Source organism: Mesoplodon densirostris, chromosome X (assembly GCF_025265405.1).
Source record: "Mesoplodon densirostris isolate mMesDen1 chromosome X, mMesDen1 primary haplotype, whole genome shotgun sequence".
Lineage (NCBI taxonomy): Eukaryota > Metazoa > Chordata > Mammalia > Artiodactyla > Ziphiidae > Mesoplodon > Mesoplodon densirostris.
Window position 1 is genome coordinate 111,165,601 of NC_082681.1, and position 1,153,433 is coordinate 112,319,033.

A 1,153,433-nucleotide genomic window follows, 5' to 3' on the forward strand; every position below is an offset into this window, starting at 1 on the left:
CCCATTTACCACTGCAACAAAAAGAATAAAATACCTAGGAATAAACCTACCTAGGGAGACAAAAGACCTGTATGCAGAAGACTGTAAGACACTGATGAAAGAAATTAAAGAGGATACCAACAGATGGAGAGATATACCATGTTCTTGGATTGGAAGAATCAATATTGTGAAAATGACTATACTACCCAAAGCAATCTACAGATTCGATGCAACCCCTATCAAGTAACCAATGGCATTTTTTACAGAACTAGAACAAAAAATCTTAAATGGAGGCACAAAAGACCCCAAATAGCCAAAGCAGTCTTGAGGGAAAAAAAACGGAGCTGGAGGAATCAGACTCCCTGACTTTAGACTATACTACAAAGCTACAGTAATCAACACAATATGCTACTGGCACAAAAACAGAAACACAGATCAATGGAACAAGATAGAAAGCCCAGAGATAAACCCATGCACCTATGGTCAACTAATCTATGACAAAGCATGTGAGGATATACAATGGAGAAAAGACAGTCTCTTCAATAAGTGGTGCTGGGAAAACTGGACAGCTACATGTAAAAGAATGAAATTAGAACACTCCCTAACACCATACACAAAAATAAACTCAAAATGGATCAGAGACCTAAATGTAAGACCGGACACTATAAAACTCTTAGAGGAAAACTTAGGAAGAACACTGTTTGACATAAATCACAGCAAAATCTTTTTTGATCCACCTCGTAGAGTAATGGAAATAAAAAGAAAAATAAACAAATGGGACCTAATGAAACTTCAAAGCTTTTGCAAAGCAAAGGAAACCATAAAGAAGACGAAAAGACAACCCTCAGAATGGGAGAAAATATTTGCTAACTAATCAACGGACAAAGGATTAATCTCCAAAATATATAAACAGCTCATGCAGCTCAATATTAAAAAAACAAGCAACCCAAACCAAAAATGGGCAGAATACCTAAATAGATATTTCTCCGAAGAAGAAATACAGATGGCCAAGAAGCACATGAAAAGCTGCTCAACATCACTAATTATTAGAGAAATGCAAATCAAAACTACAATGAGTTATCATCTCACACTAGTTAGAACGGGCATCGTCAGAAAATCTACAAACAACAAACGCTGGAGAGGGTGTGGAGAGAAGGGAACACTCTTGCACTGTTGGTGGGAATGTAAATTGGTACAGCCACTATGGAGAACAGTATGGAGGTTCATTAAAAAACTAAAAATAGAATTACCATAGGACCCATCAATCCTACTACTGGGCATATACCCAGAGAAAACCACAATTCAAAAAGACACATGCACCCCAATGTTCATTGCATCACTATTTACAATAGCCAGGTCATGGAAGCAACCTAAATGCCCAATGACAGACGAATGGATAAAGAAGATGTGATACATATATACAATGGAATATTACTCAGCCATAAAAAGGAATGAAATTGGGTCATTTGTTGAGACGTGGATGGATCTAGAGACTGCCATACAGAGTGAAGTCAGAAAGAGAAAAACAAATACCGTATGTTAACGCATATATGTGGAACCTAGAAAAATGGTACAGATGAACTGGTTTGCAGGGCAGAAATTGAGACACAGATGTAGAGAACAAACATATGGACACCAAGGGGGAAAGCAGCGGGGTGTGTGTGTGATGAATTGGGCGATTGAGATTGACATGTATACATTGATGTGTATAAAATGGATGACTAATAAGAACCTGCTGTATATAAAAAAAAAAGTTAACATGACATGTTCCTCATCAAAAAAAAAAAACTGGTGTGTATGTGTGTGTGTGTGTCTGTGTTGCTCATTCTGAGTAGTGATTAGAAGGGAGCTAAACTTTATTTTGCATTTATTATGCACTAGGCCCTTCCTAAGTGATTATATATCTCCATGCCAACTTACAATGTTTCAACTTACAATTTCACTTTACAGTGGTGCAAAAGCAATACACATTCAGTAGAAACTGTACTTAGAATTTTGAATTTCGACCTTTTCAAACAGGGCTAGCGATTAATGCAGTCTAATACTCTCTTGTGATGCTGGCAGCAGCAGCTCCCAGTCAGCCACACAGTCACAAGAGTAAACAATGGGTACACTTACAGCAATTCTGCACCCATAAATCCATTGTTTTTCACTTCAGTACGGTATTCAATAAATTATATGAGATATTCAACGCTTCATTATAAAATAGGGTTTGCGTTAGATGATTTTGCCCAAATGTAGGCTAACGTAAGTGTTCTGAGGACGTTTAAGGTAGACTAGCTATGATGTTTGGTAGATTAGGTGTATTCTATGTATTTTCAACTAACAATGTCTTCAACTTACAGTGGGTTTATCGGGATGTAACCCCATCCTAAGTCAAGGAGGACTGATCTATCTATCTGTCTGTCTATCTAACTATCTATCTAATCCTCAATGGCCCTAAGAAGTAGCTATAATCCCCATTCTGCAGATGAGGAGACAAAGCCATAGGAAGTTAAGGGTTAAACAATTTGTCCAAAGTCTCACAATTCATAAACGATGATGACTGGATACAAACTCAAGATGTGAGTCCAGACTCCATGCTTTAAACCCATTCCTATCAGGCGCCATTATAATTTCACTTCTGTATAAACAATATTAAAAATAGTAAGAGCTACCACTTATGACATGCTCTCTCAGTGCTAATCACTATATGCACTGACATTTCATTTCATCCTCACAGCAAGGCTCGGAGGAATTGTTTTTATTGTATTCTTTAGGAAACCAAGCTCAGAAACGTGAACTGGTTTTCCCATGGCTGCATAGCTAGTAAGTGGCAAAGCTAAACCTCTGCCTACATCTCTGACTCTAAATCCCAAGGTCTTAACCACTGCTTTATTCTAAGAGTAAAGAGTATCTTATTAGATAGAAACATCTTTGGTGTATTACTTGCATTGGCCAAAGAGTTCATTTGGGATGTTACAGAAAAACCTGAACGAACTTTTTGGCCAACCCAATAAAATATTATCAGTAAATATCCTGGTTTCACTTATTAGCATAGAAAGAATTAACAAGAATGGCAGACAGAAATGGTCCCAGAAGGGGAAAAAATGGCTTCAGGGGAGGAGGTGAGCTGAGTTTTGCATAGAGATGTTCCTGACACTGACCTCCATGCAGAAGGTCCTCTGAAGATACCGCTGAACACTGACCATCCAATTCAGAAAAGCCACTGCCTTAAAGCTGGACTCTGAAGTCAGCTCCCATTCTCACACTGCGGTTTCTGACATCTCAGTCCACCCTGGGAGACCCAGCCATCTCAGGAAGGCAAACATGCCCTGTGGTTCAACCCTGCCTGGGACATGGAGAGCCTGGATTGCATAAGCAAAACCCTTTAAGTGATGCTTCAGCCACAGAAAAGAAGGAGCCAGATTCTTGGAGTCTGCCATTTATCATGGGAAGAAAATGGTTTCCAGGCACACTTAAAGGGCTTTCACTGTCCTCCTCAAAGCAAATGACAATTTAAAAAAAATTAGGATATTTTAAAGATGCCTTATACAGTATATACAGTATAAGATATTATGAGACTCCACTGATTCATGTTTCGGAGCTAAATCATTGACAATAAAGGCAAAACAAGAGCTGTGGGAAGAACTGAAGAAATGTGTTTTCTAAACAGAGCACTTTAAAGAAGTTATGATTAAGGTAAGTGGAATTGAAAGAGGTAAGAGAATACAGACTGCCATAAAGTTAGTAACTATCACAAAGTGTGTTGTTAGTGGAGACTGTTTCGATAAGAACCGAAAGATGTCAGAGCAGAAACAGAGCTCTGGGACCACCTAGAGGTCGTTCTTCAACAGTCTTATGGCTTTCAGTTGCGTATTCTTTTCATTCTGTTTTTCACATAGCTTTTAAAGCAATATGTAATTAGTTGGATGAAGCTAATTAAACCAAAATTTCATAGATATTCAGGTTTTCCTATAGGTTAAATTTCCTTCGCTACTAGGCAGTAGAGGTTGGAGTGTTAGAAAGGTTTTCACAAAATAGCTGTTGGCTGCTTCTGGTTTTGTGGTCTTAGATTAGGCCATCTCTGGGAGATCAAAAGCCTCCATGGGTAAACAGGTTTGTGTGATTTTGACCAAAACTGAACAATTTGGAATTTCCTGACAAGGAACAGAACTCTGGAAACTACCTTCCCTACCTTGTCAAGAAATGAAACATTGTGTGAATTGGTGTTAAGCCAAATGTTTCCACCATGGATGCCATATTGAACAAGAAGTTTGGGCCTAAATGATTTCACAGACCATTTGATACTACATAAGCAAATTTTATGAGAATTACTGGAAAGACTGGCATTGCTTTAGATGAAAATCCAGTGATTTAATGTCTATTTTCAAAAATGTGATACTTAATCCTTCCAAAGTGAAATGTATGACCCAATCCAAAAATGGGCAGAAGACCTAAACAGACATTTCTCCAAAGAAGACATACAGATTGCCAACAAACACATGAAAGGATGCTGAACATCATTAATCATTAGAGAAATGAAAATCAAAACTACAATGAGGTATCACCTCACACCGGTCAGAATGGCCATCATCAAAATATCTACAAACAATAAATGCTGGAGAGGGTGTGGAGAAAAGGGAACCCTCTTGCACTGTTGGTGGGAATGTAAATTGATACAGCCACTATGGAGAACAGCATGGAGGTTCCTTAAAAAACTAAAAATAGAACTACCATATGACCCAGCAATCCCACTACTGGGCATATATCCTGAGAAAACCATAATTCAAAAAGAGACATGTACCACAATGTTCATTGCAGCACTGTTTACAGTAGCCAGGACATGGAAGCAACCTAAGTGTCCATCGACAGAGGAATGGATAAAGAAGATGTGGCACATATATACAGTGGAATATTACTCAGCCATAAAAAGAAACGAGATTGAGTTATTTGTAGTGAGGTGGATGGACCTAGAGTCTGTCATACAGAGTGAAGTAAGTCAGAAAGAGAAAAACAAATACTGTATGCTAACACATACATGGAATCTAAGGAAAAAAATGGTCAGAAGAACGTAGGGGCAAGACGGGAATAAAGATGCAGACCTACTAGAGAATGGACTTGAGGATATGGGGAGGGGGAAGGGTAAGCTGTGACAAAGTGAGAGAGTGGCATGGACATATATACACTACCAAACGTAAAATGGATAGGTAGTGGGAAGCAGCCGCATAGCACAGGGAGATCAGCTCGGTGCTTTGTGTCCACCTAGAGGGGTGGGATAGGGAGGGTGGGCGGGAGGGAGACGCAAGAGGGAGGAGATATGGGGATATATGTATACCTATAGCTGATTCAGTTTGTTATAAAGCAGGAACTAACACAACACTGTAGAGCAATTATATTCCCATAAAGATGTTAAAAAAATACAATAAAAAAAATTTTTTTAAAACCAAAGTAAAATGTCTGCTCTTAATTTTGTAACTGATACTATCTATTATAGATGGGAGAGCAATCTAATGAAAAGAACATTGGGGGGCTTCCCTGGTGGCGCAGTGGTTGAGAGTCCGCCTGCCGATGCAGGGGACACTGACCGGTTCGTGCCCCGGTCCGGGAAGATCCCACATGCCGCGGAGCGCCTGGGCCCATGAGCCATGGCCGCTGAGCCTGCGCCTCCGGAGCCTGTGCTCCGCAATGGGAGAGGCCACAACAGTGAGAGGCCCGCATACCACAAAAAAAAAAAAAAAAAAAAAGAACATTGGGTTCCAGGGCCAGTACTACAATTGCATATTTCTGAAGTTGTTACTTGATGTGGTGGCTTTCAACTGTGCCGACTTATCTGAGCTGGAAATGCATTTCCAGGCATTTCTTTCTCCTGGTTACAGTTGGCCACAAGAGAAATTTGCATGAGATGTAGAAGGTGAAAATGAACAGCAGGCGCTATGCTCGGAAGGTCAGAGCAGGGCCCCAAGCACTGCTGTGGCTCACACACACTACTGCCTATCTGCCGGCTCACCTTGTTGACACCAGTAGCCACTAGCTCTCAACTCCTTCAGCTCCTGCCACATCTTGCCCTTCAGTTTTTCCAAGTCTTAGGCCAAGCATACGTGCAGCTCAACAATGAAGGGCACTATCTCCATCATCAAGGTTGGAAGGAGAGAGATGAACACGGGTTCCGGTTTGTCCCAGTGGGTTCCAGTTTGTTTCTGAAGGTTCCAGTTTGTCCTGATGCTCCTTTACCTCAGGTCAAGCTTTGCTCCCTGACTGCTGGTTCTGCTGAGCTACTGTGACTTCGGACTCACCACGAGACATGAAAGCAACAGCTGTACGTAGACTCCTCTACCAGCTCTCACAATTGCCCATGACCTAATCCATATAAAGAGCCCTCATTCCATGTCACTCAAAAGGGTTCTGCTTCTCTGATCAAACCCTGATAATGTTGACCTTACAGAGCCTCAATTACTTCATCTGTAAAATGTAACAGGGATACTAGAAGATATCTTAGTTTTTCTCTATTGGATACCAAAAATTTTAGCTTTTGTTAAGAGTCCCTTTGATAAGTGTGACAAAGGTGGAAGTCCTTCAAAACTCTATTAAAAGGTTACTAAATTCATAATCATTATTATTATACATTGTGAATGATTATTCATTAAATAAGTGGTTGCTATTCTTCTCATCATAGTAATAGCTAACTTTTACTGATTACTTAACATAGGCAGACACTGTAATTTATTGACATAAATTAATCTGACTTAATCCTAACAATAACCCTACAAGGTAGGTAATGTTCCATTTCATAGATGAGAAAAGTGAGGCTTAGAAGGGACAAGTCAGTCAGTAAGTGACAGAGCTTAGATTTTAATTCAATAGGCAAGATACAGAGCCCAGGTTCTCATGCTGTGTATAGAGAATAACATGCCTGAAACCATAGTCCCTGTCCTCAAGAAGCTTACCATGTAACGGGAAATGCAGTCAAGTAAATTATTGTAATTCAGTAATGTAATTCTATGATATTTTAGCATATAATGGGACATACAAATCAGACAGAGGTCTAAATGAGTTAAAATTGGAGCTGAACTATGAAAGACAAAGTTGGATTTACTTAGAAGAAAAAGGAAGAAAGGATATTCTAGGCAAATAAAATTGCATGAACAAACGCTTGGAGACAGGAAGCAGCTTGTCACGTTGAGGGACATTCTGAAATACCCTGAGTATTTCAGGATGGTCAGTAAAAAAGATATGAGGGTGAAGAGAGAGAAGGGGAGAGGCAAGGTCAGAAAAGGAAGAAGTTGTCATCATGCTATGGGAATTTAAGGATTTTTTTTGGAGGACAGTAACACGGTCAGATTTGCATTTCATAAACCTCAAGATCTCTGGCAGCAGCTTGGAGGATGGTTTGGAGTTGGAGGAGAATGGATACAGGGAAGACAGCAAACTGGGTGCAAGGAATGAGGGAATGAGGATGTAGACTGCTCTAGATCGAGAGGCAGGGTGAGCCTGGAGACAGTGAATTGTAGCAGTCTTGTCCCCTCATGACTGTGGCCCAGTTGAGGCCTTTAGCTGCTGGCTGAGCATTCCTTATTGTCCTGGGACCCATTACTGGAAGGTGGTAGGCATCCCTTGAGATTCCTCAAAAAACATTGCCAGCGTCAAAACTGTACGAGACACAATAATCTTGAACTTGGAGAACCTCATGGTGCACTGGCAGGTAAACCATGAACATTTTCATTTTGAGCTCTTCCACAGGACTTTAAGGATCTTAACTACTGAGAATCAGTTCTTAAAATGAGAAGGCCAAGTACTGCAGTGGACAAGTGTTGTGGACAAATAGGTGTGACTAGCTGAGTCTCAACTTTCTAATAAGTCACACCTGCAGCATTACTGAAAGGATGAAATCAGCTACCACATATAAAATATTGAGCTTATTGCCTTGCACATAAGAAGCCATCAATAAATATTAGTCTCCTTTCACCTTTCCTTCTTTTTCTTCCTATTTCTATGGCCCCCTTCATATGTGGTAAATGACAGTTATGTGTCAATATCATGCAAACATATGCTAGAAGGAATCTAACCTTATTGAGTGCCAAATGTGTAATGATGGTGTTAAGTAATGTGCACTTATTGTTTCAATTTTTAGAAGGATTTGTGGTTGTTCTGATTGTCATGGGAAATAAGAATATAAATTCTCTACCACCTGAATAAAACCCTCCATGCTTAGTCACATTAAGACTGAAATAAAAGCCAGAGAAGAATCAGGACTTTTGGTCTAAACTAGGAATGATTTTGAAATCAAAGGTTAAAATCTTGGGATAATATACTGAAATACACAGTCTATGTTTTAATTATAGGACTCATATTTAGTCTTCTTTTGCTTTAAATATCCCTGTAAAGTTAAAAGTAGGAACTGGTTTTATAAAGTTATATTAAAAACAAATCCAAAACCTTCTGGCCATGTTGGTGGTCTCTAAGCTCCTCGGGACTAAAACTGACAGCTGAACTCTGCTCAAGGGAGCAATGGGGAGATAAATGTTACTTTGCATTTTTCCCAATCACAGCATTTCTATTAGACTCATAATAATTGACCCTTGTGTGTGGATGCTCCACTTGGGCATCACTGAAGAGTTAGTAGCTCATAAAATGGCACCTGCTCAATCGTCCCTTAACAAGTGCAATAAAAATTGCCCAAATTCATAAATGTGATAGAAAATGCTGCCATAATGATTACAATGGATCTCCTTACGTCTGTGGTATTTTATCTGTTTCGCTACAAGGTTTTTTTCATTCTCCTTTCATTTCCTTAACTGAAAATATTTCAAAAGTTTGATGTAAAGCCATAAAATAAAGCCATCTGGTATTAAGTCAACCCTCCCTCTTAACCCGCTCTACGGTGACTAGGCATTTTAATCAGTGCAAATCTCTTTTGTCCATGAGTAATTTTAATGAGTGTTTTGGCTGTGCTGTTCTATACGGCTTTAAGCTTGCATATTTTTATCCTAAACTTTGCTTTCATCCCTAACTGAAATCTGGTTGATTTTCGAATGAGAACAGGAGTATCTTGGGGCCATTTTGCTGAGTTACTCAGTGAGTTTGGGTTCCTGAGGGAAAGCACTGTGGCAGAGGGAGTTGTTTGTGTTCAAAGTACAATTAGTCACATAGCAAGTCCCAAATAACAGTAGCATCATGGGCTTTTCTTTTTTAGGTGACTACTTCCACTTTACTTCATAATTTTTCTTCTACTTATAACAAGAGGGCGACAGGTCAAAAGACATGTGCACCAAAAGACATGGACAAGAATGTACATAGCAGCACTATTTGTAATAGCCCTGGAATGGGAACTGCCCAATTGCCCATCTAGAGTAAAAGGATAAATATATCACTGCATATTCATACAGTGGAATACTCCAGAGCAGTGAGGATGAATAAATTATAACTACTTGCAAGCGCCAGGATAAATATCACTGACAAAGTGCTGAGTAAATGAAGCCTGATATGGAAGAGGACACAGTGAACTTTTTTACTTCTACAAAGTTTAAATTCAGAGAAACTAATTTACGGTGTTGGAGAAGTCAGAAGAGTGGTGGTATCAGGAAGGGGGATTGTGCCCACGTGGGTCAGTTGAGGCTTCTAGGTAATATTCTGAATCTTGACATGAGGGCTGGTTACATAGGTATGTTCACTTCATGGAAATTCACTGAGATATACATTTATGATTTGTGTACTTCTCTACATATAAATACATTTTTTCAATAATAATTAAAACTGACAGTGCAGGAGTTGCTTTTCCATTGGTTAAGTTGTTTCTTGTTCGTGTTGCATATGAGAAAGCATAAGAAACTTCCAGCTGATAATAATGACCAATAAATATGGAAGCAAATGGGCTTACATTTAGGCACCAGAAAACTCATCAGCAAGAGTATAAAAGTGAGTTTAGTCATAAAAGTGAAAATACCCCTGGCTCAATAAGCCAACAATTATACATGAATTGCCAAATTTATACTGCCCAGATTAGGTACCTCCCATCGCTCTATGGCAGCAAATAAGCGTGTCAGGAAGGAATAAACTGTTGTCAGTTGGGCAGGGACCTTTGCAAATATTCCTTCAAAGAGGGGTCTGCCATCTGGATAGAAGGTTTACAGCCTTGTCTCCGCATGAATGTCTATTAAAAGGACACATGAACATGAGACAATGAGGAAGAATAAATATGAGCGTTCACCAGAGTGTGAACCTCTCCGCCAAGTCTGGATGCTGCAACCCTCCTCAGCCTATCAGGTAAAACTCCTAATAAAGATGAGTCCTAGGGAGACCTTCAAGATGGTGGAGGAGTGAGACGTGGAGATCACCTTTCTCCCCACAGACACATCAGAAATACATCTACACGTGGAACAGCCCCTACAGAACACCTACTGAACGCTGGCAGAAGACCTCAGACCCCCCAAAAGGCAAGAAACTCCCCATGTACCTGGGTAGAGTAAATGAAAAAACAGAGACAAAGAATAGGGACGGGCCCTGCACCAGTGGGAGGGAGCTGTGAAGGAGGAAAGGTTTCCACACACTAGAAGCCCCTTCGCGGGCGGAGACTGCGGGTGGCGGAGGGGGAAGCTTCGGAGCCGCGGAGGGCAAAGTGGAGAGATTCCCGCACAGAGGAGCGGTGCCGACCGGCACTCACCAGCCCCAGAGGCTTGTCTGCTCACCCGCCGGGGTGGGCGGGGCTGGGAGCTGAGGCTCAGGCTTCGGTCGGATCCCAGGGAGAGGACTGGGGTTGGCAGCGTGAACACAGCCTGAAGGGGTTAGTGCGCCATGGCTAGCCGGGAGGGAGTCCGGGAAAAGTCTGAAACTAACACACCAGTAAAGCAATGAGTCCTCAGCATACAGCACACAGCAAGGAGAGGAGTAATGTTTGCTGCTCAAAGGATGTTCAGTTTCATATAAACTAGGATAATAATCAGTCTGTTCTTAGATACTGTTAGAAGATTTTTCTCTATGTGGATTTAAAATAAAACACTTTAAAAAGTACATTTCAGTTTAAGAATTAAACTTGAATTCTGTGATTGCCTTGAAAGGTAGAATTGTACCTGTAGCACTGAGGAGGAAAAACACAACAAACCAATTCTAAGATCTTGATCTTACAAAAATAAAAGCGCCCTCTAATTATTTACATGCATTTCCTCCCCACAGAATTCAGTGGTGAAGTGAGGCTCTGCATAAAACACAGTGCTAAGGCACTTAATCAGCATCCGCACCTTTTACCTGCAGTGAGCTGGCTTTCCTATTACTCTTCCTGGTGCGGGAAGGATTTTTGTAACATATGACACTGCCCCAGCTTATCACAGCCCCTTGTTGACGCTGCTGCCACAGATTCCCAAGTGGTCATTCCCTGAGTGATATTTTTCAATAAATTTCTTCTGTTGCTTCTAGAATTCTCAGAGCCTCAAGGAGAATGTGTATGCTCTCATTCCAGGTGTGCTATCATACTTTTTTCTTTTGTTTTGTTTTAATAGATCTTTACTGGAGTATAATCGTTTCACAATACTGTGTGAGTTTCTGTTGCACAACAAAGAGAATCAGCCATATGCATACACATGTCCCCATATCCTCACCCTCTTGAGCCTCCCCATCATCCCCCCTCTCCCACCCCTCTAGGGGATTGCAAAGCACCTAGCTCATCTCTCTGTGCTATGCTGCTGCCTGCCACCAGCCAACTATTTTACATTTGGTAGTGTACATAGTATATATGTGCCACATCTTCTTTATCCATTCATATGTTGATGGGCATTTAGGTTGCTTCCATGTCCTGGCTATTGTAAATAGTGCTGCAATGAACATTGGGGTGCATGTGTCTTTTTGAATTACGGTTTTCTCAGGTTTGCCCAGTAGTGGGATTGCTGCATCATATAGTAGTTCTATTTTTAGTTTTTCAAGTAACCTCCGTACTGTTTTCCAGAGTGGTTATATCAATATACATTCCCACCAACAGTGCAGGAGGGTTCCCTTTTCACCACACCCTTTTCAGCATTTATTGTTTCTAAATTTTTTGATAATGACCATTCTGACTGGAGTGAGGTGATACCTCATTGTAGTTTTGATTTGCATTTCTCTAATAATTAGTGATATTGAGTAGTTTTTCATGTGCCTCTTTGCCATCTCTATGTCTTCCTTGGTGAAATGTCTATTTAGGTCTTCTGCCCATTTTTTAACTGGATCGTTGGTTTTTTGATACTGAGCTCCATGAGCTGTTTGTATATTTTGGAGATTAATCCTTTGTTGTTTCATTTGCAAATATTTTCTCCCATTCTGAGGGCTGTCTTTTTGTCTTATGGTTTCTGTTGCTGTGCAAAAGCTTTTAAGTCCCATTTGTTTATTTTTGTTTTTATTTCCATTGCTCTAGGAGGTGGGTCAAAAAAGATCTTGCTGTGGTTTAGGTCAAAGAGTGTTTTTCCTATGTTTTCCTCTAAGAGTTTTATAGTGTCTTGTCTTACATTTAAGTCTTTAATCCATTTGGAGTTTATTTTTGTGTATGGTGTTAGGGAGTGTTCTAATTTCATTCTTTTACATGTAGTTGTCCAGTTTTCCCAGCACCACTTTTTTTTTTTTTTTTTTGCTGTACGCGGGCCTCTCACTGCTGTGGCCTCTCCCGTTGCGGAGCACAGGCTCCGGACACACAGGCTCCGCGGCCATGGCTCGCGGGCCCAGCCGCTCCGCGGCATGTGGGATCTTCCGGGATCGGGGCACGAACCCGTGTCCCCTGCATCGGCAGGCGGACTCTCAACCACTGCGCCACCAGGGAAGCCCCCCAGCACCACTTATTGAAGAGACTGTCTTTTCTCCATTGTACGTTCTTGCCTCCTCTGTCGTAAATTAGGTGCTCATATGTACGTGGGTTTATCTCTGGGCTTTCTATCCTGTACCATTGATCTATATTTCTCTTTTTGTGTCAGTACCATACTGTCTCGATTACTGTAGCTTTGTAGTATAATTTGAATTCAGGGAGCCTGATTCCTCCAACTCTGTTTTTCTTTCTCAAGATTCCTTTGGCTATTCGGGGTCTTTTGTGTTTCCATACGAATTGTAAAATTTTTTGTTTTAATTCTGTTTAGAATGCCATTGGTAGTTTGATAGGGATTGCATTGAATCTGTAGATTGCTTTGAGTAGTATAGTCATTTTCACAATATTGATTCTTCCAATCCAAGAACATGGTATATTTCTCCATCTGTTTATGTCATCTTTGATTTCTTTCATCAGTGTTTTATAGATTTCTGCATACAGGTCTTTTGCCTCCTTAGGTAGGTTTATTCCTAGGTATTTTATTATTTTTGTTGCAATGGTAAGTGGGAGTGTTTCCTTTATTTCTTTCTGATTTTTCGTTGTTGGTGTATAGTAATGTAGGAGATTTCTGTGCATTAATTTTGTATCCTGCACCTTACCAAATTCACTGATTAGTTCTAGTAGTTTTCTGGTGGTATCTTTAGGATTTTCTATGTATAGTATCCTGTCATCAGCAAACAGTGACAGTTTTCCTTCTTCTTTTCCAATTTGTATTCCTTTTATTTCTTTCTCATCTCTGATTGCTGTGGCTAGGACTTCCAAAACTACATTGAATAAGAGTGGCGAGAGTGGACATTCCTTGTCTTGTTCCTGATCTTAGTGGAAATGCTTTCAGTTTTTCACCATTGAGTATAATGCTTGCTGTGAGTTTGTGTTGAGGTAGGTTGCCTCTATGCCCATTTTCTGGAGAGTTTTTATCATAAATGGGTGTTGAATTTTGTCAAAAGCTTTTTCTGCATCTATTGAGAGCGACCATATGGTTTTTATTCCTTAATTTGTTAATGTGGTGTATCACATTGATTGACTTGCGTATATTGAAGAATCCTTGCATCCCTGGGATACATCCCACTTGATCATGGTGTATGATCCTTTTAATGTGCTGTTGGATTCTGTTTGCTACTATTTTGTTCAGGATTTTAGCATCTATGTTCATCAGTGATATTGGTCTCTAATTTTCTTTTTTTATGATATCTTTTTCTAGTTTTGGTATCAGAGTGAAAATAGCTTCGTAGAATGAATTTGGGAGTGTTTCACCCTCTGCAATTTTTTGGAAGAGTTTGAGAAGGATGGATGCTAGCTCTTCTCTAAATGTTTGATAGAATTCACCTGTGAAGCCATCTGGTCCTGGGCTTTTGTTTGTTGGAAGATTTTAAATTACGGTTTCAATTTCATTACTTGTGATAGGTCTGTGTATATTTTCTAATTCTTCCTGGTTCAGTCTTGGAAAACTCTACCTTTCCAAGAATTTGTCCATTTCCTCGTGGTTTTCCATTTTATTGGCATATAGCTGTTTGCAGTAGTCTCATGATCATTTGTATTTCTGCAGTGTCAGTTGTGATTTCTCCTTTTGCATTTCTAATTGTATTGATTTCAGTCTTCTCCCTTTTTATCTTGATGAGTCTGTCTAATGGTTTATCAATTTTGTTTATCTTCTCAAAGAACCAGCTTTTAGTTTTATTGATCTTTGCTACTGTTTTCTTTGTTTCTGTTTCATTTATTTCTGCTCTGATCTTTATGATTTCTTTCCTTCTACTGACTTTCGGTTTTCTTTGTTCTTCTTTCTCTAGTTGTTTTAAGTGTAAGGTTAGATTGCTCATTTGAGATTTTTCTTGTTTCTTGAGGTGAGATTGTATCGCTATAAACTCCCCTCTTAGAACTGCCTTTGCTGTGTGCCATAGGTTTTGGGTCGTTGTGTTTTCGTTGTCATTTGTTTCTATGTATTTTTTAATTTCTTCTTTGATTTCTTCAGTGATCTCTTGGTTATTTAGTAGCACATTGTTTAGCCTCCATGTATTTGTGTTTTTTACAGTTTTTTTTTCCTGTAATTGCTTTCCAATCTCATAGTGTTGTGGTCAGAAAAGATGCTTGATACAATTTCAATTTTCTTAAATTTACTGAGGCTTGATTTGTGACCCAAGATGTGATCTATCCTGAAGAATGCTCCATGTGCACTTGAGAAGAAAGTGTATTCTGCCACTTTTGGGTAGAATGTTCTATAAATATCAATTAGACCTATCTGGTCTATTGTGTCATTTAAAGCTTCTACTTCCTTATTTATTTTCTGTTTGGATGATCTGTCCATTGTTGAAAGTGGGGTGTTAAAGTCCCCTACTATTACTGTTTTACTGCCAATTTCTCCTTTCATGGTTGTTAGCTTCTGCCTTATTTATTGAGGTGCTACTATGTTGGGTGCATGAACATTTATAATTGTTATATCTTCTTCTTGGATTGATCATTTGATAATTATGTAGTGGCCCTCCTTATCTCTTGTAACAGTCTTTATTTTAAAGCCTATTTTATCTGATATGAGTATTGCTACTCCAGCTTTGTTTGATTTCCATTTCAATGGAATATCTTTTTCCATCCCCTCACTTTCAGTCTGTATGTGTCCCTAGGTCTGAAGTGGGTCTCTTGTAGAGAGCATATATATGGGTCTTGTTTTTGTATCCATTTAGCCAGTCTGTGTCTTTTGGTTGGGGCACTTAACCCATTTACATTCAAGGTTATTATCGATATGTATGCTCCTATTACCATTTTCTTAATTGTTTTGGGTTTGTTTATGTGGGTCTTTTTCTTCTCTTGTGTTTCCAGCTTCGAGAAGTTTCTTTAGCATTTGTTGTAAAGCTGGTTTGGTGGTGGTGAATTCTCTTAGCTTTTGCTTGTCTGAAAAGCTTTTGATTTCTCCATCAAATCTGAATGAGAGGGCTTCCCTGGTGGCGCAGCGGTTGAGAGTCCGCCTGCCAATGCAGGGGACACGGGTTCGTGCCCCGGTCTGGGAAGATCCCACATGCCGCGGAGCGGCTGGGCCCGTGAGCCATGGCCGTTGAGCCTGCGCGTCCAGAGCCTGTGCTCCGCAACGGGAGAGGCCACAGCAGTGAGAGGCCCGCGTAACGCAAAAAAAAAAAAAAAAAAAAAAAAAATCTGAATGAGATCCTTGCCAGGTGGAGTAATATTGATTGTAGGTCTTTCTCTTTCATCACTTTAAGTATATCCTGCCACTCCCTTCTGGCCTGCAATGTCCTCTGAAAAATCAGCTGATAACCTTATGGGGATTCCTCTGTATGTTATTTTTTGTTTATCCCTTGCAGCTTTTAATATTTTCTCTTTGAATTTAATTTTTGTTACTTGTGTCTTAGTGTGTTTTTCCTAGAGTTTATCCTGTATGGGACTCTCTGTGCTTCCTGGACTTGGGTGACTATTTTCTTTCCCATGTTAGGCAAGTTTTCAACTATAAACTCTTCAAATATTTTCTCAGACCCTTTCTTTTGCTCTTCTTCTTCTGGGACCCCTATAATTCGAATGTTGGTGCATTTAGTGTTGTCCCAGAGTTCTCTGAGATTGTCTTCAATTCCTTTCATTCTTTTTTCTTTATTCTGCTCCTCTCCAGTTATTTCCACCATTCTTTCTTCCAGCTCACTTATTTGTTCTTCTGCCTCAGTTATTCTGTTTTTGATTCCTTCTAGTGTACTTTTCATTTCAGTTATTGTGTTGTTCATCGCTGTTCGCTTGTTCTTTAGTTCTCCTAGATCTTTGTTAAACATTTCTTGTATTTTCTCAGTCTGTACCTCCATTCTATTTCCAAGATTCTGGATCATGTTTACTATCATTACTCTGAATTCTTTTTCAGGTAGACTGCCTATTTCCTCTTCATTTGTTTGGTCTTGTAGGTTTTTACCTTGCTCCTTCATCTATGACATATTTTTTTGCTGTCTTTTTTTTTTTTTATGAGTGGGATTGTGTTCCTGTCTTACTGGTTGTTTCACCTGAGGCTTCCAACACTGCAGTTCATAGACTACTGGGTAGAGCTGGGTCTTGGTGCTGAGATGAGGAACTCCATGAGGCCTCAACCCAATGAATATTCCCTGGGGTCTGAGGTTCTCTGTTAGTCCAGTGTTTTGGACTCAGAGCTCCCACTGCAGGAGCTTTGGTCTGACTCCGGGCTCGTGAACCAAGATCCCACAAGCTGCCTGGGGTGGCCAAAAACAAACAAACAAAAAAGGACAATAACAAAGTAAAAAATAAAATTAGACTAGGAAACTAACAGATATATTAGGAAGAATATAAAAATATAGATGAATCAACAACTGGAAGGTACATCAGTACCACAATAGTAAAAAAAAAAAAAAAGAGGAGGGAAAAGAAGAAAAAAAAGGTGGGGGGAAGGCCTTGGCTGTGGGGAGCGGGGCCTAAGCAAGGGCAAGGTTTGGGTGGTGGGTGGGGCCAATGCTTAGGACCCACAGTGCTGGAAAAGGCCCTGGGGGCTGTGGGAGCTGGGGCTTAGACTGAACTGAAGGGGCCCAGGTGTGCCCCCCACCCCTGGTCTCAGAGGGTGGGGGACCTCACCTGGGAGCCCAGCAGGCTTCCTAGGCTCAAGTGGGCGGGGCAAACGCCCTCTTCTCCTCTCCTCCTCCTCCAGTCTGGGAGGGACCCTCCCACCTGCCTCTCCTGATCTCCCCGGCCTCCCTCCGATGCCCCCAAGGACCCACGTGGCCTGGAGGGGGGTGTGGAGGGCAGGGGATCGTATTAGGCGCTCAGCAGGCTCCCCATGCCCAAGTGGGCGGGGCAATCGCCCTCCACTCTTCTTCCGCTCTTCCGAGAAGGCCCCTCCTGCCTGCCTCTCCTGATCTCCCCAGCCTCAGGGGCACCGATCCTGTCTGGCCTCCACTTCTCCTCCCCCCCTCAGTCCCCCTACATCCTACCGGTTCACTTTGGGGTTCCTCCCGTCTCCTTGGGTGTCAGTCCCCCACCAGTGGCCGGCACGCACCCTAGTTGTGGGGAGATGCTAACTCTGCGTCTTCCCACACCACCATGTTGACTCTGCCCTATCATACTTTAAATTTCTCTTAATCATGTGGTCTACAGAGAGTGAAGGATATTATGCAAAACATCATAGCAAGTTATACTTGTATCCTTTAAATATTTAACTTATGCGACTATTTAAAGAGAAATGTAAAATGAAATATTCCACTGCCATCTCTTTAAATGAAACTATTCATGCCACTAGTAATCACTGCCAAATAAGGTACAAGCAATCTATAATGCACCTACCCAGCAAAGCATGTGGAAGGTAGTTGAAGCCACTTGGCTTGATTAAAAGTTCCAAGCTCTTTATTTTCTTATAGCTTTCAAATGTTTAGGGCTTCTCAATTGTTAGCACTTTTTTCTAACCCCAAAGACAACTTTTTTTAAAGCTACTTAAATGCACAGTGCTTGACATATGATGGAATCTCATTAAGTATTTAGCTGAATGAATGAATGGTTGAATGAATAAACAAAGGATACAAAGATGGATGGATGGATAGATGGATGGATGGATAGATGGATGTATGGAGGAACTACCTATGCATTAATAATTAAGTTCTTTCTGCATGATTAAGTTCATTTTATACTATCTTCACCAGCATGCTTTTGCAATTTATAGTAATAGAAGAATTGTCTGGAAGTTTATACCCTTTGACTAACATCACCCCATTTCCCCCTCCCCCAAGTTCCTAGCAACTACCATTCTATTTTCGGCTTCTATGAATTTGACTACTTTAGATTCCACCTATAATTGAGATCATGCAGTATTTGTCTTTCTGCATGTGACTTATTTCACTTAGCATAATGTCCTCCAGGTTCATACATGTGGTTGCAAATGACAGGCTCTCCTTTTTAAAGGCTGAATAATATTTCATTGTATATGTACTTTTTCTTTATCCTTTCACCCACTGGTGTACATCTAGATTGTTTCCCTATCTTGGCTATTGTGAATAGTGCTGCAGTGAGCATGAGGGTGCAGGTATCCCTTTTTTTTTTTTTTTTTTTTTTGCGGTATGCGGGCCTCTCACTGTTGTGGCCTCCCCCGTTGCGGAGCACAGGCTCCGGACGCGCAGGCTCCGGACGCGCAGGCTCAGCGGCCATGGCTCACGGGCCCAGCCGCTCCGCGGCATATGGGATCCTCCCAGACCGGGGCACGAACCCGTATCCCCTGCATCGGCAGGCGGACTCTCAACCACTTGCGCCACCAGGGAGGCCCTGGTATCCCTCTGAGATATTGATTTCAATTCCTTTGGATATATACCCAGAACTGGGATTGCTGGATCATATGATAGTTCTATTTTGAATTTTTTTGAGGAACCTCCATATTGTTTTCCATAGCAGCTACAACATTTTACATTCCCACCAACAATGTACAAGTGCTCTGATTTCTCCATATCTTTGCCAGCACTTTTTGTCTCTTAGGTTTTTTGTTTGTTTGTTTGTTTTGTTTTTTTTTTTTTTTTTTTTGGCGGTACGCAGGCCTCTCACTGTTGTGGCCTCTCCCGTTGCGGAGCACAGGCTCCGGACCCGCAGGCTCAGCGGCCATGGCTCACGGGCCCAGCCGCTCCGCGGCATGTGGGATCTTCCCGGACGGGGGCACGAACCCGTGTCCCCTGCATCGGCAGGCAGACTCTCAACCACTGCGCCACCAGGGAAGCCCTGTTTTGTTTTTTTGATGATAGCCATCCTAACAAGTATGAGGATCTCATTATAGTCTTGATTTGCATTTCCCTGGTGATGAGTGATGTTGAGCATATTTTCATATAACCTGTTGGCCATTTGTATGTCTTCGTGGAGGAATAATTATTTCTGAGGTTCAAAATTTCTTGAACTTACATGACTTCAGTTATGTTATCTGTAGCCCTTCCCCTTTTAGAAAAAGGGGATCTTGCTATATCTACATGGTATCCATTAAAACAACCTTGAATAAGTAGACCAATTAACATCATCACTAATCTCAAAAACATTAGTTTTTAGAAATGGCACATGCCTGCTATTGTGTACTTTCTCTGACTGCTAACATTGTTTACTTAATAAAACCATCCATGGTTGATGGGTACATCACGTAAGTATAGGTTAGCAAAGCTAGTGTGTGAGGATCATGAAAAGCTCTACCAATACAGTAGAGTCCCACTTAGTCCATCAAAATCAGCATTTCTTTCTCTTTTCTGTGTTTAACTCAGTAAGATTGTTTTTTATTCTTACAATCGTGGGGGTTATATCATTGGTTTGGGGGAAGTATTGTCATAAAGTTAGTTAAGAAGGATTTTGCAGTTGGTGTTTGTCTCCAGATAAACAAGTCCATCTTCTGAAATGTCATATCTAATTGGTTTAGATTTTTTCCCTTTGTTTCTCTTGCTGCTTCACAAACACTTTTGCAGTTCTAAGAAAAATCAATTACAATAGGACTCTTGGGTTTTCTGTTTTTGCTTCCACTAGGGAAAAGTTGATTTAAGATTTCAGAAGGCAGGTTCAACATTGATCTTCAAACCTTAATATAGTTATTTGCATCGATAAAAAAAAGTAAGTGCAAAGCAATCCCAGCAACCATAAAATACTTTTGCTGCAGGAACTTTTTTTATAAAGACATGGAAGCCCAACTGTACAATACATATACATGATAATAATTACTAGGGATGCTTAGTTCCAGTGTATAATGCTTTCATTGTAACACCTAATCCCTCAATGACCATCCTTTAACTTCAATGTGATAATTAGATTGGGTAATGGATGAGATGTAATAAGATAAGAAAGACGTTGGCTATCATTAGTGAGCAAACCAGACTAAACAACTAACTATAATTAGACAAAACCTGGCAAATAAAAGTAATCATGTTTGATTCTGTTCTTTAAAAATTATCCAGTCTTTAATTTAAGACAATCTGCAGGAAATGCACAGAGAACCAAGGGATTATCAGTTCTCAATACACTGTTTTTGGTCCAAGAGTTAGAAAGAAGCCCTCAGCACAATGTTTATATCCATTGGGCCCTGATCAGTAAACTGATGATGTAGGAAGTCATTTCATATTACTTTCTTTGAGATGGACTGTCAAATCAAAATTTCAAGCAATATTTTTCCTGCCAGTTGAAAACAAAGAAGGGTGATTTACTCTGCTTGTAGTTTGTTTTTGTTCTGTTATGAGCTCCATTCTGCTGCTGTTCACTCATTATTAGTTTATGAAGGATACTATCATACAGTTGCTACACGTGCACATATTTTCAGCAAGGAGTGACTCACAGATAGCAACCTGACAAAGCAGATCTATTAGGGCAGCGGTCCCCAACCTTTTTGGCACCAGGGACTGGTTTTGTGGACGACAATTTTTCCATGGAAGGGGGATGGGGGGGAGATGGTTCAGGCAGTAAATGCGAGCGATGGGGAGCGGCAGATGAAGCATCGCTCGCTCGCTCACTCGCCCGCCACTCACCTCCTGCTGTGAGGCCCGGTTCCTAAGAGGCCGCGGACCGGTACCGGTCTGTGGCCCAGGGGTTGGGGACCCCTGTATTAGGGCATCATTTGTTGTTTGTGAACGTCTACAGGATAGGAGAAGAAGCTAGAGCAGGTATGTTCTAAAAGATACTAGTGCACTGCCTTATCATGTCATGTATTAAAATAGATATGACACAAATTATGTGAGGACCCTATTTGTAAGATAGTTAGGGTATAGGTATTAACACATTAGGTAGTAATGTTTATTGATTGTTAATTGAATGCAGTGTCTGCTGAGCACTTTCATAAATGCCATTTGACTCAGTCCTCATGACAACCCTAGGAGGTAAATATTAAACTAATTTTAAAATGTTTTATAAACATAAAAATACAGGTAAACAAATATATTTTAATTATACATCTCCATGATCTTCCACAAACTGAACACAACTGTGAAAGTAGCAGCCACATTAAGAGACAGAATATGATCAGCACTACAGAGGCTAGCATCCTACTTCCTTTTCATCACAAATCCTTCCCCTTCAAGGAAACCAATATCCTTACTTCTAATAGTACATATTTGTTTTGCCAGTTTTAGTATTTTACAATAAAAGAATCAGAGTATGTACTCTTCTGTCTTCTTTCACTCAATACCAGGTCTGCGAGATTCATTAATAAGATTGAAAGTAGTTGTAGATAGTTCATTTTCATTGCAACCCAGTTTTTCCATTGTATCAATATGGCATGATGTAGAGACAAGGTTTTAATATAAGTCTAATTATGAAATCCATTACTCTACATATTTTAGTCTCTAACAATAAAAGAAATGTTACAGTCATTAAGCATTTGCTGGTTATTATAGGTTGCTCCCTACACGGCATTTTCCAAAGCCTGGTCCAGTTTTTTCCTTTTGTTTTCAATGTAGCAAGCAATGAATCAATATGACAATTAATCAATAAAAGAGACACAGAAAAATGGTTGGGTAGTGTTTAATTTTTAGGATGAATACTTTATATAATCATATTTACACTAAAAATGAGGAATTGCTATACAAAGATATAGCTCTTGTAATAGACTTCAAACTGTGGCTATGGCAATGTGTGCATGTGTATATATATATATATATATATATACACATACATACACCCACACATATTTTTCAGGTAATATATCCCAATTACCACAATCCACTCCCAAGTCATACCTACTTAGGGTAACTAAATTAACTGTTTCCTCATTACTTGCAAATGTAAAGCTCTCTATTAGCTAACTGATTAATTTGAAAATAAAGCGATGAATAGTGACCAATAAGACAATTCATTTAATAGTTAGATGGATTTTCATCAAACTATTTATTGTTTACCTACTGTATGCCAGGCACTTTACTAGATGCAAACATGCCATAGCCCAGTCATTTTATTCCATCAATCAAAAACTTCAGTTAAGTGGGTAATTTGTGGAGGACACTATACTAATGCAATAGAAGACATGATAGGAAAAAGAACCGTGTTCCTGCCCTAAACAAATCAAGAAAGAAAATGGAAATTAGTATTTTATATGTATGTATGTAATAAATTATTATTATATATGTATATAAATTATATATGTATGTATATATAACTTAAAGGACAATATAAGCTCAGTGTACTGAAAATTCAGTGTTGTGAAACAGGGAGCAAAAGAGACTCAAATGAGATTGGGCTAATCAAAAGGAGATCAAAAAGAAAGGAGTATTTTGTGATGAATTATAAGAGCAAGCATTCTGAGTAGTCTGGCATGTGCCCAATTTACAGCTGGAAAGAGGGTCACGAGCCGGGACTAGTGCCCTGGCAAAACCCTTCCCTTCTCTGATTTCCCTAGTCGGCAGCAATTTTCCTTACTCTTATTTCCTGTAGCACTTGAATTCTGTACCACATAATTTAGTGCAGTTCTGCTTTGCTTGCTAATTGTGTTGAGAATCTTGATTCCTTAAATATATCATTATCTCCTTGAGGGAAGAAAATTTTCCACAGCATTCTTTGGTATTTGTGACTCAGCCATTTGAGTAGCCGGAACTTGTGATTTGGTCATTAAGATGCAACTTCTTTCCCTTAGAAATGGACCTGTTTGTGTTTCACTCTCCTGAGGCCACCACATTAGGGAAGCTGTGATATGAATGTGAGGATACATAAAAGATCTTAATCTCAACCATCATAAGACAATGTTAGTGACTGAAGTTACGGTGGCTTTGGGGGGCCATTTTACAAATAAAAGTGAGTCTCAGACACACTATGTTATCCTGTGTGCTTGAAAAATAATAGACTGGTTTTCCCACTAATGAGAAGATGAGCTATAGTATGTAAGTAGAGGAAAGGTTTTCTGATAGGGTTACAAATTGAACGTGCAGCCCACCTAAAGGGGAATAATGAAGGATAAGGGGGGGAAGCCAGAAACTATCGATTGCTAAAAATCTGCAGCATGAGACTAAAGTGGAAGTTTGATTTACATATGTTGGGTGTATTGGGGTGTATTGGTACAACCAAGGGCCATGTGAATATTTATAATGGACTTTTCCCCAAGTAATGCAAATTTAAGTTAGTATTATGATGGTTATACAACTTTCTAGGATATAAAACCAGCATTCTCTCCTTTTATAAGCCTCAGCACATCAATTTAGTTCATCTCACTCTAATTCAGTGAACATCACATGAATGCCTCTGTGAGCTAAGAGGTGTGTTAAGCACTGGGGATCTACACAGGAGGTCCCTGCTGGAAGAATATACCTGCTGCTTTTATTATGTAGGATAATTATGAAAAACCACACAAACTAATATTTTTGAAACATTTTTCTAAATCTTAAACTCATACAAAAATGTTAAGTTTGTTTAGAGTTTATTTTTGTTCTTATTTCTGCCTTTAGATTTTTTCAGCTAGACATGCATCTGTTAAAACACTATTCTAATTTTTGGAGAATACATTTTATTTATGGTTTATGGGGAAACAGCTTCTCATAGTGAGAAAGATGTATTAACACAAATAAGTATAGAATTCATTCTGAAGAGTCAAGCCTTTAACAGTAACTAGTCATTCTGTATCCATAATGTGGTTTTAAACTGTTATGCTGAGAAAAGTTGCCTCTTTCTTCATTGCTTTTATTTCAATTGTACACATCATTTCACACTCTGGAAGTGTTCACTAAGACAAAATCTGTCTTCACCATTTTACTGAAGTAGAAAAAGTTAAGTGACCTTGATTTTTTAGTTTATGCCAAATGTCTCTCAAAGGTGAACTCGCTAAACACCAGCACTTCTGACTCTATGTAATGTATTATTCTTAATTGACATTGATATTCTATAGAAGAGTTTTATGCTTTCATGATTTCCTGAAAATGAAAGTAAGTTTTTCACCTTTCTGTAAGCAAAAAGTTCTTCTAGCTCCTTGGATTTTTAAAAGCTACCACCTAAAGAAAGCATAAAAGTTATCTTTTTAACCTAATAATTTTTAAGTTTGTCATCTTCATATCTAAAATGAATTTAAAATACGGTCATTTCTCATATAAGTAGAAAAAGTTCAAGTATGAGGAACTTAAAATCACTGACTTGAAAAACACTGTTGGGGGAAAAAGCATACTTTTTGAGAAAGCAATTTGTCATCATTTTCAGTATCTCTAATTGCCAGATTGGGGCCACTAATACATTACTGTATAAGTAATTTAATTTCTGTCTTTTTGCCTCTGAAAGATGTAGACAAATCTCTATCACCATAATTACTATTATTTCTTGACAAAGATTATATACAAAGCCCTCTGCTAGGTACAACTGCCTTTGACCAGCACTGAGAAAGTTATGTAGTTAGCATTCAGACACAGTCCATCCTTCAGACACAAAAAGAGAAAACACACAAATAAGCATCAGTGCATTAGAAGCAGCAGCTTACTTTATTTGGGATAAGCAAAGGGTTCTGTCTACCAATGAAACTTTTTAAACAGAACAAAACTTCTTAAACAGAAAATATCAGTTCTTTCAGAATCTACTTTGACTCACATAATAAAACTACTCATCAGACAGCAGATCCAACCCATCCTGGCTTTGATATTTTCCTTGAATAATCCCTCACCCTTCCAAACATTTCAATGCTAGTTTGGTCTGTTTTTGTTAGTATCACTCAAGCTGAGAGAGGGTTTTGAATGCAGTCAATTTTTCTCAGTAATTAAGAACTACCTCCTGCTACAAAAGCAGAAAATCATCATGTAGGAGAGAAGACTGAGGTCAAAGTTATGGAAAACAAGTGAAAATATGTATTCCATTAATACTGGTGAAGGAAAGATTACTGACTTTTACTTCATGAACATATTTAGGTACATGTAAGTCATGATTTGGAGACAAACAGAAGGTCTTTGTCATCATTTCCCATTATTCAGGCACCATTGCCATCTAGCAAGATTTGCACAGCTTCTGCCTCTCCACTGTTACCTCGCCCAACAAAGATTTTTTTCCAAGTCTCTAATCTCTTCCCCAGCATCAAACGCACACACATACACCCCAACCAATCACAGGGTATGCTTCTCTCTTTCTCTCTCTCCCCACTCCCTTCCCACCTTTCTCTCTCTTCTAAAGTGTTTCCACAGAGGAAATCCAGTTAAAATGGCATCAAGGGAAGGTATGAAAGAGGCAAAAATGTTACTATAGCCAGAATTACAGCTGGGAAGAAGAGGAAAAGTTCTGAAAATCTTCCCTTGGGTTGAGGGACTAATTATGGGGAAATGAGATTTGAATTTTTAAAAGCATTCCTTGGGAATGCCCCTTTTTCTTTGTCCATCATTGTCTGTTGATAGGTCTCATTCATTCTAGGCAAATAGTGGCTCTGACAAAACAGTGATCTTTATTTTAAATAATCATGTACTAAGAATTAATAGAAGTACTGTGATTTCAAGGGATTTCTTTTGGCGGGGCGGTGGCAGGGGTGTGGAGGGATTACACTTCATTCTCCACGTGGGTATACTTGGAAATAAAATAGAGCGCCAGTTTTTTTTCTTGCCTTCTACAATTGGGACTTATGTAGACCTTTGACTGGTGGGATGGTAGGGGTTTAATTCACAACAAGTTTCCTCAGTCTGTAGCAGAAGACCACTATATACATCCATACATCATGGACCACTGTCACTGCATCAGGAGCACTTGTGGGAGGGGGGAGATTCTCTTTCTGGAAATGGAGAAGTAGCTCCTGTTGGACCAACCTTTCCACAGAAAACAACTTGAAACTCTGGACAGAATATAAAAGTCGATCTAAAGTCAGTGGAGAATAACTAAAATCAGATAAATATTAAAGGAGAGTAAACATTTGGAAGTAGAAAATGGAATGGGGTAAGTTTCCCCTTTTACAGCTTTTTGCTGAGGGCAGGCTATAGTCAGTCCCAAGTAAGGTGACTAAATCTTTTCTCTCTGAAAAGAGAGAAATATCAAAAAGGAGAGATTCAATAAAGGGAACTCCAAATTCTGCATATAAACTCTACCCTGAACTATAGTTCAGCTGACCCCTGAACTATGCATGTGTAAGGCAAAAGTCCAAGCAACCCAGATAAGGCAAAAATAACCCTACAAAGATTTCAGCTGCTGCTCACTAAAGGGGAGACCAAGTTTGGATATCAAGTCCAGCCAAGGCAACTGCCACTAAATTTTTTTAAAAATCAATATTCTTTGAAGTAACATAACAGAATCCGGAGTCTGAACACCCTATTTTTCATAATGTCCAGGATACTAGACATGAACAAACAGAAAATATGACCCAAACTGAAGAGAAAAGGCAATCAACGCAGATGGACCGTAAGACCAGATATTATTTAGCAGAGATTTTAACTGATTCTCTTTATTATTTAAAATCTGATTTATTCATGTATTTGGGTTTTCCAGCATTTTTGTTATTCTCTCACTTCCCAGACTCTTTCAGTCCATTTTGCTGCTTCTTGGGAAAGCAGTTTTAGGTTTTCCTGAAGATGCATGATTTTGCCCAAACCATATAGTATTTCCCTCTGAACTTAGTTTACATTCTTCTGAGATGCTCTTAAGATGTTTTTCGTCTCCACAACCTGGAATTGGAGGGATTTTGATGACTCTTTGAGTAACTGTGTCTGTACTTGAAGGTAAGCCATCATCACTCTATGAAATAAAAGTTTAGGGAGCTTACTGTTTTGTTCTTTTTTCAGAAAGTCCCCAGGTGAAGAGGTGAACCTGTTCATATCTTTATGAAGTGCTACCAAACACAGACTTTGTAACTTTAGGGGACTGGCTTCCTCTGCAGGTGACTTGAAGGCTTTATGGGCTTGTGTAAACAGTCTAATCTTCTGAGTGAATTCATGATATTCTTCAGCCTGGGCAGAAAATCTTTTGGCTGCCTCTTTTTTCTTCTTTAGAGTATGTCGTCTCTTTATCATAAAAAGAATCAAGGTGACATATATAAAATCTCCCAGGAAAACATAAAGATACTTGGAGCTTGAATCAAATATCTGGAAAACGCCACCAAAGCACCATAGAGTTGCTCCAGGACCAGCTGGAAAGACATTTTTGTGGTAACCAGCACACCATCCATGGCTCCAAAGGCCACTGCAGCTCCGCCTCTGATTTCCAGTATCCTGTGGGCCACAACTGACCAGAATCTTGTAGAATGTTCTGATTCTAACGCAAACAAGTGCCTGGAAACAAGGACAGAGGCAACTGGTGGGGCTGAGAGGAGACGGCAAGGTTCTGTAAAGGAGGACCCTCATTTTGCTACGCTCCCCGCACAAATAGAGTCACGTTACTTGTACATTTAACATTTGGAAATGTGGAAAGGACTGACTGCAGCCAGAGGAGGCCAATGAGTTCTGACCACACTACGCCCCACCCGGTCTTACAACAAACCTGGGTCCAGCCAGTCCCATGCCAAAACACCTTTGAGCATGTCAGGGCATAATAGTGATGCATGCTGTAGGAGAGGACTCATGTGCCCACATCTTTGGGTGAGGTTCATTCTCCTGATTTAAAGTTTCCTTGTGCAACATGGAAGCCTGATCTTGCTTAGTCTCACCCAAGCTGATAACTAAGAGACCTGTTTTTCAATTTTAAGGACTTGGGAAAAATCAGTTAGAACTGGCAATGTCTTAAAATTTCCAGGATTTTCTGTGGAGCCAGTTTTCTCCTGTTCAATCCAAGTGTCCTGGAAGAGGATGACTCCCCTCTGGTGCTGACTCAGTGATCCCGGTTCCTCCCCTCATGTGGCCCTGCTATCTGCAGCACGCACCTCCCAAGGGTGACCTGGGGACAGTCTCTAGTCCACTGAGTCATCTTCAGAAGTGTGGTCATTCTTCCAAAAAGGGAGCTAGTCCTACTTCCAGCTGAGTTTGTCATCTTTTATTTTTTTTAAACTACAATTCACTCTCCTAGTATTTCTCTGGCGAACTCCGCTCCTCGACCAACGTTAGGGACTATCACATGTGACTGATCCCCAATACTTTTACCTGTGTTATTATTTTTCATCCCCAATAGTTTTACCATGAGGAAACAGTACTTGTCAGTCAGATTCCACCTGGGGGGTCTTAGAGGGTGCCTGGGTTTGGGCTGCAGGTCCCCGCCATGGATGTGGAGAATAGATGCTCTGATCAAGGGAGGAGGTGGCCAAATGCCTAATGAAGTGATTTTTTAAAAACTGAGATAACATTGGTTTATAACATTGTATCAGTTCCATGTGTACATTATACTTCTACTTCTGTATACACCACAGTGTGCCCACCACCAAAAATTTAGTTTCCATCTGTCATTATACAGTTGACCTTCTTTACCCATATCACCTGCCCCCCACTTCCCCTCTGGTAACCACTACTCTGTTCTCTGTATCCACATGTTTGTTTTTGTTTGGTCTGTTCATTTTTTTTGTTTTTGTTTGTTTTTTATATTCAACATATGAGAGAGGTCATATGTCGTTTGTCTCCGTCTGATTTATTTCACTTAGCGTAATACACTCAGGGTCCACCCACGTTGTCACAAATGGCAAGATTTCATCTTTTTTTTATGGCTAAGATAGCTTTTCCTTTGAATATTTAATTTTAAAAGGCAACTGTCATTTTAGAGTTTATAACCCGTTTTGGAAAAGAACAAATTCAGTCATTGTTGGGATTTAAAAAGAGAGAGAGAGCGAGGATTTTAGACAGAACTCTTTCAGTTGCAAGTTACAGATATAAAACTGGAAGTAGCTTCAGTCAAAATAGGGGTCTGGGATACAAATATTGGACGCTCACAGAATGGGAGAACTGTAGGAATCAGGGAATCCCCTGGAGTCTCAAGTCAGAAGCCACTCCTAGGAATCACTCTGTCTGTCTCTTATTCCTGATTCGGGAAAAAAAAAAAGCCTCTGAGTGTCTGTGGGTTGGCTGTACCTTCTCAGGTGTCTGTGTGTGGCCGGAACATGGCTGCCAGTAGACAAGGAATTTTAATCAGCTATTACAGCTATGATGAAGGTCACAGGAAGCAGTTGTGCAGATTTTCCTAACAAGGCCCTCATGTGATTATGGATAGACAGTGGTACATATAAAGAGGCCGAAGTAGAACAAATGTGGTACACTGATAAGACAGTGGAATAAGCAGCCTGAATAGGCAGAGATGACTAATATGTCAATGTAAACAACTGTGGCCAGCCCATGGGTTTGCTCTTAGAGATAAAAACAACCACAAAGACTTAGAGCAGCTCACTGACCTGGGCATATCCTCCAAACCACTGATTTAGGCATGTATCAGGCACCTGACCAGATCTGTGTTCAGCAGAAATCTGTTATATTTTCAGTGAAGATTTAAAGAGTATCTTTGCTAATCCAGTGTTTAAGACAGTGCCTAGCAAATGGTAGGCACCAAATATCGCTGAAATGACTAAACAAATACTCTAGGGAATAAAAAGCTCTGTCAAAGAAAAAAGATAATAATGATGACAATAATGGTATTAGCATGTATCAAGTGCTTTACTCTATGTCAAGCACCGAGCTAAACAATTACATAAATTATCTCATTTAATTTTCCTAACACACCTATGAGCTAGGTTCTATTACTGTCCCCATTTAACATGTGAGAAAAGTGAGGCACAGGAAGTTTCAAGAGATGTATAATATGCATAATAGTTTATGCATACTTTTGGCTACTTGGTCAACCAAAGCTGAATGATAAAGAGCATAAATTCTAATCACTGCTCCAAGAGTAATGCAGGTGCACACACTTCCCAGATAACCATTCTACCAGATAAGATTGGAATCCCCTAAAATTGTGCTCAGTAACTGAGCATGGAATATTCATGAAGAAACTGCATGAAAACACAAACACACACACTCAAATGATAAACCAGAGGACAAGTTCTTATTATATAGCAGAGCTGAGAGCTGCTGAGGGAGGGTGGGATGCTAGTGGGATGCAGGATATTTTTTTAAATGCCAGTAGAAGATCCCATAAAGAATGCTTTTGAAGCGGAAATGAAAGGACACTTCCCCGCAAAGGCACTTGAAAGAACATAAACCAAATGGCTGAGTCACACACCGCAAATTCCAGCTCTGAATCAAAAGGCAGCTTTCTGGTACACAAAGCAAAGAAATGCTGGGAAAATATAGGTCTTTTCTGTCACATCCAATGGCAACTTCAATCAGCAGTAATGTCACAGTTAGCCACAGAATCGAGTAGAGAAGGCTGAGTTGTCCCTGAGTGAGCACTCCAAGGTCCTTACTGGCACATTTTATAAACAGAATGCTAAAGCGTTGAAAACTAGCTTGGTGGTAGGGAAGAGAGAATGGAGACCTAGATTTACTTGACTTGAATAGTCTGTACTTTCAGAGATGACAGAAATTTATACACTTGCATTGGAATCGACACATGAAACTTCCTGCAGTAATAAGTATGACTTCGGTGTATATTTTTGCCTTTCATACAAGAAAGGCTTTGAAAGCCAACGCAGTACAAGTGAGCAGTATTTTGACTTAAGCTTCGTTCAGTGGGGTTATAGGATTATATAATTATTTGGCACTTGCTCTCACACTAAACTGACACAATTCTGGTCCCTCTAATTTAGCAAAACTTCATAGTTTCACACATGACTCTAAATCAAGGACCAACAATTTTTTTTTCTGTCAAGGGCCAGATAGTAAATAGTTAAGGCTTTTTGGGACATATATCTGTCTGTATTGCATATTCTTCATTGTCTCTATTTTTAAAAACCCTTTAAAAATGTACAAAACATTCTTAGCTCAAGGGCCATACAAAAATAGGCCACTGGTTGGATTTGGTCCGCAGGACATAGTTTGCCATCCCTCTACTAAATCATTGAAAAAATGGATGTATGGGTGATAAATGTGCAATGAAGTATGTACATATTTGAATACACACATATGCTTTCACGTACACGTGAAGTACATTAACTTGTTTTCTTCTCTTTCCCTTTAGAAAATAAATTCCTCCTGTGCAGAGACTTCATGACTACTTTTTAGTTCTCCGAAACAGCAAGAAATGAATTCTACATGCAGTGGATCTCAATAAATACAGACTGACAGACTACTGTAAAGAAAATAGCCTATGTTAAAGACCATGGCCAGAGAAAATCTGTTTTCCTTTTTCAGTAGAAGAAAATGTGATGTTTAACGTTTCAGTCTATGTGTACCTGGGAACACTATTATCATCATCAACATCAATGTTACTATGTTAACGTCTTATACCGTATATTATGGTTTTCAAAACACTTTCTATACAGTATCCCATATTAGTCTTGACATCAGCAATACTGTACACTTTCACATAATATTTTCACATTAAGAGAAAATATTAAACAGATTTCAGAAGCTCCAAATTTCCCAATGCCAAAATTTAACTAGACTAACAGCTCAAAATCTACCATTTATACACGAAATCTAATATCTAGCATGATAAAGAATTAACAAAGCAAAGAAATAGGAAATTTTTTAATATAATTATCTAAGTGTCTAATTTGATTAAGGAAAAGGACTGAAGAGCTCAGAAGAAGAAATATATATAGGAAATAGAGTCTCACTAACTTTTCATTTTATGAATCATTTTTTTGGTCATATCTTGACTGCAGAATCTGGTTGGGCTTTTCTGCCTCTAGGCTTTATTTATTTATTATCACTGCATTGAAAGGCCATGCATTCTCATCATGCATTTTTAAAAACTACTGCTTAGACATTTTTACATTCAGTACTATAATAAACATCTTATTATTGAACTCCAGTATGTTCTCCTTCCCTCTAAAGATACCTGAAGTTATATATCACTAAGAATAAAAATATAGTCTTCTTGGTAAGTTTTTACTGACTAGAGTTCAAATGCCAGCATTATGAAATAAGCTATCATACAAGATGTTGACAAGAAAAGCCAATATGCACTATCCAGTTTGAACTCCACAATTTTTTGTGCTATTATTCACAGATGGGGCATGCAGTTATCACAAACTTCCCTTCAAATCACCACCTCATTCCACTTATGGCTTCAAAGGCAATTTTCAACGTTGAGAAGTGACAGGGATGGGACACAGTGATATAGCAACTCTGTCCCACCATCATTGTCCCTTTGTGCTAGTTCTTGGTCTTGTTCTGGTGCCAACTTCACCACTGCATCTTTTTACCCAGTTCTACACTCCAGAAACTCATCTGTCTCTTTCCTTCCTTCTGTCCCAAAGGTATATAAGAATTATGTCTGTAATATATACTTATGACTCCTTTAACAGACTAGAAGTTCTCAGTTGCTTCCAAAACTACATCTAAACATCTGTTCCTTGATTTCAAGATTTTTCATGATTTTTGTTTAAAAAATTGAGATATAATTGACATATAACATTATATGAGTTTCAGATATATAACATGATGATTAGATATTTGTACATGTTGAGAAATACCACAATAAGTCTAGTTAATAACATCTATCACTACACTGTTACACAGTTTTTTCCTGTGGTAAGAAATTTTAAGATCTACTCTCTTAGCAACTTCCAAATATACAGTACAGTATTATTAACATGTCTGTATACTACATCCACATGACTTATTTACTTTATATCTTTTAACTACCTTCACCCATTTCACCTAAGCCCCACCCCCTGCCTCTGGCAACATCTTTCATAATTTGATGCTTTTTACTAGCTAAGTTAATACATTTCTATAAATAAACTTGGTAAATCTTTTAGAGCTTGTAGGTAAAGTTCATTTCCAGAGAGGATTCTCACTATCATCTGCTGATAATGGACATATGCTGAGTTCAGAATCTATTAGGGGAATGAAAACAAATAAACCAACAATAGTCTTTTCCCATGGAGTCACCCATTTAGTACATACCAGGCATATCTAGGATAAACACCTATGAGATCATTCTCTCTTCTGTTTCTTCTTTTCCTTTCTAAAGGTGACCTCGATCAGAGCTCTGGGTCCATTCCAAGAGTTGTGACTTCAGATTCTTCTGAGTGAAACATCCACAAGTCATATCATATTTTTCTTGCCATGATGACAACTATATAACTTCATTTTAATGTGCTATTATGCTAACAAAGTCTCTCTTTGTTCTGTCTAACCAGTAAAAGGTGAAGAACATCTTGCCACATTTATCCAAAAATAATTTTTCCACTTTGTTGGTATGATCACCTCACCAACACCTGAAGGCTTCAGGTTTGTTCTTTATTTACCAACTTAGCTCATGTGTTCTACTTTCCCATAACCCCTCTTCTCCTGCACTTATTGCAGTCTTTCGGAGCCTGGCTCCACATCGGCCCTCATTAAACCTTCTGTTACAATATGTATCATTGCATAATGATTCACCCCAAACTTAGTGGCATCAGATGACAACATTTATTATGCTTGAGATTTTATGGGTCAGGAATTTGGGCAGGGACCACCAGGGATAGATAGTTTTCATTCCACATTGACTACGGTCTTAGTTGGGTGGTATGAATACCTAGAGATGCCTGCGATGGCACAGTTCGGGTCCTATGTCTGAGGTCTTGGTTCTGGCTGCTGGCTGTCTTCTGTATTCTTCACATCACATTTGCTGCAGTGGGAATGTCTAAGATGGCTTCTGCATTTTCATGTCTGGTGTCTGCATGACTGGAATGCTGAGGCTAACTAAATATCTCTTCATGTAGCCTTTCCATGTGGTTAGTTTGGACTCCCTCACAACATGGAAGTCTCAGGCTACTCAGACTTCTTTCCTGGTTCTCCCAGAGCATTAAGAGTGTAAAAAGGCAATCAAAATAATGGTAGAAAATATTTCCAATACATATAACTGACAAAAGCTCTTATCTTGAATATGTTTTAAAAACCACTATAAATCCTTAAGAAAAAGAGACAACCCAATAGAAAAATGAGTAAGATAATTGAATGGGTACTTCACAAAATAGGATTACATAATGGCTAATAAACAGATAAAAGAATCTAAGCCTCATTAATCATCAGGGGAATGCAATGTGGACACAATATGATAACATTAGTCACCCACCAGAATGGGTAAAGTGAAGAAGACTGAAAATACCAAGAGAAGATGAGGATTTGCAGAAGCTGGAATTCTCGTATACTGTTGGGGGTAAATTGACCACAAGCACTGTGGGAAACAGCCTGGCATTCCTTATGACCCAGCAATTCAACTCCTTGAAAATAAACCACCCCAACATGGATGACTCTCACGGACATATTGCTGAGCATGAAACAATATATGCTGTATAATTCCATTTAAATATAACTGAAAAGTCTTCAAAACTATCTACAGTGTTTAAGAATTCATGAATAAGCTGAAAAACTATAATGAAATACAAAGAAGTAGTTACCATATGAGTCAGGATAATGGTTACTTTGGGGGGAAAGAAAGATAGTCATAGGGAGGAAAAATGAGGGTGACTTCTAGGGTCTAAGCAAGATTCCATTTCTTGGACTAGCTGGTGGTTACATGGATGTTTGTTTGATGAGAAACTATTTAGCAGTACATTCATGCTTTGTGCACTCTCTAGTAAGTATACTCTATTTTATAACTAAAAAGATTAAAAATAAAATTTTAAAAGCATTTTTGTTTTTCTTGTGTTCTCTCTGGATTTGTGCCGCGTTTTATATTATTTTATTATTTTATTATCTTCTGAGTATGGTCTTCCTGGCCAGCTAATTGCAAGGGGTTCCTGCAGGCAGGGATGGAACAGATAGCATCCTGGTGTAGCTGGTTTTCACTGTGCAGTCACCTTTATCACTTGCTGTAAAACCAGGTTGCATCCTAAAAATACATCTTGTTTCCATGATTCTCCATGTAGCCTCAACTGCCTGGTTTCTCTGAACTCACTGAATCTGGCAAGCAGCAGGGCCTGGGAGGGGGCGTGGAGGAGAATCCTGCTACCACCTGGATCTCCCTTATTCTGCATTCTGTCTTATAGAGAAAAGGAGTTTTTGCCCTTCAGCATGCTTCCTCACTGTTGCTAAGTGTATTTTCTTTTTTTTTTTTCTTTTCTTTTTTTTTTTGCGGTATGCGGGCCTCTCACTGTTGTGGCCTCCCCCGTTGCGGAGCACAGGCTCCGGACGCGCAGGCTCCGGACGCGCAGGCTCAGCGGCCATGGCTCACGGGCCCAGCCGCTCCGCGGCATATGGGATCCTCCCAGACCGGGGCACGAACCCGTATCCCCTGCATCGGCAGGCGGACTCTCAACCACTTGCGCCACCAGGGAGGCCCGCTAAGTGTATTTTCTGTAAGTGATTTCTGAGAACTGCAGTGTATGCAGCCACACTCGTATCAGAACATATATCTTATACACAGAAAGTAGACCTGATAGTAGATTTTCTTCTTGGCTATTCCTAGCTGAAGCATGTGAAGTCCTTTTAACAAGACCTTTCCCAACCACTGCAAATGCATTTTACTTTTGTATTTAGTTAATTCTTCTGTCACAGAGATAAATTTTTAATTTACTTTGATAAATTTATATTTAAGAAACAATGCAATATATCTAACATCAACTAATTGTGAATATATAACCACCAACCAAGCACATATCTTTTCTCCCTCTTACTTTATATTTTCTTGCAGGTTTCTTGTTGAAAAAAAGCTAAACTGAGACAGCAAAAACTACATTTAGAACATTTGTTTTCCTTTTCAAAGAAAAACATGTTCTTTAAATCTTGGTGATAGTAAAATATCAGGTTCCAAAAAGGAGGAAAGCTAAATGTTAAGACCTTGCTCTGCTTGGAGATTCTCTTGTTGCACATTATTACCTATTTAGTCTAATCTGTTCCTAGGTGTACCCTAAAATAGAAAAACTTTCAATGTAAATGTTGGACTGCTGGGCCATGCCATCCATCCCTTTGATTAAAAGGCTCCAGGGTGTAATGAGAAGCTAACAGAGATGGCTCTTTCTACATCAGAATATTTGTCAGAACCAATGTTTATGGGAGGACAAACATCTACATGCTGCTATGAGTCATGGTTTCTTCAACAGTGAAGCTATGATGCTTCCACAAATGGCTTTAACAAATAGTTCCTTTTGAACTTGCCTGTTTGCAGTGATTTTAACTAATTCTATCCATACTAGGTAATTAAGATGTGGTTCTTGTCCCTATTGTTATATGAACTTGGCCCATATATGAGACTAAAGACTTAAGAGCATGGACTCTGGGACTTCCCTGGTGGAGCAGTGGTTAAGAATCTGCCTGCCAGTGCAGGGGACACAGGTTCGAGCCCTGGTCTGGGAAGATCCCACATGCCGCGGAGCAACTAAGCCCGTGAGCTGCAACTACTGAGCCCACGTGCTGCAACTACTGAAGCCCGTGCACCTAGAGCCTGTGCTCAATGAGAAGCCACTGCAATGAGAAGCCCGCGCACCGTAACGAAGAGCTTGCCACAACTAGAGAAAGCCCACGCGCAGTAACGAAGACCCAACGCAGCCAAAAATCAATCAATAAATTAACTAAAAAAAAAAGAGTGTGGGCTCTGAAGTAAGACCAACTGGGTTTAAATCCCAAGTCAGTCAGTAGCTAGCTGTGTAACTGTGGTAACTATGTAACTATAACTATGTAACTATGGTAACTATAGATAGTAGCTATGGTAACTTTGTCTCTGAACCTCAGTTTCCTCATCTATGAACCGAAGAAAAAGACAACCTATTTTATGGATCATTGAGAGTATTTAAAGTAACAATACATGTATGTGTATCTTTTACCATGGTGTCTCACACATATTATGTGCTCAATAAATGTTAATTCTTATTATGTTTTTCTAATATGGTTATTACAATAAATTGATTTACTGTGATCGGCAAGCCCATATAACATAGTAAGACTAAAAAAATGACAGCACCTTAACCCAGCATGGCTTGCTGGGCCAGAAAAGCGCCAAGCACTATGAAGGATCTGAGATTTTACCCTACTCACAAGCTAACTGGGTGGCTTGCTGCAGTTTTGTGAATGTTCGCAGAAGGCACGAGACTCCTGAATCAGACACGTTACTTTATTACTCACAGCACAGCAGGAAGCATGAGCATACCTGTGCCAGCTTCCTTTGCTTTCCCCAACCCCCTGCCACCCCAGTCCCCAAAGGGCAAGGTGGAGCATGTTAGGTGGATGCCTGTTTGCAGTGAGTTTGCAAAACAGGAAGAACCCTGCTCTTAGGTACTCCCAATCTTTTAGCAGGGGTTGATAGCAAACCTGCCCAAACTTTGCCCCAAGTGAGATGTTATTTTTATTATTCTTAACTGCTAACAAATCTTCCCTCTTCCCCAGAGGGAGATATCATCTCTATTTGTCCAAGACCGTTGGCTTACAAACATCCTTGAAAAGAGAGTCCAGAACAAAAGCCGCCAATGCCTCTACTCAGAAGATGTGCAGATACATGACAGAAACATGAAAAACTGTCCCCCCAAAAGACAAACACAGAGTGGGTTTGACGAGGAAACAGGTGAAGAGGCGAGGATAAATAGAATAATGTATAACGAAGTTTTTCTTCGATATTCTTTTTTTTACTTTTTATTGATATATAATATACATGTAGGAAAATGCATGTATCATAATTATACAATTCAACTTTCAAAACTGATCACAACCATGTAAACAGCACCCAGATTAACAAAGAGCTGATTTCCAGCTTCCAGAAGACTCCCTTGTGCTCTCTTCCAGTCACTAACCACTCCCCAAGGGTAAACACTATTGAAAGGTAACCACTAACCATAGATTAGTTTTGCCTGTTTTTGACTTTAATTTAAATGAAACCATAGAATATATACTTTTTTGTGACTGGTTCCCTTTGGGACTAGTGTTTTGGTTTTTTATTGTTGTTGTTGTTTCACTCGACATAATGGTGGTGAGATTTATCCATACTATTACATGTGTTTTCCATGATTTATTTTAATTACTGTATAATATTCTGTTACATGGCAATACTGCATTTATCCATTCTACTGTTGATGAACATTTGGATAAGTCCTGGCTTTGGATTATTATAAATATTGCTGCTATGAACACTGTACTATGAGTCTTCTGGTGAATATACGTTTGCATTTCTGTTGGGTGTATACCTACGAGGAAAAATTCTGGGTCTTAAAAACAGTTTTGAAAGGGTTAAAATATGCTAATGCCAAGCCCTGCTTTACAATAATAATTCCTCCTGGTTCTTTATTATTTGCCTCCAAAGAGTACATCTGCAGCAGCTTGAAACAACATGCCACTCTACGTCCATGATTAAAGTAAGAGTTTTTAGAAGCCAGTTTAAATTAGACATTTTCATCAGCCTACATGTGAAGTTTTAATTAAAATACATTCACATTAAGAGTCCATCACTTTAGCACTGTTATTCACTTTTGCTGCAAAACAAGCCAAGGAGGCAAAGATAGACTTGAGGTATTTGCAGCATGCATACCCAAAAGTAGAACAGAAAAAACAGAAGTGGAAGCTAATATGGAAAGAAAATGTCTGTGACACAAAGTCCCAGTCATGCTAGAAGAGAAGCTTAAGAAGAAATTGGTATGAATATATTCCAAAAATTTGGAATACTCAATTGGCTATGTAAGCAAATAAAATGGTATGAAAAGAGTGAGTCTACTGGTTAGATTTACTGAGCCAAGGGAAAAGAGCAGGTAAAAACTTTAATCCACAGAAGCAATTCCGTAAACAGCAAGATTCTATCTGTCGGAATACAGAAAAATCGCAAAGTTTAAGAGCTGTAGCCAAATCCAGCACTGCACAGAGACATGAAAGGCAAATGAGAAAGCCATAAAGGGGAGAAATCAGGCCAGGTCTCTAAGGACACCTTTTCAAAAAATAAATAAACAAATAAAACCACAAACCACACATATTACTTTATAGGACAAATACAGGAAACTAGAATCTGAGGCAGAACTGTAATGCCACTTGCAAAAGATACTGAAAAGTATACTGATAAGAGTTCATTAAATAACCAGAGCAAACAGATCATACTGAGGGAATTCACTGGTGAATCCAAGGAATCTATCTATTCAGCTATTTTTTTGAATTTTAATTATTCTTTTACACAGTAGGTTCTTATTAGTTATCTATTTTATACATATTAGTGTATATATGTCAATCCCAATCTCCCAATTCATCACCCCCCCCCACAGCCCACCTTCCCGGCTTGGTGTCCATACGTTTGTTCTCTACATCTGTGTCTCTATTTCTGCCTTGCAAACCAGTTCATCTGTACCATTTTTCTAGTTTCCACATATATGTGTTAGTATACAATATTTGTTTTTCTCTTCCTGACTTACTTCACTCTGTATGACAGTCTCTAGGTCCATCCACGTCTCTACAAATGACCCAATTTCGTTCCTTTTTATGGCTGAGTAATATTCCATTGTATATATGTACCACATCTTCTTTATCCATTCGTCTGTCGATGGGCATTTAGGTTGCTTCCATGACCTGGCTATTGTAAATAGTGCTGCAATGAACATTGGGGTGCATGTGTCTTTCTGAACTGTGGTTTTCTCTGGGTATATGCCCAGTAGTGGGATTGCTGGATCATATGGTAATTCTATTTCTAGTTTTCTAAGGAACCTGCATACTGTTGTCCATAATGGCTGTATCAATTTACATTCCCACCAACAGTGCAAGTGGGTTCCCTTTTCTCCACATCCTCTCCAACATTTGTTGTTTGTAGATTTTCTGATGATGCCCATGCTAACTGGTGTGAGGTGATACCTCATTGTAGTTTTGATTTGCATTTCTCTAATAATAAGTGATGTAGAGCAGCTTTTCATGTGCCTCTTGGCCATCTGTATGTCTTCTTTGGAGAAATGTCTACTTAGGTCTTCTGCCCATTTTTTGATTGGGTTGTTTGTTTTTTTAATATTGAGCTGCATGAGCTGTTTATATATTTTGGAGATTAATCCTTTGTCCGTTGATTCATTTGCAAATATTTTTTCCCATCTGAGGGTTGTCTTTTCGTCTTGTTTGTAGTTTCCTTTGCTTTGCAAAAGGTTTTAAGTTTCATTAGGTCCCATTTGCTTATTTTTGTTTTAATTTCCATTACTCTAGGAGGTGGATCAAAAAAGATCTTGCTGTGATTTATGTCAAAGAGTGTTCTTCCTACGTTTTCCTCTAAGAGTTTTATAGTGTCCGGTCTTATATTTAGGTCTCTATTCCATTTTGAGTTTATTTTTGTGTATGGTGTTAGGGAGTGTTCTAATTTCATTCTTTTACATGTAGCTGTCCAGTTTTCCCAGCACCACTTATTGAAGAGACTGTCTTTTCTCCATTGTATATCCTCGCCTCCTTTGTCATAGATTAGTTGACCATAGGTGCGTGGGTTTATCTCTGGGCTTTCTATCCTGTTCCATTGATCTATATTTCTGTTTTTGTGCCAGTACCATATTGTCTTGATGACTGTAGCTTTGTAGTATAGTCTGAAGTCAGGGAGTCTGATTCCTCCAGGTCTGTTTTTTTCCCTCAAGATTACTTTGGCTATGCGGGGTCTTTTGTGTCTCCACACAAATTTTAAGATTTTTTTGTTCTAGTTCTCTAAAAAATGCCATTGGTAATTTGATAGGGGTTGCATTGAATCTGTAGATTGCTTTGGGTAGTATAGTCATTTTCACAATATTGATTTTTCCAATCCAAGAACATGGTATATCTCTCCATCTGTTTGTGTCATCTTTGATTTCTTTCATCAGTGTCTTATAGTTTTCTGAGTACAGGCCTTATACCTCCTTAGGTAGGTTTATTCCTAGGTATTTTATTTTGTTGCACTGGTGAATGGGATGGTTTCCTTAATTTCTCTTTCTATAAATTTATTTATTTTATTTTTGGCTGTGTTGGGTCTTCGTTTCTGTGCGAGGGCTTTCTCTAGTTGCGGGGAGCGGGGGCCACTCTTCATCGCGGTGCGCAGGCCTCTCACTGTCGCGGCCTCTCTTGTTGCGGAGCACAGGCTCCAGATGCGCAGGCTCAGTAGCTGTGGCTCACGGGCTTAGTTGCTCCGCGGCATGTGGGATCTTCCTAGACCAGGGCTCGAACCTGTGTCCCCTGCATTAGCAGGCAGATTCTCAACCACTGTGCCACCAGGGAAGCCCTTAATTTCTCTTTCTGATTTTTCGTTGTTAGTGTATAGGCATGCAAGAGATTTCTGTGTATTAATTTTGTATCCTGCATCTTTTCCAAATTCATTGATTAGCTCTAGTAGTTTTCTGGTAGCATCTTTAGGATTCTCTATGTATAGTATCATGTCATCTGCAAACAGTGACAGTTTTACTTCTTCTTTTCCAATTTGTATTCCTTTTATTTCTTTTTCTTCTCTGATTGCTGTGGTCAGCTATTTCTTTTTTAAGTTTTACTGTTTCCTCACTGCCTCACTGCATTTTGGTTTCTCTTTTGAGAAGATGTGGGGAGGAAATTTTCAAAGAAAAATGGAAAAGGAATAATTTAAGCAGAATGAATTTCAATCACCAAAGCCAGTGATGGGAAGGCTGTTCCCAGATAGAGGCAGCTCATTTCAGCTTACAAATGGGCTGGTGTGAAGGAGGACAGAGGCACCTCACATGAGTATTCTCTCTGCAGCATCTGAACACTTACTGCATTAGAAAATGGGACATTCTTGTGTAGATTCAGTGGGAACTCTTAAAAAATCATTAACTTTAATTTTTAGTTTGTATATAATTTATATTTACTGAAAGTAATATGAACTTGCTGTAAAGCAGTGGTTTTCCAAGTGTGGTCCCAGGACCAGCAAAGTGGGTATCACCTGGAAATTTGTTAGAAATGCAAACTACCAGTTGGCGCCCAGACATCAGAGTTTTACCAAGATCTCCAAGGGATTCTGATCCATGCTAAAAATTGAGAATTGCGGCTCTAAGGCATTCAAAAAATTCAGAATGAGTAAAACTGAAAGTCTCCATTCACCAGTACCCACTTTGCTGGAGGTAACCTTGTTACCTGATTTGGAGTAAGACCTAATAAAGCTTTTTCTAGGCTTTACAAATATCCACATTCAAAAGAGGTGGAAATATAAATACATTATAAACAGATATGTTAGCAGCTCTTTTTTGTTCTTGGTATCTCTGGTTGGTATTCTGCAAGATATATTGTCTTATAAAAGGTGAAACTCTTTAAGAAAAGGCTCAGTCTTGTTCACTGAATTTCAAAAGCCTACTTCTAGCATAACCTAAAGATGATGACTCAGGGCAAATTTTCTTTGATTCAAGTGTAGATGAGACTTTCTAGGCTGAGGGCACAGAAGAGCCAAGAGGGGAAGTGATGAGAGCTTACAGACTGGTGAGTCCTGAGAAGGGGTCCTATGTCCTCAACTCCTACCCCAGCCTTCAACCAAGCTCCTGGCTCAGGGGGATTAGGGTGTAGAATCCCCTGGGGTGTTTTTTTGTGTGGGGGTGGGGAGTGGGGGGAGCTGAGAGCAAGGCGGCTTTGAGGTGCAAAAGAGCTCTCTATTTTTTGTTCATTCATTGGGCTTGCTACAGTCTCCAAGGATTCCCCATGCTGTTCTGTAGTGTAGATGTGACAGAAGGGCCCATGTTCTTGAGTGGGGTACAGAAGCTTATTACCCCAGACCCTAGAGTGGTATAGGATCTCAGAATATTCCCCATGTGTATGAGAGTGACACAGACATGGCACAGAGAGTGGGCAGATGCAAAGAGATATTACTGGCAGGAATGAGGCAGGATGCACAGACCTAAGTCGCCTGGACCATATAAATACGCCCAGGGAAAGTCTGTGGTGATTTATTGCAGTAAGAACACTTAACATGAGAGCTATCCTCTTTTTTTAAATTTATTTATTTTATTTATTTATTTTTGGCTGCATTGGTTCTTCATTGCTGTGCACAGGCTTTCTCTAGTTGTGGCGAGCAGGGGCTACTCTTTGTTGTGGTGTGCAGGCTTCTCATTGCAGTGGCTTCTCTTGTTGCAGAGCACGGGTTCTAGGTGTGCAGGCTTCAGTAGTTGTGGCTCGCAGGCTTCAGTAGTTGTGGCTTGCAGGCTCTAGAGCACAGGCTCAGTAATTGCAGCGCATGGGCTTAGCTGCTCTGCGGCATGTGGGATCTTCCCGGACCATGGCTTGAACCATGTCCCCTGCATTGGCAGGCAGATTCTTAACCACTGGGCCACCAGGGAAGCCTGAGATCTGTCCTCTTAACAGTATGGTCCAGTAATCCTACTTCTGGGTTTTTATCCAAAAGAATTGAAATCAGGATCTCAAACAGATATTAGCACCGTCATGTTCACTGTAGCACTATTAACAATAGCCAAGATGTAGAAACAACATAAATGCCCATCAACAGATGAATGGATAAAGAAACTGTAATAAGTATAATGAATATAGACAATAATATTGTACTATATGTAACGTGATAAATATCACTACAACATCAATCCTCTTACAGTATATAAATGTATCAAACTAACACATTGTACATCTTAAATTTACACAGTGTTATATGTCAAATTATATTCAATAAAAAAGGGAAGTCAATTCATTTAAAAATTAACAGAAATATTTTTGTGAGAAACCAAAATAACAAATCACTACATTATGATCATCATTGTGATTATTAATGAGTAGATAACTTTGGGACATTAAATTAAAGACCTGAGGGTGGGGGGGATGTGAAATATACATGCAATAGAATATTACTCCGCCTTAAAAAAAATAAGGGAATTCTGCAATGTTTGACAACATGGATGATCCTTGAGGACATTATGCTAAGTGAAATAAGCTAGTCACAAAAGGATAAATATGATAAATATGACTTGTATGAGGTATCTAAAAGAGTCAAATTCATAGACTCATAGAGCGGAATGGTGGTTGCCAGGGGTTGAGAGAGGGGGAAATTTGAAATAGAAGAACATTTTAAATCTGGTAAGATAAATTCTCCCCTCATTTCTTTCTTTTCCAAATATCTTTTGGCTATTATGTTTTTAACGTTCAAAAGAACATATAATTCAGTTTGTCATATGTTATTAAATATCTTATTAAGAATTTTGTTTGCTACTGAATCCATGAATTAATTTGATATAATTTTGAGGTATGTTTGAAAACTCATTTTTTAAACTGAGGTATAATTTACATATAACATTATATTAGTTTCACGTGTACAACATAATGATTTGATACGTGTAACATCTATCATCACACAGTTAAAATTTTCTTGTGATGAGAAATCTTAAGATCAACTCTCTTAGCAACTTTAAAATATATAATACAGTATTATTAACTATAGTCACCATGCTGTACATTACATCCTCAGAACCTTTTTAGTTTATAACTGGAAGTTTGTACCTTTTGACCACCTTCACCCATTTCTCCCACCCTTCACCCCCACCTCCGGCAACCACCAATCGATTTTCCGTACGATTGGATATATTTTTAATATTCACTCTTAGATCCACTGTCATAGTATGACTCTTACTTGGGTTTTCTTTTATGGCCTTCAGTATTTTCTCCTAAAATAGATCTTGCACACTTCTTTTTAGTCTTATTCACAGGAGATTTTTGAAAATAGTTTTTATTGCTATTGTGAGTGGGGTATTTTTTCCATAGCAATTTTTTTGTTGTTCACTCAAGAAATATTTATTGATAGGTGGTATGAGTCCACTGCATTTGAAAGTGGTTATTTCTGATGCATAGCAAAGCTGTAAGGACTTTGGTATTCTTATTGTACACCTGGCCACTTGTACAGGTTTCCTAATTAGCTTTATAGTTCTGTGGTTGGTACTCTTGGATTCATAGTGTCTGTAAATTCTCATAATTTTTTCTTTTCCTTGTTAATATTTTTAGCTCCTCTTACATTTTAATGTCCTATTACATTGGCTAGGCTTTCCAGAACAATGTTGTGGAGATAATGAGCATTCTTATCTTGCTCCTACTGATAATGAGAATGCTGTTCAAGTTTCCCTGTTAACTATGATGTTTATTATAAGTTTCTGGTAGGTACTTGTTCTCAAGTTAAGAAACTCATATTCTTAGAATTATTGAGTTTTTATTAGGAAGTTTTTGAATTTTGTCAAAATAATTTAGCATCTAATAGAAGTAATATGACTTTCTCTCTATTCTGTTAATGTGATTAATTATATTTTTGGTTCTTAATACAAATTATCCTTGCATTCCTGGAATGAATCCTTGGATCTAATATTCTTTCACTCTAGTATTTGTGTTATTTTTTTTGCTGAAGTTTTATTTAAGACATCTACATTTACTTTTGTAAGTGAAATTGGCTTATAAGGTCTCGTAAGATTTGAGTATCAGGGTTATGCTAGCCTAGAATGTATTGGCAAGCTTTTCATCATTTTCTATGCTCTAAAATTTTTAAGTAGAAAAAATATTTCCTGTTCTTGACAAGATTGGTAGACCTGACTCATGAAACTAATTGGGCCTGTTACCTTTAGAAGGGTGGGTATTTTTATTAGTTTCTTAATATTTTATAGCTATTTACCCTTTCAGTCTATCTTTGTCTTCTTCAGTCAGGTTTGGTAATTTACATTTTTCTAGGGAATCATCCATTCTATCTGAAATGAGCAGGAAGCTTGCTGAGGATCCTCATGATTTTCAGTGTAATAAAGAACTGTCTTGGGCCTGAAAAAGTTTAGTGTTACTCCTTTCATTTGTTTTTTCTTTCTCCCCCTCACATTGTTCCTTGGTTTGCTTCTGAAGTCCAGAAGTTGCCAGGTTCTGCTGGTGCTTCTTTTTCCAGCCACAACTCACTCTGCAGCAATCCTCTCTTCAACTCTTTGGGATTGCAATTTACTCTTCTTGTTCCTCTATCAGTCATCATCATCTGGTCTCCTTATTCCAGAAATTCCTTCATATTTTGCACTACTTTTGTCATTCCTTTATTTTTTCTTTTCCAGTGCTTGATTGCAGTGCTTCTCAAACGTTAAGGTATATACAATCACCTGAGGATCTTGTTAAAATGCAGATTCTGGTTCAGAGGTTCTGGGGTGGACCTGAGATTCTGCATTTCTATCAACCCCCAGGTGCTGCTGCTGGTCCTTGGACCACACTTTGAGTAGCTAGGCTGTGGACCATGCTGAGAGAATTGAAAGGAGCCTTGAAGATCAGTTGGTGCAACTTTCTCAAGAGTTAAACAAACAGATTCATAAGGGTTAAGAGCCATGTGTCTTTAGTAGTGGCTAATCCAGGTCCTACTTAGTGTATCACATTGCTTTCTCCCAGGTTGCCTTTAGGTCTTTGCAGATAAAGTCAGTGAAATGAGAGTATACCCCATTCAGATGTAATGCCTTTTTAGTTCAACCATACACTATGTATCTCAACAAAAGGAGCTCTGTTACAGCCAAGATCTCCAAAGATCACAGTAGATTTGGTCTTTATGCTCCTACCCTGGCCACTTGCAGAAGAAAGCAATGTAGCTGGTGCTAAAAAGACCAGACTATCATCGCCATCATCCCATCTCCATTACCATTCTCATGCTAAATCATGCTCCCCCTACTCCCAAGCAATCTCGCAATTTGTTTCTACACTACATTATAGTAACTTCACTGTCATACACCTATACATGCTGCAGTGCCTAGCAAATAGTAGGAAATAAGTAAATATTTGTTGAAAATATAAAGGTAAATTTAAAAATTGAATTTTCCCTGTTGTCAAAGGGAAAGGGACCTCTTCTGCCTCCCACTTGGAGCATTCCCCTGAGAAATCTAATGTTTGTGAATCCTTTCTCTAATTCTCTGATCTGTATGCAAACCTTTGCAAGGGCTAGGTAAACCTTATGTCAGCTTTACAACTAAGGAATGTTTCAGTTAAGGGTCTAAGAACCATCTCTTTGAAATGTAAACCTTAAGGAAGGTTTCTCTGTTACGCTGTTTTTGTGTTACCTTGGGAATCTAGCTTAGGTGCCTCTCTCTGAGCTGTAAACAATTTGCTTCTCATAGACATATGAGAAATTTTAATATTCCTTTGGATAAAAGAAATTAGCAAAAAAAAAAAAAGGCTGCCTCCATTACCAGGTGAACTCTGGATGAACTATGAAAGAACGCATAGCCAAGGGTGCTGTCAAGTCCTCTTATAATAAGACAAATTACCATTAGTGTAGTGAATATGTATCTAATGGATTTTAACTGCTCGGACATATAAAAAGAATGGGATTTCTTTCTTTCTATTCTTATCTGATTTCCTATGAAGAAGCACATTGTAATTTGACTTAATGCTTTTTCAAAAAATAAATCTGTTTTCTTCCTTTTCTACATATTGTGGAGAGGATTTTGGGTGTTGACAGGGTTTAAAATTTTCCCCAATAAGGGAGAAAAAGGGAGAAAAGCAAAAATAAACCAGAATAGGAAGTCAGCAAAGGAAAGGAGGAAAGAAGGAAGGGAGGGAGGAAGAAGGGGACATTCACATGCAAAAAAATAAATGTAGACACAGACCTTATACGTTTTACAAAATTAACTCAAAATGGATCAAAGACCTAAACGTAAAATGCAAAACTATAAAACTCCTAGAAGATAACATAGGAGAAAATCTAGGTGACCTTAGGCATGGTGATGATTTTTTTTTAGATACAACACCAAAGGCATGATCCGTGAAAAGAAGAATTGATGAGATAGACTTCATTAAAATTAAAAACCTCTGCTCTGTGAAAAACAATGTCAAGAGAATGAGAAGACACAGAATGTGAAAACAAAATTTCTAAAAGACACATCTGAAAGAGGACTGTTATCCCAAATATACAAAAGTCTTAAAACTCAACAATAAAAAAAGTGAACAACTCAAATATAAAAATGGGCAAAAGACCTGAATAGGTACCTCACCAAAGATACACAGATGGCAAGTAAGTATATCAGAAGATGTTCAACATGATATGTCATTAGGGAATTGCAAATTAGAATGAGACATTATTGTACAACTTCTAGAATGGCTAAAGTCCGAAACAGTGAGAACACCAAATGCTGTTGAGGATGTGAACCAACAGGAACTCTCATACATTGACGGGGGAATGCATAATGGTAGAGCCACTTTGGAAGCAGTTTGGCAGATTCTTACAAACGTAAAAAAACTTTTACCATATGACCCAGCAATTGTGCTCCTTAGTATTTACCCAAATGAATTGAAAACATGGCCACACAAAAACCTGCACCTGACTGTTTATGGCAGCTTTATTCGCAACTGCTAAAACTTGGAAGCAACCAATATGTCCTTCAGTACCTGAATGAATAAATAAATTGTGGTACATCCAAACAATGGAATATTATTCAGTGCTAAGTAGAAATGAGCTCTCAAGCCATGTAAAGACATGGAAGAAGCTTAAATGTTTACTACCAAGTGAAAGGAGGCATTCTGACAAGGCTACACACTGTATGATTCCAACTATATGACATTCTAGAAAAAACTATAGAGATAACCAAAAGATTAGGGGTTATCGGGGATTAGCAGGGAAAGAGGGATGAATAAGCAGAACAAAGAGGATTTTTAGGACAGTGAAACCAGTCTGTATGATACTATAATGGTGGATACATGTCATTATACATTTGTCAAAACCCAGAGAATGTACAACACCAAGAGTGAACCCTAATGTAAACTATGGACTTTGGGGGATAACAATGTGCCAGTGCAGGTTCATACATTGTAACTACCTTAATGTACTGCAAAATAATAATAATAAAATTTTGTGCTTTTCCTTTTCTCTTTTCCTGATACCAAAGAGAAATATAACAGCCTGATGATCTATATATAATGTTTACCTTGATTTCTTTATTAAGGTATAGATAGACCATGTATGCTTTGCCCGATTTTCAGTAAAATGCTTTAAAAAGAAATGAATTATGAGCTGAAACAACCCTTTATGTCAGGGAATATTTTGATGTTTGGAAGACAAGTTTCCCAGAGAAGTCTGTGATTTGAGGAATTTGAGAGATAATTAGAAAGAATACCCATAATCTCATATATTTTTTCTAGTAGTCAATTATCTAGTAGTAAGTAGAAATATTTTTATTTTAAAATAAAGTGTTAAATTGCTAATCCTGTCTTTAATGTTTTCTACGAATGTATCTTTTGTGGGTAGAAAGGAAACTCCTTTCTCTTGTCCATAGAAGACAAATAACCATTTATACTTAGGCCTTCTTTAGGAAGTACTAGGAAGAAAACACCCACTGTTCTCTCTGCCTCACACCTGGTCCTCTCCAGTGCATCAGAAATCTGATTAGAGACATCTGAGATAAAGACCACAGCTCATGCTTGGCCTTTCCTCTTGTTCTCCCTAGGACGAGCCTGCTCACAGCAAAACACTTTTTCCTCAAAGCCAAGGCACATCCATTTCTGTCACTTTCTCTCCCATCCTTCAAGCCAAGTGAGGCTTCAGAAATTTAACTAAATAGATATTTATTTATTGCCTTTCTCTGCCCATCAGGAATGCAGACTCCCGGAAGGCAAAGACTATGTCATTTTATTGACTGTGTTTACCACAGACACTAGCAGAAATTTTTATTTATACTACATGTACATAGCACAAAATCTATTGGATGCTGAATATAATTCTCTTATCCTATGTTTAGTTAACTTAGACTTTTGGCTATCCCTTAAATATTCTCTAGGTTTTCCTACTGCCATGCCTTTTTTATTCTGTTTCTTCATGTAATGCTCTTGCCCTTTAATTCCCACCCTTGGTCTCATTTTTTCTGTTCTGAAATCTTATTGATCCCTCAAGATCTATCTTGTTCTCAGACATCCTCAGTGATTTCTCTCCTGATAAACTCAACCAAATATGATCTACTCCTATAAACACTCGTAAGACTTTTATTTCTCTGAAAGAATTTATCATGTTTAAACTGACATTTTATCCAATCACATGCATGCTTTCTCCCTTCCTTTTTTTTTTTTTTTTTTTTTTGCGGTATGCGGGCCTCTCACTGTTGTGGCCTCCCCCGTTGCGGAGCACAGGCTCCGGACGCGCAGGCTCCGGACGCGCAGGCTCAGCGGCCATGGCTCACGGGCCCAGCCGCTCCGCGGCATATGGGATCCTCCCAGACCGGGGCACGAACCTGTATCCCCTGCATCGGCAGGCGGACTCTCAACCACTTGCGCCACCAGGGAGGCCCTCTCCCTTCCTTTTGATTACAATTTTTTGAAGGATAAGAACTGTGTTTTAGTCATCTTTCTATCTCCAACAGCACCTGGAAGTTAGTGGATGATTTAAAAAAAAATTTTTTTGTAGCGGTATTACCAGTATAACCCTATTATTTAAATTTTTGAATCCATGGATTCAACAGCAAATATATTAGCTGATTTCCTAAGTCACAGTTTGATTTACTTACATTACTAAACAATAGGTATTGATTTTTACAAACCAATAACGACATATATTTAATAATTCATAAAATATGATTTCTAGTATGCTAATAAATGTAGGTTTAGTTTTCCAAGTGAGAAAGTTGTGTAACAATTTTGATATGACTGTAGAGTGGTTGCACCATTACCCTAACCATAAGAATCTTCAGATATGCAGATTTTCTTTCCCAGATTACTGAGAGTTATAGTTAATATGCTCTCTCTCTATATATATATATTTTTAACATCTTTATTGGAGTATAATTGCTTTACAATGGTGTGTTAGTTTCTGCTTTATAACCAAGTGAATCAGTTATACATATACATATGTTCCCATATCTCTTTCCTTTTGCATCTCCCTCCTTCCCACCCTCCCTATCCCACCCCTCTAGGTGGTCACAAAGCACCAGCTGATCTCCCTGTGCTAAGCAGCTGCTTCCCACTAGCTATCGATTTTACATTTGGTAGTGTATATATGTCCACGCCACTCTCTCACTTTGTCCCAGCTTTTTTAATTTTAAAAACTTAAAAAGAGATGTATTATCTAAGATAAAAATGTGAGATAATTATGAAGGAAAAAAGTTTTATTTTCTCATTTATAAGAACTTGGACTCCTTAAGGCATCTGGTAAATATAAAAATGATACTTTCAAAAGCTGTAAGTAGATGAAGACTCCTAACTGCTGAAAGTTTTATTTTATTAGACCATGTAGCACCAGATAATGTAAGGAGAATCTTTATTTTGCTTAAAGCCCGGGACATTTGATTTACTGCTCCCTGTCAGGGTAGAAGTTGGCATCCTCTGCTCACACAGGTATATTTCACCAACATTGTAAAACTGTTCAGAGAATGGGCTATGCTTGTTAAATCCTTCTTCAGTCTTATTATTTGGTGATTTTTGACAATTATATCCAATCTTTTAATGCTAAGTCAATTTAAAATGCCAAAAATACAATGAATACTTGTACACATGCTTTTCTACTCAGATACAGGAGTACTTATTTCCACTAAGAACTATTCATCCAGAAAATGATGGAAATGATTTAAGTAGGTATATTGTAAAATTTCAATTGCACTTAGGATCTGTACAATGTTTGAGGCTGCTCTTTCTGAGAACTAATATCCTAAAAACTAGTAAAGCAACACTGGTCTAAGCTGCCTGCATGTTCTTTTGCTCACTTTTTTAAACTTATAAATAGGGACCCATTTTCTCTTTTAAGGCTGGCACACATTATATGCTTCATCTTTTGACCTTCATTAAAGGGAGTTTCGTTTTCCATATCGCATGACATTTGTATACCCCAGCTTCTACTGTGCTATTTGAGGATACTTTATTCAACAAACCTTTGCTGCTGTCAGTTTTACCTTGTCTTGTCAGGAAACATGTGGCATACTAAAATTAAAATAATTCGTAGAGGGTTGATAAAGTTACTAAGTACAAAGTATTAGTTTGGGTGTAGGCAGAACCACAGGATATAGGGCAAGAACCCGAGACAACTAACAGTGGAGTTGCTACCACCTCTAGGTCCTAAGAAACAAGGGAGAAGTTACTGGAACCCAGAACATGAGAAAATTATGTAGAGTAGGCTACCTCAAGAAGATAACTTGAGTGACAGAGCCAGTCCAAGGCAACATTGCAGGAAAGGATCTTGGAGAATAAATACCCTGTTCTCTCTCTCCTTCTTCCCTTCAGTCTCCCAGAGCTCCCTGTAGGTTAAACCGAACCAGAAGACAGAAGGTACAGGAGCCCTGAGGATGTGGTCTATAGGGATACCACGCAAGGAGCGGGGAGAGAAGGCATGAGAGCATACCTAGAGAGGAAGACGGCAGATGTCCAATACAGCTCCTGTGCTATATGGTATACAGCGAACACCACGGCCCCCGACCTTTAACCTTCCTTATAGGCACAGCCTCAGTGGGATATACCAGTATAATAATGGGTGGGTGAATACCACCTTTTTCAACACCTGACAAACAACTTGTCTCAATGAATTGGCATAATTTTGGAGTGTTTACTAATTCTCACCTGTGCTCACTTGTTGCTGGGTGCTGCTTAATTACCGGAGAGCTTCTGGTGAGGATTTTTCGCCCTCTTTGAGTCCAGACGTGTTGGAGAATTTTGGTTTTCACATTAGTTTTGGATTATGATTTTTTTTTAAGTGAGGCACAACTAAATCTTGAATTCCTAGTCAAAGTTTACAACAGAGCCTGGGAACTAAAATTTTTAGCAGCCAACAGTTCAACTCTTGTCACCTATGATATTTCCTCTAGGCAAATTAACACCCACAAAACTGAATATAAGATTAGCACTGAACTCTTGCAGAGCTGGGGAAAAATTATGATATCCAGCAATCTGTGAAATATTCTTGCATTTTTAACGCCACTTTTGGCTGTGCATGGAGCCTTTCATGACTTGCTTTCCTTCACTCCCTGGCAGCAATCTCCTTATAACCTTTTCCCTTTGGTCAGAAGAGGGAGGAAAGTGCCAACGCGATTAGTATGCTGGTGTCAGCCAATACTCTGCTGCCAAACAGCTTCTTCATTTGAATTGATGAAAACATGGTCAGCTGTGTCAACAGTGGGGACCTCAGCACTGAGAGGCCAAAGCCCATGGCAGGAAGAAAACTGCCCAATTCCACTTTCAAGGATGTGTCACTGAAGAACAACCTTCCTTAAGATACGGACAGGGTGGGCTTCCCTGGTGGCGCAGTGGTTGAGAGTCTGCCTGCCAATGCAGGGGACACGGGTTCGAGCCCTGGTCTGGGAGGATCCCACATGCCGCGGAGCAACTAGGCCCGTGAGCCACAACTACTGAGCCTGCGCGTCTGGAGCCTGTGCTCCACAACAAGAGAGGCCGCGACAGTGAGAGGCCCGCGCACCGCGATGAAGAGTGGCCCCCGCTTGCCGCAACTAGAGAAAGCCCTCGCACAGAAACGAAGACCCAACACAGCCAAAAATAAATCAATTAATTAATTTAAAAAAAAAAGACACAGACAGGGTTTGCTTTCTCACGCCCTTCATGTTCCTTGGGCAAGTGAGGTGTGCAGTCTTTTCTGATCACCCTATTATAAAATTACCCTCTCCAGACAGGTGAGATGCCCTTGAGCTATTTCACCCAAGTCAACGCAGCTCACACTAACAGAACATCTACTATGTGCCAGGCTCTGTGCTAGGTGCTAGTGATAACAAGATGAACGTCACACTGCTGACAAGGAGACCAATGCATAAATTCTGTTTGTTTGTTACAAACAAAAATTCTGTTTGTCTGTCTGTCTGTTTGTTTGGCTGGTCCTTGTGGAGCTCAAAAGAGGGAAAATAGAATCTTCACTGGAGAGATAAAAGCTGTTTGGGGCTGGATATTGAAGCATGAATGAATATGGCATTCACAGATGGAGAAGGAAGAAGAGGAACTTTTAGGCAGAAGTGATAATCAGTGCAAATACTGTGTGATTATTTACAGAGTGAAGACAGTACAAAACTCCTAAAGCCAGTAACTTCAGTAGGTAATGAATTACCATAAATATGTGTTGGTATATTGGGAACAGAAACTATTTCTCATTTACTATAAATTCTCAGTGTATAGCACAGGGCATGACACAGAGTAGGGATTTAATAAATGAAATGAATGAATGGTCATTAGGTGTCTTTAAAAAATGTTTAAAAAATGTTTTAAGATGTAAGCACACCACAGATTTTGAAGTGACCTGTAGAACTTACAATCTTTACCAAGATGAGCTGGATTACATAAGAAATGATAATTTAGTTGATAGTAAGGGAATATTGAGGAAACATAGTAAGTTAGGATTTTTGATGTGGTAGGCTCACGTCTTAAGTCTAAACATTTGGGATTAGGAGGCATCAAAAAATCTTCAGATCCCTACCCATCTTATATTCAACCATCCCTTTCATATTAATCAATGAGTTCTCTACAGGGCCTGGTAGAGCTTACTCTGGGACTATACTGAGTTCTCCCCACTTTGCCTGAGGCCAGCAAAAGGAGAGATTATGAGAGTTCCTTAGGAACTGTGCCTGAGCTGCACTGTCCTTGTCAGAGTCTGCTGTATATTTGAAGAATATACCAGATATCCCTTGAGATATGCAAGCTTCCACCACAGAAACACTCGTATGTTCACATACTGTGTTATGTTAGGTGACTTTGCTGCTTCTTTCTGAGAAAGACAATCAATGCTTCACTTTAAGAGAAAGAGGCTAATGCTTCTCCACCTGACACAAACCTACGTGTCCTGATTGACAGTGGCATCAGTAAAACTTGAGACTCTCCTACAAAGGGAAAGAGGAGTGGCATAAACAAGAAGAATAAGCTATCAACAATGCACTCGCTAAGAAAAGCAACAAGCTTGGTATGTTTTAGAGATTGGGTAATGAGAAGGCCTGAGGAGCAAAATGAAAAGAGAACCGTTGGAAGAATGTTCAATAATGCATTTGCTCAGATCCACAGATTGGAAGCTCTCAAACACTATGGTGCGAATTAAAGATATGCCAAGCAAAGGAAATCAATTATTAACAAAGTCAAGGCAGCACAGGAATCATAAGATTAGTGACTTCAATTTTAAAGTGAAGAAATTACAAATAAAGTGTATCCATAATGTAAAGAGAGGAAGCAGTTGTAATTTCATAGCTCCTACAATGCCACCCCACTGAGTGCCAAAATTCCTCCAAATTGTCCTCCCACTTTCCTCCAAAACTCATAAAGACTTTGTTGTTGTTGTTGTTAGATCATAAGTTTTTAATAGTTATTTTTGTATTTGGAAGTTCAAGGAAAACTCTTTTTTTTTTTTTTTTTTTTTTTTTTTGCCGTACGCGGGCCTCTCACTGTTGTGGCTTCTCCCGTTGCGGAGCACAGGCTCCGGATGCGCAGGCCCAGCGGCCATGGCTCACGGGCCCAGCCGCTCCGCGGCATATGGGATCCTCCCAGACCGGGGCACGAACCCGTATCCCCTGCATCGGCAGGCGGACTCCCAACCACTGCGCCACCAGGGAGGCCCCAAGGAAAACTCTTTATTTGAACATGTAGTGAAGTTCCTTAAAATTTGATGGCATATAAAAAGAACACATAAGAACTCAGTTTATCACAGAAACAATTCAGCAACATGATGTGAATGGGACAAGAAGAAATGGGGGAACTAGTGTACAGGTTCTTTAGGGACCAGGGCTTTTTTGTCCCACTTCCAATGGGAACTGGAACAAAAAAGGAGGTACATCAACTGCCAAAGACTTTGAAGCAGAAAGAGTAGAAGTAACTATCTGGGCTTCCTCCCTCATATTATCCTTCAATTTCTTTTTTTTTTTTTTTTTTTTTTTTTTTTGCGGTACGCGGGCCTCTCACTGCTGTGGCCTCTCCCGTTGCGGAGCACAGGCTCCGGACGCGCAGGCCCAGCAGCCATGGCTTACGGGCCCAGCTGCTCCACGGCATGTGGGATCTTCCCGGACCAGGGCACGAACCCGTGTTCCCTGCATCGGCAGGCGGACTCTCAACCACTGCGCCACCAGGGAAGCCCCTATCCTTCAATTTCTTCTCAGTGCCTTCCACTAGCTGCCCCGAACCTGAAGCCATAAAGCAAGAGGTTCTGGGGAATGTAGTGTGCAGAAATAAGTGCCCTGAAACACAGATAAGAAGAGGAAAACAGCAAGGATTGTATCTGAGCAAACAAGCAAACGACTAGAGAAGGGAAACTGCAGTGGTTTTAAAACACGTTCATAAATTCTTTGACATTTCTGCTACCAAAAGTGGAGTCTAATTCCCCTCCACTTGAATATCACTGGCCTTAGCAACTTGCTTCTAAGGAACAGAATGTAGCAAAAAGTGAATGCGTGAATTCGTAAAAGATACAGCTTCTACCTTGTTGGAACCCAGGTTCTTTGAGGTGCAATCCAACAGAGGGAATTTAATATAGGGAAATCGTTGCAAACAGTTTGTAAAGAACTTGAAAAATTAAAAAGAGGGCAGAGGGGCCTCCCTGGTGGCGCAAGTGGTTGAGAGTCCGCCTGCCGATGCAGGGGATACGGGTTCGTGCCCCGGTCTGGGAGGATCCCATATGCCGCGGAGCGGCTGGGCCCGTGAGCCATGGCCGCTGAGCCTGCGCGTCCGGAGCCTGCGCGTCCGGAGCCTGTGCTCCGCAACGGGGGAGGCCACAACAGTGAGAGGCCCGCATACCGCAAAAAAAAAAAAAAAAAAAAAAAAAAAAAGAGGGCAGAGAGGCAGTCTAGGGATTAGGAACAGCCAAGCAAAGATGAATAAAGGACCCATGTAGGTGGTCTGGTCACAGCCCCAGCTGAAGTTCCAGCTGACAGATGGCACTGAGGGCCAGACAAGTGAGGGAGTGAATCTTTAGGTGATTCTAACCCCAGTATTCAAGACACCCCTGCTGATGCCACATGGAACAGAGACAAGCTGTCCCCACTGAGTCCTGCCCAAATTGCAGATCCATGAGCAAAAAATAAATACTGCCGTTGTTAAAGCCGCTAAGTGGTGTGGTGGGCTGTTAAACACCAACGGTTAACCCCAACAGGATCTGAGAGCAAACAAACCAATGACTCACACAACATCATTCTCATTTTCTCATTTCTGCTTCAGCTAACATCTGAAGGTCTCAGTCAGACCCAAGCATACTTCAATTTTATGGCCATTTTAGATATTTATTGGCCAGTGTTACTGGCAGTAAAGACAATTTTTCAACTCATTAATTCTGATTATACATCCAAAGGATGAACGATTGTTCACTGAAGCTATGGTTTATTCCTCCATTTAGATATATTTCCATATGAAGGTGTTAACAGAGCTTGGTCTCTTCATATGAAATATAAGACTTTGAAACTTCAGTTACCTATGTGAAATTCAATTTAATTTACTATAATTTACTATTAATTTGAAATAAAGGCCAACTCATTGACTAAAGAAATATCATCTGTTTGAAGAGTATTATTGCATAAGAGATTAATTTGATAATTGTGACATTTATTTTGTATGTTACCCTTTTGCAGCATGGGAAAAGGTACAGAAAAAAGAAATGGATGAGGGGAGCAAAGTGGAAGAATAAGGGAGGAAACAGTGGAATGTGAGTGCAAAGGAGAGAGAAGCACACTACTGAAGAAGAATGCTGATACTGATCTACTTTTACAAGCATGCTGATTCAATGGCCCTTTCACAGAATGGAAATGTTTTCTCAGTGGAAGAGGAGAAAATAAACATAACTGGTACATTTCCCAGTATGTTTTTGGAGACAACAGATTCAGGAGGGCTGCAAAACATACCAGATGGACGCAGGAGACCAGACTGTGCCACTAACAAGCCATATGACAGTCAGGTCACTAACTGTCTTTGTAGCTTAATTTCTTCATGAAAAGAAAACCACATGGGTTATACCAGATGATTTCTAAGGTTTGTAAGTTCCAGCAATAAAATTCTATTATTTACAGGGACTTTCCTCTTGCCTGAAAGACTCTAGATTTGGATGCTGTGCTTAATCCTAGGGCAAAAGAAATGTTACACTGATAAAACTGATACATAACGACTTGTCCCAGCCTGACAATCTACTGCACACCTCACTGTAAATTCTAGAGTAGCAACTCTGACACCAAATCCCAGCTATTGCATTTGTTTTATTTATTTATTTATTTATTTATTAACAAGCCGAAGTTGTATTTGTTTTTTTAAACAGGAAAATTATGCTAATATAAAACAGGTAAAAACGGACAAAAATCAAAACACACAACACGCAAAAGCACAACACACAACGCCAGACCAGTGCAAACCCTTCCCCCGCCACTCCCCCCAGGTTTCGAAACCTTTATTACAGATCCCCAAAGATCAGACTGTATTGGAGAGGTCACAGTATTGAATCAGAAAAAGAGACATTCACACCGACATCAAATACACAATGCAGACGGCTTTCAGTGATGAGCACAGATTTCTAGAACACTACCACGTATGCTAGTCCCTGACCCACTTTTTAAAGTTGCTTTTAAAAAGGATTAAAAGTGCACAGACACTTTCATAAGGCACAGAAAGATTGTTGTACAGGTCATCTCACTAGGGACTTGAGAAAGACGGTGAGAAAATTAAATACCAAGAGATGCCAGGAGGCCACGTGTTCCTGAGCCGGAGTCCCTCTGCCAGAACCGAGGCAGAGACAGGATTGAGCAGTGGAAGGTGACTGCCTCTCATTCGCCAAGACTTTGCACAACTCAATTCTGGAACTGACTCGGGGTTCTCTGTCGACTTGGGGATTGATTGCCAGCCACCAGTCCCAAGGCCTGAAAGTAGCAGGTAGCTATGTCCCCGTGTCTCCCTGGCAAGACCTGAAGGCAATTATCGGTTGGTGGGGCTCTTGAGGGTTCTGTCCAAGGCCATTTCGGCAGCAGCTCAGTGACTACAAGATGCCCGGCATTTCTAATGCAGAGAAGGCTTTCTGAAGCATGCAGGGGGCTCTGGGTCTGGAAAGCAGTTGTGTACTCACTCAGATAGACCCCCGGAGGCAACAGAATGGCCAGGAAAGCCCATGGACTCTGCCCCAAATGTCTCATAATGTCACTCCCTCTGACATCAGAGCTGGGGCCCTGTCCTCTCAGCTCTGTCCTCCTGGCAACCCACACCTAGTGGCCACTCAGCAAATGTTTGTTGAATGACTTTGTGTGCATGTATACATGGTGTTTTACCGAACCCTGAAGACTCACAACCTGATTTCTGATTTACTCAGTAAACCTTTAATGAGTACCTACGCTAGCACAGGACCAGCACTGGATGGGTCAAATACAAGTTTACAAATCTGCCCACCGCCTTGTCTTTAGACCCGGTTCCCATCCCTGTGTCCAGAACACAGGCCACGCTGACCAGTGGTTGTCGGATGACTGAAAAAGCGTTGCTATACTTAGGAGAGCAGCTGCCCTGGGTAGCTAAATCCCAGAAGACTCCCAGTTCTGAGAATGGGCTAGAAAAAGGAGTTTGTCTTGACTTGGAAACAGCTCAATTTCTCTGGTGGTTCACAATGAACAGGCACCAGACCACAACAAAGGGGGCATCCTCTGATCTTCCTGTCCTCGTCCTGGACACCCTACTTAAGGGGGTGGTGGTCACAGCCTCTCCCCGAAGTTGCCCCTGATGGGCGCCCCCATGTAACAGGAGGAGGCCCTTGGGTTGGACCCAAGCTCACACGTGGCTCAGCTCCACCGGGAGAAGGTGGGCAGTAGGCAGATGACCCTGAAAGGAAGGACACTTGTGCTCCCAGGGTCTAGGCGGCAGAGGGGTCACAGTCTGGGGCTGGAACCCTCACACAGGGGCGGTTGCCCAGCTCTCTCCAGGGGCTGCCCAGGTGAGCTTCAAGGAAGAAAACTCAAGCAGTCTCGAGCTTTCTGGGCTCGGGGCCAGGCAGCAGAGAGCGTGGGTTTTGGCATCAGGCACTCCTGGGTTTGAAGCCCAGTCCTGCCACCCCCTGCTTCACTTCCAGCACCTTAGTTCTCTTACCTGCCAACTGGGGATAATATCATATTTCACTGATTCTAGGAGCACAGCTTTTCCACTTAACATGTCGGAATAAAATGAATTGTATAGCCATGGCATCTTTCAGTTGAAATTGGCAGTGTTTTTCCCTTAGTGGTACACAGAATGGTGTGTTTTGTAATCAGTGGTGTCTTTGATACAACTCAATATGGTACTAAGGCCTACCTCACAGGATTGACACGGGGATGCCGGGCACACAGTGATGCCAAATAAAGGAGGTGGTTCCCTTCCCTTTTCCTCCTGCCCCCTCTCCAGACAGAACCTAGAGGGCGGTGTGCGCAGCTCCTCTGCAGCGCTGAATAAATTAGTTTAGAGCAAAGGGAAATGTCTGGGTTTTAGAAGATAAACACCCCCTTAACTCCTCTTGGAAACAGGGAGGCCACCAGCTCCTTCCTTCCCAGGTAATAGGTCACCAGGCACAGGGCCTGGTCCACCCTGGGTCCAGGCCCTCGATCCCTGGATTCCTGGTGGTGGTTGCACTGACCCTGGCTGGAACCCGAGGGGACGAGAGAGGAGCTGGCTCCCCAGGCCGCCGAGACCACCGGGGCTTGTGACTGTGGCTCAATCCAGTCAGGGAGCTGCTGCCTGGAGAACCACGAGTCTGGGGGCAACTAGCCCTCTCACACGGGCCTGTTCGTGGCCTTGCCCACACCCAGCACGGGGGGGAGATGGAAGGCTCCAGCGGACCAAATTCAGCCGGGCGCCAAGCACTGCCTAGGTTTGCAAACTCTTATCTTGGCAAATGCTGGGGGTGCCAGTCGCTCCCCTAAAGATTCTGCTGCAAAATTAAAACCTGGGAGTGTTTCCCAAGTTCACAAGGGAAAAAGAACCAATCGGATTCTTGCAGGGGCAAGAGTAAGGTTTTGGAAGTTGAGATCAGGTCGGAATACCAGGCAGAGAAGAAGCAGATGGTCTGAGACCTGGAGCATCACAGGGGCACGGCCTGACCGGCCTTACGGGCCTTGATCTGACGAGGGGGACCCCAGACATGCAGCAAACATTTGTTACATTGAGGCAAAAACTCTGAATGTCCTCCCTTCCCTGCCTCCCTCAACAGAAGAACAGATTAGGAACTGGACTAAAAAAGATACCTGCTCTTTGCAAGGTGTCTCGACCTTTTAAAACGTGCCTGTCTTGCCAGGAGCTCTGGAGTGAGCAGGTACCAGGCTTCCTCTTGGACAGATCGGGAACTGAGAAACAGAGAGACCCAGGGACCTTCCTAAAGGTACAGCACAAGACAGGGCAGAGGTGGGGCCCAGAAGGGAAGTGCAGGCCTGCCAGCCCATCAGCCCAGGTGTGGTCCTGCAGTCTGTGGAGGTGGGCCCAGGCAGGGGGGAGGGGGGAGGGGGCAGGACCAGGGTCCCAGGAAATGCCCGGCAAATAACCCTGGGGAGGGGGAGAGTCCCAGTGTCAGCATTTTCAGCGAGTGTCTCAGTTCCTAGTCAACATCCTAATGATCAGTTAACATCTTAGTAATCAGCAGGGGGAGATAAGCTGAGAATCAGAACAAAGACCGGTTGCAAAGCCCTTCTTCCTTCCCCTACTTGGCCAGCAAGTCGTCCTGGTGATGCCCACAGCCGCTGGCAAATGCCAGGCCCAGTATTTCACCAGGAAATGTGGAGAGCTGCGGAGTGACCCTTTCCAACCCCAGGCGGCTCACCGGCATCTAGGATTCTTTCCTTCCCCCAGGAAAAGGGAACCTGTTGCCTGTCTTCTCTTTGGAGATGGTGAGGGTGGTAGACTAAAAGCATCTAGGGACGGAGTCAAGGGGTGGTGTGCTTATAATTAGGCTCTCTGGGGCTGAAGGGGTGACAAGGCGTCTGGAGAAGACACTGCCCAGAACTCTGGCCCCAGCACCCAGTCAAAACTCCTCTACAAGACTGAGTTAGAAACTGAAAAAGCAAATTGTTCTCTTATGTTCTCTGCCCAACTACTCCCCAAGGAGTTGCCGCTTTGGAGCTGTAAACAATGAAAATCTGAGTGTCCCTTTTCTATACCATCTGAGGGAGTTCCGTTTAGGTGCAGGCTTTGTACATTCAAAACCAGCTGACGTCACAGCCCCAGACAGTGAATTTCTAGTCAAGCTCCCGTCTGGGCTCTGGATTACACAGTCCTTAGTGTTAAATAACCTCCTAGAGCCAGGATCCCTGGGTAAATACCTACACGTTCTCTCTAGGTCGTTCTCACACACTCCCCGTCTCTGGACTGTCTCCCTCCCTCCCCTCCGCCCCCCGCCCCACCACACACACTCAACCCAACCCCAGCAAAAGGCATTGCACAGAGGACGCCATATCTCAGCTGAGAGGTCACCGGGGGACAGGGCAGTCTGCCAGGCAGTTCCTGAGCTTGCTCTTGGGACGGCCTTTTGGGGGCAAAGCACTTTCGAGCCAGAAGCAACACTGGCTTGGACTGAGACCCCCGGGGGCCTCGTGTCCACGACTGTCACGCCTTGCCCACCACTGGAGAGTGGCAGGCAAGATGGCTGCTGCCCTTGGACTCCCTGGTGGCCATGGTGGTTGCCCGGCGCGGGGTGGGGATGGGCTTCAGAAAGGTGACCTTGCTCTGGTCAAGGGCCGTCGGTGGGCCAGGCTACGGCCTGTAGATCTTAATGACGTCCTTGACGGGCCGCCGGCAGATAGGGCAGCAGGCCGCAGCCGTGGCCCAGGCACACGTGTCCACACGTGTAGATGACTGTGTCCACTTGGCCATCGAAGCACACCGCGCACTCGCTGTTCTTGCTGCCCGCCAGCTCCGGTGGGGAGAACACAGGGGACACTGGTGGGCTCAGTGGGGCTCTGGGGGCCGTTACCTGGGACGACTCAGACGCCGAGGAGGACTGGTTGACACTGAAGGCCATATCAGAATCGCTACCGTCCTGGGAGCCGCTGAGGGACCCTGATGGGGACGTGGTCGCAGGGCTGGACTGCAGCGTGCCTGGCAGGGTCCTGTGCACAGTGTTGCCCGTAGCTGCGTCGGGGCGCGGCAGTGGCGGTGATGCGCTCGGGACGCACGGAGGCTAAATACGCGGTGGGCCGGTGGGCCGGTGGGCCGGGGAGCCGGGCCGGGGTTGGGCTCGGGCTGCAGGACATGGCAGCTGCACTGGCGAGCCGGCGGGCTGCCTGTATTTGTTTTACTTTGATTTGTATTCACATAAGAAGTGAGGAAAAACTGCCTCCCATATTTTTGTCCTGAATATTTTAAAAATAAGAGAAATGGAGAACCTAATGAACCACACCCCACTTCCATCCTATAATATTCTCACATATTTACCTATGAATAAAAATTAGTGAAATTATCTCATACAATCTGGATTTCTCTGAATGAAATTCCTTCTCTTGACACAGAGCTGCTGCAAAGATGGAAGGAAACACCAAGGAGTCTTACAATCCATGCTCATTCTTCTCCACGTTAAGAATCAGAGAAAGGTAACTGGAATCAAATTTCTTCGTGGTATTTTTTCATAGGATGAGTTGATTGTAAATTTATTTATATAGTATAATTATTTTTGCATTTGGCTTATTTCTTAAGGGCCAACATATTATAGACTTATGTAATACATATTGCCTAACGAAGAGATATAGAATTACCTACAATTACCTTGTCAGTTTGCTCCAATACCCAGTATGTCTGAAGTTTTCAACATATATATAGATTTTCAGCTATCACAGAATCAAAAAATGAGTAGAGAGAATCCTTAGCTCATTAGGCTGTTTCTTTGCCACTTTTCTTGTGTTTATGTCATCTTCCCACTTAATTATAAGCTCCTTGAAGACAGGAATTGAATCATGCTTCCTGGTAACCTTCCATGTTCACAATGCAAAACATCTAGTACAGGTTAAATCCCTATATTTTGGCTGTCACAGATATTAGATATTCCCCCACTTGGTTGAGGGAACTGACTTTGGTTACTTAGTTTGGGGAGGCCTAGTCAGGGCCCTTGCAGAGATACATGTACCTTGGCTTGCATCTGCACCAGGTATACAGGGGTGATTTCAACAATGCAGCTTTGGAGATGAATAGACCATAACTGTAATGGAATACTGTAGTCAAAATGGGCATCAGGAAAGTTTTGCCTTAAAGCATTCAGCTATTTCCACCGCACGATACTTACCATGGGTAAAAACGTAATACTACTATTAATAATGGGTGCTTTGATATGGCATTTTGTGCTTCAAATGTCCTGTGATAGTTAAAAGAAAAGAGTAGCCCCTTTGAGAAAATACATCTTCAAAGACAGACTGGAATTTAAAACCAAACTCCACTGGCACCAAAGTGTCTCAGAAACTTGTTTGTCCTGACTCAAAGGTGAGAGAGAAGCAAGGATTTGAGACTAAAAGAAAACACTGTAGAAGATTTCAGCATTATCCTGCAGTGAAGCTATACTATGAATAGTCAGATTGATGGGTAAGCTGGCACTTGGTGGGTAAGCATCCATATTCCTTTTTTTTTCAGTTTTTACCGAGACATAATTGATGTACAGCCCTGTGTAAACTTTAAGGTGTACAGTATAATTGACTTACAAACATCATGAAATGATTACTACAATAAGTTTAGCAAACACCCATCATCTCATGTAGATACAACATTGAGGAAATAGGAAAAAATTGTCTTCCTTGTGATGAGAACTCTTAGGATTTACTCTCAAGTTTCATATATAATATACAGCAATGTTAATTATATTAATCATGTTTTACATTACATCCCTAGTACTTATTTACCTTATAACTGCAAGTCTGCACCTTTTGACTACCTTCATCCAATATCTCCTCCCCCAACCCCTGCCTCTGGTAACTATAAATCTGATCTTTTTGTCTTTGAAGTATAATTGACCTATAACACTATGCTGGTTCCTAGTACACAACAGTGATTCCATATTTCCATACATTTCAAAATGATCACCATGATAAGTCTAGTTGTCATCTGTCACCATACAAAGATGTTAATCATTGGCTATATTCCCCACACTGTACATTTCATACCTGTGACTCATTTATTTTGTAACTGAAAGTTTGTACCTCAATCTCCCTCACCTATTTTTCCCCTCTCCCACCGCCATCCCCTCTGACAACCATCCCTTTGTTTTCTGAATCTATGACTGTTTCTGTTTAGTTGTGTTTGTTCATTTGGGTTTTTTTAGATTCCACATATAAGTTAAATCATACAGTATTTGTCTGGCTTATTTCACTTGGCATAATACCCTCTGGGTCTATCCATGTTGTCACAAATGGCAAGATTTCATTCTTTTTATGTCTAAGTAATATGAGTAATATATATGATATCTTCTTTATCCATTCATCTATTAAAGGGGCACTTTGGCTGCCTCCATGTTTGGGTATTCTAAATAATGCTGCAGTGAACATACGAGTGCCTATATCTTTTCTAATTACTGTTTATGTTTTCTTTGGATAACTACCCAGGAATGGAATTGCTAGATTGTATGGTAGTTCTATTTTCAAGTTTTTGAGGAATCTCCATTCTGTATTCCATACTGGCTGCACCATTTTATATTCCCACCAATAGTGCACAAGGGTTCCCTTTTCTCCACAATCTCACCAACACTTCTTATTTGTCGTCCTTTTGATAATAGCCATTGTGACAGGTGTGAAGTGGTATCTCATGGAGGTTTTAACATGTATTTTGTTTCATTTAAACTCAGCGTTTTTTGGGGGGTGGGGGGCGGATTCCCCGGTGGTCCAGTGGTTAGGACTCCGTGCTCTCACTGCCAAGGGCCTGGGTTCAATCCCTGGTCGGGAAACTAAGATCCCGCAAGCCGCGTGGTGTGGCCGAAAAATAAAATTAAAAAATAATAATAAACTCAGGGCTTCTTTTTTTGAAATTTAATTTATAAACATTAAAACACAGATCTTAAGTGTACATGACGTATTTTGACAAATGTATGCAACTATGAAATAAACATTTAAATAATTATAAAAAAACATTCTCATTATCCCACAATGTTCTCCCTTTATCTTTTGTCAATCTCCTTGTGGAGGAAACTACTCTTCCAATTTTTTTTCACGGTATATTACTTTTGCTTGTTCTTGAAAACACTTGTTAACTTATTTATAAATTAAATTTCTTTAAGAGATAGTCACATACTCAAATCTCCTACTTCTTGAGACAGTAGAAATGGTGAGTTGTATTTTTCATGGCATTTGTCAATTTCATTTAGCTTATTGAATTTATTGGCATAAAGGGGTTCATAACGTTCTCTTATTACTCTTTTGATATGTGTAAGATCTGTAGTAATGTTCCCTCTTGAACTCTTATACTTTGTCATCTTTCCTCAACCTTGGTTTGAGAATTTTGCTGAACGTTTTAAGGAATCAAATTTGGCTTTGTTTCATCTTTGTTTGCTATTTTATTGACTTCCACCCTTATCTTCCTTATTGTCTACCTTCTACATACTTTGGGTTTGTCTTTTTCTGACTAACACAAAGTAGAAACTTCATTGATTTGAAAACATTCTTCTTTTTCCAATATAGGCATTTAAAGCTATAAATTCCCAACTAAGCAACACTTTAGCAACAGTCTGTACATTTTTACATGTTTTGTCTTATCAGTATGTTTTAAATATTTTCCAAATTTATTCATGGTTTCTCCTCTGACACAAGTGTAAACAGATTTTCTGGTTATCTTTTTGTTGATGATTCTTTGTTTAACTCTATTGTGGTCAGATAATATAATGACTTCAATTTGGGGGGATTTATTGAGAGTTATTTCATGTGCACATGTATGTATATATACACAGAATGTATATTCTGTGATTGCTGTGGGAGTAGTATTCAGTACACGTCAATTAGATCGAGTTGGTTAAAAGTGTTGTTGAAATCTTCTATATTATTAATAATGTGTCTCCTATCAACTCCTCTGAGAGAAAAGTGTTAAAATCTACAAATATTATTGTGATTTCCTTTTTTTTCTATCAACTTTGGATTAAGGTATTTTGGAGCTATGTTATTAGGCACATATAATACATTTAGGATTGTTATGTCTTCTTCATGAATCATTATGAAATGATCCTCTTTACCTCGTTAATAGTTACTGCCGAGAATTTTATTTTCTGTTATATTTATTTTGCCTTACCAGCCTTCTTATACTTCGTGTTTGCTGGTGTACCATTTTCCCTCTTTTTAATTTCAACTAATATATATCTTTATATTAAATATATGCTTCTTAATAATTAAGATATAATTTAATGTTGTTTGTACTAACCATTCTGATAATCTCAACCTTTTAGAATGTTTAATGCATTTATATTTAAATTAATAATAGACATGGTTGAGTTTAAATCTACCATTTTATATTTGTCACATTTCTTTGTTCATTTTTTCTTCCCTTTTAAAAATTATTTTGGTTGAGAATTTTTTGTTTTCCATTTAATCTCCTCTATTGGCTCCTTAATTATATCTTTGCATTATTTTAGTTATTTTTCTGAGTATTGCAATGTGCCTATATAACTTATAACCTAACCTTGAGTGAATATACCACGTCAAGAATAGCATAAGAACTTTCCAATAGTTTAATTCCATTTTACTTTTGCATTCATTTTGCTATTGTTGTCATATATCTTACTTCTATATCTGTGAAACTCCACAATAAATTGTTACTATTTTTTCTTTAAATAATAAGTTGTCATTTATAAAAATTGAGACAAAATATATTTTATATTTACCCATAAAATTACCCTTTAGAACTCTTTCTTTCTTCCTGTGGAGCTGAGTTTCCATATGGTACAATCTCCTGTTAGAATGAAGATCTTCCTTTAACATTTCTTATAGTACAGAACTGGTTATTAATCCTTTCAGTTTCAATTTATTTAAAATACCTTTATTTAACCTTTTAAAATATTTTCACTATAGAATTCTAAATTGACTCTTCTTTTCCTTTAGCACTAAAAAAATTCCATTGCCTTCTAGTTTCTGCTGTTTCTGATAAGAAGTAATTTACCATAATTATTTCCCTATATGTAGTGTGTCTTTTTTCCTTTGGCTGATTTTAAGGTTTTTCTTTTTATCTTTTGTTTCTGGCAGTTTGACTACGATGTGTCTGTGGTTTTATTCTTATTCATCCTGCTTGGAATTTACTGTACTTCCGGAATTTGTGTATTGACGTTTATTCTTCAAATTTGGAGCCATTTTTTATTTTGCCTGAGCTGTTCTCTTCTCTTCTGAAAATCTGACTACATACATATTAGTACGTTTGATATGGTTCCTACACATTGATGTTCTATTTTCTCTAGATGGTTCATTTTGAATAATTTCTATTAATATGTCTTAAATTTACTGTTCCCTTCTTCTGTGTCCAATCATTTTTTCATTTCATATATTTTCATTCTAGTTCAAAAATTTTTCATTTTGTCACTAAAAGTTCAGATGTGTTTGATAAACACTGGCTATTCTACCCTAATATACCAAAGGAAAAATAGCAATCTCTTAGAAAGATATCAAGATAGAGAAGGACTAGACATCAGATATTGTACTCTGAAGGAAGGATACTGCATAGGCCTCTTGCAAGTTACATATATTTTAGATTCCACATATAAGTGATATCATATGATATCTGTCCTTCTCTTTCTGACTTACTACACTTAGTATGATAATCTGTAGATCCATCCATGTTGCTGCAAGTGGCATTATTTCATTTTTTTATGGCTGAGAAATATTTCACTGTGTATATATACCAAATCTTCTTTATCCATTCCTCTGTCGATGGACATTTAAGTTGCTTCCATGTCTTGGCTATTGTAAATAATGCTACTATGAACATCTTTTCAAATTATAGTTTTGTCCAGATATATGCCCAGGAATGGGATTGCTGGATCATATGGTAACTCTATTTTTAGCTTTTTGAGGAACCACCATAGTGACTTCAGTAGTGGCTGTACCAATTTATATTCCCACCAACAGTGTAGAAGGGTTCCCTTTTCTCCACACCCTCTCCAGCAATTTGTAGACTTTTCAATGACTGCCATTCTGACCAGTGTGAGGTGACACCTCATTTTAATTTTGATTTGTATTTCTCTAATAATTAGAAACACTGAGCATCTTTCCATGTGCCTATTAGCCATCTGCATGCCTTCTTGGGAGAAGTGTCTATTTAGGTCTTCTACCCATTTTTTGATTGGGCTTTTTCTTTTAATTGAGCTGTATGACCTGTTTCTATATTTTGGAAATTAAGCCTTTGTTGCTTGCATCATTTGCAAATATTTTCTCGCATTCTGTAGGCTGTATTTCATTTTTTATGGTTTCCTTTGCTGGGCAAAAGCTTGTGAGTTTGATTAGGTCCCATTTGTTTATTTTTGCTTTTATTTCTATTGCCTTGGGAGACTGACCTAAGAAAACATTGATATGATTTATGTAAGAGAATGTTTTGCCTATGTTGTCTTCTAGAATGTTTTGCCTATGTTCTCTTCTAGGACTCTTCTAGGTGTCATGTCTTCTACTTAAGTCTTTAAGCCATTGTGAGTTTATTTTTGTGTATGGTGTAAGGGAGTGTTCTAACTTTATTGATTTACATGTGGCTGTCCAGCTTTCCCAACACTGCTTGCTGAAGAGACTGTCTTTTCTCCATAGTATACTCTTGCCTCCTTTGTCAAAGATTAATTGACCATAGGTGTAGGGGTTTATTTCTGGGTTCTCTATTCTGTTCCATTGATCCATGTCTGTTTTTATGCCAATATCATGCTGTTTTGATTACTGGAGCTTTGCAGCATTGTCTGAAGTCTCGGAGGGTTATGCCTCCAGCTTCGTTCTTTTTCCTCAGGATTATTTTGGCAATTCTGGGTCTTTTATGGTTCCATATAAATTTTAGGATTATTTGTTCTAGTTCTGTGAAAAATGTCATGGGTAATTTGATAGGGATCATATTAAATCTGTACATTGCTTTGGGTAGTAAGGCCATTTTAACAATATTAATTCTTCCAATCAAAGAGCATGGGATATCTTTCCATTTCTTTGAATCATCTTCAATTTCCTTTATCAATGTTTTAAAGTTGTCAGCATATAAGTCTTTCACCTCCTTGCTCAGGTTTATTCCCAAGTATTTTATTTTTTGATGCAATTTTTAAAGGGATTTGTTTTTTTACTTTCCCTTTCTGATATTTCATTGTTAGTGTAAAGAAATGCAACCAATTTCTGTATGTTAATCTTGTATCCTGCTACCTTGCGAATTTGTTTATCAGTTATAATAGGTTTTGTGTGGAGTCTTTAGGGTTTTCTATATAGAGCATCATGTCATCTACGTATAATGACAATTTTACCTCTTCCCTTCCAATCTGGATACCTTTTATTTCTTTTTCTTGTCTGATTTTTGTGGCTAGGACTTCCAATACTAGGTTGAACAGAAATCGTGAGAGTAGGAATCCTTGTCTTCTTCCAGAGTTTAGTGGGAAGGCTTTCAGCTTTTCGCCACTGAGTATTGTGTTGGCTGTGGGTTTATTATAAATAGCTTTTAGTATGTTGAGGTATGTTCCCTCTATACCCACTCTGGCAAGAGTTTTTATCATGAATCGATGTTGAGTTTTATCAAATGCTTTTTCTGCATCTATTGAGATGATTGTGTGACTTTTGTCTTTTGTTGGTGTAGTGTATCACACTGATTTATTTGCATATGTTGAATCATCCTTGTGACCCTAGGATGAATTCAACTTGTTCATGGTGTATGATCTTTTTAAACTGTTGTTGGGTTCAGTTTGCTAATATTTTGTTGAGAATTTTTACATCTATAGTCATCAAAGATATTGGCCTGTAATTTTCTTTTTTGGTGGTGTCTTTGTTTTGTTTTGTTTTTAAACAAGCTCTGGACAGATTTATTAAAGAAAAATTGTGCATGATTTACTATTCACCAGTCTTTTCTGGCATGCTTCTGATATCAGAATCACCTGGATCAATGATAGCCAGTGTGCATATTCTGTAGTATTTTCCACATTCTGTGCCCAATGTTATTGCCACTGTAATGATGGACACCAGTTTTGGCCAACATGGCATAATACTCTATTTCAGATTCCTCAAGGCTGGGAAGTTGTTGGCGAGGATGACCAGTTTTGCTTTGCCTTGTCTGATCATTTTCAGAGTATGCTTCTACCCCAGCAGGTACTTTCCACTTTTCATAATGAGTTAGAGCCTAGAGCTGATTGACTCCAGTGACTTTTTCATCTTCTTTGTGGCCACCATCTTCCTGCCTTAGGAGCGGAACTCCCCCAACCAAGTGGAGCCGCCAAGATGGCTGGGGAGCAAGAAAGGTGTCTGGTTTTGATATCAGGGTGATGGTGGCTTCATAGACTACTTTGGGAGTGTTCCTGCCTCTTCAATCTTTTGGGAGAGTTTGAGAAGAATTGGTATAAGTTCTTCTTTGTATGTTTGGTAGAATTGCCCAGTGAAGCCTTATGGTTCTGGACTCTTGTTTGCAGGGAGGTGTTTTTTTGTTTGTTTTTGTTTTTTTAAAATTATTACAGATTCTATTTCACTTCTAGTGATCAGTCTGTTCCAATTATCTGTTTCTTCTTGGTTCAGTTTTGGTGGGCTGTATGTTTCTAGAAACTTGTCCATTTCTTCTAGGTTGTCCAATTTGTTGGCATATAATTGTTCATAGTATTAGCTTATGTTTTTCTGTATTTCTAGGGTGACAGTAGTTATTTCTCACCTTTCATTTCTTATTTTATTTGGGTCATCTCTTCTTGGTGAGCCTGGACAGAGATTTGTTGATTTACCCTTTGGTTTACGCTTTCAAAGAACCAGCTCTTGATTTTATTGATTTTCTATTGTTTTTCAGTCTCTATTTCCTGATCTGTATTGTTTCCTTCCTTCTACTGACTTTAGGTTTCGTTTGTTCTTCTTTTACTAATTCTTTGAGGTGGTAGATTAGGTTGTCTGAGATTTTTCTTGTTTTTTGAGAAAGGCATGTATTGCTATGAACTTCCCTCTAAGGACTGCTCTTGTGCCTCCCACAGATTTTGTATGGTTGTGTTTTCATTGTCATTTGTCTCAAGGTATTTTTTAATTTCCTCTTTGATTTCATCATTGACCCATTTGGGTTTTTTTTTTTTTTGTGGTATGCGGGCCTCTCACTGCCGTGGCCTCTCCCGTTGCAGAGCACAGGCTCCGGACGTGCAGGTTCAGCAGCCACGGCTCACGGGCCCAGCCGCTCTGCGGCACGTGGGATCTTCCTGGACCGGGGCACGAACCTGTGTCCCCTGCATCAGCAGGCGGACTCTCAACCACTGCGCCACCAGGGAAGCCCAACCCATTTGTTTTTTAGTAGCATGTTGTTTAGTCTCCACATAATCTTTTTTTTCTCATTTCTCTTTCTGTGCTTGATTTCTAGTTTCATGCCTTTGTGCTCAGAAAAGATGCTTGAAATAATTTCTATCCTCTTAGATTTGTTGAGGCTTGTTTTGTGCCCTAGAACATGGTCTATCCTAGAGAATGTTCCAATTGCACTTGAAAAGAATGTGTATTCTGGTTTTTGCTTTTTTTCCCTGGATGTAACATCCTGAAAATATCAATTAAGTCTAACTGTTCTATTGTGTCATTTAGATTGTTGCCTTATTGACTTTCCGTCTATAAGATCTGTCCATTGATGTGAGTGGGGTGTTAAAGTTCCCTACTGTTATTGTATTCCCATCAATTTCTCCTTTTATGTCTGTTAGTATTTGTTTTATGTATTCAGGTGCTCCTATATTGGGTGCATATATGTTAACAAGTATAATATCCTCCTCTTGTATTGACCCTTTTATCATTATATAGTGTCCTTCTTTATCTTTCTTCATGGCCTTTATCTTAATGTTGATGACTTTTTATGATCAGGCAATTATATCATTGTGAATTCTACAGAGGCTTTGGCTGCCCATCCTTTCTTGTCCTTATGAAAATGCAGTTATAACTCTGTGAAATCTTGAGAAACTTTAAGTTGCCCATTCTCATCTACCCTTAATGATGAGTGCGAGCAATCCATCAAGGAGGAGATTTTCATTGTGTTGAATTGGTGGTGGTCAACTTGGCCTCACTGCTTCCAGTCCCTCCTAAGTCTGGGAACTATGTTTCTCAGAATCACCTTCATGGTACAGACCCAGGCTATGGTTTACCAGTGAGAGGAACTCTTGTGAACATTGGAAAGTAGAAATGATAAAGAAGCTTTTATTGTTCAATACATCATGACAATCAGAGGGGCAGGCATCTAGTTCCAGACCACTCTGTAAACTCCAACTGTGTGGTATTTGAAGTCTCTTGGACTTCCCAGAATTGGCAGCTTCTTCACTCATTCCAAGCTTTCAGACTGATGTCACAGTGGCTGTTTCTCTGATCCTTCAGCTATATACTTCCAGGCCTTCACTCTCCTAATTCCCATTTTAACCCCTAATTGCTATATTAAACCTCTTATTTCCTTAATTCTTAGAGTGACTTTTAAAATTCCCAAACCAGCCTGACACAGATATTCTCAAAATTTCCAAGCAATGGCAATTTTGTTATCTCAAAAATGTATGTCAAATGAAATTATGTTGGCAAAAGTTATTAAAAAATGCATTTTGAACAGTGTGTCATTAATTATTAAGATACCACAAATGTTACCAGATTCTAGCCATAATTATTGCAATAGGTTGAAATACAAGCAAGGCACATTGAAGAGGCATCCTGACATCTCTCTCCCAAATGGGACCTTCTTTCAGATCATATCATCTGACAACAGATGTCATAGTACAGAGTTGAACCCTATGATATTACTGATACTTGATAATTCTGACCTACAGAAACAGAAATGTCTTATGATTTAACCTAAGGCTATGATAATCTCTTCATTCTAATGGATTTTTAGTGGAACCTATATCATATTTTCCCATATAGGAATGGTGACTTCTCTTCACAGAATCTATATTGTGTAAGAAGAGAATATTTGCTGAGGGTATGCATGAAGTTATAACTCCCTGAATTCAGATGACAAGTCTGTGTCTTTGAACTCAAAGCAGCAGTGCCCTCAACCATAGATGATTTCATTTTTTAAATGTGAGGAAAATTTCTTCCTCAAAAATCCTAATATCTCATCAGATGTCTGTCCTAGGTCAGGACAGACATCTGGCACCATTGACATTTTGACCCAGATAATTGTTGTGAATGAGGGGTGGGAGGAGGGAGGGGGTGAGAGGGATCCTATGCATTGTAGAATGTTTAGCAGTATCCAGGCATCTACCCACCAGATGCCAGTAGCACCTCCCGGTTGTGACAACTAAAAGAGTAGCCAGACATTGCCAAATGTTCCCCTGGGAGGAGGGTGATAAATCATTCATGGTTGACAAGCACTCTCCTAGATAAAACAGAAATATGATGTTGGCAAGAGCTTAAGGTCTCTCTACCATCAGCTTGTATTTCAATCTTCTATCTTACATTTGGTTTTTAATTCAAGATGGACTAAAATCCTTTCAACATTTCAGTAAGGATACTGAATGTTATCAAACTGTGGGATGTGCCAAAAAAAATTTTTTTTAAGTGCATTGGCTATAAAGAATCGAAGGAGAGACCATGTTTAATTGTTTATGAGTAGCTGAGTAGCAATTTAGAGTGAGTTCACACTATATGCTGCTGCTGTTTATTTTTCTTTTAAATTAGATATAATTTTCATCACCAGGAGATATTACATTGGGTGTCAATAAAATATACTATACAATGGATGAGCATGAAATCAATAAAACATCCCTTTATTTTCAAATTCAGCTGTAAACTACTTCCACCTTGACTCACTGAAGCATAATACACAGGAATTCAAACAAAATGCCTAATATTGAATCACTGTGCTCCTAAAACAACACAAGCTTCAACTTGTTTGTTCTCTCTCCTCTTCTCCTGAACTTTCTCTTATTTTCTGATGAACTTCAGGCTCACCAAGCAAAACATGTAGCACAGACTAACAGGGAAAACAATCACTGACCTAGCAAGTGAATAGCAACACACTACTAAATGGAGCCTCTTACACAGGGTAGTCCTCTAGCCTGGAGAAAGCAGGCATGTGAAAGCCCAGCTGGTCCTCTCATTTCAGCTGTATCAACAACTAGTACTATTACTACAGCAGAACAGGCTGTTGATGATTCATCTGGAATGTACTTCAGTTTTTAAATTTCACAAGGACCGGGCCTCCCTGGTGGCGCAAGTGGTTGAGAGTCCGCCTGCCGATGCAGGGGATACGGGTTCGTGCCCCGGTCTGGGAGGATCCCATATGCCGCGGGGCGGCTGGGCCCGTGGGCCATGGCCGCTGAGCCTGCACGTCCGGAGCCTGCGCGTCCGGAGCCTGTGCTCCGCAGCGGGGGAGGCCACAACAGTGAGAGGCCCGCATACCGCAAAAAAAAATAAATAAATAAAAAATAAAATAAAATAAAATAAATTTCACAAGGACCATATATATTCTCCTCAAATAGATAAAATCTACATTCTAACATTTTATTTACTGGACACTTGTCTTTCTAAAATACTATGAACATAAACACACAAAAATCTAGCAAATCCAAGAGTTCAGACTACTTTACCTAGAGGATATAATCCCTCTCATCATTTCATTGCTCTTATCACCCCAAGATCTCATCATCGTCATGCAATGCCTTTATCACCATGAATCTGGCTCACCAAGTTGGGCAATGAGGTTGAATGTCATTAGACTGATTAAGAAAAACAGTTTCCTTCACATTCAAGTAAATCTATGGAAGGAGACTTACATAGATTTGGCAATTTTGTCTGCTCAGGAATTCACCCACAGCCATTTTCCTTGACCTTCTTACCAAACCTCAGTGCCATCATGCTGACTTCCCTCCACACTCACCAAAGAAAACCTTTACTATGGGAATGTCTAGGTTGACTGGAGCTTTATGAAGATTATACTGAACTTGAGAGTCTTTTCCATATTATAGATTATCCTAGTCTAAGGAAAACTCAGAATCAACAATGAGAGAATATTTCTATCTTATAAATGGAAAGATTAAGAACTATTTAAGGCAAAATATTTAGCAATAACAATGAATATGTAAAAGCCTTGTCAGATGGGGTGGAAAATTATTACTTCCATTTTAAAAATGAGAAAAATGAGGTTGTGAATGTGGTGAATATGAACACAATTACACTGCTAATGGGTAGGCAGAACTGGGGATACACACCTAGAAATTCTGGAAATGAGTCTAGCGCTATTCCTCCATGTCATGCTTTAATAAAAATAAATGGATAGGGGTCTTCCTTGGTGGCACAGTGGTTAAGAATCCGCCTGCCAACGCAGGGGACACAGGTTCGAATCCTGGCCTGGGAAGATCCCACATGCCACGGAGCAACTAAGCCTGTGCACCACAATTACTGAGCCTGCACTCTAGAGCCCACGAGCCACAACTACTGAGCCCACGTGCCACAACTACTGAAGCCCGCACACCTAGAGCCTGTGCTCTGCAACAAGAAGCCACTGCAATGAGAAGCCTATGAACCACAATGAAGAGTAGTCCCCCGCTCACCACAACTAAAGAAAGCCCACACGCAGCAACAAAGACCCAACTAAGCCAAAAATAAACAAACAAACTTTAAAAAATAAAGAAATAAATGGAGAGGTATGGTGCCGTTGTAAATAAATATTGTATACATAGCAATAAGATTTCATACAACTCAATCACCACAAAAGGGAAAGAAACATATCCTGTTTGGATTTCCAAGGGGCATTATCTGAAAGAAAACATCAATTTACACCTCCTTTTGTAGAGAAGAAATAATTGCATTCATGTAAGCTTAATTCCTGAGATTCTGACAGGGTATGAAGGTCATGAACAGACCAATAAGTCAAAAACCCTAGAGAAATGCAAATCAAAACTACAATGAGATATCATCTCACACCAGTCAGAATGGCCATCATCAAAAAATCTAGAAACAATAAATGCTGAAGAGGGTGTGGAGAAAAGGGAACACTCTTGAACTGTTCGTGGGAATGTAAATTGATACAGCCGCTATGGAGAACAGTATGGAGGTTCCTTAAAAAACTAAAAAGAGAACTACCGTATGACCCAGTAATACCACTACTGGGCATATACCCTGAGAAAACCATAATTCAAAAAGAGTCATGTACAGAAGTGTTCATTGCAGCTCTATTTACAATAGCCAAGACATGGAAGCAACCTAAGTATCCATCAACAGATGAATGGATAAAGAAGATGTGGCAGATATATACAATGGAATATTACTCAGCCATAAAAAGAAACGAAATTGAGTTATTTGTAGTGAGGTGGATGGACCTAGAGTCTGTCATACAGAGTGAAATAAGTCAGAAAAATAAAAACAAATATCATATGCTAACATATATATATGGAATCTAAAAAAAATGGTCATGAAGAACCTAGGGGCAAGACGGGAATAAAGATACAGACCCACTAGAGCATGGACTTGAGGATATGAGGAGGGGGAAGGGTAAGCTGGGACAAAGTGAGAGAGTGGCATGGACTTATATACACTATCAAACGTAAACTGGATAGGTAGTGGGAAGCAGCCGCATAGCACAGGGAGATCAGCTCGGTGCTTTGTGTCCACCTAGAGGGGTGGGATAGGGAGGGTGGGTGGGAGGGAGACGCAAGAGGGAACAGATATGGGAACATATGTATATGTATAACTGATTCACTTTGTTATAAAGCAGAAACTAACACACCATTGTAAAGCAATTATACTCCAATAAAGATGTTAAAAAAAAACAACACTGGAGGGTGATAATTGAATCAGTGGTACACATACACACACACACACACACACACACACACATATACTGGTATCATTTTTCTATTCTATCTGAGAAAGAAAAAAATCAGAGAATATTTTACTTTGGAAAGAATATACTGAGAACAAAAACAATTTCTAAAAAACTTGTGGCTCACTCACTTCTGGAATATTCTAAAAATCTAAACTACAATAAACCTTTTAATCCATAGTAATGCCCTCCTCCATCAAAAGAAGATGAAGCCTACAGGAAATATTGACATGGATAAGCATACAATCCTACAGCTCTCTGTGAAAATATGAAGTACCTGTTATCTGAGTGGGATCTCTCTTTCCAGAATACTGAGATTCTTTCAAGACCCAGACAAAACTGTTGTTTGTTGCTTTGCTTGAGGCTTGAATCACTCACTAATCTTCAAAAAAAAAAGCACCACAAATATATTAACATAAGGCTTTATGCTATTAATTCAGTGGCATATTCAGTGATCTGTGATCCTTGGCGATCCTTGTCCCATTCAGGAAACTAGAAAACAGAGCAACTATATCTCAAAAAATGGTTGTTGCAAAAGGAGCTGAGAAGAACTTTTAATAAGTGGATTCATGGCAGAAAGATTATATAATGGTTCAGAGCAAAGCTTTCCACCCCAAGACTAGAAAAGATACTCTAGATTAATGGGATTGCGGGAAACCTCTATGAAAAAACATTGACTAAATATAGTCAGTGTTGGATCCCTCAGAAAGGTTAGACTTGAGCCTTACATTTCTACCAAGTTCAGCCTCATCTTGAAGGTGAGGTGTGAGGGGAAATCCTGACAAATCTGAGATCCAAGAGCACAGGGAAGCTGCACTTCCTTTTCCAGAACACTGTAGCAAGGCGGCAAGCATAAAGAGATTTAGAAATATCTGCACTGGGTGTCTAGGCCAATGGGACTGAGAGATAACAGAGTAACTGTGCCCAAAGGTGGAAAAGAACAAGAAGATAATTTCCATGCATCCACAGTGGTGTAGAAAGAACCAAACTGAAGATGGCCTGTAGCTGGGAGTGGGACTTAGTTATGACTCATGGGGACCAATGAACAGATGGGAATAAAGAAAACTTAGAAGACACCAACTTGCATAGACTGTATATAATCTCCCTGTAATTAGACTGAACTCTGAAAAAACAAGGATAGAGGGAAGAAAGTGAATGAATTAAGATAAATTTCCACTAGCCAGTAGAAATAAGTAAAATAAAGTTCTTTTTACCTTTCCAGGACACATGAACACATGGACTCAGTTTTTTACCTGCCACACCAGCTCCATCACAAAACAGATTAGTTTTGTACAAACTGCAAAATTGCAAAATGATAATCAGCAGCTGCACAAACATCCATATCCTCATTTCTAGCCCAGAAAATAAGGTCTTTTAGACTGATACCAAATTCAGGAAACTTTCTTTTTTTTGAATTTTTTTTAATATATAGCAGGTTCTTATTAGTTATCCATTTTATACATATTAGTGTATATATGTCAATCCCAATCTCCCAATTCATCCCACCACCACCACCCCTGACGCTTTCCCCCCTTGGTGTTCATACGTTTCTTCTCTACATCTGTGTCTCAACTTCTGCCCTGCAAACCGGTTCATCTGTACCATTTTTCTAGGTTCAACATATATGCATTAATATACGATATTTGTTTTTCTCTTTCTGACTTACTTCACTCTGTATGACAGTCTCTAGATTCATCCATGTCTCTAAAAATGACCCAATGTCGTTCCTTTTTATGGCTGAGTAATAGTCCATTGTATATATGTACCACATCTTCTTTATCCATTCATCTGTCGATGGGCATTTAGGTTGCTTCCATGACCTGGCTATTGTAAATAGTGCTGTAATGAACACTGGGGTGCATGTGTCTTTTTTTTTTTTTTTTTTTTTTTTTTTTGCGGTACGCGGGCCTCTCACTGCTGTGGCCTCTCCCGTCGCGGAGCACAGGCTCCGGACGCGCAGGCCCAGCGGCCATGGCCCACGGGCCCAGCCGCTCCACGGCATGCGGGATCCTCCCGGACCGGGGCACGAACCCGTGTCCCCCGCATCGGCAGGCGGACTCTCAACCACTGCGCCACCAGGGAAGCCCACATGTGTCTTTTTGAATTATGGTTTTCTCTGGGTATGTGCCCAGTAGTGGGATTGCTGCGTCATATGGTAATTCTATTTTTAGTTTTTTAAGAAACCTCCATAGTGTTCTCCATAGTGGCTGTATCAATTTACATTCCCACCAACAGTGCAAGAGGGTTCCCTTTTCTCCACACCCTCTCCAGTATGTGTTGTTTGTAGATTTTCTGATGATGCCCATGCTAACTGGTGTGAGGTGATAACTCATTGTAGTTTTGATTTGCATTTCTCTAATAATTAGTGATGGTGTGCAGCTTTTCATGTGCTTCTTGGCCATCTGTATGTCTTCTTTGGAGAAATGTCTGTTTAGGTCTTCTGCCCATTTTTGGATTGGGTTGTTTCTTTAATATTGAGCTGCATGAGCTGTGTATATATTTTGGAGATTAATCCTTTGTCCGTTGATTTGTTTGCAAATATTTTCTCCCATTCTGAGGGTTGTCTTTTTGTCTTGTTTGTAGTTTCCTTTGCTGTGCAAAAGCTTTGAAGTTTCATTAGGTCCCATTTGTTTATTTTTGTTTTTATTTCCATTACTCTACGAGGTGGATCAAAAAAGACCTTGCTGTGATTTATGTCAAAGAGTGTTCTTCCTATGTTTTCCTCTAAGAGTTTTATAGTGTCTGGCCTTACATTTAGGTCTTTAATCCATTTTGAGTTTATTTTTGTGTATGGTGTTAGGGAGTGTTCTAATTTCATTCTTTTACATGTAGCTGTCCAGTTTTCCCAGCACCACTTATTGAAGAGACTGTCTTTTCTCCATTGTATATCCTTGCCTCCTTTGTCATAGATTAGTTGACCATAGGTGCGCGGGTTTATCTCTGGGCTTTCTATCCTGCTCCATTGATCTATATTTCTGTTCCCGTACCAGCACCACACTGTCCTGATCACTGCAGCCCTGTAGTACAGTCTGAAGGCAGGGAGTCTGATTCCCCCAGCTCCACCCCCCTCCCTCAAGACTGCGTCAGCCATTCAGGGTTCCCCATGTCTCCATACAAATTTTAAGATTTTTTTGTTCTAGCTCTGTAAAAAATGCCATTGGTATCAAATTAGGGAAACTTTATGGGAAAAAATCTTTAACAATAACTTTGAAAGTTAAAAATCTTATGGATATTTGCATTAACAGTGCCAAAGTATGCATAATTAATTTACAAAGTATCCATCTCTAAAATTATGTTGTAGCATATCTTAAAGAGATGTACCATACTCGCTGGGTTTCCCATTCTAAGATCCAAATTGCTGCAAAGAATGAGAGTTTTGCTCTTAAGTGTTAAAAGAGCTTTGCAGATACCAGAGATGGAGTATGACAAAAGTTTTGGCAGAAATGATTATACAAAAGAATGATTTAGGTAGGCGGTCATTCCAGTTTAGAGTAGGATTTAACATAGCCGTATTCCAAACCCTGTATTATTTTGTTCACGCCCGTTCTTCATCTGCTTCCTTCCAAATGCATGTCCATAGACCTGTGCTTATCATTGGAGTAACTATTCATTGAAGGTCTGCACGCCATACTAGGCTGCAGTTCTACTGAAGCAGGGGCCTTCTCTGATTTAGCTCATCCTAGTAACTCCAAGCCTACAATACTTAATATTGCTAAATGATTAATGAAAGAAAATATATTTGCTAAATGAGCTGATGCGTTCATTAACTGTTCATCTTACCATTTTGCTTTTCAAATACAGTACTTGGTATAAGAAATTATTCTCCGTCTGCTTCCTTCCCCATTCTCTGCTCTTCTGTTCCCTTGGGGAATAGATAGAATGATACCAAACTAATTCCACAAACCTTTTGTTTTTCTGACTCGTTTTCTTTCCTCTGGGCTAAGAAGCCAGAATAATCAGAATAAGATGAAGGTCTTGTGTCCCTGTCAGTGCTAGTTATAAGTCTCTGAAAGCATTCTCATCTCTGCTCTCTCAGGCGTCTTATTAATATGGCCATTTGGTGATGGTACCCATGAAGGAGTTCTGAACTTTAATGGTCATCTCAAGGTTGTGCAGCAGGGTACACATTCTACAGCTTGTCTTAGAAAAGGACAAGAGTTCCCCCAGGGTCCAGATCTGATATTCAAAATTACTTCTGTCTGGCTGGCTAATGAGGTAAGAACAGATCCATCCATACTGATATACCGTAACCTCTTTATGGTAGTGTGTCTACAGAAATGACTCCTACCGTGAACTCTTTATAATAATGCAGTGGAAGAGGCTGTGACAGTACCTACACAATGCTAAAAACAGCTGTTTGAAAAGTGAGAAGCACATAGAAATATCCCTAAGAACCAAAGACATATTTATCTGATTTCCTAAATGTAGTAGTAACATGGAACTACCAGAGGACCTGGATTGAGCTGGTTCATCAGTTCAGGTATAAAACAAAACAAAAAAACTAAGTTGGGGCTTCCCTGGTGGCACAGTGGTTGAGAGTCCGCCTGCCAATGCAGGGGACACGGGTTCGGGCCCTGGTCTGGGAAGATCCCACATGCCGCGGAGCGGCTGGGCCCGTGGGCCACAACTACTGAGCCTGCGCGTCTGGAGCCTGTGCTCCGCAGCGGGAGAGGCTGCGATAGTGAGAGGTCTGCGCACGGCGATGAAGAAAAAAAAAAAGAAAGAAAAAAAAACTAAGTTGGCCGTTTTGTTTTTCCTACTAAATTGCTGAAATGCACCAGATGTACAGGTGTTATATGATAATGTATATTCTGAAAGTTTTACAATTGTATTTTTTAAATAAATTTATTTTTTGGCTGCATTGGGTCTTCGTTGCTACGTGTGGGCTTTCCCTAGTTGCGGTGAGAGGGGGCTGCTCTTTGTTGTGGTGTGCAGGCTTCTCATTGCGGTGGCTTCTCTTTGTTTCAGAGCACGGGCTCTAGGCAAGCAGGCTTCAGTAGTTGTGGCACGCGGGCTCAGTAGTTGTGGTGCACGGGCTTAGTTGCTCCGTGGCATGTGGGATCTTCCCGGACCAGGGCTTGAACCTGTGTCCCCTGCACTGGCAGGCAGATTCTTAACCACTGCACCACCAGGGAAGCCCGTACAACTGTACTCTAAGCCCCATACCTCCAATGTTTTTCTTTTTTCTGATGGAGTTGCTCAGCTGTTTGCTGAAATGACCAAAATGACTAACTAGGTGTTGTATAAGTGAATATATATGTACATACTTGTATATATTGTTTAGCTTGCCTATTTATTTATATATGTCTCTATATGTGTATCTACATATAATCTCCCCAGAAAAGATTTGTGATTTAATTACTAGCCCCATGCCTTCCTTCCAATTACCTCCATGCTGCTAAAGATTCCATCAGGAATTTTTATGATCCCTGTGTGGACCATTTAGGGAACACAACTGTGGCCTTTTAAACAGCTCATCTCCCTGCTCCCTAGCAACTTTAGTCTGTGCAAGGCGAAGCTTTGAAAGGCAGCTGGACAACACCATCTTCATTCCAAGTGTTAATTTGATATCTGCATAATTTAATCTCCTCATTCTAAATACCAAACCCTGTTTCCAGAAGTTAATTGGTTTTCTTTCCTTTTTGTTTTTTTTAATTTAGATATAGTAACAGATTTTGTTTGCATTTTAATTTTCTCAGTTTTGGCAAGGGCCACATTTCAATTATAATTATTTGGGCTCACCATGGGATTTATATATTTTAAAGATTACATTAATTAGCTCTCAAGCAAAAAATAAATTCTATTCCTCATCAAGAGTATTATCAGCAAGCATAACCAAATGACTTTCAGGCAGTTTCAGAGCATTAGTAATTCAGAGAACAACCACGACCACTGTGTTTTTTATTAAAGACCCAGTGCACTGGTGTTAATTTGCTCAGTTTGTATGACCGAAGATGATTTAGACCTAAATATACAGATATACAGCCTATCTGCCTTCTCCCCCCACCTCAAGTATACACACATACACGTACACTTACACACACATTTACCCTTGAAGATAATATTGGCTTTAGCTCTATAATAGTTGCAAGCCATTGTTCTGAAGCTCCACAGTCATCAGGAGAAAAACGGGTAACTCTAAGCTGCTACCATAAAAAGCACTTGACCTTTAGCTCTGTCCTTCTCCTAACCCAATCATTTGGGGCCTTCTGGAGTACATCTCTGCAGTATTCATAGGCATCAATGTGACCTTCTCCATCGCAACACAGAAATATGTTTTCCCTGCAGTAATGTCTACTGCTGAGACCTCCCAGAATGCCCTTCCCACCCTCAGCTGCAGCTGCTCTGTGACTGTTGCCACCACCCTCCTGCTGCCATGCCTTATTGCCTGTGCTGTGTTGCCTGGGTGCCACACATGATTATATGCCCCCAGCCCTGGAGAAATACTAGTGACTGTGGATACAAGGCAGTGCTGAAGTGTAACCCCACTGCTGGTGCAGTAGGGATCCTTCCCGACCTCTACCTTTGTGTCATGCTTTCTTACCAAGTAGTGCTCCTTGTGCTCCTGATGTCTCTGAGAGTTTTGTGAGAAATTTTCCCTTTGAGATTTTATCAACGGAAGCCTCTCTCCACTAGAGAGTTCAGGTATCCATTCACAGGAAGGGTTCAGATGTCCATTCACAGGAAGCAATACACGTTGTGCTCTGACCAATACCAATACCATCTTTCTCTCTAATAGTAGGAACACCTATAGTGGAACAAGCTTATTTTTCCAACTCTCTCTTTCCTTAGGAATTGCTGTTTCCCATGAGGCACCTCAATGCCTCACAGAGATAGACCTCTAAGGACCTGGGTCCTGAATATCACAAATGACAATAATGCAGAATCACAGAGCCAGCAGACCTAGGGTAAGGGTGTAACCTGCTTTACAATAGAGAAATTGTGCAATATGCAAACTATGTATGTATATATGTGTATTTATGCAACATATCAGCATGAGAGCATTAGCTATAGTGTAATAGTCCAAAGCGTGGATTCTGGTGTCAGACTACACGGACTCAAATCTCAGCTGTCACCTGCTAGCTGTGTGGGCCTAAACAAGTCACTTAGCCTGTCTATGCCTCATTATTCTCATCTCTTAAACTGTGAATAATAATAGTACCCTCTACCCAGGGTTGTAATGTGATTAGACTAGCTAATCCATGTAAAGCCCTTAGAAGAGTAGCTGGCACACAGTAAGTGCTCCGTGTTATCTATGATGATACTAATGGTTCTCTATGAGCGGTGTAATTATTCATTCTGGTCCTCTAGGTGATGGGGATACAGCTGTGACTGACATATACAATGACCATGACCTCACAGGGAGGGAATGACAATAAACAAATATATATAATCTCAGGAAGTGATTAATGCAGCAAAAAAACTGAAAAAAGGAGAAAAAAGCATACTAAGGGTTAAAGGGATAATTTTTAAGCCACTGTCATTGAGAGTGTTATATTTTGTTTGTTTTAAAAGAAATAATTTTTTTTGTCTCATGTTACCATTTTTTTAATTTAAATGAGTTTCAAAATACAGATAAAACCCAGCTAAAAAGTAATTTTAGTTTCATTAGTTCATCCTGGAAAATTACTGGTTCAGCAAACAGATTGTTGTTTTGGTATAGTTCGTGTAGCACAGAAAATCAGCTCCATAGAAATGTTCACGATGTTCTTTGGAAAGTCTAGGGTTTTCATGTGACATTCCATATTTATTTGCTATTTACCTATATTTACTTGAAAATGTTTCTTCTTCTATTGAAGATTCAAAGCACACTGCTGAGACCAGAAACCATCTACTCATACACTTAGACACTGAAAGCTGAAACTTCCTATCCCCATACAGCTTACTGGCTCCATTAGGGATCAGCAAACGACAGCCCACCGGGGCAAATCTTGCTCCTTGCTTGTTTTTGTAAATAAAGTTTGGAACACAGTCATGCCCATTTATTTCCGTATTATCTGTGACTCTTTTGCACAGTAACAGAGTTGAGTAGTTGCAACAGAGATCGTATGATCCAAAGCGTAAAATTTTTTACCATCTGGCCCTTTATAGACCTCTTGTCCACACCAGGATTTCTCAACCTGGCCATTATTAACATATTGGGCTGGATAATTCTTTGTCACGGAGGTTGTTCTCTGCATCGTAGGATGTTTAGCAGCTTCCCTGGCTGACAGCTATTGACCAGATGCCAGTAGCACCGAGACCCCCAACTCCCTTTGTAACAACTGTAAAGTCTCCAGACTTTGCCAAAATTCCCATGGGAGGCAAAACAGCCACAGTTGAGAACCACTCACATGGTTCACGGAGAATCACTGACATGGCATTCAGTTGTCTACGTTAGTACAGTTTTATTATTCTAGAAGACTCTTGCCCAGGCAAATAATTATATTGCTCATTACGTTACAGGACTTTCCAAAAGGTCCATCGACTCTTTAATGGAAATTAACAATTTGTGCCCTCACCTTGCTGTGCCCCCAATCCTAAACTAATATGCCATGATCCTCACTTAATCCTAAGTAAGCCTCCACATTGAAAAACCATCTTAAACCAAACTTCAAATGCTTAATAAGAATCTAACCTAGTCCTTCTCTGAGACAAGATCAAATTCTGTCAAGGTGGTGATCTCCCTTACCATGGTAAGTAATACATTTAGATTTGTCTTATCAACAGGATGCATTGGTGATATCTGGGGTGCCAGCATTTGACAGTACATAACAAGCTTTAAAATTTCAATGTCACACACACATAAAGAGGAGTTTTCTTAAAATACATGATTTCTATCCGTGCAATTATACTTGAAGCACCCTTCTCACTTACTAAACTCTGTGTTGAGTCTAAACTATTTCACATTTTAGATTTGTAATTACCCCTGTCCTCGCTGCTTTTAGAAGATTTAGAAAAAATCCAGAAAAAATACAGATATCATATTTCCAAATGGAATATTTTAATGTTATTGGTATTTCCCCAACTAAGTATAATTAAACATATTTCAGAGTTAAGTTATCTGAATATTGAATTGGCATCCACCCTAACAAAGAGGGAATTGATGAGTTCTACTTGGGAAAAGTGTCTTCCCCTTGAGTAAATAAAAAGGCAAGAAATCCTTTCAGTGATTGGGAAAACTAACAATTTGCCTGAATCAACAAAATAATGACTCAAACTGGCCAAATTGGGTAAAATTAGCTGGGTTCTTCATCTACCTGAAGCCAAGTAATCAGCATGTTTGTGTTTATCAGTTTTCTACCAGTTGTTGTAGATGTAGCTTTATGAAATTCATTCTGTGTTTTATTCACTGCTCAATCCTCAGAGTCAAGAAAGAGATGGTCTGCCACTGGGGAAGGGCTAAAACACAGGTAGATCTGCCTTTGAGGCAGAGTTACACAGGGCATGCTTAAGACTTAAGGCAGAGGCTAGAGCAGGAGAAAGAAAAATTCCCCTTATATCCACAAGTCTCGCACTAAGTAATAGCCTACCACTGTGGAGAGGGGCAACAGTACACAGAAAAACATTCTTCTGTGACATAAGCATGCAGAGCTAGCTGAAAGCTAAGGGTGGAGGAGAAGCAATAAGGGAAACTCTATAGCACTCCACGTATCACACTAAACACAAAACAGGAACAGCGGCCCACTGAAGGAATTAGTGAGTTGCTTCCAAAGAATGTACAAAGGGGAGAAAGCTGGCAGACCCCACCTCAACCAAGTGATCAAGGTCAACATCACCAGTGGTAAGTCATGTGGATAACATGTACCTCCTGATATGATGTGATGAGAAGAGCACATCATCTTTGTGGTATTCTTCCCCCAAACCCATAACCCACTCTAATCAGGAGAAAATTTCAGACAAACCCAAACTGAGGGATATTCTACAAAATTCTCAACCAATATTCTTCAAAAATGTACAGATAATGAAAAACAAGGAAAAGACCAAGAAACTATTATAGACTTGAGGAGACTAAAAAGACATGATGACTAATGTAATATGGTATCCTAGATTAGATCCTGGAACATGAAAAGGACATTAGTAGAAAAAATGGTGGTGATTAGCTAATAGTACCAATGTTAATATTTTAGTTTTGACAAATGTACCATTGGTTAACATTAGGGGAAGCTGGGTGAAGTATATATGGGAACTCTCTGCACTATATTTATAATTTTTCTATAAAGGTGTTCCCAAATAAAAAGTTTAATTTTAAAAATTGAAAGAAATAAAGTAACTAATTGAAGCAGAAAGAGAAAAAATGGAAGTAAACAAGTATAGTACATCCAAAAGCTGTAGGAAACCATCAGTCTAATATACATGTAATTGGAGTTCCCCACCAAAAAAGAGGGAGAATAGAGCATTAGAAACATTTGAACATATAATGACTGATTATTTTCAAAAATTGAATAAAAGACAACAAACCACAAGGACTTCCCTGGAGGTCCAGTGGTTAGGACTCCACATTTCCACTTCAGAGGATGCAGGTTCAATCCCTGGTTGGGGAACTAAGATCCCACATGCCATGTGGCATGGCCAAAAAAAAAAAAAAAAAAAAAGACAACAAACTACAGATCCAAGAAGCTCAGAAAATCCCAAGCTTAATAAATGCAAAGAAAACAACCTAAGCATGTCACAGTCAAACTAAAAAGAGAAAACAAAAAGTCTTGAAGTCATTCAGAGAAAAGAAAAGCAGTATGCTCAGCGGGTCATAGGTAAGAATGTCAGCAGATTCCTCATCAGAAAATATGCAAATAAGACATAATGATATCTTTAAAGTACTTAATGGAAAAATAAACAACAAAAAAACCCCATGGCAACCTAAAATTCTATGCACAGTTGAAACATCTTTCAAAAATGAAAGTGAAATCAAGATTTTTTTTGAGGCAAAAGAAAAAGCTAAGAGATCATATTGCCAGAGACATATGCTTCAGACATTAAACAATAATGGGAATATTTGAACAACTCTACTTCAATAAATTTGACAACTTAGATGAACTGGACAAAATTCCTCCAATGGCACAAACTTCCACCTCTCACTCAAGAAGAAATAGACAACCTGAAAAACCCTATATGTATTAAAATTGACTTTTTAGTTAAAAACCTTTCTGCAAGAAAACTCTAGTTTCACATGGCTTCACTAATGAACTCTACAAAACAATGAAAGCGAAGCATGAGGAGGAGAGGCAGGGGGCATCTCACTACTTGACACTAGAATTGCCATGATATTAACACCTGACAAAGATGTTACAAGAAAAGGGAACTGTAGGCCAATACTGTTCCTAAACATAAATGCAATATCCCTAATATAAATTGGCAAATCAATTTGTACAACATATAAAGTAGGTACTGTATCATGACCAAGTAGGCTTTCTCCCAAGAATGCAGTTGTTTCAACATTCAAAAACCAATGTATTTTTACCATAGTAACAGACTAAAATGTATACCATATGAAAAATCATTTCACAAAATTCAACACTTACTCATGACAAAATTTTCATTAATTTAAAAATACAATGTAAATTCCCCAACCTAATGAAGGGGCTCTACAAACATAGCTAACATTACACTTAATAGTGAATACTGAATTCTTTCCCTCTACAATCAGAAACGAGTCAAGAGTATCTGTTCTCACCTTTTCAATTCAACATTAACTGGAAATTCTAGCTAGCACAATAAGGCAAAGGGAAAAAAAGACATACAGATTGGAAAGGAAGAAGTATAACTGCTTTTATTATTAGATTTCACAATTATCTACAAAGACTACCCCTAGGAATCTACCAAAAAATTGATTAGGTGAGTTTAGCAAAGCCACAAGGACAAAAGGTCAACATACAAAAATCAAATGTAGGCCTTCCCTGGTGGCGCAGTGGTTGAGAGTCCACCTGCCGATGCAGGGGACATGGGTTCGTGCCCCGGTCCGGGAAGGTCCCACATGCTGCGGAGCAGCTAGGCCCGTGAGCCATGGCCACTGAGCCTGCGCGTCCGGAGCCTGTGCTCCGCAACGGGAGAGGCCACAACAGTGAGAGGCCCGCGTACCGCAAAAAACAAACAAACAAAAAAAGTTAAAAAAACATGATAGTACCCACTGTAGAGTACAACCAACCACTTTAGTCCTAGTACTTGATTTTGTGTGTGCAAGCAGTGAAATTATGAATTCCAGGACAGAGAGTTACTTGAAGAAATTTTTTCCCTGCCAAGGTACAAAGAACTCTTAGATAATACCACAAAATTCTAACAGTTTTTACTGGAAATGAACTTAGAGATTATCCAGGATGAATACCTCATTTTACAGGTAAGGAAATGAAGACCTAAAGAAGCTGGATGGCTCATCCAAGAAACCCCAAATCTCAAAGCTCGGGTAGAATGGCCCTCAAAACAATCCTACTAGATTTACCCCAAACTGTAAACAAGTGGTCTAAATAAATCTAAGCAATCCTAGGAGCTGATGTTACAAGTTAAATCTCACCAAGAAACAAAAGCACCACACCAGGCCTTCAAAACAATGCACTAAAATGTAACTATGATCCTGCAGCTTGGGGAGAGGAACAGTTGTATTTCAAGGATAAGTGCCCTTAAAAGGTCGGAGAAATAAAGAACTCCAACTTTCTCATTTCTCATTGATATGTGTTCAAATGGCTAACTCAATTTGTCAATGCATTTTGCCTAAGCAGTATTATTACAATATTCATATTATAACAAAACCGGGAAGGGGGAGGGCAATGACTGTTGCATTGTCTCCCTTGATGGTCAGGAGATTACAAACTTTTAGATTCAGGCACTTTGAAGTCTAAAAGGTGAACATCAGCAGATGTGAACAGAGGCTATGATCAAGCAGATACAAGATTAGTAATTGATATCCTCCCCTTCCTCCATCTCTATTCCTGCTCATTTCCACTCCTACCACCTAGAACTGCTCATATTTACAGATACAACCTCTTTCCCTTGCCATTAATAATCAAGACATTCTGTACTTGTGTTTGCAATAGAAACCCAATCAACCAGTGGTTCAAACAATTTTAAAAGTGTGATAGTTAATTTTATACATTAACTGGGCTAGGCTATGGTATCCAGGTGTTTGGTCAAACAGCAGTCTAGATGTTGTTGTGAAGGTACTTTTATATGTGACTAGCACTTACAATGGGCAGACTTTAAAGTAGATTGCCCTCCATAATGTAGGTGTGACCTCATCCAATCAGTTGAAGGCCTTAAAAGCAAAGACATGTTTTTTGAAGAAAGAATTCTGCCTGAAGACTGCAACATAGAAACCCTGCCTGAGTTTCCACCTGTTGGCCTGCCCTGCAAATTTCAAACTTCCAGCTCCCACGATCACATGAGAGCCAGTTCCTTAAATCTCACTTTCTGTTTCTGTCTCTTTCTCTTTATATGCATGTGTGTGTTTGTATATATACGTGTGTGTATATACATATACATATGTGTATGTTGGGTATGTTTTGTTTCTCTGAAGACCCCTAATCCAGAGAGTTCTTAATTTTCATTAAAAAAAATTAAGAGGTTATTAGCTCAGGACCAGTTCAATGGCTTCATGATGCCATCAGGCACTTGAGCTTCTTCTAGCCTTCTACTCCTCTATCCTTAGGTGACAGCTTTTGTCCTTATGATCATGGTTGCAAGGCAGTTATTCCACCATCAACAGGCTGTGTTTCAGAAAAGAGAAAAAGTTAAAGACATGATGTACGTGAGTTGAGTCTACCCTTTCAAAGAAATTTCCCCAAAATCCCATCCAGCAACTTTCACTTATATCTTATTGGCCTTAACTATGTCCCATGGCCATCATTAGCTGCAAGAGAAGCTGGAAATTTTAGTTCTTTTGGCTGGGCACACTGCCCAAACAGAGTTAGGGTTCTATTCTAATAGAAAAGAAGAGATATTGGATAAGCTACAAGCAGTGTCTGCCATACCCCTTCAGATCTGTGGACTGGTCCTTAAACTTACTCTGGTTCTTAGGTCCACTGATCTTCATTTTAATACTGGAATGCTACTTGGTCTTAGATATTGTTTTGGTCTTCCACTGTTCAAGGATTATTCATCTTTTCCAAAGATTATCATCATCTCATCTTCCTCGCCTTTCCCTATATCCCCTCTACTCCACACATACTCACACCATGGGATTGACACTTTATTCAAAGCAACTGGAAATATGGAAAGTAACTAGTATTTCATGGTTAATGGGTCTACTAGAAAACATATACTCTTAATATTGAAGATTCAGGGCCTCCCTGGTGGCGCAGTGGTTGAGAGTCCGCCTGCCGATGCAGGGGACACGGGTTCGTGCCCCGGTCTGGGAGGATCCCATATGCTGCGGAGCGGCTGGGCCCGTGAGCCATGGCCGCTGAGCCTGCGCATCCGGAGCCTGTGCTCCGCAACGGGAGAGGCCACAACAGTGAGAGGCCCGCATACCGCAAAAAAAAAAAAAAAAAATATTGAAGATTCACGGTTGCAGCAAATAATTAACTTGGTTGGAAAACATTTCACAAAGAAGATGCCTAAGTTTAGAGGACATGTGAGTAGCTAGGAAATTCATTTCCCAAAAGATTATTATGATGAGTTAGCTCAACTCTATTAACTGCTTGAGATCACAAGAAATTAATACATAAGGCACAGTTGCTTATCTCTAGGAGATGGTACCACTGGGACTGATTTCTGTCTGTCAGAAATAATCAGTAATTATGAAGACAATACAAAATCAAAGAAACTTTAAAAAATTGCCCTAAAGGGGCATATGTAAGAGAGGTATTTAACTTCTTTTAAAACTATAAATGAAAGCCCGGGCTTCCCTGGTGGCGCAGTGGTTGAGAGTCCGCCTGCCGATGCAGGGGACATGGGTTCGTGCCCCGGCCCGGGAGGATCCCACATGCCGTGGAGCGGCTGGGCCCGTGAGCCATGGCCGCTGAGCCTGCACGTCCGGAGCCTGTGTCCCACAACGGGAGAGGCCACAACAGTGAGAGGCCCTCGTACCACAAAAAAAAAAAAAAAAAAAAAAAAAGAAAGCCCATGTGGCAGAAGACTGCTATTAAATCTATCATGTAAATTCCCTACCCTCAACATTTCAGGATTCATCTTCTTTTTCTTGCAATTTCACTGCCATTTCTTTAGCTCAGACCTTTCACATAGAGCGTATCTGTACTCCTTACTTTGATCTTATTCCATCCCCATACCACTACTATTTTGATCTTCTTAAGTATGAATCTGATCATGTCACTCTACTGCCTAATTTCTTCTCTATAGGTCTCTGTAGCTTTCAAAATAAAGTCAAATGCCTCAGCTTAGTACACAATGATGCTTATGATGTGTCTCCTACCTGTTTTTCTAGGCTCAGCTCCCACTGACCCTGCCTTTCTCACTCTGTAAACATATAAAGATAATCCGTTCATTTATTCATTCACTGAATATATATATTTATAAATATATACATATACTCATTGAACATACTGAACACATCCTGTGTGCCGGGCACTGTACTAGGTACAGAAGTTTAAAAACAATAGCAATCATTTAAGACTACTGTCTCATGGTTTTGAGTTTGGAATGACTCAGCTCAGTGGCTTTTATTCAGAATTTCTCATGCAGTTTCAGTGATTTCAATGTCTAAGTTTTTGTGTCATCTCAAAGGCCTCCTAACTGATATGTTTGGACTGGGAAGTCTTGAGCAGCTGGGAGCCAGAACAGTTGATGTCCCTCAGGCATTTCCCCCATCTCTGTGTGTTTGCTTCAGCATAGCAGCTGTGAGGAGGCTAGACTTCTTACATGGTGGCTCAGGACTTCAAAGGCACATTTTCAAGAAAGAAGTGGAGGAAGTTGCATCACCTTTTATGACCTAGCCTTGGCAGTCGCACGGTGTCACAGCTACTATACTTTATTAATGAGGCAGTCCCCAAGGCCTTTCCAGGTTCAAGGGGAAGGGATATAGACTCAACCTCTTGATGGAGGAGAGGTAAGGTTCTGGAAACATGTGGGTCTGGAAACATTGTTGCAGATATTCTGAAAAACACAATCTGCCACAGAAATCTTTCCAGAAGAAGTATCTTGTTTCTTCACACTCCTATGCTTTCATAAATGCTGTTCACACTTCCTCAAGTGTCTTTGCCTCTTCTTGACTTAACTTAGTAATACTCATTTGGTAAAACTTATCTCCAGTTTCTCTTCCTTTGAGAAGAAAACTTCTTTGACCACTACCCCTCACATCATATCCACTGTCACCCCCATGCTCCTCCCCATATCCTGCTTCCTTTACTTGCCATGGATAATCCTAGCCCTCTTTTCACAGTATATTGTGGCAGATAATTTCTCAACTCTATAGCTGAACCCAAAATTCTTAAAGGCATAAATCTCTGTTCAATTTTCCATTCTCAGGAGATTATTTAGTAATTGTAATAAAGTACTTAAATGAATTAATGTGAAGGCAAATCAAATTGTCAAGAATAATCTATAGCTATGTATAGAAATGTCTGTTACAAACTTTTTGTAACAAAAACTTTAGGTATTCTAGATAGGAAGGTAGAATAACAAATACAAAGGAAAGAGGCAGGGAGGCAGAAATCTAGTTTCTATATCATAATTACATGTACTAATCCTAAGTTATGAGAGGAGAGGATCACTTTACATCAAATCTATGGCTAGGGCAAATGGGCACATCAAGTATTACATACTGTCTAGCCAAAAGGAGAAGAAAACAAACTTCAGTGGATTTTTACCTCTCTCAGGCAGTTTATGCACATTCATATCAAAGATATGAGTAAGTGTTACCTCTATTTTGCAGATGAGGAAACTAACACTCAGAGCATACAAGTAATTGTTCTAAGGCAAAGCACTCAATTATTATGGCTATTGTATTTGTAAATGATGGAACCAGGATACAAACTCATATCTGTCTGACTGCAAAATTCATTCTTTCTGGGCTTCCCTGGTGGCACAGTGGTTGAGAGTCTGCCTGCCGATGCAGAGGACACGGGTTCATGCCCCGGTCCGGAAAGATCCCACGTGCCGCGGAGCGGCTGGGCCCGTGAGCCATGGCCGCTGAGCCTGCGCGTCCGGAGCCTGTGCTCCACAACGGGAGAGGCCACAACAGTGAAAGGCCCGCGTACCGAAAAAAAAAAAATCATTCTTTCTCTCATATTATTCTCTGAGTAAGTTTCCATAGCTGTTAATTTCTAGTCTCACATGAAGCTAGATCTCCGTGATGGCAAATTTCCACCTATTTGTGGATGTCCTTACGAAACTTTTAAAATTTTCAAGAAAGTAGGTGCCGTGGAGGTATGGACCATAAGGGTCTATCTCTTCTGTTTTTGTTCATTTGTTCATTTGTCTATTACTTCTTCTCTTAGATTTTTAGGTGCCAGAGTAGAAGAAAAAATGCCTGGGTGGAGATACTGAGAAAGATTCTATGACCTTAATTATAGATGAAGGACTCTGACAGTATAAGTAGATATGCAATTCCACTATTCATCTGAAGTGTTACCAGAGGCATTCTGGTTTAGTCTCATTATCTTCCAACCATTTCTAATATCTCATACTTTTCAAATGGAATTGTAGTAATAACATATAGAGATCAGAAACTATCATCTTAGTTTTGACTGATTCCTTTAAGGCAACACTACTAGGATAATTAAAGAACATTTTTACACAGAAAATGTTTCAGAATTCATCTATAGGATGCAGCTACCTTCCTGTATGTGACACTCAGTCAGTTATCTTCTCCAGCTTTTACTCTTCCTAAATTCTGCAAGATTACACTACAAAACAATTTAAGAGTGGAATGATTCAAGATATTTTATAATGGTTATAATCAAAACACTACATAACCAATCCAAGCTGATGTCTTTAAAACATTAACATTGCTTATTAATAATTTCTTCATTTAGAAAAAATGTAGAAAAGGAAATATCCTTTATTGGCTAACACATAATTTTTAAATATTTATGCAAGTCAAATCTAACTAGCCACATATAGTTGATGCAAAAGTTCATATTATTCCTAAAAATATATTTTTATTACTAATGATTTAGGGTAATCCTTGTATCTTCTTCTATGCACTAACAAAGCTTTTTGAGATTGAGTCATTAAACCTCTTTCATCTTGCTATACTACCATCTTTTCTGGTGAAGAGATTATACTTGGCACATTCCCATAGGAATAAATTATTTCAAGACCAAGAGATCTCCTAACTCCTCAGCATACCCAGTGTACTAATTTGGGGAAGGGAAGGACAGCAAATCTATTCTACAATTGTTGACAGAATATGAGATTTGACTTTTAGATATTAGAATCATACTTAATAGTTAGAAGAATTTGGTTATTATCCCATTGATAACAAAGGATCTTTTAAAATATGAATAACCACTTCCTATTTTTTGTTTTTGAGTACAGATTGTACTGTTCTGAATTTTCCTGAATCGGGAACTAGCCATTCTTTTTCAAAGAGCACCAGTGTCTTTTGTTTTTAAACAGTATGAAGAATTCAACTTGTCTCATAAATAAAACAGTTCCCTAAATTTCTTTCCTATTGTGAGTTTTTATTTCTTTATTTTTTTCTTGAAGACAACCGTGAAATCAATGCACTAATTACCTTGCCAATACCCTTGCCTCTCAATTTTGTTCCACAAATGTAGCTACATGGAAGAACCAGTCAATGAACTGATTACTGTTGAATGCCACACTTCTTAGCTACTTAATCATAATTCAATGTCTATTAAAATAAAAAGAAATGCTTTTGTGGTTGAAAACATGATTTTTCACTCCATAATTTGAATTCTGTTGCCATATTTATATATTAAGCTCCCTTCAGGTGACTTTTCAATTATTTAAAAATACATAAAATTGAGAAACACCAATTAAGCTGAGTGTCTAGTAAAGACTTATTTGGATGTAGTCCCAGATAATGTCTTTGGCTAATGGGAAGAAGGAAAATGAAGCAACATGATTTCCAGTAAATATGATTTGGTCTTGTAACGTGCCCTCAGCCAAAAATACTCTGGAAATATGGCAACCCAAAGCTAATGCCAGTGTTCAAAATGCATATAGAAGTGTACATGTATGTGTGCCAGGAAATGCATAGAAAACTAAATTTCAGGTAAGATACAGAAACTCTTTTTGACCATAAATATTTATCTATAGAAAATAATGACTCAAAATAAGAAAAATAGTACAGTTATCACACCTAAACAGAATTATCTACTTTGTTAATATCAACAATCCATTTGGTGTTCAAGTCAGAAACTCAACAGTAGTTGTCTTTGGGAAAGGGGATATTCTTTTCATTTAAATAATTTTTTTACTATTTGAATTTTTATATAATACTTATGTATTACTTTTTTAACAAATTTTAAACCTAATTTGAACGTAATATCTTTTTTTTTTTTTTTTTTTTTTTTGCGGTATGCGGGCCTCTCACTGTTGTGGCCTCTCCCGTTGTGGAGCACAGGCTCCAGACGCGCAGGCTCAGCGGCCATGGCTCACGGGCCCAGCCGCTCTGCGGCGTGTGGGATCTTCCCGGACCAGGGCACGAACCCATGTCCTCTGCATCGGCAGGCGGACTCTCAACCACTGCACCACCAGGGAAGCCCCTGAACGTAATATCTTTTAAAACTCAAAAAAATTTTAAAACATAATTTTAAGATTAATTTTTTTGTTATAATAACTATTCTTTTAAAAATGAAGCATTGGAGAGTCCTGAGAAAAAGTGATTAGATCTAAGGCCATCTCTACAGAATGTCAAATTGAAACGGGTCTGCCAGGTTGCTTCAGCTCAAGGACCAGTGTATTCACTAAGAGGAAATTATGTACATACAAACTTCAGTTTTTTGGGTTTTCTGTAGCCCACAGAGTCAGACTGAGATGATCTGGAATTTGTGAACAATCAGCAAGAAAGCGTTCTCAAAATATCTCTTTGAATGCCTGTATAATTAATTTTAGAATGCTTTCCAGACTTTGGGTCTTCTAATACGGCGCAAACATGAAGGAGAAGTTTTCAGTTCAGATGGAATAGGGCGTAGGACAGATGCCTTAGGGAGCACCAATGAGAACAGAGAGTAGCTGTAAGGGAAAGAGCAAGATGACTGAGACGTCTGACCAAGACTGAATAAGAGAAGTCTGCTGTGAACTGCCTTATTCCTCTTTACAAAAACATCTTCTATTGTACCCATGATTTTATGCCTCCTTTTAGTTTCAGAGGAAGACTGATCCCCTTCTGGCTCTTAAGAATCCTTGGTCCTATGCATTCGTCTCGTGTTTTTCATCAACAACTTGCCTTCTGCATTGAATATGCTCCATTATAAGATCTACCCCATGCATGTTTTTAACCTGTCAGTAGCCACAATGATTACCCTTCTTGTTGTCCACGCCTTGCGTTGTGCCTACCCACAATGACTCTTGACCATTGTTCCACTGCTCTCTTCAATGGGACAATACCAATATTATGCAAACAGAAACTTGAAAAGGGCTTCAATATTAGAGTCTGCCCTCTACTGCTGCCCTTAGGAAGCTCTGCAACCATACTTTATTTCAAAGACAGCTATCAAGAAACAGGGAGATCAGGGCTTCCCTGGTGGCACAGTGGTTGAGAGTCCACCTGCCGATGCAGGGGACACGGGTTCGTGCCCCGGTCCGGGAAGATCCCACATGCCGCGGAGCAGCTGGGCCCGTGAGCCATGGCCGCTGGGCCTGCGTGCCCGGAGGCTGTGCTCCGCAACGGGAGAGGCCACAACAGTGAGAGGCCTGCGTACCGAAAAAAAAAAAAAAAAAAAAAAAGAAACAGGGAGATCAGCTCGGTACTTTGTGACCACCTAAAGGGGTGGGATAGGGAGGGTGGGAGGGAGGGAGATGCAAGAGGGAAGAGATATGGGAACATATGTATATGTGTGGCTGATTCGCTTTGTTGTGGGGCAACTGTGCTCCAATAAAGATGTTAAAAAAAAAAGAAACATGGGGATTGGAGTATTTTAACTAGAAATATCAATTAATGTAATTCACTATATTAACGTAATAAAAGAGAAAAAAAATCTTCTCAAAAAAAAAAAGAAAGAAAAAAAGAAACCTAGGATTTTAGCCCTAATCCTGTCAGTAACTCCTGCATCACTGAGAAGGCAAGTCACCTTTAAAAGCCTCAGTAGTTATCCTTTAGCATGATCCAAAATTGTCTTTAACCTGACTCCAGTCCCTTGTCAACTCCGTTTTTGTTTAATGCCTTGTCCATCAGTATCTGTCCTCTTCTATGTGGAAAGTGAACCCTTGAAGGTCAATGTCTTTGCCAAATCAAATAGTGTATCAAACTCATTCATTTTAAATTCTCTGGCTTATTTGACACAATTAGCCATTCCTTTATTTTCAGTTATCTCTCCCACTCCCCCCATCTTTTTAAAAAAAATTACTACCCTCACTCTTGTACTTCTCTAATTCTTCAGTTTTTAAATGGAGCTCTGTGGAAGTCAAATAGGTTATATATTATTGGTTATACCACTGGGAAGCAAAGGTATAAATATGTGATTTAGGGGTGTAAGCTAAAACAGGTTCACTCCTTCATGCATTTACATGAGAACATTCAATATGCCAGGCCCTGTTCTAGGCAATGGGGAGAGAACAATGATTAAAACAGATACAGTCTTTGACCTCATGGAGCTTAATTCTATCTGGAGAAGCAGAAAATAAAAACTAACAATTTATAGGCCATATTTTCTGATAAAGTGCTATGGAGAAAAAAGTAAAGCAAATTAAGGAGATACAGAATGGAAAAAATTAGTATTTTACATAGGGTGGTCAGGCAGTCTTCCGCGGGGAACTGACATTTGAACAGAAGCCTGAATAAGGTGAGAAAGTAATCCACGTGGACGTCGTGGGAATGAGCATTTCTGCGAGGGATGCTGAGGTTCATTGCTTGAGGAAGAAATATGCTTTGTCCCTACAAGCAATACTCATGAGTCGTTATGGCTGACCAGAGTGAATGAGAGTATTGGGAAGTGAATTAGAGAAGTAACCAGAGAACAGGTTAGACCCTCAAGAGCATCCATTTCCCTTCCTTCTCTGAAATTCAGTACTGTACAGGAATCCTGTCAGCCTGTCTTAGTTGAATGAGATTGGGCTTTGGATTATCACACATCTGGGTAACTATTTTAAGATCTTCAGTAAGTTATTCGTTCCAGTTGTAGAACCTTGAGCCAATTGCTTTACCTTTCTGAGTTCCATTTTTCTGATCTTTACCAATGGCATTCAATTACCCAGCTGACAGGATTGTTACAACGTTTTCAGTTCAGATAGCTTACGATTGCACCCACCTTAGTGCTAGCATAAAGTAGATGCTCAGTAATTGCTAATTTTCATACCTCTTTACATACCTTCTCTAAGAAAATGTATACATTTTCATGAATTCAACTCCTACCTCTACGAAATGAGTCTCAGATCTGTGTCTCAGGTTCTATCATTCAGTTTTCAAAAGTGTGTTTTCGGGCTTCCCTGGTGGCGCAGTGGTTGAGAGTCCACCTGCCGATGCAGGAGACACAGGTTCGTGCCCCGGTCCGGGAAGATCCCACATGCCATGGAGCGGCTGGGCCCGTGAGCCATGGCCGCTGAGCCTGCGTGTCCGGAGCCTGTGCTCCGCAACGGGAGAGGCCACAACAGTGAGAAGCCCGTGTACCGCAAAAAAAAAAAAAAAAAAAAAAAAAAAAGTGTGTTTTCTTTCATCATTTTCATGTGTCTAGCCTAGATGTTCCAATACTACACTTCAAGCTAAAAATCATCTTTCCCCTAAAACTGCGATCAAAATCTCAAATTGCTCCAGAGAAACACAAATGGATAAAGAGACATCATCTGCTGGAAACTGCTCAGTGTCAGCTCCCTGATCATTCTGTGCCCAGCACTGTAGATCTTCATCCTACACACGTGCACAGTACACAGCCATGGGCTCAAGGGAACCCCTAGGAAGTTCTGTAGAGCTCTTTCTCTGTGTAACTCCTTTCTGATGCTCTGCTCTGAAATTCTAGCTACCTCAGCCTCCCGAAACCCCTCCTCAACTCAAAGAAACCACCGTGCTCTGCCCGGGTTTTCCTTCCCAGCATCATACCCCAGAAAGTGCCTCCTGGCAGAAAGGTGAGGCAATCCCAGGGCTCACTTCCTTTGTTTCCTTTCTCCTGGGGAATCTCTGCAACCCACTGTCTGTTATGCAACGTCTGAAAGCTGCTGTTTCATGTATTTTGTGCCATATTCGAGTTGTTTACAGCAGGAGGGCGAGTTTGCTCCCAGTAACTTCACAAAGACAGAAGCCCGTTGCTACTCACTTAGTAGAAACGCACTGCAGTATAGAAACTGCAGGCGTCTGCACATTCCAAGAGGGAAGCGCGTAGCACACTGTGAGGGTGGAGTTTTCTGAAGGTCACCAAGGGGACACTTGCGCATGCCCAGTTGGAGGATCGGTGGTCCCCTCCAGTCTTAAGCAGCTCAGCTCAAAGGAGACACAGCTGACTCCAAGTTCCTGGAAAACAACTCGGGCAAACATCCTACTGTTTACGCTACCTGCCACTTGGAGGATATGCAAGTCCTTTGTAGCAACAGTTAAAACGACCTTGATTAGTGAAGGCAGCTGAAATCAATTTGACTAATTACCACGGTCTTAGGGGTACTCAGAAGATGCATAGAAGGCATTCAAAAAAATAAGACTCTACCTCTTTGTTCTGGCTTCTCTTTATTTTCTTCCTTTGGGCCTATGATTAAGCTCTGCCATTACATAACTTTTTTCCGCTTTTGAAAGACCACATCGTTTATGTTATTTCACTGTATTTCTCACGGCATAACTATTAAAAGATAGCTATTGTGGGCTTCCCTGGTGGCGCAGTGGTTGAGAGTCCACCTGCCGATGCAGGGGACGCGGGTTCGTGCCCCGGTCTGGGAAGATCCCACATGCAGCGGAGCGGCTGGGCCCGTGAGCCATGGCCACTGAGCCTGCGCGTCCGGAGCCTGTGCTCCGCAACGGGAGAGGCCACAGCAGTGAGAGGCCCATGTACCGCAAAAAAAAAAAAAAAAAAAAAAAAAGATAGCTACTGTTTTCTATTAAGGTGGCTAAAGCTTATTCAAGCCTTACCTCTAATTTTGAAAGGTAAGTTTGGTTTTTAAAAATTCCTATAAAACTTTAGTTACCCAACTCTCTTTACCTGTATGACCAAGAATGCAACTCCAGCAAAGGGACATTTTTCAGTCGTGGAAAAGAAAACATGAGTGTTAGAGCCATGTTTTGTATTCACAATGTCAACTTGCTTGCATCTTTAGAATTGGTTTATTCCCTTCACATTGTTGTATATAGTCTAGTGCTTGACAAACATGTTTCAAAAGCTTATTTCTCTTAGTATTTTTCAGGTCTTAAATCAGGGTCTTATGAAAAGGGGAAAATTGCGCCTGCAATAGACTTAGGTGGTGATTTCCACTTTGTTCACAGAATACTGATATTTAGAGTCCTTTAAATTCCAAATTGAGACAGTCATCACAAACAAGAGCTCAGAAGAAACCTCCTTACTGCTAATGCAATTGTTAAGTGTATTGTTTTGAAAATGAAAACATGATTTTCACGAAGTTCTCCAATCTGCACTCATGCCACTTTTGAATTGCACAAAATAACAGAAAAATGATAGCATGAATCTTTCACATGTGAAGTCATTATTTTCCTTTCTAGAATGCAACATGTGTATCTTTTTATTCACACTGAAGTGCCTCATTCAAAACACAGAGGCAATTGTACAACAATTCTCGCCCAGGATAAGGTTTCGTACAATTGAATAATATCTCTACTTCTCAGAGTGAAGTTAATTTATGTAATTTGTTACACTTTAAGATAAAATAATATATGCATATATCTACCATATCCACACTCTTTTTAAACAACAAAATGTTAATCCTTCTTAAAACAATGTCCAATCACTTTAATTTCACAGGGATACATATGCTTTCACTGCAGTCCCATTAGCGCAGACAGTGGCTTCCTGTACAGCAGTACAGAAAAGAGAGAGCAGTTGTGTCCTTTTTATCCTCAAAAATTTCAGAGACTAAAATTTTTTCAGACTTTTTTACAGACATATAAGTGAGAGAAAAGAAAGAAACTCAAAGGCAAATAAGATACTTAATGCTTTCACTTTTTAATCTCTTTCTATAATTTGTAGATGCCTGGGATCAAGGGAAATGATTTCTTTTTGGTTTAGCTGGAATAATTCTACATTGTCTCAGAAACTGGGCTATCCCATATTGTGTTTTCTCTTGAAATGTGATATTTCACTAGATTAAATAATAGAACATACTTTGTTTTTAAAGTTAGTCATAAAATCCTAATAAACAACCACCAATGCATACCTCATCCAGACAAGCATGATTTTCCATTTCTTGCAAGACTTTGAAGATTATAGACCCATTTGAAAACTTCTTACTTACAAACATTTATACAACCAGTCTTTATTTTTTTTTATTTTATTTTTTTTGCGGTATGTGGGCCTCTCACTGTTGTGGCCTCTCCCGTTGCGGAGCACAGGCTCCGGACGCGCAGGCTCAGCGGCCATGGCTCACGGGCCCAGCCGCTCCACGGCATGTGGGATCTTCCCAGACCAGGGCACGAACCCGTGTCCCCTGCATCGGCAGGCGGACTCTCAACCACTGCGCCACCAGGGAAGCCCCAGTCTTTATTTTTTCATAAATGTATTTAGCGTTTAAAATATAACAATTTAATATTTTTAAAAAGGAAAAATCTCATCTATCAGTTCTCTCACATATATGCACATCTTTACTACTTTGCTTTCTGTTCTGTTTTCTGTAATCTTCTGGAAAGGTTAAAAACTAAGACATGAAACTAATCCAGCTTTAAAGACTCAAGAAAGTCAAAGAACATGAACTTAATATTAATCATTCCAAAATGACTGCTTTTGAAAATAAACTATCTTTACTATAAGAGTGATTTTTTTGAAAACTGAATTTATTAGTGGAGTTTTGTCTCATGCCATTTATTCATATTTTTATTCAGACTGTAAAAACTGTTGAACGTGTTTTCCTCACAGATTTCTTACTATGTCCTCCAGATAACTCTATTATAATGCTTATCATATGTATTACAGGTAACTGATTGACTACTGCTTTTCTTCTAAATGACGAACTTCCGGAAGTTAGGGGAAACGTCTTACTAGTCATTGTAAACAGGTCCTGAAACAAAACCTTTCGCGAAGTAAATCCCAAGTATTTGTTAAATAAATGAATATTGCCTAACAAAATCCATACACAATTATTGCTGCCTTTTTGACGCATTCCATCATCTGCCTTAACACTTGAAAGCAGCTCCATTCCTTCCTACTAGTCTTAGAAATTCTGTAAGTGCTTCTTTTGAAGTTTCCTTTGAAAAAAGTTCTTGCTAGTATTTTTCCTATAAAGAGAGAATTAGATGAGAAAAGATGTCACCTTACTGGAGCACTGAAAATAGTGAAGGAAGGATTTAACGATAGTTTCCTATTTCTTTAGTCTCATATTGTAGCCTCCTATAAGCTGAGGAGATAAGAAGGTATACAAGGGAGAAACGATGCAACAGACCTGATTTTTAAAAATGCTTTTCTAAAAATAAAATAAAATGCTTTTCTGAGGAAGATGTATCGTTACCCATACCACAAGAATATTAATCATATAACTTTGAAGAGTCATGAAGTCTATGTAATTATCTTGAAAGCCACTGCCTGCCATGGGAAAATATATTATCCAGGGAGTTATATTCATTTGGAAGCTAGGAGGCTAAGGCGGTAATAGTCACCCACCTCCATCCTCCCACATACCTCCCATTCTCTTATTTTTCCACCTTTTGACTCCACAGTGGGAATCAGAAATAGTCCAAGTGGAAAGTAGGCTTTTAATAACAATTCACAAGAATTCACATGCTCTCAATCCTGTCTACCAGAAATAAGACTCAGGGTTTCCCATGAATTTTTAGCCATGTGTATTAGGCAAGGCTCTCCAGAGAAACAGAACCAATAAAATGTAGATAGGTAGGTAGGTAGGTAGGTAGGTAGATAGGTAGATAGACAGACAGATAGATAGATACATAGACAGGGATTTTTTTTTTAAGGCATTGGCTCACTCGACTACGGAGGCTGGCAAGTACAAAATCTGCAGGGTGAGCCATCGGGCTGGAGACCCAGGGAAGAGCCCATGTTGCAGTTCAAGTCAGAAGGCCATCTGCTGGCAGAATTACTTCTTGCTCAGGCTAGATGAGCCTTTTGTTCTATTCAGGCCTTCAACTGATTGGATGAGACCCATCCATACTACGGAGAGCAATATGGACTTTTTCTCAAAGTCCACCAATTTAAATGTTAATCTCATCTAAAAAACACCTTCATGGAAACATCCAGAAAAATGTTTGGCCAAATATTTGGGCACCATGGCCCAACCACGTTGACACATAAAATTAACCATCACACCATGTAATATTTAACTGGGCCTTTGCCCTCTAACTCTTTGCCATTTCAAGTATGCGTGAACCTGGGGATGCTGAAATCACAGGCCAACATGCAACTGGTCTAAGCAGGCCCAGAAGATATTTGATTGACAGGACTACGCTAAGCTGGCCTGGTGTCTCCAGCTCTGTAGTTTATAATTCTGTTCGCTTTTTGTACTTACAAACTAAAATGCCATGTTGCTTCAGTCTCATGCTTCCTCCCATCTCCAGTCAAAAAATAGAATAATAAACAGTACAAAGCATAGTGAAGGACGAATACATTGGATTAAATAATCTCTAAGATTCCTCAAAGCTCTAAAATTCTATGAGAAAGGGGGAAACTACAGAGCCAGACCTATCTTTCTTCAAAGCCTGTGTTTGGAGAGATTAGTTCTTGTGATGGTGCCTGGAGAGTAAGTGTGTTTGTAGAGTGGGGAAGGAGGAAGAGCTGGGGAGAGGGTAAAGAGGGAGTAAAAAGATCTGTGGTTGCCAAAAGGTTCAGGAGGAAGGAGGATGAATAGGTCAAACACAGGATTTACGGGCAGTGACACTGTTCTGTATGATACCGTCATGGTGGATACGTGACATTACGCATTTGTCAAAATGCATAAGATGGTACAATGCAAACAGTGAACCCTAATGTAAACAATGGGCTTCAGTTAATAATAAGGTATCAATATTGGTTCATGGATCGTAATAAGTATACCACACTAATATAAGATACTAATAATAGGGGAAATTGTGTGTATGGGGGGAGGAGGAGGGAGTATATGTGAACTTTGATCTTTTGCTCAATTTTTCTGTCAACCTAAAACTGCTCTAAAAAAATAAAGTCTATTAATTTTTGAACTATAAGGCTGAATGCTATACAATAAAAAATTACATTTATGGGAAAAAAAATCATTCCCAGCCTAAACCTGAAGGAACACATTCAGGAAGGAGAGGGGGACAACACCCAGAACTAACTTTTTTTGTAAGAGAGGTCACTCAGGAGAGAAAAGGAGTCTAAGCAAAGAGCTAATAAATTTCTTCTTACAACACTCTAACGAGAGGTTGCCTTGTGCTAGATTAGTGGCAATGGATTAGAAAGAAGTGAACAGATTCCAAATACTGTAAAAGTAGAATGGACCAGACATGGTGGTGGATTGGGTGTAGGTGTGCTGGGAGAGAAGCGTGTCAAGGGTAACTCTGAAGTTCTTCCTTATCTCATTTTTGAAAAGAGAGGTTGGAAATCAAGAGTTCTGTTTTTAACAGCTTAATTGTAAGCTGCTTGGGAGGCACTGATGTAGGGATTTCAAATATATTTACAAAATCTCAACAAAGTAGCCTAGACTAAACATATAAATTCCACAGTCCTATGTATGTAGATGGCATTGGAAAAAAACGACAAGAATGGAGAGGGGGGAATGATGACAATAGATACAATAAAGCCATTGTTTTGTTAAGGGAGGAGGAGCTAGAAAAGGAAACTAGGAACGGGTGGCAGAAAAGTAAGGGGAAGACCTTGAAATTGTGGTGTCATAGAAGCTAAGAGTATTTCAAAGAGAGAGAGGTCAGCCGTGCCAAATGTTGCATGGAGGTCTGGTAAGAGAGATTGTATAGTGAACTATTTATGAGTCCTGGCTCTAGAATTTTCTTTTTAATTCTTTTAATTTTAACATTACATTGGAGTATAGTTGATTAACAATGTGTTAGTTTCAGGTGTACAGCAAAGTGATTCAGTTATACATATACATGTATCTATTCCTTTTAAAATTATTTTCCCATTTAGGTTATTACAGAATATTGAGCAGCGTTACCTGTCTATACAGTAGGTCCTTGTTGGTTATTTGTTTTAATTTAATTTTATTTATTTTTAATTTTAATTATTTATTTATTTATTTGCTTGCTTGCTTGCTTGCTTGCTGCACTGGGTCTTCGTTGCTGCGCCCAGGCTTTCTCTAGTTGTGGTGAGCGGGGGCTACTCTTCGTTGCCGTGCACGGGCTTCTCATTGCGGTGGCTCCTCTTGTTGCAGAGCACGGGCTCTAGGCACACAGGCTTCAGTAGTTGTGGCACATGGGCTCAGTAGTTGTGGCTTGCGGGCTCTAGAGCGCAGTGTCAGCAGTTGTGGCACAAGGGCTTAGTTGTCCCGCGGCATGTGGGATCTTCCCAGACCAGGGCCCAAACCCGTGTCCCCTGCACTGGCAGGCGGATTCTTAACCACTGCGCCACCAGGGAAGTCCACTGGCTCTAGAATTTGACTTCTCAGAATCATAGACCAGTTGCATGCCTTGCTAGTCACGTGACCTTGAGAAAATAATTTATCCTCACTCTGCCTCAGATTCTACATCTGTGAAATTAGATAAGAATATTACCTACCTCATAGGGTTTTTGCAAGAATTAAATGCAACACCTAAGTTACATGGAACAGTACCTGGTAAACAGCAAGCATTCAATGAACATTAGCTATTAACAGCACTAAAAAGTATTTTTTTCATTTGGCAATATGGAGGGTGTTAGTGACATAGTAAAGGCAGAGTTAGCAGAACAGTGGGTCAGAGTGGGTTAAAGTGGGTAAATATTCTATTGATAAAATCGTTCTCATAGACAAGTGACAAAAGGATACTCATTACCACCAGAAGCTACTATTCCACTGGTTATGTCTATACATGTGACAGCAATCTAGTCCCCACATTTATCACCCCATTGATCATGGTTTTTGATCATGGTTTTTCATTAATCTCCTCAACTCCAATTTTGAGAGGGTTCCTCTTTGTGTTGAACCAGAATCTGCCCTCTAAGACCTTCAATTCAGTGACCTTCTGTCATTTGGGGCCAAAGTATTATGTAACCCTAAAGTGTAAAAATCATGTTTCTTAAACATCTTTCAATCCTTTATTTACATTAAGCTGTAAACCTCCTTCATGTCATCTGTTTTCAAGGTTCTCAAAAATGCCCATCAGAATCACCTGGGATTTAAAAAAAAAATAGATTCTGAATCTTGGGCCTATCAGTCCATGGTCTCCAAGAGGTAGGGTCCAGGAATCTGTAAGTCAAATGTTCCTTTGGCAAATTTGACATACACATATTGTCTGTGTGACAAAAACACCTTCAATGATCCATTTTTTCTTCTTTTTTCAACTCAGAGATTCCAACATTGCCAAATGTCACTTTTACTGGCACCATTACTTTAAAATTTGGCATTTCCAAATTGCAAACACATTACATTTTGCAGAGATACCAATTACTCCCAACCTATGATCCTTGAACAGCTAATTGCAACGTACAAGGCTTTGGCACCCAGATGTCATGTGGCTGGGTGTGCCTACTTGGCTACAAATCCTTTTAGTTACTGCATTTCTCTGCCAGATAGATGCTGTGTCTGGTTGGCATAGGGTAGTGCACAGGTAGTCCCCACTGTGCTTTGGCAATGTATGCAGTGTTCATAGTGAAATTAATTTTACTTCCCTACCATCACCATCTCATAATTCTTGCACTGTTCTTTGAATCAGAAGTCCCCAGTTCTTCTCACCAGTGGCAAGGAGTGGTGGAAGCTGGGCACTTAGCTGAAAACAAAGTCCAATTTGGTTTCACACTTGGAAATTGGAATCAAGCTTTTCTTTTGATATGGAGGGAATTACTGCAGGCTACACAGTCCTGTTGTTGCTGCTCTGGATATTTCCTCCATGGGTATTCTGACATTTTGGGCATGACCCCCAGCATCAAAAAATAAGACTGGAGACATAAGGGAACCAACCCATTTCTCCTCATATTGTGATCGGTTTTTATTTATGATTTATCACTGAACTATACCACGACTGTCACTTGCATCCTCACTTCTCCTTGCCAAGACCAGCTTTAAAGGGCTAAATTTTTCTGTCTTTGCACACTCTTCCATTTCCCAGAAATGTTCTTCTTTTTAGCTACTGTTAGCTCCAAAATTTGCTTGTAAGTAATACCTTCATGTTCTTTGCAACGGGGCTCAGCACCTGGAAATCAGTCAGTGTCTCCTCACTGGAACAATATTCACACCTGCAATATCATACACGGCCCTAGAAAACATCTCAAGATGACCCAGGACCTGTCAAGTGCCATCTACAAGAAGCTATCTTATCCACTGGAACAATTAAAACTAGCATACCACACCAGCCCTCAGGTAAAGCACTTCTTAATACTGCCAAAATTAGTGGTCCTCTTAATAAATCTCAGCCTCTGGGAAAAGTGAATCCTGAAACCACTACTGTCGAAATGATTTGTTTTCCATCTTTGTTTTGAGACACTTTTAATTTTCTGAGTGCCTATCTTCATTCAAACACTAATTCCAGCTGCCTCAGTTTTAATTTGTGCTTTCTCTGGGATTTGTAGAAACTTCTGATGCCCCCTTTAAGTTGCTCCAGATTGGGTTTGATTTTAAAATGTCTTTTTGCTCGGAAATCTTCATTCTCAGGCTCAAGTTTTGGTACTCTCCTAGCAAACTCTTTCACAGCTGGAACTATTCCGGTCCCTAAAGCAATTAGCACCGTCTTTTACACAAGGTAGGTGCTCAGTAAATGGTCACTTGTGTATTCATTCATTCACTCGTCCACTTAACAAATACTTATTGAGTTCCAACTATGGCTAGGCACTGTTTTAGGTTTTGGGGTTTCAGCAGTGAATAAAATTGTGGTGGGAGAGACAGCCAATAAACAAAGCTGTAAATATATGTATCAAATTCTTATAAGAGTTACTGAGAAAAATAAAGCAGGATGAGAGGGACAGTGAATTCTAGGGCCCAAGATCAGCTGTTGTAAACAGGCTGGTCTAGGGAATCCCTCACTCATGAGGTGGCAGTTGAGTAGAAACCTGAAGAAAGACAGAATGAGGTGTGTAAATTTCTGGGGAATTGTTCCAGATAGAGGGAAAAGTAAATGTCAAGGTTCTAAGGGAGCATGTTTAGAGAATGAATGAATGGATGGATGGATGAGTAGATGACTGAATACTGAGTACTGAATATATTAAGTAAGAGAAACTGCTGGGGATAGATCCTCAAGTGATCCCAGTGTTGGTATCCTGAATAATCTCCTCCCCTTGAGTGTAGGCAGAGCCTTTAAGTTGCTTCTAACAAACAGAATATGGCAAAGGTGGGGACTTCCCTGGCAGTCCAGCAGTTAAGACTCCACGCTTCCACTGCAGGGGGCATGGGTTCGATCCCTGGTCGGGGAAGTAAGATCCCGCAAGCTGCGTGGCTTGGCCAAAAGAAAGAAAAAAACTATGGCAAAGGTAAGGGGATGTCACTTCCATGGTTATGTTATTTTTATATATAAATATCTTGTATCTATCTATCTATCTATCTATCTATGTTGCTAGCATGCACTAGAGAGACTCTCCCACTGGCCTTGAAGAAGCAAGTTCCTGGGATGTGAACTGCCTGTGGAGAGAGCCATGTGACAGGGAACTGCAGGTGGCCTCTAGGAGCTGAGAGCCACAGCCCTACAGTCACAGAGAGCTGAATCCTGCCAACGACCAGGTGAGCCAGGAAGAGGACCCCAAGCCCCAGGGGAGAACACAGTCTGGCCAAGACCATGCCTGTAGCCTTTGCAAGACTTGAATAAAGGATCCAGCTAAGTTGTGTCCAGATTCCTGACCCATGGAAACTGTGAGATAATAAATATGTGTTCTAAGTTACTAAGTTCGTAGTAATTTTTTATGTGCATAGAAAACTAACAGGACGACTAATAGAGCTGAGCTAAGTAACAGGTAAAAAATTCCACGTTAATCATCTTACGTATCCTCTACCCCAAACTTAAGAGTAACTAATGTGTTGTGTAGTTACTTTTCTGTTTCCTCTCTTTTCCACCCCCCAACACCTAGACCTACCCACCCCACATGTCCAGGCTCAGTCTCAGCTCAATAGCTAGGACCACATTTTACCTTGCGTTGTAGTCTCATCTTTTACTATATAACAAAGTATTCCAAACCTTAGTGGCTAGAAAGAATAATATCTTGTTAGTTCTCATGATTCTGGGCTCATCTGGGCAGTTCTCATGTGGTTCAGTCATACAAACGGTGGCTGAGGCTGGAGTCATCTAAAGGCTCAATTAGGCTGGATGCCCAAGACAGTCCACCCTAAATGCTGGCAGTTGATTCTGGATGTCAGCAAGGAGCTAGCTGGAGCTGTCACCTGGGCTACATGTGAATCTTCCCATGTGCCTTAGGCTTTCTGCAGCACGGTGGTTGTGCTCCGAGTTGGAGCATTCTCAGGAGTACACATTCCAAGAGGCTATAAGGGTAAATTGCCAGGCCAGTTAAGAACTGAATCCTTAACTGGGACAGCATCGCTTCTGCTGTATTCTATGCCCCTTTCAAGGGAGTGGAGAAATAGACTCCTTTTAATGAGGGAGGGGTAGGGAATTCCCTGGCGATCCAGTGGTTGGGACACCGTGCGCTTCCACTGCAGGGGGCATGGGTTAAAGCCCTGGTCTGGTCGGGGAACTAAAATCCCGCAAGCAGTGGTGCGACAAAAAAAAAAAAAAAAAAAAAAAAAGAGGGAGGGGTAAAGTGACATTGCAGAAAACCATGTGGAATAGAAGACAATGTTGCAGCCATCTTTAGAAAATATTCTTGGTCACCTCAATGACTGAGGGAAATCAAGCTCAATTCTATCTTATCATTGAATCATAATTGAAATTTGAGAGCCCTGAGTACAATTTATGGCTCTGTTCCTTACTAGCTGTATGATTTTGATAATTTAACTCCCTGGGACGCAATCTCTTCATCTGTTAAATCAGATAATAATACCTACGTCACTAGTAGTTGTAATGATTAAAGGAAAATAATATGAAGAAGACACAGCAGAGTTCTTGGAACCTGGTAATATGTCTATAAATAGTAGTTATATTATTAATGTTATTATTAATTTTGTTATTTCAATCCCGGCTTTATTCCTGATTCTCACAACTAGAACTTTTTTTAATTTTTAGGACATCTTGCATTCTTCTAGTAGTGAATAAATTATGTCTTGAGTCTTTGAACCAGTAATCTGCCCTATACCATAATCATCTAGGCATGGCTTTCTGACTTGGTTATGCCTGCCCTATCTTCCTGGAGATTATGATATCAGTCTGAATCCCAGTCAAGGGGTTGGAGTCCTATTTTCTACTAGTGGATTTTCTGGATGGGCATCACCTACCTACTTTTGTACATTTCTGCATGTGGCCCGTTCTGTGATTTTCCACTATGGTGTTTATCCAGCAGGATACCCCCACGGGTTTGCATTAGACGCTCTGAGTTCTACTTCCTAGCTTTGAGTCTGGGCTCGGTGTCAGAGTCTGTACCTGCCCCACTCCTACAAATCAATCTAGCTTTAGATCCTAAATTCTTCTCCTTTGTCTCATCCTGTTGGAGGTAGTATAATAGTTTTGGTCAGGTATGAATATGTACCTTTCAGGGTTCTAATTCTTCATACATGGATGCTCTTCAGCCTCTTAGTTCCCCTAAGTGTATTGTCTTTCATGTCCATCAACTCCCTCCTGCTTGGTCACTTGCTCCCTTGCTCTCTCCCTCCCTCTCTTTCTGTTTGGTTCCTACTATACGACCCAATACCACACCTCTTCTGCAGGAGCTCTAAGATTTCCTCTGTTCTTTCCCGTCCTTCAGACCTAGAGTGACCAGCTAGTACGGTGGCCCAGAATGTCTAACTGCCCCCCATCACTGCATCTAAGAGCATCACTGTATCTCCTCACAAAGTCATATAATGGGGATCGCTGAGCTCTGATTTCCTCTGGAAGAGATGAGCATAGAGCAAGAATCGATCCTCATTTAACAGCAGTTAAGTTCTGAGGAGATAGACACAGCCCCAGATCCACAGTAATTTCCTGAGAGGAGTGCTTTTCACTTCAGCATCGACAGACAAAGACAATCCTCTAGCAAGTGTGGCAGGTTGATTTATTGCAAATGTGATGTAATAGGCTGACCTGAAGAGAAAAAGCACCGTGTTCTCACTGCTGGAGATTCACTGGGAAAGAATGAAAAGTGATTTTTACCCCTCTAGGAAGCCATTCAAGTGTTTATCTCCCTGAGGTTTGGGGTTCCCTTTCCTCTACTGGAAGCTAATCAGCTTTTGGGTTTCAGGGCTCTGAAGGAGATGTTTTCCTGTGGGTGGCAACAGAAGTCTACCTCATAACAGAGTTTTCTGTTGAGAGGGCTTAGAGGCCCCATGGATGCAATTAAGCATTACTGCCGAAAAAGCAGTCAGAACAAATCTTTGTGCTTAAAAATTTGTCCAAACTATATGAGATGTAACTCCACGACTGGGACAGAGGGAAAACAATGGAGTGTTTTGGGTAGTGGAGGGTAGGGATGGAGTGCAGCTGGCCTGGCAGGCAATGGTCAGGAGCATAACTCCACAGCCCAGGGAGCCTGCAAGGTGGGCCGATGCCAGGCTTAGCCAGGAGAGAACTCACAGATATCCTCATTGGGATGATCCTGCTCACTTGCAAAGGGAATTGGACCAGGATCTCCAAGCCTGAAGAAAAACGGGCCTGTAAATGGGATCGGTTTTCTACAGCTACAAGTCATAACGAAACGTAATAGCAGTGACAATGGTCATGGACTAAGAAACCACAGCCTATCGTGATGAGATTAGAAATATGGGAGACTGTCTTCTTGGGGCTATTTGTGCCTTTCAGAGTGGCGATATTGTGGCAGCTGTTGTCCCTCCTGAATCTGTATCCTTTCTACCCTCCTATGTTGCCCCGGAAACAGAAATCCTAGAAATACATTTTCGGGATCCCCTTGAGAGCAGGTCTCTAGCTTAGAAGATGCCATGGAAAGGGACTCGTGTGAAATTTGGAAAATGTAATCAAAGAAAAAGCCATTACTTCTCCTCTAGAAGTTGCAGGCAAGGTCCAGGCTGAGACAGGCAGGGCTTTGGCAACAACTTCTCGGCCTCTTCCAGGAATCTCCAGGAGCCACGTGGCTCCTATAGAGTCCTGAGGTGATGAGTGGCGGACCTCTCTGATCCCTGCATTTTCTGCTTCCCTGATGTCAGCAGCACTGCAAAACCCGTGCAAGCCTCTGTTTCCCTGTATTAAAAATCCCTTCTGACTAGAAATATCTATAATGATTTCCACTTTCCTGACTTTAACTATGACTTTATAAAGGAGGTGAAGGGATGTCCCCCAAAATGAGTGATACTGGACTTACAGGTGGGCTGTGGAACTGATTTTAGTCAACTTGGGGAAAATAATTAACTGTAACATTATTCATACCTCATATGCTGTGGAGCGATTCATACTTTCTGCAAAATCAAAGTGAGATTTGTAGGAAATTTAAGGCAACTGTTTGAAAGATATGTGATAATCTACCATGGCACTTTCTAATATAAAAATCTTTTAAAATGTCTTCCTTTACACAATAAACACCTCAGTTTTGTGCCCTAAGTGGAAATTCAGAACTGTCTGAGGCCAATGAATTGAGTATGCAACCATCCAACCATCTTAGTTGCAAACATTTCCTGATTTAAAGAGAGAATTTAAAGGTAGGGAATAGAGATGTAATTAGTCTCTGTAGTGACCAATCTTAAGGTTATTCATCTTTTGACATGTATCATTTTTTTCAACCCTTTCAACTGAAATAGAATCCAGCCTAGCTCTTAGAATGCGAAGTGGATGCTGACCTTCGGAAACAATTGTTCCATTGTGTTCAAAATGAGCATCCCCTGCGAAGGGGATTAAGACTACAGACTTCCAGTTATAAAATAAATAAGTCACACATGCAAAATACAGCATAAGGAATGCAGTCAAGAATACAGTAATAACTTTGTGTGGTGACAGATGGTTACTAGACTTACTGTTGTGATCATTTTGTAATTTATTTAAATGTCGAATCACTATGTTGTACACTGAAACTAACACAATTTTGTACATCAACTATACGTCAATAAAAAAATGAGTGTACCCTGTGATAGCCCACTTTAACCCTGCTTATTAGATTCTGCCATGAGAAGGGCAAATGGGGATTTGTGGAGAAGTGGGCACAAGGAGGCTTTTTTCAACCATAAGAAACATGGAAAAATCTCAAGAGTGTCTCGACTTGTTAAAAGAAGTGAATATTCTAGTAAAGCTATTTAATGACCTTGCACTAAAATTATGAATAAAGTGAAGAATCTGTAATGCTTTAACACATAGCAGCCCATACCCCGGTAACCTTACTTTTGTAGTAAAGAAATGTACCATTAAAACATGTATAAGTGAAAAAAAAATGGCACAGCCAACTAAAATCCTTCCAATTTTCCTACTAAGAAAGACAAATGTTTTCTGGTATGCTTCAGGCACCTGTGAGCTTTCAATCTGTCGAATATAATCTAGCTGAAGTCAGCAACCTGCGCTGTGGCTGCAGCTGCCCAGAGAAATTTTCCCAAGGGAAACATGTCATCCTCACTGGAGGAAGGATGTGTCATGGTAGACTAGCCATTATGAATGCTCTTTGTGAACTAGAAAATCAAGGAAAAATTGATCTTTCAAGTTAGTCTTTTAGCCAATAAAACACAATAACTTGACCTAAAATGTTACTCAAGTATCTACTGTCTTTTATCCAAGTCCTGAGTCTATAATACTGTACTGAATTAAACTCGATAAATATTTCCAAAATTAAATGAATACATGAATGAATAGAACATCATCACATTGATGGATATGTTGAGCTATTTTGCACATATATAGGAGCATTTTAAATTTTTGAAATTGAAGGAATTAAACATGTTATTCAGTATCACTAGGGAGACCACAATGCATGGTCTCCAAAACAATTTATATAGTAGCAAATGTTAGGTCAGAAGGGACATCTGGACAAAAGGTGTCAAGTGGCACTGTTCCAGGCAAACCGAGATGTATGATCTCCTAAGCATCCCACTCACCCTTCCCAAGTCTGTTGCTAAAGTGCCAGACATAAAGGTAAGAGAAAACAGAATCATTTCTAACATGATCTTATTTATTAAAACATTAATAGACCTTATAGCACGTGTTGTTTGGGTCAATCAAGAAGCAGACTCTGAAACGGAGTTAATGGGTGTGAGGGGTTTCCTCGAGGAAGAAAGAGGATAATGCCAGTGAATGATGGAGGAAGCGAGAATGGGCAAGGAAAGCTTTCAAACTGCATTTTAGATCTGACACCTGTGAAAAGATGAGAGGAACCGCATTGGTCAGGGAGTGACCACGATCCAGCTCCAAGTCTTAGCCAGTCCAGCTGGGAGCTCTGGAGCAAAGGCTGACCCTTAAAGAAGAAATATCAGGATCTAGTGGCCCTGCCATGCTCAGTCCCTGGCTTGGGCTGCTCAGGAATTGCTGGCCCACGGCAGATCAAACCCTATCTTCTTTGACAAAGGAAGGCACTGAAGTTCACAGAGACCTTTAAAGCACGTGACAGGTACTAGAACCTCAGTTTCTTGACTTTAGGGCTACTGAAACACCACATTGATATGTCCTCTTTAAAGAAACTTTGGGATAATAGGACTTTCTGAGGTTCCCCAAAATAATAAAACTATATTTGATCACATAGCAGCAAGAGGTAGAGCTGAGAGGTAGACCTCGGTCTAACTTGCTCCAAACACTAAGCAGGCAAGGTGGGGGGAAACTGATGTGTGAGAACAAAGGTCTCTTAAAGACAACATCCAGGCCTTAAATCCACCAAGATGCTGCTCACGTCTTCTTACTCTTTCAGTTCAGACTAGGTTAGCGAAGGAGGGGTATAAACACTTTTTGGATTGGTGGGAAGTAGAATTGTAAACTGTTTAGATATATAAATGTCATTTCTCATATTAAAAAAATAGTTTGTACCCTAAAAGAGGGATGAATGTGCCTTCAGTCAGCCTCTGAATATTGTAAACTAAGGAAGGTCTCTTCAGGGTCTGGTTTTTGGGGACTCCTCAAACACCCACACATCTACCAGTATTTGTCTGTTCAGAGTTGCTGGAGAACATCAGTATATAGCCAGGGAACATCAGTATTAAATAGAGGACAAGTAATGTGTGTGTAAAGAAGATATGTGTGAGTGTGTCTGTGTGTGTGTGTCTGTGTGTGTAAACAGCAAGTCTCTTAGGGATTGCAAATAGGTTTCATCTTCAGTGCAAACTCAAATTTATACTGATAAATAGTGAAATTCTGGAGTTCTATACTGACAAGAATTCTGATGCCAATTTCAGGTTTAGTAGGAAACAGTGCTATACTTGATTAGTCACGTCTGCACAGGAACAGGAAGCAGAGTGGCAACATACATGCCACGTATTAGCACCTGTTGGTGCTACAGAAGGAAAAAAGAACTCGATCTTCAAAACTGGAACAGTTTATCTAAGGAAAATTTACTTTCTTTCACAATGTTTCCATTAGTTTCAGCTTAGTCCAAGCTGAGTGGGTGGGGCTCTGCATATGTTACTCTATTTAACCAGAAAAATCTGCGTCCATCTATTCTAAGTCATGGGCCTTACCAAAAATTTCACTGGGAAATTAGACACGTTAATTTTTTAAATAAATTTTTAAATTTTATTTATTTATTTTTGGCTGTGTTGGGTCTTTGTTGCTGCGCGCGGGCTTTCTCTAGTTGCGGCGAGTGGGGGCTACTCTTCGTTGCCCTGCACAGGCTTCTCATTGCGGTGGCTTCTCTTGTTGTGGAAGACAGGCCCTAGGTGTGCGGGCTTCAGTAGTTGTGGCACGTGGGCTCAGTAGTTGTGGCTCGCAGGCTCTAGAGCACAGGCTCAGTAGTTGTGGCACATGGCTTAGTTGCTCCGCGGCATGTGGGATCTTCCCAGACCAGGGCTCGAACCTGTGTCCCCTGCACTGGCAGGTGGACTCTTAACCACTGCGCTACCAGGGAAGTCCCTCACTGGGAAATTTGAAGAGGGAATTCCATTGCTTTCTAATTAAAATAAGGATTTTGAAGATGGCTGAACTAAAAGATCCTATGTCACTTCCAGCTCTAAAATGTCAATGCATATGGCATTCTATTTGTGAGCCTGGGGAGAAATGCCCCTGCTTTTTCCACCTGACCCACTCAATATGAGAAACTAATTTTGGAATATGAGGTAGTTGCAGGCGTAGTACAGCAGGTAAAGAGCTGCTGACTCTCTTTATGAGTAGGATCAGGTCTGGGAGGAGAGAGAAAAGAATCGAAGGCACATTTGGTGTATAAGACCATGAAGAATGTGGCAGCTGCTGCAGGAGCTGTGTGAGATAATTGAGCAAAACTGCTGAACTACACTGTAGGCTGCTTTTCCCTTTAGTTTTCACGTGCTGATATCTGAATATTGAATTTGAGGAGTTTAAATAGAAGAAATTTTATACTAATATGATGTAACACAAAGGTTTGATATATGATTATTTTAAAAGCTGAGGTGACTTTTCTATTCATTTGTAAACAACGAGCTTCTCAGCATCATGACTAGCATACAATAGGCAATAAATATTTTTGAGTGAATGAGAGTATATCTGAGTAGAAATCACATTCATTCTTTAAGGCCCAGCTATTTCCCTTGAAATTGCTCTTCAGTTTGGGAGTGATACACACATTAGAAAGGTAAAAAGAGACTAGATGATTAGAATAGAATAGAAGCGGAGAACATATGTTCATGTTCCAAGTGGTAAATATTAGTGGGCCCACATCTTTACCCCTGCCTTCCTTCCGATTCTGATTTCTGAGTCTGAACATGTGGTATGCTTTGCACAGTGAGATGTTATCGGAGGCTTGGGAAAGCGCTTGTGTGTCTCTGCTTATGGTCTTGTTCTTCTGCCGTTGCCCAGAGAACATGCCCAGCATATGAGCCGGCAGATAAAGGACACTGGTGTAGTTAAGGCCATCCTAGATCAGCTACCAATCAGCCAAACCCTAGACATGGAAGTGAGCCCAGCCAAGATCAACAGAGGTGCCTAACCCATCACCCCAGATGCATGAGCAATAGATGCTCTGTTTTGCACCGGTGTGGCAAAAGAATACTAATACATTCCAGCTTCAAGATTACCACTTGTGATAGCTTAGGCAAGCCCTTTACTTTCGTGAGCCTCAGTTTATCTAGATAAAAAATAGAAATATCTTCCCTTTTTGCCTCTTCGAGGTGTTGTTTAGATCAAATTAGAGAACATTATAACACATGGAAGTTCTTTGCAAAAAGGCAAAATGTGCTCCCAACTAAGTTTATTATCACTTATTTTATTATATAGCAGCCACCATGTAGTCCTATCTCCCTTTGTATCCAGTCATGATCAGAAGCTTCTCTTAATACCTTGTGCACATCCAGGACATTTCCCTCTCTCTTATCTGACAGGTGGCAAATTGTGTGTATGAGTCTCAGCAGAAGCAAAACACAGCTGTGGAGTTTTCCCATCTTCTGAGACTCAATGGTGTTCTACCTTAGGTTGGAATTGTTGCCAATGTCAGGCTGTGAATAATGACCTGGTCACCAGGCATCAGTATTGTTGCAGTAATTCCATCTGGATCCGTTCTGAGCAGTAGTTTCCAAAATTTTCATAAAGGGCCTCTTTTATTATTTTTGGATGTCCAAGAGTCTAAAGACTCACCAATGCCAGTCGGAGCTTCTCATCCACATGAGAATATTCCATCCCTGAATTAATAAGATTTCAGCAAACAAACAAAACATATTAGTGTTTCCATTAGTCTTTCAAACACCCTTGTGGATACAGGTACTATTTTAATTCGATTTTAAAATAGTGAAATACATTAGAATATTTTTTAAAAACCTCAGGATCTCCATTACTATCGCCACATAACTCCTTGGGGATTCAGAGTTTGGGATCCAGAGCTGTACATGCAGTTTTTCACTGTCCCCTTTCAGGATTATACAGGACTATTTTTACATATGAGAGTAGTAAAAGAGAATCATTGAATTTTAGACCTGCAAGGAATTTTAGAGATAGCTCATTACACACGTAAAGAGACTAGGGTCCTAAGTTGTTCAATGTTGCTGGAAAGTTTACATAATTAGTGAGAGAACCAGTCAGAATTATAACTCAGGCCCTTGATTTCTTTCCACTCTTTAATGCCACTTTCAGAGGCACTACAGGTGGGTGTTGAGACTCTTTCTGAAGTCTCTATTAGCTTTTATTTGATGGTCTGCCAATTTAGAAGTTCATTTCCTAAATTTGAATCTCTAATTACTGAAAAATTAAAACAAACAAAAGCAAAATCAGCAAGTGTCCATGAGTGATAGTCTGTGAACTTTAGACTCTTAGCTATCACTTCCCCTCAGAATGAATGAAAAATCTGACCTCTGGCTAACACATATATATGGAATTTAAGAAAAAAAAAATGTCACGAAGAACCTAGGGGTAAAACAGGAATAAAGACACAGACCTACTAGAGAATGGACTTGAGGATATGGGGAGGGGGAAGGGTAAGCTGTGACAAAGCGAGAGAGAGGCATGGACATATCTACACTACCAAACGTAAGGTAGATAGCTAGCGGGAAGCAGCCGCATAGCACAGGGAGATCAGCTCGGTGCTTTGTGACCACCTAGAGGGGTGGGATAGGGAGGGTGGGAGGGAGACGCAAGAGGGAAGGGATATGGGAACATATGTATATGCATAGCTGATTCACTTTGTTATAAAACAGAAACTAATACACCATTGTGAAGCAATTATACTCCAATAAAGTTGTAAAAAAAAAAAGAAAAAAGAAAAATCTGACCTCTGAAATCCTAAACAATCCTAATTTTCCTGATTTTGTATTTTTAATCTTTGCATAGGCTTGTTTTTCTTCCTGAATTCCATTAAGCTACCTTCTACTCCCATCCCCTCCCCCCTCCTTCCCCTCACCATATACACCAGCTTCTGTCTTTAGTTGGATTTTCTGGCTAGGCTTTTTTTTTTTTTTTCCCGGTACGCGGGCCTCTCACTGTTGTGGCCTCTCCCGCCGTGGAGCACAGGTTCCGGACGCGCAGCCTCAGCGGCCACGGCTCACGCACCCAGCCGCTCCGCGGCATGTGGGATCCTCCCAGACCGGGGCACGAACCCGTGTCCCCTGCATCGGCAGGCGGACTCTCAACCACTGCGCCACCAGGGAAGCCCTCTGGCTAGGCATTTTATTGGACACTCCATCCATTCCCATGCCCCCTCACTCTCCCCTCCACGAGGAAAGTTCCTACAAATTTTCACCTGTGGGCAAGGACTATCTCCCCAAATCCATTCAAGCCTTCCCAACACTCTGCTTGATTTCCTACAGCTGGAATTCCATGGTTACCTCCAGCTCAGCTGATTTATAACCAACATAGTCACTATGCTCCTTTTCTGACAAGGAAATCTTCACTCCCCAGTGTCTCTGGCTTGAATTCTCTGCGTAAGCTTTCAATAGTTGCTCTCTCCTGCCCCATACATCTCATCTGTTGGGAAATTTTTCTCTGACCACACTCTGAACCACATGATTAGCTCCTCAAAATGAACTAGTGAAAAATTCTTACCTAGTTTTTCTAACTCTCGTCTCTGCCTCTTGTACCTCATCTAAAACACTGCTTTCATATTAACCTTATGAAAACACTGCAGTGTCATTTAGCAAACCCACACCAAGGCTCAAATTGATTCCTTCCTTGTCTGTGTCTGAGTAGGGTTTTTAAGACCATGCATTTCCTAGCCCCAACCTCTTTGCTGTCTTATTTGCCACTGACGTAAAATGGCAAGTCATTGCCTCGCTTAGTCTATTAGGGTTGGCAAACGACACGCAGAGCAAATCCAACCCACCAGCTGCTTTTGTGTGGTCCACAGAGTGGCTTTTACATTACTAAATGATTGAAAAAAATATCCAAAAAGCAGAATATTTTGTGACATGTAAAAGTTATAGGAAATTCAGCGTTCATATAATAAGTTTTATGGTAACAGTCATACTCATTTGTTTACTTATTATCTATGGCTGCTTTTAGGCTTCAATGGCAGACATGAGTAGCTACAGCAGAGATCATATGGCCGTCCCAAAGCCCCAAATATTTACTATCTGCCCATCTACAGAAAAAGTCTGCCAACCCCTCGTGTATGTGCCCTTCTCTAAAAATATACCTCTGTGGCCATGTACATGCTATTTACCCTTGTTAAGGAAAAGTATTCAAAATTTAGAAATAAGACAAAAGAATGACTGCATGTCATTTTGATGTCATAAGAAGCATTGCCTGACAGGCCTACCCAACGATTATTTAATTTCCTACAGGATTTACCTTTGTTTGATTTACTGTTTACTACTGATCAGGGCCCAGACTCTGAAGTTACATATTAACTTATAAATATCTATTTAGGAGGAAAGACTACTCCAAAAGATAGTTTTATTACTCTGTAGGATATTAATTTTTCATCTACCAGGAAATTCATTTCATTATGCCTTTGACTTACTGAGTGTCTATATAAATCTGTTTTTTAAACTCTCCTTTGAACCATTTATACCATCCTGCTGGTTCTCTCATTAATGATTTAAATTTTTGATACATACTCATTCCATATTTGTATGTGTCACGTTTTTGACATTTTGAAAATTATACTTTGACCCACTGTTTGTGATTCCCTGTGCATATCTCAAATCTTGGCCTCCAAGTCCCATGACAAATGGCACTTAATGTTGCTTTTTGTTGATAACACTAGTTTAAATTGATCACTTTCACAGTATTTGTCTTGTTAATGGATGTATAATGTCTCTCATAGATCCTAAGATTTTTAAAGTCAGTGAGTACATTTTTTTAAGACAATTCTCAAAATGCCTTGGTTATATAAAAACTGATTAAATCTTTGTGGAATGAATGAGCTTAAAAAGCATTTAAAAGAAAGATTGTTGGACAAAAAACAAAAACTAAAAACTAAAACAAACCCAAACTGTCATTCTTTGTATTAGAAGGGAAAGAAGAGAGAAAATAGTGCAGGGCAACAATACAGAGCATTCTAAGTGTTTGGCATAAGTAGAAAATTTGATAAAGAAGAGTCCCTAGGTTGCTGTGAATCAAGACAATGATAAATTGCCTGCATTTAGAGTATTCCGATTTCTTCTCTTAAATGTCAGCAAGAATCTTGTACACGATAAGGCAGGTCTCATCCATGTAAATATAATTATCAGCTTCTTGTGTACTGAACACTGATGCAACAGATTCCCAATCTGCATACAACACTGAGATATGAATTTGCTCTGTCCTTATTTCTCCTTTATTTAGAAGTTAATCACTGTATAATGATTATCTTGCAGTGATTAACTTCTAAGTAAGGGAGAATTAAGGCCTCATCAAATCCATAGCTCAAAAATCCTTTCTACTTAGTAGTTCAGGTATAGATTTAAGATATCCTCATATTAACTCAAGCATCTAATATACCCTAAATGGTGTTTTTGCATGTTTAAAAAAATTTACCTGTACACACGATCTTAGAAAAATATTAACGCATTGGCAAACACGCAGAGAAGAAAAATTACGTATAATTCTACTTCTAAAACTATTCTCAGTTAATCTCCAGCGACAAGCCTTTGAAATAGGCATTAACATCCTTATTTTGTTGATTATGAACCTGAGAATCCAAGAAGCTCTGGATTTCATTCAGCCTGTGTTCTAATGAATTCCAGATTATGGTGGAGAATATCTGAAAAATCATTTGAGCTGAATCCCAGAAAAGACATGTGATTTTAGCAAAGTTTGCTATCAGAACCTCCATTCTCCTTATGCTACAGTCAACCATCCTGTGGCATGCATCTTTCCAAGATGACCCTCAATGATCCCCATTCCGCAATATTTACACCCTTGTGCAATCCCCTCCTCTTGGGTGTGGCCAGGACACAGTGACCTGTTTCTAATGATTAGAATACAGCAAAGGTAGTGGAATGTTCCATCCATGATTAGGTTATGGAGGATTGTGACTTTCTACTTTCTCTTTCTCTTGCCATGGCAGCTACCTTGCTTTGATAAAGCCTGCTGCCATGTGGGAATGGCCCCTATGGCAAGGGACTGAGGTAAACCTCTGTTCAACAGCCAGTGAGGAAATGAGTCACTCAAAACAATCCAGCAAGAAACTGAATCCTGCCAGTAACCATGTAACTGAGCTTGGAAGCCCACTCTTCCTCAATTGAGCCTTCAAATGAGACCAGAGAACCAGAAAACACCTGCACTGTAGGTCTGTGATGGACCCTGAAACATTAAACCCAGATAAGCTCTTCCCAAATTCTACAGAAACTGGGAGATAATAAATCAATATTGTTTGAAGCCTCTGAGTCTCAGGGTAATTTCACTACAGCAATAGATAGCTAACACATCCTTCCCATGCACAAACTTGGTATTCCTATTTCTCTAATCAATATAGTTGGCATTAAGGTTCATCTTTCTTCTAGTAAGCTATTTTGTAAAACAATCTGAAAGATTTATTTAAATCAAGGTATTCATAAATGATAAAAGCTACCCTTACTTCACACAAGGTGTTTGTATCTTAATTGAACATGGGCTTTTAGATTAAGCAATTGGACCTCCAGGGCTAGAATTTTACGCATTACTAAGCCAAAGGGACAGTGGATTTTTATATTTTCCCAGCTGAGAGTCAGATTGTACTGCAGTGGTTAGGGCCTCAGGGTGGTTAATTTCTCCTTAGAAACAAAAGCTGGTTGCTCTAATGCCATAGGGAATATCATAGGATTCCCTCTCACTCTCTAAGTTCAGGTTTACTTGGATTGGTTCCCCTCGAAACAGTGAAGACTACGACCCAAATTTAGGCCGAAGGTGGGATTTATGTATCAAAATTGGAAGAAACATTCATTCATTGGAAGTCCCTAGTGATGTCAAAACACAAATCTCAACGAAAAATCATCTCTGTTCGGCCAACCCAATTTGGAGCTTTCTAGGCACCTTTGATTTCATGCTATACATGTAGCCATGGACTTGAATTCAAGAAATATATTTTTTCAGGAACTACTGCAATATTATATGATTGATTTCAAAGAACACTGCCACTTAAAAGAAGATTAAAAATGTCACACCCATCTCCAGAGGCAGCCTGTATCCAACGAGTGGTCTATACTGGAGTACAAATGACTGGCACCCTTGTCATAACATGGGACAACTCTAAAGAACCATCTCAACTTCACAGTTCCCCATGGGTGTCAGCTGAGGTCTTTTGTGGAACTGCACCAGAGCCCAATTTCTTCCCCTGATCTATGGATTAAAATATAAGTTGTATGCCCTGTCCTTATCTCCAGGATACAGTGGAGCAAGGATAGAAAACCACAATTTAAAAAAATACATTTGGAAAGAGAATAAGAAACAGAGATGTTACCGGTTTATGGAAATTCTGAAATCCTGGCAGGCAACACTATAAAGATTCCAGCACTCTACCACCACAAATGGGGACTTCTGTAACACTGAGCTATCGCTGAGGACAGTCCAGCCACAGTCTACACTCTTCTGGCCCACTCACTTCAGGCATCAACAAATGCCCAGTTTTGACTTCATGGACTATGAGTGGAAGTGATGTAACTTTTAGCAGTGAGGTTGGAACGGGCTCCTGCATACTCATAGCTTGTCTGAGACCTAGGGGATGGCAGAGCTACAAAATGGAAAAATTCCAACAGTTAGGATTAGGTCTTAGCTGACCAGGAACTCCTACAGCAATAAAATTTGAGTGAGTTAGGCCCCGGGATATGTTTAAGTTGTCCTAGCACCTAGCATTACATAACCCACCTAGATACCTTCTATGTGTCATATCAATACATATAATTTAATCTTCACAAAACACTCTGTGGTATTATCTGTTTTACAGATGAGAAAAACGGAGGCTCAAATAGATTAAAACTAACTTGACAAAGGTCCATAAAAAAGTTGAGGAGCTAGGACTGAAGATTATGTTTCCCCAAATATAAAACTCATGCCATTTTCTTTATATTATGCTAGTTTTCATTAAAAATCTGGGAGGAAAAGGAGAAGAAAGAAGAGGGGGAGAAATATAATTAGGAGGAGCGGAGTGGACTTAGAAGAGGGTGGCTCTGTGCGTGAGGACGCCAACTGAAAACGTGCTCCTCCGGTAACGTGGTGTCCTGGAAATCCCGGAGAAGGCTCTCAGTGGAATGTCCAGTACGCTACAGATTATTAAACAGACTTTAAAATGAAGAGAAAGAAAGGTTCCAAGTAGACGAGAACTGATGCTATCTTTTTACTCTAAAGGAATCATTGTGCCAATTTACCCTTTAACCCATAGTAAATAAGCATACCCATTTCCTCATCTTCTGATGACCTCATCAACACTGGGTGCAGCACTTAATTAGTATCTGCAGATTTATTTGCATTTGTTCATATTTTTGAAAAAAAATATTTCAAAACTTTAGTAAATGTTGCTCTTTATTAATTGGGCAGTTTCCTCATAGCATGAGTGGATTACTCCGACAGGCCTCTGCCTTCATTCTTTTATATTCCTAATCCACAGTTACTTTCAAAATCATCCACAGAGTGATACGACTGAGCCCAGTTTCAAGCAAAGATTTGGGCTACTTTCCTTAACGGTGACTCAGTTTAACTGCAATTGTATTCTATTTGGAATCTCTCTGGGGCACACGTGGCGTTTTGCTAAGACTTCTGGCAGCACAGCTGCATATAGTTCAGTGGATAATACATACTTCTTGATGGAGGAGTTCAGAGAGACTATTTAATTGTACTTTCCATTGCTTGCTGCTGTGTACAAAAGAACAAAGTAGGGAAGGTTCATCTTTTCCTCTCTAAGGTGCTGGTTTGCATATTTAAATATTCTGTGGAGGCTCTCCCAGTTGCAGCTCAGTGGCTAATGTTTAAGCACATATTTGCATTTGAAAAAAAAGTTGCGAAAAGGAGGAAAATATACATTTGATCAAAGAAATGCTAACGAGAATTTAACACAGCTTTGACTTTTCCATTCTTGTTCAAGGTGTTAGCATGACCTCTTGGGTAGAGAACTATCTATGGTTTGTTCCCAGTTCTGGGGACTTCATGTAGGAAATAACTGATCTCTATGTGTTTTAGAATCTTTATCTACGGAGTGATCCCTGGGGTCTCTGCTGATGGGGGTTTGGCATTAGCTTATTATTAGTAAAAGGAAACCTTAATATAAAGTCTCCCCTAGTGTTCGGCTGCATCCCACAGGCCTACAAGGCCTGTGCTTGCCCAACTTCAAGACCAAAGAAAGAGCCCGGAGTATCAATGGTTTAACGGACGGGGGAGCTGACCTGTCTGAAGCAAGGTCCTGGAGCGACACCCCAGCGGCAGGACATGGCGGCAGTCTTCGCTCCCTGGGCAGGGCGGCGGCAGAATTACCAGTTATCAGGGAACTAACAGCAGGTGGGCTCATTAGTTACCAGGGAAACCATCAGAGGGGCACGCCCCTCACCGCCCCTTTGATGAAAACAATCACCAGCTGCGGCCCGGGGCGAGTAGTAGGAAAGTCAGTCATGTGCATGGGGTAGAGGTGAAGCAGGCACTTGCCAGGCAGGGGAGGTACAGAGAGCAAGAGAACAGCCATCTTGAGTGGCCTGACCATACCCTCCACCCCTACAGACCCTGCACGACCCTTACCATCTTGGTCCACCCCTCTTCCACGATATCCCTGGGGTCAGATATGCGGAGGGGCACTGCAGCCAGATACCACGAATACAGTACAGACAGCAGCAGCTGAAGAGTATCAAGAGTAAGGGGCCTAGGGACTTCCCTGGTGGTCCAGGGGTTAAGACTATGTGCTCCCAACGCAGGGGGCCCAGGTTCGATCCCTGGTCAGGGAACTAGATCTTGCCTGCTGCAACTAAAAGATTCCACACAGGGCACCGAAGATCCCACGTGCCGCAACTAAGACCCGAAGCAGCCAAGTAAATAAATAAATACTAAAAAAAAAAAAAAAAAAAAAAAGAGTAAGAGACCTAGTATGCTCAGAAGAGTCATTTGGCACAATGTGGAGAAATTCTGGAGCCAAGCGCTTACCAGGTCAGTGGAGAGGGAGTCAATGGCAGCAGTCCAGTTATAAGGAAGGTAAGGCCACCCCTGGTTTTCACAAACCCAGAGCCACCCCCATGGGGAGGGGTGGGCCCTGGCTCTAAAAGAAACATTCTGGTGGCCTAGCCAGGAGTCAGCGGTCACAGTACAGGTCTGCCACCCCATGCTATGTTGAGTGCCATTAGGGGTGGACCCATCAGGTTTTTCCAAACAAAACAGTTAATCCCACTAGTTGGACCTGGGTGTCCAAAAGCCCACCTACACCATTCCACATAGCATAGCCCAGGGGGGCTCATGGCAGTCAGTTGTAAAGTAACGTTTACCAGTGGGGGTCTTTCTGACATATTGGCATATGGGACCGGAAGATGGTGAGTCTTTCCCCCCCATTGTCAGTAGCGCCGACATAGTCACATTAGCCCGTTCGATTTTTCATGGAAGTCCAGAGGAGGACGACAACACCATGTCACTGTACATCCAGCAATTAGACTCATTTCGCAGTGAGGCCAGTGTTGCTGCTCAGTCCTCAAATAGATTTCCTCCCTCAGGCTACGGACAATATGTAAGACATCTAACAGGCACGACACAGGGGAGATCATGACAATTTAGCAAAATAGAAGCAGTAACCACACTCAGAGATAATACGGCACCTGCCTGTGGTGTTTGTCCTAGTCTGCAATATAGTTCAGAAAACTCAACTTTTCAATAATATAAGAACGTGTCTAAAATCAGGTATACAATGGCCACCTAGTTTTACCTTGGATGTCTGAACCACAGCTACTCCATTTTGACTTTCAAACATATTCCCTTCCTCAATGGCCAAAGCAGACATACAGTGCATGTCTGAAAGGCCACAAATCAGGCTGCTCTGGTCAGTAAAATTTAAGTTAAACCATATATAAACCATAATGACTTCCCCATACCTCAATACGTGCAGACTTTTCCAGTATTTCGCCTTTCGATTGCAAATCTTCCAACAGAAAGCACTGTTGATAAAATATTTGTCCTGAAATGCGGGCGTGCTGGCTCCTACCCTAGGTTCAGATCATGTCCCTTGGTGCTAGGCCTCCTTTATATTTGCCTAGTCATTCATGTTGGGGGAAAGCTAGTCAGATCTCATGAACAGGCTCTGAGGTATGTTAATGGGGAGACACTTTATAGGCTATACATTTTATCACTTATGCCCGCTGTCACACAAGCATTGTACATGGGCTTTTAGCAGCAGACTAAAGCAAGTAGTGTCACACTTCATGAGTAGCTATACTCTGTGACAATTTCACTAATTTTCTTTCCATCCAGAACACCAGGGCAAAAGTACGGTTAGCACAATAACTTTCATAAATACAGACCTCATTTAAACAGAACTAGAATTTAACATCCACTGAAACATAATCTCATTCTCTCTAAAATTACCCTCATCTCCAAACACAGCCAATCAAAACGAATTTGTTTGCAAAATAAGTCTGGTCAATAGATCACATAGGCTCCTCCAAACTGCCTGAGGGGGAAGTCCTCAGGAGTCTCAGACTGAATTCCCAAAAGGTCTCTCAAGGCCAGCAAAGCCATGCCAAAGGCCTGCTATCAGGCTCTGCCTTGGTGCATTTTTCTCTTCTAGAAGTCCCCAAAATATCAAGATTCCTGCACATACCAGGAGACAGTCTTTTCCATTCCCCTGATAAGGCTGCTCAGAACACAAGAGTCCCCAGTTTCTGGAGGGACCAGGCAGAGAAAAAAAGGAAAATGCTTCAATTCTACCCACAGGTGTAGTTTACCAAATTGCTGTAATTCATAACCAACTTGAGGGGAAGGGCTTCCCTATATATGGAAAACACAGATCAAAACCAGTAACATTCGGAACAAAACACATAAAAATTAAAACTATTTTCACCAGTTCACTCAGTAACCAATCCTTCTGTTAACTTTTATGAAGCCATCAGGTCTTCCATTAGGATTCTTTAAGTTCGTACCCAGTTCAGCAGTATAATCTGACACTTATCAGAGACCTGTTATTGTCAAAAGATCCTTCCTATGAAGCTTCTTGAAGATGAAGCACTTTTGCAGAAGCATCAGGGTACAAAAATAACTATCTATAAATGACGAATGACTTAAAAAGGCACGGTTAAACTCCTGATCACAATGTAATTGATAAAGAAACTTGGTTGCAAGAATTATGACTGATTATAACCTTAAGCCTTGAAAACCTTAATGTCTGGCAAAAACCAAGAAGCAAGTAATTGTGCATTTCCTGATTGGAAAACTTAACGCTTTAGTCTACCTCTCTTAAGCAGGCAAAGGCAGGTAAACTGAGACCCGCTCAGCAATTAATGTTCTAATATTTTATCCTATTTGAAATGACCCAGAGAGTCAATGAATTCTCTTCATTTAACTTAGTGTAGTTTCAAGTTACCAAAATCTGGAGAGACTATTTTAGACAGACATTCCCAAAACATAATTATTTCTATAGAGTTTATCTAAAAGCTCTTTTTTTCTCCTTTACTCTTAGAGATCACAGAAGATTCAAGTTCCTGAGAGCCCAGGTGGACCATTTACGTCTCAAAGGCACAAGAGAAATACCAATTCCTCCTAGAAAGCTGGCTTAACCAATTACAGAAGGCTCACTTTGATACAATAGCAGAGCCACTGGAGGGCACCGTTCTCTCGGCAGCCGCCACTCAGCAAGGACGGCCACCACAGGACGCCACATACTAGTGGACAGCCACCCTGGGATCTCCCCGTAACTTTCGGGGTCACCCTTGGAACTCCTGGGCCCCACATGTTAGTGGGCAGCCACTCCAGCATTACCTGCAACTTTCCATTCCCCGTCCTGTATTTCCCCGACATCTCGGCGCTCACGGGAGTTTCCTCAGTCTCTCGGCTGCTCTGCCCTGTTGGGCTGCATCCCACAGGCCTACCAAGGCCTGCGCTTGCCCAGCTTTGAGACCGAAGAAAGAGCCCGGAGTCAGCAACAGAGACATCAATGGCTTAACAGATGGGGGAGCTTACCTGTCTGAAGCACGGTCCTGGAGCGACACCCCAGCGTGTGTAGCGGACGGCAGGCAAGACATGACGGCAGCCTTCTCTCCACGGTGGAAGAGATTACCAGTTAGAGGGGAATTGACATCAGGTGGGCTCATTAGTTACCAGGGAAACCAGTAGAGGGGCACGCCCCTCACCGCCCCTTTGATGAAAACAAGCAACAGCTGCGGCCCAGGGCAAGTAGTAGGGAAGTCAGTCATGTGCATAGGGTAGAGGTGAAGCAGGCACCGGTCGGGCAGGGGAGGTACACAGAGCAAGAGAACAGCCATTTTGAGTGGCCTGACCATAGAATCTTTATTTATCTACGGAGTGATCCCTGGGGACTTTGCTGACGGAGGTTTGGCATTAGTTCATTACTAGAAAAAGGAAACCTTAATATAAAGCCTTCCCTAGTTAGCTCCCTGTTCTCCTGTAAGCAGAGTGAGTTTTTTTGTTTGTTTTTTTTTTTTTTGGCGGTACGCGGGCCTCTCACTGTTGTGGCCTCTCCCGTTGTGGAGCACAGGCTCTGGATGCGCAGGCTCAGCGGCCATGGCTCACGGGCCCAGCCGCTCCACGGCACGTGGGATCCTCCCGGACCGGGCCACGAACCCGTGTCCCCTGCATCGGCAGGCGGACTCTCAACCACTGCACCGCCAGGGAGGCCCCAGCAGAGTGAGTTTTGACTAAGATAAGAAAGAACCCTTATAGGCTGGGGTGGGGGGAGAAGGAAGACAAAATTTTCTTCTTGTATGTTTTGTTACATTTAAACTTAATGGTATTAGTGACCATCTGGGCTTAGACAGTTTTGTTTAGATACTGAAGGCAGTTGTGGACTTCATGTCTTTCAAAGGCCAACCATGTAGTACTTGCATGAGGTGGGACCATGTCCTGGACACCAAGGGTTCAGTCCCATGCATCCTGTCTTTCTCATTGATTCTGTGGTAGTCAGTCTGCAAAGATGGCTTCCAAGAGCCATGCCTTCTGAAATTCATGCCTTTGTGTGGTCCCCTCCCACAATCAATCACAATGAATCTGACTTGACTCAGTTTAACCAACAGAATGTGGTGAAAGTCATGCTGACCCTGAAGAAGGTCTAGTTGCCTTCACTTTTGCACTTTTGGGAAACTGGAGCTGCCATGTAAGAAGTCTAGTACCCAGCTGGAGAGACCACATGGAGAGACCTTGGGGGAGGGACCAAGTGGAGAGTAGAGGCGGAGAACTACAGGAGGAAGGAGAGAAAGAGAGCCATTGTAGCATTTCAGTTTACCCTCCATATGTCTCCCTTTCCACTGGTAATATGACAGCTGCATGAGAGTTCCTAAACGAACCCAGCAGTAGAACAGCACAGCTGATCCTAGTCAATTCACATGAGAGATAATAAAAAGTTTATTGCTTCAAATCACTGGCTTTTGGGGTGGTTTGTTACATAGCAATAGGGAACTAAATCAATACACTTCTCTCAGGCCTCTTTCCCCATGTCTTTCCCATGTCTTTCCTTGCACATCACGGTGAGGTGAGAGGCGAGAGACTATTGCATTGGTTCTTGCCCCAGTATGTGGGCATTACACATTTGGCCTTCTGCTGCCCACACCCACACCCCCAAAAACCACATAGACTCTAATTAGCCAGTTAGATATAGCACATCAAGTCCATACGCTGAGAGTATGTTTTTGGTTTGTTTTTTCTTATAGCTGATTTGGTGACATACTTAAGAGATTTGAGAATAAATGCTCTTTTTTTTTTTTTTTTTTTTTTGCGGTATGTGGGCCTCTCACTGTTGTGGCCTGTCCCGTTGCGGAGCACAGGCTCCGGACGCGCAGGCCCAGCGGCCATGGCTCACGGGCCCAGCCGCTCCGCGGCATGTGGGATCTTCCCAGACCGGGGCACGAACCCGTGTCCCCTGCATCGGCAGGCGGACTCTCAACCACTGCGCCACCAGGGAAGCCCAGAATAAATGCTCTTAAATACAACCTGTTGAAGTCCTTCAATCAGTGATAAACTACAACTCAAAGATGTTTTGGACAATAAAAAAGATGGAATGAAAAGTTACTACAATATATTTTCATTTTACATTAAGACAACCCAAATTTTAAAATGTAATCTCCAACCTGATTTCAGTAATACTAGCTACCCTTTATCTATCACCTACTAGGTACTATGCCTTCTGTATATTACTTGTAACTGGCATTCACAAGGACTCAGCCACATGGCCTTCCTTTTCTTCCTCAAACACACCAAGCTCATTCCTGCCTCAGTGTCTTTGCATTAGTCTGCCCTTCGGATTAATGCCAAGTCTTTTCCTGGTTGTCCCCTTCTTGACTCTAGGTTCAGCCATAATTTTATCTCTTCCAAATAGCCTTTCATAGCCACTCTGTAAATTAACCTCTTCAGGTAGTCACTTCCTGTCACACACCCCTAGTTTATATTGTCATTGCATGTATCACTGTCTGAAATTTTCTCATTGATTCGGGCACTTACCTTGTGTGTCACCTTCAAACGGAGAGTAAGCCCTGTGAGTCAACAATACTGTCTGTCTCTGATTATTTATTATGTCCCCAGCAACCAGAACAATGCTTGACACTAATAAGTAAATGAAGTAAGGAAGGAAGGAACTTTTACAACTTACCTCCAGAGAAGGTATTATTGTCCACTTGTATTTCTCACGTGGAATTCAGGGGTAAAAGAGGTCACATACCATGCTCAAGGTCTCTCAACTTAAAGTAAATGACTTGTCTGCTCTTCAGCCTATCCTGCTGTCCCCTCCAGGGCTTCCATGCGGTTAGGTTAGCAGATAAACAACTCTGTCAAGCACGATCTTAAAGGCGGTCTAGAAAAGACCAAAACAGATGACCTGAGCAGAGCAAACAGCCACTCTCCTCTGCCAGAATCTCAGAACAAGCCCTAGGAACACTTCTCTGGTGTTTTTTCCCATACAGTTTAAGAGGTAAATGAGGGCTTTAAAGTTTAATTAAATTATTAAACATCATCAGCTCAAATCAATAGGTCTTAATGGTGTAATGAGCTTACTTAACCAAAAATAACATGTGACCAAAAGTTGAAAAATAAGGTTGTCTTCTGAGACTGATTGCAGACAAAGTGCTTAAGGCAATCAGATCCCCAAAGCAGATATTGACAAATGGATGGCTGAGGAGTTTTGTTAACACTCATATTCCAGGCAGCGAGAACAAAGCATGGCTATATCATCATACTTAGAGCCGTACGATTTAACAGGAGGGTGAGAGGCATCTGGGAGTCCAGAAGAAGGAAACGTCAGTAGTCAGAATTTGTCTCTGTCCTTCTAGTTCTGTGTAAGGAAGAAAATGCCCAGAACAGAGACTTTGCATAACAGCTGTATCTCAGTGGTGGAGATAGATTTATCATGACAACTGACATTAAGTTCTTTCTACTAAGTTTCCTCTTTATGATTCCACATATTACAAACAAATTTTAGTTATGATGTGACTTTCCTACAAGATGGCAAGAACATTCTGTCCACTATTAGTAATTGTCATTTGCATTGAAGACAGTGTCTTAAAGGCCTGAATAGCATGAGTCTGAACAAGAGAGAATGATCATTCGTAGGTCTGTTAACAGATCTTGGCTTAGACAACTCAAGATCATACTCTCAGACCCTTAACCATGAAGGCTTACTTAAGTGCTATCCCAGTGGTCCTACCCCGAGCTGTCTCACTGAATATGTTGACACTATCACAGAAAAATTGAATTCTATAACGACAATACAGAACTGGGGTTTATCTACATGACAACCCACCAGCACAGGAGCAGAGATGCTTGGAACATTAGAGGAAGAAAAAAAAAAAAAGACACTTATGCCCTCTCTGTGTGTGGGGGGGCTGGGCAATTAAAGGAAATTTTTGTCTTCCTTTTTTTTTTTTTAAAGACACAGATTATAGAGATGGAATAAAGAGGAGGACTCTATGTTATTAATTTCGCCAAATTCTTAGATGAATCATAAGAAAAAAAGGAGGATGTGTTAATACATTTCAGTCAGTAGGACAATTTTTGGGGGGAAGAGTAAGACATTGAGTCAACTTCTATAGGTTAATGTTTCATCGTTAGTTTTATTAATTTAAATACTCTTTTTCTTTTCCAAATAAATGCCTGTAATACTTTTTTGAGCAATTGCATCCACCCACTCTTGATTTTGGCATTTCCCCTGGGTGTGACCTAATACAGTAATAACTGCACAGTTTTACACAGATGCTCAAAATATAGAATAACTGTGCATCACTAAGAAGTAGCAATACTTGCCATGGGTGTAGGAATGTCTGTGATGAACCAGAAATTAGGTTTTCATTTTAATGCCCTTGGCCTCTTGAAAAAAAAAAAATTTTACCAAAAAAAAAAAAATTCTGTATTAGTCCAGCACTTTTTCCACACCCCATAGTGCTGTAGGTACGATACCTCATGCCTAAAAAATGTGATTCTTTTTCTGGTTTTCTTGTCACAAGTCTTTTCCCCAGCAAAAAAGGCTTATTTTCAGTTTCCACATTTTTTTCTTGATTGAAAGTTTATAGAACCTTCTTAAAACCACTTACTGGATAATACTTATAAGAGCATGTATGAAAATCCATACATCTTATCTAGGACTATTGTCTTCTTAAATGATCAAGCCTCTCATTTTAATCTTCAAGAGACATTTTTAGCCTTGTAGATACTCCTTGGTCTCCAAATCAGCTCACAATCACATTTATAGATTTCGAAGCAGGGCATTTAACTAAATACAGGTACATTATAAGGATATATAAATATTTTTTTCAGAGACTGAAAGTTTATATATATATACCAGCACACCATTTTTGTAAATATGTTCTAATAAACCTTGTAACATTTTTAGACCAGGACATACATTCCCTAATAGCCAGGTACACATAGAACCTTTTATTAATTCAAGAACTTTCTTTATATATTAGCTTTGATGTCATAAATATGTAATAAGAAGTATGAGGTGCTATTAAATTGTCTTATTGTTCTTAATTTTAGAAAATAAATATAACTTTAAACTGAAGCATGAAGAATAAAAATTTTCCTAAAATCAAAACACTTTTTATATTTTTGTTAAAATGGATATATGTTCATGCATCGAATGGCAAACCACATTTATATAATTATTTTTAGCATTATACTCACAAAAACGGACCTTGCTATTGTTTTCGAAATCTACTGGCATTGAGTAAAAGAAGTTTGCATACGCAACTTATTCACATTGCTTTATTTTTGTTGTTCTTGTTGTTCGTATTGTTCAGTTCACAAAAAAAGGTACTTCAAGTCATCATATCCTCGCATTTAACCAGTGAAAGAGTAATCTTGAAAGAAAACATTTTACAAACTAGACACATACCCTGTTTATTTTCTCTGTAAAATGCACTCCATAAAGCAAGTCCATTTTTTAAACCTTTGCTGATATTATACAAAAATATTATTACGCAAGTAATAAATTTATCTTTAAACATCCAACTTTTTCGAAATTTAAAGCACACACCAAAAGTTATTATTGTTAATTTTTAGTCTAAACATAGAACACCTTGTGCTTATACAAACTGCTGTTATCATGTGCTCATATACTCTTTACATGGATCTGGCAAATATACTCTGCCATTATGCATTAAATTATGTAAAAAAAGTATAATCAGTGCAGAACTTGCCTATTTTTAAACAATGTTCTTTAACCATCCTCATCTATATTTGTTATTTATATAATTTCTTTTTGGAAAAAATTTTAAGGCAAGTGAAATCAAAATTACAAAATCACTATCTCTATTGCTAACTTATGCAGCATTCATAGTTAGTGAGTGATCTCCTTCCCTCTTAAAAATGAAAGTACAAAATGCTAAGTATGTTATGCTTGCTACAGTCAATTATGTAGTCTTACCTATTAAGCCATAGTGAAAATCTTTAGAGATATCAACACAAAAGTATACTTCTTTAAAGATCTTTAAAGATATCAACACAAATGCTACACCAGCAGGAATCTGCTATCCCCTTCCTGTAATTTCTCGTTGCATGTCCAGTTTTCTCATGAAAATACACAGCAAGTTATTCAGATGCCCATTTTGAAGATGACTATGACTACAAGGTCACCTGGTGGCACAGAATACTTAAGGTGGAGTACTCATAAGATCGTCGGTTGTAAATTCACTTAATTCTATGTGTTTCTATTTCACTTCAGTGATGGCATGGATTCTGTAAAGTAAGAGAAAACTAAAAAATAAAAAATCTTATCAGTAACTGTATCTCTAAAGTTAAGCTTTGCTGAGGACATGTTATTTGCTATGGACATAATTTAAGTGAAATCTGAAAAAATAAGATATTTCACAGCCCTGGAAAAATAAAATCAACTAAAATAGGAAACTCATGGTAATAACTTTGGTGCTGTCATCGGCTTTTCTTATGATAGTTGCTGAGTGCAATGCCTCCCCCTTTTTATATAAATAAATAACTCAGGGCTACCACGTAATGGAAAAAGTAGGAAACGGAAACAATCACAGAATTTTTATGGGGAAACAAGAATAAGCTGGCTCTCTCCTTTAAGATAAAATGCATGTTCTTAAAGTGAGTTGAACAGAAACTTGGGTATTTATTTTTAGCCTGGGCCAAAATGATTCACTGGTAATTTCCTGATGGAGTTCATTATCTTGGGAATTCATATAACTGTTTATTTAATGTGGTACATATACTGATTAAGGTTATTTAAATGTAATGCTAGTGTGTGTTTTCGATTAGAGTACACACGCCTTACACATGCACGCACACATGTAGACTAATTTAGCACACTAAATACTTCATGTTGTCAAAGTTGACTGTTTCGAACTGCTGTTGTCCAGAATGCGTTCTGAAAATAAATCCAGCTCAACTGGTATATTGTCTCAGTTTAGTATAGAAATAAAAAAGGCTTTATTGCACTCAGTAAAATTCTACTGTTGAATATTATTTTTTGGACGTTCTAGTGTTATAAAACTCTAGATGGTAAGCGGGCCTACAGTGGCTGTGGAAGCATTAGCATATGTGTGGGAAAACTTAAACCAATTCTCTAGAAGAAACTCTTTGATGTGGCTAATCCACAAAGCATGTATAAGAATATTTTCTCTTAACTAACAGAAGCCTTGTCCTTGAAATTTGCATTTACAATGAGTGATGTGATTAGTTTGTGAGAATCAGACATCAAATAGGACATTTCTTCTTAAGAAACAGAAGCTAGCAACCTCATCACTGGTACTCATTCCTGGCATAACAAGGAACATAAAGATCAACATTAGCCTAATAAGACAAATCTATGTGGCTGGAAATATATTGTCAGAATAAGTGATTGAGGTATGAAATAAAGAACCAACTGGTTTGTCACTGTTGTGTAGGTTGTCACTTTTCTGAAATAATGAGAGATGATGCATTTAATGTATCATCCCACATAGAATTAACTAAATTTTTTGGCGCTGGATGAATATAGTCTTGGACTTTACGTCATTCACTAGATATGGTTCCCCAAATTACATGATCATAAACATTTCCTGGAATTCCATTGCTTTGGAGTGTGAGCCAGTAATCTATGCTTTTAACAAATGCTACAAGCGATTCTTATGCTAAAGGACATTTGGAAAAGTCTTCATTAGAGTTCATCTTTGAATGAATTCATTGTCAATGTGAGGAAAAATAATTGTTAATTAAGTCCAAAAAATTTAGTACATTTTATACTGATGTATTTATTTTCACAACCAATATCTTTGGTATCCCTGTGTAATTCTGTCATTTTTCTTCCTTAACAGAAATGGAAGTAACAGTAGATCTGTAGTCTCTTAGAAGGAAGGTGTGTTTTTAATTAACACTTAACTATTAGCTTTATTTGCTTCTTCTACGATGGTACAATTACTTTTTTGAAGTCATATATTTCATGACAAAGTTGGTTTTCTTGACTAGTTCTTTTTTTTTCCTTCTTTTCGAGAAATTCTCAAATAAAATGTTGTTGTCTATATAGTTCAGCTCTTTTCAGGACTTCTTCATTGTGAGTTCTGGTGGACAAACTGGGAGGAATTATTAAAAAAGGAAGACCCAGTTTATGGTGATATTCATCTGCTGCAAACTTTAATTTTGTATTCCAAAGAGTAACAGCAGTAGTAATGACAGAAACAATAAATCCTACACGTGTGTTGCTCAAAGAGTCCAGGGATGGGGGTACGGGGGTCCTTGGGCCACCACATTAGAGTCACCTGTGGAGCTTATTAAATACATAGATTCTGGACCCCACTCCAGTATTATTGGCGTTCAATCTGAATTTCCATCTTTAACAAACTTTCCAGGCAATTGTTCTGGAGTCTAAAATTTGAGACCCATCTGTTTCGCTCCTATAGTTTTCAACTCTGGTTGTCTTATAGAATAACCTGGAGGGTTTATTAAACAAACCAACCAACTGACTAACTAACAATAGGGACAAACTTCAGACTAGTATCATCTGAAATCTGTGGGACTTCAGGAGTGTTTAAACCTTTCCAGGTGATTCTAAGTGCACCTAGGTCTTGGAATTATTACTAGTAGGCCCATTAGAAGGATGCTATGAAAGAACTATCTCACTCCTCACCAAACCTTTACGGCACAGTATCAAACAAGCCAAAATCATAACTTCTATTCATACATTATAACATTTAGCAATGAATTTCCCATTTTATTGAGGAAAAGCATGCTGAGACCACTGTGAAAAAGGATTTTCATTCAGAGCCCAGTTTTCCTTTCAGGTTCATATTGTGTAAAGTTTTTTATTGCCAAGGACAATAGAAGAACTGAGATATTTCATTGCTTAATTTAAACCAGCTTTTCATTTTCATAATTTTATAGTTCTGTTTGTCATATACATAGGCTTTTGGCATGTTCTGCTCTCTGATTTTTGGGATATTCTCCTTTTATTGGTTTTGTTTCCCAGAAGGTAGAAATTGGACTGCCTTAGCAGTTTTTCCATAATCCAGTCATTTGTGAACCATCTTGATGACTTTTGCCATATATCACCTTTCCTAGACTCTTATTTACCTATGTTTTTGTTTAAATCATTTAGTATATATTATTCTACCAGAAATAGTATCCACAAGGTCAAGTTTGATCTACTACTTAAGTTTTTTTTTAATTCTAACACATTTTAAATCAAATAAATAAATATTCAAATAAACACTTCCCTCTGTGTACCACCTCAAACCAACATAACACTGGAATAAAAATCCCTAATTTGGGCAAACAATTGGCTAAATTATTCATCAACTTCAGATATTCTCGATCCTTCAGAACTTCACCCACCCTCCCGCCCCCACATCAATATCACTGGGCATTAAACAATGATTGAAAATGTAAGCTTAATCAAGCAATTTGTTTGCATTACTCTTACAGGCCATACATACATGTTAAAAATCACACAGCAGTGATTAGTTTACTATTTTAATTCTCTGAATATTTGCCTCCTTCTCTGTTTCTATTTTTCCAGTAAATGTAGATCTGATATCAATTAGGAATCTTCTAGAAATAAGTAAGATGTTCCTTGACTATCAGTCTTTTAACCAGCTGTTAATAATATGAGTGTAATTGAAAGTTCCTGAGAATTTATGTGTGTGTGTGAGGCGCACACATAGTCCCAAATATTCTTCAACTATAGAGTTCTTTCTTGATATTTTTAATAATATGGCAGGTCCTATGAGTCACAGCTTAAAATACAATATAGAAATTATACACTGAGTCATAATCCATATAACATTTTACTTTTTCAGTAGAAGTTATTTTTTCACACTGAAAAATCCTACTGAGGTAGAAATGACTTTGTGAAATTTTAAATATATTAATTACTTTGAAATCCAACCTGAAATAACCTTACAGTTTTAAAAAAAATATTACTTTCCATTTTTCATAATGATTTATCTCTGCTTTATCTTTAATAAGTGTTTCTTAAAAGGCTGTCCTAAGACATGAATTTTGCCTAAACAGCCCATTTGTTCTAAAAGGTTTATGGTTGTTTACTTGTTACACTTGTGATGGAAAGATTTACCACTATTCCCCTCCCCCAAAATAAATAAATATTAATAATTTTATTTATCTTTAACATAAAATGAAAAGTAAGGCCAAAAACATTTCCCTTTAGGAATAACCGTGCACTACAACTCGGTGGAAACAGAGTTAAAAATCATAAAGTGATTAAAGATTTTGGTCGCTTTAAAATATTACCTGAGGGGACTTTATTTTAAGGTCCTTATGTGAGTAGTACCTTAAAAAGAAAGGAATAAAATACCTGGGGAGCAAGAAGTAAGGAAAAGAAACAGCAAAGAGGATTCACGTGTTATCATTCCTTTCATTTCTGTTCCTGAAATAATTTTATGATATAGATGAAGGGAAAATGCAGAATTTAACCTTGAAAAGATCATTAATGTGATAATTACTTTTAAGTGACTGAGTTTGTGATTCAAACTTCTCACAAATCCAGTAGTGAAAAAGAGGGATTGTAAGTGGACTTGACTTTTTAACAGTGTTTTTCTTTTTGTTCAGCCAATTGGCCATTTCTTAAGTCCCCTTCTCCATAATCATAATAGAAATTAAGTCTAAGAATTATAAGCTTATACAGACATAAACAAGAGAGGGAAAGAAAAGTATAACAAGAGTTGTCAAATTAACGAAGGTACTTACAGAGGTTCCAACAACACATTATTTAATTTATTTTCATCTATGATCAGGTAGAAACCAGAAGAAACATTTGTAGCTTAATAAATAATTTAATTTCTTGAATTTCTATGTAACATATAAATTTATTTTTACAGGATATATAGAGAGCATACTCATAGAGAGCAACAGACTTATGAAACGACTGTAAAACACAAATTATAATTCAAGTTTAAAATTTCTCAATTTTACACTTGTATTTGTCTATTTTCCTATTGCTAGTGAAAGCAAACCCAAATATATAATTGTAAGTATTCCAAGAAAAAAAGGAGTGCCTCCATCACCTACACGAGTTACATACATTCTAGATTGTACAAAATCAAAGAGGGTAGGCAAAACTAAAGGGAAACACTAGGGAAAATGCACTTTTTACTGACTGTTGAACATATCTGAGAGTGTCTGAGTTTAAAATTTGACTTGAACACCAGCAGAGGAAAATGACTAAATTCATTTTCCTATTTGGGTTCTCTCAAACTCTGAAAATGTGAAAGTTTTTACAATTCAATAGCAGATTATATGAACATATCTCCACTACTTTGGTCGAAAGAACACACTAAGGATTCTAGCTACCAGGAGCATATGTTGCAAGGAATATGGACAACTGTCCACATATCCTAACAGAAAGATGTCTTCATCCCAGTTGAGAATTAACCTAAAACACTCACATCTGATCTCCCCAAATTTAGTCTCTCATTGACTAGTAAGGATAGATCCGAATTACTTTGCCACATGTTCATGCACTATGTAATATGTAGTTTTACATTAAATTTTTTTTAATGACCAGCATGCCCTTTGAAATTTAAGGTTATCTGGACTATGAAGACTGAAATTTACACAACATTAATATTACATGTCAGAGTCTCAAGTTCATGTGCAGTTCTTCGGTTTCTATTCATTTAGTAGTGGAGGGAATACAGTGTAATGACTTGCCTTTGTTAGAAAGAGAATTCCTTTCGGGCTGTAGACCCTGGGGGATGCATCAATGAGGGTAGTGAATGGTAGAAAAAACAATAGTGCCTTACTTAACTTTAATGAACGATTCAGAAACATGAGTTTGCCAGTGGACTCAGAGACTAATTAGAGGAACATTTACTAAAGGGAAAAAGGAAAGTTTTCTTTTTATGTATCTTATGTGTATATAATGGAGATGTTTTGTGTTCTGAGCCTGGAAGGAAGAAATGATACTTGATGTAAAATTAGAGCTGAGTTCCTTCTTTTTAGTCTGGGCATTTTCTATACATGTGACTGAAGTTTGACGATGACAAAACACATAAGATTAGGATTAGGATTAAGTCATCATCATCATCATCATCCTTCTCTTTACTCAAATTTAGTCAGGTCTTACAGCTCCCTGTGACAGTATCTTAATTAACATAGCACAAACTTTCATCTTGCTGCCCATAATGAGTAAAAAGTAAAACTTTAAATAACCACCACCTAACTTCAGTTCATTCTCAAAATTCTTCAAATTACCCTAAAGTTATATCATAAATCCTGAAACTGGCATAAGCACAGTTGCTGAAAACCAAGTATATAACCAATTCTAAATCTTGGCATAAGAAAACTGGGTCCCTTTGGAAAAACAGTCAAATGGCTGTTTCTTCTACTCCTGCACTAAATTAATTCTTCTTAGTTTTGTTGTAGGAGGATGATTAAATCAACCCATAAAAAAGTTTAAAAAAACAAGGCCTCATGCCACATTGCATGATTTCACATCCCCCCACCCCGAAGTATCTTTCGAGTAAATTAAGAAATGAATAAACTATCAACTCTTACTTATTTGGGCATGAATTACTTGTCATCAATCAGTTTTTCCTCACTGTAAACCAATCCTCCCACAAAGCTGGGTCATGTTGGAAGAGGAATTGCCTCTGTTTGTTAAAAGAACAACAGTCATCCCCTGAATTTTCATGAATAAAGGTAAGGAATAGTACCCACAACAGTGCCTACAAGACATGTGGTTTATCTGAATGTCAGTTTCTGAGAATATGCTCTAAATTGAAACATCGATAGTTTTTTAGGTGATGGATGTCTTTGAGACTAACATCCCAGAAATCAGTTTTGTACACATTCACAATTCTGTCTGAAATTTCAAGTGCTCTGTTGTTTCCTTTAATCCTTTTTACAGACTCAAGGTGTCCTTAAACCCAAGTTTAAGGTCTGTTGTTAAGGATAATGCAAATTTAACTGGTTACTTTCTTTGTTCAGAACAATAAAGTGGGAAGGGTTAGTGATAAGGCAAGGAATAGCTCTGCTTCCATTGACAAGCTGCTCCTTTTAGGAAACTCAGTTGCATCATCATCTCTTTGTAATGACTGTGTATGTTGTTAAAAAAATTCTTCAGCAATAGGGAATATGTAGGTAGGATTTCTGATCCATTTAATATTTCACCTCTTTTAATCAACTATAACAATAGTGGGAATAATGACCAAGCAAGTTCAGATCAGGAACAAGGGATTTTCCACTTCTGAGTCTATGTATTCTCTTAGTTCTATTCAGTCATTTTACTTGCACAGTATCAATGGTCTCCTCTGAATTTGAATAAGCTTTCTTCTGGGACTAATGATATAAACTTAAACTAAATTAAAATAAGAAATTAAGCACAAGATAAAAAAATACTTCTTAGAAAAAGGAGAACTAGGGTATCATTCCAGAATCTGAAGGTAATTCACAAATGAATTAATGTTTTCCTAGAAATGGTGATCTAAATTTACATAGATGGTATCTGTCAAAAGTTAATGACTATTCTAGGATAAATAAAACTTACTTGGAGTTTAGGGTCGGCTCTCAGTTATTATTTGTTCTTGTCATAAAATGCTAAATAATACTGAAATAAGGAAAAAAGCAGTATTTAGGTATTTAAGTCAATAGGGTTCAAATACATATACTATGAAGAAAGTAATAAATGCAAAATGGTTGACTGAACAATCAGGGGTTCATCTATAGAACTATAGTAGGTTCAGGTGTCTGAACTCATTGTGTGTTAGATTTCATAAAATTGATCTTAACTTAAATCAGCTGGCTGCATGAGATACAAATTTCTTTTCTGCCCATAGAAGACCTACAGAATGGATTACAAATTAAATAATCAAAGATTTGAGCACCAGTATAAAGGGTAGGACTCTCACAGGCAGCAAGTAGAGGTTACACTAAAGAACCAGGTGGACTTACGAATCTGTAACATGTCACATTGGAGTCTGAGCAGCGAATGATGAAAAACAGGCAATACCAAACAACACACATATCCAAGTCCAGACGCTGATTATCTCCCTCTGCTTGGCTAACATATTCACACCTTCAACTGTGTTTTTACAGCTAGAATATTCTTATCCCCCATAGTCCCCACCGAAAAAAGAGAAGGATGAAACCTAAGCACTAGGGAAAATACATTTTTTTCTCTCTTTATTGTGAATTCTAACATAATTTTTGTTAAACATAGAGCACGTGAACACATGACAGTTTCCTTCATTTGTTTTCACATGGAGCTGATAGAGGAATACTTGGGAGGAATGTTTCTAAAGCCATAGATAGCTTCTTCTTCCATTTATTTTCTAAAAATATGACAAAGCATTAGAGGAAAAAAAACGTTTTTTAAGTTGTGAGAATATCAAATATTACCCATCAATCCCTGAATCATGCTATTCAAAGTTCTTAAATCTACACTAAAAATAGAACAAAAAATGTACTCCCAATGCAGCTAAATTAACACCTATGGATGCCTAAAATATGACTGTGGTCTGAATACGTCCTCTACATTTATTCCACACTTTCATCGTGCACTTAAAAAAAAATTAAAAAAAAACAAAGAAATAAACCAGGCCATTGCCATGTTTACAGTTTTCTGAGCACTGGGGGAATCTGAAATCCAGTCCAATGAGGTTCACTGCCACCAGTCCCTGACAGGTGTCCATAGTACAAAGTAAACAATGGCCTTCTTGGATTTTGAAAATAACCCAATGTGCAAAGCTGACCTTAAAGTTTATGTGTCCTTGCAGCTTCAGTTCTGGTTTGTGAAAATGTGACACAGGTCCAAGGGGAGCACGGGAATAAAGAACAGATTGTAGAGAAGGACTGAGGCGAGTTGTCAGGGAAATAAGCATTTTTTTAGCTAATAAAAATCAATGCACATACTAAAGATCCTTTACCTTGTCACACAAATATGAGACATTTGCATTGTTACAAAATTCTTATACTCATCTCTCATACATTTGCAATTCAGTTTTACCCTCCCCAGTGAACTCTACTGAAGTTTACATTTTTGTGTGTGGCCAACTCATACCTTAGTATTGTGACCAAAAGTGTAGAATTGTTTTCTCATATGCTGGTAGGAATAAACCAAACATACAATACTCACTACACAAGCCCACAGACGATGGCTGGAATGGAAGTTCCTATAATGAATCACTAAAGTAATGCATGAGTTCTATTATCAGTGTTTTCATCACATTGATTTTTTTTAAAAACTAAAAGTTACTTAGGTAATATTTCCCTTTAGCAATTCTGCCCTCTGCAAGTTCCTTTATGATTGATGTTTCATCATTTTCAACATGACTGTGTATTAGCTGCTATGTCATTCAAACATAAAACTAAATGGTAAGAGATGAATTTCCTGGGAGCATCAGCTTTCTGTTTCTGACAGATAGAATTATACAGTTAAAGTAAAACTAATTCTTTATACAGTAAAAATTAATTATTTTAAATACCTTCTCACCTAATTTGAAAACTATTTTGTGTAAATAATATTTTGAAAATAGTGATTTCTGTTGATATTCATATGTTTGACCTCCTGAGTGCTTATATAAACACTTTGATATTAATAAGTGTTGCTTATGTTCACAAATTGAAACCAAACACTTGATTCTGAATATAGCATTGAAAATTAAATACAGTGAATTAACATTTAAATACAAGGGGACCCCATAATAAGTTTCACAGATTTGCACTGACTCTTTAGAAAATAACATTTTCTATAATACAAGGTGACAAAACATATTTGATGACACATCCTGCCCTTCCCTTTGGTTTGGAAGCCTTCAATGTAAATTTCATTTTGACTTGTGTTGATTCACCCTTTTGAGTTAACTTGCCTGGCATTTGCACATAATCTCATTTGCAGAAAATTATAGAGGGAAAAGAGGAAGTAGAATAGTAAACAAAAACAGCCACAAACACATTCATGCCTTTCCAGGAAGTGATCAAATATAGGGCTTGATTTTTTTGTTTTTTTTTGTCTTTTTGCTTTTTTTTGTTTTTGTTTCTTTTGTTGTGTGTTTTTATATATATATATATATATATATATATATTTATATAAGGGTACATCAACTCATTTAAAAAATGGAAACAGCACACTCTCCCCCATTTTCCTGCCCTTGATCTTCCCTTCTTAGCACTCTGTAGTGGTCACTGTCAAGTGACTAGCACACTTTTGGGTCTGGAGTGTATTCTGACGAGCAGTGAATTAAATGTTAAGACAGTTAGACCCCCCAACCCCTTCTCAGAATTTACACATCATGCCGCCATTAGAAGGGTAAAGGTGGGGAATGAGGTGGGACAAGGAAGATATTCAGGGCTCTGATTGGCGCGGCCCTCCTATGAACAAGTGTTCTTCTCATCTTTTTTTTTTTCCCCCAAATGGCAATGCTGGCATTCGTTGCACTGCTTTCTGAAGGCCCACATGGCCCTGCTGATCCTAGGCAGAACCCAAGAGAGGATCCGGCGCTCCTTGTCCCATCGGATAGATTTGTCCAAGCACCCCAAGGAAATGTTAAAAGCAAAACAAAAATCAAGGAAAGGAAATAAAAACCCATTCTAAAACTGAACTAATGAAGCAAAAAAGGGTTTTCTATCTATACATAAGTCTCTTCTTTAAAAAAAGGTAAATTTACAAATTCCAAGGACATATAAAACAAAGTCAAAAAATGTAATGGTAAGAGACATGGTAAAACAGGAAGACACTGATGCTACAAAGAAATTGCAAAAAACATATGTACAAGACCCTGTTTTTCCTCGTGTTCTAGAGATTGTAATGCATGTTTTTAACAGCAGCAGTCGAGGATTTAGTTCCAGGCACTGGACTGCAGACTCCACTCAGACTCCCAGGGACGGGGTGTCCCTTGCTTTTCTGTCACCATATCACACTGGATATACTGGTCTCCCTTGGCAACAGCGGCAGGATGGCACTGTTTGTGTGGGCCTCGTCTGGATTCTGCTCCCTGCTTGATTTTGTCTGTGGCCGCTGACCGTTGATGAGTGTCATAGGGATGTTACAATAGGTATGCTGATTTCCCATGGAGGTAAGAGGCAGGGTGCCGGTAGGAGGTACGTCGTACTCATAGCTTCGGTAGTAGTGTTTCTGACGCATTTGTGAATGGTAAGTGTTGTGAAAGGTGGATCGGAGATCTGGATGGGCAGTGGCTAGAGCTGTGGAGGTGGCCGCAGCCATGGAAATGGCTGAGACAGTCTGCAGCTCCCCGAAAGGCCCCTGCTCACTAACATCTAAAGCCTGCTCGTGCGTAATGGGTTCTATCCTCTTAAAAGGCATTTCATATTGTAAACGTTTCCAGAACTTAGAGTTCAGCTTGTTGCATTTTGGTCCATGCCATTTAATAACGGTCAGGAGCTTGATGGTGTGCTTGAGGGCCTCCACCTCCTGGTAGTTCATAACTCCTCGTAGCTCACTGCATTCAATTAGTATCACTTTAATTTCTCCAGTCACAAGCATGTTTCGAAGTCTGGTCTCCAGCTCAAAGATGCTCCAGCCCCTTCTGACTACATAATTTGGGGTCATGACAATAATCAGCCGCTTGCTTTGATCTACACACCTTGCCACATCTTCAATATATGCTACAACAGAGAAGAGGGTTTATCAGAATAAGTGCATTGAACATTCGGTCCAGAAAGCCCCAGTAAATTCTCTTTCACACATTAAGTGAGAATTGCTGGTTCTTTTTGCTAGGTAAACCCTTGAGAAGATGAAAATAGCCAATGATCACTTTGAACAGAGTATGGGACTTTGCTTCTCTCAAAGACAGAAATGTTTTCCCAGGTGCAAATCTCTCATTTGGTTTCTTTAAATGTCAAGGCTTATAACATGAAACGCTTTATAGAATAACAGAAGTAGCTTCCTCAGGGGTATCGACACTTATTTTTCATTTGAACACATATGCCATTTCTTTCTTGAGAAACTGAAAGATGTAGAAGAACTAAAAGTTTAAATTCTGTCTGAAAATGATGATTACACAGACGGACACAAGAATATGCACACTCTTAAATGAAAACATTAACTTACTTCCAGTTGGGATTAAATCTCTATCTGGTATAAACAACTTATATCCATAATGCTTTTCAAGCATATCAGGTAGGATTTCAAGAGCAAAGCGTTCTTCTTCCCCAGTCTCTTGATTCCACTGGTCAGGATCCACTTTGGTGTATGATAAGTATGCATCATAATCTTTATTATCTGTCAAGAACATTACAGAGTAAAGCTGAAGTCACTACTCTACAAAGAAAACAGTAGGACATGAGAATATTCACCTCATTTCATAAATATCTCCAAGTGTTCCACTTCTGGGATGCCAAAGAAAGAAGTCTTTATTAATTTTCATTAAGAATACAATAATGCCAAGTATCATGGAATGAATTTGGGGGTATAAAGGAGTCACTATTTTTGTTGTTATTAAGACAGTAGGAGAAAATTAATGAAAAGAGCAATGAAATGGTAACGCTCAACATTTTTGATGCACAGATCATAGAGAATTTTGACAGCTTATAAAAGCCACATATTTGGATAGTATGTTCTTATTCTACATAAATGTACATTCACCTAATCAAAGAAAGAACAATGAAACTGGCTTGACTGGCTTGAGGAATGGTTTTTAGGTTGTGTGTGTTGTGCTGATTTTCTTTTGGGGAAAAAATAAAATGAAATTTGGAATAATTAATTTTTCTTTGGGAGCTGGTTCTTGGATTTTAGAACTGAGTTTAGTATGCTGAATTATTATAGAAATACATATTGTTTTCCTGATCTTCATTTACCTTACATGTAAATTATTGCCAAATTATTTTTCATCATGTTAATCAGTTTGACTATAAGAATCAAAAATTATAATACAAATGAATGAAACTTAGTTCTTAAATTTGATTTCTTTCCTCATTCTTCCCCATATTTCATGAGAACTCTTCAAATATTTGATGACTACTATTGTGCATTATTTTTATCTTAACGTAAACATCCCCGAATTCTCATTTGTTGTTTCTTAGAATAAGAAGTCATTTATCTTCTGCATAGTCTCATTCTCCAATTTCCTTTTCAGAGTGTGATATCAGGATTCATAATTCACCTCAATTCTAAATACTATCAGTATGCTGAGCCTATCAATATCAATATGCTTAGGTCTCTTTTGTGCTTCTTTCCTAATGATTGTCATTGTATTATTTGATTATTAGATCAAGTTGAATTGAAACACTCTTAAATTTCAGAACAAAATGAACTGGGCATTTGGTATAGAAAATTTCAAATCTTTGGGGTATAAAACATCAAAGTTACAGGGGCATCCATGACTTGCTCTGGATGGCTTTGGGACACTCCTTTTGACTTCAAAGACACTAAACCTCACTTCTGTAACTTGTCATGGAAAACTCAGAAAACTGTTTACTTCACCTAAAGTTAACACAGGCATATAAGAAGCTAGCAATTCTACTATAGGATCCCTGGGGAAAAGAACCTTTAGCTACGGAAGATTTTTTTAAAGCACATTTCAGGTAAAAAAAAAAAAAAGTAATCATCCCTATCATATTTTGGTATTTGGTATTTTCTTTATTTTTCAACCAGGATATAGTTGTACATAGTATAAATAAAATTCAATTTTCACAAAAAATAATAATTATGTTTGTTATACCATGTCTACGCACACATGCCAGCAGTCTATAGTGGTACCATTTTGTTGATGTAAATACTTTAGTTGAGTAAGAAATCATAGAAAATAGCACATAATAAAGCTATAATATAATACCAGTTAGTATTTAATTAAAATGTCCATTTATTAGATAATCACATGCCATATCTATGAGATAAAATCTTCCCCTTTGCAATATGGGTCAGTAGCTTCCAGTTTAGTAGTAGATGTAGACAAGTCAACAATCTATTTCCAGAGGATAAATGTGTTGCAAAGAGTAGTACAGGGGTCATGGGCCAAAGGGAGGACTCTTTAAGCCAGACTGCATATTGTAGAATGGTTTCATGCATATACTACTTTCTTTCTGGGAGGTTTTCCTCTTCCAGATTTTTACAAAGTACTGTAAAATGCTCAAGTTTGCTCAGACCTGAGATGTATAATGACTAGATTCTCATTCTTTGCTTTTTGCCTTCTGTAGGCTTAAAAAATATTTGACAAACAGATCAATATGAACAACAAAAAGAACAGAGCACTTATGACTCAGAAGAGATGTAAACAATGGTCCACCAATACTCGTAAGATCCAGCTGGATATCACTTCTGCTTATATGACACTGTTTCTGGCTCCCCTGCCTCTTCAATGGACATCTCTCTTCCAATCCATAAATACTGTCATTTCTCAAGATGTTTTCTGTGGCCTGTTTCATTTGTCTTTCAGTCTATTTTCCCTTAAAAATCTCCTTTCCTCCTATGACATCAACAACCACTTCTGTGTAGACGTCTCTCTAATGTAGATGTCCAATCTCGTCTTCTTTCTCATGAACCTGTAACCTGGACCCCTTAATTTGGATGTTCAGCACGTACCTCACATTTGACATGCTCACAACAAAACAAGCTTCCCATCTCAAGCTTTGTTTTCACATTTTATTTCACTTAAATTTTATTAACATAACAATCTCACATCTTTAGTCTCCAAACTTCAGAGGCATGTTCCACTTATCTCTTTTCATTACCAATAATCTCACAGCCACTCACTGGTAAAAATCCTTTGGATTCTGTTTCCATCCTAGGTGAGGCCCTACTCTCTTCTCAACTGTTATAATTATATTTTAGTGGGTCTTCCCTCTCCATTTCCTTATTCTTCTGGCCCATTCCACATAGAATCACAAAATTTATTTTTCCAAACCTCACCACTGATTATGTTTATGGTAGCTTAAAAAATATTTATGGCTATCTGTTGTCAAAAAACCAGCAGCTAACTCTTCAGTTGTCTCCTTTGAATCTGAGTCTGATATCATTGAGTTGAAGGTGATCTCTTTTCCCATGTATTATATTACTGTGTTCACATCTTATCTTCTTTCTTTGACCACAAGATCCTTGACTCAGATATGTGACTAGTGCTTAGTAGATGCTCAAACATATCTGTTGATGAAATGAATCAATGGCCTCTCATTTGGGTATCACATGACATACCTTATGGCTAGTGTGGAGATTTTCTCAAGATTTGGGCCATTTCCTAGGAGAGATGGCTTTGGTGATACACACTCCAAGCTGCCTGGACTCCTCAAGTAATTACTAGGAGCTACAGGGTCAAAGTTTAGCAAAGTTCCTTTGGAATAATCTTGAACTGTATTTTCTCACTGTGACTCAGTTGAAGACCTCAGAGTCCTTGTAAACTTTTCTGAAAAAGTGGTTTTCATGCTAAAGCATGAATGGCAACAATTTGGAGGACTTGATAAAATACAGACTGTTAGGCCCCACCTCCAGAGTTTTCAATTCAGAGCATCTGGAATATGTCCTTAGAATTTGAATTTATAGCAAACTAACAGGTGATACTGCTGCCAGTCCAGGGACAATACTTTGAGAAACTCTGCTGTAGGACAGGGTATAGGTACCCAAAGGTCTCAAAGGCATCAAAGAACTGCAGTCAGCTGCCAGGTAATTGATCAAAGTACCACAAAACCTACACACTGCAGTCTCAGCTCCATGATGAGTGGTCTTGATACTTACAGGGCATGTGCTCTAAATAAAATAGCTGAAAATCCACTTTCATCAAAAAGGGGATAAATTCTTACCTAGACTAATATATTCAGTAACTGTATTAAGCTTAAATGAACCTCGGGAAGAGGTGCTGTGGTCTCAGTCAGTTTTCTATCTCTTTATGTCATCTGAGTGAATTTACAACATTTAAGCTAATATCTCCCAGATAAAAAGGAGTTGCTCACATGTTGGTTATTCTGGTAATAAGGCCCCTTGCAAGCATCTGCAGCAGCTTCCTCCCTCAAATCAATGGGACACTGGATTGATATCTAATTCTTCTCTTTCCCCAGAGGCTAGGTCAGTGCAGTATTGGGCTAGGCATTTATTTACCCACAGAAGCAAACTCCTGACTTGAAAATTATCAGACTGCAAACACCAGGCCAGATATCATGCTAAATTCAGCAATGTTTTCTGATTCAAAATCATATGGATTCCAAGGTTTCTTCTTTTTTCCCAGTTACCAGCTGAATCTGAATCTTGGGAAATATCTCTTAGATTTTTTTTATATCTGCAAGAACATATATTTACTAATCTTAATGTGTATAAGAAACTGAAAATTTGAGATTTTTTATAATCATAGAAAAAATTATGCTAAGATTTTTAAAGGTAGGACTGTGTTCTTTTAAATTCAACTTAAGTTTATAAACAGCTGAAAACTAGTTAGTCATAACAAGATAGTACAACAATATATTTCTTATTCTGAACTTTATTCTCTAAATTTTATTTTCTGTAACTTAAACCTTCAACTATAATTCTATTGACTACAGAGATGGAAAGCAGTTGATGTACACACCCTCTGTAATCATATTCATAAACTCTAATATAGTCATTGGTTTACTCTTTCCATGATTTTCAAGAGATTCTGACTGTAATTTCCCACAAAAAAAAGAAAAATAGGAATGAAGTCAGCAAGATGGTCAAATAAGACATCCCTTGCATGTATCCTCTCAGCTGCAGTACAGAGCCAGTCCTGCCCACCCAAGGACCCATCCAGTGACCAGATAGAAGCCTTCCCAGAAACCTGGTGGGAGACATACCCATCCACACACCTGGCAATAGGTCCACCGAGTGAAGACCCGATTGTGGATCCTGAAGTGAACACTTGTCCAAGTGCTATACTACTGAACAAGATACTAGAGGCATTCCTCTCCACCCAGAGACCATACAGGATCTATGTGAACCTGAGCTCCTGCTCACAAGCCTGCCAACCATGAATGTCACTGCAGACCCAGAAACAGACTCAAAACTAGTTCCAGCCCAGAATGGTTATGATTCTGGAGGTAATCCCATTGGCCTGGGGAACAGACAGGAGAAGAACTTTACCTGCTAAAGTCAGTGTGTAAAGATTAGAAGAGATGTTTGCTCCTTCAAATGCAGAGACACTAATGCAGGGATACATGGATCACAAAGAATCGGGCAAATATGACATCACCAAAGGAAACTAATAAAGCGCCAGTAACCAAGCCCTAAGAAATGGAGATCTACAACTTGTCCAACAAAGAATTAAAAATGATCATCTTAAAGGAAATCAGTGAAATAAGAAATAACACAGATAGACAATTTAACAAAATGAGAAAACAATGCATGAACAAAATGAGAATTTTATTAAAGAAACAGAAACCATAAAAAAGAATCAGACAGAAATCCTCAAGCCAGCAACTACTTTGACTGGTGAATTCTACCAAATATTTAAAGAAGAATTAATGCAATCCTCAAACTTTTCCAAGAAAAAATTGAAGAGGAGGGAACACTCTCAAACTCATTTTATGAGGCCAGCATTATCCTGATACCAAAGCCAGATAAGGACACTACAAAAAAACTATAAGCCAGCATCCCTAATGAATATAGATACAAAAAAATCTCAACAAAATACTAGCAAACCAAATTCAACTGTACATTAAACAGATAATATAACATGATCAGTGGGATTTATGGGACTTCCCTGGCAGTCCAGTGGTTAAGACTCCATGCTTACACTGTAGGGGGCATGGGTTCAATCCCTAGCCAGGGAACTGTGATTCCACATGCTGTGTGGCATGGGCAAAAAAAGAAAGCGGGGTTTATTCCTGGGATGCAAGGATGGATCAACATATGCAAATCAATTCCATTTAGAATATCATCAAAAATTATAAAATACTGAAGAATAAATTTAGCCAAAGAGGTGAAAGATCTGTACATTGAAAGCTATAAGACACTGGTGAAGAAACTGAAGAAGAAACAAATGGAAAGCTATCCCATGTTCATTAATCAGAACAGTTAATATTGTTAAAATGTCCATAATACCCAAAGCTATGTATAGATTCAATATAATCCCTATCAAAATTCCAATGGCAATTTTAACAGAAATATAAAAAAATTCTAAAATTCATATGGAATCAAAAAAGACCCTGAATAGCCAAAGCAATATTGAGAGAGAAGAGCCCAGCTGGAGGCATCACACTTCCTGATTGCAGACTATACTTACAAAGCTATAGTAATCAAAACAGTATGGTGCTGACATAAAAACAGACACATAGACCAATGGAACAAAACCAAGAGCCCAGAAATAGACCCACAAATATGTGGTCAGTTGATATTTGACAAGGGGGCCAAGAATACGCAATGTGGAAAGGATAATCTTTTTAAAAAATGGTGTTGGGAAAACTGTCTGTCCACATGCAAAAGAAAAAAGCTGGGGCCCTATTTTACATCACTCACAAATTTTAATCTGAAATGGATTAAAGACTTAAACGTAATACTTGAAACCATAAAACTCCTAGGAAAAAACATAAGGAAAAACTCCTTAACATTAGTTTTGGCAACAATTCTTTGGCTATGACACAAAAAGCACAAGCAACAAAAGCAAAACTAAACAAGTGTGACTATATCAAACTAAAAAGCTTCTGCACAGCAAAAGAAACAATCAATAAATAAAATGGCAAGTTACAGAATGGGAGAAAATATTTGCACACCATATATTACATAAAGGGAGGGTTAATATCTAAAATATATAAGGAACTCATACAACTCAACAGCAAAAAGACATGTAGGACATACAATGGCCAAAAGGTGTATAAAAAGATCATCACTAATCATCAAGAAATGCAAATCAAAACCACAATGATACCTCACCTCATACTTCTTAGGATGGTTATTATCAAAAAGACAAGGTAACAACTGTTGGCAAGGATGTAGAGAAAAGGGAACCCTTCTGCCCTGTTAGTGGGGATGTAAGTTGGTGCAGCCACTATGTAAAACAGTATGGAGATTCCTCATAAAATTAAAAATAGAAGTACCATATGATCCAGCAATCCCACTTCTGGGTATATATCTGAAGGAAATGAAACCACTCTCTCAAAGAGATATCTGTACCTCAGTGTTCACTGCAGAATTATTCACAATAGCCAAGACATGGAAACCACCTAAGTGTCCATCAACAGATGAATGGATAAAGAAAATGTGTATATATGTGTGTGTGTATACATATAAATAATACATATATATAAAAATACATACACACATATATACACACACAGCAGAATATTATTTAGTAGAATATTATTCAGCCATAAAAATGAAGAAAACCTTCCATTTTATTTAGATGGATCATTATGCTTAAGTGAAACAAGTCAGACACAGAAAGACAAATACTGAATGATCTCACTTACAATGTGGAACTGAAAAAGTTGAATTCATAGAAACAGAGAGTAGAATGGTGGTTGTCAAGGGCTGGGGGCAGGGGAAAGGGGGAGATGTTGGTCAAAGTAAATAAACTTCCTGCTATAAGAAAAATAATTTCTAGGGATACATACACAGCTTGGTGAATATGGTTAACAATACTGTATTATATACTTGAGAGTTGCAGAGAATAGATTTTAAATTTTCTCACTACAAAAAGAAATAGTTATGTGAGGTGATGGATATGTTAAGTAACATTATTGTGGCAATCATTTCACAATATATATGTGTATCAAATCGTCACACTGTATACCTTAAACTTATACAATGTTATATGTCAATTATATCTGAATAAAGCTGGGGGGAGAAAGAAAAACAAACAAACCAAAAACACCAAACCTAACCAATTAATTAGTTGCTTTGTTACTTTAAGTCAAACAATTAGTCCAGTAGAATTTTCTCCTTCAATTTACCGAATGAACTACTATGTTTTATAAAAAGATATATTTGAGGGGGAAAACGTTTGGACTCTGGAGAGTTAAGAAATAAAAATATGAATTAAAAATATTATTAAGAAATCTTGAAGAGAGAAGGAAAATATAGAACTGTGTATCAGGAATAAAAAAAAGTGGTTGGAAAAATGATAAATAAATATTTTCCTCTTTGACATATGAGAGGATATTAGTCAATTCTCTTTAAAAGGATTGAGAAATCAAAGGATCCATGGATTTTTTAGAACAATAGAGCTTTTAAGAAAATGTAGACTGAAGACTCCCTTATCAAGATGAAGGTGGTGGCTATACTGGATGTGGGCTAGGAAAGAGATTTACTGACAGTATAAATGGCTTGGGATTGACATTCACGTCTTTGGGAGTTTTTAACTTTTAAACGCCTGTTGAATAGTTGTCAGATGTTATTGGCAGGTGGCCACTTCTTTTTTTAAATTTACTTTCAAATATTTATAAGTCACATATGTGAAATTGACTAGTGACAGAGGCCATTATTCAGCAAATGGATTACCAAAAGGAGACCCGGGTAGGGCCCAATGATGAACTGTGTATTTCATTTTAAAAGGCGATTTTCTATGTTTGCATGTAGTATATTAGCACAGAACTATGTGATCATTAAAAACTAGCATTGGGCTTCCCTGGTGGCGCAGTGGTTGAGAGTCCGCCTGCCGATGCAGGGGACACGGGTTCGTGCCCCGATCCCGGAAGATCCCACATGCCGCGGAGCGGCTGGGCCCGCGAGCCATGGCCGCGGAGCCTGTGTGTCCGGAGCCTGTGCTCCGCAACGGGAGAGGCCACAGCAGTGAGAGGCCCGCGTACAGCAAAAAAAAAAAAAAAAAAACTAGCATTGACATAATTTGAATAAATAAGAGTTTTTAAAAAATTAAGTCATTTTTTTCTTGTATTTCAGATTTGCCTTCATATACTTTTTTATATTTCCAACTAATAATTTTTCAATTAAAAACTCTGCAGAAATAGATGATAGATCTTTGAATAACAAACATTAAGCATATATTAATATTTTGATTTTGTGATTATTGAATGTCATTGTATTAATAAATTCCACTTTTCATGTCAATTCAGCCATGGCAGCATCTGACAATTATACTCGAAAATAAAGCTGATTGAGTTTTACACTTTGGAAATTTAACAATATTGTTCTAGTTTACATGTTTTACTACTTGGCACTTTTCTGAATCCATTTGAATCCATAGGACCTCAAAAAAGAGGTCCTTCTGCTCCCATAAATAAATAAATAAATGTGATAAGGAATCTTGAATTCATAATGCTCTACAAGTTGTAAGTATTCACTAGTAAGTGCTCATTACTCAAAGTGAAAAGGGCTGCAAAAATGATGTGCCTGAAGTACCATTTTAGTAAAGATGAAGGAGAAAATAACTAGACCTTGGGATTATGAGGGGAATCTTTGTAAGTCAGGGGGAAATATGAATTGTATATGAGAGAGAGAAAGAGAAGGGAGGGAGAAGAGACAGGAAAGAAGGAAGGAAGGAAGGAAGACAGAAAGGAAGGAAGGAAGAAAGGACTACCTTTATACAAGCATTTAAACAAAAGTGGAAGGGAAACCCCAGTCAGAGGCATGGAGGGACAAAGGATTCTGGTTGTTGTGATAACTGTATTTTTTTTTGTAATTATTCCAGCAAAGATGATGGGATATTATGTTAGTGTATGTTCAGCTCTAGAGACAGTAGGTTGCCTTTATGAGGATGGTCAGCTAGCATTTAATTAGAATAAGGCAACACTCTAGAGCCACTACAAACACTTCAACTATCTTTATTTCTGATCAAAAGTAGATGCTTCATTAATTAGCACAATGGATGTTAGAAATAAAGTTTCATTGCTAAAATTAGTGGCTTTTTACTAAGTATAGTAGATCTTGGAAATGGACCCTCCATGTTGAAATCAGTGGTACTCAACACATATGCAAAGGAAATCATAAATAAAACGAAAAGATAACCTACAGAATGGGAGAAACTATTTGCAAATGATGTAGCCGACAAGGGATTAATTTCCAAAATATACAAACAGCTCATAGAGCTCATTATCAAAAAAACAACCCAATCAAAAAATGGGCAGAAGATGTAAATAGACATTTCTTCAAAGAAGACATGCAGATGGCCAAAAGGCACATGAAAAAGTGCTCAACATCACTAATTATTAGAGAAATGCAAACCAAAACTACGAGGTACCACCTCCCATCTGTCAGAATGGCCATCATTAAAAATTGTACAAATAATAAATGCTAGAGAGGGTGTGGAGAAAAAGGAACCCTCCTACACTGTTGGTGGGAATGTAGTACAGCTATATAGAGAACACTATGGAGGTTCTTTAAAAAACTAAAAATAGAGTTGCCATATAATAAAGCAATCCCACTCCTGGGCATATATCCAGAGAAAACTCTAATTCAAAAAGATACATGCACCCCAATGTTCACTGCAGCACTATTTTACAATAGCCAAGACATGGAAGCAACCTAAATGTCCATTGACAGATAAATGGATACGGAAGATGTGGCACGCGCGCACGCACACACACACACACACAAACACAGTGGACTATTAGTCATAAAAAGAACGAAATAATGCCATTTGCAGCAACATGGAAGGACCTAGAGATTAGCATACTAAATGAAGTAAGACAGAAAAAGACAAACATCATATGATACCGCTTATATGTGGAATCTAAAAAAAATGATACAGATGAACTTAATTACAAAACAGAAATAGAGCCACAGACATAGAAAACAAACTTATGGTTACCAAAGAGTAAAGGGGGGGAGGAATAAATTAGGAGTTTGGGATTTACATATACACACTACTATGTATAAAATAAATAAACAACACGGGTTTACTATGTAGCACAGGGAACTATACTCAATATTTTGTAATAACCTATACAGGAAAAGAATCTGAAAAGGAATTTTATTTATTTATTTATTTAAAACTGAATCACTTTGCTGTATACCTGAAACTAACACAACATTGTAAATCAACTATTCTTCAATTAAAAAAAGACATATGGATAACATAACATCATTTAGAGACACATCCCACCCCTCAAGTATCTAGCGGGGTCAGTGTCCTGCCTCCTTAGGGAAACTGTTCCAGGCTGATTCCAAATGGTCCTGTGTCCTGATGAAGAATATTTTTTTCATAAATTCAAATTTATTTCAGAAAGAATGTAAAAAGTTACATGTAATAGAAAAGATGGTAAATATTAGAGAAATTTTTGAAAAAATATAAGTATAAACATCTCAAATCATAACACACTACAATGCTGTTCTCATGTTTAAATATTATCTTTCAGTTCTTACCTACATGGAGACATAGGTATGTGCAAAGCTGATGATCATAGTATACAAATCTTTTTCTTTTCTGCTTTTCATTTAATAGCATGACATTTTTCTGTATCACTACCCAGTTAATGAAGAATATCCTTAGGTGTCTTTAGATGGTTAGCCTAATCTTGCCACTGGCATTGTCACATTTGCCTCAGGGGTAAGGTTTTTTGCAAGGTTTTTGGGGAACTCACACACAGACACACACACTCACATGACACAGAGTTGGGACTTCTTCAAGTTTATAGGATAGGTTAAATGATTGTTTATTAATAAATGTATATGCAGCAGAATTTGTCCAAATTTTCTTTCACTATTTTGTGGAACCAAGGTGGTAGAGGAGTAATTTACCTTCTCCTACCCCTAATCATTATGGTTACCTCATTTACTCAAAGGGACCTGAGAATTATGTGTAACTGCATTGTCTTGGTCCATTCTCAATAGTTGTGTTTGTCCAAAGACCAGCACCTCGTTTTAACAGGAATTATGCATGCTCAGATTCCATGGGGGTGGCCAGGCTATAAATGTAAGTTGGGTCACCCTGTTACAGCAGTTGCTTTCTTAGCTAAGAAAACTTTCTGCTCTGGCAGGCAACATAGAGGCATGCTCTTTATTTTATTCAGAGAATCACAGTAAATTTGTACTTAGAAAGAGAAGTCTGGCCGAGTGTGCAGGATCAAGTGGAGGGGAACAGAAAAAGGCTAAGAAGGTGGTGCAGGAGGAACGCACAAGGCATTTGCAATGAAGACTGAGGGAAGAGTCTATTTTCAAGAGGTACAATTAACTGACCATGATTACAAATTGGAAATGGCAGATGAGGAGGAAGTGAAGCAAATGAGGTAGAGGATGATACAAAGAACTGAGACGTAAAATGGAGGATGATAAGAAATGAGTGTGTGGGGTGTGTGACTCAAAAGCTGGGGTTGGGACCTATCATAGTGGAGAAAACCAACAGGTTAGCAGAGAAAAAAATGATAACAAGAGACCTGGGAGAAGGACATTTAGATTTAGGAGTCATTTGTACACAAATGCAAGTGTAGACAGCGTTGTACATGTGATCCAAAAAGGTGGTGCTGCAGAATTAGAAGAGAAGTGCTAAGGCCTGAGTCTAGGGGAAACAATAAAATGTAAGGCTGTGTAGAGGGGAACAAGGAGTGATGTGAACAAACTAAGAGAGCAAAGTATCAATATGTTCCATCTTGGAAAAATAGAATGCTTTTGATATACAACTGATACAGTCAGGTAATGCCTATTGCAATGACTTGAAAGGAAATGACTAAATGTGTCTAGATGCCAAATAGTCCATCTCCTAGTCTGACACAGTGATGGAAATTTGGGGGATTTGGAGTCATTTAGACCTGGGTTTGAACTCTGTCTTCCTGGTTGTATAGCTCTCTATCAATAAAATAGTCAACACAGCCCTTGTCATTTAATACATATTCAATAAATAGTCAGTGAATCTGTTATTATCAATCACCATAGTTCTGATATTACTTCAAAATATGAGGTAAACTTTCTTTCCCTCTTTTTCTTCACACTCTTTGCCTTTCCTTCCAAGAGCACTTTATGTATTCCCTTTTCAGGGGAGATAACATGGTACCCAAGAATAAAGAAGACCGATCAACTTTGACTTTCAAATTACAGTGTTTGAAGCCAAGTCAAGAATATGAAAAGTTTGGGGTCTCTTAACAATTATCTCTTCTTTAGAAAAAGAAAGGACTTGTGGGAGAGCTAGGAAGAATGGGGATTTGATGATGTCACAGAAAGTTTTCAACAATGGAAGAGTAGATATTTATTCAACCATAATAGCATGTGTAGAAGGATCTAAGGGGATGAGACTAAGGTTTAGAGGCAACTAAACTCTTCAGAATCTTCTACCATTCAGAACATGACAAAAAATTATACTGGAAATTGATAGTTTTGGTGAAATCATTCATATCATTCAGAACACAAAATATGTTCAAAATAGATAAAGTGAGACTTGTTTAGGTAATCTGCTTTTTCTAATACCTTCTACTATGCTAACTGTGCAAGCAACAGCAGATCTTTAGGTTATATTGAACACACCAAAGTTTTAAAAAGCTAAAAACAATAGGGGCTCAGTGTTCAATAAAATAAAGGCTTTGTAAATAGACCTATATTCAAATCCCATCTTGGCCACTTACAATAATACTAGTGCTATCTTCTTTAGTAAGTTATTTAACCACTGGGAGCCTCAGTTGCTTTATCAGTAAAATGGAGATTATAACATTGACCTTAGATTTTTTTTTGAGGCTTAGCAAAAATGATTTTAAGAATGCCTAGCACTTTGCTTGATTCTCACTCAACAACGACTCTGACATTGGCAATTTTCTCATATCTCTTTGAAGCAGTACTGAACAATTTAATAATTTGTATGAACAGGCAAGGAAGTTAGAAACAAAGAATAAATAGGCTAATCAGTACTTTAAAATGAAAAAAAACCCCCAACAAACAAACAGCTTTGCTGCAGCACAGACTTCACCCTGATGGGAAGGGGAGAAGGTTAAAAAGAGAGGAGTGTGAGGGATGTTGAATAAATTGCTCTTCTTCACAAGTCTGACAAACTACAGTTCTACCTGTGATTTATTCCAGAGGCCCCGGAAATGTGGTAGCATGGGCAATTGTGTTATTTTCCTTTGTACCAATTAGTGAAAAATGGATAGTCAATAAAAAGAGATTACAAAAATGATCAAGAAACCTTGACCGTCTGTACAATTTATTGTCACTTCACATATGCTTCCTATATTGCAAGTCTATCTTATATATGAATCACTTTCAAACGACCAAAAAAGGAAAAAAAAACTTTAGTCCTCTCATGTGCGGTTTATGGAGCTCAATTTTAAGGACTCCAAATTCTTCTTAGGTTGTACACATATTCATGACTGACCAGAGGCAAATAATAATTATGATTTCTACAAAAACAATATTTACTTATCCAAGTTGAGTAAAAGTATTAGATTTATTATTATGAAAACAACTTGCTTGTACACTTTCCTATCTGTTGGTCCCCACTTGGAAAAAAATTAGCCTGTCTAAATATAGCTAAATAAACAGGATTGAAAAGACTGCTGGATGATTTCTAAAATATTTGGTACTGTTTCTTATAACTGACCAGTCTAAACAAGGAACAAATTGAGATTCACTTCAAACTATTGGGCCAGGGAACACAATTAAAAGAGACACTCCTTACCTCTATAGAAGTAAAGCTGGACTTTCAGTACTGATTACAAGGTGAGAGAAGATGAACACACTGATAACACTCTAATCAGCGTTTGTAATTCGCAAGTGCTGTTTGGAATACCATTCTAAAAAGAGTAGGTGTTGCTTTACAATTTTCAGAGGAAAATACCTACTGGCTGCAAAGCATCACACATATAGTTCCATATAAAAGATGAATTTACAGGGCTTCCCTCGTGGCGCAGTGGTTGAGAGTCCGCTTGCCGATGCAGGGGACACGGGGTTCGTGCCCCGGTCCGGGAAGATCCCACATGCTGCGGAGCGGCTGGGCCCGTGAGCCATGGCCACTGAGCCTGCGCGTCCGGAGCCTGTGCTCCGCAACGGGAGAGGCCACAACAGTGAGAGGCCCGCATACCGCAAAAAAAAAAAAAAAAAAAAAGATGAATTTACAAACTGAACACTGAAAGACTGTAAGAGCTGCTGCAAATGGTTATTCAGGTAACTTTTCTTCCCCTCAAAAAAACAAAAGCAGGAAACAGAATATTCAGAAAGAACATTAAAAGAGGGAACTCATCTTACCTCCATCCAGCTCCTCAGCCCCAAAATGATTCCTATAGAAGAGCATGATTTCTATCTTGTAACACTTGTAGATGGTCACCAAACAAACAAGCAGCAGAAGGATAGCACCAAGCCCTCCAGCAAGTTCAACTGTATACATCAGCTCTAGAAAAAAAATTACAAGAGGGAATTATACCATATTCTCATACAAAATCATAAATTCAACTTGATTTCACAGTTTTGTGGATGAGATCAGATGTAGGTAATGGATTAACACAACCCCTTCCTTTTCTCCCTGAGAATTTGATCTTTTGATAACTTTCTAGCTGTTTCCTTGGTAACCAGATAAGGTAGTATGTGGTAACTGTGTTTCTAAGCAACATTGCTTCTGGTAAAAATGAACCTATATTGGTAGACTGCATTTGGACTGAGAGAATTATAAATACCTGATTGGAAACTATAATTTTGAGCTTGCTGGAGTGCAAGTAACTCTTACATATAAACCCATCCCTTGTGGGAATCCTGCAAGCTATGCTCATGGAGTTGATAAAAGAAAAATCGGTTCCTGTGGATATGAAGCTTTTAAGCCAGGATGGTTTCTGAACTCACCCAATATGAATCTTGATCCTTCCCACCTGAGCTGTCACCTGGGGGTTGGGGCTGAGAAGAGACGAGGGGTCAAACAGCACAGTTCCTGAAGGGCAGTGTGGACTGTCGCATAGAGTGTTGGGTGGACCACCTAATGAATACTGTCTGCTGGCTCCTGTCAGAAGCAATAACACTTGTCCTGTAGCTTTCTGAATAGAGTGGTGCCAATGTGGCTGACCACGGTCTTGGAGGCTGAGTGCTAACTTGGGCTTAAGAAATAGGCTCTCTAGTGGATGTCACACCAGACTATGTTGGTAGTATTTTCCTTTCACTAAGCTACTTAAAATGTTTTTTCTTATCCTTTCTTTCCACTTTTACTTGGTATGTTACTACCTTCTATCCAAAAGAGGAATTTTCCTGCCATTCACTGTATACAAGTTCTCTTATTCCTATTGAATGTCTATATTGCATAAAAAATGATCAGAAATTTAAGGGATAAAATATTCACTTCTTTTTTTCTCCTTTAGAGCTCATGAACATTGTAACAAATTCAATGATACTGGTATTTAAACATTAAGCCAGAATGCACAGATTTTGAAACTCACTTTAACTGCCTATTTATGCGTGTTGACCTTGATCATCATAGTCCAAATGTTATTGATGGGTATTCATTGTTCCCTGTAGCTGACAACCACCTTGAAAAATACTAGTTTCCTTAATTAACATTAAAGATAAATATTCCTGAAATTATGGCTCTAAAATAATGGTATTTTGATCCTGTAATTTACAATCCACTAATGGGTTATCTAATTTTGTAACATAGTCAGTGTAGTTTTAGACTGAGAACTTTAAAATAATCTATGGTTTTGCAGTGACAAGTACTCTTGGGTTACAAGATCACTCCTGAGATCTTACAAATAGGGTGAAATCATCATGGGTGCAATGTAGTATCAGTGATAAATAATCTGAAAAGTATGGCCGTAATTTTCTCACAAGGACATGTTTGTGTGTGTGTGTGCTTGCATGTGATGTCACTTTTCCTGTGATGATTACAGAAAAAAAAACCTCAGCCATATTTCTCATTATCTACTCCTTCATTCCTAAGTCAACAGTTTAATTAAAAAATACATATAAACTACTGTTTCATCAAGTGTATTTTTCTGCTCTTATTAAAATTAAATAGGACACAGAAGAAAAACTTATAAAAAGTGATTGGACTTTATAAATTTAAGAAAGAAAAAATAAAGTGAGTTATTAAATCTTTTAGAGTCTAAGTGAATTAATATGAAGTGTGAAATACTAAAAAGTACCTCAAGGAAATTTATATATTTTTTATTTGTAAATATCAGACAGCTTTATTTGCTGAATCTTGTGAGGGACTACACAAGATAGTACTACAAAAGTACCAGGAATAAAATACAAAACCCAATTTAGTATAATGTTTTCCCACTACTATGTGAACAGAAAAGATTAGTGGGTAGATAAGTCTGTGGGGTACACTGAGTTTTGTTCTCTCAGGATATCAGTTAAACTCCACCACACATAGAAGCCTGTATAAAACTCTAACTTATGCCCATAGGCTAATTTATATACCAGAAAAAATCTGATTTAAATTACACTGGGTATAATGGGAAAGAGAAGCATTTGGACTATGGCTACTTTTTTTTTTAACATTTTTATTGGAGTATAATTGCTTTACAATGGTATGTTAGTTTCTGCTTTATAACAAAGTGAATCAGCTATACGTATACATATATCCCCGTATCTCCTCCCTCTTGTGTTTCTCTCCCACCCTCCCTATCCCACCCCTCTAGGTGGTTACAAAGCACCGAGCTGATCTCTCTGTGCCATGCGGCTGCTTCCCACTAGCTATCTATTTTACATTTGGTAGTGTATATATTGGACTGTGGCTCCTTTTAATATTCATTCTGTTTTCTAATATAATGTATTACACACTTGGAATTCATCACTCTGAAATTTGTTGTGTGAGAAAAGAAATAAAAAAATAATGGAGAATGCTTAACTTCTACTCTCAAACACTGCTAGCAGAAGTGCCCAATGGTACTACTATATATTAGAAAATTTTGAGTAGCTGCTAATGAAGTTAAATATGAATCTACCCTATGAACAGCAGTTACACTCCTAAGTATTTACCCAAAGGAATTATAAGCAGATATCTACAAGAAGACTTGTACAAGAATGTTCAGAGTAGTCTTATTCATAGTAACCACAGCTGGAAACTACCTAAGTGTTCATTAACAGGATATGATGAACAAACTGTTGTGTGTCCGTGTGATATAATATACTCAGCAGTAAAAAGAATGAACTAGGGCCTCCCTGGTGGCGCAGTGGTTGAGAGTCCGCCTGCCGATGCAGGGGATACGGGTTCGTGCCCCGGTCTGGGAGGATCCCATATGCCGCGGAGTGGCTGGGCCCGTGAGCCATGGCCGCTGGGCCTGCGCATCCGGAGCCTGTGCTCCGCAACGGGAGAGGCCACAACAGTGAGAGGCCCGCATACCGCAAAAAGAAAAAAAAAAAAAAAAAAAAAAAAAGAATGAACTACTGCAACATACATGAATCTCACAAAATTATGTTAGGTGAAGGCCAGACACAAAATAATACCTTCCAAATAATTCTATTTAAATGAAGTACAAGAGCAGGCCAAAATAAACCTCAGGGATAGAAATCACAAGATGGATGCTTTGTGGGTGGGTGATGGGAAATTTTATTGGGAAGGGGCAAGAGGGAACATAATGGGGTAAAAAAAAAAAAACCCTCTGTGTCTTTTTTCAGGTGTAGATACAAGTATTGATATATAATTTTGTCAAAACTCATTGAACTAAACACTTATGATCTATGTGTTTTATCTTATGTTAATTGTACTTCAATTCTTTAAAAATTTGATTTTTTTTTTAAAAAAAAGAGTCATTATAAGTTCTAACCCAAGGGCTATGTGGGAAGAAGCTGTAAGGAGAGCTGGGAGTCAGGACAGCTGCTTTGCTCTAGATAAGTGCCCAGGCAGAGAATGGTTCTTTTATGGTGCCCCTAAGCACATCCTTTGATTCTGGAACCATGGCACTGGGCCTGGGCATCTAGCATGCCTTACACACCCATATCTTGTTGAATAGCTTTTAGAACAATCAAAAACTATGCCTGAAATATAATTCTATTAATCCAGTAAGCAGCATTCTCATTTTCTTCAAATGCTATTTGTAACACTGGTCTCAACACACATTTTTTTTAACTTCTAAAAACTGAATATGTGTAAGAGAAAAATTTTATGACAATAAGTCTTTTTTGTTTTCAGAGAAGTAGTTGCCCAAATGTGAATTATTCCCATTGCTAGATGTCATGAGCCACTCAAAAAACTGTATATACTACCTTGAATACACTATTTATTAGGCTAACCAATAATACCGTCTAAATGTAATGAGAAAAAGAGAGCAGGGTTGATGAGGCTTAGCAATTACAGAAATGGTCTTGTGTCACATGAATACCTCCTTTAAGGTACAAACATATGAAAACTTACATATACCTAGAGTGTGAGCAATAAAGCTAGAAAAATTCTTCTGAGCCATATGATAGTCATTTTCTTAATACTAGGGATACCCAAAACTAGACCAAGAAACAGCATTTACAAAGAGCTAACTTATTCTGAGATCTTGACAGTATCTCAGATTTCCCCCAGAAACCTCTGTAGTATTACATGGAGAAGCACGGTGTGCTTATAACAAACTTGTAAGTTGGAAAAGAAATGTGTCTTTCCCCACAGTCCACACAATAGTGCTTGCTCCTCAGTTAGTACGTTATTTTTATAGCGTAAAGACTAATACACCTGCCTTCATATTATAAATGTGAGCAGGTTAAAAATTTTTCCATTGAAATTTTTTCCATTGGTTTATATAGCATGTATAAATTCTCCCAAAGAAAATGGTGTATTAGATTCAGTTTCCACATTCTTTTGCTCCAAGCTGGACACATTCATTAATACGAGTGCCAGCCATTATTGCTTATACATTACGTCAGGACAAAATTACTAGGGGTTAAATTCTGTTACTGTTAAAAGAAATGATTGGGGCTCACTGCTGTATTTTATCTTTACATTACAGTGTGAATGGTGTTGCACCAGCAAATGTCATTTCCTTTTGAAATGGGATCTGCCTTTCAGCTCAAGTTCAAGCTGCCTGGAGTGGCAGCATTTAAAAAATAAAAAGATTCCATTTCAGCACAATTCAACATCAGAGGATGGAAAGAGAAAGTGCAAACCTTTAAAAATCTGTTTAGCCTTTGTGTTATTTTGTTAAAATGATAGACTCTGCCCCCTTTAAGGGACTGAAACTGAATATTGAAAATTGTAAAGGAAAATCGCTAGGCAAAACCTAAGGGAAACCGGCATTTGGTTAAACACAACAAATGAACAAGTGCCAAAGAGTTACATTTAAGGGCACAGGCAGTCATTTAGTTACAGGCAATTAACAATAGTCCGTGGAAAGCTCCAGTATGGGCTAAGGGAAAACACATTGATTATTGCTGCAGTAGTAGACTGCTTTCGGAATAAATTGCTTCAATTTAAAACTAGATTTGCTACAAGCATTTTGAGCAATGACTACAATTTTTTCTTATCAAGACAGTTGGACCAAGCAACCCTTTAAAAGAAACAGCTAATTAAAATAAAGTGCATGCCATCCCCTAGTATATTGGATTACACTGCAAATAATAAATGCATTTGGTTTACACTAATCTTGCTGCAATTACCTAGTATAGTTTGGAATCCTATTTTTTTTTAATTGGCTTGTACTTAGTGTTATTGTTTGCAAACTTTTTCTGCTAGGTATCTTTGAAGAGGTAAAGATGTTAACAGAGTTAAATCAAAGTTTATATGTAATTGTGTTTTTAAAATTTTTTTAAAATTATTTATTTATTAATTTGGCTGCACCAGGTCTTAGTTGCGGCAGGTGGAATCTTTTAGTTGTGGCACGTGGGATCTAGTTCCCTGACCAGGGATCAAACCTGGTCCCCCTGCATTGGGAGCATGGAGACTTAACCGCTGGACCACCAGGGAAATCCCTATATGTAATTTTGAACTCTTCACTTGGAGTATTCATTTTGTATCTCTGTCTATATTTATATATATAATCTTGTTTAAAGTATAACTGAAGACTTTAGGTGGCTTATTCTTATATAGTTCATCCTAAAATTGCCTCATTCATTACATAAAGTCCTCTGAAATGCTCTGCCCTGATTTATATGCAGTAAAATGCAAGTTTGTGGGGGAAATGCATGATAGATAATATAATGATCCCAGTTTATTCATTAGCGTCACCAAGTACATTTCTTCTTCTTTCACTGTGTTATAAAGAGCTAAATTTTATAAGGATTTATCCAACCACATAAATTCATATGCATATTTATTTCTCTGGAGCAGTATAACTTATTTGTTTCTGGCAGGAGGATAATTATGCTCAGCCTACAAAGATATTCAACTCAATTCTACAATACATCAATGCAATTTAGAAGCAGTTACAATGGTTTTTTTTGGTAACACATTAAGAAGCTGAATTGCTATTCACATAATAGCAAGAAAATGTTTTCAGAAGGTATAAACTGGTATGTAAAGATAGTAGTTTTGCTCTTGCAAAAGTGCTTTTTGGAACAAGGAAAGGTATACATAATAATAATAATAATAATAATAATAATAATAATAATAATAAATGAAAGTGGTCTCTGAATTTAACAACGTGATCTGTGCAACCAAACATTTGGGCAAAAGGTTACCTTCCAAGTAGTACATTTTGCAGTTTTGGAAAGAGGTTTTCAGCCAAAGTATCAAATTAACTTTAACTTACTGTCAATTAAGAATGCAAATATGGTGGATGAATCTAGAGACTGTCATACAGAGTGAAGTAAGTCAGAAAGAGAAAAACAAATACCATATATTAATGCATATATGTGGAACCTAGAAAAATGGTACAGATGACCCGGTTTGCAGGGCAGAAATTGAGACACAGATGTAGAGAACAAATGTATGGACACCAAGGGGTGAAAGCGGCGGGGGTGGTGGTGGTGGTGGTGTGATGAATTGGGAGATTGGGATTGATATATATACACTAATATGTATAAAACGTATAACTAATAAGAACCTGCTGTATAAATAAAATAAAATTCAAAAAAAAATAAAAGAATGCAAATATGGTATTGGCTGGGACCCATGATTAGGGCCTAGTTAGACTAAGCTCCCATAAGCCGATGGATCTGAAATGTTACACATTAATAAACTATTAAAACAAAAAATTAAATGAAAGACTAGATGGAAAAAATGCATCATTCTTTATACAGTTAGCTAGAGCCTACCCTTGGAATGTCTTTTTTCTCTCCCCAACCAGATAGGAAGGGTGCTAAGTTTTGTTTTATATTTTTTTCTATGAAGTGGGGAATATTCATAAATGGTATTTTTTTTTTAATTTGGCTGCACTGGGTCTTAGTTGGGGCAGGCGAGCTCCTTAGTTGCGGCTCGCTGGCTCCTTAGTTGTGGCACGGGGGCTCCCTAGTTGCGGCATGCGGGCTCCTAGTTGTGGCACATGGGATACTTAGTTGTGACATGCGAACTCTTAGTTGTGGCGTGCATGTGGGATCTAGTTCCCTGACCAGGGATCGAAACTGGGCCCCCTGCATTGGGAGTGTGGAGTCTTAACCACTGTGCCACCAGGGAAGTCCCAAGTGGCATGTATTAAAAGACAATTTAAAATAAGTAATGACAGTAATCAAATAAAACATGAATCCATGAGTTTATATTAATTATAAACAAATAAATAAAAAGGAAAGCTCTCCTTTAGGGCAGAATGCCAATTGGCAAATACAGAAAGAATAATAGAGTTAGAAATCACCATTTTTCCACCATCCTAATAATAATTGACTCAGGCAAGAATTATCAACAGAGGTTAAAGTTAATGGGTGAAAGATTGATGAGGTAGGATATTCTTACTGTCTTAAAGTACCTCCCTACTGATTATTTATTAATGATTAAGGGAGAAATGGACACCATCTTATGGAAGTGACCAAAATTAGCATTACCAGTAATGGGACAAATTGACATCCTGTACCTCCTGATGTAATGCATTAAGAAGGCATAATATCATTTATGCAGTATTCCAGCCACATATAGGTAAATATCCTAAAAAGGAGTAAAAAATAAAATCTGGTTTCTATTCTTTGAAAATGTCAATGCCATGAAAGACAAAGAAAGGTTGAGGAACAATCCCAGATTAAAAGAGACTAAAAAGACTTGACAACTAAGTGGATTGCATAATTCTGGATGGAAAATGTGGTAAAAGGATATTATGGGAATACCCTTTGAAATGTGAATATAGACTATATATTAGTGAATAGCATTCTATCATTTTCGATTTTCCTAAATTTGATAAATATACTCTGGTCTTGTCAGAAAATATCCTTGTTTTTAGAAGATTAATGTTGAAGAATTTAGTCATGATGTCTGCAATTTACTCTCATGTGGTTCAGCAATAATATGTGTTCGTATACATAGTGTAGCTCTTTTTATTTACCTAACTAGATGAAGAGAGATAAGGCAAATGTGGCAAAATGTTAATAACTGGTGAATCTAGTTGGAGAGGCTATATGGAAATTATGGTAAGATCACAATAGTGCAAGTGTTATTGTAATTAGAGAATATTTTGGGTTGATTATTTTGGATTAAAGTTATTCACAGCTATTCTATTATAATCTTTGCAAAGCCTTCAGTTTAATCTTCCAAAAACATGACCTCATCTTGGAATTTTCTTCAGTAATTGTTAGCTGATTTACATTGCTCATGGGAAAAAGTCCAAACCCTTTGTGTTGGCATTCAAGGTCCTTCACTCCTTTAATTTAAGCAGCTGATTAACCTCCAGCAGGAATTATCCCTCCAATGTGAATTGAATTTGACATATGTTTTCCCAATTCTGTACCAACCTAGAACTTCTTTCCATTTATCAAAACCCTACCAATCCTGCAAGGCAAGGCTAAGATGTGTACTTTCAGTGAAGCTTTTCCAACTAAAAGCAATTTGTCTCCTTAGAACCTGTATCTTCTGTAGCTTTTTTGATGACTTACCATACTGTATTATACCACTTAGTGTTGTTCATGGTTTTACATGATAAACAATTGCTTTACCTTAGGGCCTCCCACTTTGCTTCTTCAAGTCTTTGTTCATAGAACACTTTTGCAACTCGGTCCACTGACCACTCATTCCAAGTCACAAACCTGTGGCTGTATCCACTTTCCTTTCTCTATTTTTCACTATAGCATTTATCATTATAGAACATAGTATTTAATTTTCTTATTAATATATTTATTATCTATTGTCTATCTCCTCCCACTGGAACTTCAATTCCATCAGGGCAAGTTTTTTTTGTCTATTTTGTTCATATTTTTTAACTGATTCTATCTCAAGTGCCTTGAAAACTATCTGACACATAGTAGGAGCTCAATGAATATTTGAATAAATGGATGACTGGATGATTAAGAACAAATGCACTTTTCTAATGAAAAGTTAGATTTTTGTGCATTCCCACTCTAAAATGACGAGAATATCTCTGTGAGCCATTTTTCCAGACAATGTGTCATGAGGTTGAAGCAACTGATGGGGTATAATTATTAATACACAGTCTATTAGTTTGATGATAAAACTTCATTCTATAGAAAAAGTCAACTTCACAGTACAGATTTAAAAGGATTCTTTCATCCATAAATCCAATGACAACATACATAATCTTTATAGACTTAAAGAATGAGGAAAGTATTGTTTTACATCTTTGATATTATTATTCATTTTTGTCTTTTTACTCACTCATTCACTTTCTTTTTTTTTTTTTTTTTTTTTTTTTTTTTTTTTTTTGCGGTATGCGGGCCTCTCACTGTTGTGGCCTCCCCCGTTGCGGAGCACAGGCTCCGGACGCGCAGGCTCCGGACGCGCAGGCTCAGCGGCCATGGCCCACGGGCCCAGCCGCTCCGCGGCATATGGGATCCTCCCAGACCGGGGCACGAACCCGCATCCCCTGCATCGGCAGGCGGACTCTCAACCACTTGCGCCACCAGGGAGGCCCTATTCACTTTCTTTTTGTTTTTTAAGTGCATTAAATGTACCAGGTGTAATGCTTTGGGTTCTAGTGATAAAATGATGGATGGAAATGCTCCTTGCTTTAAAGGAGCTGATGTGTAGTTGTAGAGTCAGGCATGCAAGGAAATATTTAAAAACAAAATAACAAGAGCTAATATTTATTGTGCACCTAAGTGTCACTCTGCTAGGCCTTTTATATGGGTGTAAGAAATGCTCTACTATAAGAATAATACCCAAGGACCGGGTGAGCAACTCACTCAGGGTGTTTGTGTGTCTGAGTATTTGTGTTTCTGTTGGGGGATCTTAGAGACAGGGATCAGACACTGTGTGGCACAGTACAGGACAGTGGCTGCAAAGGAGTTTGGCAAGTAGTTTGGTGTGGAGTACGGGGAAAGCAAGTGTATGGTGTGATGGGTGATGGTAGGCAAATTCACGCTCTGATTTCTCAGCTAGAATATATTTATCTTTTTTTTTCCTTTTCCAAGCAGCTAGCATGCACCTTGAAAATAAATATTTGTTTGAAGGATTCATGGTATCAGTTAAGTCAGGTTTCTTAAAATTAGGTCAGAAAAATAGGACAATGATTCTCCCTAGTGGAAAATTGACATATATTTTCAAAATGTACCATGTGGTATTACTAACACAGACAGAGCTTTATCTCTGAAAACATTTCCCCTTTGGATTCTGAAAGCAATGTTTGAAATAGTCTATCCAAAGACCATAATGTGGGCTGTACACAGACTATTATGTATTTGCACACACAGACACATACAAAGTATTCAGATGGGGCCTCCTTCATCTTAGATCTCATACAACTTAGCATGATGGGGAGAAGCCAGACAAAGGAAGATACTGCTATAATAAACAACTAAATGGGCCTCGGGTGACCAGTGTAGAAGACAGGGCCATTGCATATCAAGGTGTCAAACCTCACTGATGCCTAAAAGAAAACCTCTTAGAAGAAAAATTATTTGTTTTACCTCTACTAGGGATTTCCTTTTCAACATGTCATACAAATAGACAGTCACAGATGGAATGTTACAAAACGTCTCTGGAGAGAAAATTGTCAGAGTGAAGGTGGCATTGCCATTTTACTCCTTTTTGTTAAGGGCTGCAGTGTTTACCCTAAAAGCAATCCTCCACCAGAGGATATATAGTCACAGTTAAAAGAATTTGGTCTTCCACTGGGAATGCTTTGGACTGGCCAAAGAACCCAGAACATCTGGACTGCTTAGATAACCAATAGAAGGAACCATGCTCTCGACAGAAACACTGAACACTTCTAAAAAAATCGTATGATGACTTGTAGTATAGTCAGTATATTCAGTTGTTAAAAATCGATTTATAAAATATTTTACACATGTAAAAACGGAGTTATTGCAATATACAGAATGGGATGCTTTGATAAATGTTAGAGTTTTATTATTATTATAATTTTCTTCCTTTAAGATTTTAACTTATTTCATAATTACTGAAAGCATTAGAATAAAACGTGTTAAGCAAAAGCTGTTTCTCTCATGACACAAGTTTCATTCAAAATCTTGGTGATTCCACAGAGCTAGAGACTATTAAGGCAAAAACAATAACAAAACCGCATGCTGGTTCATTTCCCTCAAAGGACGTAACAGAAAAATCCATTTCTTATCCCTGTTGAATCTTTTTTGATCACTCTCTGTTTTCTGAAAACGTAAAAATGTTGAGGAAAATAGTGGTAAGTTTGCCTTCCTTTCTCATTTTGTAAAGAGATACTCGTCAATAATTTATCAACATTTTAAGTTTTTTCTTTTTCTCCCATCAACCCTCTAAGAAGGAATAGGCATGCTTTGGGAACTACCAATAGCAGAACCTACCATTCCTTGATTCCTCTTAAGGGAAAAGTAAAAAGTTCCTTAAGCCACGACAAAGTTGAGAATAAAGTGGGTGGCTCATATGTTTTAGTGGCCTGTGTCGTCAGGATATATGAAAAGCCTGTCCTCAATAATGAATTCTCTTTTACCAAAACAGCGATAACACTGCCCGGCTTCACAAAGAGTAAGGCATTATCTTATTGTCTCACTCTATGTATTGATTTTTGGTGTGTGAAAATTAGCAGTGGTTTGAGAAAATGCAAAAGTCAAGGTGTCCCCTAACATGCAATGTTTTCTAATACAGACAGATATAAAGCGGAAGCAAGAATACATTCAAGGAAACAGATTTTTTTTTTTTTGGCGGTACGCGGGCCTCTCACTGTTGTGGCCTCTCCCGTTGTGGAGCACAGGCTCCGGATGCACAGGCTCAGCGGCCATGGCTCACGGGCCCAGCCGCTCCGCAACACGTGGGATCTTCCCGAACCGGGGCACGAACCCGTGTCCCCTGCATCAGCAGGCGGACTCTCAACCACTGCGCCACCAGGGAAGCCCCAAGGAAACAGATTTTAACATACTTTTAAAATGTGGAAATAACTTGATTTTATAGCAAACAGATTAATGGTAGGTTTCCTGTAAGAATTTTAAAATTCTTCAGAGACTGAATCAAAATACATTTATTTTTTCTCACCTTTTTCCCTGACTCTATAAAATGTTTACTGTAAAAATTTTGAAAATCATGTAACAATAGAAAAAGAAATTAAAGGTCACATGGAATCAGACCCCCCTGAGATAACCACTATTACTACTTCAGTTAAAATTTTTTTTACTGCATCTCTTTCTAGTGTATTAGGTTTCAAGTGAATTTACCAGGGGCAAGGGACCTATAGTTTTAAATGCTAACACTTCAAAATAGCTTATATTTTGCCTTTTACTCTGGACAGTTTGGAAAAGAGTTATCCAAGGTGGTTTATAATCTGTGTTTTGCTAAGAGCTCTTATGGTAAACTCTTTAGCCTAATTAATTTTTCATTCACCTGTCTGTTTACCCATTTCTATCTATCATTTATAGATGCCTAGTTCAGCCAGGCAAGTCTAGCAGGAATTATTTAACACCAATAGGGAGTTTTTCTCTATATAAATAATAACCATGTTTTTTTTGCAACAGTTTACAAATATTCCCTGAAAAAGCAGGTTAAGACATAGTCCCAGGGTCTTCCCCGGTGGCGCAGTGGTTGGGAATCTGCCTGCCAATGCAGGGGACACGGGTTCGAGCCCTGATCTGGGAAGATCCCACATGCCGCGGAGCAACTAGGCCCGTGAGCCACAACTACTGAGCGTCTGGAGCCTGTGCTCCGCAACAAGAGAGGCCGCGATAGTGAGAAGCCCGCGCACCGCGATGAAGAGTGGCCTCCGCTTGCCGCAACTAGAGAAAGCCCTCACACAGAAACGAAGACCCAACAAAGCCCAAAATAAATAAACAAATAAATAAATAAATATTTTTAAAAAACCCACAATCTCATTTTAGAGAAAATATGGATTTCAAATTTCAAATTTCATTTAGTCTAATTGCATTGTTTTACAGACAAGGAAGCTAAACTGGTCTGAGAATAGTTAAAAGTTCACAGACTTTCCTGGCAGACCAGTGGTTAAGACTCCGTGGTTTTACTGCAGGGGGCGTGGGTTTGATGCCTGGTCAGGGATCTAAGATCCCACATGCCACGTGGCAAGTTGAAAATATATTTTTTAATATTATCAACTTTTATGGGACTACTGAGTTGCCACTGACATTAATCTGCACAAGATGATGGCCAATACGGAATTCTGTTGTGACATCTTTAATGTATTCCTTTTAGCTACTTTTGATAGTGATATAGTTAAATAATATAGATGTATTTGTTCACTTGGGGAGAATCAGAAATGCACCTAAGCAGTTGTGAGTCATTACCCTGAAATGGTGAAGTAGTATAAATGAGTTTTTAAGTCATATTCACTTTATATTTCATACTAGAATTAGAATTCCAAACTGATTTAAGTCAGGCAATTTAAGTATCATTCTTTAGCTTTTGATAATGGCCTCTTCCATTTTAGTTTCCATGAATTTGGTAACCACTACCAGTCAGTACTTTGATCTGCCATAGCATATCTTAAGGAATTATAATTCCTATTCTGCAGTTACAGGAACTTATCTAAAGATCTGAGTCAACTTTACAAACACTTAAAACTATAAGAAAATTCCTGGGAAGAGCAACTGTTTCATTTCACTTTCAAGATTTGCAAAATGAGGTACAATGACTCAAAACTCTGAGAACCTATAAAATCTGATGAATGGGTTAATATATACTATTAGTCACCTGGAGTTTAATATGTTCTTACAAGATTACTGCACTGTGGCTTAAGGACAATTAGTTAACAAATGATAAAAATGAAGAACAATGACATAAAGAGACTTGCTTTAGGTCACACACAAGTGAAAAGTCAAAAACAAACACTCTCGGCTTCCCTGGTGGCACAGTGGTTGAGAGTCCACCTGCCAATGCAGGGGACACGGGTTCGTGCCCCGGTCCGGGAAGATCCCACATGCCACGGAGCAGCTGGGCCCGTGAGCCATGGCCGCTGAGCCTGCACGTCCGGAGCCTGTGCTCCACAACGGGAGAGGCCACAACAGTGAGAGGCCCGCATACCGCAAAAAAAACCCCCAAAAAACCAAACCACTCTCAAGTAACTGTCCATTTCTTCATCCCTGTTCACAATTTTTCAGTCAATCCTCATTCATATCAAATTCTAATTCATGGTAATGATTCTTGGGTGATCTTTAAAATGACCTTTTTGTGCTTTCTTAAATATACCGCTGATGGTATACAGATGGCAAATGTAATTCTCAGCACTAAAATCTAATACAAGTTACCATGGAAATTTATTGGAAATCAACACGTTTTTTTCCTACTATATGACCTGAGAGAGTAGTTAGCATTTTTTTATGTGTCACGTCTAACTTCTCACTTTACTGACCTGGTTGTCAAAGTTCGATATACAGGGAACTGCTTATTAAAAGTTATACCTTGCATTTTTGACCCAGTTGTGCCATTTCTTAACCAAGTGCAGGAATTCACAGCCATAAAAATGCACAGCCATCTTCCTCTCCCCAACAATGTTGCTTTCATGCCCCAGGATGGTGACAGACATCCCTCTGGCAGCAGTGACTCAACTACTGAGGACAACTAACCCAGTGCCTTGCCCAGAGCTGGGACTTAATTCATATTTAGTGAATGGGAATGATTTATTGCTTTCTCATACAACAGCATTATATGAATCATCTTTAACCAGCAGTGAAGTGAGACTTTGAGCAGGATATGAAGAACTGTCAGTCAATAGGTTGTCCTGCCCCAGAAATAATGAGAGTATTAAGGTAGTTCTGAGAAGTAAAAGTGAATGGTGTGTTGGTGGGTAGTGGCCATGGATATGCTATTCTGTTTGTGATCTCTGATCACATATATGGAATTGTGCTATGTGCATGCTCAATGATATCTGTGGGCTTCTTGCAAATATCTTAAACTGAATTATTATTTTTTAAAGTGCCTGTGTGTTACTTTCCAAGACAAAGATCTGAGTTCCAGTGAATTCCCTCTGCTCTCACTGTAGGTTTACTTGTGTGTTTTTTTTTTTTTTTTTTTGCAGTACGCGGGCCTCTCACTGTTGTGGCCTCTCCCGTTGCGGAGCACAGGCTCCGGATGCGCAGGCCCAGCGGCCATGGCTCACGGGCCCAGCTGCTCCACGGCATGTGGGATCTTCCCGGACCGGGGCACGAACCCGTGTCCCCTGCATCGGCAGGCGTTCTCTCAACCACTGCGCCACCAGGGAAGCCCTACTTGTGTTTTTATAACCTCTTTAGATGCTAGAAAGACGCCTGTAAAAAATGATTTGAACTTTTGAACACATAGGAACTGTTTATCCAGGTTCTGTTACTGTGTTATTTTTTTCTTTGCCTGTTTTGCGATCATATCATTGACCAATAATATGTGGAGGTTCAATCTTCATACTGTCTACCCTTCCTTACTACACATAATTGAGATTTAGCTGAATACAAGTGTTTAAAACAGGAAATTAGCAGTATTTACTGCCCATCATATATCTTGTTCCTCCTTGGGAACTGCTATTTGCACAGGCTGAACACTGTATACAGCCTATTTGCATAGACTGAAATATATGTATATATCCATATATAGGTTGTTGAGACATCCCTAAGTGGATTTCCTTTTTAAAGAGGGATATGGAGGAACTGTGTCCAACAATGAATGCCCTCTTCACTTAAGAGGTTAATTATTTAATACTTGAAGACAGTGCTCTTTCAGACATCTCTCTGAGTAGCAAATGTGTTCTATAAAGCACAATTTCATTGAATACATGAGGCAAGTAACCTCATTAAGACTAGATGTGAGGGCAACGTACAAACGTTCAAACAGATTCAAAGGTCTTGACCACGTAAAAAGAATGAGGCAATTAGTTAGAATTAGTCCCAGTGACTGGCTATACCCCTTTCATTCCTCTGTGACGGCAACAGTGAACTCAAGAGAGCTAGTTGCTTTTCACCTGTTAGATTCTACCTAGTTTATTAGAGTACCTATTGCCTAGGCAAAGACCTTGGTATGCCAACTGTGGTCCACAGACCAGCAGCATCAAGAAACTTGTTTGAAATTCAAATCTTGAGTTCATCTCAGACTAATGATTTTTTTGCTGCACCATGCGACATGTGGGATCTTAGTTCCCCAACCAGGGATCGAACCCGTGTCCCCTGCAGTGGAAGTGCAGAATCTTAACCGCTGGACCACCAGGGAAGTCCCAGACAAGTGATTTTGAATCGCTTTTTAACAAGCTTCCTAGGTGATTTCTGTGTACTGTAAAGATTGTGATAACAACCACAACAGAAGATGGTAAAGCATTGCTCTAGCGACTTCGGGTTGACTTTCCAAGAGTGGTGTAGGGGAGCAAATTATGCCACCCCAAAATGTGTCTCTTTGGTATGAGGATCAACTTAGTCTGGTTATTTTTAAGAAATAGAAACTCAGGAAGTTTTTCTTTTTACCTCTGTCTTAGTTGCCTAAAATAATTTAAATAAAGGACCTGTTCCCAGAATAGAGCTATCACCAGAGATACCTGCAAAGATCGTGGGCAAGGGTGTGGTGAGGTAGACCTGGCTTGCCTTTAGGACCACTGGGAATATTCTCTCTGGTGTGTACATTACAGATAGGGTTATTTTTATATCTCTAGATGGTCATGCCATAATTAATTTGTAAAAGAGCTCTATTTACTAAGCTTAAAGTAAGTGCTTACATAAATTATTTCTAAATGTCATAGGAATTAACGCAAATGTTTTTAAGTTCATGTGATCTATGATTAATCTTTAGTCAATAAAAGCAAATTTAAAGTTATTGGTTTAATTAAAACAGGTGTATCTTTAGAGTTAGCAGCATTCAGTACAACACTTTTAATCTACCTAGGTTTACTAAAAGTCAAATAGTTATGTTAAAAGTCATGTTATCTCTGTTACAAAATTTGTCAACAAGAAAAATAAGATGGCTAACTGCTTTAATGTCTCATAAAATCTTCAGGGGTAATCTAAGTGTGATTATTAAAAACAAATGTATTAAATAGATGTAAATGAGATAAGAGTTTTCAGGTGAACTTTTTAAAACAATGGTTGTTTACTTAAATAGTTCCCCAAATCATTTTGGTAACTTAACACCCTTAGGGTTTTGCAAGATCAAATTAAATGGAAATTCATTAAATATCTAGATCATTTCCAAATAAGATAAAATAATAAAACATTAATTATTAAACATAGTCTTATCTACTTTTGACTTCCTATTGCGGAGAAACTAAAGATGAATTTCAGTCTTTTAGTAACCATGTCTTGTGCCACATTGAAAGATTGCACTATTTAAGAGGGCACATATTTCTAGAAATTATAAAAGGTATTTATAGGCACAATATTGTAAATCAACTACACTTCAATAAAAAATAAAAAAATTAAAAGAGCTGAAATTAAAAAAAAGTGTATTTATAAATTCTCCACACCACAAAATGCTAATGTAGTTCACAATTATTTCTTTGTTTTCGCTAGAAATTAAGGTTTCTAATTATTACATGTGATTAAGGATACTAGAGATAATAAGGGAAACAATTCTGTATGCAAGGGAAGTAAAATGTATTTTTGGGTAAGAAAAGGCATGAGATAATGGAGATGCATTTTTGTTGAGAGAAATAAAAGTGATTTTTGTCCTAGAGCTGATTATTTCAAACTGGGAAAGAGAAAAAGGGGCAAACTAAAGTGGACATAGAAAGTTGTGGAAGTTTTGTGAAAAAGGGATCTTGGGAAAGAAATTTTATGTGTGATCAAGCTGGCTAAGATTGGGATAAATTTAATTATGTGAATAAATTTCAGTATCAAAGGTACACTTGTATAAAATTAGAATTTGGTTTTGCTTTCTGTTAAAAGCACAAAGGTTTTTTTTAGATTATTGTTCTGCTCTTAATAAGCAATTGTAAACAAAGATTTTCTTTATCATTAATGGCATCTGTCTAGAAAAACAAAAATTCTGTTTTATCTTTATCAGGTCTTTGACTATTTAGGAAAAAAACCCGAGTCTCTTCAAATATTATAAGAGCTAAGTTTTTTTACAACTATTTAACTTTCTGTATTTGCCTGTGAAGTCTTAGTCATTTTGATTAAGTGGATAACTAAGTATTGTTTCGTAGTGACCTATGATCCTATTTGACAAGTGTTTTAAAATTTTTTGATATTTTTGACAAACTTCCCCCAAGTCAAATTCTGATGAAGTCTTATTGACCTGGAAATAATTTGGGGGTTTTCCAAAAGGCCCCTGGAATACCTCAAAATATTTGCTTTCTCTCCTTATAAAAGAGAGATATTAAACTAATTAGGTTTATTGGGTATGCTAAATGATATGGGAAGCATTGTCAAATAAGTGATGATAAATGTTCTTAGGTTATATTATTTGGGTAAATGTTATTAATATAAATGTTCTAGAGATTATATAAAATTCCTAAAATTCAGGTATTTCCTGGTACAATGTTATTAGCCATAATTCTAGTTATTATCTTAAAACTTCATGTGTCACAGAAATAATAAAATTTCCTTTTCAATTGCACTACAGTGAATCAGATCTTTAACCATGCCATTTTAAGACTTTTGTCATTTATAGACAATTATTGTTTTACTCTGATGCTTTTGCAAACAAAACAAAAACTTCAACTTCAAGAAGATCCACAGAAAGGACTTTTTGACAACGTATCTTTCTGATAACTTTCAGATGATACCACTGAATTGGGTAAGAAATTACAGAACTCTAATCGAAAAACGGATGGCTTCACAAAACTGCTAACAAAAGATAAGAGCAACAAGAATTAATCACATGGGACTGAATAAACTGATGAATATGATTATAATTGTATGACTTTTTGTCTGAACTATAACTACCTTTTTAATCTTTGTTTTTCAGATATTAGAAAACCTTTAATCTTACACTATGACTTAACAGCAATTCAGTAAGTTATATCTTTATAAGCAGAAGTGAAACATTTATATTTTTCTCCCTACCTGATCCCTCCAGAATTCAGAAACTCAAGGTGAATACTCTTATTTTCAGGGCATTATAGTTATATTTACATAAGTCCAATAAGAATCTGTTCTCCTTGGAACAGGACACAATTGGAAACTTGTTATATTACCAAGGTTTTCACTGGAATGTCTTATTTGAGAGAGACATGCATAGACTCAGATATGACCAGACAGCTTTAAGGAACTAAGGTTGACTTTATGGAGCCAAGAAGGCCCTTTGGAAAAACAGCCTGGCACCTTGCTTACAGGGTTCCCGGCAGCCTTAGCAGGGGAGTAAGGAAGGGCACTTCCTGGCAGGTGCAGGAACCTCAGGATATTTTGGGGACCTCAGAAAGAGAGGAATTCACCCAAAGCTACAGGTATTACAGACAAGCATGATGGCAAGTGTTTGGCTTGGCTTCCTCGCCTCGAGGGGCATTTAAAAGTTCAATCTGGAGATTCCTTCTTGAACTTTAACCATCCCATACATCACATTTATGTGATGATGTACAAGTTAAAGATATAAGAGAGAAGTACAAATTAAAGATCTTTATTAAGAATTTAACATTTAGTTAGGAAAACAAACAAAATAAAGGACTTCTAATGACTATGCCCATATATAAATGAAATACTAAGAGCTCTGGCCCACATGATTAACAGGAATGATAAAAACTGAAGGGCTTATCATTCTTGGCTCTCAATATGGGTGTTGTCCCGGATCATTCCCTTGTTATTTATTAATTGAGAAATAAGCTAATCATCAGCTAAGAGTGGTCCTTTTCTTTCCTAACAAAGATGCTGCTTGGATATTCCAATTCACACTTAGGAAAACAATAACCAAAAGGACTGAAAGGCAAAACTATGCTACATAAGAAATATCCCTGCTGTAGCTGATCAAGAAAAACTGGGATCAACAGACCTTTGAAAAGATATTCCACTGTTGAGGCAAAAATAACTTGGAGTTAACCTCACTTAAATCATATATTCTGTATCTGAGGAAATAGCTCAAAAGTTTAGTTTTCATGCCTGTAATTTTGGTGGCAGTCAAATAATCTTGTTGCAATGTCCATATCAAGAAACTCAAAGGTACAAAATCACTAGTACCAGACAATTTGTGCTCTTGGCATTCATAATAGCCTCCAATGTGGTTTTTATTTATTTGTTTTGATGTTAGTTGCCAAGAAAAAAAAAGAATTGAGGTCAGATTAAATGTCTTACATAACTGAGGAGCAGAGAAGCAAGAAAAATGTTACAGGATAGAATAAAACTTTGACTTCAAAATGTCAGATCTTATCCAAAGAGAGAATTTGTTAAACCTGATGGCTCTGATTTGGAGATGCTGCAGCAACATAACGAAAGTTCTTTAATATTTTGGCATTGCATAAGCAAAGAAGAGGGACAGAATATACCCTCCGAAAATATGCCTCTTTGATATAAACATTATTTAAGGCTGATTATTTTTAAGAGACAGCAGACACAGGAGAAGCTCTAAAAACCAAGTAGAAGTTATTCTTTGTAAGAGATATTTACATTTATAAAAGAAATCCTCATTTGTAAGGGTGTTTCCCTTGCTGTACCAGGAAGAGGATGACTCTGAATCTCCAGAAACTCATCAACGGAGAAGGCAGAGAATTAAATCTGCAGAAAACCATGCCCATGGTTACTGTGCTTTTCCTGGCCACCTCCCTGCTCCCCAACACCTTCTTTTGTCTTTAGCTGGAGATGGTACTTAAGGTGCTGGCTTGGGCCACTTCAGGGAGTTACCCAGTTTTCCTGGGTTTCTCCCATGTATACAGGAGGAATATATGTTATTAAATTTATGTTTGTTTTTCTCCTGTTAATCTATCTTTTATTACATGGTGTGTCTCAGCCAAGAACCTAGAAAGATAGAGGGAAAATGATTTTTCCTCCCCCACAGTAACGACTCAGTAGAAGTGACTCTTCTGTGGATGCCTACTCAGTTTTTAATGGGTCATGGTCTTTTTAGGGAGATGCAGCCATCAAGAGATGTAGGAGGTTTTGATGTCTGGGCAAAGTTTGGCTTTTCCATATTCTGAAATCAATGGTCGAAGATGTCAAAGGATGAGCCCCGAGAGAGCTTTAAACAGTTCTATAGTCTTACTGTATCTCTCAGCAAATAAATGCACTAGGTAAATACTAACAAGGATAGGGGCACATAGTACAAAAATGATTCATTGTAAGAAGGGATAAGCAGTCCACTGGGTCTAAAGTCATCTGGCTTTAAAACAATGCATCCTAAATGATGTGCATGTTAATTACATTACTAAAGATATTCCGAGGACTAGGGAGTTTATAGAGCAAGTCTAATTCCCATTGATTACACTCTTTGGAGGGACAGAGGGAGGGAGGGAGAGAGAGAGGCTGCACATGCAACAATTAAAATGGGTTTGAGGGGGAATAGAGAAAAACTAGATATTTATCATTATTAACTAGTGCTAGTCTCTGAGGTAGATACCTTGCCAGTCCCCAAACTACTTCATGATGAATGAAGTGCCATAATATTGTAATCGATATATCTAAACACAACCATTTACAACAGGACTGTTAATGAACATTCCCTTAATGTGACAGTTTCAAAGCCAAACGTTCCCTAGAAGCACAATTCTATCAATACATTAGAAGTGCTTAATATCAATGTAATTTAAAAAGCAGATGATGGCATTTCAAATTATATTGGTTCTTATTTCCTGTTCATTTAATTTTATGAGTGCCACACACATAGTAGGTTCTTAACAATTATCATTAAATGCATGAATAAATAAATGAAGATCTCCTTTAGGACAGCACATTCAAACTAAAGTAAATCTGTTATAAAGAAAAATATAGAATCAATGGAACAAAATTGCTGGAGCTACAGCTGACCATTTTAATGAACGATGAATTAGATTTCAGGGAGCTTTTAATGGAACACGTTATTGCTGCATCCTAAATTACCCAGAACATCATGTAGTTGGAGTAGAAAAATCATGTAATAGCTGCTAACGTTTACTAGGTGATAAATATGTGTCAGACATTGTGATACATATTGATATATATTCATTTATTAAATCCTCATAGCTACTCTATATGGAAGGTACTATTATTATTCCCCTCTTACACAAGAGGAATTTGAGGCTCACAGAGAATAAGGGATTTGTCCAAGAGAGCATAGCTAGTAAGCAGAGAGTAGGTTTCATACAGACAGCCTTGCTCCAGAGTCCAAACCCTTAAACATTAAACATGTCCACACTGTGAGGTCATCAAGAATTAGAGTATGGACGAAAAACTCAGAGAATGAGTAAGAAATTTAGGACTGCCTGATCGGTGCAAGAGGGGCTAGCCCAGAGGCCAGAGCACAATGCTGCTGAGTATCCATCGGGAGAATTGTTTGTGTTAGAGAAATGGAAAACATAAAAATGAAAGGAAAATAAAAGGTCGGGGTTTTGGAGGGAAACTGAAGGCCAGTGTTGGATGTGTGGTCGAATCGGGTAGCAGCAATTAGGAATCTAAGCAAAGACATCTGAGTAAAAGATTCAGAGACATATATGGAATTCAATTCAATAGGCAATGGTGGAGACAAGAAATTGCACAGTAGTGAGTGTCGGTCTACTCTTTGCTTTGGTTCTTTTTGGAACAAGGATCTAACCCTAAAGCTTGTCAGGCCAGGGACTAGAGTGAGGAATAAGGGGCAGGGTAGTCATACACTAATATGGCCCCATGGCCCTTTATCTCTGTTTCACTGTATAACCTAGTTCTCTGTATAGCATGTGACATGATCCTAACCGTCCAAGTACCTTCCCTGGCTGCAGGAATCAACAACTCTGAATATTCTCAAGCAAGGATTTTCCTTTTCTTCTTTTTTAAAAAATTTATTTATTTTATTTTTGGCTGCGTTGAGTCTTCGCTGCTGCATGCGGGCTTCCTCTAGCTGCAGTGAGTGGGGGCTACTCTTCGTTGTGGTGTGCGGGCTTCTCATTGCGGTGGCTTCTCTTGTTGCAGAGCACAGGCTCTAGGCGTGCGGGCTTCAGTAGTTGTGGCACGGGGGCTCAGTAGTTGTGGCATGGGGGCTCAGTAGTTGTGGCTTGCGGGCTCCAGAGCGCAGGCTCAGTAGCTCAGTAGTTGTGGCACATGGGCTTAGTTGTTCTGTGGCATGTGGGATCTTCCCAGACCAGGGCTCAAACCCGTGTCCCCTGCATCAGCAGGTGGATTCTTAACCGCTGCACCACCAGGGAAGCCCCTCAAGCAAGGGTTTTCTATGGTGAAATTTCCTAGTAAATTTTTAGCCGGTTTTTGTGGAATTAAGATTTTTTTTTAAGAGAAAAGGCTGGCCCAGAATCCACCCTAGCTCAATCCTAGCTAAACTATTTATTGTAGTATCCTCTTGGCATTAAGGAAGATTCATTTGATACATGAGAGTGATATCTCAAAGAATCCAAACCACCCATTGGCTGGCTCTGACATCATTTTTATTATGTCAACAATACTGAACTAAAGGTAACAGTGGAGGGAAAAATGCTTAAGTTACTTTGTCAAAGGTATGTCCTGGCAAGTGTACTTGTCAGAAGAATGGATAATTATTGACTTACAAGATCTGTATTCATCAAATGCTTTAACATATCTCTCTCTACGGAGATTTTATAAAGAAAGTCTTTGAAGGCCTGTAAGATAGTTAAGGGATTTATGAGTCAATGGCAGAAAAATATGACTCATAGTGACAGCTTCCGGTTCTTCTCCGAGCTTTAGGCTTCTGAGCAATACAGTAACTCATCTGGTCATTACATAATTGCTAGCATGACAGCAATTTAACTCTTTCAGGGACCCTATGATCAAAGACCCAAACTATCAGCTCACATGTGCTGTGTCTTGACCTTCTGAACCTTTCAGGGCTGGGAAACTTGCAGTTACGCCATCTGTTAATGAGAGTCCTTTGTTTTTCCCCGTAGATGGTTGGGATAGATCATTCCACACTGCTGCCATTGTGAATTGATGACTTATTTGCTGCAGCTCCCTTAAAAGGAAGGTGAACACTAACTTTAAGAGGGACTTTTGGAGAACATGACCTTGAAGAACTCTTTTTGGCTTCTTAATGCTTTTATTTTATTAAGAATAAAATGCTGTTGGCATAAATACATATTTGAAAACACTGTGGAAGATCTAAGTATTCAAGAGTGCTCTAACATTGTCCACTACTTTCTTCTTCATGTTTGGGGAATTAGACAGTATTGGAAAAGTTTTTTCAAACAATTTCCTTGATTCCTCAGTCATTTATTTTTGTAGTACTGGAAGCTTCTGTAGATACGGGCAACTTAACCTTAGGCCACACATGCTAAAAATAGCATGCGGCTGTGTGCCCCTTCCTGGCTGTGTGCCTGGCTGCTAGAAGAGAGCTTTAATAGTTGTATCCTCCTTGGAAACAACCCAGCTTCTGTACTTTAACTGTCACTCCTACTTTGTCCTAAAAAGAAATATATGTTGCTCAAGAGAGTAACCAGAATGGTGCAAGTATTTTATCCACATAAAAGAAGAATGAATAAAAGGAACTAAAGAAGTTGAATCTAGGGAAATGAAGGCCCAGAAGGATTATGGTGACTGTCCTCAAACTTTTGAAGGGCTATTTTGGGGAAGAGAGATTAAAAGTGGGGTCAAGGGGTAGACAGACAGAGAAATAGGAATGCTTTCTAATAGTTAGGTTTTTCCAAAGATAGAATTGGCTTCCTTGAGCAGGAATGTGATCCAGTATAAGCTGACCGATCACTGAGGAAGATGTTATGGAGTAGTTCAATTACACATTTAAATTGCTTCCAACTGTGAGAAGCTATTTCTGTCCTTTTATATGTATAATATTTCTACTCTAAATCCCTTCATTGACTTAATATATGTGTTAAGCTAGAGAAACAATCATATTGCTTACTAACTGCTGCTTACCTCTTCCCTCTGTTAACATCCCCCCAAAAGTAAAGTATTTTAATATTATAGTCACCTTGACAACAGAAGTGTCTGTTTTAATAGCTTTCAGTAACATTATTCAAAGGGAATCTATTGTCCACTAAAGTGAGGGGAACAGTCTTCGGCATCCTCTTTCTTTTCCAACCTCAAAGAGTTTAGGATTAAACATGTGCTTTGAAATTAAAATCACTGTGAATTTGCTGAGTAAGAGAACATCCAGAAAGTTTTCACTTAGCATAATGTAGAAAAAATATATTTTTCTCTGCGATGTACATGAAAAGTTTCACCAACTTAAAGGCATGGCTCAAATTTTACAGTCGTCTATAATTTCAAACAATTCAATATCTATTTATATATATTTTATCCCTGTGGGTAAGGTGTTGGGGTTGCCGTGGAATCAGATTTAGTGAATTGCTATTCATGAATAATAACTGACAAATAATTCACTAGTGAATTATTATTAATCATGGGAGGATATTACACATGTGAAACTTATCCAAGGCAGAAAAAAACGTCAAAAAGAACTACAACGGGGAATCCATTGGACATAATTCTTACACTCAAGGAACAACCTTCCAATAAGGAGCACAATCTTTGACTTAAAACTGTCCTGGTTATTTTTCATTGGTTTGCCTATTTCTAATAATAAAGAGTAGCATCTAACTAAATACTTCCTGTGTACAGGCTCCATCCCAAGCTCTTCACATTTATTGTCTTCTTTCATCCTTAAAACACACTGAAGAGTTGATATTATTATTTTCCCCATTCCATATTATCGGGAAACTGAAGCTTAAGGAAGTCAGGTATCATTCCTAAGGTTATATAGGTGGTATTAAAACAGAGCAAGGGGGACTTCCCTGGTGGCCCAGTGGTTAAGACTCCCCGCTTCCACTGCAGGGGGAATGGGTTCAATCCCTGGTGGGTTCGATCCCTGGTCCCAGAACTAAGATCCCGCATACCATGAGGCACGGCCAAAACAAACAAGCAAACCAACAAAAAAACAGAGCAAGGAATCTAAGTTTGACTCTAGTGTATGAGCTAGTCACCTATCTGCTGTGTTACATGTTTTGATGGCCCTAATGCTAATGTAATTATTTTATTTGGGATAAATTTACGTAAAAAAAAATTAAAAAACTTTTTGCTTCCCAATTATTTCCCTTCCATTAAAGGTTAAGTCAACCACTCAAGCTTAGAAGGTTACACTCACCTCGTTTGTGAAGGAGAACACTGGCATGCCGACGTCCATTTCCATTTTCAACATAACAGGAGTAATTTCCCAAGTCACCTTCTTCTACAGAGTCCACAATTAATGAGATGGAAACTTCCTGTTCCCCAAGATGCTCCTTGAGGATTCTAAAATATAAAGCAAAACGAAACAAAAAACCCCACACAAACATACACATACATGAAAAAGAAAAACATTTAGATGAATCTGAATCTGATGTGAAAAAACCTACATCATCTGTGCTTCAAATTTGGTCATGGATTAATGCTATCTTAATTAAATTATATCATGCCCTTTTCTTCTTCACTTCTAATAAGGAAGCTTGTCTTTGTAGATGCTAATGAAGTTGCAGTTAATTATCTCTCTTAGCAGGACAATCACACTGTCATAATAAAGAGGTGAGAGAGACCTTGAAGAAAAGTTTACAAATTGCTTTCCCTTTAAGAAGAAATATGATGTAAGGGTGAGATAAGAAATTCTAATGTCTTCAGCTGGAGGACTAATTATCTATCAGGTTAATTTAAAAAAATAAAAGGAAAAATAGAAAATTTCTGAGCTATTTTGACATTTCAATTGAAACCTCTAACCTGGCTTTTTTTTTTTAATGGTGTAAATCAATTCCTATTTTAAAAGAAACATGAAATTACAAAACTGTAGACTAAATGTTCTGATGAAGCGTTTAATTCTGACATTTAAAATTAATGGTAAACGCTCACTAATCTCAGTGTCAAGGATTTTAGCAATCTTTTTAGAACAAATGGAAAACTTCAAAGTAAGCCTCCCTTTCCTTGCTCACAAAGTTTCCACCTCTACCCTCCCACCTGCTTGGGAACTCATCTCTGCACAATACTTCCTAATGCAGAATTAAAGAAAAATACCTTTCTAGAACATTCCCTGAGCACTCACAACTGGAGAGAGGGGAAAAGTTAGGAGGTTTATTATCCTTCTTTAACCTTAGCATTTCAGAGTGTATGGGTATGAGATAATATTGAAGTTTGGAACATGAGAAATGGCAGAGGAACATTTTAGTACATATTGGAGAATTGCTCATCTGGGCATTTCAGAACCCAACTGCAGTGCAATATTCTTGTGTATTTGTTGCCAGGAAGAAAATTCCAGTAGAAATAATCTTATATGACAGTTCTATAGGTTTTTATTTTCTATCGAAAACCTTTTTCTCTTATACCTTTGATCAAGTTTTAAAAGTCCTCACATTTAAGAAGAAGAATTTGGTTAAAATGCTCATATATACCCAGAAGAAGCAATCTTTGGATGGGAGAATGTTTACAAATGATCAGTATTTTGATTCACTTATAGCTTATTTATTAATATATTTGCCAATTTACATTATGATTAAAAATAAGTATCTGTGTATAAGCATGCTTTGGGTCATAATTGAATACCTCAATATTTAAAAGTAAATGAACAAATACATTAATTATTTTTTTAAAAAAGAAGCAAGAGGCTTAAGCATGATGCCCTCAAAATCGATTGTATTTTAATGATTATTCACTATTATTCCCACTATATTAATGTTTAGACCTTAAAGTCAGACTAAAAAAGGTGATAAAGACATTTTTTGTATCCTTTATCATTCCTATCAAGTACTTTATAGTCAACATGATGCCTAAAATATGTAAAAACATATAAAAGGAAGTTAGAAAGATTGCGTTTGGTTGAATCCTAGAAACCTGTTAATATCTTCTCTCAACAATTAAGAAAAAGAGCTCTTATAAACCGAAGGCGTAATATCACATTTTCCATGTTTTTTTAACATCTTTATTGGAGTATAATTGCTTTACAGTGGTGTGTTAGTTTCTGCTGTACAACAAAGTGATTCAGCTATACGTATACATATATCCCCATATCCCCTCCCTCTTGCGTCTCCCTCCCACCCTCCCTATACCACCCCTCTAGGTGGTCACAAAGCACCAAGCTGATCTCCCTGTGCTATGCGGCTGCTTCCCACTAGCTATTGGCTTTACATTTGGTAGTGTATATATGTCCATGCCACTCTCTCACTTCATCCCAGCCTACCCTCCCCACTCCCCGTGTCCTCAAGTCCATTCTCTACGTCTGCGTCTTTATTCCTGTCCTGCCCCTAGGTTCTTCAGAACCTTTTTTTTTTTTTTTTTTTTTTTAGATTCCATGTATATGTGTTAGCATACAGTATTTGTTTTTCTCTTTCTGACTTACTTCACTCTGTAGGACAGACTCTAGGTCCATCTACCTCACTACAAATAACTCAGTTTCGTTTCTTTTTATGGCTAATATTCCATTGTATATATGTGCCACATCTTCTTTATCCATTCATCTGTTGATGGACACTTAGGTTGCTTCCATGTCCTGGCTATTGTAAATAGTGCTGCAATGAGCATTTTGGTATATGTCTCTTTTTGAATTATGGTTTTCTCAGGGTATATGCCCAGTAGTGGGATCGCTGGGTCATATGGTAGTTCTATTTTTAGTTTTTTAAGGAAGCTCCATACTGTTCTCCATAGTGGCTGTATCATCTGATGTCAGACATTTTCCATGTTTGATGCTATTTTGCTCTGTCTCACACTCAGTTTATTCCTTAGTGAAAAACTCCTTTTTAATTCTCTTAAATTCTTTGCAAATGGCACTCCTGTTTGACAATTTCATAGTCACTCTCTCAAGAGTATTTTGCCTCTTTGCCACTAAGTGTTGCAATATTTTTATTATAATAGTAAAACACTCCCCCAAACCTCTTCTTTTCTTTTAGTTCACTTTCTATTCACTAAGAGAACAAATGTTAATCTTGAGTGTACAAGTTAAAAGACAAAAATTACTTTACCTAATGTCACTTTCCCAAACTCGATTTTCATCCAGATCTTCAATAAACTTCTCTCCTTTCATCCAGTATATTAAAGGACTGACATCTCCACTGTACCCAAAGAAAGCTCTGCAGGTTAGATTAGCTGAATCGCCTGTTGAGGAAAGTGATGAAAATGTGTTATAAAACTGTTTGTACGCTCTTATTTTAGGCAAAGTGGCAGGTAACATTTTAATCACTTCATTGTTTTAATGAAATGTCTTTCTAAAATCACATTTTTCAGATGTTTTCTATCTTCGTCAAATTCATGTGGGCTTTTGAGAGCTTATTTAGTGGAAAGTGAATTACTTATAAGATTTTGAAGAACACTGGTCGGTTATTTCATAGAAGGTTCTTCCATTTAAGTTTGCCTGATTTTTCCACATGATTAAATTGAGGTTATGAATTATTGGGAATTTTACCATGGAGGTGATGTGCCCTTCTCAAAGCATGATATCAGACAGTACATAATGTTGATAATATAAGATTTTATAAAGCAGGTAGAAGATGTTTCTCAGTCCTGAATGTGGGAAACAGAAAGAGAACAAAATCTTTTCATGGGAGAGAAATGAAACTGTAAAATGCAGGATCCCCTAAAAATGTTATTAAAATATTTGTACTATATGAGGAATAGTATTTTAATTAAGGAAACCAACACATGCTCAGGTAAAAAAGTGCATTAAAATACAAATGAACAACTCCTGAGAATAAATATTTGGGATGTTTATAAGATGTAAAATCAGTAACACTACTGTGGAGATGAGTTTCTTCCAATATGCTACTCAAGAGAGACCACTATAATGGTAAATATAGATTGGTTGATTACTTAATAAGGTAAGTGGAGGTCCCTGACTGAAAAGTGGAAGCAAATTTAATGCCTGCAAATAATAAGGCGTATTTCTGGACAGGTAATGTGATTTTGCAAACACCTGGTTTCCCCAAGCCTCAGGTGGCATTAGAGAACTGAAATATACCAGTCCCATTATAGATTTAAGATCTTGCTGTCTCCAAGTAGAGCTAGAAAATGCGGGGTGGGATAGAGACCTGTAGGGACCTACTCCAGCTTGGACTAGAGCAGAGGAACTCACAAGGATGAGGACTCCATGAAGGGCTGAAAACTAGGCTCCAGGGATACCTTTATAGGCATCTGAAGTAAGGAAACTTTCTTCATTTCATAAATTCCTGAGAATATTCTAGAGGACTCTGACAACTCTGACTTTCAGGTAAAGAGAACGAGGTTCCTAAAGACTGGAAGCCTCACAGCTAAGCTATGAGTTAATAGTGCACATCTTGTGAAACTGGGCTTACAAGTGATTCTACAGTATGAACCTAGAGCAAAGCACAATGCAGTTTTACAGATGCATTCTTTCTAGGTCCTCGTATGGGTCAACCTATATGTAAACTTTATTCTCCAAGTTCCACAACAAGAAAATTTTTATTGGATAAAATTCATAGTATTATTTTACTTATGTCCACTGTGCAAGAAAAGTTCATAACTAAGTTCTTGCTGTTCTAATATTTCTAAGATGCATGATATAGCCTTTCCTTTTATGTTATACTTGTTTATGTCTGAATGTTCTCCAAGTAAGTGATTCCTTATGGACTTTGATTCTATATACAATAACTGTTATTAGTGACCAGATAAGTCAAGTCCAGAAAATGTCTACAAACTTTTAAGAGGCAAAATGCAGCTTTAAATAGGTTCCTTTACTATTAATCTTTTTTGTTTCTTTAAAATTTATCCTTCTTTCATCTTTTTTTTAATACAGCAGGTTCTTATTAGTCATCAATTTTATACACATCAGTGTATACATGTCAATCCCAATCGCCCAATTCAGCACACCACCATCCCCACGCCCCCGCGTCTTTCCCCCCTTAGTGTCCATATGTTTGGTCTCTACATCTGTGTCTCAACTTCTGCCCTGCAAACCGGTTCATTTGTACCATTTTTCTAGGTTCCACATACATGCGTTAATGTACGATATTTGTTTTTTTCTTTCTGACTTACTTCACTCTGTAGGACAGTCTCTAGATCCATCCACGTCTCAACAAATGACTCAATTTCGTTCCTTTTTATGGCTGAGTAATATTCCATTGTATATATGTACCACTTCTTCTTTATCCATTTGTCTGTCGATGGGCATTTAGGTTGCTCCCATGACCTGGCTATTGTAAGTAGTGCTGCAGTGAACATTGGGGTGCATGTGTCTTTTTGAATTATGGTTTTCTCTGGATATATGCCCAGTAGTGGGATTACTGGATCATATGGTAATTCCATTTTTAGTTTTTTAAGGAACCTCCATACTGTTCTCTATAGTGGCTGTATCAGTTTACATTCCCACCAACAGTGCAAGAGGGCTCCCTTTTCTCCACACCCTCTTCAGCATTTGTTGTTTGTAGATTTTCTGATGATGCCCATTCTAACTGGTGTGAGGTGATACCTCATTGTAGTTTTGATTTGCATTTCTCTAATAATTAGTGATGTTGAGCAGCTTTTCATGTGCTTCTTGGCCATCTCTATGTCTTCTTTGGAGAAATGTCTATTTAGGTCTTCTGCCCATTTTTGGATTGGGTTGTTTGTTTTTTTTCTGTCTCCCCTGGTGTCACTGCTCCTTCCCCTGGGTCCTGATGTGCACACTACTTTGTGTGTGCCCTCCAAGAGTGGAGCCTCTGTTTCCCCCAGTCCTGTCAAAGTCCTGCAATCAAATCCCACTAGGCTTCAAAGTCTGATTCTCTAGGAATTCCTCCTCCCGTTGCCGGACCCCCAGGTTGGGAAGCCTGACGTGGGGCTCAGAACCTTCACTCCAGTGGGTGGACTTCTGTGGTATAAGTGTTCTCCAGTTTGTGAGTCACTCACCCACCAGTTATGGGATTTGATTTTACTGTGATTGTGCCCCTCCTACCATCTCATTGTGGCTTCTCCTTTGTCTTTGGATGTGGGGTATCTTTTTTGGTGAGTTCCAGTGTCTTCCTGTTGATGATTGTCCAGCAGCTAGTTGTGATTCTGGTGTTCTCACAAGAGGGAGTGAGAGCACGTCCTTCTACTCCGCCATCTTGGTTCCTCTCCCACTATTAATTTTATACGTATTTTCTAAATATTTTAATATGGAATCCTCCTCCCTTGGAGAATATTTACCTTACACAATGCATAATTGAATGTCAATCTTACTGATTGGAAACCACAAATTTCTATGGGAAGTGTCAATCCAATGTTACAAAACAATTTTAAATCCAATATTCTTTGCTTTTACATTTTTATAAGAGCACTAGCTTTTACATAACTCAACTGTTATAGTGTCAAGGTAGTCATAAGTTCAACAGTAAATCTCAAAATACTACATAGTGTGATGATTAATATCACATGCCAACAGAATCAACATATATTACAGAGTTTAAAAATTTACGTATCAATAATTCACACAATCTGTGTTTAAGGGATCACGGTTTCGCTTTTAGGTAGGAGTTAATGACTAGAACTCATAAATAGAAGTCTCCAGAAATTATCTAATTTTCCATTACAGTTTTACTAAATTTGGGAGATTATAAATAATGATCATGTCATTAGCAACTCAGCCTGATGTTCCTTAGCAGAGAAGTCAACTGAATCCCTCATTGGGACCTGAATTTTTCTCTCTTGTCACCATTCTACCTTCCCAGATCAAGTGATTTTCCGTTACCTAATTCCTCATTTCTCTCACCTATTAGCCTTGTGCTGCCACACCTGGCTTTTGACTACCTACCTTGCCTTGACCTCCAGTACTAGGGGTATCTGCAGTGCTATGGGGGCACCTAGGGGAAATCTGTGTGGACTTGGGTTGGGCTGGCTGTGGGTCAGAGAGTGGAATTCATGGAAGGAATAAAAGAAGGTGGAGGGAAACACAGAAAATCACTCCAGGTAGAGATGATACAGCATGAGTGAGAGAATGCCAGAGAACTTTGGAGGAAGTAAGTAACTTCACAGTGGCTGAAGCTAAACTGTATGTGGGAGGTAGAGGAGGGAGGAAGATTTGGGGGAGAACAGAGCACTGATGATACCAGAGCAGTGGCAACCTTAATCTTCCATGTAGGCCATGTTGAAGATTTGGAACTTCCGTTTAAGGGCAATGCTAAGGTGGGGAAAGGTTTCAAGTAGGAGCCTGACATAAGCACACCTGCAGTCTAAAGAAATCACTCTTACTGTATTTGCAAAACTGGGATTGGATCAGAGAGAATCAAGAAGGACTGCAAATTCTACAAAACTTTGGGGCCATATAAGGAGCAGTCACTGCAAAAATAGGATTATTTCCACATAATTTCTTAAAAGGACAAAACACAGCTAACAGCAGTGACTACAGATCACTGTGATAATAGGAAGCCTCTCAAAGCAGAGATTACAAGGAAGTCTGATAAGGTACAAATATATATTTTTTTATTTTTATAATTTACCTGCATCACTGTGTGTGTGTAGGGGAGAGAGACAGACAGATTGAGTTGCCAGCTGCTTCTCAAAATAATCAGGATAGAAAGTCAACTTGAGTAGAGATCTATTCTGTGAAGAGATTTCTGAATTGTTTCTCTTGATGATACCTATTCATGTGGCTGAACAAAAGGTACCACTCCTGTTCTTATGCATAGCTCTGTTCCTAGGAGCCCAGCGGAATCATTCCTGAGAGAAGGCCAGGTGATGGATGTCAGGCTCACCCGAGACTCTCCGACTGCCTAAGTGTTGGGGAGGAAAGCTGAGTCCATCTAGTACTTTTCATTTGGGAAATGGTGGCTAATCACATGAGTATTCTGTTAGGAGCTGTGACCTCGGACCCCAAGTGTGTATTACCTGTGTTTGAAAGCAGAAATAAACAACTATCATCCCTTTCCCTCAGGCTGAATAAAAACCAGGCTTCCCTGGTGGCGCAGTGGTTGAGAGTCTGCCTGCCGATGCAGGGGACACGGGTTCGTGCCCCGGTCCAGGAGGATCCCATGTGCCGTGGAGCGGCTGGGCCCGTGAGCCATGGCCGCTGAGCCTGCGCGTCCGGAGCCTGTGCTCCACAACGGGAGAGGCCACGACGGTGAGAGGCTCGCGTACCGCAAAAAAAAAAAAAAAAACACAGGAGTGGATAGAAAATCATGGGGCAGGGTGGGGCCTAGGGAGAGATGATGCACTTCCACTCAAGAAGGATAGATGGAGATTCATAAGCACAACTAGGAAAATTAGGAAAATATAATTAGCAAATTTTGGTTAGAAAGTTAATTAGGCAATTAGGAAACAGGAATTAGGAAAATAAAAATAATATGACTGTGTTTGTAACTCAGGCTGATGAAGCAGGACATGCCAGTTACATAACAGGATTTTAGCATCTGAGTTTTATGAGTAGTCCATCCATGATCTATTTCACATTCTCATGCTTTTTAATGTTATATTCTTCGCTTTAAATTCTCCTCATTTCCACCTAGTAAACTACTCCTCATCCATTAAGTCCCAACTCAAATAGCACCTCTTCAAAAGACTGACTTGGCTTTTCTAGGAATAGTCAGTCACTCCGTCTTTTCTCCCCTCTAGCTCTTGGGACATATCTGTACTTTATCATAATATATTCCTCACAATAGTTGGTTTGTTTGCATGTCTAGTCCAGCAACTAGGATATTCACTCCCCAAAGGCAGAAACTACATCTGTAACTACCTTTGTATATTACTAGGACCCATTACAGTGTGTTGAATATATTAGCAACTCAATAAATAATTTCAAATTAATTAATAACCTGCTTAATATCTCTTGTACTTGCATTTTTCCTTGATTCCTTTTTTCAAAGCTTCATTAATTAAAGGTTACATGTCTCCAGCCTATCTCAACAGGCCAAGTCTATCTTGTAAACTAGTCTTCAACGTTCAGGTGTTAATTATCTTGTGGGTCCGAGCTGGCTCACACCAGCCTGTTAAGAATCAGCTATTACATTTTTCAGAAATTCTTTAAGAAGGTTGTTAAACACAGTCATTATTAAAAATTAAATTATAGAAACGTATAATTAAATATACTATGTTAAAAACTAAGGTAAAAGATACCCCAAACTCTAACCCTCCTAGTTATTTTTCCATATTCTTCTTCTATGGTATTGGTATGTCAGAAATACCTTATAATAGTGTATTATTGCACATCTTTTCCCAAATGCACATTAAGTGAGATTATGTTGGTAGCCAGCAATCAGCCATGGCGAGAGTATTTACCCCACGAATTGCCAAATGCTACAAATCAGGCTATGATTTACTGTTTTGCTGATTGTCTGTACTTAAGACAATATGGAGAAAATGTTAATAATGCAGATTAAACTTCGAAGTGTCATGTCTATAGCTGTTACATTGGTAATACTGCAAACATAAACAAATTCCTCTGGCATCCAAAAATTACCATCTAATTCAGCAAAGGATTTGCTTACATCACTAATGAACAAATGAAGTTCTGACATACATCTCCCATGTTTCACTCTTATTTTCCAATATAAATGAAAATATCAACCACCTATATGGTGGTGTAATTCTCAGAATGACACTGGGAGAACCAACTGTTAAACATTTACCAGCACACCACTTTCTATAAAGTTGTTTTTCAAAGATATTGCATGCATATTTTTAATACCTCTTTTGAGGTATATTTCACATATCCTCAATTCACCCACTTAAAATGTACAATTCAATGGTTTTCAGTATATTCGCAGAACTGTGCAACCAGCAGCACAGTCATCTATATGAGACTTTCATCACCCCAGAAAGAAATCCTGAACCAATTAGCAGTCACTAGTCAGCTCCTCCCAAACCCCTGGGCCTTGGCAACCACTCACCTACTTCTACTTTCTGTCTCTATGGACTTGCCTATTCTGGATATCTCACATAAATGAAATCATACAGTATGTGGCTTTTTGTTTCTGCCTTCTTTTGATTAGCTTAATGTTTTCAAGGTTCATCCATGTCAGAGTGTGTATCAATACTTCATTCCTCTTTATGGCTAAATAATATTTCATTGTATGGATATACCACATTTTGTGTATCCATTCATCAACTGATGGACATTTGGGTTGTTTCCACTCTTTGACTATCATGAATAAAGCTGCTTTGAACACTCTTGTACAAATTTTTGTGTGGACATATGCTTTCATTTCTCTTGGTTATATATCTAGGAATGGAACTGCTGCGTTATAATTCTATGTTTAAATGTTTGAGGAATTGCCAAACTGTACTCCAAAGTGGCTGTACCATTTTACATTCTCACCAGGAATGTATGAGAGTTTTAATTTCTCCACATGCTTGCCAGCATTTGTTACCTGTCTTTTTGATTATAGCCATTCTAGTGAATGTGAAGTAGTATTTTTGTGGTTCTTACTATTAATATTAAACCAAAAATTTATTATTACATATAATTATTTTATTAATAACCAGTGTTGTTCAAAATTATAAAAACACTATCAAGATAAAAGGGTTTTTATTAGACCACAGAGTGTAATTATCAATATCATACCTAAAATGCTTATTTCCCCACTGTTGTGTTATAGGCCCTGTGATGTATTTATAATTTTAGTTGAGAATTTATAGGAAATGAATAAACTATTGAAGGCTTATGCTTTTAAAGAAAAATGACATAAATGCTCAGAAATTGTACCAGACTTAACTCCAGGCAATGTGTTATCAGAACTGAATTATGACCTGGAAACAAAAATTAATTTCACATAATACAAGAAAAAAAATTGGGATTTATTAAAGAGTTAAATATTATTATAAAATGTATATACTATCTAGGAGAAAATATATTATTTTATAAATCTGCAGAGGAAAAAAAATCTTTTCTTAGAATTAGAGTCTAGAAATAACAAGAAAGTTCATGACTGACAGATTTAAATATACAATTAGAAAAGCTTCAGTAGAACAGAAAATAATACAAAGAAAATTAAGACAATAGTGAATGATCACGAATTTTTCTTTATTGTGTTTGTTGTCTAATGTGTATCTGAGTATGCTTTCAATTACAAAGGAAAAACAATAAAAGGATACAGCATAGTGCCTAGAAAAATCATTAATAGATTATTCCAGATATTCGACTTTAAAATAATCATAGCCAGATTTTTGTTTTTGGCTGCACCATGCGGCATACAGGATCTTAGTTCCCTGACCAGGGATGGAACCCGTGTCCCCTGCAGTGGAAGCACGGAGTCCTAACCACTGGACTGCCAGGGAAGTCCCCATAGCCAGATTTTGATAGCAACTAGAGGAAAGGTTATTAGTATTGCAACTCCTCATGCTACCACTAACCTTGTTTCTTCTAGCAAATTTCCACTAACTTTCAGGCCAGAGTTTATTTTATACACTCATATGTTCTACAATATCATTTAGTTTAGATGAATATGGCTTCAGATGTTATATTTTTTTCTTTACTGAAGCCAGTAAGTCTCGAACTTACTGTCAAAAAAACTTACTCCCACTCTCCCAAAACCAGATGTTGACTCAGCAAGTGTATAGGGTTCCAGGGATTTTCATTTTTAACAAGCACTCCCAGGTGATTTTCATGCAAGTGGTTACAGTTAACTGTCTGGAACAATTTCTTTTTACCTTGAACTCTGTTTAAATTGGAGTTGGGGCTGAGAAAAGCAACAAGATTGAAAAAACATTCCGTCAGGGCTTTTAAGTAGGAAGCAAGGACAGGGAGTCTAGGAAAAAGGGTTCCTAATAATGACAGTGGTGGTTAGAGAGGTAGCTGGCATAGACAAGAAGTAGACTGTACAACTGGGTCACTGATGAGCCAATCTAAGTTATAGAAATATACTAGGTTTCCAAAGGAATGTAGGAAAAACATTTGTGTTTCTGTGGAAAACTACTCATTTTTCTATTGCACACCATTCTGAGTTATCAGATTTTAGCCCTTTCCCTGTCTTTGAGCTATTTTTCAACGCTTTGTAACTATTCCCTGTCTTTGAGCTATTTTTCAACGCTTTGTAACTCTTTGTAGGTAACTGATATGTAAATTCTCTCATGTCTGGTAGCCATTTGACTTAATTCCCTATCTGCTCCCCTAGCCTTGCTTGCTCCTCACCCCAGGGAAAAATCAATTTTGTCTCTACTTGGAATTTATCTCAGCATTCCTTTCTTCTGTTTAATATACTATTTTGACTTTACCTTTGAATTGGTCATAACATCTGCCTGTTCCCTTCATATCATATGAGCAAAAATTCTTTTAACATGTGTTCATTTTAATATCTGTATGAAAGTCGTGATGATACATTTTTCTGAACATTATCTGTTAACAGAAATACAGTGCTAGCCTTACTGCTTATTATTACCATTCAAATAAGCCACACATGATATTCATACATACACGTTATGTCTCTGACATGTGTTCGACTACTGAAGGATTTAAGAACACTCTCCTTATGCCTCTTTCTTTTTTTCCAATAGAAGAATCAGCAATATAATTTTATCTTTACTCTATTTAAGTCCAAACTATTTAACTTGTTATCAAGAGAAACTATCCATCTTTTCTATCTTTTGCTCTCTAATTTGCTGTAACATGCAATTTCTGATAAGGCAAGCCTAGCATGTGATTTAGAGAGTCAAGCACCAAAGCTCTCCCTTATCCTCTTCCATTTATATATTGAAAAAAAACTCCTCTAGTGTGACCTCTGATACCCAAGTGATAACCTTAATACTATTTACTATACATAACCAGAAATACAGGAAATTAGCATTAGTATTCCACAGGTTATAGAAAAGAGTCACATTAATTTCCCCCTCAATTTTGTTTCTTTGTTCTCCTTCAAATAATAACAGAAAAATTTAAGCTATGGCCTGGGGAGCCACACACATCAAATATATCAGTCAGCCAGGGCTGGAGTCCTGAAGATAATGGTATTCTTGCTGTCTCAAGTTGATATCTGTAAAAGCTTCAGTAAATTGCACTAAATGCTTCTGCTGCCTTTTTGGCCGAAAGGTGCACTGTCAGCTCAATCTTACCAAGTTCCGAAGGAAGCACTCTAAAATTGATCATAAAAAATCATTTGTTATCTAAAATGAGAACAAAGCTTGTCATACGGCAGGCTTTCAAGTAGGCCACAATGTGAGAGGGACTTAGAGGAAAAATAATGCATTTTCTCTTCAACCAGCAGATTCCAATCGGCAGTAGGGACACTTGCTATTTAGTGTAACCTTCTTCTAATTAGGTATCACTTGGCCATTTCTAAATCTGCTGAGAGCAGAGATTCTCCACTAGAGGACACTCTCTAACTTATTGAAAAAAAAAGTTTTGTTTTTCAATTAAAAGGAAATTTCTTCCCTAATTAAAAAGCATCAGCATCCAGAGATCTTACTAGTTGGAATTAGGAAATAGTGAGCATTTCGTTCTTAAACAAGATGTTGAATAGTAGGGGGTTTTAATTTCATTTGCACCATTAATCATGGGTATTAAAATTACCCTACGGTCATGGTAAAGATAAATGTTTTGCCAAAGACTCTCCATTTAAGATAAAAGTAAAGTGGTTTACAAAACATATTTCTCTTTTGTCATTAGTTATACTGAATGGCTCCTCTTCCAGAAGACTTTATTCTGAAATGAAGAATCTCTCTCTGTGTCTCTCAGTCTCTCTCTGTGTGTCTCTCTGTGTCTCAGTCTGTCTCTCTGTCTGTCTGTCTCTCTCTCTCTCTCTCTCTCACACACACACACACACACACACACACACACACACACACACACACAAAGTTCCCTTGCAACTTGCTCAAGACATTTTACCCAAATAAGTATTAGGACCTATGGCACGTAATAGTTGCCAGTAACTAACCACACAGAGTTCTTTCAAAATCAGAGATTTATCTAAGGATCCCAAAAGAAAGGAAAGAAATGGAAGAGATAGGTTATATTAAGCTCATAGTTGAGGTTGTTATTCCTGCAGGATGTAACAACGTCTGCTCAAATTTCAAGGGAACAAAATCACAGAAAAACAAGACATGCACTTTAAAATTTGCTAACCATAATTCAGCTGTAGTGTCAGATTTCCTTATGAAAATGTATTTTGTACTATCTTACAGCATATTTCTGTAGATTTTAAGAACAAAACAACTTATTTGCCTGGCCAGCAGATTGCAAGGGGATTTAAGTAACCACAAATAACCTGGAGTTAAATGAGTTAATGTACATCCACAGTACCCATGGTGAGTGAGTGCTCTCAAATTGTTACCAATTATTACTATTACTAGTGTTACTATTATGATGGGACTTAAACTTTTCTATAAGTGATGACTTGTAGTTCATGTATCAAGTTAGGCCGAATTATGCCCTTCAGGAACCTGAGGGCTGCATACTGGAATCTGAATGAATTATTGGGTATATTTCCTACTCTTATTAGAGGAAGGAAGGCAGTGGCACAGCCCCTCCAGAATGGAGAGGAAATCTCATGCATTTGAAAGGAAAGCGTGTACAAAATAGGAATATCATTACTGCATTGTTTTTAGATAGTTCAAAGATTCTTGTAAGGACTCAAATGGTAGCTCTGGTAGCTCTTGATGGTTGCCTTCTAGATGCATGATCCAAAAGTTTCTGGCAGTATAGGGGAGCAAAACTTGCCATCCCAAAATGTCTTTTTGGCATGTGAATTATTCCGAGCTGAAAACAATCAAGGCCCAAAAGGCTCAACAAGAAACTCTGACTATCCCCCTAACTGCCTAAAAGAATTTAGATAGAGGTCCTGTTCCTGGAATAGAGCTATCACCAGAGCTATCTGCAAAGAATATGGGCTATGTGTGGTGGGGGAGATTTTAGGCAGAACCTAAAGATCAGAGTCCACTCTGTGTCCCATTGTCTCTGCCTGGCCCAGAAACCATTTGTTTACAAAACCTTTGCTTTTCCAACTCCATATGAATTGCCTTCCTCCCCTTTCAAGTCCCAAACCACTATCCCCAACATCCTCTTTTGTCTTTAGCTGAAGATGGTATTTAAGGTGAGGGTTTTGTCCATTTTGGCAAGTTACTCAGTTTTCTTGGGTCTCTCTCGTGTATACATGTCATTATACTTTTGTTTGATTTTCTCCTGTTAATCCGTCTCATGTCAATTTAATTCTTAGACCAGCCAGAAGAACCTAGAAGGGTAGAAGATAATTTCTTCCTCCCTGAAAGCATCTAGAACAATTAATGGACACCAGGCTGAAGAGGGGGACTCATCAGGAATCACTAAACATCTGGTGCCACCTGATGACCTCACCCCTGGGAGGTGTGATGTTGCACCTGAGTGTTGAGAAAATGGGTATTAGCTAAAAGAAGTAGGAAACTGATAACTGCTCAGTGGAAAACGTTTAACTGCCAGGGAATGGATTTGCTTAGAAATGTTATTCAGAAACTTTTGGTGATGATGGAGAGGAAGTAGGACGATTTGGGGGGATATTTTTTATTGAGTTAAAATACACATAAAATTCACCATCCTAGCCATTTTTAAATGTACAGGGAAGTAGGGCCACTTTTGCCCATCAGCTGAAAATGAGGATGGAAAAAGAGACTTGTGGTTTGCTTTCTGCCAAAGACATCAGAACTGCTTATAATTTTATTCATTTCTAAAACTGTTTTGAGTCATCCACAAGTAGACTTTTTTTTGGTAATGCACACATTTTTAGGTTTTTGTTGCAGAGGACTTACTAATCTCAAATTTCTGTGATTGCATCTTTTTAAAAAAATAAATTTATTTATTTTTGGCTGCGTTGGGTCTTCATTGCTACACGCGGGCTTTCTCTAGTTGTGGCGAGTGGGGGCTACTCTTCGTTGCGATGCGCGGGCTTGTTGTGGTGGCTTCCTTTGTTGCAGAGCACGGGCTCTAGGTGTATGGGCTTCAGTAGGTGTGGCACGCGGGGTCAATAGTTGTGGCTTGCAGGCTCTAGAGCGCAAGCTCAGTAGTTGTGGTGCACGGGCTTAGCTGCTCCACGGCATGTGGGATCTTCCCGGACCAGGGCTCAAACCCGTGTCCCCTGCATTGGCAGGCGGATTCTTAACCACTGCACCACCAGGGAAGCCCTCTGTGATTGCATCTTGATAAGACATCTCCTTTATTTTTGCTCCATTAATTACACAGCCACTGTACTAAATCCCTCATTGATTCTTTTAACTCTCATGGTGCTTTCTCATCCTTCTGGAGTCTCACATCTTTAAAGCAAATTATTCCATTTTCAGCCTCCAAGTATATTTAAATCAGCCATTAACATACATAGAGAAAGCATTTATCTGTGGCCAGTGATCAGCAAATTCTTTAGAACTCAGTATCAAAAGCAATTGAAGCAAGAAAGTAACAGAGGGAGATGAAAAATAGGAATATGAAAAGGAGGAATGAGAGGGAAAGAAAAATGAAAGGAGGAGGAAAGGAAGGGATATTAGTGGAGGTGGTAAAGGGTACTGAAATGTTCACAACAGCTTATCAAGTGTAAGTGTTACATTTAGGTTGCCATGCTCCTGAGTTGACTGTCCTGATAACGGCTTCATCTTTTTTGTGCTTAATGTGTCATCTCCAAACCCTGGCTGATACCTATTGAGGGAAAGACCAATAAATGCCTCCCAGTGTCTATTATCCTTTTTTTAGTTGGGCACATGGCTACCTAGCTACAGACTATGTTTCCTAGCTTCCTAGCTTCCTTTGCAGGTAGATACGGCCAAATGACAGACAGCAGGCCAATGGGATGCGTGAAGAAGCAATGTCTACAATTTCCCATTCATCTCCTTTATGATGACGCCTCATCCCTGGACTTTCTTTTTCCCTTTCCTGTAGGCTGGAAAGCAGATGTGTCAGTGAACTTGTTTCTGTCATACATATGAAGACAAAATAGTAGAGCAATAAGATGTAAGGGACCTGGGTCCCTGAATGACATAATGAAACAGAATCGTCCACCAGTCTGGACTTCTCTGTACTTGTCTATTTGATGACAGAAATACACATCTAATTTACTGAAGACATTGTATTTTGGGGTACCTTTGTTATCCAACCAGTACCTCTAGAAAGTATTTTTTTCATCGTCTCCCAGGTTGCAGTGCGGCAGGATAAAATTCATGACACTATACCAACTAATTTGATCTACTTAGTGATGTAGACAAGAACCACATTTACCTCTTGCTAATCCTCTAATAATTTCCCACAATACCTATATACAAAATGCGGAAACAGAAAACTACAAATGCTCTCTTTGAGAAGGAAAATATGACATTAAGAATGAGTCTCCTTTTAAGAAAGGATTTAGCTTTAGCTGGAGGAAAACTATAAGGAATTTACTTAGGGGTAATACAGTCAATAGCACCTGTTCTATTTTTGTTTGTTTCTCTGTTTGTTCTGGCTGTGCTGCACGGCAGTAGAAGCATGGAGTCTTAACCACTGGACCACCAGGGAAGTCCCAATAGCACCTGTTCTAAAGCACACATAGTACCTTGTGACTTAAAAAGGGTGTTTTGTTTTGTTGCTTTTTAAATGAACTGGCTGCACTAAAATAAAAGGTCCAATTCCAATTACACTTTGCTATATCTGCATTTTAATGAAACACCCTCCCCCTAAGTTTCCTAACACTCAGGGTCTTAAGAGATAATCTGGATATTCATAAAGCTTGCTTTTCTTATCTTTTAAAAAATATAAACCATAATCCTTAGGTTTATGTGGCTTTCAAAGTTAATGAAATATTCTTCAGGAGGTTTTATAAGCTTATAAAACATGGCTAATGTAGGACATAATGATAGCTCATGAATGATGTTTATTATTTAAAATGTAAATGAACATTCAGTGAACTCACTCTTTTGCGTTTTCTTCATTCCTGCCTACAAGGGCTTTTGTTGGTGAGCCACCAGGGAAGCCCTATGGCTGTCTTTTAGAACTTAGACTTGATCCAGCCCATCCAGAAAAACTTTCTCACGTATTTCTACCATTTTCCCACATCATCTTCCCAAGTGGCCATACAAGCCCTTGCTATATCCTCCGGATATGGTCTAAATTCAATACATTTCTTCAACTTCATTACATCTTTTTTATACCCTTGTCTCTTTACCAGATTGTAAACTTATATGCAAGCAAGGGTTGCATCTAAATAAAATTTTACGAACTGTACACCCTCTTATTTTAGCTCCAAGGACTCCTAGGATATCATTAGTGATAGTGTAAAAGTTTCAGAGGTTAAATCCATAAGGAAACACAAGATACTTTTCCTTGTCCTATGAGGATTCACTTTATGTTCACTCACAAACAAATAAGCAAACAAGATAACAAATAAACAAAAAACCTTCAAGTCCAGAGAACTATAAAATGCTGTCCTATTTTCAGGAACTACTTACAGTAACATATTCTTCTCAATACTGAAAAAGTAATTGTATACTTAAGTGAGAGTCTAAGGCAGGTAAATTAGAAGCCAAATCTACGCAACCATGTTAAACCACATTTGAGTGAGAAAAGAAAATGTGATATGTAATCAAAGCCACAATATTATATTTAACACATTCAGAACTTATGAGCAACTATAGTTAGATGAGTGCAAAAACTCATAACTCTGCCTGATGGACTCTCTCCCTACATTATGTTTCAAATCTCTAAGTGTATGAGGTATGTGTAAAATTACTTAATAAAGGCATTCTTGGGTTTCCCTGGTGGCACAGTGGTTAAGAATCCACCTGCCAGGGCAGGCGACATGGGTTCGAGCCCTGGTCCGGGAAGATCCCACATGCCGTGGAGCAACTAAGTCCGTGCCCCTCAACTACTGAGCCTGCGCTCTAGAGCCCTTGAGCCACAACTACTGAGCCCCTGTGCCACAACTACTGAAGCCCGCGTACCTAGAGCCCGTGCTCCGCAACAAGAGAAGCCACTGCAATGAGAAGCCCGGGCACCACAACGAAGAGTAGCTCCCGCTCACCACAACTAGAGAAAGCCCGTGTGCAGCAACGGAGACCCAATGCAGCCAAGAATAAAAATATATAATAAATACATAAATTTATTTAAAAAAACAAAAACAAAGGCTTTCTATGTCTAGCAAACTCCTTGAAATGGTATTAACAGTCACCCACAATTAATGAAAAACTTTCCAAATCTTCACTGGCTATGGGGTAAAATCTCTTAAGATACATTATACTGGTATTGGACTCACCAGATTTTTCTCTACTTAAAAAAAATCATATTCTCCTATGTAAACTGTAAGATAACTGAGGAAGATTTTCATAGGTGTTGCAACTCACATTATAAATCAAACCATCAAACTCAGAGCTCTTAAGTGAATATTTTTATTTTAACCTGGGCCTCCTATTCATTCCTAACAGTGTGTATAATAATCTTTTGGGTAGGTCTTAGGGAACAGAAGCCCCCTTCTTCAAATCTACATGAATGTAACAATGTCCATCAATGACATCACCAACACATCCAGCTAAATGAGACTTCTTAGAGGAGATTCATAGAATGCTGAACCTCAGAGCTTGTGAGGACTAAAGTTTAGTTTGGAGTAAAAAGCCTTTCAGTGGATACTAATGGTGACAACCCCTCAGTCCCTGCTCATGGCTATTTGGGAAAGTAGGACTCTTATCCTGAATCATGAAAGAGTCTGGAAACTTAGACCTTCCTCAGTGAGCAGAGGAACAGAGGGAAATCTGGCCTAAAGCAAATGCTTGACTGTTATTCTACTGGTGTTGGCATCTTTTATAATATTTTTAATGAGTTGATTTGAATAGTTCATAAAAAAGAAACTGGGAGTTAAAGAAACAGAAGGCAGCTTATGCATAAAAAGGGTGGTTACACATGATGGAATGTAGGAATCTCTTTGTCAAGAGGAGGAGGCTAGCACTAAGGCAGCCCTGGTATTGCTCCAGTACACAGGACTCAGGAACAATGAACGGAGAGAAGGGATTTCAAACCTGGCTGTGTATCACTGTAGCCCAGAAATCAATGAACTATTTATTTAATAAGCTTTCCTGATGACTCAGGTGCACAGCACATTTTGGAACCTCTGGGTTTTATCTGCTGTGACAGAAATAAACAAATCTGGGATACTAGAGGCAATGGATGGAGCCTTCTGAGTGAGTGCAATGCCGAGCCCCAGCTGGAACCTGAGCTATCTCGAGTGGATCAGAGTAATCATGAAGGTTTGAACACCCGTAGGCCTAGAAATTGTGTCCCAGGAGACCCTCCAAGACTAGCAGGTAGGTCTGGCTCTAAAGGGTGGGCAGAATTTATGAGAAAAATATGGACTGGAGTCGTGGGATGGCTAAAACCAGGTGAAGTTGGGATAAATAAGCCTTGATTTCTCAGTGGTAGGAGTTGCTAAATAGTAAAATATAATTTAATGATCTGTATTTTGGAAAACAGGCATTTTCTCTGGAGGCTATTGAAATGTTGTTAGCATAATTAGGATCAAATCATCATCTTTTTCCTGGGGCAGAATGAATTTGATGGAAGTAGGACATCAGGTTTTCGGTTAGCATCGTCTTATTCCAGAGTAAGCATTGCCTTATTCAAAAAGTTCTTCACTCTTTTTAAAAAAAAATTATTTTTTTTTAAATTTTAATTTATTTTTGGCTGTGTTGGGTCTTTGTTGCTGTGCGTGGGCTTTCTCTAGTTGCAGCGAGCGGGGTCTACTCTTCATTGCGGTGCATGGGCTTCTTATTGCGGTGGCTTCTCTGGTTGCAGAGCATGGGCTCTAGGCACGTGGGCTTCAGCAGTTGTGGCACACGGGCTCAGTAGTTGTGGCTTGCGGGCTCTAGAAAGCAGGCTCAGTAGTTGGGGTGCATGGGCTTAGCTGCTCCATGGCATGTGGGATCTTCCCGGACCAGGGCTTGAACCTGTGTCCCCTGCACTGGCAGGCAGATTCTTAACCACTGCACCACCAGGGAAGTCCCAAAAAGTTCTTCACTCTTTGCACCCCAATCACTGCAGCCCCACTGCATGAGGGGGAGTGGGCTGGGGCTCTTTTGCAACCATTGCTATTTCTGGTATTTAGTTTCAATGGATGCCAGCTGATTTAAAGTTATGGCTTTGCTCCCCAGTTACAAGTTTCCCATTGATTAGAGAAGCTGCTTCCCTTAATTCTCAGGTGGGAATAAATTTAGTTGATAAATGGAATAGACAGTGGTAGAATAGGAAAAAAAAGCAGAATTTAAACACTACAAAGTAATTTGGACTTCGAAGTTTTCCTCCATCTTTAATATTCTTATTCCTTAGTTATATTAAAACTTCTCTAGTGATAGGTGCTACAAGGTTGTGTGTGTACATATATATATATATATATATATATATATATATATATAAATGATATATACATGTATATGCATGTATTCCATATGTATGTATATATGTATACACACACATACATGGAATAAATGACATGCCAAAGCAGATGGCCATGGTAAAAAATTCAAATAGTTAAGAAAGGTATAAGATTACCATCTAATTTCCAGAGGGATGTACCATTTTACACCATTAGCGCACGAGGGATCCAGTTTCTCTCCATTCTCACCAGCATTTTGCATTGACAGTATTTTACATTTTAGCTTTTTACATAGGTACTAAATTTAATAGGTAGTGGTACATCATCACGTTCTTAATTTGCATTTCCTTAATGACTAGTGTTGTTGAACATTATTCATTGTGCTTATTTTTCTAGTGTGGAGTTTTGAGAGTCCTTTATATGTTGTAGATACATGTTCTTTGTGATATTTGGGGTGTCCAATATTTTCTCTGTCAGGAGCTTCTCTTTTCAATTCTCTTAACAGTATTATTGCAGAACAAAACTTTTAAAATTTGATAAATCCCAACTGGCTGATGTTTTTCTTTTATGGATCATGCATTTGATGTCATGCCCAAGAACTTTTTACAGGGCCAAAATTTCCAAAAATTTCATTCTGTTTTTTTCTCTAAAATGTTTATACTTTACATTTGGACTTATGATCTATTTTGAGTGAATTTTTGTATAAAATGTGAAAATTTGTGTTGTTTACTTTTTCTTGTTTGAAAAGACTATTCATCTTTAAAGAGATTACTTTGCACGTTTGTAAAAAAAAGAAAAAAAGAAAGGCATAAGATAATAAAGAGTAAAGAGCTCCTACCCACATTTCATCCTTTGGCTTCACTCTTCCAGAGGTCACCACTGAAACAGTTTCTTCTGTATGTTTCTTAACTAATATTATGCATATACAAACATATGCATATGTACATGTAAATTTATATAAATATGAACATGCATGTGTAGTATACACACATGTATGTATATGAACACATACACATATATCCTTTACAAAGTACAAGTTACATTATACCATTACAAGTAGCCCTATTTTGTCATTCCAACAGCTACAGGGTATTCTAATATGTGGATCATAGCTTATTTCACCAATCCATATTCATGAACATTTTTATGTTAGTTTTGGTACTTATTATTATAAAAAGGGCTGCACTCAACCTCTTTGAATAGATATCTTTACAGTAAAGTGTAACATATTTGAAATGGGTCATGGATAAAAATACAAAGTTTGAAGTGTAAATTTGAAACTGGTAAACATACACACGATAAATGAGAAAGAACAACCTGAAATGATGAAAGGTTGTGACAGACATGAAATTTCATACCAAAACTATTCCAATCAGTAATAAACAGCAGTGAATCTAAACTGTATATGCTGTACTTAGTTTCTTATTTCAAATATGATTTTTAATTTGGTGATGTAAATGAGCCTACATTTTAGCATCTGGCACATAAAAAAAACATGAAGCTATGTTCCACGAAACCATCACTCTTCATTGGCATTTTAAAATTAATCATGCATATTTTTAAAAAAATGAGCTTTTTTTTTTTTTTTTTTACAATTTGAAAAGAGAATTTTTGCTATTTAAAAAAACAAGTAAAAATTCATCTTGGGAATTCCCTGGTGGTCCAGTGGTTAGTACTCCATGCTCTCACTGCCGAGGGCCCAGGTTCAATCCCTGGTCAGGGAACTGAAATTCCACAAGCCACACGGTACGGCCAAAAAAAAAAAAAAAAAAAAAAACCATCTTGGAACTATCATTTTGGAAGGTGAATTCCTTGTAAGAGAAAATTTAGTTGAAAACTTGGATCGTAAAGATGCTAGAGTCTGTTTTGAGCCAAAAGGAGGTAGCCAAGCTGAAAAAAAATGTGCCTTTATTTACCAATACTAACAAGGGACATCTTTTAAAGTACTCAAAAACATTGTAGAACAATTGGTTACTAGATTCAGATTGCTTCTATTATTTATCTTACAGATTTATTACAGCCTACAAAAAGGGCTGTACTAAATCTCTAGATGATTTAGTGTTTAATAAAGTCTTTGATTTTCAATATTTAGAATGATGATTCCTATGAAGACCTGTGAAGAACTTTTTGATGGAAAATAGTTGCTGAGAAATTTTTCAACAAGGTACACATTTTTTAGTGAGCATGAAATTGACTGGAAAAGTAACCAGAAAGATATGTACACTGAAAGGGTCACATCATAAAAGATAGAGGTGAAGTATGGTAGCCTTCATTGGAGCTGTTTTTTACCCCAAATTCCTCAGCTGTTGTGTCTTTCACAACAGAAACCATCTCAAATAATTCACCCTTTGATTTTTTCAAGGAGCTCAACACAGTGATAAAACTCATAAATTTCGTAAACTGTGGCTGAAGTTTCCACCCTTTAGACATATTACTATCAAAATGAGAAGTGACCTTAAAAGCCCATTTATTGCACATATGTGTGATATATGGTGCAGGGAAGAATCTTCAAACTTTATGCAGAATTGTTAATTATCTTTATGGAGACAAACAAACAACAAACAAACAAATAAAACATGACTGTGGCAGAGACTGGTTAGCCATTCACCAACTTTGTATACCTTTCCTTCTAGGCAGACAGCCAAATAACATTACCAGCTTCCCTTGTAGTTAAGTGGAGCCATATGACTGAGTTCTGGCCAATGGAAAATGGGCAGAAGTGCTCAATGAAACGTTTAGGCCTGACCTATTCATTCTATTCCTCCTCCCTAAAAAACTCACTTGTTTCTCTAATATCCATCCAGGATTTCAACACCCAAGGTGAATTTGGAAGCCATGTGTTCAATGTGACAGAGACTCTATGTTCCTGGGTCCCTAAATGACTGCCTGGAACAGAGCACTCTACCAACAATCCCTGCCCCTAATGGGCTTCGTTTCATGTGATCCAAAAATAAACTTCTATTATATTAAGCTCCAGGGAATTGTTTTTTTCCCCTGCATTAGAACAGTTATCATTATCTTAAGTAATACAGTAAGAAAGTGTAGAAACTCAGATAAGATTTTCCCTCCAAGCTGAGCCCCCTTATCAACAACTGTAAAGCAAAGCTTTGAATACTTTTATTACTCATGATAAGTTCACTACAGTGAAAATGAATATTGAGTGTTGGGTGAAGAGTTCATGAGGATTATGAGTTGTTTGGGATTCTTAGTTGATTGACAAATTCAAAATTATACCATAAGTTCTAAATATAGAACTCTATCAGTCATTTTTTTCTTAATGATAAAGGCTTTTTATTTTTCCCTGAGGCAATAAGGAAGACTAACCAGTGTATCATAGACCCTTTACATCCATCACTGGACCCTGGGTGACTTGACCTATTAAAAGAAGATAAACTTATTAAAATATCCACCAGTAGCCTAAAAAAGTTGCTCTTTTCCACCTCTTGGCATCATTTTGGGTATCTATGTTTAGAAATCTTTCTTACCAAGATCAAGAGAATTGAAAAACAAAAACAATCTCTTGCTATTTTTATCCTCATAATTTTATATGTCTGTTGAATCAAAATATTTTGACACCTCATCAGAGAAGTCCTGAAATGTGTGTCAACCCATTTTTTTTTAATCGAGTCAGTGTAATTGGACCTCACTCATTATCCAGTGCAACAATAAGCTTCCAATGGCAGATTATCTTTAAAAGTTTTAACGTTGAAATAAGCATAAAAAGCTCAAATTGGCTCCACTGTCAGGTCTGCTGGTGTGGAAAGTTGAAGAAACACCGCTATAGCGTATCTTCAACATGGTAAGTTGTTACGCAAATTGTTCAGATTACAATTTTTTTCATAACGTTAAGTGATTTATGAAAAACAGTTGAATGATACTAAAAACATATTTGGCTGAAAGTTTACAATTTTCGTGTTCTTATAATTTGACGACGTAATCTGTAGTGATTTTACTCTGATAATTTTTCTGTTTTTATGAGTGGGAGTTGTGAGACTTGATTAGGCTATTTTAATAACTAAAGAATTAATCATTCCTTCCCTATTTGTGCTGAAGCATTTTTAATATTCAAGTACAATATAGGTTATGGGATAGCAGCAATACTCAATGCAGAAAGGAAATTCCTATTCATTGGTTAGGGTAAGTTATATGCAGGGGATTCCAAGTACTCTAATGAGAAACATGTTTTCATAATTTTGCTTAGTGCACACTCAACTAAAGATGTAAAATTAGATGTGTAAATCATCAAAGTAGTGAGTATAAAAATGAGGTTTCAGTAAGGACTCCATACAAATTTTATTTCATGGTTTATCTTTTTCATGAAAGGCTTCTGCAAAACAATTACATTAGGAACTATAATTTTCAACTTAACTCCAGTTTCTAGGTCTTATTAGGTCTACTCCATATTGCATCTAACTCTTGCTTTTATTTCTACCTAGATTGTATTCTGAGAATGGTGATTATCAAAAAACTATTATAGTTATTTGAGTCAGCAGTTGCAATTTAGGTCTATCTCATTATTTTTTAGCACTTAACATATTCTATTGTCATTACGTTATTAGCAGTGACTCCACAATCATCATTCTTAAAGATTTTCAATGCTTTAATATGGAATTCTGAATAAGTATCAATAAAAGCTTTAACTAACTTGGTTAGAATTTAATGCCTCAGGGAACCTCGTACTATCCTCCCAAAGTTATTACTGGTTTTCACCCTCTAATCCTCTTCATTAAGAGAAATTTGATAAGATCAAGACCTCTGGAGTGGAGAAAACAGAACATGGGGCAGAACATACCCATAGAGCAGGAAGTAAACTATAAACTAAAGATGATTGCTTGCTTCCAGTAAGCATACATAGCTAAATAAATTATGGTACTTTAGGAAGAAATAACAACATCCAAGAATTTGGAGAAAAATCTAAAGTTCTTACTTTTGCTGCCAATGTAAAAAATGGCTTTTGTTGTGAGGCACTTAGTTAGATCTACAACTAAGCTTATCTCTTTTGGACATTTTATTAACTAAATTGTGAAGATGCAATTGCTTTTCATGCTTAATTTTCCATGTGAAAATTTTCTTTAGAACTCTATGACAATTAACTATTATTTCTTTGAAAATTGCTTAATATAGAATGTCATCATCCATCTTTTTTTTTTTTTTTTCTGGCTGTGCTGCGTGGCATGTGGGATCTTAGTTCCCATGTGGGATCTTAATTCCCTGATCAGGGATCAAACCCGTGCCCCTTGCAGTGGAAGCATGGAGTCTTAACCACTGGACCACCAGGGAAATCATCCATCTTTAATTATATAAAAATCAATCTTTAAAAATGTTAATAAGGATAATTTAAAACAAATATTATTTGTAAAAAAATCACTCCCCTAAATTAAAAATGTTTAACAAATCATTTGGCATTGTTACTATCTGTTGTGAATGCTTGAATTTTTATTGTTAAATATTATGATTTTTTTCAATGATTATGTATGCATTTAGCAGTTTAGATATTTATTGAGTTATTTCTATGTGCTGGGCACTACTCCTGGTACTTGGGATATGTAAAAGAACAAAGAAACACTTTTACCTCCCGTGGGACTTGTGTCCTAGTGCAGGATGATAGGGAATGGACAAAAATTATACAGTATGTTCAAAGGTGATTAGATATACAGGAAAGGAGAAAAAGTAGAACCCAGGAATGCTGGCAGTAGGGTGAGTCTACAATTTTAAATAAGTGATCAAAATAGGACGTATTAAAATGTTGACATTTGAGAAAAGACTTGAAGGAGGTGAAGGAGTTAGCCAGCTGGATATGTTACGGAGGGGCATTGCAGGCAGAGGAGCAGTGAGTACAAAGCCCTAAGAAGGACGAGTGCCTAGGTTGTTAGAAAAACAGGAAGGAGGCCAAGGGGCTGGTGTGGAATAAGGAAGACAGAGACAGGTAGAGATGTGGTCATACAGGGGGTGGAGAGTTCACCTGGGTAGGGCCTTGTAAGCCATTGTAAGGGCTGTGGCTCACAATGCGAATGGGGAGCTTTTGAGTCGATGAGTAACGAGAAGTGCCTCAGACCAGGATAGTAACAGCTGAGGAAGTGAGAGGTCATTAGATTATGGATAATTTTAAAGTTAGAGTCATCAGAATTCCCTGACAGGTTGGATGTGAAGAGTGAGAGAAAGAAAGGTCAAGGATGATTCCAAAGATTTCAGGCCTGAGCGATTGAGGACTGGGGTTTCTGTCCTTGAGACAGAGGAGGCTATGTGTGATGCAGGTCTGTAGGGAAAGACCAGGAGCTCATTTTTGTAGATGTGGTGTTTGGGGTATCTACTCCAGTGGAGATGGGTAGATGGTTAGACATTCAACTTTAAAGAAATGTCAGGGCTGAGTATATACACTTAGGAGTCACTGGCATACAGATGGAACGAGATCATGCATAGAATGAGAGTGGAGGAGAAGACCTGGTCTTTGCAATATTAGGAAGCCAGGGGAACAGGAGTAACATCAAAGGAAAGTAAGAGAGAGAGTGACCAGAAAGGCAGGAGAGAAATCCAGAGGTTGTGGTGTCCTGGAAGCCAGAGGAAAAGGTGTTTCATGGAGGAGGGGGATGAGTGCTATTCTCAGACCACGTGACATGAGGATGGTACATTGGCCATTAAACCGAACAACATGGGGGTCACTGGAAATCACATATTATGTATTACATGATACATACTATATATCACATATTCCATATAGAAAATAAGTTAAAAGGGAAGAAAAAATAGGCTTTATCGCCAATGAATAGAATAACTTTGAATTAGGTATTAAATGGGTAGAATACTACTCCTCTCAATCACGAGATTAGGTATCATTTTTAATATCCTTAAGCATTTCTGAGAAATGCGTTTCTACCAAATTCCTGCAATTAGATGAGTGGCTAAAAATGTTTCTGAAAAACAGGGGTGACAGCTGAGGAAGGGAAGGAATGGTTACTGTCCAAGCTCTCAATCCTATATCCCATCTTGTTTATTTAAATAAGGAGAGTGTAATCTCATCAAAGTTGCAGAATACAATGTGATTGAGTTCACCATGCAGTATTTAATTAGAAAATGTTAATTAAGCTTCCTTAATTCAATCTTGCATCAAAGAAATGTCTCTGCACACACAAGCCAGTTCTAAAGCTCAAGCATAAAACATGAAGTTTGATGCAGGTCATACTCTGTTGTTACATTATGGCAGAAGAATGATTCAAAATTTGAATTCACAGAAGGCTATAGTAAGAGGCTGAAATTTCCTTTTCCCACTGACAAATGGTACTCAAAAAGCTGCTTTGGTTCAATCTTAAATAGGACAATAGCCTTAAGGGCACTTGTTGTAAAGTTGTGTAACACTGGAAGTCCATAGGGTTCCTCCATGGATATATGGAAAACAGAGGAAGCAGTAAAAATGCAATCTTAAATTACGCCAGGACAGCAAAGGATCCAGAGCAAGTCCCCTACAATGAATTTTATGCTTTTTATAACAGCCAAATGTACTTTCCTCTTCCTGTTAAAAATGTAATAACATTTTTCTCTTGGGTCTGGACTTTATATGTCAAGTTTCTGCCTGCAGCTAATTTTTATGACTGAATTGCAAAGCCCTGAAAGCAGCATTTAGGCTGAAAATGCTGATAGGTCCATAGCTGGAGCAGGGCTAATGATAAGAACATGAATATAAGGCTGTGCTTGGAAGCCAACGAATTTCTCTATCCTAATAGGGTGAACATTATAAAACAAGGAATATAATAAGCTTCATTATATTAGGAAGACAAGGAACAGGACTGTAATGGTACAAGTTCAGCACATTAGGCTTCCACTAGGTGCATATGTTTAGCAACATTTAGGAAGGAAACGACAGTCAAAGGACTGAAGAATGAATAAATATGTGGTCCTATCTTACTGAAATTTCATTTAATGGACTTTTGTTTCAATATTCTAGCATCCCCTGCCTATTTAGTTGATTTGAAAGCACTGAAAAATGTTCAATGATTATTATTTCCCTTTCATGAGATCAGAAGATTCTACTGCAGAATCCTCCACAAATGTAAATCTTCAAACCATGGTATTTTCCTTCAGGATCTAGTGATTTTAGTTTCTAATGTAAAATAGTCTGTGATTAATATAGTATTCATAGCCCCATATAATTGTGACATATTCTTGAATAATGGTAAAAGTTTACATTTATGTCACAGAATTAATATAATCTAATTTACATTAATTAAAATTAATGTTTAGAACTGTGCCAAGCATTAATGCAGGTCAGTGGTTAGCAATCTAGGGTCAGTGGGTTAAATACAGTTTGCCGCCTGTTTTTTGTAAATAGAGTTTTATTGGAGCCATGCCCACTCATTTACATACTGTCTAGGTCTACTTTTGCACCACAAAGACAGAGTTGAGTAGTTGTGAAAGACACTATATATGATATGGTCTGTAAAGCCTAAAATATTTACTATCTAGTCTGTTAAAGAAAACATTTGTTGACCCTCGATGTAAATACTAGTATTATCCGAGTTTATGGAAGAAAACTAATTGAACCCTCGATGTAAATACTAGTATTTGTTGACCCTTGATGTAAATACTAGTATTATCCGAGTTTATGGAAGAAGAGTAATTGAACCTCAGCGGAGTTAAATGAATTGCCCAACATTACAAGCTAGAAAGTAGTAGATCCCAAATTTGAATCTAGGACTAGCTCTCAAACTTATGATCTTAATTACCACATGCAACACCTCCCCAAAATGTCTGAAGGTCACCATGTATGCAGAAGTAATATAAGTGTCACAGTGCAGAGAAACTTGTGTTGAGAACAACAGGATGACCCTAGATATACTTAGCAACATTTTATTATTCAGCTTCAAAGAAATGTAGTGAATACAGACAGATTGTTTGGTAAGCAACCTCAACTGCTTAGAGAAAAAATTAAGTCCAACTGTAATCAATGCTATATAATTGAAACAATCTATCACCAGTTCTACTACCTATAGATATTATGTATTAGTAGAGCACATATAACTTTTGCAAGGGTTCCCCTCTATGGAATCACTTATCTCTCACAGTATAGTATGTAGATATTTCAGGGCTGGGATATCTGAGATTTGGATTACTTGACCGAGTCACCAAGGAGCTGGTGCCAGGGTAGATATTTGAACCTAGACCTCTTCCTAGCCAATCATTGCTTTGCATATATAAAAAAGAATAAATTATTCAAATGTTATATTCTGATCAATAAATATTACTAAGTCTCTAATAATACAGACCAGAGATTTCTGAAGGTCAAGAATGAGAATGGGGGGCTTCCCTGGTGGCTCAGTGGTTGAGAATCTGCCTGCCAATGCAGGGGACACAGGTTCAAGCCCTGGTCTGGGAAGATCCCACATGCCGCAGAGCAACTAGGCCCGTGAGCCACAACTATTGAGCCAGCGCGTCTGGAGCCTGTGCTCCGCAACAAGAGGGGCCGCGATAGTGACAGGCCCGTGCACCGCGATGAAGAGTGGTCCCTGCTTGCCGCAACTAGAGAAAGCCCTCGCACAGAAACGAAGACCCAACACAGCCAAAAAATAAAAATAAAAAAGAATGAGAATGGAATAGAATCAAAGAAAAGGAAGAATAGCAAGAATTTTAGCCAAAAGCAACTGCTAAAAGTCTTGTTATGGTAAATTCAGTGTTCTTATTTTCTTCTAAAAGCCCAACCTGTGTCTTGACAGAGTAGAATTCCCAGAATATTCTTTCCTTAGCCCTCAGCTGATGACTCCAAAATAAGGCAGCCTCCTCCCTCTGGCTACACACATCCTCTAGACTTTGGAAATTCAATCAACTCAGTCGCCTGGCCCTTGACAGCTTCTCTGGGTGGTCTCAGCCCTGTTTATGATCAATTAACCCTCACTTTTGTTTTGCCTTAGGCTGTGAGCTGTCATAAAAACTCAACGAAGGAATTGAATTTTGGAAGTGCCTCAAGAAACCCTCCAGATTCACAGGCCATTGACTGTGGAGGGTATCACAGTCTGTGAGAAGAGGCAAGCTCAGATGTATGGAGGAGCAAGGGTAGGTGCAAGGGAATGCCTTGAGAAGAGAAATGAAGGCGATCTTGCATGTGAAAATAGGGGAAATTAAACCAAAACTCATGAAAATATCTTTTTTTTTTTTTGGCCGCACAGCATGTGGGATCTTAGTTCCTCCACCAGGAATTGGACCCATGCCCCCTGCATTGGGAGCATGGAGTCTTAACCACTGGACCACCAGGGAAGTCCCATAAATATCTATTTTTGAATGGTTGTTGACAAGCATCCCTCAGCTCTGCCATATACAATGACCCTGTTTGTTACCTTGATTCATAGTGAGACATTAGTCACACAATTTTAATAGTAGATTCCAGTATAAAATTACCCTTTTTATAAAGGTAACTTCCAAACAAGAACGTAAAGTGTTATTGTGGTGTCTCCTTAAAAACTCTTTCAACCAAAAGAGACATTTGGTGCTCTTTTATTATTCTTTTCAATGATGTTTAAAGAAAAAAGAATCAGGCACAGAATTTCCCATAAAAAGGGAAATTTGACAGAAAAACATGTTGATTGAAAGCTTCAGTTCATGCATAAAACTGCTAAATCAACTGAGTTTACCAAGAAAGGAAATTTTTTATTCCAATTAAAGCTTAACTTTTGACATATAATGGAAAGATGAAAAATTTAGATGTTGTCATAAAATGAACATAACAATTCATTCACCTCTCAGTATCCACTTGAATACCTCATTTAATTATTCTTCTTTAGTATGAGTTGCATATTGCACATAGTTTTTCTAGAGACCATGCTTCATGATCATTTTAAAGATTTCTTTTAATTTATCTCAATGAAAAAAAACCCAGCAACCTTGTATCACATTATATGCAAAACACAGGAAGAAACCTAATCTGGGATAAAGAGAATTATTAATTATATAGGATATTTAATTTTATTTTGCTGAGATTCTAACATAAGGAAAGGTAACTATATTTTGAAATTAAAGCATAGAGCAAAAAGATATGGCTACAAAGGTATGTAACTGTTCATCTTTCTTTTATATGTGCACACATGTGTTCATATGTGGTATCATCTCATGCTCTCATTTTTAAGGCATTAGAGGATGAATTCAGGGACGAAAGAGATATATTAATAGTACCTGTCTTTCTATTCACTCTGTTATGAAAAGTATGGCTAAAATACTTTTGAGTGGATGGCATTTTGAAAATTTCACTGTAGTAATAACTTAATTTTCTAAATTTATTACAGGCATAGCAATCATTCCAGCTTTACAACTGAATAATAAAGTGAGCTCTTTGAAGAGGCAAATTACACTACAAAATGAAACTAAGAATGGTGTACTAATCTCATGTGCAAAGAGAGGTTCTTAGGCATGAAACTATTAATTTTATATATTTCTAACACTTATGGCACTCTTCATCTTTGTTTCCAAGCTTGGCAGGAAGTAATATAACACTCACCATATACAAATAGTATTAATGTTACCAGAAAAATACTGTATAAAAATAATTATTAGTGATTTGGGTCTTTGTATTAACCAGAAGCTATAAGAGAATGACTTAAACAAAAAAGCACCTTGACAATTTCTAAATAAAAATAAACCTACTTTACAATATTTTAAAAAGAGAAATAGCTATTTTCAAATAACAAACGAAATACATTCTTATTCTGAAGTCCCTTCATACAGATGATATCACTTTGGTGAATACCGTTCTAGGCATCTCTCTGTGAGTATAGATTCATAAGGAACATTATGATGTTTTTAATTTTTAAACTTTTACTTTTAAAATTCTCATATAGTGAAATTGACTTGTTTTCTTTTGGTGTACAGTTCTATATGTGTTAGCATAGATTCAGATACATGTAACCACCACCACAATTAGGTTACAGAACAGTTCCATCACCCCCAAAATCTCCCTTGTACTATGCTTTTAGAATGCCACTCTTCCTCTACTCCTAATGCCAGGCAACCACTTTGTTCTGTTCTGTTCTAGAATGTCATATAAATGGAAACATACAGTATGTGATCTTTTGATTTCTTTTTTTTTTTTTGGCTGCACCTCGCAGCATGAGGAACTTCCCCAACCAGGGATTGAACCTGTGCCCCCTGCAGTGGAAGATTCTTAACCACTGTGCCACCAGGGAAGTCCCAGTTTGTTCTTTTTTACAGTTGTATAGTATTCTATTATATGGATATACTACTGTTATTTATCCAATCACCCAAAGCAGGCAATTTAGGCTCTTTCCAGTTTGGGGTTATTATGAATAACACTTCTATAAATGTTTGTGCACAGCTTTTTGTGTGAATGTAAGTTTTCATTTTTCTATGATAAGTATTCTGGAGTGAGAATGCTGGGTCAAATGGTAAGTGTATGTTTAACTGTATATGAGATACAATATGATACTTTAAACATTAAATCAAAGCACTGATATAATACCAAAAAGACAAACAAAAGTCCTCCTCTGTAATGGATACATTTTAATGCCATTTCTGAGATGTGAAATTCTAGAAAGTTTCAGAAAAACAACACAGTTGCCTTTCATTCTGAAAGAAAAGAAAAATATTTTCCCTCATTATTAAGCTAATAAAAAGGATTATGACTGGAGATAACACAAAACCATGGATGGTTATTTCAAAGTTCTTTTCATGGTCACAAAGTCATCTGAAATTTCCTACATCCTCATTAAGAACCTGAAAAGCTTAAGAATGGACTGGGAAAGAAAGGGTGGATTCAGACAATTTGCCCCATTTTTGTTCATCTCAATGCTTCCAATTCTGTTCTTGTATCAGTTGCAAAAATGAAGTTACAAGAACAACAAACATAATCCTCTTAAATGCAAATAAACATAGTAGAGGGAAAAAAACATAGCAGAGGAGAATTGAAGGGTAAATAGTTCCTAATAAAGAAAGCAAAGGGCAGGAAAAATGGGAAGGAGAGCTCCCTGAGTTGTGTCTAGAAGGCAACAGAGTGTGAAAGCTGCTAGAAACAGCAGCAAATGACAGAGAAATGGCTGTCCTAATTTTCTAGTTAGTTTGGGCTTAGGGTTGTATAGAGCCAATTATGAGATAGGGCAGCCATGAGACACCTTGATCCACGCCTTCCTTGAGGTAGCTTTCAGTACCGTATCTTCCTATGATTATTACTTCCCCAGAAAAATTTCCATGCCTATTACCTGGTTTTGACTGATGACTGTAATTCTGACAGAGAAAGTGTAATGAAACATCTAAGTTTTGTCCATTTGTTTATTTCATGAAAATTCACTAATAGCTCACAATGTGCCAGGTACTCTTCTAGGCACTGCGGATATTCTGGTGGTCAAAAATAGACAAAAATGCCTGTCCTCTTGGATCTGACATTCCAATTTAAGTCAAAATGATTTAGCACTAGACATTTGTGTTTTTCCATGATGGTTCTGGTCTAAGCCTTAAACCAAACTCTAAGGTGTAGAAATTTATTTATAAATTGTTAAAAGTTTTGACTTCTGTTTAAAAATTTTTGAAAATCAGAGCTAACTTGGCCTCACGTTAGACATTTATCACTGCAAGAACTTGCCAATTAGCTTATATCTTACTCATTTTATAGGTTAATGAATCTGATTTCTGAGATAAGAATATGAGAATATGTGTGTGTGAATATGTAAACACCTGTTTATCAGTGTCTAATGTCTTAGTGATTACATACTGATTACATCCTGTTTCTAGGTTACCATAATAATTTGTTAATTACTCTTTTCAGGAGAATATTATTGAAACAGCAGTGATTAAAAGGATTCACTTCTGTGGTTTTTGTATTTGTATTTTGACCCTTCTACAGAATAGTTCATATTGATGCCAATTTGTCCATAATTTGTCATCTTTCCTAGGGATAAACAAGATGGGATGCTGATCCTTCAGGAGTGCTGCTCACCAAGTGGTTCCATGATGTTAGCAGTATAGCCAGGGCTAATTGCAGATCCTCAGTTTAAAAAAAGCACGTGTAAGAATCAATCTCCACTCATTTTGCCCAAATTAAGGATGAAAGGCAGATGCAGACAACACCTCCAGCCACTGTGTAGTCCCAATCAAGCACGTAGAAATTCGAAGAGGAGAATATATGCATACTTGTGCCTGTTGCATTGATTTGCAGGCCTGTTTCATTTGTGGACTATGATAACACCAACCAAACAACCAACAAACAAAACGAAACCCTGACTATGTAAAGCCAAAAAAGTATAGCACTATAGATAGCACAGATGTTAGAAACCTTCCAGAATTATGTGAGAACAAAGCTGGTGCTCTGGTTGTTGAAATGATTAAAAGTCTCCCTCTGTGATGATTTGGAAAGGCATCTGAGGTGCAGGGAGCAGGTTGCTCTGTGATTTGCAAAAGAGGTGGGTGTGCATTTATTTACTGTGATCATCTGTGGACTGGGATCTCTTTGAGCAATTAAACTACATTTATTTTTAATAAGTATGGGGCTTTTCTTCTTAGCTTAAGTACATTGATACAAGCTTAATTTTTTCTGATTAGCTACCTATTTCCTGTGCCAAATTTGTTGAGGTTTCCTGCTATTTGGAAAAATACTAGAAGGCAAAGATGGGCCTTGTTTATTTCTGGGTCACTCTGTCTAGTACATTGTACTGTGCAGAGGGTGCTAAGGCATATTTGGGCTGATCTATTTAGTAGTTTGCTAGTGGAGGATTCTGATTTAGGAATCAGGAATCAAAATATGAAGACCATTTATCATGAGTTGTCAGCCTATTTAGGTTCTCTGCACTCTATTCATTTTATTAGTCTGTTGTATCCTATTTACTCTCCCTTGCTGCCACTTTCCAGGGCTGTTCACTCTTCTCTCCTACTATTTTCTCTTTCCTGAAAGTAAAAGTAAGGACTATAGGATCCTACAACCCTATTTCTCCTCCTCGGAGACTCTCCTCTGTGCAGCTTACTCTGTAGGTATAGCCCTTTTCATTTATGAGACCGGATCCTTGGGAAGGTTTAAGAGGAGCCCCACCAGAGGTCACCAAATACTAGAGTATTGTTGCTGCTAATGGATAAAGCATAGTGGTGTTCATTTCCTGAATTGTACAGAAGACTACGTTTTTTGGCAAACAAACTATATCTCTATGTGGCTTAAAGACACGGCCTAAAGGAACTTTAGATTCTGCCATCAGATCTCCCTCAAAGCTTTAAAGTCTCCCTTTTGAGTAGAAGTGACGGCAAACAAGAAGAAAGGTAACTAATATGTGGGGACCTACTTACATGTCTACTATTCTCATTTAACGTTCACAGCAATACGATGATATATATTATCATTCACATTTTGACCATCCAAGTCATTTAACTTGTCTAAGTCACACAGTCACACAGCCAAAGAGGGCAGAACCAGCTCTAAACTGGAGGTGCACAGGACCTGCTTTCTCTACCATTCCCCTCTCCCTTGAGCTAATGTCAGATCATACTCATGCTATCTGGTCGCCACACATTTGCTTCAATGCTTTTTCCACTATCCCTTCTTGCCCCTTTTCTAGGGATAAGAGATTTAGGGGGAACTAAACAACTGAAATTTACAGATTGTGGTTCAGGATTGTAAATATGGGGTTATTTTAGACAGCATGTTGTGTATGCCTCTTATACAATTCTAGGCTGTCCCAAGCTGAATTTCTAATGTCTCTGAGGGACAATGGTTCTCCAACTTCAGTGTGCATGAAAATCATCAGAGCAGATTCCCTTTCCTGGCCTCCTTCTCAAAGATGTTTTTTCAGTACGTCTGTAGCAGGCTTGGAAGTGAACTTTGGTAACAAGAACCTCAGGGGAAGCTGATGAAGGAGGTTCCTCAGATCATTTGTTGACTAAGGTTGTAGTGCCTTAAAATCTGTACAGTTCCCTTCAACGTATGCTTTTCCAAGGCAATTTGCCTACAATTCTGAAATCATCGGTTTTCTGAATATTTAACCATTATGAAATAATGATTCTATCATAGATGGATTTCTAAAATTCACTTTGAGGGGACAATAAAAGAAGTGATTCACGCCACCGGGAGGCAGTATATACAAAGCAGTAATACCATGTAAACAAGCATTTGACCAGGGAATATTTTTAAGAACTGGGAATTTAAAATCTGTGTGTGTGTGTGTATGTTAGGGAAATAGGTAAGTGTTGTAGCCATTACGCCAATTTTACAAAAACAAACAAACAAACAAAAAGTCCTTAAAATGGTATTCTCTTTAAGAGAAAGAAAAAACTGAAAGGAATCTATTTTGTCAAAAGAGCCAGTCATATTTAAAATTGACCACCCGAAGTCAAAGATAAATGCTAGGGCTTCCCTGGTGGCGCGGTGGTTGAGAGTCCGCCTGCCGATGCAGGGGACGCGGGTTCGTGCCCCGGTCTGGGAGGATCCCGCATGCCGCGGAGCGGCTGGGCCCGTGAGCCATGGCCGCTGGGCCTGCGCGTCCGGAGCCTGTGCTCCACAACGGGAGAGGCCACAGCGGTGAGAGGCCCACATACCGCAAAAAAAAAAAAAAAAAAAAAAAAAGATAAATGCTAAAGTGAGATTTTTGGAGGGTAGATATTTGTATCCATAAGATACTCCTAGCAGCTATTTCAGGATCTCTTTCACTGTTCATGTTGCTGGAAGAGTCGTTGCAAAATGGTTTTCCCAAAGTGTACCAATAGCCTATTGTGAATGAAACAATGGAACCCACTGTTTAGTGAAAGTGAGAGGTAAAATTTTCGATCTGAATCCATAAATGCTTGGCAAGTGATCATTCCTCTTATGTAAGTACCTTTATTTTATAATTTCTGTTGGCACTGTAATTTCTCAAAGACATCACTTCAAGGATCCCAGGAATTGTAATATAATTTGATATCATCCTGATAGTGGAATAATAAAGCATGAACTTGTGGAAGAAAATTTAGAAGTTCCATATTATCATGTCGGGTAGCTGAAGAGAAGAGGGTGGGAAGGTCAATGTCTTGGAAATGAAATGACACACTTCTTATTTTGAAGAAGAGATTTAAACCATCTTAGAACATATCTTTTTCCACAAAACAATAAGCATTAATGAAACACCTAATTGTCTTATTGAAAATGGCAGGGAGAGGGTGGATATATGGCTGGCCTGGGTAGGAGTGGAATTCCACTTGGGTAGGGGTTTAGAATAGGAAATTGTCACCTAGGTAATAAGACACTCAGACAGAGACAACCAAGGGTTTACCAGCTAAAGGGTAATTCCAAAGAATCTATTCAACTGAGGAAATCCAAAGGGGAATATGAGTGCCAGGAACCTGGGATATGGAGACGATTTAAAACACATTCAACTGGAAGCAAATTAATGGGTGAAGGAAAACTGTGGTTCAGAGCAATACCTTTTAGGGCTAGAATTTGTACATTGCTTTTATGAGATATTTGGTTCATAGTATATAGGAAGATGACCCTAACATAAAAGACTACCATAACATAAAGGGCAGACTAGAAAGGCACTGATTAGTACCTCTCAACATCTACCTCTACCTTGATCCATACTGATTTGTGAAAAAGAGACATTGTATCATAGGAGAGACAGGGAATGGATCCATTTTTGGCGCTGCTACCCTGTTTAATATTAAACTGACAGGAAAACAACCCAGGCTCTAGAAACATCACCACTGGAGCCCACCAATGGCAGACATTAGGGCATACCGCCTGAGGACCAAGTTGAACCACACCAATGAAAATGCAGTACATATTTGCTGGTGACCACAGATGCTGAAGCAGAATCACCTGGTATTTATTTATTTTTATTTATTTTTATTTTTTTATTTTTTTTTGCTGTACGCGGGCCTCTCACTGCTGTGGCCTCTCCCGTTGCGGAGCACAGGCTCCGGACACACAGGCTCCGCGGCCATGGCTCACGGGCCCAGCCGCTCCGCGGCATGTGGGATCCTCCGGGATCGGGGCACGAACCCGTGTCCCCTGCATCGGCAGGCGGACTCTCAACCACTGCGCCACCAGGGAGGCCCTCACCTGGTATTTATTTACATACTGTATAAATAGAGACAGCCTATCTAAAGGGTACTCTTTGGTATAAGATGTCAGTTACTGGGTTGCTGCTAAGGTTCATTCACATGGTTTGAGATCCTTTTGCCTTCCTAAGTCCTCCAGCTCATCACTGCTCACATCCCCACCAGTGACATTGCATCGTCAAGGACAACTTCCTGCAAAGATGGGTGTTATGACCAAAGGGCTCTGTTATCTGTCTTAATTAGTGAGAAAAGAGAAAGGAAGCAGAAATAAGTGCACATGCTGCTTATGTTCCATATTGTTACTCTTCCATTCTTTCTTCCACCTTTTATTTTAAATTAGAAACTGTTCTCTTGGCCAATATGGGGTAGAGCTAGAAGTGTTCTTTTGATGGTGATATCCAGCTGAGATGAGTGTTTTGTGATGAAGGCCCTGAATCCATTCTGACCTAGTTTGAATGTCTGAAATAATGCTGGGCTATTCTCTGTGTAGGCACATGGGAGTCAATCATGGAAAAGCAGTTCACTGAGGCAAAAGAGAGAGCTTGTTAGCTGAATGACAGTTAGTTAGAAAAAGAAATGGTGAAGGATAATTTGCAGACAAGACATGCTAGGTGCTTGCTGATGATGGATAACCCAGCATTTGGTACAAATTTCCTTCTTATATAAGGCAGGGTATTTATAGGCTTTATATTTATGGGTAGCTGAAAAGCTACCTGACATAACATTCCTTATGTTCTGCTCTGATGATATTTAGGATATGCCAAATTAATATCATGAATGACCAGGTCAAACAGATAACCCGTGAATCTGAGAACGTGTTAGAAGACACTACCAACACTCATTCTCTTATAGATCCAACTAGTAGAAGATTCAATGCATGGCATGCGTTCTTCTTCTAGCCTATGGTTGCCCAAATGGGGAAAAATTGGCAAGGAAGAAAAAATGTCAACTTCAGTAACTTAGAAAAAGGTCTAGATTTCAAATTATCACAAAATCAGATGCCTTTGGAAAGAACAACAGAAAATGACAGAAATCCCTTTGATTCATTTAATTAAGCAAGGTCTGCTTCTATTGGCTAGATGAGCTGAACTGGAGTGTGTAGCATTATCTAGCAAGGTGTGTGACTCACTGTCACTTTGAGGGAAGACACCATTGCCCCCATAGGGGTAAAATCTATAGTTCCGTAGAATTTAAGATGGAGTATCACTGTCTACACTGCCTCAGAGGACTTGTCATTTGGGTGGCTGTGCTGTGTATCAAAATGGCTCTTGTGGATACTGCATATGAGACTCTCATATGCTCTCACTGGATCAGAAAACATCTTTGTGGAAAGCAGATGGTGGCCTCCCAAATATGTACACATCTTAACCCATAGAACCTGTGACTATGTTACCTCACATGGGAAAAGGGTCTTTGCAGATGTGATGAAGGTTATGGACTTTAAGTTGGGAGATTATCCTGGTGGGCTCATTCTAATCACATCAGTCCTTAAAAGCAAAGACTCATTCTCACTGTGGTCAGCAATTGATACCATGAAGGGAGAAGGGAGATGAGATGTTGCTGGCTTTGAAGACAGAGAAGGGGGGCCATAAGCCAAGGAATGTGGGCAGCCTCTAAAGCTGGAAAAGGCAAGGGAACTGAGTTTCCCCTAGAGTTTCCAGAAAGGAACTCAGTCCTGTGGACACTGTGATTTTATCCCAATGAGACCCATGTCACATTTCTGATATTCTGAACTGTAAGATGACAAATTTGTGTTGCTTTAAGCCACTAAGCTTGTGGTCATTTGTTACAGCAGCAATAGGAATCTAATACAATCTGCATACAGACAAATCTCCAATCCATGTTTCTAGTATTCTAGTTGTACCTACTCTTTTCGCACTTTCTTCTTAATTAAAGAATATCAAGCTTTAGATATCTCTTAGTAACTTTTAACTTAAGCTGGATGATATAACCATACTGAGCCTGAGATATGAGGTCTCATGGTTCAGCCTGGCAAACAGGACAGGTAGCAACAGGCAGGAAGCTATCTCCTAACACCTCTCCCCATCCATATTTTGCTGTAGCACACTGGAAAAAGGCAAGTCTCAAATTCAAACAGACACCACTCTAAGTCCTGGTTCTGTTATTTATTTCCTGCCTTATATGAGTTATTTTATTTAATATTTGGGAGACTCAGTTTTGTCATCTACAAAAGTAAGTAATAATATCTACTTTTCAGGATACCCATGAAAATTAATTGAGATAACATAGGCAGAGTACATATCAGGGAGTCCTATACATATTGTTATACATAGTAGGTTGTTAACTATTACAAACAACAGAAGCTCTCTAGGATGAGGCAGAAGCTGGAGAAAATGACCTGGTGATGGAGTAGAGAATTAGAGACATATAGCCAGAAGGCAAGATGCAGTTTCTAAAAAGAACACTCTTTTCAAGTCACAATTGTTCCTATGCTTGGCAATGATCAATGGGCAGAATCGAAAGTGAGGGTCGTCATTAGGTGAGCAATCCATAAAGTAGCACTAACATCAGAACACAAGGAGAAGGAGGGGTGCTTTCTTTAGGTAATTATGATGAAGGCAAGCCAGGAAAACTAGAAAGGAGGTGGAAGAGGTTTCCTGTGATGTGGAATGCACAGAGTCTATTAGAGCTGTGATTTGGGAGGCCTGGGGAGGGAGAGTAGATTTAGCAGTTCAGCATCTGCATCTCATATCCCATACCCATAACTAATGTTAAGCCTTCCACTGAATGGGGGGTGGGGTGGGCAGAGCAGCCTCAATACCCTCTGCCTCAGTCAGGATCCTCTACGTAGGACCATCTCTTCCCCAAGACTCCAAAGCAGAAGAAATAACAAAGAAACTGAAAATAATCATTTAAAATGTCTTCTTTTCCTCCTTCTCATACTTTCCCTCTTATTTGTCTCTCTCTCTCTGTAACTGACAAGAGTCAGATTCCTTGACTCTGAATGATGCTTTACACCATTCTATCTTTTGCTCTCATTATCCAATCTACCACCAAGCCATGTCCATTCAGCATGCTGAATAACTTCCATCAGTCCTTTTCCAGAATTGATCCTGACTGGCCACCTTCTAAGGCAGCTTCCCTGAGCAGCTGTCATCTTGTCAGTAGTAACTCCTTTAGGTCACTACTGTCTTTCATTCCCACAGTAGTTTTCTATCACACTTCCATAATGAAGCCAAAGAAGGCACACTAATCTACTGTGCCCATATTTATAAAAATGCTCCAGTTCTTTTGTGAGCGCTCTATTGTACTTAGGGAAGCCCTCACTCCATCCCAATTTTCCATTTCTGCTCTATGCAGCCTCCTCCAGATTATCCCAAGGAAGGCCTTTTGTTCTAATTTTTTTTCAAGTTCAAGTAACTCAACAATTCTCAAATAGTTCATAGTAATTGACAGATAATGTACAGTGCTCACCCTGGTTACCCATAGAACAGCAGTAGCTGTTGTATCCCTCCTTGAAATCAAACAAATTTTACAACAGGGAGGGGACTAAAACAAGAAGCTCATGTTACTACCCTAATTCTTGCTCAAAACAGTCTGATTCTATGTGAGAGTTCTACAATGAGACTCTTAGCTTCTGCTGAAGCCCACGGCTCACAAGCCTTGGCCCAGCACTCCGTGTTCCACCACAGCTTATGAAGTTGCCTCTGGTGACCTCCATTTTGCTGCTCATCGAAAGCACTAACCATCACCAGTCCTTCTACTGAGAAGCTTAGGGACAGTGGCTCCCCTTCTTGAAGTCTCCCATGGGGATGTGGGCCTTCTGATGTCTTAACCTGAAAAAAGTATTTGACACTCCACAACACTCAAATGCCAAGGATATTTTTGGCTGCACATTAATCTCACAGTGATCAAATAATGGGCATGGATGTATTCTAAGTGTGCTTTAAAACTCTGAAATGCATATGAATATTGTTTTGTCCCACTATAATTACTACTTTGAAATTCTAGGACAGATACAACTCCTGGCTACTGGTGCACAGACTAAGAAATCATTACATCAAAAGAAGGCTCTCAGTAGCTTCCCTTTTCCTGTCCATCCTCTACCTAAGGTGGTGCTCATTTTATGCTCTCCAATGAACTCTGTATCTGCAGATGAAAGTATAAAGAGGAAATAGAAGGGTATAGTTTGAGAAATCTGAAATTCCCATTGGTTGAGTGGAAATCTAACCCATATTTTACACTCTAGGATGTTGAAAAGGAGGTAAAAAAAACGTATGCAGTCACCTCTCCACACTGCGTCACTCTTGATTTTGATAATGAGAACGTGAACTTTCTAGTTAAGCATTCTTTTAATTTGATGTTTACAGAAAGTTAGAGTAAGATATGTTTCCAGAACATGTAAATCATTAATCATTTGCTACTATATCTCTATACAATACTTTTTCCAACTGGTCCTCTGGCCCTGAATTGAACTCCAAACAAATGAAAATCAAAGGCGAACTCTGTTGTCTGTGTATTGGATGGTTGCTCGCTTCATTAATTCATTGAGTTAGTAGTTCAAACAACTAACACCACATGACTGCCAACTATGCGTCAGGCATTGTGTTAAGCATTAGAGCAGGGGATCCAGCCAAAGAGGATGATGTTTGGGATTTATTATTGCAAGTTTCTCCCCCATGCATAGGGTTGTCCATTGGGTGCACTCAAGTCTGAGAGGCACTGACTGATAGGAAGAAAGAGGTTCCAAAATATCTGGGGGAATAAAGTTAGAGGTGGAAAATTTGACCAATTTCTTTTTTTTAATTTTGCGAGGTCTCTTGGGAATCATTCTGGGTGGAGTAGTTACAAGATGTGTAAAGTTTAGAACTGGAGATCATATTGCCTTTTTATGATACAGATTGCTCAAGGTCAAATTAAACAAAAAGAAAATTAAACTTCTATGTGATGTCATAGTTCAGCTCGGGAGACACTGACTAGTTCACTGACTAGAGTCAAAAGTGATAGGATTATGCTTTGAAGAACTTCACTAGGAAAGAAAAACAGTAGGTCATGAGGGATTTACTTTGTAATAAATTCGCCACCTGTCTGTCTATTCAAGCTACCCTGAATAATAATTCAAAACCAATTTATATTATTAATGCCACCAGAGGTCATTCCACTAAATAAAGTTCAAAAATCTAATAAGCTGTCTTAGTTAGGTATTCGGTTTCTTAAGTAACACGTAAATTATAAAATCTCCGCATCTTAAATAGGTCTTAGTGATGATTGAGAATTGTATGAATGATTCTATTCAAGAGTTTGTGACCTACAACACTGGAGAGAGATAATGGATAAATATGGATTTGAGGGGAGGCTGCACTATTTAAAAAATCCAAAGTACATTGTTTATTCTCTCAGTGCTTTAGAATTCCAAGAACTGTCATCTCTAGGAAGTTCTGGGTGAACAAGTATGTTCTCCAGAAGTTAATTTTTATTTTCGTTATACAGTATCAAAAATATGTTTTTCATTTAACAACAAGCAAAAAACATGCATAAGTCTGGGTTCCAAAGTCATGAGCAAAAGCTTATTTATTCCATAACATTAACTGGAATATATACGATTTCAATATATACAATTTTATAATTTTCTTTTTTTTTTGCCAATATATTCTACATTGTGAATGTGGTGAATAAGGGCATGGACATTGTTTTCACACCACTCCAGGCTCCAATCTCACGTCTGATCCTAAGTGTCAGAGCAATCCAGGGCAAGTTATATCCCAACAATATCTACCTTACAGGATTGCTGGGAGAATTCAAAGCAATAGTGAACATAAAGCATTTAGCACATTGCATGATGCATAAAAAGTAATCCATAATTGATGGTGGTAGCTGATATTATTTTAATATCTACTATCACACACATTTTCCCTAGCAATAATCCAGGGAGCACAAACTATTTTGATGATCATAAGAAGGATCTCAACTCAAGCAGTGGTCAGAGCTCAGACTCCTGTTGCAGTGATGTCAAGAAGTCTGGTGCCTTCCTTAAGTGACAGTTCATTCATGAGGGCCTTTTGTTAGTTAGGGATTCTTCCCTCAGGTTTTTCTACTGAACAGTGGCATGACTTTATGAAAATATATCAACATCAGTGATAATGTTGGTAATGAAAATAATAATAAAAATAAAATATACCATTTGCTGCATACCTATCCTGTGTCAGATATTTTACAATGTACTTTACACACGTTCTGCCTCATTTTATCCTTGCAGCACAGAAGACTTCACTTCCTTCAAGTCTGTTCAAATGTCCATTTATCATAAAGGCTGTGTTTGATTCCTAATAAAATAGCAGCCTTATAATTCTCTCTTGCCCCCTTATCCTGACTTATTTTTTTCATGGTGCTCATCATCTCCAGATACTATACAACATATTTGCTGGTGGTCTTTACTGTCTTCCTCAACTAGATGGGGGCCCCATGACAGTAGTTAATGTGCTTGTTCAGTGCTGTACTCCCAGTCCTGGAACAGTGCCCGTCACATGTAGACAGTCAATAAATGTTGAATGAATGAATGAGTCATCCTATGAGGTAAGGTTTTATTAGTCATATTTGGGGAGTGTCAAACTGAAACTCAAATAAATCAGGAAAATTCTAGGGTGTCCCTCCACCCGACTGAGCTGGTAGGTGACATGGCCAACAATTAAACTCAAGTCTAACTCCAAAGCAGAGTGCACTCCATTAATTCTGGCCTAAAATGGCACTCATTCAAAGTCCTACTGTAGATCAGGATCACTGTACTATAAAAATACCCGTCTTTTAAAATATATTCTAAGCTCACTTCATAAGTTGAAAGTGAAATGACAACAGTGCATGAACAGAAATGACTCCCAAAGCAAATACAGATATTTCCTGAGTTTCTATTATGTAACATCATATGAGAAATGAGATTTCTTAATTTCACTCAATATTGAGATTATGTACATGTGAGCATCTTGCTTTCAACGAAGTAAAATAAGAACAGACCAAAAGGGTACCTTTGAATTTTCCAGTATCATTTATGTGCACGATTTTTTTCAGCCCAAACACTCCTGCTCTAGAGCACTATTTTTCTAGACAAAATGCAATTTATACCACCCAAGTAAGGCAAACTGATTATTTCTCCCAAGTAATTATCTCCCTAGGAAACTGCTACCAAGAAGGTAAACATGAAATCATTGCCTCTTCTCTAGTTGTTTGCTTCTATGTGATTCTTGTGCTTCTATTTGGCTCTGCATGGAATTTTCACGTAGAACACAACAGAGATGCTACAGAACAGTTTCCTAATGCTGTTTTGTTTCCTGTGACCTAGGCCTCCTTTGTTTATAGAGGTTGAAAATAATAACACAGCATTTCCCCAAGTACTTCTGAAGGGCACTGGTTGTATGAAATGCTTCACAAAGACTCAAACAAGAATAGGAGTGGGGAGCAAGGACAGTGCTTTGATCTGACCTAAGGCAATCTCATCTTGCGCAACTAGGATGTTCTTTTCTTGTAGATATCCATAACTGCTACTGGCTGGAGGTGGAGAGGGGTTAGCCTCCTCCTCTAGGAGTTTTACTCCTAAACTGTAATGTGAGCAAATCTCAAAGCAAATTCTCCTTTAGACATTTATTAACAAGCAATCACAAAACATCCAGTCAACTCTATGAAGTCAAAAATCTCTTTTAAAGTGATCCAACATCATTTTGCATAAAAATTTCACCCAAGGCAAATATCATAATATTAGAGAAAGAATTCAGCTAATTAGGCTAGTAGGAGCCAGGCAATCAAGAAGCTTCCAGAATTAGGAATCGAATTTAGAACACTATTTCTCACATTAAAGGACAAGATTTACTAGATTTGTATACCCTGTTCATACAAGGGTAGGGAGTATCTCTACAATATTTTAACCAGTACACACATGGGAAAATCACTAATTACACCAATGAAAACTGTAACATTCTGCTGTTAATGCTAATTAACAAATCCTTCTAACAGCCCATTCTAACAACAGTATGTGAAATAGCAAATCCTCTAGTATAGCTCTGAGGAAAGAGAGCCAAAGTGCTTGTAGGGACCTCCTTTGGAAATTATTACCATAAGGGCAACTCACCACCTCTAGAGTTTAGCGTAAACTAGGTAATACTGAAGGCCTGTCATGTTGTCAAAGCTGACGGATTATGTTTTAAAGTAAATTACAGACATTCTAACAGGTGGGGAGGTCAAATACATTTGAGGAGCAATGCATACTTCACCATTCTTCTTGAAGATTCCTAAAGCATAGTAATCTATAAAAGACTCTGCAATATCACACAGTAAAGAGACTTGCTTAACTATGTTCAACTCTAAGAACTCTCAAACTTATGTGATAAGAAAACAATAGTTCAGCTTAACACTTAATATTTTAAGGAATAGCTCCTGTAGTATGGTCCTTAGACCAGCAGCATCAGCATTACCTGAAAACTTGTTAGTAATGTAAACTCTTCAGTCCCACTCCAGATTCACTGAATTAGAAGCTCTATGGGTGGAGCCCAGAAATCTGTGTTTTAACAAGTCCTTCAGGTGATTCTCATGTATGCATACTAAAGTATGAGAACCAGCATCCCGAAGAACACAATTTAGGGATCTTACTATATAGGCTTGACCTAGAAGAGTATCTTCTTCATTTACCCCGATCAATTTTTCTCTAATGGGAGATCTATTCCATAGCCTATCTGACTTGTAACTCCTAATTTATTCCTTGTAATCATATTTATGTTTAACAGTCTCATTTTTGGGGGGTTGGGTATAGACATGTCAGTAGTGGAATTTGTAATTTACTTCTGGCCTTCAGTCCAAGACAATAAGACAGGAAAAGAGGTCACAATCTAATTAACTTTCTAATTAAGGGAATATGGCCACTTTCTAATCACAGTTACAAAGAATAACATGTAGCCCATAATTAGAAAGTTACTCTGCTCTATTTAAAATTTGCATTGTGTCAGCTATTCCATCATCATATTGCTGTTTAACATTTATTCTGAAATGCAGAATCTATTTTCAAAGTGCCTTGGAAGAGGTTTTATTTATCTCTCACATTGAAATTGCAAAATAGATCAGCATGTCACAGGGTGATACGATGAGATGCAGAAAGTTTATGGCATTCATACTATATATATCTTTAACAGAATTGGGATTTGAGTTCATGGTCCTTGGTAACTACATTTTTTTTTTACCCTCATTTCAGTGGGTAACATTACTTCTCTTACTATTTTTTCCCCCTCTGGCTTTTTCCTTCTTGTTTTGGAGAATGCCAAAACTGTTTTCAGTATCCATATGTAACCATGGCAATCACCTGGATACACATCTGCCTTAAACAGCACTAAGCTATTAGAATCAGTTCTCCAGAGAGTCTAGCTGAATACAATGGATCCATCACAGCACTCTGAGTTTCTCATTTTGATCTCACCAACCATGTGCAAACGTGCAGCCAATAATAAATGTCTACCAGTAGATAGTGTTTCTAACATGCTCTACTGTTTCTGCGTCTTAAGAAACCATTTGTGCTTCCAATAAGATGCAAAGATGCTTTATGAAAGAAAAAATAATAAAATGAAAATTAGACTGCCTTTTTGTTTTACAACACAGAGTTGAAATTAAATGTGTCATTTTTCACCAAAATATTGTTTCCCATTACTGAAGAGAAGCGATGGGCCTGAGGGGCTCATGCATTACAAATCTCATGTGCTTTAGATAGCTAGTAAATCACTTGCGTTTTGCCTATAGTACTTTCTGCCAAGCTCAGCGTTTATTGCTTACAGCTGAATACAGCCACCTAAATCATCCATCACATTTTTATAACCAACTGTAGCTTTCCTTCTTATACACCAAGGAGCTGGCACATTTTAAGAATGAGAATGAGTGAGAGGTGTCTTTACATGCTCAGAAGGACTTATGGAAGCAATAAACAGTACATGAATTTTATAAGGGAGGAAAAATATAATACATTTACTGATATCAGGAGCTAACAGCTTTTGAAACCAACCATCCGAGTACCAACCTCACAGATGACTTTTCATATTACCATCTTCCCAAATGCTTAGATCATTTAATGTGTGTTACAGTGAGTGTATGTTTATTAGTGAACCAAGACTGACCATTTTAGATGCAGGCTAGAAGAAGAAATATCACATCAGGGATTTAACAGCTAGGAAAACTTTTTCCTCCTCACTATAATTCTTCAGTTTTAGTTCAAAATGCTATTGCAAATGGTAATTTTTGAGATCACTGAATCCAAACCTCTCATTTTTACTGGTAAATATATGAGGGCCTCTTTGCTTATTCTGGCTGCTATATTCCTACCAATCTTAGCAGGCTTGGCTGGTTAGGTAACATTAGCTGAAGGTGATATATCTACTTCCTCTCAACTTCTTTGTTAAAGTATTCCCTGCCATCTCTCTTCCAGATCTCTTGGGGCATGGGTATCCACTGTGACTTTATGTTAGAATTGCTTTGGGAATTTATTAAAATACAGATGCCTGGGTTCTATCCCCAGAGATTTGGATCTAATTTCTCCAAATCTGGGCTCGAGCTCAAGAACAGGGATTTTTAAAAAGCTCTCATGGATGATTCAAATACTGAGAACCTCTTGCTAAAATGAGGAAAAAGCAGAGGAACAAAGGGAACAAAATCCCTTCATTCTACAGTATTTCTTGTCCTTGTTTGCTCCTCAAATCCTCAATATCTGGGCATAACAGTCCTTTTTATTCACTTGGAGGAATATTTTTTTTCCACTCTTAAAGAAAAATGTACTTTCCAGAGGTCATTTCCATCCATTGACACTTAAGAAGTAGCATTAGATCCACATTAACCCTTAAGCTCTCTAGAAACTTTTAATCAAGTGCTCCTCTGGAAAAGCTTTAACCTTTCTTCTTAAAGACTTTATTTTTTTAGAGAAATTTTAGAGTCAAAGCAAAATTGAGAGGAACGTACAGAGTTTTCCCATATACCCTTAACCCCCATACAAAAGCTTTCATCTTCAACCACAGTTCATTACTTTCTCCTCTTCCTACTCTTCTTCTTTATTATCTTTTCTTCTACAATATTTTTTTTGTACAGGAATTTAAAAAAGGTTTTCAAAAAGAGATTACCAAAGGCAAGTTAAAGAAAGAGGGGCTAAAATGAGACTTGGTGATTTTGTGCATGCCATGTCACTTAACTCTCTGTGACCAATCTGTACAACCTACATCATATGAAGCTAGAGTATTACAGTTAGTTATATGTTTTATTTACACTATTAAATTATAAACTCTTTTGGAGTAATAACAACGCATTGTGACTTGTGTTGCTTTACACATCACTCTTCTGAGTAGGTTCTTTTTTTTTTTTTTTTTTTTTCTTTTTGCAGTATGCGGGCCTCTCACTGTTGTGGCCTCTTCCGTTGCGGAGCACAGGCTCCGGATGCGCAGGCCCAGCGGCCATGGCTCACGGGCCCAGCCGCTCCGCGGCATATGGGATCCTCCCAGACCGGGGCACGAACCCGTATCCCCTGCATCGGCAGGCGGACTCTCAACCACTGCGCCACCAGGGAGGCCCCTGAGTAGGTTCTTAAGTGATACCTACTGTAAGGTTGATTTGATATAGAATGATATGTTTACTAGCTTTTGTGAGGTATCTTCAGTCATAATTGATAAATAGTTCTCAATATATTATAATAATTATATATTTCATACAATCAAAGTTTTCCAGTTTCTTTGTTAGAACTCTAGTTCAGAAAATAGCATCAGTATTGAGATTTCCATCTCTCATGCCATTTTTCAGTCCTCCCCCCTCACATTCTGATACTCTCATTTATGCTCATTTTTAGAAAAGGTATTTTATTAAACTACCAAAGCTATTTAAAAAGTAAATCAAATGATAAAAAGAATTATACAACATGACGAAGTGGGATTTATAAAAGGTATGCAAAGCTGGTTCAACATTCAAGAATCAATTAATGTAATCCATCAGGTACATGTAAAAGTATGAGATTAGATCACTCCCTAACACCATACACAAAAATAAGCTCAAAATGGATTAAAGACCTAAATGTAAGGCCAGAAACTATCAAACTCTTAGAGGAAAACATAGGCAGAACACTCTATGACATAAATCACAGCAAGATCCTTTTTGACCCACCTCCTAGAGAAATGGAAATAAAAACAAAAATAAACACATGGGACCTAATGAAACTTCAAAGCTTTTGCACAGCAAAGGAAGCCATAAACAAGACCAAAAGACAACCCTCAGAATGGGAGAAAATATTTGCAAATGAAGCAGCTGACAAAGGATTAATCTCCAAAATTTACAAGCAGCTCATGCAGCTCAGTAACAAAAAAACAAACAATCCAATCCAAAAATGGGCAGAAGACCTAAACAGACATTTCTCCAAAGAAGATATACAGATTGCCAACAAACACATGAAAGAACGCTCAACATCATTAATCATTAGAGAGATGCAAATCAAAACTACAATGAGATATCATCTCATACCAGTCAGAATGGCCATCGTCAAAAAATCTAGAAACAATAAATGCTGGAGAGGCTGTGCAGAAAAGGGAACACTCTTGCACTCTTGGTGGGAATGTAAATTGATACAGCCACTATGGAGAACAGTATGGAGGTTCCTTAAAAAACTACAAATAGAACTACCATACAACCCAGCAATCCCACTAAAGGGCATATACCCTGAGCAAACCATAATTCAAAAAATTCATGTACCAAAATGTTTATTGCAGCTCTATTTACAATAGCCAGGAGATGGAAGCAACCTAAGTGTCCATCATCGAATGAATGGATAAAGAAGATGTGGCACATATATACAATGGAATATTACTCAGCCATAAAAAGAAACGAAATTGAGTTATTTGTAGTGAGGTGGATGGACCTAGAGTCTGTCATACAGAGTGAAGTAAGTCAGAAAGAGAAAGACAAATACCGTATGCTAACACATATATATATATGGAATTTAAGAAAAAAAATGTCATGAAGAACCTAGGGGCAAGACAGGAATAAAGATACAGACCTACTCGAGAATGGACTTGAGGATATGGGGAGGGTGAAGGGTAAGCTGGGACAAAGTGAGAGAGTGGCATGGACATATATACATTACCAAACGTAAAATAGATAGCTAGTGGGAAGCAGCCGCATAGCACAGGGAGATCAGCTCGGTGCTTTGTGACCACCTAGAGGGGTCGGATAGGGAGGGTGGGAGGGAGGGAGACGCAAGAGGGAAGAGATATGGGAACATATGTATATGTATAACTGATTCATTATGTTATAAAGCAGAAACTAACACACCATTGTAAAGCAATTATACTCCAATAAAGATGTAAAAAATTAATGTAATCCATCATATTAACAGGCTAAAAAAGAAAAATCATGTGATCATGTAATAGATGCAGAAAAAGCATTTGACAAAATTCAATAACCGTTTAGGTTAAAAACACACAGTAAACTAGGAATTAAGGGGAACTTCCTCAATTTGATAGCGAATATCCACAAAAATCTACAGATATCATCACACTTGATGGTGTGAAACTCAAAGTTTTCCCACTAAGATCAGAAACAAGACAAGGATATCTCCTCTCGCCACTGCTTTTCAACATGGTAGTGGAAGTCCTAGCTATTGCAATGGCTAGGAAAGAAATCAAAGGTATATGTATTTGGAAGAAAGAAACAAAACAGTCTTTGTTCACAGATGACATGATTGTCTGTGTAGAAAATCTGAAAGAACTGACAAAAAACTCCTGGAACTAATAAGAGATTATAGCAAGGCTACAAGATACAAGGCTAATGCAAAAAAAGCCCACTGATTTTGTATATGCTAGTAGTGAACAAGTGGAATTTGAAATAAAAAACACATTAACATTTACACCAGCACCCCCCAAAATCAAATACTTAGGTATAAATGTAACCAAAATAGGTATGAGACCCACATGAGGAAAACTACAAAACTCTAATGAAAGAAATCAAATAATTAAATAAATGGAGAGGTATTCCATGTTTATGGATACGAAGACTCAGTACTGTCAAGATGTCAGTTCTTCACAACTTCATCTATAGATTCAGTGCAATCCCCATCAGAATTTAAGCAAGTTATTTTGTGGATATCAACAAAGTGATTCTAATGTTTGTATATGTAGAGGCAAAAGACGCAGATTAGCCAACACAATATTGAAGGAGAAGAACAAAGTTGGAGGACTGATATTACCCAAGATCAAGATGTACTATAAAGCTAGAGTAATCAAGACAGTGTGATACTGGGGAAAGAACAGGCAAATAGATCAATGGAACATAATAGAGAGCCTGGAAATAGAGCCACATAAATATAGTCAACTGAGCTTTAACAAAGGAGCAAAGGCAATATAATGGAGCAAAGATAGTCTTTTCAACAAATGGTGCTGTAACAATTGGACATCTACATGCAAAAAAATGAAATCTAGACACAGACTTTACACCCTTCTCAAAAATTAACTCAAAGTGGATCGTAGACCTAAATGTAAGACACAAAACTATAAAACTCCTAGAAGATAACGTGTAAAAACGTAGATGATTTGGGTTTGGCAATTGACCTTTTAGATATAACATCAGGGGTACAATCCATGAAAGAAGAAATTAATGAGATGGACTTCATTAAAATCAATAATTTCTGTTCTGACACTGTCAATATAATCAAAGGACAAGCCACAGACTGGGAGAAAATATACATTTTATAAAGCGCTGTTTTCCAAAATATTTAAAGAACTCTTAAACCTCAATGATAAGAAAACAAAGAATTCTGTTAAAAAATAGGTCAAAGACCTTAACAGACACCTCACCAAAGAAAATATCAATATATAGATGGCATATAAGCATATGAAAAGATGTTCCACAACATATGTCATAAGGGAAATGCAAATTAAACAACACTTTGATGCTACCACACACTAATGGCCAAATTCCAGAACACTGACAACATCGAGTGCTGGTGAGGATGTAGAGGTAACAAGAACACTCATTCATTGCTGGTGGGAATGCAAAACGGTAACAACTTTGAAAGACACTTTGGAAGTTTCCTACAAAACTAAATATACTCTTACATGTGATTGAGAGTCACTCTCTTTAGTATTTATCCAAAGGAGTTATAACTTTATGCCCAAACAAAATCCTATACATGAATGTTTATAGCAGCCTTATTCATAATTCCCCAAACTTGGAAGCAACCAAGATGCTCTTCAGTAGGTAAATACATAAATGGTGGTACACCCAGACAATGGAATATTATTCAGCACTAAAAAGAAATGAGCTATCAAAACATGAAAAAATTTGGAGGGAACTTAAATGCATATTACTAAGTGAAAGAAGCTAATCTGAAAAGGCTATATACTGTATGATTCCAACTATATGACATTCTGGAGAAGAAAAAACTGTGGAGATAAGAAGAAGATCAGTGGTTGCCAGGGGTTAGGTGGAAGGAGGGATGAATTGGTGGAGCAGAGAAGACCTTTAGCACAGTGAAATTACTCTGTATGATACTATTATGGTGATACATGTCATTATACTTTTGTTGAAACCCACTGAATGTACAACACCAAGAGTGAAACTAATGTAACCTATGTACTTTGGGTTATTATTATGTGTTAGTATAGGTTCATTGATTGTAACAAGTATATCACTTTGTTAGGGGATGCTGATAATGGGGGAGGCTACCATGTGAGGGGGCAGGGGCTATATGGGAACTCTGTACTTTCTGTCCACTTTTGCTGTGAACCTAAAACTTCTCTAAAAAATTAAAGTTTTTTGTTTTTGTTTTTTTTTTTTTTGCGGTACGCGGGCCTCTCACTGTTGTGGCCTCTCCTGTTGCGGAGCACAGGCTCCGGACGTGCAGGCTCAGCGGCCATGGCTCACAAGACCAGCCGCTCCGCGGCATGTGGGATCTTCCCGGACCAGGGCACGAACCCGTGACCCCTGCATCAGCAGGCGGACTCTTAACCACTGGGCCACCAGGGAAGCCCCAAAGTATTTTTTAAAGTGCATCAAATGTATTCTATTTTTAAATATAAATTTTAGAAGATATTAAATGGCACTTTGATTTCTTTTTGAAGATCTTTCCTATGTAAACATTTATTTAATCCAGCAATTAGCATTTTACCAATAGAGTTTTACAGTAAAAACCAATGGCAATTGGACTCACTGTGTATGGTGTATCTTTACCTCTTTTAGAAAAACTGTTCAAAATTGTTTTAAAAGGACAAGTGTTTTATCTCAATTTTTAACATGTGTAATAAAAATCAATATAGGAAATCATTTCTTATGTGGAAATTATTTTTATACAAGCCTGTATGAAAATCATTCATGTTATCACGGCATCAGTGTCTAAATGTTTCTCATGCTGTTCTCAGGTGAAAGGGGAAAGATCACATTCAGAGGTCTTACAGGAGAAGGACTTTGGGTAAACTATGGTGAACTCCATTGCAAGTGCAGAAAAGATGGGTAGGAAGAAACAGTTTTAAGAAATCCTTAGCTAAAAGAGAAAGAAAAGACTTGGCGGTGAACTGGCCATGGGGAAGCAAGAGAAAGGGAGGGATCAGAGATGAATTCCAAAGTTCTAACTTAGGTGACTGTATGGTGTCACCACCTGAGAAAGAAAGCACTGGAAGAGGAGGGACAGTTGAGTCTGTGACCCTTGTGGCACCTTCAGGTTGAGACGGCAGTGGAGAGTAGACATGTGGGCTAGAGGTGGAGTTTAGAGAGCCATCGGTACATAGTTGATAGTCAAAACCATTCTGGGATGATATTGTCCAGAGAGAATTTAAAAAGGGGAGAGGACAGGAGACCAAGCCTTGGGTAGCTCCAAGAGGTGAGCGGCAATTGTTTGGTTAGAGTAACACAGATGTACAAGGAACAAAGGCAGCTACTTCATGATAACTTATAAAAGAAAAGAACTTTGGGAAGGATAGAGTGACTCATAGTGTCAAATGCAGCAGAGGAGGTAATGTGATTAGGGTGAAAAATATCTCCCTAGGAGTGAGACCTTTTCAATTGAATTTTGATGGTTGAATTCAGACAGCTCTGGATTGATGATCAAGTGTGATGTCATGCAGGTCTGGGACTAGGATGAGTCAAACAAGGCACCTAGGGAACAAGATTTAAGAAAGCACTCTCAGGGTCCTGCAAGTCTGGAGAGAAGAGTAGGCAGATAAAAGCCCACTGGCCAGATGCCCAGGCAATGGTCAAACTCCAGGTTAAGTAGTTAGCATTGGGGAGATCTGGAGGCACATAGATTTTAGGGACTAATTCATGGTGGGGAGTGGCTGTTGCTCTAGGACAAAATGTCCAAGATCAAGGTTACAAGTGGAACAAAAGACTAACTATCTTAGGGCAACAGATTCCAGATCGCCATCTTACGCTATAGTGAACCATATGAAATTGCCAGCATTTCAGACTTACAGTGGCAATTTCATATGTTTCACTGTAATAAATCTTTTTTCTCAGCCAAGGTACATATGGTCCCTGGATCTGAATAGAGTCCAAATTGAAAAATAAGGGGTCTGAGGTACTAGCTGTGAATGTGAATGCTTGATAATCAAGCAACTATTACCATGTGCAAAACACTTTGTGGCATATTGTCTGCCCTCTTCATCCACATGACCCTAGCAGCATCTTTTCTAACCAGATTGAAGTTCTTCTAGTAGAAGGGTGTTTCTGGTACTCCTCCTAGATTCAAAGCTTTACAAAGCCACATTTGGAGCACCAGTAGGTATACAATCCTTTTTTTTTTTTTTAAAACCCACATTTGTTTATTTATTTATTTTTGGCTGTGTTGGGTCTTCGTTTCTGTGCGAGGGCTTTCTCTAGTTGTGGCAAGCGGAGGCCACTCTTCATCGCGGTGTGCGGGCCTCTCACTATCGCGGCCTCTCTTGTTGCAGAGCACAGGCTCCAGACGTGCAGGCTCAGTAGTCGTGGCTCACGGGCTTAGTTGCTCCCCGGCATGTAGGATCTTCCCAGCCCAGGGCTTGAACCCATGTCCCCTGCATTAGCAGGCAGATTCTCAACCACTGCGCCACCAGGGAAGCCCCAATCAATTCTTGATAGAAGGAAGATGAAGGAGGCATAAGAAGGTATTCTCCATACCTAGAAGTTAGATATTCCTTGAAAGGGAGCAACCGTCTTTAGTTTTACATTGATGACACTTTATTTTAGCAGTGGCTTGAATATAATATGATAGCTAGCTAGCTAGCTAAAGATAGGTGGATGGATAAATATAAATAAGGATATAGACATAAAGATTTGGCTCACTTTGTTACTTTTTGCATTGCTTTTCGTGTTTTCAGTAGGTTTTAAACCTCTGAGGAAGTTTTTCCCTTGCACCATTTGAAATCTGAAAGGTAGTTTAAATTTAGACATACTTATTAAAACTCATTGCTTTTCTTATCATTGAACACATGTTATGCAATTTTTCAGGCAAAACTATTTCAAGTGAAGCTGAGAGGGGCTCCAGATTTAAGTACTCAATTCATTTCCTCTTTGCATAAAAATATCTTATTGCAGAGATAGTTTTCTAATTTCCAGCTGTGGTTTTCAAGTCTTTTCTCAACGATTTATATGTTTGCATTGGGCTAGGCAAGCAATTTATATTAGTTCAAGTGGGGCTACTGGGATGCATTGGTAAATGCTGTTAAAAGAAGAATTATATAGAATAATAAATATAATGCAACATATATGAGTTTTTAGATGCTTATGTCTGTGATTACATAATTCACACATTCACAAATTATGCATCTTGATAAACTACAAGACACCTAGGGCTGTTCTAGTAGCAACGTACAATCTTTTTGGTACAGTGTAGAAGTAGAGAGGAATGTGAGTCTTCTACTGATTCCCTGGATACCGGACTTCAGCTAAGGTCTGCAATTCCTTACTTGTAATTCAGAATTCCTAGAAGTCTAAAAACTGAAAGCTGCTTTTTAGTAATATAACTCATTTGGTGGCAGAAATTTCCTTGAAACTCCTTAAGGCTATTTATGATCTTTATTTATCACACTTAGTGTGAATATTCGTATGTTTTGCTTCAGAAATAGTACTGATTATGGGGTACTGCCCCTGAACTCTCTTGGGATGGAATGTCATACCTGATCCAGATACACCACATTATCTTACTACATTCTAAATAATTTTGACTTCTGAACCACATCTTGTCCCAGACCCTCCCGAGAAGCTGATGGTCTTCAACACTGGCTCCTTCCCTCAGTGAAGTACTTTTAGGATGTCTGAAGAGTTACCAGAACATCAGGGACTCTGAGCTCTATCTCAAGACTCAAGAGAAAGGATTCAAGGGAGTACTTGAGTGTGCTGACTAGTATTTTCTAAAATCAAATCTAGGGCACTTGAATATATATATTTCTGTTGTTTCTGTTTTTCCAGCTTTATTGATATATTACTGACATATAACATTGTGTAAGTTTATTTATTTATTTATTTATTTATTTTTTGCGGTATGCGGGCCTCTCACTGCTGTGGCCTCTCCCGTTGCGGAGCACAGGCTCCAGACGCACAGGCTCAGTGGCCATGGCTCATGGGCCCAGCCACTCCGCAGCATGTGGGATCTTCCCAGACAGGGGCACGAACCTGTGTTCCCTGCATCGGCAGGCAGACTCTCAACCACTGTGCCACCAGGGAAGCCCTATATTTTTTAAAATAAATTTACTTGTTTATTTATTTGGTTGTGTTGGGTCTTTGTTGCTGTGCGTGGGCTTTCTCTAGTTGCGGCGCGTGGGCTTTCTCTATTTGCGGCGAGCGGGCTTCTCACTGTGGTGGCTTCTCTTGTTGCGGAGCACAGGCTCTAGGCGCGTGGGCTTCAGCGGTTGTGACTTGGGGGCTCTGGAGCGCAGGCTCAGTAGTTGCGCATGGGCTTAGTTGCTCCGCAGCATGTGGGATCTTCCTGGACCAGAGCTTGAACCCGTGCCTCCTGCTTTGGCAAGCAGATTGTTAACCAATGCGCCACCAGGGAAGTCCCAACATTGTGCAAGTTTAAGTGTACAACACGATGATTTGACATATGAATATATTGTAAAATGACCACCAATATAATGTTAGTTAACACATCTACCCCATCACATAATTACCATTTTTTGTGGTGATAACTTTTAAGATAACTAAATAAAAGATAACTCTCTCAAGAACATTCAAGTGTATTTAAAGACATATTTAAAGATATAAGAAATCCAAAAATGGGCAGAAGACCTAAATAGACATTTCTCCAAAGAAGATAATACAGATTGCCAACAAACACATGAAAGAATGCTCAACATCATTAATCGTTAAAGATGTGCAAATCAAAACTACAATGCAATATCATCTCACACCAGTCAGAATGGCAATCATCAAAAAATCTAGAACCAATAAATGCTGGAGAGGGTGTAGAGAAAAGGAAACCCTCTTGCACTGTTGGTGGGAATGTAAATTGATACAACCACTATGGAGAACAGTATGGAGGTTCCTTAAAAAATTAAAAATAGAACTACCACACGACCCAGCAATGCCACTCCTGGGCATATACCCTGAGAAAACCATAATTCAAAAAGAGTCATGTACCAAAATGTTCATTACAGCTCTATTTACAATAGCCAGGACATGGAAGCAACCTAAGTGTCCATCAACAGATGAATGGATAAAGAAGATGTGGCACATATATACAACGGAATATTACTCAGTCGTAAAACGAAATGAAATTGAGTTATTTTTAGTGAGGCAGATGGACCTAGAGTCTGTCATACAGAGTGAAGTAAGTCAGAAAGAGAAAAAGAAATACCGTATGTTAACACATATATATATAGAATCTAAAAAACAAAAAAATGGTCATGAAAAACCTAGGGGTAAGACAGGAATAAAGACACAGACCTACTAGAAAATGGACTTGAGGATATGGGGAGGGGGAAGGGTAAGCTGTGACAAAGTGAGAGAGTGGCATGGACATATATACACTACCAAACATAAAACAGATAGCTAGTGGGAGGCAGCCGCATAGCACAGGGATATCAGCTTGGTGCTTTGTGACCACCTAGAGGGGTGGGATAGGGAGGGTGGGAGGGAGGGAGACGCAAGAGGGAGGAGATATGGGGATATATGTATACCTATAGCTGATTCACTTTGTTATAAAGCAGAAACTAACACACCACTGTAAAGCAATTATACTCCAAAAAAAGATATAAGAATTAATCAACCAATCTCTCTCCCATCCCACGTATATATGAGCATACATGTTAGGTGCTGTAGTTGTGTGTGTACACATACACGAACATACTATCTATACTTCGGTAGGTGAATTCCAGTAGATGCTTACTGTTTGTCTCATTAAAAAATTAATGGGTAATGAATCTCCTCCTATACTGACATGAAAGGACACCTTTCTCACAGAGAGAAATTCGCTAGGTGGCAATCCCTGTACTGATACTGTCTTCCTGATTCAATGGTTTGAATACCAGTCCCCAAATTCCTCTTTCTATTTCTCCACTGTGCATGGTGAAGAGTCTATTTAAATTGTGTTTCAGAAATAGCCAATGGTGTCCTATAGTCTACGAAGACGTATTTTTTAAAAAAGAGGTATACAAACACCCACACAAAATAAATAGGTGCTATAAAGAAATAATACCTCTTATTTTTAATACAAGTTACCACCATTTATTGCTTGATTACTCTGTGCCAGGCATTGTGCTAATGTTTTATACATACCATTACTTTAATCATTACTATAATACCAAGAAAGTATATTTCCATCAGATAAGTCAGAAAATTAATCTAATGGTATAGAAGTAAGTCACTGGCTCAAAGTCACAGTGAGTAAGAATGGAAAGTTAGGATTCAAGTGAGCCACCTTATTTCAGAACCTGATCAGCCCACAGTCCTGTCCTTGGGTGGCTTGCCAATTCTAATGACCAGGTGGAATAATATTCTTCCAATACTTCTGCACTTTGAGCTGGACCAAGAATGAAGTAAAATAAACATATATATCATATGAAATATTTATTCTTTTTTATGCTTTAAATATATACTATTTTGTCAATTATACCTCAATAAAAAAAGTTTACAAGAAAAGAAAATAACACCATATACCAATAAAAAAAGAAGTCTTTAAAGTGAAACATTTATTCTTAAAGTGGCTCTTACCTCGTCAACACCTTCCCTACTTCATCTTAGAAAGCCCCTGTCTCCAAGAGGTAAATTCACTCTGGTCTGTTCACTCCACCTCCATGCCCCTCAGTATGTGTTACTCGAAGACAGCATACAGTAAAAGCCAGAAGGAAGTCTTTGATCATGTCACATTCTTTTCCCTGTTGTAAGCTGCTCAAGCCAGTGAAAGGGCCTGAACAGTATGTGAATAGAGTCTTTTTCCTGGAAGTAAGTGTAAGACGGCTGTCACTAACTACAGAAACGTTTCAGGGGCAATTTATGTGAAGGCAGAGAGTCATTTTTTTATACCTCAAAAATTTGGAAGGAGGATGAGAGAAGACTCAGATAAAAAGTCACTCTTGTTCTGTGAAAAATGCCATTGGTAGTTTGATAGGGATTGCATTGAATCTGTAGATTGCTTTAGGTAGTATAGTCATTTTCACAGCGTTGATTCTTCCAATCCAAGAACATGGTATATCTTTCCATCTGTTTGTATCCTCTTTGATTTCTTTCATCAGTGTCTTATAGTTTTCTGCATACAGGTCTTCTGCCTCCTTAGGTAGGTTTATTCCTAGGTACTTTACTCTTTTTGTTGCAATGGTAAACGGGAGTGTTTTCTTAATTTCTCTGTCAGATTTTTCATCGTTAGTGTATAGGAATGCAAGAGATTTCTATGTATTAATTTTGTATCCTGCTACTTTACCAAATTCATTGATTAGCTCTAGTAGTTTCCTGGTGGCATCTTTAGGATTTTCTATGACTCGAGGACACGGGGGTGGGGCAGTAGGGGAAGCTGGGATGAAGTGAGAGAGTAGCGTTGACATATATACACTACCAAATGTGAAATGGATGGCTAGTGGGAAGCTGCTGCATAGCACAGGGAGATCAGCTTGATGCTTTGTGACCATCTAGAGGGGTGAGATAGGGAGTGTGGGAGGGAGGTTCAAGAGGGAGGGGATATGGGGATATATGTATACATACAGCTGATTCACTTTGTTGTACAGCAGAAACTAACACAACATTGTAAAGCAACTATACTGCAATAAAGATATAAAAAAGTCATATGTTAGATATAGTGAGATTCCTTTCTATCATTTACATGACACAGATAAAAAGAAAATAAGGTATTCATTTGTAATTAGTTAAAAATAATGAATTAAAAACAATCTTGTCATTTAATAGTTCAAACTATCTTCTGATTAACTACTGATTTCTCAGCAATTAAAATACCATAAAAAGATAGCACTTCTGAGTGAAATGACATAATAGAAAATGGCATATAACCAGGCACTCCAGAGCTGCACAGAGTTCAGCTGCCAAACGTTCAGAAATTAAAGGCTTTATATTAATTTTGCATGTTTCATTTTACTAAGAATAGACTTTGAGGAACGAATGGTTAAATATGGATCAGCAGTTGATGACTGGTTATAGTCAAGTCACTCCTAACATGATTAATCATTAAATGTTATGCTATTGCCTTAATCATTATCTTTTAATTGTCCTGGCTTTTCAAATTCAGGTGTCACCCAGAAAAGTAAAGAAAAATACACCAGGTAACTTAATCACTTGTGGTTACAATTCGGAATAGTGTTTCTGTTTGTTTGTTTAGATTTTTAAAAGCCATAAGAGAATTGGCAGGTCAGGTCTTTCACATGTACTCCTTGCAGTCTTTAAATAGGGTCCACACCGTCATTTTTCTCTGAATGTGCCTGGGGCTGCTCTCACTCTAGAATGTAGCTCTTCAGCTGTGCAGAGCAGCCTCTTCCTCATTCCTCTTGGCAAAACCCCATGTGCCCTAGAAGGTCCAGCTCAAAAGCCACCCCGTTCTCACATTCAGATGTATGATGGCTTCATTTTCTGGAAAGGTCTGTCTTATATGATTTCTTAATTCTGTACCATAATAATTTCTGCCTTTTGTTGTTGTTGTTGTTATTGCTTGAACCTTTCTCTAAGCTTCTGTAGAGGACTGTCCTGCTCATTTGTTTCCTCCTGAGAGTTTTCTTGCTCTTGAGGAGCTTAGTAAGTCGTTGCTAAATTGAATGGGAAAAACTGTCACCTTTTGAAAATTAAAGCTAATAAGCATTAAGCTGAAACAGACATGGTTATTCACTATAAAAATGGTTTATGTAAAAGGTGGCTGATGAATAGGCACTTGAAAAGATGTTCAACATCGCTAATTATTAGAGAAATGCAAATTAAAACTACAATGAGGTATCACTTCACTCCAGTCAGAACGGCCATCATCATAAAGTCTACAAACAATAAATGCTGGAGAGGGTGTGGAGAAAAGGGAACCCTCTTGCACTGTTGGTGGGAATGTAAATTGATACAGCCACTATGGACAACAGTATGCAGGTTCCTTAGAAAACTAGAAATAGAATTACCATATGATCCAGCAATCCCACTACTGGGCATAGACCCAGAGAAAACCACAATTCAAAAAGACACATGCACCCCAATGTTCATTGCAGCACTATTTACAATAGCCAAGACATGGAAGCAACATAAAAATCCATTGACAGATGAATGGATAAAGAAGATGTGGTATACACACACACACACACACACACACTGGAATACTACTCAGCCATAAAAAAGAGTGAAATAAAGCCATTTGCAGCAACATGGATGGACCCGGAGATTATCATACTAAGTGAAGTAAGTCAGACAGAGAAAGACTAATACCATATAATATCACTTTTATGTGGAATCTAAAATATGACACAGATGAACCTATCTATGAAGCATAAACAGAATCACAGACCTAGAGAACAGACTTCTGGTTGCCAAAGGTGGGGAGCATGGGGGAAGGATGGAGTGGGAGTTTGGGATTAGCAGATGCAAACTATTATATATATGTATAACTGAATCACTTTGCTGTATACCAGAAACTGACACAACATTGTAAATCAACTTTACTTCAATAAAATAAAAAAAAGGTGGCTGTTGAGTTTAAGGTGTTCCCCAAATATCTTTACTGAATTCTCTAGTTTATCTCCTAAAAGCAGAGGAGACTAAATATCATGAATGCAAAGTAAGCTCTGACCTAAATATTTCTAACAGTGTTGGGACTTTGTTGTCCCAAGACAAGGGTGGTGGTCTGAATGGAGAAGGGACAAAAGCCAGCTGAAGGTAAGAACCGGCAGTGTCAGCTGCCAGACTCGCAGACTATAAGCCCCTCAGAGTGGGGAGGAACAAAGTGTCTGAGCGACCTGAGTTCAAAGTAAGGCCCCTTATCATTCCTTTCTCCTCTAATTCCCTGTCTCAAGAAGCCTCCTGATCTGCAATTTAGTCTCTTCAGTGGACTTATGCATTAAGAGGGAGTGTGTCTTGTTCAAACGATTGATGCCAGTTATCTTATCAGATTCATCTCCCATTTCATTTGATGAATCAGCATTCTGGTTTATAAATCAGTTTCTGGCAGCTTGGTTTGGCATTCATCACTTCTCCACAGCTTGGTCACCCCTAAGTGAGCAGCTTCATTTATGTTTTCATTGCTGTAAATCTGAGGAGTGGCCCCTGGGCCTGTGGGAAATTTTTCAAGAGAAGCCTCTGTGTGAGTTGGAACTGAAGCAGATAGCCCATGCTAAAATATTTTAAGAGCTTAACCATGTTTTAAGAATAACTTGTAATTCTGATTATTGCAGTCCACAATATTCAATAGGCAGTCTATACATATTTGTTAAATTAAATGGAATCTTTTGCTAGCAATAAGCAATAAGCAAAAGCCAAGAAAGGCTTCTTATTTTTATTATTATTTTAAGTTTTTCTTTACCAGAATTGTGGAGGTGAGGGTGGGAAGATGGAAAAGGAAACAGCTCACAAGAAAAGCAATCAGAACAGAAAAGGGGGGCTTCCCTGGTGGCTCAGTGGTTAAGAATCTGCCTGCCAATGCAGGGGACAGGGGTTCAAGCCCTGTGCAAGATCCCACATGCCGCGGAGCAACTAAGCCCGTGCACCACAACTGCTGAGCCTGTGCTCTAGAGCCCCCGCGCCACAACTACTGAGCCCGTGAGCCACAACTACTGAGCCTGCACTCTAGAGCCCGTGCTCTGCAACAAGAGAAGCCACCTCAACGAGAAGCCTGCACACCGCAACGAAGAGTAGCCCCCGCTCGCCACAACTACAGAAAGCCCACACGCAGCAAGGAAGACCCAATGCAGCCAAAAATAAACAAAAATAAAATAAATTTATATATATAAAGAAAACAGAAAAGGACCCACAGCTCCCATGGGTAGATGCATGTCAGAGGTTGACCTGTGTGCAGATCAAGGCTTGACTGAGCAGAACTGTACAGAGACAATGGAGGTAAGCTTGGAGGGGTACAGATGACAGAGAAGGTGAGAAATTTGAGGGACTGCTCTGAATAAGGAACTTCAGGGGGAGTCACTAATATCTAAAGAAGGATTCTTAGGATAATTTCAGTATGATGCATTGATTAAAACCCTCCTTAGTTGTGTGTTCATGAAATTTAATACATAGCAGAATACTACAGAAGTTAAAAAAAAACCCTCCATAGAATCTCTTTTTAGGAATCTACATGATTTCTGTGGTTTTCTGGAATTGAAATTATGGCTTCCTGTTTCTGTGGGTGCTTCCATAGGACTTTTAGGGGCAGTACTATATAATCAGGTGATATTTAGGGCTACTTGTTCAGGATTGACCAAAGGTACCCAGCCACAACTTAGATAAAAAGCTAAGCTAATTGTGCATTTTCATGATGACTGACTTATGTCATAGATTTAGGATCTAAAGGGGCACGATATATCAGGCAGGAGCCCTGATGGTTTTGAAAACACGACCAGAGATATATAGAAACATGGGTCAAGAGGATTTTAACTTTAGAATTACTGAGAAATGCCTATGTGAGAGATGATTCAGAATTGTCCTTTAGGCAATCTCCCCAGTCCCCCACAAGAAACTAATAAAAATACAACTTTGGTGGCACATTTTCTTACTAACTTAAAGCAGGGTAGCACAGTGATGTGGACAGACATTAGGACTCAGATGTCAAATTCCTTCAGAGAGAAGAAAAAGGAGGGGAAAGTTCTGTTCTACATGTAAAGAATTGGAAGAATGCTCATGAAGGGCTATGCAGGATGGCACAGGACACCAAGTATGGAAGGCCAGATTAAGTTATTACGGGAACAACAAATAGTCAAGTATTATTGAATAATCTTAGACTTCATTGAATGGAAGAACATGGGCTGTATTCTCACTGTCTGTAAAGCTGTTTAAGTCTGAAAAAGAGAAAGTGCTGCAGAGGCAACTGAGAACTCTGTAGGGATGCAGCTGGGCCCCAACTGCTTGAAGCCAGAGGATCCCAAATCAGCATGGCCCCCATGAGCAGTGATAATGTGAATTCCCTCTGGAAGGTAACTGTATTATTACCCTGCCCTCCAGACTGCCTTGTGAACTCCAGCAAGGGAGAGGATGAGTACCAGCTCACTTGTGGCGGTCTTGTACCTTGAGTCCTTTCATCCAGTAATCACATCTTCTTGTTTCTTGGAGAGGCCTTGGAGGAGTCCTGATTAAACCCGAAGGAGATGTGGTACAGACAGTTCTTTATGTGCTAGTTCCTAGAACTGATGGACCACATTTTGAAATACATGGCCAGGACGAACCTGGAAGCACCTCCAAAGGCCCTTGAGAAAAATCCAAAGGAGGAGGGCCACGAGGCTAGGAATAGGAAGTACTCCTGGATGTACAAATACTGTGCCCTTTGGCAGACTACCACAAAGGCTTAAGTAGGTAGACAGTATGTGGAATGGAAGAATTTTACTCTGCAGATTTTTTCTTATTTTGAAGAGTGTGAGGATTCTCAATGGAAGAAGATGACTAGAGAAGAGAAACTATATTCCCAAGGGACTATACTCAGCCAGGGGGGCTGAGAGCAGGTGCGCCATGCCAAAGAAGAAGGTGTTTAAGGGGAAGGCAATGGAACAGTTTCACTCTTGTTGGGAGAGAGAGAAATCTGTAGAGGAATTGGGGTGAAGTTTTCTGGGTAATATGCTGAGTAAACACTCGCCACCCCAATTCTGTCATGTTGAGGAAATTTGTTTTAACAATATGCAGATTTTCCCAATGGCTTCCCTTTGTACTAAGAATAAAATGCAAACTCCTTGTCCCGGCTTGCAAGGCCTTGTCTGATCTAGCCCCTGGCTGCCTCTTCAAGCTGATCTGAGGCTCTCTCCCCGCTTCACTTCTGTCCAGTCCAGTACGCCTCAAGTTCCTCCATCTTGCCAAGCTCCTTGAGGCCTCAGGAATCTTAGATCCTTTTGTTCCTCTGCCTGGAATGTTTGTCTCTAAGACATTTGGATGGCTCGGCTGTTCTCAACTTTCAGGTCTCAAGCCATACGTCACCATCTCAAAAAGGTCTTCTCTTACCACTCTATACAAAAGTATCCCCTTCCCCTGACACTTCCTATTCAATATCCGGTATTCTTCTCTTCAGAGTACTTATCAACAACCAAGAAAACGTTTGTTTGATTGTAGAGTCTGTCTACTCCACGGAACACATAGTTCTAGGGGGACTGATTTGTCTTGGTCATCAGACATTCCAGCACCTAGAAGACTTCCTGTCTCATACTACATCTCAGAAAATACAGATTGTATAATTGGGACTATCCTTCAAGTTTCTGGTATCAGAGACAGGCCTCAAGGCAGACTAGCGATTTTCATTTACAGTTTTAAAAGTTAAATATAAATTGAAATATGAGTGAGAATTTCATAATACAGCAAAAAAGATCAAATTGTACTTCTTAAAAATAAAAGATTTGCTAGCAGCTTACTTTAGTTTTTTCTTGTGGCTATCCTCAGGAGGATGATAAAAGCAAGTTTTGCTGTTCTTATTTTAGACAGGTAAACTAGAGGTATGTGATAAGTTAACGGTGTAGTCCAGACCAGAGCACAGCTCTCTTGACATTGGTCCAGTCTACATTCCGTCCAAAATTCTATCAAACTTTATTGCTTACTTTTGAAAAAAATATGCCTAAAGTAACAAAACCAAAATAATATTAAGTACAACCAAAAACATAACAACCTAGTTGCTTTGGCCTTTTATATAAAGTCTGTATCACCTACATGCTATGTGCCACTACTTGAAATCCCTGAGATGAGCAGGTCTACACATATATCAAAAGGGCTATTCTTTTTGGAATGAAATAATAAAATACATTCTTGCTCTATGAGAGAAAGGGGAAAAAAAGCTTGAACGCATATATGTGGTGACTTCTGATTTTAGTTTTCCACATAGCATATGGCAAGCTTTAGCCACAGAAGATTAGGAAGGAATCAGTAGTATATACTAGTTCCAATGAAAAGTTATGACCAAAAAATAATTAAACTGGAGATAACCCAAAGTGGATAAAAATAGTTTACACATCTTATAAATTATGAGGCTGAATCAACTATTTTCATTTACATGTGTGATAATAGGTGTTCCTTCTCCCACAACCTACCTGGCACATTCCTGCAAGAATCTCGGTTGCTGTTAGTTGTCATCATCTGAAAATCTGTGACTTTTTAAGTTTCACATTTTTTCAGGGAAACATACTTCTGATCATTCATGAAGGGCTGAATTCTTCTACTGAAGAATTGTGTCTATTGAGCAGGAACATGCACCTGCTTTTCTTTTCATTTTATCAGATTATTTTTAGTAAAAATATCTAGTGTTGGAAAAGAAATGAGCAGAACGGATTGTATTTACAGAATAAAACTTCAAATATAAAAATTTGGCAATAACTTTTCTAAAACATTTTATTTGTATATTAAACTGTAAACAGAATGAAAAAGCATGGGAGAAGTAACTAAAAAATGTCTTTAGGTCATAAGGTTTTTACTTCTGTGCACAGGATAAAAATCTTAACTATGTCAAACTAAAGATAAAGCAGATTTAGATATAAAATTATAATTGGAAAGACTGATTTATATTTTCCTTCAAGGTATTTAACTTCCCTCAGCGACAGAATTTACAGCTCTGGCTAACCCTTTCACACTCAAAATGGCACGTAAGTAGTATATGTAGTCTAGATATGCTATGTATATGAATATGTTGTACTTAGATCACTTGTTGGTATCTAGATATATGGTTTTGATAACATCGGTGATGTTTTAAAATGAAACATTTTTCATATTTTATACAGCCTAAAATGACAATGTGTATTTTTCTTATTTTCACACAGCTCAGTTTAAATTTAAGGAACCTGAATTACAGCGAGGTTGAATAACCTGCATGAGGTCAGTCATCCCACTAATACTAAAGGCAGAACTAGAATCCTGGCTTTGTAGTGCTAACCGTGGCACTCTGTACCACTGCATCACTCTATGGTGATCATCTTTCTGAGGATAATTTAGTGGGCTATATGGACAGATTCCTTCTGGATTGCAATAGCCCTTTTTAAAGCAATGTTTATTGTAAGCATATTTCAAACTTGTTGATTCCATGGAACTTTTATAATTTTTCTGCTCAAGTTCACATTTCTAGATTATTCTTATCTACCCAAAGTATTATAGAGATTTCCACATTGGAATCAAATGAACTTAGCAGGTGCTCCCTTAAAAAGGGCGTGAAAGGTTCTAAGTAACAGTTAAGATTCTAAAATCAAGATTCAGTTCCTTTTTGATCTTTAATTTCCCACAAATGAAATTTTCTTTTGTCATAAAAAACATTTTAATATGAGATAAAAAATAAAATGAAGGAGCATGGGAAAGTGAGCAGAGATACAGTCTTATATGCATCTTTTGTTCTCTTTCCTGCCCACAGGATTCGCTGTATATGTGTATACAAAGTATATACACACATATAGGAACAGAAGTTGGAGGATGGTTAATTTTACTTTCATTGATGGACATACAATGCAAATATCTAAACTGTACATAGCAGAGTGAGGGGCAAATGTTAAAGAAGTAAAGCATCTCCTACCAAGCTCGCATTGATTATGTTTCTGTGCACTACTCATTTCCTTGAGATGATCCTACCAATTACACAGTTTTAAAGCCATTAAAACATTATCTTTCATTTTCTAAGACTTGACCTTTATTTCTTAACATAGAGACATCTGGGTAGAAATACAACTCCCTACTCCATTATAATTTTCTGATTTCTACCACAGTTCTAGCAACTATTATCACACATGTTGCAATTTTTAATAAGCCATTCATTATTTTTTGAGTCTATTTCTTCTGCCACCTCTTGATAACGTTTTGTGGCTTTCTAGAGTCAGAGTTAGCAGGGGCCAGCAGGGGGGGTGAAAACAGATTCATTCATTTTACTAGTAGTTTGCAGCTTTGATGAGCAAGTAAAGCTTTTAGATTTTGTGTGGGATTCTCATTCTACAATGTGTCCTCTGTTCTCACTGATGGGCAGGATTATCTTGTGTGAGTATCAGAGTGTATCAGTGGTACTACTAATATACAGAACAGTGCTGCTTAAGGAGCCGAACACAACAGATTTTTCTATACGCAGACACAAAAGGAAATAAATTCTTGGGTGGTAGAGGTGGAGGGATTGATAAATTTTAGTTCAGGCCAAAGCCAATATTACTTAGAAATTTGATAGTTAAGTTACTGGAATATGCTGGAGCCTACCAGAATACAATCTGGTTTTGTGATTATCGTGAATTGTGTCACAATTACTTCCTCTGGCAGTTAATAACTGTCATGCACAAGAAAAAAGATAAAGTATTTAATATAGAATACTACCTATTACTAGGTCACAATTATACTAAGGTATAGACAGAGTAAAATCCAAAATCCTTACTATAGCTCACAAGGTACTGCCTGTGAGATCTGGTCTCTAGAACAGTCCCGAAAACATCTTCAAACACTCTTTCCCCCCTTGCTTTCTGGGTTCTAGTCACACTGTCCCCCCTTGTTGTTACTTGGATGATACAAAGTATCTCCCACTTCTGTGTACTCTGTCTATATTGCTTTTCCTTCAAACATCTATATGACTTGTTTTCTCATTCCAAACAGGTCTCTGCTCAAACATTGCCAGTATTAAGTTTCCTAAGGCTACTGTAAGAAATGATCACAAACTGGGTGGCTTAAAACAACAGAAATGTGTTCTCTCACAGATCTGGAGGGCATAAGTCCAGAATCAAGGTGTCAGCAGGGTAAGTTTCTTCTAGAGGCTGAGTGGAAGAATCCCTTCCATGCCTCTCTCTTAGCTTCTGATGGCTGCCAGTAATCTTTGGTGATGCTTGGCTTGCAGACAGGTCACTCCAGTCTCTGCCTTTGTCTTCATATGGCCCTCCTCATTGTGTCTTCTCCTGTTCTGTCTCTTGTAAGGACACTCATCACTGGACTTCAAGCCCATTCTAAAACCAGGATGACCTCAAGATCCTTAGTTATATCTGCTGAGATGTTATTTCCATATAAGGTCACATTCACAGATACCAGGGGTTTGGACTTGGACATATCTTTTGGGAGCCACTATTCAACCTGTTATATTGCATCTTGAGAGAGTTCATCACTGACCACATTCGGTGATAAAATAGCAGTACTTATAATACGTATAGTATCACACTCTCCCATCTAATTCTGAATTACTTTTCTTCATAGTACCAAATATTCAGAACATTTCAAATATTAATTTATCCATTTCTCCTTCTAGAATGTAATCTCCATGAGAATGTATTTTGTTTGGTTAACTGCTGTTCCTCAGCATCTAGCACATTACAAGGCATATAGTAGGTGATCAATAAATATTTACCGAAGGGCCCAAATTTGGTTGACCAGCATTAATTGGCTTTGAATAATTTATAGTATTTACAATTACACAAAATAAAGATATGGGGGTTGTTACGGACAGAATAATGGCCTCCCAAAGATTTCCACATCTTAATCTCCAGAACCTGTGATTATGACACCATACATGGCAAAATGGAATTTGCAGATGTGATTAAGTTAGAGATCTTGAGATAGGGAGATAATCCTGGTTTATCTAGGTGGGCCCAAAGTTGATCATAAGGATCTTTCTTAGAGGGTTAGAGTCAGAAAAGAAGATGTGACAATGGAAACAGAGGTGAGAGAGAGAGAGAAAGAAATTTGAAGGTGCAATGCTGCTGCCTTTGAAGATGGAGAAAGAGGTCACGAGCCAAGGAATGCAGGTAGCCTCTAGAAGATGAAAAAGGCAGAGAAACAGATTTTCCCCTAGAGCCTCCAGAAAGGAACAAAGCCATGCCCAAACCTTGGTTTTAGTCATGTAAAGCCCATTTTGGACTTCTGACCTCCACATCTGTAAGATAATATATTTGTGTTGCTTTAAGCTACTAAGTTTTTGGTAATTTGTTACACCAGCAATAGGACACAAATACATTTCTTTCAGAGTCCTAAGAAGATAATAAAAGAAAAGAATCCTTTGTTCTTATCCTTTTTTTTTAGTTTTGGAATTCATTTATAATTTCCTAAGAGTTTAACAAAATAAAAGATAAGCAATATATATATTTTCTAATATATTTCCAAACTATACAGAGATATCATCTGTGCAATGTTTTATAAGATGTATATTTCTACACCACCAAGGCCCATGCATGTTATAGTGGTAGCATACCCAAGCAGCTAAATCTCTAAAATTGAGACTTAGTTCTTTGAGTACATTACACCAATTGCATTAATAAGGCTAACATATTCCATCTTGTCTGTCAGGGAATGCATGGAACTCATAAATCAGTACAAGCCATAATATTTATTGAAATAGAGGTTGTCCTCAAGTCCTCAGTACAGAATTATCAGCATTTCACAGCAGCTGAATTCAACAGTGAGCAGCTAATACATAGCGATCTGTGGTGAAATATTTATGAGCTTAACAGTTTTCATTTCTCTCTTAGTGAAATAGAGGGATGGTTCTGCTTTAGATTGTACAAGTATAGGATCTGATAGACATTGAAACACGTCTTAATCTGGCTGGGGTAAAGAAAGAGCACAATTCCACAGTTTATAGTTAATGCAGTAAGTACTAGTGATAAAAATGACATTTTGCGTCTATCACTTTTATAAATGTACTCTATTCTGAAATGTCATCACTGATGGTACATACTCCACACCCAGGACAACATTACACTCTCCATTGTACTGTGACAGAGATCTTGAACTATACACTTCAAACGTGTGAAGGTTAGAAACTGTACACACTGTGGAAAAAACCCCACTGAACCAAGACAAATATCCAGATATTCAAAACTAGAAATACATCATTATACGAATGAAGTAGACAATGGAGGCAAAGTGTTTTGAATTAACACAATCACTGCTTTAATGCCCTTTACAAGATGATGCCTGTTTAGGGATGCTGGAATCCACTCAGGGCCTGAGGAATGTGGATTTTACATTCTGAGTCATTCCAGTAGCATTTAGGCCTTAATACCTCACTGAATGAAATGCTTTGAATCATTTTTCATACCTCTGAGCCCTTTCTTGATGTTTTCTCAGCCTGAATTCATTTCTCCACCAACTCTATCTGGACAGATCCTGTTTACCTGTGCGGAAGAGAGTTAACCTACCAGGACTGAGACTGCTATCCCTAGAAAGGCCGGATTACAAGGTTAACTCTCGACCGGCCTCCGGAACTTGGATTTTGGGAGAGCTCCCATCATTCCCTTATAAGTATGGCTCACTGTGCCCAAATGGTTTCTGCAAACAATATGCTTTATGCTGAGCATCTGCTTTCCTTCTGAGAGTCTGGCATTTTGATGTGCTAGGCAGAGGGTGCTTATGTGACCAGCCCCCAGTAAAATCCCTGGGTGCTGAATCTAATGAACTTCCCTGACAGACAACATTTCACATGTGTTGTCACAATTCCTTGCTGGAAGAAGTAAGTGCAACCTGTGTGACTAGCCTGGGAGAAGAGTCTTGGAACCTTGTGCCTGGTTTCCTCTGGGATTCACCCCATGCCCCTTTTTTCTTTGCTGTTTTTGTTTTGTATCCTCTTGCCGTAATAAATCACAGCCATGAAAACAACTATACGCTGAGTCCTGTGAGTTTGCCTAGTGCATCACCGAAACTGGGGGTGGCCTTGGGGACCCTTGACACACCTCCCTGTATTCTCAGCTCCAATGTCACCTTCTCCCATTCCTCCCACCCCAGAAGAATCACTCCCTTGACTGTTTTGAGTAACCCAATTCATACCACTTGTATAGGTCTTACATGATATATTACAGTTGCTGTGTATACGTCTATCTCCTCTGAGGACAGGAATCATGCTTTATTCATCTCTGTATCACTGTGTTCTAGCACAGTGAATATAAACTAAATAATTGCTCAATAAATACTAGTTCAGTTGAACTGTCATCAGAGATGCAACTTGTAAAAATAGAATCAAATACAATTACTTGCATACAATCAAAAGCATGAATTTTGGCATCCTTATGTTCTTAGCTTTTCTAATAGCTAAAGATATTTTTGCTTAAGCAAACTATTTAGCACATAAACAGACTTTAGATTATAAAGCAAAACAAGACAATATAATAAAGATCATATTCTGTCCACACAGATTTAAATTTTGAATTTTACTTTCAGAATGGCCTTTGTAATGATCTGTAATTAGCAAATAAAAGTAATTGCCATTTTATTTCCTATATGCTTGATCTTCTATGATTAGATGTGAACACTTTTTAAAGCATTGTCATTCTACATTTTCCCTTAAATTGATTGCTTTTAAATAACTATATCTGGAGAAAGACTGTTCTGCCATAGAGATGGTTACTGAAGTAATCAATAATACAATTAATATAGAACACACCTCAGAAAATCTTGTGCTGTTCATGTAGTATTTTAAGATATGATCTCAACAAATTCATGAGTAGTTTTTATGTTTTAAAACTCCACTTCTTAATAAATGCTCACAAATCATTAATTACCCTGCTAATGTTTCTGTTAGGCCCCTTGAAAAGATTTTACAACTGGTGTTCATTTTTCACAGAAGATTTATCATCTATTTGAGTTAATCGGGTTATAATAAGTAAAAGTAGTTACTGCCTGGAATCCTGTATCTGGTTCAAAGTGATTACTTCAACTACAAAAATAAAATTATAATCTTTTCATCTCAGAAAGCCAATCACTTTGGTTTCCAGCAGCCTGACTCACTGAAACAGATTAATCAAAAATTAAAAACTATATGTTAAATTATTATTGGACTAATAGAAAGTGGTTTTTTTTTTTTTTTTTTTTTGCGGTACACAGGCCTCTCACTGTTGTGGCCTCTCCCGTTGTGGAGCACAGGCTCCGGACGCACAGGCTCAGTGGCCACGGCTCACGGGCCCGGCCGCTCCGTGGCATGCGGGATCCTCGCAGACCGGAGCACAAACCCGCGTCCCCTACATCGGCAGGCGGACACTCAACCACCGCGCCACCAGGGAAGCCCGAAAGTGGTATTTTGACGCATGCAATATTACATTTTAAAAAGTAGTTTTTGCCTAGTCCCCTATAAACATATGATCCCAATGAAGTCTTCAAATTCTTTCACTCTCCTACCCTCAAAACAGTCAATATCAAAGGACTGCCAAGTATTAACATAGCTCTTTGCCTCAGCCCATGCTGACCAAATGCTCGTTTCCTTTTTGTTTAAGTCAGCAAAGATCAGAGAGGTTCCATCAGTCCTGAAAGGCCCAAGAGATACATACAAGATGTCTTTGCAAACTGAAATAAACCTGATATGCTCTGCACTATTTTAATGACCTATAAAATAACAGGTGTATGAGAAATATATTTTGGTGAAATAAACTGTGTATTTCACAGAGTAAAATATGACAACTACAGTGATCTCTTTTGATTTTTTTAATGGCTTTTCAGTTATATGATCTTCATTTCAGGTCAAGGTACTTCAGTGATACATTCACTGACCAGTTTTGAATTATGCAGACTGTATTTGAATGCTGCAGAGATGCCAATAGAATGATCTATTACCCACAGATCAATGGGAAAAAGCATGGGTGCACTCGAAAATCACAGAAGTTCATCTACTCTATTGTGTTGGTGGCCTAGTTCCAAATTAAAGATGTGAACATCCATGCATTAATATCGGAGCCAGATTTTAAAGACAATCAGGCCAAAGTTGAGCTCACTTGAAGGGCTCTTGATTATCTGCTTACATTGTCAAGCTAACTTTAAAACACCTTAGTTGCTTCAATGGCCATGGTCAATAGTTGGAAAACTTTGAACCTTTATGGCCTCTTCTGGCCTATGACCCCAATGCAATGCATGGACCGTGTTGGCCTAGTTTTGCCTCTGATTGGTAGGTTGCAAAGAAATAAAAGAGGAGCTTAAATAAATGGCTCAATAAATGTTTAGTTTTTATGGGAAATACATTTTACATACATGCATGCATTCACATACTATTTTAGGAATATACTTCTTTGCAGAATTTTATCCTCCAAGTTAATGCACAGCTTCAGTAAAGATTGACATGAAATTGTTAAGGAAGAAGGAGATAAATACTAGCCTCTCCAGCTAAATACTAAACAATTCTAGAGGTCAGTGGTATGACATGTCACTAACAGTTTGCTCTCATATTTAAAATACCTGCTTTGTGTAACTAATAAATGGGACTATATATATATATCTTAAAGAGAAAAGCACCCTTCTTTTATTAAGTATGCCAGGCAGTCTACCCATTAAATTTACTTATATTAGTTAATTTTAATCCCCCAAACAACCCTATGAGATGATGCTGAAACTGGGAATGAAGGACTAAGAAACTAGTCCATAGTTTCTTCTATGTGTATGTAGTCAATTCTTGTAGTAATAGCCCCCAATTTGTTCATACCTCTCGGTATACTTAAGGTTTTTGGTAGTAACCTTCACCCTGTCTCTGGGCTTGGCCATTAGGCCAATGGGACAATAGGAGGCTTGAAAAGTGTATGTGTTTTTGGACTTGCCCTCCTTTACTGATCTAGGGATCCCTGCCACACCACTGTTTGAGAAAGCTCAGGTTAGCCTGCTAGAAAGTGGAAGACCACATGAAGCAGAGATAAGCTATGTCAGCTGAAGGCCTCCCTAGACCACCCTACCCCACCCAATCTGGCACTTCCTTGCAAACGCAGTATGTGAGCCCCAGCTCAGATTAGGTGAGCCTGGCCTAGAACAGAAGAACCACCTAGTAGAACCCAGCCCAAATTGCCTTCCTGAATAATCATAAGCTAAATAAATAGTTATTGCTTTAAGTGACTAAGTTTTAGGGTTCTTTGTTACATGGTAAAATCTTACTGATTTAGTGAGCTGGGCTCTGTATCCATGCCTCTCTGTGTCCAAAGGTCATGTTCACATCAGAAGTAAAAGAAAAGAGAAATGAGCACTAGAGTTCTTGATTAAATTATGTGAAATTATATAGAAGAAAGTCTACTTCAGGTCAGGTCTCAGAGCAAGCAGCACAAATCAGAAAAGTCACAGCAATTTGATCCACGTGATCTGAATAGCCAAAAAGATGTAAACAAATCCCAAATGCCACTTTCTTTGTGAATGAATAGTGGCAAACCAGACTGCCTGAATTTTATGATTCTAATCCCATAGGTTTATGAGATATGGACCCACATTTATATGCATAAATATTTTCGTTTCAGCTCCCAAGCATCTCTAAGAAAACACTCTTGATACTTGAGGAGATTCCAAGTTGGAAGAAATGAATAGCAGCCCCACTTTATGTGTTTCCACCATGGTAAAGTCTTTCTATGCTGATCATCTCATTGTGCAATGTGAATTATTCAGAATATAAATCTGCTTTCTTTTTTCACCTAGGGGACAATAAATTTGAGAATGGAGATGGATTTGAAGTATAAATAATGCTGGAGACTTCATGAATATTCAAATTAAATCAGGTCTGGTTCTGAACCCTACCCTCCTGCTCACAGCGTAAATCACTGTGTATGTTACTCAAGAGGTCACCCCAAACAGGTTTTAGGAATGCTTTCTCCCTTGGAAAATGCAATTAATTACAATTGTTTGCCCCTAAGGATTTCACTTTCAAATTATTTATTTTCTGGTGTCACTGATGAGCTGACTGGGAAAATGAAACACTTCAGTTTAATTACCAGCTGCAATTACAGCTCATGTAAAGGTACTTCATCTTATACTCTTTTTGTAATTGTCTATTCTTATGATATAATATGTAGTTATATTTCTGCCTTTCAAAACACTAACAATGCCACTCAATTTCCAAGAAAAATTTAACACAAGATGACTCTAAAATGACTTCAATGTGGCTTGGAGATGTTTAAACACAGTGGTATGTTCTGTTTCATCCAAAGCCCTTCAGTTTCTTGGACTTTCAAGATAGAAAGATCATGGAGATGAGAAAAGAGGTAAGAAAATTTAGTCAACCACTTTATTAAGGTTAGATTTTGTTTTAGAATATGAAAGCTGAAAGAACTGTCTGGTTCAGATGCAAACAAATGGGAGTCTACATCCAGCTTTTCTCCCTTACCAGCTGTGTAACGAAGGTCGTCTTCACTCTTCTAATTTTATTGCCTATTTGGTTTATCTTTCAAGTTGTACTTAACAAAAGGGAGTAATGCTGGTTCCTAATAAATAGGGCTGTTGTGAGGATTAAGGAAGATTGTTGATGTTGATTGTCTGTCATAATTCCTGATATAAAATAGAGACTCAACAAACTTTAGTACCTTACTCAACCCTTCATTATAATTTACATACCAGACGGCACGATATGTTGATAACTCTGTGGGCTCTGGAGCCATACTTTCCAGGTTCAAATCCTGACCACACTATTACTATTTTGGAGTCTTGAGTGTGTCACTTAACCCCTCTGAGCCTTTTTTTTTTTTTTCATCTGTGACACGGAACAATAGTATAATCTACCTAATAGGGTCATTCTTAAGACTGAAACAACCTAATTCTTGTAACAATGCGGGAAAAGGTGCTTGGCATAGTAAGCTGAAAAGAAATCAAGATGATTGATGGCAAAACAATGATATGTTTGTTTTAAATGTAAGAGGAACCTCTAAGGAAACCTCTTATTTCACCTTTAGTCACATTTTGAATTTGGGGAGTGAAGTACTTTAATCCTAAAAACACAGGATACAGAATAAAATGCAAAGTGTAGAAAAGGAGTATGCATTCTTGTATCTCATAATTTTGATCTGAAGTAATAGATACAGTCTCTGGATTTTGCTTCTGGACTGTTATTTACTGGGTACTACAATGTTTTTGAATGTTTGGGGCAAGGGGCTGTGAAACAAGCATGAAATCCATCTTAGTGTCAAAACAGATCTGTGTTTTGTTATTGTTTGCCACTTTGATATACAGCTCTGAGACATGGACTTTGTACATCTGTCATAACAGCAAACATGAATGGTTTTATATACATTGTTGATGCAAGATAACCCAGCATATAAAATGGAAAGATAATCCTAAATATACCAGTATATCAAAAATAAAATATGTATGGAAGTCCATCATAACGTCAACATGGTTGTGTTTAACCAGTAATGCAGCATGAATGGAGGATATTCACAACTGAATCATTTTGCATTGATAGATTTGTAATTCAAAGTATATTATTTGATGTTCTATTGATTGATGTAGGGCTATTCTGGAAGTCCATTATATGAGGGCACGTGGAATCTGGACTTGAGTAGAACTAAAAGTGACAACATTCCACCTTGTCTTACTAGCTCTTAAAAGAATATCATCCCAATAGAAATACAAACAAAAAATTCATGCTTGTTTCACAGCCTCTTGGCAGGGAGTAGGGGTGAGGGGCTGTGCTGTGCTGTTTCCGGAACTGGATTTCCATTTAACATATGTAAGCAGTTTTTGTGTCAATTGTGCTTTTACACTCAATACTAGAATCATCAATATACCCTTAGCTATGTCCATACAGACATATAAGGATACAAAATCTTCAAGGTAGAAACAGAATATGTAGCTGATCAGCAATACCCTTTAAAAGCAGAGTGGGAAATAAAAATGCAATTTTAAGCAAATTTTTGATGGTTATGGCAAGCTATCTCAGTAGTCAAATGACAAGATGATGGTTTGCTTTTGGCACACTGAATTGCATATAGATATGAACTCAGAGGAACTTTTAAGAGGTGTTCAAGCTTCACTTGTGACCCTGAAAAGAAGCTTTTCCTAGAGAAGTTCTGCAAGCACAGAATAGCTCTGTGCTTTATGAGTGAGGGGATGGCTAGAAGGACAGTCGTAGAAAAAGCTACACTATGCTGGGAGGCTAGAGAGGATGCTGTACCATGTGTTGTGAGGCAGCTAGATTTCAGATGTAGGTAAAAATATTCCTTAAAAAGAACATGACTGCTATATCCACATATTTGAGGGAATTTCATAGGGAAGAAAAATTAGACTCAATCTAAACCTGGCCAGTCCTATACCCTGCCCATGGCAGGCATCACTAATAGATCACTACAGTCCTTCCTGATGAGATTGAAAACACCTTAGAATTGTTCCTAACATTCCAGCCAGCCACTACTAATTGGAATTTTCTCAAGAAATGAAACCTATTTGTCATCTCAGAAATATGTACTATTTCTGAGGTGAGCTCCAAGTAGAATAAACCCAACTGCCCTAGAGGCAGATTTTAAACCCATATAAATAAATAAATTTCTAAGTTTTAAATGTGCTGAGAGTAGAATGCTGTTCCTAAAAGTCTCTGGGAACTGTTCGGGGACACCCTGGGAAAGTGCTCCATCGGGGATTCATGTAAGAAGGTGTGATACTGTAAGGCCACTTAGACAACTTTCAGCTCCACGGCTGATAACATAAGTGTGGGTCACAATAACCAGGACCTAAAAATAAAAATAGATCAAACCCATACTAAATATGATGAAAATCTGACAACCACTTAAATACAATTAGTTTTTCATTTTCTGCCTCTTTAATGCAGCAAGGAAGAAAGAAGACTACTTATCTACTTACCTATCTCTCATCCATTTATATCTATCTATTACATATATGTGCATGTGTGTGTATATATATGCATCTATATAATCTGAATATTTCTATCTTATTATATAAGATAATTCTGGAAGAATTCGTGGGGTTGAAATTTTTTAGTATATACCAATATAATGGTTACTTTATACCTGAAGAGAATTTTAATAGACCAAATACCTTAAATATACATATTATTTTTTTCTTGATATTTGTACTTTAAACACGCAAGAGGGCAATAGTGGGTATTTTTCTTCTTGTATCCTATTCCATCAGCAACCATGACAACTATTAATCTTTGAGCTTCTCCCCCACCTTTTATTAATGAGTAACATCTTGTTCAATGTCACAGGTTTGAGCAGCATGCATCAAACATCTGTAAAATTTCTTTATCCCTGACAGTGAACATCAAAGCCAACAGACACGCATTACAGGAGAAGTCAGGGAGGACTTTAAACAATGAACAGATCTAGAAGGAAATTCGCTGTATAACAATGTGCTTGTGTAAGTATGCACGTGCGTGTGTGCGCACTTGCATGCCAATAAAATGACAGTGGGTATTTACTGAAGAAATAAGGGTGGGGCGGGGGAGCTTGTGAGGCACTGAGAAGTGAATCTTGACCTACTTGAGCACATTTTCTTTTTACCAGTCAGTCAGAGGCAGGTGCTATTTGCTACTCCTTTGATATGATCGTATGCTGCCTAACAAGAGATACTTAGTTTTATGCATGAAATGTTCAATTTCCTTTTTAGTAGAAAGACAGGGATGTTCATAAAGCTTTCTCTATCCATCTCTTCTTTTTTTGCCCCTAATTCCCTACTCACGCCCTCAAATTTAGCTGGTGACTATTCCTTCTTTCTTCAAACCGAAAACAGAGCTTGTATTTGATGGTTTAGATATGGTGGGTAGGAAAGAAATAATTATTTGGTAACTGTTTTTCTTTATAGAAGGATGCTAGATATTTTGGAGTGGGCATTTTATCCGTAAGGCAGAGAGAGTATGGCTTTAATTTCATCCTCTATAATCCTATCCTTCTCAACGGCGCACATAAAATCATTCCCACCAAGTATACCTAGAATATGACGTTTTCTCAGTCCTTGAAAAGAAACTACGAGAAATAAAATGGCATTTCTTTTTGTCTCATGACCATGTCTCATATCTCCTGCTACTTTAAGTTCACATACCCTCTTAGTTGTGATGTTGGTTCCTGATAGAGAATGTCATCAGTGGTCCAACAGGTTGACAACATGATGAAAAACTATAAGAACAATAACTAAAACTGTGAACTACCATAAATTTAATCCACTTTGTATGTTAATCATAACCAGAAATACACATGAGGTTATTAATACTCATAAAATAAAACTAGAGCATACTCATATTGGAAGCTAATATCCCTTCAGGCTGATATAAAAGATTTTTAAGTAGATAATGTTGGAAAGGGAGGGGAGAGGTGACTGTTACCACTGCTTCTGACAATATATATATTTTCTCTCCTCCTTAAAACTAAAGGCTCCCCACTTTCATGACTTAAGTATGTTCTTTTAGGTCAGTTTAATACTTTTACTAACAAGCCAAATTTTCCTATAAAATGATTAAAATATTTGGGTCATACCTTTATGTCAACATGCTGGAACTAAGTATTTGAGGTTTAAGTTAGTCTTAACAAACTTCAAATCCCTTAGCACGATGTTGAAGATACCTCATAATCTGACTCATGTCTATTTTCCCAGTATCATTTGTCATCACATTCATATTAAACTGTAAGACATCTTCCAAACAACCTGTCCTTTTGTACAGCCCAAAGACTTTGCACGTATTTTTGCTTCTTCTTGGGATTCCAGTCCTTTTTTGTCTGCTGGTCGGTTTCTATTGTCCTTTGAGACCCTTCTCTCCCAGGAAATGTACTGCTTCCTCTAAGCTGACTTCCATGGGAGACTTAATTGCCTAGTGTTGGAAGGCAAGAACCCCACCTTGTTCACCTTTTTGTTTTCAGCACATTGTTCTTTCTTTCTTTAGTCCAGTCATTGTGTCTGGTTTGCTCACATGGCACCTTAGCAGGAGTAGGTACAAACACAATTGAACAACAGCATTTTGCTAGCTAATAAATATTTATGTTCCACGTACTATGCATGGAGAACACAGTAGTGAAAAAGACAAATGGGGTCCTCGGTCTCCAGGGACATTGTCTCTAATTTTCCTTGTGAATTCTAATTTAGAACATTATATCTTATTCCATTCTTCCTTGGCTCTCAGGCCCATTACCAAAGCCCATCTCCTAAATCCTGCTTCATATTGTCCTTGCTTTGAGAATCCGATTGGATAAAGGCAGTTTTTCTAGCCTTGTGGCCTGAAGTCCTTTTGAACATGATTTTGTCTCTCTGCCACTTTAGAACTAGAGATATGGACATAAGGAGCTCCCAACTTCTGCCCTTTGGAACCTGTATTGATTGGGTCAACTCCATTCAGCCATCTCTTCAAAGAGTCTGAGAGTTCGTTAATGGTGAACCAATACGAGTTGAATGATGGGAAAATAAGGAAATATATTCAAAGAATAAATACTGTTTGAAATGTTAGTATAATTAGGATAAAGTGTTGAATTATATGGAAATTTTCATATGATCACCCAATGGAGCTATGATGGGCTTCATAATGACTCAGTGAAACTTTTATCAGTGTCATTTATTTTCATCATTTATTGTTTAACTGTGCCAACTATTCTATTTTAGTTTAAGGCAGGGAAGATGATCATTTCTTTTTCTAATTCTGGCTAATGTGTAAGAGGTTATGAAAGATATGCAAAGGTACAGGGATATTTTAACTTCCAAATTTATTCATTGATTTAACAAACCTTAAGTTCAGAATAATTGAATTAAAATGTCAAATTCAAAATCAAATGTCACAGGACTTTTTCAGTAAGAGTTCAGTAAGATTATTTTCCACATGTGAATCTCAAAAGAGAGCTAATTTAGCCTAAAAAGATTCTCACATGGTAATGGGAGTTGAAGTTAAATGACTGAACCTTTGTAAATTATATTAAGGGAAATGAAGTTTTTGAAAGTCCATTTCACTACCTCTATGCAAAGTGTTTGGAAACTATAGCGAAGTACATTATTCTCAGAATAAGGATTAGACACTGTCAATAAGAACTCTTCCAGATTAGGTAGAACTAAATATAATTTTTGGTACTTTCTAGATCATGCTTTTCTATATATTATTTTACTCAGTTCTGACTACAATGCTATGAAATAGGACAAATACTACTAATTCCATTTTACAAATCATGCTCAGATATATTAGTGACTTGCCAAATTAATGAAGCCAAAAATGGATAGACTTGGAATTTGAAGTCATGTGCCTTTAACACACCATCCATTCTTAAGTTGTTATTGATAGTCACTGCCTTATGGATATAAGGTCTCTTTTAGAAAAAAATAAAATGCCCCAAAGAGCTCATCCTCAATATACATTATTTTAACTTTTATTCATGTAACATCTTTAGCATCTACTGTGGTCAAGTACAGAGGCAGGCAGTAGATTATGAAGATGAGTAAACATGGCGCTTCTCCTCAGGGCCTTAGGGTCTAACAGAATAAAATAGTTTTAATAATATGGATAGTATTATCTAGTTAGATAAGATATTTTATTTATTTTATTTTATTTTTAAAGTAAATTTATTAATCTATTTTCTTTTTTTTGGCTCTGTTGGGTCTTCGTTGCTGTGTACGGGCTTTCTTTAGTTGCAGCAAGCGGGGGCTACTCTTCGTTGCAGTGCGCGAGCTTCTCATTGCGGTGGCTTCTCTTGTTGTGGGGCACAGGCTCTAGGTGCGCGGGCTTCAGTAGTTGTGGCTCACGGGCTCTAGAGTGCAGGCTCAGTAGTTGTGGCTCACAGGCTTAGTTGCTCCGTGGCATGCGGGATCTTCCCAGACCAGGGCTTGAACCTGTGTCCCCTGCATTGGCAGGCGGATTCTTAACCACTGCGCCACCAGGGAAGTCCCAGATAGTATATTTTAAATTGAAACCTTCCATATCATGTGACATAAAAGGGAAAGACTCATGATAGTTCCACAGAGGATAAATTGGTAAAGGCCAAGAGATATGAGAAAATATAAGCATTTCTTTAAATCATTCTTTTTACCTTTTACAAGTTTGACATATTTAGTATTTTTAATTAAAGAAAAAGGAAAAGAAACTCAATGGGTATTTCTCTGAGTAGAGAACAGCTAATGCTTGGAACTCCGGGATCAATGATGATACCATTTCATAAATATTTTCTTAAATAAAAATAAACTTAGCTCTTTCAGACGTAGTAAATCCTCAAGTATTGCAGCATTCTTAAAAATCCCATACCCATGGCAAACCTTAAAGCCCATGTAAGGTAGAAGAACTAAATTCAAATGAAACAGAATATCTTGAAGCTCCTAAGACAGTGGACTTAAAATGCTGTGTTAGATGGAAAAGTAATAAAGAATGTTTTAGATGCTCCTAAAAAGTCAAGGGATAACGATAAATGTTGTATAGGCTTTATCAGGAGAAAGCTACTTCCATCCTATTTTGAAAATTAATTTGCCATAAAAGTCATCTGTGTTATAACTCCAAAGAGCCTATATGGTACATTTTGTACAGAATTTTATAATAGGCATATGACTATAAAATAATTTAACTGTAGCAATTCAGAAAAATGTCCATTGAGGCTATATATCCTGGAATGAATAATCCAGAATCTTGCATATAAAATGGCAATCTCAAAACTAGTAAGTCCAGGGCTTCCCTGGTGGCACAGTGGTTGAGAGTCCGTCTGCCGATGCAGGGGACGCGGGTTCGTGCCCCGGTCTGGGAAGATCACACATGCCGTGGAGCGGCTGGGCCCGTGAGCCATGGCCGCTGAGCCTACACGTCCGGAGCCTGTGCTCCGCAACGGGAGAGGCCACAACAGTGAGAGGCCCGCGTATCGCAAAAAACAAACAAACAAACAAAACCTAGTATGTCCAAAACCAAACTCCTGATTTCCACTTCACACGCGTGTCCAATCCTGATCCTCATTAGTCAGTTACTCAGACCCAAACTTTCCAATCATCTATAACAGCTCTCTCACTCACACACACAATCTGTCAGCAAATCCTGTTTGTTCCATCAACAAAATATATTCAGAAACTATCAACAGCTACCACTTTCACCTTAGTCTTGGGCACCATTATCTCCTCCCTAGCTTGTTGCCTCTTCATGGCACTTCCAGCTTCTAATCCTAAACCACCCTCCCCCCCTCCACCCAATTGTCTATTCTCTAAAAGTTTAGTCAGAGTAGCCCATTAAAGTGTGAATCAGTTCATGTCTCTCCTGGAGTGTTTCCCCATATCACTCAGAATAACAAAATACTTTGCCAAGGCCTGCTCCAAGCCTATGATCTCCTCCCCTGGTCACCTCTGACTCACCTCTGCCACTCACTCTTTTTGTCTCTCACTGACTTTCCTCTGGTCACAATGTTTTCTCCCAGCCTCTGGGCCTTTACACATCTTGTTGCCTTTGTCTGGAATCATTTATCCCAGAGATAAAGAAATGGTAGCTAAGATCAGGGGCAGGTCCAGGTTATGTAAGGCTTGGGGCTCATACAATTTGGGGGATCTTTTTAAGAGAAAGAATATGACATATTGTATACAAAATTCAATAGAGGGCCTCAGAAGAGGTACATATGAGGACTGGACTTTTAGCTTCATTATTCTCACAGTAAATCCACCTCTCTTACAATACTATACACTAGGCACTACTCTAAATGCTTTAATATACTACCTAATTTAATTTTCATAATGATACTATGGGGAGAGATATTATTCCCATTTTACAGATGGGGATGTGAAGTACAGAGTGGTTAAGTAATTTGTCCCAGGTCAAATTGCTAGAAGAGGGCCAGTGGTAAGTTTTGAACTCTGCCTGGCTTGACTCCATGCTGTTTACCACAGTGTGCATTGAATTTGCATTTCCTGCTCTCTCACTGCTTCCAAATCCTTGATCAAACATCACCTCTTCAGAGAGACCTTCTCTGGCCAGTTTACTCTTCCCTACTGTCCCCTCTCTAGCCTCACACCCTCTCTCATTTTTGTTAACAGCATATATCACCACCTGGTATGTTACATGCTTACTTATTATTGTCTATCTTCTCTCACCTGAACATAAGCTCCACTTCTGTCTCTGTTATTAAGAGATGTATTTTGTCTAGAACAGCACCTGGCATGTAGCAGGTTCTCAGTAAAATCTTGTGGAATAAATTCTTCCTCCATATTCAATATCTGAAGTGCAGCTCAATGACTATGCATATAAAGGAACATTAATTACGCACAGCATACTATATTTACTAGGAGTAAGCAGTATATGTTAGATCTGTGGTTCACAAAGTGTGACCCATGGACAGGCAGCATCAGCATCTCCTGGGAGCTTGTTAGAAGGACAAAGGTGGCCATGGTCTCCACACTGAAGGGAAAAGCGTCTCAAGTTATCTGTCTTACTAATGTTAATATTCCTCAGAGATACTTCTTTATCAGATTGAGTAACTTGGATATATTTTCTGACAACAAAATGACAGCTGAAATTTCAGCTGTGAAAGTTCATTCCAAAGCGAACTGTGTAAAGGGAGACCTAAAGGTGGAATGTGATTATCTTTAGTGGATGGGAAAGCACTCCATTATTTTTTCCATTATGTGTTTTTATTTATCCCTTTATTGTGTAGATCTTTAAATGCTTCCTGCTAGCTTTAAAAAAACTTAATTTGTGATTGTGTTTGGCTAATTTTTTGTACCCTTTTATTCTCCCTCCAGTATCCAACTTCCTCCTCTTAAGAGGAACATAGCTGGTAATGTGGTCCCACCTCAAAGGAAAGATGAATTTTAAAACAGGATGGAAAATCACAGGTGACTCAAATATCCTTTCCAGGTCATGCACTTAACCCTCTCATTTAATTTCCCTTCACTGAGACACTTCCTTTTTCAAAATTGTAAACATAACCTGCACCTGCAATTACTTGAACAGAAATTAGTCTTGTGCTTTCCTCCTTAGGAACAAAGAAGCATTCAAATCTTTAGCTGACTAAATGCCAACCTTTGTAGACATGGTTTTGAACTGGACTGGAACCCAAATGTAATTAAATGCATAAAAGGTACTACCCTTGGAAATGCTTTGTCTTTGGAAATATCTCAGCACCTAGTATAAATTAGATCATTTAACTTACTATAAAACATCTCAGGACCGACAGTGTAAAACTGCAGTTCTCAATGTGGGGTGATGCTACTCATGACCAGACTCTATACGGGCACACCATTTTTCTGACTCAGTAGAGAAGATTTCCTGTCTGTTTACACTGCTTCACTTTACTCATTAATTGAATTAAATAATTGATAGCACCTATTTAAAGTCAAGACCAAGCCACCCCACAAAAGTAAAGAGAGGGCTAAAGTTATAGCCACTTACAGTAAGCTTAAGTTACCCCGGCCTCAGAATCACCTAGCCAGGCTTATCAAAATGTAGAATCCCAGGCTTTCCACACTTTGGAATCTGAATCTCCAGGGAGTGTAGGACCAGGAATACATATTTTTTTTTTTTTTTTTTTTTTGCTGTACGCGGGCCTCACACTGCTGTGGCCTCTCCCGTTGCGGAGCACAGGCTCCGGACGCACAGGCTCCACGGCCATGGCTCGTGGGCCCAGCCGCTCCGCGGCATGTGGGATCCTCCGGGATCGGGGCACGAACCCGTGTCCCCTGCATCGGCAGGCGGACTCTCAACCACTGCGCCACCAGGGAAGCCCAGGAATACATATTTTTAAGAATTGTTTCAGGTGATACTTAAGTACTTTAAAGTTTGAGAACCGATGGAAGGCATAAGAACATTGGTTATCTGAGAAAGTGAGAAAAAGAAAGGAAGGCTGAGTACACACACACACACACCCTTCCACAATATATTTTGCTGATATCAAAATTTTGAGTAGAACTAGCTATCACAATGGGAGAAATATTGACTGTACTTTAGAGCAGCTGTTCTTCAGAGAAAAATTCAAACAAATATAGGGAGCTTAAATGATAGTGAATGAAATCAAGTTCCTTAATTTTAAAATTTCTAATTATATGTTAAGGCATTTGCATGGAGAGACAATGCTTCCATAAATATGGAGTCACAGCACTTCAACATTCATCATTACTTGATATTAAGTTCTACATTGGAAATATGTTTTCCAGGAGGCTGGAATGTACTTTGAAGACTTGCACCTTTAAAACAGTGATGATTTTATAGAAAGTCTTATTCGCCTCTCCAACTTCAATTTTCACTCTTCAAGACATTGGTGCTGGTTATGAAGCAAAAACAAGATGTATGGCCTCAGTTTCCTCAAAGTGAATATTCTATCCTTCTCAAAAAGAACTTGTGAAAAACAGTTTAAGCTTTTTGTGATAACTACTATCATTTTGAATATTATTTACCAAAGTACACTAATAGCATCAGAATTTATTCAGGTGTTACTCTGCCTACACAGAATGGTCTATGCTTTTTGATAGCTTACTGTCACCTTCTGACTAGGTTTTTCTAATCTCATATATTATAGAAATCAATGTTGTATGGTTCTTTAAATTGTATTTAAAAGTTTAAATAGACCCTCAGTGAAGGTCTAATATGGTCTCTAATGGAGACTAGCAAAAAGTTCAGATTTACAACTGTGTTACAGTGTTTTGCACATTTTAGGATGCCTGATATCCTAAAGAAGTGAGTAAATGAGGTAGCTTCACACAATGTTTCTATTTTAGAGTAACAGTGACTGCTTCGAACTTGAGACTCCTTGAAATCTCTTCTAAACAGTTTGAAGCATTTTGGAGAAACAAAGTCAGTCTCAAATATAGGAACACTATCTGGTCACTCAGGCTATTTTTTCCTTCCACGTGAACAATTACATTAGTCTCACAGTGGATTTCCCCATTTTCATCTCCCATTGCGACAACCCATCCTGTACAATGCAGCTAGATTAACCTTCATGAAGGACGCTTCGATCTTACTATGTTTATGCTTAAAGCCTCCAGTGACTCCCAAATAAAGCTCAACCTTCTCAGCCTGCATTTGAGAACAATCAACAACCTTTCCAAGTTTGTTTCCTTTTACATGGGACTATGTCCAGCCAAAGTGGTCTGGACTTCTTTCTTCAGAAATGCATACTTAATTCTTTTCTGAAGCTGTGCCTTTGGCCACACTATCTCCTATTACCATATCCACATATCAAATTCCTCCCCAACTTTTAAATGTCATTCATAATATCTCCCCTCCGTGGAAACTTCCCGTTCCTTCCACCAGAAGTTCTGAGCTCTATAAATATCAGAACTATCCTTCTACTGTAGTACAACATTGTCATTATCTGCATGTGTAATTCCCCAAAGTCGAGGACCTTGTCTTCATTCTTTCAACAAATATTTACAGAACACCAATAGCTTTTTTTTTTTTTTTTTTTTTTTTTTTTGCGGTATGCGGGCCTCTCACTGTTGTGGCCTCTCCCGTTGCGGAGCACAGGCCCTGGACACGCAGGCTCAGCGGCCATGGCTCACGGGCCCAGCCGCTCTGCGGCATGTGGGATCTTCCCGGACCGGGGCACGAACCCGCATCCCCTGCATCGGCAGGCGGACTCCCAACCACTGCGCCACCAGGGAAGCCCACCAATAGCTTTTAAAGCAATGTTTTAGACATTACGGAGGCCGCCAAGTTGAATAAAATCTAATCCTTGCCTTCCCACTGTCTGGTACAATGTCAGGCACGTTGTTGGTGCTGAAAAAATATATGTGGAATAAATAAATGAGTAGTCCATCTCACTTTCAACAGCATAAGTTCTGGTTTATAACACAATAAATTAAATTAATAGGAAATTCTATTGCGGAAGAAGACTTTACCAGATTAACTTTTAGAATATCTAAATGTTACATATGCAGACATAAAAAGAAAAAATATACACATTTTAAAACACAAAGACAAAAGAAGTTTGAAAAATGTTAAGTCTGTTTTATATAAATTATAGATATATACATTGTTCTACTGTTAATTTCTTGATCTCCTATGATTCACAGATGATAAAACTCCATTGTTAATTAGTTCTATTAGTTCTTTAACATTACGATACATTACATGCTTGCTACATGCAATACTTTTCTGCAAATACTGACCACATGTTTTAATCTGAATTTCTTTAGAAATTCTTTAGAGGCAATAATAATTAAATATATTTTCTTGACAATCATGTTCACATGATTTCAAATAAATTGAGAAGTAAAACACTAGATTAAGTATCCAGATTGTTATTCTAAATGATGCTAAATATAAGAAAATTGAAATCTTAGACTTTATTTTCTGGCTTCTATATGAATGGTTATAAGCCAGGAGTTAGAAGATAACTAAGGTAACTTTGCCTCACTCTGATACTTATATGTTGCACACACACATTGCTGGAAGATTGGATGGCATATTCAACAAGCATACAAAATAATTCAGATCAATGTCAACTTGCTCTCACCAGAAAATGAAGTCCTGTCGAGAGCCATCCTACCTTTCATTATAATTCAATAGAAATCTAGAGCACTAAGAATAAAATGTTTAAGGTATAGGATTATGTCTGTTCTAGTTTGAAAAAATGAGTGTCTTTAGATAAAACTTTCTCTTTTGAAATGGAAAGTCATTATTGCTGCAGAATATGGTTTCACATATTAAAAAGTTAAATTAATTTTCTATATAGCTCTAGCCCTGGCCACCTGAATAGAAATAGCTTGAATCTAGACTCTTGAATGCCATGCTAATGACATGGGTCATGTCATGATAGGAATTTGTCATAAACAAATGGTGTCTTGTAAGTGACCTGGAGAAAATAAACTAATGTTCTAAGTAAGGGTGTACCTTCAAAATTCATTCTCTATGGTACCCAAGTCAGAGAGAAATAACTGATTACTAATGGGGCAATATCAGGTTGGTCACATTATTGTTTGCCTGCATGAATAAGAGGTAAGGATTTTTTCAATTTCTGGAAGGTCACCCATTCATCATTTTAGCTGCTAAATGCTTACATCTGCAGGTATTACTAGATTTCTTTAGTCCCCTCCCCAAACTTCTATACGTTATATCATCCTCCCACAAAAGACAAAAGCTTTGTGGTTTTCTCATCAATGTTGTCACAATTAAGTGACAATATGGAGCGCTACAGTTTCAACCTTATATGCTAAAGGAAGGGACTGTCCATCAACCATACCTCAATAAAAAAAATTAAAAAAAATAAAGGAAGGGATTGTCCAATGCAGCCTAAGAATTCAAGAATTTCAGCAGAGAAAACCAAATAAGCTGGCTGAGGATGCTACTGGGGTATCAATGGGAGACTACACAAAAATTGATGAAAAGCATGAGTTTTAGAGTCACACTTAGGTTCAAGACCTGATTCTCATATTTACTTGCATTTAAGTCCTTGGAAAATAACTCAAACTCTCTAATTCCCACTCTCTTCGTAGGTAAAATGGGAAGAAAAATTGTACTTAGATTTTAAATAATGTCTATAGAATGCTTACTACAGAAACTGGAATATGGCAAATTTTACATAAATAATAGCTTTTGTTATTGATATTAGGCATTTCCAGATAAAAAGGTTTAGATAGGAAAGGCATTTCCAAGAATGCTAGTTGTTTTTTTTTTTTTTCCTGTTTACTACGCTACTTTCCAATCTTTCTTTACCTGCCCCAGAAGACAACTTTGGCTTTAGTTTGGGTATGGCCAATGGGAAGTACTAGCAGAAGAGTGGGAAAGAATGGGGTTAAGACATTTATTCTCTCAGCTCTCTGCTGAGCACCCTCTGTTTGGCTGTGTCCCTTTAGAAAGGTCACAGGTCAAGTTGGGCAGACCCCCCCTTGCAGCTACATCATGTTCTCTCTCCCCACGACCCCACTGAGTCTACCACCTGATTCCAGCTGAATACACCCCAAATACATGAGAATCTAAGTGTATACTGTTGGTACAAAAAGCCTAGTATATCCTAGTGAAGCCCAGGTGTTAACCAGGAAAAATGAAGATGTGTATACAATCTGAAGTAAAGGCATAAAAAGGGAACTCCAGGTGGCTTGAAATGTACGAAATGGGTTTCAGGCAGTTTGTAGCAAAACAGCAATTTGTGGCTGTGTCACATCTTGGGTGGTTCCTTATGGATGCCATAGAGGCTAGTTTCTCTGCTTAAAGGAACTTAACACAATAGAACAAAATAGCACAGTCACTCCATTTCTGAAGTCCACTCTGTTTTTATAGGTGTCAACAGCAATGTTTTAGAGCAGTATTAATATAAGCTCTGTGGACTTCTCAGGATTGGCCCAAAGCTAACTGGAGGGTTTTAAACTTCAGATCAGGAAATACACATGCATGTGCACATGCACACACTGACTACGAGAATATCCAATGCTATATGATACACGAGAAGAAGGAAACCGAGGGAAAAAAAGAAGGGAAAAGACTTCTATTGTCTAGTAATCTGATAGCAGTATCAACTTTATACAGCTATGAAAGCAGCAAAGTGTGAGTTGGAAGTTCCAATTAGGAAATTCCAAGGACCCCTAAGACATCCCCTTTGTACAACTAATCAGATGTCCTAAGAGGACTAGAGAGACAATATGAAGTGTAGTTTGGAACTCAGGACTCTTCCCATGTCTCAGGAGAGGGGTCCTTCTCAGTTCTTGACCACCTAAATCATCCCCGCGGGGAAACTAAAATAGCTACAATTATTACAATAGAGGAGAAAACATTAGTGCCTCAAGTTTCTTTGGATCCTTATGATGGCTTCTAGTACTTCTGCAGAGGTGCCTCAGGAGCCTCTCAGCGGGGTGGGAGAGATAAGAAGACCAGATTTTAAATGCCAGCTCTGCTTCACCATGAGATCTGTTTTTTTGTTTTTGTTTTTTTAACATCTTTATTGGAGTATAATTGCTTTACAATGGGGTGTTAGTTTCTGCTTTATAACAAAGTGAATCAGTTATACATATACATCTGTTCCCATATCCCCTCCCTCTTGCGTCTCCCTCCCACCCTCCCTATCCCACCCCTCTAGGTGGTCACAAAGCACCGAGCTGATCTCCCTGTGCTATGCGGCTGCTTCCCACTAGCTCTCTGTTTTACGTTTGGTGGTGTATATATGTTCATGCCTCTCTGGTGCTTTGTCACAGCTTACCCTTCCCCTGCCATATCCTCAAGTCCATGCTCTAGTAGGTCTGTGTCTTTATTCCCGTCTTACCGCTAGACTCTTCATGACCTTATCTGTATTCTGCATTGGCTTCTTTGTAAGGTCTGGTTTAAAGAAACGGTTACACTGCTAAAAACAGTAATATAAAAAATTTCAAAGTCACTGTCTTTGAATTTTACATACATCTATTGGTGACAAATGCCCCAGTATATTATTGAATCCTAAGCATTTCGTCTCTGTCTTATGATATATGACGTTAATGGTTGGTGTTACCGAGGAGAATAAACTATCCTATACCATGCAGCAGCTTAGATGAACACTTTTAACTGTATGACAGGGCACGAATGAAAGTCCTTTCATATTTATCTAGATTAGTCCTTCTATTCCTGCTTTACTGAAATTAGGTAATTATGAGGTATTTTGATGGAAACCAGATCCCAAATACAGTAGAACCTTATCTTTAACATAAATATTTTGGTAAAACATCTCACAGGGACCTGTTTGTCCCACCTTTACTTAAGATCATATTTATACTGAAGAACTTTTCTTAAGTCTTACTTTTAATAGTTTTTAGGGTTTTTTTTCCATTGTGGGAATCCAAGTTTACCCCAGTGAGGAGGTAGTTTGTGTGTGCATTGCATTCAGTAACATAATGAATGCTTAATATCAGCAATAATTATATACTGACAACATGAATGTCTTTTGAAAAATGGTTGCTGGTTTTGTTTTTCAAAGGTAATGGAAACCCTTATATATGTCAATAGACTGCAGCAGAAGCCCCAGCAGGAAGAGTTGAGAGGCAAATGGAATGAAACTGTGGTATTAAAGCAGTTGACGAGTTTGTAATTCTAAACTAAACATAGTTTTTCCACACCACAATGGTGTACTTTAAAGGTACTTTTTACTTATTGGTAGAGAACAAATTTCCCTCCAGCTAACATCTTTTGTCATCTGGTTGCATGTAGTCAAAAGTTCTATTTTCTAGACAATCTGTTTTTTAATCAAGTAGAAGAAGAAAGGACTGTCTGCTTACTATTTGACTGTTACGGAGTTCAAATATTGTTAAACAAAGTATCCTTAATATACATTTTCACTTCCTTGCCGTTATACAACCCCATTCATTCACGTTAATGTTTTCAGACATATTTCAGGATCAGTTTATATGATAAAATATAATTCACTGTTCTTTGTTCACTTAAGTTGCATTCAACGCTTTCATAAGACTGACATGTGGGCTCAAACTGGACTGCTGATTTGTGAAACTTGTGGTGGTTCAGGTGGCAGTGGCACATGCAAAGTTATATTCATATAAATGGCCATCATCTCTGCTTAGGCACCAAGAGCATGATTAGTTGGTTTCCTGGGTTCATACTAGTTAAGATATTTGTGATACATGCTATTTAAGGAGTTTCTCTAATTTGGCCTTAGGGAAACAATGAAAGGCTAAGGTAAGTGAGATAAAATATGAATAAGTTTATAGAATTGATTTGGATACTCTATATTTTCTACTATCACTTTCAGTTACTACTGTGGCTGATATCTCCTCACATAACCAAGAGTTTGGGGGTGCACAGTTCAGGGCTCGAAAAGCAGCTCAATGATGCCATTAAGACCCTAGCCTCCTTCTTATTCCACCCTCTTTAATAGGTGACTTTTATTTTCCTGGTTTCAAGGCAGACACTGCACTTCTGAATGTCATACCCAAATTTGACATTTATTTCCTGGAAGGTAGCCTGCTCCAGTGACTTCTTCCTAAATCTCATTAGCCACAACTCTGCTCATGGCCAACCCAAGCTGTTAGAGAGTCTGTGAAATCAAGGACATTACTTTCTAATCTCTATAGAACAAGAAAAGGGGGATGGAAAGGATGTTGAGTGAGCCAAACTATAGTATCTGCTCACTAAAGAATTATATTAATTATTTTAGCCTCAGGCCAAAAGATGGGCAATCTCATTGTCCTCTTCTTTTGTCTTCAACCTATGCTTTAGAAACACATGCTGGTCATAGCAAGTTGGCCACAGGGGCTCTCATTTCCCTCTGTATTTTTTTCAGGTTTCAATTATGATGATACAACCAGGTAGTAGATACTATTTGTTGCTTACTTAGTATTCATTTCTCCACTTTTTTGTATATTAGAACCCCAATTTCAATCAGATATGTCCTTAATTCCATGTAGCTGTAAGTCTCAAGAGAAAATGAACTCACCCCGATTTTAGGAAGGGATTCTTTCAAGAGTAATCTTGCCTATGATTGGTTCTGGAACCAGCATATGACCCCATTTTGACCTGAAGTGTAATGAGAATTCTTCCAGGGAGTAAGGGAGAATTCCTTGCTACTGTGAGATAGCCATAGGAATGTCCCCTGGATATTAATGTAGGTAGATATGATGCCTAGGACTGCTGCAGTCATCTTGCTACTACACTGAGGATAAAGCCACACTTAGAATTACAGAGCAGAGAAATAGAAAGCACCTGGGCCCTTGATGACATGGCTGAATCACCCGGCCCTGAAGCCCACTCCACCGTTGAACTTCCAGTCAAGTGAGATCTTTTGTTCTTTATTGTTTTAGTCAGTCGGAGTCTGAATTTCTGTTACTTGTAGCCAAAAGCATCTTAATTCTTATGAACTGTCTGAGATCTTTGTCCTTAAAAGTTCTGAGAAGTTTGTGTTTATGCTATTACTGTCACCTTTGCTGCTTGTAACTCAAATTAAATGGGATTTCCCAGAGAGACATATCATTGTAGAGATACACTATACGCATCGGCACATTTAGAGCTAACTTGCTACCAAGAATGTGCTAAGAAAATGCAATATACCTCACACCCCTTCCAGTTCAGGGTTTTGGCAAAACAGGGAAATGAGCCACAGGTACAATGCAGATCAACTGGAAAACATTTCTACAAAATTGGTAAAAAAGTGGAATTTCACCAGCCACATTATACTGGGACAACCAAGATATAACTAATGTGAAATGCATTAGAATCTACAAGGCCAAAAGGCTGTCAAACATACCACCAAAGCAGCCAAAGGGACCCCTGAAACTAAACTGAATGTTAGGCTAATTGTGCAGCAAATAGAAGAAGACTCCGTCCAAGTCAAAAGGTACTGTGCAAAAAGCAAAGAGGAAGAAACAGACAATGCGTTATATGCTCCCACAGTTCCCAAACTATACTTGAGGTGGCATGTAGGAATTGAAATGCCTGATTAGGGCTTTAATGTTCTCAAATGTGCCACACAGACACAGAGAGAGAGAGAGAGAGAGAGAGAGAGAGAGAGAGAGACAGAGACAGAGACAGAGACAGAGACAGAGAGACAGAGAGAATGAATATAATAAAATACCTCACATTATCTTGGTAACAAGACAGAAGGATAAATGGTATTAACACACAGGCTACAGTAGAACCTCTTTTACAAGATATTGGATTATTTCCTAAGACACCTGCTTAGTGTTAGATACAACAGAAATCATGGGGTAGTAGCAAATGTCAAAAAAAAAGAGGAAAAAGGAGACACATTAAAAGCCCTTTTTAAAAAGTAGTCAGTGTAAGAGAATGCAACACATAATTTGAATATAAATGAACTGGTGAAATGCTAGAAAATAATGGCTCACATAAATAAAGCCCCAAACAAATGAATTTTTAAAAGATTCTCTTCTTCTGATTTTATAAGTTATTTACTGTTTTATGTCAGAATCATGGATTTGGTTAGTAGATGGCATGGTATAATTTAAAAGGTGTTAGAAGGTATTCATTTAAAATATAAGATATGGTGCCCACTGTGATTAATTTTAGGGACCTTTCCTAAGAGACTTAGAGTAAGGGACACTGTTCTAAGCCTGTCTGAATGTTCACACTATTTTGATTACCTACAAAGAGAAAGGAGTGAAACATATATACAACTAAATAACCAGGAAATGCTAACGTGAATTTTCTTTATTATTGAAACTTTCTCAGATTATGCAATTCTTTAGTAAAACAGTATTGAGTCACTAACAATAGGAAACATATGTTCTTCACACATCTAGTAGAAAACAAATGTTAAGAAGGACTAATCCTAACACTGACATGCAGAGTGAGGAGTCTGGACAAATTTACACACATGAAAAGGCTCATCTCTTTCTTATCCAAACGCCTGTCAGGTTTCAAGGTTAAAGCCATATTTATGTTTTCATTTTTTCTCCACATAATTGGTAAGGTTATATCTACGAATATTATACCACCTAATTTCAAAAATTTCAAATAGGTTAAAAGGCAATTCATCATCAGCTTTAAAATGGGATGTTAACAGCTTTATAGTTAAATTAGGCTATGAAAAATGGGTAAAGGTTGTCTACAGGAAAAAAAAAAAACTTTTTATGACAAAGATAATTGAACTCACAGAGAAGAAGGTATAACCCGAAATGATTTAGAAAATTCATCATGGAAGTGTGTCATTATATTAATTTAGAGAGAAAATCACTTTTTTATTTACCCATCTCTAATGAATTCATCTCTCCATGCAGACAGGCCAGGGACCAGCGAAACATTAATGATGAACATGTCAAAAGTTGGAATATAACCTTGTCACATTCACCATAAGACTCTCAGCAGTTTGGAACAATTTTCTTGACGTGCTTGAAATCCTCTATGAGAGGATTCTTTAAAATGCCATCTTATTGAAAGATAAAAGAGAAATTCTTTGGGAAAGTTCCTTTTAGTCATTTTCTAAAATATTTTTTATGAGAGGAGTGATGCATATTCATGGTAGAGAATCTGGAATATGAAGAAAAGCATAAAACAGAAAATAAAAATTACCCACAGTTTTACTTTTCCAAGGTAACTAACAATTGTGAATATTTTGGTCTATCTTCTCTCACTGTCTTTGAATCTTTATAAAATCATTATCATAGTGTAAACGATTTGGTTATGTGTTATTTTGCTTACTCAACATTACATCATGAAGCCCTCCCCAGGCACCATGTTGAGAACCAGCAGAAAATACAGATGGCAGCTTCTAACAAATTGCTGGGATATTTGAATCATTAAAGGTTGAATATAAAGTATGTTTAATATATTATGAAGAAAAAAAGAAGGGGGTGAATATATGAATAAGAAGCAAGAGACTATGGAAAATGACAAAGCAGATTTAGAAATGAAAATACTATAACTTTTAGAAATAAAAAATATAACAATAGCATGTGGAGATGGTTAAAATGGTTGAATAACTGAATGTTTAGGTTAATGGCTGATTACAAACACCTAAAGAAATAATTAGTGATTTGAAAGTTAGATCTGAAGATACAATCTACAATGCAGAAGGAAACCAAAGAGATGGAAACTATAAAATAGGGTTTGAGATATGGAGAATAGAGTGAGGAGGTATATCTTATTCTACGTGGAGTTCCATAAGAAGAGGAGAAAAAGAATGAAAGAATGGGACTGACATATATTTGTACAAAGAGAAAACTTTTAAAATAGAGAAGAGACTGTGCTGAAAAGAATACACTGATATGTATAAAATAGATAACTAATAAGAACCTGCCACAGAGCACAGGGAAGTCTACTCCACTTTGCTGTACAGTAGAACTAACACAACACTGTAAAACAACTATACCCTCCCCAAAAAAAGAATTTAGAACTAAACGTACCATTCATGAATGAAAAATACAAACATTTCAGACAGCAAACAGACTGTATTTGGTAGCAGCCTGCCCGCACTGAAGGAAACCATACAGATTTACTCTTCAGGCATTAAAAAAATGATCACAGAGGGATGCAGGAAGGTATGATGTGAAAAAAAGTGTTAAATACCTGGGTATATTCAATCATCTGATTCAATAATTATTTATTTATGAGCAATGACTATGTGGTAGGCCCTCTTTTAAGTGCTGCTTGAGGTATAGCAAGGAATAACCACCACAACAAAAATTTCTGCCTTCATGGAGCTTGCAGGCTAGTGACTATCTAAACAAATACTGACTGTATAAAGCAATAACAGTGCAGCTTTTGTGAATTAAACAAAAAGAAGTCGAAGATACTGAGCAGCAATAAGAAAAGTTGAGAGAAGCAGCAGAAATAAAGGTATTTACTTTGCCTGAAAAAGAATAAAAATATAGCTAAAAGTAAACTTTGATAAGTATATATATGAATTTTCTAGGATATAATGAAAAGAACAGAGATAAAGTATAAAACTTCCACACTCAATCAATGTGAAAGAAGGGGAAAAAATTAGTGAAAATGGCACATAAAAATGTCAGGTAAATAGAAAGCACAGAGCGGGGGACCTTCAAGATGGCGGAAGAGTAAGACGCAGAGATCACCTTCCTCCCCACAAATACATCAGAAATACATCTACATGTGGAACAACTGCTACAGAACACCTACTGAACGCTGGCAGAAGACCTAAGACCCCCCGAAAGGCAAGAAACTCCCCACGTACCTGGGTAGGGCAAAAGAAAAAAGAAAGAACAGAGACAAAAGGATAGGGACGGGACCTGCACCAGTGGGAGGGAGCCGTGAAGGAGGAAAGGTTTCCAAACACTAGAAGCCCCTTCGCGGGCAGAGACTGTGGGTGGCGGAGGGGGAAAGCTTCGGAGCCACGGAGGAGAGCGCAGCAACAGGGGTGCGGAGGGCAAAGCGGAGAGATTCCCGCACAGAGGAGTGGTGCCAACCAGCACTCACCAGCCCGAGAAGCTTGTCTGCTCACCCGCCGGGGCGGGCGGGGCTGGGAGCTGAGGCTCGGGCTTCTTTCGGATCGCAGGGAGAGGACGGGGGTTGGCGGCGTGAACACAGCCTGAAGGGGTTAGTGCACCACAGCTAGCTGGGAGGGAGACCGGGAAAAAGTCTGGAGCTGCCGAAGAGACAAAAGACTTTTTCTTGCCTCTTTGCTTCCTGGTGCGCGAGGAGAGGGGATTAAGAGCGCCGCTTAAAGGAGCTCCAGAGACGGTGCGAGTGGCGGCTATCAACGCGGACACCAGAGACAGGCATGAGACGCTAAGGCTGCTGCTGCCGCCACCAAGAAGCCTGTGTGCGAGCACAGGTCACTCTCCACACCTCCCTTCCGGGGAGCCTGTGCAGCCCGCCACTGCCAGGGTCCCGTATTACAGAGACAACTTACCCGGGAGAACACACGGTGCGCCTCAGGCTGGTGCAACGTCACGCCGGCCTCTGCCGCCACAGGCTCGCCCCGCCTCCGTACCCCTCCCTCCCCCTGGCCTGAGTGAGCCAGAGCCCGCGAATCAGCGGCTCCTTTAACCCCGTCCGGTCTGAGCGAAGAACAGACGCCCTCAGGCGACCTACACGCAGAGGCGGGGCCAAATCCAAAGCAGAACCTCAGCAGCTGTGCAAACAAAGAAGAGAAAGGGAAATCTCTCCCAGCAGCCTCAGGAGCAGCGGATTAAAGCTCCACAATCAACTTGATGTACCCTGCATCTGTGGAATACCTGAAGAGACAACGAATCATCCCAAATTGAGGAGGTGGACTTTGGGAGCAACGATGTATATATATTTTTCCCTTTTTCTCTTTTTGTGAGTGTATATGTGTATGCTTCTCTGTGTGAATTTGTCTGTATAGCTTTGCTTTAACCATTTGTCCTAGGGTTCTGTCTGTCCTTTTTTTTTTTTTTTTTTTTTTTTTTAGTATAGTTTTCAGCGCTTGTTATCATTGGTGAATTTGTTTTTTGGTTTGGTTGTTCCTTCTTTCTTTTCTTTTTAATTACTTAAAAACATTTTTATTATAATTATTTTTTGTTTTTTATTTTAATAACTTTTTGTAAATTTAATTTAATCTTTTTCTTTCTTCCTTTCTTTCTTTTTTTTCTCCCTTTTATTCTGAGCCGTGTGGAGGACAGGCTCTTGGTGCTCCAGCCAGGGGTCGGGCTGTGCCTCAGAGGTAGGAGAAATGAGTTCAGGACATTGGTCCATCAGAGACCTCCCTGCTCCGCATAACATCAAACGGCGAAAATCTCCCAGAGATCTCCATCTCAACGCCAAGACCCAGCTCCACTCAACAACCAGCAAGCTACAGTGCTGGACACCCTATGCCAAACAACTAGCAAGACAGGAACACAACCCCACCCATTAGCAGAGAGGCTGCCTAAAATCATAATAAGGTCACAGACACCCCAAAACACACAACCAGACGTGGACCTGCCCACCAGAAAGACAAGATCCAGCCTCATCCTCCAGAACACAGGCACTAGTCCCCTCCAACAGGAAGCCTACACAACCCACTGAACCAACCTTAGCCACTGGGGGAAGACACCAAAAACAAGGGGAACTACGAACCTGCAGCCTGCGAAAAGGAGACCCCCAAATGCAGTAAGTTAAGCAAAATGAGAAGACAGAGAAACACACAGCAGATGAAGGAGCAAGGTAAAAACCCACCAGACCTAACAAATGAAGAGGAAATAGGCAGTCTACCTGAAAAAGAATTCAGAATAATGATAGTAAAGATGATCCAAAATCTTGGAAATAGAATAGACAAAATTCAAGAAACATTTAACAAGGACCTAGAAAAACTAAAGATGAAACAAGCAACGATGAACAATACAATAAAGGAAATTAAAAATACTCTAGAAGGGATCAACAGCAGAATAACTGAGGCAGAAGAACGGATAAGTGACCTGGAAGATAGAATAGTGGAAATAACTACTGCAGAGCAAAAGAAAGAAAAAAGAATGAAAAGAACTGAGGACACTCTCAGAGACCTCTGGAACAACATTAAACGCACCAACATTCGAATTATAGGGGTCCCAGAAGAAGAAGACAGAGAGAAAGGGACTGAGAAAATATTTGAAGAGATTATAGTTGAAAACTACCCTATTATGGGAAAAGAAATAGTTAATCAAGTCCAGGAAGCACAGAGAGTCCCATACAGGATAAATCCAAGGAGAAACATGCCAAGACACATATTAATCAAACTATCAAAAATTAAATACAAAGAAAACATATTAAAAGCAGCAAGGGAAAAGCAACAAATAACACGCAAGGGAATCCCCATAAGGTTAACAGCTGATCTTTCAGCAGAAACTCTGCAAGCCAAAAGGGACTGGCAGGACATATTTAAAGTGATGAAGGAGAAAAACCTGCAACCAAGATTACTCTTTCCATCAAGGATCTCATTCAGATTTGATGGAGAAATTAAAACCTTTACAGACAAGCAAAAGCTAAGAGAATTCAGCACAACCAAACCAGCTTTACAACAAGTGCTAAAGGAACTTCTCTAGGCAGGAAACACAAGAGAAGGAAAAGACCTACAATAACAAACCCAAAACAATTAAGAAAATGGGAATAGGAACATACATATTGATAATTACCTTAAATGTAAATGGATCAAATGCTCCAACCAAAGACATAGACTGGCTGAATGGATACAAAAATAAGACCCATATATATGCTGTCTACAAGAGACCGACTTCAGACCTAGAGACAGAAAGTGAGGGGATGGAAAAAGATATTCCATGCAAATGAAAATCAAAAGAAAGCTGGAGTAGCAATTATATCTGACAAAATAGACTTTAAAACAAAGACTATTAGAAGAGACAAAGAAGGACACTACATAATGATCAAGGGGATCAATCCAAGAAGAAGATATAACAATTGTAAATATTTATGCATCCAACACAGGAGCACCTCAATACATAAGGCAAATACTAACAGCCATAAAAGGGGAAATCAACAGTAACACAGTCATAGTAGGGGACTTTAACACCCTACTTTCACCAATGGACAGAGCATCCAAAATGAAAATAAGTAAGGAAACACAAGCCTTAAATGATACATTAAACAAGATGGACTTAATTGATATTTATAGGACGTTCCATCCAAAAACAACAAAATACACTTTCTTCTCAAGTGCTCATGGAACATTCTCCAGGATAGATCATATCTTGGATCACAAATCCAGCCTTGGTAAATTTAAGAAAATTGAAATCTTATGAAGTATCTTTTCCGACCACAATGTTATGAGATTAGATATCAATTACAGAAAAAATCTGTAAAATATACAAACACATGGAGGCTAAACAATACACTATTTAATAACCAAGTGATCACTGAAGAAATCAAAGTGGAAATGAAAAAATACTAGAAACAAATGATAATGAAAACATGACGAAGGTGGGGAAGGGATAAATTGGGTATTTAGGAATGACACATACGCACTACTATGTATAAAATAGGTATCTAATAAGAACCTACTGTATAGCACAGGGAACTCTACTCAATACTCTGTAATGACCTATATGGGGAAAGAATCTAAAAAAAGAGTTGATGTATGTAAATGTATAACTGACTCATTTTGCCTTACACCTCAGTAGAACACAACATTGTAGATCAACTATACTCCAGTAAAATATTTTTTTAAAACTTACCTAAAAATATTCATAATTGAAATCTATGTTGGCATAAAATATATTTTAGTTTTATATATTTTGACTTTGAAGTGATTTTTTAAATTTTCTTGAGTAAGCATATGTGTATCAAAAGAATAAAGATGATCATTTTCTTATTTGTCACACTTCAGTTCTCCAAAAAAAAAAAAATAGAAAAAAAAAGAAAGCACAAAATATGGTAGCCATGATTCCGAACACCAGTTATTACAATTAAAAATGAACTAAAAGTCCTAGTTAACAAAGATTTTCTGACTGGAACAAAAAAAACCAAATCCAACTAAATATGTTCATAAGTGGTACATCTAAATTAAAAGTACACAAAATGGGGCTTCCCTGGTGGCGCAGAGGTTGAGAGTCCGCCTGCCGATGCAGGGGACATGGGTTCGTGCCCCGGTCCGGGAAGATCCCACATGCCGTGGAGCGGCTAGGCCCGTGAGCCATGGCCACTGAGCCTGCACGTCCGGAGCCTGTGCTCAGCAATGGGAGAGGCCACAACAGTGAGAGGCCTGCGTACCGCAAAAAAAAAAAACAAAACACAAAATGGTATATAAAATATTCATATACAGCAAATACAAACAAAATAAAGCTGGCTTGCCAATATCAATAATACATGAAATAGACTTTAAAGAAAAGGTATTATTAGATATAGAGAGGGCCACTGTATAAGAGTAAGAATTTCACCTTATCTGAGAGACATATTAGAATACATACTGAGACTATATAATTATGTACCTAAAAATGCAGTGTCAAAATATATAAGTAAAATTTGTCAGATTGTGAAGAGAAATACACAAATAAACCACCCGAGTAAAATGTTTTCAAAATTCATCCTACCAACTGATAGGTTGGTAGAAAAAACAAACAGCACAATATATAAAATTTTAAAATTTGAGATATACAACCAACTCACTAGAACTAATGCATCCAACAACTTCAGAACACAAAAGCTTTTCAAACACACAGGGGCATTAATGACAGTGATACACTGAGCCTTATTGCAACTCTATAAATTTAAAAGGATTAGTATCATTAAATAAATTTATCCTAATACAATGTTGCTTTTATCTGTTATATTAAGATTATACGTGAGATCTTATTAAAAAAATTCTAATCCAAAAAAAGGGAGTGTTAAAGTAAATTACCATGATGCATACTATTAAGGCATCTTAATTTTTCATTGAATACTCATGGCATAATTACTCTATTGTTTCTGATTTGGGTAATTTAAAATTTTTGCTACTATACATACCACTGTGACAAAGCTCCTATTATGTAAAAGTCTTTGTAAGAGCCTAATTACTTTCTTAAGGGTATATTCCCAGTATTTGAATTGTTAGATCAAGTCTATGAATTATTAGACCTAAAATTCCCTGTAGGTGTTGCACAAAAGTTTTCCTAATGTTATTCTGAGCAGCAGGATATGAGGGTGTCTATTTTACAATACTTTTGACAAAACTGTCAGGAAAAATTGTAATCTTATCATTTTGATTAGCATATCTTTGATTACCAAGTTATTCATGATGTTGAATACAGTCTGTAAATTCCTTGGCCATTTTATTTATTATTTGTTTAATCATTCATTATGTGCTTTGCTGCTTTTAAAAAATAGATTTAAAGAACAATTCAATCCCTTCATGCCTGTTGAATATATTTAACCTAGTTAGTCATTAACTTCTTTATCTTTTGATATTTGTTGTTAAAAATGTTCTTTTTGGGGCTTCCCTGGTGGTGCACTGGTTGAGAGTCCGCCTGCCGATGCAGGGGACGCGGGTTCGTGCCCCGGTCTGGGAGGATCCCACATGCCGCGGAGCGGCTGGGCCCGTGAGCCATGGCCGCTGAGCCTGTGCGTCTGGAGCCCGTGCTCCGCAATGGGAGAGGCCACAACAGTGAGAGGCCCGCATACCACAAAAAAAAAAAAAAAAAAAAAAGTTCTTTTTAATGCAGTCAAAATCTTTTCTCTTGTGAGGACCATCTCTTTTTTTTTTTTTTTCTTTTTGCGGTATGTGGGCCTCTCACTGTTGTGGCCTCTCCCGTTGCGGAGCACAGGCTCCGGATGCGCAGGCCCAGCGGCCATGGCTCACGGGCCCAGCCGCTCCGCGGCATATGGGATCCTCCCAGACCGGGGCACGAACCCGTATCCCCTGCATCGGCAGGCGGACTCTTAACCACTGCGCCACCAGGGAGGCCCCATCTCTTTTTTAATAAAAAAATTCTTGGAAAACTGTTCTCTATCTAGAGATTAACCAGGAACTTTTCCACGTCTTATGGTTTCATTTTTAATATAAACTCTCTAAATCATTATATAAAAATACACATATATGTGTATGTCTATATATATATGTGTCTGTGTATATACATATATTTTTAATTTACTTAATTCAGGGCCATTTGTCCCATCTATTGACTTGTCTGCTCATCTTAAGTTAGACCCATATTGTTTTTTATCCCCAGCTTTATTGTGATATAATTGACAAACAAAACTTGTATATATTTCATGTGTACAACATGATGTTTTGATATACATATACACTGTGAAATGATTATCACAATCCAGCTGATAAACATATACATCACCTTGCATACTTTGTTTTTTTGTGGTAACACTTAAGATACACTATCTTAGCAAATTTCAAGTATACAGTAGAGTATTATTAACTAGTCACCATGATGTATACTACTTCTCCAGAATTTATTCATCCCGCATAACTGAAACTTTGTAGTGTTTGACCAGTACCTCCTCATTTCCCCCACCCCCCAGCCCTGGCAACCACCGTTCTACAATTTGGTTCTATGAATTAGACTTTTTTAGATTCCATACAGATCATGCAGTAAGGTCATGCAGTGTTTGTCTTTCTTTGGAATATTTCACCTAGCATAATGTCCTCCAGGTTCATCCATTTGTTGCAAATAGCAGGATTTCTTTCTTTATTACACCTGAATAATAATCCAGTGTGTGTGTGTGTGTGTGTGTGTGTGTGTGTAATTTTCTTTATCCATTCATCCCATTGATGGACACTTAAGTTGTTGCCATATCTTGGTTATTATGAATAATGCTGCAATGAATATCAGAGTACAGATATCTCTTTGGGCTATGATTGATTATCTCAAGATATTTTCTAATTTCACTTTTCTTTTTTGACCCATTGGTTGTTCAGGAGTGTGTTGTTTAATTTCCACATAACTGTAAATTTTCCATTTTTTTCCCTGTTATTGATTTCTAGTTTTATACCATTGTGGTCAAAAAAGATACTTTTTTGTTAGTTATAGTTCAAGTTTTCCTACCCAGCACTGGTTTCTGCAGTAGTTACTGTTCATGAGTTGCTGCTCTGGTGAGCCATGACTCCTTTGTATTTGACTGTCCGTGTTTTCACTCTTTCTTCATCTCTCTTATGGATCCTTGAAGAGTTGTTGGTTTTTCAGTCTGTTCAGCTTTTTAGTTGTCGTTAGGATGGAGTGGCAGCCTCCAAGCTCCTTACATGTGGAACTGGAAACTGGAAGTCTGTCTTTGATTTTTGACAATATAATGTGCCTCAGTGTCCCACTGAAGTTTAGCCTACTAGAGGTTCTTTGGGCATCATGGATATGAATGTTCATTTCCTTCTCCAGATTTGGGAAACTTTTCCTCATTATTTCTTTAAATAAGGTTTCTGACCCTTTCTCATTCTCTATTCCTTCTGGTACTCCCTTAATGCATCTATTGGTTCTCCTGATGGTGCGTCGTAAGTCACCCAGGCTCTTTTTCATTCCTTTCCACTCTTTTTTTTCCCTCTAACTGGATAATTTCAAATGACTTGTCTTCAAGGTCACTGATTTTTCTTCTGCATGTTCAAGTCTGCTTCAGGGACCACAGTCGCGTCCAATGTCTTAGGGCCTATTACCAGGGGTGACCATAGGCCTGGCTTCTGCCTAGTCCCTTGGATGGGTCTCTGGATGGGCAAGAATGCCTCAGATTACAGTAGAGCAGCACTGAAGTTAGGTTATAAGACTGCTTCAAGGATTGCAGTCAGATCCCAGGACTGCATTACTCCCACTATCTCATCTTTGTAATTGTTTATTGCAAATATATTGACCACTTTTCCATTTTATGGTTTATTCATCTAAATTAGATGTACTTATGAGGTTAGATATCTATTTTCTGCCCCCTATAACTCACTCATTCTTCTATATATATATATTTTTATTTTACTTTGCCTCTGGAGACATTTCTTCAGTTACTCATACAATTTGTTCAGCTTTCCTTTAAATAAAGCTTTTAGAGTCCTAGTTGCATTTGCTTTTCTTCTCATTCCTTTCTCATTTTAACAAGTTCTTTTGCATCTCTGCCCTTCATCATTAAATTTTCTCCCCAGGGCTCCCAGCTTTTTCTGATGTATCTGTGGGGAGGAAGGTGATCTCTGCGTCTTACTCTTCCACCATCTTCCCCAACCACCACCCAGCTTTTTAATTAATAGTGATCATGTATTCTTACTTCTTTTTGAGGACACCAAGATATCCTCTAAACTTTTCACTTCTTTTATTGGAAACGTACTGTCAGAAATATGTTGCTACTTTGAACCTTCAGGAAAATCTTTCCTTTCTCTTATAATGCAGAATACTTTTAATAGATACCATTTAGATAAGTTAGGTATAGACCCTTTTTCCAATGAGAAATGACTTATTCAGGCCTGGCATATGCCCAAAGTCAGTGGAGTGTTTTAGCACTCATGCTGGACAGTTCCCCAAATGGAAACATACTCACACAAGCACATCACACTGCACACCAGGGCATGTTTGTGTGTAACTATTTTAATGGGAAGTTTGGGGAAGTTATATCAGTCCCAACCCATCTGCTACAATGTGACCCTGGGAATTCTCTATTGATAAAACGTTTACTCTTGTTCCCTTTGTGCTGTTCCCTTTGTGAAGGTGGAATGGTGACTGACATATTACACGAACGCAAGTGCATGTTTCACCATGTACTATTGCAATGAACGCTAAGTAACTTTAATATGTTCCCAACTCCTTCACTAATATTTTGTCATTGCGAGAATGATATTTTACTACAATCATTAAGGAAAATAATTAATTGCCAGGGTCTCTCTTACTAAGTTGGTGGGGCCTACACAAGTTTTTATTTTATTTTTTGCATCACAATTAATGTTTAGATGTTCAGCATTAGAAAATCATTCAAACAACAATAATCTGTGAACAAGGAGGGGGTTAGGGGCATTGACCCTTCACAGAGTCAATAATTTGCATACAACTTTACAGTGGATTCTGCGTATCCATGGTTCTGCATCCACGGATTCAACCAACCACAGATTGTGTAGTATTGTCATACATATTTATTGAAAAAAATCTGCGTATAAGTGGATCTGCGTAGTTTAAATCTGTGTCATTCAAAGCTCAACTGTACATTTATTTTTTTAAGAAAGGAGGGAAACACAATTCATACTGAAGTTTGGTCAGGCTCCTTGGTGAGGCTACCAACTGATGAAGCTAGTTCATGTTGAGCTTGAGCTTCTTCTTCTCTAAATTCCTCGTATATTTAATTATGAAATACACAAGTTGGCCTATTGATGCATAAGGTCTTATTCTGCATTTTACATGTTTGCAACTCTTCTTTCCCTACACACCCCCTAAAAAAGAATGAATGTTTAAAACCCTGAGAGCATGGATCATGCCTCTAATACATTTAATGTGCTTCCTTTGACCTCTCCCTGCAGGGTCCTAAAAAACAGTGAGTCCAAGGTGGATTTCACAAATATTCTATTCTTGGTTTCTAATTCTGCATTAAAATTTGCAATTATACAAATAAAAGTAGTATAGGGGAAAATGTTATATAAGTTGTGATTGAAAAACAGTGGCAATAAAGGGTCTGGTTTTATTACTTTCTCATATGGTGTGAAGTGATAAAATCTGCTTCAAAATGAAAGATTCACATAAATCAGTTCATTTATAGTATACATTTGTCTTAAAACTAAAGTAAAGCACATTAAAGTAGGAATTAAAAGCCTTGGATTCAAGGCCCAGCTTTCCCATTTAATAGAGGTGACTCTTCAAAATATCAGATTCTTTAGCTTCCTCTTGTCTTCATTCATCAGACCCTGACATTTAGAATAATATTACTTGTTGCTGACTTGATTGAAAACACAAACACAGATGTGGACACTTATATCATGCATCAGTACTTTCTGGTCAGCCAGATACTACAGAACACGTTTATACTATTTTTAAAATTATCATCAAAATAAAATGTTATATCTAATATACATATAATATTTTTCTGTAGGTATCTCATAACTCCCTGAGAATACACCCATGTACCCAGTTTAATACATAGTGATGTAAAGCAATTCTTTTTAAAACTTGGCCCACAGACCAGAGCCAGTCTACAAATTGTTTTTATTGTTCTTTCATAAAAGAAGTATATAAAGTGAGGGTAAGCATTTAGTAACTTTTATAGCAACTGGATAATGTCATCTGAATGAAACAATAAAAAATACTTGGCTACTTTTTATGCCTGTTTTTTTAAAAATTATTCTTTCTAGTTATTGATTTTTATGATATTTTACTGAAGTATTGGTCCTTAAGGAACTGAAAATTAAAGCAAAACAAAACAAAAAACCTGGTACTTAACCTCAGGTACTTTCAGAATCATTGGTGTGTTTTATTGCTGCTAAAGTTATTATAATTTTAAAAGCTAAATTAATTTTTTTCTTTCTCATCTAAGAACCAAGCTTAGACATCACCAAGCTTGCTTTCTTAAGTCTCAGTTTCTCTATCACAGTTTTTCTCTGATGAGTCTATTAGAAGCTATTTACTAGACATTTCCATGCCTATTTTCTTTCAATGATGCTTATACTGAGCAAGCTGTTCAAATGAATGGGACAGTAACCTGTTCATGGCCTCCATTAAATCAAACACAGACAAACATATCTGTACACACAAGAACATGTGCATTCTTGGGATTTTCATTCATAAAATTCCCAATTACTATTCATGATCACATAACTGTTTACCATTAAGATGTATTGGAAGTTATTAAATTCCTTTTTTGATAGCAGAATTATATTCCCTTAACTATGAATACTTTTTAAAGACACTTCCTTGATTCACTGTAATTCCAAACAACAATTTTAAAATGTTATGACATAAAAACTTTTAAAAGACATAAAATTGAGCATATATCTTAAAACCACAACACGGAATCCTTCTATCTCTCTCCCAAACCATCACCATCATTCCCCTTATAAAATAGTTACTCACCGAACTATCTTTGATCAATCTAGCTAAAGACTCTACCCTTTCTGTTCAACATCACAGTCTCAACAGTTAAAACATTTCATAAACTGAATACTGACACTTAGTAACATTTTGCAAAGCTGATAAAACTTAGAAGGATTGTTTGAAAGAACCTCACACTGACACACTGTCATTTCTAAATGTCAGGGACTTTGAGCTCAGCTCATAAAAATGAAGCTCATGCTCAGAGACAACACTTCCTTTTGAGATAAATCTCTTTTTAAGTCTTACGGTTGTTGGAGGTGTAGTCTCAACCCTAGTAAATGACCTCCAAAAGCAGCAACCATTTTAAGGTCATGTGTACATTCCTGTAAGTAGACAGCACAGAAGGGCTTAACAGGTGTCCAGACATAGCTTTACACTTGTGCTGGTTCTGCCCTAAAAAACATGTCCTCCAAACATCTGTCTCAAAAACACATGTGATGTATTAAGGAAAGATTTTCAGACCAAAGTTGTATCAATATTTCCTATTCTACCTTCTTTTTCAATAGCTGCTGTACCTTTGAGATACATACAGTCTAGTTGGAAAAGAGATACACTATTCTGGGTTAACTAATCATGAAAAGATTAGAGGGCTTCCCTGGTGGCGCAGCGGTTGAGAGTCCGCCTGCCGATGCAGGGGACACGGGTTCGTGCCCCGATCCCGGAAGATCCCACATGCCGCGGAGCGGCTGGGCCCGCGAGCCATGGCCGTGGGGCCTGTGTGTCCGGAGCCTGTGCTCCGCAACGGGAGAGGCCACAGCAGTGAGAGGCCCGCGTACAGCAAAAAAAAAAAAAAAAAGAAAAAAGAAAAGATTAGAAAATACTTAGAAATATTTGCCTTTCTTGAATCTAGGAATGAAGCTGTTTGTGCGTGCTTCTCAAAGTTTTAAACTAATATTCCAAAATACTTTTTTCTGAATAAAGTAATCTTTTTTTAAACTAAATTTTAAACTACCTTGTGAAATTTATGCATTGCAAATATTTTGAAACAAAACTATATTGCTGATTTAGAGAGGGATTTCAACTGCTTTTATGTATAAATGTGAGTGTGTGTGTGTGTGTGTGTGTGTGTGTATTTGGAGTATCAATCTCCCATAATGGGGAAAGAAATAGAGAGAATTAAAGATGGGTAAACTTTGTTGGAGGAAGTCATATGGTAATTCAAGGTGAATAATTAGATCATGAGAAACCAGGAGAGCCAGTGTCTGTTCACGTTGGCTGGTCTTAGACCAGGTATAAGGAGGGTATGACAGGGAATAGGAGCTCTGCGTTAGTTTAGGTAACTTCTAGTTCAGGGACTGGTTGAGAGAATACTTGCTTTTGTGACTCTACCATGAAGCATCTGATCCAGAGGGAGGTCATGGCTTAGTAATGTTCAGAATGACTGTACAGTGGAGTGCTAGATTGGATCAGGGGTCACAAACTACTGTTCAAGTTCGAAGTCAATATTTATGGAGTCTCTCCTTGCTTCAAGTTGCTTTGGTGCTTTTAGTAAAAATTCATTGAGTGCCCTCTATGCACAACACTCTTTCTTGGTGCTGTGAAGACACTGGCTAGAAGATATGGCCTTCAAAACCCTTATGACCTGGCTATAGAGCTGAGAGGTACAACAGCTCTAGGCAACCACCTCTGATAGGAAATGGTGTGTGTAGTGCACCCAGAGCTCTTCTTCTAGAGGGTTAATTGTTTTAAGAAATATTCCATGTGTCATAATATTTCCTTATATATTTAATACTTCATTTGATTCTATTTAAGAATTCTTAAAATTATCCTATAATATTCCATAAAGCAATGCTTTTTAAAAAATATTTTAAAAAATATTCCTCAAAAACAAGCCTATACAACACTTTTCAGTAGAACTTTCTGATGGACGTGTTCCGTATTTTGTCCAATATACTAGTAGCCACTAGCCACACATGGCTATTGAGCACTGGAAATGTACCTAGGGTGACTGAGGAACTAAATTTGTAATACTATTTCATTTAAATTATTTTAAATTTAAATTTAACTACTCTCACTTTGTAAATGTATTATGCTCCAAAACTAACTTTGAAATTAGAAAAGTGAACCACTTGCAACACAATGCTTTTTGCATGTAGCATATTTCTAATATTCTGTTTAGTAAACGGTCTAATTGGTTTTACACCATAATATGGCATTCTAATGAATTAAGGAGACCTAACAAAAGTTCTTAACCCACAATAGTAGTAGCCAATTTTTATACGTAAGGAAAATACTACTAAGAAGTAAATTTTATAGGGGAAGTTTTAAAAGAGCTATTGATCAAATATAATTTCAGCAAAGCCCTTAAGGAGATTCAGTTCAGGAAAATTATAATGAAACAGCTGGTTTTATAGTTCATAAAATATCCATAAAATGAGAGAAACAAGCAGCTCCACTTCAATAGTATTGACTTTTAATTTTTCAACTAAATAAGTCAATTTGAAATTAAGCAGCTAAAATATAGTTATCTACATCAAAAGGGATAGTTTCAATATTACACAAAGTAAGGGGTTTTTTTATTATGACAATAAACACCTTTTCTCCTATCATTCAAACTTTATCTTACTTCTAACAACAACTAAAAAAGGAAATATATAAACAGAACTTGAAGAATCTCTTTTAAAATATTTCTGAAACAAATATAAGGAATCAATACTAAAATGAAAATGAGAGTCTAGAGGCTTCTAACAATTTTATCAAACAAGCAGTTCTGTGGCCTTCTAAAGTGAAATCTCTTTTTAATCATTCTGTGTTTAATTAAGAAGTAAATAACCATATTCTAAATAAGCCTGGCTCTCCCAGCCAACTTAGCTTCTTCAAAAGAAATGCCACAGAGCATCCTAGGAATTCTCCATTTGATCAATCAGGTTGTCAGACTTCCTTTGTGCGGAGCATTGTCATTCTTAGTGTAGTTAAATTAGGTTTTATGGTCTAAAATTGCCTTATTAACTTGGTGCTTCCTGCGTTTTGATTAACTCAAAACATATCTGATATCATGATAAGCTCCCCAAAATGAAACTTCACTTCTGGAATAAGTCATTCTATTATAGTGGATGCTTACCACACAACTTGGTTTTGAACATTACATTGCTTTAATATGCTTCCCTATGAATTGATGCTTTGGATGAGGCTATACAACACCAGCAATTATAACCATATGCTGTGTTTTAGGCCAAGTCATTTCCCCTCTCCCCTACTGTAAAACTGTGAAGCAAACAATTTTTGAATTCCAAATTGCATTCTTTTCCAGGAGGAACTTCTGCCAAGTATCTAGATGTACCTGAAATTATCCTGCTCCCATACTAGAGCAGTGGTTCTGAACTTAAGAGATCTATCATCATCACCTAGGAGAACTTAAATAAAAGAGAGCCCTCGCCCATGACAGACCAACTAAATCAGAATTTCTGGCAACTTAAATAAAAGAGAGCCCTCACCCATGACAGGCCAACTAAATCAGAATTTCTGGCAAAGAGGCTCAGGCATGAGAAATTTTAAAAGCTTGGTAGGTGATTAGAAAGTGCAACTGAGGTTGGGCAGTACAATAGATCTAGCACAATAGATCTCATAGTTTAGCAGAGGGTTTGCTCAAACAGATTTAAAGTTTCAGATTCTGCAAGTCCTGAGAATATGTATCTCTAACAAGTTCCCAGGTGGTGCTGATGTACTGGTCCAGGGACCATACTTTGAGAACCACTGCCCTAGGACTCTGAGATTGAGTCACTCGCTTTGAATTCTCTTTGGAAATGATGCAAATTATCACAAGTCATCCTTGTCACTGCATTTGATACCACTCCTCTTCCTCTTGTAGTGATTTATCAAACAGAAGGACAAGGGAGCCTGAGGGAATAAGAAATACTCAGATTGATCCTATTGGCCCCCTGGCGGCTCCTTGGCAGTTAATATATTCAGAGTTGGATTTCACTAGCGTGGACCATGTTCTGGGTCTCTTAGACAGAACAGCTCTCCCAAGTCAGCATATTACCAAGGACCTCAACCACATTAGAAAAGGTCACTTTGATTCTCCCTTTTTTAAAAGAAGAACTTTGACAGGTGGCAGTCCTCAATCCTTTATTCAACAAATTGGACTCCTACTATGTGCCAAGGCAAATAAAGTAGAGCAGAAGAGAGGCAAGATCCTTGATTTTACAGAATTTATATTATAGTCACAGTAGAAGGACAAAAACCAACCAATAAAATATATAAGAAACTTCTAGTTGGTGAAAAACACTCTGGAGAATAGAAGGCAGGTATGGATGTAGAGAGTGCCTGACATGAGGTCTGGATGTCAAAGAACCATACATGAATATCAGGGGCCAGAGCTTTCCAGGCAGAGGAAGGGTGAGTGCAAAGGTCCTGAGGATGGGTTATGTTGGTTTTCTGTTTGGAACAGGAGAAAACCCTACTTGGCCAGAGTCAGCAGGAAACTGGTGAAGATTTGAGAGGTCAGTGATTTTCTGGGAGATTTGTAGGCCACTGTTAGGGGTTTTGATTCATTCCATGAGTAAAAAGACAAGGCATAAGAGGGTTTTAACCCAAGAAGTGATATGATCTTTTTTTTTTCCTTTTCATTGTCATTCAGTTACTGTGTTGACCAGAGAAGCAGAGCTAGAGTAGAAGAAAGGAGAGGTAGTAGGTAGAAAATGCAGCATTCTGGGTGAGAGTGGATGGAGGCTTGGACTGGAAGAATAGCAGCAGAGATGGTGAGTTAGAGCTCGTAGAAAGTGTTGATAGATTGGCTGTGGGGTATAAAGGATAAAGAGAATGGATAATGACTCTTAGGTATTTGGCTTGAATAATGGTGGGTGTGTTGCAAACATTAATTGTAATGGGGGAAAACTGTTGGGAAGCCATTTGGGGGACTGAGAAACTGGTATTTTTGCTGTGAATGTTATGGTTGAGTTGCCCACCAGAGTTTCAAAAGCAGTTTTCTAGTAGTCATTTGGATATATGAGTCTTTGTTCAGCAGAATACGTAGGTAGTATGAGACTCAGTGATTCCACATGGGAGCGCTCAATCTCAGGTGGATTTATTCTCAACATTCTACCTGTAAAGAGATATAATGGAAAGTTCTATTGATTTCTAAAGCCTGCATATATAACTGATCCTAGGGAAACAACAGATCCAAGTATGTGAGTAGAGATGATCTTCCCAAGGGTAAAAGAATCAATATACTGACTAAAAGTAAACCACTTGATTCATTCACAGAGGGTTAACTGAAAGGTGGAAAGCAGACTAATATCATAAGGTATCCCAACAATTGTATAGAGAAGGTTCCCTGAAATTTTACTTCTTAGTCTACTTCTTGACCTAGCTTTCAGGCAAGCACCAGAGCTCTTTTTCCCTAGGGCCCTGTTTTATGTTTTTAAACTTTTCTTTGGGAAAGAAATTTTAGAGCTCTCCTTCATCCAGGGAGTTCCTCTCTGGGCAGAGGCAGACACTTAATATGTTCCTGTTTTCCTTCCAAACCTTTTTAAGAATTCGGTTGAGTTCCAGACTTGGTCTCCTTCACTAGCCAATCCTTTTCTTAAATATGAGAAACTTATGTGTAGCCAAAAAGAGTTAAAATCTGGAAGCGATTCCTTAGACACCTGTAGAATTTGCATTATTTGAGTATTTAATAATTTATATGGTTAAAATTTAGGACCATTTAAGTGACACAAAAAAGGGACATTAGCTCAAATGACCTTGTTTTCTGTGATTCCTACTTCTACGATAATCAATAGATCACAGATATATCATCCACGATGACAGATACATCTGATCATCACCCTATCATTGTAGGATTAGAAATATATATTAAAACACATGTGTAGAATATCTATGAAATGTTACATATTTCAATCAATATCTTCTTGGTAGAGATGTAACATTATAGCACAAATCTAATGAAAAAGTTATTATGTTATAATACTTAATAAATCGATATATAAAGCTATTATGTTACAGGAATGGTGGTAGACTTCAAAATTCACTTCCCTGTGAATTATGTATCTGTAAATTAACTTTGATTCATACCTAAGGTGGAGAGCATTTTTCGTTCCCTAATCAAAAATTCACACTTATAAAAGGGTTATGTAAGAATTTCAAGTATCGTTATGAAAATCTACACTAGCGGTTTCATTAATTCAAAAAAAGGGATGCTCAGAATAATTATTCATTGATGAAATGAGTGGTGTTCAAGATGTTCAGATGGCTAGATAGATTTTATGGACCTTAACATGAATAAGGCACAAGCCCTCAGCAAGGCCAGGAGCCTAATAACTTCAGATAAGTGCATTCAGTCTAGTTCTAAACTCCCTGCGGTCTGCCCTCTACTCTATTTCATGGAAGATTCTGTCCTCCGATCTGAACAGAAGGTTGGCTGATCTTCCTCATAATGAACCTTTCTTGCAAGGTGACTAGTAGAAGTTCCTGCAGCTTGAGAGTGAGAACTTAAAGGCCTAAGCTCAATTACAGTTTTTGTGTCTATTTGCTACAAATGTTGGTATATTTGACAGAATTTGGTCAATCTGGTACAAGGCTTGTGTTAATTTTAGCATACCACCTGGTAGGTTGCCATGGATTTCCCACCTGTCTCTAAATGAAGGACTCTAACAAAGTTTACTCGAAGAGCCTGAAAATTGCTGAGTGGACAAATTGGTCTAGGTTAGTTTTTCTAACTGAAGTTTAAAACATTTAAAGCATCTACTTGGAGAAATAACAGATTGAGGTAAGTATGTTTTTAAACTATTTTTTGAACAGTATTAAAGTTTTGATAATTTATTTATACTTATTCTTTCAAAAATAATGCCTTCTTTCATTTTCAAGTACAGTTTTGAATTTCATTGATAAATTGGATGAGTTTGCTCCAATTCCACAAAAATAGAAAATGAATGCAAAAGAAGCATGACCTGAACATACCATTCATAATGCACAGATGAAGTACACTAAAAATAAAGTTGTCTCTTTGTCAAATGTATATTTATACTTGTAAAAGCAGAATGTTCATCACTATTACTTCTGTTCTTCAGTCATTTAAATACACAGGCACAGAGAAGCATCAGCCCTATCCTCCCCTACTGCTAGTTAATCCACGGACTGGCAAGGGTAATTTCAACAGGACACAGCAGGTCCTCTAGGAGCAACAGCTCCATATTATATGTATTTTAATGAGGACAGGATCTCATGCTATGGAAAAAGATATAACTGTTCCAGTGCACAGCCTCCAATGCCGTATTCCGCCCCCCACCATGCTTTTTAATGAAGTGTTTTGTTGAAATGTTTAGAGAGTGTATTAATTCCAACATTGCATTTATTCATTCACTCACCAACTCTGTATTGAGTGCCTCCTGAGAGAATCAGTGGATCACTTTTGATCATGACAACTATTGTACATATAATAAGTAATGAGTGTATTAAGTGTAATAATGTAATAAGTATAATTGTGACCCTGATTGAGAATGAAAATATTCACAAAATATTAAGTCTTTTGTTACTGCCACAGTAATTGCTCATTGTTATCACATTGCCAGGATCCCTACAATTGACCCTATACTAACAGATTAATCAGGGGAGTAGGTGAAAGGAAGGAAAGTAATTTAAAAAGAAAATCACCAAGAATGAGTTGTCTAAAAGAAAGTTGAGTTGAAGGAAGAAACAGATGATCTCTTGCTAACCTTCTCAACCTGTTATGGTTTTGTGCATTCTGGCTCAAAGTAATACTGATAAATAAAATGCAATGTAATGAGGAATATCAGAAAATGAAGCAGCTTATTGGACATTGCATAAGAGAGAAGTATCTTCTGTTTCACTTCTCAGAGTCAGTGTCTCTGGATGGATAATGGTGTAATTTCTCAGTGAAGGAGGCAATGTGCATTGTGAACATGCATATGCACACACATTCATGTCTGAATACATGCATAATGAAACAGGATGAATATATGTGGAATGAAATACGTATGTTAAAAATTAAATTCAAGGTCTGTTCCTGTTTTTTCCTGTGTTATTGCATTTATAGAAACCATATTGGCTTTGAATTACATCGACTCTCTTATATTTTCCATTATCCACGAGAAGTGGAGACTGTTCATCACGGGTAAAATGAATGAGTATAGAATCACCAACCTGGAATTATTTAGAGAACACCCAGCTGAATCTCTTAAGTTTTCCCATAAAGATGGAATAACATGTCCAAATTTACACAGTTAGCGGCAGAGCCAGGAAAAGGACCAGAATGCCATGGATATCCCCCCACCTGCCCTACAAGCAGATAATTTCTGAGTGGCTCCCAAAGGGAAGCACTCCCTTTGGGTGCTTCCTTCCACCTATATCTCAGCTTCCTGGTGTTCTAATGTTTGCCCTTTTCCCTTCTCAAAACATCCTTTTAGATCCTCAGACCTTATACTCAAGTGGCTGGACGAGTTTAAAGTGTTAATCCTTCTAGAAGTATTTTTATCTTAACATGGATCAAAATGTAAACTAAAACTCTAAACATGGACTTTCAGGTATAAGTGAGGATGGGCAGGTGGAGTTAGAAGGAATTGATCAGATGCTTTCCAAAACCCTAGAAATCACAGCACATGGTCAGTCATTTCCCTGGTCTCCTTATTTGAAAGACAACTCAAGCATGATTTATATAACTCAAGACCTGTGAAACACTTCACCAAAATTAAATTCCACTGGTAGGAAATGTGTTTCTAATGAACAGAAAAGCCTGATAACACTGAGTCAGCTTTATGGGAGGGAGTTCCTGTAGAGTGAGACAACGTGACAGTTTCATGAGATAAAAATGTTTGAGAATCAATGCTTCAAAAACATTGTTCAATACATGCCCTGAATTTTGACACATTAATATACGATCCATTCAGCAAATCTATATAGAGCATAAACTATGTTCCAGATTCTGACCTAGGATCTCAAGTATTGCACTAAGATAAGGATGCTACTCTCCTGGAAATTATAAGGGGGTTTGGGGGAGAGGAAGGAATAATAACAAGGAAACAAACAAATAAGTAAACAAGTAATTTCAGATGGAGCTAACTGAAATGAAATAAGTAGCACTGGGAGATATGATAGGGCTTGACTTGGGGCTACTTTGGGCTGGGTGGTCAGAGCTTTCTTTGGAGAGATGATATCTGAGCTGATACCTGAGGGATGAGAAGGCAGAAATCATGAAGCAGAGAAAGAGGTTTGCGGCAACTGAAGGAACAACAAGAGCCAAGGCTCTGATGTGGGAATGAGCTTGGTATGTGACCAGAAAGGGACGTGACAGGAGATGAGATCAGAGAAGGAAGGCAGAGCCAGTTGATATAGGGACTAGCTAATTTGGACTTGACTCCAGAAAGTAATTGAGCAGTTTTAAGTAAGAAAGTGGTTCACTCCAATTTACCTTTGAGAAGTGGCTTTCACTGCTGTGTGGAGAATGGATTGTAGGGAACAGTGAGGAAGCTTGGAATAAGATGGTGACAGAAGACTTATGAACAGGTACAGGGCCAAATTTGAGACATAACCAATAGGACTCGACGGATTAGATGTCAGAGGTAAGAAAAAAGGAAAAACCAAGGATGGCACCAAGGTTCTTGGCTTTAAAAATATTCAGCGTCTAAGTTCTGTTTTGCTTTTACTAGATACAGATAATGGGCAAATATCACTTTAAAAGCTAAATAAAATAATTTTATAAAACAAGTGATGTAGCCACTGCTAAAAAGCCACAGCACTATATAATGTTTTTAGTCATTTTGTTTTACCAGAGGTCTGACAATTTACATATATTGTTAAATTTAGTTACAAGCAAGATGTGTGATTAAACTGTAAGGATTCAAGACAATTTTTAGAAAGGATAATGGCATTATGCACATATTTTATAGGCTGTAATAAGAGCCATGAATGTTTGAGACTTAGGCTTTGAATAAGAGGAATTCAAGAGACAGCAAAAGGAAATAAACCTTCACAAAAACAGGGAAAGGGATGAAATGTTTTCTGAATAGCACCAAGTATATTGTTGTGATTCATGGTGAATCCTAGTGGTAACTTTTCCAAAGAAATCATATAAATTCACCAAATCATTAAAGAGCAACTTTATTTCCCTTAAAGAAACAAAAAGTCACCAAATATATGGCAGTGATAAAATGTTTATGCTGACTGGATACTGCTTTAGCCTCATGAGCTATATACCTAAGAAAAATATGAGACAGAAGGAAATTCATCAGGAGTATTAGACTTATAAATGTTAATTCAATGGCTAACAGATACAATCATTCTGCCCAAAGTCACTATCTATCTGTCTTTTTATGATCAGAAAACCTTGCATAATATTGTTGTGCTGTTAAATACTGAGTTTGATTTGAGAAGCTCAAATACTTAACGGTGTGTTTCTTGTTAGATTCTTATTATGACCTGATAGCCAACCCCCAATCTCCAAGAACACCTTGAGATATATATATATATATGTAAAAATATATAAAAATGAAAGGATTGTTTTCAATAGTTTGCTGAAAGCCTAGACAAATTAGAAGAATCACTTATCTGATGTCAAATGCAAACTATTACTCTGGAGGAAATAAGTTGTTTCAATCTGTTGAAAAAAAAAGTTGTTTCATTTCAAACTATTGCCGGAAAGATACCAAAGAAATTTAATTTTTCCAAAGTTACCAATCACCCAGAACAAGATTATCCTTCTCTTCTATTTCCCAGTGTACCTTAGAATAAAAAGTGGGAATTGAAACCTAGACTAAAGCTGGTTAAAAGGAAGTCAAGTTTAAAAGATACCAGTATCATATATAGATTTCTTAGTTGAATGAGTTCAGGGTTCATAACTGGGCAGTTTGCCCACTGCCTATGATTGCCCTCAGTTCGCTCTTCTAACAGTTGTTATTTTGGGGAATGTTGCTTAGTGACGTGGCATCATGAAATTTTACTTCAGCAATTTTGCACAAGCTTTAATAAAAAGAAAACTTTAAGGTGGACTAAACCTCATGTGAATATAATTTCTTCAAAAGCAACAGCCAGACATACACAAAAGATAATTGCTCCTTTGTATTCAACACTAGAAAGCAACATCAATGTGGATTAAAATTCATGTGAATAGAATTCTTCAAAAAACAAAGCATAACATTTGATGTTCCAGATTCACTGCTTTAAGCATATGCATAAATAATGAGACAAATGATGCACCAATAAAAGGCTACAATAAATACATCCTGAATTGATTGATTATAAACTGAAGTTACCTAAATTATTTTGGTTTTTCTTCCTTCATCATAAACGTAGTTAATTATGGCAAGTTTATTAATGAAAATTGAAAGACTGGTCTTTTGTTTTAAATTTATTTAGTGATTCAAAGCGTCAACATACCAAGCATGAATGTATCATGGATTTCTGATAAAGATTTTGGGTTGATCATTTAAGAACTGATGTCTAAAAAAACTGCAAAAGACTCAATTTCAAATTCAAGGAGATGAAGCAAAGGCAGTCTGACTAGCACAACCTAGAAATATCCTCATATTGAACTATTTTCATTCTTTTAATTTAAAATTATAATCAAGATTAGAACATCTTATTCTCCCTAAGATACATGTAATCTGAAATTGGCACAGCAAGAGTTTGCCATAAATGCGAGAGTAGATAGAGACGGCTCATTTGCTTTTAAAATGGATGAATATAGCACATGTAGGGAAAAATTAACTAACTGGAACAAAATGTTTTTTGCAACCATTCCTCTCAGCTGGAAACCCTACTATCACTTTTTTTTAAAAGATAATAAGTCCATAAACTGAAAATGCCTCTATTTTTAATCACTTAAATCTTATTTTAATTCTGAATTTGACAAAGCAGAACAGCTACTCATGATCCTTCATATTCACATATATTCTTCAAAAGTACAATCTTATTTTTTGTTAATCCTACAATGGAAAGACCTCTGATTCAATATGTTTTTAACAACAACAAAAAAAAACACTATTGCATTTTGAATATAAGATATATGTCTGTGTGTGACTACCCAATGCAAGTGGGAATGTATCATACTTCACTCAGTATATTGCATTAGAGAGTTACACAATGGGAAGTGTAGTGGGGGACAGTTCCCTTCCTAGATACAATGATTTTGGTTTTGGTATGATTTCTTCACTCTTTCTCAGGCTACACACCTCAAACTCATCTCATCCTCTCAGCACCCACATCCAATCAGGAAAATTTCTTCAAGGATAGCTTTCAGTTATTTCTCTTCTGATTCCTCCTTCTTGCTAATTACTTCCTTTCTTGCTCACAGCTTCTCTCCCGGCCAATTCCCAAAGCTTCCTAACGAACCTCTTGACTTTATTTGTTCCCAGTGCTCATCAGAACTCTGCATTGCCGCTACAGTTGCCTTTCCAATCACTCATATCCGCCCCTAAAGCATTTACTACTCCTTACTGACTATCAGAAAAAGCTCCAGCTCTTTGAGAAGGAATAAAAAGCCTTTTCAAATCTCACTATCCACCTATTCTATCTTCCACTTCTTCCTTGACTATCCCTCATTTCCAACATATGCTTCAGTCAGAAATTTTAATAGATATAAAATCAACTTTCACATGTCTAGGTCTTTGCTTAGTCCATTTCCTCATCTTAGAATGTCTTTCCCTATTTCCTTTGTCAGATAAAACTCTACTTATTTTCCAAGAATAAGCTCAATGAACATTTCTGTGGGACCTTCACAGACTATCTCAGGCAGAATCAGTTCTGTCCAGTTTTTCCATATAGTGTGTACCTGCCTGTACTACAGCCCTAATCACACTGTATTTTAATTACTGCTATATTTTTATTTTGTATCCACCAGACTCTGCAGTTGGTACAGGACTAGGGAGCATGTCCTATTCGTATCTCTAGCATGAATTAGAGGAGAAGTATGTATTTCTGGCACAGAGCAGAATCTTGGTGAATGACTCCTCACTTAAACATGTGATATTTACACATGTAGGACCAGTAGGATATACAAACGCTGTGTCTATTTCTTCTTTCCTTTCTATTTTCACACCTATAAGACATGTATCTTTACATGGAAAAACATGTTCAAAATTATCTTTTGTTTCAATGTAGGCTTTAAAATTGTACAGTGGTAAACTGGCCCATTTAAAAGTGTAACTTCCACCATAGTTTACATATTCAATGTACATAATAGAGCAATAATAAAACTGAAAATGGTTCACTCAACTCTTCATAAAATAATCAATCAATCAATCAATCCATCACCACATTGGTCAAATTTTAGGAATGCCATTTCTACACTGAAAGCCAAGAGGTGCCAAAACAATTGTGTCTACAGAGAAGCAGGTTTGCCAGGACCTGGAAAACTGGATAGGGAAGGTCCCTTCCAAAGGAGACAAGGATACTCAGCTTCAGCAGAACATGAGTCCAGTATTGCTAGATCTTCAGTTGTTCAAGAGGAAAAAATGGATGTGTACAGGAGACCCCTCAGTTTTAAATGTGGGAAGCCACTTGACACAGAATGAGAAACAGTATATGGCCTAAACAAAATAATCTTCAAGTCACATAGGCCAGCAGCAGTCAATTTTCAACTTCTTTTAAGGATGCTGAAGAAGTTCGAAATTAGTGACCTTTCAAGAGTTATGGGTCACTCTGCAAGACAGACTCGGATTCACTGTCACATTATATTACAACAACTATTTTGGTTTAAAGTTCACTTTATAAGGGGTATAAGAATAATTTTAGAAGTTCAGAATTCCACACACATACAAGTTTCTACCGTTCAACTGTAATAATATACTTTATCTAGGTTTTACGGGTTTTATTCAGGCATGAGGGAAGGAGAGGCCCCACACACATCTGGTTTGGGCACTGCCCTTCTATTTCTTGGCAGATCCTGATATTCTCCTTGTAGCATCCGAGGACTCACTACTTTTTTGCAGCTCCATCCTCTTTCCCTATGAACAAGATGCCTATTCTCTGTGGACTAACTTTGGCTTATACTTTGGACCAAAGCAAACAAATTAAACCAACTCACAACAAAATGAGAACTGTAGATAAAATGGCCTTAATGTATTATCATTTTCATGCTTGTTGGAATATTTAAAAGAGGGCTATTAGCTAACAGACATAAATATATGATAGTCAGAAGTTATTGGTGTGATTGCCAGATAAAGGACTAGAAATGAGGCCTGTGTAGCCCTTTTAAAAACTTATACATAGCAGAAAATTCTAGGCATCACCCAAGCATCATTATGCTTTTTAAAAATTCCTAGTAACCATTACAATTCTCTGAGCATGCCATGGATTATTTAATTTACTCTTTGTAAAAATGCCAGCATTTGTTGTCAACTCTCAAAACGAAACACTGATTGAGAATCATAGAGGTTAGTTACTCATAGTCACTATGGAAACAGGATGGCTTCGCTGAGAATCAAGGATTCATGCACTATTAAAATAATATTCTTTAATATTATTATGATTTATTGTGCTAGCATTTCATAATCTATCACATGAAAACAACATATGAGGAAGTGGTTTGTAATCTGCGAGACAATATTCAGGTGATATTAACAACAACAACAAATGTTATAAGATCTTTAATGGTCTGAGCCTAATTAGCACAGCAGTTATGTTGCCTGATTTTCCGTTTATGCTCTCCACATCATAGCAATGTGCTCTTACAACCTGTGTCAGGAGAAGCTTCCATTTGTTGCTTTCATAATGTTAACATGGATCAAGGAAGTAGAAGGTTGACGGTAGAATAGAGGAGAAGGGTTGGTGATGGATTCTTCTACTCTACACAAAAATATCTTCTTTGTCCCATGAAAACCCAAGAAGCTCCATTAAGTCCCCATGGATATATGTAACCTCTGATTAAATCTTGACTCCAACTAATTGTTTCAAGTTTGACAAGACTGCAAATGAAATGTTAAGTGTCTAATTTATGCACACTAGATCACTTCACTTTTTATGCTATTTTGTACCATACTGGGGTAAAAATAATTTTTTTACCTACTTTTAAAAAGTTGTAACACTTGCACTTATACACACATACACATATACAGTAAAAGGGAGTTTTTTTTTTTTTTTTCTTTTTGCGGTATGCGGGCCTCTCACTGTTGCGGCCTCTCCCGTTGCGGAGCACAGGCTCTGGACGCGCAGGCCCAGCGGCCATGGCTCACGGGCCCAGCCGCTCCGCGGCATATGGGATCCTCCCAGACCGGGGCACGAACCCGTATCCCCTGCATCGGCAGGCGGACTCCCAACCACTGCGCCACCAGGGAGGCCCGGGAGATGGTTTTGATTAGATGTGAAAGACTATAGGATAAAATAGAAACTGTTTTGACATTGGACTTTAGAGGAATCTGCAGATTTTCAAAAATTAAAATAAAAAACCATTCAATTTAGTTAAAAACATATATTTTATTAGTAAAAGCAGTAAAATTATTTTTTTGGTATTTTGTTGCTTTTTCTAAATTTTTATATTTTTTAGTCATAAAATTAAGCTTTTTCTTAGGGTAAAAACAAACTAGTCCACTGAAGTCATTCGTCATCTTATATTCAGTAATACTTGATAAAAGGCATCCTAAATTTTTCAGTATTATTTTCAATACTTGATGAAGATAAATAATTGTAGGGCTTCCCTGGTGGCACAGTGGTTCAGAATCTGCCTGCCAATGCAGGGGACATGGGTTTGAGCCCTAGTCCGGGAAGACCCCACATGCCACGGAGCAACTAAGCCTGTGTGCCACAACTACTGAGCCAGTGTGCCACAACTACTGAAGCCCGTGTGCCTAAAGCCTGTGCTCCACAACAAGAGAAGCCACCGCAACAAGAAGCCTGCGCACCGCAACGAAGAGTAGCCCCCGGTCGCTGCAACTAGAGAAAGCCCGCATGCAGCAATGAAGACCCAATGCAGCCAAAAATAAATAAATAAATTTATTTTAAAAAATTGTAAATTTAATAAATGTTACACACAAGAAATGAAAATCACTATGAAACAAATGCACTATTTCCTTTCATTTTGACTGACTTTAGTGAAGCACTCAATAGTAAGTGAAATTAAGTATATTTTAAAGTTTAATAAACTTTTAGTGCTTTATTTAAGGAATGCTACTATAATTCCAATAGCTAAGAGGGAGCATGATCTAAAAAAGTGGGTGGACCTGGAAATAAGCAAACCTGGGTTCTAACTGGGTGCAGCATCAAAGTGGTTGTGTGCTCTATGTAAGTCACTAAATACCTTTGAGCTTCACAGTCCTATTGTGTAAAATGAGGCAACAGATTATATCTCAGGTGCTTTGCAGTCTACTCCTATATAGTTCTTACTTCAAGTATGTGTCCCATTTGGATATTTTCAGCAGTCTAAGTTTTTTCAGTTTGATAAATGCCCATCAATTTTATCACATACAGCTTCAAACCATAACTATTCTCAAATGAATAATTTAAGCAGTTGCTTACTATCTTCTTACTCAATGTGTGGCTCATGGACCAGCAGTATCAGCATCACCTAAGAGCTTATTAGAAAGGCAGGTTCTCAGGATCCACTCCTGATCTACCCAATAAGAATTTGTATTTTAACAAGATCTCCACGTGATTCACAGGAACAATCAAGTTTGGGAAGCAAGGCTTAGTACTAGACTCCTTCCCCCAAATTATTTCTCATATGCTATTTGAAATTTTTAATATCATCCTATAGTCTACATTTTATTATAAGATATAGATTTGGCTTAATACACTCACTTTTAAATTTTAAATATTTCTGGTTGAACCACATCTCAGTGTGTGGATTTTTGGCTCCTTTGCTGTTAGTATTACAGGTATAAAAGTGAAGAGACTAAAAAAGGTGTTAAAGACAAGTACATAGAGTACTCCCATTGGAGGATTTTCTGGCATCAAATAATAGAATAGTAACCCTGGGTAAAAGAGGATTATTGTAGGAGACACAAGTATTGGATGAAGGTGAAAGAAAGAAAGTGTGTTCATTCATTTGTTCATTCAACAAAATGTTTTTTGACCACTGTGGTAGATTAGAGGATACAGCAGTGCTTAATCTCTGCCCTCATGGAGTCTGTATTCTAGTGAAGGAGACTCCAAATTTGAAATGTTACCTCATAAGTCATCTCATCCAGGTAGAAATGCTTTACATTTTCAATCATGGCCTCAGAGAGCACAGTCATCTTAAAAGGACAATACATTTTTTCCCCCTGGCATTTCCTATTTTAGGTATTTTGAGACTGTTCCCTACATCCTGGTTTGGATGTGCAATGTTTGCTTCTCATACTTTATAAAGGAAAACAAAAATCTGGATTTTAATGTTGGCAAAATATTGGCAACAATGCGCATGCTTTCAAATTATAATGCAGATTAAACAAAAAACGTATGTGAGCAGCATGTGCTTGCTAGACATAGCTTATTAGTCTCTGTAAAAAATCTGCTGTAGGGACTTCCCCAGTGGCACAGTGGTTAAAAATCGCCTGCCAATGCAAGGGACATGGGTTCTTCAAGCCCTGGTCCGGGAAGATCCCACAGGCTGTGGAGCAACTAAGCCCGTGCACCACAACTACTGAGCCTGCGTGCCACAACTACTGAAGCCCGTGTGCCCTAGGGCCTGTGCACCACAACTACTGAGCCCGCACACCACAACTACTGAGCCCACGCGCTGCAACTACTGAAACCTGTGTGCCTAGAGCCCATGCTCCGCAATAAGAGAAGCCACTGCAATGAGAAGCCCATGCACTGCAACAAAGAGTAGCCCCCGCTTGCTGCAACTAGAGAAAGCCCATATGCAGCAAAGAAGACCCAATGCAGCCAAAAATACATAAATAAAATAAAAAAAATTTTTTAATCTGCTGTATTAGTGATATTAACGTCTTTTTCAAAGAATGTATATCTCATATATTTCATTTATATAAAGCATAATGGTACAAGTGAAAACCTTTTACAAGATTAACTTAAGCAATTCCTCTATTAAACATTGAAAATATACCAAGAATTAGAATAATGTAGAAGACTTTCATAGAAGTCATTTTTAATAAGTAAAAAAAAATCAACAATATAATTTAACAGTATCAATTTTATTGACTATCTGGAAGAATATTTTTTAGTAAGGCCCTAACTCCCATTAGTATATACTTCATTGAAAACTTTTTACAATTATTCTAGTTGTTATTTCTATCATGATTTATATGTTTCAAATTTTCAGGGGAAGAAAATGAGAAAAAGTTCAGGCTCTGTTAGTGATTTCCATTGTCACTGATTTCTTACAGATTTGCTAAGCCAATACATCTGGATTTCAAGCCACTCAAAATAAAGAGGAAAAAAATCAGAACCATCCAGTTCGACATGTCCATGTGATTCATGAATAATAAAATAAAAGGGCAATTTTTTCAACCATTCTTGCTTATAATTAAATATGAGTAACTATATTCAGTCAGTAATAGTTACCCAATCTGATACCAGCATAGATGAACAAAGTAGAACACAAAAGCTTCTCCTGTTTAGAAGAATGTAAACAATTTTGCCCTTGCTTTCAAGGCACATACCTTACACAGTAATTAGGTTTAAATATAGTTCTGTTGTTTTTAAACAACAGATGGCTGCTATCTTGTACACTTCCATTTTTATAGAAATATTTTATTGTTGGCTGAAAAGGATTTTCATTTGTTATTCTGTCTGCATGTCTTTTGGTTTGTACAAGAGACTAGTTAAGGAAACAATAAGATCTCAAACATGAAGGGTGAAAATTTGGTAGCTCTCCATTTCAGGATTTTCGTGTGATTAGTGTCAGGGTTAGGGAAGGAGCCAACAGTAGAGGTCAGGTAATTTTTAGACCAGGTGTGAGTCTTAAGATTCAATTAGCAATAAAGTAAAGCAAGCATGACCAAAGCCAAGAAAGAGTTTGGGGTTTTATTGTACCTGATCCTCAGTGAGTAATCAATCAGTATTTGTTGAATGAATAAATTATAATCAATAACATCTTGTCTAAGATCATAAATCTTCAGTTTTCCTAATGTAAGTCTTTGAAAGCAAGCATTTAAAGCTGTCTGCTCTAGCACCAGACATCCAGCTATTAAGGAGCTTAAACGTGGTTGCTAAAAATGTTCATTTTAAAAAATCTGAGTGTCTGGCCTCATAGAGACAAAGCCTGAGTCTCTTTTATTTGATGACTTTGGTCATTATCAACAACCAATATTCTGAGGGTACCCCCAGCTGATCAAGTCTGGAATATAAACTTTTATTTCTAACTGTGGAAAATTATAAAAACAAGGCATAAAGGGAATGCAAAGGTGAATAAGACAAATTACTTGATTCATGGAATTTAAAATCTAGTTTGGAGAGATGATAAATGACACATTATAATGTAAGGCAGAGTGAAGTAAATGCTGAAGAGTGGGAGAGACAGGTAAAAGTGATTTCCAGGAAATCAATAGGCTGGATAGAAGAAGAATTGTGACTGGTAATTAAGGGAGGAAGGGCATGCTGGCAGCTTTAAAGGCCCTGAGTGCCTGCTATTGTCAGGAAATAGCAAGGAGGTGCATGGGGCCAGAATGTGAAGAAAGGGGCAGGAGATGAGGAGAGATCTAGATCATATCAAGAGACCATATAGAGAGATTGGTTCAAGATGGAGGAGTAGAAGGATGTGCGCTCACTCCCTCTTGTGAGAACGCCAGAATCACAAATAGCTGCTGGACAATCATTGACAGGAAGACACTGGAACTCACCAAAAAAGATACCCCACATCCAAAGACAAAGGAGAAGCCACAATGAGATGGTAGGAGGGGTGCAATCACAGTAAAATCAAATCCCATAACTGCTGGGTGGGTGACTCACAGACTGGAGAACACTTATACCACAGAAATCCACCCACTGGAGTGAAGGTTCTGAGCCCCACGTCAGGCTTCCCAACGTGGGGGTCTTTCAACAGGAGGAGGAATTCCCAGAGAATCAGACTTTGAAGGCTAGCGGGATTTGATTGCAGGACTTTGACAGGACTGGGGGAAACATAGAGAATCCACCCTTGGAGGGCACAGACAAAGTAGTGTGCACATCAGGAGCCAGGGAGAAGGACCCCATAGGAGACTGAACCAGACCTACCTGCTAGTGTTGGAGGGTCTCCTGTAGAGGTGGGGGGTGGCTGTGGCTCACTGCGGAGACACGGACACTGGCAGCAGAAGTTCTGGGAAGTACTCCTTGGCATGAGGCCTCCTGGAGTCCACCATTAGTCCCATCAAAGAGCCTGCAGTCTCCAGTGATGGGTCGCCTCAGGCCAAACAATCAACAGGGAGGGAACTCAGCCCCACCCATCAGCAGACAAGTGGATTAAAGTTTTACTGAGCTCTGCCCACCAGAGCAATACCCAGCTCTATCCACCACCAATTCCCCCAACAGGAAGCTTGCACAAGCCTCTTAGATAGCCTCATCCACCAGAGGGCAGACAGCAGAAGCAAGAAGAACTACAATCCTGCAGCCTGTGGAACAAAAACCACATTCACAGAAAGACAGACAAGATGAAAAGGCAGAGGACTATGTACCAGATGAAGGAACAAGATAAAATTCCAGAAAATCAACTAAATGAAGTGGAGATAGGCAACCTTCCAGAAAAAGAATTCAGAATAATGATAGTGAAGATGATTCAGGAGCTCGTAAAAAGAATGGAGGCAAATATGGAGAAGATGCAAGAAATGTTTAACAAAGACCTAGAAGAATTAAAGAACAAACAAACAGAAATGAACAATACAATAACTGAAATGAAAGATACACTAGAAGGAATCAGTAGCAGAAAAACTGAAGCAGAAGAACGTATAAGTGACCTGGAAGAAAGAATGGTGAAATTCATTGCCATGGAACAGGATAAAGAAAAAAGAATGAAAAGAAATGAAGACAGCCTAAGAGACATCTGGGACAAGGTTAAATGCACCAACATTTGCATTACAGGGGTCCGAGAAGGAGAAGAGAAAAAGAAAGGACCCGAGAAAATATTTGAAGAGATTACAGTGGAAAAATTAGCTAACATGGGAAAGGAAATAGCCACCCAAGTCCAGGAAGCACAGAGAGTCCCAGGTAGGATGAATTGAACCCAAAGAGAAGCACACCTAGACAAACAGTAATCAAATTGAAAAAATTAAAGACAAAGAAAAATTATTAAAAGCAACACGGGAAAAAAGACAAATAATATACAAGGGAACTCCCATAAGGTTAACAGCTGATTTCTCAGTAGAAACTCTACAAGCCAGAAGGGAGTGGCACGATATATTTAAAGTAATGAAAGGGAAGAACCTACAATCAACATTACTCTACTCAGCAAGGATCTCAATCAGATTTGACAGAGAAATCAAAAGCTTTACAGACAAGCAAAAGCTAAGAGAATTCAGCACCACCAAACCAGCTCTACAGCAAATGCAAAAGGAACTTCTCTAAGTGGGAAACACAAGAGAAGAAAAGAACCTACAAAAACAAATGGTAATAGGAACATAAATATCGGTATGTAAGAAAAGAAAGAATATGGTAATAGGAACATAAATATCGATAATTACCTTAAATGTGAATGGGTTAAATGCTCCAAAAAAAGACACAGGCTTGCTGAATGGATACAAAAACAAGACCCATATATACGCTGTCTACAAGAGACACACTTCAGACCTAGGGACACATACAGACTGAAAGTGAGGGGATGGAAAAAGATATTCCATGCAAATGGAAATCGAAAGAAAGCTGGAGTAGCAATACTCATATCAGATAAAATAGACGTTAAAATAAAGAATGTTACAAGAGCCAAGGAAGGACACTACATAATGATCAACGGATCAATCCAAGAAGAAGAAATAACAATTATAAATATACATGCACCCAACATAGGAGCACCTCAATACATAAGGCAAATGCTAACAGCTACAAAAGAGGAAATAGACAGCAACAATAATAGTGGGGGACTTTAACACCTCACTTACAGCAATGGACAGATCATGCAGACAGAAAATTAATTAGGAAGCACAAGCTTTAAATGACAAAATAGACCAGATAGATTTAATTGATATTTATATGACATTCCATTCAAAAACAGATTACACTTTGTTCTCAAGTGCACATGGAAAATTCTCCAGGACAGATGACATCTTGGGTTACAAATCAAGCCTTGGTAAATTTAAGATAATTGAAATCATATCAAGCATCTTTTCTGACCACAGCGCTATGAGATCAGAAATCAATTACAGGGGGAAAAACATAAAAAACACAAATACATGGAGGCTAAACAATACGTTACTAAATAACCAAGAGATTACTGAAGAAATCAAAGAGGAAATCAAAAAATAGCTAGAGACAAATGACAACAAAAACATGATGATCCAAAACCTATGGGATGCAGCAAAAGCAGTTCTAAGATGGAGTTTACAGCAATACAATCCTACCTCAAGAAACATGAAGAATCTCAAATAAACAATCTAACCTTACAACTAAAGGAACTAGAGAAAGAAGAACGAACAAAACCCAAAGTTAGTAGAAGGAAAGAAATCATAAACATCAGAGCAGAAATAAATGAAATAGAAACAAAACAATAGCAAAGATCAATAAAACTAAAAGCTGATTCTTTGAGAAGATAAACAAAATTGATAAACCTCTAGCCAGACTCATCAAGAAAAAGAGGAAGAGGACTCAGACCAATAAAATTAGAGATGAAAAAGGAGAAGTGACAATGGACATCACAGAAATACAAAGCATCCTAAGAGACAGGGTGTGCAGCACTGTAGCGTGCTGGTCGTTGAGTGGAGCTGGGTCTTGGCGTTGAGATGGAGATCTCTGAGAGATCTTTTGCCGTTTGATATTACGTGGAGCTGGGAGGTCTCTGGTGGACCAGTGTCCTGAACTCGGCTCTTCTACCTCAGAGGCTCAGGCTTGACACCTGTCCAGAGCACCAAGAGCCTGTCAGCCACACAGCCATTTAAAATATAAATTAGTCCACATGCCCCAAGTCTTGGATGTGGGTAAAATAATGAGTGATACACCTCTAGTAGCGATCTAAATGCTTCATCCAGAATAAATATCACGAGAGGAATATCCAGAGGTTATTTTAATCTCCTTTCTCTAATTTAGATGATTGCTGCATTCTAGTCTTGCTGCGGTCACCAGGCGGAGTTTGAGCAGGGAGCATTGCTGGAGTTGGCTGGGCGAGAGTCCAGCCCTGGCTGCGGTTTCCCTTTGGCGGGAGCTGAGCCGCCGCCGCCGCCACCACCCCCACCCCCGAGCGCAGGGCCAAGGGGCTGCCGCTGTGCCAAGGGCGCTGAGTACCAGGGCACTTGGCCAGAGAAGCTGGGCAGCCTCCGCCTCGGTCTCAGTGAGTGGCGCAAGCAACAATTTAGTTTGAACTTTCCAGCTCCAGTCCCAGCAAATACACACTCATGCCCACACACGTGTGTGCCAGTACAACCTCTCAGAGGTGCGTGAACAGGCACCGGGGGCTCTCTGGCCAGGTCTTTCTCTCTCCCTCGCTCTTATTCCAAATGTACCCTCTAACATCACCTACTTTATCATTTTAGGTCAGGCCTTGTAGGTATATTTTTAATTAGGTTATTTGTCCAGGCACTAGCATAGCAAGATATACATGTGAGCACATGTGCATGTGTGCATGCAAACACACACACACACATACACCCAAGGCATTTACTAACCCAGATGAACTATAAAGATGTTTATGTCATCATTAGCCTATACCCCTTCTGAAGATTAGCTCAGACAAAAGTCAGGTCTGCATTGTTATTTTGCTACAGCCTGCAACTCTGAAAAAGCACTGATGTCCAAGGTAATGATAAAGATGAGTTCAATGAGAGACAATTTAATAAGAACACATATGAGTTGAGCTGTGCTGTATCAAAATACGAAATTTAAATTAAACTCTTTCTTAAGTAGTTGGATTCATAATTAAGTTATAAGCTTTAATCTCTAAATCTAAATGCAATTATGCTAAAGGTAGTACACAGTGACAGATAAAAGATCCTCACTACATAAATTCAAAGGTAAATTTCTCAGCTACAGAAACACGTGGGTGCAGACACAGAAGCAATGGTAGTTCAGCACACCCAGTTCTTGAATAAGCAATGAAAACTCATGCCACTGCTGGAAACTAGCAGAAAAAAGTAGTGGGAGCATGGTTAAAGAGTCTTTATCCTCAGTGCCATCTCTAGGTGCATGCAGACAACCAACTCAGAAAGGAAACTATTACTTAGGGACAAACATTAGCAATGAAACTCTTTGCCTTACTAGCCTTGGAATATTTCCTCACAATTTCAGTGAAGTTGTATGGTAAGAGTTAACTGTGTATTTACTTGTATTTGCCTCCACGAGCATTACTTCAAATTCTCACATTTTGAGCAGGAAAAGAAAGTTTTCCCCTTGTAATATTATCAACTCTCTCTTCCATGTGATTAAAAAAAAAACACCAAAAAACCCCAAAAAACAAAACTAGAGACAGTACTGAATAGGTAGCAAGGGGTAAAGCTACTCTAAGACTATAGCATCACTGCAGGATCCTTTAAAGGAGTTCATGAGGAAATGATAATAACAGTGACCCACAGGGATTTCCCACAAATGGAAAAGAGTACTGCTTTCTCTCTATAACAGTGTTGGGAATAAAAGTGGAAGGTGCCTAGTTATCAAGGGCTAAAGCAAAAGGAGGAGAAACGAATCAGCATTTGGTTTCACTGTTAACCCCCTTTTCCCCTCCTCCCCTCCAAAGGACAATAGTAATTAACTTCTACCCATTATATTGAACAAAAAACACTTAAAATCTAAACTTGAAATAAACAAAGCAGTACTGTTTGAATTTAGTATAAAGCACAGTAATTAAGTTAAGGGCTTTCCTTGACATTGACTCTGATCACAGACCTCAGAACTTCAAATAAAAAGATCAGAAGAAGGACACTTAGAGAACTTCAGCATCCTTCACAAAACTTGGCACATACACAAACACATACACATACGTCCAGAGGTACACACAAAGAACACTCATAAATGGTTCGTAAGGGTGATGCAATCATTAATATATGATATTAATATGTATCTCCTTTATGGATGAACAGATACTGTCTGAGAAGATTCTGTCACATCATAGTTATCTCATCATAATAATTATACAATAAAATTGAAAAAGAATTAATTTTATATTTTAAAAGGCAAGGGTGAAATTACTTTTCAAGGATGGAAAAAAACAGTACTTCAATGTGGTCTAAGTCAGAAATACTGTGTTGCATTTTTCTCTTAAAAATGGAGTGGAATTGATGGTAGAAGCAAAGAGATAAATAGCACAGGTTAAAGTGGTTTGCTCCATACTATTTATTCAAGCCATTATGGTTTCTTATGATTTTCCAAACAGTGACCCCAAACGAAGAGCATGTGAGAAAAGAGACATTTGTTTTATTTTTTCTTACATTTTCCTTCCTGTAATGGGAATTCAAACAACAGAGAAGCCCTACCAAATATTTTATCTACTACAAAGCCTTGACTGATTTCGTGTGAAGATATATTGTCAATACAGGGTTTAAATCTACAAAACATGGAAGAATTACCTTTTCCTCCCTTTTATTTAGAGAAAACTCATTCAGTACAACCTTCTTTATTTGAAATGATATAGCAACATTTTCTTTTGAAAAACATGGGACATTGTTGGAAGGAAATGTAGTGAACCAAAATCTGTGACCTATGATACACAGTCATGCTCACCCATGTCCATCAAAGGTGGACATATATTTTTTGGACACAATTTTATCTCTGAAAACTCACAGACTCTTCTGCTTCAAATATTTTAAACTTGGAGGTGATACTCATGGTAGCATAAAACCTTAGAACCCGTAAGGTCATAATTCTTTTTCAGGGAAAAGATATGGCAGGCACATACAGTAACAGTCTGAAGAATATTCTCAGGAAACAGTAATTTGCTTGAGCTATGAATGTTTAAGTGGAATTACCACGCCATAGAGCCCTCCATCCTGATTCCATTCTGTGGAAATCCTCACTTAGTTCTACTCTCCCACAAAACAAGATATAAGTCAATAGTTTGCAAGTGGATGGAAATGCCCTTCAGATATCAATAGTATAGATCTGAAAATCTGAATCAGAAAGTTAGATATTAGAGACATGTACTTAATTTTGCATACAAAATGCTACAGTGTGTGAAGTTGCCAAGTGTTACACAAACACATTTAAAGTTCCTAATAAGATAATGGTGGTAAAAGAAACCATTTAGCAGGATAGAGTAGTTAAAAAGTACACACTCTCGAGCCAGCCTGCCTAGATCTGAATTCTAGCTCTGTCATTTATTAGCTCTGACACTTACTCTTTGTAAGCCTTCATTTCCTCATCTGCACAATATGGAGAACAATAGCACCTACCTCATAGGCTTATATTAATCATGTAAAGAACTTAAAATAGTGTCTGGCATATAGTGAGCATTAAATAAATGTAATGTCCTATACAGTTTTATACTTGACAAAATGTGTCTCATATCAGGTTTCCTAACTGGTATGCACTTTAGCTTTCTCACTATACCATTTGTTCCTTACACTGAAAAATAAGTTGGAAGGAAGAATTTTGTTTATTTTCTTTTATTTTGATATGGGAATGGAGGAAGTCAGGAAGAAAGAGGGATGCACCAAATTTCAGTTTCAACCTTGGTACTAGACCAAAATCTGTTATTTGGTTTCACACTGGGCTTTGGAAGGCTAAATGGCCACATGCCTCCAGTTTTATTTCTGGAATCCCTCGGACTATGCTTCACCAATGATTGTGTAGTTGCTATCCAGCATAATAATGTCAGTCACATAAAGAGGCGTGTTATTAGGTTTTATTGTTAAATACTGAATATCTACTTTCAAATATGGCCAAATATTTCAGATGTAACCTGAAGTGAAAATCTCTTTATATGCTTTGTGTGTTTCAATTTTATCAGTCAGTTGAAATATAAAGGTATACTTACTGGGAAGGTAAAATGTGTAACCACTTTGAAAAAGTTTTGTAGTTCCTCAAAAATATGACCCAGCAATTCCAACCATAGTATATAACCAAGAAAATGGAAAACATGTGTCCACACAAAAACGTGTGCATGAATGTTCATGGCAGCATTATTCATAATAGCCAAAAAGAAGAGAAAACCTAAATATCTATCAGTTAGGTAAGGAAAATGTGAAATAGCCATACAATGGAATATCACTCAGCAATAAAAAGAAGTAAATTACTGACACATGCTACCACATGGATGACAGAACCCTGAAAACATTATCTTAAATGAAAGAAGCAAAACACAAAAGGTCACACACTGTAGGATTCTATTTCTATGAAATGTCCAGAGTGGCAAAGTCACAGAGACAGAAAGCCTGATTAGTGGTTGCAAGGGGCAGGGGGCTGAGGGAATGGGGAGTGACTGGTAAGGTACACGCATTCTTTCCAGGGTGTTGGCAGACAGACCGGAAGGAGGCTGTATTGGACACCACACTAAACAGATGAAGGGGGCCTGAGCAGCAGTGGTTCTGTGACCTGTCTATAAACAGAAACATCTGCCACTAACATTCAGACTAGCTACTGAATTCACAAGAGACAGGTATGAGAGCTTGTTCGTGTTGTCTTTCAGATTAACTAATATTTATAAAGCCCTTAAAGCAGTGCCTCGAGCATGCCCAGTGTTCTGTATGAGTGCCTGTTAAATAACAAAAATAAAAAAGACTCTTTAAAGATAAAGTTTAGAAAAAAGAGAGAGAATGAAATACAATATAACTTTTCTGTCTAATATAAAATTAACATTTTTTACTCAGAAAATACAATCACTAAGCAAAAGTAAGCAGACATAGGAAGACACAGACCACATTCTGTACTCTATATACAGCTGATTGAAATTGATCTCCAGTTTTGTAATTGAACTCCAGTAAAACACTAGGCACACACAATGGCCTGGCAGGCTTTGCACACAGGTTTATGTATCTTAGTGATCATGGATGTCAAGTGTGCAATCTATTAGTCAATTAACACTAACTAGTAGCAAGAAAGCGGAGGGCACTGGACTAACACTATAGCCCTGAGCTGTGCACTGAGTGGTGAAAAGAGAACCGAGCTCATTGTACATTCATTTTTTGTTTGAAAAGGCAAAATGAAGAGCTTATATTCAGCAATTTTCTTTCAGCTTAAAATGCAATTGAGAAAGCTTATTAATCAGAAGATTCATGAAGTTAGAATCACTGAATCTAAAATAGTTTTTCATTCCTAGGTTACTGAATTCTAAAAGAAGATCCATCATAACACTTGTCATAATAATAGAAAAAAATAAGTATAATTTTTAAAGAGTTATAGTTAAACCTTGTATACTATTTGCCTGAGGTCATGAAGTAGAAAAATCTATTTTTTTAAAATGGTAAATAAAGGCTTGGAAGTCTTGATAAATATAATGGAGGTTTTCTTTTTTTAATTTAGAACTATTAAACAATAAACTTAGCAGAGAGATTTGTCACATTTGTAATGATCTAATTCAAGATGAAGAACCATGCAAAGATGTGTTTTAAAAGCAGTCTTATTTGCCTCAGTTCTCTTCTTAATTACTTTAATGTTGTACAACAGTTTAAAAGATCAGACACCAGAAGTTTATGGGCACAGTTTTGATCAATGAAAAATTTTCCTATTTATGAGCCACCAATACCTTATTGTCCTTGAAATCACACGAACACTTATGTAAATGATTATTACTAAAGTCAACGTCAACTCTTGCCCATTTTGGACAACTGGTACTGCATTAGCCTTAAAAAATCAATCATTATATAAATTTCAGACAATATAGGCTTATTTCCTATACCATTTAGTTAGCAAGTAATGCTAAACTGCCTTGAAACATATGTTGCATCTTTATTTTAAACTTTATATTGTTATATTAATTTCCCCCATGTTTCCTTTTCGTTTCAGCATTTATATTATAATTTCCTTTGCAATAGTAACACTTCATACTTTTCTTCATATTAGGATATTTTAATCAATAGCATTATTAAGAGCTAAGAGAATACCTTGCCACACGTAAATTGAAACACCCTCCAAATGAGTGAGGGGGAAACATCTTGTGGTGTTACAGCTAAAAGAACAAAGGACTTGACAATGGAGGAAACAAGGTTGTGGAGGAACCAAAGTTGATGAGGGCCAACTATAAGTTATAGGCAGATTTTGGACTTCACAGAGGGTCAGCGCCCCTAAGTCCCCTGTTGTTCAAGGGTCAACAGTATTTAAAAGTGAAGTATCATGACATCTTCAAGTAACTCTAAAATGGTTCTGGGACAATTATATATGTATAAAGAATGAAAGAAAAAAAAAGAGAAAAGAAAAAGGGAGTGAGAAAGAAAAAGAAAGGGAGAGAGAGAGTATAAATGTTAGCAATTGATTCTGGGTGAAGGGTATATGGTTGTTCATTGTACTAGTCTTAAAATTTTTGCAGGCTGAAATTTTTCAAAAAAATCTGTGGAAAAATGGGAATCTTTCAATATGCCTGCAATAAGCAAAATAAACTCATATTGATCATAGCTGCTCTTATGCAAAGTATCACAGAAAGACAATGTGTGTCCTCGTTTTAAACAGCTATATCTCAATGACAGTGCATTTGCTAAGCCCATTCACAAGGGTGCCTTTGAATACTACTAAGTGCAAAAACATTATGCTGAGCCTAAGCAATTTTCAGAATACTTCTATATTAGCCAAATGGGTATTAAACATGTAATTTAAAATATATGATTATTATTACTTTGCATTCAAGTTTACTGTTGCCGTACTGAATATTTTAATAACTTCTTTCCCACAAATAGCACACGGAATGTTACTGCAAGCAAATTCATTTTAATTAGTAATGTTATAAATTATACCAATGGCAATGCCCTGGCAGTCTAAGAGCTGGGAGAATACAGCCTCTACATTCACACGTAAATAACCAGGCATGACAACTGCAGAGCCATTGATTAAAAAAAAAAAAAAAAAAAGCAGAGAACCAGTGCTGTTAACTTCACACCTAAAAGTAATTGAGTGCTGAGTTGTACCTGTTAAAAAAAGGAAAACCGCTTTGAAGCCAAAGAAAAAAACTCTTCCTTTACTTGCCTGTTTTATTCCTTTTGAGAACAAAGGCTATAATGAATGTATCATATAACCCACTGCATGAAACAAAGGAAACACAAAGGATGATTTTCTTTCACTTTGCTGTCACTTGAGTGAGTGGAGGGGGCTCATTTATAGTAACAGAAATTTTAATTAGTTTCCAGTTGATACTCTTGTTCTCCTTGAGTATCTCATTCTCCAGCAGGCTGGTGAGCTCTGTTCAGAGGTATGAGCTGACTTGGCCAGAGAGAGCAAATCCACTTCTTGATGGCAGAAAGACCATAAAATGGACTCTCTCACTGTCACAGGCCTCTGAGTGATAAAAAAAAAAAAAAAAACAAGTGTGCTCCTACCACTGGGTGCAGCCCAGAACAGGGGCCTACCTGCCAACACACGTTTGTTTGTTTGTTTGTTTCTATTTTAATACTACAGCTAAATGTGGAATACACCATGTGAGTCGGACAAAGAAAATGTATTTTTTAAACCAGGCAAATATATTAAAGAAAAAAGGTACCAATGTGTGTCCAGTGCTTCCAACTTCCCTTTTTTGTGTCCTCCAGCTCTAACTCATGCTGAAGACTGGGAAACCCTCTGCCTTATTGCTCTGCGTATAGACTGATCCTTAAAAATGACTCGATATCAACAATTCAAATTAAGAAAGGTGGCAATCTCATCAGAGTCACGTGAATTTTACTACTTGCACCTTTTTGCAAGCTGGAAAGTCTGTCTCCTAGGAAAAGCCAGTAAGGGTGCTTCTTCCTTAAATCCACTTGGGTGCTCATCTCATTATTACTGAGAGGCAAAGAGAAAGCAGTCCTCTGCATATACAATTCTTTCTCACAGCTACACCCGTATCTTATTTTCTCCGCATAAAAAAATGAAAACAACACTTGAGGACATTAAGCCCTTTTAAAAGTAGCCGTGGTGTTTTGTATGTGTGTTGCATTACACACTGGAACAGGTTTTCCTCCAAAGTTTGTGTCAGTGAAAAATCCCTACACCTTCAACAGGGAAAAGAATCATGCAAAGAATTTTTTAATACTAGCCAAGTTTAAATTTGATTTTGTTTTCTACCTCATTTATAACATGCTTTGAGGGCCTTTATATATTAAAACTATCATTTACATAATTCGATCATGTTAATTGTAGAGACATTTACAATTTTGTATTTCCTTTTTTCATGTATTCACTAAAGACGCATGTTAAATGTGTGTATTTCCTTTGAGAACTAATGCTATTATGTATATATAGTGGTAAACTTATCATTTGTAATATTCCTCCTTTTTCATTCCAATATTTGTGTAAAGTTTATAGTGTATAGTATTATGTACAATTATTCTGAAGAAATAAACTTGGTGGCTTCTTTGTCACTACTTTCATTTTACAAAATTAGAAATTATCTTGATACCATGTCCTGAGACAGACAGAAATGTAGCACAAATTACTTTTTTGTTTGGTTCATTGTATAGGTTGGACGGACTAGAAATCTTATACTTATTACTGTCTTTTTAGTCCTCACATCAATAGATAGAAGTCAGAAATGAATTAAAATTTAAGAATGTCAATTCAAACATTTAATGTTATAGTTATTAAAAATCACAGTAATTTCTTTTGTATATATTATATGTTATGTTATACTCTTATTATGAGTGTTTTTATTTTGATGATATTAGACACTTCCTGAGCTCATAGTCATCTTTTATAATAAAAAGCATAAATACTGCCACAATGAATTTCTGTTTCTGCTCTATTTCAAGAATCAGAAAAGATAGATTATTTGCAATAAAAATAAAATCCACAATACTAGTCCTTAAAACAATATTTACATATTTTGTTTGCATAATACATAATACTGTACAAAAGATATTCAAGACTGATATAATATTCTTCAAAGCCAAGAGAGGGTAAGAGGGACATTTGAAACCATCACTCTAAAGCCAGAAGAACAAAGATCACTGACCTCCCCTAAATAATTTACATTATTAAAATGCTCTCTCATATTACCAGGATGGGTTGATTTAATCAGTTTAGAGAAAAAGGAGTTTTGCTTTAAAAAAATCTTTTTCTCATCACTTTAGGGTTTGGTCTTGAAGCTCTGAGCAATGACATAGGGGTTATTTTTCTCAGTGAGACACACTCTCTTGTGACAGTTTTTGACAAACAACATCAGGATAACTAGGTGTGCAGGAGTGACACTGAGGGATGATAATGCGTTCAGTGTAGCCTTCTGAGCAATTACCTGATTCTAATTAAATTGTGCTGGTACTGAATATCCAAAAAGGCAGGTCAGAAATTGACCTCCATTGTCCATCTTTATCTGGAAGTGAAACCCCTGCTAACTGTTTCATAACTACCATCAAAGCAAAATTCATATCAGTTGCTAAGCTTCATACATGCTTCAATTTCCTGGAGAGTAGAGTAACCAAAATTCTTGCTTTGTTTTGTTTACCACTATATTGCAACATAATAAAGTAACAAATGGACACTAATTACCAAACTTAAATCACCAATAACATTAAACATAGATTTCTCTCCCTTTTTTTTTTCCCATTTGAGGCTCATTTTTAAAATCATCTTTGGGGACTTCCCTGGTGACACAGTGGTAAAGAATCCGCCTGCCAATTCAGGGGACATGGGTTCGAGCCCTGGTCCGGGAAGATCCCACATGCTGCAGAGCAACTAAGCCCGTGTGTCACAACTACTGAGCCTGTGCTCTAAAACTTGTGAGCTACAACTACTGAGCCCGTGTGCCACAACTAGTGAAGCCCATGCCCCTAGAGCCTGTGCTCCGCAACAAGAGAAGCCACCTCAATGAGAAGCCTGTGCACCACAACGAGAAACCCTCGCTTGCCGCAACTAGAGAAAGCCCGCGTGCAGCAACAAAGACCCAACGCAGCCAAAAATAAAAAAAAATCATAAAAATCATCTTTGATTTTCAATGACATGTCTTCAAATATGCTTCTTAATTAGCATTTTTCTTTTGTACAGATGAATCATCTCAATAGTTTATCTTCTAAAGAATTATTTTACTCAAATGCAAGGAGTAATTTTTCAAGAGATACATTTCATAGAAATGTTTTTGATAAGTTTTTTTTCCTTTATAAAATACCAAACTATTTGTCCTAGAAGACAGCTACTGACAATAGAAAAAGACTTTAGTTTGCTTTAAGAAGCAGGGTTAGCACTTATAATATCATGGGGAGCCTGGTTTTTCTTTTGTATCTCCACTGCACAGTGACTTGCATTTGAATGCATGCCTAAATTCTAAGTAATTGTTTTGACCATTTGAAAAGTCGTTTTTTTCAAAGCTCTGAGAAATTTGAGCAGATTTGGTCAATTTCAATTTGTTCCTATAATTAATTACATATTTAGATTGCTCATGGATTGGCCATCAACAGCATACTTTCTAATCAAGTGGAAGAAAAACAGAAACAAGTGTTCATGAAAGCAATTTCTCTTGCGCTCAAATATAGACAGGGGGATGTTACTGTTTTCTCAAGACTGGGCTTAGTGCCTGAAAAACTTTCCAAGTCAAATTGCTTGAAACCTACATTTGAGGATGTATTACTGTAATTTTTTGAAAAATAACTGTAATAAAAATAAATTTAGGCTGTTAGATGTGTTTACTACTAAACTATAAGATTAACAAACAGTGAAACAGATGTGAGAAAATTATGTACATGAAATTAAATACATAAAATTGACAACTAGGGAAATAGTAATAACTAACTTTTGGCAGGGGGACTTAGGTGGTGCCAGGCAAGGTTCTAAGGGTTTCTCATGCATTAATCATTTAATCCTCACAGAAAAACTTTGCTTTGGCACCATTCATATGTCTGTTTCACAAATGAGAAGTAAGTGGAGCACAAATAGGTTAAATTATTTACCCAGAGTTACTCAGCTAACAAGTGGCCACTTTGGCTTTCAAACTGGGCAGCCTGGTTCTACAGCTGGGTTTTTGATCAATATACAATAGTGCTGATAATTACTTCTTTTAGAGTCAATAAAAATGCAGCCAAATCAAGGCTGGCCTTACACACAAATGCGTGTCTATGTGGTGTGATTTGGGGAATGCTGGCAAGGGGCTCGTCTCCCAAATTGTTTTCTTTTACCTGAAATTCTACCTTTAGAGATTTTTTTAAGGGAGGAAGGACTGGGATTAGGGAATACTGCCTAATAAAAAGATCCTCTGATATTGTTTAATGGGCACAGAGTTTCAGTTGGAATGTTGAAAAGTTCTGAAGATGGATGGTGGTGATGGGTGCACAACAATGTGAATGTACTTAATGCTAATGAACTGTACACTTTAAAATGGTTAAAATGGTAAACATTTATGTTATGTATATTTTACAACAAAAAAACAGCCTCTGATTTCAGAGTCTGAATTCTAACTCTAGATCCAAAACTCATTAGAAATGTATATATAAGCAACATAGTTTCTCTGAGTTTCAGTGTTTTCGTCTACAAAGTGGGAAGAATAAAGGAACTTATATCCCAGGGCGGTTTTGAGTATTAAATAAGAAATCTGTGTATAGTTTATCACAATGCCTGAGATGATTGGTTTACAAAGGTTATTATTACTGCTTCTGTGGGATGAATGACTGATGATCATAACACCTTGGTGTATAACTCCCACCCCTTTTTTTTGGACAAGTAAAGTGGGAATAGCAGGAGAATGGGGGAGCAATGTTAGAATGCCAATTTGTCTAACTCTCCCTTACCTAGGACGGGCTAGGTGCCCAGTATTCCTCAAAATCTAAACATGTAAGGACCTAAATCAATCTCTGCAATTTCAGTGAAATCACCTGGAGAGTTTGTTTAAAATGTAGATTCCAGGACCCACCCAAAAATACTCTGATCAGCTGGGGCCCCATTTCTGCATTAAGAGTTACAGGTGAGTTCAATGGAATTCAGGGGTAGACAATTTAAAAAATTAAGTTAAACCTTTTACTTTGAAACAACTGTAGATTCATGCAGTTGTAAGAGATAGTACAGAGAAATTCCATTCCATGCACCTAGTTTTCCTCAGTAGTAACCTCTTACAAAACCACAGTGCAATAATATAACCAGGAATATTAACACTACACAATTCACCAATGTTAAGCAAACTGTATTTTGACAACTGATCTAATAATCACTGATGCCCTGGCTGCACATTAGAGAGCTTCATAAAAAATATCCAGGACCCAGATCCAGAACATTTAATTCAGAATCACTGAGAGTGACTGGACACCTCCCACCCCAGTGATTCTAATATGGAGCCTAGGTAAGAGCCGCTGCTGTACCGTGACACTCAGTGTCTTCCTGGCTACTTTCAGAGCAGAAACCAGGCTTGCAAGCTGCAAGTCACCCCAAGTACTAAGGGTGAAGACAGAGCTTTAAGCCTTTGTCTTAGAAATGCGTGCTTTGCCCATTTTCAAGATTTAGCAAGTGCAGCTAACTGAAAATCTAGAAACAGAGGCATTTAAGCTGTTACAGTGGTGAAAGAACTGGCCACTACCCCAGTGGAAATGACGGATTTCCCAATAAACACTATGTACAGACCATTGTGCTCAATATAAAAGGTTTAGCAATAATTTTGGCATAGCCTCTTCTTAATTATATATCAATTATTCTACCACTGGGTGGAAAATAACCCTTTTTGAAAATATTTAAATGTGATCATTGAAAACCTATTCTTCATTCCTTTTATATTCTAGGGAAGTAAGCTTGTCTATTCATTGTGCTACATATATTTCAAGCTGTGTGCCTAATATGGTACCTAGCATTTGCAATCAAGAAAATCAGGAACTATGGTTAATAAAATATTATTCCTGCCATCATTTGTAGCAACTGTAATGTTTTTCCAGTGCAAACTACTGCAAGTTTTTTTTCCCTTCATTTTAGTATTTTGAAATATACCTACATACAGTACATACTGAGTAAATATGGTGGCAGTGTTGGTCTAATTAGATAATCCTAGTGACCTCCAAGGAAAAGAAATGTGGTAGCCATTTAAGCATATGTTCTATCAATAATAACCATTTCAAAAGGCAATATTATCATCAACTGCAAAGGGCAATATTAAATCTATGAAATGTCATAATTATTTTTTCAGGTTATATGTCCAATATTGAAATCCCCAATAGCTTAAAAGACATTACAACAATCACATATATAGCCATTAAATTGCAGCACTGATTAAAACAATAATGACAACAATTATACTTTTAGTGTCTGAAGGTAATATGAAGAGAGCTAGGTGGTTTTCTGAAATGCCACATCCTCAAAATAAGTTACGACCCACTGAAGCCTAATTAACTCTTCATGACATTCGTGTCCAATGTAATTATATTTCTTTACTGTCCTTTAGTTTATCTTTGGTCTCTAGGGTAGTTGTTAAAGTAGCTCAAAGATGGACACTTTGTGCCTATTAACCCCCAGAGTACATTTCCATGGCACAGGTAATTCTCAGGCCGTTTAACCTTTGCATTAGTACCAGAGGAAAACATTGTTGGTTTGCTCTCTTAATAAGTAACACTAATTACTTTCAGGACAACGTGACATAGTTTTCTTGTTTTGTTTCATTTTCTGTACTGATAATGGCAAATATTTCACACTTGTGTAAATGGATGATAGAAGATTTGCATTTTCAGTTTCCTTCCTCCCACCCTCCCTCCTTCCCTCCCTCCCTTCCTCCCTTCCTTCCTTCCACCCCTCCCTCTCTCTCCTTCCCATCCCTTTTTCTATTTTTCTTGCCATATTCTGTAATGTAATTTTCATGTATTCCTTATAATCTCTTAAATTGGAGGACAGGAAAGTCTTTGGACAGTATCAACCTTAAACAATTTTCATTAATTTGGAAGAGTCTTAAGAACAACAAGTAATCCCATCAGATAAAAAAAAGAAACAGTGATAGATTAAGTTAAATTTAAATCTTCAGCAATTCCTTGATCCTTGGAGGGAAAGCCTACTTGATGAATAGCTAGATATTTGAGAAAGAGATAGGCAAAGAAAATAAATAATAATATATGTCCCACTATTTGGGGTTACCACTTTCTCTGCTTCCTCCATTCATGTTTTTTTTTTTTTTTTTTTTTTTTTGCGGTACAAGGGCCCCTCACTGTTGTGGCCTCTCCTGTTGCGGAGCACAGGCTCCGGACACGCAGGCTCAGCAGCCATGGCTCACAGGCCCAGCCGCTCCGCGGCATGTGGGATCCTCCCGGACCAGGGCACGAACCTGTGTTCCCTGCATCGGCAGGTGGACTCTCAACCACTGCACCACCAGGGAAGCCCCCCTCCATTCATTTTATTAATCAAAATGATTGCATTTTTCTCACTCCCTTCTGCTATCTTCCATGGTTACACACATTGAGAAAAGAAAAAGCTCTTTATTTCTGACCCTATTCTGCTTCCTAATATTGAAACCAAGCAGGACCTCATGGGGCTCCTGGGCACAAAATTCTGTGTCCCTCATTTCTTGTTTGCAGGAAATAGGCTTCATTCAGCTTTCCTGACCTTCCCCCTGAGTTTCAAAGGGCAGGTTCAAACAGTTGCTACTCAAGGAAGGGAGGGGATGCGGAGACAAGGGAGGAGGAGTCGAGAAACAATAGTGTAGCCTTGGGGCAGGGTCCTGGTTCCTTCTCAAGGGACACACATAACAATGTCTTTGAGCTGTTTTGCAGATACTGAAACCTCCACCAAATAGGAGATGTAAACTACTTAATGAAGCATTCTTCCCAGAGAGAAGGTCACAGTTTGACAACCTTGAGAACAACAGAAGCCCTCACTGCTATTAATTGGAGGAATGCAGGCCCTGAAGGCACCCTGATCCTTATCAACAACCCTGACTATAAAACTCCTCACTGTCCCTCCACATCCAGGCTGGGACACACAGTTTTGAGGGCATGAGCCTGCTGTGGCCCCCTTTGCCTGGCAAAGCAATAAAGCCATTCTTTTCTACTTCATCCAAAACTCTGTTGTCCAAAATGAAGCACTGTAAGTGCTTAATAATTTGTCCGAGGCCACACAGATAGTAAGTGGAAGACTTGGGTTTTCATCCTGTAGTCTGATGCTGAAGCCTATGATCTTAACCCCTTCCCCATATTAGCCACATGGCATTTCATTTTATAGTTGTCTTTTATTTGAAGGAACTTAAAAATAAGAGACAAATTTGTCACTTTGCAATGTCACTCAAAGAAGATTGTCTTTTGTACCCTAACTAAAGTAAATGCAATGCTCAGATGTTAGATTATTTGATGTTAATATCCCCAGGGGATACTATGTTTCCAGATTAATTTCATGTACTTAATATTTGTCGTTTCATTTATTTTAAAACATTTGTTATTTTACATTTAATGAGCACTTTCTTTGGAATGACAACCTACCATACAGTGAAAATACAAATTGCAATTCTGCTTTCAATGTCCTGGTGGAGGAGAAAGCTAGATGAACAAATAATTTAAAAATAATGTTAGAGGTACAGTGTGAGTAATAAAAAGAGTAATCAACTTTGGGGTGGCTTGGTCAGGGAAATCTTCTCTGAGGAACTTAAGTCTTTTTTTTTTTAAACATCTTTATTGGAGTATAATTGTTTTACAATGGAACTGAAGTCTTGATAATTGAGATGAGTCTTCAAAAATTTGCACAAGTGTTGTGAGGTGGATGCAGGTGGAGGAAGTTAGGGTTGGAGGATGTGGTAGGCAGCTTCTGAAATGGCTCCTAACAATCCCACTTCCTGATATTCATATCTTTGTGTAATCTCCTCACCTCCAGTGTGGGCTGAACCTACTGACTTGCTTCTACCCAATATAATAAGGTGATGGATGTCACTTATATGATAAGGTTGAATAAGATTGTGACTCTTTTCCTGTTGGCTTTGATGAAGCAGCTGCCATATTTGTAAAGGAGTGGCCTATGAGCAAGCCTATGAGGCAAGGAACCAAGGGAGGTCTTCAGACAACAGCCAGTTAGAATTTGAGCCTCAATGAATTAAACTGTCAGAATTCCTGAATGAGCTTGGAAGTAGATCCTTCCCCAGCTGAGACTTCAGCTGAGCCCCTAGTCCTGACTGACACCTTAATTACAGCTTTCAAGACATCCTGAAGCAGAGAACCCAGCAGGGCCTCACCTGGATTCCTAATCTACAGAAATTGTGAGATAATAAATGTGTGTTGTTTTAAGTCTAAGTTTGTGGTAATTTTTGGTATAGCAATGGATAACTAATACAGTAGACTTTAGAAGCAGAGAGAACTGTGTAAAACACACAACACAGAGAGAGAGAGACACAAGTGTGATACATCTTGCTATGCCTTGGTACTCTGTTATACTTGTTGAAACTTAGAACATAAAGGTGTTCAGGCTAAGGACTGAGTCTGGAAAGGCAGACAAAGATGTAACCACAAAGGCTACTCATGCCATGCTAATGAGCTTGGACCTCAGGCAGTGTGGTATTATTGAAGGCTGGAAATCACATAATCAGTTCAGTTTTGCAGCAGGGAGACACATTCTCTGGAAGCCAGGATTAGAGATGTGCAAGCATGCAGGCAGGGAGCCTTTTGGGATAGTGATGGTGCATAGCTGAGGGGAACACAGACTTGAGCAGTGGGGAGAGAAGACCCAGAATAGAGTTGAGCAGTGTTTAAGAGCTTGAATTAACAGTTTTCAGTGAATGGGCATGTGAGTGAAGACAAGATACTCTAGGATGATTCCTGGGAATTTTGCCACATGACTGCATGAATTTTGGAGCCACAGATTAGGAAAAGCCAGTTTGGGGTGTAAGAGAGTGAGATTACACAGGTTGAATTTCAGTTATCAGTGGGAGATGTCTCATGGTCTGTTGGGATGTATGGGCCTGGAGGTCAAGAAAGAGATCCTGCCTGGAGACTATCTGGGGAGCAGTGAACACACATGAAGACATACAATTTTCAAGGGAAGCAATTAAAATGAAAAAAAGAAAAGAACACAAGAGAAATCATGGAATCAACAACATTTAATGGAGGAATAGAATACAAAGGACCAGCCAAGGAGAGTGAGAAATAATAGAGAAAAAGTTGGAGAACCAAGAGGGTGTGGGAGAACATGTCAAGAGGACAGTGGTGAACAGTGTTAAATGCTTTCATGAAGCCATCGTGTCTGCTGACTTCAGTGAGTTCAGTGACAGTCTACTTGCCTTCTTATACATTTCCTTAAAGTTGCACATTTATTTCAGCATTGTCAGAATTTCAAATGCCTTAGGATTGTGATAAGAGTGATCATTTTTAAATGATTCTCTCCCCTCGGTCACAGATATTATTATTAGGCATTGGTCCTGGTACCAATCATTGGGCCTAGAATAAATAACCTCATTCCATGCTGGGAAATGGCCTTATTCTTCTGATAGCTTGACAAGTTTTTAATCAGTATTGCACCATGCAGAGCCGGAAATAATAATTTGATTTACATGCGGCCTATAAGTGACATTAGATAACAAATAGTTCTCAGTGGGAGAGAAATATGGTAGGCCTTTCAGTAGCTAAATATTATAGCTTGTCACACAAAAGGCTGTCCTTTGTTGAAATAATACTACAAAAGTTTATTTTAGTAAATTACATCCCAAACTGGTTATCTGAATAGAAAGGCAAGTCATTGAGATAGATTAAGGTCATTAAATGTTGGGCGGGCATATGCCTACATCAGTTTTCCATGTCTCTGTAGGGCATGCCAATTATTTTCAGATGATATAAACTCAAGTACATGTTTATTAGGAGCGATGACAAATAAACAATGAAGTGCATGCCTCTGAGAAACACCTGCTTGAATGAAGTATTAATGGTATCAAATTATTCTACGTGTTCCTGACTGATAAATAAAATAACTTTTGTGATTTCCATGTTTTTACTTACCACTTATTTTTAAATGACTAGAATGTTTTAGGCAGACTAAGTCATTTTACCCAGAATTACCTGATTTTCAGTTAACTGTCCATCTATTCAACTATGACACAAAGCACACATTTTAATTTACCTTCTCTTTGTAGAGCATCTCTCTCTTTACAGGGTCTCATTTTATGAAGCCCCAACCTTACAGGCACTAGATCAATGATGCTAATGGAAAATATATATTGGACTATTACAGATTTCATTGTATACCTTAACTGATCTGTTTGAGGTCACTCCGTAAAGCTAACTGTTTGATTTTCAGTTCTTTTCCCCTTAGAAACACATAAAAGATGCTATCAATGACATATTTAAACTGGTTAATTTTATTATCTGTACTCTGTATTATTTCTAAACCAATTGGCAGAGAGATTACAACTACTGTAAAATACCTGAGCACATAAAACAAACTCTAAAGTGTGAAAGGACCATGGAAGCAAAATTATTCAGGGAAGGGTTGATTCAACATTCAAAGAAAACATGAACATCCACTCCCTTGCCTTCAAGTATTCCCAAAGGAATGAGCCCCAGTGAATGAGAATCTTACCTAATTAGAGAACCGGATTTGATGATTTCCCTCAGTAAACCTTCTAACAATTAGCAAGTCTTAATATCACAATATTTTTGATATCCGATTCCAGTAATGCTTATTTACAATAAAAGCATACAAAAATATTTTTGACCTATGGAACAAGTTTACATACATACATTCAGATTCATATTTTTTCCATATTTTTGAAATTGCATGATCAAAAATAAAATCACTTGTTAGAAAGTTTAATCTTTACTTCAAAGCATGTATTATTTTCTGTTATTTTAAAATATATTTTCAACCATAAGTTATGGTAGATTTCATTTTTAAATTTATTTATTTATTTATGGCTGCGTTGGGTCTTCGTTTCTGTGCGAGGGCCCTCTCCAGTTGCGGCAAGTGGGGGCCACTCCCCATTGCGGTGCACGGGCCTCCCACCATCGCGGCCTCTCCTGCTGCGGAGCACAGGCTCCAGACGCGCAGGCTCAGTAATTGTGGCTCACGGGCCCAGCCGCTCCGCGGCATGCGGGATCCTCCCAGACCAGGGCCCAAACCCGTGTCCCCTGCACTGGCAGGCGGACTCTCAACCACTGCGCCACCAGGGAAGACCCCTAGATTTCATTTTAGAGGGTGAATACCCTACCATATTCTGAAGCATATTTATCCTTAGAGTTTTTTTCCAAATTGTTTTTGCAAGAACGTCAGAGATTCAGTAATGATAATCATCTATTTATTTTGGCAAGTGCATGATTATTTATTTAAAGCCAATCTCCATTGTACACTGAATACTTTAGAAGGGATCATGTCTAATTTGATTATATCTCTATCAACAGTTTGTGACCACATAGTAGGTTTTTAGTAAATATTTCCCGAAATATTAACTAGAAACTAGTTTTAAATTCTCACTTGCTCTGACAGAATCCACATACTCATGTTATATTTCTTAAAAAATATATACACACATATATATATAACTATGATTTTTAGAATGAAGTAAGGGCTTGACTTTATATATAGCAATAAGCAGAGACTAGAGTTGAGGAGTTCGATTACTTTACCTCTCCATGTATAGCTTTCAATGAACAGTGGACTTCTAATGATCTAAAGTCATAGTTTGAGAACTGAATCTAAGCATACCTATGATGCTCAGTGACCTATTCTGGACAGCCTTTGTCACCCTTTTTTCCACTGAGTCACATGAGATGAATGGCATGCACATATGCTTCAATTTCATGGCCTACTAGATTAGCTAGCCTGTGGCTCTAATTCCATCTCTCAAACTCATGAAAAATGACACATATCAGACTGAAAATATGTTAGGGCAATGTAATTATAGGAATAATTTTTAAAAGATTCTATTTGGTTAAAAAATAAATGGTTTACAGAAACAAATTTCAATTATTTGTGGCAAATTCTAAGTGTCACATTTCATTACAGATATAGATATATTAATATCTAATGAGAGAAAGATGGGTAACCTAGTAAAATATGGTGCCATCCTTCAATAGTTCAAAACAGTGGATCCTGTATGAGGCTCATAATCTTTTATCTCTTAGTGAGACCATTGATAATTGTTTGTAATGACTAAAAGGGGATTTTCCTCAAAACTGCACTATAGCCATCTGTATTTTAACACATAAAATTGAAATATCTTTTGAAATACAACCTATTATTATTACTAATTATTCTCAATAATTTGTTTCCTAAACATCTGAGTTCAAAGCCATGGACCTGCTTTCTGAAAAAAAAAGTGGGGAACAGGACAGAGGATGCAAATACAAAACACCTTGTCTCTAACAGATTGCCCATCTGCTTCTTGATGTGTCATGTTAAGTTACCCAGCTTTTCTTAAAATAGAAATATGGATAAGAGGTTTTTCACCTTGGATGGAAAGTAGCTACAAGTTTTCTGAGAACCAAAAGATAATTTTGAAAGGAAAATGACACATAAAGGAGGCTTTTTGTTGCTTCTTACACTTCCCTAGAGAAAGGATGCTTCAATTAGAATGAGGGGATGGAATACTGAGGGGCCACAAGGAAAGAATGCACCAGTTGCTTCTCTGAGAAGATTCTGGATGTGCTCAAGAAAAGATGCAGTTAATTGGGCTTCCCTGGTGGCGCAGTGGTTGAGGGTCCGCCTGCCGATGCGGGGGACACGGGTTCGTGCCCCGGTCCGGGAGGATCCCACGTGCTGCGGAGCGGCTGGGCCCGTGAGCCATGGCCGCTGAGCCTGCGCGTCCGGAGCCTGTGCTCCGCAACGGGAGAGGCCACAGCAGTGAGAGGCCCGCGTACCGCAAAAAAAAAAAAAAAAAAAAAAAAAAAAAGATGCAGTTAACCCAAAAACTAAACAAAACCAAACAAAGTGAAGGACAGAAGCTAGAAAGCCCAAGACTCCAAAGTCAGGAAAAGGGGCCCTACTACAGGATATCTGGGGATAAAAATGAGGACAGAAGTCCAGTGGCTTTGGAGACAGGAAGATTCCACGTATTACCATATGGATTATAAGGGAGTTAGATGGAGCACTATTCATGATAAATAAGCTTCCAAGAGACTGGAACATTACAGTGTCTCGGTCACCACATGCAACTTTCAAACTTAGTATTAGCTGATGGTGTTTTCTGTTCACCACAATGATTTCTAAACGTTGTACTGAATGCTTTTAATGAAGATCTGGCTATTTGAAAGCTACATAAAGTCTTAAGTGAAGTGAGATTTTATTGTTGGTGGGGGTGGTAGTTGTGGTTGTGGTGTCTTGTTTGGTTTGTTTTCCTTTATCATGGGCATTTCTGACACAAAAGATTACATATGGTGCATATGACTTGGGGGCTTCAGTAAGAACATTTTAATTTTTAAAAGTATTGAAACTTTTAACATAAAATTACTTAATACCTTATTTCAAAGAGAGTTTATATAAATTATGTGAAAGGAATACACTTAGACCATTCAGTAGTCAAACAGCTTATTTAGAGTAAAATGTTTTCCTTGGTCTATAGCACGTGGCTGATTGATTCAACACTGTACTGCACTTTAAAAATGGTGACAAAAGTTAAAGCCTATAATTTTCATTGACAGCTTAAATTGTACTTGGACCTGGCTCGGAAGTCAGTATAATCTTCAGAGTGACTATAACAATACTCCTAAGGGATCCCATGGAATAAGGACCAAATCCTATTTTACGGCCTACCAGGCCACTCTGAATCAGGGCTCCTACCTTTATAATCTCATTCCCTCACTGCCTCTGACGTGCCCCCCAATCTAGCAACTCAGACTTTGGGTAATTTCCCACCTGTGTCTCATCTCTTTCATTTCTTCCTGATTTTTCTCATAATATTTCCTTTGCTAAAAATTCTCTATCTTCTCTCTATAATTGATAAAGTCATCATTCTATTTTGGCTTTTAACTCAGATATGAACTTGTCTCTGACCCTTTCCCTTATGACGCCAAAAGAAAACAGACAGGCAGTGTGGTCTGGGGATCAAGAGTATTGGCTTTGGACCCACACTTCCTGAGTTCAAATCCTAGCCACACTGTCTATTAGCTTTATGGCCTTGGGCAAGATGCATCATCATTTAGGGTCTAAAAATATGGAGATAACATCCATTCACTCTTACTTCTGGTAGTGTATGTAAAGCACTTAAAAGAGAATGTGACCCATGGTAATTACTCAGTTAATATTAGCTGTTATATTTATTACTTCCCCCCAAAATTAATGGCATCATCAACTGTTCCAAAGCACTAATTGCATAGTTCTATTATTGTACATTTTATTGGAACATAGTTGGATATGTTCATGTCTAGTCCTCTTGTGACTTTTTTTTTTTTTTTTTTTTTTTTTGGTATACGGGCCTCTCACTGTTGTGGCCTCTCCCATTGCAGAGCACAGGCTCCGGACGCGCAGGCTCAGCAGCCATGGCTCACGGGCCCAGCCGCTCGGTGGCATGTGGGATCTTCCCAGACCGGGGCACGAACCCGTGTCCCCTGCATCAGCAGGCGGACTCTCAACCACTGCGCCACCAGGGAAGCCCCTCTTGTGACTTTTAAACTCTGCTGTGTGTGCCCAGAAAGTTTTTGGAGCCTGGAATATATTTGGTGATCAAATGTGTTTACTGAGTTATCTGTTCATTATGCTACCTGCCACGGACGATATCTTTTTAAGAAAAATAAAGGAAAAAGGATAGCTTCATGAAGGTTAGAGGCATGCTGCTATTCAACAAATACTCTGGAACATGATTGATATTGTGAGCAGTGTAACTAAAGGCATCTAGTGCTCCACACTGTATTACAGTTGTTGATTCTGGCTTTAGAAGTGTCCCAAGAGTGCATGACAGTAATGAACTGGGGAGGCAGCAGAGACAAGGATTATCAGTCATTAGTAATCAAGTCTTGATATGTTAAATTGTAAAATCTGACATTAAAATATTCATGAAGTCTCTTCAGATTGGTGAAAAAAAACAAGCTCTGTAGCACTAAATTCTGAAATGGCCTAATTTCTTTTGTAAGGTGTCACATTTGCCAGTGAAGTCAAATATGGAGATAAATGCTCGCAATAAGACACCTAGACATTTATTCTTTAAATGTCTTCTATATCATACAAAATGGCTTGAGAATTAATTTATTATTTTCTTTCTTAAAGCCATTATTTTCCCTTTTTAAAATTAGAAGTGATTGAGAAATTATTTGGAAAATCAACGTGTTCCTATATTTTTTATCCATTAGTTTCTGATTCCTAAAAGGTAACTGAAACCCCATGAAGAAAGATTGTTTACCAAAAATCTTTTTACACAGAATTTGTTGAAATGAAGTCATTTCAGAGTGACTCCATTGTTACTTCATGGAATCTTCCTAATGAGTTGGTACACTGCACATGGCATAGACAGCTCAGTGTGGTCAATAAGGACTCTCTAGGTAAAGAAATAAATATGCATTATTGCCTTCATGGACAAGCCAATGGAATAATGGTACTTCAAATTTCATTGGCACAGTATTTGGAATCTACTGTTAATTGGTATGAAACATTATCACTATATGAAACATTGGCATTCACTACATATTTATAATACCTGCTCCATGCCTAATTAGACTGTCTCTGCTCCAAAAATCCACAGTGGAGTAACAGCAAAAAGCCCATGGCCATCCAAGTAGCCTAGTGGCCAAAGCATCAGGATGTTTGAGTCCCTTCAGACCCTTTCAACTCTGGAATAGCCACATAATTAAGGCCAGCATTATGTGCTTGATTATCCAGTAGCTTCCATCCAACAATTCACTTCAGCCTTTGTGTATGGAAACTAATCAGATGGCCATTTCAACAATTATTTATTGAGGTCCTACTATGTTCCATGCCCTGTTATGGTGCTTTGGCTATATCAGTGAACAAAACCAACCTAATGACTTATTGTTGTTTACTTTAAAAAGTAATGTCATGATTAATAAATAATAACCTTTCTCCTGCACTCTCTCTTATTAAATGTTTCACAAAGAGGCATTCAATGTATTATCAAATGTCATATAAAACTTCAAAGATTCTAAGAATATCTTTTGGTAATCCCTTAGCTTCTTTTCCTCCCAAGTTTTGGATTCTTTTAGCAGAAACTTGCTCCATGAGTACACAGAGAGAAAAATTTTTCTTATTACAAAGAAATGATGACTCACCACAGAAAATTATTCACTAGATTATGCTTATTATCAACTTTTAAACTTTTCTTATAATAAAATTATTTCTCTATATGATACGCTTTTCTAAAGTATTAATATTTCAAAGTTCTCTATGCACTGAGCAAAAATTCCTTAAAGATGTAGTACTATAATTTCTTAGAAAATTATTAGGATTTGAAGAATAGAAGCATTTTAACAATGTGCTATTTGGAAATTTACATACTGCTAGTTGGTTCCACAAGTGCCAAAACATGCTACCATTATTTTTTATGTAGGGAATTCACATTATAAAAAGAAAACTAGATCAAGAAACATACATTTGTCCTTTGTGCTAATTTGACATAAAATAAGAGACTAGGAATTTTGGTGCCCCCCAAATAATGTGTTTCTTAATAATGATAGGGTGTCAATAGGAAGAAATCATGATGAATATGGTAGTTACTCCCTGAGAACTAAAGTAACCCGATGGTGACCAAAACCCACCTTGGCATGGCAAAGAGCAGAGACCTTCGCTTTGTGCATACATTTAAAATAGGATTTATACTCCTCATCGGCAGTCAACTTAAGTATGTCCCTGTAGTAACACTAGTGAGGACCAAAGCTATCAGAAACTCAGAGAAAACAGAGAAGGGTCATTTTCCCCCTGCTACTCATTCTCACAGAGCCACTGGTTGTCCAACTAATAACATGCTTGCTTTCAGATGTCACACATGGAAGCCCCTTTATGAGAATGATCTTCAGAGAATGAGGGAATGGAACTTGGAGGCACTGATTTATTCTTGGCATTCAGCATTTTTGCTGTTTAATGATAGTGCCCTGTTGATCATGAGGACTTTTGTTCAGGCAAGAATGCCATCACCAAATCCCCACCTTATGCAGTTAAGGTTTTCAAAAGGTGATGGACTCAAGACCATCACCTGTTTAGTCTCCATATAAATGGAGGAGTTATGATGCTCTTATGTTTACATTAAAGAAATAGAATGACATCTCATGGTAATGCAAATGTGATGATCTGTGGCTTCCTTTTCATACTAGAGATTTCCCTAACAACTTCTAATTCATATCTGTATAGGCACCTTGATTTCTGGTCAATAACTGCAAGTTGCATTTTACCTTTAGTCTATTGCATCTGACTGTACCTCAGTGACTCTTGTCCTCATTTTCAATTTATTTCTACCATAAATTATTTCATTCAAGTAATACTGTCAGATTTCAAAGTTTAAGAAAAATGAGTCATTTTTAATCACTGTGCAGCAAAAATAGATCCCTGTGAATATGCTGAGGTAAAGTGGCTTTTATTTATTATATAATTAAATTACTTACATAATTAAGCTTTGCTGAGTTGAAGAAATCTGCATTGGCTAATTCAATCAGCCTGACCAGAAACGGTGAAAAGCTAAACAGCAAATCACATATAAACCTAGCTTCTTAGTCCAACATGATTTCATAGTGATAATTACCAAGGGAATATAAATATGAATCAAGGAATACTTTTGAAATTCTGTAGTTAAAACAATGAAGACAATTAAGATGTTTGCTTTCAACATAGACTAGAGTGTAAAAACAATTGTAAGTGATGAAAAAGGCTTAGAAGTATAGACAGGGTAATGGCACAGATTTGTATTCTAAGATGCTAGTTTCACATCCATTCAGAGCTGAACTTGGTAGGTCTTTTTCTCTCTGGAATGAGCACAAACTATTTAAAAGTTTTCAGACTTTTTTGCATCAGACTTAACAACACTGTCACAAGGGGAAAAAGAAATAATAGCAATCAAACAAAGTATCACTGTGAGTTTGCACTAGAAAATGCACAAGGACTGCTATTGCTTCCTCAAGCTAATACCCATACATTTTTTTCTAATTAATGGAAGGTTATGCTCCGATTCAGCTTATTGCAAACAAGCTCAATTGTTGGAAACATCAGTTAACGCTGAAGAGAAAAAACAGTACTGAGGAAGTGATGGGGCTGTTTGATGAGAGAATGTATGGAACGTCTGTGTTGTAATGTTGTTCATTCATTCATGCACTTGCAGTAATAAGAAAAGCTGTACTACTACCTTCCAGAAAAAGAACTTCACCACTGGCTCCATCCTCCTCACTGCACTATGTCTATGTGTGTGCTTGGTGGCAAGCTGTTCCAGGGGAAAATCAATGCTTACCTAATATAATAGCATAAAAGTCAAGCCAGGTATTGAAAACGAAGTTGAAAACAGAGAGATCATCTCATCAATGGCTTCTTCTAAAGTAAATTATTTTAGAAGCCAGCTGCATTCAATTTGCCTATAGTCTAATAATATTGATTAAGAAGCTTTTGATTGTAATGTTCTCAGTGAACATAATAATTAATACAGTACTCTTCTATGACCCCACACACATTACATAGGCATGTATAGACATATATTATTTACATACATGCTTTGTCATGTGTATTTGGTCACAGAAGAATACTGCAATTGTATATATATATAAAATATTATATAACTATTATTATATATTTAAACTAACATACATGTATTTGTGTTAATATACACTGTATTATATTAATATAGAATATATAAGGAGTTTATCTTAAGTATTGTTAAATTACATATATATTATTTATATACGTCATATATATGTCCTATATATATAAAATGATCATTTATAAACTGTTACTTTTCCACTTTCAGGTAAAGGGATAGGAGTCAGAGAAGTTAGTTGATGTGATCAAGGTCACACAGCTAGGAAAGGGCAGAACTGGAACTGGAACCTAAATCTGAGATTCTTTAAGACCTCTGGTCTTCCTCCATGCCACAACCTCTTTTCTTGTCAAATCCATAAAAAAAATGGGAAAGATACAGAGTGGTTTTATATATTAGTAACCCAGACTGAATATTCATATTTTAATTGTGATGACAATGTTTATGATTACTGATCATCAAAGGTTGGGTATTTTGTTGGTTGTAATACTGACCCAGTCTGTATGTTTCATTAGTTCAATGCATGACTTTGATGTTTTTTCCATTCTGCTCTGTTTTACAGAAAGCCGTTGCAACAAACATGTGTAAGACATGTAAGACATGTGTTTTGCTATTTAAGGTTTTTTTTTTTTTTAAATAATCAGTCTTTTTTTTAAAAATCATACACCTTGTAACACAAAAGAGTTGGTGAATTCGTTTAGGAGTACCAACTATGGCCATAGCCAGGTTTTTCTTCTGGTCCAAATAGAATTTAACTCTGATCGTAGCTCCATTTACACCATAGCTTGGCCACCAATTCCAGTAGCTAATATGTTCTTTAAGGGTCTAAAGGTAAATGACCTGAATAGAAATTCAATACTTATTCACCTATAGTCCTCTTTCTTTTTCTCTAGTCATTACAAATTAATTTACCTGAGTTTTCATTATAATTTAGGTTTAAGAAACATCAGACAGAAGCGTCAAAGGCACCATTTCATTTTAGCACACACATGATTTTCCTCTTTCCCAAATAATGTTTATAGCTCTTGCACGAGGATATTTTTCCTACTAGCTTCCTAATAATATGCAAGCACCCGGGTATGAACTCAGGAATCTGTTCGGTCCATCAATCTCTCTGGGAAAAGCAAAATGATTTCAGAATAGAAATGCAGTTTTTTGAGATGGCTGAAATGCAACAACATTGTGCTAATTAAAAGCTTGTAGGTGGCCAGAAAAAAGACATGGAGTTTTTCTCCTTGGACCTGTGACTGCAGAAAAGTCCCAAAGAGGTGAGAAGTTTCCAGAGTCACTCTCAGTTAAGAATCCCTCACTTGCAAGATTACTGTGCCAGACCCTAGGTCTCTGCTTCATTTTTATAATAGCTGGAGGAAAAAAATATTGAAGTCAACCTACCTATCATTGCTTAAAATGATGGGCATAAGGCCAGTCGTGTGCTCAAGGGAATGTTGGCTGGATTGACAATATTGGATCTCTCTTTAATTCCCAAATTAAAACTTTTCTAATGATTGTTGACCAGAACATAACTGAAAAGTTTCCTTTATGGCAAAACATGGAATGTTAATTTTACTTTTGGAAAACTACCCAGGTTCCAGAAGAATAATCAAAGTGATATAAATGAATTGTTTGAAATTATCAAATTTTATAAACTAAGCTAATATATAAACCTATACCTTCTTATTTCAAACAAAAGCTGATCTAGTAGCGACATAACACAGATACAAGAAGGCTAATGTTTAGAATATGTCTCTTTTTCTTTCTTTAGACTATCTTTGTATAGTATCTCTTTCCCCCCAAAGATCCATGGAACTACCAACAACAGAAAATTTAGTGCTGTCAACGCACAAATCATAAGTAAAGAACCAGAAGGGAAATGAGGATAGCGTGTGGGCAAGGAGCTTGATTCAGCTCTCATCATGTCGGGGAGCAATGTAGATGTTGGAGTGGTGGTTTTGGGGAGATTAGGGGTATAGGAAAAATGTTGACTTAGAGATAACCATGGAGTAGTTTGGAAGGCAGATAGAAGGAGGAGAGCGAGGGAAAGGGAGGCTGGTAAAGTCACTATAGTGTAGGCCCAGCAAGGTAATGAGGGTGGCAATAGAAATGGAAAGGCTGTTAGAAGCTCAGAATAATTTATAGGACATAGGACATGAGAGAAAATGAGAAAAAAAAGACTATAGCCTGACAAAAGTTCAAGCCTGAGTAACTAAGAGAACGATCAGATTGACTACTGAAATAACGAAGTTCTGAAAGAGCTTTAATTCTGGGGGAAAGATAACAAGTTTGATTTTAGACAAGTTGAATTGGAGGGGACAGTGGGACATCCAGTTGGTTATTTCTCCTAGGAAACTAGAGATGAGGAACTAAAGCTCTGGATACCTGTCTAGGCCATAGAATCTGACTTAAGAGTAAATTTATACAGGTGCAAGATTAAATTCTGAGATTATATCAGATCTCCAAAGGAGAAAGCACTTACTATATCACATTGGAATTTTAATGCATTATGTGAACTGGGACAAGAGGCATAATTTGATGCACGGTGCATGCGAGTTGGCTGAAGATATTTTGCTATGGAAGTAATATTTGCAGCTGGCTCAGAGCAAGGTGCTCTACATTTGTAACATGTCACTTCCTAATACCAGGATACAAGAAAGGTTGGCACTTTATGTAGCTATGACCACAGAGGCGTGAGAAGATGGCTTAAAAGGAAACACAGCTGTGTGACTTTAACAAGTAAATATTCAAATAAATACATTTCATATATTTATTGCATCTTGTGAGTAATCGTATTTAAGGAAGTGTGACACGTAGCACAAGCGTTTCCATGGCGACTGCTGGTTAAAATAAAGAGAGTTACAACTTCAGCAGAGAGAAACAATCTTAAGGATTGTCATAGCCAAAGGGGGAAAATATTTAATGGAAAAACTAATGAAGAAACAATATCTAAGGAAAAGTTATGTTTTTCCAAAAATTATTAGTATCAAAAATTTTTGAATATTTTTAGTCATAGGTGGCAATAAAATTGAGATAAATGCCAACATCTTAAATGTATGATCTGTCTGTTATCCACCATTTGGGCAGAATTACTAACAGTAGCATTATCGACCTAATAATCCAGTTAGAATGGGCAGCATAATGTAGAAGAACTAAAAAGGAATTTGGAGTATGGGACTGAGCCCGGCATTTTACCAGGTGCCCTTTAGCACATCAATTAACCTCTCAGAAATTTCCTGCCTGGTCTATGAAGTGGGGAAATACTACCTAACTGGGTTTCTCTGATCTGGGAGGATGAAATGTGATAACATGGAAGAACCGCATCAATGTTCAGGTCGGCTATTATTCTTTTTAGATTATCTGACCAAATACTTTGTTCTTTGGTGCAATACAAAACATTATCTCTAAAGCAAGTACTGAGGAAACACCTGCAGGAACTTCTGCCAGAGCATTTTACCAGGGAAGAAGAGTTTATCTTTCTGTCCCAGAACACAGAATGTGTTACTCTTCATGTGAACCCTGTTCAAATTCCCATGATTCTCTGCATTAGGACCGAGAGCTGGAGGAAAGTATTAATGGTAATAAAATGACACGGACTTACAAGAATGGCTTGTAGGGCCATTCTGCCCCAGAATCCTTTAAAATGATCTCAGGCTTCAGTGATGGCTTTAATCAGGCATTACGAGCCTTTCCCATGCTCCACTGAGCACCACAGAAGCTGCTGCTATGGGTAGGTTGCTAGTCCCGGGTCAGTGAATCTATTTAATGCAGACAAAAATCTTGTCTGGGAAGGTGAGCTTGGGGCAGAAGGAAGGAAAAAGGTTTTTTCTCCTTTGTGATCTGGAACTAATTCCCAAAGCAGCTGGAAGAATGAAAAACATTAAACAAACGATGAGGGCATCAGAGAGCTTGCCTGGGAGTGCTAAAAGGGAACGGAAAATGGATAATATTCACTTTGAAATTTAAGTCTCTTAGCTTCTGTGATCTTAAAGACAGCATTCTGAAGGATGCTTCTGTGTTATGTTGGAACAGAAGTTATGAAAATCTCGTAACCCATAAAATAATCAACCTTCACAGGATGGAGCACTTTGTAGCTGAAATTCTCTAGTTGTTTGCTGCAAAATGCATATTGTTACATACTTTGTAAAGTTAATAAAAAATAGCTGAATGCAAGATCACTGTGTCCAGAAGGGAGAACTACTGATTATTAGAAGGACTCATTGTATGCTATCTGCAGCTAAGTTGCCAATTAAATCCACTTCATAGAAAATTTGATTGATATTTTAATGTTGGAATGAATATATTTCTGAGATGCTTCGTGGCTCAGAGTAATAGGAAAAGACTTATTTTGCTATAACCTTTGCAACAGTTCATTTTCTAAGCAATGAAAACAAAGAGGATATTTAAAATTTAAAGGATCTCATTGAGACCTTTATGACTTATTTTCTTTATCAAATAAGTCATGGACCCTATTAAAAGACAGAAGTACCACCCAAAGGTCAGTATAAGACTTAAGTTTCCGGCAGTGCCAGATTTGGACAAACTCACGCCTTAATGTAAGCATGTCCTGTGACCTATACTGGAGCTCCCTCATACACCCTCTTTTGATGACCTTTTAAACTTTCTTCCATGTTGAACCTTTTCTTTGCTATTCACTGCCTCCCGCCGAAAGCTCTGTCCTGTAGAGCAGCAGTCTACAAACAATTTGATAATGCAGCCTTATCCATAAAACAAATGTTAATACACATACTCAGAATATGTGTACATATTTATTTATAAAGTACAAACATGGCCTATTGTACTCATATATAACAAATGTAAGATATGCACTAAATAGAAATTTAAACAGAGCTGAAGATGAAATAAGTAGTAATGCAAAATGATTTAATTTCTGTAATTTTATTTATTGCATTAATTTTTATTTACTGTATTCAGTCAAAATGCAAAAAAAAAATTTCTGCTCAAAATTGAATGTGTCAGATCTGACCAGATGGGAATTTTTTGTGATTGATGAACAGAGTACTAGAGGCTAGAGAAACATCATTTTTTCTATTTGCTTGGTATTCACCCACATTCATCTTATTAGTATTATCTTCATACATAGCTTCTTATAGGAATCTTTAAACACTTACCTATTTTTAAGCTACTTGTCCATTTTGTGAGGGTTAACTTACTTAAAGCAAGACAGTATAACCATCAATCCACTTAGTGGTTTAATGAGTATTCCAATTAGTCACAATAAGGTAACAGCATATGAGTGACCATACCTTGGTCAACCTCTCTGCAGGGTGGGACTCCCACTCTTTCTCAAATGTTTTAATTTATGTGATATGTAAGTGGCTAAGGTGCAAACCAAATGATCATGAGAGTGTCAATTTGTATTTTAAGTATTAGTAAAGCTTAAGTTCTTTTTTTAAAGTAGAGATATGGGTATAGAAATGCTTACATTGTCTTCCCATTCTCCAATGGGTTAGATTGAGTAATTCTGAGGATGCATACCCTCCACTTTAGAATCAACTCTTCGTGGACACAGAGTTAAGTGTCAATGTTCTTATAGGCTTCCTTTCTCCTTATGATCTAGCTGACCACAACAGTTTCACTGGCTTTGCAGCACAGTTGCCAAATACCTACCAATTTAGCCCTATGTCCAGAACCAGCCCTACACTGTCTGCTATACCTTTGTACTTTTACATTGCTTTTCTTCCCCCTTTATTTTAAAGCAACATATTCTGCCTGATGGCTATCTGTTTGTAGTCTCTGTTTCTAGAACTAATTTTCTAGTGGGTGCAAATATGTAACTGACAATGACTCCAACAGTTATCAAAAAATTCTAAGAAAATGAAGACATCCTGGTGGAACTTTTATAAATGAGATCCCTGATTAAATTCTTAGGCTTGAAGAGACAAAGATCACAAGCCTAGAGCGCCTTGCAAACTCTACCTCCGTAGAGCTTGGAATGGCAGTAACCTTTAGCCTCCTGAAGTGCCACTGCCTACTCCCACTCCATACTGAATGAGTGAAGGACTCCAGTTGAAAAAATTCATAAATGGGGAGGAGTGGCCCCTAGATTGAGGTCTGTCCATTTGAGTAGAAGGTAAGTCTTCCAGAAGATGCTGCTTTAGGTAGAATAATGCCCCCCCAAAGATGTCCATGTCCTAATCTGTTGAACCTGTGAATATATTATGTTACACGGCAAGGATGGATTAAGGTAGCAGATGGATTTGAGGGTGCAAATCAGCTGATCTTAAAAGAGAGAGAAAATTATCCTAGATTATCTGAGTGAGCTCAATGTAATTATAAGGATCCTTATAAGAGGAAGGAGGAAGCAGGAGAGTCAGTGTGAGGGGGATGCAGCATGAGACAGACTAACCTGGCCATTGCTGGCTTTAAACATAGGAGTCATGAGCCAAGGAATGTGGGCTGCCTCTAGAAGCTGAAAAAGGCAAGTAAACCAATCCCTGCTAGACCCTACAGAAAGGAATGCAGCCATGTCAATACTTTGATTTGAGCCTAGTGAGATCTATTCCAGACTTGACCTTCAGAACTGTAAAATAATAAGTTGGCATTGTTTTAAATCACTGAGTTTGGGGTAATTGTTATAGCAGCAATAGAAAACTAATATTCACTTCAGAAGAATGATTTAATTATAAGGAACGCGAAACAAGAGGAGAAAATAACGATGCAATCTTAAGGAGGCCCCTTGAGAAAGGTGTAAGATAGGTGCTTTCCCCAAGGAATCTGGGGGCCAAAATGGTCATATTTGTCACACAACCTTGGGTTTTACCTCCTTCAGTTATAATCTCTACCCTGCCCTCCAGTTTTTGATGGTGCTGAGACCAAGGAAGAAGAAAAATACAAAGGAGGTGTGACTTGCCCTTATCTGGCTGAAACAGCTGATATTTTGAGAACACTGGACACTAAACTGAAAGGAGATGTTTCCGAGTTGTTAAGTCACTGATGAGATACCTTGTCAAGGAAATTATGCATCTTTGAAAGAACTACAATTATTGACTAGATTAGGAAGTAAATTTCTAGATACCATCAGCTGCAGATATTGATTACTTTTCCTGTTCTTTGAGTGAATCTCTGCAAGGCAGCATGTCAGCAAGGTGGGGAGCTGGAACTAGCTGAGGAGGTCGTACTGTCTAACACTCTGTTCTGGTGTCTGGTCACTTTTGGTGACTATTGTGAGATCATTATAATTCACCTGGATGCAGCTCTGACCCACAAGTGCATGTGCTTATGCGTGTGAATGTATGGGTATGTAACGCACATCTGTGTGAATGGTTAATTCACTTTCTTTCACTTGTCTCTTTATTTAAATGACAATGTGTCCATGACTGTTTGAAGAAACTGTCAAATCCTTCTATTCTCCCAACTTGATAAACAATGTGTAAGGTTCTCCATTCTCCAGCTAAAAACACTCTCTTCTTTCTTCCTGTGCCTATGACTTCTCCAAATAACAGAGAGAAAATCAGAATCAATAATAATTTCTTCAGACTATTTTGTTTCTATTTTAACATTTCAAAGGACATTTCAGGCAATTGCCCTAGCAATGACCTGGGAAATTTAAATGAATAAATGTTCTTGTGGTCAAACTTGTTTCAGCTTGCAAATAAAGGAAGTTTGTACCAGCCCTGTGCTCACTGGGATATACATATTGTAGAATTTCATCATCTATTAAAGAGAATGAATATAATTAGCTGTTATACCAATGTAACTGACTTACCATTAAATTCAAATAAAGCCCTGGTATGTATCAATGTTGATGATTCTGCTTAGAGAAATAATCCAGGATAGAGATAATACAATGGCTTCCTAATTCTCCTTTGATGTATGGTGTTATTTATAGGATGGTACAAACTTTGAGAAAAGATTTTCAGACTTTAATATTCATAAATAGATTTACTTAAAAAGAGCATATGCTATGAAGGTATAATTGTGTTTTGTGGTGCCCCAATGGGATCTTATCCTGTTTCATGGAGAGATTTTAAATTATATTTAATATGATCTTATTTGCATTAAACCTGCTGGTTATTTGTTAAAAGTCAGTTGGAGAAAAGTACAATGAAAAATATGACTGTGACTAGTCACATGTAAAGTTCTGAAGGTCAGAAGTCTGATTCAGAGAATGAATCTCAATCTTGAACAGAATTCCAATTAGTTAAATCAATTTATGTGATTGGATTAAATCTCTGGAGCTACTTTTCAGCTACTGTTCACTCAATAAACATATATTGAGCAGTTACTTGAGGCAGGAGCGGAGCCAGAAGCTGGGAATACCAAGAAAAGTAAGAAGTAATCACTGTTTTTTAACAAATTTGCAGTCAGGTAGGAGGAAAGAAATCCAAGAAAATGAACAATTGACACATCGTGATATAAATGCTACAATATAGGCTTCTTTAAAGTGCTAGGAGAATTCAGAGGGAAAATTCTTAACTTTTCCAAGTGAAAGAATCATAAGTAAACTACCTTTTGAGTTTGGATTCTTTCCCCTATCCCCTTCCTTCCCTTCCTAGCCACCTTGTTCCAGAAAGTAGTTCCATAAAATGATACATTAAAGGCAAAATACCAAATTTAAAAGTAAAAGAAAAGCAAAGTTCAGCTCATAAAATGTACCAAGGAATGTAGTTGGAAAAATTCATACTGTTGAATGTAGATGGGCTACAATTTTGGCTTGGAAAGTTCTGGTGACCATTGTTAAAAGGGAAAACGGGTGGGTGTCACTATTGAGTATTGAGCCCACAAATACAAACCGATTGTTTGGATGAGGTAAAACTGCTCTGAGCCTGAGATCAGCTGAGGAGACATTTTCCAAGGTAGATTCATAAAGATGTGGCAGAAAGATATGATACGGTCCATAACAAGAGTTCGGCAGAAGGAGAAGTAAGTCAGATGGAACTTCCAAGACACGTAATGGTTTATTGGTAAAAGCAAAGGAAATGTACATTCCCCTAAAGGAAGGAGCATGTGCCATTTGTTGAAAGTCCACAGCATTTTTCAGTTAGTTTGGGAGAGTCAGGGCAGAGAAGGGGTACATCAAAGGGAAGTACCCGTGAGTTTATGCTTGAGAGGAAGACTAAGGTGACACTGTGATATTTGTACATTTGGCTGAATGTACGAATGGAACTTGACCTTATACCTGTAGCAAATTTTGAGATAAGGACTGAAAACCAGTAAAGTTATGATCAGAAAAATGATTTTATCCCATATTGCCTGGTTCTAGCTACCGTAACAGTTACAATTGTTTGGGGGGAGGGCGAGTGGAGGAAAAACTATGACAACTAACAAAATCCTCCTCATCTGTCTTTCCATCACACAGTAGCACTCCATTAGTGGAATATGTTATTTTAAGCCTTTTCGGGCCATTTCGTGCTCCTTGTCCTTCTAAGTTTGCCAGTCATTTTGAGGATAGTATATAACCTTTTTAAAAAAAGAATACGCCACTCAAATTTAATAGAGTAAGGAAAATAAAATCCCCTAACCTCTTGAGGTCATTTGCTGGCTGAAGGAAGTAAAGGACCCTCTACTGACTAAAAACATGCACTTTCTTTGCTGAGAAAAAAAGAATTCATGTCTGCAGTTCTAGTGTTTCCAGGTTCTGCTTTGAGGTTCTGCTTGAGACCTTTGGAAGAAATTCCTTTCTAGACAATGTTCCTTCCTCAGCCCTTGCTCTCTACATGAGTTGCAGGAAAATCAAGCTCCAGTGTTCAGCTTAATGTTTCTCAAGCATGCTAAGAATTTGCGGAAGACGGGTTTCCCCTTCAGCTCCCAGCTGGGGGATGAAACCCTAGTTTTGTTGTCAGACCACATACTAGCTGACCCCAGCTGCCAAAAACAAAAGGTCAGTTCCAACCTCTTTTCCTGAGAAAGGTAAGTTTATTAGATTTACCTGAAAGGTCAAAGGCAGGAGCATCCCACTTTCACCCTGCACTGTGTTTGCTTCCTGGGAGCTCCCTCACTCAGACTGCCATGGAGACACCTGGACCAGAGTCACTGTCTTTCCGATCCTGAATGAGGAGTAGATCTCCACATCACGTATCTTTGATACGTGCCCTGATTTAAGGGATTCTGTCACAGATTCTGAAGATGGCTACACTGTACTTAGGGACTTTTCCACATTGGGTGGATCTCCTCATGAGCTACTGTAGAATTGGGAACACAATCCACTATTTGCTGGAGTTATAATCTTTGCTGAGGGGGCAAATCTCCTCCATCACCCAGGCATGGTGAGACTAAAAGGAAGGTTATATGATGACCAGCAGACCTGACCTCATTCTCTTCCCTTTTGTCTTTTGGCCAAAAGACATACCAGTTTCCCTGTCAACACAGGCTCACCTGCTCAATAAGTACAGAGGGCAGGAAAGTATGTGTTGTTAGCAAATGAATGAGAACCCGGAAAGCTCTCTTGACCAATGCACCCGCCCATTAAAGGAGATCTAGAAATTTAAAAATAGCTTTGAGGTGTCAGGAGTATAAATCACAGGGGTGTGGAAGTGTAGGACAGAATAAAACACTCAGGATATGGTGATGGACAAAGGCAGAAATTCTGATATGCATGCAGCATTGTGGAATGGTCACTAAACTCGGAGGAGCCAGGAGGGGTGGGTTATAGCCTCACTGTGTCACTGCAGATCTTTGGGAATATGGCTTTGCCTGCCTGGGTCCCAATTTCCTAACAGGAAAAATGAGGCAATTGGATGAGGAGATCCTAAAGGCCCTCCCATGTTGAGGTGGCAGCAAGTTCTCTCCTGGTATTTGTAGCATAGCAACCATGACCACTGGCCTTACATACTTGGCCCTGAGGACCATTATTCTCTCTTAGAAAATTTGGCCACTGTACCATCTTCACTCAAGAGGGGTAAGCCCTATAAAACTATACCTGATATATGCCCCTGTGCTAATGATCTGGAATTCAGGAATGTTCCAGGCAGTTATATTTGTATTTGTAGGAAGGAGCCATCAGTAGTTTTCATTTCACAAGAAAACCTGGGAGGAATCAGAAAACCATGGAGTTTGTTTAAGAAACAGGAAGTAAGTCGTGTACTTATTGGGAGAGTAGGGGAAGACGGCAAAGAAGGCTGCTTGTATGTTCAGCATTAAGGACGCAAGGCTGGGGAGAGAAAGGAGATGGAAAGCAAATGCCAGACGTCTCTAAGGAAGGCTGACTAATGTAGTGCTTCTGTTCAGCTGTACTGTTCAGCACAGCTGCGTGCTGTGGGTCTCACTCCCAAAAGCCCCCTGAAAGAACCGTGTCATTTTGACACATGTGATAAGTTTGGCCAAATGGGGATAGAGTTCAAAATCATGACTGCCAGTTAGCTAAATCCCAGTGAAGCTTTGATTTTCCCCGAAGAGACCTCAAGTGTATCAACTCTCCTTCTAAACAACACTGTGATTATTCCTCCATAAATCAGTATGGAACCTCAATTCTCAAGGCCCCCTTTATTTGTCTCCAAATTGGTTGGACTCCAAAGCTTAACTCACAAAGGCAAAAACAGCTCAAGGTCTCATTATAGTGCAAACTAAAACCTTGTCAGCTAACAAGCACACCTCGGCTATTTTTTTCCCCTACTTTCTGGTTGGATAGAGGGCAGACCTAGAGACAGGTCATAAGTGAGATGTCTGGGAAGCATATTCACAGGTCTACAGAGCTTTATGCATGCATTTCTGCCACAGAAATAAGAACTAATATACGCCAGTCACTGTGCTAGAGCTGGAGCAAATATTGACAAGAATCCACATGAAATGTGTTATATTTTAGTAGGAGAAATACATTAGAGTTTGGGGGTAGAGGGGCAGTAGAGGGAGGAGTAAAGGTGCTCACTGTAGTTGGAATGTTCCAGAATGTATGCCTTTCCCCTTTCCTCCTGTCCCTTCCTCACATTAAGTCTTCTTTGTTATTTCCAAATTCTCTCCTATTGAGGTGGGGATTTTAAAAATGGGATGGGGCTTCCCTGGTGGCACAGTGGTTGAGAGTCCGCCTGCTGATGCAGGGGACACAGGTTCGTGCCCCGGTCCAGGAGGATCCCACATGCCATGGAGCGGCTGGGCCCGTGAGCCATGGCCACTGAGTCAGCACGTCCGGAGCCTGTGCTCCACAACGGGAGAGGCCACAACAGTGAGAGGCCCGCGCACCACACACACAAAAAAGGGATGAAGTCAGGATCAATGAGGTAGGAGTAGTATGAGGAGAAAAGAGGGTTCTCCCTACCCACCCCCTTAAATATGCCACACTTCTCTACACTGACATCCTCAGGATATCCTTCTTACAGGATAGTCTGGCAGAAGTAGGAGAACATAGGAAAATGACGGGGAAAAATGGAGTATTAAGCAGCAAAAGACCTCAAGGTGGGGATGGCATTCAGAAGGAATGGGTGAGAGGCGGACTTTACTCCTTTGTGAATGGACTTTGGTACTAGGTAGACCTACATTCAAGCCCCGGATGTTCACTTACGAGCTAAGCAGCCTCCATCCCTACTTAGAGAGTTGGAGTCTATTTCCCCTCCGGGTGATACCTGACTGTTTCCACCCATAGAAAAAAAAATAGAAATGACACTGTGCCAGTTTCTGAGCTCAGCATTTAACAGACTTGCAAGTTCCGCTTCTTGTCTTTGGGAACACTTGCTCTAGTCTAGGGAATGCCAGTCACCATGTACTAAGCCTGATTATGCTGAGGCCACCATGCTGGTGGGAGTAACTCAGGTGTGTGGGCTTCTCATTGTGGTGGCTTCTCTTGTTGCAAAGCATGGGCTCTAGGCGCACGGGCTTCAGTAGTTGTGGCTCACAGGCTCTAGAGTGCAGGCTCAGTAGTTGTGGTGCACGGGCTTAGTTGCTCTGCGGCATGTGGGATCTTCCCAGACCAGGGCTCAAACCCGTGTCCCCTGCATTGGCAGGCAGATTCTCAACCACTGCACCACCAGGAAGTCACACAGAGAGGCCACATGGAGAGTGAGATGACTGATCAGCCCTGAGGTGTTTCAGCTGAGGGACAGATAATGTGAGCAAAGATGCCTCCAGATGATTCCATTCCCAGCTTCTGACAGCAGCCACATGTCGAGAACCATTCTGCTGAGCCCGGACAAACCACAGAAATGTGAGTGATAACGACAAAATGTTGTTTTCAGCTGCCAAATTTCAGGGGTGTTGGTTATGTAATAGTAGATAACTGGAAGAGTGACCTTGAGCAACTTGTTTCACCTCTCTAATCCTTAGTTTCCTCATCTAAAAACTGCAAGGTCTATCTCCGATAGAGGTTGTGAGGCTTCATTGAGATAAAAGTTTGTAAAGCAGTTAGCACAATGCCTTACACAGCAGTAAGAAAAGCATATAGGATAGATATTGTCTGTTCCAATATTCAAAATTTTCTGTTTCAAAATCAGAATTTTTCATATCTATGGAAAGTTACATTATACATATTCTGTAGGACCCTGCTGAGGGGTCCCTCTGCAGGGTCCTCAACAGTCCTGTGGATCAAATATGCTAAAATTTCTGCAGTGAAGCATGTGAACAGTTACATCAAGAGAAGTAAAGAGAAGTAAAGAGAAATAATTCACAGTAGATCAGGTAAGGCTTAGCCACCAAATCCATCCAAGTCAGGTTGAATGAGTTACCACAAAGACACTAAATCTTCCATAGCTATTTTTGATCATATATAAGGAATTGCGTGTAAGGGATAGTAGACTCATATTCATATATGTTTCTATCACATGCTTCTGCCTTCATTTCTCTTTTCCCTATTCTTATGACATAATAGGGGCTAGCTTTTCATACCAATTTACAAATAAAAAATCACCTATATATTGATTTTTTGATTGCACACTTGCTAATTGCTTGTAAAAAGTCTTCCCAACAGTCTGTTGGTTTTGGCAGCTGAAATTCACAATCACCTGTTTGTTTTTTCACATGAGTGTATGAAAGAGAAATTCAGCACCAAGGGAAAGGTAGGGCTGATCAAAGGAAATGCTATTTAGCAAGACGTACTGTCTGCAAGTCAAGATTCATCTGTTTTTTCTCTTCCAGAGACTCTGTCTCACATTTTAATGACCCCATGGCATCCCAAAGCATGGTAGTATCCTAGGTAACTGGGAATAAGACTCGCAAAATCATCAAATAGATGGGATAGAGGACTCTGTCATAGTTAATTCAGTTTTGCTAAATCCTCCAAGTGCTAATTTACCCAAAGGGCTTTTCCCCTCCACATTGAAATGAAACACAGCAGGAAGATGCCTCCTTTTCCGTATACTTCACAATTTTGACCATTTGAAGCATCTGGCACTGTCTATATCATACGCAGAATATGCTGAAGGTAACACTTCTCCCTGATGGAAAGCCAGACGAGAACTGCTACAGGGAGGGAGGAGTAAAACTTTTTAAAGCTTCTTCCTCAATGTGTACAGAGATAAATCCTCAAATACACTTTTTTTTTTCTGAAAGAAAGAGCAGACTCATACAAAACCCCATTATTATGAGACATTTTCTTTTGTCTGAAAGTAACCAGATAGCTCATGGCCAAATTATAGAGCAGTGACAATAGTGATTTAGTTCTGAATAATACAGCACTGCAAAGCACTGTGAACCCAAAGCCAGAGAGAATGTAGTCATCATCAATGACTGTGTACCACCTTCGACATGTCAAAGGTGCTCACTGCAATGAACGCATCATTTCAGTTTAACCTCAAAACGTCAACCCGCCTCTGAATTCCTTCTCGTTGTTTTCTTTTTTTCCTCACACACTCCTTTTCAGTGGAGGTCTTCTTTCCTCCCTCCCTTCCTCCCTTCCTTCTTTTTTAGGAAATGTAAAACAAAAATCTTTAAAGCCTTTCTCTGTAAGTATTTGAGATCAAGTTCTTGATCCCTTTCTATACTTTGTAAAGCACCATTTATACGTTCAACGCTACGTAAAAATCACTAGAGCAAAAAGAGGAGACTGGGCTGGTCTCACCATGTTCTTTGAGTTTGGGTCCAGAATCACCCCAATAATTCTTCAGACTAGAGCAGCTGATTGAGCACAAATGCCAGTTTTACATTATAAGTTCAGAAGTTGGATCAAACGGTATCTAGAGAACCCTTCCAAAATCTATTATTATCCCAACATGTCCCTCAATGTTTTTTATTTTCCATTTGTGCTACTGTATCAATATTTTGTACATTCACACCAACACTAGTAGTCACAAACCCACCATCAATAAGTACGGAGAAATTTTGCCAGTCATGAAGAGAATACACACTGATTATTTACATTTGTTCCAAGTATCAGGTGAGGTGCTGGTGAGCCACAAATGAATGAGAAATAATCTCTACTTTGGAACATTTCACAATCTACCCTAGCTGGGGTGGAACAAAATTTGCCATATAAATTTTGTGAGACAGTCTAGTGTATAGATACATACATGGGTAAAAATGGAAATATACACTCATGCATACATATGCACACACATACATACACGCATACCTACAGACACAGTGAATTCTATCTAGCTGGATGCTGCCAAGGGGCTTGTTGTGGGCTTACAGTGGCAGAACAAGTTGGCCCAATGGAGGACGCTGGGGCTGGATCACTGGCCAGAAGGCTGCACAGAAAACATAGCAGAGACTTGGGGGTCTGGAGTCACTCCAATATAAAGGGAATCCAGGTAAAACAGAGAATGATGTTGGACACTAATTAATCCAATTAGGAGACTGATTATGCATTCAATCAGCTGACAAGTTCATCAATGGCTAGAGAATAAGGGATAGTATCTCAGAAATCAAGGAACATTATGCCCACGGGCACTGATGCTTCCTCGTAAACGTGAGGGCCTAGGAAGCCTCCCCTTTACCCCATATATCTGAGCAACATCTTATTTGCAATAAGCAGAGGTAGAGAAAAGATGAATGAGAGACTTGGCCTTCCTACCTCTGAGAGATTGTACCCTAAATAAAAAGCTTAAATAAGAGTGAGAATTTATTTATCTTCTATTACATAATGGATGAGGACTCATGAAGGAGACCAAATCAGTTTAAGATAAAATAAAGGAGCAACATTTTTCTCAACACTTCTTTTTTTTTATTAGTTATCTATTTTACACATATTGGTGTATATATGTCAATCCCAGTCTCCCAATTCAACACTTCTTATATCATAGGATTGAACTGTGTCTCTAGTACATACTATAGATAGAGATAGATAAATAGATAGGTAGATATAGATACCTTCACATATGTAAAGGTATATAAATATATAGATATCTTTACAATTGACTGTTTTCCTCACTCTAAGATTTTCATAAAAATTCTTTTCAAAATTAATTTCCAGGAAAACAGTTATTTAGAATTTCACTCCTATCTGAATAATCATCTATATTCTTTAAAAATATTCTTTAAAATATTCTTTTATACTTTAAAACAACCTGGAAATTAGCAAAGGTAAACATAACAATATATAATATTATGGAATGCTTTCTATGTATCAGGTGTTAGGCTAAAACTTGTATATAGATATAATCTCATTTATCATCAAAACAACCATATTCAGTAGGTCATATAATTATCCTAATTTTTCTGACAAGAAGTGGAGGCTTAAGGAGTTAAAGACAGTTGTTCCTTGGTGAGCTGTTTAGAAGTGGTAGAGTCAGGATTTGAATCAAGGTCAAACTCTAGAGTCAAAATAATTAAATATTACATGGACGGCCTTGCAGCATGTTTATTTGCATTTTCTTTTCAAAAACAGGTGGACAAGCATGTGAATCAGGTAGACAAGATATTCTTATCCCCATCTGATACTCTGATGAGGCAGAGCAAGGTTCAGTTTTATTCCCAGAAGCATGCTGGCTTTGTACTTGTCAATGTATTTCTTTGTAACAATTCTAAGGTCTGTCATCTCAGTAAATTTGATCTCCCTGGATTTCATTTCCTGCAATTAGACTGGAAAGTCTAATTAGAGAGCTGGAAGTATAGCTTACAATTTATTTCTATTGACGTCTGGTGCATATGTAGCTCCAGAGATTTCCTGAGGGAGTGGTCAATGGTCTTCAGATATCTGTCAGGGGGAAAATTTGAGCAAGCGTACAGTGAAGAGAATAGGGGAATAAATGGGGCCATGTTTGGTTTGTAACTTTTTTTTTTTTTTTTTTTTCCTTTTTTTTTTTTTTTCTTTTTGCGGTATGCGGGCCTCTCACTGTCGTGGCCTCTCCCGTTGCGGAGCACAGGCTCCGGATGCGCAGGCCCAGCGGCCATGGCCCACGGGCCCAGCCGCTCCGCGGCATATGGGATCCTCCCAGACCGGGGCACGAACCCGTATCCCCTGCATCGGCAGGCGGACTCTTAACCACTGCGCCACCAGGGAGGCCCTGGTTTGTAACTTTTATGTCAACCCCAGGGAGGGTGTCATTCATGCATATCAATATCTTCACATTAATTAATAGTAAATACATATTACACTGCTTGCTTGACTCAGAAAACTTGAAATACCAACATAATGAAAATGAAGTTTATTTACTTCATTATTTCCTACTTGCTGGTTGCTAAATTATCTAGAACACATGAATTATCTCATTTGGAAGGTATAGCTTTCTAAAAACTGATGGTCAATTCTAGCATTAATCATATTATTTTTCATTTTTCCTTTGTTCTATCAGCCACAGATGGGAGGTAAAATATTCACAAAAAGGAATGCAGAGTTATATGGAAAGCTCTCAGGAATAACTCATTATCAAAGGAAATACTGTTTTAAAATCCTTGGGAATGTACAAGAACATGCAAGCATGCTAATGTTCTATTTATAGTCACATTGAAATCAGCAGGATCCTCATTCCTTCCAATCTGATGAAATATTTTAAAATAAATAAAGATATATAAAGCTATAGTTTCCTTGTATACCCAGCAATAAAAGTTAGAAATATGGTTCCAAAAATTCCATTTATGATAGTAACCAAGTTATAAAATAAATAAGAATAAATTTAGTAAGAAATGTGCAAGATCTACATTAAGAAAACGATAACAATTCACAGTGAGAAATTTTTTAGGGACTTGGAGAAACAGAGAAAGCATATGCTCTGTACAGAAAGTTAATATGGGAAAACTGCCAATTATTCCTAAATTAATAAAAATATTTGAATGCATTCTCAACAAAAATCCCCATGGCATTTTGAAATTCTTGCCAAAAGTATGGACGAATTAAATGCAACAATAACCAAGAAAGTTTTGTTAGGATTGAAGTGGCAAACTTCAAAATGTAAATCAAAGGTATAATAATTAAAAGAATGTTCCTGATGTGCTACTGATGCAAGAACAGAGATGTCAAGCATAAGAGAAAGTAGAGAAACAGGCCAAACATATGTAAGAACTTATTAAACACTACAGACAGCACCTTGCATCAATGGGGATTTAACACTCAAATAACGTGAAACTCATCTGGGAAAAAAATAAAGAAAAAAAACAATCCAGACACAAAAAAATTCAGATATATGACAAGTAATTTTAAAAGCACTGGAAGAAAACATAGGTGTTTATTTGTCTCATCTTGAGGTAAAAACAAGCTTTCTAAACAGATATTCAAAGGCCAAATTTGTCTAAAAAAATAGATTTAATTTTTAAAGTAAACTTTAAAGGCAAAAGACAAATAAAAAATCTTTGTAATGGATTGCTGATACCATTGAAATATAAAATATTTATATAAATCAATAAGGAAAGAATAAGCATGCCAACAGAAAAGTGGGCAAAAAGATAGTAACAGGCAATTTACAAATTAAATACAAATAAACATTCATATTAATTCATCAATATAACCTATGAAAAACTAAAATTTTTATCTGAAGGAAACAAAATCACTATCTCAGAAGGATATCTGCACTGCCATATTCACAGCAGCATAACTCACAACAGTCAGGATATGGAAACAACCCAAATGTCCAATGGCAGATGAATGGATAGAGGCAGACGAATGGACACAGTGGAATATTATTCAGCCATAAAAAAGAAGGAAATTCTGCCATTTGCAATGAGGTAGATGGACCTTGAGGGCATTAAGCTAAATAAACGAAGTCAGACACAGAAAGACAAATACAGTATGATCTCACTTACATGTAGAATCTGAAAAACAGTAACAACCAGAACAACAAAAATGAGCTCATAGATACTAAGAACAGATTTGTGGTTGCTAGAGATGGTGGGTTCGGGGGTGGGCAAAATGGGTGAAAGTGATTAAAGTAAAAGATACATATAAAATGGGAAATAACACAGACTTTAAAAATGACAAATAACATAAAAGGGTAAGGTTAACACCTGATTTCGCAGCAGAAACTCTACAAGCCAGAAGGGAGTGGCATGATATACTTAAAGTGATGAAAGGGAAGAACCCACAACCAAGATGACTCTACCCAGTAAGGATCTCATTCAGATTTGATGGAGAAATCAAAAGCTTTACAGACAAGCAAAAGCTAAGAGAATTCAGCACCACCAAACCAGCTCTACAACAAATGCTAAAGGAACTTCTCTAAGTGGGAAACACAAGAGAAGAAAAGGACCTACAAAAACAAACCCAAAACAATTAAGAAAATGGTCAGAGGAACATACATATTGATAATTACCTTAAATGTGAATGGATTAAATGCTCCAACCAAAAGACACAGGCTTGATGAATGGATACAAAAACAAGACCCATATATATGCTGTCTACAAGAGACCCACTTCAGACCTAGGGACACATTCAGACTGAAAGTGAGGGGATGGAAAAAGATATTCCATGCAAATGGAAATCAAAAGAAAGCTGGAGTAGCAATACTCATATCAGATAAAATAGACTTTAAAATAAAAAACGTTAAAAGAGACAAAGAAGGACACTACATAATGATCAAGGGATCAATCCAAGAAGAAGATATAACAAATATAAATATACATGCACCCAACACAGGAGCACCTCAACATAAGACAACTTCTAACAGCTATAAAAGAGGAAATCGACAGTAACACAATAATACTGGGGGACTTTTAACACCTCACTTACACTAATGGATAGATCATCCAAACAGAAAATTAATAAGGAAACACAAGCTTTAAATGATACATTAAACAAAATGGACTTAATTGATATTTATAGGACATTCCATCCAAAAACAGCAGATTACACTTTCTTCTCAAGTGCACACGGAACATTCTCCAGGACAGATCACATCTTGGGTCACGAATCAAGGCTCAGTAAACTTAAGAAAATTGAAATCATATCAAGCATCTTTTCTGACCACAACGCTATGAGATTAGAAATCAATTACAGGGAAAAAAACGTAAAAAACATAAACACATGGAGGCTAAACAATATGTTGCTAAATAACCAAGAGATCACTGAAGAAATCGAAGAGGAAATCAGAAAATACCTAGAGACAAATGATAATGAAAACATGACGATCCAAAACCTATGGGATGCAGCAAAAGCAGTTCTAAGAGGGAAGTTTACAGCTATACAAGCCTAACTCAAGAAACAAGAAAAATCTCAAATAAACAATCTAACCCTACACCTAAAGGAACTAAAGAATGAAGAACAAACAAAACCCAAAGCTAGCATAAGGAAAGAAATAATAAAGATCAGAGCAGAAATAAATGAAATAGAAACAAAGAAAACAATAGCAAAGATCATTAAAACTAAAAGCTAGTTCTTTGAGAAGATAAACAAAATTGATAAACCATTAGCCAGACTCATCAAGAAAAAGAGGGAGAGGACTCAGACCAATAAAATTAGAGATGAAAAAGGAGAAGTGAAAATGGACATCACAGAAATACAAAGCATCCTAAGAGACTACTACAAGCAACTCTGCCAATAAAATGGACAACCTGGAAGAAATGGACAAATTCTTAGAAAGGTATATAACCTTCCAAGACTGAACCAGGAAGAAATAGAAAATATGAACAGACCAATCACAAGTAATGAAATTGAAACTGTGATTAAAAATCTTCCAACAAACAAAATCCAGGACCAGATGGCTTCACAGGTGAATTTTATCAAACATTTAGAGAAGAGCTAACACCCATCCTTCTCAAACTCTTCCAAAAAATTGCAGAGGAAGGAACACTCCCAAACTCATTCTATGAGGCCACCATCACCCTGATACCAAAACCAGACAAAGATACTACAAAAAAAGAAAATTATAGGGGCCTCCCTGGTGGCGCAGTGGTTAAGAGTCCGCCTGCCGATGCAGGGGATACGGGTTCGTGCCCCGGTCTGGGAGGATCCCATATGCCGCGGAGCGGCTGGGCCCGTGAGCCATGGCCACTGGGCCTGCGCATCCGGAGCCTGTGCTCCGCAACGGGAGAGGCCACAACAGTGAGAGGCCCGCATACAGCAAAAAGAAAAAAAAAAAAAAAAAAAAAAAAAAAGAAAATTATAGACCAGTATCACTGATGAATATAGATGCAAAAATCCTCAACAAAATACTAGCAAACAGAATCCAACAACACATTAAAAGGATCATACACCATGATCAAGTGGGATTTATCCCAGGGATGCAAGGATTCTTCAATATACGCAAATCAATCAATGTGATACACCATATTAACATACTGAAGAATAAAAACCATATGATCATCTCAATAGATGCAGAAAAAGCTTTTGACAAAATTCAACACCCATTTAAAAGAAAAACTCTCCATAAAGTGGGCACAGAGGGAACCTACCTCAACATAATAAAGGCCATATACAACAAACCCACAGCAAAAATCATTCTCAATGGAGAAAAACTGAAAGCATTTCCTCTAAGATCAGGAACAAGACAAGGATGTCCACTCTCACCACTACTATTCAACATAGTTTGGAAGTCCTAGCCATGGCAATCAGAGAAGAAAAAGAAATAAAAGGAATACAAATTGGAAAAGAAGAAGTAAAACTGTAACTGTTTTCAGATGACACGATACTATACATAGAAAATCCTAAAGGTGCCACCAGAAAACTACTAGAGCTAATCGATGAATTCGGTAAAGTTGCAGGATACAAAATTAACGCACAGCAATCTCTTGCGTTCCTATACACTAATGATGAAATATCTGAAAGAGAAATTAAGGAAACACTCCCATTTACCACTGCAACAAAAAGAATAAAATACCTAGGAATAAACCTACCTAGGGAGACAAAAGACCTGTATGCAGTAAACTATAAGACACTGTTGAAAGAAATTAAAAATGATACCAACAGATGGAATGATATACCATGTCCTTGGATTGGAAGAATCAATATTGTGAAAATGACTATAGTACCCAAAGCAATCAACAGATTCAATACAACCCCTATGAAATAACCAATGGCATTTTTTACAGAACTAGAACAAAAAATCTTAAAATTTGTATGGAGACACAAAAGACCCAAAAAGCCAAAGCAGTCTTGAGGGAAAAAGTAATCAAGACAATATGGTACTGGCACAAAAACAGAAATATAGATCAATGGAACAGGATACAAAGCCCAGAGATAAACCCACGCACCTATGGTCAACTATCTATGACAAACGAGGCAAGGATATACAATGGAGCAAAGACAGTCTCTTCAATAAGTGGTGCTGGGAATGCTCTGGGAAGTGGTGCTCTTCAATAAGTGGTGCTACATGTAAAAGAATGAAATTAGAACACTCCTTAACACCATACACAAAAATAAACTCAAAATGGATTAGAGACCTAAATATAAGACCGGACACTATAAAACTCTTAGAGGAAAACGTAGGAAGAACACTCTTTGACATAAATCACAGCAAGATCTTTTTTGATCCACCTCCTTGAGTAATGGAAATTAAAACAAAAATAAACAAATGGGACCTAATGAAACTTAAAACCTTTTGCAAAGCAAAGGAAACTACAAACAAGATGAAAATACAACCCTCAGAACAGGAAAAAATATTTGCAAATGAATCAATGGACAAAGGATTAGTCTCCGAAATATATAAACAGCTCATGTAGCTCAATATTAAAAAAACAAACAACCCAATCAAAAAATGGGCAGAAGACCTAAATAGACATTTCTCCAAAGAGGACATACAGATGTACAAGAAGCACATGAAAAGCTGCTCAACATCACTAATTATTAAGAGAAATGCAAATCAAAACTACAACGAGGTATCACCTCACACCAGTTAGAATGGGCCTCATCAGAATATCTACAAACAAGAAATGCTGGAGAGGGTGTGGAGAAAAGGGAACCCTCTTGCACTGTTGGTGGGAATGTAAATTGATACAAGCACTATGGAGAACAGTATGGAGGTTCCTTAAAAAACTAAAAATAGAATTACCATATGACCCGGCAATCCCACTACTGGGCATATACCCAGAGAAAACCGTAATTTAAAAAGACACATGCACTCCAATGTTCATTGCAGCAGTATTTACAATAGCCTGGTCATGGAAGCAACCTAAATGCCCATCAACAGCCGAATGAATAAAGAAGATGTGGTACACATATACAATGGAATATTACTCAGCCCTAAAAAGGAACGAAATTGGGTCATTTGTAGAGACGTGGATGGACCTAGAGACTGTCATTATGAGTGAAGTAAGTCAGAAAGAGAAACAAATATCGCATATTAACGCATATATGTGGAACCTAGAAAATAGTACAGATGAACCGGTTTGCAGGGCAGAAATTGAGACACAGATGTAGAGAAGAAACGTATGGACACCTGGGGGGAAAGCAGCGGTGGGTGGGGTGGTGGTGGTGTGATGAATTGGGAGATTGGGATTGATCATATATAGACTGATGTGTATAAAATGGATGACTAATAAGAACCTGCTGTATAAAATAATAAATAAAATAAGATTTAAAAAATGAAAACAAAAATAAAAACGTAAGATGCTCAGTCTAAGAAATGGAAAGTTGTGTTGAAAACAGAGACTGATTTTAAAAAATCTTGGATAAACATTCCAAGAATTCCAATTATGGAATTTAAGTTTTACTATTACAAAGGTTTTTTAAATTCCATACTTTGACCTTTTTTAAAGTAAAACTTTGTCTTGACATTCTTCAAACCTCATATGTTCTCAAAGTAAAAGTGTTCCTGATTATCTTTAGTCATACTGTAAATGTATACATATAAGACACTGTAGTTTCTGTTTTAATCAATATTTTCTATGAAAGATATTAGCCTTGTGACTTAAGAGTGAAATCAGACATAAAGTAGGGGTCATAACTGGCTTCATCTTCTAATTCACTGAGTCTCCTTTAACTTGATCATCTCCCGTGGTGGTGGTGCTGGGAGTTTGTGTCCATTGTTACCATTCAGTTTCTTTTCATCCTTTAATTCTTTCTGACCTGTGAACATTTCTGGGAGCTTACAATGTTTTTTTGAGTGTGTACTAAAGGGTTTTATACTGTGAGCTGGCCAGGTTACTATTCAACAATGATTTAAAGAAAAGAGGACTCAGCATATCATTAAGTATGTTTACCCAAATGGTACAGAGCTCTCTATATATGCCAGGATATAGGGGCCAGTCTTGGGTACTGAGAGATAGGTGGGATGTATCTTCTTATCACAACTTTCCTCACCTAGCTTATTGTTATGTAGGAATTGCTCACACTCCCTAACGTAAGTTAGCGTTGCCCCAAGAAAATTATTCTATATGTTGATAGAAGTAGGAGTTATGCAAGACTTTCAGGGCAAATGGGTCTTATCTCATGTTCACTGTTTGTGGCTGCCTTCTCCTTGTCTACTTGATGAGATTCATGGCTCCATCTTGAACCCTCAGCTTCTAGGAATGTGCACTTAGGTTTGATCTGATCCATTGTGCCAATTCAACCCAATCTCTAGCGTTTCTGTGCACTTCTTGAATATACGTTAATTAGGTAATTCATTAACTATTTCAACATTAGTGAGATCCTGTTAAAACTGAAAGTTCAGATAGCTCTCCTTCAATGGCTTCTAATACCATTCAAAGCAAGCCAAAGTTATCATTGTACCTTCCAAGGTCATATGTGATCTCCACCCTCACCTTCTTCTTTCCTTTCTGATCTCATCTCTTATCACTTTTCCCCTTTGTGGCTACTACTCCAGACTTAAAAAGCCTCCTTGCTTTTCCCTGAACACACTGGGCATCCTCCTAACTCCAGGTCTTTACCTTTATCCTCCTTGGACTTCTCTTCCTCCAGATATCTGCAGACTACTTCCCTCATTTCCTTAAGTGTTGAATCAAATGTCACCTTCTCTGTGAAGCTTCCCCTTATCCTGTCTAAAATGTCAACCCTCCCCCAAACACTCAAGTCTCCATTTAGCCTCCATTTTAGACCTCAGCACTCAGCTATATAGAATATACAATCTATTATCTCCATCACTAAATTGAAAGTTCCTTAAAGGCAAGAATTTTGGTCTGTTTTTTTCACTATTGTATCTTCAGCACTTAAAACAATACCTGTAGGCACTCAATAAATGGGTTTTGAATGAATGACTGAATTCATGGAGCACAGCATACAAAATTGAACAGAACAGAAAACCTGCTTTTGGTGGGCTCTTAATCTAGCACATTTGAAAAAGAGGTTAAAAAAAGGTATAACCATGTGCCAAGTTCTAAAATAGAGGAATGCAGTACAAGTACTACAGATATACAGAAAGAAAAGATCCACCAAAATCTACCTGAAGAGAGAAGGAAAGGCTTCATGGGTGAGATGACCCAGCAGCTGATCCTGATCCTTGTGTTCTGGTTTTGTTCCCTGAGGTGGTTCACTGGTTCCCATATTCAGCCCTCCCTTGATGAGGGTCAATTTCAGGGATGCCACTCTTTGGCCCTAGTCTAAGGAGAGTTGTAAGAGATTGGCATGGCAAATTGGAAAGAAAACTCGCTTTGAAATGAGTTGGATTTGGTTTGGAATCCCAAGTTCACAGCAGAATCATGGGAAAATCCTGGACCTTGACAATTCTTTCTTTTTTTCACTCACCATTACATTCTGCCTTTTGCTCTTTCCCCAAAATAAATTAGATAAAATCAAAGTTCTATTTTTGTCACAAAAACACAGTTACTCTGAGTAACCATATCTTGTTAGCTGTTTTTCTGTTTAAAAGTTTTTGAAAATGTCCTTAAGTTGTTTGGGGGAAAAATTCTTATTTCATACAGTGTTTATTTCAAGAAAAGGTTAAGCCAACTCTGCCTCAAGGACACGGAAAGCAGAATATAGTGAGATAAGATTCTAGGTGCTTTTTGTAACTTGATTCTGCCAAGTTTATAAAACAGTATAATACTCTCCACCTTCTTTGCCTGAGCTGCCCCCACTGTATTCACAGAGGGAGGGCTGCAGAGAGGACCCTGGGAGGTGCTCAGGTCATACAACCTCTTATGGGGTCACAGGTCTTTTCTCTGCTCATCTTTCAGAAAGAGCAGTATGAAAGTGAGAACTGGTCAGAGAATAGTAAGAGCATAACTCTCATCATATTACATTTTCCTTTCCTCCCCCAACCAACTTCTACTGAGAGCTTTAAGGGTATTTATTGCAAAATCCAAGAATTAATAATTTGGAAATGTCTGAAAGAGTCTTTGTCCTAGGCTTGTGAGTTCTAATTTTATTCAAACAACCTGGGAGAAATAAGCAAGATAACTTTTTAATAGGGTCTGTGTCAGTCTTTCTTCAGAACATTCAACTCTACCATTGACTAGCTATGTGATTTAAGATGAGGATGGGGAAAATAATGCCTACCTTGCTAGTTGGGAGGATTTGCTAATAGTTACTAAGAGTTAATTTGCTACTTGCTAGTAGTGGTAGCTACTGCCATTCTTTGGAAAGTAAATCATAATTATGGAGAGATGAACTTCATTTTACATTCCCATAATGTACCTTTTTCATTGATAGATTCTTCTAGGATGCTAGTGGATCTACTATGAGATGTTAGGGACTAAGAAAAATATGTTCTAGGACAGGAGTACTATTCCAAGAGGCCTCTGCAATGTTTGCATGCATTCAAATTCATAAGAACCCCATGTCATCCTAACAGAGATGATCATAACCAAAAGATCTTACCAAGTACCTGGTCAAAGACATTGGTCAACAAAACAATGATTATTTATTGGAAAAGTCACTTCTCTCTGACACATAATTTCCTCTTACTTTTCAGAGACGGTAGAAGGCTGAAGATCTCAACTCTAGCAAATACATTTATTACTTCCAAAGATTTACTAATTTAAAAACATATTTCAAATTACCTTTTAAAGACTATCGTAGATATGACTTTCTGGAGGGCACATTCCAAGTCTATCTAAATTTCATTCATTTGGGGGTTTACCTTTGCACTGGATACTGTACAGGCCCCCCATCCTCCTTTACTGAGGGTGCACGTGTGCCTCAGTTATTGCTGTTAATGGCTCTCAGCTATCCGCTGTTCAAGAGCACCCTACATCCAAATGTTGGCATGAGGGAGAGTGTACAAAAGGCCAGACCTCTTGCCTCAAGGTGGGAACAAGCCTGTAGTGCAATTCATGCTGCAGAGGTCCTCATGGGATCAGGCTGAAGTACATCCACAGTTGAGACCACAACCTTGCTTAGCTTGTTTCTCCTATCATATCTTGCTTCCATAACTTCCTTGCTCCTAAGCACGATCTGTCCATAAACAATACACACCCAAATCCTTGTCATAAGCTCTGCTTTTAGCAAACCCCACCCACGACAATGTCATACAGCACATTGGTCTGTGCGAGCACTTATGTGGGGAGAGGAAGAAGAATATGAAGAAAAGAATGTGGACTTGATGAGCATAAAAAGGTATGCAGAAGAAATGGGGAGTAAAAGAACTAGACCGATGTTTCTTAAAAATTCTAGTACTTGTTAAAAATATACATTTCTGTGTCTCACGCAGACTCACTGAATCAGGATCTCCAAAGGAGGAGCTTGAGAGGCTGTAGGTTTAACAAGTACTCCAGGCGATTCTTATCAACAGTAAATCTGGGATACACTGAACTAGAAGAGACTAAAGCAGGGGTCAGCAAACATTTTCTGTAAAGGGCTAGATTGTAAATATTTTAAGCTTTGTGGGCCATATGGTCTATTTCACACTACTCAACTCTGCCACTGTGGCGCAAAAACAGCCACAGACAGTACATAAACAAATGAGCATAGCTGTGTTCCAACAACGCTGTATTTACAAAAATGAATGGCAGGCTGGATGTGGCCCAAGGGCCAGTTTGCCAACCCTTGGACTAGAGCATAGGGGGCATAAAAGCGGTTTGCTGTTCTATAATAATTTGGCTGCAAAACTTTGGTACTACTCTTTCTTTGGCAAAATGTCTACATAATGTTGATCAGGCAAAAGACCTTCCCTGAAGTGGAGAAACATTTCCATTTTTCGAATCTCATTCTCAATCCTTGAATGTCACTGGCCTTGCTATGAAGTAATTTAAATGTGCATTTCAGCAAGGGCATAGTTTCTAGAGACCAGCTCTGCTATTCTTTCATGCTGATTCATAATACTGCCAGAGGCCATTCCATCAGGACAGATTTCAGCTACTGCAGGGAGAGATGCAGACCTATTTCGTTCTTTTGTGTGTGTCTGCATGGGCTGGATTTCTGGCACTAAATACAGAAAATAAAATTTGTGAATTTTTACGACATTTACTCTGGATAGGTAGGGGGTTACTCAAGTCTTCCTTCTGTTGTCTTAACATTGTGTAATTAACTTTATGAAGACATTAATAGCCCACCCTTTATTCACTAAGACTTTATATTCCACTTTACAAATTATGTGCTGTTATTATCTCAATGGAAAATTTTCAATGTTTGGCATAGATGAATTGCAAAATAAACAATTTTACATTCAAATCAGTTCTCTTTAATTAGGTTCTCGAATTTTACCACCACACATTTACAACACACTGGATAGAATTCTGTTCAATCCAGGTAACTCACATTCATCTTTAGGTGACCCTGAGAACAGCATAAAACAAATGCTCAGTTCTGCAGCCAGACTATTACCGTTGGGCTGTGACTTTGGCTACTTGGAATACATTTAATTCACATAAAAAAGAATAGCAACAGCTTTCTCATTAAATTGACTTTAGCCTCTGAACTCTGGGCCCACATATGTTTATTCTCAAGATTGCTGCTTGTCGGCAGATTTGTTACCTGCTGCACTGTTCCTCAGAGTCGTTTCAACAAGGTTTAGAATTCTTTCAGGTCTGTCTACAGGATATATTTTCAGGAATTCTCAGGTTTATCTTGCATTTAGCATCTGTGATATTTGAGAAATTCAGTGCTTAAGAATAGACTCAATTAAAATTCACACTGGGTGGACTAGGATTGCTGATTGTTTGGCTTGAATGAAGCCAGTATATATTAACTGAGATGATCACAAGGACAGTTCTCCAGGAACCAACGTGTGTGTGTATGTGTGTGTGTGTGCAATACTCTTCATGCTGGATCCCCAAACTTTTTCTCATGAGGTCCAACCTACTTTCTATGGTCCTGGGATAAAGTGGCTGAGGACTGATCTTTCCTTGCATCCATCTGCCCTCTGTACTGGATGCTGTGGTTCTCCACCCAGATGCCTACTACAGGACTGACATGTCTATTTCCCCAGCAGCTGGGAGAACTGGCTAATGGTACCTTACAGTTGACTCCCGCTTTGAGCATCCTTTAGCCAAAAAATTGCTTCTTCCAGTGTTATGCCCCTCTCAGTAGGCAGTCTGCATCTAGTGATTGATTCCTTTCCTCCTCAATTCTGGACATCTCCAGAGTTCCCCATGGGTTTGCCTGAGGCCTCATCCAACCATCTGTACAATTATGCTTCCCTTACTTCCTCACTGGTGTTGCCCAAAATATGCCCCAATAAACCTCCTACTCACAAATCTCCATCTCAGAGTCTCTTTCCCCAAAGAACCCAGCTTATGATACCCTCCAAGGCTCAGATAAAAGTTTTCATAGCTTCAAATTCTCAGCACTAGTGTAGCATAGCATCAGCCATACTGTGTTTCAATTGTACATGTATTTATCCAGTCTTCAACTTAATAGTGGGCTGTTAGAGACAGAGACTGGGAGAGAGAGACTGGGTTTTAATTACTTCCCATATACCATATACTGCCTGGGGCATTCAAAGTCATTCAATACAAATTTGTTGAATAAATTGAACTAAAGAGACTAGAAACCAGAAATCCACAGATACAAGTCTCTGGTTGTGCTCCCTAGAAGCACTGTCTGAGATGGAGATTTTGTTCAGGTAATTTACTGACAGAGTGCCTTCAAGAGGAGAGTAAAAGAAGTAGGGTACGGTAGGGGTAAAAAGCTAAGCCGAAATGTGGTTTCTGATGGTGACTATTTAATTCTGATCCCACCAGGCAGCAATGGAGCATGAATGAAACACAGAAATAGTCCCATCTTGAGGCAGGAGAATCTGCCCTTTAAAAACTGATAGCAATCTGTCACTGATCATCGTCTGCCCTGAGGAGAGGAGATGGAACACACAGCCTCCAGGGACAAAGAAATTCCTATTTAAACTAGACCAGTTACCCTCAAAGTTTGTTATTCAGACCAACAGCATCAGCCATCAGCATCATTGGAAAATTGTTAGAAATACAAATTCTCAGGCTCCGCCCTAGACATACTGAATCAGAAACTGGGAGCTGAGCCCATCTATCTGTCTTAACAAGCCTTCTATGTGATTCAGAAGCAAGCTAAAGCTTGAGAACCACTGGTCTAAGGCAATTCTCCACAGAAGGATGGTGGTGGGTTTTTCTTGTTTGTTTTGTTTTTTAAAAATTTTTATTGAAATATAGCTGAATTACAATGTTGTGTTCGTTTCAGGTATACAGCAAAATGATTCAGTTATATATATATATATATTTTTCTGTTTTTACATTCTCTTCCATTATAGGTTATTATAATATATTGGGTATAGTTTCCTGTGCTATACAGTAGGTCCTTGTTACACACTACTATATATAAAATAGGATAGTGATGCTTTTGCTAGCTGTGAGTTATAACTCAATACTGTCAGTAGATGGAGAATGGGTATACTTGCAGGTTAAGAGCATCTAGGTAGGGTACCAACAGCATTCACTATAGGTGACAATCAAGGAATTTTCTAAGAGCCAACAAAAGGTCATACTCTCATAAATCCTTAAGACCAAAAAGCAGGATGGCTCAATGTGCATGCAAATCAAATTGGGGTACTCAGAATGCTCTAATACCTGTTTGGGTGGACAGGTACTCAGCGACTGGGAGGAAGTGAGACTGGGGATTATGGCAAGAATTCCCTAATACTTTTTAAATAAACAGAGGAAAAGCCTGAGAATCAAGGTAGAGCTCTAGAGCAATTATTGAGTATGAGAAAAAGGTGTGATCACAAGTAATATGGCAAGAATCTAATTATCAGACAGGGGTACAACATAAGAGGAGGACAACGAGCAAGGCTGACTCAATGGCTACTTTCATTTCCAGACACAGCACTTCTTATATTTCCTTTGACCTAAAACAGGAATAATCCTAGAAGATGAAGCAGCAGAACCTAAGACGGGTCTCTAACTAGCTTCAGCAATTAATGTTAGAGAGAAGCAAAATCAGAAAGCCCCACAGGTCATGACTATATCTTTCCAACCAATATATTAAAATGTTATATAAAATGAGCTAAAGCTGAAAGTTATAGCAAACTGTACGAAACATGCCTACATAAATGGACTATTCTATCTCTGTTATGGGATTTACAAACTACTTTGCTGTAATTTACGTCCAAAGTGATAAGCTGTTACAATGTAATAACCTACTGTTCAGTTTATATGAAAATGAGATTGAACTGGCTGTGATTTCTAACTCCCCAAACTTTCATAATCCCTTACAGCTTGACAAGCTGATTGAATAAAAGAGGAAGACAGGAGGGGAAGGAACAATTTGTAAAAAGTGTGCAGCCCTGATTGTCATTCTACTAGACAACAAAAGAAAATATACACCTTTGAAGATGAAAACAGTGGGGGAATATGTATAGTAACTGAGATGCAGACTCTGTCCTTAATGGAGTTCCTATTCCGTATTAAGTCAAAAAATAGGTCTGTTCTCTAGCTGATTAATCAGCAGCGGCAGACATAGCTGTTGCTATCAGGCACTCTGCTGTCCCAGCATATATTTACTAACTGGCCTGTGATTACTTTTTTGGAACATTATCCAACACTGTTTTAGAGGAAGAAAGAATTCATTATCTGTGAAACAAAACATATAGGGCTTGTTTCTGGCAGACAACGATGCCCAGCTCTATTGTGTAAAATGGTAGATGTAAAATTGAAAAAAAAAGAAAATCCTCCATGAATTTTTTTTTTCAAAGCAAGAGTTTCAACATTTGTTATTGTAAGTGCTCTCTGGGTTATGCCTACATAAGTTAGCCAGTCAATCACACGGCTACTATAATCTATGGGATCTCTGCATCCTTTATTTCCACTGATGTGCAGTGATGATGAATTGGCTTCCAAAGCGTATCTAAACTCGACTTCACACCAGCAGTCTACACCAGTGGTTCGCAAACTGAGCACGAATTACAATCACCTGGAAGGCTTGTTCAACTGCAGCCTGCTGGGCCCCACCCCCAGAGTTTCTGATTTAGTAGGTCTGGGGGGGAATCCAGGAAGCTACGTTTTTAACAAGTTCCCAGGTAATGCTTATGCTGCTAGTCCAGAGGCCACACTCCGGGACCCTTGTTCTATCCCATTCTTTGCTTCTCTTTAACTGCCACTTCATCAGGTCACTTTTCTTATTTCTCCTAAGAAAATCCTCTGCTCTAGACAAATTAATACAACTGCTGAATCCATTCTTAAAATTTAATCCAGTACTGTCTTCTCATGTCACTGTTTTCAGATTACTCACTCTACTTGGTGCAGAACTGTAGCCTTAGTATACACTCAACACTATCTAATATATGTAATATTCTAATAAGTATCACAAGTTCTTTATCAAATTTATGTGTTAAATGTCTATCAGAAACATAGATTAAAATCTAGAATACATATTATTACTGATCAGTGATTTCCTAAAAAAATTTCAACACCTAGCACATTGTAGGTACTTAATACATATTTTTATTTTATTTTTTATTTTTTAAAATATTTTGGTTGCAGTGGGTCTTAGTTGCGGCATGCAGACTCTCAGTTGTGGCAACGTGGACTCCAAGTCACGGCATGCATGCAGGATCCAGGTCCCTGACCAGGGATCGAACCCGGGCCCTCTGCATTGGGAGCACAGACTCTTACCCACTGGACCACCAGGGAAGTCCCAATACATATTTTAAAATGAATGGCTGATGGAATGATGTAGTTCAGTCTTGCACTCAAATCAGAAAGTTCTTCCACTAATTATAATCGAGGCTTTATCATGTTTAGATAATTTAATTGGCTAAAAATAACTTTTGGTTGAGCTGAAACTGACCTTTAAATAAAAGTTTGATGGTTCTGACTTACAGAATAAATTAAACTTAATCTAGTTCCATGAAACAGCTATTAAAATATTTGATCTCCTGTGTCCATGCACGAGTCTTCCCTTCTCAGCATAAAATCCTCTAGACCTCCAACCCATTCCTAAGGAAGAATTTTCAGATCTTTTTCATCAACTTAGCTACTTACATCAGAACACAGTTTAATTTTTCAATACCCCTCTTAAAAAATATTTTAACATAGCATGCTAATGCACGATCCACAAGGAATACCTTCATCTTTGTTTTTTTGTTATCGTTTTTTGTTTACTTTTATTGAAGTATAATCAACATACAATGTTATATTAGTTTCAGGTGTACAACATAGTGATTTGACACTTAAATACATTACGAGATGATCACCACAATAAGTCTAGTTACCGTCTGTCACCATTTAAAGTTATTACAATATTATTGACTATATTCCCTATTCTGTATATTACATCTCCATGCCTTAATTATCTTATAACTGTACACTTCTCCCTCTTAATTCATGCATCTATTTCACCACTATTTTACATCATATACAAAAATAAGCTGAAAATGGATTAAAGATTGAATGTAAGGCCTGAAACCATAAAACTCCTAGAAGAAAGCAGAGGCAGTATGCTCTTTGATTTTGGTCTTAGCAATATTTTTTTGGATATGTCTCTTCAGGCAAGGGAAACAAAAGCAAAAATGAACAAATGGGATTATATCAAACTAAAAAACTTTTGCACACTGAAGGAAAACATCAACAAGATGATGATATTTTCTCCCATTTCTCTGAATGGGAGAAAATATCTGCAAATCATATACCTATAAGGGTTTAATATGCAGAATATATAAAGAACACATTCAACTTAATATTAAAAAATCCATTTTAAAGATGTTAAAAAAAATGGGCAGAACACCTGAACAGACATTTTTCCTAAGAAGACATACAAATGGCCAACAAGCACATAAAAAATGCTCAACATCACTAATCATCAAGAAAATGCAAATCAAAACCACAATGAGGTATCATTTCACCCCCACCAGAATGGCTAATATAAAAAAACCCTCTCCTTTGATTGAAAACGTCTTCTATTCATATGAGCTAAGTATCCATGAAATGTTTAAGTCCACACAGCACATGCACATATGGTCATCATCAACTAACTCCTAACAATATTAATACACTTAAGTGTGCATTTATAACAGAGTTGTTGAACCTGAGTGTAGAACTTCATAATTAGACTTGACAGATCACTCCTTTACTAGATGTAACTCCTTATTTTAATCTGTTAAAATATTTTTGTATCTTGATACCATGTTCCAATGTATGAGGTATCTTGTCCTATTTTTAAAGTATTTATTATTTAGTATTTTATCTGTGTATGGCTTCATTCCTCAGAATCTTGTATTTTCTCTATGAATTCTCTGGATTTGAATATATATATTCATTTTCACTCATTCAACAAGTGGATATTTTCTGATATTACCTTATTTTCAGATAATACACTGATAAAATTAGAAGGAAGAAGTAATTATATAGTTGATTTGGCAAGTTTAGATAGTACATGTTATTGAAATGATTAATTAAAAGAAGACAGAAAAACAAGCTTTATATTTCACTTCACTTATTACAAAAGAAAAACTTAAAATTTGGGATCAATTTCTCCTAAAAATAACAATAATAAAAATAATACTTAAAACTTCCATGTTTACTAGAGACTCTAGGCTGATAACCGTAAAAAATATTGATGGGTAACAGGTCACCAAAACTCCTTATTGCATTTTGTCCCCTAAAATGAAAAGAATTATCTCAAAACTGATTCAGTGCTAGCAACACAGTATGTGATACAATAAATACTTGATGAAATGAACTTTTATATTCCTCATTAATCAAAGACTTCATAGAATGAATAAAAAGTCATGGTTCACAGAGCACTGCAGAAATTATTAAACAGAACAATGATTTTATTTAAATAATTATAAAATCCAAACTTTTACACTAGGAGGAAAAGAGATTAATTAAACAGAATCTCAGAAAATCATGGAGTATCATTAAGCATATACTATACCAACACTTCTGGCTAAAAATAATAAAAAACAAAATCTTATCATTTATGTATTTATTTCATAAGCATAATTTCATTTTTGCTTCAAAACAGCCCTGAAATGTAGACAGGAAAAAAAATTATCTTCAATTTACAAATGAGAAACCTTGGACCTGATGAAGTGAACAAAGGACATCTAAATTTTTTCCAAACAATTTTACCAAAGATATACCAAAGGCTTAAATTACTGAATCCATCTATATCTATCTACATACACATAACATGGGAAGGGTATGGTAAGACCTCAAATTGTAAAGGTGGAGATTCTCCAAATCAATATATAAATTGGATTCAATAATAATTTCAATAGGAATTTTCACGGAAGTTGATGAACTGGTCTTAAAATTCATATTTAATTGATAGCTAATTGATAGCATGTAAAATAATGAAATTAGAACATTTTCTCACACCACATACAAAAATAAACTTAAAATGGATTAAAGACCTAAATGTTAGACTGGAAACCATAAACTCCTACAAGAAAACATAGGTAGAACACTCTTTGATATAAATTGTAGCAATATTTTTTTTCGGATCTGTCTCCTAAGGCAAAGGAAACAAAGACAAAAATAAACAAATGGAACCTAGTTATACTTAAAAGCTTTCTCACAGCAATGGAAACCATCAACAAAATGAAAAGACAACCTACTAAATGGGAAAAATATTTGTAAATGATATGACCAATAAGGGGTTAATATCCAAAATATATAAAGAGCTCATACAACTCAATATCAAAAAAACCAAACAACTTTATTAAAAAATGGGCAGAAGACCCGAATAAACATTTTTCCACAGAAGACACATAGATGGCCAACAGGCATGTGAAAAGATACTCAACATCATTAATCATCAGAGAAATGCAAATCAAAACCATAATGAGATGCCACCTCACACCTGTTAGAATGGCTAGCACCAAAAAGACCACAAATAACAAGTGATGGTCAAGGATGTAGAGAAAAGGGAACCCTTGTGCACTGTTGGTGTAAATGTAAATTGGTGCAGCCACTACGGAAAGCAGTATGGACAGTCCACAGAAAACTAAAAATAGAGCTACCATATAATCCAGCAATTCCACTCCTGGGTACATATCTGAAAAAAACAAAAACACTAACTTGAAAAGATACATGCACCCTAATGTTCACAGCAGCATTATATGCAATTGCCAAGATATGGAAGCAACCTTACATATATCACATATATACATACATACAATGGAATACAACTTAGCCATAAAAAAGAATGAAATTTTTCCATTTGCAACAACTTGGATGGACCTCAAAGGTATTATGCATAGTGAAATAAGTCAGACAGAGAAAGATAAATACTGTATGCTACTACTTGTATGTAGAATCTAAAAAATAAATCAAATAAATGAATATAACAAAACAGAAATAGACTCACAGATATAGAGAACAAACTAGTGGTTACCAATGGGGAGAGGGGGGCAAGATAGGGGTAGGGGATTAAGAGGTATAAACTATCAGGTATAAAATTTAAAAACTACAAGGATATACTGTACAGCACAGGAAAGATAGCCAATATTTTAAAATGGAATATAATCTATAAATATTTTGAATTTCTGTTGTATACCTAAAACTAATATAATATTGGAAATCAACTATACTTCAGTAAAATGAATGGACAAATAAATAAATCATATTTGATAGTAAAGTTAAAGAAATTAAGAAGACTAGCAAAGAGTGACTCTTTCAATATCTATCAGATATCAATATTTACTTAAACTTTTTACATGAAACTGTGTGAATTAAGGTAGTGAGGTATGCACACAGAAACGGACAAATAGACAAAAAAATAGATAACCCAAGATCAGATCCACACTTATATGGAAACCTATTAAGCAATAAAGGTGTCTCAAAAAAATAAGAAAAGAAAAACTATTCAGTAAAAGATTCTGAGACATTTAACTATCTACATGAAAAATGCAAAAGTGTATTCCTAAGTTCACACTAGATACTAAAATAAATCTCACATTAAAAAGGCTCAGAGTGAAAGAAAAAATATTATGTTTTAAAATGAATATATGTGAGTATATTTTTAATCCTGAGGAATGAAAGCATTTCTTAAAGAAAAAAAAACAGCATAAACTAAAAAGATAGATGAATTTGATTACATTAATATTAATGATAGAAAAAGCAACCAGAATCTAACTAAGATAAAAGCAAAGAGTAGAATATGACATTAGCAACTCATGTATCCCACAAAGGATAGTCCAGGATATTAAAGCACAGGTGCTTATTTTTATTACTCTACTATTTTATCATTCCTTACTATTGGATCTTCTAAGATTGATGCTCCTAATATTGATTTACAGATTCATAGTAAATTTACTGAAATTGAACTATTACTTTAATACTTGAAGGGTAGAATATTTTGCTCACTGAGTTGCAATAAGGTTAAATTGAAATTATAGTTATAAGAGTTGGATCAAAGCAGATATTATTTTTAGACAATACAACATATAATAAAACAGATTTTAATATTTTTGAAGAAAATTTCTGATGTCCAATCTCTCTTAGAGTACACAGAGGAAAAGTAAACCTAATTTAGTTCAATCTGGTTGAAATTTCCATAGTTCTAAGGCAGGTTTTTTGTTTGGATCTTTTAACATGTTAGTAGATTTTCCAATAAACAATATCAATATCATATGCTTCAAGCACTAATAAATAATACATTTTATTAAAATGTAAGAGGAAACTTTTAAGATATCAACAAGTAAAATTAAAATAAAACTCAATATCATAAAAACTAGTATACTGAGTTTTTTAAAAAAAATCTGATATTTAGAATTATTCCTGCAGATAATATTTTATGACAAAAATATGACTTTCAAGATTTAGGCTTCTAGGTTCAACACTTCTAATATCCCAAAGGAAACTACAGTACACATTGTTTCATGTTTTTGGAGTGAAAAATCCTTTTTACATAAGTATATGAATTCTGTATTTCTGCTGAACTTAAAATCAAGCTAAAATAAATAAAAACTGAGTATTAAAAAGCATCTTCCATGTGTAAGACCCTGTGCTAAACATCATCAATCAATACATATTTTTCACTAGGTCTTGTTTAAATCAATACCCCATTTTGGGATCTCGCTTTCAAAAAGTGGAAGGAAAATACTAATTAAAACGTTTAACGCAGTGCATGTATATAAAATCCAGTAGAAAGTTTGAAAATTATGACCACTTATAATTGATACACTGTATTTTCAACACATTCTAATCATCTGGAAGCAACGTCATATCTTACTGACCTCTTCTGTATTCATACAAGGTAAAAAGATGTTAAGGTTTATTTTCTCTCTTCCTTCTATTTACGTTGGAAATTAATTTATTACACATGGTCATTTTTAATTCATGTGGTAGCCTAGGTACTGAATCATGTAAGTATTTGCTTTATCAATGCTGTATTAAGCCATGACCCTTCCTATTTATTCATGTCCTCTGTATGTATAGTTTAGGGTTCCTTTCTTTTTTTTCTTTTTTTTTTTTTTTGCGGTATGCGAGCCTCTCCCTGTTGTGGCCTCTCCCGTTGTGGAGCACAGGCTCCGGACGCGCAGGCCCAGTGGCCATGGCTCATGGGCCCAGCTGCTCTGCGGCATGTGGGATCTTTCCGGACCGGGACACGAACCCGTGTCCCCTGCATCGTCAGGTGGACTCTCAACCACTGCGCCACCAGGGAAGCCCTATAATCAATATTCCTGAAGGTTTTATTTTTTTTAACATCTTTACTGGAGTAAAATTGCTTTACAATGTTGTGTTAGTTGCTACTGTATAACAAAGTGAATCAGCACATATATACAATGGAATATTGCTCAGCCATAAAAAGAAATGAAATTGAGTTATCTGTAATGAGGTGCATAGACCTAGAGTCTGTCATACAGAGGGAAGTAAGTCAAAAGGAGAAATAGGGCTTCCCTGGTGGCGCAGTGGTTGAGAGTCCGCCTGCTGATGCAGGGGACACGGGTTCGTGCCCCAGTCCAGGAAGATCCCACATGCCGCCGAGCGTCTAGGCCCGTGAGCCATAGCTGCTGAGCCTGCACGTCCGGAGCCTGTGCTCTGCAATGGGAGAGGCCACAACAGTGAGAGGCCCGCCTACCAAAAAAAAAAAAAAAAAAAAGGAGAAATACAATTTATCCTTAATTTTTGTTTTTTATTTATTTTTAATTAATTTAAGCTCTTAACTATATTTTATCTATAGTAATTTCCTTTTTCTAGTTCCTTGTGTTTCCTGTTTTTTTTTTTTTTTTTTTTTTGGTGTACGCGGACCTCTCACTGTTGTGGCCTCTCCCGTTTCAGAGCACAGGCTCCGGACGCGCAGGCTCAGCAGCCATGGCTCACGGGCCCAGCCGCTCTGCAGCATGTGGGATCTTCCCGGACCGGGGCACGAACCCGTGTCCCCTGCATCGGCAGGCGGACTCTCAACCACTGCGCCACCAGGGAAGCCCTATTTTTTTAAACATTTTTATTGAAGCATAATTGCTTTACATTGTTGTGTTAGTTTTTGCTGTATAACAAAGTGAATCAGCTATACGTATATATATATCCCCATATCCCCTCACTCTTGAGCCTCCCTCCCACCCTCCCTATCTCACCCCTCTAGGTGGTCACAAAGCACCGACCTGATCTCCCTGTGCTATGCGGCTGCTTCCCACTAGCTGTCTATTTTATATTTGGTAGTGTATATATGTCCAGGCCACTCTCTCACTTCATACCAGCTTACCCTTCCCCCTCCCTGTGTCCTCAAGTCCATTCTCTACGTCTGCATCTTTATTCCTGTTCTGCCAACAGGTTCTTCATAACCATTTCTTTTTTTTTTTTTTAGATTCCACATATATGTGAGTTAGCATACGGTATTTGTTTTTCTCTTTCTGACTTACTTCACTCTGTAGGACAGACTCTAGGTCCCTCCACCTCACTACAAATAACTCAATTTCGTTTCTTTTTATGGCTGAGTCATATCTTGTTTATCCATTCATCTGTTGATGGGCACTTAGGTTGCTTCCATGTCCTGGCTATTGTAAATAGAGCTGCAATGAACATTGTGGTACATGACTCTTTTTGAATTATGGTTTTCTCTGGGTATATGCCCAGTAGTGGGACTTCAAGGTCATATGGTAGTTCTATTTTTAATTTTTTTTTTTTTTTTTTTTTTTTTTTTTTTTGCTGTACGCGGGCCTCTCACTGCTGTGGCCTCTCCCGTTGCGGAGCACAGGCTCCGGACACACAGGCTCCGCGGCCATGGCTCGCGGGCCCAGCCGCTCCGCGGCATGTGGGATCTTCCGGGATCGGGGCACGAACCCGTGTCCCCTGCATTGGCAGGCGGACTCTCAACCACTGCGCCACCAGGGAAGCCCTATTTTTAATTTTTTAAGGAACCTCCTTACTGTTCTCCATAGTGGCTGTATCAGTTTACATTCCCACCAACATTGCAGGAGGGTTCCCTTTTATCCACACCCCCTCCAGCATTTATTGCTTGTAGATTGTTTGATGATGGCCATTCTGACTGGTGTGAGGTGATACCTCACTGTAGTTTTGATTTGCATTTCTCTAACGATTAGCGATGTTGAGCATCCTTTCATGTGCTTGTTGGCAATCTGTGTATCTTCTTTGGAGAAATGTCTATTTAGGTCTTCTGCCCATTTTTGGATTGGGTTGTTTGTTTTTTGATATTGAGCTGCATGAGCTGCTTGTCTATTTTGGAGATTAATCCTTTGTCAGTTGCTTCGTTTGCAAATAATTTCTCCCATGCTGAGGGTTGTCTTTTCGTCTTGTTTATGGTTTCCTTTGCTGTGCAAAAGCTTTAAAGTTCCATTAGGTCCCATGTGTTTATTTTTGTTTTTATTTCCCTTTCTCTAGGAGGTGGGTCCAAAAGGATCTTGCTGTGATTTATGTCATAGAGTGTTCTGCCTATGGCTTCCTCTAAGAGTCTGATGGTGTCTGGCCTTATATTGAGGTCTTTAATCCATTTTGAGTTTACTTTTCTGTATGGTGTTACGAAGTGTTCTAATTTCATTCTTTTACATGTAGATGTCCAGTTTTCCCAGCACCACTTATTGAAAAGGCTGTCTTTTCGCCATTGTATATTCTTGCCTCCTTTATCAAAGATAAGGTGACCATATGTGCGGGGGTTTACCTCTGGGCTTTCTATCCTGTTCCATTGATCTATATTTCTGTTTTTGTGCCAGTACCATACTGTTTTGATTACTGAAGTTTTTTAGTATAGTCTGAAGTCAGGGAGCCTGATTCCTCCAGCTCTGTTTTTCTTTCTCAAGATTGCTTTGGCTATTCGGGGTCTTTTGTGTTTCCATACAAATTGTGAAATTTTTTGTTCTAGTTCGGTGAAAAATGCCATTGGTAGTTTGATAGGGATTGCACTGAATCTGTAGATTGCTTTGGGTGGTATAGTCATTTTCACAATGTTGATTCTTCCAGTCCAAGAACATTGTATATCTTTCCATCAGTTTGTATCATCTTTAATTTCTTTCATCAGTGTCTTATAGTTTTCTGCATACAGGTCTTTCACCTCCTTAGATAGGTTCATTCCTACATATTTTACTCTTTTTGTTGCAATTGTAAATGGGAGTGTTTCCTTAATTTTGCTTTCAGATTTTTCATCATTAGTGTATAGGAATGCAAGAGATTTCTGTGCATTAATTCTGTATCCTGCTACTTTACCAAATTCATTGATTAGCTCTAGTAATTTTCTGGTACCATCTTTAGGATTCTCTATGTATAGTATCATGTCATCTGCAAACAGTGACAGTGTTATTTCTTCTTTTCCTCTTTGGATTCCTTTTATTTCTCTTTCTTCTCTGATGCTGTCGCTAAAACTTCGAAAACTATGTTGAACAATAGTGGTGAGAGTGGGCAACCTTGTCTTGTTCCTGATCTTAGTGGAAATGGTTTCAGTTTTTCACCACTGAGAACAATGTTGGCTGTGGGTTTGTCATATATGGCCTTGATTATGTTGAGGTAAGTTCCCTATATGCCAGCTTTCTGGAGGGCTTTTATCATAAATGGTGTTGAATTTTATCAAAAGATTTTTCTGCATCTATTGAGATGATCATATGGTTTTTCTCCTTCCATTTATTAATATGGTTTATTACATTGACTGAGTGGCATACACTGAGGATTCCTTGCATTCCTGGGATAAACCCCACTTGATCATGGTGTATGATCCTTTTAATGTGCTGTTGGTTTCTATTGCTAGTATTCTGTTGAGGATTTTTGTATCTATGTTCATCAGTGATACTGGCCTGTAGTTTTCTTTTTTGTGACATCTTTGTCTGGTTTTGGTATCAAGGTGATGGTGGCCTTGTAGAATGAGTTTGGGAGTTTTCCTCCCTCTGCTATATTTTGGAAGAGTTTGAGAAGGATGGGTGTTAGCTTTTCTCTAAATGTTTGATAGAACTTGCCTGTGAAGCCATCTGGTCCTGGGCTTTTGTTTGTTGGAAGACATTTAATTACAGTTTCAATTTCAGTGCTTGTGATTGTTCTGTTCATATTTTCTATTTCTTCCTGGTTCAGTCTCGGAAGGCTGTGCATTTCTAAGAATTTGTCCATTTCTTCCAGGTTGTCCATTTTATTGACATACAGTTGCTTGTAGTAATCTCTCATGATCCTTTTTATTTCTGCAGTGTCAGTTGCTACTTCTCCTTTTTCATTTCTAATTCTATTGGTTTGAGTCTTCTCCCTTTTTTTCTTGATGAGTCTGGCTAATGGTTTATCAGTTTTGTTTATCTTCTCAATGAACCAGCTTTTAGTTTTCTTGATCTTTGCTATTGTTTCCTTCATTTCTTTTTCATTTTTTGTGATCTGATCTTTATTATTTCTTTCCTTCTGCTAACTTTGGGGTTTTTTTGTTCTTCTTCCTCTAATGGCTGTAGGTGTAAGGTTAGGTTGTTTACTTGAGATGTTTCTTGTTTCCTGAGGTAGGATTGTATTGCTATGAACTTCCCTCTTATAACTACTTTTGCTACATCACATAGGTTTTGGGTTGTCGTGTTTTCATTGTCATTTGTTTCTAGGTATTTTTTGATTTCCTCTTGGATATCTTTAGTGATCTCTTGATTATTTAGTAGTATATTGTTTAGCCTCCATGTGTTTGTACTTTTTACAGTTTTTTTTCCTGTAATTGATATCTAGTCTCATAGCATTGTGGTTTCAAATGATACTTGCTACGATTTCAATTTTCTTAAATTTACCAAGGCTTGATTTGTGTCCCAAGATATGATCTATCCTGGAGAATGTTCCATGAGCACTTGAGAAGAAAGTGTACTCTGTTGTTTTTGGATAGAATGTCCTATAAATATCAATTAAATCCATCTTGTTTAATGTATCCTTTAAAGCTTGTCTTTCCTTATTTATTTTCATTTTGCATGATCTGTCCACTGGTGATAGTGGGGTGTTAATGTCCCCTAGTGTGATTGTGTTACTGTCAATTTCCCCTTTTATGGCTGGTAGCATTTGCCTTATGTATTGAGGTGCTCCTATGTTGGGTGCATAAATATTTACAATTGCTATATCTTCTTTTTGGATTGATCCCTTGATCATTATGCAGTTTCCTTCTTTGTCTCTTGTAATAGTCTTTGTTTTAAAGTCTATTTTGTCTGATATGAGACTTGTTACTCCAGCTTTGTTTTGATTTCCATTTGCTTGGAATATCTTTTTCCATCCCCTCACTTTCAGTCTGTATGTGTCCCTAGGTCTGAAGTGGGTCTCTTGTAGACAGTATACATACGGGTCTTGTTTTTCTATCCATTCAGCCAGTCTATGTCTTTCATTTGGAGTATTCAATCCATTTACATTTAAGGTAGTTATTGACATGTATGTCCTATTACCATTTTCTTAATTGTTTTGGGTTATTATTGTAGGTCTTTTCCTTCTCTTGTTTCCTGCTTAGAGAAGGTCCTTTAGCATTTGTTGTAAAGCTGGTTTGGTGGTGCTGAATTTTCATAGCTTTTGCTTGTCTGTAAAGGTATTAATTTTTCCATCGAATCTGAATGAGATCCTTGCTGGGTAGAGTAATCTTGGTTGTAGGTTTTTCCCTTTCACCACTTTAAATATGTCCTTGCACATCCTTCTGGCTTGCAGAGTTTCTGCTGAGAAATCAGCTCTTAACCTTATGGGGATTCCCTTCTATGTTATTTGTTGCTTTTCCCTTGCTGCTTTTAATATTTTTTCTTTATATCTAATTTTTGATAGTTTGATTAATATGTGTCTTGGTGTGTTTCTCATTGGATTTATCCTGTATGGGACTCTCTGTGCTTCCTGGACTTGACTGAGTATTTCCTCTCCCATATTAGGGAAGTTTTCAACTATAATCTGTTAAAATATTTTCTCAGTCCCTTTCTTTTTCTCTTCTTCTTCTGGGACCCCTATAATTCGAATGTTGGTGCTTTTAATGTTGTCCCAGAGGCCTTGGAAACTGTCCTCAATTCTTTTCATTTTTTTTTCTTTAGTTTGCTCTGCAGGAGTTATTTCCACTATTTTATCTTCCAGATCACTTAACCGTTCTTCTGCTTCAGTTATTCTGCTATTGATTCCTTCTAGAGAATTTTTAATTTCATCTATTGTGTTGTTCATCATTGTTTGTTTGCTCTTTAGTTCTTCTCGGTCCTTGTTAAACGTTTCTTGTGTTTTCTCCATTCTATTTCCAAGATTTTGGATCATCTTGACTATCATTATTCTGAATTATTTTGCAGGTAGACTGCTTGCTTCCTCTGCATTTGTTCGGTCTGGTGGGTTTTTGCCTTGCTCCTTCATCTGCTGTGTATTTCTATGTCTTCTCATTTTGCTTAACTTACCGCACTTGGCGTCTGTTTTTCACAGGCTGCAGGTTTTTAGTTCCCATTGTTTTTGGTGTCTGCCCCCATTGGGTAAATTTGTTTCAGTGGGTTGTGTAGGCTTCCTGGTGGAGGGGACTGGTGCCTGTGTTCTGGTGGATGAGGCTGGATCTTGTTTTTCTGGTGGGCAGGACTGCGTCCAGTGGTGTGTTTTCGGGTGTCTGTGAACTTATTTGATTTTAGGCAGCCTCTCTGCTAATGGGTCGGGTTGTATCCCTGTCTTGCTAGTTGTTTGGTATGCGGTGTCCAGCAATGTAGCTTGCTGGTCGTTGAGTGGAGCTGGGTCTTAGTGTTGAGATGGAGAGTTCTCACCATTTGCTATTACATGGGGATGGGAGGTCTCTGGTGGTCCAATGTCCTGAACTCGGCTCTTCCACCTAAGACGCTCTGGCCTGACACCAGGCTGGAGCACCAAGACCCTGTCAGCCACATAACTCAGAATAAAAGGGACAAAAAAACCCCAAATAAAATAACACCAAATAAAATAAAAATAAAGTTATTAAAATAAAAAATAAAGTATTAAAAGTAAAAAAATAAAAATAGAAAAAATAGAAAGAGAGCAAACCAATAAAAAAATCCATCAATGATAACAAGCAGTAAAAACTATACAAAAAAAAACAAACAGAAAAAAACAAAAACATAAACAAAACAAAAACGGACAGACAGAACCCTAGGACAAATGTTAAAAGCAAAGCTTTTGGGAAGTCTGAGGTCTTCTGCCAGCATTCAGTTGGTGTTCTGTAGGAGTTGTTACACATGTAGATGTATTTTTGATGTATTTGTGGGGAGGTAGTTGATCTCCATATCTTACTCCTCCGCCATCTTGAAGGTCCCCTCCCTGAAGGTTTTTTGATTCAGCACTTTCCATTGAGTTTTTCCCTGTATCATAATATCATTACTCTTCATAGATAAATTTACATTTATGGCGAATCATGGAACTTTCTGTTTTGCTAAAAGTTTAGCTATTTTTTAGACTAAAGTACAATGTCTTCCAATACCAGTCTACAAACTGACTTTCTTTGATATTTTGAAAAGTGAATACTTTTTAAATGGTAATTTTATGTAGCTAAACAGTAATTGCATATGGCTCAATCCCTCACAACTCATCATCTGTCACAAAAAGGAAAACTGTCAACATATTCTTCCTTTACAAATATGCTATGTGAGAATTTATGTCATTTCTCTTTCAACTTAAACTTCTTGCAAAGTTTCTGTCTCTGATGAGACAGAAAATATAAATACAATTTTAGTAAAATAACTGAAAAACTTCTTCAATGAAATAACAGTTAATACTTTTAAAGATCATTCAAAGATTGTGACACTCCATGACACTTTCATTTTTCACATCAGGTGATCATATAAGACTGAGGAAAAAAACCAAGAGATTAATAACGTCAAGAAAATATATTTAGTATCTGCAAAAAGAAGTGATGCAAGGAGGTTTTAATGTAAGAAACTTTAGTATTGAAAATTCAATCTATAATTCAAACTCCATCTGTGTAAATAAGTGGCTGCTGATGTAAAATACATATTCAGTATGAGACGCACGTGCACAAATATCCAAAATGTTCTATAATTTCTGAATTAATGTAGAACCAAGATTTTATGTTTTACATGATGTGATACTGTGATTTCTAATAGACCCTAGTGAGATCAAAGTACACATTGTGTGATGTGAATTTTATAGCAAATAACAAAAAAGCAAACCAGTCTTTGGCCTCAAATTTATTCAGTTTTGGGGGGCTTTATTTCATTTTTCATTCAATAGAGAATTTTAAACCTGGAAGTTTCTTAGAGATAATCTAGGCCATTACTCTCTTTTTAAAGAAGAGAAAACAGAGGTACTAGGTGGTCAACAGGATAACACAAGATCACAGAGAGAGATGCCAAGTAGGGACAAGAAGCTTCTTTCTTGATTCCTCTACCTTGAACTTTCTTTGCCATGCCCACAGCCCCCAGTAGACAGAAACAATACAAGTTGTACCACCATATTTCTATTCTAAAAATTCAACTTATGAAGAAAAAGGCTGACTGTCTGTATTCTCCTTTCATAAATGTTTGGGTGAAGTCATCTTTTCCTATTGGGCCAGCCTAGATGTGGGCAATCACAAGGAATCTGTTGAAAGCTATTTCAAAAACCAGTCATTTAGGGCTTCCCTGGTGGCGCAGTGGTTGGGGGTCCGCCTGCCGATGCAGGGGACACGGGCTCGTGCCCCGGTCTGGGGGGATCCCACGTGCCGTGGAGTGGCTGGGCCCATGGGCCATGGCCACTCAGCCTGCGCGTCCGGAGCCTGTGCACCACAGGGGAAGAGGCTGCGGCAGTGAGAGGCCTGTGTACCGCAAAAACAAAACAAAACAAAACAAAAACCAGTCATTTAGTCCACTTGAAAATGACCAATCAAAACATGAGAAAAAAAGTCCTGATTAGAGAGTTAGTCACTTTTTACAGAGAACAGAAAGTTAAGATCTAATCTATTGTGACTTATGCACCAGGATTTCGGGCTGGGGTTTCTAAAAAGAATAGACTCTTTGGAATAAAACCTTGAAAATTTTTCTACAAAGAATTTGGGCAATCACTGTAATAATGTTTTTGAAGTTCAATAACTGTAAAAGCAAGGTTATTTGATAAATGACTATCTTACAAGAAAGAAATATTTGAAAATGAAATAACTGTGTTCAGAATCGAGCATGCTGGAAGATATTTATAATCCATACATGTTACATGTACATGAGTTATGTAATAGTAATTATCATTAAGGCAACTATTTCAATGCTGACAGAAGTCAAGACTGAGAATAACAAAGGAAACCAAACTGTAAACCAATTCAGCAATCATTAAATCAAAATCAAATTTTGGCATGCAATTGGAAACCCTGGTTGCCTTTAGGGAGAAGAACTGTGTAGATGGAGTTGGGACATAAATTTTCACTGGTTATCTTTCCAGAACTTTTGAATTATGTTCTAGCAAAAGAATTATGTATTTAAAATATGAATTAAATTCTAAAAAATAAAATAAAACCAGAAATTCTATACTTTATAATAAATATAACTTTTTATAGGTTCTATATGTACAGATAGTATTTGTTCTAACTTTATATTCAAAACTTTAAACTGCTGGCCTATTTCGGAAAATTATGTCAGTTATCAAGTTAGGGATGTTCATTGTACTATATAGGATTGCTGTCTGCATGGAGAAAGTAATAAAAATTGAAGAAAGAAGTTTACAGTTAGACTACCAAAGGTAGGACCTTCCCACTCCTAACTTCCTCCCTTCCACCCTCCTGATCCATCCAATACTCTTTTATGGCATGCCAACTATATGCTAAGCACTGTGCTAGCCACTAGTGATGCACTATGAGCAAAACAGATTTATAACTTTGCCATCCTGGAGCTTAGGGTCTACTGAGAAAGACAGACATTTAACAAACAATTCCAGAGTTCCATGAGATTACTGTTACAATGAAAGGGAACAAGGTGCTAAGAGTGAATATCCGGGATACTCTGGGAAAATCATAGAAAGATTCCTAAACGATATGATATTTAAGCTTGGAAATGAATAATAAGTAAAAATTGGCCAAATGAACGCATGGGGAAATAACATTCCAAAAAGAAGGAGCATGTGTAAACGCTCTAATTGGGAAGAGCCTGAGGCATGGTGGGGTGTGCTTGGAGCTAGTGAGGAAGGGGTACAATGGCCAAAGAAGAGATTGGGGAGAGCTAGGTTATACCAGCTCTTATGTTCTGTGTGAAGAATTTGGAATTTTATTCCAAGTGCAATGGAAAGCCATGGAAGGGATTTAAGAAAGATGATGCGATGCTCCATATTACACTTTATAAAGGTCACTCTGGTTGCTTTGGGACAAATTAATTAGAAGTGGGCAAGAGTTGATGTGGAAGAACAATTAAAAAGCAACTGCAGTACTCCTAATGAGATGCTGACACTGGCTAATGTGCTCATGTCGGCTGTGAAGGAGAGAAGTGAGGAGGCTTCTGATATATTTAGGAAATGTTGTCAACAGAACTTGGTGATTCATTAGATGTAAGGGGTCAGATGTGCATCCTGTTCCACTAGCTCCACAACTGATAACTGCAGAGAGGATTTTTTAAATCCCTTTATTTTGAAATTTCTGAAGTATATACAGAACATTTCTGAATTTATTCCAGGTATTTACAGATGCTAATTTCATTTTATTAGACCAATTATAGTTTTACGCCCAATATTCACAGACAACACACACACACACACACACACACACACACACACACACATTTTGCCCACAGATGGCAATAATAAGTTAAAAACATAAGGGAAAGGTCTTGTGTTAGCTTAGGGCCATTTTAAAAATTAAAACATTATTATGCAGATGTGCAAACATTGCTCTTAATTCTTTCTTTTAATCATGTTCATAGTTTCATGTAAGCCACTACACAGAATTTAAACTTTCAGACTAAGTTTATTTTTCATAGAGAAACAATCACACATGCAGAGTGATAGCAGAGAGGCCTATTCAGAACTGCTTACTCTACACTTCTCAAAGACGGCTGAGACTTTACCACGGTGACCTGCTAGGTTTTTGACAAAGGAGAGATCATTTATCTCCATAAAGGCCTCTCTTCTGGCAGTGTAGTGATGAATGGAAAGAGGCGGGTAGTTAAATATTTAGATTTCATATCACTACATGATAGAGACCTATAACAAAATCCAAGACAGGATAAGTTTTGAAATATGACTTCATCCATATCTCTTTATAAGTCTTTGGAAATCATCAGTAGTTAGGTTTCTTTAGTTGAGGCATCGATAATATAAAATAACTTAATTTTATTTTTTATGTTTTTGAGGTCGTTTGTTCTCTAATCATTGAGATATAAGAAAAAGTACAGCTACATACAAGCTAGTAAATAGTAAACATCTTTGAAGGTATTGTGACTCCCTTCTCCCTACCAATTTAGAAAAGACTATTTGCTATTTTTCTGCCTGCAAAAGATACAGGATCAGAGTGCTGGAAACGAAAACATGATGTAGAAATGTTCCCCAATAGTTTTTCTGTTGCTCTTTTCTCAAATCAAGCCCATGCCCACCCACGGGGGCAAGTATCGATTTTGGAAATAGCAACAAGGTTGATATCTGAAATCTTGTGTCCAGGCTCTTTTCCCTACTAAATGTGTGATCCTGGAAAAACATAACCTGTTTTGTTATGCACTTTCACTGATAAAATTGGGTTTATACCACCTGTCTGACCTATTTACTGAGCTGTTACAGACGATGTGTGTGCACTTTTAAAACCATATATTCTGGCGGTATCGCTTTAAATGGCAGATATTGCCTTAGGCAGTTTGTTGTATGTGAATTATGGATTTGGGATTAGGAGACCTGAGATCTATCAAAATTCTGCCACTATTTAGCTGTGTGACATTTGTTACAGCACTTCAATTCCCTTCTTGTGTAAAGTTGAGGAATTGCACTAGATTTTTGTAAGGCAGTGGTTTCTCAACCTGAGTGATGGGAACTTTTTTACCCTACAGGGGATATTTGGCAATGTCTGGAGGCAACTGGGTGAATGCTACTGGGATCTAGTGGGTAGGGGCCAAGAATGCTGTTAAAAATATCCTACAGTTCACACCCTTCCTTCTGCAACAAAGAATTATTTATCCCAAAACAACAAGAGTGCCAAGGTTGAGAAACCTATTCTAAGGCCTGAACTTGCTGGAAATTTTTATCCATAGGGCATTCCATAAACTACCCACTTGACTAATAGGTATTTAAATTTACCAAATGAGATTTAAAAAATGTATTTCTATTACAAAAATAAACATTGCCACCTATAGTGAAGTATTCCACTAAAATGTAAAGAGTGGTTATTTTTTTAGCACTAAGAGGATCAAGAGTTTAAGCATCTTTACCACCATAGTCAACCACAATCCCAAATGCGATGTTTCTCTGGGTACCCCATATCCCCAAGTTATATAATTGGAGGCCAAAGAACAATTATACTTCACAGAAGGAAGTGTCTCTGTCAGTTGTTAGCACAGCGATGAATACCATGAGTCTTAACATCAGACTGCTTGGGTTCAAGTCTCATATTCATCAGTAACTATGTGAAATTGGGAAGCCTCTCTGTGCCTCAAGCTCCTCATCTTCAAAATGTGATTGATAAAATAGTTTGTGTTTTAAATGAGATCATCCAGGAGAAGCTCTTAGCATGGTATCTGACACAGAAGAAATACTCAGTCAATGCCCTCTCCTTGAACAGCCAGAAACAACCTGAAACAATGGTCTCTTGCCTCTTAGACAGGTCCAGACTTTCCCCGGACTCCCTTCCAGCTAGCCCGTGGTGCACTAACCCCTTCAGGCTGTGTTCACGCAGCCAGTCCTCTCCCTGCTCTCAGACCGAAGCCCGAGCCTCAGCTCCCAGCCCCCGCCCACCCCGGCGGCCGAGCAGACAAGCCTCTCGGGCTGGTGAGTGCCGGTTGGCACCGATCCTCTGTGCGGGAATCTCCCTGCTTTGCCCTCCACACCCCTGTTGCTGCGCTCTCCTCCGCAGCTCCGAAGCTCCCCCCTCCGCCACCCGCAGTTTCCTCCCGCGAAAGGTCTTTTCTAGTGTGTGGAAACCTTTCCTCCTTCACGGCTCCCTCCCACTGGTGCAGGGCCCGTCCTTATTCTTTTGTCTCTGTTTATTCTTTTTTCTTTTGCCCTACCCAGGTATGTGGGGAGTTTTTGCCTTTTGGGAGGTCTGAGGTCTTCTGCCAGCGTTCAGTAGGTGTTCTGTAGGAGTTGTTCCACGCGTAGATGAATTTCTGATGTATTTGCGGGGAGGAAGGTGATCTCCGCGTCTTACTCTTCCGCCATCTTGAAGGTCCTCCTACTCATAAGTATTTGCTGATACTATTTATTTATTTTTGGTCTAGTGTGCATTTCTTCACCTAGAGAAATTAAACTCATCCTTTGAGTCTCAAAGTCAACACTGCTTCCATGAGAGGGGGTTGTCTAGGCCCTGTGAGCAGACACAGCCTTCCCATCTACGGTGTCCTTAAAGATCTCTACCCATAACATACCCTAAAGAGCTCAATCCATATCCTTCACACTATATTATCATTCATATATACATAGGTATGCGAGCATCAGCGTCCCTGCCTGGAATGACGTGCTCCATGATTGATATCTGTATGTATGTGGCAGGCACACAGGGCCCTACATAAATGTGAAAACAGGATCAGTACTAGGAAATATCTTGCTCTAGTTACAAAGAATAAAACTGAATTTACAAGCTGAAATTAAACCTTTATCATTGAGAAACTGAAGAGGAGAAAAGTCCCATGTTTGACAGGATAAGATGATCGAGAAAAAGCAGAACTCAGCAGGATCCTTTTATAGGTGATTCCAGGGTACACTTTCTCCAAGTGTATAGAAGTGTCTGGGTTCTAAAGATATGACACAGATTCTGTTTTGATTCCACTGTCTCTAATATGTATCAAAAGGTTAGAAAGAAGAATAGCTCCCTATTATATCTGGTATATGGGTTTTCTGAAATGAGGATAAATCACTCCACGTGGTGGATTTTAGATATGACTAGTGTTGCTTAACAAATCTTACATGACAGTAATAAGCTTAGTCTCACAGTGGACAGTTAAGCTAAAAAGATATGAAAATGCTAAGCCAAATAAAAGTATCCTATCAATAATTCCAACCCATAAAACATGGTTGACCTTCTCCACCACATTAAAAAAAAAGAAGAAAAGAAAAGAGTGGTTTCAGTGCTTCTGTTTTACGAATGTTAAAAAGTGACCACTAATGGGACTTAGGTACATGACTGCAGTTATCCATGAACTAATTAAAAATGACTGTCACTCACATTGTTCACAGCATATCAACAATAGCAAACATGACTGGGTTCACTTTAATTCAGAGTTGTGTCAGATTAGCTAATAGAGAGTATTACAATTATTGCTCAAGCTCATAAATCCTCTGTGAAGACTTGTTGACAGTTTATTTTTATTCCATCATCTTACAAAATGTCAAAAACAATTTCCTAAAGTTACATGCAGACTATCAGGTAATGATGGTAGAATGAACACAGAAATACAGGGGTTTTTTTCCTCCGGAGTACACATGAAAATATAAATGAAGGGCTTTTTAAGTAGCCACAAACCCACAAAGGAGACAGGGGAGAGAACGACAGCAACAGAATTTTAGAAGCTAGACAGTTAGTGAACAAGTAGTAACTCACTTAGAAGGCCTGCAAAAGCTGAATCCTAATCTAACAGATGTTGATGCCAAGGAACAACATGATTACCAATGCAGAACCCCCCGAAGGCTAGGGAATTGATGATACTACATATTTATGGAAGGGAGGATGAGAATGGGGCAAAAACAAGAGGATTGTTCAAAAATATTTTAAAGAAAATTAGATACCAATTCTTCTCTCCACCATGGCAGAGACTAGAAGTTTATTCTGTGGAGAGGGTCAAAGACAGTCTCTGCACAGCTGAAGGTGTGCTTTTATGCTGAATGTAAAACCTTTTCCCACTCATCTATCAGAGGCAGACAGATAGGCAGAATACTGGAGGATTCTTCTCTATGAATCTGACCAGTGCAAAACAAAAGACCCCAAGATACTGAGAGCAGGGGTTTCCCAATGAGCCAGACAAACAAACCATGAAGCCCCAAGTCAACTAGCCGTGAAGAGTTCCCAAGCATCTCTTTACTGCCTTACACTTAATGATAAGCAGACAACCAAGGACCACCAAAAAACTGAGGGAAGCCTTTAACAGGAGGGAGACTTAAACATGCAAACAGACAATAGGAACTTGGGGAGAATAAAGATAATATATATAGAGAAAAACAAAGCCCCTAAAACAAACAAAACAAAAACCCCAAAAGATCTAACTTAAATACTCTCAGGGAGAGAAGAGATGCCATTGCCTCCACACAACAAGAACAGGCTGCTATAGAAAAAGATATATGTAGAAAACAAAGAAAAAACACTTAATAATTAAAAGTATGTATCAGAAAAGAAAAGAAAATCAGTAAGAGGGTGGGAAGATAAAGTTTAGGAAATCTTCCAGAAAGTAAGGCAAAAAGAGAAAAAGATGGAAAGTACTATGCTGAGTGGCTCAACTTTCACTAGTGTTTCCATAGTCACAAGCGACCAGTAGATGGTGATGAAGCCAAAATTACCATCTAGGAGGATGGGCAAGCAGGTGATGCACAGTTGTATAGTAGGGGTGCTTGTATTTTACATAAGATGGCTTTCATAACATGACTCCAAAGCGTAAGTACATGTAACTGAGATGAAAATAGCTTCACTTGCATTGTAAATAAAATATGTAAACACACATATCAATGAGGATATTCCACTTCCAAAATATACAGAAGAAATGCAATTGTGCATTTTAATTAGTTTTCACTGTCAAATGTTTTATGTTAGTGTGGAAAAATTAAGAGGTATTATGATTACAGTCATTCCGGGAGGCAGGACATGATCAGTAACAGTCTTGAGATACTCTTAGATGCAAAATTTGGGGGGAGAGAGAGGATAATATAGTAAGTTTTAAAAATAAATATAAATTTTAATTCAAGTGACCAGTTCAATTCAAATGACTGGTGTTTTCTCTGAAGAACTTCCACAGGTTTGGATTTTAAATTGCCCTTTTAAGAAATTACAAATTACACTAATAGCAGATGTTAGCTTCTTTATTTTCTTAGTAATATAATTTGGCAAACTAAATACATTGACAACTTTGTGACGGTCCCCTCCCTCCCTCTCCTCCCTCCCTCCTCCCCTCCCTCCTCCCCTCCCTCTCCCTCCCTTCCTTCCTTCCTAACTTCCTAACTTCCTTCCTTCCTGTAGTTCACCTGGTTCCTGAAATCTATATGTTTTGGAACCACTGCTCTAAATGGCATTCAAACTTCTCATTCTTTTTATGAAGACAAAAAAACCCAATAACTCTTTACTTTCTAACTACATTGAACAACCCAGGATAAAAATCCCATGCCCGTAGACAAGTGCAATTCCCCTTTGTTTCAAATCACATTGCATTATATGGCCATTTGTGTACCATTTTTGTGACTTGCTGGTGACCAACACAGTAGGATGAAATGCACTTAAATGAGGTGGAAAATTGAAGTTCCTTGAACACTCAGAAATCAATATAGCATGGAAAGATAGACTAAGGAAGAATAAAACAATATGGGGCTTCCCTGGTGGTGCAGTGGTTGAGAGTTCGCCTGCCGATGCAGGGGACATGGGTTTGTGCCCCAGTCCGGGAAGATCCCACATGCTGCGGAGCGGCTGGGCCCGTGAGCCATGGCCACTGAGCCTGCGCGTCCGGAGCCTGTGCTCCACAATGGGAGAGACCACAACAGTGAGAGGCCCAAGTACCGCAAACAAACAAACAAACAAACCAATATGAAACCTAAAATTGGTAAGCAGGTCACAGGAATTCAAATGTAAATAGACACAGTTCCAAATCAATAACATTCAAATATGTGTCTGTCTGTATATTTTAAAGAAATCGTTGAAAAAAATTGAGTCAATTATCTTTTAAAAACCGCCTACCATATCCCCAGTTATTTAAAATGTTGTCTAAATTATTCAGTTACTAAATATTTTAATAATATGTATATATAGAACCTTTCTTTCCTGGACAGAAGAAGAAAATTAAGCAGTAGCAAAAAGAAAAGGCATAATTTATGGTATCTCTATTGGGATAACAATCTGATAATATGTATTCGTGGATGAGTGATTTTGAATGGATACAACTCAATTGTGAAAATAATCAGCAGTTTTCTTAGTTATATCTTATAATAAGGCTGTGAAATAATTAAAATAAGTTAAAATACTTCGAAACATGAAAGGCTAGACAATGGTATGATAATACGATTGTAGCAAAACTCCTAAAAATGCTTTTTAAAGGACACTAGTAAATATGAAACAATTTCCATTATACTTGGAAAAACAAAGATACTCTCAAAAACACTGCAACTAACCTTCAGTCATTCAGCAAGAACTTATTGAGCAAAATCCCCCCATTGGTTACTCAGAGATAAATAAAACACATATCCCATGCTCAAGAGGAAAATAAGACATTCAGAAATTAGTATACTTACATATTACAATAATAATTTGAGACAGGGTGAGAAAAATAAGTAATCTCTCAGGCCAATAATTGTCTGACTTCCTCTCTAGGAGGATTTCCCAAATGCTTGTCCAGCTCAGACACCTTACTCAAACTATGTCCACATTTCCAGTTTTGGGAGAGCCTTGACAAAAACGTACCACTCCTATAACCACAGTTTGAGTCAACATATTCCCCTCAAATACTCCTCCTATTTTTTTTTTTTTTTTTTTTTTTTTTGCGGTACGCGGGCCTCTCACTGTTGTGGCCTCTCCCGTTGCGGAGCATAGGCTCCGGACGCACAGGCTCAGCGGCCATGGCTCACGGGCCCAGCCGCTCCACGGCATGTGGGATCCTCCCGGACCGGGGCACGAACCCGTGTCCCCTGCATCGGCAGGCGGACTCTCAACCACTGAGCCACCAGGGAAGCCCTCCTCCTATTTTTGACATTCTTGTTGTTATTGGCATTACCTTCCTCCCAGCCAGCCATAATTAATACCTTTTTTTAATTCCTCGGTCTGTCAACTTTACTTCCTATTAGTTGATACATTAACAAGATTTATACCTCCCATTCTCTCTGATCCCCCTGAAATCTGACCTTTTTCAGAGGCTACTATTACTTTTCACCTAGGCAATTAGTTTCCCAATTGGTTCTCTGGCTACTGGCTTCTTTTTTCTCTTACTCATTCTATAGTCTGAGACTAACTTACCAACTGGGCTCTCCTCCTTTCCTCTTTTTAAAAAATTTTAAGGCTTCAGTGGCGTGAAGGTTTCACTTTAGTGAAAATGTATCTAAATTCATAATTTTTCTGGCACTACTCTTTTTCATCAGGTCAGCTGGCTCAACTGCTTCAGTTGGCTGTAATATTGCCCAGCTTGTAAAGTCAACATATGTTTCCTCATTTCTCTGCCTCTCCTAACACTGGTTGTTCAGCAATGCCTTTCTACTTCATATCTGTCTGCTGAAATCTTACTTCTAAACTAAGGTATAGCTCACCTAATGTTTTCACAATGAGGCCTTGCTTGATCCTGCTTTTGAAAACAGCTCTTCTTTAAATTCACACAGTACGTCCTTCTTAGTTTTACTTACTGCATTGCCTAATACTATGCTGGTCGTATGACAAGTATTCAACAAGTGCTTGATTAAACGAATGATTTCTTATTAGCACCTTGAAAACTTTTAATATTACAACTCTGCTCATGAATCATAAGTCTTAGAACACTGTACAATATAAGGACTATCTCTGTAGTTTTAAGAAGTTATGCCTATAATTGTTATGGCTAGATACCAGGATGTCTACTAATGGAGAGGGACATATTACTCCTAATATTTTATTTGTGAACACTTTGTTTGGAAACAATATCCGACTCTCCATTAGTAGACATAATCACCAATCCACTTATCGGCAGTCATCCGTTTCTAATTAATACAGGTGAATCAACTCTTGCCAAATGTAAAAGGACAACTGAATATTGCCCAATTCACAGTCAAACTTTCTTTGCTCTCTCAGAACTACAGGACGATCACGTTTTTTCTTCTTGGGAAAGGGTTCCCTTTGCTTTGTGTATTGGGCACTTTAAAACTCTTGTGCTTTGGACATCTCGTAATGGTGTCTTTCCCAATTTAACCTCAAGGGCTACCTGTAAAAAGAATTCTTCAGGTGAAAAAGAAAGACCACAAGACATAACACACATGCACGTGCACTCACACACATGTACCCTGTGGGCACACACACAGGAGCAGGCCCTGATAATCAATGAATGAGGGCTCTTGTCGACACTTCACTGTTAATTCATCTTGTGAACTTTTACTCAATATCACACTTTTTGTGAATGTAGTAGAACATGTGATATATACCATAGGGGTGTGAATGCTGGCCCCCAAAAGATATGTCTGTGTCCTAATCTCTGGTAGCTGTGAATATAACCTTACAAATTGAAGATTTGTTGCAACCCTGCATCGGTACTCTATTTGCACCATTTTTTGCCACAGCGTTTGCTCACTTCGTGTCTCTGTGTTACATGGTAATTCTCACAATATTTCAAACTTTTTTATTACATTTCTTATGGCTATCTTTGATGCCACTTCCTGAAGGTTAGCATTTTTTAGCAATAAAGTTTTTTTTTTTTTTTTTTTTTTTGTGGTACGCAGGCCTCTCACTGTTGTGGCCTCTCCCTGTTGTGGCCTCTCCCGTTGCGGAGCACAGGCTCCGGACGTGCAGGCTCAGCGGCCATGGCTCACGGGCCCAGCCGCTCCGTGGCATGTGGGATGCTCCCAGACCGGGGCACGAACCCGTGTCCCCTGCATCGGCAGGCGGACTCTCAACCACTGTGCCACCAGGGAAGCCCTAAAGTATTTTTAATTAAGGTTTGTACATTGTTTTTTATGGCACACTTACAGTATAGTGTAAATATAACTTTTATATGCACTGGGAAACCAAAAAATTCATGTGACTCACTTTATGACAGTATTTACTTTATTGCAGTGGTCTGGAACTGAACCTGCAATACTTCCAAGGTGTGCCTGTATTTGGAAAAAGAGATTTTTCAGATGTAATTAAAGTAAGGCTCTTGAGATGAGATCACTCTTGATTTTCCATGTGCGCCCTAAATCTTATGCCAAGCGTCTAATAAAAGAAAGGCAGAGTGAGATTTGAGACAGTCAGAAGACAAAACACACATACACACAAACACACACAGAAAAGGAAGAGGGCAATGGTGACCACAAAGGCAGAGACTGGAGTGATGGGACCACAAGTCAAGGAGGCTGACAGCCTCCCGACATTCATTAAGTGAGGCAAAGATTCTCCCCTAGAGCCTCCAGAGGCAGTGCAGTCCTTGATTTCAAGCTTCTGGCCTCCACAACTGTTGACAGAAGAAATTTCTCTTGTTTTAAGCCACCAAGTTTGTGGTACTTGGCTACAGCAGCCACAGGAAACTAATAAAGATACTAAGATAAGTTTTCAGAAAGGTAAGTGACGCAAATTGTTGCTGAATTTCTACTAGGCTTTGAGAAGCTCCCTCTTTCTCTACTTCATCCCCGCCTTCAGTCCCCAGTATCGTACATAGCTTCCACTTGGAAGGACATCCAGATCTCATTTGTACCTTCTGTGCCTGAGTTAGAGAGTCTCTCTTTCTTGACAATAACAACCTGACTGATGAGGTAACCCAGATGTGTTTGTGTCTGTTAGCTTCCTCATACGCATTGCAAAGAGCTCCAGAAAGTATAGAAATCCTGATTACGACTACAAAAACATCAGATCCACCAGGTCAGAAGAGATATAGATATAGATAGGTATAGACATAGACATATAGAGACATAATTATAAGAATTTTCTGTTTGCAGAACTTAAAAGTCCCAACAGGACAGAGAACAGTGATTCTCAGCCTCCATTTCAGATCTAATAAATTAAATTTTCAAGTACAGGGGAGGCAAGAGAGCTAGAAAACTGGGTGCATGTGTTTTGTAAAAGCTCTACAGGTATTTATGTCATTCATTCTGCATTAAAAATCATTGCTATAGACAGTTCATCTGGTGATGAAGATCTTCAGGTCACTGAGATTCTCACTTAATTACTCAGGGGCAAGACAGGGCCATTGGTTTGTGTCAGTGTACCATGATGCCAAGGACCTCTTTAGTTAGAGGAAGAAATGTAAATTAAAAGCGAAAATGTTAACCTATAACATTAAAATAATTAAAATACGTGTGTTCCAAATTACTAAACTGAACATAATATGCTCGTCTGCATTTAAGAGAATTTATCATTATTTCAACAACCTTTGAGAATCTTAGTCTTATTTCCCCATTGAGAAACTGTTCTCATACGCTAGAATAAAGACAACTTCCATCTTGTTTTCAATATTCTGCTGTTGTGAAAATAAAATAAATTAATGCTTAGGTCCTTTTAGTCACTGAAGTTTAAAACAGTGTTAACTTAGTTACTATGCTATTTTCATTCATATAAGCATTTTTACAATTGGTGGAGGTTTTTTGATACCATTGTTTGTGGGGCCTTGACCTAGTAAATGTCAGCCCATAGGGAAAATTGCAAATTACTTTGTTATGTTAATGAAGCATTCATTTACATTATAAAAGAATCTCCATTTCTATAAAAACCTTACCAAGTTCTTTAAAGTTAACATATATTTACAAGCCATGTGCAAGATGTACTGTAAATGTCATAAAAATACCATAAGTCCAATTTAACTTCTGGGTTAACATTAATTTTAATTAATTGTTACAGGTTTTCTAAACAGATAATTTACCAATGTCTACATAGTTTTTAACTTTAAATGCTCAAACAATTAGTAGTCTTTAAATTACTTGTCTATGTAGAGTCAGATAATTATATTCAGAAAGAAAATGTGAATCCTAAATTTACAAAAACCAACTCTGGGCACAGGGAATTAATAGTCACAGTAAACTGACAAGTCAATTATTAGGTTTTTTTGGGTTTTTTTTTGCGGTACGCAGGCCTCTTACTGCTGTGGCCTCTCCCGTTGTGGAGCACAGGCTCCGGACACACAGGCTCAGCGGCCATGGCTCACGGGCCCAGCCGCTCCGCGGCATGTGGGATCTTCCCGGACCGGGGCACGAACCTGTGTCCCCTGAATCGGCAGGTGGACTCTCAACCACTGTGCCACCAGGGAAGCCCCAATTACTAGTTTTACTTTGTCTATTTTAAGAAGTGAAATGAGAACACTTGCTTTCTGCTTGCTGTTTAAGAAAGGACTATAACTTGCTGTTTTTAAAGAGTAAAAACTCTGATGAACTAACTGACTCTTCTACCTGCTTTTTTCACATTAACTTTTGCAGCTCACGGGACATTCTGTTCATGAATGTTCTAAGTACTCTCATTTTCTTAAGTGCCTTGAAAAGAAATTTCATGCTTGAAGATGAGTAGAGGAAGAAAAGTGTCTGTTAAAATGTACTTGAGAGAGCAAAGTACAAAAAAATGGGAATGAGAAAATAGGAGGCAAAGATGAACAGAAGCAGATCGAGGAGACATGCAAATGAATAGGGAAAAAAAAACCTGAGAAACATTTCAAGGACAAGTTCATATTCAATTGCATTATTACTAGATGTGCTATTTGATGAGACACAGAATCTGTTAACAGTGGGATAAAATAAAATGAAGCAGTCTATAGGACGAGACCATTCTAAATATTGTAGTCCATAAGGATAAGATGAGATCATTCTAAATATTGCAGAAGGGTCATGGATTTAAGAGAGCATTTATTTATAATTAGAATTTAACAAAGGAGTGAAGAAAGAAACAATAATCAATACGCTAGTGTATAGAAATGTTCCAAGAAGTATAGCACATAAGCTTCGGTCACAATCTGTAAAATGGAAGCACAATACAAACATCACAGACTATTGAAAAGACGAAATGAGACAACATATGAAAATGCCTTGCAAATGTTTCCTAGAACAAGTCATGTTGTAAGTATCCTATCTCTAGGGATAGCTTGATGTGACAGGATGAATTTAATTTTTCCAGAAAAGCAATGCACTTTCCTTTGCTCTCTTCCTACTCAAAGAGGTGCCGAGTTTCTATAAACACAATTCTTTGTCAGGCAAGTCTGAGGTGAGTACCCTGTTTTTATTAAACTGGAAACAAAAATTCTCCAAGAGTGAGAAAGCCTGTAGCCTGCCTGTAAGTTTGCGGGGTAGTGGGAGGGGAGAGGGAAGTACTGACTTTCCGGGACGCCTCAGGAACTTGAAATCTTTCTCTCATGCTCACTGTGGACCAGAAGTGGAAGTGGGAGATATCTTCAGACCACTGGAAAATTAAAAACTCTTTATCAAGCTTTTTTCTTTTATTTTTCTTAATTATTCAATTGGATAATATATGCTATAATTAAAATTTATATATCTTAACTACAAAATTTAAAAAAATCCTTAAGTGTCTCTGAGAAAGTAACATTGGGCTTACGTGTGGTGAATTGCAAAGGAGGCCTCTTCTTGAGAATTTGCTGTGAGGCGCAGGTTTTAAAACCTTCTGGATACTGTATGCATTGGGCTTATCTGGCATGTTTTTAAAAAAAAATAATTAATTAATTTTTGGCTGCTTTGGGTCTTTGTTGCTGCGCATGGGCTTTCCCTAGTTGCGGCAAACAGGGGCTACTCTTCATTGCGGTGCACGGGCTTCTCACTGCCGTGGCTTCTCTTGTTGAAGAGCACAGGCTCTAGGCACCATGGGCTTCAGTAGTTGCTGCACGTGGGCTCAGTAGTTGCAGCATGCAGGCTCAGTAGTTATGGCACACGGGCTTAGTTGCTCCAAGGCATGTGGGATCTTCCCGGACCAGGGCTTGAACCCATGTCCCCTGCATTGGCAGGCTGATTCTTAACCACTGCACCAGCAGAGAAGTCCCTTATCTGGCATGTTTTGGAGCATACATTTAGGCATACCTTAAAACATGAATGTTTAGGCATTCATGAAGTAACAGATCAAATTTCATTGTATATGCTTTCATATTAAAAAGTTAAACATTATTAAATGCATAGGAATACATTAAGAAAAAAGGAAGGGCTTCCCTGGTGGCGCAGCGGTTGAGAGTCCGCCTGCCAATGCAGGGGACACGGGTTCGTGCCCCAGTCCAGGAGGATCCCACATGCCGCAGAGCGGCTGGGCCCGTGAGCCATGGCCACTGAGCCTGCGCGTCCAGAGCCTGTGCGTCCAGAGCCTGTGCTCCGCAACGGGAGAGGCCACAGCAGTGAGAGGCCTGCGTACCGCAAAAAAAAAAAAAAAAAAAAAAAAAAGGAAGTAATCAACAAAATGATGTAATGAAAAGGTCCATATGAAAAGGTCCATATAAATTCCAGAAGAATCAAAATACAAAATGCTCTCTTTAAAATTGGAAATAATAGTTATAGCTATGGAAAAACAAATGACACCATGGACAGTCATTCTATTGGATACATTTCAATAAAATCAAGGCAGATAAGATTGTACGATGGCCTTCAAAATGTACCTCTTATGAAAATAAACTATTTAGTCATAAATGAACATGAGATAGTCTGGTTACTCAAAGAATCTACCCTACCACATCAATTTTTGAGAATTAAATTAAAATGAATTTCTGTTGATCTGAGGCTGGTTAATTAAATTTAATATTTCCTCAGAGGAGGCAAAAAGTCACAATGGGGACATCAATTTCCATTGATAAAGAGGAAGCCATATTGAAGTGATAGGTGGATGATCCTTTATCTGGGTTAGTTAGAAATACCACTTGCCAGTTTTATATCAATGAATCACATCTTATGAAAAAGTAAAAATCTTCACTAACACAGAGAAAAGTTATAGGGGTGATTATTCAGTTACAAAAAAGACTCTTATATAAAATTATTCACCACAGAGTTTCTTTAAATAGAGTACTTCCCTTGTGCATATAAATCTTTCATTGATCATTAGCTGCTTAAAAGAACTAGGGGTCAGAGCCTCTTAAAACTGACATGTTAAGCCACTACCAATTAAAGATCAATCAAAAATGAAGGGAACACTTCTCTGAAATTATGATGATTCAATTTACCCACAAATCTGTAGGAACATACTAAGTTGGTAAAGTATGACTGGAATGCTAAGTGTGTTAACGTTAGACCATAAAACACTGGTATCCTATTTTTATAATCATATTCAAGCATGAGTTATTTTTCATGAAGAGTCTGCATATAATTTAGGAATGCTCAGTTATTTAGCCAAAATTCAAGAGGAAATTTATGGATGAACATCTCTCTTTATATTCAAATTTTAAATGATGTGGGTCTTTTTATAGTTTCTATTTTAATGAACATCAGTCATGTGGTACATATTCTTATTCTGAAACCTCTTTTAATATTCTACACCATTATGTCCTTTGATAGGTTTATTTCTGATAAATTGGCATTTACTTTGCAAATTCAGAAATTCTTGTTATCCTAGGATACTCACCACATTTTTCTATGCAGTAAACTTCAATCATTAAGAACAACTCAGAAAGCTTTGTATTTTCAAGCTTTGTACTTTCAAGATAATAGTACTTGTCAGAGGAAAAGCAGTATTTTTCTATAAAATGAATAAGACTATTGCCAAAACCTTCTGGAGGAACTTGACAGGCATAATGGTTTGATGCTTTGCTTTGTAAAATTATTCTCATGTCCCTTGTCTTAAGAAATACTATATCTGAATTCCTTTAGTTGAAAAAGTAATTTTTTCACTCTTACTTTCTTCTTGATGGTTATTAACAAATTCGTGTGGCACAGTGTCCATTACATGGTCATTTTTTAAAGGATGGGTATCATTTTCTTCTGCTATGACTAAGTACTTACCGTATGCATTTGGATAGATTTGTTGAACAATTAAGTAATCTAAAATCAATAATTTCTTTAAGATAAAGTCTCATTTAAGTAGAAAAATTTAGTATTCATATTTTTTCTTAGATGGAAGATGGAAATTGTCTAAAATATTATCCATCCTGTACAATAGCAGACTTACATTCTAATAAGAACATAAGCATGATCAAACAATCATTGACATTCAAAATGTAGTTCAGAAATCTTGTATATACAGCATTATCTCTCTCCTCTTTCTCTCTCTATATATATCTATATATATTTATATCTACACCATATATAGATATATGTGTAGCATTAAAATATCTCAACTAACAGCAGCAAGCACATATTGACTACTTAATATATACCAGGCAATGTACTAATCTTTACATGCATTATCTCATTAAATACCCATACTAACTCTACAGAGCTACGTATTATCATGGTGTCTTTTTTATTGATTAGGAAAATGAGGGCTGTTTGTTTAAGGTTACAGCAGAGCTAAGTGGTAGAGCTGGATTGTCACCTAGGTCTGTCTGACAGAATGACCTGAATTTGGAACCTCTGCTATATGCTGCCTCTTTATTATAAGTAACCAAAATAATAAAATAATAATAATCATAATAATAATGAAGAAGAAAAATGATGATGGTGATGATGATGGTGATGATGATGTTTGTTTTTGAAAATTTTGTGATATAAAAACATGTAGGGGCTTCCCTGGTGGCGCAGTGGTTGAGAGTCCGCCTGCCAGTGCAGGGGACACGGGTTCGTGCCCCGGTCCGGGAAGATCCCACATGCCGCGGAGCATCTGGGCCTGTGAGCCATGGCCGCTGAGCCTGCGCGTCCGGAGTCTGTGCTCCGCAACGGGAGAGGCCACAACAGTGAGAGGCCCGCGTACCGCAAAAAAAAAAAAAAAGAAACGTAGTCATTTTTGATCTGTTTTCTCATCAGTTTAAAGAGAAGAAGTTGATTTAATAACTATCAAAGTCCCTCCACTTCGTAAGTTTTCTAAATCTAGAATTGTGAAGAGTTACACATATCTAGTTTCTTAGTTGGCCACAAACAAACAAACAAAACTGTACTCTCAGTGCTATAGCAAAAGAGCAATCTCCATGATTCATGTTGGTGTCCAACAAACTAGACCAAAACTACACCAGGAGTTGGGAATTTCAAAAGACTCTGGTTTTGTGACAACACTCTTTCTTGCACTTTTTCTTTCTTCCTTTCTTTTCTCCCTTTTGGCCCTTTCCAAAGTAAGAACCAGCAGACTCACATTTTCTCTCTTCCAGTTTTTAAAGCATTTTAACAAGTGCTTCAGCTGGCTTCCAAACGTTCAGAAACCAATGGCCCATAGGAGCTGCTCTAACCTTCATTTCCATCTTTCTTTGGGTTTCAAGCCTGTCCTGGCACTAGGCCTCGAGCATGTAACACTTAAAAAGGAAGTCTGACTTCTGCTTAGCTAGCAATTTTTTAAATATTTGTTTTGATTTTTTTCTGGATTGAGGGGTAATTGCAATAAGCTACTTAACATTAAAAATAGTAAAAGTTATTTAAAAAAATAGTGTATGTTTGCTCTCATCGTTGCTACTTAGCCATTCTTTACCTTTTTAAAGAAAACTTTATACAATTTTTAAAGGGTACTTTCCATTTACAGTTATTCCAAAACGTTGGCTATATTCCCCGTGTTGTACAATACACCCTTGAGCCTGTCTTACACCCAACAGTTTGCACCTCCCACTCTCCCTTCCCTATATTGCCCCTCCCCCCGCTCCCCACACTGGTAACCACTAGTTTGTTCTCTGTATCTGTGAGTTTTTAGCTAGCAATTTTTAAAGCAAACATGCAAAGCTGCATTTTCCCCCAACCTATTCTTCCTCTGTAGCATAAGGAAAGACCGATTTTGAGAATCTGTGAGATTCATATCATATAAGTTAGGCCATATAACGATCTAAGAATATGAATACTAGCTTTCATTAATTGATTCATCTTTTGTTTAAGGATATGAAATGTTAAATAAATACTAATATCAAAATATTCCTCTTCAGGTTAGAATCACAATTCTTAAAGTGTTTTTGGTTTCAAGAGTAAAATATGAGACCACAACAGCTGTCAAGAGTTATTACTTTCATTCATCCTGGCACAATAAATTTGGACTGAGTAGACCTGAATGCCATCAGTTTAAACAGTTATAACACCAGTCTGTATTTGCCTTTACATGCTTTAATTATGATGTCTATTTGCCCAGAAGCTCTAATTTATGTCTAGCAAGCTTTATTTCAGGCAGTAGAACTATGCTGATCTGCATGTCTTTCTTAAGTGGGCAACGAGTACATCATTTGTCATGTAAAATCAAGACTTGGATACAAATGTTTTTATCCAGAGTGAAAGGGAAGTTTTATGGTTTTTCATATGAGTTTGTCAGTGAAAATATGCTTTGTATCTTCCACAGGGAGCAGTAAAACCAAAGTCAACAGCATTACATTTGCTGATGACAACCAGAAGAGCAAGTGTGGATGGAAAAACCCGGTCAATCCTGACTTCCTTACCTCTGGGAAGGAAGGGCATATTTGCATCACTTGCATAACTCAGCAGCTAAGTAGTCTTTAGCATCATCAATATTGTATGTCATTTTCAGAATTAGGTATCAAATTCAACACCTGAATTGTTTTGTTTCTAGGATACTGACATAAAGTACTTCCCTACTCTAGAAAGGAAACAAACAGGCCTCCTAATTAACTATTCAGAAAGGATGTGTTCTGTTTCAAGAAAATAACAGCTATGAAAATATAGAACTAGATAGTAAATGTTAGAGGGCTATTTTTCACTCCATAACATAACTCCCTACATATTTTCCTTGGATTAAAAACTCAACTGGTATATTTGTAATACAACACATTCCATGCACTATATGTATATATGTATGTATATATACAGTTCCAGAACATATAAAGGATGGAAGTAGAATTTATTTCCATAACTAATTACTTTAGCAACACAGTAAATTAAACAAAATTTAACAGGAAAACTTTTTGCCATGAAAATTATCAATCAGGATCTATTATATAGACATTTTCCCCTCAGTCTGCTTGAAACTTAAAATTCTGCAAACTATAATATGGTGTAACAGGGCAAGATGTGTTAGTTAAGTTCTAGTGTGACATTTTATTTTAATTAGCCTGTAGTTAAGTTGGATAAAGTTACATGTGTAGTGTGTCCTTTACGAGGACAGATGTTTAAAAATTTGAGGTTTCAATACTGTCATCAACCACTTTCCCTGAGATGTTAACATCTGGTGAATCCTTGTAACTCAGTCAGATACATGTGTTTTCTTTTTAACAAACTTAACAAAAGAAAGTGGATATTAAAGAAAAACAAAAGCACTGTTGAGCAGCTTATTCAGTTCAGTCTCATTACTTTCTTCTTACAGAAAATTTGGAGATGTGTGTCCTTTGTGGCATGTATACCTTATTGTCAATTAGTATTTATTGACATTCCCTATGCCCAGAGCACATCACAAAATTACTGTGTACTTATATTAAGAAACGCAGGCTCTAGAGGAAGTTTTCAGTTGAGCATTAGGATGAGCAAGAGAAAAAAATGGATAGAGACTGTAGACATTTGATTAGGTTTCTATATTTCTTCAACAATATGGACTAGATTTATTCGAAACTCTCCAAATGTGGATAATCCTGAAAAAGAGAGGCCACACTCATATTCAATGAATGAAGAGAAGGAGCTAAGAGGGGGAAGGAAGAAGTGATTCTGATACCCAAGGAAAGTGAGTTTTCCTTCAAGAGCTCTATGTTACAAAGATGTATCATTTCATGCATTGTATCAAAAAAATTAAAAGTTATTAAACTCACTACATACTTCTAGTGAGAGTCTGTATTACTCTGATAAGAATTCTGAAATTATGTAGCAAGAATCTTTGATGAAATTATTTCCTTTTACTCAGTAATTTTCCTTTTAGCAATCTGTCCTGTTGAAATAGGTCAAGGGAAAATGTATGATTAAAGACAACTGCATCATTATTTATGATAATGAAATTTGGAAAAATCAAAATTTCCAGCAATATACGTGAAATTATAGGACATTCACATGGGTGTCATGCAGCCATTAAAGGGGTATTTCTCAGAATATTTAATAGGAGCAGAATGTTTCTACAACATAAAAAGTATAAGAAACAAGATTCTTTTCTGTATTTTCCCCAAAGGTCTACCTGTAATTAACCTGTAAAACTAACCTATAAAATTATTTTTAAAGCAAAAAGCAAAATTTAAATAAAGAAATACCCATATCTAAATGAGTAATTAATGATAATTTTCAGTAAATTCTACGTTGCAAAGTATAATGTGTCTTACTAGGACAAGGGTGGAATGAATTTCTACTCTTTGAAAGTCTGGTAATGATGAATATAACATCCTCTGTACTAGAAGTTTCTGAAAATGGGCTCCTGGCCACAAGAAGGCCATATGTCTGATTGACATCCTCAGGGCTCAAGTTCAGCAAGACATTGGTGTCTGTCTTTTGATTCCCTTGACTACAACCACCTGAAAAGACTAAGTCAGGCTCACCCCCTGGACTGACCTTCAGAATTGCACAGTGTGATTTCTGGGCCTTTTGCCCAAGAAAGTTCTGTCCACGTATTTTCTGATGCCTGAAAATTGTTTAAAAGGGACAGAGGTTATTTTTTTTTCACATTTAGAAATAACATATAGATGCCACTTAAAATGGAAATACTAGGCTATAACCCCATATTGACTGAAATTCAAAACCACCAATTTACATGGTTAATATGAATTTAGTTACTATTATATTATTTTTTTCCTAAGTACTTTGATTTTTGGTGCCTTTTGCTTTCTACACTGAAACAGTTTAAATTATCACTATCAGAATCTTTCCAGTTTTGAGAAGATGAAAGAATTGGAAGAAAAGGAAGACACAAAGGGATGTGGAAAAGGAAAGGTAGGCATGGCTAGCAAATGGCAGAGAAAGGAGAATTTGGAGATGAAGACAAATCTATGCATTTCATGATTTTATCTAAGTCATTATTAATATGTTTTACATATTCATACACAAACTGGAGATTTGATGGATTTAGTTACCAAGGACAGGTGAATGGATATGTGTTTAACTTAGCCAAGATGCTCATGTTAGGTCACCAGCCATGTATTAACTCAGCTTTGTGTAATTTCTAATGATTGTTCTTATAATTAACTCACATAGTAGTTTTATTAACCTCTGAGGTTAACCCTCAATTTAGGACAATGTTGAGTCAGACCCCCAAGCTCTTGATCAATGAAACTCTGTTGGAGATTTTCACCATCTCATGAGAGTAGGCATCACTTACAGGTTCCCTATCACTGGTCCTGACCACCCTCCTTACTCCCCCGCCCATGACTCTTCACTCAGTTCCCTTCCTTAGGATTTGACAACACATTTTGAGCCTGTTGAAATTAATAGCTTTTTCAAATCTGGAAAGGGCAAAAATTAAATCCCAAAGGAGGTGAAAAATCAAAGTACATATTGTAGAAAACAAACATATTTTGGGCATCTCGAGTCTTTCCTTTTTTTTGGTCCTTAACATTATTTCCTATTTTCACTTATCCTTTGTGATCAGCTGTTCACCTATCCCAATACTATTAAAGTAGCAACACTAAAAGGTAGTTATTTCAAATCAACTGTTGCTCAAAAATTCATGGATTAAGGTTAGATTTCTCAAACTAGTAAATGATGTATCACACTGAGAACTGGAGTTAGAAAATAAAACAAAAGTTGTTTAAAACAATACAAGTCCCAGGTTGATGTCTATGGTTTACTTGGTGCTTAAAAGGTATTCCTTTCAGCAGTGACAATAAAGGAGTTAATTAGAGTATTTTCTGGAGCATTCTGATTGTTATCAAGACATGCCCATCTTTCTTCAAACAAATATACAGCCAAACCTTCCAATTTGCATAAGAAATTTTCATATTTTCAATTTGATTTGGTTTTACAATTTTTGTTCAAGAAAAAGTAATTTTTGAAAAAAAAGAAAGCTTTACAAATGATTTATTCCATTCTGTAAAACATTTTAGAAGACAGAGAACAATTTCATTTATTCCAAATTCAGGGACAATATAAGGAAACCCAATGGGCAACCATCTATCGTAAAATTCTTTGAATCATTTTTTCAAGTAAAGAGATACAATTAATATCATTTTGGCTATGCTCATTACAGATAACTGGTACAATAAACCACTCCCTCTTGGTCCAAGATATTTATAGTTTTGCATAACTTCTTAGAAATATATCTTCCTAGGAGTTATTGAAAGGTCTGTATGAGAATGGCTGCTTAGGAAATTTTATATTTCAAAATTTCATTTCAAAGTAGCAATAACATCTAATATACCTCAATATACCATAGCATGAGTAAAGAGCACGATACAATTTTGATACGTTTGTTTCATATACAGCATGGCTTTAATGCTGCTTGTAGTCTCCCATCTCAAAATAATGACAATTATAAAACTACTTGCATGTATATGGAATTAATTCAAAGCCTTAGGTTTATCATCAAAGAAACATTAATACCCTGACTTGTATAAAAATTACATATGTTCATGCCTCAAAGTGAGTGAATATTTCCAATGTTGCAAATCTGTTGACTACAATAATTTTATAGTCTCTAAAACCATCATCTTATCTTTTTGCACTATAACTTTGGATGTGCTATTAGTAAAGATTATCAGATCTGTAATCTTCAATTTGAAGACAGATTTACCATTTTGATTTAAACTCTCTCCCCAGTAACAATAATAACATTGATAACATAAGGGATGGACTATACATTTTTTTTAGTTGTATTCATTAAATGCATTTCTACTTTCAAATGGTTAATGTAAGAAAAAATTCCTTAACAAACATGAATATATGGTTTAAATTATACTTTTGATAACCTTTTATATCAAACCACTAAAAACAACTAATTTTCTGCTAAAGTTTATGATATATACATACATGCATACCATATTTCAAATAAAAAAATATAACTGAATGTGCTGTATATATTTATAAACAAGAGGGGAAATTTCCCATAATTTGGTATAACTGAATACAGATAGATAAATCAGACTAAGAAATTCTAGACTTAACTCTAAGATAAATATGTTAAAATTCTTATTTGTGGACTAGATATTTTTACCAAGGCATATTCTGTACATATTCTTATGTTTCAGTCCTTTAACCAAAAGCCACTCGCTCACATTTTATGAATATATTATCCATAACTTAACTATCACAATGTCCATTATATTTGGCTGGATAAAAATGATTTTTAACTGTAACAGTGTCATTTACTTTAATGAATCTCTACCCTTTCCCCCAATTTTCAAAAATTGTATTTTAACATATTAGTGGGTATTATAAGTCAAACAGTTCCACACTGCCTGTTTTAAAACCAATTCAAGGGTTTCCCCGGTGGCGCAGTGGTTAAGAATCCACATGTCAATGCAGGGGACACGGGTTCGAGCCCCGGTTGGGGAAAATCCCACATGCCGTGGAGCAACTAAGCCCGTGCACCACAACTACTGAGTCTGCGCTCTACAGCCCGCGAGCCACAACTACTGAGCCCACATGCCACAACTACTGAAGCCCGCGCACCTAGAGCCCGTGCTCTGCAACAACAGAAGCCACCACAATGAGAGGCCCGCACACTGCAACAAAGAGTAGCCCCCGCTAGCCCCCGCTAGCCGCAACTAGAGAAAGCCCGTGCGCAGCAACGAAGATCCAATGCAGCCAAAAATAAATAAATAAGTAAAATAAATTTTAAAATCCAACAATTCAAGTCTTATAAAATGACAAAATAATACCATCAGCAAACCCTTCAGTCCATCTAATTTTTCAACAACCATCTAAATAACACATGAGTTTTTATATCCATATGTCCAGCTTAGTCCTAACGCACGCACCAGGGGGATGGAATACGCCATATTTGCTGGTATTTTCTAATTTTGCTCCCTTTAAATAAACATGGGCTTAGCTCAGAGTATTACACCAGGTTACAGTCTAGGCTTATTAACAGTCAGAACGTAATGAGAAAAGTGTATTAACTAGAATTAAGGAATTACTCACCCAGCTGGGTCTCCTGAATTGTCAGTTTACTTTCCATAGGATACAAAAGCTTGGGTGGTTTATCAGTCAGAGGGGCTGAAAAACAATAATAATACAAACTTATAGTTATGCTGCATAAACTGAGGATAGAACACAGTTTATTTTCCCAAGTAGTTTTCATTCTCTGAGTAGTGTGTCAAAGCATTCTACCAAGTAATGACTTACATATTGCAGGTAGTACCTTCAGGCGAGCTGAAAAGCTATTAGATTACACATGAGTCAAATATAACACTACCAAATTGGCAGTCACATGAGACTGTTGAAGTACAGAATCAGGATCGGTCAGTCCTTAAGAATGTATGATTGTACTTCACTTTCAATTTTCACCTTGCTTTCCTTTTTACAGGGTACCCTACATTTTCTCTGTGTTAATTAAAGATACACGTGATATCTGTATCGTGCATTTCAATGATTTGGGGGGGGCATAATATTGCCTCTTTCTTCTTAATCCCATTCCTAGTTTCCCTACCCTGGATCACATTGCCTCAAAACCCATAATTTAGTAATTAGATTAAGTATTTCTCACATATATCTCCTATAAATGAGGCAGGAATGTGGCATTACATTACTACAAATACAAGCTGCATATTCAAACATGCATAAAAGTAGTCACCAAGTTATATTTTAAGTAATACTTTTCATTTAGTCAGAACCCCTTATTACTATTATCCATGACATTTTATAGTACTTATTGCTAATTTGCATGATATACTGTCTTTGATTTTTAGCTTCTACACATTACTGCTCTGTGCACTTATCAATTTATCAATGATCAGTGTACAGATCTAAGAGTTGGCTATTAAGCATCTTGAAGATAGGTTTCCCATTGCATACTTCATTCCTAGCTAACTAGACTATCTGGACTTTAGACAAATAGTCAGTGATCCTTCATTAAAGACTCCCTCCTCACCCTCTCTGACTGAAATGCCCAGGTCCCTGTGAAATCTGTCACTGCAACTTCCACTCTGTGAGAAGTACAGAAATGATCAATTAAGGGTTGCTGAAATTGATTGAAAAATTAAATGATTTTGCTTTGAGGGCTTCCCTCCTTGCCAGGAGGACACGCCAGTTTGGTTGATAACCAGAAGGCTGATCTAGACAGCTGTGCCCGGAGTTGGCCACAAATCCTCATCACCAGAGGATTCAAGAATTCAATCTGCTTCAGCAGCTCACCTCTATCTCTCCTTAACAGAAAACACAGTCAGTGCAAACGGATGATGCATCCCAGCACCGAAAAACAGGAATGAGTTTTAAGAGTCCTGGTTTGGAAGACCAACCTCACATAGATCAGTAGCTTTTGTTCATAACTAATTGAATGCATTATTCATTCATCTTCATTAATATTTAACACAGGGATGGGAAGGAAGGGGAAAGGAAAGTTGGGGTAATAAGATGAGATAAATCACTTTGAAATTCTTCTCAAAGATTTGACATCACTCTGATTAACCTCAAGTACTTGTATGTCTTGCCTAAAGTGATCTTAACAGATTTTTATTCTCCTAATAGCTAAATAAGTAGGTTAGTCACTAAATGCTGGCAAACCAGTTCACCATTAATAGGTCAAAGAGCCACATTTCCTAGGCTCTGGTTATCAAATGGTTTCAGGTAACTTCAAAAGCAATATGGCATCAAAATAACCTGTTTCTTCGTAAATTAACTCCGTTTATAAAAGCTTGTGATTGTTGAGTCACAAGCAGACAATTCAACAGTTATAGAAAGCAGCTGAGAAAAATGTTCCCTGTTCAAACACATCCCACACTAATTTATAATAAAAGAAGATATCTGTAGAGAAAGATAATAAAATCCATAGATAGGACATTTGCTCAGAAATATAAAATGGTTGTGTGATTCTCCACCCCAACACACCACCCACCCCATGGCATAATGTTACATCCTTAAGATCTTTCCATATTATCCTCATGGGGCAACTCCAAGTTAACAGAGGAATCAGAGTGTTCAAGCCAGAAAAAATTATAAGCTTATTAAGTTCTTTGATTTTTAAATTGTGTTCCCTAAAGCCCTATGGTTTCCACAGTGCCCCTCTGGGCAGGTGAAATGCATATACAGATAAGGGGTGGACCGAGGGCCTTGACTCCATACCTTGTTGTACTGCCTACCCCTCTCTTGATATAAGTAGCTCTGCTTTTACTTATACATCAGTATTCCATCCAAGATTTTAACCCCCCAAATCCAATTCAACTCAACTGATGTATACTGGACACTATAATGTGCTAGGTATTGTGATAGTGGCTTTGGAATATCTTTGGTTTCTGCCTTTACATCTTACAGTAATCAGAAGCTAAAAAATAATGGCAATAGTGAAAAATTCTGGGCTGATTCAACTCCCTTGTTTTATTTACTTAATTTTTTACTTTTTCTTTTTTTACATTTTTTTCTTTTTTTAATTGAAGTATAGTTGATTTACAATGTTGTGCCAGTCTCTGATGTACAAAGTGACTCAGTTATAAACATATATACACTTTTATTAATATTCTATTCCATTATGGTTTATTACAGGATATTGAGCATAGTTCCCGTGCTTTACAGTAGGACCTCGTTGTTTATCCATTCTAAATGTAATAGTTTGCATCTACCAGCCCCAAAGTCCCAGTCCACCCCTCTCCCTCCCCACTCCCCCTTGGCAACCACAGGTCTGTTCTCTGTCTATGAGTCTGTTTCTGTTTTGTACATAGGTTCATTTTGTCATATTTTAGATTCCACATATAAGTGATATCATATGGTACTTGTCTTTCTCTTTCTGACTTTCTTCACTTAGTATGATAATCTCTAGTTGCATCCATGTTGCCGCAAATGGCATTATTTCATTCTTTTTTATGGCTGAGTAGTATTCAATTGTATATATGTACCACATCTTCTTTATCCATTCGTCTGTCAATGGACATTTAGGTTGCTTCCATGTTTTGGCTACTGTGAACAGTGCTGCTATGAACATAGGGGTGCATGTATCTTTTTAATAATTAGAGAAATGCAAATCAAAACTACCATGAGGCACCACCTCACACTGGTCAGAATGGCCATCATTAAAAAAAGTCTACAAATAACAAATGCCGGAGAGGATGTGGAGAAAAGGGAACCCTCCTACACTGTTGGTGGGAATGTAAGTTGGTATAGCCACTGTGGAACACAGTATGGAGGTTCCTAAGAAAACTAGAGTTACCATACGACCCAGCAACCCCGCTCCTGGGAATATACCCAGACAAATCTATAATTCAACTCCCTTGTGTTACAGGTCAAAGATCCGAGGTGTAAAAAGCACAACTGGTTTGCCAAAGGTAACAGAGCAAATTCAAGCTAGAGTCCTTGCTAGATCTTTGCCTCCCAGTTCTGTCAAGCAACTACTAGCCCTGTGCAGTGATTCCCCTCAAGGTGTGAGCAATCTGTTAGGAGAGCAAAAACATACAAATAAGTGACTATAACCTACAGCAGAGCACTCGTACTGTGCAATCTGTCACCTCTAAGTTCTGATATTATGCTCTAGAGGGATACTGTTGAGGCATGTTTCTTGTATGATTCACTTGTCTTTGATAAAAGTGAACTGAAACTGTCAGAGAACACAAGAGGTGACTACAGATTTGACACATGACTGTGAAATGGGGTGACCATTAAAGCTAAGATATAACTCCACAGTCATTTGAGGGTGAACAATTGTGCTGCCACAAAGAAAAGACATGTGCTGAATTATCCATTATTTGAATATTTCTGACACTTTATGGTGTTTAACAAATATTAGTTGAATTGAATTGACAGAAGACAAAACTGGCAAACAAATGCAGGAATGGTAATGACCAAACAAAACGAACACAAACACAAAGCCCTCTTCATTTTCTGCATGGGCAAAAGTACGACTGGAAGGAACTCAAACAAATTAGTTACAATAAAAAACAAAGTTATAAGCATTAGACCATGACTAGACCACCTAACATTTTATTGTCAAGAAAACATCTTGCCTTTTGGGACCCTTTCTTTCCTTCTCTCTCCCTCTCTCTCTCTCATTCACACACACACACACACACACACACACACACACACACACACACACACTAAGCTGAAATCATTGAAAAAATAAAGCAAGTCTAACAGTAGTGACATGAAGCACAGGCTGATTTTAAATCCTAATCACATTTTGTCTACAAAAAAATACACAACAATTATAGTAGAGATGTTTCTCTGGCTACCTATGCATTGAAATATTTCTATGAATCCACCAACAAAAATATTTTCAAGCTCTCATTTTATTCTTCAGAATATCCCATTGACAACATTAAAGATAACAGCTATTTTAAAAGTGTTTTCATTTTGAAATTAAAAATCTTTATTTCTATTTTAAAATAAAAATCTTTTACAGAGTTATTAATATGTCCTTATCAACAAAACCATTCTTCAGAGTAGAAGGAACAATTTAAAGGACGTTTGTTTTGCTTACCAGCTGCTAGTTAGAGAAACATCTGGAAGGCGGTATACACAAAGTTGTGTATAGGAATAATTCCTATGTTAACGTTCCCTAAATAATTATGAAGAGATGAAGTCTCTCTCTTTTTTCCCCATGCCATGTACACTTGGGTTATGGAATAGTGAAAAAGAGGATCCAATTTTCCAAAGCAAAAGTGACAAGAGACCAGGGAAATGAGTCCAGTATTCTCGAATTTTTCTAATGTTCTTAAAGAGAAGAGAAATATGAGATATTTAGGATGAGTGTACCTTTGTTTTGACATCCCTCTAAAATTTAAGTTTAGTCCCTCAAATACTCCTGAGAATAATTAATATTTCTTGGATACTTGAAATTGTCCTACCACAAAATCTGTTCTTTCAAAATCATAGATACTTTTCAAAATGTATTTTAAGTAGTGTCTTCTCTGCTTTGTTTCTTAGAAGCATTATGGTAAGGTAAGAAAGATAATACACGTATTTTTCAGGGAGACATGGGTCTAATAAATTCTGACTGTTAGAAGTTAGACCTGGTTGGTTTGGCAAGTTGGAGAACTAATTTAAACTCTATAAGTCTCAGTCTCCTTATATAAAAAAATGTGACATTTTCCCCTTATGGCTTGGTGTAAGGATTAAATAGGATAACAGATTAAATGTCTGGCTATATTAGATGGAAAATACATCTGTTCTAATGATATCCATCGAAGTTTGGGACAATAGCATTTAGCATTCTTTGTAGCCTGAGAAGAAAAAAAATATTGTTTGTAAAATAATGAACTGGATATTTAGATAAGGGTTCAAAAGGCATTTACATTCTGAATTTAAGAATCATTAATATTTCCTACATTAGTTTCCATAGCAGGAGAACTGGTCCATCCTTCAAAAACACAATTCAACAAAAGCATTTTGAAGACTTTTAGATATGCAAGCAAGGTACTGGGATTGTAAAGGACTCAAACAAAGATAAACAAAACACAGCTTTTAACCCTCACAGAGCTTACAACCTAGATACATAATTAAAATATAACTCCACGAGTCAATTTCAAGAGCCTTTATGAAGTACCTGCAAATAATAAGTACTATATTACAAATAAAATGACCAATAAGGCATGGAGTTATACATAAGAATGTATGAGATGAGAACGCATATATGATGCATTGTGATGAGTGCTATACTCAGAGGTAATTTCTTTATGACCCTATTTAAATCTACCAGCTAAATCTGATCACAAAACAATACTCACAGATTTATTCAGCTGACAATAAAACACGCTCTGTGGCAATCCCACCAACACGCTCCATTTTACAATGGAGATTTTTGGTTTGTTTTGCTGTCTGCATGTACTTTTTTTTAAACTTATAAGACTCGACAACCAACTGCCTATTGTCCTAGCAAGTCAACGGAATGTGAATTACTCATAGAGCTTCAATGACTCAAAACGGGATTTCAGTTCTGCTTTCTTTGGTCTGGAATGTTTTAACATTAGTTCTTAATAGTGGAGCATAGCACTCATAATATATATAGCAAGTAGACAAAACCTCATGTTCCTTCAGAGGAAAAAAAATGAATGGATGGGAGAAAATATGAGTGTATACTAGGTGAAGCCATTTGGGAGAAGAAAGGTGCTTAACTTTTCACTTATCTCTAATGCACTGGGATTGGCAAAATTTCTCCTTTCTGTTGCAAACAATTATGGTAACTCCCAATGGAGCCATGGAACCTCAGAAGCCTCAAAGAGGAAGGAGTGGCAAATCAACTGAACAGAGAGTGCAGGGAAAGTGGTTTATGAACAAACAAACACCATATAAATGATAACCTTGATCTAGGAGTCATGTCAAAGTGATAAAGCAAATACTCCCAAGGATGTAACTCTTAATATAATCTATCAAATTGCATGTATTCAGGAAAATCAAAATTAATTTGACTAGCTTTGATACTTAATATTTTTTATTCATATAGTTTGATAAGTATAGCTTATAATGCAAATTTAAAAAATATGTTCATTCATTCATTTTAACAAATTTTTTTTTTTTTTTTTTTTGCAGTACGCAGGCCTCTCACTACCGCGGCCTCTCCCGTTGCGGAGCACAGGCTCTGGACGCGCAGGCCCAGCGGCCATGGCTCACGGGCCCAGCCGCTCCGCGGCACGTGGGATCCTCCAGGACTGGGGCATGAACCCATGTCCCCTGCATCAGCAGGCAGACTCTTAACCACTGCGCCACCAGGGAAGCCCTCAACAAATATTTTTAAAACACCTTCTCTTTGCCAGGAATTTTTCTAGCTACTAGCGGGTATAACAGTGAACCAGACAGACACAACTCCTGCTCTCATGGAACTTGCATTCCAGAGAGGGAGATGGAAACTATATGTGTAAATGAATACATTCATAACATAATATCAGGTAGTTCTAAGTACTGTAGAACATATAGCAGCTGGGACTTCTCTGGTGGTGCAGTGGTTAAGAATCCGCCTGCCAATGCAGGGGACATGGGTTTGAGCCCTGGTCCGGGAAGATCCCACATGCCGTGGAGCAACTAAGCCCGTGCGCCACAACTACTGAGCCTGCGCTCTAGAGCCTGTGAGCCACAACTACTGAGCCCATGTGCCACAACTACTGAAGCCCACACCCCTAGAGCCCGTGCTCCACAACAAGAGAAGCCACTGCAGTGAGAAGCCCGTGCACCGCAACGAAGAGTAGCCCCTGCTCGCAGCAACTAGAGAAAGCCCGTGTGCAGCAACGAAGACCCAAGGCAGCCAAAAGTAAATAAATAAAATAAATAAATTTATAAAAAAAGAAAAAGAAAACAAAGCAGCTAGCGCAGGTGCTATTTTAGAGGAATGTCAGGAAAGTTTGCTTTGAAGATCTTTGAAACAAATCTCTGTGAAAGGAGGGAACCAGCCATGGAAATACCTGGAGGAAGATTATGGCAGGCAGAGGAAGGTGCAAAGGCCATGAAATGGGAGTGCACTTGGCATGTTTGAGGGAAGGCACAGATCATTATAGCTATCTTGACAAAAGGAAAGAGCGGCAATGAGTTCAGAGATAGTCATGGGCCAATTCAGGCACGGCCTTGTAGAACATGGAAAAGACTTGGGTTTTATTATAACCCTAATGAGAATGCACTGGAGACTTGTGGAGAGGAGCTTCTGGTGGCATTTATACGCCAAAAGTGTCACTCTGGCACCTTGGTGTTCACGTCTAGGATGACGGAGTAGTGTGGAGGCAGAAGGCCAGCAAGGAGGGTATGGAGCAGTACACCTAATGGTGATGATACATTAGTGCTGCTGCTGGAAGTGGTAGGATTTTTTCCTTTAAATACCTATTTGGTAGGTAGAACTAACAAAATTTACTGATGGATTTGATATGGAATGTAAATGAAAATCTAGAAGTTAAGGGGGATCCCCAGTTATGCACTTGAGCAAACACCTGAAGGGTAGTGCTCCTTAATGATACGGGGGCAGTACAAGAGGGGCAGTTTTATAAGATAGTAGGAATCAAGAGACATGTTTTTATAAATCAATTCAGTCACCTCCAATTATGCATAGAGGCTAGAGAATTTTACTACTGATCAATGATTTACATTTTGAAAAACCAAGCCACTGGCTGATGACTCATCTCCTCTGGTCTCCCAGAGGACTGAGAAGTGGTCTAAAAAAAAAAGCTTCATGTTTCAGGCTAATGCCATATTCATTTATCATGAGATAAACTTTGGCTAACCTCTACTATCCTTTGCTTTAACACCATTCATAAAAAAATATGTATACCACCAAACTTATTTTTGACTAATACAATCAGGAGCATGCTTAGTCAAGATACTAAGAATGACTCTCTAGTATTCCCTTGGTTCAATGATATGTGGCACATATTCAATCAGCAAATTTAATATCATCATATATAAGTTAGTTTTTTCTTATTTAAAAATATTAATTGTGAAGTACTAACAAAGACATTATGGAACTTATATTTCATCACTTCCCATTATCTTGATAAACCTCCCAGGTAACATAAACAATGAAAAGATTATATTCATTCAATACTTGTTTTTAAAATAGAATCACGTAAGAATATTATAGGAGAAGTTAACTAACATGGAGCTAATGTTGGGGCTCAGGTTTTCTATTCACTTGCCGCCTTCTACGGTTGTCTCTAAAGCCCCACTTCCCAGCTTCCATTGTCTGCAGCCCTGCTTGCTGTATCCAGACTCATGGTCGATTCTAGAACTCATTCAGTCACCCACTACACCCTGATTCTGACCTAATGAGCTGAGAAGAATATGAAGGGCAAACAAAAGAGAGCATAGGTAGACAGAATAAATAAAGGTGGTTTAATATTTTTAATTCTTATTTTTAAAACAACTGCTGCAGTGAATTTTGCACAACTGCTGTGGGGATAAATTCTGATTGCATGACTGATTTCAACCATCTTAAGTAAATCTGTGTGTAGTCAAAGCTAAAGCAAAAAAGTGGTGAGAAGAAGGAAACAATAGATAATTACCTGCAGAAATTATGATGAACCCTAGGAAAAGAATGCTGATTGATATAATACCTGTAATCAAGTACGTGAGCATGCCCACTACTGTTTTCACTTCTGCTGACAGGCAAAGAAGGAACTAACGGTCACCAATTAGCTTCTAGGGACAATAGTCAATTCCAAATAATTATATGCCCTATGAGGGAAAGTATCTCTTCCCTAGTAATGAGAAAGTAAGCAAAATTATCACATTTTTCTTTTTATATTAGTAGATAAAAGGCCCTCAAGAAACGAAAATAATAAATCCCAGGCTGTCTGGAAATGCGTATTAAGGGAAATTGTGGAATACACAAAAGGCACCATGTTACTACTGAAAGTCAGAAAATATTTTATTCTCTGCTTGGCTTGGAATATCACAGTAAGACATCACACTTCCATAGTATAGTGTAATGTACTTTAATGTCCTTCCAAGTTATATTGGGTTGGTTTACTTATATCATACTTCAATGTAGAAAATATTCACACCTCTTGGCTTTTTCTTCATGTTATAGTATCTTGCACAATTACTCACTGGTATGGCTCTCTGACAGTGGTTTTCAACTGGGGTTGTCACAACTGGCGAGGGGGGTACTATTTGACAAGGGATGCTTTTAAACATCCTACAGTGCACATAAAAGCCCCTCACAATAATTATCCTGTGCCAGATATCAATAATGCTGAGCTTGAGAAGCCCTGCCTTATGATAACCATATATTTAAAGTGGTTGTATTGCCTATATTTCAAGCCTGAATTGGACAAGAGACTTTAATTTTCTAGTAGACAGAAAGCTATTGAAAACATGAGGATTGATGAAACAGGATGGAGGAAGCTGTAGTCTGGGTCACCGTAGAGTGGACCACAGCAATCAAGAGAGCCATGAAGGGTGTATGAAAGTCTGCATAGGCTTAGCACACAGAAAGGTCAGGTATGTCTGACAGGGTACAAGGGAGAGACGGGAGGCCAAAATGAGAATAATTAATGTGAGAGTCCATATAAAGAATGAGTAACCTCTTCCTCCTTCCAAACCCTTATAGCGAGGATGACCACCACCAAGGCCTCTTGTCCCTACCTAAATGACTAAAAAATAAGAGGTTCTTCTCTAAAGACATAGAATAAACCATCTAATGCAGAGTAGTGGAGGCAACCCAGAACTGCAGAAATAATTCAAACCTATTATAAAACATTTAGGTGATGAAATATTACATAATTATTTCACAGCAAAATCTTCCTAATATTGTACTATTATACTTCACTTAATTTGAAAGTTGTTTGCAATCACTGAACACATATTTACCAACAGAAGGTAGTCTAAAAAATACATATATGTATACATATATATTATATATACATTTTTTTTGATCAGTGGCAATAAGTATTCAAGGGATCTAGCCAGGGATTAAAACAAAGTAGCCCATGTAATATCTCAATTTATCATTAAAAGCTAACATAGCATACTTTGCTTAATTTCATTCACAAACTATTAAATTGACAGGTAAGCTGGAACTCTCAGCATAAATTTAAGGCTTTTAAGACACAAGAACATAAATGTAAGATTGCAAATAAGCATATGTGTAGGAAAAATTAACACACTATTTTGGGGTGTGCAGTTACATTATTTCATTTGATCATCCATTTGCTACAATGAAAAAATCTAGAAGCTTCTCCCCAAACCAAGAGCCAGTGAGGATAGATGCCAAGATCTGAACCTATGTCATTTAATTTTAATGGTCACATGCTTTCCATTTCTGTAGTCTTCTTTCCAACATTTGTGATTTCTAATGTAGTTTCTATTAGACACCTTATTTTTCTCCTGGGGTTTCTGATGGTATGGGGAAGACTTGGGGAAAAACATTTTGATGGATTTTGGAAACAGAGAGGCAGAAAGGTCTGTGTTAGGACTCAACTGTATTTCACAATCATGAAGCTTTTACTGTAGAATTTGAATAAGCCTAACACTGATTTCTTAAGATTAGAAGAGAGGATTACATCTGTCATCGGCTCTCATAAGCAGAACCCTTTAATGAATACAGAACTTGATGATGACATACAATTTGAGGCTCTCATTATGACGGTGGACCAAAATAAGGGGAAGCGTTTTAGAAATCCCATTAAAATTGTTACCAAAGAGAAAAATGAACCTTCAAAAGCATATTCTCCATTGAAATCCAAGGTTTATATATATGAACTAAAATTTTTAAAGTTTTGTAGTAATTATATAAAATATTAGAGACTTCCTTTAGAGTGACTTTATAACCACCCATATCCTGTAAAAAAATAACATCACTTTTGCATAAAATGTGGAAACATAAATTAAACAAACAATTCTACTATTACTGAATTGCATTTTTCTCGATGAATTAAATTTCACTGGTGGTCAGCTTCTTATGGGACAGTAACAGTAGATTTGTCAAATGCTGATATATTCAACTTCTGCACTTGCTTTAACTTTCTTGACTTCTGTCAATGATAAGGTTGCACTGGGAGATAGCAGTTTCCTCTGATAGTCTTTGAATCCAATCTAATTTCTGTAGAGTTGGAACCCCCAAATTCCAATATAATAGTAATATAAATACTGAATACTAAGTTACAGGCTGCTTGTGATATTTAATGACATGACTGCTTAAAGAAATATGCCTACAGATAATTAGCCTCTCTCCTTCCACCCCTTTCTTCCTTTTTCTTCCCTTCTTTCTGTTTACCCTCCCTCCCATCTTCCTTTCCTTCTTTTCTTCCTTTTCTTTTACCTGCCTCCCTCCTTTCATATCATACTTCCTTCCTTCCCAAGAAATCCATCTGGAAGGCAGACTGAAGGAAAAGCATTTTGTTTTCTCTATTCTGGTTACAATGAAAAAACAGAAACCTAAATTTCCATTCATTCATTTATTCAGCTGTAACTTACTTGGCTACATAATCATCACTTTTTCCTGTTTAGACTGGTATCATTCATTCAAATAACACTGTTGGGAATTAATCTTTTTTGCAGAAATCACTTTATAAAAACGGTTATTTATCAAATAATAACCTCCTATCTAAAAGGATTTTAAGCAGCTTCAACAACGTCTAAATGCTTACTAAAAAGCTCCTATGGCAGTTATCTGTTGTTTCATAAAAGGAAAGTCTATCACAAGTCATTAAAGACGTGATTACCACCAAAAAGAAAAGTAATCCAAGAAAGAAAAGCATGCCTATGAGCAATAAGATCAGGCACTCTTTAAATAAAACTTGCTATTAAAATCTAATTATGCTGCAAATGCTGTTATATTACTTTTGCTATCAGTGCATAGCTAAGGGTTACTTGGCAACAAACTGGGGTTAGTCATTTTAAGAATTTTCTTTTCAACAGTGCAGGAACAAACTGCAAATTTGTTCTTAGTTGCATTGAACACCACTCATATCCTCGAAAAGAAAATGAGTACCAAAACAAAAGCCTGTTACAAACAACAACATCCACAGGATGTTGATAATTACTGTAACTGAGTGACGGGTACATGGAATTTCATTATGCTACTCTATTTTTGTGTCCATTATGCTTGAAATTATCCAAAATAAAAACAGTTTTTCAAAGATATCATGGATATGAAAACTTTAGGGTTTGGTTTGGTAAATTTTTTGAATGTTATATATAGCATGAATATGTGCATGTATCTACATATGTCCATATAGTGAAGTATAAATGAGCAATTTTGAGCCAAGTTTATAACAAGAAATGAAATGAAATTGAACTGTATCTATGCCAGCTCAAAGCAATACCACAGCGCTATTTGCTCAGCAAAATTTGTTTCTATACGTCTTCCCATTTCTTTGTTTATAATAAATAGAGCAAAGGCATTTTACTTTAGGAAAAAAGCACTAATACAATTTGTCAGCTAAACATTACTGAGTTATAAATTACCCTAAATCTTAGTAGCTTAAAATAGTGGCCATTTATTATTTTTCGTGAGTCTATGAGACACGTGGGGGGTTCAGTGGATCTCGCCCAAGCTGGAATGATCTTTGCTCAGCTCACTCATGCATCTGTGGTCAATTCCCGGTCAAACATGTGGCTTTGCTCATCTGGGCTGGGCTTGCTTACATTTCTTAGATACTTTAGCAAGTTAAGACTTTTATTCAGTAATTGATATGGGATCAATGGAGGTTTGTAAGGAGGCAAGTAGCATGATCCCATGTGAATTTTTTATGCTCCTTTAGTCTAGAACTAGCCTCAGGCTGCTCTGCATCAAGCACACGGAACAGTCTACCATTTTTCCAGTTCACCATTCTCTTAGATTCTTTTGGAACGTGCCTCCTATGCTCATTCTGGAACGTCATATTGCTCCTTCTTAAATCCTAACTCACCTTCCATAACTACCACAGGTATCACTTCTCAGGCTAAAGTTTCCTCATGTCTATCCAACCTTTAAGAGGCTGGGTTGTAACTTTTCCTTCTACACATCTGACTTCCTCTAGAAAGTGTAAACTCCCTGAGAACAGGGCTTATGGTGGTTAAAAAAATTTTTTTTTAACTTTCATGTCCCTAATGTTTTTAGTGTCTTCTGTAACAGGTAGAATATAGTGGATGCTCAAAAAACTTTGGTAGAATGACTTAAGGAAAAACTTAACTGTATTTCATGCATTCTATTTTAAAAGGCAGTAATTGTATGCTCCTTTTTTCTGAAGATTTACATTAAAAACTGTTCATTAAAAATACATTTTCGGGGCTTCCCTGGTGGTGCAGCGGTTGAGAGTCCGCCTGCCGATGCAGGGGACGCGGGTTTGTGCCCCGGTCCGGGAGGATCCCACATGCCACGGAGCAGCTGGGCCCATGAGCCATGGCCGCTGGGCCTGCGCATCCGGAGGCTGTGCTCTGCAATGGGAGAGGCCACAACGGTGAGAGGCCCGCATACCGCAAAAAAAAAAAAAAAAACATTTTCGATGGCTGAGACAAGCTTCAGTTAGTTTAGAAAACTTACTCATCTAGAAAATAAACTACATGAATCCAGAAAATAACTATTAGTATCCTTTAAAAAATAATAAGTACCAACTATTTGTATAGTTATATGAGAAATATGTCATCCTTGTTTGAGTGATTTATGACCAGGAGTTAGTATATTCAGCTATGTTTCTCATCTCTGGGGAATGAATTTTAATTTTATGATGTCTCTTTTTGTCCACTTATAATGTAAAGATGAAGATAATCACTCAGTCAACAGTGTGTAATCACTGTATGCCAGTGATTAGCCTAGCATTTGGGTTGGTGCCATAGGGCAAGGCCAAGTAAGTACAGAACAAGATACACGCAAGTAATTTACACTCTGGTCGAAGATACATGACCACTAACACAACAACAAATGAAAGACCCTATTTAATAAAAAGACGAACTCTGTATTCCTGGCTATGGGTGATATCACAGTTCTAAGTTAAGGGATGGAAGAAATAGGATATTAATCAGAGAGAGATTCACGGATAAGGAACATGTAATAGGTAGAGTCGATAATTGTACCTGAACTAGACTACCCAGAAAGACCAAGACTTTCCCTGTCCACCATGCTCTCTCTCACACACTTGGCAAATAATTGGTTTTCTGTTGGTATGAGAAGGCACCATGACGTAGGAAGTAAGATGACGGCACAGTGCAAACAAGGAATGGAAATCAAGAAGTCAAACAAGGAAGCCATAAAGTGTGTTCCAAGGAGTACAAGGTTAATAGTTAATAGACTCCTTTATTAGATTCCTTTAATAGACCTCTTTGGCTTCTGTATCTGCAATGGAAAAGTCAAAGGCTTTATTTAGAGTCAGGAAGTCCTAGGTTCCAACCTTGGCTTTGCTCCATTATAAATTTTTTATGAAAATTGCTTCACATGTTTGAAACTCAGTTTCCTCATCTATAAAGTAGATATAAAATATATTTCTTGAAGAAATTGATCTTTTAAAGTTCTGTCGTGAAGTTTAAATGAGCTACCTCATAAGGGTAGCTGATATTAGGCCTAGCACAGAAAATGTGCTTCATATTTGCTAGTGTGCATTAACACTGATATTAGGGATTTGAAGACCTCCAGAAGTAAGGATAAAATGTACCTGAGAAGAGAGGAGGAACAGGTCATTCCAAAAAGAGGGAGCAGCATGAATAAATAAACAGAGCTGGACTTGATATATCATGTAAGCAGAGAGGTTAATGAGGCAGTCATTTTGAGAAATATGGGCAAATAGGTACCTCCAAAAACATTTTCTTGAAAGAATTAACAAATATAGGAATCACGAGGTGAAGGCCAGTTATTAATCATCTCCTAGGATTAATTTATAAATAAACAATAGATTATCTAATCTGTTTTTCCTCACTGTAAATTGGAATTAGGTTGTGAATTTTGATTCATACATCTACATACTCCAGAATGCTCTTAGATTAAACAATCCTTCAAAGGCAATGGCTGCAAGCAATAGTTAATTCCATACTGATTAACCTAGCATAAAAGCATTGCTAAACACAGAGCAGTGGCCTCATCAATGACTGTCAGCTCATTTAAGATGGAGAGGTGGATGGTAAACACCACATGGTCTGTAGGACGTAAAGGCAAATTATTAGATTGCTTCAGGCCCCATTAGAAGAACAATGTAAATGCCACAACTGACCTGAACTCAATAAGGTAAGGCCTGCAGGTATAACTTTGAAGCCACTTTCAGGCAACGACACTGTCATTTGCCACATCACCACATTATCAAACAAAAAGAAGACAACAAGAGAACACAGCTAGAGTCAGCCAGCAAAAGTCCAACTATGTTAGCCACATTAAAAGATTAGGTCTGCTTTGATGCCTGTATTCTCAAGCTAGTGCTCTATTAATTTAATTTGTGCCTGCTGGTCCCACAATGGGTTGTTAACACTTCAAATTAATATTTGTTGAGCCTGATAAATTGCTAAATTGTGCTTTTCATCTTTGGTTCCTAATAGATTATATAGTTTAGAGTTTATATTTGAGCTGCACTATCCAATATAGTAACCAGTAGCTTGAGTCACACCAGCCACATTTCAAGAGCTCAATAACCACATGTGTCTTGTGGTTACCTTATTGGACAGGCAGATCTGGAACATTTCTGTTACTGCAAAAAGTTCTTTTATGCAGTGATGGACTAGAATTACTCTCAACCTTTCTCATGCCATGACACATTTGGAAATTATTTTTGTAGGGCACCCTGGGGTAAAAAATCTTGTGGTCAGAAGTGATTGGTCTAGGGGCTCCAGCTGCCCTGAAGAGCTTAGAGGAGTTGGTATCTTAGCACACCTGAAATGCATTTGGGGCACAGCCATGTGTCACTGCACATCAGTTGGAAAGCTGTGCCTTAGTTGATGTCCAGTCCCACATGATCAGAGAAGTATAGTGTCTGGTCCTCTTGAAAAACAATTACTAATCAGGTTTGTATTTCTAATTAAAAAGACAGGTAATCTTAATGTCAACGATATTTGAAAAAGGCTAAAACCCAAGCTGACAGATATCACTGACTATGAAGGCTTTTGCGAAGTGTTATGACAAACACTGATGTTGAAGTTCATGGTTCCTGCACCCCCAAAGAACTAGGAAACTTGCTGGCAATATACATCATAAAGCAGAATGTTGAAATCTTAGGACAAGTTTTTAAGACAAAAGAAGAGTAGGAAGTCTTCTTTCTTGTTAAAGCAAAGAGACAAGGAGGAAGAGGAAAGGCGAGTTACTTGTTGTGGACACAGAAGATAAATTGCAGACACCATGGTTATTTGAGAAGTGGATGGAAGCAAACGGCAAGTCTAGGAAATTGGTAGCACTTAAGTGTTTGTGAACTTTCAAGTTGTTCCCCAAGATACAGAAAGTGTCTTTTCTTTATAATGATTTTAAGTCACTGGAAAAACCTTTGTTATACAGGCATTATCACTCTGGTACTAAGTGCTAGGCAACCCAAGGAATGCAAGACGCAGCAGTACCTGCTTTTCCCAGCCCAGTTTCCAGAGCACAGACTAGTCAAGTCAGAGATGGAGAGATGAGCTCCGTGAGGGCTTGGATTTGAATGGGCTTTTCTACTGAAGAGCTAAGATATCGCAGAGCTATTCTCATGAAAATAACAAAAGAACCAGGTACTCTAAGTACTATTTTACAGCTGATGGAGATTGAGGTAGAACGAATAGTCCGATGGGTGTGCTTCGTGCACATACTCACTGAAGACCTCTGTGCACGAGGCACTGTTCTTAGTGCTGGAGAATTGGCAGTGAACGAAACAAAGCCTGCATGCAGAGGCGAAAGACACAGGGAGATTACAGAGGCAAATAAGAAAATATAGCAAGGTAAGAGAATTGAGAGCAGTGCTGTCTTTTATAAAGGCTGGTGAGGGAAGATCTTACTGATAAAGAGACATTTGAGTGGAAACCTAAAGGAAGTGAAGATAGAGGCCATGTAAATATCCAGAAGAGCATTCCAGGTGAAGAGAAGAGCAATTTCAAAAACACTTAGGCGGGACCATGCCTGGAATATGTGAGGAGTAGTGAAGAGGCCATTGTATACACAGGCGAATGAGTTGAGGAAATGAGCTAAGGAAAGAGCAGAACGGTGTGAAGTTAGAGAAATACCAGAGAGCCAGATCACTTACGGCTCTGCACGTTTGGTTTGGACCTAGGGATTGAAAGTCATTGGTGATTTCTGAGAAGAGAATAACATGATCGAACTCGTGTTTTAGGGTTCACTTCTGCGGCTGTGGGAAAATCCACTGCTGGGATGGGAAAGCAGGTTAACATGTTAGGAGGCAATCACAATAGTCCAGATGAGATTTGTTGGTTTGGATTAAGGCAGCAGTGGCAGAGGCAGAGAAGTGTTCATGTACTGACTCTACTTTCAAGGTAGATCCTTGGAATGCGGGACACGAGGTAAAGGGTTGGGGAGATTCAAGGCTGATTGTAAGGTGTTGGCTGGAGTTACTCCAAGAAAGGAGTTTCCATTTACTGCTGTGGGAAGATGGTGGCAGGAGCAATTGGGGCTGCATATGGATGGACAGATCAGGAGCTTGGTTTTGTTCATTTTAACTTTGAGACACCTCTTAAACATCAAATCTGAGCTATTTAGCAGGCAGCTGGATGTATGAGACTGAGATTCACGGATGACATCAGGGCCAAAGAAATGAATTTGGAAGTCATTAGCAACTCAGAGAATATTTAAAGTCATGGCCTGGATGAGATCACTGGGGGAGGAGGGCCCCACTCTGGGTCTGAAGCTCCTTCCTCTCAGATGCTGACCAAGACAAACAAATCAGAGAAATAGCACCGATTACTGCTCAGCTGCCACGCAGCAATGTCAGGCAGCTGCAATGCCCCTGGGTAAATACCCAAAGTAGCTAGTACTTACCATTTTTTCAAAATATTTCAAGAATCAATCTTTCTGACAGCCTGAGAAATACACAGCAAAGCAGCCTTCCACATGAGTAAAAAGAATGCATGCATTATCTGGTAGCATAACGCCAACCTCCATAGCACCAGCTGGAGCCACACTGATGCCTCTTCAGCTTCATTTCTTTTAATTGAACAGCTGGACTAGAGATCGAGAGAGGGTTGATAAGATGCCAGGGGCTGAGCAGGATTTCCAAAACCCTTCTAATACCTGAATGCCTAACAGTGTGCTCATAAGATAGCTCCTGCCTTAAAACCCTAGCCACCTCAGAAGTATATCTCATACTATAGGTATAAAGTACTTGAATTTTAGCCAGATTAATTGTCTTTAAGGGTCAGTTTTGACAACATAAGTAAATGACCAGCCAGTCCATGTAATATAGGGGGGTAAAGTGAATGGAATCAGCTTGTTTTTCTGCTCATCTGGAGGTACATGTGACTTGCTTTATGCTGCCAAGTCAGCAAGTGTTCCCCAAGGCTGTTCCTGCCTTTCTTAACTACAGAAGCATCAAAGCCACGCGGGATTGTATATTTCAACTTAGGGAATTTTTTAATGTTAATTATGATGAAAAGATCACTCTGAAAAGTCAGTGCTATCGTCAGCACATCTTTTGTGTGTATGGGTGAAAAGGTACGTGAAAAGAACACTTTCAAAGTGCCAGGATCACTAGTCAGATCCAATTGAGACACATCACACAGCACATATAGTCCAGCAATCACAGGAGTCAACCAGCTAAGAAAACACGCTCTGTGCAAAGTACTGTCTCAAAGGAAAGCCAGATAATGGTTGAGGGGGCCATTGTAGTTGGGCATATCTGGTCCTAAGTCTGAAACAGCAGAGAAAGCTGAAAACAACAACAAAAGGAATCTAAAAAAATTAAGAAAAGTATTCTTTAAAAACACATTTCACTTTCAAGAATAAAGGCATCCTTTTAGTATAAATAGCAGACAAAAAAGTCACTTTAAAAGCCAGCATTAAAACCTAAATATAGCATTTTATGTATGTATGAGGAAGCGCACTTGGTATCTTCACTTACTAACAGTTCTTTTGATAAAAGATAACTCAGCATAGCACATTTAATAAGTTCACACTGGAGCCAAATGAATTCACATATGTACTTATATATCCACCATATGTATTTTCAAAAGTATTCATTTGCAAGTTGGGCATTGTTCAACTGCACAAACTCTGATAACTTTGAAAAAAATAAAAGTGTTATGTTTTATTTATGAGAGTGGAAAAACTGAAGCCTTCAAACTTGAAATTATAAAAAAAACAACTGCAAAGCAAATGCCATATTGTATTCAAGCTTTGCTTAACAAGTAGACTCTAAATGAACAGCAGGAAACTGAAATTCTGTTGTGGACCCAGTATATGTTAAAAAAAATTGTTAATTGGTGTTGACAGGCAGAAGTTAACATTACTAAAGTGGTCAACAGAGCCAAAGTGACACAAAGGAGTAACCGAGAAAAATACCACATCCCATTCAACAGTCTAGAACTCAGCATTAGGAAAAAGAATACGTATTTCTGAGAAAGGAGAAACTGAAGCAGATGCTTTTAATCACCATGCTAGCCTAGGTTTGTTTTGGTAATTACTGTCTGGAGAATCTTCAACATGCTAAGGAACATATGAACATAAAACACTGTAATTTCACTTTTATTAGAGACCTATTCTGAAAGAATGTCAATTGAAGTTGGCAGAAAACATAGGTCCATTATGCAAAGAGAAGTACAGAAAAGTTGAAAATTTAAAAATTTTCTAGTGTCACCTAAAGCGAGGCAAGTATTTCTATGTAAACCAACCTATTTTTTCTCTGTTCTGTTTAATAAAAGTCTTACTGGTTGTTAACTATGTATCAGCTATCTGTCCAGGTGTTGTGGACAGATTCAAAAAGGAACAAGACACCACTTTTTCAATAAGGAATTTTTCAATTTAATGTAAGAGACAAACCCAATAAGCAGAATAGCATAACTCATAAGAGAGCTATAGAGACAGGAGTGACAGAGATGATGTTTGGCTTAGAGATCAAGGAAGGCTTCATGGAAAAGGCATCATTTTGTCTTTGAGAAAAAAATCTCATTAAAATGCAAAGAATAATATTTCTTAAAATATACATATACCTCACCCCAATCCAGATCTATCAACTTTAACATCTGTCATACTTGCTTCAAATTATTTTTAAAGAAATAAGACATTACTAAAACAGCTTAATTCTCCTTAAACCATGACCAGGACTCCCTTTCCCAATTACCAGAAGCAACCACTATTATAATTTGGGGCTGTATTTAATTGAACTTATCAATTACTATTATATAAATATCAATCAGTCACTCTATCCATCTATCTTTGTGTATAACATTCTGGGGTGTTCTATTCACACCTGAAGTTTATGTTATGGGTATCTACAGATGTTGATATATAGAGAAATCTAGTTTATCTCTTTCCCTTGCTGTTTAGTATTCTGTATTATATGTTTTAGTTATGGTGTTCCCTTTTGACATATTGTTCCTAATTTTTTGCTGTTATATGCTATGCAACAAAATATATATATATTCATCCTAGCATACAGTTTTACAATTTTATGGGCTACTGCCAAATAGTTCCCCAAAATGGTTGCACCAATTTATACTTCCACTAGCAGCATCTGAGAGTATAATATTTTCCCACATTTCTCCTAACAATTTTCCCCACATTTTCCCCAACAACTGATAACCAGATTTTCTAATTACATTTTAAAATTAATTTGATGGGTTAAAAGGATAACTCATCATTGTTTTAATTTGTTTTGTACCAATAAAAGTGAAGTTACCCATCCTCTCATATTTGGATTTTTTCATCTGTGAATTATATGCTATAACTTTGACCATTTTTGCATGAATTTATTTTATTGTATAACTTTCTTATTGAGTTGGAATTCTTGATATATTTTATGTACCAAGTTTTTATCATGATAACCAATGGAAATGCAATTTTCCATTTTGTCACCTTCTTCTTAAACTTGTTTATGAAATTTTTTTGCTTCACAAGAGTTTAAAATTATAATGTGGTCAGATTTTACTTTCTATTTTTATGTCTGTATTTTGTATCTATGTTAAGAAAGCTTTCCTTAACCAAGGACATAGAGATACTCCCCTACATTTTGGCAAAGATTACATCTTGAGTTGGGTCTTTAAGGACTAGTGTAGCAACAATGAAGATGGAGAAAAGACATGTCAAGAAGAAATAGAAAAGGCAGAAACATACAGCAAGTGTTCAGAGATCTTGAGTGGTTTGCTTTTCTGTCAGTGTTCCACTTATATGTACATCATCTAAATTCCTATTGGCTTCTTTCACTGAAAATCATTTTCTTTCATGTTTTCATTTTTCTGTTTTCTCTATTACTTGTCAGCAATATATTTCTCTACAGAGGTTTCCTCTCCTCTCCTCTCCTGTCCTCCCCTCTCCTCTCCATGTGTACCCTGTTTTCTGATTCTTAACCATTCTTTGTTGGTTTATTCACTCATTTTGGTAAAATATGTCCTCGAGGACCTTCTTGTGAAACGGTACATTAAAGATATATTTTTAAGATCTCGTACTTCTGTAAACCTCCATACATCTGTTCTTGTAGGTTAACTGATTAATTGGCTATATAAAGAATTGTAGGTAAAAAGTAATTAGTAATTTTTCCTCAAAATTTGGAAGACATTACTTAGTTGAGTTTTGGCTTCAAACGTTGCTCTTGAGAAGTCCAATGTATTCTGATTCCCGTGACATTGTATATGACCTTTCTCCATTCCCTTCTGGAAAGTTTTTAGAATCTTTACCCTTGGTGTCCTAAAACTTTTGGCAGACATGCCTTGATATGAATAATCTTGAATGCCTTCTGCTGATCACCCATTGAACCCTTTAAATATGGAAAATTAAGTTTATCAATTAAGAAAAACTTTCTTACATTACTTATTTTACAAGTTCCTCTTCTCTATTTTTTCTCCATTTTCCCCAGGTCTTTAAAATTCCAATTAGACCTCCTGTACTGATCTCCTTTTGAAAAAAAATCTTCTCCTCTCTTTGATAATTTGTTCTACACTCTGGAAGATTTGTGCTATAATATTTTAATCTTTCAAAAGTTCTTATGAGTTCCCTGAATGTCCATTTTTATAGTATCCTGGATGTTATAAATTGCTTCTTTAATGTAGTGGGGAATATTCATTATAATTTTTTTAAGCTTTCATCTTCCTGAACAGTCTTTGTTTCCTCACAGTTCTTTTTATCTGTATGTTTAAAAAAAAATCTCTTTTACATTGTGAGCTTTCCTCAAATACACTGTAACTCTTGGCTGACAGAATGAAAGCTCTGTGTGTATGGTGGCATGATTGAAAAGTGGACTTTAGTCCTTTCGTTTGCAGGTCTTTTCTCTTTGGCTGCAGAGTTTTCCCCAGATAAGAAACCTCTAAGCTCCTGACTAGTGTCCTCCTAGAAGAACATAGAAGGGTGGCGGGGGGGGGTGTCAGCACCATTCAAAATATGGACTGTTTCTTAATCCCTTTTTTTCAGTACAGCGCCTCCTTCCCTACCTGGGCAATTCCTCAGTTCCACAAGCCTAGGGCCACTTTGATTCTTCTCTTTTATATGGATTGTTCATTTTCTGTCTGCCTAGGTATGGGATAACTACTCACTTGGATGTCTAGGCCAGGGGAGGATATCTTTAACTTCCTTATATAGACTTTCAACCAAACTTACTATTTTCTGCCTCACTTGTTACCCCTGCATCCAGAAGTACTTGGTTTCTCCAAACCCTGCATCTGCTTGTAATTGCTTTCTACTGACACCCAATTTTAACTTCTTGCATTCTGCTAAATCAACCAATACTCACTTTCCATCTTCCAAAATCTTGAAACTATCTCTTGTGTTTTCCTCTCTTATTTTTTGTCTGTGTAATATTTTTATATTTCTATTTCTATGATTTGCATGGAGTTTGAGGAAGGAATGTGGCAGTAGCTTGAATGGTGGCCCCCCTAAAAGATTATTAGAACCTGTGAATGCCACCTTATTTGGAAAAAGGTAGACGTAATTAAGATAATAATCTCAATTACCCAGATGTGTCTATAAGGCGAGGAATGGCAAGGATTGCCAGCAGCCACCAGAAGGCAGGAGAGCCACATGGAACAGGGAACAGATTCTCCCGCAGATCCTCCAAAAAAACCCCAACTCTACCAACACCTTGATTTGGGACTTCTGGCTTTCTTCACTGTGAGAGGCTAAATTTCTGTTGTTTCAAGCCACCCAGTCTGTGGTAATTTGTTATAGTAGCCCTAGGAAACTAATACAAGCAGAAATGAACACTTGGGCTCAATTTAACATACTTAACCTCAAAACTTTTCAATAATTTAATTTTCTTATTGAAGTATTTTATATATCTATGTATGAGTGTGTGTGTGTGTGTATGCACGCACAAATCATAAGTATATATCTTGATGAATCATTACAAACTGAACATACCTATTTAACCAGCAACCAGATCAAGAAACAGAACAGTATATCAACATCCCAGAGGTTTTCTTCATGATTCCTTGCCATCACTTCTCCCCTGAGCAAAGGTAATCACTATCCTGATGTCCAACAATATTTGCTTGTGTTATTTTAAAAATTTAGATAAATGAAATCATACATTATATATACTTTCAGCCTGGTGTCTTTAATATAATATTATGTTTATGAGATTCATTCACATTATTGTGTATAATAGAGTTCACTCATTTTTATCAATGTAAATTATTCCACTAGGTGACCACATCACAATTTATTTATTCCTCCTACTGGTGATGGACCTTTAGGTAGTTTTCAATTTGAGGCCACTACAGATAGTGCTGCTATGAACGTTCATGTACTTGTTTTGTATGTATGCTGGATATAGACCTAGGAGGGGATAGATAGGTTGTAGATGTTCAGCTTTAGTAGACACTAATAAACAGTTTTACAAAATGATTGTATTAATATACATTCCATTATCAGTATTTGGGGTTTTTCAGGAATGTTTAGGTATCTTGCTGGTGCCATCATTATGAATGGGTATCATGTGCAGCCAAATATATGTGGCATGGTGTTGACTCACATGAAATCATTAGTGTCTTGTACATCCATTCAATATTGCATCACTATAAAGGTTTGGAAAAGGCTGAAAAATGACATGATTCCTGTCTACTCCTGAAACTCTTACTCAGGTAAAGCTCACATGTGTTGAAGTGATCATGGGGCACCTCCTTGTCTACACAGGTGACAACGCTAACACACAAGACATCATCAGCATAACATGAAGAATGCTATTTCAATCCATTCGACCTCATTATCACCAGAGTATTAGCAGTCTTACGATCCTATGAAAATGAACAACTCTAAGATACATGTTTTTTTTCAAGTACCCACAAAACCAAGAATACTTACTTTTAGCAGCACTGAATTCAATGAAATAACTTAAATAGTTTATTTAAAATTACAACCCAAACTACGTCTGCCTTATCCTTAAGCTTCTGAGGGGCTTTATAAGCTTAAGGCACCATTTTGAAATTGAATGGAAGGAACTTAAAACTCAAATAAATGTATAATTAGTCAAAGTAAGGGGAGACAGGGCTTGATTTTTGTGTCACATTAATTAACATCTAGAAGTTCAGTTGACAATGATTAGAATCTCTTGGGAAGAGCAAGGGCAGTGCTATCTGACCCTTCACACTAAACTTTACTCCTTTTAGTATGCTTTAGATTTGTACCAAATATTTTTTGAATGGAGTTTTGTGATTGTATTATTTAATTAGCTATAATTACACTGAAATATTTTAACTGAATACCTGTGACGTATGGCATGTCTTTTCAAATAGGTATAAAATCATGGTGGAAACAAATGTCATAGTCACATACATTAGCCCCAAGACAATCATAATTATAAGAAGTGCTTGTTTAGTTAAAGGTCGTAATCTAATTCAGCCATTCACTGATATTATTCCTGTCACTATACAAGTTCTCATAATAGGGCATATTTTTAATAGCTGTCCACCTATGATTCAGCTATTTAAACCTAAAATGTACAATTTCAATGCACCCTTAACATTTTAAAAAGTCAAAGTGTAAACTGAATAATAAGACAAAAGGCATATAAAAGTTAAATATTTAAAACTGGTATCCATTTAAATAATATCTGGAGAAACTATTTTCTATGGACGGTTAAATGGTTTATTTCAAATGAGACACCAGCAGTTAGACAGGTGTATTGGTGATTCTTAAGATTTCTGGGTAAAATAGCATAAGTTTACATAAGTTTCCCATATAATATTATTCTGTTTGAACTTTTTTTTCTTACAAGATCAAGGTAGAAAATTTATGCATTGTTTGAGTCACAAAAATAGGAACGTTATTTATGGTATGCTTTTTCTTATTAATAAATTTAATATGCTGTTAGAGAATGTAAACAAGGTTTCAGAGATCACTCAGCTTACTAAGGGCAACAAACTTTTTCAACCTATGAGAGGTCCCTCCTTACATTCAAATACCATGTTACCTAGTAAACAGGAAGGCTCTCTAATAGAAAGCCACTCCACAGCTCTTGACTTCAGATATCACTCCAAGTAAAAACACTAAAGTTAAATTATACAACAGCAAGACAACTACGACAACAAACTCTTTCCCTATAAATTCAAGTCACCTTCTCCCCAATTAGCTTGAATTAATGGAGTCTTACTATACCATAATTTAGGTATATTAAGATATTTTTTTAAAAAGTAGATGGAAAATTTCCTCAATATACTAAGTACTGTTGAATGCAAACAGGACTGAATGGATTCCAGATGAATACTGCAGGCCACCTGGGAATGGAAGATACAGAAATGACTTTGGGATGGCCACCAAGCTAGGAAGAGGTCCACAGTCTGTCACAGGGAGGGATCTGATTTTTTAATTAAATCAAAATTAAGGGCTTCCCTGGTGGCGCAGTGGTTGAGAGTCTGCCTGCCGATGCAGGGGACACGGGTTCGTGCCCTGGTCTGGGAAGATCCCACATGCCGCGGAGTGGCTGGGCCCGTGAGCCATGGCCGTTGAGCCTGCGCGTCCAGAGCCTGTGCTCCGCAACGGGAGAGGCCACAACAGTGAGAGGCCCACATACCGCAAAAAAAAAAAAAAAAATTAGATGTGGTTAGAGAAACTAAAACAGAGAACAAAGATCACAAAGAATTATACAAGATAACATAGAGGTTATCATGGGAGAATAGGAACTAAATGCATTTGTTTAGAAGGCCAACCATTAACCCATGCAAAATACTACTACTTACTTTTCTAAGTAGTAAATTCAGTCAAGTTTTCTAAATATAATACATTATTGTATTTACAGTATTACTATGTAGAATAACTTTGAGATTTCAATACTTGTTTCTATATCATGGAAGAAAAATAAATTATAAAATCTCACAGAATATAAAATTTTAATCCTTTTTACATTATCACATTCATATTTCTCAAAACCTTTGTATAACCTACAATAACTTTAGTACAGTTTGGGTGGTGAGTTTTTAATATAAAAATTACTACTAAAGATAAAAGATGCATACTTCTCAACTTTACTACCTTCAGTACCATTTGTATCTGCAGTGTTGATGCTGCAGAATTTTTTGTTTCACCATTGCCAAATTAACTTCTTTCTTAGGAATTTTATTGCAAAGGCAAAATTAGTGATGAAAAATTTGCCTCATTTCTGTCAGGGAGTTATCTGATTCAAGACAATTTGTTAGGGTACCTTTTAAAATTGCACCTCCCAAAATAAAATACTTAGGAATAAACTTGACTAAAGAGGTGAAAGACTGATATGCTGAGAACTATAAAATGTTAATAAAGGAAACTGAAGATGATTCAAAGAAATGGAAATATATCCCATGCTCTTGGATTGGAAGAATTAATATTGTTAAAATGGCCATATTACCCAAAGCATTCTACAGATTTAATGTGATCCCTATCAAATTGCCCATGACATTTTTCACAGAACTAGAACAAAGAATCCTAAAATTTATATGGAACCATAAAAGACCCAGAATTGCCAGAGCAATCCTGAAGAAAAAGAACAAAGCAGGAGGCATAACTCTCCCAGACTTCAGACAATACTACAAAGCTATAGTAATCAAAACGGTGTGGTAATGGCACAAAAACAGACATATGGAGCAATGGAACAGAAAAGAGAGCCCAGAAAGAAACCCACACACCTACGGTCAATTAATCTTCAACAAAGGAGGCAAGGATATAAAATGGGAAAAAGATAGTCTCTTCAGCAAGTGGTGTTGGGAAAGTTGGACAGCTGCATGTAAATCGATGAAGTTAGAATACACCCTCACACCATACACAAAAATAAACTCAAAATGCCTTGAAGACTTAAACATAAGACATGACACCATAAAACTCCTAGAAGAGATCATAGGCAAAATATTCTCTGACATAAATCGAATCAGTGTTTTCTTAGGTCAGTCTCCCAAGGCAAAAGAAATAAAAACAAAAATAAACGAATGGGACCTAACCAAACTTACAAGCTTTTGCACAGCAAAGGAAACCATAAACAAAATGAAAAGACAACCTACAGAATGGGAGAAAATGTTTTCAAATGATGTGACCAACAAGGGCTTAATTTCTAAAGTATACAAACAGCTCATATAACTCAAGAACCAAAAACAAACAACCTAATTGAAAAATAGGCAGAAGGGGGCTTCCCTGGTGGCACAGTGGTTAGGAATCCGCCTGCCAATGCAGGGGACACGGGTTTCAGCCCTGGTCTGGGAAGATCCCACATGCCGTGGAGCAACTAAGCCTGCGAGCCACAACTACTGAGCCTGCAAGCCACAACTACTGAAGCCCACGCACCTAGAGCCCATGCTCTGCAACAAGAGAGGCCACCGCAATGAGAAGCCTGCGCACCGCAACAAAGAGTGGCCCCCACTCACTGCAACTAGAGAGGGCCCGCACACAGCAACGAAGACCCAACACAGCCAAAAATAAATAAATGAAATAAATAAATGTTAAAAAAATAAAAAAAAAGAAGAATAGGCAGAAGACCTAAATAGACATTTTTCCACAGAAGAAATACAAACGGCCAATAGGCACATGAAAAGATGCTCAACATCGCTAATTATTAGAGAAATGCAAATCAAAACTACAATGAGGTTCCACTTCACACTGGTCAGAATGGCCATCATTAAATACTCAACAAATAACAAATGCTGGAGAGGATGTAGGAGTCCCTCCTACACTGTTGGTGGGAATGTAAGTTAGTACAGCCACTGTGAAAAACAGTATGGAGGTTCCTCAGAAAACTAAACATAGAACTACCATATGACCCAGCCATCCCACTCCTGGGCCTATATCCAGACAAAACTATAATTCAAAAAGATACATGCATCCCTAGGTTCATAGCAGCACTATTCACAATAGCCAAGACATGGAAACAACCTAAATGTCCATTGACAGATGAATGGATAAAGAAGATGTGATACATATAATGGAATACTACTCAGCCATACAAAGGAGTGAAATAATGCCATTTGTAGCAACATGGATGCAACTAGAGATTATCATCCTAAGTGAAGTAAGTCAGAAAGAGAAAGACAAATACCACATGATATCACTTATAGGTGGAATCTAAAATATGACACAAATGAATGTATCTACAAAACAGAAACAGACTCATAGACATAGAGAAGAGACTTGTGGTTTCCAAGGGGGAGGGGGTTGGGGGAGGGATGGAGTAGGAGGTTGGGGTGAGCAGATGTGTTATTATATATAGAATGGATAAACAACAAGGTCCTACTATATAGCTCAGGGAGCTATATTCAGTATCCTTTAATAAACCATAATAGAAAAGAATACAAAAAGTATATATATTATAACTGAATCACTGCTGTAAAGCAGAAATTAATACAATATTGTAAATCAACTATACTTCAATTAAAAAAAAGGAAAAAAAAGACAATTTGTTAGGATGTTTCATTTGTTTCATTCTGAAATATATGCCAGGTCCAGGAAATAACTTGTCTTTGCTCCTAAGGACTTCCAAAAGTGTAGCTTCTAGAGTCTTCTCAAAGGTATCAATAATTTAATAAAAAATTAAAAAGAGCATTCTGAATCCTGGGGTGTTTTCTCCTAAGCTTCTCTGGATAAGGTGAAATCAGAGTTATTATTACTAGGCTAACCTCAACCCAGGGCATTTCCCTAGAAGAGAGCTGATCTTGGACACCCAGTAATCCATGGTTCTCAGACTTAATTCCTTCATCTGTTTGTATCTCTTGCAGAATGTTAAGACATTATGAACACAGCTTTCTCAAAGTAGATTCTTTGAGAATAATACAGCGAGCATGTATTGAGCCCTTCCTTCTTAGGCGCTTGGTAATCAAGAATAATAATAACAACAGCAATAATAATAATGGCCTATTCTACTTCTAAAAGCTGGTAACTCAATGATGTAGAAAGAAAATTATGAAGCAAAGTGAAAAGTGTCATGATGGAAGCATGGGCACAGTATTACGAGAGCACAGAGGAGAGTCTTAATAATTATGCGAGGGTGTCACACCTATAAGTATACAACATGGATTCTCACGTTTGTCCTAGAATCACTCATACTTTCCATCACTAAGGTGCATAATGAGGAATTTTTAAATTCACATACCTAATACTCACTGGACTCTCCCCTGACCATATGCTAAGGAACACTAAGTATTTCTTATCAAGGGCAGGTTATGTAACAGATGTTTGATTAGAGCCTCATTATTAATGCCAGGGGTCATTAGTAGCAAGCATTCGTCAGTGCTTAGACATAGTAACTCAAGAGGACACATGTTGGGAAAATGCTATTTCCCTGACAGCCATTTGATTTGTTGTCCATCTATTATATGTGAACTATTAGTTAGATTCAGTAAACTGTGATCTTTGCTTAGAGCTATCAATTGTCGAGAACGGGGTTAAGTGTAGGTTTGTGAACAAGTATCTTTTCTTTAACAACAACAAAAGCAACAAAAAGTCTTTGCCCGTTGAAGGATTCTGGTTCAAAGTTAGGAAAGGTAGCTTTATCAATTATACCTAGGGGGATGAGTCACAGTAGTTAAAGTACCCTTTTATTCCTCCTAAAGACAACAGATAAGCAGTGCCATGGCAACTAAATGTACAGTTCTTTGTGTACACAGTTAAAGAGTTCATGCATTGCTCAGAAACCTAGAGAAATCACAAAGTATAATTTTTCTCTCTTATATCTTTGACACCATTTGTTAGATTACTACCAAAATGTTACAGTAGCATTCGTTGTGGTTTAAGAACAGAGGGATGCTAGCCCAAGAAAGCACTGCATGCTGCTTTCCTAAGTAAATCTTGCTAAAGAGAGTGTCTTTTCCTATTAACTTTTGATGGAGATGAACATTTCCATGGCTCTGGGCTCACATACTTTTGTTGGACCCTATCTGAGTGAGATGGAGCTGGTGGCCTGGAATAATGTGCTGGAACACTACCACAATCGCAGCTCTCTAAGGAGGATTTCACTAATCCACTCACGGATCCATGGTAAAACCATGAATATACCTGAGATCATTTTTTTTTGATCTGACTACAAAGAAAGTTTGCTGAACGAATTGATGATGCAAATAACATCGTATACTACATGTCTTTCTTGAATAATGGTAAGGAAATAGGGGTCTTAAACTATTTGAGAAGTAAATTTGGAACACAAACAAAAAACGCTCTTCCTACATGAGAGCTAAATATGGTAATCAGAAAACAGAAGTGATGCTTTCAGGGCCTAATTAATAAATGGCTTTATGAAAAAAATCCTTTGGATTAGCAACACTGGAGTTCTTTGCTTGAATTAGCTACAGGGCCTTCACATATGCTGCTTTCTCTACCTGGCTCCCTGTCTCTTACCTCTCCGCCATAGAATTTTCCATAGCCTTTAATCATTTACTAATTTTGTGAGTATTTTGTTAATATATCTCTCCCCCAATAGACTAGACACTTTTGTATTTGTTCACTGTTGCCTACCTACCACTGTGGCCTGGTTCACAGAAGACACTCAAAACTTATTTTTTGAAAAAAAATATTATACACACACACATTTTGTGATCTCTTTCTCTGGGGAGTATCTTGTGGGTAATTAATTCTGTTCAGTAATTTAGCACCATAAAAGAATATTTTTGTAAGCATTATATTTATAGTCTATATTTCATAGAATGTTTACAGTAAAAAATAAACTTCACAATTAGTTCTTTTGGTTTTAAGTTATGGAAACCTGTTTGAACTAGTTTTAGCAAAAGGTAGTTTCTTAGATGCATATATGGCTATCTCACACAACCCAAGGGCAGGGTGATGGTGTGAGATGGAGCTTTATCCAAAAACTGTGGAGAAACCAGAATTTGCTCTTCATATCTCAACTCTGCCTCTCATTATATATTTGTTTCATTCCTTTTCTCCCTCTCTCTCTCCACACCCACACCCCCACCGGTAGAATCACTTTTTGGTTCTATTTCTAAAGCACATGTCAGAAAATATCTACTGCCAACAGCCTGTGAGTTTGCAACATTTCCATTTAAGAGCTCAAAGTTTCACTGGATGATCATTTCCCAGTTCTAACTCTAAAATCCCGAGAATGGACTCAGATTAGCTCAGCCTGGGTCAGGAGCCAACCTCTGGCTATATCTCTACAGATGAGGTGGGGTCACTTTGTAAAAATGTGTTTGTTTCCACTGTAACCATTCAGAAGGAGGAGGAAGAAGGAAAAGCCGGTTCCCATAGACATGGGATTGCTGGGAAGGCAAAACCCAGCAGAGGGTTGTATGAAGAAGAAACCTGGTGATCTTTGCCCGCCACTTGCATCGACATCCTTACGGTTACCTTTTATTATGCGTTAATAAAGAAGCAGGCATTGAAGACTTGGTTTGTGGGGGGGGGAACTGTTGTACCTCAATATGAATAATTTCTGCATTTCAGGGGGAAAAATAATGGAGGCAATGGAGACAGAAATTGAACATTTGGGAAGCAGCTGCATGACCCGATTAATTCTTCTCTATACTTTAAAACTATTTTTTCCTTATGCACAATAATATAATGAGATGAGATGTGAGAAGATTTTCTGATTATTCCCTTTATGACTATGTTGAATCTGTGATAAATTTAAGATGGAAGTAGGGCTGGGGATATCCTGGGCACTTGGGCATAATATTGGTTAATCTCTTTAGAATATGGTAATAAAGGCAGGCAGCCATCTTACAAAGGGATTATAGTGGGGACATTTCACAAAGTAAGAGTGGGGTGGCCAGAAAAGCTGCCCCTCTGTCCTTTCAAATCAGATGTGAGGATAATCACAGAGATAACTATCTTGGCTTTCCAATGATAAGCAAGGCATCCTGTAATCATTCTATCCCTGATTAACTTTCACTGGTATTGATTTTAAAAGACATTTTTTTTTCATACAGAAACTAGAAGTGACTTTCAAAGAGAATAAGATCTCTTGGAGAAATGACATCCTCAATAAAAGAATTTTAAAAGAAGTCTCTAAACAAGGACATTGTTCCTACTGGCAAATGATATGACACCCATAGAAACATGGAATTGTATAGTTTGAAGATTCCTTAGAGAAATCATGACTAACCCTTTATTTTACAGACATGAAACCTAAAGTTCAATGATAAGGAGACATCTGTCCAAGATTCGAGTATATTCTAGGGAAAATAATCTAAAAAATTACTATCTAAGTATATTTAATAACAGCTAGTCTAGTAATAAGAGCAAGTAAGTCTAGCTCAATACATGTATAATCAAATATAAGAAAAAAATCATGTTTCCATTCAAATAATGAAAATGAAACTTAGGCTCCTTTTTTGAGATTCATTCATTTATTAAAAAAAAATTACTGTTCTTACAAGTTATATGAAGAACTGTAACATTTTTGCTAAAAGTTTCAAATTCTTAAAATTGAATGAGGTCAATGGCTATTTAGGACAGGGGTCAGCAATCTATGGCCCATGCCTGTGTTTGTAAAAAAAAAAAAAAAAAAAAAAGTTTTATTGGAACACAGCCATGCATATTCTTTTTTGCATTGTCTGTGGCTGCTTTTGTGCTGCAAAAGCCGAGCTGAGTAGTTGGGACTAAAACTGTATATCTCACAAGACTAAAATATGTACTATCTGGTCCCTTTAGAAAAAGTCTGCAGATCCCTGTCTTAGGGCACGTTTCCAAATGGCCATCTTGTAGCAGTCATGGTTATTTCATGAGTATCAATTAATTCACCTTAATTAATCTAAAATTGTTTCATAATCAAATGTTATATTGCATGTGACATGCATATAAGTATCTAGTAATAAAAATAGTCAAGTTTTTCTAGTCATAAACAATATTCCAATCTCCTACACACTTTTTTTTTGTATTTGCATAGGTATATGTTTTCATTTTAGCCTCATGTGGCTTTTATTTTACTTTTTTTTAATTGAAGTATACTTGATGTACAATATTATATAAGTTACAGGTGTATAATATAGTGATTCACAATTTTAAAGGTTATGCTCCATTTATAGTTTTATAAAATATTGGCTATATTCCCTGTGCTGTACAATATATCCTTATAGCTTATTTTATACCTAATAGTTTGTATCTCTCAATCCCATACCCCTATATTGCCCCTGCCCCCTTCCCTCTCCCCACTGGTAACCACTAGTTTGTTCTCTATATCTGTGAGTCTGCTTCTTTTTTTATTACATTCACTAGTTTGTTGTATTTGTTGTATTTTTTAGATCCTATAGACTTTAAAATGTTGATTTACCTATATTTCTCATATAAGAAAAAATTCTGCAGGCAGCACTTGAAACACATAAACAATGGTTGCCACTATAAAAAATGGATGCCACAGGCACTTATCTATGCCCTGATGATCTTCACACTACAATTGCACATTTGAAACATTAACAAAAGTATTTTAGAAGTCACTTTTCCTAAAAAATGCTTTAGTTTATCATAGCTCTAAAGGAATGTAAAGCAAAGGTAAGAAACCTATGGGCCACATACCCACCTTTTTGAGAAATAATAGAAGACAATCCTTTGTTATTTAAAGGATACAGGTTTGAAAATTAATGACTTAACACTCCAATCCATGAACGTTCTTATCGGTCTCCTACTATGTGGCAAGTTCTAGTTAATAACTGAGGTTATAAAAAGGATAAGATATTATGTCTGCTTTTGAAGCACTGACAGTTTCTTGTACTTTATATTTACTAAGAACTTCTGGGACATTAACTAGCGTAGCTATTTTAGTTTATGAAAGCTGCAGCTCAGAATTCCTCTCTAATGAATTCATGTTTGTAGGATGCCAGTATTTTCTAGTAAACCAAGTGTTTGTTTTATCACAAAATTATTTCTGGCATCACATCACAAAAAACCTTAACTTCATGAAGAATTAAACATACTGATAGCCTTATACTGAAGAGTTTGGGATAATATGGGAATTTGTTTTCTCTGAAACAACACAGCAGAAGAGTTGCTCTATTCCCAAAAATGCCAAGTGGTACATCAAGGTCAAGTAAGACTGTTTTCACCAAAGAAATTTATCCTATGTTTGTAACATCATAAATAACTATGAAGAGAATGTCTTCAAAACCATGAGATGTTAGATATGGATGGGATCTTACAAATCATTTTACAGCTTAAGAGTAATAAGTCAACTGAGGTGAGGTCAGAGGCAATTCCATGGTATTTGGAGAAGGATGAGGGGCAAGATACCCCTTGGCCCATGGCTTAGATTGAAGAATTCAAATTTAGATTTGGTATCATTTACAAATGAATTTATATACTCACTCAAAGACCTATTGATAGAACTGAAAAAAAGGTATTCATATTCTTTATATTTGTGTTAAATTACAAGTACATACCAACCACGTGGTACAATGAATTGATATTTAAAAAAATTAATCTCACCATTATTCTTTTGAATAGCACAGTAGATGTCATTTTTATGGTACGGAGTTAGTAAGTTATATATGTACATTATGAATATCAATTTGTGGTGGCGGGTCCTGCTGGCCAGTGCCTCCCTCCCGCCGCCTCCTGGCTCAGCTGGCTCCGGACACCGCCGCCAACCCCGCCTCGCCGCTTCTCGGAGCCACAGCTGCCCTCGGCCTAAGAGGTTTTAAAATGGAACACTCTGATGCAGCACCTAGTACCTATTACCAGGCATTGCTCCGCCCCCGAGATCCCAGACTAAAAGGATGGTTTCTTCTGGACAAGTATATCCCACTTTGCTCTGCTCCATGCTATAGTTGCTAATTGTATGGCTGGGACCAAAATATACGAAGAATAGGCAGCCGTTCTCTTGCTGGGGGATTTTAGTGGTGTATACCCTTGGACGCACACTGCTCTCTCTCTCTATGTTCTGTGAGTTAGTGACGGGAGTATGGGAGGGCCAGTACTACTTCTTCTGTCAGGGCACACGCAGTGGAGGAGAAGCAGACATGAAGATCACCTGCGTGCTCTAGTGGTACTACTTCTCCAAGCTCATCGAGTTCATGGACACCTTCTTCTTCATCTTGCGCAAGAACAGCCACCAGATCACAGTCCTGCACGTGTACCACCGCGCCTCCATGCTCAACATCTGGTGGTTCGTGATGAACTGGGTCCTCTGTGGCCACTCTTATTTTGGTGCCACACTTAACAGCTTCATCCACATCCACATGTACTCGTACTACGGTCTGTCGTCCGTCCCTTCCATGAGGCTGTAGCTCTGGCGGAAGAAGTACATCACTCAAGGGCAGCTGCTTCAGTTTGTGCTGGCCATCATCCATCATCTGCGGGGTCATCTAGCCATGCCATGCGCCTTCCCTCTTGGTTGTTGTATTTACAGATTGGATACATGATTTCTCTGGTTGCCCTCTTCACAAACTTCTATATTCAGACCTACAACAAGAAGGGGGCCTCCCGGAGGAGAGAACACCAGAAGGACCACCAGAACGGCTACGTGACGGCCGTAAACGGCCACACCAGCAGCTTTTCTTCCCTGGAAAACAGTGTGAAGCCGAGGAAGCAGCGTAAGGCCCAAGGGTTGACATCTTATGAACCAGATCGTCTGATTGTAAACACATATGAATTGTGCCCAATGCTCGTTAACAGGTGCTGTAACTAGTTGGCCTACAATAGTGTGACTCACGTAGGACCTCTTTCATCAGCTCCAAACCCCTAGAAATTGTAGACAGATTACCCAAGTAGGCACAAGATTTTTAACATTTCTGGGCTCTCACCGACCCCTGCGCTAGACTGTGGAGAACGTGTTGTTTTAGTATACAACACTGCTGTTGCCTTATTAGTTATAGCATGATAGGTGCTGAACTGTGATTCACAATTTAATAACACTATAATCCACACTTTTTTTGTTTGTTTGTTTCTTTTGTGGTACGCAGGCCTCTCACTGCTGTGGCCTCTCCCGTTGCGAAGCACAGGCTCCGGACGCGCAGGCACAGCGGCCATGGCTCACGGGCCCAGCCGCTCCGCGGCATGTGGGATCTTCCGGGACCGGGGCACGAACCCACGTCCCCTGCATCGGCAGGCGGACTCTCAACCACTGTGCCACCAGGGAAGCCCCACACTTTTTCTTTAACGTAGATCATGCATGTGATTGTAAATTTGTATAATGTTGTTACAGTAGAGAAACACACATGCCTTAAAATTTAAAAGGTAGGGCCCAAAGCTAATTAGTTTAAATTAGGGTATGTTTCAAGTTTTTATTCATTTCTAAGAGCTCCGTTCAGAAAAATCAAAGACGGTGATTTATGAAACTATCGTGTGACACATAATTTCAAGTGACTTGTACATGTGAAATCAGCACCTTCAGTTTTGTAATATTGGCTTTAAATCAGGCAGGTTCAAATCTAGTGGAACAGTCAGTTTAACTTTTTAATAGATCTTTTTTTTTATTGAGTGCCACTATGAATAATGTAAAACGGGAGGGGGGTTCTAAAGCAGTCTTGATGAAACTTCAAATATATATTCTTTGTCTTCAAGATTTTAGGAAGTGTGTAGGATGAGTAGGCCATTTTAAAGTTCAGAAGTGCTAAGTGTTTTTATACAGGAGACGAAGCCCATTTTGCTTTCCACTTGTGAGAGCAGATATATATTTTCCAAGAGAGATGATTAAATGTTTACTATTTGACAGAGTCCCATAGATGAGCAGTGGGGAACTGGTTGCCAGGGTCTAGATTTGGATTGATTTCTGTACTGCTATCTGTTTTGACACAAACTTCTTTTGAAAATGTGCCTAGCTTACCAAAATGAATAAAGGTGGGGAAAGGACCTTAAATTTAAGGTAAAATTAAACAGATAGCTGCAGCATGAGAGAACTGGGAAACTGGATAGAGATGGTTTGTTTAATGTAAATCTAACAGCATCTGTAATTTTTTTTCCTGCTTCGAATCTAAAGGTTTAGAAATACTTGTTTAAAAATAAGACCGCTTATCATAAAATCATGTCTCACACCCTAGAGGCAGTGATCAAACAGATAAGGACTGTTGTGTGTGTCATTTTAAAGTGCTGGAATTTAGCCTCTGAATACCTCCTCCATTGGAGGGAAAAACATTCACTGAACCACTCATGACACATCTGAGAAGGTCGTTGACAATGTATAAATTAATTGGTGGTTTGATATTTATGTAAATATCAGTTTATCATGCTTTAATTTTGCACATTCATATTATAGGGAGCCAGTTGGTTCTCTTAATTAGTCTTGTGGGTTTTCTGTTTGGAAGGAGTCACAGCATCTGTTTACATTTACCTTATCAAATCTAGAATGTATATATTTGTAAATGTATGTCTTCCTAGGTACTAGCTTGCGAATGTCTTTACATATTTCATTACAGAAACTATAACATTCAATAGTGTGCTGTCAGAGTGTGCTTTAGCTCATCTGCATATACCCACAATGTTAAATAATGTCTATAATCATTAAAATGTTTTTGATTAAAAAAAATTTGTAACCTTGACTTGGCATGTCATTTTTTTACATTCTAAAAAAAAAAGTAGACATGGTCTTGAGTTACCTAAGTGTTTAGAAGCCACAGAGGAAGTGGCATGCTAAGGTGGCATGGCCATGAAGGAATGAGACTGGAACTAAAGCCTGAGATCCAGATCCAATCTAGCATACGGTCCCTGCACTTATGTATATTGGTATTAGGACCCCAGTGAAGCCATGTTCTGGTTGAAGTAAGATATTATATCATAATATCCATACCTACCCATCCCTCAACTACAACATACTGCACATAGTAAGTATATATTAAATGTATGCTTTCTTCATTCACACTGTAACTGACTTCCCCAATAATTTGGAATGAGAGGATATTAAGAATAAATCACTAAGGAAACAATGGATTGCCCGAGGTAAATTATCCAAACCAGATATTTGATCCACTGTTGGATCAAATATTTGGATCAAATATCAAACCAGATATTTGATCCACTGTTGCAGTTTTGAAAAATGAGAAATACAGGAACACATTTAGGTCTGTGCTATACATTACCCCAAGTGGAGAGCTATTGTTATGAGCTTAACTCAGGTCAACTTAGGCCTCAAACCCTACTTTAAATGCCTTTCTTGCAGAGGAACCAAGTATCAAAACTAAAACAAACCAGAAAAACTACTACACTTTGATTGTAAGCATGAACAGCAAGTCTGAGACCTTTCTTTTGTTGATTTGAATAATTACTTTAATTTTTACTATAATATTGATAGTGTAGACCTGGCCTCACTGTAAAAGATAAAAAAAGGAGGAAAAATACTCATAGCATACATACATAAAAAATATATCCCATTAGGAAAATGGGGAAAATGTATAGAAGAGGGAACTCGACGAAAAATCATGAAAATTTTCAACTTTACTACTGATCAATAAAATATAAATTAAGATTAGACAAGATTTCTATCACATTATTTTTTTATCATACTTATAAATGGCAAGGATATGGAGAAACAGAAACTCTTAGACAGTACTACTGCATATACAAATCAGAACAACTATTTTGAAGAACAATTTGGAAATATATGTCAAACACATGCAAGTCTTATTGCTTCATGCCTCCACTTCTAGTTATAGACCCTAGGAAAACACTTAATTCTTGAGCATAAAGATGCAGGTACATGAATGTTCATTACAGTATTGTTCATTATTGCCACATAACAAGAAAATCTAAATTACCAATCACAATAGATTAATAAAAAATGAGTAATATTTATTCAATGGGCTATTATAGAGCAGTTAAAATGGATAAACTTGAGCTACAGGTATCAAACTTGGTAAGTATCTAGACATAATGATAAACAAGGGAATGGAATTACTCGGAACAGAATTACAATGGAATACTACACAGCCATAAAAACAATGAAATGCTGCCATTTGCAGCGATGTGGTTGGACCTAGACAATATTATGCTTAGTGAAATAAGTCAGAGACAAAAAGGCAAGTACTGTATGATATCACTTATATGTGGAACCTAAAAAGTAATACAAATGAAGGTATATGCAAAATAGAAACAGACTCAGATATAGAAAACAAACATGTGGTTACCAAAAGGGAGAGGGAAGGGAGGAGGGACAAAGTAGGGATATGGGATTAATAGATGCAAACTACTATGTATAAAATAGATAAGAAATAGGGATATTATTTATAGCACAGGGAATTATAGCCATTATCTTATAATAAACTATAATGCAGCATAATCTTCAAAAACACTCAATCACTATGCTGTTCACATGAAATTAATAAAATATTGTAAATTAACTATACTTCAATTTAAAAAAGACATAATGATAAACTAAAAAAAGAAAAATTTCAGAAGAATAGGTGAGCATAATAGCTTTATATAAACTTTAAAATATGCAAAATTATGCTCTATATTCTTCACATCTATAGGAAGTGAAAGCTGTTAAACAGGCATGAAAACAAACATCGAATTTAAAATAACAGTTACTTCTGTGGTGAAAGTAGGCAAAGGGAAAAGAAAGAGTACATGGAGAACTTGGAATTTATCTAATGTTTTATTTTCTTTTTATTTGAAGTAAATATGGCAAAATGTTAAGATCTTATAAAGCTGAATGAATGGTGGATACATAAATGTAAATGGTATTATCAGTGTTTTCAAACTGTGGGATGATACCCGTACTGTGGGTCTGAAATCACTTTGAAAGATTGAGGTTTATATTTTTAAAAAGAATAAAGTAAAAAAAAATAGTAAATATCAGTGTAAACTGCAGTACATCTAAACAGTGTTTTGTGGATAGTTTGCTTCAGTTATTTGTATATTTATGTATGTATGTAAATGTGATATAAAATAGGTTTTCTTACTCTGAACTTTGGGTAAAAATGTTTTAAAGGTACTGTATTATATTATTCTATACCATTTCTATATTTTCAAAATATTTCATATTTAAATTAAAAAAATATATTATGAATTGAAAATATTGTAAATCAGTAGAGCTTTAAAAGACAGCTATAACTTTTAAATCACAGAATTAGGTCTGTTTAACCACTTATAATGTTAAATATATTTTTAAAAATATTGATATCTCAAAAGGATAGATGAGTCAGTGAACATGAAATTTGAACTGAGTCTCCGAGTTACAATTTTTTTTTTTCTTTTTTTCGGTACGCGGCCCTCTCACTGTTGTGGCCTCTCCCGTCACGGAGCACAGGCTCCGGACGTGCAGGCTCAGCGGCCATGGCTCACGGGCCCAGCCGCTCCGCGGCATGTGGGATCCTCCCGGACCGGGGCACGAACCTGTGTCCCCTGCATCGGCAGACGGACCCTCAACCACTGCGCCACCAGGGAAGCCCCCGAGTTACAATTTAATGTTTAGTTCTCTGAGTTAAATTGCTTTTTATAAATCAAAGTTTTTCTAAATCTTAAATCCCATTCAGACATGTTTATTTTGCTGTATTTGAATTAAAGCTTAATATATTGGCATTTTTAAGTTAGTTATCATTTAGGTTTCTTGGAGATGTAACTCTGGAAGTGTAATGAGAAATCCTTACATGATGAGTAACCATCAGAAACTAGATTAAGAGAATAAATGAGGGGCTTCCCTGGTGGCGCAGTGGTTGGGGGTCCGCCTGCCGATGCAGGGGACGCGGGTTTGTGCCCCGGTCCGGGAAGATCCCGCGTGCCGCAGAGCGGCTGGGCCCGTGGGCCATGCCCGCTGGGCCTGCGCGTCTGGAGCCTGTGCTCCGCAGCGGGAGAGGCCACAATGGTGAGAGGCCCGTGTACCGCAAAAAAAAAAAAAAAAAAAAAAAGAGAGAGAGAGAGAGAATAAATGAGAAAGCAGGCCAATGACTTTTGACCCTTATATGTGTATTTTGTTTTCTTATTTTTCTCTACTAGGACAGGGTTTCAAAGCTTCCACAATAGCCAATATGCTTGGCCTCTGATACACACAAATTATTTACTCCATTTATGTATCACTTATGTCAGATAGTATGTTAAGTTCTAATAAACTGAGTGGGAGATGGCAGGGGGAGAAACCTGTATAAAATAGTTCCAAAATGAAGCCCTTATCCTGTGGAAAGCTTTCAGAACATATACCTATGATTTCAAAACTGTGTTTATGTGTCTTTTTGCAGAAGGTATTAACAAAAGCCAGCTCATATACATTTCTATTTAAAGTTTTCTTAGTGTCATTGATACTAGTTGTAAATTATTAAAATTGGAAGATATTGAATGAAATCAAGACAACTACAGACTATACTGGCATTCATTAGCATATCCTTGACATCTAGATTTATCTATTCTAATAAGCTATATAATGCACAGAAACACAATTTTAAAATGCTTTAGTAACAAAATGTATTTATCACTGAATTTATACCTTTGGCACTCAAAAAAGATGCAGATGGGCCATAATTCATAGGGTCTATATATCTTCCAAATTTGTTTGTTTGCTTTATTCATGTCTGTTACTTTCAAAAAGGATTTTGAGATAGATTGTAATAAAAGGCCCATGCAATAGGCTTGTTGACCGGAAGATAAATTATCTAAAGCATTACAGTAAGGAAGAGAAGAAACGGTTATTGAGGGGTGGGTGAAGAACATATAATTATACAATAGTATTAGCTAAGAAGAGTTACTTTAATTATCTACTAAATTTAGCCTGTACTTCCTGGAAGTCAAGACAAATTTTTAAAAATCAGTATGAATCGTATATGTCTAGTTGTAGTTAATCAGAATAGATAAATTCGAGTTTTAAATCTAAGGGACACAACTTTTTTAAAAAAATCATGAATTTTTCCATAAGGAACACTCAACAACATAATGGATGACATTTTGAGTATTCAATGGGGTTTTAGAGAAGTCATTGAAACAGTCTTCCCTTGACCATGTTGTATGTCAAACCGTGATAAAAAGCTAAAGGGGATCTTGTTTGTGTAGCTCAGCAGGCTGTATATTACAGATGTACAATGATTCCATCAGTAATAATTTATAAGTTTGGCAGCTAACATACTTGAGGAAAAAATATTGTTTGAAACAACCTTGGTAGACCAAAGGGGGTGGATTATTTGAGAAAATGGATACTTCAAATGAGAAGAATGTTTTTGTTACCTAGTATGGTAAACTGAATATTGGCCCCCAAAGAGAGCCAGGTCCTAATCCCTGGAATTTGTGAATATCACTTCATATGGAAAAAGGAACTTTGCCGATACAATGAAGTTAAGGATTGTGAGATGGAGAGATTATCCTGGATTATCCAGGTGGTCCTTAAATTTAATCACAAATCTCCTTTTGAGAAAGAGGCAGAGAGATTTAACTACAGAGACAGAAATCAATGGGTTACTGATGCAAGATGTTATGCTGCTGGGTTTTTTTTTTTTTTTTTTTTGCGGTACGCAGGCTTCTCACTGCTGTGGCCTCTCCCGTTGTGGAGCACAGGCTCCAGATGCGCAGGCCCAGCGGCCATGGCTCACGGGCCCAGCCGCTCCACGGCATGTGGGATCCTCCCAGACCGGGGCACGAACCCGTATCCCCTGCATCGGCAGGCGGACTCGTAACCACTGCACCACCAGGGAAGCCCTATGCTGCCGGTTTTGAAGATGGAAGAAGGAACAAAGGAATGTAAGAAATGTAGCTCTAGAAGCTCGAAAAGGCAAGGAAATTGATTCTCTCCTAGAGCTTCCAGAGGAAGGATAGCCCTACTGACACCTTGATTTTGGTCCAGTAAAACTGATTTTGGATTTCTGACTTCCAGAACTTAAAGAGAATAAATGTATATTGTTTTATGCCACCAAGTTTGTGTTAAGTTGTCACAGCAGCCACAAGAAACTAGTCTACCTAGGATAACATGAAAAGTATCTTTACCAGAAGTAAAATATTTTAAAGTATCATATGCCATAGGATACTTGCCCAGTGTTACAGTCTGAATGTTTGTGTCCCCCCCTCAAATTCATATGTTGAAATCCTAGTGCCCAATGTGATGGTATTAGGAGATAGCACATTTGGGACATAATTAGGTCATGAGGGTGGAACCCTGATGAATGAGATTAATGCCCTTAAAAAGAAGCCCTAGAGAACTACCATGTCCCTGCCACCATGTGAGGACACAGGAAGAGGTCTGCAGCATGGAAGAGGGCCCTCACACAATTCTGGCACCCTGAACTAGGACTTCTAGCCTCCAAAACTGTGAGAAATAAACTTCTGTTATTTATAATCTACCCAGTCTATTGTATTTTTACACACAGGATGTAAGGAAATCAACTGCTGATTGCTTGGGGGTGGGGTTGAAAACTTACAGGCTAATCAGCGTTTTAAAATCTAATATTAAAATCCTAAGAGGATAATTTCAGGGCTAGTTATGAATTTTCTGGTTTTTCTTATGTATTTTAGATAATATTTGCAGTGTTCTCTTATTGCATTTTTGGTAACATTTTCAGTATTCTCTGGGAAATTAAGTAAAAGGCTGACTCTAGAATATAAGGCCCAGTGTGAAAATAGGGCCTCTTCCTCCTCTCTGGGTTGAAAGATTGGACCTTATTTGTAATTTACAAAATCTGTGGTTTGCAGAGCAGCTGAACCAACAGGAGTCAACAGCATTCTTATTTGAAAGCTGATTTCCTTTAGTAAACCGTCAATACTGGGTGTGACAAAATAGACAAGAAACAACAGTTCTTCAACTGACAATGCTATATTAGTGGGGATCCAGGCTGTGAAGCAGACTACCTGGAGTGTTCTTCCTTAAATTACTGATACAAACCACTTTAGGAGCTCTAAAGAAACAAATCGACCAGGGCATAAGCCTAGAGCGTCCTGCCCTGTTTTTCAAGAGGCTGAAGCAGGGTTGCCCAGTGCAGACATGAGAGCTTTAGAGTTTAAAAAAAAATGAGGGAGTCAGCAGGATGAACCCAGGAAGTCTGATGTATCAAGCCTCTAGTGAAAGCTTCTCCGGTGGCTGGCTTTGAAATGCAGACATTCAAGCTGTATAGCTGAGTTTCCCCTGGATGTTGGCTGTTTGCTAATGCATGGTAACCAGCACCTCCTGACCTAGATGAACTGCCCCACTGGCTGCTAGAGATTGCCATCATTAGGGACCTTGCTTCCTCTGTGCTCCCAGAGGACCCTGCATCTGCTCCTGCACATTTTCATACTGCACTGAAGTTACTCATTTATCTGTCTCTTCCACATGCATCTTGGCTTATTTCTTTTTGTGTCTCTAGCACTGGCATAGTGCCTAGTATTTAGAAAAAGCTGAATAAATGTTTGCTCTATGAATGAATGGAAGGAAACTCTGGATAAGTCTTCTGACAAAATCATTAGCCAGGATCTTTAAATTCTAGGAATCTTGAGGCTGATGGGGAATTTGACAACGCAGGGATCAGGTTGTTACCACTTGAACCCACTTATCAATCTTGGCATCACTAAAAGTGATAATCAGACACTAGGGAGTCACTGCTACACGCTCCTGTAAACCCTACTGAAGTTCTCCCACTTCACTGGGATTGCTTGGACTGGAAGCTGTATGCGGACAGGCACTTATTTTTACTCATTTTGATATTAGAAGAATATAGAATAGTGCCTAACATATAGGTGATCCCTAACTTGTTATCCAATGAGTGAGTAAGCTTATAGAGGACAGAGTTGAGAAGGTAGAGATGGATGATAGGGAAATCAGAAAATAAGTGCTTATAACAGTCCGAGTATAAGGGACAATACCTGGTTTGGACTTTGCCACCCTCAACAGAGTTCCGTAGTATTGCTTCCAGTGGCAAACACGCCTTTCAGGGGCTCTGGAGTGGATTTTCCTGCTGTATATCCACTCCCCTGGCCTGGCTTCCCTCAAGAATCCCTCCTGGATCTTCCAGTTGTGCCCATTCATTTTGTTCCCTCCAAATCAGGGCTCTGGTGGGCCTCTAGTGACCCTGAATTAGCATAACATAACATGACGCATTGTACCACTAACACTGATAGCCATAAGAGCATAAAAATAAACCAGGAATTCTGAAGACTCCCCTTCTTGCCCATCTCCCGGACTCCCAAAAGAACTATCTCAGAAAATTTACTTCCAACCTGTCTCCATCTCAGAGCAACGATGACACTCTGATCACTGTGGCCTCACCCACAAAGATGAGTTCTCTCACCTGCTCCAGCATCCACAGTGATACTTTTGTAGGGACCCTGTCTCCTGTTCCTACTGAAACTACTTGAATGTGTGGTCTCCAGCATTTAATGATCTCTGCAAACTCCAATGAGCCCCACTCATTGGAGGGCCCCCTTAACACCCATCTATTCAAAGCACATCACTCATTGCCCACAATCTAGCAGTAAGACCAAGCGCAGAGATAGGATGCTGGAAGAATACATTTTCCACAGATACAATTCCTAAGTTCCCTCCCCACACCTCTACTTCAGGAACTCTCCCAGAACCTCCCTCTCCACATTTCTATCCTTCAGTGGTGCTTGACTATGAGAGAGAAACAAAAGTATTTAAATTCATGTTATTTTTATATGATTAAAATGCTATGGTACATAACATTTTGTGTATATACTATTTATGCTTACTCATTTGTTTTTCTTCAAGTTGGATCGAAAGACCTTCCAATTCCTAAGATTTGTAAGTAGCACGTATTTTTGGTGGAAGTGGTGTTCTGTTAAACCATACAGAGTAACTCTTTGGAAAAGTCATAATATCAAGCAAGGCCACACTACACATTTTTTCTCTGGCAGGAGAATTAGATTGACAACCACACTGCTTTTCCTATTTTTGCCCTTGTGCAGATACATTTAGAAGAGCTGTATAATATGTGCTTTTTTAAAACACACTTATATTTTTACCATTCACTAAAGGAATGAACGATACCATAAAATCTTAGTCTTTAGGTATTTGGAGGTAGGGTTTAACTCCGTAGAGCAGTCTTCTGTCCACCTGTGTGTGCACACTCCAACAAGCGTTTTGGAATTCTGAGAACTTTGCAAACGATGTTATCATGCAGAATATTCTTGAGAAAAGATTTCCTTTGTTTCATTAAAAAAAAACTTCTATCGACTTAAATAACAGACAGTCTATTCTGATCTATTCTTTTTTTTTTTCTTACAGTAACCATTTTTTGCTGTGCAGACATTACTGTTTGCTCAGAGGAATACCAGGTATTTGTTCAGGCAGCTTCCAAAGGAAAGAACGTACTTTTTTTTGCTCCTTTTCTAGTTGTCTGGACTAATATTAACTTCATGTGTAAATAAAAGGAGAAGGTGAGTCTATTTTGTGTTTTACTTTTTTTACTAATGAAAGAAAATGTGATGCAACGTCCCTAACTCAGCCGATTAATAAGTATTTCCTATTCAGAATCTGCAGAAGAATTTTAAGGGAGTCAAAGTTTCCAGAGTTTTATTCAGTTCTTTAAGCTCTAAATACTATAAAATAGAAATTATTTTAGAATAGCCACTTTTTAAATAGTCAAAACTACTTTTCAAAATCTTGAAATCTTTCATCATTATTTCCACTTCATTGGGCCACAGAAGCACCAAAGGGAGCTGCCACAACAGAGGTTTGTGCACACCAGAGTTTCAACTGGGACACAGATTATTACCTTGAGAATCTGGCAGTTTGCCTAAAAACTGGAAGTTTGAGCAGATAAAGCAAGTAGACCATGGGCAGTGTGTGTGCGTTTGTTAGCCGCTATAATTATTCCAGGTGAGTTCAGTCTCTCAGAAGATCCTTGACCCTAATTTTGAGCCTAAAAGATGACAAATAAGTGCTTGATAACATAGTAACATAGTATTTTAAAAATCGATCTCTCCTGTCATGTCCTACCATGGCCAAAGTTTCCCTGATCAAATAAGCCCATTGCCCCTTTTAGCTCTATCATTTATAGCAAACTTTGTTGTTGTTGTTAAATTTATGATTTTTCACTGCCCTCCTAGGCAGATAGTTGATGGTAAGAGTCTTTTTTTCTTTTTCTTTTGTTTTCTGCTGCAAATAAGAACACTATTAAGCAGTTTGGGGAGGGAACAAATAGGTACTGAATTATTAAGACAGAACGTGAGAAGAAGCCAAATAGCCTTGCATAAGAAATGCTGAGGGAAGAGGGGACAGACAAACTAGGGGTATGGGATTAACAGTCAGACTACTGTGTATAAAACAGATAAGCGACAAGGATATACTGTATATAGCACAGGGAATTATAGCCATTACCTTGTAATAACTTATAATGGAGTATAATCTGCAAAAATACTGAATCACTATGCTGTACACTTGAAACTAATATAATATTGTAAATCAGCTATACTTCAATAAAATAGATAGGTAGGCAGACAAAAATGCTGAGAGACTGAAGTCCTCAGAGGAAGAGCAAGTACGTGGATTCGAATATTTTGGCCTGTTCTATCCAAAAGGGTAGTCACCAGCTACTTGTAGCTATTAAGCACTTGAAAAGTGGATGGATTTCGAAGACAGTACAAAAAAAGACTGTAAAATAGCTCATCAATAAATTTTTATGATATCACATGTCACAATGGCAATATTTTGGAAATACTTGGTTAGAAAAATATATTATTAAAATTAATTTCACCTGTTTTCTTACTTTTAATATAACTAATTATTATATTTAAAATCACATATTGTGATTGGCATTACAATTGTATTCGATAGTGCTGATTTAAAAAATTCACTTCAGAAGGAGTGAGTAAAAGAAATTTTAAGCCAGTTAACTAGAGGTTTAAAATAGTCAAATTAACAGAGGTATATGTTGAATCTAAAAGCCAATAAATAATGAATACGCATTCCCTGAGGGCAGGAACCTAGTGTGTCATATTCATCTGCACATTCTCAGCAACTAGCACAGTTTCTGTCATGTACTAAGCACTCAGCAAATAAATGCATGAATAATGAATCACTCAAATTAGAATTATGAAATAAGTAGAGAGAAAGTGCTAGAGTGTCACCAAATATTTTTTAAAGAACTGTATTAAGGTCCTTGCGTACTTCCTAACCAAAAAGAAATTCTTCAGTAATAATTAAGGATCTCTATTGGTAAAGTGCACAATCAACTTAGAAACAAGTTTCAGAAACTTACTAGAGACTTTCTTTTTTAACACATACTACAGAAGGGAGGTGAATGGAGGAGTGTCAGTCTGGGATCTGCTGGTTCCTTTTTAATGAAATTTGCTACCATACAACATAGGAATGGAACTAAATATCGTGCCCTTTCATTACAGGTTTAACACACTTTTTTTACCCCAAAAGTTTCTCAATCTAGCATTGATAGATGGGCTTCAGGGACACATAAATCCTCCAAAAATGTGTGCAAAATTGTATTTGTGCAAATGTATGTTTTGGGGAGAGAATACTATGGCTGTCATCAAAGGAGTCCAATGACAATAAACATATTACCCGGCCACTGCTCTACTGCAACATTAAATAGGATCAGGGTGAAAGTAAGATAACGACATCTTGTTTTGGTTTCAACATTAGGGGAAGTTATCCTTTGGCTGGAAAGCACTGGATCCTTTTCTGTTTTTCACACATTACCCAAGAGGTTTGACTTTCTAGAACTTTTCTTAGAGATTTCAGGTAGCCCGACCAACATTGTAAAATATTCTAAAAAGACAAAAATAATTTAACAGCTATAAAAATGTTTGAAAATGCAAATCAATGTGTTGTTTACTGGAAATATAGTATTTTTGGAATCAATTCTGGCCATGATGAAAAATTTTAAAGTAGGTCCTAAACATCTTTAAAATTGTTCCTCTGCCCATACCACCAATAATCCTAATGAAATCAGTATCTGTTTTCTTACTGGCATTTAGCTTCCTTACTTTCTAAGTTAGGCTCTATCAGGGTCGGCTCTGAATATATTAAATACAGATAAATCATATGATTTGATACAAAGGAGGAATGAGATGCCTGCCCAGACTTTGCTCCCCTCTTTTCTGATAATAGCTCACCAAGTCTCTTTTGGAGAATTACCTCTTACTCACTGGAGAGAGTCTTAATGAGAAGCCAAGAAGTTCACTTTAGACCTACCCTCGACACATACTTCAAGAAGAATGTGTGGCTCAAGCTCTGGCAATCAGACTTTTTCTTCAAACTGAACTCTTACAAATAGAATGCAACGGAAAAATGAAAAATGGTGGGATTTCATTCATCCTGGTGGTCAGACCCTGAGGATCCTAGGAGGTTCTTGGTACTTAGATCCCCAGAGCTGCTCTGTCTCTGAATCTTTCTTAAATCAGATTCTTATGCTTTTCCTTTAATTTCCAGTAAATTCAGTGGTAGACAGTGGCTCTTTATAAAGTGGATACATAATCTGAGACTAGTAATTTACTTATTCCTCAAAAGTAAAAAAGAAGTTGAACATCTCTTCTCCATGAACTACTGAGGGCTCAAAATATTGATCTATCCAGGAAGACTTTATTACGTCATTTGAGACATGTGAAACATTAAAAAATAGTTAAGCTGATTTACACTGAAGGCCAACTGACTCTGAGTTCAAGAGGTACACTGATGAGAGGATCATGAGGTCTGGGGTAGCCTAGAAAGATATAAGATGGGACGTGACCCAAAACTCACAAAAAGGGATAGATTTTCAGAAAACTGACATGAGAGAAGAACAATTCAGGTGGGGAACAGCTTGACCAATTACACAGAGGAAACATATCCAATTGGCCACTAGGGAGAGTTTGTATATGGGAGAGCTAGGAATAAAGTTGGAACAGTTTGAAGACACTCAAAAGCCATGCTAAAATGTTTGGGCTGTATTGTGCAGGCAATAGAGAATCTGTGTAATTACTTTAATGTGTAAAATAGCTTGACCCGGGGCAAGACTGGACAGGTATGGGATTTCCATAATACCTCACATTCTAGGTGGAAAGGAAATGGAGCAGGATGGTGGTGATGAAAATGAAAATGGATTACCTGATGGTAGAAATCACACAAACGGAGATTCCATAAGATTTGATAAATGGCTGAACTGATATGGAAGGGAGAGGGTTCGACCAATCAAACCATGATTCCAAGGTTATCAGCATAAATTATGGAAAAGCAATAATACTTTGAACTTGGTAGTCCAAGGGAGAAACTATTTTGATAATTATAATGTGTATGTAATTTCCTTTTTCTATATGCCCTTTTTGATATGTGTAAGGGGAACTGCTGAAAGGCAGCTCACACTTCAAATACCAAGGAAGCTAATACACCACTCCTACTGCTGAATATTTGTCCCTTTTATTTTGAGAAGTTGATTGAAGATAATTTCCCATCCTTCCTACCTTTCTTCCTTCCTTTCTGTTTTTAGAAACTTCCTTTGATGGTGTCAGTAGCTACTCTATCCCTAAAACTTAATAAGAATATTTTTACAGGTACCTACTTTTGGCTAAAGCAACAGGCTTCCCTGATCTGGGCTACTTCTGGGACTAACCTTTAAGTGGCCTGGCAGCTCCCACCTTTGCTTTCGTGGAACCCAGCTGCCATGCTATTAGGAAGCTTAGGCTATCCTGTTGAAGAGAGAGGCCACATGGAGGGGCCTTAGAGGGAAAGACACGATGTGGAAAGTGGGGCCATCTTAGACCTTTCAGCCCAGTCTAGCCTCCAGCTGAAAGCAACTGCACAACTCTAGAGCCCACACCAAGTGGAGCAGAAAATCTACCCAGTCTATGTACAGAATTCTCAAATATTATAGACATTCATTGTTTTAGCTGCTATATTTGTGAAGTAATAGAAAATTGAAACAGAAAGGTTGAGTTTGAGGTGTCTCTGAGATAGTTAGGCAGCGATCTCCAACTGTAAGAAGCTCATAGAGAAACTGGAAATACAGATTTTGAAGCTATTCACTTAAAGATGATGAATAAAGTCAGTAACATGCAAGAGATTGTCTATGACAAGAGTATAAAATAAGATGAGGAAGGAGTCTAGGCCAAACTCTCATAAGGAAAGAAGAATATGGCTCATATGGAATGAGACAACAAATGAGAAAGAAGAAAAACCAGAAAAACAGAAAAAATGTGCAATCACTAATGCCCAGAGAAGGGTCCCATGATGGAGAAACATGAACTCCTGTGATGAATGTTGCCAAGAAGTATGATGACAGGATCCAGTTTATATACAGAATGAAAAGTGCCTCCAAGAGGTTTAATATCATTAACATCATCTAGAGAATTAATTTCCTCAAGGAAGACATATTTGATGCCATGTCATTAACCTATCCATGATATACCCATTTCACCTTTCACCAAGTAAATGCTTATTCATATTTGATTTTAAACAATCATTTCAAGATAGAAAATGAACAAGCACAGAGACTTACAGTTTTAAATTAATTGCAAGGGCATGAATAATTGTAAGGTTGTCTATATATTGTAAGGCTCATTGTGATCCCTTTGTTGGCTCCCAAACTGATCCATAGGGACTGGAAAACTGTAGCACTGGCTTATTGGGTATTTAATTATCATTACTTCCATGATAATTATGTATAATTCATGCCATAACACTGTGCACGTTACATGGAAGGTATGATCCAGTGGAGTAACGAGGGTATTGGACTGCTGAAGTGGATCATATTTTACAATCTCCTTCTTCTATCTGATAAAGTTAGTCTCAGTAAAATCCATGTAATAATCAGTAGTAGTCATTTTCTCAATTTGTTCTTTAGTTTCAAAACAATAAGAAGGAAAAAAATTTCAATTATAAAGATATTTTTCAAATTCAGTAACATATTTAATGTATCAGAGAGGTACCCTTGGGCTTCCCTGGTGGCGCAGTGGTTGAGAGTCCACCTGCCGATGCAGGGGACACGGGTTCATGCCCCAGTCCGGGAAAATCCCACATGCCGCGAAGCGGCTGGGCCCGTGAGCCATGGCCTCTGAGCCTGCGCGTCCGGAGCCTGTGCTCTGCAACGGGAGAGGCCACAACAGTGAGAGGCCCGCGTACAGCAAAAAAAAAAAAAAAAAAAAGAGGTACCCTTTCCAAACAAAAAATTACTCCATGTAGTTCACACTCTGCTTCAATGTTTTAAATTTTAAACACAAACAAAAATGCTAAGGTATCATATATAATGTCAAAATTGAAGGAATTCAAGTTCTATTTGTTCATCTTTACAATCACTGTCCCATCACTGTTTAAATCAAATCTCCTATTTAAATAAATATCAAGTACCACTGGACTGGACACAGCAACTTTTTCCAAAGTCAGCTCAGACGGTTCTAAACTATTACAAATTTACTCTAGAAATAAATGCATTGTAGCTGAGACTGTATGTTGGGGATCTAATATGTAACTGGGAGGTGTCTGAGTTAACTGCTAAGTAGAATTAAACATTTATTGAAGGACAAGTAATAAAAATGTGTTAATCTGAAGCGTACTTAATTAAATATTAAACACAGCAGTAGCCACACCAATTGTTTAGAAATTAGACCAACAAAATATTTTGGGAGGAAGAAATATTTTATCACAGACATTGTTTAGAATTGCTGGTACATGATAATAAAAAAGCAGAACAAATTCTAGTCAATGTTTGTTTCTAAATTATTCTATAGACACTCTACTTCCTCATTGCCAACCTATTAGGAGGACTGCTGTCCATCACGTCCCACCCCATGATTCACAGATATGAATTGATTTAACATTTGGATTTCATTGTTAGCCTTTCATTTTGTCCCTGAAATCCCATTGTGCTACATGAATGAAATTTGACAAGAAATTCAAAATTGTGTCGATGCATTTCTGGGCATAACTTATAGTGGAAAACCATAAAAACTCTTTTGCAATGTTTTTTCTTAAATACTCAGGAAAAGACAAATTGGGGGGATAGACTTCATGGAAAATTTAGAGGAGAAAGATATTTAGAGGTGATCATTTCGATGTCAGATGAGTTATGAAACTGTGCAAAATAGAATTAGATTATAATTTTATATCGCCCATCCTCCAAATCCATCTATTCATTCATTTAACAAACTTTTAACTGTCTCTTCCATGCTGTTCTCCATGTTAGGTGTTGGGAAATAAAAAAATATCTTGTCAATTAACATTCTACATAACTTTTCCCTTCAAACAACATTACATATTTAATATATTTTAAGATTTTTTGATGGAAGTCTTTGTAAAATATATACTTCCCAGTCTTTAATAAAAGGATAATTTAACTTTTCTCTTTATGTGTCAAAGTCATCATTATGAGCATCTATTTTGTGTATTTTGGTACAATTCTATGTCTCCCAGCTCTTTGCCTTTTTAGCCTTTCCTTCCTTCAAAGATAGCCTGTCAGCTTTCACATCTCCCACTGTCATCTGCTTGCCTTTAACAGCCTGATGTTAATCTTAAGGTTTCCTGGTTTGAAAGTCCTATGTGTAGGGAAGCTAGGCAAGCAAACTTCTTAAAAAATCTATTGGTGAAAAATAGTCAACAACAATGAGTGAAGCTGTAACATATAAAGTCTATGATCCAAGTATAGGTAGATATCTGTCAGAAGGTTATAAATTACAAGAAAAAGAAAACTCCAATTCAACTACTTTTAAAAAATAAGAGGAAGTTATTAACACACAGAAATATAAGTCCAGTCTGCTATATTCAGCCTTATTCACTTGTTGCTTGCCTCCCAGATGCAGGATGGCTATGTAGGATATTCATTTGGGATTCCTGACTTGCAAAGTTCTGGGCAAAATAAAATCTCTATAAATACCAATTTCTTAAAAATCATACTAATTATATAGAGTAGATTTCATAAACATTCTTAAATAACTAATTAACCATCATATCTGAATTTGATTATAACCATTGTACTAAATTATCAAAAACCATAATAATCTTTAGCATTCATTCACAAATGATGATTATATGATGTGAATTCAGAGTAGTCTTTAAAAGTACTAAGTAGCAACTCTTTTGATGTGCCAATTCTGAAGCTCATCAACAGTAACATAACAAATAAACATAGTTATTTCCATAACATCTTTTTCCATAAGGCAAAAGAACAAATCTCTGTGATTTCTCCAGGGGCCCTGTGGGAAATCTTAAAGAAAGATTTAAATGTGAAAGTTTCTGTGACAGTTTCATACTTTTTATTCCATTTTTCAGCAAGGATTTGATTTGGGGAAGGCAAAATTCAAAATTTGCCAGATCTGAGCACTTCAGATGGGATCATGTATGCCTGAGAACATGAATGGTTGTCACTTGGCTATCTATTAAAGTGATACTCAACACTTTCAGAAATGAACATTTGTTGTTTCTTTTATGTTGAGGAGAATACTCAAGGACATGACAAAGTCAGAAACACAGTGTAGAATGTCATTCTGGTGAGATACGGAATCTTTCCTATTTGGGAAAATTAGCCTCTGAGGTAAAAAGAGCAAACTTTTACAACCTCTTCTGAAGAGCAGACAAAGACAGGAGGAGCTTCAAGATGGCAGAAGAGTAAAAAGTAGAGATCACCTTCCTCCCCACAAATACCTCAGAAATACATCTACACGTGGAACAACTCCTAGAGAACACCTACTGAATGCTGGCAGAAGATCTCAGACCTCCCAAAACGCAAGAAACTCCCCACATACCTGGGTAGGGCAAAATAAAAGAGAAAGAACAGAGACAAAAGAATAGGGACGGGCCCTGCACCAGTGGGAGGGAGCCGTGAAGGAGGAAAGGTTTCCATACACTACAAGCCCCTTCGCGGGCGGAGACTGTGGGTGGCGGAGGGGGAAAGCTTCGGAGCCACGGAGGAGAGCGCAGCAACAGGGGTGCGGAGGGCAAAGCGGAGAGATTCCCGCGCAGAGGAGCGGTGCCGACCTGCACTCACCAGCCCGAAAGGCTTGTCTGCTCACCCGCTGGGGTGGGTGCGGCTGGGAGCTGAGGCTCGGGCTTCGGTCGGAGCGCAGGGAGAGGACTGGGGTTGGCGGCGTGAACACAGCCTGAAGGGGTTAGTGCGCCACGGCTAGCGGGGAGGGAGTCCGGGGAAAAGTCTGGACCTGCCGAATAGGCAAGAGACTTTTTCTTGCCTCTTTGTTTCCTGGTGCACGAGGAGAGGGGATTCAGAGCGCAGCTTAAAGGAGCTCCAGAGACAGCGCGAGGCGCGGCTATCAGCGCGGACCCCAGAGACGGCCATGAGATGCTAAGGCTGCTGCTGCCGCCACCAAGAAGCCTGTGTGCGAGCACAGGTCACTCTCCACACCTCCCCTCCCGGGAGCCTGTGCAGCCTGCTACTGCCAGGGTCCCGTGACCCACGGACAACTTACCCGGGAGAACACACGGCGCGCCTCAGGCTGGTGCAACGTCACGCCGGCCTCTGCCGCCACAGGCTCGCCCCGCCTCCGTACCCCTCCCTCCCCACGGCCTGAGTGAGCCAGAGTCCCCGAATCAGCGGCTCCTTTAACCCTGTCCTGTCTGAGCGAAGAACACATGCCCTCAGGCGACCTGCACGCAGAGGCGGGGCCAAATCCAAAGCTGAACCCCAGCAGCTGTGTGAAAACAGAAGAGAAAGGGAAATCTCTCCCAGCAGCCTCAGCAGCAGCGGATTAAATCTCCACAATCAACTTGATATACGCTGCACCTGTGGAATACCTGAATAGACAACGAATCATCCCAAATTGAGGCGGTGGATTTTGGGAGCAACCGTGTATATATATATATTTTCCTTGTTCTCTTTTTGTGAGTGTGTATGTGTATGTCTCTGTGTGATTTTCTCTGTATAGCTTTGCTTTTACCATTTGTCCTAGGGTTCTGTCTGTCCGTTTTTTGTACTTTTTGGGTTAAGTATAGATTTTAGCACTTGTTATCACTGGTGGATTTGTTTGTTGTTTTTGTTGCTCTCTGCTTTCATTCTATTTTCTTTATTACATAAAATTTTTTTTATTTTTAATAATTATTATCTTTTTAATAACTTTATTGTATTTTATTTTTTTCTTTCGATCTTTCTTTTTTTCTCCCTTGTATTCTGGGCCGTGTGGATGACAGGGTCTTGGTGCTCCAGCCAGGTGTCAGGCCTGTGCCTCTGAGGTGGGAGAGCCGAGTTCAGGACACTGGCCCACAGGAGACCTCCCAGCTCCACGTAATATCAAACAGCGAAAATCTCCCAGAGATCTCCATCTGAACGCCAAGACCCAGCTCCACTCAACGACCAGCGAGCTACAGTGCTGGACACCCTATGCCAAACAACTAGCAAGACAGGAAAACAATCCCACCCATTAGCAGAGAGGCTGCCTATAATCATAATAAGGTCACAGACACCCAAAAAAACACACCACCAGACGTGGACCAGCCCACCAGAAAGAGAAGATCCAGCCTCATCCAGCAGAACACAGGCACTAGTCCCCTCCACCAGGAAGCCTACACAACCCACTGAACCAACCTTAGCCACTGGGGACAGACACCAAAAACAACGGGAACTACGAACCTGCAGCCTGCAAAAAGGAGACTCCAAACACAGTAAGTTAAGCAAAATGAGAAGACAGAGAAACACACAGCAGATGAAGGAGCAAAGTAAAACCCACCAGACCAAACAAATGAAGAGGAAATAGGCAGTCTACCTGAAAAAGAATTCAGAATAATGATAGTAAAGATGATCCAAAATCTTGGAAATAGAATGGAGAAAACACAAGAAACGTTTAACAAGGACCTAGAAGAACAAACAAGCAAACAAACAATGATGAACAAGACAATAAATGAAATTAAAAATACTCTAGAAGGGATTAACAGCAGAATAACTGAGGCAGAAGAATGGATAAGTCACCTGGAAGATAAAATAATGGAAATAACTACTGCAGAGCAGAATAAAGAAAAAAGAATTGAGGACAGTCTCAGAGACCTCTGGGACAACATTAAACGCACCAACATTCAAATTATAGGGGTCCCAGAAGAAGAAGAGAAAAAGAAAGGGACTGAGAAAATATTTGAAGAGTTTATAGTTGAAAACTTCCCTAATATGGGAAAGGAAATAATTAATCAAGTCCAGGAAGTGCAGAGAGTCCCATACAGGATAAATCCAAGGAGAAACATGACAAGAGACATATTAATCAAAGTATCAAAAATTAAATACTAAGAAAAAATATTAAAAGCAGCAAGGGAAAAACAACAAATAACATACAGGGAATCCCCATAAGGTATAACAGCTGATCATTCAGCAGAAACTCTGCAAGCTAGAAGGGAGTGGCAGGCTATATATATATATATATATATATATATATATATATATATATATATATATATATATATATATATATATTTGATGGAAGTCAATATACATTTATTTGCTGAATAAGGTTAACCTTTCTCAGGACTGATGCATAAACAGGAAAAGAAATAAAAATATAATGCAACATATTTTCTCTTTGCTTTTGCCTTATGTATACACCACATTATAATCAAGAAATAATACAGAGTTAAAAAGGTATAGAATGATAAATATAATACACTTTCTTTCCAAATAAGACTGGAAAATAAATGTACATTTTATTCCATAAAGAAGACATTAAGCAGCAGAGAACTGTAAAGCAGAGTGGGTTTCAGAAATGAGGGCAGGACATATTTAAAGTGCTGAGAGGAAAAATCTACAGCCAAGATTACTCTACCCAGCAAGGATCTCATTCAGATTCGACAGAGAAATTAAAACCTTTACAGACAAGCAAAGCTAAGGGAATTCAGCACCACCGAACCAGCTTTACAACAAATGCTAAAGGAACTTCTCTAGGCAGGAAACACAAGAGAAGGAAAACACCTAGAATAACAAACCCAAAACAATGAAGAAAATGGTAATAGGAACATACATATCGATAACTACCTTAAATGTAAATGGATTAAATGCTCCAACCAAAGACATAGACTGGCTGAATGGATACAAAAAGAAGACCCATATATATGCTGTCTACAAGAGACCCACTTCAGACCTAGGGACACATACAGACTGAAAGTGAGGGGATGGAAAAAGATATTCCATGCAAATGGAAATCAAAAGAAAGCTGGAGTGGCAATTCTCATATCAGACAAAATAGACTAAAACAAACACTATTACAAGAGACAAAGAAGGACAATACATAATGATCAAGGGAACTATCCAAGAAGAAGCTATAACAATTGTAAATATTTATGCACCCAACATAGGAGCACCTCAATACATAATACTAATAGCCAAAAATGGGGAAACTGACAGTAACACAATCATAGTAGTGGACTTTAACACCCCACTTTCACCAATGGACAGATCATCCAAAGTGAAAATAAATAAGGAAACACAGGTTTAAATGATACATTAAACAAGATGGACTTAATTGATATTTATAGGACATTCCATCCAAAAACAACAGAATACACTTTCTTCTCTAGTGTTCATGGAACATTCTCCAGGACAGATCATATCTTGGGTCACAAACCAAGCTTTGGTAAATTTAAGAAAATTGAAATTGTATCAAGCATCTTTTTCCAAACACGATGCTATGAGACTACATTTCAATTACGAGAAAAAGCCTGTAAAAAATACAAACACATGGAGGATAAACAATACACTAGTAAATAACCAAGAGATCACTGAAGAAATCAAAGGGGAAATCAAAAAATATGTAAAAACAAAAATAGACAAACAAAAAGACTAACGAACCAGGTTCTGTTGTCTCTCACTCAATAGGGATTAGATTTCTGTAAACCATTAATCCATTTAGAGGGATCTCCAAATTGTCAGACCTTAAAATCAAGTTCCCAACCATTGCTGCCAACAATAGGTAATAACTTATTGGCTGTAAATGAACCAAGATGGAACAGAAACAGAAAATTAGTAGAGAGGAAAATTAAAACCAGAAAAACAGAGAGTCAACAATGTTCTCTTGGGGCTTTGGATTCACCGAAGGAGAGCTAAGAAAAGCACATCTGAGCTTCAACTGCTATGACGTACACATATCTGTCATGGAAGTTTGCCTGGCTCTGTCATGTGAATCTACTGGACATCTTGTTGCGATTTCCACAACAGTTAAAAGATATTTTTCAAATGGGATAAAGTCATGGCGCTCATACAGATATAAAATGAGCACGTTAAAAGATTCTAATTTAACTCATGAGTGAATGGGAAGGTGCTATAACTGGTTCAAAAAAGGATCCAAAGAATAGACACTGGAATATTGAAATGATTATGTAAATAGAGGTAAAACTGGTTTTATTACAATGTAAGAGGGAAGACATTTGTTGTTAATTATTAACGAATACGCTTATTTATAAATGTACATCATTGCGAACAATTACCAACCTCATTCCCAGATGAAACACCTAATCTTATCCAAAAATCACATATTTGAGAGAGCACCATAGAATTATCAATGGCTGAATATTTATTTTGAGAGGTATAGTACATTCTACATAAATTCTGTCCCAAGTGATGGACTCAAAAGAACATGCAATTCTTATAAACACTCTCATGTGCTGTGTTAAAACAAAAGCAAACAAATGTGTCACCTGAAGCACTGCAGAAGACTGACCTCTCCCCTGTGAGTGTCAACATTTGAGGTTTTCATCAATGTTTATCAGATGCTTCAGGGTTACTCTGGGTTGCCTCCTGGCCCGTCATAGAGGACTGATCAGAGGCTGCCCAGTCAGCTTCAACAATGGGATCAGAGGCGCTGGGTTTGCCATCTCTGTTCACCACTTTCTGGCCAAGGGATCTTAAGAGATTCACCTATTCCCTCGGGTCAGCAGTTTCTTTATGTGTAAAATGGGGATAATAAGAGTTCCTCCATCTTCCGGTTTTCCCCAAAATTAATTCCTCTTGTAACTATAAACTGCTGCATAACACAGTGCCTGTTACAGTGCCCTTACTAAATAGCTGTATATCTCTCATTCCCTATAGACCGGATGTTTACACATGCTTCCTTGAGGTATCGATGGGCCTGGTTCTCATGTGATCGTTGGGTCCTTGGGCCACTGGCTGTGAAAACCATGGCCTGCTGAACCTAGAGGAGAGATGAAAGTGCCACACAGAAGAAGAAGCCAGGTCTACATCCATGAACCAGGCAGTTCTCACCCTAGTTTCCTCTCTGCTCCCCTCTGCCTGGTGACTCCCCCTCTCTCTGCCTCTTTCCACCATCTTTCTAAAGCAGAAGGACCCAGCTTGGCCTCTGGCTAATTCACAGGAGTGTCCCAAGAATAAAGCAAATAGTGTTGGAGATGTATTTAGAGCTCTTTGGAATATGTGCTTGTATAAATCCAAGAAAACTTTCTTGCCATGTAACGCCTATTAAACTTCATATACACAGAAACCTCATTGTCAAGATGCTCACCCCACAAATATGTGATTTGCTGCAGAGAGCCATGAAGCCCTCCTAACTTTTGCCAAGCTCTACTCTTCTTCTTCTGTTATTTGAGTAGCAAGTAGACTTCTCACCAGCAACTGTGGGTAGAGAATCACCTTTAGCTAATCAGAGAACACCAACATTACCACCTCTGCTCCTCTCTACTGCCCCAAAGTAAAAGTAACTGTTTGTCCAGGCCATTGGTTTCTCATAGTTCAATGTCCTTCAGCCTACGGGAAAGCTTCTAGGGTTTGTAATGCCAGAGAACTAATCATATTCCAAGATCTCAACATGTTAAAAAGCTGTCTGGTTTTTAAAAACTATTGTTGGATTGTTGTAGCACAAAACATAGTCTCCTGGATATTTCACAGGAAAGCACATCAGAGGAATACAGTAAAGGCAGGAGAAGCCATAGTAGGTGGGTAAACCATGTTGGGTTAGTGATTTTGTGTGGTCAGGTCATCAGACCCTACAGTCCATACAGGAGACAATGGGTAATAGTCACAGTGACACCTGTAGGGAGCCAAGCTTCCTGGGCTCTTTCAGACTCTCTGATGTCCAAGGTAGAGTCTGGAGGTTGAGCTTTAATGAACCTTGTTGACAAGCCCTCTGCGGAGTCAACGGACATGGGAAAATCAGGTAGAGCAAAACTGCCATCCCTTTAAGAACAGCACTTCAGCTGTGCTTGTGGATTCCACAGGAAACATGGGAGCCATGGCCAGCATAGCAATAGTCTAAATGTAGCATCCTGCTAAATCCCCCTCCAACACATGCACAGGAATCCTCCACCTAGGAGAGGAAGTTAGACAGAGGGTGAGAATCACTGCCCTTGGGAAAGTATCAGCCCACTCAAGTTTAGACCTCTTTGTGCATTTCTAAAAGGTGTGTAATTTCATTATATGTAATAGAGGCTTCAACAGATTTAACGACTAGTCTCAAAGAACTTCATGCTGTTTCTCATATAAGCTTTAAGAATAACAGCCAGAGTTACTCTTCCTCCAATTTACTGAGAGACACTTAAACCAGGTACTCTACTACCCATTCAATAAATATAATTTTCTTTCGTCCTATGAACCAACCCATAATACTACAGTTCAGGAAACTGAATCAAAGAGATTAAGTAACTTTCCCAAGACCACGTAGCTAGTAAGCCATAGTACATCCAGGACTGTAACAGAGGCCTCTCTGACTCAAAACATTCTGCTCTTTCAACCTCATTATAACAAACTTTGTATTGTCATGCTGCTTAACTTTTTACACCAAAAATCAGGACCAATGGTCTGAAAGCAAAGACTGTATCTGAAAATAGGACCGCCAAGGAAAACACACTCAACTAAAGGCTTCATGAAATCAGGGGCGCGGCTTGTTGGGGTCCTCTATCCCCAGCACCTAGAGCAGTGACTAACACAGAAGCTAAGTCAGTTTATTAGACCAGTACTTCTCAAACCTGAATGTTCTTCCAAATCACCTGCAGATCTTGTTGTTATGCAGATTCTGATTCAGTATGGGTGGGGCCTAAGACTCTGCATTCTTACCGTGCCTGCAGATGTCCATGCTGCTGATTCAAGGACCATACTTTGGGTCCTCCTGGGTGGTATAAATGATTCTCAGGGGTTCTCTCCCTTAGGATCTGGAGCACAGGCACCATGGCTTGCTCTGAACAATGTTGAATGCAAGTAGCATAAATGATCAGACCTGATGTCATTGATTAACATATATAAGCATTCTACTGAATTATTTATTCTTTAACTCAGCTGGTGCCTGGTTTTACTTTAACATAACTCACCAGAAATCAGCAACATCTGACCATCTGCCAGAGCTTCATCTAGATGATCGCCAGGCACTTACCACTAGGAAAAAATGACAGAGGCCAAGCCTATCTTTATTGCCTTTCCAATTCTCTCCTTATTCTTTCCCACTCTTTGATTCTCTCTCTTCCATCACAGTGTGACCACCCTTCAAAACATGTTCTCTAAATGTATGGATACCAAGGGGGAAAGGGGGGGTGGGGTGGGATGAATTGGGAGACTGGGATTGACATATACACACTACTATATATAAAATAGATAACTAATGAGAACCTACTGTATAGCACAGGGAACTCTACTCAATGGTCTGTGGTGACCTAAATGGGAAGGAAATCCAAAAAAGAGGGGATATATGTATACGTATAGCTGATTCATTTTGTTGTACAGGAGAAACTAACACAACAGTGTAAAGCAACTATACTCCAATAAAAATTAATTTAAAAAAGTGTTCTCTACCAAGGAATCACATGTTACTAAACAATATTCCCTCTTTTAACCACACCCTTCACGTACATGGTGGATGATGACGAGTTGAAGATACTGTTAAAACAAGCTCTCATGTGCGGATTTCCTACTGTTTCAGTAGTTAGAGATACTTCACTCTAAGTTGCATATGACTTCACTCATAGCTTCCATCCATTCTCAGTACTACAGCTCTCCATACTACACACAAATAAGACCATGTTCCTCGCTACTTTGTTCATTATCATTTTGGTTCATTCAAAGAAAGCCTTATTATACAGTAAATTCATAGGGGCAAAGGTCTTACCTATTGTTGCTTACCACTGAATTTCTAATGCCAAGAATAGTGGCTGACATAAAATAGGTGCTCAGTAAATATTTACTGTGTGAATGAATGTGCACATATTAAAACAAAGCATGCTGACGCTAGTAGACCTCTAGGGCAGCATTTCTTAAACTGAGTTTTAAGAGTTCATGAGAGAAAATTTAAAATATTGTATTTCTATTTTGGAGATAATCCAAAAATATTAACTACTATGTAATTAAGCATTGCCACAAGATTTCAGTGCTGGAGATGTATGCGTGCTTAGGACTGAATCAGAGCAAACTAGTTCCATTGGGTGGATAAAACAAAACAAAAGGTACAAATGAAGTGTCTGCAGTAGTTTGAATAGACAAAAGCAGAGGGAAAATGGAGCTATAATTTGGCATTCAACGGTGTACACGTGCAGGACTCAAGAGTGCAGGACTCAAAGTTGCAATTGGCACAATGGGGACAGTAGATATTCTTAAGCAGAGGCCCACTGGTATCATTTACCCATTTGGAACACTGGGCATCTTATCTTGCCCCTGACATCAGTTTCCCCAGGGAAGAGCAATGTGTGTGGGGGAGAGTAGCCCAGTGGCTTCTTTCTTTTGAACCATGTTTATAAAAATCAAAGTTTTGCGACATATCATTTTTTCAGGAAGGAGGGAAAGGTGGGACTGGGTCTACAAAGAATCCTCTCACATTCCTTTTGCTCCATTAGTTTTGACACTGGGACTCAAGATATGAATTTCAATAACACATGAAAGAATAACTGAGTAAACGCCTCTTTTGCCCCTTAAAATTCGAGTGGCACCTCTCGCTAGTGCCAGCTTCACATAAGAACTTGTGAAGTGCATGGCTAATTATATCTGCAGTCTAAATTATATAGTTTCAAATTTCAGGGTCTTATTGAGAAATGCCCCTTGCATGTAACTTCGGATTGGCCCAGTTTCATTTTTAGGATGATGTAATGATGACTAGTTAACAAGTAAATATTGAAAACTGATACCAACATATTTTCCTGTGCTAAGCAATTATGGGATGATGTATACTTTCCTGGTTTTGTTCTAAAAATGCTGGATTCAGACAAATATAATTTAAGTATGTGTTCCAAGAAATACCTGCTCTTGAACAAACAGAGTGTGAACCAACCCAATGCTTTATTGAAAAAGACTAATGCTCATTAATAATCATACAAAGATCCACACACTGTGTGTCTACTCATCCAAAACCATTATGACATAAACTCAGTCCAATCGCAACCATATCTCCACTTTGCAAAACCCACCATGAAATTATCCAGCCTGGGTTAGAAACCCCCCAAATATCCCTTTTTGACACACTACCAAGACTCCATCTAGTTGGTGTTCTCCCTTTACTGCAGCAGGACTAATTAACTTAGCTTTGCTCAATAAACAGGTTATTCTGTTGTCGTTTGGGGGAGTTTACAGTCAACAGCATTAAATAGCCAGAACTGCTCTTATCTTTGTGAGAGGGTACAAAGGAGTAAGAGATATATTTTCTATCCTTAAGAACTTTATCCTCATGACAAAATGTGTATGTGCCACAAAAATTCAAAGATGAGAAACAGTGGTGTCATCGTTTCCAACAGGATTCCAGGGAAGGTTTCAGAAGGACCTGCTCTTAGCTTTGAGGTGCCTGCAACACTAGTTTAGGAACTAAAACACATTTTTAAAAGTTTCCACAATAGTAGAGATCAGGACACAACTATGTCTAATTTACCCCTCTGCAAACTCTGTTGGCATTTTGTTCCAGCAGGGGCCTGGGAGGTATGGCAGTAAGATGGAAAAAGCCTACTGGTTATTCAGGAGAGCTGGATTTCACTTCCAGCTCTTCCACTAACTTACAATCCAATCTCTGAGAAGCCACTTGATGTATCTGAGTTGTACTCCTTAATCTGACAAATGTGGGTGCTGTATATAATGCATGATCTCTAAAATCACTTTGTGTTAATAGTTTAGAATTCTAGCTCATATCCATTACTTAAATGGATATTACTTAAAATATTTGTAGATTTCCTTTTAAATCAGCACAAGCAAAATCTAAAAACAATAAAGCAGTTTTAAAGTGTGTACATCTTTGTCTGCATTTACATATGCTTATCTGTGTGATGTACACAACTCACATAAATGCTAAAAGAATATGTGACATTATATGTGAGAAAGTTATATTGTAGACCTGCTCCACTTACTCAAGGGAATCCATCTCATTTAACCTATTTTGGACTATACTGAGATGGAAGATATTTTATTTCCATAATATAAAGTTATTTTAGACTTAGATTAAGACAGAATGAGTCATATGTGAATCCCATAAATTGATGAAGACTCAAATTCACAAATAGAACAGAAAATTCAATAGTAAAGGAAAATGGAATTGCTTGTTGTCTTGTGTAAGTTAATAAGGCATCCTTGCATGTTGCTTCCTGTCTTCACATCTTATATACTGAGACATCTAGTTGTCTGCACTCAAATTGCCAAATAGAAAAATTGCTGTCAGAGTCATCTACCTAAAACACACCATGCTCTAAAACCTATAATGGGTCCAAGGAGGATAAGAGACACATGACAATGACCTAGATCCAACTTACATCTTGGAGTCTAATGCAGCTGAGCCCAGTCTAGATGAGCCACCCCACCCCCCACCCCGCTCCCACCCAGCAGATCCACAGATGCATGAGTGAGAATTAGGGATTGCTGTCTGAAGCCACCAAGTTTTCGGATAGTTTATCATGCAGCAGTAATGGGGAAGTAGCTAAGTAATAGATCAAGGAAAGACTATAGGGGAATAAAAATAAATAGATCTTCTGCCTGAGCCAGTAACACAGGCTCTCCCATCCTGTAGAGAGAGCTCTCCATGTGGAGACACGCATACATACAATCAGGTCTGGTAACATGTGCCCAAGTTTGAGGGAGGAGAAAATAAGAGGAAAAAGTAATTTATCTAATTACTTAAAAACACATTTTAAGCAATGATGATAAATAGTAATAATAATTTAAAAATCAATAAAAAGCACTAGTATAAGTGGTATTGGATATTTCTAAACTAATGTTAAAGAATTTTAATTCAGGAAAATATGCTACTTTAAAAGTTACTTGAAATAATGTACATCAAAGGGAAAAGAAAGATTTTCTGGGGCAAAATACCACAAAAGGAAAAGGAGAGACCATCTTGCTATAGGAAAATCATGGAGAATACTAAATCAAAAAAGGAAAAAAAAAACAATGTCTACCTTTGTCTGATTTTATTTCACAGTCTAGTGGCCTATATAAAATGGTTATATAAGAGCAATTTAAAATTATATTCATGACAGCAAATCTATAACAAAAAAAGTCTATAAACTTCAGAGAAGAATTCTATATAGATTCAATAAACAAATACAGAAAATGGCTAAGTGCCACTGTATCTTTTTTATTCCCATAAATTTCTCTCAGATTCTCTTAAGATGTTACATAGACTTTGGTCTTGGCTCAGAGTCTGAAACCCTGAAACCGAATAACTTGCTTTGGAGTTGAGATTAGAGGAACATCCTTTTGAACTAGAAACTACATATATTATTTACACATTTTATTAGCATTCTAAAAGTTCATGAAGGAGTCAACTAAGAAACAGAATATCTAATTGGTCATTTGAGACCTTAATTAACGAGTTTTAAAATATGCCCTGCCCCCGGGGAAAAAATGGTTATAGAAAAAAGCAATTTCAGAAAGGAAATACAGTCCAGGGTCTGTTGTAACAGAATACATAGATAAGACCCTGTGCTCATTTGCTGCCTTTGCTTTCCTATTTCAGTTAATAAAAGTTCAGTTCTCATAATAACTGAGGCCTCAGCTTCCACTTAAATACATCTGTCCCTCACCATCCACACTGGATCATCTGCCAAATCCTATCTCTAATATGCCTTTTATACGTCCCATGCCAACACCCTCACTCTGACCTCAATTCCTCCCGTCAGCCCGGTTTCAACAGGCTACTGTGAAAGGTGACAAAACATGGCCACAATACTTTGCAGCAACTTCCATCAAAGGTGGAGACCATTTCCTTATCCCTTGGATATGGGCTGGCCACGTGATCTCCTTTGACCAAAAGAATGTGGCAGAAATGATGTAGTGTCAGTCTGACCCTTGACCACAAGAGCTTCCACTTCTTCACTCCTGGAAACTGTTACCATCATGTAAAAATGCCCAGGCTAACTGGCTAGGTAATGAGAGACACACAACTCAATTGTGTCTATCACGCCAGCCACAGTCAGCCAACCCCAAAATAAAGAGCTGGCTTGATGACCAACAGCTGACACAGATGCATGTGTAAGCCCAGAAAAACAACCACTCAGGAGAGCACAGACCAAATTGTCAACTCAAAGTATAGTGAGGCAAAACCAAAAATAGTTCTTGTTTTAAGCCCCCAAATAGTCTTTGTTCTGAAGTAGTCTGCTACACAGTAAACTCTAAACTGATAACCTACTAATTCATCCACTCATGTAGAAATGTCACTTCCAACCTGGTGGGAGTATCATGAAACTGGAGGTTTAAGAATCTAAAAGAGCAAGAAATTCTTGGAGGCTGAGAGTGGGGACAAGGTGATAGAAAAATAAGAAAAATAATAAGATCTTCTTCAGAAACTTTTGATGTCCGTCTCCCTAGCTCTTGTGTACTCTTCCTTTCCTCTCCCTAGATTGGAAACCAACTGCCTATTGAAAAGAAGACAAGTGAACTCTGGTATTTCTGGGCTCATTATCATAATAATTAGCACAAATGTGGGGTATCTGTAATGTGTCCAACATAAAGCTAAGTGCTTTATGCTTATGACTTCATTTAATCCTCACAACAGCCTTAAGAGATAGGTATAATTATCATCTTCATTTTACTAATAAGAAAACTGAAGTATAAAGAAATCTCTTGCTCAAGCTTACACAGTAAAGGGCAGAGAAGTGCTTTAACCCCAGGGGATTTGCTTGGTCCTCTTAATCAACCTGTTCCCCTCCCTTCAACACTGGGTTGGAGCCTAGTTGCCACAATCATCTCTCCAGTCGCCACGGACACCACTATTCCCAATTCTTCTCACATGGCTTCTTAATGTTTAACTATTTGTCCTCTGTAGGCATCTGACATCTACTGCATTCCTCATCCTTATTTAGAGCAGTGGTTTTGAGAGCTTTAGATATACTGATTCCACTGCCAGAGAATCAGATTTAATTGATTTGGAGTATGGCCTGAACATCAGGATGTTTACAAGCTCCCCCAGGTGATTCTAATGTACAGTCAAGGTTGAGACTAACTGGTACAAAGTGATGAGAGAGTATTCGTTTCCCTACTCCCCTCTTCTGAAGAAAGGTACTTATAAAAAGTACCTTATAAAGCAAAAATCAAGTCAGGTTGTAGCATAACCAGCAATAATTGGAGGTAGAAAAGTAGACTACCTTCCTGACATCATTTTAGGATCCTGTCCCCCAAAATGCCTTTCTCATATGCCACACTGCCTGAAATTCTACCATCAGGAAATGTTAAAGCTTATATCACTGTATTTTTTCCACCATCATCGTTTAAAATACAAATACACTGCCCCGCCTTTACCCCCAGAGAGGATAAACTTGCTCATGGAATTCTTACAGCTATGTTTCTTCATTTCCCACATCACTCTCCTCAGGACAGTCACAAGTTCAGAATGGGGTACCGAGGGAGCAGGAAGTCTAATTGTTAGAGAAAGGGAAACATGCTTTTGGGTCGCGGGTCACTACTCTTGGGAGTTATGACTGCTAAGGAACAGAGGAATGGAGTCTGAGGACTTCTGACAATGTGTAGGAGGGTGGAGGTGAGGAGTAGACCTAGCAGGCTGGGGTGAGGTGTAGTAGTACATGGAGGACGCTGCTAAGTATTGCTTTTTACTTCTGCTTGGAGTCTGGTAACAGTACTTTTCCTTTTTTTTAAAACGTGTTTGTGCACTCATTTATGAAATGTGCATAAAGTATCTGCAGTATTAAAAAACACTATTGAAAATACAAAAATGTCAGACATATGCCCTCAAGGAGTATAAAATCTTAAACAACTTTTAATAACATTGTAATAAAACAGAGAAAACAAGATTGAATCTCATTTAGTTTTGTTAAATTCAAGAGCCTAAATTAAATGTCTAAATTTGGTTGGCCTGAATTACTGTCTAATAACCTTTTGTAATTCATTGACAATTTTAAGTCCTAAAATGGAAACTGAATCACTGACAAACACTTCGCATTTTGAACTAAAGCAGTGCCCTAGAAGTGGAAGAATTTACTGAAGGTTTTTTTTTGTAACCAACAACGTCTTTATGAAATATAAATCAATATTGGAAACCAAAACTAAATTCAAAACCCTGGAAACTTAACCTAGACTAATGAAAGGCTTGACAACTTCAGCAGAACAACAAAGAGAATTTTTCTTTCATCTCAGCTATATATGAAACTAATTCGGCTAAATAGAGGGGAAGTATTGATTTTCACTTGTTTGGTAAGACCTAATATAATCTCTGACCTTCTAGAAAGAGTCACTACCTTACAGTCAAGGCAACAGTGACAAGAATGATAACATGTTGGGAAAAAATCAACAGTTGAAAATGAATTATCATATGGTACTAAGAAGCTATATGTCATAATAATCATAAGGATCACAGAGGACCAGGAGGACTTTGAAAAAGGTGGATGAAGATAACAAACTGTCCCAGGGATTCTTCAAAATCTGAATCAAGTAAAAAGGTCTCCCCTTCTAGTCTACTGCCATCTCTGAAACTCCTAGTTACTTACTCCCTGATGGTCTTCTGAAGAAATGAACACTTTAATTGCATTAAGACATGATGTAGAATGAGAGAAATAAATCATTAGAATTATACAGTCATAGAGAGCTGGAATTAGAAAATAATCTAGAGTGTCTTGTCCAGCTGTGTACCCATGTATCATGGGTAGGTGTTAAACATGCAGATGGCAGGAACCCATCCCCAAAGATTCTGATTTAATTGTTCTAGGGTGGGACCTGAGAATCTGTAGTCCAGGTGATTCTGCTGAGGGTTACCTGAAGTCCACACTTTCAGAAACCCTACTCTAGTCTTTCCATTTTATAAATGATGACATAGAGGGTAAGAATGAAGCTGCATATTTGGAGAGAAATATCACTGTAACGCCTCTCAGGGGTTCTTCTTAGATTCAACTAAACATTCAGAACCCTTATCTCAGCCACACTTTGCCATGAACCTACTCAGAAGACACAGGTCAGATGATAGAGGTCCTCTCCATCAGTCCTTGCAGTAGTTCATGTAGACGAGAGTTCACACAGCCCTCTGGGAGCAACCCTGTCCCAGATGACATAGCTCACGTTCAAGGAAACAGTTCTACATTAGGCAGTTGGGTAACTGCCCTAGATTAGAAGAAGTCTCACTCCTCACAGATACAAATGTTGCATGGAACAACCCACTGGCATAACTTCCAAAATCCTCCAAGGGGCATGCCCCATATCAAGAGTTCCTACACCCAGGGAAGCCCAAAACTACGAATTTTGAATAAATATTTATGGTTTTTCCAGTCCAGGTGCATTTTACCCATCAGAAGGCATTTTAACCTATGAAAACAGCTGACACATACCATCTTACCTAGGTTTCTAAGATAGTAAAGCTAGGTGGTTAGCCATGTTTCTAGGATAGTAAAGCTAGGTGGTTAGCCATAAGTCAGTTTGTCTTGCAACATGGTTTTGTTAACATTTAATACCACGGTCATAAACACAATTCCAAAAATGATATTTTTACATGGATCTACCTAAATGGCTAATGCTGATAATATCTCACTTTTACAGAGAAATGCCAGGGATGGGAGGATGATGAAGTACAACACTTTTTTTTTTTTAGCTGCAGTGAGGGGCATGTGGGATCCTAGTTCCCTGACCAGGGAGCAAACCTGCACCCCCCGCATTGGAAGCATGGAGTCTTAACCACTGGACTGCCAGGGAAGTCCTACCACTTTTTTTTTTTTTTAACCAGGTAACTCTTTCATACAACTCAATGCAAGTCCCTATGTGGTCAAGAAAGTGCCTCAGGATATTCACCTTACCTTTCCCTCATCTTACCAAATAAAAGTCTCACTTCATAAGGAAAAACAAATTTTCAAGAAACAGACCAGTGTAAAAGACCTAGGAAAAAACAATTCTTTATCTATAAATATATTGGAGTTGGGGAAAAATAGGAACAAAGGCATTGTTCATTCTTTGTCACTAACTGTGAACTTGGGCAAGTCAATTGTATTTCCCAGTTTCCTTTTCAAATTCTCCCCAAATTCAGGTTTCCACTACCTTTCTGTTTTGTTTTGTTTTAGTTTGGTCTTTTGATATGTGAAATTCAAGCAACTAAAGATAATGCATGTATATATGCATGTAACTTGACTGTATCATCATTTGGTAAAAATTTAAAGACCAATAAAAAATACTTCAGTAGTAGTAGTATTCTCTAAATACTCATGAAAGATGTTTCAAGTAGTTTTCATTTTCTAAAAGGAGTCAAATAAAGATAAGCAAGATCTTTTATGATTCTTCTGATGTAGAAATGTGTATTATAAATTTCTAAGGGGGGCTTAAGCATCCAGCATTCCCTAAACTTCTTTGACCATGGAACATTTTTTTTTTTTTTTTGTGGTACGCGGGCCTCCCACTGCCATCTCCCGTTGCAGAGCACAGGCTCCGGACACGCAGGCCCAGCGGCCATGGCCCACGGGCCTGTGGGATCCCCCCAGACCGGGGCACGAACCCACGTCCTCTGCATCGGCAGGTGGACTCTCAACCACTGCGCCACCAGGGAAGCCCTGGAACACTTTTTTGAACACAACATTTACTTGGCATACAATGTGGAAAAATACTAGAAGAGGTATTTTCACGCAGTGCCTCTAAACATTGAGTACTTTTGGAAAAAGGTTTGTTTCAATTTTATTGTGTAACTGTGTCAAGAATTTCTGCATTAAAAAAAATGTGAGCAGTTCTTGTACAACACCATCCTCCTACTGTGAACTTCAAGATAAAGAAATTGTAATGACCAGGGTATTCATTCTACATCAGTTATATATATATATATATATATATATATATATATATATATATATAAAGAAAATGACTTTGGAGGGTATCTAATACAAATGACTTGAAACACTGCTGACTTCAACTTTCTATAAACAATGCTTTACTTACTAGAATAGGTTTTAAGGTGACACATTAGAGTTGAATGATTATATACTTTACTTGTCATTCATGAGTATAGGGACTGTAAGAAATTACAATTGTCTTGAAGTGAAAACTACATATTGGACAAAAAATAAAATCCTTTTGTCTCGTATCAGTTTAAAAATAAAAATAAAACAAAATCAGAAAGAACAAAAACAAAACCAGAAAACTTTGTCATGATAAAATACTTAATCCTGTAATATCCTGATGTGAACTGAAAATATTTAAGATCGAAGGAAATAATTATCGTCAAGAATTTTTTGACTACTTATAAGATAATAGACACTGTGAGGGACTTTAAGGGTCTTGCCAGATTTTATAGTCAAGAACAGTACTTGGCATATAGTTGCTCAATAATTATTCATTGAATAAACTGATGAACAAAAAGCATCATGAAACTCTTAAGACCTCCAGGGGCTCTTAATTCTGAGACAAGCATTACAGAGTATAGTGGCATCATAGGAAGAAGGGACATAAATGCTATGATAATTTGGCACTGAAAAACCCATTCTTTCATCCCTTCTGTTTCTGTCACCCTCTCCCAGAAAATCAGCATGCCACAAAACAGCTAATGAAATGCAACTGGGAGAGTTCTACATTGCAGTTATATCCATGTCTCTCTGTACATTATATACTTTACATATGGGAGGGGAAATATACAATAGAATAAAATAGAGGAGACAACTACAGATTACAGAAACAAGATGAGAAAGGCATCTATTAGAAGAACAAGGAAAACTGCAACCTAACTGGAAATAAACAACTATATTTTCCTTGACATCAAATGTTCTCAGGTCTCTTGATGGACCTAATGGATAAATAGTAAATACTAGGAACTAATCTTATTTTGATGCATTCTAGGCTTCGTAAAAGGGCATTAGGGCTAAGCTTCAATATAGTTTGAGGATACCTGTGTCTTAAGGAACAGTCTTTAAATTCTAATTTTGGAATAGTTAGGGACTTCGAATCAGCATTACAATATGAAAAGTATGCTCAAGAGTAACTGCTTAGACAAATGCTTTTACATGTATCTTTTGGATGAAAGACAAATAACATACACAATCTTTTTCATATGTTCTCTCCTGCTTTCATTTATACAAGGACAATAAAGAAATTCAAGTATAAGATTAGAAGCTCTTATCACAACCGTTTGTGGGCAGGTGATTCAGTGAAATGTAGTACTCAATATCATTTGTCAGGGGAGGCTTAAGTGGCTCAAGAATGGAATCCCCTCCTGGTATTCTGTGATACTCATCTATCTATCTCTTTTGTTCAAGGCTGTGATCTTAGGCAGACTTAGTATTAAATCAGCCTAGTATTCAGTAAATAAAGCAGAAATTGTAGATGTTTTCATACTTTTTAATATCCTCTTTATAACTGAGAGCTAGAAGTAAGGAAACCACCTAAAGCTACAATAAAAATCTTAACAATCTTAAGCACTGTGTCCAAATTCTCAACACCCCCTTACTTTTAGTAGTAATTGTGGGCAGAATAAATATAACGGTGAACTCACCAGTGGAATATAATAGCAGAGCAAAGGTGATACTATTGGGCTTTTTCACCTTCAGATCTTTTTCTAAGAAAGCTTCTATTGTCCACTGTATTAAAAATTATTTTCATATGCATTGGAAAAATTTTTTTCATTTAATTTGTCATTTAGATTAGTTACTGCTGTTTCAGAAGTAAACTTGGAATTAAGGAGCTTGAACATTAATTTATAGATGCACACAAAATACTTAGCTACTTTTTGATTAAAAAATACATTTGATAATGAATTTTACAATTAGGTGTCTATGGAATCTTTCTAAAACATAAATCTCACAGTTCTGGATATCAGCTATAAATCTTAGGGTCCAATCTATTTTATCTTTTATTAGTAATACATCTGTCTGATGGAGCAAAAAATAGTCGTTACATTGTTCTATATGACAGTGACACTGCTGTGTCCTTACTAAAGACTGGAACTGCCTTCACACATTTTCATATGATGGATCCTATTGAAACATTAGTTAAATCTCCTCCTATATCCATGGTAACATACATGGGTTTATCAGACTAATAGGTTCTAAATTATAAACCTGTGTTTGGTAATGTTATTTCTAGCCCAAATCAATAGTTTGATACTATCCTGGGAATACATGAATTAGGCAAATGTTAATATTCAAATCATAATATATTTTCATTTATCTTCCATTGATAGGCATTTTAACATGACTATAAGTTGTTGAAAAGTAACTGTGAATTTTTTCTTTAGACAGTCTGCTAATTATTAAATATAAAATGGAAAAAGATGGCATCTGTCATTATTTTTGCACTGTATTTATGGTCATGACAAAATAACAAGAAAATTAATCATCATATATCCTTCACACTGAACTAAGAGTATAGTGTTGTGGCAATATGATAAAATGAGGGGTGTTAGGCTTTGAAGTTATATGGTATTTTTTCCATTTGAACTTTATATGAACATGCTCAAAATGCAAAGCATTTCTTGTTTTCACCCTGAAAATGAGCCTTGATGTTAACATACCCCAGGTGAGTCATGTACTAGCCATGTGGCCTTGGACAAGTTCCTCAGACTCTCTGAGACTGGAGTCATGATCTTATTAAGAGATGCATGAAGAGAGTAGGCTACAGAGAAGAAAATACCATCTGTTATATTCTTTTCAATCAAACTCTAGTCAGAACCTTTATATTGTTATAAGATATCATATATCATATTCATGGCTCCATCCCCAAGTCTGTAATGATAAAGCTTTAATGGTTGGGATCACCTAACTAGAAAATATAAGACATTTAATTGCTAGAATGTGGAGGAATAAGGCATATTTCTATATTATCTAGTAAACAATTCTTTTCAGTTTTGATGAAGAAGGTAGAACAGAAATTGCATCAGACGAGATCTAAAGTGGCTGTCAAAGCTCAGTGACAACATAATCTATGGTGGATAGTTTCTCAAAGTCATCTGCAGTTGTCTCCATGGACATTCTCAAGGACTACCACATCTCTTTTTTAACCAAGTGACATAGGGTTGAATAAATATTCTGTTTAAGACCTTCCCAACTCACTTTTCTTTTTCTTTTTCTATAAAATTGAAATCTTGTTTCTGAAGGGCCAGAAAACTGTTGGTCTCTATTATACTGTATTTAGTTATGGCAAATACTATTCTTCTCCTTACAAACCTATGAAATCATCCCAGTTGAAAATATGAACGAGGCCTAGTCCTAAATACTATTTGACTTAATAACCCCTTCTGTATTATATATGATCCATGGTTCAAAATAAATATGCCCATTTGAGAGTTCACTTGATAACTGTGAATGATTTAGTTTGAAACAATATGGAATATTTACCCAGAAATCACCATTTTAATGCTGGTGAAATAACAATAAATTATCTTATATTTATATAGAACTCTAAAGTTTTCAAAAGAACATAAAGTTAATTATTTGTTCCTGAAAAAGCTCCTGTGTACACAGTTAGTATACTCTTTTTTTTTTTTGGTGGTATGAGGGCCTCTCACTGTTGTGGCCTCTCCCGTTGCGGAGCACAGGCTCCGGACACGCAGGCTCAGCGGCCATGGCCCACGGGCCCAGCCAATCCGCTGCATGTGGGATCTTCCCGGACCAGGGCACGACCCCATGTCCCCTGCATTGGCAGGCAGACTCTCAACCACTGTGCCACCAGGGGAGACCACAATTGGTATACTCTTTTTTTTTTTTTTTTTTTTATGGTACGCGGGCCTACTCACCGCTGCAGCCTCTCCCGCTGCAGAGCACAGGCTCCGGACGCGCAGGCCCAGCGGCCATGGCCCACGGGCCCAGCCGCTCCGCGGCACGCAGGATCCTCCCGGACCGAGACACGAACCCACGTCCCCTGCATCGGCAGGTGGACTCCCAACCACTGCACCACCAGGGAAGCCCCAATTGGTATACTCTTAATACTGGGTTTATGACGTTTTAACATCACTGATCCATGCATGGCTCTTTTTTATTCGATTTAATTATACTTATAATCATATGAATTCATTGTATATCAGATGAATAATCTAATAACTATTTCATTACTTTTTATCTTAAAAATAAGTTTAATAGGTCAGAAGGGAAAGATAATTATTATTGGTTCAACATATAATCGAGTGCTTATTATGTACCATGCACTGTAATACATTTCCTTTAGTAATCTGAAACATTACGCTGGAATTTGGGTTATTCCATTCCCCTTCCATATGCATTTGTATGAAAGTAATGACAACTCTCATGTAGCCAGCTGCTGGTTCTGTGCACTACTTCTTTGTTGCAAGTCCCTTTGAAACTGCCACAACTCTCTTATCTTCCAAACAGGGAAGATGCTTGCCAAAAAGAACTTCAAATGAAAGAAAATCTTGGTACCCTGTACACAGAGTATCTGTATACTTACCTAAATGTCTAGCTCTTCTTTTTTGTTAATGGAAGTAATGTTACATGTCACTTTTACATTGTTTTCTATGTCAGACTGCATTAGGATCAGACTGCCCATTACTGTATACTGCCATGAACTGCACCAATTTCATCAGTCAAATACTTGACTTTTCTGAACTTTTCATTAACTTTTATCAGGAATAAACTTCTAGGAGCAGAATATGAAGTTTTTCTTACTTCACTTATTTTCTATAGGAAAAACACTGGAAATCTGATTGACCCATAAGCAGAAGCTTTATCTTTTTTGAGAGAAGGGGAAAGAAAAAATGCATTGTTACTTAAATCCATTCAGGCCCTTTGGATTCACTTCTTGCTTTCAAAGCCTCCCACCCTTTGGTGAATTTATGGGCAAAATATTGTCTCAGTCCTTCAATGTCAGAAAATATCTTTATTTTATTTTCCTAGTAATAGTTCAGTTAGGCATAGAATTTCAGGTTGATAGATATTAACCGTGGTGCTTTCATGAAATCTCTCTATTGTTTTCTGACATCAATCCTTGCTGGTGACAAGTCTGCTGTTGTTCTAATTGTCTTTCCCTTAGTTTCTGGTAGGTAGTCTACCTTTGGTTTCTGGTAGCTAATAAGATGCTCGTATTAACCTTGATGTATCTAGATGTGGATTTATTTGTATTGGTCCTACTGGACATTCAGTATGCACATTTAATCAATGGAAAATGATTAAAATTTTCAGTCCTAGAAAATTCTCTGACATTACCACTTCAAATATTGCTTCCTTGCCATTTTTTAAATCATTTCCTATAAAATAAATAATGTTGGAACTTCACAAGCTATGTTCCTTGTCTCCTAATTACTCTTTTATGTGTCTATTTTGAATCTCTTTGTCTCCTTATTCTGCTTTTGGTATAAATTTCTCTGCTCACTAATTTTCATATTGGCTCTGTGCTTTCTAAAGTTAATCAGTTGAGCTTTTTTTTTTTTTAAAGTGATTTACTTCTGGTAAAATTATCCTGAAAAAATGTTTACAAATTTGAAAAGCACATAAAAAGAAATAAAAATGACACCTATATTACCAGCTGCCAGATTTAACCACTTTTGTGATTTAATTTACTAATGAACACCTTTTACCCCCGTGTGTGCTTTACAAACTACTGAAAATATGAATCTAGGTATATTTTTAACAAAAAATAGAGAGATCACTAATAAAGCTCAAGGTATCTTCAATCACCACACTTCCATTGCTGACCCACTCCTCCACTATACTGAGGTAAGTACTATTAAAAATTTGGTTTTTATCTTTGAAGTAATTTTTAAAAGCTTTTGTATATATGAATATGTACCAATATAAATTCTCTAGTGTGATTTTATGTTTTAATATAAACATTTCATGCTATTACAATCATATAATTTACTAAGTAATATTTTTGACATTCTACCATATGATGAAACACATAAATTTAGTGCATTTTATTTAATTTCATTATGTTTTATATTTCATTATATGTTTTGCCACATTTTACTTATTTAATCCTCTTTTGTTAGCTTTTGTCTGTTTGTTTTTGGCATCAATTTTTCTCTATTATAAACAGCAATGAAAATAAACAATACCTTGTGCATGTCTTTTTATACATGTATATGAGTATTTCTCTTGGGGAAATATGAAAAGGTCAAATTTGGGGTAAGGTTTTAGATTTAATCAATATGTAAGTGTAGCTATGTAATCAGCCTTACAAGTGTCTATTTAAAATTTTACCAATCTGATCAGTAGAACATAGTACAGTACATGTGTGTTATTTAATTGGCATTTTCCAGATTACTAATGAAGCTGAGAAAATCTCCATGTTTATTGGCTTCTTTGATTATCTGTTTAAATATTTTTACTATTTTGAATTAGGTTATTTCTTGTTAAGTGGGAAATATTTGCATATTCAGAATAGTGATCCTTTTCTATATATTGTACAAAATTTCTCCAATAATGAAATTTATTGTATATATCCACTAACTTCATTCTTTTAGGTTTTAGGGCCTCTCATTGTTTCCCTAAAAAATTGTTCTTTTTGCATAAGTGCTATCTCTTTATCTCAAACAATCATGAATATAATTATTTTAGTATTTTCCCATTATTTTCATTTCATCTGAAGTAATTTTATAACTTGAGTGTTGATTGTTTTCTTTTAAATTTCTAAATTTGTTGTCTTTTTTTTTTTTTTTTTTTGCTGTACGCGGGCCTCGCACTGTTGCGGCCTCTCCCGTTGAGGAGCACAGGCTCCGGACGCGCAGGTTCAGCGGCCATGGCTCACGGGCCCAGCCGCTCTGCGGCATGTGGGATCTTCCCGGACCGGGGCACAAACCCGTGTCCCCTGCATCGGCAGGCGGACTCTCAACCACTGTGCCACCAGGGAAGCCCTGTTGTCATTTTTGATAAAGTTATTATTTTATGAAATATGATCAAGTACCTTTATTCAGTCATATTATAGCCATTGCTCTTTTAATAAATAAAAAGAGGAATGCAGAAAGGTGGGAGATAGAGGAGAGAAAGCAGTGTGACAAAGGTAGCAGAGTCAGTGAAGGACATATGATGATGCTATGCTGCTACTTTAAAGATGGAAGCAGGGGCCATGAGCCAAAAAATGCAGGTGGTTTCTAGAAGCTGGAAAAGGCAAGGAAACAGATTGTCCCCTGAAGCCTCCAGAAGGGATTCAGCCTTCCTTACACCTTGATCTAGCCCAGTGAGACCCATGTTAGATTTCTGACCTATTAAACTATGAGATATATATCTGTGTGGTTTTAAGCCACTAGCTTCTAATAATTTATTACAGCAACAATAGGAAACCAACATACTAGCTTACTCCACTACAGCCTCCTAACAATTAGAGTCTGCCAAGAGAAGACCTCTTCAATCAGTTTCCAGCCTACTTACCAGTTTGCACACTGAGCCTAGTTCCAGTTACATCCTTCATAAAGGGCAGTGTTAGTTCTATAGACCCAGAGGCTATAAGTTCCAGGATACCTCTTCCTACTTCCAGACTCTGATCCCAGCACACTTATGCCCTTAGATCTGCCTGTCATACTGTGCACATTTTGTTTCTGTTTTTTTTTTTTTTTGATTTGGTCTGGAGATGTTTACTTTGTTGGGATATGTCTTTTATCTGTTTTTATATTTTATCCATCATTACTATTAGAACAATAGTGATGACATTTTACTGACTTGGTGAATACGGTTTTGTAAAGTAATGCTTGAGGCTGCCCTACTATTCTAATAGCAATCAGTGCATACATTTATGATATCAAGTCCTTTCCTCTCTTGCTTTTTTTGCTCCCTCCCATTCCTATTTCTCCCCTTCATACACTTCAAAAGGGAAGACTTTGATTTTTCCCTTCACTTAGACTTTGGGATAAGAAAAACACTGAGAACATGTACAAGTGGCAACATCTTGAACCAAATGCTCTCCAGAGTCTCCTCCCAATTCTGAGTCTGTTTACTGTGGTCATTATTTCAGAGGGTGTCAAGATGCAGGAGTGACCATAAAAGACAAAATTTGAAAGGAGGAATTTAACCTGAAAGGCTCTCATCTCAAAACTTTGTATAAATGTAACACATCTTTAAAACTACATCCAAGTGGAAAAATTTGTTTAGCAGAAAATATGTTCTCATTTTTTTTCAGGCCAAGTATTATAGAGAAATAAAACATGTAGAACAGAATTATAAATCAGGTAGTTGGAATATTAAAATAACAGTAATCTGATACAATGCAAATCTGGGTTAGTATAAGAATCCATGGGTACAATTTTTCACTGTGTATTAAATCTGGGAGCAGAGCTGATAGGCCCTCATGTACCCCTCAAATGCAGTATCATCTCTTGATGTCTTTGAGGAAATAAATGATAATCATCAGCAATAAAATAAACCAATCAAAAGTACCTGAAATGAGCTATCTGCGTTCTCAAACATGTATTAGTTATATATTTTCTTCAACTTTTAAAGCACTGAAAAAATTTAAAAACAAAAGAGATTAGGAGCAAGAAAAAAATTAAAAACAAAAGACATTAGGAGCATCATCTTGTGGAAAGACTTTCCAATGTGATGGCCAAGATATGCTTCTCAAGGTCCTATCCAAACTATATAATCAACTACAAAGCAACATGTCATCTAAAGCTACCTCTGTGGTGTATCTGATTCTTAAAGGCATTTAACTACTACTTATTTGATTGAAGCTATCAACAGGAAAATATATGGACTACATATGTTTTTCACTTTCTGCTTTCAATTCTTCTTTCTCATATAATCCTTTGTATTTCTGCAGTGTCAGTTGTGATTTCTCTTTTGCATTTCTAATTTTATTGATTTGCATCCTCTCCCTTTTTTTCTTGATGAGTCTGGCTAAGGGTTTATCAATTTTCTTTATCTTCTCAACAAACCAGCTTTCAGTTTTATTGATCTTTGCTATTGTTTTCTTTGTTTCTATTTCATTTATTTATGCTTTGATCTTTATGCTTTCTTTCCTTCTACTGACTTTGAGTTTCCTTTGTTCTTCTTTCTCTAGTTGTTTTACATGTAGGGTTAGATTGTTTATATCATTTACTCTTAAAATCACAAAGTGGAAATCAACACTTTCTGGTCAGCTGAGTCACCTTTGAAGGTGCCATCAGTAAGTTCTAGGACACTGATTTTCCCGCTGTGACCAAAAGATATAACATCTCTTTCTCACAGTTTAAATAAATTAGCTCACATCAGTTTAAAATAGACTCCTAATAAGATAAGTTTTTAAAGGAAAGCCAAATATTTAAAGGAAGTCATGACCTTTCTACATATTGAGTAAGTATAATTGTCCATGGCAGTAAAGAAACTCTTCTCCAAGGTAAAAGACAAAACAAAAAAATATATAATGATTTACAACAATTGAGGTATATGAGTGTTCAATTTCAGCCTCCCTTTGGAACTCCCTTTATTGCTCCTAAGACTTTAATATTAGATACAGAATTGTCAGTTTCACTGCTTTGAATCCATCAACAATGTCAGCACTATAGGCAAGTAAGTTGATAATGACTGTAAATAAAGTAGCCAGTTCGGATCTGAGACTTTTGTGCAAAGTGATGAAAATAAACAAATAGCCAAGAGCTTGGAGCTAAAGTTCTACCTCTTCCTGCTCAGAGATCTCAAAAAAAAAGTTTAATTTAAGAGGAAGTCTCAGAAGTCAGCATTTAATGATAATCTCTATTTAAGTTATATTATAAAAAATAATGTTGTGTGATGAATATCCTAATTGCATTGACCAGCACTAGAACTTTACAATCTGAAAAAATGGAAATGAGTGCCCTAAACTTCTTAACAGCTGCTGCCTAAAATCTGACTTGTATATTACTAAGAAGAAAGGTATTATTTTTGGAAAACTAGGTATAACATCTCTGAGGAACCCTTTATTAACACCGAATTTTAAAAAAACATCTCTGAATAACAGCTTTAATTTATCTCTGTTATTGAAATTCCAGTGGGACCAAAATTAACTTATTTAGAATTGAAAGAATTGGAAAGACCCAAATATAAAGGTCTATGTAGGTTCTTATTTAGAAAGCATATTTGTAAGATATAAAACTATACGTGAGAATATCAAATAATAATATAATAATTTATTATCTATCTGTATCTGTTGTACTTCATCTTTATATCTCTTTTATGGATTTATATATAGTTCTACATTTCAAAAAATGTTTATCATGAGGTCATGTTTCTCAAGTTTTACAAGAATTCAAATAAGAGTAATATTTTAATAAATAAGGTTACTTACTTCTGCATGATAATCTAGCACATCCTGACTGGCACACCATTTCACCCACCATATGGTGCACTGTAATTGATGGGGTGGTCATGTTCTGTCTGTCATGTTCTATCTTTCCAACAGTATCAATTACTTTGTCTATGCCACTCCCAATAAGGAATGCCTTTCCATCTGCTTTTCTGATTGCCATAACTACAAAAGTGAGATTCATAGAGCATAACAAACTTTGGGAGGTTTGGTGATAGAAAGAATCCTGGGAGGGAAATAATATCCATAAGGAGTAAGCACTTTAACCCTCTAATACTCAAATTAGCAATATGAACAAGTATGAACAGTCTCTGACAACATGGAAACATAAATATTCATGTATGAGTAATAACTCTACTTTCTTGAAACTTACCTTTTGGTCTTTTATGATCCAAATTTGCATCCTATTAAATGTTTATGTGTTAATAATGACCTAATTCTTGGCAATACGTCATCAATTCACCGTGATCATGGTTTTATTTTGCCCTTCTTTCCAAGTTTAACACTTTCTGCTTCAAATGAGGGACTCTCTAATCATCCCCAAATGCCCATCCTTTTTGCATCTCTCTTCCCTGCCAGAATGGCCTCCATTATTTTCTCAAGAGCCTGGCATCCACAAATAATCTATGACTTTCTTTAATCAAACCCTTCTTTCAGAAAAAAGAACTCACAGCAACCTTTCTCCTTGGGATTTAAGGAAATGTAACTCTCTTCCCCAAAAGCAGCTGCATTGTAAACCATGCTATTAAAGCTGAAAGCTCCCTTGCTTTCTTCACACCACTCACTGGTTGTCATTTGGTTAGCTTCCTTACAAAAGAAACATCTTTCCAAATATCTAAAAAATCAAAGAGCCAGCAACCTATTTGCCACCAACTTGGTTTGTATCCCAAAGTTCCCCCGAACACAAAACACATCTCCTTTGGATTTTTCATTGAGTATTTGCCACCTGGGGGAAAGTTACTGTCTATGTATTTAAAATAAAGGGCTGAAAAGATGACAAATTGTTTCCCTTGGAATAATTATGAATTTCTTGGTAACCTTCGTTCAGTGGTATTCAACCCTGTATCAAGAACGCCATTAAAAAAAAAAGGCCTAAGCTTTCTTCAGACCAAATGAATTCAAATCAGGGGCTGGGCTTAAGTATCTATCTACATTAATTAAAAGCTCCTCAAGCAATGCTGATGCACAAACTGAATTGAAAACCAGTAATCTAAGGGACACTGAGTTGTAAAAATACATATTTTTAAAATTAAGCCACTTTTCAAATTAAGCCAGCCCTTTTTTTAAACCTAGTATACCTTTCATCAAGTAGTTCCCACACCATGGACTCAAAGCACAACATACATTCAGCTTTGATATTAAAATATGATTCTTAAGAGTTCACTAGATGCAATTAACATACTTAAATGTGTAACTCTTGTTTGTTTTGTTGTTGTTGTTTGTCAACAGTCACCGCTAGAGATAAAGAGGAAATCAGCTATGCCTTTCAGTCTGTCCCATATTACTGCTCATAATGAAAATGGAAGATAATGTCCTAGTGCCGGGGAGGAGAGGCCATGACTAAGACAGAAGGTGAACAAATCATGGAAATCAATACAGAGTGGGCTCTACTACTCCCTTCTAGAAAAGCAAGGTTCTTGATGGAAGGGAGGCAGACACAGGACTTATCTACCTTGTTTATATAGAACATACTCCTACAGATGTCAGCATGGCCAAGTTACTCCCTCCCCGTCACCCCCCCACACACACATACACTCTTCGCCCTTCTTAAATAGTTTTCTTAAGGAAAGCTGAAATGTGACACACATATGGGTCATTCAATTGTTCAATTACTTATTGAATGACCCCATCAAATACCAATTATGTGCCAGGCTTGGCACTAGGGCTCTGAGGAATGCAGAAATAACTCATTATAAAGTAGATCTCAATACCTTCTCACGTTATTGAAGGCACTGAAAAAGACAGGCATGCACCCAGGTAAGTTACAGGGTTATAAGGACTGTACGGAAGTTTGGAAACATTTGAGCTATGACAGAAGAGATGGCTAGCCACCTTTTCAAGACTTCAGGAGAGTGTGACAAGATTGTCACTGGGCATGTGCAAGGATGGATGCAAAACCTGAAAAACTGTCCTGCTCATTTTTTCAAAATTTGGGCTGAAGGAAGGCAATTCTCTGCCTTGAAATGGTGTACCAGTGGAATGTCAGAAGCCTTAAGTTCAGGGTGCTTCAAACTTATACAGAGTATTTAACTACTTAGAAAGTGATTCCCGCACAGCCTCCCCCCTCATTTAGAGCTGTTCATAAAGCACTACAGGTCAAATATATACTGTGGTGAAAATTGTGGAATGATGCTACAACGTAGTCTGAAAGTACATTTTAAAACGCAGGCATATGGTTATAATGGCATTATTTCTAATCCAAATGTTTTATAACATGCCTCACTTAGGATTAGGTTCATGCCTGGCATGAATTAATGGGAAAAGCTGTTTCTGAATTATCCAAGTGTAACAGGTGGTCTGGCAGGCTCAGTTAAGGGGGTTTCTCAGTCTCACTGCCAGAGGGGGGACCTCTGGGTAGACTTTCAAGGCCACCTGGACTTCCCAATATCTGTAGCAAAGGGTTATTTCAACTGGTGTCTTAGAAAGCATTAAAAACAATTATTTGAGAGGAGAGAAAAAAACACTGGAAAACAATGGACAGAGTTAGTGACCAGTTAAACAAGGAATGTGCATGAGTGTTTGTGTACATGAGAATACAAATGGTCTGCTCTCAGTGACCACAATTTTATAGTAAATGCAGAATTATAATTTACATAATTGATTTTTGAGGTAGCCTTTGAAGGAAGCCCAAGGTGCACACACCATTATGCATCACGTGCGTATTAGAGAGACAAAGCTAATCTAAGGCTAAAAACTGTGGCCTTCAGGAGACTTATACAAATCTTAGGGTAGAAGTTAAAATTGTAAAAGGAGTGGGTGAATAAACATATAACCTGAGAGGATATATTGAATATACTGTGGTATATATTACAGTATATTCTCTCCAATGGGTTGTTGAAGCACTGGCTAGCAGTAAGTCTGAGGTAATCTTTCTAATGAAGGGCTAGAAGGCTAAGTTTCCCTTGACTGAGACCAAATTCAGCCACTGTAGAAATTAGCTAAACAGGTGGCAGAATTGACATCATATGAAGAATGTTGAGGGACCAGACCACTGATCTCACTCAAATTGAAGACCCTTCATTTGTATGTACATCATGTATTATAATTTTGAACTCTTTCACCCCAAAATTTACAAGTGTAAGTGATGTATTTGTTTTGGTAACAGAGGGTGCCACTTGGATAAATTGACATTTTCTTCTCTACTCTGAATTGGATGGCCAGATTTATGGTCCAGGTTCCATTGTTTGATGATTTTTTTTAGTTTTACTAAATCCCACTCGACTAGTTAGTAGCTTAAAAGGTCACCCAAGAGCTCCAACATGTAAAGGGCTTAGAAGTTATCACTCCCATCTTTACAAGAAAAAAGCTGAACAAACTGAAAGTCAGTGATTTTTCTTAGACCTGTCAAGAATTGAGGTCATAAAGCAAACTTCCACCATTAAATCTGGAGAGATAGGCAAACCCAGAGAGTCACAGCTGAGAACTGTTCACCTGAAAAAGCTGCTGGAGCAGTAACACTTAAATGGTTGTATCAAATGGTAATTTTGATGAACTGCTGGAGGCTGAATATGGACTAGCAGGAGAGACACAAATTCTTGGGGGCCTCCACAAGTTTACTGGGTTTTACCTCTAAGAACCCCAGCCCACCTGGTCTCACAGTGAAGAGCCCAGATAGATCCCCTTGTGGTTATGGCAGGGGGGATGGAAGAGTAAAGACTGTGAAATCAGCCCAGAGTGTTCTCCATGACAAAGGCTTACTCTCCAGGAAAGTACACATCATCCGGGCCTTATCTCACCAGAAGAAGGGCATTTTCCCACCTCCAGCCCCTCTCCTTCCTCCTCCCTCCTCCAGCCTTCCTGTCTCACCTAAGAAGGGAGATTTAAAAAAGCTAAGAAACACTTGTAAATGTCACAGCCCAGGGACACAGGCCCACTAAAGACAGCTTAAATCTAAGATTATAGAATGCTTTCCCTCCTCCACACTTTACCACAAAATCAACAGGGCTCCACTATATTAACAGTGGATTAGAGCTGAAAGAACTGATACAAGCAGACTCTGAGGAGTTCTTAGGGAAGAAAGAAGGAAACTGCCTAGACTGAAGCCTTTCGCACCTACAGCTATAGCAAACATTAGATGCAGTCCAACTCCTAGCCATATTAACATAAATCCTCACACTGAAGGACTATTTACTTCAATTCTTATGACCCAATACCAAACGTATGGCTTTCAGTAAAAACTGTAAGGCATGCCAAAAGACAAGATATAACAGTCTGAAGAAACAAAACAAACATCAGAACCAAACTCAGATATGACACAGATGTTGAAAGTACTAGATAGGGGATACAAAATAACTATGATTAATATGTTAAGGGCTCTAATGGAAAAAGTACACAACATTCAATAATAGATGAATAATATAAGCAGAGAGATGGAAACTCCAAAAAAGAATTAAAAGGAAATGGTAGAAATCAAAACCACTGTAACAGAAATGACGAATGCCTTTGATAGACTCATTGGGAGACTTGACACAACCAAAGAAGTCAATTGACTCTTTGTCAAGAGAAACTTCCCAAAGTGAATGCAAAGAGCAAAAAGAATTTTAAAAAAATCGAAAGAACTTAGTACACTAGAATTTTAAGTTTAAAATAGTTTGCTAAAGAATTTAATTATACAATAAGTACATATTAAGAGCATTTTCTAAAAGGACTATTGAATGTGAGTGAAAAGAGAGTCATAACAACAAATCAATAAATACTGGTCAGGAAAGCAAACATTATTCTACTTAATAAAATGAGTGAAACTGTTGCATAACCATGTGAATGTACTTAATGCCAAAAAACTGCACACCTAAAAATGGTTAAACTAGTAAATTTTATGTTATTTGTATTTACCATGTAAAAAGTTAATTTAATTTTAAAAAATGAGTGAAACCATGTAAACCACAGGTATTCACAGATGTCTCATTTAGTGTAATCATCACCAGAATATACATACCCAGATACAAATAAACAAATGTGTGTCTCTGGAAAAATAAATTAAAGCAAATGTGAAATGACAGGAACAAAACGAGACTGGTGAAATCAATATGTCCAGGGATTAACAGACATTTACAGCACTTCTTAAAGATCCCTTTCATGGATTAATTTATAAAATTATATTTATTGAGATTCTATTATACAATAATCACTTTCTCAAGAGATCATTTGACATTCAGGAAAAAACACTTTTTAATTGTAATCTATATTTTTGGAGAGGTGTTTTTTATAACAATTTCTTATTCACCTTTCATATCCAATCCATCAGCATTTGACAAATGAATCTCAAATCTGCCCACTTCTGTTTGTCTCCTTTTCTAACATCCAAATCTAAATGATCATCATCTTCTGCCTGGATTGTTGAGACGGCTTTCACTCATTATAGACCCACTTCCACCAATTCTACACTGCCATGACAGAGAACTTTTAATAGTATTATTTAGTTAAGAGAAAAGAAAGTCTAGAGAAGTAGAAAGTTATGAATTTTTAAAATAAAGCTTTGTGCTTATAAGTAAAAATATTGAGAATATGCTTTTCATTTTTTTTTTTCTTTTTGCGGTATGCGGGCCTCTCACTGTTGCGGCCTCTCCCGTTGCGGAGCACAGGCTCCGGATGCGCAGGCCCAGCGGCCATGGCTCACGGGCCCAGCCGCTCCGCGGCATATGGGATCCTCCCAGACCGGGGCACGAACCCGTATCCCCTGCATCGGCAGGCGGACTCTCAACCACTGCGCCACCAGGGAGGCCCTGCTTTTCATTTTTAATAGGGCAGAGATCTGGAATACATATACCATACTTGGATTGAGGAAATTTTTAAACATTAAATTAGAGATCTTTTTTATGCACTAAAATGTATTACATTAAAAGAAGTGGTAAAATAATAACTTCGTATGTTGAGAAGAATTTTATACATCAAATTAATTGTTAATAGTGAGAATTTTTAGACACTGAAATATATTACCTAAAAAAGCTTGTGTGAAGGGCTTCCCTTGTGGCACAGTGGTTGAGAGTCTGCCTGCCAATGCAGGGGACGCAGGTTCGTGGCCCAGTCCGGGAAGATCCCACATGCCGCGGAGCAGCTGGGCCCGTGAGCCATGGCCGCTGGGCCTGCGTGTCTGGAGCCTGTGCTCCGCAACGGGAGAGGCCACAGCAGTGAGAAGCCCGCGTACCGCAAAAAAAAATAAAAGCTTGTGTGAAATGTCTTTAAAGCAAGAGAAATATCTAGAGGCTTGGTGTTTCCCAGAAGGCATGACCATATAACATATGATTCTGGATATAATGATTAAAAATCAGTAGGCTTGAATATTTTAAAGACTTTTCCTTAGCTGAACAACAGAGTTGTAATGTTGTTTACCTTACACAATCATCATGGCAAAAGTTAAAAGATAAAAACAATATTAAAAATTTAAAGCATCTTCATCCAAATATATTTTAAATTCCCTAAAAAGCATTATTTCTACCTAGGACACATGCATAACAAAAATGAGTTTTCCACTGTTACAGGAAAACTGCTTTCCCACTGTTAAAACTTTTCTAATCAAAAAGGATATTCCCATTTTTCTATACAATATATGCATAGAAAAACCTACAAATAAATAACTTACCGGTTTCACTTTGTTGCCAAGAATTCCAATAGATGATTTCCATGTCTATAATAGTCTATTCATTTTAAAGAAGTTTTCCCTATGATGTGATTTATTGAAAATAAGAACTTTGTAATAACATTTTGGAAACCCCTTGAAGAATGAGGGCAACCAGTTTACTGCAATCAATGTCCACAGGCTTTATTTCTCATTGGACTTCCATTGCCACCATATCTGCATAGTAATAATCTTTTCTATCCCTATTGAAATAAATTATCACAAAAGTTCAGTTACACAATTTATCCCAAGGAATTTTCTTTTCTTTTCTTTAAAATAACATGAGTAGATTTATTTTATATCCAGGAGATTATTATTGAGAACTTTAATGGAGAAAATGCAATCATTAAAATTAATACATTTACAATAGTCAGGTACTAAATGAGTAAACACTTCATGCTGATAACTATATTTCATATAAGAGCTTTTGTTTTGCATTTTCTATTTTTAAATAATTTATATTAGTTATGAAAATATTCACATTGGCACAGCATATTGGGACAGTCATAATGCATAAACCAAATGTTAAGATATGGGTAAATTTAATAGATATATTTCTAATCTATTGCTTTAAGTCATCCAGACATCTAAACTTAAATCTAACCTGTTTCATTTTTTCTTTTTTTTTTTAACATCTTTTTTGGAGTATAATTGCTTTACAGTGTCGTGCTAGTTTCTGCTGTATAACAAAGTGAATCAGCTATATGCATACGTATATCCCTATTTCCCCTCCCTCTTGCATCTCACTCCCACCCTCCTTATCCCACCCCTCTAAGTGATTGCAAAGCACCGAGCTGATCTCCCTGTGCTATGTGGCTGCTTCCCACTAGCTAACTATTTCACATTTGGTAGTGTATATATGTTGATGCTACTCTCCCTTCACCCCAGCTTACCCTTCCCCCTCCCTGTGTCCTCAAGTCCATTCTCTACGTCTGCATCTTTATACCTGTCCTGCCCCTAGGTTCTTCAGAACCATTTTTTTTTAGATTCCATATATATGTATTAGCATATGGCATTTGTTTTTCTCTTTTTGACTTACTTCACTCTGTATGACAGACTCTAGGTCCATCCATCTCACTACAAATAACTCACTTTTGTTTCTTTTTATGGTTGAGTAATATTCCATTGTATATATGTGCCACATCTTCTTTATCCATTCATCAGATGATGGACACTTAGGTTGCTTCCATGTCCTGGCTATTGTAAATAGTGCTGCAGTGAACACTGTGGTACATGATTCTTTTTGAATTATGGTTTTCTCAGGGTATATGCCCAGAAGTGGGATTGCTGGGTCGTATGGTAGTTCTATTTTTAGTTTTTTAAGAAACCTCCATACTGTTCTCCATAGTGGCTGTATCAATTTACATTCCCACCAACAGTACAGGAGGGTTCCCTTTTCTCCACACCCTCTCCAGCATTTATTGTTTGTACATTTTTTGATGATGGCCATTCTGACCAGTGTGAGGTGATACCTCATTGTAGTTTTGATTTGCATTTCTCTAATGATTAGTGATGTTGAGCATCCTTTCATGTGTTTGTTGGCAATCTGTATATCTTCTTTGGAGAAATGTCTATTTAGGTCTTCTGCCCATTTTTGGATTGGGTTGTTTGTTTTTTTAATATTGAGCTGCATGAGCTGCTTGTCTATTTTGGAGATTAATCCTTTGTCAGTTGCTTCGTTTGCAAATATTTTCTCCCATTCTGAAGGTTGTCTTTTCATCTTGTTTATGGTTTCCTTTGCTGTGCAAAAGCTTTGACGTTTCATTAGGTCCCATTTGTTTACTTTTGTTTTTATTTCCATTTCTCTAGGAGGTGGGTCAAAAAGGATCTTGCTGTGATCTATGTCATAGAGTCTTCTGCCTATGTTTTCCTCTAAGAGTTTTATGGTGTCTGGCCCGACATTTAGGTCTTTAATCCATTTGGAGTTTATTTTTGTGTATGGGGCTTAACCTGGTTTTTATGTGCAGGTTTAAACCTGGGTAACTTCCATCTGCTCTCCAGATAAAAAGACAGCAGTCACCACCTGTCCAATAAGAAAAAAGCTAAACCCAAACCAGATTATGAAAACTAGTTTCACACACATTAAAATGTCCCTTGTCAGCATAAAACCCACAGCATCATATGAGAAGTAAAACATGTAAAATGCTTACCTGCTCTCTTCATTTGCATAAGCCAAGAACAAGTTAGGGCTGAAGGACAGGTGTTTCATTTCAGATCTCATTTGCCAGAGCTGCAACAGTAATGAACTAACCCTGTCACTTGACTTGAAATGGAACAAGTGTATCACTTGTATAGCCAACGATTGTAAAAGGTGAAAGTGGAAAAAAAATCTTTGTTGGAAAATAGACAAGGAAATGAGCATGAATATGATTAATGATAATTTTCTATTTTTTAGAACATTTTGCAGCATTTATTTTGAAATCTTATTCAGAAGAATGTCACACACGACTGTGACTATGGAACTGACCTTGATTCTCCTGTGTTTAAGGATAAATTTTCTGGCACACCTTCTTTCTAAAGTTGAAAAAAAATGTTCTCTACCCAAATTACTGACCATAATTCAAAACAATGATTATTATGGTTTCACATTATGCTTGCTTTGTCTTATATTCAGACTCTTATTTAAGGAACTGATTCATTTTTATGTTCATTATTGAAATGCAAATTGTCTTTAAGGTAGCAACATAAGGGGTGGTCTTAACACAGAGAAGATAATGTTGGAGAATCTGTTTTGATTCATCAGTTAGATAATTAAAAACCATAGATTCAAAAGGAAGGTTTACTAGGGGATCTTTTCTGGTACTATGAAAGTCTAAAGTCTTTTACTCTATTCAATAAAAGGACTGGCTTTTGAATATTACTTTTAGATTTAGACTAGAATGAGAAATATTACTGGATACTCTGATTTCACATAGTCATTTTTCAAAGTGTTTTCCATAGAACATTTAGTTCATAAGATATTACTAGATGTTAGATGAAAAAAGTATCCTATAGTCCTATACATTTAAGAAATAATGCATGCTTAATTTTTTTAAGGGCCCTCCATACTATTTTCCATAGTGGCTGCACTATTTTACCTGCCAACAGTGTACATATGTTCCAATTTCTCCACATCCTCACCAAAACTTATCTTTTGTTTTTCTAATAATAGCCATCCTAAAAGTTGGGAAGTGAGATCTCATTGTGGTTTTGATTTGCATTTCCCTAATGATTAGTGATATTTTCAGATACCTGTTGGCCATTTGTATGCCTTCTTTGGAGAAATGTGTATTCAGGTCCTTTGCTTATTTTTAATCAGGTTATTATTATTATTATTATTATTATTATTGCTATTGAGCTGTATGAGTTCCTAATATATTGGATATTAAACCCTTGTCAGATATATGTTTTGCAAATATTCATTGCTTTTTCATTCTGTTGATTGCTTCCTTTGCCATGCAGAAGCTTTTTAGTTTGATGTAGTCCCATCTGTCTATTTTTGCTTTTGTTGCTTGTCCTTTTGGTGGCATATCCAAGAAAACACTGCCAAGACCAATGTCATGAAGGTTTTTCCTTATGCTTTTTTCTAGGAGTTTTACAGTTTCAGATCTTACATTAAATCTTTAATCTTTTTTTTTTGCGGTACGCGGGCCTCTCACTGTTGTGGCCTCTCCCGTTGCGGAGCACAGGCTCCGGACGCACAGGCTCAGCGGCCATGGCTCACGGGCTAGCCGCTCCGCGGAATGTGGGATCCTCCCGGACCGGGGCACGAACCCGCGTCCCCTGCATCGGCAGGCGGACTCTCAACCACTGCGCCACCAGGGAAGCCCCTTTAATCTTTTTTGAGTTGATTTTTGTGTATAGTAAAAGGGTCTGATTTCATTCTTTGCATGTGGATATCCAAGTTTCCCAGCACTTTTGTTGTAAAAACTATCCTGTTCCCATTGTGTATTCTTGGAACTCCTGTCAAAGATCAGGTGACCAAATGAGCATGGGTTTATCTCTGGACCCTCTATTCTGTTCCTTGGGTTTATACATCTGTGTGACAAATGGATGAACCTGGAGGACATCATGTAAGCAAATTAAGCCAGTCACAGGACAAATACTGCATGATTCCACTTATATGAGGTACCTAAAATAGTCAAACTCATAGAAACAGATAGTAAAATGGTGGTTGTCAGGAACTGGGGGGAGGGGGAAATGAGGAGTTGCTGTTCATTGGTAATAAAGTTTCAGTTATACAAGATGAATAAGTTCTAGAGATCTGTTATACAACAGTGCTTTTATAGTTAACAATATTGTGCACTTAAAATTTTGTTAGGAGGGTAAATCTTATGTTAAATGTTCTTATCATGATAAGAAAGAAGGAAGGAAGGAAGGAAGGAAGGAAGGAAGTTAGGAAGGGGAAAGAAAAACAGATTAAAATGACTCTTAAAGCTTTTAATATTCAAATCCACATGGTTAGACTAAGGCCTAGTCAGGGTGGAGGAAAATGGTATGCAGTATTTAATTAATTTGTTGCAACACTGTAGTAGTCAGGAATCTCCAGGGACAGAATCGAAAGGATATATACAGATACATAAAAGAGGAGAGTTTTAGAGGCCTAGAAGTCCTAAAATCTGTTGTCCACAAGCTGGACAACCAGGAAATCTGGTGGTGGTAATTCACTATAAGTCCAAAGGCCTGAAAACTGGGAAGCCAAAGGTGTAGATCTGAACCCAAAGAGCTGAAAATCAGGGTTTGATGGTGTAAGTCCTGGTCTGAGTCTAAAAGCCTGAGAACCAGAAGCACTGATGTTCAAGGGCAAGAGAAGATGATGGTCTCAGCTCAGGCACTGCCTTTGTTCTATTCAGAGCCTCAGTAGATTGGATGATGCTCAGCTACAGCAGTGAGGGCAGATCTTCTTTCCTCAGTCCACAGACTCAAATGCTAATCTGTTCCAGAAATACCCTCACAGACACACTCAGAATTAATGTTTTACCAGCTATCTGTGCATCCCTTAGCCCAGTCAAGATGACACATGAAATTTACCATCACAACCACAGAACCCTTTTCTTTTCTTTCCAAGGACATATCATAGTTAATACTTAGTTAATTTTGCTGAAGATGAAAGGAAAAAACAAATATTTTAAAAATAAGCCAAAGTAGTAATTTCTCTACAATAATGGTTAATAGCTTAAAGAAAATATTTCCCAAGAGTTCAAGTGCAGATATAATTTTCCCCCATAGTTTTTCCATGATTCTAGAATCATGAAAAGCACTCCTTTCATTGAGGATCATTTGAAAAATTAATTATTCTCCTTTTATGTCACTGATTGCCAATGAGGTCATTAGTACATCTTAAAGATAGATGGTCTTTCTTTTTATGAGACACCTTGAAACATAGTATGACTGTGGGCATCACAGAGCCAAGGCACCAAATATCAATAACTATGAGTTTTAAAATTAAGGAACCATAGAGCTAAAGTTTAAGTTACAAAAGCCCTCACCCGCAAAAATTTCTTGACGTGTTAGAGGTGCACAGACAGAATTATTTGTAATAATTTTTTAATTTAAGAGGCAGTTATATATTATTAAAATGGGTTATATTCACATTTAATACTCTTAGTTATCAGTGGTTTTTCAATTTTTGAAAGTGAAGAGGGAAACTGATAACTTTTCAGTTTTTTAGTGTCAGGCACTACTGAGATGTCAGCCAAAAACACTGCATATCGTGTGTTTAAAGCCGAAAGCCAACGAACACCATTCCTCCATTTCAATGTCACTGAAATAAATGAAGGCAATCATATGAGGTGGAAACTCCATGCCTATTTGGGGAGGCAAGTAATCACCTCTGTTGGTCCTGTAGCTAGATGGATGTTTAATATAAAATCAGCAAAAAGTGTTAGTTAAGGTATTGCCCTTAAGCTCAGTTTCCAGAAGCAAGGACTGACAGGAATATGGGAGAAGAGAAAGCTCAGATACATGGAAATGGAAATAACATGTTCATTTTCTTTTTTTAAGTATTTGTGATAACTAAAGTGAATATAATATACCTTCAGTTACTTTGAAGGTTAGAGGAGGTTGCCTGAGAAAACAATGAGTGACATGCGGTTGTCGGAATGGACTGATCACAGTTTCAGAGATTGGGAAAAATGACAGGAGGGATTTCGAGAATATTCTGTACAAATTTTGAAACAGAATAAGCATCAATGGCATGGATATCTTAGTTGGTCCTAAATAGAGGCAATGGGTGGCATTTGCATAGATAGACATATGACATTTTTTTCTTGCACAGAATGCAGTACTATAAGCTTAAAGGGGAGACCTGTTATTTCCCTTTTCTAGAAATGTTTATTGACAAAGTCAAGCTCTTTTGATGCCTGAGCTCATTTGAGTCAGGTCATATAGGTGTTGAGAGTTAACACACCAAATATAACGGGGAAGAAGATACTCTTGCCAGTTACAACTTCCCTTTAGGAGTCCTAACAAAATACAGTGGAAGGAATATGCTGGTTGGTCAAGCAATAAAAGCTGGTGTTGATACCTACCAGGTAAAAATAAAAAAGAAATCCTATTGATCTAGATACAGGGTTTCTCAACAGCAGCACTACTGACATTTGGGGCAGGATAATTCGTTGTCGGGGCTTATACTGTGTGTTACAGGCTGTTATGGCAATCCTGGCCCCTACCCACTAGATGTCAGGAGCATCCCCTCAGTTGTGATAACCAAAAATATCTCCAGACATCGCCAAATATTCCCTAGGGGGCAAAGTCATCCCTGCTTCAGAAAACATTAGAAATTTCTAGAGGGGAGAATAAAGGCAATAAAAGGTAGAAAAATACTGACTTTATAGTGTGACTAACATTAAAATGGAGACATTTCATAGAATTGTTATGTACTTCTTATCCAAGAGAAATGAGTGCTTATGTCCACCAAAAACAGCTACAAGAATGTTCATAGCAAATTTATTTATAATTATGAAAAACTAGAAACTACCCAAATGCTCAACACTAAAATAGATAAGCTGGAGATATTCATACAATGATATTCATACAATGGAATACTACTAAGAAACAGAAAAAAATGAACTATTTAACATACAGAAACATGGATGGATTTCACACATATGATGTTATGTGAAAGAAACCAGACTCAAAAAAGTAACGTGTGATTCCATTTATATGAAGTTCAAAATACATGCAACACTAGAAGTTACACGTGGTTACTTTGACAGGGAGGAGTGGATGGGGATTTGGAGGAACATGACTGAGATCTCTAGGGAACTGGAAATGTTCTAAGTCTTGACCTAGGTGATAAATATATGGATGTGTACATGCGTACAAATTCATCAGTATATGCATTTAAGATTTGTGCTCTTTATTCTAGATAAGTATTAGACAATAAAAAGTAAATAATAACTAAAAATCTATATACTTTAGGCAGTGAATGAAGAGAAAAAGACTCAGGAAAACACAGCATGTTACTATCATTTTTATATTATTATGACCATTTGTGTACCTGTTTTAGATAGATAGATAGATAGATAGATAGTATTAATTTGTTAGGGCTGCCAAATAAAGTACAGGTTTTCCTCTGACTTACGATGGGCTTAGGTCCTGAAAAACCCTTCATAAACTGAAAATACAATAAGTCACAAATGAATCTAATACACCAAGTCTACTGAACTTATAGCTGAGCCTAGCCTGCCTTCAAAGTGCTCAGAACACTTACATTAGCCTACACTTGGGCAAAATCATCTAACACAAAGCCTATTTTATAACACAGTGTTGAATATCTCATGGAATTTATCGTGTACTGTACTAAAAGTGAAAACCAGAATGGTTGTTATCAGTAGAGAATGTTTGGAAGTTTATCAGGTTGTTTACCCTGGTGATTGCATAGCTGACTGAGAGCCGTGCTCGCTGCTGCTGCCCAACTTCATAGCAGGGGATCATACTGCATATCGTTAGCCCGGGAAAAGATCACAATTCCAAATTCAAAGTACAGTTTCTACTGAATGTGTATCGCTTTTGCACCATCCTGAAGTTGAAAAATTCCAAGTCAAACCATTTTAAGTCAGAGACCATCTGTACCACAGACAGTTCTGGAGGCGAGAAGCATTAGATCAAGGTGTCAGCAGGTTTGGTTTCTTCTGAGGCCTCTCTCCTTGGCCTGCAGTGGGTTGCCTTCTCCTTGTGTTTTTGCATGGACTTCCCTCTATATGAGAGCCCCTGATATCTCTTTATGTGTTTTAATCTCCTCTTCTTGTAAGGATAGAAGTCAGATTGGCTTAGAGCCCACACTAATGGTCTCATTTTAACTTAATTACCTCTTTAAAGGACCTATCTCCAAATACAGTCACATTCTGAGGTACTGGTTACTAGGGCTTCAACATGTAGTTTTGGAAGAGAGGGAAAACAATTTAGTCCAATATATATAACGGACTAAATATATATATGTTACCTCCACATTTGAAAAAACTAGTAGGCCTATGCAAACCTGCTCAGTGCCAGTCACTGTTTTACACAATTAAGGCACTGTTTTAATTTTATTAAAATTAAAAATTAAAAATAAGTAATATTATTATTAATACCCACTTCAGATGGGAAAACAGATCCAGAGCAATAAGTAACTTATTCAAGGTTAACTTGCTCTTAGCTGGCTAAACTGGATTCAATCTCAGGTTTCTTTACCTCCAAACGCTATTATATCATGCCGCCTCTTCTACACACACACACACACATACACACACACATATTTGAAAGATATAAGTACTAGTATGTATTATTATGTGAATTCTAAATAGGTTAGGAACTTTTTTTTTTTTTTACTGTACTGGGCAACTTCTGACCATTTGCATATTCAATCGATGCGAGTAAACCAATATGCAACTGGGTGTATATATATATGTGTGTGTGTGTGTATATATATATATATATATATATATATATATATACACACACACACACATATATATATGTATATATATATATACACACACTACAAATCCAGTATTATTTCTATTCTGTATTTTTCCATTAACTGAAAACTAGGTACCATAGCAACAGAGCTGGTTTAAACCAAATTCCCATGAAAGAGAAATGTTTGGCATAAATATATTTTAGAATCCTTCTGCATGTCTGGAGAGAGGAAACAAAGGCCTGGGTGACAAGTTAAAAAGTATAAAATTAGCCAAGTCCCTGAACACTTACTGTAGGAGATATTTAGGTAAAAATGTGACTTATCTATGTGACCATAAGACTCAAAATTCTTTCAAATGTTACTACTGTATAACCATATATGTGACATGTAAGCAAAGAATCAATTTTTAAAATCTGTTTTTAGTGTGGATTTTGAATCCTAATATTAATCATTTCATCACTTTCCTCCCCTTTGAGATTTGCTCTAAGTTTTATAGAATCTTGCCCCTATTCCCTGGCATGAATTTTTCACATAATCTTCCCCTTATTGTCCCATTGCTGTCACTCCACTATGTCAGTATAAATTTCCTTTCCCTGACCTCTCTACCTTATGTCAGTATCCACAGAAAGGTGTGCAAGGGCTGTGGTCTAAATGGTCATATGGCAAGGTATAAATTTTAATCCAACTATGAAATAGGTAAAAAAAAAAACAATTACTATGTCCATTTTAGAGATGAGAACATTGAGAAACAGAAGGCTAAATGACTATTGAATCTTATTCACAAAGACACCTTTTGCTTAAAAGAGATATTAAATGCCACCCTGAAATGATTAAGGTAGCTACTCACATTCCATGTTATAAGGTCACGTGTTCTAATTTGTGTGTTTGTATGGGGAGAGAGCCTTGATTAGGTTTAGTCTCTAATATGTCCTTTTTGCTTTCTTAACATCTTAGAGCATCAAACAATGCAACAAAAAAGGCCACTTATTTTCATAAGAAGGGATATCTTCTTTTATGACCCAGTAAATAATTTCATCTCTCATCTATCCATCCATCCATACATTCATTCTTCCAACACATATTTTAAACACCTACTAAGTGTTAGGCCTTTTGTTCAGCCTTGATAATAGTATGGTGAAGAGAAGACCGTTGCCGGGCTACAAAATGGGCCCACAGGCCCAGAAAAGAGGAATATATGCAAAGGTACTTACAGTAATGGGAGAAGTGTTAAAAAACAGAAATGCACGTTACTATAGGCAAACAAATAGGACCCACTGACCAACTGGCTGACTTATCTGGATCAAAGGAGATACACTGACCTATACTTGGAAACATGAACTCTGAATCTTGGCTTCCAGTCTTTCCTCTGACTTATTATTTCTTTATTTATCTACCCTGAGTCATTCTAATAGATATTCACAACAACTGGGTTTCCTTCTAAGTATGTTCTAGTTTGAGTCATTCAAATCAAAAGTGTTAAAGTAATTCAGAGGAGCCAGGAGAGGAGACTAGAAATGTTGCATAACAGATGTGAAGTTTTGTTTTATTTGTCTTTGTGTTTATTTTTACCTGAAAGCAGGTCCGCACCACTAGCCTAAATCTTAATTATCAAATAATCATAAACAACTATTTGTTAAACAGGTAACAAATATGCTGAGCACTGTTTATGGTAGTGCTAGATAAAGAAGATTTGGGGATGTTACTGCACTTAGGGAATTTACAATTCAGTTGTGGAGGTAAAACTAGCTTGTAGGAAACAATTAGAGGCTGATTAAGTACTGAGCTGCATGTTACTCTCCATAGGGATTTTGAGAACAAGAAAGTTCTTCATGTACTATATACATTCTGAAGTACGGCTGGATAGAAAAGGGTGAGAAGAAATGGCATTCCTAGGACAGGAACCAATGGAGAAATAATATGAATTTATCTGAATGTAAATGAGTGCACAAGAGTGATAATCTAACTGGAGTGGAGGTGTCCCTGTGATGCTAGTAGGACACAGTGGATGTTATGGGTATTTTTTGATTTCCTCTTTGCTTTCTTCAGTGATCTCTTGGTTATTTAGTAACGTATTGTTTAGCCTCCATGTGTTTGTGTTTTTTACGGTTTTTTCCCTGTAATTGATTTCTAATCTCATAGCATTGTGGTTAGAAAAGATGCTTGATATGATTTCAATTTTCTTAAATTTACTGAGGCTTGATTTGTCCCCCAAGATGTGATCTATCCTGGAGAATGTTCTGTGTGCACTTGAGAAGAAAGTGTAATCTGCAGTTTTTGGTTGGAATGTCCTGTAAATATCAATTAAATCTCTCTGGTCTATTGTGTCATTTAAAGCTTGTGTTTCCTTATTAATTTTCATTTTGGATGATCTGTCCATTGGTGAAAGTGGGGTGTTAAAGTTCCCTACTATGATTGTGTTACTGCCTATTTCCCCTTTTATGGCTGTTAGCATTTGTCTTATGTATTGAGGTTGTCCTGTGTTGGGTGCATAAACATTTACTATTGTTATATCTTCTTCTTGGATTGATCCCTTGATCATTATGTAGTGTCCTTCTTTGTCTGTTGTAATAGTCTTTGTTTTAAAGTCTATTTTGACTGATATGAGAATTGCTACTCCAGGTTTCTTTGGATTTCCACTTGCATGGAATATTGTTTTCCATTCCCTCACTTTCTGATCTGTAGAGTTTCTGCTGGGAAATCTGCTGATAGCCTAATGAGGTACTTTTGTAAGATACTGTCTTTTTTCCCCTGGCTGCCTTTACCATTGATGTTTGAGAATTTTAATATAATGTGTCTTGGAGAAAGTCTTTTTGCATTGAGATAATTAGGCGTTCTATTACCTTTATGGACTTGTAGTATATCCAGTTCATTTCCCGGGTTTGGGAAGTTCTCAGCTATTATTTCCTTAAGTTAATATTTCTTTCTGTTCCCTTCTCCCTCTCTTCTCCTCCTAGGATACCCATTATCCTTATGTTCACTTTTCTAATGGAGTTTAATAGCTCTTGTGAAGTTTATTCATTTTTTTAAAAAATCTTAGTTCGCTCTCCTCTTCAACCTGAAAATTTCTAGAAATCTAACTTTAAGCTAATTCTCTTTTCCATATGGTCTGCTCTATTTCCAATGCTTTCTAATGCATTCTTCATCTCATTTATTGAATTCTACTGCTCCAGAATTTCTGTTTGGTTATTTTTGAGAGTTTCAATCTCTTTGGTAAAGTATTCCATCTGTTCATTAATTTTGACACTGAGCTCATTGAACTGCCTTTCTGAGTTTTCTTGTAGTTTGCTGAGTTTCTTCGTGACAGCTATCTTGAATTCTCTATCAGTTAGGTCACAGTCTTCCATGATTTTAAGACATTTGTAAGTTTGGTTTCTGGAGAACTGTCATTTTATTTTTGTGATACTGCATTAACATAGTTTTTCATGGTGCTTGATGAGTTGTTCCCCTGCCGGCACATTTGAAGCAGCAAACACCTTTCTTATTTAGGTAAAGCTCTGTTTACTTTGATTCTAACTGTCCAAGAGATTGGTAACTAGAGGCCTTTATTTTGTTTTTCAGTTGGCACTACAGCACACGATTTTGGTTTCTTTTACTTGATGCCTTGGACTATATTTGAGAACAGGCCACTTCTACCCTCTACCACCTCTGCCAGAGGTGTTGATGTGCCCTCGTCATTGATGCTTGTGCCCCCTGGGTATCCAATGCCTTGCTGCTGCTGGTATTGCTGCTCTTGCTGGTGTCACCACCAGGGGCACTGGGATGGCAGGTGCCTCTGCCATGTCTGAGTTCATCTGAGTTGCGGGCACTGCTGCTGCAACAGGAAGAAGCAGGAGGAGCTGGGGTAGCAGGTGTCGTCGGGTTCATGGGTGCTCTGCCACTGCAGGTTGGGGGACCAGAGTTGCAGATGCAACTGAAGCTGGAGGGACGGGGGTTGTGGGACCCTCATTGTCACTGCTGCCCAGTTCCCTGTGGCCGTGGGTGCCACTCCAACCAAGAAGTCAGAGTTGTGTGTGCTGCCTCCACTTTTGCTACTGAGTTCTCTGGGCTTGCAGTCTCAGCTGCTGCAGCTGGGGAGCCAGGATCGCAGGCATCGCTGCCACTGTTCCCCAGTTCTGCTTCCTCTATGTGTTCCAATCCACCCATCTTCAGGTGCACAAGTGTGTGGATCTCTCTGCATCCTGGTGTGCTGGGCAAAGGAATCTTTGTTCAGTTATGGATGTCATAGTAGTTGTAGATTGAAGGGGAGGGACAAAGGGAGTTCTCACACCACTGGGGTGCTGACGTCACTCCTACAGCTGTATTGATTTTTACATTATTTTACTAATTGACTTTTTCTTGGAATGATTTGTTAATTTACAAAATAATATATTTTCACTATTAAAAAAACAAACTATATTAAAAACTATAGATAAGAAATAGCAATAATAAACATCAGGTAATGATTATCCCAGCTATCTCTCTAATACATGTATAGAGATAAATATAGATAGATATCATTTTATTAAATGGGATTATGTTAAACACGGTCATGTTTTGAATGACATATAATTAATGCAATTTTATTTGCACATAAATGAAGAAATAATCAGAAGTAAAATAATTATTAGTTTGTTAATGATCCCTCTAGGTGCTTTAGAATTTTTTAAAAAGTGAACATGAATCTACATTAAGAGGTCAGCTTCAGTACAATTATAATATTTTAAAATAATTATTTCAGTTTTAAGCCAGACTGACTTTCCTGTAGGAAAAACAAGAAAATAAGCTTCTTGTCCCTCGTTTCAATTTTATATTAATTCACTTTTCCAAGTTTATAATATTTACATTCTATTCTACAAATGATTCTATTTTTATTTCCAATTCTACATTTATTTGTATTGAAAGTTCTTCAGTTCTTTTACCACATATTTAATATTCCTGAGTTTTTGGTTTTGGTTTGATCTTGATTGCTTGGACTTTATCATCTAATAGTCCTCCTATTCCCATAAAAGGGGCTGCTAAGATCTTCTTTATGATTGGTTACCTTTCTATTATTCTTTTAACTTTGGCATCTATTGCTTCCTTACATTGTTCCAAATTATAAAGTATAAAATAAAATTACTCCCCAGAAACTTCTCTTCTGAAGTCCTCCCTCCTTTTTAACTTGGGACAGATAGCTCCTTGGTAGAGACTTCCAAATAGCTATAATCAAGGAATGTCTCTTCACTGCTTTCCTCTTTTTTGGTTTACTCTCTAGTTCTGATGGATAACATCCCTGAATAATATTTTAAGAAAGATTGAAGCAAATTCTGTTTTTTGCACATCTGAAAATGTGTCTTTATTCAATATTCACACAGGTGAAGTTTGAAGACAACATATTTGGATTTGTTTTTTCATCTCTGCCCACATTTCTAGTCTATTTACAAGAACTAAAAACAACTTCATTATCTATCTGATTGAGGGAAAGTAGTAACAGTTTTAGGAAATATATAAATGTACTACAAATGCCGATTTTACAATGTGCATGAAATTACTTATATAATAAAATTATGTAAAGGGTTGGTATTATTTATCTCCTCTGCTTTCCCCTAACTACTACTTATCCACTCAAATCTTTTCCCAACCTCTTAAATCAAATATATATACACAAATATTTTAAAATTCAGTCATTTTCATACGTGAGAACTATTTTCTTTATCATTCTAAGAAACTCAGAAGGAAATTTGTTTCAAAATTGCTCAGGGACAAATATGTTTTGAGATTCAAGAAGAAAAAGTATTCATTTCTTTAATAAATAATTTTTGATATTAGATCCTGACTTGCCGCCCTCTACAAGGAAGTATTATTTGGTTCCCCAATGATGCAATGGGAATTTATCTTGCAAAATTTTTTTTAATATCCTATCCTGACCACTAAAATTTTTCTTTCTTCATGGGTTTATTAAAAATTTCTTCAAATATATGTATACGTATAACTGATTCACTTTGTTATAAAGCAGAATCTAACACACCATTGTAAAGCAATTATACTCCAATAAAAAAAAGTTTAAAACAAATTTCCTCACATATATCCATCATATCTTCACATTTTCTGACGCATTTGTTTCTTTCTTTTCCCTTAATATTACATAATGATAAACTGTTTTTCTCATTATGTTCTTTAATTTTCTACTTTCTCTGAAAAATGGATCAATTTGGAGTACACATGCCATAAATATATTTTTATTGTCTATATCTCATTTGTAAAATCAATGTGGATATCACTTCTAAATATTCCTTTTCTGAAATACTGATGTTTGTAATCCATTAATGTTTCCTTGAAGTGACCTTCATTCTCATTTATTTTAATGCTTCTTTGCAGTATACTATAAATAGTAGATTTCTTTTATTTCTTTTTCAAAGTTTGCTCTCTTAAGTTCCTAAAAGGTGGGGACTGAATCTATTTAACTACCATTGTAAAGCCCTTAGCACAATGCATAATCAAAAAGGTTTGACTGCTTAGGTTAATGATAATGTTGTGCTCTTATATAATTTTCAGAGCGAAAGAGGCTCTGGGAAGATACTGAGTTAGTCATTTTGCTCCAGAAGGATTGCAGTATATCTAAACCAACCCAGAAAAAAATGGTTATATACATTTAAAGTCTTCACAGAAAGCAAGTACACAGATTTTTCTGGGTAAATAGCCCATTTTAACATTTTCAAATCATGACAATCCATTTATTTCTAATATAAATTCCTGCTGGCTTAAGAGAATTTTCTTTTGTTCTCATTTTTTTTAGCTTGAGATGATAACTTTAACTTTTCTTCCTCACATAACAAGTTCTACTTAAATGTCATCAAAATTCTCCTTCCTCAGCATGTCTCCATGAAAAGAAGCCAACCCTGAGATGAGGATTTGTGTATAAATGATTTGTTAAAAAAAATAAACACTTTCAGGGAAAACCAGTGAGGGAGTGGGGAAAGCAAACGGATTTTATCAGTAGGGAAACTTCTAAAACTTCATGGGAAATTTCCAGGCTTTAAGCTCTTCCACCTGGGAGTCGGGAGGGAGATGGGCTCCAGTAGCTTGAGGACAATCCTCCAAAAAGAACTGGTTGATGAGCATGAAAGCACAGAAATTGGGAAAAGGGTAGACAACAAAAATATCCAAAAGGGACCTGAGAAGATCTGGACAGAGCTAAGCAAAATTACTGCCCTTTACCTTTGCAGATTTTTATGCATTAGCTATTTTTAATATATTCTCAATCTTCTCTTCCCCCTACTTGTGAAAAGTTAGAGATTAACCTTGTCATCTAAGGATGTTTGCTCATCTGAGAACTAAGGTTAATAATAGTATCTATTTAGTGGGGTTTTCACAGGAACCAAGGAAGTTAATATATGTAAAATATATGTAGAGGGCTTCCCTGGTGGCGCAGTGGTTGGGAATCCGCCTGCCGATGCAGGGGACACGGGTTCATGCCCCGGTCTGGGAGGATCCCACATGCCGTGGAGTGGCTGGGCCCGTGAGCCATGGCTGCTGAGCCTGCGCGTCCGGAACCTGTGCTCCGCAATGGGAGAGGCCACAACAGTGAGAGGCCTGCGTACCGCAAAAAAAAATAAAAATAAAAAAAAAATAAAATATATATATATGTGTGTGTGTGTGTGCGTGTGTGTGTGTAGAACAATGCCTGGTACAAACATAGGAAGAGCTCAGTACAGGTTATCTATTATTATCATTATTATTATTACTGTTGTGATTACTGTTATAAAGCAAGTAACCGGTCTGAAGGCCTTCATAAGTGTTTAGCACTCAGAATGTAGTAATATTATTTCACATGTACTCTACTATCTCATGACATATGCATGATTTTTTTGCATATATGATATTATGCTAACTCTAGAGTAGAGCTGTACCAATGCCTTTTGTTGAAATTTTTGTCTTTTTTTAATTGAAGTACAGTTGATTTGGAATACTATATTAGTTTCAGGTGTACTGCATAGTAATTCAGTATTTTTGCAGATTATAATCCATTAGGCCCATCCACGTTGCTGGAAATGGCAGTATTTCATTATTTTTTATTCCACTGTGTAAGTATACCACATCTTCTTAATCCAGTTGTCAGTTGAAGGGCATTTAGATTGCGTCCATGTCTCGGCTATTGTAAATAATACTGCTGTGAATTTTGGGGAGCATGTACCTTTTCGAATTTGTGTTTTTTGTTGTTTCAGGGTATATATAGAACCAAGCAGTGGAATTGCTGGATCATATGGTGGTTCTATTTTTAGTTTTTTGAGGAACCTCCATACTGTTTTCCACAGTGGCTGCACCAACTTACATTCCCACCAGCATTGTAAGAGTGTTCCCTTTTCTCCACATCCTCACCAATATTTGTTACTTGTGGTCTTTTTCATGATAGCCATTCTGACAGGTATGAGGTGATATCTCATTGCTGTTTTTTTTTTGAACTTAAGATAGAGGACTTTTTTATTTTTTATTTATTTTTATTTATTTTTTATTAGTTTCTGCTTTATAACAAAGTGAATCAGTCATACATATACATCTGTTCCCATATCCCTTCCCTCTTGCATCTCCCTCCCTCCCACCCTCCCTATCCCACCCCTCCAGGCGGTCACAAAGTACCGAGCTCATTGTTGTTTTAATTTGTATTTCTCTGATGATTAGTGATGTTGAGCATCTTTTCATGTGCCTGTTAGCCATCTTTATGTTTTTTCAGAGAAATGTCTGTTCAGGTCTTTTGTCCATTTTTTGATTGGATTGTTTTTTTTTTTTTTGACATTGAGTTGTATGAGCTGTTTATATATTTTGGCTATTAATCCCTTGTTGGTCACATCGTTTGCAAATATTTTCTCCCTTTCTGTAGGCTTTCTTTTCATTTTGCCAATGCTCTTCTTTGCTGTGCAAAAGCTTTTAAGTTTAATTAGGTCCCATTTATTTATTTTTGCTTTTGTTTCCTTTTCCTTAGGAGTCAAATCCAAAGAAATATTGGTACGATTTATGTCAATGAGTGTTCTGCCTATGTTTACTTCTAGGAATTTTATGGTTTCCAGTCTTACATTTAAGTCATTAACCCATTTTGAGTTTATCTTTGCATATGGTGTGAGAAAACGTTCTAATTTCATTCTTTTACATGGAGCTGTCCAGTTTTCCCAGCATCACTTATTGAAGACACTGTTTTTTTCTTCATTGTATATTCTTGTCACTTTGTCTTAGATTAATTGACCATAAGTGAGTGGGTTTATTTCTGGGCTATTTTGTTGCATTGATCTATGTGTCTGTTTTCATGCTAGTATCATGCTGTTTTGATGACTGTAGATTTGTAGCATAATATGAAATCTGGGAGGGTTATACCTCCAGGTATTTTTTTTCCTGAAGATTGCTTTGGTAATTTGGGGTCTTTTGTGGTTCCACACGAATTTTAGGATTATTTGTTCTAGTTTTGTGAAAAAATGTCATGGGTATTTTGATAGGGATTGCATTAAATCTGTAGACTGCCTTGGGTAGTAAGGTCATTTTAACAATATTATTTCTTCCAATCCAGGAACACAGGATAGCTTTCCATTTCTCTGTATCACGTTCAATTTCTTTCATCAATGTTTCACAGTTTTCAGAGTATAGGCCGTTTACCTGTTTGGTTAAATTTATTACTAGGTATTTTATTCTTTTTGGTGTGATTTTATACAAGATAGGTTTTTTTACTTTCTCTTTCTGATATTTGATTATTAGTGTATAGTAACAACAAATTTCTGTATATTAATCTTATATCCTGCAACCTTGCTGAATTCATTTAAGTTCTAATAGTTTTTTGGGGGAGACTTTAGGGTTTTCTATGTAAAATATCATGTCATATGCAAATAGTGACAGTTTTACCTCTTCCCTTCTAATTCGGATGTGTTTTAATTCTTTTTCTTATCTGACTGCTGTGGAAATTGCTGTCATTGATCACTGTTCTTGTCATTTTAGAGATTTAGCTTAGGACTAATAAGTCTGAGAAAAAATACAGAAAGTATAAACTCTTCAGACATTGTAAAGAAAAAGCAATAGAACATCTACAAAAATATAGTGAAATAATATGAAACAATTACTTCTCACCCACTAGAATGGCTATAATAAAAAAGACAGACAAAAACTAGTGCTGGTGGGAATGTGGAGAAGCAGTAGAAATGTAAAGTGATGCAGTCACATTGAAAAACAGTCTGGCAGTTCCTCAAAAGTTAAAACATAAAGTTAACATATGACCCAGCAATTCCACTGCTAGGTATATACCAAAGATGAAATGATAATATATGTCCACAAAAGAACTGTACACAAAACTTCACAGCAACATTATTTATAATAGTAATAAAGTAGAAACAACTCAAATGCCTATCAACTGATAAACAAATAAATGCAATATGATATATGCATACAGTGGAATATTATTTGGAGAAAAAAAATGAAATACTCATACATGCTACAAGTCAATATATGACCACTGAAAACATTGCGCTAAGAAGCCAGTCAGAAAAGACCACATATTGTATGATCTATTTATGTGAAATGTCCAAAATAGGCAAATCTACAGAGACAGAAAGTAGATTAGTGTTTGCCTTCAGCTGGAAGGAGGGAAAAAATGGGTAATGACAGCTAATGGGTATGGGGTTTTTATTCTAAAATTAGGTTGTGTGATGCTTGTGAAACCCTGTGAGTATACTACAAAACATTGAGTTGTGTACTTTAAGTAGGTAAAAGGTGTGCTGTGTGAATTATATGTCATTCAACCACTTCACAAAAATACATATTAGAAAATATTAAAAGATAGGTTCTGACTAGTTCTACCAGGTTTTGATTAGGCTGCTATTTACCTCTAGGCTGTTTATATAAGGTTAAGAAATCTTTGGCCAAATCAGGGTGTCCAGTAGTGTGGCTTTCTTTGGAGAGAACTGTTAGCATGCTGTGTTTCTGCAAGACTGATAATCCCTTCCCTTTCTCTGCCCACCCCTTCTTGGGAGTCAAAGGGGTAGGGAAGAGGAGCGTTTCACTTCACCACAAGCTTGGTGAGAGAGCCCCCCATAAGAGAAAACCTTGATTTGGAGAGCTTAAAATGTATCCATTGGAGATTGACGACTGTAGGGACTGGTATCTAACTCTTAAAAATTCAAAGCAAGTGTCTGAGGCTGGAGTTTTACTAATCAATGCCTGAGGAAATAGTTCCAGCTTCATGGGACAAGGATTTACATTTATTGTAGGGCCTCTGTCAAACTTGGGGAAGGATGCTGAATCCATTTCAAGAGAGGTTCCACCCAAGATGACTGCCTGGAGGGTACACAGATCCCAACTGAGAAACAGTATGAGACATCAAGGGTCTGAAGATTTGATTGATAGTGCTGGAGACACTGTCTACATAAATTTGGTTTTAAGTGAAAGATACCTAGAATTCAGGGTAAGTGAGCTTCTGAAGAAGCATAAAAACCACCTAATAGAATAAGAATAAGAATTTGGAATCTGCTGCCTCAGGGGACACAAAAGCCAAAATAATTCTATCAGTCCAAAGAAGTTTCTTCATACTTTCCTTTCTCCTCTTTTCCTTCCAGTGTTAGTACCTTTACCCTCTCCACCTGCTCAAGCCTTGAAAGAGTCAGCCCCACCCTTGTCAGCAGGAGAAGAGGAGGAGCAGAACAAGGTGAGGAGGCAGGAAAGATGGCATTCACATCACTCTCACCCCAATGTAGGCTTTCAGGCATAGAGCAGTGCAGAACTGAGGAAGGGAAGTTGTTTACAGTGGAGGAGATTTGGGGACTTGATTATTGATGGGCCTAGATTATAATTATCTACATGTTATGGGTTGAATTATGTCCCCTCAAAAAAGATATGTGGAAGTCCTCCACAACCTCAGAATGTGATCTTATTTGGTAATAGGTTTTTTAGAGATTATATTAAGTTAAGATGAGGTCATACTGGAGTGGATGGGCCCCTAACCCAATATGACTGGTATCCTTATAAAACAATGGCCTTATGAAGCTACAGAGGCACAGGGAGAACACCATATGAAGATGGAAGTAGACATCATAGTGATGTAGGTACAAGAAGTTAGGAAGAGGCAAGGAAGGATCATCTTCTAGAGCCTTCAGAGAAAGCATAGCCTTGCCAACACCTTGATCTTGAACTTCTAGCTTCCAGAACTGTGAGAGAATAAAATTCTATTCTTTCAAGCCACCTATCTTGTGGTATTTCATCATGGCAGCCTTGGGAAACGAATACACTATGAGACTGGTAAACTATGGGATTGGCCTGAGGTTTCATTCATGGGTTGGGAAAGGACTAGCCATGACAACAGGTTTGAAGGGGCAGTGTAAGAAAGAACAGGTGATTTTCTACACCCAACCAAATCTACCTCATGCAATTAACCAGTTAACCTGTGACTATTCCATAAATATATCCAAAGCATAGCGCACATGGCTTAGTCCAGTCCTCATAATGTTTATTTTTGTTCCCTTTATATGCCACTCAAAACTTATGCTTTTGATGGTGATTGAGCTTCATGATTTGGTTCCAATCTCTCTGACTTTCCTTTGTAGTTTTCAGTGTCACTTTCCTAAGTAACTGATTGTAATTTTCAAGAAGAGATGGCAAATAGGAGTCCCTGTAGTCCTGAGTCTTCAATGGCTATAAAAATTTCACATTTGTTGGAGCCAAGGTACACATTAATCTAGCAGATTGGGGTGCATCTTATAGTTCAAGATAAGAACAATTATCTCTAACAGACTGATTAAAAATGAAAAGTAATAACAACTGCAAGGGATACAAATATAATAATTAAAACTAACACTTAGTAATCATTTTCTAGTGCCAAGCTTTCAAAAGCAAGATCTCTTTACATTTAAAAAATTCAATGAGGATTCACTATTATTGTCCCTATTTTACAGATGAAGAAACCAAAGTTTTGAACAAAAAACTCATCCAAGGTTGCTGAGCTAGTAAATGGAAGAAATAATAATTTATTTCCAATCTGTTGGACCCTAGAAACAGAGTTAAGGTAAAGACCTCATCATAATTATGGCTGCAATCCCTCTGAGTGCTGGCTGAAATGCCAGGGGGACTGATTCAGCAGCTTTCCACCTCAGCAAGGCAGCAGATGCTGTGAGGCACTCACCAGTAACCCCTTAGCATTCATCATTTTTCACATGTGAGGTCCTGTCTCTCAAATATCAGCTCTTGCAACTGGTTGCTTAGGGGAATCTGGTGGAGAACTGGGGCAGTCTGGAAGTGCCGAGAATTAATTCACATGCCCTAAAAGCCCTCAATCTATGTCTGAGAGTCAGTGCACAAATACCTCATCCCACTCCCTCCTTGGGCAGGATAACTCTCAGGCGTGTATTACATTGTCGCCTAGTTCCCCACAGGGATTAAGCTCGTCCTCCTAGTGGTAACTGTGTCAATAATGCACCCTCTGTTAGAGACCTTCCCCTCCCTTTCTCATCTGCCCATACCTATTATTTCCTGGTATCCCCTCCCAAATGAACTATTTGTTCTTGAATCCCTGTCCCAGGATCTAGGGTCTGCTTGTGAGGGAAGCAAAATCAAAATAATCAATTAATACAGTGACACTACATTAGTGGAAATTCTGGTCACCACTTAGTCTACACAATCTATAGATTCAATGCAATCCCTATCAAAATATCAATGGCATTTTTCACAGAACAAGAACAAATAATTTTAAAATTTATATGGAAACACAAAAGACCCTCGACAGCCAAAACAATCTTGAAAACAAAGAATAGAGCTGGAGTTATCACACTCCCTGACTTCAGACAACACTACAAAGCTATAGTCAACAAAATAGCAAGATACTGGGACAAAAACAGACACATACAACAATGGAACAGGATAGAAGGTCCAGAAATAAAACCATACACTCTGATCAGTTCATCTACGACAAAGGAGGCAAGAGTGTGTAATGGAGAAAAGATAGTCTCTTCAATAAGTGATGCTGGGAAAACTGGACAGCTACATGTAAAAGAATGGAATTAGAACATTTTCTCATACCACATGCAAAAATAAACTCAAAATGGATTAAAGACTTAAATGTAAGACCGGAAACCACAAAACTCCTAGAAGAGAAGATAGGCAGAATACTCTTTGACATAAATCGTAGCAATATTTTTTTGGATCTGTCTCCTAAGGCAAAGGAAACAAAAGCAAAAATAAACAAATGGGACCCAATTAAACTTGAAAGCCTTCGCACAGCTAAGGAAACCATCGACAAAATGAAAGGACAATCCAATGAAATGGAGAAAATATATGCAAATGATATGAGTGATAAGAGGTTAATATCCAAAATATAAAAATAGCTCATACAACTCAATATCCAAAAACAACCGACCCAATCAAAAAATGGGCAGAAGAACATGTTTTGAATAGACATTTTCCCAAAGAACACATACAGATGGGCAACAGGCTCATGAAAAGATGCTTGACATCACTAATCATCAGAGAAATGCAAATCAAAACCATTAATGAGATACCACCTCACACCTGTCAGAAAGACCATGATGAAAAAGGCCACAGATAACAAATGCTGGCAAGGATGTGGAGAAAAGGGAACCCTCGTACACTGTTGATGGGAATGTAGAATGTAGCAGCCAGTGTAGAAAACAGTATGCAGGCCCCTCAAAAAAACTAAAAATAGAACCACCATATGATCAGCAATTTCAATCCTAGGTATATATTCAGAAAAATTTAAAATAGTAATTTGAAAAGATACATGCACCCCAATGTTCATAGCAGTATTATTTACAATAGTTAAGATATGATAGCAATCCAAGTGTCTATCAACAGATGAATGGATAAAGATATATATATAGTAGTTTATATATATATAGTAGTTATATATATATATATATATATATATATATATATATATATATATATATATATAAAACTACTAAGCCATAAAAAAGAATGAAATGTTGCCATTTGCAACAACATGGATGGACCTGGAAGTTATCCGGCTTAGTGAAATAAGTCACAGAAAGACAAATACTGTATGTATCACTTATATGTGGGGTCTCAAAAATAAAACAAACAAATGAATATAACAAAACCAACAGACTCACAGATATAGAAAACAAACTAGTGGTTAGTAAATGGGTAGAGGGAAGGGAGAGGGGCAAAATAGGAGTAGGGGATTAAGAGGTACAAACTACTACATATAAAATAAATAAGCTACAAGGATATATTGTACTGCACAGTGAATACTTGCAAAAGGTGATGTCCAGTTTCTTATTTCTTTTACTTTTTTTACACAAAGGTAGCATACAAGAGAAACTTGCTTTCCCTTAGAAATTACATATCAGTCAATCGATATATCCTAATTATTTTATTTACAGTTGCCTACTACTTTATTGTGTGTATACACTATAGTTTATTGAACTAATATCCTATGTTTGGCTATTTAGCTAGATTCCAATATTTTGCAGTTTAAAGTAATGTTGCAATGAAGAACTTTGTGCATATGTGTATTTGCATTATCGAAGGTATATCTTCAGGTTAATTCCTAGAAATGAGATTGCTAGGTCAAAGTTTAACTGCACATGTTCTTTTATGAGATACTGCCAACTTCCCTTCCATTTGTTGTGGACCATTTTGCAATTCTAACAACAATGCAGGAAAGTGCTTCCTTAACAGAGTACATTGTGAAACTTTCAAATTTTCGCTGATCTTATGGTTGAGAAGAGTACCTCATTACAATTTTTATTTGCATTTCTCTTACTGTTACTGAAAGCAGTCATCTTCATATGATTAAGGATCATTTTTATACTTTTGGTAAACTGTTTGTTTTATTAAGCATTTTAAATAGGACTTTTGTTTCCCACTTAAGATTTAAAAGTTCTTTACATATAAGGAATATTAAACCTATGTGATATATGTTGCATAATTTTCCCCCAATTTTCATTTGTCTTTTGATTTTTCCTTGTGAAAATTTTCTTTTGTGTGTAGTCAAATTTATTAATTTTTAAATTTGTGGTATCTGAATTTTGAGTCATAATTAGAATGTCTTTCCCTACCTTAAGGAATTCACTAATATTTTCTTTCAGTACTTGTATAGATTTATTTTATACATTTAGCCTTCTTATTTAAGGTTTATTCTTATGCATGGATTGAGAAAGAAATCTAATTACTTCTTTTTACGAATACTATTTACTATTAAATTCACCTGTCTCAGCAATTTGAGATGCTACCTTTATTATATAATACAATTCCATATGTACTTGGGTCTATTTCTAGACTTTCAAATTTGTTCCATTGGTCTGTCTATTCATATGCCATTAAAATTAATTACTGGGGCATTGTAGCATGTTTTAATATCTTGTAGGGCTAGCCAGTCTCATAGCTTTTCCTTTTCAGTGTTTTCCCAGATATTTCTTGCACTTATTTTTCCATATAAACAGTAATTTCAATTTGTCTAGCTCCATATAACAAAGAGTATTGTTATTTTTATTGAGAACACATTAAATTTATAAATTAATTTAGGGAGAACAGATGTTAATGATGTTGAGATGTCTTATCAAAGAATAAGGGATTATTTTTGTTTGTTTAAGTCTACTTTTCAGTCTTTCAGAAGGGCTTTATAGTTTCTTATAGGCTTTACACATTTCTGTTAAGTTTATTCCTATTTTATCTTTTTTGTTGCTTTTGTAATATGATTTTATAACTCATTCTAAAAAATTTCCAACTCTTCTTATTGGCTATTATTTCTTGCATATGATGGGTATCAATTTTTACTTCTCAATTTTACATATTGCCAACTTGTCGAATTATTTTATTGATTGAGTTAGGAATACCATTTATTCTCTAGGGTTTTCCAGGTATATTATTACTCCATCTGTAAATAAAGGGAGTTTTACTTCTTTTCTAAATCTTATGCCTCTAACTGATTTATCTCTTTGGCATCTATGGAGTAAGTGTAAATTTTTTTCTTAGACCTATTATTATGGTGAATTATATTAATAGGTTTTCCAGTTAAACCATTCTTGCAATTCTATTTGGTCATATTGGATTATTTTCATAATGTTATATTGGAGTCTATTCAATTATATTTTATTTTGGATTATTTCTAGATATATATATTTTTTTTCTTTCTTTTTGTGGTACGCAGGCCTCTCACTGCTGTGGCCTCTCCCATTGTGGAGCACAGGCTCTGGACGCGCAGGTTCAGCTGCCATGGCTCACGGGCCCAGCCGCTCCGCATGTGGGATCTTCCCGGACCGGGCCACGAACCTGTGTCCCCTGCATCGGCAGGCGGACTCTCAACCACTGCGCCACCAGGGAAGCCCGAGAAGGGGCTATTTTTAACAAGCTTTAGTATGAATTAAGTATTTTAATGACTAGCTAAGGATAACTTCCAATATTAAAAAATACATGTTTTTCTGAACTAAAATTGCCAGATCCTAAAACTTTGTCAATACAGGGACCTGCAGCATAAATTTAAATTTTGACAACAACCACTAAATATGTGTGCATGAAAAGTTAATACTTCATTGTTCATTTCAGTGATGGGAGTCTTTAGGGCACTTAAAATGGAATTTATATTTCTAGAACACTAAATGCCAGAAATCCAATACAATAAGTACATGCTCTCATGAAATGAACAGTAAGAAATACTACTGGCTCTGATTCCTTTTTGGTATGATTGATTCCTTTGAAGGAATTATAAATAGTGAACAGAGAACTTTAATTTAAAATTGACTCTTCATGGATATGTGTGATTAACCCCACTGGGCAATAAAAATTAACGTTTAACATTGCCATGTTTTAACAATGCTCTGAGGGTCTCAGGATATAGAGAGACAACTGCTATGCCTGTGACAGAGCATTAATTTGTCATGGTGGTGGTTTTGGATTGCCCACGGCATGGATTGCAAGTCTAAATGAATGGTCAAATTAGTCTAAAATCCACAAAGCCTGATAAATGTTGTAGTGGCCTCTTAAAGGATATGCAGTTCTGCTGCACATGCGTAACAGAGCTGGAATCACACAGTGGTGATATTAGCAAACTGTTAGCCTAGTCAGTGCCTTCTTCCAAGAGGGAATAACACACAGACAACACAGGAAACCACTGAAAAAAGTAAACTTGCAGGTAATTGGAAAGAGAGACATCGAGAGAAACCAGAAAGGATTAAAGAAGATGTCGTGAGAAGAGAAAAAAAAGTCCATTTTCCCCTCTTTCTCATTATTAGGTTTTGAGGAGTATATAGGAGAATTTAAAGTGTTATCATGGCCTATGATTTGATTAATTGGGTCGAACTCTTGGGGTCCTGAAAGTACTAGAGGTGACATCTACCATACAAATCTCAAAAAGCTAAGAGCCAGGACCACCACATCATGCCCAACGGCAAGATCAGAGCTGAGGGCAAAGGCGATCTGAAAGGGGTGAGAGTCGGATTCTAACAGTGGGAGGAATTCCAGCTTTAACTACCTTTCACAGGCTTCGTGTTTTATATGTGTTTGTAGTCACTTAAATTTTCTGATAACCCTTTGGTAAGAATGCTAACAGTAGGACTGAGGATTAATTAAAAAAAGTACCGGTGATGGTGAGATTGCATAAAATTAATAACTAGAGAACTAATTTAGGTATACAATAGCATGAGTGTCAAAGAGAAGGGAAAAAGTGGTTTGTCCTAGCACTTAAAAATGACTCTATGAGTAAGAAGGAAGATCTACAGTCTACAAATATTGGAAATTACAGTCATAATGCCTACTCAGTGAGGCTAAACACACTGCAGAAATTATGTTTTAAAATTTAATTAATTTCATTGATTTCACTATATTTGATTATGCTGGCACTGGATGAGGCTCTAAGAAATATGGGAAATAGTTCCAAACAAATATTTATGTATTTTTAACATACCAAATATACTGTCTTAGATAATACTTTCTTTTGGGTCACCTCTTAATGTGTGGTTTGTTCATTTTCTCGTCAGTTTATTTTTAACATACATATATACTATACCATGGATTGTACTGCAAACATTACAGCAACATAAAGCCACTTTCAGAGGGTAATGCATAGACCTTCCAGCATATGCAAATCCAGACACTATCATCTTGTATAGATTCTCCTTTTTTCCCTCTTCATGGCAAAACCCTAGTGTCAAGACCTAGATTAATTACCACAGTCAGTGACTAAAGCAGACACTTCACCAACAAGAAAAAATTCATTTGAAGAAAGAAATATGTTCAAGAAGCAAATGAAAGAAATAAAAATTCATTGATCTAAATAAGAACCAATGAAGATAATAATAATAAAGCCTTTTGTTGCTTAAGAACAATCTCAAACAAAAAATTATAGGAAACATGAACATGGAAGCAGACAGGAGAAGCAAGGAGGAAAAGTAAGCTACAGCTTATGTTTTCGGGAGAGAATAGAGAAGCTCATTAATTTTAACAACATTAAAATATTAGCTTATTACTCGTAGTTGTACTTAAAAATACAAATTCATATGTTCCTTAAAGATTTACAGAAAATCACTAAAATAAGATAGAATTTAATAGTTTTAAATCCTGTAGAGGGGGAAAATAGGAAAAATTTAATCAACTAGAAAGCAGGAAATATATAGTATGCATAGAGCTCAAAATAATAAATTTGATAAAAAGCAAATTACATAATCATATGTATAAAATGATGTGATTTAATAAGTAAATGTCAAAAACCCCCCCCACACCCCCCCCCCACTGACTGGAACCACACACACCAAATTCTTAAGAATTATTGCTTCTGGGAAGGTATGAAAAGAATGAGATTGGTAGAAGCAGTGACAAAGGGGAATTTATCTTTATCCTATTAAAAATAGATTTGCCTAAAATAATAGTAACACCAACTACTATTATTACTTAATGATCATTAAGGAAAGTTGTAGCCATTCGGTGGTCTGGAAAATATTTATTGAGACTATTCGCCAGGTGCTGTGGTAGAAATTAGAAATAACTATTCTGGATAGACCAATTAAGCATATTTTACATTGTCACCTGCCTTAGATTAGCCAGAGATATGCACTTGGGTGCAGACAGTCTATTTGGGAGGTCATCCCAAGAAGAAGTGAAGAATGGGAACAGTGAGGTAGGGATACAAGGAAAGCCAATAAATGGTTATTAATCAGTGGGTTATTGCTGTGGGCAACTGGGGCTCAATCCTGCTGGGAACCTCTGAGAAACCATGAAGAACATTCTTCATAATCATCTACACGGAGGATAGGGAGGCCACAATGTTATCGACCCACTTCTCTGCCCTTCTAACACGGAGGATAGGGAGGCCACAATGTTATCAACCCACTTCTCTGCCCTTCTAACACGGAGAAAGCACAGATTTCTTCACTATGAACCCCAGATCACTGACCATATATTATTCTCTCCCCTAGTAAACTGTAAAAAAAGAGAGTGATTCAGGAAAACCTTAGTCACACTCAGATGAGCATGGCACTCTAGAACATGTGGAAACCTGCCAAGTATTGACTTAAAGAAATCTGTCTGTAGTAGGCAAACAAGTCAGCTAAAAAGATGAACAGCCAACTCCATTTTCCTGCCTAAAAATACTTTTGATTTGCTCTGAATAAAGGCATAACCAGTTACAATGACCAGTGTTGATTCCTTTACTACTGGAGCAGGAGAGCAGTGTGACATTTGGAGCCAGACAGATACTGTCTTGAGTTTCTGCTTCACCATTTGCCAGCCGAGTCAGTCAGTTAAATTCTCTGATCATATTTCCCCAACTACAAAACAAGGATAAAAGATGAACAGCAGAGGATTATGAGAATGCTATGAGAGAACAAATTTCAACTTCCAGGCTCTCCTATGCAATTGTCTACTCCACCACTCCACTTGGAGGACTAACTGACACAACGAGACACAGATTGAAATTCGAATGTGCTCCTGGAAACCCAGTCTTTTCCCATTGCAGTTGTTGGCAACTCCATCCTTCAAAAAACTCAGGCCAAAACCTTGCAGTCATCCTTGACTCTTTTCTTTTTTTCACAGCTTACAACTAGCATGTCAAAAAGTTCGCTTGGCTCTACTTTCAAAGTGGATTCCAAATACAACCACTTCCATCATCTCGTTTGCTACCACCTTAGTCTGAGCCAGCATATATTTTGCAGAAGCCTAACTGGTTTCACTGCTTCTACCCCAGACCTTCAACAGTCTATCGTCTCTATAACGGCTAGTGATCTTTTAAAGACAAAAGTTACAGCATGTCTCTCCCCTGCTCAGAACTCTGGAGTGGGTCCCAAACACAAAATGAAAGCCAAAGAACTTATAATGGTCTACAGGACCCTGCAAGGTTGGCCCCCACCCACTGCCTCTCAAATCCGGTCTACAACTGCTATCCTTGTTCATTCCATTCCATCCATACTGGCCTCCTTGCCAGGCATGCTCCCACCTAAGGCCTCTGCACTGTCCGGTTATACTTCCTTAGATAAGTGTATGGCTAAAATCTCTCACCTTCCTCATATCCTTACTCAATCATCACCTTTTCAGTAAGCCTCCTCCTAATCAACATATTTAAAATTGCAGCCAGTCTCTCTCTCATTCTCTACTCTTGATCCCCACTCCTCACCATTTACTGTACAATCTCTGCTACTCAAAGTGTGCTCCTACACTAGCAGCACTGATATCACTCAGGAACTTGCTAGAAATGCCATATCTCGGGCTCCCACCCAAGAACTACTGTAATAATCTGCATTGTAACAAAATCCCCAGGTGATTCACATGCATATTACAATATGAGAAGCAGGGCCATATGCTATTTTCTATAGTACTTGTCAACTTTTACATACCTTTAAGGCAATAAGTTATTATATTTTTGCCTAAGTTCCATGAGGATGAGAATATTTTTTTCTTTTTAATTCACTGCTTTATTCCAATTCCTACAACAGAACTTGATGCATGGAAAAGTACTCAAAAATACTTGTTGAATGAATGAATGCATGCATGAATAAAGAATATCTGTGATAATATGGCCAGAACACTGCCTAACCTATATTGAGTGTTTAACCAATGACAGTTCCTTTTCCTTTTCTCCCTGGACAAATTACACTCAGTGTCTCAGCATTTTAACAACTAAAAATACACTTTGACAGAAACCAAGCAGCAAAAGTTCATAAAAGACAGAATTTCTATTTCATCACTTTGAAAATATAGATAAACAATCTTCTAATCTGTTTCTCCTCACCAACTGCCCAATGATTACTGGATTTATTAAAAAAGAGTCAAACACATTAGCACTAATGGAAAGAGCTTTTAGAAAGTAAAACTTGATTGGCACAGTCAAATGATTGCTACACATAATAATTACTAAAACAAATTGCACTGAATGTGTTATTTTATTTCATGGGACATTTGAGCTGGAGTCAATTGTCCAAAGAACAATAAATCATGAGCATGATGATGCCTCATGAAGTTAAAAATCCCATAGTTTCTCTCATGTTGTTGAACAAAATCACAGTATCTATCAAAGAGAAAACTCAAAGACAAACACCTGAAAATTCACAACTACTACCCCTTCTGCAAAGTAGAAGTGTTTTCAGGAGCTGCCTAAAGTAATAAAGTAAGCAAAAGGTAGTTCATGCATGGTAAGGCAGATAAATGAAATTTAAAATTAAGTTGAAAACCTTAAAAGACACTTTGTTATGTGTGTGTGTGTATGTACAGTTGACCCTTGAACAACACAGGTTTGAACTATATGGGTCCACTTATATGCAAATTTTTTCAAAAGTAAAAAACATAGTACTATAATACATGAACCACAGTGAGGAATCATATACATAAAGGGTCGACTATAAGTTATACTCGAATTTTAAACTTTGGGGATGGTCAGTGCCTCTAACTACACCCCATCCCCACATTGTTCAACGTCAACTGTGTGTTTGTGTGTGTGTGTGTGTGTGTGTATATATATATATACACACATATACATGTATATATAGAGAGAGATTGTGCATATATATATACAGTTTATATACATATCACATTTTATAATAATTATATTTTATAATAATTTTTATGTAAGTGCATATTACCATTCTAGACAAATAGCCTTATTCTGGTAAATGTTTTACTGATATGAAACTTTATTTTCAAAGTTCAAACCAGAAAGAAAAAGGATAATAAATTTTAGTAGATTAAAATTAAGAACTGATTTTGATTATAGGTACCACAAAGGGAGTAAAAAGATAAGCCACAAAAAGATGATATTTGCAGTATGTATTACTAGAAAAGGCATCATATGCAGGATATGTAATATACTCCTTTGAATCAAGAGGCTTAAGACAAATAACATAAAAGTAAAATGGTCAAAAAAAGGCAATGGGCTTGATTACAGATGTGGCTGAACATGCTTGTTGGTATGTAAAGTGTTATAACACATATGGAGAAGAATTTAGTGTGACCTAATATAACTCAAAATATGCATACAAACCCAGCAGTTCATATCCTGGGGACATTTTTCCACATGTACACCAAGAGACAAACAAATATAGGCATACTCCTAGCAGCATTGTTAATAATAGCAAAAAACTTCAAACAACCCAAATGTCCTTCAATAGTAAAATGGTAAATTAAATTGTGGTATATTGATGCAATTAAATATTATACAGAAATAGAAACAAATAAATACTGATATTGCCACCATTACAATATTATTCAAAAAAAAAAGTAAAAAATAAGACACAGATGAATAAATTCAAATTAATACATTTATATAACAAAATTAGCAAAACTAAACTATGTATTTTTTTTAGTTAATGTATAATATATTTTAAATCTACAGAGGAAAGGAAGGAAATGAGCAACACAAGATTTAGGACAGTAGTTACACATCAAGTTAGCTGTGTATGAAGGGAAAATGGGAGTTGAGATCCAGGCAGCCATGCCCCAAGGGGTTTATAAAGTGTGGTATTATACTGCTTTATTCTCAAAACTGGTGACTGACACAAAGGAGTTCATTTTTGTTATTTTTAAAACTTTCTATATGTGGTAATACATTATTTTTGTATCTATAACATATTTCACATTTCTTTAAAAGTATAAATAGGTATACTGAAAGGCATTACAGTAAATCAACATAAAAATTTTCCATAATTCATTAAATAATATCCCTATATTTCCTAGTAACCATTCTTTTTTTTTTTTTTTTTGTTACATGGGCCTCTCACTGTTGTGGCCTCTCCCCTTGCGGAGCACAGGCTCCGGATGCACAGGCCCAGCGGCCATGGCTCACGGGCCCAGCCGCTCCGCGGCATGTGGGATCTTCCCGGACCGGGGCACGAACCTGCGTCCCCTGCATCGGCAGGCGGACTCTCAACCACTGCGCCACCAGGGAAGCCCATAGTAACCATTCTTTTACACAAAGTAAATAGCTATGTAGGTATTTCCTACAGCCCAATTTAGATACGGCCATGTTGGAGATCTGCATTACAGTTTCTGCTGTACGACTAAGTGACAGAAGCTACTAGAATCATTAATAAATCACTGGAATCAGAAGGGCTGCAAAGGAATCACATCACCCCTGAATTTAAAATTAACTTATTTAATCATTCCTAAAACCCATGTTTGAGATAGATATCTAGTGGAGACTTTAAAATTTCTTGAGTTGGCAATTAGATGACTTCCCTTGAACTGAGAAATTTTTCTCAGTTCTTAACATGAAATACCCTTGACATCACTTAAGATAAGTCTCTCTGTAGGCCATCACTGTGTTTAAGCATATGCTTATTTTGCTATTCTTTTTTTTTCACATCTTTATAGTAGAGCTTCATTCCCTCCACTTCTTCAAAACTTTTACTTAAATTCTATTCAGTAAACATCTGTACAGTTTGCTGTAGAAGTTGAAGTTGAGTAAGAGATCACTGAGTGAGACACTTCAAATAGGTTCATTCAGATTTGCCCTCTTGATTTTTACAAGGCCAGGGAAAGAGACTGCAACTCATTTAACTAACTTTGCCAAAGATCTTGTTTCAAATAACCAAAGCAGATCCACTCAAAGTGTACTTCAGTACCACAAGACAGAGAGATACCTACAGGTAGACAGTAAGGCTATTTGGCTTGTGTTGATGTATGTATTTATTTTTTATAGTAACAAATGCCAAACCTATGTTTTTCACCAGAACAACAACAAAAATTCTCCAGTTTTCCTGGGAATTCTGTAACTCATTAAAAATATTTACATAGAAATTCTGACTACACTTAAGTTCTCAATGTTTTGATATTTTTTTCATGAATCCAAAGAAAATACACGTGCACGTTCTTTGCTCAATATATTTTGCAGAAAAGTTTTCTTGAGAATGTTAAAAAATAACTGCAAGAGTTTAAATCCCCAATTCCCCTATGTAGCAATCAATTTGGAAATCCACAAAACACATATACACTTAAGTTTTCATCAAAAATCTTAATAAAAATAAATGGGGAACAGAATTTTTAAAGTGATTTAAGTTAAAGAAAGACACACACTTCTGAGCAAAGGGAACTGCATATCTTCTCTTGTCAAAATGAATGCCCTAATTCTTTTCACCAAAAACAATCATTATGATATCCAAAGTCATTGAACATTCTGCTTTTATTTAAGTGGCACAATGTAAAACGTTTAAGAAAAAGCTTTTAGAATACTGATTATTCAACCTGCAAATATCTATCATGATCAGAATACACATTTAGCCCAAAATGTTATCCAAATTAATTAAATTCTATATTAAACATTCCTTTAGTAAAATTAGTATTATTTTTACAACACTGTTATTAAACTTGCAATGGAAAGGTCTGCAAGTATAGGAAAATATTTCTCAAAAATAATGGACATTCAAAAACTGAAAGCATTTCTTCTAAGATCAGGAACAAGACAAGAATGTCCACTCTTGCCACTTTTATTCCACATAGTTTTGGAAGTCCTAGCCACGGCAGTCAGAGAAGAAACAGAAATAAAAGGAATCCAAATTGGAAAAGAAGTAGAACTATCACTGTTTGGAGATGACATGACACTATACATAGAGAATCCTAAAGATGCTACCAGAAAATTACTAGAGCTCATCAATGAATTTGGTAAAGCTGCAGGATACAAAATTAATACACAGAAATCTCTTGCATTCCTATACCCTAACAATGAAAGATCAGAAAGAGAAACTAAGGAAACAATCCCATTTACCAGCACATCAAAAATAATAAAATACCTAGGAATAAACCTACCTAAGGAGACAAAAGACCTGTACTCTGAAATCTATAAGATGCTAATGAAAGAAATCAAAGATGACACAAACAGAGGGAGAGATATACCATGTTCTTGGATTGGAAGAATCAATATTGTGAAAATGACTATACTACCCAAAGCAATCTATAGATTCAATGCAATCCCTAGCAAAGTACCAATGGCATTTTTCACAGAATTAGAACAAAAAATTTTACAATTTTTATGGAAACACAAAAGACCCCGAATAGCCAAAGCAATGTTGAGAGAGAAAAACAGAGCTGGAGGAATCAGGTTCCCTGACTTCAGACTATACTACAAAGCTACAGTAATCAAAACAGTTTGGTACTGGCACAAAAACAGAAATATAGATCAATGGAACAGGACAGAAAGTCCAGAGATAAACCCACACACCTACGGTCAACTAATCTATGACAAAGGAGGCAAGGATATACAATGGAGAAAAGACAGCCTCTTCAATAAGTGCTGCTGGGAAAACTGGACAGCTACATGTAAAAGAATGAAATGAGAACCATCCCTAACACTATTAAAAAAGAAAAAAACTCAAAATGGATTAAAGATCTAAATGTAAAGCAGGGTACTATAAAACTCTTAGAGGAAAACATATGCAGAACACTCTCTGACATAAATTGCAGAAATATCTTTTTTGAGCCATCCCCTAGAGTAATGAAAATAAAAACAAAAATAAACAAATGGGACCTAATTAAACTTCAAAGCTTTCGCACAGCAAAGAAACCATAAACAAAATGAAAAGACAGCCCCACAGTATGGGAGAAAATATTTGCAAACAAAGTGACTGACATGGGATTAATCTCCAAAATATATAAAGAGCTCATGCAGCTCAATATCAAAACAACAAACAACCCAATTCAAAAATGGGAAGAAGATCTAAATAGACATTTCTCCAAAGAAAACATACAGATGGCCAAAAAGCACTTGAAAAGATGCTCACCATCACTAATATCAGAGAAATGAAAATCAAAACTACAATGAGGTATTAACTCATACTGGTCAGAATGGCCATCATCAAAAAATCTGCAAACAATATATGCTGGAGAGGGTGTGGAAAAAAGGGAACCCTCCTACCCTGTTGGTGGGAATGTGAATTGGTACAACCATAATGGAGTACAGTAAGGAGGTTCCTTAAAAAACTAAATATAGAGCTACCATAAGATCCAACAATCCCACTCCTGGGCACATATCAGGAGAAAACCATAATCCGAAAAGATACATAAACCCCAATGTTCACTGCAGCACTATTAACAATAGCCAAGGCATGGAAGCAACCTAAATGTCCATCAAGAGAGGAGTGGATAAAGAAGATGTGGTACATATGTACAATGGAATATTAGCCATAAAAAAGAATGAAATAATGACATTTGTAGCAACATGGATGGACTTAGAGACTGTCATACTGAGTGAAGGAAGTCAGACAGAGAAAGACAAATATCATATGATATCACTTATATGTGGAATCTAAAAAATGGTACAAATGAATTTATTTACAAAACAGAAATAGAGTCACAGATGTAGAAAACAAAGTTATGGTTACCAGGGGTAAACGAAGGAGGAAGGATAAATTGGGAGATTGGGATTGATATATATACACTAGTATACATAAAATAGATAATTAATAAGGGCCTACTGCATAGCACAGAGAATTCTACTGAATACTGTGTAACGACCTGTATGGGAAAATAATCTAAAAAAGCGTGGATATATGTCTATGTATAACTGATTCACTTTTCTGTCCACCTGAAACTAACATAACACTATAAATCAACTATACTCCAGTAAAAATTATAAAAAAATAGACATTCATAAAAAAGTAGTGAGCATATCCAGACAACAATTTCACTGCTACTGTTTCATTGGATACATGTCTTCACCCAGGAAAAATTGACTGAGAGTTACTGTGGATCAATATGTGTCAATAAAAAATTTAATCATTAGAAAAGGAACTGACACTGCCTATAGCTGCACTGAGGTGACAGCTTCTGCTACAATGGCATGGCATTTGCATAAAGAAAGCAAAAGAGAGCATTATGTTTCAAGAGAAATAGTGAACAACAAGGTCATGGCACTAAGGAAGTCCAGTTAAGTACAACCAACTTGACTGATTTCACTACAATTCTTTAGGTTTTACAAATCAATTTTGATTTGTAAAAAATCAGTTATGGTGTACTTGTTTTAAATCTCTGCATTTGCATAAATATAGCTGCATTTAACAGTGCAACTTGAGCATCTTTATATGTATTTTTTAAGTAAAAGCATTTAAAAAATGAAAACTCGGCACATAATTGTGTTGTCAGTTAAACATGTGTTATATGAAGGTGTCTCATTTAAAACAAAATCAGAAAAACGTGTGAAAAAAATTCAAAGTTATTTACTTTAGTATACTTAACTTCTGGTACTTAGGAAAATCTAGTACAGATATTGTACATTCCAGCAAACAGTTTATATCTATATTTTATAATTTTCTGACAAAATTCAATCTACCAAATATTGTATAGACATATAGTTCTTACTACATAATGAAAACATGATTAATCATTAACATTTTCTCACTTATAAGTGTTTGCTTAAAATTCTGCTAGTATTATGGACCAATACAACCTTGAAAATCACCTATGCCCATAGAAAATAGAAATATAAATACAGATATATTAAATGTTATGTCAGGTACTTCCCTGGTGGTGCAGTGGTTAAGAATCTGCCTGCCAGTGCAGGGAACACGGGTTCGAGCCCTGGTCCGGGATGATCCCACATGCCGTAGAGCAACTAAGCCCATGTGCCACAACTACTGAGCCTGCGCTCTAGAGTCCATGAGCCACAACTAGTGAGCCCGCGTGCCACAACTACTGAAGCCCACACACCTAGAGCCCATGCTCTGCAACAAGAGAAGCCACTGCAATGAGAAGCCCATGCACTTCAAGGAAGAGTAGCTCCCGCTCACCACAACTAGAGAAAGCCCGTGCGCAGCAATGAATACCCAACACAGCCAAAAATAAATAAATTAATTTATGTTTTAAAAAAATGTTAGTCAAACCAGGTAAGATAAGTAGCATTTTAAAGAAGTTTCCAGAAATTATGGAAGATTATATTCAACCTAAAGAAGCATGGTCAACTTTAGCCACTGTTTTTATAAATACTGCTGACTATTTCTGAATAAAATTCAGTAAAAAATATATTCTTACATTAGCTGAGGATATGAATAAATATTTGATTCTTTTGGTAAGGTACCCTGTGCTTTTACAAACGAATCAATGAATTAGATCCAGCTATTTTGAAAAAGTTACTTGAGTGTTAAGGAATATTAGACATATTCAATACTACTGCAGTAATTTCAAAGTCCAAATCTAGGTTTTAATAGAGGCATCTCCAAGTTTCCATCAGAATGCATTAAAATTATGCTGGCTAACCATTTGTTTCATTACAACACTGACATAAGTCTACAATTTTAAGTAGAGAATAAATGATGGGCTCTTTCAAATGCATAAAAGACAAATACACTTTTCTTGTACAGAATCAGAGTTGTATGCATTCATTTTAAAAAGCATTTTTAGAAACATCAAGTTTTTGCTTTCATCAATAGATTAAAATCTACTTAAACACCCATCAATAGGAGATTGGTAAGTAAATTCTGCTGTAGCCAAAGATGTGTTAGAAAAATATTTAATGACATGGAAAATGTTTAGAATTCATTGTTAAGAGAAAGAAAAGAATGTTACCCAGAAGGATGAAGATTATAATCTACATTTTATAAAAAGAAACTACAAATATACTGATATAGAGCAATTTTAAAATTATAGGTGGTGGTCCTAGGTGATGGAATGGCAACAGATTTTCCCTCTTACTTTTTATGCTTCTCTATGTTTTCCAAATTTACCTCAGCGAAAACAATTACTTTGTGATTAGTAAGAAAACATATACTTTTAAGCTGACATTTTCTGCTAAAATTAGATAGTGAGATTTGTAACTGAAACAGAATTACAATTACTTGTCTAGAGATACAGACCATTAACACAAATGGACCATATCACTAATGATTTAATGCCATTATTTATTTTATTATGTTAATGTTTTCACTTTTAGGTTACATTTTCATGAGTCATTAAGTCAGACAAACAATATGGAACTTCTAATACACGAAAATCATTTGAAGAGTAAAGGACTGTTTTTAAAAGATATCATAAATGTTTGGTTTTACTACAGTTTATAAGACAGTGCTTATCTATATCCTGACAATTAAAGTGTGGTTATTTTCCTGATCCATGAAGTGTGGAATCAGTTATTTTTTCTAATATACAAACTAAACACCTGATCACAGGGAGAGGATCAGTAACAAATGGCAAGCTCTAAGCATTTTGTGATTATTTAACAACACGAATAGCACAAGCTTCTATAACTGTCTGTAAATTTACTGGTTTAACCATCTAAAGTCGTTAAGCTTTTCCAAAACAAATAATAAAACAACTTCAGCAATAGAACACATCACCTAAGGAGTTTTAGGGAATTTTAGCATACAAACTTTAGATTGATCATTTTATTTCTTCAGAGTATTGTTCATCACTAAATTAATTGTTTTACTTTACTCCTAATATGTTTCAGAATATGTTTTATTCTAGGATGAAGTTATAATATTTTTGCAAATTTTCCTTGAAATCTTTTGCTTGGTTTCAGGAAGTATAGTCAACAAATGAACAATTAGAGAGAGGGAATATGCATAGTAAAGACAACTAATAACTTCAATAAGCATGTGCTGCGTACCCCCTAAAGTTTTATATGATTACATTAAGCATGCTACATTTCTATTATCAATCCATTTCTTTTGAATAAGGCCTGTCATTTCATTATATTCCTATCACAAATCTCCCTCACCAAAGTTTATTCACATGAAAGGAACCAGTTAAGTATATATTCCTATATACAACACTATATAGTAATAGAGAATGTATGTATGCAATATATAGAAATATAGCATAAGTATATTATAGTAAAATAGTATAAGTTAATGGATCTACTTGAGAGAGAGAGAGAAAGTTCTAATGGCAGAGCTCAAGCCTTTCTCATATTCTCTTCAATATCTTAAGTCAATGACATGGATAAAGTCATATTAGGAATAATTATGCAATTTACTAGTAATGTGAATCTGGATGGGCTACCGAATAGAGGATAACAGAATAAAAATCCAAAACGATCTTGATGAGGGGAATTGAGGCCTAATATAATAGCATAAATCTAACAGGAATAAAACATATTGTACATTTGGATGCCAAAACACAAAAGGTACAAAAACAGGATAAAGAAGATATGATTCAGGGTAAAAATAAAAATAAGTAGCAGTAGCAGCAGCAGCAGCAGTAGCAGTAGAGTTTGGTTTTAATTGAATATAAGCGCAATTATTGTCAACAGGACGATGAAGCTATGAAATAGTGGCAAATTGAACACAGGCTGCCTTTCTAGAAAATACAGGAACTCTGTTGTAGTGAGTGTAGTCCACTGTGGACTGTAAAGTTAAGTCTATACCAGTGTATTCCCTCTGAGGCACATAAACAAACCATGGTTCACATGGGGAAGAACAGGTAGGAGAGTGAAAGAACTCAAACACAAGTTGCATTTAAAAAATATTTTTGGAGAGCTTCAAGATGGCGGAAGAGTAAGATGCAGAGATGACCTGCCTCCCCACAAATACATCAGAAATACATCTACATGTGGAACAACTCCTACAGGACACCTACTGAACGCTGGCAGAAGACCTCAGACCTCCCAAAAGGCAAGAAACTCCCCATGTACCTGGGTAGAGTAAAAGAAAAAAGAATAAACAGGGACAAAAGGATAGGGACGGGACATGCACCAGTGGGAGGGAGCCGTGAAGGAGGAAAGGTTTCCACACACTAGAAGCCCCTTCGCGGGCGGAGACTCTGGGTGGCGGAGGGGGAAAGCTTCGGAGCCACGGAGGAGAGCGCAGCAACAGGGGTGCGGAGGGCAAAGTGGAGAGATTCCCGCACAGAGGAGCGGCGCCGACCAGCACTCACCAGCCCGAGAGGCTTATCTGCTCACCCGCCAGAGCGGGCGGGGCTGGGAGCTGAGGCTCGGGCTTCGGTCGGAGCGCAGGGAGAGGAATGGGGTTGGCGGCGTGAACACAACCTGAACGGGGCTAGTGGACCACAGCTAGCCGGGAGGGAGTCCGGGAAAAGGTCTGGACCTGCCAAAGAGGCAAGAGTCTTTTTCTTCCCTCTTTGTTTCCTGGTGCACGAGAGGGGATTAAGAGCGCTGCTTAAAGGAGCTCCAGAGACAGGCGCGAGGTGCGGCTATCAGCGCGGACCCCAGAGACGGCCATGAGACGCTAAGGCCGCTGCTGCTGCCACCAAGAAGCCTGTGTGCGAGCACACGTCACTCTCCACACCTCCCCTCCCGGGAGCCTGTGCAGCCCGCCACTGCCAGGGTCCCGTGACCCAGGGACAACTTACCCGGGAGAACACACTGCACGCCTCAGGCTGGTGCAACGTCACGCCGGCCTCTGCCGCCGCAGGCTCGCCCCGCCCTCCGTGCCCCTCCCTCCTTCCGGCCTGAGTGAGCCGGAGCCCCGGAATCAGCGGCTCCTTTAACCCTGTCCTGTCTGAGCGAAGAACACACGCCCTCAGGCGACCTGCACGCAGAGGTGGGGCCAAATCCAAAGCAGAACCCCAGCAGCTATGCAAACAAAGAAGAGAAAGGGAAATCTCTCCCAGCAGCCTCAGGAGCAGCGGATTAAATCTCCACAATCAACTTGATGTACCTGCATCTGTGGAATACCTGAATAGACAACAAATCATCCCAAATTGAGACGGTGGACTTTGGGAGCAATGATATGTATATTTCTTTCCCTTTTTCTCTTTTTGTATGTGTATGGTTCTCTGTGTGATTTTGTCTGTATAGCTTTGCTTTTACCATTTGTCCTACGGTTCTGTATGTCCGTTTTTTTTATTACTTAAAAATTTTTTCTTAATAATTATTTTCTATTTTAATAACTTTATTTTATTTTATCTTCTTCTTTCTTTCTTTCTTTTTTTCCTCCCTTTTATTCTGAGCCATGTGGAGGACAGGCTCTTGGTGCTCCAGCCAGGCATCAGGGCTGTGCCTCTGAGGTAGGAGAGCCAAGTTCAGGACACTGGTCCACAAGAGACCTCCCAGCTCCACATAATATCAAACTGCGAAAATCTCCCAGAGATCTCCATCTGAATGCCAAGACCCAGCTCCACTCAAAGACCAGCAAGCTACAGTGCTGGACACCCTATGGCAAACAACTAGCAAGACAGGGACATTAGCACAGAGGCTGCCTAAAATCATAATAAGGCCACAGACACCCCAAAACACACCACCAGACGTGGACCTGCCTAACAGAAAGACAAGATCCAGCCTCATCCACCAGGAAGCCTACACAACCCACTGAACCAACCTTAGCCACTGGGGACAGACACCAAAAACAATGGCAACTACAAACCTGCAAATACTAACAGCCATGAAAGGGGAAATCGACAGTAACACAATTAGAGTAGTACCATCCTAGAGAAATGGAAATAAAAACAAAAATAAACATATGGGACCTAATGAAACTTAAAAGCTTTTGCACAGCAAAGGAAACCATAAACAAGACAAAAAGACAACCCTCAGAATGGGAGAAAATATTTGCAAATGAAGCAACTGACAAAGGATTAATCTCCAAAATTTACAAGCAGCTCATGCACCTCATCTCAATATCAAAAAAACAAAGAACCCAATCCAAAAATGCACAGAAGATCTAAACAGACATTTCTCCAAAGAAGATATACAGATTGCCAACAAACACATGAAAGGATGCTCAACATCATTAATCATTAGAGAAATGCAAATCAAAACTTCAATGAGATATCATCTCACACCGGTCAGAATGGCCATCATCAAAAAATGTACAAACAGTAAATGCTGGAGAGGGTGTGGAGAAAAGGGAACCCTCTTGCACTGTTGGTGGGAATGTAAATTGATACAGCCATTATGGAGAACAGCATGGAGGTTCCTTAAAAAAATTAAAATAGAGTTACCATATGATCTAGCAATCCCACTCCTGGGCATATACCCTGAGAAAACCATAATTCAAATAGAGTCATGTACCAAAATGTTCATTGCAGCTCTATTTACAATAGCCAGGACATGGAAGCAACTGAAGTGCCCATCAACAGATGAATGGATAAAGAAGATGTGGCACATGTATACAGTGAAATATTACCCAGCCATAAAAAGGAACGAAACTGAGGTATTTGTAGTGAGGTGGATGGACCTAGAGACTGTCATACAGAGTGAAGAAAGTCAGAAAGAGAAAAACAAATACTGTATGCTAACACATATATATGGAATCTAAAAAAAAATGGTCATGAAGAACCTAGGGGCAAGATGGGAAAAAAGATGCAGACCTACTAGAGAATGGACTTGAGGATATGGGGAGCGGGAAGGGTAAGCTGGGACAAAGTGAGAGAGTGGCATGGACATATATACACTACCAATTGTAAAATAGCTAGCTAGTGGGAAGCAGCCGCATAGCACAGGGAGATCAGCTCGGTGCTTTGTGACCACCTAGAGGGGTGGGATAGGGAGGGTGGGAGGGAGGGAGATGCAAGAGGGAAGAGATATGGGGACATATGTATATGTATAACTGATTCACTTTGTTATAAAGCAGAAACTAACACACCATTGTAAAGCAATTATACTCCAATAAAGATGTTAAAAAATATATTTTTAACATATATAACATGCCCAGTATTGTGCTAGGTATTGGTGAATAAAAACCTATTCTTGCTATGAAGAAGTTTAGAGTCTAGTATCAAGGAACAGGAGAGTAAGGAAAAAATTATAATGGTTACATCGAGGCAAGTCTTAATATAAGAACTTTCTACCTTTCAAAACTGTCCAAAGGCTGTACCTCATTGGAAAGTAATGAGTTCCCCTTTGCCAGAAGTTTTCAAGCATGATCTTCATGGACATAGATCATTTGACTTGACTATGAGAGAAGGGATTCAAGAATCATTACCTGTTATCTTCAAGCTCCTTTCAGATTTTTTTTGATCCATGGAATCCTTTATTCAAATAAAATATTACATAGTGTCTCAGTGGATAAAACAAGTAAACAAATTGCAATACTGGAAATCCTCTTCTATCACTGGATACAAAGAGTTCCCAGGAGTTAGGAAGAAGAAATTACAGATAACTACCAAGACTTCTAACTGAGTGGATGTTGGTGCCATTCACAGAGTCAAGGAATACAAAAAATATTGGCCTTATAGTCTTCTCTTTTCTAGCTCTAGAGTTATTGTTAAGCCCCTTTCAGATTTAATCTCCTATCTGAATTTAGTGAAAGGAGAGATCAGACTAGAAGAAATTTCATAAGGTTTGGAATTGGAGGTGGACAGGATTCTGATATTTGATGAAGAAAAGGGAGACTATTAAGCCAACAGTGTAAACAGAGGTATGGCTCTAGAAATATGCAGGACAATTATGATGAGAATTGAATAGTCCAGTATGACTAGAAGATGTCTGTGTTGGAAAGTAATAAGATATAAGCATTGTATGGTAATTTGGGATCTAGAAAGAACAGAAGTTTCTTGCAGTCTATGGGCAATATCTCATGCTGAGCGAAGAGTTAGTGTAAAGAAAGTGAACGTTTGTAGGGAAGGACGTTGTCTTGCTTTTTATATAAGGTTGACTTCTCAAAGAAGGTAACCAAAGCAGGGATGCTATTCGAAGACATGTTTGGTCTAATTGGGAATTTTTCTGATATTTGAGTAAAAGTAAAATGGTAAAATTATGAAACAAAGCATGCACAAATGATTTAAACTTTAGAGCAAGTTACAATAACGTGTCATTGGAAAACGTGAAACTTTAGAACAAAAGCCACATTTCACAGGGTTTTTTGTTGATTGTACCTCTGATTTTGTTCTCTTTTTCTCTGTCCTTATCCCAGCACTCTGTGGGGAACCAGTGTTCTCCATTTAGCCTCTCCTATTTTTCAAAGTAGGTACATATTTCAGAGTTAGAGTAAATTAGAGTACTATCTCTAAATATACACAGAAGAATAAAATGTATCACAAATTCAATCAGTAATAATAAAATAATAAACACTTCCTTACCTGCTATTGCCTATGTGCTAAAGGTGTTAGAATGACTGTTTTACAAAGTTCTGCCACTCATCTATTAATCCAATATGCAGAAATCCAATAAATTAAATGGAATACTTTACAGACTCACATTTGTAGTTCACTTACTACCTAATTCTAATAATGACAGAAACCATATTCTGTTTTCTTCAGTTTAAACTGACAGTAATTACTATGAATGATCCCATTGTCTTTTATAGTTTACTCTTGACATTTTATTTCAGTTTTACGAAATGATGATTGACTGTCAAATCATTTCCAAGATTACTTTAATTCATAATGAACAGATCATTTTTCCCTGACTTCCAAAAAGAAAATTAACCTGATTTAATGAAAATGCTGCCCGATCTCCACGATATTAAAAAATTCATTCGAATGTCCTAAATATTCTTTTTATCATTTTTACATTAATAGCTGTATAGTGGTGGTGGTAGTGGGTGTGGGTGGGTGTGGGCGTGTGTGCCCACGTACGTGTGCGGTAATCATTTCTTTACCAGGTAAATGGTCAATTGCCAGTTTTCCTGTTTGGCATCTGGATTTTACAGTATGGGCTCTGGGGTTAGATAGGCTTGCGTTCAAATCATGTTCCATCACTTACTACTTGTAGCAATTTAACTTTCTCAAAGTCAGTTTTCTGAATCTGGGACATTACAACAATAAAAGTACTCGCCTGTGAAGGTTAGTTTTATGTGACAGTGTACTGATAGCTACACTATAGACCTCAGTTAGTCAACGAAGCACTAATTGAGGTGTTCCTGGGAAGGAATTTTGTAGATGTGATTAAAGTCTATATTTAACTTTAAATAAGGGAGATTATTCTGGACAATCTGAATGGGCACGATTCAATCAGGTACAAGGCCTTAAAGAGCAGAGCTAAGGCTCGTCTTAAGAAAGTGCCTCTGTGCACTACAGCTTCAGCTCATGTTCAAGAGTTCTAGCCCACCCTTCTTGACTGCCTGCCCTACAGCTTTTAGACTTGTCGAGCCAGGCCCCAAAATTGCACACGCCAATTCCTTGTAATAAATCTCTTAATATATATTTCCTACTGGTTCTGTTTTGCTGGTTGAGCTCTTACCATAGCATTTTTATGAGGATGATAAACCTAGTGACTGGCATAAAGTAGTACAGCAAGTACTTAATGTTAACAAAAATGTTATAGAATTTAAAGAAGTGCAGGTTATTCTCTCAATTCATAGATACCAATTGTTAGCTTTCCTGTATTAAAAAAGAGAATGGGATTAATGTAACAAATATAATTTACCAAAAGATATGAGTGTCCCTAGAAACACTAACATAAAAATCTCCAGTCCTCCACCAATTCTACTCCTGTTTTTGTTCTTCCTTTTGGAAAGACTTATTCCATGCCATATTGGCTGATTTTAAGGGACTTATGAGAGTGGACTCAATTCTGATGTCTTGACCCTTCAAGTTTATGAGGTGTCAGTATTCTTGGAGGAGTTTTAAATCATACTGGAATTTGAAAAAATTCAACATAGATGATACGATGCATTTAGAATTAATTTTGTTTCCTTTTTTCTTTTGACTATTAGGAGGGTCAGAGCCAAATATGGAAATATTAGCTTTAGCAAGCTCACTATATATACCTGATAGATATAAAACAATCACCTTTTAGAAACTATCTTACAAAAATATTTTCATTTCATAACCACTGACATTAAGCTAGCCTTTTCAGTAGACACCCTTCTTTTGAGAGACAGCAAGCCCATACCATGATGTAGGTTACAATGATTCTAACCTTGTAGTTCACATAAGATCCAAATCCCCAAATTGTAAAAAGCATTCACAATCCTGGGGCCTAGTGTTGGATACTTGGATTCCGTGCATTTGAGTTGGGATCAGGAATCCACTTATTTACATGTGTCTTGTGTGCATTCTTAGTTAACAACTAAAAGTACTTAATTTCTGCAGGACAGAGCAATAAACCCAGATAACTAATTTTTAAAAGCTAAAAAAATAGTTAAAAATAAACAGTGGAGAAAGGGGATTGATTGCAGAATAAAGATTTATGTCATCAAATTGTTATCTGTGGGAAAACGATACTTATACAGTTCCTGAATCTTATAGCATTTCTAAGGAAGCAAGTTGGAGACTCTCCAGGTATAATTTGTAGGGTTTACACTGATCTTCTACAGATTAATCTCCAAATGGCTCCTGGCCAGAGAAGCTAAGCCTTAAAACAAATCAATGAAATTCCCAAATAATATAATTTTCAACAAACTTTTCTATAAAAATTTAAAGAGTGTAAGTGTTATCAGTATTGGAACAGCCATGGCTAAAGCCTACTTTTATGTCAAATATCATATCTAAAAAATCAGGTTCCGTATGTGAGTGATATCATACTATAAATGAACTTATTTACAAAATAGAAACAGACTCAGAGATTTCAAAAACAAACTTATAGTTACCAAAGGGGAAACGTGGGAGGGAGGGATAAATGAGGAGGTTGAGACTAACATAAACACACTACTATATATAAAATAGATAACCAACAAGGACTGTATAGCACAGGGGACTCTGCTCAATATTCTGTAATAAAGTAAATGGGAAAAGATGTTGAAAAAGAATAGATACGTGTATATGTATTACTGAATCACTTTGTTGTGCATCTGGAATTAACACAACATTGTAAATTAACTATATGCCAATAAAATTTAAAAAATTAAAGGTAGAATTATTTTTTTAAACAAAAAAGTTTAGAAATTACATTAGCAATTCATTGGAACCTGTGTCTTGATAAAGACCAGGTCTCAAAGGGAAGACAGATGAAGACTAAGTAGAAAAGTAAAAGATTCTATATTTGAGGAAAGATATTATTCAACATATGGAAAACCCTAAAAAATGGGGCACAGAGAATTATGTTAATGTGGTAGGTAAGGTAGAGGCATTAGGGACTCCAAGAGTGAGAATCACATAATTATGAAAGAGTATGACAAAATACCTATTGTTAATAAGCGTGAGAATCACATAACTATGAAAGAGTGTGACAAAATACCTATTGTTAAAAAGAAATGTTAAGGAAACATCCAGTTTAAATGGTCTTTTAATGCATACATAAAATCCTACATTAAACAGTGACCAAAGTACAGGAAATTCTACATTTAACTGACAAATCAATTGTAAACACTCAGAAGCCTGCAAGGTTTTTCCAAAACATATGAAGAAACTTGATAATGAAACTATGGAACTTACTATCAAGGTACAGAGTTTAGCTTTAAATATGGGGAGCTCATCAAAATGACTCACATTATCAGAATTATGTTGTCTCTCATGCCCTATGAGTCTAGCACTGCATACCTAGAATACTGAAGGGTCTGCTCTTTAAAAGTATAAATATTTCTCAAACGTTATTACAACCAAATTTCATTTTTAAATGGAGTATTATTTGTATTTCCAATCACCAGGGATTTACAAGCATTGTTTATGGCCAGTCTGTTTCACCCATCAAATTGTAAGCTTTTGTAGGACGAGGAATTTGTACTAGTGCTTCCTCCTTTCAATGGTCAATGGAGAAAATTTCATTTGGCATTTTTCTCAAAATTTTCATGAATGGATGAGTAAAAGTGGAAATATTTCTACTAAAATGAATGGGAGTTAAGTCTTACATTAAACTGTGTGATTTAATTTTATCAAATTATGGAGATTTTAATGAGAAAAATATAGTTTTTACTTCAGCAAATTTTAATATTCTACATGTAGGAAGCAACCTTATATACAGGTAAAAGGTAAATTTAGAAACTTTGAGTTGACTTTTATTTACATTAACAATAAATATATCAAACTTGTCATCCATGATGTATATAGTGTATTAAAAACGTTTCTATAAAAGTTAAGTATAAATAATAGTTAGGCATGGTCATGGCTAGAGTAGGGTCAACTGCAAAGCTTGCCAGATGTTCAACAATTGGAGATCTTCAGATCTGCCTAGTTAGGGACTGCAGGAAAAAATCTAAACTTATCATGTAGAAGAGACCTGGAATCTAGGGCTCTAAACCAGAACTAAGAACTCAAGCCTGTAAAAAAGGCAAAAGTAGGAGAAATAGGGAATAGTGACCACTGGGCTATTGGCTTGCCATACCTCATCTCTAAGGTACTACAGTCCCTATTCAGAGGTTAAGTAAAAGATCTGGGCATGAATGGTGGAGAAAGCAACTTCGGCTGGGACTGGAGCTTTGGTCTGGAAAGGTGATTCAATGGAAAATCCCATTAGCCTAGATATGGGATTAGGACATAGAGGCACAAGACTGACAAATCCTACTGTCTTCTGTGTCCTTATTTCTACTGTCTTTGCCCCAAACTATTCCATGACCTGAACCTATATACCTTCTGAAATAACAACAACAGCAATAAATGTTTTAAGTATACCTGAGCATTCTCCTCTTATTTTACCTAAATATATATGTAACACCACTTAATATTCATTTTCTATAAATGATGGTACACCTTACTTATATTTTCAAATTGAATTCAGAGATGTCAAAATCAAGTCACAAAGAATAATCACTGAAACAGAACAGAAAGAGAAATAACAAGGCACTTCCAATTGATGTCATTGTCAGATAGGTAGATTTGGGAACTGGAAATTGAAAGACTTAAATGACTGTAGTTTGCAGTAAGAATAGTGTTTATATGTGGCAGTGTACCATAGCCCCAGAAGACCTGAATTTTTCTTTTAGAAACCTGAAATGTACTTTTATATTGGTCTTTGAGCTCTTTTGAGTTTTCACAGGTTAGAAAACATTTCATTAGTGAACTGAGATACAGGAACTCGAGCAATAAGACACAAGCAAAATTAAGTGGGAATTGAGGCTGAATGAAGCATAGTCCAAATACAGTATAAAATAAGCATTTAAACGAAAGTTAATCAACAAAATGAAGATTGTTTTCCTAAGAATGAAAGAAGTAAAGCTAAGTTAAAATTTCTGCATTTAGTAGCTTTACAGTCATATGTCTATCTTAAGCCCATCTAAAGGGATTTCAGTAAAAAGACACAACACAAGCAGTTACTCTCCTTAAGGCACTAGTTAGACTAGGTACTGAGAGGAACAAATTTAGGAACCTCATTAAGTTTACCTTACACAGAAATAGTCACACGTAACAGCATTAGAAAAAAACAGGTAAATATACATGCTTAATTTTAACAGTACATCAACCAACCTGGCACTGTCTTTTTTCACAAAAGGCAACTATATGAGAAGGAATGAGTAAACCTAATAACACACATTTCAAAATGTATTGTCTAAAATACAAGGGAATGTCCAGCATTTCACTGTATTTTTGGAAATTGATTTTTTAACGTATAAGTTCACATACATACTCTAAGTTTATTCACCAAGCACTGACAGATATTTTTCCTCTGGGTGAATTATCAAAATATTTAAAAAATAAGCCACATACTTTGCATCCTGATTTATTTAACCAAATGCACAAAGCAATTAAGGGGGGGTAATAAAATATTGCAAAATAAGGTAGAGATATTCCTTAAAGGTATAGCTATAAGGGTGTTATTTATTAAAGAATGCCAGAATAAATCAATCATACTTACATTTAAATTATCTATCCAAGCAACATATGAATATTAAACATGCATTAATTAATATTCATAATCACTGACTATTAAATAAATCAAATGATATAAATTTGTAAAGGTTCCCTTATTCATACCAGTGGTATCTACAACATTAGTTAACAAGAGTTGCCTAGAGATTTGGGCTCCTTTCTCACAAGATCAAACCAATCCTCCCATAAATCTTGGGCTGAAAACGGAGAATTCCCCAGTGAGAAAAAAGCTGGGCTCTTGCCCCTGAACTGATACAAATTTAACTGGACTCTCAGTCTTTCTCTACTAATCAACAAAATTAGCAATTTCCTCAATGTTGCATTGCAATACTGCAAAAAGAAAAAAAAAACTATCATCCATTCTTATTTTAAAACAATGAGAAAAGAACAAGAGGAAGGTGGGGCTGAAAATGAAGTTTGACGGTGTTCAAACTTTTTCCAGCATTAATAGGTAATAATCGTGTATGGTGACAGAATATCAATAAAGAGACATCAATTTTAAAAGAAGAAAAAAAATAAGGAGAAAAAGTAAGTAGTGATCGCAATGCTTGATTTCATTAAGCCTAAATGTCATATTTTATGAAGTACAGCATGTCATCCATAGGAAGCACTCAGCTGCATTAGATACAATGAATAGTAAGAGACTGTGTATAGTAGGCAGAACGATGACTCCTCCAAAGATATCCAAAGACATCCACGCACTCATCCCAGGAAGCTGTGAATATATTACCTTACATGGCAAAAGGGACTTTGTAGATGTGATTAAGGTTTATTGACTTTAAGAAGGGGAGGTTAGCCTGGGTAATCCAGGTGGGTCCAGTCTAATCACATGAGCCCCTAAATGTGGAGAATCTTTTCTGGCAGGAGTCAGAGAGAAATGTGATGATAGAAGGGTCAAGTGATGTGATGTGAGAAGAATGCGATTGACCGTTGCTGGCTTTGAAGATGGAGGAAAGATGAGGAAAAAGCCACAAGCCAAGGAAATCTGGGCAGCCTCTTGAAGTTGGAAAAGGTAAGGAAACATTCTCCCCTAGAGTGACCAGAAAGAAATGAAACCCTACCCACATCTTGATCTTAGCACATTGAGACCTATGTCAGAATTCTGATCCACAGAACTGTAAGATAATAAATTTGTCATCTTTAAAGCCACTAAGTTTGTGGTAATTTGTTATGGCAGTAATAAAGATAATTACACCTCACAAAAGACTAGGAGAAGGTGAGTCATTTAGAAATTAAATTGGAAAACACACATGTAAATATTAATTGTGAATAAGACTTCATGTACTGTTAAATGATAACCAAGAAGCTATGTGATCATCTTATCTAACGTTCTTGTCTCCTGGTAGAATTTATATTAAGGTCAGAATGAGAACTAGGATAAGAAACTATGAACCAGACTCAGTGTAACTGCACATTTGTCACTCCGAACATTTGCCAAAGCAGACATGTCAGGTTGGATAAAAGCAACAAACCAGAAAGACTATTATAGGGGTTTGGGATGTGACATTAAATACTGTAAGGATTTAGAGTGACACTTTTAGCAAATAGTAAAGTTATTAGCCAACTAAACTTATTAAGATAATGGTTATGACTACAACTGAAAGAGATATGAGACAGGATACAGACTTTTCTAGAGTGCTCCCATTTGGCCATCATTAGTAGGAAATAAAATTTTTTCACTGCAACTGAAACTCTTGAGTGGTTTTGCTTAGAGAAGGAATAATACGTGATTGTAATCTAAATTTATTTGTCATTCAACATCTTAAAAAAGGGAATGTGCTATTATTCTAGCAATAGAAACAATGCAATTAAATACTGCTAGATGACATGCAATTGTCTTATAATGAGAAATTAAGAAACTAAATACAGACATTACCTGTGTAATTGTAGGCAAATGAGCACTGTATGTATAATATTTACTTGTTCTACACAATTAGCCTCTTTTGTTGAATTATTTGCATTCATCAATGAAGCATCATTTGAAGCTAATGAAATGCAAGGGCTTTCCTATTTTTCTAAAAAAATCATGGTGACATATACTGAAGTAGAAGTTTGTTATTGAATAGTGAGCTTTTAACATAGCTGTTGTAGAAATAAATCAGCTACTCCATGTTTCACTTAAGTGAGGAATAACTTTTATCAAAATAGCTTTATCACAATTAATTCACCTTTGGCAGCGAGCAGTGTTCTATTTATAGCTTCTGATAGCACATTTGAATAGCAGACAGTTTTGATATGCTTCCATTCAATATGGGATGAGTTAGAATACTCGGTCATTTCAAATCGCTAAGTGCATCCAGATAAGCAGATATGGATACCGAAATTAGAATCTAATTAGAACACTGAGGTGAACATTCAAAAGTGTATTTGAAAGCATCATGTTTTTAATGTAATGGTTCTGAGTTCTTTAATTTCTTCATTAGAAGATGCTTGCTGCCCAAAAGGAATTTACAACCTAATGATGGAGACATAATTACCACATATTTATTTATAAACAATGACAATAATGATAAGGACATAAAAATGACTGTAAGTGGTGAGAAACACATTTATAAACAACTATAGCTGTAAAATATACATAAATACACATAAACATGTATAGATATGTGTTACACATACCTCTGCATGTGTGTATGTAAATATTTATTATTTTTAGGAAGGATGCAAGGTTAAAAAAAACCTCCCTTAACTAAAGAAATTTTGGTATGCTGTAGAGTAATAAAAGAAAAATGTTTGAAAAGAAAAGGTAAAGGACAAATGTAAAACCGATAGCTAGTGGGAAGCAGCCACATAGCACAGGGAGATCAGCTAGGTGGTTTGTGACCACCTAGAGGGGTGGGATAGGGAGGGTGGGAGGGAGGGAGACGCAGGAGGGAAGAGATATGGGGACATATATATACGTATAACTGATTCACTTTGTTATAAAGCAGAAACTAACACACCATTGTAAAGCAATTATACTGCAATAAAGATGTTTAAAAAAAAGAAAAAAGGTAAAGGAGAACAATGTCTTACCTACATTGGACTTTGAAATACAAAATCAAACTAGTTACATTATTCAAAGTATATGTTGAGCTACTTCCATTTTTTTCAAAGTATTCTTTTTCAGACTTGTTTTTAAAATATTTAACTTTTATTATAATATATCCACCATGTATTCATTCACTTTTTCAACAATTTTAAATTGAGCTTTAATTAACATAAAATATTATATTAGTTTCAAGTATATAAGAAAGTGCTTCAATATTTTTATACAATATGAAATGATCACCACAATAAGAACAGTTACCATTCATCACCATACAAAGTTGTTACAATATTATGGACTATATTCCATAAGTGTACATCATATCCCCAGGACTTATTTATCTGATAGCTGGAAGTCTGTGCCTCTTAATCCCCTTTACTTACTTCATCTGTCTCCCCACCCCCTTCCCCTATGGCAACCACCAGTTTGTTTTCTGTATATATGGGTCTGTTCCTATTTTGTTTGGTTTGTTCATTTCTTTTGCTTTCTAGATTCCAAATATAAGTGAAATCATATAGTATTTGTTTTTCTCTGTCTGGCTAACTTCACTTAGCATAGTACCCTCCAGGTCCATGTTGCTGCAAGTGGAAAGATTTCATTCTTTTTATGGACATGTAACATTCCACTGTATATGTATGTATGTGTGTATGTGTAAGTACGTATGTATATATGTGTGTGTGTGTATATATATATATCACATTGTCTTTATCTATCCCTATATGGGTAGACACTTAGGTTGCTTCCATATCTTGGCTATTGTAAATAATGCTTCAGTGGACATAGTGCCATGTATATCTTTTCGAATTAGTGTTTTTGTTTTCTCTGGATAAATACCCACTAATGGAATTGCTGGATCGCATGGTAATTCTATTTTAATTTTTTTGAGGAGCCTCCACACTGTTCTCCATAGCGGCTGCACCAATTTGCATTCCAACCAACAGTGCACGAGGGTTCCCTTGCCTCCACATCCTTGCCAACACTTGTTTCTTGTCCACAATTTTTACTGAGGCCCTACACAACATGCCTGGAACTTTTTAAAATATTCAGAATATGTCAATTAACAAATAATAGAAGTCTCCTACCCTCTTGAAGTTGGCATAGCCAAAGAAAGAGTTAAGAGTGAATCCACCACACAATATCAGAGATTAATAAGTGCTATGCTGAGAATTAAATGAGGTGATCTTTGAACTTCTTTCACTTTAGGGGTCACGGAAGGTCTCGAATGACAGTGACATTGAAGAGGATAGCCAAATGCTCTACTCTTTTCTGTATAGATCTTTAAAGAAGTAACTTTCATATGAGAAAACCAAAGGCTTAGTGAAATAATCTCTTCTGTTGCATACTCTTAAGCCTGTTATTAATAAGTATCTGTATAACCACTATCTCATGTGCTATTTTAACTATGAAATTATAGTAGCAGACATCAGAACCACAAATTTATCAGAGTATTTTAAAATAATAGATGATAAAGCCCCTTATAAATACAACTATAATGACATAATTAGGTGAATTATAAATTAAAGTAAAACTCTACATTTTTGTAAATTACTCTTTAAAGAAAATAAAATGAATGTAGTATTTGTACACTGGGTTAATATAAAATAAACACCAAATCTGTAATTTTGTAAAATCACTAAAAGATGGAAAATAATAAATTTTTAAAATTTTTGTTTAGTTTAGACCTATCAGAATCCTTTTTACATTGGTTAACATGTTAGAGTTATCCAAGCAAACACTACAGGTAGTCAGAACTTCATTTCTCCTTGGATTTCATTGTTTCTATGTGTACCTATATCAGTAAGGCCTATGCTCTGATGTATGGAGTTGGGCTGTGCGACTCAGTAATGTCTTTCTCTGTTGAATTGTGCAATACAGATGCAGGCCTAAGTAAGGACTTGGATTCTATCTATACATCCTTGTGAATAAACCAGGAAGCTCTTGGGAATACTACCGGTGAAAGAAAAACTATATAGTTTCAAAAAGAGAAGCTAGAGAACAATGGTAATGTGGTATAAGAGAAAGAAGATACTAATAGATGAAAGGGCTTAGACAACATTCAGTATCAAGTGTGTAAGCCATGCTCTAAACAACATCTAGCCAAAGGGTTATGGGGGCGGAAATCCAGCTATATCCCACACAGTGAAATTCATCTACCCAGAAGAAGGAGTTCTTTTCTCTAATTTGTACAAGGACATCCTTTGCTCTTCTTTTTTCCCCAGTTTTACTGAGATATAATTGACATATAACATTGTGTAAGCTTAAGGTGTACAATATGTTGATTTTATGCACTTATATATTGCAAAATGATGACCAAAATAAGGTTAGTTAACACCTCCATCACCTCACATAATTGATATTGTATGTGTGGTGAGAACATTTAAGACCTACTCTCTTAGCAACTTTCAAGTATATAATACAGTATTGTTAACTACAATCACCATACTGTACATTAGATTCCCAGAATATATTCATTTTATAACTAGACGTTTGTACCCCTTGACCAACATCTCCCAATCTCCTCCACTCTCCAACCCCTGGAAACCACCATTCTACTCTGTTTCTACAAATTATGCTTTTTTAGATTCTACATAAAAGTGATATCAGATAGTATTTGTCTTTCTCTGTCTGACTTATTTTACTTTGCATAATGCCCTCGAGATCCATCCATGTTGTTGCAAATGGCAGAATTTCCTTCTTTCTCATGGGTGAATAATAATTCTACACACACACACACCCCACACATCTTATTTATCCACGAATCTGTAGATGAAATTTTAGGTTGTTTCCTTATCTTGGCTACTATGAATAATGCTGCAATGAACATGGGAGTGCAGTTATCTCTTTGATTTATGACTAATTGTTTCAAGATATTTTCAAATGTCACTTTTGATTTCTTCTTTGACCCAATGGTTGTTCAGGAGTGTGCTGTTTAATATCTGCATATCTGTGCATTTTCCAGCTTCCCTCCTGTTAATTATTTCCAGTTTCACACCAACATGGTTGGAAAAGATACCTGGTATGATTTTAGTCTTCTTAAATTTGCTAAGACTTGTCTTATGACCTATGATGCGATCTATCCTGGAGAATGTTCCCTGTGTACTTGAGAAAAAAAGCGCATTCTGCTGCTGTTTGATGGATGTTCTATATTTGTTGGTTAGGTCCATTTCATCTAAAGTATAGTTCTAAGCCCAATATTTCCTATTGATTTTCTGTCTGGATGATCTAACCATTTTTGAAAGTGGGGTACTGAAGTTCCCCCAATATTATTGCATGGTAGTCTATTTCTCCCTTCAGATTTGTACATATTTGCTTGATATATTTAGGTACTCTAATTTTGGGTGCATATATATTTCTGATAGCTGTATCTTCTGGATAAATTGACCCCTTTATCATTATTATCTTTTTCCATCCTTTCACCTTGAGCCTATGTATGTCCTTAAAGCAGAAGTTAATCTCTTGCAGGCAGCATATATTTGGGCTTTGTTTGTCCATCTAGCCACTCTATGCCTTTTTATTAGATAATTTAATTCAATTACATTTAGAGTAACTATTGATAGGCAAGGACTTACTAATACCATCCTTTTAGATGTTTTCTGTCTGTTTTGTAGTTCCTTTGTTCCTTTCTTGCTCCCTTACTGCATTCCTTTGTGAATTGGTGATTTTCTGTAGAAGTATGCTTTGATTCCCTTCTCCTAATCTTTTGTGAATCTATGGCAGTTTTGTGGTTACAATGAGGCTTACATAAAATACCTTATGGATATAGCAGTATATTTTATGTTGCTAAGAACTTACCTTCAATTGCATATAAAAATGACCTTTTGGGCTTCCCTGGTGGCGCAGTGGTTGAGAGTCCGCCTGCCGATGCAGGGGACACGGGTTCGTGCCCCGATCCCGGAAGATCCCACATGCCGTGGAGCGGCTGGGCCCGCGAGCCATGGCCGCGGAGCCTGTGTGTCCGGAGCCTGTGCTCCGCAACGGGAGAGGCCACAGCAGTGAGAGGCCCGAGTACAGCAAAAAAAAAAAAAAAAAAAAAAAAAAAAAAAAATGACCTTTTTACTCTCCTCCCCCTTTCATGATTTTGATGTCTCAATTTACCTCTTTTTATATTGTGTATTCATTAACATACTATTGTAGCTATAGTTATTATTATTATTATTTTTTGCAGTATGCGGGCCTCTCACTGTTGGGGCCTCTCCCGTTGCGGAACACAGGCTCTGGACGCGCAGGCTCAGCAGCCATGACTCACGGGCCAAGCCGCTCTGTGGCATGTGGGATCTTCCCGGACCGGGGCACGAACCCGTGTCCCCTGCATCGGCAGGTGGACGTTCAACCACCGCGCCATCAGGGAAGCCCTATAGTTATTTATTTATTTTATTTTTTTGCTGTACGCGGGCCTCTCACTGCTGTGGCCTCTCCCGTTGCGGAGCACAGGCTCTGGACACACAGGCTCCGCGGCCATGGCTCGCGGGCCCAGCCGCTCCGCGGCATGTGGGATCCTCCGGGATCGGGGCACGAACCCGTGTCCCCTGCATCGGCAGGCGGACTCTCAACCACTGCGCCACCAGGGAAGCCCTATAGTTATTTTTAATACTGTTGTCCTTTAACCTTTCTACTAGAGTTAAGTGGTTAATACACAACCATATCACAGTGTTAGAGTATTCTAAATTTCATTATATCCTTGTTTATCAGTGTTACATATTTTCACATTTTCATTTTACTAATTAGCATCATTTCATTTCAGCATTTCTTGTAAGGCAAGTGTGGTGGTGATGAACGCTCTTAGCTTTCTTCTTGTCTGGGAAAGTCTTTATCTCGCCTTAATTTCTGAAGGATAACTTTGCTGGATAGAGTATTCTTGGTTGGCAGTTTTCTTTTTTTCTTCGGCACTTTGAATATATCATCCCAACCTTTCCTGGCCTGTAATGTTTCTAATAAGAAATCCACTGATTGCCTCATGGAGGTTTCCATGTAAGTTACAAGCTCTTTTCTCTTGCTACTTTTAAAATTCTCTCTGTCTTTGATTTTTGACATTTTTATTATAGTGTGTGTTGGAGAGGACATCTTTAACTTGAAACTGTTTGGTGACCTATGAGCTTCATGAACTTAGATATACAAATCTCTCCAGATTTGGGAAGTTCTCAGCCATTACTCCTTTACATAAGCTTTGTGCCCCCCTTCTCCCTCTCTTCTCCTCCTGGAACTCCAATAATTTATAAATTGTGGCTTTTGATCATATTCTATAGATCGTGTAGGCTTCTGTCATTCATTTTCATTCTTTTTCCTAGTTTTCCTCTGACTGGATAATTTCAAAGTTCCTGTCTTTAACTCATAGATTCTTTCTTCTGCTTGATCCATTATGCTGTTGATGCTCATTATTGCATTTTAAATTTCATTCACTGTATCCATCAGCATTTCTGTTTGGTTCTTTTAAAATTATTTTTATGTCTTTGTTAAACTTCTCGTTTTGTTCATGTATTGTTTTCCTAATTTTGTTAAATTTTCTTTCTGTGTTTTATTGTAGCTCACTGAGTTTCCTTAAAATCCTACTTTGAATTCTTTATCAGGTAAATCCCAGATCTCCAAATCTTTGGGATCAGGTACTAGAAGATTATTGTGATCCTTTGGTAGTGTCATGTTTCCTTGATTTTTCATGTTTTTTGAAGTTTTGCATTGCTATCTTCCCATCATCCCTGCTAGTGAATTCTGAGGCTTTCTCAGACCTTCTATGGATACATATGCTCCATGCTTCTTGCTCCCTCTTGTGACAGAATTCTTCATCTTATATGCCTTCTCTTGATCCTGTAACACACCAGGCCAAGTCTTCTTTTCGTTTTCCCAAAGATGGTGCTAAAGCTCAAATCTGTGGTCTCTCACTGGCTCACAGGTTTGGGCCAGCTTTCTACTCACGTTCATTAACTGTCTATTACAGCTTGTTCTTGCTGCTTTTCATCTTGCTGCACACACAGAACTGACCACAGGCTGGGGTGTATGTGGGGGTGAGGCACACAGAGTTACTGGGGTGCCCATGATCCAGTTGGGGGGATTTGTGGGCAAGGTGTCTCTGGTGGTTCATAAGCAATCTTCCTGATGTAGTCTGCAACACAGTTAGTAGGATCCTCATCCCTTTAACACCCTCCAAGAATCTTATCTGTTGCTTTCCCAGCCTCTTCCTGCCCCCTCTCCGCAGTCAAGCAGCTCTTGATTCAGTACTCTGGATGGCACAGGAGAGAAATGGGCCTCTTTGACAGAGAGGTTATTGTTTTCCCTTTTTGTATTTTTAGATGAAGAAACAGAATCAGAGAGACACTGTATCATGCTGGAAGGTTACAGTGGCAGTTGGCAAGAGCATTCACTGACCCAAGAACCATAGGGAATAAATTGCAAGGGCTAGTTTTAAAACGGTTTTAGGGTAAGAAAGATTTAATGATATGGTTATTTGTTCACCTTTTTGTTGTGTATCTGTCTTTCTTTATAGAAAGCAAGACCCAGGAGGAAAGAGATATGTCTTTTTATCCTCAGTTAGAACAGTGCCTATTACAATATAGGTGCTCAATAAATACTTTTAATAAATGTTTCATGTAATACTCACTGTTAAAACCCACAATAATATTAAATGCTTATATCATGTGTCATAAGAACAAATACCAGTTATTTCTATTTTAATATCCATTTATTATAGCTTCACAGTAGTAGTATGACTAGGGGAACTTATTTCCCTCCCATAATTTTAACTTCTTTCTGTGTGCTACTGAACATACCACTATAACTCCAAAGAAACAAATTTGCCTGGAAAATAGCACCTCAGAATTTATGGCTTCAACCATAATGTGGTAGCACATGGAAGTCAATGACATGATATTTTTCACACCGGCTACCTACACACCATTCTGTCTAGGATAGATTGTGAAATTAATCCATGTGGAAGAGCATACATACTTCCCTAAGCTCACTGAAGCCTTTGCCCATCATAATTCAGCTCAGTAACTCTCCACTGAATTCAAGAGGCTTTCTATCATTTTTGGAATGAAATTTCAGACTCTAAACATATGAGCTTCTAAAATATGTCAGTGGAGAACAAGAGGATTTCAATTACACTGGTTAAAATAGCTCTGAAAATGTCACTATATTTAGGAATAGGCATCTTTTAAATTATTCCATTTTCTTCTCCGATATATCAAAGGAAACAAGATATAATGAAGGATGTTCACTGGAGATGAATAAGGGGAACTGACCATTTTAAGTTTGGCATCAGATAAAAGCTAGTATCCTGAGGATACTAAGCATGTCTTTCTAATGTAAACACAAATACCTAATAGTATTTGCTTAAGACATGGAGGTTCCTACACTTTAAGACACAGCCATCATTTTAGTTTTATCAGAATTGATGATTTTAAATGAGTATTTAAAGTGGATTACAAGAATGGCCATGTGTCAGTAATTATTGTATCTGGTGACGGGTACATGAGGGTTCATTATACAAGTTGACCTACCTTTGTTTAAAGACTTGCATAATGGAGTAAAATGTATTATAAGCAAAAGTGGAATGATATAAATGTCTGAAAATAGGGAACTAAATTATACCCATATGATAAAATTCTATGCAGCTTTTAAAAACTGATGCCACAAATATGTATTTATTAATGAGTAATGCTTATTCTATATTCTTGAGTAAAGGAAGCATGTTTCAAAATGCTATATACTCTATGATTTGGTTTTTCTTTTCAAATATAATTATTGTACTTTCAAACACTAATTTTGTACATATTACATACTAGGCACATTCTAAGTTCTTTAGAAAGTTTAAGTCTAAGTGATGAAATATCCTCATAACAACCTTGTGACTGGTAGATACCAGTATCACACCTATATGTGTAATAGGGCACAGAAAGGTTAAGAAATTCGGCCAAGGTCACAAAGCCAGTAAGGGGTGATAGAGGAGAGGATGCTGGGGCTTGAACAGTTTGGTTCCAGAGCCTTGGAATTATTATCAATTATTATGTGATATTGCCTCTGCTAATCACATAAGTATAATCAGACATAGTTACCTATATTGAAAAAAATGCCTTAAAGGTTATAATCTTCATTAACAGTGGTAAGTAATGAGTGCAAGGAACATGGGTGGTAATTTAAAACTAATTTTTGTTTTAATTTTTGTTTATCTTTATTTCTAGTTTTTCCATATTGATCACATATTATTTTCATAATGGGGAAAATTGTTTTTTAAAGTTTTAAAAATATAAATGTTACACAAGTTCCTGTTTAAATTTTTCAAAAGAAGAAGTCTATACATGTAAACATATCTACCCCTTCCTCCTCCTTCTCTTAGTAGTCCCTGTGTCCCAGAAGCTCAAGGCTTTCTTGACTCAATCTGCCTGACAATATTAGAGGACATGATACAATAATTCACAAGTATGGTTTGATTCATTATCTATTCTCATGTGAAAACTCAATCCAAGGTTTACTGACTTAAAAAATCTCATTTTATTTTGCCCACGATTTTGTGGGTTTGGAATTCAGGAAGCGCTCAGTTGGGTGGTTCCTCTCTGATATGTGGTATCAGCTGGAGCAGCTGGCGGGAAGGATTCCCTCTAAGGTGGCCTCTTCACATACATGCCTGTTGCCTAGGTGTTCCTTGGTCCCTCTCTCTCCCCCCACGGTGTCTCATCTTCCAGGAACTCACCATGTGGGTGGGGCTTCTCACACTAGGGCAGTTGCCCTTCTTAAATGATGGTTGACTTCCAGGAAGCAGGAAGCAGGAACTAGCTGGTCAATTAACTGCTTTGCCTAGAAAGCACTGCTTACTTTCCCACATGAATAGTGGGATGGGGATGGAATGGCCCTTCTTTATAACCATTACATCTCCCCAAAGGCCCCCAAATCTCTCCCAATCTTCCTCCTGGAAGCTGGCTGTGCAGAGTTTATAAGGCCTAGGGCAGACTCTCCAGAATGACACCTCTATTTCAGCTAAGGAGGCAACTGCTATTGGCTCTCTGAGCTTAGAATGTCTTTAGTGCTTCGGTTTTCAAATGTGTGTCTCTGCCAAAATCCTTGGAACACCCTCTCAGTTACAAGGGAGGCATGGCTGGCTAGTGCCTTGTACAATTACAGTAAATCCCCTACATACAAATGAGTTCCGTTCCATGAGCACATTCGTAAGTCCAATTTGTTCGTTAAGTCCACCAAAGTTAGCCCAGGTACCCAACTAACACAATCAGCTATATAGTACTGTACTGTAATAGGTTTATAATACTTTTCACACAAATTGTACATAAAAAACAAATAAACACAAAAAATAAAGAAAACCTTTTAAATCTTACAGCACAGTACCTTGAAAAGTACAGTAGTACAGTACAACAGCTGGCATCCAGGGGCTGGCATCAAGTGAACAGGCAAGAAGAGTTACTGACTGGAGGAGGGAGAGGAGGTGGGAGACGGTAGAGCTGAAGGATCGTCAGCAATAAGAGACGGAGGGCAAGCTGCAATTTCACTCACCCCTGACACGATGGAATGCGTGTTCACATCTTTGAAAGTTCACAACTTGAAGGTTCGTATGTAGGGGACTTAGTGTATTATGTTACTGCTTTTTTTTTTAAATGACTGAAGGTTTGTTGGCCTATATGAATGATTTTTGAAAGAAGTGTAGTGACTAAATTTATCATGCTGATGCAATTAGTGCAAAAGCTTTGGCATATGCATCCCATTTGTCAAAAGATCTTATATACTTAACTTCAAAGGTTATCGTTAATTAACAAATCACTATCATTTTAACTAGCTGCTAAAGATGTATTTACTTTAGCCAAATGAAGCAGAGAATGTAAAAAAAAAGTTACATTATTGGCTGATTCCTGAATATTTTGTTATGTTCACCAAATATCTAAAAATTCAACATCAGCAAAATTTGAAAGTGGATCATGTATAAAATAGAGTCACTAAGTATAATTTGTTTTGAGGACAGATGCTATTAACATTTGCTTTTGCAATAAAGAAAATATAACTAAGAAAGCTACTGGAACAAGTAAAACAATTTAAGATAAAAAATGGTATTTTCGTTCAGTCATAAAATGATAGTATAGAAGTATACTTAATAGCAAACTCTTATGTTAATAACATTAGCTATTATGTACTGTTAAAAAAAATCAAGTAGTAAAATACTAAAATTCCGTTAGAGGAAAGAAGGAAAGACGGAAGACAATATACATCAAACTGTTAACCGGTATGGCAGCAAAATGATGAGACTGCAACTTATTTTTTTAAATTTACTTCTTTGTGTTTACTATTATACACATAAAATATGGGTTACCTTTATTAAAACATTCCACCTTCCTCCCCCCAAATAAGTAGTTCTTCAAAGGCTGAAATTTTAATTATGCATATTATTATGGTAGAAATTATGTCCATCAAAGGCAAAAGTGCCAACACAAATATTAAGTTCAGTGCTATAATAAGCTGAATTTTATCTTTCTTTTCAAACGATTTTATTCCTTTTCATGAGAACAGGCATACAAGAATATTAAAAGAATAGGAGTAGGGCCTCCCTGGTGGCGCGGTGGTTGAGAGTCCGCCTGCCGATGCAGGGGATACGGGTTCGTGCCCCGGTCTGGGAGGATCCCACATGCCGCGGAGAGGCTGGGCCCGTGAGCCATGGCCGCTGGGCCTGCGCGTCCGGAGCCTGCGCTCCGCAACGGGGGGGGCCACGGCAGTGAGAGGCCCGCATACCACAAAAAAAAAAAAAAAAAAAGAATAGGAGTAGACCAGGCTAGATTGACACATTCTTTTGGTCATAAATGATATTATAGATCCACATATTTTATTTGTAATAAACATATTGTATATTGTAATATACAATATTTATGTATATATATATGTATCCATACATAGGCATGCATGTATACATATAATCAGTAAACTGTCAGTTCAGCAAACTAATTTATTACTCCCTAAAAAATAAAGATTGGAACCCACAGTACTAAACGGAGTTTCAAGGTCAGAAAGAAATGGGACAGAATGAAGCAATTGAATTTGGACAAGGAGAGGTCACTGAACATTTGTTAGTGATCAAGAAAGAGTGGGAGGGCAAAGAGAGATTGATTTCTGCGAAGTGGTTGGCTTGAAGCTAAACTAAATGGAGGTAAGAGGTGAGTCAGATAGAACCTATAGAACAGATAATAAAACTAGCTTAAGAACTGAAAGAGAAATGGGGCTGTCATTAGTGTAGAGAGTTAGGATGAACGGACAATGGTGGGCACCTACGAGTGCCTGAAACTAGACGTGAGGAAAATAACATGGTAAAAGTGAAAATAGGGGAAGAGGGTAAAATATGAGCCTATGGGGGGAAATTATTCTATACACATTATTATTTCAGCTTACTTTTTTAACCAAAAAAAAAAACCCCATCATAGGAATCTTTTTGCTAACAGTACACAGCCCCATTCTTTTAAATACTGATGTATAATATTCTGTAGAATAAACGACCATTTATTTTTTTAACATTTTATCAGAGTATAATTGCTTTACAATGGTGTGTTAGTTTCTGCTTTATAACAAAGTGAATCTGCTATACATATACATATATCCCCATATCTCTTCCCTCTTGCGTCTCCCTCCCACCCCTCTAGGTGGTCACAAAGCACCGAGCTGATTTCCCTGTGCTATGTGGCTGCTTCCCACTAGCTAGCTATTTTACATTTGGTAGTGTATATATGTCCATGCCACTCTCTCACTTCGTCCCAGCTTACCCTTCTCCCTCCCTGTGTCCTCAAGTCCATTCTCTACATCTGCGTCTTTATTCCTGTCCTGCCCCTAGGTTCTTCAGAACCTTTTTTTTTTTAGATTCCATATATATGTGTTAGCATGCGGTATTTGTTTTTCTCTTTCTGACTTACTTCACTCTGTATGAGAGACTCTAGGTCCATCCATCACACTACAAATAACTCAATTTCCTTTCTTTATATGGCTGAGTAATATTCCATTGTATATATGTGCCACATCTTCTTTATCCATTCATCTGTGTTTATTCTTTAAATGTAATCTAGATTGTTGACAATTTTACCCACTGAATACAACGCTGTAATGGCTAACATGCATCTTCCGCCCTCTGTGTATTTTATTTTCTTTGGAATTTAGAAGTGGAAAAATTGGATCAAAGGTTATATGCATTTTAAATTGTCATAGGCCATATAATCCTTTGAGAAGGTTGTGAAATTTTACTCTCTTAAACATTTTTCAACATTTGCGATGAATGAATGAATTCATCGTTTGTGATAAATATGAAGAATACTCATATCCTTTTGTTCATTTAAAAGATACTCTACATTAAGAGCTGATGCTGAGAATACATTAAGTGAGGGAAAAAATTATCTCCTGTCCTTAGATCTTATAGCCCTTGAGGGGTGGGGAGGAAGCAGAGAATAAGCAAATTCACAATTTAAATATATAAAATGACTGGTAAAATGAAGCAAATAATGCAGGGAAGGGCAGACAGAGAGTGAAAGGTACAGGCAGAAGATACTGTCTTAGGCCTAGAGAATCACTAAAGAAGTGTTAGCTATTACCATTTTTGCTGTTTTCAGTCTAGTCAGATCTGCAGTGTCTACATATACCAAGGGTTAGTTAAGTGCCATCTGACATAGGAAATCTTGGAAGATGGTGCTTATTTATGAGGGTGTAGAAATGAGGGGCAGAGGGCTTCCCTGATGGCGCAGTGGTTGAGAGTCCGCCTGCCGATGCAGGGGACACGGGTTCGTGCCCTGGTCCAGGAAGATCCCACATGCCGCAGAGCGGCTGGGCCCGTGAGCCATGGCCGCTAAGCCTGCGCATCCAGAGCCTGTGCTCTGCAAAAGGAGAGGCCACAACAGTGAGAGGCCTGCATACGGCAAAAAAAAAAAAAAAAAAAAAAAAAGAAATGAGGGGCAGAAATGTACACATAACATGCAGCTGATTACACAGACTGCATTAGCTTTCTCTATTCTGGCCCTCTGAATTATACAACCTGATTTATGCCCACTGTTGGAAGAGATGATAATCATAGCAATAATAGTTATAATAGAAAAAATATCTTAAGCACTTCTATGCCAGACACTAGGCCAAGTATGCTTCAAGCATTGCTTCACCTAATCTTCACAAAACGTCTTAGGAGATCAGTCCTTTTTTCTCCATTTTATAAATGAATCATATAATCAGTGAAAGTACAGCAGATCTATATCATGTAGAGTCCATCCTGTGTATTAGTTAAAAGCGTAGGTAAAAAATTAAATGAGTCAGTATATTTAAAGTGCCTAGAACATTGTGTAGCACATAGGTGCTATATAAATGAAAGCTATTACTGTAATAATTACTTTGTTTATTCAACAAGTGTTTCTGAGTGCCTGCTACGTTCAGGTACAGTGTTAATTTCAGAGATGTGGTTTAATACAGCCCTTGACCTCTCAGAACTTACAATGGACTGTAAAAATCAGTTAATATTAAGACATCAAATGCTTTGAATAAAATGATCATTCTGGGCTTGTTGTTTGTTACTAATGTGGTAAGACACTTTTAATTTATTAGTTCATTAATCTAACGAGTATTGATATGTATGGTACCAGATACTCTGCTAGGCCCTGCAGAGAACAGATGAACAAGACTTAACGTACAATAAACTCATGTAAACACATGACAATAATGTAACATGGTAAGTGTGTTAATAGCAGCACTCATTTATGATAGAAATACAGAGAGAAAAATGCATAGGATTACCTTAGCAAAGATGGGGTGATGCTATTCACAATATATCCTTAGCTATTACCACTAACTATTGAAACTTTGGATCCATATGTTGCTTTTGCCTTTGGTGTGAGCTAACTTTTCCTTCTATGTGATTTCCCACAACATGGTCCTCTTGTATGCTGTTATGCTCAACAGCCAAAAAATCATAGAATCACAGAACTTGTGGGTGCCTTGAGAAATCTTGTTTAGTCTCTGACCTTCAGTCAGATAGACAGCTAATCCATCCAGATCAGGTGATGATCTTAGTGTCTGGTTTTACGTTCCACTTTATCTTGGCTGCTACTTTATGTAAGACAAAGTTGCCCTTATGAGCCCTAAAGGGCTTCAATTTTTGAGTAGAGAAACTCTAAAAAAATCATTTTTATATCCATCTTTTAATGCTCTTTCATTCTAATGAAACTAAAATATAGTCATGCTAAGTTTCCAAAAGAAAAATCTATGATCTGTAGGTGTCCATCATCAGATGTATACTGAAGGAAAAACTTAAAAGAAACTACTTATGTAAAACAAAACTTCAGAATATATGATAAATTATTACAGGCCACATGCAACTAGTGGCAGGAAAAGGACACATCCATAGCAGAAATAAACATTTTGTCTTTATCATCATGTTAATTGAAAGACCAAATGAAGAATATATCCATATGTTGTAAGAACTTGTATAAAACTTGCTCTAAAACACACATTTTGAAATAATGTCAACATTTTAATAAAAAATACATTAGGTGATATTTTATGATTTAAAGAGTTCCAGTTCAGAGAGAACACTAATGATATTAAATTCATCGGTGCTTTCCTATCATATTTCAGCAGGAGGATTATAGTAAAAAATTTTTTTCCATGCCTTATCTACAGGCTCACAGGGAGAAGGCTACAGCAAACCTGATTGCATTCACACTGAAGTGCAGAGGTGAAATTTTCATTAAAACAATTACTCATATCTTTATATGTTAATTTACACATAGATGATAAAGAGTAGGAGTACCTATGGGCCTCCCTGGTGGCGCAGTGGTTGAGAGTCCGCCTGCCGATGCAGGGGATACGGGTTCGTGCCCCGATCTGGGAGGATCCCATATGCCGCGGAGCGGCTGGGCCCGTGAGCCATGGCCGCTGGGCCTGCGCATCCGGAGCCTGTGCTCCGCAACGGGAGAGGCCACAACAGTGAGAGGCCCGCATACCGCAAAAAAAAAAAAAAAAAAAAAAAAAGAGTAGGAGTACCTCAAGTTATAAAATATATATCAACTGTATTGGAGTACTAATTAACATCCTGCATACTTACCTCAGGTAGGCATATATTCAAAAGATTTGTCTTGATGACAAATCAACACCCAAATTAAAGTGTAATGTTTATTCCAGACCTGCAGTACAGTATAGACAGCCACTGGTACAATAAACATAAACAGCTAAATATTTAGCTGAGCACCTACCCTGTGCCAAGTCCTGAGGATGCAAAGGTGACCAAAAGAGACCTCTTTCTCATGAGGCATAGAGAAGGGTAAAACATGTCATTCTAGCTGGAGAGACACTTCTTTACAAATATCACTACTCCTACGCCTACTAATCCTCTCCTCTTTCTACTACTAGGTAACACTTATCTGGTGCTTACCACATGATAGTTACAGGTATTAACTCGCTTAATCCTCACAATAAGCTACAAGGTAAATATTATTAGTTCATCCACAGCTGGAGTAGTATAGGAGATGGAATTCCAACTTTGGTATTCTGGCTTCAGTTACAAATTTCACATTCAATTGCATTTTGGGAGGCTGAATTGTATACATCTCTGAGAAAGTAAAAATGTATACACACATATTAGCAATTAACCATGTGTTTAAGATTCTGGGGGATAGAAGCAATGGGCTTGATTCTGTTATCATCTTTAACATAATAATCAGGTATTATGAATATCTAACAAAGAGGAACCTTTCAATCAACTTCTCTGTGTTGGGAATAGATCATTTGATGAAAAATGTGTCCTTTCTCAAATCTTCCCTCAAGCAAAAGATGTAAAGTGAAAGGATTTCAAGGTGTATGCAATGTTATTAGAGGGAATGAGCTGTTAAAGAAGCAGGAAACCTTGGTGCTTTGTGACCGCCTGGAGGCGTGGGACAGGGAGGGTGGAAGGGAGGGAGACGCAAGAGGGAAGGGATATGGGAACAGATGTATATGTATAACTGATTCACTTTGTTATAAAGCAGAAACCAAAAAAAAAAAGAAGCAGGAAAAAAGTAACTGTGTGTAATAAATACTAAGGACCTTGATTTGTCAAAGTAACAATACTTTAGTAATATTTGGATTTAAGAAATACTGATTCAGTTCCCACTGTATGCTTAAAAGGACATACAGTACAAAGGGTAAGACAAACTATTCAGGGTGAAATAGGCATTACTGGAAAAAAAAGACACGAAACTAATGTACAATTAAAAATCAACATAGATGCTTTAGGGATTGCATTCTTTGATAGATTCATAATCCAAGTGACCCAGCCTAGGCGATGAGAGAATTGTTCATTGAGTAAGTGATCTTGACTTGAAATCTGAATGATGAACAGGAATAAGCCAGGCAAAATGGCTTGGGGATGGGGAAGATGAAATGAGGAATGTTTCAGATCAAGGAAACATCTTCCAGAAAGTGTTCTAGAAAGGTGGGAATATTGTGGCCCATTTAAATGAGGCTACTGTATGGGTGACAAGGAAAGAGGCTGAGAAAGCATGAAGTATTTTTGTGGTTAGTGAGGTAGATGGGGGACTGACCAGATGTTATGGGTTGATTTGTGCCCCTCCAGTCTCAAATTAATACACTGAAGTCCTAACCTCCAGTACCTCTGAATGTGTCCTTATTTGTAAATAAGATCATTGCAGATGTGATTAGTTAAGATGAGATTATACTGGAGTAGGGTGAACCCCTAATCCAATGTGACTAGTGTCCTTATCCAAAGGGAAAATTTTGACACAGAGATATGCATAGAAGGAAGATGATGTGAAGAAATATAGCAAGAAATTAGCCCTCTGTGAGCTAAGGAGAGAGGCCTATAACAGATCCTTCCCTTGCAGCCCTCAGAAGGAACCAATCTACTAACACCTTGATCTCAGACCTGTGGCTTCCAGAACTGTGAGCAAATGTTTCTGTTGCTTAAGCCACCTAGTTTGTGGTATTTTGCATCCCTAGGAAATTAATACACCAGGCCAGGCTGTAGATGGTCTTTATATTTAAACAGTGGGAAGTCGTGTGTGTGTGTGTGTGTGTGTGTGTGTGTGTGTGTGTGTGTTTGTGTATGTTCATGCACATGCATTTGTGTATGTCTCCTCATCTCTTAGAGTGTTTTTAATATGGTCAAATCTGTATTTTTTTTTTTTTTTTTTTTGCGGTACGCGGGCCTCTCACTGCCGTGGCCTCTCCCGTTGCGGAGCACAGGCTCCGGACGCGCAGGCTCAGTGGCCATGGCTCACGGGCCCAGCCGCTCTGCGGCATGTGGGATCTTCCCGGACCAGGGCACGAACCCATGCCTCCTGCATCGGCAGGTGGACTCTCAACCACTGCGCCACCAGGGAAGCCCTCATATCTGTATTTTATTTTATTGTTTTTAGGTCTGTACTGAATTTGTTACAATATTGCTTCTGTTTTAAGTTTTGTTGTTTTGGCTGAGAGGCATGTGGGAACTTAGCTCCCTGACCAGAAATTGAACCCGCATCCCCTGCGCTGGAAGGCAAAGTCTTAACCACTGGACTGCCAGGGAAGTCCCTGGTCATATCTGTATTTTAAAAAGATGATTTTAGCCAAAGTGTGGTAAGCAGTTTGGAGGACACCAATGAATCTAAGTGAGTCATGACAGGAGTTTGTTTCAAGGTGGTAGGATTGGAGGCAAGTTGAGGAATTTGAGAACAACTTAGGAAAGCAAGTATTAGAAATGCAAGATGAGGCAGAGGGAGAACAGCGAACATTTAAAGTTCTTGTTTTGTGTCAGGCATGATTCTAAAATCTTTACTGTATTTAAACTCATAATCATCTCGACAACTCTGAGGATTACTCATCTTATTAATGAGACAATAGGCACAGGAAGGTTGTGACTTCTCCAACCAAGTTCACAGAGGGAGTATGTGTAGACCTTGAATCTAAGTCCAGACAGCCAGTCTCCAGAGCTGTTAACTACTTCACCATGATCCTTCAGGAAGATTCTTTATTTTATGCCTTGCTAAGCTGGGTGAGTAATGAAAGTCATTCTACTAAGAAAATTAAAACAAAAAAAACCCAAACATATATACAATGGAATATTACTCAGCCATAAAAAGAAACGAAATTGAGCTATTTGTAATGAGGTGGATGGACCTAGAGTCTGTCATACAGAGTGAAGTAAGTCAGAAAGAGAAAGACAAATACTGTATGCTGACACATATATATGGAATTTAAGAAAAAAAAATGTCATGAAGAACATAGGGGTAAGACAGGAATAAAGACACAGACCTACTAGAGAATGGACTTGAGGATATGGGGAGGGGGTAGGGTAAGCTGGGACAAAGTGAAAGAGTGGCATGGACATATATACACTACCAAACGTAAGGTAGATAGCTAGTGGGAAGCAGCCGCATAGCACAGGGAGATCAGCTCGGTGCTTTGTGACCGCCTGGAGGGGTGGGATAGGGAGGGTGGGAGGGAGACGCAAACGGGAGGGGATATGGGAACATATGTATATGTATAACTGATTAAGTTTGTTATAAAGCAAAAAAAATAAAAAATAAAGAAAAAAAAACAAACAAAAAAGATGATTCTTGCGCAGGAAAGATAACGAGTCTAGCCTTGACTAGATAAAGGTACCTTTAAAATAGTCAAGTACACCAGTGAACATATAGATATGTAACCCAGAAATCTAACTTATAAGCATAAATTTGTACTCAAAAGTTCATAGATGATTGTTGAAGGCATAGGTGGGGATCACATTGCCTAGGAAGAGACTTTTGAATGAGAAGAGAAGATGGCCATGGTCTGAGTCTTGAGCAAATCCTGCTTTAATGGCCAAGGAGAGAAGGTGAGTTTGCAAAGAAGACAGAGAAGAAACAACCATGCTGATAGTAGGAAAACCGTAAGAGTGTGATGTCACACGTCTCAAAGGAAGAAGGGACATGGTCTACAGTGTCGACTGCAGCTGTAAGATGGGACAAGCTATACTAAAAAATGGTTTAGATTAGCTGGCATAGCCATCACTAGTGACACCAGAGAAAGCGTTTTCAGGTGAGGGCTTGGAGCAAAAATCAAATGAAGCATGGTGAGGAATGCACATGAAATTAAGAGATGAAGACAGTGCATATAGACAACTCTATCAAGATGGTTAATTATACAGCATTATTCATAATAGTCCCCAAATGGAAACAATGTAAATTTCTATCAATTGATAAATGTATAAATGAAATGATATCTATCTATGCAATGGAATAGTATTCAGCCATAAAAAGGAAGGAAGTACTGATATGTGCTACAACAGGGATGAACCACGAAAGCTTTATGCTAAGTGAAAGAAGTCAGACATTAAGAGCCACATGTTATATAATCCCACTTTTATGAAATGTTAAGAATAGGCAAATCCACAGAAACAGAAAGATTAGTGGTTGCCATGGGCTGGGTGGGAATGACTGCTATTGGGTACAAGATTTCTTTTGGGGGTGACAAACTATTCTGGAATTAGGGGTGATATTTGCACAACTTTGTAAATATACTAAAAATCACTGAATTGTATACTTTAAAATGATAGCTCTAATGGTATGTGAATTATATCTCAATTTTTAAATTTTTATAAGAAGAATGAAGGAGCAGAGGCCATAAAGGAGAGGAGGGACATTAGGTGGTGGTCGGACAGGTACATGGTATTGAGGTATCACCTGTCAGTTAAATAATTGTTGGAAAAACAGGTTATATGAATCAGAACTGTTTTTCCCATTTTTCTTTTTTTATTACATCACTATATGATTTACCACCAAGAAGCACTCTGGTAAGGCAGGAATAAATAGCCTTTACTGGGTAACTGAGGTAGAACTCAAAGCAGCATATGGACTCTGACTAAGACCTTGGAAACTTAACGTTCAACAACAACAAGAGGTGTTCTGTTTCAGATGACTAAACTATCAATGGGAAAGACTCCTATATGGGCATGTCTTCCCAAATAGAGGGACCACAGGACAAACGTGTAATTGGGAAGATTGCACCTCATCAAACTAGTATGTTCTTAAGACGTTTCAGTGAAACTCGGATGGTACCGCAGATTGAGAGGTAAATTAATTCAAATCCAGCAACAAGGGCAACAAATTTGCCCCCAAAGAGCTCAAGAGGCAACCATTTTTTTGCAGTGAAAATTAACTTTATATTCTTCATTCTATGGTCTCCATATCATTAACTATATTAACATTATAGAATAAATTTACCCACGTTTTCACTAGATTTTAAAAAATCACATAATTGAGAGAGCTGTGAGATGGCACACACCTTCCTATTAATATCAAATAAACTAGCCCTCTTCAATAAGGCAAGGATACCAGGATGGGGTTCTTGTAAGGTCTCAAGAGAGTAGAGAGCAGAAGATATTTGGCCCCATAACGACTCCTTTTACTTCAATTATATTACATCAGGATTAGCACTGTGTTTTCCAAGAGAGATTTGGAAATTGCCATTCAGACATATATCGGTACTTCAGAGGCAGTTCTGTTTAGGGTGGAGATGCTAGGAAAGGGTCCACCTGGGGAATAGAAAGGGAGCAATTAAATTTAAAACATTTCTATGGGAGCTGTATGAGGCTTCATATTTTTTCCTTATAACAGCAAATGAAATGTTGTACAAAATGTATTCAGCCCCTAGCTACAATATACATGTACAGAGGGTGTCCTGGATTTCCTTAATGTGGATGGTGCATTGACCTGTAAAATTCAACTTCATCAGTGCTGACTGGTTCTCTTAGTTTACCCAGCAAAATCAAATTGATGATGCAGCACATTATACGGCTTATTAAAAAAACAGATTTGCCATTTTGCTAAACTGCTAAGGTGTAGCATCACATTGTTAAGCAGAATATGAATATGAAATGCTTTAGATATACTAATAAAACAAGATCCTCCCACCAAGGACATTATTGGATTCAGGCAGAGAGGGAGAGAAAATTTGGCCCAAAACAAGAGAGAAAAAGAGAAGCCCTTTTCTCCCACCACAAGGGCATGGCTGAGATGTGCACAATGTTGATGACAGATGCTGCTATCTTTTCAGCCAGACTTTTTCTTATTTTTTTACTTCCTCGCCCACGTTTCTTGGGGAGATGCCAGTGCTGCATAGCTTATAAAGATGCTGCTATCTAGAGGTACCCAGTAGCCAAGAGAAGTGATTTTGTAAAACATGTTTGGGAACACCTGATGAGAGCTTAAGAAAGTCCATTTAAGCTGAGCAGTTCATGTTAGGAAAAAAAAATTTTTAACATCTTTATTGGAGTATAATTGCTTTACAATGTTGTGTTAGTCTCTGGTGTATAACAAATTGAATCAACTATACCTACACATATATCCCCATATGCCCTCCCTCTTCCATCTCCCTCCCACCCTCCCTAAACCACCCCTCTAGGTGGTCGCAAAGCACTGAGCTGATCTCCCTGTGCTAAGCAGCTGCTTCCCACTAGCTATCTATTTTACATTTCGTAGTGTATATATGTCCATGCCACTCTCTCACTTCATCCCAGCTTACACTTGCCCCTCCCCATGTCCTCAACTCCATTCTCTACATTTGTGTCTTTATTCCTGTCCTGCCCCTAGGTTCTTCAGAAACATTTTTTTTTAGATTCCATATACATGTGTTAGCATACAGTATTTCTTTTTCTCTTTCTGATTTACTTCACTCTGTAGGACAGACTCTAGGTCCACCCACCTCACTACAAATAACTCAGTTTCATTTCTTTTTATGGCCGAGTAATATTCCATTGTATATATGTGCCACATCTTCTTTATCCATTCACCTGTTGATGGACACTTAGGTTGCTTCCATGTCCTGGCTATTGTAAATAGAGCTGCAATGAACATTGTGGTACATGACTCTTTTTGAATTATGGTTTTCTCAGGGTATATGCCCAGGAGTGGGATTGCTGGGTCGTATGGTAGTTATATTTTTAGTTTTTTAAGGAACCTCCATACTGTTCTCCATAGTGGCTGTATCAATTTACATTCCCACCAACCGTACAAGAGAGTTCCCTTTTCTCCACACCCTCTCCAGCATTTATTGTTGTAGATTTCTTGATGATGGCCATTCTCACCGGTGTGAGATGATATCTCATTGTAGTTTTGATTTGCATTTCTCTAATGATTAATGATGTTGAGCATTCTTTCATGTGTCTATTGGCCGTCTATATGTCTTCTTTGGAGAAATGTCTATTTAGGTCTTATGCCCATTTTTGTATTGGATTGTTTGTTTTTTTGATGTTGAGCTGCATGAGCTGCTTGTATATTTTGGAAATTAATCCTTTGTCAGTTGCTTTGTTTGCAAATATTTTCTCCCATTCTGAGGGCTGTCTTTTCGTCATATTGATGGTTTCCTTTGCTGTGCAAAAGCTTTCAAGTTTCATTAGGTCCCACTTGTTTATTTTTGTTTTTATTTCCCTTTCTCTAGGAGGTGGGTCAAAAAGGATCTGGCTGTGCTTTATGTCATAGAGTGTTCTGCCTATGTTTTCCTCTGAGAGGTTTTTTTTTTTTGTGGTACGCGGGCCTCTCACTGTCGCGGCCTCCCCCGTTGCGGAACACAGGCTCCGGACGCGCAGGCTCAGCGGCCATGGCTCATGGGCCCAGCCGCTCCGCGGCACGTGGGATCTTCCAGGACCGGGGCACGAACCCGTGTCCCCTGCATCGGCAGGCGGACTCTCAACCACTGCACCACCAGGGAAGCCCATCCTCTGAGAGTTTTATAGTGTCTGGCCTTACATTCAGGTCTATAATCCATTTTGAGTTTATTTTTGTGTATGGTATTATGCAGTGTTCTAATTTCATTCTTTTACATGTAGCTGTCCAGTTTTCCCAGCACCACTTATTGAAGAGGCTGTTTTTTCTCCATTGTATATTCTTGCCTCCTTTATCAAAGATAAGGTGACCACAGGTGCGTGGGTTTATCTCTGGGCTTTCTATCCTGTTCCATTGATCTATATTTCTGTTGTTGTGCCAGTACCATACTGTCTTGATTACTGTAGCTTTGTAGTATAGCCTGAAGTCAGGGAGCCTGATTCCTCCAGCTCCGTTTTTCTTTCTCAAGATTGCTTTGGCTATTCGGGGTCTTTTGTGTTTCCATACAAATTGTGAAATTTTTTGTTCTAATTCTGTGAAAAATGCCATTGGTAGTTTGATAGGGATTGCACTGAATCTGTAGATTTCTTTGGGTAGTAGAGTCATTTTCACAATGTTGATTCTTCCAATCTAAGAACATGGTATATCTCTCCATGTGTTTGTATCATCTTCAATTTCTTTCATCAGTGTCTTATAGTTTTCTGCATACAGGTCTTTTGTCTCCTTAGGTAGGTTTATTCCTAGGTATTTTATTCCTTTTGTTGCAATGGTAAATGGGAGTGTTTCCTTAATTTCTCTTTCGATTGTTCATCATTAGTGTATAAGAATGCAGGAGATTTCTGTGCATTAATTTTGTATCCTGCTACTTTACCAAATTCATTGATTAGCTCTAGTAGTTTTCTGGTAGCATCTTTAGTATCCTCTATTATAGTATCATGTCATCTGCAAACAGTGCATGTTAGGAAAATTATATAAGAGAAAAAGTTATCTGAGATATTGGAACTTGACTAAATTATTCCTGAACTTGAGGGGAGCCACAAATGCGCCCATCTTAATCAGGTAGTCTGGCGATGAAATAGCCTATTATTAATCTTGATTTTAAAAGTCACCCTGTGATTAATTGACTTTAGCTCAATAGACACCATACAGTGGTTTCATAATGTCTGCAAAGCAGACAAGAGAAAATGAATGAAAGGTCACTGTGATGAGCCAAGACAGCAGAGTAAAGAGATGGCCCTCATGCTTATGAGAAATGTTTTCCCTAAAACATACTGTAATCAGTGTTATACCTTTGTTTGTGGAATAAAGAATGAATTAATATTTGAGAATTACAGAAGTATCTCACCCACCCAAAAACATTAATGTAGATACTCGGCTAAGTGATCAGCTTGCATTTTTCCTTAAACTTTTGCATATTCCTTTTTCCTGCTTTGAAGGAAAAGTAATCAACATTTTCCCTTAGTTGCAAAACAGCTTCCTGAAAAATTACTTCTCTCATAAACACAAAATTCCATCTTTACAATAGTTATTCAGTATAAGAATTTGAAAATTTAGTAAAAAAATAATTACATTAATATTAATGGATAAGTCAAACTAGAGACAGCAGGATGGACAGTCTCACTGATGAAATTTCAAACATTCTTCATAAAGCACTGTGCTCAAAATTATTCTTTGCATATGGAAAGCTAAGGAGTTAAGACATTAGAGTGCCAGTCCAAGCACTTCAAGTATTTTATTGCACAGACAGATTTCACCTCTTGCAAATTTAGCATTTAGCTGCTTCATGTGAACAATGAGAGGAATGAACTAGTTAAACTCTAAGGTACCTTCCAGGTAATATATAACTGCTTGGGGCATTTTCTTCCTAGAGCATCCTTATGAAAACAAAAATCCTTGAGAGAGCTGATAACTAACTTCATCCTCAGGAAAGGATTTAGTAAGAACTAGTTCACAGCCAGCTGAGTAGGCACATCGGGAATGAGGTAAACAAGGGCAACCCTGGGAATTTTGAGAAGTGAGGAAGTAGAAGACGAGTCAAAATGGACTACTTAAAAATTTTCCTAGGGTTAGGCCTTTCTTTGAATCTAGTAGTTTTCCTTTTTAAAATATCTGTATCTGACAACAAACTCAACACATATTTTTGGTTAAAGTGCCATAATTTAGGAAAAAAACAGTCAGTCTAAGAAGACTGCCTGTAATTTCTCCATCCAAATACGACAATGATGTTAACAACAAAATTAATAATCGTAAGTATTTCTGACTGTGCCACGGGTTGGGCTTTTAAAAAGAAAGCTCACTTAATTGTCATGACAACCCCATGAGATATGTTGACTTATTATTGCTCCCATTTTATAAGTGAGGAGACTACTTTTTAAACACCTTTATGCAGAATGTATTTTCACTTAATATATCATAAAAATATTATCATATTACAAAAGTGTTCAACACTTATTTCCAGCTTCTCCCTCTTATAAACAGTGTAATAATTCCCTCTTAGATACTTGTAGAGAAATAATACACTAACGTTATGTCCCTTTGGGTAAATTCATGCAGTCAACCATTTTTCTTCCCATTGGCTGAGATCCTGCCAAACAGAGACGAGCATTTGCATGGTGGCAAAGCAATGGACTTTTCTAGGCATAGGTCACTTCCAGTAAGGCAAGTCTTGCCAATGGAAGACCCCCACATGTGGGATTCATTCTTTCATTCTAGTGTTTATTAATTCATTTGAAATATTTCCTGCACACTTTGATGTGCCCAGGTAGTGTGAAACCATAGCTGACCTCACAGAGTTTAAAAACCAGTGGGGAAAGAGAAACTAGAAATTCAACAAGTAAATATTTTAACAGCAATATTTAAGTTAGGATCTTGGCCAATGCAGGAAGGGCAGGCAGATATCAAATCCTGAAGGATATTTTATTCAGGTGAAATTTGAACTTTACCCTGAAGTAAATGAAAAGCTCTCAGGAATCTTTCTATAAATTAATTAATGAATTTGGACATAACTAAATAAATGTGCTTTTAAATGTTTAGGTTTAGATCCAGTCCTCCTTAAATTCATGTATTTCTTTTTCTTTTTCATTTTTAATTTAGTTTTGTATTTGGAGACCATGTAAAGTGATGCAAATCCCACTACCAATGTCCTCAAAAGATCTGGATTGAAATTCTTCTCTGTTTCTTACTAGCTCACTTATTAACCATATGCTCGAGGGCAGAGGTTCTCAAGCTGGAATGTGCAACAGAATCACCTGGAGGGCTTGTTAAACACAAATTGCTGGGCGTACCCCAGAGCTTCTGAGTCAGTAAGTCTGGAGTGAGACCTGAGAATCTGCATCTCTAACAGGTTCTCAGGTGATGCTGAGGCTGCTAGTCTGGGGACCACACTTTGAGTAATACTGCTCTAGGACAAGGCAATCTGAGTTTATTCTCCTTATTTATAGAGTGGATGTCATAATAACTTCCCTGCCTACTTTGCAGCCTTGTTGAGAAGAACAAATGATAAAGTGAGCATGGGAAATGCAAGCCCTTGCCAAATGTGAGATGATATTGGCCAGCAACTACTGTGTAACTCTGAGGGAAATGCTGTCATTATAAATGGGACAGAGAATCTCTGAGTTTCACAATGGCTTCTAAGGCTATGAAGTTCTGCCAGGTACCTTAACTTCAGCACTAGTCATTTTCTCTCAAGTATTTGAGAAGTTGTCTAAGTACTAGCAACTGAAACTCACAAGGTTTTTTTGTTCATTTGCCTGTTTTTAGGTTCAGTCATAAGGTTCATTCTCACCCTTTCACCTTATCCATTTTCAGCTGCCAATAGACTTAACACTTATGGCAGAGGAGGTTTTAGTTCTTTCCTCTTTTTCTCCTACATCGGTCCATTGTTTTTGTTCAATAAATAATAGGCTACAGATGAAGACAAATAGAAATAGTATTAGGGGAGAGAATGGTTACTCAGTGGCAGTTAGGGGACAATGAGAGTATTTTAACTCTGTCCTTGAGAATGAATTGAATTCCAATGGGGTCAGACTTCACCTAATGAATTGTTTGGGTCTGGTTCTGTTTCTTGCCTAAAATCTGTGTCTAGCGTTGTCAAATAAAATACAGGTGCCCAGCTAAATTTGGATTCTAGATTTTTAAAAAAGGATATTATTTTGTTATAAGTATGTCCCAAATATTGCATTAGATATACTTATACTAAAAAGAGTATTCATCGTTTATCTTTAAATCTAAATTTATCCAGGCATAACATCTAGGTATTTTTCTTTGCAAAGTCTGGCAATCTTAGCTGTGCTCTATTACTAATGATATGGTAACTGTGGCTGAGAAACGTGTATAGAAACATGTGTACAGATGAAAAACATTCATCTACAAGCCCAGGATGAGCATATTGGTAGAAGTTAAATCATAATCACGTAGAGAGCATTTTCTAAAAAACATCTTTATTGGAGTATAATTGCTTTACAATGGTGTGTTAGTTTCTGCTTTATAACAAAGTGAACCAGCTATACATGTACATATATCCCCATATCTCCTCCCTCTTGCAAAATACTAGCAAAGAGAATCTAACAGCACATTAAAAGGATCATACACCATGATCAAGTGGGGTTTATCCCAGGAATGCAAGGATTCTTTGATACATGCAAATCAATCAATGTGATACACCATATTAACAAACTGAAGGAGAAAAACCATATGATCATCTCAATAGATGCAGAGAAAGCTTTCGACAAAATTCAACACCCAGTTATGATAAAAACTCTCCAGAAAGTAGGCATAGAGGGAACTTTCCTCAACATAATAAAGGTCATATATGACAAACCCACAGCCAACATTGTTCTCAATGGTGAAAACTGAAACCATTTCCTCTAAGATCAGGAACAAGAAAAGGATGTCCACTCTCACCACTATTATTCAACAGTTTTGAAAGTTTTAGCCACAGCAATCAGAGAAGAAAAAGAAATAAAAGGAATCCAAATTGGAAAAGTAGTAAAGCTGTCACCGTTTGCAGATGGCATGATACTATACATAGAGAATCCTAAAGATGCTACCAGAAAACTACTAGAGCTAATCAATGAATTTGGTAAAGTAGCAGGATACAAAATTAATGCACAGAAATCTCTTGCATCCCTATACACCAATGATGAACAATCGGAAAGAGAAATTATGGAAACACTCCCATTTACCATTGCAACAAAAGGAATAAAATACTTAGGAATAAACCTACCTAGGGAGACAAAAGACCTGTATGCAGAAAACCATAAGACACTGATGAAAGAAATTAAAGATGATACAAACACATGGAGATATATACCATGTTCTTGGATTGGAAGAATCAACATTGTGAAAATGACTACCCAAAGCATTCTACAGATTCAGTGCAATCCCTATCAAACTACCAATGGCATTTTTCACAGAATTAGAACAAAAAATTTCACAATTTGTATGGAAACACAAAAGACCCCGAATAGCCAAAGCAATCTTGAGAAAGAAAAACGGAGCTGGAGGAAATCAGGCTCCCGGACTTTAGACTATACTACAAAGGGAGCATTTTTAAAAGTACCAAAAAGCAGACCCCAGAACAATTAAACCAGAATATTTGGAAATGCAACCAAGTCACTGATAGTTTTAGAAGCTCCACAGATGATTCTAATAAGCAATCAAGAATGAGAGCTATTAAATTAAAAGAAGAAACTTGTATCAGTGGTTCTTAGTTGTGGCTGCCCACAAGAGGCTGGCAACTATTAAAAATCCCAAAGTCCAGGCTGTACCCAGGCCCATTAAATCAGATTCCCTGGAGACAGAACCAAGACATCATCTGGTTGTTAAAATCCCCAGGTGATTCCAATGTACAGTCAAGGATGGAACCTTTATATTTAGTCAGTCAACCTGGCATATTCTCATGAGACACAGTGAAGTGTCTAAAAGTGTTAGAAGACCATAATAAGCATTTACAAATTATTGCATACAGTGCAATATAAACTTTTGATTTCCTAAATTTCAAAAATATATTTAAAAACATATTCCTGGTTACTTTTACATTCTAACTAGATTTTTCTTCCCTTTTGTCAACAACAGAATAATGTAAAGAAAGTTGAAAATATATAAAATTTAGTAGTATTCCTTGCCACTCTTATGCAGCAATCCCTGAGACATTACCAGTAAAATAATGCTTAGTGCTAAAACATTTCTTTGTCTTATCTTCCCAGTAACACCCCAGTGCACAACTCAAGGGGGCACCATTTACATAGAATATCATGTGAATGGTATATGCCAGAATTTTGATACTTGGTGACCCTGTGTGATTTTGACATTTTAAGTGTCATGGTAGATGGTTGAACATGTGTCTGTAATAGAAATTCAATCATTATTTGAATATGAGGCATGAAGAATTGAATATCCAAAACAAGTATATAAAAAATATGGGGGACTTCCCTGGTGGTGCAGTGGTTAAGTCTCTGCGCTCCCAATGCAGGGGGCCTGGGTTTGATCCCTGGTCAGGGAATTAGATCCCACGTGCATGCCGCAACTAGGAGTTCGCATGCCGCAACTAAGAAGCCTGCATGCCGCAACTAAGGAGCCCACCTGCCGCAACTAAGACCTGGTGCAACCAAATATACAAATAAATAAATATTTTTAAAAATATATCAAAAGTAGAGAGTAAAAGCAGTTTACCATTACAGATATATTAAATTATCAAAATTTTGTGGGACAATGATTTGGGAAGAAATTGGCTGGGCAGTTCTCACTCAGAACCTCTCATGGGACTGCAGTCAAATACCAGGTGGGGCTACAGTTATTCGAAGGCTAGACTGGGCTGCGTGTCCAAGATGACTCACTCACAGGACTGGCAGTTGATGCTGGCTGTTGGCGGCTGGGGCTGTCAAATTGAATGCCTACCTGCGGCCTCCCCAGCATGGTGGGCTCAGGGTAGTTTTATAGATGGTAGCTAGTTTCCCCCAGAGTACACATCCCAAGAGAACCAATGGCCTTTTCTAAACTAGCCTTAGAAGTTATATAGCACTGTGGCCTTATTATATTGATTAGAGCAACCACAAGCCTGCTCAGACTTCACATGAGTCAAACACTTTTGGAGCCATGACTATAACTATATTAATATTTAATTTAAGCCTCTCATTAAATTCAGTTAAAATTTCATCCAGAATGGGTAGTTAAGTTATTCTCAAGTAAATTCATTTTTAAAGCTCCAAGTAAGCCAAAAAACAGAGGACAAAAAGGAAAAAAGAAAATAAACCAAAATTCCTGACCTATTTGAAACCTAAAGATACTGAAGGATCTCTAGGCATCTAGATAGCCATAGGCTGTCCCTAATTGGGTTTGCTTCTGCAAGCACTTTCATGTGTACTCAAATGAGTAAAGCACAAAGTGAGAAGTTAGAAAGTTAAAATATATCACTTTTAAAGGCATTTCTTTTTTTTAATTTAATTTTATTTTTTATACAGCAGGTTCTTATTAGTTATCTATTTTATACATATTAGTGTATATATGTCAATCCCAATCTCCCAATTCATCACACCACTACCACCAGCCCCCCTCCCCGCCACTTTTCTTTTTTGGAATTCACCAACATTTCACAAGAAAGTTCACTTTTTTTTTCCTAAATCTATATCAACCAATATTGTATGCATTATGAAGACTAGTTGCTTATCACTCTTTGTACTGATAATGTGTTTCTTTTCATAAAGCCTGTGGCATTCCTTTAGTATTTCTTGTGTGAATCTCTCTATGCATTTGTTAAAAATAAAGTAGAAAACAAATTTTAATTATTTGAATTGCCTCTAAAACATCTATTTTTTTAATCACAGGCCAATGTGGTAGTTAAAATTTTTAACATTACCAAAATGAAGCATATCTATTTCCAAAACACCATCTTAATCCACATGGCTGAATATTTTATTTTATGCAGGTCGTCTACAGCAAAGTGAAATGCCAAACTCAATATTAAATGTCAAGCTCCAACACAACCTTCTCTTTATACTCAAGGGGAAGACCTCTGATTTACCCCAGGACTGTTAGATCAATTGTGTCCCAAATACCAACAGACACATATACACATGGCTGTAAAGAAACTATTCATTTTCTCTGTTCTGGGGAATCTCCTGTGAGATGATTCAAGCCCATCTATCACATCGCTAAGGAAGAGTTTTGAGGCTGAACTAACTAGGAGGATAGAAACTGAAGGGAAGGCAGTCAATACCCATTGTGGCTGGTCTTCACCACCTGGGTGTGCTTCAGCTGGCCTGGAACTGTCAACCCAAACTGCAATTACTGACCTTGCTAGGGGCTGTGGCTCCCTGTAGGCAGCAGGGAGAGAGGGAATGATGGATGCTCATGGTGTTTTCTACAAACAGGAGGAATAATTATGAAGTATTCATGCTGTCACGACTACAGTGCTGGGTCTCAGGAGGATCATAAGATTAAAATCGTTAGATTTTGGAATGAAAATAGGTTCAGTGAGAGTTCACTTCAAGTTCTCATTAAAATTTTTATAAGAGAAGGAAAAGCACATGCCTTTATCACAGAGCAATTATAACTTATAAGCTTGGTGACAAGCAGTATGAAAGAACTCCCCAAGCAATATTTTATTTCACGGAGCTGTTTTTCCCTTCAGAACTATGAATATAGTTTCACTATAAAAAGTTCCATTTTGTTGGTCGTAAACAGTATCATACAATTTTGCAATATGCATGCCTACAAAAAAGATGTTTTACTTATATGCACTAATTCTCTTATAATGCACTTATGTGCACTATTTTATATCTGAGACATTCTAAAAATCTTTGTAATGAAATTTTATCAATGATTTTATTTTTATACAAAAATTATCTTTTTAGGGGCTTCCCTGGTGGCGCAGTGGTTGAGAGTCCGCCTGCCGATGCAGGGGACACGGGTTCGTGCCCCGGTCCGGGAAGATCCCACGTGCCGCGGAGCGGCTGGGCCCGTGAGCCATGGCTGCTGAGCCTGCACGTCCGGAGCCTGTGTTCCGCAACGGGAGAGGCCACAACAGTGAGAGGCCCGCGTACCGCAAAAAAAAAAAAAAAAAAAAAAATTATCTTTTTAAACTAAAATATATCCTCCTATAACAATATTCTATAGTTTTTGGACAGCATTTCTGAGGTGTGATTTACATACAATAAAATTCACTTTTTTTTTTTTTTTTTGTGGTACGCAGGCCTCTCACTGTTGTGGCCTCTCCCATTACGGAGCACAGGCTCCGGACGCACGGGCCCAGAGGCCATGGCTCACGGGCCCAGCCGCTCCGTGGCATGTGGGATCCTCCCGGACTGGGGCACGAATCCGTGTCCCCTGCATCGGCTGGCGGACTCTCAACCACTGCGCCACCAGGGAAGCCCAAAATTCACCATTTTAAGTGTTCAGTTCAATGAGTTTTAGTAAATTTATACATTTGCACAGCTATCACCACAACCCAATTTTAGAACCCTTCCGTCACTCTAGAAAGTTTCCTCATACCCATTTGTAGCCAATCTTTGCTCCTACCCTTGGGCCCAAGGCACCCATTGATCTGGTCTCTGTCATTCTAGTTTTGTCTTTTCTGAAAATTTCATATAAACAGAATTATATAATATATAGTCTTTTGTGACTGGATTCTTTCACTCAGCATAATCTCCTCGGAGATTCATTTATGTTATGATATGTATCAGCAGTTTATTTGTTTTTATGGAGCATCATTCTATTGTATACCTATACTATATTTTATTTATCCACTCACTAGTTAATGAAAGTACAAAGAGTCTCCAGTTTGTGGCTGCTCTGAATAATTTTAATCTGAACAATTAAGTGAAAGTGTTTGTATGAACATGTTTCCATTTATCTTGAGTGGATATCTAGGTGTGGAGCTGCTGGGTTTTATAATAAATGTACATTTCAAAGTGGCTATACTGATTTACATTTGCACCAGCAACGTGTGAGGGCATTAGCTCCTCTACTTATATGCTAATATTTAGTACTGTCATTCTTTTGGATTTTAGCCATTCTAGTGGGTGTGATGTGATATTTCAATATGATTTTAATTTGCATTTTCCTAATGACTAATGATGTTGAATATCTTTTCATGTGCTTATTGGCCATTTGTAAATCTTCACTGGCGAAGTGTCTATTTGAATATTTTACCTGTTTTCATATTGGGTTTTCTTATTATTGAGCTGCATACATTTTCTAGGTTCTAGATAAAAGTCTTTTATCTGATATATAATTTGCACATACTTTTTCCAAGTCTGTGGCTTAGTTTTTCATTGCCTTAATGATATCTTCTGAAGAACAAAAGAGTTTATGTGGATGAAATTTAATTTATTAATACTTTATTATACTGTTCATCCTTTTGGTATCAAAAGAAGTCTTGGCCTGCCCCAAGGTCACAGAGATTATCTCCTATGTTTTCTTCTAGACATTTCATAGTTTCATCTCTTATCTCTAGTATTTTTTGTAAAGATTTATTTATTTGTCACAGACAAGGCTGATATTTCTAGCATGTAGGCAAGCAGTTATTTATGTCTGGCAACTGGTTTGATGGGTCAGTGACTAGGCAGTATCACCTGTAAACTACTTTAAATATAATTTCTAATTGTATGTAATAGTCTTTAACAGACAAGTCACACACTTTATTTAGTATACATATATGCAGGAATACATCAAATATCTATAATTCTTACTCCACAATTTTATAAAAAGAGCTAAAGGATGGCATATCTCAGGATTCAGGTCTGTGGTATGGTTTAGAGGAGAAAAGAGTAAGCAGAAATGGGACATGGCATTTATTTGACACAGTAGGACACAATAGCTGCAGGGAGAATTTGCCCAACCACAGGCTTAATAGTTATGAATCAATATGATGGGTCATTACAATGCTGCCCCCAAAATATGAATTTCTCTAGTGAGAGTTGGGGCAAAAAGCTACAAGGCCTGAGATGCAGTAGGATCCAGGTAGGGAGTTACAAACTCATGTCAGGGGAGCTGACTCTACTACTTGAAAGTTCACAGAAGCAACTATTACAAGATAGCAAGGTCTGGAAGCATTGGGCCTCAGGAATCTAGGCAAGGTTTTTGTCTCCAGGAAATGACTTAGCCAGAAGACAGGGTTCAAGGAAGACAGATGTTTTATTGAACAATTTTCTAGAAACAGGAACCAAGCAGACAGTTAAAGGGACTGCTGCATATGGTGGGACTAACGCTTGGGAATAATTTAAGTTCCTGGTTGTTAATCATTAAAATGTTACAATTCACTTTAACAGCCCTTATTTCCAAATCATCTTGCCCCAATAAGCAGGGCCTTCATTATCTCCCTTGTAAGCTATTATGATAGTCTTCTAATCTGTCCCATTGTTCACAGTCCTTCACTTCTCTAAGGTATTCTGCACACCATTCCTAGATTGACTATCTTCAGGTGTGGTTTCTATAAAATCTCTCTGAAATATAAAATATTTAACAGTTTGCCATTGCTCATCAAATTAGGTTCAAATTCCTCATCCTAGCACTGAACACTGTCAAAAATGAGCAAATCTATATTTGTACATCTAGAGTTACCATGATAGAACGCTTGGTGCTCATAACAATTCTACTTCTTAAACTCTGCATACTCCTTCCAGCAGAAATCACAATCTCAGCTCACCAAAATCCTCCTAGCCTTCAAGCTTGTCCCAAATGCTACCTCTTCAACGAAACACTTCCCCATCTCCTAAAGTTGAAACTATATTTTTCCTCCTTTCAACTTTTATGTTGTCTAGATCAGTGGTGGACAAACTATGGCCCACAGGCCAAATCAGTCTCACTGTGTCTTATTGGAACACAGCCATGCTCATTCATTTACCTGTTATCTGCAGCTACATTCATGTTGCAGTGGCTTGAAGTTGAGCAGTTGTGACAGAGACCGCAAGGCTCAGAAAGCCAAAAACATTTACTCTCTGGCCTTTTACATTAAAAGTTTTCTGACCCCAGATCTAGATGATGCTGATTAGGGAAATACAAATTTTTATAACTAATTGTCCTAGTTAAAGAAAATATTTAAAATACAGATTTTTGTAATATAATATCACCATGATGTAATCACCAACTACTGTTCACTTCAATGTTATTTGAGGTGGTCCAAGGATCCATGTGAACACTGTGTGTGTGTGTGTGTGTGGGTGTGGGTGTGTGTGTGTGTGTGTGTGTGATTTGACTACCCAAGTAGTACAATCCTTTTCACACACATTCTTGTATCAATCTGGCAGTGATCCATACTTCAGGATGTTGAATTAATTATTCAAATGTGTTACCTAATTTACTGCCATAAAATATTTATGGTGTATGACTGAACTTTTCAGAACAGAGGCAGATAAAAGCTGGTATAAATTGCATAATAAAATTTTATTTTAATGGAATAGTTTGGGCTCAAGATTCTTCTGTAAAATAGTTTTTTTAATGCAATTTCAAGTGTTATTAGAAAATATTTTACTGTATATAAATAATGATCAAAATATACATGTATGTAAATGTTCTTCCATTCCCCTTAGTTAATCAAAATGAGTCAATAAAAGGTCAATAAAAAAAGTGGTTGGTATTAAAGCTTTGGAAAGCTTGGAGACTTCTGTAAGAGACAGGCCCCTTTCTAATCTCTGCTGGCCATGACTTTCGTTGTTGTTGATATTGTATCCTCCACATCTCGTATAGTTCACAGCATTTAGTTGTGGTTCAATACATATTTTTAAAAATAAATGAATGATTAATTTCTCCATTTTTCTATTCTATGACTTGGGAAAATCCTGGTGTAACACTTCCAAGTAAACAACTTTCCTTTAACCAAAGTCTTAGCCCATATTCAATCGCATGCCACCCAACTGAGTGGCACCAATACAAGTTTTCTAGCAGTTTGCCAGGACTACTAGCACATCCGTCTCCCTGCACCCCTGCCCCAGCAAACTTGCCCTGACTTCGGCAATGATTATCAACCAATACCATTTACTTCTTTCATTTCTTAAGCTGAGATCTCTGAAAAGCAAGATGTTGTGCCACTTCCAAAAAGTGCAACAAAATATTTGAACGAAATTCAACTTAGAGTGGATGTTGTAAGGTGTTTTAACTCCAGGGATACAAGAAAACATTTTCTTTTTTCCTCTGGGGGGTAAATGTGGGATTTTATACATAGGAAATTTTGTTTCCACCATTTAAAAAAACTGGTCAGACAGGAAAGAAATACTTTGGTTGTTTGTTTTCTATTAATTTCGTCAAATCAGGGAAATTTTCAGCGATACACTGCCTTTAAAGGGATAAGTACATTTCATTGCATATCTAATCTAAAATTTTGCAAAGGCTCATTATCACCCAGTGAGTGGTATCAGTGTTTTGTTTTAGACACACATTCATCAGTGATGTGAATAATTAGAGAAGGAAAGAGTGATGACTCAGGATTTTCTTTAACATTTTTTTCTCTCATAATTTTCACTTTTTTAATTAAATTAAAAGGAGAAATGAAGTTACTTTTAAATAGGAAATTAAATGAAGAACCCCATGGCAATGCAATAGAAATGTGCTTTTTTCTTAATTAAAAAGACAAAGGCCATGCAATATGAAAATGTAAGGGCCTCAATTATGAACTCACATTATATATTTGTGATAAAACTTTGGATAACTACTTAATTAAATTTATATTTTGTTATAATTTATATTAACCCTTATCCAGATTTCTGGGGTAGGGGCAATTTTAAATATGCTCCCCTAAATACCACAGGACTTTTACATTTATTTTGATGCTCAAGAGTAAAGCCTTTCAAGGTAAAAGTTCCTCTGCCTCAACACTTTCATATAATTAAAACTTAACACGGCTTCTTTTCCTTTTGAAAAAGTCATTGAAGTGTATATTATAATCTGAGTTTTAAAAAGTGTTGTCTTTCAATACTTCAGGTAGCACTCAAAGCTTAAGAAACACTTTTAGTCATTCTAGAGATAACTGTTGGGATTCTGTTTGGGTTAAAACAAGAACCAAGAAAATTTATTGAAAAGGAAAAGTCTATAAAAGATTTTATTTAAAAATATGTCACAGAAAAGAGATATGTAAAAAATGTCATTAGTTGTGGTCATATATCTCTGGTCAATGTCATCTATAGTTGGATTCTATCACTTTTCATTGAACAGAAGTAAATTTTCTGAGCCTTCACCGTGCTTCAGATGTCAGGATCTCCCTCTCTCCTGCCTTCCACCTCCACACCAAAAAGATGGAACTACCAATTTGCTGCTTTTGCCTGCAGGTATTCATCTACTATGCATGACAAGTTATTCTTGCTTTAAAGTGGAAACATGAAAGATTTTTGAGTGGGAGAGAAGGGAGCCTTATATATACTCACTTACTTGGTGATGGTATCTTTCAATGATTTTCTAGCCATGTTTATCATAATCTTTCATTCCTGATGGTTTTATTGATTACTGAACAATTTTACTACTTGATTTTTCTATTTTCTCCTACACTTCAGAATTTTTTTCTATTGATTCCTAGTTACTTTCCTGGTTTCTTGCCCATTTTTGCCCTTCTGCTGGTATGAATGTATACTTAAGATTGATGCTTGTCTGTTTAAACTTCTCCTATCTTGCTCTGACAATGTGTGGTACACACATTGCCCTAATTCAAAAATGCTGACCCATCCCCAACTACTAATTCACTTGTTGGCCAATTTTGAGATTCAGTGAGGGACAGGCTAAGTCTCATGCCTGTCCAATAGTCTGTTCATCATACCACCAGCTCCAACTCTAATCCTGCTACCTTCCAACTTGGGTAGACATACTACAACGTGAAGGCTTTTCAGGGAGTATACAAACATAGATATATTTAAGGGAATCCATTTCCAGATCTTCAGCTTTTGGATATATCTAAAATTGATCTGATAATATGCCTGTGATCAGCCTTTCCTCTTTCCTAATAATTTTTCTCTGAATTTAAAAAAGAAAGTTTCCAGAAATAAACCCATGTATATATGGTCAATTAATATTTGATAAGGGAGCCAAGAACACTCAGTAGAGAAAAGATAATCTTTTCAATAAATTGTGTTGGGAAAACTGGATATTCTCATGCCAAAGAATGAAACTGGACCCCTATCTTACACACCATTTACAAAAATTAACTCAAAACAGGTATTGCTCCAAGGAGTAAAACCCTCCAGGACATCAAACAAAGGAATTATTAGAGAATGAATTAGTCCTTTGAAAGAGTCCATTTCTTAAAGAAATATTAAAAGGGATAGACCCGTATATTATCTGAGAAACAAACTATGGGAAAATCTCTGTCTCTGTCTCAGATTATCTTACTTTAGGACATTTTCCATAAATCAAATGAGTAAAATATCCAGCTTCAAAGTTTCAACAAGAATGTATTTATAGCACATATATCATACAAAGGAGCTTATGTTCTTTGGAACTCTTTAAATATATGATGAAATGTTTTATATTTAAAATGTGAGAGAGATTACATAGTTTTTCCAAATTCCTTTAGAGTTCTTTGAGGAAAACAACTTGAAGGCCACTAGAACTTCTCAACCATAATTGCACAAAAGAATCACTTGAAGTTGCTTTAAAAAAAAATACAGATATTCAGGTACCACTGGGGAATCTCTGAAGCTAGGATCTGGTCCTCATGATAAAATTTTCTAAAAGCTCCCCGGGGTGATTATCCCTTGCAGTCAAGGTTGAGAACCACTGCATTGTGATCTACTAATAAGGATGATCTTATAATCATTTTTTAATGTTATTTTATTTATTTTTTTACACAGCAGGTCCTTATTAGTCATCAATTTTATACACATCAATGTATACATGTCAATCCCAATCACCCAATTCATCACACCACCACCACCACCACCACCCCCCGCGGCTTTCCGTCCTTGGTGTCCATACGTTTGTTCTCTACATCTGTGTCTCAATTTTTGTCCTGCAAACCGGTTCAGCTGGACGATTTTTCTACGTTCCACATATATGTGTTAATATGCGATATTTGTTTTTCTCTTTCTGACTTACTTCACTCTGTAGCACAGTCTCTAGATGCATCCACGTCTCTACAAATGACCCAATTTCGTTCTTTTTTATGGCTGAGTAATATTCCATTGTATATATGTACCACATCTCCTTTATCCATTCGTCTGTCGATGGGCATTTAGGTTGCTTCCATGACCTGGCTATTATAAATAGTGCTGCAATGAACATTGGGGTGCATGGGTCTTTTTGAATTATGGTTTTCTCTGGATATATGCCGAGTAGTGGGATTGCTGGGTCATATGGTAATTCTATTTAGTTTTTAAGGAACCTCCATACTGTTCTTCATAGTGGCTATATCAATTTACATTCCCACCAACAGTTCAAGAGGGTTCCTTTTTCTCCACACCCTCTCCAGCATTTGTTGTTTGTACATTTTCTGATGATGCCCATTCTAACTGGTGTGAGGTGATACCTCATTGTAGTTTTGATTTGCATTTCTCTAATAATTAGTGATGTTCAGCAGCTTTTCATGTGCTTCTTGGCCATCTGCACGTCTTCTTTGGAGAAATGCCTATTTAGGTCTTCTGCCCATTTTTGGATTGGGTTGTCTGTTTTTTTCATATTGAGCTGCATGAGCTGTTTATATATTTTGGAGATTAATCCTTTGTCCATTGATTCATTTGCAAATATTTTCTCCCATTCTGACGGTTGTCTTTTCATCTTGTTTATGGTTTCCTTTGCTGTGCAAAAGCTTTGAAGTTTAATTAGATCCCATTTGTTTATTTTTGTTTTTATTTCCATTTCTCTAGGAGGTGGATCAAAAAAGTTCTTGCTGTGATTTATGTCAAACAGTGTTCTTCCTATGTTTTCCTCTAAGAGTTTTATAGTGTCCGGTCTTACATTTAGGTCTCTAATGCATTTTGAGTTTATTTTTGTATATGGTGTTAGGGAGTGTTCTAATTTCATTCTTTTACGTGTAGCTGTCCAGTTTTCCCAGCACCACTTATTGATGAGTCTGTCTTTTCTCCATTGTGTATCCTTGACTCCTTTGTCATAGATTAGTTGACCATAGGTGCGTGGGTTTATCTCTGGGCTTTCTATCTTGTTCCATTGATCTATGTTTTTGTTTTTGTGCCAGTACCATATTGCCTTGATTACTGTAGCTTTGCAGTATAGCCTGAAGTCAGGGAGTCTGATTCCTCCAGCTCCGTTTTTTTTTCCCTCAAGACTGCTTTGGCTATTTGGGGTCTTTTGTGTCTCCATACAAATTTTAAGATTTTTTGTGCTAGTTCTGTAAAAAATGCCATTGGTAATTTGATAGGTATTGCATTCAATCTGTAGATTGCTTTGGGTAGTATACTCGTTTTCACAATATTGATTCTTCCAATCCAAGAACATGGTATATCTCTCCATCTGCTGGTATCCTCTTTAATTTCTTTCATCAGTGTCTTATAGTTTTCTGCATACAGGTCTTTTGTCTCTTTGGTAGGTTTATTCCTAGGTATTTTATTCTTTTTGTTGCAATGGTAAATGGCACTGTTTCCTTAATTTCTCTTTCAGATTTTTCATCATTAGTGTATAGGAATGTCAGAGATTTCTGTGCATTAATTTTGTATCCTGCAACTTTACCAAATTCATTAATTAGCTCTAGTAGTTTTCTGGTGGCATCTTTAGGATTCTCTATGTATAGTATCATGTCACCTGCAAACAGTGACAGTTTTACTTCTTTTCCATTTTGGGTTCCTTTTATTTCTTTTTCTTCTCTGATTGCCATGGCTAGGACTTCCAAAACTATGTTGAATAATAGTGGTGAGAATGGACATCCTTGTCTTGTTCCTGATCTTAGAGGAAATGCTTTCAGTTTTTCTCCATTGAGAATGATGTTTGCTGTGGGTTTGTCGTATATGGCCTTTATTATGTTGAGGTAGGTTCCATCCGTGCCCACTTTCTGGAGAGTTTTTTATCATAAATGGGTGTTGAATTTTGTCAAAAGCTTTTTCTGCATCTATTGAGATGATCATATGGTTTTTATTCTTCAATTTGTTAATATGGTGTATCACATTGATTGATTTTGCATATATTGAAGAATCCTTGCATCCCTGGGATAAATCCCACTTGATCGTGGTGTACGATCCTTTTAATGTGCTGTTGGATTCTCTTTGCTAGTATTTTTGTTGAGGATTTTTGCATCTATATTCATCAGTGATATTGGTCTGTAATTGTCTTTTTTTGTGGTATCTTTGTCTGGTTTTGGTATCAGGGTGATGCTGACCTCATAGAGTGAGTTTGGGAGTGTTCCTTCCTCTGCAATTTTTTGGAAGAGTTTGAGAACGATGGGTGTTAGCTCTTCTCTAAATGTTTGATAGAATTCACCTGTGAAGCCATCTGGTCCTGGACTTTTGTTTGTTGGAAGATTTTTAATCACAGTTTCAATTTCATTACTTGTGATTGGTCTGTTCATATTTTCTATTTCTTCCTGGTTCAGTCTTGGAAGGTTATACATTTCTAAGAATTTGTCCATTTCTTCCAGGTTGTCCATTTTATTGGCATACAGTTGCTTGTAGTAGTCTCTTAGGATGCTTTGTATTTCTGCAGTGTCTGTTGTAACTTCTTCTTTTTCAGTTCTAATTTTATTGATTTGAGTCCTCTCCCTCTTTTTCTTGATGAGTCTGGCTAATGGTTTATCAATTTTGTTTATCTTCTCAAAGAACCAGCTTTTAGTTTTATTGATCGTTGCTACTGTTTTCTTTGTTTCTAGTTCATTTATTTCTGCCATGATCTTTATGGTTACTTTCCTTCTGCTAACTTTGGGTTTTGTTTGTTCTTCCTTCACTAGTTCCTTTAGGTGTAAGGTTAGATTGTTTGAGATGTTTCTTGTTTCTTGAAGTAGGCTTGTATAGCTATAAACTTCCCTCTTAGAACTGCTTTTGCTGAATCCCATAGGTTTTGGATCGTCATGTTTTCATTGTCATTTGTCTCTAGGTATTTTTTAATTTCCTCTTTGATTCCTTCAGTGATCTCTTGGTTATTTAGTACCGTACTGTTTAGCTTCCATGTGTTTGTATTTTTTACATTTTTTCCCTGTAAATCATTTCTAATCTTACAGCATTGTGATCAGAAAAGATGCTTGATATGATTTCAATTTTCTTAAATTTACTGTGGCTTGATTTGTGACCCAGGATGTGATCTATCCTGGAGAATATTCCGTGCGCACTTGTGAAGAAAGTGTAATCTGCTATTTTTGGATGGAATGTCCTATAAATATGAATTAAATCTCTTTGGTCTATTGTGTCATTTAAAGCTTCTCTTTCCTTATTTATTTTCATTTTGGATGATCTACCATTGGTTTCAGTGAGGTGTTAAAGTCGCCCACTATTATTGTGTTACTGTCGATTTCCTCTTTTATACCTCTTAGCAGTTGCCTTATGTATTGAGGTGCTCCTATGTTGGGTGCATATATATTTATAATTGTTATGTCTTCTTCTTGGATTGATCCCTTGATCATTATGTAGTGTCTTTCCTTGTCTCTTGTAACATTCTTTATTTTAAAGTCTATTTTATCTGATATGAGTATTGCTACTCCAGCTTTCTTTTGACTTTCATTTGCATGGAATATCATTTTCCATCCCCTCACTTTCAGTTTGTATGTGTCCCTAGGTGTGAAATGGGTCTCTCATAGACGGCATATAGTTGGGTCTTGTTTTTGTATCCATTCAGCCAGTCTATGTCTTTTGGTTGGAGCATTTAATCCATTCATGTTCAAGGTAATTATCGGTATGTATGTTCCTATGACAATTTTCTTAATTGTTTTGGGTTTGTTTTTGTAGGTCCTTTTCTTCTCTTATGTTTCCCACTTGGAGAAGTTCCTTTAGAATTTGCTGTAGAGCTGGTTTGGTGGTGCTGAATTCTCTTAGCTTTTGCTTGTCTGTAAAGCTTTTGATTTCTCCATCGAATCTGAATGAGATCCTTGCTGGGTAGAGTAATCTTGGTTGTAGGCTCTTTCCTTTCATCACTTTAAGTATATCATGCCACTCCCTTCTGGCTTGTAGAGTTTCTGCTGAGAAATCTGCTGTTAACCTTATGGGAGTTCTCTGGTATGTTATTTGTCATTTTCCCTTGCTGTTTTCAATATTTTTTCTTTGTCTTTAATTTTTGCTTGTTTGATTACTATGTGTCTCAGCGTGTTTTCCTTTGGTTTATCCTGTATGGGACTCTCCACGCTTCCTGGACCTGGGTGGCTATTTCCTTTCCCATGTTAGGTAAGTTTTCGACTATAATCTCTTCAAATATTTTCTCTGGTCCTTTCTCTCTCTCTTCTCCTTCTGGGACCCCTATAATGCGAATGTTTTTGCGTCTAATGTTGTCCCAGTGGTCTCTTAGGCTGTCTTCATTTCTTTTCATTCTTTTTTCTTTATTCTGTTCCACAGCAGTGAATTCCACCATTCTGTCTTCCAGGTCACTTATCCATTCTTCTGCCTCAGTTATTCTGCTATTGATTCCTTCTAGTGTAGTTTTCATTTCAGTTATTGTATTGTTCATCTCTGTTTGTTTGTTCTTTAATTCTTCTAGGTCTTTGTTAAACATTTCTTGCATCTTCTCGACCTTTGCCTCCATTCTTTTTCTGAGGTCCTGGATCATCTTCACTATCATTATTCTGAAGTCTTTTTTCTGGAAGGTTGCCTATCTCCACTTCATTTAGTTGTTTTTCTGGGGTTTTATGTTGTTCCTTCATCTGGTACATAGCCCTCTGCCTTTTCATCTTGTCTATGTTTCTGTGAATGTGTTTTTTTTTTCCACAGGTTGCAGGATCGTAGTTCTTCTTGCTTCAGCTGTCTGCCCTCTGGTGGATGAGGCTATCTAAGAGGCTTGTGCAAGTCCCTAATGGGAGGGACTGGTGGTGCATAGAGCTCGATTTTGTAATCATTTTGAAGTCAACAATCCTAATATTTCTCCCTATGTAATTCTGTGGCTGTAGTAATTGATAAGGATTGTTCTCTTGGTAACTACTAATGTTGAAACTAGACTATAACACATGATAACCTAAAAATCCAATTATTTATGTGTCTTGGATTTTTTTTCCTAGTAAATAACTGCTTGGCATATAATCATAAGGTCATATATACCTGCGAACTAAAAGTACATTTTACTTGACATATAAGCATTGTGAACTAAAAGTATCTTTTATTTCCTGCCTTTAAAGTAATAGTCATAAAGACAATATTAAGCCAGGGTAAATCATTCTTACAGCGTTTATATTGCGTCCAGCTTCTCATTATGTGGGAAAAATAATCTGTATAAACTCTCAAAGGGGCACACTACACTGCTTGACAAGTGTAAATTCACAGACCCATTGTGGAAAGTGGCACAGTAGTTCTTTATTAGTAATTCCTCCTTCCACTTAATTTAATAGGCACTCATTTGAGTACCTAAAACAGGTTTGTCCTAAGTTTCTGCTGGCAATGTAAAGCTTAATTGTTACTTCCAAAAATATTTACGGAGCATCCACCCTGGGCCTGACATTGCTGTAGGTGCTTAAGATACAGTTGAGAATGAAACAGACAAAAATCCCTTACTGAGCTTGGAGAAGGTGGTCCCTACCCTAAAGCATCTTAAAACCAAATGTTAAGAAAGCTGTACTATCCATGAGGGAAGAGTATGTCATGTTTTTATTGTTAACTAAAATTTGTGGAATTGATTGATAAGTCACAAAAATCTTCCCCAGCCCCACCTATAATTGTCTTCTAAATAATTCAATAAAAGATAGGTACACTCCCTGGCATTAGCTTCAAGGGGACTGCCATCCCAGAGAGACATTTTCTCACTGTCATTTTGCAATATATTTCCCACACATGTAATGAGTGACTTCACTGGAGTGGGCACATTTTCTATCCCAACATTTTACTGCCTAAACCTGAGTGAGAATCAGCTCTGGAAAATTAATCTAAAACCCAAAGAGAAGTAACTAGAGAAGAGAGACAACTTCTTAAGTGAAGCAAATTACACACATATCCTACAGTTTAATATTAAAAATAGTAAATTTAATGCTGCTTTATTTATAATGATAGCTTTACTCTTTTAGAGATGGAGATTTTTGACACTTGATGAGATCAATTTGTTATCTTGGTTTCAAAACTCCCAGGTTTTTTTTAATTACTTGATATTTCTTACTTTGTCATCTTGACTTTGATTAACTGCATAACTTTTTCCATGACAAGTGTTTCTCTTCTTCTTTTACGAAACATTAATCCATATCCTGGTATGCATAATAAGCCTTAGAACAATTCTGCATTGAAACTTGTATTCCTTCCTTATTAATATAAATTACAGAACTAATGGAAAATATCATATTTGTTAAGTTTATTTTCTGCTCTAATTTTAAATTAATTTTCTTTTCTGTTTAATCACCAAATACCCTTTTGTTCTGAGTAATGACAAGCAAAATGAGTACTGATATTAATGTGGGACCACTATTTTCACAAATACATTTTTAACAGGAATGTTACTGCCTCAGTCTGTCTGTCTCTCTCTCTCTCTCTAGACAGAGAGAGAGAGAGAGACAGACAGAGGAAGGCAGAGATAGAGAGAGAACCAGTTCAAATTCCTAAATAAGAACAAATGACCCCTTAGAGATTAATTCATTAAAGAATTCAATTCTACATCCCAGATCACAATAAAATTATGATTAAAATACTTTTAAAAATCTACTATAGTTCTTTTTTCCCATCAGGCATAAGGTAAACATAAACATTTTCCATCTTATATATAAACAAATTTTCCCTATCTTTTTGCACTTGCCTCCTTTGAACTTGATTGTTTCTCACCAATTATTAATGTCATTGTGATTCCTCAAGATAAATACCAACCCACCACCATGTAATTTGCTATCATACACAAATATTGGCACCCTAATCATGTATGGAAAGTGGTAAATATTTTGGAATTATTTTCCAAGTTGATTTGACATAGTTCAGGAGCTATTTTATGAGAATTGCTCACAGATTTCTATTTAAGGCACTGACAAGCATGACTATATTTAAGGTGGTTTTGAATATGAAGATGCCACTTCATTTTAATGACTTTCACTTGAATTAAGCATTAATATAAAGTAAGTGCTTCAGAAGAAATATAAAATACAGAAATGTGCAATTTAAAAAAAATTTTTGAATGATTTGATATGCATTAACTATTTGAGGCATAAAGTTACATACATATCCATTTCTACTGCTTGTGAGTTGAAGCTATATCTCTTTATAATACACAGTATATGAAAAATATTAGACCACGGGTCAGCAAACTGGCCTGTGGGAAAAACCTAGCTCCTTCCTTATTTTTATAAATAAAGTTTTATTGGAACACAGTCATGCTCATTTTATTACGTATTGTCTGTGGCTGCTTTCATGCCTCAACAGCAGAGATGAGTAGCTGTGACAGAGACCACCTGGCTTGCAAAGCCTACGATATTTACTCTCTAGCCTTTTGCAGAAAAAGTTTGCCCACCCCTCTATTAGATAGTTGAAAATGTATGTGTATGCGTATGTATGTGTTTCTCTTCCTGGTGTCTTTAAAACCCATCACATCCTCTCAACACACTGAAGCCATCTCAGCACTTATTAGATGGTAAAGTACTGAATTTTTTCCTCTAACACTAGCTAAATATTCCTAATTGATAACATATTTTCCCATTATGCTAAAATGGACTTAGATTTGTCAGCTTAAGCCCTCATTAGAAAGCCAAAGATTGGGAAATTTTCCTTTCTACCTTGATACTTTCTAACCCGTTTGCATTTCCCAAGTCATTAAGCTCATGATAGTAAAATTGCTGATACTGTCAAGGAAGTAGAAATTGAAAGCTAAAAAGCATACCAGCTGTCAAGAGAATTCCCTTAATATAGATTTCTTCCCCTGAGTCTTTTCTCCTTTCATTTATTTATCATTTCTTTCCTCTTTTTTCCTTTGAGTCAATTAAATATGTTCTTATTTTCAATAGGAAGAACACTGGTACATAACTAAAGTGTCTTATAAAATAAGATTACTTTATTCCGCCTTATATTCTGTATGTGTGTGTACGTGTAGGTGTGTGCATTTGTACACATAAGTTAGTCTTGTTTAAAACAAGCTTTGTTTATTGGTCAACACTGCAAAATGTTTCTTCACTATTAAAGGGAGATTCCCGGAAAAAAAGGGATACATTACTACTAGCACTTCACCCACAGAGCCCAATTTAGATTTAGCAAGATGTTTTTCACTGTCCAGATATACTGTTAGAAAAGCTAGGGGAATTTAAAAAATGACCACCCGGTGGGCATGTTTAAAAGAATCTGATTTAAATTACTATTTTAGCTACATCTTTAGAACAACACATCCATATCTCATAGTGAAAATGGTAAATCACTGCAGTATCTCTTATACTTTATGTTCTCTCCCTCTCTCTTACTCATTCTCTCACACATACAGACAACACTCATACTTGCACATTACTGCTACCCCAATCATTAAACTGCCAATACTCTACTTTGACCCAGAGGATGGGTTAAGAGCATCATTCTTAGGAATACATCTGGGTTCAAATCCTGGCTATTTCAAAACCCCACCCCACCCCCAACGACACAGCCATCGATCCTGGACAAGTTATTTACCAATCTCTGTCTTAGTTTCCTTATCTAAAAAATGGGGGGAAGAGTACTTCTCGTTGGATTGTTATAACTGTTAAATAAGATAATACCTGTTGTTATGGACTGAACGTCTGTGTCCCCCCTCCCAAAATTCATATGATGAAGTCTTAACCCCCAATGTGATGGTATTTGGAGCTGGGGCCTTTGGGAGATCATTAGGTTTAGATGAAGTTATGAGGACAGGGCCTTCATGATGAGATTAGGGCCCTCATTAAAAGAGGAAGAGACACCAGAGCTCTCCCTCTCTGACATGTGAGGACACACTGAGATGGTGGTTACCTGTAAGCCAGGAAGCGCCCTCACCAGGAACCAAATCTGCCAGCACCTTGATCTTAGACTTCCCAGCCTCTAGCATGATGATAAATAAATGTCTGTTGTTTAAGGCACCTATCCTATGGACCTAAAGACAGTCATACAGAGTAAAGTAAGTCAGAAAGAGAAAAACAAATAATGTATAGTATCACTTATATGTGGAATCTAGAAAAATGGTACAGATGAACTTATTTGAAAAGCAGAAATAGAGACACAGATGTAGAGAACAAACATACAGATACCAAGTGGGGAAGGGGGGATGGGATGAATTGGGAGATTGGAATTGACATATATACACTATGATGTATAAAATAGATAACTAATGAGAACCCACTGTATAGCACAGGGAATTCTACTCAATGCTCTGTGGTGACCTAGATGGGAAGGAAATCCAAAAAAGAGGGGATATATGTATACATATAGCTGGTTCACTTTGTTGTACAGCAGAAACTAACAAAACATTGTAAAGCAACTAAACTCCAATAAAAATTAATTTTTAAAAAAGGCACTCATCCTATGGAATATTTTATTCGTAGTTTTTCTTAGATAAAATTTATATATCACATTGTGTGAGTCTGAAGTGTACAATATGTTGATATGATACATTTATATATTACAATATGATTACCACCGTAGCTTTAGCTAACACCTCTAACACTCACTTAATTATCATTTCTTTTTTGTAGTTAGAACATTTAAGATCTAGTCTCTTAGCAACTGTTAAGTATGTAATACAGTATTGTTGACTATAATCACTAAGCTCTACGTGAGATTCCCAGAAATTATTCATCCTGTAGTTGCAAAGTTGTATCTTTTAATATCTCCCCAATTCCCCCAGCCCCCAGCCCCTGGTGACCACCATTCTACTCTTTGTTTCCATAAATTTGGTTTGTTTAATTTCCACATATAAGTGATATTATGCAATATTTGTCCTTCTTTGGCTTACCTCCCCAAGCATAATGCCCTCATGGTCTATCCATGTTGTCACAAATAGCAGGATTTCCTTCTATCTCATGGCTGAATAATAGTCCATTATGTATGTGTGTGTGAGATATATCTCTCCTGTTAGAATGGCTATCATCAAGAAGACAAGAGATACCAAGTATTGGCAAAAATGTGGAGGCATCAGGTAATCGAAAATATATGTGCATTCTCATATTTATTGCAGCATTGTTCACAAGAGCCAAGATATGGAAACACCCTGGGTCCATCAATGGATAAATGGATAAAGAAGATGTGGTATATACATACTATAGTATTTAGTTATAACAGTCCGAGCTGAGAGAACTGCAAATGACAAGTTCTATACCTTGTATACAGTAATGCTTCACACATATTAGCTATTACTAATTCCCTCTGAGAAGTTAAATACCTAAAAACAATTTTAAAATGCCTTTTATTTCTCAACTATCCACTGAATATTTTTCTTCCTTTTTTGTGTGTTCAGTTTCATGACTGCTTCTGTATTTTGTTTGTCAATGAGTCTTAGTAAATATTAGTATATGTTTAAAATTATTGTTACTCTAATTCTTCACATTTTGGACTAGGCCAGTCAATAGATTTGTATTGGCTGGTGATAAAATTTTCTACACTCAATCTCCATAATATGGACACAGAATTTAGAAGTATCATTTTTCTTAGAAAAGGGCCTAAAACAATTCAATATTTGAGAATAATTTTGCCTTAAGATTATTTATAGATTTTAGCAGGAAGAATGAGACACATTTAAATAACATTGACTTTCATAGCATTAACAGTTTGATAGTCCAGACTTTCTCAATTTTCTCCAACTCTAATTTCACCCCTCTCACAATCTATTTCAGAGGAATCTTTCTAAATTAAGTGTTTAGGCAAAATCTCAGTGGTTCCCCATAACCAACAGGATAAACTTTCAAACTTCCTCATGACCTGGTTTTACTCCAACTCTCTCCACTCAACCTCCAGAATTAACTTCTACGAACCTTGGCTTCAACCAAGCTGGCCCACTACTGAACTTCAAATGCATTACTTATACCTCAGCAACCTTGTTCATGAAGTTTTCTCTGTCCAGACCACTTTGATATCCTTTCCATATATAAACTCAATGTTCATGGAAGTCCTGCCAATACAATGAAGTCTTCCATGACTATTCAAATATGTGCTAGGTATTCCCTTTCATTAATGAATGGATTTCTTATTTATACCACCAACCTTTGCTCTTAGTCATCATTCATTTATTCTGCAATGGGTATTGAGTGATTCCTGTATGCCAGAATGCCAATTTCTTTCAATGATACATAATATATACTATGTTTTCTATCATTGAAGAGTTCAGATATGAGAAAGTCAACAACTGTACTGCAGGGTAATACCTCCTAAAACAGAGTTGTGTTGTTGGAGCTCAAAGGAAGAGCTTTGTTGAATGAAACTATTCTAAGTATGGACATTTTAAGTGACATAATGTTATAAGAGCTCTTGCTCATAATTGCTATAATAAAGTCCATGAGATGAGATGCCTGCCTTTCATTGAAATCTGTAGTAAAACAAGTAATGCTAAAGCAAACTTTGGGACCCACAGCTACTGTCCAGTCTGTAATATCAATGCTTCAAGTACCAAATTATTCTAGATGGATAATTACAAAAATATCTTATTGTGAAAAGTACTAGGACAATTATAATAAATATAAAAATGTAAAATTCATGGATAAACACTAAAAGTCATGTACTTCTTTTGAAGAAATAAATTATTTTGATTACTTTTGGAAGGCAGTTAATGAAACATTCTTTTTTTAATATGAGTTTCACGTAATTGTCTCAATATGAAACTGTGAAAGGCAGCTTCACAATGAAAACTAATCAAGTAGAAATTCTATTTTTATAGGCAAGAAGAAGCACCTCTTTGGGGGAGTGAGAGTGTTTCCACATGCACTACATAATCAAACCATGTGAACATAAATGAGGACTAGGCCATGCCGTTTTATGTAATAGCAAATATGGACAAGTACAGATGGATCATGGTTTTCAAGATTAAAGACTTTTTAAGTGCTTAGTTGATTTTGCTAACTTAAACTGAGAGTCCACAATAAGAACAATAAAAGATGAATATTCATTCCAAATCATATCATATAGAATCTAGTTGTTTTAAAACTATATATAGGACTATAGCTAACATCACTGCATGATATATAGAAAAGTTAAGAGTAAATTCTGAGTTCTCATCACCAGAATTTTTTTGTCCTTTTTTGTTTCTTTTTTTTTCTTTTTATTGTATCTATATGAGAAGATAGATGTTAGCTGAACCTATTGTGGCAATCATTTCACAATATATGTGATTCAAATAATCATGCTATATGCCTTAAGCTTATACACTTATGTATACGTATTACTTTTCAATAAAACGGAAAAACCCTCAAAAATTTTGTCACGTGCTGGTGCATGTTTAGCAACAGTTTCACATTGTGTGAGGGTGATTTGTACCATCTGTCAGGTCCTGTGAGTTGGTACAAGTTGGCTCCAGCCTAACACTGGTTTTAATGTTCTGAGACCATTCCAAATGAAACTTAGTATTCTGTCTTGTGAAAATGGCTATACTCTGAAAATATAACTAGGTTATATTTAACTAGGTTTCTCCTAGGGTGTACTACGTGTATGACTACTTGTATGTTGCTAAATGATGATTAATATGTTTACTGCTATGACTGTCAGGTATATTAACCCTAAAGAAGCATTCCTTCCAAGTATCATCTTACAGAAAGAAAACAGCTACCTGAAATTAAGGTATGTGTTGTCCCTTAGTCATCAGACTATACTGGCTATATATGGATTAATCAAGACTTAGGAAATATAAGAAGTAAAACTGGCTCTTATTTTTAGATGATTAATTAATATAGCATATATTAGTCCTTTTTTCCCCCTAAAAATGGTTTCATTAGCTTTTAAGCAGAATAATCTAAGCACTGGCTCATACACCTCAATTTAGGAGTCAGAATACATAACATGACTTATTAAAAACAGATTACTAAAAATGCCCATCAAAGTTTTATATTTGTTTGCTTATTTTTTAAAATCACAGATATAATAAAATGAAGTTCACACTCATCAGGGAGGATATTAACGTTTCTCAATTCTTCAATGTTTAGCCACATTGCTTTTTTGTTTTTCAAGATATGCCATTGTTTTGAGGGGTCATAAATTTCAAAGAGAGTTTTATAATTTAAAAGATATACAAGGCAAAAGATTTTGAGAATCATTTGGTACTGTATAATAAATTTTAGATAACTGTACTTCTTTCAACTATTGTTTCAAAGTAAAAGCAGTATCCACTCAAGTGATAGTTATTTCTAGTTCAATTTTCTCTCAGTTGAAACAATTTTCTATTAGTGTACTGAAATTATTAAAAAGATATTTAAGTGGATTTTAAATTGATTTTGGAATTAATAAATGATACTTGAAAAACAGCAACTTCATTATAAGAATTATATCTTGGTAAAGAATCATTTTCCCTTTTTAAATCAAAGGCTCATTGTTTTTAACTTTTAAACAAGTTAAAACTTGTTTTTAAATTCAGAAATCTAAACTTTTAGGCCACATGTTTTTAGGACCCATATGTATGAACTAGGACAGAGAATAACTAAATAACTAAAATATCTGACTCACATAAACTTAAATAGCTATTTTTAACACTTGACACTATTGCAATAATTTTATACAGACCAGAATCTAAATATAGCCAGATAATGGGTCAGGTAGAGGTCAATAATAATCTACTTAATTGGAGATGTTCTTGGTTAACAGCTACCTCTAAGGAATACCAACACATTTCTCGATGCAATTCCATTTTTAAAAACAAAGGCATTTATGTATAATGTATAAAACTTCTAACTCAGAAGCAGCAAAGGCCTGACTCTCTTGGTGAAAAGGGAGCTAATGGCTAGGCCAGCAGGGTTCCAAAAGAGATAATGGTGTCCTACTGGTAAGTAAAACTTAATGCTGTTCCAGAAAGTCAGCAGTTGATTTTCTGCTCTTTAGTAGGATTCCCTTCTCTTCCCAAGAGTGAATCTAAGCAGAGTGGAGAATGGAGTGTTCACTTTTTTAAAGTCTATTAAATCTTTCAGAACCAATGTGCATTTTTCAGTGCACAGAAAGAAGTATGGCATTCTGTTGACCTCTTGGTAAACTGTTTCATGAATATCATGAATATGTCCAGTTCTAATACTGGGATGGCCAAAAAGTTTGTTCAGGTTTTTCCATAAGATGTTACGGAAAAACCTAAATCACTTTTTGGCCAACCCAATATTTATATCTGAGGAATATTCCAGAAAAGAGAGGTTCACATGACTAGGAACAAATGAATTGTCTATTTTTACACAGCATAACTTTATTGGGAATTTACTGCTTCTATTTACTCACAAAGAAGCACAATATGGGCAGTACCAGTGCAATCTTCTAGAAAAACCAATAAATGTACTTCATCTTCAACCCTTGAGGGCCACTATGAAGAAAGGAAAGCTGGAATACATACCCTTTTTTCCAGTACTGATCCAAATTAGTGTTCATTGTGATAGTGTTTTCATCTTTGGTTTTTTTTTCTCCCAGTGTGGGTTCTTTCACATCAGGAAGTGCATCACATCTTTAATTTACCTATGCTACAGAACAGCCATCAGGGAAAATGATTTTCAGTCATTGCTATCTGGTCTTAACTAGATTACAATCAAAGGATTGACAGTACATACATTAGGTACTTTTCATTTATATATTTTCTTCAAACTATTTCATGACTCTCTTTTTGAGATCATCATAATTATTAATAAAATGAACTACATCAATATAAATGAAGTGCAGCACCCTGCTGACCTCATTGTATGAACCTGGAACTGCTCATTCACAAACCTGACTGGGGAAACATTTGTTCACATCCCCTTTTGTCCTTAACAGTTATGTTCTATAGCAAAACACCTCAATTTCCGAGATTAGTGTGATAGATAAAAAGGTCATAAATTCTTCTATTTCTGCATGATATCCTTTTTCAGTGTGATGTTGCAGCTTCCAAAATGAGGTAAAACCTACTTTTCCATCCCTTGAATCTGGGTTTGGCAATGTAACTTGCTTTGGTCAATAAGATATCAGCAAAAGTGACACAAGGATAGAAAAGTACTTGAAAAGTACTTTTGTATTAGGGCTTTCACCCTCTTGCTGCTTCTGGGACAAGTTGGATTCAACAAATTCCTCTTTTGGATTTGAACAAAGAGTCACAAAGGGGAGTTTCCAGTCTATGGTGAATAATAGAGCTGAAAAATGATCCACTTTGACTAGAGTGGACATTATGGGGCCTTTTGTAAGAAGAGAAAAAGGTCTGAACAAGAGAGAAGAACACAACAAATATATTAAAACACGGAAAAATCCTACTGAGTACTGAGTAAGACAACTTGTGAACACTGAGTGAGAAAGAGAGCACTTCAGTTCCTAATAAATTTCTAGGCCCCAGTTCCACTTTGAATGAGACACATTACACTCTGGTTCCTGTGCAGAGACTTCTAAAAGATTCTTAGTCTTTAGGTTGCAAAGAACAAAAACCCATGAACGTTTGACCATGTGAGGGTAAAGGTTGCTCTTTGCAATCCAAATAGTTAACTAAGGTGAATACTAATTATATAAGTAAAAGATAACATGCAAAAAAAAACTGAAAATGGGTATCAAATGAAAATATTATTTTAGATCTTTTACTATTTTACTTATCAATATTAAGATCAATCACTAGTGCAATATTTCTTTGTTTTAAATTAAGTAGAAACAAAACTTTGGATAAACACAGGCAATATACTAATATTTGAACATTACACTTTACAAAGCAAGACTAATCTGTAGATTGGTTAATAGTATTGAATCAATGTCAATTTCATGATTTCAATACTTGTGCTATGATTACCTAAGTTGTTAAAATTTGAGGAAGGTGGGCAAAGGATACACAGGAACTCTAAGTGCTGTTTTGAGAAAATTTTTCTAAGTTAAAATTATTTCAAAATAAAGATGTTGAAAATATATAAAATACTGGACTAAGGACATTTATTTATCTTACTTTTTTTTCCCAATGAAATCCCACTGACATGACAAAAACTGGATGAAGGAAAGCTCACGTTAAAATGATGGGTGCCATCAGCTAACCAGAAAATGTGAGAATTTTGTGGATAAAATTTAGCAGATGGGAAACAAGATGAAAAGACAATCCTCAGAATGGGAGAAATTATTCGCAAATGAATCAATGGACAAAGGATTAGTCTCCAAAATATATAAACAGCTCATGCAGCTCAATATTAAAGAAACAAACAACCCAATCCAAAAATGGGCAGAAGACCTAAATAGACATTTCTCCAAAGAAGACAAACAGATGGCAAAGAAGCACATGAAAAGCTGATCAACATCACTAATTATTAGAGAAATGCAAATCAAAACTACAATGAGGTATCACCTCACACCAGTTAGAATGGGCCTCATCAGAAAATCTATAGACAACAAATGCTGGAGAGGGTGTGGAGAAAAGGGAACCCTCTTGCACTGTTGGTGGGAATGTAAATTGATACAGCCACTATGGAGAACAGTATGGAGGTTCCTTAAAAACTAAAAATAGAATTACCATATGACCCAGCAATCTCACTACCGGGCATATACCCAGAGAAAACCATAATTCAAAAAGACCCATGCACCCAATGTTCATTGCAGCACTATTTATAATAGCCAGCTCATGGAAGCAACCTAAATGCCCATCAACAGACGAATGGATAAAGAAGATGTGGTACATATATACAATGGGATATTACTCAGCCATAAAAAGGAATGAAATTGGGTCATTTGTAGAGACGTGGATGGATCTAGAAACTGTCATACAGGGTGAAGTAAGTCATAAAGAGAAAAACAAATATCGTATATTAACGCATATATGTGGAACCTAGAAAAATGGTCCAGGTGAACTGGTTTGCAGGGCAGAAATAGAGACACAGATGTATAGCACAAATGTATGGACACCAAGGGGGGAAACTGGCAGTGGGGGGTGGTGGTGATGGGATGAATTGGGAGATTGGGATTGATATATATATATACTAATATGTATAAAGTGGATAACTAATAAGAACTTGCTGTATAAAAAAATAAATAAAATTCAAAAAATAATTTAGCGGGTGGGATCATTTGTCTGAGGAACCAGAGTTGAGAAGATTTCTAGGCCAAATAGGAGAAGGTGGATTCTGCCATACAGGTTAGAGCTATTCCTCCCAAAAGATCTCTGGAGACCCTCCAAAACTAGCACCAATGAGCTCAGACACAAGTCATGAAGCAGTAATCATGTCAATTTATTAATCAGGATTTCCCAAACATTTCCACATACCAGCATACATAGACAACGATTACATTCACGTGGAATGGTAAAATGACACAATGAGAAGTGTGCTTTAGGCAGATTTATCTGAAGGAAGTTTCTACAACATATCTAGAGTAGAAATATCTGCAGACAAGAAGAGTGTTTTACACAGTAATACAATAATTTAGGCCAAGATTGCAGGCAGATTTCATACTGTACCAATGATACTGTCCTGATTTTGACTTTCTGATACATGAATTTTGAAGCAATGTCTGGGAACATCAGGAGAGAATGTCAAGGTCAAATGAAATGTCTGCCAAGGAGCATGTGTCATGTGCTTACCATTTTTGACCTAGCCATTGAAGAGACAAATCAACAATGAAGGAAGATGAGAAAAGAGGAGCCATGACAGAGACATCACTAGAGAAGAATATATCAACCATAGCAACTGGAGACACTCACATCCAGTCCTGACCTATCTGTTATTGCCATATTACAAGAACTAGAAAGTCACTATGGAAAGGAAAATTTGAAGAAAAATAAGAACTTTAAAGTTTATTTACTGCCAATAGCTCAACTATGTCCATTTCCCTCCAACTGACACAATAGCAATAAACATGTTCTAAATTGTTTCCTTCATTCTTTTTAGCGAAATTTGCTACTTTCTATTTGACAGATATTAGAAAGGGTCTAATTGAATTCTAATTCAGCTGCTTTTATTTTGTTCTAGTGATTGTGTTTCAAATGTCATTCACATGAATACCAATGAACACAAATACTTTTCTGATATGGCTCTTTATTTTGTTTGATATTGTTCTAAGAAAGCTGATAATGAGGTGGCACCTGTCTTCTGGGTTATTGGTTTTAATTCAAATCAATCTGATAAGAAGAGACTGAAAGCCACCACTGGTTCCTTCTGTGCTCAGTAGTCTGTGTTAATGTGTTGGTGATCCCAGATCAATTCTTGGGGAACAAGTGTCCATATTGTTAAAACCACTACCTCAACTGTAACCAATTACTATCCCGAATAGACTCTGAGGAAGCGTTTCCTTTATTTTCTGCAGGTAAGGAAAGTTCTCTGTCACCCGGTGAGTATATGAAATACCAGGTGCTATATGCCTGTTCTGGATTTAAATTAAGAATGCTCTCCCCAGGGTTTTCTTTGTTGTATTTTTAATGACTACTGTGTCTCTTCAAATAAAATTCAAATAGTGGCCTGAAAAATCCTGGGCAATTATCATCCTATAGGATTCGGTGACGACTATCTGAGAGGTACCAAACAGTCTATAAATTTCAGATTCACAGAAAAATTTTGAAGATTTGCAAAAATAAATGGTAAGTGCAAATGTTTACACACACACACACACACACTCACAGACATGTCAACTGAACTCTATTTTAAGTCTTTGTATTTAGCTTAGCTATGCAAGCTTACAATGGATTCACCCCAAATTCTCCTAACCAAAAGCTTACCTATAGTTTAAGACCAAAAGAATCAGAAAAAATAGGCTGGATTGGGAAGGGATATGGGGATATATGTATACATAGAGCTGATTCACTTTGTTATACAGCAGAAATTAACAAAACATTATAAAGCAATTATACTCCAATAAAGACATTAAAAAAATACATTGTCATCGATGTAGTATGAAGTATATTCTAAGGCACTTTCTCATTAGCTTACTAAAGCTATTTCTTCATATTCTCCAAAACATAATGTATAGAATTTAATTGTATGTTAAAGGAAATATCCCTTACGGTTTTAAAGTCAAATAAAGATTCCCCATTTTTTCATGTGGAGGGTTAATTTTCATTTTCCTGATCCCTGTAGAAAGTAGAACAGATTCAGAAAGCAAGTCAGAGGTGAACTGGATCACTTCTTCCAATTCTTCACATCCTCACTGTAACAGAATTACATCCATGCCTCAAAATCCATGTGATTTTGAGGTGCCTCCTACTGAAAGAGGAAGAGTATATATTTTCAACACACTAGCTTTTGACATTGCTATGACTTCCTTTGGACAATGGAACGATGGACAGTGGAACTGAACACTGTGACTATTACAAGCTGAGCATTAAAGAGGTATTCCATGTTTCTGCCAGCTCCCCTGGAGCTTCCACCCTTTGCCATGATAGGACCATGTTCCAGATAACTACTGCTCCTTCAGCATGGATCCAAAAATTAACATGTATGGAAGAGACTTGAATCTAACCCCAAACCTGGATTTCAGAATAGCTCAGTGGAGCTCTGGCATGAACAGACAAGATCAGTTAAAATACAGCCAAACTGTACACCCTGACAAGGAAATAAATAATTAGTATTGCAAACTCTGAGCTTTTGGGCTGTTTGTTATGCAGCATTATCATTGTAGCCTGCCTAGTCAAATCCTGTGGCAGAGTAACATTGTTAGCTGCTTGCTTTTCCCCTAGAAATTTTAGCAGATGACAGGAAAGGTTGATGAGGTAACAGAAATGAGGATAATGATACAGAAGGTTTATGCAATTCAACAAACCCTTACTGAGCACCAATTATATACAGGGTTAGATTCTTCAGGAACTAGAGATCCAAATCTTCTGACTGGATAGAACACAATCAATCAACAGTATCTAATAATAATTTATAAGACAATCCACCCAAAGGGATCAGAAAAGCCATTTTTTAAGTTCCCATGGAACACATAACAAGACTGACCATATCTTAGACCATAAAAACTAATTTGAACAAATTTTATATAATGGAAATCATACAAAGTGTGTTCTCTGACCACAGTGGAATTAAAGTAGAAATTAATAACAGAAATATAGGAGGAAAATACCTAAACATGTGGGAACTATACAACACACTACTAAACAATCCATGGGTCTAAGAAGTCTTGATAAATATAAAAATTGCATGGACCTGGAAAAAAAAAAAGAAAACACAACACGCCAAAACTCATGGAATTTGGCCCAACTAGAGCTAAGATGAAATTTGATAGCACTAAATGCACGTGTTAGAAAAAAGGATAAATCGCAAACCAATAATCAAAGCTTCCACCTCAAGAATATAGAAAAGAGGATCAAAGTGAACCCAAAGCAAGCTGAATGAAGGAAAAAATAAAAGACAAGGGCAGAAATCAATAAAAATGAAACAATGAGCTTGTTCTGTGAAAAGCTCCTGAAAATTGTCAAACCGCTAGCAAGACTGACAATGAAAAAAAGAGAAGACAAATTATTAATATCAAAAATGAAATAATCACTATCACTACAGACCTTGTGAACATCAAAAGGATAAGGAAATACTATGAAGAATTCTATACATATTAATTTGGCAACTTAGATGAAATGGATCAATTTCTCAAAAAACACACTTATACAATAACTCAAATTGAAATTGATAATTTGAATAGCCCTATAACTATTAAGGAAACTAAATTTATAATTAAAACACTCTCAAAAAAGAAATCTCCATGTCTGGATGATTTCACTGGAGAATACTACCGAATATTTAAAGAACCATTAGCACCAATTCAACACAACCTCTTCCAAAAAACAGAAGACAGAATGCTTTCCATTCCTTTTATGAAGCTAGTATTAACATGATACCAACTATTCCTTATGAACAAATACACAAAAATCTTTAACAAATTATCAGTTAATATATTCAGCAATATATAAAAATAATTATTCACTATAACAAAATGGAGTTCATTCTCATGACTGGTTCAGTAGTACAAATAACTATAATGCAAGATATCAAGAACTGATAGCAAGAATCTCCAACAAATTATAAAACATACAGGGGCTTCCCTGGTGGAGCAGTGGTTGAGAGTCTACCTGCCGATGCAGGGGACACGGTTTCGTGTCCCGGTCTGGGAAGATCCCACGTGCCGCGGAGCGGCTAGGCCCGTGAGCCATGGCTGCTGAGCCTGCGTGTCTGGAGCCTGTGCTCCGCAACGGGAGAGGCCACAACAGTGAGAGGCCCACGTACCGCAAAAAAAAACAAAAAAAAACCCCAAAACATACACGTTTCATTAAAACAGTCAAACATAAAGACAATTTAAAATACATTATGATAAAATGTTATAATATCGAGGGTCTCATTTGGGACCTGCACAGAGTAATCCATAGATTTCCCTTTGTTAACACTCTTTAATTCTTGATTTTGCCCTTGTCACTCCAGGAAATTTTAATTTCACTTTCAAGCAGCATGTCTCCATCTATCAGAACTCAGATAATACAGCCATCCCTAGAAGATGGCTTCCTGCTCAACTAACCAAGGAGAAGGGGAGCTTCCTGCTCCCTCCATCACCTCCTGGGTCTTGTCTCACACGCAAGTGAAGAAGAAAAGGGAGGAATGGGAATTATTGTAAGATACCTGTATTCATTTACATTTATTTTCTTTAGAATCCTCAAAACTTTGTCAATTACTAGTTTAGCAATAACATCTTCCCAGGTACTTGAAAATGCATGAAAAAATCATTGTACCTAGTAAAATAAAAGCTTTTGCAAATGTCCCAGTAGGAGAATTCCTAAGAAGATGGTAGGAAGAGGCTCATTTTGGCATTAAAAGTAAACATTTTTCAATAAGATTTTTGAAAAGAGATTAAAATCATTAAAATAAAATCTACATCAAGGAGATGGCTTTGCTTTATCAATAAGGAAACTCTAAAACCTACAAACTGTTAGTGTGATTTTTCTTCTCCCTCCCCACCTATATTGGGTTTTTTTTAATGCCTTTATTGGAGTATAATTGCTTTACATTGTTTTGTTAGTTTCTGCTGTATAACAAAGTGAATCACTACAGGTATACATATATCCCCATATCCCCTCCCTCTTGCGTCTCCCTCCCACCTTCCCGATCCCACACCTCAAGGTGGTTACAAAGCACCCAGCTGATCTCCCTGTGCTATGCGGCTGCTTCCCACTAGCTATCTATTTTACATATGGTAGTGTATATATGTCAATGTTATTCTCTCACTTCGTCGCAGCTTACCCTTCCCCCTCCCAGTGTCCTCAAGTCCACCCTGTACGTCTGCTTCTTTATGCCTGTCCTGCCCCTAGGTTCATCAGAAACTTTTTTTTTTTTAGATTCCACATATATCTGTTAGCATACAGCATTTGTTTTTCTCTTCCTGACTTACGTCACTCTGTATGACAAACTCTAGGTCCATCCACCTCAATACAAATAACTCAATTTCATTCCTTTTTATGGTTGAGTAATATTCCATTGTGAATATGTGCCCCATCTTCTTTATCCATTCATCTGTCGATGGGCACTGAGGTTGCTACCATGTCCTGGCTATGGTAAATAGAGCTGCAATGAACATTGTGGTACAAGACTTTTTGAATTATGGTTTTCTCAGGGTATATGCCCAGGAGTGGGATTGCTGGGTCATATGGTAGTTCTGTTTACTTTTTTAAGAAAGCTCCATACTGTTGTCCATAGTGGCTATATCAATTTACATTCCCACCAACAGTGCAAGAGGGCTCCCCTTTCTCCACAACGTCTCCAGCATTTATTGTTTGTAGAATTTTTGATGATGGCTACTCTCACCGGTGTGAGGTAATACCTCACTGAAGTTTTGATTTGCATTTCTCTAATGATTAATGATGTTGAGCATTCTTTCATGTGTCTGTTGGCAATCTGTATATCTTCTTTGGAGAAATGTCTATTTAGGTTTTCTGCCCATTTTTGGATGGGGTTGTTTATTTTTCTGATATTGAGCTGGAGGAGCTGCTTGTATATTTTGGAGATTAATCCTTTGTCAGTTGCTTCGTTTGCAAATATTTTCTCCCATTCTGAGGGTTGTCTTTTTGCCTGGTTTATTGTTTCCTTTGCTGTGCAAAAGCTTTGAAGTTTCATTAGGTCCCATTTGTTTATTTTTGTTTTTATTTCCCTTTCTCTAGGAGGTGGGTCAAAAAGGATATTGCTGTGATTTATGTCATACAGTGTTCTGCCTATATTTTCCTCTAAGAGTTTTATAGTGTCTGGCCTTATATTTAGGTCTTTAATCCATTTTGAGTTTATTTTTGTTTATGGTGTTACGGAGTGTTCTAATTTCATTCTTTTATATGTAACTGTCCAGTTTACCCAGCACCACTTATTGAAGTGGCTGTCTTTTCTCCATTGTATATTCTTGCCTCCTTTATCAAAGATAAGGTGACCATATGTGCCTGGGTTTATCTCTGGGCTTTCTATCCTGTTCCATTGATCTATATTTCTGTATTTGTGCCAGTACCATATTGTCATGCTTACAAAAGCTTTGTAGTATAGTCTGAAGTCCGGGAGCCTGATTCCTCCAGCTCCATTTTTGTTTTTCAAGATTGCTTTGGCTATTTGGGGTCTTTTGTGTTTCCATACAAATTGTGAAATTTGCCATTGGTAGTTTGCTAGGGATTGCATTGAATCTGTAGATTGCTTTGGGTAGTATAGTCACTTTCACAATGTTGATTCTTCTAGTCCCAAAACATGGTATATCTCTCCATCTATTTGTATCATCTTTAATTTCTTTCATCGGTGTCTTATAGTTTTCTTCTATAGGTCTTTTGTCTGCTCAGGTAGGTTTATTCCTAGGTATTTTTTTTCTTTTTGTTGCAATGGTAAATGGGAGTGTTTCCACAATTTCTCTTTCAGATTGTTCATCATTGATGTATAGGAATGCAAGAGATTTCTGTGCATTAATTTTGTATCCTGCTACTTTATCAAATTCATTGATCAGCTCTAGTAGTTTTCTGGTAGCATCTTTAGGATTCTCTATGTAAAGTATCATGTCATCTGCAAACAGTGACAGCTTTACTTCCTCTTTTCCAATTTGGATTCCTTATATTTCTTTTTCTTCTCTGATTGCTGTGGCTAAAACTTCCAAAACTATGTTGAATAAGAGTGGTGAGAGTGGACAACCTTGTCTTGTTCCTGATCTAGGAGGAAATGCTTTCAGTTTTTCACCATTGAGAACGATGTTGGCTGTGGGTTTGTCATATATGGCCTTTATTATGTTGAGGTAAGTTCCCTCTATGCCTACTTTCCGGAGGGTTTTTATCATAAATGCGTGTTGAATTTTGTCAAAAGCTTTTTCTGCATCTACTGAGATGATCATATTGTTTTTCTCCTTCAATTTGTTAATATGGTTTATCGCATTGATTGATTTGCATATATTGAAAACTCCTTGCATTCCTGGGATATACCCACTTGATCATGGTGTATGATCCTTTTAATGTGCTGTTGGATTCTGTTTGCTAGTATTTTGTTGAGGATTTTTACATCTATGTTCATCAGTGATATTGGCCTGTAGTTTTCTTTCTTTGTGACATCCTTGCCTGGTTTTGGTGTCAGGGTGCTGGTGGCCTCGTAGAATGAGTTTGGGAGTGTTCCTCCCTCTGCTATATTTTGGAAGAGTTTGAGAAGGATAGGTGTTAGCTCTTCTCTAAATGTTTGATAGAATTCACCTGTGAAGCCATCTGGTCTTGGGCATTTGTTTGTTGGAAAATTTTTAATCACAGTTTCAATTTCAGTGCTTGTGATTGGTCTGTTTATATTTTCTATTTCTTCCTGGTTCAGTCTCAGAAGGTTGTGCTTTTCTAAGAATTTGTCCATTTCCTCCAGGTTGTCCCTTTTATTGGCATAGAGTTGCTTGTAGTAATCTCTCATGATCCCTTGTATTTCTGCAGTGTCAGTTGTTACTTTTCCTTTTTCATTTCTAATTCTGTTGACTTGAGTCTTCTCACTTTTTTTCTTGATGAGTCTGGCTAATCAATTTTGCTTATTTTCTCAAAGAACCACCTTTTAGTTTTATTGATCTTTGCTAATGTTTCCTTCATTTCTTTGTCATTTATTTCTGATCTGATTTTTATGATTTCCTTCCCTCTGCTAGCTTTGGGGTTTTTTTTGTTCTTCTTTCTCTAATTGCCTCAGGTGTAAGGTTAGGTTGTTTATTTGAGATATTTCTTGCTTCTTGAGGTAGAATTGTATTGCTATAAACTTCCCTCTTAGAACTGCTTTTGCTGCATCCCACGGGTTTTGGGTCATCATGTTTTCATTGTCATTTGTTTCTAGGTATTTTATGATTTCCTCTCTGATTTCCTCAGTGATCTCTTGATTATTTAGTAGTGCGCTGTGTAGTCTCCACGTTTGTATTTTTTAGTTTTTTTCCTGTAATTGATATCTAGTCTCAAAGCATTGTGGCTGGAAAAGATACTTGATATGATTTCAATTTTCTTAAATTTACCAAGGCTTGATTTATGACTCACGATATGATCTATCCTGGAGAACGTTCCAGGGGCACTTGAGAAGAAAGTGTATTCTGTTGTTTTTGGATGCAATGTCCTATAGATATCAATTAAGTCCATCTTGTTTAATGTGTCATTTAAAGCTTGTGTTTCCTCATTTATTTTCATTTTGGATCATCTGTCCATTGGTGAGGGTGGGGTGTTAAAGCCCCCTACTATGATTGTGTTACTGTCGATTTCCCCTTTTATGTCTGTTAGCATTTGCCTTATGTATTGAGGTGCTTCAATATTGGATGTATAAATATTTACAATTGTTATATCTTCTTCTTGGATTGATCCGTTCATCATTATGTAGTGTCCTTCTTTGTCTCTTGTACTAGAGTCTTTATTTTAAAGTCCATTTTGTCTGATATGAGAATTGCTACACCAGCTTTCTTTCGATTTTCATTTGCATGGAATATCTTTTTCCATCCCCTCACTTTCAGTCTCTATGTGTCCCTAGGTCTGAAGTGGGTCTCTTGTAGACAGCATATATATGGGTCTTGCTTATGTATCCATTCAGCCAGTCTATTTCTTTTGGTTGGAGCATTTAATCCATTTACATTTAATGTAGTTTTTGACATTTATGTGCCTACTACCATTTTCTTAATTGTTTTGGGTTTGTTATTGTAGGTCTTTTCCTTCTCTTGTATTTCCTGCCTAGAGAAGTTCCTTTAGCATTTGTTGTAAAGCTGGTTTGGTGTGCTGAATTCTCTTAGCTTTTTCTTGGCTGCAAATGTTTTAATTTTTCTGTCAAATCTGAATGAGATCCTTGCTGGGGAGAATAATCTTGTTTGTAGGTTTCTCCATTTCATCAGTTTAAATATGTCCTGACACTCTTTTCTGGCTTGCAGAGTTTCTGCCGAAAGATCAGCTGTTAACCTTATGGGGATTCCCTTGTATGTTATTTGTTGCTTTTCCCTTGCTGCTTTTAATATTTTTTCTTTGCATTTAATTTTTGATAGTTTGATTAATATGTGTCTTGGCATGTTTCTCCTTGGACTTATCCTGTATGGGACTCTCTGCGCTTTCTGGACTTTATTGACTATTTCCTTTCCCATATTAGGGAAGTTTTCAACTATAATCTCTTGAAATATTTTCTCAGTCCCTTTTTCTCTTCTTCTTCTGGGACCCCTATAATTCAAATGTTGGTTTGGTTAATGTTGTCCCAGGGGTCTCTGAGACTGTCCTCAATTCTTTTCATTCTTTTATCTTTATTTTGCTCCGTGGTAGTTATTTCCAGTATTTTATCTTCCAGGTCAGTTATCCGTCCTTCTGCCTCACTTATTCTGCTTTGATTCCTTCTAAAGAATTTTTTTTTTTTTGTGGTACGCGGGCCTCTCACTGCTGTGGCCTCTCCCGTTGCGGAGCACAGGCTCCGAATGCGCAGGCTCAGTGGCCATGGCTCACGGGCCCAGCCACTCCACGGCATATGGGATCTTCCCGGACCGGGGCACGAACCCGTGTCCCCTGCATCGGCAGGCGGACTCTCAACCGCTGTGCCACCATGGAAGCCCCTTCTAGAGAATTTTAAATTTCATTTATTGTGTTGTTCCTCATTGTTTGTTTGCTCTTCTAGGTCCTTGTTAAACGTTTCTTGTATTTTCCCCATTCTATTTCCAAGATTTTGGATCATCTTTACTATCATTACTCTGAATTGTTTTTCAGGTAGACTGATCATTTCCTCTTCATTTGTTTGGTCTGGTGGGTTTTTAGTTTGCTCCTTCATCTGCTATGTTTTACTCTGCCTTCTCATTTTGCTTAACTTACTGTGTTTGGGGTCTCCTTTTTGCAGGCTTAGGTTCGCAGTTCCCTTTGTTTTTGGTGTCTGCCCCCAGTGGGTAAGGTTGGTTCAGTGGGTTGTGTAGGCTTCCTGGTGGAGGGGACTGGTGCCTGTGTTCTGGTGGATGAGGCTGGATCTTGTCTTTCTGGAGGGCAGGATCACGTCCGGTGGTGTGTTTTGGGGTGTCTGTGACCTTATTATGATTTTAGGAAGCCTCTGTGCTAATGGGTGGGGGTGTGTTCCTGTCTTGCTAGTTGTTTGGCATAGGGCTTCTCGCACTGGAGTTTGCTGACCATTGGGTGTGCCAGGTTTTAGTGTTGAGACAGAGGTCTCTGGGAGAGCTCTCGCTGATTGATATTACATGGGGCCAGGAGGTTTCTGGTGGTCCAATGTCCTGAACTTGGCTCTCCTACCGCAGAGGCTCAGGCCTCACACCTGGCTGGAGCACCAAGACCCTGGCAGCTACATGGCTTTTGGGAAGTTTGAGGTCTTCTGCCAGCGTTCAGTACGTGTTCTTTAGGAGTTGTTCCACATGTAGATGGTTTTTTTTTTTTTTTTTGCGGTACGCGGGCCTCTCACTGTTGTGGCCTCTCCCGTTGCGGAGCACAGGCTCCAGACGTGCAGGCTCAGCGGCCATGGCGCACGGGCCCAGCCGCTCCACGGCATGTGGGATTCTCCCGGACCGGGGCACGAACCCGCGCCCCCTGCATCGGCAGGCGGACTCTCAACCACTGCACCACCAGGGAAGCCCCGTAGATGTATTTTTGATGTATTTGTGGGGAGGAAGGTGATCTCCACGTCTTAGTTCTCTGCCATCTTGAAGGTCCTCCCCCTCCCCACTCATATTGTTTTAATTATTTTTAACTATTTTTGTTCTCTTGCTTCCAGGGAAGCGAAACATTTCATGAAGATATATTTATATTAATGACTATCAGTCTAATAGAGTTAATGAAATTTCTAGAGGTGTTTAACCTACCCTGCAAGGATGGTTTATATACTGGTATTCTGTAAATATATTTTTCAATGAGAAGCTACTTTTTCACCCCAATGGAACTTCAGGTCAAAGAAGGTTATAAATAAGTATGATTTTTTCCCCATTTTCTGAGCGCTACAAACATTGGTCTTGAAAAGCCAGAGTGACCATTCCATTAACACAGAAATCATTTGTAGAATTCTTTAAAGCCACTTTTGCAAATTCAGTAAAGACAGAGCTTCAGGAGTTGAAAAACTTAATTGTAAAAAGTGACCTAGCTTAAAGTTTAGTACATACTATCAGATCCTCTCCTTTCTCAGAGTTCTTTTTATTTCATAAATGTAACACAGAACCATCAACAACTCCTTTCAGTATGTCACAATATACATAGCATGCTTCAAGATGGTTTAAATAATTTTGATATCAGCAATTGCATTTACAAAACCACAGATGCATTTATAACTTTAGCAATTTTAAGACAAATGCACAAAATCATAATATGATCCTACTTTACACTCACTAGGATGGTTATAATTTATAAAATAGAAAACAGCAAGTGTTGGCGAGGATAGAGAGATAGTGGAATGCTCACATACTGTAAACCTGGCTTATAGTGTTTGAATGTAAAATGGTACAGATGTTGAAGAAATCAGTTTGGTAATTGCTCAAAAAGTTACACTGAGTTATGAGTCATCAATTTCACTCCTAAGCATATACCCAAGTTAATTCAAAACATGTTCACACAAAAACTTGTACACAAATGTTCATAGAAGAATTATCCACAACAGCCAAAAAGCAGAAACAACCCAAATGTATATCAATTGGTGAATGAATAAACAGTATATATTATGCCCTTGCAATGGAATATTATTTAGCCATAAACAGTATATATTATGCCCTTGCAACGGAATATTACTTAGCCATAAAAATGCAGTATGCATGTGCGCTTGCTACAACATGGATGAAAACATTATGCTAAATGAAAGAAGAAGTCACAAAAGACCACCTATTTTATGATTCTATTTATATGAAAAGTCCAGAATACTCAAATCCATAGAGACAGAAAGGAGATTACTAGTTGCCAGGAAATGGAGGGAGGAAGGAATTAAGAAGTATGGGCTTAATGGAAGTGTTCTGAAATTAGGCAGTGGTGATGATTGTACAACATTGTGAAGATACTAAAATGTGCTAAATCATACAGTTTAAAATGGTTAAAATGTTGAATTTTATGTTATGTGACTCTATCTGAGTAAAAAAAAACAAATGCATTTATGGACATAACATATATATTAAAACAATAATTAATGAATGCCTCCCAATCCCGCCCCCATTTCCTGGAAACTAATCTACTTTCTGTCTCTGTGAATTTGCCTCTTCTGGACATTTCATACAAATAGTATCATATAATAGGTGTTTTTATGTGACTTGCTTATTTTACTTAGTATAATGTTTTTAAGGTCTGTCCATGTTGTAGCATGTAACAGTACTCCATTTCTTTAAGGGTTAATGAAATACTCCAAAATTATGTAGATGATTATTTTAAAAAGTAATCAAAACCAAAGCATAATTATTAGCCATCATTTTTCAGATATGAATTATTATAAACAAAATACTGGGGAAACATGGGAATTTACATGAGCAAAGTATTAAACAGTATCAATAACAACTCTCATGAATAAATATGGAGAAATGAGCAACAGACAACATAAAACAACGTGCCAAGTATGAAAACAGGTATTGCTTCACATGACCAGCACCTAAGAATAATTGGAACAAGCCTAACTGGAACTAGGGCAATGTACACATTAATCTGATATGTTCAGATTCTCCTTATCTTCTTGATATTTATGTTTCCATAAAATCTTTTTAAAGTGGTACCTCTTCATAGAAAAAAATTCTATATTTTTCTTAGTCTAATGATACTTTTTTAAAAGAGATAAAAATGAAAAGAGATTAAATATATCAGTTCAAAGTGTACAGAAAAGAAGTGATAAAGGAGTGAAAGGAATTGAGAAGTTTAAAAATTTCAGTTTGAAAAATTATATTAGAATGTTAGAGTTCTTAAATATAAAAGAGAATTGTCTTCCTGTGATAATGAAGGATCTGCAATTATCTTAAGGGTTATTTTTTCTAAATACCTCTGCATAAAATTATTATGAATTTTATTTGAAGAATCATGACACGTGAATAATAAGTTCACATACATCAGTGTATCTGTAGTTATCAGAAACTTCAGTTATACATAGAGTAAATTTAGAAGGAAGTAAAATAATTTGTGAAATGAAAGGGAACAGAGCCATATAAAGTTCCCACAAGGACCACTGTACTATACAGTAAATTACTGTACATGATGATTATACTTTGGAGAATGTGTTTAAGAAGGAACGAAAAAGGGGAAAAGGAGGAAAATGGCTGAAAGTTCAAGATTAGGGAAACCTTTTTAGAAAATACAAATAGTTCATATTCTTTTAAAAAACCAACCCAATTACTTATTACATAATAAAAAATTAAAACAATATTGAAGGTTCACTTTGTGTCTATAAGTTGAGCAAAGATTTAAAAAATGGGTAATACCCAGTGTTCTAAATAGGGCTCCTCATGCAGAATATGAAAAAATTTAAATTGCTAAAGATACCTAGAAACGAATGACAATGGAGACACGACGACCCAAAACCTATGGGATGCAGCAAAAGCAGTTCTAAGAGGGAAGTTTATAGCAATACAATCCCACCTTAAGAAACAGGAAACATCTCGAATAAACAATCTAACCTAAAGCAATTAGAGAAAGAAGAACAAAAACATCCCAAAGTTAGCAGAAGGAACGAAATCATAAAAATCAGATCAGAAATAAATGAAAAAGAAATGAAGGAAATGATAGCTAAGATCAATAAAACTAAAAGCTGGTTCTTTGAGAAGATAAACAAAATTGATAAACCATTAGCCAGACTCATCAAGAAAAAAAGGGAGAAGACTCAAATCAATAGAATTAGAAATGAAAAAGGAGAAGTAACAACTGACACTGCAGAAATACAAAAGATCATGAGAGATTACTACAAGCAACTCTATGCCAATAAAATGGACAACCTGGAAGAAATGGACAAATTCTTAGAAATGCACAACCTGCCAAGACTGAATCAGGAAGAAATAGAAAATATGAACAGACCAATCACAAGCACTGAAATTGAAACTGTGATAAAAAATCTTCCAACAAACAAAAACCCAGGACCAGATGGCTTCACAGGTGAATTCTATCAAGCATTTAGAGAAGAGCTAACACCCATCCTTCTCAAACTCTTCCAAAATATAGCAGAGGGAGGAACACTCCCAAACTCATTCTACAAGGCCACCATCACCTTGATACCAAAACCAGACAAGGATGTCACAAAGAAAGAAAACTACAGGCCAATATCACTGATGAACATAGATGCAAAAATCCTCAACAAAATACTAGCAAACAGAATCCAACAGCACATTAAAAGGATAATACACCACGATCAAGTGGGGTTTATTCCAGGAATGCAAGGATTCTTCAATATACGCAAATCAATCAACGTGATACACCACATTAACAAATTGAAGGAGAAAAACCATATGATCATCTCAATAGATGCAGAGAAAGCTTTCGACAAAATTCAACACCCATTTATGATAAAAACCCTGCAGAAAGTAGGCATAGAGGGAACTTTCCTCAACATAATAAAGGCCATATATGACAAACCCACAGCCAGCATCGTCCTCAATGGTGAAAAACTGAAACCATTTCCACTAAGATCAGGAACAAGACAAGGTTGCCCACTCTCACCACTCTTATTCAACATAGTTTTGGAAGTTTTAGCCACAGCAATCAGAGAAGAAAAGGAAATAAAAGGAATCCAAATCAGAAAAGAAGAAGTAAAGCTGTCACTGTTTGCAGATGACATGATACTATACATAGAGAATCCTAAAGATGCTACCAGAAAACTACTAGAGCTAATCAATGAATTTGGTAAAGTTGCAGGATACAAAATTAATGCACAGAAATCTCTGGCATTCCTATATACTAATGATTGAAAATCTGAAAGTGAAATCAAGGAAACACTCCCATTTACCATTGCAACAAAAAGAATAAAATATCTAGGAATTAACCTACCTAAGGAGACAAAAGACCTGTATGCAGAAAATTATAAGACACTGATGAAAGAAATTAAAGATGATACAAACAGATGGAGAGATGTACCATGTTCTTGGATTGGAAGAATCAACATTGTGAAAATGACCCTACTACCCAAAGCAATCTACAGATTCAATGCAATCCCTAGCAAACTACCACTGGCATTTTTCACAGAACTAGAGCAAAAAATTTCACAATTTGTATGGAAACACAAAAGACCCCGAATAGCCAAAGCAATCTTGAGAACGAAAAATGGAGCTGGAGGAATCAGGCTCCCTGACTTCAGACTATACTACAAAGCTACAGTAATCCAGACAGTATGGTACTGGCACAAAAACAGAAAGATAGATCAATGGAACAGGATAGAAAGCCCAGAGATAAACCCACGGACATATGGTCACCTTATCTTTGATAAAGGAGGCAGGAATGTACAGTGGAGAAAGGACAGTCTCTTCAATAAGTGGTGCTGGGAAAACTGGATAGGGACATGTAAAAGTATGAGATTAGATCACTCCCTAACACCATACACAAAAATAAGCTCAAAATGGATTAAAGACCTAAATGTAAGGCCAGACACTATCAAACTCTTAGAGGAAAACATAGGCAGAACACTCTATGACATAAATCACAGCAAGATCCATTTTGACCCACCTCCTAGAGAAATGGAAATAAAGACAAAAATAAACACATGGGACCTAATGAAACTTAAAAGCTTTTGCACAGCAAAGGAAACCATAAACAAGACCAAAAGACAACCCTCAGAATGGGAGAAAATATTTGTAAATGAAGCAACTGACAAAGGATTAATCTCCAAAATTTATAAGCAACTCATGCAGCTCAATAACAAAAAAACAAACAACCCAATCCAAAAATGGGCAGAAGACCTAAATAGACATTTCTCCACAGAAGATATACAGACTGCCAACAAACACATGAAAGGATGCTCAACATCTTTGCTCATTAGAGAAATGCAAATCAAAACTACAATGAGATATCATCTCACACCAGTCAGAATGGCCATCATCAAAAAATCTAGAAACAATAAATGCTGGAGAGGGTGTGGAAAAAAGGGAACACTCTTGCACTGCTGGTGGGAATGTGAATTGGTACAGCCACTATGGAGAACGGTATGGAGGTTCCTTAAAAAACTACAAATAGAGCTACCATATGACCCAGCAATCCCACTACTGGGCATATACCCTGAGAAAACCATAATTCAAAAAGAGACATGTACCAAAATGTTCATAGCAGCCCTATTTACAATAGCCCGGAGATGGAAACAACCTAAGTATCCATCATCAGATGAATGGGTAAAGAAGATGTGGCACATATATACAATGGAATATTACTCAGCCATAAAAAGAAATGAAATTGAGCTATTTGTAATGAGGTGGATGGACCTAGAGTCTGTCATACAGAGTGAAGTAAGTCAGAAAGAGAAAGACAAATACTGTATGCTGACACATATATATGGAATTTAAGAAAAAAAAATGTCATGAAGAACATAGGGGTAAGACAGGAATAAAGACACAGACCTACTAGAGAATGGACTTGAGGATATGGGGAGGGGGAAGGGTAAGCTGTGACAAAGTGAAAGAGCGGCATGGACATATATACACTACCAAACGTAAGGTAGATAGCTAGTGGGAAGCAGCCGCATAGCACAGGGAGATCAGCTCGGTGCTTTGTGACCGCCTGAAGGGGTGGGATAGGGAGGGTGGGAGGGAGACGCAAAAGGGAGGGGATATGGGAACATATGTATATGTATAACCGATTAAAAAATAAAATAAAATAAAATAAAAAAGAAAAAAAAAGAATATGAAAAAATTTAAATTGCTAAAGCTTTTAAAAAAATAATTTGAATATTTTATAAAACTAAATTAAATTGACATGCCTTTTCATCCAGAAATTGTACTTTGAGAAATTATTTCTAAAAATATCACATCTGGGCTTCCCTGGTGGCGCAGTGGTTAAGAGTCCGCCTGCCGATGCAGGGGACACGGGTTCGTGCCCCGATCCCGGAAGATCCCACATGCCGCGGAGCGGCTGGGCCCGCGAGCCATGGCCGCGGAGCCTGTGTGTCCGGAGCCTGTGCTCCGCAACGGGAGAGGCCACAGCAGTGAGAGGCCCGCGTACAGAAAAAAAATAAAAATAAAAAAAAAATAATAAAAATATCACATCAAATGCACAAATATGATATGGCATGATATTCATCATTGCATTATATGAAATACAAAACAGAAGAAGAATGTATGTCACAGGAAATTGATTAAATTATGGTATATGCTTGAAAAGGATGATGTCTATTTATATTAATATGGAATATTTCTACATTGTCATTAAAGCATAAGAACACATGAAAGAAAAATATAAAATACTGTTAGCAAGATATCTGAAAGGATAAATGTCTAAATTCAAGTAGTAGTCACCTCTGTGATGTGGAATTTTAGGTGATTTTTACTCCATGCTTTAATCCATGCATTTTCAATGTGTAATATCATCTCATGGGTGCAAAAGTTGGTTCTCAAGGGGCAAATGAGTCTTATGTATTACAAAGGTTTATGGCACTCCAAAGAGCAACAGTACATAAACAGATGTACTGTATATTCATGGTACTGAAATCTCATGGCAGGGGGTGGGGTAAGAAAAAAATATGTCAAAACGCTCCTTAGAGGGACACTTATGATTTTTAAAACATTAAGACAACACTTTTAATCTACGGTTTTCAGTGTTTAAATTTTCTACATGTGTGCTTTTGTTTTATCACTACCCCACCCCCCACACACATACACACAAACGCACAACTATTTCACTTTGAGAAGCAAACCTTTCTTCATTTGAGAAAAACAGAAGGCTTATTACTACATTTTAGGACAATTTCCATCATGAATTATAAAAGTAGACGAAAAAATGTGGTATGGCTTAAAGGGTAAGACATAGTGACTGCAGGTAGATAAGGAATTGCTATACCTTAGAATATTCATTAAGACCCTTTAAAAATCTATTTACATTGATTCAGATTCCTTTACAGTAAACCTGAGGTCTAAATAGTGTCATAGAAAAATTGTACCAGACAGAATTATACAGGCAAGGAAGATTTTATGAAAGACTACTGCAAAAGGGGAGAGAAAGAATGCAATTCCATGGAAACAAAAGCAAGAGAGCTCTTAAGCATTGACATGAGCTGGTGAAAAAGTACTGGGGGACATTAGGGGAAGGGTAGGTCAATGTGATTAGGCCACTTGTGTTTGCTATCATCACTTCTCTTCTCACTTCTCTCGAAGTTAATCTCCTACTCTCCCATAGAGACTGGGAGAGAGGGGCCCTATCTCCCATGATTACATTTAAAAATGATGGTTCTCAGGTCTTTGAGAAAGATATCCCTGAGATGTTAAACTGACAAGAGTCTGGGAAATGATTTACATCTCAAAGGGGTACAAAAGAATTTGCAAATTCAGGTTTTCTAAAGTGAATGCTCTAAGAACATGGAGGTCAGGGGCCTATAGTCATGAAGAAATCTGTCTAAAGTTAGTCAAGCTGAGGGAACATTAAGGCTGTCTTAGTCAATAAGCACTCTGTAAACTGCTTTCATTTATGAGGCCCCTAAGTTATTTTGTGGTTTACTAAAATTATTTTTTATTATTATCCTAGGGCTAACAATTAAGGCACCACCTCAGAGTTGACTCCAAGAAACAGCAGTTAAGCTCTCCTTTGAAATAAAAAAAATTAAAAAAAAAACTGAGTTGTAAAACATTGCTATAATTTATCAAGAGTAACACAGTATACTGGTGAATTACAAATTGGAGTAAAATACTTAAAGCTTTAAAAAATAGCACTGTATGCACATTTAAGAGGGCTCCTTCTAATTCCCACTAATGATGATTTACTGTGGTAATATTAAGCATAATATGCCTTACTAGGGAGACTTAGCTTTTTCTTTTCTTTTTTCTTTATCTACCAAACCCTTTGCTACTCTTCTGAATTAAGATAAAAGCAGTAGAAAACAGGAATAATATTGGTAAAGGGAAGAAAATCACTGAGAATTTGAGAGTATTTAAGAGATTTTCCCCTATTTAATCATCAAATGGGTGAAGTATAATTCTATTAATTCTCCAGACATATACTTAAATGATGTGAATCAAAATATCAAGAGAAAAGGAGTGATATATTATCTTGATTGCAAGTGGGTAATTGAATAACTGTGTGCTGATAATTATGGGCTAGTGTGTTCATCACTGAAAACTATGGGGGAGGGTGAAGTACTTTCAATGTGTGTCGCAGCAAAAAGAAATCTATTGGACAAAATCATCATTATTATATCTTGAAGAATCTTGAGGTTCTTCCTAGTTGTTAGCTCACTATAGCTATTTATTTTCAATATTCTATGGCCTTCATTGAAAAAAGGAAAATGTTAATATTCTGAAGTAAGAATTACTGTGGTGGAGCACATTCAAGTCAGACTTCACACACTGTACAATGTGAATACTCAAATGCAAAACTGCTGAAAACAGCATTATGAGGCTTTAGGACAGTTCATTATGGTAGGCTTTGCTGCCAACGTGATCTTGAAGGCAGTAGAAAAACTGTGAGTGTGTATTATAATTAAGTGCTGTAAGAGTGTATTATAATTATACTGTACGGGTGTATTATACTGTAAGAGTGTATTATAATTAAGTGCTACTGCTATGTTTGTGGCTTCCAGAAAATGATTAACAGCATTCAGTCAGATAATTAGAAATGTGGACCACACAGATATTTCTTTTAATTTGCTAGAATTCACACCCTAGTATAATTGCTCCATTCTCTTTGTATTTGGGGGGATGGTGCTTTTAGTTTGAAATTTATAGTATATGTAACATCTTGTTAATAAACAGATCTATACATTACCAAGACTTTGTCTTCTGATTTCTTTAACACCTTAGCCATCAAGTAATGAAAATACAGATTATACACACACATACACATACATATATATGTGAAAGGCATACATATGGATGAAAGATATACATTAGATATATATACACACATTTTACATATCATGTAGATATAGACCACATCACATCTATCACTCTCTATCCCTCCCTCCTCCTCCTCTCTCTATCTCTTTACATATATACACACACACACACGTAGATAGATAGCTATACATACACACAACTATACACATGATAAATCAACTATATCTATCTCTAAATACATACATACAGAGAGCAAGCTCTCCAAGTAATACCACATATCTTACACAGAAATCCACAGTAATTAACCCTCTTCCTTATATCCTTATATTGTGCCTTTGGACAATAAAGAAACTTGAACCCTAATAAAGACTTGTTAGAAAAGTCACCCTGTGTTTTCTTAAAACCACAGGTTTCTGAGGACACATTTTCTTCCAGAAACAAAGTTTTACTTGATGGTTTTGTCTGCTCAGAAACACATTTAAGCTTAATGGAGGAGAAGAGCAATGCCTATACAACTAAAAGCCTTGTTGACCTAGTAGGAAAATTATTCTTTGATGAAATGTTTCTACCAATCTCCCCCTTGGATGCAGTGACTGTTCTACGTATGTGTTCTCTAAGATTCTCTTTACTTGTAATATTTTCGACGGGGCTGTGAGTACGGGTGGTAAGGGGACCACAAGGAGTTTGTGCTATTTTCATTTCTCCATTTTCACAATCCATGCAACTATAAACATTTGGAACAAAATGGCTACATGTCTTCTTTAGCCCAAGCCCTACGCATGTATGCACTTAAACATACATATTCATAGGCTCAAGACAAGATCAAGTCTCTACGTAGACATTAAAAGACAAGTATTTGTGTAAACGAACGACTGATAAATAGTTCATTTCCATTTCTGAGGAGAATCCAGATAATAGCTTTTGGAGCATTACAACACTAAAGTGGAGTCTAGGGATGTGATGGGATTCTTTGATAAATAGAACGATGGGGTCCAAGGAGATGAGATTTGCAGAAAGAAATTAACTCAATTGATGTCTGAAAAGACAAGATATGTTCATTTTTCTTCATCCCTCCACCCTGGCTTCCTTTGTTTTTCATTTTCAAAAGTGCTATCATTGAAAATGCCTCCCAAGTTGACTTCAGGGTGTGAAAGTAATGGAGGAGATTGTGGGAAAAATTCCAGATACCAGTGAACTCTGAAGCAGAGAGACAGAAAGAAAGATGGAAATACCAGCCACAGAAGGAGGGAAGTAAATATCCTTCTTAAATGGTTATTTCTAATCACTGCTTGTATTTTTAAATGAAACTGTTGTATTATAAAGATTCTATTGTTATTTTTATTGGAGTATAATTGCTTTACAATGTTGTGTTAGTTTCTGCTGTACAATGAAGTGAATCAGCTATATGTATACCTATATCCCCTCTCTCTTGGACCTCTCTCCCACCCACCCCCATTCCACCCATCTAGGTCATCACAGAGCACTGAGCTGAGCTCCCTGTGCTATACAGCATGTTCCCACTAGCTATCTATTTTACACATAGTAACGTATTTAAGTCAAACCTAATCTCCCAATTCGCCCCACCTTCTCCTTCCCCTCCTGTGTTTACCTGCCCGTTCTCTACATCTACATCTCTATTCCTGCCCTGCAAATAGGTTCATCTGTACCATTTTTCTAGATTCCACATATATGCGTTAATATACGACATTTTTCTCTTTCTGGCTTACTTCACTCTGTATGACGACTCTAGGTCCATCCACATCTCTACAAATGACCCAATTTCATTTCTTTTTATGGCTAATATTCCACTGTATATATGTACCATGTCTTCTTTATCCATTCATCTGTCGTTGGACATCAAGGTTGTTTCCATGTCCTGGCTATTGTCAATAGCGCTGCAATGAACATTGGAGTACATGTGTCCTTTTGAATTATGGTTTTCTCAGGGTATATGCCCAGTAGTGGGATTGCTGGGTTTTTTAAGGAACCTCCATACTGTTCTCCATAGTGGCTGTATCAATTTACATTCCTACCAACAGTGCAAAACAGTACACCCTTTCCAGCATTTATTGTTTGTAGATTTTCTAATGATGGCCATTCTGACCGGTGTGAGGTGATACCTCATTGTAGTTTTGATTTGCATTTCTATAATAATTAGTGATGTTGAGCAGCTTTTCATGTGCCTCTTGGCCATCTGTATGTCTTCTTTGATGAAATGTCTATTTAGGTCTTCCGCCCATTTTTTAATTGGGTTGTTTGTTTTCTTGATATTGAGCTCCATAAGCTGTTTGTATATTTTGGAGATTAATCCTTTTAAATTCATCCAATAGCTGTTAATTCAGTGCCTATTGTGTGTCAGGCTCTGAGAATTCTGTCCTCAGGTCAAGGGAAACAGACAGACTCTAAATACTTGTTACTCGGTGTGTGCTCTGAGGACTACAGTACTGGCATCACCTTGACTCAGAATCTGCATTTTTCACAAGATCTCCATGTAATTCCTATGCACACAGAAGTTTGAGAAAGACTGCTTTAAATATATGACTATGAAAGTGTGTAAAACAGATGTACCTTGACACTAGGAAAGCACAAAAGGAGGAGCTACTAAATTTGAGGGCTAAGCAGACAGACTTTACTTTGTAGCAATAAGTTAGATCTGAAGAATGCATTGGAGTTAATCAAGCAAATGTATATGATGAAGTTGGATAGTGATCTGAGCAGATGGGATATGCCTGTGAAAGTTCAGTTTGGGTGGAAGTTAAATGTAATAAAGCAAACAGAGATGGATGATGGTAAGGGGTGTGCGTGCGGACTAGTGATAGATGGTTTGATAAACCAACTAAGGATTTGAGACTTTACCCTTTGAGTAATGCGGAGTGAGTCACTGATGGTTTTTAAGCATCTGCTTTTTAGGACATGGAGAACGGTTTTGAGGCATGTAAGATGGCAGCAGAAAGATGCCCTAATCTCAGTACACAGGACCCAATTTCTTCAAGCCTGGGGTTGTGTAAATTGTATCTTAGTTCTTTTTTTTTATTTCAAACATACAGTATTTGTCTTTCTCTGTCTATCGGGGGTCACAAATCAAGCCACAGTAAATTTAAGAAAACTGAAATCATATCAAGCATCTTTTCTGACCACAACGCTATGAGATTAGAAATGAATTACAGGGAAAAAAACATAAAAAACACAAACACATGGAGGATAAACGTTACTAAATAACCAAAAGATCACTGAGGAAATCAAAGAGGAAATCAAAAAATACCTAGAGACAAATGACAATGAAACACGACAATCCAAAACCTATGGGATGCAGCAAAAGCAGTTCTAAGAGGGAAGTTTATAGCTATACAAGCCTACTTCAAGAAACAAGAAACATCTCAAACAATCTAACCTTACACCTAAAGGAACTAGTGAAGGAAGAACAAACAAAACCCAAAGTTAGCAGAAGGAAAGTAAACATAAAGATCATGGCAGAAATAAATGAACTAGAAACAAAGAAAACAATAGCAACGATCAATAAAACTAAAAGCTGGTTCTTTGAGAAGATAAACAAAATTGATAAACCATTAGCCAGACTCATCAAGAAAAAGAGGGAGAGGACTCAAATCAATAAAATTAGAACTGAAAAAGAAGAAGTTACAACAGACACTGCAGAAATACAAAGCATCCTAAGAGACTACTACAAGCAACTGTATGCCAATAAAATGGACAACCTGGAAGAAATGGACAAATTCTTAGAAATGTATAACCTTCCAAGACTGAACCAGGAAGAAATAGAAAATATGAACAGACCAATCACAAGTAATGAAATTGAAACTGTGATTAAAAATCTTCCAACAAACAAAAGTCCAGGACCAGATGGCTTCACAGGTGAATTCTATCAAACATTTAGAGAAGAGCTAACACCCATCCTTCTCAAACTCTTCCAAAAAATTGCAGAGGAAGGAACACTCCCAAACTCATTCTATGAGGCCACCATCACCCTGATACCAAAACCAGACAACGATACCACAAACAAAGAAAATTACAGACCAATATCACTGATGAATATAGATGCAAAAATCCTTGGCAAACAGAATCCAACAGCACATTAAAAGGATCACACACCACGATCAAGTGTGATTTATCCCAGGGATGCAAGGATTCTTCAATATACGCAAATCAATCAATGTGGTACACCATATTAACAAATTGAAGAATAAAAACCATATGATCATCTCAATAGATGCAGAAAAAGCTTTTGACAAAATTCAACACCCGGGCTTCCCTGGTGGTGCAGTGGTTGAGAGTCTGCCTGCCGATGCAGGGGACATGGGTTCGTGCCCCAGTCTGGGAGGATCCCACATTCTGTGGAGGGGCTGGGCCCACGAGCCATGGCCGCTGAGCCTGCGTGTCCAGAGCGTGTGCTCCACAACAGGAGAGGCCACAACAGTGAGAGGCCCGCATACTGCACAAAAAAAAAAAATCAACACCCATTTATGATAAAAACTCTCCAGAAAGTGGTCATAGAGGGAACCTACCTCAACATAATAAAGGCCATATATGACAAACCCACATCAAACATCATTCTCAATGGAGAAAAACTGAAAGCATTTCCTCTAAGATCAGGAACAAGACAAGGATGTCCACTCTCACCACTATTATTCAACATAGTTTTGGAAGTCCTAGCCATGGCAATCAGAGAAGAAAAAGAAATAAAAGGAACCCAAAATGGAAAAGAAGTAAAACTGTCACTGTTTGCAGGTAACATGATACTATACATAGAGAATCCTAAAGATGCCACCAGAAAACTACTAGAGCAAATCAGTGAATTTGGTAAAGTTGCAGGATACAAAATTAATGCACAAAAATCTCTTGCATTCCTATACACTAATGATGAAAAATCTGAAAGAGAAATTAAGGAAACAGTGCCACTTACCATTGCAACAAAAAGAATAAAATACCTAGGAATAAACCTACCTAGGGAGACAAAAGACCTGTATGCAGAAAACTGTAAGACGCTGATGGGGGCTTCCCTGGTGGCGCAGTGGTTGAGAATCTGTCTGCTAATGCAGGGGACACGGGTTCGAGTCCTGGTCTGGGAGGATCCCACATGCTGCGGAGCAACTAGGCCCATGAGCCACAACTACTGAGCCTGTGCGTCTGGAGCTTGTGCTCCGCAACAAGAGAGGACGCACTGTTGGTGGGAATGTAAATTGATACAGCCACTATGGAGAACAGTATGGAGGTTCCTTAAAAAACTAAAAATAGAACTACCATACAATCCAGCAATCCCACTACTGGGCATATACCCTGAGAAAACCATAATTCAAAAAGACACATGCACCCCAATGTTCACTGCAGCACTATTTACAATAGCCAGGTCATGGAAGCAACCTCAATGCCCATCGACAGATGAATGGATAAAGAAGATGTGGTACATATATACAATGGAATATTACTCAGCCATAAAAAGGAACGAAATTGGGTCATTTGTTGAGACCTGGATGGACGTAGAGACTGTCATATAGAGTGAAGTAAGTCAGAAAGAGAAAAACAAATATCTTATATTAACTCATGTATCTGGAACCTAGAAAAATGGTACAGATGAACCGGTCTGTAGGGCAGAAGTTGAGACACAGATGTAGAGAACAAACGTATGGACACCAAGGGGGGAAAACCGCGGCAGGGTGGGGATGGTGGTGTGCTGAATTGGGCCATTGGGATTGACATGTATACACTGATGTGTATAAAACTGATGACTAGGGCCTCCCTGGTGGCACAAGTGGTTGAGAGTCCGCCTGCCGATGCAGGGGATGCGGGTTCGTGCCCCGGTCTGGAAGGATCCCATGTGCCGCGGAGCGGCTGGGCCCGTGGGCCGTGGCCGCTGAGCCTGCGCGTCCGGAGCCTGCGCGTCCGGAGCCTGTGCTCCGCAGCGGGGGAGGCCACAACAGTGAGAGGCCCGCATACCGCAAAAAATAAAAAATAAAAAAAAAAAAAAAAAAAAAAAAAAAAACTGATGACTAATAAGAACCTGCAGTATAAGAAAACAAACAAACAAAAAAAAACCAACTAATACTAAACTTTCTTTGGGTTATTTGTATGGAAATATGTTAATATAAATGTTTCAGACGCTACATGAAATTTCTAAAAATCTTATATGCTCTGGTATAATGTTATAAGTTATAATTCTAGTTATTACTTTAAAATGTATATCTCAGAAATAACTAAATTTCCTTGTCAATTGCATTATTATGAACTTTCATCAAAACTTTAACTGTGGTCAGTTTTAAGTCTTTTGTCATTCACAGACAGTTCTGGGTGTACTCTGATGCTTTTGCAAAAATGTTCGTATAAAAGGGCTTCATCTTCAAGGAATTCATGGGAAAGACTCTGATAAGTACAGGTTTCTGGTAACTGACTATACTGCTGAACTGAATGAATAAGCATTTTCACAACTCTAATGGAAAACCGATGAATTCATAAAAGTGCTAACAAAAGATCAAGATGAAAAAAAATTAATTACATGGGACTGAGTGAACTGATGAGGATGTTTATAATTTTTGTGACTTTCTGCTTGAATAAAAAAAATCCCACAAGGACTCAGATGCAAAAAATATACAAATCAATTTTCACAGCAAAGTAAAGGAGCTGTTACAGTGGAGGATTACTGGACTGAATGTCAATATTATGACATAGTATGAGTGTGTTTCGTGTTTGGTAAATGCAATCACTGTTGCTTTTGTTGTGGTCATCCATTTACAATGCTTGGTGTCAGTTTATCTCTTGTAAAAATAAAATACAGTCTGTGTGTGTGTGTGAAAAAAAAGAAAAAGAAAAAATGGCTGACCCTGATCTCCACCCCTACCTCTATTCCCACACAAACAGAAACCAAACAAACCAGTGGGCCCTTCTGTCCTGACCGGCTCAGTTTTTTTTTTTTTTTCCCATTCCCTGCATCCAGAAACTTTCCTGTTAACTATTATTCTCTTTTGTCAAGCTCCACTGGCTGCTGCTACTACCCGTGCACCATATCCAAAGTTGGACTTCCTGGTTTTCTATGTTGTTCTTTCTCCTGTGTACCACAACTTCTCCCATAAGTATTTGTTGGAGTCCATTTTTTGGAAGGTGGAAAATCAGTGCACGTCCCCTCTCTCGTGCTCAAGCAGTTTCATCCCATTTCTCTCTGGGTTAAAGGAATAGTCTGATGTAATAAAAAGAGGTTGGGCCAGCTGTTGGGAGACATGAGCTTTATGAATTACAGTCCCAGTTGTATTTCTTACTAGCAGTGTGACCAAGTTATTTATCTTCTAGGGGCTTCAAATTCCTTGTCTATAAAATGGGAGAATAATTGTACCTGTATCATCAGATGGTTGTGAGAATTAAATGAGTTGACAGATGTAAGGTACTAGGAACAGTACCTGGCACTCAGAAAGCTACTACCATTATTTATTAGTGCACTGCTTCATAATATTTACATGCTAGCTAAATGAAACACTTCCTATGCACATCTCTTTCCTAAGGAAGTCCTCACTGATTTTTTTCTTCCCACACTCCTGACAATGTTGAACTTTACCCAAATCCGATGATCCTGGAAAACAGCAAAGGTTAAGAAACTCCTCCCTCCTTTTGCATTCCGGGAAACAGCTTACTACAAGAAACCACCCTTTTCCATATGACTTAGATATGACTCGTGGATGCACCTTTGTTCACCTATAACAAGGCCAGTCACAGACCCTTAAAATTCCCACTCTTTGCCTCATAAATTATCAGCTGTACTGTTGTCCCCACTGATTAACCAGAACAAAGTGCCTGTTAACATATTTTGGTTAAGATTCTCTCCTTCCCCCAGGCCCCCAAGCTTTGACCTACCCTCAGCCTGAGCTAGCATGCAGCCCTTCCTTAATAGCCCTCCCACAGACTAGGCTGGCCTCAGGGTAAAACATTCTCTGATCTTCTGTCCCATCATGCCTCTCCTGTTCATCCCACTTCCTCATGCCCTGTTCTTTCTAGCCTTGTTTTCTCCTCCCTATAAAAGAAAAACTCTTTTTGCCTAACTCTTGAGAGGCTGGCAGATCTTATACTCAGAATGAACTCCCTATAGCAACAGTCCCCCTCCTCCTATGGCAACAGTCCCCCTCTTTGCAATAATCCATCCAACTAAAGTCCTTATCAAGTCAGAGTTTTTTAAGTTTGACACTCCCATGTCCAAATTCTTGCTCTCCTTGAAGAAGGACTTCAAATTCTACTTGTGCAGGAAATTTTCCATGACCATTCCAGATTCCCACCACCCTTTATGACCATCTCTCTTATACTGCACTTCCCATTTTGCATCCGATTGTTGCATAATTTATCTCTTCTGCTCAATGATAACTACCCCAGGAGATCTTTGACTAAATAATTCTTCAATTTATCACAGTGCCTAGCACAGTACACAGTACTTAGTTTTTGTAAAGTGAATGAAGAATACACTCAGTACATCTACAGAGTCTATCAAATGGAAGTAGTAAAATGCATTCAACTAACAGGACACTTTTAAGCTATTATGTCATCTATGGTACAATTTAAATTAGATAATATATGCAAAGTGCTTAGAATGCTGCATATAGTAGGCATTCAATAAATGCTAGTTATCATCATCAACATCCTCTTTTCTTCTCATCTGCATTAAATGAGATACTCATTTAATGGAGAACACCCAACTTATATAATCATCATAGCTGAAATTAACCAGGGAGTATTAATTAATTTTTTCTCTCATATAATTTTTTAAAATTTATTTTTGGCTGCGTTGGGTCTTCGTTGCTGTGCGTGGGCTTTCTTTTTAGTTGCAGTGAGCGGGGGCTACTCTTCATTGCCACCCACGGGCCTCTCATTGCAGTGGCCTCTCTCGTCTTGGAGCACCGGCTCTGGGCGCATGGGCTCTAGAGCGCAGGCTCAGTAGTTGTGGCACACGGGCCTAGCTGCTCTGCAGCATGTGGGATCTTCCTGAACCAGGGCTCGAACCCGTGTCCCCTGCATTGGCAGGTGGATTCCTAACCACTGCGCCACCAGGGAAGCCCTCTCATATAATTTTTTAAAAATATAATTTTACCATGGTTTGTATCACAGTAGTGAAAATTGACTCTGACAAATTCTGGTGTCAAACAACCCCTTGCAACCAGAATAGACATATAGCTAACCTATTGTTGCTTTTAGTTTGTATTTTTTTGTTGTTTTATATACCAGAGGATGGAAACAAGCTTTTATTGAAAGTCCACTCCATGCAATGTACCTGGGTGTCTAAATATAATTTAACTCTCATCACAATTTTATGTAGACCAAAAAAATTAACTCCGAAAGTTAACTTGCCCATGGAATTATTTTGGGGAAAAAAAATCCTGATTTAGATTGGAACCCAGGCATTTAATTAAACAGTTCTTGAAGGAATGAATGTTGGTTTATTGGCTTTTGGAAATTTTGCTCTTTCAAGAATAGCTTTCTGCCCCCCCCATACTATGAAGAGATACACCATTCAGGAAACTTGCTAAAATCAGAATAGTGTAAACTTTTAAACATTTTATTGCATTAGAAAGTTTTGGCTCTGGAAGGAACCACAGAGTTCTCTAGTGTTGGAAACAGGATCATAACTGACATCACCTCACTCTAACCCAGACTCTTTCCACTATATGGTACTACCTCACATAATTTATAAAATCTTCTCCTTCTCATGTTTTGGACATGTGAGTTGTTTCTAGCATTGTGCTGTGACAGATAACACTGCAAAGGGACAGCATAATGACAACTGCCTCCCTGCCAGCCACCTCCTCTCTCAGATGAATACTTAGGACACACACCCTCCTCGAGAAGACCAGGGAGTTTTTCCCTTTCACTTTGTCTCCTTCCCTTCTGCCCCCCTTCTCTTATTTATTTATTTATTCATTTATTCTATAGTTCTCTTCGTTTTTCTGTGTGTATCTTCTGTTAGCATCAGTCTTCTAAGCTGCCTTGGTATTCTTACTTATTTTTCACATTATAGTACTTTTTTGTAGATTCTAACTTTAAAATATTTTGCTATGTGTTTTATGAATGAATTGCCAGACTATACAAGCTTTTTAAAAACACTTCGGTTGACCCTATATGAAGAAAATGTTTTGTGCTGAATTTAAAAGAAAATCATATCGTTAGAATTATTGTGAAAAAATAACAGCAGTTATAGTTCATTAGGATTATTACATATTAATTTGAGAATAATGAATGTAATGATTTTCTAACAAAAGAGTTACATTTTAAATTATTTTGTGAATAAGCTGAAAGCCCTGAAATCATTACTTATATAAGGGGTTTACAATTAAGACTAAAAGCACATTTAGCTGAGTTATTTACAATGGAATATACTCCTTAAACACAAACCTAATTCAGCTTTTGTTTATTCAATAATTTGAAAAGTCCTTATTAATCATCTTCTACTCTGTGTTAAATAATGCAGAATTACTGATAAAACCAAAATAAACGAGTCAAAGTCTTACTTCAAGTAACTCAGAGGCCATTGTGAAAGAGTGTCAATATATTCAAACAACCAAACCAACACATAGGAAACAAAGTATCAGGAAGCAATCTGACCTCTAGGGAAGAAGGGACCGTCCTGATCTAGGAGGCAAGAATTGGCTGACTGGAGGTATGCATTTGTGAGCTGGCCTTTGAATGACAGGTAGACTTTGAACAGGCAGAGATCTGGTGGGGTGCATAGCAGATGGAGAAACAGTATAGACAGAGGCAGTCAGACAGGGAAGTGGGAGGTGTGTAGTTTAGAAGTTTCCCTTTGAGTCCTTTTGTGACTTGACAATAAATATCTCTTTACTCAGATGACTCTGTATTAGCAAAATTTGCTTAACTGCGCTACTTGCAGTAAGGCTAGGTAAGCCTAGCTGCCGTAAGAGTAAACTTCATAATTGCACTGATTTAACTTAATTGATGCTCATTTCTCACTCACAAAAGCATGCAATGACAGTCTTTCTGGTCAGGAATCAGCTTTCCCCCATGGTGTGATTTAGAGACCTGGCTCCTTCCCTCCCATGGGGCCTTGGGATTCTCTGCATCCAGCAATTGATAAGGGAGGAAAGGCAGGAAGAAAGGATACTCATTGCCTCACTATTCTGGCTCAGAAGTGACCCCTCCTCCTTTCCTTTGCATTCACTGGTGAGAATTAGTCAACTATGTAGAAGCAGTAGGGGCTAGGAGATATAATTCCTGGGTGAGAAGCTGCTTCCCAGCAACAAACAGCTCTATACTATGGAAGTCTGCTCTGCAATACCGACCCACTTAGGAACTTATTTGGCCAAGTGCAGAAACACAAATGAAAACATATCGTAGACTCCTATGGAGGGTAGACTTGGTATGCTTACATTATGGAGCTTCACGTGTATTGATAACTATGACTCCAACAGCTGCAGTCACATGGAAGACTTACCTACTATTCGTGGGGCATTGTTAAAACACTCTGTCATTATGCTCTAGTATTCTAGATGTCATAACCAGAAAAAAGTAGCACAAATCAAAAACGCATTCTCAGAGTAAATTTAATTGGAATCAGTGACTAGAGATTATTTGAATGATAAGAAAAATATGTCATTACATGTTTCTAAACTAAAGGAAAAAACAAACAAACAAACAAACAACTTGTAAGTGTTAAGAGGATTCTTATGGATTAGAAATGTAGGGGCTAACTTGAAGTTCTCTGAGGTAGGAAAATTCTGCCAATAACAAATTTGTATTTTAGAATTTAATTGTATTTCTCTCTTTCTCTCTCTCTCTCTCTCACACACACACACAAAGACACACAGACACACACACAGACACACATACACACACATAGTATCTCTGGTTCTTATTCTCTCTCTCTGGAAAATCACCTTCTCTTAACATCTTTGTTAGCCTTACAGTATTTTGCCCTTTGTACACCTCACATTTTACTCTATATATTGTCCCTGGATAATCCCATTCAAGTACCATATGTGTGCAGATCCCAAATACTTAACACCTTCCAGGCCCATATTTCCAACAGTCTCCTGGACCCTCCAACAGATATCCTGTAGACATTACCAAACCTTAACTGCCACTTCCTGGGTACATAATCTAGTTGCCTATCCCAAACCCATTCCCCATTCCTGCTTCCTTACTATCCTTGATACACTGATATTGTTCACCCTACTCCAGGTTCTCATGTGCTTCATGGGGAAGCTGAGACCCTTCTAAGTCCCAGGGTTGAATCCTGAATGACCTAAGCCAGTCCTCCGTACAGTGGTCTTGGCCCCCTTTCTAGCGATCAGTTTATTCATGGGCAATTTTGGACAATGGGATGTGGGTGAAAATTTGCTTTTGGAGCTTCTGGGAAAGTTGTCCTTGCTCTTATTCAGAGAACACAACACGGGACAATCTTTTTTTCTGTAGACACTAGTTCTTTCACATGATGCCATTTTGGGAAGTTAGCCTAAGAGGTCAAGTCACTTGCTGACAATGTCAGAGAGGAAAGACAAAAGAAAAAGTGTCCTTGAATAGTGTCATTTCAGGTGCTGAATAACCAACCCTGGGCCTGTCTACTTCTAAATTCTTGTTAGAAAATGTAACATATGTCTGTTATTTAAGTCATTACTTACCTGCAGTCAAAGAAAACAAAAACAAAAACAAAAAACATTTTAACGAATAGTCTTCTTCAAACAGGCTCATCTTGAAATCTCTCAAAATTCAAATCTTCCAAACAAGAATTCAGCCCCCACTCCATCAACGTTCACATGTAATTAATCATCTAATTCTTCTGTCCTACCTCCTACATATATCTCAAATCCATTACCTCTTCCTCAAACGCATTCTCTTACCTGTGTTTCAGTCCTTTGTTTTCTGCCATCAAGAACAGTGAGAATCTATCATCAAAGTAAAGGACCACTTTGCTATGTTATTTCCAATCTACACTTTGCATAGCACCAGTCCTGAAAGTATATATAACTTAACTTCACCTAAAACAATAAAGGCAGATCCTAGAACTATAGAGCACATTCATTTATACAACTATATAAGTAGCTTGCATAAGTATACAATTGTTTAGTGTAATACTATTTCTTACAAAATGTTTATCAAATGATTTTGTTGAATGAAAAAAAAACACATGAAAAGGCAGGTCAACACTATTGAGTTTATTTACCTCGAAGAGAAATTAGATCAACATAAAATGATCTGATTATATACCCCAAATGGAAAACATCAACAAAACTATTTCATTATATTGGTACTCAGCTTTTTTGCTTTAATCTAATTTTAGCAATGTCATAACCAATCAGTGAACAGTAAATAGCTTAGGACCTTTTTGCTGCCCCCATAACATATTGTTTTAATATTATGTGATATTTTTCACATCTCTGCTACTTCACTCCCTTCCTTCACGTTTGGTGTTGACAACTTTAACAACTTCATTATTTTGAAAGGGTTGTATCATTAACTAGCTCAATAATACCATAGCAACAATATCTAATTAGATACATTCTGTCTTCCAGTTTTATTTTTAATCAGGTATTCATAAAAGTTGATGCATAGAAGAAACATGACATGTTCATGACATCTAGAAGGCATAATTTCCCTGAAAAGTTTAAAATGTATTTTTACTTTTAAAAAAGACGACATATGTTTCAATGTCTTTCTTTCATCCTTTGACAGCGCAAACCTCAATTTTAAAAAAAGCTCAGCATGTGCTTTGTGATCCTAACTGAAGTACTGAAAACCAAAAATTCTAAACAAAGATTAGAAATTACAAGACTTAGAGAAAAGACTTAGAGAATTAGGCATGGGAGAGAAATAGCATTTATATTTGTGTTTAGAGTACGTTTCAAGGTTTAGTGAATAAAGCAAATGTGTTCTTCAAAAGACAGCAGTATGTAAACAGAGGATAGTTATCTAATGGAACATTAGCAATAAGTGCTCATTAAAAGTTCCAAAGTTTCTTTTGTTGACACCAGAACAAAGCAGTGACTACAGATGATACTTTTATATTTAAAATACCTCTTAAATGTTAATTTGCACTTGTAAAAATTTCACTGGTAAACACACTGCACTGCATCGTTTGAAACAAAGTCTATAATATTCATGATAAATCTTGGATGCTGATTCCAGGAGGTCCTGGTTGATATACTGGAGTGAAACTCAATGCTAAACCCAACAGATGATTAAGAAATATATTGGAAGATCTTCTAGTTAAGGCATAGAGTAAGCTACCACTCTACATCTTAGGTAGAATTCATAACATGGCTTTAATTTGCATACTCATGTTGAACTGTCCATTTACAATTCATTGGATTTTTTTTTTTTTTTTTTTTTTTTTTTTTTTTTTTCGGTATGCGGGCCTCTCACTGCTGTGGCCTCCCCCGTTGCGGAGCACAGGCTCCGGACGCGCAGGCTCAGCGGCCATGGCTCACGGGCCCAGCCGCTCCGCGGCATATGGGATCCTCCCAGACCGGGGCACGAACCCGCATCCCCTGCATCGGCAGGCGGACCCTCAACCACTTGCGCCACCAGGGAGGCCCCTCATTGGATTTTTTAAGTCCTCCAGATGGAACAACAGATGCTAACATAATGACTAAAAGCTTTGGTCAAGCATTTTAAGAAGTGAAAGCATTAAATCCTCTTATGATGTAAAAGTCATATGTTTTGACATGAATTAAACCAACTCCATTTCCATGCAGTTTTCTCAAAGGTAGTTTTAAAAATTCTTCTAAATATGTATTATACAATATCCACATTGATTGCAAATTAAGAGTTACCTTTTGATCTCATCATCAAGAAAGAGCCTTCAACACTACAGGAAAAACCAGTGAAAACCCTAGAACATACTTAGTGGACCTTTTCACAGTACAAAAATAAGAAAAGTGCTTTCAAATAGTCAAAACCTCTTGAAAATAACATCTGTCATTTAAAAATCTTATTATGTAATTATTAAACTGTCATATCAAAACCTAATGTTTTGATTTTCTTAATTGCTTCCTGATTTTTAAACTATAAAATATCTTTGAAAAATATGAGTAATAAAAATGAACATAATGCAAAATCACTAGACTCTCAGTGACCTTCTGCCAGCTTGTCTATGCCTAAACCTATCTGAGGTGGGGATCTATCGTATTTTAGAAACCTGCAAGGAGGACAGTACCAGCAATCTCTCCCAGGATTGAGCAATGAGTTTTTCAGGAACCAATGTCAAATGTTAACCTCACAGAGCTATAAATTTAATCTCCTTACTTGAGATGAAGATGAAGATGAAATCTAGAGAAAGTAAACATACTGCCATGTACACAGTAGACAATTGTTTAAAAAATATCTAAATCATGATGAAACCTATTACTTATATTTTTAATGCTGTAAATGCAAGTTGCTCTATTATTCTGAATTCTCCCAATTCTTAACATCTTATTATACCACATCATAGGTTTTTAAAAATCCAAATAATAGTAATAAGTAGTAGTCTATTTAACCTTTTCTTTTTTCTCCATCTGTAATCATTAGTGTGCTTTTTTCCCACAGTTCTTCACAAGTTCTTACTGTCCTTCTTAATTTAACGTCTAGGAAAGAAGAAATATAAACCTGGGACTCCATTAAGAATAATACACAAAGGGGCTTCCCTGGTGGCACATTGGTTAAGAATCTGCCTGCCAATGCAGGGGACACGGGCTCGAGCCCTGGTCTGGGAGGATCCCACGTGCCGAAGAGCAACTAAGCCCATGCACCACAACTACTGAGCCTGCACTCTAGAGCCCACAAGCCACAACTACTGAAGCCCACGCGCCTAGAGCCCATGCTCCACGAGAGAAGCCACTGCAATGAGAAGCCTGCGCACCACAACGAAGAGTAGCCCCCACTCGCCGCAACTAGAGAAAGCCCACGTGCAGCAACGAAGACCCAAAGCAGCCAAAAATAAAATAAATTTATTAAAAAAAAAAGAATACACAGAGTATGATAGGAAATTGGCTTGTGGTTTTCATTTTTTCCTTAGTCCTGAATACATTAAGCTGACAGAGTTCAGTTTGTTAACAAAAAATTCTGTAGTGAAGTAGCAGCATGATCATACTGCTTTTGCAATGATTCAACTGCAGACTCTATGTGTTATTGTTCATTTTGAAAAATAAGATAATAGGAATTTATTCAAACTAATAGTGGAATGATGTAATATCATTAAGTCCAGTAGTAACCTACTGCTTAAACAAATCAACTTGGCTTTATTTATACCAAGTAATAAATTTCTTGCCACTAAGTAGCAACAATAAAATTAAGAATATAGGAGCCATGTATAAAACAGGTTTGAAAATTCTCTAAGAGAAAAAAACCATATATATACACATATGTGTATGAAGATATAGGTATCACACTAAAATGTCTAATTAATTTACTGAACCACTTATCTTACCCAATATCACATAAGTTTTAAACAAGTTTTAGTGTTAACATTATATACCAAGTTTAGTCTTCATATTTTAAAGAGTTTGCATGAAGTGAGGTACTAAATGCAACTTAGCATTGAGGTTATAGTCATCTTTACTCATGGTGCTCAAAGACTTAATTACCATAAAATATGTTGGAATATTTCATCAAGATTCTAGATCCTATTATGTTACATTTTACGCCTAACAGCTTTACTTTTAGGTATGCAGTCATCTATCCTCACCAGGGATGCATGATCCTAGAGTCCATTTTCAATCTCAGATTTAATGAGATGGAGATGATGGAGAATGTTGCGGAACAGAGGTTTCCTTAAGCTTGTCCTACTAACTTTTCCATACCAGAGCTTCCATATTGAAATAGGTCCAATGTTGAATTCTCAGTTAATTTTGCTGACATCAAAACTAAAAGCAGTTAATATTAAGTGCCAACATAATGACTAGAGTTTCATAAGTTTTATGGAAAAATCAATGCCTGTCAAACAGGAGAGCCAACATGAAGTAGGGAAAGGATGCTCTTTTTACAAAAATCTTTGATTTGCTAAGTTTAAAATATACTCCAAAGCAACCAAGATGTCCTTCAGTAGGTGAATGGATAAATAAACTGTGTTACACCCAGACAATGGAATATTATTCAGCACTACAAAGAAATGAGCTTATCAACCAGGAAAAGACATGGAGGAAACTTAAATGCATTTTACTAAGTGAAAGAAGCCAGTCTGAAAAGGCTACATACTGTACGGTTCCAACTATATGACATTCCAGAACAGGCAAAACTATAAACAATAAAAAGACCAGTAGTTGCCAAGGGTTGAGTGGAAGGAGGAACAGATGAAGCACAGAGTATTTTTAGGGCAGTGAAAATACTCCCTACGATATAATGATAGATATGTCATTATACCTTTGTCCAAGCCCACAGAATGTGCAACACCAAGAGTGAACCCTAAAGTCAACTATAAAAATAATAATAAAATAAAATATAATATACTCCAAACTGTTAAGGATAGTCATTTATGTTAAAATGGACTTCTTTTGTGGTAAACTATACATGACATAAAATTTATTATTTTAATCATTTTAAGTATACAATTTAGTGACATTTGGTACATTCATAATGTTGTGCAACCACCACTGCTATCCATTTCCATAACTTTTTCATCACCCCAAGCTGAACCTCCATACCCTTAAACAATAACTCCCTGTTCCTCCCTCTCCCAGACATTGTAACCACTATTCTACTTTCTGTCTCTATAAATTTACTTATTTTAGGTATCTCATATAAGTGGAATCATACTCAAATGGGTTTTTGAAAGATGACCCACGAAGGAACCAGTTTTGTAAAAAAGAAGTGATACTAAAAAGTTATAGCTAAAAAGTTATATATATATATATACACACACACATATAATATTTGCATATAAATATATATACATGTATATATAATCAGATCAAATGCAGAAATGCAAGAAATGCATACATTCATTATTTACACCACTTCTAGACATTGGACTTCACTTGTTAATAGACTGCATAGAAATAAGATATTTTGAGATGTCTTCACACATATAAAAAATTACTTAGTGAACAATGAATATTTGTTTGTTTTGTTTTTTGGGTTTTTTTTGCGGTACGAGGGCCTCTCACCGTTGTGGCTTTTCCCATTGCGGAGCACAGGCTCCGGACGCGCAGGCTCAGTGGCCATGGCTCACGGGCCCAGCCGCTCTGCGGCATGTGGGATCTTCCCGGACCGGGGCACGAACCCGTGTCCCCTGCATCGGTAGGCGGACTCTCAACCACTGCGCCACCAGGGAAGCCCTGAACAATGAATATTAATCAGTGATTTGTATTGATGATAATCAGTGTCCAATGTCTCCTGTATTGGACAGCACAGTTCCAGACATTTGCCCGTTTCTCTAATTAGCTTAACTAATCATTCTATCAAAGAGTATTTATTGGACAGCTCTTCCATTCTCACAATTGAGTTTGTTAGAATGAGTGTTAAGAGAATCGGAAGCAGTAGAGGGCAAATAAAAGAATGGAACTTCATTAGAAATGATAATGATGATTCATATTGAAAATTATAAATTCATGCCCACAATGTACTTTGAGTTTCCTCCTTTGTAAAATGTAGATAATAATGCCCATAAATTATTTTGCACAGTGCCTCCATATAGCTAGCAGTCAAAGGAAAAGTAACTGTTCTCTAACAAGGAGGGAGGTATGAGTTCAGTTAGTGGTCTGCAAGCCTAGAAGCTCTAACACCTGGGTCAGGCAAGGAGGTTGACTGGTGACAAGAATACTGAACCATTCTAAGAGGCAAGCAGTCCATGGGATTGCACTGGTAGGACTATCATAATGAACACATTCTAAGCACTGAGAAATCCAAAGCTATCAAAAGCAACAAGAAATTCAAGGCTAGGTCTTGCTGATGAACTATATCAGGCAACACAGTAACACCAAAATCAAGGCCACAAAATTCAATCGAATCAAAAGGCACATAGGTCTGGGGTAAGGAGTACTGCTGACCAAGCACTGTTCTTAAGATGTTCACTCTCACACAGCACCAAAAATGGCAACATTCATTTAGGTTTTTAAAATATCACTCATCATCTTAAGCAGAGCTAATTTATATAGCCTGTATCTATGGACTCTAGTACCTGACATTCTTAGGGGTGTAATATAGGGTTTTTTTTTTTTTTAATGCTGTCTTGTCCCAGGCCCACTTGAGGTCCTGGATGGAGGTCAGTCAGTTCCCCTTCTCAAGCAGTCGATTAATGTACCTCAACCACTTCCCTTATTTGGCTCTCACCCTGGAAGGCAGGCACCAAGCACTAGGGACAGCTCCTATGTCCCTGAGTCCGTGAAATTATTCAAATTAGCCAATCGGCAGGGATCCCTCAAAATCCAGCTAACCCCACTCCACTTGTCATACATCAGCTACTCCCTACAGCTGAAGCTTGCTGTTACCCCATCCCTGGGTACAACCCCCTGCGTGCCCCTGCCTGGCAGCCTTCTCTCAGTTGGATCTGTAAGTAACAGAGTTCTGCCTTTCCTTTTATCTCAACTCAGTGTGTTGTGTCTCGCCACCAAAAGAATGTTTAAATCTTATAAAACAAGGGTCCTAGTCTACTTTGTATTTTGTCCTCAGACACTTTTTTGTGGCCAATCATGTTCTTTTTCTTCCTGAAACCCTCAGTGGGGTTTCATCCATGGGAATATTATGCAATATGTGTTGAGGTTCTATTCCTCTACACGTTTTGCTTTACATTGCTCTTAGATAGTACCAGCCTGGTACCATTTTTATGTAAATTTTTTGACTTAAGGGCTTTCAGGCCAGACAAGTGGTGTAAATTCAAATGCCCAAACACACAAGGCTATGGATTAATAGCCTTGTTTTAAATAAATGAAGAGCTAATGTCAGGACAGGCAAACTGCCTTGTCTTCTTGTGTCAGCGGTCATATTTTCCTTTTCCTTTTCATGGCAGCCCATTTAGAATCCTTGGTTTATATGGGAACTTCAGTTCCAACTGCCTACCCTTTGAGGGTCCAAGTCCTAGTCTCATCTCGCCATGTAACTAATAAAACCAAAGCACTTGGTTGCTGATAATTACAATCCCAACACTCATCTGCTCCCGACCCACCCCCTGACCCCATGGTGTGCTCGGAGTCAGGTTCTTTTTTTTTTTTTTTTTTTTTTTTGCAGTACGCGGGCCTCTCACTGTTGTGGCCTCTCCCGTTGTGGAGCACAGGCTCCGGACGCACAGGCTCAGCGGCCATCGCTCACGGGCCTAGCCGCTCCACGGCATGTGGGATCTTCCTGGACTGGGGCACGAACCTGTGTCCCCTCCATCGGCAGGCGGACCCTCAACCACTGTGCCACCAGGGAAGCCCTCAGGTTCTTTTAACTGCTCTAGTTAAAAGTTCCTTCTTTCCTTTTGACCCCTGAGATGGTGTGTGTATGTGTGTGTGATATTTTTTTTAAAAATTTTTATTGGGGTATAGTTGATTTAAAATGTTGTGTTAGTTTCAGGTGTACAGCAAAATAATCTGTTATACATATACATATATCCACTCTTTTTAAGATTCTTTTCCCATATAGGCCCCTGAGATTTTTAAAAAACTCTCTTGCAAGCTCATCTAATCATTTAAAAGGCCTATCTATTCTATTTTATCCAGCATTTCTAGGTGTTTCAAAGCAGGGAAGGGGGGTACCTATTCAACCACATTTTCAGAAATGGATATCTATTACTTTTTAAGTTCAAAGCATCATATGAAGTGGATAATGAAAAAAATGAATATTTTTAAGTTCAATTTACAAAATCTAGAAGGAAATCAGGTACTTTTTAGCAAGTACTTGAAAAGTTTTTTAAAGGGTGAGTAAATTGAGGTTATGTAGATTGGATGAGTCATTATAAATAAGAACTTAGAACAGATCCTGGCACAGAGCAAATAGTATTAACTACTTTCATTACTTATTACATTACATTACTACTTTCAATACTTATTATTATTGCTTATATTGATGGAAATCATCTAAATGAATAATGCCTTGTTTCCACTATGGCTAGAAATGGCACATCCCAACCTTGCTATTGATATAGTCTAAAATGTATACATTTTTGCTTAAGATAAAAACATCATGCTTTTAATTAAGTTATCACATCTTGATATTAAATGACATTAATCAAATACTGCTTAATACATTTTGGATAACTCACTCAATAGACTGAAAGATTAAACAATAATTTAAGGTAATTTGTGTCAGGAGAGTTATCATTAGAAATTACTCATAAGAGAGATCTTTTGCTCTAGGTACCGAACTCCAAATAAAGATTAGACAGCCAAAATGATTAAACTCAGTTTCACTATATTGATCAGCTTTAATCTCTTTGATTTCAAAAGTTTCAATTAATATAAATGATCTTTCAGTTGTGAAAGATGATACACCTTTATTTATAAAATAGCTAAGACTATAATATGCTCCATTTTATCAAAAATAATATACGTGGGGCCTCCCTGGTGGCGCAGTGGTTGAGAGTCCGCCTGCCGATGCAGGGGATACGGGTTCGTGCCCCGATCTGGGAGGATCCCATGTGCCGCGGAGCGGCTGGGCCCGTGAGCCATGGCCGCTGGGCCTGCGCATCCGGAGCCTGTGCTCCGCAACGGGAGAGGCCACAACAGTGAGAGGCCCGCATACCGCAAAAAGAAAAAAAAAAAAAAAAAAAAAAAAAAAAAATAATATACGTGATAGTTGTTCTTGGCATTAATTCTAGCACACTACTAAACACACAAGGTAAAGTCTAGAAAGATATGCGCCTATTATCAATTTCATCAATTCTTTTTAAGTTACAATCAGCAAAGCACACTAGAGTCTATGAAATATTTTAACAAAAACAGTTTTTTAAAGGGGGAGATAAAAGATACCAGTTTTTAAAGAAATGGAAAAAACAATAAAAGTAATCACGTCACCCCCAGGCTAGACCACAGATACACCATCTAATTATATCAGTGGCAGAAGAATTAAAGGTCTCATAGTAAAATGTGTTTCAGTTGAACTTAAAAGATAAATCTTTCATAGTGATCAGCAGAGCTAATATGAAAAGTACGATGACTGCTATTAATTATCTACTGTAGTAAATCATAAACTGAAGTTCAGGAAATTAAGTTTTATTCCTAAATTTGTCACAATGATGTTTCATAACCTTGATAAAGCCACTTAACCTTTCTTTGCCTCAGCTTCTTCATCCATAAAAACAGGAGGAAGATGTACCTTTTGAGAACATAAATTCAGCCTATTGCTGATTGGAAAGTAGTTTAAGTATACTGCTACATTAACTCTGTTAAAAATGTTATACCAAGTATAAAAAAAGCTACACTCTTGTAGCAATAACCTCACTCTTTTTGTTTTTTTCAAGTCAGTTTTCCTTTCCTCACTTCATCCCTAATCTTGCTGACTCTTACATTGTGTTGGAAAAATTTTTTCCTGATATAACATTTTCACAACCCATTTTCTTACCATTACTTTACTCTATGATCTAGCCCTAGAAATTAAATGGCTTTCAACTTGTCTGACTCATTCAAAATTTTATGATGGAAATATGGTTGTTATTTTGTTTTGAATCTTTCTTTTTAAAATTAAAGAAAAATGTTTTCATCAGAAGGAAAAATAAGTATTAACAGATAAAAGTGAATAATATATAATTTAATACTTCTGGAAAAATTTATATAGTGTGCATTTTTTTCTTAGACCTAAACAAATCCAAAAGCATGTACCATAAACTAATAATGTCTGTATTTTTTGTCTAAATAGGTCACATTGTATGAAGAGCCAAGGTCATCTCATTCATTTTGGAATTACTTGGTCTCTTATGGACCACCTCTTGACATGTTTTCCCTACAGCTGCACTCCCACAAATAATCTGGCAGAGGGTTAGGGTTAAAGATACAGCTTGGGTGTGAGTTAGAGTTTACTATAAGGAACCCTAGGATATGGCAATGTATAGCAATACAAACTTGAATATTTTCATATTTTTATTTATCAGTAGATAAAGTATAGAAAACTGTCATATGACCCACAACATAATTTTATGAATATCAAACCACATTTTATAATCTCCAAGAAATCATAATGTTTAGAGGTAGTGAACATCTGTTGTTTATATTCCCTAGAATATTTTTCACTTTCTCCTGGCACCTCAAACTTCCTTTGGATTACTACTCCCCTCCTTCTCTCAGTCCATTTGGTTTGGGTAGGCCCATGACCCAAAGCAGCCTAAACAATATCTACTAAATTTGAAAATACACATACTGTGAATAAACAAATCCACTCCTAGGTAAAATCCTCCATAAATTCCTACTTATATGTACAATGAAAAACGTATGTTTGTGTGTGTGTGCTTGCAAGATGGTTAATGGCAATATTATGTACATTAGCAAAAAAATCAAAACAATCCCAATTGTCTGTAAACAAACTGTGAGATATTCACAGAATAGAATACTATAGTATAAAAGTAATAAATAAACTGCAGCTAAATGGAATAACATAATGAATTTTTGAAACAGAAATTTGAATTGAAAAAACCAGACACAGTAGAATACACAGTGTGTGGGTCCAAATTTACAAGTTTCAAAAACAGGCAAAATGTTAGCTATATTGCTTAGGTATGCACTATCCAATAGCGTAACTTTTAAAAAAAGACAAGAAAACAACATAAAAGTCATGAGGGCATTAACATAATCAGTAGCAGGGAAAAAGGAGTTTATATTCAGGAGGGTATGTGGAGAACTTCTGTGATGCCTGTAATGTTCTTATTTATTTATTTACTTATTTACTTATTTGCTTCTCATTGCGGTGGCTTCTCTTGTTGCGGAGCATGGGCTCTAGGCGTGCGAGCTTCAGTAGTTGTGGTGTGTGGGCTCAGTAGTTGTGGCTCGCGGGCTCTAGAGCGCAGGCTCAGTAGTTGTGGCGCACGGGCTTAGCTGCTCTCCGGCACGTGGGATCTTCCTGGACCAGGGGTTGAACCCATAACCCCTGCATTGGCAGGCGGATTCTTAACCACTGTGTCATGAGGGAAGTCCTGCCTGTAATGTTCTATTTCTTCACCTAGGTGGGTTCATTTGATAATACACTAAGTAGCTGCATATTTATATTTTATGTACTTTGTTATATTTGACTATTAAATGAAGAGAAACAAGTGAAGAAATATGGGCTAGGTTATGGATTTCTGAGCAGCATAAAAAAACTGTACCTAAAGAGAGGTACATTAATGGAAGAAAAAAAAAGAAAAGAGGAGTATAATAGAATGCTACACAGCTTTATTTAGGACTTTTTTGCATAGAACACTTTAAACAATGACTTAAATCAAAACAGCAATATCTTCTGGGTCAAAATTTATTGACACTTGCCCAGAAAGAGAAGCTAATACAGTAGAATACACAATCAAGAATTGAAAAGAATTTGATAAACTGGAAGACATGTTAAAAATGAGCATGAAGCAATCTTAATAGGAAAATTCAGTCCTATGTTTATACCTAAAAGTCCAACCGTAGGTAGGCACTTGAGTTAACAATTGATATATGGGAGATGAAGTTATTTGACTTAAAGTTCACTACAAAGCAACAATACAATGTAGGAAATAAAAGGGTTGATGTAATACTCAGTAGTGTTAGCAAAAGTGGAGTATGGGATATGGGATCTGGATTGAGGGAATTATTCCTCCACTATTTTTTATACTTTTGGAGTGACAAGGTATCATTTTGCTCAATTGTAAACACAATTTAAGAGCAATTGATTTAAAGAGGAATATGTCCATGATACCGAATTAATTCATTCAAGAATATACATCTGTTTAGTGACTACTATGGGTCAGACATGCTAGATTCTCACTGGGTTTGAGAACCCCAAGACAGAAATGACATTGCTGCTTTTGGTTTCAGCTTCCCCAAGTAAGTAGCTTAGAAGTCATCACTCCCATTGCTACAACAAGAAGAAGCTGAAAAAACTGAAAACCAAAAGCTTTTCTTAGACCTCTAAGAGAACTGATGTTTCAAGGCAAACCACCACTCCAAAATTTGGAAACACAGGTGAATCCAGAGAGTCACAGCTGAGATTTGCTTATTTGAAGAAGACACTGGAGCCAGAAACTCTGTCAGCAACCATCATAACCAAACCCAGATATGACACAGATATTGACATTATCGGACAGGGAATTTAAAATAATTATGTTTAATATCTTAAGTGCTCTAATGGAAAAAAGATAACATGCAAAAACAGATGGATAATTTAAGCACAGAAATGGAAATTCTTAGCAGGAATCAAAAGGAAAAGCTAGGAATTAAAACACTGTAACAGAAATGAAGGCTGTCTATGATGGGCCCATCAGTGTACTGGACACAGCCAAGGAAAGACTTAGTTAAAATAGGTCAATAGAGGGCTTCCCTGGTGGCGCAGTGGTTGAGAGTCCGCCTGCCGATGCAGGGGACATGGGTTCGTGTCCCGGTCTGGGAAGATCACACATGCCACGGAGCAGCTGGGCCCGTGAGCCATGGCCGCTGAGCCTGAGCGTCCGGAGCCTGTGCTCCGCAATAGGAGAGGCCACAACAGTGAGAGGCCCGCACACCGCAAAAAAAAAAAAAAAAAAAAAAAAAAAGTCAATAGAAAATAGGTCAATAGGTCAACAGAAATTTCATAAACCAAAATGTGAAAAGAAAAAAAGAATGAAAAAAAATGGAACAGAACATCCAAGCACTATGGTATAACTTCCACAGGCAGGAGAAGGAAGAAAAGGATAAGAAAGAAAAACTGGACCAAAAAAGAAATATTTGAAATAATAATGGCCATGGAATTTCCAAAATTAATGACAGACACCAAATAAGAAACCCATGAAGCCCAGAAAACACCAAGCAGGGTAAATAACAAAAATCACTACATCTAGATATATTCAAAATTCAGGAAAGAAAGCACAAACAAATAGAGAATCTTGAAAAATCACAGGAAAAATGCCGTTATCTATAGAGGAACAAGGGTAAGAATCAGAGTGAACCTCTTTTCAAAAAACATTCAAGGAAGAAGAGAGGGGAGTGGAACATTTAAAGTGGTGAAAAATAAAGGCATTCTAGAACAAACAAAAACAGGGAATTTATCACCACCAGACCTTTACTGCAAGAAATGTTAACATAAGTGATTCAGGCAGAAGGAAAATATATATGTCAGAAATGTGAATCAACCTAAAGAAGATAAGTGTCAGAGAAGAAGTAAATGAGGGTAAAATAAAATATTTTATTTACCTTATTAAAAATTGATCTAAAAGATTACTATTTGTCTAAAGTAATAATAAGAATTTATTGGATAACTCTGTGCTTCCACTGCAGGGGGCACAGGTTCGATCCCTGGTCAGGGAACTAAGATCCCGCAAACCACTGCGGCACGGCCAAAAATAAATAAATAAATAAATAAAATTTTAAAAGTTAAAAAAAAAAGAATTTATTGGACATTATAACATACAGATAAGTGAAATGAATGACAGCAATGTTATAAGGGATGAGAGGGAAGAACTGAGAATACTTTGTAATAAGATACCTGCGCTACACACAAAGTAGCATAGTGTTTTACGAAGGTGGGCTGAGATTGGTTTTTAAAAAAAGTATTGAAATATCCACGGCAACCACTAAAATTTTTTTAAAAGAAGTAAAATTGATAATAAGAAAGGAGAGACAAAGTAGAACCATATAAATTGTTCAATTAAAACTAGAGAAAGCAGGAGAGGGAAAACAAAGAATAAGTTCAATGAACTGAAAACACTGACAAACTTATTAATCCAACAATTTCAATAATCCTTTTATTTATTTTAACTTTTTGTTTTTGGCCACTGACAAATACATTAGTCCAACAATTTCAAAAATCACTTTATTTTTTTTAACTTTTTTTTTTTTGGCCACGTTATGTGGCTTGTGGGATTCCCTGACCAGGGACTGAATCCAGGTCCCCAGCAGTGGAAGCGTGGAGTCCTAACCACTGGACCGCCAGGGAATTCCCTCAATAATCACTTTAAATGTAAGTGGTCGAACTACATCAGTTAAAACATAGAGAAAGTCAAAGTGGATGAAAAAAATTAAGATCGAACCATGTTGTCTGCAAGGAACCCACTTTAAAAATAAAGAACCAGATAGGTTAAAAGTGAAGGGATGAAGAAAGATATACCACACTAACACTAATCAAAAGAAAGCTAGGTATATTAATTTCAGACAATGCTGAGTTCAGAACAAGGAAAATATGAATAAAGAGGGATATTACCTAATGACAAAGAGATCAATTCTCCAAGAAGACATAATAACCCGAAACACATCCCACCTAACAAGAGAGCATCAAAACTGTGAGGTGAAAACTTAGAGAATTGAAAGGATAAACAGAAACATCCACTACTATTTTTGGAAATTTTAACACTCTACTTTCAGTAATTGAAATATCAAGCAAGCAGAAAATCAGTAAGGATACAGGTGATTTGAAAAACACTGTAAGTAAACGTGATTTAATTGACATTTATATAATTCACCATCTGACAACAGCAAAATATACATTCCTCTCAAGCTCTCATGGGACATTCAGCATGAAAGATCACATTCTGGGTCATAAAATACACTTTAACAATATTTAAAAAATAGAAATCACACAAAGTGTGTGCTCAGATCACTGAAATTAAACTAGAAGTCAATAGGAGAAAAATAGCTGGGAAAATCACCACATGTCTAGAAATTAACACATTTCTAAATAACACATGGGTCAAAGAATACTTCACAAGAGAAATTTTAAAATATTATGAACTATATGAAAACATAACTTATAAAACTTGTGGGATGCAGCAAAAGTAGTGTTTAGAAGAAATTTATAGAATTAAGTCTATGTTTTAGGGAAAAAGAAAACTCTAAAATAAAACCCTAAACCTCTGCTCTGTGAAAATCATTGTTAAGGAAAATCAAAAGAAAAGTTCCAGGATGGGAGAAAATATTCACAAAACATACATCTGATGAGAGAGTTGTATCAAAAGTATACAAATAATTCTTAAAACTGAGCAATGGAAAAACAAACATCCCATTTAAAAAGGGGGCTATAGGGCCTCCCTGGTGGCGCAGTGGTTGGGAGTCCGCCTGCCGATGCGGGGGATACGGGTTCGTGCCCCGGTCTGGGGGGATCCCATATGCCGCGGGGCGGCTGGGCCCGTGGGCCATGGCCGCTGAGCCTGCGCGTCCGGAGCCTGCGCGTCCGGAGCCTGTGCTCCGCAGCGGGAGAGGCCACAGCAGTGAGAGGCCCGCATACCAAAAAAAAAATAAAAAAAAAAAAAAATAAAAAATAAAATAAAAATAAAAAAATAAAAAGGGGGCTATATATCTGAACAGACAGATCAAAGAAGATATACAAAATGCAAATAGCATATAAAAAGATGGTCAAGGGGCTTCCCTGGTGGCGCAGTGGTTGACAGTCTGCCTGCCGATGCAGGGGACATGGGTTCATGCCCTGGTCCGGGAAAATCCCACATGCCGCGGAGCGGCTGGGCCCATGAGCCATGGCCGCTGAGCCTGCGCATCTGGAGCCTGTGCTCCGCAACGGGAGAGGCCACAACAGTGAGAGGCCCGCATACCGCAAAAAAAAAAAAAAAAAAAAAAAAAGATGGTCAAAATAATTTATAATTAGGGAATTGGCAATTGAAAATCAGTGAGATACCACTACAGAACTATTGGGATGTTAAAATTCAAACAACAGAATTGGTGGAAGGATACAGATCACTAGAATTCTTCATTCATTGTTGATGGAAATGCAAAATGGTACAGCTACTTTAGGAGACAGTTTGGCAGCTTCTCACAAAGCTAAATATGATCTTACCATATACTCTAAAAATTATATTCCGAGGTATTTTTTCAACTAATTTGAAAACTTATATCAACAGAAAGACCTGCACAATAATGTATATAATAGCTTTATTCATAATCTCCAAAAACTGGAAGCACCCAAGATGTACCATTCAAAAGATGAATGGACAAACTATGGTACAGCCACACAGTGGAATATCATTCAGTAATAGAAGGAAATGAGGAGCTATCATGAATGAGCCTTAAAGACACTATGCTAAATGAAATAAACCATACACAAAAAGACAAATATTATATAATTCCACTTATTTGAGGTACCTAGAATGGTCTAATTTATAGATACAGAAAATAGAGGGGTGGTTGCCAGGGACTGGTGGGAGAAGGGAATGGGGAGTTATGGTTTAATGGGTACAGAGTTTCGGTTTGGAAAGATGAAAAAGTTCTAGAGGTAGATGGTGGTTATCATTGCACACAATATGAATGCAGTTAATGCCAGTGAAATGTATACCTAAAACTGGCTAAAACAGTAAATTTTTTTAGTTATATTTTACAACAAAAACACAAAAGATTCTTTGAGCCCAACATCGAGAAATCTACTTAACCAGCTGCCTTCAGGACTCAGAAACTGGGCTTATATTCTGCTCCAATCATTAACCTTTGTTTTTCTTGTGTTTCTATAGAAACATCTCTTAATAAATCCCTGATGGCTTGCACCATACAGGCTTAACTTTGGGAGCTCACCTGAAAAACTGCCTCCCGACATAAGACAACTCCTTAACTGAACTAACCTATTCTCAGGACTAAGAATGGTTCATTGTGATATGAAGCCATCTACCAACTCAGATTCTAGACTGTAAAACTTATTGGGGAAGTTTCAAAGGTGGGAATAAAGGGTAGCAGAATGTGCCACCCCAAAATATGCCTCTTTGATATAAAGATTATTTTGAGCTGGTTATTTTGAGAAACTGCAGACACAGGAGAAGCTCTGAAAATAAACTAAGAGTTACCCTTTTGTAAGGGGAATTTACACTTATAAAAAAATCTTCATTTATGTAAGGGTGTCTCCCTTTCTGTACCAGGAAGAGAAAAATGACTAAATCTCCAGAAACTCTTACCAATGGAGAAGGCATTTAGATTTAGATTTAGACTTACCCTTGTTTACTGTGCTTTTCCTGGTTACCCCCCATAACTGGCCTTTCTCCCCCTCTCCCAACCAAAAAAAAACTTTCTTTTGTCTTTAGCTGAAGATGATATTTAAGGGAGCGGCTTTGGCCATCTTGGTGAGGTACTAAGTTTCCCTGGGTATCTTCCAGGTACATGTGACATACACATGTTAATAAACTTCTGTTTGTTTCTCTCTTGTTAATCTGTCTTTTATTACAGGGGATCTTAGCCAAGAACTCCGAAGGGTAGACAGAAAATTATTTTTCCTCCCCTACAAACCTTAATATATGCAAAATTTTAAAGACATTATTTAGGAGGATGGAAGAAGTCCGGAGGGAATGCAGAATGTGATAAAACAACCTAACTATCAATATATTACAACCTCACTGAAGGGGATGGGAGGAAAAGATGCTGACCTAAGTAACTTTGGAAATGGGTGGAATCTATAAGACTAAAGTCAAAAGAAACTGTATATAAGCAATATACTCGTCTATAAAGTTGTTTCTCATAGGAGTACAGGTCAACAACTTTGATCCCATTGCACACCTATTTGGAAATAAACAATTAAGGGGGCTTCCCTGGTGACGCAGTGGTTGAGAATCTGCCTGCCGATGCAGGGGACATGGGTTCAAGCCCTGGTCTGGGAGGATCCCACATGCCGCGGAGCAACTAGGCCCGTGAGCCATGGCCACTGAGCCTGCGCATCTGGAGCCCGTGCTCTGCAACAAGAGAGGCTGCGATAGTGAGAGGCCCGCACACCGTGATGAAGAGTGGCCCCCGCTTGCCACAACTAGAGAAAGCCCTCGTACAAAAACGAAGACCCAACACAGCAAAAATAAATTAATTAATTAACAAAAAAAACAATTAAGGAAATAGATGGCAGATGGTGGTAACCAGGTTTCTCACTATTGGACAGGAGGTTACACATAAGCCAAAGGAAGAGGCCAGAATGATCCCTATGGTAATGGATTAGAGTTAGAGACATAAGTATGAACTCATGTTTAGTTCAATATAGATACGAATGGTTACATACAGAAATATTTCTAGATATGTGTATATACCTGGGTTAGTATACTCATATTTCCTTGCTCTGTCAACTGACAGGTCTTAGAAGCAACTATACTTGATTAGCAATGAGTACTCCCAATGCCCAGATCTTAGTTTCTAGCACCATTCTCCAACAAAAGGAAAAAGGACTCTTCGGAAGAAACAGCTGACTGCAGGGCTAGGGCAGGAAATACATAAGATGATCCTGGAGCACCTTGTAGGGTCTGAAAATAAATACACACACACATACACACACACCCCTAAAAGCGCTCCAAAGGGCCAAAGTTGGAACAATTTGAACAACAAAATAAATAAGGTGATGGTAGATACAAACCAAAGTATAAAAGAAATATTCATGAGTCCATACTGATATAGACAATGATTGAATAAGTACATAAATGTAGGAAAATAGATATATGTCCCATGCAGAAGAATTCCAAATAATTTAAGCATATACTCTGACTTCAAAGAGGTAGGGGCATAACTCCTCACTCCTTAAGTGTGGACTACAGATAGTGACTTCCTTCCAAAGAGGACAGTAGGGAAAGCTGTAAAAAAGAGTAAGTTTACAGTGGCAAAATCTGACCAAGAAGTCACTAATACTACCAAGTGATGAATGTCAACATCAACAGTGACGCCGTGTTGATAGTACAATATGTTGCGATTTTTACCTCTATGGTCTTCCAGGAATATATAACTCAAGTCTAATCATAAGAAAAACATCAAACAAATCACATGAAGGACATTCTACAAAATAAGTACTTGTTAAAATTGTCAAGTTATCAAAAACAAGGGAAGTCAGTAACAGTAACAGCTAAAAGAAGCCTAAGGAAACAAAACAACTCAGTGTTATGTGCTATCCTAAATGGGATCCTGGAACAGAAAAAGGACATTAGGTAAAAATTAAGGAAATCTGAATAAAATATGGACTTTAGTTAATAATAATATAGCAATATTAGTTCATTAATTGTAACCAGTGTACCATACTAATGTTAGATGTTAATAATAGGGGAAACTGGGTGTGGGGAATACGGGATCTCTCCCTATTATCCTTTTTATTTTTTCTGTAAATGTAAAACTATTCTAAAGTAAAATGTTTATAAAAAAAGAGATATTGCCCTTGACTCTGAAAAATTCATGTTCTTGTGAAAAACCAGGAGTGGCAACAAATAGTTATAATGCAGTGTGGTAGAGGTAACATTTTAGCAGTGCCTCGAAGAAAGAGTAAGAGTCAGCTCTGTGACAACGTGGAAGAAAAAACATTCCAGAGGGAGCACACCAGGAGTAAGGGTTAAGAGGGAGGATATTTGGAGAAGAACAGTAAAACAGTGTGGCTGAGACGTAGAGGAGAGGGTAGAGGCTACAAACGATGCTGAAACATCTTATGTTTAATTTTTAAAAAATGTTTAAAGTATACCAAAAGCGTCAAGCAGATTTATTGTTTCTTTCACCGTGGCTTCCCTGGTGGTGCAGTTGTTACGAATCTGACTGCCAATGCAGGGGACATGGGTTCGAGCCCTGGTCCAGGAAGATTCCACATGCCGCAGAGCAACTAAACCTGTGCGCCAGAACTACTGAGCCTGCGCTCTAGAGTCTGCGAGCCACAACTACTGAACACGCGTGCCACAACTACTGAAGCCCACGCGCCTAGAGCCCGTGCTCCGCAACAAGAGAAGCCACCACAATGAGAAGCCCACGCACCGCAAGCAAGAGTAGCCCCCGCTTGCCACAACTAGAGAAAGCCTGCACACAACAACGAAGACCCAATGCAGACAAAGAGGTATCACCTCACGCCAGTCAGAATGGCCATTATAAAAAAATCCAGAAACAATAAATACTGGAAAGGGTGTGGTGAAAAGGGAACCCTCCTGCACTGTTGGTGGGAATGTAAATTGATACAACCACTATGGAAAACAGTATGGGGGTTCCTTAAAAAACTAAAAATAAAACTACCATACGACCCAGCAATCCCACTACTGGGCATATACCCTGAGAAAACCATAATTCAAAAAGAGACATGTACCCCAATGTTCATTGCAGCACTATTTACAACAGCCAGGACATGGAAGCAACTTAAGTGTCCACTGACAGATGAATGGATAAAGAAGATGTGGCACGTATACACAATGGAATATTACTGAGCCATAAAAAGAAATGAAATTGAGTTATTTGTAGTGAGGTGGATGGACATAGAGTCTGACATACAGAGTGAAGTAAGTGAGAAAGAGAAAAACAAATACCGTATGTTAACACATATATATGGAATCTAAAACAAATGGTACTGATGAACCTAGTTGCAGGGCAGGAATAAAGATGTAGACATAGAGAATGGACTTGAGGACACGGGGTGGGAAGGGGAAGCTGGGGCAAAGTGAGAGTAGCACCAACATGTATACACTACCAAATATAAAATAGTTGGCTGGTGGGAAGCAGCAGCATAGCACAGGGAGATCAGCTCAGTGCTTTGTAATGACCTACAGGGGTGGGATAGGGAGGGTGGGAGGGAGGCTCAAGAGGGAGGGGACATGGGGACATATGTATGCATATGGCTGATTCATTTTGTTGTACAACAGAAATTAACACAGTATTGTGAAGCAATTATACTCCAATAAAGATCTATTAAAAAAATGTTTAAAGTATACCAAAAGTGTCAAGCAGGTTTATTGTTTCTTTCACTGTGATCTGTTTTCCTGAACCACTACTTCAGTTAGTAGACACATATACTTTTAATAAACCAAAGATCTCCCATAAAAGCTTACAATATGGCCTGTACGATGCCACTTTATTTATCCAGAAATTTTCTTTTCTCTTCACGTATTGGACTCTTTTTTGTTTTATTTTAAAGAAACATTCTAACACACTTCAAAATATATATTATCAGCTAAGGCAGATCCACTAAAACTAAATGATATCATGCTTTGCATAAGATTTACATTAAGTATAATATGACCATGATATGCAGAAAACCAAGATACAAAGCAGGGATTAATTATTGCTCAGAGAAAATGCCCACCTTCATTGCTTTACTGAGAGTTTAACTTGGGTTCTAAGAATTGCTCTTTAATTTGGCCACAGCCAAAGTAAATGAGCTATAGTGTAACACTATTTAAAGCAATGTTATGCATAAATATATCTTGTCAACAGACTTCTTGTTAAAACCTAAAATGCATTTTAATACATATTATTTTTAACTATGGGATATGCAGCTCTATGATTCATCCAAAATTTCATAGACAATCAAATTTTGCTTTATACTTTATTTCCCCAAATCAATGTCACAGGTAGAGCTACTTAAGTTACAGGTATTCATAATATTCAGCTGAATGTAAACTTTCATTAAAACTTTCACTAACTTCTTTTTGGATATCAAGAAATAATTATTCCTCCTTTTTGCATAAAGAAAAGGAGATAGTTTTTGGAGAAAATGAATGTACAAAAATATAATAGCCCTGGGTAGCATTTACGAGAAAACAATTCTATTACTGATTGTACAAAATAGCCTCGCTTACATGATTTTACCATTTGGGACCGTTTCCAGTCTCTAGGAGACTGTTTTCCAATCACCTCTTACTAGACAGTGTTTTAGTAACCTAGTGTTTCTAGAAAAGGGAAAGATGTGCTTACCAAGAATTAGCTCTACACTCCAAAGAATAAAGACTAGAAGTTCATTCTATTTTCTTTACAGAATAGATATTTTTTCATTATTTTTTAATTCCTTTGTCTCAGTACCTACTCCCTGAAAAGCTACTTCAGTATAGATTAAGAGCAAAAAAGAAGTAATAAAATATTCAATATTATTGTAAAGAAAACCCAAGTACAGATAGTTATGTTTTTCACTGTTCCATTAAACAGGGAGGTAAAGTGATAAAAGTGTTAATTTTCTATACGAAGACCTATTATACACAACAAAGCTGAAAACAAAGCTAGTGCAAATCATACATGTGTACATCATAGGTACATAATACATAATTAAATGTGTGTTTACTATTCAAGTGTACCATGTATTGCTATTGTCAGTTATTTACTGGGTCTAAGATCTATCAAAGGCATTACCAAAGAGTATCTTACTTATTTAACTAAATTTCCTTTCAATCTGAATAATTACTATCCATCAAATGAATTTCATGAAATCAGATCTTGTTTATAAGTCAAACTATATCATATCATAATTTCAAGATTTCAAGATGATTATTGTAAGATGAAGGTGACTACCACAAAACAATTTTCATATACGGGAAAACTATTTTAAGTGAATCAATGAAGAAATGGAAATCTCTTTAAAGTATCTGATATCCTTTTCTTACTTTTATATATATGTTTCATAAAAATGATTGTACAGGGACTTCCCTGGTGGTCCAGAGGTTAAGACTCCACGCTTCCACTGCAGGGGATGTGGGTTCGATCCCTGGTCAGGGAATTAAGATCCCACTTGCCATGCAGTAGGACAAAAATTAAAAAAAAAAAAAAAAGATTGTACAAAGAATGTCACCAAGAAGAATCTCTTTTAATAAGATGAGAATAATGTCTTTAACTGCCTAAAGCATTGATCTTTTTTTTTTTTTTTTTTTTTGTGGTACGCGGGCCTCTCACTGTTGTGGCCTCTCCCGTTGTGGAGCACAGGCTCTGGACGCGCAGGCTCAGCAGCCATGGCTCACGGGCCCAGCTGCTCCGCAGTATGGGGGATCTTCCCGGACTGGGGCACGAACCCGTGTCCCCTGCATCGGCAGGCAGACTCTCAACCACTGCGCCACCAGGGAAGCCCTAAAGCATTGATCTTGATTCCCCTCCTTTTTTGTGTTGGAACCACTTTGAGAGAAGTATTCAATAACATAAAACAGGGAATGAATACAATATTTAACATGACATCATTTAACATGACAAAAACGACGCATATTTGGATATAATTCTATGTTTTGCAAGTTGATTTCATACATATTAGCTTGCCTCATTCAATTCTTGCAAAAATGCTATGAAATAAACAAGGCAAACTTTACCATCATCATTTTATACACAAGGAAAGTGATATTTTGAAGGTTGTGGTGATTAAAATAAAGTCATGTGACTAGTGAGCTGTAGATTTCTGATTACAGACAGTGTTCTGAACCTTGTTCTCATGCCCTTCTGCCTTAGCAACCAGGTACGGGAATGAGTCCATGCAATGCATCTCACATAATTATTCAATTATTGTATCTGAAATTTTGTTATATTCAAGTTCATGAGAACACGTATATCAGGTTCATAGAGTGATAAATGGAAAAAAAAAGTAACTTTTCTAATTTGGAGCAAGACAGGAAGACAGAGGTAGATTTCATATATTCCATTTCAACATTCTAGGAAGTGTTTCCAAAAATTATACCGCTACAAGATATAAGCATAATTTTCTGAAACTGTAAACTCATTATTTCAAGTACTTTCTAAAGCTAACATTTCTATAATCCCCTAAGCCTATTTTCTTTAAACTTTCAAATGCATTTCAGGGCAACATGATTTCAAAGCAAGGAGGAGTAAATTTCACCTATAGGAATCCACTTAGCATTTGGTTAAGCACCTCCTTCATTGCAAAGATTTGAAAAAAAATCAATATGCAGCACAAAAATGAAACTTAAAATGTTAGTTTCATTACTTGCAAATGAAATATTGAAGACTGTACTTACCTGTAACAGTTAGTTCAGTAGTTCTTCTCACAACAAAGCCTCCATATTTTAATTCACACGTATAATTTCCAATGTCGTCTTCTCTGACTTCTCTTATAAGCAGGGTATCTCTTTTGAATACAATACTTGGCCTCCATGTTTTTGTCCTACATTCCTACGTGAAGAACACAAAATTTTTATAGTACATATAGTTACTTAAAGTATTTAAAATAACTAAACTAAAAGCCTCTAAAGTTAGATTTTAAAAGAGCTAGAGTTGTGAATTAATGCTAATGATTTTCAAAACTTCTCCACATCTCTGGGAAATCAGGTACCTCAATTTGAAAAAAGCACTTTTAGCAAGAGTCACTTTATTAACGTCTAACTTTAGTGTCTCTAAATCAGATATGTACTGATTTATTAGATATAAGAAAATGACATTTATTAAGATTACTCCTGACATCATTTTTAGAAGCAAATAGTCTGCATTTGATGATTATGAAATTAACTACTTTGATACTGATAATATAAAATATAAAATGATTTTTTTAGTGGAAAGCAGAAAAACTAATTCTATAGAGAAAAATGCTTTAGTTCAATATTTTAAATCTTTTAAGGCTGCATTTAGAAATAATTCAATCTTTTCATAGCATATATATTCTACAGTCCATGGAAAAAATGGCCATTATTTATATGCAAGGTCTTTATAGTCTCACAGTCTACCAAATTATGGTCTCTGCCTTAAGCTTTGGATTATAATGATGTTGGCTCAGGAAATTTCTGTTTTTGCCAAACAGAAGTCCATTTTCTCTAGCCAGATTCGAAATCAGTGGAATGAGGATAAAATAACTTTAAACCTTTTAACATTATTCAGAGGTAATATTATTTTGTTAAAAATTTATTGCCAAATCAAATTTATGCAGACCAGTATTTTGATTATGTGTCTCAATGCCTGTGTATAATTGGGGGACAATTATCTGGTTATTTCAGCCCAAAATATACACTTAATATCCTCACATTAGTTGCATAAACTGTCATAGTTGCATAAATTATGCACTAAATGTATGCAATACATATTCCCTTGACTATGGAAAAATAATCTGAATTGTTACAAGACTTTTAAATTCCACATATACTGCATCTCCACCCATCACTTCACTAATTATGGTCTTTATAGCATAAGGTCACAATGACTAGGGAGATGGTGGAAGTATGACTAAAGGACCAATATGAGGCCAGCCATTTAAAAAACTGAGTGTGTGACTCTGTGTGTGTGTGTGTGTGTGTGTGTGTGTGTGTGTGCGGCCTCTAACGTTTCAGCAAATTTTGAGATACTATTTGCAAAAAGTGAGGAAAAGTGCATGACTCTTAAGATCAACTTATTGGCAAACAACAAAGAAATTGAATATTTAGAAGCTGAATGTACACATATGAGTAATAGAAAAATATTTGTACTTGAAGACCTTGGGTCAAACTCCCCTAATACCTCTCCCCTTTGAGGAAATCATCAGGGCTTGCTTAGAATCCTCCTGTGGAAAGCAGGCAAACCACAGAAAATCCGGGTAAGAAATATATAATTTAAAAACTTAAAAAGTAAATAAAGCTCACATGCACAGAAACAGAAATAGTGGGGCTAATATTTAAGGGCTATTTAATACTGTCTAATACAGAAATCCAAGGGAAAAGTAGAAAAATATTTCAACAGTTCCCTTGATGTTCTGAACACTCCATTGTTTATTGTCAAGAATCAAAAGCAAGTCATTCAAAGAAGGGCATTACTAATTTTGGAAAAATCCTTTAAAAATTGTTAAAGATGTACTTCCTGTTTCATTTCTAACAAGTTTTGAATTCGTTATCAGTCCTGAGGGCTCATATTCTGTATACTGACATTTGTGAATCTAGTTACTAAAAGATCCAGCTTCCTAAATTCCTATTTCCAGTTAGTTGGACAAAGCAAAAGTTTACACTAGGTATCTTTAAATCATGGAAAACATATTCCAGACAAATGTTCATAGCATCTATATTGTATTTTCTTGGGTATGTTCAATAACAAAAGCATCTTTTAGATATAAATAAGTTGAAGAATATGTTCAAATGTTGAAATTCAGTCAAAGTCAATGATGTGACAGGAAGAATAGTGCCTGATTATTCTGCTTAAGCCTAAAGTTGCTGCTGGTTTTTGAAAAGAAGTTAATCTAACACTATTTTTATAATTGTATACATTTTCATCAGATTTTTAAAAACATGTATGCTTTTATACAAAAGGGATTAGGATATGCACAAAGATACTTCCATTAGACAGAATATTTCAATAAAACTAGTGTATCATTTTATCACAGAAGCAAGTCAATCCTTTTTCTCCTTGTTTGGGGACATTTTGGACTGCTTATAGGAAGAGTCTGAAATGAATGCTTAATGCATTTTAGTTCCTGAAATTATCAACACAGATTACAATAGACTTGATAGGATTATCAGCATAAACTACATATAAGCATTAACACAACAGCTTATTACAATGTACTAACAATACAAATATTGATTAGGTTTATCAAAGCCCCTGGATTAAAAACTTATAATGACCAGCACAACTTGCTGCAGTGTCTTAGGAAGGCAGACCTGAACTATATAACACCTATTTAAATGTTTTTATCCAACTTGCCCTAGAACAAGGTACACATTAATCTATTTAAAAGTGATAAAATAATTCATAGTCCATACCTTATACCATAGGATTTCAGGTTCTCTGGATGGTAGTAAAAAATCTTCTATGTCACGGCACGAAATTTCCTTGCTTTTGCTAAGTTCAGCTTTATCAAAGTACTTCATCTTGGAATTGTAGCACAGTCCAGTGTCATTTTCACCCACTGTCAGTGAGATGGATACTTTCATACAGTAAGTGGAGTTTCTGTAATGAAGCAGAATAAATATGGTGGCCTGGTGTGAACAAAAAGCAACTGCTGTCAAGGCAGTGTATTTACTTCACTCAAAAAGGGAGAGAGGGAGAGAGGCATAAAAACTCTACTGATAATTAATGCATGGTATCATGGCTTATTCCACAGGGCTCTATGCTGTCAGCCAGCTAAACAATGCTTGGTTCTGTTAAACCATTTACATATCTTTCATATGCTAGAAAAAAATTTTTATATTATAAAAAAGTTTGGTTTGAAAAACTGTTCAATAGACATTTTTACCTAGATTTTATCTAGGAAAATAAAATAAAGGAAGATTTAGGTCAAGAAACAAGTCAAGCCTGGTCATAATTATGCTAAAATTGGTAAATTCATACTCATACTCAGCCATAAAAAAGAATGAAATAATGCCATTTGCAGTGACACGGATGGACCTAGAGATTGTCATACTGAGTGAAGCAAGTCAGACAAAGACAAATATCATATGATATTACATATGCAGAATCTAAAAAAAATGGCACAAATGAACTTATTTACAAAACAGAAATAGAGAAAGTCTGGATGCAGTCAGCTTACAAAAGAAGCCATCTATGGACTATTGAAGAGGACTGTGCCTCACCAAAAGATAAAGAAACAGAAGCCTGGAGAGTCTCCACTGCTAGTTTAAGGACCCAAGAAAGCTGAATTTTGAGCTGGAACTTTTCCTAATAGGAACCGTCCTTGGGGAGACCTTCAAGATGGCGAAGGAGTAACACGCGGAGATCAGCTTCCTCCCCACAAATACATCAGAAATACATCTACATGCGGAACAACTCCTAAAGAACACCTACTGAACACTGAAAGCAGACCTCAGACCTCCCAAAAGGCAAGAAACTCCCCACGTACCTGGGTAGGGCAAAAGAAGAAAGAAAAAACAGAGACCAAAGAATAGGGACGGGACCTGCACCAGTGGGAGGGAGCCGTGAAGGAGGAAAGGTTTCCACACACTAGAAGCCCCTTCACGGGCGGAGACTGCTGGTGGTGGAGGAGAGAAGCTTCGGAGCCACGGAGGAGAGCGTAGCAACAGGAGTGCGGAGGGCAAAGCGGGGAGATTCCCGCACAGAGGAGCGGTGCCGACCAGCACTCACCAGCCCGAGAGGCTTGTCTGCTCACCCGCCGGGGCGGGCGGGGACTGGGAGCTGAGGCTCGGGCTTCGGTCGGAGCGCAAGGAGAGGAATGGGGTTGGCGGCGTGAACACAACCTGAAGGGGGCTAGTGCACCACAGCTAGCCGGGAGGGAGTTCGGGAAAAAGTCTGGACCTGCCGAAGAGCCAAGAGACTTTCTCTTGCCTCTTTGTTTCCTGGTGCGCGAGGAGAGAGGATTAAGAGCGCTGCTTAAAGGAGCTCCAGAGACGGACGCGAGCAGCGGCTAACAGCGCGGACCCCAGAGATGGCCATGAGACACTAAGGCCGCTGCTGCCGCCACCAAGAAGCCTGTGTGCGAGCACACGTCACTCTCCACACCTCCCCTCCCGGGAGCCTGTGCAGCCCGCCACTGCCAGGGTCCCGTGACCCAGGGACAACTTACCCGGGAGAACACACTGCACGCCTCAGGCTGGTGCAACGTCACGCAGGCCTCTGCCGCCGCAGGCTCGCCCCGCCCTCCGTGCCCCTCCCTCCTTCCGGCCTGAGTGAGCCGGAGCCCCGGAATCAGCGGCTCCTTTAACCCTGTCCTGTCTGAGCGAAGAACACACGCCCTCAGGTGACCTGCACGCAGAGGCGGGGCCAAATCCAAAGCTAAACCCTAGCAGCTGTGCAAACAAAGAAGAGAAAGGGAAATCTCTCCCAGCAGCCTCAGAAGCAGCGGATTAAGTCTCCACAATCAACTCGATATACCCTGCATCTGTGGAATATCTGAATAGACAACGAATCATCCCAAATTGAGGAGCTGGACTTTGGGAGCAACGATATATATATATTTTTTTTCCTTTTTCTCTTTTTGTGAATGTGTATGTGTATGCTTCACTGTGTGATTTTGTCTGTATAGCTTTGCTTGTACCATTTGTCCTAGGGTTCTGTGTCCATATTTTGTATTTTTTGGTTTTTTTAGGTATACATATTAGCACTTGTTATCGTTGGTGGATTTGTTTGTTGTTTTGCTTGCTCTCTTCTTTCTTTCTTACTTTTTTATTACTTACATTTTTTTTAATTTTTAATAATTATTATCCTTTTAATAACTTTATTCTATCTTGTTTTCTTTTGTTCTTTCTTTTTCTCTCCCTTGTATTCTGAGCCATGTTGATGACAGGGTCTTGGTGCTCCAGCCAGGCATCAGGGCTGTGCCTCTGAGGTCGGAGAGCCAACTTCAGGACACTGGTCCACAAGAGACCTCCCAACTCCACGTAATATCAAACGGTGAAAATCTCCCAGAGATCTCCACCTCAACACCAGCACCCAGCTCCACTCAACGACCAGCAAGCTACAGGGCTGGACACCCTATGCCAGACAACAAGCAAGACAGGAACACAACTGCACCCATTAGCAGAGAGGCTGCCTATAATCATAATACGGTCACAGACACCCCAAAAAACACACCACCAGACGTGGACCAGCCCACCAGAAAGACAAGATCCAGCCTCATCCTCCAGAACACAGGCACTAGTCCTCTCTACCATGAAGCCTACACAACCCACTGAACCAACCTTAGCCACTGGGGACAGACACCAAAAACAACAGGAACTACGAACCTGCAGCCTGCAAAAAGGAGACCCCAAACACATTAAGTAAAGCAAAATGAGTAGACAGAGAAACACACAGCAGATGAAGGAGCAAGGTAAAAACCCACCAGACTAAACAAATGAAGAGGAAATAGGCAGTCTACCTGAAAAAGAATTCAGAGTAATGATAGTAAAGATTACCAAAATCTCAGAAATAGAATGGAGAAAATACAAGAAATGTTTAACAAGGACTTACAAGAACTAAAGAGCAAACAATGATGAACAAGACAATAAATGAAAGTAAAAATTCTGTACAAGGACTGAATAGGAGAGTAACTGAGGCAGAAAAATGGATAAGTGACCTGGAAGATAAAATAGTGGAAATAACTACTGCAGAGCAGAATGTAGAAAAAAGAATGAAAAGAATTGAGGACAGTCTCAGAGACTTCTGGGACAAAATTAAACATACCAACATTCGAATTATAGGGGTCCCAGAAAAAGAAGAGAAAAAGAAAGGGACTGACAAAATATTAGAAGAGATTATAGTTGAAAACTTCGCTAATATGGTAAATGAAATAGTCAATCAAGTCCAGGAAGCACAGAGAGTCTCATACAGGATAAATCCAAGGAGAAACATGCCAAGACACATATTAATCACACTAGCAAAAATTAAATACAAAGAAAATGTATTAAAAGCAGCAAGGGAAAAACAACAAATAACATACAAGAGAATCCCCATAAGGTTAACAGCTGATCTTTCAGCAGAAACTCTGCAAGCCAGAAAAGAGTGTCAGGACATATTTAAAGTGATGAAAGGGAAAAACCTACAAACAAGATTACTCTATCCAGAAAAGATCTCATTCAGATTCAAGGAAAAAATTAAAACCTCTACAGACAAGCAAAACCTAAGAGAATTCAGCACCACAAAAACAGCTTTACAACAAATGCTAAAGGAACTTCTCTAGGCAGGAAACACAAGAGAAGGAAAAGACCTACAATACAATAACAAACCCAAAACAATTAAGAAAATGGTAATAGGAACATACATATTGATAATAACTTAAATGTAAATGGATTAAATGCTCCAACCAAAAGACATAGACTGGCTGAATGGATACAAAAACAAGAACCATATATATGCTGTCTACAAGAGACCCACTTCAGACCTAGGGACACATAGAGACTGAAAGTGAGGGGATGGAAAAAGATATTCCATGCAAATGGAAATCGAAAGAAAGCTGGAGTAGCAATTCTCATATCAGACAAAATAGACTTTAAAACAAAGACTATTACAAGAGACAAAGAAGGATACTACATAATGATCAAGGGATCAATCCAAGAAGAAGATATAACAATTGTAAATATTTATGCACCCAACATAGGAGCACTACAATACCTAAGGCAAATGCTAACACCCATAAAAGGGGAAATTGACACTAACACAATCACAGTAGGGGACTTTTAACAGCCCACTTTCACCAACGGACTGATCATCCAAAATGAAAATAAATAAGGAAACGCAAGCTTTAAATGATACATTAAACAAAATGGACTTAATTGATATTTATAGGATATTCCATCCAAAAACAACAGAATACACTTTCTTCTCAAGTGCTCATGGAAAATTCTCCAGGATCGATCATATCTTGGGTCACAAATCAAGCCTTGGTAAATTTAAGAAAACTGAAATCATATCAAGTGTCTTTTCCGACCACAACGCTATGAGACTAGATATCAATTACAGGAAAAAATCTGTAAAAAATACAAACACATGGAGGCTAAACAAAACACTACTAAATAACCAAGGGATCACTGAAGAAACCAAAGAGGAAATCAAAAATACCTAGAAACAAATGACAATGAAAACACGACGACCCAAAACCTGTGGGATGCAGCAAAAGCAGTTCTAAGAGGGAAGTTTATAGCAATACAATCCTACCTCAAGAAACAAGAAACATCTCAAATAAACAACCTAACCTTACATCTAAAGCAATTAAGAGAAAGAAGAACAAAAAACTTCAAAGTTAGCAGACGGAAAAAAACCATAAAGATCAGATAAGAAATAAATGAAAAAGAAATGAAGGAAACAGTAGCAAAGATCAATAAAACTAAAAGCTGGTTCTTTGAGAAGATAAACAAAATTGATAAACCATTAGCCAGGCTCATCAACAAAAAAAGAGAGAAGACTCAAATCAATAGAAGTAGAAATGAAAAAGGAGAAGTAACAACTGACACTGTAGAAATACAAAGGATCATGAGAGATTACTACAAGCAACTCTATGCCAATAAAATGGACAGCTTGGAAGAAATGGACAAATTCTTAGAAATGCACAACGTTCTGAGACTGAACCAGGAAGAAATAGAAAATATAAACAGACCAATCACAAGCACTGAAATTGAGACTGTGATTAAAAATCTTCCAACAAACAAAAGCCCAGGACCAGATGGCTTCACAGGCCAATTCTATCAAACATTTAGAGAAGAGCTAACACCTATCTTTCTCAAACTCTTCCAAAATATGACAGAGGGAGGATCAGTCCCAAACTCATTCTATGAGGCCACCATGACCCTGATACCAAAACCAGACAAAGATGTCAGAAAAAAAGAAAACTACAGACCAGTATCACTGATGAACATAGATGAAAAAGTCCTCAACAAAATACTAGCAGACAGAATCCAACAGCACATTAAAAGGATCATACACCATGATCAAGAGAGGTTTATGCCAGGAATGCAAGGATTCTTCAATATATGCAAAACAATCAATGTGATATATATACCATATTAACAAATTAAAGGATAAAAACCATATGATCTCAATAGATGCAGAAAAAGCTTTTGACAAAATTCAACACCCATTTGTGATAAAAACCCTCCAGAAAGTAGGCACAGAGGGAACTTTCATCAACATAATAAAGACCATATATGACAAACCCACAGCCAACATTGTTCTCAATGGTAAAAAACTGAAACCATTTCCTCTAAGATCAGGGACAAGACAAGGTTGTCCACTCTCACCACTGTTATTTAACATAGTTTTGTAAGTTTTAGCCACAGCTATCAGAGAAGAAAAAGAAATAAAAGGAATCCAAATCGAAAAAGAATAAGTAAAGCTGTCATTGTTTGCAGAAGACATGATACTATACATAGAGAATCTCAAAGATGCTACCAGAAAACTACTAGAGGTAATCAATGAATTTGGTAAAGTAGCAAGATACAAAATTAATGCACAGAAATCTCTTGCATTCCTATACAGTAATGATGAAAAATCTGAAAGAGAAATTGAGGAAACACTCCCATTTACCATTGCAACAAAAAGAATAAAATACATAGGAATAAACCTACCTAAGAAGACAAAAGGCGTGTAGCAGAAAACTATAAGACACTGATGAAGGAAATTAAAGATGATACAAACAGATGGAGAGATACACCATGTTCCTGGATTGGAAGAATCAATATTGTGAAAATGACTATACTACGCAAAGCAATCTACAGATTCAATGCAATCCCTATCAAACTACCACTGGCATTTTCACAGAACTAGAACAAAAAATTTCACAATTTGTTAGGAAACACAAAAGACCCCGAATAGCGAAAGCAATCTTGAGAAAGAAAAACGGAGCTGGAGGAATCAGGCTACAGACTTCAGGCTATACTACAAAGCTAAAGTAATCAAGATAGTATGGTACTGGCACAAAAACAGAAATACAGATCAATGGAACAGGATAGAAAGCCCAGAGATACACCCATGCACATATGGTCATCTTATTTTTGATAAAAGAGGCAAGACTATACAATGGAGAAAAGACAGCCTCTTCAATAAGTCGTTCTGGGAAAACTGGACAGCTACATGTAAAAGACTGAAATTAGAACACTCCCTAACACCATACACAAAAATAAACTCAAAATGGATTAAAGACCTAAATGTAAGGGCAGAGACTATAAAACTCTTACAGGAAAACACAGGCAGAACACTCTATAACATACATCACAGCAAGATCCTTTTTGACCCACCTCCTAGAGAAATGGAAATAAAAACAAAATAAGCAAGTGGGACCTAATGAAAATTAAAGTATTTTGCACAGCAAAGGAAACCATGCACCAGACAAAAAGACAACTCTCAGAATGGGAGAATATATTTGCAAATGAAGGAACTGACAAAGGATTAATCTCCAAAATATACAAGCAGCTCAATATGAAAAAAACAAACAACCCAATCAAAAAATGGGCAGAAGACCTAAATAGACATTTCTCCAAAAAGGACATATAGATGGACAAGAAGCACATGAAAAGCTGCTGAACATCACTAATTATTAGAGAAATGCAAATCAAAACTACTATGAGGTATCCCCTCACACCAGTCAGAATGGCCATCATCAGAAAATCTACAGACAACAAATGCTGGAGAGGGTGTGGAGAAAAGGGAACCCTCTTGCACTGTTGGTGGGAATGTAAATTGATACAGCCACTATGGGGAACAGTATGGAGGTTCTTTAAAAAACTAAGAACAGAACTACCGTATGACCCAGCAATCCCACTACTGGGCATATACCCTGAGAAAACTGTAATTCAAAAAGAGTCATGTACCAAAATGTTCACTGCAGCTCTATTTACAATAGCCAGGACATGGAAGCAACCTAAGTGTCCAGCGACAGATGAATGGGTAAAGAAGATGTGGCACATATATACAATGGAATATTACTCATCCATAAAAAGAGACGAAACTGAGTTATTTGTAGTGAGGTGGATGGACCTAGAGTCTGACTATACAGAGTGAAGTCAGAAACAGAAAAACAAATACCGTATGCTAACACATATATATATGGAATCTAGAACAAAAAAAAAAAGGTTCTGAAGAACCTAGGGGCAGGACAGGAATAAAGATGCAGACGTAGAGAATGGACTTGATGACACGGGGAGGGGGAAGGGTAAGCTGGGACAAAGTGAGAGAGTGGCATGGACACATATACACTACCAAATGTAAAACAGATGGCTAGTGGGAAGCAGCCACATAGCACAGGTAGATCAGCTCCGTGTCTAGTGACCACCTAGAGGGGTGGGATAGGTAGGGTGGGAGGGAGACGCAAGAGGGAGGGGATATGGGGATATATGTGTAAGTATAGCTGATTCACTTTGTCATAAAGCGGAAACTAACACACCATTGTAAAGCAATTATACTCCAATAAAGATGTTATGAAAAAGTAAAAAACCAAAAAACAGAAATAGAGTCGTAGGTGTAGAAAACAAACTTATGGTTACCAAGGGGGAAACGGGGGGAAGGATAAATCTGGAGATTGGGATTGGCATATACACACTACTATATATAAAATAGATAACTAATAAGAACCTACTGTATAGTACAGGGAACTCTACTCAATACTCTGTAATGACATATATGGGAAAAGAATCTAAAAAAGAGTGGGTAGGGACTTCCCTGGCGGTCCAGTGGTTAAGACTCTGTGCTTCCAATGCAGGGTGCACGGGTTCGATTCCTGGTCAGGGAACTAAGATCCTGTGTGCCACGCGGTGCACCAAAAAATAAAAATAAAAAATAAAATAAAATAAAAAGAGTGGATATATGTATAACTGATTCACTTTTCTGCACAGCAGGAACTACCACAACATTGTAAATCAACTATACTCCAATACAAATTAGTTTAAAATAAAATAAAATTGGTAAACTGAACAAAGAAGGAGAAAAATGTAACTGACCTATTAAGCATAATGGAAGAATCTGAGAAGGGCATTCTGCAGACCTCTGATTTACAACCAGTCAGTCAGAAGTGGAGGTAATATTGTGGACTAGCAATTGGCATCTGAATTGTGTGTGTCGCAGGTGGGGGCAGTCACGCAGAACGGAGCCCTTAACCTGTAGGATCCGATGCTAAGTCCAGGTAAGCAGTGTCCGAAATGAACTGAATTGTAGGATATGCAGCAGGTTGAGGAATTGCTTGGTGTGGGAAAAACCCCATATAACTGGTATGAGAAGTGTTGAGAGTAGAGGAGAAAACCAGAGTTTTCCATTACTGTTAGTTATTCAGCTTTACATTGGGTAACAAAGAAAATTTCCACAAAATTAGAATTTAGGGCTACTGATTGTAGATTTCTCTAGCTTCATATAATATGTACTCTACAAGTATATCTAAACTATTTAATAGGTGAAACCATCAACCATTAAATAGTCAATTAGTAGCCTGAAAAATGTCCTGAGAGAATGTGCTTAGGGATTTTGCTAGAATGATGAGACATATTCCCTGCCCCCAGTCCCTCACACTCCAGAAGTGATACACAAGTAAATAGTTAAAATTCAAGGTGGTAAGTACTACAAAGGGGTATGTACCAACAGTAGTGTCAAAGAAAGAAACAAGAAGACCTCATAAATTGTGATATCTGGCTATCTTAAAGTGTAAGAATTTAACAATTTTAAAAAAGGTTATTTCAGAGAATAGTACGCACAAAGGCTTGAAGGCATGACACAACTTGGCATGTTTGAGTAATTGCAAATAATTTGGTGTGGCTGGGTTATAAAATAGTGATAAAGGAACAGCAGGAACTGAGACTGGAGATGAGGGCAGGAGCCAGACTGAAAGTCCTGTAAAGCCACCGTAAAGACTTTGGACTTTATGCTGGGAAATGATGACATCTGGATTTTGGAGAGATTTTTCTGACTGTAGTGAGAAAAATGGATTGGATTGGATTGCAAGGAGGACTAAGTACAGTGAGACAAATTAGAAAGCAACTGCATTCATCCAAGAAAAGAAAAAGTAACTCCAACAAAGGCAATGCCCAGTGAGATAGGAAGGAGGGATCATGTTCAAAATATATTAAAGATATAGAATAATGTGACAGTGAAGGAGTGAAGGAAAGAGAGAGGCATACAAGATGATAAAGAATTTTTTCAGATGAGTACATGAAAGGTAGAGTCAATCTTTTATCATGCAAGATACTGAAAAAGAAACAGCTTTGAGAGAAAGGAAAGTGTGTTAAATTTTAGCTTGAGCTTCACACTCAAGAGGGAAAAAAAATCCTCTTTGGGGCTGCCAGCAATATTGCTCATGCATTATTTATTAATTTAACTCCAGTACAGACTGGAGCACATGCTTCTCAGGCTCATTTTAAGATATTTTTTTCAGAAAAATATAACTAAGTTATTAGCTATCTTAGGATGCATTCAAATGTCTTAAGAAAATATTCAAAGTTTTAGAAAAATACTGATATTTGTAGAACACGTTAGAATTCTTAAAGAACAGACTTTTCTAGGAAGTAAATCAGTGAATTCTAATCTTGGACCTTCCACATTAATCTTCTAAATTCAAGAATCTTAGGTTTCCTTTCTATTCAAACTTATACTGTTGTCGATTTCCCCATACCTCCTTGTATCAAATACCAGGTCTTTTTTTTCTACAGGCAGTTGGGTTAAGAGTAAGATCTCTAAAGCCCAACTGCAGAGTTTCAGATTCCAGCCCAATCACTCATTACTTTTGAAATTAGGGAAAGTTACTTGACTCCTTAGGCTTCCATTTCCTCATTTGTACAAGGAGAAAATAATACTAAAGACCTCATAGGTTGCTGTGGGAATCAAGCATGTTAAAACACAGTGTCAGTCTTTTAGTGAGCACTCAGTAAGTATTAGAGCTTATCATCAGTACTGCGTCCCTTTTTCCTACTTCCTTTATATTTCTATTTTGCAGTAGGGCTAAACAGTGTTTGTTTACAAGGCAGGTTAGATACGCAATATCACCATGACGATGCCTTCAGTTCTGTGGTGTTTAATGACTGTGAAGCATAAGAATCCAGATAAGTCCTGGGATACCTGATTGCGTTGGACAAGAATGAGAAAAGTTTATGAAAAATACGACTCTTTACCTCAGCCACCCTCTCTTGCTCTACTATAAAGGCAACTGACCCCTAATTTTCAGAAAGTGGCTCCAGATGAGCACCCTTAGATGTTCTTATTTTCCTGTCTTTTGTTCCCTAGCTTTGTGAGGCGACTGCTGATTTACTACTCTCTGGTAATGTCTGGAATTCCAGACTCCCCAGGATAGCACTACTTTCAAATTACTTTCCATGTTTTAATACTTGTTTACTGTTTCTGTTCATCAGGAGGTGATTTAAAAAGCTAAAAATAAAGCAGCATCCAATGAATGCTACAGTCCTATTTACTGAGAAGAGCTAACAGGAAGCAAGCAACTTGTGACACATTAATAAACATATGATCCCCCTGAGGGGCATTAGACACTCTCAAAGTGAAGAGTCCCATCCGCCATCATTAAATCTGCAGCATGACTGCTATGGCACTGTGGCTCTCTGCAGTCGGGGAACTACAGTGGAATGGGGTAAATGGGGAAAGAATGCTCCTCCAGGATTTACGGTAAAAATCATCAGCACGTATCTACTCAGCTTCCATTGTTTTAACACATGAGCTGCAATCTAGGCAAAAGTGAAGTCATGACTGCTGGTTCCAATGTTTATAAAATGGGTAGAGAGAGACAGGATATTATAGGTATGTGGACAAAACAGTTGTTCATAACTGAGAGTCAATACTCATCTTTTCCAGTGAAGAAATGATATTAATGTGAAATTTTTTCAAAACCTAGTTTCCTCTGGCAAGGGTAACCCTGCAGGACACACCAAGTACACAAAATGTGTTGTACAAACAGTTTAGAGAGAGTTACTTCTTTCAGCCTCCTGAGGTTACAGCAAAGGGACCCAAAGCCTAAAGAAGTCAATGATTTTTTTTGAAGTCAATTAGTTGTCTAAGTTCTACTAACTGGTGGCAGAAATGGGATTAGAACATATATCTCCTAACTTCTAATTCATTGGTCTCTTCTGTATACTACTGAAGATAAGTAGTGCTGGGTTAGCACACATAAACTATATATACATTGTTTAAAACAAAAGAAAGTTACCTACTCTTAGCCCTGATTTTATATTATTTTATATTCTAGAATAGATGCCTACTGGAGAAAGGCAGAACACGCTCTAACTTAGATTTCTTTGAAAAGTTAGGTCCTTAAGCTCCCAAACATCTAATAAAGAATAAGATGGAGCAAGCAGCAGGTATTAAAGAAATATCATGGTTTCTTCAGCTCTTTCTACTACACACTTTCTACATATATATATACATACTTGTAAAAGAAATGGCTTCTGAAAGGACTGGCTTAGGACTCTGTCTTATAAGGAAGAAGGAAATCTAGCCTTAAATCCAGTGCAAATACTGGGGATTAACAAATATTTTTGGACATAATCAAGAAGTAAATCTATGACACAAAAAATAAAGTTAGAATACTTTCTGTAAGTAGTCTCTGCAAGTCAATACAGTGTATCGAAGTTCTCCATAGGTTCCTTAGTGGTGTGTTACTTTGAAAAAGTGAAAGATTCTGAATTGGCATGCATGGGAGCTTCCAGAGATTTTATAATTTATCTTTTGAAGGATGACAACATCACGCAGCTACAGATCGAGGTGTGGAAGTTTGGGTAGTGCAGGCAGGGGGTAAGAAAGAAAAATATATGTGGGAAGAGAAATTTTGTATATTGCCTGATTAGCTATAGAGTAAAATAAAAGCCATGTTATGCCATACCTAAGGGTAGCACAGTTTCAATCATTCTGTAATCATACCCCCAATGCATGATAAACCATAGTATTCAGTGTTTCTCTCCACTCTAACAGAATTACCAGTAACATGATTGTTAAATATGTCCTCTAACGGCGGCGCCACTAAACACTTGACCTGTATATTATGTTAATTTCCTGGTCCCTAGGGGAAATAATAACATTTCCATAATGTTTGGAAATCTCTTCCCACTTATGAAGTGCTGAGAAAGACAGGGATTTAATCAACGTTTTTGAAGGATTAAGTTGTTTTAGGCTTCTATGTTTTACATGATTCACTCTAACATTCACTGGTCTTTTTTCAAGTCATAATCTTTTGTACATAATTTTTTGTGTGTGAAAACAAAAGCACAGAGTATTCTTGAAGTGTTACAAACGTTTGGGCACTGAAAAGCAGCACAGAGGGATGGAAGATCTGAAAGTTCAGTTACTACAGAATGGAGCAGAACTCCATTGTTTGGAAGGTGACTCCTTAACCATAAATTTGACTGTACTGTTTAATCATTTGTTGTGAAAATAAAATGTTGGGAATCAAAAATGTCAGGGTTAGGGCTTCCCTGGTGGCGCAGTGGTTGAGAGTCCGCCTGCCGATGCAGGGGACACAGGTTCGTGCCCTGGTCCGGGAAGATCCCACATGCCACGGAGCGGCTGGGCCCATGAGCCATGGCTGCTAAGCCTGCGCGTCCGGAGCCTGTGCTCCGCAATGGGAGGGGCCACAACGGTGAGAGGGCCGAGTATCGCAAAAAAAAAAAAAAAAAAAAAAAAAAAAAAAAAAAAAGTCAGGGTTAGATTGTGGAGGGAACCTCTTACAGTTTGTTAGGCCTTAAATATACTTTGATAGTTTATTTCTAATCTTAAAGCCTTCCAATTTTTCTATCTGTAATTTTTTTCTATCAGTCCTTATGGTGATGCCTGAAGCTATGTGTGTGGCCCCTCTATCTTTCTTACACACACTATGCTTACAGCTACTGACAGTAAATGTGAAATTTGTTTGGATTAGGTTTTCTTCTCAGAAGAGCTCTGGAGGACCTATTGATTTAACTGTGGTTGAAATCAGTGCTTCTGAAAAGATTAGAGTAAGTACACTGAGCAACTGATAAGACCTAAAAATGCCAATTTATTGCCTTCTTGTTTGAAATCTTTCTTAATAATTTAACCAGTAAGTTGAACTTCATCCTCAATCTTCTGCTAACTATAAATTCAAAATAATTATCTCCCACTTTTTGACAGAAAGTGAATAATATAATTTTATCATTTTAATTTTTCTAGCCTAGTATTCCTGGAATATTAGACTTGAGGAGGCCTTAGTGTATGAAATTCTAGTCTAGTATTTCTCCACCTGAGTTACTGTTGGGCACGAGAACTTTCAAACTTCACCACTATAGACCCCAAGGTCTCCTTCTAGACCTCTTCTGGAGGGAAAGAAAAAGAGAGAGATTAAACAAACAATCAAACAAACATGGCACTGAAGGAAACTGAGGCTCAGGAAGTGGTCTCAAGGTCATATAAATGACAAATTTCTTCAGAGAAGCTATGGCTGACCTCCTCTATCACTATCCATCTTATCTCTGTTTATTTTCTTCATAACAATCACAATTTGTAATTACCTGTTTTCCCTTATTTTGCTGCCTCCGCTGTTAATATGTATTCTTCTCATAATAGGTAAAATGAGAGAGTTAGATGTATGCTGTTGGAATTCTTAAAGGCATATATTCTTAACAAGGTAAAATTCACACAACATAAAATTAACCGTTTGAAAGTGCACAGTGAAGTGTCATTTAGTACATCCCTGACGTTGTGCAGCCATCACCTCTATCTTATTCTAAGACATTTTCATCATTCCAAAAGGAAATCCATACCCATTAACAATCACTCCCCATTTCTCCATCCCCATAGCCCCTGACAACCACCAATCTGCTTTCTGTCTTTATGGATTTGCTTACTTGGAATATTTCATATAAAAGAAATCGTACAGTATGTGGACTTTTGTGTCTGGTTTCTTTCACTTAGCATAATATGTTCAAGGTTCATTCCTGCTACAGTATGTATCTGTACTTCATTCCTTTTTTTGGCTTAATAATAGCCTATTTTATGGATATATCATATTTAGTTTCTTGGTATATAAGCTGATGAACATTTGGGTTTGTTTCCACATTTTGGCTATTAAGAAAAATGCTGCTATGAACGTTCACCTACAAGTATTTGTTTGAGTGTCTTCTTTCAGTACTTTTGGGTGTATACTTAGAAGTGGAAATGTTGAGTCATATGGTTATTTTATGCTTAACTTTTAAATGATTCAGGCACTTTTCAAAAGAAATCTCTTATGCTCTTTCTCCCTTTCTGAACACTCCAGTTTCTTCTGACACATGGAGAATAATCCATTATAAGAATTTGTTCAGTGATGGCCAATGGAGCATAAGGACTTAAGAAGCCTAGTGATTTCCCTAAGTGTCTTGTACAGTGCCAGGCATATAACAGGCACCCTCAATAAATATTTGTTAAATGAATGAATGAATGGACTATTAGTTAATGGCTACGAAGTTCTGATTTACATTTATTTTTTGCTTAATCCCTCTAAACAACCCTCACCTACATCCTACTGCACTTTTCCCTCCTCTCCCTGTATGCTTCTTTGACATAGCACACACTTCTTGACAGTGGATGTGGTAAGCAAATGTCTCTTCCCGGCCAGGCAAAAACTACAACACAGCTATAAAGACTTCCTGGCAATGAATAGCTACTTGCAACCACCTGATTATCTCTTCCCACCCTGCATACAACAGACCTTCTTTTCAGCGTAGTTGACCTTCTTGATTTGAAAGATATCCCACTACTGGGCATATACCCTGAGAAACCCATAATTCTAAAAGAGTCATGTACCACAATGTTCACTGAAGCTCTATTTACAATAGCCAGGGCATGGAAGCAACCTAAATGTCCATCGACAGAGGAATGGATAAAGAAGATGTGGTACATATATACAATGGAATACTACTCGGCCATAAAAAGGAACAAATTGGGTCATTTGTAGAGACGTGGATGGACCTAGAGACTGTCATACGGAGTGAAGTCAGAAAGAGAAAAATAGATATTGTGTATTAACACATATATGTAGAATCTGAAAAAATTGGTATAGGCGACCTTATTTACAAAGTAGAAATAGAGACACAGACGTAGGGAACCAACGTATGGATACCAAGGGGGAAAGAGGGGGTGGGATGAATTGGGAGATGGGGATTGACATATATACACACTATTGATACTACGTATAAAATAGATAACTAATGAGAACCTACTTTATAGCACAGGGAACTGTACTCAATGCTCTGTGGTGACCTAACTAGGAAGGAAATCCAAAAACGAGTTACGTATACATATATCTCCTCTTTGCTGTACAGTAGAAACTAACACAACATTGTAAAGCAACTATACTCCAATAAAATTTAAAAACAAAAAACCCAATACTGTATTGTATACTTGTAAGTTGCTAAGAGAGTAGATACTAGATGTTCTCACAAGAGAAAAAAAAGAAAAGAAGTTAAATATGTGAAGTGATGGATATGTTAACTAATCATATTGTGGTAATTATTTCACAGTCTGTCTGTATATCAAACTGTCATGTTGTACACCTTAAACTAATACAATGCTATGTGTCAATTGTATCTCAATAAACCTGGAAGAAAATAAAAAAGATAAATAAATTTTTAAAAAAAGAAAGATAAGGGAAAGATAAGGGAACAGAAGAATAAATGTGTGAGCCACATTTGCGTCAGTTGCAAATCACTTTTTTCTCTCCAAGCATCACACAGGCAGTTTTTTCTAACGTGACTGTAATAGTTCTTGTACTATTAAATCTTGCTCCTAGAATGTTGTGGAAAAGTGGTGAACCAGGATCCAGACACATGGTTAATCCTGAACCCCACCTCTCATTTTACAATGAAAATTCCAGGAAAACTTCCAATAGAGTAAAAGAAAGTCTACACTGATCTTTAAAGAAGACAGAGAACTACCAGAGTTTGCTGAAATTTACCCATGTACAAATAGATTTTTCAGAGTTATATTAATTTTCTGAAATTTAAAAACATATCAATACTTTTTCCGCTACTGTGTGTAAACCAAATCTGGACAATGTCAGCAAATAGCTGCTATAAACCAGTGATTTTTTTTCTACTAATACTTCTCTAAATATTTTTGGAATATAATAATGGCATACATTTTATTCATTTTTACTTTGCGGGTCAGTATTTCCTGATAATAGCTTTGCTTTCCTTGACTTCAAAATAAAAATATAACTGATAAGTAAAATTGTGAAGATGGTAAATAAACTTAGTGATAATGGGCATTTATATTGTATACTTAACTACATATAGGAGACAAAAACTGAATCTATTCCATAAAATCGACCAAGGTGCATATTTCCAGACTCTGGAGACTGGTGTAATTTTGAAGACACAGTGTTTACTGAAATTCACAGTCAGAGTTCTCATGTAGAGTGACTTCTTTGAACTTAGCATATTTAGAAAGTGGCCCAACTTCTACAGACACAAAGAAGATAGAACAGTGTATCTGTATCCGGGAAAACTATTCCTCACTCAAGAAAGGTGTGGGGGAAATGGAAACGGAAGCTAGATAGTCTCCTTGAAGAAGAGATTGCAGGCACCTTCCTGAATTTACATGTTCATAGCACCGAGTGCTCCAATTTGAAGATAGCATGTGAGATCTTGCTTGCTTTTCCATCGCTTTCTAATGTCATATTTTTCAAGTCGTTCCCCTCCTTTTCTGTTGTTATGGTTTGAGGCAGTTTCATTCTATGTAAATTCAGCATATTGCCTCTTAAACTTCTCATAGCAAAGGCAAGTCATTTCACAGAAACAAAACAAAACCATTAAGCCCAGCAGGGGACACTCAACGTAATACAGGAATTAATATATTAACTATCATTTATTAGAAGAGTGAATTAAATATCATTTATTGAACATTTAAAATGCATTAATCCAGTCAATACATATTTACTGAGCAAAGACTATGTGCTTGGCCCAGCTGGGGATAAAGCAGTGAATATACAAAGTATTTGGTTTTATGACACTTATATTCTACTGAGAGGAAATGGTGGGGGAAAGAACATTGCGCAAAAAGCTTTATACAATACTACTTCACACCCATTATGATAGCTATTAAAAAAAAGGAAAACAAGTTTTGGCGAAGATATGAAGTTGGAACCCTTGTGCATTACTGGTGGGAATGTAAAATAGTGCAGCTGCTATGGAAAACCAGTTTGGAGGTTCTTCAAAAAGTTAAACAAAGAATTACCATATGATCCAGCAATGCCACTCCTAGTTATATACCTAAAAGAATTGAAAGCAGAGATGCATACAGATACTTGTACAACAATGTTCATAACAGCATTACTCACAATAGCCAAAAGGTGCAAACAACTCAAATGTCCACCAAAAGATGAAGGAATAAACGAAACATGGTATATACATAAAATATTATTTGGACTTTAAAAGAATGAAATTCTGATACTTGTTACAACATGGATGAAGCCTGAAAACATTATGCTAAGTGAAATAAGTCAAGACACAAAAGGACAAATATTGTATGACTCCATTTATATAATATACCTAGAATAGGAAAATTCCTAGAGATAAAATTAGAATAGCAGTTACCCTGTGCTGCGGGGGGGGGGGGGGGGGAGAAAGGAATGGGCAATTACTGCTTAATGGGTACAGAGTTTCTGTCTGGGATGATGAAAAATATCTAGAAATGGATAGTGGTGATGATTGAGCAACACTGTGAATGTAATTAATGCCGCTAAATTGTACAATTAAAAATAGTTAAAATGGTGAATTTTATGTTATGTATATTTTACCACAATAAAAAATTAAATTTTACATTTTATATGGGAGAATATTATGATATGTGAATTATATCTCAATAAAGCTATCATTTTAAAAAATCTTTATATGCATTATCTCATTTAATCTCCCTCTATATAATCTCATTTAACCCTCACTTTAAATACCAACTCTCCGTTGTGTCCTGTATTTGTATCTCCAGCTCTAACCTCTATCTGAACTCTAGATTTATATATCCAGTTGCCTATTTATCATACTCAATTGAAATCTAAAAAATTTCTTTAGATCTAACATGACCCACAAATAAATCTTTACTTCTACCCTCAAATCTACTCTTACCCTAGTCTCCCCTGTCTCACTGATAAACACACACTCTTACCCTAGTCTCCCCTGTCTCACTGATAAACACACCATTCACCTAGTTGCTCAAGCAAAATAGCTAGAAGCCCTTCGAAACATTAGCCTTATCCCAATGGAACTAGTGTGACGCCAGTGAGGGGGTGCTCAAAAATTAAGATAAATATTATTTCAATGCAATTTTGAATAAAATCAAATGAATATAAAAAATCCATGAAAATAAAGGCTTATAATTCTTTAGTATACCACTCTATTTTATATCTATCCTATCAATTATCACTAATTGATATTTTCCTGATTTTATTTCTTTATATAGGTATATATTTTCCCTTCCACACAGTGTAAGTACCATGGGAAAGGGAGTCTTATCTGCTTGTTTACCACTTTATCCTATAAATATGTCCTCCATTTCCCAGGCTCTCCTGCCAACTGACTTCCAGGTTGGATTTTTCCGAGAGGATCTGTTGTTTCAGCTTCTGGGTTTGGTAACACCACTTCCTTCCTTTCTTCTTCCCTTCAGACATAGGGGTGGTTGCTAACCCCTGGACTGCCTATGTCCTGCCATTTCAGTTCTTCTAACATATTTACAACCCATTTACCACATTAAATTCTCCCTACTGAACTGCTTATAAAGAATTCGCTTTAGCTGACTAGATCCTGGCCTATACAGTGGTTTAGGAAACAAATATCTGAGTGCTTAATCTACATTATACATAAATTCCTACAAGTCTCCCAAGAGGTTAAAAAAAAGAGAGGTAAACAAATTATATTTCTACACTTGCAAATATTTCAACACTCTTTAAACATGGTGCATTTAATAAATTAAGCTGCTTTTGCATTTTCCTATCTATGATGAAAGCCTTTTATTTCTATATCGAAAACAAAAATGGGGGGGGAGAACAGAATTAAACTGAGTTAATTTAATTTAAAGGCAGAATTAGATGTTTTTGGGAAGAGACATTTTTATTCTATATAATTTATGCACATTTCACAGTTGGTTTCTTTTCAATACTTTTTAGGCAATTTTAGTATCAATTCCAGTCAACTGCAATTTTTAGATTTTTCTGACTAGAAAGAAGAGCCATTAATCTGAATCACCTACAATTTACTTAAAGAACAAATGGTTGAAATAGGCCATTTTCAGAGAAAAGGAAATGGGCTAATGATTTGTATATCTTCATAAATATAAACATGGTAGAATGTGACAATTATACTACGGATTCTTGTCAACAAAAAAGACAGGAATAAAATACTTTACACTCGGGTGGGCAGAATGTAATGCCATGGAGTGATATTAGAGATATGATTAAAAGTTAAAAGCAAAATATGAATGGGTTGCATCTTTATCAAAATGTGATAAAGAATACAAAAAGAAGAGGACATTTGCAAGGGCAGAAGAATCCACTAACAAGCTGTGTGATGGACAAATAACTTATCTTCCCTGAACTTCAGTTACCTGATCATAAAATTATAAGGATACTTAACCTCATAGAGTTGTTGTGAGAAGTAAATAACATCCTGATATAAAAACACTTCCTAATGGAAAAACTGTTACATAGTATGTTTTATTGATGTTACCATTTTCTGCTCTGATGGTTTAACAGCTTCGATTGTCAACCTCACTGTATCTGTTGAATCTTCACACTTATGCCTGATGTTCTTCCATTCATTCTTCATAATATTTTCACCACTGGTTAAATATGGAATTTATATCAAGGTCACCACTTTTTAAAAGCTTAAGCTCCTTTCCAGCAGCAACTCATAAAAGAGATAAATCTTATAGCTCTTTATATTTAATCTCCTTATCCTACTACAAATATAGCCCTCCTCCAATTCTGTTCTCCAGATTCAACTTTTCATTTTTACAGAAAGGCTCAATATGAATAGAACACTCTTTCTGGGAGTGAAGTCTCATACATTTTGATATTCAGTTACACTTGTCTCATATTATTGCCAGAAAGAGCTGCCATTGATGTGAAGGCCTCCCTAGATGCAGCAGTAGGGAGATAAATGAATGAATGAATGAATGAATAAATAAATAAATAAATAAATAAATCAATCACCACATCACCATGAATGAGGGCTTGTTATTGGCTCTGCTCTCTTAGTTTTAGAGGAATGAATCACCAAGGGGATTCTAGAACTGGATAGTTAAATATTTGCGGATGTCAACGTAGAACAGACATTTTGAAATTCAGTACTTTCAGAAGAATGGGTCATATGTAAAACACTTATCCCTAGTCAGAGGGGAGGTGGAATAATTACACAGGAGACTTTGTGTAACAGTCAGCTGTCAAAATACTTTTCTGCCAATACTATAAGATTATCTCTCATGTTCTTCTCACATGAAACAACTGTTACAAAGTACTGAAAATGGCTCTACTGTATACATGATTTCCAGTCACAAAATCTGCTTTTTCCTTAAAAGTCTGTTATGATAATAGCAAGCAAGAAAACAAAAGGGAGAGAGAACTCTTACGGAATGGAGGAATTCAACTATGTTATATTCAGTCTTATCAGGATGCAGGGTTTTCCCAAATTATTCTTCATACATACATGAAGAATATCATAATGATTAACTAGACAACTTTTCCTTGAGTGCTTTCTCAAAGCTACAATTTATGTAACAGCAGTGTAATCATTCCCACTCTCAAAACCCTTCTGTTCACTAGCCTATTAAATACAATAGTAATTGACCACCTTGGTGACTAATTTGCAAAAGCTATTACATTACTTCTGGCTTCTAGTTTTCTTCATTAATATGGATTTATTTGGTATCCAAATTGTACAAAGCATCGCTGTGTAATTTGACTTTGCAGTTACTGATGTTTTTATTTACCATTTATTAAGTCTATAATGTATAAAGCACATAACATGAATAAGTTATTAATCTGAATTGTGGCTTTGGGTTAGTTTCTCGTTTGTCAAATAAAAGTCTACATGAGGGCTTACATCCTTTCCCAAAATTCCAAAATAATATTATTGATAATATCATTCTGCACGTTATATTTTCCTGATCTGTGGGTGTATTGACAGATTTTACACAGAGATATTCTATGTTCATGTGCACGTGTGTGTCCTCTATATATCTACCTATGATTTACCTCTTTCCCTTCACTAATAAAAATGTTTCAGTGGTAGTGTGAACTATTCTCCTCACTTTCTCAACACAGGCCCAGCCCTTTCCCTACTATGGTCTGAGTTTCTTCACTAGTATTTCTCAGAAAATGTTGATACTAGAGTTATCAATAACCTGGCTTTCCTCTGTTATCTGGGTTGAGCACAATATGAAAATTTAATTTTATTTATGCCCATTCATCTTGAGTTTTTATCAGAGAGTGTTTTCCTTTTGTGCCTCGATTCATTTTCTCATTTCCCCTTAAATACCGGAATTTCCTTAGGTTTTTGTCCATTTTATTTGTTTCCTCTTCAGCACTTTTATGTTACCTATTCAGAATGAAAAATTGCTGCACCCCACTGATGGATCCAGTTGTGTGCTAGTGGTGTACAAAGTAACAGGGTAAATGTTGCACTTTTTTTAAAAAATTGAAAAGTATGTAAATTGTTAATGAGTACACACCAATGATGAAAAATCCCCACCTATGAGCCCCAGCCACCCTGAAGCCAATCCTGGGGGGCAAATCCTATCACTAGGTTCTTTGTTATCCACAGGAATTGGACCAATTAACACCCTCAACAACAATGTTTGAGAGGGCCTGTTTCCTCATACCATTAGCTAACATGGTAAGCTATGAAGTGTTTTCATCTCTGGCAATCTAATAGGTAAAGATGTGGTCTTTTATTTTTGTCTTAACTTGCAATTCTATTAATTGTGAGGTTGAAAATTTTTTCATATACTTAAATAGTGTTTGTATTCCTTATTTTGTGACCTGTCATCTTGACTTTTTACTTCTCCTGGGTTAATGATCTTATTTTTATTAATTTGCAAGAGACTTCTGAGGTCAAACTCTGAGATGGGAAATACTGAGAAATGATTTGAGACCAGGTATATTAGAGCACTGGTTACTGGGAAATCAAAAGAAAGGGGTATAGAAAAAGCACAGGACCAGAGGTGTTCATCCCTTCTTAGGAAGAGGGAGGTACCTTCAAGAGGAAACATGTGCTTCTAAGACTTAGTGGTGAAGGGAAAAAAGGAACTGACTGAAGGTAAAGGGCTCTAATGAACGAAGGCTGTGACAAAGAATCAGAAGAAATCAGACTTGTGAAAAAATGTACAATTTGTTAAAAATACCACCACAACCACCAACAATAATAAAATCTATGTATCGTAATGGCAGCAAAAGAAGGTGACCTTAAAATATGAAATCAAGTAAGCCATGCAATCCCCCTACCCTACCCACTTCAAAGTGTCTTCTATTGCTGGGGGAAAAAAGCCAAAAAATGAGAATTGATTCAGCAGATGAAACCATTGCAGAACACATCTGCACACGTCCAAATCCACACTTGCACAAAGCAGAGGAAAAATTTAACTTGACACTCCAACAGGAATTTTATACTTAAATAAGTATTGCAGAATTGGAATCATAAACTTCTTTTTTTAACTTCAAAGACAAAAGAACAAACAACATGAAGTATGAAACAGGAGCTAGTCAAACTCAGGAGAAACAGAATAAATTAGGATTAAATTACAAAGTACCTATGATAGGCAGAATTGCTAAAATGGCCAGTGAAATATGGTCCATTCTAATTCTCAGAACATGTGAAAATAATGAGTTACCACTCCTGTCATTATAGTACGTTATGTGGCACCATAACTTAAAATAGGGACTATTATCCTGGATTATCCACATGGGCCCTTAGAAGCATAGAATCTTCTCCAGCTGGTGACAGAAGAGGAAGTCAGAGGTGCGAGAAGCATAAACAGGATTCAATATGCCATCACTGGCTTGAGTATGGAGGAAGACACTTGCCAAAGAATGGGAGCAACTTTTTTTTTTTTTTTTTTTTTTTGCGGTACTCGGGCCTCTCACTATTGCGGCCTCTCCCGTTGTGGAGCACAGGCTCCGGACGCGCAGGCTCAGCGGCCATGACTCACGGGCCCAGCCACTCTGCGGCATGTGGGATCTTCCCGGACCGGGGCACGAATCCGTGTCCCCTGCATCGGCAGGCGGACTCTCAACCACTGCGCCACCAGGGAAGCCCGGGAGCAACTTTTAACAGCTGAGAGTGGCCCCTGACACAACTGGCAAAAAAAAAAAAAAAAAAAGGAAACTTAATCCTATAACCACATCTGACTTTGACCAACTACTTGAATGAGCTTACAAGTGGATTGTTCTCCAGATCCTCCAGTTAAGAAGCCTAGCCCAGGCAAATTTGATTTTGCACTTCTGAGACCCTAAACTGACACTGCTGTGTGTTCTGACTTGCAGAACTAAGAGGGGAAAAACAAACAAACAAAAAAACAGGTGTTGTTTTAAGCCACCAAGTTCGTGGTAATTTGTTATGGCAGCAATACAAAACTAATACAGTTCTGGAGGGAGAAGAGCTATACCCACAATTAACAGAGGATCATAAAGGATAGAATAGAAAAGAGACAAGAAAATAAAGTAACACAAAAAGCTTTAGAAAGAATATGATAGAAAAGGCAGGAAGAGATTATCCGACATACTTATAAGTGAAATCCTTGAAGGGAAAAAAGCAAATCAAAGAAACAGAAGAAAGATTTTCAGACAATGATTCAAGAAAACTTTGCTGAAATAAAAGTTCTGAATTTACATATTTAAAAAGTAATAACACTGCCTCGATTCCTAAAAAACATTTTTTGCGTTTACCTTGCACAACTGCAGACTGGATATGGACGCCTGGCCCGACTCTCCAGTAGGAAGCACAGGTAGGAGAACAGGAAATGCAGGCCAAAGGACAGCCCACTGCGCAGACCTGCACAGCACGCAGACGCGCGGAGGTGTGCGCAGGCGCGGCAGGCGCACACAGCACGCAGACACGCACGCAGGCAGACGCACACAGCACGCCGACGCGCGCAGGCGCACGGAAGCCCGTCTAACCCCGATGTCGACTTCTGGCTTAGCCAGGCCGGCCCTATCTGAGGCTGCCGCCCCTACAGATACAGGTATTTTCAGAAACTCACAAGAATTTTGTGTAGCACTCCCTTGGCGGTGGGTTTCTTGGTGTCCGTACTGAAGTTAGGCTAGTAGTTCCACTGTGGAGTTGGGGCAGCTTGCAGAACTACACAGCCATATGAAAGACGCGGTTTTCACCCGCTTCGTCAGTAACGCTTAACGTTTTCTTTTCTTTTAGGGCCCCTATTTTGTACCAAAATGCAACAATCTCTAGAAAGAGCTTTGGATCGTGCAGAGTATGTCATTGCAAGTGCCCAACAGAGACCTCCAAAAAGGCAATACTCATCTAATGGGGAAAAGTCTCTGTATGAAAAACTTTATGACATTTATGTTGAAGAATGTGAAAAGGAGCCTGGGGTTATGGAGGAATTAAGCAATGTGAACCTGTTAGAGAAACTTCTTAGGAGAGAGTCGTTGCCGTGTTTGGTGGTCAACCTGTACCCAGGAAAGGAGGGCTATTCGCTGATGCTCAAGGGGGAAAATGGATCATCTGAAGAGACCATTCGACTGCCCTATGAAGAAGGGGAATTGCTCAAATACTTGGATGCAGAAGAATTACCTCCTGTTTTGGTGGATTTCCTGGAAAAGTCTCACGTTAACGTTTTTCATCGTGGGTGTGTCATAGCAGAAATACGGGACTACAGGCAGTCCAGTGACAGGGAACCTCCCCATTACCAAAGCAGGCATATTCTCTTACGTCCCACGATGCAGACTTCAGCCTGCGATGTAGAGGCCATAGCCAGCGATAATCAGAATGGGACCCAGGAGGACAAACTTCTGCTTGAGAGCCAACTGATCTTAGCTACAGCTGAACCACTGTGTCTAGACCCTTCTGTGTCAGTAGTCTGCACTGAAAACAGACTGCTCGATAACAAACAAAAGCTGAACACTCGTCCCATGAAAAGGGGCTTCAAGAGGTACTCTATGGCCTCTCTGAATCGGCAGCAGGAGCTGTCTCATTGTCCACCTCCTCCTGAGCTAAGAGCCCTGACTTCCTGCAAAAAAATAAGAGAAAGTAAAACAGGTGGGAATTACGGCCTCAAAACTTTTAAAGCAGGAACTTGTGTAGATATGTGGAAACAGACACCCTGTGACCTGGCTGTACCTTCTGAAGTGGACGTGGAGAAATATGCTAAAGGGAAGAAATCTGTCAAATATGATGACTCACAATCAACAGTCTGGCCAGTGCACGAAGTACAAGATGGTTCTGTATTTGGGTGTGAAGAGGGCAGTCAGTCCCAGACAACAAAGCTGACCTTGCAGTCGCTTAATGATCCACTTATTTCTGGAAAAAGAAGCTCCCATAAACAAGTCACACGTGAGAGACAGCTGTCTCCCCCGCAGTCCTCCACAGATAACCATTCCTGTAGTTTCATGCCAGGGCCAAAGACTGATGTGGGAAGGGTGGTCAGTCAGTCCAAGGAATTGGTCCAAAAGAGCGCCCAGCGTCCAGTGCAGGTATCACACAGTTCCGGTGACTCAGCTGGTCTCAGGCAACCTTCTCCAGGGAAAGAACCAGAACAGCCTAAGACTGGGTCGGTTCAGTCTTCAGTGCCGGACAAGGGAACCAAACATCCACCTCCACCCATCACACTTCCCTTGAAGTCAGGAAGGAGCTCCAGTGGTGACAGTTTCACTTCACAGCAGGCAAGCAGCTCTCATAAATCTCCATCTCCTGCCCCTGCCCCTAAGCCACCAAGTCCTTCCCAGAAATTCTCTGCGGAGGTGAATCGAGTTAGCTTGCTTCCTGCCACAGCCCTGTCCACTGAGGGCTCATCACAAAGGACCCAAGTTTTGGCCAGATCATCTGGCCTGAAGATCAGAGTGGTGTACGCTGATAAAGGACGCCAGGCCTCGGGGAGAGGCTCCAAGCCCATGCAGGACTCTACCACTGGGTCCACAGCTCCTGCAGGAATCATGTTCTGTCAACTGCCCACAGGGGTCAAGCCTGACCCCCTTCCCACAGGGATCAGACCTGGCCACCTGTCTACAGGGAGGAAGACCAGGCCCTTGCCCAGAGGAATCAGGCTTGACCACCAACCAACAGGGATCAAGCCTAGCCCCCTGCCTGGAGGAATCACTCTTGGCTACCAACCAACAGGGATCAAGCCTGACCTCCTGCCCACAGAGATCAGACCAGGCCATCTGTCTACAGAGAGCAAGCCCAGCCTCCTGCCTGGAGGAATCACTCTTGGCTACCAACCAACAGGGATCAAGCCTGACCCCCTGCCCACAGAGATCAGACCAGGCCATCTGTCTACAGAGAGCAAGCCCAGCCTCCTGCCTGGAGGAATCACTCTTGGCCACCAACCAACAGGGATCAAGCCTGACCCCCTGCCCACAGGGATCAGACCTGGTCACCTGTCTACAAGGAGGAAGACCAGGCCCTTGCCCAGAGGAATCAGGCTTGACCACCAACCAACAGGGATCAAGCCCAGCCTCCAGCCCACAGGAATCAAGCCCGGCACCCTGTCTACAGGGATCAAGCCTAGCCCCCTGCCTGGAGGAATCACTCTTGGCCACCAACCAACAAGGATCAAGACTGGCCAGCAGCCTGCAGGCGCTCAGCCACCAAATGTGCTGCCTGCTGCAGCACCGGCTCCTTCTCAAGGAGGTGTTCAATTTATTGTTAAAAAAGCTTCCAGTCTCAGGCCCTTAGGTCTACTCCAGCTTCCACCAGACTCACTCACTTTGAACACCCAGCAGCAGGCCCAGGAGCAGCCACAGCAGCAGTGCTTCTACCACCTGATTCCACAGCAACTTCAACAACCCACAACTTGGCATCCTCAGCAGCCAGTGCCACAGGCTCCTGCACAAGGTTCAGTCAGTCAGACAACGGACTTACCTGCTCAGCAAGCAACGGCCATTAACCTCAATGAAGTGGAGGGTTTTCTGCAGCCCCAGGTAGTTGTGTTGTCTCAGCTGGGCTCTGCCCAGAGCCACCCAGGGCCAAACCTCCCTCAGCAGGGATCTCAGCTCTCCTCTGCCTTGCAGCTGCAGTGGCAGCCATGGCCTCAGCCAATACAGTTCGGAATCTTGCAGCGCTTAGTGGCTGTGACAACAGTAACAGCCCAGACAGCTCAGCCCCCTCCACCTAGTGAGCATACAGCAAGCCAGTCAGAAGGTAAAATGAAGAGAAGCACGCCAACCCCTCCAAAGCCCTGAGTCTTGCACTACTTTTTAATCTTTTTGAAAACAACACAAGAGTATTGGATCAAAGGGTTTCTAAGTTTTCACTCCATTTTGGTATTTAATGTCTCAGTATTTTACATTGCTAGGTGTACAAATTATACAAAAGCACAACTCTATGCGTTTTTTTTTAAAAAAAAAAAAAACAGGGAAATGATTTACTGAAAAACAAAAAATGGGCTATGGTGCTAACCACCATGTCAGAATCCCATCTCTGCAATTTACTGACCTCAAGCCTATTGCCTGACTTCTCTGAATCTCCATTTCCTTGTTTATAAACAGGTAAGTAGTTATATCTACTTCTTAAGTTTATTGTCAGGGTTAATGTAAGATATGTTAAATATTGAAATTCAAGTTAACTTTAAATTAATAAAATATTAAATATTTGAAAGAAATAAGTAAGTACTTAAGCTGAAAATAAACTATAGTAATAATATTAGTGCAAATGATAGTTTTGTTACATTATATAAAAGTCAACTTTATGATCAATGGCAAATATGCCATGGAAGTTTAATTCCTCAAAAAAAACCCCACACACCAGACTTAAAAATAAGCAAAAATATATATATTTATATATGCATTTCTTAGGTTTTCAAATTATATCTCTATGTATTATATATTATTATCATATGTTTATTCTTTTTTTAAAATTTATTTTATTTTTGCTGTGTTGCGTCTTCGTTTCTGTGTGAGGGCTTTCTCCAGTTGTGGCAAGCGGGGACCACACTCTTCATCGCAGTGCATGGGCCTCTCACTATGGCGGCCTCTCTTGTTGCGGAGCACGTGCTCCAGACGCGCAGGCTCAGTAGTTGTGGCTCACGGGCCTAGTTGCTCCGTGGCATGTGGGATCCTGCCAGACAAGGGCTCGAACCCGTGTCCCCTGCATTAGCAGGCAGATTCTCAACCACTGAGCCACCAGGGAAGCCCTGTTTATTCTTTAGGTTCCTTATATTTATATATTCCTTATTTCTTTTTTTATAATTTATTTGTTTAGTTATTTATCTATTTATTTATTTTTGGCTGCTTTGGGTCTTCGTTGCTGAGTGCGGGCTCTCTCTAGTTGCAGTGAGCGGGGGCCACACCTTGCTGTGGTGCATGGGCTTCTCACTGTGGTGGCTTCTTTTGCTGCAGAGCATGGGCTCTAGGCACACAGGCTTCAGTAGTTGTGGCACGAGGGCTTCAGTAGTTGTGGCTCACGGGCTCTATAATGCAGGCTCAGTAGTTGTGGCACACGGGCCCGGCTGCTCCACAGCATGTGGGATCCTCCCGGACCAGGGCTCGGACCCATGTCCCCTGCATTGGCAGGCAGATTCTTAACTGCTGCGCCACCAGGGAAACCCTCCTTATTTCTTATAGTTGTATATTTCTTAGGTTTTCAAATTACCTACAAATAATTAAATATATTATTATATATTCCTTAGGTTTTCCTACAAATTTGTAGGTTTACCTACAAATATATTATTATATATTCCTTAGGTTTTCAAATTATACATATGGGTAAAGATTTTAATCCTTTCTTAATTAACAGTAGCTTTTTACTCTAACTAGATGCACTACATGGTGAGTTCTCTGTCTGATAAAACTAAATGAATTAGGCATTTGTAATTCATTCTTCAGTAATTGAGGGACGATTTGGATATATAACTCAATATCATTTGCCAGACAATATTCTTCAAATGTATTATTCATGTGGTGCTTATTATTTTGCAAACACTTCATAGTATACAAATGCACCTGCTGTCTGCCATTCATCTTGCTCCTCTATTCTGTCTCAATTATTTTGTCTCCATCAGACAGGATAATAATCACAAGAGAGACAGGGTAAAAGTTTCTTGACTTGTAACAGCTGAGTGAATAAAAAATAAGTTTAGATAAACTGGAAAAAATGACAACAGGGAATTATAGGGGAAAGAATGAATAATTGTGATATGAAGATATCTTTAAATATATATGCTAATTGAAAAAAAATATTTCTGTAGCTCCTAAACAATATATTTTAGGATAACAATGTAAGGTAAGAAACTAAATGACTACTTCAAACGCCCTCCCCCCAAAAAACCTGAGTAAATTCATACATGTGGAAAATACTTTTAAAATATTTTATATGTAAGTGTAAAGATTTGTATCACTCAAAAATGTCATCTTCCTGATTTTCTGGAATTGCAGGTTGCTTGAAAAGAAGGGGATATTTGAAAATATCAGAAAAATATATTTGTTAATAGTTATTTTTGTTGAAAGACTTAATTTTATTGTAATGGTATTTGCTATTTGAGACATCCCCTTGGATGACCGGTAAACATCTTTCATTTAACATGTCCAAATACGATGACATTCATCTTTTTCCTGATCCTATTAGAACCTTTACTGTTTGGTGTTAGAATAATTCACAAAGTAACTGAATTAATTACCAAGTAATTTTAAATAACTTAAAAAATAGAAAATCTATCTGCATACCCTTCTTATCCCTAACTGTTTCTATTCTAACTTTGAGGGATACCTAGAGAAATTCTCAGGCTTCCTTCTTAATAGCTGAACAATCACCCACCTTGAATGAGTCCTGACACTAGCAAATGGATTAATGATAAAATATTTTCATCTGTGACATTTCTGACCAAGTCACACTCCTTTGCTTAATATCCTTCCCTGAATCTGCATACTCTGTGGAATCAAATTCCAACTATTTTGTTTAGCTATACAAGGTCTTTTTAGACCAGGATTTGTCTTGTATCTCTTTCCCAATCTCCTACCACTTCCCCATTCACATCTGTGGCTTTGGCAGTACTTAACTCCTGGTGCTCCCAATGTGCCATGTTCATCCTCACCTCCATGTGTTGGTGGAGACCCTCAAGCAGGAACTCCTTCCCATTCTCTGCTCATAGCTTAGTACTCAGCCTAAGTACCACCCATCTGGATCTGGGTCTACTTCCATATCATCCTTTATTACAGCACAGTTCAAACTATTTCACAGGATTATTTTGTGAATCAAATATGGTAGTAAATATTTAAAAAAGAATTGAAAAGGTAAATTTATATAAACATCCTTTTCAAATTTTTGTTTATTTTTTCAAACATAGATTGTATGACTTTGCATTTACTTATATAGCATTAGTACTTTTACTTGAATGGTTAAAATTTTACTATATATAATTATAATCATATGTAATGTACATTTATATTCTCTAACTCTGTGTTGAATGTTACAATTGTCTTTTTAAAACATCAGAAGAATACTAAATGAGAATTATTACTTATTTAAATATAATTTAACTTTAAACAGAGGTTATGATGATAAGAAATAAGAAAATTAAATAAAGCTTTTTTTGTTTTCTTAGATTTGAACCAAGAAAATATTCCTGAATTCACAATTCAGTCATAGGTCATTCTGATGAACTATAACATATAAGTTTCCTTCTACAAAATTCCAAGGCTAAACTAAGGAACAAGAAGAAGACAAGTCAGTAAGATACTCCTTTTTATTTCAAATCACCTCATTTTTGGTGCATTTATGTTTCTTAGAAGTTTTGAATTCTGGGCATATACCAATGTATGCAAATAAGACAATGTTCTCCTGTCTTTGCTTCCCTGTTATTGTCACGTGATAACAGCCTGATGGAGTCTTATTAGATGTTTGGGATGACAGGACTTAAAAACGATGTGGTGGGAAAATGGGGAGTTGTTCAGTGAGTAGAGTTTCAGTTTTGCAACATGAAAAAGTTATAGAAATTTGTTGTACAGCAATGTGAATATACCTAACACTAGTGAACTGTATACTTAAAAATGATTAAGGTGATAAATTTTATGTTTCATGTTTTTTACCACAATTAAAAATTTAAAACAACAACAATAAAACTGTGGCATACAAAATACTTCATTTTCAGGGTCCTTAGGGGAACCTCAGTCACCTATGGGTTCATAGCCCTGTTGTTAAAAGCACAACCCTCTGGAGCCAGCCAGTTTTAATTTCAAAACATGGCTTTGCCACTTACTAGTTGTGGGGCCATAGGTAAGTCACCTAACTTCTCTGTGCTTCAATTTTTCCATCTGCAAAATGGAGATATTTCATAGGACCCTTTTCACACAGTTGTTATAAGTATTAAAGAAGATAATATTTGTAAGCTGCTGAGACATTCCATAAAGTAAATTATCCAGAATGACTGAAATGGAGGAGTTACTCTCACCAAATTTAGAGGATATGTTTCAGATGATCTAACAATATAGGCTATCTGGCAAATGTGAAATCCCTCTGATGAGCAATGGGGGCCACCTGGAAGTGGTGCTAATTCTCCAGTGCAAATGAGTGAGATCGGCATTATCGTTGATTTATCAAATGATGTGGTTATCAGTTTTCTGACGCTGTGGACACAGCCAATAAATGGTAGTTGCTAATAGAAGCCCCAAATCAAACATCCCAACAGGAGACCTTCTGAATTACAAATTAAGTTGCCTCACACATGCCCCATTCCACATAGCCAGCTTCAGTGTAGGTGGCTGAGGACTTTATGTATTTAATGACTGATGATTCACCTATACAAAGAGGGAGGAGGCCAGGGAGCACCCAGTGTTTCAGAGTGGAAAGGAGCCTGTGGGTACAATTGTAGGCACCAATCAAAACCAGCAGTGCCCAACTCCTCACCTAAAATGCTTAACAGTAACTACGATGGGGTTGCCATACTTCGCATTCATTCATTCACAAATATTTATTGAGTACCTATAATAGGACAGACGATGTCAAAGTTTTAAAGACATAGCAATAAATGAGACAATGCCTTTCAAAAGCTTACAGCCTAGTACCTTAAGAACAAATAAATATTAATAAAGTAGAGAAAACTCTAGCTTGGCTTTCAAATCGAATTGATCAAGCACAATTCCTGCATTAACCTTCTAATTTTTAAAATTATATTTCAAGATTCTATGGCATTCAATGGTAATTTTAAGAAACATTGCCAATTAGGATTTAAAATGGAAATAGCAAAAGACTTCCAGATATAGTGTTGACATAATATCACTTTTTTATCACTTGCCCTCATTTCAGCTTAATAAGCTCTCTTGGCTCTCATCTTTCAGTGTTTAATCCAAAGCAATTAAACTGATGTGCAAATGCCATCTCCATTGCTTTAAGAGTGACACAACACAATTTCATTATGATAGGCAACTGGAATGTTTGTAGAATGATCAACTCATTTTTTTTTTTAAAATGTGCTTTTCTTGCAAGGTATGCTTGTAAATAAAATGTTCACACACACAAATTTTACTTGATAAATAACATGTAGATAATATTTGTCTTGTATACTGAACACAAAGTCCATACCATGTGGTATTTCTATTTAAAAGCCTGCTATTCTTTTGCTTAGTCTCTACAGAAATGAATATTTTAGCTAATGAATTATATTAGCAAAAAGTACAGGATAAGCAGAAAATGAACAAAGTGTGTGTGTATTGTTTAAGGTAGTCTGTCTTTTAGGATTCAGTTCTAATTAGGGAATGAGAAGGTTATAGTGGAAATTCCAAATACACTTTATTAGATTCAATTAGCTAAGTATGCGTGGTATTAATAGTCCCAGTTCTTCACTCCTGCCTGTACTCATACCCTTGGACATGTAACCTCCACCCTGAGTCTGAGTCCACCATGTGACTTGCTTGGGCCAATGGGATCTTAGAAGTCATGAAGTAGGGCCTTAAATCAGTACTTACACATCTCTTCTTCCTTTGTTGCACTTCTCCTGTTGACATGAGAACATACCTGAGCTAGCCTCTGGAGGATGAAAGTCTCACAGACTTAGATTCTAGCCACCCCAGTTATTCCATCTGAGGCCATCCTAAATCAGTCAACAACTAGCTGACTTCTAGAGAGGAAGTCAGCCATAGTTGGCTAGGTTTAGGACATAGTATACTTTCTCATCTCTGAGAGTCATATTTTTATCATCATCAGTTGGAACAAATGCATTATGTTGGATGGTACATATATATCACTGTCTTAAGAAGGAACAGATTTTCCATTAACCATTATTGACATATATTCAATAACACCCTTAAACACTCAAGAGGCTTTAGAAACATACTCTATTAAGAAGAAATATGTATCAGAATTTGAGCATTTCTTAAAAGGAAACATTTTTCAATTAAAGGCCTTAGTCTAGTAGCTGAAAAGATATTTGATAGACAAATTAATATTCACAATTCAATAAACATTTATTGAGAAACTATGTGCTACTCATTGTCCAAAGTTCTGAGATACAAAATAGGATTAGCCTTTGGACTTTAAGTGTTATGCTTGGTAAACTCAAATTTTAAAAATCCTAATTCAACCAAATACTATAAACAACAACAACACAAAAATGAGCATTACAAAATTTGTTTTGACAGAAATAATTTAAAAATATTCAATTTGTGGGCTTCCCTGGTGGCGCAGTGGTTGAGAGTCCGCCTGCCGATGCAGGGGACACGAGTTCGTGCCCCAGTCCAGGAGGATCCCGCATGCCACGGAGCGGCTGGGCCCATGAGCCATGGCCACTGAGCCTGCGCGTCCGGAGGCTGTGCTCCGCAACGGGAGAGGCCACGACAGTGAGAGGCCCGCGTACCGCAAAAAAAAAAAAAAAATTCAATTTGTATTTATGCCCAAAAAGGAAACAAAAATATAAAAGAGTGAAATATGTGAGCTATAATTAATCTGAACTTTATTTTAATTCTGACTCCTATAATTATTTTGTGACTAATCTACTCCATGGGTAACCCAAGACTTACATGGCTAAGAAACACTTAAGTGACTCTAAAAACCTGCAGTTTCAGCATGATCCCAAGACACACAGTTGTCCAATTTACCAAACCTTAAATCACAGAAACGCTTATCTCCCATTGGGAGTGTTTAGGGTTTAGAGTATGGGGCTAAGGTGAGGTTGATAGGGTTTAAGTCCAATCTGCAACATTTATTAGCTGCCTGACCTCAGGTCAGTTATTTAAACTCTTTAACGTATCACTATAAACATTTTTGAAATTCCAGAGTTGAACTACACTGAATATGACCTTTTAATGTTGGAATTATTACTAGCTAACAGATATGGTTTTGTTCCCACTGATTCTATAGCTCCATGACATACTTTCTTACCTATAATAAGATTCTAAAATGACAAAAACAATTTTAGCCCATTAGCTTAACAGTTTACCTCACACACTCTTTTTGACTTTGATCATCACACCTAAATTTACAAACAAAAATTTTTCTGACACTCAAAAAGAAATAAATAATTATCCTGGGGTGATAGCTTTATGCTACAAATGTTTCTTGGTTGTAGTCATTGGAGTACATGAACAAGAAAAGTATCTTTAAAAAATGTATCTGACAAAGCTAAATAAATTGTTGGAATACAGATTGCTATTTATGATTATATTGTCTACTTCTTACATTCTTCCTAGAATTCTTCACACATTGTATGCATCCCTTGGGTTCTTCTCATAGCATTAGATATAAGATATACAAATTATTAAATACAGTTACTGGGTTAATAATGATTTTCTAAATCCCAAACTCTGCACAATCATTAAAGTTATAATCATCATCATCACTTATCTTTTAAAGAAGTGTGCCACTGTGGAAAAATTAATACATTGTTAATTAGAAGCACTGAGACTGAGCACCATCTCTATCAGTGTGCTGATTGATTTGGCAAGTCTCACTCCTCTGAGCCTCTTTGCCCTCATGTATAAAAAGTGAATAACAGTATCTGACTTAACTCATAGGCTTGACATGAGGATCACAGTTAAAATGCACATGAAAGTAAATAAAAGTGGAAGACATTCATAAACAATAAAGTTATGCATTACTAATTTTCTATGAGTCTCAGTTTCACTTATAAAATAGCAATAATAATTTCTAGCTCACAGGATTTTCTGAGGATTCAATAGAAAAATACTTAACATATGCAAATAACACCATAATGCCAGAGACAGAGGAGTAGCTCAATAAATAATGGTGGTTGTACAACTTTAAACATTTAAAACAACTTAGAAATTTAGAGATAAAATATTATTTACATATATTATACTCCATAATATAATCACATATTATACCCTTTTTCATTTGTAGTACAATAAACTGTTCCGAATGAGAAAGAATAGCTGGAGAAAAAAAAATCTGGCATGAGAATAATACGGTGAGACTTTCTCAGATTCTTAGACGTTCTCTGATTCTTTCTATTATCTCCAGATGAAAAAAAATTATAAAGTATCAGATGTCATATTATTAACTTTCCATTTCTCTGTTGTTTCTAGGTATTGGTTTGATGAGTAAATGTACCAAACATATTCTTTTTTAGGCCAAAAGATCCTTTGTTATAGATAATATCTGATAAGTAGTTCTAAGAAAAGAGAAGACTACACAACAGCCCTGATTTATGTGTTCAATAGTGAAATATTCATTAATTGATTTCTTCAAAATCTGAATACAGGTTAGAATTCTCCAAGACTAACATGGGCTCCTGTGCGTCTAATTCCTCCATCATTCCTTCCTGTCTTACCTCTTTTAATCAGCTTATATCCCATAACTCCTTCCTGGCTTCATTTAATTCCCTGACAATCTAAATCTAAATCTAAATCTAAATCTAAATCAATCATCTCAATACCCATGAGTTTCTCACTACATCTTTTTATTTCACCCAATTTTCCAAGTCCTGACTCCTTCTTCAAAGTCATGAATTCATTCTTAACTCACACAACCAAACCATCCAGAGGTTTTATTTAAAGATTATTTTTTTGTAAAATCCCTATCATATTAATGAGAGTAACTATTTCAAGGTGCTTAAGATTGATAGAAATTGTCCAAAGGAGAAAATTAAGTTAAAATGTGGATTAGAAATAAAGCTGACAGTAGCAAGAAAGCAAGGTCAGAGAATGAGAATTATGTCCTAGAAATCTGAAATGTTAAATAGAAAATCTGGTTGAGAAAAGTCCTATCTAAGAAAGAGTGGGGAAGTTCTATTTCTAGTAATATGGCAAACTAGGTTATTTGGACCAAGAAATGAAAATAAGTAAAAATACTAGATTCTTTCCCTCAAAATGAAATAGTTCATAAGAATCCTAGGCCAAAATCTAAGTAAAACCAGAGCTCAAAGAATTAAGTGGCCCACTGAAGACATCTTCCTGAGGGCATTACTGAACACAGTAATCTCAGTCACCACAATCTCGGTTTAATGGTGGCACAGGTCTGATAGCCTAGGGATTGGGGGTTTAGTCAAATCTCAAATTGGAGAGAACCCTCATCCAGTAAAGCTAAGGCCTACAATCATTAAGAAAATGATGAAACATAACTAAACTTGACCCTCTCCAACATCTTACACATCCTTAAGGTAGATCTATAGCACAAATTCATATTACTTATATAGTTCCCAAAAAAACCTCAAGCTATGAATTTCATTTAATTTATAGTGATCCCAGAGTGATCACACCTTAGGCACTTGCCAAGGCAAATGGAAATCCTTTCCAGAAGAGTTCCCCTTCATCCTAGGCCTCAGAGAATCCCCCAAAATAATATTCTAAGGAAAATGATCAGCTCGTTGAAAAAACAGACAAACAAAAACCAACTAAGCACAAAGGGGAAATAAAGTGCCTTGAGCAAGAATCATGAGAAAGAATAAAGAGAAGCTATCTCTCCACTCTCTGTAATGAAACTACAGATTTAAAGTTACCAACCAGCAATTTTAAAACAAAGAAATAAAAGACAAGCATAAGCATATATAGATATTCCTATATCTGTCTATAAAAATTACCTAACCAATTTAAAATAAGGCAACTCTTAGAACTTCTAGAAAAGAAAATATAATAAATAAAATTAAAATCTCAAGGGATAGGTTTAATACCACATTAATTACAGCTGATGAGAAAATAGAAGTGAAACATACATGCAGTGATGGAGAGGGGGGCAGTCACTGAAACAGGGGAGTACCCACCATCTCCCAAATATCCTTCTTTACTCAGGGTTAGCCATGACAAATTGGTAGTGGAATACTCTTTATAAATGGGAAGGTTCTTGAGGGTCACAGATGATGCTAGGTCAGCTTTGGTAGTAATACAGATGTAAGGACACCAAGGCCACATATTTCTAGATTGCATCCTTGGCCCTGATCATCCTTAAAAAAAATGAATGTTTTGCTGCTTATATAAAGGATAGGAAGAAGGTAGAGCAAATCAAAATCTACTTTTAGGAAAAATCAAAAACAAAACAGATGCTCGCCATATATATGTTAGAAGTTTCTTCCCAAGTATTTAATTATACAGTTTTCCTTTCAATATGAAAATGAATGTAAATAGCATAAAAAGCGATTTTTTTTAAACTGTAATCAGACTTTCAGAGAAAAATAACAGCCAAGCACTTATTGTGTACCAAACAAGGTACCAAGTGTTTTATGCATATCATCTCCTTAACCTTCACAATATCCTAGAAAGAAGAAATTCATATCCTCCTTTGACACTTAAGGAAATAGATTCAAAGGAGAAATAAATTGAAAATGACGGAACAGGATTTGAACTCAGGTCTGCTGATTTAACAGCTCAGGCTCTTAACTAAAAATAGTGCTATTTGATATAAAAATAAATTCAGGTTAAAAGAGCAGTGTCATCTTATTTTAAAAAGCACTTTTTACATCTATACCACTTCAATGACATTTCCCCAAAATTCCTTCCCTAACTCTGACAACTTACTATCAAACTAGAAAAACCCTGCTAGGTAAAAGGATTCTATCCTTAATATAAGTTGTTTACTATTCCACAGTGTGAACAATGTCATAAATGGAGATCTAGAAGGCAACTTGATAAATATGATCGATTTGGGATCTAAAGAATCACATGGGTTAGAGTAACATCAGCTACAACAAGGCAAAATGTAACATCACTTAAGGGAAGAGGCTCCACTTGGTTTCACAGCCAGCTGCAGAGGATTAACAGATACCAGTGGCAGCATGCTGACTATGAGCCAGCTGGGGGATGTAGCCAAACTGACTTCGGCTAAATTTTTTTTTAAATCACAATATTTAGACCAAGGGAGGGGCTAGTCTTGCTCTTCTCCGTGGTAGTTAGATCAAAGAAGAGTGATGTGATTGGAAACTATGTCGTGTGTATCACTGTGAGAACTAGAGATGTTTAGCTTATAAAAGGATATAGGAGTGTAAGAAGCAGGAGATGTGACAGAGGCACACATGTGTCCCCAGGCATCTGTCCATAGGGAGATCCTAATGATTCCCATCAGGGATTTTAAAAATTCAGTTTTGCACATTAGATTTATTGAGCTTAGAACCCACTCAAATTTTGTTTTGTGTTTTCTATAAGTTTATTTATATCTGGGAAAACTCTAGCAAGGATTACAGCCAAAGAAGGCATTAAGATATTACATTGCCTCTGAGCACCATTTACACTCCCTGCTTTACTGGAAGAGTATCCTAAACAGGGATGTTACAGCTTTCTTAAAATATCAGAAGAGCTTATGTAAGACTGAAGAACTACAATTGCTCTAGGGTAGGGTCCGAAGACAGAGAACTTGGCTCAAAAGGAAAGAACTTTGATGAGCTCAAAATAAAGAAGGAATTTCAAACTGAATGGTGCAAACAGAAATGCCTGTCTCAGGATGTCATGGACCCAAAGTTCAAATATAGGATAGACGTCCATTTGGCAGATATGGGGAAAAGGCATGTAAGAAGAGTTCTTAGGATTAAATGAGCTACGAAGTCCCCCCTCCCCCATCCTGAGATTATTTTAGACTAAAACTCCCAAATCTCTTCCCTTTCTTTAACTCTCTCCTGAACGTCTAACCTCATTTTCAAATACTTGTCTGAAACAGTCATTCTCAAAATTCTTCTAGTATCTTACATCCATTCAGTTAAAGACCAGAATATATCATCTGCCCAATTTCCTGTTTTTATTCTGCTACCACATTATCCTAGTCATCCAAGCAGGCAACCAGTATTATGGGCCCCTCCCTTTTCCTCCTCAATCAGTTGCTAAATCATGTGGATTCTGCTTTACACAGTCTCTCACATCCACCCCCGCCTTTCCAGTTCTTTGCCACTATCCTAGTCAAAGCCTTCACTATTTCTCACTTAGGCCGTTTGGTAATGAGCTGTTACCTATTATCCTTCCCTCTGACCTCACCTCCATTCTATTTATCTAATATATGACAGCCAAATCAATTTTTCTTAAAAGTAGGCTGGATGACACATCTCCCTCTTCAAAATTCATTACCTCCTACGGAATTAATACAACGCCCTCACAATGGGATATGATCTAAAAGCTACATGGAACCTTTCTGTTCTTGTTCTCACTGTGATCATAAGTGCAACACGCTCCATTTCTGCCAAAGCTTTTGATTTTACATCCTTGGATGTTGTATCTAACGTAGGTAACATTAATTCCTTGCCTGGAGTGTGCCTGTCTAATTTTCACCTTTATAGTCAAAACTCATTTCAGGGGCTTCCCTGGTGGCGCAGTGGTTGAGAGTCCGCCTGCCGATGCAGGGGACATGGGTTCGTGCCCCGGGTCCGGGAAGATCCCACATGCTGCGGAGCGGCTGGGCCCGTGAGCCATGGCTGCTGAGCCAGCGCATCCGGAGCCTGTGCTCCACAACGGGAGAGGCCACAACAGTGAGAGGCCCGCGTACCGCAAAAAAAAAAAAAACAAAAAAACAAAAAACTCATTTCAAACACTACTTACTCAAAGACATCTTTACATGTGTGATTACTCTCATTTATAATCTTTTATACTCCTTTGTTTACATGTTCTTTAGGCTACAATGTAATCCGCTTTGTATTATAAGTATCTGCACACCCAGAAGAATTCACCCCGTTATATTTCAAAAGCCTCAAGCAAAAGGACTGGTACTCGTCATTGATGCTCTGTAGCATCTGGCACAGTGTAAGTGTTCAATAAATAAATATGATATAGACCAATTAATACTGCCATTTTCCAGTATATGCATTTCACTTTTGATTTTAACTTGGTATTCTCAAAAATTTGACAGTAAGTATATAATGCATACACAATTATCACCACCAGCGGACACACCTGGCAAGGTGTACTTCCTCGTGACAGTCAACAATGGAGGTTTAATATACCCTAAGGAAAGTAATTCACTAAATCCATCAGCTCTTTTGGTCAAAGATATATCACATTTGCAAATCAATTGTCTGCTTAAAACTCCTTTCCTTGTGAACATTTTTGGGGGGTTTACTTAATATATATATATATATAGTATACATATATATATACTATATCTATATATAATATGTTTCTATATCTATTTATAATGCTTACTCTGCTCAGACATTGTTCTAAGTGCTTTACAAAATATAACTCATTTAATTTTAACATGCAATTTCCTATGTTAACTCCTTCAATCCTTCAATTCAGGGATGATGCTAAAGGTATCTTTTATGATGCCTGCTTAGCCACATACCGTTTTAAGTGAAACTGCCCCACTGAGAGCACAGATTCAAGCTCAGCTGGAGGCAAGCAAACATCCTTCCTATTCCTACCACTCTATTCCCGCCTCCCTTCCCCACCCACAAATCCCTACAAATGAGGACAAGTTGAACAGTGATGAGCACTGTAGAGGGTAGAATAATGGCTCCCCAAAGATGTCCACATCTTAATCTTCGGAACCCGTGAATATATTACCTTACATGGCAAAAAGGACTTTGCTGATGTGATTAAATTAAGAATCATGAGATGATTAGCCAGGATTATCTAGGTGGACCCAATCTAATCACGAGGGTCCTTATAAGGGAAAGAGGTAGGTGTTACTTTAATACTGACTATACTAGGTAAGGGTCTTGACACCAGTACTAAAAGAGAGAAGAAATGGGTCTGTTCTTCACTGGAGCCTTTTGGGGTTTAAATCAAAGTACTGAACTGGCCTCAGTAAACAAGAAGGAGTATATTTTGGTGATAACCCAAATAGCCAGAAAGTAACATTCCTATTTTAGAGGAAATATTAAAAGCACAGAGAAAACAAATATAAAACTCTTGCTAATTATCCATGTAACTGAGTTAATATTCCATAGTCGTTGGACTACAATTTGTAATGTGACTTAATGATTCAAAGAAATTGTCATATATTATGACACACACATATTCATATATACACCAATTTCTACCGTACACCATTCACAAAATAAATTCTAGACGGATTATACATCAAAATGCTTTTTTAAAAAAGCTATAAATGTACCAGAGTTTAGATTCTGATATTTGGGATAGGGAAGGCTGGAAGGCTTTCTTAAATAACACACAACAAGGCAGGGGGTGGGGGAACCATGAAAGATAAGATTGATATATTTAATTTATAAAATTTAAAAATTGTTAAATTAAGCAAAGTAAAAAAGATAAACAACACACTCTAAGAAAATATCTGCAATGTATAAAATCTACAAAGGATTTAAAAGAACAGGCTATGAAGAGGCATTTCAAAAAGGAGAAAGACAAAAGAGCCAGTAAATATATGAAAACCTGAACTCACTAGGAATCAGAGAAACATATTAAAATAGCACAGCAGTAGCATTTTCTCTTTTCAGTGCTTCTAAAAGATAGGGGGCCTATGAACTCTTACAATCTGCTGGTGGGAAAGTAAATTGGTACTGACATTTGGAGGGCAATTTCGCAGTTTCTATTAAAATCAACAATGCTTGTACTCTATGACTATCAGTTCCACTTCCTAGTATCTACCCAGAGAAATACTTGCTTATCTGTCTGTACACAATGAAGCATAATCATGGATTATAACTGAAATATTGTTTGTAATGGTAGAATATTTGGACAATCCTAAATATCTACCAGTAGGGACATGATTTAATACAATTTTTGTGTGCTCTGTGAAATATTCTTCATGAGTTAATAAGCCTATATATACTGACATGGGGAAACGTTGCAGATGTATAAAAATGATCTGCAAAATGATTCATACAATTTCAGTAGAAAAACAAACAAACAAAATCTGATTGCTTGTGTTCTGGAGAAGTTAGAGAATAGAGATGAGTATTGGCCAAGGCAGACTAATACATTCTGTGTGTGTTTTATTTAAATTTTTTTTTTACAGTAGGAATGGATTCATGCTTTACTTGTCTACATAAAATACACGGAAATTATAAATACTTTTTAAAAAGGAAAGCGAATCAAGGCAAATGTCTATGTAAAATGAATACCTAGATGAGTGAACAGATGAATGGGGCTTTTAAATTTTTCCTTTCCTGTGCACATAAAATATATTTCATGTTTATGGCGATAGAATTTAATTCCAGAGATGAAAATATGGACTTAAGTGTGGCTAAAAATAAGCCACTAAGAATGAATAATTAATTTTATTATTTTTTAATTTCAAAGACATATGGCCTTCTGTTTCTATTTATTCTTACTCATTTCCATTGAATTACTTTTCTGGTTGTAATGAAATGATCAGGTCAACCGCAAAAGACTAAGTGAAATCCCAGATCAGTGAAATTTTTTGAGCAGATTTACAACTTGCATTTGGGAACAACAGAAAGTAATACATTACTGAATAATGAAAACATGGGCATAAAAATGGAACAGTTTCATATGCATGGCAAAGCTTTGAAAATTTTGCACTTCATGCAAAGTGCGCAAATAAATGTCAGTTTTTGTACTGTACTTGGCATCCTGTTCATTTGCATTAACCTACTTTTGAAGTGTCCCTAATGCAGAATTTCCTCCCTTGTTCTCCTGCCTACACTTTGTGTGTGTGTGTGTGTGTGTGTGTGAGAGAGAGAGAGAGAGAGAGAGAGAGAGAGAGAGAGAGTCACTAATGTAGGGCAAGAATGGAAGCCCAATTAGAAAGAGTTTCTCACTGATGTTTGTTGGAAAAATTTAGCCCTTAACTAAATGAATATTATACACACACAGACGCACATACATATATGGATATTCTGATGTAAAACCATACAAATCAATCTTTTCTCATAGAATATCATGAGGTTGGTTAATACTTTATGTAGTGTTTCCTTCTCCTGGAATTCGTCACAGAATGCTTTTTCACTGTATCTCCATCAGATAATGCTATTTCATACTTTCAGACAATTAGGCATTTAATAAAATGAATGAGGTGTTTGATTCTTGAGTTTCTACCATGTGCTTGGTTCTGTGGAACTTGTACCACTTCTCTGTCCCTGCCCCATTTACTCATGAGCCATCTGGTCTCCACTCATGACATCTCAGCTTCTCCCTGTTAGGCTCATGGGTACAAAACATGGAAAATAAATAGACAAAACCAAAAATTACCTGAAATCCCACCAAAGGAGAAAACCATTATTAATAATTTGGCTATTTATTTTCTGTATTTTCGCAATGAGCTTGCATTTCCTTTTAACAGCCAGAAAAAGTTAAAGCTATTTTCATTTTAAATGACGAATACAGAGGGGAAATCAACAAGTATATTGTTTTGATTACCCAAGTAATTAACACTTGTTGGCAGACAGTTTAGGAACTGTCATCTTCATCAGGCACTTAAGAGAGAGACCTCCAGAAGTAATGACACTGAGCTGTCTAAGGGAGCTTTTTCAATATTAATCTTTGAAATTTGATTCCAGGAAAAAAAAAAGGCTTCATTCTGTTAACATTGGGACCTGTGACCCAGCTGCAGTGCCCTGTTATCCTGCTTCTTTGACACTTTCTAGTCCACTTGCTTTGTGCTTCTTTTAATGATATTTACTTGAATTTAAAGAGAAATGTATTGTTACCATCATTATTTTAAGCTGCATGTTAGTGTAATTAGACAATTCAGGTGATACTAGCCTACATCCTAAGTCATGTTTACAATTTAAACACTGACAGTTAATTAGAAAAATAGACTAAATTAGTCTTCATATTTTGATGTGTTTCTGCCTTTCTCTACACCTTCTTCTACTGAGGTCCATGCTTTGTTGTGACTGAGGAAGGTGAAGGCAAAGCTGCCCAAATGCATCACCAATGGGCAGATGCAAATGTACTTGTTGAATGATTTGTCCTCGAGAAATGTTACATTCTTGACCTCTTCTAATCACACCTACCTTCATTTTATTCTGTGTTCTTACTGCTACATGGAATTAAAATTGGGGAAAATGTGACACTATTACTTTCTATTCAAATATGCACTTGTTTGTCTGTTTACTGCCTTTACCCACTATAACCTAAGATTAATGGGGGCAAAAGCCATATTTTTTAAATCCACAATTTAATCTCTAATAACTAGCAGAGTCCAGAAACATAGTAGGTTCTCAATAAATGCATTTGAACGAAGGACTTATTCTGGTCCTGAGGTTTAAGCCCATACCACTTACTTGTATCAGAAAGTTTTTCCTGAAGCCACCATAAAAAAAAAAGAACCTATAATGGAAAAAAATCTGAAAAAGAATATATATATATTCAATATATATGTATATATAAATGAATCACTTTGCTGTACATGAGAAACTAACACATCATAAACAACTATACTTCAATAAAAATTTTTTAAAAATTGCAGCAATCATAGTGCATCTGCACAAATTTTTCCATTTCCTTTAAAGTTTTTGAGCTTATTTTCACTCCTAAAACTGCTCTCAATGCATTCGCTACTTTCACTGGAATACTAGCATACTTCATGTTCCAGTCCCCTCGTTAGTTTATCTTACTCATGTCATTGAAAATTTTCCTCCTACCAAAATAACGTTATTCCCCTAAAATTGTTTCAACTAAACATTTCTTCTCAAAACCACTAACTGGCTTTTCATTGTCCTTCAACTTCCATTTTTTTTCATCTTCAACTTTAGTCATCATTATTCCAATCTCTCTTTGCAGCTCCAACATTCAACCCTTACCTCTATTTTACTCAGGCACTTATCCTATCTTGCCTCCTATGCAGTCTATTTTTTTTTATACACTAAGGAAGTATGCTAGGCCTCTATCTCTGTACTCATTTACCATATATTTTAATAAAAGAATCAAAATATTACATACTCCAAAATTATCACACTTCATTCTCTCCTAAGTGGATGTCAGCAGGCAATACAAAGAGCCTCACCTTTTAGTCAGGGCTGCAGAGGTGCCCTTGACATTTTGGGTTTATTCCCTGGAAGTGGAATATATATATGTTTAGAAGGAATCTACGTCAGTGCACTGTTATCTTACTCTATAAAGCAGCAACCTCCATTTTTCAGACATAACTTGCTCACCTTTTTCTCTCTGCCATATTAGGTGCACAGGAATAGCCCTAAGCTAAGGATGACAGTGGTGAAATGATTAAAACATTTATGTAAGTGGACATTTGAATATTCTCTTACTTAGGTTTAATGTAGAATTATGATAAACTCATTGACTGAGAAATGTCTCTAACTTTAACTGGATCTCTAATGCATAGTAAAATAGGTTTTGTCATATCAATATTTTTAAATACATAAGATGCTCATTTCTTTTTCACATGAAAGGAGTCCAGATTACAGATTGGATATAGCAGCTGCATGTTTTCTTTAGAGATGTCAGTTCCTTCCGGTTTTCTATTCTATTATCCTTGTGTTCTGTTCCTTAGATCTAGAGTGCTCGCCATAATGGTTATGTTTCATGATGGAAGAAGGGAAAGGGCAAAGGGCCAAAAGGGGGATTGCTGACTGAATCAGCTTCCTGTAAGAAAAGTGCCTGGAAGCCCCATCCAGGAATTCCTACACCTCATTGGCTAGACCAGTGCCACATAACCATACCTAGGAGCAAGAAAGGGAGGGGAATATAGTTTTATTTTAAGCTGGGAACACTGCTATCCCAAATAAAAGTAGGCCTATGCCATAAAAAGGAATGAAGTATTTATAAATGCTAAAATGTGGATAAACCTCAAAAACAGTATGGCAAGTGAAAGAAGACAGACACAAAAAGTCACATATTGTACGAATCTGTTTATATTAAATATCATGAATTGACAAATCTATAGAGACAGAATGCAGATTGGTAGTTGTCAGAAGCTATGGAGTAGGGGGAAATGGGGAACAACTGCTTAATGGGTACAGGGTTTCCTTCTGGAAATGTTTGCAAATGTTCTGGAACTAGATATAGCTGGTGATTGTACAACATTGTGAATGTACTAAATGCCACTGAATTGTTCACTTTAAAATAGTTAATTTTATATTATATGAATTTTACCTCAATCAAATAGATATATATATAAATAAATAAGCAATTTTTAAATTAAATTTTTGTTGGTAAGGAAGAAGGAAAAGTAGAATATTGCTTAGGCAACCAGTAGTCTCTGCCATTGGTTCCTTTTTTTTTTTCAATTGGCAGACAATTATTTATTTACCTACTATGTGACAGATAATGGTCAAAGCTACAGTGTTGAAAGTGGTGGACAAGTTCCTGATCTTCTAATGGGCCCAGAAACATATGATGAGAGCAACATCAACAAACCCAGTTGAGGGATATCCTTCAAAACACCTGACTGGTACTCCTCAAAACTGTCAAGGTCATCAAAAACAAGGAATAACTGAGAAACAGGCTCAACCAAGAAGGGCCTGGGACATGATGATTAAATGTAATGTTGTATCTTGGATGGGATCTAGGAATAGAAAAAGGACATTAGGGAGAAGATGAGAAAATCTGAATACAGTACTGACTTTAGTTAATAATAATATGTACATATTGGCCTATTCATTGTGCAAATGTACCATATCAATATAAGTAGTAAATAACAGGGGAAACTGGACATAAGGTATATAGGAACTCTCTGAACTAACTTTGTAATAATTCTGCATATCTAAAACAGCTATACAATTAAAAGTTTATTTTTATGAAAAGCGTATAGATGGTATTTCTCCAGATTTTATACCCCTTCCCCACTCCTGAATTCCCTTTTCTGAATCAAAATGGTTTTGTCAAAGGGCAAGTAACAAGATATATCTAATATATACTGAATGTTTCCTATGTGCTAAGTACTAGATTAGGTTCATCTTGATGTAATATATCATTTAGTCTTCATCACAATCTTGTATATTATCTTTAGTTGACAGCGAGGGAATGGATGCTCAGAACGTTTTCTAACTTGGCTAAGAGTACACAGCCAAAATGGAAAGGGGTCAAACTGCTCTGCCTCCTATATCCTTCCAGTATGACAAGCTGACTAGGAGACTGGTCCAATGTTTCTCACAGGATCATTACCATGGTGAGGTACAATATTTGAGAGAGAGAGAAAGAGAGAATATGAATGTACGTGTCTGTGTTTGCATTTGACCAGTATATGCTTAGGAAAAAGGATCACATTTCTCAGTCCATGTGGCTCAGGTGGATTGATCCTATCCCTGGCCTTGGGGGTGAGCAAGAGTGGCCAGTCAGAGTACTATACCTCCTTGGCCCCTTGGGTAGGTTCAGGCATGGGCACATGATCAAAGCACACAATCAAAACCAGAGCAAACAAAAATCTAGAGCTTTCTCAAATCGGGGGCACAAGAGATTATACAAGCCTGAGGCTATCAGGGGCCATTTTAGTCATCAGAAGCATAGAGACTGACTTAGAATGAACCCAACATAGGGATACAGAAGAAACAATATTTAAGAGATGGAGAAACAGAGACAGGAACAGGGAGAGGAGGAGGAGGTGGAGGAGGAAGAGGAGGAAGAAGAGAGGCCAGGTACTGATAGTATCAATTGAGTTTTGGGATTCAGCTATATCTGCAGTCGTAACAGTGACAGTCCTACCATTGGAGTATTCAGTCACTGAGTCAAGATTTTTCTTTTGAGCTCTTTTGAGTTATATTTCTGTCACTAGTCCCTCAGAGAGTTATAATACATAAAATGTGTATGAAAAAGCAGTATTTCTAATACACAAGCTTCTCTTTTAAGCTAATTGTTGTCTAAAATTAAAAGCAAATATCTAACAACCTAGCAAAGCAAATTTTTAATAATATCTACAGAGCCTTCCTGAAAATGTAAAGAATCAAAACCCATAATTTAACATTTTTAAACCCATTATAAATATAGCATTCTATGTTCAAATGATTTGGCTCATATATATATATATATATATATATATATATATATACACACATACACACACAGATACACACATATATATGCTATTTATCATATAATACTAAAAGTAAACATCTCCTGAATAAATTAAATTCATATGCCACTCATGCACTTTACAGTTACCTCAGCCAACTTATTCATTCACTCAATGAGTCATTTATTCAAGCCTCTAAGGATAAAAATCGTGCTAATTGTTGAAGCCAAAAAAAACCCCAAAAATAAGATATGGTCTCTCTGTTCTCAAGAAGCTCAATCCAGAGAAAGAGGTATCTCAAGAAAAAATTTAAAAAATTAATTTTAATGTATAATAATCATAATAATTAATATCTGTTAATTATTTTCTATTTTAAGTCCTGTGGTGTAGTATCTTATTTAATACAGAAAACATCCTATGATACATATTGCATGTATCATTATTATAACTCCCATTTTTCAGATTAGGAAATGACAGTTAATTGAGGTCAAGTTACTTTTCCAAGGTAACTTTTCCAAGTTACCTTTTCCAAAAGGTGCAAGGAACCAACTAGACCTCAAGCCAAGTCTATCACTTTAGAATAATACATAAAATCAAGCATTCTCATTGGCTGACTTCCTCTGATAAGCTGTGGTTCTGCCAGATTTCACACTTGGAATGTCCAGATCTGTGATAGAATAAATTTTCATATTTTAAGCCACCAAGTTTGTAGTAACCTGTTACAGTAGCCTCGAGAAACTAATGGAGTAACATTATGGTCCCATATACTTTTTTTTTTTTTTTTTTTTTTTTGTGGTACGCGGGCCTCTCCCCGTTGCGGCCTCTCCCATTGCGGAGCACAGGCTCCGGACGCGCAGGCCCAGCGGCCATGGCTCACGGGCGTAGCCGCTCCACGGCATGTGGGATCTTCCCGGACCGGGGCACGAACCCACGTCCCCTGCATCGGCAGGCGGACTCCCAACCACTGCGCCACCAGGGAAGCCCCCATATACTTTTTAAAGTTACTTAGTAGCTAAAGTATAGAATTATATAGTGTCATTCATTCAGTATTAATTGAGCACCTCTGTAAGACAAGTTTATGCATCAAATCTATGTAGATATTTTTGTGATTCTGTGCTCTGAGGAATTCTCAACTGCATCTCCTGCTTCTAAAGACATTAGAATGGTATCCTGAAAAATAGTTTGTGACCTTTCACACCGTTTTTTTTTCATTTTTTGTTCTACTAATGGTTTAATATAGATCTTAATAACAATCATAATAATAATTTCTTTACATATGTGATGATCATGATAATAGCCCTAGAGGTAGGTACTATTATTACCCTCATTTGGGGATTAAGTTATGACTTCAGGAAGCCAAGTCACTTTCCTAAAGTCATAAATCTAATAACCTTAGTTTTCTGTTTTCAAAGCCTGTGGCACACTTAACCAGTAAAGCAAAGAACTCCTTTTAACATTCTACTCAAAAATAACTCTCACATTTGTGATGACAAAAAATATATATATATATATGAAACAAGATGTTGACACTGAAGTTGGAACTAGGCACCAACTTGCAACAGATGTGAAATAGTAATGTGAGTTACAAATCACTAAATAGAGATATTTAAAGGAAATGGGTAAGCATCTGTTCCTCACTCTTGAACACTCTGATGACTTTCAGATTATAAATGGTTTACAAAGATGCAGAGGTAGGATTTGTGCAGACACTTTTGGGAAAGAGCTGTCATCTATCTCCTTGGGGAAGAATTGGGGATTATGACCCATCATCTCCAGCCAACTAAAGGGTTCTTTAAGGGCACCCCTTTAAAATCTATGGAATATATTCTTTGCAGTTGAGAGACATGGAGGAATGAACTTTACCTCATACCCGAGTGAGGCAAAGCAGCTGCTATAGCAGGAAAGATGAGACTGTGTTCAAAACTTTGGAGGCCAAGATGTGTGCATGTTTTTCTATACTTTGGGTGTCTATAAGACTCATCTTCACAGAACAGTCCCATTCTATGTCTGTTATTCCATTGTAATTATTAGTTGTGTCCCCTTTCATTCAGAAAAGTATCTCAGTTTGTATGATGGATTATATAATCATCCTAATGTTGGAACATACAGAAAATAGAGTCAACATGGAAATGACTGGGGTTCTGTCCAGTGGACATCTACAAGAGTAGAGGAACCTCAGTAGCAACAACCTGGAGGTGAAGCCTAGACTTTTAGGAAAGAAGGATATAATCAGCAGTCTTGTTCACACAGAATAAAGATGGCTCTATCTGGGTCAAGGAACCTGCAGGGCATGAGGGTGGGGGGAGGGATAGAGAGGGGAGAGAGGGAAGGAGAGAGAAGTAGAATTTTGTATCTGTTGAGCCTCTTCACCAATATGTACCAAAATATACATTTTTAAAGCAATCATCACCACAATGTAATTTTATTTTATTTTATTATTATTATTATTTTTTTTTTTTGCGGTACGCGGGCCTCTCACTGTTGTGGCCTCTCCCGTTGCGGAGCACAGGCTCCGGACGCACAGGCTCAGCGGCCATGGCTCACGGGCCCAGCCGCTCCGCGGCATGTGGGATCTTCCCAGACCGGGGCACGAACCCGTGTCCCCTGCATCGGCAGGTGGACTCTCAACCAATGCGCCACCAGGGAAGCCCACACAATGTAATTTTAAAACATTATATCCCTCTAAAAGAAACCCCAACCCATTAGCAGTTATTCTCCTACCCACCTTTCCACATTTCTGTAAAGAGTCATTTTATACAAAACAAAACTAATAAATAGTATTACCTGGTTAAAAGTTTAATTTAAGAATTAGAAAGAATAGAAATAGAAAATAGCCTGTAAGAGAAAACTGCCCAAGGCCAAAGAGTTAAATTAAACAAACTGAAAAGAATCAGGAGAAAAACCACTGTAATCATGATATTAAGAATTGAGAAATGATTTGATCTCTGTCATTGATAGTAAACAATATAAATCAACTTTAATTTTTTAATATGCCTTTTTCACTTCACTATAATACAATAGAAGAGAAAGCTTGAGAAGATGGCATATATAGCATTCATTCTCAACCCTAGCTGTACATTAAAATCACCAAGGAAACTTGTAAAAATACCAACATCCTAGTACCCAGGAAAATTAAACCTGAGCATTAGAGATTCATATTTGGAGCCAGCATTCAACCACTACTATATAATGTCATAATTCTCATGAGGATCATAGGTATTTAAACAGCTAAAGTTTGGGAGGGAAATGTAAAAGACAACAGGTTTAGATCATACATATTACCTTACTTTTTTTCTGCAGAAATTTTATGTAAAATAATGGGAGTGTGTTGCCACGTAGAAATATGCAAGCAGAAAAATATTGAAAACTATTGCTACAAAAGAAAGAGCATAGGGCTTCCCTGGTGGCGCAGTGGTTGGGAGTCCGCCTGCCGATGCAGGGGAAACGGGTTCATGCCCCGGTCCAGGAAGATCCCACATGCCGCGGAGCGGCTGGGCCCGTGAGCCATGGCCGCTGAGCCTGCGCGTCCGGAGGCTGTGCTCCGCAACGGGAGAGGCCACAACGGTGAGAGGCCCGCGTACTGCCAAAAAAAAAAAAAAAAAAAAAAGAAAGAAAGAGCAAAGAGCATAAATTCTCAAGTTCTACAAAGTTGGTACAGATTCCAGTCCCAGTATGACAGTGGGAAGTCACAGAAATTCTGTGAGCCTTGAATTTTCAGCTGGGTATTGGAAATAATCATAGTCTATTTATTTGCAGGGTCATTGTGAGAATAAGGAAAAGTGTAATATCACTATCATTAAAGTATAACAAATGGTGGCTATGTTATTATTCAAATAAGTCAGTATTACAGTTGAAACATAAATAATTATCTTTTTAGGCTGTTCACTTAATGAGATAGTGAAGTCTATGACCCTTTCGAACAATACATTCTCAATAGTACTAATCTTTTCAAGTATTATTAAAAATACATTTACAAAAACATACATTTAAAAGTAGATGTAGATGCAAGTAGAAAAACACATCAATGTACAAAACACCTTATACAATTTTCTACAGTGAAAGTGCAGTGGCTGCTAATAATTTGCCTCTATTTGGTAGGAGTTAAAACTCAACAAGAAACTTTCTCTTTGGATAAAAATTGAGAGTCCTTGGAAAGGCATACAACTTAACTAGAGAGATATTATACTTGACTAGATCTAAGGTCACAAATATGTCTTTATATATATACAAACCAATTCATCATAAATAAGACAAGGAGATACAGGATCCTTTTTTCAAAGGCAAGTGTCAATGAATTAACAAAATACCTTGAATGAAACCAGGTGTCACTTTCTCTTATCCTAACCTTCACAACATAAAAGAGAAAAAACAGCTTTGGTGTTTCTACATAGCTACAAATGTAAGGTTTTCAAAGAGATACCAATATTTTTACATGAAAATAAGTAGACAAATGGGTATTTACATGACCAAGAAGATAATGATTGGAATGGTCCCTTGTGAAATGTATCAACCAACTGAAACGGTGTCTGATTTTATACGGTGCCTGATTTTTCAAGGAAGTGTAAAGAATACAGATGGCAAAATAAAATAAAATCTAGAATTCAAAACAAGTACGAAAAAAGGACAGTGGCAATTCTTGCCAATTAATTTTGAATAACTGCATAAGGAAGAATGTGGAGTATGAACATGAAGATGTGAAAAACTTCATCTGTCCTCTGGAATTACATTCCTGGGTGACCTTTGACAGCTTCATTAATTTAAAAAATGTTTATCTAGTGTTCACTCTGTGACAGATCCCACGCTAAGTACTGTGAGTAGAAACACAATTAATAAATGCACATTCTACTCCTGGAAAGGATCATCTGTGTGACTGAGACATATACTCGTACTTTATTCTTTTTAATTGTCTATATCAAAATACTTGATAAATATGAATAGTGACCATATCTAGAAATTAACCTAAATATCTGTCAAAATGGAGGAATTTCTGATGCTATGTGAAAAAGAGAGAGGAGAACTGAGAAATATTCATGAGCTATTCCACACAAAGCTAAATATAAAAATGTTAAAACCAATAGCAGCCATTTTTTTAATAACAAGTAGTTTAATCTTTCCATGGGTTAAAAAAATGTAGAATACCTTGGTCTTTACTAGCACATTTCACAAATTCAAAATACCACTGAATAATAACACTATAAAACTAATTGCATATTATACAAGCCACATGTGTATAAAGCAGTGATGTTGAATTGTTCATATGATTGTATAAGAATTTATGAGGAAATAAACTAATCTTATAGACACTTTAAAATGTATGACATTATTCCAAATCCAAAAATGATATCCTTTTGTAAGTGAGAGTATGTATGTCATGTTCAGTTATGTGAAAAGCTGTGTACTGTTGTAGGAGACCAAAAAAGAAATAAAGAAAAAATATTTGAACCAGGGCTTGGTGCTAGGGATAAAAGAGAAGATATGGAAAGAAAGAAAATACTTCGTTGGCAAAATGTGCAAATCTTGGTGACTGATTGAATGGGAAAGTGAGGATGTTGGTGAACAAGAATGACTCCACTGTTCCTCACCTAGGTTACCCTAAAGATGCTGTGCTAAGAGAAGAGGGGGAGAGACTTACTCAGCATGAGTTCAGACATGGTGAGTTTCGTATACCTGTGGAACCACTACATGAAAGTGTCAGATGGTGAAGCAAAGGGTGGGAGAAGGCATGGGGGCACCAAGACGGTGTGCAGAGTGAGAAGAGTAAAGGAACTGGGATGGAAGCATGACAGCACCTATAACTAAAAGGTAACTTGGAGGAAGAGGAGCTCATGGACAATACTGACGAAGTGTCCACAGAAGAATGAGAACAGAGGATGGTGTCATAGGAGTCGAGTGGGTTGAGAATTTCTAAGACAGAGTAATCAACAGTGTCAAGTGCAGAAGAGAGACCTGGTAAAGAATAACTAGTACATACTCACTAAATTTACCAATACAAACGCCATCACTCATCATAAAAACAACACATTTTGCCCAGTGATGAGCAGAGACTGAACTGCACTGGCTTAGGAGGAAATGGGAGATTAGGTCACTGAGATAAAGAACTGAGATTACTCCCTTGAGAAGTTTGGCTCAGAAAAGGAGAAGAGAGTGAAATGGCAGTTCCATGAGAAAGGAGAAGATGAAGCTAACCATAGAGTTGAAAGAGAAAAGGAATCAAAAGAATCAAGGACACAGGTGAAATAATTATCTCTTAAGTGGAAGATGAGACCCTCATCCCTGGAGACAGGAAAAAAGGCATGAGGTTAGTTGTGGTCATGAATACATTAATAATTAGGATAAAGGGAAGGCAAGAGCATTCATAGCTGATGGTCTCAAATGTTTAAAAACTTACCAGATGGAAGAATAGAGGCTAAAGGGAGAGGAGGGAAAAGAAGGGTCGAATAGGAGACTTGAGAAGAATAGGTTAGTTTTGGAATTGTCCTTCAGGGGAGTTTTAAACAGAGCTGAGCTCAGACAAGTAGAATACTGATGAAGAGCTCTTACTGCTGTGTAAGACTACAATTAATAAACACACCAAGAGAAAGCAACTCCATGAACTTGGTTTCTGTTATTTTTTTTCTATCACGAAGACTCATTATTTAATTTATTTTATTTCATAATGTAATTGGAAAGTTAAAGGGTTTTTCCAAAGTACGGATTTCATTATAAGATTTAAGCTTCATAACAGGGAATATCATTCTGAAAACAACGTTTAAAGGTTAGACCATTAATAAGAAAACCTTATTTAACAATAAATTATTAACATTGATTTGTATTATTTATATTTTGATTTATGTCTCTGCTTACATTTCTTCCTTCTATTTGTAGGCAAAGATCTGTCCTATAATTCACATAAATACCTTTTCCATGACCCTCCATGAAATGTACACATAGAGTAGTTGCCTAATAAAACATAGAGTGACATCCTATAGGATTCTGGGTTATTAAGCCCAAATTTAGAGAATTATTATCTGAATTTATTACTCCTTCCAAAAGTAGAAAAGTGATATAACCTGACCTCCCTTTAAGAAACAAATATCTTTTTGATAATTCTAAATACGTGTGCTAACAGAAAATATCTCAGCACGACTCAACACACACAGACACACACACAAATACACACAGAGATACACACATTCTATATACTCATACACATGCTGGTATTTTTCAAAATATAAAAAGCAGTAATTACAATGAATTACAGCTTAAGATCACCATAATGGAAAAAGAATATTTTTAAAAAGAATGTGTGTGTGTGCATATATATATATATCTGAATCGCTTTGCTCTATGGCAGAAATGAACACATCATTGTAAATCAACTATACTTCAATAATAAAAGAGATCACCTGTTTTGTAAATAAGTTCATTTGTATCATTTTTTTGACTCCACATATAAATGATATCATATGATACTCATTTACAAAACAGAAACAGACTCACAGACTTCGAAAACAAACTTATGGTTACCAAAGGGGAAACTTGGCGGGGGGAGGGATAAATTAGGAGCTTGGGATTAACATACACACTACTATATATAAAATAGATAATCAGGGCTTCCCTGGTGGCGCAGTGGTTGAGAGTCCGCCTGCTGATGCAGGGGACACGGATTCTTGCCCCGGTCCGGGAAGATCCCACATACCGCGGAGCAGCTAGGCCCATGAGCCATGGCCGCTGAGCCTGCACGTCCGGAGCCTGTGCTCCGCAACGGGAGAGGCCACAACAGTGAGAGGCCCGTGTACCGCAAAAAAAAAAATAATAAAAATAAATAAATAAATAATCAGCAAGGACCTCCTGTATAGCACAGGGAACTCTACTCAATACTCTGTAATAACCTATATGGGAAAAAATCTGAAAAACAATGGTTATATGTATATGTATAACTGAATCACTTTGCTGTACGCCTGAAACTAACACAACATTGTTAACCAACTATACTCCAATATAAAATAAAAATATTAAAAAGTAAAAATGTAAACCAGAAAAAAGATCACCTGATTTAAGGCATTCAAAATAAATGCATTTATTTGTGAGACCCATTAAAATCAGTAATGAAATTAATAATGTTTCCATTAACGTGTTTGTTCATCAGGAGCCAGAAAATGAGAGAGCATCAAAATCGCATTCATACCAACACCATAATGCAACCAATAGGAATACCCATTGAGCTTCGTGCTGGGGTGCTTAGTTTGTTGTTTTTATGTACTTTACTCATTATCAATAAGAAGCATACTTGCTAAAAAAATGAAATAGGCAACACTTTCAAACTAATATTTAAACTTATGTGTACTAAAAAAATACAGCAACTTAAAAGCTGATACTTGTTCTTTTTAATTTGCCTTAAAAGATGACAAAAATTCTAAGACGAGATTAGTCTAAGAACAGTTGAGTTATCAAAATAATTGTTGCTCTATAATGATGAATACTTCCCTGAAAATATTTTTTAAAGTGGGAAAAATCTTGAACATGTTTTACAGGCTCTTTGAAAATTTTCCTTTGCATATTTTGCCACCAAAATTAGAAAAAGTGAGCAGCATAACATTATCACTTATGGTTATCACAGTTATTCCTGACATATTATGATTAGCCCTGATTGAAATGACATTTCCAACATGTACCAAATTTGTGAAAATGGTAATTGCATTCTGCATTTACATGAGGTTATTCTTTTAGCCTGCCGATTGGTTATACAAGTTTTTGTTTTTTGTTTGTTTTTTTAAGGGCTTCAAATGCTTGGCTTTTTATTTATTTATTTATTTATTTATTTTTGGCTGTGTTGGGTCTTCATTTCTGTGCGAGGGCTTTCTCTAGTTGTGGCAAGCAGGGGCCACTCTTCATCGCGGTGCGCGGGCCTCTCACTATCGCGGCCTCTCACTGCGGAGCACAGGCTCCAGACGCGCAGGCTCAGTATCTGTGGCTCACGGGCCTAGTTGCTCCGCGGCATGTGGGATCTTCCCAGACTAGGGCTCGAACCTGTGTCCCCTGCACTAGCAGGCAGATTCTCAACCACTGAGCCACCAGGGAAGCCCGGTTATACAAGTTTTATAGGCATCTTTCTGTGAAATAAACTCTATGCATACTTAGATCTTTGGTGTTATTTCTCAATAATTCTCTTACTTTATGCTCACCAATAATTATTAAAGATAGGCAGATTTATACTAATAAAAACAAAGGGAAAATACTCCATCAAATTCATGTGAAGTAGTTTTGTATTAAAATGTTTTGCTTCTTTCCAAATAATACACAACATGCAGGCCTCTTGGCTCCTTAAGCCTATATTATGGTGTGCTTTCCCACATTAGTGAAATGTCTATATGGTTCAAATTAGTTAAGTAAACTCTTCCAGATGATACCTGGCTACAGAGAAAACCTCTCCCTGGGATACAATAATCCACGTTTTCAAAAGAAAGCCAAAATTCGTTGTGGTAGTGATATGCTATTTCTGTACAAATTATGAATTAAACTTCAGGTATTTACTGAATCTTTCTATGAATCAAGCACGGTGCTAGGTTAACAAGCCTTAGGTTTGAGTATCAGTTCGTTCTCAAATAGCTTGTTGCTGGTTGCTAAGTGTCTTATCCTGTTTGAGCCGCATTGTCTCATTATTTAAATTGAGATAATATTACTTACTTCTCGAACTTGTTGTCTCAAATAAGATACTGCATGTCAAAGGGTTTTGTTAAGAGTATTGCATACATTATTGTTATTTTACAGGATTACTGAGGGGCTGCAAAGGAGAATATATCAGAAATGCACTGAAAAAAATCTTTAAAATATCATGCAAATGGAAGGTGGTATTTTTATTATTGAATAAATTCACACACACACACATACACAGGCACACAAACATGAATGCTGCTAAAACTGAAAGATTTCTCTATCTTCCCAGAAGACACATTGTATTTAATGTGCAATCATGTCCTCTTTTACTTAAATATTCACTACTGATCCCTCAGGGAATGAAACAAATCAACAAATATATAGCATGGACTCAGAAGCATAAATTTTGGTAAATTTTATGAAGCTCCTTAAGGTTTTTCTTTCTGATTGAAATTGCTGTCACAGCTACAACAATTTTTATTTATGGTGCATCAGTAGATGCTATCCTAAACACGCCGGTATGTATAAAAATATTTTCCAACAAATAATTACCTATGAACCATTTTCTTCAAAATAAAAGAAAATGACAGCATTTATGAACTACGTACCTCTGATTTTAAAAGTCAGAGGTGGTTAATTTCCTAGATGAATTACTAGAAGATATCAGTCCCTTGACCTTTGAGGGATTAAAAAAAATACAAATTTGCTTTTGTTGTCATGTTAACACCATTGTTTTTGACAGTCATTTTGCAAATTTTCTAGTGTTTTTCTTGACACCAGTAAAAAGCTGGCAGCCATGTTATCCTTCTCCTAAGCTTGGAGTTAGGGTGTCAGCAATTGTAACACAAGATCCTAAAATATTTGGGGAAGATTAGAAAATTTTTCCTAGAATCCCATAGACAACACCATCATTGATCCTACGTAGTTATTATTTTCACTTTATAATTCAATCACAAATCAAAATACACATGCTTAGGCTTTCTGTTTGCCTTTAGTTTTCATTTTTCATAATGTGCCCCAGGACCTTTGGCAATGGGGCAGGTGGACTGTTTTGCTTGACCTTGAGGTTACCTAGGAAATTGACCACATTTGACTTTTTTCATGTTCATCAGAAATAGTTCATGAATACTGTCATTTTCTGTGGCTCTGGGATGCTAACTATAGCTCATTTCTCGATTCAAAAATAATATAAGGTCTACTGTAGCAAAAAACCAACACTTAGAAGAGTAGAGGAAATATTTTGGAACTGAGAAAGCACTCAGAGAATGGCCTAAGGGCATTGGGGTTTTCGACAAAGAAGGAGAGACAGCAGGCTGTTAAAGATTTTCTGAAAGAGGACGGACTACCCAGTTGTGCCTGGGTCTGGAGTAAAGTAATGCTTGGGGAAGTAGTCCTGATTTATTTGGAAGCCCCTTACACTCAACCTTTTTAAATGTGCTATCTTCATCTCCATGCCCGTACCTGCTACTCCTGCCCCATAACTACAACCCTTGGATTTTTTCTCGACTGAGCTCCCTCTCTCTTCTTTATCCCAACATCGTAGTTTAATCCATCATTTACTTCTTTCTTTTGAGTGCATCTCATCTCATGTATACTACCTCAGCTTTAGCCTATGACTCTGATATCACTGGGAAGATCTGAAGAACCTCTTTCCATTTCTTCTTTGAAACCAAGTTCCAGGTAAGCAGGAATGACTGAAAACTCACTCTGCTCGAATTCAGTCTCTCTCTACTGCTAGCATTACCTCCTAAAATGGGTTATCATGGGATGGCTCCACTAGCAAACCTCTCTTGACTCCTTGTTTACAGAATTATGCACGTGGACCTTAAGGCTACTGCTTCAATGACTCATACTGGGCTTCTGACTATTGGTCTTGGACTGTGACTCTTTACTGCAGGCAGTTTTCCTGTCTTGCCTATACATTAGAATCACTAGGGGAGCATTAAACAAGCAAGCAAAACACAAAAACATTTAAAAATACAGATTCCCAGGCTTCATCCCAGATCAATGAAATCAGAATCTCTAGGAGGTTTTAGGCATAACCTGGACAATTATAAAAGTCTTTCCGTCTGCGTCTTTATTCCTGTCCTGCCCCTAGGTACGCAGACATAGAGAATGGACTTGAGGACATGGGGAGGGGGAAGGGTAAGCTGTGACAAAGTGAGAGTGGCATGGACATATATACACTACCAAACGTAAAATAGATAGCTAGTGGGAAGCAGCCGCATAGCACAGGGAAATCAGCTAGGTGGTTTGTGACCACCTAGAGGGGTGGGATAGGGAGGGTGGGAGGGAGACGCAAGAGGGTGGAGGTATGGGGATATATGTATATGTATAGCTGATTCACTTTGTTATAAAGCAGAAACTAACACACCATTGTAAAGCAATTATACTCCAATAAAGATGTTAAAAAAAAGTCTTTCCATGTGACTCTAGTGTACAAACAAAACATATTTGCTAACCACTAGAGCATACAGGACAGAAGCCCAATTCCTTACCCTGATTAAAACAAACAAACAAACAAAAAACCTTGACCCTTTGGTTGGAATCAACTTATGTTTATTGAAAACACAGATTACTGTAATTATATATTGAATTTATTATTATTTATCACACTGTTCTTATCCAGACTCATCTTCTGCTGCTCCATCTGGAATCTCACCTTCTCCTCATATCTGGAACCCAGCATGGAAATTAATAGCTCCTACTCTTTGTACGTACTTTTCCCTTAGCCTGGAATGATCTTTTGACCCTTGGCTGTCTCAGAGATTACTCTTCATCCTTCAAGGCCTAGGTCAAAGATCAACTTCACTAGGACAGTTTTTCTGACTTTTCTAAATTTCCTGGGCTGCCTCGGCATGTCAATTCATATTTTTCCCAGAGCACACTCCATGTCACAGAGTAACATGTCTATTAGTGCAAAGGTTATTTGAGCGCATGGTCCTTTCATCTCTGTGCCTCTACACATAGCAAAGGACATATATGGATCACGGTGGATGCTCTAGAATGAGTGAATAAAAGAATGAGTTGCTACATTAAGAATACTTCAGTTAAAAAAGAAGATATTTTACAGTCTTTGTACCTCTGCTAAGTGACAGGTATCCTACTAAGGACTTTATTCACCATATTTCATTGAGTTCTCAAAATAACCACAAGAAAAAGTTCCCACTGATATCCCCTTTTTTACAACTCAGGACACTCAAAAAGGTTGTTACCCAGATAGTTTAATCTTCAAGGTCCGTGTATCAGTATGACTTTACTCTTTGTTCCAAGAAGTCTTTTCCCAGGAAATAATGCTATAAACTAATATATAGCTTCATTGGTGGCTTCAGGACATTCCTGAAAATACATTTATCTGAACTATAGAGTGATCAACCAGCTGTGCCTCAAGACACTAAGTTATCTTGAGGGAAAAAACCCTTTATTGGACAATGGATTGTTCAGCTGGATGAACCCTCTCACTTATCAACAGCTCTTTACTCATTAAGACTTACTCCAAAACCCTTGATTTACTGCATCCACCAATCCTTGTCTGTATCTTGGATTTTGCCCAATTTCATTCTGATCTTTGCATTCAAAGACCTGCTTTAATCTACTTGAATCCAGCTCCCCCACAAACCTATACATATCTACCCTCAACCTCCATCTTCTGAGAATCTACTAAGAACCTCTCAAGATGTTGGTCTCTTTTACTGCACCAAGTAATCAGCTCAGCTTTGCTTAATCTATGTATTATACTGGTGGATATTTTGCGAATCTGACACTAATTAACGGCACTCAATTCCAGAGTCAGGAACAAATCCTTAACTAAATCTGTGTTTGAGATAACTACCCTACATTGTCTCTGTTAATAAAATAAAAGTGGTTTTTAAAATTCCAATCAGTCTTACAGGACCTGTTTTTTAAGTATCTATAAAAAATGCTTCCTAACACTTACACTTTTTAGGATAAGAGAGGGTCTACAATATTGTTTTAAGCATACATTGTTATGTGAAAAAGGTAAGGTTTTGATGTGAATGGAGACACTTCATCCTTTGAAACTATAATGTATGTAGGCTGAGGGCAGGGTTAGAGGAGTAGATCAGTGTTGTCAGGAACAGTGAGTTCTTAGTATGTTTGCTTTTTTTTTGTACATTTGCTGCACTTTGAGTTGCTTCCCTAATCTTACAGTGTGCCACCTTTTTAGGCTTCCTGGACAGAGAATCATTTCCTGAAATAATTGCTAACACTGATTGAGTGTTCACTATGTGCTAGACACCTTTCTATGACATTTAGTTCTTAGGGTCCAGGAATAAACTTGGACTACATCTTACAGGAATTTTAAACTACTCTAAGGCTACCGAATTTATCTTGAAAGAAACTGAGATAACTCTTGAAGAGTATAATCTGGGGAGAGGCTTAATGAGATTTACATTTTAGAATGTTTCTTACTTTGCTGAGAATAGATTAGGAAAGAAAGGAGGATACAGAGAAATCAGTTGGAAGGTTGCTGGAAGTGGGAAAAGACAGAGGACATGAGCATGTGAGTGTATGAGTGTGTGTGTATGTGTAGCTATGTGTGTGTGCCTGCATGTGTGTCTGTTCTATTGGAGACTAAAAGATGGGAGACCTGTCCCTGCACTCAGGTTAAAATATTGAGAGTTATTTTGAGAACACTGAAGATTATACACAAAAATCTAAACCTCTCTGTGGTTATTATTTGCATTATAGCTTTTAATTTTTGTGATTAGCAGTAAAACTTTTAAAGTTAGAACGATTTCTTTCTTTGGTGTGTGTTGGAATGTGCAGGGGTTGGACAGGGAGAGTGGATGGAGTGGCAGAAAGGAAGCAGAAAATGTTTAGTGCATGTTATTCTCAAACCAACCTGCAAAAACTGGTTTAATCCCTCCTACTTAAGGGTACAAGGAAGCAAGCTTGAATAAAACAGGTTAAGTGGCAAACTGTGGGGAGGGGAGTCAGAGAAATAAGAAATGAAAAAAGGCCCTCTTTTTTTATCAGTGCCCTACTTGTCCTCCAGTCTCCCTCTGGAAAGTTCCCCACGACAAATCTCGATGATGTGTCCACCTCTGTATTCCCATAGCCCTCTGTGCTTTTGGAACTTACCAGACTGCATGTACTGTAGTTATTTCTTTACTAATCAGTCTCTCCCATTAGAGAGAGCTTAATAAACGAACAAGACTGTATCACAACCGTGCCCAATACATAGCTCAAGAGATGTTAGTTGAGTGAATACACAAATGAACAAGCAAATAAAACAAGGAATAATGTGTAAATGGCCCTAAACACCTTATCACTTTTTATTGTTGCTTTAAAAACAAGTGTACCCCAATGTTCTACTCAGATGTAAACGAGGGATTCCTTGCTCAACTAAATTTGGGAACTACTAGGTTAAGCTGGGTTTTGTTTTCTAAAGAAAAAAATTTTAACATTTTTCTTTATTCTTGAAGAACACATCAAAGAAGATTGTGTTCTTCAGTATGGTAGCCATCAGCAAAATATGACTACTTAATTTATATGATATAAAATAAAAAATTCAGTTATTCAGTTTTAATAACCATACCTCAAGTGCTTAACAGTCACATGTGGTTACTGGCTAATGTACTGGACAGCAAAGATAATAGAATGTTTTCCTCTTTACACAAAGTTATATTGGATAATGCTAATTGCACTGACCCAGAGACAATATTACTCCTGAAAACAATCTTTGGGAAGCCCTGTTCCTGAGATGTCACTATTATAGGAATCTTTAGACTACAAAATGTAACGCAACTCTGCCATATTCTTTACTGCTTATGCATATTGATTACATGTAGAATGAAAACAGGTAGTTGTTTTTAAAATTTAATCTTCATTTATTGAGTACGTTTTATGTACAAAATGTCTTTTATACTTGGGACTTGGTAAAAATAATTATGAAATATAAGTAGTCAAAGCAAAAATATTTATATATCATCATCCATGAGCTAGTTTTAAAGCCATTATACACTGCTTTGATCTCTACTTTTGGCAACTTCTAATTGTGAAGAGTCCCTCTAGAAGGCAATTTGCCACACTCCATTTTACTCCAATCATTTGGATAGTCCTAGAAATTTCATGGGGAAAAATAGTAATTTAGGAAACAGAAATTAGGTTTTTCAGTTCATTTTCTCAGACAATGAAAAAGTAAACTTAGAGTAACATCAAAGAAAAGGACTTTAATAAATTTAAATAAATAGGAATGCCTGGAAGGATTTAAATAGATCAAGATAAATCTTTCTCCTGGCAATAAAGAAATAAATGCTGCAAACTTCATTTATGTCTGAGTCAGAATTCGAGTTACCTTTTGAGTTTACAAAGAAAATTTAGGAAGAGGATTCGAAGCTACTTAAGAGGTGGTAATAAATTGTTTATTCTCTGATTCTTCTGAGCTCTCTCATTATTTTGTTATCACATACATTTCTTATGATTTAAAATGGTGTGTTTTGTTTTTTTTTGTTTGTTTTTGTGGTGTGATCTCTCAACTGAGCGTCTCTTGGGACAATGACACAATATACTTAACACTCTCATGCTTCTTATTCATTGCTCTCCATTATGTTAATGTTCACATTCCAAAGACAATTATTTCCATTTATTCTTCTCCTTACTCCATTAGCCTCCCCATGCTGTCTCATTAGTCAGATTCCAGAAATGATTTTTTTTGCCCTTTCTAAATCTGTGTTTTTAATGTGTCTTTTTGTTGTTATTTTGTTTTGTTTTCTGGTTTCACTGTCTGATTTCCACTAGTTCTATCAACAATTATAGGAGAAAAAGAAGTCACAATATAATTTTCAAAGATGTAAAAAACCTTAACCTCATACAAATACACCGTGAATATATGTGAAAGGTTTAGAGAGAACCAGAGGATGGCAAAGTTCGTTCTAAAGGAATGCCATAGACTGGTATATGCAATCAGTGATCAGAACTGCCTTCACATCTCCCTCAGCTTGACTAAACTTCAGACAGGTTTCTTCCTGATGACAGCCTCCCACCCGCCACCTTCCTTTTCTTAGAGTACTTACTTTGAGAAGCCCTATAATTGTAGAGTCTTGCTCTGTCTCTTTGAGATGTAAATCTTCTACAACCCAGGAATGTCTTTCTCAAGCACCTGGGAGCCATCCTTTTGAAATGTAATCATCAAGAAGGAAAGCAATCCCACTACTGGGCATATACCCTGAGAAAACCATAATTCAAAAAGAGACATGTACCAAAATGTTCATTGCAGCCCTATTTACAATAGCCCGGAGATGGAAACAACCTAAGTGTCCATCATCGGATGAATGGATAAAGAAGATGTGGCACATATATACAATGGAATATTACTCAGCCATAAAAAGAAATGAAATTGAGCTATTTGTAATGAGGTGGATAGACCTAGAGTCTGTCATACAGAGTGAAGTAAGTCAGAAAGAGAAAGACAAATACTGTATGCTGACACATATATATGGAATTTAAGAAAAAAAAATGTCATGAAGAACCTAGGGGTAAGACAGGAATAAAGACACAGACCTACTAGAGAATGGACTTGAGGATATGGGGAGGGGGAAGGGTAAGCTGTGACAAAGTGAAAGAGCGGCATGGACATATATACACTACCAAACTTAAGGTAGATAGCTAGTGGGAAGCAGCCGCATAGCACAGGGAGATCAGCTCGGTGCTTTGTGACCGCCTGGAGGGGTGGGATAGGGAGGGTGGGAGGGAGACGCAAAAGGGAGGGGATATGGAAACATATGTATATGTATAACTGATTAAATTTGTTATAAAGCAAAAAAAAAAAAAAAAAAAAAAAGAAGGAAAGCAGCCCTGTCTCTCAGTCTCTGTGGGAGGGTAGGAGTCTAACTTTGATAAGTACCAATTAGCATAGGTGGTCTAACACACTGCCCAACCTTCCCTTAACGCCTTCCAGTACTTTTCCACTAGCTCACACACTGCTTAAAAACTCCCTATGGGACTTCCCTGGTGGTCCAGTGGTTAAAAATCCGTGCTTCCACAGCAGGGGGAATGGGTTCGATCCCTGATTGGGGAACTAAGATCCTGCATGCCTCGCGGCCGAAACAAACAAACAAAACAGAAAAAAAAAAAAAAAAGCGCACGCGCACACGCGCGCGCACACACACACACAAAACGCCCTATGTTCAATCTCTAGTCCCTACTGCATTAGTCTTTTTTTTTTTTTTTTTTTTTTCTTTTTTGCGGTATGCGGGCCTCTCACTGCTGTGGCCTCCCCCGTTGCGGAGCACAGGCTCCGGACGCGCAGGCTCAGCGGCCATGGCTCACGGGCCCAGCCGCTCCGCGGCACATGGGATCCTCCCAGACCGGGGCACGAACCCGCATCCCCTGCATCGGCAGGCGGACTCTCAACCACTTGCGCCACCAGGGAGGCCCCTACTGCATTAGTCTTGAATGAAGTCTTCTTGCTATTTGTAACAAGTGGCCGGTGCAATATCTCTTTGACAAAGGAAAAAGTTTTGGAGTAAGATTGTAAAGTTAGATACAAAACTGGCTAATGTCCTACAGGGCAATAAACTGTGACCTTTGGTGTTTGGTTTTCTCCTGAGGAGAATTAATTTGCATCCCTCTCAGACGAAAATAATTTACAACTTATCAGTTTGCTACAAGTTAACATCTCACTTCACAGAGTCCGGGATAACAACCCTCACCATGTGTTTGGAAATAATTAACACGCTTAAGGTTTCAGAAACACCTTGTCAAATACTGGTCAAGTGGTTTTAGTGAATTTTTTAAATTATTTTTTTCTAAAGATTGTAAGGCCATGGCTTGATTTCCTCTGGAAGTTTTCTAATGCCACATGTTTAATCGTTTAGTTACTTGTCTGTTTTCATCAATTTCTAGATTTCATCAATTCTAAGATGCACATTTTGCTCACATTTTATCATCATCTTTGAAACTGGTATGTCTTTTACAATTGCTGTGATAAGAAAGCATTGTGCCATAGTTTATTGGCACAGATATTGTGTCTCTTACAATATTTGGCGTCTTACATTCACTGAAAAAAGGTAAGTGTCTGCAGAGAATTTATGAAGGTTGCTATCAAGGGAAAAAATGTACAAATGATAACAAAGCTTTCCACTTATCAAAATAAACGTCTGCGATTGTGTGTCCAGTTAATTCAAGTCCACATAATGACTCAAATGTTACTCCCTTTTAGACTATGTATAGCTCTTAGTTCCAAATCATACTCCCTGTAGTTTTCTATATATTTTCTCTGCTGCAATGGCTTTTCATATCTCCTATTTTGTTTCCTTCATCTCCTTATTTCATCAAAATGTATTTAAATTCATCGAGCTGTTTGTATGTACCATTGTTATTTTAGTGGTGATCATAAATAAAATATTGAAAACTTCCAAAAGAAATAAAATCATACCTTCCCAAATTTCAGAAAAACAATTAAAGAAAAAATACTGAAATAAGTTGATTGACCAGTATTTGACAAGGTGTTTCTGAAACTTTCAGATAGTTAATTGAGTAACTTCAAAAGAGCATTAGAGGACTTCCCTGGTGGTGCAGTGGTTGAGAGTCTGCCTGCCGATGCAGGGGACAAGGGTTCGTGCCCCAGTCCGGGAAGATCCCACATGCCGCGGAGTGGCTGGGCCCGTGAGCCATGGCCGCTGAGCCTGCGCGTCCGGAGCCTGTGCTCCGCAATGGGAGAGGCCACAACAGTGAGAGGCCCGCGTACCGCAAAAAAAAAAAAAAAAAAAAAAAAAAAAAAAAAAAAAGAGCATTAGAAAACACATGCAACGGGTCATTATGTCAGACTATAGTCAGGAGAAGTGTTAACTAAATGAAAAGGGCAGGATAGAGACTGCAGATACTTTAAACAGCAATAGATACCAGCACAACAACATGAAACAAGGAAGCTCTAAGAAACTTAAGTAGTTCTGAGTGGCTGATGTAGGGGAAAGTGGCTTGAGGGTACACTAGGGTAGTAGCTATAGGAGAGATGGTAAAGAACCTTTGTGCTTTAACAGAGTTTAAATTTTATCCCGTAAAGTTGAGGCATCACTGAAGGAATTTTAAACAGGGAGTAACAAGTTCAGGTTTATATTTTATAAATATCACCTTATAAACAGTGAGGAATAAAAAATTCTAATAGCTGGATTGTAAGTAATTAAACATGTGAGAGTTAACGAGAGATGAGATTAAGGAGTAGTAATGGACCCTGGGGACCTGAAATTCTGGTTCACCATCAAACTGGCATTTAAAGCAAACGGATTCAATGGCTTCCAGGTCTGCCCTCACCTCAACCAAGTGAATCATCCTCCTCAAAGAGACAGTAAGACTGAGGTCACCATGTCTGTCATCTCCAGTTTCATAAATTGATGTTAAAACTGTAAGCATCCCCCCACCAAGACACACATACCTTTACTGCACACGTGTCTCCAAAATGGTCTGTATTTCATTCATTCATTCATTCATTCATTCATTCATTCATATCCAGTGCCCACACATATCCCATGTCTCAAACTCTTTCTCTATACACTCTGGTATAATATTTCTGTAATCACATAACTGCCTTAAATCCACAGCATGCCTTTCTCTTTCAGGCATGAACCCAATAAAATGTAGCTCTCCTCTGTGATTATCACTTCCCCTGCAGCCATCTCAAGCGGTGCCTATTTATTTCCTCACAGTCTGCCCTTCAGAGACAGGAGCTGGGGTTGATGTTCTTGCTTTTTGCTATGGCTCCTAAGTAAAACTTATCCACTCTCTTCCCTAAAATCCTGCTCCTTTGAAATGTATACCAGTTGGCTCTATAATCTTTTGCCCTCTCTACTCTCATTTTCTAGCCTCACTCAAGGAAGGCTTAGGTACCTGGTTTTAAGATTTCCTGCTTACATCAAGTTCTGCCGCCAATTAACCTTGGTGTCTTCAAGACATTGGAGGATGACCCATCATAACACCATGTATGTTCATCAAGATAGGCTAGACTATCAATGAGCCCCAAATCTTACAGTGACATAATAATAAAGGTTTATTACTCACTCAAGCTACATGTCTGCCATGGGTTGGTTGAGGGTTATGCTACATCATCTCACTCTGCAGGTCTGATCAGTTAAATCTTTACAAACTCAGACCTGATTATAATCTCCCATAACACCATCTTTCCTCTTTAACAGCTGTTATAATGGTAGTTTTCCATGTATTTTGTGATTTCTGATTGTATTTCTTGGCCTGTGCTCTGTAAGGCCTATAAGGACAAAGGCTGTATCTGCTTTTGCTGGTCTTACTTAGATTCTTCAATAATTAGCCCAGTGCTAGCCACATAATAGGCATTCAATAAATGTTTATTGAATTCAATAATGGATAGAGGGGTGCAGAGATGAATGAGTGGATGGTAATGACATTGACTGGAGGGAGGGAGGGAGGAAGGGGGCGGGGAGTAGAAGAAAGTTTTAGGGAAGAAGTAAAAAACCCTCTAGTCACTGAATGGGAAGTGTTTATGGGCGATCAAAGAGTAGGTGACCAGAAGTCAGGTTAAAGCTGGAGGAAGAGTTGGGGGTAGACATACAAATTTGTAAATTATCACAATATAAGTAATGGTTGATTTAAAAGCAAGAAATGCTTACATGTTAGATTGATTGCATTGATGGTTACAATTTACCTGTATCCATGCCTCGAATGCAATGTCACTTTGTAGCTCCTTCCAACAAGAACTAATTTTCTTTTCTACTCCTTGAATCTGGGCTGCCTTTGTCACTTGCTTTGGCCAACAGAATGCAGCAAATTTTACGACAGTGTGCCAATTCTGAGCCTAGGCATCAAGAGGCCTCAATGCCTTCATTCTCCTTCTTGGAACCCAGCCCCTTCTGGATGGAAAAACATGAGCTAGTCTGTGGAGGATTAGAGACCATGTGGAGAGGCCAATTTTACCAACTGAGGCCATATTAGACTGGCCTATACGTAAATAATCCCAAAACATGTAGGCCAGGCAAAATGAGCAGAACTTCCTATTGACCTGCAGTTGACAGCAGATACATGAAAGAGCCCAGCTGGTCTGTAGAGTCATGCTCAATATCAAATGATTATTGTTTTAACTCACTGGCTTTTGAGGTGATATGTTACACAACCATAGCTTACTGATACACAAAAGAGATAAATGCTACAAAAATAAGATTCTGACAGCCACTTAAATTTTTGGTGTTGTTGACTTTTTAATTATGGAAAAATTTAAATGTATGCAAAAATAAAAAAAACACTAAATAACTCCCATATACCATCACCCAGTTTCAACAATTATCAACATGTTCCTGATTTAATTTCATCTATATCCTTACCCATTGCCCCAAATTCCTGACACCAATTATCTCCTTTTTCAAAGTAATTTTAAGTACACATTTTGGAAAAGACAATTTGAACTCTTTGAAAAAGAAAGTAACCCAATGCTCTGGTAGAAGCTTGCTAAAGTGATTAAAAGATATTGTCAAACAAATTCATTTAAATTAATTCTTATATAAGCTTGAACTTCAAAAGCTAGAAAGGAAAGAGAAAGCTTGAAAAGAAATCTCTTCTCGACTGATAACCTGATAACGGGGCAGTGCTGGCCCTGTGTTGATTCCTATAGGGATTGCAACTTTTTTCTTTAGAACCAGAAAAATGAGTCCCCTCTCAAGCAGAGATAAGGAAGAAGAGATCTAATCTAACCTGACTCCCAGAAGAGATTCAAGGATTTCCTGGAAAAAAGTAAAGAATAAAGGTTATTCCCTCTAAGATAATTAATACACATACTGGAGGGGGTGGGATGTAATTCAACACTGAGTTCCAATGACCTGAGGATTTTGTTACAATCAAGTGTCCTATAAGTATGTCCTGTGGAAATTTCTCTTTAGCACAGATAAAGAGGAGGTTTACTAAGGCAGAAATGAAAATACACTTTTAACTCTTCTAAGTATATTTTTCTCAACATATGCATGTAGAGTTATTAAATGATTTAGTTGATGTTATAACAAAGACACTTTTTTTTGGCAGAGAAAGAAATAGTATATGAAGTATGTACTAAGTAAAGATATTTTAACAAAGCACTATCACTTAATGGCAGTGGCAGTCGTCCAAATACAGGTATGGGAGAAATAAAAGTTCTTTAACTAGATCCACTCATTCATTAAAAATAAACAACTTGATTTGCAGCAACATAGATGGACCTAGAGGTTATCATACTAAGTGAAGTAAGTCAGAGAAAGATAAATATCATATGATATCACTTATTTGTGGAATCTAAAAAAAATGATACAAATGAACTTATTTACAAAACACTAACAGACTCACAGATTTTGAAAACAAACTTATGGTTACCAAAGGGGAAAGGGAAAAATTAGGAGGTTGAGACTAACATATACACACTACTATATATAAAATAGATAAACAACAAGGACCTACTGTATAGCACAGGGAACTACATTCAATATCTTGTAATAACCTGTAATGGAAAAGAATCTGAAAAAGAATACATACACACACACACACATACACACACACAACTGAATCACTTTCCTGTACACCTGAAACTAACACAGCACTGTATCAACAAATCAACTACACTTCAATAAAAATTTTTTTTTAAAATAAACAACTTGCTAGGTCCGAGGGCTAAAATACTTGAAGTGAAATCTGTTTTAAAGTGAAAATTTTGTACAAGGCTTCCTTACACTTTGGTTCATGTAACCTATAAAAAGATGCTTTGATGTTTACCTCCATTTATTTTTTCATGAGAGGCTCTAAGAGATTAAGAGTATCATTCAAGTTTCACATTTAGAAATTTGAAGATCCAAGAACTACTCCATGTCTTCTGGTTCCTAGCCAGTGTTTATAGTGCTATAACATAATACTTCTTTAAAATAGATACAATTATAAAGAGGCTTCAATATTGGTTTCACACATACACTAAAACCTTTTGGTTGTTAAAAAGAAACACATTTTACAACATCTTCAATATCTATCTACTTTCTGGGAAGTCATCGTTGATGATTCATCCCTAACATTAAATCCATAGTCAAATGCTATGAAAGTGATGGCCAAGTAACTCTCCTGGCCTTCTCTGGATTCCCACTATCATGGCCTAAGTCCAGACCCTCAACACTTCCCATCTGGTTAGCCCTTGTAGCCCATGGTGCCAGATCCCCAAATAAATGGCTACCATATAAAGGCTGCTTCCTACAAACACCTGAAACCCTCAGTCTGAGGGCTTTTGTCGGGCCTTGTGACCAAGCTAAGTTTCCATGACTGGCAAGCCAGCAATGCTGGAGAGCTAAAGCTTCTAGAAGAAGCCCTCAGTAAGGAATATATGGAGAGGTGGTGGAAAAATAACCTGTCTTCCTCTTCCCTTGGGTGTGATAACTCTGAGGGTATATCTACATTTTCTCTGAGTCTTCCAGTGGACCTAGTGTCCAGTTGCTCACAGAGTAACTGGCTTTATAATACAAATTTTATTGGCTTCCTTCTCTTCCCCATATTACTTCCCCATTTCTCTAGTGATGCTTCCTTGGGGTCCACTTCTTGGGGTGCCCAATCTAAGACATCCCTGTAGGTAGGTGCTACTCTAAACCCTCCATTCAACTTTCTCACACACTGCTGCCAAATGAACTCCCTAAAACTCAAATTGGATTTTGTCATCCATCTGCTTAAAATCCTTCAGCAGCTCCCTGCATCTTTTAGTGAAAATTTTTCACCTCTTTAGTTTTGCGCCCAAGTCCATGAACTGATACCTTCCTACTTCCATAGCTACATCTCAGAACAACCCAAATCATAGGCACTTTGCTACAGTCATAGACAATCAGAAGGCATGTATAATGATTCTATCCTTGTACTATTTTCCCACCTCCTCCAAACCTCCTTTTCATCTAAGTTTTATGCCTGCATCAGAACTCAACACATATCTTCATGAAGGCTTTTCTGATTTTTATTCAAAATCACATGCCTCATCTATATACCCATTACACTCTGTTCTTTCCACTCTCATAACTTTTGTCATATTAGACATTAATTGTTGACTAAATTAATTTTATTCTTCAAAAGACTGTAAGATTCTTGAGAACAAAGACTTGGCTTTGATACTTAGCCATCACCTGGCCAAGAGGAGCTCTCAAAGAATGGTTAAATAATTATCTAGATGACACAATAACCAGAATAATTTTCTCTATGGCATATAGGCCATCCTGGATCACTGTCTCCATCTCTTAAGAAAAAAGTGAAACTCCTGAGCCTGGTATTCTATCCACAGACACGTCTCATATCTGCCCACAGCTTCCTTTCTAGCTTCCTCTGTATGCACTATTGTGCACTCTTCACTCCAGGCACATACATCTGTTGGTCTTCCCTTCTCAGAGCACCTCTTCCCAAATCACCATGGCTGGCATTGTGCTACTTCCACTGTGTGATATAAAATGTCCTTTCCATTTCTCTATCAGTAAAAATCCATCTCATGTAGCCTCAGTGTACCGTTTTGTGTATCCATCCCTGAATCTTCCTGATTGCAGTAACACCCTGTCACCAGATCTCTAACAGCATTTGCCATTCAGTGATACAGATAATTCTTTATAAGTCCATCTACCCTGGTTGACTGTGGTATCTTCAGACAATGTGTGTCTTGTCCATTTTTCTTCCTATTCTCAGAGGACTGCAGGTCTGATGCTTAGTAGGTGTTCAATAAATCTTGTTGAAGGTACAAATAAACAAAAGAGAACAATATTCCAGTTGAGGTGCATTTATTTTAAAAAGTATATGCATGTTTACATATACATGTATGTCTGTGTGTACAATGTCTAAAGAATTGAAAAGTTAAATAGTGATAAACAATCTGAACATATAGCCTGATATTTGGAGATCCGATACTAGCAATGAATCGATTTTAAAGAAAAGGATAGCTATCCTGTGGAAAGCAATATTTTTATGTGAGCAACAGAGAAAGGGTCTGGAGCAGTGGACATAAATCTCACCTAATAAGAAAGTAATTCCAGGGCCTCCCTGGTGGCGCAAGTGGTTGAGAGTCCGCCTGCCGATGCAGGGGATACGGGTTCGTGCCCCGGTCTGGGAGGATCCCATATGCCGCGGAGCGGCTGGGCCCGTGAGCCATGGCCGCTGAGCCTGCGCGTCCGGAGCCTGCGCGTCCGGAGCCTGTGCTCCCCGTTCAGTGAGAGGCCCGCATACCGCAAAAAAAAAAAAAAAAAAAAAAAAAAGTAATTCCAAAGGTAATGATTAAATCCTGTAATGACAGAAATACCTTAAGTCCTTCATCATGTAAGGGCACCAATTAAAACTGTAATTCTTTTAAGATCAGAGGTCTAGTTAACTGCTCAGAGCAAACAGGCTTATAGGCCTCACACTGAAACAAAAGAAGGAATTCAGAGCTGCCAATTTTATAGCCTCGTTAAACCAGGGAAGCCACAAACAACTCTTGCTGATAAGGAAATTATGGCAATTACCAAAATTGTCAAGGGAAAGGTATGACAATATGTAAAACTTTCATGGCTTGACTTTAAGATCAGAAATTAATATTCATGATAAATATCAGAGTCAAGGACATAGAGCTTTGCACTCCAGAATTAAAGGTCTTAAACTCTAATTTTAGAGTAGTCCTTTTTTTTTTTTTTTTTTTTTTTCCCCCGGTACGCGGGCCTCTCACTGTTGTGGCCTCTCCCATTGCGGAGCACAGGCTCCGGATGCGCACGCTCAGCAGCCATGACTCACGGGCCCAGCCGCTCCGCGGCATGTGGGATCTTCCCGGACCGGGTCAGAATCCGTGTCCCCTGCATCGGCAGGCGGACTCTCAACCACTGCGCCACCAGGGAAGCCCTAGAGTAGTCTTTAAGTACTGTTTAGACAAACAAAAATGTTATTTCCTCCAGGGGGGCTATTAGGGTAAAGAGCAAGCTGTCATATTCACCTAATTAATGAAAACAACATTCAGAGATCAAGAAAGTTTGATATTTTCAAATCTTTACTTTGTAAACCAAAGCCTTTGAACAGACATTCATAGTGGCAATTTTCATTAGAAGTACAAGTATTTGGAAATTGCGATTTAGGAACTAAAATATTTTCATTCTTTTGTACAAGATATCTACATGGGATTTCCACACCATGTCAACAAAGTTAAAACACAGGCTGTTACTCTGCACACTACTGGCTTCCCTAATTAAGAACTTTTCAGAAGGCTGAATAATCTGCAGTGCTCATTCATTTGAAGATCACAGCAGTGGAATCTGGAAGGCACCCTGCTATGTCTTTACTACCTATGATTCCATTTGTAAATTAAATTTAGATGGAGAGGTAAATAGTCTTTGTAAGAAATTAACTACGTAGTACATCGTTAACATTTTAGAAGGAAGATGTATAATTTATATTTAATTAGCTAATATTTTAGAAGGAGGTATATACCTTGTATTCACTCACTTTCAATCTACTACATGCTGCGTGCCATGTCAAGCACTGGGTCTCCTCCATCGAGAGACTCTTTATATTCCTATGATTTTATAAAGCACCCTGCTGTCCCTGAATTTGTACGGGATATGATTCCCTTAAAAGGATCACTATTACCTGAATATCAATTCTCAAACTTACTGTGGATAAGAAAAACCTGGATGCACACTGAACCATCAGGTTCCCAGTCCTTGTTTCCCCAGAAATTCTGATTCAATAGGTATGTGTTAGGATACAGGGATTTTTTTTAAACTAGTGATTTTTTAAACTGGTGATTATTAAAATCTAATTATACATCAGATCATAGTTTGAGAAACAGTGGGTAGTAGTTTTCAACTTTTTTTTTGTTACAATTCCCTTGAAAGATCTTAGAAAAATCCTGGGTGTTTTAAGTTGACAGCTACTTTTTGTAAGTTTAAAGAAGTTTATTTATTTGTTTAGTAGGAGGGAAGGATATTAAATATTATAAATATCAAATAGGATAACTGGAAAAAATACATCATGGCATGATTTGATGAAACAGAATTTTCTTTTTTTAAGAAAACTATTTGGGGGGGCAATTATGTATACCAAATATATGAAAAACAACAAATAAAATTTACCCCTGGGTTTTATCAAATGTATCTTGAAAATATGATAGTTCTATAAAACATTCCAATTAAATTTAATTTAGTATCACTACTATATGTTGTTTTGGCTGTTCTGAATAGAGAGCATACCAACTTGGATTAAGCTTCAAACTTATCAGAAATACTGTAAGACAGAGAAGATCTCTGAGTTTAAGTGGCCTTGATTTTTCAAACTAATATTTCAGACTATCCTTTTGTTTGACACCTAAGTCCATTTTGCATACAATACATCATAATGCAATTTCACTTCTGTAAAGTAAAAGAAGTGCTACTGTGAGTTATCAGGCAATTTTACACAAGAGTACATATGGAAGTTGAGGTTCTGGAGATGAATTTCCTTCAAACTACCTTTGTGGCACACCCCTTGGGAATTCTTTGTGCAACCCCAGAAATATTTGGATTTCCATTAGAAGAGTGCAGACTTTGAGAGTGAGCCTATACACCAAGTGGGCTAGGTTGGCCTGTTAGCTGATCTTAAGGCACCCTAATCTTTTCCTTCTTAAAAGCCAGGGCACAAGTAATTACTGTGTGAAAGACTCTTCCAAAACAGACTGCCAGCCTAGTCTAGGAAGAATTTCATCTGGCTTAACTCACTGCTGTGCTCCCAATGGCTAGTCCAGCAGCTGGTGTAGAGTAGATATTTAATAATCTACTAGAGAATTCGTTCAATTCAGAATGAATACAGTATCAAAAATTCCTAGACATTTCAATCATATCAACTATGTGCAACCAATTCCAAAGCTTCTTCAGTAACAGAAATAATATTCCTGTTTTAATGCAAAATAATGGTTGGTTTGCCATTAGTGGATTGGTTTACAGTGTCAAGACCAGAAAGACAGCCTAACCCTCAATATTAGGATAGATCAAGTGAAAATTTGTTGCCAGATTATTGTAATCATTCTTCAAATACAACTCCATTGGGCTTCCTTGGTGGTGCAGTGTTGAGAGTCCGCCTGCCGATGCAGGGAACACGGGTTCGTGCCCCGGTCTGGGAGGATCCCACATGCCGCGGAGCGGCTGGGCCCGTGAGCCATGGCCACTGAGCTTGCGCGTCCGGAGCCTGTGCTCCGCAATGGGAGAGGCCACAGCAGTGAGAGGCCCGCGTACCGCAAAAAAAAAAAAAAAAAAAAAAAAAAAAAAAAAAAAAAAACCAACTCCATCAAAGTTAATTGAAATGATAACTCTGTATAAACTTACTTACTTGAAGCAAATAAAGGAAAGTCTCCCTGGAATATCAGGAAAATAAGTAACTTATAAAATCTTTTAAAAAAACTTTACTGAGGAGTGACAAATATAATTGTACACATTTAAAGTGTACAATGTGGTGATTTGATATACTTTTGTACTGTGGAATGATTACCAACATCAAGATAATTAATACATCCATCACCTAATTATAATTTTTTTAAATGAATTTTTATAATCGTCAGTGATTATGAAGTCAGAGGATCCAGCTTGATTTTCAATATTTCTAAATATTAGCTTTGTGTTCTAATATCCTTTCCACACCTACATTACAGGACTCTAGGCAAAATGTAAATGTATAATATAAACATATTATAGGAAAGAGCCAATAATCGTTTGATGTTACCATTTCAAAACAAAGGCTAAGAGCCACACGTGGCTATTTCAAATTAAATAACATTTAAAATTCAGTTCTTCTGCTGCACTAGGACCATGGAATAACCTTGTGAATGGAAGTCACATGCTAAGCACTGCAGTCTGGGCCTTGACAAACCCTGAAACTATCATACAAGTTCAGGAATGCCTATCTTTTACTTTACATGGGAGAATAAACTATCGCATTTAAGCTGCTTTTCTATAATATGAAGTATAACTAATGATGTGATATTGCTTTAAAGTGGTGTTTTCATTTCTTTTTCTTTTTCTCTTTTCTGCTTTTCGGGCAATGTAAGACATTTTCCTGAAACCACTGGAACATACTTCAGATGTTACTCATTCACTCCATAACCCTGATTCGTTTATAGGACTCTCTTTTATGACATTCATGGGAGAAAATGGGGATCTGTAACTGAGAGATATAATGAAATCAGTTAAGTGCTTGTTCAATTACCTCTTTTTTTTTTTTTGCGGTACGCGGGCCTCTCACTGTTGTGGCCTCTCCCATTGCGGAGCACAGGCTCCAGATGCGCAGGCTCAACGGCCATGGCTCACGGGCCTAGCCGCTCCACGGCATGTGGGATCTTCCCAGACTGGGGCACGAACCCATGTCCCCTGCATCGGCAGGCGGATTCTCAACCACTGCGCCACCAGGGAAGCCCCAATTACCTCTTTTAAGTTTTTGTTTTATAACCTCAGATTCTATATCATGAAGCTGTTACTAAATGGAAACCCTCCTGAAAGCCAGAAATGCCACTGTAAAACCTGCATAAATCTAGGCCACAGAGACTGATGAGAAAAGTCTTACTGATTCTTCACCTAAGCTTTAGAGAAGATGAATATATGGAGTTTGTATGTAACCTAATTGGAGTAAGCTGGTTGTCTATTTATTTCCCGGATGATGAGAAATTTTCTGGGAACCAGAACTAGAAATACTTGAAAGAGCAGGGATTTGTCCAGCCAATTCTTCTCCAGGAATGTTGATGAGGTAATTCTATAATTGGTTGTGAGTGAATCTGGGCAGAGGGAGAGGCTATTGAGGGCAGGATGCATATGCATATGTATATGTTGGGGACAGGTATGGTAGTATTGAGAATATTACTATTTCTTAATCCTTTTGGGAATTTTAAAGAAGGAAGGCTGTGGAAATAAAAAAATAGAAGTTTGTTCAAGAATATGCATTATTCATTCAACAAGTACTGACAGAGTGTTTACCGCATGCATAGCAAAAATGATCTACTGAGTCATTTCAGTATATGTGGAGGGGTGCTTCTTGGCTGTGCCAAAATTGGCTACTAATTTCCCCTCAGTATCTGCTTCCTCTTCTTCCTCAGTGTAGCAGATACTTTTGGTACCCCACTCAGAATTTCTTCACCAGCTGTTGTACCCATACCTCAGCTGCTGTGGGTGTTGACTGGACAAAGCTCACACCTGTACCCTTTTCCAGAGACTCATCTTAACATGACAAGAGCCACCTGGATAGAGATGACTGTGAAGTCCAGGCCCTGCCCCCTTGCTTCAAGGGAGGATAAATTCTGTGGTGCAATTTATGTTCCACAGCTCCCTGCGGGGTCAGGACAAGTCTAGACTTTTGAAAGCTCACCTTTTCCTGTTTTTTTCTCTTGAGTGCACTCCTCAGTAGATCACTTGCACAAGAATCCCTGTCTTGGGCTTTTCTTCTAGAGAAACGAATTTAAGATCCTCATTAATAGACCTCTATGTTGTTATCAGGCACATGGGTACTAATAATAAAAACCACATATCCCAGTCACCACTACATTTTCATGTAATTATGTGAACAAGTTCTAGCCAATGAGATGTAAGGAGAAGTGACATAAATAACCTCTGGGTCTTGTTCTTTTTTTTTTTTTGGCAGTACGCGGGCCTCTCACCGCTGTGGCCTCTCCCGTTGCGGAGCACAGGCTCCGGATGCACAGGCTCAGCGGCCATGGCTCATGGGCCCAGCTGCTCCACGGCACGTGGGATCTTCCCAGACCGGGGCACGAACCCGTGTCCCCTGCATCGGCAGGCGGACTCTCAACCACTGCGCCACCAGGGAAGCCCTGGGTCTTGTTCTTAAAAGTGGAAAGGACCATGTTCTTTGTTCCTTTCATTACATATTGCTGTTTATACTAACATGGATATGGTGGACACAACTTCATCTTGGAAAATAAGGATGAGGACCATACCCCCAGGGAGAACAGAGTGGAGACAGAAAAGAAACCTGAGGCCTAGACAATTCACAATTAGGCAGACATCATATAAGCTCTGAACTACCTATATCTGGAATTTTCTTTGAGGAGAAAGCTTCTCTTGTTTAAGCTACTGTTACTTCTAAGATTTTTGTTATATACAAATAACCTGTCCCCAAACCTGACAACTGATCAAAACATTTTTCTTTGCTCAGATCTCAGTGGTCATATATGCATAATCGGAGATGCAAAGATGAACAAGATGTTAAATCTCTGCCACTAAGGGGCATTAGCTCCTTAAAGGAAAAGAAATTTGAGCAAAGTATGGACTTTAGTTAATTTAAAAAAAAGAAAAGAGACTAACAAGTAGACTAACATAGAACCTAGAAAGGACCCCAGACCTCTTCCTTTATTTATTCAAGTGCTGTGTCAGGGAGCAATGGTGGGAACTCTATTTAAGGCTTTCCTAGAGTGACGGCTTAAAGTCAAGGCAACTTTATTTCTCAAGACCCTCAGATTTTGTGGTGAAAAAGTTTAGGTTTGTACTGGAAAAGTATAAGATGTGCCTCTTGCTATTTTTTCCTTTTATTTGCTTCCCATAGCAACATTCAATCAGGCTCTCAACATCCAATCAAGCACCATCTCTGATGTATTTTTAACTTCCCAAAGTGATCTTGACTCTTTTTTCCTTGCTATACCTACCATTAATACTCTAACTGTAGCCCCCATCACTTCAAACCCTAATTATTGTAAAAATCCCTTGTCTGCTTTCCACATTCCAATTTCTGTAAACATTCATATACTTGCTAGAAGATAATTGCAGAAAAACTGCTTTCAGCTTTCCTTTCTTTGCTTTATACTTAGCTGCCATTTAAGTCTTAGCATCTGTTTTACCCTTCTTTACAGCCATCCCTCTCACCATCACCTACAAAACCCCATTTTTCCATCAAAACTGATCTAGTCACTCTATTATGAATAGACTGTGGTTTTTTTCTTTGTTAATAACAATAGCAGTTTCTACTTTTGGCTTACCTATTTGCAGTTTGCAAGGTATTTTCTAGATCAGAGGTCAGCAAACTTTAGCCTGCAGGCCAAATCCATCCACCACCTATTTTTTTTTTTTTTTTTTCTTTTTGCGGTATGCGGGCCTCTCACTGTTGTGGCCTCTCCCGTTGCGGAGCACAGGCTCCGGATGCGCAGGCCCAGCGGCCATGGCTCACGGGCCCAGCCGCTCCGCGGCATATGGGATCCTCCCAGACCGGGGCACGAACCCGTATGCCCTGCATCGGCAGGCGGACTCTCAACCACTGCGCCACCAGGGAGGCCCCCACCACCTATTTTTGCAAATAAAGTTTTATTGGAGCACAGACACACTCATTCCTTTATGTATCGTCTGTGCCTGTCTTGCTACAACAGCAGAGTTGAGTATTTGCAATAGAGACTATATTGTCTGCAAATTCTAAAACTTTTACCATCTGGCCCTTTACAGAAAAAGTTTGCCAACCCTTGTTCTAGATCATTTTTAAATTTTTCTTATACTAGTCTTCATGAAACCCTTCTGACAGGGAAAATTTTCTCCATCACACTTTCCCTAGCCATGTGTTTATTTTTCAAAGTCTTGCTCAAATCACAGGCTCTTCGTGAGCCCTTCTAAGAACAGTCTCTTTATTGTCTTCCCTAGTCATTAGGTTAGTCTTCTTATTTTTTTCTTGGGAACCACATACAAAATTAGACTTAGAAAGAACCCTGGATAACCAGAGCTTCATATTCAACTTTTTCACTTATCCTAAACTTTGTTGAACAGCTGCTATTACTTTATTAGACCTATTCACTTTATCTTTGCATACTGCACCAACATTAGCAATTAGGGGAAGGGGAAGCTGGGACAAAGTGAGAGAGTAGCATTGACATATATACACTACCAAATATAACATGGATGGCTAGTGGGAAGCAGCCGCATAGCACAGGGAGATCAGCTCGGTGCTTTGTGACCACCTAGAGGGGCGGGATAGGGAGGGTGGGAGGGAGGCCCAAAAGGGAGGGGATATGGGGATATATGTATACATATAACTGATTCACTTTGTTGTACGGCAGAAACTAACACAACATTGTAAAGCAAGTATACTCCAATAAAGATATTAAAAAGAATTTTTAAAAAATAGAGTACAAAAGTATGACCACTAATAGTCTTGCTGGATTGTCAATGGCCTCTATGCCTGGCACATATATTATTTGCAATTTTAAAATTTCCTCGAGGTAATTACCATTTATATCATATCACAGACATTCAGTAATGTTTGTGAAATATGATAAATGTGTATGTTATAGCCATGACTGAAAAGGGCTCACAGTAATTCATTTTACCTAAAATAGAAAAAAAAAAAGGATACGTAAGAACTCAGCATTTACCTTTATATGCCTAATTATTTTACAAATGTATATTTCAGCAGCCAACCTATTCCATATTAGTTTGATACTTTTTGGAGAAAATTTGTTAGTCTCTGTCTTCCCTGAACCTGCCACCATTGATTTCAAAGAATTTTCAAAGCTTTCTTTCTTATAAGACTTGGAAAGATAAGACAAAGCTTTTCTCAATCCAGTGATCTAAGAAACTATCCCATCATCACTTGAGCAGAATTTATTTCATCTTCTTAGTATTTAGGAAAAAAATGGCTGTTATGTTGCAGACACGTATTTTCAGGATGATTAAAAAAATCAGTAAATTGAATAGCCAATTCACACAGCTCTAGGCTTTTACTTCCAACAATTGGGTTTGTTGTTTCTGAAAAGAAAGCACTCAGAAAGACAACAATCTGGCTAATTATTGCCCTGTTCAAAAATAGTTCAATCCTTTAGAAAACACCTTCAAGTCTCAGATACGGAAAGAAGGGTAAACTTTAGTATCTGTCCTAGGTTGATTTACCACCTCAGCATGATCTCCAAGAATTATCAGAATTATGAAACTGGAAATTCTCTTTGAGGCCTATCATGGCAAGAGACACATGTTCCCACCAAAAGATTATAGAAAGAGTAACTGATATGCAGTTCTATAATTTCAATTTAACATCCGTATAAGACACTGCATCCAGACTTGAAAGCTTAAAGACTTTCAATTGTATTTCAATGGATTTTTTAAAGGACTACCTTATGTAGGCTTAATTGCATTTTTTATAGCCTATAAATTACAGCTGATATTCTCAAGGGTATACTGTGGTTTCAATTAAGAGAGGTAGTTTAACAATTAAGAGACCAAGACCGTGAAACTACATTAGGTCCTTGAAACACATATGCATATGATCATTAAGATTTCTGGGTAAGATATAAAACATTTATATGGGCTTTGATTGTCCTGAACAAAGGGAGACTCCTTGGGGCATAAATGTTTAAGACTTTCTAAAATGATGCTGAGATTATTTATCCTTTGATCTAAGAATGACTTGATTTTTAAGCAATAATCACATAAAACAATAATAAATATTAAAATTATCGTCTATCATACAGATTAAAATGAACGAAAACTAATCTCTACTACACCTACAGCTGTTACTTGTTGGTCTTTTAGGCCTAACATATTATTACTGTTTACTTCCACCTGGTGACAGTGAGGGTATATTACAGGGAGAGAATAAAACAGTGCTTTGGAATACCAAAGGTCATGATGGAGGATAAGCAGTTCATAACTGGTGTTAATTTCAGATAAGAGCTGTCATAAGAAATGGAATTATTTTTTTTTCATGGAAAATGACAGGAATCAGAAAATGGTATAATTTTGGCTATGCCAATGTTTTCCACAAGGCATTCTAAGAACATTAACCCCAATCACTATTTTATTCAGTAACTATTTTGTGGGTGCATTCTCACTAACAACACTATCTCACACTGACTCTGAGGGGAAATCACATCAGTGATAATAAGTCTGGGATGCAACGCATACTCTATCATCCAGAGAAGGTTGCTTAAAAGGTCTTGGAGGAAAACCCTGAGATACTTAGCTATGAAGGTATATGAGGCATACACTAAGACTAGCTACGCAAAGGGGTGTCTAAGAACCTGGTGCACTGTCTTCCAGGACCCTGACTCGAAAGTAGAGAGACAGCAGTCTTAAATATACTTGTGGGTGTGGCCTCTGCTTAATGGAATAGATCACAATTTAATACATAAAAGGCTCACAAGCATTTTAAGAAATCGTCCTAGTTTGTTGATAAAGTTCCAATTAAAAAGAGGCCTCTGGGCCCTTAACTTGTCACGGAAAAGAAGAGGATGGACCCAAACGCTACAGAGAAACACTCCCAGTAAGCAGAACTGGGCCCTAATCAAAAAACTGCTGACATGTGCCCAGCTGGGTTTTAGAATTGCTATGGTTCAGTGACTGCTCTGTACCTCTCACACATTTTGGAGAGGATTATTTAACTTAGTTATTTTATTCCTGTCTGACCAGAGAATGTTGGGTGTGTAAAGGTTAGATAACAAGTCTTTCTAGCTCACAGACCTTTGGATCAAGAGGAGCCACTCCTGGGCCTCCCTGGTGGCGCAAGTGGTTGAGAGTCCGCCTGCCGATGCAGGGGATACGGGTTCGTGCCCCGGTCTGGGAGGATCCCATATGCCGCGGAGCGGCTGGGCCCGTGAGCCATGGCCGCTGAGCCTGCGCGTCCGGAGCCTGCGCGTCCGGAGCCTGTGCTCCGCAACGGGGGAGGCCACAACAGTGAGAGGCCCGCATACCGAAAAAAAAAAAAAAAAAAAAAAAAAAAAAAAAGAGGAGCCACTCCTGAGTGGTTGTACTCAAGGAACTAAGCATGAAGAACCTCATTCACACATAGGTAATGAGATCCTGGACTTGTAGCCTTATCTTGATGTCACACTAAGACTTTGGGGGTCTTAGGAATGGGGTGAGTGTACTTTGCATGTGTAAGGGCAGGGATTACTAGGGGCCAAAGGGCAGACTCTGTTGTACTGTTATTTTGGTGATCCCACCAAAAAAACGCATCTTGTGGAATTCAAGCTCTTGTGAAGTCTCCTCCCATATTAGCTCTAGACTCGGCTAATAGGCTGTTAGTAAGCATGATGCAAATAGATGCTTGATAAGTCTTCATACATTCTGAGTTTCCATATAAAATGTCTGGCCATCCTGCTGGAGAGACAGTTGGAAAGACCATGTGGAGAAAAGGAGACCCTGAGAATTCTGGTAAACACTAGCATTTAAGGAAAATTCAAAGAAAAGGTGTTACAAGGAAATTTACTAAGTTATATATCAGAGAGCTAATAGTAGACATGATAAAGGTCAGTGTTAAAACCAAAAGAGACCCAAAGGATCTGGCAATTCGAATTTCTTTGGCCCTTTCACGTAAAATTTTAGTAGAGTAGCAATAAGTCAGTCTTTCATCATCTCCACTCTACTCTTAAACCCTTCCAATCAGTTTTTATTTTGGTTATTGTATTTTTCAGTTGCTTAATTTCCATCTGTTTCTTTTTATAACCTATTTTTCTTTGCTGAGATTTTCCTTTTTTTCCATCGGTTTTCAGAGATTTTGTAGTTACTTGCTGAAGTATTTTTATGATCATTGTTTTAAAATCCTTGTCAGATTCATCTCATTGTTGGTATATTTCCTCATTAATGTTGTAATTTTCCTGACTCATGGTCAGGTCAGTGAATATTTTTTTTAACTCTATCCTGAACATTTTAGTTATTATGGGGATGTGGATCCTATTTCATCATTTTTTTTAAATAAAGGCAATCCTCCTGTTGAAATGTAACATGTGGGCCAAGTGGATATGTATGTTCAGCTTCCTCCTCAGCCATGCTGACATCTTCCTGCCTTGTTGCCTCCAGCTCACTTCCTACTGGGCTCCACTGACACCAGAGGAGGGAAGGTCAAAAATTGGACGCCAGCTAGCCCTACCTCGCACCACTTCGTCCTGCCTTTTTGATGGTAGAAGCTTTGCTCCTCACTGATACCAGAGAAGTGGGGTGAAGACTAGCAGTGACTAGCCCTGCCTCACAGGGCCTCGTAGATTCTCAATGCTGCCAGCTGTGGGTGGAGACTCAGGTCATCACTAGATTCCACTGACACTTCTCTTGCAGAAGAATATAATTCCTGCCTAGTTCCTCTGGGTGAAAGATGGAAGATCAGGACCCCACTCATGGGTGCTGACTCTACCATAGCATGGGGATCATATTATTGCTGCCTGCTTCCGCCAGGCAGGGGATGGAAGATTAGCTCCCTGCTAGGCCCTGCGAACATCATCTGGTGGGACAAGTGGAGCAGTGTGGTCATCTCATTCCTCAAGTCCTGAGGTTCCTAGACAATCCTTCTTTCCACCTTTCACAACACTTGCTTTGCTTGTTGGCTGTGTTCTATCCAGCCTTTTCAGCTGTTAGGGGAGGATTGGGAGGAAGGCAGCTACTCCATCTTGGCAGAACCCCATTCTGTTTTAAATTGTGGCCACAGTATCTATAACAATTTATTGCACACTTATTTTCTCTGATGCAAATGATTTGAAGGTAAAAAAAATGTTTTTTAAAAGTCTTTGTAATTCTAGCATTAGCATATTACCTAGCGATCAGTAGTTATTTCTGAAATGGATGACTGAGTAAATGGATTTAACTGAGTACCTTTTGATAGATGCTTAATATGTACTTTCAATGAGAAAGAACTTTTTAGTCTCTAAAGAGAAAATCAAGACTTGAACAAAGGAACTAGATACTAGATAAAATACATTCTATATATGTAATTTGAAAAAGTATGCTTTTAGAAAGAACAACACACAAAAATCAAGCATACTTCTAACAATGTACATGTTGAAAATGAAATTCAAAAAGCACTATGGGGAGGGTGGGAGGGAGGGAGATGCATGAGGGAGGGGATGTGGGAACAGATGTATATGTATGACTGATTCACTTTGTTATAAAGCAGAAAATAATTTAAAAAATGGAAAAAAAAGAAAAAAAAAGAAAAAATAAATAAATTTAAAAAAAAGCACTATGATTTATAAACACACCAAAGAAAATGAAATAATTCTGTATAAATTCCACAAAATGTGTACAGGATTGTATGCTGAAAAATACAAAATGCTGATGAAGAAATCAAAAAAAGAAATCCTAAGTAAATGGAGAAGCCTACTGCATTCACAGATTAGGAGTTTCAACACAGTAAAGACAATAATTTTCCTCAAATTGAGCTATATAGATTTAATGCAATGCTTACCAATATTCCAGTATACTTTTTTGTAGACATAAATAAGCTTATGCTAAAATTTATATGGAGAGGAACAGGCCCTACAACAGCTAAAAGAATCTTGAAAAAGAAGGATAAAGTGGGAGGACTCACTGTACTTGATATTTAGTCCTACTATACAGCTATAGCTACACTAACCATGACAGAGTGGTACTGGCCAAGGGACAGACACATAGATCAAAGGTATAGAATACTGAATCCAGAAATAAACCCAAGCAAACATGCCCAAGAGATCTTGAATAAACATGCAAAAGCAATTCTATGGAGGAAGCTAAACTTTTTAAACAAGAGGTGCTGGAGCAACTGAACATCTATCGAAAAAGCTAAACCTTTACCAAAATAAACCTTATACCTTATATAAATATTAATTCAAAGTGGATCAGAGACAAATATAAAATGTAAAGCAATAAAACTTTTGGCAAAAAAACAATAATTTTAAAAACAAGAGAAAATTTTCAGGATCTAGGACTAGGCAAAGAGTTCTTATATTTTTGTACCAAAAACACAATCTGTAAATTGAAAAAAAATAATGAATTGGACCTCATCAAAATTAAAAACTTTTGCTCTTCAAAAAAGCCTGTTAAGAGGATGAAAAGACAAACTACAGATTGGCAGAAAATATTTGCAAACCACATATCCAAGAAAGGATTAGTTCCTAGAACATACAAAGAATCCTCAAAACTCAACAGTAAGAACACAAATAATCCAGTTACAAAATGGGCAAAAGACATAAACAGATATTTCACTGACAAGTATAAAGATGGCCAATCAGCACACGAAAATCCATCATTAGCCATTAAGGAAATGCAAATTAAAACCATGAGATATCATGATACACTGATGGGTACAATGGAAAATAGTGACAATACGAAATGCTGCAAGCACGTGGAGAAACTGGGTCACTCAAATATTGCTGGTGGGAATGTAAAATGGTACAGATACTTTGGAAAACAGGTGGGCAGTTTCTTATATGATTAAACATGCAACTGTCATACAAGTCAAATTCACTCTATGGCATTTATCCCAGAGAAATGAAAACTTATGTTCACTAAAAATGTACATGAATGTTCATAGAATATTTATTTTCAATAGCACAAAATGGAAACAATCCAGATGTCCTTCAGTGAGTGAATGAACACTGTGGCAACGTCCATACCACGTAACACTACTTAACAACAAACAAGAATGAAAAACCCGATTCCAACATTTTTTTTGTCTTTTTTTTCTTTTTTTTGGCCGCACCACACAGCATGTGAAACTTCCTTAACCAGGGATCAAACCCATACCCCCTGCAGTGGAAGCGCAGTCTTAACTGCTGGACCACGAGGGTAGTCCCTCCAACATACTTGAATTGCAAAAAATAGATATGGAGAACAGATTAGTGGTTGCTGGGGGTTTGGGATTGGGGTGGGGAGGTGGATATGGACAACAGAAGGGATCCTTGAGGTGATGGCATTGCTCTGTATCTTGAATGTGTCATTGTCAATATGCTGATTATGATTTTGTACTATAGTTTTACAAAATGTTACCAGTGAGAGAAACTGTCTAAAGGATTCATGGGATCTCTCTATATTTCTTGCACATGAATATGAATCTACAAAATAAACTTTTAGCCAAAAAATAGTGTGCCAAACAACTTAGTATGTTACAATTTAGGGGACATTAAATTACTTACACAAGCACCAGCTAGCTATGCATATGAAACTGCTAATAGGGCATAACTCGGAAGAGGAGGATTAAAAACTCGGGAGTCAAGAGGAAAGGAAAATTTCATTTTTTTAGAAGTAAACTTATTCTTTTAACTGGCAATAAAGGAAAAGAAAATAGTTACACAGCTCTCCTTCATTCACTTTTTCATGTAAAAATAAACATTCAAGAAGGAGAAAATTCAGTAAAAAGCCAGGTACCATGGAACAAAGAATTATGTGGTATTATTCTATCCAAAATAGCTACTTATAGATGGGAGTAGGAAAGCTCTTATTCATTACACTGAGAGTAATCTTAGGTGTTTCCGTTATTTACACCATTGACTTGTACATATTTAGGTGTAAACACTGTACATGAAAACGCTTGTTAAAACTTTTCATTGATAAGTTAATAACCCAAAACACTTATCAGAAAGACTAGAACCTTTGAGTAGCAGCTAACATTTTCAAACATCTAAAACTCTTCGTAAGTGGATTATTTAAAAACGAATGGTGACAGTTTTGTGGTCTGATAGCTAACAACATGCCAAAATGTCAGTGACTCAACTAACAGCCCTGGGCTCCCTTCACGTCATCAGCACCAAGGCATTCTATTTAAACTGCTGTTTATAATGATTTTGAATACCGCTTTCCAAATTGGAACAGGAAGCCGGATCAACACTAGCTTTAAATCAATTGGAACACTTGAATTCCAGTGACAAAAGCATCTTTTCCTGCAGTTTATCACTTTCTCTAGAATACCACTTGACACATATAAAACTTTAAGGTGTTTGTCTTTTAGTTTCACCTTCCATTAGAATACAGACACACGAACATATGGCAAATGTCACTGTTCTTGAAATTTTGTGACCTTCATTCATTACTGCAACTATAAATTCAGAGACATTTTAACGCAGTTTCTCAGAGCATTGGATCACTGTGTATATTTAAACACATCAAAGAATTGCAACTTCAGTGCTTCAGAAATTCAGATTACTAACATAAACACAACCTTATTTTCCCATCAACAATAAATAACGTAATTAAGTGTTAGACTATGGACGTTCAGCTCAATTCTAATCTCAGATAAATGAGGACATACATTTGCCTATCTTGAAGAATCACCTCCTACACATGCATCAACAATCAGAAATAATGTTTTTTAAAGAAATGCAGCAGATATGAAACTAAATCTAATAACTATTTGTCAAGTAAGAATAGCCAGTCCAAACAGTACCCTCTACCTATATTAGTATGGCAATTATTTATCAGTGCACCTACAAAAACTTTACTTCTATTAAGAGTTATGTTTAAACATAAAAGGGTTGGATTCCCTTTTTTAAGGGAAAGAACAAGAGTTGGCAAAGGAATAGTGCGTTTGTTCTTTTATAATTCATTCCACATTTTTCCCAAGCAGAACTTTATTTGCATTCATTTATATTTTCCAAAATGAACTCTAATTTATATGTTGTCAGCGTTAAAAAGATAAAGTTATGTTTAACTTTCATCTGGCTTTGACCTATTTTAACATCCTAACACACTTGTAGCCATAACCCTCCATAAAGGTTATTCTTATAGGTTGATGATGAGCGGGAGACACAAACCTTATGATAGAGGAGTAATAGCTGCTAATGAGAATTTCAGAAGTGGAAGTCGAATTTTGATTTGAAAAAGACACTAGGTGATTCTGAGACTTTCTCCAAATTGAGAATCAACTGCTTTAGATTTGGCTTTATATAAAAGTCGAAATACGGACACAAAGAAATAGATTTAAACACACCCTCTATATGCCTATACCCTGCTTTGCCAATGTTCTTATAGTCTAATGACATCCACAGTCATTCACAGTCCATGAAGGGCTAAATGCTTAAACGGAGACTTTTAACTGCTAATGTGATACATGGATATTGTCTCAACGCATTATCATTAAGCAAAGTACATATATCTCTTCCAAAAGCAGACGAAGATATGTAGATGTGTAATGGGCTTCTTTGTGCATTAAGGGCACAGGCTTTGTTATTAACTTTTGCATTGGCCCTGAGAGACCCAAAATATTTTTGTATTGACTCAGCATTTTTAGTCAGTAAAATGATCTGGAACATAGCCTTCGCATTCCCTAACATGGCAAGGCTGCTTTCCTCTTCCTGTGCACATACACATTACCTAAATCATCTTTGCAGATGTGTTTGAACCAGAGGTATCTGTGCTCTATCTGTCTGTGAAGGGCAATAACAAAATGTTACAACTCATTTAGCAATAAACTATGCATCCTTTCTGCAAGTCTTTGCTTACATTTTATTTGCAACATTTCACCTCCTCTATAAATTTTATTTCATAGTCTTTAGTAATTTCTGGCAACATAAGTAGATACCCAGATGGTATCTCTTTTCTCCATAAGCCAGAGATAATGTCTCAATATAAATTCCAGTGCCATCTTTTTATGGTTTAGATTCTAAATTTTAGAAAGCAGCAACACACACAAATATTGAGACCATACCTTGAGGTGAACGGGATAGCAGCAAAATTTAGGTATAAGAAAGCAACACGTGATATAATTGATTCAACAGTAACAAAATTAAGAGGATACCTGATGACACAGGCGTAAAGACCACTGTCCTGCAGTAATGTTGGCCGGAACCAAATGGAGTCCTCTTCCTTGCTCATTCTACTTCCATCAAAGGCTATTGGCTCTTCAAAGTCTCCGGGGCCAGAGCTTTTGTACCACATCAAACTGAGTCCAGCACTTTGGGCTAGGGAGTAATTGGCTCTGATATAACCATAAAAGAGTGCACATTTGATTCGAACAGGCTCTCCCACCAAAACTTGGTATTTCTTGATATCGACAGACCAATCTGTGCATCCATCAGCTGTAGTTTAAAAAGACAGAGAAAGAGAGAAAGAAAAAAACATTAGAGAAAAATGGAAGCAATTAGTTCATTAATTAATCAATTAATTCAACAATATTTATTGAGCATCTATATTGGACAAGATTCTTCTCTAGCCACAGACTATGCAGGAATGGATAAAACTCAGAAGGGCACTGAAAAGTAATTTATCCTACTAACAAACAATATATTCATCACTTAGTTTGCTTCTGCTGATATTTATTCTTAGTTTAAATCAGTGTGATGGTTATTGGCTTATGGCCTTCTCATTCTAAATCCACATGTTTGCCTGTTCTTTGAAAATGGATCTGGACCTGTGAAATAGTTTTCCTTTGCTAGCTGGCACTGATGCTTTGTTAGTAAAGTGTTCTGGAGAGAGATTTCAAAGGAAAGGGTTTGCTCCCTGGTTCCAGCATGCTTGCTTGGAAGGCTCTTGCAGTGTTTAAGGCTTTTCCAGAACGTGGCTCCTGCAGTGGGTGCTTCTCCAGGACTCAGGTCCTGCAATACACGGTAGCAGCTTGGTAATTTTTTAGCAGATCCTCAGGTGAGACATCTTCTCATGAACAGCTTTCCCAGATACCTTAGAAGGCAAGTCCCTGTCCAATTGCAGAGGGCAGACTTCCAACCAGTTCTACCGGTGTGCCACCTCAGTGACTTCTGCCATTCAGTAAGCCATGAATTTTCCCAGTAAGGTTTGGCTCTCACTCTGGGAATGGGAGGATGGGAACTTTTCTTTGGGTACTCTCAGTTAGGGGTAATGGTGGCCATTCCTCTATTCCTTACAGTTATCTTTTGTTACAGACTGAATGTCTGTGTCCTCCTAAAATTCATATGCTGAAGGCTTAATCCTGAATGTAATGGTATTTGGAGGAGGAGCCTTTGGGAGATAATTAGGTTTATACGAGGTCATGAGGGCAGAACACTTATGAAGAGAGTAGTGCTCTTATAAGAAGAGACACCAGAGCTTGCAACCTTTCTCTTTCTCCTTCTGATTACTTATAAAGAAGATGCCACGTGAGCACACAGCTAGAAGGTGGCCGTCTATAAGCAGGAAAGAGGGCCCTCACCAGAAACCAAATCAGCCAGCAGCTTGATCTTGAATTTCTCAGCCTCCAAAACTGTAAATTTCTGTTGTGTAAACCACCCAGTCTCTGGTATTTTGTTATGGCAGCCTGAGCAGACTAATACATCATTCCTTCTTACTAGCCAATCCTTCATTACTCCAATAACCTATTACATTGAAAAAATCTTTATATAAGCTTTCCTTGTTCAACTTAGTGTATTTTTTTCTCTCTGATTGGATCCACACAGATAAAATGAGGAATAAGTGCTGTACAGCCAAACGAGGCAGAAAGAAATACAACAAAAGTGGGTCATGCTCTAGTAGTGATTCACAGCCAGAGAGGCAGGTAGATGGTTACTTTGCTCTGATTTCTGGGAGCATCAGGGGAAGTGTAAAGTAGAAACCATGGTGGGAAATGGAGCTGATGGGATGGGAACTAATTGTACTTTCTGAGTTTCCTGGAAGTACCATCTTCCAAATGGCATCTTGGCACCATTTGTATCACCTTTCCCCCCTACATACACACACACACAGACACACACACACACACACACACACACACAGAGAACAACAGGTCACCACAGGGCAGGTACATCACCATTATTATTATCATGGAAAAGTTGTGGATCTCCTGCCTAGAGAGGGCAGTTGCTCAACCCCTAGCAACATAATCAATCTGGCATAGCTCATAGTATACAAATGCTGAGCAAAAGGGCAAAAACCAAGAAAAGAGGGCCTCTAACAGCAGTAGCATCTGAGTACTGCAAGCAGGGTTTAACTCACTAGAGATTAAAAAGAGGGCAACCTGAAGGATCTGAGAACAGGAAAATTCATGTAGAATTCAAAAGAAGGAAAATGATCAAAATGAAAAGGAAGATGTATATTAGAGCAAAGAACACACATAATTATGGAATTATACAAATTTCTTATCTTAAAATATTATCTAACATCTGATGAGCACTTAATTATGTGCTGAGTTTACAAATTTTCATTCCCCTTTCACAAAAACATCCATTCAGGCTTTGGACTCATTGTTCCCTCTACATGGAACTTTTGTCACCAATCAACTGCATGGCTTCCTCCCTCCCTTCCTCCATATGTCACCTCCTCCAAGAATCCTTTTCTAACTGCCCTGCGCCTGCAATACCACCTTCCTATCCTAGTCACTTGATCCAGATTGTTCTTTAATATTTTTTCACAGGACTCATTGCTATCTGACGTTACATCATGTACCCCAATTTTTGCTTGCTTCCTGTCTCCCCAACAGAACATACGCCCCTTGAGGTCAGGAACTTGGTCCTTCTAATTCACTTCTTTAACCTCAGTGCCTAGAACTGTGCCTGCTAAGCAGCTCAACACACACTGACTGACGGACTGACTGAATGAATGAATTCTTGAGTAAATAAACAAAATAATGCCAAGATTTACAATTGAAGAAACGTAACACCAGCTCATATGTGGAAGTTCTGGTATTCTCATCCAGCTACATATGACCCTAGAATTTATTCTCTCTACCACCATAGTATTCTGTTTCCTAATAAAGGTGATTTAAATTTCACACCATTCTTTAATTTAGTTTACTTTTACTACCAAATTTTGGTCTAAGATTCCTAATGAAGAGCCGTATCGAGGTACTGTCTAGAGTAACTGTGCTGGAAGCTTGGTGGACATCAACAACATCCAAGTCATTACCATCACTCCTGCCAAGACTGCCACGGAGCTGGCTCACCACACTAAATAGGATGACAGAACTGGACACAAACAGAGATGTCAAGGTTACAAAATTACATGCAGTATTTATCAACACAATTTTGTACATTTGTCCCATTGCATGAAATGAATCCTAGGTGCGATTTTATTTTAAACAGTTATAGTTCTGGCAATAAGCATGAAATTATCTTGTTTTACCATGATATGAATTATAATACAATTCTAGAATTACGTTATTGTAACTGAGGCCATCTGTCACAGAGGATATCACTGCCAGTGCAAAAGGCTGGTACACCTTCAAGGTAGCAGTATAAACAGTAAGATGAAATTATTCAAACTCTCAAAAGATTTGTAAGGTAAAGCAAAATGCTTGAAGCTAAAAGCAAAAATACTTAGCCTAGAAATTTCTAAAAAGTTAGTAACAAATTAGATCAAGAGAACAGAAGGAGAGTTGTGTTTTGGGGGATAGATAGAGATATTAATACATACTTTCAAAATATGCTTACTGAGAACAGTGTTGAAAGAAAACCATAAATATTACTGAAAATTAGACTTATTTAGTATCTATTGGGAAAAAAGTTTCAGACAGCTCTGATTCACATGCCAAGGAAAAGGCAGAGGTGAAATTAAGAAATACCAGCACCTTGGATATCAGAGACACTTTATGTTAATTTTAATATGGAAATAAAATGTAGGATCTATGGCTTAGGAAGTTTTACTACCATTAGACTAAATGTATGATGTTCAAAAGTAAACTATAAATTTATTAACATGTTAATACTTTTTTGGGGAAAGATGGCAAATAATATAAAGAACAATTCAAGATATCTTCAAATTATTTTGATAAACACATTTAAATAAATGAACATATATTTTTTCAATAATTAAAGCATTTTATTAAATAAGTGAGGAGTACTATTTTTTTTCCTTTGTTAACATTTCACCACATTAGCACACATTCTCACTCTGCATGTATCACAATTTTTCCCTAAATGATATGAAAATAAATTAAAATAGAGATATAATGACATTTCACTCCTAAAATACTTCAGTATGCATCTCCTTTGAATAAAGACATTTTTCTTATATAGCTGCAAAGCATGTTTTTCTTAATCTTGTCCAGCGGGACATCTCAAATCTTAAAAGAAAATGTGATAACTTAAAACCTAACTCTTGATGACAAGAATTGCCAATTATATGTTCAGTTTTTCCTTACTTCAGTATATAAGCTCTGTTGGCTTGGAAACAGTCATTCCAAGCCAACATATTTCCATATTTCTAGACACTGTTAATTCTATTATGTAAGTTACCAGGTAACCTTTATTATTTTTAAATTATCATTGGGCAATTCTGCAGGACAACAGTATTTAATCGGTTTTTCTGTCTTTCAGAATAAAATATCCTTCTGTAAGCCTCTCTCAGAAAGTTAGCTATTGGTATTCTCTTTCCCTGATGAGAAGATTCCACATAAATACTCTAGTTCGATGTCTCCTATACAGCACATACTCCTTCAGAGTCAATGGGACTTTATAAAGCCATGAAGTTGCACTGGGGAGTGGCAGTAGGAAGCACCATATTCATTTATTTTTGTTACCACCCATAATATTGTAGATTATATGAAGACGGTGATGGAATTAAGATTCAGAACTAATTCCTTTACAAGTAGTTCATATTGAGGTACTATTTCATGGACAAAGGCTACATAGCTCGGATAACATAAATATATTCAAATGAGGGACTTCCCTGGCGGTCCAGTAGTTAAGACTTCTGCTTCCAATGCAGGGGCCTTGGGTTCAATTCCTGGTCGGGGAACTAAGATCTCACATGCAGCGCAGTGTGGCCAAATTAAAATAAATAAATAAATTAATTAATTAAAATGAGATTAGGGAAAACATTGTTAATTAGGTCACTATTACTACATATATAAGAGTGCAAAATATGTCATGGTAACAAGCTTGAAAGTTTCATTCTTTACAAAAAAAAGTTTAATCATAGAGCTCATATATAATGCACCCTAATATGAAAATGTATGACTTTACTTATAAAAAGGCAAATTATACTACTCTTGAAGTATCTACTTGAGTAGGTACATTGGAATAATTAAGGCATCTGTGATAGTGTAATAGAGGTCCCCCCATCCTCTTTTTTTTTTTTTTTTTTTTGCGGTACGCGGGCCTCTCACTGTTGTGGCCTCTCCCGTTGCGGAGCACAGGCTCTGGATGCGCAGGCTCAGCGGCCATGGCTCATGGGCCCAGCCGCTCCATGGCATGTGGGATCTTCCCGGACCGGGGCACGAACCCATGTCCCCTGCATCGGCAGGCGGACTCTCAACAACTGTGCCACCAGGGAAGCACCCCCCCCAATCCTCTTTACTAAACAGATCTATCCATTCTTCAGCAACTTTGGGTAATGCCTGCTAACAGTTCACAATTGTCTCCTTCTCTTGAAAATAACCCTTGATTGACAAGAACCATCTTGGTGGGAAGTTTACATCCCCTTGGGTCTGCCTACTGCCAATAAGGCTATTCCTTTGCCTCAAGTAGAGACAACTGTACAGTGCAGTTCGTGTTCCAGAGCTCCTCTGTGTGTGGACCAGGCCGAGCTTAGAGGTTAACTGTGACCTCCTCACTCAGCTCTCTCCCCTTTCCTGCCCTGCCTTCCTCCCTCCCTCCCTCCCTTCCTTTTAAGTTTTCCCTGAAGAGCACTCCCTCTATCAATGGAGTGCATCAAAAATCCTGTCTTAGGCTCTGTTGTAGGAAATCTGATCCAACACAGATTTATATATTCATGTAGCAAGAACTACCTTCATTCCAGTTTCTGTCCTAGGGGCTGGAGACATGAAAACATACAAGACACAGCCCTTGTTTTCAAGGAGCTCACACTGTAATCCAAGAGACAGACAGAAACTGAAGCACAATGGAAATGCAATGATAAAGAAATGCATAGGGCTAGTCAAGAATATGTTCCATGAAGAAAAAACATTTGAGAAGTCTGTCAGAAGTTAGCCATTCAAAGAATTGGCAGACAGATATTTAATTTGGAGGTGAACACAAAAGCAAAGGCACAGAAATAAGAGATAGCAGAGTTTTGCAGGAACTACAAATGGCTTTGTGGTGTAGAAACAAGTTTAGAGCAGGAAATAGCAAGAGATGGAGGGAAAGAAGTGGGCAAAGACGGACTGTGGAGGTATTTTTATAAGATGTAAAAAATGTTTGGCTTCATTGTGAAAGCGATGGGGAAATATCACAGACTTTCAGTCAGGGAGATGATGGAGACAGTCTAATATTTTCAGATATGCTATGCTGACTGAAATTTTAGGTAGACATATAAGGTAGAAGGCTTTAGCCAGGAAAGTGATGTTAGTGAAGGTCTGAAGTTGGGCAGTGGTAGTAGAGAAGGAGAAACGGGGAAGATTTAGGAGGCAAAATTGGCAGGAATAGGTGAACGACTGAATACAAGCATCAAGGAAGAGGAATGTTAGTTTACTCTGCAAGTCAAATCTTTTGTCACAGACTGAAATATCTTTCGCATTCAACAAGAAAATCAACCATTCATGTCAAGGGGTGGGCTCTGTGAAAAGTTTTTCTAATTTCTTCATTTAAAATCTTTTAGGCAATGAAAATGTAATGAATTTTTTTAACTTTTTATTTTATATTGGAGTACAGTTGATTAACAATGTTGTGATAGTTTCAGGTACACAGCAAAGGGACTCAGCCATACATATACATGTATCCATTCTCCCCCAAACTCCCCTCACATCCAGGCTGCCACATAACATTGAGCAGAGTTCCCTGTGCTATACAGTAGGTCCCTGTTGGTTATCCACTTTAAACACAGCAGTGTGTACATGTAATGAATTTTTTAAATGACTCACAGATAGACCTGAATGTGTGCATATATATATACATATATTCATATTCATATTTTTTTTAAACTTGCAATGATTAAAAATAAATATCTGGCATATTGGCATCATTCGTCTCTGCCCCTAGTGTGCTTGGAAAAGCCAAACTTGAGACATGACCGTGGCTAGGGAGTGTAGGCCATGCACATCAGCTATCATAGACATGGAACAAAAAGGCTGAGGCTAGATTTCAATGAGGTGAATTCTGCTCTTTGTCTGCACTAGCTGCTACTCTTTCCACATATGAACTTCATAAATGAAAACTGGCGATGCTGGAATCCTTCCAAGGAGGAAGCAGAGGTGCTCCCAAATTATCAGCAGCAATGATTACAGCAAAATATGACATAAGTTAATGTTTATAGTATATGTTGGTTCACACAACACTTTGTCTTCATCTCTACTTTCTGGATTATGTTTATCTGATGTGGAATATTGCCAGATTCTTGCCTTTAAAGATATATACAATGTGACAATTTTGGAAGAGCTCTTTCAAATATTTTGGAGAGATCTGTGTGGGTGGTAAGAACTGAGGTTAACTCAAGAGACTCTGCCAATTATCAGGAATCCAGTTTCTGGAATACCCTTTATCTGACAAAGCCTGGAAGTTATCATCTGCCATGCTCTCAATGTAGGTCATCTCCAGGTGGGTGCAGGCCTTGCTCAAGTGTTATCAAATTTCTTCTAAGATATGGTTCCCTCTTTATCAAGAGACAGGTGATGCCAAGGCAAATAGGATCCTGGTAGTATAGTTACCCCTCCATCATACCTTAGCCTCCACATTCTAGCAGGTATCCTAGATACTAATACACAAAACCCCATGCATTACATAACACACACTTGGTAAGGATTTATTCTTAAAAGTGTTTGTATTCTTATGATAAAAAAAGGGGGGGACTTCCCTGGTGGCACAGTGGTTAAGAATCCGCCCACCAATGCAGGGGACATGGGTTTGATCCCTGGTCTGGGAAGATCCCACATCCTGTGGAGCAACTAAGCCTGTGCACCACAACTACTGAGCCTGCACTCTAGAGCCCAAGAGCCACAACTACTGAGCCTGCGTGGGGCAACAACTGAAGCCCGCGGGCCTAGAGCCCCTGCTCCGTGACAAAAGAAGCCACCGCAATGAGAAGCCCACGCACTGCAAGGAAGAGTAGCCCCTGCTCGCTGCACTAGAGAAAGCCCACGTGCAGCAACAAAGACCCAACACTGCCAAAAATTAAAAAATAAAATAAAAAAAGGAAACAACAGGAGTAGTAGTTTCATAGTTTCATAACCTATCCTTTTGTTTAGTTTCTTTTCTCAGTTGAGATCATAATTCTATGAAAAGTTACATCATGACATTTTACTGAACATTTTATAATAACTACATAACAGTCCATAATAGTGTTACATATAATTTACTTAGCCCTTCTGCTGTTAGCCTACCTTAAGTTTTTCCCCTAGATTTGACTGTTATAAATAATTCTGTGATAAAATAGCTTTATATACAATGTTCCACAACCATCCCCTCAAAAAAAGTGTAATTTCATCAGGAAATAAATCCAGAAGTAAAATTCCTGGATCAAATAATACATTTTCAAAGGCTGTATACAAAATTTTAAAGAGATTTTCAAAAACTGTCTCATAACCTCCTTTCACAATAGCCACCTAAATAAGTGCACTTTTTACTTCATGTTCTAAGACTGTATTAACTCTTATGCACTATTTCTTAAACTGAGCACCAAGTATAGTTTGCAAACTTTGGTGCCTTAAATTACAAAAATATAGTGTCATCAGAAACATCACTCATGGAAGTCCTAACCATGGCAATCAGAGAAGACAAAGAAATAAAAGGAATACAAATTGGAAAAGAAGAAGTAAAACTGTCACTGTTTGCAGATGACATGACACTATACATGGAGAATCCTAAAGATGCTACCAGAAAACTACTAGAGCTAATCAATAAATTTGGTAACGTTGCAGGATACAAAATTAATGCACAGAAATCGCTTGCATTCCTATACACCAACAATGAAAAATCAGAAAGAGGAATTAAGGAAACAACCCCATTCACCATTACAACAAAAAGAATAAAATACCTAGGAATAAACCTACCTAAGGAGGTGAAAGATCTGTACTCAGAAAACTATAAGACACTGATGAAAGGTGGAGAGATATACCATGTTCTTGGATTGGAAGAATCAATACTGTGAAAATGTCTATACTACCCAAAGCAATCTACAGATTCAATGCAATCCCTATCAAATTACAAATGGCATTTTTTTAACAGAACTAGAACAAAAAAATCTTAAAATTTTTATGGAGACACAAAAGGCCCTGAATAGCCAAAGCAGTTTTGAGGGAAATAAAGGGAGCTGGAGGAATCAGACTCCATGACTTCAGAGAATACTACAGAGCTACAGTAATCAAGACAATATGGTACTGGCACAAAAACAGAAATATAGATCAATGGAACAGGATAGAAAGCCCAGAGATAAACCCACGCACCTATGGTCAACTAATCTATGACAAAGGAGACAAGGATACACAATGGAGAAAAGACAGTCTCATCAGTAAGTGGTGCTGGGAAAACTGGACAGCTACATGTAAAAGAATGAAATTAGAACACTCCTTAACACCATACACAAAAATAAACTCAAAATGGATTAAAGATCTAAATATAAGGCCAGACACTATAAAACTCTTAGAGGAAAATATAGGCAGAACACTGTATGACATAAATCACAGCAATATCCTTTTTGACCCAACTCCTAGAATAATGGAAATAAAAACAAAAATAAACAAATGGGACCTAATGAAACTTAAAAGCTTCTGACAGCAAAGGAAACCATAAACAAGACGAAAAGACAACCCTCAGAAGGGGAGAAAATATGTGCAAATGAAGAAATGGGCAAAGGATTAATCTCCAAAATATATAAACAGCTCATGCAGCTCAATATCAAAAAAACAAACAGCCCAATCAAAAAATGGGCAGAAGACTTAAATAGACATTTCTCCAAAGAACACATACAGATGGCCAAGAGGCACATGAAAAGCTGCTCAACATCACTAATTATTAAAGAAATGCAAATTGAAACTACAATGAGGTATCACCTCACACCAGTTAGAATGGGCATCATCAGAAAATCTACAATCAACAAATGTTGGAGACGGTGTGGAGAAAAGGGAACCCTCTTGCCCTGTTGGTGGGAATGTAAATTGATACAGCCACTATGGAAAACAGTATGGAGGTTCCTTAAAAAACTAAAAACAGAATTACCATATGACCCAGCAATCCCACTACTGGGCATATACCCTGAGAAAACCATAATTCAAAAAAACACATGCACCCCAATGTTCACTGCAGCACTATTTACAATAGCCAGGTCATGGAAGCAACCTAAATGCCCATCAACAGACGAATGGATAAAGAAGATGTGGTACATATATATACAATGGAATATTACTCAGCCATAAAAAGGAATGAAATAGGGTCATTTGTAGAGACATGGATGAACCTAGAGACTGTCATACAGGGTGGAATAAGTCAGAAAGAGAAAAACAAATATCGTATATTAATGCACATATGTGGAATCTAGAAAAATGGTACAGATGAACCGGTTTGCAGGGCAGAAATAGAGACACAGATGTAGACAACAAACATATGGACACCAAGGGGGGAAAGTGGGGGGCTGGTGGTGGTGGTGGGATGAATTGGGAGATTGGAATTGACATATATACACTAATATGTATAAAATAGATAACTAATAAGAACCTGCTGTATAAAAAAATAAATAAAATAAAAATTAAAAAAGTACAATCCACAATAGTATCCAAATACCATATTTATTTTAATAAAAAAAAGAAACATCACTTATCTGATAACTGAATGGCAATGTTGTCACAGCCATTATGTATCAACTCTGAATCTCTGACTGAATTCATCACACACAGTTTGCTCTATTTCAAGCTATTTTATTCACTATTATAATTGGATCCATTCACTTCTGTATACATTTTCAATCAAAGATTTGGTTAACTTCACTTTTGTATCTCTATAAAACCCTCTAGTTTGGCCATGAAATGGATAAGGGTATGTGCATACAGATAGGTCAAAAAGTGTTGCCAGCTTCAGGCATTTTATACCTTTGGGACACTTGTTGGACACTGTATTAAATATGAACTTGATGAGCGACAAACCAAAGAGAGATCAAATTTAATCTGTTTCCTGTTTTAGAGGCACCTCACAGGAAACACCTGTTGGATGGCAGGACACCCACCCTGCAAACTGATCCTTAAGAGAGTAACAAGGTTTAAAGTGCATACTTACTTTCATTTTGTTTTAGAGCATATAGCAGAATAAAATTCTATTTTTTAAGCTTACAAGTAATAAAAGTCTTTAAATTTTAGAGCAATTCCAAGTGGGCTATTGTTTGCAGCAATGAAGACACAAAACTACACATAACACAAGGCAGAATGGAGAGATTCCATGAGTAAAGACAGCATTGCTGAGGAAACACAGAGCAAGAAGTTTTGTTCTATCTCAACCCAGAACTATTTTCTGTTTTTCAAGTAAATTAATGGAGGAGAAATATATAACTGGGAAGAGCAAAAAGAATATAAGAAAGAGATGGAATTTTAACCGTATCTCAATTCAAAACTTGATAATTGTGAAGAGAAAATTCCAAGTCCATGGGATATCCCAGTTAGATAGTACAGTAAAGGGTAATGTTCTAAAACAATGGGATGGGGTGAAGAGAAAAGCATAACCAGGTAAAAATGAGATCAGAAAAGTGGGATGGACAAGACACCAGGCCAAGAAAACTGAACTTAGCTCAGTAGTTTACCAATTTTAGTGTGCATCAGCATCAACTGGAGGAGTTGTCAAAAGACAGATTATTTGGCTTCACCATCAGAGCTTCCGATTCAGAAGGTGTTGGTTGGCACCTAAGAATTTGCATTTCTAAAAAGCCCCGGGATGACACTTTTGAGAACCACTGCTCTAGTCAATGGACCAAGTGGAAAAAGTTCGTGAAAGAAGTGGTATTTGATCTACATTTTAGGAAGATCACTCTAGTGGCAATATCAAGGTTGGATTGGAAGGAGGCAGCCAGAAACAGGGAGGTCACTTAGAAAGCTCTTACAATAGTAGAGATGAAGTAAGAAGTGGGGGAGATTGTAGAGGTAGAGTCTACAGGATGGGGAGACTGATCAGACAGGACAGATGGAGGAAAGGAGTAGTCAAGGATGACGTTGAGGTTTCAACCCAGGATTCCTGAGAGGATTGTGACATCATTAAAGGAAATAAGGAGCAGAAGCAGGTTGAGGTGGCAGATGACAAGTGTGGCTGGGGTAGAAGACCCATTTGTTATCTTATAGCACGTTTTCTGCATTTATCACAGATGTTTATACAGCAGAACGTATTGCTTGCATTGTCTAGTCTGTGCAATGAAAGCACTGCTGTGTATCTTTTTCATATTGTGAGTTCTGCTGGGCATTAGAGTCCCCTAGAGTTAGAGAAAGATTCAAGGGAAATGGTAATGAAGTCTGCTGTGTTTGTTTTCATGCATTTGTTTTCATATGAATAATATCACAGAGATTAATTGTCTATTTGATTAACTTCTTGCAGAGATTGTGGGTGAAAATTAAACACACACAATTTGTGTATTGCTCCTTTAAGTGAATTTCTAAGTGAGAATTTTAAAAAAGGTTAGAGCCATTTTTTTTTTACTGATGCTGAGTCTATTTTTATCACTGTAGAAGTCTCATGAAAATACATAATATGCTATATACATATTAGCTTTACACACAACTATTTGGGTATTCATCTGCATTTACACGTGCAATCATATATCTATTATGACGGGAATCTACTGACATACTGTATTTTGTTCAGGGTATTATAAGCAAGTATCTATGTACCTCCTGCGTGATCTTTGTTTCTCATCTTTGTCATGTGTGTAAAAACAACAGTTCCATTTGATTTGGGTAGGACTCCTTCATTTACATAGTATTTTCATAAACAGTATCAGACTGCAGCAAGAAGAAAAGTGGTAATAAATTCAGAAAAAAATCATGGGGAATTTTTTGTATTTTTTCATGTGTACTTAAAGAGCCAGGAACAGAAAAAAATCAAGTATAGAAGGTTTCCTTAACCTTAAACTCTGCTTTTCAAAGTTTTTGTTGACATGCTCTCAGGTATTCTTTAAATAATCAAAGCAAGTAGAAATCCATGTTTAGACAGTAGAAAATTACATTGATTCAGATTTTGTCATTTTTGGCTTTGTTTTCCCCTGTCTTTGAGAGTGCAGCCTCTGGGTATGGGCTGATAAATTTGAAATGATGCACTTATGTGAAAAACTGTACTGGACAGTTGTTAATATGGACATCCACTAAATTCAAAGCAAATTTAAATAGTTTCAGTGTTGCTTAGCAATTAAAAGATCCAAGTGCTGGCTTAAGTGAAATTATCTTCAGTCTCTTTATTGATACTGATTAAACTCAAAACTAGAGGAATCTTCTGGCCTAGCAGGTGCTACTTCATGATAATGTTTATCACAGTTAGTTATTATTATTTACATAAAAGTTTAAATTCTCAAGGAATGGCAGTTTGCTTTTTATTTGGTTAACTAGTAAATACTTTTAAAGAGGAACATGTAGCATATAACTTTTCATGGTTCCTCCAGCTCAATATCCCTTCTTTGGCTGCGGTACCAAAAAGCCGTAGCTAGGTTCCTTCATGTACCTCTCAAAGGTTAAAAACCTAGACCCTTAGCAGTCACACCATTGAGCCTTTCCTTTAATATGTTTCAAAGAGAAAATATCTGAATTTTGGGGGGAAGGAATGGTTCAACCGTATTTAGTGTGAGCCACCTGTGGAGGGAGGTGCTCACTGATTCACTCTTTATTGAAACAAATATTTATGCAGAAACTGTTATCTCAGGCACTGCTGGGGCTGGAATAAAGCATTTGGTAACCTTGCTGCATATCACATTAAGCAGGGTTCCCTTCCTTTGTTCTAAACTTGTAGTTTATATTGTTCCCACTGTATTGTCATGGGCAAGATGGGACATTTATCTCAAACCTTACTTTATTTTTTCAATCTAGTATTCATGGATATTTTCAAAGCTAAACAAGGCACTGTCGTGGGTCCCTTGTAGTGATCATTCATTAATGTGTTTTTAAAAATATTTTATTGTTCCCTAGTTTTCAAAGGCAAGTTCTTGTCTTTGTATTTGACAGCAAGGGTCACACTGGCCTATACAAAGACCCACTTGAGTACCATACAATTATCAGAAATAAATATGTACTGTGAAATCCATCAAGCCTGTGCATTCTCTTTATTTCCATTACTGTACCATGAAATAGTCAATCACATTATTCTTTTATTCTATAAATTGGAAAATACTGAATAATTCAACAGCTCTGAAATTTCAGAACTTCATTCAATGGAGGAGCCATAGTCCCTGATCTCTATTTTAATATGCTGCCAGTTATTGCAAGTCATAATAGTACAATACAGGGCCCGGGATGAATATCACTCACTGAGTTGTTTCCCTGAATGGCTTCGGGGTATGAAGTAAACTATATTACATCACTGTCCTCATAATGAGATCGTTCTGCTGGATAAACAAGCTCCCTGCAGGCCCTACCTGCTGATAGGACCCAGTGAACCAAATATTTAACACTTCACAGAGGCTCCTCCCTGCCATTCTTCAATATTGCATGCATCATTTTCAAGAGTAAATTTGATGCAAAGAAGTAGAAAATTGAGCTACTGATTCCTGGGTCCATTGCTACAACCTGGCTTAGTAACAAAGCTTCAATTCAATTTCTGGGTCCTGTGAGATAATAAAAGTTTCAAAGTTCCCAATAAGATTGTTGAAATCTAAATTCTTGTTCTATCTGACCAATTTACACATGGTATTCAGTGAAACCAGTCCGCCCAAGGAAACCACTGAAACAAAGCATGGAGTTAATGCAGCGTTAGTTCATTTGCTTGAAACAGTCACTGAAAAAACTGACTCAGGCAGAAAATGGAAACTTTTTATTCCAGTGTTTAAAAGATGACACCATTGCCTCAAAAACACATCTTCTACCATTAGGATGAGGGCTCATGCACGAGAAAAACAACACAGCTTAGAAATAATACTTTGAGTTTTCACATGTGAGGATGTTAGAACACCAAGTTTGGCTGAGTTGTGTGTGTGTGTGCAGTGTGTGTGTGTTGCTTTCCCCCCTAAGTTCAGTGTCATAATTTTAATAACCTTACTGTCTCATAGTTTCCTTTCATAAACTGCACAACAGAATGATGCTAAAGCATGTCCTTTTAGTCAGTAAGTCATGTACATCACTCTCATAATGGAAGTACAATGCTGTAAGTCCTTTAACACAATCATGAAAAGAGCACTATGAGAGTGTTAGCTTTTTCTAGGGGAGTCAGAAAAGGACTTCACGGGGGCATGTAATAGACAGGGCTTTGAGATTCATCATAAATTCAATGATGGCAACTCTAAGAAGAGAAAAAAGGCAGGCTAACAATGTGAGTAGTGAAATAGTGGGGTTATTTGAAAAGAAGTTTGGTTTGGCTACACTACAGAGTTTGTAGTCCCAGGACAGGCAGTGATGGAGGAAGTGGTGGAAGAGGAAGGGCAATTTGTTTATTTATCTATCCTCATGCCCAGACCAGCCATGACCAATTAGTGCGAAGATGACCTTTTAATCAAGGGCTGTCAATTCCTAGGCAGGCAAATAACCCATGTCTTGGTTTCTTCAGAAAAAAATGAACCAGTCCAATCAAATTCCTCCTCTCTGAAGAGAAACAAAGTGCTTAAGACAGATTTAGGCCAGAGAAGCTGTGATGATCACATGTAATTCAAAGTTAAAACAGAAAAGCAACTATGAATAAATAGAGAAGGCTAGTCCTAGAAGGTAAGAGTGGCGACAATGCACAAAAAGAAGCTTAGAAAAAGCAGAGAGACAAAGAGACCCATTAAGGAAAGGACCAGAGACCGAACAAAGTCCCTAGAACTTAATTCTTGACTTCTTTTTAGTTCTGAACCTAAATCCCACGCATCTTTATAATAAAACGCTTTTTCAAATAATTGGAAAGGGTTTTGAACTTTGCACCTAGAGTCTCATTAAAATATTTTCATAATTGGAACTGTACTACAAGAAGCAGGATTTCATTTTCATTTTCATATTATCAATTAATATAATATTATATGAATTGTTCTTTAAATATTATTTGTAAAGGTTATTGTCTGCATATATATTCATTCCATAAATGTATATTATTAGATATTTAATTTGTTTTTTCATTTTAATATACAGCACTGTGATCAATATCATTTTATATACATTTTGTTTGAATTTCTGATTTTGCCTTCAGACTGAATATCTAAATCATGATTACTGGGTCAAAAAATATCATGTTTTGCCAAATTGCTTCTGTAGAGTTTGTGTCTATTTATATTCCTGTATGCAGTGCATGAGAGTATCCATTTCACACCTTCCTAGCTATATGTACTTATTTCTGTATCACTGCATTTTCCGACATTCAGTGCCCATTCTATTCTTTCCATACCTACTTATAAATCCACAATCAGTGGTGGTCCTGATGAAGTTTTCTCCACTATATGTATCTTTGTACATTTTCCCTTCAACTTCCAGGTATACAGTGATGACTCTGAACTTACATACCTATCTGTGCTCCTCTTTGGTGACTTTCAAAACAGTCATCCATTTATTAAATTTGGTAAGCCCTAAATGCAATGAGTTTTTATTACGGCAGTTGCTGACAGGAGGAGAGCTTGATTATTTGTGTATTATCTTACCTTATGTGTGCCACCTCAACCTGACAGGTCATAAGTGGCGAACTCTTCTAATACAATTAACCTTTATTGCTAATGAAAACATTTTGATATCTATCAGGTTTCATTAGTATACATTGATAAACAATTTTAAATCTTTAAAGTTACCCATTGACACAAGAATAAAAAATTTTTAAAAGGTTCCCACATTTCCCTTTTCCTGAGAATTTTCATATAACGGATAAAAATAAAATCTAACAAAAAGTCGAATGTTAAAAAAGAAATCAATTCTAGGACTTGCCTGGTGGCGCAGTGGTTAAGAATCCACATGCCAATGCAGGGGACACGAGTTCGATCCCTGGTTTGGAAAGATGCTGCGGAGTCACTAAGCCAGTGTGCCACAACTACTGAGCCTGAGCTCTAGAGCCCGTGAGCCACAACCACTGAGCCCTCACACCATAACTACTGAAGCACGTGCACCTAGAGCCCGTGCTCCGCAACAAGAGAAGCCCGTGCGCTGCAAAAAAGAGTAGCCCCTGCTCACCACAACCAGAGAAAGCCCGCATGCAGCAACGAAGACCCAATGCAGCCAAAAATAAATAAATATTTTTAAAAATCAATTCTATTTCAAGAAAGGTAAATTAAAATCATAATCAAAAAAATTTTAGACATTCATTCACAGAAAGAGAGATAAGATATAACAATTATAAATATATATGCACCCAACCTAGGAGCACCTCAATACATAAGGCAACTGCTAACAGGTATAAAAGAGGAAATCGACAGTAACACAATAATAGTGGGGGACTTTAACACCTCACTGACACCAATGGACAGATCATCCAAAATGAAAATAAATAAGGAAACACAAGCTTTAAATGACAATAAACCAGAGAGATTTAATTGATATTTATAGGACATTCCATCCAAAAACAGCAGATTACACTTTCTTCTAAAGTGCGCACGGAACATTCTTCAGGATAGATCACATCTTCTGTCACAAATCAAGCCTCAGTAAATTTAAGAAAACTGAAATCATATCAAGCATCTTTTCTGACCACAACACTATGAGATTAGAAATTAATTATAGGGAAAAAAACGTAAAAAACACAAACACATGGAGGATAGACAATACGTTACTAAATAACCAGGAGATCACTGAAGAAATCAAAGAGGAAATCAAAAAATACCTAAAGACAAATGACAATGAAAAAACGATGATCCAAAACCTATGGGAAGCAGCAAAAGCAGTTCTAAGAGGGAAGTTTACAGCTATTCAAGCCTACCTCAAGAAACAAGATAAATCTCAAATAAACAATCCAATCTTATACCTAAAGGAACTAGAGAAAGAAGAAAAAAAAACCCCAAAGTTAGCAGAAGGAAAGAAATCATAAAGATCAGAGCAGAAATAACTGAAATAGAAACAAAGAAAACAATAGTAAAGATCAATAAAATTAAAAGCTGGTTCTTTGAGAAGACAAACAAAATTGATAAACCATTAGCCAGACTCATCAAGAAAAAAGAGGGAGAGGACTCAAATCAATAAAATTAGAAATGAAAAAGAAGAAGTTACAGCAGACACAGCAGAAATACAAAGCATCCTAAGAGTCTACTGCAAGCAGCTCTATGCCAATAAAATGGACAACCTGGAAGAAATGGACAAATTCTTAGAAAGGTATGACTTTCTAAGACTAAACCAGGAAGAAATAGAACATATGAACAGAACAATCACAAGTAATGAAATTGAAACTGTGATTAAAAATCTTCCAACAAACAAAAGTCTGGGACCAGATGGCTTCACAGGTGAATTCTATCAAACATTTAGGGAGGAGCTAACACCCATCCTTCTCAAACTCTTCCAAAAAATTGTGGAGGAAGGAACACTCCCAAACTCATTCTATGAGGCCACCATCACCCTGATACCAAAACCAGACAAAGATACTACAAAAAAACAGAATTACAGACCAGTATCACTGATGAATATAGATGCAAAAATCCTCAACAAAATACCAGCAAACAGAATCCAACAACACATTAAAAGGATCATACACCATGATCAAGTGGGATTTATCCCAGGGATGCAAGGATTCTTCAATATACGCAAATCAATCAATGTGATACACCATATTAACATACTGAAGAATAAAAACCATATGATCATCTCAATAGATGCAGAAAAAGCTTTTGACAAAATTCAACACCCATTTATGATAAAAACCCTGCAGAAAGTAGGCATAGAGGGAGCCTACCTCAACATAATAAAGTCCATATACGACAAACCCACAGCAAACATCATACTCAATAGTGAAAAACTGAAAGCATTTCCTCTAAGACAGGAACGAGACAAGGATGTGCACTCTCGCCACTATTATTCAACATAGTTTTGGAAGTCCTAGCCATGGCAATCAGAGAAGAAAAAGAAATAAAAGGAACCCAAATTGGAAAAGAAGAAGTAAAACTGTCACTGCAGATGACATGATACTATACATAGAGAATGCTAAAGATGCTACCAGAAAACTACTAGAGCTAATCAATGAATTTGGTAAAGTTGCAGGATACAAAATTAATGCACAGAAATCTCTTGCATTGCTATACACTAATGATGAAAAATCTGAAAGAGAAATTAAGGAAACACTCCCATTTACCACTGCAACAAAAAGAATAAAATACCTAGGAATAAACCTACCTAGGGAGACAAAAGACCTATATGCAGAAAACTATAAGACACTGATGAAAGAAATTAAAGAGGATACCAACAGATGGAGAGATATACCATGTTCTTGGATTGGAAGAATCAACATTGTGAAGATGACTCTATGACCCAAAGCAATCTACAGATTCAATGCAATCCCTATCAAATTACCAATGGCATTTTTTTTTTTACAGAACTAGAACAAAAAATCTTAAAATTTGTATGGAGACACAAAAGACCCCGAATAGCCAAAGCAGTCTTGAGGGAAAAAAACAGATCTGGAGGAATCAGACTCCCTGACTTCAGACTATACTATAAAGCTACAGTAATCAAGATAATATGGTATTGGCACAAAAACAGAAACATAGATCAATGGAACAAGATAGACAGCTCAGAGATAAATCCATGCACCTATGGTCTACTAATTTATGACAAAGGAGGCAAGGATATACAGTGGAGAAAAGACAGTCTCTTCAATAAGTGGTGCTGGGAAAACTGGACAGCTACATGTAAAAGAATGAAATTAGAACACTCCCTAATACCATACACAAAAATAAACTCAAAATGGATGAGAGACCTAAATGTAAGACCGGACAGTATAAAACTCTTAGAGGAAAACATAAGAAGAACACTCTTTGACATAAATCACAGCAAGATCTTTTTTGACCCAACTCCTAGAATAATGGAAATAAAAACAAAAATAAACAAATGGGACCTAATGAAACTTAAAAGTTTTTGCACAGCAAAGGAAATCATAAACAAGACGAAAAGACAACCTTCAGAAGGGGAGAAAATATTTGCAAACAAATCAACGGACAAAGGATTAATCTCCAAAATATATAAACAGCTCATGCAGCTCAATATTCAAAAGACAAACAACTCAATCCAAAAATGGGCAGAAGACCTAAATAGACATTTCTCCAAAGAAGACATACAGATGGCCAAGAAGCACATGAAAAGCTGATCAACATCACTAATTATTAGAGAAATGCAAATCAAAACTACAATGAGGTATCACTTCACACCGGTTAGAATGGGCTTCATCAGAAAATCTACAAACAACAAATGCTGGAGAGGGTGTGGAGAAAACGGAACCCTCTTGCACTGTTGGTGGGAATGTAAACTGATACAGCCACTATGGATAACACTATGGAGGTTCCTCAAAAAACTAAAAATAGAATTACCATATGATCCAGCAATCCCATTACTGGGTATATACCCAGAGAAAACCACAATTCAAAAAGACACATGCACCCCAATGTTCAACACAGCACTATTTACAACAGCCAGATCATGGAAGCAACCTAAATGCCCATCAACAGACGAATGGATAAAGAAGGTGTGGTACATATATACAATGGAATATTACTCAGCCATAAAAAGGAACGAAATTGGGTCATTTGTTGAGACGTGGATGGATCATACACTGTATGACTCTGTATGACTTCACACTGTCATACAGAGTGAAGTAAGTCAGAAAGAGAAAAACAAATATTGTATATTAACGCATATATGTGGAACCTAGAAAAATGGTACAGATGAACCGGTTTTCAGGGAAGAAATTGAAACACAGATGTAGAGAACAAACGTATGGACACCAAGGGGGGAAAGCCTCAGGGGGGGAGGGGGTGGTGGTGTGATGAATTGGGCAATTGGGATTGACATGTATACACTGATGCGTATAAAATTGATGACTAATAAGAACCTGCTGTATAAAAAAAATGAAATAACATTCAAAAATTTTTTTACAAATTTAAAAATCAAGTTATCACTGTACAATAATGGCAAGGTATTCATGAATTAATGTAAGTTAAACATAGATTTGTATCTTAAACTGTGAAATCCACACACACATATGCAGCAATTCATTACTTATTCTTTTGAATTTCACCACAGGAAAAATCATATATACGTACACACATACATATATATATATATATATATATATATATATATATATATATATATATATATATATATATATAGGGATAGGGAGAGAGAGAGAGAGAGAGAGAGAGAGAATATGTAATATTCCATATCAAATTCTACAGCTTTGCTTAAACAATTCAGAACGAGAAGAGAATTATGGCAAAACCATGATGAATATATTTGCTATTTGGTTTCCTCCTCATGGCTTCTAGCCTCAGACCAGTCAAACATGTGCAACAAAAACGGACAAATGAGTAAATTCATGCATTACCTTTCTCTTTCAACTTCAAGTCCCTACGGTTGAAATCTGCTTTGTGTCAAGTTCAGCAGTGCCTTCATTCCTATTTTTTTCCCCTTAGAATTAACCTGAAAACTTTTGTATGCATCCACTTCTGTTCCTTTCTTGTTGAGGGCAACTCAGAAAGATAGAAGAACAGGGGCTTGTTTTGTGTGCCAGGGATTTGGATTCATGGTCTATTCAAACAGGCTCTGATTTGTTCTGACAGGAAGGGAGCAGTAATTCCCCAGAGCTATCTGAGGGTTCCACTCCCAGCTCCCTTGTATCCCTGCACACTCTGATTACTGGCATGCAGTGTAAGGGTATCAGCATTAACAAGTTCACTGAGTTTGGGATCAGTGGGTAAAAATGGGGCCAGTCTGAGACTGTATTATAAACAAGGTCCGCAAATCCTTGGCTCCATCATGAGAAGCTCACGACTATGGAACTTTAAACAGTTTTGGTAATTCATGTCCACTAATGGCCTCTCATTAAGGCACAACCTTTTAAATAAACTGACAATTAGTTTTGTGAAGCGTAAACAAGAAGATAGTTCTTTAATGGGCTGTTGAGTCCTAAAGACCTTAGACATTCTGTTCAGTCCAAACAGTCACATATATTAATTGTTTGTTTATTTCACATTCACTTAAACACATACATACCTTCTACTGCAATTTTGAATTGACCCTCTTATTAAACTGTATTTTTAAAAAGCTAAAGAAATGGGGATAAATCATATTTTTAAAAGATAACTATTAGTAACAATATCAATTTTATCTCCATGAAAACTTGTTTGTACATTCTCCTAAAAGAGACAAACTGTACAACTATAAGAGACAAACTATACTTTCAAAACCTGGTTCTGTGACACAGATTCTCTAAGCATATAATGAATGCAGTAAAATTCCCATTTTAGCGTGCCTGCCTAGATATTCAATAAGATTATGATGTATATCTAAATTATTTTCTCTGATATATAAGCATGATTGTATGCTCTATTCTCCTTCTATATTGTGGAAAGTCCTTAATACACTTGTATTCTACCTCCACAGTTCTAATTTGCTCATTGACTATTATAAAACGTAAATGAACAAGTGCCAAATTAAGTAACAGAAAATAAAAATATCAACAACCCCAAATAAATGCAACACTTTGGGGTCAAGCCAACTAAGACTGACTGATTTTAAGGGAAGATATTCTTTGCATATTAGCATTAACGATATGTCACATGTCCGAAAAACTGCATGGTATTTCACTTCTAATTAAAGAGCTTTGACTTACAGACACATATTAATTCATGGTTATTTAAATATCTCTAAATAAGTGAAAACTATGCAGCTTAGACTCCATTAAATACACTTTTAAACAATCGGTAGGAACAGAGTTCTACAATAGAGAAAATGAAGCCAAAATCTGGTTCTTTGAAAAAAATAAAAAAAATTGGTAACACTCTAGCAAGACTAACCAAGAAACAGAGTTTAATAAAAATTGCAGTGTAATAATTATCAGGACTGCTGTGTATTTTATAAACAGGTACATGTACCTGTAGAGTAACTGAGACTCTAGTCCCTGAGAACAAAGTATACTTTTTCAGTGCTTAAGTCAATGTTACATAATACATTTATAATTAAAAATTATAAATGTATATATTCATATAAAATAAATATTATATTCACACTCATTTTACGGTTCTGTTACAAAGGATCTACGGGAGTCGAAACAAAACAAGGCACCGTAATTCTTTCCTTGTCTCTTACCCCCTTCTGCTTCTGAGAATGCTCATTTAAAGATGGAACTGTAAGGTAGATAGCTAGTGGGAAGCAGCTGCATAGCACAGGGAGATCAGCTGGGTGCTTTGTGACCACCTGGAGGGGTGGGATAGGGAGGGAGATGCAAGAGGGAGGAGATATGGGAACAGATGTATATGTATAACTGGTTCACTTTGTTATAAAGCAGAAGCTAATACACCATTGTGAAGGAATTATACTCCAATGAAGTTGTAAAAAAAAAAAAAAGATGGAACTGTAACCAATTCAGTCTTCAGTCTGCAACCACAGATGGGTTCACAACTCTTATAAAAGAATAGCTTCATCAACTCTTATAAAAGAATAGTAAAAGGTGTATTACTTACAAAAAATTCAAGTACACAAAAATGCTAACATAGATATTCCAGAGACTATGGGGAGAATATGCCCCCATCCCAGAAGGTCTTAAAAGAAGAAAATTCTGATTCTTGTCTCTATTAAAATCGTAGTAAGTTTAGGAAAATTAGGCATGCTTTTGATATAGTATATTTTGGGGCCAATTTGTCTTGAGAGCGACAACACAAAGTAATATAACATACTATAAGCACTACAATAGCATGAGCAAAGGATAAAAAGGAAATTTTATCATTTTCATTATAGAATGTGTAAATGTGCATCTAAAGTAAACTTAACCCATATGTTATTAATTACTTTAAAAGATATTAGAAAATCTAAACAGCATATTTTCTGACTCTTCCATAATTGGGAGGCTAGAATATATGAGAACATGTTTAATTTGGAAATCTATAACTTTTAAAAAGAAGAGCACACTGTTTTAACTTTGCTTCATTAGGAGGGTGGGGGGAGAGAGAGGGAGGGAGAGGGAGAGGGAGAGAGAGAATGGATAATGAATAAGATTATAAATAAAAGGGAATTAACTGGTGAGCCAATTCCAAGGTAGTTTTAACAAAGGCCAAGTACTTACAGCCTGGACTACCTCTTATTCCCTCCTCCTCTAGTGTCTTTTCTATCCCTTGCCTAATAGTGATGGGAGGATGTGATAAGGAGACTTAATGCCTTCTTACTTCAGGTGAAGCCACAAACATGACTTATCCCTGTAAAATAAGCCTATGATTTGAATAGGGATTATGTTATTTCAATTCTGTACTTTGCACAGCATGCCTGAATATATTGAAGGACAGTCAGAGTCAAAGCAGCAAAATATTTTAGGAATAATCAAGCTGTGTGATCTGGATTCTTCCCTCCTGAGAGAATACTTTCACCATCCTTACTGAGAATTATGTTAAAGACAACTGAGACACAAACACTTCTGCTTCATCCTCTTCATGGTAACTGAGTACTGACTGGTTTGCTATGGATGCTTTCCCAGTCTATGTTTACTAAAATTACTTTATTTGGGGGAATATAAGAGAGCTAATAACATTCATAACAACTGTATGATATTCAATGCCTCCTTCCAGATGCATAAAGAATAAAATATAATTTCTGTCCTCAATGAGCTGCTCCTTCTTTAATGGGAGGGACCAACACATAAATGAATAACTGTAATATAATATGAATAATTACTAATGGTGATATGATATGAACAGAATATTTTGGGACCACTGATAACAGAGGAAAGGTCACTGGCCTCTCATCTTACCTAAGCACCTGGTAGAGATATTAAAATTTCCAAATTGATAATAAATTATTCATCAGCAAAAGATTCTCTTAATAGCCATTCAATCTTTTGGTAACTGATATTTGATTTACATTAACATAAGACTTGGACTCTATGTAATGTAGTTATTTTTGGAGACAAGTGAATCTGGGTTATATTTCTGACTGCTCTAACTATTGAACCTGTTGGACATTGCATGGAACAGATTTGGAAACAGGTAACTCCACAATTTAAATGTTAATGAAGGGAAACGGAACATGGATTGTTTTCTAGAAACTCATGCAGATGGGAAAAGGTTCTATCTCTAATAATCAATAATAAGGAAGTTAAAACCATGATGATGATGATAATAATGATGATGGTGGTGGTGATGTTTTTGCCTATTAGTAACTTAAAAAAGGACACTCAGTGAAATAGAGATAAAAAATGGCACATTCATATACTGAGGAGATAATTACCTACCTATTTATATCATAAAATAAATTCATTCTTTCACTCACTCAACAAATATTTAATGAATACCCATTAGAACAACAACAATAGTAACTAATACGTACTGAAAACCTATACTGTGACAAACAGTAGGCTAATAACTATATATGAATAATTTAATTTAATCCTTAGAAAACCTTGTATGTTAGGTATTATTATTGTTATGCCCATTTTACACTTGTATCCAAGGACAGCAGTTAATACATGTCAGAGCCAGGACACAAACCCAGACAGTCTGAATTTCTATAATTCAAAGTGCCAGGCAGTATGTTTAGAAGGGCATATATACAGTGATAAGCAAAACAGACACAATAGCGACCTTCCTGGAGTTATATTTAGTTGTGAAGAGAGAGATTTATCAAGTTAACCAACAAATGCATATTTAGTCATATTATACACTGCAAAAAGGGCACCAAAGAAAGGAACAGTACTATGCGGGGAAAGAATAGCTACTTTAGATTGGGGAGCTGGGGAAGACCTCTCTAAAACTGGAACGTTAAAATTTACCCCCAAAGGATAAGAAGAAACCAGATATGGAAAGTGCAGGGAGAAGAGCCTTCCAAACAGATGAAACAGCACATATTAGAGAGTTTGCTTGCTCGGCAGGGCTGAGAGTGAGAGAGTTACAGAGAAGTGGGCAGCATTTAGATCATATTTCAAAATGTGGATTTTATTCTAAGTGCAGTGGAAGTCACTGCAATGAAGCAGAAGAGACAAAACTTAATTATGCTAAAAGGGAAGAAAATGGGGGTGTGGAAGAGGGAGAAAGTTGTAAACCACGTTTTTAATCTGAGCAACAGGGTGGGTAATGGCACCATTTACTGAGTTGAGGAGGTCTGAAGGAAGGACATGTCTCCAAGGAAGATCAAGAATTTAGCCTAGGACATGCAATTGGTTGCACCTCTTCTGGAAAGTTAGAAAAAAGCATTTGTAAAGAGGCTGGAAGGTTATCTTTTGGCCTACAATTTGTCCCCAATAAATAACTCAAACACTGAAAATGCTATATGCACACAGATGGTTGTAGTTAAAATGTCAAAGCAATCTGAAAGGCAATCATGGGGAATCATGGAGTGACATGCATTTACAGCCTTTAAAACCATACTTAGGAAGGCCCATTTCGAGTTGGAAAAAAATTGGGGGTACTTCAATGAAATAAAGATTCATTTACATATTATAATATATTTTATATTTATTAAGTATATATTTTACCTATTTATACTGCTTTATTCCAACTACAAAAATTAGCTGTGTACACGGAGTAAGAATGGTAGTTGTAGTACCATACACACACAGATATGCAGACATACATACATAAACTAGGATGATGGGACATTAAGGGTGATGTTTTTCAACTTTGCTAAAATCTTTTAATTCTGTGATTGTGCTTATATGTGTGTGTGTGTACACATGCACACACACACACATACATATCCTGTTGCAGGGCATTCTCTTTGGAGTGAGCACTATCCATTTCGGTACATTTTTTGGCCTTCCTCCAGGCTATCATCTTCTAGTGGCAATCCTGTTAAGTCAAAGGGTAATTGTACTTTCAACCGACAGACAGTTTGAAAAATCAAGAAGTCTTAATTCTTAATTTAATGTCTACATCTTGGCATGTAGCAAAAGGATGAAGGACTAAACTGCACAACTGGACTGGAAACCTCATCATCCTCCCACTCTGTTTTCTCACCTACACTCTAGTAAATTAGGTTAGGATGTTGTTCACTCACTCTTGTCTACGCCACCAAAGTCTGCCAAATTCGAGTTTTATCCTCAGTTAACTCTTGAAACCTCATGCCAGTTTTGACCATGTGTTCTTCATTTCTGTTTCCTCTAACATATGGTAAAATAAATTACCCCAGAATTTAAATCCCAAGTAGAATGAATTGGGACAAAGAGTAAAAAATAAGGAAAGTTGTTGTAATAATTACAAATCTCCCCCAAAGCAATGAAGTCTAGGTCTCAAGAATTATGTCTTAAGAACTTCAAACTCTCTGTTAAACTCTGTGCCAATAAGAATATATACTAAATACCTAAGAGAAGAATTAAACCTAAATTATAAATAACTGTGGCTTAAAGAAACATTTATTTTATAGTATATCAAATGTTTTATACTGTTTCTGCCCAAAATGTGACGATAAAGTCAGGGTATGAAAAATCTTAATGAACACTTTTTATTCAAACCAATTCATTTTCACTCAAAATTTACTGATTATTCAGTACAGAAACAGTAGAAATCATTTTTTAAATGAGCTCAGAAAGTATGGTATCATTTGGGAAAACGAAACTTCAAATAGAATTCACTACTAGAAGGTGGATATGAGCTCTGCTTTTTCTTAGAAATAGAAAAGGCTTACACCATAAGCCCTTTGAAGAGCTGCCAAATTAGGGTCAAAGAAGTCTGAGCCTAGAGCTGACAGCAAAGGAAATCCAATTTGAGTCTGACAAAGAGAAGCTGAGGTCTGATATGTGTAAACTTATGGGATGGAGGATGGAGAAGGGGAGAAGCAAATTATTTTATATTTACCATCAGTATATTGCAAATGGTGTTATGACATCAAGTAACTCCTGTGTTTGCATTCCTGCATTTATTAAGCCTCATGGAAGAACTTTAAGATGGCATCGGTACCATGACCAGCATAGTTTAATAAAAATAGACCATTTGCAAACCTGACATCTACTTATGCTATATCTTATAATAGGAAGGAAACCCAAAGAGCACCTCTGGAATTATGCCCACATGTGTTTATTATCTCTTCTTAAAATAGCCCATAAATGCTAATAGCTTCTCTGTGGGAGAATGTTATTACAATTAGAGTACTTGATTGGAAACAGGGTACATAGATTTAGGAACAACTTAATTTTCAAAAACAAATAACTTTGGCTTTGTTTTATTTTATTACTTAAGTCAAGTAAAGCTTATAGTGATGCCTAATTAGTAAAAAATCAAATATCAGGGGGTCAGAGTAGACCCCAGCCTATGTGAGTTTACTGAACAATGTTCTGTAAAATGAATTAAAACTTCAAGGGCATTATTGGGATTTAAAACTAAAGCACCACACAGGGGAACATGAAGGTAATGCGATCTTAATTCTTGGTGTAAAGTTTTAACCTTCTTTTCTTTTTGACTTCAAAATTAGTTCAAGCTGTCTTTCTTTACCTAACAGCATTCATTTTTGAATAAAAATGTTTTTTTTAAATAAAAGTGTCACGCAAGAAAAATTCTTAGGGCAGTTACATGCAGTTTTTCTGTCACTTGCCCTAAGTCACGTGTACTTAATATTACTAAAAGAGAATTTTTCCCCTAAATTTGCTCTTCTGCATAAAGTGCTCTCATTGACAAGTGACATAGGACACAAGGACTATTCCAAAATTGACCCTCAAATGATCTGGGAAAACCCCAGTTCAAGGACTGAATTTAAATGCTGGGTATAATAAAGGCTTTCACAAGTGCTGTCAAAGGAATTTCTGTTCTATTAAAACAACTGAAGGATACATTGCTTTCTGGAAATATTTCTATCCTTTTCCGTCACCATTAAGCATACTGCTCTCAAAATAAATTCCCCCAAGACTAATTTTCCTTATAAAAATTACAGCTGGAGAAGTTATAACAACATTTTATAAAATAAACCATGAAGCTCTCTGCAAAGGAATAGTAAGTCAGCATTCTAGCAGTGAAAACTTGGCAGCAAAAAACGCATCCCCTGAGGAATTGTGTGAGAAATTTTGATGGGATTAAAACATGCTGCATGACATATGGTATGTATTTTTAACACATATAATAGGAGAAATAAATTGGAAGAAGCATCTAAGCATTAATCCCCTAACTCCCATATCTCATCCCATCCATTAGGGATTTATCTCTTTCAGTTTGTCATGGTAATGTAAGCATGGAAGGATCTTTCCTACCTTCTGGAATTCAACTTTAGAAAGGGAGATAAAATGTCACTATTATTTATCTGCATCATTTAAGATGCTGTTTTTGTACAGAACAGAGAGATGTAAATAGATGCAGCAACCTCAATGTACAGGCTAATGAACTCAGTTTTACTAATATTTCTTATCAGTGCTAATATCTTTCTATGCACTCAATTGATGTAGTGCATTGGGGCAGACTTTGCTAAAAAAAAAAGTAACTTCTAAATACACTAACAATATAACTAGATAAATGGCCAAAACTTTCAGAAACATACTATGCTTGCTCTCCTAAAAGGAGGGAAATTTTTTAAAAAGGTGTTTTGCTCTCTATTTTGTTCAAAGTATTTCTGTAAGCAGTTCAGATTTTATATGTTGCAAACATGTAACTTTGTATCTTCTGAATTTACTATTCTCACATTTCATTCAATTAATAACTTATACTAGTGGGAGGAGGTAAGGAAACAGGACAATTCCCCCATACCTATCATTATGAGGACAACATACCCCATATATAAACATAGAGCAGATTCATTTTACATGTGTGGACATGAAGTCATTCAACCTCTCTAAGGCCTCAAAAAGGGAATTGAAAAAGTACCCATCTCACAGGGTTGTTTTCAGGATTAAAGGCATTAAACTAGGCGAATACTTAGCATAATATCTAGCATATTATAAAAGTTGCCAATAAATGTTAACTATTATCACCATAACACATCACCATCACCACTACCATCACCATCATCTATACAAACAAGGCCTTATGGGAACTGAGTGCCATCGAAGAGAGGTTACCACTGGATAAATGGCTGAGTGTTCAGCATGCAGAAGTGTTGGAGACCAAACTATCAGATTACTTATCATAGTGCTACAATGTCAGCATTATCTCCATTGTACAGATGGAAAAACTGAGGCTTTAGAATGAAAGGGTTGGGTGGAACTTAGTGAAATCAGCAACTGACACCTTCCTCTCTGATGCTGAGTCTTACATAGGAGGCTGTGTATTGCCCTTTATATTCACTACTAGAAACCTTAAAATAATATTTAGAAAAGCACTCACAACAAAATGGCTGTCCCTTTTAGTTGATTTATTTGCATCATTTTGCCCTTGATATTATTGTTGTTTACTATTTAATCACATGCGGTTTTAATTTAAGCAGCCAGAAATCATTTGTGAAAAGGGGGAAAGAATAAATTAATTCATTAGTTAATCAAGTAATATATATATTTTTTAAATAAATTTATTTATTTTTGGCTGCATTGGGTCTTCATTGCTGCGCATGGGCTTTCTCTGGTCACGGTGAGCGGGGGCTACTCTTCGTTGCAGTGCGCAGGCTTCTCATTGCGGTGGCTTCTCTTGTTGTGGAGCACGGGCTCTAGGTGCGCGGGCTCAGTAGTTGTGGCTCTCGGGCTCTAGAGCGCAGGCTCAGTAGTTGTGGCGTATGGTTAGTGCTTAGTTGTTCTGCGGCATGTGGGATCTTCCCGGACCAGGGATCGAACCTGTGTCCCCTGCACTGGCAGGCAGATTCTTAACCACTGCGCCACCAGGGAAGCCCCAATCAAATAATACATTTTTATTTTAATTTTATTTATTTATTTATTTGCAGTATGTGGGCCTCTCACTGCCGTTGCCTCTCCCGTTGCGGAGCACAGGCTCCAGACGCGCAGGCTGAGCGGCCATGGCTCACGGGCCCAGCCGCTCCACGGCATGTGGGATCTTCCCGGACCGGGGCACGAACCCGTGTCCCCTGCATCAGCAGGCGAACTCCCAACCACTGCGCCACCAGGGAAGGCCCAAATAATACATTTTTAAAGGAAGATTATGCTGGCCTATAAAGTAAAATGTAGGAAGCATTTATTTAAAGGAGAAGAGACCATGAAAATAATTAAAAGATTATTTGAGAAATTTTAGCAGGTTGATATGAAAGTAGGTAGGCTGGGAGTCGTGTGAGACCCTTCAAAGGTGATGAATTTGTTTTTGGAACATTGTGGGAGCTTAATAAAAGTTTGGTGAAGAAAGGAGGGGAAGGAGGGATGATTCAGTTAGGTGATCAAATGGGTCAGGAAGGAGGAGAAAAAATATTCAAAATAATTGTATTTCTCCTCCTAAACAACAAGGGAAATATAGAATTCTGCTCCCAACTAAGAAAACTGGAACTGAAGAAAATAGCCTTAGAAGAGCGAATATTATGAGTGTTCCTTAATACATAAACACACACACAAATATCTTAGTTATTGAAAACTCAAAAGGCTTCACTTTTTTTTTTTTTTTTTTTTTTTTTTTTTTTTTTTTTGTGGTACGCGGGCCTCTCACTGTTGTGGCCTCTCCCCGTTGTGGAGCACAGGCTCCAGACGCGCAGGCTCAGCGGCCATGGCTCACGGGCCCAGCCGCTCCGCGGCACGTGGGATCCTCCCGGACCGGGGCACGAACCCGCGTCCCCTGCATCGGCAGGCGGACTCTCAACCACTGCGCCACCAGGGAAGCCCCAAGGCTTCACTTCTTAAGAAAAGCAGTGTTCTAACAATAAAAGCACCTCCAAGGGACTTCCCTGGTGGCTCAGTGGTTAAGAATCCGCCTGCCAATGCAAGGGACACAGGTTCGAGCCCTGGTCCGGGAAGATCCCACATGCCGCGGAGCAATTAAGCCCACAAGTCACAACTACTGAGCCTGCTCTCCAGAGGCCATGAGCCACAACTACTGAGCCCACGTGCCACACCTACTGAAGCCCATGCGCTTTAGGGCCTGTGCTTCACAACAAAAGAGGCCACAGCAATGAGAAGCACACACACCGCAACGAAGAGTAGCCCCCGCTCACCACTAGAGAAAGCCCACATGAAGCAACGAAGACCCAACACAGCCAAAATAAATAAATTTATTTTTTAAAAAAAGCACCTCCGATAATTTTTTATCTAATGACATAATCTCAGAGGGCATTAGGGTCTTGCTTTTAAAAAGCTGACATCCATTGTAAGAAATAAAATTAAAGATAGATTGAACTAGGAAATTATAATACTTTTATTATTATTCTCATTATGAGGGTAAAAACTGAAAAGCAGCCAAGTCAGACATATATCAACAGATACACTTTAATTTTTAAGAACAATTCCTAGTTTCAGGCTTTTCCCTCAGACATGATATTTTCAATTAAAATATCAGTTGCATCTTTTGTGGTTTCACAGCAGCATAAGCTCTTGACTCCTGTCACTGTCGAACTACCAACATCAATCTTATATTTATTTCAAGGTGACTTTGGAATATTTCATCTGTCTTATATATGATTTTCTGTCTCCCATTCAAGTGTTTTGACTTGTCCCCAGCCTCATCATACTAATCCGTATAAATGCATACACCTAGAACTGAAACATTTCCTTTTTCCATTAATATCTCATAACTCTCCTATAGTTCTAAAACACTTAAAACGTGTTCTCTCGCTTTCTCTCTCCCCTCTCTCTCTCTCTCTCACACACACACACACACGCACACACGTATACACAGGCACCAAAACACCTGTACATGTATATTCCATTCTGCAATGTATGTGATAATTGTTTCATATAAGATGTCTCTTAGTAGAATATCATATCCACAAATATAAATTGTAAACTTGAAATTGTTGCTTGAAAAGATTAAATTTTGAAAGATGGTGGTGGCATTTGTTCTATTTACTGGTTTAAGAGAGGATTAAGAGAGGACTCCTGTATCTTTTCCCAGGAAATATATCCAATGTAAGCAGCTATTCTTTGTTCAGATTCATTTAAGTTTTTGGTTCTTTAGTTATTGAATTTCTTTTCCTACAGTGTCTCTGGGTTCATGGTAAACTCTAGAGAAATACTCATGGGTCTATCTCCCTGTTTCTACCCTTTTATATCCAGCCTAAGTGCAATGATACAGTTGACCCTTGAATAACATAGGTCTGAACTGTGCAGGTACATTTACACGCAGAATTTTTTAAATAGTAAATACTACAGTACTATGCAATCCATGTTGGTTGAATCCCGGGATGTGGAACCTTGGATATGGAAGGCCAACTATAACTTATATGCAATTTTTGACTGTGCTCAAAGGGCTGGTGCCCCTAACCCCCTTCCTCCCACTGTTCAAGGGTCAACTGCATTTTCCCATTAGGTGAGATTTTTATCACCCTACCTTTTAAACTGCTCACTAAATACAAGCCCAACTGCCTTATATCAAAACATTACTGTGATTTTCATTGATATCATAGAATCAATAGGTTCTTTTCACCCATTTACCTTCCATTTTTCAGGTTTCCTAAATAATTGACCTCCCATCCCAAATCCATAGTTTCACTTTTAATCCCTGATAAAGGTCCTAGTTGTGCTCAACTGGATTTTTTAATCATCCCTTTCTTGATCTCCTGACTGAACCCAACTACTGTAAGTGATATGAAATGATGTGCCCAAATGATGTGTGATGATCTCCAATTTTACCAAACACTTTAATTACTTAACACCATAGATTCTATTGTCTTTGAGTATTAGGATCCAGTCAATCCTCTTGTTGCTCTCAGTTTCCTCATGTGTAAAATGGAAATAATAATACCAATCTCATGGGGTTGTGGTCCTGATTGAATGAGGAGTTTACATAAAATGCTTGTACTGGTTCCTGCCACAGAGTAAACACCATATGTATTAGCTGCTATTATTATTATCTTCTTACCATTAGTTATTCTGGGCTTCCTTAACAAGTTTCCATAGACAACTAGCTTTCATTGTCATGCTTGTACCTTCTTTTGCTTTAATCTGTCTCCTGTCTTTTGTCACCCATATCTTAACTCTTTCCACGCAGTATGTTTCTGTTACCATTGCATTACTTTAGACTATTTACAATCTGCTTGCTTAGATCACTACCCATTTTAGAATATAATACCCAGAAAATTTTTGAAATCTCACTACCTCATCAGCTAACATGACTGTTTTTAATCATAAGGGCAATATTTTCCTCTTATCAATCTCTTCATATAATTCACACTTTTCTATATTTCTATAATTGGGTTTATCCACTTTTATAAACATTAGATAATTCATAACCATCTTAGACATGTTAGTTCACATTCTTGTTGCTTTTCAGAGAAGTATAAGCTCTCTTGGATGATGGATAATGATGGTCATTGTTTTTTAATTAAATTAAAATTAAATTAAATTAAATTAAATAATTAAATTATGATTTTGGACTATAAAATATAGTACATTTCTGTTGATTACAGGGCATTTTAACCTGAAATGTTACAGGACATAAGAAAGTATTTACTAGATCCGTAAAAAACTACATTCATCCCAAAGTAAGGGTCTGCAAAATGACTTACAAAAGAGGTAGTGAATATAAGGAGATAATCAATATACACAATGAAATAAGTTTCTTCTTGGCACATGAATAATTTAATATTATTTCTATTTTAAAAACTCACTGGTTTATAACAAAGTGAATCAGCTATACATATACATATATCCCCCAAATTCACTTTGTTATAAAGCAGAAACTAGCACACCATTATAAAGCGATTATACTCCAATAAAGATTTGTGATGAATTGGGAGATTGGGATTGACATGCATACACTGATGTGTATAAAATGGATGACTAATAAGAACCTGCTGTAAAAAAAATACGTAAAATTAAATTAAAAAAAAAGACCCAACACAGCCATAAATAAATAAGTAAATAAAAATTAAAAGAAAAAAAAACTCACTGGATTTTCCAACTTGAATATTGGGATTGAAATAAAAACATATCAAAATCATGAAAGCTTCAGTATGGCACTGGATAATTTTTAAATGATGTAAGATGTTATAATCTAAAACCTTGTCTAATATTGGATAGAAATACACATCAAGTGCATCAAGTATGGAAATTCGTTTAATAAAAAGTTTTATTTCCCTTTATGACCTGGCTACTAAGAAACTCAAAGAGAAATCTGGTGCTCAACTACAGAAAACACATTAGCATTCCTGTACACTATTTATGCTTCTTTATGTATACGTGTTTAAAAGAATCCATTCTCAAATCATTCCAGAGTCACCAAAGACCTACTTGACCTGTTCCACCCCCACCCCATCTCTTTCATCTTCTAGCATTTCCGCTCAACCCATATCACTCTCTGCTGTTCCTTAGACACAAAACATGCTTTCACCGCAGGACTTTGCATTTTCTGTGTCCTACCTATAATTCTCTTCTCTCCATAAGGCTACATGACTCGCCTCTTCACTTTTTAAAATTTTCTTAAAAGTCATCCTATCTCATACAGATAGCTAACAGGCACATGAAAATATGCTTAAAATCGTTAATTATTAGAGAAATGAAAATCAAAACTACAATGAGGTACCACCTCACACAAGTCAGAATGGCCATCATTAGAAAGTCTACAAAATAACAAATAATAAATGCTGGAGAGGGTGTGGGAATGTAAGTTGGTACAGCCACTATGGAAAATAGTATGGAGGTTCCTCAAAAAAACTAAAAACAGAGCTACCATATGATCCAGCAATCCCACCCCTGGGCATATATCTAGATAAAAACTATAATTGAAAAAGATACATGCACCCCTATGTTCATAGCAGCATTATTCACAATAGCCAAGACATGGAAACAACCTAGATGTCCATCAACAGATGAATGGGTAAAGGAGATGTGGTACATGCACACTCCTCAGCCATAAAAAAGAATGAAATAATGCCATTTGCAGCAACATGGATGGAACTAGAGATTATCATACTAAGTGAAGTAAGTCAGACAGAGAAAGACATATACCATATGAAACCACATATATGTGGAATCTAAAATATGACACAAATGAACCTATCTACAAAACAGAAACAGACTCACAGACATAGAGAACAGACTTGTGGTTGCCAAGGGGGAGGGTAGGTGGGGGAGGGAAGGATTGGAAGTTTGGGATTAGCAGATGCAAACTATTCTATAGAGAATGGACAAATAACAAGTTCCTACAGGAAACTATGTTCAATATCCTGTGATGGACCATGGTAGAGAGGAATATGAAAAAGAATGTATGTATACGTATAGGCGGGTCACTTTGCTGTGCAGCAGAAATTAACACAACACTAAATTAACTATACTTCAATTAAAAAAAGTGGGCATGTTAAAAAAAAAGTCATCCTATCACAGGTGTCATCTGTGACTTCCTCTAATACAACATACAATCTATATCCATGTAGGTATATATGGATATGGATATAGGTACATTATATGGAATATAAATTTATCTGCCCCATCTCCATATGTACACTGTACTGTTATCTTGTATACATTATTTTTCTTCATACAATTATCACTACCTAAACTATAAGCTCCATTAGAGTTAGGATTTTCTTTTGTATTTGTTGGTTTCTTTGCTCTACTCTATTAGCAGTGCCTTAAACTTAGAAGACACTCGCTAAACATTTGTGGAATGTAAGAATAACTAAATGAATGAATAAAAGATACAGAATCTAGACACATGAATTATATACACTGATTTATTAGTGTAGAAGAAAACATTGTAAATTAAAAAATAGCAAATGTTCAAGTGCTTTGTCTTTCAAGATACAAATTAACATCAACCTAGTTGCAAAACAGAGGTTATAAAATCCAATTTAATTTTGTCTCCTTGCTATTTCAGCCTAATTTAACTTCCTTTCCAATTTTACTTTCCTGAACTTTGAATCATTCCAGAAAAGAAATGATCCAAAATAAATGTCTCCTGGTTTAGAATTAGCATGGTTGTTAGGAAAAGTAATGCATTTCTCACAAGTGAGAAGGGATTTAGGTGGCGCAAACCAAGCCAAAAGCTAGGTAAAATGAGGGATTTTCATTAAAAGGCTTGTTCTGTCTGATGGGGGATTTTGGAGTCCTGAGATTCCGTAATAAGTTTATCTGGTATAGGATATTAGGCAAAGGAGGGCCAATTAAACTCCTGGACAACAGCCAAGGTACCACTGCCAACACAAACAGGAGTTTACTTAAAAGAATCAAAGGAAGCCCCTGGTCTCAGCTGAACACCTTTCTTTTTCCTTGTGGAAAGATTCTTATTTTTAATGATACAATGCAGAGAAATAAATCTTAATATTTTAGATATCATGCAGCAGAAGAAATGAGAGAACAATACTTCAGAAGAGACTGAACTGATGATGAAATGGCCTCTGGTGTTGAGGAGAAATCATTCTCTACTTTGGATTCCAAATGTTAAAAGGTAATGAGAGGCCTCAAAAGAATAGCCTTCTCAGCACTCAGTAAACTGGCTCTCTGAAATCTTATCCACAAGCCACAGCCTAATAGTTTCATGGTTTAATGCTTTCTTCGTATTTCCAAAAGGTGAGAAGCCCTGAATGATGCCCATCCTACTCTTAAACAAGTTTATTAACTTGGACATCACCAGGATGCTTGCCAAATATCTTTCATTATTTAGCTAAATTTTTGTTGTTGTTTCGATTTCTCAATTGTGGCTTTCGTTTTTCCTCCCTTTAGGACATCTGTCCCTTAAGCAGCATGGTGAATGCAAGTGGCAAATGTGGGTAACGAAACGAAGTCCAATGGAAGAGGAAAATGTCATATTCTCATTAATAAGTTATAGGTTGAGGTACATTGAGGAGAAAATTGAATCAGCAATTCTTATGGACAACTTGAATCTACATATCTAAGTTATGTCACTTGTGCAAGATTTTCTAAATTATTACATGAAAATAATCACTTCAACACCTTAAGGAAAGAGATGTCATATAAAACGATGTGTAAAATTTCCGATACAGCATTTAACGCTACCAATTAAAATAACATTTTCATGTAAATTGGGTAATAAATGGGGATTCCTTTATTTCTTATGTCTTTTCCTTATTTCACTCTTTTGCATTTGGTACCTTAAGTTATACATACTTTTCAAAAATATCATTCAGCAGTAATGAGGAAAATTAGGCCATCAGGGCATTCTAATTATAACAAAAACGTTCTCTCCCATTCATATTAGATTTTGACTTGTTCTCCACCCTTCATACTCTGAAATCCATTTTTCACTGTTGTAATCTATAACTGCTCTAAGAAATACATATTTTGATCCTTGTTCAGAATACAGAATGTGAGTCTGATTCATATATTGCTTAATAAATGGAAAACAGTTAAATAACTGAGACACTGATGCAGAAAAAAATTTAAAGGTAACAGAGTGCTGTCAGTGGTAATGGGATGTAAGCGAGATACTGTAATGAATGATTGCATTTCTGGGTCACAGCACCCTCTCCCTAATCATTTAAGATATATTAACCAGGCAGAAGCTATCAAATGATCTCAGTATGATGTCAAAATATCTGTGAAAAATTTTCTTTCTCCTGATTTGTGTTCACTATTACCAGATTCCTAATACAGCAAAAGTAGTCCAAGCTAAATGCTCACTTTTTTTCTCAGATAGAATGTGTCTTAGAACCCATACTTTCCTCTAATCCCTTTGGTTTTTAATTATTTTTAGTACAAAGCCAAACAATAAGATATAAAATGTAAAAGGTATGAAAGTGTCTAAATTGCAAAGTTAGTCTTCTTCCCACTCCAGTCTCCCCAACCAACCAGTCTTGTTCTCCGGAAGCAACTTCCTTAACCAATTTCAAGTACAAACAGGCCAGAGATATCCTATGGTCATTATAGTGTGTGTGTGTGTGTGTGTGTGTGTGTGTGCGCGTGTGTGTGTGTGTGCGCACGCGCGCACGCCTGAGCATATTCTTTCCCCCAACTGGTAGCATTTCATATCCATTTTTTTTGCACCCTCTATTTTTTCATTTAACAATACATTTTCGAGATCTTTCCATACGAGCACATATAAAATTGTCTCTTTCTTCTTCATACCTGAATGGTGTCCACTGTGTGGATGAACTACAATTTTCTTGACCAGTCCTCTGTTGATGCACATTTAAGTAATTTCAAATCTTATGCAATGCAAAAGATAATGAATGTACACACACACACACACACACACACATACACACACATATGGCATGGATGAGTGTAACTGCAAGATAAATTTGAGAACTGCTGAGTCAAAGAGTATGTGCCATTTTCGTCTTGATAGGTATTGCTAAATTGCTGTGCATATAGGCTGCATCAATTAAACTCCCATCAGCAACGTATGAGCATCTGATTCTCTACACTCTTGCCATTTTTTAACTCTGTAAACCTGATGGGTGAAATTGTTGTTTCTTTAGATTTCTTTTATTATGAAGGTCGAATATTTTCATGTATTTCAAAATCAGTTGACTTCCTTTCCTATGAGCTGCTTATTCATATAATATGTCCATTTTTGTGTTGAGTTGTTGGTCTTATTGATTTGTAAGAGCCTTTTATATGACTTTTATGTGGTGAGATATGAGTTGCATGCAACTTTCTTTGTATTTGCTTTTTGCTTTTGTTAATTTACAGCAAATTTGAAGCATCCAGAACTATGTCACCTTTTCAGACCCCACCCTTATTCCTCTACCTCTCCACAAAGTTACCTACAATATGAAAGTAACTTCCCCAACTAGAGATAGTGTCACAAATCCCAGCGGTTCCACTAACTGCTCAAAATGCCACACTAAAACACACATGGCCTTACATGTCCTGTTTTTAATCTCTTCATGTCATTACTGCCACCAAATAACCCCTCCTTACCATGATGTCTAAATTAGACTCCAAAGAGGACATTCTAAATTGTACTTCTTTACTATACAAAGGACATTCACTTTATGTTTTCCCAAAGCTTCTGATTTTTATTTATTTATTTATTTATTTTTGGCTGTGTTGGGTCTCCGCTTCTGTGCGAGGGCTTTCTCCAGTTTCAGCAAGTGGGGGCCACTCCTCATCGCGGTGCGCGGGCCTCTCACCATCGTGGCCTCTCCCGTTGCGGAGCACAAGCTCCAGACACGCAGGCTCAGCAATTGTGGCTCACGGGCCTAGTTACTCCGCGGCACGTGGGATCTCCCCAGACCAGGGCTCGAACCCGCGTCCCCTGCATTGGCAGGCAGACTCTCAAACACTGCGCCACCAGGGAAGCCCCTCTGATTTTTTTTTAATGTGTTTACGTTTCACCACTGTTGGCCCAGTTTTGTATTTCTCTCTTCGTTCTTTATTTCTCTCTGTGTATTATTAGAGTATGGTACTGTAATGTCTTTAATAACTGTGTGACGTGTCCCTGGGGCCAGGTGAGTGCAGTTTCATTTGTGTAATAGTCTTTGAAATTCATGGGATCCTACTGATTTTTTTTCTTTTTTTCAGCATCTAATCAGACTAAAATAAGTAAATTAATGAATATGTGTGTTTTGTTTTATAAGCCCCTTTCCCCAATATCTAATACATTTTGTGGTATAGAGTTTTGATGAATTTAAAAGTCATATATGATTTTAGAAAATTATAGGTTATAGTAAATATCTAGGCATAGCTGACAAACTTACAAAGCTAATTTGTGTGCTCCAGATAAAACAAAATATATGAACCTAATTTAGGTATGATTACATCATTGGTTGTTGATTTGCTCTTTCACGTTTGATCTAAACATTTTTTTTAACATCTTTGAGGTAGTGGTTCATTTCTGTGTTTCACCTTATGTTAAAAATAAACAGCATGTCAAATTAATTTAAGCATATGCCTACTACTGGCCAAGACTGTAAGCGCATATGTACACACATATGCCTACACATTACTCTCTTCCCTGCCTAAGGCCAAACTTTCAGAACTCTCAAACTCGGAGAACAGCTCTAGACTTCAGAACAATTGTGGTTAGAGAAGGAGGAGGTGCAAACCTTTCCTCCTTGGGAAGAATGAAGCATTCTCTGTGGATCCAAGCAATAGACCAATAACATAGAAAACTATGAAAACAGCGCCCACCATGCTGTGATTATTTGATTTTCCACTTGAAAGGATATACATTCTGAGGGCTTGGTAATCTATACATAAGTTAGCTTTTTACAGAAAATTTGGAGTAGCAACAAAAAGCACAAGAAAGAAAAAGGGGATGGTGGAAACTTAGGGAAAAGGAAAGAGTTCTGCGGCAATCACTCAGAGCAGCCCCACTGGCTGTTATGCTAATCCTCTCATCAGAGGCTAGGCAGCATGGTGGTGATGAGAGGTAGGTCAGCTATCAGGAGTAGGGTGGGAGTCACCTGTACCTCATCAATGTGGCACCTGGAGGCATAAGACATTTCTGCTGTATATGGAAATAGAGTTTTGGCGTTGCTAAGTGCGGGGTCTAAGGTGGGGCTTAATTAACCACTTGCATTTGGCTCAGTTGTCCTTCAGGCATTGATTGCTAAAGGCATCTTGCGGAGTCACATTCGTAAAAGAGGGAAGAGGTTTTAACAATTCTTATTCTGTACTTGTACTTACACTAAAGCACCAGCAGATCACAATAACTAAGACACACAGATATCATAAAGAATCACCAAGAGAGAAAAGGAAATTTATATTTGAGATATTTGTACATTAAGACAGGAAGTACACCTTTGAAGAATTCTATGGGGGCTAAAATATATGTGAAGGTGTTCTTTTATAGTATCTGAAGAATGCCAAGTTTGGTTCACGTATTAAAGACAGAAGTTAGAATGGTTAGAGGAACCTCAGTAATCGGAATATGCAGGTAACTCACTCACCACTTTTATTGCTTGCATACATCTAGTGAATGAAAGAACATATTCCTCGGTACAGAAAATGTGAATGCAATTGCATATTAAATGCAAAAAAATCATCATTTAACAGTTTTGCAAATGTTTATTTGCTGACTGTTAAACCTTGACTTCTGAAATTTTATGCCACTTTTGATTTAGGGATGGAAGATGAGAAGCTTAATTTTTAAAAGGCACAAAATGAAATCTTTAAATCACTTCTCAGGTGAGCTGCATGCTCTGGATAGAGTAATTCTCCCATCAAATGCTATTAACATCTAAAGAAAGTCTTTTCAATGAATTTAAGAATGCCAATGACCAGTGTCTTTTCTTTTTCTAAATAGTTACTTTGTTCAAGTGCTTTGAGACTCAGGTTTTGAGGATCTAAAAGGGTCTATATAAAATGGCTTTCTATTTCACTTTGTGCGTCAAAGATTCACCAGACATATCCCTGATATGTCATATTTCAGTACAAAGTCACTCTTGCATTGGTTTCTATGGCAGCCAATTGCAAAAATTTTAATGCAGATCTAAACTTCCTATTCCAGTGTTGACTACAAGCATCAGTGTCAGGGAGACTGTATCTGTCTTGACAAGTCTCCATCTGAATATAATATATATGCAGTTACACCCCTAAGCTGTGAGTCACCATAATACTGAAAAACAACTAAATAATAGGGATACACACGGAATTACACAATGTTGACGTGCATGTGTGAAGAAGAAAGAGGAGAAAGGGAGGAAGAGAGAGAAAAACTGTTTCATAATTCAAGACTCTCTAAATGGTAGAGATGCAATCTTCTTTTCAAGAGTGTCACTCAATAGGCATAAAAAGCTGAAACCACATCATTATTTGGAGAAAGGAGAGAGACTCATTGCATTTCCTATATGAGTGCCTGAATCAGAGGAGGCTCCAGATCTTAGGAAGAGTAGATCTTTAGAGGTAGACAAGACAAACAACAAAGAAGTAATGGGAAAAATGTAAAAGAGCAGCAGGAAAGGGGCAAAAGTCATCATTATTTTTAAAGTTAAGATTCCCATTTAGAAAGTTAGTTGCATATCTCTGTTTCTATTCATTCCATCACTCAGACTCCTAAATACTTTGCAACACTCTGATCTTAAATTTAATTGGTGAGCAGAGCCTAAATAGAAAGCCTGGAGATGAACGCTATGATTTCTCCTCACTACCATGTGTGAGATGTTGAAAACCCCCAGGAGCCTCTAATATCTGGGCAAAAATGACCCGAAGGATTCTACCCAAGCATTCAGAAGTAACATCTTCCCAGCTGGGCCTGGACAGCAGCACTGCATGCTCCTTCCTGCATTGGCAGGTGGATTCTTAACCAGTGCACCACCAGGGAAGCCCTTAAAGCATTTAAGTTCTGAGCTATTAAAGCATAATTGAGGACACAGCGTTTTGAGCCAAACTGACTGGGTTCAAATCCCATCTTTACCATGTATTAAAAGTGTGAACTGGGGCATAGCTCCCCCTCCTGTAAAACAGGAGTAGAACGAGAACTGTCTCATAGGGTTGTTGGGATGATTAAATGAGTTAATAAAACCAAAAGAGTCAAGCATCTAGAACAGTGCTTGGCAGTTACAAAGCACCACTGAAGTATTAACTCATTCAAATTAGTGACTGATGTTGAGTATTATCAACATTTAACCCCTCAAACCCCATTTAATAGTATATATTATCATATGCAATTTAAATATGAAAGGTTGAACATAGCTAATGTGGGAAAGAGTAGATCCAGTTTCAATCCTGAGTCTGTAACTAACTGGCTTCATGACCTTGAGTGAATCATGGAGCCTCTCTGCATGTCTGATCAGTTAAATGTGGGCATCGAATGGATTGTGTTTGTGGCCCATTCCTATCTCTACTACGATAACATTCTCTATTTTCACTGCATCTTGTAGGGTCATTTGTCTTCCCCTAGGAGGGCAACTTCAATTCTTTAAAAGAAGTCAGTTGGGATAAAAATCTTCTACAGAGAATTTCACTTTGCTATCAACCTTCTAGCATCAAGTCTATTCCATACACAATAAGGCAAAGCTATAGTAAAAAATCCTTATGCTATTTCTTTTTAAGACCCCTTCACATTTACCAATGCCATTGGAACTGAACTCAGGAAACAGTAAAGTATCAAGGAGACGTGTGAAAGAGCCCTTTTTAGCTCTCAGCATTTCAGTGAGCTCTTTGTTTCCAATACTCGTAGTTGCAATATCTTTGTGATATCACATCTAAGTGCTGTATTACTTTTTTTGAGCCCAACCCCCTTTCTTCCATGAGCCACCACAGATGATATGAAGCATATGGTGGCCATGTAAAACCGGGATTATAACACAACATCACAGAAGCTTTGAATGACAGAGGACTTGAGTGATAATTCCACCTCAACTCATTTTTAAAATGAGAGAAATGACACCAAAAGATATCTTTTAACTTGTTCAAAAGGATATGGATAATTAGAGATAGAGCCAGGACCAGAAACTAAGTCTCTTGTATCCTAATCCACCATTTTTACCATGGTATCATGGTGCCTTTGTGTTACGAACTATTTAGCTCAGTCCAAAAGGGAGTTCCCTAAATCAATTTCTTACCTCAATTGATGTCACTGGACAGTATGCTTACCTTAAGAATATGACCATGTACCTTATGACTACTAGTTCCTATTTCCACAGGAATCATCCAAATTATCACAACTCCCAAACCCCAAACACAAAACATTCCTGCATTGCACACAAAGTTTCACGGGTACTCACTCTAAGCAGCAATGCCAAATGAATTCTGGATGAGAGTGACTGAGAGCTTGCTCTTAATCCCTCAATTTAGGAATTTAGAATTGGGTCTGAAAATGGTTCCACTTGACAGAGTAACAAAAAAAATGTTTTCTTCATTTGCTGAATACAGTATCACAGAGACATCAGCAATGGTTAACAGCTTATAGGGAAAAGTCTGGAAATGTTAGCAATTTTCTGACTCCAGTCTCTTGAGTCAAAGCACACACTATATCATTGGGTTTATTTTGTTTCATCCTATAGGTACAAATCTAGTGCCAAAATAACAAACTAAAAAATATTTAATCTATTCTACTGATGTTTGTTTTAATAAGCAGACTTTGGAAAAAAATATATTTACATAACATACATATATGTTTACATAACATACACAGGTATATTTACATATGTACCACTATGTGGTAGGCAGAATAAAGCCCCTCCCTCGCCCCCCAAGCGGTCCAACATCCTAATCCCAGGAACCTGTGAATTGGTAGGATAACATGGCAAAGGGGCATTAAGGTATCAGATGGAATTAATATTGCTAATCTGCTGACCTTAAAATAGGAAGAGTACCCTGTATTATCCAGGTAGTGCAATGTAATCATAAGGGCCCTTAAAGTGGAGGAGGGAGGAAGAAGAATAGAATCAGAGAGGGAGATAACGCCCACTGAGGAATGGTCAGAAAAATGAGACATTGCTGGCCTTTAAGATGGTGAAAGAGAAGCATGGGCCATGGAATGTGTACCACCTCTAGAAGGTGGAAAAGGCAAGCAAATGGATTCTTTCTTATAGCTCTGCTGACAACTTGATGAGTAAGACCTGTGTCAAATTTCTAACTCCAGAAGTGGAAGGCAATAAAATTGTGTTGTTTTAAGCCATTAAACTTTTGAAAATTTGTTTCAGCTGAAAAGGAGATCTAATGCACACTACTCATTTTTTTAAAAATTACCATTGAAAACTGGAAATTGAATGTGGTGTGATATTCAAGGTCTTTATGTAAAAAAACCCTGATTTTTAAAAAGTAATGTAATTTAGTTATAATGATTCTCTACCACATAAGAAAGCAGGGCTAATGAGAAGGAAAATAACTATCCCACCTTCTGCAACAGAGATTAGACTATAAAAGATAAATTCTAAATAGATTACTATAAATGAGTAAGACTATACAATTTTAACACAGACCACAAAAAATGTTTTCCTATCAATACTTCCATTTTCCCAGATTACTAGGCATATATGGTATATAAATTTTAATTTTAAAGGCTGTTATCTTTTTGAATGATAAAATTCAAAATTTTATCTTTGTAAAATATATAGAAATATGAAAGAGTGTTTAAATTCAGATTTTTAAAAATCCTCTTTAAATCATAACTTGCAGTACTAATTCAGTAGTTATTAAGAGGTTATTGATAAGGAAAAAGGGGATTACACACATTTTTGTTTCAAAAATGAAGTTCTAGGCCATGTTCTAATAAAACTCCACTACTGAAGACAGCCACATCTGCCTCTGACCTCAGTGACATTCTGGTCTTCAAATTCCACATAGCCACATCCATCCTCTACAGTTGATGACTGTACGTGACTGTAGGTTCTTGGTGAACAAATGTGAGTCACTGAACATATCGATAAAATGATGCTTCTACCCTCCCAAACCCAATGGATGACCAAACTGAGTCTTGGTGATCTCTAATGGCTAGAAAGAAATGGAGACAATTAGGAGATAAGGAACCATGTGAGAGGCTGTTGTCATGTAGGACAAGAAGGTAACTCCCAAATTCACAAGTGATTGAGTAAACAGTAAAGCAAAGATGGCCTTAAGAAATGGTATATGAACAGAAATTACACAAATTGTGTAGTCTGTGAAATTGTAAGGAGGATGGCAAACAATGGCAAGCAATGACAACAATGTGTCAAAATGACTCCAGGTAATAGGCCTCTAAGGCCACAGTGATAGTTTTTAATAGATGGTGAGGGAAGAACAGATAGAAACTGTGAAGAATATGATTAAAGATGTTGAAAATATCGTATTATCTAAAACTTTCAACCAAAATCATCTGCCCCAGTTTTTTTTGTTTTTTTAAGTATTTAAAAATTTTTATGTACGTATGTATGTATGTATGGCTGCATTAGGTCTTCGTTCTTGCACGCGGGCTTTCTCTAGTTGCGGCGAGCGGCAGCTACTCTTCATTGTGGTGCGCAGGCTTCTCATTGTGGTGGCTTCTCTTGTTGTGGAGCACAGGCTCTAGGTGCTCCGGCTTCAGCAGTTGTGGCATGCGGGCTCAGTAGTTGTGGCTCATGGGCTCTAGAGTGCAGCCTCAGTAGTTATGGAGCACAGGCTTAGCTGCTCCGCAGCATGTGGGATCTTCCCAGACAAGGGACTGAACCCGTGTCCCCTGCATTGGCAGGCGGATTCTTAACCACTGCACCACCAGGATTGTCCTGCTCCATTTTCTTGAACACATGCTGCATGGTATAACAATTCCAGGTGATATTTAGATAGCCAGATAATCTACCTTCTCCGACATATAAGGAAACATTAGCAGAGACGATGGAAAGGCTATTTATAAACTGTGTAATCATCATTCAGCTTGAGAATAACAGAAGCAGGTGTGTAGGTCTTTCTCTAATACTCATGAGCAATAGGGATCTACTGTACTGAGAAAACACAGCTTGCTGCCAAATCTGTTGCACTGTGCTTCTGCATTCTTTTCCATTCTCAACAGTAAGGAAGGCTCCACATCATAGCTATTGAGTTCATTCAGCTGTTCTCCTATCGTTTCCTCCAGTCTCCCCATAAATTTCTATTGTGCCAACATGCAGAGAATTGATTACATTCTTTTTCAGTCTGTCTTTGAAACTTGCAATCAAATTATTTTATGCAATCACAAAGTGCATGAATATTTTCTTCTTTACTAATACCTCACCACACACCCCTCCTACCTCCGCACTCTTGTCATCTCCTGCTCCACCCTCTTCAGAGTTTCTCTACTACTGGTTTAGAATCCACTGAATGTGTATATGCTACTGCAGCAGTGTTACCCACTGCCAGTCTAACATTTGTTTCACGATAACTAACAGCCACAAATCATGAAGTCAGAGATGATGTTGGTAAAGGCATGGTGATTATGCAAAGTAGTAGTATTCAAGTCTCTTAGATGCAAACACGAAGAGATCCAAATAATTACCTGTCAGTGCTTCTACAAGTTACATACTGAAAATGTTTGCAACTCAAACTCAAACAATAAACATTACATTAATAAAATTACTTATCAATTTGTCTTTTTTTTCAGGATGTGCCATATGCAAAACATGGAGCACAGCACACTTTTATAACTGCATACAAATTTGGCTCCCACTTTGACATACCCAAGTATACCCAGATCAAGGATTCTGGCATTTCATAGCTAAGAACACTATAACTATGCTTGCTGCTGTTTAATGACTGGGTGCCGTATCTAATTAGTTCATGCTCTTTTCCCATAGCAGAGCCTAGGGTGTCTATAAACCTAACTTAGGTGCAAGAGAAATGAGTACCTTTTCTGCAAGACTGACAGGACTCTATCTGGTAGGGCTACTGGTAGTTTATTAGATAAGCAGCAATTCTAAATTAGGTTATGCTGGTTTTGACAGTTTCTGCAAACTGACATTTTCATTTGCTCAGTTTCTTGGAACAACCCATCATGCAGATATATTACTTGTTGAAATCTCATATAATCTCTGTTTTTCTCTGGGCTGTGAGCATGAATTTCTAATGAACTTGGCTCTGGGTGAAAGGCAAGTTCTCACCCATTACTGCAAGGGATGGTTTTATTTTACTGAATACCAATTTAACAACATCAATGCAATACAGATGTCCTTATTTCTAATGTTGGATATATGAGGTGTTACCATTGTGACCTCAAAATGGGAAAACAATTTTAAGAAACAGAAGGAATAGAAGGATAAGAATCATAAGAGGCCTTGAGATTTGAGGCTTGTACCTATAGTTTATCCTTTTGGTGCAAGTCAGTGATGGCTAGCACAAATTACAGCCATTCTAAGCTAACCAGAATAGAGCTCAGTCATCTTGTTAACGATCTCAGAGCGTGGTCAATCTCCCCAATCCAACATACAGTGTGACTACCACAGCTCTGCTCAATAAAGTCACAGGAAAGTTATTTCCTTTTAAGCCTGCAAACTGAAGTAGTATTTAAATACCTTGAAAGAGAGACTGCATCCACAAATGTAGTTTTATTTCAGTCAAACCTTCCAATTATTCTTCCATGAGGAAGCGTTAGTCTATCTCCATAGAGAAGCATGTTTATTAGAATATAGTGATGCAAACGACTGAAAAAGCAGGAAGTTCTCAGTCAACTGTTTTTGCTGGAGAATGATAGAGAGGTGATCTGACCAGTATTTCCATTGATGTGTCTGGCTGTTTAGTGCTGCTTAAACACATCAATAGAGCACAGAAATCTTGTGGCTCAACATTATGTTCAACCAGGCAACCGGGATGATTCACAAATTGACTTTCAAACAGAATCTGGTGGAAAAGTGGCTGGCTAGCCCATAGATTCAGCCATACCTCTGTGAGGGGAGAGAGTACCAGTTTCAATGTCAACATCAGTTCATTAAATCATTGGCTGCCTAGCACATGTACTTCTTTATGCTACAGCTCAAGATCTTTTAACCAAAGGAGTGATGTAAGAATTACTGTATTTGCATTTTTATGAACTGCATCCATGATCTATTCAATGGCAAGAAATGAGACTCATTAGACAGGATTTCTGAAGTTGCTTTCTTATCTGTTTCCCTATATCAGGTTTTCTGATATTATCTATTAATTCTCACCAGTAAAATACTTATGCCTACACTTCTAAAAATGGCACTTGAATAGCGCTTGTTACATATATAACAACCCTGGAAGATATTTATATATTTATTTTTATTTTTTCAAGAATGAATTTAAGGTAAATTACCTAAATATAGCAAGAAAACATAAATTAGAGATTGGTAAGGGGAAAAGAAAAAGGGAAATAGAAGGATACAGAGCAAGGTTTCCACTAAAGCGAGTACAGATTTTTTCAGTTAGCAGCCAACTGAAAGATGAAAGCCTGGTCAGATGAAAACAACAACACGTGGACTCAAAGCAACACAACTACTTCCAATAAAATGAGAAAATGTTTTCTGTGGTTCTTCAACATGTTGAGAAAAAACATCCATCGTATCATCCTTATAGTAGATGGTCTCATTGGCCAGTTTTAGCTGTTGTTCGATGTGACTGCTTTGTGTAGAGACAAGAGTTAAGACAAATTCTTGAGCTATATGTTGCAATTAGCTCCATTCCACAGAGAGACAAACTAAGGGCTGTGAAGAATCTTGCTCAAGGTCATACAGGCAGTTCAGAGCCTGAAACTGAACCAGTATTGATGCATTTTACTCTCTATCATGCTGCAAATGCAGGAGACACAGGGGTGCCTGCTCCACATGGCTGGATGACAGGAGAAATATAGATAGTAGAGGGACTTAGCTGTTATAACCATAACCAACATTTATTGATCTATTGCATAGGCCAGGCATTGTGAAAATACGTTAAATGCACTGTCTTAGTTAATCTTCAAAACCATCATGAGTGGTAATAATTATTATTTATCATGTTTTACAAATGAGATAACTGAGGTTTAGTGTGGTCATGCAATTTCCAAGAAGTCACAAAGCTAGGAAGTATTAGAGCTGGAGAGTATTAGAGTATTAATCTGAACACAAGGTCTTTAACTCTAGAATCCATATACTTAAGCACTTTATTATGCAGCCTTCTTATATCAGAAGGATGTATCTCTGTACATAATGGGGGACCAGCAATAGTTTTGGTGTGTGTAAAGGTGGACAGATGATATTTATTAATTCACTCCATCACTCAATATTTGTAACCTGCATACAATGTCTTAGCATTCTTCTAAGATAAAGTATTCTTCTAAGATACATACAATATTCTAGTTTTCTTCTAGAGATACAGCTTTGAACAAGACAAACCCCCTACCTCATTGAGCTTACATTTTTAAGGAAGATGACTCTGGCTGTAGTATGTAGGATTTCATGGAGATAGATAAGAGAGATTAGTTTGAAGGTTACTGCAAAGATCCAAAGCACAAGATAATATATTAGTTACCTATTGCTGCAGAGTGAAGAACCAAACATTTCCTGGCTTAAAACAACATACAATTTATTATCTCACAGTTTCTGTGGTTCAGAAGTCCAGGCATGCTTTAACTGGGCCCCTTGCTCTGGGTGTAACAAGGCCACATCAAGGTACTGGCTGGACTGCATTCTTTGATGGAGCTTGGGTCCTCACCCAAACTTATGTGGTGATGGGCAATAAAGCTATAGTAATATTTAGAAGGTTTTAATGACATAGGAGTAGACAAATGGGTTAAAGGAACACATTTGGTTCCCTGTGGTTGCAGGTCTCTTCTCTTCCTGGGAGCACTCTCAGCTCCTAGAGGTCACTTGAAGTTCCTTGCCACCGGCCTGGCTGCTTAGTTCATCAAGGAGTACTTCGTTTCCAGCAGAGAATCTTTCTCTTGGGGAAGGGCTCAGTACCCATTTTAAGGCTATTCTACTGATTAAGTCAGGCCCACTCAGCATAATCTCCATTTTGATTAGCTCAAAGTTAACTGACCACCTTAACTACATATGCAAAATCCCCTTCACTTTTGCCTGTAGAATGTAACTGAGTCAGGGGAGTGGCATCCATCATATTCACAGTCTCTCTGATGCTACAGAGGAGGGGATTATACAGGGCAGGTACACCGGGGGGAGTGGGAATCTTGGAGGGTCCTCTCAGAGGCTACATGCCTTCCACAGGATCTGACTTCATAATCCCCATTTTGCAGTGTATCCCAAATTAACGATGCCAGATATATTTTCGAATATAACAGGAGAAAAGTAGGAAGAGGATAAGAAACAAAGAAAGACTAAAGAGGACGGGAATCTTTTCTTCTTGTGGACTTTAGAAACTTTTAATTGAAATGCACAATTAAAGAGCTGTAGTCCCAAGTTTACTAATTTGATGCGGGGATGTTGAGGTGCTGGAAGAATATCAGGAAGTGATGTCCAGGAGGCATTTGGAAGCCTGCATCCTGAAGAGGGGAGGGGAAAAAAGCAGCACAGGGGGAGGAAACCTGGACATTACCTGAAGAGCAGAGTCAGCTATAAATGCATGAGCTCCCAGGAGTTTGACTACCGGAGAGGGAGATATGACCCAGCATAAGAACTTGATACAATGTAAGCTGTGATAGAATATTTCCAATTTAATTTAAAATGGTAAACTTTTTAAAATGCTTCCTGTGAAAATACCCTGAAATTAAAATGTGGGCTTAGAGAAATGAATGCCTTGGGCATCTTGTTCTTCTATAAACTTGTTTTTCTCTTTATGTGTAAAAGACAAACACTGCCACTCAAATGTCGAACTCATCATGACTGCATTATAAAAGTAACATGCACAAAACCAGGAGGATATTTGTTTGATGAATGAATACCTGGTGGCTGTAAATGATTTGGTAAGTAGCATGATGTCTATTTTTTTGGCAAGGCCCTAATCAGCCCAATGCATGTGCTACGGACTGTTAAAAACTTCAGAGTATAAAAAAATGGTAATGTATCTTAGACTGTGAATCCTTCACACTATGTCTGCATTCTCTAATTGCATAAACTATTTTTAAGTCCTAAAATCCCTCTTACATTCAAATCCAAGGAACATTTAGTGGGAATTATAAAAATACGCTTTAGTTACTTGCATATTTTTATGTCCTTACAAATAGAATGTGTTTTATTTCATGAAAAAATCATTTCTTATTCATCTCTATATCCATGTTTCATAAAAGGAGTAGAACTACATAAAATATAGTGTTATTTATAAAATTATGAGAAATTATTTTTGAAACAAAAAAGTAAAAATATAAAATTAAAAATCCATTACAATTTATACTTAATTGCATACATATTTAAATCTATATTCTGATAAAACCCATAAGGCAAAGAGCTTAGGGCAAGATGCCACAGGTCTGTACGCTTAACCACTAGATGGCTCCCTTACAATTCTAACTTTTAATCTTGTTCAAAGGAAAACTCAAAATTCACTCAAAATATACTATGCCCAATCTTAACAACTGCTTCCAGCGCCATCCATACCAGCACTATTGCACCAAATAGAAACTTGAACCAGCTGACGGTAAACCAGAGGGGGCATGTCTTGTACACCTTCATTATTTAGCAGAGTTAGAAAATGACTATAGTGTATAAGACAGTATTTCTAAACATGAGATCAATAGATTCACGTGGGGGAGACACTTGGGGTGCTTACTGACAATGTGAAGTTTGGGTATCCGTATCATATCTACTGGATCAGAATCACCTGGGGTGAGGAAGAACCAGTATTCTGTACTGTTAGCAAATTTATGTACAAAGTTACAGAATGACAGTGTAAAAAATATACTTTTTAAGACACGTTTGGTTTTGCTTATTCCTGTGTGGACTATATGTACTGATTTAATATGCTTGTCTAATTCAATTAATACTTTTATTTTTAACTCCCAAGATAGAAAAAACAATAACCAAGAGATTTGTGAAGAGATTAGAATCATACAATCTTAGAACTGTAAAGGACTTTAGAAATCACATAATCCATTGGTTCTTAACCCTGGCTGCACATTATTATAACTTGGGGAGCTTTTAAAATCTGCCAGTGCCCAAATCTCACCTCCAGAGTTTCCTTTTTTAATTGATCTAGGATGGGGGCTGGTTATTGGTATATTTCAAAAAGCTCCCCAAGAGATTTTAATGTGCAACCAGGGTTGAGAACCACTGAACCAGGAAAAGCTCCTCATTTTATATATAAAGAACTGTGGTCACAAATAAGTTAAGCACACTGCTGTAAAATATACAAGTTATTGGCAAAGTTGGGACTAGACTCCAAATTCTCTGACATGCAGGCCATTCCTCTTCCCACAATTCCTGTTTGTTCGGAAGTGAGGGTACCCTTTTGTGTCCCTAAAAGGTGCTCCAAGTATGATAATAGTACTTGCAGAAAGAAAATGTATTCAAATATTTTTAAAGGTATCACATATATTGGCTATCACACTATAAAAACCGTGTTGCTATATCATCCTTTCTTTGCAACGTTAGAGGATGAAATTTAAACAGAAGACTTAACAGTTCAGAGCAGATAACAGACATGTAATCTGTTCATCACAAAGCAGTTGTCAGTGGTTCTTGATATTGAATGAGAGAGATGGACTGGGCCTACATGAAACAAAGACTAGAAAGGAGGCAGACCATGCGCAATATTGATTAAAAGGACACCCAGGGGAAATATTATCCTTTAACTGAAACAGATGCAAATTCATTATAAAGTTAGATAAACCACCTACAGAAACCACCTCAAACACTGAAGGAAACAGATATGAGAGCAACTGACAGACACCACAAGGCTTTGTTGTAAATAAAATCAATTTTATGGTTTCACTCAGTCCTTAATTTGCCAAAATGTTCAAACTAAAACCAATATACAAGCTTCAGCAAACTCAGCGGGGTGGGTACTTTTTGTCAGAACTGCTTGCAAACTGCCGAGCAACAGGGGATAAAAGCATTTGCACGGCTATACTCTCACCCACAGAGATCTTGTTCCTCATTTTGAAGGTCAGGCCATACATCACTGGCCCAATGTCAGGAAACATGCATCGCCTCCGCCTACACTGTGCCAGGTCAGTTAGAAAATAAACAAAAGCAACTGCACAGGGCAGCTACCCCCTCAACTGCTCCATCCTCCTTCTCAAGCATTCCATCTGCAAAGTAGAAGCCAAAGGGAAGAAGCCAGGCAGCAAAATTCAAGTCTTTTGCTTAAGATGCCAGTATTTCTAATATCTTGCAGCAGCAGATTCTATTTTTTTCTGATAAACACAGGACAGACTGAACTGGTAATACTAGATTATTTACAGCAGATCTCTTAAAAATGTCACTGGGACTTTACAAGGCTTTGCCTATGTCTATTTCAGACTGCCGTGAGTTAGAGGCTTTCAAATTCCTTCTGCTACCAAAGGTCTCATGTATCAGTCATCAGCCTCCTCGGGGCCCATCAGCCACCAGGCTGTCATCCCAGAAAATTCTAAACTTTAAATTCCAGTCACCAGCATTGCCTATGGAGGATGACTGCTAAATTACAATTAGAGCCTGAGTGGTTGAAGAATGGCCTTGCCTACTGGTCAGTCACTTCTCATTAACAGTTTAGTAAGAATCTATTCATCAGATTAGCTCGTGGTGGTCGTTTGACAGACTAGGAAAGAAGTTTTGGCAGGCCTAGAGATCCAGAAGAGAATGGGATGTAGTTTTTCAAGTTTCCAGTGGTGGAAAGGATTGTAGGAAGGTGTAAAGGTGAAGTAGGCTGACAAAAATCCCTGGTTGTCTAAAAGATAACTAGACATAGATATAGATATACGTATACATATATTTTAAAAGGAACATAATGATAGAGTACCTAAAGGGACCACAGTAAAGGGAGTGGGCTTGAAGGAAGGTTTGATATTATGGGGAGCAGATGGCCTGGGAATGCTGAAGTCATATTATCTAATTAAGACTGTTAATTTTTCCATAGGATTCAAAGTAAACCTTTCAAATAATATTAACCTTCCATATGCTCTGAAGCTCCTAATTTAGTACCTCTATAGAACACAGTTCTAAGCCCTTTCACACATATTTTCTCATTTTTAACAGTTGGCTTCATCCCATTTCCTTAAAACAGACTTACTGTATACAGACATGCTTTGAAATCCCTGGATGAGGCTGTCTTGCTTTGAAGTGAAGGCCTACCCTCTCAAAGACATTACAGCAAGTAACTTCATAACAAATCAATCTCATGAGGACTAAATAGGTGAGTTGTACGGCCATTATAAATTTCTTCTGATGGGTTGAGTCATTTAGCACGAGGGCAAAAAGACCTGGAGCAACAATGCCACATTATATTCAATGCCATGTCAGCCAGTGGCCATGGGCACTCAATAAATAGCAGTATGCTGTGACTGATTGTGTACCACACAGTTTGCAAGTACTGAAGATGTAATAAGCTAAGTCAGGAAAGAAAGGGAGTTTGGATTGCCTTTCTTCCACAAATATAAAATATCCCAGATCACTCTAATATGTTTGCTGAGAGCACAGGCAGAAGTGGATAAATTTTAAAATAATTTCTGTAATTCAGAACATCTTCCTCAATAAGCAAAGCTATTTCTGTGCTAAGAATTGATGCTGGCATTGCAGGCAAGGCATGGACTTTCAAGACAGCAGGCAGTGTGAATGGAAGCAATCTGACTGAGGAACAGATCCAGAAATGTCCATGGGAGAATTACCTAGCCACCTTTCCCGCCATGAGATAAACTTTTAAGTTTCCTGTATAAAAAAAGGAATGGTGCTTTTTTCTTTTCCATAAAGGGTACAGCAGTTTAAGTGGTGAACTACATTTGAGATTGAATTTGAGTTTTATTCAAAAGCTTAGACAAATCACAGGTACCTTTTTTCAAGACTGACTTTAGAGAGAATTTTTTTCAACTTTATATCAAACAGCATTGGTTCAGAGCAATAATTTCTTTTATGAAAATTAAAACCGTAATTTTCAGCAGGACAGTTAGGCTAAAGTAGTGTTTCCAAAATTTTTGAATTTTGTAAACAGCATAATAAAAGAGAACGAAGACTGACACTGTGTTTTTATTTCATCAAAATAAAAATATAAAGAAACAACAACAAAGGGAAAAGGATAACAATAAAACAGGACAATTGAAATTTCACAATAAATGATACTTTTTTTAAAGAATAAATTTAACTTGAAGAAAAAAGTGTTTCTTATTTTTCTCATTCGACCCTGAACTCATATATCTGTCATCCCTGGAACTTGACCTTGGATGGGCATTTAGGAATCAATGCCCAGAGCCAAATACATGTGGGCTCATAGCTCCTACTGGAGAAGTGAGTGATTGCAGCTGAACCCTGTTAGCTGTCACCAACCTCTAGAGTGAACCAGAGTGCCACGGGAGCCGGGCAGGTAAGAAGAGCTTGAAATTGAGTGTAGACAGGAAATACAGAGGACAGTGGAACAAATTAAACTATACACAAAAGCACAGGCAGCAAAAGCCAGACCATGGAAAACTTTATAGAACAAACAATACAGCATCTTCAACAAATAAACCCCTTAAAAATGATAGAGAGGTATGATGATTAATTTTGTGTGTCAGCTTGACTAGACTAAGGGATGCCCAGATAGCTAGTAAAACATTATTTCTGGGTATGTTTGGGAGGGTGTTTCTGGAAGAGATTAACATTTCAATCAGCAGACTGCGTAAAGAATATCTACCTTCACTAATAGGGGTGAGAAGGGCATCATCCAATCCACTGAGGACCCAAATTTCACAAAAAGGCAGAAGAAGGGCCAATTCCCAGTCTCTTCTTGAACTGGGTGATCCATCTTTTCCTGCCCTTGGACACTGGAGCTCCTGGCTCTCAGGCCTTCAGACTCCAAGTAAATATACCACCGGCTTTCCTGGTTCTCCAGCTTGAGGACAGCAGATTGTCAGACTTCTTGGCCTCCACTACCTCATGAGCCTATTGCTATAGTAAATCTCCTATTATATATCTATATCTATATCTGTCTCTCTATATATACAGTCTATTGGTTCTTTCTCTGGAGAACTCTAATACAAGGGGGAAACCTATAGATTGAAAGAGACTTAAAAGATTTTAAAAATTAGACAAGACTTAACTACAGTATTCAGGGATGTATATTTAGGTGATAAAACTAAGAAGAAAAGCAAGGATGCAATTCTAGAAAAGTCATTATTGTGTTTACACTTGTACATTTGTGTGGGGGGGCACTGGTTAGGAGGAGGCATGTGGAAGGCTTCAAGAGTGGTTGGCAAGAGTCTACCTCCTGACCTTGAGGATAGTAATAAGGGTGTGTGGTTTAATTAGTAACTAATTAGACATTCATTAACTATAAATTTGTTTTACAAATATTTTCAGTATTTGTGTTACCTATAAAAACACAAGACATATACATTTTTTAAAATGAAGGTTCTGGAGTCAGACTACCTGGTTTAAGCCCAAATTCTGATACTACTTATGTGTCCTTGGCCATAGTTTGGCCTCAGTTTTCTAATGTGGATGTTGATGATCCCAATGGTACCCATATAACAGGGTAATTCTGAAGATGAATAGATGTAAAGGTTCTAGAACACTATGTGGCAAACAGAAAACACTTTGTGGGTGTTAGCTATTATTATAGGAAATGGTTCTGTCCAGGAAGCAAGCAGAGGTAGAAAACTAAGAGATTAGGGTGCAGTGATGCAAAGTGCTGCAAATGTATGACAGTCTTAGAAATGTTCTGTATCATAATTCTCTCTTTTTCAATTTTCAACTTAGCTTATTCCAGAGAGTGATGTTTGCTGTATGGAAAAGAAAATCTACAATTTTACAATGAAAATCAATGGAAAATAGAATTCACTTGATCGATTATTACCTTGCATCCCAAATCATTGGAATTCATCCATTTCATTAACAAGGCAGACTAAAGAGGTAGCTCTATCTGTTAAAAAGGAGGCTGCCGGGCTTCCCTGGTGGCACAGTGGTTGAGAGTCCGCCTGGTGATGCAGGGGACACGGGTTCGTGCCCTGGTCCGGGAGGATCCTACGTGCCGCGGAGCGGCTGGGCCCGTGAGCCATGACCGCTGAGCCTGCGCATCCAGAGCCTGTGTTCCGCAATGGGAGAGGCCACAGCAGTGAGAGGCCCATGTACCGCAAAAAAAAAAAAAAAAAAAAAAAAAAAGGAGGCTGCCAAATTAAATGTCTTAGTCTGACTGAACCTCTCATGAGTGCAAATTAAAATGTTAGGGACTTTTTGTTTGAATCCTAAAACTTGGATTAGGCTTTCAATGGATTAAAAACTCCATTCATGTAAAGCTAGTCTTTTAAAAATCACATTTTTGGCTTTTTAGCTTTTTATGAAAAGAAGGCAAAGCGTCCTTAATCCTATCAATTCATTGGTTTATTTTCTTCAATTTTAATTAATTGTTTGTTTTTCTGACCTTTGGATTGGGTTATCACTATACACTTTCAGTATAAGCAATTTAAATCTTGTTTTTTGAGTGCATTTCGGACTTCACTATTTTCTATATAAAATATGTTAATGAATTGCATTTTAGAATGTTGATAATTCTAATAAGAACACTTTAAATTATGACATCAAATTTAGTAGAATTAAAGCCAGTGTCCACACAGCTTACTCAAATGTCTTAGAAGTCTTTTGACTCACGTTTTTCAAAATATCCTCCATTCTTACGCAATTAGGAAAATTAGTTTATAATAATGTCCTTGGGAGAATTCAATGTTTTAAAAAGTCCCCACGGTATTTTATTATTCTGTCTTTAATGATTTTCTACAGTTTTGGCGTATCTACTCTAGTTTAGCTGATTACTTATGAGGTTGACTTTATCAGGTAATAACTATTTGCAGAATTGAATTGTACTTTTTGCACTTTCACTGACCAAAAATGACTACAGTTTTTTCTTTTTCATCTGTTAAAAATGGATGATGTGACCTATTTGTTAGGGGCTCAGAGAAAGTAATTAAAATATACCACTGGAACTTCACTGTAACACTCTTTTACTCTTACTGAAATGATGTCAATGTCAAAGGTGTTCTGGACCCTGGAACCTGCCTTATTCCAACTTCAACTTGTGAGGAGAGACTCTCAGGCATTTTTAATAGGCCATCTAGAAGGACAATGGTATTGACCATTTCAAATTCACACTTCTGTACATACTCTTGAAGCCTAAAAAATATATGTTAACATGGCTCACCAGAATTGAATATGTCCTATGTATCAATGCAAGAGTGCACTCATGTGCTACTCAGTGCGGTTTGCAGACCAGCAGCATTAACACGACCTGGAAGCTTATTAGAAAGGCAGACTGAACAAGACTGCCTTAGTGGTCCCCTCAACTTGACTAAACTTGAGACAGGTTTCTTCCTGACTGTAGGATACTAACCTCTCTTTTCTTAGGGTATTTACTTCAGAAAACTTGCAACTGTAAATCCTTTCTCTGTGTCTTTGAGATGTAAATCTTCTACAACCCAGAAATGACTTTCTCAAGGACCTGGGAGCCATCCCTTGGAAATGTAATTATCAAACAGACAGGGCTCCTGTCTCCAGTTTCCCTCCCTCAGTGTCCTCCAGCACGTTTCCATTAGTTTACCCCAACCAATAAGAATTCTCTCACCTTTTGTTTCAGTGGAGTTGAGTTCCCCTTCTCTCCCCTATTGGAATAGTCTTGAATAAAGTCTTCCTTGCCTATTAAACTGGTCAGGTGCATTTTAAAAATAAGATTCTTGGCCTAGTCCCCTAACCAGACAACCCATTTTAACAAGATCCCCAAGTATTCCCAGTGTCCAATAATGGTTGAGAAGTGCTGCTCTAGACTGTAACATTGATCACTCCTTACTGGTACTTACTGGGGCACAGGTACAAATAAAAAACAACATGCTAATGTTAGATAAGCACCACCTAGTTCAACAACATTATAGTAAAAACTGTTTCTGTTTCAATTACCTGATCATCTTGTTCTGTCTTTACCTGAGTGTTCTTTCTGAGTATATTCTGAAATAGTCTGGGTGTTATTTACGTTGCTTGTTGTGTTCAGTTAAAAAAAAAGTGAATGTTTTCAAGAAGACACGTGTGAACCAATCCTTCACACCATTATGGAAGACCAAAACACTAAGGGTGCACAACCCTGTATCTGCTAGATGCCAGGCAGTCAACTGTGTGTACTAATATTTCCTTCATTCATTGAACAAATACTAAGTGCCTGTTAGGTACCAAGCATTGTTCTAGAGGCTTGGGATCAGGGTACAAAACAGTTCATAACTCCTGCCTTACCATCTTGAATCCTCACAAGAATTGAGGCATTTAACAGTATCACAATTTTATCAATGAAATTGTTAAGGCTTACAAAATTTAGGCAGACATACGATTTGAACTAAGCCTTGTGACCTCAAAATGAGTACTATTTTTGTGGGTGTGTGTTTGGGTGACACATTCTTTCATGCATCCTTAATAATGGCAAAAACGAACGCTTGCAGGTGAATCCTCTATTGGAAATAGGTCTAGTTTTCTTGTACCAAGTGAAAATGGTAAGTAATAGAGCTATATGAAAATGGTAGGAGACTATTTAAAACAACAGTGTTGTTTTGCTTATACATATATTTGGTGAATATATATACATGTGCAGCTTTTGTTAATATTTTATAGTTCAGATAGCTGAAGAAGCATGGCATATGTATATGTGTGTATGTGTATATATTACTCTTTTGGCATAATGGCTATAATGTATGTAATATATAATCCCTTGATTTAGGTATTTAAGGGTTTTCAAGATAAATGTTCCTCTGATATAATTTCAGCCATGTCTTATTTATGAGACCTTCACAAGGTGTATAAAAATGCACTGTCAGGATGATTCGTTCTACTGAGCATTAGTAGTCCTAGTTAAGCAAATGTGAAATCACAAAAGACAGAGTGATATACACTTCTGTCTTTTTTGGGCTTCATTTCATTTATCTTTGGAAGATTTGTTTGGCCAGTTTAATCATGAAACTGCAGGTAGCCAACTTAATTTTTGTTAACTATTAACACATCCCTGCATGATGGTTGTAGAAAAAAAATTCTGATAAGATAGGATAAATTTGCTACCTTAATTTTTATAACTGAAATATATGAAACTTCATGTTCTTCCATGTCAACCAGTGATTCTCAATCCGAGTAGAATTAGATGCAGCAGAAATAGATGCAGACCTTATTCTAAAACCAGTACTAGTGCCGAAGCATCATCCCAGACCAACTGATGCAGAATACCTGCCAGTGGGGCCCAATGTGTGTTGATTATAAAAGCTCCCTAAGTGATTCTAATGTGCAGCAGGGTTGAGAAACCCTGATTTATACACTGAATTTTAACCTTTATTTTTCCTACAGAGGATTTTAATTCATGCTTTTTTTAAAACACAAGAATCTCAGAACATCTAAGTATTACTTCTATTATGTTAGATTTTCTGCTCTGCCAATATTTGCACAGCTGTTTAGTACTCAGAATGAGCTACCACATATTTCCACCACAATTAAACTGAGGTCTGACATTTACAATTTCCATGTAGCCACAATCAGTTCCCAGATTCCCTGGTGCAACCAAGAGTAGCACACTCATTACAGTAATGAAGCCATGTTTGAAAAGTTCTGTATCAGAAATGATTCAGCATTATTCAAAATTATAATCTGATTATTCAATTTCTATCCTGTATTCAATTTGAACTGCACCTGTCACCTTTTAGAAGATAAGGTAAAGAGTCTCCAAAACTTTACTAACATTTTATGCAATTTTTAAGCTATTTGGATATGTCGGACATGTAAATATCTTTTACTTCATGCAGATTTTTAATTGTAGAGAATTATTGTATCAAATTCCAGTGGAATAACGTGAATAGTAAGATACATCAAATGACAAAAATAACTGTCTTTAAGATCTAATAGTGCTTACTTTTCAACCATGTGAGCAGTTTGTGAGTTTCAAACATACTTTTCAATTAACTTAGCTGTCAACTTATAAAAGATTAAAGCCATCATCAAATAAACTATAGTCTCTTTTAAAAGCATGTTGTTTCAAACTCCCTTCACACATAACTGAAGAAGAAAAAGAAACTACCAGGAATCAAGATAGTCCTTTCTTTTTAATTTCCCATTGAACTACCTCAGTTTTCCTTTTACGGTGTTAATACTGAACTGGTCAAAATGAGTTTTTAATAATATGAAGATCCTTTTTTTACACCCAATTTAATCATTTAATCTCTAGAAACCTAGTAGCAGATAGCAGTAAGCAATTTATTATATTAAAAAACCTTCAAGTTTTCAAGCAAAAACAGATTTGCCCCTAAAGGATAAGAGAAATGAAAGAATCCTTAACCCTAACTATATCTTATTCCTGGTTGACCAGCAGTCCAGAAGGTCCCATCTCCCTATCATCTCAGTCACTATTGTCAACTTTCACTTTTCCCATAGGCCTCCTACACTGCCACATTCCCTCTTATTTTCTAAAGATTACTTTGCTTCAACTATCAAAGGTTCTTATGTAGGCAAGTGTTCTGATCAGATTTCCAAAATTCCACCCAGGCAGCAATGTGGAGGACAGATCTGGAGGAAGGTCAAACTGAAAGTGTAAAGATCATTTAAGAGACAACAGTCAAGAAAGGTTGCAATTCAAGTGAGACCTGCACCCTGTCCACCAGTCAAAGGTACTAGGCAAAATCCCAGTACCCTTTGATGACTTGTAGCACAGCCATTATTACCACATTCTACCATAATAATGCTATCTTCTTCTTTCTCCTATTATTAGCTCTCTCCCTTGCTAAACCACAATCTCTCTAAGAGGCAGACCACTGTCTTTTCTATTTTTATCCTAGCACAGGGCGTGGCACAATGTAGGTATTTGAAAATATTTGTAGAATATTCATATGAATGAACAAACAGAACAATGATTTAAAGGATGTTTCTTTGTATAGTGGAATACATGCTTTATCTACATTTAAGTCTTTGCTTTCTCAACAGCTAGTTGGAAGACTTCAGCCATTTCATTTATTACCCACTTTTAAAAAAAATTTTTAATTTTGGCTGCGCTGTATGGCAGGCAGGATCTTAGCATGCGGGATCTTATTAATAGTTCCCCGACCAGGGATTGAACCCATGCCCCCTGCATTGGGAGCACAGAGTCTTAATCACTGGACTACCAGGGAAGTCCCTATTTCCCAGTTTTTTTAATCTGTTAATCAAAGGGTATGGATTAAATTATTTCTAATATAGGTTTTGACCCTAATATGCTATAGGACTTAGTTTCTATTAAAAATGTGTCACACAAGGCAATTATAAATTGTCACAGGTTGACTCAAAGACTGCATTTCATATAATCAACTGTTTGTCATCCGTGTCCATTTTAATAGGCTCAAAATGATTTCATGTCTACTCAGAAATATTAGAAGTATGTGAGGTGACATACAGATGGAGTGTCAAATCAATATTTCTTCCATATGAAATCCCAGATTGCTAAAATATGTACTTTTGTCATTAAATGATTTTATTTTTAAGTGACTAAAGTGCAGGAATATTAAAATTTTATAGTTTGATGCCATTAACATGACTAATGCTGAATCATATTTTTCCTTAATATTCCTTCAATATTCTTTGCCTTGTTTGACATCAGCAGTGCTTCCTGAATAAAGATGAATAACCCAAGTGAATATACAGTTGTACAGTATTTTTTACTTATTTATTTTTTGGCTGTGTTGGGTCTCCGTTGCTGCGCACAGGCTTTCTCTAGTTGCGGCGAGCGGGGGCTACTCTTTGTTGTGCTGCACGGGCTTCTCATGGTGGTGGCTTCTCGTTGCTGAGCATGGGCTCTAGGCATGCGGGCTTCAGTAGTTGTGGCACGTGGGCTCAGTAGTTGTGGCGCACGGGCTTAGTTGCTCTGCAGCATGTGGGATCTTCTTGGATCAGGGATCGAACCTGTGTCCCCTGCATTGGCAGGCGGATTCTTTTTTTTTGGGGGGGGGGTATGCGAGCCTCTCACTGCTGTGGCCTCTCCCGTTGCGGAGCACAGGCGGACCCCAGAGATGGGCATGAGACGCTAAGGCTGCTGCTGCTGCCACCAAGAAGCCTGTGTGCGAGCACAGGTCACTCCCCACACCTCCCTTCCAGGGAGCCTGTGCAGCCCGCCACTGCCAGGGTCCCGAGATCCAGGGACAACTTCCCCGGGAGAACACACAGCGTGCCTCAGGCTGGTGGAATGTCACGCTGGCCTCTGCTGCCTTAGGCTCGCCCCGCCCTCCGTGCCCCTCCCTCCCCCGGCCTGAGGGAGCCAGAGCCCCCGAATCAGCTGCTCCTTTAACCCTGTCCTGTCTGAGCGAAGAACACACGCCCTCAGAAGACCTACACGCAGAGGCGGGGCAAAATACAAAGCAGAACCTCAGCAGCTGTGAGAACAAAGAAGAGAAAGGGAAATCTCTCCCAGCAGCCTCAGGAGCAGCGGATTAAATCTCCACAATCAACTTGATGTACCCTGCATCTGTGGAATACCTGAATAGACAACGAATCATCCCAAATTAAGGAGGTGGACTTTGAGAGCAAGATTTATGATTTTTTCCCCTTCTCCTCTTTTTGTGAGTGTGTATGTGTATGCTTCTGTGTGAGACTTTGTCTGTATAGCTTTGCTTTCACCATTTGTCCTAGGGTTCTATCCATCTGGGTTTTTTTGGTTGTTTTTTTTTTTTTACTTAAAAAATTTTTTTTTCTTAATAATTATTTTTATTTTAATAACTATTTTATTTTACCTTACTTTATTTTATTTTCTTTTATCCTCTTTCTTTCTACTTTTTCTCCCTTTTATTCTGAGCCGTGTGGACGAAAGGCTCTTGGTGCTGCAGCCAGGAGTCAGTGCTGTGCCTCTAAGGTAGGAGAGCCGACTTCAGGACACTGGTCCACAAGAGACCTCCAAGCTTCACGTAATATCAAATGGCAAAAATCTCCCAGAGATCTCCATCTCAACACCAACACCAGGCTTCACTCAACGAACAGCAAGCTACAGTGCTGGACACCCTATGCCAGACAACAAGCAAGACAGGAACACAACGCCACCCATTAGCAGAGAGGCTGCCTAAAATCATAATAAGTCCACAGACACCCGAAAACACACCACCAGACGTGGACCTGCCCACCAGGAAGACAAGATCCAGCCTCATCCACCAGAACACAGGCACTAGTCCCCTCCACCAGGAAGCCTACACAACCCACTAAACCAACCTTAGCCACTGGGGACAGACACCAAAAACAATGGGAACTACGAACCTGCTGCCTGCAAAAAGGAGACCCCAAACACAGTAAGATAAGCAAAATGAGAAGACAAAAAAACACACAGCAGATGAAGGAGCAAAATAAAAACCCACCAGACCTAACAAATGAAGAGGAAATAGGCAGTCTACCTGAAAAAGAATTCAGAATAATGATAGTAAAGATGATGCATAATCTTGGAAATAGAATAGAGAAAATGCAAGAAACCTTTAAGAAGGACCTAGAAGAACTAAAGATGAAACAAGCAATGATGAACAACACAATAAATGAAATGAAAAATACTCTAGAAGGGATCAACAGCAGAATAACTGAGGCAGAAGAACGGATAAGTCACCTGGAAGATAAAACAGTGGAAATAACTACTGCAGAGCAGAAGAAAGAAAAAAGAATGAAAAGAACTGAGGACAGTCTCAGAGACCTCTGGGACAACAGTAAATGCACCAACATTCGAATTATACGGGTTCCAGAAGAAGAAGAGAAAAAGGGACTGAGAAAGTATTTGAAGAGATTATAGTTGAAAACTTCCCTAATATGGGAAAGGAAATAGTTAATGAAGTCCAGGAAGCACAGAGAGTCCCATACAGGGTAAATCCAAGGAGAAACACACAAAGACATATATTAATCAATCTGTCAAAAGTTAAATACAAAGAAAACATATTAAAAGCACCAAGGGAAAAACAACAAATAACACACAAGGGAATCCCCATAAGGTTAAGAGCTGATCTTTCAGCAGAAACTCTGCATGCCAGAAGGGACTGGGAGGACATATTTAAAGTGACGAAGGAGAAAAACCTACAACCAAGATTACTCTACACAGCAAGGATCTCATTCAGATTTGATGGAGAAATTAAAACCTTTACAGACAACCAAAAGTGGAGAGAGTTCAGCACCACCAAACCAGCTTTACAACAAATGCTAAAGGATCTTCTCTAGGCAAGAAATACAAGAGAAGGAAAAGACCTATAATAATAAACCCAAAACAATGAAGAAAATGGGAATAGGAACATACATATCGATAATTACCTTAAATGTAAATGGATTAAATGCTCCCACCAAAAGACACAGATTGGCTGAATGGATACGAAAACAAGACCCATATATATGCTGTCTACAAGAGACCCACTTCAGACCTAGAGACACGTACAGACTGAAAGTGAGGGGATGGAAAAAGATTACATGCAAATGGAAACCAAAAGAAAGCTGGAGTAGCAATTCTCATATCAGACAAAATAGACTTTAAAATAAAGACTATTAGAAGAGACAAAGAAGGACACTACATAATGATCAAGGGATCAATCCAAGAAGAAGATATAACAATTGTAAATATTTATGCACCTAACATAGAAGCACCTCAATACATAAGGCAAATAAATACTAACAGCCATAAAAGGGGAAATTGACAGTAACACATTCATAGTAGGGGACTTTAACACCCCACTTTCACCAATGGACAGATCATCCAAAATGAAAATAAATAAGGAAACACAAGCTTTCAATGATACATTAAACAAGATGGACTTAATTGATATTTATAGGACATTCCATCCAAAAACAACAGAATACACATTTTTCTCAAGTGCTCATGGAACATTCTCCAGGATAGATCATATCTTGGGTCACAAATCAAGCCTTGGTAAATTTAAGAAAATTGAAATTGTAGCAAGTATCTTTTTCGGCCACAACGCTGTGAGACTAAATATCAATTACAGGAAAAGATCTGTAAAAAATACAAACACATGGAGGCTAAACAATACACTACTTAATAATGAAGTGATCACTGAAGAAATCAAAGAGGAAATTAAAAAATACCTAGAAACAAATGACAGTAGAGACACGACGACCCAAAACCTGTGGGATGCAGCAAAAGCAGTTCTAAGAGGGAAGTTTATAACAATACAATCCTACCTTAAGAAACAAGAAACATCTTGAATAAACAACCTAACCTTGCACCTAAAGCAATTAGAGAAAGAAGAACAAATAAACCCCAAAGTTAGCAGAAGGAAAGAAATCATAAAGATCAGATCAGAAATAAATGAAAAAGAAATGAAGGAAATGATAGCAAAGATCAATACAACTAAAAGCTGTGTCTTTGAGAAGATAAACAAAATTGATAAACGATTAGCCAGACTCATCAAGAAAAAAAGGGAGAAGACTCAAATCAATAGAATTAGAAATGAAAAAGGAGAAGTAACAACTGACACTGCAGAAATACAAAAGATCATGAGAGATTACTACAAGCAACTCTATGCCAATAAAATGGATAACCTGGAAAAAATGGACAAATTCTTAGAAATGCACAACCTGCCAAGACTGAATCGGGAAGAAATAGAAGATATGAACCGACCAATCACAAGCACTGAAATTGAAACTGTGATTAAAAATCTTCCAACAAACAAAAGCCCAGGACCAGATGGCTTCACAGGAGAATTCTATCAAACATTTACAGAAGAGCTAACACCTATCCTTCTCAAACTCTTCCAAAATATAGCAGAGGGAGGAACACTCCCAAACTCATTCTACAAGGCCACCATCACCCTGACACCAAAACCAGACAAGGATGTCACAAAGAAAGAAAACTACAGGCCAATGTCACTGATGAACATACATGCAAAAATCCTCAACAAAATACTAGCAAACAGAATCCAACAGCACATTAAAAGGATCATACACCATGATCAAGTGGGGTTTATTCCAGGAATGCAAGGATTCTTCAATATACACAAATCAATCAATGTGATACACCATATTAACAAATTGAAGGAGAAAAACCATATGGTTATCTCAATAGATGCAGAGAAAGCTTTCGACAAAATTCAACACACATTTATGATAAAAAACCCTCCAGAAAGTAGGCATAGAGGGAACTTTCCTCAACATAATAAAGGCCATATATGACAAACCCACAGCCAACATCATCCTCAATGATGAAAAACTGAAAGCATTTCCACTAAGATCAGGAAAAAGACAAGGTTACCCACTCTCACCACTCTTATTCAACATAGTTTTGGAAGTTTTAGCCATGGCAATCAGAGAAGAAAAGGAAATAAAAGGAATCCAAATCGGAAAAGAAGAAGTAAAGCTGCCACTGTTTGCAGATGACATGATACTATACATAGAGAATCCTAAAGATGCTACCAGAAAACTACTAGAGCTAATCAATGAATTTGGTAAAGTAGCAGGATACAAAATTAATGCACAGAAATCTCTGGCATTCCTATACACTAATGATGAAAAATCTGAAAGTGAAATCAAGAAAACACTCCCATTTATCATTGCAACAAAAAGAATAAAATATGTAGGAATAAACCTACCTAGGGAGACAAAAGACCTGTATGCAGAAAATTATAAGACACTGATGAAAGAAATTAAGGATGATACAAATAGATGGAGAGATATACCATGTTCTTGGATTGGAAGAATCAACACTGTGAAAATGACTCTACTACCCAAAGCAATCTACAGATTCAATACAATCCCTAGCAAACTACCAATGGCATTTTCAACAGAACTAGAACAAAAAATTTCACAATTTGTATGGAAACACAAAAGACCCCAAAAAGCCAAAGCAATCTTGAGAAAGAAAAACGGAGCTGGAGGAATCAGGCTCCCTGGCTTCAGACTATACTACAAAGCTACAGTAATCAAGACAGTATGGTACTGGCACAAAAAAAGAAATATAGATCAGTGGAACAGGATAGAAAGCCCAGAGATAAACCCACACACATATGGTCACCTTATCTTTGATAAAGGAGGCAGGAATGTACAGTGGAGAAAGGACAGCCTTTTCAATAAGTGGTGCTGGGAAAACTGGACAGGTACATGTAAAAGTATGAGATTAGATCACTCCCTAACACCATACACAAAAATAAGCTCAAAATGGATTAAAGACCTAAATGTAAGGCCAGAGACTATCAAACTCTTAGAGGAAAACATAGGCAGAACACTCTATGACATAAATCACAGCAAGATCCTTTTTGACCCACCTCTTAGAGAAATGGAAATAAAAACAAAAATAAACAAATGGGACCTAATGAAATTGCAAAGCTTTTGCACAACAAAGGAAACCATAAACAAGACCAAAAGACAATCCTCAGTATGGGAGAAAATATTTGCAAAGGAAGCAACTGACAAAGGATTAAACTCCAAAATTTACAAGCAGCTCATGCAGCTCAATATCAAAAAAACAAACAACCCAATCCAAAAATGGGCAGAAGACCTAAATAGACATTTCTCCAAAGAAGATATACAGACTGCCAACAAACACATGAAAGAATGCTCAACATCATTAATCATTAGAAAAATGCAAATCCAAACTACAATGAGATATCATCTCACACGAGTCAGAATGGCCATCATCAAAAAATCTAGAAACAGGGGCCTCCCTGGTGGCGCAGGTGGTTGGGAGTCCGCCTGCCGATGCAGGGGGTGCGGGTTCGTGCCCCGGTCTGGGAGGGTCCCATGTGCCGCGGAGCGGCGGGGCCCGTGAGCCGTGGCCGCTGGGCCTGCACGTCCGGAGCCTGCGCGTCCGGAGCCTGTGCTCCGCGGCGGGGGAGGCCACAGCAGTGGGAGGCCCGCATACCGCAAAAAAAAAAAAAAAAAAAAATCTAGAAACAATAAATGCTGGAGAGGGTGTGGAGAAAAGGGAACCCTCTTGCACTGCTGGTGGGAATGTGAACTGGTACAGCCACTATGGAGAACAGTATGGAGGTTCCTTAAAAAACTACAAATACAGGGCTTCCCTGGTGGCGCAGTGGTTGAGAGTCCACCTGCTGATGCAGGGGACATGGGTTCGTGCCCCGGTCCAGGAAGATCCCACATGCCGCGGAGCGGCTGGGCCCGTGAGCCATGGCTGCTGAGCCTGCGCGTCCGGAGCCTGTGCTCCGCGACGGGAGAGGCCACAACAGTGAGAGGCCCGCATACGGCAAAAAAAAAAAAACAAAAAAACTACAAATAGAACTACCATATGAACCAGCAATCCCACTACTGGGCATATACCCTGAGAAAACCATAATTCAAAAGGAGTCATGTACCAAAATGTTTGTTGAAGCTCTATTTACAATAGCCCAGAGATGGAAACAACCTAAGTGTCCATCATCAGATGAATGGATAAAGAAGATGTGGCACATATATACAATGGAATATTACTCAGCCATAAAAAGAAATGAAATTGAGCTATTTGTAATTAGGTGGATAGACCTAGAGTCTGTCATACAGAGTGAAGAAAGTCAGAAAGAGAAAAACAAATACTGTATGCTAACACATATATATGGAATCTAAAAAAAAATGGTCATGAAGAACCTAGGGGCAAGATGGGAAAAAAGATGCAGACCTACTACAGAATGGACTTGAGGATATGGGGAGCGGGAAGGGTAAGCTGGGACAAAGTGAGAGAGTGGCATGGACATATATACACTACCAAACGTAAGGTAGATAGCTAGTGGGAAGCAGCCGCATAGCACAGGGAGATCAGCTGGGTGCTTTGTGAACACCTAGAGGCGTGGGATAGGGAGGGTAGGAGGGAGGGAGATGCAAGAGGGAAGAGATATGGGGACATATGTGTATGTATAACTGATTCACTTTGTTATAAAGCAGAAACTAACACACCATTTTAAAGCAATTATACTCCAATAAAGACGTAAAAAAACAAACAAACAAACTCAAGGTGTTCACCATCTCTGATTTTTTCTGAACTAATTTTGCTGCTCCATATCAGGATATTTTCACATATTAAAAGGAAGCAGCTTCATGGAATCATGGTTAGTCAATTAACTGTGTCGTTTCCTTATCATTTTCTCTAGATTTTCAAAGACTAAAAACCCAAATATTTGTGCCAAATCCCAAATATATTTTCTTCTGCCAAATCCCAAATATTTTTTCTTCACATGGCTTATTTACAATGTTCTGCTTCTCTATGTTGTATGGGATGAGACCATTGTCAAAAAAGTTATATCCATGATATCATCTCTTTCTCCTCTATGTTTTATCAACACAATGACTCATAATTCAGAACTTATTCATCTAATGGTGCTTCATTGCTTGAATACACAATTATGTATCTATATATTATTTATTACACAGTTTATATCTAGACCTATACATGCATACAGAAGATAAATAATGATCCTCCTTTTAAACAGTCTTGACAGTCTTCAGTATTTATATTTGCAATGATACACATAATACAGTTTAAACGTTAGTTTATTGTTCAAATTGTATAATTATTGCTATAAATAGACTTAGTAAGGATTTATTTAGAAAAAAAATGTATGCTCCATTCTGCTAATGGAATTGCAGGATACTCATCTATACAATTACTAAATGTGCAGACATCATTTACTTGCATTAATTATTCACAATAAATGGAAATTGAGTTAAAATTCTTTAGAATCACATTTTGAACTAATATTTTTTATAGCTGAAAGTTAAGTTTGGTTTATAAATGAGCTTATATTGTATTTTCTGTCTTTATGTCTTCATGGGTTTTTTTTTATAACTTTATTTATTTACTTATTTATTTTTTGGCTGAGTTGGGTCTTTGTTGCTGCGCCTGGGCTTTCTCTAGTTGCGGCGAGTGGGGGCTACTCTTCGTTGCGCTGCGCAGGCGTCTCACTGCGGTGGCCCCTACCATTGCGGAGCACAGGCTCCAGGCGTGCGGGCTTCAGTAGTTGTGGCTCGCAGGCTCCAGAGCGCAGGCTCAGTAGCTGTGGCACAAGGGCTCAGTTGTTCTGCGGCATGTGGGGTCTTCCCACACCGGGGCTCGAACCCGTGTCCCCCGTATTGGCAGGCAGATTCCTAACCACTAGGCCACCAGGGAAGCCCTCCTTTATATTTTAGTTATATTGAGGAATGATCTTTATTTGTCTTGGGGACACCAGTGAGCCTCTTAATATTGGTGAATCAAATGATCTACTTATAATCTGGCTCTAATGAAAGATATTTTGAGTAGGGAGGGTTTTCAGAAACCACACACTTAAAATATTTATTATTGAAAAATGCAAATATACACAAAATAAGAGAGAGTAGTACAATAAGCCCCATGTGCCTATCACTTCACATCAATAATTTTCAGTAATTTGCCAATTTTTTTGATGTATTCCTTTTACTTATTTTTTTCCTGGAGTATTTTAAAGAAAATCTTGTATCCCCTATCAGGTCATTTATAAATACTTCATTTTGCATCCCAGACAGGTAAGCCCTTAAAATTTTACCAAAATAAAATTATTACACATATTGATATTAATAATTTGGGGGGGGGCATGCCCACAACTTGTGGGATCTTAGTTCCCTGACCAGGGATTGAACCCCAGGCCCCTGCAGTGGAAACGCCAAGTCCTAACCACTGGACCACCAGGAAATTCCCTAGTGATAATTTTTTAAGACAATGAATATCAAACTACGGTCAAATGTATTCTGTCTCATGGGCTTTTTTCTTATTTTTTCATTTCTTCATCTTGTCCACACAAGATGCATACATTTGCACTGGGTTGACTTGTAGAGACCATTTTATTTAATCTGTTCAGTTTGTGCAACTTGAGGTGTGGAGAAGGCAATTCATTTACTCAAACATCACTAGGCTTTTCACTTTATCTGTTCATTCTGCAAATATTCATTCAGCATCTAGTAGATACTGTTTTCAGGTACTTGGGAATTACCTATAAGCAAAAATGACAAAGATCTCTGTCCTTATGGAGTTTCTATTCCCGTTGGAGGAATGTAATATAAATATTAAAAGAAATCATGTGCAGAGTATACTTGAGGATGACAAATGACAGGGACCAAAGAAAATTATAGCAGGTCTGGGTAAGTGCTTGGTGACAGTAGGGAGAAGGGCTGCTTGAGTTTTAAATGGACCCCCATTGAGAAGGAGACATTCAAGCAAAGACTTAAGGTGAAGGAGTTAACTTTGGGCTATCTGGGAGAAGAGTTTCCAGAGAAGAGAGAATAAGCAATGTCGATGTCTCAATAAAATTTTCCTGAGTGAAACAGGAGCCAACAATGACACATTTTGGGTTCTGCTTTAAGAAGAACATTCTAGCTAATATATGGAGACTAGACAGTTTAAGGCATGGATAGGGAGCACAGATTTTCAGACAACTTGGGAGGCCAGTACATTAGTTGAAACAGAGATAATGGTAACGATGAAGATTAGTAATGGAGATTAGAAGTGGCCTAATTCTGGGTATATTTTAATGTTGGGGCTGACTGACTAGAGGTGGGGTATAAAAAGAGGCAAAAAGTCAAGATCACACCAATTGGCCTGAGCAAGCATAGGATGAAGTTGCTATCTATTAAGAATTACAAGTCACTGATTTGGGGCTGGAGGAGAGCAGGAGTTCAGACTTGGACATGTGGAGATGTCCACTGACTTCCACTTAGAGATGCTGAGTAGGAAGTTAGATATCCAAGTCTGGAATTGAGTAGAAGGGTTTGGGTTACAGATGTAAATTTCGGGGTCATTGGCATATAGCTATTTTATTTAAAGTCATGGAAATTTTCTAAGAATGCAAGAATGTCAGCATAAAGAAGAGCAGAGAGACCAAAGGCATGAAAGATTAAGCCCAAAGCTGCCAATATATAGAGATCAGAGAAACCAGGAAGGTAACAACAATGCCCATCACTATTGTAATGATTTATTTCTTCTCAAATTTCATATCAAAATTCTCAGTTTTTGCATGTTGAGATCAAGTCTCAGCTAGATTAGGAATTCCATCTCTACTTCGCATTCTCCCTACCTTTGAATCATTTTACGACCGGGTTCAGCATCATATAGGCTTTACTCCTCCTGGTTATATGGTTTTCTTCACCACCTTGGCCACTTTTCAGATGCTTTCCAATGTTTCTGCATCAAGTATAGAGGCTTTCTGATCCCTTAAGTCACCATAGTAGTAGGGAATTTAAAAGCCATTCTTTTTTTTTTTTACACTGGAACTTTATATTTTTTTAACATCTTTTATTAGAGTATAATTGCCTTACAATGGTGTGTTAGTTTCTGCTTTATAACAAAGTGAATCAGCTATACATATATATATATATATCCCCATATCCCCTCCCTCTTGCGTCTCCCTCCCACCCCCCATCCCACCCCTGTAGGTGGTCACAAAGCACTGAGCTGATCTCCCTGTGCCATGTGGCTGCTTCCCACTAGCTAGCTATTTTACATTTGGTAGTGTATATATGTCCATGCCACTCTCTCACTGCGTCCTAGCTTACCCTTCTTCCCCCTCCCCGTGTCCTCAAGTCCATTCTCTATATCTGTGTCTTTATTCCTGTCCTGCCCCTAGGTTCTTCAGAACCATTTTATTTTTTAGATTCCATATATGTGTGTTAGCATACGGTATTTGTTTTTCTCTTTCTGACTTACTTCACTCTGTATGACAGTCTCTAGGTCCACCCACCTCACTACAAATAACTCAATTTCGTTTCTTTTTAAGGCTGAGTAATATTCCATTGTATATATGTGCCACATCTTCTTTATCCATTCATCTGTCGATGGACACTTAGGTTGCTTCCATGTCCTGAAAAGCCATTCTTATTGATGCTTCCTGAGGACAGGGCCAGCATATGTCTTGCTTTACCCCTGTTGTCAACAAAATCATTGATAGGGCAAAAAAAAATGCCCCAGAATGTCTAATAAATTTCATGGTCATCTCTTTAAGAACACTCATGGCAAAGTATAAGCAACAGCACAGAAAACAGGATGCCACTGATTCTTTAGAACACAGGAAGGTTTACATCAATAGCACTGAACGAATAATTTGGGAAAAGATGCTCACTCTGAACAAATGATTTATCACTGTTTTGCTCAATTTTTATCTTTACCTCAGTCCTGTCCCCATATGCATTGCCAAAACAGCTACTAAAATCAGTTATATATATATATATATATATATATAAATATTTAAAAGAGAAGAATGTGACAGAATATTTCACTTAGGACTGGTGTGTCTGTGTGTGCATATCTGGCAAAGCATCAAAAATAAAGAAATCATTATAAGATGGAACACAACTAATCTACCACTCTTAGATTATATTCTTTGTCAATATAAACAGCTAGACAAGGAAAATGAGACAAGAGATGACATAAAGTAGTGTGCATACATACGAGTACAAGGCTGAGATGTAGCAAAACATTCAACGAATACCTGGCTTCCATCAAGAGTTGAAGAAAAACAGTTCAAACAGATTATAAAAGCAGAAACTACCACACCATTGTAAAGCAATTATACTCCAATAAAGATGTTTTTAAAAAGTCTAAAAACACATTTAAATGACACACATTTGAATCTCTCTCCATTAGGAAATATCTAAAATATTATCAGATCACTGACAGTATCTCTTTACCATAAAAATCAGACCTCTGAGCTCAGAGTGACAACAAATATTTTAAGAAGAGCCTCACTATTTCTATTACAGTAACTTCCCAAACTGCAACAGTAAATCCTCATGGTCCATGGCATTCATACTGGACAGATTTAGAAACATCATATTTATTTTCACCATTTTCACTGTCTTAGTAACAAAAGCAAATAATGGGTAAAATTAAATCATATTTAGTTGGATGGAATAAAGAAATAAACCTGAGATAAAATCAAACCAAACTATAACAAGCTTAATTTGGGTCTGACGCAGAACATTGCTTGACTCTAAAGACATGAACTAAACACCAAGTGTATCTAACAAGACATCTAATTAATTGGAACCAGTTTGAATGTTGATTGATTTTTACCTATAGGATTAAAGTATAATCACTGCTAGTTTAATAATTCCTAGGATTTCTAATTTGGGCCATTTTAAAAGTATGAGACTTGGTCCTTTCCTTCAGTATAGCTGGGGAAACAAGGCAAGAATACATGAAATATAAGAGAAATCACATGGATATGGTGATAAAGGAGCCTTGGTGCTCTGCTGGTGGTAGTGTAAATGGTAGCAGCAATCCACCTAGCCATCTGTTATTACTTAGTCAAATTAAGTATATACATACCCTTTGACACAGCAATTCTACAACTGGCATTTATCCCAGGGAAATTTTCACACAGGTCCATCAGAGATATATACCAGGTTATTCAGTACAATGTTATTTGTAATGGTGGGAGTTGGAAGTAAACAGGATATCCATCAATGAGAAAGAGAAAAGTAAAATGTTCTGGATACAAAATCATGGCCCTCATTGCACATGTGCACAGATGTATAACTTGTACCTGTACAAGAGCACCTAGCCAAAGGGTTGCCTGGCAAGGACATGGATAGCTGGGAAATTAGCTATTCCTAATTATCATAAGGGTTCATTATGTATACACCCTAACGCTAGAAGTTGTAGAATAGAAGTATACCCAGTAACATGAAAGATTCTAACAAATAATAGTGCTTAGTGAAAAAAGGATAAACAATGAAATAATAACAGCATGTATTTTATGGAAATGATAATTCACAAACAGAAAACAATTCACATTTTGAAAGGACACCATTCAGATAAAAGGATACACCTTAAACACAATAATTGTACTCAGTAGAAAAGGGAGAATGGAATGTGGGTATGGAGATAAAAGGGAATATATATGTGCAGTCACACATAGAGACATTAAAGAGACTAACACAGATCACGTGTCATGGATAGTACGGTTACCTCAACCCACTGTACCTTGCATCCAACCAACAAAAAAGCACAAAAATAAATAGATTTTAGGCAGTGCTATCAACATGGTGTCTGGGAAAGACTCCTGATTAGAAGGTAGGAGAATCAGGTTCTACTTGTAGTTGCATTTATTTCTTACTATATAACCTTCTTAAATTATTTAACACTTCTGGGCCTCAACGTTCTTCATTGTAAAATGAAGGAATGATGATGACTTCTTTGTCCTAAAGCAGGAAGTAAGCCAGAAAATATCTGGATATCTAATGTGATATGACTACTCTAAACACTTCACTCCACCTCTTACACCCCACTTGCTTGGAGCTTGTAATGTATTCCTCCTGTACTTGGGAAGTGCTAATGGAGAAAGATTAGCCAAGATTTAAAAATCTCCAACTAGTTGAAAATGATCACAAGTCAATAGGTTCTTGCTCTTTATGCTCAGTACTCTTTCCTAAGGCTTTGTTCCTTGTTGCCAAATTCATTTTGGGTTTTGAGGTTAAAGGTATTATATTGACTGAGATTGCTGGAAGACTCATCATCAGTTCAGAGAGATGTTATTTCATGAGAGATTTGGGAACCTCTCCATTACCCTGTTTACTGTGTTTATGCCACTGGCAAACCAGAATCGAGGCACAAGATTTCTAGCATGAATCTTGTTTTCATGATTCTGTTCATATGCTGTGTAATCTTGCATAACATATCCCTATTACTTATGTTATATATATATTTATTTTGTACCAGATATAAACCAATACAAACCTTAATAGTCCACTGAAAGACCAGCAAATGTCTCTTGCATTTCCAAAGGGAACAAATGTGATTTAAAAATCAGTTGAAAATAGCCGGCTAGATAAATATTTATAAATGTGTATGTATTTACTACACCCAAGTTTTACATTCTTAAGTTGTTTTAATTGTTTTAAAAAATTATATTGCTCATGTATTAACTGGAAGTTTCGCTTTAATATTAACATGTCCCCTCATTTGTAACATAATATGCTAGTATCTCACTATTCTTTTTGGCAATGATTTGTTTCCTTCATATATCCATGGTTTTTCAGTCTACGTAAGGTATCTAGATTGAAACCAAAGTGGTAAAATAGAGACAAATATGATTAAAGCATACTTCCTTAGACAAGTACACATATTCTTCCAAGATATCCCATGTTAGATCAGTATGGGTAGAAAGGTTCTCTTCAGAAACCAGACTAGAAATCACAAGAAAGATATTAGGGTAACAAAATTATCCACTGAAACATTAAGGGGCATTTCTCAACAAAGCATTAGCCAAATGTAGTGGAACACTATACAGTGCAAGAAAATAAAAAATGATCATTGCTCTTTCTACTTTAATTGAGTTAGAAAGCAAACAAACAGGTCAAAATTTAGATTTTTGACTAACAGCAGAGTTTACAAAGAGTTTAGATCCTGAAGGACACATTTATTCTGTCTTCATGACCCAGGATATGGCAAAATGAAAAGCAAGTTTGTTCTTTTTGCAGATACTTCAAACTCAATCATTTAAATGTAATTTTATCTTATTTTTGGTGACTTGAGAACAATCTCTGTAATTTTAAATTTATTCCAGAAAATGGTTTATGCCATCTCTTATTTCTTGGATTTTAGAAATGCAGAATACATTAAAACTTCTACTTTCAGAACAAAATTTTGAAATTTAGCCATGTAGTAAGTACCATTCCCTCTTTCAAATTTGAAAACAAGCAAAACTCCATAAAAATACATTTCCAGCCCACTGGATGAGAGGTGGGGAACACAAGGAATTTTCTCAGTTTAGATGATATCTGAATTTGGAAAAATGTTTTAGATAAGATAGTTTCTGATCCATAGATAAAATTTATTTGTCTATTAGTTTAAACGCATATTGGCCAACTGGAATAAAGTTTACAGGGCCTTATGGCTTCTACTTTGTGTATAATTCACCACTACTTTACCTTATTTTTCTAATAATTATTAGTTTCAATTTTCATATATTTTTTAAAGTTTTTACCACATATATGTATCCTTGAAGGAAAAGACTCATTTGTTTGGTAATAAAACAGGGTACAACTACATACATATATACGTACATAGTATTGTTTCCTTCAGGGAGAAAATACGTTCTATTTATATAACAAGACTTTTGTCACAATACAAGAAGATAATCCATGCAAAATTATGTCCAAGTATATTTTACGCAGAGGAAATATAATTACTACCATCATTATTCCTCTAAAAAGGGAATAAAATCATTATAGTTGGGTATTAAATGCAAATCTAACAGCACTTGAAAAAGAGTTTGGAACTGTATGCAACCCAGCTGCTCTGAGCCCAAGATTAACACTGCCAAATGTATTTGCTTTCTTAAACTCTGTTCAATCATAATTTAAAATAAACGTCAGTCCATGTGTAGGTTATATATTTTCAAAGGTCTACACTCTCAGGTGATTTAACTACATTTCTTGGCATTGTTCTTGTTAGCAAAAAAATAAATATAACCCTGGAAGTCGAGCGAGGGCTTGGGAGGATATTAGGTAGAATTATCACTCACAGCAAATGCCCCTAAACATATGTTTTTTCAAGCCTCTCGTGATAGAAATCAGAATGAAAAAGATTTTCACCTGTTGTTGAAAACAAGAGAATTCATATTTAACTGATGAATGCTTGCTTGGCTTTTAAATAGGACACATTTTCAAATAATTCTCCTTTACACAGAGGAAATAACAAAGAAAGGAAAATGAGCTAAGAATAGCAAGTATACAGAGCAAATGACAGAGAAAAATGAAAAATACAAATTTGAAATCTCTTATTGCCACCAATTTTCAAATAAGCTAATGATATGGATCAGGTAATTTCTATCTCCACTTGTACGTATTCAATACTAATGATATCTAATAAAATTCATAGAAATTCGTGTTTATTGAGTCCTTCCTCCTTGCCAGGTATAGTGCCAAGCACTTGTATCATTTAATCTTCACAGTAACCTCATGCAATAGCTATTATTTATTATAGTGCCCATCAGACAGATGAGGAAACTAAAGTTTAAACAGTTTACTGAACTTGAAAAGACATATAGCTGGTAAGAGAGAGAGTCAGTTTTTGAGACCACATAGTATGAATCTAGAATCCATTGCATCTATCATGCAGAATGAAGTTGAAAATGCTATAAGTAACATCAGTATTTATGACCAGACTTGCATTGCAAATGCATACATTTGGGGAAAATCTCACAGAATAAAACCAAATACTTTGGTCTAAATTCTTATCTCTCTAATTCAGATGTTTGAATTGCAACTGTAAGTTTGGGAAAGTAAAGCATTTACAAAATTTATGTTCACAAGTATAACTCAATACTTGTAGACAATTTTCCCAAGATCAGGGGAAGGGTGACAAAGACTCTCCACTTGACCAAACTTTAGTCAAGTTCCTCTGAGTAATCCTTTCAATTACACCTTAACTTTAGCCTATAAAAACTGCAAATTTCAGCACAAATGATTTTATCCACCCTCCACTCTAAGAGAGTCAAGCAAGCATTAGTATAATTTCTAACAGGTCAAGGCCACATCCCTAAGATGTTGACCCCACTCCCTTAAGTTCCTCCCTGAGGAAGCTCAACACTGCCAAAAGAATGTACTGTTTGTTCCAACCAAAACCTGACAGTAGGCCGCCAACCTCCTTTTTCTTAGAGCATTTACTTTAGAAAACTTGCAGTTGTAAATCTTTTTTCTGTCTCTGAGATGTATCTTCTACAACCCAAGAATGTCTTTCTCAAGGGCCTGTGAGCCATATCCTTGAAATGCAATCATCAAGAACGATAGGGTCCCTGTCTGCCAGTCTCTGTGGGAGGGTAGGAGCCTAAGGGGCCAACTAGCAAAAAGAGGTGGCCTAATCATATGGACTAAACACCTTGCTCTCCAAAAAGGCTCCATACTTTTGTTTCAGTGGAGTTGAACTCCACTTTATACTGAAGTCTCTCTCTCCTACTTCAGTAGAAGAAATCTACTGTTTTGCTGTTTTTAACAAGTGTTCCGTGAAAAATGTTTCTTTTACAGGAGTAGGGGTATTTAAATAATCACATTAAATCCTAGAAACTTAATGAAAAAGAAATTGTAATGGCTATAACTAAAGTCAAAATAGTTTGATGCAAATGTAACTGCCTATAAATATGTCCAATAAAGAAAGAAAAATAAAAGTGCTAGCTTGACAATGGTTCCGTGTCATCTGCATATGCACAATTTTTTTCTTAAGTATGTTACTGAAATGGAGGTCTCTCTGGAAGGGATTCTTTATATTATGACTTTTAAAGAATACAAATTCTTATGGATGGATAACAAATTGTCTTAAGATAAATTACAGATGTTATATTTTTACAAAAGTGTTACAACAATGACTATAAAAATTGTAATAATTCTCCAAAATGTACAGAACTGGCTACAGTGAAAAATATAGTTATCAAAATAAGTTTTATTTTAGAAATTAAAAAAATTCAATTCCAAAAGAGGCAAATGGAAAATAACAAAAAAAATTATTGAAAAGCGTACTAAGTCAAAGATATGGTTAATTATATTTGTAAAGTAGTTGATAAGATATAAAGTTTGTAAATAACATAATATTCCATACTGTGAAATGAAACAGGATTCAAGACACAATTATAGACTCTAGCAAATGAAAACTATCAGATAGAAAGGGATATTACCTTTATTTTTCCTTGTTCTTATTGCTCTTAATCAAATACCACACATCATAAACTAGATAAGAGAATGAATGAAAAATCCACATGTAGTATATGATAAAACCAGCATAACTCTCATATTGTATATTAAAATTAATATGAGCTTAATAGTATGAATATATAAGTATTAATATGAGCTTAATGTCTTTTACAGTAGAGAAAATCATTATTACAGCTCTAGATATTATATCCTGCTCATATACACTATAAAACTGTCACTCTCAACACACATTGAATTTATGGTAAAACATTATTTTATTGGGAAAAAAGTGGTGCTTCACCAGAGTACCCGTACCCATAAATGTTCAACTGTGGCAGTCTTCTCTCCACTTTTCAATATGATTTTGAATTGAGAAAAATAACCTGTTAAAATTTCAGATGAACCATTTGCAATAGTCATATATTCAAAGATGCCAAATAATGTATTATTAGGAAGAGTGATCATTCCATAGAGTCGAAATTTATTGCTGCATCATTTTTCTGAGTGGAAAGTGCTAAGCCCCTAGTCGGAGGATGAGATACTAAATGCAATCAAGTGGGGGACCCGCCAGAGTAAGAGAACCACTGCACCCTCAAGTTGATAGTTTTAGCCAAACACTGCCTCTGAATGGCTCTGCTGAGGAACACAATGGCAATGATAACATCCAAGCAATGTAAAGCAGTACAATTTTCAGGGAATGTTTATTATAAAACAGAGTTGCTCTTCAACTGTTACAGTTTGGTTTCTTTTTTTTTTTTTTTTTTTTGCGGTATGCAGGCCTCTCACTGTTGTGGCCTCTCCCATTGCGGAGCACAGGCTCCGGATGCGCAGGCCCAGCGGCCATGGCTCACGGGCCCAGCCGCTCCGCGGCATATGGGATCCTCCCAGACCGGGGCACGAACCCGTATCCCCTGCATCGGCAGGCGGACTCTCAACCACTGCGCCACCAGGGAGGCCCAGTTTGGTTTCTTTTAAACAAGCATTTTAATCTCAGTTCTATATTCTAAACATACAACTTAAAACTTGGAACATTATTTCTTTAATGCAGAGGCTTTTTTTTTTTTTTTTTTTTTTTTTTTTTACGGTATGTGGGCCTCTCACTGTTGTGGCCTCTCCCGTTGTGGAGCACAGGCTCCAGACGCACAGGCCCAGCGGCCATGGCTCACGGGCCCAGCCGCTCCGCGGCATGTGGGATCTTCTCAGACCGGGGCACGAACCCGTTTCCCCTGCATCGGCAGGCGGACTCTCAACCACTGCGCCACCAGGGAAGCCCAATGCAGAGGCTTTTAAACTTACATTATTACAGCAAGAAGCTGTACACACATCCTGAGCAAACAGTAGGTGCTTAATGAAAGGAAATGGAATGAAAAAGTGTAAACTGCACTTGCTTCAGCAATGTTTTAAAAGTAAAACTTGGAACATATGATTTAACAATTGAATTTTATGACAGTCTGTTGAGATCCAGAAATAATTTCCCCTAAATCTAGTCTGAACTCACTTCCAGTTCCTTTCATATATTAATTCCTTGTATCTGCCTATTTTAGGAAAGATCATAATATTGTTTATCATTTGGAGTATACTTTATTCTTTGAGGTAATGGGTAACTTCCTGTTTTTTAATTAATGTTGAAAAGTAATTTAACTGAGAGAATATTCAGAAAAAGAGGATATTTTGCAAAAAAAAAAGTGATTATAAAAATATTATCCAAACAAAACCACTCATCACTGTGGTGCATTTTCTTATGGTACTCTTTAATGTGCATCTTGGCTTTTGACATTGATAATAAAAGTATTTGTACACTTTTATACCGTAATCTTCATATTATATTTTACAAACATTTTCCCATGTTGCTATTTGATCTTCACAACAATTTGTTAACTGCTAATCAATATTTATTGCATATTCATGAATAACAGCCAAATAAATAACTGTAATTTACTTAATTGTTCAATTACATAACAAATCTATGAAGGCCCTCTGAGCCTTCTCTTGTCTAAGTAAAAATTTTCTCTCCATACATTCCTCATGGACATGATTTAGTTCCCCATTTTCCTAATAGTTGCTTTATTCCTGAATGCAGCCTACATTCCACATCTCTCTTAAAGTATAAGAACAAGAATAGAACACAATTATCCTGGAGTGATAAAACAGTATAAAGCAGAATAGTACCATAATTGCCCTTAGTCTATTTCAATGGTTAAAGTTTAATTTACATAAGAACTGCATAGGGAATTTTTTTTTTTTTTTTTTTTTTTGCGGTACGCGGGCCTCTCACTGCCGCGGCCTCTCCCGTCGCAGAGCACAGGCTCCAGACGCGCAAGCCCAGTGGCCATGGCTCACAGGCCCAGACGCTCCGCGGAATGTGGGATCTTCCTGGACCAGGGCACGAACCCGTGTCCCCTGCATCGGCAGGCGGACTCCCAACCACTGACCACCAGGGAAGCCCAGGGATTTTTTTTTTTAATGCAGATTTTTGGGCTCCAACCTTAGAGGTTCTGTTTCAGTGAATAACTCGCTGGGTCTTGGCATGTACACTTTAAAAACCTTACAGGTGATTCTGATGCCATCAGGCACACTCTGAAAATACTGACCCAGGTAATATATTTATATTAAAGTGGCCAAAAATTGTCATTGCCTTTTTAACAGTCACATCAAATGGTTGACTTACTCTGAGCTTACTGGTGCATAAACCCCCTAAAATCTTGTTTGCTGAATCCAGCTGTATCTTCCTTATTCTTTACTTGTGCAGCACATTACTGTGGCCCAAGTAGAGAACTCTTTGTGTACCCTTATTAATTTTCATCTTGTTACATTGGCACTTCCTTTTAGTCTGAGGGTATTTTATAAATCTTCATTCTGTTACTTAACTTTGCACAATCCATAAATTTGATAAACAAGCCTTCTATCTTTATCTAAGTCACAGACCAAAACATTGTACCACAAGAGCCAAAAGAAAAGGGTAGAAGCATAATCATTACTGTGTTTTACAAATAGAATGTTTTACATTCCAGGTAGATTATTTTTATCTCAGAGAAACATACTGTCATCTTTTGGACATCATTATTTACTTCTAGAGAGACTAAAATAAAAACAGTATTCCTACAATGTATTTTGTTTTAATGTACATAGCAAAATTTTCTTGATATATTACAATAATTTGACCTGTCATGAATATTTATAAAAAAATCTTTTTTAACTTTTAAAATTTCTGCTTTATACCCTTTGATACAACAAACAAAACAAATGCACTGTCTGTGATGTCTCAGTTCTAAAATCCTTAAATCCTTTACCATTAAAAAATTAAAATATTAACACTCAAAATATTATTTGATTATAGATTTCATTCATCTAATCTGCTTTATACAGAAGAAATATGTTAAATACCCATTTCTGTTAGGTTACTCTTACGGTTCAATGGATTTGCATTATTAACATTTCATGAGGAAAAAGCAATAGAACCTCAAGAGCTATCAAATAATCTCCTACCACTGTCCATTCAATAAGTTGCGAAATTCTCTTCCCATGGATTTCATTATGGCACTTTTTTCACTTTCTTCAACCCTATTTTTTTCATTACTCCTTCTCTATCTCTGACTTCACTTAACTTGGAACTCTGTTGTATTTTACAGACCCCCAGGATTTACTGGCCCTGGGCTTCTGCCCTCAACCCTTTTTATCATATTATGTGTTCTGTATGTTTAAGTTTCAACCAAGTAATACATCTTGATCATTCCCAAATATATAACTACAATTGACATTTAACTCCGAAACTCCAAATTCTTGCATTCAACTTCCTACTGAACTTCTCTACCTGGAGGTACTGGAGGCACCTTAAACTCAGTATGTCCCAAAGTGAATATGTTATTTGTTCCTTCTCTTTTATTCCCCATTATTATCCTAATTCTCCTACTTCCATTAACCAATGGCACCATAACCAACTAGTAAACTATTCTAATAGCCTATACATTATTCTAAACTCCTCTCTTTCTCTCTCATTTGTTACATCCAACTCGTTACTGAGTATGTTGAATCTGCCTCCAACTTCCTTTGTTGAATTTAGTTCATCTTCTCCATTCTTGACCCGCAATATTTAAGGACTTCCTAATCAACCTCTGTTTCCAATTTCAGCTTCTCCTAGTCTTCCTTCATGCCAGAGTAATTACAGTGGGTATAGTCTGAAGTCAGGGAGTCTGATTCCTCCAGCTCCGTTTTTTTCCCTCAAGACTGCTTTGGCTATTCGGGGTCTTTTGTGTCTCCCTACAAATTTTAAGATGATTTGTTCTAGTTCTGTGAAAAATGCCATTGGTAATTTGATAGGGATTGCATTGAATCTGTAGATTGCTTTGGGTAGTATAGTCATTTTCACAATATTGATTCTTGCAATCCAAGAACATGGTATATCTCTCCATCTGTTGGTATCATCTTTAATTTCTTTCATCAGTGTCTTATAGTTTTCTGCATACAGGTCTTTTGTCTCCTTAGGTAGGTTTAATCCTAGGTATTTTATTCTTTTTGTTGTAATAGTGAACAGAATTGTTTCCTTAATTTCTCTTTCTGATTTTTCACTGTTTGATATTACGTGGGGCTGGGAGGTCTCTGGACGACCAATGTCCTGAACTCGGCTTTCCCACCTCAGCGGCTCAGGCTTGACACCCAGCTGGAGCACCAAGATCCTGTCAGCCACACGGCTTAAACTGCTCATCAAGAGAGTAAACAGGGAAGCCACAGACTAAGCTGTAACAGGCACAGCAACTGAATGGACACTAAATAATATCCTCCTTCTTGTGCCTGACTCTGCTGTCTGAGCTCATCACTTCCTCCAACCTGTACAAAACTGCCAGTGGAGGAGTTCTAGGGATAAAGCATGACTTTCCTGGTACAAACGAATGACCATGAGGCTGGCAATGGGCACGGATAAGAACACAGGCTCTGAAGTTAAGACCACCTGGGTTCAAATCTTCATGGAACTTGGTCAAATACTTAACTTCTTTGTGCTTCCAGACCCCCTGTGCTGAGCCCAGCCCAGCGTTGCCAGTCACCAGATTGAGTGGAGCCGAGTCCAAGATGGTAACTCCGCCCCCGCCCACTCCGCACTCCCCACCCCCTCACGTGGCAAACTGGCACCCTAGGGCCGGCTAAAAATCTATAATAAGATTTAAATTTTAAGTTTCAGTTGAAGAACAAAACATATTCCAACTGCTATGACTCTTAACTACTCACACATGTGAGGGAGTGAACATATAAAAAGCTGAAGAAAGCTTTTGGAACCAACTGTCTGTATGCCTTGGAGTCATGCCACTGTTGAGGGGCTGAAAATGTTTTCCTCTTCACCCTGAATCAACAGAAAACCTTCACCCTACAGTTTGTGGAGAAAAAAAAAAGAATACACTGTTGTCTGATTGACAGCTGAGTAGACTGGCCAGCTGGGGACATACATAGCCAAGTTAAAGATAGTTGACTGTTGCACTGCACCGATCCCAAATTTTATTGGAACACGAATGGAAAAGAGGTGGGCTGTGTGTGATAAAGATGTGGTGTAGGTTCATCTTAGGTCCTGACCAAGAGGAATATCTGGGAAGGCTACAGACCTCTGCAGGAAGACTTGAGAAGACCTACTGAATGCCTTGAGGCTGGGGGAGGAGACTGGAATAAGCTAAAATGGAGCTATTTTGTCCAGTGATGGAAACCACAGGTGAAAGGTTTCACTAACGGGCAGGTAAGTGCTATCTCTGAAGGAGTCTGTGGACCATCACCACAATACCAGTGAAGTAAACATCTACTGCTCCCCTTATGTCTTTTCCCTCCCTGAACTCTAATCATGAGGATCCAAAACCAAGTTAGCAAGATGTTGAAAAATATATAAAAGTGCATGGCAGAGAAAGAAAGAAGAAAACAAATCACACCTTCCAGCTTGCCACTGGGACACACTAGGAGATAGAGGAGATATGGAGAAGAAAGCCACTACTTTAAAATAAATTTAATTTTAGATTATTATTGGACACATTAATTACTGAGAGGAAGGCCTTTTACCTTCTGAAGGTGATCCAAAGGGTCACAAGATATATATTACATTTCATGGAGACCCTGAGGAACAAGAGCCCCATACTCTTAAAACAAAACTAGGAGGTAAGGTTGATTTATGATCGCATTATATAAGTAGTGCTTGTTTATTTAATCTTTACAACTATTAAATCATTACCTTAATAGTTAATGTACAGCAGAATTAGTTATATAAATAAACAAGGAAGCCAAATACGTTTAACCTTCTTCAATAAAGGCAAACACAAATATATATCATATAGTTAATACAGGCAGAGCTTATCAAATTTAAGTGTGGTTGAGTCCAAAACCCATGCCCTTTACATGACTGTGCACTGGAAAATGCATATACACATGGTCTATTTTGCTATGTCTTCATGTCAAAGAAGAAGTTTTGTAAAGAAATTCAAAAGAGGGTGGACTTGTTTCACAAGTTAAAAACACAGGCTATCTAAACTCAATTAATCCTGAAAGGAACTAAAGTGGAAAAAAACCCAACAATTTCTCAATTGCTCCCTTCTGGTGGCTCACAGTTGTATATTAACCCATTATGAGTAATAATACTTCACAAGCAATATTCTTAAGTTTCAGGACAAAAAAAAGTGCTTTAGGAAACATGATGTGAAATACTGATTCAACTAGTGTATTTTTCAACTCAATTATAGTACTAAACAGCTCTTTCAACTTTTAAGGAAATTGACATTTTGCTGCACCCCTCTTTCTCACACAATCCTATTCATTTCACTTTTATTCTCCACTAGATTTGTTTCAATAATTTCAGCATTTCTATTTTGAGAAATTATAGATAATTAATTACTCTGTCCTTCCAGATTGATTTAAATTATTACAGAAAATGGGATTCAAAGTTTTTAATGTGCACTAGGGAAAAAAATCACATTGGCAGTAATTATTAGTAATTAAATGCTTTTAAAATTAGGAAGATAAATACAGTGCTATCCTGCCAGTCAAATTCCTCAGTCACAAAGGAGGAGACTTTAAGAGACTGCTTAAGGGAATGGAAGTTTACTGTAAAGAAACAGAGGTAATTCTACTGAAGGAGAATGATTCCAATCACATGCATGGAGGCTGTAAGCACTGCAGGCTCCTGGGAAAGCTGCTCTAATTTCCACAGGAGCTGGACAACCCATCCGTTATTTTGCACTTACTTCCCATTTACAAAGAGAGGAATGTGTATGGGAACTCACATAATTGGTTTGATTTAGCACTACACTCTAGAGGGCAGGTTAGACCGCCTTTTCAGAAATGGCCACATTCCCTTTGCACAGTACATATAGGGTTTCCTTTCGGTTTCGGGCTGGTCAATGTCAGTATGCCTGTATTGCAGCTAGAGTTTCCCATAAGGAAGCAAACTGGAATCTAAGCCGAAAAGTATGAGGATAGGGAATTAGGGGAGAAGATGGGATGGGTTGAGGCCCTGTTCCTAAGAATGCATTTATGCAAATGAAAGGTGTTGGGAGACATACTCCAAAAGTCTCTCACATTTCTGTAAATCCTGTGAGCAGAGGTACTTTTCTCAGACTATCTTTTTAAAGATGTCTGTACAGGCAATATCCTTAGAAGATAAAAAATAGTGTCTCCCTCCAGAACAATGGGCAGGCATGCTTATTGTTCAGTGTAAAATATTTGGTTTCCATTAATACAGGGTTCCCCTCAATACAGGGTTCCCCTCCTGTAATGGAACTCACTGTGCAAAAAGGTATCATCTGGCCTTCTTCATACCACACTGAGGGAACTGTGGTTTGGAGAACTGCTATTGCCATGAGTAATAAGGCCCTTAGTCTCTGACCCCGGAGCCTGTGTCTTCGGTCAGTAACCATAAACAAATGGCAAGCCTATTTGCCATTTGTTAGCTTGCAAATAGGATCAAATCTCAGCCTGCTCAGACTTTGTCACAATTCTTAGGAGAAGGTTGCAAAGATCAGTGAATGTTTTCATAGAATATTCATTCACTCTTCAATATATAAGCCAAGCACCATGTTAGACCCCACAGTGTAGAATAGTGAAATGGCTGAATGTTTCCTTGCCATACAGAGTAAGTCTCAAATTCTGATTCTGTCATTTATTTGTTGTCTCAACTTCCTTACCTACGGAATGGATATTTTTTAAAAATCTACACAGCAGTGTACACCATGTATACAAATATCTAATACAGTATCTGTCATATACTCATCTATCGATAACTATTATTACTGTTATTAGTCATAATACAAACATATATTAAATATATGATATTATACCTTATTAGTATATGTCAGTTTGGAGATGAATTTTCTTTTTCAGGTTACCATGGTAACATAATGCCACAACAATGGGAACAGGGAAGGGGATGACAAATACCACTGTCTTTCCTCCTCCTTCTCTTCCTTATATTCTTTCTTTTTTCCTTTTTTGTTGGGCCACTTCTACAAGAAGGTGTCTTTTTTTTTTTTTTTTGGTCCAGAGTTTCCCAATCTAAGATGACTCCTTAATATTTTCACCATTGTAGAGTTCCTAGCCTTTGTCACAGACTGGACTAAAGGATTGTACTCATGGTGTCAACCCATTTTCTGACATGCTAATACTTCATTTCTGCAAAACCAATCATATTGGCCAGGCATTCTGTCCAACTTGGTCATAAAGAAGCTATATAAGGCCAATTACTTCATTTTTCATTCCAGTATTTTTGTTATGTGCTTTCAACTCTGCTGCATGTACCTAGCTTTTTAAACAATAGATATGCTAATCATTCATTTTTATAGCATCATTACATTTTGTATGTGCCATAAATTTTTGTGAATGAAAACAAACATTTCCACATGGAAACCGGAAAATACATTTTAAAAGTTCACTGCAGTCTGCTAAGAAAAAGTCTATTAACAGTGAGTTTTTTAAGAGATGAGGGTGGCAAAAATGCTAAAACTAACAGTAGGGTGACCCTTTGGACTAAAACTATAGCTATTTATTTCATTTAAGTACTCCCACTCTCCATCTTCTTAGTCATTTCCTGCTCCTTGCCTGGAATACCTCTTTAACACCTTAGTAAAATTAGACCCATTCTTAAGTACTTAAATAGAGCCTTTTCTTGCCACCATCACCTTGATAACTGAGCCCAGCTGGTGAATGTTATTTCTCCTTTCTTTATATACCCATTTTACATTCTCAAGCAATTAATAATATTCTTCCTTGTAATTAGTTGTAGATGTGTAATATCTCCCTCTGTTACACTGTAAATCACCCTGAGAAGAAGATTACAGTTTAATTATGTTTTATGACTTATAGTAGCAAGGAGTCAGCAGTATTCATAGACTGTGTCTTAAGTGAAGAGCATTACCTTATAAATAATAAAGCAATAGGGAGCCAGAACTAATAATGATACTTACACTAATCTTTACAGAGAATTTACTTTGAGCCAGGCATTGTGCTAGTGCTTTACCTGCATTTTCATTTGATATTCACAACCACCCTTTGAGATTACCAATATTATTATTCCCATTTTAGAGTTAAAGAAAGGGAGGCTTAGCATAGGTAAAAAATTTCCCTTAAGGTCATATAGCAAGTTGGGGATAAAGTGAGGTTAAGAGCCCATACCGTTAAGTTCTTTTGTCAAAATATAAGAATAAAGACGCCAGAAGGACCTTCAAGATGGCGGAAGAGTAAGACGCGGAGATGACCTTCCTCCCCACAAATACAACAGAAATACATCTACATGTGGAACAACTGCTACAGAACACCTACTGAACACTGGCAGAAGACCTCAGACCTCCCAAAAGGCAAGAAACTCCCCACATACCTGGGTAGGGCAAAAGAAAAAATAAACAGAGACAAAGAATACGGACGGGACCTGCACCAGTGGGAGGGAGCCGTGAAAGAGGAAAGCTTTCCACACACTAGGAGCCCCTTCGCGGGCGGAGACTGCGGGTGGCGGAGGGGGGAGCTTAGGGGCCGCGGAGGAGAGCACAGCAACAGGGGTGCGGAGGGCAAAGCGGAGAGATTCCCGCGCAGAGGGCCGGTGCCGAACGGCACTCACCAGCCTGAGAGGCTTGTCTGCTCACCCGCCAGGGCAGGCGGGGCTGGGAGCTGAGGCTCGGGCTTCGGTCGGAGTGCAGGGAGAGGACTGGGGTTGGCGGCGTGAACACAGCCTGAAGGGGATTAGTGCGTCACAGCTAGCCGGGAGGGAGTCCTGGAAAATGTGTGGAGCTGCCGAAGAGGCAAGAGACTTTTTCTTCCCTCTTTGTTTCCTGGTGCGTGAGGAGAGGGGATTCAGAGTGCCGCTGAAAGGAGCTTCAGAGACGGCGCGAGCCGCGGCTATCAGCGCGGAACTCAGAGACGGGCATGAGACGCTAAGGCCGCTGCTGCCGCCACCAAGAAACCTGTGTGCAAGCACAGGTCACTCCCCACACCTCCCCTCCCGGGAGCCTGTGCAGCCGCCACTGCCAGGGTCCCGTGACCCAGAGACAACTTACCCGGGAGAACACACGGCGCCCCTCAGGCTGGTGTAACGTCACGCCGGCCTCTGCCACCGCAGGCTCGCCCCGCCCTCCGTGCCCCTCCCTCCCCCGGCCTGAGTGAGCAGAGCCCCTGAATCAGCTGCTCCTTTAACCCCGTCCTGTCTCAGCGAAGAACAGACGCCCTCTGGCGACCTACAGGCAGAGGCGGGGCCAAATCCAAAGCTGAAACCCGGGAGCTGTACGAACAAAGAAGAGAAAGGAAATCTCTCCCAGCAGCCTCAGGAGCAGCTGATTAAATCTCCACAGTCAACTTGATGTACCCTGCGTCTGAGGAATACCTGAATAGAGAACAAATCATCCCAAAACTGAGGCGGTGGACTTTGGGAGCAAGATATATTATTTTTTTCCTTTTCCTCTTTTTGTGAGTGTGTATGTGTATTCTTCTGTGTGAGATTTTGTCTGTATAGCTTTGCTTTTACCATTTGTCCTAGGGTTCTGTGTCCATTTTTTGTATTGTTTTTTTTAAGTACAGATATTAGCACTTGTTATCATTGGTGGATTTGTTTGTTGTTTTGGTTGCTCTCTTCTTTCTTTCTTACTTTTTTTATTACTTAAATTTTTTTTAATTTTTAATAATTATCTTTTTAATAACTTTATTCTATCTTATTTTTTTTTCTTTCGTTCTTTCTTTTTTTCTCCCTTGTATTCTGAGCCGTGTGGATGACAGGGTCTTGGTGCTCCAGCCAGGTGTCAGGGCTGTGCCTCTGAGGTGGGAGAGCCAACTTCAGGACACTGGTCCACAAGAGACCTCCCAGCTCCACGTAATATCAAATGGCGAAAATCTCCCAGAGATCTCCATCTCAATGCCAAGGCCCAGCTCCACTCAACGATAAGCAAGCTACAGGGCTGGATACCCTATGCCAGACAACTAGCAAGACAGGAACACAACCGCACCCATTAGCAGAGAGGCTGCCTATAATCATAATAAGGTCACAGACACCCCGAAAAACACACCACCAGACGTGGACCTGCCCACCAGAAAGACAAGATCCAGCCTCATCCACCAGAACACGGGCACAACCAACCTTAGCCACTGGGGGCAGACACCAAAAACAATGGGAATTAGGAACCTGCAGCCTGCGAAAAGGAGACCCCAAACACAGTAAGTTAAGCAAAATGAGAAGACAGAAAAACACATAGAAGATGAAGGAGCAAGGTAAAACCCACCAGACCAAACAAACGAAGAGGAAATAGGCAGTCTACCTGAAAAAGAATTCAGAATAATGATAGTAAAGATGATCCACAACTTGGAAATAGAATGGAGAAAATACAAGAAACTTTTAACAAGGGCCTAGAAGAAATAAAGATGAAACAAGCAACGATGAACAACACAATAAATGAAATTAAAAATACTCTAGAAGGGATCAACAGCAGAATAACTGAGGCAGAAGAACGGATAAGTGACCTGGAAGATAAAATAGTGGAAATAACTACTGCGGAGCAGAATAAAGAAAAAAGAATGAAAAGAATTGAAGACAGTCTCAGAGCCCTCTCTGACAACATTCAAGACACCAACATTTAAATTATAAGGGTCGCAGAAAAAGAAGAGATAAAGAAAGGGTCTGAGAAAATATTTGAAGAGATTATAGTTGAAAACTTCCCTAACATGAGAAAGGAAATAGTCAATCAAGTCCAGGAAGCACAGAGAGTCCCATACAGGATAAATCCAAGGAGAATCATGCCAAGACACATATTAATCAAACTGTCAAAAATGAAATACAAAAAAATATTAAAAGCAGCAAGGGAAAAGCAACAAATAACATACAAGGGAATCCCCGTAAGGTTAACAGCTGATCTTTCAGCAGAAACTCTGAAGACCAGAAGGGAGTGACAGGACATATTTAAAGTGATGAAAGGGAAAAACCTACAACCAACATTACTTGACCCAGCAAGGATCTCATTCAGATTCGACGTAGAAATTAAAACTTTTACAGATAAGCACCAGTTAAGAGAATTCAGCACCACCAAACCAGCTTTACGACAAATGCTAAAGGAACTTCTCTAGGCAGGGAACACAAGAGAAGGAAAACACCTACAATAACAAACTCAAAACAATTAAGAAAATGGTAATAGGAACATACATATCAATAATTACCTTAAATGTAAATGGATTAAATGCTCCAACCAAAAGACACAGACTGGTTGAATGGATACAAAAACAAGACCCGTATGTATGCTGTCTACAAGAGCATATGTACTTCAGACCTAGGGACACATACAGATTGAAAGTGAGGGGATGGAAAAAGATATTCCATGCAAATGGAAATCAAAAGAAAGCTGGAGTAGCAATTCTCATATCAGACAAAATAGACTTTAAAATAAAGACTATTAGAAGAGACAAAGAAGGACACTACATAATGATCAAGGGATCGATCCAAAAAGAAGATATAACTATTGTAAATATTTATGCACCCAACATAGGAACACCTCAGTACATAAGGCAAATGCTAACACCCATAAAAGGGGAAATCGACAGTAACATAATCATACAGGGGACTTTAACACCCCACTTTCACCAAAGGACAGATCATCCAAAATGAAAATAAATAAGGAAACACAAGCTTTAAATGATATATTAAACAAGATGGACTTAACTGATATTTATAGGACATTCCATGCAAAAACAACAGAATACACTTTCTTCTCAAGTGCTCATGGAACATTCTCCAGGATAGATCATATCTTGGGTCACAAATCAAGTCTTGGTAAATTTAAGAATACTGAAATCGTATCAAGTATCTTTTCAGACCACAACGCTATGAGAATAGAAATAAATTACAGGGGAAAAAATGTAAAAAAAACACATGGAGGCTAAACAATACAATACTAAATAACCAAGAGGTCACTGAAGAAATCAAAGAGGAAATCAAAAGATACCTAGAAACAAATGACAATGAAAACACGATGACCCAAAACCTATGGGATGCAGCAAAAGCAGTTCTAAGAGGGAATTTTATAGCAATACATTCCTATCTTAAGAAGCAAGAAGAATCTCAAAGAAACAACCTAACCTTACACCCTAAACAATTAGAGAGGGGCTTCCCTGGTGGCGCAGTGGTTGAGAGTCCGCCTGCCGATGCAGGGGACACGGGTTCGTGCCCCGATCCCAGAAGATCCCACATGCCGCGGAGCGGCTGGGCCCGCGAGCCATGGCCGCGGAGCCTGTGTGTCCGGAGCCTGTGCTCCGCAACGGGAGAGGCCACAGCAGTGAGAGGCCCGCATACAGCAAAAAAAAAAAAAAAAAAAAAAAAAAAAACAATTAGAGAAAGAGGAACAAAAAACCCCCCAGAGTTAGCAGAAGGAAAGAAATCATAAAGATCAGATCTGAAATAAATCAAAAAGAGATGAAGGAAACCATATCAGAGATCAATAAAACTAAAAGCTGGTTCTTTGAGAAGATAAACAAAATTGATAAACCATTAGACAGACTCAACAAGAAAAAAAGGGGGAAGACTCAAATCAATAGAATTAGAAATGAAAAGGGAGAAGTAACAACTGACACTGCAGAAATACAAAGGATCATGAGAGATTACTACAAGGAACTATATGCCAATAAAATGGACAACCTGGAAGAAATGGACAAATTCTTAGAATTCAAAGATACTGCTTCATTTTCTTTGCAATTTTACAAAGGCTTTTCCACCATTTTTGAAAAATCACATCATCTTAGCTCTGCCACTTCTGGAATGGAATCACCAGTGGTATATACCTGTCTGCAAATCAACCAACACAAAATTTCCTGCTTTGGGTGTTACATAATGGAAAAGTACAGGGGTGGGTCTAGCTTAAATCAGAGGCATAAAGCAAGGTACCAGATTCAGTTTCTCTGTCCCTGGGCTTGGCTGAGCTCTGCTTTCCTTCGTGAGTGACTTCATTCTCACATTATATAAACAGCATCAGCTCTAGTTTCACAGCCCCTCAGTTTCAAATCCAGCTGGAATTCCTATCACTCAAACAAAAGCAGGGAGGTAAACTCCACTGATTCTCACTGGCCAATCTAAGGCACATGCTCCTCTCCAAACTAATCAATGAGGCTTGGGGGATGACTGTATTGAGTAGCTTAGGCCAAAGTCAGGTGGCCCATGCCCAGTCCCAGGATCTAGCCAGACTTGATGCAAGTAAATCAGAAGTGGGGGCCCTGGTGGATTCCAGGAGGAAAATCTGGGCTCTATTAAAGGAAGGTGATGGATACTGAAACAAAAGTGGCTGATGTCCGTTGCACCAACTAAAAACTCAAAATCTGTCATTTAATGTGTTTGGGATTTTAGATTTCAAAAATCACTTATAGCTAGCTTATTAAAAATGGTAAAGAGCCTAGATAAATTGTAAAAATGAATGCAATTTTTCTTCAGTTTCACCTGCTTTATGTTATGAGAATTAAAAAAGGAGCATTTTGTCAAAAATCTGAAAAAGGGATAAAGTTGACTTAGTTATATAAATATAATTGCAATTATTTATTTTATGCACTTTTGAGAGCTATCAATCCACTCGAATATTAATGTCACAGGGGCAGAATTTTCTTCTCTGCTTGGTTCACTGCTGAATCCCCCCCAAAAGAGGATGTGGTACACAGTAGGCACTGTATAATAATTTCTTGATTAAATGAGTCAATAAACTATTCTACCTAATTCTTTCTAAAGTCTGCCACATCAATGAACTTTAGCTGAAATGATCAAGATGTTCAAAGTATAGGTAGAGAAAGTACGTTTCAAAATGAAAAGTTAGGGGCTTAGCATCCACATCTATGTTAAACAGTAATAGTATTACCTAAACATATTACCTAACATATAAACATTAAGACGTTAAGATTCTGAAGCAAAATATTCTCAGACTCAAAAGATTCATTTGGAGCTCTATAAAGACACAACGGTGTTATTTTACAAATACAAGTAGTGAGAATATAGCATTAAATAGTTGAGATAGTAATGAGTAATTGTTACAAAAACAAAATGTGCTAAGAGCCTTACAAGTATTATTTCATTTAATCTTCATCAGAACCCTAGGATGGGACTAGTATTGTTTTCACTACAGGTGAGGAAATTGAGACTAAAAGATCTTAATTAACCTCCTTCAGTTCACATGTTAGCAAGTGACAAAGCCAGGCTCTGAAAGCAGATGTTTCCAGAGCTCATGTACTTAATCACCATGTAAACTGTTCTACAGAATTTAAATAGCTTGCACAGTGAAATTATAATATGGAAGGTTTGGGTGGTTTTTGTTTTTTAGTAATAATATTTGTCCAAAGAAGGAAACACGATGAAAACATGGATACATTTACCATGAATTAAGCCTCCCTTATTTTGCTTCATACAATTTGATACATACACAGATACACTTGAGTATGTGTGTTGCACACCTACATACACACATATAAAGATACAGGAATCTAAGACTCCACTGTAACATTTAAATTCTAAGCAATATAGCAAAGTACAATAAAGGAAATATGCTTGTTTTGGGTAAAGTGGATCAATTGGTAGAGCACAAGATTTAAACAAGGAAAAACAGCCTAATTGAAGTCCCACTGCTCCCTTAAAAAAATAATCTCTTCTTCTTGAAAAAAAACGGATAAATAATACTTAAATCTTACCTATCTCAAAGAGATGCAAAAAGATTAAAATATTTAAAAATAAACCTTAGATATATCTGCAGATTTTCAGAGGTTCTTCATATAAAACGTTACCCTTTGTTGCTCATTTTATTTCCTTTCTTGAAGACAGTAGTTCTTATGGCACTGACAACAATCGTCCTATGTGAAGTCCCCCATTGTAACATGTGTTATTGAATGAGACTTTTAAGAAAGGGCTTTTGAGAGAGAGAGAGAGAGAGAGAATATGAATTGTTTTATTGTTGTTAACTTGATCAAAGCCCAAAAGAGACATTTTTTTTATCAGCTTCAAAGATGAAACGCTGTTCTAAGACCACTAGTACTCATGAGCTGAATACACAGTCCACTAATTCTCAAACTATAGTCCCCAGATCAGAAGCAGCCTCAATCTGGGAATGTGTTAGAAATGCAAATTTGTGGACCACACCTGGACCTAACTGCAACAGAAACTCTCTAGTTTTAGCAAGCGTTCCATGTGATTCTGAGGCAAAATAAAATTTGAGAACCACTCTTCTACTCAGCAGTGAGGTAGAAACATCATTCTTTTACTCAGTCTAATAGACCTGGTACTGAAAGCTAATAAGAGAATTCCATTCATGGTTTCAGGTTGTTAAAAAAGAGGGGGAAAGTCACAACAGATCCTATTCAAATTCTGCACGCATTCAATAATAACACTGATTACCAAAGCCTTACTTACACAGAGTTCCTTCTCTGCCTCTCTGTCTCAGACTCTCCTGCATCCCTCTTACAAGGACCCTTGTGATTATATTAGGCCCTCCCAGATAATCCAGGGTAACCTCTCCAACTCAAATCCTCAATCACATCTGCAAACTCCCTTTGGCCATGCAAGGTAACACAGTTCAGGTTCTGGGGATTTGGACATCTTTGAGGGGTCATTATTGTGACTACTACACTAACTATCCTAGAACATGCAAAAATATAAAACAGACTTCTTAGGGAGAGGGTGTATTTTCTTGAACTATATTAATTCAGTTAAACAATGCAATGCTTTTATTTTAAATGTTGCAATTTGTGCAAATATGTTTATATGTGTAAACAGTTGGCAACTGTATTATAAGAAAAGTACATATATTACAAATTAAAAATTAACCACTTCTGCTCCATAAAAGAACAGAATCATTTGGTGAAAATTTTGCAGTTAAAAAAAAAGGTCTATTCAACTGGAGACAGCACTAGAGTGTGTGGGAAAAGTACAGTGTAGCGAGGAAACATGATTCGTTAAGAATATCTGTTTTAATTCTGAAGGTACTGAAATGACCATATCATTCAATAAATCTTTATAACGAGTCAGTAAAACAAGTAATTTAAGGCAAAACAACTTTGTTCTTTCCGAAAAAAAAGAGAAAGGATCTCCTAGCCCCATAGCCAGCAATGGGCCGTGTATCATGGAACGTTCTCCAATCGGCAGAACTGGCTTCTCCTCTTTTTTTTTCTTTTTCTTCTCCACTGAATCAGAATTCAGCTCAGTTGACTGTACAGTCATCTCTCTTTTCAGGCAAGGGGAGATGCATATTACTTGACAGAGCCCCAGTTTCTCTGGTGCCAGCCTTCAATTTAATTGTAAAGAGAGTAAAGATGCTGAAAAGACTGATGAGTCAGGAACTATCAAGACCATTATACCCAAACCCAAAGAAGAAAATGGTGAATCATTTTGGAGTCCTGAAATGCAATGCTTTCTGGACTTCATCAACATCATTTGAATCACTGTCCAGCCTCCTTCTGCTTGTCAATGACAGAAATCTGAAGGCATACATGGACCAAAAGATTGATGACTTTGATAGGGGGGAAAAATCACAATGCAGCAGAAAGTGTGCACATTTTCAAACTAATGCCCATTCATCATATAGAAAAGACAGAACTGTAGTGCCTGTGCAAGCCCAGATACGATCGTCAGGTTTAAGCATGGATCCTTTACCTAGTTAAATTGACAGAGATGAAAAAATAATCAAATGAAACAAAAGTTACTCTTTCGATAACTCCCATAAAAGTTCAAGATTTTCCATTGAAAATTAAAGGTAATAATTCATAATAAATACATTTATAACAGTCGAGGAATCCATCCCCTTGAAGCTGCCTTTTTTTTTTTTTTTTGGTTTCACATTTGCTTATTAAAAGACTAGGACAGTGGTTCTCAAAGTGTGGTCCCTGAACCAGCAGCATCAGCATCAGCATCAGCATCACCTGGGGACTGGTTAGAAAAGCAAATTATCTACTCCAGACCTAACAGAATCAGAAGTTCCAGGTCTGGGGCCCAGCAAATTGGGTTTATCCAGCCTTCGAGGGAATTCTGATGCAGGCTAAAGTTTTAGAACTGTGAAGATAAAGAAAAGCATTATATAAGGTGATATACTATTTCAAGAAAAAAATTTAATGTTCCCATTTCTACATGGAACATACACTGGAATCTTATTAAAAGAAGCTGCTCACATGTAGCTTCCAAATTCTAGCAACTATCATTTTTCTATTTCTCCCTCTGCATGGGAAACTCCGGGGGACAATATGTGGCATTTTCAATTATTGAATTGCATTTTGCTTTTACTTGTAGCTACTAAGCTCAAGAAATAATAAACTGATTAAGCTCAGCCCACTCATAACTCTTTGTAGGCTTTCCAAAGCACTTGGATATATATTTTATATGACATATTGTGCTTAGCAATAAGGCAGTGAAAAAACAAACAAACCTGAATTCAAAACATAAATAAGTAGTGACTTGTCACTACGACAAAAAGATCACCGTCATTTTTCTTTAAAAATTAATTATACTAGAACATTTTAAATACAATATGACAACCTGTATTAATTTTGAATATGAGGTCTTTACTTGGTACATAAACTGAGATTCCTGGATTTTTTTCATGCCTCCTTACACTTAGTACAGAGCTTCATCTACTGAATTTAGTAAATTCACCACAATTTAAATAAATCAACTCTCATATGCATTTTCAACAGAGAGGTTTTTTTCCTGTACTTTACCCGAATAAAACATCCAATATTCTATACCATTAAGCCACATTTACTATAAATCTGTTTCTGAAGTTTCATGACTTTTAAATGATAGTAAAATACTAAACAAAATCGTCCTCTGTCAACTTCCCATGTAAAGATGATTATTTCTTACTATAGTTCAGGAGCTTTCATTTGCTATGTACTATAACTTAGCTATGTCATCATAAATAAGGCAATTTAATCTAAAAGTCACATGCATTTCAAAATAAAATTTTTAATATATTGCACTTTTCCTCTTCATATATATTTCCCCTTGGCTCTGAGTCATATCACGAGTTACTGGTTACTGTCAGCCACGCTAAAACCATTTTGTAAGCAGAGTATAGGTCATTATAGTTCCAAATTTGCAGTATACCTCTCCACCAATTTATTCTCATAGCTTAAAAATGATAATTGAAGTAGCCTCATCTTCCAGCCTGCTTGAGCAAATTTACAAGAAGAGAGTGGCCTTGTAATCACCATTATCAATAATAAGGAAATTGTAATCAAATAAAGCAAAAATCAAACAAATCAATCTAGAAAGACTTCACTTAGGATAGCTAGTGGACCTAAATGTAGGAATTTTCTGTTTCTTTCATAAAGCAGAACACTAGAAAACCAAGGAAGGAGAGCTATTCATTCATTGTTGTTAACAATTTAAAAAGTCCTTAGGTACTGATTCTGTTTCATTCACTAAGTGGGTGAAACTAGAAAGTGACAAAAGGAATTCCCCATATGTGTCGATTCCTAGAATAAAGAGCTTTCTTGAGCATATTTTTATTTGTTTATATTTCTTATTTATTTTTTAAATAGTTGCTTTTCACCACAATGCATAATACTGACTTGCATAGGGAATCTGAGTAAAACCCTCTGCCTACCCAAAATTCTTTTAGCACAGTTTTTGTTTTTCTTCTTTAAGTGTGGTCCTTGGACTTCTTAAGTCACAATCTCTGAGGAAGTGGCTCAGGCATATGCATTTGAAATAATTACTAAGGGGATTATTAAGTACACTGGAATTTGAGAACCACCACTCTTTTCAGATAAAAAGCAACCTCAAGCCAGTTGCCATGGTTGGGTTTACCAGCCAACCCAAGACCTCCTTTCTTTGCAAGGAATATGACATTGAAGGACACACAACAATTTCCCTTTTCAGTTTGTGGCCAAATAAATGCTCTCATGTCAAATCCACCAGTTCCTCTTTCAGTGCCTCCATACTTGGTCCTGATTCTCCATCCTTTAAATGAGTTCTTAGAGAAAGTTACCCAATAATTTTCCAATGACACCAATCATTCTTTTTTTTTGAATTTTTGACTTTTATTTTATTTTTTTATACAGCAGTTCCTTATTAGTCATCAATTTTATACACATCAGTGTATACATGTCAATCCCAATCTCCAAATTCATCACACAACCACCACACCCCCAGCACTTTCCCCCCTTGTTGGCCATACGTTGGTTCTCCACATCTGTGTATCAATTCTATCCTGCACACTGGTTCATCTGTACCATTTTTCTAGGTTGCATATATATGCATTTATATACGATATCTGTATTTCTCTTTCTGACTGACTTCACTCTGTATGACAGTCTCTAGATCCATCCATGCCTGTACAAATGAACCAACTTAGTTCCTTTTTATGGCTGAGTAATATTCCATGGTATATATGTACCACATCTCCTTTATCCATTAGTCTGTGGATGGGCATTTAGGCTCACACCAAGGAGTACTTCCCGGAACTTCTGCTGCTACTGTCCTTGTCCCTGCAGTGAGCCACAGTCACCCCCCACCTCTGCAGGAGACCCTCCAACACTAGCAGGTAGGTCTGGTTCAGTCTCCCCTGGCTTCACTGCTCCTTCCCCTGGGTCCAGATGCACACACTACTTTCTGTGTGCCCTCCAAGAGTGGAGTCTCTGTTTCCCCCAGTCCTGTCGAAGTCCTGCAATCAAATCCCACTAGCCTTCAAATTCTGATTCTCTAGGAATTCCTCCTCCCGTTGCCAGATCCCCAGGTTGGGAAGCCTGACGTGGGGCCCAGAACCTTCACTCCAGTGGGTGGACTTCTGTGGTATAAGTGTTCTCCAGTCTGTGAGTCACCCACCCACCAGTTATAGGATTTGATTTTATTGTGATTGCACCCCTCCTACCATCTCATTGTGGCTTCTCCTTTGTCTTTGGATGTGGGATATCTTTTTTGGTGAGTTCCAGTGTCCTCCTTTCAATGACTCTTCAGCAGTTAGTTGTGATTCCGGTGCTCTCGCAAGAGGGAGTGAGAGCACATCCTTCTACTCCGCCATCTTGGCTCCTAATTTGACGCCAGTCATTCTTAACATGATTCCTCAATTCTTTTGGCTTGTTGCCGTTCAATCACACAAGATTCATTGCTCTTCTCAAATAAGATGTTTCACCTCACAAGTTATACTTCACTGCTGTCAACATTACTTTATGACATTAAAGTGCCAGATATGAACTGGATATATTTTTAGCAGGTATTTTAACCACCTACAGGAGAGAAAGAATTTACATCTTCAACAAGTTCAGAGATAATTCTATTGTTTCTGGTCCAGGAACCACACTTTGAGAACCACTGCTTTAAGTATTGAGCTGAAAACCATGGATATAGTTTAAGATCACACAATTCCCTTTACGAACAAATTGTGTAACTAGACTTTAGCTATACCTATATAGTATTAAAGAGACTTTAAAGTTGAAAAACTTCAGTCATACAGCTAACAACCTTTTGAAAAGAAAAACGTAGTAATTTTCTTGATGCTAAAAGGAACCACATGTGTGCTATTAAACTGAATTTAGTCAAACTACTTGAATGGTTAAAAAAACCTTGAGTTATTAAACACATCTTGAGGTTATTACTGGCAAAATGAATCATTATTTAGAATTTGGTAAGAAACTTAAAACAACTTGCACTATTTGAAAAGCACTGTTTGAACACAAATTCATATTCTCTCAGTTAAGAAGACTCTATTTTACCAACAAAAAACACACACAATCAACATTCAAAAGCATGCGGTGCTATGCTGAAAGCAAAATAAACGTTTTCTTCCTCTCCCTCTATGTGCCATTTGTACTGACATTTAGAAACAGAGACATGATATTTAGTTTGCTCTCAGGTAATTATTTTTCTATGTCTACAGTCTTAATTTTGCATGCCTAATAAATTACTTATTGAACACTTTATTTCCCAAATTTTCACTAACTTCACCTCTATGCATTTCATAATTATTGATAGTGCTCACTTATAGCTATAGGCTTCATCTTTACCCTGTTTTCAAAAATGTCATTTGCCTTATGAAATGTTTCTTTTTTTACTTTTAATCATACTCACATAAAGGCAACTGAATTAATTTTAACTTAGAATTTTGAATTCTCTAGATACTGTGGGTACATGATTTAGATTTTTTGACTTTATGACAATCATGACACAATCCCTACCACTTGCTGGGAAAGTAGGAAGTCTAACACCCACTTAACATGTGAAAAAAATTAAGAGCCAGAGTAGCTCAGGTCATCCACACAGACCTGCATTTTAATTCTAGGGCTCATGCTCTTTCAGTTTTACACTATGACTTCAATATAATGGATACAACATTAAGGAACAATAAATAAACCATGATCCACAGAAAATTCAAATCATAGTCATACTTTATTAAATATAATTTCTTACCAATGACTTAATAATCACCCATATTTTTGTGTCCTTAAAGCATCTAGTACAATGGATGGAAGAAAGGATTGTTTTTAATAATAGCATTTTCCTGAAGTTATCTGAGTTCAAATAAAATTAAAATATATATTTCTAATACCAAAAGTAATTATATGGTCATATTGACTGTAAAGAAATTTTATCAAGGTGTTGGAATGTTATGCATTTCTTCCTCATAACTTATAGTGACTTTTCAATTTGTTTTCTTAAATTGCTGTAAACATTGTGTACCAATCACTTCTACATATACATTTCATATTCACTAATTATATTTCCCATTTTTTCTACTAAAGAACACATCCAAATAATTCATCAAGCAACAGTGGGCATATGTGTATAACCCAAAATCATATAGTTATATTGAACTTCTAAACTGAAAAAGAAAAAATACAGTTGTAAGTCAGCTCAATACCAGCCTTCAACTTCATATCTCGTCTTTGTCAAATTCCCATGGCAAGCCTAGAAGACATATCTACTCCATGTCTTTCTGATGAATAATAAGATGCGTAGGTGATGTCTAGTTTTTTCTTGTCAGATAAGGAAGGTCCTATATAGCACTGCATGAGAAAACACCAAGAAATATTGGCTATTTTCAGATAAGCATATATTACTAGAAGAGGTGATTTCTATATGAATTGGACTCTAGAAATATTTTAGAAAAGAGGGATTCTGTAGCAAGTTGACTTGAAAAAGGAAAAAGGTCACTGTTGATAATATAAAAATATGAATATCCACAGTGTATTGATAAAATGCTTTATTTCCATGTAGGAATCAGTATTACCCAATACTTTATTGAATTGTACATAATCTGTGCAGAAATTTGTTCTAACTAATATTAGGGTGTAAATTTAGCACATTCCTTATAGAATTTCTATTTTATAGTAAGATAGTTGCTTCTGGTTACATGGTTTAAATTGCAACCTATAGAGCATAAGAAGGACTCCAAGAGTAACTTACATTGTTTCTTTTATAGTTTAACCAGTATTATTATAGGAACAAAGTTTCAAAGTGACATTCGATTTTGCCATGGACCACATGTAGATATTAAATAGAACTATTTTATAACATATTTTCTTCCCGTTTATTGCTTCATTTAAATATGTAAAATTCCATTAGTGAAACTTTGGGACCCCGATAATGTTTTCAAGTTAATGATCCAGTTTATTTACTCAGTTTCTAGATAACAGAAATTTGGTAATTATTTTCATTAAACTTAGGGGAGGCAACAATGAATACTCTTTTAGAAACCATGGTACAAATAATTAAATCCTACCAGGTAGTCTGAAATTGCTTTTTTAACTAAATGACCATCTATTCTTTCAAGAGAGAGTGATTCAAGATTTATTATTTTTTTCTGATGAATTTTTGTGTCTCCATTTTCACATGTGGTTTTGGCTTTAATCGTATTTAAGGAAGTCCTGAAACTAATTTACAGAAGTCAGGCAAATAAATAAAGCTGCTATAATATTATCATTACAAATGACTTGTTGTTGTTGTTGATTAAAACACGTCATCACAAAATGAGAGTAAAATAACCCCTATAGTGAGGCAATGACTGTAGCTTAAGGCAATGCCTACAGAATCCATTAAAAAAATTAAAAAGAAACAAAACAGCCACAGGAATATAAAAGTAGCCAAAAAAACAGGCTTTGTTGAAGATTTCAATTTAAAAGATCAGAGACAAATGTGATATTTAGGTAAATTTGTACCATTACATCTAATAATCCATTTGGGCATTTGCCAGTAAGCTAATTTCTTGGTCTATTTCATTTTACTCTACTCTTGATAACGTAGGTGAGGTGGGGAGGTTGACATTTAATTTTAAATGTATTTTACTCACCCTGTATTTAACACCTGCTGGCATACACAGCACAGATTAGGTAAGACAACAGAGCAAAATTAAGAGTAACACGGTATCACAAGACCATCCATCCACTTATTGTCTTTAGTATGAAACTGTTACTGTTTCGTCTACTAGCCTTCATTGGGGAAGTAAAATAAATGTTTTTAAACAAATTACAATGGGGCAATTTTAAATAATAGGGTAGAAATTTAGGCCAAGGAAAATGCAATTTAAAAGACATGCTTATCTCTGCTTATTAAATAGAGGGTAAATATATATTAAGTAAAAAACAAATCAAGTGCTTCTACATCAGTAGTGTCCAGAATTTTTGATCACGTAATAGTTAAAAAAAAGAAAACAGGAAAAAAAAAGATGGTGGAAGGACGGAAAGAAAAAGAGAACAGTGAATACATATTCCCTCTCCATTTATCTCTATATAAACTGTATACTTGTAACACTCTATCAATACTTTATGTGAAATATAAAATAGGCACCAAAAAATTTTAATGATAAAATAAAATGAAGAGATGGTCCAATATTTTCTTAGTAATAAATTCTTTTTGGGGTCCCTTGAAATTCAAAACACCATGTTGAAGACCACTCTCCCACAATGTATTTATCAACCTGAGGTTCATCAAGCTTAGTAGGAAATTGAGCTCTGATAAGCAATAGCTCAAGAAATATTACTGAGAACCCACCATGTTCAAAATAGTATACCAGGTTCTTGTGATGCAATGGTGAACAAAAGATATCTGGCCACATTTAGCATGAAACTAAAAAATTATTACACAAATTTATAGATTATAGACAATTAATTAAATGTATCTGTGACCATTGCTACAAAGCAGAACTGCACAGTGTTAGAAGTTATATATATATAATAAGAAGCTCTAACCTAGTTTCTGAAGTGAGAAAAAGCTTACCTATGAAAGTGACATTGAATCTGAAAATTCATGCATGAAAAGGAGAGAACTCGCTGAAGCACTGCCAATAAATCGGCAAAGAATATTTTGCAGATAGGATAAAGAGCATATACAAAGGCCAAAGCATGTCAGAGGTGACAAAGCCAAAGCAGGTGCTTTCATGGAGGGTAGAAGCTGAGAAAGTGAGAGGGAGAGGAGAGATGGATGGGGTGAAGTTGGGAGAAGGAAAACAAATCAGGCACCCATCTGCTGACATAGTAAGGATTGGGGAGCAACAGGAAGTTACTGACTGGTTTTACGCCAGAGAATAAATGGATCGGATTTGTATTTTTATAAATAGGCTTGAATGTTGAGTAGACAATGGACTAAACAGGGCAAGAGTGGATGCAGCTGCAATTGTTCAGGTTATTATGGCTTGAAGTAGCTTGTTGGTAGTGGAAATGGAAAGAAGCATAGATTCGAAGGAGATTTAAGAGGCTCTGGATTCTTCAAGCCATTAATATTACTTTATGACAGTAAGTAGGTAGAATTAAAGTCAATGACATATTGCATGATAGCCTCCTTTGAAAATGGAATGAAATAGGCTATGTAAAAAGTTGCCTCATTCAATCTGTTACTGCCAAGAATGAACGTATTAAAAGAACCATGTGCACTAGCCTTGCATTATCCATCATTATCCTGTGAAATACCATAGACTGTGGGCATCAACAGAAGTTGTATTCCACATACCAGTGACTGCCCTCCAGTGCAAAAGCGCATGATAACACAAATCATAAGCCAATTTTCAGAATTTGTATTTAGATCAACAAACTCTCATGCTGAACTGAACAGTAAAATCCCCAAGAAGATTCAATATTATTGTTATATATAGAAAATATACAGTGAAAAAATTTAGAACTGAAGTATCACAGGAGTAAATATTGCTCTTATTGACAAAGCTTAGAACAATGAATCTAGAAATTTGGTAAGCCTTTTGGGACACCAATAAACTGGGAGGGTTTCAAAAGATTGCAATACAAATTTAAGATATATGCTGTCTTATAGGAAGTGATTGTTCAAGGTGTCTTTTGCTTTTATCATATCTAGGTTTCCAACAGATCCAACGAATGTTAACTATGAATCATACTTGAACATTAAACATAGCTTCTATGTTGCCACAGGGAAACTATAAAATCCTTTAATGATGTAGCACAGCATAAGAGAAAATCACTGTGCTGGGGGACTTGGGGGATCTTCATTTTTACTCCATTTTTGTCAATAACCAGCTATGTGTCCTTCGCAAAGTGACTTAATTTTTTATTATACCATCCCTACCACGAAAGGATTCAACTGGATGGTCTCCAAGGCTCTGCTCCCATCTGTGATTCCTGAAAATGTAACTATTTAAAGAAATAGTGAAAACTAATTTAAAACAATGTGCTAGAATCCTAGAAAGTTTGGAAACAGTACAGCAGCCTGAGTAACTAACCTTTTCAGGTTTCATATACAAAAACTAATCTGAATGTAAGATGCCTTTCAATAAAAACTATGGGTCAGCTGTTAGTTTAAGAATTTATATCCTGTTGACCTAACCACAGTTACAAGCACAAGTCAGAGGCTGTGCATGCACAGTACAGAAAGAACTGAGAGCTAAAATCCTTTGTCCAACCATGTTTATGCTCACTGATACAGATCCCCAAATTACACTACTGAGGATAGTAACAAAATGGCCACCAAAGAGGTCAGTGTTTTTCCTAACACACATACACAACAATAATGGAGTATAAAGAAACTATTTTTTTTTTTTTTTTTTTTTTTTTGCTGTACGCGGGCCTCTCACTGCTGTGGCCTCTCCCGTTGCGGAGCACAGGCTCCGGACACACAGGCCCCGCGGCCATGGCTCGCGGGCCCAGCCGCTCCGCGGCATGCGGGATCCTCCGGGATCGGGGCACGAACCCGTGTCCCCTGCATCGGCAGGCGGACTCTCAACCACTGCGCCACCAGGGAGGCCCCAAGAAACTATTTTTTAAAAAGAAAAATGGGAGGCTTGAAAGGATGATGAAAAAGTCGATGTGAGTGAAAAATGGTAAATTGATCCAATGTAAAGAAATTTAACATATTTAAACTAGACTATAATGCAAAACACATTAATTTTGACCTATACTAAATAATAAATTTAAAGTTAGCCTTCTGATTTCAAAGTCACCATATAAATGAAATCTACTTATAGAATGTGGGCATGGATGAGTGAAATATTGATTGCATACTTTGGGCTGAGTAAGATTGGTACTTATCTAGCAATAAAGAAAACAGAATCTGGGAAATGGCCATTCTAAGGACTAAGTCAACAGTCATTCTTTCACTCACCCACTTATTCATTCATTCCAAAGGGAATTTTCTCTGTGCTCACATCTGTTTCAAGTTCTGGGATAACTCATTCACTCAAAACAGTTTATGCAGCATCTGTGCTGGGATCTGGGGATACAAAATGAGTAAGCCACAGTCTTGGCTGTCAAGGAACTTATCATCCAGTAGGAGAAGCCAGACACATGCAAGGAAAATGAATGTAGTGGTCTCTATGACTGACAGTATGTGCAGCATAAAGTCAGGTGACAAAGGAAAAAGTGGCCACACAGCAGAAAACAGCTATGGAAATTCGGAGCCTACAATGAAAATACATTTCTCCCTGTCACCTGCACCCTGTTAACACTTCAAAAATTTCAGGGATTTTTATGTGGACATTAATGTTTTTCACCTGGAGGCCGATGAACAGGAAATGTTTGCTCAGTACGAATAAAGCACTATTTACAATCATTGTGATTTACTGAACCTGTTTGGACACGTATTGCCAGGATTAGCATTTCCTTCTGGAAATAAAGATCAGAGACGATAAACACATTCGAAGCCAGTCATCCATTCCGGCGCTTTGATTTTATTTTGTGATCTCTTCTACTAGACATTTTCCTGTGGTTAGCTCAACACATAATTTATGCATATGTATTCAAATTTATGAAAATTCATATTCCAAATTACTAGATGAACAGAAGAGGTCAGATTTCTCATTAGTTTCTCTAGCCCTTGATTTAATTTGTTTTATATATTATACCTGTGTTAGTTTGTTATCTCTCTTCTCAGGTTGATTCTACCTCTATAACGTCCTTCAGTGTTATCTTCTCCTTCCTGTTTCCACTGCCAGTGTCCTAGTTCAGAGGCGTTATTACCTCTCACCTGTACTATTGTAATTGCCTCCAGACTTATCTCTCTTCTTCCAGTCTCAGCCTGCTCCTTTCCAATCTATAAGTTATTGCTAAATGAATTTGCCTGGAGTTGAACTTGATCATGTTGTCCCCAGCTGGAACACCTTTAGAAATTGCCAACTGCCTACCATATTAAGTACAAACTTCTCACCTGATATGTGAAAGTCCTCTAAAGCCTCACTCTTCAAAGTCTGGTCTGCATACCAGCAATACGAACATCATCTTGGAGCTTGTTAGAAATGCAAACTCCCGGGCCTCAGCTTGGATCTCTGATTGATTCCGGCACACTAAGTTTTGAGAAGCACTCCACAAAAGCGCCGCTGAGCTTCCTTCCTGTCTTTGTTGCCCATTAACCCCTTTCCTTAGCCCCAGTGCACGACTAAATTAGTCCTGAAAACACCTTTCTGACTTTGAACTATGATGGCTCCAACTTCAAATACCACAGAGCATAGCATTCTGTTGTGGTGAACTTGTCTTACTATCATTTTGCTACCTCCTTGAAGGTAGGCGTTAACAGATTATTCATCTCTGTCTCAATGTGATGGTAAGCAAAACAAGTTCCCACTCCCTGTGTGATACTCAACACTTGCTCAACTGGGCCATGAGAAGAAAATCTGCAACTTCTTTTTCTATTTATTTTTATCCCATTCTTTAATTCTCTATGTTATTTAGGTTTTTAATGTGTATTATCTATTAATATAGTAATGTATACCAATTCCTTGTTAATAGACAAATACTGCTTGTTCAAAAATATTTTGACTGATATGATCCCATGACCAAAAACGTTTGCAGATCACTGCCTGACACACCAAGTATATGGTGTTCTGCAGGAATTAAAGAGCTATTTGTGAACTGAATTGAAACTCTACAACTGACTCCACTACAGCATGAGTAAGACTATTTGATGCAGGTGAGATTTTTTAATTTCTTCAGTCAGATAAAGTTTCCAAGTTTAGAAGAAAGCTGCTGCAAAGTGTTAAAAATTAGCATTTTCATTGACTTACTGAATAAAAGTTAAGCCTAAAGATGTTTGTGAAAGTTCAATTGAGGAAATCATTTTAACCCAGCAATAGGAAACATCTATTCAAAATATATTTGCTTTAATAATCATCAAGCAATGGGAAATGACAATTTAAGATTGTTTCCTGGATTATGATTCCTATTTTGAACACAGCCTTTCCATAATTAAGTATGCTCTTAGAATATAGGTTAATTTTCTTATGATGGATTAGAGTTCTCTATACAGGACCTTCTCTCCTGCATCACTACTAGCTTATTGCACACTCCATAGCTGCCTTAAGCACCTCCATTGACCTGATAAAGTCTTTCATGAAGAGGCTACCCTTGCCCTCTCTCCTCCCAGGCTAGGGCTCCCTGATGCTCATATAAAAGCTTCCACTGGTTATATCAAAATACTTATCACATTTTTTGTAATGTTTTGGCTAACTGTTAAATTTTCTCAAGGACTAGAAGCGCTCTGAGGGCAGGGGTTATGTCTATCTTGTTAAATGCTCTATTCAAGGTCCTTTGGCACATAGTAGGCACTCCATAAAATTTGTTGAATAGATAAATAAACCAAGGAATACATTCATTACAAAATTTATAATGGATATTTGGTCTCCTAGATTAGCCTTAAGATTGGTTACCTGTAAAATGAGATAATACTGACTTTGCAGGATTTTTTATGATTATGTGAAATTAGGTATGCAAATCATACTTCAGTGCTTAGAAATGGTACACATTAAGAAAATGGTAGCTACTATTACTAGTATTATCATCAGTATATTCTTACTATCAGTTTAGTAAAATTAAGAAATCCATTCACAATGCTTTAAAGAAAATACATCAGTGGAACACAAAATTATAAAATAAAATATAAAAACCATCCATCAACATTAAATCAGAATAAAACTGCCATAGCTAATGAATAAATTTACAATAATATATTATTCATTAAGAAAAATGAGATGCAGTGTCCATATCATAGTAAAGTTATTTTCACCTCTACCTCACTATAAAGATGACAGTAATTTTGCTAATGAACATATCCAAGAAAACTAAAATAGAAAAACAACTCCATCACGCTTACCAAATTAATAAGCAATCTTTCAGAAAATGGAATATTCTACCACATAAGGACATTCAGTCCCAAGAGCAATGCTGTGATAATTTTCTTGAGAAAGACTTATTTAAAGAGAAAAGAATGTTGAGGTACTTAAAAATGGAATCTGGAAATTTGTCCCAGAGCAGATTTATGGAGGGCCTCACTGATGAGCTATGCCATGTAAATCATATAAGTATGCTTGGCTACCCAGTTGAAGTGCTATCCATTATAAAATGGCAGTTTCATTTCAGAAATGTACATCACTTCAGAAATTCTGAGACATTTCTGGACTGTCTGACCCTTCGATATTAAATTAAGAACACATTGACCTTTGATCTGGTAAATAATGCATCTTTTATATAAAGCACTTAACCACCATCTACCCAAAATCATGTACACTGTGTCACAAGCTGTAGATTGAATACTTGTAGAGGAGGGCTAGAAAAGAATTTCCATGTAAATTGAATTATAAAATGAAGACATGCCACATAACTCATCCAGTGAAAACTGGGAATGTTTACATCATTGAAACAATTTTACCAACTCCTAATTATAATTTTAATGGTTAACTAATACAGTTAAACTTTTGGAAGGGACTATATTGCCACTTTCTTTGTAGAAGGCACTCTATAAGCATTTCATGATGTATTATCTAGGGACTTACATGGTGGCACAGTGGTAAAGAATCTGCCTGCCAATGCAGGGGACACAGGTTCAATCCCTGGTTCAGGAAGATCCCACATGCTGTGGAGCGACTAAGCACGTGCGCCATAACTACTGAGCCTGCACTCTAGAGCCCAAGAGACATAACTATGGAAGCCCACATGCCTAGAACCTGTGCTCCGCAACGAGAGAAGCCACCACAATGAGAAGCCCGTGCACAGCAATGAAGAGTAGCCCCAGCACACTGCAACTAGCGAAAGCCCATGTGCAGCAACAAAGACCCAAAGCAGCAAAAAAGAGAAAGAAACAAAGAAAGAAAACTATTATCTAGTTAAAATCCTGAGGATAAATCTGTGAAGTACACATTTTTATTCTCTTGTTACAGATGAGAAAATGAAGTGAGAGATTAAGTGACTTATCCAAGACCCCAAAGATAGTAGAAGATGGTGCTCATTCTCTGGAATACATAATTTTGAGATGAAAGAGCAAGAAAAACACAGATTTCTAAAAGAGGTGTGCCGAGTGTGATGAGGCTCCCTTAAGCATCATTCAGAGGATTTTTTTCCATAAACACTGACACCACAGATTGCAATATTGGTAAATATCATTACCAAATTAAAAGTGCATATTTTCTAAATACGGATCAATGCTAGCTAACTGATAAACGAGATATCCCTAATGTAGTCGGCAATCAGCATCAGTTTCCAGTGATTCAGAATTGAGTTTGGGACACAAAGTATCTTCTCCTGTGTTTTCCTATAATTAGACAAAGTGCAAGTGCTTGCAAGAGATATACCCAAGAATCCTTTAAGGTGGGAGTAAGGGGGGCATAAATGTTTTTAAAAAGTGTAGCATTGTTAATGAAATACGGAAAAAATTCCTTGGGGTCATGCTAAATAAAGGCTTCAGGGACAAAGTAAGAAATTAAAGTCAAGGGCACAAATGTTCTGCTTTTAATCCTTTATAGGGACTTGGGTCATTATAATATTTCATATCTTTTATTTCAGAAAATAACTGAACGCATTACCCTTTGACTTTCTTTTAACTCTTCATATTAACCTACTAGGGAAACTAATTTTTTCTTTAAAAATGCAATTTAATATAAGTACAATGATAGCTAACCTTTATTAAGTATTTACCACACCAGGCACTCGACTAAACTCTTCATGTGCATTATATCATTTAATTCTGACTACAATCCTGCGAGGTAGGTAATATTGGTGTATTAATCTCTTAGAAGATAAATCTGAGGTTTAGTGAAGTAAACTAATATGCCCAAGATCATGCAGCTAATAAATGGAAGACTTAGAATTCAGATCCATTTCTGCTATGTTATCAAAAAGGATTTCTCCAATAATAATCCACTGAAAAAACAACACCATGTTATTCCCTATACTAAGACTTAATAACATCCCCTATATGAATATATTATTCCCTATGTAACACAAGTATTGTGCTTGCTCGTTTTATTACAAATCCTAGTTACACTCACCACTGATCTACAGAAATGATATTGGGCACACCTATACAAACATGACAACATTTAGGAATTCATGTGTTGACTGTATTTTTTGTTTGTTTTCTTACCATTGAATAGATTTGTTCAAATATTTCAGAACACTTCAATGAATTATGAGAATAAATACTAGAAGGTGGAGATAGAGAATGTGTTTTCCTTCCTCCCAATTGTTTCTTCTAAATGAATTGTCCTCTTCTTCCTCCAATAAACTCAGGTTGTTTGAAGTTCATGCCATCAGACTGCATCGCCCACCTTCCATGAAAGCTAGAGTCATGTGTGGACCTCCTTGTCATTTCCCCTTCTTCAGTAAGAGCTGTAGAGCATGAGTCACTGTCCCATTCTCCCATCCACATTTTGGTTATTTCAACATACACAAAGGTACTCCATCTCACATCCTGGCTTCTCAGTTCTTTTATCTCCTCAAACGCAAGGATATTTACCTTTACCCAAAGGTCATACCCAAGATTTGGTCATACCCAAATCTTGTCATCTTAATAATGGAACTAATCCCCAAATCTACTTTTCAAGACCCCACTCCTTAATGATTTTAGGTAAAGGGTTACTAGAACATTTTGACTTTCTGCATTAGAATTTGATATTTGATTAACTTTCCAGTTCTTATCCTCCGGAAACAAATAAAGGCAGTATATCAAATATGTTATAATGCCACTTGATTGTGGTAGAAATGAGTCCTGATTGGTAAATATCACGTGGACTGGAAGAAACTGTAAATGAACAATAAATGCCTGATGTACATGTCATATCTTTGGACTTCCCTAAGTGTGATGACTTGTAACTGAGCATGTTCCAGAGGCTATGACTACAGATTTGATGCAAGAGATACTGACTACTAAGGAATGAAGCTTTTAAGCCTGGGTGCTTCCCATACATGCCCAGTGTGATTCTAGTTCCATGGTATGGGGAGTGGGGGGGATGAGATGGTTAAAAATGTAGCACTCTCAGATGCCTGTGGGGACTGCTACACAGACTGCTTTAAGTCCAACTCTCAAGGGAGAAGGACACTTGGTGCTACTTCCTGTTTTATATCCTTCTAAGTGAATACAATGCCAACTGTGGCCTATGGTAGGCTTCTAAGTCTTTGGTTCTAAGAAGATACCTCAATAGGTGTTACAATCACGGTCTTCTCTTGCTATCTCATTTATTGTCATATCTCTACTCCAAAATACGCTTCAACTCAAAAAGGTGCACTGTGCTAGGCTTATGGAAAATTATAAGTGGTGTAGCACACTGAAAAGGAATTATGTCTACCTCTGGAGTCAGATCAGGGTTTGAACTCTGCCTAGCTGACAGCCCTTTGGCTTATTTGCTTACCTTCCCTTAGCTCTGATTCCTCACTGCAGAAATGCTTTAGTAACACATAACTTGCAATATTGTTGAGGGGACTAGATTAGATGCATTAAAAAAATTAAATAATAACAAATTATAAATATATAATGTTTATAATAGTAAGATATTAGATCTATATTTTAATGTACATATTATAAAGTATTGATTTACAATTAAATTAATACTTTGGGTGTGTTCATCACATTATGCTAATAAATGTTAGAAAAATAAAAGCAAAAATAAAATAACGACTTAAGAAGAAGCTAGAAATATAATACATGCTCTGAAATAGTAACTACTAATTTCATGTTAGAGTGAAGGTAGAATATAAGAAAATCCTTGCTTGCAAGAAACAATCCACTCAAATGCATGCATATTTGAAATTACTGTATTCAAAGTGCTATTTCATATTTAAAGGAAAAACTCATGAGAAGGATCACTATGCCCAATTTAATAAGAAATCACAATTTTTTTATAATTCAAAAATCGGCATAAGTCAAGTCATCTACTTCTTTTTGGTGGACATACTGTTGTATGAATAGTATTTCAAACAAAGGCAGTTAATGAAGACAATGTATGTACCTGAGGGCTCCTGTTAAACTGGGCTTTTAGCCAGTCATGGAAGAATGGACTTACATAAAGACAACAGTGGAACTTTTGCTATAGAGGGTCCAAGTCTAAAAACAAACAATGCCTCATTCAGTTAACTTCAACTTAACAAAAATTTTGAACTCTTTGTCAATTAAGAATGAATTTTATTTTACATGTATGCTTTTATAGCACACCTCATCTCAGAAAACATTTAAGATTGCTACAAAAGTGGATAGAATTTATGAAATGAAGGAGAACTCTTTCTGCACCAAGTGGGTGAACGATAGGTAGATTTGGTGAAAGCTATAACATTAACGTCAGGGCCACTGGAATAAGAACTTGTCTTCTCAAAATGACTGCTTTGAAAACAAAAACACACTAATATTACTGTTTAAGTTCTAACCTTTTTGGTGTAAAAACTTAGCTTAATCACTTTACAACCACGCTTCTCTGGAAGGCAGCTGTAATATGCATTCTTCTTATTGTCATAGAGAGGAAGAATAGGACAAACTATTAATACTTTTCGCAGATGAATTTTCCAGATTAACTAGTAACAATTTTGATTAAGAGAACTAGAAATATCCAAATCATGAGCAATGACCGGAAGACGAAGACCCAGGTGGGCACCATAGAAACCACATATGTGTAAGGCTTTGTTGGGAGGGGGAGTGCAAGGAAATTATAGAAAGTAAATCTCCTGGAATAGATGTGGATCATGAGCATGCAAGGCCTAACAAGTGCTGTTTCTGATGAAAAAAGCAGAGAGTTATGGGAGATGGTTTTCAAGCTTTCTCTCTAATTGTTCTATAGTGTATATTTCCTTAGGTTCAGTTTACATGCTTATGCTATGATTCAATTTCTGCATTATTGTGTAAGGTCTCAGTCTGATGATGAGCAGCATATCCTTCTAATTTCCCTTAACCATTACTGAAATCAAGTACAAATGTAATAGCCACACTCTATGATAGATCTCCATAAACTAAATGATTGAATTTGTTCAATGTGCTCAGTGTAATTTACTTTATAATCAGTTATGATAATGACAAAAATGACAAGTTTATTTTGGAAATGCTAAAAGTAGGCCAATAGCTGAACCTCAGGTAGCAAAACTATTATGCATATGCTCACAGAAGTTCTAATTTTCTAAATTAACTTTCCTCTTTCAAAATAAAATATCCATATTGTTTTATGATACATGAGATTCCATCTGTTAAAACCATAACTCAATATCTAGCATCAAAGCCCTTTGGATTACATCTTAAATATTTTACCAGATACATTCAAATGAATAGGATTATTTTATTGAGTTACCAGGAAAAAGTGAGACATACCAAATGTGGCAAGCAGAATAATGGCCTCCCAAAGACATCCACATTCTAATCTCCTGAACTTGTGACTGTTACCTTACATGGCAAAGGGGAATTAAGGTAGCAGATGGAATTAAGGTTGCTAATCAGTCAACTTTATGATGTGAAGATATGCCTAGATTACCCTGGTGGTCCCAGTGTAATTCTCCTGGCTGGTATCTTTTCTGTGCGCTCTGGCCTGACTTCCAACTGTCAGACCTGAGGGCTTTCCCTGGCTGCCTGAGTGGCTCTTTCCACTTGCACTATAAGCAGAAAGAACTGAAAACTTAAGGCCCCTAGGGAATAGCCCTAAGCCAATGACTGATGGGAGCTGGTGTATGAATGAAGCTCCTGTGACACTCAGATAAAACAACTCTGAGGCAGATGCTCTACGGTGGTTCCTAGGGTCCTCCCCGGATTAGGATCTCCAGCTGTCCCCAGTGGTGACTTTTTTGGTAACACACTCTTTACTGGTTGACTTAGTTTCTTTCAATCATTCCAAACCACTGGTTCTCATGCTTCAAGATGGAGACCTTTGAGAGGGCATCCTAATTATTGAAAGGATTCCAAAAATCTAAACAGACTAGATGAATAACATGTATGAGTATTTTTTGAACATATGTACGTGATGTAGTAATAAAGCATACTAGATCTTTCATTATGCATTTCTTACCAATGGCTACCACAAGTATCATAATTATCCTGTGAGGAGTCTACAAAATATTTTGATCACATAAAATTGCCATCATAGTTTGGTATCTTTTAGTCTAAATGGATTCTTTGTTCTGTTCCTAAGTAAAGCAATGATAAAGAAATCACAGAGACAAATGATTATCAAGCAGGGCAAAATTCTGAGTGCTGGATTGATAGGAACGAGACAGCTGTAAGCATCTGAAATTAAAGTATTACATCAAAACGAATTTGGAATTATCCAGCTACCTGGAACTATACAGCCTGTTCTTTTCATGAGAAAGTTAGGTCTGCACTTAGAATAAATATAACCACTCCAAAGTCACTAGCTTGGAATAACTGACATCGTAGTTATCCAATGTACAACTGCTGTCTCGGGTTGTTGGAAGAGGTTGATAACTCCAAAGATTTCATCTGACTCAGACTGACAAAAGGGAACATGATTGTTTAAAATGTATGTTTTTTGTTGCTAAGTGGAGAAGGTATCCTGTTAAGAGAGTAACAGTGTTTTCACTGATTCTATAAAGAATATTCTTTGAAAACAAAGAACCACTCTTTGAGTCTTTGGATGGACAATTATATGAGAGATCCAATTTTTAAACCATTTAGATATCAAGTAAAACATTTTTGCTTAATGACTGATGTCTGTTTTAACCCCAAATAAGTGATTTGATTGACTGTGTCTTTGCCAAGGCGATTATGTCTTTACCTTGATGACAGATGTGGCAATAGTGAGCTCATCTGATAATATGCCATGCTTTGCTGACTGTGTATCACTGAAATACTCTCTTATTTGCCCAAGAATAGAGGAATGATCAGTGATTCAGAAACTCATAATTCTTCTACCAATAAACCTAAACAGTCACCAAAACAAAATAATGTGAAAATCTGGAGAGCCCTATACCTTCCAGAGATTATACAGAATATATAAATACTATATATAGAATATATGTGTATGTGTGTATGTGTGTTTATATATGAGTATATGCATGTTATACATACATTATATATACTTTACAAACATATTTAATATATGGATATATCACAGATTTACATACATGTACGTAACTGTGTATGTGCACGTATCACACAGATTTACATACATGTATGTAAATGTGTGTACATGTACGTAAATGTGTGCATGTGTGTATATGTGTATATACATATTACGTTGGGGGGATATACACTCTATGACACAAACTCTAAAATGATGGAAGGAGTAACTGAATAACTGAATAGCATTATAAAAATCTCTTACAAAATTCTAGCATCTGGTAATTCATTAATAGGTACCTTCCATTTGTTGTCTGACTTACCGTCACTGAATATAAAAATAGTACTGCATTGCCCCTGGAAAGTTCTGCTCCACTGGCAGTGATCAGATACTTCAAGGGACATCTGTCATGGCTGTAGTATAGATCAGTAATACTTAATATCTATTTTTCTATGTTGGTAGGATTAATAAAAATACTAATTGGCCTCTTTGAAAAAAATTCTCTATATGTGGTAGAGCAACGTGAAAGCCTTTTGAGTATGCCTACTATCTACAGTCTTATGATTCTGAAATAATAAAACAGCTTACGACTGATGAAGTCACAGGGCCTAAAGAACTTGTGCAGAATGTAGAAGAGAATAAATTATGGCAAGAAAGCATAGCAGTGATGAATCTATCCAGGCATTTTTCCCCTCTGAGGTAGAGGGGGTACAACCATTATTCTTATAAATGGGAATTTCATCCTAGTTTTGGTCACTGTGGTAATATCACCCCACTCTTGGCAACAAAACATACTTACACCCACACATCGCAATCTCAATCTTCTAGGAAAAAGTGACCAAGAATCCCACATCAAAGATTTCTTTATTAATACAGACATAAATTCTAACTGGGTATACAACTTTTGTGTGTGAGCATTTTTGCCCTCCCTTTTATATCTATAGATATTTAAATAAGAATAATCCTGACCTGCAAATAAAACATAAATCTCTACCTTAAAATGCTCAAGAAATTTCAGCTGCTTGTGTTCAGGTGGGCATGTGACCACAACCATAACATCCAATTTTGTTACTTCACAGAATCCTTGGGCTGTGGACTGATTCGGAAGAAAATGAAAGAGACAGAACAATTGCTGCCAACGTATTCCCCTTCTGTGTCTCCCACACTCTAGGACAGTCTGCTTATGGGAACGAACTGCTGAAATTTCAGCCCAACGAACCATAATTAAGAATTGTGCCAAACTTCCTTGGAATGGCTGCTTGTCAAGGATTGTGACCCGCCTTATAGAAAACCATCTAAGTTGGAAAAAGAAAAGTGAGTTTATTTTACAACTAAGATCTCAAGCAGAACTGAAGATTGCAGCCTTGATAGTTTTTTCTTCTTAGTTATGGGTTACTTCTGCAAAACCAGATAACAAGTTTGCTCCGCTGCTTCTACAGGGTAGTATTGGCAGAATAAAAGTAAGATTAGAGGCTGAGAGATATTTTCCTGCTAAAACTAGAGAGCAAAACCCCAGATTTTACCTTTCCTCTTATAACACTGGACTATGAACATCTTTTTTCATGACTGTTCCCAGGAACCTAAGAGAACTTCAAAAGCATTGTATTCTTAGGCCCAAGTCCAAGCACATAGAAGGTGTTCGAAATATTTTGTTCAATGAATAAACAAATAAGAAAAGCAGGGGTGGCTCTAGGTAATACTTCCTATTAAATTCATTCAACAAATACTGATTTACAATATGGTGTTTAGTTGATTAAAAAACAAAAATTGTTGCCTTAATGGAGTTCACGTTCTAAATGGATGTGTGTGAGAAAGATAAAACAAAATACATAAGCAAAAACTATATAAAGTGTGATGGTGAAAACTGCTCAAGAGAAAATGAGAGAAGGAGAATGGGACTGGGAGTTGCTTTCAAATTTTACAGTGGTCTGGAAATTCCTTAACTATAGAGTGATTTGAGTCAAGACCCAAAGGAGGCGAAGGAGTGAAATATATATATAAAAAAAATATTTGGAAGAGGAGTTCAGCTAGAGAAAACAGCGAGGGCCAAGTCCCAGAGGCAGGAACATTCTTGAAGTGTTTGTGGAAGAGCAAGGAGGTCAGTGTTGCTGAAAGAGAGCAAACAAGAGGGAGAATGGGAGTGGAGGAGATCAAGCCAGATCAAGACTTTGTAGCACCTTACAGACCCTTGTAATTTGGTATTTTGGCTTTTTCTCATTGTAAGATCAGAGGTCTTTGGAGGTTTTTGAGCAAATAAATAGCAAGCACTAAACTCTATTTTAACAGACTCACTTCACCAGCTTAGTTGAGAATAAAATGATGGGGAGCCAGGCAGAAGTTGGGAGTCAGAGGGCTCTTGCATTCATCCAGGTGAAATATGATGGACCAGGATGCTAGCAGCGGAGCTGGTGAGAAGTGGTCACATTTTGCATATGTTTTGAAGGTAGAGACAATAGGATTTCTTATGGATCAAATGGTGGGTGAGAGAAGGAGGGAAAGAAAGGCATCAAGAATTGTGGCTGAGAGAAAGAGGGAAACAAAGGCATTAAGAATTGTGGCTGCCTGGATGGGTGGGATAGGGAGGGTGGGAGGGAGGCAGATGCAAGAGGGAAGGGATATGGGAACAGATGTATATGTATAACTGATTCACTTTGTTATAAAGCAGAAACTAATACACCATTGTGAAGCAATTATACTCCAATAAAGATGTAAAAAAAATTACTTTCAAGCTTTTCTCTTGAGTAACTAGAAGAATGATGATGCAATTAACTGAGACAGGGAAAGAATGGTGTGATAGGTGGTTTGGGGGGATGATCAAGAGCTTGATTTTCAACACGTGAGGATGAGGTTGAGCTACCTATTGAGAGTCCAGCAGGAAGTCAGGTATACGAATCTGGTGCTTCTGAATTACCACCATTGTCTCCTCTCTGGTTTCCTGGCTACCCATCCTGCCTCCCTCTAATTTTCACTTCATACTGCCACTAACTTTCTGAAGCACAGAACTAATCATGTGGCTTACTTGATCAAAATCCCTTGATCAGTTAAGACTGACTATACAATGAAGAGTAAATGCATTAATAAGGCATTAAAAATTTGCCATAATTGGATTAATTCCAGACTTATTTCCCTATATCCATACCCAAGAACTCTAAGTATGACTTATTAGTCTCCATGATCATATCAGTATACCATTGTTCCCCCCAGGCCCCCAAACTAGAATAAGATTCTCCTCAGCATGTTGTTTCTGTGGATCTTCTAAATTCTGCAACCATGAGTCTAAGATTAAAAACCTTTCTTTGATCATCATATCAGATAGTGTGACTGCGTCTTTCAACATTTGTGTTCAGATATTGCATAAGTTTAGAGTTTTACAAATGTCATCACTGGTACTTGTTAAAATGTCTTGATAAAAGCATTAAAAATTAAGTGTTCTCTCTCATGCAGCACCTTGTAGGATGCCTTATATAGTAGACACTAAGTTTGTGGACATAAATATGCTCCACAGAGGTATAAACAGCTTCAAATAAAAATGTTTCATTTTTTTCTGATTACACAGGTTGCAGTTTTATGTTGTTCCCCAAGTCAAATATATTTCATCAGCCATTTTTAAATTATTTTAGATTTACAGAAAACTTGCAAAAATAGAGAATTCCTGTATACCCTGCACCCAGCTTCCCCTAACGTTCATATATTATATAACCACAAAAGAATTATTAAAACCAGAAAATCACAGTTCATACAGTATGATGAATTGATATGCAGATCTTATTCAAATTTCACCAGATTTGCCACTAAGGTTCTTTTCTGATCCAGGGTCCAACTGATCCCACACTGCATTAGTTGCCATATCTAGTCTCCTCTAGTCTGTGACAGTTCCAGAGTCTTTCTTTGCCTTTCCTGACCTTGAAACTTTTAAAAGTCCTGGCCAATTATTTTGTAGTATATCCCTCAATTTGGATTTGTCTGATGCATTCTCATAACTAGGATGAAGTTACAGATGGTAGCAAAATTATCACAGAAGTGATGTTGTGTCCTTCTAAGGGCATCATATGAGAGGATCCAATCTATTCCTCAGTTAATTCTTATCTCAATAAAAATTGCTTTTTAAAGGAGGAGATTAGACAAGATTACTAGATAAATTATCCTAAATCATTTAATGATTTTCATATGGTATAAATCAAAATTGACAAATTAAATACTGTTCATCCATACTCTGTCAGAGGCAACTGAAATAAATAAATAAATGAAAACTTTATTTATTTTAAGGTCTCCTGGCTGAAACAGGAGTCATAAAGGAGTTTTAAAAAACTTACTAAAATTGATATTTTTGATACAAAACTGAAAAAAAATCTGTAAAAACTACTAGAAATAATCTCCCTTCACCATACAGTTTCAGTTTGTGAAATACTAGCATATCCTCTAATGGTTTCATTAATTTATTAGGTTATGACTGTCTGCTGTCTTTCAATATGCACATTTGGTCCTTTTTAAACAACTGAGATATAACACTTGCAAATTAGAAAAGAGTTTACTGCTTTACAACAATGGAATATTTACAAAAATACCCCTAGGGTAATAAATACATAAATGAATAACAATTATCTGTACCACAGTTTTTGCTGAATATTACATTTTTCACATAGAAGATACAATGCCCAAATTTTGCTCATTAACAAAGCATTATGTAGAAATCTTTGTTTCTTATATTTTTTTCCCTTCAAAATTCTACCCCTCACTCATGTAAAGGATATAGGCAAAGACTGAAGGCAGATTCAACAGGAAATAATGATAGAGCTTTGCTTTAATGGTAAGAATAAAAGTAACAGGGTACCAAAATATTTGTTCACACCATCAATAGTCATAATGTTTTATTTTCCCCCAATATTTCTTATAAAGAAATGTCACATCTTATCAATTGATTCTACCCTTTCTAAGTTTTATTGAGATTGCTTTGCAAATAGCCTTTGATCGTGTCTGCTGGAAAATGTCTTGAGCTTAGGCTATGGGAACATTCACAATGTTGCAAGAAAGCAAGCATAGAAACTTTTCTAAGTTTTATATACACACACGCTAATATTAATCATAACAGTTTTACATTAATTGAATATAAACACCTTTTCACTCTTGTGCTTCACTTGATCCACCCATACTCAGCAGACCTTATAAATATTGGGTTGGCCAAAAACTTTGTTCAGGTTTTTCCCATAAGATCGTACCGAAAAACCCAAACGAACTTTTTGGCCGACACAATAATAGTCTCAATATGTGTCTGTCTTTATATTCTTATCTGTAAAATGAGAATAGTAATTGTACATGTCAAATATTTATTGTGAAACTACATTAAGCTTTTTAAAGTGCTTGATTATATATATAGTAAATGCTCAATAAAAGCCATGTGTTACTATATCGTCTTTACTAGTATCATCATCTAACAGATTCTCACACAGAAACTACCCTAAAATTTCCAGAATTCAGTGGTTGAAAATTTATCTAACTCACACTTTTGGCAAAGTAGCACCTCTTTTATTCCTGAAGAAAGCACTTATCAGTGGATACATGTATATTAGTTTTAGGTATTTTGCTGAATTCCTCATTGAAATGAGAGCATGTTAAATGTAGCCTACAGGTATTTATTAATCTTTGCTTCTTTCTAGTGTCTTCTGTATCAGATGCTCGATAATAATTTAATGAATTAAAACCATCCTTACCACTGTTTATTGTTTCCACCTTAATGGTATACCTTTATACACATCAGTTTAAAGTTAATGTTACTACGAAACTGAGTTATTTGTAGTGAGGTGGATGGACCTAGAGTCTGTCATACAGAGGGAAGTAAGTCAGAAACAAAAACAAATACCATATGCTAACACATATATATGGAATCTAAAACAAAATGGTCATGAAGAACCTAGGGGCAAGACGGGAATAAAGACGCAGATGTAGAGAATGGACTTGAGGACACGGGGAGGGGGAAGGGTAAGCTGGGACGAAGTGAGAGAGTGGCATGGACATATATACACTACCAAATGTAAAATAGCTAGTGGGAAGCAGCCGCATAACACAGGGAGATCAGCTCGGTGCTTTGTGACCACTTAGAGGGGTGGCATAGGGAGAGTGGGAGGGAGACGCAAGAGGGAGGAGATATGGGGATATATGTTTATGTATAGCTGATTCACTTTGTTATAAAGCAGAAACTAACACACCACTGTAAAGCAATTATACTCCAATAAGGATGTTAAAAAATAAATAAATACATAAATAAAGTTAATGTTACTATACTACACCTTATTCCAGAAACGATTTTACGGTACAGTAGATTATATTGATATTATTTTTTCAAGTCATGGCCAAGCACAGATTTTTGAATCCATTTCTTGTTTCCACCATTGTTCTTTTCCCTATGCCATGAAAATGCCATGTTCTGGATAGTGGTTATTCCTTTATCCTGGATTCAAGAATGAAGAGGACACATAGAACATCGCCACAGCTGTTACATGGCAAGTAACACGAGAGAGATGTAAACCAATGCCATTAAAAGGAACCGGGGTTTGGGAGTTGTATATTATCATTGTTTAACTATGCAGAAGCTGACTAACACAACTGGCTTACAAAAATCTATTCAACAACATAAGAATAGGAAGAGGAAAATCAAGGTAAATGGATAGCAAAGATGAAAGCATAAGCTAAAGCCAGGAGAAAAAGAGTATGCAGAGCTGCATATTACTGAGTTCTATTAAAAAATTACAATATTATTCTTCTGTTTAACATGTCTGCTTTTCTGTTTTACCATTTTCTATTATTTTTCTCATTAGTAACTCTTGAAACTATTCCTCTTTCCTTTTCACTGGTCATTCTTCCCTCCTGTCTATTATCATGCTCCATAAAATATTCTCTGAAGGCTAAAAGATAGTTTTAAAAGGGCTTCCCCTGTGACACCAGGATTTTTAGATACCTTTGCTTTCCTCTCCTGTGTACTACACATGGACTCTGGGGAAATGGGTTACCACAGAAATCCACCACTCTTGCCTGCCCTTCTGTAGCTGGCTGCAAGAGACGGGCAACCAGGTTCACTCGGAAAATACTTAGCACCCTTTCCAGAGTTCCTCTACACCGTCTTGAGACTGGAGCCAGTGCCAGGCTGGGAAATGATTCTCCTCAATTTTACACTGTGTTTAAAAGGCTCCTACATGATGCCTCTGGAGAAACTCCTATGGTTATTATTCAACATAACCTTAATAATTTAAGTTATAATGTTAAAAATATTAAAGATTAAGTGATGACATTTCAACATTTCTTAATTTTCCTATAGTCTTTTTAATGTCTTTTAAATGTTAATCTGGCATTATCCAGTTACTCCAGGAAACTGAAATAGTTTTACCCAGCTGTCAACTGTCAATTCTCCTATTAAATACTTGAAGGTGATGCTAAAAGTAATTTAGCAACTGGAGAGTTATTTGTGGACAAGCGAGATTTAACACTGACATTTTTTTCCTAGTGAAATCTCTAGTGTCATTCTGACATCATGCACTAAAGGATGACAAGTTCTCTTCTTACAAAATCAAAGATTACTTTTAAAAGGGCTGAATCAGCTTTGGAAGTAACAATATCTGGCTGAAGGGATGTTTTAATGCATTCTAGTTACCTCAGGGAAAACGTAATAGCTTATGGATTCAGCTTCTTGTCTGTGTGTGCTTGAAAATGTAAAGTAATAAGGTATGGAAGCACATGAAGGAAAATATTTAAACGTTAAGGAAGAGTTACATGTACAAATTAAAATTGCTTCGGTGATTTTTATTGGAAAAGCTAAAAGCTAAAAGAAATAATACTCCACAGTTGCTTTATAGAGTTCTCGTTAAAAGTCAACAAAAACATTACGCTAAGCTATTCAACATACTATGTTGATTCTGGCCCACTTAATTTCAAAGGGCAAAGTGACTTATAAAAGGTCACAAATTACATCAACATTATCATCATACATTTTAACATTTAGCTTTGGCAAGCCAATAGCAGTTGCCTTTGCTAATCATGCGTATGACATTTAAAAAGTTACAGACAGGAAATTATTTATTTTTCAAACAATTTAGGATTTTAGATATGTTAATTAACAAAAAAAGTAAACACACATTAAATAGAACAGACATTTAAAGTTAAAATATCCTCACTTTAAAGGAGGGGAAGTACTAAGGGAAGATTCAAGTAGAGGAAGAGTAAAGTATTGTACATGTATCCACTACCTACTCAGGAAAACTTAAGTGAAGAAAGAAGAAAATCTCCAGAAAATTTTAGAACACTTTAAGCTTTATTCTGCTATGGTACCAGCTGATAAGTGTAGTTCAAAGAGGAAAAAAAAACCCTGTATGAAGTGCCTTTGTAATTTTTACTCAAATAGTAGTGGATGTTATTTCCATTACTTAAACTTTACCCCAAAGAATTATACCTTAAGCGTAATGTAGGTATCAACATTATAACATTTGTGCAGAGGAGAAAAAAAGAAACTTTATGTGATATGTTTTGGCAAAGAGCTTCTCCCCCGCTCCATTTTTGTATGCATATATGTGTGTATGCGTGTGTGTGTGTGTAACTGTTTTTAAACAAAGCAAACAATTTTAGTCTAGCTGAGGCCAAGGTAAGCAGTAAGCCGTCTGTGAGCATGATCATCAACTTGAGATTCAACTCACCACCTGCTCCTTCCACATAGCCTAGACCTAAGCAGGTTCCTGCCTCCACAATTTAAGGGATACTTAATGGGGTCAGCTCTGATACAAGCTCTTATGTCAATAACAACTATATTACTTACCAGCTATGTAATATTAGGCCAACCCCTTCACCCTATCTCTACCTCAGTTTTCTCCTAACAACTATCCCCTTGCCTATAGCCCCCAACATTATAGAGCATTTGCTGTTATACCCAAGGCATTGTACTAAGCATTTTCAACACATTATCTTTATTGCATAATCAAAACAACTCCAGAAGGTCGTTACTGATAGAAATTCCACCTGACAAACAGAGAAACTAGACTCAGTAACTTCTTCCAGATCACACAGGAAGTACCCTAATCAGGATGCCTATTTAGAAGTGAAGAGTCCAAATGCTTTAACTACCAACCTGTATGATTATGTAGTGACAGTACAATTCAAAACTTACAAAGAGGCATGCTACTTTCACAAAGCTAACAGGATGCTTAGAGGGAAAGGGGATTTGATTTAAATGTCTGGAGTCCAGGGTTCTAGTCCACCTATCTCATTAATTATATGTTCATCACTGTGAAAGTCTTTACATAATTCATCTAAAAGTTAATTAAAGATTTCAGGATTAGCACAAATTGATATGCTGGTATGCCCTCTAGAGCTAGGTTATGAGAGAACCCATAATGAACTGGCATTAACACAAAGCAAAAATTAAGTTATAGTAGTCATGTCAAAATAAATCAAACTCATATAAAGGTTCTATTGATTTACAGGAAATAGAAAGTACAGAGAAACATGTTAAACTGCATCTCATGGATGTAATCAGTAAAAATCAGATTATGGGAAACTTCACTGAACAAATTATTTTGATTCTTCAACAAACAAACTGCAATGGGGCAAAAAGATGGAGTGGGATCCTATCGATTCAAAGAGACAAAATATAAATCAACCAATCATCATGCATGGACTTTATTGTATCATAACTTAAATTTGAATATTGCCTATATATTTGATGATAAAAAGAAATTACTGTTATTACTTTAGGTGTGATAATCACTTTAAGTTTATGTTAGAAACATTTACATTTATATCTATGTGTGAGATAATATGATAGTATCTTGGATTTGCTACAAAATAATACAACAGTGGGAAAACTGAACAAGGGAAAGGATGGGGCAGGACTGGCCATGGGTTTGTGATTATGGTGACTGTTGAAGTGTGTGAGAGGTACATGGTGGTTCATTACTATTTACTTATTGTTTTTGTATGTGTGAAATTCTCCATAACAACAAAAAATTGGCAGTAGACCCAGAGAATTAGAAAAGCATTACTAAAGAAGCCTAAGAGAGGAGGCTTATGTAGGAAAACGGAGTTACAGTAGGGCTCATTGACATCTTAATACCACTTTTTGAGTCTTGAGCTGAGGGAAAGGAACATCATCTTGCTAGACACTAGAGAGGCAATCCCAAGAACCGAAAGTGAATGTGGGAGTACAATGAACTGGCAAGACAAGCATGGCCACCCACAGAGACTTGTTGAGAGAAGAGAGAACAGTGAACTCTGAAGGGGCCTAAGGTGGGTAGAAAAAGAAGCAGGGCAATGATATTATGTAACCATGATGGTATACATTTGTCAGTAGTGGAAATATATGTTGTAAACACAAAATTGCTATTTGTTAAATGTTAAAAGTGAAGCATGACACACCTATTAGGATGGCTTAATTCCCAACAGTGATAACACCAAATGCTGGTGAAGATGTGGAGGAACAGGAAATTCATTCATCACTAGTGGGAATGTAAAATGGTACAGCCACTTTGGAAGACAGTTTGGCATTTTCTTACAAAGCTAAACAAAACCTTACCATACAATCCAGCAACACACTCTTAAGCATTTACCCAAACAGTTGAAAATTTACATCCACACAAAAACCCGCACACAAATATTTATAGCAGCTTTTTTCATAACTGCTAAAAATTGGAAGCAACCAGGATGCCCTTCAATATGTGAATGTATAAATAATCTGTGGTACATCCTTGCAATGTAATATTACTCAGTGATAAAAAGAAATGAGCTATTAAGCCATGAAAATATATAGAGGAAATTTAAATGCGTAAAGTGAGGACTTCCGGGTAAGATGGCGGAAGAGTAAGACGTGGAGATCACCTTACTCCCCACGGATACACCAGAAATACAGCTACACGTGGAACAACTCCTACAGAACACCTACTGAACGCTGGCAGAAGACCCCAGACCTCCCAAAAGGCAAGAAACTCCCCACATACCTGGGTAGGGCAAAGCGGAGAGATTCCCGCACAGAGGATCGGTGCCGAGTGGCACTCACCAGCCTGAGAGGCTTGTCTGCGCACCCGCCGGGGCGGGCGGCACTGGAAGCTGAGGCTCGGGCTTCGGTCAGAGCGCAGGGAAAGGATTGGGTCTGGTGGCGAGAACTCAGCCTGAAGGGGGCTAATGTGCCACAGCTAGCCGGGAGGGAGTCCGGGAAAACTCTGGAGCTGCCGAAGAGGCAAGAGACTTTTTCTTCCCTCTTTGTTTCCTGGTGCGCTAGGAGAGGGGATTAAGAGCGCTGCTTAAAGGGGCTCCACAGACGGGCGCGAGTCGCGACTGAAAGCGTTGAGCCCAGTGACGGGCGTGGGATGCTGGGGCTGCTGCTGCCGCCACCAAGAAGCCTGTGTGCGAGCGCAGGTCACTGTCCACACTGCCCTTCCAGGAGCCTGTGCAGCCCGCCACTGCCGGGGTCCCGGGATCCAGGGGCGGCTTCCCTGGGAGAACGCACGGCGCACATCGGGCTGGTGCAACGTCACGCCGACCTCCGCCGCTGCAGGCTCGCCCCGCACTCCGTGCCCCTCCCTCCCGCCCGGCCTGAGTGAGCCAGAGTCCCCGAAGAGGCTGCTCCTTTAACCTTGTCCTGTCTGAGCGAAGAACAGACGCCCTCCGGCGACCTACATGCAGAGGCGGGGCCAAATCCAAAGCTGAGACCCAGGAGCTGTGAGAACAAAGAAGAGAAAGGGAAATCTCTCCCAGCAGCCTCAGAAGCAGCGGATTAAAGTTCCACAATCAACTTGATGTACCCTGCATTTGTGGAATACATGAATAGACAACAAATCATCCCAAATTGAGGAGCCAGGAGTCAGTGCTGTGCCTCTGAGGTGGGAGAGACAACTTCAGGACACTGGTCCACAAGAGACCTCCCAGCTCCACATAATATCAAATGGCGAAAATCTTCCAGAGATCTCCATCTCAACACCAGCACCCAGCTTCACTCAACGACCAGCAAGCTACAGTGCTGGACACCCTATGCCAAACAACTAGCAAGACAGGAACACAACACCACCCATTAGCAGAGAGGTGGCCTAAAATCATAAAAAGTCTGCAGACACCCCAAAACACATCACCAGACGTGGACCTGCCCACCAGAAAGACAAGATCCAGCCTCATCCACCAGAACACAGGCACTAGTCCCCCCCACCAGGAAGCCTACACAACCCACTAAACCAACCTTAGCCACTGGGGACAGACAACAAAAACAACGGGAACTACGAACCTGCAGCCTGCAAAAAGGAGACCCCAAACACAGTAACATAAGCAAAATGAGAAGACAGAAAAGAACACAGCAGGAGAAGGAGCAAGATAAAAACCCACCAGGCCTAACAAATGAAGAGGTAATAGGCAGTCTACCTGAAAAAGAATTCAGAATAATGATGGTAAAGATGATCCAAGATTCTATGTCCAAGATCCAAAATCTTGGAAATAGAATAGACAAAATGCAAGAAACAGTTAACAAGGACCTAGAAGAACTAAAGATGAATCAAGCATCGATTACAAACACAATAAATGAAATAAAAAATACTCTAGATGGGATCAATAGCAGAATAACTGAGGCAGAAGAATGGATAAGTGAGGTGGAAGATAAAATAGTGGAAATAACTGCTGCAGAGCAAAATAAAGAAAAAAGAATGAAAAGAACAGAGGACAGTCTCAGAGACCTCTGGGACAACATTAAACGCACCAACATTCGAATTATAGGGGTTCCAGAAGAAGAAGAGAAAAAGAAAGGGACTGAGAAAATATTTGAAGAGATTATAGATGAAAACTTCCCTAATATGGGAAAGGAAATAGTTAATCAAGTCCAGGAGGCACAGAGAGTCCCATACAGAATAAATCCAAGGAGAAATACGCCAAGACACATATTAATCAAACTGTCAAAAATTAAACACAAAGAAAAAATATTAAAAGCAGCAAGGGAAAAACAACAAATAACACACAAGGGAATCCCCATCAGGATAACAGCTGATCTCTCAGCAGAAACTCTACAAGCCAGAAGGGAGTGGCAGGACATAAAGTGATGAAGGAGAAAAACCTGCAACCGAGATTACTCTACCCAGCAAGGATCTCATTCAGATTTGATGGAGAAATTAAAACGTTTACAGACAAGCAAAAGCTGAGAGAGTTCAGCACCACCAAACCAGCTTTACAACAAATGCTAAAGGAACTTCTCTAGGCAAGAAACACAACAGAAGGAAAAGACCTACAATAACGAACCCAAAACAATTAAGAAAATGGGAATAGGAACATACATATCGATAATTACCTTAAATGTAAATGGACTAAATGCTCCCACCAAAAGACACAGATTGGCTGAATGGATACAAAAACAAGACCCATATATATGCTGTCTACAAGAGACCCACTTCAGACCCAGAGAAACATACAGACTGAAAGTAAGGGGATGGAAAAAGATATTCCATGCAAATGGAAACCAAAAGAAAGCTGGAGTAGCAATTCTCATATCAGACAAAATAGACTTTAAAATAAAGACTACTAGAAGAGACAAAGAAGGACACTACATAATGATCAAGGGATCAATCCAAGAAGAAGATATAACAATTGTAAATATTTATGCACCAAACATAGGAGCACCTCAATACATAAGGCAAATACTAACAGCCATAAAAGGAGAAATCGACAGTAACACAATCATAGTAGGGGACTTTAACACCCCACTTTCACCAATGGACAGATCATCCAAAATGAAAATAAATAAGGAAACACAAGCTTTAAATGATACATTAAACAAGATGGACTTAATTGATATTTATAGGACATTCCATCCAAAAACAACAGAATACACATTTTACTCAAGTGCTCATGGAACATTCTCCAGGATAGATCATATCTTGGGTCACAAATCAAGCCTTGGTAAATTTAAGAAAATTGAAATTGTATCAAGTATCTTTTCCGACCACAATGCTATGAGACTAGATATCAATTACAGGAAAAGAGCTGTAAAAAATACAAACACATGGAGGCTAAACAATACACTACTTAATAACGAAGTGATCACTGAAGAAATCAAAGAGGAAATTAAAAAATACCTAGAAACAAATGACAATGGAGACACGACGACCCAAAACCTATGGGATGCAGCAAAAGCAGTTCTAAGAGGGAAGTTTATAGCAATACAATCCCACCTTAAGAAACAGGAAACATCTCAAATAAACAACCTAACCTTGCACCTAAAGCAACTAGAGAAAGAAGAACAAAAACATCCCAAAGTTAGCAGAAGGAAAGAAATCATAAAAATCAGATCAGAAATAAATGAAAAAGAAATGAAGGAAACGATAGCAAAGATCAATAAAACTAAAAGCTGGTTCTTTGAGAAGATAAACAAAATTGATAAACGATTAGCCAGACTCATCAAGAAAAAAAGGGAGACGACTCAAATCAATAGAATTAGAAATGAAAAAGGAGAAGTAACAACTGACACTGCAGAAATACAAAAGATCATGAGAGATTACTACAAGCAACTCTATGCCAATAAAATGGATAACCTGGAAAAAATGGACAAATTCTTAGAAATGCACAACCTGCCAAGACTGAATCGGGAAGAAATAGAAAATATGAACAGACCAATCACAAGCACTGAAATTGAAACTGTGATTAAAAATCTTCCAACAAACAAAAGCCCAGGACCAGATGGCTTCACAGGCAAATTCTATCAAGCATTTAGAGAAGAGCTAACACCTATCCTTCTCAAACTCTTCCAAAATATAGCACAGGGAGGAACACTCCCAAACTCATTCTACGAGGCCACCATCACCTTGATACCAAAACCAGACAAGGATGTCACAAAGAAAGAAAACTACAGGCCAATATCACTGATGAACATAGATGCAAAAATCCTCAACAAAATACTAGCAAACAGAATCCAGCAGCACATTAAAAGGATCACACACCATGATCAAGTGGGGTTTATTCTAGGAATGCAAGGATTCTTCAATATACGCAAATCAATCAACGTGATACACCATATTAACAAACTGAAGGAGAAAAGCCATATGATCATCTCAATAGATGCAGAGAAAGCATTCGACAAAATTCAACACCCATTTATGATAAAAACCCTGCAGAAAGTAGGCATAGAGGGAACTTTCCTCAACATAATAAAGGCCATATATGACAAACCCACAGCCAGCATCGTCCTCAATGGTGAAAAACTGAAACCATTTCCACTAAGATCAGGAACAAGACAAGGTTGCCCACTCTCACCACTCTTATTCAACATAATTTTGGATGTTTTAGCCACAGCAATCAGAGAAGAAAAGGAAATAAAAGGAATCCAAATTGGAAAAGAAGAAGTAAAGCTGTCACTGTTTGCAGATGACATGATACTATACATAGAGAATCCTAAAGATGCTACCAGAAAACTACTAGAGCTAATCAATGAATTTGGTAAAGTTGCAGGATACAAAATTAATGCACAGAAATCTCTGGCATTCCTATATACTAATGATGAAAAATCTGAAAGTGAAATCAAGGAAACACTCCCATTTACCATTGCAACAAAAAGAATAAAATATCTAGGAATAAACCTACCTAAGGAGACAAAAGACCTGTATGCAGAAAATTATAAGACACTGATGAAAGAAATTAAAGATGATACAAATAGATGGAGAGATGTACCATGTTCTTGGATTGGAAGAATCAACATTGTGAAAATGACTCTACTACCCAAAGCAATCTACAGATTCAATGCAATCCCTATCAAACTACCACTGGCATTTTTCACAGAACTAGAACAAAAAATTTCACAATTTGTATGGAAACACAAAAGACCCCGAATAGCCAAAGCAATCATGAGAACGAAAAATGGAGCTGGAGGAATCAGGCTCCCTGGCTTCAGACTATACTACAAAGCTACAGTAATTGAGACAGTATGGTACTGGCACAAAAACAGAAAGATAGATCAATGGAACAGGATAGAAAGCCCAGAGATAAACCCACGGACATATGGTCACCTTATCTTTGATAAAGGAGGCAGGAATGTACAGTGGAGAAAGGACAGTCTCTTCAATAAGTGGTGCTGGGAAAACTGGATAGGGACATGTAAAAGTATGAGATTAGATCACTCCCTAACACCATACACAAAAATAAGCTCAAAATGGATTAAAGACCTAAATGTAAGGCCAGAGACTATCAAACTCTTAGAGGAAAACATAGGCAGAACACTCTATGACATAAATCACAGCAAGATCCTTTTTGACCCACCTCCTAGAGAAATGGAAATAAAGACAAAAATAAACACATGGGACCTAATGAAACTTAAAAGCTTTTTCACAGCAAAGGAAACCATAAACAAGACCAAAAGACAATCCTCAGAATGGGAGAAAATATTTGCAAAGAAGCAACTGACAAAGGATTAATCTCCAAAATTTATAAGCAACTCATGCAGCTCAATAACAAAAAAACAAACAACCCAATCCAAAAATGGGCAGAAGACCTAAATAGACATTTCTCCACAGAAGATATACAGACTGCCAACAAACACATGAAAGGATGCTCAACATCTTTACTCATTAGAGAAATGCAAATCAAAACTACAATGAGATATCATCTCACACCAGTCAGAATGGCCATCATCAAAAAATAGAAACAATAAATGCTGGAGAGGGTGTGGAAAAAAGGGAACACTCTTGCACTGCTGGTGGTAATGTGAATTGGTACAGCCACTATGGAGAACGATATGGAGGTTCCTTAAAAAACTACAAATAGAACTACCATATGACCCAGCAATCCCACTACTGGGCATATACCCTGTGAAAACCATAATTCAAAAAGAGACATGTACCAAAATGTTCATAGCAACCCTATTTACAATAGCCCGGAGATGGAAACAACCTAAGTGTCCATCATCGGATGAATGGGTAAAGAAGATGTGGCACATATATACAATGGAATATTACTCAGCCATAAAAAGAAATGAAATTGAGCTATTTGTAATGAGGTGGATAGACCTAGAGTCTGTCATACAGAGTGAAGTAAGTCAGAAAGAGAAAGACAAATACTGTATGCTGACACATATATATGGAATTTAAGAAAAAAAATGTCATGAAGAACATAGGGGTAAGACAGGAATAAAGACACTGACCTACTAGAGAATGGACTTGAGGATGTGGGGAGGGGGAAGGGTAAGCTGTGACAAAGTGAAAGAGCGGCATGGACATATATACACTACCAAACGTAAGGTAGATAGCTAGTGGGAAGCAGCCGCATAGCACAGGGAGATCAGCTCGGTGCTTTGTGACTGCCTGGAGGGGTGGGATAGGGAGGGTGGGAGGGAGATGCAAAAGGGAGGGGATATGGGAACATATGTATATGTATAACTGATTAAGTTTGTTATAAAGCAAAAAATAAAAAAAAATTTAAAAATAAATAAATAAATAAATAAATAAAAACTAAAAAAAAAATTGCGTAAAGTGAAAGAGCTAGTCTGAAAAAGTTACACACTGTACAATTCCAACTGTATGACATCCTGGAAAAGGCAAAACTATGGAGACAGTAAAAAGATCAATGGTTACCAGCAGTTGGGGTGAGTTGAGCGAGGGATGAACAGGGAAAGCACAGAGGATATTTAGGGCAGTGAAACTGTCCTGTATGATATCATATTTGACATTATATACATTTGTCAAAGCCCATAGAACTGTACAACACAAAAAGTGAACACTAATGTAAACTGTGGATTTTAGTTAATAATAAATCAAAATGGTACAAATGAACTTATTTACAAAACAGAAATAGAGTCGCAGATGTAGAAAACAACCTTATGGTTACCAATGGGGGAAAGGAGAGGGAATAAACTGGGAGACTGGGATTGACATATACATACTACTACATAAAAAATAGATAACTAATAAGGAACTACTGTGTAGCACAGGGAACTCTTCTGAATACACTGTAATGGCCTATATGGGAAAAGAATCTAAAAAAGAGTGGATATATGTATATGTATAACTGATTCACTTTGCTGTACAGCAGAAACTAACACAGCATTTTAAATCAACTATATTCTGGGCTTCCCTGGTGGCACAGTGGTTGAGAGTCTGCCTGCCGATGCAGGGGACACGGGTTCGTGCCCCAGTCCGGGAAGATCCCACATGCTGCAGAGCGGCTGGGCCCGTGAGCCATGGCCGTTGAGCCTGCACGTCCGGAGCCTGTGCTCCGCAATGGGAGAGGCCACAACAGTGAGAGGCCCACATACCGCAAAAAAAAAAAAAAAAAATCAACTATATTCCAATAAAAAATTTTAAAATAATAATATATCAATATTGGTTCATTCTGTGATAAATTTACCATATTAATACAAGATGTTAATGGGGAAACTGTGGGGTGGAGGGAGAGGAAGTCTATAAGACCTCTCTGCATTTACTGTCCAATTTTTCTATAGACCCAAATCTGCTCTAAAAAACACACTAACCGGGCCTCCCTGGTGGCGCAAGTGGTTGAGAGTCCGCCTGCCGATGCAGGGGATACGGGTTCGTGCCCCGGTCTGGGAGGATCCCATATGCCGCGGAGCGGCTGGGCCCGTGAGCCATGGCCGCTGAGCCTGCGCGTCCGGAGCCTGTGCTCCGCAACGGGGGAGGCCACAACAGTGAGAGGCCCGCATACCGCAAAAAAAAAAAAAAAAAAAAAAAAAAAACACACTAACCTTTTTTTTTTAAGGAAAGCACAATAACTACTGAAATATGCAATCAGAACTGTTTGCAATCCAGGCTGATAATTCAAGACCTGAGGGAGAACTCAGTGATTTGTCACTTGTCTTCCTCCTCATGCTCTGAGCTAGGGATCTGGTGCAGGAAAATAACACCAAGTATGAGTTTTCTCTTTGGGATCCTTGTATTCCCCAGAGGAGCTGGCATTGCTCTTGAGGGTGTGTCACTCTTCATACAACCACTCACTGCAGAAATAACTGTTAGAATCGGAAGCACAACTTAAAAGTCTGGAATTCTCCAGACTAGAGGAATTTAAGTGTCTTTGGTAGGTGGATGCTCCTGGAGACTTATTCAGGGAAGCAGAGTGTGAGATTGCTAATATCTGGTCTGCCACCTACTAGGAATCTGACCTAGCAGGAAATATATGCTTATTATTTCACCAGGAAACTTACCCTCAGAATTAAAGGTATTTTATTATGGAGATAAAGAGAGATGCAATGAAGGCAGTTATGCCAAATCTTTTCACAGAGAATGCCCCAGGACCAGTAATTAAGAGTATTTATCTATCTTATCAGTCTATCTATCCAACTAAAGGAAGAACTAATTAATTTATACACATTCAAACTAATCACATAAAGGAGGATTACAAAATGCATTCAGCAAAATAATTACAATTGATGATGATGATAATTATAATAATAATAAAATGGATGATGATATCAAGATAAATTTAAAAAGAGAGACTTAACAGTGAATGTAGAATAACATTATAGAGCTGTTGATCAAGGAAGACCAAAGGCTTGGCTTAGAGCTCTCCAGCCCCTGCACTTACGGGAAGCATGGCCAGTGAAGTCATTTGCAGAGTCCATGGGATAAAAAGAAGCCAGTTCTTCAGAAGAAGCAGAGTACTATTAAGCACACTGTTCATCATACTTATCTGAAAGCTTTGGGATCAAGATATGTTTAAAAAGCAGGCTTTCTGGATTTTGGAAATTAATACAATATATATACCAAATATTTTGAAAAATCCCCAGGACATCCTGGGGAAGCAATCTAGAATTAAACATACTAATATTTCTGCACTTACACATACAAATACTGAAACTTCAGGTAATAAATTTAGCTCAAGTTATCCTCAAATGAACTTTGGCATAAGACTTAGAGAAAGTATTGTTTTGAGAGATTTGTGGATTTGTGGATTGCAGATACTAGGAGGGCTGTTTCTTGTACAGTCTTCCTCCAGTAAAGCCAGAAAGCCCGAGGGAGTTCAGTAGAGCTCTACCGCTATGAGTGGGGGTCAAGGACAGCGGGCCAAGTGGACAACTCCAGCTTCCTGAGCTTCTATTTTGTCAAATAATAGATCTTTTTTCCTTGAATACCCAGAGCTGTGGTTCTCAAATTCTAGGATGTATCAGAATTCCCCAAACTGGAGTAAGATAGTATCTGAGCCTTTGGGATTTTTACCGAGTTTCCCAGATGACTGATGGCCACCAAATTTGAGAGCCACTGATCTAGAGGAATAGAAAGAAAGCATATTCTTAAGGCCATCCCTAAATCTTATTATTACAGACACCAAATTCTAGGTTATAGGGCCAGAACGGTCCCTGAAGTGCTGATACGCTGTACCATTGGTTAAAAGTAGAGGTTAAAACAGCCACCAATTAAGTTTGCTTTCTGTCTTTAAAAAAATTGAGAAATTTTAACGAGAATGAGCCAAAAATGTCCCTCCTCACACTTTGGGGGAGGTATTACTCTATAGCAAAGTAAAGAGGAGACAGAAATAATCATATTTCCAAAATATTAGATGAGATTCTTTGATTAGTCTGTCCAGGATGGTCAGCTCATCCATACTGCCAGTGTACACAGGCACATAAACCAGAGAGTGTGCACAATTTAAAGCCTTCCATGAATTCAAATTCATTCAATAAAATGGAAAACCATATTTTTTTTCTGCTACTATGAAAAATGTCAAGAGCCCCGCACTGAGATTTACTGCACTGAGTTGGCACTGGGCAACTATATGTAATGTGAAATGCGCTAACATATCATGCAGCAGCTGAATATGCATGCAGAACACTGCTTTCTTCTCAGCAGTGGCTGATATGGCCACAGTCAAACCCTGCTCTTAATCATCATAGACTCCAATGGAAAGGTACATCTGGCTAACAGCCACAATCCCCACTTACCACCAAGATAGGGTCAAATTGACTTTACAGATCTGTGTTATTAATGCTTTGACATTTTCAGAATAAAATGTATTTTGAAATACTGGTATCCAAGTAAATAATTTTTTTGAAACTCTAAGTAAGCAAAGGAGGTAAAGGGGGGCAAAGTGGGAGAGCGAAAGGAAATTAACATCCACTGAGCATCTGTGAAGAGTGCACCCCTCTAAATGCTACACACATAATAGGCCTCTTGCTTCTCCCTAGTGAATAGGGGAACGTCCAGTTGATATGGGTCACTTACGATGGTGAACTCCACATTTAACTGGACTCTCTACCTGAGTCCAAGAGGCTGAATCATGGTAATGGAACATCCACTGGATGTCACTATCAAGTGGCACAGTTAAAAGAAGGGCAGTGTTTAATTATATGAGGAGTAAAATGGCCTGGAGTTCTGAAATTGCAGAATGTTTGGCTAGGTGAATAGTGACCTCCTCCATGCTAAGCCAAATAAGAAATTTATAATAATTTGGCTATATTCTTAGTCAGTTGTTGATAACTGACAATGCCTTGACTCAGTAACAGTTTTTTGCCACTGGATCTACATAGACAATTAAGGATAAAGGACAAATGTATTACAGAATTAAAAACATCCAACTACAAATCAACTTCAAAATGAAATCATAACTGATGTCTAGAAAGTTTTCAATGCCCTAAAAAATGAGTCAACACTTCCCCCCCGCTCATGATGTATCAGCATTTATGTACAAAAAATTGAAAGAATGCACTGCGGTGTTTTAGGTAACTAGTATCTCTAAACCCATTGTTTTCTCTTTAATGCTTGCAAGCACAAGAAGCTATTGGAAGGGCAGCCTCCCTGTATCATCTCTAGTATAAAATAGCAGAGCTTAGAGTAGTTAGTAAAGTTTTCCTGATGATTTTCTGAATCAATTCAATTTATATTCACTATGCATCTGAATCAGAATTGTGAATCAATTCACTTTACAGATGTAATGATGGGTAGTATGAAAATCTTCCCTTTCAAAGAAAAATAGAAAGCATGGGGTTTTTTTTTTAGAAAATCACATTAACACTAAACCTTGGCTGTTAAAAAATCCTCCATTATTTCTTCATATAAGTTAATTTACATCAATTATAGAAAAGTTAGAAAAATGAAAGAGAAGATTAATTCCACAACCTAGATATAAAATTTTATTATACATATCCTTTTAGTCATTCTCTATTAATTTTCCCTAAACATACAAACACAAAATCATGCGTGTGTGCATTTATGCCTGTTATTTGAATAAAATCGATTAGGTAATAAATTAGTTATACATATCTAAAACATTCATATAAAAAGATTCTAGGGGCTTCCCTGGTGGCGCAGTGGTTGAGAATCTGCCTGCCAATGCAGGGGACATGGGTTTGAGCCTGGTCTGGGAAGATCCCACATGCCACAGGGCAACTAGGCCCGTGAGTCACAACTACTGAGCCTGCGCGTCTGGAGCCTGTGCTCCACAACAAGAGAGGCCGCAACAGTGAGAGGCCCGTGCACCATGATGAAGAGTGGCCCCCGCTCACCGCAACTAGAGAAAGCCCTCCCACAGAAACAAAGACCCAACACAGCCAAAAATAAATAAATAAATAAATATTTTTTAAAAGATTCTATATGAAAATAAACTATATCCTCCTGAATTTTTGTAAACCACCTTAAATAGTGGAGCAGAAAAGGTCCCCATAAGTAGTGGTTTTGAACTGCAAAAGAGATGAAAGAACATGGGACAGATTCAATTGTCTCTCTCCAGTACTGAGTGCCAAATATAAAACTAAACATTATTGTTCATTTCTTAAATCAATGTTCCACCAAATAAAAATGAAGACTTAACCACTGATGTATGGCATTTAAAATTTCCCCATCCATTCATTTATTCAGTATTCTCATTAAGATGCTATTTCTTTTTTTTTTTTTTTTTTTTTTTTTTTTTTTTTTTTTTGCGGTATGCGGGCCTCTCACTGTTGTGGCCTCCCCCGTTGCGGAGCACAGGCTCCGGACGCGCAGGCTCAGCGGCCATGGCTCACGGGCCCAGCCGCTCCGCAGCATATGGGATCCTCCCAGACCGGGGCACGAACCCGTATCCCCTGCATCGGCAGGCGGACTCTCAACCACTTGCGCCACCAGGGAGGCCCTAAGATGCTATTTCTTAACTAATTACTGTCTAGGAACTGAGGAAACAAAGATGAATAAGAGTTCACACCCTTCAAGAACTCACAGTCAAGCCAAAGATACAGAGAAGTAAGCAGGAAATTATAATACAGTATGATAAATGCTATGAGAGCCCTAAGTGGAACACAGCTGCTAAACCATCCATGAAAGGGGAATCAGCAGGGAAGCCTTCCTAGAAAGGGTAATATTAGTTTTAGTCTTGAAGGACTAGTTGGTTTTAACTGGGCAAAGAGACAGAAGGTGCTTAGGGAGAAGGAAGGGTGAGACAAGCAATGGGAGCAACAATAATAAAAAACCTAAAGCAAGAGAGAAACTGGCAGGTTCTTCACTATTCAGGTAAGTTCGTTAAGTGGAAGGTGGGAAGAGGAGAGAAGTGAGGCCACAAAGTTAGACAGGGGCCTTATGTGCTAGGCCATGGGTTTGAGCCATGGTCAAATGGTAATGAGGTAATATTGTGGGCTCAGACTATCTCACCTGCAAGTGCACAGTATTCATTTGCCTTCCTTAGTGATGGTATTTTTGATCACCCTATTCAAAGTGTTGTTAAATTTCTCCAATGTATATTTACTATAATGGCTATTATTTTTCCTTTGAAACTATAAATAATTTGTGGGAAGATTATTTAAGACCATATGTTACAGACAGAGTGTTTGTGTCCCTCAAAATTCATATGTTGAAGCCTGAATCTTCAATATGATGGTATTAGGGGGTGAGGTCTTTGGGAGGTAATTAGAAAAGGTCAGGTGGGTGGGGCCCTTATGATGGGATCAGTGCCCAAAAAACAGACCAGAGAGCTTGCTCTCTCCTTTTCTCTCTGCCATGTGAGGACACAGCAAGAAGGCCATCTTCAAGATAGGAAGTGGGCTCTCACCACATACCAAATCTGCTGGCACCTTGATTTTGGATTTCTCAGCCTCCAGAACTGTGACAAATAGATGCTTGCTGTTTAAGCCACACAGTCTATGGTATTTTGTTATGGTAACCTGAACTGACTAAGATAGCATGCAAATAAGCTCTTCATGAAAGCTTGATGATTCTTGAGTGAAACAATCTTTGTGGAGGTTGACTTATGAGTTCCAATTTAGGCAGGTTAAATTTAAGGAGCCTGTGGGAACTCCAAATGGAGATGCAGTGTAGCAATTGCTACATTGTACTGAAACTCAAGAGAGAGATCAGGGCTGGTGATTTATTTGGGGAGTCCACAGAGATTTAGACAAGGGGATAGATAAGGAGACAGAGGCATTTACTAGAGCAGTGATTCTCAAAATGTGGTCCCAGCACTAGCAGCATTGGCCTCACCTGAGTACTTCTAAGGCCCCATTTCATATCTACTGAACCAGAAAATCTGGGAGTGATGCCCAGCATTGTGTGCTTTGACAAACCATCCAGGTGATTTTGATGCTACTAGAGGTTGAGGACCACTGAACTGGACAATGTATGTAAAAGTATTTTGTCTGTATCTAGTAAGTTTAGATGATGCTAATGATGAAGAAGAAAGAGGAGGAGGCGGAAAACAAAACCATGACCACTTCCACCACCATACTGTAGGATAATAAGCCTAACTTCCAAGTCACTTTAATAACACTGTTTGTAAAAAACAGCATCAGCTTATGAAATGAGTCATTTGGATTATCCATGTATTATACTGTATTGTACAACAGGTGTTTGAATTACATATTAGAGATTAAGCTGATCTTGAGGACCCACAGATAGTAATTACATATTGCCATGCGTGACCAAAGGTACAGCTTAACTATTGTTTTTCATCCTTTCAAAAACCATTATCCAGAATTACAACTTGCTAGATATTTGTAATTTGCCTATTTCATGTGAGAAATGAATTATTAAAAGGTTCACACTATAGCTGAGGTACTTTAAAAATATAAATTTACTACTCTATAGATACAAGTCATCACTTACTAATTATATTTTCAAAATGCCTCTAATTTAAATTCACCAGTGATTGATGTAGTAAGACAAGCAGTAAGCACAGGAGATAATCTAATCAACAAATAACCCTGTGAAAAGTGATGAAGGTAAAAGTTTCATTTAATTTTATGTCACTTTTTCATTTCTAAATTGTTAACTTAGGTTCTGTTCATAGGTGGGCATTCAATTTGTTACTCGCATTCATTAGAAAGTAACTAACCACATTAAAAGGTCTTTTAAGGACCATGAACAGTGTTTCACTATCTTTTTATCTTTTCATTTTGCCCTGAGTTCTCGACCAGCTACGAAATTTTTTTCCTGCATAGCTAAGTATGTGAAAGTGAAACTCCCAAGATACCTTATGAAATTCTAATTATATTTAATGCACACGTTATTGAGAATAAAAATTTTAAATGGGAAAAATTAATCACAGACTTTGTGAAAATGTTTTAAAATTATGAAACCCAAGAGTAGTTATAATCAAACTTTTAATCACCTCTAGAAATTATCTCTCTGCAAAAACATATTTTCAACTAAAATGGGCACTCAACTCACAAAGTCATATGTGGAAAAAAATTATATCTGAAACCATTCCATTTGTTCTTGACAGTCTATGTCCGTGTCATTACACTGTAAAATTAGCTGTTCCTAGGGCTTCCCTGGTGGCACAGTGGTTGAGAGTCCGCCTGCCAATGCAGGGGACACGGGTTCGTGCCCCGGTCCGGGAAGATCCCACATGCCGTGGAGCGGCTGGGCCCGTGAACCATGGCCACTGAGCCTGCACGTCTGGAGCCTGTGCTCCGCAATGGGAGAGGCCACAACAGTGAGAGGCTCGCGTACCGCAAAAAAAAAAAAAAAAAAAAAATTAGCTGTTCCTAGAAGCAGCCACTCTAACAACAAACTGAGCATTAAATATATGCAAGGCACTTTGTTAAGTCAATTAAATGTATTACCTTTAATTCTTCAACCAACACCAAGACGTAGGTAGGATTATCCATAATGTACAAATGGCATATTTGAGTACCAAAAGGTTATGTTGTGACTCCAAAAATCTAAACTCTCAGCCACCTTGCTCTGTGTACATTAATTAACTAATCTCTGACTCCTTTTTTTTAATATTCCAGAAATTTGTTTAAAAGTAAGCCCATATACATTTCTCAAAGGTCATTCTGAGTACCTTTTGCTTGATCTAATCCCTGTCTTACCTTCCACTCCTTACCAAGTGATACACAGCAAAATGATGGCGGTCAGAACAGAACAAAAGCCCAAGTCTCTGAACTCCTGGTGTTCTACTCTGCAGAGTAAGATGAACATGCATTGCACAGCCCAAACCTGATCCCAGCTAGCAAATGGTGAATAAGGGACTGCAGAGAGACTTCCTGAATCTATTCACATGTATTTCTCAATTAGAGTAAGTTATCCTTCACATGCTCAAAAACAAAATAGCAAAATACATCGTTTATTCCTTGCTACATCTTTTCTATGCAATTTAGTTTTTCATAGGGGAGTCTAATGATTTCCTACGATCTATGAGAGTAGTATTATTTAATAGCAATACAGACTTTTCTGAGTAGTATAGGCTGGAGGGCAGGCTCTCACACACAGAACTCCAGTATTTCTTATACCTCTCTCATTTTTGATTGGTGGACAATTTGTAAATATCCTTTGGGTCAATTCTCTCCCACATCTTGACTGAAGAATTAAATTCATTAAAAATTTTTGAAATGGTAATTTTAGTATTTTAATGTGACCATATTTTAAAAGTATATTTATTTGTATTTCTGTAGTTTAATCATTAACTTGTAAATTAAAATTCCATCCCCCAAAACAATGGACGGGGAATAGCACAGTAATTAGGAAAGTCTGGAACAACACTGTCTATCACAAATACCACGCAAGCCACAAATGGGAGCCATGTGTACAGTTTTTAAATGTTCCTGTAGTCACATTCAAATAGGGAAAAGAATAGCTGAAATTAATTTTCAGAATATATGTATCTAATGCAATATATCCAAAAGACTACCATTTCAACATGTAATCAATATTAAAATATAATATTTTACTTCTTTTTCATATTAAGTCTTTGAAATTCAGTGTGTGTTTCACACTTACAGCACATTTCGGTTCAGACTAGCCACATGAGGACAGTGGCTACTATACTGGACAGCGCAGCTCCAAAATTGACCTTAAATAATTTTAAAATGTATTCGTAATATCAGTAAAAAAGCACCACATTTTCTCTTCCTTTCTTGACATAGTTGCTCTTCCTTTGCATATTATAAGTAAAAATAATGCTATAAAGACATAGCCAATAGTAATGAGATATCCCACAAAATCACATCAATACACATTGCCCACAATTTACTATGGAGTACGTCATAATGACATTTATCACAGAGAAGTCTTAACCATGTTTTACAGTTGAATATTTTCATATGTATCATCTGAATATCTTATCAAATTTGGTTTTAAGCTGTTTACAAAGTTTCCTTCTAAACTAATTAAATTTTCAAGGATCCTTCTTTTCTTATGTTTCCCGAATATAAAACCACTCTAGAAATGTGCTGTTCTATAAGTGACATTATCCCTTTGCATTTATAAACCTGAAATGTGAAACTACACATATACTCCCAATACTGCCTGCTCTTCTATTTTTACATTGCCCTTTAGAAATTTCTAGTGCTTAGCCCAAGGGCATGGCTAGACAGTAAGAAAAGAAAGTTCTTTCTGAGCACGTCCTTCAGCATAATGTCAGAGCTAGGATCCATTTATTTCAGAAATGTTTCCAAGCATCAAGCCAGAATAATATCAAAAACGATGAAGGCACTGCAACCAGTAGTATCTTGCAGTGATTCTACTCCATATTCACCTTAATCCTGACACCGTTTAGTCTTTCCACTGTTATTAATTGCTACCTTTTTCTGCCTTTGCTAATCTTAAATTCATAAGTACAACCAAACTTTGGAAAATACATACTTCAAAATGCTTTCTTAGGAATCTCAGGTAATACAAACATACAATGGTTTCCCTTTAGGCACACGATGAAGTATGGAAAAGCACTCAATGTACAGCCAATCAAGAGACAGCTTAAAAGCTAAAAATATTTGAACCAAAGTAAACTAATTTCTAAGAGTATTTATTGTGCAATATTCATAGCAATTAACTTTTATGACTAGAAGATAATATTTAATCCAATGTGTTAATACAGGTTCACATCATAAGTGACACATATTGCTTTCGAATTAGAAATGGAGATTTTATTATACTGACAAAGACATATAAAGATGCTAATTAATGCTGACTTATAAGAGTTTAAATAATGATAGTCCACTTCTCAATGGGACATATTTCTTTTTTTTAACAACTTTATTGGAGTATAATTGCTTTACAATGGTGTGTTATTTTCTGCTTTATAACAAAGTGAATCAGCTCTACATATACATATGTCCCCATATCTCCTCCCTCTTGCGTCTCCCTCCCTCCCTCCCGATCCCACCCCTCTAGGTGGTCACAAAGCACTGAGCTGATCTCCCTGTGCCATGTGGCTGCTTCCCTTTAGCTACCTATTTTACATCTGGTACTGTATTTATGTCCATGCCACTCTCACTTTGTCCCAGCTTACCCTTCCCCCTCCCCGTGTCCTCAAGCTCATTCTCTATATCTGCGTCTTTATTCCTGTCCTGCCCCTAGGTTCTTCAGAACCATTTCTTTTCTTTTTTTTTTTAGATTCCATATATATGTGTTAGCATACGGTATTTCTTTTTCTCTTTCTGACTTACTTCACTCTGTATGACAGACTCTAGGTCCATCTACCTCACTACAAATAACTCAGTTTCGTTTCTTCTTATGGCTGAGTAATATCCCATTGTATATATGTGCCACATCTTCTTTATCCATTCATCTGTTGATGGACACTTAGGTTGCTTCCATGTCCTGGCTATTGTAAATGGAGCTGCAATGAACATTGTGGTACATGACTCTTTTTGAATTATGGTCTTCTCTGGGTATATGCCCAGTAGTGGGATTGCTGGGTCATATGGTAATTCTATTTTTAGTTTTTTAAGGAACCTCCATACTATTCTCCATAGTTGCTGTATCAATTTACATTCCCACCAACAGTGCAAGAGTGTTCCCTTTTCTCCACAACCTCTCCAGCATTTATTGTTTCTAGATTTTTTGATGATGGCCATTTTGACAGGTGTGAGATGATATCTCATTGTAGTTTTTTTTTTTTTTTTTTTTTCTTTTTGCGGTATGCGGGCCTCTCACTGTTGTGGCCTCTCCCGTTGCGGAGCACAGGCTCCGGATGCGCAGGCCCAGCGGCCATGGCTCACGGGCCCAGCCGCTCCGCGGCATATGGGATCCTCCCAGACCGGGGCACGAACCCGTATCCCCTGCATCGGCAGGCGGACTCTTAACCACTGCGCCACCAGGGAGGCCCCTCTCATTGTAGTTTTGATTTGCATTTCTCTAATGATTAGTGATGTTGAGCATCCTTTCATGTGTTTGTTGGCAGTCTGTATATCTTCTTTGGAGAAATGTCTATTTAGGTCTTCTGCCCATTTTTGGATTGGGTTGTTTGTTTTTTTGATATTTAGCTACATGAGCTGCTTGTAAATTTTGGAGATTAATCCTTTGTCAGTTGCTTCATTTACAAATATTTTCTCCCATTCTGAGGGCTGCCTTTTCATCTTGTTTATGGTTTCCTTTGCTGTGCAAAAGCTTTTAAGTTTCATTAGGTCCCATTTGTTTATTTTTGCTTTTATTTCCATTTCTCTAGGAGGTGGATCAAAAAGCAGCTTGCTGTGATTTATGTCATAGAGGGTTTTGCCTATGTTTTCCTCTAAGAGTTTTATAGTGTCTGGCCTTACATTTAGGTCTTTAATCCATTTTGAGTTTATTTTTGTGTATGGTGTTAGGGAGTGTTCCGATTTCATTCTTTTACATGTAGCTGTCCAGTTTTCCCAGCACCACTTATTGAAGAGGCTGTCTTTCCTCCATTGTATAGTCTTGCCTCCTTCATCAAAAATAACGTGGGCTTCCCTGGTGGCGCAGTGGTTGAGAGTACGCCTGCCGATGCAGGGGACATAGGTTCGTGCCCCGGTCTGGGAGGATCCTGCGTGCCGCGGAGAGGCTGGGCCCGTGAGCCATGGCCGCTGGGCCTGCGCATCCGGAGCCTGTGCTCCGCAGCGGGAGAGGCCACAGCGGCGAGAGGACCACGTACAGCAAAAAAAAAAAACAAAAACAAAACAAAACAAAAACCCATATGTACGTGGGTTTATCACTGGGCTTTCCATCCTATTCCATTGATCTATATTTCTGTTTTTGTGCCAGTACCATACTGTCTTGATTACTGTACCTTTGTAGTATAGTCTGAAGTCAGGGAGCCTGATTCCTCCAGCTCCGTTTTTCTTTCTCAAGATTGCTTTGGCTATTCAGGGTCTTTTGTGTTTCCATATAAATTGTGAAATTTTTTGTTCTAGTTCTGTGAAAAATGCCATTGGTAGTTTGATAGGGATTACACTGAATCTATAGATTGCTTTGGGTAGTAAAGTCATTTTCACAATGTTGATTCTTCCAATCCAACAACATGGTATATCTCTTCATCTGTTGGTATCATCTTTAATTTCTTTCATCAGTTTCTTGTAGTTTTCTACACACAGGTCTTTTGTCTCCTTACGTAGGTTTATTCTTATGTATTTTATTCTTTTTGTTGCAATGGTAAATGGGAGTCTTTCCTAAACTTCTCTTTCAGATTTTTCATCATTAGTGTATAGGAATGCAAGAGATTTCTGTGCATTAATTTTGTATCCTGCTACTTTACCAAATTCATTGATTAGCTCTATTAGGTTTCTGGTGGCATCCTTAGATACTCTATGTAGAGTATCATGTCATCTGCAAACACTGACAGCTTTACTTTTTCATTTCTGATTTGAATTCCTTTTATTTCTTTTTCTTCTCTTACTGCTGTGGCTAAAACTTCCCAAACTATGTTGAATAATAGTGGTAAGAGTGGACAACCTTGTCTTGTTCCTGATCTTAGAGGATATGGTTTCAGTTTTTCACCATTGACAGTGATGTTGGCTGTGGGTTTGTCTTATATGGCCTTTATTATGTTGAGGAAAGCTCCCTCTATGCCTACTTTCTGCAGGGTTTTTATCATAAATGTGTGTTGAATTTTGTCAAAAGCTTTTTTGGCATCTATTGAAATGATCATATGGTTTTTCTCCTTCAATTTGTTAATATGGTTTATCACACTGATTGATTTGCATATATTGAAGAATCCTTGTATTCCTGGGATAAACCCCACTTCATCATGGCGTATGATCCTTTTAATGTGCTGTTGGATTCTGTTTGCTAGTATTTTGTTGAGGATTTTTACATCTATATTCATCAGTGACATTGGCCTGTAGTTTTCTTTCCTTGTGATATCTTTGTCTGGTTTTGGTATCAGGGTGATGGTGGCCTCGTAAAATGAGTTTGGGAGTGTTCCTCCCTCTGCTATATGTTGGAAGAGTTTGAGAAGGATAGGCGTTAGCTCTTCTCTAAATCTTTGATAGAATTCAGCTGTGAAGCCATCTGGTCCTGGGTTTTTGTTTGTTGGAAGATCTTTTTTTTTTTTTTTTTTTTTTTTTGCAGTACGCGGGCCTTTCACTGTTGTGGCTTCTCCTGCTGCGGAGCACAGGCTCCGGATGTGCAGGCTCAGCGGCCATGGCTCACGGGCCTAGCCGCTCCGCGGCACGTGGGATCTTCCCAGACCGGGGCACGAACCCGTGTCCCCTGCATCGGCAGGCAGACTCTCAACCACTGCACCACCAGGGAAGCCCTGTTGGAAAATTTTTAATCACAGTTTCGATTAGTGCTTGTGATTGGTCTGTTCATATTTTCTATTTCTTCCTGGTTCAGTCTTGGAAGGCTGTGCTTTTCTAGGAATTTGTCCATTTCTTCCAGGTTGTCCATTTTATTGGAATAGAGTTGCTTGTAGTAATCTCTCATAATCCTTTGTATTTCTGCAGTGTCAGTTGTTACTTCTCCCTTTTCATTTCTAATTCTATTGATTTGAGTCTTCCCCCCTTTCTCTTGATGAGTCTGGCTGATGGTTTATCAATGTTGTTTATCTTCTCAAAGAACCCGCTTTTAGTTTTACTGATCTTTGCTATGGTTTCCCTCATTTCTTTTTCATTTATTTCTGATCTGATCTTTATGACTTCTTTCCTCCTGCTAACTTTGGGGTTTTTTTCTTCTTTCTCTAATTGCTTTAGGTATAAGTTTAAGTTGTTTATTTGAGATGTTTCTTGTTTCTTGAGGTAGGATTGTATTGCTATAAACTTTCCTCTCAGACCTGCTTTTGCTGCATCCCATAGATTTTGAGTCATCATGTTTTCATTGTCATTTGTTCTTAGGTATTTTTTGATTTCCTCTTTGATTTCTTCAGTGATCTCTTGGTTATTAAGTAGTGCATTGTTTAGCCTCCATGTGTTTGTATTTTTTACAGATTTTTTCCTGTAATTGATATCTAGTCTCATAGCATTGTGGTCAGAAAAGATACTTGACACGATTTCAATTTTCTTAAATTTACCAAGGCTTGATTTGTGACCCAAGATATGATCGATACTGGAAAATGTTCCATGAGCACTTGAGAAGAAAGTGTACTCTGTTGTTTTTGGATGGAATGTCCTATAAATATCAATTAAGTCCATCTTATTTAATGTATCATTTAAAGCTTGTGTTTCCTTATTTATTTTCATTTTGGATGATCTGTCCATTGGTGAAAGTGGGGTGTTAAAGTCCCCTACTATGAGTGTGTTACTGTCGATTTCCCCGTTTATGGCTGTTAGCACTTGCCTTATGTATTGAGGTGCTCCTATGTTGGGTGCATAAATATTTACAATTGTTATATCTTCTTCTTGGATTGGTCCCTTGATCATTATGTAGTGTCCTTCTTTGTCTCTTGTAATAGCCTTTATTTTACAGTCTGTTTTGTCTGATATGAGAAGTGCTACTCCTGCTTTCTTTTGATTTCCATTTGCATGGAATATCTTTTTCCATCCCCTCATTTTCAGTCTGTATGTGTCCCTAGGTCTGAAGTGGGTCTCTTGTAGATAGCATATATACGGGTCTTGTTTTTGTATCCATTCAGCCAGTCTGTGTGTTTTGGTTGGAGCATTTAATCCATTTACATTTAAGTTAGTCATTGATATGTATGTTCCTATTACCACTTTCTTAATTGTTTTGGGTTTTTTATTGTAGGTCCTTTCCTTCTCTTGTATTTCCCGTCTAGAGAAGTTCCTTTAACATTTGTTGTAAAGCTGGTTTGGTGGTGCTGAATTCTCTTAGCTTGTGCTTATCTCTAAAAATTTTAGTTTCTACGTCGAGTCTGAATGAGATCCTTGCTGGGTAGAGTAATGTTGGTTGTAGGTTTTTCCCTTTCATCACTTTAAATATGTCCTGTCACTCCCTTCTGGCTTGCAGAGTTTCTGCTGAAAGATCAGCTGTTAACCTTATGGGGATTCCCTTGTTCAATGGGTCATATTTCTAATAAAACTCATAGAAAAAATATTTCCCTAATAAAGAATGAATACTTCTCCCCTATTGAATAAGTACTTTGTAGAGAATTATTGTATAGAAATGCAGAAATAAGTTACTTTATTTAAATAACATGTGGTAACCCACTTCCCCATCTATGTTTTTTTTTAATGCTTATATAACTTAATTCACAGGATATTTTAAAGTATTAAATACCACCTAGCCTGGCAAACATCAAGTGCTCTGTATAACAGATTGTAAACTGGAAGTAACTGAATGGATATGGTACACAGAATATCACCACCCAAAGATGTTCATGTCCTAATCCTGGGAACCCGTGAATATGCAATCTTACATGGTAAAAGGGCTTTGCAGATGTGATTAAGGTTAAGAATTTGAGATGGGAACATCATCCTGGATTATCTGTGTTGGCCCAACCTAATAATGTGAGTCCTTAATCTGGAGACCCTTTCCCACCTAGGATCAGAGAGACATGTTATTATAGAAAGACAGGTCAGAGACATGTGACTTTACTGGATTTGAAGATGGCGGAGGGGGTCACAAGCTAAGAATTATTCTTCATGACCTATTTGGTTACCCTAAAGTATCGTTTGGACTGGAAGGAAATAATACTTTAATTCTGATCTTCATTTACTGGTGCAAAGAGGTAATAATTTGGCTCTCTTGCAATTTCCAAAAACTTCCAAGTTTTTTAAGTGTCTTTAGGAATTTACGGTATTAAACATATTTTATGTATTTAATTTCATTGAAGATATGAATCTTTTAAAAATTTCTAACTATTTCTGCAATTGGCCATTGTGAACCCCTTCAGTTTGGCTCCTTAATTTTTGTCAGTAAATCCAATAGTCTTTCATAGCTTTCCTGCTTTCTGATATGGCCATATGTCCTAGATTTATCTTGACTATTCCCTGCTGTATACCTGGAATCAGCCATTCCTCCAGACAGATATGGTATTTTTTTTAGTAGTAAATACTCTGGTGTTGTATCTAAAAGGACATTGACACACAGATGGTCATCTAGGTTTTCTCCTATGTCATGTACTAGGAGTTTCATAGTTTTTTGTTTTACATAGGTGTATAATCCATTTTGAGTTAATTTTGTGAAAAGTATAAGGCATGTGTCTAGACTCACTTTTTTGGCATGTGGATTTGAAATTGTTCCAGCACCATTTGCTAAAAGATCTTTGATCCACTGTATTGACTTTGCTCCTATATCAAAGATCAGTTGACTATATTAATGTCAGTCCATTTCTGCGTTCTCTACTCTGTTCCATTGAGCAATTTATCTATTATTTCTCTAATACCACACTGTCTTGATTGCTGCAGCTTTACAGTAAGCCTTGTAGTTGGGTAGTATCAGTCCTCTGACTTTGTTCTTCCTCCTTCAATATTGAGTTGTCTATCTTGGATTTTTTGCCTTTCTGTATATATTTTAGAGTAAGATTGTTGATATCCACAAAATAACTCACTGAAACTTTTATTGGAACTGCACTGAATGTAAATATCAAATTGCAAAGAACTGACATCTTGACAACACTGAGTCTTCCTATCTATAAACATGGATTTATTTAATTGTTCTTTGATACCAGAATTTTGTATTTTCCTCATATAGATCTTGTACCTATATTTTTTAAGTTTTCCTCAGGTTATTTTTTTATTTTTTAGGCCACACCCTACAGCATGTGGGATCTTAGTTCCCTGACCAGGGATTGAACCCATGCCCCCTGCATTTGGAGTACAGAGTCTTAACCACTGGACCACCAGGGAAGTCCCATACATGGATTTTTCATATTTATACCAAAATGTATTTCATTTTGAGGGTACTAATTTAAATGGTAATTTATTTTTAATTTCAAATTCAACTTGTAAATTGCTGGTATATAGGAAAGCAAATTACTTTTGTATATTAACCTTGTATCCTGCAACCTTGCAATTATCGCTTATTAGTTCCAGGAGTGTTTTTTGTTGAGTCTTTCGGTTTTTCTATGTAGATAATCATGTAACCTGTGAACAATTTTGTTTCTTCCATTCTGATCTGTGTACCTTTTACTTCCTTCTTGTCTTACTGCATTACCTAAGACTTAGAGTCTGATGTTAAAAAGCAGCAGTGAGAGAGGTCATCCTTGCCTTGCTCTTGCTCTTAGCAGGAAATCTTTCAGTTTCTCATCATTAAATTTGATATTAGCTGTAGGTTTTTTGTAGATATTCTTTATCAAGTCAAGGAACTTCCTCTCTATTCCTAGTTTGCTGAGAGTTTTATCATGAATGGGTGTTAGATTTTGTGAAACGAATTTTCATCTATTAATATCATCATGTGTTCCTTCTTCATTAGCCTGTTGATGTGGTGGATTACTTTAAATGTTTTGCAAATGTTGAACTAGCCTTTCATACCTGGGATAAATGCCACTTGGAGATAGTGTATAATTCTTCTTATAACTCTGTTGGATTCAAGTTGCTAATATTTTGTTGAGGATTTTTCCATCTATGTTCATAAGCAATATTGGTCTGTAATTTTCTTTTCTTGTAATATCTTTGTCTGGCTTTAGTATCAAGGTAATGCTGGCTTCCCAGAATGAGTTAGGCAGTATTTCCTTCTCTTCATTTTCTTGGAAAAGTTTCTGAGGAGAAGTTGGATTCATTCTTATATTTGCTCCTCTATAGGTAAGAGGTCTGTCCCCCTGGTTTCTTTCATGATTTGTATTCATCTTTGATTTTCTGAAGTTTGAAAATGATATGACTAGGTGTAATTTTGCTGGCATTTATCCTGTTTGTTGATGATTGAACTTCCTCACCTGGGTTTGGTGTCTGACATCAAGTTGGGGAGATTCTTAGTCATTATTGCTTCACATATTGCTTCCTTTCCTTTCTCTTTTTCTCCTTTTAGTATTTGCATTACAAGTATGCTACACCTTTTATAGTTATACACAGTTCTTGGATATTGCTCTGTTTTTTTCCCCAGTCTTTTTTCTCTTCACTTTTCAGTTTTGGAAGTTTCTTCCATATCCTCAAGCCTCAAGCTCAAAGATTCCTTCCTCATCTGTGTTCAGTCTACTAATAAGTCCATCAAAAGCATTTTTAAGTGCTAGCACCTTTTTTGGATTCTTTATTAGAATCTCCATCTCTCTTTTTATATTACCCATCTGTTCTTGCAAGTTGTTTACTTTTCCATTAAAGTCCTTGGCATATTAATCATAGGTTTTTTTTTTTTTTTTAAGTCCTGGCCTGATAATTCCAACATTCCTGCCATTTCTGTCTCTGGTTCTGATGCTTGTTCAGTCTCCTCAAACTGTGTATTATTTTGCCTTTTAGTAAGCCTTGTACTTTTTTGGTGAAATGTGAACATGATACAACGAATGAAAGGAACTGTGGTATGTGGGCCTTTAGTAATGTAGTGTTAAGATGTCATGAAAGAGCTATTCTATACTTTTATAATTCTCAGTCTTTCAGTGAGCCCCTGCACTGTGAACTTCACCAGTACATCTTAGTTTTATCTCCCTACTCCACCTTAGGTGGGACTGGATGGACAGAAGGGGCTGGAGTTTGGTATTTCCTTTTCCCCACAAAGACTGAGATAATATCTCAGCAGGTTAGGCTCCTGAGGGCAGGTTTTGTTAAGAATAACAAAATGCCCTGGAATCTTTCAAAATGGTTAGTTTTCCCTTCCTCCTACCAGAAGCACAGGGGGATTTTTCTCTGATATTCACTGTGAGGATCTGGTAGTGCTCCTACAGGTAAAACTCACAAAACCTTGAGAGCCCTCAAGACTGAGCCCCACTGGAGTTTTTAACTCTCAGATTTGTCCACACTGAGTCTCCAGTAATTTGTTAATTGCAGTTTAGGTTTTCCTACCACAGCACTGGTTCCAGTGGAGGTTTCTCCTCATGGGTTTCTACCCTGGTAAACTCCTATTCTCTATATCTGCCTATTTGTCTAACTTTGGAAGCAGCATGTTACCCTGTGACTTACTTCTCTAATGGTTTCTATGAAGAGTTGTGGGTTTTTTCCCAATTTATTAATCGTTTTACTTGTCATGACTGAGTGGCGACTTCTAAGCTCCTTACTTGCAATTCTAGAAACTGGAAATCCACCTAACTGCTGGCTAAGTTTCTTTTCAGTGTGCCTATAAAATGATCTTGTAATTTTGAGGAATTTTGGTCCATAAATGACCTTGACAAGAAGATGGATCCCACCCCCTGGACACGTGTAGAATACAGAATAAAATAAATGTACACATAATGTCTGCCTGGTGTTCTTTTATTATTTAAATATGATAAATGTATATTTATTCATCCTTTAGATATATATACATTTATATATATATATGTGTACATGTTTGTATTTTACTGTACTTAGTATATACTTAATATATTTACCTACATGTATGATTAAATACAACACATTTTTTGAAATGGTCCCAAGGACTCAGATTTGGGTTGTTTCTTATATAAACTATTTTCTTATTTTTGGATTAACACTTGTACTCTTAATATCTAAACATAATGCTTAATGACTCTTGATCTATATGTTTTAAGTAATCCATTATGAACTAATTATAAAATATCACTTCATACATGCTAGCATATAATATACATGTGCACAATCAAAGCTACCAGTACTTATTATATTTTGTTGCAAGCCTAGGTCAACATATGTCAAAATTTCTTGACAATTTTACAATTTTCCTCAAAACTAATTCATTTTTTTAAAAAATGGAGAAATTCCACTTAAAACATAACCTTCCAAATAATGTTAACTACCCACCTGAGCATAGTAAGTATGTTATTCCAAACTATATACATTAGAGCTTAACTTACTTTTACAACTTAGCAGTATAACATGATATATACTCTTGGCTTAAATGACTATTTTCTTACGATATAATCATAGGAGAGGAAATTTATAGATTGACTTTTATTCACAAATATAAATGGGTAGGGACAGGAACTCTTCTCAAAACTTCTGCATCTCTGGATTTCAGCTAATATAAAATCACAATAGAGTCTGTTGATTAGAAGGTATATGGAGGGGTGGGCATGCACAGCTTAGAACTTCAGCTCCAGAGTTTCCTGGTTTTGTTATCATGAGCAAATTATCTGAACTTCTCTGTGCCTCTTTTTTCACCCCCCACTTTCTGTATAATAGAAATAATGCTATCTTTCACATAAGATTATCCGAGTGTTTTATACAATTATACCTATAAAGTATTGTGATCAGAGCTTGGCATGTAGTAAGCAGTCAATAAATGTTTCTATTGTAATTATCAATATCTCACTGCTACTGCATTTATGTAAGCATATAGAAAACACATTTTAGCCATTCAGTACTTATACAGAAAATAAACATGCATGCAAATATGTCATACTGAGTACGACAAATGTTTATGCAGCACACATTTTAGGCTTTAGATAAAATGTAAAAACAGAAAAATATTTTGGCATGATAGCCCATTTTGCAGTTGTTGATATTTGTTCCATCCCTTGTTGGAGAGAAAGCCATTTACATGTGTCAACAAATTCTCATCTTGCTAGTGAAATCACTTTCAGTAACTATTGCAATGCTGAGATACAGAGAAATCCACCTGGACAAAATCGCTTTGGGGACTTTAAAATCAGCAGGTATATGAATGTTTAAGTGAACAACAAATAACAGTCATGTGGGATCTGCATGGAGTGTTTGGTATTATGATTGGGGAAGATATGTTTTGAAAGCCAAAGATAAAAAGAGCCTACTAACATTTGAGATGAATTATAAAATGCTATATTAAGAATACCTCTTCTGGGCTTCCCTGGTGGCGCAGTGGTTGAGAGTCCACCTGCCGAGGCAGGGGACATGGGTTCGTGCCCCGGTCCGGGAAGATCCCACATGCCGCGGAGCGGCTGGGCCCGTGAGCCATGGCCGCTGGGCCTGCGCGTCCGGAGCCTGTGCTCCGCAGCAGGAGAGGCCACAACAGTGAGAGGCCCGCGTACTACAAAAAAAAAAAAAAAAAAAAAAAAAAAGAATACCTCTTCTATGTACCTACATACACATGTTTTCAAATAAAAATCTTTTGTACAAATTCTTCTCTCTTTGTCCTTTTAAATATTAAATGCCAATTGTTATTGATAGCAAGTTGGCATTTCTTAATACTTTATCAGCACTTGTTTTATTTTCCTACACTTACTGTACATTTAAAATCATGTACAAAAATCACAAAACATCCAAAGCTTAAGCTTTATCTGTGCAATTTCACGAAGCAGTGTTTCTTATAGATATTGTTGGAAATTTTAAATCACAAAACTTATCAATTCAGTAACTTTCAATTGCTTATCTGTCCTTCCCTCTGGATCCTATTTTTCAAACTCTGAACACAGTTTTTCATTCAAAAAACATTTGTTGAGTACTGATTATGTATAGACAGTATGCTCGTCATAGAGGTCATCTATTCTACTTTAAGTCAAAAGCATCTTCTCTCAGCTTTGCTACAACCCTTCACCAGTGAATTATTAAATCTTGTTTGCATTTCAATGTTCCCTTGCACAGGATTCATTCTCATATTAAGTTCTTTCAGTTTTGCTTCCATCTCTTTTAATTGGAACTGATTCTCTGCAAAATTCATCAATTACATCCTAATGACGCAATCCTTCTTCTTTAACTCTCATTCTCCTCTTATCGCTTCTGCATCATTTGACATTGCTGAACACTTTGTTCTTTTTGAAACCTTCTCCTCCACTGATACTATACCACCACCTCATTAGATAATTACATGAGATAATATAGATATGAAATACCTATCTCAGTACCATATACAGATGATATTCCACAAGACTGAATTCCTCGTGACCTGAATTCTGTATATCCAATACTTACTCTTCTTGGTTTTCCAAATGTGAACATCGTCTTTGGGGCATATCTATGACCAGTCTGACACGAAGCACTTTCATTTGGCACATTCACCGTCTCCCATAACTGTCTCCATTTACTACATGTATACATTTACCTCTATAATGTCTGCTTCCCCAGTTATAATGATCTCCTAATTACTCTGCTGTATGTGGAACTCTGTGAGGAATATATATCATCGGCATACGCTATAGGCACTGCTATTTCTTTCTCTTCAAAGCAGCTATTCCCTCTGTCTTTCCTACTTGCTAATATTTTTGCCAACCTTTTAATAACCTGGATTCAAAAACCTCATCATCACTTTTTTCTTAGCCACTTCACATCAAACCAGTTGTTAAATTCTATGTATTCCCCTTAACCATCACACTAGCTCAGACCATTCTTTCAAACTGCTGAACTGTTGAAATAGCCTTTTATTTGTGTTTCTGTTTCTCATCTCTTCCTCCCTCCATTCTTTTCTTGACTCCATGAGATTAGTTTCCCTAAAGTATCATTCTGATCATGTCTTTCCCCAGATCAAATATGTCCATAATTTCCTCTGCCTACTGAATAAAATCTCAATTCTTATCTAAGCATTCTAGAAATGGTACACAACGAGTGTGGTAAATATGTGAGTATACAAAATAGAACAAAACACCAGATAATGAGAGCAGGTAAAATGAAAAGAAGGTGGTGGATCATATGTGGCACAATGGGATATTACTCAGCCATAAAAAGAAACGAAATTGAGTTACTTGTAGTGAGGTGGATGGACCTAGAGTCTGTCATACAGAGTGAAGTAAGTCAGAAAGAGAAAAACAAATACTGTATGCTAACACATATATCTGGAATCTAAAAAAAAAAAAAATGGTCATGAAGAACCTAGGGGCAGGACAGGAATAAAGATGCAGACCTACTAGAGAATGGACTTGAGGACATGGGGAGGGGGAAGGCTGAGCTGGGATGAAGTGAGAGAGTGGCATGGACATATATACACTACCAAACGTAAAATAGATAGCTAGTGGGAAGCAGCCACATAGCACAGGGAGATCAGCTCAGTGCTTTGTGACCGCCTAGATGGGTGGGATAGGGAGCGTGGGAGGGAGACGCAAGAGGGAAGAGATGTGGGGATATATGTATATACATATAACTGATTCACTTTGTTATAAAGCAGAAACTAACACACCATTGTAAAGAATTATACTCCAATAAAGATGTTAAAGGAAAAAAAAGGTTTTTACTTTACTTGGGAGGAAAAATTAGACAACTGATTATTTTTTAGTTTGTAAAATAATCCATAGTAAAATTTTGAGGGTAACAACTAAAATAATAAAGAGTGCATAAATTCCAAAATGGAAGAGGGAAAATTAGAATAAGAATATAAAACTCAAACAATCCAAAAGAATGCAGTAAAGAAGGGGAAATAAAGGAGCAAAGACAAAGCAACTAGATAGCAGAAAATACTATACTACATGTAAATTCACGTACAGTTAACCCTTGAATAACATGGGTTTAAACTGTGCAGGTCCACCTGTATTTGGATTTTTTTTCCATAGTAAATACTACATTACTACACAACCCACAGTGGGGTTGAATCTGCAGATGTGGAACTGTGGATATGGAGGGCTGACTATAAATTATACTCAGATTTTTGACTATATGAAGGGTAGGCGCCCATAGCCCCCTCGTTTTTCAAAGGTCAACTGTATAAAAGTAATTATGAGAAATATATGTAAAAATATGAGTGAAATAAACTCTCCAGTTAAATGACAAACATGGTCAGAGTGGATATCTATCCAGACAGATACACGTAGTTTTTAACCTAGCAATATAGTGTTTATAAGAGACAGAAGGAGACATACCTGAATATATACAAGGAAAACAAAACTTGAAGATAAAATATAAGGGTATGCCAAACAAATACAAACCAAAAGAACCCTCAGATAGCTATATAATAATATATCAGACAGAAGCCATTTTAAACTAAATGCATTACTAGCAAGAAAAAGGGTCACTACATAATAAAAGGACCAATCTCAAGGTGAATAAAATTGTTCTAACCCCTGAGTTTCTTAAAATTGCCTCCATATATATAAAGGGTAAAGGGGTCTGAAAGAATCATAGGATAAATGTTCAAATCCACAAGCTTAGTGGGAGATTTCAACACACACACGGAAGTTCCCATCAACCCAATTAACAAGCTTGATTTAATGAAAACGTAAAAACCATACTCCCAAATGTGTGTCTAACACATTCTTCTTAAGCTAATATAAAACAGTCACAAAAGGTTGCCATGCACTGTGCAATAAAGAAAATCTCAGCAAATTTCAAAAATCTGACATCATACAATACAATCAAGTTAGAAATAATGAAAAGATAATTAGAAGATATATCTGGACATTTTAAAACATCATTCTAAATAATTCATGGGTCAAAGAAGAAATCATAATGGAAATTTACATATACTTAGAAATAAACAAACAAAATACTTGATGCACTTGGAGGAATTTTTTGTTAATAGTTAGAGGAGAAATTAACCTAAGTATATATAATAAGCAGTTAGAAAAAGAACTAAATAAATTCTAACAAAGTAGGAGTAAAAAATAGTACAAAAATAGAAACAGAAATTAATCGAGAACACCAAAATAGCCAAGATTTGAAGAAAAGAATAAAATTTTAAAACTGCATGGAAAATTGATCAGGACAAAAGGAAAGATGACACAAATAAAGGGAAGAGGCATGCATATATTCACAAAAGAGATTATGAATGATATTTTTAATGTATGCCCATATATTACCTAACCAAACTTAAAACCTTTTGCACAGTGAAAGAAACCATCAGCAAAACTAAAAAGCAACCTACTGAATGGGAGAAGATATTTGCAAATGTTATGTCCAATAAGGGTTTAATATCCAAAATATATAGAGAATTCATACAACTCAATATCAAAAAACAAAACAAAAAACCCAACCCAATTAAAAAAACAGGCAGAGGACCTGAGTAGGCATTTTTCCAAAGAAGGCATATAGATGGCCAACAGGCACATAAAAAGATGCTCAGCAACACTAATCATCAGGGAAATGCAAATCAAAACCACAATGAGATATCACCTCACACCAGTCAGAATGGCTATCACCAAAAAGACAAGAAGTAACAAGTGCAGAGAAATGGGAACCCTCGTGCACTGTTGGGAGGAATGGAAATTGGTACAGCCACTATGGAGAACAACAATACGGTGGTTCCTCAAATAATCAAAAATAGAACTACCATATGATCCAGCAATTCCACTCCTGGTTACTTATCAGAAAAAAACACTAATTCAGAAAGATATATGCACCCCAATGTTCACAGCAGCATTACTTACAATAGCCAAGATATGGAAGCAACCTAAGTGTCCATCAACAGATGAATGGATAAAGAAGATGTGAGATGTATATGTATATGTGTGTGTGTGTGTGTGTATACACACACACACACACATATATATATATAATGGAATACTACTCAGCCATAAAAAAGAAAGAAAATTTGCCATTTGCAACAACACAGATGGACCTGAAGGGTATTATGCTTAGTGAAATAAGTCAGACAGAGAAAGAGAAATCTTGTATGTTATCACTTATATGTGGAATCTATAAAATAAAACAAATGAACAAATATGAAAAAAAAAGAAACAAACTTACAGGTATAGAGAACAAACTTGTGGATGCCGGGGGGAGAGGGGTGGTGGGAGGAGCAAAATAGATGAAGGGGATTAAGAGGTATAAACCACTAGGTATAAAATAACTAAGTTACAAGGATGTAATGTACAGCATAGGGAATATAGTCAATATTTTATAATAATTTTGCATGCAGCAAAACCTCTAAAAATATTGAATTACCATGTTGTACTCCTAAAACTAACATAGTACTGTAAGTCAACCATACTTCAATGAAAAAAGTATGTCCCTAAACTTAAAAGCTAAAATATATTAAACAAATTTCTTGAAACTCAGAAGCTATAAAATCTTATCTAAGAAGAAATGAAAAAAAAAAACCCCCAAAACCCAAAGAGTTCTTTAATCATTACAGAAACAAAATCAGTAGTTAAAATATTGCCTTAACAAAACACCAGCCTTATATGGTTTTACAGGTGAATTCTACTGAACTTGTGAAGAACAGATGATTCCAAACTTATAGAAACTCTCTTAGGAAACAGAAGTGGGAAAACATCAACCCCAAAATGAAGCCAGTATAATCTTGATACCAAAACTAAGTAGGATAGTATGAGAAGAAAAAATCATAAGCCAATTTTACTTGTGAACATAGATGGAAAATCCTAAACAAAATATAAGCAAACAGAAACCTACAATATATTACAACAAAGTATCATAAGCAAAAATCTATAGCAAACATTATATTTGATAAAGAAAGGTCAAGGTAATTTCCTCTCAAGTCAGGAACAAATCAACGATGCCTGTCACCACTTCTATTCAGTTAGACAACCAAAGAAAAGATAAAAATGAGAAGAAAAATAAATCCTATAGTTATTTATATATAATGTGATTTCCACGTACAACCCCTTCAAAAAATCTGAACACAAATTATTGGAATTAGTAACAAATCAAGTCAAGGAAAGACTTAAACAAAATTTTGGAAAATGGTTTATAATATTAACAAAAATAATATAATATTAAAAAGTAAAATCCCTAAAAATAAATCTAAAAAGGTTTTATATGACTTTTTTGAATAAGATTATAAAAGATACTGAAAGACATTTAAGCCCATGCAAGTAAATAGAGAGGTACAATGTTAATGGATAAGTAGACCCATTATGCAAATACATTGATTCTTTCCAGAATATTCTGTAGATCCAATGCTTTCCAATTAAAATAGCCAACTTTTCTTTGTGATACTTGACAAAGGGACAAATAATAGCTAAGACACAATGGAGCATCAACAAGGTAGAGGGACTTGTACTACTAGAGAAGAAGAGACCAATGCATACAAGGAAACCTGATACAGCTGAGATAGCCAGCTGAGCACCACAAAAATCATACTCTTCCTTATAGGAGAAATGCCTCTGGGAAGCTGCTGTCCACTAGAGAACCATGTTTCCCTGCAGCTTTTTCATTTATGTATGGCCACATGACTAGTTTTTGCCAATGGAATATGAGTGGCAATGAGATAGTTTTCTGACCAAGTTGCTTAAGAAGCTGTCATGCCTTCTCTACCCTTTCTTCCTCCATCTTCCAGCTGGATACAGAATACTATATAATGTCCTAGTGGATGGTGGAGACACAAGAGGGAAGGAGCGTGGGTTTCTGAACAATCAAGGGGTGGAAAACATTGACCAGAACTTCTTACACTGTATGAGGCCCCTGACATTTGGGGGACAATTCTTTTCATAGCAACTGGCTTTATTCTAAAACATTTGCCATAGGACAGGGGTTACTACTGCAGTTCAGTGGGGATAGAATATATTATTCAAGACAAAGTGCTGGGATAACTGACTACTCATATTGAAAAGAAAAAAGAATTCAAATCACTGTGTCACACCATTAGAAGACTGAATTCCTTATGGATTATAGATTTAAAGGTGTAAAGGAAAATTTTAATAATTTTTGAAGAAAATACTGGAGAATATTTGTGTGATTTCATGGTAGGGAAGAATTCTTTAAACAAGACTCAAGGACAAACCAGAAGGAAAAGATTAATAAACATGACTACATTAAAAGTAAGAGCATCTAGTTTACAAAACATACCATTAATAAGGTAAAAATACAAGTTACAAACAGAGAAAAGGTATTAATCAACACAAAGCTGACAAAAATCATTATACACAATCTGAGGGACAGATAGTTAACTCACACAAAAAAAGACAGGAGTGATAAATGTAAAACGTTATTCAACATCACTATTAATCAGGGAAATCTAAATTAAAAGAGACAACATTTTATTAAGGCGCTATACAATACTAAGGGTTAGTAAAAGTGTGGAAATATGTGAACTTTTACACACTAATGGTTTTGGGGTTATTTGTGAGTCATTTTGGAAAAGAATATTGCATCATCTTGAAGTTTGTGGACATATAAGATGACCCATCAACTTCACTCCTCATCACTGGCTCTGAAGACATTCTTGCTCATGTGCCCCAGGAGACATAAACAGTAATTTTCATAGGAGTATTGCTTGTTAGAGCAACTCTGAGATCAAGCCACTTCCCATCAACAAGAGCATAACTACAAAGTGTCATATATTTATACCACAGAATACTAAATAGCAGTCTAAAGGATGGAACTACAGCTGTACTTGTTCCTGTGAGGAACCTCAGAGAAACTGTTGAATTACAAATGAGTCAGAAAAGATTGCATGCATTATAACATTTATGTACAGTTGAAAAACACACAAAAACTACTCAGTGTACATGTATGTGTGTATATATTTTATATATGTGTGTATATATACTGAAATGTTAAAATTAAAAGGATGATAAATACATCACTAAGAAGAGCAGTTATCCTTGCAAGAGAGAAAAAGGATTAATATTTCACAGGGATACATGGGACTTCAAAGTATCAGTACTATTCTGTAAAGTCAGGTGGTGGTTATTGGGTGTGTTTATTTTAGTTTCATATCTTACATATGAATATATATTACTTTCTGTGTATAAAATATTATGTAACAAAAATATTGCTTTAAAGTGAGTTACAAAACAACGTGTAAAGCACAATACCATTTTAATTTTCAAAATATGTCTATGTATAGAAAGCATATATGGGAAAGATATACTCCCAAATGTTAAGAGTGGTTATCTCTGGAATGCAGGCTGATTTTAATTCTGTACAACTCAGAAGAAATTAAACACAATAGAACTCTCCTTACTAAATAAAAACAGTATCACATGAGGCTGTTAGAATCCTGGCAAGAGATAACAGAAGAAGGTATAACTAGAATAGCAATGAAAGGAACTTAAGATTTTGGCAAAGAACTCGGGTGTCTCACAGCAACTACACAATAATGTCCCATGTGTGCATTGCATTCCGCAGTAGTTAAAAAAATATATAGAAATATTTGTTAAATCACCGCTAGAAAAACTCATTCTGAAGTATGTGAAACTCCAAGTCAGCTCAGCATTACAATTTTAGCAATATTAAATCAAGGCCAAGTTGATTTGGCACCTTTGGAAGAACAGACACTAGGAAAATGTCTCAAAACCACCTTAAAATACCTAAACCTAATCCAGTCTTTACAGCATTTTAGTGCAATGCTCTCTGAGGACCTGCTGCATAAAAACCAGCTTATCGATGTTTAACAGACTTCAGTACAATGTTGAATATAGGATTACAACCAAATAGAACCACATGAGGTAGAATCATTAAGTTCCAGACCAACAAAAGTAAAAATGAAGACTCTTTAAAAATCAGAGCATATATATAAGATTTATGTCACATTATTCTCTAACCTCATTTTAGAAAAGGATTCAAGAAAATGGCTCACCAACATAAAGGAGAGTGTAAGTGGGGCTGATCATTACATAAAGAAAGGCAGCAATATTAATTACTTTGTTGTTGTTGGGGCCTAAATTCAAATTTAAAGAATTTTACTGAAGGCTTTTTTAAACAAAGACTTCTGACAATACAGCTCCAGAGTACAAAGCCTAAGACAAACGCCTTGAGGTTTAGAAAGTTGTTTAAAGGAACATCTTAAACAAAACGGAATAGTTTTATAATAGTTCCATGAAACCTTAAAAGGATAAAAGGCAAAGATCTTCCAGTAAAACTCTCGTTTATATTTCTTTTTAGTCTAATCTAATAATGGAAATCATTCTTCCTTCTCATCAAAGCAAACTGAACTACAGTTTTCTTCAAGCCAATGTTTCAAAATACCATTTGACTTTCTCACTTAAAATGACATGGAAGGAGACTTTTTGACAGTGAGAAATAAACTAAAAGAATACCATAGAACTAAGATTCGTTTTTGAAAAATTTTAGCTAAATCAATTTAAGTACTTAATAATGTTCTTAAAACTTTTAAATACTATGGTATTAGCTATTATTCTAGGAAGATTTTTAATCAGTAAGTATTGAAAGCATTAAGATTTGTCGTATGTATACAAACTAAGGGCCCAGGTAAAAATGAAGATTCAGTTATATCCTTCAAAGTCTGCAGATCATAAATTTTATTATGTTTATGTTTGGATCATATAACAATATGTTTGTGTATTAATAATTATTGTTATAGTTAGTGATTATGTAAGGTTTACAATTTGACAAGCAGCGTGCAAAACACTTTATGGAAGTTAGCTTGTTTAGTGCTTACAACAACATTACTAGCTAGCAAAGCTATAATTCTCATTTTCAGATGAGGAGACTGAAGCCAAGTTTCGTAGGCTTATCAGTGGCACAGCAGGGATTTAAAGCCAAGTCCATCTGATGTTAGAACTTAGTTTGTAAGTTTCATTTTATACTGCCTTCCTTAGTGTATAATGTACAGTTAGGTTCATTAGTTGAAGTAGCAATAAAAAAAAACTTATATCATAGTAGCACATTCTCATCTGGGAGGTTGGGATTGACATGTACACACTGCTATATTGAAAACAGAAAACCAACGAGGACCTGCTGTACAGCACAGGGAACTCTGCTCCTCCACACACAACACAGAATTAGTTTATACAAAATCTACTACAAATTACATCAAACCCTTATATCAGATCAGATATCCTGAAACAACTGAATATTATTAAAAACTGAAATATAGGAAACTTGAATATAACTACAAATATTTTAAGTTAATAATTTAGAAAAGAAGAAAACAACAGTGTTTAGGTGGCTAGAGTTATCTCCTGTGATCTGCTCCAAGTTTAATTTTCATGTTTTATAGGTGGATTTTATTTTCTACAAAAAAAAAGAACAGGTATGCTTTCTGAAATGACAAGTATTTATTTTCCCCTCAATGACCTATAAGATTCTTTAAAAGGGAGGAAAAAGAAAACTAGGCCACTTTTCAAAAACCTGCTTTATCCTTTTTAACTCTCTAATACACCCAAGGTATAGTTGTTTGCTTTTCTGAATATGTTCTTTTGTGAAGTAATATAAATATACTCTCCCCCCGCCTGGTTTTCACATCTACGTTTCCAATTAAATGCAATTCATTGCCCACATGCTTCAGTTTATATTTTCCCCATGATGATTGGAAAGTATATTTACAAAATTTAAAATATGATCCTCAGAATGAATAAAAAGATGTCTTGCTCTGGAAAACTAGATGTCAGTATTTACTGAAGCTCAATATACGTATGCCTTATAACTAGGTAATTCCTCTCTTACAGAGATATCAAATAAAATTGTGGTCCTACGTTTACCTAAAGACATATTAAATGCTCATATATTGAATGCTGATATAGTATTATTAATAATATCTACAAACTGGAAACTACTAAAACAATAGAGTTCATATAAATTACAGCATATTTCCCACTCTGTAACATTACACAGTAATGACTACAATCTTCTGTTACATGCAACAACATGGGGTAAATCTCACAAGCATAATGCTGAACAAGAGAAGTCAGACACAAAGGAGTACATCGTATATGATACCATTTATAAAAGGTACAAAATTGAGAAAAATAACCTGTTGTTAGAAGTCTGAACAGTGGTGGCCTTTGAAGGTTAAGGACTGTAACAGGCAAAAAGGGAGCTTCTAGGGTCTTGGTAAGATCAAGTTACATGCTAATTTTCCAGATGTCTTCCATTTGTGAAGAATCATGGAGCCATCTAACCATGATATGTGTTTCTAACCATGGAAACATCTACCCCTCAAGCTCCTTTTAAGTAAGTAGTAACCATCCTCATGGTCTAAATCTCTAAGAATTGATTATTATGTGAAGCCAAATGCATCCTGATAGATTCACATTCTCTGTGACAGATCCAAGCAGTCAACCAATGGCCAACACTGTAGCATTAAAATTAACACTGTGTAATAAATTTAGTCTTATTCTGACGGTTAAGTGGATCAGGTAAGATGGAAAGAAAAGTTTCTTGAAGAAGACTACTAGACTTTCAAAGAGACTAGGAAGAACCCTCCTTCTGTGGATCCTTAAAAAAGGAAGAGAGAATTTTGTAATGTTGCGTTGTTTAAAAAAAGTAGGCAAAGGTTCAAGGTTGATGCTGCTGTTCTTTTTAAAGTACCTACTGCTAAATCCTACTGAAACCTCTTTTGGATGGAAATGTTTTCTTTCTTTTCCTACTGATAACTATAAATTGAGTTGAAATGGCCCAATAAGGCAGGGAAAGTCTCTCAAATGCAAAGTGTTTTCAATGCAGATATCACAAGGAACATATGCCAAATCAAACAGCATCATAAAAGCTTGAATTCAGTAAGAACATTCCAATTTGAAAAGTTTATTTTTAAAAATGCTTTCAAGCCAAATATAAGTTTGCATACATTAAATGCTTTCAGCAATAAGAGAAAGGGTTTTGTAATTCCAAAGAGTGGGATCTTTGAGCCAAGACAGAACAAACAATAATTTAAGACTCAAATACTCGCTAAGATTCTAACTTCTTGGGAGACATTACACATCACTGAAAAAGATTACCTGACTATGGAAGAAAAAACGAACTTACTCTTAAATAAGATGGAAAAAATTCATTTAGAGTTTAACTTGAATAATTAGATGTTCATGTAAAAGAATATATCATGAGCATTCAGTTTTCATCCAAGGGTGTAAAAGTGAAACTGAGTCCCCCTAAAATTGAGTTCCCCTGCTGAGTTTATGATTAATCTCTCTATCCAAAATTTATTCCCTTTCTTGTCCTGCCCCTCTTCCCCTTGGGGTTAAGGAGTATCAAAGGATGGATTGAAACCAAGCAGGAACCTGTGGGACCTTCCCAAGTACAAAAGCCCCCCATATCCCCCATTTCTTGTTTGTAGAAAAAAAGGCTTTAGCCTCCTAGGCCTTCCCTGAGTTCCAGAGAACAGACTCAAGCAGTTAATGATCAGAACAACAGAGTCACAGGACTCCTAGTTCCTCCTCAAGGGATATACATAACAATCTGATGCATATCTTTGAGTTGTTCTGCGGGAACTAAGACCCCCACCCAATGGAGGACGGTGACTCCATGCTGACCATAAGCAGTAGACCCTACACTGGTTGGAACCAGAAGGTTGATGACTGATAGTCCCAAAACATTACCCTGTTACCTCACCACCGACCAGTCAGAAGAAGGTCCACAAGCTGATCATGCATCCTAAGACCCTCTCCCCTAACACTGTCTTTAAAAACCCTTGCCTAAAACTCATTTGGCAGTTCATGTCTTTTGAGCATGAGCTGCCTATTCTCCTTGATTGGTGGCCTGCAAATAAACACTGTACTTTCCTTCACCACAACTCAGTGTCAGTAGATTGGCTTTGCTGTGCATCAGGCTAGAGAACCCAAGTTTGGTTTGGTAACAAAAGGAGGTATTCTTTATGTGTGTTTGACCATGAACTGAGATACTGAGTTATATCTTTCTTATGGTACCTAATACCCTTCAGTGAGTGAAAAACAATGTAGGCAGAATAACTGGACAGTGAAAATATGAGTTTGAAACAAAAAAACCGAAGATAAGATGTTGCAAGAGAAACAAGAAAACATAGAATAATAAAATTCTGGACAAATAGAAAAAAATCAATTATTACTTATTTACATTTTTGATAGATTTTGAAAAACATGGTATACTGGAAAAACACAGAACTAGGATTAAACATCTTCTCTCTCTAGTTAGATTATGCTCAAATTTCTAGTCTGCTACCAAGTAGCATAACAGTACCATATTACATACATACAAAGAGGGAAAGATTCTTAATGCCCATTATTTTTAATTTCCAAATTTTAATAATATATTTTTTCCATGAATCTTCATTGAATCACATTATATGATATTTTCTTATGTTATCTTCTCACAAGTCAAGAAAATATTTATCCTTACCTCACTCCATCCTAATTTTTTCAGGTACTTCCCAGAATATTTTAGGAAACCTAATTTTTATTAGAATCCTATTGTGTACATGTGGTTGAGGATATAATTCAAAAAGAAAGAAGTAGAATGAATCCCTCTTTACTTTAAGAAACTTTCATTTCAGTGTGTGCGTGTGTGTGTGTGTGTGTGTATGTGTATTTGTGGGGGAGATAGAAGGGGAGAGTGAGGGACTTGATCAACTACAGCTCAAGACTTCAAAAAACTAGAGGCTATCCTAATAGTAGTATAAAATCATTCCTCCCCAATAGATTGTAATCTCCTTGAGAACACAGCCTAAATTCTTTATTTCCATAAATATTATGTTTAGCAAAAGGTCTGGCACACACTTAATGCTCCAGAAGTATTTGCTAGTTAATCAGTGAATAAATCAACGAATCAAGAAAGACATGTTGACAAGGAGAAAAGAATGAATAGAAAAATTTAAAGTGGAGTCAGTTTAGTTCAGGTCATCCTGCATTAATGAAACAATATAGGTCAAGAGTATCTCTTTAAAAGTAGAACAAGGAAGACATTTTTGTGGAGATAGAAAGGAGAGGGTCTTCATGAATGTGAGGCTACTAGGGTATGTAAAGGGGAAGAATAATTAGATCACCCTGCATTGGGTATAGCTTGTGGAGCACTTTCAAGATTAAAAACACAACAAAACAAAAATCCATGGAACATAACTGAGGCTGGGGTGGAAAGCATATGGCAGCGTTATCAATGGATGAGTTCAAGGAGGACTGGTTAAAGACAAAGAGGTTGGGCAACAATTTCCTGATATCACCCATCCACAATTGACAAAAGTTTGGGTGCTTACAGAGATGGAAACCGTGATAAGTGAGCTGTCACAGAGGCTCTACAAAGAAAGAAGCTTCAAAACGTGACAACAAGACTATGGAGGTTAAAAAAGAATCAAGATCTCTCCAACATTGCAAAGAAGGGGAAAGATTTGTATTTATCCTTTGCACATTTTAATTTCTGGCAACTCCTATGATTATCTGCAGCAGCAAAAGCACCTCTGAGTATTAACTAAGAGCAGTTTTTTTCAGGGACTGCTCTAGGGACAATTTTTTTTTCCTGTCACCATGACAATGCTGCCAAAATAAATTATCTGTGCAAAGTTTCATCCCTTACTTCAAACACTTTAGTGGCAAAATACTGGATAAAGGGAATCACCATATTTAAATATATATATGGATTTCGTTTTATATAAAAAGGCTTGATGCATTCTATTTAAAGGGTTACATGTTGACTTTTTTCTTTGGTTCATTGAATGACCAATGAGTACTATAGTAGATCTTTTGGATCAGTTACCCTGAAGGCATTCAGGACGCTCTTCTCCATTGTTTTCCTTTATATAGGGGCTAGAAAGCTAAAATATTTACCTTCCTAGACTCTCTTGCAGCTAAATGTAGCTAGATATCTCATTTCTTGCCAAGAAGGTGCAAGCAGAAATCCTGTGACAGGAATATAAGGAAAGATTTTAGCATGGATAGATTCAGCAAGCATTCCTCATCCGGCCTTTTCATTTCTTCTTTTGCCCTTTTCCCTCCTATCTTTCTGGAATGTGAACACAATATCTGGCTTACAGTAGCAATTGTGTAAACATGAGGGTAAAACACACAAACTAAAAAATGGTGATACAGAAAGATGGAAAAAACTTGAATTCTTAGTGGCATATCAGTACTCTAATGCATGCTTCCAGATTTCTTTTTACATGAGAATATATCTTTATCTGTTTAAGCTACTGATAGGTTTTCTGATACTTACAGCTGAACCCATCCCCCAAACTACCCATCATATACCAGAACTGGTATATATAAGGATGTATATGATAAAATCTCTATTCTCAAGACGTGAATATCTAATAATATTAATAGATATGAGTGCTTAATTTTCGTACAGCAATTTACATAAATTATCCAAAATAATCCTCAAAGCAAAACTGTGATATAGATGCTTTTTTATACCCCCATTTTAAAGACAAGAGCACTGAAGTAGAGAAGACTAATATGCATGAGGTCACATATCTTGTAAACGGTGAAACCCAGATGAGAACCCAGAGAACTGAACTCCAGAAGTAAGTGTCTAACTATCATGTTATACTAGGAGGGAGAAAAACTAATACCTAAATAATTACAAAGTTATTTTAAAATATATTAATAAATAGCAATACATGAGTGAAATGTTTTGAGGATCTTAGAAATTAATTTAGTTTAATGTAAAAAGACTAAAATAAAGGGAAATTACTGATTCCACCATGATTACTGAAAGAATACCAACTTTTCATTGTAAAAACTTTACAGATGTCTAATTTTTAAATTTTTATTTTATATGGAATATAGTTGATTAACAATGTTGTGTTAGTTTCAGGTGTACAGCAAAGCGGTTCAGTTATACATATACATGTATCTATTCTTTTTCAGATTCTTTTCCCATTTAGGTTATTAGAGTATTGAGCATAGTTCCCTGTGCTATACAGCAGGTCCTCGTTGGTTATCTATTTTCAATATAGCAGTGTGTACATGTCAATCCCAAACTCCCGGATGAGAATGTGCTACTATGATATAAGGTTTTTTTTATTGCTACTTCAACTAATGAACCTAATTGTACATTATACACTAAGGAAGGCAGTATAACATGAAGCTTACAAATGTAAGTTCTAACATCAGATGGACTTGGCTTTAAATCCCTGCTCAGCCACTGATAAGCCTATGAAACTTGGCTTCGGTCTCCTCATCTGAAAATGAGAATTATAGCTTTGCTAGCTAGTAATGTTGTTGTAAGCACTAAACAAGCTAACTTCCATAAAGTGTTTTGCACACTGCTTGTCAAATTATAAACTTTCCACAATCACTAACTATAACAATAATTATTAATACACAAACATATTGTTATATGATCCAAACATAAACATAATAAAATTTATGGTCTGCAGATTTTGAAGGATATACCTGAATCTTCATTTTTACCTGGGCCCTTAGTTTATATACATACAACAGATCTTAATGTTTACAATACTTACTGATTAAAAATCTCCCTAGAATAACAGCTAATACCACATTATTTTAAAGTTTTAAGAACATTGTTAAATACTTAAGGAGAATATCTCTGTCCTTACAAAGCTTTCATTGCAAAAGAAAAACAAAGACTATACTCTTTTAGCATTTTTCCCCATTAAATTACAAATAACTAACACTGTTTTGTAAACCCTTTCTTTAAATGCTACTTTACTATATAGAAAATGTATTCTAATGCAGTGCTTCTTACACTTTCAGGTACATGGGGAATGACATGGGGATCTTGTTGAACAGGAGATTCTGATTCAAGGTCTGGGGAGGGGCCTGAGGTTTGGCATTTCTAGCATGTCCAAGCTGCTGGTTAATGGATCATACTTTGAGTAGTAAGTCTACAGTATGAAACTTGGTAATGAAAGCTTTAAATGATGACACATTACAATAATTTTAAACTGATGAATTCATACCAAAGGTAAATAGAATAACCAGGGAGAATACAGGTTTAAACTACAACAACACAAAAATGTAGGGGACACTGGGAGTAAGTGGAAGATGCAAGACAAGAAAAAGAGAAGAGCAGGAAAAGACAGAGAGGTTGTGGTGGTGGGGAGTGTGGAAGTGTAGCTGGATTCAAAGGGAATAGAGCAGAGGTTTACAAGAAAAAGAAAAGATAACATAGGGGAAACAGAAAGAAGAGAAAGATGAAAGAACTGTAGACCTGACTTCATCCATAGATGATAAGCTCCTCTTCTCTGCATTAAGTACTAGTTGTACAATCGTGAGGTTTCATTAGATCTTTCAAACTTTTCTAACAGACTATAATTAACCAGAAAATTGGTGTCCTTTCTAGTAAAGTGGATATAGAGGTTTCAACTTTCATTTGACAAACTAGTATAAATCCATACGTAGTTATACCCCAGAGCAAGAGCCTATCAACTCTGCCCACGATCAAAAGAAGAATTTAGAAGGCAGCCAGGTCATTTAAATCTAGGCTATTCATCTTCAGCAGGTTTGCTGTGCCTATGATCAGGTTTGAGATGGTTTAAGGACATAATTAAGTCCATCACATCTGATCAGTTCAAAGGCAGTTTCATGTAAGAGATGGTACATTATCAGTAGAAATTTTTAAAAATAATGAAAATGGTGGAAAAAACTGCTACATATCTAGTCTTTTGGTAAAACTGCTTTTGCTGACACTTTTCCACAAGTCATAAGTTCAACACCCATTCAATTTGTACAACACCCATGTGAGAGATGAGCTGAAATGTGTGTTAAGCTGTACAGTAATTGCTGAAATCAGCTTCTGAGTGTTGTGGGATAGGATGCTTAGCTCCAATCAAATGATTTTCAATGTAGATGGGAAAGTTCTGGACCTAAATAACCAATAAAGCATAGACAAGCAAGGAAGAAATGGAGATGACTAGTCTTAACCACTGAAATCACTAATTCATATATATTGGATAGAAATGCAAAAAAAGCTGAAAGCTGAACTCCTTGGACACCTTGGGAGCATGAACAAATGGTCTTAACAATAGATTTTACCTCTTGTTCCTAAGTGGAAAAACTTCAGTACTCACTCTGCACTTTTGGCAAAGAGACTTTGTCTTATGCGTGTATTTAAGACATTTAAGTGTGTCTACATTTACTAGACTGTACGAATGAGAACTTTCCTTTTAGTTCTAAGAGTCCATCTAATACTCCTATGGGTTTATGATACCTTATGAAAGAACACTCAAAGTGGATGTGAAAACAACAAAAGCAAGAAAAACACAAACTTTGGCAGGCAAGGCACAATTATCTGGCTGATTATCTATTCCTCTTCTGCTTCCTAGGACACACTGATGACAATTACTGAAAGAAGAGTCAAAGTGTGGGTGGGTGTTCCAATATTTTCTCAGTCTTAGGGAAAAGTTATAAAGTATATTACTGATACTCCAATTGACTAAATTAACATATCAAAGTTATACTTAAAAATGAGCTTATTGACTAAGTTCATAGCTTAAATTAGTTGTTTCATATTTATGTTGCACTGATCCCTTTTGACATGGAAATCATGGCATGGAACGATATGCCCTATCTGTCCTTTCCTTTCCTTTATTTTTTTTGCATAACAAATATTAGAGCTGAATAATTCTCACCACGGTATACTTTTCTGCATGATCTTTGAATAATCTCAAACAACTGTGACATAACCAAAGGGTATGCTTTTGAAGTTAAACAGTGAAATACCTTACCCTTCAGCATGTGTAAAGGCCTAAAACCTAACACCCTAACACCTTGAAAAATCTTAATATAGTTTATTGTAATATATATTATACTACTATATATTATATTACATATGCATTTACTCTCTAAATATATGTATATGCACACATTTCTTACATGTTTTTCTTGTTCAAATCATTTACTTCAAGGATGTGTTTACTTTCAGGTAGGAATATTTTAAATTGAATATTAGCATCTGAATAAATTATTAAGAAACAACTTGATCAAATGTCATTGTGTAAGCACAAGTAATGACCACAGTGGGTGAATACTCTGGGTTTCCATCTAAACAATGATTTTTGTAATTGGCAACTCTCCTTACATTATAGGTATTTTCCTTCAGGGACTGGCCAGTATTTGAAAAAAAAAATCATACAAAAATTAGATTCTTTATGGGTAGGCATGTCTATAATGAAATAATATTGACATTAATACACATAGACTAATTTTACAGCTATCTTGGCTATACCAATATGCCCCTTTAGGCAGAAGACTTATATGAGCAGTTGGATTGTAAGAAAAAAGGCCATATTTGATGGTGTTTCATTAAACTTTTTCTGGTTTTTTTTTCCAACTTAAAAAAAATCCCTTACCAGGGGACAATTAGATAAAGCAATCACAGGACTGTGTATTTGTATAGTACTGCACCAAAGAGTATATTAATAAGCACTGTCTGGCATCCTAGTTTCAAACAGACAAATATATTTCAAGTAAATCCTAAAAACGTTCATGGTGATTATCAAGGGGAATTAAACATTCAAAGAGCACTGATACCTCTTTAAATGTAAGAGAATTAAAGTCTGCATTTATTAATCAATCAATCCCATTTCAAAGTGGTACAAATGAAGTGCTTGAGGCAATCACTTGCCAAATAAACCATCAAACTTTTATCAGCTATGTCTAGGATTTTTGGATTTAATTTTTATTGCCATTAAAAACAAAATAAAAACTACTCTCAAGGTACTGGCGAAAATACAAAACACTCCACTTAAGTTCTTATCTCCAGGCAGCCTTCTCAAAGATACTAAAAGATATGGCAAATGCAGTATTGCCATGACTTCAAATTATACCTAAAATCTCATAGCATAAAACCAATTGTTTTGCAAGGGGATCATTATTCTTTGAGAAAACTGTGAGCATTATATAATTCATTTCTGTACAAAAGATTAGGATCACCAAATAACAATGCTCTACATGCTTCCTACCTATCCTTTACATGGGTATATCTTGCCAGAATTCTATTCATTTAAAACATATATATTTATCAAGCCTCCTGTGTGCCAGGTACTGTGATATAATGTGGGCTGGGGTTGGTTCAATCAGGAAGTTCTCAACCATGAAACATTGGGAATATCTTGTAGACTATGGCTGAGGTGTGGCTTGAACATTTGCTGTCTTTAAAATGGTGACCCTTTTAATGATTCATTTATTCAGCCAGTTTTGAAAACCACTGAATTGCATCAATGCAAAACTACAAAGAGAGGGCCCTGGATTTGCAAAGACTACCATCAAGTTACTGATATGTTGAGAATAGCCTTCTTTACTGTGACTCTAGTTGTTAACAAGAGCAACCTAGCAAAAAGGGAGAACCAGAATCCTCCTAAAATTTAGGGGGAGAGAAAAGATAAACAAGCCTGTGAGAGCAAAGAAATAAAAGAAAACATTTACATCATTTGCATGGAAAATAGCATCAGATGTTGTTGAAATATACAATTTCCATACCTTCTTGGGGAAGCAAAAATACTCTGCCTCTACTGTAAATTTTAAAAAAAGACACATGACCCATAAGAAATAAGGATTTTTAAGAGGAATGAATATAAAATTCTCAACTAAGATAAAGAAAATTGCTCCCTTAAGGCAAAAGCCATGAAAAAGAAATGGAGTTCTCATTTAACCAAAATTAAAAATCAATCCAAAGAAAGAAAGATATCTTCGGTTATTTTCTAAGGTTTCTCAAAAAACAGGCATTTCTCTTAAGTAGAACAAAAAAAATCTAGAAATGTAAAAGAAAACCGAGAAGTTGTTAACTAAGTTACAGCTAAGAAACCACCCAAGTAACCATAATGCCACAGTGAATGGATAGGCATTCACTGTAATTTTCAGAAATGTATTACATATTTTAACATTTTCAGAGAACGCACTGCTATCATATTTTTAAATGGTCATATATATACAAAAATATATAAAATAGTTATATTTTTAAGGAATTCAAATATTTCCCAGAAGACTTATAAATTTGGAACTGGTTTTATTGGTCAGTGTCCCTGAAATGGGTATGTACACTCATGGTACAAGAAATAATTTTCAAAGTTATCCGGACTAAAGTGTAGGTACTTAGGCTCTGAGGGCTGGGTGAAGGGGAAGACTGCACCAAGTGGAATAGACATCAAGCAAGAATTAGAGAAAGACTGTCATTATTTCTTTCCCTGGCCAATCCTAATCACACACATCCTTGATCAGACTCTCTGTCACTGGGTATCTAGGGAAGGGCTGGGCGGGAAAGGTTGAGTGGATACTTGGGAATGATCCCTCAGGACTGGGCTAGCCTGCATCCTGGTTCCTGGGGAAAACCCATAGGCCAAGTCTGGAGCCAGAGACCAGGTCCTCTGGGCACAAAGACAGAGCTGTAGCATGCAATACCTTGTCATTGTCCACCAAGGCAGCAAGTTTAGCTAAGAGACTTCAGTCAAATTGTCTGACCCTCAGCTTGTTAGCTACAAAATGGGAATAATAATAGTACCCACATAGGAAGGCTGCAGTGAGGTTAAATGAGATAACTAATGTGATACATTTAGCATAGTGCCTGACACATAATAAATCTTCCCTTCTAGAAGGTGATCATTCTGCATTATCTCAGCCAGCATACTGAGAACATGTCTTCTTAATATTCATATGTTCAATCCACCAACAATTATTGATAGCCAGGGTTACCTGGTTGACCTCATCATGGAATCATCCGAACACTCTACTGAAAATATTCTGTACAGTATGAAGAGATGGTTAAACAATTTGATATCAATTTCTGTAAGTATTTTCTAAGCAACATGGCAGCAATCAGTGGTTAATCCAGATTTTTTCTGAGGAAGAGCAGATGCTCTTCAAACGGCTTCTTTTTGTTTGTTTTGTTTTTCAAGTACAATTGACCTGCTCTTCAAATGGATTCTTAATGCAAAACACAAGGTTTGTTGAACCAAAGTCACTTACAACATGCTTAGGATTGATCTCAGTGTCCAACACTATAAGAAAAACTAATTAAATGATGTTTACCCTTCCCTAGAACTTACATATGCAAGTTGTGATTCTCACTACTAGTTAACATTAGAACTAAAAGACAGAAACATCCTGTTGATGCCAAGAACCTTACTTTATCATGAATTAAGCCAAATATGCCATTATTGCTGACTGATGAAAAATTGTTCAATTTTTCTCCCTGAAAAAGTTATTTCATTTTTGGCAAATCAATTAGATGTAATAATGGTTTACTTATTATATTAATTAACACACCAATATTATGACATTTCCCCATTTTTAAAAGTGATAACCTACTATTTATGGAAATTGTAGTTTTTCATTTATAGAAGTATTATAAACTTTCCTTTAAAAATATTTTTAGTAAAAAAAAATGAGAGTCAACTTAAGGAAAGATATTAAGTATGTAAAGCACAGATAGTAATCAACATGGCCAACATAGATAAGCTGGAGTTTATAGCACTCAAGTTTGGGAAACAATGTGCTATTTTATTTTGTATTTTTACTCAGGCGATGGCAACAGTACAATAGGTTCCTATTTTATAACTCATTTTTTCTTTCAAATGAGCCACAGTATGCAAATAAATGTTTGTTTGAATACAGTCTTATTAGTGTAAATGTCTTAAATAAGAAAGACTTAGATAGTCTATACTACCCTAAAGTAAACACTTATGTTGCATAGCAATAATTACAATTTGACAATCAATTAGCCAAATTACTAATCAGTAGGAGTCAGTTGAAGTGCCAACTAGAACCCCCAAGAGCTAAAGCAAGTGATCAAATTGATGAAAATGAGGGGAAGGGAATTACTTAAATAAAAATCTTACTTTTTTAGTGCAGATTTTTCTATTTACAATTGTTCAAAAACTTTATTATGCATATACAACTATCACCATAAACTTAAATATAACATAAGAATTCCTTGGATCAATTATTTTGTTATATATATTTTCGCCATCATTGAGGAAATCCAGGAGAAATACATCCTAATTTACTGCATGTCAAGATCCTTATTCTTTTGCACTTTCTCAATATTATTCAAGAACAAAAAATACTGAGAATTAATTACTTCGTTAACTTCTAGCTCCATTTTAGGTGGACAATTTTGATATCTCCAGTGTTTTTAGGTTATTGCACTTCTGAGCCCCTTAATATTAATATTATTTGAAATAATATGCATACTCCCTGTATATTTCTGAATCATGTAAATATCAGGCATGCGTTTATTTTATAATCGAGATGCTATCTTTCAAAATGATCACATATTTTTACAACTGATTTTATAGGACATGACTTTTAATGAAATTTAAAGGCAAAGAAACTAAAACAGCCACAATCAAGTGTCTTATTCTTTCCTCAAAGCAGCCAAAATTTCTCTTTTACATGCTGGGTTATAATATCTGGATGTAGAATTGATCCATCTCAAGTGAGAGAAGGCCCTGTCCTCTATGCTTTTTCTATACTAAGTCTGCCTACAAATCACAGTAACTACTGGAGTTGGGAGGGGTGGGAGGCTAAGACATAAGTAACATACTGAAAAAAGGAGAGTGCTGTCGGTTAAGATAAAACCGAATCCTCGGTATGACACCTGCTAGTCCATAGGTAGACAAAACCCAACTACTGTAAAAATATAATGATAAGAAAAACTCATCATCTAGCATGAAAGAGAGGGTTGTTGATGATGTGTGAACATATTCATATGTGTTATGTTTTTATGTGTGGAGTATACACATCACATATAATTTCTCATTCAAGAGCAAAGCACATGAGAAATGGCACCTGTTTTTTTAATGAGCTTCTATTCACAAGTTCCAAACTACTCAACTCTCCCCTTTTCAGACAGTCAAAACAAGCTATGGTCAGTGCCATTCCTTGGAAGCCGATAGATGGCATTGTTGTATCAGGCAGCTCTGTCCTGCCTTCAAAACATAAGATTTTCCAACATTATCCAGGTCTCTGTAAATTTCCCCAACATCTTTATATAAATCTTTGAAAATCCTTGTAGAGAAAGTTCTCAGCCTCTATGGTTTTGACTTGCTTTTCCACTGAAAGTGGAGAGGAATTGGGTTATTTCCTTCCTGAGTTATGTAAAAGTCACAGGATCAAATCTTTCAACCTTCAACATATTCTAATTTTCCACCTTATTCTTTTCAATTTATTTAAACCCTAAGCACAATCTTTGTACTAGATATAAAGGAAAGTTCTGGCTTTCCATAGCCTGGTTTCTGACTGAGAGAACGGCAGCCAATTCTATAATGCTGCAGGTCATTTAGACTTGGTGAAAAACCAATTTCTGTTGAATTAAATATAGTTATCTTTAATAGCAAATGTATGGTCAACGTTTTTGGTCATTTTTGCTTTAATGAAAGCAAGATGTCTTTTTTTCCTCCCTAGAGATGGAATCACATTTTATAAGTATATAAGTTTCAAAAGTCATCAAACTTTTAAAGGGTTGAATTCTCATTATTTAATGTAAAAGTTTTCCTCTCAGTTTGAGTTTTATGAAAGAGCATTTAAGGGCTTCTCGTACTTGAATTGTTTTCTTCCTATGAGTATAATTTGGGGTGGGCAGTTTTTAATAATCTAGGGTGGTGGGGCATAGGCAAAGAAAATACTAAGAAAATTTATGGATTTCAAATCCCTTATTTCTTCTAAGCTTTCAAATCAGCTTTAAGAAAATCATATTTCAAACCATCTTGTTCCCTGATTAACAGGCACTACCAGACAGTAAAAGAGCTTAAATAGATGTAGAGGAAAAAAGAAAAATAAGGAGCTTGAGATACACACCCCAGTATGTTACAGAATGCAGCAGAGTTGAGATCACCTGCAGGCCACTTAATTACAGTTGTACTTTCATAGTGACTAGTCCTGTTGACACCTAGCCTGAAAACCTAAGCCATGCAAAGGTTTCTATCTCCCTAGGATGAAATGAGTAAGAAAAAGATCTCAGAAAACAAAGCCACGCCATTTGTTTCGAGCATGCTAAACTGAATCATATGGGTTTCCCCTCATTTTCCAGCACAGCAGTTCACTAACAACTTAGGGCAAAACAGGGAATGCAGAAAAGAAGAAAGAAGCTGTCCTTTATATGTATATATACACTCACATTTATCTTTCAAGTAGAAAAACTAATAATAACCGTGAAGAAACTAGAGGAAAAGATTTCAACTTTAAATGAAAATATGCTTTCGAGTGATCCAAGCTATGTCTGCCGGCCCTAAATCCAGCAGTGTTTTGTTTCTACCTTTTCCCGCTGCTCTCCTCTTTACTGCTCCCTCCCCAGGCAGAATAACTGGAAAAAATAACCAGTTAAAGCAATACGATCCAAATCAGAACATTAATAAAATGCAGGTGCATTTCTAGGACAAAAGGCATCAATATCAATTTGCTTACAGGTAGGACTGGTCTCATTTTCTCCAGGGTACAAACATTTTTCCCTGACAACTGGTGAACAGTGAAGCATGACACGGTTGAATCTGTAGAGAATAATAGTAGCAACTACAATTTTCAGGGCCACAGACAAAGACTACAATGCAGTCTATGTTATTTCTTCGTAAGGATATTCTATAACCCTTTGTTGCATTAAATATAATTGGGGATTTATTTCGATTTCATTTGCAAAGCACTATGTGTTAACTGGTAGTTATTGAAGATCTGCTTCTTCTGAAGACAATTATTAGAATTTTCTACAATAGCCTAGTGTTTTCTTAAAGTAAATATGCAACAAAAACCACTTAAATGTCAACATTTACTTCCCAGTCACTTGGTAATACACGCCAATCCAGACCTGTACAGTGAAAGCAAAGAAACAACTGAACATTAACCACATAATTTAAAATTTTAAAAAAACATTTTTTTCCTGGAGTAATCTTAAATTTTCTGAGTTTCCTAGAAAACCACTGCTACCTTTTGATAAACATTGGTTAATATAGTGAGGCCAACATATTTTGAATAAACTATTACTAGCTACAGACTGTTGAAAAGCAGACATAATGTGCATGTATTTTCATAGCTTTATGGAAGACCCAAGCAAGGAGAAAGTGCTATGAAGAGTTTTTGAACTTAAAAATAAGATCATCTGATGTAACTCTTCAACTTATAATGTGTGAAAATATATGGCAGAGGGAAATAGTTCTGGAAACATTTTGATGTTTTCTTAAATTTTCTCTAGTGTCAGTTTTGTTGCTCAATTATTTGTTGTTCATCAATGTATTGAGAAAATAAGTTCAATATGACAAGAGAATGTAACATTCATTCATACTTTTTATAGCAACAAACTGAGTTTCTATTAATGTCAATTTATGATGTAATCTGTTTTGATATTTATAGTTAGTTTAGATTAAATGGTATCCTCTGTAATACCATAGAAATCATCTTAACTGATGGCATTACTGTATATTAATAGTTTTTCCCTAGACTTCTTGAGGCAGAGCACACATTTAGAGGTCAATTACTTCTGCCTGGCAATTCAGGAACCTGACACCACTCTTAACTATTTTGTGAGGTGTCCACTACACTACTGAGGTATTTTTACAGATAGATAATTTCATTTATTAAGCTAAAATCAACCTCCCATAGCTTCCACACTTTCCAAGTCAGAATAACCTTTCAAACTAGCTAAACACTAGATTTTCACTGCTGACCTGAATATTTCAAAACTGCTATCATATTTCCTGTAGATTCTTTTTTTTTTGCAACTTATTTACGTATTCCTCATAAGGTATGGTGTTGACACTCTTCATCATTTACATCACTCTACCGAGGACATGTTTTACCTTCTCAATATGTTTTTATAATTTCAATCCTTTTTGTTGTAAAGTAGCACCTGGTGCCAAAACAATCAAGTTATGATTGCATTAGAGGTCAAAGATAATATTAAGAGCCCAGAAAAAACAGAATATGAGCAAACTGGGTGGGGACAAAAGGGAAAAAGGAAGGAAAGGAGTAACAAAGACAAACGCAAGCAAGACAGCAAGCAAGAAAACACCCAGTATATGTGTCAATTCTTTTTTGAAACAGTTCATGGCATTTGATACTGTCAGAAATATGAGCCCAATTCTACTATGAGATTGCCAGATAAAAGGATTTAATGTTGTCATAGGGGTTTCTAACAGGGCTTTATAACTTATTCTTCGGAGATAAGACTTTTCTTTTTTCCAGTGATCTTCATAATCTGGTATAAGAGATGTGGACTGAGACAGCTATAGCTCATGAGAAGTTAATCAGAGGAAACCCAGGGATGCTCCCAATGTTGCAGCATAAATGCTAAGGCACCAAACTAAAAATATGTTGCTGAACTCTGATTTTACATGCTCCTATGTTTATTCTTAAAACAAATATTTTAGCACTGAGATCAACTCACTAATCAATTAGGAATATTAATATTGAGTGAAAAGTGCCTTTTAACTACTGTGTATTTTGTTCAGAGTTTAGACTACTAGAAACGGGAAAGTCAGTAAATGCTTCTGTATAGGATGGAACAGTGTACTGATGGCTCCCAGCCCATGGGGGCTCAGTGATTGATGTGTTCTCTGGAGCCCACCTAACATTTTATCTTAAAAAAATCTTTAATTAACTTCCAAATATTTAAGAATTTGGAGGTTTCATTTTCCAAATACTTAATCTGGAGGTTTCCCTTATGAATCCAGATTTGAGACTCTACAAACTTGGATGATTTGATAACATTGGTATGGCATTGCTAGAGGGCCACAGTCGGCTGGGGTTCATTTGCCACATGTACTGATGGATGGGTTTTAAGTTCTCCAGTTTACCATCCATCCTCTCCAGTTTGCCGTATCATCTACCCATCCTAGCTATGGACCATACTATCCACATCTCTACTTGGCCACTGTAGATACTGGAGTGAAGTAAACCATCAGCACTTCTCGGTCCTTCTCTGGAACATTCATATTCACATTCCATAGGCATACCCCAATTTTAACAGCAACCATACACTTAACTGTGTGGCCTGGTGCAGGCTAACTCCCCAGTCCCTGAATTTCCCTAACTGTGAAATTGGACTGATAATAATACATATTTCTTTCTTTTTTTTAAAAGTCATACTCACAGTTTGTTAGAGTGAAAGGACACAAAGCAAAATCAGCAAAGGGAAAAGTCACATGGGCAAAATCAGGGGGAATCCCGGTGCAAGGCAGCAAGAGTTCTCTCCTGGTGGAGTCACACAGGATGCCCACAATCCCTCAGCAACAAGATGGAACAACACATGTAAAAATCTACAAGGAAACTCATTAGAGACTCAGCACCCATGGTTTCTATTGTGGGCTGGCCACATAGGCACCCATTTATCTAGCATGTACCAAAATCCCAGACTCTCAGAAGGAAAGAATTTTTAGCCTAAACCATATTTCAAAGGATCATTGTCTTTAATCCATTTTGAGTTTATTTTTGTGTATGGTGTTAGGGAGTGTTCTAATTTCATTCTTTTACATGTAGCTGTCCAGTTTTCCCAGCAACACTTATTGAAGAGGCTGTCTTTTCTCCATTGTATATTCTTGCCTCCTTTATCAAAAATAAGGTGACAATATGTGCGTGGGTTTATCTCTGGGCTTTCTATCCTGTTCCATTGATCTATATTTTTGTTTTTGTGCCAGTACCACACTGTCTTGATTACTGTAGCTTTGTAGTATAGTCTGAAGTCAGGGAGCCTGATTCCTGCAGCTCCGTTTTTCTTTCTCAAGATTGCTTTGGCTATTCAGGGTCTTTTGTGTTTCCATACAAATTGTGAAATTTTTTGTTCTAGTTCTGTGAAAAATGCCATTGGTAGTTTGATAGGGATTGCATTATCTGTACTTCCTTTAGTTATATAAACTTAACTATTCAGACTCCCTAGGTGCTTGTTAAGCTAATACAAAAGTACAAATTCTCATGTATGAATATTCTAAAATAACATTATACTGATTTAAAAGTCTTAGGCTGAATAAGAGCCCAATTCTTTTGCTGTCTTTAATTGCATATTTTCCAAAGCAGATTTATTTATTTTGGAACATGGGTCCAGTCATTTTTATAAAATGTGACTCTTTCGTTATACTTAGCCTAACAAGCTCACTGGTTGTTAAATGGTTTTAGCAGTTAGATACATTTTATTTCATTGATAAAAATCATAGCTCTATTCATCCAAGGACTGTTTCATCCTAGATTTTGTTCTATAAATGAATAATCTAATGAGACAAGTTGATTATCTATTGTATACCCCTTTTTATTGGATTGACAGGTATAGGTTTGTAAAAAAGTATTATTTTCCCAGGATTTGGGAGAGCAGAGTCGGTAATGAAATGTGCAGTCATGCCCCAATTTCAGTGCTCCCATGCTTAAGTCAGCACATAATAGCTCAAACAGAAGCGAGGGCTGAGATGCAAGCCTGTCAAAGGCTAAACCAGGGATTATCTCACCCATGTGCCCATCCTTTGAAGAAGGCTCCCTTTGGTGGCTTTTCAAGCAGTTACTTGGCTACCTGTTTCCCAACAATGTAACTCTGTCTGGTCTCTCTCTTTCGCTCTGAAGACATAAGCACTACCTTGGAAGGTTTTATCTCTGTAACTCTTTGCTTTCATATAATTTTTGTCAATTATTTCTTGAAAAAAAATTCTTAGGCTGTTTGCTGTATATAACCTTTATCTGAATCACTCACTATACTCTATACACCCACCACAGGACAGGGTTATCATTTTCTTTACCATTATCCTAGTACTAAACTAATCAAATTGTTACACATTAAGAACACTGGAAGTCATTTAGTCCAAGTCTCTCTTCTCATAGATTGTTGTAGTGCCAGGAGAGCTTAAGGGGTCTTCCCAAGTTCCCTTAGCTGATTGGTGGCAAGGCAAGTCCTCAAACTTTCAAGCACACCACACTAGCCACCACTGCATACACATGGAGTGCTGACTAAAAACATGCCAAGCAGCAAAATTCTGACTCTCCAGGTACATGCTTCTATATTTAACTTGGGCAGCCCCTCACTTTGATGCTGGCCACGAATATGCTTAGAGATTTATTAGAGCACCATGATCTCTTACGCATTATAATTGCATGCTAAGTGGGTTTCCAATTTAGACAACCAAGATGCAAGGACTGGCTCTTTTATTATCAGAGCTTGCAAATGCAAGCCCTACTTGTTAAAGAGGCTGTGCATCTTCTGATCTTTAGAGTTTTATTCCCTGGGATTTTCAGGAGGTTAAATTTGAATATATGCATTACTAGCACATACAGAAATTAATACAAGTTTTAAAAATAATATTTGTATCATTCCCAATGTTTCCACCCCCTAAATACTTTCCAATTTCTTTTAACTGATTTCCATGTAAGTAAGCAAATGCAAACCAAAAACCTTCCCAAAGAAAATTACATACCAGCATCTACAAATACAAGAGCAGTGATTATATGAGAGTCATTTTCATCCATATCTATAGAGGATTTAGCACTGCTAGGTGCATAGAGATAGTTTAATACATAACTGTCAAATATATATATATATATATATATATATATATATTCAACAATGTAAAGATAAAGAGCATGTTACATTCTCTTTGGGTTTAATTTAGCCCCAGATCAACTGTGCTGAGGCTTTGAGAATTCAGACAGATATTTATTCCCACAGCTACACAGAAACATCATGATGAGAACATTAGGGAGACAATCATACAGCTATGTTTACAGCTGTGTACTGACTCATGACACCTGCCACAATTTTTACACATGACAGAACAGGATTCCAGGTATAGGTAAAAGTAAACTGACCAAAATTTCATGTTCTTTGGGTATCTGATTTGACCTATACAGACTCTAGAGCCCTTCAGCGTTATGCCATGAAATGGATTACAGACTTTTCAATTTAGGGTATATGGTTGCCCAAAGCCAGACAGTGATTTTGTTTCAGCTGAGTGATAGGTAACAACTGCAATATGGTCAGTTTGCCCCAAAGTAACTTTTTATCAGAGTATACTTTAACCCTTTTCTGTAAAAGTTTATTGGGTACATATTATACTTGGCTAAACCCAGCAAAAACTACTGCAGCTTCACTGTAAATGTTCTCATATTTTTAAAAGTAAGAAAAATGTTATTTTGGCTTTTCTGCATAATATCTGAACTAGAACAAAAGATTACACAGTCACCCTTTATGTATGGGGACATTATGAATAGCCAAATATTGTAGTAAAAGTCAAAGGCTGATGATTATATCATTATTTCCAAATAAACTTCACTCAGAAACTACTAACAATGGGTTCATAGGAGGACTCATATTCAAAATTATATATATGACTGTGACATTGTGAAATCAACATTGTGTTTTCAGAAGGTCATATTAATAGTTGTTTAGTAACATTCTATTATGAACACATTGATGATAACATGGTAATCAAGAATTTAAAGTTTGGTGAAACCTACTACAGCAGAGGTCCCCAACCCTTTTGGCACCAGGGGTCGGTTTCATGGAAGACTATTTTTCCATGGACCTGGGGGGTGGGGTGACGGTTCAGGCAGTAATGCAAGCAATGGGGACCCACAGATGAAGCTTTGCTCACTCACTGGCCACTCACCTCCTGCTGTGTGGCCCAGTTCCTAACACGCCACAGACTGGGGGTTGGGGACCCCTGTACTATAGAAATTCCATTTCAGAGCCTCTCCTATAAAAGACCTGTTACGGGTGCTCTTACAAAGAAATGATTTTGAAAGGGTTTATTATGAATAGGTAGTCTGCACTTTGCATATCCACAACAGATTTTCTGCCTCCTATTTGGACTCCTCAAGCCAGAGTTAGGACATATCATTGCCAGTAGAAGGTAGAAATGGTGTACTAGATCCACTTCTTACATGGTAAGAATATAGATGGAGGTTTGAAATTTTTCAGAGGCAGATGAAACTTCTAAAATCAGAACTAAACCATTTAAAACCAGAGCGATAATCTTTTCAGTATGTGTCATTCCTAATTGCAGCACTATTGTACATTCTCAGAAACAGCCCAAAGATAATCAATGATTCAAAGAAATTAACAACTTCCTCTTTAAAAAGCGAGCCATATTGATCACAAGAAACTAACATGTTCCTAATGTCCTTTCCTAGGGAGCAAAATCCTGCTGGTGCCTTGGACAATACAGGTTAATTCTTACACTAATTACACAGGATATTCAAGCCAGAAAGTATTGCTCTGAAGAATGATAACTGAGGAAAAACAGTATTTTTTTAGTACAATAGAAGCACATTTTAATATTCTTTAGTGACTTTGTTTTAAATGTCTTTGATTGTGATTTGACATGAAAATAAGGTTAAGGACTCTCTGCACGCACTGATATTAGAACTCACCCTTCCCTCCATCCTTCCTCCTTCCTGCTTCAGACAAGGGTGAACTCTTTACCTCATTTATAGATCAAAGCCACTTCTTTGCTCTTAATCTGATTCCTCTTTCTTTTTTTTTTCCTCCCGCTGGTTCTACCATATATAAACATCCTTCCCTCTAATGTGTATAAACATGCTTAAATATTTACCACGGGAAACATAAACTAAACCACACAGTAAGAAACCTAAAGCAAAAAAAAAAAAAAAGAGACCCTGAACACCACCCCTCCCTTCCTTTACTATGAGAGTTCTTGGAAGAATTGGTCATAATTGTTTTACTGGCCTAGCCACCTTCTCCTCAAGTTGGCTTTCGTCTGTTTGCAAATCTTTACTAAACATGCTCTCAGCGAAGTTGCTCATGACTTAATTTTCAAATCCAATGGACATTTTCACTTTCATCTTACTTGACTTCTGTGGAACACTTGGCCTTTTCAACAACTGCCTTCTTGAATCTCACCTTCTTTACATTTAGATAAAACATGCTTTTCCTTTTCTCCTTTTCTGCCTTAACTATTCCTTCCCATTGTCCTCTTATGGTGCTTTTTCCTCTGCTGATCACCTAAATGTTGATATGAATGCCAATGGATGTTTTTGCTTAATCTCCTTTGCAAATCATATCCTCTGTAGATAACTACACTACTGCCTGTGTGTTGATAACCATTAAATCCATGTGTCCAACCCACATCTTTATTCTAAGCTTCGGATCCATGTATGCAACTTCCTCTGAAATATCTTCACTTAATATTCTCAGACAACACATAATCAAATATCCCAACTTAATTTATTATCTTCTCTCCAAATGCACTCCTTTCACCCTATTTTCTCAGTGAATAACCTCACCATACATCCAAGCCAAAAAGCTGGGAACCATCTTATTTCTCCTTTTCCCTTATCCTCATATAAAAGGGATAACCACATTAAAGATGCAAACTGGAAACAAATGAAAAGTTCTCATATTTTTCTCAGATTGTTCATTGGCCCTTTGATTTTCCATTTCAAATATTCATCTTATGATACTATAATTATTGATATATGAAAAAATCAGTAATAGATTTCAATCTAAAGCTACGTGATAATACCTACTTCACAGGGTTTTTTGTAAGCACTAAATTGAACAATACAAGTGAGCATGAGCAGAATGTATGACACATAGAACATGTCCAATACATGTTGGTTATTATTAATTTATTATTCATACATTGATGGCATGGTTTCCTTCACATTATTGCTAGAGTAATCTTTCTAAAATAAAAAATTAAGTCACCTTCTAATTTCATGTACTTTTAATACCCCTCTACTTATACAAGCACAACCAAAATCTGAATATACGGTACAAAATGTTCCTAATGGTCAGGCATTTGTCTTTTTTCCTGGCCTTATCCTTTGCAGCTCTCTGGACATAAATAATTACTTTTATGCCAAGATTCAAACCTCCCAGCCTTTCTCACAACGTTCTATCTTCCTAGAATGATGAACCCTCCACATGTGTGAACACACATATGCAAGTTCACGTGTGTGTGCACGCACACACTCACCTATCACTGGTTGCCTAATAAACATATTAACTTGGGTCATTCCAAGTAACTTTTGCTCCACCACTCATATAAACTTGTGCCCTATACATATTTCTATCATAACACATGTAATACTTGTAAAACATTCTACATTTTACAACAATGTCAATGACTCCCCAGGAACAGTGCAATATAATGACCCTTAGGACTTAATTTCACACACTTATTTATTTGTCTACCTCTGCCTGACTGGTGGAATGTAATGGTAGAACATGTGCTTCATTCACCTTTGTGGTCCCGAAAATTTAGCCCCATGGATAACACATTTTTCGTCCTGAATAAATATTCATTGAATGAATGGACAGATGATGATTTCCTTCTTCCTGAAATTTTAGATCTCTGGTTATAACATTCATATACCTCCTATGATGGGCCCTTGAAAAACAAGGAAAAAACAACTATGACTCAGAAAAGCTTATGAGAACACCACCAATTCATTCTGACCATTCATCCACAACAGTCTTCATGTATGCCATATCTGATCTTGGGTAATATACTATAGCAGTACTTTTCTTGCATGAAAGTAAAAATACTGTAAAAATATCTTTAAACTCTTAAGTCTGTCTTATAAAAATACATTTTAAATTCACTTGAAATATTCATCCTCATTCTTTTGGCAAGTATTGCTATACCCCTCCTGAGTTCTGAAAGTGACTGTTTTGTGAAGGACCTGTTAAACTACTGAGTAAATAACACGGCTTTTGAAATTATCGTAATTACACATATTTACATAACAGACCATGATATCTTCAAGGAATCATTACCTTAGTTACATAAAATCTCACACATAGGGTTTCTATTTTCTTTATTCATGAGCTATTTTTAATCTTCATAGTCTATATTCAGAATAAAATAAATAATGATCTATTATCTCTCCATGGAATTCTGAAAGGAAGTAAATTATTATCATGAATAAAATAACACTTTGAATCTTCCTAGAACAAAATGTGCTTCCAACTAGCTAGTCTATGGGATATTGATTTTATAACTTTTATTGGCCTTCAATTCTACATCATGGCCTTATTTTTCTCTGGGTAACCAAACTGATCTGATTGTAACCATACGAGATTAGGATTTTATTTGCAAGTGTATAAAGAGATGGGGCCACTTTCAAATAGCTGAAATATGACTTATGCATACTCACTCACCTTAACTTTTTAAAACCCTGATTGACAAACCTCTCTCTTTGCTTGCTGTTCATTATGTTGAAGTTTTGCAGGGTCTTATGTTGGGGTGACTTTTCTTTATCTACATGCTTACTCTCCTACTCCCAGCTCACACCAACCCAAGGATAAGTCTATACCTCAGTGACTCTCAGATTTATGACTGCTAGCCTCTCTTCCTAAATGTTCAACACTCCTCTACTTAGGCACTTCAAATGCAGCATGCCTCAAACTAAGCAGGACTGATTCCTCCCTAGATTTGTACTCTCTTGTAATTGCTCCAATATTGTCTGTTTTCTCCATCAGCCATCAAACTGGCTACCTGAGCCTCTCAATATATCCTGGTTTGCTCAGTACTCTTGTTTCTTCTCCACTCACTTGGTAGGCTTTCTTATCATTTCTCACTGGACTATTACAACAGCTTTCAAATTGGCCTTTTTCTCCATTAGTTTTTTTTCACCCAGACAACTCTGCACACTTCCACTAGAATAACCTAGCTGTGCAGCTGCTCAAAATCCTCCAATAGCTCTCCATAATCTGTTAGGATACAGTCCAAATTCCTTCATGTGGCCTTCAAGGCTATTCATGATCTTCTCTATATTCACTGTTTTATTCACTTATCTCAACACTTCTTTTTGGAGTCAAGATGGCTTAGAAAGTCTCAGAACATGTTACATTTTTGCAAATTCTTTTCACATTATCTGAGATATTCTTGCCCCCCTCTGCCCCTCCACCATTAGCTACATGGACTACCCACAGATCCTTCAGGATCACCTCATCCATGAAGTCTTTCCAAATCCACAACACAGCTACAAGTGGTCTCTCTCATTTTTTGCTTTTCATTTCCCTTTCATACGCTTAAACAATCTAACTTATTGCACTGTAATTTACATATATACTTCCATCCTCTCCCATGAAAACATGCTTCAAGGGACAGAGAATGCTATGGATTTTTATATTTCCCATAACTAATAAAGTTTATGACCTACTGTAGGTGAGTAGTAATGTTTGTGAATGAATGAATGAAGCCCATCAGAAAAACATAATCAGAGTTAGAGCTCCAAATATAATGATGAGATTTCACAAGGGATAGGAAGGAAAGTTTTCCTTTCCCAGTTGAAAATCATACCCAGTGATTAGAAATAAAGGGAAGTTGTTTAGCTTAAGTTATACAAATATAGTACAATGCACCTTAGGAGAAATACTGAATTTGTGATAGAAATCACATGGCTTCATGCCTTCATGATGGTAATAATTGTTTGGAGTTAGGTATACACTGAAATTCTCTTCTGTCTTTCTGATCTTTTCTCCTGTTGTATCATGGTAGATCTTTTTTTTTTGAATAAAGGAGAGTTGTTTAGAAGAGTAAAAAAAAGACAAATTAAAAAAGACTATCAGCAATATACTGTGTTCACGTCAAATATTAAAATGGAGTTAGAAAGAGTTGGAAACAATGAATATGAAAGAAGATAGAGTATTTCCTTTTCAAAATCAGGACAGGAAGAGTAACACTTTTAAACACTTCAATATGATTTTAAATTAACCATTCTAACTGATTTAATCTCTTTAGTCTTATTAGGCACTTTTGAGAAGGAACCATTTCTTATACAAGCGGTAGCCACATGTTTTAATGGATTAAATTACTGAGTAACTGTATATTTAGGTATGTTTGTTAAAATACTTGAGATGGGGCTTCCCTGGTGGCGCAGTGGTTGAGAGTCCACCTGCCGATGCAGGGGACACGGGTTCGTGCCCCGGTCCGGGAAGATCCCACATGCCGCAGAGCAGCTGGGCCCATGAGCCATGGCCGCTGAGCCTGCACGTCCGGAGCCTGTGCTCTGCAACAGGAGAAGCCACAACAGAGAGAGGCCCGCGTACCACAAAAAAAAAAAAAAAAAAAAAAAAACTTGAGATGTAGAGTTTCAAGTACACTCCGGTGAAAATAGTTTTTAAAAGATATTAGGGGGCTTCCCTGGTGGCGCGGTGGTTGAGGGTCCGCCTGCCGATGCAGGGGACGCGGGTTCGTGCCCCGATCCCGGAAGATCCCACATGCCGCGGAGCGGCTGGGCCCGCGAGCCATGGCCGCGGAGCCTGTGTGTCCGGAGCCTGTGCTCCGCAGCGGGAGGGGCCGCGGCAGTGAGAGGCCCGCGTACAGCAAAAAAAAAAAAAAAAAAAAAAAAAAAGATATTAGGAACCATGAACTTTTTATTATAGGTGCACCAAGAGACAAAGGGCCCTAAAATATATACATCTCAGATTTTCCCTCTATGTATCAGTCCTGGGTATTGCCCAACTCAAGGATAAGTGCACTTATTTTTTTCTTCTTTTTAACAACAGTAAAACACATTTCAAAGATGACCCTGTGTACCCAAATATTAAGATAACAGGCTCACTTATACCCCTTTTCTATATAGAAATTGAACAAGAACATTTCATCCTTGAGAAAATATTACCCTTACAATACTCTCAAGGTTGGTTTAAATTTGATGAAAAAATGGCAAGCCTATGCCATAATTTCAACATTTAGTGAAGTGTTTTTTTCTGGCATTTTCTTCAAAATCCTCAGTTTAGTTTAGAGCTAAAGAACATCTTATTCCAAGGGTGGACAATTAAGTATTCCTTCTTAGGGAATGTATCATTGCTCTTTTTCAACCAAAGTAATTTCTGAGTACAGTGGTTACCCCCTTCAACAAAATAGATATATTTCTCTTGCTTTCTTCATCCTAGTTTGTGAGGTATTTCTATTTAACAGTCTACAGAACTTCTGAAATACAAAAAGAGATTACTCATTACTTTCATTGTTCAAGAGGCTAAGTGTTTTCCATGTCTAAATATGTCTGGGTGCTACAGAGAAACCTAACTTTTGTTAAGTCCTTACTAACTCTAGTATACAAATTTCCCTAAGGAATCTGGCAGACTGATCATATAGCCACAGACTATAACAACTAGAAAGAAACAAGACGTCACCCAAACCAATCCTCTCATCATATACACACAAACTCTAAAGGTAGCGTTAAGTCTAAATCCTTAAAATTTTGTAAGAGAAGTATAACATGGCTATTAATTGAAATAAAAAGCCTTGATTATTTACAGAATCCACCATGTTTGCCTGGGTTGAAATCTCTGACGAACCATCTGTTCTAAACAACTCTAATTTTATTAGCTTTATATCATAGCTTAAAACTGAATAATGAGAAACTGAGAGCCTCTCTTCAATGATGAAATATAAATATGAGTGAATAATCATGGTCACAGTTGAGAAGCAGCATGTGGCAAATATTCTAAGTTAATGTAGATAAAATGTTTGGAAATCAACACTAGAAATACTGCTTTATGATTAACTGCAGACTTACTGGTGTTTCTTAAATAAAACTTTGCACAGTCTAATTGTTTGGATCACAACGTAATTAAAGTACAGTACTGGTGAACTCAGTTTTAAATTATAAGAATAGTACATGTTTATTAATGAGAACATAAAAAATGAATCCAAAGAACAGCATTAAAAAGCAATATTTCTATGATACAAACCCATGGGTTTTTTTGCATGTGCTTTTATTTTTAAATTCCTACTTAATTTTGTTTTAGAGTAAATACTTAGGGCTCAGTACTGCCTATTAGACATTGTAAAAGTTGAAGAAAAACATGATTCTTTGTTTAAGATGCTTACATTTGAGTTATGAGGAAAGATATGTACCAAGAAAAGAGCGGTCACCAAAACTTACAATGTCACTTCAAGATATGTTCTACAGACTAAATTCTTTAGCAAACCTATGGAAGGAAGTGCAGTTATGCAGGGAGTAGGTTTCACTCAGGTGGGTCTAAGGCTAGGCTCTGAAGAAACAGACAGTGTATGGACGTCTTATTAGTAAGACGTAATATGATAAACAAAGGCAGCATGAGGAAGAAATAAATCCAGAGGTATGTCCTAAGGAAATTACAATAAGAAGAAAAGGGTCTTAGGACTCAGCAGGAATAGGACTGAAAGAAAACAGTGGGTAAATGAAGATATATAATTCTAGAGTATCTTAAAGAAAAAAATGGTATAATCAAAGCAGAGTGATCAGAAGAACAGTCTGGCAACGGAATGCAAAATAACTTAAGAGTGGGAAGAGAAAAAGAGGCAAGAGACATGTTAAAAAAGTATTGCAATAAATCAAACATAACAGAATGAAGCCTTAGTGAAGGTGAATAAAAGATAAAGATGATAGATACCACAAAGAAAAAACTTAATAAAATTTCTATAATTTTTATTATCAACTGATAATGTAATATGATTAAGATTTTTAAAAACTAAGAATGCAAGTTTTTTTTTTCTTTTTACTGGAGGCTTGTAGAAAGAGGACAGGAAATAGACATAGGTGAGGGAGATGCATATCTGTATTTCCCCTTCCTTATGCTTCGGTCAAGAGGAAAACATATGTTCCATAAATTGTGAGAATCAGTGAGGACCTTTCTGTCTCCATTTTGAACACTAAGAGGAAGTTGTTGTGCAGGGTAACTGTGGAAACCCAAGAGCATATAACTCAGCTCATGAAGCAGGCTGACATGATTAGGCACAAAGATGATTCAGTTTGCCCTCCCATGCCTTCCTCAGTTTTTGTACGCCAGCCACTGAGCCCATTATAAAGAAGGTCTGGTAATCTTACAGTGGAGAAATAGCCTGTACCTGGAGAAAGATGGAAGACAAGGCAGACGATTTTAGGGATGAGTTTACAGTGGCTAAATAAGCCAAGGATCTTAAAAAGACCTTAACCAAGTTGAGAGAACTTGGACTATGAATTTCACCAACTGTCAATTTCAATCATCACATACTAGCAGAGCACCCACTAAGTGGATTCTGCCATTAATCCCCCAAGAACCAGCACGAGGAGAAGAGTTCCATTTCCTCTCATCTACACAGTGTCATGAGAGCCATTTCTCCATACTTCAGATGCTATTTTAGGGAGAAATACAGGAATCTCAAATAGAAAGCTATCTTCAAATGAGACTGAGTTAAAGCTAAAGAGACTGATTGAATTATATAGATTAGAATGAGTTTAAATCAAATAATATCAAAATTAGTTTACCTCAGACCCAGCAGGAATGGAGATCAGAACAGTTTCTGAGAATAAAGGACTCTACATTACCCTAGTCACTTATAAGTGAACTGTCAGTAATTTGAGACTCCATTGCAAAACTGTGCTTTCCTTTTATGGTTAAGGCATGCTGATATCATGAACGAATGATAATAAGAGTCTATAGAACAATTTTCTTCCTTTAATGGGGAGTCAGAGGATCCATGTAAGGTGGGCCCTTTGAGCCAAGTAAAGTTCTACAGTTTTTGTCCATAATACTTACATTAGTTAACTATACTGTAGCAGGTCATTGGATGGGAGTCGTACTTTTAAAAAGAAGTTGGGTGGGAGCAGAGAAGAAACTTTACTAAATAGACTCTCAAGTTGGTGAGACCCAGCATCTGTATCTTGTTAAACTACACTGAAGATAATGGAAAGAAAAGAGGAGCACCACCTAAGGACAGAACTACAAAAACTGGTGAAAGTACTTCAAGCAAAGAAAACAACAAAAAGACGTAGTTTCCCTTCTTCAGTGTTGGAGTGACCAAAGAATGTGCCTACAGTGCTAGGGTATCTATAGCATCTTTCCAGCTCTTACAACGTAAGTATTACACTTATCCATGTCATTCTTTCCCTTTCGAGTATCACTGTCCTATCTACGTCTTCATCTCCACTCACCTAGAATACTATGGGAACTTCCTAACTCGGATACCAAGCTGCAGTCTTTCCAACCAGATAATAATAATTTCCATAAGGGATGGACCACATTACATTTGTCATCTTAGCCCCTACAGTGTCTAGAACAGAAAATGGAAGTGTGTGGGAGCTATACCCATACTCCCTTCCTTCAGTCATGATAGATGCTGTTAATTGGTTCTAGTGCTCTTTCCCTTGTTTCCCTTCTCACAAGGGAAAAACCACTATAAGCCTCTACTGAATCAGGAGTTGGCACATACGATAAAAAAACCCTACAATTTCTGGACTGACACATAGTAGGCCTAAATAAATGTTTATTGATTGAAGTACTGCACAGACCCAGAACTGGAATTTGAGGGTACATGAAAAGGAACTCTTAAAGATAGTTAGGAATCAGATTGAGAAATAGAACAAATATCCAATCATTTCCAACCTTGATATCAACCCAAATATACCTCTAGCTAAATTATTTAGATTAATCTCATCGAAATAAAAGTAGATTCCTAGGACACAACCTAACAATTCCAGTAGGATTCACAAAGCAAACAAAGAGAGGAACTGAGATGACAAAGCATATTAGCACCATTTGCTTGTTTTTTGGGATGATCTTTTGCTTCAGTGTATAAATTCCTGAAAATACAAAATGACAAAGTGTTCGTTTCAGCAGGGAAGAATTTCTGTATCCTGCTCCGTTGAGGACATGGAGGAAAGGACTCATTAGTTGGAAAAGCAAATAAGCAAACAAGGACAAGCAGTGCCTTTTCTCAATGAATGGGATCCTGGTGGTAGTGTCAACCCCCGTGTCGGCCTCCCCACATAAGTCCAGGGGTGTGCATAAGACCCAAGCTTAACCAGTGAGGCACTCCTCCAGGAATGTGGAAGGAAAATTGTTAGAACAGGTTTATCTTGATTAGAAGGGTCTACAGAGACTGTTTATGAAACTCTGATATTGCACTGCTTAGAAATGTCCTTCTTCTGTCCATCCTTGGGGCCTATGACAGATAGCAAACAACTTTGTGACTGACGCAATGTCCTTCTGTTATATTCTCTCTCCTTTATTAAGATAGGCTGAGTCAAGTTCTCTTTCTTACAACCCAAATACAAACACTAACAATACAAAGGAGGACTCACTGATGATGGAGACTTCACTAGGATTCCCTTGTAGGAGTTCTCAAGACTTGAAAAGTTTTAGCAGTTCTTTTTCAATCTTCATGTATCTCAAATCTTTACCACATGGTGATTTGATTTTTAATATTTTCAGTTGTTTAAGTAACAAAAATTATATTTTATGGACTGATACTGATTTCTAATCATATCTGACATATATAATAATCTTCTTTATAAAATTCTAGGACCCTGCGTTTTTGGGAAACATAGTCAGAAAAGTAAAGAAAGGCACAAGTAAAATTCCTGATTAACATTAAGCTATTATTACCTTCATGAGTCAACATTTTAAAACTTTTTTCTACATTAAAATCATTTACAGCCTATTTTCCACTATCTTTAGAAATTATCAACTCCTTATTTTCCAGAGTGTACCAAGTGTATAGCAAAAATATGAATAACCCCGAAGTGTTTGCATAACTTTTCATACTTCTATCAATTACATTCTCATCCCACATTCAATATATCAGGAGGGCCAGACTTACATGACCACTTGCTAATTTTGGCTCATGATGTCTCAGGCTTGAGCAAGTAACATAGGAAAACATGACACTGGAAGATGGGAAGTAGGATCCGGGGGAATTATTGCACAAAACAAATCTGGAATTACCCAAGGTCATACAAGACAACTGATGTCCATCTGTGTCAGGTCCATGTTTAGTGTCCCAGACTCTGTTGCATTTGTAGTGCTGCCAACTTCTCAAGTACCAGGAGAGGAATGGTGGAAGGTGTTAATTAGGGTGCTGATATCTGCTGCTTTGAAGAAAATTATGAACACTCTAAGGCTCATATAATAAATATAAAATTATGGCTCTTGAAGCACAATTTAAGACAGATAACAGTGCACCCTGTCTGGAAAGAATCTACATCATTTTAGTGCTTTTGACAATTAAAAGTAGGAATGTCAAAATGAAAAACATGTTTTTTAAAAAATTCTAACCATCTTTAGGAAACATGAGGATATAAAGAATATAAATGTGTTTTGTACTACTGGGCATTCAAAAGTATTTTTCCAAGAGAACCCCATATACAGCAAAGCTTCTAGGCATAGTTCACATCCCATGCATTCCAAAAACACTAATTCCTGAATTATAAGAGAAATGAACTGATATGTAACCAGATGGTCACGGGGTGATCTGTTCTTGAGCAAAGTAAGAGCTATTATCTCTGATAAAATTTCATTCCTACTTGGAAATCTACACACCCCTCGTGTTAACTTGATAGCAACACCAGCAATGGCTGGTGGGGCTGTTACTGTTAATGTTCAGGAAGAAAGAACAATTTCAAAATCACCTTCTGGCATGGGAACAGAGGCTAGAAATAAAAATTAGTTGCTGCAAAAAATATATGTCTTGATAGAATTACATGACAGAGGATCATGGGTTTCTCTGAAAAATAAAAATAATGGCAAGGAGGTAGATGTACATGTGTGTATATGTGTGTATGTGTGTGTGTGTGTGTGTGTGTGTGTGTGTGTGTGTTTTCTGTATGAAAAACCTAAAGAAGGGCATGGTGGGTGAACATGTTTAGTGTGCCATTTAGTGACCTTTGCAACAATCTGTAGCTGAAGACGGCAAAAGAATCAATTAGGAATAGCCACTGGAAGTCATTTATAAAATTCATATATAAATCTCAACTACGAACCAAACAAGTGATTACCATATGTATACATCAATATATTTTTCTCATTTAATTTCCTCGTTTGGAAGAAAAGAGCTCACTTTAAAACAACCTACACATCAGATTAAGTTCCCAAATACTTAACATTTTTCTCTCATCATTAGGGCAGAAGAAACATAAAATTAACTTTATTTCTGCTAAATGTACATTACATTATGTAGGTAGTAGATAATATCATTAGTAACATTTCAAAACATTTCACTATGTACTTCAATTTCTTCATTGCACTAAAATGCACAATGCCAAAGGCATCTGATATATATTTCCCAAATTAGAGTATGCTTCCCTTACAACATGGACATCATTAAAGTGATTCACCTGAGCTGGCTAAGCAAAGAAAACTGGGTGGTTGTATCTTAACACTTTTAACAGTTTTATAAAACAAGACTAAATGGGTAAGAGGAGGGGGTTAGGAAGGAAACACTCTATTGCACAGAACAGAAAAGCTGTCTTGGATCTAGCTATTTTTATCCAGCTCTGACCTGCCCTGACCTAGACCATTACAATAGAAATGTAAGCACTATGCCCTTCAATCATTCACAATGCAGGCAGAGTTAGTGTTCTAAAGACCTAACTGACCATGTTATTCCTTCTGGTTAAAATTCTCCCTGGCTTCCCTTTGCCAGGGAGGATGAAGCCCAAACTCTTTGAAACAGCATAAAAGTTCTTTATAACCTGGCTTTGACTTGCCCCTGCTGTCCCATCTTATTATCCTTCCTATCCCATTCACTGGATTCTCCAAATACCTGAACTTTTCAGCATCTTTTGAACAACACAACACTTCAGTTATTTCATGCTTTCATATCTGTTGTTCTCTGTGCCAGAAATGGCTTTCTTGCATCTCACCATACCAGGAAGATTCTTCATTGGCTTCTATAAACAACCTCAGATGAATGACCTTTCCTGTCCTCTTTGAAGCTTTTCTAGGGAGTCTTTGTTTTTTTGTGTTTCTACAACACTTTGGAGGTATGGCTCCAAAAGTACCTATCAAAATTTATCCTAGTGGTTTGCTTTCATGGCCATCTCCCTCTTTCAGCTGAAGAAATCATTTCTGCTTTCCAAATGCCTAGCAGAGTACCTGGCACAATAGAAGGAGACTGGGTAAAAACTACTGAATGAACAGCAGGTGGAAGAAAGCCTCGCATAAAGATTCGTCTCATTTCAGGTACTACATGGTGGGTGTACACAAAACAATTTGAGTTCTTAAAAAATTATGTGACTGAAAGGAGTGAAGGTTATAAATACATCTGTCACCAACAGTTTCATTGTTTAGTTTATCAACATTGATAAAACAACTTTATGTGGACTAGGCTAATATTTAATAAAAAGTATTATGTATTCTCACAGAGAAGGTGTTAACAGAAATATATAATGTTTAAGAAAATCCAGTAAAATGAAACCAGAGATTATAAGAACAAGTTAGAAAATTCTTCTCTATTACTCAAATCTATACTTCATTAAATAATAAGGTTTGTAGGCTTCAATTTTTATTGATTATGTCAAGTTGCTAAGAGGATATTTCACTAATGAACTTACGATTTCTAACTTGTATTACCATGTTAAGCTTATTATTATACATTAGGGATTATTAATACATATATGTATTATTATTAAACATTAGGGATTGCTTACTACTTTATATGAATGATCAATGCCTATAATCCTCATAACAACCCTGAAGTATGTTCTATTATCACTTCAATTCTTTAAATGGGAAACTAAAGTTTGGGGTAACTATTTCAAAGTCTACAGCACATAGTGGTGAAACCAGGATTCAAACCTAAGCAGTCTGCTTCCAACACTATGCTATGCTCTAAGAGTGAGAGTTGATGAGGGCGAGAAAATTATATCAATTGTTGTCCCTCCCACCCTACAATCTGCATTATAAACATTGTTATTTGCATTCATCTTAAATTCTAGCTAGGCTCTTAAATAGTATGGAATAAGCTGTATGGTGGAACATTTCAATGATGAAAAAGTTCTAGCTTAACAATGAGAAATATTTTCTTTCACTTAAACAACAAAGCCCACATCCAGTTGTGATTGAGAAGCTAACATGTGCCTCATTTCACCAAGACATTAGTGCTTTGTTTCGAGTGTGTACTATTTCTTAATCTAAGTCACGAATGTTTGGAAAATCTTGCTTTACTTTTCTTACTAGTAGCATGAAACATACAAAGAAATATTTAACACTTAAGTGTTTTAAATATTTAAGCAACAAGGAGCCTAGAAGGCCTTTAAAATACACCATGGAAGACTTCTACTTCTGGAATGGCAGTATGAGGAGTTGCGTAGTCTCACTCCCCAGGAAACAACCAAAACTGGTAAAAAATTATTAAAATGCACACAAAAACCAATTATTTAAATCTTCCTAAGGGCATACAGCAAATTATCCTAAGGGAATATAATACAGTAAATAAGAGAACACTTATTTGGGCTTCCCTGGTGGTGCAGTGGTTGAGAGTCCACCTGCCGATGCAGGGGACACGGGTTCGAGCCCTCGTCTGGGAAGATCTCGCATGCCGCGGAGCGGAGGAGCCCGTGAGCCATGGCCGCCGAGCCTGCGCGTCCAGAGCCTCTGCTCCACAATGGGAGAGGCCACAGCAGTGAGAGGCCCGCGTACCGCAAAAAAAAAAAAAAAAAAAAAAAAAAAAAGTATACATGATCATTAAAATGGACTTCGCCTTCTTTAATGTAATCTGCAGTGGCTAAAATCAATTTCTAAGAGCCCATCAAGGAACGAGAAGGTGAAACAGAGAGAAGTGGTTGGATTACCCACCCAACTTGGTGGGATAAGACGCCCTCCCCCAAATCTACTATTTTCACTCCTAATTAATTTTTTGTCTGCAGTCAAAAACCACTATTAAAACCAATACAGGGCTTCCCTGGTGGTGCAGTGGTTGAGAGTCCGCCTGCTGATGCAGGGGACATGGGTTCGTGCCCCGGTCTGGGAAGATCCCATATGCCGCGGAGCGGCTGGGCCCATGAGCCGTGGCCGCTGAGCCTGCGCGTCCAGAGCCTGTGCTCCACAACGAGAGAGGCCACAGCAGTGAGAGGTCAGCGTAACGCAAAAAAAAAAAGAACACTTATTCAAGAAACTCTACTAAATCTCAATAAGGACAGGGACAGTGTGTGGCACTTGAGTTATCACCTGCTCCCTCCTTCCCTCCACCTTCCACATCTCAGCAAGATGATGGAAGCTCAAATCTGGGCAGGTGTTGCCAAAAAAGTAGGGCTCCCTCTCTCCCCAGATCCGACTCAAGGGCTATGGTATCTTTCCAAGATGGGCAGGACATCAGCATTTCTCATCCACTGCAGTTCCATGTTGCAGTGGCTAAATTCCTGATGAATGCAAATGAAAAAACGGGGTTCTCTTCCTCTACTCAGCCCCCACTCATAGGCAGAGGGCCTACTCCAGGTGTGATATGCTGAGAATACTGGAGTTGAGGCCTGATCATCCTCATCATATCTCATTCACAGGGCAGAGGTAAGCTAAGACGACAGAGGCTGTAGATCCTATCCAGCACACTGCTCGTAAAGCAAGTGTGCCAGTCCAAGAGAATCCTGTCCTACTTCCCCTGTCCCCAGCTTGGAAGCAAAGACTCAAGAGATTTTGCACAAGGGAAGAATCAATCAATAAGAGAGACCCAGCATTCCCCACAGGAACCGACTTTATCTGAGAGTATGGGGGAGTTCAAGCCTAAGGGTACTCCTCAAAACAATGGAGAGTTTGGTGGTAAGCAATTAGGAGCAACAAGATAAACCACAGGATAGCTAGTTTACCAGAGAGAATCAAGGAAAGAGACAGCTAAAAGTCCTTCTGAGGTCAGGAATAATTCAAAGATGTGCCTCAAAAACTGCCTTGCAAAGGAGCATGAGTTTAATGGAATCAGATTGTGGAGTGATTTATACCCCCAGGTATCCTCCAAAACAATAGAGCAATCAGCAGACAATTAATGAAGCCAAAACACTGGGCCTAACACCAGCAAAGGCAAACAGCCTAATAGAAAGATCAGAGAAAGAGAAAGTCAGAGAGCCTTCCTAAAACTTCTATCAACCCAGGGTGGCTATGTGCATGACTAAAGCTGCACCCCTGAGAAGTGGCATCAGAGGCTTCATACTGTGGGGGAAATACACTTCATTAAAACAGTTCAGCCAATCACAAAATAAATAAACAATGAAACAACAACAAGGATCCCCAGAGTGTGTATGTGTGTGTGTGGGGGGGGAGGGTGGAATGTCACTTTTCAGAGTTGCTATATTATCAAAAATGTCCAATTTTCAATGAGAAAATTATGAGACATGCAGAAAAACAGAAAAGTGTGTTCCATATAAAGGAAACAAAGCAGGCAAGAGAAACTGCCTGTGTAAAGGAATAGATGACAAATTTAACAAAGTAATAAAAGCAGCCATTATAAATATGTTCAAAACAATAAAGGAAAATATGTTTAAAAATGTAGAGGAAGCTATGATGACAATGTTGCATCAATTAAAGATATCAATAAGGACAAAGAAATTAGTATAAACAACCAAATGAAAATTCTGGAGTTAAAAATTACAATAAATGAAATTAAAAATTTGCTAGAGTGAATCAATAGTAGGTTTGAACTGGCAGAAGAAAGAATCAATAAACTTTAAGTAGATCAACAGAGAATATGCAGTCAGAAGAACAGAGAGAAAAACAAGTGAAGAAAAATTAACAAAGCCTCAGAGAAAGCTGGGACACCATTAAGCACACAACATACATGTAGTGGAAGTATCAGAAATAAAGGAAAGAGAGAAATAAAGGAGAAGAAAAAATATTTGAGGAAACAGTAGCTGAAACTGCCCAAATTTGATTTAAAAAATCACTGTACACATCCAAGAAGCTCAACAAACTCCAAGCATGAAAAATAGAGATCCACACCCAAACACATTATAGTAAAAATGCTAAAAGACAAAGAGAAAAGTTGAAACTAGCAAGAGGAAAATGACTCATCACTTATGAAGGAACTCCAATACATCAAAAGTTCACATCTCAACAGAAACCACATAGGCCAGAAGGCATTGGGAAAACATATTTAAAGTGCTGAAAAAAGAAAGCATCAACCAAGAATCTTATATCCAGTAAAAATATCTTTCAAAAATGATTAAGTGTGTCTTTTTTCTTTCTGCCCTATTCCTGGGTGTGGGGTAATGATTCTCCATGGAGCTGGTTGAGAATGTCTTCCCCATTCACTCATCTTTCTATGGGTGGATCTCAAGGATCAGCAGGGCAGGCTGTAGGAAGCCAGACTGTGGCAGTAGTTCCAAAGTTACAGGGAAATAGGCCTATATAGTAACTTTGGCGTTTACATAGTAAAAAATTACCAATGCCTGAAATCCTATCCCCAACTATCTACATAAATATACATTTTTTAAAAGCATTGGATTTTTTTAAATCCAATAGGGACAAATGCCAAATTTGGGGGGAAATTTCATTGTCTAAAGTGTTTACTAGGTTAAACTGAATGCATACAATTCTGGGCTATGCATAGTTTATGCCGTCCGGATAGGAACTACCAGGATATTGTCAAGAATGTAAGCTCTATTACTCTGTTATATAGCACTACAATAACTACAAATCCAGCATTTACAGTAGGTCCCTGCTTATCCAAGGAGGATATGTTCCAAGACTGCCAGTGGATGCCTGAAACCATGGACAGTACTGAACCTTACACATACTATTTTTTCCTATACATACTTACAATAAAGCTTAATTTATAAATTAGACACAGTAAGAGATTATCAACAATAACTAACAGTAAAATAGAACAATTATAACAATATAATCAAAGTTATATGAATGTGGTCTCCCTTGCTCTCTCAAGATATCTCATTGTACAAATTTAATGCCTTTTCCATCTTAACTAAGCAGTTATTATGCACTGTGGCCATAACTTTTACAGTATGAGGATGACAGCAAAACTAGAATGAATTTCTTTTTCCTTCTTCACAATTTCACAGATAGAAGATTCATTCCATCTGTGGATCTTAGCAACCTCAGCATATGATTTTTTTTCTTTGCCTTATTAAGTCCAGAACTTTCACTTTATGACTTCTCTTTGGCATATCTGATTTGCCAGCATCACTGTTCTTCCTCTTTGGGCCTATTATTAAGTAAAAGAAGGGATACTTGAACACAAGCACTGTGATACTAGGATAGTCCATCTGATAACCCAGACAGTGCCATTAAGTGACTAATGGGCAGGATACACTGGACAAAGGCAAGACTGATGTCCTTGGCAGGATGGAGAGGGACAGCATGAGATTTCATCACCCTACTGAGAATAGCACACAATTTTAAAATTATGAATTATTTATTTCTGGAACTTTCCATTTAATATTTTCAGGCCACAGTTGACCATGAGTAACTGAAACCGTGAAAGGTGAAACCACAGGTAAAAGGGGGATTGCTGTACTTCCCTGTTTCACTAGAACTACCAAAGTCTGTCTTAGCTTTTTTTTTTCCCCTTTTCTTCCTTTGGCCTTTCCATGTTAGCTTCTCTCTTCCTACATTGATTCTAATATTCTAACTCTCAGATCAAAATATAGTTGGGGGAAAAAAAAGTGGACGGTTGATCATACTGCATGCTCAGATAGGTAGGTATTTCCAGAAAAGCAGTGTAAGTGGGTGTAGAGAGGAGAATCTAGAACAGGGCATACTGGGGATCAATACTTCCATGTATAAAGCCTGTACAGAAAGTACAAAGATTGGTAAAATGCTTATTACTTACTGAGATTTGCTTATGGGTATATGAGCCTTCATTGATTATTCTCTACTTTGTATATATTTCAAAATTTCCATAATAAAAGTTTAAGGTAAAATGTCTAAGTACAGAATGCTTCTGACTTTCTAGTACAGTTAGATGATATGGTAGTTTTATTTGGAGAAAACTCCACATGCATCCAAAAAGCAGCACTGGGTAAAGGCTGACTAGGCACCAGAAACGGGTTTAGATTGTGTACATGAAGCTCCACTCATGAAGACAAAGAAGAGAAGAAGGTCCAACCACACAAGCTGTTACCAAACGCTGGGCCTAAATACTGGGTCTTCGTATTTAAGGTTCAGGGAGCAGTATAAGAAGTTGCCTATAGAAATTTTCCTAATCAATATCAACACACTAATCCTGAAGCTTAGAAAGTGAACAGGTCTTTGGAATTTTTTCCACAGAAACCAGAGAAAATTTTAGAAAACATCCTGATGCCATTCATGAAATACTAAAATGCATGGACATGACAAAAGAATCTGGGGTCAAAGGAATCATAGTTAAGAGGATAAAAATGAAGGTAAAAGTTAAGGGGAAGCTCACAGAAATAAAACAAAAATATGGTAAAAATCCTAAATGTAATCGATAAAAGGAAAAACATAATAGGGTTGTAAAGAGAATTTATGCAACATACAATCAAATCAGTATGAATTTTTATTGTTTGAAATTTTACTGCTTTTACTATTTCTTCACATTAAGCACACCTTGGAGTACGGCTAATTATTACTTTTGGAAAATGTCTCTACATATTTTATTTTTTATTTCCTTTGCAATATCTCTCCTCTAGAATCTCACCATCTCATAACTGAATCACTGAGGCAACCATTTACCTGGTCTGAGACATTACTGTTTAATTATATACTACCTTGTAGTATTCTTTAACTGATTTATGTTTATCATTACACATAATTTTTCCAGAAAAAATTTCATTATGACACTCTTCAGTGTTAACAAAAATTATCCAACTTGGAAACAAGGCCTTTGCAGGAAAACAGAATGCAGGCATAGCTATTCCGTGTCACTTCATAATGCCATTCAAGAAATATCTGATTTTCTAGGAGAATATACCTGTGCTTGACTTTGCACTTTTACTGTTATAGTAAAAAATATTCGAATTACCTATAACCAATCAGGTAAATTGAAGTTTCCGTCTACAATTGAAATGCAGTTCCATATCACTGCCTTCAACTAACTCTAGTACAATAACATTCTCATGTCTGAAAACATATTAATTCAATAAGAATTACATACAAAAAACATACACAACACAGACTATGGAATGGAAATAATTTTTCCTTATATCACATATCCCTCATATTCAGAATTTCTGCTATTAAATATCTAAACTTCAAAAGGGCTCAATTTTTGAAACTGAAAAAGTTCTAGTACTTGGCTATATCTGAATCCATAATGCTAAAGCCTTGTGCACAGATGAATTTGATTAACTTTCTTTTTATTTTTCTGGTATAGAGTTTAGCTTCAATTTTGAAATGACAACTGAAAAACTACCAACAAAAGGCACAATGGTGTCATATCCATTTTCTGAAGGCTAGTTTATAAATAATATTAAAAATACATGAAATTATACAGTTCCTTCACTGGCAGAAGTAGATATAGCTTAACTACCTTCACTGCATGACTTGTAATTGCAAGGAAATCCATTCACTCATAACTTTAATGTGGTATATCATCACACCCTGCATCTGTTCAATTTAAAACAAGCATGCTCATTAGACCAGGTGCTATGATTTCCAAATTGATTAGTAAAAACACTTTATAGTTTGGCACAGTGTTTTATAGTTGGTAAAGCACTTTCAGAATTACTGCTCAATAGTTCAGTCAGTAGTAAATAAACGTTTACCTATTGTGTTTGTTAAGTATTATATTCTAGTAATAAAAATATTGTATTAGGGCCTCCCTGGTGGCGCAGTGGTTAAGAGTCCGCCTGCCGATGCAGGGGATACGGGTTCGTGCCCCGGTCTGGGAGGATCCCATATGCCGCGGAGCGGCTGGGCCCGTGAAGCCATGGCCGCTGGGCCTGCGCGTCCGGAGCCTGTGCTCCGCAACGGGAGAGGCCACAACAGTGCGAGGCCCGCATACCGCAAAAAGAAAAAAAAAAAAAAAAAATTGTATTAATGAATAAAATTAAAAGCGTGGACTACCTTTCTTCAGAGACTAAATTAAACCTGTATGTATTAAAAAGGAGCTGCCCTAGTAAAACATTTCAAATATACAATATAAGAACTTGACGTATTTAACTCCATTATAAAAATATGGAACACACTCTGAAATAAGCCACTCTTTTACATTTCATCCTAAGTGAAAATAACCTCATATAATAGTTGTCTATTACAAATAGTTAATTTTTATAAGTAACCACTATCAAACTCATTTTAACAGTAATAGTTAATATACACTATATATTTAATTGAGAAATACCAATAATAGCAGGAGAATGCCAAGGAAACCTACAGCAGCTGACTGTATGGAGGACACAGATGAAGGTGGTGACTACAATTTACAGGGACATTACATTTCACGGTTGTATGGTTATTCTGTGTCATTATTCAGCTTCCAGGGTACAGGCCTGGACAAGCAAATAAATCCATTTGACTTGGGTTTACACAGACAGGTGCAAATCCATGTGATGGGGAAACACGGGCAACATTTTAGAAAATTTGTTTTGAAGTAGTTGCCCAAATGACAAAGATAATATAGAAAAAAGAACTTGAGACAGTGTCAAAAGCTTTGAGGAATGAAGGCTACCACCAGGAGGTTAGTACACCACAGCAACAAGGAAGAGAAGAGATGTGAAGAAATTCAAAGTAGAATGGGCTACTGCATGCTGGTGGGAAAGAAACCGAAAGGGCAGTGAATAAACCACAGCTCCCAGGCCACTTGAGGACAAGAAAGAATAATAGATGTACACATTATCAAACAGCCTCAGAAGGCAAGGACCATAAACAACCACCATTTCATTAGTTGAATATTTTGAAGTATTCCCTACTTATAAATAATCGACTTTACCTTTCCATACATCACCTTATTTTTACCCATGCTGGCAGGTCCAAAGATTTAATCATGTGTTATTTCTTTTAGCAAGTTTGGCAAAGTAATTTTACATATTAAGGAACAAAAGCTCATACAGAATTTCATAAGTTTAGACTTGAAAAAAGTCTTTTATTTTTTCCTTACTCTAAAATTCTACATTTAATTATATTTTAGCTTGTCCAAACTGTTTCTATAGTTTGTCTCCAAATTTTAAGTGTCTAGCATTTCCCTGAGTTCTAAAAAGTCTTTAATTGTTTTTCATATACTTACAATATCAGTTAGTAACTTTACTTTAATTAAATTCAGAAATTTTACATGATGTCTAGGAGTTGGTATTTTTAAAAAAGATATCTGAACATGATGAATAAAGAGTTTCCATAGTGATTAATCAAGATATTTAAAAATATATTTATATCATTTTTATCTTCCCTTGCCTAATTATTGTACAGTAATAATACAGGTGCTAGAATTCCTATATTAGGTTAACAAAAATAAAGTATTTTAAAAATGGCTTATTTTTAGATAAAACTCTTAAGTGTTTGTATATTTTATTTTGAAAAACTAATTTTTAATTTTGTTCATAATCTTAGATTCAGAACTTCAAACAAATTTAGTAAATATTTTCAAAATATGTTTAATTTAAATAGTTGTGTTGGTTGTCTTGGCACTGTACATGACATTAAAAAATTTAGAATGATGTAACATCAGTCATGCAGACATATTTATCATGTATACTCAAAAGTAAGCAATTTATAACCACATTTATAAAGAAAATGTACACTCTGGGTAAAGCTGATCAAATTAAGGACACGGTTTTATAATGTTGGTCCAACTACTTCCAACAAAATTATAAATATGAAGAGAAAATTACTTTGGCCAAATACACTGATCATAATTTTGTATGCCTCATGCTATCCATATGATTAGATTTCATACTGAAATCAGTGATCAATGTTTTTTTTTTTTTTTTTTTTTTTTTTTTGCGGTATGTGGGCCTCTCATTGTTGTGGCCTCTCCCGTTACGAAGCGCAGGCTCAGCAGCCATGGCTCACGGGCCCAGCCGCTCCGTGGCATGTGGGATCTTCCCAGACCGGGGCATGCACCCGTGTCCCCTGCATCGGCAGGCGGACTCTCAACCACTGCGCCACCAGGGAAGCCCTGATCAATGTTTTTAAGTGATTAACGATGCATACACTTTCTCTACATAGTTTTTATTGACAGGCTAAAGTATAACTGCCTGTGAATTTATTTAAACCTACCTCTGAAATATAGTCCGTCAAATGAAATCAATTTGACAAACACATACAGGAATCTCTCCTTTGTAAAAGGAACTTTACTTAGTACTGGGGATAACAACATGAATAAGACCACTGTCCATGTCATCACATATTTCACAGTCTAGGAGAGGAAACAGCTAAGATATAATTGTTCAAGGCAAACAGTGCACCAGAAGAACAGGCAAAAAGCTGAGACAGCATAGAGAAGGGTATAGACAATTCTGACTTAAGGAATTGGGGCATCTAAGCTGAAAAAACATTGTGTTTTGAATGAGGAGAAGGAAAAGAAAAAAAAAGGAAAGGGGGGTTCTTTCTCAGTAGCATATGCTGAATAACTGTGATATAAAGTAGACTTGTAATGAGGACAAAAGTTATTTAAAAATGAGTATTTCAAACTTTCTCCCATTTCTGACTCTGACAGAGAAGAGCTTTGCTTGTAGCATCAGCTTATGAATTTTCCTTTATTGTAAAAAACAAACCAAACAAAAAACTGAGTAATGAGTGAAGTAGATAAAATACAAAAGAAAACCGGCTAAATTTATTTACAACTAAAATGTTGAGGCAGGTAGAGTAGAAAAATAAAGCAATTACTGCAGAGTTTCGGAGAGTGGGAAGAGTTGCTGTGGAAGAGAGAATAAGAGACTATCCTTCCAATCAAGATAGCACCCTGAGGAGACACGAATGGTGGGCAAGAATATTTAAGATGTTAGCTATGAACTAATAATAGTTCCCCCTACCACCTTGGTGTTTCATTGTGAGACAGATGAAATTATTTTGAAATACTTTTATTTACTCTTTGAATGTCAGATGTTTCCATGAACTTGATACCATTCAAAAATTGGGCTTCATGAAGCCTGGTGATTATAATGGGTTACATAGATTGAAGAGGCTACAAAGAGGAGTGACAGAGAAAAGGATGAACATGTATGTGTGGAACAGGTTGTACAATTTTGAATGCCTTTTCAAGAAGCTTATATTCTGTACGCAATGGGAAATCATGAAAATTGAGCATTAGTAATCATATGACCAGATATGGGTTTTAAGAAGAGAAATCAAGGAGCAGTGTGTAAGATACTACAGAAATAAGAAAGATAATGGAGGTAAATATTAGAAATAAAAGCTTATAGAGACTCTAGATACATTTTGGAGATATAAACAACTGGTTATAGTGACAGGTAAGACTTAGTTGATGAGGGAGAGAGGGAAATAAGAAATGACTATTTCAGTCTCTCCAGGAGTGGAATCTTGCTTTTAAAAATAATAATTAAATAGAAACCTTAATTTCCATTAATAATAGCTTTTGGGTATAGAAAATTATAGATTGAAACTTTAAATCTGGACATATTTCAACATATTCATTTCAGCCACTTCAAAGAAATAACTTTATCATGTAAGTTATCTATATGCCCCAACCTTCATGTTCAGAATTTCTAATTCTCAAGAGGTTAAAGACCTAGTTCTTATCAATCACAAAGGTTTCTTTGGTACCACCGGTTAGGTTTCCTTCCCCTACTCTATATTAATAAATGTTTACTTTGCATTCTTCCATGCATTCATTTGCTCATTAATTCAACAGACATTTAACTGCTAATATTTGACACCACCGTGGAGTGTTAGTCATCAAGAAGTCTTACAGTAATGGAAAGACATGTGAATATATAAGTAAATGCAATTAATTATGTGAACAAATTAAGAGATGGGATCATAAGATTTGGTTCCCGGGCCTCCCTGGTGGCGCAAGTGGTTGAGAGTCCGCCTGCCGATGCAGGGGATACGGGTTCGTGCCCCGGTCTGGGAGGATCCCATATGCCGCGGAGCGGCTGGGCCCGTGAGCCATGGCCGCTGAGCCTACGCGTCCGGAGCCTGCGCGTCCGGAGCCTGTGCTCCGCAACGGGGGAGGCCACAACAGTGAGAGGCCCGCATACCGCAAAAAAAAAAAAAAAAAAAAAAAAAAAAAAGATTTGGTTCCCAATTGAAGAGGTCAATGGTGGGGAAAATAAGAGAGACTGAAGTTAAAGAGATTATTAAAATATGCCCAAGATTATTGAGACTGAGAACTTCTTAATTTTTTTTTAATTGGGATGAATTATACCATTACCAATTTTCCTGTGATTTTACGAGATAAATTAGGATTGAAGTTTCCCAAAAGATATTAAAATCATTAATTTTAATTCTTTGGTGAACTTCCAATGCAGAGTACAACTGATGTAACCAAAATCAGTTTCAAGTTTTTGGAGCATTTCTAGAGAAAATTTCTTTTTGAAGTTTATTCCTAAAAATGAAGTAGAATATGATATAACACAATGAAAAATGAATATTTAAATATGAGAACTTTAAAAAAATTTTTTTAATTGATTTATTTTTGGCTAGTTGGGCCTTCGTTGCTATGCACGGGCTTTCTCTAGTTGCGGCGAGTGGGGGCTGCTCTTCGTTGCGGTGCATGGGCTTCTCAATGCGGAGCATGGGCTCTAGGTGCGCAGGCTCAGCAGTTGTGGCTCGCGGGCTCTAGAGCACAGGCTCAGAAGTTGTGGTGCACGGGCTTAGTTGCTCCACGGCATGCGGGATCTTCCCCGACCAGGGATCGAACCCGTGTCCCCTGCATTGGCAGGTGGATTCTTAACCACTGCACCACCAGGGAAGACCAAGACTGAGAACTTTTTAAGTGTATGGGTCATTTGTTAATATATTCATGTTGCTGTAAATGGCACTATTTAGTTCTTTTTTATGGCTGAGTAATATTCCATTGTATATATGTACCACATCTTTATCCCAGAATGACTTACTTTTGATTGTTATATTTATTAAAAATGAGTGTGTATATTCCTACTTGAATATGGCTTCATGAACTCAAAAAATTATAGCTATAATGAAATGTGCAATGGTTCTTAACTAGTCAAATGGTCAATTACTTATTCATTCGCACTTCCTATCAAGTCTGTAACTACTTTACTTCATCTGCCTCTTCCTTCTTCCATTTCAACAACTAGACATTAGTTTGAAGGTACAATTCTGTATGGGAAGTTGAAGTATTCTAGTGTTTTTGCCTTTGAGATAAAACATCATCAAGTAACATTTAGATGACTTCTAGGTTTCCACGAACAAGGTTAAGTTGCTACCAAGAGAGCCATATGAAACTCAAGGGTATAACATACTAGAACCAGGAGTCAAACACCTTTGTTTTTCAAGTTAGTTTCTTTTAAAAACCATTCATGCTGTTGGTGATAGGAAATGTTTATATAACCCTTCCAAATCCATGAGCAGGTACATTGGGGTTTCATTTAGAGCATTCATGGAATGGTAACTAGTGTCTTTTGATTTTGGTAGCTATTCTAATTAAAGGCAGAAGCTCAATACTAAAATCTTACCGAATTATGTAAAGGCATCCCAACATCATTCTTTCAACTGGATAATCAAGTCTTTGGATGCTTGATCTTTCCATTGAAATCCTAGAAGTTCAAGTTCAAAAGCTTTATTATCTTTCCCCAAAAATGTTTATTCAGCAAGCTTCAGGTAATACTCTACTATTTCTTCAAAGATGTTTTGCTTTGTCTTTTTACATTAAGATCCACAAAAACTCTATATTTTTAGGTATGAATGAATCATGTTGCCATTTATAGAAATGAAAGTTTCTTGTACTCTGAACCTGTTTTCTCCCATTTTATTTATTCTACATGTTTTCATTACAGTGAAGCTATTGCAGCTAACATTTTGGGTACTGCGGAGGTTCGAAAACACAGAAATAATCTGTTGGCTCTGGAGTTAATGTATAGTAGCTGTTCTGGCTTTCCATCGTATAATATAATAATACAAGTACATTAACCTGAAAAAATATTTTCCAATATAAAATCTGCAGACTGTAAACCAACCATAGAGAAGAAGAAAAGGCAACCTAACCCTCATTAACATAAAACAAAAGAGACGGTAGCCTTTCATCACTGGGTTGCACAATGAAAATTTCCCTGGAGAAATTTTTTCATAAGTAAAGTTTCTGCCCTATCCCTGCTCTTCAAACAGTTCCTTAGCATCATTATTGATGTAAATACTTCACCCATCAAAACATTCATGGACACAATTTCTCTCATTCTAAAGTTTCCAGATTCAGGACTGGCCACTAGTAATATTCCAAGCCCTAAGGGTCTTAGGCAAATCAAAGTATTAAAGGAGCTATCGACTGTCTTTTTGACACGGACACAAACTATGAGTCAAAGGGAGTCACGTTCTGCCTAGAAAGTAGAACAGCTGTAGGAGACATATGGAGGTGCTGTGGAAGAGAAGCTGCCTGGTTCGTGGAGTGAGACCCTAATCAAAGTGATTGATGCTGGATAAGAATCTGCAGAAATTTAGCAGATTCTCTTCTGAGGAGAATGGCTCTGCAGATAAGTACAAAATGTCCTAATGAATGGGACAGGCTGTAGTACCTAGAATGCCCTGGGATAAATGTTAATTTTACTTAAATGTTAAATTAGCCACAAATCACTTTCTTCTAGTACTACACATGAAGCACAAAGAAAAAATGATTTTTTAAGTTTGCCATATTCAGAAATGTATACACAGAACTGCAATTCATAATGCTTTCATACAAACAGGCACTTCAATTAAAGGTGTGGGGCTTCCCTGGTTGCGCAGTGGTTGGGAGTCCGCCTGCCGATGCAGGGGACACGGGTCCGTGCCCCAGTCCGGGGAAATCCCGCATGCCGCGGAGCGGCTGGGCCCGTGAGCCATGGCTGCTGAGCCTGCGCGTCCGGAGCCTGTGCTCCGCAACGGGAGAGGCCACAACGGTGAGAGGCCCGTATACCGCAAAAACAAAAACAAAAAAAAAAAGGTGTGACACTGTACCTAGGAATGGTGTGAGTCTACTTTTTTTTCATATTTTTACCGTTAATATATCGGTAATTTTCATGGACAGAACATGCTTAATAGCCAGCCACGTTCAGGAAGATAGTAATAAATATAACTTAGAAGTACTGGTCATATATATACAATGACCCTGATTAACTAATAAGCAATTGTATCAAAGCTAAATCGAGGGGACTTCCCTGGTGGCACAGTGGTTAAGAATCCGCCTGCCAATGCAGGGGACATGGGTTCGAGCCCTGGTCCGGGAAGATCCCACATGCCGCGGAGCAGCTAAGCCCATGTGCCACAACTACTGAGCCCGCGTGCCACAACTACTGAAGCCCGCGCACCTAGAGCCCGTGCTCCGCAACAAGAGGAGCCACTGCAATGAGAAGCCCACGCACCGCAACAAAGACCCAATGCAGCTAAAAATAAAAAATAAATAAAATAAATAAATTTATTGAAAAAGCCTTAAATAGAGAATAGAGTTTTGAGAATTATCAGGTAACACCAAATGTTGATTCACAGTGTTTATTTTAAATATTTGTCGGGCTTCTACTCCTATTCCTAGAAGCTGCCTCTGCTGATACTCTCCAACTCTCTATTCAAATCTAAGCCATTCTGAACTACCCATCCAGCAAGGACCTGCTTAATAAATGTGAATCAGTCATAAAATTAGGCTAAACAAACACGATCTGCTTCACACTATCATAATCCATTCCCAAGACTCTGGGTTTAGCCGCTTCATTAGATTATATTGCAACCCTTGCAGTCCATTAGTATAGATTATCAAAAACTAAAAAGTATATAAGCCCAGGAGACTTGACTAAACTGCATTAGGCAAAAATAAGTTATAAATCAAAAGAGAAATGGATAACTGTGCTATGTGAATAACATGATGAGATCATCATTTTTATTTTAATCATTGGATCCTGAACAGATCTCAATAATGTGCCATCGATATCCTTAGACATAATAACCAAGAAATAAAATGAGAATCCTTTGGTACTTTAATTGTCCTAATATGCACACAGCTGTCAGGATAGAAATTACCCCTTGGGTGTAATTTTTGGAACTTCAATTACCGTTTTCACATCAGTAGGGTAATACTTCTTATACTAACATGATCATTTAGGTAAATGAATCCTACCTTCCTGAAAGAGTTAATGTGATAATTTCATTTAATTTATTTTTAAAATGCAAAATAGAACTTGCTACTCATGTGTTTGGCATTTTGGAAATACTTTCACAGCCTAAAAAGTAATGAGTTATTTTTAAGCTTCAAAGTGGTTAAACTGCCATGACTACTAATGTTTCCCCATGTCTGATAATGAAGAACCGGTCACAAAGAGAAGAAAAATTATTTAGTGGAAGTAATATGCATTCTATTAACAGGTGATATAAACAGTTACTTTTCTGTTAATATAAGTGCCCAGCATTACTCAAAGAAACTTAGTATAAACGCCTATATTAGAAATTTAAACCAAATCAGAACTAGTATTTTATTGACCTGAAAGGTTGCAGTAACTACAAGCTATAGAAGAATGCACATGACAATGCACAAATCTCTCTTGTTAATAATATATACGACTATATAGATAACTATAGTCATACATAACACACATATTAGTGACAAGATGTTTCCCTTTCTGTCAGTCTGTGATTCAAGATCAACTATAAATTGACCCAAATTTTCAACAATATTATTCTCAACTATGAGCCTGAAAAATATAGATAAAAGCAATTATTCTAAGTAGAGACTGATCAAAATTTCATTTCTAATGAACTCATGCCATAGACTCTAATACAGTACTCAGTATACTAAAGACCTTGATTAACAGCAAAGAATGACACAGAGCTTATCAACAGATTTTCTTCTGGATGGAAAGAAAAAAAGATCTAGGTAAAATGGCAATACAGAGTAGTAAAGGATTCCTTGAGACAAAGTTCTTATTTATGTGACCTAAATTAACTCCTTGAAACACCTAAATTAATTACTCAAGTGAGTTTACTCTAATTTGCCCAACACAAATCATTTTATGATTAAATCTATCCTAAACCAGACATGGGGGTCATACACATGCATCTAAATTAGAACACCAATATCCAGTAAGTTAAAAAGTCAATCTAATAGCACAATGATTTCTAAGCTACATATTGTGTGTATACAAAAATATGAGTCTGGAAGCTTAAAATATGTGTCATGTCAGTTTTATTATTTTTCTAATCTTAATCATGTACACAACTTTAAAAAATCATCCTCTTACAAATTTTAGCTGCTTTGAGAAAAGTGAAGAAAAACATGGAAAATATATTTTTCTACTCAAAACAGACTAGGGCATACCTTCGATTTCTCACTTGTCTAGCCCATTTTTTTTTCTCCTATTGAATGAAATGACTATTTTTAGCATAGCACAGTCAATACTACATTGTGAAAGAATGTTACTATCAATCTAATACCATTAAGTGTTTTTGCAAGTTCTACTGATACGCATTTGACAATTATGACAGAAGCAAATAACAGGAACATAGCTACACTTTCAGTTCCAAATTTGCATGACATCCATGATAATGTGAACCACAGTCTTTGACAGAGAAAACACATTCTGGAAGATACTGAATTATATAGATAGTATTATAGGCGCTGATTTATACTATAGTTAGACTTTATAAATTAAAAAAAAACAAACAAGATTTCAAAACTGTGGTAAAATAGTTTTTAAAACTGCACTGAAGAGAATGTTCAATAAGAAAAAGATATTAGATCTAGAGAAAAAAACACAATTGATGAATACTAAAAGTTCCATGCAGTTTCTCAAATGTCAAAGGAGTTAAAATAATTGACATCATTCCCTCCCATAGCACTAAATATTTATAGTTAGGGAATATGAAAATACATTTGAAGACCAGATTTGAATATGTGTAAATATAAGCCATACTATATATTCTACTGAAAGTTGATCTATACATGTGTTTGGCCTAGTCCAATTTAATGACGGTCTGTCTTTAAACTATATTCATTCAGTAAGTATTTATTGACCTCGTATATGTGCCATGTACAATTCTACACTTGGTGATAAGGCAACAAAATGAACAGATGCATCTCTGCTTTCATGGAGCTTATATTCTAATGGGGAGAGACAGAAAATAAAATAAGTATGTTAGGTGGTTGCAGGTGACATGGCAACAACGTATAGGAATGACAGAGTGAGAAGTGGGTTGCGAGGTGGTGGCCTTTGGTTTGAGGTAATCAAGAAGGGCCTCTCTGTTGAGTGAAAGAGGGAACAGAGGCCATGAAGAAAGTAAGGGAGCAAACCTTGAGGATGGGTATCTTGGAGAGGAGCGTTTTGGAAAAGGAAAACAGTGATTTCAAAAGTTCTGAGTGGGAGAGTTATGGTGTGTTCAAATATAGCAAAGCGGGTGGTGTGGCTGGTGTGGAGAGAAGAAAGAGAAGAAATGATGCTGTCGGATAGATAAAGGAAGAGAGATTTTCTATATTTGGCGTGGAATTTGGATTTTGATCTGAGTGAGATGAAGAGAGACATGATTTGACTTACATTTTAACAGAATCACCGTGGCTACTTACAGAGAACAGAACACAGTTTGGCAAAGCTGGACTCAGGCTAGGTAGAAAGTTCTTAAAATAATCCAAGAAAGAGAAGATGCTGGCTTGGACCAGAATGCTAGTAACAGAGATGTGAGATGTGATAGGATTCTGGACATATTTTGGAGATAAAGCTAACGGGATTTGCTGATTTGGACATGGTGTAGGAGAGAAAGAGACGAGTCAAGAATAACCCTGAGGCTTTTGCTCTGACTAACTGAGGAAATGGAATAACTTCTTCGACACAGAGCAGACTGTAGGAAAAGCAGGTTTAGCAGTGAGAAATAAGGAGTTTCAGTTGATTTTACAGAGCAGAAAAATAAACATGCTTGATTTGATATAATCCATCAAAAACATAGAATGAAACCCTTGTGAAAAATTAATAAAGGGACTAGAATCCCATTTAAATTTGGACATTTATTTCCTTCCCATTGATATGAAGGGAACACAGGGCAGGTAGCTATAGAGCCTCATTCCTTTATAGACATAAAGATATCATTTTGTACACATGCAATGAGAAATCCAGGCAAAGAAATAATGCTTTCCACTGCTTGGCATCACTGAGAGAAACCTAAAAATACGAACTGCTGGACAAGTGTCAGCTAATCACAACCACATGCATTACAGCCACAGATGCAACACACATGACACCAAGAAGGTGGCAGTTTTGAAAAATCTGAATCAAGACTACTTACTGATCCTTCCAAAGTATTTTTTAACACTTCCAGCAGGAAGTCTGACTTCCAAATCTCAGAATGATGACAGAGGTTTGTAATTACAATCAGGTAGCTTAACATTAGAAAAACTCAGGAATTTAGAGTTGGAAAGCACAAAAAAACTCAGCAAGTCAATATCCCACCCAATGAGGACATCTGCTGTGTGATCCCTGGCCAAACTGCTTTCTATCTCCAATTTGGGCATTTTCTTGTGATTTATGAAGTTTACCTTTCAATACTTTAGCTCAAGAGCATCAATAGTCTCCTAAGAGAAAATATTCCCTTTGTAGAGCTGAAAAATACTTTTCCAAGCATTATAGCCCTTTAGCAGAAAATTCTGTATTAATTGTAACATGTGATCTAGGACATAGCACCAAGGAAAGTGCCCTGCCCATAGCAGGAACTCAATCTATGTGAGATTAGAAATAAGCATAGCACTATTTACAATAGCCAGGACATGGAAGCAACCTAAGTGTCCATCGACAGATGAATGGATAAAGAAGATGTGGCACATATATATAATGGAATATTACTCAGCCATAAAAAGAAATGAAATTGAGTTATTTGTAGTGAGGTGGATGGACCCAGAGATTGTCATACAGAGTGAAGTAAGTCAGAAAGAGAAAAACAAATACCGTATGCTACCACATATATATGGAATCTAAAAAAAAAAAAATGGTTCTGAAGAACCTAGGGGCAGGACAGGAATAATGACACAGATGTAGAAAATGGACTTGAGGACACAGGGAGGGGCAAGTGTAAGCTGGGATGAAGTGAGAGAGTGGCATGGACATATATACACTACCAAATGTAAAACAGATAGCTAGTGGGAAGCAGCCACATAGCACAGGGAGATCAGCTCAGTGCTCTGTGACCACCTAGAGGGGTGGGATAGGGAGGGTGTGAGGGAGGGAGACGCAAGAGGGAGGGGATATGGGGATGTATGTGTATGTATAGCTGATTCACTTTGTTATACAGCAGAAACTAACACACCATCGTAAAGCAATTATACTCCAATAAAGATGTTAAAAAAATTAAAAATAGAATGCGAAAAAAAATTTTTAGTAAAATAAAATAATGGACTTAGCAGCAAAAATGGAAGCAGTTCATGCATATGAAGTACCAGTATCTCCATTATTGAAAGGTAGATGGTACTTCTCAGTTTACATTTTACAAAAATAAAAGTGCACAGAATGTTAAAAAAAAAAAAAGAAAAGAAAAGAAAGAAGCATATCTAATTTTAAGTTGATAACACCATTCTGGAGTAATTTTTTTCATGTTTTCCTCAATAAATGAACACATCTCATAGCTATTTTATTTTCCCTCAATTCTTACTCTAGAGAAAGGCATCCACATTTTTATACACATGCTAACCTACAAGACATTTTCCAGTTTGAGAGGGAAGGATTTCCATTTAACATTACTGGCATAGAAATTCTGGTACTGCTAAATGCTAGAGTATTTGCTTCCAAAGAACATGCATAAGCATATGTACAGACACAGTCTGCTAAACTAACATTTTTGGAATTTTCTCTAATGTTATTTTTTTTCTATAGCCTAACTCTGAGAGCCGTCTATTCCTAGAAATTTTAAAAGTTCATTTGGAAAGTGGCCTTATCGTTTTCATCAATTCCCAAACTTGCAGGGACTATTAGAGTATCCACGTTTTCCTCCTCTGTACATGGATTGCTTTGCAGAATTCACAGAGTACTTTCTCCCTACAAATAAGGCACGCAAACAGAGCGCCAGCACACTTCCTTTGAGAAGTGAGATAAAGGGTGGAATCAACAAAACCTATGATTTCAAATCTCCTTCAGGTTCACAGAACTGTGATTATGCAACTAAAAAATTAGACAGAGCCCCCCTTCATAAAAAAATAATTGCAATACTAACAGCGAACACGGTCCAGAAACTTAGTAAACCCAAATAATGTGGTGAGCAACAGCATATTAAGTACAATTATTATTATTGTTTCACAGATAATCTGTGACTCACAGTAATCTGAAGCCAAAAAATACTAGAGAGATACTAAGGAAGAAACGATTCCAATTTATAAATCCTGACTCAATATAACATAGTGTTCATGAGTTCCGGGTTTATAACAAGACTTTCTGGGTTCAAACCCAGACCCTCAAATTACTCAACTGTTCTCTGCCCCAGTCACCTCATCTCTAAAATAGAATCATAACAGTATCATCTTATAGGTTAAGAAAAGTGAATTAGTTACCCATAATCCCAGTCTAATCATGGGAAGAACAGCAGGCCAACCCAAATTGAGGGACATTCTACAAAATACCCAACGAGTACTCTTCAAAACAGTCACAGTCATCATGCAAAACAAGGAAAGACTGAGAAACTGTCACTGATCAGAGAAGGTTAAGGAGACATGACAACTAAATGCAACTTGGTATCTTGGAATGGATCCTGGAACAGATAAAGGACATGAGTGAATAAACTTGTGAAATCCAAATGAAGTCTAGAACTTAATTAATAGTAATGTATCAATGTTAATTTCTTAATTTCAACAAATGTACCACAGTTGTGTAAGATGTTAACATTTGGGGGAAATGGATGAAGGGTATATGAGAATTCTCTGTACTGCATTTTCAACTCTGCTGTAAAACTAAAATTAATTGAAAAGATAGAGGCTATTTTTAAAGTAAATCAGTTAAATTGATTAATATATGTGAACTATATTCAATATCTTATAATAACCTATAATTGAAAAGAATCTGAAAAAGGATATATATGTATAACTGAACCACTTTGCTGTACAGCAGAAACATTGTAAATCAACTATACATATATATATATATATACATACATATATGAACGACAGAATATTGCCAGGCACGTGACGGTTGCTAAATATATATGAGTTAGTCATAGTGGTAGTGATGGTAGTGGTTGTAGTGGTGGTGGTAGTAGTAGTAGTAGTGGCAGTATGTGCTAATCCGCTGCACCCATAGCAGAGATGAAGATAAATACGGGAGATAAAGGAGACAAGAAAGTAATGACAAAGGATCACAGGAGTAGTCTCGAGCAGTTAGCTGTCCCTCAATTGAAGGACTGAAGGTCAAATATGTGTAGAATGGACAATAGCAAGGCCAAGGCCCCCCATTTTCGCCGTCCTATTCCAACACACCCTTCTTACTTCACCCATCTTATGCTAATTGCTGAGATTTGTACTCATACTCTCTTTGACTGACATTAAAACGTAGGGGGAGTGTAAGAATATGCTTGTTTTGTTGCTAATTGAAAGTCATTATACTAATGTTGGTGAAAGTTTTTAATGTTTAAGAATATTTAACTTTCTGTGTACAACAAACTGCTTTGAGCAAGCCTGCCATAGTATAGGCCAAAGAATGCCACGAAAAGTGCCTAATAAAAGATTTGAAAGCTTCGTGGGATAGATGTTACCTTCTGGAAAGCTGTGGCAATACACACGCTTTAAGTTTGTATGTAAGAATCTGAGAGAGTGAACAGACCTTCACACATCCAGAAATTAGAGTTGCAGTGACAGGTCTTGCAAAGCACACTAGGCTTTAGACAGTTTCCTAGAAGAGTAAGTGTCGTGAACACCCTGTGTATCTCCACCCTTCAAAAAAGAAGGCTATCAATGTTGAAAGTATAGAGCATTGAATACACACTATATAACTACTTACTGAAAAAATACCATATTTCATCTATTCTAAGAACCAGACATTTAATCTATTTTCATATCTCTGAAATCAAGATATAGCTTAAAATAACCCACATTGCTTAATCTGGCACCATTTTTTTCTTCCTCCATGGTTCATAAAATAATGATGCATTTTTAAATTGATAGCACCTTACATTTGAAAAAAACTGGTGACCAATTCTTTGTGTTTTTCATATGCAAGTTGGTACTATTATATTTAGCACTAATACAGAATCACTTGGGAGAAAACAACTGATGCAAATTATACTGTGAATGACTTCCACTTTGGTCCTACACATGGGATTGGCATCCTTCCCTAACTTTCCCCTCTACCTGAATGTTAATAGAGCAGCAAAGTAGGAATTGGTAAGATATTATGTAGAATATATTCAAGAAATGCTATGAACACTCTATTCCCTTAACCAATAGGCTAAGTGACTTGACAGTAAGTAAAAGATCTGTATGCTAAAATTGGAATCACATTGAGAAGCATATGTAAAAGCCTGGGAAAGGCTCCCCTAGCACCAGGACACTAATATTCAACATCTGATACTTACACTTGGAGATTTTGGGTAATTATCATTGAAATAAATCATTGATGAGTGGAAGTTTTGGCATGAGATGCTAACAAAATATTTGGCCAGTAATTCTACCACCTTTATGCAAGAAAAAAAAAACCCATATTATTAGTAGGATGGTGGTTTTGATCCAAACTAAAAAACTTAGGGTGGATGGCCTACTTTACTTGGTTCCATGTAGTGAGCTAAACTACATCACACATTTAATTCACTCCTCATTTAATTCATTTCTTCATTCATATAATGAGACACTAATATGAGACAGACCCATTAATATATAACAGTAATATGTGCTAGAGGCTGATGACACACACATATACACATAAAAATTGCATGAGCCCTCCCCTCATGGAAAATACAGTTTTCTTAAGGAATGGGGTAGAGAAGGGACAGAGGAGTAAAGGGGAAAGTATGATACATAAATAGTTCCAATACAAGGGAAGAATATGACAAATATGTAAAAAGATACAGGGCACATTATGTAACAGACAAGAGGAGGAAAAATAAAAGAGGATGTCCAATTAAGTGAAGGGAAGAAGCTTTAGGAAAAAGGTTGGATTTATATTGAAAAAGGTTAAAATTAAAAGAGGGTGCCTTCATTAAACACAATTCAGGCTCGATGGTCACAAGTAGTGTCAGGTGTTCACTACTCACACCCTGTCTAGTTCAAGAAGTGTTAGCTAACTTTAGCCTTAATGCCAAATTCCTCCTTCCCATCAGAGACTGTTAGCAACAAATGTCCCTGCCATTTGGAAAATGCCAGTAATAAATGCATCTGTAACTCTCAAGTGGTTCATGCTAACAGATCGAGAGCAAATGAGAGGTTTTCATCCATAGCAGCATCTGACAATGTGCTATCTGTGTTGTAACACTGCTATAGATTGTTAGTGCACTTTTTAGTCATAAGTACAAGACACGCCAGTGACTATCTAAAAACCTGTAAAGTCAATTAATTAGGAGTAGTGGCAGTTGTGTGATACTGTATTGTCATTCTTCAACCAGCTATAGTTTGGCTTGAAATAAACTTCCCTAAAAGCGTTTTTGTTTTGTTTTGTTTTTCCCTGCCATTCTTCATTAACACATCATGTAGAAACAAGTCTTTATTTAGAATGTCCCTTTTGATGGATTAAGAATGTATCTGAAACGAAAGATATTCTGAAAAATATCCAACCAGTTTTTATTTTCTATTCAAAGGTATTATCAGCCAAGCAACAACTACAAGAGGCTCAGGCCATCTGGACAGGCGGGGATTACACGGCAGTTACCATCAGAGCATGTGGATTAAATTCCAGACTGTGCCACACAAAAGTTGTGTGTGCTTGAGCACACCCCTTGATATCCCTTAACTTCAGTGTGTTTTATAAACTGTGAAGGGATAGGTGCTTCTCACCCCCAACCCCTTATTTCTAAATAGCAGCAATTAGCACGGCAGGATGTTGGCTGTGACCATTTTACCCATTCGAGCCTGTGAATGAATGTGAGTCTTCCGTCCACCACCAGCAAGCGTTCCTCCATTTTAGGACAACCAAAACCAAGGATGCTATAATTGCCTTGCTCCAAAGGTGGCGGTGAGACAGAGAATCTGGTGACACCAACTTCCATATCTGACAGTACTAAGCAAAGCTGAGGACAATCACTAGTTCTGGAACTGGAGGTACAGGACAGGGTTGTGAGGTGACCTGACTCTGTCATCATAGTGCACAAATTCAAATCTCATTTCTGTGGTTATGTGATCCTGGTAAGTTACTTGGCTTCTTAAAGACTTGGTTTTGTCATCTATAAAATGGTGTGGTTCGTTGGATTCTTGTTGTGAGAATTAAGTTACTAAGTGCTTGATCTGGCATAAATGAGTACTTAGTAAATAAGTACCTGCTGCTGCTGCTGCTCTTTACGCCTGTTCACACCTCTTTCCATCAATACATTACTTCAAAGATAATACAGCAAATCAAATGGCATGCCACTTGGGAATAAATTTTTAAAATGACCAGAGGAGTAATTGTATTTTAGGAACATGATACACCAGTATGTAATAAATAGCAAGTTGAAAGCTAACCTTAAAAAAAGAAAAGGAAAAAAATCAGCTGGCCTATGGTTTTTCAGTGTTTTTGCATATGAATATGCGCATGTAAAAGGAACATAATAAAGAAAAATATTTTTACTTGGCACTCACACACTCTTCCAACAAAAGAACTCGTATTTGTTGGTAATACTATATTTTCATTTATCCATTCAGTTACCATATTTTGAGAGCCTACAGTGAACTAAAAAGTACAGTGAATTTTGAACTAGGTGGCAGGCCCAGAGACCCTAGCAGTTAAAGTATCCAAGTTAAAACAAAACCTGAGCTTCTGTTGCTACCGATATCCACTGTATGTGGCTATAGCAAAGGCTTTGAGCTCTACCTGTCCCGTTGTGATCTGGTCCACCGTGAGACAAGTTCCCCTGCCAAAGTTTTACCTACCATCTTTCAATCCTTAACATTGAATGACAGTTTCTGCCTCTTCCCTTGAACTGCCTGTAGAGGGCAAAATAGTCCCAATCTATCAAATACCTAAGAATTTTATTCTTGACATAGACACATCCGTACACACAGTCTGATGCAAATTGGAAAACCACCATGTGTCAAATACAGTATAGGCAATCTTGTCATTCATGAGAAAAAATGTTCTAGCTAATCATTATGAAAAGTAAAAGAGAGTAAGAGCTTTTCTGGTAACATTAGTTCATTTCCACTGCTAAACTTCCACTTCGAGTGTTAACAAGTTTCTAGACTTATTTTATTTTCATTGCCCCATTTTTTAAAAACTCTATTACATGTGGATATTGCCAAATACGGCCTACCTAGCCCCTTAGCATTCGTTGTGAAGATTAATAAGACAATGCCAGGCAGCATTTTCTATTACTCTGAAGAAATAAGATCTGCAAATACAAAAGGACATTACTAATTTGCATATACCGTGGTTTGGCTGAAAGAGTCTCTGTTATTGGCCGCATATTAAATTTGGTTAAAAAAGAGCAACAAGATCTTTCTGGGTTTTTTACTTGAAATAGGAAAAGTCATCATTAATATCTTTTAAATGACTTCTGTAACAAAGCCTAACTTCTAAGTCTTTAGGGAAAAAAAAAGAAAATTCTTTCAAAGTTCCATCTGTTTGTTATTTTAATAAAATACTTTGTCTAATTCAGCTTATTCAATTGTCTGAACAGCACTGCATTGCTAAAACCCAGGGGAGCTGTCTGTCAGCAGACACATTCCAAGTTCCAGAAAGATAATACTTGAAACATGATACCCTCTGAGCTCCCCCGAGATGAGCATCCAGTTTGAGAGCTTACAAGACGTTTGGGCTTGTTTCCTCCGCTAACCCTGTCACAAAAACCAAGGGAAGCCTGAAATTAAATAAATAAAAGCCCTATTAAGGCCAAAGCACATCACTTTGAAAGACTAGGTTTTAAGATCCCACTGGGTGTCTTTACATTCATTTTCAATTAGCTATTTTTCCTTTAATGAATTTCAGGAGGGTTCAGATTCATAGATCAGCCAGGCTAATGAAGGCCATTGGCGTTCTAGCACAGTCATGTTTTCATGAGGTAGAGAACACTTGGGGTGAATTTGTAATTCATGCCCAAATGGAGAGATGCCACATAGAGGGAAAGATTTAAAAACAGTGGTGAGCTTTGGCATCTCTGGGGATGGATTCTGGACAGGTAAGCTTTAGATGCATATTAAACAGGTGAAAAGTTCCAAGAGAATAGGTGGACTAGGAAAAAATAATGTGGCAACATGATGTGTTGGCCTTTCAAGACAGTATTTGCAGGGTTTTAGGACCTGAAAGAAAAGAAGAGCATATCTGGCCACACCCTTGGTAAGAGACATAGATTCCGCTGAACAGATACAAGAATGGATGGAGTTTGAAAACGAAATCCAGGAAATGGATTTTCAGAAGGGAGCAAAGGAAACTGATTTTACAGAGAAAGAGGTCACAAGGTTAAAAAGATCCAAAGTCAATATAAAGCACCATGTCAGCCAGTGAGAAGCATAAGTATTTTATGCATCATCACCAACAGTGCTGGTTCCCTAGAACAAGGGTTTTATTAGTACTTGGTAACCACCTCTGCTTCCTCTTAATATCATGCCCCTGACTGAACTGCTTTAGGGACAAGGACAGGTGTGTGACAGCCATAAGAATATTTATATCAATTTGCCTACTTCTACCAGGTAGGAAGTGTATCTTAAGGCAATTTTTCATTTTAAATTATTCCTAAGAGGTCCTTTTTTTCTTCTTTTTTGCTTTTGCTTGGAATCAAAACACCAATTAAGGTATATTATTTCTGTAAGTTTTCACAGAAAGCTCAAGTAGTTAGTTATGAATTTTCTCCCTAATTTATTAACTTTTATACCTAACAGTAAGATAATCTGTGGAGAAATACCCATTTTTATGTGTCTTCTATAATATATACAAATCTAGAAAGGAAAAGGATAAAAGTCTTATGTCTCTTCTGTTGTTCTCCAGGTCAGTAAAATTTTTCCTGTAATAAGAACAATAATGCGATAATTACAAATATAATGAGGGCTGAAAATGTCCTGGTCACTTTACTAGGCACTATGTGTACATGAGCTCATTAAGTCCTGAAACAGTTCTATTCCCATGTTATAAATGAGAATCTGAGAAAAGAAAGTTTAGGAATCTTGCCTAAACTTACAGTCACTGAACACATTTATGTTTGGCCTCAGAGTCAATATGACAAGGGTCATTCTTACAATGGAAGTTCCAATGGGAATTAGAGGACGGAGCCTAGTCACAGTCAAAAAACTTATGTGCATCATTGGTAGTTGTCTTCCTGCAGGATCAAGTGGAGAGGCAATGGTGTGACACCAAGTTCTATATGGCGCTAGACCCCAAACCCACTGGGTTTTTATGGAGTGAGAACAAGCTGAAACATCTAAATATAGTTTTTTGCTCATGGCAGAAACGGCCATGTGGGTCTATGTTCTTAGTTCCAGAGATTACTGGTTAACCGGTAAAAGGAAAATTGATATCTGCTTGGGGGGTGGGTGCGAGGGGGCAATTGGACATTCAGTGAGAGACACTGCAGGTCGGGTTTACATTTGAGACTATCCCAGAAAGTCACTTTCAGCTCCAGCTCATAGTTTTTCCTATCTCCCTTCTCTCTACTTTTTAGAGATTATTTCATAGACAGAAAACCAGAAATCACTTTTCAGCTCATTGCCTTTGGACAGGGAGGATATTATGATCTATTCTTATAAATGAGGGAACAGAATCTCAGTGTTTACGTAAACTGCTCACGGAGACAACATTTTGATACTGTACCTGGAACATACTGTTGTCATAAAACTATGATCCTTTTGGCTGAACCTAGTAGGTGCTCAGTAAATGTTTGAAGAAGGAGGGAAGCACTGATACAGTGTGTGGTTTATTAGAATTCCCAGCACCTCTATCCCAGTGTAGTTCATCTTCTCCTTCAGCACAATCTCTCTTACCTATTGCCTAACCTATACTGTTTCTTTCTTCTCTTTTGTTCCCAGAAATGCGTGTGAAGACAATGAATCTTGAAAGTATTTAAAAATATACACATATTATCAACTTTTAACTGGATAATTTGCTGCTCAGCTTGTGTAAATTGAGACCAAATGGACTGCAAGCCCCTTAGGAGCAGGGTGAGAAAGCTCAGGACTTTAAGGCTGTATCCATGGACACAGCACACTGCCTAGCATGAGTAGAGCCTAGCAAATGTTGAGAAATGAAGGCCATCATCTACATGCAAATGAAGAATACCAGATAGAAGTAATAGAGATGAGAGTAAATTCTCCCCAGTTGATATTTCCCATGGGATCTCAGGGAAAGCAGATTAGGATTTGAAAAAGGTTTACAATTTTTGCTGCATTATAGGCTTTTTTATAAGTGAAAAAAGAAAGAGTTTTCCCTCAATACTCAAGGGTGCAGACATTCACTGGGCTGCATGAAGACAAACACATTGACAACATTCACTAAAATATTTTTGCTTTTTGAGGAAACATGGGAACACAGTTATCTCTAAGAAGGATTCATACACTCTGCATAGAATTCAGTCCAAAATTCACACTTCACTATAAAAGAAAAAATTCCTATCACACTAGAAATGCTGCACCAATGACAATACACTGAAAGAAAGGCAAAACACCCCCATCATGTCCACCATGTTTGTATAGTCATACTAATCAATCATCTACAACATCTACAATTAACAAATAACCCTGAAAAAAATAAGTCACGGGCATTTAGTGTCTTGGGCCTGAAGGGGAGATGGATTGCGGGTGGCTAGCTCTATTACGAATGTAGCTGATCTGATCTCCTCGATTACAGAGAGCTGACCCAGTTCCTGGTATTCACATGCAAAGAGCTGACGATATTAATGGTCTAGCGTGAATACATCCCACCTCCGTTTAAGGTGATTAAAGGGTTTATATTTCTTTTCTTCTTCTTTCTTTTATTTCTTAGAGAAATAATTCGTGGATGTAGCAAATAATTTTTAGCAGTTGTAAATGGAAAACAAATATCAGAGAACACAGACCTAAGTTTTGAATGCCAAGAAGATGCAGCTGTTGAAAACTGGTTGATTAATGTTGCTTAAACTCCGGCTACGCAGAGTGATCCCTGGACCAGTAGCAGCAGCATCACCAAGGAGCTCATTGGAAATGCACACTCTCAGGCCCCACCTCAGACCTGCTGAATCAGCATCTACATTTAACAACCTCTCCCACCCATCCCAGGGGATCCTTATGCACATTAATGTTTTGAGAAGCAGCTGCTTCAAGCAAGAGCCCTCCTTTGGATTCAGAGGGAACAGCAAAGAACCTTGGATGACAGGCTGCCTGCCTGGCACCCATTCACTGAGCCGACCCCTTTTTTTTCCAAGCAGATTTACATCAGAAGGTGTGTTTTTCAGTTTCTGCAATGACTTCATTTGCTGTTGTAGAAGAAATTCCAAACTAAAAGGCACATCCATATGTAAGAAGGAAAACATTTATCATTTAGAAACTCACTTTTCCAAAAATACAACTATGTTTCATATATTTATTCCAGCGACTTTTCAAACTTGGCTGAAAATTGTAATCGCCTGTAATGTTTTAAAAACTAATTCCTTCATCTGGGCTCCTGCTCTGGAATATTCCAATTTGGTGATTGTGAGAGATGACCCAGGTTACTGTATTTTCAAAACTCAACAGTTAATTTTGATGTACAGTTAGGATGGGGATTTATGGCTTGATTCTTTGGCTGTTCATATGCAGGGTGTTACAGAAGGGTGCCTCCTGAGGAATGCTTGCCCTGGCAACTTCCATCTCTTGATTTGGTCTGGAAGTAGTGTCCATTAGACTGCCGCCAAGAATTTTTTTCTATAAGGTTTATGAATTCTGGAGCCCCCACTAAAGTTGATGCTCACAGCTCATCCTGCTTAAGTTGAGTGGCAGCCTCTGAAAACACTCTGTGATAGATTGGGCAATTTACACCATTGAAAAACTAAGCAGGAAAAGAGGTAAAGCAGAAAAACAAGACTGAAGTGAGTTTCTTCCCTGGTCTTGTCAGGCTCGTAAGTTCCTGGGCAGTCGAGAAGTGACCCTCCTCCTTAATAAATAAGACATGTCAGAGGGCTAAAAATATCCATGGATTCCATTTTTATAGGAAGAAGAAATCAGTTCATTCAGGAAGATGGCAATACAGTTGACCATTGAACAATGCAGGAGTTAGAGGCACCGACCCTCTGCACAGTTGAAAATCCGAGTATAGCTTATAGTCTGCCCTCCATATCCGTGGCTCCCCCTTATCCACAAATTCAATCAACTTTGGATCATGTAATACTGTAATTTTTTACTACTGAAAAACTCTGCATGTAAGCGGACCTACACAGTTCAAATCTGTGTTGTTCAGGGGTCAACTGTACTCAACACGTGGTATTGACTGATTTTAAAACTGTATTTAACAGATGGTATTGACCTCAATCAAGGAAGCAGGTGAATAGAAAAGTAGAGAAAAGCCCAAGGAACTAGGAAGGACTTACCATGAACTCTTGGAAGGAGATTTTGAGATCAAGAATTTTTTTTATAATAGACTTTTTGGATTAAAGGACGTTTCTGTTCCTTCAACACAGTGTATGCTTCCTTATTAAGCCTACTTAATAAGTCTACTGTGTTTGTTCTAGAACCTATGTTTGCTAGTTTACTATATAATGTAATTATGAAATTACAAATTATGCAAAGGGATCAAATGTGAGTGCAAAATAAAAAGGTTGTTTCTATAAAAACTAAGTTGAAAATTTTGAAAAGGCTGGAGTCTCTACATATTAGTGAATCATACAGCAGTTGTCATCCTGCATCTGGCTTATTTCACTTAGCATAACATACTACACATCCATCCATGCTGTTGCAAATAACAGGATTTCCTTCTTTCTTAAGGCTGTATAACAATCCATGGTATGTATATACTACATTTTCTATATCTATTCATCTGTCGATGGACATTTACAGTTTTTCCACATCTTGGCTATTGTGAATACTGCTGCAAGGAACACGAGAATGCAGGTATCTCTTCAAAACTCTGATTTAAATTTTGCATAAATACCCACAAGTGGGATTGCTGGATCATATTACTAAGAGGATAGATCTCATGTTAAGTGTTTTTACCACACACCAAAAAAATAATGATGAGGGCGGGAGGAAACTTCAGGAGGCCATGGATTTATTTATGGTCTTGATAGTTGTGAAGGTTTTACGAGTGTGTATTTATCCCCAAACTCATCAAATTGTATATACGTTAAATATTTACAACTTTTTATATATCAACCATGCCTCAATAAAGGGTTGTTAAAGAATTTAAAATGTCCCTCATCATCTGACCACAAAAAACCCAAAGATCACTAAAACAAAGTCCTGTTAAATTAGGTGTGGATGAGTCAACTCTTAAAGATGGGGGCAAATAAAAAATACAGGGGGATTCTGTAGTCATACTGCTTCACAATTACATTTATGTTTTACTCCCTTTTAAAGAAACTGAAATTGGAAATTGTAGATGATGCATTAAGAATAGAGTTTTTGCCAAAAAGACTTAGATTTCAAATAAGGAAACCAATATTTAAGGAAAAGGTCTGGCCCTACATGAAAAGATTAATAAATGAATGTACTTGTATTTTTATTTTTTTAAATGTTTATTTCTTTTACAATGAACTGTGCAGTTTTCCCAGCACCACTTATTGAAGAGGCTGTCCTTTCTCCATTGTATATTCTTGCCTCCTTTATCAAAAATAAGGTGACCATACGTGCGTGGGTTTCTCTCTGGGCTTTCTGTCCTGTTCCATTGATCTATATTTCTGTTTCTGTGCCAGTACCATACTGTATTGATTACTGTAGCTTTGTAGTACAGTCTGAAGTCAGGGAGCCTGATTCCTCCAGCTCCGTTTTTCTTCCTCAAGATTGCTTTGGCTATTCGGGGTCTTTTGTGTTTAAGACCTAAACAGACATTTCTCCAAAGAAGACATACAGATTGCCAACAAACACATGAAAGAATGCTCAACATCATTAACCATTAGAGAAATGCAAATCAAAACTAAAATGAGATATCATCTCACACCAGTCAGAATGGCCATCATCAAAAAATCTACAAACACAAACGCTGGAGAGGGTGTGGAGAAAGGGGAACCCTCTTGCACTGTTGGTGGGAATGTAAATTGATACAGCCACCTTGGAGAACAGTATAGAGGTTCCTTAAAAAACTAAAAATAGAACTACCATACGACCCAGCAATCCCACTCCTGGGCATACACCCTGAGAAAACCATAATTCAAAAACCGTCATGTACCACGATGTTTATTGCAGCTCTATTTACAATAGCCAGGACATGGAAGCAACCTAAATGCCCATCAAAGATGAATGGATAAAGAAGATATGGCACATATATACAATGGACTATTACTCAGCCATAAAAAGAAACGAAATTGAGCTATTTGTAGTGAGGTAGATGGACCTAGAGTCTGTCATACAGAGTGAAGTAAGTCAGAAAGAGAAAAACAAATACCATATGCTAACACATATATATGGAATCTAAAAAAAAAAAAAAAAAGGTCATGAAGAACCTAGGGGTAAGACGGGAATAAAGACGCAGACCTACCAGAGAATGGACTTGAAGACACAGGGAGGGGGAAGGGTAAGCTGGGACAAAGTGAGAGAGTGGCATGGACTTATATACACTACCAGACGTAAAATAGATAGCTAGTGGGAAGTAGCCACATAGCACAGGGAGATCAGCTCAGTGCTCTGTGACCACCTAGAGTGGTGGGATAGGGAGGGTGGGAGGGAGGGAGATGCAAGAGGGAGGGGATATGGGGATATATGTATATGTATAGCTGATTCACTTTGTTATAAAGCAGAAACTAACTCACCATTGTAAAGCAATTATACTCCAATAAAGATGTTTAAAAATAAATAAATAAATACCAATATATGTAGTTTACCATTTAATTGTGACACTCATCCAGAACATGTTTTCTAATTGCAGCTATTTAACTACATTTATGAGGACACACTCAGCAAACTACAAAATCTACAGAGTATATATAAAAGTGAACAGGTTTTCATCTAGACTTGTCTCATGCTGCCCACAAACATAGAGCTCTAGATTAAAATGTTACTTTCCATAAATTGTCACAAGAACCTCTCACCTGTATTACTTCAAATTTGTGTACCTGACAGGCCGTGAAGTCTCCAAGTATTTAAAACATTGCCCCTCTAAGAAAAAAAAGGCACCATGTGAACATATTTTTTGCAGAACAGCTCTGCCTGGATCCTGTGGAATGTGAACAGAGAGAAACTATCCTAGGGGCTGTCCTCCACTAACTGGGCCTGGGCTGAATTTGTGCACAAGCCAAAGGGAAGTCAGGGCACTAGGAGGCCAACTGCCTTTCTGAGATACCTTGATCTGAAACCTTGTTTATCAGAGATGTTTCATATTGGGTCACGGAAAAGCTACCCAATCGTGTCTTCTTAATGGGAAGTGTCAGAGATAGATGAACAAGGAGAGCAGGGGTCACTTGAGCTCGTGTTATGTCCCAATAAGGTAGAGCTATAATTTCTAGTTCACACCTCTGATGTACATCCTTGTATTAGAAAGACTATGCCTTTCTATCCTACAATCCTCAAGGCATACCATCTTAAAGCTAATTTGTACACTACTCTTCCTTGTAGACAATGTGCCGAACTATTATAACAAGAATATTATCCTTCATTTTGAACACATGTAAAACATACTTTAAAAAACATAGTGATTTCTATGAAGTAGTTACTATCTCATTCACAGGTAAATTGATTCCCAAAATATAGAAGGGGATTATATGTTATAATTTTTTATATGTTTGTATTTTTAGCACAGGAAAATGCATAAAAGAAACTCGTAAGAAATTAGAAACAAGTTAAGCAATAGAAAACTCCTGTGTTAATCCTTGTCTAGGGACTAGCCTTTCCCACAAAAAATTTTAAAAGTGGCGATAAAACATATTAATATGAAAAACATTGAAAGGAATTCACACTTTACTTATTAACCACATGCACAGTGGTTAAAAGGAGGTAAGACCAGTGAGCTGCCTTTTAAATTAAATAATCAAACTTGAAATACCCTCTCTTAGATGGCATGGAATTACTTGACCTGGTCATATTTATTTGTGTTTATACATGAAGCACTGGATCTAAGCCACAGTATAAAGCTGAAGTAGAACAGATTTCTAGTTACAAAGCCATTCAGCATGGCTTCTTCAAGGGAATGTCCTCAATAAATGGCATTTAGATGAATTAATAGCAACAGCTATTACAACATGATGTACAGCTTTTCATACTGGATATTCTATATGGCTTTGCAGTAGCAGTTTCCAAATTACATTCAATTTAGTGCAACTTTCTCAAAGATGTCAATATATACCATGTGCAAAATGCTTGTAGGACATGCTGGATGCTATGAACATCCCTTAGAGCATCAAAATACATTTTAGCAAATTAAAAGGTCTGAGAAATCCTGCAGGCATTTATTAAATTTACCTACAATGATTCCAATTTTTCCCAAAATTGTTCAACCATAGAACTATTTACCAAGGAATACTTATTAACATCTCATAGAAAATTGACATACTATGATATAGTTTGGCCCACTGTCATACGTATGTCTTTAATCAAACTCTGGTGGAGTAGGTAAGAGAGTTCACATTTTTTTGCAGGTAAGAAAACTAGGGGAATCATTAATTTCCAATGCTTACTCAAAGATTAAAAAATAAATAAATAAATGATTGCTACCTATATGGACTCCAAAATTTAATATGCTAAAGTTTGCATAAAATTTGACAATATTTTCTAGCAGTAATTAAGAGATTTAAGAAACTCTAGAGTTAAAACAAATTGTTTTAAATAACTATTGTCTTTAACACAAGAGAATTATAAGATTTTGCTTTCTATTTGTGTACTGATGGCTGGAAATGGCTTCAATTGCTCCGCTTTGGGGAATTAAATTATTATTGGCTGCAGATCCTTAAATATTTTATTTCAGAAAATCAGTGTTTTTGCTCTCTTTCTCAATTTCTGCAGAATTTCTTCTTTAATTTACAAGTGGAAAAAGTATAAGAAGTTAACAATCATTCCTATGTTTGTGAACACTGTGTAAAACAAGGAAAGGAAAAGAGTATGCATTCTTTAAATATGATTTTCTTCAAATATAACCAGACAAGATTATCTCTTTTGACTAAATTTTGATATGTTTCACAGCCACCTAGATGCCAAAGATGAAGGGTTGACGGCTTCTGTCTCAAGTCTTCTTGAAGCTAATAAGAGAGTTAATGCCAACTTGGCAGCATCAATGCTCTGTTGGATAGGCGACTCGAGTCCCAGAGTCTGGGTGAGAAATTTGCCCTGGCAGCTGGGGGAATTTCTACAGAAAGCAATCAAAGGCAGAAAAAGGAGCCACATTTTGAATTGTTAAAACAAACAAACAAAAACTATCATCTAAATATGACAGGTATATTACAGTTAAGATTAGAATTTCCACCATGGACTGTTGGCATTCCTGGATTTAATATTAGTAATTCAAATATTTAATGACAACCTTTAAAGCTTATGATATAGTTAAATCCATTTGTCTTTTTCCAGTATGGCTTTCTTCCCTTACTGTTATATTTTTAAAAGCATTTTCCATCCCAATATCACATAAATATTCATCTAAAGTTTTCTTTAGTAAAGTTTCAATTTTATATTTATATCTTTAATCCACCTAATGTTAATTTTGGTGTATGCTACACAGTAAGGATCCAATTCCTTTCTTTTCAAATGATAAAACTTTCCCAAATGTAATTCGAAAAATAAACCTTTTGGGGGGCCACTATTTGAAATAAATATTTTAAAGTGCTACATTTGTATTTAAACTTGTGTACTAATTATTCTGCTCCATAGTTGTATCTGATGTGTGTGTCTATCCCTACAACAATACCTTTACAAAAATTATTGGAGCTTTAATATGTATTTTAATATTGGAATGTAAAATTGATCATTTTATTCTTAAAAAAAATTGAACACTTTGCACAGATTTGTTCTAGGATATTTTTCTTACTACATCTTGGGAATTGGAAGCACTGGTGAAGAAGTTCCCCTAATAAAAGCCTGGGCTTCAATAATTTTACCAGCAAACACTGGGAAATTTTCCAGCATCAAAAGATTCCAAAGCCAATGAAATTACTGCAAAGCACTAAAAGGATGAACTCCCAACTTATTTTGTAAAACTAGTGTAAATGTTATACTAAAAGATGACATGAAAAGTAGATCAGTCTCGTCAAAAATATTAAATAAAGACCTATTAAAGGCATTTGATTAAATTCATTGTCTATTCTGAGGATTCAAAGCAAACTAAGAGTACAGGTATCCATTCTTTATCAAATAAAGATAATCTAAAATATCCTACTAAGAGAAAGACAAATACTGTATGATCTAAATTATATGTAAAATCTAAAAAAGCAGAACTCATAGAAAGAGACTAGAATGGTGGTTATCAGGGGCTGGGGGTGGGCAGGTGTTGGTCAAACTGTACAAACCTCCAATTATAGGATGAATAAGTTCTGGATGTACAGCATGGTGACTATAGTTAATAATACTGTATTTTGTTCTGGAAAGTTGCTAAGAGAGGAGTAGGCTTTAAATGTTACCACCACCAAAAAAATATTGGTAATTATGTGACATGAGAGAGGTGTTAGCTAAGGCTATGGTGGTAAACATTTTACAATACATAAGTGTATCAAATCAACATTTTGTACGCCTTAAACTTACACAATGTTATATGTCAATTATGCCTCAAAAAATCCTATTTAATAGTAAAAGACTAAGCTAAAAACAAGTAACCAGATCTTATGGCTATTATTTAATATTACTTTAAAAATTCTAGCTAATGACATGAGTCAAGAAAAATAAGAAGTATATAAGTCTTGGAAAGAGGACTGCCTGAAAAAATATGAAATACTAACTGAAAAACAATTAGGACTAATTAGAGAACTCAGTATAAAAATAAAAATATTAAAGTAAATCAATAAATTTCCTTCATATCAATATTAGTAAGCAAAATAGAAAAATCCATAAATACCTAGAAGTCTATACACAAATAAACAAAATACTTTGAGACACAAAAGACGACATGCATAAATAGAAAAACAGGTTAAATTTTCAAGTGAAAACAGTCAATATTTTGATGTGTGTGTTCATTTTTGAACAATATAAAGGGTTGCTGCAGTTTCCAAAATAGCCTTGCTTGATTTATTCAGAATAAATTTACATTATTTTTGCAGGTATTTTCATTTCTTTTTATGTTATATATCCATTAGTTAATCCAGTTATCTCTTGAGTATGTGTGTATCCCCCTCTCCCCACCTTTCTTTCCTTTTCTTTCTATTCTCACTGGCACTGCCCTAGTTCAGCACCTAACTTTTCCACAAGACTTCACCAGCAGCGGCTTTGAAACACCTTCTATGTCCTGAGTTTGGAAGGATAGTTTTGCACCTCCTTTGCCCAACTGCTATTTCACAATCTTGCTAATATTCTGAATACCCACATAAATGGAGTTTCTATTTCCTAACTCTTACACCATGAATATATTCTACATACGGCTAAAGTAACTTTTCTAAGATACAGATCAGCTGATGTCACTGCCTTCCTCAAAACTCTTTACTAGTTCTCAACTGCCTACAACATGTCATCTGAAGGCTTTGTGGGTTGTCATTTGATACCTCTAAGATCAAGATCCAGTCCCCCTTTCAGCCACATCCCCCTAAACTCTCCATTCTGTATCTATTCCCCAGCAAAACTAGGCTTCCCTTTCTCCATAACCATATTTCCACCATCCTTGGAGTCCCAGACTAAACACTACCTACCTCCTTCATGAAAGCTGACCTCACCCTTGTCTGAAATTAAAATTCTTTCTCCTCTGTGTTCTGATAACAATTTGTTTGCAAATCTACACCAACATTTATTCTATCATTCCATTATGAAATATTTATTATATGTGGTTATTTGTGTACTGTATAAATGGTAAGGTCCTTCAGGGCAGACCTCATGAAATATTAATACTTATGTTCCCTACAGCACCACAGGCACAGTATCTTGTATTTAGTAAGTAATCAATAAACGTTTGATGAATTTATTAAAGTTAGTAACTTTATGGACTATAAGGGGGTATATATTACTCTCTTCAACTTAATTATAGCTATCATTTTCAGATGTTCAGCATGTTCCACATAATATGCTAAGCAACTTCCATTTTATTCTCACAGCTTGATGAAATAGGTATTATTAGCCTCATTTGTCACACAATATACTAAGCACCTTACATTTTATTCCATTTTATTCTCATACAACCCTAAGAACTAGGTATTTATTGGCCTCATTTTTCAGTTAACCAAGGGAGTGTATCTTGCCTAAAAGTGGCAGACCCACAGTTCAAACCTAATTTGACTCTAAGCCTGAGTGTGTGTGTGTGCGTCTCTGTGCACACGCATGCATGCGCACATGCAAACTAGTAGAAGTAAAGATAGATATCAAGCCCTAAGAATGAAGGAGTGTGATGAAAGTTCCAGAAGAAACATGTACAAGACAATGTGTACAAACATTTGCTACTTTGGAGCCACGAAGAATCACAAAGAAAAGGGTGGGGGCACTTCTTTTTTTGTTTTCCTCTGGCAAAGAGCACTAAACTAGGGAACCAAGAGAGCAATGGTTCAGTATAATTAAGAAAGACTTGGGCAGCGTTGCTGCATGGCGGCACCATGCTGGTCACCCTGAAGACCCTCCAGCAGCAGACCTTCAAGATGGACATCGACCCAGACGAGATGGTAAGAGCACTGAATGAGAAGACTAAATCTGAAAAGGGTAAAGATGCCTTTCCTGTAGCAGGTCAAAAATTAATTTAGCAGGCAAAATCTTCAATGATGATACTGCTCTAAAAGAATGTAAAATCGATGAGAAAAACTTCGTGGTAGTTATGGTGACAAGACCCAAAGCAGTGACACCACCAGCACCAGCTACAACTCAGCAATCTAATTCTGCCACCGCTACCACAGTTAGTTCCTCCACAGCACCAGCTGTGGCTCAGGCCCCAACCCCTGCCCTCACTTTGGCCCCCACTCCCACACCTGCATCTGTCACTCCAGCATCAAGTACAGTGTCTTCTGAACCTGCACCTGCTAGTGCAATGAAACAAGAAAAACCTGCAGAAAAGCCAGCAGAGACACCAGTGGCTGCTAGCCCAACATCAACTGACGGTACATCAGGTGATTCTTCTCGGTCAAACCTTTTTGAAGATGCAACAAGTGCACTTGTGACAAGTCAGTCTTAGGAGAATATGGTAACTGAGATCATGTCAATGGGCTATGAACGAGAGCAAGTAATTGCAGCCCTGAGAGCCAGTTTCAACAACCCTGACAGAGCAGTGGAGTATCTTTTAATGGGAATTCCTGGATATAGAGAAAGTCAGGCTGTGGTTGACCCCCCTCCAGCAGCGAGTATTGGGGCTCCTCAGTCTTCAGTGGCTGCAGCTGCAGCAACTACGACAGCAACGACTACAACGAGTTCTGGAGGACACCCTCTTGCATTTTTACGGAATCAGCCTCAGTTTCAACAGAGGAGACAAATTATCCAACAGAATCCTTCCCTGCTTCCAGCATCGCTACAACAGATAGGTCAAGAAAATCCTCAGTTACTGCAGTAAATTAGCCACCATCAGGAGCATTTTATTCAGATGTTATATTGAACCAGTTCAAGAAGTGGGGGGTCAAGGAGGAGGGGTGGAAGTGGCAGTGGAGGAACTGCAGAAGCTGGAAGTGGTCATATGAACTACATTCAAGTAACGCCTCAGGAAGAAGAAGCTATAGAAAGGTTAAAGGCATTAGGATTTCCTGAAAGACTTGCGATACAAGCATATTTTGCTTGTGAGAGGAATGAGAACTTGGCTGCCAATTTTCTTCTACAGCAAAACTTTGATGAAGATTCAAAGGGACTTTTTTTCATCTCACACTTCACACCAGTGCATTACACTAACTTTGTTCACTGGATCGTCTGGGATGACTTGGGCTTATGTCCACATACTTGGTATAAGGTAGTGGATTGTTGGGGGTGGGAAGGGGGGATCTAGGATGCAGGGCGGGGATGAATACCGTGCATGCCTGCTTCAATTAGCAGATGCCACAAATCCACACAGCGTGTAAAATATTGTACAAACAAAAGTCAGCTTTTGCAGGTCTTTATTTCTTCTATAAAACAGTAGGTAACTTTTCCTAGGTTTCACTCTTTTAGTGTACTAGATCCAGAAACTTAGTGTAATGCCCTGCTTTATATTTCTTTAACTTAACATTGGTTTCAGAAAGAGTCTCTGCTACCTAGAATCTACAGTCCCTATTCTATGGCAACATTGGATAATGGCTTTGTGAAATTGAAAAAAAAAATTTGGAGCAACTGTAAACAGAAATGCCAAATTATTGATGGTTATTGTTGCTGCTTCAAATAGGTATAAAATTAATGTGTAAGAAAGCCCATTCTTTCATGATAAATACTTGGGGTTGAGTGGGGAGAGGGGTAATATTTTCTTAAAATGAAAATAATTACTGCTATTTTAAATTTCTTGATCATTGAATGTGAGACCCTTCTAATATGATTTGAGAAGCTGTACAAGTATAGGCAGAGTTATTTTCCTGTTTACATTTTTTTTGCTTTGCTTTGGGGGAAAATTGGTAGGTGTCTAATTACCGTTTACTTCATTGTTATATTGCAGTAAAAAGTTTTAAAACCACAGTTGCATGTTTGCTTTTGATGTATCCCTTTGTGGAATTAGCACTCTGGGGCCAATGGAGAAATGCAGCATTCACCATCCCTGTCTTCCCCTTCCCTCAGCAGAAATGTGTTTGTCAGCAAGTCGTGAGTTCCAACCGTTGCCTTTTTTAAAACCCACAAAATGCTGATTCAGTTCAAAATTAATACAAGTGTCTCAAAACTGAGTTTCTGATATTTGTAAATGTTTTTCCTTATTAGATAAGAATGTATGACCATTTAAGTCATTTAGGATTCTTTGCTTTCGAAAAGAGAAGGTGGACAGAACTATAATCAAGCATCTTTTATTGCATTGGACAGACCACAGAAATCTTTTGGAAGGGTTGGGAGATGCGGCTGGAAAAGTACTTTGGAAAATGTACAATCAAGACATCTCATGGAATATTAAAAGACAAATCTTAATAGCAAAAAAAAAAGAAAGACGGGCAAAACAGGTAAATTGTATGGTATGTGAATTATATCACAATACAGCTATTAAAATAATTATTTGAGGAGCTGTTTAAAATACAGATCTATGTGTTCTACCTCAAGGAATTCTGATTATGCAGATTTGGAGGGACACAGGGATCTGCATTTTTTAGAAATCACTTCTAGTTAATTCTGATGCAAGAGTTTTTAATTGCTCACATTTTCAGAATCACTGGCATAGAGTGTTAAAAATGCAAAGTCATTATATTTAGTCTTTCAGGTCACATATCTTCAGTGGTGCCATTCATATTATATGCAACACGAATGTCACCCTATGAAGTTGTCCAGTGCGCAACATGTACGGATGTGAGCCACATCCCTTTAAAAGTACAAGGTAAGATGGGAGAAGAGAGGACTAACATTTCCTCGGTACCTATGATCTGCCAGTTACTGTGCTATGCAAGATAGAGAGGTTGATATATAACTTATATAAGCTGTATCTATCTATCTTACTAACATCTTTAAAGTTAGGTATTATCACCTCTGTTGTACATATGAAGAAACTTACATTCAGAGAACTTTGACATTCCCCATGTTACATAGCTAGCAATTATTCCTTCATCCATTCGATTTATAAACAGCAATTAATGTTTACTGTAAGCCTGGCACCAAGAGAACTAAAACCAAACAATTAAAGAAAAGTTATCAGAAGAACAGTACCACCGAAAGAGTTCCAGCCTTGTACTCTATAGGGCAATGAGAACTCTATATGGAAAACAGACTGAAGTAGTCACCTGTGATGAGCTGGTACTTTGTATTGATACTGGAACTAGGAACATCATAAAAGGATCCATATGAATATATCACAGTATGCTCTCACCATAAATGTCATCTTCTTGCAGCAATGACCAAGAAAGCCATCAAAGAGCATTTCAGTTTTTTTAAACCCACAAACATTCACTGAGTAAACACTCTGTCAAACCCTTGATAAGGATAACAAGAAAGTGCCCTGCACTTTTGATGCAACCTCAAAGGAACCCACTTGTAAGTTAGGACGGCCTTCCAAATGGTTTGAGGAAAATCAAAAGGCCATTAAAATGTTCATTCTTCCTAAAAATCTAACTGATCCAAGTGGCCACTCTTCTTCTCCATCTTCCTGGGTGAAGATATTGCATCCTCCTCCACTCAGTCTTCATGTCATTAAGTAAACATAATACCTGAAAAAGAAAACTATCCTCTAAAGACACACAGCGCCAAGGGCTTATTATGGTAGCTTTTAAGAATATTTAAAAGATTTCTTGATCTGGAGTAGAACTGGCCAATGACTGTGCTGAACCACTTCTCTGAAATGGTTAGTAAAATTAGAAAGGGAAAATAACTAACTGAATTCTTATATCCAAGGGGCATTACCAGAAAAAAACAAGAAAGTACAGTTCTGCTTTAGCTTCATAGTGTTTTCCTGTTTTCATAAAGAAAATGCTATTACCTTCATTAAAGGTAAACCATTAATAATCAGGATTTTAAAAAGTACATGCAAATATGCTATGAGCTCAAAATAGATTATCAGGAAGTGTTACTCTTGCAAAACCAAAGTGAATTAATTATCAGCTTAAAACATATCATTTAACAAGCTAGCACTAAGCAAAAAAAGTTATACAAGATGATGAAAAGGGAAGAAAATATGATGGACAGTTAAGAAAGAATTTAAGACAGTCTGTCACCCAGAAGCACCCAAGTATCATTTTCAATCTCACCAGTACTTTAATATGATATTCAACTTTTCCTTGGCCTTCTCACAAACTTTGCTCTTCTTTGGAACACCCAATAGGACATTTTTGCTCTTCAAATAGGAGTATTTCAAGATCTCAATGGAATTATCATTACACTCAGTCTGGTCTCTTCACCAAAGCTCTTTATCACCAAACCACCACATGCAACTTTTACATTTAAAGCTCCTAGTAGGAGCTTTGAGATTGGAAATTCAAAATATCAATATTCTATTTGACCTTCTGCTCCATCCTTGCCAAAAAAATGATATCACAAAGGCAAAAGCAGAAAATATTTTAACACATTACTATGTAAAAACTCAAGCATATACAAAAATAGAGAAAGGAGTAAAATGAACACCCATGTATATATTACACAGCCTCAAAAAATAAGCTATAGACAATCTTATTTCCTCTCCATTCCCATTCACCCTCCCCTCATATTATTTTTATACAAATTCCATATAAGTATCTTTCATACATAAACTAGTTCAGTTTATAATTCTAAAAATTAAGAAGGCCATTTTGTGCTAGTACCATACTGTTATGATTACTGTAGCTATGTACTATAGTCTGAAGTCGAGGAGTGTGATGCCTACAGTTCTGATCTTCTTGCTCAAGATTATTTTGGCTATTCAGGGTCTTTTTTGTTTCCACACAAAATTTGAAATTATTTGCTCTGGTTCTGTGAAAAATGCCATTGGTATTTTGATAGGGATTGCACTGAATCTATAGACTGCCTTGGGTAGTATGGTCATTTTAACAATATCAATTCTTCCAATACAAGAACACAGTATATCTTTCCATCTGTTTGTATCATCTTCAATTTCTTTCAACAGTGTCTTACACTTTTCTGGGGTCTTTTACCTCATCAGGTAGTTTTATCCCTAGGTGTTTTATGCTTTTTGATGTGATGGTAAGTGGGACTGTTTCCTTAATTTCTCTTTCTGATAGTTTGTTCTTGATAGAAATGCAACAGATTTCTATTTATTAATTTTGTATCCTGCAACTTTACCAAATTCACTGATAAGTTCTAGTAGTTTTCTGGTGGTGTCTTTAGGATTTTCTGTGTATAATACCATGTCATCTGCAAACAGTGACAGTTTTACTTCTTCCTTTCCAATCTGGATTCCTTTTATTTCTTTTTCTTCTCTGACTGCTGTGGCTAGGACTTTAAAAACTGTGTTGAAAAAAAGTGGCAAGAGTGAACATCCTTGTCTTGTTCCTAATCTTAGACGAAATGCTTTCAGTTTTTCACCATTGAGTATGACGTTAGCTGTGGGTTTGTCATATATGGCCTTTACTATGTTAAGGTATGTTCACTCTATGCCCATTTTCTGGAGAGTTCTTATCACAACTGGATGTTGAATTTTATCAAAAGCTTTTTCTATATCTATTGAGAAGATCATACAATTTTTATTCTTCAATTCATTAATGTGGTGTATCAAAAACACACATAGATCAATGTAACAGAATACAGAGCCCCAAAATAAATCCACATACTTATCAAGGTCAATTAATCTATGACAAAGGAGGCGAGAGTATACAATGGAGAAAAGACAGTCTCTTCAATTAGTGGTGCTGGGAAAACTGGACAGCTACATTGGAAAGAATGAAATTAGACACTCTCTAACACCATACACAATAATAAACTCAAAATGGATTAAAGACCTAAATGTAAGAGCGGACACTATAAAACTCCTAGAAGAAAACATAGGCAGAACAGTCTTTGACATAAACCACAGCAATATTGTTTTGGATCCATCTCCTAGAGTAATGGAAATAAAAACAAAAATAAATAAATGGGACCTAATTAAATTTAAAAGCTTCTGCACAGCAAAGGAAACCACTGATGAAATGAAAAGACAACATACTAAATGGAAGAAGATATTTTCAAATGATATGACTGATAAGGCGTTAGTATCCAACATATATTCATTGATTAGCTCATACACTAATCAATGAATTTGGTAAAGTAGCAGGATACAAAATTAATGCACAGAAATCTCTGGCATTCCTATACACTAATGATGAAAAATCTTAAAGTGAAATTAAGAACACACTCCCATTTACCACTGCAACAAAAAGAATAATATACCTAGGAATAAACCTACCTAAGGAGACAAAAGACCTGTATGCAGAAAATTATAAGAAACTGATGAAAGAAATTAAAGATGATACAAATAGATGGAGAGATATACCATGTTCTTGGATTGGAAGAATCAACATTGTGAAAATGAATATACTACCCAAAGCAATCTACAGATTCAATGTAATCCCTGTCAGACTACTAATGGCATTTTTCAGAGAACTAGAACAAAAAATTTCACAATGTGTATGAAAACACAAAAGAGCTAGAATAGCCAAAGCAATCTTGAGAAAGAAAAACGGAGCTGGAGGAATCAGGCTCCCTGGCTTCAGACTATACTACAAAGCTACAGTAATCAAGACAGTACGGTACTGGCACACAAATAGAAATATAGATCAATGGAACAGGATAGAAAGCCCAGAGATAAACCCACGCACATATGGTCACCTTTATCTCTGATAAAGGAGGCAAGAATATACAGTGGAGAAAAGACAGCCTCTTCAACACGTGGTGCTGGGAAAACTGGACAGCTACATGTAAAAGAATGAAATTAGAACACTCCCTAACACCATACACAAAAATAAACACAAAATGGATTAAAGACCTAAATGTAAGGCCAGATACTATAAAACTCTTAGAGGAAAACATAGGCAGAACACTCTATGACATAAATCACAGCAAGATCCTTTTTGACCCACCTCCTAGAGAAATGGAAATAAAAACAAAAATAAACAAATGGGACCTAATGAAACTTAAAAGCTTTTGCACAGCAAAGGAAACCATAAACAAGACGAAAAGACAGCCCTCCGAATGGGAGAAAATATTTGCAAATGAAGCAACTGACAAAGGATTAATCTCCAAAATTTACAAGCAGTTCATGCAGCTCAATATCAAAAAAACAGACAACCCAATCCAAAAATGGGCAGAAGACCTAAAGAGACATTTCTCCAAAGAAGATATACAGACTGCCAACAAACACATGAAAGAATGCTCAACATCATTAATCATTAGAGAAATGCCAATCAAAACTACAATGAGATATCATCTCACACCAGTCAGAATGGCCATCATCAAAAAATCTAGAAACAATAAATGCTGGAGAGGCTGTGGAGAAAAGGGAACACTCTTGCACTGTTGGTGGGAATGTAAATTGATACAGCCACCTTGGAGAACAGTATAGAGGTTCCTTAAAAAACTAAAAATAGAACTACCATACGACCCAGCAATCCCACTCCTGGGCATACACCCTGAGAAAACCATAATTCAAAAAGCATCATGTACCACAATGTTCATTGCAGCTCTATTTACAATAGCCAGGACATGGGAGCAACCTATGTGTCCATTAACAGATGAATGGATAAAGAAGATGTGGCACATATATAAAATGGAATATTACTCAGCCATAAAAAGAAACGAAATTGAGCTATTTGTAGTGAGGTGGATGGACCTAGAGTCTGTCATACAGAGTAAAGTAAGTCAGAAAGAGAAAAACAAACACCGTATGCTAACACATATATATGGAATCTAAGAAAAAAAAAAGGTCATGAAGAACCTAGGGGTAAGACGGGAATAAAGACACAGACCTACTAGAGCATGGACTTGAGGATATGGGGAGGGGAAAGGGTAAGCTGTGACAAAGTGAGAGAGTGGCATGGACTTATATACACTACCAGACGTAAAATAGATAGCTAGTGGGAAGTAGCCGCATAGCACAGGGAGATCAGCTAGGTGGTTTGTGACCACCTAGAGGGCTGGGATAGGGAGGGTGGGAGGGAGGGAGACGCAAGAGGGAAGAGATATGGGAACATATGTATATGTATAACTGATCCACTTTGTTATAAAGCAGAAACTAACACACCACTGTAAAGCAATTCTACTCCAATAAAGACGTTAAAAAAAAACAACTACAATGTGATATCATCTCACACCGGTCAGAATGGCCATCATCAAAAAATCTACAAACAATAAATGCAGGAAAGAGTGTGGAGAAAAGGGAACACTCTTGTACTACTGGTGGGAATGCGAATTGATACAGCCACTATGGAGAACAGTATGAAGGTTCCTTAAAAAACTAAAAATAGAACTACCATACGACCCAGCAATCCCACTACTGGGCATATACCCAGAGAAAACCATAATTCAAAAAGAGTCATGTACCACAATGTTCACTGCAGCTCTATTTACAACAGCCAGGACATGGAAGCAACCTAACTGTCCATCGACAGATGAATGGATAAAGAAGATGTGGCACATATATACCATGGAATATTGCTCAGCCATAGAAAGAAACGAAATTGAGTTATCTGTAGTGAGGTGGATGGACCTAGAGTCTGTCACACAGAGTGAAGTAAGTCAGAAAGAGAAAACCAAATGCCGTATGCTAACACATATATATGGAATCTAAAAATTAAAATAAAATAAAAAATGGTCATGAAGAACCTAGGGGCAAGACGGGAATAAAGAAATAGACCTACTTGAGAATGGACGTGAGGATACGGGGAGGGGGAAGCGTAAGTTGGGACAAAGTGAGAGAGTGGCATGGACATATATACACTACCAAATGTAAAATAGATAGCTAGTGGGAAGCAGCCGCATAGCACAGGGAGATCAGCTCGGTGTTTTGTGACTGCTAGAGGGGTGGGATAGGGAGGGTGGGAGGGAGGGAGACACAAAAGAGATATGGGGACATACGTATATGTATAACTGATCCACTCTGTTATAAAGCAGAAACTAACACACCATTGTAAAGCAATTATACTCCAATAAAGATGTTTAAAAATAAAAAATAAATACAGCTCATACAACTCAACATCAAAAAAAAAAAAAACCCAACAAAAAACCAAGCCAATTAAAAAATGAGTAGAAGAACTGAACAGACATTTTTCCAAAGAGGAAATGCAGATGGCCAACAGGCACATGAAAAGACACTCAACATCACTAATCACCAGCGAATTGCAAATCAAAATCACAATGAGATATGACCTCACACCATTTAGAATGGCTATTATGAAAAAGAACACAAATTACAAATGTTGGCAAGGAATGCTGATAAAAGGGAACCCTAGTACATTGCTGTTGGGAATGTAAATTGGTGGAAAACAGTATGGACTTTTCTCAAAAAACTGAAAATAGGAATACCATATGACCCAGCAATTCCACTCCTGGGTATGTATCCAAAAAAAATGAAAACCTAATTCAGAAAAATACATGCACCCCAATGTTCAAAGCAATATTACTCACAATTGCCAAGGTATGAAGGCAACTTAAGTATCCATCAACAGAAGAACTGACAAAGAAGATGTGGTACATAGATAAACAATGGAATACTACTCAGCCATAAAAAATAATGAAATTTTGCCATTTGCAGCAAGAAGCTGGATTTGGAGGACATTATGCTAAGTGAAATAAGTCAGACAGAGAAAGGCAAACACTGTATGATATCACTTATATGTGGAATCTAAAAAATACAACAAACTACTGAATAACACAAAAAGAAGCAGATTCACAGATGTAGAGAACAAACTAGTGATTACCAGTGGAGACGGGGGAGAGGGGAGGGACAATATAGGGGTGAGGTAAAAAGGGTTATTATGAGATTACATGAAATCATTTGTGTGAAACTTCTGAAAATTGTAAAACACTATAAAATGTAAAGAATCTTTCATTCAATATAAAAGAGAAAAATACATTTTAGAAAGGCCATTTTAAAACATAACCATTATCTCACTTAAAAATAAATCATGAATATAATCAAATATTCATATATGATCAAATTACTCTGATAAAATAAAAACTATCTGATGACATTTGTAAGCTATAATAATAATTACAGTTGCACAAATAAAACTGCAGTACTGTAATTTTCAATAAGCTTTGAAAAACAAGTCTTGCTGGGGATTAATGACTTTTAGAATCTGACACAGAAAAAAAGAAGTTTATCATGTCTTCTGATAATCAAATGATTTCAGTAGTCACACTACCTATCATTTGATTCCTTTATTTAATTTAAAGTACTAGAGCTATCATCAATAACATTAGAGCATTTGGTTTTAACCAAAAAGATGAGAGAGGATGAAAACTTAATCAGGAAACTAGGGCCAAATGTGATCATAGGGCCTTCTAACCTTCTTTTACCCACTTCCTACATTTATTTCCCTTGGTAAAGGTAAAATTTTAAATTAGCTTATTAATTTTCCTGTGATTTTCTGTTAAGTATGGACTTAAATTCAACAGACATTTAGCACCTTTAGAAGAAGTGTTGTGATTCTGGTTACTTACTGAGTCTCAATGTTTTGACACGTAAGATAGAAATGAGTAATTTGCCATGCCCCTCTCAAAGGGATGTTGGAAAGTTAATATAAAATAAGTATCTCTATAAGGAGAGATGCAAACACGACACATTACTATTATTCCACGATTCAGAATAACTTGCCAACAATACAACTTAGAAAGTCATGTAGCCGAGTGTCTTTTCATATTTATCTTTACTCCTAGGCACCATGGTGTAATGAAAAATAGACTAAAGGAGGAATGTATTTTTTATTATCAAAGCACATACAGAATTTATTTTGATTTTAGTAGTAATTTATTTTAATGGGGCCTGATTTCAAGGATGATGCATGGTGGTGCTATTTATAATTGTTCAGTATTTCTATGTTGAGACACTATTCTTCCAATTCTTTCTTCCAGGAATTATTAACTCCTTGTGCTGGCAACACACACTATAAAGAAAGTTAAGGTTCTGCTGTAGGTTCTCATGGTTTAGTGGCAAAGGCAAACAAATAGTCTATTAAAATGGAATATGTTGTAGGCTATGATGTGTGTTTGAAGAACCCTTGCAGCACACTTGGTCCCGTCCAAAATGTCCATAAGACATTTGGTCCACACCAAAAGGTCCTTGATATTTTGTCTTATTTAGTCCAAGCCAAAAGGTCCTTGATATTTGGTCCTGTCCAAACCATTTGGCATGGACCACATATGTTCATGGATGTTTTGGATAGGACCAAACATCAAGGACCTTTTGGTGCAGACCAAATGCCTTATGGACATTTGGATAGAACCATATGTCTGCAAACCTTGAAGAACATGTTATGAGTCAGTTGAGAAAACACATCTAAATCTGAAGGGTATGAGGATTAGGGTAGAGACCTGTGTCTGAGAAGATTTCTCATAGAAGGTAATGCTTCAGTTGAAGGTAATGTTTGAAAAGCATGAAGGTGTTAGCACACTGAAGGTAGAAAAAAGGACAAAGGCATATGCTAGAATGAAGAGGGTGAATGACAAAATGGTAAAAATGTTAATGCAAAATTAGGACATAAGGATCCATCTGGTAGAATGTGGCCTATACCAAAGCAGAGATCTTTATCTTGGTTGTTCATAGTTGATTTCCCAAACAACAGAAGATCCACTGAAGGCCATGAATGTGAGATTAACATGATCATATTTAAGATTCAGAAAGATCACCCTGGCAACAGTGTAAAAACATTCATGAATGAGCCAGGCCAGAAGCTGGAAGACCAAGTAGGCCACAGTGGTTCTCATAAGATACAATCAGGCTGTCAACCCAACAATTCCACTCCTAGGTATACATCCAAGAAGAATGAAAACGTGTTCATGCTCATGCATGAATGTTCATAGCAGCATTACTCATAATGGCCCAAAACTGGAAATAACCCAAACGAATATAACTGATAAACAGATAAATAAAATTTGGTATAGTCACACAATGCAATATTTTTCAGCACGAAAGGGAATCAAGTATGGATACACACTACCAGATGAAAGAATTTTGAAATATTATGCTAGGTAAACTATCCAGGCAAAAAAGACCTCACGTCACATAATTCCATTTATACGAAATGTCCAGAATAGGCAAATCCATAGAGGCAGAAAGTAAGATGACTCGTTACCTAGGGCTGGGCAGGGAGAGGAGGGATATGGGTACAGTATCTCTTTTAGGAAGAACCAAATAGTTCTAAGATTAGACTGTGGTGATGTTTGCACAACCCTGTAATATATTAAAACCATTGAGTCGTACACTGTAAATATGTGAACTGGATGCTATTTGAATTCTATCACAATACACAATAAAGCTGTTGAGAGAGAGAGAGAGAAAGAGACACAGAATGAATGAATGGGAATGAATCAAGGTAGGGATGGGTAAAGAATGTGGAAAGTAGTACTGATATTAAGGACACTCCAGAACTAAGTGGAAGGTATATTCTCATTCATGTTAAGAAATACATGAGCTGGAGACACTGATTCTTAAAATGGTAAGCCATAGCTGCCGTTCACTAAGCAGTTACAATTTTGCAGGCCTTGTCTCAATTGCTTTACATTTTTACATTTATTATTCATAATAACACAACATAAGTATACCTATTTTACAGGTCATTAGACTGAGGCATAGAACAGTTAAGTAACTTGCCTACAGTCACACGTCTACAAGGTATCACCGCCATAATTTGAACCCAGGCAGCTGGTGTCCAGAATCTGTGCTGTTAATCACTATGCGATTCAACCTATCATGTTCGGTATACAAGAATTGCCAATTACAACTCTAAAAAATGTAGGATTTCACGAAAACAGAGACCTCATGCCTAATTAAGGTGTTTTAATGACTTAGGTAAACACACCTGACATCTTTCACAGTAAAAGCTAAGAAGATTTTCCGTGGGCAAATGCTCTAAGAGGCAGTGTAACCCACTGCATAATAGCTGAGATTTCTGAGCCAGGCAGACTTGAGTTCAAATCCAAGTTTCATGACTTACTAGCTGTGTGGTCTTAAGAAGGGCATTTAATTTATCAGTATGATAATACATACCTCATAGTGTTCCTCAACAGATTACATGAGACAACATACAGTATCTGACACAGATATAAACCCAATAAATAGTGATTTATTATTATTTATTATTATTTCGGCAATCAGCCTTTGCATCTCCTGGAGTTTATTTTCACGGTTATGCTTCTGATTTGTTAATTCTTTGAGAGTAACTGTTACTGAATTGCTAGATAAACAGGGTTCATCGCTAATATATTGGTTTTAACTAGAAATCCTACAAAGGAGAAATCTAATGCCACTAGATTTTGTAGGAAAACCTGATGGACATAAAACATTGTCATATAACACATTAACATTCATTTGAATATTCACCTAATTAATATAGATAACTCATAGATTCTCCATAGAAAGATATCAAGACATAAGTGGCAATTTAAGTCAAATAATAGATGCTATAAATGCAATTCCATTTCACATCCACTATAAGTAATATCCTTCTTTTGCATAACACATCAGCAACAGCATCTAAAATTAAAATAACTATTTAAAGGTTCTAAAGAAAGCTTTTCAAGATCCAAGTTTTTTATTTGTCTAGGAAAAAAAACAGTTGGATGTTCTGTTATTTCCTATTTGCAGATGCATAAAGCAATCACTTCAGAAAATGAACTCTTTGTTAAATTTATAGCTGGTGAGTTCTCATTTAGTCTAATCTATGCTGGCTCAGTTTAACTACCGCATTGTCAGTGCCTGTCTCACTAAGCACACCCAGCAAATTTCACAATGGCCAACATCATAATAATGCATTATATATATTTTCCAAACATTACAATGTAACTGCACATTTTATGAAAAGGGAACAACAGGAGAAAATTTAAAAGGAAGAAAGATGCAATAAAGATGAATTTCCATTAAAAGCCAGGCACCCGAACACTGATGTGGTTACTTATTTTTCCTCACTTGTAGATTAATGACAGTGTTTACCCCTTGATATTAACAAGCACATAATACATCTTGACAAATGACTAAAGAGGCTGCAGTAGAGTTTATTTCTTGGTAGTGTCAACTGCCCTTCCTTTGGCATGATATGAAAAGCTTACGTCAGCTGTAATTTTTAGTAACACCCTTCTGTGGGGTTTTCTTACAACTTTGTAAAACAAGTGTGATAAATTGATTATGCTAACAAGTGTGGGCTGCAGTGAGTGGTTTACCGGAGATTCCATCTGGTTTTTAAGTCAGAAGAATGATGAAAATGTTACACATTAAAATCAATAGTTAGTTAATATTCCTATAAAGCCTAAAGGTTTGTGATAAAGGATTAAATATAATCCACTCTGCCTTGTAATCCTTGTTTAAGCAAGACTATTGCATTAAATTACTGCTCAATCAGGAAACAAGTAATCAAATGAGGCGCAGTTTTGGGTGTTAGGTGAGAAAGAATAATGGCAGCTTTAAGCATAAGCCCTCAAAGAAGAAATTTGAATTTGTTTTTTAATTTCAAAATGGGATTTCTAAGCTAATTTAGGACTCTGATAACTCTGATAAACATTTAACATTATTGTGGCAGATGTGCATTTCAAAACTATTTGCACAATGTTTGGAACTAAAAAAGAGAATTGCAAAAATTTTTATTTTCTCAATGTTCACTTTTTATTATGCTTTTCTACATCCTGATCAATTGAATTCTGTATTTGAAATAATATTTTCTTGGTGCACATTAATGATGTGTTGAGGCTACCTCTCTAACAAGCAAGAAATCTACTTATCTATCAAATACAGCTTTAAGCATATCAAATTTAAAGTTACAGTAGGAACAATAAGTCAAAGTATTTAGGTGAAAGTGAGAGAGAGCAGACAGGGTCTACAAGGAGGCAGAGACCAGGGAGGGATATACATTGCAAAACTGGTGACACAGAGGTGGTGAGAAGTGTCTTGAGAAAGGTGGGGGTGAAAAGGGAGAATAGCACAGAGGGTAAAAGCTGTCGCCTGGTGTATACAAACATCGGAAGGGAGGAATGAAGAGAACCACTAAAGGAGCTGGTGGAGGTGCCAGTGGAATGCAGAGAAAGAATCAGGACATTGGGCAGGTAAGAAATTCCAGAAAGAAATCCTAAAAGTGGAAAAAGGGGTAATTAACCATCTCTACTTTTGCCTGAATTTCAGGGAGAATGAAGATTATCAAATGCCACTAGACTGATAACAGAGATCGCTGCACTTCAAAAGCACAGTTTAATGAACAGTTGAGGGCAGTGAGTGAAGGAGTCAGTATATATATTAAAAAAAAATAAGGGGGCTTCCCTGGTGGCGCAGTGGTTAAGAATTCCCTGCCAATGCAGGGGACACAGGTTTGAGCCCTGGTCCAGGAAGATCCCACATGCTGTGGAGCAACTAAGCCCGTGCGCCACAGCTACTGAGCCTGTGCTCTAGAGCCCGCGAGCCACAACTACTGAAGCCCACGTGCCTAGAGACCGTGCTCTGCAACAAGAGAAGCCACTGCAGTGAGAAGCCCGCACACCGCAACAAAGAGTAGCCTCTGCTCGCGGCAACCAGAGAAAGCCCGCGTGCAGCAACGAAGACCCAACGCAGCCAAAAATAAATAAATTAAACAAATTAAAAAAAGAATAGGAACGATAGTTGTAGACCTAATTCTGGAATTCTCCATCTTTAAAGGAAGGAAAAGGAAGTTGGAAATATATGAAGGGTTCAAATAAAACTTGTTGCTGTTGTCACACAAAACAGAAAGACAGCCTCCTGCTTTTAGTCACAGGCAAGGAAGACACTGAGTAAAACTGATTATTAATTTTTAAATGATAGAGAAAAAGGAGGGATCCAGGGAAGAATCAAAGAAAAAGAAAGCACAAAGTAGGAAAGGGAAAAGGGATCTCTCTCAATGACAGAAATGCTGGTAGAAATGTGTGCTTCAACAGTGCATAATGAAATGTTTTTAAATGTCAATATGTATGGCTTGTATAACAAATACCTGTGGAACATTTATTTCTAGGATTTAAGGCAGAGATTTACCAAGAATAGAGAATGGGATGAATAAAACAGACCATTGCACAATTACTAACTATGGAAATGTCATCAACTTGTGATGTCTCTTACAGATATGACAGCACTAAAGTCCCAGGTTTTATCAGTCAATTCTAAAAAAAAAAAAAAAAAAAAAAAAAAAAGACTGATATGTGAATTTAACCTCCAACTACAGGGTTAAATGGAATACAGAGAAGCATGGCATTTTGAATGGATGACCTGTTAACGACCTCTAAATTACATAAATTAAGAAATGAAATGATCAGAAACTTGGGGGCAGTTTAATTCTGGTATCATGGGAGAATTAAAAATTGGTTAAATAGGATTCCTGAATAGCATCATAGGAATTCTTATTTAGGAGAAGAATGACTTGATATTGGAAAAGTAGGATTCAAACATCTTCCAGAGTCCTATGTTCTCAGTCCCTCTCTCCTTTACCACCCACATTTCCTAGGAGTGTAGTCCACACCCATTGCCTTCCCCTCCTCCCCTCTTACTTCATTAGTCATCCCTGAAATTCAACTTACTAAGGTCACCTAAGCCCTCCTTATTGCCAAATCAATTGGATAAGTTTGTTTCATCTTACTGAATTTATCTCTTGATTATGAAATGTTTGATCATTCTATCATTCCTGAAATTCTTCCATTGGTTTCCTTGAAATCACATTCATTTGTTTATTTATTCATTTACTAAATAAATAATAATTTTAAAACAGTGATTTGCCAAGAGTCTTTCCTCCAGTTGGTTTTCATTCTTTATTTGAGCATTTGGGAACTGTACTTCCCTCTCTGACCCCTTAAATGTTCTCCCCACTTGACATAAAACTCTAGGTAACCATACCCAACCTCATGGTTTTAACTATCACCATATATCAATAATTTTTAATGAAGGACATGGGGAGCATGGACAGAAATATCCTATGGAACACATTAACATCTCTGATAGGCAGGCCCTTTAAAACTATAATTCTCCACAAGGTAGATTCTAATATACCCTATTTCTGGAATGAGAATCACTGGCATGCCAAGAGGGATGCCACTAATGAAATTCTGTTGTACTTCTGGAATACATGGAAGGCAGAAAAATTGGGGGAGCTACTGAAACTCTAGGATAGGTGTTACCAAATTTATATCTATGGAGTAGGCCAACCACCAGTTCAAGTACAAGTGGATGCTACACAGACCTCAAACTCTCTACATCTGAAATCAACACCACCTACCCCCAATATCACTACCCCTTCCAGCCAACAATGTCCCCTTCTCTGGTAGCCTCCATTATATTTTGTAGCACAATCATCTACCCAGTCACCAAAGCATGAAACTTGTAAATCTTCTCAGGTATTTCCATCTCTCTCCATTTTTCATTCACCACTAAGGCCTTTTTAAATGACAGCTCTTTTGAGGCATAAATCACACACCACAAAATTCACTCTTATGAAGTGTACAATTCACTGGTCTTTAGTATATTCACAATATTTAGTATAGTCACAATTCACCAAATTCCAGAACATTTTCATTATAATTTTGGTAATCATTCCTGGAGTCCAAATCCTCATTTGCATCCCTGCTTCTCTGGACTATTCTGATGATCTCCTAACATATCCCTGTGACATATAGCCAGTAGATTCATCTAAAGTATAAATCTGACCAGATCACTCTCCTGCTTAAAACTCCTCAGTGGTTAATAATCACCCACAGATGAAGTCCAAGTTATTTAACATGATTTAAAAGCCACTCCATGATCTGACCCCTGCTTAACTGTCCTGAGTCTCTTCTGACATCAAATGCCTCATGCTTTAAGATCTGCCAACACTAGATTTCTAATAGTTCCCTGCAAGCACAATGCTGCTCTTCCCCCCTTTGTGTTTGCTCAGGTCCCTTCATCTCAGAATATTCTCCTTACCTGGCCAACATTCACTTGTCCTTTAAGACCCAGCCTTTGATTACTCATGAAGCTTTTCCTGACACCCTAGGATAAGATGCTCCTCCCAAATGTTTCCAGAATATTCCATGAAGATGCATATTACTGCATTTACCACATTATTTTATAATTATCTGCTTAAGTATCTCTTGCCCTCACTATACTGTGCAGTCTTTGGGATGACAAGACCAACTAGCCATTTCTATTTCTCAAGAGTTCTGTAGAATTCTTAGAATATGGTAGGCCTTCCAAACGTATTTGCAAATGCATGAATGAATGAGTGCATCAACGGATTAATATATAAACACACTGAGGAATGATTAATTGAATGACCTTAAACATTACTAGACATCCTATAAAAAACTGGTCTGGTCCATAAAGCAATAAAACATAAGACAGATCAACTGCTGGAGGAAAAGTATGAAACAATCAGAGTAGAAATTTGGAAATTAGCACAGTGTGAATTTTCTTTAATCGGAAAATTTCAATGTAAGGGTTGATAATCATGAATTGGAGATGATGAAAGGGGGAAATGAAACTGAGAACTGAGTCAGATTTAATGATTTCCATGACCATGCAAATGAGGATTCTATTATTTTATTATTGAACAATAATAAATGATATGTCCATGTAGATACAGACAACTTTGCATTGAGAAAATGGAAATGTAATGAGTGTCAAGGCAAATTACTGACTTGGACAATCAACAAGGTCATAATTAGAAGAAAGGAGATTTAATATATTTTTTTTTTTTTTTTTTTTTTTTTTTTTTTTTTTTTTTTTTTTTTTTTTTTTTTTTTTTTTGCTGTACGCGGGCCTCTCACTGCTGTGGCCTCTCCCGTTGCGGAGCACAGGCTCCGGACACACAGGCCCCGCGGCCATGGCTCGCGGGCCCAGCCGCTCCGCGGCATGTGGGATCCTCCGGGATCGGGGCACGAACCCGTGTCCCCTGCATCGGCAGGCGGACTCTCAACCACTGCGCCACCAGGGAGGCCCGAGATTTAATATATTTTAAAGTGTATCAACTGTTTTTAAAAGGAGCTACACACCTACCATCACTGGTGTGATGATAAGTATAGATCTTCCAAATAATATTATGTCAGAGAAAACTGCAACCCTGTATGAATACTATACTTCAAGCATCCAAAACTGTCCATTATATGCATGTAGTGATGGTCATCCTTAATAAACAGATTGAGATTCTTTTTAAAGTCTGGCTTTTTTTTCTCCTGCATGTACTTAAGGTTCCTTTCCTTCAACATCCACCATGGCTATGGTGAAGCTCTAGAAGATCCTACCACAGCCTTCAGGCCTACCTTTGTAAACCTCTGTTGCAATGGAAAATAAAGCAGAGGTATTAAAACCTTATAATAGAAAGTCCCTTTTTGCTATGGTAATGTCTACTTCTTAAAGGCTCAAAGAAAGAACTCTTTGATTCACCTGGGTCCTATTTTTGCATTGGTGATATTTAGATGATTAAAGGTTTTTTAGAAAGAATCATTTGCTGTAAGCAAGTAGAGACTCGACTGTCATTTTTAGTCTATCGAAGCAGATTGTGGGCACACAAATCCACCTTCAATTAATTAATGGAGGCAATATGCAATGTGTGGTAGTGATTCACCACTCATTCAGAATGCTCCTTCCATGTTTTCTTTCCTCTTAAAACGTCCTAGTACAATTAAACACTATACCTTTTTTCATTATTCAATTTGCTTCTAACATTTTCACACTGAATCATATCATGTGGTCAGAGTTTATAGGGAAGAGTTATATTCAATAACAATGTTCAAAATAAAGAACAAAGTGAAGCACTGATTTACTATTAAATATAATCCACAATCCCAATTTTTAAAAATAATAAAATATAACAGTTTTCCTTGTTTGCAATTCACCATTGGTTTTTGTTCAATAACATATGACTAGGAAATATATAACTTTCAGACACCTATTGGAAATACATATATATATCTGTGTATGTGCATATGTGTATATGTATTATTCTGTTTAAAAACATTTTCCAAATTTCACAATTAAGTCCATAAAAATGGCTTAAAACTTGAAATGCTTTATAGTTACTATACTGATGCTATACTAAGACACATACACACAATGTTCGAATACCTGGTATGTAAAAACCTCCATAGCAAATGATACATTGGCACACTGAAAAGACAATCATTATCCAAATGTACTTTCTGCTTCTTTTCTGTATGGATATACATATAAAGCCTCTTAGGTGCCTAGAAATTCAAACTACAATGATATTTAAAACAAGATGTTTCATTTTTAATTACTTTGAAGAGTGTACAAAGGCTGATCTACAGTAACAAATATTGGTAAAATTCAAGAAGAAATACATTAAATTTACTTATGGTGTTTTTACCCATTTGAGCCCATTGGGTTAAATATCTATACATGTTTCCTTGAAAGAGGAACAATAATGTAACAAGGCGGCACATTTTGAATTACTCCCTCTACTGTACTGCTTGTTTTGCAAACACACCCTATACAACAGTGAAAGCCACTAGAAAGAAGTTCCTCAAGAACACCTGTTCACAAAAAGAACAAGATGTCGATGCTTCTGCCTCTACGCTCCCTGTGAACCTTCTAGTATAGATTTTATCATTCTATACTGTTTGTGCTTACCTTCCACTTTATACTGTGAGCTCTTTGAGACCAGGGATCATACTTTAGGCATTCTGATCTTCCCAGCAATGGAGCCAGGCTATAAATAGTTACTGAATTAATAAATGGTAATAAATGCATAGCACTTATCACAATTTACTGTGTATTATTATCAGTTAGGTACATGTCTAATGACCACTTCCTCTATCTATCCACTGAACAATAAAATGCTTGAGAAATGCAGGTCTGTTCTATACCTATCTGGATATCTTTTTCCCTTGCACACTACTTAGATGTTTAGTAAATATTAAATTTTAATTAGAGATGTGCGAAGTTTAGGAGTAATAAAAGTACAAATCACAAAATTTCCTATCATTGTTTCAATGGCTTTTTAAGACAGTAACGATGATTCCCTTTTCTGTATTTTCTTCTGAGTTACAGTGGAGAAATTTTGCCCTCCACAGGCATAAGGCTTTTGATATACATGGTTCTAGTTTCCAAGATGAGCTGCTTTCTGAAAATAATATTTCTTGTCCTTTCTTTGGGAGATGGATTTGAGAGGCCTTACAAGTACAATGGATACTGCTCTATCCTGAAACCTCAGGAATATTCCCCAAATAGACTACAAGTCCACTGGTATCAGTAGAGATTTAAGTCTATTATAAGGTCTTTCTTAGTACTCACCTTTAATTATCCTGTTGAGAAATTTTCTTTTAATAATACACCTTACAACTGAACCATCCTGGCTCTACCATCAGTAGAATACTTCTATAATATAGTTCAAATTTTAAACAGAATTTTACACAGTTCACTGTGGTATTAAAAAGTGTTTTAAAATAGAGTAATATGACCAGTGTGAAATTTCATAGTCAAAGCTGCAATGTCATACTGACCTTTGAAACTTAGGAGGTTTATTTATAAAAGAACATTATTACCATGATAAAGTTAAAATAACAGTAACCATTAAATTATTTTAGAATTCATATTGGATTACCAATATGTAATTCCTGAGAATAATAAAGGCTTCAGATATTCAGACACCAATCTGACATTCTTAGCTATGTTTAAAATCAAACAAAGCATTTTATTTCGAGTTCAAAACTCACAAAGCCTTGTGAACAGGTCAAGCAGACTCTAATATACTACATTTGCTCCTGTGGTTGCTCCACTTTTTTAGATAAAATGTCATTCAAACAGTGTTTTTCCTATTCTCACATAAATTCTCAGACTATTCAGAAAACCCATGAGGAGAAAGATTACTTATTCATGAAAGCAGGGTTTCTTTCGTCATCTTAGATTTGATTGGCATTAGCAGCAACTATGTCTGACTCCAAAGATTTAAATATTCATTATAGCATAATCATGGCATTTAAATATCTAAGCATTAGAAGTTTCAAAGTAATTCTCCTTTTGGAATAAATGTAGCCTATTTTACATAGATGACCTAACATAATGACAAAGCATCACATTCCTTATAACTTTACTGTTTGGCAGACTAAAATATAGAATATTCAGAATTCTGTTAAAATACCCTACCAAAGGTTGCTTATTATTAACCAATTTTATCCAAAAACTGATAAATAAAAACATAAGAAATGGCTCCTTACAATAACTGTATGTATATGCCTCCCTTTGAATGAAGTCTCCTTATAATATATGCATAAATTAAAATTTTACGACTCAATCGCTGTATGTAAAATCGAGGATGATTCAAATCACTCTAGAAGGACACTTTCATAAACTGTTCGCCTCTTCAAAGAACTGCAGTGTAGATATACATGGGGGATTGAAGATGTACACACACAAATAAATATTTCCATGAACTGAACTTGCTGAAATCCATACATAACAGACAAAACACACTCAACTGACATATTGCAATATAAAATAGCACTCTCTCTAGTTTCTAATTTATTTCTGGGCATTAATAATCTTTTACAGAGTGTAGGACATCTTTTGACAGTGACCCTAAGTTGAAGTTTAAATTTTAGCGATAAAACTCCAATTGAGCTCAGTATTAAAAACACGCAATAAAACAACCCAAGAAAAGGTTAAATTTTTATATCAATTTAGTTTATGGAAGAAATGTATTTTTATTTTTTTTAAGGATATATTATTTATTTATTTATTTAATTTATCTTTGGCTGCGTCAGGTCTTAGTTGCAGCACACGGGATCTTCGTTGAGACGTGCAGGATCTTTCGTTGCGGCATGTGGGCTCTTCGCTGTGGCACATGGGCTTCTCTCTAGTTGTGGTGTGAGGGTTTTCTCTTCTCTAGTTGTGGCATGCAGGCTCCAGGGCACGTGGGGGTTCCAGAGTGCGTGGGCTCTGTAGTTTGTGGCACATGGGCTCTAACTGAGGCGCGCGAGCTCAGTAGTTGTGGCATGTGGGCTTAGTTGCCCCATGGCACATAGGATCTTAGTTCTCTGCCCTGGAGTCTAACCAGCGAACCCTGCATTGTAAGGTGGATTCTCTACCACTGGACCACCAGGGAAGTCCCTGTATTTTTAAAAATAGCCTTGTTGACCTTTCATTGTCATACAAGTATAAATGCCATTCATATTTAATGGATAGAATTTGATGTTTTAGCATATGTATATACCCAGGAAACCATAACAATAAAAATAATGAACATATATATGACACCCAACATTCTCCTCAAGCCCCTTTGTAACTGCTCCCTTTCCACCCCACCTCCGCTGTCTTTTAAGTAACCATTGGTCTGTTGTCTCTCACTATAAATTAGTTTGCATTTTCTAAAATTTCATAGAAATGGAATCACACAGCGGGTACTCTTTTTCTATATGGCTTCTTTCACTCAGCATCATCATTTTGAGATTCACCCATGTTGTTAAACATATCAATAGTTCATTCCTTTTTATTACTGGCATTTATTACTGGCCTGGCATTCTGAGCTCAGATTTTCAGCTCTTAATCACAATGTGACACTGACTCCCATCATGTACACATTACTAAACAGTTGTTTAGCACTATGAACTATCCCTCAGATGACTACATGACTGGTGAATTTGCAAAGTGCTAAATTGATTCTTCTCATTAATATAGTCCAGCTTTATTATTACTTTTGGGGGGAAATAATGTTCAAACATGTTTCTTGCTGCTACAAGAAGAAAGAATTGAATTTTACCACTCTATAATGAAAACTCTAGAGCTATATAAGTACTTCCTGCAACTGCTTTTATAGATTTCTCAACATGCAAAGTTTACTGTTTTTAAAAGAAGAGATAAAACATGACACAAAGACTCATTTTATAAGGCCTTGGAGGAACATATACTCAATTTTGCCAGAATTAGGTGTGCTAAAATTTCAAATGGGAGGAAAAAAACCCACCTAATTCTAATCTCATATATTCTATACTAATATATACAGTACACATTTAGCTTCACTTTTTTTCTTTTTTAAAAAACTGAAGTATAGTTGATTTACAATGTTCTGTTAGTTTCAGGTATACAGCAAAGTGATTCAGTTATACATATGTATTTCTTTACAGATTCTTTTCCCATATAGGTTATTATAGAATATTGAGTAGAGACTTCCCTGTGCTATACAGTAGGTCCTTGTTGTTTTTCTGTTTTATATATAGTAGTATGCATCTGTTAATCCCAAGCTCCTAATTTATCACTCCCCAACCCTCTTCCCTTTGGTAACCATAAATTTGTTTTCTATAGTCTGTGAATCTGTTTCTTTTTTGTAAATAAGTTCATTTGTATCATTTTCCTAGATTACACATATAACTGATATATATTTGTCTCTGACTTACTTCATTTAGTATGAGAAACTCTAGGTCCATCCATGTTGCTGCAAATGGTAAAATTCCATTCTTTTTTATGGCTGAGTAATATTCCATCATATATATATATATATATATATATATATATATATATATATATATATATATATACCACATCTTCTTTATCCCTCATCTGTCCATGGACACTTAGGTTGCTTCCATGTCTTGGCTATTGTAAATATTGCTGCTAATTAACAATGGGATGCATGTCTCTTTTTGAATTAGAGTTCTCATCTTTTCCAGATATATGCCCAGGACTGGGATTGCTGGATCATATGGTAACTCTATTTTTACTTTTTTTTAAGGAACCTCCATACCATTCTCTATAGTGGCTGCACCAATTTACATTCCCACCAACAGTGTAGGAGGGTTCCCTTTTCTGGACACCCTCTCCAGCATTTATTACTTATAGACGTTTTAATGACAGCCATTCTGACTGGTGTGAGGTGAGACCTCATTGTAGTTTTAATTTGCATTTCTCTCATAATTAGCGATGATAAACATCTTTTCATGTGCCTGTTGGCCATCTGTATGTCTCCTCTGGAGAAATGTCTATTTAGGTCTTTGCCCATTTTTGATTGGGTTGTGTGTTTTTTTGATATTGAGCTGTATAAGCTGTTTGTATATTTTGGAAATTAATCCCTTGTCAGTTGCATTGTTTGTGTATATTTTCTCCCATTCCACAGGTTGTCTTTTCATTTTGTTTATGGTTTCCTTTGCTGTGCAAAAGCTTATAAGTAGGATTAGGTCCCATTTGTTTATTTATGCTTTTATTTCTTTTGACTTGGGAGACAGATCTAAGAAAGTATTGCTACAATTTATGTCAGAGAATATTTTCCCTATGTTCTCTTCTAGGAGTTTTATGATGTCACGTCTTATATTTAAGTCTTTAAGCCATTTTGAGTTTACTTTTGTGTATGGTGTGAGGGAGTGTTTTAACTTCAGTGATTTACATGCAGCTGTCCCAACACCACTTGCTGAACAGACTATCTTTTCTCCATTCTATTCCTCTATTCATATATCCTTAACTCCTTTATCAAAGATTAATTGACTGTAGGTGTACAGGTTTATTTCTGGGTCTATATTCTGTTCCATTGATCCATATGTTTGTTTTCATGCCAATACCACACTGTTTTGAGTACTGTCTAAAGTCTGGGCGCATTATGCCTCCTGCTTTGCCCTTTTTCCTCAGGATAGCTCTAGCATATTTGACTCTTTTGTGGTTCCATAAAATTTTTAGGATTATTTATTCTAGTTCTGTGGAAAACGTCATGGGTAATTTCATTGGGATCGCATTAAATCTGTAGATTGCTTTGGGTAATATGGCCATATAAATAATATTAATTCTTCCAATCCAAGAGCATGGGATATCTTTCCATTTCTTTGAATCATCTTCAATTTTCTTTATCAGTGTTTGATAGTTCTCAGCATATAAGTCTTTCACCTCCTTGGTCAGGTTTATTCCTGGGTAATTTTTTCAAATGATTTTTTTTTTTCTTGCGGTACGTGGGCCTCTCACTGCTGTGGCCTCTCCCATTGCAGTGCACAGGCTCTGGATGCGCAGGCTCAGTGGCCATGGCTCACGGGCCTAGCCGCTCTGCAGCATGTGGGATCTTCCCGGACTGGGGCACGAACCCGTGTCCCCTGTGTCGGCAGGCGGACTCTCAACCACTGCGCCACCAGGGAAGCCCTCAAATGATTTTAAAAGCGATTTTTTTTAACTTTCTCTTTCTGATATTTCATTGTTAGTATAAAGAAATGGAATATTTCCTCTGTGTTAATCTTGTATCCTGCTACCTGGCTGAATTCATTTATCAGTTCTAGTAGTTTTTGTGTGGAGTTTTTAAGGTTTTCTATATAGAGTATCATGTCATCTTCATATAATGATAACTTTATCTCTTTCCTGTACCCTTTATTTCTTTTTCTTGTTTGACTGCTATGGCTAGGACTCCCAAAACTGTGTTGAATAGAAAGGTGAGAGTGGGCATCTTGTCTTGTCCCAGAATTCAGTGGGAAGGTTTTCAACTTTTCTCTGTTGACTATTTTTTTTTTTTTGGCTGTGTTGGGTCTTCATTGCTGTGCGTGGGCTTTCTCTAGTTGCGGTGAACAGGGGCTACTCTTCATTGTGGTGCACAGGCTTCTCATTGCAGGGCTTCTCTTGTTGTGGAGCATGGGCTCTAGGCACGTGGGCTTCAGTAGTTGTGGCTCACAGGCTCTAGAGCACAGGCTCAGTAGTTCTGGCACACGGGCTTAGTTGCTCCGTGGCATGTGGGATCTTCCTGGACCAGGGCTTGAACCCACGTCCCCGCCATTGGCAGGTGGATTCTTAACCACTGTGCCACCAGGGAAGTCCCTCTCTGTGGACTATTATGTTGGCTGTGGGTTTGTCATAAGTAGCTTTTATTATGTTGAGATGTGTTCCCTCTATACACACTTCAGTGAGAGTTTTTATCATGAATGATGTTGAATTTTATCAAATGTTTTTTCTGCATCTATTGAGATGGTCGTGTGGTTTTTGTCTTTTCTTTTGTTGATTTGGTGTAGCACACTGATTGATTTGCATATGTTGAACCATCTTTGTGACCCTGGGATGAATCTAACTTGATTATGGAGTATGATCCTTTTTATGTGTTGTTTGATTCAGTTCACTAATATTTTGTTGAGGATTTTTGCATCTATATTCATCAAAGATATTGGTCTGTAATTTATTTTTTTGGTAGTCTCTTTGTCTGGTTTTGGTATCAGAGTGATGGTGGCTTCATAGAATGACTTTGACAGTGTTGCTTCCTCTTGAATCTTTTGGAAGAGTTTGAGAAGGATGGGTATACATTCTTCTTTGTATGTTTGGTAGAATTCCCCAGTGAGGCCATCCAGTCCTGGACATTTGTTTGCAGGGAGTTTTTTTAATTAGAGATTCTATTTCACTTCTAGTGATTGGTCTGTTCAAATTACCTATTTCTTGGGAATTCCCTGCTGGTCCAGTGGTTAGGATTCCATGCTTCCACTGCAGGGGGCACAGGTTCAATCCCTGGTTGGGGAACTAAGATCCCGCAAGATGTGCGGCACGGCCAAAAACAAAATTATCTATTTCTTCTTGACTCAGTTTTGGTGGGATATATGTTTCTAGAAACTTGTCAATTTCTTCTAGGTTGTCAAATTTGTTGGCATATAACTGTTCATAGTTTTATATTGTGATATTTTTTGTATTTCTACAGTATAGGTTGTTAATTCTCCTCTTTCAATTCTTATTTTGTTTACTTGGGTCCCCTCTCTTTTCTTCTAGGTGAGCCCAGTGACAGGTTTGCCAACTTTTTTATCCTTTCAAAAAACCAGCTCTTGATTTTATTGATCTTTTCTATTGTTTTCCTCTCTCATCTTTATTACTTCCTTCTGCTGACTTTAGGTTTTGTTTGTTCTTCCTTTTCTAATCATTTTAGGTGGTAGGTTATGCTATTTATATGCAATTTTTATTGTTTTTTTGAGGAAGGTCTGTATCACTGTGAACTTCCCTCTTAGGATTGCTTTTCCTGCATCCCATAGGTTTTTTTTTAAGGTTGTGTTTTCATTGTTGTTTGCCTCATGGTATTTCCTGTTTTCCTCTTTGATTTCATCGTTGACCCACTGGTTTTATAGTAGCCTGTTGTTTAGTCTCCATGTAATGATTTTTTTTCTCATTTCTCTTTCCATAGTTGATTTCTAGTTTCATGCTGTTGTGGTCAGAAAACGTACTTGAAATAATTGCTATCCTCTTACATGTGTTGAGGCTTGTTTTGTGTCCTAGTATGTGGTCTATCCTAGAGAATATTCCATGTGCACTTGAAAAGAATGTGCATTCTGGGTTTTTTTGGATGTAGTGCCCTGAAGATATCAATTAAATGTAACTCTTCTATTTTGTCATTTAGGATCTCTGTTGCCTTATTGACTTTCTGTCTGAAAGATCTGTCCAATGATGTCAGTCAGGTGTTAAGAGCTCTTACCATTACTGTATTCCTCACAATTTCTCCCTTTATGCCTGTTAGTATTTGTTCTATGCATTTAGGTGCTCCTATATTGGATGCATATATGTTAAGGAATGCAACGCCCTCTCCTTTTATCATTATATAGTGTCCTTCTTTATCTTTCTTTATGGCCTTTGTTTTAAAGTCTATTTTGTCTGATATGAGTATTCCTACCCCTGCTTTCTTGTCATTTCCATTTGCATGAAATATGTATTTCTATCCCCTCACTTTCAATCTATGTGTGTCCTTCATTGCAAAGTGGGTCTCTTATAGGCAGCATATTGTAGGCTCTTATTTTATGATCCAATCTGCCTTTTGATTGGAGCATTTAGTCCACTGACATTTAAGGTAAGTACTGATAGATATATATTTATTGCCATTTTAAACTTTGTTTTCCAGTTGATTTTGTATTTTTCTTTGTTCCTTTCTTTTTGTTTTTCCTTTTGTGGCTTGATGGTTTTCTTTTGTATTATGTTTGTGCTCTCTTCTTTTTTGTTTTTGTAATTGTATGTTTTTGATTTGTGGTTACCCTGGTTTTCAAGTATGTTAACCCATTACTTTATCTACATGCTTTAGACTGGGAATCTAAACCATTCTAAAAGATCTACATTTTCTTACTCCCTCCCCCACATTTTGTGATTCTGATGTCTTCTTTCACATCTTCATATTTATCCTTTTGCTGTTCATTGTAGTTATTATTGCTTTCACAATAATTTTTTGATTGTATTTTTTAACCTATATACTGGCTTATTTAAGCTATCTACAATCCTTTTATATATTTACCTTTCCTGTTTTGATTTTCCCTTTACTATAGATTCTTGCTTCTTTTCTATTTAAAGAAGACCTTTCAATATTTCTTTTAGGATAGGTTTAATATTGCTGTATTCTTTTAGTTTTTGCTTGTCTGAGAAATTCTTTCTCCCTCTTTCTATTCTAAATGATAATCTTGTGGGGCAGACTATTCTACGTTTCAGGTTTTTCTCTTTCAGGACTTTGAATGTATCCTGCTACTCCCTTCTGGCCTGCAATGTTTCTGTAGAGAAATCAACTGATAGCCTTATGGGTGTTCCCTTGTAACTGACTCTGTTTTTCTCTTGCTGCCTTTAGAATCCTCTAACTTTTGCCATTTTAATTATGAAATGTCTCAGTGTAGGTCTGTTTGGGTTCTTCTTGTTTGGGAACTTCTGTGCTTCCTGTACCTGGATATCTGTTTCCTTCTTTACTTTTGGGAAGTTTTCAGCCATAGCTTCTTCAAATACATTTTCAATCCCCTTTTCTCTTTCTTTTCCTTCTGGGATCTCTAATAAGCGTATATTGGCACACTTTACGTTATTCCATAGGTCTCATATGTTGCTTTCGTTTTTCCATTTGTCTTTCTGTCTGCTGTTCTGAGTTGGTGATTTCCATTATTCTATCTTCTAGATCACTTAATTCAATCTTCTTCATTATTTAGTTTGTTATTTATTATCTTTAGCTTGGTATTCAACTCAGCAATTGAGCTGTCTAATTTTGACTGGCTCCGTTTCATAGTTTCCTTATTGTAATGATCTGCATTTCTATTGATAGTCTGTTTTAATTCCTGCAGCATTTTTATTACCTCCTTTTTGAATGTGGGGTCTGTTACACTAGAGAGGTCTGTTTCATTGTTTGTTCTTTCAATTAATTTCTCTTGTTCTTTTAATTGGGAGTGGTTTCTCTGCTTTTTCATTTTACTTATATTTCTCTGACTCTAGGAATTTAGGAGAAATAGTTATCTATTGTGGTCTTGAAGGGCTGTTTTTATGTGGGAACATCCCTGTGTAGCCTGCATGAGTCCAATATTTTTGGTGCAAGGGCTGTTTTTGGTATGGGTGCCTGTCACATCTTTCCTCAGGGTGTGCTGGCTGTTTTCCCCTTAATAGTGTGATTGGTGTTGTGGTGACCAGAGCCTGTGCTGGGTGTTGAGCAGGGCCTCCACTTTGCTCTGTGGTTGTCACAACCCTGTTGAGGGCAGAGTCTGCTCACCAGTTGTTGGAAATAGAAGCCCCCAGATCCACTTCTAAGCTTCAGTGTGAGATAGGTGGGACTGGAGTGCTCCCGCTGGGAAAGAAGCCATTGCACATTCCTCCCCAAGAGCTATCCATCTGGACATGCGCTCTGTGACATCACCTGCCACTGGGTGTGTGCATCCACAAAGTACAATGTTGGTGGCACTGCCCTTCGCCCCGCCTTTGCTGTGGGAATGCCATTAATCAGCTTGGTTGTCCATCAGGTGCTGTGCTCACAAAGCCGCCAACATAAAACTGCCAAATCCATGCACCCCCACCCACTGTGGCAGCACCAGGAATCAACTCAGATCTCAGCCCCACTTCTGCGTATGCACACCTGCAAAGCCTGCTTCTGCTGCCACTGGACCTGCCTTAGCTGTGGGAGCACCAGTAATGAGTTCGGAGGTCCCCTAGGGTCAGTGCTTACAAAACAGCCAGCATAAACCCATGGAAGCCACGCACCACACCCAAGGTGGAAGCATCAGGAATCAGCTGAGATTTTTAGCCTCCGCATGTGGACAACTTGCCTGTGTGTGTGTGCTCCCATAGTTTGGAGAGGCAGAGCTGCACCCGCTGTTAGCATGTGGAGGATGAGGCTGCTATGGGAGGGCCACACCCTCCCCTTTGCACATGTGTTAACAACAGGGCTCCTATGGCAGGACCAGGCTCTGTCCTGTGTACACCTCCAGTTGCAGTATAGACCACACTCCAGGGCCTCTGGGCCATCTCCATGCAGCCAAACCAAGTCCTCCCCCTGGGTCTGTCCACTGAAGCCCGAGTTTCAGCACCCAGCCACCACGAACACCAGCAGGCAGGTGTCTCAGGCTGGGAAGTGTAGCAATGTGGCAATGACCATCTGTGCTGGTTTCTCTCTGTCCTGCCTGCTGCAAGCCAAATGCTGCACTCTCTGAGCTTCTGAAGCTCCCTATCTGTCCCAGCTGAGCTCCCAGCCGGTGAAGGAGGTTTCCAGGGTGAGGGAATCTTTCTTCTTTCACAGCTCCCTCCCAGGGGCACAAGTTCCATCCCAATTCTTTTTTTTTCCCCCTTTCATCCTACCCTGCTACATGGTGATCTTTCTTGCAGGTTTGGTTGTATTAGATATTCAGCCAGTGTTCAGTGGGTATTCTGTGAGAACTGTTCCACATGTAGATGTATTTTTGATGTATCTGTGGGAGGAGGTGAGCTCCATGTCCTTTTATTCTACCACCTTGATCTCCACCTCCCAGCTTCACTTATATAGATAGCTAGTGGGAAGCAGCCGCATAGCACAGGGAGATCAGCTAGGTGGTTTGTGACCACCTAGAGGGGTGGGATAGGGAGGGTGGGAGGGAGGGAGACGCAAGAGGGAAGAGATGTGGGAACATATGTATAACTGATTCACTTTGTTATAAAGCAGAAACTAACACACCACTGTAAAGCAATTATACTCCAATAAAGATGTTAAAAAAAAAGAAATGAAGTGTGTGTGTGTGTATACACACACACATATATGTATATATATAATATACATATATGTTTGTATATGCAAATACACGCACAACACATTATAACTTTGGTGTTTTATCCCATTTGTTTTACAATATTCCTAATTACTGGCAAACTTGAAGGAAATTTTTACTACAGTGTTTAAAAGAAAAAAGCCATATAAAACACCAAGAATAACATACTGTTAAACAGATCCTGTGAGTAAACGATTCATTTTTACATAATTAGTTCTAAGGTAGTTTAGTCTACCAAATTTCTTAAGTGCATGCTATTCATAACCTTTAAGTTGGTTTTCTCCATATTAATAAAGTTCAAAAACTCAATTTCACATGGATCATATTAATTCACAGTTCAAAACACTATTAATAGCTCTATTTTCCATGTCTTTAAACAAGTTCAAAATGTCAGATGGAATCCATTAAACAACATGATTTGGCTCACTTCAATGTTTCAAAAGGTCAGAAAGACCCTGTACCTGTCACTACCACAAGGAGTAGCCACAATGGGAGCTCACTAGGAATTTTCTCTTTATGTTCAGTATATACCTGATGAGATTTGTAAGAATCTTCCCAAAGATTTTCACTAAAATTGAAGCTGTGTTTGTTAGTAATGCTTTGTGGATTATTTATTTTACCCCTTTATGAAGTCTTTCTGGTGTTTCTACCAAATACTCAAAGATACTTTATTTTCTATTAATCTTCTCTTTGGTAAGACTTAGATCACATTCCCTATGTGCTCACTGCCAAAGAAAATTAGTTTTCTCCAGATAAATTTATTGTACGATATTGAGTATATTTTATACGTCAAGTCCTTTACCTACTCTGGCTAATTTTCAGAATACCTCAAATCCATTTTTTCCTTTCTACTTTGAGTACACACATGAAACTAATACATTTTCTATGAAAACTTTGACTTCAAAGATCTGCTATCATTTAAAAAATCTGTTAAAATATTTAATGAACATACACATCTTTGTTTTCAAAAACGATGATGTACATTTATCATATGCATTAATAAATTTAAACCAACTATACCTTATATATATAACATAGGGACTTCTTTCAGAATACAGTTTCGTTTTTCCTCATTTCCCAAATTAACAGGTATTATGAGACCTCTGATCTACAATGCTATCAAATTAGCATATATGTTATCAGTTTCTTATCAAGTATACTTTCATTTTCAAGTAACTGAACAAAATAACATGTACTGAGACTGTGGAACTGAATAAAATTGCCATAGTTCCAATCTGTATTGGACCTCATGCAAACTTAGTAAAATTTGAGAAGAACCAGGATCCCTTTAAAAACATTTCCCCATTATGTCTGACATACCATGTACCAATACCTGGAAAATAAAACCTCAGAAATCACCCACAGTGGCTTCCCTGCCACTTTTCAACCACTTCCTATCAAAACACAAGTTCCACCAATTTTATCGTCTAAATGTCTTTCAGATGTACCCTGATCACTGCAACCATAACCCTGCCCTTGTTTAAAGCCTTCTTAAAAAGTCTTTCTGCTTTCAGGTACTCATCACTTTGCTATCCCTCCCTTGATTCAAATCTCTCACGGTCTCCAAGTCCCTGATTAAATACAGCCCAAACTCTTTAATAAATCAGGCTTGATGATATGACCCCTACCTCTCTATAAATCCACCTTCACATACCCACTTGTAGTACATGGAAGAGTCTATGCTATTTCTCACCTCCAAAGTTTGTCACACAGAGTGCTTTACGCTGGGAATGCCTTTCCTCAACTTCTTTATTTGCCCCGAAAACTCCTTTTATACACCCAAAATCTTACATAAACAATCTCATAGGAGGGGCCTACTCTTTTCCCCCTAGGTCCCATAACAATATTTAATTCAATATTTTCCTTCAGGCATGGTCCATTTTTCCATTTTGCCTCCTCTGGCTAAGACATTTCTTTGGACATTGTACACATGCAGCCATCATTACAATTAACTTCTTATTTTATGAAATTGTAAGTGTGTGTGTGTGTGTGTGTGTGTGTTCAGACACACAGGATAACTGGTTGAACTTCTTAATTTTCAATTAATTATTTCATGTTGTACAAAGGCAGCTTAAGTTGGAAATTTTTTTTAATGGTGCTGTCATCAAAAAAATAAAAACAAAAAAACCTGTCAGTCATCTGATCTTTCTGGTAGTTTTAACCAGTTTTCCAACCTCGCAGTTCATTTTTTACCAAGATGATTTTCTTTAGGTATTTCAATTAAAACATATCACCTTATCCTATTTTCTACTAGATTTCACCAACAATATCTCAAGAAAGAAATAGGACTATTTTTTAAACTCTTAAGTTAAAATTATAATATGTAAAAAAGCCAATGTTATTCAACAATTTTCTTATTTTTTCAAAATTTTAATTTTTTTAAAACCAAAACATCCATACAAAATAGTACACACATCACAAGCTTAATGAATTATCACAACATGAACATGCCTGTATAACAACCAACCAGATCAGGAAACAGAATATTACCAGGACCCTTGAGCCCCACTGAATTCCTCCCAATCCCTATGCCCTCCCTCTTACTAGCAATACCTACTATCTTGATTTCTAATCTGATAGATTTGAAACGTACAACTTTATATAAATAGAATTGTATAATAAGTACTCCTTTGAGTCTAATTCCTTTTGATTATGTTTGTAAGCTTCATCCATGCTATAGCACGTAGTTGTACTTCTGTCATTTTCATTTCCAAACACCTCTCCATTGTATTAATTTAGCACAATTTCTTAACCATTCTACTGTTGAGGAACAAATTGTTTCAATTTGATAATATGAAGAATAATGCTGATAAATGCATTGTTTTAATATCTGATGATCTCAGAAAGAATTTGCATTTAATGTTACTCTGAATAAGTTTGCTCATTTTCCATAAATTCATATAAGTGTTCTGTCTTTTATTTTATTTAATTTTTTTTGGCTGCACTGCGCTGCATGTGGGATCTTAGTTCCCTGACCAGGGATCGAACCTGTGTCCCCTACAATGGAAGCACAGAGTCTTAACCACTGGACCACCATGGAAGTCCCAAGTTTACTGTCTTTTAGATTAACTTTTAAAGGTCTTTTAAAATACATGTATTTAAACTTATTTTCCTAAAAAATAAAATTTTAAAAATTCAAATCCACTAAGATCATACTTAAATGTGAAAAATAAATGCACGTACCAGAAAGTATTCACTCATTTAAGCTATGCAAAGGCCACCATATTTTTTTTTCTGTGACAATCCACACAATAAAAGACAAGGTCAATGTGAATAAAGCCATGAGTCACCCTGATTGATACATGGTCTTATAATTATTCCAGAAGACTTGGGCTATATAGTCACTCTGCCACTGACAACTTGTGTGAACATAAAGTAATTTCCTACCTTCTATATACTTTATTTATATTTAGTCTCCCTAAGGCTCTTTCCAGATCTCATATTCAAAGAATCTATTTCTTCCCTTGGTAAGTGAGGGAATCTTGGATACCAGGGAGAAATGAAAAATTATTATTTTAAGTAGGATTTTCAAAAAATATTTTTGGATTACAATGAAATTTATGGGACTATTCCCATATATGTTATGCCTTATTTTCCAGAACATGTAATGCATACTGTGTCATATGTGACATTGTTCTTAAGGAGAACACCTTCTAGGGTAAACAAAGATAATCGCATGTCTCACCTGAGAAATGTAGAAGGAAAGGTGGAGGTGATGAAAGTGTGCAGGAGGCTAAGAGACTATGACATACAGATCCTATGACAAGCTAAAGACAATCTGAAGAGAGGGCAGAAAAAGCATGAAAAGACCACACAGAGATCAACCTGTACAAAAATGAACTGAGCAACAACTATTTATCAAACACCATGCTAGGTCCTGGGAATACTGAGAAATTGCCTCCTTTTTGAAAAAAAAATCACAGTCCACTAGGAAGACAAACTTGTAAAAATGGAACTACCACAAAATCGGATAATTAATCTTCATAAGAGAGAGATAATCAATGTCTTTAAGACTAGTTCGAAAGAAAAAATGATGAATACCTGAGCAGCTGTGTTCATCCACATTTTCTGGCCTGATGGGATAGCATGCTGAATTGTGAGTGGTATGACACTGGTAAGGGAAATCAGGATAGAAAAGCTTTTGTGGAATAAAAGGAAATCATCAGAGTCCATTATATAGACTAGTTTTCGAAAATGACTCAATTCTGTTCAGCAAACGGTTATCAAACATCTGTTATGTATAAGGCACAGAGATAACTATAGGCACCCAAAGGTGAACAAGACATACGATCTGTATTCAAGGGCCTCAGAATTGAGTAGAGGAGAATCAGCAAGCAACAGAGAAGAAGAAAGGTGGTGTCATATTATTGCCATTCACCTATGGGACTTCTGGGGTGGGAACGAGAGAGAGAACGAACTGTAATTTCCAAGATTAAAACGCGGGGTGTGAGTGAAAATCCCTGTTAACTTCATCAGATTGTGCTTTTCTCCCGTGGTGATGCCTAATCCTTTTTCTAGTCAAAAGAACACTACAAATTGGGAAAGACACTAAGCGGCATCCTGTACTAACACAGGCAGGGGATGGAGATTAATTTTCCCCCACTTCTTGATCATATCACAGGGAGATTCAGGAACTGTTCTCTTTCTTTGGTCAACACAAGATTTTTAGCACCAGGATAAACCAACAGGTTAATCTCTGAAATCTTCTTGTACCAAGCAACAGACAAATTTTTCAATGGCTTATAAGGAATATAATTTCCACCAGTACTCTGGAGGAACTGGGTAATCGGCGGGATTGCTGGAAGTTCACGGTCAGTGTTTCTTCACTTCTTCAACGTTACAAAGTGACCTGGTTTGAATTACATTTGATAAGGCATTACTACTAACTGTGTAGACAGCAGAGTAACTACCCCTAGAAAGAATTAAAATGAGCTAGAAGTTGTATTTTCTTTAAGGAGCCTAAGATGTGATTGATATTACAGAGTAAAAACCTTGCCTACAGCTGAGCAGAATGTATCCTCCTCCCCACAAAAAAAAAGGAAGAGTATGATTACTAGGTGAGACCGGTCTGAGGAGGATTATGCTAGAAGATGCTTTTTAAGGTGCATCTTGATAGAAGTAAGTGTCGAGTGTGAGAAGCAAGAGATAATACCCATATTAGAGAGGACAAGAGAGAGAAAATGTATAAGCCTGGATATGGGGTCAGAAGAGTGACAAGAAAAGAAACCACTGGGGTTAAAACAAAGGATATAAGGGAATAAAGGGGTCGCATGACCTTGAGATGGGGAGAGGGTCTGAAGCATAAAATAACTTAAGGATTAGAATAACATCAACATGAGGTGGCAGGGAGAATATAACAGAGGAAAAGAAAAATCTGTAAGATCTTTTTGTCAAAGGAATCGGTAGGCCTGACTGGCTTTACATGAAGGAACATAAGAGGCAAGATTAAGTAGAGTTACACTTTGATGTGGATTATCAAAAAATAGAGAACAGACGCTGTGTGTGTGTGTGCGCGCGTGCGTGCGTGTGCGCGCGCGCACGCGCGCGCACGGGGCAGAAAGCTGGGAGGAGGAGAAGAAAAAGAGGGTGTGGAAAATGTTTTAAGGTATGTCTATGCAATGAGGGGAGATGACATTCCCTCTTTCTCCTTTCTTTCTAACTGCAAAGAGCTCATAATTATGAACTTGTCATAGTGTGGAGCTCTAACAGCCTGTTCTCTTCTACGTGGCTGAAGAGTCAAGTTCATTATGTCTGTAGGGACTTGGAAACCTCACAAATAACAGTGGTCATTAATCACGCTGGCTAAATTCCTGACCTAGAGATGGCAAGGTATGGAAAAGTGCGAAATTCGAGGATTTTCCTCACATTTTTTTAGCTTACTTTTTGACAGATAAGTTCAGGCCCGAATTTACACTCTGTTGTGAAAGAAGGCTTGGAATAGCACCTGCTTTGTCTTCCACACCATAAATCTCAGTGGCGGGGAACACTGCATGTTTCACACACAACAGAAAAGATACATCATAGCCATTAACCTTCCCCTTAGTTGCTGATAAAGTAAAATAGGCCCATTCTTTACAGAAACACTTTTGTATCTGTTCAGATAAATATTCCTCTAGCTGCAATAAAGCCTATTATTTTGCATACAGATTGACTTCAAAATCATTTTTGCAAAAACGTTGAGTGTCAATTTAAAATCCATAGGCTGTGAATGCAAAAATAACATTTTAAAGCCCAAAGTAGAACAGTTACTTACATTTAAACTTATCACATAAACAGAGTAAAAGTTCTCTCTCTCCTCCCCCCCACCCCCTGCCTCCCTCCCTCTCTCCCTCTTTCTCTCTCATCATAAACATCAAAGAACTAAATGCAGGATTCTCATTAGTAAATTGAAGGAGATTTAAGATGACATCTTTGAGGAGAATCGTAGCTGTCGAATGACCAAGCTGGCAGAAATAATTCTCCTTTGCAATCCTTTTAAATCTAGGAATTGTGTTGAAGTTCACTTTCTCTTTTGGAAGAATGCCATTTTTCCCCCCTGAATAGTCTCAGTTGTTATTTCTGATGCTAGGCAGAAAAGGCCTGCTAAGAGGTGAAAACTTGGGGGAGAAAAGGCAATTAAGCCATACTGAGCTGAAAAAAATTAACATTGGCTCATTTGTGTTTGTTGTCAACTTGGTTCAACAGAACTGGTTTAACTACTCTAAGTACAACAGACTTGCAAACGCCCATTGTAGACGGAACACCAACCTGGGAAAAGCCTTCCTTGGACAAGCCCAGCTGCACTAAGGGTAAAGGGGATTTTTCTGCCATGACAACTTTTTCACGCAGAAACCAGAGGCTTTAACCAAAGTAATCATAAACTTTGTAGAATGGTCTGCACACCATCTGGCTCCTTTCAATGTCTTGGAGACTCCTTCAAAACTGCCTTTAAAAGTGAATATTTTCCCTTGCATACCAGGTGTATTTACTATTGCCTGGAATAAATCTGGTTGGGGCAGGAGGGTGGGGGTGGGAAGAGCCTTGGGATCTTGGAAAGGACTAAACTTTTGCAAACACAGACTGAGAAATTGCAAATAGTTAGGATAACCAGGATCTTGGTTTTGTCATCACTTCCTTTTCAGTTTAATAATAACTGTACATATCTGTAGTTACCTACTTGAAAGTAAAATGAGTTCTCACACTCTCTCACTTGGCTCTGCCCTGCCACACAAAAATAAATGATGGACCTAAAACGGGGCAAAATGTCCATCAGCTATCCTAAGTCTCATCCTGAACCACATTCCATTTCAACTGTGGAAATGGAAAGTTCCATTCAGCTCTCAAAAACTATAGATCAAATGTGCTCAACACATCAACTCTTAGAGGCAACTTGCTAATAAGTACATGTATGTGAAGAAATGTGGAATAAGAACTTTTAATCTAATACTTTCCTCAAGAGTATGATTTAAGAAAAATCCTCTTCAAAGCACTTTCTGGTAGTTTATAACAAAAAAAATTCATATCCTATAAATTAATGTTACACCACAAATGCTTCTATCTTTCAACATATTTCTACATGGGTGTTTTTCAGAGATGGACGTTCTCAGAGACAAGGGTGTGAAAGTGTTTGCTTTTTGGACAATTTCTTCCACACTATCTTGAACATACAGTCACCCAACCTAAATGTTCTGATGTCATATATTCATACTAGGTAAGCCCAGGAACACTGGCAAATATATATATATATTTTAACATCTTTATTGGAGTATAATTGCTTTACAATGGTGTGTTAGTTTCTGCTTTATAACAAAGTGAATCAGCTATACATATACATACATCCCCAAATCTCCTCCCTCTTGCGTCTCCCTTCCACCCTCCCTATCCCACCCCTCTAGGTGGTCACAAAGCACCGAGCTGATCTCCCTGTGCTATGCGGCTGCTTCCCACTAGCTATCTATTTCACATTTGGTAGTGTATATATGTCCATGCCACTCTCTCACTTGGTCCCAGCTTACCCTTCCCCCTCCCCGTGTCCTCAAGTCCGTTCTCTACATCTGCGTCTTTATTCCTGTCCTGCCCCTAGGTTCTTCTGAACCATTTTTTTAATAAGATTCCATATATATGTGTTAACATAAAGTATTTGTTTTTCTCTTTCTGACTTACTTCACTCTGTATGACAGTCTCTAGGTCCATCTACCTCACTGCAAATAACTCAATTTCGTTTCCTTTTATGGCTGAGTAATGTTCCATTGTATACATGTGCCATATCTTCTTTATCCATTCATCTGTTGATGGACACTTAGTTGCTTCCATGTCCTGGCTATTGTAAATAGAGCCGCAATGAACATTGTGGTACGTGACTCTTTTTCAATTATGGTTTTCTCAGGATATCTGCCCAGGAGTGGGATTGCTGGGTCATATGGTAATTCTATTTTTAGTTTTTTAAGGAACCTCCATACTGTTCCCCATAGTGGCTGTATCAATTTACATTCCCACCAGCAGTGCAAGAGGGTTCCCTTTTCTCCACACCCTCTCCAGCATTTGTTGTTTGTAGACTTTTTGATGACGCCCATTCTGACTGGTGTGAGGTGGCAAATATATTTAAAGTGACAGCATCGGGTGGTTGATTTTTTTCATGTAACACATTCATGGTTAACTTGAGTCTTTTCACTATTACAAATCAATAAATGAAAAGACAAATAATTTAAAAATTTACAACAGGTTTTAATACACATTTCTCCAAGGAAGATGATAAATGGCCAATAATCACATGAAAGGATGCTCAAAATCATTACCAAAGAAATAAAAATTTAAAGCACAATGAGATACCACCTCACACCCCTTATGACAGCTATAATCAAATAACGAAAAAAGTCTGAAACTAGATAAGTTGATGGTTGCACAATATTGTAAATGTACTTAACGCCACAGACTTGCATACTTTAAAACGGTTAAAACAGTAAAATTTATGCTATGTGTATTTTGCCACACAGAAAAAGGACAAATACTGTTGGCGAGGATATAGAGAAATCAGAACCATAATAACAGTGCTGTTTGGAATATAAAATACTGGAGCCAGTTTGGGAACAGTCTGGCAGTTTCTCAAAAGGTTAAACATAGTGTTACCATACAATCCACCAATTCCACTCCTAGTAATATACCCAAGAGAATCGAAAACATATATGTCCACACAAAAACTTGCCCCAAAATATTCAGAGCAGCATTATTCATAATAGCCCAAAGTGAAAACAACCCAAATGAACATCAAATGATGAATAGGTAAATAAAATGTGGTATATCCATACAATAGACTATTACTTTGCAATAAAAATAAGTGAAGAACTGATGAATCTGCAACGTGGATGAATCTTAAAAAACATATTAAGTGAGGGACTTCCCTGGTGGCGCAGTGGTTAAGAATCCGCCTGCCAATGCAGGGGACAAAAGTTCGATCCCTGGTCTGGGAAGATCCCACATGCCACAGAGCAACCAAGCCCGTGCGCCACAACTACTGAGCCTGCACTCTAGAGCCTGCGAGCCACAACTACTGAGCCCATGAGCCACAGCTACTGAGCCCACGTGCTGCAACTGAGCCCGCGTGCTGCAGCTACTGAAGCCCATGCACCTAGAGCCCGTGCTCCACAACAAGAGAAGTCACTGAAATGAGAAGCCCACAAACCACAACGAAGAGTAGCCCCCACTCACCACAACTAAAGAGAAAGCCCACACACAGCAGCAAAGACCCGATGCAGCCAAAAAAAAAAGGTGAAAGAAGCCAGTCACAAAGGACAACATATTGTATTCCATTTTTACAGATGTCCAGAATAGGCATACCCATAAAGACAGAAAGTAGATTGATGGTTGCCTAGGGATAAGACAACAAGGGGAGCTGTATTAGGGGAAATGGGAAGTGACTATTAATGGCTATGGAGTTTCTTTTGGGGGTAATTAAAATCTTCTAAAATTAATTGTGTTTATGATTGCACAACTCTGTGAATGTATAAAAACCAATGAACTGGGCTTCCCTGGTGGCGCAGTGGTTGAGAGTCTGCCTGCCAACGCAGGGGACACGGGTTCGAGCCCTGGTCTGGGAAGATCCCACATGTCGCGGAGCAACTAGGCCCGTGTGCCACAACTACTGAGCCTGCGCGTCTGCAGCTTGTGCTCCGCAACAAGAGAGGCCACGACAGTGAGAGGCCTGCGCACCGCGATGAAGAGTGACCCCCGCTTGCCGCAACTAGAGAAAGCCCCCGCACAGAAACGAAGACCCAACACAGCCATAAATTAATTAATTAATTAATTAATTTAAAAAAAACAATGAACTTTACATCTTAAATGAGTGAACTGTATGGTATGTGAATTATATCCCAATAAATATGTTTTTGAAAAAAAAGAGAATGAGCCTTTTTCTGGTTGGTAGAAGTTGCTAAGTGTGTGGGATTTTATGTCAACACACAGGAAGCTTTGGGGGATGCATCTGCTATACTGATATTTCTCAAAGTTAGCTTTCTACATCTCTCCTTGGTTGACAGTCTCTCTTTCTGCTGCTACACACTTTCCCTGCTATTGACCTGAGAAGAGAAAAGAAGATTAAGGTAGGAAGACAGGAAATTTCCAGGTACATTAAGAGAACAGATAGTAGTAGAATAATTTGCTTGGCAATGAGATGTTCTAGAAGGAGAGCCTCAAATTCATCACTTGTCAAAGACTGGGTGGAATGCTCTTTCAACAGTTATCCTCATAGCTCCCTCCCTCAGTTCCAAATCAACAAGACCTTTCCTAGCAACTTTATTTTAAATTAAAATCCGTTCCACATCCCAATCCCTTCCTCCCCTCATTTTACCAGTTCTCCTTCTCTGCTTCATTTCTGTCTCTATATCATCTGACTTAAGAATCATTTTACTTATTGTCTAAAGTATCTATTTTACCCATAGGCCATACATTTAAGTTATTTTTCTTAAATTGTCTGGTTCACCTCTACTAAAACATATTAGAATGTAAACTCCATCAGGGCAGAAATTTTGGTCTGTTTTTTTCAGTGGTGTATCCCCAGCGATCAGAGCAGCACCTGGTACAAAGCAGACACTCCACAAATATTTGTTGAATGAACTGACAAATTACATACAAATGTAAAAATTCGTAAGAGCAAATTAAGGATATCTGTTGGTATCATTATTTTCTTTAATATATTTCACAATTTCATGTTTCAAAAATGCATTCAATTAAAAATCTCAGGATAAATATGAGAAAACCCAAGTGAGTTAATTTATTTATAGCCAATATGGCATCCATCAAGCTAAATTTGTCACTAAAGCTACTAGTCACAAATACTCATAAAAGTATTGTGAATTGTCTGTTTAGATTTACTTTAATAATTTACTTATAAAATTAATCAAGTGTCATATTTGTCAATCTCTTACTTCAATCTTTGCCTTCTCAGTAAATACCACTGGCACCTATCCAGTGGCTCAGGCCTAAAACTTAAGTCATCCTTGATCTATTTCTGTCACTTCCTCTCACAGCCAATCCATCAGCAAGCCTTGTCAATTAGAACTTCAAAGCCTACTACTATGGATTTGCCCACAGCTCTTACACCACCATCATGACAGACCGAGGCACCACCATTTCTCCTCTGGACAATGGTAACAGTCCCTCTGTTGGTCATCGCACGAACATTAGTTCTCTCTTCCAACCCATTTTCCACATCACAGAATGAATATTTTTCCTAAAACACAGACTAGATCCCATCACTACAGTGCCTCCACTGCTTAAAAACCCTTCACTTTGCTTTTACAGTTGCTCTAGTTACTTTTTTAGATTTTCATTTGCAAATATTTTCAGACTTACAGATAAATTTCAAATATAGAACAAAGAGATCCTGCTGTATACTTTTCACCCAATCTCCCCAAATGTTAAGGTCTTACTTAAAGTATAATTTTCAAATTAAGGACATTAACGAGAATATGATATTCAACTAATCACATGCAGAGGCTGCTAGTCTGGTAATCACACTTTGAGAGCTACTGCTCTAGTCCCATGTGACTTCTCTCAGGTCCTTGAAACGTCAAGCTCATTCCAGTCTCAGGGTCTTTGCACTAGTTTTTTTCCTCTGTCTCAAATGTCCCTGCCCACATCTTGGCATTGATGGCTCTTTTAGTCATTCGGGTCCATTTGGGAAAAACTTCTTGATCATCTAGTCTAAAGTAGTTTCCCTGATTTATTTTCACCATAGTGCTTATCACTACTTGATATTTTTCCATGTATAGCTTTATATTACCTATGTTTCCACACTAGAACTTGAGAAGTGGGACCTTGTTTTTTGTTTCTGACAATATCCCCAAGATTTCAAACTATGCTTGCCAAATAGTAAGCATTTAATAAATATTTGATTATATAACAAAATTTATAAGAAATATTAAATCAAATTGAGTAACAATTATGTTATTTCTATAAAACTTTGCAGTTTTCATTCTCTCCTATACACTTTTTATCTAATCTAAAAAAATGGAAAATGTATTAACTTAAGGGTGAGATAAGCTTGATCTCATTTCCCAGCTCCATCATTGACCACCAAGTTTTAAACTCTATTTAAGCCTTAGTTTTCTCTAAAATTATTCAAATTCAAAATCATCCAGTCAGTAAACATTAAAGCCAGAATTCAACCTATGTTTGTTTGAAAGAGCACCAAGTTTTATAGCAAGAAATTCAAACGTAAGCCCATAAGGTCAGTAATTGTTTCCGTCTTATTACTCGCATAATTACTAGTGCCTACTATAGTATCTCCCACAGAAGAGACATTCGATAAATAATTGTTAAATAAAAGATAAACACTATTAGTGAGTCATATGGTGTGCATCTATATCCTATTTGAGTTTTTATATTCTGCATTTTCATTTATTAAAAAGGTACTCTCCTTGAATCTAAAATTCTATCTCAGTATTTTCATTAATGTTTTGTTCTCAGGTTCTATGCCATGTAAATAGATTCAGATCTCTATGTCACTCCTGAGAACAGAATTTCAAGTAAGTATCATCTCAGACCCTGCAAAATCATTAGCTCTGGTCCAAATACTTACATTTTGTTATTTCCATCAAATTTCAGGATTTTTAAAAATCTCAATATATCCTACTTCAGAAAGATCAAGAATGAGATATACATCTGCTATCATGGGATTTTTATATTTTATTTATTATGAAATCAAAGTATGAGGTCAGAAGAACAATAACCCCGTCACACTATGTATCTTTTTTTGATACACTTTTAAACTATCTTAAATGGATCCAGTTACATTTTTGTAACACTGTTTCATACTTTATCTGATATGCAGAGAGTTCTCCAACTTTTGAAGCTCTTGAGAGTCATGCTTTAGTGTTTATAGTTTTAATATTTTCTGAGGAAGCTAAGTAAAAAGGAAAAGTATTTTGTGTATTCTCTCACAGATAAACACAGGCACAAACACACAGCAGAATCTATCTGGTTTTTTTTTTTTTTCTTTTTTTTTTTTGCGGTACGCGGGCCTCTCACTGTCATGGCCTCTCCCATTGTGGAGCACAGGCTCCGGACGTGCAGGCTCAGCGGCCATGGCTCATGGGCCCAGCCGCTCCACAGCATGTGGGATCTTCCCGGACCAGGGCACGAACCCATGTCTCCTGCATCGGAAGGCGGACTCTCAACCACTGCGCCACCAGGGAAGCCCTGGTTTTTATTTTGACTGTGTTTCTGTCTCTTTAAAAGACTCCCATAATGGCATGGGATTAAGAGATACAAACTACTATGTATAAAATAGATAAGCAACAAGGATATACTGTGTATCACAGAGAAATATAGCCAGTATTTCATAATAGCTTTAAATGGAGTATAATCTATAAAAATACTGAATTGCTATGTTGTATGCCTGAAACTAGTACTGAAAATCAACTATACTTCAATAAAAATAATAAAAAATAAAAGACTCCTATAACAAATTCAAAAAGAGACCTAAGAGTTATATTTAGAATAGAATTAGAGTCAAATGTAGGTTGATACAACAGCAAACTATGTATTTCTGATTTCTAAGAGCAAGCCTCCATTACCAAAGCATCTGTATGTGAGGATGTATATGTCCACACACACTTGTTTAGCCATTTCTTTTTACAAATTACAGCTTGTGTCCCAAATTGTATGAGAAGTTAGAGTTCTGAGTTTCTTACCTGAATGTCATTCAGGTGTTTGAAATTATAGAAGAAAAATCCCTATTCCAAAAGCCCCCACAGACTTAATAGAAAAAGAGTCCAAAGTAAAACCATCCTACATATACACATCATTACTATTGGGTGAATCATACAAGAGTACTCAAATTTGGCATTTCGAGTCTTTGCTTGGAGATGTCCAAAGGTGTGTCCTGATCTCATATATCTTTGTAGCTGGTGTACTCTGCATATGGAAAGGCCTTAATGGATATCCACTGGCAGAGTGGCTGGCCTCAGATTCCACCTATCTTGTTTCTCCTCTGGCAACTTTATGGCATATATCTTTACCCTCACTCTTATATATGAGTCAAAAGTGAGCAAGAGAGGGGAAAAAAACTACAAAACTTAAGCTTGAGATAACAGTCAGAAAAGAAAAAGTGAATACTTGTCTGCTTCACGGATACAGAGAACTATTTAGTATGTCAAAGGATTTTAGATTAATTCACATTTGATGTAGATATCTCCTCTCCAGATCTATGAAACTTTACTTACCAATGATATGATTCTTGATTTAGCTTTAAGAAACTTCTGAGATCTAATACAACAAGGTAAGCTTATTCTAGATATGATCTCAAAGGGAAGCTAGAGGATTTGGCTCAGAAAAGGGACAGACTGAAACAAAGACTAATTAAGTTTGAGCATAATGCCCAAAGCGGATTAAGGTTATGCCCATTCAGGAATGAAACCGATCAGGTGGAGAACAGGGGTATCAACTTGGCGGCTGCTGGTCCATCAGAGTTTTTATTTGTGTTTAACTTTGGAGAGATGACTCTCTGAGATTTTTACCTTTGTTTGGTTGCTCTGATACAGGTTTAACATATTATAATTCAGAACATAAGGAACAATATCAGAGAAGACATCTGCTTGTTAAAATACAAAAATTTACCAAATCATTGAGCGTCTTGAAAATATTGCATACTTGATTTGTTTTACTTGACAGTCATTGTTTTTTGTCATAATTGTTTAACATAACTACCTAGAAATAATTTTTTCTTCCATAAACTATATTAGAATAAAGTTGAGCAATATATGCATGACATGATTTAAGAAAATTTCAGTTTTTACAAGCATACATTTGTTTTCCCAAAATATTTACTACACAAAGAAATGATGGAAATTTCAAGAAGGAATAAACATTGACTAGTCTATATTTTCTGTTCACATGGAGATCCTGATTAAATTACCTAAGAACAGAAATGATATTAGTTGTGTTTACAACTTTGTCTTAGAGACATTTAGAATCTATATAATTATTTGATACAAAATTGAAATGTCACAGTCAGTACTCTACAGCAGAAATTTCACTGACCCTTGTATATATGTATTAGTATATCACTACAGGTATAGGTTTTTTACAAAGACTATTAGCTTATCTTTTTAAAAAAATTTTTATTTTATTTATTTTTTATACAGCAGGTTCTTATTAGTTATCTATTAACTTATCTTAACATGGCATCTTGAATACAAATTAACACCTGATCTGGTTTCTCAAATTTGAAATTAAGATTTTTTTCAGTGTGTTAAGGTAGCTTGTTCTTATATTAATAATTAAATAACACTTTCAAATTTACTTTCTGCCATTTGTGATCTTAATAGAACAACAAAAGAATGAAAGCTTTAGGTAATTTAAGAGAACAATGAATAGGTAATGGACAGAATAGAAAGTGAAAAGCACATGGCTTCCATTACAGCTGATAAGGTACTGGGATGGAACCATAGAAACAGTTCACAGAATCTTGGCCTTGTGACTGGCAATTCCACTGGCTAGAATTCTGAGAACAGTTGTGATGGCTCTATCCCAGCACATCTCTCTTTCAGCTATAGAAGTCAGTGATAACGCTAAGAAAATGGTGAAACATGCCTTTATTAGAATTATCTCACTGCTTGAATAAAACCCAGAACCTAAACATGAAACCTAAAACATACAAAGAGAAGAGACTACATCAAAACACGTCTTGAACAACTGGTGTCCCTGTGTACGCATTTTTAATGTCTCGTGAAACCTTCCTTTATATCTGTTACAATGTGAAGTGATATTTACATATGCAGCCCAACTGGACAATAACACTCATTGATAAATTTCAGCCGCTATAATCACTTGTGCTGTAAGAGTAATAATAATCTATCTTTGAATTTTTAGAAGCATTTTCCTTATGAACTTATATACACTAACGCTCCAAGATGAACATATGAAGTACAGAGATCTGGCTTTTTCAACCTCCATTCTTCAAATGCAGATTAGTTAAAAATACAGCTAACCACAGGTGTTTCGGGTCTTCCTCCCAGGTCTCCAGATCCCCAATACACAAGCAGCTCTTTCCACTAAACATCTAGCAATGACAGATATGTAGGTGGTAGGTGAGAAATCCATCCTGAAGTGGCTGCAACTTCATGTACACTCCTATGCCCCCAAGCTGTGAAATTCTCCAGCCTGCTTGCAGGAGGTCCTGAAGGAGCTATATGTGGGGGACAGTGAAAATGCCAGATGGCAGTTTGTGAGAAAATCTGGGACCAGGGCAGTCAGCCAAAAACAGTGGACTGAATAAAAAACGATGATCACCAAGAATATAACCCCCCACCAACAATCACGAATGAATGGAAGATGAATTAGGGCGCTCTTCCTCATGCAGGTAAAAACCCTTTACGCAATTTTTCAGGCACGTGTAGAACTAATGAAATAAGAGTTGTACAATTTTAAAAAGGATTTGTACTGTGCTGATTTATCTTACTATCATTTTCATTTGCTTCATTAGTAGCAAAAAAAAAAAGCAGCCCATTGACAAGGAGAGTGTAGGTAAACTTAGAAATAAAGTATTTCCAAAATTTTAATTTTATCACCAGAATCAGATGAGATTGCTTCAAGGAACCACTTTCTACTTGATTTGTAAGTAACAGGGGTATTTGCATTGTATTGATTGTTATTGTGTGCCTTTATCACTTTTATTGTCTGCTGCAGTATAGCCCTTTGAAGGTCTGCCAAACCACTGCGGCTTGCTCAAAAGCAGAGCTGAATTTTAATTAAGCCGAGCCAAATAGACACAGAACAGTTGAACTTGATTAGACCACTTGTCCTGATGCACACACAGAGGGCATTCAGCACACTTATTCTAATAAATGACAAAGTCAATTCAGATATTTGGTAAAATTATGAAGATAAAAACCACCATTTGTCAACATGTCCCTTCACGTAAGACTTGTGCTTCTCTCTTTTAATCCAACAAGCCACCAAGGAGAGCTGAGAGGGAAGGTAGCCAGTGAGGATATGTGTGGCATAATATCTTGATAACAATAATACTCTATATTCCCTGGGAAGGAGCAGTATATGAGTTTAGTAATTAGGATTCAACATCATTGTCCAAGTAAAGAAATATATGTATGTGTGTCTGCACGTTTGTGTGTACTGATTTTCCTTTCAAATATTTCAACCTCAAGAAAAGTTTACCACAGCATTTAGCCCAGATAAGGGAGCAGGTGGGATGTCAGATTTTATGAGTTTTTATTTTCAATACTTCAGGAAGATCAAAGCATCCAGGTTTCTGGCTTGAGCAGCAAAACTGTGCTAAATAAAATGTGTTCCCACGGTAACTTCTGAAATCAGCCAGTGTAATTTTCCCACCCAACAGTGGAGCACCGAGTCTCTGATAGGGCCACGTTTCTGCAAAGAAAACTGCTATATAAATTGACTTTGCTTCTATATTAGACCAAGTAACCTCTGGAATATTATCTAAAACAATTTTCCTGTGCAGACTTTCAGACTCTTAGCAAAACCTGCACCTTCCCTAATGGTGGGGAATTGACCATAGGCATTATTTCAAAATTAAATACACAAAGGAGATATGTGTATCCAGGATGATGAAAAGATAAATCCTAAAATATGAATAAGTTAATGTTTCTTATGGTATCAGTGAACATTCAAAGATAAGGTCTAAAAGTTGAAACAGAACTCTGCATATACATCAAGGTACAAATACATTTAAGAATGGCTCTTCGTTTGATAAATTCAAATCGCTAAGTCTTTAATAGAATTTTGCACTTTACTTCCCAACTTCCTAATACCAATTGACTACACTTAATCCTAAAAAAATAATCCTCCCTTTGGGATTAGCAAAAAAAATTAGTAAATTTCTAAAAATAAATTGATGCCTTTTCTGTGCAGGAAAGTAAATTAGGTTTGTTTTTTTTTTTTTTTTCTTTTTGCGGTATGCGGGCCTCTCACTGTTGTGGCCTCTCCCGTTGCGGAGCACAGGCTCCGGATGCGCAGGCCCAGCGGCCATGGCTCACGGGCCCAGCCGCTCCGCGGCATATGGGATCCTCCCAGACCGGGGCACGAACCCGTATCCCCTGCACCGGCAGGCGGACTCCCAACCACTGCGCCACCAGGGAGGCCCGTAAATTAGGTTTTAAAAAGAAAAAGGATCTAAAGTTCTCATCCTTGACAACAGCAGGAAAAAGGAGCATATTTCAACTACTCCTTTGCGGCAATTTTACTCTTTATTTCTGTCTACATGAGTGAAGGAAGAAAACAGTTTTGTGGTGATTCAACTAAAACCCATGATAGATATACTTTTAAAAATGTCATTCACCATGCACACAAAAAAAACAAACATGAGCTTGGAAGCCAGATCATTCTGAATTTGAATCCTATCTATGCAACTTCCTAGCTACATTATGTTCCTCAAGTAACTTAATATCCATTTTATGAGATATAAAATGGAAAGAAATAACACCTTGGGAATAAATACAATATATAAGAAATACTCCAATTAATGTCTGCATAATGAATTTTTAAATGAAGTTTTCAATGTGCAAAAGTTGAATAGACTCATATGACAGGAATCAGGTTCCCATTCCATGAGACTTAGCATATATTTTTAAAATACTCAATTAGATCTCAACTATTGGGTTCAATTTTGAGGATGCTGTAGTACTAACATGTCACCTGTACTCTTTGATTTTGTTATTTTTCTTCCCAGTGGAGCCCACTATCTACCACTTTATGTCTCATGTTAAATGCATCTAAGGCTAATGCGACATATATAATTTTCATGGGACTATCCTTCTTATCAATGTCTGCATTTTATTTTTTGATTTCCATTCGTTTTCATAAAATAAATGGACAACTTTTTAAAATGCAAACAACTTCATTGCTAGTGCTCATTAGGCAAAACGGGAAATGTCACTCAAACTCAACCTTTGACTGGCATTCAGCACCTTCATGGAATGACCTGAAGTTTTCATTTCACATCTGCTATTCAAAAGGTCAGACTATGTTTTACCAAAGGCCATTTATGGATAACAATGTGTAATATATAAAAGGACAGATACCAAAGTCAAATCTAAAAAACATGAAAGAAAACCTCTGCATATATCGTACTCTGTATTTTATGGAGGACTTAGTTTCTAACAGCCACGCATTTGTATAGCATCCCTATCCTGCTATATTTTATCATTCAACTGCATTCATTCCTCCATTACAGCAATCTCAAATGGTAATTTTATATTTATGTTATGGGTTTTATTGTTTTCTGTCTGCATCCCTTATAGTTTGTAGGTTCTATATGGGCAAGGACCACAATCCTTTTTTTTTATTAGCAATACATATAAATCATCTTAAAAACAGTGCCTAACACACAGTCAAGACTCAACAAATATTTGTTGAATGAAGCCCAAATGAATAAAACCTAAAGTCTAAAGCATAAGCTCCCAATTCAGGGAAGATGGAGGGCAACTGGTTTTTTGTTTTTCCCTCTAATTACTTTCACTTACAAACTCATTTGCTCATTGGTTTGCATCATATCTAGTGTGTATATTTATTATTCAATTTTTCATCAGATCAAAGAGGTAGAAGAGACCTTGAGATGCTATTCTTGCCTTGGGGTACTGCTACTACTCAAAGCATTCAGTAAACACTAGCTTTTTCTAAAACTCTAGAGGCTTCATGAAATTCACATTAGAAATAATCTTGCCTAGAGGGTAGAAAAAGGGTAACATCTATAAATGATTCTAATATATAACCCAAAGTTAGACCTTGCAAATATTTATTCTTATGGCAATTATAGCCTGTCCCATCCACTCTCTGGGGATGAGGGTTTTGTGTTTCCTGTTCTTAGGGGCCTGTTGATGTGTTGGATGGGATAATGGGTACAGAGGCAGAACTGAAAAGGTCTAGAGAAGGGGTGAGATGAGGGGGCCAGTGAGGGAGTGAAGGGACATATAATATGAAAAGATAAGTTGGGGACAGTGTTTGGAGGGGAAGTGAGAAGGGAGCACTGAAGCATGGTGAGAGGTCTTCAAGAAGAGCAATGAGTGAAGAAAACATTTAAATATTTTTGTCACTTTTCCAAAAAATTAGTAAATATCAAAATTGCTTTTGAAATGTTGTTTTATGTTTGGTTTTGGTTGGTGGGTTGTTTTGCTTTGTTTTGTTGGTTGTTGTTAAATATAAGATATAGGACTTGTGTTTATTTGTAGGGTGGCACGGCCTGAGAATGGCCACACAGTGACCTAGAAACCTTGTGTGGGTGACAATCTTAAGGGTAATTTGGAAGTCTCTTAAATCTCTTAAGACAGTGCAGATATAGGAAATTTCTATCAGAACAGAAAATTCTATTGGAGAGCACTGTTCTAGAACTTTGGGCTTTTGTCACACACAGGCTATTCAAATGTTCTTGGTCCTATTAGTGGCATAAAATATTCCAAGAAAAATATTTTATCATTATTCCACTTCAAGCAGTGAATATAAAATAGTGATGGTGATAATGCATTTTTATGTCTTCTGTGTTCTAATTTCCAGAGATGCTCAGACTTGTTTCTACTTCTGTTGTTGAAATTTTTATCACACAGATTTTTGTGACATATTCTCATTCCCTCCTTATATTACTTGGCTACTTTATTCATTCAGGATTATATATGTATTTTGTTTTGTTTTGTTTTGTTTTGTTTTTTGAATTTTTTTAACTTATTTTTTATTTTTTGCTTTATAACAAATTTAATCAGTTATACATATACATATGTTCCCATATCCCCTCCCTTTTGCACCTCCTTCCCTCCCTCCCTATCCAACCCCTCCAGGCGGTCACAAAGCACCGAGCTGATCTCCCTGTGCTCTGCGGCTGCTTCCCACTAGCTATCTACCTTACGTTTGGTAGTGTATATATGTCCATGCCGCTCTTTCGCTTTGTCACAGCTTACCCTTCCCCCTCCCCATATCCTCAAGTCATTCTCTAGTAGATCTGTGTCTTTATTCCTGTCTTACCCCTATGTTCTTCATGACATTTTTTTCTTAAATTCCATATATATGTATTTTTAATTATAATTTTTATTTAAAAAATTTTATTACAGTCAAAGCTACCCAGTGGATAAGATAAACATCAAGAAAATAAAAACTATATTTTGTATCATGATTTTTTGTTTACATCAGAATAATATGACATGGAAATAAAATGCACTGCTGATTAATACATAAAACAAACAGTTGAACAAAAATGCCCTCAAAAAATGAACCTCAAGGTCAGTGTGAATTGGAAACGTCTAAGTATGGCTGAGAGAGGATTGGAAGTCCACTGCTCCTAGGCTAATGCTAATCCTTAGTAGATCATAAGCTGCCAGGGAAGAGAACCCAGGCAGACATGCCTTAGATTAAAGCTGTTTCTAAAGGAATATAGAATGTAGAAAGAGGCAGTGATGAACATTTGGTTAACTTTAATACTGCTTTACACAAATGACAGGGAGTTGCCAAGAGGGCTGGGAAAGGGTAAAGACTGAGAATCCCAGGGCCTTCTTGGCGTAGAGCACTCTGCTGCCCACATACAGAAGGGAGAAAGTTCCCATGTGAGCAAGTAGCAGTGGAGGGACAACTGGAGACATTTTAGTCTGACAGCCACCCTGGCTGTCCAAGAAATTTAAATAATTCTAAGGTAGGCGGGCAGATGGAAGCTTCAGCAAAGTGAATAAATAATAGTCAAGGAGTCCTGTAAACAAAATTATATGCATGTTTATTTCATATAAGGAGAAGTTACTTAAATAAAATGGTTGAAACATATTTACATTATATGTAATAATAGTTGAATTCTGGATTCTTTATAATTAAGCTGCACAGGCACACCTTGGAGATATTCCAGGTTTGGTTCCAGACCAGTACAATAAAGCAAATATCACAATAAAGTGAATCACATGAATTTTTTGTTTCTTAGTGCATATAAAAGTTATGTTCTCACTATACTGTAGTCTATTAAGTATGCAATATTATGTCTAAAAAACAATGTACATACCTTAACTTAGAAATACTTTGTTGCTAAAAATGCTAACCATCATCTGAGCCTTTACCAGTACTCTTTTTGCTGGCTGATGGTCTTGCCTCAATGTTGATGGCTGCTCACTCATCATGGTGGTGGTCACTGAAAGTTGAGGTGGCGGGTGGCAATTTCTTAAAATAAGACAACAGTGAAGTCTGCTACATCAAGTGACTCTTCCTTTCACAAACAACTTCTCTGTAGCATGCAATGCTGTTTGATAGCATTTTACCCACAGAAGAAATTCTTTCAAAGTTAGAGTTAATCCTCTCAAACACTGCCACTGCTTTATCAACTACATTTGTGTAACATTCTAAATCCTTTGTTGTCATTTCAACAATCTTTACAGTATCTTCATCAGGAGTAGATTCCATCTCAAGAAACCATGGATCCACAAGAAACAACTGCTCATCTGTTAAAGTTCTATCATGAGATTGCAGCAATTCAGTCACATCTTCAGGCTCCACTTTTAATTCTAGTTCTCTTGCTATTTCTACCACATCTGCAATTACTTCCTCCACTGAAGTCTTGAACCCCTCAGTCATCCAGGACAGTTGGAATCAACTTCTTCCAAACTCCTGTTAATGTTGATATTTTGACCTCTTCCCATGACTCACAACTGTTCTTAATGGCAACTAGAATGGTGAATCCTTTCCTGAAGTTTTCAATTTACTCTGCTCAGATCCATTAGAGGAGTCACTAGCTATGGTAGCTATAGCCATCTGAAATGTATTTCTTAAAATAATAAGACTTGAAAGTCGAAAGTACTTGACCCATGGGCTGCAGAATGGATACTCTGTTAGTTAGCAGGAATGAAAACTTTCATCTCATTCACTGTGCATCTTCATCAGAGCTCAGGTGACCAGGTGCATTGTCAATGAGTAGTAATATTTTGACAGGAATCTTTTTTTCTGAACATTAGGTCTCAACAGTGGGCTTAAAATATTCAGTAAATCATGTTGTAAACATGTATGCTGTCATCCAGCCTTTGTTGTTCCATTTATAGAGCACAGGCAGAGTAGATTTAGCATAATTCTTAAGTGCCCTAGTATTTTCAAAATGTTAAATGAGCATTGGCTTCAACTTAAAGTCACCAGCTGCATTAGCCCCTAACAAGAGAGTCAGCCTGTCCTTTGAGGCTTTGAAGCCAGGTACTGACTTCTCCTCTCTAGCTATGAAAATCCTAGATGGCATCTTCTTCCAATACAGGGAAGTTTTATTTACATTGAAAACTCACTGTTTAGTATAGCCACCTTCATTAATTATCTTAACTAGATCCTCTGGGTAACTTGCTGCAGCTTCTACATTCACACTTGCTGCTTCACCTTGCACTTTTACGTTATGAAGATGACTTCTTTCCTTAAACCTCATTAACCAACCTCTGCTAGTTCTAAACTTTTCTTCTGCAACTTCCTCACCTCTCTCAGCCTTCACAGAATTGAAGAGAGTTAGGGCCTTGCTCAGGATTAGGTTTTGCCTTAAGGGAATCTTGTAGCTGGTTTGATCTTCTATCCAGACCACTCAAACTTTCTCCACATCAGCAATAAAGCTTTTTTGCTTTCTTATCATCTGTGTGTTCACTGGAGTAGCACTGTTCATTTCCTTCAAGAGCTTTTCCTTTGCATTCACAACTTGGTTAACTGGCGCAAGAGGCCTAGCTTTCAGCCTGTCTCAGCTTTCAACATACCTTCCTCACTAAGCTTAAGTTTCCAGCTTTTGATTTAAAATGAAAGATCTGTGACTCTTTCTTTCACTTGAACACTTAGAGGCCACTGTAGGGTTAGTAAGTGGCCTAATTTCAATACTGTTGTGTCTGAGGGAATAGGGAGGCCTGAGGAGATGGAGAGAGACAGGGGATTGGCCTGTCGGTGGAGCAGTCAGAACACACACAACATTTACCAATTAAGTTCTTTATCTTATATGAGTGTGGTTCACGGCATCGCAAAACAATTACAATAGTAACTTCAAAGATCACTGATCACGGATCACCATAACAAATATAATAATAATTTTTAAAGTTTGAAATATTGTGAGAATTACCAAAATGTGACACAGCGACACAAAGTGAGTAAATGCCTTTGGAAAAAATGGTGCCAATAGACTTGCTCAATGTAGGGTTGCCAAAACCTTTCAATTTGTAAAAAACACAATATCTGCAAAGTGCAATAAAGTGAAGCACGACAAAACAAGGTGCGCCTGTACTGCTCTCTAATTAAGAATGATGTTGATATGTTTAAAACCTTTGAACAAGAGTAACTAAGTAAAGAAACAGGAAAGTTAATGACATCCAGGTTTAGTGGCAGAAACACTGACCCCGTGGTCAGATCTTTGCATTTCACTACTGAATTTATGATCCAAGATGCATAATTTAATGTATTGGTGCCTCTACTTGATTTGACTCTGAAATATAGCTCAAGCTCCCTTAAAAGCAAAATGTTAAAAATAAATGGAATACATACTCTTATTTGATTAGAAGCTTCAGTAAAAGAAAGGTACTGAATGCAAACTGTGTGGTGTTATATTTTGATTACTGAAGAACACCATATGAATAGTAATATTTACTGAGTGCTTCCTGTATGCTAAGTGTTTTACATGTAAAAGCTCTGTTAATCCTTACAACTCTGTAAGGGAGGTACTATAATTATCCCCATATCATAAATGAGGAAATAGTAAGACGGAAGCCAAGTTTTGATTCCAGTGTTCATGAGTTGGTTCCCAAAGAGCTTTCTCACAAATGATTATAGCAGGCTGCCCAGAGGACCTAAGAAAAGTATATATACTGGCAAACAGTCAGACAGTGCTACTGGAAAACAACTGCAAATCAAATAGGCAAATGGATACACAGCCCCCTAAGGTGAACCTGACACTGAAAGAGAAACCAGATACCACGCCACCCATCAGATTTTGTTTAACTAATCAGTTGTCAAGAAAAATAGAGAAGAAAATGCCCTCAAATTAGAAAGATACCTGCTTTGTCCGTCAATTCTTGTCAAAGAGACTGATGTACTAAGAGCCTTCAATAAATGTTTGATACGTAAGCGTAGGACAGGGATGGGAGCTGGGTGGAAACCCAAGAGCAGTCATGGGAGAAGGGCTGGGGGAGTGGAAGGGAGGGCCAGATGAAGGAGACAACACTACCTCTGGGCCTTACAGGATGAGGAGGGTTTCAAGAGGTGGAGAAAAGTAGGGCTGGGCTGAGTTAGGATACTGCAGGAGTAGTTATGAGCTCGCACAAAAGGGAGAAGGTTCAGGCTTCCCTTCAGTCCTTCCCCTAACTGCGGTGAACAACGCCTCTGGGTTAGGCCCCTTTTACCACCCAGAAGGGCAGCTCTACATTCTCCTCATATGTAGGAGGTAAAGAGGAAGACAAGGCTGGAAGGAGAAGAGAAGGAACCACAATATGGATCGTCATGCATTATGGACATCCTGCTAAAGAGTATGGGAGAGGCACAAAGAGTTTTCATTATCTTGCCAGCTACATGTTGAGTGCCTTGAGGGAGGAACCATCCCTTTAAACATTTTAAATGCCTTAATACACTTTCTTGCATAGAGCTACTAATCAGCAAATACTTATTTGAGAGGCATTATGGTATAGTAGAAAAAGTATTGGTTTGGGAGTCTTTAAATAGGACTGTTTCAATTTCCTTGCCTGTAAAACAAAACAAATAAAAATGCAGACTTTTAGATCATTTTAGGATTCTTTTCAGATGTTTTAATTAAAAATGAATGATTACGATCATCAATTACTTAGCACTGCTCTTAATAAGGAGGTCTCCTTTGAGGGACATGCATGATGCGTGAGAATGTGCACTACGCCTCTTGTCAAGTAAAACTACTGGAAGCTCATTCACCTGCAACACTGGGCTAAGCACAGAATTTGATCACATTTCAAATACCTGGTCTGTGGGGTGAGCTGGAAGTAAAGAGTATGTATCTTATAGGGAGGGAGAGAGGGAGAGAGGGAGAGAGGGAGGGAGGGAGGGAGGGAGGGAAGGAGGGAAGGAGGGACGGAGGAAGGAACTACCTAGGCGACTCAGATATGCATCTGTCTTCAACACAACTGCAAACCCCCTCTTGACAGAAAACTCTTACTCCAGAGTATTTTACTTAAAAAGTCAAATCTCCAAATCAATTACAATCACACACATGGGCAATGTGGCAGAGAAAGTACAGAGTGAGGTCCATGATCTATACTAAGGGGGACCAACTCCAGGTTTCAGCTATTTGATGAAGCACTTCTGTGGGAAAGGCATAACTGAAATGAGATTGTTAATATAAGTAGGATTATTTAAATAGAGAATATAGTACCTAATGAATAAAAGAAACTTCCCACATGCTGACAAACTTTTGACTTGATATATAAATATGAGTGCCTACGACTGGTCAGGAACATTCAGTGGAGTGGGAGTATGATCTAAAGTAATCCGTAAAGATGTGCTGGAAGAGACAATGGCAATTTAAAGAGGTGAGAAAATTGAGGTAAGAAATTGGTTTCCTCTTGTGAAATAGCCTGTGTAAAGGATTGGAGGTGGGAGAAGAGAACTCCCTCCAAGTGACAGAGAGCTATTCGGTCTCAATGAATCTGCCAGGAATCAAGACAATTTGCATGTTTAGTGATTGATATGGAGCGAGGCAGTGAATCATGATCTCAGCTCAAAAGCTCTGCTATCTCAGACATAGACAGGTCAACATTTGTACTCCACACCTCAAATATTCACATTGTTCAAATACACTATAATTTCAGGGATGGTCTGAAAATATCCATCAGTCAGTTCTGAACTTGGAATACAGAGAACTCTATCACTGGGAATCATTTACCATTTGATGTGGTGGATTAAGGGCTTCAGGTATTTTCAACTTTTGAAATATTTAATAGGATTTTTATCAACATGCTGCATTTTTCCTATAACATATTGCCAGGGGGAAACAAAAACAAACCGGCACCACAACAAACTTGTTACCCAGGAGATTGAAATATATATTCAGTGTGCTGCTAATTTTTCTGACTCTCTGTTTTCAGAAATATAATTTTTTGCTTTAGGATTGCTGATCTTGCTTTCAGATTAAGGCTAATATTAAAAGTGAGAGCAAGAGAAACAAAATGTATTCTCCATGGAGAGTAATTCTATTACCATTGCTGGACCAATCTTGTAGCTAAGAGGTATATTCTTTCAAGAAGAAAAATTGCCTCTACCCAAACAATGACTGGATATTCTATCTTTAAGTGTAAAAAGCAATGATGACACAATTAGCCTTAGAAACTAGTGAATCACTGATAGCCAGCATAAAGTAGGGCAAAAAGGAAACTGCTAATAGCTGGTTACACCTGAAAGTATCTTGAATTAAGTACAAGAAAATTCACATTGTTGCATTGTTAAGTGTCTAAAGAGGAAACGGTCTCTGTGAAAGTAAGAGAATAAAGAGCTATCCAAGTGGGTGTGGTGCCCCCTCATTGCCCAACAATTTTAGCTCCTGGCTTACTGTCACTCTCTCCAATATGACTCTTGTCATAATTTATGGTACTTCAAGTATCCATTGAAAAACAATTCTCTCACCACTTTGGCCTACTAATTCACTGAACTCTTTCACTCCAGAGATCTTGTCTTTCACTCTGCCATGACCACTTGGTCCCATGGTCATACCCTAGTTTTGACATAAGCTCAGCTTTAAGCATTACACTTTCAAATCTTCACTTCCTAAGTTTCCAGAGGACTCCATCTAGTACCCCCCATTCCAACAACTCTTTGATATCACCACGCCCAGCGATCCATTCATTCCACTACCTTTCACCATCCCTCACACCCTTCCTGTCCCCACTTCTCTTCTTATCAAGCATAAACTCCATGGTTACCATTATAACCACTTTCTTACATAAACCCTCAAATCCCTTTGCCCCTCTCACTTCTGGTGCTCACTTGAGAAATCTCAAACTACAGCTACAGCCAACCCTCCAATCACTCCTTGCTCATTCTCATGTTGTTCAGTCCTCTGGGGAGAAAAACACACAATCATTCTGACTAGTCTCATTCTAAATTCAGGACCACTAACTTCAAGTTGGCACTTAGCATGACCCAGCAATCTTACTCCATGTCTTAGTTGACACCTTTTCCTGTACTCCTAGATCAGTGTTTCTCAAATTTACCTGCATACAGGGGAATTTTTTAAAAGTGCTAAAGTCAAGCGTCACCCCAAGATTCTGAGTTAACTGGTCATGGTTGCAACCTAGGCATTGGAATTTTTAGATGTTCCCTCGGGTAATCCAGGTGAAGCAATATTCAAGAACTCTTCTTGATGACTATTTTCTTTTCTTTTCTTCTTCCTCAAACCTCCAAGACCTCCTTCCTCATTCCCAGTTGATGATACTGCTTCTCATTCATCTGAGAAAATCGAAGCAATCAGTAGAGGACTACTCCCCAGCCTCCTGTCACCACATGTGCCCACATGCTGCATTGGTGCCCAACACTGTGGATCACCAACGTGTACTCCTATTACAAGCCGAGTTTCCTGTGCTCTAGATTCCATCCCCTCTCGCCTACTCAAGGACATGGCTCCAGCAATTAGCTTCCCTCTCTCCTGCATCACCAATTTCTCCCACCCTTCTGCATCATTCCTGTGAGTATTCTATGCTATTATTTTCCCATCTTAAAAACAGCTTCTTTGACCCCATTTCCCACCCACAGCTATGACCCCATTTCTTTGTTCCCCTTTAAAGTGAAACTTGTTTTAAAAAAATTCAACCGTTACTATTATCTCCAATTATTCTCCCCAATTCTCTCTTGACCCAGATATTGGATTGGCTAAAATTTTGTTCAGGTTTTTCCATAAAATCTAATGGAAAAACCTGAACGAACTTTTTGGCCAACCAATTTCTTTCAATTATGCTCTCACTCCTAATACTCCCCGAAACTGCCCTTGTCAAGTCACTAAAAGCTACCAAGTTGATAATCTAATCGTCAATTCTTAGGTCTCATATTCTTTGACAAGTCATCAGCCTTTAATAAAATCAATAACTCTTTTCTCTTTGAAATAGTTTATTTATTTACCTTCTTGAATAAGGACCTGTGGACTAAATCAAGTCCAGGGCCTCTTTCTGTAAATAGTTTTTCTGGAACACAGCCATGCTCATTTTGTTTATCTGTTACCTATGGTTGCTTTCTGCTAAAAGGGCAGAGTTGTGTAGTTGCAAAAGAGACCTTTTGGCAGGCAAAGCTTAAAATATTTACTATCTGGTCCTTTTCAGGAGAATTTTGCCACTGATCCCTTCCCGCACACCTGTTCCTCACAACTTTTCCCATCTCAGTAAATAACAACTCTATCCTCCCAAATGCTCAAGCCAAAAATTCTGGATTCTTTTTGACTCTTTGTCTTCTTTCACACCATACATAAAACTTCTCAGCAAATTCTGACCTCTGTATCTTCAAAATATACTCACAATCCAATCACTTCTTACCACCTCTACTGCTGCAGCCCTGGACCAAGCCATCATTTCTTGTCTAAACTGTTTAACAGATTCATAATTGGTCTCCCTGTTCTATGCCCTGTCCCTCTGCTCAACCTTACACATCACCCTCCCTCAGTTTATTCTCAAGATAAAGAGAAGCCAGGGCTACCCTTTAAAAAGATTAAGTCAGATGATATTACGCCATTCTCAGAGCCTTCTACTCACTTCCTACCTTACTCATATTAATTAACACTTTTAATCTATAAGAATTTACAGAATTTTTTTAACTTTATCTCCTCCATCCTTCAGTGTGCCCCAGCCACTCTGATCTCCTAGTTCTTCCTTGAACACACCAGGCATGTTCATTCCTTAGAGCCTTACTATTGCTCTTACCTTTGCCTGGGATGCTCTTCCCTGAGACTTCCTCATGCCTGGATCTCCCACCTCCTTCCACTCTTTCTCAAATACCACCTACTCAGTGAAGTCTTCCCTGTCCATGCTACTTAAAACTGCAACCCCCTCACCATATTCCACATCCTACCTTCCTGTTTTATCTTTCTCCAATGCATTTATCACCATGTAAGACATAGCATATTTTATATATTTATTTTATTATTTGTCTCTCTACATTAGATTGTTTATTGCTGAATCCCTTATGACAAGAAGGCACTTAATAAGTGTTCATGAATACGTGTTGACTGAATGAACACATGGAGTTGAAAGAAGACAATCAATTGAAAGTTGCTCATTTTTTCCTTCTTGTCCTTTAAATTTTCCTTCAGTAACCAAAGACACATGTACCTTCATTCTTTTGAGCTCAATTCAAATATTTATTGATCTCACATTTGTGCCAGGTTTTGTGCTAGGACTAAGGAATGCCAAAATGACTTAGATCAATGCCATTTGATGTGAAAGGACAACTAAAGTATTATGAGGTCCGGGGAGAGTTCAATCTAGAGAACTCAAAAAAGGCTCCACACAGAGAGCAACTCATTAGCTGTCTTCAAAGATAGCCCAGCATAACCCAGGAAACTCCTGGGTTGACAGAAGGGCAGAGAGACTGCTGGCCAAGCAAGTATCACAACAAAAGAAGTACAGATATAAAACAAGTACTAAGCACAATATTTCCATACCACTGAGTCTCACGATGAGTTTGGAAAGGGGAGCAAATGGCAGGACTTGAAATTGAAGAGATGAGAACTGGCCAGATGACAAAAGACCTTATCTTAAAAATTTTACAGGTGGGGACATAATGTTCTTGAATGCAAATTAACTTGACATTTATGGTTAAATTTCTTTAAAAAACATACTCTGAGTCAATATAGAAAATTTTTGTGTTCCACTTTACATGCATTTAAAACGTATAGGCAGAGTCCATGTGTGTTTATTTACCTACCTTTATATCTATAAAAACACTTGGACCAATACCTCCATCTGCATCTCCCTATATTCCGCTCCAAATAAATATACTATATCCATATTATATTAATTACATAAAGGATCAGATCATTCTCCAGTTTTAAACTGGCCAACATTTAGGCAGGAGAGGCAGAAAGTACAGAAATAAGTATACCTGAGTTTCAGGACTTGGCTTGCCAATTACAAACCAAATGGCACAGCTCAAGTCTCTTAATCCCTTTGTGTATTAGTCGTGTTATATTTCTTGTTATAAAACAAGGAAAATAACACCAGCCCTCACATGAATTTCTTTAAGGATGAAAAGAGGTAATGGACAAATTCTATTAAAATATAAATGCTATGGAATGGTGGTAGCAGTAGTAGTAGTACAAAAGGAAACATTAATTCAGGATTTCCACACCTCAGTTCTTGATAGAGTTTTGTTTACCTAAGACCCAAAGTAGAGTACAGTTTTTATAACTGTGTCAAAAAGTCAAGAAAACAGGTATACACGAAAAGCATCACAGTAACATGTTTATTTTTCACTAATTGACAAATATTTATTGAAAACTACCATTAATAATTAAACAACTAAAATTTAATGCTTATCAAATACCATATACTATTCTATGCTTACATTCATCATCTCATTTAATCATCAAAAAGTCCCTTTGAGATAAATACTACTATTATTTACATTTTATATATGTTGAAAAGGAAGTTCAGAGCATTTCAGTTACTTGTAGACATCACACAGCAAGCCTGGGTAAAAGCCAGAAGTCACAGCCAGGACTCATTTAAGTATCAACATCTATAACCACTACACCAATTTATTACAAGCACATGCTCCCTTCTTTAAGCCCATACTAGGCCTCAAGAAACGTGCATTTAAGTGGAACTATATGGTTAACTCACTGATCACAGCATAACCATAAAACAAATACAAATTTTCTCCATAGAGGTCTTCAAAATTAATGTCTTTGTAATCTGGGCCAGACCATAAACCAAAGGATGCACTGTGGGTTTCTCAAAAACAGGAAAAGTACTTGATTCATCTTAGCTAAACAATTTGCATATAATAGACATACAAAATATTTCTTGGATGGTTAAACTAGAAGCTAGCTATAACCTAGATACATGAGTTGTAAAAACATTCATAATTACTACAACCAATATGTGGAAAGAAACCTGGGCTGATGGGCTCAGCAAAATTATAGAGAATCATTCAATTTGCAAGGTGGATATTTATTTTTTAAAAACTGAGCCAAAGACAGAACTAGCATCAACAGGGCAGAATAAAAGAAAACTAATGAAGAACTGTGAGTCCAGCCCTAGGACTGTTTACCTAATCAGTCAGAGAAGGTATAATCAAGCATAGCTGATCTACCCAAGGCCAGAATTAAGGTGTTCTCTGCAACCAAGCTGATGAGTTATGTCGGAAAATTTTTTAGTAGGGAGCTGTGGTATTTGGGCAGGAAAGAAATCTTAGGAATAACCAATTCTCAACTATTCCAGTATATGCAAATTTGCACTATTAAGTAACATGAAAATACCCTTGGTTTACTTTTCTAAAGTGATTTCTAAACCAAAGAGTGGTGCGTATATTTTAATGCTATTGCCAAAATGCACTGAGTTGAGGTGGATAGAGAATTCACTCATCAAGTACCTACAAGCAGTTATGATGGGACATCCACTGCGTTGTGAAAGAGAAGGTATGAAAAAAGTGCTCTGTTCTCAAGAAGCAATGGCAACTGATAAATACATAAATGAATAACTGTAATACAATGGGATAGGTGCAATAAAGGTATGAACCCTGTGCTCTGGAAACACTGCCGCATTGGAGGACAAACTCAGTAGGGTTAAAGAAACTTTGGAGAGTAAAAGACATATGAACAGAAACTTGATGGATGAGTAGATGTTATCTATATGAGAAATAACTACAGACAAAGGAAATGCCAACGGAGGGATCGGCATGACCAATGGAAAAAAGGGTGACAGATTTAAATCATGGTGGGTGGGTAGGTCTGAATATGTATAATAAGATGTACAAGAAGGTGAGAGTTGCAGGGATGAAGTTATAAAAGTGAGATGGATCAAGTTTAAATAGAACTATGCTGTAACGGAAAATGCCTGTGCTCTATACTTACAGGACATGTTTTGAATTCTAGTTCTGTTCCTTACACCTGATCTTGGAACTTGGAAAGATGTATTACCTCTGTGTATCAAATTCCTGTTCTGCAAAACAAGAGATAACAACACCTCATCTCCCAAGGTTAGTTTGGGAGGTAGAGATAATTGTTATGTACCTAGTAACATAAGTTTCTTAATAAATAATAAATAATAATTATTTAAATCCATGCTAAAAATGTTGTATTACACTGGATAGAAAATGAGGAGTTCTGAACTATTTTTAAGAAAGGAATAACTGTTCTAGTAAGATCTCCCTGACACAGTATAAACGATGGACTGAGGAAAATGACAGAGAAGCTAATCAGCAGATTATTAGAACAATTCAGGTGAAAATAAAGGTAGCTGCGAAATAAGATGCCAGCACTAAGCACGGAAAGAAGGGAGTAGACAAGTTATAATTTGATGTAGAATTGAAAGGATGTGGTGACCAATTAGATGTGAGGTTAGAAAGTTGATTGTATTGATTATGGTTTCTTGAAAAAAATGGAAACTTTCAACTGCTACAGTATATATATATTATATATATGATATATGAGTTCTTTGTCTTCTACTTATGCATATGTTTGCAGCCATAGTATAACCCACCCCCTTTCATTCTCAAATACAGACAGGGCCAATTAATTTCTATGCTAAAACTTGTAATTCTCCTGGTCTTCCTCTTCAAATATACATAACACCCTTTCACTTATGTCTCATTGATCGTTGTGCCATATCCTAGGTAACATTTTTCTTCGAAGTTTAAATGATTACAGAATTCTTCCAAGACTAATGAACTCAATATGAGAGAGATCTGGTATTGCTAGATAATTGGGTACTCTACCCATGTATTAGTGAGAAAACACAGCTGTGCATTGACTACTGCTAATGATATCATGTTGCCTGAGCACCTGCAGTCCTTGTCGTGTGCTTGTAGGTCATTGGGATTTATAGATTACCTGCTAGAGACTACAAAGGAGAACTGTGAGTGACAATGGCAGCACATTCCCTTTGACTCCAGTGGATTGCTTCATCAAGAATTCTGAACTTGTTTCACCAAAAACATTCATCCTGTTTTTGTTCATGCAATTTAACACTATGGAAAAATCACTCAGAATTTTCCAATTTCCTGGTGCACTATGAAAACTTCATAAATAACTTAGAGGTGAAGATGGGGCAGGAGGAGAACATTCTGGCCTCCCATGATAGTTTTGCCTTGGCAGAACAATACGGCTCTGCATTAGGCACTTGCTAGTTACCAAGGTGGCTGTGAAACAGGCAATCCATCACTTCAACCAAGAAAATAAGTTAAACCCATGTCTCAAGGGATTTTTCAAAATCAGAGAAAGCAGTGTGGCTTAACTACATTGAAAATTCCGTACTTCTCTTTCCTTTTTGACTTGTTTTTCGTGGGACTGGATATGCAAGGTAGTTGAGTATGCATATCACGTATAAATATTCTACATGTACTTTTTAAGACTGCTGTTATGTGGCTGAAAAGTAGGGTGGCTGGAAGGGATGAAAATGGTACATATAAATAGTTCTGATAAAATATGGCAGAATAAGTAGGATTTTTTAAAGGAAAATCTTTGAGAACATTATTTTAAGGGCTTGTAACTTCAATGCTACTGTTGCTTTTTATGTCACATCCATAACCTTACACAAACAAAATAGTATTTTAATTATTATGATTATCAAATTTATTTCAATTCAAAGATTCATTGAGGGTTATAAACTTGTGAAACACAGAAGTTAAGATTAGTTAGAATACCAATAGACAAAATCAGAACTTTTATAATTGGCATGGTAATTGATAAACAGTACACATTCACTATTGTTGAAAGAATTAATGTTTGTTGAATAAATTAACTACCTGTACTTGATGTACCAATTTGGTTACTTTCTCAGTTCTTATAAAGGAGTAAAATGTGCTTACATAGTTTAGATTTTTATGTCAGCAGGAAAACACACCAGTTTTTAAAGATTAACGAAAGTAAGCAAAAACTCTGTCTATCCAAAGTCCCAAATATACACTGCTAGATAGAAAACGTGTACTCCTGAATACCTGAGAATAAAATTTCTCTATTCTATAAAGAAATTAACACTAGAGAGAAAAACAGCTGATGCTACCACTGTGACAGTCTAATAGCTATAATATTTTCATCTTCCTTACCAAGGTCAGCCAAGATTATAAACCTAACAAACATCATCATAGAAACTGAAGTACATGAATTAATAGCTGGGATTAAGAAATCAGTATGTGGCTATTGAAGTATTATGTTCTAAATCTTCTAAAAACTGGACAAAAATGCCTACACAAAATAAAAGAGTTTCTATATAAGGGCAAGCTGGCTTGTAACAATGCCTTAAAATTCAATATTTTGCCTGAGAAACTCAATTTACATCTCCAAGTCTCTTGAGATCGAGACTGCAAACCATGTAACTTTAAGAAGAAAATTCAAGAAGCTCAGTTGAGAAACAGCATAATTTAATGGCATAGGAAAAGCTTTAGAATACCAAAATTAACTTCAAACACACATTTTCTCTGTAGGTTTTGGTAAGTAACTGAAACTTAGGCTTGAAAATCTTTTTAAATGAATAAATAAATAAATCTAAAACTACACCAGCTTCAAACCCAGCATGATCTAGGGAAGTTGGACACTATGTGTGTTTTTTTAAATAAATTTATTTATTTTAGGCCGCGTAGGGTCTTCATTGCTGCACGCGGGCTTTCTCTGGTTTCGGCAAGTGGGGGCTACTCTTCATTGCAGTGTACGGGCTTCTCATTGCGGTGGCTTCACTTGTTGTGGAGCATGGGCTCTAGGCACGCGGGCTTCAGTAGCTGTGGCACGTGGGCTCTGAAGTTGTGGCTCGTGGGCTCTAGAGCGCAGGCTCAGTAGTTGTGGTGCATGGGCTTAGTTGCTCCGCAGCATGTGGGATCATCCCAGACCAGGGCTCGAACCCGCATCCCCAGCATTGGCAGGCAGATTCTTAACCACTGCACCACCAGGGAAGCCCGACACTATGTGTTTTAAACTTCTTCCTACTGCATCTTATATTCTCAGTTAGTTGGCTGGTCATATGGCACGTATAGCCTTGATACAAAAGCCAAAGTATGTTGGATGGATGGATAAATGATTAGATACACAGACAGCTTTGACTACATGAAAAAATTCAATTGCTCTACTGTTGAAAATAACTTCTGTTTATTCAATAAATTAGTCAATAGAAGTACATACAATACCTAATCAATCAGATTAACAACTAATCCCTTCTAAAGACACATATAAAGAAGAAAATAAAAACATGTACTTCCACCATTGTTAGGCCTCTCCAAACTCCTCTCTTTTCCTTCTACATAATGCTTAACTCTTAATATGTTGTATTATGGAAATACTGTGATTTAATAACCATTTCCCTTGGTTATAACAGAATCTTCTTACAAATGTATTTCCTAATTTTATCCTCATGGTGTTCCTGTGAGGCCGACTTTATTACTCCCATTATGCACTTAGGACAAAAGAAGCTCAGGGACATATGTGTCTGTCTAAGGTCAGAGAGTCAGGAAATGGCAGGATCAGAACTTCCATACGACTAATAGGTATGAAGTAACTCAAAATTTGCATTTCTGAACATCCATAAACTTGTTTTACCTGATATCACTTTATATTTGAACTCCCCATATTAATAATGAACTACACCTCATTACCTAATACTTCTATACAGTAATAATTAACTAATGACTTATGGAACTAATCACTCTTGACTAATAGTTGTCAGTATTCTAAGTACATCCAAAATAATCTAAGGGATCAAAAAAAGGCCAAGAGCTTATACTTACATATTAGGTTTCATAAATGAAATCTTTGCCTAAAAGACATTCAAAATTACATTTTAGATAACTCTTATGAAGAAAAAATTCCCTTTTGAACCTCCATAAGCAGAGAGCATGCCATATGGCCCCAGTGCCCTTAACAAAGCCCTGAGAAAAAAATGCAGGAAGCCATTTACAGTAACTAAGGGCAGACACACCACAGGGACCAAAGGTGCATGACATTCTCCCCGGGCACACGATTTCTGTCTGCTTCATCAATATTTTTTTTTCCTCTTTAAAAATTAAGATGTAAATAAAGATGGTTTTTGCTCCCCTTAGGGGTTATCTGAAATAACCTTTTAAGTGGAAGATATTTTCTTTGCTTCAACACAGATTTATTGTATAACACCTGCTTCTTAGATTTAGGCTATGCATGTCTGCATGGTAGCACTCTCCATAATACATGTCAGTCTCTAGCCAGACTACTGGTGACTTGCATCAGGAAAGGAGAAATTGGGCTGCAGAACACAGGAATGGTCAGTTCCTAGGAATGAACTAGGTGTCTGAAAGTCATAATTGAAAGTACGAAAATAGATCAATTGCCCATGTAGTGTGCCTAAAAAGACAAGATTTTAAAGACAGAAGCTTGGGAAAAGGCCTTTTTTTTTCTTTTTTTTTTCACATCTTTGTTAGAATATAATTGCTTTATATTATTCTGTTAGTTTCTGCTGTATAACAACATGAATCAGCTATATGTATACATATATCCCCATATCCCCTCCCTCTTGTATCTCCCTCCCACCCTCCCTAGCCCACCCCTCTAGGTGGACACAAAGCACCGAGCTGATCTCCCTGTGCTATGCAGCTGCTTCCCACTATCTATCTATTTTATATTTGCCGGTGCATAAATGTCCATGCCACTCTCTCACTTCGTCCCAGCTTCCCCTTCCCCTTCCCCGTATCCTCAAGTCCATTCTGTACATCTGTGTCTCTATTCCTGCCCTGCCCCTACGTTCTTCAGAACTTTTTTTTTTTTTAGATTCCATATCCATGTGTTAGCATATGGTATTTGTTTTTCTCTTTCTGACTTACTTTACTCTGTATGACAGACTCTAAGTCCATCCACCTCACTACAAATAACTCAATTTCATTTCTTTTTAAGGCTGAGTAATATTCCATGGTATATATGTGCCATATCTTCTTTATACATTTGTCTGTCGATGGTCACTTAGGCTGCTTCCATGCCCTGGCTATTGTAAACAGTGTTGCAATGAACACTGTGGTACATGACTCTTCTTGAATTATGGTTTTCTCTGGGTATATGCCCAGTAGTGGGATTGCTGGGTCGTATGGTAGTTCTATTTTTAGTTTTTTAAGGAAACACCATACTGTTCTCCATAGTGGCTGTATAAATTTACATTCCCACCAACAGCACAAGAGTGTTCCCTTTTCTCCACACCCTCTCCAGCATTTGTTGTTTGTAGATTTTTTGATGATGGCCATTCTGACTGGTGTGAGGTGATACCTCATTGTAGTTTTGATTTGCATTTCTCTAATGATTAATGACATTGAGCATTCTTTCATGTGTTTTTTGGCAATCTATATATCTTCTTTGGAGAAATGTCTATCTTGGTCTTCTGCCCATTTTTGGACTGGGTTGTTTGTTTTTTTAATATTGAGCTGCATGAGCTGCTTGTAAATTTTGGAGATTAATCCTTTGTCACTTGCTTCATTTGCAAATATTTTCTCACATTCTGAGGGTTGTCATTTGGTCTTGTTTATGGTTTCCTTTGCTGTGCAAAAGTTTTTAAGTTTCATTAGGTCCCATTTGCTTATTTTTGTTTTTATTTCCATTTCTCTAGGAGGTGGATCAAAAAGGATCTTGCTGTGATATATGTCATAGAGTGTTCTGCCTATGTTTTCCTCTAAGAGTTTGATAGTGTGTGGCCTTACATTTAGGTCTTTAATCCATGTAGAGTTTATTTTTGTATATGGTGTTAGGGAATGTTCTGATACCATTCTTTTACCTGTAGCTGCCCAGGTTTCCCAGCAGCACTTACTGAAGAGGCTGTCTTTTCTCCACTGTATATTCTTGCCTCCTTTATCAAAAATAAGGTGACCATATGTGCGTGGGTTTATCTCTGGGCTTTCTATCCTGTTCCATTTATCTATATTTTTGTTTTTCTGCCAGTACAATACAGTCTTGATTACTGTAGTTTTGTAGTTTAGTCTGAAGTCAGGCAGCCTGATTCCTCCAGCTCCGTTTTTCCTTCTCAAGATTGCTTTGGCTATTTGGGGTCTTTTGTGTTTCCATACAAATTGTGCAATTTTTTGTTCTAGTTCTGTGAAAAATGCCAGTGGTAGTTTGATAGGGATTGCACTGAATCAGTAGATTGCTTTGGGTAGTAGAGTCATTTTCACAATGTTGATTCTTCCAATCCAAGAATGTAGTATATCTCTCCATCTGTTTGTATCATCTTTAGCTTCTTTCATCAGTGTCTTATAGTTTTCTGCATACAGGTCTTTTGTCTCCTTAGGTAGGTTTATTCCTAGGTATTTTATTCTTTTTGTTGCAATGGTAAATGGGAGTGTTTCCTTAATTTCTATTTCAAATTTTTCATCATTACTGTATAGGAATGCAAGAGATTTCTGTGCATTAATTTTGTATCTTGCTACTTTATCAAATTCATTGAATAGATCTCGTAGTTTTCTGGTAACATCTTTAGGATTCTCCATGTATAGTATCATGTCATCTGCAAACAGTTTTACTTCTTTTCCAATTTGGATTCCTTTTATTTTTCATCTCTGACCGCTGTGGCTAAAACTTCCAAAAGTATGTTGAATAAGAGTGGTGAGAGTTGGCAACCTTGTCTTGTTCGTCATCATAGTGGAAACGGTTTCAGTTTTTCACCATTGAGAACGATGTTGGCTGTGGGTTTGTCATATATGGCCTTTATTATGTTGAGGTAAGTTCCCTCTATGCCTACTTTCTGGAAGGTTCTTATCATAAATCGTTGTCGAATTTTGTCGAAAGCTTTCTCTGCATCTATTGAGATGATCATATGGTTTTTCTCCTTCAATTTGTTAATATGGTGTATCACACTGATTGATTTGCATATATTGAAGAATCCTTGCATTCCTGGGTAAACCCCACTTGATCATGGTGTATGATCCTTTTAATGTGCTGTTGAATTCTGTTTGTTAGTATTTTGCTGAGGATTTTTGCATCTATTTCATCAGTGATATTGGTCTATAGTTTTTTTGTGTGACATCATTGTCTGGTTTTGGTATCAGGCTGATGGTGGCTTCATAGAATGGGTTGGGGAGTCTTCCTCCCTCTGCTATATTCTGGAAGAGTTTGAGGAAGGACAGGTGTTATCTCTTCTCTAAATGTTTGGTAGAATTCACCTGTGAAGCCATCTGGTCCTGGGCTTTTGTTTGTTGGAAGATTTTTAATCACAGTCTCAATTTCAGTGCTTGTGATTGGTCTGTTTATATTGTCTATTTCTCCGTTTCAGTCTCAGAAAGTTGTGCTTTTCTAAGAATTTGTCCATTTCTTCCAGGTTGTCCATTTTGGTGGCATATAGTTGCAGTAATCTCTCATGATCCTTTGTATTTTTGCAGTGTCAGTTGTTATTTCTCCTTTTTCATTTCTAATTCTATTGATTTGAGTCTTCTCCCTTTTTTTCTTGATGACTCTGGCTAATGGTTTATCAATTTTATTTATCTTCTCAAAGAACCAGCTTTTAATTTTATTGATCTTTGCTATAATTTCCTTTATTTCTGACCTGATCTTTTAAATTTTTTCCTTCTGCTAACTGTGGGTTTTTTTTTTTGTTCTTCTTTCTCTAATTGCTTTAAGTGTAAGGTTAGGTTGTTTATTTGAGATGTTTCTTGTTTCTTGAGAAAGGATTGTATTGCTATGAACTTCCCTCTTAGAACTGCTTTTGCTGCATCCCATACATTTTGGGTTGTCGTGTTTTCACTGTCATTTGTTTCTAGGTATTTTTTGATTTCTTCTTTGATTTCTTTAGTGATCTCCTGGTTATTAAGTAGTGTACTGTTTAGCCTCCATGTGTTTGTATTTTTTACAGATTTTTTTCCTGTAACTGGTATCTAGTTTCATAGCATTGTGGTCGGAAAAGGTACTTGACATGATTTCAATTTTCTTAAATTTACCAAGGCTTGATTTGTGACTCAAGATATGATGTATCCTGGAGAATGTTCCATAAGCACTTGAGAAGAAAATGTGTTCTGTGGTTTTTGGATGGAATGTCATATAAATATCAATTAAGTCCATCTTGTTTAATGTGTCATTTAAAGCATGTGTTTCCTTATTTATTTTCATTTTGGATGATCTGTCCATTGGTGAAAGTGGGGTGTTAAAGTCTCCTACTATGATTGTGTTACTGTCGATTTCCCCTTTTATGGCTGTTAGCATTTGCCTTATATATTGCAGTACTCCTTTGTTGGGTGCATAAATATTTACAATTGTTATATCTTCTTCTTGGATTGATCCCTTGATCATTATGTAGTGTCCTTCTTTATCTCTTGTAATAGTCTTTATTTTAAAGTGTATTTTGTCTGATATGAGAATTGCTACTCCAGCTTTCTTTTGGTTTCCATTTGCATGGAATATCTTTTTCCATCCCCTTACTTTCAGTCTGTATGTGTCCCTAGGTCTGAAGTGGGTCTCTTGTAGACAGCATATATACGGGTCTTGTTTTTGTATCCATTCAGCCAGTCTATGTCTTTTGGTGGGAGCATTTGATCCATTTACATTTAAGGTAATTATTGATATGTATGTTCCTATTACCATTTTCTTAATTGTTTTCGGTTTGTTACTGTAAGTCTTTTTCTTCCCTTGTATTTCCTGCCTAGAGAAGTTCCTTTAGCATTTGTTGTAACGCTGGTTTGGTGATGCTGAATTCTCTTAGCTTTTGCTTGTCTGTAAGGGTTTTAATTTCTCCATCAAATCTGAATGAGATCCTTGCTAGGTAGAGTAATTTTGGTTGTAGTTTTTTCCCTTTCATCACTTTAAATATGTCCTGAAGAAGTCCTTTGTTTAGAGATAAGAAGAAAATTTCTTATCCTTCAGGCAAAAGAAGAAAGTTATTTATCTATTGGAAGTAGGTTTCCAAAAATGGTTTACCTTTCTCACTGGCCATTGGGATTAAGTTAAAGAGTTGTGACGTCGTAAGTAGATACACGGGCAAAGAAGAAAAGGAACCTAGTTATAAATCTATATGCCAGATTTGACACTAGCCATTTCTGAGACTGAAAGAGGAATATGAGACTTAAGAAATTAATTCTGGCCATTAATGCTGTCAAACTGCAGAGCATGTTTTATATGCCTTCAATGATGGATGGGCGGATTCAGTCCAGTGTAATAAAGCTACGAAGTGATATGTGTGCAATGGGAGACTCAGCTTTTTTTTTTTTAATCTGAGTATAATTGCTTTACAATGTTGTGTGAGTTTCTGCTATACAGGGAAGTGAATCAGTTATATTTGTACATATATTCCCTCCCTCTTGGACCTCCCTCCGCCCCCCATCCCACCCATCTATGTCTTCACAGAGCACGGAGCTGAGAAATCTGTGCTATACAGCAGATTCCCATTAGCTATCTATTTTACACATGGTACTGTATTTATGTCAAATCTAATCTCATCTTTGGTAGGGAATCCCCAAATATTTTGAGTTGTAGAAGTCAGATACTGCCCAAGTATTCACTGAACTGGCCAAAAGAGATCACTGGTCAATGCTCTGGCCTAGTTTCTTGCCCAATGGTGGTTGCGCTATGTCACAGCAACAATAAATCTACAAGCCAAAAGGTGGAATTTGCAACCAAAATAAAGCTGACAAAAATTGGACAGCTCCTAACTGAGTTGGCCAGCTCTTGTGGAAAACCATTCAGAAAACTATAACTATAATTACAAAACTTTCTGTTGTGATACCTAAAGGGATTACAGGTAAAGCAAAAAGAAATACTCAACAGGCAATACCACTAGTCTCAGAGAAAAAGTACTGAAAGTGTCTACCTGAACTCAGCTGTAACAGTTCCAGCAAAAGTTTCATGCAAATAAATGTTCACATTAAAATTTAGATGATGACACTAGAACCAAATACTTGATAAAAAAGTCTTTTAGTATTCAACATCTGCAGTTACAGCAAAATAACCTTTGGGTTTATTTAACTTATACAATGCTCCTTGATATTTATACAAAAGACCACCCAATACTGACTTTAACATAGTACTGTGTCATATACACTTAAACCTACAAGGAGGGAGAAGAAGAGCTAGGATCGGATCACCATTGTGAAAGGCCACAAAAGGAAGCCAAAGCACTGGCTATTAGAATGCATATGAATTGTCCAAGGAATAACAATGTTCTGCCTCCCAGCTGTAGATGGCATCTGAACACCTCAAGGTACTCTCCTCTTTAGAACTGTGGTTCTGTCAGCTAATTGGAAGAAGAAATAAGAAGAGCAAGAGTAGCAACTTCTGTTTATAACTGACTAAGAAAGGACATCCATTTACACTTCAAAAAACAAAGCATAATCATTTCTTTTTCCAGAAAAGTGGAGAAACACAACTTGGCAATTGAAATGTTAAGGATCTGGTTGTTATAACAAATATTACAAGTTTCTTTGGAATTCTAATTATAAAATAGCTGGTTTTGTTGTAAATTGGTATCTATGTGTTATATATGTTTGAAAAGCAAGATAACTCATCCTAATTGCTTTAATATTTACTTAATATGTGTATCATTATGTGGCCCCACCACCTACTCCATTCCAAAGAATTACATGGGTTATGAGGATCTTTCAGGTATATGCCTAACCTAGTGGCCCAAGAATAAAAGGCACAAAATAAATGTTTATCAAATGAACAAACTGTTATGAAAAAAGGTTATTTTTACATCATTCATCATGAAGAAATTGTATTTCTAACAGTACATTTTATGATAGATGGATTTACTAAATAACTTCATGGTATAAAGGAAAATGAAATCTCACAAGGACACAACTGCTAAGAGCATACAGATTGCTTCATTATTTTTATTGTGTTAGCACTCACGTTCCTGATAGACAGATACTGCTACCAAGGCCCATATGAAAGTTACACTGAAATCAGAGTGAATCTTATAGGCAAAGAACTAGAGGATTTAAAATGAAATCAAGTGCAAACCTCTCTGGTGTTATGCCAGTTCAATGACTTGTGAAGTTTTGAATCTGTCCTTAGAGACTATAAATTAATTCCTAAGGATTATCTTCCCTGCTAGGTAAAAGGCAGAACTGAAATTGAGGGAGGAAAACTTTGTTCAATTAAGTAAATTGCTTTATGCAAAAGGAGTTTTTTTTCAGACCTTCAGAGTTGTTGCCTGGATTCTGAGAGAGAAAAAGGCTCACTCTCCTTCCACAAGCTCAACACGTTTTTAAATAAATGATCCACCTGGAACCTGCCTGAAATTCTATATCTTGAAATTCAGGTGTCGATGTCAGGGTATTAATTACATAAAAAAGATATACTGATATATACATTAATAGTTATCTCACTAAGTCAATTAAAATTCTATTAAATGAGCTGTTTAAAAATAAATTTGAAGTTCTTTCTCAACTTGAATTGTGAGGAAGGAATGGGAGTTTTCTAAGTACGAATGTAAAACAAAGTGTTGTTTACTACTTCTTTGGCTATTTCTTTTTTTTTCTTTTTTTTTTTTTTTTGTGGTACGCGGGCCTCTCACTGTTGTGGCCTCTCCCGTTGCGGAGCACAGGCTCCAGATGCGCAGGCACAGCGGCCATGGCTCACAGGCCCAGCTGCTCCGTGGCATGTGGGATCTTCCTGGACTGGGGCACGAACCCGTGTCCCCTGCATCGGCAGGCGGACTCTCAACCACTGCGCCACCAGGGAAGCCCTGCCTATTTCTTAATAGACTTTGAATTCTGAGCTTATGTGAGAATAAATGCCTGAGTTTTAATGACTTGCCTTTTTTTAAACATTCTCCTATAATTCTACACAAGTAAACAGTGAACAGAGCCAAGAATAAGACAAACAAGCTGTCTTATGACAACCACCAAGCCAAGGTGTACAATCTAGGAATAGTAAAGAGGAAAACACACACACTATAAATAAACTACAGCAAAATCGTAGAATGGGAACCTCATCGCAAACCTAAAAGAAAAACCAGAGTTTAATTCCAAACTACTTGGCTACCTTAATAGAATGTGAGGGAAAACCTAGGCCCCACAAGACAGGAACTTTCTGATATGCTAAAATGAGAAAAAAAATCAAAAAGAAAAATAAAGTGGAAAAATTAAAATCAAGATGAAAAACAGAAAGATCAAACAAGCAAGTCTGTACCACATAAATCAGCACAGTCTCTCAGGAAAGTAATTTGGTAATATCTAGAAACATAATAGGCACATACCCCTTGCCCAAGGAAGATGGCTACTAGAAATTTATCCCACAGCTATATTCCCCAGGAATATGCAAAAATGTGTGTAAATGTATGTGCACCATGTCATGTTTCGTAATAACAAAATTTATACACAAACCAACCATTCATGAGGAAATTAATTGTTAATATAGCCATTAAATGGAAAATACATCCATTGTATGGAAGACTGCACAGTACATAAAGAAAAATAAGAAAATCTATATGTACAGAGATAAATCTATATTTTTATGTGAAAAAGAAGCTAGTTGCAGAGCAGAATGTTGTGCAAATAAATAAGAACATATGGCTGCATATGTCTAGATAATTTATGGAAGAATAGATAAGCAAGTCTCAACTGTTTATTCCTGGGAAGAAAAATGGTGGCAGCAGATGTGGGTGGAAGTTTAGGATGGCTTTTTCTTACTTTACACCATTGCTTACTGATGAATCTCTTAATCAACTAGCACTTATTTAGAAAATTTAAAAGAGTATGAAAAATATAGTCAAAGTTTTCTTTAAATTGTATTATATCTAAATATACACTCATAAAAATTTTTCCCAGATTTATTTTTAGTTCACAATAAAAAGACACAGAAGTGTATGTAGAGTATGATTACATAAAATACCTGTGTACATATATATGCACAAATGTATACAGAAAACCTTCCAGAACTCTACCTATCAAAAATTATTAAAGGAATAAGATTGTGCCAGAAGGTGGTATATGGTGGGTGGATCAAGGTAAAGTAAGGTGTGAGTCTTGTATTTTATTCTACTATATCTCCTTATTTTGAAATTTTTATTTATAGGGGACATGAATTCCTGCATTATTTTTACAATTCTGTAAAATAAAATTAAAGACAGCTCTGATATGTAGGAATTATTTAAGCTTCTAAAGCAGAGAGGGAAAAAATGGCAAAAAATAAGAGAGATCCAACAATGTGAATATACCTAACACTACTGAACTGTAGACTTCAAAATGGTTAAGATGATAGATATTATGTGTATTTTACAACAATAAAAATTTTAAAAATGAAAGAAAGGAGAAATAAGATAACAGAAGTGGTGGACAGAAAAACAAACCAACCTAAGAATTACAGAGGATTTGGAATGATACAACAACACACTACTGAAAACTTTCCAGGAAAGTAAAAGGATCCAAACAAATATGCATGTTTAAGGTTTCCCCATTATACAGATCAGTGATCTCCCAAGGCAGACAAGTACATTCCTAGAGGTGTTACTGATCGATCCCTTGCAGCATAGGAAACAAATACTGGAGGTTCTATTTTCATTCATTTTAATCTCATCTTCTTGTATATCCATTTATTAATTTCTACATATTAATTATTTATAGGATTTACAGATATATTAGAAGAGCAGAACATGGACATAATTCATAAATAAAAATACCTATACTGGGGGCATGATGAGAAGGAGCATATAATGTAAAATATCTGAAGATTACCTTTTTTAAGGCAATATTTCTGAGGGGCAACCATGAATGGACATATTCTTGCCAGATATTTAAAGAAAAAGAAAAGCAAAAAGACTTCTAGGCAGAAAAAAACAAGTTATGCGTAAAAGAATAAAAATCCAAACTGTCCTCATTTTACTCTGCAACACTAAAAGTCAAATAAGGTTGGGCAGTGCCTGAAGATTTTTTCAGAGAGAACTCTTGTGATTCAATAATTGTAATTCCAGGAAGAAATTACAGAAGAGAAATATATGTTCTGATTCACAGCATCTTAGAAAATATATTACCTGTGTATTTTCCTTGAACAAAATACTTGAGAGAGTAATCCAAACAACTGAGGGAGTTATCACAACTATGGATCAAAAATGCCACATTATGAAAAGTTGATGGCAGTTAATGAAGCCAAAGAACAGTATGTATAAAATTAAAATCAAATGTAGTCTTTGGGAGAAAAAAAAATTACATCAACATCAGGAATCTGGGTCTTCAATGCCAAATTTTGCTACCCAAAAATTAGAAATGGGGGATTGGGGAGAAAGGACAATTATCTAAAAATACAGTGGTACTGCCAGGAAAAGAAGATAAAGATAAGAAAAACTGGAGTTTTTGTTTTAAAGCCAAAAAACCTTCATTGGCATTTTTAAAAATTAATTTTATTGGAGTACAGTTGCTTTACAATGTTGTGCTAGCTTCTACTATACAGCAAAATGAATCACCTATACATATACGTATATCCCCTCTTTTTTGGATTTCCTTCCCATTTAGGTCATCACGGTGCATTAAGTAGAGTTCTCTGTGCTATACAGTATGTTCTCATTAGTTGTCTATTTTATACATAGTATCAATAGTGTACATGTGTTAATCCCAATCTCCCAGTTCCTCCCACCCCCCTTCCCCCTTCGTATCCATACATTTGTTCTCTACGTCAGTGCCTCTATTTCTGCTTTGCAAATAAGATCATGTATACCATTTTTCTAGATTCTACACATATGCGTTAATATATGACATTTGCTTTGCTCTTTCTGATTTACTTCACTGTGCATGACACTCTCTAGGTCCATCCACGTCTCTACAAATGACCCAATTTCATTCCTGTTTATAGCTGAGTAATATTCCATTGTATATATATACCACATCTTTATCCATGCCTCTGTTGATGGACATTTAGGTTGCTTCCATGTCCTGGCTATTGTAATTAGTGCTGCTACGAACATTGGGGTGCATGTGTCTTTTTGAATTATGGTTTTCTCTGGGTATATGCCCAGGAGTGGGATTGCTGGGTCATGTGGTAGTTCTATGTTTACTTTTTAAGGAACCTCCATACTGTTCTCCATGTTGGCTGTATCAATTTACATTCCTACCAACAGTGCATGAGGGTTCCCTTATCTCCAGACCCTCTCCAGCATTTATTGTTTGTAGACGTTTTGATGATGGCCATTCTGACTGGTGTGAAGTGATACCTCATTGTAGTTTTGATTTGCATTTCTCTAATAATTAGTGATGTTGAGCAACTTTTCATGTGTTTCTTGGCCATCTGTATGTCTTCTTTGGAGAAATGTCTATTTAGGTCTTCCATCCATTTTTTGATTAGGTTCTTTGTTTTTTTGATATTGAGCTGCATGAGCTGCTTGTAAATTTTGGAGATTAATCCTTTGTCAGATGCTTCATTTGCAAATATTTTCTCCCATTCTGACAGCTGTCTTTTTGTCTTGTTAATAGTTTCCTTTGCTGTGTAAAAGCTTTTAAGTTTAATTAGGTCCCATTTATTTACTTTTGTTTTTATTTTCATTACTCTAGGAGGTGGATCAAAAAAGATCTTGCTGAGATTTATGTCAGAGTGTTCTGCCTATGTTTTCCTCTAAGAGTTTTACAATGTCTGGCATTACATTTAGGTCTTTAATCCATTCGAGTTTACTTTTTCTGTATGGTGTTAGGGAGTGTTCTAATTTCATTCTTTTACATGTAGCTGTCCAGTTTTCCCAGCAACACTTATTGAAGAGTCTGTCTTTTCTCCATTGTATATTTTTGCTTCCTTTGTCATAGATTAGGTGACCATATGTGCGTGGGTTTATCTCTGGGCCTTCTATCCTGTTCCACTGACCTATATTTCTGTTTTTCTGGCAGTACCATACTGTCTTGATGACTATAGCTTTGTAGTATAGTCTGAAGTCTGGGAGCCTGACTCCTCCAGCTCCATTTTTTTCCTCAAGATTGCTTTGACTATTTGGGGTCTCTTGTGCTTCCATACAGATTGTAAAATTTTTTGTTCTAGTTTTGTGAAAAATGCCATTGGTAATTTGATAGGGATTGCATTGAATCTCTAGATTGCTTTGGGTAGTATACGCATTTTCACAATTTTCATTTTTCCAATCCAAGAACATGATATATCTCTCCATCTATTTGTATCATCTTTGATTTCTTTCATCAGTAGCTTATAGTTTTCTGCATACAGGTCTTTTCCCTCCTTAGGTAGGTTTATTCCTAGGCATTTCATTCTTTTTGTTGCAATGGTAAATGGGATTGTTTCTTTAACTTCTATTTCTGATCTTTCGTTGTTAGTGTACAGGAATGCAAGAAATTTCTGTGTATTAATTTTGTATCCTGTGACCTTACTAAATTTATTGATTAGCTCTAATAGTTTTCTGGTGGAATCGTTAGGATTTTCTATGTATAGAAAATGTCATCATGTCATCTGCAAACAGTGACAGTTTTACTTCTTCTTTTTCAATTTAGATTCCTTTTATTTCTTTTTCTTCTCTGATTACTGTGGCTAGGACTTCCAAAATTATGTTGAATAATAGTGGCATGAGTGGACACCCTTGTCTTGTTCCTGACCTTAGAGGAAATGCTTTCAGTTTTTCACCACTGAGAATGATGTTCGCTGTTGGTTTGTCATATATGGCCTTTATTATGTTGAGGTGAGTTCCCTCTATGCCCATTTTCTGGAGCATTTTTATCATAAATTGGTGTTGAATTTTGTCAAAAGCTTTTTCTGCAGCTACTGAGATGATCATATGGTTTTTATTCTTTAACTTGTTAATATGGTGTATCACATTGATTGATTTGCATATATTGAAGAATCCTTGCATCCCTGGGATAAGTCCCACTTGATCATGGTGCATGATCCTTTTAATGTGTTGTTGGATTCTGTTTGCTAGTATTTTGTTGAGGATTTTTGCATCTATGTTCATCAGTGATATTGGCTTGTGGTTTCTTTTCGGTTTTTTGTAGTATCTTTGTCTGGTTTTGGTATTAGGGTGATGGTGGCCTCGTAGAATGGGTTTGGGAGTGTTCCTCCCTCTGCTATATTTTGGAAGAGCTTGAGAAGGATGGGTGTTTAGCTCTTCTCTAAATGTTTGATAGAATTCACCTGTGAAGCCATCTGGTCCTGGACTTTTATTTGTTGGAAGATTTTTAACCAGAGTTTCAATTTCATTACTTGTGCTTGGTCTGTTCATATTTTTTATTTTTTCCTGCTTCACCCTTGGGAGAGTGTACATTTCTAAGAATTTGTTCATTTCTTCCAGGTTTCCCATTTTATTGGCATGTAGTTGCTTGTAGTACTCTCTTATGATCCTTCATATTTCTGTGGTGTCTGGTGTAACTTCTCCTTTTTCATTTCTAATTTTGTTGATTTGAGTCTTCTCACTTTTTTTCTTGATGAGTCTGGCTAAAGGTTTATTAATTTTGTTTATCTTTCCAAAGAATCAGCTTTTAGTTTTATTGATCTTTGCTACTGTTTTCTTCTTTTCCATTTATTTCTGTTCTGACCATTATGATTTCTTTCCTTCTGCTAACTTTGGGGTTTTGTTTGTTCTTCTTTCTCTAATTGCTTTAGGTTTAAGATTAGGTTATTTATTTGAGATTTTTCTTGTTTCTTGAGATAGCATTGTATTGCTATAAACTTTCCTCTTAAAACTGCTTTTGCTGCATCCCATAGGCTTTGGATCATCATGTGTTCGTTGTCATTTATTTCGAGGTATTTTTTGATTCCTTCTTTGATTTCTTCAGTGATCTCTTGGTTATTTAGTAGCATATTATTTAAGCCTCCATGTGTTTGCATTTTTTACAGTTTTTTTCCTGTATTTGATTTCTAATCTCATAGCACTGTGGTCATCATTAAGGACTATATTTGTAATTTGCAAGTGCATTAGACAACAAAACATCTGAACTTCACATGAAGCTTCACAAGAAGTTATTTCAATGCTTATGTTTTCTAATATAGAACTAGGTTATTGACATCAAAATTCAATTATTTTTCCTAGAGAACATAGTCATTGCAGCAAAATATTTGATGCTCCTAAATTTCAGAAAAGAAAATAATGTATCTTTACTATGCCATTTCAAAACTCTCTTCCTTTTTCCTCCAGGCTATGTATTGAGGGCTAAAATAATGTTAATATGTGGATTTGGACAATTTATTCTTTCTTAAAGTAAAAGTAACACCTTATATTAAAAATATAGGATTAAAAAAATCTAGTTTATGCTTTGCCTGAAGCAAATGTCTACATGAATAGAAACGTTTATCACAGTTTCTCAGAAAACCTGCAATTACATCTATCTAGATCAATGGTTCTCAAAGGGTGGCAATTTGACTCCCCAGGGGAAACTTGGTAATATATGGAGACATTTTTGGTTGGCACAGGTGGGGAGGGAGGTGTTGTTGGCAGGCATCTAGTTGGTAGACGCCAGGGAGGTTAATAATCATCCTACAATGCACAGACCCGCTCAACACAACAAAGAACTACAAGCTCAAAATATATGTAAGCACTGAGGTTATATAACCCTGATCTAGATAGATGGATATAATTTCAGTATTTTCTATAGCTCTATTACAAATATGTGTGTGATTCTGCATACACAGGAATTAATGCAAGGATAATATACCTTGGGAGGAGCAAAGTCACTTTTTATTCTTCTTGTTACAGCAATAAAAAGGACTCATATGCTTATTATATGTAACTAAATTGTTATTTAATCACTAACAGCATTATCTTTTAAGCTATTCTTTTTTTTTTTTTTTTGCGGCATGCGGGCCTCTCACTGTTGTGGCCTCTCCCGTTGTGGAGCACAGGCTCCGGACGCGCAGGCCCAGCGGCCATGGCTCACGGGCCCAGCCGCTCCGCGGCATATGGGATCCTCCCAGACCGGGGCACGAACCCGTATCCCCTGCATCGGCAGGCGGACTCTCAACCACTGCGCCACCAGGGAGGCCCTAAGCTATTCTTAAATGTGTTAGGGATTACAAGGTTTGATAACTTTGAGTGGATTTTAAATAGCCCCGAAAGATTTAAGTTAGAAATAAGGTTGGCCTCAAAATGGAAGTCAAAATAGTACCCTGTTAAACTATTTATCTTAATTTCAAAATGATGCATTTGAGTAAAATCTTAAAACAAAAGTACGATTTAGATGTAAGACATCTAAATAGCACTGGAAACAAAAGCAAGAGTATACTGAAACAGTATGGCAGGCATTAGGAATACAGGAACAGTGAATGACTCTGTTGGTTAGAAACGAAAGTAGGTAAACACTTGTAGAGGCAAGAGGCCAGAAAACAAACAAAAAAACTTGGCTGGATAGAGTTTAGGCTTAGACTTTAGAGAATTTAAATACTGTGCCAAAGCAATCACAAATAATTTGAGGGCAATGAAAATTCATTTGGGTAACAAAATTGGCCATAGAAAAAAAGCTCCCCAAACTTCATTTACAGTTATCTTCAGACTCTATTTCCAACTACTCTAATTGTGGTGTGTTTGTACTGCTATGTGGTCCCTATGAGAATAACAGTACAAATGAGTATGTACAATAAATGCTTTCATTGTGTTGGTAGTGGACTCGAACTCTTCCCTATGTCACATAAAATACAGCAAATCAAACCAGTGATTCAGAAATTGAGGAAAAGACAGAAGAAATGAAAAATTTCTTTTTTAGTTATTTCTGAGATATACATTTCAAAATAATAACTAGAATTATGACTTATAACATTATACCAGAACATACAAGATTTTTAGAAATTTCATGTAATGAGAAATGAATAATTTTTAACATTAAAAGTTAAATGGGTCTTCCCTGGTGGCACAGTGGTTAAGAATCCGCCTGCCAATGCAGGGGACATGGGTTCGAGCCCTGGTCTGGGAGGATCCCACATGCCGCAGAGCAACTAAGCCTGCGAGCCACAACTACTGAGCCCGTGTGAACCACTTCACAACTACTGAAGCTGGCATGGCTAGAGCCCGTGCTCCAAAGCAAGAGAAGCCACTGCAATGAGAAGGCTGCGCACCACAACGAAGAGTAGCCCCAGTTCGACACAACTAGAGAATGCCTGCCTGCAGCAACAAAGACCCAATGCAGCCACAGATAAATAGATAGATAAATTTATTTTAAAAAATTAAATGTATTTAGAGGATAGATGCCAATGATCCAAAATACACATCAAAAATTGTTTCTGGGCCTCCCTGGTGGCGCAAGTGGTTGAGAGTCCGCCTGCCGATGCAGGGGATATGGGTTCGTGCCCTGGTCTGGGGGGATCCCATATGCCGCGGAGCGGCTGGGCCCGTGACCCATGGCCGCTGGGCCTGCGCATCCGGAGCCTGTGCTCCGCAACGGGGGAGGCCACAACAGTGAGAGGCCCGCATACCGCAAAAAAAAAAAAAAAAAAAAATTGTTTCTGCAGAAGGCAAATAAGGATTGAATGATTACCATAAAATAAATGCATAGATAAATGAGAAAAAGAATCTTTGATGGATAACTGTATTTTACTTTGCATTTTAGACAAAGTAAAATACAAACAAGCAAACAACCATATCAACAGAAAGGCACATTCTATCTTTAACATTTCTAAGATGAAAATCTTAATATTTAAAGAATGTAAAATATTAATGGCCTTAACAAATCCTGGACTTATTAGCTATTAGTTTTATTTCTATACTGCCTACAACCATATCTGTATAATAAAGATATCTTAGTAGTTCGGTGGAAAAAATGTTAATGTCCTTAATATATCAATATAAACAATTCTCACAAATCAATGAGAAAAACATGAGTAAAAATACATATAGAACATAAAACTGAATTCCATATAAGAGAAACACATTTCCATTAAACAGGAAAATATGGTAAAATTCAAATGAACTATTAATTATGTGATTAGGAATTATAACAAAATACTACTTTTTACCTGTCTAATTGGTAAAAGCTAAAATTATATTGGGGATAAGATAAAACTCTCTCATGATACTGGGGAGTGTACACTGGTACAATTTTTGCAAAAGGATATTTGATAAGAATTAAGTATATTAACTACATTCCAAGGAATTTCCTCTCATAATTAGGGATTCATGCAAAGATTTATATCTGAGTATATTCATCACATTATTATTCATTATAGGGAAAAGCACAAAAATTATATTAGTAATATGAAACACTATGTACCATTATAAACAAGGTTCTTAAAACATGTAAGTGTATTAAAGAAAGCTCTCTGACATGTAAAAAAAGAACAGGATATGAATAGTTTACATTAAATGATCCATTTTTTTTTAAAAAAGAGAAGAACATACTCATAAAGATTTAGAAAGATGTAAAATAAAAAGTCAGTTTTCAAAATCTCTGCATAAGATTATAACTGATTTTTGTTTAATCATTTGTCCTTATTTTTCCATTGGAAAACTGACGTTGAATGCCTTTATAGTTAAAATATACTGATTGTCATGTTTCTTTTTAAACATTAAAGAGAAAATATAGGTTAATTTTCTAAGAGCTGAAAATATTTACCCTCAGATTTTCTCTCTGTAACAAAAAAAGAAAATGATAGTAAACAACGTTTATGTTCCCATCTTATTACTTGACAGACTTTTTCTTAACCACTTCTATCATTTTCCTTCGTCATCCTAGAAATTAATGTTGGTCTCCTCTACTATTCATCACTTCCTCTCCTTTATTTCTAAGGCACAAAGTATAGACACTATGTAGCTTACTTTTCCCAGTATGAATTTGGATGCATGTCCATAGAATTCTGCAAGGAAAGGTTATTATCCATGAACTTATATACATTCAGGTTTTTAATCACACCCACAGGAAATGAAGACACATATAATGAGATGTAAACTGACTCAGAAAAGTTGTCATCCAAATTCACACTCCACAAAAATCACTGATATACTAACAAAAAAGAATTAATGAACTAACAATGCTTTTGTAGAAAAAAATAGGACTGAGCATTGAAACCAGTGAAAGACATAAGAAGAGGTAACATACATGCAAATAATGGTTATATGTTTAATGAGAATAAATATATAACAAAATTATAAAATAAACATTAAACATAGTTTAAAAGAAAGGAAGAATGAAAATAAAAACAGTATTTAAGTCTCAGTTATACTTAATGGAAATAAAAATGAAATGTCAGGCAAGAAATAACAACAAGAATTTAAAACTCGGTTAAACTATATGAAATTATCATTCTTATAGATCAAAATCAATTGGGTGTTAGCAATTTCAAAAGAATCCATCTAATGTTTTTGAAGTCCTAGCTTATTAGATAAATGTCTAAGATGTGAAGTGCTGTAATAAAAATCCAAAATGAATGTAACACAAGCTGACTACTCTCCAAATCATCACAAACGAAAGAAGGAAAAAACACAATTTATCAAGAAAAACAAATAAAAAACAGCACAAAGTTGGAGGTTAGGGTTTAGTATCCAGATTTCATTCTTAAAATCTCTCTCATAAATGAAGAGATCATTTCAATTACACAAATCTTCCATGATCCCAAAGTAATCCATTCCTGTCACATGTTGGATGGAAACCACTGGTCAGGGGAAGTCTATACTTCATTATTTTAAATAATAAAAACAATAATGCCTACTCAGCCTATTCAAAAGCCCCAATCGATTTTTTTCAAATGTCACAAAACACTTCTTAACACCTACATAACGATCCACCAAAGACTGCCACATAACACAGTACATTTAAAAATCAATTATACACTTAACATCATTAATAAGCTAATGTTTAAAATGTTAATGTATTCATTAGTATTTAAGCATGGCATATAATGACACAATGCAATTTCACTGAAATGACTGTATACTATAATATAAATAAACCAAGAAAATACACGAATGTAGGTAAATAAGGATATGTGAATGGAAATGCTTATGTTTTTACTGAATTTCCTTCTGTATGTTTTACCACTTCCAACTTTACTTGTTATGCATAGGCATTTTTAGGCTTCCTAGGCACACTTATTTTCTTCATAATCTTTCCCATTTCCTTTGAAGATGTTTTCCTACCATCTTTGTGGGAAAGGTGACAAGACTGTATATGTTTAAGTAATATGAGCACGACATGTTGACCTACTGGTGAAAGGTGAGATAATTTTTAATATTTTAAAATTTTAAATATTTTTGTTGGAAGATGGGTGAGAATGTATTGTAGCAGGTTACTGATTCAGATTTGGGGTAAATATTTTTGCACATCACTATAATTAATACTCAGAGACTGAGATTTCAGGTAGCAAAGGATTATCTTTTTTTAATTAAATTTAATTATATTCAAAAAATCTACAATTTAAGCATTCTGTATATGTGTGACTGTGTAAATGCTGCTAATATGTTCACAGAAACATCAAAATTTATGACCTTCTTTTTGAGAAATATATAATACTTGAGAAAATAAAGTGAGAGAAATTCAGTCACACACATTACCACAAAATCTCAGATGCAGAAAAAAATTAGAAATTATACAGATCTCTCACCTTCTCCTTTACTCTGAAGAGGTAAAATGATACTTGAAATTGCAATAAAGATGGAACAGAGTTAGAATTCAAACCCCTGGTTTTCGGACGCCATATCAGTGCTCACAAATCTTATAACGTGAAAGAAACTATATTAAACTATTTTCAAAGGTTTTAAAATAAGTAACACTGCTTGGATTGGAAGAATTAATATTGTTAAAATGGTAATACTACCCAAAGCAATCTACAGATTTGATGCGATCCTTAACAAATTACCAGTGGCATTCTTCACAGAACTAGAACAAATAGTCCTAAAATTTATATGGAACCACAGAAGACCCAGAATTGCCAAAGCAATCCTGAGGAAAAAGAACAAAGCAGGAGGAATAACCCTCCCAGACTTCTGACAACATTACAACGCTACAGTAATCAAAACAGTGTGTTATTGGCATGAAAACAAACATATGGATCAATGGAACAGAATAGAGAGCCCAGAAGTAAACCTATACACCTACAGTCAATTAATCTTCACAAAGAAGGCAAGAATATAAAATGGGGGCTTCCCTAGTGGCGCAGTGGTTGAGAGTCCGTCCGCCTGCCGATGCAGGGGACACGGGTTTGTGCCCCGGTCTGGGAAGATCCCACATGCCGCGGAGCGACTGGGCCCGTGAGCCATGGCCGCTGAGCCTGCGCGTCCGAGCCTGTGCTCCGCAAAGGGAGAGACCACAACAGTGAGAGGCCCACTTACCGCAAAAAAAAAAAAAAAAAAAAAGAATATAAAATGGGAAAAAGTCTCTTCAAGGGCTTCCCTGGTGGCGCAGTGGTTGGGAGTCCGCCTGCCGATGCAGGGGATACGGGTTCGTGCCCTGGTCCGGGAGGATCCCACATGCCGCGGAGCGGCTGGGCCCGTGAGCCATGGCCGCCATGAGCCTGCGCGTCCGGAGCCTGTGCTCCGTAGCGGGAGAGGCCACAACATTGAGAGGCCCGCGTACCCCCCCCAAAAAAAAAGTCTCTTCAACAAGTGGTGCTGGGAAAGTTGGACAGTTGCATGTAACTCAATGAAGGTAGAACACACCCTCGCACCATGCACAAAAATAAACTCAAAATGGCTTAAAGACTTTTAAATAAGATATGATACCATAAAACTCCTAGAAGAGATCATAGGCAAAACATTCTCTGACATAAATCATACCAGTGTTTTCGTAGGCCAGTCTCCCAAGGCAATAGAAATAAAAACAAAAATAAACAAATGGGACCTAATCAACCTTACAAGCTTTTGCATTGCAAAGGAAATCATAAACAAAATGAAAAGACAGCCTGTGGAATGAGACAAAATACTTGCAAACGATGCAACCAACAAAGACTTAATTTCCAAAATATAGGAACAGCTCATACAACTCAACAACAAAAAAACAAACAACCCAATCAAAAAATGGGCAGAAGACCTAAATAGACATTTCTCCAAAGAAGACATACAGATGGCCAATAGGCACATGTAAAGATGCTCAACAACGCTAATTATTAGAGAAATGCAAGTCAAAACTACAATGAGGTACCACCTCATACCTGTCAGAATGGCCATCATTAAAAAGTCTACAAATAGGGCTTCCCTGGTGGCGCAGTGGTTGGGAGTCCGCCTGCCGATGCAGGGGACACTGGTTCGTGCCCCGGTCTGGGAAGATCCCGCATGCCGCGGAGCGGCTGGGCCCGTGAGCCTTGGCCGCTGAGCCTGCGTGTCCGGAGCCTGTGCTCCGCAGCGGGAGAGGCCACAACAGTGAGAGGCCCGCGTACCGCAAAAAAAAAAAAAAAAAAAAAAAAAAAGTCTACAAATAACAAATGCTGGAGAGAGTGTGGAGAAAAGGGAACCCTCTTACACTGTTGGTGGGAATGTAAATTGGTGCAGCTACTATGAAAAACAGTATGGAGGTTCCTCAAAAAATAAAAATAGAGTTGCCATATGATCCAGCCATCCCACTCCTGGGCATACACCAGACAAAGCTATAATTCGAAAAGATACCTGCACCACATGTTCATAGCAGCACTATTTACAATAGACAAGACATGGAAACAACCTAAATGAATGAATGGATTAAGAAGATGGGGTACAATGAAATATTACTCAGCCATCAAAAAAGAATGAAATAATGCCATTTGCAGCAGGATGGATGGACCCAGAGATTATCATACTAAGCAAAGTAAGTCAGAAAGAGAAAGACAAACACCATATGATATCACTTATATGTGGAATCTAAAATACGATACAAATAAACACATCTATGAAACAAAAACAGACTCACAGATACAGAGAACACTCTTGTGGTTGACAAGGGGGAAGCGGGGTAGGGGAGGGAAGGAATGGGAGTTTGGGGTTAGCAGAGGCAAACTATTATATATGATGGATAAACAACAAGGTCCTACAGTATAGCACAGGGAACTATATTCAATATCCTGTGACAAGCCATAATGGAAAAGAATATGATAAAGAATTATACATATATATATATATATATATATATATAATATATATACACACACACACATATATATATGTATAACTGAGTCACTTTGCTGTACAGAAGAAATTAACAAAATATTGTAAATCTACTTCAATAAAAATCTTAAAAAATTAAAATTGTTTTAAATTTAAAAAATTAAGTAACACTAAAATTCAACTTTTATACTATGTCAACTGCATTTTTCTGGTTGTGAGCAATTGACAGCTATCAATGGTTGGGAATTTGAACATATACAGATAATGAAAATATCTAAGTCAACAGCGTTATCTACACAAAAGGCACTACACAAAAGTAACCAACTTTTTAAAGTATTATTTAAATGTAAGAGCAAAATGTCACCTGACATAATTTAATCTATATGCAGTCTCAGTGTAAATGAAGGCAAATGAAAGCTTGCAGGGGGAACTCTATAGTATTTTATTTCTTGTAGCTATAGCACAGCCATTATGCACATGTGTTCTTGATTTGGACTCCACCGCATGAGTCTGCCTCCTGGCTCTAACATTCAACAGCCCTGTGACCTTGAGAAAGTTATTTAATCTGTGCTTCAGTTTACTCATCTGTATAATGTAAACAATAATAGTACCTACCTCATGGTGTTGTTCTGAAGATTCCATCATAGAATGCATGAAAGTACTTAGAATAGTATGAAAGTACTTAGAATAGTGTTTGGCAAACTTAATAAATATTAACTATCATTGTTCCATTTTATACTTTTCTAGTCTTTAGTTTTAAAATATAATTACAGTACATTTAGTCATTCTGAATTAGGACACAGTCTATCTTCATTGCCTACTAGGTCTTACACCATCAAAAACACAAGTAGATTACACTTACTTAAAAAATTGAAATAATGCAGTTATTGCAGAATAAAAATACATTGACTTAGAGATGATATTTCCATTTTTAACATATAAACAAAATGGATGAACTTTTTTTACTTGCTGTAAATATCAAAATAAATGTGGCCTAATATTCTACTGGTAATTACCTCCATTTAAAAATTTTAATGAAATGCAGTTAATTATTTCTGAGTAACAAATTTAACTATCATTATTTGCCACTTCTATATTACTTCCTAAGTTTTCTTATGTGCTTGGGTTGCTTTTTTTCCTGAATCATTCAAGTTTAAAATGGTAAGGGCAAATGTGAACGATATTATTTACTGATCACCAAGTAATATTTGCGTAAGATTACTGATGATAATAATATTATAAGGAAGACAGCGTAGATTTGAAATTTCAAGAAAGATATATAAACACACTACAAAATATACTGGTTAAAATGCACATGTTGTATTATTTCTCAAAAGTTTCTAAAGAGTTATTTAAATACCACAATATAAAAATGACTGTGCAGTATGTGCAAGAACGTTATATGTAATCTTTCATACTTTCCTCACAATTCAGACATAACTGAAACTATGAGAGGATAAATAAGTTGCCCACAACCAGACAACATATAAGTAGTGTTATTGGGCCCCAGTCTCAAATCTCCCTGACACCAATTTTATCCTTCTTAACACTTATCATATACTGCCTTCCAGCCACTGATATAATGTCATTAACAGCCAGCACCAGAATAAGCTTTATTTTACTGTAGCAATTGGTATATTTTCTATTCCCTCATGATTAAAAAAAAAATTCACTGCATTTCTCCTTTACCATATAGCCTGCCAGATCTCAGAGGTTCAACTATAGTGAACTATACTGTCCTAATCCATTGCAAGTTGATACTTTTTCAGTTGCCCTAGAAACTGAGGGAAGATAACTTAATTGAGACTGTGGGACAAGTGATAAAAGTAGAATCCCGATTTTTGGAACTTACCACAATATTCACTTTAATGAGACTAAGTAGATACCAACTCTGTCCCTCAAAAATGCAAATGCATTATATTTGAACAATTTTTACTTAGATACTGCCATAATATTAATATTCACAGTTATCAACAGTAGTCATAAAATACTGATATTCTATAAGACACTAAATTTCAAGCACTGATTTCCTATAACACACTAATTGTAAAGTTTGTTAGTAGTTGATAAACTTTTTCTGCAAAGAGTCGAGAGTAAGCATTTTCAGCTTTGCAGGTCATATAGTCTCTGTCAACTCTATTGTAGCCTGAAAGCAGCCACAGACAGACAATATATTAACCAATGAGTTAATATATTAATCAATGAGTATGGCTGTGTTCCAATAAAACTTTATTTAGAAAAATAGGCAGTGTACCAGATTGGACTGCAGGCCCAAGTTTGCCAGTCCTAGTCACAGTCCACTAATATTGTGTTGACAGTCTAAAATCCTTCACATAGAGACTGCGAATGCAGACACATGGCTTACTCACGTTAAGCAAAGAAAAATAATTTTTCCAACTAACTTTTTTCAGCAGTTATCTCTGAAGAAGTTTCATGCAGGATGGGTGCACAAAATATAACCCAAATAGAGCTGATTTTTATTTTTACCTCTTTAAAAACTTATTTATTTTTAATTTTTATTTATTTAATTTATCCTGGTTGTACCAGGTCTCAGTTGTGGGATGTGTGCTCCTCAGTTGCAACATGCATGTGGGATCTATTTCCCTGACCAGGGATCGAACCCAAGTCCCCTGCATTGGCAGGTGGATTCTTAACCACTGTGCCACCAGGGAAGCCCTATAGATCAGTCCTTTGCAGTTAAGTACAAGCCAATTAATTCCGGCTATTAATTAGCCTATGCCTGCTAGGTCTCATAAGATGTGTGGCGGTGGAGGAAACATTCACAGCCAGTTTAATGTTGCAGCCACTTTCTCTTGCTAGAATGTCCTTCTACCCCATTTTTCCATTTCCAAAGCCTGTCCCACTCTTCAGTTTCCAGCACAAATGATACATTCCTCTTAAAGTTTTCTTTGAGCATCAAAAGCAAATGTATTTTTTCACATCCTTACTGAGGATATTTCTCTATATAGTTTTATTTCCTGTAAGTATTGTACAGTGCAATAGTACAGTCTCGTCCCTCAGCGACCAAAGGGGATTGATTCCAAGACTCACACCTCCTCCGCACACCAGTTTATCAAAATCTGTGGATGCTCAAGTCCCTTGTACGAAATGGCATTGTATCTGCATATAACATATGCACATCCTCCCGTATACTTTATTTTGATTAATTAATTTATTTATTTAGGCTGCACCAGGTCTTAGTTTCGGCACGGGGGCTCTTAGTTGCAGCATGCAGGCTCTTAGTTGGGGCATGCGTGCGGGATCCAGTTCCCTGACCAGCGATTGAACCCAGGCGCCCTGCATTGGGAGTGCAGAGTCTTACCCACTGGACCTCCAGGGAAGTCCCCTCCTGTATACTTTAAATCATCTCTAGATTACTTATGATACCTAAAACAATGTAAGTGCTATGTAAATTGTTGCCAGAGAGTGGCAAATTCAAATTTTGCTTTTTGAAACTTTCTGGAACTTTTTCCCCCAAGTATGTTCAATCCATGGTTGGTTGAATCGACAGATGGGGAACCCACAGATAGAAGGGACCACCATAAAGTTACAGGTGGATTTTCAAGTGTGAGGGTTGAAGGGTTAACTGTACTTATAAACAACTGTGTGCTTGATTTATTACCTCTGCTAAAAAGTTACGTTCTTGGAGAGCTTTCTGAGAGAATGGACTATGATTTCTTCACCTTTGTACCTCTTATAATATCTAACATAATGTTAGCCATTCTCTACACTTTGAATGAATAAATAAACTGGTGTACCTTTTGGTATGTAGTGAATCAACTCAAGTGGATAAACTTCAGAGTGATGAAAATTAAAATCCAGCACCCAAGAAAACTCCTTAAACACACAGGTGTGTACACATGCACACACATACCCTTAGCACTGCTATGGGACCCTGCTCCTCTCATAACACAAACTTCTTTTGAGTTTGAGACATAAAAAACAGGCCAAAATGGAAAGAAGGGTATTTAACATTGCATGGTAAAAAGAAACATGGAATGACTTAATCATCTTAGTTCTGATTCATGCTTACTTGGCCTGCAGTTCCAGACATAACTTTGTCAAAGGCTGTGAGTGCTAATTAGCATTCATTATTTTTCCCTGTTTCTCATTGTTCAAAACTGTTAAGTGGATAATAGAATTGGCACTGATAAATACTCATTGAACTCTTCAGGAGGAAAAAGACATTGTGATAAATAGAAGCAAAAAGCACTGTGTTTTTTATGAAGTGTTACCATGTCCATGTTCTTTACTACCACCAAATGCTGCAGCTCATCAAAATATATGGGCACTGCCTTCAAGAAGTATACTAAATTGTAAGAAATTGAGAGTGGAAATCCTGTCTTACTCATTTTTATGTCCCTAATCTAGCACAGTGCCTTAAACATAATGGGGACTCAATAAATATTGCTTGGGTTGAAATGAGAAAATCTATTAAATATCTAGTGCTCCAGAATTACCATACTCTGAAAGATAAGTTTTACTTTTTTTAATAATAATGGCTAAGCCAAATGCTTACAAGGTACCAGGAACTCTCCAAAGTAGTTTATATAAGTTATCTCACAATATTTTCTCATATTTTAATTCTCACAATAACAAATGAGGCATTGAGAAGATAAATAATTTTCCATAACTGCATACAAATGGTTGAGTCAGGATGTCAAATAAGACAGCATCATTCCAGAAACCATGCTTTAAATCACTACACTTTCTTGCCCTCCCATACAAATTTTCACAAAAACAATTTTACTTACTTTTAAATAAGGTAAATAAATTATTAAACTTAGAGTACACACAGGGAAAAGACAGCATCAAATGACTGTTACAGATCCATTAATCAAATCAATCTTTAGAAATGTGACTAATCTTTTTTACAGCAGATATGAATTAATGATTTGATCTTAACTCTGATCTAGTATTTTGTACTTAGGCAAACCATTTGTCGATTAAACTAACAATATACCTCATATTTTATCAAGTCTTAATTAGTATGCTGTCTATGTTTGTATGACACTGCATCAGTTATTCATAAGCATTCATCATTTAAAAGTATTTTAGACATTATAATTTGTCTAACATTAATATATTTACTAGACAAATACATGCGTTTAAATACTTGAAAAGTGTCTTTATGTATATATATATTCCATCATATAATAAATACCTAAAATAGTATGTATGTATATGTGTGTATATATATATGTGAATGAATATATTTATATTCATTCCAATATCCTATAATTAGTATCCAATACTTCCAGAAACCTATAATTTGGGTGGGAATACAACCTATATAAACAACTAACTAAACTATATTCAGTCAAAAGCTAGTGATAAGCAAGGGAGCTCTATAAACAGACATGTGTGCCTGTGTGTGTTTACCTCAATGCCACATACAGACTTGGTGAAAATGCCAATCACAGACTTTGAATATGATTGGATAATTAATAATAATGAAAATGACATGCTGTGCATTTACTGATTAAACAAGATTAAAAACTGCAATCAGATAAAAAATGATCTGCTTTTGTCTCATCTTAAAAAACTAAATCCTTCTATACCAACATTAAAAGATTTTTTCCATTTGAAGATTTAAAATATAAATCCCATGCAGTTTGTTTTTACTTTGTCTTTACTCTTCAGATAAAATTCCAAACATTCTAAATGTTTGATGTAGACATTCTTTGTGTTGGAAAATTTACTCTTTTTGTTATAATAACTGTTTTTTAAACAACTGGAAACAAAACAAAATCCAAGAAGTTTCAGAAGTTTCAACTTTATCATTGACTTCATAAAAAATTTTTAATTACATGCAAATAGATCTCTATTTGTCATCTGAACACATAGTGTACCGACTAAAAGCTAGAAAGCAAAGTATGTTGTAAAGTCATTCTAAACTTCAACTGCATTCCCAGTGGCCATACTTGTAAAAATGACATGGAGATGGCAAGCATAAGGAGATTTTCTTAGAAACTGTGAAATAGGATCCAAAGATGAAACGTCAAAAGAGAACTTTCGGGCCTCCCTGGTGGCGCAGTGGTTGAGAGTCCGCCTGCCGATGCAGGGGACACGGGTTCGTGCCCCGATCCCGGAGGATCCCACATGCCGCGGAGCGGCTGGGCCCGCGAGCCATGGCCGCGGGGCCTGTGTGTCCGGAGCCTGTGCTCCGCAACGGGAGAGGCCGCGGCAGTGAGAGGCCCGCGTACAGCAAAAAAAAAAAAAAAAAAAAAAAAAAAAAGAGAACTTTCACATGCACCCCAGTGTTCATTGCAGCACTATTTACAATGGAAGCAACCTAAATGTCCATTGGCAGAGGAATGGATAAAGAAGATGTAGTACATATATACAATGGAATACTACTCAGCCATAAAAAAGAACAAAATAATGCCATTTGCAGCAACATAGATGGACCTAGAGATTGTCATACTCAGTGAAGTAAATCAGACACAGAAAGACAAATATATGATATTGCTTATATGTGGAATCTTAAAAAAACGGTACAAATGAACTTATTTAAAAAACAGAAGTACAGTCATGAATGTAGAAAACAAACTTATGGCTACCGGGGGGAAAAGAGGGGGGGATAAACTGGGAGATTGGGATTGACATATACACACTACTATATATAAAACAGATAACTAATAAGGACCTTCTCTTTAGCACAGGGAACTCTACTCCATACTCTGTAACGGCCTATGTGGGAAAAGAATCTAAAAAGAAAAAAGAGTGGATATATGTATATGTATAACTGATTCACTTTGCTGTACACCTGAAACTAACACAACACTGTAAATCACCTATACTCCAATAAAGTTAAAAAAAAGAGAACTTTCAAATCATCACCCTAAGGTCTCATTACTTGTGACACCAGATACAAGGTTTAAGTAAGTGTCATAAATTACAGAGAACTTACCAAAACTTATCTGAAAAATCTTTGAATTTTGCCTTGTCTGTGATTATTTTAAAATAATATTATTATGATCTTCTGCTAACTATAACAAAAGTAAAAACTAATTTATCCATGATTATTAAAAATAATAAAATTCTGAGCTTCTGCTGTTGTATTTAAAAATAAAAGCTAAATTGACTTATATTTACAAGATACGTCCACATAAGTTAGCTTGTTTTATCTTCACAACAACTAGGGAGGATTTGAGCTGACTTTTCCAAATGTAGCAGTTGTAGAACCTGCATTCAAGTGCTCTGATTAATAAATCTATCTTGAGGTGAATGGTGAATCAAATTCAGGAAACGCATCAAGGCAATAATAGTAAAAGGCCAATGAGGCCAAAGGGAACTGGGAATAGGAATCAGTCTTTCAGCAGTTCTTGGAATTCAAACTAAGGTACTGGTTGCATTTCGCTGGTCTCTTGGAATAGGTTCTTCTGGTACATTGATTATACCCAGTGGATTCATTCTTGCTTTCCATTATAACCTAATATCAATAACTTTTGTGCCTACTAATATGCTTGACAACTCTAGACAATCGAGTACATATTAATGAGAGGTTTTAAGATAACATGACATCCTATTTAGAGGCTGGGCAAGTTTTAATGAGACTAAACTATCCCCCATCCCCCAGGTTCCCAACCTTAGTCCTCATTTCAGTGTAGTAAATCATGAAATTATGTCAGTTCTTCCTCCATAATGTCTCTAATGACAAAGGTTAGGGCAAAGGTTCAGGGTTTCTTAGCCCTGAAAATTACTTCCATGATTATCTCCCTCCTTTTAGTGGTTCCTGTATATTACTGATAGATTAAATCTTACTTTTTTAACCTTTTTGTCCTGATCAATAGCTCACAATATTGCACACTACCAAATTCAAATTCTTCAAAATGACAGTCATTCTAGTTCTTTAACTGGCCTCACCTTAATATTATTTTTGTCTCCCTATTCCCCTACCAAGGTCTCAGTTCCAATCAATTGAACCTTTAACACAGATTCAATTTGCTGTAATTAGTTTTTTAAAAACCGCTCTAATTATCAATTCTTTCATTGTCAATTATGCATCAGGTAATGTATCAGAGAAATACAGAAATAGATTCAAGTGCTAAGAATAAAAGGTAGCTCTTCCTTTTTCAAAATCTAAGTCAATGCTATAAAATACACAGTCAAATCTTATGTACGCAAAGCCATCACAAACGCCAGGATCTGTAGAAGCAAATTTTAAGAAGTTTGTATATTTAAGTGGAAAATTAAAATTTTAAAGTAGCTTCCTTAAGTGTTTTACTCACTTCTGGGCCCTCTTAAGTGATGTACACTGTTCGTTTAACATTATTTTGATAACACTGAACATCACAGGAACTTAGAGGTCATTTTCACTAATATCTCATCACATCCTTGGATACATTCTATAATGTCTTTATTATATATTTTTTTAATTTTGTACTTGAAAAAACTGGTAAGAGGAAACTACATGAGGCAAAATTAACCATTTTCAGGAAACTTAAATGTTAAAATTCTTCCCTATATTCAACAGAAACCTGTACTTCTTTTTCAGCTTTGACCCCACTTTCCTAATTCCTACCCTACACAAGTTTTCTCTCTCATCTGATGCCTACAAGTCATAAAATTTTATGATTCTCTCTCTTTTTTTTTGGCCGTGCAGCTTGGGGAATCTTAGTTCCCTGACCAGGGACTGAACATAGGCCCCGGCAGTGAAAGTGCCGAGTCCTAACCACTGGACCACCAGGGAACTCCCTGATTCTCTTTAATTACACTATAAATTAGCAATATTTTTTGCTATCACATGGCTCATACTGCTACTGTATGGCCCAGTTCCCACTATCCTTTATTATGGTCTACATTTTTAGTTTATTCAGACATGAAAAACAGAACCACACATATTAGAATTATATGTGAAATAAGTCTTTTTGACTTATTTCACATATGATGATTAAGGGCTGCTTCTGAGAAATTAAAAATAGGCTTCCGTGACACCTTATTTGTATACTGTCAAGATCTTCTTGGTTCAAAACTGTTAAAATGGTTATGAACAAAATGACCTGGGACAGACTATTAGATACATTCCATATATGTGTGTTTATGGTTATGGCATCTATTCAGATATGTATAAAAATTTTATAATTTATACAATATAAATTATGTTATTATATTTCATTTCTTTATAATCAAGCATCAAGTGTAAAGAAAACAAAAGGTCAAGTATACCAGGCTTCAATTAGATGATTAAGTCTTCTCTAGGAAACTCCCCTGAAATACTTGTCCAGACGGATTGAACACTGCTAGCGTATAGCAGGCCAATACTTCTCAAGGCAATTCATTATGGCTTTAGGCATGCTAGATTTCATCTCAGCATAAAAAATCCTCATCTGTCATCCTATCCTCTTCCCCATCCTCTGTTCCTACTTTATTCTGAGTCTTTAGAGCATTTGTGCTTCCTGTTTTAAACGATAGTCCTTCAAATTTTTCAGACTCAAACATTTAGTCTCTGGAACAACCAGGAACAGAAGTCAGTATACTCTTATTTTATTAGATTTGGTAAAGACCTTTTGCATGCAAGTTGATAGAGTAGTTACTCTGTACAAACTAAAGCTTTATAAAGCATGGTATTTCCCTTAAGGAATTTATAATCTAGTAGAGATAAATGGACTTATATGCAAATAATAATATAATCACACTCTCAAGCATGAGGAGAAAGCATGTGATATATATGTGAAAGGCTGAGTGGAGTCAAATTAAATATTGTGGCTACAACTAGAAGTGCCAAAAAAGTGTTACCAAAGGTGATGTCTGAACATTCCAAATTGTCTCCTATCTCATAAATTTCTTTAAATCAACCAGGTTAATCCAAATCTAAGTAATCATCTTACAGGGAGTTTGTAACAAAAGAGGTAAGTAAAAAATGCTGAGCATTCCCGAGAGGTTTGCACAGTGCCAAATATGAATATTTGTTGACTAAAAGGAAAAAAATATCCTGCTGCTTGCTAAGATTAGCACACATCTAAGACTGTTCATTGGAAGATGCAACTCACTGACATTGTATTTTCACATTAGAATGGCATTCCAATTTTTTTAATATTTAACACTATTAATACTTTAAATATTTTTTGGGTCATTACCATAAATTTGAAATAACAATATAAAGGCAAAGAAAAATTTAAAAGAACCAAAAGAAAAAGAAAAAGTTACAATGGCTCATCTTTTCCCAAGTGGGGAAAAATCAGTTCTCACTTATGCTTAAATCAATTATCCATTCATGAATTAAGGTATTTATGAAAAATCTCTGGTACACTGATTGACCATGTCATGATAATTTTCATCACCTGCATATATATTCAAAAAGCAAAGGGTAGGGTTGATCTGACACAGTGCTGATACTGATTTGCTCCTCCAAATGGCACAGCAAGGGCCAAAGACAAGCGCACCACACAATCAAATAGGACTGGCAGAGACAGCATTATCTTAGCTGTGATTTTCCATTTCTCCAAACAGGCTGTAATATAATCAATGGGTTACTCCTTTCCTTAGAGATTTCTAAAACATTTAAGCTAACCATATCTTATTTGTCAAGAATGATGCATAATGGCATCTTCTAAAACTTCTAGAAAAAAAAATCTCTGAGGGCCTCCCTGGTGGCGCAAGTGGTTGAGAGTCCGCCTGCCGATGCAGGGGATACGGGTTCGTGCCCTGGTCTGGGAGGATCCCATATGCCGCGGAGCGGCTGGGCCCGTGAGCCATGGCCGCTGAGCCTGCGCGTCCGGAGCCTGCGCGTCCGGAGCCTGTGCTCCGCAACGGGGGAGGCCACAACAGTGAGAGGCCCGCATACCGCAAAAAAAAAAAAAAAAAAAAATCTCTGATATTGTAAGATGCCAACAGTTTTAAGTGATAAGATGACTGTACTCCAAACTGTTCATAAGAAAGGAACACTTCTTAAGAGAATAGTATAAACAAGAAAAAGAACACTTAGAAATAGGCTTTGATTGATAAATCATTTTTATTTACACTGGTGAAAAGAAATCAATTCAAATGAGGTTTGACATCCTTTGGTCAAATGCTACTCAATATTTTTACTCACATAAATATATGCCTTCTTTACTCTTATTACTAAACTTCACAATAATCTACTGTTTCTCATTTTACCCTTAGGAGAACAGTACCTTGAGAGCCACATAAAATGAACATTCCAACCAGTTTCATATTTTCTGCATAACTCTGGAGAAGGTAATAAGAGGTATTTATATAAATGTAATTTTCTTTGCATTCCGTAAGCATATTTATCTTTTTCTGTTATTTATGTATCCACATATTAAATATAAAAGATTCTCTTTTAAAGTGAATTTACCATGCATGTTGAATACATGCTGTGCAGCTGCACCTGCTTTACAGAAGACCAAAGTAAAAATGCACATATATGGGACTTCCTTGGTGGCACAGTGGTTGGGAGTCCGCCTACCGATGCAGGGGACATGGGTTCGTGCCCCGGCCTGGGAGGATCCCACATGCCGCGGAGCGGCTGGGCCCGTGGGCCATGGCCTCTGGGCCTGCGCATCCGGAGCCTGTGCTCCACGGCGGGAGGGGCCACAGCAGTGAGAGGCCCGCGTACAGCAAAAAAAAAAAAAAAAAAAAAAAAAAGCACATATATGTATAGTCAAACCTCAATTATGATGGGTTGATTAATCAGTAGAATTTTGAGTACCATATTGCTGTGTGATAAGCCTGTGACATAGTATAGAATTTGAGGTCTGTGGTTCTGTCTAAATTTGCCTTTGAACACAGCAAATTTGTCTGTATCCAAGACATATTGATGGTAAGAGTCAATGTTCTTTCATGTTCAAGTAAGGAGGAAAATGTAAAATGGTAAGATATTTCCCAATTTCAGAGATGTTAAAATGTGAGGGGAAAAAGTGTATCTTAGAATCTATGAAATATGCCAAACGTCCTCTTCAGCCTGAGAAACTTGTATGATGGTAGTAATCTTGATTTTATTCCAGACTGCAAGACAGCATGTAAACAATGAAAAAGACTGTAGGAATGGAAGAGATGCTTTCCATCTTCTTCCTGCTTCTGTCAGTAATTTTTAATGTTTTGGGGAGAGTAACTACCAATACTGTCCAAAGTGGCAGTTACACACCACCCATCGTGCTCTTTGATGAGTCCCTTTCATTTTCTACCTTTTGGGTGTTTCCTTATTCACGTAGGCATTGAAGTAAAAATCCAGTCAGTTTCACAGCCTAAGAACCCAAGCAAAATAATGGATTTTACCTTATGTCTAGATACGACGTATCTGTACATCATGACAAATAATATTTTTGGATATTCAGCATAGAGTACAGGTTTCTGTGCTCTCTGGGGTGAGACAGGAACTCAGAGTATTTATTCAATATAAGCAGCAACACAAAGGGCAAATGCTATTTATCCTTTTCAGAGAGTAAATTTTATGCATACATATACATGAATATACTTCCAAAAATGTGATAATAAATGAATAAAAAAGCACTAGAAGTTCTCAATATATTTCATATTGACAGAATTTTTCATCAAGCCTACAAAGGATACAGCATAAATGACAATGTGAGACAATGGGGCTAAGATTAATAGTGTCAGAGTCAATAAAAAAGTGGAAAAAAACTATAAAAGAATGCTTTCCAGAGGCAGAACTCCTAAAAAGAAATGTCTCAAAAATTTAACTAGGCAAATTCTCTGCAAATACCTATTAGAGTGACCATTTTTTTTCTTTTCTTGGCCTAAAGAGTCAAAGCAGCACGTATGGATGTGAGGAATATATCATCAATCACATCATTTTACAATTGAAAGGGAACTGAATTCATGTGACAGACTTTTTATTGTGAAGAGGAGGAAACTGAAGTTCAAAGGAATGAAGTGTGTATCATCGATTTTCACATGTAAAGCTAGCAGCACAGCCAAAATTAAAACCACTGAATCTGGGCTTCCCTGGTGGCACAGTGGTTGAGAATCTGCCTGCTAATGCAGGGGACACAGGTTCAAGCCCTGGTCTGGGAAGATCCCACATGCTGTGGAGCAACTAGGGCCGTGAGCCACAACTACTGAGCCTGTGCGTCTGGATCCTGTGCTCCTCAACAAGAGAGGCCGCGACAGTGAGAGGCCCGCGCACCGCGATGAAGAGTGGCCTCTGCTTGCCACAACTAGAGAGAGCCCTTGCACAGAGGCGAAGACCCAGCACAGCCAAAAATAAAAAAATAAATAAATTTATAAAACCACTGAATCTTAGTTAAGTTTTCCTCGTCTTTCAAAAGCATTACCATGATATGATATATATGTGTATACACACATATATACTTATTATATTCTTACATTATAGTCAAAAACACAGGAAACAGCTGTTTTTAATATTCACTGTAACTGTTATGACAATCAAAGAGTGGCCTATTATCTAGTCTGTAGATATGCTCTCTAAACTATTTTTTTCATAGAGGAAATCATGTCAAATATGTCATGTCTTCAGGTATGTAAGAAAGTATCAAACTATGGTGTGAACAATCTTATGAAAGTCACAGAATGCTTGACTAGGCATAAACCATAGAGAATATCAATTATAATTTTCTCGTTTTTACAGTTGAAGAGACTGTGGCTCAATGGTTAAGGGATTTGCTCAAGGTAACTCAATTAGTTCAAAGTACATCATTCCAGGTGACCTACATTTGGCTAATTATAAACATACTGTGCAAATATATGAGATGCACCTCCTCCCAGACAGAGGCCAAGCAACTTAACCTCTCTAACATCCTTGTCTCTACATCTAGGACCAAGTCCAGCCTGAGTCTTAGGCTCTGCCGAATATTCAGAAACACAAGACCATCACGGCTCATACTTGGTATCAGATTCATTCAGAGGAATACAAAACAGGAGCAAGCAGGCTGGCAGGGCAGCATTAGTCATTCCTTTTGAAAAAGAGTCTGTACAACATTCCATATAGTTATCCATGAGGTATTCTCATTGACTCTCCAGAAGAAACCCACTGTCCATACTGCCCAGGTGTGGGAGTCTTCTTGGTTTAAGAACCTCATGCAATATAAGAACCAATATCTCCTGTAACAGTTCCACAGCAAAGCTTCCAGTTTTGAAAGTCACAGTACTCAGAGAAGCTACTGCCTCCCCGTAAGCCATTTAAAGTTTTCTCAGTCCTAAAACAATTCACTAATCATTCATTAATTTTATTATAATCAATACTATCTTCTAGTATACTTGGAATAGTATCTTCATCAGGTTTCCAGGGTGATCTAGGTTTCCTGGTCAAACTGTCATGCAGAAGAGGAATTTTATTTTTAACTTACCAATGAATCTTCATGACCATTAAAGAAATAAGATCCTTTTGAGACTTTTTGTTCAAGCTCAAGTTTGTGTATTATTCTAAGACAGTTCTGCTTGTAGGTTAAGATCCTGATTCATTTATTTAGTCATCTTCTATTAAAAATTATTCAGTGACTAAAATGTACTTGGCATTATTCTAGGAATAATAGTAGTAGTGGAAAACACATAGGAATACCTCTGCTCTCAAAGAGCTTATATTCTAAAAGAGGGGGATAGACTCAATAAATAAATAAATTATATAATATGCTAGAAGGTGATAACTACTGAGCAAAATAAACCATCATGGACATGATATAATGACTCCTTGGTGATGTGAAGGGATGTTGAAATTTTAAACAAGGTGGTATGGTTTTTCCTCACTGAGACTTTTGAACAAAGACTTCTGAAATAGATGAAGAAGAAAGCCACATGGAAAACTATAGGTGAATATTCCACGCAGAAGAAAGGGTCTTATAAAGGCCATGAAGTAAGAGTATTCTTGAAGTCAGGGAACTGCAAGGAAGCCAATGTGGTTGGAACAAAAGAGCCAGAAGAAGAGTAAGGAGATGGGGTTAGAGAGGCAACCCATTCTCCTGATACTTTCTCTGAATCTTACAGTAGAGTTTGATTATCCAGTTTCCTCTCTTTTGGCTGTTGATGGAAAATTCTACTTTTGAACATGAAAAACTTCAGAGAGGGACATGAAACTCAAATATAGCAGAAACAAAAGCACAGTTGGCAATTGGACAACTGATACAGGTAATAAAATGTGTGAGACAGACAGGGTTGTTTTTTTTTTTTTTTTACACTATACTTACATGAGGGGAAGGGAGTCAAAAAGATGAGAAATTTAATTTGTTCACACATGTACAGTTATAGCATATGATCACTCTCCCCAACATCCTGGTTATCAGAGGAGGTAGAGAAACAGTCTAAAATTGTTCTATTACAAGTCAATCTGTATATAAGACTTTACCATATAATTAGTATTAAAAATATCAAGGAAGCAAAGAAGAATACTTTCACTTCAGAAATGGAACAAACTCAAATCACAAAAATCAGGAATGAAGGAGGGTATTTATTCCTTACTACTGACCTTACAGAAATAAAAAGGATTATAAGGAATTCTATGAACAATGTTATGCCAATAAATTAAATAAGTTCAGAAATGGAAAAATTCCTAAAATGATACAAACTACCATAATTATGACACACTGAAAACTATAAAAATTATAGAAAAAAAGAACTAAATGAATGAAAAGACATCCTGCATTCATCAATCAGAAACCATAATATTATGAAGATGACAGTAATCCAAGAATTAGTCTACAGATTCAATACAACCCCTATCAAAATCCCAGTGGCCTTTTTTTAACAGAAATGGAAAAACTGAACCTAAAATTTATATGGAATTCCAAGGGACTGTGAATAGCCAAAATGATATTGAAAAAGAAGACAAAATTTGGAGAGCTCATACTTACCAATTTCTACAGGGATAGTAATCAAAACAATGTGATACTAACATAAGGATAGACATATAGATCAATGATGGAATTCAGAATCCAGAAATAAACCCTTACTTTTATGGTCAACTGATTTTTGACAAGGATACCAGGCAATTCAATGGGGGAACAAATAGTCTTTTCAATAAATGGTGCTAGGACAACCAGATATCCACGTGTAAAAGAATGAAATCAGACCCCTACCTCACACCATGTACAAAATTTAACCCCAAATGGATAAAATGGATAAAAGAGCTAAATTTAAGGGCTCAAATTATAACAAAACTTAGAAGAAAATATAGGAGTAAATGTCTGTGACCTGGATTAGGCAATGATCTCTTAGATATGACACAAAAATTATATATAACAAAATATCAACAAATTAGACTTCATCAAAATTTAAAACTTTTGTGCCTCAAAGGACAATCAGTAAAGTGAAAAGACAATCCACAGAACTGTTGAAAATATTTTCAAATCATATACAAGGGACTTGTACCTAGAATATATAAAGAACATTTACAACTCAGTGATAAACAGACAACCCAATTTAAAAATAGGAAAAGCATATAAATAGGCATTTATCCTAAGAAAATATACAAATGGCCAATAAAGAAATGAAATGATGCTTAACATCATTAGTCAAAACCACAAAGACCACTTCACATCCACTAGATGGTTATAATCAGAAAGCAGATAATAACAAGTGTTTGTGAAGAAGGCAGAGAAACTGGAATCCTCATACATTACTTAGTGGGAATGTAAAATGGTGCAACCACTTTGGAAAAGTTTGATAGTTCCTCATAAGGTTAAATATAGAGTTGACCCAGTATTCTACTCCTAGGTGTATACTCAAGATAAATGAAAACATACGTCCACAAAAAAACTTGTAGATGGGCTTCCCTGGTGGCGCAGTGGTTGAGAGTCCACCTGCCGATGCAGGGAACACGGGTTCGTGCCCCAGTCCGGGAAGATCCCACATGCCGCGGAGCGGCTAGGCCCGTGAGCCATGGCCGCTGAGCCTGCGTGCCCGGAGCCTGTGCTCCGCAACGGGAGAGGCCACAACAGTGAGAGGCCCGCGTACTGCAAAAAAAAAAAAAAGACTATTTCATCTGTGGAAGGGATAAGGGAAATTTATAGAGTGACAAAAGCAAAAAGATAAAAAAAACAACTGCGATAGTCTAGGTGAGAAACGATGGGGATATAAAACAGTGATAATGAAGAACACAGAGAAGTGGAAAGATTTAGGATATGGGTAGAGATGACAAGATTTACAGATTATATATGAAGTTTATAAACCCACTTATAAATGTGACATTAGCCACTGGGTCATAATGGTGCCATACTGAGTGGGGTAGTCTGGAAAAGGAACAGTCTAGGCAGGTTTGTTTGTTTGATATTTACTTGGGGAGGTTTGTTAGAGAAAATCAAGAGGTCTGTTTGGATTATGTTAAACTTGAGATTCATCTCAGCTACATACCCCAATGGGTAGGTCAAGTAGGCTGTCTGAGAAACACATTTCATGTTCAAGAGAGAAGGTAGGATTAAGTATTAAAAAATGTTGAGGGTTATTTGCATACAGTTGGCATTTAAAGCCATTAGACTGGATGAGTTATCCTCGAAAACTATGAAGATAGGACCCATACTAACATTTGGAGGTGAAGAAATGACGAGAAAAGGAAATTGAGATGAAGGAAACCTAGGAAAAGTTTATGTAGTTCACGATGAAAGAGAGTTTTTCCAGAAGGATCAAGTTGTCAACTGTACCAAATTCTGCTTAGGGATCAAGTACAGGAAGAACAGAGACATGGCCGTTGATTTGGCAACACAATGGTCATGTGGCCTTAAGATATATATATATATATATATATATATATATATATAAATAAGGAAAAGAAAAAAAAAGAAAGAAAACAAGCCTTTGTGAGGAAGGCAGGCTTAATGAACTGAACTGAAGAGAGAATATGAGGTAAAGAACTGCAATATAAACTATAAATAATTCCTTCAAGATTTTTAGTTAGCATGTGTGAGTGTCAAGAGTTTAGCTAAGCTACTCCATGGTACTGTTGCCTCAGCATCCATTTTGTTTGATCAACCAGTGTGCATGGACCTTCAACTGACAGCAGCCCCCTCAAGCAGGCACACCCTAGATAGTGGGCTGCATAGGCACAAGCAAATTAACTTCCTGATATGACGTCCCCAATAGCCCTTGTGATCACCAATCTCCCCTGTCCCCCAGCACTTGTAAGCCTTACATGCCCTTAGATAAGACCTCTCCTGGGGCTTACCAAAACCCCACTCTTCTGGTTTGCAACGAGCAATCTGGTCCCAGCCTGGGAACCCCAAAGTAGTCTACCTATAGATACTAATAAAGGCATGTACCCTCATCCTGTCAATATCTGTACCCTGCCTCGTCCTCCCAATGTGGCCCCTTGAGGGTGCCAAGTACTTCCTGTAAGACCTGTGAGTAATAAACTTCACTATTTCAATTTTTCTTTGCTCTGTTGTTGAACCATGGCTCACGATCTGGCACCCTGTGCTCCACTTCACAAATTTTAATTTAACAAAGTCATAAGTTGTATGTGTGTGTGTGTATATGTGTGTGTTAAGGACAGTAGAAAAACAAGGCAATATCTGGAAGAGAAGAGGATCAAATAGCTTATTTTTGTTTTGATTTTTAAATTAGAAGATACCAAAACATATTTGTAGATACACAGAAATTAATATTAAAGGAGAAGAAGGATAATTTCAGGAGAAAATCTATGAATAAGTTGAGAAGAAGTGAAATCCAGAGTCCAGGTGGAAGGACTGGACTTGAATGAAAGCAGGTATACTCTCAACCACAGTAAAACAGCAGAGCAGATCAAGAATGTACATTTAGTACCAGATGAGATAGTAGATTTGTAGGTGGACGACTGTAGGAACTTGGGTATGTTAACTATTTTTCTCAAAGAAGTAAGAAGCAAGGTAAGCCATGTGGGAAGCAGGAACTACTGTGGGAGGAAGGTTTGAAGAGAGAGAAGAAGGTACAAAATCATTTCAGAGAATAGGAAAGAGAAATTGAACAGGATGCCTGGGGATGCTGAGTGCTTATTTGAGAATTGTGGCTCTGACTTTAAAATGAGATCAGTCAATGCTATTTAGCTATTTGCATGCAGGCTTTGGGATGGGTTGTTACAACCAAGGCTGTAAACCAAAATTTACAGAGTAATTTTAGGATAAAAAAAAGTGATTTATCATCAGACTATACAAGGGTTTTCTCCTTGTGCTGACCACAATTTTTTTTTTTTTTTTTGCGGTACGCGGGCCTCTCACTGTTGTGGCCTCTCCTGTTGCGGAGCACAGGCTCCAGACGCGCTGGCTCAGCGGCCATGGCTCACAGGCCTAGCTGTTCCGCGGCATGTGGGATCTTCCCAGACTGGGGCACGAACTCGTGTCCCCTGCAATGGCAGGCGGACTCTCAACCACTGTGCCACCAGGGAAGCCCCTGACCATATTTTTTAATGACAAGGAATGTGCAGTATCTGCACCAGTAACTCTTATTCATGAGCACTCATGTTTTAAAATATTAACTGAATATTTTTAGAAAATATAATATCTAAAATATAAAACTGATTATTCCCACAAATAATTTGGATCCCAAAAAGCTTCTATAATTCTCAAAGCAACATGTTATGGTTTAAGAAATTTATCTAAACAAAATGGAGAAAATCCTGGGAGAATAACATACTTTAGAATACTGCTGTTCAACAGAATTTTCTGTAATTACAGAAATATCTTTTTGTGCTGTTCAGTATACTAACCACTAAGCACGCAGGGCTGTTGAGCACCTGAATGTGGCTTATGTGATAGATGAAACACATTTTCTATTTTATTTAACCATAATTAACCTAAATTTAAATTTAAATAGCCACAGGTAGCTAATGGCTACCTACTGAACAGTTAAGCTACAGAATCACAGATCCATCTCCCATCCACCATTAGGTATTTGCTAGTTATTTGAAAAGCAGAGTCTGAATACCCAAAGATCTGCAAAATAGACATCCTTTGGTTCTTTAGTTTAGCTTGGAGGTTTTAAAATCTTAGTAGGCTTCATAATTACTGTACAGAGTTGCATATACAAAAAAAACAAATTCTGAAGCAGGCGATTCACAAGATTTTCTCCGGTAATTTTAACTACCAGCAATTTTCACATTATAAATTATAAATTCACATTAAAGCCCGATGCCCCACTCCCTCACCATCCCGACACTATAAAGTGATACATGCTGAGAAGAGACTTCAAGAACTAATACAGAAAAATTTGGCAAAAAGAGATGAATAAGGTGGATAGTACTGTCACATACCATGAATGATTTAGCCTACCAAATTATAAATACATAGTTAATTTTAAATAATTATCTTCTCATTAGGGAATCTTAAATATTTATTCAAATATATTAATCTGCTTTATCTTTGGTATTAAAGTTAATATTTAAATATTAATATGTCCTCCTAGCTATTAAGTCATATGGAAATTTAAAAACCCTGTAATAACCCTTAGAAATGCAACCAAAATTCAAGTATTTGCTAGACCTGAAAACTATCTTTGTTGTTCACATCAATTGCATAAATTTTTCCATAATGTACAAAATGGAATGAAAAAATAAAAATCCTCCCAACAGGTGGTTTACTAAATGTCAAAATGGCCAAAGTAATCTGTAGCAACATTTGTTATGATAAACAAAAGCCCAGCTAATATCACTATAAAGGAAATCAAAAAATGAAATGACCTGGAAGTAACTTCACATGGCTTTGCTTCTTTGAAATTAAAAGTAGTCTACCATATGACCCAGCAATCCCACTACTGGGCATATACCCTGAGAAAACCATAATTCAAAAAGAGACATGTACCAAAATGTTCATTGCAGCTCTATTTACAATAGCCTGGAGATGGAAACAACCTAAGTGTCCATCATCCGATGAATGGATAAAGAAGATGTGGCACATATATACAATGGAATATTACTCAGCCATAAAAAGAAACGAAATTGAGCTACTTGTAATGAGGTGGATAGACCTAGAGTCTGTCATACAGAGTGAAGTAAGTCAGAAAGAGAAAGACAAATATCGTATGCTAACACATATATATGGAATTTAAGAAAAAAAAAGTGTCATGAAGAACCTAGGGGTAAAACAGGAATAAAGACACAGACCTACCTGAGAATGGACTTGAGGATATGGGGAGGGGGAAGGGTAAGCTGGGACAAAGCGAGAGAGAGGCATGGACATATATACACTACCAAACGTAAGGTAGATAGCTAGTGGGAAGCAGCCGCATAGCACAGGGAGATCAGCTCGGTGCTTTGTGACCGCCTGGAGGGGTGGGATAGGGAGGGTGGGAGGGAGAGAGACGCAAGAGGGAAGGGATATGGGAACAGATGTATATGTATAACTGATTCACTTTGTTATAAAGCAGAAACTAATAAAAATAAAATAATAAAAGAACTGGACATCTAAAAAAAAGTATTCTATTTCCCTCATTTAGATATTCCAATAGTATAAATGAAATTTACTTTTCTATTTATATTTTCAGGTTTTTCTTGTTAAAATTTTTGTATTCCCAACATGTATCTAATCTCCTGCCAAAGGGTGTTTCACAAGAGAGTCATATGAACCTTGCCTTTATAAATTTAGAATATCTCTTTCATTGTCCAGGATTCATATTTGGTCATGCATTCTTTGTAAATTTTTTAGAAAAGGTCCCTGTATAGGCAAAGCACCAAAGTTTTCTTTATTAATCTGGTATCCTGGGGCCTCTGGGTACCTCTGGGAAAACTTCGTGAGTCCCACAATTCCATATATCATTAAGTGTTCATAGACAGAATAAAAATACAGTTCACATGTACTTGTGTTCAAATATATTCTTTATCATATGTGTTAATCAGTATTGTAATTAGTGATGTTCAAATTAGTTGTAAGAGGTGCTGAATTGTTTTCTTTATGGATTCTCTCCGTTGATGGCTATTAACATTTAAGCTGTTAATACATGTAATCTGTTTAAAAAATTATTATTAAAATGAGTCCTTATATTTTAAAAAATTTGGTAAACCAAATGATGTCCAACAGATTCTTTTTCAAATGTTGGCATAGCAAATAGGATCAATTCCAACATGTAGTCTAACTACATTTACTAGAATTTTAAAGAAAACAGTTATGTTTTGTTGTTGTTGCTCTTCTTGTTGTTTTTAGTGAGGGAGCTATGAACTGAAGTCTTGCGTATATGAGTTGTTGAAAGAAGACACCATGTTCAACTGGAGACTCCACCCCAAAAACCAATGATAGGAACCGTGGTGCCAAGTGTTCCTTTTACTTGTTGAACTATTATATAACCTCTTTAAACTAACCTGCCCAATGCTCTACTGGCTGTGAAGCGACCATACCATTTAGAAGTTTAAGCCAATTACTATCCTCAAACAATAAAGATAAAGCTACCTAACATCAAGATTTTACTAACAAGACCTTTCCACTGATTAATTATCTCCTGAATTCAATGGGAAATTTACTTATGAATCTAAAGGTAAAACTGGTTCTTTTCAGCATTCTAATTCAAAATGCTATCAAATGTACCCAAGGATGTCTAAAGCACTAAGGAAACTGTTTAGTAACAAGTGGAAGGTAACAGCTCCATTAACAGCAGAAACTAAAGAACAATGCATCTTTAAACTTTAACATACTGCACAGTATCTTAAATTTTGAAAAGTTTATTTTTCCTACTCAGTTAAAAACATCATTATTACATGCTTTCCAGACCAAAAAATAAAAAAAACCAAAAACTTTTGTGAATGTAAGGAACTTTGATAAAGCATAGATACTTATATTCTTTTAATAGTCTTTACAGCATTTTAATAAAGCATGCTGTAAGCTTTTTCCTCAAATTTTACTATGAACATTTTTAAACATATAGAAAAGCTAGAAGAATTGTACAGTAAACACCCATATAACAACCATCTACACTGTACAAGTAACATTTTATTATACTTGTTTTACCACATATACAGTAGTCCCCCCTTATCCGACGGGGATATGTTCTAAGATGCCCAGTGGATACCTGAAATCACAGGTAGTACCAAACCCCATATACACTATGTTTTTCTTATATGTACATACTTATGATAAAGTTTAATTTATAAATTAGGCACAGAAAGAGATTAACAACAATAACTCATAATAAAATAAAACAATTATAAGAATATACTGTAATAAAAATTATGTGAATGTGGTCTCTCTCTCTCAAAATATCTTATTGTGCACATTTAATGCCTTTTTCTTCTTAACTAAGCAGTTATCACGCACTGTGGCCGTAACTTTTGCAGGGTGAGGTCTAACAGCAAAACTAGCATGAATTTCTTTGTCCTTCTTGACAATTTCACGTGTAGGAGATTCATTCCTACCATAGATCTTAGCAATCTCAGCATACAATTTTTTTCTTTCCTTATTAAGTAGAGAAATTTCACCTTTTCACTTAAAGGATGCACTTTACAGCTTCCCTTTGGCATATCCAAATTGCAGCATCACTACTCTGGTGCTTTGGGCCACTATTAACAAAAATAAGGGTGACCTGAAGAAAAGCACTGTGATACCAAGACAGTCGGTCCTATAAACCAAGACAGCTACTAAGTGACAAAGGGGTGGGATACGATGAACAAAGGGATGGTTCACAAACCATGTAGGACAGAGAGAAACAACATGAGATTTCATCAGGCTACTCAGAATGTCATGCAATATAAAACTTATAAATTATTTCTGGATGTTTCCATTTAATATTTTTAAACCGCAGTTGACCTCGAATAACTGAAACTTAGGAAATGGTCTGGATGGGGGGTGGGGACTACTGTACATTTATATTCATCTATTCATCCCTCTATCCATCCATCACAACATTTTATTTTAGTGTAAGTTGCAGACACCAGTACGCTTCACTCTTAAACACTACAGCATACATATCACTAGCTAGAGTTCAATATTCATGCTTTGTAAATAGAAATTTCACATAAAATCAAACAACAAATCTTAAGTGCACCACTTGTGTGGCTGAACCACACTGACTCCATTTTGTCAGCTCCATCTTGGGCACACAAGCCTACCCCCTCCCCTTTCTGTGTGACTGAACTTCAGCCTACTCACTAGGAATGTGCCCAGCCAGACAAGTTCCCTATCAACTTTTACGCTTGCCTTTATCTAATAAGAAAACTGAACAATGCCTTTTGCCGACACAGATGGTTAATGGTCATGAGACCCCCTGGGGGGAGAAAAAGACCCTAGTTCCAAGTGGTGCCGATGTGCTTCTCAGTTCGTAATCAGATTCTATTTTTAGCTTTGACCCCTTTAAGTCCCCTTGTACCCCTTTCCACATTGCAGAGAGCACCTCAGAATGTCCCTGGATCATCTTCTTCCCAATCCTGCCTGTACATAATGCACCCACAAGAAACTTTTTTTTAAACTTTTTTTAATAATCATTTTTTAAAATTTACTTATTTATTTATTTTTGGCTGCGTTGGGTCTTTGTTGTTGCACATGGGCTTTCTCTAGCTGTGGCGAGCTGGGGATACTCTTCATTGCGGTGCATGGGCTTCTCGTTGTGGTGGCTTCTCTTGATGCGGAGCACAGGCTCTAGCCACACGAGTTTCAGTAGTTGTGCCACACGAGTTTCAGTAGCTGTGGCATGCGGGCTCAGTAGTTGTGGCTCGTGGGCTCTAGAGCACAGGCTTAGCAGTTGTGACGCACGGGCTTAGTCGCTCCGCGGCATGTGGGATCCTCCCAGACCAGGGCTCGAACCCGTGTCCCCTGCATTGGCAGGCGGATTCTTAACCACTGCACCACCAGGGAAGCCCCACAACAAACTTCATAGTTGCATTTTATGGAGTTACCTGCTTCACTTTTTGGTCTCAAAGTTCCATCTCACTTTACAGGACATTATTCAATATCTCTGCCTCCAACATCATTCCATGAATTTTGACAATCTAATATGATTTTTATTCATTGGCATTTGGATGGCATATAAATCAAAGTGAAAGTTGAAAATAAATAATATTATGTTATCAATCTGTTATTTTTACTCCTGGGGTAATCCAAATGTTTCCACAGAAAGTAAAAGTAAATTTACTCTCGACCATTTAATTTAACAGATTTATAGGTCACACTTACCATGAAACACTTAAGAAATATATACTAACCACAAGTAGTACTCTCAATGTTTAATCAGAATTTACATTTTTCAAATGTCATGAATTTAAATACACAGAATAGCAAAATACACAGAATAAACTTTCCAAGTGCAGATTTCGGGGTTAATCAAAAATACAGTCTTCTTGGGCCTCCCTGGTGGCGCAGTGGTTGAGAGTCCGCCTGCCGATGCAGGGGATGCGGGTTCGTGCCCCGGTCTGGGAGGATCCCATGTGCCGCGGAGCAGCTGGGCCCGTGAGCCATGGCCGCTGGGCCTGCGCGTCCGAAGCCTGTGCTCCGCAACGGGAGAGGCCACAACAGTGAGAGGCCCGCATACCGCAAAAAGAAAAAAAAAAAAATACAGTCTTCTTGCATAAGTGGTAGATAGTATCAATTTAGTCATTCAAGAAAGGACTTTAATTCTTTGATAACTGTCTTCTCTGGGTTTCCAACTTTTAGGAACTGATCCAACTGACAGGGAGCTCAGGGCCAAGATGGTTTGAAATGACCAATTCCTGGCCAAACTATTTACTTTTTTTTTTGGTTTTTTGTTTGTTTTTTTTTTTTTGCTGTACACGGGCCTCTCACTGCTGTGGCCTCTCCCGTTGCGGAGCACAGGCTCCGGACACACAGGCTCCGCGGCCATGGCTCGCGGGCCCAGCCGCTCCGCGGCATGTGGGATCCTCCCAGACCGGGGCACGAACCCGTGTCCCCTGCATCGGCAGGCGGACTCTCAACCACTGCGCCACCAGGGAAGCCCCCCAAACTATTTACTTTTAAAAACTCCAAAGGGATATAAAAAAAGATGACCCATTTCTGAATTGACTCAAGTGAGAATTATACCTGGCAAAGGAAGATGTGTTTTATACTTGAAAATAGTGGCAAATATTTTAAATATCAGGGAAAAAAAAGACTTTTTTGAGAGTTCTTTCCTTTACTTTCTGCATTGGCAAATGTATCTGCTATATGCTGATGATGGAAGATTCCTATCTTGCTTCCTTTTTTTTTTTTTTTTTTTTTTTTTGCTGTACGCGGGCCTCTCACTGTTGTGGCCTCTCCCGTTGCGGAGCACAGGCTCCGGACACACAGGCTCCGCGGCCATGGCTCGCGGGCCCAGCCGCTCCGCGGCATGTGGGATCTTCCGGGATAGGGGCACGAACCCATGTCCCCTGCATCGGCAGGCGGACTCTCAACCACTGCGCCACCAGGGAAGCCCCCTTGCTTCCTTTTAAAAAGGAATGCACACACGAATTTCACATCACGTGACTGCACTGCCCAAATAACAAGCACTCAGTTTGTCCATTGGAGGCTTATGATCATTGTGCTGTGGAAATTTGGCACTAGCTTTTTGAAATGTGTAAATCACACTATTGGTTTTGATCCTCTGCATTATACCAGGGTAGAATGAAACTTGACAACCTGGTTTCAAACTACTTGTTATACAAGAAACTGAGGTTGGGAGGGCATATAAGTTACTCCACAGAGTACCTCCTCTGGTGAGAACACAATGATTTCCAATCTCCCCTGACTTCTGAGAGTGCTTTTCTTCTGTTACAATGCTAGAAGGCTAGTTGGGTCCCTTATCTTGCAAACAACAAAGGCATAGACACCATACCACATATAAGACTTTGACAGTTTTGCTCAAAAATTAAAACTACAGAATATTTGTCACACGCACACTATTGTGCTAAGCAGAAAAGGGGGTATAAAAATTTTAGTGGCCATGTTTTAGGTAGGGTTAAATGCATGCATATAAGAATGCAAGGAAATACATATAAATGTAAAAATTGAAGATGTATAAAGGAATGAAGGTTAAATGCCTTCACAGACAATTTAGGGATTTCACATTGTATTAGTACTACTTAAAATTGAACACAATTTATATCCAGTGACATCTTAAGACGGAACTAGACCATATTTGCAAATCTAGGCACATTTAAAATAATGCCTTTAATGAATATAGCAATTTTTTAAAGCTCCTTTAAAATAGAGTAGATCAAGACCAGTTTCCTTTTTTGAAACTATACATATCCTGGACTATACCACTCTCAACAGAAGTGCTATGTTTCACTTAACATTACATTCTTGCCCACATGAACCATGGAAACAGGGGAAAAGTGAATATGGAGGGAAAAAAAGCAAGTCCTTGTTTCTTCCTAGTCACTGACCATTACATTACAATCTAAAGCAAGTTCTCTTCACAGAAAATCAATTAACAGGATCATAAAACAAACTCTCACAAGTATAAGGACTTGTTCACTCCAAATCAAGATTTTTACCTTAGGAAAACTGTTAACTTGTATGAGTTGAGCCCAGTTTGATAATTGGGTTAGTGCTTGAAATGCCCACAGGTTTCATACAAATCAGTTATCTCTCTTCAACAGTGCCAGTAGTGCTTTTTTAAATTTTTGACTTTATAGAGTCAACCAAAGGATTACACGAAAAGAATTAAACCCACAATGTGAAGCCAAATATGCTGTTGGCAGAACACTTTGCCAAGAGTAGGCAGGATAATGCTCTTAGTTAACTTGAAAGCCGCCCTTCCTTTTCCCTCCTACCTGCTTCTCTGCAGTTTGAATCTAGTGTTAGCTTGTTCCCAGGGCAGGTAGTTTCCTTGAACTAGCTGGCCACAGGGAGGTGGTTTCTTAGGGAGAAATAGCGGGGGAAAGAGAGGGGGCAGGGAGGAAGAAAAAGGAAAGCGGGAAGGTGATTCCCACCAGACAGGGCATACACTTCCCAGTAATTTTAGAAATCTTTAGGTTTAACCTTGCACTAACTTAGAATTGCCTTATTCGGGCTTCCCTGGTGGCGCAGTGGTTAGGATAATGCAGGGGACGCGGGTTCAAGCCCTGGTCCAGGAAGATCCCACTTGCCGCGGAGCAACTAAGCCTGTGTGCCACAACTACTGAGCCTGCGCTCTAGAGCCCGTGCTCCGCAACAAGAGAAGCCACCACAATGAGAAGCCCGCACACCGCAACGAAGAGTAGACCCCTGCTCGCTGCAACTAGAGAAAGCCTGCATGCAGCAACGAAGACCCAACACAGCCAAAAATAAATAAATTAATTAATTTTAAAAATTGCCTCATTCTAAGAATCACCTTTTTTTTCACTTTAACATTTTGAAAATCTTGTAATTAATATCTACCAACTAATATAAAGGTTATTTCTCTCAAAACCATGACTTAAATAATGGCACAATCAAGTTAAAGAACTACAGGTATTCACATTTAATCTTTACGGTCTGGCTCCATTCCACGGACTTCACAAACTATAGTCCAACTGCTCAATTTTTTACTCCTGTTCCTAGATGGATTCACATAACCTTTAGTTATGTAGCAAGGAAACTTTTTGCTCCGCACCTGACATTCTAGTCACAGTCCCACCCTCAAGCAAGGCACTTTGGCCCCCTCCATTTCCATCTTCTTACCTGCCCCTCTCAAGAAGACAACATCCCTATTCTTACTGATCAGAGTTTGACACACAAGGAGCTAGAATTTATTACTGGATTGGGTCAGTTTCTCTCCAAGTAAGAACCAGGCCAGGGGATTTCTCTACCTCCAACACATACAAGGTAGTGCCTCTGTTTGTTAAAAAAAAAAAAAAAATGAAGAAACTGCTAAGGATGAGAGCTGGCTATGTTTGTGCTTTATCATCAGCCACTGCTGGCCCATTTGTCTTCAATTAATGGGCAGGCAGCAGAAGGCCTTATTTCAGGCCCAGGCAGAGCAGTTAACTCTCCAGCCTGCTATTGTTAACAGAGAGTCTTGCATTCTGTTAGGTACTGGATGACTGCCAGAAATTAATAAATCAAGTGACTTGGTCACCATTTAGCTATCAGCTCTTTGTATGTAAGTTTTGATGGAAGAATGTGTAAGTCTTAGCCTGGAAACTACAACATCCAAAACTACAAAAGCTGAAAGCCTAGTGGAACTGTTTTTTTTTTTTTTCCTGCTGCATTGAAAAAAAAACAAACAGATATTATAGACATTTATCTCTGTTGCTGAGAAAAATAGTACTTTTCAGCCTAAATGATGTCTGAAAGACAATACCCTTACTTCCTTATTAGGAGCAATTCCACTGCAAACACCCACACCATTGAAACTGTCATCAATGGAGCAACCCAGGAAGATTTGAAGAAGCAATATAGTTCAAATGACACACCAAAGCAACCCTCAACTGTGTTAAAAAATTAAAAAAAGAAACAACAGGCCCAAAATGGAGTCACTTGTGCTAAGTCCAAGTCACCAAAGCAAGAATTAATATCTAACGCAATTGCAGCTTTAACCTCCCCCAGGAATGTAACCTTTAACCACTCAACGTGGAATTACTTGGTCAGCACTAGTGAGATAATCTGCCCTACAGACCCCCTCCATTCCCCTTAGGAGGGTGACCTTGCCTGAAACAATGCATTCTTTGTTCATAATTTCCTTTTTCTGCCCCCTTTCCACCTTTAAAAATCCTTCCTTTTCTACAGCTCAGTGGAGCTCGGCTGTCTGCTAGATGGGATGCTGCCTGATTCATGAATTATTTAGTAAAGCCAATTTGATCTTTAAATTTACTCAGTTGAATTTTTGTTATTTAACAACTGTATAGAGAAAAAGCTGTTTTTACAGCTTAACAGAGTACCGTACTTTAATCCCATTTAAGAGTGATTTGCATCTTAAAATATAGGTGTTGAGGAAGCTGTTGAGATTTATCAGAAAATAGTTCTATAAAAAGGTTGATTCAAAAAGAAATGACAAACCTATTAGGTGCCCAAAAGAAGAGAAGGCAAAAGAATTCTCTGATATTGTGAACTGCATTTCCAAAAAGATCAGGCATTAGAATTAAATGTTTTTTTCTTTTCACATTTTAAGTCTGCATAATGCAATTTATTCTTTGGCAGTTTAGTAATATAATAAGATGAATTTAAATAATTACATATGCAAATATGTAAAGCTAACCAAGCAAAGAGAACTATATTTAAACTTAATACATTTTCTTGAGTCTGAAAATCTAATAGGCATTCTTGCCCCTAGTATATTCATATGGTCACTGAGATATAGTTTATAAAAATAATTTGCACAGTAGATTTTAAGCACATCTGTCAGATACAGTATCCATTTTTTATTGGCACTATTTGTGTATCTATCATTTATTAATGCTTTTTATGTGTCAGTCACTAGCCTAAGCCTGTTTCACAGATGGCTTTCTATAAGTAACAACTTTACAAGGTAAATGTTATTATCCCTGTTTCTAGATGAGGAAACTGAGATTCAGAAAGAATAAATACCTTACTCAAGTTCAAATAGCTGGTAAGTGGCAAAGCCAGAATTCAAACACAAGTTTGATTCCAAAGTCAATACTTTAATGAGAATATAATGTTAATTTTACTGGAGAGGCATTTTCAGAGATATGATAAATGTCTTTAATAGTGCATTTATAAACTATGACTACAGAGAGCAGCTGGGTGTCCCACACACATACAAAGAGCAAAGCAGCACTGAGGGAAGGGATCACAGTCAGATATATAATGCGTTGTGAAATAAGTTAATAGGGGTTGAAACACTGTATGCTTGATGAAATAAATTTCCTAAGGGCAACAGACATTAACAGCTGTTCAAGTCTTGTTCAGGTCCCTGTAGGCAAGTATATCACTCCCTCAGTTATTGAGCACATGTGATGCTCCTGCAGTAACTTTCATTTCATTTACACTGAGAGAGAAAATAAGTATTCTTGGACATCAGCAAGAACAGCCTCACTTTATCCCCATAAACATTCTTGCCTCAAAGTCACCATTTAGCAGCAAAGTTATTTTCCTAAAAATAAACATTTCAAATGTTAATTTTCTGCCTAAAATATAACAGGGGCTTCCCACTGCACTTATAGAGCCAAAAAGTTTAAAGCCTCCTGCAAGGTTTCATGAGATCTACAATCTATGTACAGACCAATCTCTCCTTCCTGAGGTAGCCTTCAGCCCTAACAACTTCCCTTCTGTTGCCTTTCTTGACTCAGGGCTTTTGATCAGGCTTCCCCTTGACCAGGAATGTTTCACCCTAAGTCCTTACTTAGCAAACATCTATTTAGCATCAAGTCTCTGTTCCTAAGTTCAGGGAAGTTTCCTTGATCCTTGATAATCAATTCCCTGGAAACCTTGAAAAAAGGTTAAACACCCCTGTTTTTACTTTCATAGCATCCTGTACTTGCCTTTCCAGGGCCTACATGAACTATAGTGGGAGAAGAGGATGTGACCAGGCCCACAACTAGGTGAAAGGGTTGCTCCAATAAAGTAACAAATACTTTAATCTCCTTACTCTGTAAAATCTTGAAAAGCTTAACTTGCATGGGGTGGGGGGTATTGAGCCTGTTACTGCATATTCCCACAATTTTATTGGTAGCATCCATTTCAGATAAAAATTTACTCATTTTGTTTAAATTTAAACTTATTTAATTGGCTTGGCCATTGTCATTATCAAGAAAAAAGAATTTGTTCCTTTCTGAGTCAATGTTCCTCTAATTTTTGATTCAGTATGATTTTTTTGGTAAGAATTATCAAAATATTTTACATTATCAGTGTTAAAAGGAGATATTCAATATAATAAGATATAGTGACTAATACTGTTTGTTGAAAGAAGGAAATTACTCATTGGAAAAAGTGCCATTTGCCATAAGTGACAGCTTGTCAAGTTGACTGTCAATATGTTTAAAGAAAATATTCCTATAAAAAGGAAGTCACAAGGAACAACAACAGCAAAACAGGAATCATATTTTTGAAAGTCAAATTTTTTCAGTGCCCTCAGATGGATGGAATTCAACTCTGCCATTTAAAAAGTAATCTCATCAATTTAAAATATGTATACATTTAATTAAACACCAGTAAGAAACTCTAGAAAAGAATATTCTAAGTGAAAAAATATATCTTAAAAAGCAGTTAAGTAAGATCCAGAGATGGATGGTAGTAATTATTTCACATTATGAGTATACTTTATGTCATAGAACTGTACACCTAAAAGAGTAAAAATAGTAAATTTTAAGCTATGTATATCATAATACAATGTTTAAAAAAAAAACAGTAACTCAGTAACTATTATCACATAACCATCTGGAAACACAGAGGCAGAGATTTCCAACCCAGGCACAGTGTATCTGAAATGCAGGCTGCTGAGCGGTTGGATGACAAGTATTGCCTTAACCTTTGAAAAATCTCCAGATAACTTTCGTTATGCCTCCTTCTCACCCCTACTAAGAATCACTGTACTTAAACCATCATTACAACCCATGATTATTGCAATCAAAGAGTTAACTTGGTCTCAATAAATTTCATGTAGGCACTAGATCTACTTTGAACTAACAATTCAAAACCTAAAATAATGTTGACCTCAAATTATTACAAATCATGTATCATATCACAAAAAGATTTAATCTGATTTCAAGATAAAGCAAAAGAGAATTTTCAAAATTATGATTTATATTGGAAAAAAATTTTAAAGATGGTAGATGAGTTGTGTTAACATTTTTCCTTGTCACATTATCATTAAAGAAAGTTGGTTCATATGAAGATGGTTTTATTTTAAAGATACAGTAGAAACACAGGTTTTATATAATCTTTTCTGTATCAAGAAACAAAGCACATGTCACTAATAACGCATTCTCCCTCAGGCAATGAAGACAGTCTTATTCAAGTTAAAATACATCCTGATGAGGTTATGATCTTGGCCTCATACTCCCAACACTGAAGTACTATCACTTCATAGTGGAAAAACTAATGGTGTTTATCAGAAAGGATTCAAGGAAAAGGAGTTTTTCAGTAGGAAAAATAAGCAAACAAATCCTAAACTCTAATGCTTATAATCTATGATACAAACAATGATAATGAACATAGTTGGTGGACCTGAGGAATCATTGAAAGAAAAATTATTCCAGATCTAAATCATAATTAATAAAAGGTCCCTGAAATATAAATGATAGCTTAAAAAAAGAGAACAACACAGATTAAAAGTATAGTGATTTGGCTCTGAGTATCAGACAAGATTGATCCTTAAAATCCCTTGCAGCTCTAAGAAACTCAACTAGGTAACCTGGGCTTCAAAACCTTGCTGTTACAAGCATCATCTGCTGATCAGCTACATGGGAAATATCTGATAATTTGATCGAAACACAGAGAGTTCAATCTCCACCACAGACCGACTGGATCACAATCACCATAACGAGCTCCCTAGATGCTTCCTACACAAATTCAAGTTTGAGACGTACAGCAGCTCTAGCACAGCTCTAAAGAACACATGCAGATCATCCATTCATAGACTTTTAGAGCTTGAGAGTGAAGGACTGTCCTTGGCTGGAGCGCTGGAGGTAGTCACAACCTCTAGAATGGGTTCCTGATTATGTGAAACCCAAACGAAGATGCGGCCCTGGCTAACACAGAGCTTGTTACCATTCCCTTTAAATGCACATTCATACATTGCTAGTTTATAACTTCTTGAATGGTGACATAAGCCTTGATAATAAAAAGCCAGCATCCCAGCGAGAAGTGAGCTCTCGAAGAATGGTGAGACAGGATTTTTTGGAGCTATTTGCCCTCGAGGGTCAAGGTGTATGCTCCATCTGCTACTGTTCTCTGTGGTTATTCTACATTTTATATTCGTGGCTGACTACAATTGGAAACGTCATCTAATTCAACACTGAGTGTTAGTGGGGAAGAAGTGTAGTCTCCTCCACACTAACGATCAGCCCATCAAAAACACTGTATTCTCGGGCTTCCCTGGTGGCGCAGTGGTTGAGAGTCTGCCTGCCAATGCAGGGGACACGGGTTCGTGGCCCCGATCCGGGAGGATCCCACATGCCGCGGAGCAGCTAGGCCCGTGAGCCATGGCTGCTGAGCCTGTGTGTCCGGAGCCTGTGCTCCGTAAACACTGTATTCTCTAAAGTTGTACCTAATGTTTTCAATTCTACTGATAAGTAACTGATTTCACTTAGTTCTTTACTAACTACTTGAAATGAACAACTATCCATGTTATCTTTTTATTTTGCACTGTTTAGTAGTTAGGCTAGTTTTCATATCACTACCTAAGCTAAAAAAAAATGAATATATTGACCAATAGATGTATGGAATATATCATTCTAATCATACTGATGAGTGCTTACAGGGTGCTGTTGAGTTGCCATTTATTCATCGCCTACTGTCTCATTTAATCCCCACAGATTTATAGTCAAAAGTTCTTTTACAGATGAGGGAGAAAAACTGAGAGGCAGGGTATAACGGCAAAGAGCACAGGCCGTGGTAAACATTGTTGGGGTCAAAACTTGTCTCCACCATTCATTAGCTGAGTTACTTCATCTATCAAATAAGGACAACAGTGGTAATTTACTTCTAGTGTTGCTGGGAAAATATGATAACCTACATACGTAAAGCATTTGCAACAGTGCCTGGGATATTATAGGCATTTAAAAAATATTATTTTTAAGCTACTCATCTAAGGAAACATCTTTAGGACTAGGGGCCAGGCTGCAAAGGGATGTCTGTTGGGCTGTGGGGCTTGAGGACTTACAATTACACTGTATCACCTACACTTTCCCTAACTCACCCTAAAGCACAAATAGTCTCCTTGTTAACATTATTAACTTTTATTAATGGAAAGTTCATGATGTGAATATTTTCACAGAATACATGAAGAATATCTCTTGCTGAGCTAAAACATGTTTTTCTAGCCGCAACAACATGAAAACATTCATATTAACCTTGTTTAGTTAGCAGGAGTTAAATAATAATATCCAATATTTGAATACTACTTTATAGTTTCAAAGTGCTTGAATAACAACATTGGTATAAGTGATAGAGGTATTTTTACCCCTATTAAGTAGATGAAGACATGAAGGCTCAAATGCTGAAGGTAACCAAAGTTTGAAGTAACAGTGAGATCCTGAAGGAATTCATTTCAAATTTTATTGATACTTACCAAGTGTTCCCTTTGACATAAGAAGTAGTAAGATATAAAGTTGTTGGAATTATTTAAGGCTGTTTGGGAAATAAAGGGACTTAACAATGAGACTTGAGATCATCTAAAATTATTCAATGGTAGATGGCTATATGATGAACACTTTACATTTTTCAAATGATGTATGACTCTACATTTTCTGGTATTTGTGTTGTATTTTCTTTTTTGCTGTGTTCATTCTCTAAGTTCTATGAGTGTAGGAACTATGTTTACCTCACTCATCTTTGTATAACAAGCACAGTGCATAGGTATTTGCTGTTATCCCACTGAGTTTCCTGGGTGTTTGTTCAGCATATCAAAAAATGTAAAAACAACACAATTTAACAGTCTAAGCACTGAGAACTATCTCATTCAAATTACCCTTCTATTTATTTTTCTATTCTGGAATTTTCTGGGTATAAAAATGCAAAGCAGTATTATCTACTTCTCTTTAGTATATATCACTTATGATATTAGGAAAAATTTTTGAGCAATAATTTTCTAAATGCTCTCAAAACCATCTAAAACTCACATTCTCTTAACATACAACTGGTAAATTGTTTGATTATCACTATTTTATAGGTAAGGAAACTGAAATCACATGGCTTAACCAGAACTTCACCTAGATGATGCCATTTCATCAGATTTTCCCCCAAGTTGTTTGACAGGAACAAATATTCCCATCTTTCTATGTGACTAGAGTAGCTGTCCTTAACAAACTCCCTAAGAATTATTTTTTATTCTGTATTCAGCTTATCATTAGGCATTTTACAGATATAAATATTTGTAGAAACTGTATGCAGGCCCTAAAGGAGAAGCTTGCTGTCCATTTGAAGAGATAAGCTGTGCTTACATTGAAACTGAAATATCTTTCAAAGGCAACACACTATTACGCATGAGACTATAAGTTACAATATAACATTATATGTGTAATTCAAAAATGGAAATATTCAGCATAGGCTGGTCAGAGCCAATACTCTAGAGCTGCAGCTCAAGAATTTACAAGGATAGACAAAATCATTGCCCATATTCCCTTCTGGTACTTTCATTTTCTCCATTCTAATGTAAAATAATCACCTCCAAAATATTCAATGATTTATGATTTTTAATATACTTCTACAGAACTATCCTTACAGTTAATTTTCAATTATTAAGTCCCTTTTCTCATCTTCGGGATCATTACATCACTCATTAGGACCTCCCATTAAAAGAGAAAGAAACCCACAGTATCAGAACTGGCATCTTGTAAACAGCTATTTTTAAAGGCTTTAAGTTATCTGTCACCACAAAAAGAATCTGATGAAATGCATAAAATAGAAATAAAATGAAAAGTTTACTTTTAATATAAAGTGAATAGAATAACCATAAGAACTTTTTAATGGAAACATTCTGAATAATAATATAACCATAGCCTTTTACTAAAGATTCTTCTTTTTTCAACCTTACTTACAAAAGAAAAATTCAGAAGGTTGGGGTTGTAATTCCCTTCACATGTTTTCTTATGGCTATTATTAATCTAATAAAATTAAAATTTAGCAAGATAAGTTTTTGACACACATTCAGGCTTATTTTATATATAAGAACTTGATATGGGAATCAATTGCCTATTTCAAACTTCAACATCACTCTAGAACCTTGTCTCAAAATTCCAACCACCTGCTGAATAGCCATATATAAATTTGTTTTAACTTCTCATATGTAACATATACCTACACATATGAACACACATATATAATTGATATATACATATATTAATGTATTACTATATTCGTTGTATATAACTAGCTTCTATCATGTATCTCTCTTAACATCTTATTCTCCCTAATATGGCATAATAGAGTCAGCATAAAATCCAGAACCAAAATTCAAATTCTGATACTTTCTGTGAGACTTTAGGCAGGTTTCTTAACCGCTAAGAGCCTTATCTTCCATAATGGTTAAAATGAGAGTAATACTGAATTACTGCACAGATTAGAAAGAATGTATGCAGTGTCTACCATAGTATAAAACAGAAAGCAAATTCTCATTAAGGGAAAACTCATTATCTTTACTGCTGTTGTTGTTATTCCTCTCCAAACATGCTCTTCCTCTCGACTTTACTTTTCTCGAGTAATGTCATTATCATTCACCCTATCCCATGGCTTGAAACCTTGAAATTATCTTGAATAATCCACTTCCACACTGAATCAAAGGCCAAGTGCTATCAATTCTCTTTGACTATATCATAAAGCCACTCCAAAGGCCACCATCTCTTATATTATGGTTGCCATATCATCTTCAAAGTGAACTGCCATAAATACTCTGATAGGCTACTTCCCTCCAGTCTTGCTACCCTCAAAGCCTTCTATACACACAATCTGACATGAGTTCTGCTTTCCTTTCACAATGTACTGCTACAAATTCTTCACGAACCCCTAACTGCATAGAAAAAAATTAAAACAAAAAAAATTCAAAGTCCATAATGATATGAATCCAATATACTTTCTACTCTCATTTTTTTTATCTCCTCCTTCAGTCATGCAAACAAACATTTATTGTGTGGACAAGGTGTTCAGAGCACTGTTCTTGACCAAAGGGATACAACTGTGAACAATGTACTCATGGTCCATACTCACATGGAGAGCTTTCTTTCTAGTGATAATTAACAGCATTAAACAATAAATCTTTTCTTTAAAAACCTGCCAAATTGTTTTCAAAAAAAGAAAAAAAACCAATAAATCTTTAATTCTATATGTGATAAGTACCGTGTAGAAGTAAATACAGTTTAGGCCCTGACCTTATCTGAGAGTCTGGGAATGCTTCCCTGTGGAGTGATATTTGAACTAAAATTTAAAGATGAATAAAATAGAGGGGAGATTTGGGGGGAAGAGAAATTCTAGCAGTAAAGGGCACAGCACGTGGGACCCACAAACCCTATGCTTCAAGACAAATAAAGTATTGATATATGTAAAATCCATATTTTTCTGCTCCTGAAATCTGTGCCTATTTTCTTTTCACCTGGATTATTAACCATACTGAAGACACTGCTATGTGACCCAATTATTTCCAGGAAAAAGTAATTTATTTATGAAGTAAAATACTTTCCCGAAAAATGACTTTTAATCACACAAGCAAAAGATGACTCGATTTGATAATATGTGCTACTGTACTAAACTAAAAAAATGAACTTGTTCTATAGTGGAAATGTTAATGATTCACGGAATTCTTCTGCTAAGGAAGTTCTACTTCATTTCAAATATTCATTGTCTAGTTTTAGTATAACATTCATTCAATTCAGAATCCATTTGTATTTTTTTGGCCAAGAAAAAATAATCACCCATTAGCATTCTGTACCACCTTTAGGAAACTGTTGGTGTATGACTGTGTCATGAGATTGAGCATCAATAAGTAACTTTGGGGCTTCCCTGGTGGCGCAGTGGTTGAGAGTCTCCCTGCCGATGCAGGGGACACGGGTTCGTGCCCAGGTCCGGGAAGATCCCACATGCCGCGGAGCGGCTAGGCCCGTAAGCCATGGCCGCTGAGCCTGTGCGTCCGGAGCCTGTGCTCCGCAATGGGAGAGGCCACAATAGTGAGAGGCCCGCGTACCGCAAAGAAAAAAAAAGAAAAAAAGTAACTTTGGTATCACCAAAAATTGCTGTGAGGAAGACATTTTTAATACCATCAGATACCCATTCCCAATAAATTCTGCAACCTTTATCAAAATAAAACTAGACTTTCCATGGCCAACACGACAAAAACATGACAGATTATGTTTTTTTAAAAAAGAGTGCATGTTTTTTTAATGTAGCCACAATAAATCTATTAACCATTGGACAGTGATGGATTAAGGTTGCACATAAGCACACTTAAGCACACTTAAGCAGCAACCACTATCTACATTACTCATCTCAGCATTTCCAGGATCAGGCAGTTTTACAAAGACTAGTACAGTAAGACTCATTCCAAAAGGTATTAGAATTATTTTTGCTTTTTAAATGATTATCATTTCTTCTTTTTTTAATGAAAAAATAGTGCTGAACTTAGCAGTGATGATTATTTCTGCCTTTTTCAAACTCTTTTTTTCTCCTGCCACTGTGACACTGTACTTAAAGCCTTAGTATATAAACATCACTACTCCTTTTTCTATATATGCAGTAGGAATTTAATAAATATTTTTTGGCCTATAAAATAAGAGAAGTGAAACAGATCTTAAGGTTCCATATATTACTAACATCAAATGGGTTTTTTGTTTTTTGTTTTTTTTTGGTTGAAATCATAACAACAACCCTAAGGGATATATGTTCAGACTGGGTTGAGAAATGCAAAAGGTGTCAGTGATTCTCAGATCAAAAGAAGAAAATCTCTTGAAGGAGGTGATTTGGAGTTTTGAAAAGCAAAGCTTTTCAAGTCCATTCTCTAGTAGGTCTGAAAAGCTTTGCTTTTCAAAACTCCAGATCACCTCCTTCAAGAGATTTTCTTCTTTTGATCTGAGAATCACTGACACCTTTTGCATTTCTCAACCCAGTCTGAACATATATCCCTTAGGGTTGTTGTTATGATTTCAACCAAAAAAACAAAAACAAAAAAACAAAAAACCCATGGGGTGGGATAGGGAGGGTGGGAGGGAGGGAGGGAGATGCAAGAGGGAAGAGATATGGGAACATATGTATAACTGATTCACTTTGTTATAAAGCAGAAACTAATATACCATTGTAAAGCAATTATACTCCAATAAAGATGTAAAAATAAAAAAAAAAATTTAAAAGCAAAGCTTTTTTTCAAGTCAGAGAGCCAAGAGAATTATGCTCAAACAGCAGCATTCTAAATTGTCTTTCTAAATGATTACTATCTGACTCACACACATTCTCTGTCTTCACATAGTGAAAAGGTGATCAGGGATATTTTATTTATTTGTTTGTTTCAAAAAACAACATTTCTTTGTGGCTGATGTAGAGTTGGTAGAACTGATGATATTAGCCTAGTTAAATTACGAGACTCCAAATTTTTCAGGTAGTCACGAGAGTAAAGAAGAATTTTAAAACACAGTCACACAAAATAAATCCAGATGGAGTTGATACAGGTTTCCCCCAAAAAATCATACTTTTATTTTGACAATTCAAAAGCAAAGTTCGGTTACATCTTTGTGGGAAAACAGATTGAGGGCTTTTGTTGAGTATGCAAATTTGTGAAGGGAAATGAACCAGAGAAAACGTCCCTAAAAACAAAAGCTGTTACTCATATACATCACAATCTTTTAGGGAAATCCTTTAAACTCTGAATATGGATGATTGTATTTTATAAGTGTGAGTGGTAGGTAAAAAGAATACCATTAATCATTTCAAATAAATATTGTTTGGTGACAAAACTTTTCTGAAATTCTCCATCTTCCTGAAAGGTTTGATTAACCTTTTGAATGAAATTCAAAATCAAGTTAAATACAGCGTTTAAAATATTAAAAATGTTCATAAAGGGGAAAAAAGGAGGTTAAATGAAACCCTCTATGTTTAAAGATTCCAGAACTGATACAGATTGGCTTAAAATTGTAAGGAAAGCTACTTAAGTATTTTCATGTTTTTGCATGGTCTGGGCTTTCTGAGAAAAGAAAATTGGAAGTTCAAGAAAGAAATCCCTAGAGAGATCTGTGTGCCTCTCCCCTGGAGCCATTAATTTATATTCCAAGGAGCAATAAACATAGGAACTTTCATCTTTACTTCCTAAAGAAAAAAATGCAATAAATGGAAAATAATTACATGATAGATATCAATCCAACTATATCATAACTACTTTAAATGTGATTGGTCTAAATGCACCAATTAGAAGACAGAGACTACCAAAGTAGACCAAAAAAAGACCCAACTGTATGTTTCCTACAATAAACCCACTAAATATAAAGACAAAAAATAAATTTCAGACAAAGTAGACTTCAAAACAGAAAATTATCAGGTATAAAGAAGGGCACCACATAATTATAAAAGAGTAAATTCTTCAAGAAGACATAGCAATCCTAAACGTGTATGCACTGAACAAGAGAGTGTCAAAATACACAACGTAAAAACGGATAGAACTGAGAGGAGAAACAGACAAATCCATTATTGAAGTTAAAGATATCATTTCAATAATTAATAGATCAAGCAGGCAGAAAATCAGTAAGGATACAGTTTACTTAAACGGCACCATCAATTAACTTGACCTATCTGACATTATGGAACACTGCATCAAACAAGAGCAGAAAACACATTCTTCTCAATTTCACATGGCACATTCACCAATATAGACCACATTCTGAGCCATAAAATACATCTTAACAAATTTGAAAGAATGGAAATCATATGAAGTATGTTTTCAGACCACAATGGAATTAAACTAGAAACTAGTAACAGAAAGGTAGTTTGAAAATATCCAAATATTTGGATTGAACAACACACTTTTAAACAAACCATGAATCAAAGAGAAATTTTTTTAAATATTTTGAAATGAGAATAGAATTTATCAAAATTTATGGGATACAGCAAAAGCAGTGCTTAGAGGGAAATTTATAGCACTAGGTGCACGTATTAGAAAAGAAGATCTAAAAAATGCTAACCTAAACTTCTACCTTAGAAAAATAGATTTAAAAAGGAGTAATTTAAACTGAAAGCAAGTAGAACAAAAGAAATAATTAAATTTAGAGCTGAAATCAATTAAATTGGAAGAAGGAAAATAGAAAAAAAAAATCAACACCACCAAAAGCTACTTCTTTGAAAACATCATAAAATTGATAAACTACTTGCCAGGTTAACCAAAAAAAAAAAAAAAAAAAAGAGAGAGAAGACACAAATTACCAGTATCAAAAATGAAATAGGGTTCATAAATACTGATCCCACAGATATGGAATTGTAAT

General features: G+C 37.4%; 2 protein-coding genes, 1 non-coding gene and 3 pseudogenes across 3 annotated transcripts; 3 read left to right on the plus strand and 3 right to left on the minus strand.

The window, feature by feature from the left end:
• Positions 1-71,312: 71,312 nt before the first annotated feature.
• Positions 71,313-71,648, minus strand: LOC132482564 (large ribosomal subunit protein eL30-like; annotated as a pseudogene).
• Positions 71,649-148,430: 76,782 nt separating this feature from the next.
• Positions 148,431-777,306, minus strand: IL1RAPL1 (interleukin 1 receptor accessory protein like 1). Its single transcript, XM_060086547.1, has 11 exons — positions 777,278-777,306; positions 776,957-777,159; positions 776,345-776,624; positions 684,332-684,518; positions 681,635-681,788; positions 425,184-425,258; positions 193,667-193,799; positions 190,834-190,979; positions 164,538-164,681; positions 149,595-149,765; positions 148,431-149,149 (listed from the first exon to the last, which is right to left on the minus strand). Exons 1-11 carry the CDS (start codon positions 777,304-777,306, stop codon positions 148,431-148,433), a joined length of 2,241 nt encoding a protein of 746 aa, XP_059942530.1.
• On the plus strand, positions 460,720-461,704 carry LOC132482587 (elongation of very long chain fatty acids protein 5-like; annotated as a pseudogene).
• LOC132482369 (transcription factor SPT20 homolog) lies at positions 709,342-712,241 on the plus strand. The gene is made up of 3 exons (XM_060087647.1): positions 709,342-711,062; positions 711,678-712,054; positions 712,168-712,241. Exons 1-3 carry the CDS (start codon positions 709,342-709,344, stop codon positions 712,239-712,241), a joined length of 2,172 nt encoding a protein of 723 aa, XP_059943630.1.
• A 154,626-nt stretch (positions 777,307-931,932) lies between the features above and the next one.
• TRNAW-CCA (transfer RNA tryptophan (anticodon CCA)) lies at positions 931,933-932,005 on the minus strand. Its single transcript has one exon. It is a non-coding gene; the product is annotated as a tRNA-Trp (tRNA).
• Positions 932,006-1,020,151: 88,146 nt separating this feature from the next.
• On the plus strand, positions 1,020,152-1,021,515 carry LOC132481739 (UV excision repair protein RAD23 homolog B-like; annotated as a pseudogene).
• Positions 1,021,516-1,153,433: the final 131,918 nt, after the last annotated feature.

Excerpts from the sequence above, each read along its gene's own strand:
- IL1RAPL1 (XM_060086547.1), bottom strand. The coding sequence starts at position 777,306 with ATGGCAGAAGTCACTGAGGTGGCACACCG. Across the intron at positions 681,789-684,331 it reads CTGAAATCCTATGGTATAAG|GAATGTAGGACAAAAACATG; the intron begins GTATGGACTATG and ends TTCTTCACGTAG. Across the intron at positions 190,980-193,666 it reads GTTTGGGAAAGTGACATTAG|AATCCTCAAGGAGCATCTTG; the intron begins GTAAAGTAATTT and ends TTTATATTTTAG.
- LOC132482369 (XM_060087647.1), top strand. The coding sequence starts at position 709,342 with ATGCAACAATCTCTAGAAAGAGCTTTGGATCGTGCAGAGTATGTCATT. Across the intron at positions 711,063-711,677 it reads ACAGCTCCTGCAGGAATCAT|GATCAAGACTGGCCAGCAGC; the intron begins GTTCTGTCAACT and ends CCAACCAACAAG. Across the intron at positions 712,055-712,167 it reads TCTGCAGCCCCAGGTAGTTG|CAGTTCGGAATCTTGCAGCG; the intron begins TGTTGTCTCAGC and ends CCTCAGCCAATA.